The sequence below is a fragment of the Leopardus geoffroyi genome, chromosome E2, assembly GCF_018350155.1.
Source record: "Leopardus geoffroyi isolate Oge1 chromosome E2, O.geoffroyi_Oge1_pat1.0, whole genome shotgun sequence".
Classification (NCBI taxonomy): domain Eukaryota; kingdom Metazoa; phylum Chordata; class Mammalia; order Carnivora; family Felidae; genus Leopardus; species Leopardus geoffroyi.
In genome coordinates, this window is record NC_059335.1 from 47,861,669 (window position 1) to 49,009,616 (window position 1,147,948).

At 44.7% G+C, this 1,147,948-nt stretch overlaps 19 protein-coding genes, 7 long non-coding RNA genes, 8 other non-coding genes and 2 pseudogenes across 133 annotated transcripts; 17 read left to right on the forward strand and 19 right to left on the reverse strand.

Annotated features, from left to right (window-relative positions):
• Positions 1-1,243: 1,243 nt before the first annotated feature.
• ZNF19 (zinc finger protein 19) lies at positions 1,244-30,662 on the forward strand. Of its 8 annotated transcripts, none has more exons than XM_045443444.1 (5): positions 1,525-2,500; positions 5,177-5,241; positions 7,969-8,094; positions 8,652-8,765; positions 11,876-12,121. In XM_045443444.1, exons 1-5 carry the CDS (start codon positions 2,415-2,417, stop codon positions 11,935-11,937), a joined length of 453 nt encoding a protein of 150 aa, XP_045299400.1. In that variant the 5' UTR covers positions 1,525-2,414; the 3' UTR covers positions 11,938-12,121. The 8 variants fall into 8 exon arrangements, with proteins under 8 accessions (XP_045299398.1, XP_045299400.1, XP_045299392.1 ...); XM_045443436.1 differs by lacking the exon at positions 11,876-12,121 and adding an exon at positions 29,174-30,662 and having other exon boundaries at positions 1,578-2,500; XM_045443439.1 differs by lacking the exons at positions 1,525-2,500; positions 5,177-5,241; positions 7,969-8,094; positions 11,876-12,121 and adding exons at positions 21,351-21,415; positions 24,603-24,729; positions 25,276-25,389; positions 29,174-30,662 and having other exon boundaries at positions 8,659-8,765.
• Positions 25,299-58,412, forward strand: ZNF23 (zinc finger protein 23). 25 transcript variants are annotated; one of them, XM_045443418.1, is made up of 7 exons: positions 42,572-43,093; positions 48,133-48,197; positions 48,757-48,806; positions 50,396-50,522; positions 51,096-51,143; positions 55,490-55,527; positions 56,139-58,412. In XM_045443418.1, the coding sequence occupies exons 3-7, from the start codon at positions 48,764-48,766 to the stop codon at positions 57,929-57,931; spliced, it is 2,049 nt and encodes a 682-aa protein (XP_045299374.1). In that variant the 5' UTR covers positions 42,572-43,093; positions 48,133-48,197; positions 48,757-48,763; the 3' UTR covers positions 57,932-58,412. The 25 variants fall into 25 exon arrangements, with proteins under 25 accessions (XP_045299364.1, XP_045299369.1, XP_045299363.1 ...); XM_045443424.1 differs by having other exon boundaries at positions 56,142-58,412; XM_045443407.1 differs by lacking the exons at positions 48,757-48,806; positions 55,490-55,527 and adding an exon at positions 42,458-42,565 and having other exon boundaries at positions 42,976-43,093; positions 48,133-48,257; positions 51,096-51,209.
• A 107-nt stretch (positions 58,413-58,519) lies between these two features.
• On the forward strand, positions 58,520-73,798 carry TLE7 (TLE family member 7). Of its 3 annotated transcripts, none has more exons than XM_045443432.1 (10): positions 58,520-60,686; positions 69,741-70,147; positions 70,249-70,271; positions 70,423-70,481; positions 71,008-71,220; positions 71,329-71,570; positions 71,779-71,920; positions 72,317-72,470; positions 73,026-73,089; positions 73,413-73,798. In XM_045443432.1, the coding sequence occupies exons 2-10, from the start codon at positions 69,837-69,839 to the stop codon at positions 73,696-73,698; spliced, it is 1,494 nt and encodes a 497-aa protein (XP_045299388.1). In that variant the 5' UTR covers positions 58,520-60,686; positions 69,741-69,836; the 3' UTR covers positions 73,699-73,798. The 3 variants fall into 3 exon arrangements, with proteins under 3 accessions (XP_045299388.1, XP_045299390.1, XP_045299391.1); XM_045443434.1 differs by having other exon boundaries at positions 73,026-73,099; positions 73,413-73,627; XM_045443435.1 differs by lacking the exon at positions 73,026-73,089 and having other exon boundaries at positions 73,413-73,563.
• Positions 73,799-78,317: 4,519 nt separating this feature from the next.
• On the reverse strand, positions 78,318-78,390 carry TRNAM-CAU. The gene has a single exon. It is a non-coding gene; the product is annotated as a tRNA-Met (tRNA).
• Positions 78,391-84,477: 6,087 nt separating this feature from the next.
• On the forward strand, positions 84,478-111,130 carry LOC123579420. 8 transcript variants are annotated; one of them, XR_006702759.1, is made up of 7 exons: positions 84,478-84,628; positions 85,238-85,377; positions 88,166-88,322; positions 96,474-96,600; positions 96,696-96,936; positions 102,877-102,982; positions 103,908-104,014. It is a non-coding gene; the product is annotated as an uncharacterized LOC123579420 (long non-coding RNA). The 8 variants fall into 8 exon arrangements; XR_006702756.1 differs by having other exon boundaries at positions 84,479-84,628; positions 96,522-96,600; XR_006702760.1 differs by lacking the exons at positions 96,474-96,600; positions 96,696-96,936; positions 103,908-104,014 and adding exons at positions 105,137-105,234; positions 106,297-106,444; positions 107,176-107,913 and having other exon boundaries at positions 84,480-84,628.
• Positions 102,818-131,904, reverse strand: CALB2 (calbindin 2). The gene is made up of 11 exons (XM_045443445.1): positions 131,730-131,904; positions 119,568-119,644; positions 116,927-117,016; positions 113,682-113,762; positions 110,103-110,159; positions 109,447-109,524; positions 108,910-108,965; positions 108,557-108,596; positions 107,819-107,872; positions 107,155-107,226; positions 102,818-103,516 (listed from the first exon to the last, which is right to left on the reverse strand). Exons 1-11 carry the CDS (start codon positions 131,821-131,823, stop codon positions 103,400-103,402), a joined length of 816 nt encoding a protein of 271 aa, XP_045299401.1. The 5' UTR covers positions 131,824-131,904; the 3' UTR covers positions 102,818-103,399.
• On the forward strand, positions 123,252-130,130 carry LOC123579421. Its single transcript, XR_006702762.1, has 2 exons — positions 123,252-123,509; positions 129,588-130,130. It is a non-coding gene; the product is annotated as an uncharacterized LOC123579421 (long non-coding RNA).
• A 175-nt stretch (positions 131,905-132,079) lies between the features above and the next one.
• Positions 132,080-135,984, forward strand: LOC123578422. The gene is made up of 2 exons (XR_006702384.1): positions 132,080-132,175; positions 135,797-135,984. It is a non-coding gene; the product is annotated as an uncharacterized LOC123578422 (long non-coding RNA).
• A 10,577-nt stretch (positions 135,985-146,561) lies between these two features.
• Positions 146,562-204,890, reverse strand: LOC123577836 (annotated as a pseudogene).
• A 99-nt stretch (positions 204,891-204,989) lies between these two features.
• On the forward strand, positions 204,990-212,580 carry CMTR2 (cap methyltransferase 2). Of its 5 annotated transcripts, none has more exons than XM_045443461.1 (2): positions 204,990-205,087; positions 209,039-212,580. In XM_045443461.1, exon 2 carries the CDS (start codon positions 209,058-209,060, stop codon positions 211,356-211,358), a length of 2,301 nt encoding a protein of 766 aa, XP_045299417.1. In that variant the 5' UTR covers positions 204,990-205,087; positions 209,039-209,057; the 3' UTR covers positions 211,359-212,580. The 5 variants fall into 5 exon arrangements, with proteins under 5 accessions (XP_045299417.1, XP_045299421.1, XP_045299419.1 ...); XM_045443465.1 differs by lacking the exon at positions 204,990-205,087 and adding an exon at positions 205,145-205,256; XM_045443463.1 differs by lacking the exon at positions 204,990-205,087 and adding an exon at positions 205,183-205,295.
• Positions 204,999-635,148, forward strand: HYDIN (HYDIN axonemal central pair apparatus protein). Of its 16 annotated transcripts, none has more exons than XM_045443449.1 (87): positions 204,999-205,087; positions 222,766-222,889; positions 300,961-301,118; positions 302,923-303,048; positions 312,558-312,677; positions 315,993-316,127; positions 329,404-329,603; positions 345,746-345,870; positions 364,609-364,810; positions 371,151-371,334; positions 384,615-384,714; positions 402,886-403,004; positions 407,611-407,834; positions 414,932-414,999; positions 420,300-420,535; positions 423,150-423,250; positions 425,893-426,028; positions 428,852-429,016; positions 431,349-431,501; positions 459,957-460,195; positions 463,052-463,325; positions 467,699-467,842; positions 472,598-472,741; positions 478,625-478,938; positions 496,179-496,316; positions 497,023-497,104; positions 500,433-500,552; positions 500,820-501,029; positions 503,232-503,369; positions 504,720-504,897; positions 506,610-506,734; positions 514,656-514,783; positions 515,204-515,340; positions 515,592-515,719; positions 515,870-516,061; positions 516,398-516,547; positions 519,735-519,974; positions 524,510-524,678; positions 527,347-527,526; positions 528,007-528,180; positions 530,334-530,507; positions 534,325-534,536; positions 539,174-539,311; positions 541,052-541,235; positions 542,745-542,886; positions 545,511-545,673; positions 547,387-548,010; positions 550,235-550,456; positions 553,423-553,631; positions 553,836-554,018; positions 554,866-554,985; positions 557,616-557,775; positions 557,880-558,052; positions 558,677-558,875; positions 561,437-561,536; positions 563,515-563,614; positions 565,702-565,870; positions 566,334-566,572; positions 568,684-568,795; positions 574,175-574,379; positions 575,115-575,350; positions 577,511-577,662; positions 577,775-577,964; positions 581,202-581,304; positions 581,533-581,811; positions 583,534-583,676; positions 586,011-586,229; positions 588,832-588,992; positions 591,234-591,331; positions 592,120-592,327; positions 593,508-593,720; positions 594,237-594,375; positions 595,476-595,641; positions 598,405-598,552; positions 598,971-599,178; positions 599,752-599,973; positions 604,074-604,243; positions 606,032-606,230; positions 607,980-608,138; positions 610,013-610,290; positions 611,449-611,668; positions 613,292-613,504; positions 614,722-614,885; positions 615,726-615,876; positions 622,782-623,012; positions 631,802-632,026; positions 633,569-635,148. In XM_045443449.1, exons 3-87 carry the CDS (start codon positions 300,984-300,986, stop codon positions 634,049-634,051), a joined length of 15,339 nt encoding a protein of 5,112 aa, XP_045299405.1. In that variant the 5' UTR covers positions 204,999-205,087; positions 222,766-222,889; positions 300,961-300,983; the 3' UTR covers positions 634,052-635,148. The 16 variants fall into 16 exon arrangements, 13 of the variants coding, with proteins under 13 accessions (XP_045299405.1, XP_045299403.1, XP_045299402.1 ...); XM_045443447.1 differs by lacking the exon at positions 204,999-205,087 and adding an exon at positions 205,185-205,295; XM_045443446.1 differs by lacking the exon at positions 204,999-205,087 and adding an exon at positions 205,200-205,311.
• Positions 539,790-545,503, reverse strand: LOC123579426. Its single transcript, XR_006702766.1, has 2 exons — positions 545,388-545,503; positions 539,790-540,371 (listed from the first exon to the last, which is right to left on the reverse strand). It is a non-coding gene; the product is annotated as an uncharacterized LOC123579426 (long non-coding RNA).
• Positions 635,149-640,020: 4,872 nt separating the features above from the next.
• VAC14 (VAC14 component of PIKFYVE complex) lies at positions 640,021-742,722 on the forward strand. Of its 4 annotated transcripts, none has more exons than XM_045443486.1 (19): positions 640,021-640,461; positions 652,969-653,119; positions 653,435-653,602; positions 654,391-654,453; positions 655,031-655,138; positions 655,665-655,774; positions 656,062-656,168; positions 657,125-657,259; positions 657,733-657,885; positions 664,534-664,597; positions 671,722-671,866; positions 672,143-672,208; positions 691,093-691,249; positions 702,762-702,894; positions 732,558-732,732; positions 734,188-734,306; positions 735,465-735,544; positions 737,339-737,489; positions 742,111-742,722. In XM_045443486.1, exons 1-19 carry the CDS (start codon positions 640,358-640,360, stop codon positions 742,271-742,273), a joined length of 2,352 nt encoding a protein of 783 aa, XP_045299442.1. In that variant the 5' UTR covers positions 640,021-640,357; the 3' UTR covers positions 742,274-742,722. The 4 variants fall into 4 exon arrangements, with proteins under 4 accessions (XP_045299442.1, XP_045299441.1, XP_045299444.1 ...); XM_045443485.1 differs by having other exon boundaries at positions 640,069-640,461; positions 657,727-657,885; XM_045443488.1 differs by lacking the exon at positions 737,339-737,489 and having other exon boundaries at positions 640,069-640,461.
• TRNAG-GCC lies at positions 650,004-650,074 on the reverse strand. Its single transcript has one exon. It is a non-coding gene; the product is annotated as a tRNA-Gly (tRNA).
• On the reverse strand, positions 650,677-650,747 carry TRNAG-GCC. Its single transcript has one exon. It is a non-coding gene; the product is annotated as a tRNA-Gly (tRNA).
• On the forward strand, positions 658,905-658,975 carry TRNAG-GCC. Its single transcript has one exon. It is a non-coding gene; the product is annotated as a tRNA-Gly (tRNA).
• On the reverse strand, positions 732,737-737,206 carry LOC123579434. Of its 2 annotated transcripts, none has more exons than XR_006702768.1 (3): positions 736,968-737,206; positions 736,527-736,693; positions 732,737-733,758 (listed from the first exon to the last, which is right to left on the reverse strand). It is a non-coding gene; the product is annotated as an uncharacterized LOC123579434 (long non-coding RNA). The 2 variants fall into 2 exon arrangements; XR_006702767.1 differs by having other exon boundaries at positions 736,864-736,980.
• A 1,523-nt stretch (positions 742,723-744,245) lies between the features above and the next one.
• MTSS2 (MTSS I-BAR domain containing 2) lies at positions 744,246-768,070 on the forward strand. 6 transcript variants are annotated; one of them, XM_045443482.1, is made up of 15 exons: positions 744,262-744,470; positions 749,408-749,469; positions 749,561-749,634; positions 750,431-750,515; positions 750,600-750,691; positions 750,777-750,851; positions 751,184-751,192; positions 752,118-752,275; positions 752,706-752,813; positions 753,695-753,792; positions 755,375-755,501; positions 763,918-763,992; positions 764,327-764,503; positions 764,683-764,848; positions 764,927-768,070. In XM_045443482.1, the coding sequence occupies exons 1-15, from the start codon at positions 744,402-744,404 to the stop codon at positions 765,670-765,672; spliced, it is 2,121 nt and encodes a 706-aa protein (XP_045299438.1). In that variant the 5' UTR covers positions 744,262-744,401; the 3' UTR covers positions 765,673-768,070. The 6 variants fall into 6 exon arrangements, with proteins under 6 accessions (XP_045299436.1, XP_045299439.1, XP_045299435.1 ...); XM_045443477.1 differs by having other exon boundaries at positions 744,263-744,470; positions 755,279-755,501; XM_045443483.1 differs by lacking the exon at positions 751,184-751,192 and having other exon boundaries at positions 744,247-744,470.
• On the reverse strand, positions 767,697-809,782 carry IL34 (interleukin 34). Of its 4 annotated transcripts, XM_045443490.1 has the most exons (7): positions 809,763-809,782; positions 779,880-780,294; positions 773,777-773,910; positions 772,826-772,903; positions 772,379-772,540; positions 769,383-769,518; positions 767,697-769,145 (listed from the first exon to the last, which is right to left on the reverse strand). In XM_045443490.1, exons 2-7 carry the CDS (start codon positions 779,905-779,907, stop codon positions 768,973-768,975), a joined length of 711 nt encoding a protein of 236 aa, XP_045299446.1. In that variant the 5' UTR covers positions 779,908-780,294; positions 809,763-809,782; the 3' UTR covers positions 767,697-768,972. The 4 variants fall into 4 exon arrangements, with proteins under 4 accessions (XP_045299446.1, XP_045299447.1, XP_045299448.1 ...); XM_045443491.1 differs by lacking the exon at positions 809,763-809,782 and having other exon boundaries at positions 772,379-772,537; positions 779,880-780,195; XM_045443492.1 differs by lacking the exons at positions 779,880-780,294; positions 809,763-809,782 and adding an exon at positions 778,947-779,085.
• LOC123579432 lies at positions 787,994-789,953 on the reverse strand (annotated as a pseudogene).
• Positions 809,783-841,752: 31,970 nt separating the features above from the next.
• Positions 841,753-900,171, reverse strand: SF3B3 (splicing factor 3b subunit 3). Of its 6 annotated transcripts, XM_045443469.1 has the most exons (29): positions 900,028-900,171; positions 895,886-896,019; positions 894,155-894,481; positions 893,215-893,387; positions 892,553-892,694; positions 889,968-890,080; positions 886,620-886,757; positions 885,058-885,161; positions 880,474-880,639; positions 877,253-877,348; positions 872,984-873,056; positions 867,029-867,180; positions 866,336-866,491; positions 865,226-865,381; positions 864,565-864,708; positions 861,306-861,428; positions 860,415-860,569; positions 859,041-859,215; positions 858,079-858,284; positions 857,821-857,977; positions 856,296-856,421; positions 855,669-855,881; positions 854,208-854,306; positions 853,356-853,499; positions 852,541-852,666; positions 844,916-852,127; positions 844,649-844,776; positions 844,526-844,575; positions 841,753-841,824 (listed from the first exon to the last, which is right to left on the reverse strand). In XM_045443469.1, the coding sequence occupies exons 2-26, from the start codon at positions 895,953-895,955 to the stop codon at positions 851,987-851,989; spliced, it is 3,675 nt and encodes a 1,224-aa protein (XP_045299425.1). In that variant the 5' UTR covers positions 895,956-896,019; positions 900,028-900,171; the 3' UTR covers positions 841,753-841,824; positions 844,526-844,575; positions 844,649-844,776; positions 844,916-851,986. The 6 variants fall into 6 exon arrangements, with proteins under 6 accessions (XP_045299425.1, XP_045299426.1, XP_045299422.1 ...); XM_045443470.1 differs by having other exon boundaries at positions 844,649-852,127; positions 852,541-852,645; XM_045443466.1 differs by having other exon boundaries at positions 844,649-852,127.
• On the reverse strand, positions 886,997-887,088 carry LOC123579494. The gene has a single exon (XR_006702799.1). It is a non-coding gene; the product is annotated as a small nucleolar RNA SNORD111 (small nucleolar RNA).
• LOC123579493 lies at positions 893,768-893,847 on the reverse strand. The gene has a single exon (XR_006702798.1). It is a non-coding gene; the product is annotated as a small nucleolar RNA SNORD111 (small nucleolar RNA).
• A 222-nt stretch (positions 900,172-900,393) lies between the features above and the next one.
• Positions 900,394-928,037, forward strand: COG4 (component of oligomeric golgi complex 4). The gene is made up of 19 exons (XM_045443484.1): positions 900,394-900,587; positions 903,035-903,117; positions 904,275-904,389; positions 906,105-906,279; positions 907,026-907,219; positions 909,633-909,738; positions 910,258-910,415; positions 911,149-911,207; positions 914,887-915,020; positions 916,553-916,671; positions 917,233-917,399; positions 918,191-918,356; positions 922,206-922,268; positions 925,137-925,253; positions 925,820-925,912; positions 926,421-926,504; positions 926,741-926,842; positions 927,119-927,247; positions 927,466-928,037. Exons 1-19 carry the CDS (start codon positions 900,420-900,422, stop codon positions 927,598-927,600), a joined length of 2,367 nt encoding a protein of 788 aa, XP_045299440.1. The 5' UTR covers positions 900,394-900,419; the 3' UTR covers positions 927,601-928,037.
• A 295-nt stretch (positions 928,038-928,332) lies between these two features.
• FCSK (fucose kinase) lies at positions 928,333-947,896 on the reverse strand. Of its 4 annotated transcripts, XM_045443474.1 has the most exons (24): positions 947,449-947,896; positions 943,232-943,337; positions 942,543-942,694; positions 941,701-941,751; positions 939,553-939,678; positions 939,115-939,187; positions 938,609-938,706; positions 938,140-938,220; positions 937,439-937,558; positions 937,104-937,275; positions 936,599-936,711; positions 935,823-935,924; positions 935,510-935,680; positions 935,052-935,116; positions 934,254-934,624; positions 933,418-933,628; positions 933,080-933,246; positions 932,763-932,984; positions 932,263-932,406; positions 931,997-932,116; positions 930,187-930,374; positions 930,000-930,099; positions 929,253-929,476; positions 928,333-929,088 (listed from the first exon to the last, which is right to left on the reverse strand). In XM_045443474.1, the coding sequence occupies exons 2-24, from the start codon at positions 943,311-943,313 to the stop codon at positions 929,002-929,004; spliced, it is 3,240 nt and encodes a 1,079-aa protein (XP_045299430.1). In that variant the 5' UTR covers positions 943,314-943,337; positions 947,449-947,896; the 3' UTR covers positions 928,333-929,001. The 4 variants fall into 4 exon arrangements, with proteins under 4 accessions (XP_045299430.1, XP_045299429.1, XP_045299431.1 ...); XM_045443473.1 differs by lacking the exon at positions 947,449-947,896 and having other exon boundaries at positions 943,232-943,356; XM_045443475.1 differs by lacking the exons at positions 941,701-941,751; positions 942,543-942,694 and having other exon boundaries at positions 947,449-947,855.
• LOC123579526 lies at positions 942,882-942,988 on the reverse strand. The gene has a single exon (XR_006702827.1). It is a non-coding gene; the product is annotated as a U6 spliceosomal RNA (small nuclear RNA).
• An 11,357-nt stretch (positions 947,897-959,253) lies between the features above and the next one.
• Positions 959,254-1,009,084, forward strand: ST3GAL2 (ST3 beta-galactoside alpha-2,3-sialyltransferase 2). Of its 2 annotated transcripts, XM_045443495.1 has the most exons (8): positions 959,322-959,566; positions 963,282-963,422; positions 991,736-993,132; positions 996,504-996,697; positions 1,002,589-1,002,768; positions 1,005,226-1,005,271; positions 1,005,562-1,005,681; positions 1,006,544-1,009,084. In XM_045443495.1, the coding sequence occupies exons 3-8, from the start codon at positions 992,794-992,796 to the stop codon at positions 1,006,715-1,006,717; spliced, it is 1,053 nt and encodes a 350-aa protein (XP_045299451.1). In that variant the 5' UTR covers positions 959,322-959,566; positions 963,282-963,422; positions 991,736-992,793; the 3' UTR covers positions 1,006,718-1,009,084. The 2 variants fall into 2 exon arrangements, with proteins under 2 accessions (XP_045299450.1, XP_045299451.1); XM_045443494.1 differs by lacking the exon at positions 963,282-963,422 and having other exon boundaries at positions 959,254-959,566.
• Positions 989,172-991,704, reverse strand: LOC123579436. Its single transcript, XR_006702769.1, has 3 exons — positions 991,310-991,704; positions 989,874-990,110; positions 989,172-989,527 (listed from the first exon to the last, which is right to left on the reverse strand). It is a non-coding gene; the product is annotated as an uncharacterized LOC123579436 (long non-coding RNA).
• Positions 1,009,085-1,020,764: 11,680 nt separating the features above from the next.
• Positions 1,020,765-1,043,138, reverse strand: DDX19A (DEAD-box helicase 19A). 2 transcript variants are annotated; one of them, XM_045443501.1, is made up of 12 exons: positions 1,042,957-1,043,138; positions 1,036,788-1,036,836; positions 1,034,155-1,034,205; positions 1,032,784-1,032,919; positions 1,030,352-1,030,444; positions 1,028,664-1,028,766; positions 1,027,950-1,028,064; positions 1,024,238-1,024,415; positions 1,023,641-1,023,878; positions 1,022,926-1,023,088; positions 1,022,248-1,022,439; positions 1,020,765-1,021,861 (listed from the first exon to the last, which is right to left on the reverse strand). In XM_045443501.1, the coding sequence occupies exons 1-12, from the start codon at positions 1,043,011-1,043,013 to the stop codon at positions 1,021,800-1,021,802; spliced, it is 1,437 nt and encodes a 478-aa protein (XP_045299457.1). In that variant the 5' UTR covers positions 1,043,014-1,043,138; the 3' UTR covers positions 1,020,765-1,021,799. The 2 variants fall into 2 exon arrangements, with proteins under 2 accessions (XP_045299457.1, XP_045299459.1); XM_045443503.1 differs by lacking the exons at positions 1,034,155-1,034,205; positions 1,036,788-1,036,836; positions 1,042,957-1,043,138 and adding an exon at positions 1,032,426-1,032,486 and having other exon boundaries at positions 1,032,784-1,032,889.
• LOC123579439 lies at positions 1,043,091-1,055,313 on the forward strand. Its single transcript, XR_006702770.1, has 2 exons — positions 1,043,091-1,043,372; positions 1,054,322-1,055,313. It is a non-coding gene; the product is annotated as an uncharacterized LOC123579439 (long non-coding RNA).
• A 576-nt stretch (positions 1,055,314-1,055,889) lies between these two features.
• On the reverse strand, positions 1,055,890-1,077,695 carry LOC123579437 (ATP-dependent RNA helicase DDX19B). Of its 4 annotated transcripts, XM_045443496.1 has the most exons (14): positions 1,077,586-1,077,686; positions 1,076,934-1,077,057; positions 1,075,124-1,076,243; positions 1,067,593-1,067,641; positions 1,066,646-1,066,699; positions 1,065,790-1,065,925; positions 1,065,386-1,065,478; positions 1,061,656-1,061,758; positions 1,061,004-1,061,118; positions 1,058,576-1,058,753; positions 1,057,979-1,058,216; positions 1,057,264-1,057,426; positions 1,056,586-1,056,777; positions 1,055,890-1,056,199 (listed from the first exon to the last, which is right to left on the reverse strand). In XM_045443496.1, exons 3-14 carry the CDS (start codon positions 1,075,295-1,075,297, stop codon positions 1,056,138-1,056,140), a joined length of 1,557 nt encoding a protein of 518 aa, XP_045299452.1. In that variant the 5' UTR covers positions 1,075,298-1,076,243; positions 1,076,934-1,077,057; positions 1,077,586-1,077,686; the 3' UTR covers positions 1,055,890-1,056,137. The 4 variants fall into 4 exon arrangements, with proteins under 4 accessions (XP_045299452.1, XP_045299456.1, XP_045299454.1 ...); XM_045443500.1 differs by lacking the exon at positions 1,075,124-1,076,243 and having other exon boundaries at positions 1,077,586-1,077,683; XM_045443498.1 differs by lacking the exon at positions 1,077,586-1,077,686 and having other exon boundaries at positions 1,075,124-1,075,439; positions 1,076,934-1,077,129.
• Positions 1,077,696-1,081,306: 3,611 nt separating this feature from the next.
• Positions 1,081,307-1,105,336, forward strand: AARS1 (alanyl-tRNA synthetase 1). Of its 3 annotated transcripts, none has more exons than XM_045443504.1 (21): positions 1,081,307-1,081,414; positions 1,084,320-1,084,484; positions 1,088,708-1,088,896; positions 1,089,244-1,089,389; positions 1,091,605-1,091,796; positions 1,092,342-1,092,486; positions 1,092,853-1,092,998; positions 1,093,623-1,093,731; positions 1,093,886-1,094,036; positions 1,094,991-1,095,115; positions 1,095,546-1,095,690; positions 1,096,470-1,096,648; positions 1,097,760-1,097,873; positions 1,099,306-1,099,512; positions 1,100,025-1,100,209; positions 1,102,059-1,102,167; positions 1,102,878-1,102,991; positions 1,103,589-1,103,708; positions 1,103,824-1,103,910; positions 1,104,314-1,104,427; positions 1,104,816-1,105,336. In XM_045443504.1, exons 2-21 carry the CDS (start codon positions 1,084,341-1,084,343, stop codon positions 1,104,999-1,105,001), a joined length of 2,907 nt encoding a protein of 968 aa, XP_045299460.1. In that variant the 5' UTR covers positions 1,081,307-1,081,414; positions 1,084,320-1,084,340; the 3' UTR covers positions 1,105,002-1,105,336. The 3 variants fall into 3 exon arrangements, with proteins under 3 accessions (XP_045299460.1, XP_045299461.1, XP_045299462.1); XM_045443505.1 differs by having other exon boundaries at positions 1,081,405-1,081,752; XM_045443506.1 differs by having other exon boundaries at positions 1,081,407-1,082,369.
• A 1,228-nt stretch (positions 1,105,337-1,106,564) lies between these two features.
• On the forward strand, positions 1,106,565-1,107,888 carry EXOSC6 (exosome component 6). The gene has a single exon (XM_045443508.1). It carries the CDS (start codon positions 1,106,625-1,106,627, stop codon positions 1,107,441-1,107,443), a length of 819 nt encoding a protein of 272 aa, XP_045299464.1. The 5' UTR covers positions 1,106,565-1,106,624; the 3' UTR covers positions 1,107,444-1,107,888.
• Positions 1,107,889-1,108,645: 757 nt separating this feature from the next.
• LOC123579442 (RNA-binding Raly-like protein) lies at positions 1,108,646-1,115,789 on the reverse strand. 12 transcript variants are annotated; one of them, XM_045443520.1, is made up of 7 exons: positions 1,115,607-1,115,789; positions 1,115,141-1,115,219; positions 1,111,294-1,111,344; positions 1,111,065-1,111,213; positions 1,110,766-1,110,918; positions 1,110,302-1,110,444; positions 1,108,646-1,109,363 (listed from the first exon to the last, which is right to left on the reverse strand). In XM_045443520.1, exons 2-7 carry the CDS (start codon positions 1,115,209-1,115,211, stop codon positions 1,109,325-1,109,327), a joined length of 606 nt encoding a protein of 201 aa, XP_045299476.1. In that variant the 5' UTR covers positions 1,115,212-1,115,219; positions 1,115,607-1,115,789; the 3' UTR covers positions 1,108,646-1,109,324. The 12 variants fall into 12 exon arrangements, with proteins under 12 accessions (XP_045299476.1, XP_045299474.1, XP_045299470.1 ...); XM_045443518.1 differs by having other exon boundaries at positions 1,115,584-1,115,789; XM_045443514.1 differs by having other exon boundaries at positions 1,111,294-1,111,347; positions 1,115,607-1,115,786.
• On the forward strand, positions 1,112,736-1,112,806 carry TRNAG-GCC. Its single transcript has one exon. It is a non-coding gene; the product is annotated as a tRNA-Gly (tRNA).
• An 8,376-nt stretch (positions 1,115,790-1,124,165) lies between the features above and the next one.
• On the reverse strand, positions 1,124,166-1,137,484 carry LOC123579443 (C-type lectin domain family 18 member A-like). 3 transcript variants are annotated; one of them, XM_045443524.1, is made up of 12 exons: positions 1,137,171-1,137,484; positions 1,136,568-1,136,686; positions 1,134,242-1,134,481; positions 1,129,462-1,129,559; positions 1,128,950-1,129,071; positions 1,128,653-1,128,760; positions 1,127,980-1,128,072; positions 1,127,475-1,127,581; positions 1,126,739-1,126,790; positions 1,126,350-1,126,446; positions 1,125,050-1,125,141; positions 1,124,166-1,124,538 (listed from the first exon to the last, which is right to left on the reverse strand). In XM_045443524.1, the coding sequence occupies exons 1-12, from the start codon at positions 1,137,307-1,137,309 to the stop codon at positions 1,124,501-1,124,503; spliced, it is 1,305 nt and encodes a 434-aa protein (XP_045299480.1). In that variant the 5' UTR covers positions 1,137,310-1,137,484; the 3' UTR covers positions 1,124,166-1,124,500. The 3 variants fall into 3 exon arrangements, with proteins under 3 accessions (XP_045299480.1, XP_045299478.1, XP_045299479.1); XM_045443522.1 differs by having other exon boundaries at positions 1,126,739-1,126,868; positions 1,137,171-1,137,480; XM_045443523.1 differs by having other exon boundaries at positions 1,126,739-1,126,868; positions 1,136,568-1,136,659; positions 1,137,171-1,137,479.
• Between the last annotated feature and the right edge of the window lie 10,464 nt (positions 1,137,485-1,147,948).

The following is a 1,147,948-nucleotide window of genomic DNA, read 5'->3' on the forward strand; positions in this document are numbered from 1 at the left end:
AAATACCCTTGTTACTTGTGATTTATGGTATCAACAAAGTTTTGACCAAAATTGAATGAAAGTTTGGGGGCTTATATATATATATTTTTTACATATGCCTCCATGTGCTTGTGTGCCAGTTTTTAAGGTTATAGGAATATAACCTACAGGGTCCTAGTGCATATGCATTGTCAATTTTATGTGATATTGCCCAGTTGCTCTCCAAACATCAGTATATTCACATTCTCAAGAACAAACGAGTACCCACTTCCCTATATCTGCATCACTTGTTCTCCTACTTACTATTCTCTTCCTTTGGATCTTTATTAGCTGTATAATGGATATTCTGATTTTGTTCTTCATGTTTCTTCACTTCATTTGTATTTTCCATCTCTTTGTCAAACTGTGCTATAGTGTGTGTCTGTATTGTTTCACTAAAAGTTTCATCAAGTGCATCTCCTGAGGCTCCAAGAACATGAGTAGTTACCAGCTAGAAGCCTGGTTGTATCAGAGCAATAGACTAGGCAGAAGTCTGCCTAGAGTCAAAGTTCCCTTTGTATTGTTACTACATATTTGAATTTGAACTGAATCACAGAGCCTATAGTCAGACCTCATCAGGACCTGCTATTTATCTGTCTATGGAGATGTAGGACTGGAAGCGTTTGCAGATGCCCAAGTGATGTTAAGGCTGCAGTGACTGAGTTAGGACAATGAGAGATAAAAGTCAGGGTCATAATGCAAAGATAGCCAAGAAGCCTCCTACATCACTGTGAGATCTCTGATATTTCATCTTCCTAGGATTCAGTTCCCTCAGTGGTATAATAGATTTGGGGGTGAAGAAGGCAAATCTCCTAACATTTTGTTCTTTGTCAAGCCAAGGGCACTAAGACAGAATAAACATTGTCGATTTTGGAGCAGTTTGGGCGCTGATGATGCGTAATAAGAAATTAAGAATATGTAATGATTAATATCTAAAGAGGTACATCTAGAAGGCTAAGTAAATGTATTCATATAACCGTGCTTGTGTGTGTCTGTAGTTACAGCTGATTCCCGTTGCAGAATAGCTTGTAATAATGTTAACGGCAGAGTTATGAATAATACTGCCTCTGCTCTTCATTATTGTGCCTAAGCCCTTTTAATAGCCTCCTAACTGCTCTCCTGCCTAACTTAAATCCATTTTTCACACTGCAGTTAAAACTCGATAGATCTACAATGAAATCCAACTTGATCCAATGAGCAGAACCAGCTTGTGTACCGCCAAATAAGAGAATCCCCAGATGCTAGCGCTCATCCAGGATGACCTTTGGTTTCCTCTACCCGGTGGGAAGGTTGAAAGGCTGTGCGACCGCAAGCTCCTCCGAGAGAGACGCCTGCCTCCTCCCAGGGGTCGGCCCAGAGGGAACCGGAAGAAACCCGAAAAATCGCCAGAATCCTAGAGGGGAGGAAGCGCGGAGCGAGAGACGCGCCAGGCGATGACGCACTTCTGGCGCGCCTCCTGCCCCATGTCAGCAGTCCGCCGGCAGCCGCCGGCCGCGGGAGGTGAGTGCGGAATGAGAGCCTTCTGTCCCGCGCCCCAGGCTGGCTGCTCCTAGATTCCCGAGGCCTCTGGGGGAGGCCTACCTGGAATGGAGTCGGGTGATGGCGTGGCTCCCGAGGAGAACGAGGCGGTCTGCTAGCTGTCCCACCCTTCCCCGCACTCCCTTCACTCGTCGCCGCGACCGCATAAGGAAATGGGGGTTGAGGGTGTGGGCCGCCAGTGGAAAATGTAGCCCCCTCGGATGACCCACATGCTACAGTTCTAGTTCGTTACCCCACTGAGCGCTTATTAAGTGCAGTGTAGTTCAGGTTCCGGGGATGCAGCAATCAGTGAGACAGCCGCAGGGAACTTTCAGCCCAATGGGGAAGTGGATATTAATAAATTCTGATCATACCTCTGCCCCTGCTCATAATGACCCCATTGATTTTGGGCAGAAGCACGTTCCGAATATTCACGGGCCCTCTTGGCTTGGCGTCGCGCAGCTTCTTCATCCTCGGCCTTGCAGCCCACTCCCCTTCCCCTGTTACAGGCTCCTTGGCCTTGTAAAACGTGGTTCTTCGTTCAGTATGTCCCCCTGCCCCCGCCGCCGCTGTTGTGGGCTAGTTAATTCCACTTCTCAAGTCTTCCTCGGTTAGGGCATTCCCCCTGCTTTCAGTAGCACTGTTGACATCATCATGGGGTTGCAGACCACCATATACCTTAGCACTTAACACAGTTGTAACCTCACACTTATTTTAGTGCAAGTCACACAAGAACAAGAAGTTTCTTTCCTGTGTTTGAATCCCTAGTGCTAACCAAATTCCCGTGCACAGAGTCTACCTCAGTAAACATTGACGGAGAGGGCAAGCAAATATATTTGTAATTGCAGTGTAAGATACTTGATATAAGAAAAGGATACATGTCCAGCAGATCTGACTTAATTTGGATCTTCCAGGATATGACTTTCCAATTGAGATCTGAAGCTGTGAAAGGAGTTGTTAACAGGTTAAAAAGGGGGCAAGTCGGGAAAGGCTATTAGAGGCAGGGGGAACAGCATATGCTAGGACATATTTGGGACCCATTCAGCCATTTAATACTTGTGTTATGACATTTCTTTTAATTAAAAAACTAATTCAATTTCTAGTTAGAAAATTAGGGAAATAAAATGGCAGAAAAATAAAAATCATGAATAAGACTACCATTCAGAGATACTGTTTTAAAATTTTATCTGTTGAATGGTTTTGTAGATATAAGTACATATGTATGATTTTTACACACTTGAAAGTTGAAATATGAAATTTTTTTACCTGGATTTGAATATTTTCCTATGTTGTGAAATATTCTACAGAATGATTTGTGGGGTTTTTTGTTTTTTTGTTTTTTTTTAATTTTAGAGTGCAAGCAAGGGAGAGGCAAGCAAGAGAGAGTAGAGAAAATCTTATGTAGGCTCCATGCCCAGCGTGGAGCCAGACATGGGGCTTGATCCTATGACACTAGGATCATGACCTGAGTGGAAATCGAGTAGGACACTCAACCAACTGAGACTCCCAGGCACCCCATCACAGAATGATTTTTAATGACTACTTTGTTGTTTCTGATTTGTACCAAATTGTTGGATATTTAACTTTGTACCTTTTTCATATAAGAAATAACTGTGGTGAATGCTTATGAGCAGAAATCTTTGGACACATCTCAGATAAATTCCTCAAGTTGGAACTTTTAAAAATTGGGTTTAGGGGCGCTTGGGTGGCTAAGTCAGTTGAGTATCCAACTTTGGCTAGGGTTGTGATTGCACGGTTTGTGAGTTCAAGCCGCATCAGGCTCTGTGCTGACCGCTCAGGGCCTAGACCCTAGTGTGGATTCTGTGTCTCCCTCTCTCTCTGCCCCTTCCCTGCTCCTGCTCTGTGTGTCTCTCTCTAAAAAATAAATAAACATTGAAAAAAATTGGTTTTAATATTTAACTACCTAGGGGCACCTGGGTGGCTCAGTCGGTTAAGCCTCTGACTTTGGCTCAGGTTGTGATCTCACGGTTCATGGGTTTGAGCCCGGCATCGGGTTCTGTGCTGACAGCTCAGAGCCTGGAGCCTGCTTGGGGTTCTGTGTCTCCCTCTCTCTCTGCCCCTCCCCTGCTCACACTCTGTCTCTCTCAAAACTGAACAAATGTTAAAAAAAATTTTAATAAAAATAAATAAAATTGAACTACCTAAGCAAATTTAAATAGTAGTACATGTGTGTGGTAAGAAAAAGAATTACCTGGGGTGCCTGGGTGGCTCAGTCAGTTTAGTGACTCTTGATTTTGGCCTAGGTCATGGTCCCAGGGTTGTGGGATTGGGCACCAAGCTGGGTGTGGAATCTGCTTAAGATTCTCTCTCTCTCTCTCTCTCTCTCTCTCTCTCTCTCCCTCTCTCCCCTTAGCCCGCTCATACTCTCTTTCTTTCTAAAATTAGAAAAACAAAACAAAAACAAAATAACAACCAAATATGGCTCTTGAAATTTGGCAAACTTGGCATAAAATCCAAGTTTGACCATCTATTCTTTGTGTGAACTTAGTGAAGTGCCTTAATCTTTTAGCTTCTGTTTACTCATCTGTTTGGAGAGGTCGGTGGGTGGGGAATGACCCAAAAACCTAAATCTCATTTAAAAGAATATTGTGAGGTTAAATGAGAAGATGTGTATAAAACATTTAAGCATGGTGCTGAGCATGTACAAGCTCTTAATGAAAGGAAGCTATAACTAAATTTGTATCTTAGTTTGTAGGAAGGTCAGCGTTTACAAAAAGTTTAATATTGATTGTTTCCATCCAGGATCATGTTTTGCCTTTTCATTTATGTTTCTCAGTAATATTTTTGATTTTCTTTACATGAATTTGTTATGTTTCTTATATTAAAAAAATTTTTTTTAATGTTTAATTTATTTTTGAGACAGAGACAGAGCATGAGCAGGGGAGGGACAGAGAGAGAGACAGAATCCGAGGCAGGCTCCAGGTTCTTAGCTGTCAGCACAGAGCCTGATGTGGGGCTTGAACTCATGAGCTGTGAGATCATGACCTGAGCCACCCAGGTGCCCTTGTAATGTAATGTTTTTTATTAAGTTTATTCTTGGCTTTTTTTTTTTTTTTTTTTAAGGTTTATTTAGAGAGATCGAGCACAAGCTGGGGATGGGCAGAGAGAGAGAATGAGTGGGAGAATCCCAAGCAGGCTCCTTGTGGTCAGTATACAGAACTCAAAGCTGGGCTCAAACTCACAAAACCATGAGATCATGATTTGAGCTGAAATCAAGAGTCAGATGCTTAACTGAGCCACCCATGTGCTCCCTTGGCTTTTTTTTTTTTTTTTAAGGTTTGATTTGTTTTGCTTTTGTTTGTATGTATTTTTGACCCACTATATTGTTTTACCTAGAAAAGATAGCACTACCTAGTGGTTATGAATACAGCTCTTGTGGCCTAAGATAATTACTGAAACCCTCTAAGTCTCATTTATTTTTTTTTTTGGCAAAATGAGGACAATAGTTTTACATATCTGCTAGTACTATAATGAATGGAAAGTGCTTAGCTCTGAAGCTGGCATATTGCAAGGTAGAGTGAATGTCAGTTGTTATTAGCAGCTAATGCAGGTTTGCAAGTTTAAAGGAAAGTCACTGCCTGGGTCAATCTCACTCTTGGTTCTCTTCTTCTTCCCTCAGCCCCTGCCCTTCATTGAGAGGGAGCTCTGGTGATGGCAGCCATGCGCCTGAAGACCTGGCGCCAGGTGAGCTGAGACTCCCTCAGATCCTTCAAGAAATCTTATTTCAGTGAAATGAGAGATAAGAGGGTCAATTCTGGCAAAAGCGTTAGAGCCAAAGCAGATGCCCCTGTTCATCCACACAGTGGGACTGGATGCTCGGGGAGAGAGCTGATGATGACAGACTGAGACTCCAGGGTGCAGGAAACAATGGCTGGAGATGGCTAGAGAGAGTAGGAATCAGAAGTACAGCCTCATGCCCTGCCAGAATCTCTGCTGAGCTGGAGGGCCCCCAGGTTCAGTAGGGACCCCGTGAGATATGGGACTCAGGCTGATGGTAGAGATATCCAGTGTTTGGTGGGAGTGTTCAAGATTAACAAGGTTGCAAGGTTCTTGGGAGGCAGGACCAGAGGGATGGTAAGGGGAAGAAAAGAAGGGGGCCTATACCATTTGTCTTCCAAAAAGAGAGCGAAGTTGGGGGTTCAGGATCAGTGATGAAAGAATTGGTTCAGGAAGGGCACGTGAATGTCTATCTCTCTCTCTCTCTCTTTTTTTTTTTTAATGAATGTCTGTCTTGAGAGTCAGTTGAGGGAAGCAGCATGCTGCAATATGAAACATGGTACTAGGTGATAGGAAATTTCAGAGTAATTTCCCCATCAGCCCTCCAGGGCATTGTAACTTTGAGCTAATCTCTTGACCTCTTTGTGCTTCAGCTGACCTCATCTGTCAGATGGCAGGAATGCTATTCATTCCAGGTTAGGGAAAAAGATTCTGCCAGGTGCCTTTCAGCTCTGCAGTGTGGTGGGTTGTTCAGTACTGCTTGATGGGCTCTGTCTTCTTGGGACTTCTCTATGTCACATCTCAGCATCTGTGATCTTATCCCAAGTACCGTTCCCAGATCATCCATTGTCTGTGGGTTCCTTTTGGCTAATATCGCTTTGCCTGGAAGCCTAATCTCAACACATCAAAGCATAACTCATTGTATCCCTTGCCCCTCCCATTCCTCCTGCACTTCTGCCAATTGCTAGTATCCCCATGCCACTATCCCTGGTCACCATTTTTAGATTTTTAGTCATTATTGACTGTTCAGTCTCCTTTGTCACCTTGTCCATTCAATCCAAATCCTGTTTTTCCTGTCTCAGCAACCATTTGTCTCTTCTTTATATGGTTCTCCTGATTTTATCATCCTTTTCCTGGATATTGTCAGCAGAGCCTGTCAACAGTTTCCTTTGTCTTGTCTTGGGCTTTCTTGTCATCTGACATTTATTGCCTATAGAGCTCAGGCTCAGGTTCTTGAATTTGAGTTTGTTGTTGTATGATGATCCATCTAAGAGCTTTAACCCAGAGAGTTGAAGTCAGATTGGCATTTTACAATGATCGTAATAGGTGTTGGACAGAAGGTGGACTTGGGTGATAAACCTGGAGTTAGGGACCATTGCCTTGGTCCAAAGGACAGTTGCTGAGGACTTGAATTATGTGGTGATTAATGATGTTGCATAGGCATCAGATCCAAGAAATATTTAGGGGATAGAATTGGCAGCATTTGATTGCTGATTGCTTACCAGAACTAAGCAGTGGCTAGGGGGATAGTTGAGAATGATGCTCAGGTTTCCAGCCAGGAAGACCAAGCTGAAAGTGGTGCTTCTGATTGAGACAGAGGATCAAGATAATGACCAGCATCAGGTTTGAGCACTTAGTGTTTGTTTCTCCTTGTATTAGGCCGGTCATATGAATTAGAAGTAGCCATTTTAGGGAGGGTGACGAGTTCAGAATTGGACATGTCAGGAACATAACTGACATGTAGATCACTAGGGCATCTGAGGCAGGCATGTGACTGATGCCAGGACCATGTGAGACCTTGGAGGGAGGATCATGTCCACAAGGGGAAGGCACCAGGGAGACGAGAAGGACCACATTGGTGCTGTCTGAGAAGGAAGACTTTGGGCTGGTAGGCATTTTGGTTGATGGAGGACATAATATTTGAGAAATATAAAGAGAGATAGCCAAAGAGCCACCTAGAAGCAGTTAGAATCAGGAAACACTTTGTCCTAGGAAGACTCCCTGGAGGTGAGGATGCTCTTCCAACACCAGAGTCCTTTCTGCTGGAGGGGCTCAAGAAGGGGCAGCACAGCCCCCTTTTGTTAAGGGTGGAGGGGTGGTGGCACAGCCAGGTTGTGCATCAGGTGAAGGTTTCAGGGAACAGGGCCCTTTCTGACAAACCATGACTGTTCCCAGTAGGTGGGTGTGAGGATTGGGGTAGGGCAGACAGATGTGGACAAACAGCAGCACTCTGGGTAAGTGCAGAGAGCAGGATGGATGGGCTGGACTCTCATCAGTAAAGTGAGGACAGGTAGCAGGGACATTGAGGGATGTCACCCATGAGAGGTACAGTTGGAGTCCAATCATCTGTTCATGGAGTATCTGAAAGACCAGAAGAGCATGCGCAGAAATGATGAGGGTTTACTTCAGGAGGGTGAATTTGTAAAAGATACTCTGTTTTAGTTTTCTGTGTTGTGACGTTGTCTCTAGTAATAGTCTCATGTGCAGTTAGAAGAGGCTCTGATAGTGAAGGCAGTCTTGGAGTTGCTGGCTGTAGGTGTGGTCATTCATCAGCACTCAGGGCTGTGTCCTGTCACTCCTCATTTCCTGTCCATCACGGGACTCTCCCTCAGCCCCTACACTGTCCCCTGGGCCCCACACTCTGGCTCTGAGCCAGAGGATTGGCTCTGGTGCAGCAGGAACCTCTTGTTTTAGGAGGTGGTGACCTTCGAGGATTGGCTATCTACTTCACCTGGACAGAATGGGCTGGCCTTTCTTCTGCACAAAGGGACCTGTACAGGGAAGTGATGCTGACAAATTATGGGAACTTAACTTCCCTGGGTAAGGCCACTTTGCCTTTGGGACTCAGACTCATTGGACAAGGGTAGGGTGGATTGTGACACGAATCTCACAACCTTTCACATATTTGCAGGGGCAAAAATTCCTAAACCCTCAGCCCCAGAATATGTCAGGCAGGGATGGAGGGGGAAGTCTGAGGTTACTTTGGGTCTAATGTGGGTTTGGCCATTCTCTGGTGAGAACAATTCCCATCATAGGGCTTCTGTGAAGGGCACTATGGGAAAGAAACATCCTCTGTTGAAGTTCATGCCTTCAGTTCTCCCTGTGATCTAAGGAAGACATCCCTCGTTGCTTTTCCGTGCTTGCAATGTCTTACAGGATCTCACAGACAAACTCTGCATGGTTTTTTACGAAGAGGTCACAAATGCTTAGTTTCCTCTTGATCAAAAATTCCCCACCCTCCAGCCCACTTCTGTGGGCCTTATCCTTACTGAGCTGCTTTGGGGTTTCCTCCTCCGACTGTAGACACAAGGTTACAGGGTACCTCAGGAGCACTAACGCGAACTCCCCTCCAGCACCATTTTCTTCCTCCTTTGCAGGATACCCTGTTTGCAGACTTGCCCTGATGTCACTTCTGGAGGAAGGGGATTTGTCTTGGGGCCTGGAGACACAGGATGATCCACCTGCAGAGAGTACCAATGATGTCTGTCAAGGTAGGTGAGGCAGGTTTAGAACCATCAACGACAGTCCTTTGTTAGATGCATGGTTTACAAGTTTTAGAGCACTTGCTGTGTGCCAAAATGGAACTTCTTGGAGAAGCTCTGGAGGATACTAGTTATGGAGACCGATGTAGAGGGCTAAAACGGAGAGAATGTGTTAAGTGCTGGTGGTATATACGCAGCAGGCTGTGGGACACAGCAGGAGAGGTTAGAGGACTTCTCACTTAGAAGATCAGGTAACACTCCTTCAGTGGCAGGCCATGTGTTCTGTGTTCAGCATGTAAGAATGCATTGCAGAAGAAGTGGGAAGGGAAGATAGTCTGGCTGGAGGAAGGGAATAATAAAAGATCCAATATAATTTCTGGCATAATATAATATCTGGAAAAGGACTAGAATTTGGAGTATATAAACAACTCTCAAATTCAGCAATAAAAACAAACAGGCGGTTAGAAAATGTGTGAAGGGTATGAAGAGATGTTTCACCAAAGAGAACACAGAAATGAAAAGATGCTTGACATTAGCCATTAGGAAAATGCAATTTAAAACCACAGTGAGATATCACTACACCCTAATCATGTATATCACCATAAAATTGTGAAGAGCTTCATGGTTTGATGTGCAGGAGAATTACCTGGGGAGTGTTATTTTAAAATGGATATTTCTGAGGTCCACCTGTGAGCATTTATTCTTCTTTTTAAGTTAGCGTTCAAGAACATGTGGCTTAGGGGGTGCCCTGCGTCGGGCTCTGTGTTGATCAGTAGTCAACATAGAGCCTGATTGGGAGTCTCTCTCACTTTCTGCCCCAACCCACACCCCAAAATAGATGAACTTTAAAAAGAAAAAGAACATGAGGCTTAGGACTGAAAGCCTAAGTAGGACTTCCTTTTGTTGACTTCTGTGTTGTTAACATGGTAGCCACTAGCTATGTGTGCTTTATTAAATTACTCTTAAGCACTAGAAGGGGGGCTAATTCAAGGTGAAATGTCCTAAAAGTATAAAATACCATATTTTGAAGATTTAGTACAAAAAAAGTATAAATGATCTCATTTATAATTTTTATGTTGACTTTATGTTGAAACAGTATTTTGGATATATTGGGTTAAATAAAATATTTTTATTTTTGAGTGAAAGATTTCTGCTCACAATCCGCTACATCTATTTCATGACCCACTAGTGGTTCTCAGCCAATTAAAAAGAAAAATCAAGCTAGTCTGGGAAAGATAACTACCCTCCATTGGACCTGAATAGCGAAGTAAGAAGAAGTGAAAGGGGAGAAGGGAGAGGAAGTACCTGCTGACCTCCGCTAGAGGAGTGGGAAGAGCTGCCTGGAGAGGAGAGGCGCAGCCCTAAAGGGAAGGTGGGAAATGGGCGCCACCGTGTGGGAGTGGAGCGCGAGGAGGTTGAGGAGCACCTTTGAGGCCGTCTTGGTTTTCCCAGTGAGGAAGAGGTGGCAGTGACTGGAGAGTTAGGTAAGGGAGCAGGTGGGGCTTTAGGGAGAGTTGTGATTGCTTGGAAGAACCGCTGTGGGGAACCTGATCAGTCGAATGATAGGGTTCTAGGGTGTCAGGGAAGGAGAAGGGTTTCCTTGTCATGTGTTATTCTAATCTGGATAATGTGACACTTGCTTTTTACCAAACAGCAAGAGAAATTGAGAATTGATTTCCAGGCTCCACATTATTCTGGTCACTGTGCTTCAGATTATTTTGCTGTTCACAGTTTCATCTGTCTCCTTGTTCCTGTGTCCCAGCATTTCCCTTCTGAAGAAGCCCACTCAAATTCACACACACAGAGAACTTGGTAGATAACCCCCACTCCCTATTAAAATAGAACTTCTCAGGGGCACCTGCGTGGCTCAGTCTCTTAAGCATCTGACTCTTGGTTTGGGAACAGGTTAGGATCTCATGGTTGGTGAGTTCAAGCCCTGCCTCAGGCTCTGTGCTGACAGCGTGGAGCCTGCTTGGAATTTTCTCTCTCACTCTGTCTCTGCCCTTTCCCCGCTCACTCTCTCTTTCGAAATAAATAATCTTAAAAAACATTTTGAAAAAGGGAAATATTAACCAAAGCAAGTAGATCAGCCATTATAACAAAGATACAATTATTTTTGAGCCATAATAATTATATTATTGCAGTATATAAGTTGTATGCTTGTGTATACAGAGTAGCAGTTATTCAATCATTTATTTTATTGTATTTATTTAGTACCTACTGTGTGCCAAGAATTGCTCAAGACACCCAGGATATAGCAAGAAAGAAAACAAAGCCCCTGCTCTCCTGAAGCTTATGTTCTAGTGGTTTAAGATCAAGGACAGCTAATTTGTAAAGAAAAGGAAAGATAAACAAGCATTCTGCACATAATTTTATTGTGCAAAAGGCATAAAAATGCTAATATCTGCTTTTAGCATACTAATGTTTAATTAACAAGTGTACAGATTGATAAAGATCAACACTTAAATATGAAATTGAACTCAAAGTTAAAAAAAAAAATGGATCGAATTTTAACAAACTTAATTAAAATGTCATCTTCCAGTCTTTGGAAATACAAATGTCAGTGGACAGGCTGTTATTGTTGTCTGTTTCTCACCTGAGGTTTTCCTGTTCCTCACTATGCAAAAGGGGGCATTGTGCAGTCTCCTGCCTCAAAGCAAGTTGTCCCCTTTCCGACTAGCTGAGCAGACACGTTTTGAGTCCCAACAACAGCACACACGCAGCCATTTCTAACAGTTGGATGGCATACACTCAACTCTTGTAGCCCATCAGGTGTTGCCTCTTGTTCTTAGATCCCGTGCTGCTTCTTCCATGAGCATTTTCAAGCATTTAAGTACTATGAAGTCACAAGTTAATAGGGACATGAAGGTCTGGAGAAGCTTAGGAAGTAGTCTTCATTGTTGGAAAGTGTAGTGACCTGGGTTCAAAATCTCATTTCCTGTTCCACAGCTTCTATTTTCGGCCTCTGTCATATTTAGCTCTTCCAGTTTAATAGGTTTATATTTCTGGCAGGCTACATGGAGGTTGGGATAGTAATCTCTAAAGGTCCTATAATTTCAGTGCTCTGTTGTTTCTAGTATAATTCTCAGGTGGCATGTGTCTTCCATTTCTCATGTCAGATGCTGAGACCAACACTGACAGTCCACATCAACACAGGGAATTTCTGAAGAAAGAAATGTGATGATATCACGTGGGCTGCTACAGAGTGTTTCTCGGGAAAGTGAATTTCCAGGAACATGTGAACTGGAGAAACACCAGGAAATCTCCACAACGAAAAATATTAAAAGAAAGGATGAGAGAATCTTCTGTGCAAGGAAACCCTTCAGATGTGAGGAATGTGGGAGATGCTTCAGCTTTTTTTCTTACTATGTTAGACACCAGAGAATCCACACTAGGGAGAAACCCTACCCATGTGAGGAGTGTGGGAAATCCTTTAATGGCAATTCTTCATTAATTCGGCACCAGAGAATCCACACTGGAGAGAAACCCTATCAGTGTGAAGAATGTGGGCAAGCCTTCAAGAATAGTGCCAATCTAATCAGGCACCAGAGAATCCACAGTGGGGACAGACCTTATCTCTGCAAGGAGTGTGGAAATGGCTTCCCCAGTAGTTCTGAGTTGGTTATACACCAGAGAATCCACACTGGGGAGAAACCTTATGAGGGTAAGAAGTGTGGAAAAACTTTCACTGTTAAGTCAACACTAAGTCGGCATCAGAGAATCTACAGTGGAGACAAATCATACGAGTGTCTCAAGTGTGGGAAAACCTTTAGGACTTCCTCTCAGCTACATCATCCTGAGTATGACCACCCTAGGGAGAAGCCTGTACTGGACCTTGGTTCCTTTGGCCTGCCAGCATTTTTTACCCCCTTTTCATGGTAATTACTGCCTTCCCTTTTTTGGAAAGCTACTCTTCGCTCCCTCAACAATTGATGTGGTATAGGTGTGGCTCTGTTCCCCACTGCAAGGGTGGTACTTGTGGTCTAGTCTAGCCCATCTATACTCTTCCTTCCCTCTGCCACAATGATAGGTTCAAGTGACCAGGTTCATCCATTTTTCCATCTTTCTCCAGATTTGGGAATTGACTTATACAGCATTGCTAGAAGTAGCTATGAGGCTGTTCTTTTTCTGTGCTTTGGAACAGTTTCAGAAGCCTAGCAGTTATCTGTTCCTTGGAAATCTGGAAAAAAAAAAAAAAATCCACCTAATAAAGCTGGCTGGGCCAGTTGCTTTTGTTGGGGGTAGTAGAAGAGAAGAGATGTTTACTACTTTATAAGTTCTTTCTGTGGCATTGAGCCAGTTACATTGTCTATTTCTTCTTGAATCAATATTGCTAATTTATAATTTTTAAATTTTTTAAATATATTTTGAGAGAGAGAGAGAAAATGGGGGAGTGGCAGAGAGAGAGGGAGAGAGAATCCCAGTTTCTGTGCTCTCATTGTGGAGCCTAAAGCAGGACTCGAACTTAAGATGACCTGAGCTGAAACCAAGAGTCAGATGCTTAACTGACTGAGCCCAGGTGCCCCTGTAATTTATAATTTCTTACTGACACTTACAAATTATTAGCCCTGACTTTTACCCAGATAATGTATCCTGTTTAAAATATTTTCAATATATGCTCCTTGGCATTCTTAAATTTGTTGGTTGACAAAATCTGTATGGTTCTATTACTCATATATTTACATGCAAAAGCTTGACATTTATCCTTATAATGCCTAGAATAGCATGTCTGCCATTACCTTATAACCAAAGAAATGGCCTGGGTTATCCATCTAGAGCAGGGTTTCTCAAACTTGACACTATCAGCATTTGGGACCTGATAGTTTTTTGTTGGCGCTATCCTATGCACCGCAGGATGTTTAGCTTACTCAATGACTTCTGCCCACTAGATACTATTTGCAACACTCTTGCCTGCCCCCACTCATGAAAATCAAAATGGTCTCCACCCATCTAGAGAGATCCTAAGGTATGTTTTTGTAAAAATAAGGAGCCAGTCCTCTTCTTTGGATGCATGTCAGTCTGTGCCCTGTTCCCTCCCATGCCACTTTGTACTGTCAACTCCTTGTCAAGACAGTTCTCAATTCCAGATTTACCCTGCTGTCTGAAATCTTGCCCTGAGAAGACAGCTTTACCAGCTCCTTATTTGACAGCAATCCACCCAAGTGGAGAAGACACTGGGAGATCTTCTTTTAGTAATGGACTTGTAATTCTGCAGACACACCAAAAGTGATTTAGGCAAAGAAATGGTCGAAGTTACTTGAGTCAAGGTTTGTTTGTTCTAGTCATTGCAGAATATTAGCCTTTTGTTTGTTATAGCTGTCCTTTTAATAAAGGCTAACAGCCAGTAACATTTTGTGTGCTTTCCTATGCTAGGTACTCCACATTTACTCATTCCTCCCAGCAGCCTTTGAAGTAGATGCTGTTACCTTGTTTCAGTCAGGAAGTTGAAGAACAGGGAGGTTTAGTAGCTTGCCCAAAGATACAGCTAATAAGTGGAAGAGCAGAGATTCAAACCGGGGCAGTCTGACTTCAGAGCTCATGCTCTAACCATTACACGGTTTTGCCCTCCTTTCTCCACTGCTTTTTTTTCTTTTTAAGCTTTACTGTATGATTGCCATACAATTGAATCACTTTGTTGATTTCTACAAAAGGTCTTGCTGGGATTTTGATTGGATTACTTTGAATATATAGATCAATTGGGGAGAATTGACAACAATATTGAGTTTTTCAGTCGACGAATACGGTGTTTCTCTCTCTATTTATTAAGTGTTCTTTCATTTGTCATTATTTTGTAGTTCTCAGCAGGTGTATCTTAGACATGTTTTGTTAGATTTATACCTAAATATTTCATGATTTTTTTGTGTGGTGTTGTAAATGGTACTATTTTTGAAAATTTATTAAAATTGTAGCAAATTTTATTATCAGAAACTTCAGTTTCCCACTTGGCATGCGAGAGGTGGTGGGATCGATGCCCACGTTCTCCACCAAAAAAGAAAAAAGAAATTTCAGTTTCCAACAATTGGTTTTTTCTTTTTTGTACCTTGACTTTGATTCTGTGACCTTGCTAAACTCACTTGTTCATTCTAGGAGATTGTGTAGATTCTTTGGGATTTTCTCTGTGGGCAGTTTTGTCCTCTTGCAAATAGTAGCAGTTTTATTTCTTCCTTTTCAATCTATTCCCTTTCTTTCTTTTTCTGGCCTTCTTGCACTTGTTAGGACTCCCAGTATGGTGTTGAATAGTAGTGGTAAGAGCAGACATACCTGCTTTGTGCTCAATCTTGGAAGGAAGGCATTCTTTCCATCACTATTCAGTATGTTTTCAGCTGTAAGGAAGTAATCCACATCAAATCCTCTGTCATTGTAGACACTGCGACAAAACATTGAGTTTAGCTGTACGTTTTTGGGTAGCCAAGGCAAAAATGACTTCGTGCATGAAATTGAAGTCCCACTAGAACTTCAGTCCTAGGCTTTTTAGAGAGCTGGGAGGGAAGTTGATATTTTCCCCCCTACTTTAAAGTCAGGAATAACAGCAAATGTGCCATGATCACACACTATAACCTGGGTCCCCAGATCTTGCAGTGCTGTTAAAGACAGGTATCAAAGGAGTTAGAGGGAGAGCTGGGTATTCAGGTCATGAGGTGACCAGGGGAGAAGGTGGCTCCCAGTGGAATCTGAGGAGTGGCTGAAGCTTTAAGATAATTATGTTTGATGATGAGTATACATTTTCTTGTAGGTGGTATAATAGGCCTGCACCGATTAGCTATTTATTAACCCTGAAGACTCACCAAGAGACTAGACAACTGGGAGTGGAAATTACTGACTATTTAAGCAAAAAGAAGATTTCAGGATGGCTAGCTTTTCCTCATTCAAAGGTCTTAAGGACATTGGATTAGAGTCTTGGTCAGGGAAATTCATATGCAAAATTCTAGTAAATTTCTCTCTAAATATCAAGAGACCAGAGTAGTATGCACTCAGACTTATAAAATGTGAGTGACTATGCGGGCAATAGGCAACACTGTTTAACTGCTGATTCTTCCCCAGGAGTCACCTGTGACGGTACTTGTTCACCTGGCATTCACCTGCTAGAATAGTCTTGATAGAATTACTAAATGATTTGAAAAAAACACAAAACTTGTATAAAAATCAATAAAATATCATGGAGAAACAGGCACCTAAGTTCAAGCCTTGCTAGAAGGCATCTTCTAGCCACAGTTTGTGGTTTGTCCAAAGCACTTCAAAATACAACTAAAATCACACTGCTTCTCTGTGATGGCCATTTACCAGAGATAACTGAAACATTTCTCCTCACTGGGGTATTCTTTGTTGTTGTTGAGAGTTTGTGCAGTTTAAAAGTATAGCAACCCCCTCCCCCATGCAAAAAAATCCAGCTCTTCCCAAGTGTTGCCACTGAACAAACATATAGGTTTCCATTATTGTAAACAATAATAAAATTATCAACAATAAAGACTTTTTTTTTTAGAGTATACATTTGTTGGGCTTTTATTTATTTATTTTTATAATTAACATCCAAATTAGTTAGCATATAGTGCAACAGTGATTTCAGGAGGGGATTCCTTAGTGCCCCTTACCTATTTAGCCCACCCCGCCTCCCACAACCCTTCCAGTAACCCTCAGTTTGTTCTCCATGATTCTGTTCTGTTTTGTCCGCCTCACTGTTTTTATATTATTTTTGTTTCCCTTCCCTTATGTTCATCTGTTTTGTCTCTTAAAGTCCTCAGATGAGTAAAGTCATATGATTTTTGTCTTTCTCTAATTTCACTTAGCATAAGATCCTCCAGTTCCATCCACGTCGTTGCAAATGGCAAGATTTCATTCTTTTTGATTGCCGAGTAATACTCCATTGTATATACGTATATATACCACATCTTCTTTATCCATTCGTCCATCGATGGACATTTGGGCTCTTTCCATACTTTGGCTATTGTGGATAGTGCCGCTATAAAAATTGGGGTGCATGTGTCCCTTCGAAACAGCATTCCTGTATCCTGTGGATAAATGCCTAGTAGTGCAATTGCTGGGTCGTAGGGTAGTTCTATTTTTAGTTTTTTGAGGAATCTCCATACTGTTTTCCAGAGTGGCTGCACCAGCTTGCATTCCCAATATAGACTTTTTTTTTGTTTTATGTCCAGATTTAATGGATATTTACATGATGTAAATGCCCAAAATAGGTAAGTCTTTCTGTAGAGTCGGAAAGTAGATGAGTGGTTATCTAGGAATGGAGGAAGACCTCACACTGGGGATGTGTTAATCTTATGTTGCTAGCATAACAAATTACCATGAACTTTGGCTTAAGACAACACACATTTATTCTATTTATTAATTTATCTTACAGTTCTAGAAGTCAGAAGTCCAAAATGGGTTTCATGGGGCTAAATTCAAAGCGTTGGCTAAGGAGAGACTTTGTCTTCTTTGTTTTAATGTTCATTTTTAGAGAGAAAAAGGGAGAGGGGAAGAGAGAGAACCGCAAGCAGGCTCTGCACTGTCAATGTGGAGCCCACACAGAGCCCGATGTGGGGCTTGAACTCACAAACTGTGAGACTGTGACCTGACCTGAAACTAAGAGCCAGATGCTTAATCAACTAGCCACCCAGGCACCCCAGAAGAGACTTTATTTTCTTGACTTTTGCAGTTTCTAGAGATCACCTAGTTTTCTTGATTCATGGCTCTTTTCCTCCAGCTTCAAAGCCAGTAATGATAAGACTAGTTTCTCATTCTCTGTCCCCTCTGTGGTTCTCTCTTCCAGTGACCTCTCCCACTTTTAAGGACTCATCACATTGGGCCCATCTGGATAATCCAGGATAATCTTATCTTACTTATTTATTAATGCTTATTTATGTTGAGAGAGAGAGAGAGAGAGAGAGCGCGTGCATGAGAGCACATGTGGGGGAGGGGGAGGAGCAGAGAGAGATGGAGAGAGAGAAAATCCTAAGCAGTCTCCATGCTGTCAGCCTAGAGCCTGATGTGGGGCTTGAACTCACGAACCATGAGATCATGACCTGAGGGAAAACCAAGAGTTGGCCACTTAACCCACTGAGCCACCCAGGTGTCCTGGGATAATCTTATTTTAAAATCAGCTGATAAGTAATCTTAATTCCATCTGCAACCTTAATGCTTCTTTGTCACGTAACCTAACATACCAGGCCACCCAGGTGCCCCTGAGGGGAACATTATTCTGCCTATCCCAGGGAAAATGGAAAATGAATGCTAATGCTGATGGTTATGGAGTTTCTTTTTGGGAATGATGAAAATGTTCTAAAATTGATTGTGGCGATGGTTGCACAATTTTGTGAATATACCAAAAACTATTGAGTGTGCTTTGTGCTTTCAATGGATGAATTAGTATGGGATGTGAATTACATTTTAATAAAACCAAGTGTGTATGTGTATTCAGTATTTCTAAAACCGAATTCGGTAGTCTTCTTGCAGCTCCTCTTCCTGAATTCCTGAATTAACTAAATCTCAGTTAATGACACCTTCCTCTATCAGGTCAAGCAAACTTTATGGCTATTATCGATTGCTCACTCTCTCTCATATCTTATTCAATCTTTTAAAAAATCTCCACTGTTTTCACTTCCTAAACAGTTCTGCAGTAGTATCCCTTCTTCACAGTCCTGGTCTTTTTTTTTTTTTTTTTTCAACGTTTATTTATTTTTGGGACAGAGAGAGACAGAGCATGAACGGGGGAGGGGCAGAGAGAGAGGGAGACACAGAATCGGAAACAGGCTCCAGGCTCTGAGCCATCAGCCCAGAGCCTGACGCGGGGCTCGAACTCACGCACCGCGAGATCGTGACCTGGCTGAAGTCGGACACTTAACCGACTGCGCCACCCAGGCGCCCCAGTCCTGGTCTTTCTTAATGTGACTGGATCTTTACCCCTAAGGAGGACAGGTGTTTTTTTTTTTTAGTTTGGTTGTTTTTTTGGCTTTACTACTTCTTTGGCAGTGAGACGACATTTGTGGACCACTCTGAAACTAGTTATATTAAAATACAGTTAAATGGCTTAAAAAATAAACCTGATACAGTAATTAATATACGTGTCTCTACCACTGTGATGAAATCAAATGACAAGATCTAAAGGTGAGCCCTAATAACAACGACGGTAATTTCGAATTAAAGAAGAGAATAGCTCGTATTTTGAGATATCTGCATCAACTGTGAGGTGATATGAAAGTATCTGTGATTTCTATTGGTGACAAAGGCACGGTCCTGCTGATGGTACTGGGGTTTGTTGCCAACACATAATTGAAGGAAATGCTACATTTCGGTTAGAGATCAGGGAAAACCCCAGTCAGCTGCCTCTCCTTTACCGGGTCTCCGAGGACCGCGGTCCCAGCCGCGCCCGCCCGCCCCGCCTAGGGTGTGAAGCCAGAGAACCACTGAGCGGCGCGCTCTGGCTTCCTAGAGAGGAAGCACGTGAGGCGCGGGCCCCGCGGCACCGCAGTGACGCGCTTCCGGTCACGCCGCACTTTGCGCCTTTTCTGAGGTGAGTGGTGGGTTCGTTCGCCGGGTCGTCTCCGCTAGCGGCGCGCCCGTCACCGCCGGAGGAGGCTGCCGCCTTGGTCCCTGAAGCCGTGGAGGAGGCCAGTGGAGGCCGCTCGCGGGCCAGCGCCGCCCTCGCTCGGGTGCCGTCGCTCGCCCCGGCCCGCGGCGCCCGCTCTGGGACAAGGAGGCGGCGGTTGGAAAAGAGACGCCCCGTGCGCCAGACGCAGCTGTAGAGCCCTGCTCATTGGGCCAGCCACTCCTGACCTAGCAGCCGAAGGCCAGCTGGTGCTCGGGGTTCCCGGGATGCAGTTGTAGGGGACACCAGCGTGGGCTCCGCCTTCAGGGAGCTTTCCGTTTAATGGGAGTCACGTAGTCATTAAATCTGACCAGTTCACTCTACCTGTTTGTAACCCACCGGCTGCGGCCGGTTGCCTTTCGGTCGAAGACTAACGCCCTGCATGGCGTCCTCTTAATGCGACTTGTATCCGCTCGTTTTGCAGCGCACTCTCCTTGGCTCTGCTACGGCCTTCCTGGCCATTCACCTCCAGAACATGGTTTTTTTTTTTTTTTAACCTAGTTATTTCCTATCCCTAAATGTACCCATCTAGGATAGATTCCCCGGGCAGTAATCACAATTATGATCTTATTCATGAGATTCTTTGATTAATGTGTGTCTTTCCTTCAGACTGAGCTCCATGACAAAAGGGGTTACACCCTTTTCCCCTGTCTCCACTATATCTCACACTTGGCCTGGAATGAATGAAGTCTACCATAAATGTTGAGTGAAGAAAGCACAAATCAACGCAAGAGTATAATCTCTATCTGGGAGACGTGGTAATACAGGAAAGTGAACAAAGTATGAGTGGAGTGTTTAACATAGGGAGCTGACTTGGTTTGTAGAGGATGTGAAGGATGACCTGGCATTACCTGCGGGAAGGGTCAAGCTGCTGGAGAGTATCCTAGGCAGAGAGTATCCGTTAAAAAGATCCTAAGGTTGGAGCAGAGTAGTTCATACAGAGACAACAGCAGGTATAAAGATCCCGAGTTAGCATCGTAGAGGGAACGGAAAGAAGGCCAGAATGGCTAAATCAAGAAGGGTGGCATAATGTAAGGCCAGCAGGAAATTACAGCATGCAATGAAGTTAGGGAACATGCTGGTTTTGGGGCAGAATATGACCGCTTAGCAAGAATACAGTGTCTGTAGGGGATACAACTAAAATAATAACCCAGACATTTTGGCATGTTGAGGTGGCCTTTCAGGGTCCTTTGCTAATGAGTTTTGGTAATCACTGGGTCCTAGAATGGAGTGATGAGCAAAAAGATGCCTGCCCCAAGGCCCAAGAAAAGGAAGACTTCCCCTTTGATTCTTTTTCTGAATTTTCTCGGTGACTCTATCCTTCTATATTAACTTCAGAATCACTTTATCAGGTTTTAAAAGAAATCCTCTTGGGATTATGATTGGAAGTGATTTAATGTAGTTACTGAATATGGCCTTTGGAATTCTGACAGATCTGGTTTGGAATCCAAATTCATTCATCCACCACCTTGTGACCTTGGTAGAGAGAATTATTCTCTTAGCCTTGTTTTCTCATTTGGGGAGAAGAAAATTCAGAGGATTATAGTGAAGACTGAATGAAGGGATGTGTATTTTACATCCCCAAACTTATTTTTTTAACTTGTTATGTTTCTCAGTAAAAGTTTATTTTTAAAAAATAAAGGTCTGGGTTTCCTTTTCCTCTTGTTAGGTTTTGCTTTAGTTTGTTTGCTTACTTGTTTGTTTCTTTGGGGTTTTTTGTTTGTTTGTTTTTTGCTTGTGTGTACTTCTATTCCCCCTGTACTCATGTCTTATGCAGGACAGGCAGCATTGCTCTGGTGCCTGAGGGCAAGTTACTTACTCTTTCAAAATGTGTTTCCTCAGCATTCAAACTACATTGTATAGTGTGGATTGAAAGAAGAAATATATGCCACTTACCCAGTGGGCATTCAGTAAATGATGGCTGGTATTCTTACTGGCAAGCAGGTTTGTTGGTTTAAAGGAGAGCCTTTGACTGGGCCAAGCTCACTCATGGTTCTCTTTGTTTCTTCCCTCAGCCTCTGCCCTTCACTGAGAGGGAGCCCAGGTGATGGCAGCCATGCCCCTGAACGCCTGGCACCAGGTGAGCTATGACTCCCTCAGGTCAACCTTCGAGAGATCTAATCTGAAGGAAATGGGTTATGAGAGGGATAATTCTGGCAAGACTCTTAGAACCAAATCAGCGGGAAAGTACCTCTTGAGTCTTTCTAGTAGGACTGAATGTTGGGGAGAAAGTTGATGGTGAGGGGCTGAGCAGCCAGAAGTCGTACAAGCATTGGCTGGAGAAAGTGTCCAGGGAATCAGAAGTACAGCCTCCTGTACTCCAAGGATCTCTGCTGAACTGGTTCAGTAGGGACCACAAAGGAGGGATCTGTGAGAATGAGGGACTTGGGCTGATGGTAGAAGTATCCACTATTAGTAGGAGTGATTGAGATCAATGAAGTTGCAAGATTCTTAGGAGGTGGGAGAAGAGGGCTGGTAGGAGGAAGATAAGAAGAGGGGGTCTATAGTATTTGTCCTTCTAAAGAAAGAAGTTTGGGCTTTACAATCAAGGAAAATATATCCTCCTTAAGGTCAGTGCTGCTGACTAAGGTGAGGCAGCAGCAGACTATGATATGGAAAATCTGCACTAGGTCAAATCTGCTTTAGGGCAGGTCACCTGAATTTAGGGATCCCATCGGGCCTCGGTGGTCTTGAGCCAATCAGTTAAACTCTTTGTGTCTTAACAGACTTCATCTGTAAAGTGAACATTAAGTACCTTACATTTGTGGGACTAGGAAATTGATTTCTTGAGTTGTGGTTCACTTTTGGACTGGTGAGTTGCTGTGTTGCTTTACCATTTCCTCATCCTGGGATTTACTTATCCAGTGACTGGATGAAGCATATCCCAAGTCCCAGTCTTGGATTTCTGACATCTGGCAGGTCCCTCTCCCTGACTTTAATCCAAACAGTATCTTCCATATAGTTTCCACCCTCGTCTGATCTTCTGTAAGTACTGGTGAGTCACTGGTACCACTATATCACTGTCCTGACCACTCAGTTTCCGGATTGCTGAGCAGTTGTTGACCCTATTCTCCCTTGATACCACTTCTAGAGAGGCACCAAGTCCAGCTCCTTCTGCCTGCTATCTCTTCCACTTGTCCTGTATTTTGTATTTCCATCTTTCAGAGTTTGTCATTCCTTCTCTAGAATTTTGTCAGCAGAGCATTCCAGTTAGTTTCTCTGTGTACAGTCTTGTGCCTCCTTCTCACTGTCTGCCTGTCACCTGATGCAGTTCAGTTTCCTGAGCTTGGACTTTATCCTCTCGTCCTGGGTTCTTAAATTTTAGTGTGCTCCAGAATTACCTGGAGGGCTCATTGAAGCAGAAATGCTCTCCAGTGGGGCCTATCAGTTTGCTTTCCAAAAAGTTCTCAGTTGATGCTGCTGCTGCTCTGGGGATCACACTTTGAGAACCACTGTTATGGTTAGTGGTGACTCATTAAGTCATTGAGTTGACTGGGTCAGGTTATCATTAAAAAACATTTTTTTTAAGTTCATTTATTTTTGAGAGAGAGAGCGCAAATTGGGGGAGGAACAGAGAGAGAGGGAGAGAAAGAATCCCAAGCAGGCTCCGCACTGTCCAACAGCCCAATGCATGGCTCAAACTCACGAACCGGGAGATCATGATCTGATCCTAAATTAAGAGTTGGACACTTAACTGACTGAGCCACTCAGGCACCCCAGGGTGTCATTTAAAACAATTTTTTTTTTTAATGTTTATTTTTGAGAGAGAGTGAAAGAGAGACAGAGTGCAAGCTGGGGAGGGGCAGAGAGAGAGGGAAACACAGAATCTGGAGCAGGCTCCAGGCTCTGAGCTGTCAGCACAGAGCCTGACTCAGGACTCGAACTCATGAACTGTGAGATCATGACCTGAGCCATTTTAAATTGATGATTTTATGTGCTGGCAGAGGATGGATTCAGTGCAGGACAGCCTGGAATTGGAGCTGTTTAAGTGTCCCCCAGCTATTGAACTAGTGTACTGATTGTGTGATGGTGAAGAAGAGTTGGACTGTAGAAATATTTCGGCGGTGAAACTGGCAGGATCTGATTACCAACTGCATGCCAGAAATGAGCAGTGATTGGGGGCGAGTTAGTCTAGGGTGAAATCTCAAGTTTCCAGTGGAGTCTGGGCTGAGATTGGTACCATTAACTGAGGTAGGGAAACAAAATTGTTGCTCACTGTGCCAATTAGTGTGCTCACTGTGCCAATTAGTTTATATGATTTAGAAAAGGAGCCAATTTCGGTTTGAAGATAAATTTGGTGTAGCTGGTGGGTCAGACATATTAGGTCACCAGGGAGTCTGAGGCAGTGCCGGGACTAGTGGAAGGTGGGGATCCACAGAATCAGTTGAGGCATAAGAAGGTGGGAGGATATTCTTTGCATGTTTAGGTAACCAGTTTGATACCAAAGTCTGAGGAGTATAGAGAGGATCTAAACCAGATGCTAGAACTTTCTGGGAAGATAGAGCCTCAGGGCCATCAGAGAAGGGAAACTGGGGCTGTTGAAAAATCATGAGACTTGGTTGGTAGAAGCTATTATAGATTGTCTTGGAGGTATAAAGAAAAGCAGCTAGAAGAGCTGCCCAGAAGCAATTTGATTCCAGAAGTATATTCTCCCAGGAAGACACATCAGGAAGTCTGTCAGAATAGACTGCTCCAGGCGGCACTAAGCTTTCTCTGCTGGATGTTCTTGAGCACAGGCAGGATAGTTCTTCAAGCACAGATGGGGCTTAGATGAGAATGGCTCATCAGAGCCAACCATGAAATTATTCTTGTTAATGTAGGCTTGAGGTTTGGGGCAGAATGAACACATCTGGGAACACATGGGTTAGCTGGGCACTGAGGCAGTGAAGGGGAAAACAGGTCCTGACATGCCACCTGTGAGTGGGTGTCTAGACCAATTGAAGCTAATGTCCATTTGTAGGTATAACAATAAAAGATTAAAAGTAGTTCCAAAACCAAAGAAACTGCTTTAGGAAGCTCAATTGATGGGAAGCTTTCTAAGGTTTTTGAAATGTTATTGTGTTTTATAATAGTACAAATTATGTCCTAATGGAAGCTCTTCTGTTAGAGAAGTTTTAGGTTTTTGATTGTAGAAAGTCATTCAATGGTCTAACATCCAGTTCTTTCACTTTTTCTCATTAGTCATCCCTAATAGGACCCCTCCCTCATACTGTACCCAGGCCGAGTCAGAGAATTGGCTCTGGGGCAGCAGGAACTTCTTGTTGTAGGAGTTGGTGACCTTTGAGGACGTGGCTATCTACTTCACTGGGACAGAATGGACTGGTCTTTCTCCTGGACAGAAGGCCCTGTACAGAAGTGTGATGCTGGAGAATTATGGGAACTTGACATCCCTGGGTAAGGTTGCTTTCCTCCTGGGACTCAGGTGTATGCTTTCCTGTTTCCTTCCTTGTTTTCTCCTAATAGGCTGGGTGTGCAGTGTGGAGAGGGAGTGGTTGTCTCTGGTATCCTCCAGTGTGTGGCTCCAGGGCTGAGACTGAATGACCCACTTCAAAGGTTGGTGGATAGGGAGAGATCTTGGATCAGTTTGGTCCCAATGTATGGAATTGCTGTCCCCTGGTAAGAGTACATCCCATCCTCCCAGGGGCTCTGTGCAGTAAGGAATACGTAGTTTCCATTGCCAGAGTTAAATTCTTAGTTCATCTAGGGAAGGGTGTGACCCCTTCCCTGTGTTTACATATATGTCTTGTAGGATCTCAGTAACTTACCTACTCTTGAGTAGGAAGGGTCATAAATGCTCAGTTTCTTCTTTATCAGAATCTTGGCTTTCCCCAATCCTGAGCCCTCTTCTGCAGATCTTACTCTTATGGAGGCTCTTAGGGTTTTCCTTATATTGACACAGCAGACATATGCCTGAAAGGTACCACTTTCTCCCCTTTTCAGGATATCAAGTGCCCAGACCTGCCCTGATCTCGCTTCTGGAGGCAGGGAATTTGCCATGGGGCCTAGAGGCACAGGATAACCTATCTGCAGAGAGGACCAAAGACCTCTGTGAAGGTAAGCGAGGCAGGTTGAGAACAGGCACCTATAGAGCTTGAGAGAGCAGTGTATTTTAAAATGAACCATGCTGGGAAGGATTTAAATAAAATGGATTATTTCTCCTAATAGGTAATAATATGAAACTTTTCCCATTAATTTTAACTCTTATCAAGATAACAAATTCCTCTTAATCATTTCATGCAATTTTTGAATCCATTACTCTTTTCTGAGTTTCAGCATTTCCTGTTTTAGTAGTCCTCCTTCTTTGGACAGGATGGATTTGTTCAAGGCAGTTTTTAGCACTTGCCGTGTGCCAAGCTTTGTTTTAAGAAGTTCTGGATGATACATGCTATGGAGACAGATGTAAAGAGCTGGGGGGAAAATGTGTTAAGTACTGGTGTTGGTATGTAGTAGTGGGCTGTGGGAGCACAGCAGAAGGAGAACTTGGAGGAATTCCTATGTAGAAGCTCGGGTAAGCTTCTTCAGTGGCAGGCTATATGTGCCAAATTTGACTTCTTACAGTGGATCCCATGTGGAAAAAAAGAAGGTGGATTATCTGGCTTGAGAAAAGCAATTGAGGATCCAGTAAATCATTGTGAAGAATTTTGCAGTTTAACATGCAGGACAATCACCGGGGGAGCATATTTAATCTAATTTTATTTATTTATTTTTAATGTTTGTTTATTTTAGAGAGAGAGAGACAGAGTACAAGCAGGGAGAGGCAGAGAGAGAGGGAGACACAGAATCTGAAGCAGGCTTCAGGCTCTGAGCTGTCAGCATAGAGCCTGACGCGGCGCTTGTATGCACAAACTGTGAGATCATGACCAGAGCCGAAGTCGGATGCTTAACCGACTGGGCCACCCAGGTGCCCCAGTGGGGAGCATATTTTAAAATGGGTATTTCTGGAATATTTGTCTATCCTAGTAAGCAGTGGAAGAGCCTGAGGTTTAGACCTCAAACCTAAGCGAGACTTCCTAGAATTTGGGGCTGGCAGTTTACAGTATACCCTCACCCCCTTTACTCAGCCAGCGATGGAGATGAATATGGTGGGGTGTCTTACCCATCGAACTTTGTGTGAAAAATCTAGATTGCAGAGTTTGTGGTGGACCTGAGGGCTCTGTCCTAAAGAACTTAGGGCATGGGAATAGGAAATGACAGAGCAGGTAAAACCAATCATGCAGCAGGAGCAGTGACCCCTGTCACAGTGACTTTGCCTCTAGTGACACAGGCCCATATTTGGTTGCATTTGCAAAGTATTAACATAGTATGTGCTTTGGATTGGTCTGAAAGAAATTGAAGGAATAAAATCTTATTAAACTATTACTATATGTCAAGAGTTAACTTTTGAGTGAGTGAATTGGATAGGGGATAGTGGCACTGCAAAAATGGAAAAGGAAGGGTGCCTGCATGGCTCAGTGGGTTAAGCGTCCCAGTTCTTGATCTCAGTTCAGGTCTTGATTTCAGGGTCATGAGTTTGAGCCCTGTGTTGGGTGCCGTGCTGGGCATGAAACCTACTTAAAAAGTTAAAAAAAAAAAAAAAAATGAAAGAGGAAAGAGTATGTGTGGAGCTACAGTCGACCAGATCTTATCAAAACTTGGTCATCAAAGAGGAGAGTTGACTCAGATAACACTGGGAAGTTATGACATAAAAGGAGCTTTTTAATTCGTGTGAATTCAGATGTGAGCATAGAGTCTGAGGTTCCTTTAGAATATGTATAGGTGGATGGCCAGAGCAGACCATGGAGAAGGCAAGTGTAGAGTCTGAGATAAAGGTCAGGTCTACAGATGTAGATGCAAGTGTACTCTACCAGAGTTTTAATTGAAATGACACCCAGAGAGAACAAAGGGCTGAATCTTAAATGTTAAGGGTTATTTAATTTTGTTGAGAGAGAGGGAAGAGAAAATAGGCAGAGGAGGGTCCTTATGAGGGAACATGGAACTGAAGCCAGAGGTAGGAGTTTCAGGATAGGTATTTTGCACAGAGGGAGGGAGTAGGAGATGACAAAATTGAGGCAGCACTTTAGATAAGTTTATTTTGGTAAGTTTAGAAATGGAATACAAGTATATCAAATGTTTGTCAAACTTTTTTTTTATTATGAGCCTCATGGGGTATTACATTTTACATCAAAACCCTCACTATGTACTCTGAGACTGGAGTATCAAGAAACAACATTTATCTTGGCATTGCAATGTACGTGAATACTGTTCTATGTTAGGCTAGTGTATTTCATTTAAAAAATTGTTTTCATTTAAAAAATGAATTTCATTTAAAAAATTGACACGATGTCAATTTCTCAACTAATGAGTAGGCAGTTTGATTAAACACTATTATAAGAAAAGCTGGATGTGAAGGGAAGATTGTTCAGGTCAAGTGGATTTGAGGATCTGTAGAAGGAGGTTGGTGATGAAAAGGAGGGATGATATAGCTGGTAGAGTAGTGGAGCAGGGGAAGGGGAAGACATGGCATTGGGGTGACTGGGAAGTGTGACTTGAGAGGGCAGTGGATGGCTTGGGACTAGTGGGTGTGGAAATGGAAGGGAAAGACATTGAGGCCACTGCATCTGGGCAGTTGTGTTCTTTCAGCAGGAAGGTGGGGATAATGGCTAGAGACCTAGGAAAGTGGTTGCTTAGAAGAACTGCTATGGGGAACTTGATCCAGATGAATTGCAGAGTATGAGGTAGCAGGAAAATAGAGTGTTTTGGTCATTGATTGCTCAGTCCTGGTTTTATAGTAAGAAGGAGGCAGGGTATGAGAGCAGACCACCAGATCTCCGTTGTCATGATCACCCTTTTCCAGACTACTGGTTTTCCCATTTGCTTCAGTCTCTGACATCTCCTCTCCCACTGCTTTCCTCCTAAGGGTTCTTACTTGTTTAACTCACACTCAAAGGATGAACTTGATTAACGAGCAGATGAGTCCCAGATAACCCAGATTAATGTTAAAATTAGTCTAACATTTTGTATAAAATAGATTAATTTTAACTTAGGTAAAATGGCATCCAGTCTTTTGGAACACAAATGCCATTTTATAGGTGGCTGTTTCTCTTCCTTTTGCTAATATGAGAAGGACTGCTCTGCAGTCTTGATGTATCTAAGTAAACCGAATTCTTCACTTTCCATATAAAATCTCTGCATTTTTGAGATTCAGACTTTTGTGAGAGTCTGATGACAAGACAGGAATTGTCAGCAGTTTTGGGGTATTCATTGACATCTATGGACCTGCAGTTAATAACTTCTAGGGGTGATGTCCTGCATTTAAGAACCTCTGAGTGTGATTTTTTTCTTTGTCTTGCCACAGCCTAGTGCCTTTAATGCTCAGTGTCTCCAGTCTTTTGGGACATTTGCAGGGTATGAATTTTTTAAAAGAACAGTTCATGCATCACCTTTGTATCCTGACTCTGTTCTCTTGTACTTGCCAGCCCCAGGGTCACCACTTGCTCTTGGGCCCTTTGCCTTTGATATTTTTTAGGCCTATTACTATGATAAGGTCAGAAGATTAAACACACTAGAGAGAAGTCATTAAAAAAATATGGAGTCTGGAAAAGCTTAGGAAGCAATCTAATGTGTGCTGTGTATACCAATACCCTGATTCTCCTCAACTGTTCTCTGTGTGATACTTGGCACTTGCATTTTAGTAGCCTGTTCTTGCTAACAGTCCGATGTGGGGGTTGGAATTGTAATCTCTAAAGGCCCTATAATTTATTTTTTGTTTATTTGTTTGTTTTAAAGGCCCTATAATTTTTGATGTTAGTTTGTTTCTAGCATAATTCTCAGGTGGCATTTGTGTTTTCTGTTATGTTAGATACTGAGACCAACATTAACAGTGAGTCCACATCAACACAGGGAATTTCTGAAGAAAGAGATGTCATGTTGTCACATGGTTTGCAGAAGAGTGTTCTTCAGGGAACCAACTTGCTAGAAACCAGTGAACTGGAGAAACACCAGGAAATCTCCACAGTAAAAAATATTAAAGGAAAGGCTTCAAGAATCCACTGTGCAAGGAAACCCTTCATATGTGAGGAGTGTGGGAAATGCTTCAGTTATTTTTCTTACTTTGTTAGACACCAGAGAATTCACACCGGGGAGAAACCCTTTGAGTGTAATGAGTGTGGAAAAGCCTTTAATGGCAATTCTTCATTAATCCGGCACCAGAGAATCCACACTGGAGAGAAACCCTATCAGTGTGAAGAATGTGGAAGAGCCTTTAATGATAATGCAAATCTGATCAGGCATCAGAGAATCCACAGTGGAGACAGACCCTATCTCTGTGGAGAGTGTGGAAATAGTTTTACCAGTAGTTCTGAGTTCGTTATACATCAGAGAATCCACACTGGGGAGAAACCTTATGAGTGTAATGAGTGTGGGAAAGCTTTTGTTGGTAATTCACCACTGCTTCGACATCAAAAAATCCACACTGGAGAGAAACCCTATGAATGTAATGAATGTGGCAAAAGCTTTGGAAGGACTTCTCATCTTAGCCAACATCAACGTATTCACACAGGGGAAAAGCCTTATTCTTGTAAAATATGTGGGCAGGCCTTCAATTTTCATACGAAACTAACTCGGCACCAGAGAGTCCACAGTGTAGAGAAACGCTTTGACTGTGTAGATTGTGGAAAAGGCTTTAGTGCTCAGGAACTATTAAAAAGGCATCTAAGGATCCATGTTCAGGAGTCTTCCTCTTTATGTGCTGAGTGTGGAAAAGTCTTCACTAGCAAAAGAAATCTTCTTCAGCATCAAAGAATCCATACTGGCCAGAAACCCTATGAGTGTGTCAAGTATGAAAAAACCTTTAGGACTTCTTCCAAGCTAGGTCATCATGAACATGTCTACCCCGGAGAGAAACCTGTCCTGGACATTTGTCATTTTGGCCTCCCAGAATTTTTCACCCCCTTTTACTGGTAATAGTACACTAAATTTCCTTTTGGATTTCATCTTACACTCCAGTGGGTTGTGTGACACAGGCCTAGCCACAGATTCCTTCCCCTAAGCTATAGTTATTGGTTCAGATGTCAGTAGTTCACCCACAATGGTCCAATTAGAGCCCCAGGACTTGGTAAGAATTAATAGGAAGAAATGCTCTTCTTTTTTTCCTTAGTCTTACAGCGGAGAGGAAGTCTTAGATTCTTGTGGAGACAGAATAAAATTAACAGAGTCAAAGAGGAATCAGAGTTGAAGAGCAATCACCCTGGAATCTTCTGTTAGAACAACTGCGTTAAATCATATCTGAAGCCAGAAATACATCTGGGTTTTTTGATTCCAGTAACCAATACATTTAGCTTTGTTTTTGTTCTGTTGTGTTTCTTTGTTGTTGTTCAAGCAAGTTTAGGGTATGTTTTCTTTCCTTGCAACAGAGCCTTACCAGCATAACAAAAATCTTCAGGGATAACAAATCTTAAGGAGAAGTGTTTTGTGTTCCAGCAGTTCCTGTGATTGTAACAAGAATGGAAAACCTGTTGTAATTCAAGAGCACGGGCTATATCAGGACACCAGTATATAGAAGTTCTAGCTATTTGAGGGGCACCTGAGTGGCTCAGTTGGTTGTGTGTCTGACTCTTGATTTCAGCTCAGGTCATGATCTCACAGTTCGTGAGATCAAGTCCCAGGTCAGGTTGTGTGCTGACAGCATGGAGCCTGCTTGGAATTCTCTCTCTCCCTCTCTGTCCCTCCCCTGCTTTGCTTCTCAAAATAAATAAAAACTTAAAGTTTTTTTTAGTTATTTAAGCTCTGTGATAAGTTTCAATGTTACTACAAAATTATGTCTGCATCAATGAATCCATTCTCAAGATAAATCTTAACTATAAAGCCAAAAGCTTCCACTCTTAAAGCTTTCATTTTGTTTGCTCAGTTTTTATTTGGAATGGATGCTATTCTAGGGATTAAACTGGTAAATGCCAGGCTATTGTAGCTTTGATAGTGTGGCATTTACCAATTTGTCTAGAAGAACATGCCCACCTTGCCCTTTGATCTGGTTAGTGTGCCAAGGAAAAGCTCTGGTTCTCATATGAAGGGGTGCTGAGGTGTCTCAGTAAGAAAACAAAGAGCTGGCCCTTTAGATGATGAATGTAGTCTGCACCCTGTTTTGTCTAGTGCCCTTTTGCTGCCAACCATCGTGGCAGTCACCCTGCCATATTCCAGACTACCTGTTCCCTGAAATCCAGCACCTGGTGGCTTCACCATCTCTTCCTTATTTGCCAGCAGTTTAATGAGCAGTTGTATCATGTCCTTGCACTGACCCGTGGGTAATAGGCTGGGGGATCGCTTAACTTAAAAATTGAGGTATAATATACATACAGGAAAATGCGCAAATCATAGTTGTACAACTTAAAATGTTATAAAGAACATAGCCTTATAATCAGGAAAGTACATACCAGGACCTGATGTCTCCTTGCACCCCATTCTAGTCATTACTTCTCTCTCATAATAACCTCTTTTCTGATTTCTACCATCACAGTTTTTTACATGAATGGAGTCATCAGTATAGATCCATTCTCAATGCTGCATGGTTTTCTGTTACTTGAACATACCACGATTATTGCCTACTGTTGCTAGGCATTTCAGTTATTTCTAGGGGGATCATTTTGAGAGCAGATAATTTAAAAGTCACTCAGAATAAAACTGGTGAGAGTAAACAGGCTTTGGGACTTGGTTTCACATGCTGCCATGTGAGCCACAGCTGCCCTTAAGTAAATGATACCACAGCAGTAATACCCTTGGCACTCATCCTATGCCAGGCACTTTGCTAGTCACTGCACACACTTGAACGATTCTCTCAAGTGGGTGTTGTAATTAGCTCCATGTTGCAGTTGAGGAAAAGACTGATTAGGCCACCCAAGGACACAGAGGTAGCAGAGTAGGGCTTCAGACACAGGCAGTCAGTCTGGTTTCAGAGTGCACCTGTGTCCTAGCCATCCCAGTATTCCCCTATAGAGATCTGAGTTAAGGTCAGTACCAGAAGAGGGGTTATTTGAGAATGATGGACTCCTTAGAGATGGAAGAGAGTATCGGGAACAAGATCAGGAGGCCTGTGCCTGACTTCACACAGTGAGGGAAAGCATAGATTGAGCTAGAACAGTAAGACGTGTAGTACAGATAGTCTCAATATGGCATACCCAGGCAGAGGACCTGGCTCTTAGGTCCCTCAACCCTCTGAAACGCCATTGGAAAATGGATATTTTCTGTCATGTACCTGAATCAGCTGGCTCCTCTGAGGTGTTTTCAGGTTTGAGATGTGGTGAAAGCCTTAGTGATTAGTCATTTTCATCTTTGTGTACTTAATTATCAAGTAGTTTGCATCCATGGTCCCTGACCCCAGTGCCGTTATCAGAAAGCCTTCTCCAACTGAGTAACCGCCTTTGAATTAGTTATGGTTAGTGTATTTGTTTCCTATCGCTGTGACAAAATACCACACATTTAGTGGCATAAAACAAAAGAAACTGAGTTTTGGAGGCCAGAAGTCTGAAATCTGTTTTCTTGGGTTGGAGTCAGGGTGTTGGAAAGGCTGTACTCTCTGAGGAGACTCTGGGACGAGTCTGTGCCTTGTCTCTTCCAGCTTTTGGTGGCTGCCAGCATTCCTTAGCTTGTAGCCACATCACTCCAATCTCTGCTTCTGTCTTACCTCTGTGTGTCTAATCTCCATTGGCTTCTCTTGTGGCATTTAGGACCCACCCAGGTAATCCAAATGACACCAGTAAAAACTGCCTTTTAAAAAAAATGTAATTCTCAGATTTGTATTTTTTTTTTAATATTTGCTTTTGAGAGAGAGAGAGAGAGAAATAGAGCATGAGCAGGGGAGGGGCAGAGAGAGAGGGAGACAGAATCTGAAGCAGGCTCCAGGCTCTGAGCTGTCAGCACAGAACCTGACATGGGGCTCGAACTCACGAACTGTGAGATTATAACCTGAGCCGAAGTCTGATGCTTAACTGACTGAGCCACCCAGGCACCCCTGTATTTTATATTTTTAAAGTGTATTTTTGTTTCTAATGTTTTTTTTATTAAAATAATTTTTAATGTTTGTTGTTTTTATTAAAAAAAATTTTTTTTTAACATTTATTTATTTTTGAGACAGAGACAGAGCATGAGCAGGGGAGGGGCAGAGAGATGGGGAGACACAGAATTCGAACCAGGCTCCAGGCTCTGAGCTGTCAGGAGAGAGCCTGATGCCAGGCTCGAACTCACAGACCACGAGATCATGACCTGTGTTGAAGTTGGACCCTTAACCAACTGAGCTACCCAGGCACCCCTCAAATATTTATTTTTAAGTTTTCATTTTAAATTCTAGTTAGTTAACATATAATGTAATGTTGGCTTCAGCAGAATTCAGTGATTCATCACTTAAACACCCAGTGCTTATCACTACAAGTGCCCTTAATACCCATCACCAGTTCAGCCCCTCCCCTCCCCACCTTTCCTTCAGCAACCCTCAGTTTGTTCTGTATAGTTAAGAGTCTCTTACGGTTTGCTTCCCTCTCTCTCTCTCTCTTTTTTTTTCCCTTCCCCTATGTTCATCTGTTTTGTTTCTTAAATTCCACATGAGTGAAATCATATGGTATTTGTGTCTTACTGACTTATTTTGTTTATAATACACTCTAGCTCCATCCATGTTGTTGCAAATGGCAAGATTTCATTCTTTTTGATGGCAAAAACTGCCATTTAAAGTAACATTTACAGGTCCAGAAAGTGGGACCTGGTATCTTTGTTTGGCTATTACTCATTTTTTTAAACTTTATTTATTTTGAGAGAGAGAGAGCACAATCAGGGGAGGGGCAGAGAGAGGGAGAAAGAATCCCAAGCAGGCTCCACACTGTCAGTGTAGATCCCGATATGGGTCTCGATCTCACAAACCATGAGATTGTGACTTGAGCCGAGATGAAGACTGACGCTCAACCAACTGAGCCACCCAGGCACCCCTGGTTGGCTATTACTGAGATCCACAAATAAGGTGGAAGAGGAAAGAAGTTAACATTAATTGAGCAATGCCTGTATTGTATGTACTTTAAGTGAAACAGCATATAGTATTTACAACAACTATGTGCTATTACCCCATTTTTCAGATGAATGGAGTTTCAGAAAAATGAAGTGATTGCCCAGTGTTTCATTGCTAGTCAGGGAAGGAGCCAGAACTCCTCAATATGATGCCTACTAAGTCACAGTGCCTCAAAAGCTGGCTGGTGTTTTGAACTTACTGACTAGGCAGTGTGAAGTTAGTGCACCTGATAACACATAACAAACGTATTTGTTTCTTTTTCATTTCCTGCCCACCATCTATATTGCATTTTCAAATAACCTGAATATATAAAGGACATTGGGGTTTTAGCAGTTTGCTATTATCCAATGTGGTTTGCAATATAGCCAAACGAGATAATTCAAGGAAAACTACCTTAAGGAACCAGAAGTACCTGGTTTGGCTATAGATGTAGTCTCTGCTTTTTTATCATCATCACCACCACCATCATCATGTGTGATCTCTTGTTTTTTAACTGAAATATTTAATCACTTGTATTTAATATACTTATTAATTAATATTAGGTTTAAGCCTATCATCTTCATATTTGTTTTCTATTTGTCCTATAGTTCCTCCTCACCACCCCTTCCTGCCTTTTTTTGGATCAATATAATTTTTATGATTTCATTTTATCTCCTTTTGTGGATGTTTAGCTATAATAGTTTTTGTTTTAGGGTTCTTCTAGGATTTAGACTATATATCTTAAACTTAGCACACTCTGCCTTTAATATTATAGCACTTCATGTACAGTATAAAAACCTTATAAAAATGTACTTCCATTACTCCTCTCTTAATCTTTTAAGGTTGCTTGAAATTGTCCCACAGCTCACGAATTATCTGTTCATTTATTATTTAAACTTTTAATTTTGAGATGATTGTAGACTGACATGCAGTTGTAAGAAATAATACTGAGAGATCCTATGTATCTTTTACCCAGTTTCCTCCAAAGGTAACACAACAATCAGGATACTGACATGGGTAAAGCTCAACATACTACACACTTCCATATTCACAGGGATCTCTCATTTTGCCTTTCTAGAGCCACTTACAACCCTCTCCCTTATTCCTGGAAGCCACTAACTTATTCTCTATTTCATTTTTAAAAATCACTTTAAGAATGTTATGTAAATGTTACCAGACAGTATATAACATTTTGAGATTGGCCTTTTTGCTCAGAGTAATGCTCTGGAGATGCATTGAGATTTTTGCTACATGTATCAATTATCTGTTCCTTTTTATTGCTGAATATATTCCATAGTATAGATACTCCACAGTTTCTTGAACTACTCACCTATTGAAGGACAGCTGAGCCATCTCTAGTTTTTGGCTATTATGAATAGAGCTGCTATAGATAGACATTTGTGTACAGTTTTTTGTGTGAAAGAAAGTTTTCAGTTGTCTTTTTTTTTTTTTTTTTTTTTTTTTGAGAGAGAGACAGAGACAGCATGAGCAGAGAAGGGGCAGAGAGAGAGACTCCCAAGCAGCCTCTGCACTGCTAGCACAGAGCCTGACACAGGGCTCAAACCCAGGAAACTGAGATCATGACCTGAGCCAAAACCAAGAGTCAGACGCTTAACTGACTGAAACACCCAAGTGCCCTAAGTTTTCAGTTGTCTTGAATAAATGCCCAGAAGGACAGTTGCTGGGTCATATGATAACTGCATGTTTATAGTTTCCTAAGAAACTGGCAAACTGCGGGTGCCTGGGTGGCTCAGGCAGTTAACTGACTCAGGTGATGATCTCACTGCTTTGTGGGTTTGAGCCCTGTGTCAGGCTGGGTGCTGACAGCGCAGAGCCTGCTTGGGATTCACTCTCTCCTCTCTCTCTCTGCCCCTCCCCCACTCGCACTGTGTCTGTCCCTCTCTAAATAAATAAATAAGAAACTGAAAAACTGTTTTCCAGGGTGACTGCACCATTTTATTTTACATTTCCACCAGTAACATATGAGTGATTCAGTTGCTCTGCATCCTTGGCGGCATTTGGTGGTGTCACTGTTGTTTTATTTCAGTCATTCCGATAGATGTTCATTGTATTGTGGTTTAATTTGCATTTCCCTCATGGCTAATGATGTTGAACATCTTTTGTTTATTTGTCATCTGTGTATCTTCTTCAGTGAAGTGTCTTTTCACATATTTTGCCCATTTTCTAATTGGATTGTTTGTTTTATACTGTTAAGTTTTGAGAGTTCTTTATATATTCCGGAAATATATTATCAGGTTTGTGCTAGTACTTCTTGGATATGTGGTTTGCACGTATTTTCTCCTACTCAATAGCTTTTCATCCTCCTAACAGGATCTTTTACATAGAAAAACTTTTAAAAATTTTGATGAAGTCTAATTTAGAACTTTTCCTCTTACAGCTAATAAATTTTGTGTTAGGTCTAAGAACTCTTTGCCTAGCCCCAGGCCCTAAAGATTTTCTTTCATTTGTTTATAAACATTTTACATTTACATTTTTACATTAATGTCTGTGATCCATTTTGGGCTTATAAGTTGTGATACTCAGGTTGGGATTCACTTTTTCCCTATGGATGCCCAGTTGCTCTACCACTGCTTTTTGAAAAAGCCATCTTTCCTCTATTGAATTGCTTATACACTTTTGCAAAAAGTAATAAGTTCAGCATAGTTGTATGGGTCTATTTCTGGGTTCTTCATTCTTTTCCATTGATCTATCTATTGTATATTCCTCTGCCAATAACACAGTCTTGATTGTTATAGCTATATAAGACTTAAAATTGGATAGACCAATTCCTCCCATGTTACTCTCCTTTTTTCATTCTAGATCCTTTGCCTTTGCCATGTCTTATTCATTCTAGATCCTTTGCCTTTCCATATGGATTTTAAAATAATCTTGTTTATATCTTCAAAAAGTCTGCTGGAATTTTGATAAGAGTTGCATTAAACCTGTATATCAATTTGGGGAGAGCTCACATCTTTCTTATGCTAAATCTTCCTATCTATGAACCTGATATTTATCCCCATTTGTGTAGATCTTCTTTGATTCTTTCATCAGCATTTTGTGGTTGTCAATATTCAAGTGTTGTATATGTTTTGTTAGTATTCATTTATTTTTTATTTTCTTTTCTGTGTCTTTTTCTTTCCGTTTTTTAACTTTTTAATGTTTATTTATATTTGAGAGAGAGAGAGAGCACGAGCAGGGGAAGGGCAGAAAGAGAGATGGAGACAGAATCCGAAGCAGGCTCCAGGCTCTGAGCTGTCAGCACAGAGACTGATGAAGGGCTGGAACCCATGAACCATAAGATCATGACCTGAGCCAAAGTCGGATGCTCAACTGACTGAGCCACCCAGGCACCCCTTTCTCTGTTTCTTTTTGGACAGTTTTTACTGCTATGACTTCAAGTTCACTATGTTTTTTTAAAAAGTGTTTCCTCCCCCCCCCCCCCCATATCTAATCTACTCTTAATTCTGTTCAGTGTATTTTTTTAAAAAAAATTTTAATGTTTATTTATTTTTGAGACAATGAGAGACACAGAGTGCAAGCAGCGGAGGGGCAGACAGAGGGAGACACAGAATCTGAAGCGGGCTTCAGGCTCTGAGCTGTCAGCCCAGAGCCCAATGCGGGGCTCAAACCCAAACCGTGAGATCATGACCTGAGCTGAAGTCAGACGCTTAACCGACTGAGCCACTCAGGCGCCCCCTGTTTAGTGTATTTTTAAAAATTTATTTGAGAGAGAGAGAGGGAGAGCAGGAGTGTGGGGGAAGAGGGGCAGAGGGAGAGAGAGAATCTTAAGCCAAGCATGCCAAGCATGCCAAACATGGAGTCTGATGAAGGGCTCAGTCCCACAACCCTGGGATTATGACCTGAACCAAAATCAAGAGTCAGATGCTCAACCAACTGAGCCCCTCTGTCCAGTGTATTTTTTTTTCAGTTTATTTATTTTGAGAGAGAGAGAGAGTGTGTGTGTGTGTACTTGGGGAAGGGGCAGAGAGAGAATCCCAAGCAGGCTCTGCACTGTCACCACAGAGCCCGATGTGGGGCTCAAACTCACAAACTGTGAGATTGTGACCTGAGCCGAAATCAAGAGTCAGATACTTAACCAACTGAGTCAACCCAGATCCCTCTGACTTAGGACATTTCTCTATTTTCCATGTCTCTATTTAATTTTTCAATCTGCAGATGCAGTTACAATAACCTTTAAATGCCATTGTCTCCAAAATCTATAATGACTATTTCAGCAGTTTTCTAGTTCTTAGATTATGAGTTCCTGGTCCAGGTAGGTAGTATTAAACTATGTATTCAGTAATACAGACTAGAATTCTAAATTCTTAGGGGACATCCCCACTACCACTCTAAAACCTACAAAAGGACTTCTTTGTTATCTCTCTTTGCTAGTGGGAAGATTTTTTCCCCTAATTTATCCTTTCCTGGGTCCAGGCATTTTAGTGGGTGTATGTGTTTGTGAGAAGCCCTAATTCCTACTTGTTTCATGTGGCCTCCTGAATATTATGATTCAGCCTCCTTAGGTATCAAGATCTTCAAATCTCCAGTTTCTACTTGTGTTGGCCAAAGCATTCAATGCAGCTAAACTCATTGGTTTTAGTTTCTTGTTCAGGTTTGGTACCTGGGTATACTTTCCTGTGAACTAGGTATAAAATGATGTTATAAATTGTATCTTATCCTAAATTTCTGGATACTAGTTTATATCTTTCACTATACTGCCTTAAATGGAACCTTACCTGATAATATTTTTTGTCTTAAACTCATTACTATATTAATATAATTAATGGTATTTTTACTTTAGCTTAACACTTGTCTGGTATATCTTTAACATTCAGTCCTTTTGCATTTTTGTTTTAGTAATATCTTGTGAATATATAACATTTTTGCCCTAGATAAACCTTAGAATCATCTTCACAAGATCCCAAACAAATCCTATTGTTGTTTTATTTGTGTAGGACAATTCCTTCCACTTTCTTCTTCTTTTTTTTTTTTTCAAAATAGTTTGAAATTGGTCTTATAGGTCAAGTCAAGATGAATGCCCTTTCTTTGAAAAATTACCTCTGCCTTTTCATTTATACAAGTTTTTATTGTTGTTTTTGTTGGTTTAGTCCCTCAGTATTTACATTTTTCTTCGTCTATGTCTTAAACATTTATTATTAAGTTTATTCTTAAGTTTTTTTTGGTTTCTTTGTTGCTTTTGTGAATAAGACCTCTCCCTGCCCTATTTCTCCACATAGTAGGTTAAGTGATTTGTTAATTCATAATAAGAGAATTTTTATAATATTGAAACATTCTTGAACTCTTGAAATGAACCCCAGACTTTGTTGTTTTCCCACAATTTTCAAGAGGAAACCCAGGTAGAACAACTTTTACTATGTAATCTTAAAACTAGAAACACCAAAAAATATTTTTTTTTAACATGAGAAGATTTGTCAGTTTCTCCTGGTGGGCAAGGGAGGAAAGGTTTTAGGGAGGCCCTGGGACTGGAGGGGCAGAGGATACTTAGAGCCGAGCAGAGGGAAACATGGCTGCAAGCCCAGCCTTCCAGAGCAGCGAAATATGAGAACCAGCCTAAATTTTTATGTTTGTTTTTAAGTATGTATGATTTTTTCCATCATCCCTTATTCCTAGGGGTATTGGTAAGGCTATGGCTGTGGGTATTGATTTGAAGAACCCAAATCAGTGTGGTTAAACATCATGAAAACTTATTTCTCACTTATGTATCATCTGAAGTTAAGCAGTCTAGGGCTGGTACAGCAGCTTTATGATACAACCCAGCAGCTATGTCAACCCTAGGAACCACATCCTCATTCACATGGTTCAAGATGCTCACCCCCTTGTCAGCGTTCCACCTAGCTGATGGATACTGGGACAGAAAATGCATGTTCCATTTAAGGGCATGGCATCACTTTTGCTTATAGTCTATTTATCAGAAGTTGGTTGTGTTGTCACGCTTGGATTTAAAGAGAGCCAGAAAATGTGTTATTTTTTCTGGACTGTCTTTGGCTTGCTATAGATTCTGTTACTATATAAGGGAAGAATAGAGATCAACAGACAAGTGGTCTCTGCTTCTTCAGGCCTTTTGTAACTTGGTGTGTGCCTGTCCTCATACACTTAGGAGTCAGAGCTTCGTGGTTACTTTGGAGGCCTTATTTTCTTATCTGTAAGATGAGTGACTGATTTATGATCTAACATTTGGGCCCAGGACTTCTGTGACACTGTGATCTCCTAATTCCTTCCTATTTCTTTAGTCCAGCCCTCAGTCCTAGCTAAAGGTCTGCTAAAGGAAAACAACAACAACAACAAAACAAACAAACCACGTAATGCCAAGAACAATGTAATCTCCAGCTATCACTGTGCTGAATCCTGGGACCATTTTTCTATCTGAACAAGAGAAGCCATGAAAGTGCTCATTTTAGGAAAACAGTGATGATCAAGATCAAGGCAAAACTGAGAAGGGCTCCTGGTCAATGTTATGATTCCAGGCATAATATATATCCCACCTCTAGTGGCACAGAAATGAAGTGTTCTACCCTGGAGTTGGGGTTGGAGCCTTTGGAGGATGTCAACGACAAATGTTTGTTGCATACTTCCTTTGTGCCAGGCCTTGTGCTTTAGCTGAGGATAATGGTGTTGAACAAGATAGATACAGTCCTTGCTTCTTGGAGTGAGCAGAGAAGACAGTTAAATAAACTGGTATCATTAAAAAAGCACACATGTGCCAAGTACGGAGAAATACAGAGTGCTGTGATGGCACATAACTGGCGGACCTGCCTTATTCTAGGCGCTCAGGGAAGGCTTGCTTTCCAAGGGAAATGGAATTTGAGCAGAGACTTCAAGGAATAGTCAAGATTGGAGAGTAGGAAGAGTATTCTAGGTTTAGGGAGCCCTGTTCGGAAAGTGGGGCTGAAGTTGATAGAGGAAGAAGAATAGGCGTGGTGAGAGGCTGGAGAGGTGGGTGGGGCCTACCACCAATCACATTCCAGTGCTGTAGCATTGCGGATCAGAACCTAAGGATGGTCCAATCCAGTGGCTTTTAGTGCTGTTCCCCGCCTCCCCCCACCTCCCATTTTGGAATTTTATGGGAGTATTGTTGTTACAGTGTTTGGTGGTGTTTCCTGGAGAGCCAGGAATCCTGCAATGCACAGAAGGGTTCCACTTATTTGAAATAGTTTTCACATACTTTCAGGACATTCATGTAGGTAAAAACTTTATGAATGACCTGAGTCTAGAAAGTGTTTTCAGCTAGACACAACTAATTTTTTTAAGTTAATTCATTTATTTTGAGAGACAGATTGAGAGAGAGAGAGCGCGAGCGAGTGTGCACGTGCACAAATGGGGGAGGGGCAGAGAGAGACAGAGACAGAGACAGTGTGAGAGAGGATCCCAAGCAGGCTCGGCACTGCCAGTGACCCGCAAGATCCTGACCTGAGCCAAAGTCAGAGGCTTAATCGACTGAACCACCCAGGTTCCCCTAAACACAACGATTTCTACACAGTTTTAATTAACATACGTTGATTCTCCAGAAATATAATTACTATACCTATAAAATCAAAAGAAGATTGTACTGTTTCACTTAAACTTTACCAGAAAGTGTTCACCATTTTGGATCGTACCTTGTGATTTTTGAAACACCAACGTAAGACAGACAGCATTGTGGCTGTGGCGTTCAGGCACATTCCATGTGAAAAGGCAAATATCCACCACTTCATTAGGTCTCCTATAGCAGTCACGAGCATACATTTGCATATTGAAAGGTGTATTTTATCTCCTCTATTAAAGCATAATATTAGTTTTTAAAATGTAGGTTGTTTATATTACCTATGATCTTCTAAGTCATGATCGTAAGTTTCACGACAGGAGAATAAAGCAGTCACTAGGAAATATTTGTTACAAAAAGGCTGCCTTAAGGTCTGTCGGCGTGTGATCGATCCACTGGCCCAGTCCGGAAACTCCCGAATCCGGTAGAACCGGGAGCTTTACTAAGATACAGATCCCCGGCGTCATTGCCGGCCCCCGACTCTTCCCCAGCCCACCTCGAGGAACAACTGCCCTGTTGCTCAGAACTGCAGGACCTGAGCGTAGGGCGCAGGAGCCTCGGACACCGAGACTCAGAGCGCAGAGGCGGGGCCAGAGTGCTACCCACTGGTAGCAACGCTGCTCCTAGAGAGGCTGGGCCGCGGCCTGGTGACGCACTTCCGACCGCGCCGCGAAGCCGCCTGCTGCGAGGTGAGTGTGGGGCTGCAGGCGGTGGGGGCGGTGCCCCGGCGGGTAGCTGTGGGTGCTGTGGGGATGGGCCTCTCGCCCTTGCAGGAGTGGGTAGAACGGGGCCCGCGGTCCTCCTCCGCCCCTCCTCGACTCCCACTTTGGACTTGGTGGCCGAATACGTTCCATCCCGTGGAAGGCGAAGCCGGATTACCGTCACAACCTCGGAGCCCCGAGCATTTAGCATTTTGTTCGGGGAAGATACTACTGACCTTTTGGGAAGATATGTCGGAGCAGCCAGGGGGTGGAATATTGGCAGGAGTGAAGCGGCTTGAGGTGATATCACTAGTGTTTTAACATGTTGAAGTCGTACAGGGGCTCTTAGCTGTATGCATTTCAAGTATGGACCGTATGCCTCCTGACTCCTAACATAGGGTCGTGAATCAGGGTTCAGTGAGAGCGCAGAAAAAGCAGAGCCCTCCCAGACACCGGGGAGCAGAACCAGCCCGGCTTTTGAAGGGCACTGTCTCCTGGAGCTGTGCGTTCCAAAAGGTAACTTGGCCCTACTCCTGGGTCGTTGGGATGACAATGATCTGGGGATGATTTATAATCACTTATTTGCGAAGTCCTAGAATACACATAAAATAGCCCCAGAATTCCTCATTCATACCTTCATGAGAAGCAATTTTACGAAAACACTATACTACACTAAATTATAGTAATTAACACATGAAATTACACACACACACATATATGTATCTATCCATCTATATATATATGTATATATCTCTGGAATGTGGCTCGTAGTGTATGCAGAGGAAAATTTATGGCCTTAATATTAGGTTTTAATTGCCAAATAGGGAAGAATGAAATGAGTAAATAAATCATGTATCCTCCAGAAGCATTTGGGCACAGGTTTTTTTAGCCTTGTAGTATCTAGTTAAAACACTGTTTTCCAAAGTTATTTAGTTCTTTTCTTTCCCACCACTTCAGTGTGGTTATGTTAGTCAATTGTAGTATAGTTAGGCTCATTTGCTGTTGTTTGTATTCCTTTTTGGCTCGCCACCCTATCCCATCCTGGTTGGTTGGCTTAATGTCTGTATATTTGGATATGTGAAACATTACTATGGTTATGAGTGTCAGAACAAAAAGGCACACTCAGAGAAGCCTCTCACGCCCCCCTTTCCCCTGCCAATCTCATCTACCCTATTTCCTTCCAGCCTGTTTGTATCACAGGCTCCTTTTACTTCCTACCCATATTTGAGGCAGCCATTCTCCTTAGTTTCTGATTTATCCTTCTATTTTTTTTTTTTTTTTTTGTACAATTGACCAGATACATGTGTATTTTCTTATACTCCCATTTTTTGGTACACAAAAGGTAGCACTCTACCTTTTGCATTTGCTTGTTTCATTTGAAGATATATTCTGGAAACCACTCCATATCATAGAGATAAGTATCTTTTTAAACAACGTTATTCATGTATACTGAAGACTGCATCTAGCATGACATTTAAGAAGCATAATGGTAAAATGAGCACCCATGAACACACCACCCCTTTAAGGAGGAGAACATTTCTGGTATTGGTGCATCTCTCTGTGTGCTCCTTCTCAACCCAGCTCCCAACTTCCTACCCCTAGAGGTAACAACTAGAATTTTGTATTAATCGTCATCTTAGCTATTTATAAAAATAATTTTATCACACAAAATATGTCTGTAAACATTTTGTTTTTGAGCTTTATGAAAATGGCATTGTAGTGTCTTTAGTCATCTGGGGCTTGTATAACTCAATTTTTAAAAAAGAAAACATTTTTATTTTTATAATTTTATTTCAGTTAATTTTTTTTTTTTTGAGAGAGAGAATTCACATGTGTGCAGGGAGGGGCAGAGAGAGACAGACAGAAGAGAGAGAATCCCAAGTAGGCTCCACACCCAGCGCAGAGCCTGATGTGGGGCTTGATCTCACGACTGTGAGATCATGACCTGGGCTGATATCTAAAGTCTGATACTTATCCAACTGAGCCACCTAGGTGCCCCTCTTGTAACTCAAGATTATGTTCCTGAAGTCATCTATGTTGTTGTGTATAATTGTGAGCTGTTCATTTTTGCTGCTGGGTAATGTTCATTTTTTGGTGGGGGTGGGTAATGTTCATTTAAAAAATGATAGGACAGGGGCACCTGGGTGACTCAGTCAGTTGAGCGTCTGACTTCAGCTCATGTCATGATCTCATGATTCGTGATTTCGAGCCCCACATTGGGCTCTGTGCTGACAGCTCAGAGCCTGGAGCCTGCTTCGGATTCTGTGTCTGTCTCTCTCTCTGCCCTTCCCCCACTCATTCCCTCTCTCTCTCTCTGTCTTTCAAATGTAAACTAAAAACATAAATTTTTTTTTTAAAAAAGATAAGACAGTTTATGTACTCTCAGTGGATATGTAGGTTGTTTCCAGTTTTTTTTTTAATTAAAATACTGATAATAATTTTGTACATATTTTCTACATATGAGAGTTTCTCTAGGGCATACATTTTTAAATTTAGGCATGAATATTGAATTTGATTAAATGCCTTTGGCATCTGTTGGGATGGAGAGTGTGTTTATTTTTCTTTGATTTATTCATGTGAAAAAGTATACTAATCTGTATCTTGATATTGAGCTTTACTTGCTTCCCTGGGATGATCCCTTTTAGTCATGGCATGTCACTTTAATGAACTACTGGAGTCGATTCCTTTATAGTGGGGATTTTTCTGTGAGTATTCATAAATCAGACTGGTCTGTGGTTTTTACATCAGTATTGTGCTGGCATCATAAAAAGGACTGGGAAACTTATTTTGCTGTTTTTTTCTACAGTTTCAGTACTGTTAGAACTACTCGTTTCTTAAAGACTTGAAAAGATTTGTTCATGATACATGTGGGTTCAGTGTTTTGTGAGCATTTGCTCTTTACTGGTTATCTCAGTTTAATTAGGTAAAAGTGATCATGGATTACAGAAAAATATCTACATAACAAAATAGAGTTGATTTATTAGATTGAAATAGAATTATATGTTCTTCCATTATAGGATAGGTTTTCTTTTTAAGCATTCGTAGAATTTTTTTAAGGCATTTTAGCTAAAAAAAACAAAACAAAAAGCCCCCAAAACTTTGTAAAGCAGAAGTAAATAGATCAGGTTATTTAAACACCATGCAATAAAGCCAAGATTATGAACAGAGAAGAAATTAATAACAAACTATCCTAAACAATTCTGTGGTCAGAGACAAAACACAGTTGCTGACCAGCTATAAAATATAATTAATGTAATTAAAACATAAAATATTTTTTTCAGGGGCGCCTGGGTGGCGCAGTCGGTTAAGCGTCCGACTTCAGCCAGGTCACAATCTCGCGGTCCGTGAGTTCCAGCCCCGCGTCGGGCTCTGGGCTGATGGCTCAGAGCCTGGAGCCTGTTTCCGATTCTGTGTCTCCCTCTCTCTCTGCCCCTCCCCCATTCATGCTCTGTCTCTCTCTGTCCCAAAAATAAATAAAAACGTTGAAAAAAAAATTTTTTTTAAAAATATTTTTTTCAAAACCTCTGGCCTGTGGGTAATAGTGTATTCAGAGGGAAAATCTATGGCCATACAGATTTTAATTGCTAAATAGTAAAGAATAAACATAAATGAAAAAATCATGCATCCTCAGGAAGGTAGAAAAAAACCTTTCACAGTCTAGCTTCCCCCAGAAGCAAAACACAGGACAGAGGTTTCTGTGCAGGCACTTTACTTGGGAATGTATTCCAAGGGCAGAGTGAACAGCAAGGGGAGTAAAACAGAGGAGGGAGAGCCAATACAAGGATGTGTTGTCAGGCTGGCCTGTCTATAGGCCCCTGGCGCTCATTCCTGCAGGATCTTTGAGCAGCCTTGGAATCTCATGGCTGCTAATGTAGGGGACTAAAGGGGAAAATATTTATCCATTGACTTCTATCCCCTATTGGTCAAGGGTGGCCTCACAAGCCTTAACTTGTCTGTGTTTCGGGACCTAGCAGGTATCCACAGGTATCTGCAGATGTCCCACACAGGATGCCAGAAAAGCCCCAGGGCAAGAGCCAGCCACATGTGGTATAGATCCTTGAGGAGGCATTGGTAGGTTGTCCCTGCGCAAAGCTGATCAAAGCCTCTGGAACTGGGCTGAGACCAGAGGATTTGGAGTGGCACATAAAGTATCTCTTACAGAGCTAAAGAAACAAAGAAAGCAGAACGTAATGAAGGAAATAGAAGAGTGATGTTTTAAATAAATAGAAAGGCTTATTCTTTAAAAATAAAAGAAAACAACATTCAAATAGACAAATCATTGTTCCACTTGACTTTATTAGTCTGCTCAGGCTGCCGTAACAAAATACAGTAAGTTATTCGGCTTAAACCACAGAGATTTATTTCTCACAGTTCTGGAGGCTGGGAGCCCAAGATTAAGATGCCACACAATTCGGTTCTTGATAAGGGCTCTCCTTGAGTTACAGTTGGCTGTCTTCTCATTGTGTCCTCACATGGTAGAAAATGAACTCTGGTGTCTCTTCTGCTTTTTTATAGGGGCACCAGACCTCTCATATTATGGCTTTGTTTCACCTTATTACCTCATAGGATCTATATCCAAATATAGTCATGTTGGGGGAGAGGACTTCATCATATGAATTTGGGGGGGGGGTGGGGAGACATGTTCCATCCATAACATGAACAAAGGGGAAGGGGTCTAGAAAGCACACATATTCAAAAGAAGGGGGAAAAACAAAGTAGTTCCAGATATGGAAGAAATGGAACGAATCATGAACCAGTGTTTTCCACAGTTCTGCACTGAAGTGAAACCCTAGAAGACATAGATGATATTTTAGGAAAACACAGGTTTTCAAGACTGACTTTGGGAGCAGTAACCAGAAAATAACCAGTCCATGTGTTTTGAATACAATGAACAAGGAGTGCTCGGTCACGGGACCCTAGATAATTGAGTGACCCCTCAGGATGCTGAGGCCCTGGCTTCTTCACTATCAGAGGGCTGGAAAGTATGAGGAGGCAGCATGGGACCTCAAAGGTAAACCTGGGCCATGTGGGAGGCTGGCCTCCCAAGATCTCTACGGAGGTATCAGGGCTCTTGAGAACACTCAGTTATGTAAGGGAATAAGCAGCATGTAGGGGAATAGCTGTCTCCTCCAGCTCCCTGGAGCATGACTCTCAGGCCTCTGTGCTGGGGCTGCAGCCATGCTGGCCTGGCTTCCCTTGCAGTGTAATCGAGGATGATCCTTGTTTAGAGAAAAAGAAGTAAGTCCATGATCTTGGTAATGTTCTATTTCTTGAGCTGAATTGTTGCTTTATTATTCTTTAGGCTCTCTATACATTTTATGTATGCTCTAGTGTATGTGATATGTGTCAGAATTGTAAAACCCTAGGGTTCCTAGGATCAGTGTCATCGGTGGGAGGGGTCGTGGGCACTGGATCACCCCCTTCTTCTTGTGGCAGCTCCCGCTTGCATTCCTGTCTGGACACTGGCTGCCTGTGTCTCACATCTTCTCTGAGGGGCTGTGTTGTTCCTGCAGGGGCGGGACTTACTTCACATCTGTCTCTCTGTTTTTCCTCAGCTCCAGGCCTTCTCTGAGAGGGAGAGCAGGTAATGGCAGCCATGCTCCTGACAGCCTGGCCCCAGGTGAGCTGTGGGTCCTTCAGCTCTTCCTCTGAGCAGTTTCACATTGAAGAAGGGAAGCTGGTGAGCTTTGTGATGGAAGTTGGAGGGGTCCTCCTCGCTTCCGCCTGGAACTCATGGGAAGAGCGGTGACGTGAAGGGATGGAAGCAGCAGGAGAGCATCCCTGAAGGCAGGGGTGAAGTGTTCTGAGGTTCTTTGCTCCTCTGGTGAATAGGCGACAGGAAGCTGCCCATGGAGGATGCTCTGTGCACGGATGTGAATGGAGGAGGGTAGCACCGGCTTAGGATATCCAGAGACCAGGGCATAGGTGAAAAGGAGTAGTAGGACCAGGTCAACACAAAGGATGGCTGTGCCTCTAATATGGTGTGGAGATGAGGGTAGTGGGGTCTGGAGAGGGAAAAAACAGGAAGTCCTATGGGACAGGATGTCTCATTGTGTCCTGGAGAGACTTTCAGGGCTTGGGTGCAGGGGCTCAAACTTTAGGTTTCTGATAAAAGCTCTGGACCCTCCCCCTCCCTTAGAAAAATAAGCATGCAAACCAAATTTTCCATACAATTTCAGGGACTTCATGGATGCCCTGAAGCACATCCATGGACCTCCATGGACTACAGGTTGGGAATAATCATAGTCACAGTAATTCCAGTAGCATTGTTTGCGGCTTGCTATGCTGCAGGCATAATACTAAGCACTTGCATGGATCGCTCAGTCTTGATTCCTTGCCCTTGACATAGGTGCTGTGTTGTGCTCACTCTGCTACAAAACATAGGAAGGCAAAGGGGAGCAGAGTGCCTTGCCCAAAGTCACACAGCCGTTATTTGATTCTTCTCTGCTCATTCCTGTGACCTGTGCAATCAGTGACGTTAAGGTGGTCAGATTTGTCATGGCTGTGTAGGGAATAATTTTCAAGGTGATTCAAGAGGAAGGTGTCCACTTAGAAAGAATTCCATTGGTCCAGGTGATAATGGGCTTCATCAAGGAAAGTAGTTAAAAAAAAAAACAAACCCAATTTAAGTAATGCTTAACAAAATCTTTAGGATATGGAGAGTCAGGATTGAGGGTAGAGTAAGAGAGAGGGAGGAGTCAGGAACACTTCCCAGGATTCTAGCTGACGTTTCCTGCACAGATAGTAGAGGGGGTGGGGTGGGGTGGGGTTGAATTCAGGAGCCTCCAACTTGCTGGGGTAAAGGGTGGTGGTGGTGGGCAGTGAAGGTATTTAATTTTGTGCAGAGAAGTTCCTTGGCCCATCCAAGGTCACAGATGAGTGACGCTTAGACTTACCCAGTGGTTGGACTATGCTTGTTGATGGGTGGGGGTCAGTAGAATCAAGCAAAATCCTGGAAGAAAGGAATTGAGGGTATATCCCTGCCAGCGTGTCACCCAGGTTATTACAGAGGACTGAGGTGGGCAGGGAGAAAGCGCAACCAGAGACCGCAGCTGCCCGGAAGGGAGGCATCAATCCTGATGCAGGGCCTGTGCCGGGTGCACGGTGTAGTGATGCAGAGATGAGCAGCTGGAATGGTGGCAGAGCACCTGGCCACTAGGAAGGCTGATCTCCCTTCTTTCCCGAACCCTGGAGAAACAGTGAGTTCTTGGGTAAAGTTGGAAAGGATGAGGCCTGATGGGAGCGTGTAACAAAATCGGGTTTTCAGCAAGACCCATCTGGAAGCAGAATGGGCTGCCGTTCCTGCCTCAGCCAGTCTGGGCAGCGCTGAGCTGCTAGAGGTGCTCAGGCAGTTGCACAGCCCCTCGTGGCAGGGTCAGTGACAGGAATCCAGATGGGGGCTGGTTGAGATGGAGGCCGTAGCTGTTCTCTGGGGGTGGCTGGACGTTTATGGGGGTAGGGATCAGGGTGGGCATGCTGGTGGGCAAGTCCTGAGCCGTATCTGCCCCTGAAGACATGGCTAGCAGAAAGAATGGAGTTGCTTTTGGGGAACTTGATTATGGGAATTTTTTTCTGTCATCCCAACTTAGGATATCTTTTATAAATGTAAAATATGGCATGAGGTTTCCCTGCCATGAGAGAGGTCAAGTAATTCTCCATGGTTTACTTTCCAGGTGCTTTTTCTCAAACCTTTCCCTTTTTTATTAATTTTGTGCTCTTCACAAGCTCCCTCCCCAAGCCCTTATACTGCCCTCTGCCCCTCACCTAGGGCCTGAGCCATGGAACTGGCCCTAGGGCAGCAGGAACCTGTTGTTTCAGAAGTCGGTGACCTTCGAGGACGTGGCTGTGTACTTCACTCAGACAGAATGGAATGGCCTGTCCCCTGCACAGAGGGCCCTGTACAGGGATGTGATGCTGGAGAATTACGGAAATGTGGCCTCCCTGGGTAAGGCCTCTCTCCCCCTGGGACCCAGACTCTGCCAGTTGGGGTTTCCTGGCTTATTGACCCCTGACAGGTTGCAGGTGGGGTCTGTAGAAATCCTTTACTGAGTTGGAACCCCAGGGGTTGAGATTCCTAATCCCCCTTGAGTTAGGGGTTGCTGGAAAGGGTGAATCCCAAGCCTTTACTGGGCCAATATAGGATTTTGCTGGGACTAGTGTGCACTCTTTATCCATCCTCTAGAAGTTGTGGTTTGGATACAGTGTGGGAAAAAGAAACTTACTGTTCCACAGCATTATCTTCACATTCACCCTCATCTGACCTGCATATCTTGGTCTTTCGGGCTCACAGTCCAGGCCATTCCCAACTCCTCCCACACCTTCTCAGGCACCCCCCCCCCCCATAACATACACACATACACTTTCCAAGCCATTCCCCCCTTTCTGTCATCTTTAGGCATGGGATCCCCTACAGCTCTTATTTTCCCTTCCCATTGCCAAGACAGTTGGAGAAGAGGCTTAAGAACTCATCTCTGGGAGATTATTCACCTCTCTCTCCTCTTTCTTTCCCCCTAAACAGGATTTTCACTTCTCAAACCTGCTGTGATATTGCAACTGGAGGGAGCAGGTGAGCTGGGGGACCCATCTCCACTGGTGGCTGGAACAGAAATAGGCTCCCAGGGTGTCTGGACTGGTAAGGGACACACAGCTGCCTTTTATGGGGGAGTTAAACTCTTTAGGAAGAAAACCAACGTTAGCAACATATAAGCATGCCACATTTATGAGCCAGCTGTAGAAAATAAAATTTAAATAATGTTGATGATTTATAGAGATATGTACAGTTGAGACCTGATTATTTTTGCAGTTTGCTGTTTCTTTGTAATTCCAAGAACAGATCTTTTTTTCAAATGCCTTATTCTAATTCTTTTCAGTTCCAATTTTGGAATTCTGCCTTTCTCAGATGAAATGAATAGATTCAGTATTTTGGGGTCCTTGCTACTTTCTAAACATTGTACACTTAATGTGATGGATGGAGAATTAACAGTCTTTTTGTACAGAAAGGCAGAATAGCCTGGTGGTTAAAAGTATAGTCTTTGGAGTAGACTTCCCTGAGGTTCAATCCCAACTGCTATTCCTAGTTACAGGATTTCCTAGTTGTGACTTTGAGTAGGTCAGTTATTTGAGTTCTCTAAGATTCAATGTTTTTATCCCTGAAAATGGAATAATAAAAAGAGAACAGTGCTAGTCTTGTGGGTTGAGGATTACATGAGATAATACATATTAAATGTGTAACTTATAGTGTGTGCTCAGTGAAATATTAGTTTTTATTATTTTTTTTTGTGTGTGTGGAGAAGACAGCTTAAGCTGTGGGAAATAAGGTGGAAGGAAGTGCTCTCAGTTCAGTGCTTCTCAAATGATGTGCAAATGAATCACCTCTGGGTATCTTGTAAATATGCATATTGTCATTTAGTAAGTCTGGCATGGGGCCAAGAGTCTACATTTCTGTTAATTCTCAGGTTCTGCCAATGTATCTGTTTCCCAGATCTTACTTGAAGTAGCAAGCTTCTCACTGGCTTAAGCAGAGTAGTTGCCAGACGATTTCCCATTTCTTGTGATTTCCTATTTACTTCTCTGCGTTTGTGGTCCATAAGATTCTCTTGTGTCCTTTCAATGAATCCTCTTATTTATTTACTTAAAAAAACTTTTTTGTAATGTTTGTTTATTTTAGAGAGAGGGAGAGACAGAGCATGAGTGGGGGAGGGGCAGAGAGAGGGAGACACAGAATCCTGAAGCAGGCTCCAGGCTCGAGCTGTCAGCACAGAGCCCTATGTGGGGCTTGAACTCATGGGCCACGAGATTATGACCTGAGCCGAAGTTAGACACTTAACTGATTAAGCCACTCAGGTGTCCCATGAATCCTTTAAATATTCAGTGGATTTTTGTTCCTTGTAGTCATTCAACCAGATGATTCCTGACAAAGGAAGAACATGTTTGGCAAAATCAAGAGTTTAAAGTGCATTGCATATAATATGGAGGAAGCTCCATATAATTGTGGATCTCCTCAAAGGAGTCTGGATTTCATTCCGTAGGCAACAGACAATCCTGAAGTCTTTGAAGTTTTTGAATAACCCATCGTGATCTTAGCTGAGAATGGGAACATCAATCCAATTAGTTTATGTTTGTTAATTGGAGTGAGGAATCAGATGGCTTTTAGGTAGACAGAAGGGGAAGGCCTAGGGCACAAGGCCCATGTCAGCCGAGTTGATTCTCTGTTAAAAAGCTTTTTCAGAAGGCCCACATAGTGACATCTGTTTATATCTCATTTGCTACAACTGTGTCTTCTGGTCCCCCTACTGCAGGAGAGGGCAAAAAATAGTTTTTAGCTGTAGTTTTTACTGCTACCTCAAACACATGGGAGGCTGTGCTAGTAAGGAAGAAAGGGAGAATGGATACTGGTTAAGAAACCGGTAGCATCTGCCACACTGTAGGATTTCGTAAATAGAAGGTCACCGGTATAGAAAAATAGGCAAAGAATATAAATGTTTGATCCACATAAGAAGTACAAATTTAAATCAATGAAAAATCTTCACCCTCAATAGAAAGCAATGAAAAAGAAATTAAAACAGATGTTTCACCTAACATACTTGACATAGGCAGGGTGGGTCTGAAGACCCAGAGAGGGTCCTGCAGGGCCAGCAAAGATGGTCCTTGGCTTCGAGCAGGATAGAAATCAAGTTGCGAGCCAGGATAAAGTGAGAGCAGAGTTTACTGAATAGCATAAGTGATAGAGTATAGCAGATGAGTGTCTGGGAGACTGAGAAAAGAAAGGAGAGTGAGTCTCTCCTTTGCTCAGGGTCTGGGGTTTCTATTCAGAATGTACATGTCCTCTGTGGGCACCCAGGAACTGGTCAGAACAAAGACAAGTGTCCGGGTGTCCTCCATAATTCACTTATTCCCGGCTGCCAGGGGGTTTTGGCATCAGGTGTCTAGAGTCAGTGGTCTGGAAAACATACATGACAGCCTTGCTTAGTCATTCCATAGATGTTACCACCTGTGCTGGAAGAGTGTAAAAAATCATTAACTTCTGACTCACACAGGAAGGACATACATCATTTGTTCCATAAGGCATGTACGTGGCCAAAGTGCAGGTCCTAGAAAGAATAGAAGCAGGAACAGAAGCAAGTAGTTTTTCATGGAGTCCCTTCAGTTTTCCTCGCTCATACTGAGAACAATTATAGTAAGTGATGGAGAGAATACACCAAACTGGAATAGACTTCTGGAGGTGAATGTGAATCAGTAGTCTTTCTAGAAAGTACTTTAGTGATACATATCAAAAGCCTTTTATTTTATTTATTTATTTATTTTTTATTTTTTATTTATTTTATTTTATTTTTTTAATTTTTTTTTAACATTTATTTTTGAGACAGAGAGAGACAGAGCATGAACGGGGGAGGGTCAGAGAGAGGGAGACACAGAATCTGAAAAAGGCTCCAGGCTCTGAGCTGTCAGCCCAGAGCCTCACGCGGGGCTCGAACTCACGGACCACGAGATCGTGACCTGAGCCGAAGTCGGCCGCTTAACCGACTGAGCCACCCAGGCGCCCCTCAAAAGCCTTTTAAAAGTTTGTCCTCGATAGCCTGGAAATTCCCTCCTAGGGTGTCATGATAATAATCAGGGATATAAACAAAGATGTACATGCATGGAAGTTCATCATCATTTTATATAATAAAATGTTGGAAATAACCTGAATAATCAGGATAGAGATAATTGATTAAATTAACATGCTTCTTTAGGATGGAATGCTTATTTAGCCATTTAAAACAATTTTTTTTTAATTAAAAAAAAAATTTTTTTTTTTTAACGTTTATTTACTTTTGGGACAGAGAGAGACAGAGCATGAACAGGGGAGGGTCAGAGAGAGAGAGGGAGACACAGAATCTGAAACAGGCTCCAGGGTCTGAGCTGTCAGCACAGAGCCCGACACGGGGCTCGAACACACGAGCCGTGAGATCATGACCTGAGCCGAAGTCGGACGCTTAACTGACTGAGCCACCCAGGCGCCCCTTTAAAATATTTTTACAGAATATCTAAAGATACTGGAAAATTATCCTTATTAATGTTAGGAAAGAAAAATATTTTCATTTTTGAAAAAATGTTTTTAGAAGAATGATTGGAAGGAAAATGGTTGAGGGAGGAAATACATCAGAAGATTAGCTGTAGTTGTTGTTAGGTGGTTGTATTTCAGGTAATTTGAATTTTTTTCTTTGCATGTTTCTGATATTAGAGATGAATATTAGTTTTATAATTGGGAAAAGATCAACAGTATTTTGAAAATGCTTGCTAGGGAAATCTAGGTCATTTGGATCTTTTGAGGGAGATTTAATGAAATACTGGGGAAGTGGGCTTATTACATGTGGTTGAGGAGAGATGGGAGATGAAAAAATACAGGCAGCATTTTGAGGCCAATTTTAAGAGATTTGGGAGCAAAGACAGATCCTGGCTCCATTGGAACTGTAGGAATTCTAAAAGGAACGTTAGGGACTGACCACTTTCAGGATTGAGGGAGGAAGTAGAAGGAAAGACCAGGAGAATGCAGCAGTGTTCTGGAGGGGTGGGGAGAGATGGATCAAAGGGATAAAGCGGGCCAAAAGATTGTTTTTTTTTTTTTTTTTAATGTTTATTTTAGAGAGAGGGAGCGCACATGTGCATGCAAAGTGGGGAGGGGCAGAAAGAGAGGGAGAGAGAATCCCAAGCAGGCTCTGTGCTGAGCGTGAGATCATGACTTGAGCCAAAATCAAGAGCTGGACGCTTAACTGACTGAACCACCCAGATGCCCCTAAAGATTGCCTTTGTAAGCAGAGAAAGCAGAAGGTGAAGGAGGAATTTTAGAGAGCCTGGAGTTTAAGTTCCAAGAAAAGAAATAAGATTATTTCTCTTTCACTTCCTGGTGCTGCAAACACTTGCCACCCTCAGCGTTGCTACAAGTTGTTGGATCCTATGCCTTTTCCTTTGTAAGTAGTTTCCATTCTTATTAACCATGGACAGCTGAGAAAAAAACTGCAGCGTGTAGTAAAGTGTGGTGTGATAAAAAGAATGCTCATCTGGTGGAGAAGACCTAGGATTTTGTTCTACTGCTGTCACTTTTAACTTTTATGTTACTGGAACATCTTAAATCATTCATGCTCAAAACTGTACAGGGAGTGTATAAAGCACACTGGAGAAACAAGTCGCTGAAACTTCCTGTGCCAGATTGCTCGGTTTCTTGTGTATTCTTCCAGTAGTTTTCTAGGCATACATATACAAATCTATATGTATTTATTAGCCCGTTTTATTTTCCTTTATAGAAATGGAATCTAATTTATATCCATTTCTCAACTTGTTTTTCCATTTAACAGTGTATCTTGGACATCTTTTCAGGTCAGCATATATGGATTGATTGATTGATTGATTGCCAACTATATATTATTCCATCTTATGGATGAACCTTAGATTCTTTGACCTAGTGTGGCGACTTTCAAGAAATCCTGATTAACTATGATTCTTTATTACTTTTACCACCATTCTTTTTTTTTTTTCTAACATGGTTCTTACATGATATTTTGTTTTCTGTTTTTTTTTATAGTAGATATTGAGAGCCAGACTGACAATAACTTGACAAAGGAAATATATAAAGAAAAACATAATACATCATTTGAACTTCAGAGGGACTTTTTCCAGGAAACAGACTTTTCAGAAGCCTGTATTCTAGAGAAACAGCAGGAAGTCCATTTAGTAGGAAGCATGAAGAAAGAAAACAGCAGCATCATTGATGCAACGGTGAAAGACAACACCAGCCCCGTGGAGGAATGTTTCTTTAGTCAGAGTCCAAACTTCTTTCATTGTCACACCATCACCACTGGACAGCAGCCCCTTGAACATATGGGATTGGAGAAAGGCTTCAGCTTTGATACAAAACTTACTCAGCATGAACTAATTAATTCTGGGGAAAGAACTTTTAAATGTGAAGAATTAGTGGAAACCTTCAGGTGTAACTCTCAGCATCAAAACAGCTACACTGGGGGAAAGCCCTATCAGTGTAAGGAGTGTGGCAAAGCCTTTAGCGTTAATGCAAAATTAATTTGGCATCAAAGACTTCATAGCGGGGAGAAGCCCTTCAAATGTGTGGAGTGTGGGAAAAGCTTCAGTTACAGTTCCCATTATATCACACATCAGACCACCCACAGCGGAGAGAAGCCCTATCAGTGTAAGGTGTGTGGGAAAGCCTTCAGCGTTAATGGGAGTCTGAACAGGCATCAGAGAATCCATACAGGGGAGAAGCCCTATCAGTGCAAGGAGTGTGGAAACGGCTTCAGCTGCAGTTCCGCATATATCACACATCAGAGAGTCCACACTGGGGAGAAGCCTTACGAGTGCACGGACTGTGGGAAAGCTTTCAATGTTAATGCCAAATTAATTCAACATCAGAGAATCCACACTGGAGAGAAACCTTATGAATGTAATGAGTGTGGGAAAGGCTTCAGGTGCAGTTCCCAGCTTAGGCAGCATCAGAGCATCCACACTGGGGAGAAGCCTTATCAGTGTAAGGAGTGTGGAAAAGCCTTCAGTAATAATGCAAAACTCATTCAGCATCAAAGAATCCACACAGGTGAGAAACCCTATGAGTGTACTGAATGTGGAAAAGCCTTTAGTGTCAAAGGGAAGTTAATCCAGCACCAGAGAATCCACACGGGTGAGAAACCCTATGGTTGTAACGAGTGTGGGAAAGCCTTCAGGTGTAACTCTCAGCTGCGGCAGCATCTGAGAATCCACACCGGGGAGAAGCCTTATGAGTGTAATGAGTGTGGAAAGGCCTTCAACGTTAATGCAAAACTAATGCAACATCAGAGGATTCACACTGGGGAGAAACCCTTTGAATGTAATGAGTGTGGGAAATGCTTTACTTCTAAAAGAAACCTACTTGATCATCATCGAATCCATACTGGAGAAAAGCCTTATCAATGTAAGGAATGTGGGAAAGCCTTCACTATCAATGCCAAACTAACTAGGCATCAGAGAATACACACTGGGGAGAAACCTTTCAAATGTATGGAATGTGAAAAAGCATTTAGCTGTAGTTCTGACTATATTGTACATCAGAGGATCCATACTGGAGAGAAACCCTTTCAATGTAAGGAGTGTGGAAAAGCCTTCCATGTTAATGCCCATTTAATTCGGCATCAGAGAAGCCACACTGGGGAGAAACCCTTTAGATGTGTGGAGTGTGGAAAAGGGTTCAGCTATAGTTCTGATTGTATAATACATCAGACTGTCCATACTTGGAAGAAACCCTTCGTGTGTAATGTGTGTGGGAAAGCCTTCAGGTTTAGCTTCCAACTTAGTCAGCATCAAAGTGTCCATGGTGAAGGCAAATCTTAATGAGGAGGATGTGGCAGAAAACTCTCAAGGTTAATGAAATGGATCAAGTATCATCAGATTCCCCCTGGTAGAAAACCCTGAGAGGGAAATGAATGGGGCATCTTCACATGGAAACAAATCTTTTCCATCTTTTAAAATCAAGAATGAGGACTGGTTAAAAAGTAACATCCAAAAATGAATAGCTTGTTCTATACCAACAACCAATTAGAAAGTATAATGAAAGAAAGGATCCCATTCCCAACAGCATCAAGAAAAGTGGATTTTCTTGGGATAAACTTAATTATTATACACAGGTCTATGGAGAAGTAAATCTCCAGTAAGGGCCACAAAAGGAAAAATTAATGGGGGAGAGAGAGAAACCTTGTTCTTAGCCAGGAAAACTCAAGATATTCACTCTACCTAAATTTACTTCCTTTTGACAACAAGCATGTATCACTTTTGTAAAGAGGATGAACAATAAAAATTTCCTTAGAAAAGATGAGTACATTTTGTATTTTCATGGAATGGAGAAAACCTTTCCTGAGCACCATATGAAAGCTAGAAACCAACCATAAGCAAACATACCAAAACACTGAGTTTTCAAAATTAAATACATATGTTCTCAATAATTCCAAATACAGTTAAAAGATAAAGCACAAAAAGTGGAAATACCCTTGTAAGTTTTGTGATATAAAAGTTTAATATATAAAAAGGTCTTACAATTAAGAGATAAGTAATTTAATAAAACCCAGAAAATGATACTAGCAGGCAGTTTTTAAAAAGATGTAAAAATGACTAATGAAGAGATGCTCAGGCTCAGTCCTCTAAGGCGTGAAAAACCACGCACACAGTCATACACAGGGAGCCCCCAAACCTCTCTTCCACAGACCCTCCCATAGATACACTTCTGGTCACAGACACAATGTACCCTACGTATACAGAGACCGTACACTCCCTGAGGCACTGACACCTGCTGCTGCATGCTGTGTAGCTCGAGCTACCGGTGTTGGCCAGGGGTACTATCTTGAGTATTTCAAAGGCACCATTCCTGTTAGAAAGCTAATGATATGGTGTAGGACCTCAGCAGAGTGTCCTGAGGATGCCATTGTTGTAGAAATCCCTATCTACTGCTCTGCCCCCAGGCTCCTGGGAACTAAGTGGGCGTGGAGGCAGAGCCTGGAACCCCTCAGAACATAGGAGGGAACAAGGTCTTCCCCCTGACTATCTGAACCTGCACTTCTGGGTAGTTCCAGACTTCAAAGTGCCCCAGGCCATTTATTTAGAAACAGGCCCAAAGGTGGATGGCCTGGTCACCCAGCAAATCAGCTGCTAATATCCCTTACACAGGCCAGAAAGCCACAGCACTCGCCAACCATCCTGGTTCATGAGCAGCCACTAGTTGTGTCTGTGCAGTCCTGGCTTGCAGCAGCATCTGGCAGTTTCTCTGCTGAGGCAAGACCGAGGCAGGGATTCTAGGAGAGTCAGCTGCTGAGGACAATCTGTCCGGGATCTGATACCAATGTTCTATGTGACCATGGTTTCTGGGTCTCAGGCCCTTGTCAGTGCAGGGTGAGGGCTGGCAACAGAACTCAAGGCTGTTCCCACCCAGATGGTCCCTGAGGGTTTTCTCTTTCTCTGTAGGTCTGTTACTATCCAGGGCAGGTGCTCTATTCTGATACTAAGGACAAGAGGAAACAGAAAATAGATACCTGCAAAGCCTCATGAAGTCGAATGGCTCCATCAACCAGTGGTCCTGATATCCTGTAGCCTCAGTGCTCATAGGTGACTCCAGCCCAGAGCTGCCTGGGCCCAGTGGAAGCCTTATCAGAACAAAGAGGAGCCATGGCACTGGAGACCTCTGTCCCCTCACAAAAGCTCTTCTCTTTTTCTGAACTGGAGCTGTGAGCCTGGAAGGGCCAGGATTAAATAAAGCCTTTGTCCCTCAGTCCCCATCAGCATGTTCTGTCCCTGCAGCACACCCTTCTACCCTGGCCTGTCACATTGGAAGGGTCCTCAGAGAACATCTGCTCCTGCCCTGTCCAGGTCAGGATGGTAAATTGAGGCTTAGAGGGAAATAGGGCTGCCCAGCACCCAGCAGGTGAGGGGATGGCCTGGGGGAGAGAGGCCAAGGCAGGACAGGCCTCCAATGTCATCTTGGGAACAAGAGGCCCAGCACAGCTACCCCTGGGCTATCATCCCTCTCCTCCTGGCAGAGAATTCTGAGAAGATGCCTCTGGACTCTTCTGTCCTCTCTGCCTCTGACGTCTGCATTCTCCCCAGACTACAACCCCACTCTATGTGCTATCCTGTCTCTTGATAGGGAACTGAGGACACCCTTCCCCTTGCCACAGGCCAGGGTCGACCAAGTGCCGGGGACCAGGAGATGAGCGAATCTTGGTCTTCTCCACGAGTCCCCAGTCTACCGGTTGGGAGAGCTCCCTGCGAGTCCCTTCCCCCAGCTCTGAGGCCAGAACGCAGCACAGACCACGTGGTCCCCAGCAAATCCAACTGGTCTCAAGGCTCCCGGGACTCTAGCCCCGCGTCTGAACCTGCTCTGCTGGGCCCTGGCTCCAACTGCGCTCGGGCAGCCAGCGGCCAGAGCCTCCCTCTTGCTCCAGCTCTGCCTGCAACAGCTTGCCAGTCCCCGGGTGGCTCCGGTGATCCTGCATTGTGCCTCCAGCTCCTGCCAGCCGCTGAAATCGCACAGGCACTCAGCACAGGCCCAGCCTCCAGGAAGACCTCGCGCTGCGCGGCCGATTTCCTCCAGCCCGCCACGGTAAGGGGCAGTTCGGCTACCCGTACCTCGTGTCTGCCACCCGTCCTTGGCCGGCGAGCCCCGGGCCCACGCGCTCCCAGGGTGGGGACCTGAGGCTCTGGGTCCCATCCGTCCTGGGCCACAGCGTGCGGCGTGGGTAGCCAGGTGGCAGCCTTCCCACCAGGGCACTGTTTTGGCCCCTGAACAAGAAAGGGCAGGGGCGTCGGGCCTGCGTGTCCAGGGCTCTGGGACTCGCAGTTGAGAAGCCATTAGCAGCCACTGGCCACCAGCCTCGGCCCCCTGCTGCCCCCGGTGGCCATTTCGCTCACTGCAGGGCGCAAGAAGCCCGGGCCGCTCTCCAGGAGGGACTGGAAGCACAGAACCCCCCACTGTGAGGCTGCCCGGATGCAGGACCTTTCCTCCCTACCCTGATCCCAGGGGTGTTCCTGGGGCAGCCCGGTCCGAGCCCTTGGTGGAAAACTCAACTGGGGATCCACCGGTGGTGGGGGTGGGGTGGACACTACCTTAGACAACCGGCAGGCCAGAGTTGGAACGCACAGAAGGCTTAGGCCAGGGCACTGCAAACTCTTAAAGAAGCATACTCCTCCACCGCCCCGCCCTCCCCCGCCCCGAGAAATCTTACTCAGAGGCGCATACTGCAAACTCACCTAAGTTGAGCCCCTGTGGGTGACTGTGAAGGGGCCAGTTGCCAGTGGGCCCGAGAGTAAAGGTCAGGGGGTTTGTGCCTAAAGATGTCTTGGAAACAGGGGTATCCAAGACAGAAATCGGAATGCGTTCCACAGAATCCAAGCGTTCCACAGTAGGGCCGCGAGTGTGAGTTGGCTAGGAAGAGCAATAGATAAGGGAGGTGGGATCCACAGCCCTGGGAAGGGCACATAGTAAAGAACAGTGGGTTGAGGCCTCCCCATGACAGTGGAGTTAGAGGAAGTGCAGGGACCAGGTAAACAGTGGGCAGGGGCCCAGCCCTGCGGTGCGGTGTTAATACCCAGAGGGCTTTCCCTGCCTTCACACTGAGCTCAGCCCAACACCACTGCCCCCTTGCTGGCCCTCCCCCCTCTCCTTTGGGTCCCCTGTGCTGTGTCCTCCACCAGCTCTCTGAGCCCTCTACCTGGAGCTTGTGTTTTCCAGCCTTACTCTGTGGACCACAAAGTCACTGGGGGTGGGAGTGGGGACAGCTTATTGGGCTGGGCAGGACCTTGGTAGTTGAATAATTTCAGTTGAGTGGATGATGTTAGTAAATCAGTAAGGGAAGAAATGTTTTGTGTCTATGTTTATATGGTTTATATACGTTTTCATCAGCAACGGGTGTCCAGGTGGATTCCCGAGGAGGGTCTAGTGCTGAAAGAGAAACTCCTGGGGTCAGGGAGCCTCTGATGAGAGCAACCATCGAGTGCTCACACTGGCCTGTGAGCGCAAGTCTTAGAATTTGGTTGCTTTCCAGTTGCCCGCCAAAGGGCTCTGCACCCCCCAAATAGAGATCTGAAGGTCGATATTTGAGCCCAGGCTTTGAGGATCCAAACAGGGACCTCAGTGTTTGCCCACTGAGTGCTGCTCCTCACTGTAACCCCCCCCCACAAACTCCCCACCCTGTTAACGTTACCCACCCCCCACCCCGCCCCATGCTGCCATTTGACTATAGCTGGCAAGGGTGTCTGGGGGCGGGGGCACCTGCAGCTGGCTGGCTCTTCTACTAGGGGAGCAAAAGTTAAGAAAACCACCAGCTAAACTGCCTGGTATCTGCTGGATGAAGGAAGAGGAAAAATGCTATGGTAACTTGCGAGGCCTGTAGCTCATGACACAATGTCTGATTTTATTTTATTGTTGTAAAATACACATAATATAAAATTTACCATTTTAACTGTTTCAAAGTGTGTACTTCAGTAGCATTAGGTACATTCACAGTGTTGTGGACCCATCACCACTGTCCAAATCTCAGATCTTTTTCATCACTCCAAAAGGAACCCCATATTAAGAAATCGCTCCCGGCTCCCCAGGCCCTGGCAGCCACTAATCTGCTCTCTGTCTCTCTGGATTTGCCAATTCTGGACATTTCATGTAAATGGGATCATACGATATGCAGGCTTTGTGTCTGGCTTCTTTCACTTAGTGTAAGGTTTTCAAGGTTCATCCGCGTTGTACCATGGTCAGCACTTCATTTCTTTTTATTGGTGACTAACAGTCCTTGTATGGATGGACCACATTTCGTTTATCCAGCCGTCCGTTGATTGATGCTTGGGTTATTTGTACCTTTTGGCTATTGTGAATAATGCTGCTGTGAATGTTGGTGTACAAAAATCTGTTTGAGCCTCTGTTTTCAGTTCTCTCAGGTATGTACCTAGGAGTGGAATTGCTAGGTTATATGGTCATTCTGTGTTTAACTTTCTTGAGGAACTGCCAAACTGCTTTCCGCGGCAGCAGCATCATTTTACATTCCCACCAACAATGCCCTGGCATTCCAGTCTCTCCATATCCTCACCAACATTTATCATTTTCTTAGTTGTTGTTGTTGTTGTTGTGTTAGCCATCCTAGTGGATGGGAAGTGGTATCTCATTGTGCTTTTGGTTTATATTTCCCTAACGACTGCTAATGTTGAGCATTTTTAACTGGTCTCCAGACTCCAATCTTGCCGCCTTCCCCCAAACTATCCACTGAAGGCCTGGTCCTTTCAAAACACAAGTCCGTTCCTGTCTCCCCCAGCTCAGAATCCTTTGCTGCTCCCCACCTAGTCTCCCTACATTAGAACACACATCCCTGCCCTCCCTGCCTTCACAACACACTCCCTGTGCTCCAGCCCCTAGAAAATTCTCCCGTTTGTTAAAATGCACTTCTCCAGAGGCGCCTGGGTGGCTCAGTCAGTTGAGGATCCGACTTTGGCTCAGGTCATGATCTCATGGTTCATGGGTTCAAGCCCCACATTGGGCTCTGTGCTGACAGCCTGGAGCCTGCTTTGGATTCTGTGTCTCCCTCTCTACCCCTCCCCTATTCGCACTCTCTCTCTGTTTCTCAAAAATGAATAAACATTTAAAAAAATAAAATGCACTTCTCCAAACCTTTGTACCTGCTATGCTCTCTACCTAGAACATTCTCCCATGCTCTCCTCCCCATCCCCCCACTGCTTTCCCCACTGATGCCTCCCATCCTTCATGTCGCACACCTCACGGATCACTCGTGATCTTTCACATCTGGTGTGTCCCCTTTATCTGTATTCCCCTGTCACACCCTCCCTAAGTTCATCAGGTCACACTCTCCACTCTGATTTATAATTGACAGTTCAACTGTTAGTTTCACTCCAAAGACCTAAATTCACAAGGGTCAAGGCCAGGTTTGTAGGCTCAGCCCTGTGTCCTCCCAGACCAGTGCAACCAGGGAGCAATAAAACTGTGCTCACTGGCCACTTGGAGGGAAGGGTGGTGAGTGAGTGGGTGGGTGCACAGATGCATTTGATTGCAGTCCTGGACCCATTTTGTTTCCTTTCCTGGAAGCTCCAACACTCTGGTTCACACAATTTTGGTCCTACCTGTTGGCCACCAACCCTAGTATAGCCTGGGCTCAGGATGGGCACCTCCATCCATGGGCTCGGCAGAGGGACAAGAGGGTGAAACTGTCTTTGCCCATCTTTTTGTGGTCATTTTCCCTTTCCATCTCAAACTAAATTCCTCCTGTGCCCATGACCTCAACAATTCCCAAGACCACAGGGGTCTTCCTTTATCATTTTTGTCCCTCCTTCCCCAGCCTCTGGAATATCTCCCAACCTCTTCCCTCTACCCTCTCTCACAATCTCTGTGCTCCTGTTACCCTTCTCTGTAAAACCCTCTACTTGAGTGGTTTTCAACCTTAGCTTGCATTAGAATCACAGTGGGAGGTCTGAAAAATGCTGTTGCCCAGGCTGCTTCCCTACTAACGGGAATGGGGAGGGCACAGATACCTGAGCATTGGTAAGTACCTGGGTTACCTTAACTTGCCTCTGAGCTTGGGAAGCACTGTTCTTGACACTGTACCCCACAGAGGCTGCCCCATTTCTTCTTTTGTTCAAATGTCTCAGTTAAGTACTCTGTACCCCCACTTCTGTTCTCAACGTCTGATGATTCACATATTAGCATTCTAGTGTCTGGCCCAAGAATGCACAGAAACCACCACCTCCAGGCTGCTGAAGCCAAATGGCCCCCTGTTCCCGGCATTTTCCATCTCCCTGCAGCCTGGAAGAGGGCTGTGTGGGGCTGTGTGAACCTGGCCTCAAACCCTCACTCCAGCCCTTCCTTGCTGTGTGATCTTGAGCAAGGTACTTAAACTCTTTGAACCTCATTTTCCTTAGATGTGACTTCCCTCCTGGGGCAGCCGAGAGGGGGCAGTGATGACACAGAGAAGCATGCCCAGTGCCCAGCAATGCAGCCTATTAGGATCCAGAGCCTATGCCTCTGCTGGCAACTCTCTCCTCTGTGGGCTGCCTCACTGCACAGGGGACTTCCCACTGGCCTCTCTCCCCTCTCTTTTTCTTCCCTCTTTGGTAGGCCCCTAAGAATTGCTCACCCTCAGTGAGCATTTACATGAAACCTGGCCTCTTCAAAGCCCTCTTAAACCTCCAGGTCTGACCTCAGCTTTAAGAAGGATGTAATCTTGTCATCTCCATTTTACAGATGTGAAAGCTGAGGCACAGGCTGGCAACCGAGAAGTGGCAGGCCTGGGCTTCAAATCAGGAGTTTGATGGAAGGGTTGGGCTCCTCACCATTTTGCTTGCTGCTTCCCCCTTCAAGAGAGGCCCAGGCTTCTGTCCTGGACCCTCTGTATTCCCCTTCTAGATATTGCCAAGTTTTGTAGAGTTACATGTAGAGGGTAAAATAGAGAAGCTTCTAGAATAAAACAATGGAGAATATTATCATGGTATTGAAGGCAGAAAATATTTCCTAAATAAGACAAAAAAAAAAAAAAAGACTAACCTTAAAAGAACAGATAAACTGGACTGAATTAAAATTAAGAACTTCCATTCATCTACAGACACCATTAAGAGCTAAAAGGCCAGCCACAGGTTGGCAAGAGACACAGGCAGTGCACATGTTCTGCCAAAGGATTCATACGCAGAGTATAGAAAGAGCTCCTATGATTCAGTACAGCTCTCTCTCAAGCATATTTTTAAAAATCAAATAGGCCTGGCTTTGGACCCTTGCTTTCCCACCTGTTCAGTGAGACCCTGGATAAGTCTCTGTGATGTTCTGACCCCCCGAATTAATTCTGATATTTCCAAACTAGCAATAAAATCCATGCCTCACTGCTGTGTGTTTCCTGTGAGAATCAAAAAAGGGATAACTCGTCAAAAAAGGGATAACTCGCCAAAAATGGTCATGCGTCAGCTCGGGAATTACATCAGCCACCCTCTGTCCTGCCCTCTCAAATCAGAGCTCCCTAAGGACTTGGGCCATGTCTTAGCTTGATCACTGGTCCTTGGCACCATGCTCAGACAGAGTACATGGGAGTGTAAATTTGACGCATGAGTGGACAAGGAACAACATTCTTGGATGAAGGAACAGCATAGGGAAGTATGAGGATGGAAAGGTGCAGTCAACTTCTTTTGGGGTCAGGTTAGGGTGCAGTCAGGGAAAAAGCGAGAACAGGCTGAGCCTGGATGGGGACAGATCTCAAATACTGGGCCAAGGATAATGCCAGGCATTATCTGGGAGACCACAGGCAGTAATAAAATTTTTGGGGATGAGGGGTGTGTTAGTGAGGGGGAAAGAGAAAGGGAGAGACAGTGGGTTTTGGAGATTAGGGGTCAAAAGATTTCTTTGTGGACAGCAGCCATTTCAGGACTGCTGCTTCAAAAGAAGGAAGCCAGCAAATGAGAAAGGAACCAGAGTGGAAGAGAGCATGTTCAATTGGAAGGGTGAGCAAGCCGGGGGGGGGGGGGGGGGGGGGGGGGGGGGGGGGGGAGGGGGGAAGAGTAGGAGGGGATCCAGCTTCACCGCCATTCTCTCCTGCAGGAGGGGACCACCAGACTGAGGGGCTGGCAGTAGTTCTCAAATGTGGCACCCAGGAACCTGTTAGAAAGGCAGTCTCAGTCCCCACCCCACACCTACAGAATCTGAGTCTCTGTGGCGAGTGGGGGGGGGCGGGAGCAGGGGCTGCACTCTGGGTGTCATATTTAAGAACCACTGGATGAGGGGTGCCTCAAAAGAAAGGCTTCCCTGGTCTTCCCTTCTAGTGGCCCCCTTCTCTCATCAAAGCCCATATTGGCCTCAGCCCCAAACCAGCCTTCAATCCCAAAGAGATTCACCAGAAGACATGAATCTAAACTAGCTCTTGGGGACAACTCTACCCAGTTTTCGGCCTCTGTGCAAATGCTGGCTCTAGTGGGCGGCCCGAACCCGATCCAGAGACTTCCCCCACAAAAGTTTCTGGCTCCATCTTGCCTCCTGTCTTGACCTTACTTGGCAGACCTCCATCTTATCTCTCTTCCAAGGACACAGGGTCTAATTGGAAATGGCAGGTTGTGGCCACGCCCACCCGGGAATTGAGGAACCATTCAGGTACCATTCAGGGCCAGGACACCTGACCCAGGTTCTGACCCAGGGCTTGATTATCAATTAAGCTAAGGTTTAAAAATAGCAGCAGTTCACGGAGGGGGCTGTGCCTGGGTGTGAGAGGAAGGGTTTCAGCACCAGTGAGGTCTCCGTTCTGCTGCTGCCTTCCCTTCTCTGGGGTTTGGCTTTCTGCCTTCCAGGGTGAGTTTGCAGCCATGGGGATCGGTGAGTGCTTGCCTTGTGGGCAGGATGGAGCCCCAGCACTAGCGTTTTGTGTGGAACCTGGGGTAGGAGTTGCTTGGTACGGGGTGGGGTCTCTACATTTGCAGCTCTGGGGACAGAGCAGAGCGGGGTTCAGTGACAGTGACTCTTCCTTCTGCTCTTTCTAGAAAGCCTTGTCTTACTCTTAGGGTGAAATCTTCTTCATCTGTGAAATACTGGCTAAATGGCCTCACTGCCTTTAAGCTTTACCCAAGGGCAGCTCGCTGCCAGTCCCCGCTTGCTCATCCTCGTCACGCTGGCTGGGAATGTGGGTACTCTGGGCCTCCACCCTCAGCAGGGTGAGCCAGCCCTCGTGGCCCATTTAATGCAGGCTGAAGGCGTCAGGATGAATTGGTTACATTATTTAAACAAGTAACTGAGCATCACAGGGACCCCAAATTATCATTTGGGGGAAGGTGAGAAAGATGGATTTGGTCAAGGAAAAGATTCAAGGTCTAACTATTTTACATTTAGATTCCAGGAGCCACACAGATGCAAAAACTATCCCAGGTTCTACGGTGGCCAAATCTTCCATTCTTCTTTCCTTTGGGTCAATTTGCATTCCCAAAGACGACTGCTTTCCCTGATTTCTTCTGTGCATACAAACATATGCAAAGATAGGTTCTAATTTCCATCCTTCTTTTCCACCAAAGCTGCTATTATGCACATTTGTCTGAACCTTAGATCCACCCCTCCCCTCTTTAACACACCTTGGATTTTTCTCCAGTCCTTAAAGATGTGTCCTTATTACATTTAACAGTTGTGTAGTATTCCGCAGAATGCATATACTGTGATATTTCACCAGTCCCTTCTGTGGCCATTGGATTTTTCCAGTTATCTGCTGTCACAAACAGTGATGTGGTGCTTCTGCTTGTACAGGTGTCCTTTTGTGTATATTTAAGTGCACCTTCAGGCTAAATCCCTAAAAGTGGCAGTGTTAGGTAGGAGAGTAACCACATTTGTTTTTTAATTTTTTTAAATTTATTTTTGAGAGAGAGAGAGAGAGAGAGCGAGTGCATGGGGATGGGGCAGAGAGAGAGGGAGACACAGAATCTGAAGCAGGCTCCTTGCTGTTAGCACAGAGGGTGATGCGGGCCTTAACCCCATGAACCGTGAGATCATGACCTGAGCCTAAGTCGGACCCTTAACCCACTGAGCCACTCAGGTTCCCCAGGTAACCACTTTTGTAAAGACAGTAGATATTTGTCTTCCTTCTCCTCGTGGAGAGGCAGGAAAGGAGACTGTTTAGAGCCAGACAGGGCGGGATTTGAACCTTTTCCCTGTGCTTTCTGGTTAAATAACCAAAGTTGAGCTTCGGTTTTTAAAATCTGTGAAATGTGGCTCACACAGTTGTGAGGAGTGTGTTTGGTTCAAGGCTAAACACATAGTAAGAGCTCAAAGTGTTCAGAGGAGTGGAGTCTGGCGATACAACTACATCTTCCCAAAGGCAGGCAACCTGGCCTCTCTGGGGTGACCATGGGGCATTTGTGGAGGGTGGGTTCTGAGAACCAAGGACTGAGCTTGGTCGTCCAGGCATGGTCTCCATAGACAGGGGAAGACCACCTCTCATTTTTTGGCTGAGCTTTTGCTCTGCTGTGTTCTGGAACGCTGGGTCTCCCCAGGCCCGTCCAAGGGCTTGCTGTTGGGTGGCCTGGGGGAAGGCAGATGGTCTGTTTTAAATCCTCAAAGGTCTGGTCCCTGGCACAGTCTGCAGATAAATGCACTCACTGCCATTTAATGAAGGTCTGCCAGTAGCCTTGCATAATCCTGAGTATTCTACACGGGATTCCATTTAGTTCTCAGAACGACCATATAGGGTGGGATAGATGAATGTCCCCACCAGCAAACTCTCTGTGGTTGTGTGACCTTGCTCCATCCAAATGGAACATCATGTCTGCATACTGCCTTCGGGGATCCCCTGAAGGCAGGGAAAGCGCCTGTGGCATGAGTGGAGTTTCCCGTTACCCCATGTTTACACTGGGGGTGAGTCCTCATCTGAAAGGTATATTGCCAGATTAAAGGGTGACTCGGATTTAAAAGGACTGGAAATGCCATCTGTCTAGATGGGTCTAGGAAAAACCCAACACCTGCTACTAACATCTCAAAGTGTCTGTGAGAAACGTTCACCCTTGACACCATCACTGCCAGCCTTTAGGGTAAAACATTAGTCGGCCACCCGTCTTTTGAATCCTCTCACCATGAGAGGTGTTCTCAGAGCCTCCTAAACAGGCCCTGAATGCTGCACATCTGTGTCTCTGCATCTGTTCTCTCTTGCTACAGGGGATCAGGACGAACTGGTAACCCCGGGAGCTGTTTGATGTACTCATTTCTCAAGCCCAAAACCGGGTGGCTCAGACACTTGATTGATCTAAGAACATGAATAGAGAGAAGGAGGGGGCCTCGTTTAGTACACTCAGAATTTATGATGAACCAGAGGAGTGGAGGAACGTGCTAGAAAGCTCTGGCATTTCCTCCCAGCATGAGCACCAAGCACAATCCCAAGCAGAGGGGGAGTATGGGATGCCTCAGCAGCCCCCGGCTCCCCAGACATCGCATGGCCCAGTTTATCAGGAGATGAGCTCTGGGACCCCACAACAGTGGGTCCTCCAGCCTCTGGACAGATCTGAGCTCCAGGCCAGCTGGCTTTCTGAGGCGGAGCCAGAAGCAGCAGCAGAACTGGATGGCAGGTAGGTCTCCCCTTGAACAAGACTGGTGGTGGTAGAGGGGATCCCAGCACAGAGCCCTGCATTTCACGCGCTGTCCCCTCTCTGCTCTCTATGTGTCGTAGCTTCCTGCCAGGACCCGAGTGTGGTAAGTCCCAGGTGGGATGCGTGGGCAGGGAAGGTGGGGGACAAGACTCAGGCCTGGTGTCAGGACAGCGGCCCTCTCCTTGAATCCTGCGGTTCTGTTGCTATCCGTTGCTCCTCTCTGTGAGCGGGTGGGTGTTGATATTTCCCTGCAGGCCAGCCTTGCCCCTCGCCACCTCCCAGTGAAGAAGTCTGGTCATTCCTCAGGGCAATTGTAAGTGTGTTATTTTTCCAAACTTGGGATCCTTGCCTTCCCCTGCCCTGCCCCAAATAAGAAGCTAGTAAGAAGAAGGTGAGGGCACGCAGTGTGTCCTTATTCTCTCTCCCTTAGGCAGTGGTGGTGGTGGTGGGGGGGGGGGTGGTCCTGCAGCTCCCTACTTCTTCTGAGCTAGGCTACCCTGCCCTCGTCACCAAGATGTAGGGCCCTCAGCTCACAGTGTCACCTCTTCGAAAGCTGTGTCCGCGGGGGGCGCTGTGCCGGGTCCTGTTCATCCTGCTGGTGCACAGAATTGTCTCAAAATGGGGCTCTGTGTGTCAAGGAGGGAAGCCTGGGCACCATGTGGCTAGTGCAGGAGGATGTCTATGGTCTGGGGTCCCCAGATAAGAACATGGTTTCGCCCCGGGTCAGAGAGGGCTGTTGGGTGAACAGTTAGGAATTCATTCAGTGGACCGGCAGGCTGTGGATGACAGTAGGCTGGGGCTATGCCCTTTGATGGCCGCCTACTTTCTCCTGTCCCTAGCCTCCCGTTCCTGATGAAGTGGTGGTCAGGCAGAGAGCCCCACGGGAGTCCTGGAAGGTTGGCAATGTCCGCCATGGAAAGAAGGTCTACGCCATTGCCATCAGCGGCTTGACTCACCACGTGTACACGTGTGGGCACGGCTACATTAAGGTGTGGGACGAGAGCGCTCTGCATGCCTGCAACAAGGCCCCACAGGCCCAGCTGGACTTCCAGGTGAGGGATGTTTGGGATAGGCTTGGGGAGCCCGGGTATGATCTCTGGCGTGAGACTCTGACCCCGTGCCTTAAGGTGGTGATGTGAGGGTGGGAACTGTCCCTGCAGGACCATCAGAGCCGTGTCCTCGCCTGCAAGCTGCTGCCTGATGAGCAGAGCCTGATCACTGGGGGTCTGTCCCGGAACCTGACTCTTTGGGATCTGGCACCCACACCTCGCGTCAGGGCACAGCTGGCCTCCACAGGCCCCATGTGCTATTCCCTGGCTCTCTCCTCCAATGCTCAGATCTGCTTGGCTTGTTTCAAAGGATTTGTTGAGATTTGGGACTTGCAGAACCAAATCTTGATCAGGTATGACCTAGGGGAGGGCTTGACAGTAAGGTGTTTGGGAAAGCCTGTGTCCCTTTCTGGACAGCGCTTCCCCGCTCTGTGCGGTAGGATCAGGGGAGTCTGTGAGGAGAATATATGGTGGGGGGGGGCACTCCTGGGGGCTTCCTGGGCCCAGAACTTCCCAGTGTTTAACCAGTGCGTGAATCTCTATGAGTTTTTTTCCCTCCAGGAAGCATGAAGTCCCTGAGTATGGATCCCGATGCGTGGACATCGCAGGCAATAAGTTCTGGACAGGAGGTGAAGACGCCAGCCTGTATTCCTGGGACCTGAGGAACTACCAGAGGGTGCAGGAGCACCATTTCCGGCATGAGGTGCCAGGGCCGAGGGCAGTCACGGTGGCTAGGAGCTGGGGGTCCTGCAGGAGGAAGGGCCGGGTTTCAAGAAGAGACACAAATGATGGTGTTGGCAGCTTGGAGCAATGACTCTAGTCCTTTTTCTTTTCTTTTCTTTTTTTTTTTAATTAAAAAATTTTTTCTCAACGTTTATTTTTGAGAGAGAGAGAGTGAGCGCTAGCAGAAGCATGGGAGGCACACAGAGAGAGAGGGAGACACAGAATCTGAAGCAGGCTCCAGGCTCTGAACTGTCAGCACAGAGCCCAACACGGGGCCTGAATCCATGAACTGGGAGATCATGACCTGAGCTGAAGTTGGACACTTAACCAACTGAGCTACCCAGGCACCCCTGACTCCAGTTTTTTTCCCAAATAGATCCTCAGCATTACCCATGACCCCAGTGAAGAGTGGGTGCTAGTAGGCTTGAGAAACAGTGACATCATAATCCTACACACGCACCGGAGGGAGAAGTTGAAGATTTTCTTTAACAAATACATCCACCACCACAACCTCAAGTTTTCCTCCTGTGGTGAGTTGAAGCCAGGTGACACCTCTAGGGGCCCTGTCACACCATGGGGTGTCTGCCTATCTGCAGAATCTGGGCCCAGCCTTGTTGCAGGGTCTGTTCCTCACCCTCCAGCCCCAAGCGCAGCCAAGCCAAGACCCAGGTGTCGACTCTCCTGCCTGCTGCTCTTGCCTCTGCACCCACCTACCCTTCCCCACCGCTTCCTCTCCCGCTGTGGTCTGGCACCCTGTTTGTCTTCTGTCCCCCTCCCTCTCCTTTCTGGCTCTCTCTGTAATGGTGCCTTCCTACACAGAACAGCAGCCTGAAGACACAGGCAGGGAGAAGAGACATGAAATCCCATCTGATTGTCCTTTTGTTCAGTGATACTGACCATGATCCCACGTGTAGCAGGAGGGTAGGACCAGATGAAGGAATGGCTTGGGTCTTATCTCTGATTTTTATAGATGGGGAAACTGAGGCAGAGAAAGAGTTGCCCTTTCCCTAGTCCCCTTGGGAATGAGGCTGGGATTGGAATGCAAGCTTGGTGTCTGGCCTCTCCATCTGCCTTTCCTTTGCCAGGGAGCTATTTTGTGACCACGCTGGATGAATCGATCCATTGCTTAGCTGCACCTTCTCTACAAAGGTTGTTTCAGGTATTGGGAGGAGGGATGGCCACACCCAGGCACTCAGAGCTCATAGCCTCAGATCCATTATGTCAGGTCCCAAGGACAGTGCTGGAAAGTACCTCTGGGGTGGTATCTGGGCCGTTTAATACATCAAGGGGAATGAGGACCCGAGGTCCAGTGAACTCATGGGCTTCACCTTGAACCACGAGACCTGCCCTGTTGTCTCCAGACTGAGGCTCAGGTCTGTCCTTAGCCTTGACACAGCCCTAAGTGAGGCCTTCATCTCTGGCCCGAGCCTGGCCCCTGTCTGTAGTCACTCTTGGCTTCTCTTTCCTTGTAGGCAGAGGAGTCTACAGATATCCTGTGTTGTGATGTGTCCTCTGACAACCAGTATCTGGTCACAGGCTCCAAGAACAGTGCCACCGTTTACCAGCTCTTGTATTGAAGGTTGGCGTGCTGTGATCCTGCTGGCGAAGACCCAGGGAAGGTCAGCAGGTAGAGCGGATGACCACTTCCATGCCCCGGATACCTCCACCTTAACCTTCGATGGACCGTCATCTGTTCATTCCCCCCGCCCCTGGCACACGCTCAGCCTGTGCTCTCAGGTTTTTTATGAGATGGCTTAGGGGTTTTTCCTTTGTTATTTTTCTACCACTGATTTCTGGGTTTGCGTGGGGAAACCTGACTTTATAACTAACAAAATAGAAAAGCAAAAACCAAAGTGGCCTAAGATGTGGTCAGTTTTTCCAAATAACAAACTTATGGTGATGGATTGCTTATGCCCCCACTCAGCAGCTTCCAGGATGTGGAAGGAATTTTAGACCACACTTAGTTTTGTTTGTAACTTTTTGGAGGGGGGTCAGAGAATTCTTGGAGCCTTCAGAAAGCTCAAGAAGAAACCTATTTACCTGTGTAAACTTTCAGACTGTATTGGGGTGTCATTAGACCACCAACACTCGATTCTTTTTTTTTTTTAATATTTATTTTTGAGAGAGTGGGAGAGAGAGAGTGTGTGTGAGCGAATGAGGGGCAGAGAGAGAGGGAGACAGAGGATGCAAAGTGGGCTTTTCCCTCTCAGCAGAGAGCCCGATGTGGGTCTCGAACTAAAAAACCACGAGATCATGATCTGAGCAAAAGTCGGACGCTCAACTGACTAAGCCACCCAGGCGCCCCCAACACTCAGTTCTTGATCCAGGTTAAGAGTCCATGAGCTGGTCTAACCATATCCCAAGGAAGGGGTCTCTCTCTCTCTCTCTCCTTTTAGCAACTGCTTGATGATACCTGGTTTTATCTGAATCTTTGAAAGGCCTGCTCTTCATTCTGGCTTTCTATAATATTCCATCTGGCCCTCTCCAGGCAGAAAAAGCCCATCTCCTGAAATCAAGCCATATCGGCCTGCTTTCTTGCTCATTCTGATTCTTCACTTGCTGGGTGTTGGCATAGCTGAGACAGCTGGCCTCCCACTGAAATTTGTAGCTTGTGTCACTGGGAGGAGGCATGAATGTGCCGTTCTTTACTTTGAGATATTGTCAGGCACCTAGTTCTTGCTGATGAATCATGAGTGAGAAATGAGTTCCGTTCCTGGACCGAGGCTAAAGGAGTACGGGGGTCCCCTCCAGGTTCTTGATCCCCTTCTACTAGCTCAAGGCAAAGACATGGAGGCCCTTGGGGATTGCAGAGCCGTGCAGTGGAAGCATCCTGTGTACATGAATCAAACATGGAGAAAACTGCTGGCTTTGGACTATGCTGTGGAAGAGAAGCTGGTGTTTGAGCTGTTACACATTTTGGAATCTATTTGTTACTATTGCCTTGGAAACAGCAGACTTACTTAAGAGGCCAGATAGTAAATATTTTAGGTTTTGCCATATGGTTTTTGCCCGAGTCCCTCAACTCTGCTGTTGTAGCATGAAAGCAGCCATAGACAATAGATAAATGAATGAATGTGGCTGTGTTCCAATGGAATTATATATATATAACAGGCAGTGGGACAAATTTGGTGTGCTGGTCAAAGTCCGCCTACCCCTTCTATAGCTAGAGTGCCTCTAAATAATAAACATAATTGAAATCCATTCAAAAATATGATACAGAGGGTAGAGGTCAATAGAAGATCTAGCCCACTGGGCTATAGACAAATAGACACATTTATAACAAGTGTCCATTTATAGATGAATGGATTAGCAAATGTGATGTACATGTAATGTACACACACACAATAGAATGTTATTCAACCCTTAAAAGGAAGGAGATCCTGACACCTGCTACAACATGGATGAACTTTGAAGACCTTATGCTAAGTTGACATAAGCCAGTCACACAAAGACAAATACTGTGATTCTATTCATAGGAAGTATTTACAACATTCATGGAGGGTAGAATGGTGGTTACAGGGCCTGAGTGAAAAATGGAAGATTAGGGTTTTAATTGGGATAGAGTTTCAACTGTGCAAGATGAAAAAAAAAAAAAACTCTAGAGCTGGATGTGGTGTTGGTGGCAAATTGTGTGAATATACTTAGTGCCACTGATCCGTACACCTTGCAGTGGTTAAGATGTTAACATTTATGGGTATTTTGCATAATTAAAAAACAAAACAAAATTGGGGAATTAAAAAGATCACATTTAGAATAGTAATCTCTGAAGAGGGAGGCAGCGAAATTGGGTCATAGACTGGAGCTTCAACTCTCTGCAACGTTTATTTCTTCAAAAAAAAAGTTCATCAAAATAAAATTGCTTCAAGGGAGACAGGAAAGGGGACAGGCAACCCATAGAAGGGGAGAAAATATTAGCAAATCCAATTTCTTTATATCCAAAATATATAAATAAGTCTTGTAATGCAACCATAAAAAGACACATAAGCCAATTTCAAAAAGGGCAAAGGATTTGAATGGACATTTCTCCAGAGATGGTATACAAATGGCCAGTAATCACATGAAAGGATGTTCAACAAGGTCATTAGGAAAATGCTCATCAAGCCCACAATGAAATACCACTTCACACCTGCGAGGACAATTGGACTAAAACAGAGACAACAGCAAGTGTTGGTAAGGATGTGGAGAAATTGGAGCCCCCATACACTGCTGTTGGGGTTGTAAAAAAAGTACAGCTGCTTTGAAAAACAGTTTGGTAGTTCAAAATGCTTAACCTAGAGTTACCATATGACCTAGCAATTCCACTGTTAGGAATATGTCCAAGAGAATTGAAAAAAGAAAAAAGCACATAAGTTGAGGGGGTCACAACCGGAGTGATAAAGGAATAGAATTTAAAATTTTTTTTGGAAAAAAGGTAAGAGTGCTGGGGCCCCTTGCTGGCTCAGTCTGTAGAGCATGAAACTCTTGATCTCAGGGGGTCAAGAGTTCAAGCCCCATGTTGGGCGTAGAGGTTACGCCCCCCCCCCAAAAAAAAAGTAAAAGGTAAAAGTCCCAAATAATAGCAGTATTCATTAAGTCAAGTAGTAGCATTGGAACTTCAAGGTTAGTTACTAAAAGAATAGTAAACAAGGGTACAGTTTCCAAATAGAGGGAAAAAACTAGCATAATAGAATATAATAATAACACTAATGTTATTCATATTAATAATTAATATAATCTATTAACTCATTAACCTATTAGTTTATTAATGTAAATATAATAAAGCAATCCAAAAGAAGATGCACAACAAAGAACAGGCAGAACAAAAAGGGAGACCTTGTTAAAATGGTAGATTTAAATCCAAATAGATCAGTAATTATATTAAATGTAAATAAGGTAAATATTCCTATTAATCTGTAGAGGTTATTTGACTGGATTAAAAATATCTCAAATATATGCATTTATTTTTTTTTTTAATGTTTGTTTATTTTTGAGAGATAATCCCAAGCAGGCTCACCGTGGAGCCTGCCACAGGGCTGGATCTCACAAACTGAGAGATCGTGACCTGAGCTGAAATTAAGAGCTGGATGCTTAACTGAGCCACCCAGGCACCCCATGAAATGTAGGTGTTTAAAAGAGACATTAAAACATAAGCATAATAGAAGTAGGAAACTACTAGAAAAAGATGTTTCTTGTACACACGAAATCAAAACAAGCTGATATTACATTAATGTTAGGCCACATGTAGTCTAAAATGAAAAGCAATACTAGTGATAAAGATGAACACTTCGTAAGTGTTCAATTCAGGTTTGATTCACAAGGAAGATACAAGAATTCTATGCTTTATGCATTTATTAATGTAGCCTCAAAGTATATACAAATGACAAAATCGAAAATAACCAATAGTTCAAACATACAAAAATATAACAAGAATTAAAAAAAGAATATAGAAGATTAACGTGATTAAAAAATTTAGTACAATGCACACAGCCAGTACAGAATACTTCCCCCAAATATTCAAAATGCATTTACAAAACGACCATACATTGAGCTATTTAATTCTTATAGAATATATTCTATGACCCAGGCTCCTGGCTAGTTCAGTTGGTAGAGCAAGTGACTCTTGATCTCTGGGTGGTGAGTTCAAGCCTCTCAGTGGGTAAAAACTTACTTTAAAAAGAAATATATATATTATATTATATATATCCTACATCCACAATGCAACCAATTAAGATAGAAATGAATAATAAAACTAGAAATCTCCCTATTTTGGAAAATAAATATACTTCTAAATAATAACTAGAGATTAAATCACAAAGTAACTGGAAGCTACTGTAAACCGAATAATCAAAAATTGAAGTCTTCAGCTAGAGCCTTGGGTGGAGCTTGGCGTCGCCTGGGCTATCAGTGCCACGCCCCACCTTTCGGTCCCGGGCCACGTGGAGGACCGGCGCTGACTACCCAGCTTGCCCCGCTCTCAAAAGCCTGGTCTGGAATAGAGCGAGGGTACAGTCTCTGGATACAGCCTCAAAAGAAGGTGCAGACACAGCTTTGCTCCGAGTAGAGGACGCTGGGGAGAAAAGGGAGATCGGAAGTGGTCCAGGAGATTGGTTTTCACAGATGTTGTAAAAGACAGTGCACCGCTCGGCACCGCCTTGTCCATTTCCCCCCAGTCGCGCCAACACGGTGTGTTTTTTTCTCACAGGTTTTTATTCTTGGCTCGAGAGGGTAGCCGAGGTCCTTCCTCTTGCCTGCGGCTTGCTCTCTCGTTTAGCGAAGCTGGGGGATCTGTGTGCAGAGCCAGGATTTAGTTCCGCCGGCATCCCTCTACCTGTGGTGCTTCTAAGCACCCTTCGTTAGTTTTAATGCAGACGCCGCGTTGGAGCACAGTAAAATGACCGTGCCCTCTCTGAGGCTCGAACTCAGGACCTTCAGATTATGAGACTGACGCGCTGCCCACTGCGCCAAGAGGGCCGCTGGAAGAAAGGGCTTCTTTACCACTGAAGAGAAGTGCCTACGGCCCCTTCCGCCGCCCGAGCTGCTTACGCGCGTCCATCTCTCCCTGCAGAGACCCGGGAGTCCCCGCCGCGGGTCCCAGGCCGCCGGCACATGCAGATACGCGGGGATATTTGGGGGAACATGGGGAAGGAGGGTCGCTCTTCAGGGAGAGGAGCGGTCTTGTCAGACGGAACGCGCCCCGGGCCCCGGCAGCCCTACGCGGACCCGGCTCCGGGCAGCCGCGCTCCCGACAGGTGCACAGCCTCCGAGGATGACCCCTCCGGCGCGCTCGGGCACTTAGAGGGCGAGCGCCTGGCTCCGGCGGAGGGCAGGTGAGAGGGGCTGCCCGAGCCGATGCCTTCAATCCTGACAGCGACGAGCTGGCAAGTGGGCGGGCGGACCTGAGGCTCGCTGTGCTGACGGGTGGGAACTGAGGCTGGATGGGCTGGAACCGGCTGCGGGTGGGCGGCAGGAGGCGCCCCTGAGACAGGGGTGGGTAAGGCCCTGGTAGCAGGCGGGCGAGGACAGAACGGGATGAGGAGGGGAGTGGGCCTGAGAGCCGTTAGGGGCGTGAGGTCTCCAGGCCCAGGTCCTGGAATAGGGGTGGGAGTGAGGTAGGGGAAACGAGAGAAGATTCCAGAAAACTCTTGAGAGATGAATTCAGTAGGAAAACACAGGGAAGAAATTATGGTTACCTTGGACTTGCCAGTTTATTGGATTCTGTATTTTTGTATCCTCTTAACAATAATTTACTCCCTCATTAAAAGGGGCATTTCGTCTTGAAGGGCAGAAGAGAGGCATCATTTCCCCTGACCAGGGTTTCACGTTTCATTGTGATAAAACTGCTGGGTGGACGGATGGGTGGGTGGGCAGAACATACAACCATTTCTAAGAAGGCCTCCCTTCCTTTTTCTCCCCCGCCCTTCTTCTTTATTCCTGTAGGGAAATTTCTGCTGTGGAAGGACTCATCATGCATCCCATTTACCCAGCGATTATTATGGGGTAAGAGCATTGTGTTAACTTGTCAGCTTTTTGGTTCTCCAGCTCTTGTGGAATTCTTGCTTTCGCCAGAGTAATAAATAATGTGTTTTCATATCTGGTAGGACTGGCCTCTTCCTCCTCTTTGCGCCTTTAAGGGTTTGGTGCTCGATTGGAAACAGGTTTCAGGCTGTCTCTGGTACCACAGTTCACACTGATTCCTTCTTACTGCCCGGATTTCCTAGGGCACGAAGTGCCTGTAGCACATCCTGTGGTTTGAGGTTGTTTTCAGTTGTTTCCTATGTGTTAGTCCTGCCTCCTCCTTTGACTGGGTGTCCTGCCATCTAGGGACAGGATCTGAGCCAACCCTAAGTACCCCACATTCAGAAGGATGGGTTGGGGGGGCCCTGCGCCCCACCCCAAGCCACCTTCTGCTACCATCTGCCGCCCAGACTCCGAGCTGGAGGGAGAGTGTGCATTGAGCAAACAGCAGTGCACCGACAGTCTGCGGCTTGGCTTTGGTTTTCTCTCAGCCTCTACCCAACTTTGACTTTGTGGCTTCCCCTCCCTTTCATCCTGGGTGGCACAAATTCTGCCCCAAGAATTGGAGGTGGAGACTTGGCTGCAGGACAGGCAGGCCCCCCCACCCGCCTAGCTGGAGGGGTTCTCAGGCGCTGTCAGAGCTGTGAAACCCGAGCTCCTGCTGTGCAGAGGGCAGGACACGGTTTGCTCCAGGAATCTCTCTAAACACATTTTGCAGGGCGTCCCGTTACTCAATCTTGAGTGGTTCCTCACTGCCCATTAGGGGAAATAGCCATCGGGGCCCTGCAGTGATAAGGCTGACCCTCAGCCTCCCAGCCAGACCAGACAGACTGTCCTGCAGAACCATCCAGGGCCTTCCTGCCTTCCTCCCTTTCTGTGTGCTCATCCTAATCTTCCTGGGCTCCTCCTGCACAGAGGCCTGGAACTCGCAGAGATGTTTCTCTCTCTCTCTGTCACTTCTTCCCAACCTTTGCTCTTTCCTTCCGGCGATTTCTCTTTCTGTGGGAGCAGAGGTTGGTTTGAAAATTTTCTGGGTCCTCTGCAGCAAGTACAGAAGAACTAGTTTTAGCTTATTGACAGGGCCTGAGAGGAGAGGGCCTGAGAGGAGAGGCAGGTGCAGTGGGGGGTGGGGACACATTGGAAGCAGTCAGTGTTGGAGATGCCCCAGGATGGGGGGTGGCCAGGGAGTGAGGAGCTGAGAGGAAAAGCAGGCACCAGGGAATGTGAGGGGAGGCCCTGCCTTCTCTCTTTCCCCAGGACCTTCTCACTGACTTCTTCATTACTGAAATCTTGGCCTCTTCACTCTTAGCTCAGACAGGATGCCTGCCAAGAGCCCACGAGTTGGTGTTTGATCTTCCCCTCTGTTTCACGCCAGCTCTCTGCTCACCACAGGTTGTATTTGGGACACGCAACAAGTCATAACCTCTGAGGAGACTGACAGGTTTATTTTCTCAGATTCTGTCCCCACTGTACCCACCGCAGTGCCTTTCACATGAAATCCATTCCCTCAAGGTGTTTCTAGAGTCCGTGATTTCAGGGGTGCAGTGAGAGGAAAAACTGCTTTGTGTGTACTGGGCCCCTGATAGGACTTCATTGACAGGGTCCTGGGGATTCTGCAGGGGGGCACTAGTAAAGAAAGGAGACCCCATCCCCGGAGGCGCAGTGTCTCCAAATCTACCAGCATGCAAAGTGAAGCAGTCCAGGGTCTCGCGAAGGGGTGCCTGCAGGTTTCTGGCCCTTCCTCCAGGGGGCAGCCTTGCATTGCCTCTAACACCTAACTGCTTTATAACGGATGCCAAGCACCTTGCCTATGAGACCTGGACTCCGGTTCCTGCTTTGGCATTGACTGGCTTTGTGATCTGAAGAAACTGTCTTCGCTTTCTGGGGTTGTTTCTCCTCTGTGATGCAACAGGATCAATCCCCTTCCAGCTTATTCTGGGATACTAGCATCCCATAAATCCCCAGGGCTAGGGCCATTCTATTTCTTGTACTGCCCTTAGAAGACTAGGTCTTGGAAACAGTCGTGCACAGCTGCCAGAGTCAGGTGGCTCTGCTCATCTCCAGGTCGGCCACGATTGGTTGTCTTAACCTCTCTGTTCCCATAAAATGGTGATCATACCCGAATCTACTTTGCTGGGCTCCCGGAAGATTGAAGGAAGATATTGTTCTAGAGTGTGCGTATCCACCTAGCATGGAGAGGCAGCTGTGGTGACTGTTACTCATCACTGGTCGTTTGACCACTGTGAGCTGGAGGACCTTTTCTGGCTTTGCTGAGCTCCCCTCCTCATTGCTGGTGTGAAGGGTCCAGCTGTTCTCAAGGGCTCCTGCGAGAGAGTGGCAGCAGTACCCAGAGCCACCACATCCTGATCCCGTCGGTTATATTTCCCTGGTTCCCAAACCTGGCTGCACATCAGAATAACTGTGGACTGCTTGCTGTCCATCTACAGAAAGTACTTCTTTATAGCGTTAAATTCATTATAAATTTTGAAGTTACTTCTAGGGCTGGGAGGAGCTGAACTAAGAAGGTCATTCTAGACAAGGAAATGGTGTAGGCAGTGATCTTTATAGTGGTCGACTATTTCTTAAAACCCAAACCTCAGATTGTTGTCTGCATGAACCCTCTTGGGCAAAAGGAAGTTCTTACTCGGGGGAAGCACAGATTGTGTCTTCTCGGTGGGTCTAATGGAACTGTATGTGGAAGCATGGGGGTGGGGGGCACAGGAGGTCCTCTTGGGTGGGGCTGTGGGCTTCTTGGTGGAGTGGGCATCTTTGTTTTGGTGTGATCATGGAAATCATGGAGATGACTGGTAGTCTGTGACATCCAGCTCTTTAGAGGAGAAGGATTTCTTGTATGGCTTGGTGGGACCCCAGCTGTGTCTGGTAGGAGGCATGCCATGCACTTGAGGCCCCAAATAACTCCTAGGAACTGGTTTTGGGGCCTCCAATCCAGGTTGAGCTCCTCTGGCAAGAATAAGACCCCACAGGCTGGCTTATTATTGGTGCTGGGAGCCAGATCTCACCTGTTTTGATGGTTGGGCCAGAGGAACTCTCTGGCTACTGAGGGTGTCTTTTAGGAAGTTTCTGGTGTCTGCTTACTTCTTGGAGCTGTTTCGAGGGACAAATGGTTTGTTGATAGTGAAGTTCATATGAAAAATAAACCTGCTAGAATATCCAGGGAAACACTGAAACATTGAAAAGAAAGAAGGTCTTTTAATGTCTCGTTCACTGGACATTGAAACAAACCATAAAGCCTCTGTAATTAAAGCAGTGGGGCTGTGGCATATGAGTGGATAGACCAATAGAAGAGAATAGAACTGAAATAAACCTGAACACAAGTGGAAACTTCATGTATGACAAAGGTGGCCTCCCCAATCTCAGAGACAATGATAGACTCTTCAATAAATGGTGCTGGGAAACTGGGGAGTCATTTCAAAAGATAAAACTAAATTCGTAGCACACATCCTATGGAAAAATACACTCAAGTGGATCATTAATTTAAATGTAAAAAAGGAAACCATAGTAAGTATTAGTGGGAAGAACAAAAAGCCTGGGTAAATTCCACTTGACCTCAGTGTAAGGAAAGGATTTCAAACCTTGACTCTGAATCCAGAGGCAATTAAATGAATCATTGGTAAGTTGGACACGGCAGAACACACCATATACAAAGTCAAAAGACAACTAAAAAATTGGGAGAAAATATTCACAACATGTAAAACTAAGGGCTTTGCTACAAAGACTTAGAGCTAAAATCCCTAATACGTAGAGAACTCTTGAAAATTGAGTGACAGAGGATGAATGATCTGAAAGAAAAATGAGAAAAGACTCAAAGAGACAATTCACACACAATGCACAAATTAAAATGGTCCTCAAACATATGAAAACATATATAAGCACGCACGATCGTAAGGAGAGATATGTAAATTAAAACCCCCGAGTGCCGGATGGTAACCTGGATTGGCGCCTGGAACACGTAAAAAGGTATTAGTGAGCAGCTGGTAAATCTGAATGAAGTCTGTAGATTAAACATATGTATGTTAATTTCCTGGTCTCGATCATTGCGTTAGCAGTGACGTAAATGTTAACATTGAAGGGTATGTGGGAACTTTTTATTTTCAAACTATTTTCTAAGTTTAAAAATTAAGAGAAAAAGTGAAAAATTAAAAATAAATGAATAAAAGTGAAAGCCCTTGGGTCTTCCTCCAGAGATTCTGATTTGGTAAATCTTAGAAATGGGGCTAGGGGTTGTATTTTTAACAAACTCCCTGGGTGTTTCTAGTGTTCCAGTGTAGAGTCCCCTGGATCAGGTGAACTTTAACATCTCTTTTATTCATTCTGCTCAAGAAATATTTGAGTGACCAGTCAGTACTCAAACAGAATAAACAAATGAATCAATAAAGACAGGGTAGGTGTGATGTCTGCATGACAAGGGGCATAGTGACCTGGGTTGTGGGTATGGGCAATTTCATGTTTCTGTGTCAGGAAGTATATAGAACTTGCAGGGTAATTAAAAAAAAAATTTTTTTTAATGTTTATTTTTGAGAGAGAGAGCACTTGTGCTCACGTGCTGTGGAGTGGCAGAGAAAGAGGGAGACACAGAATCTGAAGCAGGCTCCAGGCTCTGAGCTGTCAGCACAGAGCCCGACATGGGGCTTGAACTCATGAGCTGTGAGATCATGACCTGAGCCGAGATTGGATGCTTAACTGACTGAACCACCCAGGTGCCCAGAGACTATTTTTTAATCAAATGCTCCCTCTGAATCAGACACTTTCTGATTTAAGTAAATCCCAAATTTATTTATTTAAAATAGATTAATGGTTTTGTGTGCCAGGGCAATCAGTTTCGTGGGGATGGAAAATAAGTAGAGCCAGTTCCTGTTCCCAAGGAGTTTATGATTCACTGGGTAAGACGCACACTGGGAATTGATTCTGACAGAAGCCAGACTGTGGTCAAGACTCAAGGGGGTTGGGGGGTGTGGATGAGCGGATGACCGGTTGGTCAGTTGGAATGTTGGGGAAGGGAACAATCCGAGAGGCAGTTGGGAGACAGTTTCCAGGCTAAAGGACTGTTGGGGGAGTGAGAAGGCTGCTGGAGAGGGATGGGTCCAGGGGACAGCTTCGGTCTCAGAGGATGGGAGGAAAGGTGGCGCTGTGAGCCACAAGAGGGGAGCTGGGAGGGCTGACTGGTTTGAGATGGGTGAGTTCGACATTTGCTGTGCTAGGGTCTATGAGTGGCCTCTGAGGACAGGTTGCTGCTCTCCAGGACCCCTACTGGACGAGAACTAGACTTCTGGATAGAAGGAACCTAGTGCTTTCTTGGAGGTGCCTGAGGCTGAGGCTGGAGGACAGGGTCAGGAGCTTGGAGCTGGTTGGGTTTTAGGGGAAGATAGATATCCATGTGCATATATTTCACTGGCCTTTGGAAATGTGGGTCTGTTGATCAAAGGAGAAGATGGAGGCTCAAAGCAGAGTGAGATGGGTTCCCACAGCAGCCAGAGGAGGGGCTATGGAGGAAGAAAGTGTGGCTCGAGGGTCCTGAAGGAGCCCAGGCAGAGTCCCAGGCAGTCTCACTGTGGGACCATGTGAAAGCGTGCTCAGGGGAGGGGCGTTTGATCCAGTAACCCCAGTCCATTCAGACCCCTGGTGTGTGCACGTGGGGCTTTGTCCTGGAGTTTCCTTGACTTTAGTCTTTAAATCGGGAAGGAATAGAACCTGTTTTCAAAGCACCATTGTAGGATTAAATGGCTTGCATATGTAAAGTGCTTTCACATGCGTACAGTACTCACAAAGGCTACCATTTCATTAGGGAAAACAGGAGATTGAGGGAGCAAGTCAAGCGGCTGCAGAGGCTACCAAACCAGTGTAAAGTCCCCGAAGCCCTGGGAAGAGCAGGTTTTAAGAAGTAGAACGGCGTCGTCGTGATTTCAAGCAGCCGCTAGATGCCAGGTAGGACTGTGTATTATCACAGACAATTCTCACTGTAACCTTATGAGGGAGGTTTTATTATTGTTCCCATTCTGTGCTGTAACAAGCTTAAGGTCACAAAAGTAGGACTTCTATTTCCTGTTCTGATCTGGACCTTGAGTATTAAATGGCCCTTGGGTTAAAGACCGGCATCCCATGGAGATGGTCATTTGCAGGATGCCTTCAAGGGCCAAGGCTCTGCTAAATGCTGGTGATCTCAAGCTGTCCCCACCCTTCCCAGCTGGAGGGCAGGTTGAAAAAAATTTTTTTTAAGTTTATTTATTTAGCTTGAGAGATAAAGAGAGAAAGAGAGAGAGAGGCAGAGAGAGAAGGAGAGAGAGAGAATCCCAAGCAGGCTCCATGCTGTCTGTGCAGAGCCTGACTTGGGGCTCGATCCCACAAACCATGAGACTATGCTATAAGTGGAAATCAAGAGCTGGACGCTTAACCAACTGAGTCACCCAGTCGCCCCTGGAGTACAGGTTGATCAGAGCCGCTGCAGAGAGACTGGGCACTGTTTGTCCTAGAAATCTTTATAAGCACACTTTTTACTATGTCCCTTTCCTGCTTCCAACCCTACAGCTGCCTCCTGGGAAATTCTCCTCCTTGCAATGTCCCACAGACCTCTCCTGGGCCTTCCTGCTCCAAGTCTTTGCTTCTTAACTCCGTCTCTCCATGGGGATCCTATCCCTTCCTGCCCACTTCCTCTTGTCTTGCACGGAGCGCAGAGTGAACTTGCTCCTTCCACCTAACTTGTAGAGAAACTTACCTCAGCATGACTCCTTTGCACCTTTCCTGCTTCCCTGGGACGATTTCCCTTTCTTAGGGCCAAAGGATGATTTAGACTTTACTGAATCCCCTGCGTAAGAAATTTGTCCCATGTATCGAATTCTCCAGTGTCCAGATTGCAGACAGGCTTTTGTGTAGGGTTCAGGAAACCACGTGTTCATCAGCAGGTCCAAGGTAAAAGAGCTGGGAGGGTCATAGGAATCCCGGCAGACACGGACCTGGCCAGAGAGGCCAGTCAGGAGAGGTGGGGGGATTCTTGAGGTGGACAGCCTCCATGACCCATGGTGAGTTAGGAGGAAGAGCGGGAGGAAGGGGAAGCAGTTGGGACAAGGGACAAGTGAGGAGGAGCGTTGGCTGTGTCTGTTCCTGCCCCCAGAAATGCCTTTCCCCTCTCTCCATGTCTGTCTGCTTTTGTTTCCTCTTTAGACTCACCACATCTGCGATTAGAGCCCCTCTGACCCGTTTCCTTGGTACTTGGTCGGTTCTCCATCCCTTGGCTCTCAACCTCTGTCAGATCTTTGCTTCACTGTTTTCCTTGGTTATCTGCCTCATTCCAGAGACTCCACAGGGGTGGTGGTGGGGTTTCTGGAACAGTGGCTTGTCATTTCTGGTTCTTAAAGTACCAGAGCCAGTGGCTGGGCCGCAGAAAGCCCTCAATATGTGATGCTGACTGGACACATTCAGGGGTGCAGCAAGGGAGAAACAGAAAAGCATGGTGGGCATGACTCCGCTACCAGGGAGCCTGGGGACTCCCCGGGTTGTCTAGAGTGAAATGAGAAACTCCCCAGGAGGGAGTGTACCCTGAACCCAGCCCTCAACTTTCCTGGGCAGGGAGCACAAGAAATCAGGGAGGCAGACGTGAGGCTTGGGTTGCTTAGCAATTAGACAGCAGGGGGCGCTCTGGCCCCACCTAGGTCCCTACTTCTGGTGCCCTAGTCCTCTCCGTCTGGAGCAGAAATGCTGATCCCAGTGGCAGGATGCCCACAAGTTAACACTAGCGCACTTGGCCTGGCTCCTCTTAGCTGGGCTGAATGTGCTGGAAGGAGACCCTCGTCTTCACAGCCTGTTCTCTAGGGATGAAAAGTAAGAAGTTTCTGTTGATGCCACCAGCTCACAAATGCACTAAGGCCCTGGGGCCAAGGATGCGCTTTGACACACTGAGTATCTGTGTGGTCTTGACACATTCACATCACCTCTCTGGGCCTATTTTCTCTCCACCAAATGGCTGGGTCCATAGCTTCCAGCCTGTTCCAGGATGCAGAGCATCCCCCAAATAATGCCGGGCTGTAGTGCTGCTGTGTGGGCCATCCATGCTTTGTGGCCTCAGACAGTGCCCTTAGGGGACCAGAATCCAGAAGAGCCACCGTCTCCTGCTGTGGGGATTGGTCCTGAACTGGGCATTTCCCATCCCCTTCCCAGAAGCTGCCTGTGCACGACTGGGGGGTGATGAGATAGCCAGTCAAGGGAAGGAGCTGGGCCTCTTAAGAGATGAGCCAAACAGGGTGCAGATGTGGGCTGTATTGTACACACTCAGCAAATGGGTAACGTCCGTTAAATCTGGCTGGCTGTTGTTTTCTGAAACGGAAGTTTTAGATTTGAGGATGTGTATTTGCAAACTGAGAAAAATGTGCCTGTGAAGACAGTTTGCTTGGATGCAGTTTCCTGCTTGTTACAGGCCTCCAGGGATGCAAAGGTGCCCCGCTGGGTGGTTTTCAACAGGAAGCGGGGGGGGGGGGGGGGGGGGGGGGGGGAGGGGGTGGGGGGGTGGGGGGGGGGAGACTGAAGAGTGGCCGCCCGGAAGTGAGGATGGAGGATGAGTCCTGGGGCACAGTCTCAGCTGGGGGAGGTCCCTGAACAGCAGCTCCCCGAGCAACCTCTTGCTGTGAAACAAAAGCAGAGGCATTTTCGGGGAACAAGGAGAGGCTTAATGAAGGAAAAATGAGGAAACTTCGAGGACTCACCGTCACTCATTATTTTCCAGATATTGGCTGGCTGTGGGCCTCTGAGGAGCACAGAGCCAGGCCTGGTAGAAGTCTGGGTGGGCAGCTTTGGTGGCCGCAGATGCACAGGTGATGTGTCTCGGAGCTGACTTGCTGACCCCACCGATTGGCTGCTGGTGTGGAAGGCCACGTTCACAGGTGAGCGCGGTTGGAGATGAGAAGGATCTGACCCAGACCGTGGCTTCCTGTCCTGCCTGATCCCAGGGCAACACCCACCCAGACCTTCAACTTGGGAGAGTCGGAGCAGGGTCCCTCTCCCCGCAAACTCGGTGGCCAGGGGGAGGGCACCGCCTCTGCTCTATGCCAGGTGTCCACGTCCATGACGTCCTCTGGAGCCGCTGTCCCTGCTGAGGCCAGTGTGATAGGGCAGCTGGCCAACCGTCTCCCAGCGAGTGGAGGGCGGCCGAGGAGTGTGAACCCCGCAGAAAGCCAGACTGGTGTCGGAGTGCCCGGTATGCGCTGGCAGCCTGACCCTGGGCCATGCCTGCAGTTCTGCCACTTGCTGGCTGTGTCACCTCTCTGTACCTCGGTGTCCTTCTCTGTCACATGGTGATCCTATCTGATTAGATGGCTGTTAGGTTTAAATGGAACGATACGTGCTAGAGGTTCTTTAGAGCAGGGTTTCTTTTACTTAGAAGGATTTAAAAAAATAGGAATACTCCCTAAGAAGAGTACCTGACCTCAATATCTTTGGGTGCCTGATACTGGGGCAGGGGGATGTTGAATGGCGTCAGGGACTGGTGAACCACCCCCTCCCAAGCTGCAAAACCTTGTGTCTGTGTCTGCGTGCATAAGTAGCTTTCCCCCTCAAGCACAGGGTCTACGTGCTAAGATGCCCAAAGGGTCATGACTCAAGATTGGATGCCTCGGAGGGTTCAAGTATCTTCATTCCTGACCAGAGTTTCTCAGGCTCAGCACTATTGACATTTGGGTCCGGATAACTCTTTGTCGCGGGGGGTGGGGGCTGTCCTGCGTGTTGTACAATGATCAGCAGCATCTGTAGCTCTTCCCCAGGAGAGGCTGGTTGTGACAACCAAAAATGTCTCCAGATGTTGCTAAATGTCCTCAGGGAGGTGAGAGGGAGACAGACTGCCTCCGGGGGAGAATTTCTGCCTTGCAAAGCTTTCTATGCCATGAACCCGCAGTTAGTGGCAGTGAGTGGCTGGCTGTGCTGAAGTTCATATACCAAGGTTATTTTCTGAATCTCAGTGTGTCTGCCTACTTCTATGCACTGTCTGGGGGGGTCCAGTGACATCCTGACAGAGGGTTTTTCAAAGTTGATGGACCACAGGCTTTCCAAACCCTGGCCCCGTTTGATATAAATGACTGGTTCCTTAACCTGGCTGGGCAGCTGGATCGATTGGAACTTGGTTTTTATTGTATTTCTTTTCACTTAAAGGGTTTTTAGAGCATTAAAATGCAACATAAATCACTCAGTCATTTACTATTGAAACCTGGGCTATAATGAAAGTTAAACAGTTCATTCTGTGGAGAACAAGGTCTTGAGGTAATCTTTTGTGGTAAATACATTTTTTTTCTTTTTTTAAACCACAAACCTCAAATTGGTAGTTCCTCATTCAGGGGAAAGGCCAGAGAAGGGTTTTAAGGAGAAGGCCCAGCAGGAAACAGATATGGTAGAAGAATTGGAAGCATTTGACGTCCGCAATGTTTAGCAGGTGGTCTAAGAATACCCTACACTGGGTGCCCTTGTGGCGGGAGGCATCCGGTCTATGATGAGGGTTTTGACTTCCCGACTTTTAAAGGATAAATCCTCCTCCATAGATGAGTAAGGTTCAGCTCTCCTTCTCTTGCTTAACTCCTCGTATGTCTGCTCTAACATCTCCCCAGGAATTCTTGTGTCACTGCCCAGGAGTGAAGAATGTTCCTCCAGACTTTGGCAGCTTTTTTTTTTTTTTTTTTTTTTTTTTTTCCTGAATGCTCATGGAGCTTGCTTTTGGGCAGTTCTTCCATTGTGGGTTTGCCAGAACAATGGTATCTTATCGTTGGCACTGTGATGCCTGGTAGTAGACAGCAGAAGCAAGGTTTGGAAATGCTGTGGTTGCAGCATGCTTGGGTGATGGATTGACTCTGACAAAGGGGACCAGGGGCTGCTTTCTGCTTGAGTCTCTCCTCTGCCCGGTGGGGTTTGGGGATCTTGTCACTTAACCCAAGTATAAGAATCCACACAGAATCTGGCTCTTGGAGGTGCATGTCTATAGCACTGAGTGTGGCCATTTGAGTCCCTTTGGCATTTGTGTGGACCTGGACCGTCGTCTGCACAGCTGGTCCTGTGAGCTCAACGATAAGGATTCCAGCTAGCACCTGGTGACACCACCATGGTGGTGCCATGACAGAGGTGACACACAGAGATGTCTAGGGTTGGGTAAGTGTTGTGAACCACAGCAATGATGCTAGATGCTTTAAAAACATTGAGCCAGCCCTCTGCAGGGCCAATGTGGCTCTTATCCTGGGATTTCTCAATCATGCACTAGGACGCTGCATTGTGTAGGCCCAGTTGATGCTGCGGGTCCTCATAGCTGTGGGAGATTCCATTTCCCAGATGGGCATGGCAACCATGGGGCTGGGGTATCAGGTCTGACATTAGTTGCAGGTGGCCCCTTTGAGAAGGAGTCTCTTCAAGCCGGGCGAACTGCACCAAAGATTGTGGTGCAAATTGTCTTAACAGTGTGGAGTCCTCCCATTTGCTGTGTGGACAGTAGAGCTGGTGCTGGAGGGTGTCCAGTATCCACACAGCGGGGCCACAATCTTGTCATTCTTATTTGGAAAAGCCAGGAGGCTTGGTGGGAGGGGGCGGTGCTGACTGGGTCAGCCCAGGATTGGCCCTCTTCACGGCCACTGAGCTGGTTCCTGTAGGACACTGACAGACACAGTGGTTTTCCTGTGCTTCCCTGCGGAAGTGAAGGGTTTGGGCGCAGCACAGATAGGGAGTCAGGAGCTGAGGCCCCAGATGAGCCCAGGACAAGGTGTGGGGGTGTGCTCAGCAGGCCTTGACCCTAGTCTAGGCTAAGCTGCTCCCGGAAGGGACAAGGAGGATCTTACAGTTTGGCTCATTGTTGGTGCTGGGAAGAAACAGGTTGAGCAGTGGTCTTTATAGTGGTCACACAGATTTTTAAAACCCCAAATCTCAGATTGTTGTCTGCATGTACCCTTTTGGGCAAAAGGAAGTTCTTACTTGGGGAAAGTGTGGATTGTGTTTTCTCAGTAGCTACTGTCTAAGAAGAACCAAAAGTAGAAGGACAGGAGGTCCTTCTGGGTGGGATGGTGGTCTCCCCAGTGGGCTGGGCATCTTAGTCTTAGAAATCATGGAAATTGTGGAAACGACAGGTGGCCTGTGACATCCAGCTCTGTAGAGGAGAAGGATTTCTTGTCTTCATTGGTGGGACCACAGTTGTGCCTGCTAGGAGGCATGCCATGAAATTGAGGGCCCACATGACCCCTAGGAATTGGTGTTGTGGCTTCCAAGTCCAGGCTGGGCTCCTTTGGGAAGAAGAGAAAGACCCCACGGGTCGGCTTATTATTGGTGCTGGGAGCCAGGTCTCACCTGTTTTGGGGGCTGGGCCAGAGGAGCTCTCTGGTCATTGAGGGCGCCTTCCAGGAAGTTTCTGGTGACTGCTTACTTCTTGGGGCTGTTTTGAGGGACACTGTTTGTTGAAGTCTCTCTCTCTCTCTTGGTGTGTTTGTCCTAAAGTGTACCTCAAATTGGCAGGTTCCCTCTTCTCTGTGGCAAGAGCTCTTTTAACATCCTGTGCTGTGAATGAGAGTTCATGGCTCTCCTGTTTACAATACAAACGTAGATTTTATTTATTTGTTTATTTATTTATTTATTTATTTATTTTTCTTTTATTTTTTTTTCAATATATGAAGTTTATTGTCAAATTGGTTTCCATACAACACCCAGTGCTCATCCCAAAAGGTGCCCTCCTCAATACCCATCACCCACCCTCCCCTCCCTCCCACCCCCCATCAACCCAAACATAGATTTTAGAGGACCTTTCCTGTTTTAAAACTTTTTTCTCCAGGTCTTGGATTCTCTGCTGGTTCCATTTTCACCTCCTCAAGCAGCTTCTGCTCTTTGTCCTTCCTGATCAGCTATTTGTGCATGAATGTGGCTTGTTGCCCATGGCCTTCGTTAGGGCCTGTATGGTGTTGCCTTCATGTTCCAGGAGAGCACTGACTGAATTCAGGGAGCATCTGCCTCCTTCATTGCTTTATGTTTTCTTCTAATTCTTGCCCACTGGACACATGATCTCACTTGGGATTGGAAGGCTGCATTTCTTTCAAACCACTCTCTTTCTTCCTGACTCTGTGTTGCGGAGCCCTGACTTGTTGCTGGTGGCCTTCTGAAGGCTTGTGTGATGTTCTTCTCAATTTTTTTGGTAGCTTTTGGGCCATACATCTTTCCAGTTCTTCCTGCTGTGGCGTAGTGATGCCCCCCTCTCCTTTTAGAACAGAAAGGGTTGCCCCTCTCCAGCCATTGTGGGCAGTATTTTGTCCTGGGATGATTGTGATCTGACATTATCATCTGACTTTGTATTTTCTCATCCTGGGCTTCAGCTGCTTTCTGACTTGTGGTGCATTGGATTCTGGGGGTATTGCTGGGAGCCTTGGTAAATGGCATGAGGAATTGGGGGTGTGAATGCACAGACTCTGTCCAGTCTCCTTGGCGGAGGGGTGCTGGCAGGTGTTAACTCTCCAGAACTTTTGTAGCCTCCTCACCTTTTTGGGCCAATTTCTCTTGCCTGTGACTCTTCATCTCCTTACCCTTTAAGCCAGCTATGGTTTCAGCTGCTTAGTCTTCGATGAAATATCCTGTTTTCTGAAGAGTGTGACTGACTTCAGTGATTTTCCCGAAACCAGAGGCCAAGAAAAGTCACCCTGGAAAGGGAGTTGTGAGCAGCAGCCCCCTTCCCAGGAGTCACAGAGGCCACCTTTGGAGTGAGACAAAGACTCTCACCTCTAGGCTGTGACTCCAGGAGGCAGCTGGCACCCCATCAGCTTTTCCTTTCTGTGAGCTGATGATAACCCCCCGCCCCCAGGAGACACATGGCCCTGTCCCCAGCTGCCACAGCCAGGGTGGGCTGCTTGGGCTTTTGTGGTTTAGAGCCTAGTTTTGTCATTGGGGAGAACTCTTCAGAATTTTACTTTGGGTTTTAAAACTACCATTCAGAAACCTTGCTTTTTCTTTAACCTTTAAGTTCTGTTTGCAATTTCTGCTCTAACAAATTTTAGCTATCCCTTTTAAGGGGAATTGGTGAGATTCTGGGTCCTATTGGAGCCATTGGTGATGAGAGCCAATCCCCTCCTCATGGCAAGACAAGCTGACGAGCCGCTGCCCCACTGACCAGAACTGGGTGCTGTCGGCCTGCCCTGCCCTGCCCTGCCCTGCCCTGCCCTGCTCTAGTGGTTGCCAGTTCGTTTCTCTCTCTGTGTCCCATGGGGGCGGGCGGGCTGGCTTCAGGAACTTGCAGCCTCTGCTTGGTTTAATGGTCTGCTGTCATTGTCTTGAAATTCTTCATAATTTTTGGAAGGAGGAGACCATGCGTTTTCATTTAGCGTTGGGAAGAGGCTGAGGTTGAGGAGAGTGAGTGCAGACGGAGGGAAGGAGCCATCTTAAAATCAGTGGGATGAATAGGATGAGATTAGGCATTTTGTATGGGACTCAAGGAGGCAAGAACAGCCAAGTGTTTATTTGCCATCTCATCAGACTGGGAGCCCCAGGCGGGCATGGATGGGTCTGCTTTGGTTCTTCACTCGATGACCCCAGTGTGGGTGCAGACTCACCGCCCGTACCGAATGCTCCAAAGAATAGTTGTGGGAACAACGTCAGACTTCATAACCAAGCTGCATGACAGTGGGATGTGCTTCTTTGGCAAGGGGCGAGTTTCCTCCCGGTCAGCACGCCGGCTAGGCAGAAACCAGCTCCTCACTTGGTGTTGATCACTGATATTTCTGTTGTTGGTTTCACATGATGGAGCATGCCCTCTTTAGTACATACATGTCTGTGGCCCTGAACTTGGGGATCATTCTGTGCCTCCCGAAGAACTTTGTTCTCTCAGCCTTTGGCCCTCCAGTCAGGATTCTTTGTGTCTCTGCTGGGTTCCTTTTTCCTAACCCCCACCACCTCCCCAAATGGGCACCATGGCACTCTAGCTTATGCATGTCAAAAATGCCCACTGAACAGGATGACATATGCTTCCTGCACATGCTTCCCCCGCCCCTCCCGCCACCAGCCTTCCCACCCTCATCCCTGCAATTGAACAAACCATTTGGTCAGTGTGGGTGGTCTGAACATAATAAAGATGGTTGCATTGCTCCTGAGTGATCTACCAACCTCCACTGGCCTTCCCTATCCTAGGCCACCCATGCTCCTTTGTTCCTTTACCATGCCTGGATTTGCTGGAGAAAATCCTCCAGGTGAGGCATCTCCAGGAAGGGAGATGGTGCCGGGAGCATGTGAGAGGGTCTGTCTCTCTGTGGTGTCCACTCTGTCCTGGGCAGCTGCAGCTGGGTGGGAGAGCCCACAGGTGTTTTCCTTTGGGTGGGGGGTGTGGGAGCACTCCTCACTTCTTGGCAGATCATTATCTGTGGTCTGTGCAAGGTCCTTCTCTTGGTGTTTTAATTCCTTTGGATGAAATTTCCCATGGTCATTCCTCCCTCTCCCAGGATGCTGTCCTTCTGGAATGCTCAATGGGTGTCTTTGGTCTTTTCTTTTTTTGAATGCTCTAACAAAACATCATTGCTATCTTGTGTATAAGCTCTTTTAATTCACATAGATGGTATTGTTATACCATTTCTTATTCTTTTTTTTGTTTTTCATTCAACCCTATGTTCTAAGATGCGATCTTTCCCTCTCCATGCTTAAAACCTATTGGGATTATCCAAAGAGTTTTTGTTTATGTGGGTTAAAACTATCAATTCTTGCCACATTAGACATTGAGACAGACGTTTGTATTAAATATTTATCGATTCATTTGCAGTAGCAATGGTGAACACATTGCAAATGAACATAAATAATATTTTAACATTATGATGAAAATAGTTTTGATCCTGCAGACTCCTATCCTGTAGTAAAGCGTCAGTTTGTTCCAGAGTGTGAAAAAGGGCACTTGGAGGATAAAGTTTGGAAAGTGAATTTCATTTATATTATTTTAAAAATACCTGCATCGGAAAAGAAACTATGAAATGTATTGTATTTTAGCAAAGTTTGCTCAGGTTTGATGGGCTTGCCTCCTTGATTTACTGACAATTGCCTGCAATATGGAGGGTTATTCTAGATAGCAGAGATTCTGTGTCTTACCAGGACACTTTTTGGTGCCTTATGTTGAATTTGTCATGTCCTAGAATAGGTGATTTTAAAACACAAAGAACAAAACTCATCACTTATGAACATGCCATGTGTATACTTTCCTGTTTATTTTGCTTATTTATTTTACAATCCATATCTTGCACAGGCTTTATTTTTTTTAAAGAAAACTAAGATATTATTCACCTTTGAAAAGAGTATTGGTTAGTGGTTTTTATTATTAAGCTGTGCAACCATCCCCACCATCTAATTCTGCCTAATTCCAGGTAGAATTCCTAATTCCTAATTGTTAAGGCCCTAAAGAATCCCCAATTCCTGATATAAGCAGTCACTCTCCCTTACCTCTCACCCCTGCCCCTCCCACCCCCCGCCTAGGCCACCATTAATCTACCTCTGGTCTCAATGGATTTGCCTGTCATGAACATATAATATACATGGAGTCACACAATATGTGGCCTTTTTTGTCTGGCCTCTTTTACTTAATGTTTTCAAGGTTCATCCATATTGTAGCACATATCAGTACTTCATTGCATTTTATGGGCAATTAATATCCCATTGTATGGATATAACCGTATTTTGTTTATCCATCAGTTGATGGTCATTAGACTTGCTTCCACTCTTTGACTATTATGAATAACGCTGCTGTGAACACTGTGTGCAAGTTTTTGTGTGGACACATGTCTTCTAATTCTCTTGGATCTGTTTACTTTTAAATGTTACCACTTAATTACATGTGTAACCAAAGGTTTTTTTCTCGGGCACCTGTGATATAGGTTAATCAAGTGTCCAAATCTCTTCTGACAACTCTTTAGATTTTGCCTCACCAAATAATTTAATAAATATACGGGGGTGGGGGGAATGAAAGGGTACTTTCAGGATATCTTTCCAGCCTACAGTGATGTTTGAGATGCCCCAGAGGAATCCCGGAGAATCACAAAAGATTTGTTTTTGCTCCTTATTAAAAGAGAGCTGCTGGAAATAATGAGGTTTGTGTGATGTGTTACTGTTGTAAGATTCGCACAAGAGGGGTTGTCAGATCAGAACACCCGTTCCGCCTTCCTGAAGTGAAGCTTACATGGATGCGGTGTTAATGTAAGTATTTTAGAAAATGTGCGTGTTTGTGTTTTGTGGGAAGTCCCTGGAGATTTGTCAGTGCCCTCACTGCCCATATGTTTTTTTTCCCTCAGGGGAAGCACCCATCTAAAGTCTCAGGAACGAGTTCTGTGCTGTACCCAGATAGAGATGTCTACTCTCCTCCATTCTGATGATATTGGTGAGAGTAAGAAGGCACAGCCGAGCCGTCGTTGCCACCTCACAGATGTTGTCGTTTGATGCTTCCCTGAAGGTTCTGCTCTAAGGGGCAGGCTGCAGTTTGTATTTTCAGTGACAAAGGGCAGTCTACAGCCTCATGATAAATGACTGTACCAGGTACTCCAAACCTTCTAGCCTTTAAAGAATAGACCCTTGGGTGCAGGCTTCTGAGTTGATGTCACTTGAGCAACTCTCAAAACTGTCCCAGTGGACCAAGTCAGGAATTCCAGGACTCTTTCCATTCCAGAAGCTCTAAGACAGCTTCGTGAAAGCAGACTGCTAATCCAAGGTCCAGGGGAGCAAGAGTGAATTACATAGGACTGCACGGAATGATGAGGGAATTTTATTGTGGTTATTTATTTTTTTTTCCTTTTCTTTTTTCTTCCTTCCTTCCTTCCTTCCTTCCTTCCTTCCTTCCTTCCTTCCTTCCTTCCTTCCTTCCTTCGTTTCTTTCTTTCTTTCTTTCTTTCTTTCTTTCTTTCTTTCTTTCTTTCTTTCTTTCTTTCTTTCTTTCTTTCAATATGAAACTTATTGTCTATTTGGTTTCCATACAACACCCAGTGCTCATCCCAACAGGTGCCCTCCTCAATACCCGTCACCCACCCTCCCCTCCCTCCCACCCCCCATCAACCCTCAGTTTGTTCTCAGTTTTTAAGAGTCTCTTATGTTTTGGCTCCCTCCCTCTCTAATCTCTTTTTTTTTTTCCTTCCCCTCCCTCCTGGTCTTCTGTTAAGTTTCTCAGGGTCCACATAAGAGTGAAACCATACGGTATCTGTCTTTTTCTGTATGACTTATTTCACTTAGCATCACACTCTCCAGTTCCATCCACGTTGCTACAAAGGGCCAGATTTCATTCTTTCTCATTGCCACGTAGTATTCCATTGTGTATATAAATCTTATTGGGGTTATTTAAATGATTGGTCCTATTTTATTGCTCTATTTTCTGGTTCTTTGAGGAAGCCTTTTCTCTTCCTCAGCTCCCTGTAACCCCCACAATTTAGTAGACTCTGCTTTTGTAAACAGAAATAAGGCATTTAAAAATGGTACTCGGTTTTCACTGGTGTGTAATGGTTTTCATTTGCATTTCCCTGAGGGCCGGCGATGTCCCTCTGTTACTTATTTTTTTATGGCTATTATAAACATTTATTGGAAGTTGGATCTTCTGGCTTCCATCCGGGTGCCTTTTAACTGGATTGCTGCTCTCATAAATGCCCTCTAAATCTTCAGGTTGGAAATCAGTCTTCTGTGTGTCTGTGTATATTGGCCACTCATGTGCACTCCTTAGCGTCTTCCCTGCCTCTGCCGGGGGATCCATGTGTCTGTTGGGTCAGCTCCTCCGCCAGGGCAGACAGATCTGTTCCCTTGAGGGGTCGGCCACATTGGAGGACTCACATCTCTGAAGGAGGAGGCAGTGCACCAGGTGCACCTTCCGAAATTCAGAACCACTTGAGTCCCTGTGAATCCTGGGGCAGCCACAGAACTCCCAGCTGGAGGCAGAGCAAGCTTCTGGCCCTTCAGCCCTAGCCACCACAATAGATAGGATCCCATAGCTGCCATGTAGAGATATTATGGCACCAGGCACTGTGCCTGGTGTGTGTGTGCAACTAGGATTATCCAGGAAGATCCATTCTTGCCCACAGTTCATCATGTGATGGGAACACAGATACTAATGAGGAGGTGGACTGTGCCTTTGCCCGTGTAATCACTGCTGCAACCAGTTACCACGGACTTGATGCCTTAAAACTACACATGCTATCTTATGGCTCTGGAGGTCAAAAGTCTGAAATGGGCTAAAATCAAAGTATCATGGGCTTCTGCAGGCTCCAAGGGAGAATCTGTTTTCCTGCTTTTCCTGGTTTCTGGATGCCTCCTGCTTCTACCTTGAAAGCCAGCAATGGCTGGCTGAGTCTTTCTCATATTGCATTACTCTGACTTCTGCCTCCCTCTTTCGCATCTAAGGACCCTTGTGATTACTTCGGGCCTGCTGGGGTAATGTCCCTAAAGTGAGCTGATTAGCAACCCTAATTCCTTCTACCACCTCAATTCCCCTTTGCCAAGTAAGATAATGTATTGACTATGTCCGGACATCTTTGGGGGAGCCATAATTCTGGGGAGCTGAGGGGTCCTAGGTGGGGAAACTGGAAGGAATGGTGCCCCTAGGTGTGTGGGTTGAGCAGGCCTGGGCAGGACCCATGCAGGATGAGCTTGCCCGCCCTCAGGGGCTCCCGCTCTGGCCGGGGGAACAGCCGGAACACATACCAGGTCAGGTGCTCCTGGTGCCCTGGGGAAAAGATACTGCCAGGGAGGAGCTATGGAGTGCTGGGGTGCCGTGGGGGTACAGGTTAATCAGAGTAGGCCTCTCTGAGGAGGTGACATTTGATGGAGACTAGAAGGAGAAGAGGAAGGGAGGCGTCACAGCCTGGGGAAGCGAGGCATCAGGGCCCCTCTGGAGCTGGTCCTGTCTGGCCCTTGAGCTTTATTTCTCACTTCTCTCTCCGTGCTTCAGCTCTCCGTGCTTCCCCCAGATGAGCCTGGCTACCTTGGGCTTTGGTGCCATCCTTTATGCTTTTTTGTTTTTGTTTTTTTTCCCTGGTAGGAATTCTCACCTGGGAATTCCCACCCTCCCCGCACCCCCCACCGCCAGTCTAAGCTAAGGGCCTCTTTGGTTGCCTTCCCTGGATCCACTGCCTATCACGCTCAGTTGGCAGCTTCCTCACCTCACAGGCCCAGGCATTTTTAAGCTGTCACCAGGGCAGCCAGGGACTGTCCTCCTCACTACTGTGTCTCCAGCATCCAGTATCCATCTCACGATAGTTATTGAACACCCAGCACTGTGAACGTGCTGTCTGTTTTCTGTTGGTATCTCACCGCCTGTCCCAGATCCTAATTCCTCCGCTCCCTTCCCCCAACCTGTTCCTCTTCCACCTGGGTTCCTGGCATCTGTCAGCAATGCATCCAGTTACTCAAGCCAGCAGCCTCGGAGTCATTCTTGACTTGTTTCTCTCTCGTAGTACTTACCCAGCCCTCAGCAAGCCCCTTTGCTTTGGTCAGAGGCAGGTCGGGATCTGATACTTAATTCCACACCCACGCCCACTTCTGTCCAAGTCATCAGCATTTCTCAGCCGCACTACTGAATCCTCCTAAATGGTGCCTCTGCTTTTCCTCTTGCCTCCTATAGTTTAGTGTTCATAGAGGAGCCAGACTGACCTTTAAAATAAATTATGGAACTTCTCTGATGTAGCCCCAGATGGCTTCCCTTCCCATGATGAGATCAAGTCCTTTTTATCATGGTTTCCTGACACAGCACCTGACCTGGTCTCGCCTATTTCCCCACCTCATCTGTTCACCCCTGACCTTCATTCTGCTCTGGCCTCAGGGAACTTCTTGCTAAGTGTGCGAGGAACTCTTCTACCTCAGGGCCTTTGCATTTGCTGTTTCCTCAGTCTGGACTCTCTTAAGATGGCAGCAAGTTTCACTTCCTTACTTCAGTCTCTGCTTGAATACCACCTTTTCAGAGAACTTAAAATGGCACTTCTGCCTTTTCTGTCCCTTTCCCTTGTTGAACTTTTTCTCGAGAGTACTTATCCCTACTTTACATTTTGATACCTTTATGTTTATTGTGTTTCACCTGAGAGGATAAGCTCCCATGGAAGTACTTAGTAAATACTTGTTATTGAAAGAAGACAATGGAGCAAATAAATGCAAGGTGCCCATGTGAGTGGCACCCAAGCTAAACACTGGGAAGCCAGGGAGGGATTCCCAGGGGAAGGGACAGTTACTCCGTTACTGCTGCCAATCAGGTTTGTGGGCCATACAGTCAAGGTGGCTGTGGGATCACATGTTCCCTGAGCTGTCAGAGAGCCACAGCCTCTCAGTGCCACCAGACCTATCTCCCACATCTTTGTCTTCTTGTTGTCTCCCCATGCAAGTGTGGTGGAAAGTAGCTGTCAGGAAAATGTTATTAGCACTTTCCTGGAGAGGAGAACTGCAGTGGTCCAAACCCTAGAAGCTTCTTCCCAGTGACCTGGCATCTTGTGGGTTTGACCAGCCTGCTCTGGGAACCACCTCGTGTTGGCCCTTCCAGCTCACTGAGTTCGGGTTGTGAGTCCTGCCCTCTGCCTCCGGACTTGCTGGGTGGACTTGGTGCCCCTGGGCATTTTCCTTCTCTTAGTAGACGTTTCTGCTGACCTTGTATTAGGAGCCAGGGAGTTGATGGAGTCAGCTGGAGAAACACGGGTCAAGGGAAATGCGGGCCTGGGGTGCGCCTGGGAGAGCAGGGGAATGTAGGCGCTCCCTCCAAAATGTGGTTACGTGGGTTTGTTCCAAAGGGAACTGTGTGTGATGACAGAATGCGCCCCGGAGACAAATGCCTTCAAGGTGAAGTCTGTGTATGTATCAGCCTCTTGCAGGTCTGGGAAGCCCCTATCTGGAATGGGAAATTCCACTCAGCCAGTGAGGGGCTGGGCCAGGTTCTTCCTCCCAGGGAGGAGTCCTGTTGGGAGCACGCTGGCCCCTGATGCATCTGCCAGTCAGGCAGCCATGGGTCTGGAGCTGATGGGAGAGAAAGAAGCTGTGGAGGGAAATCGCGATGCCACCCCACACTCCCTGTTGGGGATCACTCAGTGCAGACTCCCAACACAGAAGAGTCAGGACCTCATTCACGATGGCACCCCCCATGGCACCCACTGTCATGGCCTCGGCCTCCTTCTCCTCCTTCCCTCTGTCCTTGATCAATGGGTACCTGTGTTCAGAATCAACTAACCAGCCTGGTTAGGTCTCCTGGAGAGCGTGAGCTTCCCCTTCGGCTGAGCAAAAAGCGGGCCTAGGAGAGGGGACTCCAGCAAACCCCATCTAAGAGCTGCAAGCTCGGGTCCCAAACCATGACAGCTGCTCCTCCCCCTCTTGTCTGGGATGCTCGGAGGGAAAGCACAGGCAAGTGGAGCAGCTGTGAGACTGCATCCTACAGAGATGCACCTGGTGGGCAGGAAGTGCCCTTGTCTGATGCCTAGGGAGGGCAGGGAAATCGGAATCCACAAGTGTAGCAGGGCCTCATGGGAGCTGCTAGCTGGCCCACCTGCCCTGCACTCTCTGTTTCTGTTTTGTATTCTATTCCTTCTTTCCTGTGTTTTTCTCTGCACGTGTTCTCCACTGCTCTCTGGCCGACTCCCTGTCCTAGTCACTGGGTTCTACTCTCTCCAGCATTAGTTCAGGATTGGTTTGGGATTGCCACCTCTTGCCTCCAAAGCTGTATCATCACCTAGCTTCAATGCCACACACTCTGATGGCCCTGGATGTCCACCTCGGGTCCCAGGAGACACTAACTGGCCCAGTCAGCTGAGGGCAGGTGGACGGAGGTCAGGTGACCTCCTGGGCTGTATCATGCAGGTGGGGAACAGGATGGGCTCCCTCAGGGGAGAGTGTGGCTGTGAAAGAAATGAGGCTTCTTTATGATCCCCGTATAGCCCTCCCTGCACCCACCTCGGTGGTATACTGCCTCAGTCAAGTTGGTGACCAAGTGCCTAGCCACGTTGGTATACAACGTGGGAGTTGCATCACCCTGAACAAGTTAATGTCTCAGCTCCAGATTCTACTTGTGAAAATGGGATCCATCCCATAGGATTGCTGCGGCATTAAATGAAGTAATGTCCAAATGCATCCTGTAGACAGTGAATGACAGCATTTGAAAAAATTAGTTCTCTATTTTAGGATCTTAGCTCTGTAGATCCATGTGAGGCATCAGATGAGTTGTGGAGTAAATTACACTTTGAGGAGGAGTGGTTCAATGTGGGGGGTCCAGAACTCCTGGTTGGAGGTACCCCTGCTGGGGGTGGGGGGCTACCTGGTCCCACTGTTGCCACACCCAGTTGGTGCCCCTACTAGAAGGAATGTGGATCCAATCTGTGGGATCCATCTCCAGGCTCTGCCCTGCACTGGCTCTTTCTTGGTCAGTAAGCGCTGCTAACTGTAGACAGAAGTCAACCACTTGACCAGAACTGGGTGAGCTTCCACACAGAACGCTTCCCTTTATTGTCTGTAAACTCTTCTTTGGTAAACAAGGAGACAAGGAACCCACAGAGAAAAGGAGCACGCTGAGTCAAGAGGACAAAGGGCCGGCACCCTCCACGAACAGGGACTTCGAGAAGACAGCTATGCCTTTAGCAAGGTGGTGGATGGAACTTGGGAGTTTGGGTGGGTGGTGGCATGGGAAGGAGGGGAGCAGAGCGGGAGGGAAGGGTCCACTCCGTGGGACACAGAAGCCTAAATCATACAGCGGAGGAGCTCATGCATCGCAGCGGAGAGGGCCAGGGAAGCTCCGCCCATGCCCCGCCCACCTCCCATGCGGTTGGTGCCCTACTGCAGGCTGAGCAGTTTGCCGGGTCAGGTCAGGGGGAGGGTGGAGGGGGCTCCGGAAGGCCCGTCAGCAACCCTCCCTCCGTCTCTCCTTTTCTGCTCTGCGGGCTGGTGTGTGCAGGTTGCAGGGGCGGAGGAGGGGCGCTCACGATCTCTGGGTCCGGGTAGAAGTGGCAGGGCAGCCGGGACAGGGTTTGGGGACGGTGGAGAAGCAGCCCCTGGCCCCCCTTTACATGGGGGGCTCGCTGCAGAGGACAATCTCCAGGTCCTTGCGGTAGAGCTTCCCCGCCTCAGCCAAGGACATGACGCTCTTTCTGTAGTTGGTGAGCTGTTGGATATTCATTTCCTAGGAGACAGAAGGAATGAGTAAGAGCCCCTCACTGGACGGCCCCACCAGAACGTCTCACCTACTCACTCGCAAACACTTGGGCCACAGCCTTTCTCTTTAGCAAAGCATGGGCTTTGGAGTCAGAACGCTCTGGTTCAACTCTCACTTGCTGCATTGCTTTGGGGAGAGTATTGAACCTTTCTGAGTCTCAGCTCAGCTGCCTCATCTGTAAGATGGGTACACGAACCACAGTGTCTGCCTCATTGAGGTGTTAGGATGGTTAGCGGAGGGTATGGGTGTGAACACATAGCACAGCACCTGACATAGAGCATGCACCCCCAAATCGGTAGCTATTGTGATGGCAGCCATTATCTCTGCATAATTTGAATCTGGTCCTTTACTTAACTAGGCCTCCAGTCCCTCCGTCTGGGTCCTTGCATGTGAGGAAGAGAATGCTGGGAAAGTGCCCTGGTCTTGTCTGCAGACCCCATGGACCATCCTTTCCTAAACCTCACCCATTTAAACAAGGAATTCTAACTCCTGCCTCCTCCAGCAGCAAAGCTCAACTCCTACTTCTTGTTCACTGGCTTCTGTGACGTTCAGGGCCCACTAAGACAGGTGACCCACGGACATATGTCCATTGTCTCAGGTAAAATAGAGGCCAACATTAAACAGAACATTAATACCTGATATGCTTTGTGTTGAATACCTACTTTACAGTAATTGATTTGAACACAAATAACCATTAGGTCTGAAATATAGCAAGGTCATCCATGGCTTATACTATCTTTTTCTTTTCCTCTCTCCCTGGCTTAGACACACCCTCCCTCCTACTCCTCCCCCCCCCACCTTTTTTTAATCTTGAAAATGTTGGCAGATTTTCTTTCTTTTCTTTCTTTTTTTTTTTTTTTTTTTTTTAATACCTCCCCTTTCAGGCTGACGGTCTTTATCCCTATTCAACTAATGAGAAACCTGAGTATAAAGACTAAGGTATTTGCTAAAGGGCTGGACCAACTCTACAGCCATAAATATCCTCAGTCTCCTGGGTTCCAAGGTCTATCTAATATTTACCTGGCTCACCTGTCCTCAGTCACCTCTCTTTTTGGTGCTCGAAGGTCAGTCTTCTGTCATTTGGTTTTCAGGACATCCCCTTATGTGACCGGTTCTTGGTTTTGTGCCACTACCCACCCCAAGGGCCCTTTGCGAGCGTCTCTAGCTTTGGGAAGCGTCTTCCCTCAAGTTGTGAAGTCTGTGGAAACATTACCTAGTTCATAATACTATCTACCATTCAAATTAGGAGCCAAGGAAGGAACCCCATATATCAACCTGGAGCTTGAGACCCCTCCTCCCCTCCCCCTGCCCCACTGCCGATTCAATGTGGCATCAAGAATCTTAGCAGCGTGAAGGGACGGGCTGCACGGTTTCCAGGTCTAGAAGTTCTGCTTGGAGCCGAGGACGGCTTTAGCGAGCTGCAGTTGTCTCAGGAGTGGTGAGAAATACTGAGGTTGGGTCTCACCAGTCTGTTCCTCAGGAACATCAAACACGCATCTGCTCAGAAACCGTATCTCAGTCCTGCACCATCAAAAGGGAATGTGAGTCTGCCAGGTGGGTTCACAAGAACGGCCTCTCCCTTCCCAGCTCAGGTGCTGCTGTTTACGGTCCTGGGGCTCTATGGACTCATCCTGTCCAGCCCCGGGGGCCACGTCTTGAGCTTTGTACAGGTAGCAGGCTCCCAGGTAAACAACTGTATTGATATCTTTGTTCTCTAACCTTCAGGGGTGCTTCCTAAACCCAACCCCTGACTCTGTTTTTGTTTCCCCACCTCAAGTGAACCTGTGCAGCCATCTCAGCTGTATTTTGTGGTAATTAAGAAAGAGCCTACTTAGGTCACTTTCAAGATTTAATGCTTGGCCTCAGGGCTGATCACCCTCAGGTGTCCAGCAGGGCCATATGGAAAATAATTATGCCTCATTAATACAATTACAGTTAAAGATATTTCCCATTAGGATGCCCAACATTCCTTGGACACATAAGGGTGCATAAATAATTTTCTTCTAGAATTTGATGCCAGGAAAAAGTCTGCTGAGTTCAAACACCTGGTGAATATGTCCTTCTTCCTAAGTAGTATTTGTTTATAATTTATTGTCTGCCTCTTTCAAAAAGCACTTGAAGATAACAAAAACAAAATAAATATAAGGTGAAAGGAATGAAGAATGATATTCAGGACAAAGATGAAGAAGTCAGAAAGCAATTGGAAGGGGAGATAGACTCAGAGGCTGCGATGAATTTTTTTCCCCCTGAAATCGAGCAGTAAATTTAGTTCTTGCCTGGCAGCAGAGGCAGTTAGACACCACAAGAAATTATAGACTGTTCATCTAATTAAAGAAAACCGCAAAACTATTTGCTCAGAGAAAGGCATTTTCCTGGAGGTGAAGGAAAATGGCTACAAAAAGAGCTGCTGGATCCTGGTCCACCTGCCGCCCCGCCCCCTCCCTGCTCCCCAGGCACCTGATGAGCCTGTGGAGGGCCACGTGGGGTCTGTCCCTGGAAGCAAAGTCATAGTTGTCCACCTTTTCTCTGAGCAACAAATGCTTCTGTGGCTCCTATGAGCCTCTTGCTCAGCCCCAGACTCTGCAGTTAATTGATTTGGAATATCTTCACCTCCCACTGGACCCTTCTATCTCAAATCTCTCCTTGTGCAAAAAGACTTTTCTGATGGCAATTTGGCTGACACTCCATGAGCTGTGCTAGTCAGGCTGCCAGTGCCCCATCATAGCATCATTCAAAACTGCCAACAGGTGGAAACAACCCAAGTGGCTGTTGACGGATGAGCAGAAAAAAAGATGGTATAGACACGCAATGGAGTATTACTCAGCCTTAAAAAGGAAGGAAATTCCAACACATGCTACAACATGGATGAACCTGGAGGACATTATGCTAAGTGAGGTAAGCCGATCATAGACAACTACTGCATGAGTCCATTTCTAGAAGGCACCAAAAGAAGTAAAATTCGAGACAAAGTGGAATGGTGGGTGCCAGCGGGCAGTGGGGAGCAGGGACTGGGAGGGGAGGGAGGAGCAGAGAGCAGTTGTTTAATGAGGATGGAGTTTCAGTTTTCCAAGATGCAGAGAGCTCTGGGGGGTGCCTGGGTAGCTCAGTCGGTTAAGTGTCCAACTTCAGCTCAGGTCATGAGCTCACAACTCTTGAGTTTGAGCCCCACGTCAGGCTCTGTGCTGACAGCTCAGTGCCTGGAGCCTGCTTTGGATTGTCTCCCCTCTCTCTGCCCCTCCCCCGCTCATGCTCTGTCTCTCTCTGCCAAAAATAAATAAACATTAAAAAAAACTTTTAAAAAAGATGCAGAGAGCCCTGGGCATGGTGGTAGTGATGGTTGCCCAACAGTGTGGATTATTTAATACTGCTGAATGGTTATGATGGTAAACTTTGTGTTGTCTATTTTACTACATTAAAAAAAAAACAGAAACCAACCAGCCAATCATCCAACCAGAAAAACAAAACAACAACCCCAAAACTGCCATTGCTTAGTTATGGGTGATCAGAAGAGCAAAATGCACCCCACATTCCTTTTCCACCCTCCCTGAGAAGCCTCTCTCCTGCCCCAGAACCACCTTCCTAGGCCTCCAGACTCCGTTGTTTACCTTCTTGTTTTTCTCATACAGGTCCTTCAGCAGGGCATCCAGCTCATTCTCATCAATGTAGCCACTCCCGTCCTGGTGATGGGGAGCAGAGGAGAGGCAGCACAGAGCTCTAGAACTCAGGCCCCGCCACCCCTGACCTTGCCTCCCCATTCCCCCAACTCTTCTTGGGAGCCTGCAGAGTCTAACCTTCCCTTTACTCTGTGCAGAAGGTGTTCACACCGTGCGGTGCCAGGATGACACCTAACTGCTGACTTTACCAGTCAAGGCAGGAACAGGACATTTTGGGGCAAATTTGCATTCTGGTGTTTTTCATTTGCATTAAAAATATAAATGAGGTTCAAGAAGGATTTAGCTAACTCCCTGCGATGTCAGGATGAATACAGGGGCTATTTGAAGTTTATCCCCCACCCTTCGGTTATGAGGGGGACCACAGGAGTCACACGGGTGAGGGCAGTAAAGGAAGGGCTGGTGCGTGGTCAGGAGGCCTTCTCACTCCCAACTTCTTAGCAAAACAATCGGCTCCAGTGCACAATTATGATCTGGCACCAAGGGCGCAGTACTGAGCGCCTCCTGATTCCGAAGGACAGGGTTGAGCCATTTGGCCAGGGGCTCCCCTGCCGATGGGGCCCCCTGCTTTTCCGTCGCATGCTGTCCTCCCTCTTACCTTGTCGTAAAATGTGAAGATCGCATTGAACTCCTCAGAGGTCAGTTTCATGCCCTGTAAGGTCCAATGTATTAAAGAGAGAAGCAAAAGCCCTGGAGAGTGTGTGCGTGCTAGTGAGGGCATGTGTCTTTGTGCACGCGTGTGTGTGCATGTGCATCAGTGAGTGCATTTGTGTGTGCACGTGTATGCGTGCATGCGTATGCATGTGCACGAGTGAGCATGTGTCTGCATTTGCATGTGTATGTTTGCATGTGCACATGTGCATATGTGCACAAGTGAGCGAGCTCGTGTGTGTGCATGTGTATGTATGTGTGTGCGTGCATGTGTGCATGAGTGAACGAGCGCATGTGTGTGTTTGCACGTATATGTGGGTATGCACACGTGTGCACAAGTGAGTGCACGTGTCTGCATGTATATGTGTATGTGTGCACAAGTGAGTGCATGTGTGTGTGCACGTGTATGTGTGCATTTATGTGCATGAGTAAGCGAGCACATGTGTCTGTGCACACGTATGTGCGTATGTGTGCCTGAGTGAGCAAGTACATGTCTCACTGTGCACCTGTATGTGTGCATGCACACGTGTGTATGTGTGCACGAGTGAGCAAGTGCATGTGTCAGAGTGTGCATGTATATATGTGCATGCACATGTGTGTGGAGGGTGGACAGGAGGGTGGCAGAGTGAAGCACACAGGAATGAGGGAAGGGAGGAAGTGAAGAAAAGCAGAGTGGTTCTTTTACCTGAAATTTAAGCAGGAAGTTTTCCTGTACAGGCAACAGTCTGGAAAGAAAGTGTTAGAGCAGAGCTTAGGAGACAGGGTAGAGGCAAGAACAACTTGCACGTGGGGGGATGCAGAAGCAGTGCCTGTACTTCTGGAACCATCTGTGAGCACTTAGGAATTAGTGGCAAGTTCTAAAAAGAGGGAGGCAGACACACTGAGGTACTGACACTCTATCTAGCTTGGTCTTGAGCTTCAGGACCCCTGAACTGTCACTCTCCCTGCTGATTGGACTCAGAGCCAGGGCGGGTGGCACAGGAATGGTCTGCACAGGTCCTGGTAAAAGTGATCGTGGGGGTGAGGTCAGGCACTTACCGGGACATCTCCGAGAGGCCCAATTTGCCATCCCCATTCAGGTCAAACATCCGTAGCTGTTTAGGACAGACAGAGGTGCCTGGGTTATTTGCTTTGACCTCTCATGTGGGACCTTGACCTGCCATCCCCTTCTACTGGAGAGGAAGGAGGATGGGTGGGGTGGCCTCCTGCCTCTTCTGAGGTCACCTGGAGGTCAGGGACCAGCATGGTCTAAATTGATCACTGCTCCTCTCTCCCCTTCTCGGGGCGAGGGCCAGAAACACAGCCAGCCAGCACCAAAGGCCCACCCTCCCCAAGCCCATCCTCTCCTGGAGCTGTGGAGGTTGACATGGAAACAGAGCCTCCCAGTCTCCCACTAGCCAGTGAGGATCTCAGAGAGAGGGTGTGTGGGGCCGTGAACTAGCATCCCTTTTGCCAGTTGCCACTGGAGTCCCTTCACCTGGGCCTGGAGACTCAGCCTGAAAACCCAGAATTCCACTGGCTTGGGGCCCCAGTCCTATGCCCCTGGAGGGGTAAGGGACACTTCTGCCCACTTACTATGGTTTGGGTATATTCTTGGAGCTTGGGCTCATCATATGGCCGGTTTGCCTTCTTCAGCAGGTCAGACAGAAATCCCTAGAATACAAAAGGTCTCTTCAGAGCTCCTGACTCATTCAGTAGTTCTTCCCTCATTACTTGTTCAGTTAGTCAACGTTTTCTGAGGTCTACCATTTGTATGGTTTCCATCCTTCATAATCCCCTAATCCCTAATGCTTGTGGAATGACCGTGAAGGCCTGGAGGTAGCTCCTGGATGCAACTTCACTCCATAAGATAGGCTTCTCAGAGGGCCCAGGACACAGGGCTAAGCAGTGCCTGGGGATCACTAGTTCCAGAGGAATGTAGGGGTATATGTAGAAGTCAGAAGGCCAATCTGATAGGATTGCCTTGGAGGTGCCTGTCCTGGGCACTGACGTGCAAAGGAGTGTAGTCGGGTTGAACTCCGTGGCCCTGCAGCTCCATGTTACTGAGTTCACATGGCTGTCCTGAACATGTTCACCAATTCAGAGCCAGGCTTAAGTGTTCCTAGGCAGAACACGAACCCATGTTCCTCACCCAACGTCTCCTCCCTCCCCAGGTTCCTTACACCTACCACCAACTGTGGCCTCTGTCCCTTTCTCCATGCCTTCCATGCCCTCCCCCAGGCCCATCCTACCTTGAGCTCGTTGGCTTCAATGTAGCCACTTCTGTCTGTGTCATACTTCCGCCAAGCCTGCAATGGGAATGCCAACCCAGTTGCAAAGACCTGTCAGTATCTATAAGCCTCCTTCCAATTTCCTTTAATGGACCGGGCTGGGTCTTGATGTTCAAGAATATTACAGTGGGATGGGGGCATGGAGATGGGCTAGCCCAGTCCCTTTCAAGTCACAGAAGAAATGGGGGAAAGTGTCATGGCCAAGGTCACATAGAGAAGGAAAAAAAAAAAAAAACTGCTCGGACAAGGTCTCCCTACTCTATCTGGCTACAAGCCTGGGTCTCTTTTTGGATCATTTTGTAACTAGGGTTATGTTTTGTTTTGTTTTTTTGAATGGTTTATGGTTTTCTAAGGTGCTAACCAAGCAACTTCTAGCACTAACATCTGACGGATCCAATTTTTGCTGTGGGTATGTAGCGTGTCCTTTCACTGCTCTCAAATCTTCTCATTCTCTGGGTGGGGGACCTCACCGTACCCCCATCATGGTGCACATGGCAGCCATGTCTGCATGAGAGCAGAACTGTAGTACAGTCCGCTTGTTTGGAGTATCCCAAGGCCACTCCCCATCTGTGTGATAGAAAAGCATTCCTTTTTCTGTTTTTAAGGAAACCACCCCTCTCCCTGCTCAATCCAGAGAACCCGTTTCCCCAAATCTTTGATCTATGTTGGTGCCTGATCATATTTCTTATATTTTCTTTCCAGCGGTCTTGCCTTGGCTTTTCCTCTCTTCTCCCTCAGCTCCAGACTGCACACTGGACATCAGTGACACTTGGTTTTATGAGAGTCAGCAAGCACAAATTATTTTGCCGAATTTGGATCTCCTGCCTCCCTTCCCTTTCCCATGCCATCTCTCCCTTTTATTGCCAGGAGTGTGAGTTTATGGATATCCCAGGATCTTTCTTCCATACCAGCAAACAAGGCTGTGTAATTCTCCTGGTATAGTTGTGGATCAGGATATCTGGTAGTTTTCTTTTTATCCTGATTTTTTTTTTTAATTTTTTTTTTCAACGTTTATTTATTTTTGGGACAGAGAGAGACAGAGCATGAACGGGGCAGGGGCAGAGAGAGAGGGAGACACAGAATCGGAAACAGGCTCCAGGCTCTGAGCCATCAGCCCAGAGCCTGACGCGGGGCTCGAACTCACGGACCGCGAGATCGTGACCTGGCTGAAGTCAGACGCTTAACCGACTGCGCCACCCAGGCGCCCCTTTATCCTGATTTTTTAAAAAGTTATGAGACACAAGCAAATCCCAACAAAAGGGCAGCCTTGTATCAGAGACAACTGGGATAGATGGTATCTGACTGTGGAGTGTCTTTTCTCTGGGGGGGAAAATGCTCTGGTTCCATCAAAATATTCTTTCTCATGCTCAGAAAGCCTGCCTTTGAGAAAGTACTAAGAAATATGTGCAGGTTTACAAGTATGACTTCACCATCCACCTGCATATACTTAGTACGTTAGAATTTAGTTCATCTGAGTCTTGACTGGGAAAAAAGGCAGACACCCCCTAAGTTGCCTAAAAGGAGGGTAACCTGAAGGGACCCTAGTCCTCACTCAGAGCAAAGCATCACTTTGCTTTTCGCTCTTTTTCGGAGAGATCCTCCCACTGGGTCTGACCTCCCTCCCTCCCTGGATCCTCCCCTACCCCCACGCTCTCCACCCCCATGCTCTCGGCTCACTTCTCTCCCCACCAGTACTTTGTGCTCATCCATCAGTGAGTGGGCCATTCTCTTCCCATTCAAGGAAAAGAGTTCAAGAGACCTGGGCTTTGTGAAATCTCAAAGAAATCCTGAGGCATCACTAAAATTAGAAATTACAATGTTGTGCTTAGCAGTGGGACAGAGCTATCTGACAGCACAAGGCTTTCAGAGCGGCAGAGGGACCAATTCATGTTTCCAGCTGATAAAAATGGAGCAAATGAACAACCCAGGGGGGTGGTACTGTGGGATGGTGGGGTCTCAGGAAACTTGGTGGGGGTGTTGGCTCAGCAGTTATACTGTGGATTAAAGGATGAAGACAGATAAGAATATGGAATTATGTCAGCTACACAGAGAGAAGCCACTAATGATTTTGACACACAGAGACAGAGACAGAGAAAGATATTTTTTGCTTCTCTTTAAGCATTTAAGCAAGCTATCGTCACCCCCATTTTCCAGATCAGAGCTAGAAGCCAGTCTTTGGCTGCCTTCCTATCAGTGAAGGAGCCATCAGGCATAACTCTCCCTTTCCTACACAGCAAAATCGACACCTACAAAAGCAGCATTCTTACAAGTATATGCAGACTCCTCACCCCCACCCCCATAGGCAAGAGAAGGGACTAAGAACAAAATCCAGAGTGTCAATTACTAGCTGTGGAATCTTGCCATCTTGAAAAAAAAAGAAAAACTGGAGAAAATCCTTTAAAGCACCATACAGTGAAATCCATATCTGATGCTTAGGCAAGGTGCCACTTAAAAAATGACTTTTCTGCCCTTAGAATCGGTTATTTCCAACCAACTCTTTATCCATGAGGGGAACTCAATGCCATGTGGGGTTCTGGGCAGTAAGTCACGGAGAGGGGATTACCGGTGTCTGGAAAGGGATTTAACACGAGGAATGGCAACTCGAGTCAAGCTGAAGGCCAGTCATTATCATAGCAGGCAGTGTGTGTGGGGTATGGGTTGAGTTTCACTGTGAGGGACACATACATTGAATGGCTAGGGTGCAGAGTCCCAGAAAAATACCAAGAAATAATTGGTAGTTTTCCAGGTATCAGGATTAGTAATATATCTAGTTGAGCCATATGGAATTTGGAATTTTTGTAAATCAAAAATGGTCAAATAGCAACAATTTCACATGGTTCAATCTATCGTTTGAATATTACTCAAAAGACACGTGAGTATGTTCTATTTCACATGAAGATTTCAAAGAATTTCTGTTGCCAAGATCTATTTTAAAGGGGGGGGGGGCAGTGAAGCGCAGACTACAGTTAAAAATCAGGACTGGAAGATACCACAAGCTGGAATTCTCCCTGGGTTTTTCCATCTTCAGGATGGCACATAAATCCATGCTCCCCACGCATGCTCTTTAGAACCCTGACTTCAAGGGACACTAATGTTACTGAGAACAAATCATGTGAGATCTTGGAGCCAAATAATGTGAAACAGGCCTCTTCACTGCAGGATTTCTCAGAGACCATAAGATGCAAATGTCTATGACCAATTCCCAAAGGGGAGATAAGTGTGTACATGGCATTTCCCAAAGGTACTTGACCCACACTTAATTCTCACCATACTCTCCACACTTTGACGTGCACTTATCATTTGGGGATTTTGTTAAAATGTAGTTTCTGATTCAGTGGGCCGGGGACTCTGCATTGCTCACAAGCACCCAGGGGATGGTGATGCTGATGCCGCTGGTCCACGGACCCCACTTGGTGAGTAGGGCTCGGAGGGCTTTACCATCTCCCAAGGGACCATTCCCTGGCATCTGGGTGGGTCTGGCTCTGAACATGGGAGAAAGGCAGAAGAGCGTGCAGGGAAAAGGCAGCGCCTTGGCCTCACCTCCATAAACTCGGTGCTGGAGCCCACGTGCTGCCTGAAGCACAGAAGGAAGTTCTCCTCCGTCGGCAGGATCTGCGCCAGCTGTGGGGGCCAGAGAGCAACAGAGACATTACGGAGGGCCCTGCCAGGAGAGTGGGCGAGTAGCCTTTCCTGTGGGGAGGATGGTGAAATGGCCAGTGGCAAGGCAGCGTGGGAGCTGCAGTTTGCTTTCTTTCTGAGATTCGTCCTTCAAAAGGGAAGAAGGATGTTGTGAGAAGTGCATCTGGGTCACCCCAGATCTTAAGAGTATGAGCAGCTGGAGGGACAGGAAACTGGTGCCACTTTAAAAGGCAAGTATCCAGTCTCAAAAGAATACTTAGTAGAGCATTCATTCCATCTATATAAAATTCTAAAAAATGCAACCTAATCCTAGCTTAGCAGTTGCCTAGGATAGGATGGCCCGCACCAGGTGGAGGAACATTTTGACAGTGATAGAAATGCTGTATCTTGATCGTGGGTGGTAATTACATGGTTGTACACAACTGCCTCAACTCACGGAAGTGTACACTTCAAATCGATGCAGTTTATTGTATGTACATTTACCTCAGCAAATCTGATTTTTAGAAAATGCAGATACCTTTGTTCAGCACACACTGCTGGCCATCCCCCAGTCCCCCACTTACTTCGCCCTGGTCAGGGGCACATTCTGATTGGGCTGAGTCAGCTAAATGTGCTCTTGTTTCTCTTGTCAGAGATTGGCTTATGGGTAGGCATGTGATCTCGCTCTGCCCAGTGAAGTGTGAGGGGAGGTGTGCTAAGGGTACTTCTGGGAAGGGTTTCCTTGTACCTGTGAGGGGCCAAATGAGGTGGATCCTTTGTGGTTGTGGGTGGATGTGCTGCCTGGAACTGCTGCAGCCATCCTGTTTACCAGCCTGAGGATGAAGCTGTTTTGGGGGCAGAGAACAGAACCAAGAGAGGCAATGGGGAATCTGGGTGGCGCAGTTGGTTAAGCATCCAATGCGATCTCTTCTCAGGTCATGATCTCACAGTTCGTGAGTTCAAGCCCTGCATCGGGCTCTGTGCTGACGGTGTGGAGCCTGCTTGGGATTCTGTCTCTCCTTCTCTCTGCCACTACCCCACTTTCTCTGTCTCTGTCTCTCTCAAATAAATGAACTAAAAAAAAAAAAAAAAAGCAAAACCTGTTTGACAGGCTAGTTGTTTAAAAAAAAAAAAAGAACTGCAGAGAAGTAGGGCTGGGGACCTGGACTTCTTCATCCGGAGCCAACCTTTCCCATGGCTTTTCTCATTAGGACCCTCTCATAGTTTAAAGCAGGAGTCAGTAAACAATGACCCATGAACCAAGTCTGGCCCAATGCCTGTTTCTGTAAATGAACATATACTGGAACATGGCCACGCCCATGTATTTACATATTGTCAATGGCTGCTTTTGTGCCACAGTGGCTGAATTGAAAGAATTGTAACAATGTATGGCCCACAAACCCTAAAACATTAACCATAATCTGGCTCTTTACAGAAAAAAGTCTGGTGACCCCTGGCTGAAGCCCATTTGAGTCCAGATATTTTGAGACTTGCAGCTTTAGGAATCTGTGCCCTTGGTGCGTTTTCTAGATCCCCTTTAGCTTAGGCTGGTGGGCCATCCCTCATGATGTGAAGGATAACTGTAGTGGCTCATAGCTGTCCCCTGCAGGAGAGCTGCCCTCCACCAAACTGCCATTGCCCCAGTCACCCTCCTCCCACCCCCCACCGTCCCCCCCCACAGGGGGAGGGAGCTGCCTGTACCAATGACTGACTGAAATGGGAGTACAAAGGGCCACCCCATGCTTTGCCTCAAGGTGAGACCAACTCTGTGGCACAATCTACACTGCAGAGCTCCCCGTAAGATCAGGCCACGACCAGGATCCAGCTGAGACCACATCCTTCCTAAGCTCTTTCCTCTGCCCTCTCCTGCTGCACTCTTCCCTTCTTTTGGGAGTTGTCTCTTAGTAAGTCCCATCGGCTTGACTCTCTGTCTCAGTCTCTACTTCCTGGGCACTGACCTACGGCAGCTTCCCAACCAGTCCACCCTGGGAGGAGCTATGCCCAGGTTCATGTGCTGCCATCATTATTCTTGACCTCTAGAACACAGGTCACCAACTAACTGCCAGAGCTGTTGGGTTGGGCATGCACACACATGCATATTTGTATGTGTAAGTATGTATGTATGTATGAACGTATGTGTGTGTATACATAAGTTGTTTCATTAAACAAGGAAGCCATTAAACGAGGTGGCCTTAATGCCTCAGTGGCCTTTGTGAGCAATCCAAAGCTGAAACAAGCAGCCAAAACAGCCAACTAGGCTTTCCCAAATAACCATTTAAGCTATAGCCAATCAAATAACTTCCTTGCCCTGCTCCCACTTCTTCTCTATAGAAGTCTTTCCCCGAGCTACTGTTGGTGGAGTGTTCCTAGCCACTTCTGGTTTGGTGCTGCCTCATTCGAATCAATTTTTGCTCAAATGAACTATTTTTTTAAATTAAAAAAATAAAAAAAAAATTAATGTTTATTTTTAAAAGAGAGACAGAGTCTGAGCAGGGGAGGGGCAGAGGGAGGGAGACATAGAATCCGAAGCAGGCTCCAGGCTCTGAGCTGTCAGCACAGAACCCAACGCAGGGCTCGAACCCACAAACCATGAGATTTTTGACCTGAGCCAAAGTCGTATGCTTAACCGATTGAGCCATCCAGGTACCCCATTCTTTAAATTTTTAATAGGCCTCAGTTTATATTTTAACAATATGTATATATCTGTGCATGTATAAATGTATGTGTGTATATATAAATATATAAATTATACCTGCTATATATGTAAATTATGTGTTGCAATAATTAATTGATTAAAAATTTTGCCTTTGGATGCCTTTAGGTGGGGCATGAACTCTCTTGTTCTCCAGTCGTCTCCCTCCTTTCTCTCTTAAGCTGGGCTCATCATACATTTGCAATAGCTGTGGGGACACTGACAGCATTTAAGGTCTCTATCCCTGTCTTAAACCAGTGTTTGTTGCTTCTTTCCTTGTGAGATACAGAAAAAGTCCCACCTGTTCTTTTTGGTCAGCCTAAGTGTCGGAGGTGGGGTGGGGGCTCCTAGACCACCACCTCACTGGGAAGTCTAGAAAGGATACTTGCCCACGGCACAGGACGCTCCCCTCCGCCTTCCCCCCCCCCCCCCCCCCCCGGCCGCCACAGCTCTTAGCCTGGACAATAGGACTCACCTCTGCCATTTCGATTTTCCCATCCGAGTTCTTGTCATATTTCTGCATGAACTCCTTCATCTTCTCCCCAAAGTTGTCACTCTTTGACATCTGGAGAAAAACAAATGGGGCTGATTGTGCTGCCGGGCCCCATGTGAACCATGGATCTCTCACCTGCTGGGTGCAGCACCATTGCAAATCATTTTGCGCCCCAACTATGCAGGCACAGAACCAGGCTGGGCCAACGCCCTGAGTGGTCAGGGCTGCACTCTTCTCCTTGCCAAGGTCCCTCCAAATCTAAGTAGTCTCTTCTTCGAGGCTCAGTCACATGCTGTTCAAAGAGGGACAGGACATGTATCATGTAATTTGTGTAATTAAGCATGCCCCTCCCTCTGCCTTTGAGATGGGATTAAACCACAGCTCTATCAGAAGGGTGAGGACTCATTCCCATCACTCAGATGTGAGAACTAAGGCCCCAACATTTTACCAAGGCAGCTTGTAATATAACCCAACTTATTCGAGTGCCCCCCAGTGCTTAGGTACTAAGCACTGCACCGAGAAAGGTGAATTGTGCATTTTCTTCTTTCAGATCTAACAGCAATTCACAATATTTTTTACTCGGACTGCATCCCAGGAGGAATGTGAGGAGAAATTCTTCAGATAGCCAAGGTAATTTAAATCATCCGTTAGATTATTGTGACCATTACAAAGGCAGAGAACTTCAAAAGCTTCTTTAGCCCATTGTTGCCTATCTTAAATCTAAGGCTCTCCGAAATTCTCAAATCTTACCCTGGTTTGGGTGCTGCAGATTTAATTATATGCATTAATGAGCTCTTCGTCATCCCTAACCAATGGTGAATCTGCTTGGGCAGCTGATGCCTCTCGGCCTCTATGACGACTCTGGGTGCTCTGTGTGCTTCCTTGAACTGGGCCCAGGAGAATCCTACTAATTCTTCACTTTAGAGTCTTTTCTGTATCCCTTCAATTGCTTTCTACCTTTGGAACTGGCCTCAATTTATCACTATTTATTCAACAATATGTGTTGCTTTACACTTACAAGTGTGCACAGAATGATCCTAGGCTCTTATCACAGATGTGGTCATCTGATTTAGCTTTAACAACAGCCTCAGTGAGGTGAGAGGCCCGTCCATTTTACACACACATGGAGGCTGAGGTGAAGTGACTTCTCCCGAGGTCACCAGCTGGTGTGGCTAGAATTGGAACTTGTGGCTCTGGCTTCTAAGGCCAGTATTCCTTCTAGCATAGAACAGCTGCTCTGAATACCAGTCCTGGGTGGTGTCAGTTGAGACTGTTGTTGACAGACTTGAGAATCACCCCTGATGGCTTCTGAGGAAGGGAATGACTAAGATTTCAGACTAGAAGCACTTCATGAAAACACATTCCTCCGGCTACCCCATGATCCCAGAATCTGTTTTGAAGCCTGTATTTTCTGTGCTCCAGGCTTCATTATCCTAGTAATGAGGGGTGATGGGAGAACAGTTGATAAACAAACCCATGAATCACCTCCATCGCCTAAGCCCATCGCCTGGACCTCCTCCTCACTGGGCGCTCTGTTGAATTCTGGACCAGGAGCTCTTTGCTGGGTTTGTGACTCATCTCCCAAACTGTGCCATGAAGACTTGCTAATAAGCAACGGATTGGCCAACAGACACACAGCAGGGGAAAGCAGAGAGACCGCCAAAGGACCAGTGGGAATGGATCTGATTATGTATATTTGAGAACTAGATGTGGGAACCACAACAGACTAGTTCCAACTACCTTAGTTTTTCAGTATTTCAGACAGTCCTCCAAAGGCCTTAGTGAATTTAATAGTGCCAGCTTGGTACTGCGGGAGATAATGACCCTGCCACTAAGGGGTGGGGACGTGACTTGGAGTTGCTTCAGGCAGGCTGAGAAAGGCAGTCTGACACCTCCATGAATGAGGCTGGTCAGTACTATCTGGTTCAGATACTGGTTTGGAGCAATCCTCTGTTTGCCCCTAGATCCTTGCTGAGGATTCTAGACTGGTCTAGAACAGTGGTTCTCTAGTGGGGATTATTCTGTGCCCCCCGCAGGGACACTTGATAATGTCTGAAGGCAATTTTGATTGTCACAACTTGGAGGCGATGCTAGTGGCACCTCACAGGGAGAGACAGTGATACTTCTAAATATCCTACAATGCACAGGACAACCCCACCCTCCCAACAAAGAATTACCCAGCCCTGTCAATAGTACTGAGGCTGAGAAACTCTGGTCTAGAATAAAGACACTCGAAACCCCCGAGGCATCCAATCTTGAATCACGATCCCTCTGAGGATCTTAGACTCTGGACTATTCCTTAGGGGAAAATAAAGTTTTTATATATGCATACACAGACACAAAGCTTTGCAGTTTTTTGAGGGGATTCATTAACCCCTAGTATCCATTCATGAACACCCCTCAATCCCAGACACCCAAAGATACTGAAGCAAGGCTCTCTTTTCAAAGGATGATTCCAGTTAAAAAAAAAAAAAAAATCCTGACAAATAAAAGAAAAACTTGGAAGGTCAAAACCAGAGATGTCAGGCCGGCTTAAGAGATACAGAACTTGGGACAGACAATGCTCAAAGCCATGGGCTAGATGATAGAAAAATCAAACAATGGGACAGAGTACTGGTCTTACCATTCCAGAGCCTTTTCTTGCCTTCTCCAGCTCTTGGAAAAAGTTTTCTAGCTCTTTACCTTCAATATACCCATTTCCTGTGAAGAAAGCAAAGAACAAAGCAATTGACCTCAGAGCTAAATAGTGAGACTGATGGGGGTGGGGGTGATGGGGAAGTGAGGGGCTTCGTGGAGAACTTCTGCTCACTGGTCAACAAGCAGGTGTCTGGGTTAGCCTTGGACTGTGTAGTGTTAGGGATGTGGGTCCTGCCCTCAGGGTGTTTGCAACTGATACAGCTGCAAGATTAATAGCTGTGTATCTTTGGGGGTGTACATTCAGTAGTCGGGAGAACACTGGGAGGGACCAGCATCTGGGCCAAGCCGGTAGAAGTGAGCAGAGCTGGGAACTGTCCGTAACTGGCTGGGCAAGCAGCAGGAGCTAGAATCCAACAGGGGACAAAAGGTATCAGCATCTGGGTTTGTCAGCAGGTGGTAGGCCCTGGTCACAAGGGTGAGTGAGGTCCGAGGCAGAATTTGGGTCTCTGGAGTAGGAGGATGTACTGAGTTGAAGAATGTTTCCACACTGGGTGCCTGGGGGGCTCAGTTGGTTAAGCATCTGACCTCGGCTCAGGTCATGATCTCGCAGTTTGTGAATTCAAGTCCTGCTTTGGGTGAGCTGGAGCCCTGCATCGGGTGAGCATGAGCCCCACTTCAGGTAAAACACAAGTCCCACTTTGGGTGAGCCTTGCTTCTCTTTCTCCCTCTGTCTCTGTCTCTCTCTGTACCTTGTGGGATTCTCTCTCGAGGCTCTCTCTCTCCGCTCCTTGCTCACTTGTACCACCCCCCTCAAAAAAAAGTGTTCTCCCTGGGGCGCCTGGGTGGGTCAGTCAGTTAAGCATCTGACTTGAGCTCAGGTCATGATCTCATGGTTTGTGAGTTCGAGCCCCATGTCACGCTCTGAGAGCATGGAGCCTGCTTCAGATTCTGTGTCTCCCTCTCTCTCTGCCCCTCCCCTGCGTCTGTCTCTCTCTCTCTCTCTCAAAAGTAAATAAACATTAAAAAAAAAAGTGTTCTCCCCTCCCCCCAAATCCATGTCCAATTAAGATGAGGTCATACTAGATTAGGGTAGGCCCTAATCCAATGACTGGTGTCCTTATAGGAGGCCATGTGAAGACACAAAGAGACACACAGGGAAGAAGACTACGTAAAGACAGAGACAAAGACTGGAGTGATGTATCTCCAGGCTAAGGAATGCCATGGATTGCTGGTGACTACCAAGAGCTAGGAGACAGACACAGAAGGACTGTCCCTTAGAGCCTCTGGAAGGAAGCCATCCTGCCAACACCTTAATTTTGGACTTCCAGCCTCTGGAACTGTAAGGGGAAAAAAAATTGTGTTGTTTTAAGCCACCCAGTTTGTGGTACTTTGTTACAGCAGCTTCAGGAAACTAACACAGAGAGGAAAAGTGGGAGGAGAAAGGCAGGACATCTGTCCTTTGGGCTAGGGGCACCTTGGTCACCGGGATTACGTGTAGGGGAGACAACCCACTGCAAGGCAATGAGCGGAGGCCATGAGGTCTGTGAGCACAGAGTAAAGCCCTGTTCTGCACTTACTACCTGCAGGACTGTGGAAAGGCATTTCACCTGCCTCATGTGCAAAATGAGTAATTACAATTAAATGGGATTTTGTATGTAAAGCCCATCATCCAACCCGTTGAGTGGACGGTAAATGCTGCTGTTGTTTGAGTTCAATTACTAGAACCTGTGTACAAGAATCTGGGTGAAAACTGCAATTACCAGGACCGGGTCCCAAGGTCAGGGCCTGACTTTTAAGATCAGGACGGGCGAGAGACCCTTTAGGCTCTCAAGTCTTGAATCCAGAGACCGGGTTAGCTGAGTCCATGGCCAAGGTCGTTAGTCTCTGCTGTGATTGAGAGGAGGCATTTGTGGCTGGGAAATCAGACAGGTCTAGGGCAGTGCTCCCCACACTCCTGCAAAGTGGACTCTCCTGGGATTTAAAAAGAAAATACATGGACATCTGGCTCCTACCCTCAGACATGCTGACGTCAGTGGTTTGGGGTATGAACTTAGCATCATGATTTTTTCTGAAAAAAGCTTCCCAGGTGATTTCCATGTGCAGTCATGTTTGGAAACCACTGGCCTAAAGTCAGGTTTCAAATCTGATCTAAAACAATTGAGCACGGTTCTTATAGAGAATAGTCAACTGGTAGCTTTTCTTCAAGGGCATCGGAATTACGAACGGCACAAAGAACATAAAAAAAGTATTTATCCTGGCCTTTGGGGATGGGGTGTGTGTGGGGAGGGTCTTTCTCCCCCTTCACTTCCCCCCTCCCCCCATCCCCTGAGAATTTCCATTCCCAGTAAATAACCAGAGAGGAGCCCTCTAGTGGAGAAGACGCCACAATAAACATTGCATGGAGAGAACAGGGGTGAGATAAATGATATACTTTTGTCTGGGGTGGGGAGATGTGATTGTAATTAGGGTGTGGGGAAGGAAGACCTGAATTTCCTTTTTTCACAGAGCATACAGTGGTCATTCTTCTTGGGAGAGTTGGAATCTCATGAGTGTGCGTGTCTAATGGCTTGTGAGGCCAGCTGGAGAGGGAGAATGAGGGAAGGTCCAAGGGCTTTCTGGGCAAGAAGGCAGTCTAGTTGATGAGAACTCTGAGTTGAAGGAACAAGCAATTTTTCTCTTCCTCGGTAGTCCTTGCAGTGGTCTGGCTATTCTCCCATTTCTGAGGCAGAAAGCTGAGATGAATTCTGGGCCCAGGCACAGCTTCCAGAAGCCTGGGGCTGGTTTGGACTGGGGCTCAGAGCCGGCACTGTGAGCACGTATTGGGGTTCAAACCGGCAGAGGCCCCAGAGGTGGGCCTCGAGGCGGGGTGGGACAGACGCATGAAGGAGGGAGTGTGAGTCTGTTTTGTGAGTGTATTAGGAGGAGGTGGATGCGGACTTGGAGGGGTCAGCCCCAGATGCAGGAGAATGGATTCAAAGGAGCAGCTGCCACTGAGCTCTGAACAGCATCCCTCACCACCATTGCTCCTGCTTTGCATGGTGGCAGCAACGCACTGTCATTTCTCCGCTGGCTCCTGAACCTGCCGTGGAGGGGTGGGGTGGGGGTGGGGGCGGTCATTCGCACTTCTCGTGGAGGCACCCACACCCAGTTCTCTTCCTGCCTCTACCACTCACCGGTTCACTCTGGGGTGTCGCCTCTCTGAACTTCAGTTTCCTCACCTATAAAACGGGGCTAATGAGGGTGCCTTCCTCACACGGTTGGCAGTGAAGACCCACGGGATAATAACACACAGAATGTGTTGGCCCACAATGAGCCTCCGAGATGCCAGTGGTCGTTACCACCATGGCGGTGTTTCTGCTGGCTGCCCAGGCTGGGGAACACCTTGGCTTTGGGCTGCTTGCTTTGGCTAGTAAAGTTTGGGGTGCAGAGGGAGGCCGAAGCACGTGAGGCCAGCACTGAGCCATGTCCCACTGAGCAATCTGAACGGGAAGAAGAAAAGCATCAAGGTGCAGACCTGTGGGACCTGCCTTTTCCTTGGGGTTTCTCTGAAATTTACAAAGCATACATGTATTTGTGTTTATTCTTGTTCTAGAAAAGTTTTAAGGTGGGTTAACAACCTTAAGAACCAGATAATCGGCCAGCGCCTAGCCCAGCAGGAGAGCACGGACACTTGTGAATATCAGTTACTCCTCACAGATACAACACTTTTAATTGATCAAAGCATATCTGCTTCTCTCTTTGCTTCAGCAGATCATTTGAAGCCTCACTATGTGTAAGGCCCTGTGTAGGTTACCATGTGGGGGTATGACGATGTACAAGATCTAGCTCCAGTCTTCCAAGCTGTCACAATCCTTTCAGACACACAGGATCACAACAGGGCAGAACAGAATCCTCTTCTTGTGACAAAGAAATCTGAGGCACAGAGAAGGTAAGCAATCTGTTCAGGAACACACAGCAAGGCAGGACCAGAATTGGAGTATCCTAATTCCTGATCTAGGTTTTATTCATTCATTCATTCACTCAACATTTATTGAGCATCCACTTTGTGCCTGCTGTACGCTAGGCACCAGGGATGTAAAAGTGAGGTAGACAAGGTCTGCTGTGATGGGGCTTATGTTCTAACTGGGTGGGGATAAGGGAGGGGCAGACAGACAGCAAGGAGAAGGAATGATGAGGCAACAGAACAGAGATGGACCTGCCAGGGCTGCTTGATAGGGTGGGCAGGGAAGGCCTCTCTGAGAAGCCCCAGCTACTGGGCAGGGAGGACAAAGGGAGGCGTAAAATCGGACACGGAGAGGAGCCAGGATAGTGCCACGGTAGAAACCAGTCCCCTCCCTGGATCCACCTTGCACGGCGTGGGCAGCAGGACGGTCCCAGAGGCTGGCAAGCCCCTCTCACCCTGCTGAATATCCAACCACCGCTTCCTCTCTGTGCCCCCAGCAAAGGGACAAAAGGTGCTTCAATTCAACAAACATGTATTGTCTGAAGTAAACAACAGTTCAACTTTGTGCCTGGTGCTCAGGGAGCTGTAGATAATTCTAGATGTGGGCTCGTTCCCAGGGAGCATTTAATGGTCTAGTGGGGTGAGGCAGCCAAACAAGAATGGCCAGGATCTACCAGCTGAAGTTGCAGGGAGAAGAGCAGAGATGGGATAGGGAGGCAGGGGCTGTGGGACTGGAAGGAGCATCCCCCATTTTTGGAGGGGAAAGGCCTTTGCTACTTGGGCTCCCTCAGAGCCGCCTCCGTCCATCACCCAGGCGGCAGCTACTGTCTGTCTGGTGTGGAGGATGGGCTGGCCAACATCCTTCCAGGGAGGACTTTAGCACTAGACAAATGCATTGCTTTTTCTATGACCCTCTTATCAGGGCATGGGGTGACCGGCCACCACAAAAATCTTAAAAATCTCATGTGGATGGGCATTGACAAGAATGTGGTTACCATAGCAACCGCTACTCCTCACCTTCCTATCAAACCACTTCCTGTGAATGTTGGGAAGGGGCTGGGTGGGAGTCAGGGACCCTGCCTCTTTCCTTATTGTACTCTTGCTACCATTCTTCACCACCGTGCCTCAATTTCCCCAAATTTATTTATTTATTTATTTATTTATTTATTTATTTATTTAACATTATTTATTTTTAATGTTTATATCTGAGAGTGAGAGAGAGAGAGAGAGAGAGACAGAGCATGAGCAGAGGAAGGGCAGAGAGAGAGGGAGACACAGAATCTGAAGCAGGCTCCAGGGTCTGAGCTGTCAGCACAGAGCCCGAGGTGGGGCTTGAACTCCTGAACTGCGAGATCATGACCTGAGCTGAAGTCGGATGCCTAACCTCAATTTCCCCAAATTTAAAGTGAGACAAAACTGTTTTACAATTAAGCTGATCACAGACACTGGAAAGCCTTGACCAAAGGTTGCTCTGCCCCATGCTGGAAAGAGGCCGACTTGTTTCTCACTGAGACTTGTGTGTCCATCCAGATTTTCTAAGACCTGAACAGGCAAGGGAAATTGGAGTAAGAGGTAACAGCCACCAACTCTGTGGCTCCGAGCCTCAATTTCTTGATCTCTGAAATTGGTATAACTATGTATGCCCTTTCTACTTTATAGAGCTGTTGTGAGAGCCACACAAGGTAATGTTGTGAGAGCATTCTGGAAAATCTAAAATCTCATACAAATGGAAAGCATCATTTTTATACTCTGACTTCTGAACCAGTCCATGGCTGTAAACTCTTCAGCTCAGAGTTTAGAGCATTGGTTCTCAGCCCAGGCGGTGTATTAGAGTCACCTGGGAAGCTTTTAAAACAACACCATTGCCTGATTCTCCCCTCCCCCCGCCCCCCCCAGCCCCCCCCCCCCCCCCGCCCCAAGCTTCTGATTTAATTGATGGGATGGGGACTTCTTGTGGGCATGTTTTCAAAGCTCTCTCCGTGATCTGAACGTGCAGTCAGGGTTAGGGACTGCTTTAGAGCAGTGAGTCTCAAATGTTAAGGTGTGCAAGAATTACCTGGGGATCTTATTAAAATGGAGAGTCCAATTTAGTAGGTCTGGAGTATAAGGGCCTGCTGTTCAAATTGTGGTCTGTGGAACAGTAGCATTGGAATTGCCTGGGAGTTTGTTAGAAATGCAGAATCCCAGGCACTATCCAAGACCCACTGAGGCGGAAGCATTCGGAGTGAGGTCCAGACATCTGTGTTTTAACAAGCCCTCCTACACACTCAAGTTTGAGAACTACTGGCCTAGACGTGGGAGCAGTCTGTGTCTCTCTGTGATGCACAGGTTAGAGAAATTGAGGACAGGAGTTACGAAGTTTCAGACTCTTCGTTAAGAAAGTGTTCATGAGGCCAAGCCACTTGGTTGTTTGTCTGGGGTTCAAATTTATGGCAAGGCAAATAGCCCTGTACCTCCCAGCCTAAGCACCCTTTGAGACAGTCAAACACCACCCTTTGGGGCTAGAAATTGGCTTCCTGAGATCCTGTCCTGATACTAATATTACTTTTCATGGTGTGAACCATTTACAAAGAGGGTCCTACTCCCCACCCCTGCTGGTTGGTCTTCAGGACTCGGCCAGGTAAGCAGACAGGTAAGGATGCTAGAGAGAGGGAAAGAGATGAGTCACAGCCTACAGGACAGGGACGACGTCTATCCAAACCTGCATGTCTTGGCTTCTCTCTTTGTCAGTCACCTCAGTGACTTCTAGGGGTGAAAAAATACAGTGCAAACAGCTACTGGATGAATGTTCAGACACGACTTTGAATCTGTTTCTGGGCTGTGCCACTTCTGGAAGAGTGGTTCTGGGGCTGGGCTGGGTCCCCTGAACCTGTGGACATCTGGCAGCCTAACGCTGGGCCGATTCCCAGGCATGGGGGAGGCCAGAAGGATGGGCAGATTGGGCGAGAGAGGAGGGAGGACAGTAGAGAGCCAGGGAGGAGCGGGGGAGGGCCGAGACCAGAGGCCCCAGATGGGCCTGGCTGGGCAAAGGAGGGCATGGGGTGTCATTGGCCAGGAGAGCCATCAGGGAGAGGCACTGTTTTTGAAGAGCCTTACGCCTGCTCTAGTAATTCTGGCTCCCCAGGTGTTAGAAGAGATTTCCCGGAGGGGTCTTCTTAGCCCTGGAAACCTCCCTCAGGGGCTCAGGGAGTGCAGCCACTGGAGTCTAGAGGGGAATAAACAGGGTGAGCGGGCAGGGACGTAGGCTCCCTGGGCTGGTGGCTGCCCTGGCGAGGCGGGCTCAAGTGTTTTGTTTGTCAAAACGGGTCTCACGGCTGCCTCCCTGGGGAGCCCCAGTGCCTCCCTGGCTGGTGCAATCACCCCCCGGAGGCAGGCTGCTGGGCCTGGGGCACACATGGAGGCCACCAGCACAGGGCCGCCCAGCACGCCGTGAACACTCCATACCAAAGGGCTGTTAGCAAAGCATTTGGGGGTTTAGGGGTGAAGCAGAGTGGGGGACTGATTCCTAGGGCTTACTCCGGATGGGACAGGAGGCTACTTCCAAAGAACCCCACGTCCTGCCATCACAAACCCCAAATCTATGCTCTGCTCTCCCAGATGGACACATGGACCTGACAGAGATTCGCTTGACGGGTAAAAGAAAGCCTCCCTCAGATAACTCTGAACTTGGCTCCCTGCACCAGATGCCTCTGACTTTTTGTGCCAAGAAGTGGTCGTTTTTATGAGTCCTATAGTCACCTTATGAATAGCACAGTTATAGTGCATTGTAAATGTTGTAGTATTTGTGTAAATAATATATACCGGATATTCTGTAACCCTGTTTGGGAAAAAAAAGTATCTTTTTTCACTGTTCCAGGAGCCTTCATTTAGTATTTCAGTGCGAGTGGCCCAGTCCTCTCTCTCCACCTGGGTGAGGCCCTATGGCTTAGCTCCCAGCAGGTCACAAACTTAGCAGTGACCCACACTCTGGCAGAGCCTGCCTGGGCGCTCGGGTTGGAGGGTGTTCGTGGTGCATGTGTTTTAGGGATGTTTCTGTCACTCCCATTGGGTGTAGGAGGGCAGAGCAGGGAAGAAAGGGCAGGGCCTCCCTCTCCCTAATTTTCAAAGGTCTGCAGGCCCACACAGATAGGGAACACAGCTTCCTCTCTGCAAGAGGCTTTGAGAACCACCCCATGTCACCAGGGCCATCTGGAGGCAGACGAATGCCCAGAAGAGTCTGGGCAGATTCCCACAACTGGAGATAAATAACTTTTTACATCTTTACTGTTTGGCAGATGAACACAAGAAACACAAGCTCTTATACAGTTTTCAAACATGACAGAAATTAACTTAGTAAAAGCAAATGCCTTTTAATTTTATCTCAGCCAGTCTGTAGAGAGAACCACTGTTCTCTATTGTCTATGTTATATTCTGTCAAGTATCTTCCAGCAATTTGCCTCATGAATAATGAAAATGGGGTCATACTATAATCATCCAGCTACCATTTAAAAAATCTTTCTTTTTAATGTTTAAAATGTTTATTTGTGTGTGTGTGTGTGTGTGTGTGTGAGAGAGAGAGAGAGAGAGAGAGAGAGAGAGAGAGAGAAAGAGAGAGAAAGAGAGAGAGAGAGTGGGGGAAGAGCAGAGAGAGAGAGGGAGACACAGAATCTGAAGCAGGCTCCAGGCTTTGAGTTGTCAGCACACAGCCTGACATGGGGCTCGAACTCACACAGCATAAGATCATGATCTGAATCGAAGTTGGACGCCTTACCAACTGAGCCACCCAGGTGCCCCATAAAAAAAATCTTAATAGTACATTTTGGACATTTTCCCACATCAGTACAAAAGACCCACCTCACTCTGCTTGGTTGTATAATATTCTGCTCTAAAGACTGGCGCAATTCATTTTTCTCCTCACTAATGAAGCACATTGCCCCTCAAATTTTCAGTATTCCAAAGAACTCAGTAAGAGACTCCTTCTCATACCACTTTTTGCATAGGTACAAGTGTACCTATGTCAGATAGATTCCTAGGGTGAGTGGGATTCTCTACTTGGATCTGGGACGTCTGCTGGCCTCTGGGAGAGAACCCATCTTATCCCTATGATTTCAGTTGCTTCTGAAAGCTAAGGTGTTTCCCTTTAGGGCCACACCTTGGTTCTCCATGGAAATTCCCACTGGCAGAACAGGAGGCTGGTGGCCCGTCTGATCAGAACCACTCAGCTGCTTGGATCTTGCAGAGTGAGGATATTCCTGACAAAGAAGTGAGCAGGTAACAACAGGGCAGTGGACTCAGATATACAGGGCCATGGAAGGGTCACTCAGAGCATGGAAGTGGCATGTGGGCCTTACGGTGTGCTTGGCTACTGTCTTTCCTACCTCTGCCTTTGAGAGATGACATCTGAATCTCCCCCAAATGCGTGAACTTGGGTGACTGAGGAGGAAGGGTTCAGGGATGGTCCAGGATTCCTGGCCCCTGCCCCCCGCCACCACTCCTTCCTTCCTCCACCATGACACTGATGATGATTTTGAAGAGACTCTAACTCTTAGGGCAAAGTCACCAGGATGACTCTTTCTCCTGGTTGGGAATAGGCTGAGTTAGGGTCAGAGCCCCCCACGCCATCTCCACTCTCTTTGGCATACAGCTTCTCCTAGGATCTCCTTGTCTTTGTTTCCTAGGGGGTCCAGGAGGAGTGGGGCAGTGGCTCCCTGCCCCTGGTGGCTGTGCCTAACTGGGCTCCAGGGACCTGTGAGCTGCAAAAGAGAGTCCTGCCAGAGCTCTTTAAGTTTGTGAGTGGCAGGGGAATCTGTATCAGGAAGAAACCCCCAGATGAAAATAGAAGCCAGAGTTAGTAAGCGGGGTGGTGGTGGGGGAGCAGATAGTGCAGGGAGCTACTGGGGTCTCCCCAGTAGCCTTTGGGTATGTGGGACAGGTAGGGTAAGGAAGGTATGGAGCAAGGCAGTCCACAGCCTAATAATTCTGGGTTCTTTAGTAGAATGCTAACTTGACCGTATCCTCATTTTTCTAAAGCACCTCTGAGCCATCTCTGGCATTTTAAGCCCTTTTGTCTTCTTTCTCTGTTAGGTCTGCAGCCCTTTCTTGGGAATTCCCTGAGGCCATGACCAGAGAGGGCAACGGGGTGTCTGGTGGACAAGGAACCAAGAAGCAAGCATTTAGCTCCCCTTTCATTTCGGAGGAGACAGCCAGAGGCACAATGGCTTTGGGGGCCTTTCAAGACTATTGTGTCCAGTGCTACCTTAGCTATGCTCCAGCCCAGACAAGGACCCATTTCTGAGATTAAAGGAACTGTCCATCACCTCCAAGCCTGCGGATTGTGGAGGCTCTTCTGTGGGCAAATGAGAGGGCAACTTGTACCTATCATCATGGAAAAACCCCTGTTCCAACCCAAACGCATGTCCAAAAAGTAGGGCATAAACACTGGCCAGGATCCAGCCCCACTACTACCTTGCTATACAATCTCAGAGAACTCACCCAATTGTGTCTGGTTCCTTGTCTGCACAAGGAGAACCGCGACCTGCCCAGCAGCCTCACAGTGTGGGACTCAAGAAGGTGTGATTGTATATTGAACAGTACGAGGTCTCAGATAAATGTAAGGATTCGCCTGATTATTGGGAGTGCTATTGGCTGTCCCCCCGAGCATAGGGGGGAAGTAGATCTATGGAGTCCTCTGTTTATTATAGCTGACTCATCTGGCAGGAGGCCGGTGGTGTAACCTTGGCCACTTGGTAACTTTCCTTGAATCCTGAAAGTCTCTGGTGCAGATAAACTGGCAGAAGCATCCTTAGGGAAGGTGCACGTCATCTGGAATACTAAGAGGCTGCACCTTACAGCCCTTTTCACCAAGTGAGTTTTATGGCACAAGCTGGGGATTGGAAGTACAACCCCTCCTTAGCCCCATTTTACAGATGTAACAGTCTACCCACCTCCTTCAGTAATTCACAGGCAGATCACTGTCCTAGCCCAGGTATTGCTCACCCAGTCCTTTGCTTGGCTCCAAGAAAACAAAACTTTACTAATGAGCATCCCTGGACATTAACCTTTGCCTCTCCAAGTGCTCTGGGCGGAGGGCCTCTGTTTTGTCATTTTCATGCTCTAGGGAGGTGAGGAAAGGAGGAGGGAAGAATTAAGTGAACCAGGGACTGATCCTCTCTCTGGTTCCCATCCCCCTCACTGTCAATCCCAGGATAAACACCCTGAGCCACCACCCTGCCAATGGTCTGAGATGCCAGAACATTTTGGATGCCAACCCCAGCCGGGAATTCAGAGAAGGGAATCAGATCACTTAAATTTTTTTGGAGTGGTGGAGAAAACATTTCTAGTGATATCAGAAGCTCCTGAAGGGGGGCCTCACTTTATGCCGGAGTCAGACCATTCATAGACTCTTAGAATGCCAGCACTGAGAGCCACCTCCAAAGGTCATTCAGTCCAGCCCTCGATTTCTGGATAAGTCGATGTCTCAGTTGCATTTAAGATTGTGCCTCCCCCACCCAGAGATGGTGTCACCCAAAGTACCCAGGATTATCACCATGAGGGAATGTCAGGTTTGTACCACACCCCTGCCCCCACCACACCTACTGCTGCTGTGTATGGGACCCATCTGCCCAGGGAGGATGGGAAATGGGCAAAGGAAGCCCAAGGGGTGTTCAGGGCCCCGATGTCACTCTCCACTCCTGCTCCCAGCCAATCACTCTGGGGAGGCCAGGGGTTTCCCTTCGGTATCCCCCAGCTCGCCTCAGCCTCCAGGACAGTGACGGGGGGGGGGGGGGGAAGGTGGGGGGTAACCTAGTATTAAACAAAAGGGGAACCTCAAGAAAGAAACGAGTGGGCTTTTGAGACCTGTGGCTGCAGCAGCTGAAGGCAGGCCATTACCTTGAAGAGAAAGGCGGGGAAGGTAAGATGGCAGGGGGAATCATGGGGAGCCTTGCTGGCCCAGGCCTCCGCCCTGGGAAAGCTCCAACTTGCCCAGAATGAGGCTGCAGAAGCTGGTGGGCTCTCTGCCGTCTGTGTCAGGGAAGAAAAGTTGCTGACAGTTGTCACCAGAGCAGCCAGGTGTTTCCCAAACTCCAGACCCCGACCTCAGCAGGTTTTGCTGCCCAAACACCCCCAGGGACCAACGTACACCTGCCCGCATCAGCAAAGTCCCCTTCCCCTCCACCGCAGGCTCCCTGGGGGCCAATGGGCACAGAAGTTGAGAGATCTACTGACCGTCTGCGTCAAAGTGCTTCCAGATTTCCAGGAACTGGGACGCCGTCAGCTCGGCCAGGTGCAGGTAAGGGGGCTGCTGCTGCGGGCTAGCCATGGCGAGCGGCTCGGAGACCTCAGGCGCACAGCGCTTGTCCCTGCGCCCGGCTCCGCTCCCGCACTCGGCCGGGTCCTGCGCGCCACGCTGCCTTTATATACAGTCCGGAGGCTGCGCCCGCGCCCCGCCGCCAGCAGGGGGCGCGCGCGCTCAGAGAATCAGCCCGGGTCTCGGCGGGCGGCGGCCGCGCAGTGGTTCGGCCAGTGGGCGCGCGGCGCGGGGAGCGCCGGGGACGCGCACGTGGGCGCTGAGACCGCTCGCCGCCAGGCCAGGGAAGCAGGGGCCCTTCGGTGCAAAGAGCGGGGAGAGGCTGCTCTTGCCTCTCTCTGACCTTCTTCAGTACAGCTACCAGGTATTGTTACTAGCAGTAGCAATAGTAATAAGGGTAGTAGCCGCAGCACCGCTAATAGTAATAATAATGTAAGCTTGACAAATAGCATCTGCACTTCACGGTTCACTGGGTGTCTCTCATGCCTGCTCCCGCCTGACCCTTACACAACAGGAAGAACAGGGACCAATTTTCTGAGGAGGGGACTTGAGACTTCAAATGACTACATGACTTGTACAGCAAAGAGGGGCCCGAGCTAGAATTTGAACCCAGCTCTTTCCCCACACTCTCATGGTCCCTAAATGGGGCCCATATTGGGGAGAAGCCAAGGATTTTCAAGGCTCTGGAGGTGGGGGAGCGGCTGGAATCAGGGACACCCAGGGAAGATCCAGATGGAGTGGAGGAGGGGCTTCCACTGTCCCCCTGGGGTCTTGGTTGTTGCCCTCCCCAAGTCCCTCTGTGCCCTGGTTACCTGCCTCCTCCTGGGCAGGCTCTGGGGGCTTCTAGACAGTTCTTCAAGGAGTGGCAGAACTACCTCCTGGTGCCGGGTCTTAACCGCACCCACCTAAGGACATGATGGGAATTTGCCTAGGCCAGTGGGCAGAGAATATCCATTGCTGACCTAGGAATGTTCTTTGCTGGTCTCAGAGAAAACAGAAGCAGCTGCTGAGGGCAGAGTCCTGAGAACAGCAGACAGGACTCCCCAAGCTGGGCACTAGGTTCCCTCCCCACTCTCTCCAGTAGCCTGAGCTCCTGAGCCCCCAGGCCTGTGCACCCATTACCCCTGGAGCAGCTGCTAGTCCCTCCTTTCTCCCCTCTCCTGCTGAGCGACTGAGAAATGGATTGATGCTCATTAACACGTACTAATGAGTGTTAGCTGAACTGCCTTCCGAAAGGGAGAGCGAAAGAGAAGGAGGTAAGTGAGAATCAAAAGGAGGTCGCTGGGGCAGAGGAGCCAGGAGACCGAGGGGGAAGGTTGTCCCTTGGAGGGAGGGACAAGCCTAGAGCGAGACTGAAGGAGAAATACAGAGTGAAGGTTTCCACACCACTTGATTTCACTCAGAGCAAATGTGTTCAGAGTTTCTTGCAGGAGCAGACTGGGAGAGAGCAATGAGAAAAACCCAGCTTTTGAGGACTGTATGCATTCCCCTCGCCTTTGTGCTAGAGGAGAGTCCTGAGCTGAGAAATTCAGCAAAGCCCATGGGTCTCTTTTGCACTGCCCCCGGGAGGCAGGATTGTTCAGTGGTTAAGAGCAGACACTCTAGAATCTGGGTGCCCAGGGTTTGAATCCTAGAATAAGCTGTGTGACCTTGGGCAAATTATGTAACCTATCTGTGTCTCAAATTTTCTCTTCTGCAAAATGGGAATGTGAGCATTTACTTCTTAGAATTGCTCTGAGATTTAAATGACTTGATGTTCCCGCTGCCCTTCATGGAGCCAGAGATCAGCTGTGATTAGCTTGGCAAGATATTCTTTGGCCAGCATCCATCTTCTGGAGTAGTGAACGGCTCCTGAAGGGGCTAACCCCAGAGGGAGGCCAAGGGGAAGGCTAAGCAGGAGCTCTTCACTGTGCTGTACAGCCCTACAGGGGCCAGGCTCAGCCCCTTCCAGCTTTGATGCTGTCACTCGGGCTTCTCTGTCTCACCTCCTGCTCCTCCCCTTTCCCAGATGTGTGGGGTCAGAGAACTCATCCCTGGTACCTCCTTGTTGCTTTGGTTTTCCTGGTGAGGAAGAGAGAGTGGATCTCCTGCTTTGTACTTTTCAGAGCTGCTTAGATGAGGGTTGGGTATGAGGGGGGTACTTTGGCTTGACGGGGGAGGTCCTGGGTATGACTGTAGTGTGGCCCCGGTGACCTCCAGCTCTGCATTGGGACAGCCTGCATCATTCATTTTAGATGCATGGTTACAGTCTTTCTGAGAGGCCCATTCCTGGGCCATCTCAGACAGAGAGGGCTGTAAAACCCAAGCAAGTCCCTTTGTCCTTTGTCCCCAGCCAAGTACTGCAGGAGCAGTCATGTTTAGGACTTATAAGCTCTGCTCTGGGGTCAGAAAGCTGTGGGGTCAAACCCACTTTGAGGGCCTTGAGCAGGCCATTTAACCTCTTTGAACCTTAGGAAAAATAGAGGTAATAAAAGTGATACTGGCCACACAAAGTCAGCGTAAAGACCAAAAATAATGTAGTCAAGGCATTAGCTAGCAAGAATCCTGGTGGTGGTATGTGCTTAATTAGAAGGTAGTTATTATATTAACATAGGGTGTCGGGAGGAATTTTTCTTGTTGTTCTGAAAAGGGGCTAAGTACCCCATTTGTAAAGTTACCCCACAGAATCCAGGCACCTCCTGTCTGCTGGACTCACTAAGCCTGTCCTTCACTTCCACCCAAGGCCATGGGCTATTCGAAGACAAGGCTGTGGGGTAGGGGGGCTTGTGGGCGGAGCCTTAGCCTTTGGGCAGTGTAGAATTTGTGGCTCCTCTGGGGCCAAGTGTTTTGGGGGTCTTCAGAAGACCTCTCCAGGTCATGGGGGGACATCTGCAGTAAGAGGATGCTGGCATGCCCAGCTGGTCCCGGAGTAGAATTCTGGAGCCTGGGACCCATGTGAAGAAGGAAGCGGTGCCATTTTTGACTCAGGGTTGCCTGAAGGCCCGCACTGTCCTGTCCTGTGCCTGGAAGGATTGCACCCCATTCCTGTTTTGTGCAGCCTTTGGAGGGTGCTGTGCCTCCTGAGAAAGGTGCATGGAGTTTAAGGAAGGAGCAGAAGCCAGATACCTGCTGGTTAGTCCTTGGTGTTGAAGGAAGTCAGGGCGGAGCTGAAGGCTGCTCTAGGAAAAGCTTCTTTCTAATGTGCTAGACCCTCTGACTCCCCAGACACCAGCAGCAGTAGCTGTTCCAGCACACGGGGACCAGATGGGTGAGGAGAGTTCCTCCCCGACTTCTCCGGGCAAGGAGATGTTTCAGAGCACCCCCTCCTCGCCACGTCATGCTTAGCCCAGGTGGAGCCAGAGCCCTCATCCAGTCTGCATTGGGGCAGATGGGAAGCTTTGAATCGGAGAAGACTGGAGTTTTAGGCTAGACTGGACCACGTTTATGTAACTGAACTTGAGCAGAAAACCATGAACTCAGAACAGGAAATCGCTGAGGGATGGGCAAGAGAGATTCGAGGAGCGTGTTTGAAAGCAGTGATGATGCTTATATCTCAATGAGTTGAGACTCTTGTAATTCATTTTAGATGTCTGAGGTTTTGCTACTTTAGATGCTTTTATAGAGGGTTTTGGTATGTCTTGTTTGGTTTGGGCCTTGCAACTAGCCTAGCAGATGTGCAGTGCGAGACTTAGGCCCATTTTAAAGGTAAGGAAACCAAAGCTCGGAGAGATTAACACCCAACCGAGACCCAGCCAGGGTGGGACCCTGAAAAGCTCTGGCTCTTTCAGTTTCCTGTTTCCAGGGCATACGGAGTCCTTGGGGACCAGGTGCCAAGCCCCTGGCTAGTGTGTGCAATGTGCTTCCTAGACCCTGGCCACAGGGCGCCTCCCTGCAGCAAGGAGTGATGCCATGTCCGCTGTTTCCAGGATGCCCATGGGCTCAAGGTGATGGCTGGCTCCTCCCTTCTCCAGAAGGGGAAAATCTGGTAACATTCTCCTTTTTGCAGCCCCAGCCCACCAGCTGTGCCCCGAGTACTGCAACCTAATGCCAAGGATTGGCAGGAAGACCTGCCCGACTTGCCCTGTGCTCAGACCCCAGAATCACTTTCCGAAGGGAGAGAGGCCTGCTGACTGAGAGGTGCTGAGATGCTGGGGAACAGATGACAGACTCGCAGCCAGCACCCACTGGGCCCAGGTAATTGGCTGAGATCCTCAGAGCACCTGGTGTTAGTTTGGAGCACATCAAAGAGAAAACCACAAGCCCGATATGGTTCCTCCCTCTGCCTAGAAATATTTCTTCCAGATATTGCTTCTTTGGTCTTTATTATGGTTAGGCCTGGCTACCTGGGTGCTGGAAAGCTGGCCTTGCTTCCCAGAAAGGAGGATAAAAGGGATGCAGGAGCCCAGCAGTTTCCATGGAAACGGATCAGGTGGAGGAGAATAGAGTCCGGAGGAACCCAGAGGTGGGAGCAGGACTTTTGAGTAAATTCGGTCTGAAGCCTGAGATTTTATGGATAAAACATTTCCCTCCAACGAGGGGGTTTGGGTCACCATAATGGCAATAGGATGTGGAATAAAAAGAGCTGGAGGCTGTTGAGGGACACCCTCCCCCAACTGGCAGGGTATGGGGGCCGAGACCTCCGGCTCCAGAATCCCATAGGTCCCTTCCAGCTTTTTTTTTTTTTTTTTTTTTTTTTTGGTTCTGCTGCTAATCCGCAGTTTTTCCAGGTGATGGCTGTGTGATCCTGGGCCAGGTGTCTACCCTCTCTGAGCTTTCATTTTCTCACTGGTAAAATGAGGATAATTCTGGTAAATTACTTGTATGGCTTTTGTGAGTGTTAAACATAGTAACACATGTAAAGGGTGATGTAGGGCCTGGGACATGATAAGCACTCAAATGCTATTATAGATGAGAAAGTAGAAGGCAATTGGTAAATCTAATCCAATGAGTGTAGCAATCCTCCTGACCAAAGTGATTGGTTCAGGGATAGGCAACGAGAGATTGTATCTCAGAATGTGAAGGAGCTACAGAAAGGATACCCTCTCCACTTGCAGATGTTTTGGTGTGAAGCAGTGAGGTCTGGAATTGCTGCAGTCATCTTGACACCATGAGTGAAGAATCTAGAGTGGCCTAAGATGGGGATGGGCATAGAGTGGAGATTGAGGATGAAGCCCATATTGCAAAAGGCAGGGCAAAAAGACTGTTAGAAATTGGGTTGATGTGATGTTGGGGTCTGGGAGTGAACGGTCGAGAAAGAATTCTTGAGACTTTTTCAGTGCGAAAAAGGTGGTTTTATTAAAGCATGGCGACAGGACCTATGTGCAGAAAATTGCACTGGGATTGTGAGGAGTGACTGATTATGTATATTTTAGTTAGTGGGGTTTAGGAGTAGCATGAGTCTCTAAGGAATTTGGAGCAGGGCTTCCAGGATCTTAAGGGCTAGCTGCTGTTAAGATAAGGTTAATGAGGGGCGCCTGGGTGGCTCAGTTGGTTGAGCGTCCGACTTCAGCTCAGGTCACGATCTCACGGTCCGTGAGTTTGAGCCCCGCGTCGGCTCTGGGCTGATGGCTCAGAGCCTGGAGCCTGCTTCCGATTCTGTGTCTCCCTCTCTCTCTGCCCCTCCCCCGTTCATGCTCTGTCTCTCTCTGTCTCAAAAATAAATAAATGTTAAAAAAAAAAAAAAGATAAGGTTAATGAGACCCTTCAGATGTATACCAGTGGGCCATATGTTTGAAGGATGATTGCTAACATATATCGTGGGGGTGATAGACATAAAGGAAATTTCCAAAGGGGTTTTTTTTTTTTAATTTTTTTTTTCAACGTTTATTTATTTTTGGGACAGAGAGAGACAGAGCATGAACGGGGGAGGGGCAGAGAGAGAGGGAGACACAGAATCGGAAACAGGCTCCAGGCTCTGAGCCATCAGCCCAGAGCCCAACGCTGGGCTCAAACTCACGGACCACGAGATCGTGACCTGGCTGAAGTCGGATGCTTAACCAACTGCGCCACCCAGGCGCCCCTCCAAAGGGGTTTTTAAAGAAGACTTACAGGATCCTGGAGGTCTGGCTAATGTCAAGCTACAGTCGCTTTTTGCCTCCAGCAAAGTATTCGCATTTAGGTAGTTGAGTTCCTGGAGGAAGGTCACTCTGCCTGCCTCAAGTGTTTGTCACTGGGTTACAAGTTGTAAGGAGATTTCATTTCTTTTTTCTTTTCTTTTCTTTTTTTTTTTTTTTTAACATTTCTTTTGCTTTTGTTCTTCACATCAGGGTCCCATGTGACATCATTTGAACTGTTGGATCAGGCTGAGTCTGAAGTATTGTTAGACTTCCTCAGTTGTATGAATCGATATACCCCCATTAATGTTTAAGCCCATTTGTGTTGAATTTTGAATTTTGTTTCATTTGCAACCAAAAAGTTCTAACTCCTAATCCAAGAAGAGGGCAATTGTTCTAATGGAAGCTGAACTTGGGGAAACTTTAAGAACAGAGCCTTCTCTCTTGTTTTCTTAGGGTAGCAGGGTCACTCTTTCATAGATTTTGTCTCCATTTGGACAGTTTCTTTTCTTTCACACCAAGCATCTTCCCAACCTTGCCTCCTCCTCGCCTATCGTAGCCACCCAAGAGTCAATTTGTCCTCAAGAGTCATAGCTACCATTTCTCCTGATAGCCTCTCTGTTTCCCTATACTAAATTCCCAAGAGAAGAATGTGATTGGTCTAGCCCATCTTTTTCTGTTGGCCTGTTCAGATCATAGGTTGCTGTCCCATTGTCCAGCTGGGGGCAGGAAGTGGCGACAGGACAGGGAGGGGGATTTTTCTCTTAGAGGTGGGGGCATGGTGGCATTAATTGGGTGCTCAAGGTGGAAAACTCAAACAGGCAGTGGGACATGTTTGCTGTAAAACTGAGGAAAAAAACCCTCTGACCAATGAATCCACACGTAAAACACAGAGCGGGATGCGTGAGGAGTGTCATCTAGAACAGGGGTTGACAGTGTTTTTGTTTTTGTTTTGTAAACTTTTTTTTAAGGCCATTAGTAAATTCTGGGTGGCTTTGCAGGCCAGAGGGTCTCTGTCTCAACTGCTCAACTCTGCCACTATGGCACAAAAGCAGCTACAGACAATATGCAAACAAATGAACATGACTCTGTTTCAATAAAACTTTATTTATGTTATTTTTATTTTTTATTATGAATAAATATGATGAATAATATGAATAAATATTTTTTATTATTTATTATGTCAAATTGGTTTCCATACAACACCCACTGCTCATCCCAACAGGTGCCCTCCTCAATATCCATCAGCCACCCTCTCCTCCCTCCCACCCCCCATCAACCCTCAGTTTGTTCTCAGTTTTTAGGAGTCTCTTATGTTTTGGCTCCCTCCCGCTCTAACCATTTTTTTTCCTTCCCCTCCCCCATGGTCTTCTGTTAAGTTTCTCAGGATCCACATAGGAGTGAAAACATACCGAATCTGTCCTTCTCTGTATGACTTATTTCACTTGGCATAACACTGTCCAGTTCCATCCATGTTGTTACAAAAGGCCTTATTTCATTCTTTCTCATTGCCATGTAGTATTCCATTGCATATATAGACCACAATTTCTTTATCCATTTGTCAGTTGATGGACATTTAGGCTCTTTCCATAATTTGGCTATTGTTGAGAGTGCTGCTATAAAAATTGGGGTCCAAGTGCCCCTATGCATCAGTACTCCTGTATCCCTTGGGTAAATTCCTAGCAGTGCTACTGCTGGGTCATAGGGTAGGTCTATTTTTAATTTTTTGAGGAACCTCCACACTGTTTTCCAGAGTGGCTGCACCAGTTTGCATTCCCACCAACAGTGCAAGAGGGTTCCCGTTTCTCCACATCCTCTCCAGCATCTATAGTCTCCTGATTTGTTCATTTTGGCCACTCTGACTGGCGTGAGGTGATATCTGAGTGTGGTTTTGATTTGTATTTCCCTGATGAGGAGCGACGTTGAGCATCTTTTCATGTGTCTGTTGGCCATCTGGATGTCTTCTTTAGAGAAGTGTCTATTCATGTTTTCTGTCCATTTCTTCACTGGATTATTTGTTTTTCGGGTGTGGAGTTTGGTGAGCTCTTTATAGAGTTTGGATACTAGCCCTTTGTCTGCTATGTCATTTGCAAATATCTTTTCCCATTCCGTGGGTTGCCTTTTAGTTTTGTTGATTGTTTCCTTTGCTGTGCAGAAGCTTTTTATCTTCATAAGGTCCCAGTAGTTCATTTTTGCTTTTAATTCCCTTGCCTTTGGGGATGTGTCAAGTAAGAAATTGCTGCGGCTGAGGTCAGAGAGGTTTTTTCCTGCTTTCTCCTCTAGGGTTTTGATGGTTTCCTGTCTGACATTCAGGTCCTTTATCCATTTTGAGTTTGTTTTTGTGAATGGTGTAAGAAAGGGGTCTAGTTTCATCCTTCTGCATGTTGCTGTCCAGTTCTCCCAGCACCATTTGTTAAAGAGACTGTCTTTTTTCCATTGGATATTCTTTCCTGGTTTATCAAAGATTAGTTGGGCATACTTTTGTGGGATCTAGTTCTGGGGTTTCTATTCTATTCCATTGGTCGATGTGTCTGTTTTTGTGCTATAAAACTTTATTTACAAAAACATGTGGTGAGCTGGATTTGGCCTATGGGACATAGTTTACTGACCCCTGATCTAGTAGAATGAGTTCTAGGCTCTCTCTGACCTCTCCAAGCTTCAGTTTCACTTTCTATGAAATAGAGACTGTAATAGAACCCATGTGGAAGGACTGCTGTAACATGTCGGTAAAATAATGTATGTAAATTACTCAGTACAGTGGCTGGCACAGAGTGGTAGATATTGGCTGCTTTTCTTCTCTTTATCATTGGGTGGGATCTCAGAATAACTGGATTCTGGATCCACCAATTTGCTTTGTGAGTCTACAAGAGTCCCTTCATATTCTCTGAGCTGAGCTAGGAGCTGGTAGTCCCTCTTTTCAGAAGGTGGGACAGGATTCCTAAAGAGAGGGTTGGAGGAGCTAGAGAAAGGCAATACTCTGGCTAGGAGGGCAAAGGGAAGGATAGCTGCAGATGAATCCAAATCTGGATGCCCTGTGGCCTCCGTGTGAGGCTGCTTTGGCCTCTGCTCAGGGACCTGGCAGGGAGCCCTGGGCTCAATTTGCAAACAAACCTACTCTGTTTCCTGCCAGCATGGGACTTCCTGGTGGCCAGGAATTTGGAACCTTTCACCAAGGCTGGGAAAAGGGTCCCTGAAGGAGGAGTGTCCTACTTCCAGGATTTCCCAGGATGCGGCAGAAATGTCGGAATGAAATACTCAAAGATAAGGGCTGCATTCCTTTTATTAATGGATTCATTTAAAATTTAATTTGTTCATGCCATCAAAAAAAAAAAAAAAAAAAAAAAGATTGACTAACCATCTGCTTTGTGCCAGGCACTGTACTAGGCCCTGGGGATTCAATGGTTAGCAAAACATAAACAGTTCCTTTCCTCAGGAGTTTAAAGTCAAGGTAGGGAGGCAGACATTGATCAAACCACACGGTTGAACACAGAAGTGCAAAGTGAGTGTGTAACAAAAGTCCTGTAAATACCTGACATTTATGGGAAATCCATCCTGAGAGTGAATTAGGTGAAGGGAGGTAGTGAGCACGCCTGAAACTTAAATCCCACCACGCAAAGGCTAGAGGGGTTCTGTGGTGGAGAAACTGTAAGAAGGTCAGCGGGACTGGAACATAAAGTGGGTGGAGTGTATGGTGGGGTGACCCTGGAGAGGTAGGCATCAGCCAGGGTCTGTCTCCCAAAGTGAGAGGCACCTCCCTTCTGCCAAGGGCAATCCCCTAGAGAAGGATACAGGTATGACAAGTGAGTGGCTGACACCTGCAGCAGCTGCAAGGTGGGAACCCTGGCCAGGGAGAGGGGTGGGGGGCACCCAAGAGTAGCTGCTGCACCCCAGATATGACCAGGTGCAACTGTGCATCCAGGCAGGCAAAGACAAGGCCAGCCCTTCTGGACCAGTGGCCAGCGGGGAGGACTCAGTGTTTCTCCAAGTGACCTCCACCTTCCACCAGTAGTTACACTCACACTCAGGTACTGTTCTGGACAAAAGAAACCAAATCTTCCCAAACTGCCCTTCTTAAGTGAAACCGCATGGTGGTGCCATAAATGGGCAATTTTAAATTGTGTTCCCCCATTCCTGTCCCTGCCTCCTAGCAGGGTGGGAGGATGATTGCATTGGTTATGGGAAGCAAAGAAACTGCATATTCCTTGTGCATCTCTCTGAGTGCTCTGTGACCCTGATACACTCATTTCTTTGTCACCCCTGCTGGAATGGAAGCAGGGATCCGTCTGTTTTGTTCAGATTTTCCCAGCTTTCATATGGACTCAGTCATTGTTGAATGAATGAATAAATGAATGAATGGCAGCAGAGTGGAAGAGGATGTTTCTGTGTATAGAATCAGGACCCTCCGGAGGCTCTAAAAATGACTCCAGGCACTGACCTGGCCAGCTCATCTCCTGGCAATCAGGTATCAGGCAGTGGGCCCATTTGGGTGGCCCTCGGGAGGGCAGCTGCTCGCCCTGCTGGGGGCTGCGGTACCGGCTGGTGGGGAGGAGCTGCCTGGCTCTCAGCCTCTCCCCTCATTCACTAATCCCCAGGCCTGGCTCTTGGCTCTTTCCGTGCCCTGCCTTCCTGATCACGTCACTGGGAATCCCCTCAGAGGCAGGCCACAGGATGGGGCTTGAGGGGGAACAGGTCTAAGCCGGAAGACGCCACAGTGGGGCACTTCCTGGAATCTTCAACTCTGGCTGTTATTGCTGATGGTCTGATACAGGAGCCAGAAGCTCAGGCCAAGCCCAGCCCAGCCAGTGCTGGAGGGTGACAAAGGAGGAGGTCCAAAAGGAAGAGAGAAAGACAGGGAGAAGGGTACAAAAGGGAAGGGGATGCGGTTTTCCAGGAGTTGCAGAGCCAGTTAGTAAAGTCTGGGCCTCCAGGGTCACCTACTTATAGTAGATGCCAGTGGTGCCCTGCCAAGGTCCTTCTAACAATGGGACAACAGCCCCCAGCTGCTTTGAGTGTTGACCGCTAGAGCTCCAAGTTGCACCATTCTCTGGAAAATTGCTACTTGGTCCAGAGATGCTCCCCACAGCTCCATGTAGGACAACCCATAGCCAATGACTGACAGATACAGGGCATCATGGCCTGGCCCCTTGCTTCAAGATGCGAGAACCCCTGTGGTACCATTCATGCTCCAGAACTCCCTGTGGGATCAGGCTGAGGCCAGACTTCAGCTGAACCTGCACATTCTTCCTCTGCCCCATTCATCTCACCTGATCCTTCCAGATTTCTCCTTGGCCCGCTCCCTCAATAACTCACTTGCACAAGAATCCTTGTCTCAGGCTCTGCTTTCAGATCAGTCATAAGACATAGTGTCAAACTAAAATCTCTCTTGCCACTTGCCAGGAAGCCCAGCTATGCAGTTTAGGACCCCAGGTTCTGATGTTATCTAGAAACATGTGTGCTTTCACATGAGGACAGGGTGGCTTCCGGTATCTCCACATGGTGGTGGTTCTAACACAGCGCTGTAAGCACCACCACTTATCAGCTGTTTGAACTTGGACCTAGACTGTGGCTTCTTAGAGTTTCTATTTCTGCACCTGAGGAATTGGGATCATAATACAGTCTTGCCGGGGGGCTGCAAGATAGGGAGAGCCAGGGGAGCCAGTGACAATGAACCTGGCTTGGAGTCACACAGACCTGCCCAGCTGTGTGACCTTGGATGTGTTGTTAACTTTTCTAGTCTCTGTTTTCTCATCCATAAGATTAGGATAATACTAGTACTGAAGGCATAGGTTCCTGAGGGCACTATTACATACATGTATAGCAGTTAACACAAAGCCTGGCCCCTGAGTAAACCTAGCTGTAGAAAGTTTGTATGGTACCTGCATAGACTAAGTACTCAATAGGAAGTGAGTGTTGTTTTCGTTAATGAGTATATGTCTAAATTAGTTGGTAATAATAATAATAAATAGCTTTGGTAATTTGGGAGGAGTGCTTAAAAGGTGGCCCAGAAGTGTGGCAGATGGGACCCTTGGGACCTGATGCATGGGGTGTGGGCCGAGGAGGGGTCGGCAGATGGAACCCATCCTGGCTCACTTCTCAGTCAACCAGCATGAACCCCGAGGCCCCTGTTCTACAGCAGCCTGCTGCCAGTGGCTTGCCTGCATGCCAGCCCATTTGTCACCCTGTCATCTCCTCCACACTTGAGAGCAAATCCCCAGGGATCATGAGCAAAGCACGCAGAACAAAGAGCTGCTTTTTTTCTCTAGGGCTAGAGGGGAAGTAAGGATGGTGAACAGCAGAGAGTGACCAAGGGCTTGTCCTTGGTTTGATGAGAAAGGTGCAAGTTCCGCCCTTCATGAGGGGCAGGGGTCAGTGAAGTGTGGCTCTCAGGCGCATCCAGCCACCTCCTGTGTCTGCATGGCCTGCAAACTAAGGATGGCCTTTCCATTTGTAAATGGTTGGGAACAGTGAGGAGAAAAATAATATTTTAATGAAAATTAAATGAAATTCACATTTCATTGTCCACAGTAGTTTTACAGAGACACAGCCTCGCTGTCTATGGCTGTTTACATGCTACAACGGCAGAATCGAGTGATTCCAACAGAGACTCTATGGCCTGCAAAGCTGAAAATGTTTGCTCTCTGGCCCTTTCCAGAAAAAGTTTGCCACCCCCTGACTTAGAGCATCAGGCTGACCAGGAAAGGTCCAAAAGTAAGAAAAGCAGAAAGCAAGTTGATTCTCCCCTGCTGACATTTGTTTTTCCTTTGCCATTTCATCTTCCTTCAGTAACATTTCCCTTCCTGTGCTTGGTACTTTCTTAACGCCTGGCTAATGCAGAGGGAAGAATCTGATTAATAACTCACACTAAGGTGTTGGTGACTTAATGTATTGCACCTTCTTTCTCCCAGGAGATTGGATTAAAGGAATAAGTCTTTGAGTGGTGGAATTTTAGGAACCGTGGACCGTGTATGTGTGTATGTGTGTGCGTAAGTTCATGAGAGAGACAGAGAGGGAGAGAGAGAGACTTGTAATCACCAAGGGTGGAAACTGCAGAGTCGTGGCCCAAAGAAAATGAATAAATAGATTCTTTGGGAACGAACTACCTGGGAATGAGCAGAATGAGCTCACCTTAGTGGCTCCTGGAACCTCAGAGGACAGCTGAGAGAAGGTGCTGCCTCTTCTGATGTGAGCTCTAAACCTGGCTCCTTTGATGGCTAGAGGAGCCGGGAGGACATGGAACCTGTGAACAAGTCAGGACACTGAGGGTATCACCTGTCACCCCCAAGGCTCTGCCCAGCAATTCAACCCTCCAGGGCTTGGCCAAAGGACAGGTGATAGCTGGCTCCCTGCCCTTGTTGGCCTTGACACTTGCTCTGTGGGCCTTTGGTGTGCCTTGTCCTTCTTTTCTCCTTGCTGCCTGGATCTGAAGGTCAGTCACAGCTGGGGAGTGGGCCCTGTTCTGCGTGGCCACTGCTGCTCGGCCATCCCACAGACTGCGGCCTCAGCCCCCCGACTGCAGGCTCTCATTGGCTGGCCAGCTGCAGTGGGGCTCTGCATAGCCTGCCTCCCCTGGCATCTGTTCTCCAAGTTGCCCTCCCTACTGGAACCAGGGTGAGCTTTCTGAAATGCCAGCTGTTATGGGCTGGATTGTGCCCCCCACCAAATTCATATGTTGAAGCCGTAACCTGCCAGTGCCTTAGGCAGGACTGTGTTTGGGGATAGGCCCTTTAAAGAGGTCATTAAGTTAAAATGAGGCTGTTAAAGTGAGCCCTAGTCCAGTCTGGTGTCCCGAGAAAAGGAAATATGGGCACATGGAGAGACGCTGGTGGTGCACACACAGAATGAGAGGGTGACCACCTGCAACCCCAAGAGAGGTGTCAGGGTGAAGCCAAGCCTGCTGACACCTTGATCTTGGACTTCCAGCCTCTGGATCCTGCGGAAGTAAATCCCTGTTGTTGAAGCCATGCGGCTTGGGCCAGCCCTGGAAAACATACACCAGCTAAACTCCCTATCTGAAGTCCTTGACTCCATCACCTTAGGTCTGCGCTGGGTGTGACTCCTCTATGCCCGTGGCCTCATTTCCCACCACCCCTCGCTCCGTGCCTTCATCCACCCACCCCAAACTCCTTGCGGTCTCTGGAGTGTGACTCGTTCCCCAGCACCAAGCTTTTGCACATGCTGTGTCCTGTGTTGGAAAGCTCTTTCCCCAACCTGGCAATTCCCTCCCTCCCTCAAGATTCCTTCCCAGTGCACGTCCTCCTCTTCTGACTTCCCTAATGGGAGTGCCAAGGAGGGCTGTGGTGGATGTTACACACTGGATCCCCCAACAACCAGTCCAGTTGCTCCTGGAGGACAAAGACTGCGCCTCACGGATCTGTGTGGCCCCAGCACTCAGCACACAGCCAGAAGCGTGGTATGTGTGGTTCCTCTTGGTGGGTGCCTTGTGTGAGGCCAGTGCTGGGCTGAGACTTCATCTGTATCATCTCATTTACCTCCCAGCTGTAAAGTGGGCATCATACATTTTCCACCTCCTAATTCTGCCGCGAGCAGTATTATAATGTACCTAAAGTGCTCAGCACGATGGCATGGGCATGTGGCAGCTTCTGTCACCTGCTCTCTTCTTCAGGGACCTTCTGAACCACTTCACCTGCAGGGGGACCGGAAGTGCTCATAGCGGGTCAGGCAGAGGCTGAGACTTTACCTGATGTCACCTCCACCCCCTTACTGGTTCCTCCTGGCAGCATTTCCTTGATAAATCACTTGCCCCCAGATCTTTGTCTCACGTTCTGCTTCTGGGAGAGTCTGATGTAAGACAGAGTTGGCAAACTTGTCCTGCAAAGGGCCAGATAATAAACATTTAATAAATAGTTTAGGCTTTGTGACCCGTACAGGCTCTGTCATAACTACCCAGTTCTGCTATTGTAGCAGGAAAGCAGCGCTGGACAATACATCAATGAATATGCATGGCTGTGTTCCAATAAAACTGTATTTACAGAAAGAGGAGGTAGGCCGGATTTAGTCTGGGGGACCATGGCTTGCTGACCTTTGGTCACGACAACAGCCCTAGAAGTTTGGTGCTTTGTCCCCTCATCGTTCCTATAGATGAGGAAACTGAGGTACAGAGAAGTTAAGTAGCCTGCCCAAGGTCACATGCAGGTGTGTAGCAGGGCCTGTAGACTGGTTCTGAAGCCTCTATGCTAAACTGGTCTTGCAACAGAGGTCTAGTAAGTGAATGGCTCCAGGTGTCTTTCAGGCAGGTGAGAAAAAGGGGCGGCAGGGGACAAAGTTCCAGTTGGCTTAACTCCCTTCCACCTCCAGTAGGAAGACTGGCAAATGTGTGCCTGGGGTGGGGTTGCAGGGATGCATCTCCCTGAAGGTTCTAGGTGATCTCCACTAAATTTTCTATCAGTTCATTTGCCTTCCTAAAGCACCGAGTGGACTGAGCGGGACTCCTGGAATCCTTAGTGAAATCTACGTGTTGGAAAGATTTTAAAAATAGCACCAAGCCCTTTGACAAGATGAGGGCTAATTACCGTGATGCTCTGGCACCCCAGCTGATGTGCTGCCACAGTATAGACTTGGAGCCCTCCCGGCAGCCCCGAATCGTGAAGTCTTTGTAGAGAAGTGAGGTGAGGCTGAATTTTCTGTCTCAGGCCAGGGAGCTGCTTCATTATAAGGATCGCCAACCTGAATGGGATTCTAGCAGGGAGGCGGCAGAACCTGCTTTCCGCCCCTGTCAAGGAGTGGGGTGGGGTGAGAGGAGCCCAGGTCCACCCCACCCAGGGACTGGCCAACCCAGGAAGCACAAAAATCATTTATATTCATTGTAGTAAATGCTGCTAAACAAAAAGCAGGAAACCCACCCAACAATCCTACATCCTGGGTAAGCGATTTATCAACAGTTTGGTTTAATTCCTTCCAGTCTTTTGTCTGTGCCTATATTTACATATTATTTATTTATTACAAAAATGGGATCCTACTGTGTGTATGGCTTAGTGTCAGTGACATATTTTGACCGTCTTTCCGTGCTGTTGTATACTTTTCCTTTTTTAAAATTATTTTTTAGTTTTTTTTTTTTAATTTACGTTCAAATTAGTTAGCATTTAGTGCAACAATGATTTCAGGAGTAGGTTCCTTAATGCCCCTTACCCATTTAGCCCACCCCTCCACCCACAACCCCTACTTTTCTATGGTGTCTTTTGAAATGGCTACGTGTAATATACTCTTCATGTGCATGAAACATATATACTTATCAATTCCCTATTATCAGGGAAAAGGCATCATTGCCAGTCATTGTACTGTTATAAACAAAGTAGCTAAGTCTTTGTTTGAGTCCTTGATAATCCCCTTACATTTTTAGGTGTGGAATCACTGAAGCTGGGGGTAACCTTTGGGGAGGTTGGAATCTTATTGATCTGTTATAAGTTATCTGCAGTTTCTTGACAAGACACTCTTTTTTTTTTTCAATGTTTATTTATTTTTGAGAGAGAGCATGCGAGTGGGGGAGGAGCAGAGAGAGGAAGACAGAGAATCCCAAGCAGGCTCTGCGCTGTCAGCACAGACAGAGCCCAGTGTAAGGCTCGAATTTACAAACTGTGAGGTCATGACCTGAGCTGAAATTGAGAGTCCAGCACTTAACAGACTGAGCCACTGAGGGGCCCCATTGCCAAGACATTCTAGGGGAGCAGTTAAGGGCACATATTCTACAGCTTGAGCAGCTGGGTTTGAATCCCAGCTCTGTCTAAAAAAGGTTTTGAGACCCTGGGGTGTATCGCTTAACCTCAGTTTATCTGTAATGTTGGAACAACAATAATATCCAACTCTGTCGTGCCATTGGGAAAATGATCTGAGTTCCTGCCACTGCTCTGGCAGGGTTCCCTCCTGCTTTTGCCCTTGGTCCTGCCCCCCAACCCCACAGAGGGAACATTTGCACTCCTCACTTACCGTCCTTTCAGTAAGATACATTCTTTCTCCGGATTGCCGCAGGGTTCACTTCCTCACTTCCCTCTGATCGTAACTCAGATGACCCCCTTTCTGACCATCATTCTCTGTCACTTCCCTGGGTTCTATTCTTCTTAAACCACCATGACCTCCTGATGTATAACGTGTCTATTTCCCCCTGCCCCGAGAATAGAGGTTCCTTGAGGGCAGAGAGTTTGTTATTTTTGTTCATGGCTATGCCCCCAAGTTCTAAATTATACTGCCTATCACATAGAAGGTGCTTGAACATAATTTTTGGCTTGGATGGATTTTTCACGTGAAGCACTGAGCATGGGGCCAAGCCCAGGCTGGTACACAATAAATTGTTATTCACCTACTAGAAGAGCTGAATGGAATGGCTGGGAGGTTGGAATGGTGTTTTCTGCCAGCAGCCGTGGCACTGAGGGGACAAGAGGTGGGAGGTGGGAGGGATGTCCTATTTGACAGCTCCTCTAGATCTCTGTTGAATGGGGGTTGAGGCTGATGGGCACTGGGGAGGTGTGGCCACACCTCTAAGCTCCCTTCTCAGGGACATTGCCCTTCCTGCACCAAATACAGGGCCTCATCTCAATGAATCTCTCCATCTTTCCTGGGGCTGTTTGATTTTTTTAAAGTTTATTTACCTATTTTGAGAGAGAGAGAGAGAGAGAGAGTGAGTGGGGTTGGGGGGGGGTGGGCAGAGAGAGAGAGAGAATCGCAAGCAGGCTCCGTGCTGTCAGCTCGAACTTGCAAACCCATGAGATCATGATCTGAGTGGAGACCCAAGAGTTGGATGCTTAACCAACTGAGCCACCCAGAAGCCCTGGGCTGTTAGATTTTGAAGGGGAGCCAGGCACTGGAAACCCTTCCTTGTCCTGAGCTCACTGTCTTCTTAGGTTGCATTTCCTCTCTCATTTACTCTCATTTTCTGCTGCAACAGCCTAGAATTGCTTGGAATGCTCTGCCCCACAGGCCTTTTCATATGCTGTTCTCTCTGCAGGGAGTGCCTTTCCATCCACTCCCCTACTGCATCCCACTAACTCTTGCCCATCCTTCAAAGGCTCAGCTCGGCTTTCACCTGAGAAGTGCCCATGACCCCTCACCACAGTCTGGTGCCTTCACAGCCCCCACGTTGTTTTTCTCACACTGTGTTGTAATTCCCTGTTTTCTCACTGGCCTCCTGACTAAATGGCCCAGGTGAACACAGGGACTCCACAACACTCACCGTTTATCCTCAGTGCCTTGCCTGACACAGAGAAGGCGCTCGATATTGTTGAGTGAATGAATTAATAATGATGAAATAGGCACACTGTAGTTGTCGGGGTCGGGGGGACATCTTCTGTGTGGGACACCTGCTCACAGTCGTGTGGTGAATTATGCCAGGGGCCTGGAGTCCTGGGGTCTGTCTCGGGCCAGGCACTTCCACGGTTTTTTTGGAGAAAGCATCCTTATGTGTCTGGAGAAGTGACATTCTCTGCTTGGTGTCCCAGTCCTGTCAGATTCAAATGCTTCAGCCAGTTTCTATAAATGTGAACATTTCAATTGGGCAGCAGCTGCCATGGTAACTGGCTGAATCTTAGAACTTGGGGACTGGGAACAGACCAGAGACCAGGTAGCTTTCAGAAGGCTCTTTTTTTGTGCTGGTGTGTGAAAGCTCACCAATGAGAACTGACTCTGCCCAGGTGCCCCTCAATGCCGACACTCAGTGCTTCCTTCTGTCTGGGAAAGGATCTTCAGGGGCTTCACTGGCCATATTTGTAGTATCTTCAGCTTATCCTCTTGGATCCTAGGTTGTTGGAGCTCAGAGGAGGAAGACTGAGATTTTTCTTGGTACACTGAGGTGATAAGACTGGGGAAGGACGTAGTAAAGCAGGGAGAGGAAGGTCACTCTCACCTTTGCTATTCTGTTCCAGTCAGACTTGCAAGTAACAATCCAGGCTCATGGGCACCTCCTCCTCCTCCTGGAACTTTCTCAAGTGGTAGGACAATGTTTTTGAAACATTAGCTAATATTTTTCCCCCATAGCATTTTTTCTTCCCTTTCAGACTGTACTGTGGTCAGTGTTTTTGCAACACATACAGCTGTACATATGCATACAGCTGTTCAGGTTGTGCACTGTGTAAATCCATCCAGACTGTGTGCATGATGCTCCCTGAATTGTGCAGTGTGGTAGCCCTGAGAAGGGAGCTAACAAAAGAAAAGGGAGATGCTTCAGGGATTTTGCATCCAAAAGCCTTAGCCTTGGGCGAATGAAATGAACTGTAAGTATAGATAAAAGGATGAGAGAATGTTGCATAACCAAGAACAAGGTTTTCTTCAGCCCCAGTCTAAATAAAGAAAGATTCCTTCAAGTATCAGGGGAGAAGAGAGGTCCTGGCTCATTGAGAAGAAGACCCTGAACTCTGTACCCTGGGCCAAGTCCAGGTCAGGAGAGCGGGTGTGGCAAAAAACCTTGTCAGTTTGCTGAATCCAAGACTCACAGAGGCTTGTGCCCCATTTCCCAGGTGGGGCTCCAGAAAAGAAAGGGCTGCATGGTAGGTAGATCTGGGCAGGCAGGGCCTCCAAGGGTGAAGAGCAGTGGGATGATTTCAGTGTCTAGGGCACAGCATCAGATCCAGCCAGAGAGCTGCTGAACATGAGTGATCCCATGGCCAGGATGGGCCATGACTGAGCAGCCTCCTGTGTTGATCAACGGTCAGGGTGGACAGGTGGTGGCTGAATCACGAGGCCCCAATGGACAGGGATTGCAAGGATCACATCCCCCTCTTCCCCCACTCTTCAATGGTCCTGGGAACCTAGGTGTAATGGGATTAGGGGGTCCTCAGTTTGGCCCAGACTTAGTGTCTGTTTTCTGGTGGGATGAGAGGTGAGAATAGAGATTAAGTGGCATTAAAGATAGATAAGGTAATGTTTCTTGCAGTCAGTCCTGAGTCTTGGATGCAAGATTTATTCCTACAACACATTGCTCTGAGATTCTCAGAAAGGAGCCTGACTCTCCATCATGGTTTACATCGTGGTTATCCACCAGGCCTGCTTCTTAGCCTCACCTGGGGAGCTTGTGAAAACACACGGATGTGCCCTTAGACTTAGAGAATCAGAATATCTCAGGTGGGGCTGGCCTGTGTACTCCATTGGCTAGATCAGTGCCTAAAAAGTAGCCAGTGAGACCCTTTCTTAGCTGGATTTTCTGGGTGCTTGGGAGAAGCTTCTTCCTTTTTTTCTTAGTTATTTATAAAAATGAGCAATTTCCCTCTTCTGTGATTCCAAACACTTAGAAATTTTTCAAACAGATCTTAAAAGAATAACAGTGTTAGTCACTAAAAAACAATCCCCGATTATTGTTTAAAAAGGGAGGCTTTGTCACTTATAAATTCATTCTTTAACATTAACAGATAAAATAATAATCATAAAATTAGGTAGCTAAAGGAAGAGAGGGAACAGGTGGAGGGGACAAGGACCAAAACTGAACTTGGCAGGATGTACATAGGCTGTAGATTTGACATTGGAACAGTGTAAATGTTTTTTGTGATTACAAAACAAAGTTAACTCAAAAATGGAAATAACAGTCTTTGAATAAGGAAAGAAACACAAAACATGTGAACCTAATTGTTTGTGTTTCTGGTTGGAGGTACACAAAGAAAAATTATTTCATACAACTTTATTTCATATAACATTATTTTAACTGTACACACTTAGTAGAATATATCCCAAGAGCAAAAGAAATGAAAAATAGATCTTCAAGTGTTTTCACCAAAATTATAATTAGAAATAATATTGATATCATTATTCAAAACCATTTCACACACACATAGTAAAATAAACCAAATAAGTAATGATGTTATTAGAAACTAGGATTTTCAACATGAGAGGAAGAGATGCAAACATAAAATTAAGGGCTTCAGGAAAACTTCTGTAATTTAAACTTTGAATTCTAAATATCATTTTAAATGTATGCTACACTTTCTTTTTGGAAACACACACACACACATTTGTATTTCCTATATCTGTGTACCCTGAAAGCCTTGACCAGTGACCACCCACTCAATAGCAGTGAAAAGCTCAGGGCCCAGTTCAAGGTCTCCAAACCATTCCCCACTAGAAGGGGGGATAGTTCATCAAAAGGCAGTGAATAGGGGCATTTGGGTGGCTCAGTCCGTTAAGTGTCCAACTTTGACTCAGGTGATGATCTCATGGCTTGTGAGTTCGAGCCCCGGGTTGGGCTCTGTGCAGACAGCTCAGAGCCTGGAGCTTGCTTCAGATTCTGTGTGTCCCTCTCTCTCTCTCTCTCTCTCTGCCCCTCCCTCACTTGTACTCTGTCTCTGTCTCTCAAAAATAAATAAATATCTTTAAAAATTTTTTAAAAAGGCACTGTATAGAACCTGTTTAGATCCTGATTTGAACAGAATAACTGTAAAGAAACATTTATAAAATGATCAAGAAGACAGTTAGGAAATACCTGACAGAACTAAGGAATTATGATAATTATATTTTGGCTCTGTTTTTAAGAAGAGATCTTACCTTTTTAAGATATGTACTGAAGTTTTCACAGATGACAGCTCTTGGTTTTGCTTCAAAATAATCCAGTATGAATGGGGGAGAAAGCAGGTGGAGGTTAGAAGAAAAAAGATGGGGCGTGTATTGGTCATTGGTGACATGGGGGTTTGTTCTTTTCTCTGTACTTTTGTATATGTTTGAAAAATCTCCATTAAAAAAATTTTTTTGGGGGGGGTGCCTGGGTGGCTCAGTTGGTTAAGCGTCCGACTTTGGCTCAGGTCATGATCTTGCATTTTGTGAGTTTGAGCCCCGTGTCGGGCTCTGTGCTGACAGCTCGGAGCCTGGAGCCTGCTTCCGATTCTGTGTCTCCTCCTCTCTGCCCCTTCCCTGCTCATGCTCTGTCTCTCTCTGTCTCTCAATAATAAATAAACATAAAAAAAATTAAAAAAAAATTTTTTTTAAGAGGAAAAGAAAGCGCAGGAGGAGGAGAAGGAAGAGTAGGGGGCATCCCACAGATGTCCCAAGTTAAAGGAATCTTAGGTTGTCCTCAAAGAGAGAAAGAAGCCTAGGTCTCCAGGGAGCATGGCCACTTCTCTCTGCCCTAAAGGTCCCAGTGCCTACTGGGCAGAGAGACACATGATCGGTGACCTAGACAGTGATTTGGAAATCACAGCAGTGAATTGGATAATCCATTTAGAGGCAGCTGGCTGAGCTGGCCTGGTGGAAGAGCAGCCGGGAGCCTGGCACAGGTAGAGAGAACTGGGGAACCAGGAGCTATGGGCCCTGGGCTTGTAAAGGGAACAAATCCTACTTCTTCTTCTTCTTATTTTTAAAAAATTTTTAGATGTTTATTTTTGAGAGAGAGAGAGTGAGCAGGAGAGGGGCAGAGAGAGAGGGAGACACATAATACAAAGCAGGCACTAGGCCCTGATGCAGGGCTTGAACTCACAGACCAGGAGATCATGACCTGACCCAAAGTCAGAAGCTTAACGGTCTGAGCCACCCAGAAGCTTAACCCAGAAGTGATTCCTGACAAGGGAATACTGGGAAGGTATCAACTGAGTCAGGCTCTGGAGGCACTTGTATGATACCACAAAGTATTTTAATAATGCTAATGCTTTTTTTTTCAGATTACAAAAATAACGTGGTCTTAGTAAGATATGCTATTAAGTAAAGTATTACAAGAAACCATAATGTGTAAAAGGAGTCAGATATAAAAGAATACAGACTATATTATTTCTTTTATATAAAACTCAAAGAGCAGAATTAATGATTAGGTGGTGATTTTAAGGAAACAGAAGGATGTGAACAAGACAGTGGGGAGAATGGTTATCTTTAGGGGGATGGAAGGAGCTAGGATCAGAAGAGACACAGGTGGTACTTCTGGGGTCTGATATGGGTGGTGGTTATGTGGGTGTTTGTCTTCCAGTTTACGAAGCTGCAAATTTATGTTTTATGCATGTCCCTCTAAACGTGTTATGTTTCACAATGTAAATATAGAAACAGTACACTTTGCCTGTAGAAAAATAGGAAAATGGGAAAAAGTACAAAATAGAAAAAGTCACTGATGATCACTCTGCCTAGAAGTTGACATTGTGGTGTGAATCACTTTAGAAGGAGTGGGAGGTTGATAGTTAAGAAGTATGCTTTGAAATTAAACTGACCCGGCAAGGTTTAGATGTTGGCCTTGCCACATGCTAGATGTGAGAACTTGGACAAGTGACAGAAGTTCTCAACTGCAGAGTAAGGGATCATAACAGTACCTGCCCAGGAGGGTTGTCATGGGGATTGAATTAAATAATTTATGAAGAAACCCAGAACTTTCAGTGTTAGTTATTTTAGTTCATTCTAATTTTTTTAAAAGCATATGTATATGCATATCTAGTTTATATATATATTATATATATATATAATATGCATATGTTTTTTGAAACTATGATCACTGTTCTTAATAGTTCTGACTTGATTACACACACACACAACAAAGGCACTGATCCCTTGTGGAAGTCCTTAGAGGGACAATTCTATACAATAAAACCTGAATAATCTGATATAACATTCAAAGCTGTCAGTAACCTACACTATGCCATCATTCTCCAAAGATTGATTGTCTGCCTGTGCCTTTGCTTACACCATTCCTTTTGTCTGGCATCCCTTCTTTTTTGCTGGTTGAAATTTGATTCCTTCTTTGGAACCTAGCACAAGTGTTGCTCCATGAAACCCTCCTTGGTTCTACCAGGTGGGGCAGAATAGAGTAGTCCTCTACCTGGGGGTATCCTGTGCTATGGAAGCCCACACCATCTCCTTAGTGGAACCTTAGTCAGCGTTTACCTATAAGGGCAATGAACAGGTCCCCAAATTGCCTTCTGCTGATTTGAAAGCCACTGGAAATAAATCCCATGTTAGACCTCAGGGTGGGGACAGTCTACCCAGATGCTAGGGCCTTGAACAGAATCTTAAACAGTACAAGCTAGAGTGAGTCCTCATCATCGAAAAGCTGAAAAAGATTGCAGACTCAAACATAGAAGAGACTTTTTCTCATGTAGAAAAAATCCATTCATGTCTTTTGCCCGTTTCTTCACTGGATTATTTGTTTTTTGGGTGTTGAGTTTGATAAGTTCTTTATAGATTTGGGGTACTGACCCTTTATCTGATATGGCATTTGCAAATATCTTCTCCCATTCTGTTGGTTGCCTTTTAGTTTTGCTGATTGTTTCCTTCTCTGTGCAGAAGATTTTTATTTTGATGAAGTCCCAATAGTTCATTTTTGCTTTTGTTTCCCTTGCCTCTGGAGACGTGTTGAGTAAGAAGTTGCTGCGGCCAAGATCAAAGAGGTTTTTGCCTGCTTTCTCCTCTAGGATTTTGATGGCTTCCTGTCTTACATTGAGGTCTTTCATCCATTTTGAGTTTATTTTTGTGTATGGCGTAAGAAAGTGGTCCAGGTTCATTCTTCTGCATGTCGCTGTTCAGTTTTCCCAGCACCACTTGCTGAAGAGACTGTCTTTTTTCCATAGGATATTCTTTCCTGCTTTGTCAAAGATTAGTTGGTCATATGTTTGTGGGTCCATTTCTGGGTTCTCTATTCTGTTCCATTGATCTGAGTGTCTGATTTTGTGCCATCATGTAGAAAAAATCCAGAGGTGGGTGGCCTGTGCCTCGTCATGGAGGCTTCACAGTTTCATGAGGCCAGCTCTCCTCTCTCTGCTTTTCACCTCTGGGGCACAGCCATCCATAAGTCACCACAAGGTCTAAAATGACTACCAGTGCACTAGCCATTAGATATCCAGGCCAGGCTACAGGGCCAGGTTGTAAAGGGAAATAAAAGGGGGTCATGTCTTCCTTTTAAAAGAGTTTTTCCATGAGTCCCATACGACACTTCCATTTACATCTCATTGGTTAGAACTTGGTCACCTGGCCATACCTAAACTCAAGGGAGTCTGGGAAATATTGCTGCCTAAATATAACTGGCATCCTGTTATAAAGAAGGAAGGAAAGAAAGGTTTGTTGGGAGAAGCACCAAGCAGCCTCTGCCTCTGCCAGAAGACTCTGCCAACAGGCAGTGTTACCTGAATGGCTCTTACCTGTAAGGAGAGCTGGCGCAGAACAAGTATTTCTGGGGGTAACAGTGGGCTGAGGTGGGGCGCATTAATGTCACAATCACATAGAAATGCCCTGGGGTCCTAGAAAGTCGCCTGTCCTGCACAGCAGTGTTCCCTCGGGCCTCTTACATCTTCTTTGTCTCGTGTGTCCTTCTTTTGACCCCTTTTTGAAGGACATCCTCCTGAACCCCAAGTCTGAGGTGCACTGGCGTGATTCCCAGAAACATTTAGAGTTTGCTCGTTGTTTGTGTTTTAGTACCCTATACGCTTCAAAGTCTTTTATACACACAACTCTGCTTTATTTTCACTAAAGCCTGGTTTGCTAGTAATAGGGGGTGTTTATGGGTCTTGCCATATGTCAAGGAAATGCTGAGCACTTTTATACACTTCATTCTCACAATGACCCAAGGGGCCAGAACTGCTGGAAGCCCATTTTTCACATGAAGAAGTGGAGGCTCTGAGAGGTGAACTGACTTGTCTGAGACCACAGAGGATATAATTGGAGTTTGAATCTGGTTGTGTCTAATTCTGAAGGCCCTGCTCCTTAACTATAAGGCTACGGTAGCTCTTATTCTTGTTTGAGAGTTGAGCAAAAGAAACCCAGAGAGGGTTAAAGTGGCTTGTGAAAGGTTATAGACCAAGTGGGTGGTGATGCCAACATCAGGACCCAAGCTCCCAGCCCTCTCACCATTGAGCTACATGGTCCCATTGCCCAGGACCTCTGAGCACTGCCCGGGTCAAATGGACTGATGTGGCCCAGAATTACACCTAGGATCCCTGCCCCTCCCCCTCGCTTCCACCAGAGGCAAATCAAGGCCAAAGGGGGATTTGTGAGGTGTCTGGGAGAGGCAGCAGACACAGCAGGAGGGAGCGATAAGGATCTTTTGAATTGTGAGCTGAACCTCTTTGATCTGAAAATCAATAGGAGTAAATTGGTTAGATCCACCAAAGCCTTTCCCTGCCATGCCCTGCGTGAGGTAGTTCTTGAACTTGCTGTGGTCTCCAGTCCTCCAGCACTGCGATTCCCTCAGGATGGCCCCTGCTGCTGCCCCTGTGGAAAAGCAGGCATCAGATGGCTCTATCCTTCTGCCAACCTGTGCTGTGACTTCCACATCTCTTCCCCACCATGTGGCAGGCATTGTCCCAGAGTCTTAGCTGTAGGACGAAGGCCTGGATTTAAGAGATCTTTATAGAAAATGCCAATAGACCCTAGCAAAGCTTCCTGGAGATCCCACAGGGAGCACCTTGGGGCTATTTCAAGACTTCCCAGCTTGTTCAAGGGCTGAACACTGTGGCCAGCCAGGCATTTGGGATGCATGGGCCGCTGCTTTGTCCTGTTAATCCCTCTGAACAGTTTCAGAAGCAGCCAGGATCAGCATACCCAAAGTTGGAAGGGAATGCTATGTGGTTATCTTGTCTACTTCTGGATCTCCAGGCCAAACTGTGGCCAGCCAGACCTCCTGGGAATATTTTCCAGTTGGAAATAATTCAGCAGATGGTCTTGTAACCTGCTTCAGCGCCTGACATATCCTAGGCACTCAATGAATAAACACTGAATGGATGAATACAGGAATAAATGGCCTCTGTAACTAATGACTTTTGAACGTGGAAGGTCTGTGAGGAGTGCTGAGGACTCACGTTTAGTCATTAGCTGTACAGGACTCAAGAGGAGTGTGAGCCCAAGAAACCAGCATCTTAGTGTGTACCTGGAACTTTCCTCACTGAGCAGTGACCTGTTACTTGATCCCTTGCCTCAACTACAGGCAGGTTTCTTAGACTGGTGACTATAACATAGTGAAGATCATGAACTTCAGCATCCAACAGATTTGGGTTCAAATCCAGCGTTTGTCACCTGTTAGATACATGACCTCAGGCAAATCACTTCATCTTTTTGAGATTCACTCTTCTCATCAGTAGAACAGGGCAATAGTTGTACCTAACTCTTGGACTATATATAGGATCTCCCTAGACAATGTTCTCAAAGAGTGCCTGGCACCTAGTAAGATGGTAAAAAACTAGTAATGGTTACTGTGACATTACTACCATGGTAGGTCTCTGGGTCACTCTTTTGCCCACCCTCACCCCTAACCCAGCCAGGTTCTCCTGGCTTCAGTATAGACCTTACCCTGCTCCATTTTTCCAAGGCCAGAAGTTTTCTAGGGGAACTTCACTAAGAAAAGAAGGGTTGATTAACCCTTTTAGTGTCTAAAAATAAAAAATTAAGCAAATAAATGTTTGCCTACCAAAGAATTGGTTTGGCTGGCTTTGCATATCTGATGTACAGCTCTAGAATGCTTCTCTTTCATCATATTTGTCTGAGGATGCTTAAAAATAACATTATTCATGGATGGCTTGTTTATATATTTATCGCATGCCTACTAGCATCCTGGCACCAGGGATACAGTGTTGGGTCAGACAGACAATAAACATTTAAACATTTGGAACATCAGATGGGTGTTGATGCCCTTCAGCCAAGACCACCGAGGGTAGACCTGTAGTTGACCAAAACTGGTTTATTGGCTGTTGGCAGTGAGGGAGAATGTATACCAGAGGACCATGGGGTTTCTCAGGAAGATGTGAGAAAGGACTGATTATAGGACTTGGGGTTGTGTTGGGTATTTTGGAAGAGAATTCCAGGAGGTGGGGCTTTGATCCGGATTGGATGCTGTAAAGAAATAGGGATAACTCTGCATTAGTTTCCTGTCGCTGCTGTAACGGAGCACCATAAACTAAACACAACAAAGATTTATGCTTATAGTTTTGGAGATCAGGTTTCTAGGTTTGAAATCATTCACACTGGGTTAAAAGTCAAGGTGTCTGCAGGGATGGTTCCTTGTGGAGGCTTCAGGGGAGAATCTGTCTTCCTGCCTTTCCCAGCTTCCAGGGGCTGCCTGCACTCCTCCAGCTTCACTGCAGTGTTACCACATCTCCTCCGCCTCCCTCCTGTTGGCACCATTGTAATTACATTGGATCCACCTGGATAATTCAAGATCACCTTCCCAACTAAAAATCTTCACCCTAATCACATCTACAAATTCCCTTTTGCCATATAAAGTGACATTTTCACAAGTTCTTGGGACTAGGATGTGATCATCTTTGGGAGGCAATATTCAGTCTACCACAGTATTTTAATAATTCTCATCTAGAAGGGAAGAGGGATGGGGCAAGGCCAACTATGTAACTGGTAAAGCCACAGTAATCACTTACATTAGCCGGAATATGGAGACGTTTGGTCACTTTTGCGTTTTGGACAATGTTCATATTTTTTGGTTTGTTTGAATGTGATTAGGGAGTAGTCTTGTTTTTGTCTTGATCCATCATAGACACAGATTGGCTTTGTCTGATGTTGTTCCTTAAAAATTTTCGTGTTCAATAGGAAAACACCATGGCCCACCCAATGGCAAGTTCTTGGCTGTTGGGGCTGCTTTTCTCTTTCTCCTGGTGATGAATTCTTTGAAGAAAAGTAAGACAGTTTTGGGGGTTGGGGTGGGGATAAGGTGTAGTGTGGCAAGGTGTGCTTTCATTTTATAGGTCTCTTCAGGGAAGGCCTCACTGATGAAGTTGACATTTGAGCAGAAACCAGAAGGATATGAAGGAGGAGGTTGCGTGGGCAGAGGAAAGTGTGTGGTAGGCAGAGGGATTAGCAACTGAAAGACCCTGAGATGGGAATGTGCTTTGATGTTGGGTGTGGCCTGTGGAAAAGAGAATAAAGTCAATGGTGACTCCGTGAGTTTTGGCCTGAACAACTGGAAGAATGAAGTTTCCATTTATTAAGATGAGAAATACTGTATTTTATTGTGGGAGAGATTTAATTTTTTAATAAACTTTTTATGCTAGAATAGTTTAGATATATAGAAAAATTGTGAAGATAATACAGAGTCCCCATACACCCCACATCCAGCCTCCCCTATTCTTAACATATGTTAGTATACATTTGTCATAGTTAACGAACCGATATTGATACGTTATTGTTAATGAAAGTCCATTCATCATTATTCAGACTTCCTTAGTTGTTACCTAATGTTCTTTTTCTGTTCTGGGATCCCTTCCAGGTTACCATATTACATTAATTGTCATGTCTCCTCAGGCTCCTCTTGGCTGTGACAGTTTTTCAGACTTTCCTTGGTTTTGATGAACTTAACAGTGTTGAAGAGTGAAGGTCAGATATTTTGTAAAATATCTCTCCATTAGGATGTGTCTGTTTTTTCCCCTCCTCACAATTAGGGCTATGGTTTTTTGCTTTTCTTTTTTTCTTTTTCTTTTTCTTTTTTTGGAGGCAGACCTCAGAAATAGAGTACTCTTCTCATCATATCATATTAAATGACTTACCATGTTGATGTTGAACTTGATAGTCTGGATAAGATAGTGTTTTTAAAAATTTCTTTGAAGTTACTCTTTTACCCTCTTTCCCTGCTGTACTCTTTTGAAAGGAAGTCATTTTGCACAGCTTACATTTAGGGCATCTTGTGCTCCATCCACCTCCTTGAGGGCAGAGTCTCTATAGAAATTATTTGAAATTCTTCTATATTTAGCTAGTCTCCTCCATTTACTTATTATTTGTTCAATAATTTGTATCTGTATGGACTCATGGATCTTTATTTTATACTTTGGACTATAATCCAGTGCTACTTTATTTTGTTGCTTAAGTCATTCCAAATTTGGCCACTGGGAACTCTTTTATTTCGCTCCTATGTTTGTTTGTTTGTTTGTTTGTTTGACATATCCCCATAATTATTATTGTTTTTTCTTTGAGCATTTCATTACCTCCTAGCACTACAGCATGCTCCAGGCTTGTCTTGTGTATTTTTTTGCCCTAGTTCCAGAATCAGCTAATTTCCAAGGAGCCCTGGTTCCTTTTATTGCAGAATGGTACTACCAACATCTAGGAGACACGTGCTTGCTGCTACTGGAATGTTGTTGCTTCTAGTCCAGGGGCTCAATTTCAGTAATACTAGGTTCAAGCCTCTCACTGGACATTCAAGTAGAGACGTATACCCAAATGGCAGTTTTATATAGCGGCCTGGAGTTCTGGGAAGGGTGTTGACTGGAGGAGATGCACATTCAAGAGTCATCATAATGGAAGTGGTAATAAAGTTATAAGGCTGGATGAGACTTCCTTGTAAGCAAAAACAGCTAACAATGGAGAAATGAGGAGTGAGCAAAGGTGAGGACTAGCCAGTGAGAGAGAGGAAGTAGCATTCACAAGCCAAATGAAGAAATGTTTTCAAGAAAGGATGGGGATCAGTTATGTCAAGTGTTGATGAAATGGTCGAGTGAAATGAGAACTGAGAATTCATCAGTGGATTTAGCCATGTAATCCTAACCAGGGCTCTTATTAGGGAAGTGGTGGCGATAAAAATCTGACAGCCCCAAAAGAGAATGGGAAGAGGGGCGCTTGGGTGGCTCAGTTGGTTGAGTGTCTGACCTCTGCTGGGGTCATGATCTTGCATTCTGTGAGTTTGAGCCCCGCATCTGTGCTCTCAGCTCAGAGCCTGAAGCCTGCTTCAGATTCTGTGTGTGCCTGTCTCTCTGCCCCTCCCCCGCTCATTCTCTCTCTCTCTCTCTCTCTCTCTCTCTCTCTCTGTCAAAAATAAATAAAAATTTAAGAAAATCAAAAAAAAAAGAGAGAATGGGAAGAGAGGACCCAGACACATTGTGCTTGGGTAGCCTTTTTTTTTTTTTTTTTATGCCTATTCACTTTTGAGAGACAGACAGAGAGAGATCACGAGCAGGGGAGTGGCAGAGGGAGAGAGAGACACAGAATCTGAAGCAGGCTCTAGGCTCTAGACTGTCAGCACAGAGCCAGATGCAGGGCTCGAACCCACGAACCATGAGATTGTGACCTGAGCTGAAGTTGGACACATACCTGACTGAGCTACCCATGTGCCCCTGTTTGGATAGCTTTTTAAAGATTTGCTCTGAAGGGAGCAAAGAATTGGGGCAGTAGCAGAAGAGGGATATGCATGAAGAGAAGAATTTTTAATTTATCAGTAAAAAAATTAGGAGCAATTATAGTATGTTTTATGCTTATGGAAATAATCCAGTGGGAAAGAAAAAAAAACCCTGATGATTCAGTAAAGAGGGTACAATAACTAGAATTATATATTAAGATCTTACTGTTTGCTAAATGCTTTACTTGAATTACCTTTTTAAATACTCACAAAAACCTTACAAGGTAAACATCATCTTCCTTTTAAATATTAGGAAACTGAGGACCAGGGAGGTCAAGCAACTTAGCTAAAGTCAAACCTAGTGAGTGGGAAATCCAAGACTCAAATCCAACTTCTTCTGATACCAAAGTCCATGGTCTTAGCCAGTGTACCTATAAAAGAAATCTTTGGGGAATTCTCTCTTTTCTTTCCTTCATTTGCCTCTATCCTCTTCAGAGAAATAGTTTTTCAAGTAATGGGTAGAGTGTGGGCTGATAACTCTTTGTGTGGTTGGACAATGGAGCCACAATACTTCTCATAAACCATATTAACAAGGCAATAGTCTCTGATGGCTTTGAGATGCTCCACATGTTTCTCTTCTCAAATGAGGCCCAAGCTTTCCATCCATCCATCCATCTATCCATCCATCCATCCATCCATCTATCCATCCATCCACCCACTCACCCACCCATCCATCCCAGAAATATACTGATATTCTGAATATGTTAGATGCTAGGGATACAATAGAAAATAAAATGGACACAGTGAATGCCTGCCCTCATGAAACTAACCACCTCCTTTCTGAATACCTTTGGACAGAGAAAGCCAATTCTATGATGGGCAGTGAGTGTGACCTTCTACTGTCTTACTCATATACCTATACCTACTCAGGTAGATAATATAAGGAAGGCAAAGGAGTTGGGTGTAGTACAATAGAGATAAGTGGAGACTCTGGTTAGCTGGAAAGTTCAGGGCCCACGTAAGGGGGACAACCAGTCCTGAATTCCAGCTGAATGTGGTCCTGAGGCCCAGTGTTGTTAGATATTTGTATTTTGTCAAAGTAAGGTGGTTATTTACATTTTTATGAGAGAGTTCCCAATTTTAAGATATGAGCAATTCGTTCTAATAAATCTTCCCTTGTGTTTCCCCAGGCAAACATACTCCCTGCCCTCCCCCCCACCCCATACAAGTCTGATTCAATCTGTGGGCTGTTGGTTTGCAATTTTTGCTTTATAACAACCAAGTATATTACATAAGAGTGGCACTCCCCATTTAATAGATACTATTTCATCTTTGCTACTGTTTTATCTTTTTAAAAATTCAAGATTGGCACTCTAGCCCTACAACTATCACCCCTTAGGAATAATTTCTCTGAAATATGCCTTCTGACTAGCAAGATTAGTGAGGTGTACCTAGGGGATGCATCCATAAACATGCACTTAGCTATGTGGGCATTATGCTTTAATTTTATTAAAAAATTTTTTTTAATGTATATTTATTTTTAAGAGAGAGAGACAGAGACAGAGACAGAGACAGAGCGTGAGCGGGGGAGGGACAGAGAGAGACAGAGACACAAAATCCAAAGCTGGCTCCAGACTCTGAGCTGTTAGCACAGAGCCCAACGCAGGGCTAGAACCCGTGAACCGTGAGATCATGACCTGAGCCAAAATCAGATGCTCAACCAACTGAGCCACGCAGACGCCTAGTGTTATTATGATTTTAAAAGCCACCTTATTTAAGGTGGTTTAAGGAATACACTTTGTCTTTTAGACCCCACTTTGATATGAGTTATAAGAGCAGAGGGCAGGGCAATACAACTCAGAATCTATAACTGGGACACAGACAGCCTTTCCTGTCAAGGTCACTGAATTGCATCCAGCCCAAGGCAAAACTGTCTAAAACATGTAAGCATCAACAGCTGCCTAGTGGACCGTGTGTGAGAGACTCGGGATCTCAATTTGCTATGGTGTTTGGGTTTTCTCTACCACTTTGTGGCTGTGCTTAGGTACCACCCTTCATAACAAATACATGAACACTGCCAGCACTAATTCCCTGCTCAGTAGCTGTAGAGACTGAGCTAGAGGGGGGGATGGGCTGCTATGTGTAACAAGCCCAACAAGAAGCCAAGCTTCAAGTTGTGATCTTGAACTTAGATTATTTGCCTACAGTGTGTGATAGAGCATTTCCTAAATATCCAGGCATTCTTATGTTGCCATTTTGATTCTTACCACATCTTTGTACCACCTCTGCTCTTATTTATACAGTTTGAAACAGTTGACTCATATTTTGGCTTAAATAATTTATTCTATAAGGAAAATGTATCTCGCCACCATTCATCCAAAACCATGATCACTTGCCATAAACAGAAGGTAACGATAAGGTGTGCTAAGTTACGTAGCCTCTACAGTTTTGTAAAGGTTTAATCCTCATGTTAGTTATGCATCTTACGTGCCATTAGTGGAATGCATGAGGTCTAAGTCCTTCTGTGAGGAAAGATGTGAATGCCTAGCTGTGGATTATACATAGGTGACGGGCTAAGTACACCATTCTCATACATCTCTTTTTAGGAAGATGTTAGTTCATTAATTCATTCATTGAATTGACATTCGTTAGAGCTTAATATGTGTAAAACGACAACAACAAAACCCCACCACTGTGGGATTTAATGAATATGTGAATAGAGCATTTGTCTTTGAGCCCCAGCTCCTTTCGCTGAGTAACCTGTGAGATCTTTGGCAAGATGCTTCCTAGGAAACTTTTCTGTGGTCCGAGGCCAAGTGAAACCTCCTAGTATCTCTCCTGGGTTGATATTACCCAGATCGGAATTCTAAGGCAGATGAGTCTATGGAGGCCTTCCCCAATTCATAAGCACTTTAACTCGTGCCTCAAAATTAATTAACTTTTAGGTAGTACTCTGCAATTTGTCAGCCTTGTGGGGGGAAATAGTTCAGTTAATTATTTGACATCAAGTAGATCAAACCCCAAATGTCTGGCTGAATTTTTGAGTCAATATTTTTGATATATAGGGTGCTACCTTAAGTACCCTTCAGGAGGGCTTGCTGGGCCATTGGGCCTGCCTTATTCATTGTGGCTGTGTCACGAGAAATGGCATGTGTAACTTTATTTTTATTTTTTATTAAAAAAAATTTTTTTTTCAACGTTTATTTATTTTTGGGACAGAGAGAAACAGAGCATGAACGGGGGAGGGGCAGAGAGAGAGGGAGACACAGAATCGGAAACAGGCTCCAGGCTCTGAGCCATCAGCCCAGAGCCCGACGTGGGGCTCGAACTCACGGACCGCGAGATGGTGACCTGGCTGAAGTCGGACGCTTAACCGACTGCGCCACCCAGGCGCCCCTGGCATGTGTAACTTTAATCAGAGGGAGACACCAAGTGTCAGTCAAGCCAGAAATAGTTTGAGAGTAGGTTTTTTGGAGAAAAGTGATCTTATGGATCAGTTGTTTTCCGACTTCTGACATATATATTTTAAATTTCAGCATACACACACACGCACACAGAAGCACAAAATTTACAAAACAGTACTTATTCTATGTGCCAATATATGGTGCCTTTTTTATTCCATTCTTTTCTCTTTAAAATGCTAGTCAAAACCCTCTAGTATTGATTTCGCACAGATCCATAATTTTAAAAACACTGATATAGATGGTCCAAGTTAAAAGCCAACCACTTCTGCCCTATTTCCTCTTGGTAGAGCTGTCCACATTGTTGATTCCTGCCTACTGAATTGACTTGTTATATAAGAAAAAGCATCCTAAAACCTCTTGAGTTAGCCAACAGAAGATGCACTTTTATGCTTGGTTTCTCTTCTTTCCTACCTTGAAAAACATTCTCTGACCACAGGGCTGTATGTATCAATGCAGAACTGTGTGGAATGACAACAGTCCTTGCTAGCAGTCAGCCACTGTTCTGAGCACTTTGCACACAGTCTCTCTCTCTTAATCCTTGTACTAACCCCATTCATAAAAAAGTAGACGTAATTCTTATCTCCATTTTCAAATAAATAAGTGGATTCTCAAGGAGATTTTAGAACTTGCTCAGGGTCCCACAGTTACATAGAGGTGGAGGGAGATTTAAATCCAGACCTCTCTGACTTCAAAGATTGTTAATAAAATTTCTCCTTAAGAGGTGTAGGTATGGGAGCTGAATAATTCAGATTAATTCCACAGCATAGTATTTACTTTTTTTACGGAAGGTCCAAATAACAGTGCTCACCCTGGGGCTCAGAGCCGTGGCGGATTGTCGTAGTGCATAATTCAGTGTGGGTGACTGGCCGAACTGATGACTAAGCCCTGCTTATGGCCAAAAACGCATTCCTCTGAGCTCCAAGCACCCTGCCATCTGGAGAAATGCTTCTTTTATGTTTTGAGGAATTGCTAAATCCAGCAGGCTCTCCTGAAGCAAAACATACTTTCCACATGCCTCTGTATGTTCCCTTAACAGCAAGTCCAACCAAGAGAACACAACTAACTCAAGAGAGCAGGAAGAGAGCACCACATATTTAAAGGGTGCCTCTATTTGCAATCCACATAAATACACATAAATATGCTCAAACCAGGGAGTTTAGTATACCTATGTAAATGGTCGATATTATACCAGTACAAGCGTCCCCAAGGTCACCTAGGCATGGCAATATTTTACAGCCCAGACATCTGACGTGAACCAGATGCCTCCCTTCTTTTTTCATAATAACGTGTTTACTTCTTCTCATCCTCTGTCTGACATTTATGGAGTACCTGGTCAGATGAGCAAAGAAAAATAAGACAAGGCTCATGTGCTATTGAAGTGAGGCAGTGTCCTCCCTTCCACAGCTGTCTATTACAGGGCTTTGTGCATTGCCCGAAGCATCACCTGTCTCTTTCAGTTCTTCAGTTCTGTTTTTGCAAATTCCTCCCTCCTCTCTCCAGAGATGAACACAAGTTAATGTGTGCCTTGGAGACTCACACAGGGTGACATCAGGATTTTAAGAAAGCCAGTTTTCCCTGTGCACACATGATAGGCTCTCTTCCCCATGGTTCCTCAACTTCTAATCAAATATAGTAATTTGAACCCCATAAACAAGTGAAGACTCGGAAGAGGGTGGCTTCAAAGAGGTTAAGTGTGGAAAGCTATTCTGAACTCTGCTTATGTTGTGAATGAGTATTTCCTATCCTTTGTTCTTCATCAGTAAGTATTCTGCTCTCAACCTTCATTCTCTTACCTACTCTACAGGATTCCTGAGAATATTTTGCCATCATTTTTATCATAGTTAACAAGGAGCACATACATAATTTTGGTGTTTGATCAATTGATGCTCCATAAACATAGGTATCAGCATCTTTCTTGATCTCCTTTTGATTACATTTGGTAGGTGCCGAATACTTGTTTATTGAATGAATTAATTAGAAAATGATACAGGCAAGTATCCACGTGATTGTCTTAGTGCCAAGATGTTGAATAAATCCCAGGTCCATCAAGAAATGGTTTTCATTGTTCCTAGGTGGTATGATATGGAACATTCTCAAGAGAAAATACTTATAAAGCGAAAACTCTGAGAGTCAACAAACATCTCTGGATTAGAGGCAAAGGTTGCACCGGCCAAGGTTAACGACATCTTTTTTGACAGTGCCCTTTTGATTGTCATGGGACGTGATTATGGAGGTATAGAAGAGATAAGAAAGCTAAACCTAGAAGTGGGCCCTGAATATTGCAGTGAGAGAAGTTTTGGGGACATTTTCACAAAAAGTCTTTTTGAGTTCCGTGAAAGATGGTTAAAGCCTGATTGCCATCGTTGGAATTATCTATAGCATCTCCTAGAATTCCACAATCTAGACAGATCTCTTTCTTTCTCTTTTCTCTACTGGCTCAGGACTCCAAGATGCCCCAAGGTTCTTAGAATTTTAGAAAGAACTTTTGATATCGTTGGATCCAAATGACCTTATTTCATAACTGTCTCAAGCTAATTGAATTCCTTAATTTATTCATTGACTGAACTTCTGTGTCTTTAAAAAAATTTAATGTTTATTTATTTAAAAAAATTTTTAATGTTTATTTTTGAGAGAGAGACAGACAGACAGACAGAGTGTGAGCGGGGAAGGGGCAGAGAGAGAGGGAGACACAGAATCTGAAGCAGACTCCAGGCTCCGAACTGCCAGCACAGGGCCCGATGTGGATCTCACGAACCGTGAGATCGTGACCTGGGCTGAAGTTGGACGCTTTAACTGACTTAGCCACCTAGGCGCCCCAGTGTTTATTTTTGAGAGAGAGAGAAAGCGTGAGTGGGGGAGGCGCAGAGAGAGAGGGAGACACAGAATCTGAAGCAGGCTCCAGGCTCTGAGCTGTCAGCACAGAGCCCAGCGTGGGGTTTGAACTCATGAACCCTGAGATCATGACCTGAGCTGAAGCTGGATGCCTAACTGACTGAGCCACCCAGACACCCCTGATTCAACCTCTGTGTCTTGAAGATCTACCAGATGCCAGGCATGGAGCTCATGTTCTACAGGGCCACAGTAGTAAATGAAACAAGAACATCCTAACTACATTCTTTGCTTTTGTGTAGTCTATTCTGATGACACAGAGAAAACCAACTGAAGATATAAATGAGCATGATGGTTTCAGATAGTGGTGAATCCTGTGAGGGAGATAAAACAAGACGATGAGACAGTGACTGAGAGAGGGGCTGGGTATGAGAATAAGGGAGCACGCCTCTACATGAATATTTGAATTGGTATCTAAATGACAAGGAGTCAGCCTTGCAAAGTGCCACGTGAAGAATTTCCAGCTGCTTCTCTGGCAAATACCACAAGATGAGAATAAGTCGTTATCTTCAAGAACAGAAAGAAGGCCAGTGTGACTGGATCACAGTGAGGGAGGGGGTGGCGAGAGATGGGCAGCCGTCATATCATGCACAGCTTTGTAAGTCATGGCACATGGTTTGGATTTCACTCTTTGTGCAGTGGGAAACCTGGGGAAGCTTTAAGTAGGGAAGCAAAGTGATTTAATATTATTTTTCAAAGGACTACTCTACCTGTTTAAGGGAAATAGTCCATCGGAGCTGGTAATGGATAAGCCCGGAGGATAGGGAAGAGGCTTCTTCTATGATCCAAATGAATGATAACTCCTTAATCACACAGCGAGTTAATGGCAGAGCCAGGGGTAAAAATACCAGGTTTCTTCCAACAACAAGTGGATTAAGTTCACTTGAAAAAATATAAAAATAAAAGAGTAGTTAAAATTTATTAAATGCTCAGTGTTGCCAGACTCTGTGCTACATGCTTTATGTGCAGCAATTTACCTAATAGTTGTCATAATTATCTACATTAGGTTTCATTTTACGAATAGAGAAACTGAAGCTTCAAAAACTTTAGTGGCCAAGTTCACACAGACAGCAAATGACAGAGAGGTGGAGTGAGGATTAAAACACAGACTAACTCCCAGAGCCCATATGCCGCAAAGATCAGTCTCATTACTTGTAGTGAGAGGTGGTATCGCCCAGTGGTTAGGCAGGTGGGTGTTGGAGCCAAACTGCCTGTGTTCAGAGTCTAGCTCTTTTGCTTACTAACTCTGTGACCTTGGTCAAGTCACTTCAGTTTTTGTAATATGGTTGAAAGTTTTGCTCTCTTGCATCCCTCTCCCCGCTGCTTCCCATGGTGGTTAGTAGTAAAACTCTGGAAAGAGATATGATCCTTGTGCTTTGTCTTTGAAAAGGACAGAGAAGCTGGGAAGACTGGGTCCGGTGTTATAGCCATGGTTTAGTGAGTAGATTGTACCCATGCCTCAGGGAAAGGAATAGATGTCCATTCTCTGGATTCCGGAGAAAAAGGAAAAGTGGAGGTGAGAGGGGGGATTCTGTATTAGGCCTAATAGGCAGCCTTGGGGCTGGGAGAGCAGAAAGTCCTCATAGGTTTCCTGGTACACGTGTGGTCTGATGGTCTCTGAAACCCAAGTTCATGGTTTTCAGGACTGCTCAGTGTCTGTGCTCTTCCATATGATGGTCAGCAGGGGGCAGTGCAGCCAATGTATTACTTGTGAGTGAGGGGTTGTCTGCTTTTAGCACAGGGGTCCAAGGAAGAGTTTATGCAGCCTGAAACTGCACCCATCTGGGCAGGTTCTGGGTAGAGAACACCACCTTCTTTCTCCTCCAGGATCCCATTCTTTCCTCTTTCCTCTTGTCTCCTGTTCTATTCTGCATCCTTTGCTCTGCCTTACATCCCTATGTCTCACCTTTTATCTTTGTAAAGCGAGCTCATACCCATTGCCTCCTGGCATCCTCCCAAGTATTGTTTGAGAGAGACAGGGCCAGGTTAAATATTTATCGTTTACAGACAAAGAAACAGAGGCCTATAGAGGTGCCTGGTCCCTAGCTCCTGTTCTTCCCTCCAGTATACTTACAGGACATGCAAGCCAGGTCGAGGCTTATCGTGTTTCTTATTCTGGAGAAGGCGATCATGCCACCAGTGCACCACATGCACCTTGGAATTAGAGCACAAACCGCCAAAGCAATAAATTGAGAAGGGGCTCCTTCAGAGTTGTGGGCCGTGAGGAACTGTCAGTTGCATGAGGGCCTCCACTGAAAGGATGGAAAGCCAAAGGGCTAAACCCTTTGAATACATGCTCGGGACCAGGTGGGTATAGATAATCTTTGTGCTTTTGAAAGAAAAGAAGCCACTGGAGCCCCCTGGCTCAGGGCCCAGTTGGTTGGACTGAGCCAGTGAAAGCTAAGGCCACACCCTTTGTGCAGAAACATTGGACTGTAAGCAAATTTCTTCATGTCTTTAAACTTTGCTTCTTCTCATATAAGGGCCGATTGTAATAGAGCAGTCGTGATAGAGCCTGCACAGACTCTGAATTCAACTAATATTGCTCCTGGTGTCAAAAAGGGGATTGACTGTTTTCATAGCTACTCATTGTGGACGATTGATTACATCAGGGGCCTAATTAATGACTTCCTGTATCCACATCCTTTGGCATGATAATTTCTAGATCCTGCCCTCTCTGACTTCAAGCTGGCCTTGTGTCTTGCTTTGGCCAACAGAATGGGGCATCTGTTAGTTTCAAGCCTGGGCCTCCAGGAGCCTTGTACTCTTTTGCAATCTCTTGCTGGCTTTGAAACCCTGCCACTCCTGTATGAAAAACCCGGGCTAGCCTGCTGGAGGATGAGAACCACACCTACAGCTCAGGTGTCCTAGTGGGTGTTATCAACCCATAGACCCCCAATCTTGTGAGAGAGCCCAGCTAAGATCAGCGGGACTGCCCGCTGGACCCACTGCTGACCTCAGGCACCCATATAGCTGGGACCAGAACTGCTCAACTCACGCATATAGACTCACGAGCAGCAACAAGTTTATAGTTTGATGTTGCTTGACTTTGAGGAGAGTTTACTATGCAGCTATAGATAACTGATACACTAACAAGTTTTAGGTAGGCTAATTAAAGGAGGGTAATTTGGGGTGGGACTCTTTGGAAGATTACTATGTTACTAAATACTTAAAGCAGTATGATATTTTTAGTATGATATTTCTCTCAAGTTCAGAGACAGTTCATGGTGATTCAGAGTAAACACTGGAATAAAACAGACCTGGTTCCAAATCTCTGCTCTACTTACTAAATGTCAAATTTCTCTATGACTCAATTCCTTTTCTGTAAAATGGGGATAATAATAGTTACTGGGAAGGCTGTGAGGATAAAATGGGATAATGTACGTATTTAGTGTGGTGCCTGGCATGTAGCAAGTGCTGAATAAATGCTAAGCATTCTTACTGATGATGAATTTAACCTCTAAAGGACATCTCTACATACAACTACATGGTTGCTGTAGGTCCAACTGGTAATCCAGGCAGGATTTTGCAGTGAATTCTTCTAAAGCTTCGATAAAAGGAGAATTGCAATTACATATATGTTTTTCCTCCTTTCTTTAATTATAAAAGTAACCTATACTGTATACCTTAATCAAAGTCTCTTCTAGGGCAAAATTCCTGATACAAAGAAAATACGTATTGTGAGTCATGACTTATAATTATGAATATTGAACTCTACTTCAGTGCATTGTGGCAGACCCTATTTTCTTATTTTCTTAGAAAGGAAATGTGCACACCATGCTCAATTGTGAGATAGGGGCATAAATCTCTCTCTGTTGCAAGTTGTGATAACTTACCTCCTATTTTGTTGAGCAAGGTAACAGCAATTATCCACCATAGGTAAGGCGGAAAAAAATAATCCGACTACAGAGCTCTCATATAAAGATTTAATTTGACAGGAGATCTGAAAAGGAGATCAGATGTAGATTTAATGTTCAGGGCAAAACTTCCCTTCGGTGATCAATTTCTCACCTGCTTTCAGATGCACTAGTTGAAATTCCTGGTGGAGAAGGACAGTTACGAGGGAGATGAGGAGTTGGGGGTGGAAATTCTCCCCAGACTAGAGAGGAATGCTGTGGCAACTTCTTGGTCCTGAGCAGAATTAGAGTGGGTGGGCGTTCACTGATGTTGTTGACTCTTAGTTGATCTAATTATAAAAATAATAAACTTGACTGTTTCCCTAAATACTGGCTCTTAGCCTTTTTTGTTTTGTTTTGTCTTGGTCATGTCATTGGGGTATCCGATATTAGCTATATATGCAGAAAGACCCACAATACTCTGTATGCAGTCAAGGGATTCACAGTCCCTCAAGGGCATCAAGGAGCTCCATGGTACTGTTTCAAAGGGAATGGCAAATTTCCCAAATCCCATTACTCAGTGATGGATCTTTCCAGCCCCTTCTCACACAGATCAGATGGAGGCGTGTCGTCTCTGTATATTCTTCCAGGGATCACAGTGAATGCGCTTGACATTACAGAAATTCATCCGTGAACTGTCTGGCAGAGATACTGGCTCCCCAGTGGGCTATAGAGGAAATCTGTGATCACAAGGAGGTTTCTGGGCTGGGCTGCCACTGGACTCCCACTCAAGAGATCCTGAGGTTCTTGGGTCAGACCTTCCCTCAGCTTCACAGGCAGGGTGGTCAAGGTGAGAGGGGGGTGTGCTTCCACGTGGCAAACAGCTGATGGGTGCCCAGTGTCCAGAAATGGGGCTACACCAGATGTTTATGGGGAGTTCCCTCTGGATTGGTCTATGTTTGGGTCTTATTGGTTGTTAAATATTATGACTATCATCATCCTTGCGTGTAAGTGACAGAAACCTATGGTTTTTATTATACTTCTGCAAATCCAGGGAAGGAAGTATAGTGCCTTTCTCTTTTCGTATCTGGCTCTGTCTACCTATCTTTGAGCACAGCACAAGATAGTTGACCCATAGTTCCTAATGTCATTTCATTTCAAGCCTCTAGCAGAAAATAATCAGTGTCTCTGGGTTGCAATGTGGAATTCTTGGGGGAAGGAATCTCATTGGTCAGGTTTGGGTCAGGTGCCCATCTCGTCAGCTGTGGCTGGGGGGGGGAGGGTGTCACAGGTCACGTGTTACCATTTAGCCTGCCCAAGTGAGTGGTGAGGCAGGGGGCAGTTACCCGAGAAGGGCATTGTGGTAGGCAGCTTCTGAAATGGTTCCCAGTGATCACTACTTCCCAGCATTCACACTCTGTGTAATTTCCTCCCCTTGCCTGTGGGCTGGACATAGTGACTCTTGATTCTAATGAATAGACTATGCCAAAATTAGGTTACGAAAGACTGGGACTTGTACCTTGCTCAAACTCTTTTTTTCTGTTTCTTCTTGTGTACTTATTCTGATAAAGCAGGCTACCATATTGTGCCCTAAGGAGAAGTCCATGTGGTGAGGAAAGGAGGGTGGCAGCTGGCCAAGTGCCAGCAAGGAACTAAATCCTGCCAGTAATCATGATAGTGAGTTTGGAAGTGGATCCTTGGCCAGTTGAGCCTTGAGTTAACTGTGGCCCTGGCTGACTTCCTGAATGTCACCTTATGAGACACCCAGAGGCAGAGGCACCAGCTAAGTTGTACAAGGATTCCTGACCCACAGTAACTGTGGGGTAACACATGATTTTTTAAAAATTTTATTATTATTTTTTAAAATTTACATCCACATTAGTTAGTGTATAGTGCAACAATGATTTCAGGAGTAGATTCCTTAGTGCCCCTTACCCATTTAGCCCATCCCCCCTCCCACACCCACTCCAGTAACCCTCTGTTGGTTCTCCATATTTATGAGTCCCTTAAGCTTTGTCCCCCTCCCTGTTTTATATTATTTTTATTTCCCTTCCCTTATGTTCATCTGTTTTGTCTCTTAAAGTCCTCTTTTCAGTGAAGTCATATGATTTTTGTCTTTCTCTGACTAATTTCACTTAGTATAATACCCTCCAGTTCCATCCATATAGTTGCAAAAGGCAAGATTTCATTCTTTTTGATTGCCAAGTAATACTCCATTGTATATACATATATATGTATGTGTATATATATATACACCACATTTTCTTTATCCGTTCATCCATTGGTGGACATTTGAGCTCTTTGCATACTTTGGCTATTGTTGATAGTGCTGCTATAAACATGGGGGTGCATATGTCCCTTCAAAACAGCACACCTGTATCCCTTGGATAAATACCTAGTAGTGCAATTGCTGGGTCGTAGAGTAGTTCTGTTTTTAGTTTTTTGAGGAACCTCTGTACTGTTTTCCAGAGTGGCTGCACCAGCTTGCATTCCCACCAACAGTGCAAAAGAGATCCTCTTTCTCTGCATCCTCACCAACATCTGTGGTTGCCTGAGTTGTTAACGTTAGCCATTCTGACAGGGGTGAGGTGGTATCTCATTGCGGTTTTGATTTGTATTTCCCTGATGATGAGTGAAGTTGAGCATTTTTTAATATGTCAATTGGCCATCTGGATGTCTTCTTTGGAGAAGTGTCTATTCATGTCTTTTGCCCATTTCTTTACTGGATTATTTGTTCTTTGGCTGTTGAGTTTGATAAGTTCTTTATAGATGTTGGATACTAACCCTTTATCTGATATGTCGTTTGCAAATATCTTCTCCCATTCTGTCAGTTGCCTTTTAGTTTTGCTGATTATTTCCTTTGCTGTGTAGAAGCTTTTCATTTTGATGAGGTCCCAATAGTTCATTTTTGCTTTTGTTTCCCTTGCCTCCAGAGATGTGTTGAGTAAGAAGTTGCTGCGGCCAAGATCAAAGAGGTTTTTGCCTGCTTTCTCCTCGAGGATTTTGATGGCTTCCTGTCTTACATTGAGATCTTTCATCCATTTTGAGTTTATTTTTGTGTATGGCGTAAGAAAGTGGTCCAGGTTCATTCTTCTGCATGTGGCTGTCCAGTTTTCCCAGCACCACTTGCTGAAAAGACTGTCTTTATTCCATTGGATATTCTTTCCCGCTTTGTCAAAGATTAGTTGGCCATACGTTTGTGGGTTCATTTCTGGGTTCTCTATTCTGTTCCATTGATCTGAGTGTTCTTGTGCCATTACCGTACTGTCTTGATAATTACAGCTTTGTAGTGTAGCTTGAAGTCTGGGATTGTGATCCCTCCTTCTTTGGTTTTCTTTCTCAAGATTGCTTTGGCTATTCGGGGTCTTTTCTAGTTCCATACAAATTTTAGGATTATTTGTTTTAGCTCTGTGAAGAATGCTGGTGTTATTTTGATAGGGGTTGCATTGAATATGTAGATTGCTTTGGGTAGTATTGACATTTTAACAATATTGGTTCTTCCTATCCAGGAGCATGGACTCTTTTTCCATTTTTTTTTGTCTTCTTCAATTTCTTTCATAAGCTTTCTATACTTTTCAGTGTATAGATTTTTTAGCTCTTTGGTTAGATTTATTCCTAGGTATTTTATGGTTTTTGATGCAAGTAAATGGGATCTATTCCTTGATTTCTCTTTCTGTTGCTTCATTGTTGGTGTATAGGAATGCAACGGATTTCTGTGTGTTGATTTTATATCCTGCGACTTTGCTGAATTCATGAATCAGTTCTAGAAGTTTTTTGGTGGAATCTTTAGGGTTTCCCATGTAGAGTATCATGTCATTTGCAAAGAGTGAAAGTTTGACCTCCTCCTGGCCGATTTGGATGCCTTTTATTTCTTTGTGCTGTCTGATTGCAGAGGCTAAGACTTCCAATACTATGTTGAATAACAGTGGCGAGAGTGGACATCCCTGTCTTGTTCCTGACCTTAGGGGAATAGCTCAGTTTTTCCCCATTGAGGATGATATTAGCGTTGGGTCATTCATATATGGCTTTTATTATCTTGAGGTATGATCCTTCTATCCCTACTTTCTTGAGGGTTTTTATCAAGAAAGGATGCTGTATTTTGTCAAATGCTTTCTCTGCATCCATTGAGAAGATCATATGGTTCTTGTTCCTTTCTTTTATTGATGTGATAAATCATGTTAATTGTTTTGTGGATATTGAACCAGCCCTGCATCCCAGGTATAAATCCACTTGGTCGTGGTGAATAATTTTTTTAATGTATTGTTGGATCTGGTTGGCTAATATTTTGTTGAGGATTTTTGCATCCGTATTGACGAGGGAAATTAGTCTGTAGTTCTCCTTTTTAGTGGGGTCTCTGTCTGGTTTTGGAATCAAGGTAATGCTGGTTTCATAGAATGAGTTTGGAAGTTTTCTTTCCATTTCAATTTTTTGGAACAGCTTCAAGAGAATAGGTGTTAACTCTTCCTTAGATGTTTGTTAGAATTCCCCTGGAAAGCTGTCTGGCCCTGGACTCTTGTTTTTGGGGAGATTTTTGATTATTAATTCGATTTCCTTACTGGCTATGGGGCTGTTCAAACTTTCTATTTATTCCTGTTTCAGTTTTGGTAGTGTATATTTTTCTAGGTATTTGTCCATTTCTTCCAGATTGCCCATTTTATTGGCATATAATCGCTCATAATATTCTCTTATCATTGTTTTTATTTCTCCTGTGTTGGTTGTGATCTCTCCTCTTTCATTTTTGATTTTATTTATTTGGGTCCTTTCAATTTTCTTTTTGATCACACTGGCTAGTGGTTTATCAATTTTGTTAATTCTTTCAAAGAGCCAGCTTCTGGTTTCATTGATCTGTTCTACTGTTTTTTTTTTTTTTTTTTTTTTTTGGTTTCGATTGCATTGATTTTTGCTCTAATCTTTATTATTTACTGTATTCTGCTGGTTTTGGGTTTTATTTGATGTTCTTTTTCCAGCTCTTTGAGGCACAAGGTTAGGTTGTGTATCTGAGATCTTTCTTCCTTCTTTAGGAAGGCCTGGGTTGCTATATACTTTCTTCTTATGACCACCTATGCTGTGTCCCAGGGGTTTTGGGTTGTGGTGTTATCATTTTCATTGGCTTCCGTATACTTTTTAATTTATTCTTTAACTTCTTGGTTGGCCCATTCATTCTTTAGTAGGGTGTTCTTCAGTCTCCAAGTATTTGTTACCTTTCCAATTTTTTTCTTGTGGTTGATTTTGAGTTTCACAGTGTTGTGGTCTAAAAATATGCATGGTATGATCTCCCTCTTTTGTACTTGCTGAGGGCTGATTTGTGTCCTAGTATGTGGTCTATTCTGGAGAACATTCCATGTGCACTGGAGAAGAATGTATATTCTGCTTCTTTAGGATGAAATGTTCTGAATATACTGTTAAGTCCCTCTGGTCCAGTGTGTCATTCAAAGCCATTGTTTCCTTGTTGATTTTTTGATTCCATGATCTGTCCATTGCTGTGAGTGGGGTGTTGAAGTCTCCTACTATTATGGTATTACTATCGATGAGTTTCTTTGTTTGTGATTAATTGACATATATATGGGTGCTTCCACATTTGGCTCATAAATGTTTACAATTGTTGGGTCTTCTCGGTGGATAGACCCCTTGATTATGATATAATGCCTTTCTGCATCTCTTGATACAGTCTTTATTTTAAAGTCTAGATTGTCTGATATAAGTATGGCTACTCTGGCTTTCTTTTGTTGGCCATTAGCATGATAGATGGTTCTCTATCCCCTTACTTTTTTTTTTTAATATGAAATTTATTGTCAAATTGGTTTCCATACAACACCCAGTGCTCATCCCAACAGGTGCCCTCCTCAATACCCATCACCCACCCTCACCTCCCTCCCATCCTGCATCAACCCTCAGTTTGTTCTCAGGTTTTAAGAGTCTCTTATGTTTTGGCTCCCTGTCTCTCTAACCTTCTTTTTTTCCCCTTCCTCTCCCCCGTGGTCTTCTGTTAAGTTTCTCAGGATCCACATAAGAGTGAAAACATATGGTATCTGTCTTTCTCTGTATGACTTATTTCACTTAGCATAATACTCTCCAGTTCCATCCATGTTGCTACAAAGGGCCATATTTCATTCTTTCTCATTGCCACGTAGTATTCCATTGTGTATATAAACCACCGTCTCTTTATCCATTCATCAGTTGATGGACATTTAGGCTCTTTCCATAATTTGGCTATTGTTGAAAGTGCTGCTGTAAACATTGGGATACAAGTGCCCCTATGCATCAGCACTCCTGTATCCCTTGGGTAAATTCCTGGCAGTGCTATTGCTGGGTCATAGGGTAGATCTATTTGTAATTTTTTGAGGAACCTCTACACTGTTTTCCAGAGCGGTTGCACCAGTTTGCATTCCCACCAACAGTGCAAGAGGGTTCCCGTTTCTCCGCATCCTCGCCAGCATCTATAGTCTCCTGATTTGTTCATTTTGGCCACTCTGACTGGTGTGAGGTGGTATCTGAGTGTGGTTTTGATTTGTATTTCCCTGAGGAGGAGCGATGTTGAGCATCTCTTCATGTGCCTGTTGGCCATCTGGATGTCTTCTTTAGAGATGTCTTCCTTAGATGAATAGAAGATGTTTTCTATTCATGTTTTCTGCCCATTTCTTCACTGGATTATTTGTTTTTCGGGTGTGGAGTTTGGTGAGCTCCTTATAGATTTTGGATACTAGCCCTTTGTCCGATATGTCATTTGCAAATGTCTTTTCCCATTCCATGGGTTGCCTTTCAGTTTTGTTGATTGTTTCCTTGGCACTGCAGCAGCTTTTTATCTTCATGAGGTCCCAAGAGTTCATTTTTGTTTTTAATTCCCTTGCCTTTGGGGATGTGTCAAGTAAGAAATTGCTGCGGCTGAGGTCAGAGAGGTCTTTTCCTGCTTTCTCCTCTAGGGTTTTGATGGTTTCCTGTCTCACATTCAGGTCCTTTATCCATTTTGAGTTTGTTTTTGTGAATGGTGTAAGAAAGGGGTCCAGTTTCATTCTTCTGCATGTTGCTGTCCAGTTCTCCCAGCACCATTTGTTAAAGAGACTGTCTTTTTTCCATTGGATATTCTTTCCTAGTTTGTCAAAGATTAGTTGGGCATACTTTTGTGGGTCTAATTCTGGTGTTTCTATTCTATTCCATTGGTCTATGTGTCTGTTTTTGTGCCAATACCATGCTGTCTTGATGATGACAGCTTTGTTAGTAGAGGCTAAAGTCTGGGATTGTGATGCCTCCCGCTCTGGTCTTCTTCAAGATTACTTTGGCTATTCGGGGCCTTTTGTGGTTCCATACAAATTTTAGGACTGCTCATTCTAGCTTCGAGAAGAATGCTGGTGCAATTTTGATTGGGATTGCATTGAATGTATAGATAGCTTTGGGCAGTATTGACATTTTAACAATATTTATTCTTCCAACCCATGAGCACGGAATGTTTTTCCATTTCTTTATATCTTCTTCAATTTCCTTCCTAAGCTTTCTATAGTTTTCAGCATACAGATCTTTTACGTTTTTGGTTAGGTCAATTCCTAGGTATTTTATGCTTCTTGGTGCAATTGTGAATGGGATCAGTTTCTTTATTTGTCTTTCTGTGGCTTCATTATTAGTGTGTAAGAATGCAACTGATTTCTGTACATTGCTTTTGTATCCTGTGACTTTGCTGAATTCATGTATCGGTTCTAGCAGACTTTTGGTGGAGTCTGTTGGGTTTTCCACGTATAATATCATGTCATCTGCAAAAAGTGAAAGCTTGACTTCATCTTTGCCAATTTTGATGCCTTTGATTTCCTTTTGTTGTCTGATTGCTGATGCTAGCACTTCCAACACTATGTTAAACAGCAGCGGTGAGAGTGGACATCGCTGTCGTGTTCCTGACCTCAGGGGGAAAGCTCTCAGTTTTTACCCATTGAGGATGATATTAGTTGTGGGCTTTTCATAAATGGCTTTTATGATGTTTAAGTACATTACTTCTATCCCAACTTTCTTGAGGGTTTTTATTAAGAGAGGATGCTGAATTCTGTCAAATGGTTTTTCTGCATCTATTGACAGGATCATATGGTTCTTTTCTTTTCTTTTATTAATGTGATGTATCACATTAATTGATTGAACCAGCCCTGCAGCCCAGGAATGAATCCCACTTGATTATGGTGAATAATTCTTTTTATATGCTGTTGAATTCGATTTGCTAGTATCTTGAGAATTTTTGCATCCATATTCGTCAGGGATATTGGCCTGTAGTTCTCTTTTTTTGCTGGGTCTCTGTCTGGTTTAGGAGTCAACGTAATGCTGGCTTCTTCGAATGAGTCTGGAAGTTTTCCTTCCCTTCCCATTTTTTGGAACAGCTTGAGAAGGATAGGTATTATCTCTGCTTTAAATGTCTGGTAGAATTCCCCTGGGAAGCCATCTGGTCCTGGACTCTTATTTGTTGGGAGATTTTTGGTAACTGATTCAATTTCTTCACCAGTTATGGGTCTGTTCAAGCTTTCTATTTCTTCCTGTTTGAGTTTGGAAGTGTGTGGGTGCTTAGGAATTTGTCCATTTCTTCCAGGTTCTAGTTTGTTGGCATATAATGTTTCATAGTATTCCCTGATAATTGCTTGTATTTCTGAGGGATTGGTTATAATAATTCCATTTTCATTCATGATTTTATCCATTTGGGTCATCTCCCTTTTCTTTTTGAGAAACCTGGCTAGAGGTTTATCAATTTTGTTTATTTTTTCAAAAAAACAACTCTTGGTTTCATTGATCTGCTCTACAGTTTTTTTAGATTCTATATTGTGTATTTCTGCTCTGATCTTTATTATTTCTCTTCTTCTGCTGGGTTTGGGGTGTCTTTGCTGTTCTGCTTCTATTTCCTTTAGGCGTGCTGTTAGAGTTTGTATTTGGGATTTTTCTTGTTTCTTGAGATAGGCCTGGATTGCAATGTATTTTCCTCTCAGGACTGCCTTCATTGCATCCCAAAGTGTTTGGATTGTTGTATTTTCATTTTCATTTGTTTCCATAGATTTTTAAATTTCTTCTCTAATTGCCTGGTTGACCCATCCATTCTTTAGTAGGGTGTTCTTTAACCTCCATGCTTTTGGAGGTTTTCCAGACTTTTTCCTGTGGTTGATTTCAAGCTTCATAGCATTGTGGTCCGAAAGTATGCATGGTATGATTTCAATTCTTGTATACTTATGAAGGGCTGTTTTGTGTCCCAGTATGTGATCTAACTTGGAGAATGTTCCATGTGCACTCGAGAAGAAAGTATATTCTGTTGCTTTGGGATGCAGAGTTCTAAATATATCTGTCAAGTCCATCTGATCCAGTGTATCATTCAGGGCCCTTGTTTCTTAATTGACCGTGTGTCTAGATGATCTATCCATTGTTGTAAGTGGGGTATTAAAGTCCCCTGCAATGACCACATTCTTATCAATAAGGTTGCTTATGTTTGTGATTGATTGTTTTATATATTTGGGGGCTCCCATATTCAGTGCGTAGACATTTATAATTGTTAGGTCTTCCTGATGGATAGACCCTGTAATGATTATATAATGCCCTTCTTCATCTCTTGTTACAACCTTTAATTTAAAGTCTAGTTTGTCTGATATAAGTATGGCTACTCCAGCTTCCTTTTGACTTCCAGTAGCATGATAGATAGTTCTCCATCCCCTCACTTTGAATCTGAAGGTGTTCTCAGGTCTAAAATGAGTCTCTTATAGACAGCAAAGAGATGGGTCTTGTTTTTTTATCCATTCTGATACCCTATGTCTTTTGGTTAGAGCCTTTAGTCCATTTACATTCAGTGTTATTATAGAAAGATACGGGTTTAGAGTCATTGTGATGTCTGTAGGTTTCATGCTTGTAGTGATGTCTCTGGTACTTTGTGGTCTTGCAACATTTCACTCACAGAATCCCCCTTAGGATCTCTTGTAGGGCTGGTTTAGTGATGATGAATTCCTTCAGTTTCTGTTTTTTTGGGAACACCTTTTTGTCTCCTTCTATTCTGAATGACAGACTTGCTGGATAAAGGATTCTCGACTGCCTATTTTTTCTGTTCATCACATGGAAGATTTCCTGCCATTCCTTTCTGGCCTGCCAAGTTTCAGAAGATATGTCTGCCACTAGTCTTATCGGTCTCCTTTTATATGTTACAGTTGTTTATCCCTAGCTGCTTTCAGAATTTTCTCTTTGTCCTTGTATTTTGCCAGTTTCACAAGGATATGTCATGCAACAGATCGATTCAAGTTACGTCTGAAGGGAGTTCTTGTGCCTCTTGGCTTTCGATGCCTTTTTCCTTCCCCAGGTCAGGGAAGTTCTCAGTTATGATTTGTTCAAGTTCACCTTCAGCCCCTTTTTCTCTCTTCTTCTTCTGGAATTCCTATGATACGGATATTGTTCCATTTGATTACATCACTTAGGTCTCTAATTCTCCCCTCATACTCCTGGATTTTTTTTGTCTCTCTTTTTCTCAGCTTCCTCTTTTTCCATAATTTTATCTTCTAATTCACCTATCTCTCTTGTGCCCCTTCAATCCGAGCTGTGGTCTCCTCCATTTTATTTTGCACCTCATTTATAGCATTTTTTAGCTCCTCCTGACTGTTCCTTAGTCCCTTGATCTCTGTAGCGATAGATTCTCTGCTGTCCTCTATACTTTTTTCAAGCCCAGTGATTAATTTTATGACTATTATTCTAAATGCTTGTTGCGTTATATTGCTTAAATCGTTTTTGATCAATTCATTAGCTGTTGCTACTTCCTGGAGTTTCTTTTGAGGAGAGTTCTTCTGTTTTGTCATTTTGAATAGTCCCTGAGGTGGCGTGGGACTGGAGGGCTCTTCCCTCGTGCTGTCTGGAGTAACTTGTGTTGGTGGCGGGGCCACAGTTGGACCAGATGTCTGTCCCCAGCCCACTGCTAGGGCCACAGTCAGACTGGTGTGTACCTTATCTTCCCCTCTCCCAGGGGCAGGACTCACTGTGGAGTGTTGTGGCCCCTGTCTGGGCTAATTGCACACCGCCAGGCTTGTGGTGCTGCTTCGATGGGATCTGGCGTATTAGCCAGGGTGGATCTGCAAGGTGCACAGGGGCAGGAGGGGCAGGCTTAGCTGGCTTTGCCGTCGGTGGTTCCCTGCGGGTGGGACCCTGCAGCACAGGGAGGGAGGGAGGCAGGCAGATCCGTCATAGGGATGGATCCAGAGAAGCACAGCGTTGGGTGTTTGCACGGTGGAAGCAAGTTCGGTGCTGGAAACTGGTTCCCTTTGGGATTTTGGCTGGGGGATGGGAGAGGGAGATGGCGCTGGCCAGCGCCTTTGTTCTCCACTGAGCTGAGTTCTGTCTTCTGGAGCTCAACACCTCTCCCTCCTGGTGTCCTCTCGTTCTCTTGCTCTCCGAGCAGAGCTGTTGACTTATAATGTTCCAGATGTTAAGTCCCGCTGGCTGTCAGAACTCATGCAGTCTGGCCCCTCCGCTTTTGCAAGCCAGACTCAGGTATTCCGCCTTGCCGGGCGGGCTCCCCGTCCACCTCTCCGGCTCCCTCCCGCCAGTCCGTGTAGCACGCACCGCCTCTTCCCCCTTCCTACCCTCTTCCATGGGCCTCTTGTCTACGCTTGGCTCTGGAGAGTCCATTCTGCTAGTCTTCTGGCGTTTTTCTGGGTTATTTAGGCAGATATGGGTGGGATCTAAGTGATCAGCACGATGAGGTGAGCCCAGCATCCTCCTACGCCGCCATCTTCCCCGATTATCTCTATCCCCTTACTTTCAATCTGAAGGTGACTTTAGGTCTAAAGTGGGTCTCTTGTAAACAGCATATGGATGGATCCTATTTTCTTATCCATTCTGTTACCCTATGTCTTTTGATTGGAGCATTGAGTCCATTGACGTTTTGAGTGAGTACTGACAGATACGAATTTATTGCCATTATGGTGCTTGTAGAGTTGGAGTTTCTGGTGGTGTTCTCTGGTCCTTTCTAAGCTTTGGTGCTTTTGGTATTTATTTATTCATTCATTCATTCATTCATTCATTCATCCATCTTTTCTTCCCTGAGAGAGTTTCCCTTAAAATTTTTTGCAGGGCTGGTTTAGTGTTCACAAACTCCTTTAATTTTTGTTTGTCTGGGAAACTTTTTATCTCTCCTTCTATTTTGAATGACAGTCTTGCTGGATAAAGAATTATTGGCTGCATGCTTTTCTGATTCAGAACATTGAATATATCCTGCCACTCCTTTCTGTCCTGCCAAGTTTCTGTGGATAGGTCTCCTGCAAACCTGATCTGTCTTCCCTTGTGGGTTAAAGACTTTTTTTCCCTTGCTGCTTTCGTGATTCTCTCCTTGGCTGAGTATTTTGTGAATTTGACTTTGATATGCCTTGTTGATGGTTGGTTTTTGTTGAATCTAATGGGAGTCCTCAGTGCTTCCTGGATTTTGATGTATGTGTCTTTCCCCAGGTTAGGAAAGTTTTACACTATGATTTGCTCACATAACCCTTCTACCCCCATTTCTCTGTCTTCCACTTCTGGGTCCCATATGATTCTGATGTTGTTCCTTTTTAACGAGTCACTGATCTCTAATTCTTAAGTCTTCCTTAAAATCTTCCTCTTTTTTTCTGCTTCATTATTCTCCATAAGTTTGTCCTCTGTATCACTGATTCTCTGTTCTGCCTCCTCCATCCCTGCCGCCATGACATCCATCCGTGATTGCAGCTCAGTTAGCATCTTTTATTTCATCCTGACTAGTTTTTACTTCTTTTATCTCCACAGAAAGGGATTCTAATCTATTTTTGACTCCAGCTAGTATTCTTATCCTCGTGATTCTAAATTCTGGTTCAGACATCTTTCTTGTATCTGTTTTGGTTAAATCCCTGGCTGTCATTTCTTCGTGCTCTTTCTTGTGGTGTGAATTCCTTCATTTCATCATTTTGAAGGGAGAAAAGGAATTAATGATTTAGAAAAAATTAAAATTAAAAAATATTTAAATTAAAAAATAAAAACACACACACAAAATCGAATCATTGATGCTAGATCCTAGGTGTGTTTTGGTCTGGGTGTTGAAAGTGGCTTGATAGATTAGAGAAGAAAGGGGGGAAAAAAAGAAAAAAAATAGGAAATCATTTGAAAATTGGAAAAATTAATACACTGAAGTATACTAAAATGAAATGATGGAAGTAAAATAGAATTTGAAAAAATTTACACAAAAGTAAAAAATGCAGTAAAAAATTTAAAGAAAAATATTTTTAATAAAAATTGATAATATAAATGAATTTTTTCTTTCTGTATTCAAGAAAAAGAAAAGAAGTGAAAAAGAGGAAAAAAAAGAAAGAAAATCGAGTAGATGGACCTGCTAACAGATTGAAATACGACTGAAATTACTTCATTTTTTACCCTAGAAGTCAGACTATGAAGCTTTGTAGTCCATAAACTTAGCAGGTGGTGAGAATTGTGTTCTTGAAGAGCGAGGTTAGCTCAGTTGGGCGGGGCTTAGTGTAATGGCTCCATTCTCCACTAGATGGTGCTGCTAGCATCTAGTGGATTGCTAGCATACTGGGGTGGATTGTTGTGGCGCTCCTAGGTGCGGATGCGCCTGCACAGGAGCTGTGAAAATGGTATCACCCAGCTACCCAGTCTCTGGTATTGGAACTCTCTTTTCCCCCATCAGCAATCATACACCCGTCCGTCGTCTTCAGCTTTCATCCACTCCCTGCTTTTACACTCTCCATGACCAAGCCCCAGGTAGTACCTCTCTCCTGAGTTTTGTCTCAGATGCAGCTGTTTTCCCTGGCCCCTTACTTCTGAGGGACTGCAGCTTTGACCCATTCTGCCCCTCTGCAGGAGGGTCTCACCGAGCAATGGCCAAATGCTGGCTGCACCCAGGAATGTTTGCAGGACCATGCTGCTGCCGATGCCCAAAGACTGTGGCCAGGTGCCAGCCCGTCCCAGAAAAAGTTTGTGAGATAGTGTAGCAGCAGCATTTTCAGGGAGTATGGAAAATCACAACACACATTTGACACCAGGCTCCACCCTTAATGACCTTGTTCCAGCACCAGCGAATGTGGCCCTTCTCTGGGGTCTGCTGGGACCAGGTGGCTTCAACAGTCTCTACCAAATGTCCTTCCAGCAGTGGAGCCGCTTTTCCCCATGTGGCTTGAGAACCACCTGGACCCCACTCTGCTCCTGGGGATTCGCCCTTCCCACCAGAGCACCGCCAGGTATTGAGCTGCAGAGTTGCAGACTCTGCGCTCCCCTTGTTTACAGTCTTAATAGAATTTAAACCTTCTCCTTTCTCCCTTTGTAGTTTAGTCCCTGCAGCTGTTTCCAATTTTCCACTTTCTCTCCAGCTGCTTTTGGGGAGGGGTGCTTTTCCTGTATTCTTCCCTGCCCCATCTCTGTCCTCTCTCTACCAGCAAAACCAGCTCCCTGCCCTCCGCAGCTTCTCTCTCCCCAAGTTCATCTCTCCACACTGTGTACCTGCTGAGTTCTGTGGTTCAGGTTGTGTAGATTGTTGTGTTAATCCTCAGATCAATTTTCTAGGTGTGCAGGATGGTTTAGTGTTGGTTTGGCTGTATTTCATGGACGCGAGACACGCAAAAAACTTCCATGCTGTTCCGCCATCTTGGCTCCCTCCCCATAACACATGATGTTTTAAGCCACTAAGTTTTGGGGCACCCGGGTGTCTCACTCAGTTAAGTGTTCAACTTTGACTCAGGTCATGATCCATGGATTGTGACTTCAAGCCCTGCATTGGGTTTTCTGCTGTCAGCACCGAGCCCACTTCAGATCCTCTGTCCCTTTCTCTCTCTCTGCCCCTCCCTGCTCACATGTGCTCTCTCTCTGAAAAATAAATAAACATTAAAAAAACAAGGCACTAAGTTTTGCTCTACCATTCCAGAAGACCTCCCCCCACCCCCTGCCAAGCTACTAAATTTGGGGGTAGTTCTTTATATAACAATAGGTTACGAATACAGGCACCTTGTGAGGTCAGATGACCCGTGTCTCATCCTAACTCCGCCACGTACCAGCTGTGTGGTTTTGTGCAAATTATTCTACCTATTCAAGTCATGTTCTCTTCTGTAAAATAGAGATAGTAGTAATAATGTGGTTGTTATGGGGACTAAATGAGTAAACCCAGCGCTTCCATGTAGTCGAGTTATACTAATATTAATAATCAATGTTAGTGATATCAATAAAGCTTAGCTATGTTACTGAGCTTTCACAGCTCTGCTAACCTTAGACGCTGGGATTTTTGGTGCCTCAGTTTCTTCATCAAAGAAGCCTAAAGAATTCTATGCCCCTTGCAGAAATGATATAGAGAGGAACATAAAATACCCAGAAATCTCTGAAGCAAATGGCAATTTAACTACTAAATATAAAGAACTGTTTCCACTTCCCTTATTTTGGTTTTTATTGTAAAGAATGATTTCCTGTCGCAGAGAAGTCAAGTAACAGAATTCATGATCTCAGATTCAGAATATCAAAAAATATTGGAGTTGATGGAATAGAATTTGTTTTCACAGTTTCCTTTACACAAAGGCATCCAATGACTGTCTGCAGCCGATTATTTTGTGTGTGGAAATGCCAGGGCACTACGCAGGTGGCAGTTTATCCCAGAGATGAAACCCAAAGATGAAGAGCACGTGGGTGATCAGTGCTGCTTCAAAGGTTTCTGCCTTATGAGGCTAAAGCCCGTGGTGTCAAAGGTTTGATAGGATTTGCTCATTAATTCCAAGCTCGGATGTTCAGCTATCTTGTTTTCATTTCTCCTCAGGGATGCTGTTTTTCTCCCACTAGGAGCCGTGGGGCTTGGGTGGTGTGGGAGGTGTTGGATTTGCAGATTTCCCACCTGCCTCACCTCCCTTTTTTTTTTTTAAAGTTTGTTTGTCTGTTTGTTTATATTGAGAGAGAGGGTATGTGTGTGTGAGCAGGAAAGGAGGAGAGAGAGAGAGGGAGAGAGAGAATCCCAAGCAGGCTCTGCATTGTCAGTTTAGAGCCTGATGTGGGGATTGAGCTCACAAACCATGAGATCATAACCTGAGCCCAAACCAAGAGTCGAATGCATAACCGCCTGAGCCACCCAGACATCGCTCACCTCCCTCTTCATACCACTGCATCCCAAGGCCACTGCCCAGCCCCGGATTTCCTACCTGTCTCCTGCCACAGTGTGACTTTCTGGCAGCCGCCAGGGGCTCAGGCTGTCTGCCCCTCTTCTCCACTCATTCACTCGGCTGAGCTGCTTGCTTCCTGAGCCTGGCTGTGGAGTTGAGTAGCTTCCTGAGCTTCCCTCACTTTCATTGACATCCTTGGGGCACCTGGGTGGCTCAGTCGGTTAAGCGTCCCACTTCAGCTTAGGTCATGATCTCATGGTTCATGGCTCTGTGCTGACATTAGAGCCTGGAGCCTGCTTTGCATTCTGTGTCTCCCTCTTTCTGCGTCTCCCCAGCTCATGCTCTGTCACTCTCTGTCTCTCAAAAATAAAAATAAACATTAAGACAAATACACTAAAGTTAAGCTGAACAAAAGCCCTTTGTGTTAAGGGTGACACCACTCCTTGCTGAGAGAACAAAGGGCAGCAGAAAGAGTAGATGGCAAATGTGGTAGCCAGACAGACTTCACATAAAAAAATACCAGGCTCCCTGAGTAGAGCCTGCCACCACCATGAGACTGGGGTGTGCTGGGGTCATCCCCTTGCATCTTGTTTCCCATTCCCACCCTGTCCCTGAGGATGGTCGGGTGAAATGGCCAGACTCCTCGCAGTTATAAAACAACAACACCTTTTGGCTTCCAGAATCACCATCCCCTGTCACTCGGTGAAATAAACTAGTTAAAATAATTACTACCAACAACTAAACAATGAAAGAGGTTATTTTCCTGCTATAAACTGAAAAGTGACAAGAAGAAAAACAGAAGGCTTTGGTGTGACTTTGTGCAGCCCCTAAATCCCCCTTTCCCCGAGAAGTGAAACAAAGGGAGGAAGAAGTGATGTAGGGGACTCAGAAAACTTAGAGAATTCTCCCCAGAAGCCCCTGATTTACATAGAAGCTGATAAAGGTGGGGCAGGGAGCTTAGAGAAAAGTCGAGGAAATCTCTTCCAAGAGTAGAGGTTCCCGCCTATGATCTCAGTATCACCGTGGAGCCAGGAAAAACCCCCGGGTGTCATCATCTGCCAGGATCTGATGCTAAATCAGGGGATTGAGTTGAAACCTAAGGGTACCACCCCTGTGAGAAGAAGGGGTACCTCAATCTGGATGTTAACAATCTTAGAAGAAAAGGTAGGTCTAGTTCTATACCAAAGACCGCAGGAAATTTCCCAAATTCTTACCAAGTTCCTGCCCTCAGGCTATGAGAAAATGGGTGGATCGCAATCCCCAGGCCCGAAAATGTTGCTGGAAGGGAAGAAGGTCCCAGATAAGGTTCAGAAGTTGTCACTGAGAATCCACCTTCTTTTTTTTCTCTTCTGTAAATTAATTTATTTTACATTCTTTTTATCCCTGAAAATGATTACATTCAGGTTTATGACATGCTTAACATGGGTATAAGCCAATCTCTGGAGACCTTAACAGTAATGAGACTTCTATATATTGAGTCACTGCTATAAGTGTGACTACTAAAGCTAGGCTTATAATACTATGTATTGATTGCATTTATTTTATTGAGTTTCATTTATATAGTTTTCACCATTCGTTCATATTAAAATGAATGTCTGTTTCAACTTTCCTTTTCATTCTTTCTGTCTCAGAAATGTCTGCTCACTTCACTATTCCTCATCTTTCTAAATAAGACCTATAACAAAACACATTTTCACCCATTTCACTATATTCAGTTACATTTATCTCTAATATATTTCAGTACCACTTCACTAAGTCTCATGTGTTTAAAAAAAAGTTTCTTTTTTAAAATGTTTGTTTGTTTGTTTATTTAGAGCACAAGCAGGGGAAGGGCAGAGAGAGAGAGAGGGTGAGAGAGACCCCTAAGTAGGCTCCATGCTGTCAGGGCAGAGCCTGACACAGGGCTGGATCTCAACACAGGGTTCGATCTTTCTAACCTTGAGATCATGACCTGAGTGGAAATCATGAGTCAGAGAGAAGCTTAACTGTTTGGACCACCCAGGAAGCCCTGTGAATTCATCTTCTATCAAAGCAAAAGGAAGAACTGGGTAGAGCTGTCCCTAGAGCCTAAGCAAGATGAAAAGAAGCAACATGGTAACTAAGTAAGCATTCTGCAGGTGAATAAAATGAAGGGAAGATTTAAATGAGTATAGCAGGTGTAAAACAGATGAGAGACTGCAAGAAAAAAAATCCAGACAAGAAAACACCAAGGGATGTAGGAAAGGTTCCCTGCAATTGATTTGAGCTACAGAGGAAATTAATAAGAACATGGATTCAATAAGACAAGAGGAAAAAAACAAAACAAAAACCTCATTTCAGTGATGAAATTTAACAAACCAAAAAATGAATGGGAGGTCAAGAAAAGAAAGACTAATGCAACACTCATTTCCAGTTGATCATGGAATAAATTCTACAAACTTACCAGGAAAAGAAAGTATAAATGTCCTTTGAGGATAAAGGCTGTGTGAGACGATTTAAAACTTGCTCAAACTTGGCACTTATAAGCCCTCTTAAAAATAAATTCTTAAGGGGCGCCTGGGTGGCTCAGTCGGTTAAGCGGCCAACCTCGGCTCAGGTCATGATCTCGCGGTCCGTGAGTTCGAGCCCCACGTCGGGCTCTGTGCTGACAACTCAGAGCCTGGAGCCTGTTTCAGATTCTGTGTCTCCCTCTCTCTGACCCTCCCCCGTTCATGCTCTGTCTCTCTCTGTCTCAAAAATAAATAAACGTTAAAAAATAAATAAATAAAAAAAAATTCTTAAAACCATGGTAAAAAATGACTTAAGTGGAGAAACAATGGTAAAAGGACTCTAGATGAATCAACTTAGGTATGATGACATCAAGGAATAAGTTGCCTTCTATTGACATGGGAAACTGTGGGTAGAGGGGGTCTTTGGGACTAAAACTCAATTTCAGTTCAGTTTGAGATACCTGTGAGGCATCCCAATGGAGATGTTGAGTAGGCAGTATTATATAAGAGACTAGATGTTGAAAGAGAGGTTTGGGATAAAGATATACATTTGGGAATCACAGATGTAGAGATGACATTTAAGGCTTGAGATTGGGTGAGATCATTCAAGGAATGAATGTAGAGAATGGGGTCAAGGAATGAGCCTTGGCTTACCCCAATATTAAGAATCATGGAGAAAGGAGAAACAAGCAAATAAGGAGAAGACAGCTCAGTGATGTAGGAAGTAAACTAGAAGAGAGTGAGATCTGGAAAGCCAATGAAAGGGTAGGTATCCATGAGAAGTAGGTGAGTAGCTGTGTCAAATGTTGCTTGTTGAAAGATTAAAGTAAAATGAGACTTGAGAATTGTTATTTGCCTTTATCATGGGGTGACTTGGCAAGAGCTGTTTCGGTGAAGTTGTATAGTTCAGAGCCTGATTGGAGGGGGGCTTTAAAAAGAATTTTCAAGAACTTTTGCTGTGAATGGGACAAAGAAAAGGGGTGGTAGTTGGCTAGGATGATGGGTCAAGATAATGTTTTCTAAACATGGAACTGGATGTAGTGAATAAAGGGGAAGAGGGGATGATTTCTAATTACATTAGGGCAATTGACTGGCTGGCTCTAGCCTCAGTAGTGAGCTCTGGGTTGGTGAAGTAAATTGAGATTCATCAACTTATTTAAGATTACCTGTAAATTATTTAATAATTAGGCAGAGGTATTGGATTCTACAAAGAAGCCTAAGGAAGAATGACCATAGGAGGAAAAGGAGGAGAATGACCATAGGAGGAGATCATGTTGGCACCAAAGTCATGAGAAGAGAATGTTTCAAGAAGGAAAATCACCAGGTTAAATAATGCCAGGAATTCAGTAAAGATAAGGGCAAAAAATTCTAGGTTAGATGTAGCAACAAAAGGAGGTTATTTGGGGTCTTTCAATGAGAGACTCAGGGGTGTAATGAAGGAGAAACACATTTTTCATGAGTTGAAAACTTACTGGGAGATGATGAAGTGGAAACCTTGAGGACACAACTCTTTTAACAAATCTGGAACAACTCTTTTAAGAAAGGAGGTAGGAGAGAGATAGGGCAATTATTGGAAGAAGATACAGGTTTCAGAAACTTAGTTTCAAGGTGGTGGGGACCTACATGCCTGAATGTTGAAGGAGAGTTTCTCAGGGGGGAGGGGGAGAAGGTCCTCTGTGTCTTTGGGATGAAATTGAGGAGAGGGAGACACAGAAAGGAGAGTGATAAATACAGGAGATAGGGAGAGAGGGAGAGGGAGAAGAGGAAAGAGAAGTTGGGAGTGGGGGAGAGTGAGAGACAGAGACAGTGAGAATTGATGGAATCAGTTTCCCTGAGAAGGCAGAAAAACCTGGGACACAGAGAACAGAAGGGACTGGTCTTAGACACCTATTCTATTATGACAGGAAGGATAAGAGAGTAGGATAGATACAGATGAATCAGTGGTGAGTGGCAGAATTCTGAAGGAGTTCTCTTTCATGACTTTTATTTCCTTTGTGAAGGAGGAGGTTAGGTCATCTCCTGATAATGCATGAAAGGACAATAGGGTAGGAAATATGAGAGTGGAAGAAGTTTAAAATAGCCTCTGGGAAATAAAAAGAGACTTGTTATTTGGAAACACAGAAAAGGGAGTGTGAAGAAGAATGGAAGAAAGTTATTTATTCCCCTTTCTCCTTTGTCTACTGAACCCAAGAAATGGACCTCTTTTCTTTTTAACATGTTGAGTGTTCAAAATGGATGTTCAAGGAGAATGTAGGTAAGTTGGGCTTGAATTCCTCTGGGTCTCTTAAAGGTCATTTTCAACCAACTCCTCTTGTCCCGTCTGGTCTCATCTTTGCAGCCAGTTTTTCTCGAGCCTATCTTAATTCCTTAGCTTGGAAATATGAGGGGATATTGATCTAACTCCAACAAGCACTGTGGAAACATTGGGATCAGGACCCTGGAATTTGGGTTGAGGCCAAGAAGATGTTCAGTGAAGCAAGTAGACATGTAGGAGGGTCTGTTTTTCATCTTCTACAGCAAGGCCACAAGCTTTGGTCCATGGGCCATGTCCAGCCTTTTTCTGTAATACAGTTTTATTGCAACATGGCCATGTCTCCATTTGCCTTTTAGCTACAACGTCAGAGTGGAGTGGTTGTGACAGAGACCTGGACCACAAACTGAAAATATATACTATCTGGTCCTTCTACAGAAAATATTTGTCAATCTGTGTCCTGGAGAAAAGATGGGAAGGTTTCTGAGGAAGTATAACCTGGAGAAAAATCTCAACTCTGAGTCTGTTTCCTTTTCTGCAAAATAAGGACACCATTCATTAATCGTTCTTTCATTTAACAAACATTTATTGATTGCTTACTATGTGCCAGAAGCTGGGAGTGCAGATCAATAAGATCCAGTCTTGTCCTTTCAAAGCCCAGAGCAGAGATAGATGGGTAAACAAATAGTTGGGATAGCTAGAGATAAATGCTGTGTGTGTGCCACAGGGAGGTGTCTCACCTAGCCTGGATGGGGCTGGGAAGGCTTCACAGAAAAATAAAAGAGGAGGGACTCATCAGCGTGTAGGATTGCTGTGGTATGAAACCAGTCAGGGATTATTGCAGCATGAGTAAAGATCAAGGAGAGTCAAGGAGGGGAATTCTAGGAGCACCAAGTTAGAATGGGGAAGTGATGGGAGATTGAGACAGAGCAGTGAGAGGTGGAAGGAGAATCAGGAAAGTGTCAGGAATATTATTGGGACACATAGGAAACCTTCCATCACCCTGCTCTTGACACAGCTCCCTACCTGACCATTGCCCTTCCTGTGGAGCTCAGATGTGGTTTCCCAACTGTCTAAACAGAGCACTGTGGCCAGCCACTATCGCTCAGTTGGAGTTTGTCCCTGAGATGAAACCCACTGCGGATCTTATGGTACACACGAGCAATCTGTTAACCACAAAACGTACCCAAGATGTAATCTGGTGTTAATGACATTAAAATGTAATAATAGGATAATATGTGTATTTCAACCCAGATATCAGAATTTGGAATATATTTTGGTAATGTAAACCTAACACAAAACATAACCCATTTGTAATAGATTCATTATACTCTTCTCGAATTGAATCTGAGAAGCATAATCATTCCTGAAAATCATGCATACGTGTGATTTAGCTGAACAGATGGGTTTCTAAAGTGCATGGGAATTTGAATGGATTTAGAAATGAGGCCAATGGTTTCTTTTTTATGTTTAAAATTTTTAGGAAATATTTCAAACATTCAGAAAAGTGAATAGTATAACACCCATGTAGCCACTACCTAGATTTTAAAGATGCCAAGATCTTGCCATAGCTTCAGACTTTAGTAAAAACAATAAAAACTTTACAGATACCCTTCATACCCATTTTGTGCTTCTTTCCCATCTCCTCTGGCTTCCCAGAAGTTGCCAGTCTCTGGAAGTTAGTGTGTTTTTATCATCTGTGCTTTTATATTTTGACTGTTTGTATCAATAAACATGGAACAGAATTGTTTCATGTGTTTTCAAACATTACATAAATGGTAGGCAACGCAAAACTGTTCTGCAGCCTCCCTTTATCTTTCTGCATTATGTTTTTGAAACACATCCATGTTGGTTCATGTGTTCATTCATTTTACAGCCAGTCTTCTTTCTGTTCTTTGAAACCAGCCCAAATTGTTGAAAACAGAAAGCACATACATCTGACAGCTTCTCAGTGACAGCTATGAAATAACTTGGTCTCAAGTGTCTTCTCTTTTTTCCCTTTCTTCTCCTTGGTCTCCCCACCCCCCTCCTTTTCCTCTCCTCCTCTATTAAGGGTTTGGAATATAAGAAGAAACAGCAAAAGGAGAACCTTGCAAGGAGAGTCTGAATTTAGCACCCCATCTTCCAGAAAAGAACAGACATTGTTCAGGAGCAACTAACATCTATCAGATGTCGGCTGAGTGCGAGAGCCTGTGCTAAATGTTTTACATTAGTTTGGTAATCCTCACGGTGATCCTTGCAGGTGTTGCTTGCCCAAGGCCGTGTAGCCAGTGGGTGGATATTCTAACCCAGGTACTCCAAAGTCAGAGCTGTTGTGCCTAACGGTTCAAGATGAGAAACCATATTGATCCCAAGGAGGGACAGTGCTAGGTGAGCTGTTAACAGTAACGAGTCCCCCAGGGCTAGTGCTTTAACAACTTTTGGTATTGACTCCACTTCTGAATTAAGTATCATAATCGTTGTTAATAAACAATAATAAAGCAGGTACTTAAGAATCCACAGGGTTGAATGTTACTTTAGTTTTCTTCTCTTTTAAATATTTATTTTTGAGAGAGAGAGAGAGGAGGACAGAGCACAAGTGGGGGAGGGGCAGAGAGAGAGGGAGACACAGAATCCCAAGCAGGCTCCAGGCTCTGAGCTGTCAGCACAGAGCCCGACACAGGGCTCAAACTCGTGAACTATGAGATCACGACCTGAGCTGAAGTTCGACGCCTTACAGACTGAGCCACCTAGGCACCCCTGAACGTTCCTTTAGTTTTCTTACCTGAACTTCAGCCACCCGTTGATTTCCGACTCCCTCCTGGATATTTCTGCTTGACTATTCCACTATCATCCCTAACTCTATTTAAACCAAACTTAGTCATTTTTTTTCCCTCTTAACCATTTCCTATAGCAGCAGATTCTGGCACCTTAGTCTGGCTTCCATGGTCCTCTATATTCTGGCTCTTCACTACTTGCTATGGACTGAATTGTGTCCCCACATAATTCATATGTTAAAACTCTAGCCCCCAATGTGATGGTATTTGGAGATGCAGCCTTTGCCATTGGGAGGTAATTAGGTTTAGATGAGCTCATGAGGGTGGGGTCCTCGTGATAGGGTTAGTGTCTTCCTTATAAGAAGAGACCAGAGTGCTTGCTCTTTCTACCTGCCATGTGGGCACGCAGTGAGAAAGTGGTTATCTGCAATCCAGGAAGAGAGTCCTCAACAGGAACCAAATCATCCAGCACTTTAATCTTGGACTTCCCAGCTTCTAGAGCTGGGGGAAATAAGTTTCTGTTCTTTTTTTTTTTTTTTTTTTTTTTTTTAAGTTTTTGTTCTTTAAGTCACCCTGTCTAATAGTATTTTCTTATAGCAGCCTGACCTGAGACACTACCTATATAGCATTTCAGTCTTAACTTTCCATCCCTTTTGTCCATTTTCCCTTCTTCTTGTCTGTCTTCTCACGCACATTATTTTTCCTAAGTTTGACTGGCATTCCCTGTACCCAAATAACAGCAACCTTTTAACACAAAAATTAGAGTCTCTTTCCCCCATCTTTTCCCTGCTATGTCTCCCATCTTTAGACTTCCACAACCCTTAATCTGTACCGTACAATAGAGCACTTAGTCATATAGTGTTATTTATTTTTAAACATCTTGTGTCTGCAATGAAATGATTTGCTTCGAGGGTAGGCCATGTCTTGTGTTCTAGTCCATATGCCAGTGTTTACCAACCTTTTTTTTTTAAACTGTGCCCATCTCACAGTAATATATATTGTTTCTTAAACCCTTAAGAATTTTTTAAAAAGTCATTTTGGTCATTTTTACATGAAGAAAATAAAGAAATGATTTTAAGTAAATAAGTATTTTAGGTCGGCATATCATTAATGATTGTATTATGAATATTAAAGTTCATCTAAAATATAAAACACATTTTTACTTTTCCCCCTTTTGTAATTCAATCGAGTTACTACTCAATTGAGTAGACTCAATCTGTTAACTTTAACTATGTAAGGAAACGAATGAATTGCTAAAAAATAAGTTTAGAGAAAGACATTTCATTCTGCATTGTAGTCCTGAATGTTTATTAAAATGCAGAATGAGGTTTAACTACATATTACAACACCAAAAATAGACAAAAACTGCTTTCATAAGCTGATGTTTACAATTTTGCGTTTATGCCTAAAAATTAATTGATTTGTTTTAATAATCTTGTTTAGTTCCTAAACAGTAAGAAAGAAGAGATTTCAGGCTATTTTCAAGCACTTTCCCACAAATACCACAATGTAGATGCTCTACTTGATAGTTGAGTAGACAAATTGCTTTTAACTTTTACTATGTTTTCTCTTTTTAACATTGTATTTCAACAGCTTAAGGTGCTGTGTGAGATTTTTGATCAGAATGCAATCTAAAGACCTAGTGAAGATGATCATGAGGGAAATTGGAACAATTATGATCAGGTTTATAACCTTTGCTGACTTGTAGAATTTCAGTGTCAGTGTTCCCTTCCTTGGTTTGCTGCCTTTATTTTATTTATTTATTTATTTATTTATTTATTTATTTATTTATTTATTTATTTATTTATTTATGAGAGACAGAGACAGAATGCGAGTGAGTTAGGGGCAGAGAGAGAGGGAGACACAGAATCTGAAGCAGGCTCCAGGCTCTGGGCTGTCAGCACAGAGCCTGACACGGGGCTCGAACTCACTAGCTGTGAGATCATGACCTGAGCCAAAGTTGGACCCTCAACTGACTGAGCCACCCAGGCGCCCCTTTATTTTACTTTTTTAAATGTTTATTTATTTTGAGAGAGAGAAAGAGAGCATGAGCAGGGGAGGGGCAGGGAGAGAGGGAGACAGAGAATCCCAAGCAGCCTCCACGCTGTCACTATGGAGTCAGATGCAGGGATCGAATCCACACACTGTGACCTGAGCCAAAATCAAGAGTCGAACGTTTAACCAACTTAGCCACCCAGGTGCCCTGGTGTGCTGCCTCTAAACAATGGTCCATTCCAGGTGGCAAGAAGAGATTGAACTGGAACACTCTGTGGCAAAGAATAGGAACACTTTAAGATCGTGTAATGGTCAAAACCAAGCCTGAATGGTGTTCACCAAATCAGATACATGGATCAGATGACTGAACCATAAGAACATTGGCCTGGTTGCTGCCAGGTCCAGTGCTGTTCACTTAAAGCTCATTGACAGCTTCTGTTTCCTATGTTAATGGGAAATACTTTTGCATTTCATTCAGAGCTTCTGTTTCCTGTACTGATGGGAAATACTAGATAGTCTTGCATGTATTTTTTTAGTAAGAAGAGGTGCCATTCCTACCTTTTATGATGTGAATCTCTGTTTATTTCTCCCACTGTTTTACTATGAAAAAAATTTCACCAGAGGAAAGCTGAAGGAATTAGCGCACAGCCATGCGTCCACCACCTAGATTCTACAGTTGTGAACATCATACTATACTCACTTCACCACCAATCCATCCCTCTGTTTACGACCCATCTTGTGTGTGGTGCACTTCAAAGTAAGATGTCAGTACACTTCTTTCTAAACACTTCAGCATGCATGTGGGTAACTACAGTTCAATATTTGTTTATGGCTTTTTTTTAAGGTAACATTTATGTTTAGTGAAATCCTCAAATCTTATTTATACCATTTGATAAATTTTGACAGGTACATATACCTCTTAACCTAAACCTTCTTAGCAAGCTATAGAACATTTCCATCATCTCAGACAACTCCCTCTGGGATTTTGGAACCATGATTTATACACTGTCACCTCACAGAATCTGTCTGAAGATGTAATTAGAGACTCAGCAAGTTGATTGGTGATAAATGACCACAGAAGCAGTTTAGTTTCTGTTTGCTTTGGCAGAGAAGTATAATCAGAGCAGAGGATGGGGAGCTGGTTGTTTTAATTCTTGTATGCTGCTTCTATTCTCATTGTCATGCCAGTTGAGTATAAAGAATGCTCAGGAATCGGAAAGAATAAGTAATTGTAGCTAGCTTCCACTCAGATAAATACATATATATGTATGTATGTATGTATTTAAAAGTTGCAGGGCTTGGTTAATTTCCTTGAGTTTTTTAAAGTTTCAGATGCCAATTTCATCCATTTATAACATTTCATCTTTTCCAAAAATTTTTGCAAACCCTCCTGCTTTTAGGATAAGATAAATGAAACTCATCATTTATATATATATTTTTTTTAATGCTTATTTTTGAGAGAGAGAGCATGAGCTGGGGAGAGAGAGAGAGAGGGAGAGAGAGAAGCAGGGACACAGGGCTCAATCCCATAAACTGTGAGATAATGACCTGAGCCAAAATCAAGAGTGACTTAAAAGTGCTTAACTGACTGAGCAATCCAGGTGCCCTAAAACTGATCATTTTTAATAAAATCACTGGCCTCATATAAACATTTCTGGCCATGGATGTGGACAATAAAGTTGTTTTTAAATTACTGGATGCAATTGCTAGGAATTCTCTGCAGAACAGATTGGCCTTGGAGTTAGGCACATCTAGGTCCAAACCCTGACTCTGCTACTTGCTGACTCTATGATCTTTAGCAAATTGCTTAATCACTTTGGTCCTTGATTTCTCTGTTTATAAAAGGGGGACAATACACATATCTACTTCATGGAGTTGTTGAGAGGATTAAAGGATTAAAAAAAGGGGAAGTTTTCAGTGCTTAGCGCTGAACTCAACAAATGTTAATTTAATTAATTAATTTTTAAAATATAATTTATTGACAAATTGGTTTCCATACAACACCCAGTGCTCATCCCAACAAGTGCCCTCCTCAATGCTCATCTAATGTTGTGATTATTTTAGTAAAGTTCAGTATGTTTTGTGGTTTGGAATATTCCTGATAATATTTATAAACCTCAGGGAACATAGTAATTGTATTTAAGAGACCATATATCCTTCATCTAGTATCTAGTCCCATAAAAGAACAATATCCACATATCTTTATTTTTAATTAATGTTTGTTAAGAATCAGATGTAAAAAAGCAACCACCTCCCACCAATAGGTAAAATGACAAAGACTCACAACAGCAAAAGTTGGTGACGATGTGAAGTAACCAGAATTCTTTGTTGTTGTTTAGTTTTTATTTCATAATCATAAACTTAACTCTGCAATCGAACTTGATGTAGGGGAGGATAAGAAAAATATGTGAACCATAGAACTGCCCCAAGGAACACAAAGATTATGGGATATTTTGAGGAGAAGGGGTGCTCTCCTAAGCTACAGAAGGAATGAGCTGGCGGTTAAGATATGACACGTCAAATTTATTAATTTGTCCACATCAGCAATGTTGATTCTCTTTTTTTTTTTATTATTTTTTTTAACGTTTATTTATTATTGAGAGACAGACACAGAATGTGAGCAGGGGAGGGGTAGAGAGAGGGGCAGACATAGAATCTGAAGTAGGCTCCAGGCTCTGAGATGTCAGCACAGAGCCTGATGCAGGGCTCGAACTCATAAACTGCAAGATCATGACCTGAGCCGAAGTCGGTTGCTTAACCAACTGAGCCACCCAGTCCCCCCGGCAGTGTTGATTTTCTTGCTGGTTTTGCCATTCCTGGATCCAAGGTGTTCCACATAGCTTCCACAATAGTCATGCCCTGTTTCTCCTTGCCAAAGACCACACGCTTGCTATCCAATCACTCAGATTTGGCAGTGTAGATGAAACACTGGGAACCATTTATGTTGGGTCCAACATTTGCCAAGGGCAAGATGCCAGGATCGATATGCTTCAGGATGAAATTCTCATCAAATTTCTCCCCATAGATGGACTTGCTGCCAGTGCCATTATGGTATTAAGGCACCACCATGGCACATAAATCCCAGAATAATATTGTCCAAGCAGAAAACTTTATAACCAAATCCTTTCTCCCCAGTGCTCAGAGCATGAAAGTTTTCTGCTGTCTTTGGAGCTTTGTCTGCCAACAGCTCAGTGGGGATGCAGCCCAAGGCCTCACCATCCATGGCAACGTCCAAGAACAATGTGAGTTGACCACGGCTAGACTGTGTCTGTAAGGCCCAGAATTCTTAGGTATTGTAGGTAGGGATGCAAAATCGTTCAAGCACTCTGGGAAAATTTTTTGGAGGTTTCTTCAAAGTTACACATAGATATGCTTCCGTGATTCTCAAAATGACATTAATGCTGAGCTGAGAAACCCTGATCTACTCTATGACCCAGCCATTCATTCCATGCCTAGGTATTCACCTAAAAGTAAAGAAAACATACACTTACAAAAATGTCTTGCACTAGAATATTCATAGCAGGTTTATTCACAATAGCCTCAATCTGGAAACAGACCTCAAATGTCCATCAATAAGAGAATAGATAACTAAATTGTGGTTTATCCATACAATGGCATACTACTTAGCAATAAAAAGGAATGAACTACAGATGCATAAAACAACATGGGTGAATATTGACAGGGTTCAGAACATGCTGCCCCAAAATATGTTGATTGGCATATTAAGTATTTTAAGCTGAAGGAATTTGAGAAATGGCAGGTGTAGGAAGGACTCTCTGACCTTGCCCTGAAGCAGCTCACAAGATCCTCATGGAAGATATGCCCTCCCTATACCTGGAGGAAAGGAATATTCTTATTTCTGAAGTTGGAAGGACTCCAAGAGGAATCTGGATGAACATGCCTTGCCTAAATTTCCCCCAGTGTACTACTCTTAGCTCATACTCATTTGTCACATTTCCCCACAACTTTCCACTCCTCATCAAACTTAGTATGAAAACACTCAGTTTTAATGGTTTCTTCAGATCTTCATTTCCTTGTGGAGGCTCCTGGTCACATAAAATGTTAGTAAATTCACATGCTTTTCTCTTGTTAATATATCTTTTGTTACAGAGCCCCAGCAGAGAACCTAGAAGGGTAGAAGGAAAACATTTTTTCTCCCCTAATTTCATATATATATATACACACATATATATATATGTATACATATATATATATATATATATATAAACACATATATATATATGTATACATATATATATATATATATATATATATATAACATATATAGAGTGATATATTTTGTTTTTTTTAATTTTATTTTTATTTTTATTTTTTTTCAACGTTTATTTATTTTTGGGACAGAGAGAGACAGAGCATGAACGGGGGAAGGGCAGAGAGAGAGGGAGACACAGAATCGGAAACAGGCTCCAGGCTCTGAGCCATCAGCCCAGAGCCTGACGCGGGGCTCGAACTCACGGACCGCGAGATCGTGACCTGGCTGAAGTCGGACGCTTAACCGACTGCGCCACCCAGGCGCCCCATAGAGTGATATATTTTGGATACAAGTCCTTTGTCATATGTATATATTGTAAATATCTTCTCCCACTCTGTATGTTGTCTTTTCACTCCCAATGATATCTTATGGTGAATAGATATTCTTAATTTTAGTATGGTTCAGTTTATATAATTTTCCTTTATGATTAGTGCTTTTTCTGACTTGTATACTTTTGTCTACTTCATGGTCACAAAACTGTTTTCTTACGTTTTCTGCTAAAATAATTGTTTGACTTTTTAATTTTTTTAAGTTTATTTTTTATTTATTATTTTATTATTATTTATTATTATTTATTATTATTTTATTATTATTTATTATTATATTATTATTTATTATTTATTTATTTTGAGAGAGAGGGAGAGTGCGTGCGCGCGTGCATGGGGGAGGCGCTCTAGCCACTTGAATCGGGGAGGGAGGATCCCAAGCCGGTTCTGTGCTGTCAGTGGCAGAACCCAACATGGGGCTTGATTACGTGAACCATGAGAGCATGACCTGAGCCAAAGTAAAGAGTGGGCGCTTAACTGACTGAGCCACCCAGGCGCCCTGAGAGTTTTTTGACTTTTAAAATATAGATTGGCATCCCAAATGAAATGTATTTTTATAATGTAAGAATCCAAATAAAATTTTTTCCATATGAATATCCAAATGTCCTAGACTCATTTTTTGAAAAGACAATTTTCTTTATTGATGGACATCCAGGAGGAATTAGAAAATAATGTGTGTGTGTGTGTATGTATATATATATATATATATTTTTTTTTTTTTTACATAATTTACATGAATGGTTCAAACTCTACACACAGCTCTATATTCTATTTTTATGCAATAGTGTTGCCACACATAACCTATTATTGGCTGAATGGTATCCCATTATATGGATGTATCACAAATAATTTTTTTTTAATGTTTTATTTATTTTTGAGAGAGAGACAGAGTGCGAGCGGGGGAGGGTCAGAGAGAGAAGGAGACACAGAATGCGAAGCGGGCTCCAGGCTCCAGGCTCAGCGCTGTCAGCCGCCCCAGTGGGGGGGCTCGAACTCACAACAGGGAGATTATGACCTGAGCCAAAGTTGGACGCTTAACGGACTCAGCCACCCAGGCACCCCTGTATCACAAAGAATTTAATTAATTCCCTTAAGGTCAACATTTAGAGTTTTTGTTATTGTTGATATTAAGGAGATGAATATTTTGTCCAAAGTGAGGGCTGGTTATGCTGCGTTTCCTAAGGATAAATTTCTTGGAGCGGGAATTGCCCAGCTGGGGTGCAAGGCCATTTTAAAGTTTGCCATCTGTGAAGTTTATGCCAATGTTTACCCCCATGCACAACCGGTATATAAACCGGTTTCTCCTTATTCTCACCAATAGTGGCCATTATGAATCTTTTTAATCTTTGCTAAATCAGGTGGAAATGAAACTTATTTTCATTTCCATGTCTTTCTTTTATAATAGGCTAAAAAGTTTTGTACATCCTTAGTTGCTATTTTACTGGTTTTAGATGGTCTGTTTGAATTTTTGTCTAATTTTCCTTTGAGATTGTTTTTTCCTTTCTGGTTTATAAACATATATATGTTATAACAGAGTATTACGTCGCAGTTGGCCTAGTTTGGCTTTTAACCTCATATTGTCTTTCGAGTCTGCTTTAACTCAGCCTGTGTACTAGGAACCAACTTCTGCCTAATAACTTTGGAAAACCTTCCCGACTCAGGGTCTGTGTGGGCGGAGCCGGAGTGTCTCGGACGGGTTTGCCCCGCCCACATCTCCACCGAAGGGGCGGGGCCAAAGGACGCCCCTCCTCCTCGAGCGGTTTCTGTTGCCATAGACGCCTTTCCTCCTCCGGACTTGGCGAGAAAAGAAACCAATAGAGAGCCTGGGCCCGGGCACTGCTAGAGTTGCCGGCGTACGTAACGTTGACGCGTGACGCTAGCCCCACTCGGCTGTGAAGCGCGTGCGCAGTGCGTCTCTCAGGGCTCTCGGGCCGTCGTCGGCCGGCGACGCGCGGCGGCGCGGCCTGGAGGTGGGTTCCGGGTCCTGGTGTCGAGGGGGCGGGTCCGGGCTTCCTTCCTTGTCTTCTGGCGCACCACCTGCCTTCGCTGCGGCGTGGGGCGCCGTATACCCTACGAGCGACCGTTCCGGGAAGCAGCTCCGGGAGCGGAAGTGGAGGATGGTTTCCTGGAGTGGGGAGAGTGAGTGAAGCGCTGCCTCTCTAGAGTCGGGGAGCCAAGGTGGGCGTAAGCGAAGGTAATCAGACCCGGCTTCCGAGCCCGGGTCTTCCTTCGACTTTCCAGAGGATGAGGCAGGGCCTGGGACTGAGGTTCTTCCACGTCAGGAGGGCTCGGGCCGCTTGAATATAGCTTGAGACTCAGTCCCATCAGGTGAAACGAGATCTTGGCTGCCCCTGGCCCAAAGTAAAGCGCTAGATACACTCTATTATTTTCACGGTTGTTGGGAAGAGGAGTTGCTAGAAACAGTTGTAAAACTACTTTGTAAGCGTTAATTGAAGAGAGCCTGTTGATAAGATCTTGTGGGGTTTGTGTCAGGCCCACGGATTTTGCAGGTATTTTCCTTTGTGGCTTTGGGCGGGGCGGGGGGGGGGCGGGCATGACTTTCTACTCGAATATGTAAATTAAGAATGGTAATACTCACCCTCAGCAGAACTATGATGCCAGAAAGTTGTAAGCAGTGCTTAATGGAAGGGCCAGAGGAACACATACTGGAAACTTTTTTCCTGTAGTCTGTAAACCACGTGTTTTGTTTGTTTTTTAATTTTTGCTCATGCATTGAAGTGCTGAAGTTATGACTCATATTCGGAACCTAGAGGAGAGCTGTTTGTGCTAAGTATAATATACGTTTGTTTATTAGATACTCACAGAGGGTTTACTGTGTACCTTAAGCACTGTTCTAACCTCGGGGTGATACATGAGTCACCAAAACAAAAGATCCTTGCCCTGTGGAGCTTAGATTCTAGTTTGGGGAAGACAATAATAAACAATAAGCAGATTTAATGTTAGAAAGAAAAGAGTGTCACGGAAAGAAAAAAAGTACAGCAAGATCCTTACCTTTACCACTGTTAGTGCAAGATGCAATTAGGATGTCAGGGTAGGTCTCATAGAAAAATTACACTGATTAAATACTTGAAGGAGGTGAGGGAGTTAGCTATGCAGGTACTCTGAGGAAAGAGCATTCCAGGCAGAGGGATTGACCAGTGCAAAGGATTTGCAGGTTGCAGTGTGCCTCGTGTTTCAGTGAACAGAAAGTTTATGTGGTTGGAGCAGAATGAATTGGAGGGATAGTAGACAATCGGGTTAGAGATAGGTTGGGGCTGGAAGGCAGAAATCTTCAAGAGCATTGTAGACTACTGTAAGGACTGTGGCATTTATTTGGGAGCCAAAGGAGGCAAAGATAGAAGAGACCAGTTAGAAGGTTATGGCAGTAATGCAGCAGAGAGTTGACACTGTCTACAATCAGGAAGCTGGTATCTGGAGGTGGGTGAGAAGTGGTTGGATTCTGGGAATTTGATAGGAGGAAACAAAGTTCGGGTTATAGACCTGAAAATTCAGTGTTTACATATATACATATTTTCAAGATCTACGTGTGTGTGTGTGTGTGTGTGTGTGTGTGTGTGTGTGTATTCAAGATATGTATTTTATATATAAATATATAAGACATATAATCTTGATTTGCATACCACCAGTGTAGTCAGGAAGAACAATGGAATGTTTGAATCACTTTAGTTTTTCTCATGTGAAAGTATTATGTATTATCTTAGGTAACATTTCAGAGCTTCCTTATGCCATTAATTAATATGTGAAGTAAATGACTAAAGTCAGACTCTTTCCAAAGTAGAATATAGTTGCAATCTAAACATGGTTGTAGTTTCCAGTAAGCACAGTATAAATTCAGATAGAATAACTTGTAATAAATTTTCATTTGCTTTCATTTAGGATTTTAGTGAAGGTATCAATGCCCCATTTTTGCCTTCTTTCAGAAATTTGTCTGAGTACAGCGTCTAACAGTGGGAAAAAAAGCTTTGAGAAAAAGATATTGATGGACACATGTGACTGTTAGCTGTAATTTACATGTATGGCAAATATACTGTGGCAAACATGACTAAGAAGATACTTGTTACTTCAAGAAGCTTACAAGCTAGTAGAATAGACAGGATTGTAAATAATTTAAACAAAATATAAAAGAACTGCCAAAAGAACAGTACAAAGTAAATGCTAATAGAATACAGTCTTCTGGATATTATTGTATTTATTGTGGCATTAGCTCATCTTTATTTCCCATTTTAATTATCAATGTTGGCTTTTTGTGGGACAGTGGTTGTGAATTTTTTGTTTGACAAATTTAGATTCTTTTTGAATATGCTGAGAAATATGGAACTTATGAACTAAAACACCTATTGATTAACATTGAGCTGACAAATACTATGTAATACTCATAGCTCTCTCTGCTGGAATTTATGACTTTACCCAACACTATGCCATCAGGCCATGTATCTTTCTCTTATATCTCTTTCCTTCTCCATTGGACAAGTGTTTTTGGTTTCTTAGTGTTAGACCACAAGATGTAAGGTGACTATTTGTAATTTGTATATTCATTGCGAATATTTCTTCAATTTAAAGATCTTCAATTGAAGTGTGTTACTTTTCTTTTTTTTTTCTTTTTTTTTTTTTTTTAAGATTATTTTGAGCGAGAGACAAAGCGTGAGTGAGGAGGGACAAAGAGAGAGGGAGAGAGAAAATCCCAAGCAGGCTCTGCCCTGTCGGTTCAGAGCCTGATGTGGGGCTCAAACTCATGAACCATGAGATCGTGACCTGAGCCAAAGTTGGATGCTTAACTGACTGAGCCACCCAGGCGCCCCAAAGTGTGTTACGTGGCAAGAAGAAATATAGTCGAAGTATGGAGCTGTCTGAGCAGATGAGACAAGAATCTAGTTTATGGACATGCCAGGTTGAACTATAGTTCACTTTCATCATTGAACTGAATAGAGACTGACCAGTCAAGTACACCACAGTCAACAAGCAGTATGATGATGAGTGTTAGTAGGTGGCTTATGAAAGTGATTTGGCACCACCAAAGTGCATGTTTTAGCAAGAGTGTGAGATCTGAATGAAGGATATATTTGACAGTTCTTATAGGTAAATAAGTGTGTGGTGGCAGAGACGTCTGGTAGCAATATTAGTACTGGGTTTAGGTGTAGAATCTTCTCCTGGAAGGAGGTGAGATTGAGAAGGAACTAAAAAAATGGAAGTCTTGGGGCACCTGTGTGGTGCAGTTGGTTAAGCATTCAACTCTTGAGCTTGGCTCAGGTCATGATCTCACGAATTGTGAGTTTGAGCCCCATATTTGGCTCTGTGCTGATGGCATGGAGCCTGCTTGGGATTCTGTCTCTCCTTCTCTCTGCCTCTCCTCAGCTTGTGTGCATGTTCTCTCTCTCTCTCTCTGTCTCTCAAATAAATAAAAACTTAAACAACAAAAAAAGCTAAAAGTCGCTTGTTAAAGCTTGATCAAAGGTCGTGTTCAGGGCTGAATCTTAGTCTGAGAGTGTGTTTGGGGCCATGTGGGTAGAGGAAAACTTTGGGAGGAGCTAGATGGATTAATATGGCAATATGAGCTGCCATCACTGATGATTATTCTTCGGTATATGCTTTTTATATGCTAGCATGTTCTATCCTTATCTAAAAAAAATGATACCCTAAATAAGAAACAGACTCAAAGATGTAATTTTCCCAAGGCTACTTTGTAGCTCTAAGTTGCAGAGTTGGAAATTGAGCTCAGATCTGTTGGGTATGAAAGCCTTTACTTTTTCTTTATTCCAAATTGTCTCATTATGTAACAGCATGTGCTGACATTAGCTTTCCCATTTTATGCAGTTTGTCATGAGTGTGATCCGATTTGCTGTGGGTGAGATTTCACTCTCTAATAAATTTGATTCATTTAATTGTGTGTTTTCTTTTTCTAGATTTTAATTTAATTTGAAAATGAGTAAGTGCAGAAAACCACCCCTGGGTTCAAGTCCTGAGACATTCAGCCCAGATGTTGTTGCTGACATTTTTGAACTCTTTGCCAAGAACTTTTCTTATGGCAAGCCACTTAATAACGAGTGGCAATTACCAGATCCCGGTGAGATTTTCACTTGTGACCACACGGAATTTAATGCATTGCTTGATTTGAAGAACTCCCTAAATGAAGTAAAAAACCTACTGAGTGACAAGAAATTGGATGAGTGGCATGAACACACTGCTTTTACCAATAAAGCTGGAAAAATAATTTCTCATGTGAAAAAATCTGTGAACGCTGAACTTTGTACTCAAGCGTGGTGTAAGTTTCATGAAATTTTGTGCAGCTTTCCACTTATTCCACAGGAAGCTTTTCAGAATGGAAAACTGAATTCCCTACACCTTTGTGAAGCTCCTGGAGCTTTTATAGCTAGTCTCAATCACTACTTAAAATCCCATCGGTTCCCCTGTGATTGGAGTTGGGTAGCTAATACTTTGAATCCATACCATGAAGCAAATGACAATCTTATGATGATTATGGATGACCGACTTATAGCAAATACCTTGCATTGGTGGTACTTTGGTCCAGATAACACCGGTGATATCATGAACTTGAAATATCTGACTGGACTTCAGAATTTCATAAGCAACATGGCTACCATTCACTTGATCACTGCAGATGGGAGTTTTGATTGCCAAGGAAACCCAGGTGAACAAGAAGCTTTAGTCTCTTCTTTGCATTACTGTGAAGTTGTCACTGCTCTGACGACTCTTGGAAATGGTGGCTCTTTTGTTCTGAAGATGTTTACTTTGTTTGAACATTGTTCCATAAACCTGATGTACCTGCTAAACTGTTCCTTTGACCAAGTCCATGTTTTCAAACCTGCTACTAGCAAGGCAGGAAACTCAGAAGTCTATGTGGTATGTCTCCGTTATAAGGGAAGAGAGGCAATCCATCCTCTGCTATCTAAGATGGTGTTGAACTTTGGGACTGAAATGACCCAGAAAGCTCTCTTTCCCCATCATGTGATTCCCGAATCTTTTCTTAAAAGGCATGAAGAATGTTGTATGTTCTTTCATAAATACCAGCTAGACACTATTTCTGAGAACATTCGTCTGTTTCAGTGCATGGGAAAAGGGGAACAAACAAAACTGAATACTTTAAGGGACTGTGCTGTTCAATATTTTATGGAAAAGTTTCAGTTGAAGCCTCTTTCTAGAAATAATTGGCTAGTGAAAAAATCTAGTATTGGTTGTAGTACAAATACAAAACGGTTTGGGCAGAGGAATAGATATTTTAAAACCTATAATGAAAGGAAAATGCTGGAAACCCTTTCATGGAAAGATAAGGTGGCCAAAGGATACTTTAATAGTTGGGCGGAAGAACATGCTGTGTATCATTCTGGGCAGAGTTCTCTCTTAGAAGGGACAGCTTCCAGTCTTGAGTGTCACTTATGGCATATTTTAGAGGGAAAGAAACTGCCAAAGGTAAAGTGTTCTCCTTTCTGTGATGGTGAAATTTTAAAGGCTCTTAATGAAGCAATTGAAAAGTCATTAGGAGGAGCCTTGAATTTGGATTCCAAGTTCTGGCCCAAACAGCAGGATTATTGTTCTTGTCATATTTTTACTGAAGAACTGATATTTACTGAGTTGTTTAGCCTTACCAAGTGCCTTCAGGATGAGCAGGTCGTAGAACCCAGCAACCGAATAAAGTGCCTGCTTGTGGGCTTTCCAACCCTCAGTGACATCAAAACGCATATACCGTTGGAAGTTCAGTTCTTGGAACCAGCGGAACTCATGACTTGCAGCTGTTCGTTGCTTCATGATGGAGACCCAATTTACCAGCAGCTGTTTTTGGACTGCTTTCTACGTGCGTTGCAGCAGCTTCAGACAGGAGATGCTATGATTTTGCCTGTACTTTCTTGTTTTACGAGATTTATGGCTGGTTTGATTTTTGTACTCCACAATTGTTTTAGATTCATCACATTTTCTTGTCCCACTTCCTCTGAGCCCCTGAAGACCTGTGCAGTCCTGCTGTGTGTGGGTTACCAGGACCTTCCGAATCCAGTTTTCCAGTATCTGCAGAATGTGAATGACTTGTTGAGCTCTTTGCTGAATTCTGATGCACCCCAGCAGGTTTTACAGTTTGTGCCAATGGAGGTGCTCCTTAAGGGGGCACTGCTTGATTTTTTGTGGGATTTGAATGCTGCCATTGCTAAAAGGCATTTGCATGTGATTATTCAAGGAGAGAGAGAAGAAATCATCAGCAGCCTTCAGCTATGAAATTGAAACTTTCTGAGATTTAACTTTATGACTTCTTACAGTTTCCATTGTTATTGTAGTCTTTTGCTATTAATTTAAAACCTTTCATTTGAGGGAAAGGCCAACTTTTGCATCATTGAAAGTCTCATTATTTCTGGAAAACCATCAGCTAGTTCTGATCTCATATATATGCCCATAGGCATAGAGTTTTCCACGTGGTGCAGTCTATGCAGTGATGAAACTCAACCTCAGACGTGAGATGTGTGTGGGTGGATGGGGTGGACACACCCATACTTATTTAAGCAGTTTTGTTGGTCGTACTTATCTGTTTAAGATTTGCACCCATGTGCCTTCATTCAAATTAGATTTTTTCCCAACTGATTTCCTCAGTGGATAATGCTGTTAATAAATTGATAGACGTCTTTGATGAAAGGAGGTGAAAACCTCAGCTGCACCGGTTTTCTTTACTCTTGACCACGTCACTTATGGATTCGGGGAACTCCTTTTGCCAGATGCTGAATATGTGCCATTCCTTGCCTTTAGGCCACTGACCCAATTTACTGGTGTGGTTTAAATGAAGCTAGTGTGCTGTTTTATAAATATTTCACTAACCACAGCCATCCAGCTAGTCCATCCAGGAAAACTTCAAACCAAAGATCATGTTTAAAACAATGAAAAATCACTGTGGCTAATACACACATGTATCACGAAAAGCTTCATTTAGCAATCATGTAGTAATTTTTAACTTCCAGGAAATAATCTGTGAACTAAAGGATTTTTTTAGATTGCAAAATAGTGTGTATGGTCTCATATTGGAGATGTATGAATGTGATGAACGTAGTGAACCCTAAAGAAAAATTTTAACACTTCCAGAATGATGATTCAACATTTCAAAATTTTTAATTTTATTTCTTTTTTCAGTATGAAAGTAGCACTTTATTAAAAGATTAACCGTAAGATGGTTATTTTATCAGTTATGTCTGATTGCTTTTAAATTATATGTATTCGACCATGTAAATGGGCTTTTCTGGCAGACTGTATTAAGCAAATCTTCATTACTTTGAAATTACACAAAGTGGAGAGTGTACTTTCACATGTGCATTTTAGACATTTGTGTTAGTTATATAAAAAGTAGGTGTATTCTCTCATGTATTTGGTTGATAAATATTAATCTGAATTTTTAGAATGTTCTTTGCTATTTTGAGCTACATTATAGATTCATGAATAAAGTCATTAGCAGAGAGATTTTGTGTTCGTCTTTTTTAAAGAGAATCATGGGGGAAGTTAAAAATATAACTTGGAAACATTTTTTTTTAAGGAAGTTTTGAATGGGAGTTAATGTTCTTTCATTTCCTCTGATATGTATTCATTAAAATTTAGTTCTTAATATTGTAATATTTATGGAATTTCTACTTCGGGAAAGAAACTGAATACTTAGGGAGGAGAAGGGGGTAGATGGAGTTCTTGCCAAGGGGGGTACGGAGGCCTGGAGGGAGATTTCCAAAAGAATTGTAATTTCTTATTGGTGGGTGACTTTATGGAAACGGTTCCAGTTGTATAATGATAAAAATCTGACAGAAAATTGGTTACTAGGAGAGAATTAAAAATCACTCTTGGAAAACCATTTTGTACTTAATAGTCTTTATGCCATGGTTGGTTTGGTCTAATATAATGACACAGTTTATTTTTGTTTTTTTTTTTTTTTTTAACCAGTTCGTTTGAATGAAGTTGAAAGCCTAGGTCCAGGTTCTGGTATTAAAACTTTCTTTTAAGCGTCTCGAATAAGTACTGAATGCTTAGTTGTTGTTGTTGTTGTGTGTGTGTATTTTGTTTTGTTTTTTTAAACACTAATCACTGTTGGGATGTATAGCATACTGGTGTTTATTAGAATATATTTTGGTATTTAACTTGGCTCTTGGAATCAGTTGCTGTTCATCTGATTGGTTGGATTCAGATTTGCTCTATATAGGTGAGAAAGGAGTTGAAGGTTCAAACTGAACTGGATGTGGCTGACAGGTACCAATGATTTAGAGGAATTTCTCTTTGAGAAAAAGGGGAGGAAAAATGCTGTCCAAAAAATGAATGACAAGAAGACAGTAAGGTGAGGGATGGTTTGTATATCAAGGTAGTTACTGTTCTTTGAAAAAACAAATTTTTTTTTTGTAGATCTAAACAGCCAGAAAATTTAAACTTCACAAAATGTGTTGCCTAAAAGACTTAGATGAGAAAGAGGTCTTATAAATGTAATTTCTTCAGTATTAATTTTTGTCCTCCCTAAGAAAAAAGTCAGTTTTATATTCTAGTGAGGGCTTTTATATATTATCCTAATATTACTTAAATATTTAAATGCATTGAAAATATATTTTCTGGAATAAATTAAAAATCTGAATTTGTATACTTTATTTTGTTTAAAAATATTTGTATTAAAGGCGCACCTGGGTGGCTCAGTTGGTTGGGCATCAGACTTGGGCACAGGTCACGATCTCATGGCTTGTGAGTTTGAGCCCCGCTTTGAGCTCTGTGCTGACAGCTCAGAGCCTGGAGCCCGCTTCAGGTTCTGTGTGTCCCTCTCTGCCCCTCCCCTGGTCATGCTCTGTCTCTGTCTCTCTCTCAAAAATAAATAAACATTGAAAAAAATTAAAATTTGTATTCAAATTTTTTCTACTCCAAAGATCTTGGAGTGGAATGAAAGAAGCAAGTTTAAAATATTAGGGAGAGGTGAAAAAAAATGTTGATTGATGCTTTTGTTGTTTTACTTGTTTTTTTTTTATTTTTAATTTTAGCTTTTTTTTTTTTTAATGTTTTATTTTTGAGGGAGCACAAGTTGGGGAGGGTCAGAGAGTGAGGGACAGAGCGGACGCTCAACCAACTGAACTACCCAGGCACCCCTTTGTTGTTTTACATATTTTTGATGAAAATATACAGATATTAAAAAATATGTAGGCCTTATTTTTAATTTGCAGTTGACGTCATTGTAATTATATTGCTGTGGCGGGCAAATGAAATCAGTTAATCCCTTACATTTTCACATTTTTAGAAATGAAAATGTTTATAAACCCAACCAAAATCTTTTTTCTTTGTTTAAATACTTTTCCATATTTAAATTGATTTGAAAACAAAAGGGTAACACTGATATTTGGTGTATTTTTGCTTTCTACGGTGAAGGTAAGAAATAGCACATTTTTATTTTTATTTTTTAAAGAATGTTTGTTTATTTTGTGTGAGTGAGAGAGCTCAAGTAGGGGAGGGGCAGAGAGAGGGAGACAGAATCCCAAGCAGGGTCTGCATTGCCAGCTCTGAGCTAGACATGTGGTTTAAATCTATGAACTGTGAGATCATGACCTGAGCTGAGTTTCAGTTTTTAAAATTGTTTTAAACAATAAATGGTTATCATTTTTTATAAAAGCCGTACATACTTACAAAGATTTTAAAGCATAAGAGGTTTTTTTGTTAATTTTTATGTTCTAAAAAGTAAGAACATTTATTAAACTGTTATAATTAGGCCTTATTTAAATGTCCTTAGTTATCTGTTTAATACATTTTGAACACAACTTAGACTTAATGTAAATATTATCTTCTGTTAAAATGATGAAAAATTATTATACATAGATGTGCAAGGCCTGACAGAAAATTTGTTTACTGAATAGTTACTATTGAAACTAGAGACTCTATTATTATTTGATAATAGGTCACCCCACCTTTTTCTTTTCTTTTTTTTTTTTTTTTTTTTTTTTTTTTACTGGATTGAAACTCTTCAGGTTGATCTTAGGAGCAGAACTAACCATAAAACAAACCTTTCAGTATTCCCTAATGAATTTCTATTTGGATGGTAAACATTTTTTAGAGCTGGCCTAATGGCCATGTAGCAAGTAAACTAAAAGCTTGATACAACATATAGTAAGTCATGATATGTAGGTATGTTTTAGGGCATGTAATTAAAGCAATAATCCTCGATATTTATAATGAGTTCTTGCTTATTTTGCACTTCTAATCAATGCATTCTTGATATAAAGTAGCAATCTTGGAATAAAGAATTCTGCCTCCCACCCCCAATCTGTTATTTTTATTTTCTTAGTTTTGGGCAACACAGAAGAAAAAAATAACTTATCTTCGGATAAGGACAAGTGTATACTGGAATGTTTTAGGAAGAGGTGAAGCTGCTTTATGACCACAGATACGGTGAAGATGCCAGCTGTTCTTTATTAGTGAAAATATTTAGAAATTATCTGTCACTGAGCTTAGGTTAGCATTTAATTTTACTCAAGTGAAAATTTTATTTAAAAGTCTAATCTGCTGATGGTGACTTATAGGTTGTATACTCATTTACAAGTTGCACCCATAATAGTGTTGATCTTTCTGTCTTTCCAGAGTATCTTTATAGACCCACTAGGTGTATTCTGTGTTTCTGTATGCCAGGTGCAGCAGCATCAGTGTAGGCTGTTATCAGACATTTAGTATTACGTATTATTTAATATTGCAGCCACATTGCTGATTTGTAGGTTAAATTTGTCACGATATAATTAAGGAAAACATTTGTAGAGATTATTCTTTTCCTCTAAATTATTCCTATACCTTCTGCTGAACATTTTATTGAAATGATTCTGTAGATCTTTGTGGGTAAACATATTTTATTTACATGTATATCTACATCTTTTTGCTATTTAAGCTTGTGCTTCATTCAACACCAAATTATTTTACTGGCCAAGACAGATGTGCTTTTACTCTCTAGGCCTTTGAGAATTTCTGTTGTTTCCAGTGAATTTCAGATTGAAAAAGTAGTCTTCATACTAGACTGGCTGAGAAGATACAAAAGAAGCATAAACATATCCTAGTGAATTTTTTTTTTTAATTGGAGTAAACATCATTCCTGTAACTATTAGATAACTCAAGTAATATTAATCTCTTCCTAGAGTGATTGCGCTTACTGCTTGAATCATTCAATGTGAGCATTACCCTAAACAACCTTACATTGTTCTTTCTTTTTTTTCCTCCATTCTTTCATTTTCCTGCTTGAATTATAAATTTAAGGGCAGGGTGCTATGGCATATACTTATTTTGTATTTCATATTGTTGGTATAGGTGTCTACAGAATACCAGAATACTACTTGATTTTTTAATTATAGGAAACTTTCAAACACACACAAAATTAAAATCAGGTTAACAACCCCTTCACATACCCTGAGCCAGGTTCCATAACTACCAACATTTTGCTGAACTTGAATTATCCTCCTACACTTTTTTTTTTTTTTTTTTTAGTACTTTAAAACAAATTCATGAAATCTCTCTTAACAGATAAGGACTTTATCACATGTGACAAAATTAATATCACCGAATACTTAGTCCATGTTCAAAATTTTCAGGTTGTCTCAAAAATGCCTTTTACAGTTGGTTCAAATAAGGATCCAAATGAGGTTGACACATTGCATTTGCTTTGTGTGCCTCTGAAGTCTATCTGTTTAAAATCCCTCATCCCACTCTGCAGTCCAACATTTTCTTTTCCATGCCATGTTAACTGTCCTGTAGTTTCCACAGGCTGGATTTGGCTATTTCATCTTTTGATTTGTATCTCCAAGCCACATATTTCCTATGAATTGGTAGCTAGATCTAGAGGACTGATTACTTTTGGCAAGAAAACATTCTAAGTGGTATTGTGTACTTCCTTTTTTATCACATCACAAAGGACAAAAATGGCTAGTTGCCTCCCTCCTTGACATTAAGGTTAATCAGATTCAAATGTCAACCTTATTTATATGCTACTAGTTTTCTATTGATCTTTCATTTAATAGTTTTAACATTTATTGAATATTGATACTTAGCTCTATTAGAGGTTGCAAATTAGTGAATTTTTCTTTTTTTTATTTTTTTGAGAGAGAGAGAGAGAGAGAGAGAGAGAGAGAGAGGAAGCACACAAGCCAGGAGTGGGGAGGGGTAAAGGGAGAGAAAGAGATTTAAGCAGGCTCCACCCCCAGCATGGAGCCCCACCTCACAACCCTGAGATTATGACCTGAGTCAAAAACAAGAGTCAGATAATTAACTGACAGAGCTGCCCAGCCCCCACCATTTAGTGATTTTCTAACCACATTTCTTCAGTATTCATTGGGCTTTATAATATGTACTTGAAGTTATCCACTATTTGTTTTTCCTGAAATAGGTTATTCAGGGAAAGTGCTTAATGTTTTAAAACATTCTCAGTTTTCAGAACCATAAGGTGATGTTTTAGCAACCTTCAAAGGTGACCAATGGATTTTTTTTTGTTTGTAGTTTTAAAACTAACTTACTTTTGTAGTTTTTAAACTAAATTACAAATAGTGTTCTCATCCGATGCTCAAATTATCCTATTTTGGCTTGGGTGGGGGAGGGAAAGGGCTCCTTTAGGTTGCTATCTATGATATTTTTTATATAATTCAAAAAGTCTTCAATAGCTTCAATACTTTCTGGCACAACATATGCCTGTTTCATCTTGTATATTTTCTGCCCAGACTCGACATCATCCTGACCTTAATGGGAATGTCTATAGTGCAGTGGTTCTCAAACTTTTTGGTCTCCGGACCTCTTTACTCTCTTAACAATTATTGAAGAATCCAAAAAGCTTTTGTTCATTAGAGTTATGTCTGTTGAGATGTTCTGTATCGGAAGCTAAAGTTCATAAACATTTTACGTTTTATTAACTAATTGAAAAATGACAAAGATAAAACTATTATGTGTTCACATAAATACATTTTATGAAAAATAACATTTAAAACAAAAGCATGGCAGTGTTTCCATTTTTGTAGGTCTTTTTTGTCTTTATAATAGAAGACAGCTAAATTCTTATATTTGTTTTTACATTCAATCTGTTGCAATACGTTGTTTTGGTTGAAGTACTTAAAAAAATTTGGACTCAAATATATTGGCAATTAGGAAAGGGAGGAGTATTTTAATAACCTTCTCAGGTACTTATGGATGTTCTTTGATGCTAATCCAAAATTTGACAGGTGATAGTTTCTTAACAGTTTAAGAAGAATCTTAAACTATATTAGTGAACTTTTTGTACTCTTTTAAAATCCATTGGTCTGTCTTGCACTTTGAATGGATTGCTTACCCACATGTGGTTTTGTAACACCACGAATTTGTTATTTGGAAAATGAGTTCATGGAGTTATGCAGATCTTGCAAATGTTGAATGCATTTGATTTATACGGTATCCAAAAAGTCATATTTTTAAACATCACTGCTGATCTCATCAGAAAAAAATCTAAACTTTTAATTTTTGCTTGGATGCTTACATTTTCTCATAGCAATGAATATTGTCAGTTGTTTTCCTTGAAATGAGAGCTCACTGTATTAATTATGTAGCAAATATCTGTCAAATATCCATATCTAAAACTATAAACTATGACTATAAACTATATAATAAGTATAGTTTGTCTGCCAGTTCTTCCAAGTAAATGTGTTCCATGAAAAATGCTCATCCTCAGTTTGCAACTCAATCACACAAATGCTTTTCCTGGTGACAGCCATCCTACTTCAGGATGCAGGAGAAGTGCTTTCTGCCTACTTTCCACTTCTTCACCTAGAATGTTAAAGCCACCTACTCAAAGGTCAAAACTTAATACAGTTAATTATTTTTAACCACCTTATTAAGGATATTCTTAATTAAAAATAGCTCTTTTCCACCATAATGAACATGTCTGATGTTCATACAATGACCACATAGAGAAGTTTGGTGCCGCTACCTTGATTTGTGCTAAGGCACCAACAATTTTGCCCATCAGTGCTTCTGTATCATCAGTGAAACTATTAACATGGTGTAAAGGGGAAATAAATAAGACCATAGTTTGAGAACTGCTGTCCTAGTGTATTCCCATTATATTGGCTGCTGATTTTTTAAAGTTTATTATTTATATCAATGAGATATTCCTATTTTTGAGACTTTTTAAAAACATAAATGTGTAGTTTTTCCATTGCTAAAATCTGTGGAGATCAGTATATATTTGTCATTAGTTCTATTAATATAATTAATTGTATTTACAGATATTGAACAAACACTACTTGATCATGATGATTTTTGGATCCTATGTGCTACTATTTTATTTACAATTTTTGCATTAACATTAATAAATAAGATTGGTTTATAGTTGTATTTTGAGCAATGTTTGTCTGCTTTTGGAATTAATATTAAATTTGTTTTATAAAAATAGTTTAGACATTTTGTTTTCAACGCTCTGAAATAGTTTAAGTAGCATTTACATCATCTGATCTAGACAGATTTGGTAGACTTCTTTGTGAAACTGGCTGAGCCTAGTGCCTTTTTGTGGGGGAGCTCTTTTATGACTTTCTATTTCCATATTTCTTTTTACACAGTTCGTTTGTTTAGAATGTTGTATATTTCATCTATATTTTCTTTAAAAATTTTTTATTTCATAGAGTTGTGCAAAGTAGTCTCATGATTAAAAAAAATTCCTCTTCTGACCTTGTTTCTATTTTGTGCTTGTGCTTTCTCCTGATCGTTTAAAAATCAAGTTAACTATTTCTGTTTTGTTGACTAGGTTTCAAAGAACCAGCTGTTGTGATTTACTCACTGTTTTTTTTCCAACTAATCAATTTCTGCTTTATTTTTAAAAATTGAGATGTAATTGACATAACATGATAACAGTTTCAGGTGTACCACATAATGATTCAATATATGTATGTATTGTGAAATGATCACCACAATAAGTTTAGTTAACATTCATCAATGTACAGTTATAATATTTTTCCTATGATGAGAAAGATCTACTCTCTTAGCAACTTTCAAATATAACAGTATTATTAACTGTATACATATAAAACCTTCCTGCCTCTGGCAACCACCAATCTATTCTCTATATTCATGAACTCATTAAAAAAATTGTTTTAGATTATACATATAAATGAGATCATATGGTATTTATCTTTTTCTGTCTGACTTATTTCATTTAGCATAAAGCTCTTAAGGTCCATCCTGTTGTTGCAAATGGCAGGATGTCCTTTTTTTTTTTTTTTTTTTTAATGGCTGAATAATACTTCATCTTCTTTATCCATTTATCCATCACTGGACTCTTAGGCTGTTTCCATGTTTTGGCTATTGTGAGTAATGTAATGCTGCACTGAACATGGCAGTGCATACATTTTTTTAAAAATTTTTAACGTTTATTTATTATATTATTGAGAGAGAGAGAGAGAGAGAGAGAGAGAGAGCATGAGTGCGGGAGGGGCAGAGAAAGAGGGAGACACAGAATCTGAAGCAGGCTTCAGGCTCCGAGCTGTCAGCACAGAGCCCGACACAGGGCTTGAACTCACGGACCGTGAGATCATGGCCTGAGTGGAAGTCTGACGCTCAACCGAGTGAGCCACCAGATGCCCCTCATCTTTTCAATTTAGTGTTTTCATTTCCTTCAGGTAAATACTCAAGTGGAATTGCTGAATCATATGGTAGTTCTATTTTTAGTGTTTTGAAGAACTTCCATACTGTTTCAGTGGAGTAAAACATAGAGGCTGCACCAATTTACATCCCCACTAACAGTGCACTAGTGTTCCCTTTCCACATCCTCACCAACACCTATTTCTTGTCTTGTTGATAACAGCCATCCTAACAAGTATGGAGTAATATCTCATTGTGGTTTTGATTTGCGTTTTCCCAATGATAAATGATGTTGAGCATCTTTTCATGTACCCGTTTGCCATCTTTCTGTCTTTGGAAAAATGTCTGTTCAGATCCTCTGCCCATTTTTAATCTTTTATTTAATTTTTATTTATTTTAATACTTGTTTTTTAAGTTTATTTATTTATTTTGAGAGAGCGTGAGCTTGAGCTGGTGAGTGGTAGCTGGTATCTGTGAGCCTGAAAATCTCACTGGCAAAACTGCAGGAGGTCTGCAGGGGCTGTGCTGGCTGTTGGATTCCTCGGTAGCAAAAAGCTGCTGGGGTCCTTTGTGAAGCAGTCTGCTGGAGTCTGTAATGTGATTCGCAGTGGTGAAAGCTGGGGATGGGGTGTGTAGCATCTGCAAGGGCTGTTGAGGTCCTCAGAAGTGAAGATTTTTGTGATGCTCTGCAGAGCAGGCCACTGGGACCCACAGCTGCTCACACCGTGTGGCTGACACTCGTAGCCCCTGCCCTTGTTCTCTGTTCCTAGCCATTTCTAGATGTCTTAGCTTTGCCGGTCTCTGGGCAGGGTGCAACTGAAGTGGGTTCTTTGTGCAGTGCTCCCAAAGGCTGGGGAAGCTTGTAGCTCACCCTTCCTTCCTTTTACCAGTGAGGGGAATTCTCTTGAGCCCTCTTGGCACGGAACAATGCCAGCCTGGGGCGATGGGGGTGATGCAGGCAGAATGAAACTTCTTCCTACCCTTTTTGTATGGTTATTCTCAGGTCTTTTGCTCTGTTGTGTTGCTGAAGCTCTTAAGTGGACTTTTAAACTCTCCCAGAGTTATTTTTTGTTCACAGATAGGTGTCTACTTGTTTTTTGGGGAGGTGGGGTGGGGAATGGAGGCTCCTACTCCTCCATCTTGATGATGTTACTCTCTCATTCAGCCCTTTAAAAATGTCACTCTACCCGTCTTCTAGCTTCCCTGGCTTCTAACAAGATGGCTGTTATAATTCATATATTTATTTCTCTTTAAAAAGTTTTCCCCTTTGCCTGCCTTCAAGATTTTCTCTTTGTTTTTTTTGTTTTTAGAAGTTGGATATGATATGTCTGTCTCTGGCTCAGATATTTATCTTGGTAGGTGGTTTGATCTGTAGTTTGATAAATGTCAATTTTGAAAATTCTTAGCCGTTATCCCTTCAAGTATTTATTCTACCCAATTCCCTGTCTTTTTTTCCTTCTGGAATTCCAATTGTATATCCATTAGATCATTTGATGTTGTCCTGTATTTCCTGGATGCTATATTCTCTTTTTAGTTTTTACTCATTTCTCTCTTTCAGTTTGAATATTTCACGAATTCTTCTACTGATGAACCTGTCAGTGACCATCTTGATCTCTAATACTATGTTTTTCATTTCCAGCATTTTCATTTGATTTTTTCTTACAGTAAGCATCTCTCTGCTAAAATTACTCATCTGACAATGAATGTTCTCTATTTTTTCCATTGGAGGCTTTGACATATTTTTCATAGTTATTTTATTAAAAAAATTTTTTTTTAAGATTTTGTTTTTCAGTAGTCTCTATAACCAATGTATGGCTCAAACTCACAACTCTGAAATCAAGAGTCACATGCTCCACAGACTGAGCCAGCCAGGGGCCCCCAAAGTTATTTTAAATTAAATGTTGATAGCTCTGACATCTGTGTTATATATGAGTTTGGTTCTGTTGATTGTTTTGTCTCTTGGCATTAAGAAGTTCTTTCTTGTTTTTTGTTTGTTTGTTTGTTTGTTTGTTTTGTTTTTTACACCACATCACCAGTGATTGTTTGTGTTTGTTTTTGTTGTCATAAGGGAGAGAGAGAAGAAGGATCCGGGCTGGGCTCCATGGCCTTCCTGCAGCAGCTGCTATTCCTCACCCTGAAGCCTGACCCTCAAGCCTGAGGGATGCTTTCTCGGACTCTTGCCATTGTTTTTTGTGAGTACGTTGGCATCCATAGAGAGAGAAGCCTGCAAGTGGTGTTAACTCCCCTTTATCTGTAGCCTTCAGGGCTCCGTATTGTGTCACCAGCCAATTCTTAGCCTCCGCTATTTTGTTAACAATTCTAAGTGAATTCTTCCTCCCAGTGTTCAACTGCCCCAAGTAAACAAGTGCTTGTACTCTGTCTCCCTGTAGACACTTGTCTCAACTCAGATGTGGAACTAGTTGGCATTTCCTCAACTTCAACTCTGATGGATGCAGGAAAAGTTGTTCACTTACAGTTTGCCAACTTTTTTTTTAATTATCAGGATGGGAGGGACACTCTTTCTACCTCTTTTCCAGCTCTCTATACCCATCTAGAAACTAGAAATCGGATCTTCCTGTTTTATTCCTGATATCACTACTGGCAGGGTGACTTTTTGTCCTGGTTTACACTGGTATAAACAGCATCTCCCTTTCACTCCAGAGTTTCTTCGTTTGAATGATAAATGATCATCCTGTCCTCAAAAATATTACATGAATGAGCTTTCACCAGGAGCTTATGTTAAGTTTGGATGGATTTGTTTATCCTGGAGAAAAAATATTGATCATTTTGGTGATATTCTAAAGGATATGGGAGGAAAGGTGTTGGTGAAAGACACATCAACCAAATCCAACGTGTAGACTTTGGATCTTGTTTTACACCAGAAGGATTTTTGGTAGGCAATCAGGAACGTTAGAACACGGGCTATATATTAGAAGTGTTAAGGGGGTGCCTAGGTGGCTCAGTCGGTTAAGTGTCTGACTTTGGCTCAGGTCATGATCTCGTGGTTCATGAGTTCAAGCCCGGTGTCGGGCTCTGTGCTAACAGCTCAGAGCCTAGAGTCTGCTCTGGACTTTGTGCCTGCCTCTTACTCTCTGCCTCCCCCCCGCTCATGCTCTGTCTCTCTCTCTCTCTCTCTCAAAAATAATAAAATAAACATAAAAAAAAAAAGAAGTGTTAAGGACTTATGGGGCACCTAGATGGCTCAGCCGGTTAAGCATCTGACTTTGGCTCAGGGCATGATCTCACAGTTCATGGGTTCGAGCCCTGCGTCGAGCTCTGGGCTTTCAGGCCAGAGCCTTGAGCCTGCTCTTGATTCTGTTGTCTCCCTCTCTTTCTGCCCCTCCCCACTCATGCTCTTCTCTCTCTCTCTTTCTCTCTCTCTCTCTCAAAAATAAATAAACATTTAAAAAAGAAGTATTAAAGAATTATTGTGATTTTGTTAAGTAGTATAATGATATTACAGATATATTTTTTAAAATCTTGTTTGTCAGAGATAAATTCTAATGTATTTCAAGGTAAAATGGTATGACAGTGGGAGTTTATTTTAAAATATTTAAAATTTAAAAAAAAAAGGGTGAAGGGGAAAGAAATGTGTTAAAGACAAAAATGAGAAAATGGTAATTACTGAAGTTAGATGATGTGTATGTGGGGATTAATTATTTTATTATCTCATCTTTTCTTATTTTTATCAATTTCCATAATCAAAATTTTAAAAAGGGACAAGGGCAATTTCATTTAAAACTAAAAGAGCAATATTCAGTTACATAACTGCCACATTTCTTTCAAATATATTCATGGAAATGATGAGGAGAGGATGGTGATTCTCTTCTCCCCTCTAAAAATCCTCCTGCTTAGCTCTGCAAGGAAATCAGAAGACTTTGTCATATCCTGTCCACAAGAAGTTGAAACGACAGGTATCCTTAAAGAAATAGGTGTAATTAATCATGGTGCTGCTTGTTTTGATGAGCATGTAAGAGTGACAAGTTAATAATAAATCTCCAGCTCATCCAGGGAAGGTGGCTAAGGAGGTGCTGTGGTTTAATTTACATCTTTGGAAGCACCGAAGATTTAATAATCTCCCTGCCTCATACATCAAACTAACACAGATGAGACAGAAAAGCAAAACATTTTTAACTGTTAATCTGAGAAGCAATAAAATCCTGTCTCAGGTTGCAAATAAATTGAGTTTCTGGTGGTCTCAATGGCCCCCTAGTGTGTGGTTTATTCAGATTCCAAAGCTATTCAGAACCCCTGGGAACTTTGGCTGCAAAACCAGGCAAGCTGGGAATGTGGGGATTGCCAGTGTATCATAAGGTCTAGACCGAGGGCAGTGACTGATTTTACCTTAGGTCTACTCAATTTATTTTACCTTCTACCTCAACTACAGGTAGATTATGGGATACAAGCATATGTGAATTTGAGATTCAGTTCTAAATGCTTGCTTTTAGCTGGAATTGTAACCATATATATATATATATATATATATATATATATATATATTTAATGTTTTATTTATTTGAGAGAAAGAGAGGGAGAGAGACAGAGACAGAGCATGAAGGGGGGAGGGGCAGAGAGAGAGGGAGACACAGAATCTGAAGCAGGCTCCAGGCTCCCAGCTGTCAGCACAGAGCCTGAAGTGGGGCTTGAACTCAGGAACCGTGAGATCATGACCTGAGCTGAAGTCAGACACTTAACTGACTGAGCCACCCAGGTGCCCCAAATTGTAACCATCTTTCTGCTTATGCAGTGCTTGTTCTTAAAAGATCAAAAGCTGTTTTGAAGTTTTTACTTTCAAAGAGTAGGATTTATATTTTGTATTTTAAAATGTTTATTTCTTTATTTTGTGAGAGAGGGAGAGAGTCTGTGAGTGAGCATGAGCTGGGGAAGGACAGAGAGAGGGAGAGAGAATCCCAAGCATGCTCCATGCCTGTGCCGAGCCCGATGTAGGGCTCAACCATGAGATCATGACCTGAGCCGAAATCAAGATCCAGTTGCTTTAACTGATTGAGCCACCCAGGCACCCTCAAAGTGTGGGATTTTAACCTGCTGGAGAAACTGGGATGCAGAAGGGGGAAGTAACTCTTCATGGCATGGCGAGCCATCTGCAAAATCTAAGCAGTGTTCAGATTTCCAGCTCTTTATTTCTTGAGCAGCTAAGCTATGAGGTGTATTGAATTTATTAATTTGGAAAACTGTTTCCTTATTGATATCAGCTTCCTTTTTTAAAGAATGGGCCATGAGGGTCTCAGAGAAAGAGGAAGGTAGAGTTGGTGCATTTGCTCCAATTTGTCATGAAATAATTTAGGGAATTAGATTATAAAATGTGATCTCAGCTCATCTTTTTGCTGCTTATAATTTCCACAGCATCATTTGTGATATTTAATGTACTATTATAGGAAATGGAAAAAAGAGCCTAAATTGGTGGCCTAAAAATAGCCAATTCCCCTCCTCTTCCTACCTCCCTCCAGCACCCCCGTGGCTCTAAATCACAGCTGTAAGTTGGAATTGCGTTTTGTCATGTCTTCCAAGGATACTGACTGACATAGAACGAGCTTCAGATTATTACTAGCACATCCATTCAACTTACCAATTAGGAAAACACATACCACCACAGATGTACCTGGACGAACCTCCCTCTCCCTGAGGAAGGCTGGACTCTCCCTGTCAGTTCAGATTGGGCCAGATAAGAGACACCCTGGAAGAGACACTCTTCCTCCTTTAGTAATTAGCAAATATCCATGGGCTACCTCAGGTCCTGGGGATGTAAAGGCCATAGGAGATTAGAGGCAAAGAGCACCATGTCAGTTCCCTATTGCTACCATTAACAAATTACCACAAACTTAGTGGTTTAAAGCAACACAGATGTATTGTCTCTCTGTTCTGAAGTTCGGTAATCTAAAATCAAGGTATTTATTGGCAGGTCTGTGTTCCTTCTTGAGACTCTAAGGGAGAATGTGTCTTTACCTTTTCCAGCTTCTAAAGGCTGCCTGCTTTCCTTGGCTCATGGTCCCTTCCTTAAATCACTTCAACTCCTGCTTCTGTTGCCACATCTGCTGCTACTCAATATCATCTCCTGCCTCCCTCTTGTAAGGATTCTTGTGATTACATTGAGTCCATTCTGGGTGATTCAGTATAATCACCCCAGCTCAAAACCCGTAATTTAATCACACCTATGAAGTCCCATTTTCCATAGGCAGTAACATTCACAGGTTCCCGGAATTAGGATGTGGCATATTTGCGGGGGCCATTATTTAGCCCAGAATTTGGCATTGGCCAGGCCTGCCACACTCAGCTTAACATGACTGTTAAGTTTCTTAACCTTTCTGAATCTCAGTCTTTTTATCTGGGAAGAGGAATAAATAATGCCCGTCTCACAGGATCTGTGAAGAGTAGATGCCTGAAAACAGTACCATGTCTGACACATATTACTAGTTCAGTGAATGAGAAGTTAATGAATTACTGTTTGTAGGTTTCAGTGATGAAAGGGCATAGCCTCACCTTTTTGATGACTTCTGAGTCTAATGGAAAGATAAACAGGTAAACAAATAATTACAAGTCAGTGTGAGGCAGTGTAAAACAGGCTATATTTGTCTCAGGCTTCAGGAATCCTGCAGGCGTGACTTCACCATTATGGGTGGTCATGTGACAATTGAGTTTTGAGGTGAAGGAAGGAAAAATACAGAAGGTCTTCTGAAGCTGTGGCTGCCATGAAATGTCAGGGTCCTGGAAGGTCGTGTGGTGTTTTTGTTTTTGCGTTTGTTTTTTGATGAGGTCATGTTTTTTTTTTTTTTTTTTCCCAAGAAAAAAACTAGTTCCAGGTCTTGAGCTAATATGTTAATTATCCTGGTTTAGGGTTTATTCCTTTTTTTTTTTTAATTTTTTTTTTTTAACGTTTATTTAATTTTGAGACAGAGAGAGACAGAGCATGAATGGGGGAGGGTCAGAGAGAGGGAGACACAGAATCTGAAACAGGCTCCAGGCTCTGAGCTGTCAGCACAGAGCCCGATGCGAAGCTCGAACTCATGGACCGTTTGATCATGACCTGAGCCGAAGTCGGCTACTTAACCGACTGAGCCACCCAGGCGCCCCATGGTTTATTCCTTTTAACAATTTAGGGCCTTGGAGGGCTTTAGACCCTATTGTATGGTAAAAGGAGAGACAGTAGTGCAGATCTGTAAGAGAAAGCTGAAAGTCTTTCTGTTCTTTTCTTTTCTGCTCTCCTCCTCTTGCTGTTGACCTTCACTCCTTCCCTCCCCCCAAGGTGAAAGAGTGCTGGTCTGATTTGAAACCTTCCAGGGTTCTAGTTGGGCCAAGTTGTCTAGAGACTCTAGAATCCCTGTGTGTGGAAATATTGGCACTCCGCGGGGTGGGGAGGGAGCTTCCATTCAGGTGTCTCTCCCATCTCTGCTGCTGGAGTGGTGAGGACCAAGGTCCACTGTTTTCCTTCTGTGTATGTCCTTTCTTTGTGTATCAGCTGGCCTGAATATGCACGCTGTCCCTACGCTGCCTGTTTTTGGTTCCTTATTCTGTCCTCTGCTTTGTTGACCCTTCAGCAGCCTGTGACACAGACTCCTCATTTGGCTTCTAGAACACTGCTTTCTTCTGTTTTCTTGTCACTTGTGTCCATTCCTTCTCAGTCATCTCTGCTGGATCTTCCTCATTTCCCTGACTTAATATTCAAATATGCTCAAGGTCAGTCCTACGACTTCTCTTTTCTGTCACTAATATCCCACCCTTATGAATGTAAACACTATCTATGTATTGATGATGCTTGCATTAATTTTCCATTGCTACTGTAACAAAGACCACAAATTTAGTGGCTTAAAGCAACACTGACTTATTATATTACAGTTCTTTAGGCTAGAGGTTTGACAGTCTCTCTGGGCTAAAATAATGTATACCAGGGCCAATTTCCTTTCTGGAGGCTCTAGTGAACAATCCATTTCTTTGCTTTTGCAGCTTCTAGAAGCCTACTTTCCTTAGCTTATGGTTTCCTTTGTCTTCAAAGCCATCAATATCTTATCTCTTTGATCTTTTTCTTTCATCACCTCTCTCTCTTTCACCATTTAATGACCCATCTGAGTCAGTTTGGCTCAATCATATAATCCAGGATAATCACCCCCATCTCAAAGTCTGTACTCTTAATCACATCTGTGAAGATTTTTTTCTTTTCTTTTTTTTTTTTTTTTTTTTGCCATGGTAAGGTAATATATTCATATGTTCTGAAGATTAGGTCATGACCATTTTGGGGAGGGGAGACATTGTTCTGCCTACCACAATGCCCCAATATATGTCTCCAGCCTAGACCATTCTCCCAAACTCCAGAACCATAAGTTCAATTACCTACTCGACTTCTCCATTTGAATGTTTTATAAACATCTTAAACCTAATTTGTCCAAAACTGAGCTTCTGAACAACTTCCACCAAACCCACTTCTCTCAGTCTTCATCATGACATTTGATGGATCAACCCTTCTAGTTGCTTAGGTCAAAACCTAAGGATGATTTTTGACTTCACAGGTGTGTTGTCTCTTTCTCACCTATTTCTAGTTCTTCAGGCAAATCCTGGTGGCTTTACCTGTTTTTTGTTTTTTTTGAGAGAGAGAGAAAGCCAGGGCAAGGGAGGGAGAGAAGAGAAGAGAGGAGAGGAGAGGAGAGGAGAGGAGAAGAGAAGAGAAGAGAAGAGAAGAGAAGAGAAGAGAAGAGAATCCTAAGCAGGCTCTACACTCAACCTGACAGGTTGACAGGGGACTCAATCCCACAACCCTGGGATCGTGACCAGAGCCCAAATCAAGAGTCAGATGTTTAACTAACTGAGCCACCCAGGTGCCCCTGGTGGCTCTACTTTTAAAGCTACCATAATGTGGCCACTTTTTACCTTCCTTCTTGCTATCACCCTTGTCTTCGTCACCATCATCTTCCGTCTAGGTTATTACAGTAGCTTCCTAACTGGTCTCTCCATGTCTCTATGCTCGCTCCTCCTCATTCTGTACTCAACACAGCAGCCAGAGAGATGCAATCTTGTTAAAATGCAAGTTGGATAAAGTCATTTCTCTTTCCAAAAAATCACAGATGATTTCCCACATAATGAGTAAAAGCCCAAGTCCTTAAAATGGCCTGTAGTGGTGCTCTGTCCCCTCTGACCTTCACTTTACCTCCTTTCTCTCTTCTCTCTTCGCTTTGCTTATTCCTCTCCAGCCACAGTGGCTCCCTTACTATTTCATAAACATTCAAAGCACATTTGTACCTCAGGATTTTCACACAAGCTGTTTCCTCTGCCTGAAATCTCTTCCTCCAGAAAAGCACATGGCTTGTTCTCTTCAAGTGTTTACTCAAATGTCATCCTCTCAGTAGGGTCCACCCTGCAACTGTTTATTTAAAATTGTATCTCCCTCTGTATTGACCTTTCCTGCTTTGTTTTTCACGTACTCTGTAGTTTACATATTTATTTTGTTGTGGTTTGTTTCTTCCCACTTGAAAGTAAACTCCACAAAAGCAGGAGTTTATTGCTGTAGTCCTCACTGTTCTCCCATCAGTGCCAAGAACAGTGTTTGGCCCATAGTAGGCACTCAATAAAATTTGTTGCATGGATGTGTGAGCTCCCTCTGGCATTGGTGAGTGGTTTTTGGGTTAGCCTTTCTTACATCAGAAAAAAATAAAATTTGAATGTTAGGAGACTAGAGTGAATGATACTACATTGACAACTCTAGCTTTAGGGTAAGGTGCTTCTAGAAATTGAAGTGCTTTTTACTTTTAAATGTTTCTATTAGAGAAATAAACACTTGTGAATAAAACAAGTGGACTCCCAGATCTGTCACTTATCTGTCAATATCATTGTGATATTGTGACATAATAATAAATACATATATTTGATCTGCTCTTGTACCTGGCACAGAGCTCCTAAAATTGGAATTTCCTAAGTGATAGGGGTGACAGGAACATTGAATCTCATTCATAATAAGGCCCTTTCAACCACACCTGAGTCTATGCTAATTAAAATTAATAAAGGTACATAATTAAGTATTCTGTCTTTCCTGTAGGAACTGTGTTCAGGAAAAGATAGCTGATGAGGGAAGGTGGTTTTTTGTTTTTTATTTGTTTCAAGTTTTTATTTAAATTCTAGTGGGGCACCTGGGTGGCTTAGTCGGTTAAGCTTCTGACTTTGGCTCAGGTCATGATCTCATGGTTCGTGAGTTTGAGCCCCCATCGGGATCTGTGCTGACAGCTCAGAGCCTGGAGCCTGTTTCCGATCCTGTGTCTCCCTCCATCTGTGCCCCTCCTCTGCTTGCACTGTTTCTCTCTCTCTTAAAAATAAATAAATGTTAAAAAATTTTTATTTTAGATTCCAGTTAACATATAATGTAATATTAGTTTTAGGAGTAGAATTTAATGTTTAGTGATTCACCACTTACATATAACATTTGTGCTCATCACAAGTGGCCTACTTGATGCCCATCACCCATTTAGCTCATCCCCCACCCCACCTCCCCTCAGTTTGTTCTCTATAGTTAATAATCTCTTATGGTTTGCACCCCCCCTTCTTCTTTCCCCTATGTTCATTTGTTTCTTAAATTCCACATGAGTGAAATCATTTGGTATTTGTCTTTCTCAGACTAACTTATTTCACTTAGCATAATACACTCTAGTTCCATCCATGTCGTTGCAAATGGCAAGATTTCTTTCTTTTTGATGGCTAAGTAATATTCCACCATGTATATATCCCACATCTTCTTTATCCATTCATCAGTCACTGAATACAAGCATGGTTCAGTATTCACAAATCAATCAATGTGATATACCACATTAATAAAAGAAAGGATAAGAACCATATGATCCTCTCTATAGATAAGGTATTTTGTTAATTGTATAATTTTTTCTTATTGAAATAATCTCAAACTTACCAAGAATGTCAAGTATAGTACAATGAATTACTTTTTTCAGCCATTTGAGAGGAAGTTACCAAGCTGATGACCCTTCATCCCTGAATACTGAATACCTGAAATACTTTGCATTTTCCATAAATAAGGACACTCTCTTGGATAACCACACTACAGTCATCAAATTTCAGAAATTAACATAAATGCTCACTTGTATTAATAACATCCTTTGTAGCAAGAGTCCTTTTGTACCTTTGTGTCAAGTTGTATCTGATTTTTATTTGTCCCATTACTGATGATGCTCCTTTTGATTAGTTTATTCAGGTGGAGTCTATTGGACTTCTTCACTGTGAAGTTACTCTTTTTCCTTTGTAATCATTAAGTATTTTTTGAGGAGGTACTTTGAAAATATGTAAATATCCTGTTCTTCATCCAACATTTATTGTATTCACTTATTTATATCAGCAAATCAATGGATTCTCATTTTATTTAATGGGTTGTAATCTGTTACTATCATTATTTATTTTGAGCCCCATCAATCTGACCTTTGTGCCTGACCCATTATTCTTTGACTACTTCCTTACTTTCTAGCACAAGAGGTCCTGAGCACATCTTATACTTTCCTTGCTCTAACCCTTGGATCAGCCATTTCCCCCTGCTTCCTTTTAGTGGAGAGTAATACTTAGAAACCAAAATCAGGTGTTATTGCTGTTGGATACCATTGCCCCCAGCCTTTCACCCTACTAGTGGATAGAGCTGGGGAGTCTGTGTGTGTGTGTGTGTGTGTGTGTGTGCGTGCGATGCAATGTGTGGACCTTGTTTATATTTAGATTCAGATGAACTAGTTATAAAAAGACATTTTGAGACAATTGGGGAAACTTTATAGGATCTGGGAATTTAAATGATATAAAGGACTTGTTAACTTTGTTATGTGTGATAAAGACATTGTGATTATGTTAAAAAAAGATCTTTGTCTGAGTCAACTGACATACTCACAGGTGAACTCTACCTTCCTTTATGGCGGTTAAATGAGATAATAATAGAGGTAGAAAGGACTGTGTAAATAACTTCCTATTCCATGTACTGTGTATGTATATGTATATACTCACATATACATGTACTGTATATATATATATATATATACAGTACATATATACGTGTACATATACACACACATATAAAATAACTTGGTAATTAAGTATCTAGAACCTCAGCCCTTTTATATACAATGTCTGGAGCTCATGTAATCCAGAAGTTCCCTGTTAAAATAAATTTGTATCACAAGCTTTGTTTATGAGACCCAGAAAGGTTTTGAGTATGTCTAGAGGAGAAGACTTATTTCCTGACCATCATTTTGGTGATTTATATGCATCTTAAATCAAAGATAGAACTGATAATTTGAGAAATCACAACGTATTCTTGGTTTTGGTTCAGTTTTTCTCAAATTAAGAGGTTATTTAGGACAAAATATAAAGCCTGTCCTTTGTAATCTTGTCTGTGAACTGTCACTGGTATAACAGGAAGATTGATACAGACATAAGGACTTCTGTCCTTCATTGAGTAGGATAGCTGGTCTCTAACCCCTGAAATTGTTCCCTGCTGGAATGGTCATAGCTCCTAGGTGCTCTTTGACATCCTCAGCAGCTGTAACAGCAAGCGATTTAGTGCAAAATAATCCATCAGTTAATCTCTTTGTTATTGGACACTTCAGACACTTGTATCTTGGTTCATACTATAAATGAAGTGGGAAGTGGCATGACTCTTGATTGTCACAGGCATCTCGCAACATCATCGTTGTCCTGCCTACTCGGGCAGTGACCCACGGAGGGCTCCAGAGCCCAGAGAAGAAGCATTAGGAGGTGGTGAGGCATGTATACAACTTTCTCACCATCAGCATTGACTCTCCCCTTCATCTTCCACTTCAGGAAACATATCAAAATGAATGAGAGGGCTAACCTGGAACTATGAAACTAAGTAAATTATTCAGGAACTTAAATACTTGGAATCTTGGTAACAAATAGTGTCAGGATATCATGGTTCCAAGCTATAGCTCTAATGGAATAATTTTAATAAAAAAAAGAAATGTAAAACAATGTCTACACACTTCAGCAGAATTGTCCAGAGGCCTGACTCTTGCCAAAACTGAAAAGTCCCTTGGAAGTCACCAGCTTCACACTTAATTACCACCTTCTTTGGCTCTTTCTCTTTTACTGCTTTTCTCTCCTCTTCCTGTGATTTTCCTTCTTGCTGCCAAACACACTTTCTCTTCCAGATACCATCTGTTTTCAGAATACATTTGCATTTCCTTTTTCCTTCCCCAAATGGCCCTCCTTTGGGGCCCCTCAAGAGTGAACTGTCTCCATGTTACCACATGGACTGGAGGAAAGAAAGCTGTGGCTTATAAAATTGAAATATAACCAGGAACCCGGTAGAGACCTTCTTTCCGAACTTGGGTGTGTGCTCTGTGTTCCTAGGGCGCCCACCTTCTTAAGAATCTTGGAGCACAGGGATTAGTTTGGGGGTATGTCTTTAAAATACCTTTTGTTTGTTGTAAAACTTCAAAGAATTTCAAGGCGTAAAAAGGAGCAAGTGCACACCATTCTCTCCAACATCAGTCATATTCCTCAGGGGGACATGAACCCCTCAGCCACACACACTGACCACTGTCAGTAGTTCTAGTCTTTATGCTATGTGCATATCAAAATGTGCAATATGAACATACAGAAATTTAAAACAGAAATTGGATCATACTCTATATATTATTTGCAATTTATTATTTTACATACGTATCATGGGCATCTTTTCATATCAACACGTGTAAAATTTCTCATTATATTTAACAACTGGCGTTCCAAAGTATGAATGTACCATGATTTCTTTACTGATCCATATTTTTTCAGATTTCTCATTTTTACAGTGCCTAACACATTTATCTTTATACGTCTGCAACTGTATCTGTAGGATGATTGGAATTGCTTCATCAAAGGATATGTGCATTTTAAACATTGATAGGTATTCTCCTAAATTTTATATCTAATCACTAAGAGAAGCATAGCATTTTCTCCCCTCAACTATCAGAGATTATAATGAGATGAATAATAATGATTTGTAAAGGATAAAGTATTTTACAAAGTATTTCTATTCTACTTATTTAACACAGATAATGCTAGAGGGAAGTAATGATCTCCAATTCACAGATGAAAAATGAGGGTTCATTGAGATTAAGAGATTTGCCCAAGGTAATACACTTGGAAGTGACTGAGCTGAGCCCAAGTCCCTCTTATCTAGGAGCCTGAAATTCCTGCACTTTGTCCTACACAGCTTTAGCTTTTCATGGGGTAGCACCGAAACTTCCACTGTGATGGATTGACTGAGCCTAGGTTGGGGAGAGGGAGTGTGGGGAGATTAATGGCCAGCCAACTTCATGTTAATGTGGCACACCCACGGACATACAAGACGTTTCTCTCCCTGCCGTTACTCCCTTAGTAATCTCATTTGGTCACAGTTTCAAATATCATCTGTGTGTCAGTGACTCCCAAACTTTATTTCATTGTAGAACTCTCTCCTTAACATACCCTATTCCTAACTCTGGCTATTTCTTCCAAAGCCTGCTCTCCCTGCAGCCTCCACCGTCTCAGTTGTAACTACTGCACCCTTTTACTTTTTCAGGCCCGGATCCTTGATTCTTCTTTCACACCCTCATTCTCAGGGCTATTACCAAGGCCTTTGTGTGACTTTCCAACCAGATTTCAAATTAAAATCCAGGCTCATCTTGTTCTAAACAAACCTGGATTATACTGCGTTATTCTAATTAAAAAAAAATTTTTTTTTAAGTCTTTATATATTGTTGAGAGAGAGAGCGTGAGTGGAGGAGGAGCAGAGAAAGAGGGAGACACAGAATCCGAAGCAGGCTCCAGGCCCTGAGCGGTCAGCACAGAGCCCAACGCAGGGCTCGATCTCACAAACCATGAGATCATGACCTGAGCCGAAGTCTGACGCTCAACTGACTGAGCCACCCAGGCGCCCCTACACTGTGTCATTCTAATCCTACTAGCATGAAAGGTGAGTCTGATCTGATGCTTGGAATTTGCGCTCTAATTTAGGAGACCATAGACTGAGTGAATGTTTGGAGATGAGAGCATGTTCATAATATATTTGTTTCTACTGGTTTTTAAGATTAAGAAAAATAGAAAGGCTGAGTTAAATTTATTGAAAAGATATTCAATTTAATCTTAGCTGAGAGATCAGTGGGCCCAGATTTTGCAAGCACTCAAGTCCTCCTGAGATCAGTGCTTCCTTCTAGCGTGCACATCGGTAAGGAGAAGGAAAACGGGGACAAGTGGAGTCCCAGAAGTGAGCCTCTTGCAGTGCTGCTTTCTCTCGCTCCCAAAAGTACAGGTGCAAAATGAATATCTTCGAGTGGAAAGGCAGCTGATTTCAAGGGCTTAAACAGGAGCTGAGGCAAAGCTGTGGATCTTCCTTAATGCACAAAGGAAAGCAAGCTCTTAAGTAAACTGTGGTAAAAAACTTAAATTATTGATCAGAAGGGTGATTTAATTTGTCAGGAAGCATTTTTATTTGCTCCTAACCGACTGAGCCACCCAGGTGCCCATATCCATTCTATTCTTGGTGGAGATTTCAGTTGTTTCCAGTTTGGGGCTTTTACAAGTAGTACTGCTTTGAAATTTCTCATACATCATCTTTTGGTGAAACTATGGATACAATTTCTGGGTCAAGTAGAATTTCTCAGGGGATATCAGCTTGAGTAGGCACCACCAACCAGTTTCCCAAAGTGGTTGTTCTGAGTTAAATCCCTACTAGCAGTTGCTCCATATCCTCACCAGCTCTTGGTGTTTTTGATGTTTTTGTTTTGGCCATTCTAATGGGCTTGTAGCATTATTACATTGTAGTTTGAATTTGTATTTCTCTGGTGACCTAATAAAGTTGAATACCTTATCATGTATACATTAAATACTGTGTCTGGTATATAGAAAGTATGCAATAAATGTTAGCCATGTCATTATTATTATTCTCTGGCAACCAAAGAATAACTTTTCAAGTGGGGCCACAGACAGATTTCTAGAAGCTTCGAAACAGTTTATACTCTCTTGGCCTACCTTCTGTCTCCCATGTATGCTCTTCCCCACACCTGTCTCTTCTCCTTGTTAACTTCCCTATAAATAAACTCCCTGACTGTCTCTGAGTCCGGACATGCTGAGTAAGAACTGAAAGCCAGGTGCGACTTCTGACCTCCACCCCAAACAGGTTCTCACCTTTGCTCAGATATGCCCATTCCAAGAGGAACAGAAAAGATCCTCAATGAGAGGCTCCAGGTCACCCAGAGTCTCATCCAGCTGACCTGACCTCCCTCTAGCTCTTTCGTGATAAATGGCTTTGACGACTTTCTCATTATTATGGTGTCTGGTCCAAATCAGACTTGAATCTTTAATGCTTCCCATTAGGAAAAATGCATCACTTGACTTTTAAGATGCAGACAAAATTCCCCTTGCAAAGCCAGTTTCTTGAGGGGTTTGTTAATGCATCAAGCCATGTGCCTTTGAGGAAAATTCCATGATGTCCCTAAAACAAGAAGACAGTTAGTTTAGCCCTTTTGATAAACTGTAGGAGAAAAGAACAACAAAAAAATGTGTAATTGGGGGTCGACCTGCATCTTATAAGATCTTGGGAAAGAGACAGAAAGAAGAAGACAGCTTAATACTTCCCAAACCAGGTCAAAAATTTTCATCCATGTTTGTATAAAATATTTATTATGTAATGTAATAGATACAATTTTATTCTCTGTGTAGCTAGGCTGAGATTTTCTCTTGATGAGACCCACCTTTGTCAAGAAATTTCTTGGTATATCCCCTGTGGAATAAAATGTGGGACCCCTACCCCTAAGGGGCTTAAGAGACAGAAATAGTCTAGAAAAGACAAGAAAACGAAACTGCTGGCCACAATAGAAGCTGCAGGGAAGAGAAAGAAAGAGGGATGCTAAGCAGGCAAAGAGATGGTTTAAGGCTGTTCAGGGGGACCCCTTAAAGTTTTGGGGAGAGCTGCTTAATTCATTAAATACATAGTGTGAGGTGAATGTTTTGTGGAAACCCATGGAGGAACTGAGCTCTGTGTGCGCATCAAGCAGGGATGAAATCGGAAAAGCCTGAATACAGAAGCCGTGAGAAGGGGCAGAAGGAACAACCAGCCTGGGATGAACCTGACGTGTGGTGAGGGCTCTTGACTCAGTCGAGCTTGGGGGAACCAACTTGTAACTGTTTAGGCAGAACTTTCCAAAGTTAGTGTCCCAAGGATCCCCTCAGTCGGTTAGGAACTCCACTCTTGGTTTCTGCTCCAATCATGATCTCACGGTTCGTGAGTTTGAGCCCCATATCGAACTTGGGATTCTCTCTCTCTCTCTCTCTCTCTCTCTCTGCCCCCCTCCCACCCCCACTCATGCTGTCTCTGTCTGTCTCAAAATAAGTAAATAAACTTAGAAGAGTAGAATGGATCAGTAAATCATAGAATATTCACACGTTGTACTACTGAATAGCAATGAGGATGAATAAACTCTCAACTGCATGCAGTGCTGGATGAATCTCATTTATTCACTGTAACTTGATGAGGCGGTACTTAGTATTACTCTCGTTTTGCACATGAGGGAAGTGAGCACAGAGAGGATATGTTATTGCTGGATCCCACAGAACTAGGTAGTGAAGTAGTTGGGATTCAAAACCTTGGCAGTTGAGTTCCATCCTCTGATCATTGTGTACCACTGCCGCAAGCCTCCAGCCATACCAGCAGCAGACACTTAGTGTGTGTGCTTCTTTGGTGTAACATACCTAGAGGCACAGGGTGGACCTGGTGCAGGCTGGTCCTGCAAAAGGTGTCTACCAGCCAAGTGCGATGACCATGTTCCAGGCTGTATACAAGTGCTCCCCCTAGAATATAACGTTTAATCCTCACAGCAGCCCTTTGTAGTGAGTACTGCTGTGCCCATTTTTACAAAAGGGGAAACAGATACGGAGAGGTAAGGTAACTGACTAAAATCTTATTATAGTATGTGACGGAGCCAGGATTCAAAGCCAAATCTGTGTGCTACGGAGTCCATGCCCTTTACCAACCCACCACGTGCCTCTCCTCAGCACCAACCAGGGCAGCAAAGCCACAGGGCGGTAGTCCGGCAGGAACTATTGCTCCTGGTCGCGGAACTTGAGTTCTTTGAGCTGTATCAATTGACAAAAGCAACGAATAAAAAATGAATATGCGACCAAACCCCTGAGGATTCGTGAGGTCAACTGGCTTTTGGGAAAAGTATCTGCCATAGTTTGTCTTCACTCACTTTCAAATGAAGAAGGAGCCTGCTTCTCCACTGCCTTGACCACATCTTCGCTAATCTCTGCAGTGTTTGCAGCTCTGCCAAAGTGCGCCCAGCAGGCCGCGAGCATGGCCCCCTTCTAACAGCCAGAGCGGAGACGGCTTGTACTGGGGAGAAGGGAGACTTACTTAGCAGATGATGGAGGTGCACATGGAATCCCGCAGTGGACTCTGAAACAGGTGAGGGCCTGTGCTCCAGGGTCCTCCAATGAGAGGACGCTCGGACGCTGGCAAACTCTAGCCCCTGGCTGCTCGAGAAACAGATGCTAGGCCTTATTGCATTGCCAAGAGCAAAAGTCCTTGGACTCAAGGTTCTTTTGCTTGACTGTGTTGGAGGCATAAGAAGACAGGAGAGTTGAGGAATTTTTAATATTTCCTCCTGATTTTCTAGAGTATCATCCCCTCTAGTCTCAATCATTACAGTGGCTTCCTACCTGGTCTCCCTAACTTGAGTCTGTCTCCTCCTGGATTGACCTAAGTTCATACCCAAAGCTCTAGCTGCCATTTCCCCAAGCATGCCATGTCACCACGGCATGCATACAAGTGCTTCCCCTAGAATATCATGTTTAATCCCCAAGCGTGGCTGTCACCATGTCATTGCAAATGCTGAATACTCCCTCTTTGCATGACAGGAGACAGCTTATCCTTGACGGCCCAGTTCAAAGCTGTCTCCCTGGTGTTGCCCTCCCTGACCACCTATCCAGAGAGAATTCATTGTTTCCTCCTCAGCACTCCCAAAATATATATATTTTTCTCTTTTTAATATAATATCTGTGCTCTAACAGTGTACTGTAATTATTTGTGATCCTATCTCTAGAGTAGACTGTGAGCTTCTTATGGGCAGGAACTATGGCACATTCATCATATCCCTGGCATCTAACAGTACTTTGCTTGTCTAGGTGCTAAATGTACATTTGTTGGATGAAATCCAAAAGCACAGATGTTTGAGGTATATGATCATAGTTTCTTTGCAACTCCGATGTAGCATTGACCAAAAAAAAAAAAAAAAAAAATGCTTTCCTTAGACCAACTTTACTGTTGTTACATTGCTTTCTCATATGTGCTCCTTTTTGCCATTTGAACATTAGTACCAGAAACTATTTTTTTGTTTATTTATTTATTTTTAATTTACATCCAAGTTAGTTAGCATACAGTGCAATAATGTTTTCGGGAGTAGTTTCCAGTGATTCATCCCCTATGCAGAACACCCATTGCTTATCCCAACAAGTGTCTTCCTTAATGCCCCTTGCCCATTTAGCTCATCCCCTCTCCCACAACCCCTCCAGCAACCCTTAGTTTGTTCTCTGTATTTAAGAGTCTCATGTTTTGTCCCTCTCCCTGTTTTTATATTATTTTTGCTTCCCTTCCCTTATGTTCATCTGTTTTGTATCTTAAATTCCACGAGTGAAGTCATATGATATTTGTCTTTCTCTGACTAATTTTTTTTAGCGTAATAGCCTCTAGTTCCATCCACGTAGTTGCAAATGGCAAGATTTTCATTCTTTTTGATTGTCGAGTAATACTCTATTGTGTGTGTGTGTGTGTGTGTGTGTGTGTGTGTGTATTTAACATCTTTTTTTTCCATTCATCTGTTGATAGACATTTGGGCTTTCTCCATGCTTTGGCTGTTGTCGATAGCTTTGCTATAAACATTGGGGTGCATGTGCCCCTTCGAAACAGCACACCTGTACCCCTTGGATAAATACCTAGTAGTGCAATTGCTGGGTCATAGGGTAGTTCTATTTTTAACTTTTTGAGGAACCTCCATACTGTTTTCCAGAGTGGCTGCACCAGTTTGCATTCCCACCAGCAGTGCATAAGAGATCTTTCTCCGCATCCTCGCCAACATCTGTTGTTGCCTGACTTGTTAATGTTAGCCATTCTGACAGGTGTGAGATGGTATCTTATTGTGGTTTTAATTTGTGTTTCCTTGATGATGAGTGATGTTGAGCATTTTTTCATGTGTCTGCTAGCCATCTGGATGTCTTCCTTGGAAAAATGTCTATTCATGTTTTTTGCCCATTTCTTCACTAGATTATTTGTTTTTTGAGTGTTGAGTTTGATAAGTTCTTTCTAGATTTTGGATAGTAACCTTTTATCTGATATGTCGTTTGCAAATATCTTCTCTCATTTCGTTGGTTGCCTTTTAGTTTTGCTGATTGTTTCTTTCACTGTGCAGAAGCTTTTTGTCTTGATGAGGTCCCAATAATTCATTTTTGGTTTTGTTTCCCTTGCCTCCAGAGACATGTTGAGTAAGAAGTTGCTGCGGCTGAGGTCAAAGAAGTTCTTGCCTGCTTTCTCCTCCAGGATTTTGATGGCTTCCTGTCTTACCTTTAGGTCTTTCATCCATTTTGAAGAAGCTCTATCTTTTAAGTGTAGGTAGTGAGGTACTTTCCTCCACCTCAGCTTTCTCATTTGAGTGGGTGTTGGGATGGTGGGAGACTTATCAGTGATGTGGTCTAATATGAAACGGAGTATTTGTAGGTGGGGAACAAAAGCTTCTTTGCTTCCTGTGCCCCACCCTCTCCAGCTCCCAGGAGGGATTAGCAGGTATCAAAAGCTTTATAAGCAGTTTTTTGCTGCTTAGTAAAATTAGATTTTATTTTTTTATTTTTTATTATTTTTAATATTTGTTTATTTATTTATTTATTTATTTATTTATTTATTTATTTATTTAGAGAGAACATGCAAGCAGAGGAAGGGGCAGAGAGAGGGAGAGAGAGAATCCCAGGCAGGCTCCTCATTGTCAGCACAGAGCCTGATGCAGGGCTTGAGCCCAGGAACTGTGAGATCATGACCTGAGCTGAAATCAAGAGTCAGATGCTTAACTGATTGAACCACCCAGGCTCTCCCCCCCCCAAATTGGCTTTTACTTTATAGAACAGTTAGCTAAAGTTTATCATTTATTCAGATTTCCTTAGCTTTTACCTAATGTCTTTTTCTGTTCCAGGATGCTATCCAGGATAAGACATTACCTTTAGTTTATCATGTTGAATTAGGTTTCTTTCTGCTGTGACAGTTTCTTAGACTTTCCTTGTTTTGGATCACCTTGACAGTTTCGACAAGTACTGGTCATGTATATTGCAAGATATCCCTCTAATGGAATCTGCCTGCTGTTTTCCTCATGATTAGACTGGAGTTACAGTTTTAGGGGAGTAAGATTACAGGTAAGGTGTCATTTTCATCACATCATGTCAAGAGTATAAGCAAACTTTAAAAAGTGTCAGTGTATAATAACTCTTCCCTCTCCTCAAATTTGTGTTCCCTTCTGTATTCCCTATCTTGATTAGTGGCATCATCACCCACACAGTCATGAAGGCTACAAATCGCATCTGCTCTTTCTTCTCCATCTTCCATCGAACTAGCCATCAATTAGTAAGATGCTAGTGCCCCATGGCTTTGTATTTTTCCTCTTCTCTCATTCATGCTGCGTCTGGTTAACTCTGTGTTATTTTTCCTGTGAACTGTTACCATAGCCCCCTACCCGGTCTCTCTGTTTCCACTGCCTTACCTGTCCATGGCATCCCTCCTAATACTCAGGGTTAACTGTTGGTTTAACATCAACTCCACCTTCAGAAATCTCAGAATGGTTCCTCATCACATGCAGAATGTTTTAATTTGTTGGTGTGGAATTCAAGGCTCTTCTAGTGCTAGCTCCAAATAATCTCATATGCATTGGTAAATATTATTTCCTTTATAGTGAATGGTTCTGGGGAATTTATCTCAAAAACAAACAAATATTTTCTAAAACTAATTTTCCCCTTCATTAGAGTAAGTGAAATGATGTGTGTATGCTGTGCATACTTCATGGGGGATATGTACCTGTCCAGGCCACGACTTTTGCTGAGAGAAGGAGCTACCCTTGTCTTAAAGTCTGGTATGAATAGACAGGCCCACTTGCTGCATAGTTTGTATCAAGTTAGAAAAGATGAGAGGGAAGAAGAAGGGAAGGAGGAAATACAGTGGCCCGGGGTGTGTGTGTGTGTGCGCGCTCAACAAGACTTTTACTCAGTTTCCTTTTTCAGTGGCTAGAACTGCAACATCTGTCTATTCTCTCACAGTTTCTGTGGGTCAGGAGTCCTGGCACAGCTTAGCTGGCTCCTCTGGCTCCGGCTTCCCACAAGCAAGGTATAGCTGCTCCACTGGGTATTGCAGTTCTATCACAAACATTTTCTAAAATTCACTGGCTGAACCTCAACGACTTCAAACTTCTGTAACTCAGCTTTTGTCACTCTCCACGAATGGTGTTTAAATGTACATTAAATTCCTTCTTGTATCGGATAGCCAGTTGTCTATGTCACAGGTTGTGAAATGAGTCCATTGTGCTTGAGTTTATAATATGGCTGTTCAAAATTTTAATGAGCAAAAGAAATTGGCTTTCAAATTCCATCTGCCAGTTATTCGTGTAAGTTCACAGTCTTCATTATTAAAATTTAAAAGTGCATGAGGAATTTGTGAAAGTCTCTTAGGTGTCTGCTGAGGAATGCATAAGCAGTCTAGACCAGGGATCATTTTTAATGCCCAGCACTAGGCGAAGAGAAAGGCTAACAGAGGCCAGGAGCTAAGAGTGGAGAGAGCAGGAACCACGGGTCCAGGAGTGCTCACAGGCAAGAATTTGGATAAGTCATTGAATTAATTAATCAGGAAGATTAATGTTCTCTTTGCATGCTTATAAATATTGAACTGTTAGCTCATCAAAGCTGTGTTATGGGAAAAGGCAGAGACTATACAGAAGTAGTCACAACTGATTCGCAAACTGTTTTCATTTCCCAAGCTCCTAAATAATGAAACTATTTTCTGAGAGTGGCACAAGAGCTGTTACTCTGGGATGGGAAACATGCACAGATCATCTGGTGAAAGCAGCAACTATAACCAAACCTCTGATGTTTTTACGTTCTGAGAATCCCGTTTATCCATGGTGGAGAATGCTTCCATATTACTCGATTCCTTGCACGATTTCTGATAATGCTGTGTTGCCAGCAGCAGAAGTAAAGACTGTTTATTAAGGGTTTACGTGGCAGGGTGCAGACATCGAGAGACCAAGACAGTTGGTCAGAAACAGGAAGAACACATGGACAGAACCACATCATGTAATTCCACTATATCCAAGTGGATTTAGAAACACACACACACACACACTCACTCACTACCCATTCATGTATATACCAGCCATGTTCCTCCACCATTTTTCCTCACTGCTGCTAAGAATATTTCAAAATACCCACTTTTGATGTATTGTCTATGCTGTGACTACCTTTATTAATGCAGGCAGGGAATATTTGATTTAATAAACAATCGATGATGCTTCTACTACCCTATTTTAATTTTTATTTCTCCTTTCCCCCTCTATTCCTATGGGGGGGGGGTTATTTTTCTTAAATCCTAACATAATTTTAGATTTTGCCTTGCAGTTCATTCCCCACCAAAAGTCATTGCTCTCAAGTTTCAAAGTCATAACCATCTTTATAGGATCAGCAACTAGGACCAAATCATATCAGGGTCATCCCTGGCTGTCATTAACCCGTCTGATACATCCATCTGCTTTTCTAATGACGCCAGGGACCTGAGGACTGTCCAAAGCCTCAGGGTTGGTCTGATGGGAAGACAAGGGCAATGGGGTGCTTTTAAATTTGCTCTCTTGTTTCCTTCTAACATTCAGCCTGGACAGCTTACAGAAGGCCACTAGCTCAACGCCTGCCTCTTTCTGGTCCCTTCCCATGGCATTATTATAGAAACTGTACCTTCTATGTTTAATCTAGCTAGAAAGTAAACAACTGAAAAATTTCCTCTCTTTGTCCCTCATATCTGACACAGCTGATACAGTCCTGAATACCTAGATATCTGAGAACTAGGTGTTTAAATGAATGAGTTGATGAGTTCTTATATATTCCTCTCCATTTCTGTAACAGATATAATCATCAGAGCAAAATGTTTATATGGACTCAAACATTTCCTTCTTATCTTTTAGGTCATCTAGGCATTTCACAGATCTTTCTTCATTTTTCCAGAAAGAGAATGTGAGATTTGTCTCCCCTCCTTCCCTCCAAAGTCAAAATAGTAGCCCACCTCCATTTTCTCTTTTATGCAAGTGCCCAGCTTTGTCACTCGCCAGTCTGTTATTATCAACCACCTAAGTTTACATTTTATCTTGGAAATTTCCATCTTTACCATGGCTTAGCCCTGATGAACACCCTGTTTACAGGGGTGTTGTAAGCCCCCACAACTGGAAGCCTCACTCCTCCTATCCCTCTGCTCTCTACGGCTTTGTGTTTTCACAGTGGCATCTCCAGTGCCTGGCATGGAGGAAGCACTCACGAATAGCTGTTGAATATGATAATAAAGCTTCAGCCTCCCTTGCCCCCCACCCCCACCAGTGACTGGCCTATCTGCTCTAAGAGCAAGGACTCAATATACTATTTGAAGAACCCATCAAAGCACATTGATGAGTGAGTCAAAATTTCAGTAGTCCTTCAAGGGCCGCTTCAAGTTCAACCTCCTCTGAGGCTTTCCTGACAGCCCCAGCCAGTTTTTCCCTTCTTAACCACGCTTGCTTGTATTACTGAATCTTTTTATAGACTATTACAGTGCTATTTATTTTGTGATGTATTGTACATCGGTTTTCGTGTGTCTAAGGTGCCTCATCTCCCCTTGATTGCAAGCTTCATCCAGGTACTAATTTTTGTGGAATCTGAAGCTTCTACACTTTTGGAAGCTCTTTAGTACAAATACAAACTAGATACAAAAGTGAATTTTTTTTAGGATGAGTTGTAACACATTATAACTTTTAAAAAACTGATGAGCACCACACACATCACAAAATAAAGAGATAAGATTTTTATTCATTAGCCGCTTGCCATATTTTTATGATTTTCTTTTATACTTTTGTCTGCCTAACCTTTGATTGCCTCTTCATATAACAATGGTTTGGTAGTATCATTTTCTAGAGAAAATAGGTGGTTCAGTCTTTTATCTCGGATGGTTGATGTAATTTGGTGTTTTTGACTATTGATAGTTTCACATATATCATTGTATGCTACTTCACACCCAGATATAATCACTTTTTTTAGTACTGCTATACTGTGGACCCTACAAACACAGGGATTCTATTTTGTGAAATTTGCTTTTTTCTGTTTTTTATTTTTTTAATGTTTATTTATTTATTTATTTATTTAAATATGAAATTTATTGTCAAATTGGTTTCCATATAACAGCAGGTGCTTATCCCAACAGGTGCCCACCTCAATGCCCATCACCCACTTTCCCCTCTCCTCCACCCCCATTAACACTCGGTTTATTCTCAGTTTTTAAGAGTCTCTTATGCTTTGGCTCCACCCTCTTTTTTTTTTTTTCCTTCCCCTCCACCATGGTCTTCTGTTGAGTTTCTCAGGATCCACCTAAGAGTGAAAACATGTGGTATCTGTCTTTCTCTGTATGGCTTATTTCACTTAGCATAACATTCTCCAGTTCCATCCATGTTGCTACAAAGGGCCATATTTCATTCTTTCTCATTGCCACGTAGTATTCCATTGTGTATATAAACCACAATTTCTCTATCTATCCATCAGTTGATGGACATTTAGGCTCTTTCCATAATTTGGCTATTGTTGAAAGTGCTGGGGTACAAGTGCCCTATGCATCAGCACGCTTGTATCCCTTGGGTAAATTCCTGGCAGTGCTATTGCTGGGTCATAGGGTACATCTATTTTTAATTTTTTGAGGAACCTCCACACTGTTTTCCAGAGCGGCTGTACCAGTTTGCATTCCCACCAACAGTGAAAGAGGGTTCCCGTTTATCCACATCCTCGCCAGCGTCTGTAGTCTCCTCATTTGTTCATTTTAGCCACTCTGACTGGTGTGAGGTGATATCTGAGTGTGGTTTTGATTTGTATTTCCCTGATGAGGAGCGACGTTGAGCATCTTTTCATGTGCCTGTTGGCCATCTGGATGTCTTCTTTAGAGATGTCTTCCTTAGATGAATAGAAGATGTTTTCTATTCATGTTTTCTGCCCATTTCTTCACTGGATTATTTGTTTTTCGGGTGTGGAGTTTGGTGAGCTCCTTATAGATTTTGGATACTAGCCCTTTGTCTGATATGTCATTTGCAAATGTCTTTTCCCATTCCATGGGTTGTCTTTCAGTTTTGTTGATTGTTTCCTTGGCACTGCAGCAGCTTTTTATCTTCATGAGGTCCCAAGAGTTTATTTTTGTTTTTAATTCCCCTGCCTTTGGGGATGTGTCAAGTAAGAAATTGCTGCGGCTGAGGTCAGAGAGGTTTTTTCCTGCTTTCTCCTCTAGGGTTTTGATGGTTTCCTGTCTCACATTCAGGTCCTTTATCCATTTTGAGTTTGTTTTGTGAATGGTGTAAGAAAGGGGTCCAGTTTCATCCTTCTGCATGTTGCTGTCCAGTTCTCCCAGCACCGTTTGTTAAAGAGACTGTCTTTTTTCCATTGGATATTCTTTCCTAGTTTGTCAAAGATTAGTTGGGCATACTTTTGTGGGTCTAATTCTGGTGTTTCTATTCTATTCCATTGGTCTATGTGTCTGTTTTTGTGCCAATACCATGCTGTCTTGATGATGACAGCTTTGTAGTAGAGGCTAAAGTCTGGGATTGTGATGCCTCCCGCTCTGGTCTTCTTCAAGATTACTTTGGCTATTCGGGGCCTTTTGTGGTTCCATACAAATTTTAGGACTGCTCATTCTAGCATCGAGAAGAATGCTGGTGCAATTTTGATTGGGATTGCATTGAATGTATAGATAGCTTTGGGTAGTATTGACATTTTAACAATATTTATTCTTCCAATCCACGAGCACGGAATGTTTTTCCATTTCTTTATATCTTCTTCAATTTCCTTCCTAAGCTTTCTATAGTTTTCACCATACAGATCTTTTACGTTTTTGGTTAGGTTAATTCCTAGGTATTTTATGCTTCTTGGTGCAATTGTGAATGGGATCAGTTTCTTTATTTGTCTTTCTGTGGCTTCATTATTAGTGTATAAGAATGCAACTGTTTTCTGTACATTACTTTTGTATCCTGTGACTTTGCTGAATTCATGTATCGGTTCTAGCAGACTTTTGGTGGAGTCTATCGGGGTTTCCACGTATAATATCATGTCATCTGCAAAAAGTGAAAGCTTGACTTCATCTTTGCCAATTTTGATGCCTTTGATTTCCTTTTGTTGTCTGATTGCTGATGCTAGCACTTCCAACACTATGTTAAACAGCAGCGGTGAGAGTGGACATTCCTGTCGTGTTCCTGACCTCAGGGAAAAAGCTCTCAGTTTTTCCCCATTTAGGATAATGTTAGCTGTGGGCTTTTCATAAATGGCTTTTATGATGTTTAAGTATGTTCCTTCTATCCTGACTTTTTATTAACAGAGGATGCTGAATTCTGTCAAATGGTTTTTCTGCATCTATTGACAGGATCATATGGTTCTTCTCTTTTCTTTTATTAATGTGATGTATCACATTGATTGATTTGCAAATGTTGAACCAGCCCTGCAGCCCAGGAATGAATCCCACTTGATCATGGTGAATAATTCTTTTTATATGCTGTTGAATTCGATTTGCTAGTATCTTATTGAGAATTTTTGCATCCATATTCATCAGGGATATTGGCCTGTAGTTCTCTTTTTTTGCTGGGTCTCTGTCTGGTTTAGGAGTCAACATAATGCTGGTTCTTGGAATGAGTCTGGAAGTTTTCCTTCCCTTCCTATTTTTTGGAACAGCTTGAGAAGGATAGATATTATCTCTGCTTTAAATGTCTGGTAGAATTCCCCAGGGAAGCCATCTGGTCCTGGACTCTTATTTGTTGGGAGATTTTTGATAACTGGTTCAATTTCTTCGCTGGTATGGGTCTGTTCAAGTTTTCTGTTTTTTCCTGTTTGAGTTTTGGAAGTGTGTGGGTGCTTAGGAATTTGTCCATTTCTTCCAGGTTGTCTAGTTTGTTGGCATATAATGTTTCATAGTATTCCCTGATAATTGCTTGTATTTCTGAGGGATTGGTTGTAATAATTCCATTTTCATTCATGATTTTATCTATTTGGGTCATCTATCTTTTCTTTTTGAGAAGCCTGGCTAGAGGTTTATCAATTTTGTTTATTTTTTCAAAAAACAAACTCTTGGTTTCATTGATCTGCTCTACAGTTTTATTTAGATTATATATTGTGTATTTCTGCTCTGATCTTTATTATTTCTCTTCTTCTGCTGGGTTTGGGGTGTCTTTGCTGTTCTGCTTCTATTTCCTTTAGGTGTGCTGTTAGAGTTTGTATTTGGGATTTTTCTTGTTTCTTGAGATAGGCCTGGATTGCAATGTATTTTCCTCTCAGGACTGCCTTCGCTGTATCCCAAAGCATTTGGATTGTTGTATTTTCATTTTCATTTGTTTCCATAGATTTTTAAATTTCTTCTCTAATTGCCTGGTTGACCCATCTATTCTTAATAGGGTGTTCTTTAACCTCCATGCTTTTGGAGGTTTTCCAGACTTTTTCCTGTGGTTGATTTCAAGCTTCATAGCATTGTGGTCCAAAAGTATGCATGGTATGATTTCAATTCTTATATACTTATGAAGGGCTGTTTTGTGACTTAGTATGTGATCTATCTTGGAGAATGTTCCATGTGCACTCGAGAAGAAAGTATATTCTGTTGCTTTGGGATGCAGAGTTCTAAATATATCTGTCAAGTCCATCTGATCCAGTGTATCATTCAGGGCCCTTGTTTCTTAATTGACCGTGTGTCTAGATGATCTATCCATTGTTGTAAGTGGGGTATTAAAGTCCCCTGCAATGACCACATTCTTATCAATAAGGTTGCTTATGTTTGTGATTGAGTGTTTTATATATTTGGGGGCTCCCATATTCAGTGCGTAGACATTTATAATTGTTAGGTCTTCCTGATGGATAGACCCTGTAATGATTATATAATGCCCTTCTTCATCTCTTGTTACAACCTTTAATTTAAAGTCTAGTTTGTCTGATATAAGTATGGCTACTCCAGCTTCCTTTTGACTTCCAGTAGCATGATAGATAGTTCTCCATCCCCTCACTTTGAATCTGAAGGTGTTCTCAGGTCTAAAATGAGTCTCTTATAGACAGCAAAGAGATGGGTCTTGTTTTTTTATCCATTCTGATACCCTATGTCTTTTGGTTAGAGCATTTAGTCCATTTACATTCAGTGTTATTATAGAAAGATACGGGTTTAGAGTCATTGTGATGTCTGTAGGTTTCATGCTTGTAGTGATGTCTCTGGTACTTTGTGGTCCTTGTAACATTTCACTCACAGAATCCCCCTTAGGATCTCTTGTAGGGCTGGTTTAGTGGTGATGAATTCCTTCAGTTTTTGTTTGTTTGGGAAGACCTTTATGTCTCCCTCTATTCTGAATGACAGACTTGCTGGGTAAAGGATTCTCGACTGCCTATTTTTTCTGTTCATCACATGGAAGATTTCCTGCCATTCCTTTCTGGCCTGCCAAGTTTCAGTAGGTAGGTCTGCCACTAGTCTTATCGGTCTCCTTTTATATGTTGCAGTGTGTTTATCCGTAGCTGCTTTCAGAATTTTCTCTTTATCCTTGTATTTTGCCAGTGTCACAAGGATATGTCGTGCAGAAGATCGATTCAAGTTACGTCTGAAGGGAGTTCTCTGTGCCTCTTGGATTTCAATGCCTTTTTCCTTCCCAGATCAGGGAAGTCTCAGTTATGATTTGTTCAAGTACACCTTCAACCCTTTCTCTCTCTCTTCCTCTTCTGCAATTCCTATTATATGGATGTTCCGTTTGATCGCATCCCTTAGTTCTCCCTATTTTCCCCTCATACTCCTGGATTTTTTTGTCTCTCTTTTTCTCAGCTTCCTCTTTTTCCATAATTTTATCTTCTAATTCACCTAGTCTCTCCTCTGCCTCTTCATTCTGAGCTGTGGTCACCTCCATTTTATTTTACACCTCATTTATAGCATTTTTTAGCTCCTCCTGACTGTTTCTTAGTTCCTTGATCTCTGTAGCAATAGAGTCTATGCTGTCCTCTATACTTTTTTCAAGCCCAGTGATTAATTTTATGACTATTATTCTAAATTCTTGTTGCGTTATATTGCTTAAATCATTTTTGATCAATTCGTTAGCTTTCACTACTTCCTGGAGTTTCTTTTGAGGAGAGTTCTTCTGTTTCGTCATTTTGGTTAGTCCCTGGGGTGGTGTGGAACTGCAGGGCCCTTCCCCTGTGCTGTCTGGAGTAACTTGTGTTGGTGGGCATGGCCACAGTCTGACCAGATGTCTGTCCCCAGTCCACTTCTGGGGCCACAGTCAGACTGGTGTGTACCTTATCTTCCCCTCTCCCAGGGGCAGGACTCACTGTGGAGTGTTGTGGCCCCTGTCTGGGCTACTTGCACACTGTCAGGCTTGTGGTGCTGCTTCGATGGGATTGGCGTATTAGTTGGGGTGGATCCTCAAGGTGCACAGGGGCAGGAGGGGCAGACTCAGCTTGCTTTGCCTTCGGTGGTCTGCTTCGGGAGGGGCCTGTGGCACCGAGAGGGAGGCAGACCCGTCGGAGGGATGGATCCGCAGAAGCACAGCATTGGGTGTTTGAGCGGTGCAAGCAAGTTCGGTCCCGGGAACTGGTTCCCTTTGGGATTTTGGCCGGGGGATGGGAGAGGGAGATGGTGCTGGCCAGCGCCTTTGTTCCCCACAGAGCTGAGCTCTGTCTTCGGGGCTCAACATCTCTCCCTCCAGGTGTCCTCTCGTCTTCCCTGTCTCTGAGCAGAGCTGTTGACTTTTTACATTCCAGATGTTAAGTCCCGCTGGCCGTCAGAACTCATGCAGTCAGGCCCCTCCACTTTTGTAAGCCAGACTCGGGGGGCTATTCTTTGCCAGGTGGCTGCCCCTCCACCGCCCTGGCTCCCTCCTGCCAGTCTGTGTAGTGCGCACCGCCTCTTCCCCCTTCCTACCCTCTTCCCTGGGCCTCTTGTCTACGCTTGGCTCCGGAGAGTATGTTCTGCTAGTCTTCTGATAGTCTTCTGGGTTATTTGGCAGATATGGGTGGAATCTAAGTGATCAGCAGGATGAGGTGAGCCCAGTGTCCTCCTACACCACCATCTTCTCCGTGACTGAATATTTATTTATTTTTGAGAGAGAGAGAGGGCATGAGCAGGGAAGGGGAAGAGAGAGAGGGAGACACAGAATTTGAAGCAGGATCCAGGCTCTGAGGTTGTCAGTACAGAGCCCGATGCGGAGCTCGAACTCATGGACCGTGAGATCATGACCTGAGCTCAAGTCGGACACTTAACCAACTGAGCCATCCAGGTGCTCCTATTCTGTGAGATTTCATCAAAAAGGGAGGAAAAGTGTAGTGCATCTGTAATTGTAGACACTGTTTTATCAAGTATTTGCCTAGCAGAAGACTCTTTTGATTTTTCCTGAGTATTGACAAGAATGAAAGCCTCTGCTTAAAACTGTGTATGCCTGATGACTGGCAGAATTTTTCACAGATGAGGTCTGGGTCCCTCCCTTTTAAACTATAGGTCTTCTCTACCACATGCTTTTGGTTCCATATCACAGTTTCATATCATGAATCAATCCTTGATCCTGGGTCCTCACTTACACTACTGTTTAAATTATGACTCATGGCTGCCAGACACAACAAGTGTCTGGTGTCTCCTCATAACAAGTGTTTCTCTCTGGGTCTCCTCTTGACAGTTAATCACTGGCAGTGCAATCCTGTTGGCAGTTCTTGGATTTGCATTTTTAGGAAGTCCAAAACAGAATAAAGTCTGCCTTGAAATTCTCTTCCGACCCAGACATAGTCTGTATTGACTAATTATCAGGACATGAGGCAAGATATATTTCCCCCCTACAAGCAAGACAGTGGGTAATTAAACATGGTGCTGACAGTTTTTATTCCTAGGCCTTTTATAATTAGTCTTTTAATTGTTGAGCTGAGCCCGATGTTCTAGCAAGAGAGATCCAGTTCCTCAAATTGAATAAATAGAAATCACTCATAGGAAAGGGTCAGGCCGAGAAGATGGAGTGTGCACAGGACTGGATGAGGACACAGGTGACATCATCTTGATTAAGGCCCAGACTCAGGTCAGACAGACCTAATTACTGCCACTGACTGCCTGGGGGATTTTTGAGCAAGTCGCTTGTGCTTGCTGAGCCTCAGTTCCTCTTTTGTGAAAGGAAGGGAATAACCCTATGGGGTTGTGAGGATTCGTGTGTGTCGAGCACTCTGTACAGAAGCACAGTATAAGAACTTCAGAAATGTTAGGTATCATTTCTTCTAATGTTTCGCTCTTCTAGGTCTGTCTAGATATCTAGCTATCTGATATCTTTGGTTGTTTAAGCTTTTTTCCAGAATCCAGACTCTTCAGCTGTTTTTCAAAACCAACTTTTTTTGACAAGAGGGTTCAGAGCTTAGTCATTTTCTGCCTGCAGTGTCTCAAAGCAGCATTTTGCAAATAATAATCCCTCCCATTCATTTTACAGTCTACTATTTACAGGGCTCCTGGGTGGCTCGGTCAGTGAAGCATCTGACTTCAGATCAGGTCATGACCTCGCAGTTTGTGAGTTCGAGCCCCCGTCGGGCTTGTTGCTGTCAGTGCAGAGCCCACTTTGCATCCTCTGTCCCCCTCTCTCTCTGCCCACCCCCCACTCACATATGCTCTATCTCTCTCTGAAAAAATAAATAAACCTTAAAAAAAACAATCTACTATTTACAAAGTGTTTTTCTTTTTTTATTAAATTTTTTTTAACGTTTACTCATTTTTGAGACAGAGAGAGACAGAGCATGAATGGGGGAAGGTCAGAGAGAGAGGGAGACACAGAATCTGAAACAGGCTCCAGGCTCTGAGCTGTCAGCACAGAGCCCGACGCGGGGCTCGAACTCATGGACCGCGAGATCATGACCTGAGCCGAAGTCGGACGCCCAACCGACTGAGCCACCCAGGCGCCCCATGTGTTTTTCTATACTGTATGAGTCAGTCTTCAAAATGACCCTCTCTCTAATGGCAGTGTCACTGAGTTCACCATGCTCCACCCTTCTCTGGCCTCTCACCAGGCTGGTGAGAATATCATGTTAGCGGCTCCTCCCTTTAGATGCTGGTTGCCCCTGCTTGTCATTCACATCTCACCACGGGGGTCACCTTTTCAGAGGGGCCTCTGGCTCATCCCCTCAGACATTCTCCATCATAGCATCCTATTTTATTATTTCAAGCACTTTGCACGTCTGCTATTTTACTTATTTTTTGTCCAAATTTTCATGCTAGAACATAGGCTTTGTGAAAGCAGAAATGTTTTCTTCTCTGTTTCCATAGGGTGTGTATTCTCAATAGGGGTGATATCCCAAGGGGCAAAAACTGGTTCTAGAGGGGGCAAAATAATCTCACCTTTTAATGTATAGAACACAGATTTATATACAGTGCATAGACTGATATACCTTGTATACAGGATTATAAAATTTGGGAGCCATAATTAGAACACAAGAGTCTAAAAAGTCTCCTTAGGGGAGCAATAATGAAAGAAAAAAGGTTGAGAACACTGTTTTACAGTATAGAACACTGCTGAGCACAGAGTAGCCTCATAAATAATATTTTTTGAATGACTGAATTGCATCTTTTAGAAGCTGCAGAAACATGTTCAGAGAGGTGAAATAGCTACAGCCTCGGGGCAAAAAGTGGTACATGGGAGAACTGAATCTCCAACCTGGGTTTCCCGGGTCTTGTGCTTTTTCTTTCCAAGCCTCCTGTTAAATGCACAATATATACTTTTTGAGTTGGCTTGAACGTATTGGACATTTCCACAAGAGGAAGCAAAATGAGCCTATAATTTGTGAGTGACACAATAAATGATCTCAGACATTCTATTCAGAAGAGTCCAGCTAGTCTTCTCTGGGGGCATTACTGATGCGTTCTGTGTGGCTCATCTTTGAAATGGGAGTCAATACCCATCTCCTGCTCTTGGTAAAATAAGAGTAAAAAGATGGGCAATATTTTTTAGTGTCTTAGCAATTGCTTCACAGCATCTGTAGGCCAAAAGAAATAGCCAACAGTTCCATTTATTAAGTAATCAGGTCCGGATAGCTTAATAAGCACATGCATCCTAATGAGGTACTACTGCCTGTTGATCACTGCACACTTTCTCAGGCCTAGAAACATATCAGACACCATCGTCCTCATTTCCTGTTCCACATCGATTTCCAAGTGGTGCTTGTTTTCATCACAGCAGTTATTGAAAACCCAGCTTTGAAATGATTTGGTCATTGGAAACAGTATAATAATCTCGTGTTGAAACTGTGGACTGTCTCAAGCTTGTAGTTTCCGACAGAGATCACTGTGATTCCTGTGAAAATTTAAAACATCCGGTTGTCTGCAAATTCACTGTGGTATCCTGAGGTGCCTTGGCACAGTCTGAGAACTGTGGCACTAGACCAAGGCAAGGCGTGATGCTGGCTTGAGGTAGATTCGTGGCAGGAGAGTTGGAAAGGAGTATAGGAGTGAAAAGTTGTGTAGAAGTGAAAAATTGAAGACAGGGAAAACTGGTACAAAAATGATGAGTGAGGGGTGCCTGGCTGGTAGAGCATCCAACTCTTGATCTCAGGGTTGTGAGTTCAAGCCCCACATTGGGTGTAGAGATTACTTAAAGAAAACAAAATAAAACACAAAAATGATGAATGAACAGGATGTGGGGAGGGGGGAAAGAGGTTTAGAAAATCAAATTGGGGGCCTGGATGATTGGAGAACTCCCATGTCATAGATGGCTTTTGGGGACTCGGACTCTCATTTTCTTGGTAACAACAACCATCCTCCATACGGGAGTGGCCCAGCCCCCATCTATCCAGTATGGCTCATCTCTGGCAGGTGATTGAATTAGAGGAATATGTTGCACTTGTGTCAGCCTAAGCCAGTCGGATTTGCTCTTCCAAGAATTTGGAATTGAAACTTAGCGTGTTCATTTCCTATGACTGCAGGAACAAACATGGCTTCAAACAACAGAAATTTATTCTTCCGCAATTCTCGAGGCCAGAAATCGAGGCATAGTCAGGCCTGCACTCATTTTGGAGGTTCTAGGGAGAATCCTTCCTTGCCTCTTCCAGATTCTGGTGGCTGGTGGTGGTCTTAGGCTTCCTTGGCCATACCACTCTAATCTCTGCCTCTTACATGTCTGTGACTTCTCCCATTCTGCCTTTTACAAGGTCAGTGGATTTAGGGGTCACCTGGGTAATTTGGAATAATCTCTCTGAAGACCCTTAACTTAATTACATGTGCAAAGACCTTTTTTTCCAAATAAGGTAACATTCATAGGGTGTGGCTATTAGGATGTGGACATACCTTTTTCAAAGCCAACATGTAACCCACCACACTTGGAGACTTAGAGATGTTTGTGCACTGAGAGGATAGGTATGTAGGGCACTGGGATGACTCTTTGGGTAGAGAATAGAGAGAGGTCTAAGGTGAAGGAAAAAAGAATGACATAGGTATATCTATGGAGAAGTAGGGACATTTGGCTCAGGGAGTGATAGGAAGACAGAGGGACCAGCCCTGCTTTTGTTCTGCTAAATTTTCTACTTCTTGATTCCTGTCCCCCCGAAAGCCCAGCTGCCCTTAGGTTCTATGATTTAGTTGAATTCTTCAATAAATTCTCCTATTTGCTTAAGTTAGTTGGAGTGGGTTTCTTTGAATTTCAACCTAGAGCCTTGAAGGCAAAATAGCATAAGGGTAGGGAGATGGGTCTCAATTTTGGCAAAGCCTCAGTCTTCTTCAGGCTGTGATTTATGCTACCCAAACATCAACAGAAAATTTTGGCAGTGGCTACTCACAAAATGAAGCTGATAAGAATTTGTTTTTCATGTAAAACAGGAAAAATGTGGTTCATTTACCCCACTGTCTCATATGTGAGGAATTAAATTTTTTTTTCTTACAAGACTCCCATTCTACACACACCTCAGAGCACTTGAGAGAACTGTATTTCATTTTGAGCTACCATGAAGGAGGGCATTCTGGGATTTGTCCTACATGGGCAGGATACAAAGGGACTAGAAATCATGCCATGTGAGAAACTGTTGAAGACACTCAAGTGGTTTAATCTGAAAAATGGAGGACTTGGAAAACCATGATGGATGGTTTTTAAACTGGAAGGACTGTCACATAAAAGAGAAATATAAGAGTCACATTCTGGGCTATTTCAGGAACAAGTTTTCACAAATTTTAGCTGCTCAAAAATGGGGCATCCTGATGCTTGATCTTAGGTTGAGAAGTAAGCATCCTAAACAAACAAACAAACAAACAAACAAACAAAGATAGCCCCTTGAGGACAGGGACTGCATCTTATTCACTGAGTATACTCTAAGCTCAGTGCTTAGTGGGTTCTCAGTCAAAGGTTGGTAAAGGGAAGAACAAAGAACAAGAATTTAACCAGAAACTAGGTATCTTAGTTCGTTTGGATTACTGTGACAAAAATACAATAGACTGGATGGGTTAAAGAATAGAAATTTATTTCTTACAGTTCTGGAAGCTGGGAAGTCTAAGATCAAGGTGTTGGCAGATACAGTATCTGGTGAGAGCCCACTTCCTGGTTCATAGCTGCTGTCTTTTTGCTGTATACTTACATGGTGGACAGCCTCTAGGGAGCTCTCTGGGGTCTATTTTAAAAGGGCATTAATCCCGTTCATGAGGGCTCCACCTTCCTAATCTAATCACACCCAAAGGCCCCACTTCTTAAAACCATCACATTGGGGGGTATTGGATTCTGAATTTTGAATAATGACACCAACATTCAGTTTTGAGCACTGGGCAACTATTTGGAGGTGATGTCAGAGAGAAAACTGGACTGAAGAATGGTGACAGTATTAATAAGAGTCATAGCTTTCCTTCATCAAGCCCTTGGTTTGTGTTTTTATCTTATTTAATCTTCAATGATCCCACGTGGTAGTTGCCCCTATTTTACAGATGTGGTAACTTAACTACAGAGTGGTTAAGTAGTGAACTCCACATAGAGATTAAGTTTAGAACTAGAGTCATCTTATAATAGTAAGAAAAATCATTGCTCATGTGTTGAACAACTGCTATGTTCTAAAAGTTTTATACACAGTGATCTCTAAGGCTCTTTATAATGGTGAGCCCATGATTTCTGGGTATCTGCCCCTAAGTTCTTGACCATGACCCTCCTCTGCCTGGGTCTCATGGACCAGGATTGCTGAGGTAGGCTGGGTGGCTTGAGGCCCCCAGGGCAACTGGCCTACTTAACTAACCACTCTGAAGTCTAAAGAAGGCTCAGTCTTGACTGCTCATTAATCTAATTACCTTAGAAAGAACGGTCCTGGCCTCATCTCTTACCCAGTGCAAGTGTGAGGTTCCTTAGGGGTCATCCAGCTCTAGGAGAACATTCTTGCTTGAAGGTAAATGTAAGTTAACCAAAATCTTCGAATTTGATCTACTTGTTAATACCATAATTAGTTTTCAGTGGGATTTCCATTTCTAGAACCATGGCTTTTATTTTGTTTTGTTTTTGTGTTTGTTTTTCCCTGTGCTGACTGCCCACCTGTCGATCTGGCGCTGAGAACAAGCCAGGCTTTCATCCCTGTGCAGCAGCTGCAGATCGGCCCTGAGGGAACAGCGGCTCTCAGAAGCCCCAGAAAGGCCTCTGGGAATGGAGGGGGGTAAATGCTCGTCTTAGGTCTGGCTCTGAGGATGTGACTTTAGATCATCTATTTTTCTCCCTGTAATAATATGTGCTTCAATCCTTAACTTTATACATCTTCTACTGCTCTGTACACTTCAAGAATAACACATGTTTCTGCTTGTATTTATAGCCTGTCTCATATTTCTTCTGTAACCCCGAAGTCAGACAAGTATGACATGTGGATGCAGTCATAAAGCAACTTAATTTTTGTCTTCTAGTTTCTCTTTAAAATGTCTCTGTGGGATAAATTGTTTCCCTGCCTGTGGCTGAACTCAGTCAGGTGCCAAGACTTTTATGGACCCTCTTGTGGGTCAAAACCCAGCCTCAGTGCAGTTGTTAAAAAGTTCTGTCCAAAGTGATATTCAAAACTTTTAAAGTTGTGTCTCCTTTCCTTTTTTGTTTTTTTTTAGCTTGGGCTGCTGCAAGTAGGAACCCTTTAGCTGGGGAATGAAAGCAGGGTCACCTTCTTCTTTCCTCTTGTCTTCTACTTGGGTTCATTGCCAGCCTCTACACCTGTGCCCCCAGTTGGGCAACTGTTTTCTGGCCCCGGTGGGATTAGAGCATGAAGAGGTAGGGAAGAAAAAGACGCTAAGAAAATTGTTACTTGTGTGATACTGCCATGATTAAGATGATACTTCCGCTTGTGGGGCACTTTCAAGGGTCTTTCAGAAAGCTTACCCTCATCACTGGGCATCTATCTGTACGCTGCAGTTCTCTTAATGGGGTCAAATGCATCTCTCTTTTGCTTGGTTCTTTGCTTTTCCTTGGCTCCTAGAAACCTAACAATATCCTCAGCTTCCCTTGGCTGAAGTCTCTTTTCCCACCAGATTTTCCTCTTAGAAGGACCCAAAATGACCCTACACATCTTTCTTGAGTGGCCCACGTCTGCTCCATAGAAAATCCTCATGCATTTTTTTACCTTGAGAAATCTTGGGGGAAAGGGACAAGTTGTCCCCAACCCAACAATTGTTCCTTTGCTCTGCTGTCTGCTGACAAGTTCAGCCATTTCTTGCCCTTTAGATTCCAGGTGGGATTCAGACACAAGCACTCTGTGCCCTCTGATATGTTAAACTCATTGGTGGTCCCTGCAAAGCCTCTTTATTTTGACTGGAGGTTTAGGAGGTGGGGCTCACAGCTCAGCCCTCTTTGAAGAAATCCTTCCCAATCGTCTACTCCTGACCCTTTTATACACTCATGTGTGAAAGTCTTAAGAGTTGTCTAACCTACTTTCTTTGTAAATTCTTGATCTAGTTCCTCTATTTGAAGTTTGCTAGCTATTTTGCCTCAGATGAAATGTCTACTTGAACATCTGTAATAAGATGTCACTTGTTTATTCAACCTGCATTAAACTCCCACTAGACCAGTGCTGTCCAATAGAAATATAATGCAAGCCAGACACATAATTTAACATTTTCTAACAGTTAGATTGAAAAACAAGAGACAAGTGAAAATAATTTTAATGATAATCTTGTTTAACCCAATATATCCAAAATGTTATTTCAATATGAAATCAATATTAAAAAAATTTAATGAGATATTTTACAGTCTTGTTTTGAACTAAGTCTTTGAAATCTGGAGTTTATACTTGCTGCACATTCCAATTTGGACCAGCCACATACCAAGTGCTCAGTGGCCCCAAGTATCTGCTGGCTACTGTCGTAGACAGCATGGCAGTGGACTGTAAGCTTTCCAGTGAAGACTGGTGTTCTTCTTGGTCATTACTATATACCAAAGTGCTTGGCATATAGTTAGCACTGGATATTTGTGAAATTGAACAGAAATATAATAGAATGAAGAACTTATCAAGGGAGCTGTTCATCAGCTTTCCACAGCACGTATAGTCTAAATCATTCAATTCTGCCTACATTTCATTTGCCCACATAGTTTTTAATTCATTTATTCCACCAAGCATTTACCCTTCATAAAGGCAGAGGTGTCTTTGTCTTGTCCCCACGATCCATCACTATTCCTAGTATTGTAATATGGAGATTGATGCAGTCAGCAAATATTTATTTGGTGTCCATGCTGGGCCAATTTTTTTAGGTGCTGGGGATCCTGTGTTGAGTAATGTCTCTGTCCTTGGGGACCTCACAGACAGTAAAAAGCCACAAGGGCTATGAAGGAAAGAACTGGGGTAATGTGATAGGGTGTGACTGGGGATGGGGGAGTAAGGGACTAGGAAGGAGAAGTTGCCAGTCCTTTGAAGAGCTAGGGGAAGGGCAATCTGATTGCATCTTCCCACAGCCCTACAAGCTGTCTCCTTTTCAGCTATATTGGCCTTTCATTTTCTCTAACATTCAAATTCATTGCTTTTAACTTCGTTTCCTGTTCCTGTGTTTCTGTCTTCCTTGCTCTTCTTTAGCTGCTGTCTTCTCACGTCTTGGCTCAAAGGCCATCTCTTCTATGTGAACTGCTCTGACCACCCTGTCTATAGGGCGTGTTACCTTAGACACTTGATGTCATATCACCACACTTTATTTATTATCATAAACTAAAATGACCTTGTTTATTCATCTGTTGTCTCTCACACCATAAGGAAAACTCTAAGAAATTAGGGACTTTGTTTTCATAATTGCTATATTCTAGTGGCTAGAAAGGTGCCTCTCTGACAAATGTATGACCCCATAATTAGTGATCAATAAATATTTATTGAGTGAATGAATGAATGTCAAGAGTTAGTTAAAGTCTTTGGGAGCTGTTCCAAGGCAGGGTTTGAATGAGGCCACGATCTAAGGTCTGGCAAGAACCGCACTATTTAAAAAAATTCTTTAAGTTTATTTATTTATTTTTGAGAGAGAGAGGCAGAGAGAGTGAGCAGGGGAGGGATAGAGAGAGAGAGGAAGAGAGAATCCCAAGCCGGCACTGCAGTGTCAGCACAGAGCCTGATATGGGGCTCGAACTCATGAACCATGGAGATCATGATCTGAGCCAAAACCAGGAGTCCCACACTTAACCAACTAAACCATGCAGGCGTCCCCCACATTACTTTTAAAAAAGATTTTAGGGGCGCCTGGGTGGCTCAGTTGGTTGAGCATTCGACTTCGGCTCAGGTCATGATCTCACAGCCTGTGAGTTCAAGCCCCGCGTCGGGCACTGTGCTGACAGCGCAGAGCCTGGAGCCTGCTTCAGATTCTGTGTCTCCCTCTCTCTCTGCCCCTCCCCTGCTCATGCTGTGTCTCTCTCTCTGTGTCAAAAATAAATGAACAGTAAAAAAGATCTATTAAAAAATAAATAAAAATAAAAAGACTTTATTTGTAAGTAATCTCTACACCCAGTGCAGGGCTGGAACCCACAACCCCAAGATCAAGAGCTGGCATGCTCTATGGACTGAGCCAGCCAGGCCCCCCAGAACCGTACTATTTTTATCTGTGGTCTCTGAGAAGGAAGATGGGGTTAATGCATATAGAAGTTATTCTTTTGGACTGTCTTGGGTTCTGATTCTGCCTCCTTTGAAAATCTAGAGTTATGGGCCACCCTACTGAGTAAATGGACATAAACTTTTGCATGTAACTTAGGGGAGTTCATGGACATTTTACCTGAAGAGGTAAAATTGACCCCAAGTTAAAAATTTCTGTGGAGGGGGGGCGCCTGGGTGGCTCATCAGTTGAGCCTCCGACTTTGGCTCAGGTCATGATCTGGCGGTTTGTGAGTTCGAGCCCCGTGTCGGGCTCTGTGCTGACAGCTCGGAGCCTGGAGCCTGCTTTGGATTCTATGTCTCCTTCTGTCTCTTCCCATCCCCCGCTTGTGCTCTGTCTCTCTTTGTCTCTCAAAAAGTAAATAAATAAATGTAAAAAAATTTTTTTTTAATTTTCTGTGAAAATGAGAACTCTCACAGTAACACAGAGAGACAAATGTTTTAATGAGATACTGCATGAATTACATTTAAAGAGCTAGGACAGGTGCCTGCCGAAGGATGCCTTTAGGGAGAGGTGTCCGAAGAATTCCTGAGAATGAAATTCTTTCCTACCAAGTAGTGCGGTCTGGCAGTTGCTATGGACGCTTGCCTGCTCCAATCATGTTTCGGCTTGCTAGGCCGTGCAGCGCCCTGTCGTTGCTGTGGCAACGGATGGCAACAACTCGGCCCAGACTGCTGGAGGAGAGCAGGCTTCTTGGAGCTGGTACGGACGGACTCCTTGGCTGCGGCGTCTGTGAGTTGGACGCAGGGTCTTGGAGGAGGAACAGGGCACGGGAAATGACAGGCAGTTGGCGGGAGGGGTGGGGGTGGGGGGGTGGGGGGTGGGGAGGGTGGGTGTTGTTCCAGGGTCCGAAGTCCTTGCAGTGATCATGGGGTCACAGTTCGAAGGACTTGGGGACTGGCTGGGACATCCTCTCCTCGTGTTCCGGCCCTGCATCCCAGGTGTTACTCAAGCTTTCCAGACCCCATTCCTCCTCAGCCTTCCCTCGCCCCTTCTTCTCATTCCCATTAGAATAGCCGATCCTCCCACCTGGGTGTTCACTTTGCTTCTATGTAGATGTGAGGCCTTGGGCAAATCATTTTCCATCGTTTCTCTCCTAAATGGGGTGCCACGCTCCCTCTCCCTTCCTTCCCTCCCCCTTTCCTTTTCAGGAAGACTCTGAGGATCAATTCCTGACCAATATGGTCACATATATGGTCACATTTCATAGCCATGGTCTTGTGAAGTGATTTTAATGGTTAACCTGCCTTTACAGTGGAGCAACTTTGTGCTCAGAAAGTGCCCCATGATGAGGGCTAGTTAGTAGCCGGTTGCTATGACTTAATCACCAACTCTGCTGGATACCAGGTGTGTTGTCCTCTGTGTGTGTTCACCTGTTTACTTTGGATCTATTTCTTCCTCCCTTCCTCTGTTGGGTCTTGTCCTTTCCATTTGACAATACTTCAAATACTGTGTAATTTATGAAGATGATTCTTCCCCATTCTTCTTTACTCCTTCAAGTAATTGAGGTCCCACCTCCTGTCTAGTACTAAGGTAGATGTACTGCAGGAAAAAAAATATTGTTACTACAGGATCTGTGTGCCCTTGATAAGGTTATATGGTGGAGTCATGTTTTACTGTATTAGGTTTAGAAGTCAGTGCTAGGGGCGCCTGGGTGACGCAGTCGGTTGAGCGTCCGACTTCAGCCGGGTCACGATCTCGCGGTCCGTGAGTTCGAGCCCCGCGTTGGGCTCTGGGCTGATGGCTCAGAGCCTGGAGCCTGTTTCCGGTTCTGTGTCTCCCTCTCTCTGCCCCTCCCCCGTTCATGCTCTGTCTCTCTCTGTCCCAAAAATAAATAAACGTTGAAAAAAAAAAAAAAAAAAGAAGAAGTCAGTGCTAAAGTCAAAGTTGGATGCAGTCAAAAATATCCCTGGACAAACTCTTAAATCACCTGGGAGCAACCCAATTCAGAAATTCAACCATTGAGGGGAGTCTGGGTGGCTCAGTTGGTGGAGCATGCGACTCTTGATCTCGGGGTTGTGAATTTGAGCCCCATGTTGGGTGTAGAGATTACAGAAATCAAACCATTGAAAAGCTTTCATTTTGAGAATATTTAAAATTCTGATTTATAGACTTTTCCTATTTGTCACCAAAAATTAGTAGAAGGATAAATTTATGAGTTCCATTATGTCTTTATTCTTCTAAATTTTGCTCTGGCCCTCATTTCATACTTCAGTTTGTTTCTTAACAATATAGAGGAGTCTGGACCCATTTGAATGGCTACGTGGACATCACTCTTTGATTGTTGGGCTGGTAAATCCTTAGAATCATTCATTCATGCATCCCTTCTGTGGTCTCCCCAGTCTGTATTAGGCAGACACACTGTTCCAGAAGTGATGAAACCAACACGAGCATCTTCAGGACTATCTCACCTTACCCGATAGTCCACTGACTGGAATGGCAAAGACAACCACCCAACTATTTTAAAGGTTATTCTTGTCTTTTAATTTAGCTAAGTATAAACATAGTTGAAATTCCATCATCCCCATTGATGTAAATCTTTTGAGGTCTTATTGTAGAGATTATAGTTGTTCTTTGTAGGCATCAACACTTGGTATTTTCACTATTTGGAAAGTTTGTCTTTCTGATGGGAAAATAATGGTGATCACTCTGTTATAATTTACATTTGTCAGATTACTGGAGAGATTGAGCAGTTTATATCTGTTGACTATTGATAATTGGTCTTCTGTGGATTGCCTGTCTTTATCTTTGCCCAATTTAAATGTCACTGTCCTTTTTGTATTGATTTGTAAGATTACTGTACATATCCTGGATATTGATACCTTTTATGCTATGTTGAGATATAAATTAAATTAATGTTTTCTCCTGGTATATTCTTAGTTATTTTTTAAAGTCAGGTTTATAATATATAAATCATATACTATAAAATTCACTTCTTTTGGGAGTACAGTTCCATGATTTTTGAAAAATACTTTGAAAAATATAGTTGTGTAACCACATTAATCTATAGAATGATTCCATTAGCTCAAAAAGTTCCCTTGTACCTAGTTATAGTCAGTCCCCTTTCCCTACCTCCAGCCCCTGGCAACTAATGATCTGATTTCTGTTTCTGCCTTTTCCAGAATATCATAATAGTGGAACCATTATTTGCACTTTTTGTCTGGATTGTTTTATTTAATACATCGCTTTTGAGATTTATTCATGTTGTTGCATGTAACAGTAGTTCATTGTTTATTATTGCTGAGGTCTATTCAGTTGAATGGGTATACCACCAGGTGATGGACTTTGGAGTTGCCTTCAGTATTTGATGATTATGAATAAATAAAGCTGCTATAAGCATTCACATACAGCTCTTTGTATCCACGTGTTTTGTACATATGTTATACGCCCAGATAAATACGTGGGAGTAGGATTGCTAGATTCTATGGTAAGTGTATGTTTAATTTTATAAGAAACTGCCAAACTATTTTCCATGTGACTGTACCATTTTGCACTTCTTCCAGGATAGTGTAAGAGTTTCGTTTGCTCTACAGCCTTCCCAGCAGGTAACAATTTTGTTAATTTTAATTATTCTTGTAGATGTGTGGTGGTATCTCATTCTGTTTTTAACAGATTCACATTTCCTTGATGACTAACATTGTTGAACTGCATGTGCTTCTTTGTTACTCTGTTTTGTTTTTGGTGAGGTTTCTGTGCATATCATTTGCCCGTGTCCTGTTCGGTTGCCTTCTTATTGAGTTTTGTTTTGAAGTCACTTTTTTCTTTTTAATTTTGAGGAAGTCCAATTTATCACTGTTTTCTTCTATGGATTATCCTACCTAGAACTCTTTGCCTAACCCAAGGTAACACAGATTTTCTTCTATGTTTTCTTCTGGAAGTTTTATAGATTTGGGTTTTACATTTTATTTCATTTCTGTCATTTAAAAAATTGTTTCATTTTTATCATTTTATTGTTTTGTAATTTCATTTTATTTTATTTGTATATGAGCAAACTCAGATTTATTTGGGCGAAGTCACAGCAATACTTATGTGTGAGAATGATTTTTGCAACCACAAAGTAGAGGGGAAGTTATTGTTATTAATTAGTGGCATAGTTTGACAAACTTCAAAATAGTTTTGAGAATGTTTCTCCATGTTAGCAGCAAAAACATTTAGAACATGAAAACTCTCATCAAGTTTGAAAGACACCCTCATAGCTTGTGAGTATTGAAATCAAGTTTTAACCGATACGCTTTAGGATCTGTTTAAAGTAGAGATTTTGACCTTGGATATGTGGACCTTTAGATGTTATATTTGTGTTCATTTGGGGGGAGATAGTGTTTATAGCTTTTATCCAGTTCCTAGTGGGACTCAGACCTCAAAGGTAAAAGGTCACTGGTTTAGGATGAGCACATTTCACAGCGCAGGGGATAGTAGTACACTCGATCATGGTTGCTGTCATTGAAAGTAAAGAAACAGCCGTTTCCTGCAGGCAGTCTTCTTGTCTCAAATGATTTCTTCCAAGATCTATTTCCTCATTAACACTGCAAAGGCACTTAGCATTTGGCTTCTCTTCATATAAAATGTCTTGCAAGGGGAATGAGGGCTTGAAATAAGGCAAAAAATAATTGTCAGATCATGGCTGGAAGGATTTCAGGTTGGGCAGAGAACGATAATTGAGGAATTGACAAATCACCAGATGCCTCTATTGTGTTTTAATTTGAAAAACTGTGCAGTCTTTTTATTTCTTAGAGGATTTAAAGTGCTTAAGTGCTGATTTTTTAAAAGAGTCATATTTACCCCTTACGGTCGTAGGGAAGAGGAGTGGGCTTTTAAAAAATGTTCTTTGCTTGATAGAAAGGCTTGTCAGAAAGCATATGATCTTGTTAAGGTAGTGGTCTTCATCTTACAATGAATACCAAAGAGTCAACTTGGTTGGCTTTAAAGAAAAATTAGTGTTGGGGCGCCTGGGTGTCTCAGTCAATCGAGTGTCCAACTCTTGATTTTGGCTCAGGTCATGGCCTCACAGTCTTGAGATCAAGCCCTGTGTTAGGCTCTGCACTGGGCATGGAGTCTGCTTAAGATCCTCTCTCTCCCTCTGCCCCTCCTTGCTACTGTGCTTGCATGCTCTCTCTCTGTCAAAGAAAGGACGAAAGAAAGAAAAAGTTTAGTGTGAAATGACTAAGAAAGAAATCTCTTGTAATATCCTGGTAGTTCATAAATCTGCATTTTATTTGGCATGTTCTTGCTTTAATAGTCTATCTAAAATGTCCTGAATGTAAGGTTGCTCTAATAACATTATGATCTGACTGTGTCTGTGTCTGTTTTTATTTCTTTAAACTACTATTGTAAGCCCAAGTTAAATAACTTTCCCTAATTCTATGTTCTCTACAACTATGTTGTTGATGCTTGTTTTTATTATAAACAATCCACCCAAGTTTGCAGCAGTGGCTTTGAAAAATCCCTAATTAAAATAAATTTCAAGGTTAAGCTATTTTTATTCATGCCTGAAAACAATTACCAATACTTGTGGCTTTTAAAATAACAGTGTTGTAAGCATATTTCAGAACCAGGAAGGCAGAAATTTGTGTTTATGAAAGCCAAAAAATTACTCTTGCAATACTTTGGAATGTCCCTATAATTAATTATAGGTGGTGTCTATTATATGGAACCTCAAAGATTTTAGCGGGAGATGGAAAAAAAGGGGCCGTATATGTTTCATTTCTGATATAATTCCCTTTACTTTCAGAGGGAATTAAAGTTTAATAAAAAGGAATAACAGAGGGATATAATCTAAGAATAGTAATTAATAACTTTAGCTTTACCAGAATGAGATTCCATAATAAATGGTAGGCTGTCATTTGCTAAATCATGAAATATTGCAGAGAGGGAAAAGGCAACATACTCTTTCACAATATGGCTCGTTATGTTAAAACTGTTAGTGGTAGGGGAGTTTTGTACTTGTTAAGCATTTGTGTTTTTACATCGCTGCTTGTAATTATAATTAAACAGATGGTTCCTGAAAAGAGAGTGTGTTCTTAGCAATTAAAACCGTGGCAAGTAGCTTTTCTTCTTCTCCAACATACAATTAAACTGAATGGAATCACACACGCTGTGGGTTCTTCAGAGAAAACGTTCTGTGCAGATTCAAGTAGATTAGTATTCTGTTCCCAAGCCCTGTCATCTTGCCCCTACAACATACTGAGAGCTTTGCAGCTGCAGAGGACTTCCAAACATGGGTTTTAAGAAGTAGTTACCCCTTCTCTGCTTTCTCCCCAAATCCTATTCTTGCCATGGGAATACTGATCGATTACATTTTTAAATGGGATTTTTGCAACAGTCTCTAACAATCATTGGATGTATTGTATTTTACATGGCTTTCTAAATTCTGGTTTCTCAGCTAGCCCATGAAATTCCTCGAGGGCAAAGGAAAATTAGACTTTTATTTTTCCTTCTTAAGGCAACTAACATTGGCAATGTTTGCTTGTGAAAATCTTTCATTTCAGAGTTTTCATCGAAAGAGTATAGAATTTACTTTGGGTTCTAGGAAAACCCAATTCTGTTTCATTTACAATTCCTATTGCAGCAAATAAACATTAGGAGATTTTTTCAACAAGGATTCAGCACCCCATGAAATATTTCACCACCTGAAATACAGCTTTGTGGCCAGTGGTCCCTCCCTTGAACCAGACCGCAGCAGTGTTAATGGGTCTCCCCCAGAGCAGGGCAGTGTGAGCCTGTGGTGCTCTGTTCACAGATGAAACCTTGGAACAAGTGTTTTGTTTGCATGAGCAAAAATAGGCCCAAATATACTTTCAATGATTTTAGGTACAGGCTTTTGTGCCCACAAGTAAGCAGTTATTTGCTGGGGTAATTAACCATCTGCACCTTATTAGAAGGGTGCAGCTGGCTAATTATGCCCAGTGCCATAGGGCAGGTTACACTTCTCATCTGCATACGAAGAGGATTTGCAGCAAAGGACGCTGACCTTTACAAATGAGTCCCTAAATTTAACCAGTTCAGTTTGAGGTCACCACTCATAGATCTTTGTTTTGTTTTGTTTTGTTTTGTTCTGTTCAGAAGTGAAATTTATATATGGGTAATGACATTTCTATTTGTAAAGTAATTAATACAGAACCGTAGGACAGACATATTATTATGATCAGGGACAATGAGATCCCTGCTGAGTTCACATTGTTTTGCTTCCTCATGTTGGAAAAGTGGTACATTAGTATGGATGTGCACGTATTCATGAACTTGTATGAATGACAACTGGAAGTACCATGGAGACTTCAAATGGGGGTAAATTTGTGTATTAGCCATTTCAGAATCATTTTCACCAGTGGTTGCACATTATTCTTGTATCCATCCTATAGTTGTACGTTATTGGATGGATCAGTTTAAGGAAAGGGCAGACTATTGGAGAGCAGAATGTTATAATTCAGTGCAGGTTAAATCAAAATTCATCGACAGTGCTAATTGACTAAGTCTAAGGAGGTTGGCTAGGTTGAACTTCCCATATCTATTTGTCTAAAATTGTCCTTAATTTGCCCTTACTCTTGAAAGATATTTTTGCTGGTTATAGAATTAAAAGATGGCAGTTTTTTCTTTAAACACATTTGAATTCATCATTCTACCATCTTCTGGCTTCCACTGTATTGAGAAATTAGCTCTAATGAAATCATGGCTCTGTTGAAAATAATCTTTTTTATTGGCTCTTTTAATAATTTTTCCCTTAATTTTTGGTTTTCCTCACCCTCTCTGAGTCTAGGTATGGATTTTTTTTTTCTCCATCTGTGTAACTTGGGATTTGATGGGTTCTTTGAACCTATAGATTGGTCTTTTCCAACGTTTCAGTAGAGTTCTCAGCTATTGGTTTTCAGTTATTGCCTCTAACTCCTCTCTCTTCTTTCACTCATGACTCCACTGACATCACATCTCTGTCCTTCATGTCCCTTGACCTCATTTGTGTATTTTCTATTTCTTTGTCACTCCATGCACTGACCTGCATAATTCTTCTGATCCATTTTCTAGTTCACTCATATATTCTTCAGCTATTTAAAATATGCTTATTACCTATCTAAAAATTTCTAAATGTAATTAGTGTCTTTCTTTGCTAGATGTTCTGTTGGAATCTTTTTCGAATCCACTGTATAACTCCCCCCTACAACATTTTGTTTTTAAAAATATTCAAACCTGAGAAAAACTTGAAGTAATAGTACCTAAGTACTCTTTACTCAGAGTCATCAGTTATTGTTACCATTCTGCCACATTTGCCTTTGTTCTTTCTCTCTCTCTATCTTTTGAATCATTTGAAAGCAAATATATGACTTCTAGTGGGAGATATAATGACACTGCTCTTTTTTATAGCTAGCAGGTATTTCCTAAGATTTAAAACATTCTTTTACATAGCCATAATGCTGTTATCACAGTCTATAAACTTAAAACTGATATAGTAAATTCTGATATATACTCCGTGTTCATATCTCCCTAGTTTTTCAATAATCTTTACAGTGGTTTTTAAAAATGAAGTCCACTGACTTCACAACAAGTGTCCTTCCTTCTGAATACCCAATGCCCATCTAGCCCATTGTGCCGCATATTAAGTAAAATACAAATAAAATAAATAAAAATAAAAATAAAAATAAAAATAAAAATGAAGTCCAGGACCCAATCAAGGATCATATGCTACATTGCATTGTTAAGCTTTTTAGTCTCCTTTAGTGTAGATCAGTTTCCTTGACATTTGAGGGGGAGGGGACTTGTTGGGTTTTTGTTTTTCAGGACATTGACATTTTTGGAGTCCATTTGTCTTATAGAATTGTTGTAATTTTATTTTATTTTTTTAATTTTAAAATCTGTTTATTTATTTATTTATTGAGAGAAAGCATGAGTTGGGGAGGGGCAGAGAGAGAGAGGGAGAGAGAGAATTCCAAGCATGTTCTGAGCTGTCAGCGCAGAACTGATGTGGGGCTTGAACTCACAAACCATGAGATCATGACCTGAGCTGAAATCAAGAGTCAGACTTAACCCACTGAGCCACCCAGGCACCCCAGAATTGTTGTAATTAAAAAAAAAATGATCCATGTGCCCTGAAGATATCTTTGGGTTTATCTGTTAGTAGTTCAAATGGTAAAAACACAGTTGTTTTATGGTCTGTATCTAATAAGTCCCCTATATGAAGCCTTTGATGGTCTTTCTGATATCTTTAGCTTCTGCTAATTGTGTTCATGGTGTCTAGTTTTCTTGTGTGTTTGCTTATTTCTATTCCTCATTGTCCTAAAATATTATTTGTAGGGATATTTAGTTTTTGAGGTCTGGCATTGATGGTGCTTTCCTTGACAGGAGAATGATATTTGCTTCTGCCCTGCACCTTAGAATCTGTTAATCTGGGACTTCCCTAGACCTAACTCATGATTTTAAGTTCTCTGGACAGTTTAGTAGTATGGACACGGGCTGCAATTTTGAGTCACAAGTGATCCCAACTTTGGGGATATTTTTTCCTTTATTTTTCTTTTCTTTCTTTGCTTAGCACCTTGACAAGTTTTACTATGGCTTTTTGGGGATGGTGTTGGAGTGGCCACTTTTAATTTTGGGTCCCAGTGTAAGGTGAAAAAAGAGTTCTCATTATATTTCCCATCTTGAGCAGACTCTAATCATTGACTTCTGTTTCACTGACCAGCAAGGCCACCAAACAAAGGTTAGTGAGTGCCCTGGAGCAAAAGCGGATATGGAGGTTAGTGCTTTGCATACTTCTCTGGTGTTTGATTGCATTGAGATTTTGGTCTGGTAATTGCTTACTATATTGATAGCCTTTTAATACTTTTAAGAAGATTACAGTTTTTTTTCACCTAAAGTTTTTAGTAGTGTTCACTTGAATGGTTGGTTCAACCAACTGTTACCTGCCATTATTGGAAATGGAAGTCCTCCTTATTTTAGGAGTAAAAATTATTTTTGTTCTTATTAGAAATGTAGGCTGGATACAGGCATTTTTCATACTATTGTAATAGAAATCGATTTGGCCAAGCTCTGTGGCACCAACACACTAAGAATTTCCTAGTCAATATTTACCAGTGTGATCACTGAGAGAAGAAAAATGGCCCTGTTTTATGCCAGACGGCTCAAGTACAGTTTTATAGTATGTAACTAATCTCTGTCATTGGTTTTCATTACTGAATTCTGTTACGACAGCCATCCAGTATGAATTAAAAGAATTACTTTTGACATTTTAATAAAAAGTAGACATATAGCATTTAACAAGTAGCTGCTAGTGAGGATGTATGAGATAGTGATCCCTGTTGAAAGCACTCAGTTTGAGCAGGGTCAAGCAGCTTGCTGTTCACTTGCTTCTGGGAATTACCACATTCCCAATGACTGGTGGAGATTGATGAAAGCACCAGTGCCTTTCTTCATTGATGTTAGTTGGAGCCACAGAAGGGTCAATGAGTAAATCCGGGTTTGCTCTAATATGTATGGCTGGCTTCATGAAAGGGATTCTAAATATTTTCTGTGAAAGGAAGTCTGATTCCCAGGAATTATTTTTGTCAGAGGATTTGATTAACAAATAAGATCACTTAAAAAAATTTTTTTTGATGTTTATTTATTTTTTAGAGAGAAGGTTGGGGGAAAGGCAGAGAGAGGGAGACACAGAATCCGAAGCAGGCTCCAGGATCTGAGCTTTCAGCACAGAGCCTGACATGGGGCTCAAACTCACAAGCCCTGAGATCATGACCTGAGCTGAAGTTGGACACTTAACTGACTGAGCCATCCAGGTGCCCCAGATCACTTTTAAATAATGTTGGCAAATAACTTCACTTTGTTAGTACTTAGAAGAAATGCATGTAAAATGTACCAATTTTCCGTAAAGAATTTTGTCTATAACACTCTATAGGGTTGTATACTTCTTTAAAGTATGAAAATGAAGTATATCTAGTTATCTTCTGGACTCAGATGACCCAGAATTTTTGGACCCATGTGAACTTCTGCAGAGACTGTGCCATGTGCTAGCTGTGTTCAGATATGAACTAATTTGTGTATGGAATTACCTGTCCTGGGTTACTTAATCCAAAAATCTAATGACTTTTCATGATTTCCAGATTTTTAGGCATCCTGGACGGTACATTTAATGGTACAGATGACTTAGTCTATGTGTTGTATGTAAGTGCAAAATGTATAAGCTTATTCTCTCCTAATAGAAATAAGACATTTTCAGTTTGCTTCATAAATAGCAACTTGCTCCATTACATATTAGTTATTTGCAAATCTTCGTAATAAACCCCAGGAATAAATTTTAAGTAAATGTATGATTCCTAAAAACATAATAATTATCATCAGAGAGTGCTAGGTTTCAAGTAGTAGAAACTTAGTTCAAACTTCAATACAGCTTAATTACAATAAGGAATTTATTAGTCCATTAAGTTAGGACACCGTGATGGCTGATAGGATCAAAAGATGAACCACTTGTACCAGGGCCACAAAGTTTAGCATTGCTTTCAATAGCAATACAATGAACTCACATTCATCATTCTTTCCTCCTGTCATCTATCCATCTTGCTCACGTTTCTGCTTTTATCTCCTTGGCTTTTTCTGCAAGAAAGCCTTTTCCCTGGGACGCCTGGGCAACTCAGTTGGTTAAGCGTCTGACTCCTGATTTCACCTCAGGTCACAGACTCATGGTTGTGAGATTGAGTCCTTTGGTCATGCTTCAAGCTGAGCTTGAAGCCAGCTTAGGATTCTCTCTCCCTCTCTCTGCCCCTCCCCTGCTCACTCTTTCTTTCACTCTCTCAAAATAAATAAATACATATTAAAAAAAAAAAAAAAGCCTTTTGCATGTGGTGGGGAAGATGGCTGCCAATAGCTTTAAATTCATTTTCAGCCCAGGAAATCCAAGGAAAAAATATTCTCTTTGTCAAGGTCCAGCTGTCATTCAAGGGGAGGATTCATGCTCACACACAAGACCAGCCAGAACATAGGATAATTGGATACTCTGATTGGCTAGGTCTCTCTACGTTTTCTGGATAGGGCATTGGGTTCTTATAGGAAGAAGGAGAATGGGAGAATGGGTGGGTGGGTGTGTGTGTGGGAATTATACTAGACAGCCAAAAGAAATCCTTTATAAAAGTAGATTGTTAAAAGGAGTTAAAAGCATTGGAGAGTATTCCTAATTGAGCATGCATTCTTGAATCCAAGTAAGATACGTAGATTTGAGAAAATTATTTACTAATCCCATTATAGGCATATGAAAAGATATTTTCTCATGTTAGAAAATTTCATAATTAGAATAATTGATAGACTAATTGAGTAATTAGAATAATTAGAATAATTAGAAGAATTGATAGAATAATACAGCACACTGGAGGAAAGGACACTTGAATTAGGGATTGTTGTGTTAGGAAAAGAAATTTACACACCCACTATTTTCCTTTGCTTATATTTTTTCCACAAAGGAGTTGCAAAGAAATGATAGACTGCAGCTTTTTTTAAACAATTATTTTTAATTTTTGCTAAGCCAACAGGAGGGGGCCGCTACATCTGTTGTTGATATTAAAATGTGAGTTGATGGTTAATTTGATTGATTGATTTAATGGTTAAATTCAAAATAAGGAATTTTAGTTATCAATGAATGGTAATTTCAATATCTCTTTTTCATTGTAGCAAATTCATAAATAACTATATTTGTTTATGAATTGCTGCAATGTAAACAATATGAATTGCCTAGCATTCATAAGAAGCTTATAAAATTGTTCACCTTGAGTGATGTGTGTGTGGTGTGAATTGAAGCAAATTATTCAAATGAACATTCATCCTGTGTAATAGTTGTAGAAGTCAGAGGCATTCCGTTTGTGTGCTTCTACAAGCCAACTGGTCTGCAGGATCTGGTGCTAACAGAATCAATGGTATATAAAGTAGAAGTTATTATATTTTAATAAAGCAAACATGGATTTAAAATAGCTTGTCTGCCATGTTTATGTCAGCATATTTGACAAAATTAACAAGACCATCAAGAACTGCCTTTGCAAACTTTGGTCTAAATGGTTCTCAAGCTATTCGTGCCATGGTAACACATTAGAAATAATAGACTGCAATTATTTATAAGGAATTCACTTTGTCAAGAGATTGTGTCCACAGAATATAGCTCAAATGACATTTGTGTCAGAGAACATTAATTGGCTCAGATAACTTAGAAATTCCTGGCTGGATCTAAGGATTTAAATGATGGCATCAGAATTCAGTCTCATGGTACAGTGTTCATGTGTGGCTTCATTCTTAACACCCTCTCTCCTCTCAGAGGGGCAAGAGGGATGCCGACAGCTTCAAGCTCATAACCTAGTTAGCAACCTCAATGGAAAGAAAGCATGCCTCTTTGGCAGCCGTTCCAATGTAATCAGAATTAAGCCTCATTGGCTCCGACTGGTTTGACTTTAATCACTTGCCATGTCCAGGACCAATCACTGTGGCCAGAGAGATGTGATATTGGGATAAGCCTCTTCTGGACTGGGGTACGGAGTGGGGTGATTCCTTGAGGGAAAATGATTTTGATACCGGAAGCAGGATAAATAGATACAGGGTGGTAAAAACTTATAAATATCTGACAAATGATTCCTTTTATTTTTTATTTTTAAAATTTTTTTATTTTTTGTTAAAAATTTTTAAATATTTATTATTGAGAGACAGAGAGACACAGAGTGTGAGCAGGGGAGGCATAGAGAAAGGGGGAGACATAGAATCTGAAGTAGGCTCCAGGCTCTGAGCTGTCAGCACAGAGCCTGACTCAGGGCTTGAACTCACAAACTGCGAGATCATGACCTGAGCCAAAGTCAGTAGCTTAACCAGCTGAGCCACCCAGGTGCCCCATGATTCCTTTTTTTAAAAAAAGAAAGCATAAGTGGTTTAGTGATTTAGCTACCTATCCAATCATTCAACAAATATTTATTGACTCCATGTTAGGCATTATTTTAGGCATATACGCCAGTGATGAGGATAATGGTCAAGGTCTCTTATCTCATGGGACTTGCTCTCTGGTGAAGAAGGCAGACATAGAAATGTAGTTACACAAATTATTTACTCCATATGTGAAAAGTGAAATTGCTATGAGACTTCAGGAAAGGCTTTCTAGAGGCAGCGGTGTTTCAACTGACCCCTACAGGATGAGTCTAAGTTAGCATGGGAAAGGGGGTGGGGTGGAAGAAGAGAGTTCCAGAGATTTATCTCTAAATAATCTTGTAGTTTGATCAGGGGAAACAGGGCAGCCTGAGAACCTAGACAGAAGGGACCAGAGCATACCAGTAGGGTTAATGGACTTGGAAGGAGAGGCTGGGCATTCCAGAGACAAGAACTATGCATTTTACCATGTTATCTGAGGGTATCTGTAATAGTGTCTCATAATTCAGATCCATACATGGGTCAGGACACTTTCTGAAAGAAGATCTAGCTAAAGCTCAGAGTCTCAATTTTAATATACCTTTTCAAAAAAATATATTGCTTTTTTTTTGGTTCTTCAAATGAGAAGGGGCTTGAAAATATGTCCTTGGTTGCTTAGTGGAGAAATTTAAAATGTTTACTTCTGGCCATTAAAGTTCTGCAAGTAAATTTTCATTGTTAATACACCAAGTTGACAATAATTGTATCTTAACTTGATACCTAAAATAAATCACAATGTCAAGATATCAGCTCTATAAATCTTGGATTAGGTGACATAAATGGATAATCCAGGTTAATTTCAGACATCTGAGGAGTGCTCTAACTTAACTTTTACTAGTCCTGGGCATTGTTTGTATTGTGCTTCATTTTTCGATTTTATCTTCAAATTTTAAACAATGTTCTTTTTTTGCAGTGGAAAATTCATTAGACATGAATTAGGTTTTCTCCCCTTCTATCATCTACACTCGGCAAATGAGGATGTCTGCTTTTTTTTTTAAATGTTTATTTATGTTTTTGAGAGAGAGAGAGAGAGAGAGACAGAGTGTAAGTGGGTGAGGGGCAGAGAGAGAGGGAGACACAGAATCTGAAGCAGGCTCCAGGCTCTGAGCTGTCAGCACAGAGCCCGATGCGGGGCGCGAACTCACGGACCGTGAGATCATGACCTGAGCTGAAGTTGGACGCTGAACCAACAGCCACCCAGGTGCCTCGAGGATGTCTGCTTCTGAGAAGGGTAGACTAGGTAGTGCAGGTCTGTCCTGCTGAGGACATCTAGGAAACCTGGAAAGATTATAAACAGAAGCCTTCTTCAGGGCACTAGAAGGTGACAAGGTGGTGAAGAATTATCAGGCCAGCTCTAGAGGGTACAGGTACCCAGGGAAGTGAGCCTCAAACTTAGAACCCCTGAGAGCACGTGCAAATTCCAAGGAAGAAGCTGAGAGACTTAGAGTTGGGACAGTCTTTGTGGACTAAGGCAACAGGGATTGGTGACTAGGGCCTGCCAAGTATAGAAGACTCCAGGTGAATTCCTGTTGGGGTTTGGACCTCAAAAGGCTGCCTCAAAGGAATAGGGATGAACTGGAAGTTGGCCCATGAAGCCACTTGAATTGAAAAAACAAGCCATAGAGTGGGCAAAGACATCTACAAAAATATGGAACTGACAAAGTGTTTGCATCCAGAATATTTGAAGGACTTCTACAAATCAAGAAATAAAAGACAACCCAACTGAAAAAGTCAAGAGATTTGAACACTTCACACAACATTTCATAAAAGGGGACATCCAAATGGGCAGTCAACATATGTGAACCTACTCAATCTCATTAGTTATCAGGGAAATGCAAATTAATAGGACAATGAGCTATGATGATACACCATTGGTTAGCTAAAATTTAGGTTGCTAATAGCAAGTGTTAGCAAATTTGGATGGCAACCGGATCTCTCATACACTACTGGTGGGAGCATAGATAGGTACAATGACTTTGGAAAACTGTTTAGCATTATCTACCATAGTTTCAGATACTCTTACCCTCCAACCCAGCACTTCCATTCCAAGATATATGGTCTGCTTGGCCTTGTGTGCAGAAAGACATTTATAAGACTGTTCATAACTGTCTTATTCATGTAACCTCAAGCTGGAAACAACTCAAATGTTAACCAGTAGTAGAATGGATTCATAAATAACAGTATATTTCAAATAGTGAACTATTAAACTTAAATGAAAAGAGATTACAGCTATATGCAATGAAATAGGTACATAGAGCAGAACAGAGGAAGCCAGACACAGAAGACTGCCTACTGTATGATTCCATTGTTTCAATTATTAGAAACTGGGCAAAACTGTAGTGTTTAGGGATCCATGCTTAGGTAATAAAAGAAAATCGAGGAAGTGATTTCTACAAAAGTGAAGATAGTGATTGCCTTTAGTAGGGAGAAAGGGCTTAGTGATTGAGAAGGAATGTGAGGGTCCTTCTGGGGGTGTTGACAGTGTTCTGTTTCCTTACCTGCGTGATCATAACATGGATGTTCATGTGGTTAATTAATTGAGCTGATGGGGCGCCTGGGTGGCGCAGTCGGTTAAGCGTCCGACTTCAGCCAGGTCACGATCTCGCGGTCCGTGAGTTCAAGCCCGGCGTCGGGCTCTGGGCTGATGGCTCAGAGCCTGGAGCCTGTTTCCAATTCTGTGTCTCCCTCTCTCTCTCTGCCCCTCCCCCGTTCATGCTCTGTCTCTCTCTGTCCCAAAAATAAATAAACGTTGGAAAAAAAAAAAATTAATTGAGCTGTAATGGATATAACTTTTCTGTATGTATGTAAACTTTCACAGTAAAATTTTTTAAGAGACCATATCACTTTATCTTTTATCCACCTCATTGCAACTAAAAGCAGAATTTATCACATGCTCAATCAAATTGTAACAATGCTTTTCACTTAGAGTTGTTCCCAAGGCTGAATGTGGGAAGATATGCAAAATCAAAGTCAAAATCCAGTTGGATTTCTGGGTGCTTGTTACTGTATGCTAGAGGCTATAACACTCAGTTTCTTCTTCACTCTTCAAAACCAATATGATGTTTATTTTTTTTAATTTAATTTATTTATTTTTAAAGTTTATTGATTTTGAGAGAGAGAAAGTGGGTGTGCGTGCAAGCTGGGGAGGGACAGAAAGAGAGGGTGAGAGAGAGAATCCCAAGCAGGGCTTGGACTTATGAATCATGTGGGGCTTGAACTCATGAACCATGAGATCATGCCCTGAACCAAAATCTAGAGTCAGATGCTCAAGCAACTGAGACACCCACGTGCCCCTGATTTTATTTTTAATTAATATAGCACTTTGCAAGTAGTAGATACTCTATTAAATCGAAAGATAATTGAATTCCATATGAGAAAAGCAATTTATTGTGGAACAGTAATACTTGTAAATTCTTGGTTTAAATCATGAAAATGATGTGAATTGGGGCTCACAAATAATAAATAAGCACTTTCTGCAGCTGTAGCTCTCTCTATTCCTGTCCTTAGTGTTGAAAAAAAAAAAAAAAGGAAAAGAAAAAAAGAAACAACAGACCCCACATAGTGTCACTTGTGCTAAGCCCATGTCAGTAAATCAAGACTTACTACGTAATCTGATTGCAGTTTCGGCCTCTCCTAGGAATGTTACCTTTACCCATTCGATCTGGAATTCCTGGTCAGCAGTAGGGAGGTAATCTCCTTGATAGATCCGATCCATCTGCTGTAGAAAGGTGACTGTTGCCTGAAATAATCCATTACTTTAACTTTCTTTTCCCACCCCCATCTGCCTATAAAACCCTTCCATTTAGTAGTTTTTGGAGCTCCTTTCTTTTTACTCAATGAGATGCTGCCCTATTCATGAATAATTGAATAAAGCCAGCTTGATCTTCAAGTTTACTTAGTTGAATTTTGTTTTTTAACATTACCTTCTTCCCATATAGCCCAGTGTTGGCTGTTTGACTTTACCCCTGACTGTGTCTAGCCTGGTTCTAAGTTTGAACAAGCTTCTAGCACTTGACATTTTTTTTCTCTGAGAAGCAGTTCGTTTTGTAATTTGAAGCCTAGGAAAATTAGTTCTCACCATCCATCTTGTGATATTTGGGTTTATAACACGAAGTATGTATTTGGTTTTCATCATTTCTTTACAGGGCTCCTAAAACCCTTGGAATTTCCTAAGGGAGGAAAGCAATAAAGGTGTCTTTTGTTATGTTAATGAGATGACTTTTGGACCCCGCCTGAGAAAGGGGGGCTGGTTGCCAGAAGAACCAACCATGTGATTCGAGGGTTGGAACTTTCAGTCCCACCCACCTCTGGGAGGGGAAACTGGAGGAGAGTGGGGCTGGAGGTTGAATCAGTGTTGTTATTCTTTTTTAATTAAAAATTTTTTTTAAATATTTATTTATTTTGAGAGAGAGTGTGAGCAGGAGAGGGGCAGAGAGAGAGGGAGAGAGAGAATCCCAAGCAGGCTCCACATTCAATGCAGAGCCGAGAATCAGTTTTTAAAGGCTAATAGTTTGATCAATCATGCCTATGTAGTAAATCCTCCATAAATGCCCAAGAGGACAGGGTTTGGAAAGCTTCCAGGTTGGTGAACATGTAGAGATTTGGGGAGAGTGGAGCTTTGGGAGAAGGCATGGAAGTTCTGTACCCCTTCCCACATGCCTTGTCCTCTGCATCTCTTCTATCTGGCTGTTCCTAAGTTATATGCTTTTATAATAAACCAATGCTCTAGTTAAGTGAAATGTTTCTCTGAGTTCTGGGAGTCACTCTAGCAAATTAATCAAACCTGAGGAGGGGGTGTTGGGAACCTCTGATTTATCTCTAGTTGCTCAGAAGTACGGGTAATACTCTGAGCTTGTGATGAGCATCTGGTGGTCCTGGGGGAGAGGGTCTTGTAGGAATGAACCCTTAACTTGTGGAATCTGATGCTAGCTCTGGGTTGATAATGTCAGAATTGAGTTGAATTGTAGGACAGCCAACTGGTATCCTGAGAATTGCTTGTTGGTGTGGGGAACACTCCCCTCTGCCCTACCCTTCCACCTCCCACATTGCAGTTGGTAACCAGAAAAAAATACATCTTCATTTTTCTTTTCTTCAACATGGGTCAAACAAGAGGATTCTTTGTGAAATTTATCTCTCTAATCTACATCAGATATAATAGGTCATACATTCTGCAGAGATAGATTGTTTTTAGGAAGTATTTCAAGGAGAAAGAGAGCAGAGGCCAATGGGAAACCTGTGACACCTAAAGTAATCCAACTTAAAAGAGATAAGACAAATAGAAAACCAGGGAGCATAGCAGCTTTAGAAACAGTAGAAACACAGAAGATGAAGTAAGATTAAAACATTGAAATTAGTCCTTTTATTCTGAGTTCCTGAAGAACCCCTCACTGAGAACAAAAGTCATGTTGCACTTGAGCATTTCCCCTAATTTTTTCTTTGGTATTTTCCTGCTAAAATGGTGTTTGGGGCTAAAGAAAAATTTATCAGTGTTCCAGAGTATAATTGCCCTGCCCTTGCTGTGGCAGTAGCAGAAATTGAAGACATGAACAAATTCATCGCTTTTCTTCTTACACCAAACTTTCTGCTAATGCTAACACTAAGAACAATTATATGCCAGGTACTATACAAAGTAAAGTACTTTATATACACTATCTTCATTTAATCCTCGTACTAAACACGGGGTCAATGTAGTAGCTGGCTTTCAAGATGGCTCCTGGTGAACCTCCCTTCCTGGTAATCACGTCCTTGTGTGGCTTCTCCCACACTGAATGAGGATGATTGGTGTTGCATAAATGATGGTGTGTGACTTCTGGGTCACAAAGGACATTGCAGCCTCTCCCTTGGTCTCTTGGGTTGCTTGCTCTGAAGGTCATCATGCCATGAGGACACTTAAGCAGCCCTTTAGAGGGACCTATGAGGAGAGGCATTGAGGTGTCCCCCCGACAGCCAGGACCATCTTGCTAGCTGTGTGAGTGAGCCATCTTGGAAGTGCATTTTTCCAACCTTAGTTAAGCCTTCAGATAGCTGCAGCCCTTGCTGCCAGCTTTGACTGCAAACTCCTAAGAGAGCCTAAGCCAGCATCACCTACACCAGCGTCTTTCAAATTCTTGAATCACAGAAACTGTGAGAAATGACACAATGGGGGTGCCTGGGTGGCGCAGTCGGTTAAGCATCCGACTTCAGCCAGGTCACGATCTCGCGGTCCGTGAGTTCGACCCTGCGTCGGGCTCTGGGCTGATGGCTCAGAGCCTGGAGCCTGTTTCCGATTCTGTGTCTCCCTCTCTCTCTGCCCCTCCCCCGTTCATGCTCTGTCTCTCTCTGTCCCAAAAATAAATAAACGTTGAAAAAAAAAAAAAAAAAAGAAATGACACAATGTTTTGTGTTGTTTCTAACTGCTAAGTTTTGGAGCAATTTGTTACATGGTAATAGATAACTTATTAGAGTAGGCTCACTACCGTTATCTCCGTTCTACAGATGAGAAAATAGAGGCTTTGGAAGATTAAAACCCAGGTCTGATGACTCCAAAACCTTTGGCCTTAACAAAAACAGAATACTTCTTCAGGATTTTGGTTTATTACTGCTGACAATACCTTCTGAGAGGAAAAAAAATTATTTTTCAAAACTATGGGAAAACATCTTTAGTCTGTCAACCTATATATTTAGTTAAATGTGTTAGAGGCATGTGGGCTACTGCAATGCACGAATAAACAGGAAAGACAGTGTTTGGCACAGAAGTTCTTTGAGATTTGTTTTCATCTTACATGTTGCTCACAGGGGAGAAAAGATTTTAACTTGTTCTGAGATTTAAACTGGGAGCCCATATGCCAATTTTTTGTCTGGCTCTCAACAAAGGAGGGACTTGGGGATGGAAGGAGAAGGCAAGAATAAAAATACAAGGCAATAAGTCTTTGAGACATTTAAGATGAAGGGAAAGCAAGAAGAGATGGACGGAAATGAGGAATGGGGGACGGTTATGATGATCATGATGGTTGTTTAAGTGGCATGTACATGTCCCCACAGGGTCTGGGGGCATTCTAATTTAATAATATATGCCATGAAATTCTGCTTTCCCAGACAGCAACCCCTTCGACATTTAAACACTTGTAGACTCAGCTCCCTTATGAGTTCTCAGAGGTGAGCAAAACTCAACTTCGTGCAGAAAATGAATTTTGTGCCTAAGAATATCTATCCTATGGGGCACCTGGGTGGCTCAGTCGGTTAGGCACCCAATTCTTGGTTTCAGCTCAGGTCACAATCTCGTGGTTTGTCAGTCGGAGCTCCACATTGGGCTCTGCGCTGACAGTGTGGAGCCTGCTTGGGATTCTCTCTCTCCCTCTCTCTGACCTGCTCATGCTCTCTCTCCCTCTCAAAACAAACAAACAAACAAACAAACAAACAAACAAACTTTATATATAAAAAAAGAATATCCTAAAACTTTTGTTGTTGTTGTTGTTAGAATCCAAGGCTGCAACTCTATCAGGCAGAGCTTTTTTGCAAACCCCAGCCTGTCTGGTTCTCCCTTCTAGGCATTAGCTGAGAATACCTTTTCTTGTCTTTTCTCTGAAAGACGATGCTGTGACTTAATCTACACTCGAGTACATTGAAACACAGAAGGAGCCCAACATTTAAATTAAGGAAAACAAAAGAGGGAAAATAGTTTTTCTGAAAAAATATTTTAGTCTCATGAAAATTTCTCTTTTAATATGTGCTATTTAATATTAAGTTAAATTCAACAAATATTAACTGAGCCTTTTTTCTTTGCATTTGCACATACTCCCTACAGTCAAGCTTATATTTTGGAGGTAGAAATAGCTTTGTAAGCAAATAACTGCAATACAGTGGATTACATTAAATAATAGAGGCATATGCAAAGGACAGAGTGATTGACTCTCTTTGTTTGCATTAGGGAAAGACTTACTTTTCGGGACCTTTGTGATGGGTTTTATGGGATAAATAGAAGTTTGCTAGGCAGATGTGGATCGGGAAGTGAGAAGAAAGAATGAGTTTATACAAGCATATAGAGGTATGAAATAGCCAGGCACATTTGGGGACTGTGGAAAGTCATTTATATGGATTAATTAATTAATTTTAGCATATTTATTAAATAAACATATGTATGAGGCAGTGTACTGGACACTGAGAACACAGTGATGGAAAAGACCAAGTTTCTGTTCTTGAGGAACTTACAGTCTATTGGCAGAGGGAGTTGAATAAATAACCATGATAGTGGTGAGCATGAGATCATAAAGAAGGGGTAACCTTGCAGGGTCAGAGAAGGCTTTCTGAAAAAGGTGACATCTGAGTCCAGAAAGAGGAATGGGCATTAGCAGGGGTGGGGGTGTGGAAGGAAAGGCATTCCAGGTGGCACTAGGAGTCTAGAGGTGTGTGAGCATTTGAGATTGCGAACTGTGAGTTGAGCATAAAGCACAAGATGAGCAAGTTCCTGGGATGTTTGTCATGCTAAGGTGCTTACAGAATATTCTGGACTGAAGGTTTTTAGGCAGGGAAATGATATGACTGCATTTTCTCTTTAGATTTTTTAAAAATGTTTATTTAGTTTTGACAGAGAGAGAGACAGAGCATGAGCAGGGGAAGGGCAGAGAGAGAGGGAGACATAGAATCCAAAGCAGGCTCCAGGCTCTGAGCTGTCAGCACAGAGCCCGTGCATTTTCCCTTTAGAAAGGTCACTGTGGCTTCAGTACAGAGAATGGCTAGAAAATGGGGGTATTGTGAGGATATGATGCTGGAGTTAGGGAGGTCAGCTAAGAGGTTGTTCTGGTCACCTGGGCAAGACATGAGGGTTACAATAATAAAGGAGGGCCACTGGGATGGAAAGGAGGAGATGGATTTGTGAGATATCCAGAAGGTCGAGGTAGAATAACCTCATGATTAAGAGTGTGGTGAGGATGTGGAGAAAGGGGAACCCTCTTACACTGTTGGTAAGAATGCAAACTGGTGCAGCCGCTCTGGAAAACAGTGTGGAGATTCCTCAAAAAATTAAAAATAGATGTGCCCTATGACCCAGCAGTAGCACTGCTAGGAGTTTACCCAAGGGATACAGGAGTGCTGATGCATAGGGGCATTTGCACCCCAATGTTTATAGTAGCATTTTCAACAATAGCCAAATTATGGAAAGAGCCTAAATGTCCATCAATTGATGAATGGATAAAGAAATTGTGGTTTATATACACAATGGAGTACTACGTGGCAATGAGAAATTTTGAAATATGGCCTTTTGTAGCAACGTGGATGGAACTGGAAAGTGTGATGCTAAGTGAAATAAGTCATACAGAGAAAGACAGGTATCATATGTTTTCACTCTTATGTGGATCCTGAAAAACTTAACAGAAGACCATGGGGGAGGGGAAGGAAAAAAAAAAAGGAGGTTAGAGTGGGAGAGAGCCAAAGCATAAGAGACTCTTAAAAACTGAGAATAAACTGAGGGTTGATGGGGGGTGGGAGGGAGGGGAGGGTGGGTGATGGGCATTGAGGAGGGCATCTGTTGGGATGAGCACTGGGTGTTGTATGGAAACTAATTTGACAATAAATTTCATATTTTAAAAAAAAGAGTGTGGACTCTGGAACTAGAGTGAGTGGCTCTCCTCCCAGCTCTAGCCTTTACCAGTATGGAAACGGGAGCAGTTTGTATACCTTCTCTGTGCCTCTGGTTTTGTTTGTTTGTTTTCTTTGTTTTGTTTTGTTTTTTAATCTGTGATTTGGGGAAAATAATAGCACCTCCACCGATAGTTGTGATTAAATCAACTGATGCATATAATGTTTGGAATACTGGTTCCTAGTATGTGTTCAATAAACAGTTATTATATGATTGATTGGAGGAGATGACACCTGAATTTTTGATGTGGGCAAATGTGTGAATGAATAGTGGTTCCATTCACAGAGGAATGCAGGAGAGAGCAGGTCTCAGGAGCATGCTGGGCTTGAGGTGGCTGAGGACACCCAGGTGGAGACATCTTGTGTGCAATGGGATCAGTGGAGTGGAGGTCAGAGGGATCTGGGTAGCGTGAATCCTCTAGAACTGCAGGAGGGCACGACATAGAGGGACACTTGGAATGGCTGCTGGGAAGACAGCTGACAAGGGCAACAGGACGGCAGGTGTATGGGGCCCAGTGGAAGCTGGAGACTGAACGTGCAGTGACGTGCAGGCAGAGAAAGATAGATACCATATGTTTTCACTCATATGTGGGTCCTGAGAAACTCAACAGAAGACTAGGGGGGGAGGGGAAGGGGAAAAAATTACAGAGAGGGAAGGAGGCAAACCATAAGAGACTCTTAAATTCTGAGAACAAACTGAGGGTTGATGGGGGGTGGGGGAGAGGGGAAAGTGGGCGATGGGCATTGAGGAGGGCACCTGTTGGGATGAGCACTGGGTGTTGTATGGAAACCAATTTGACAATAAATTATATTTAATAAAAGAAAACCATGTGCAGACCATGGATGCTGAAAACTGGACAATGCTGGTACATGGATCAATCAAAGTAGATCTAAAACAATGGAAAAAACATGTGCTGTTCGTGAATTAAGAGACTCCATATAATAAACATGTCAGTTCTCCCTAACAAAAATGTGCAGTGACATGATCTGCGCTCCTGTACAGTTTTCTCCAACAGTCCTCCCAGCCTGGGGTAGGAGGGAAGAGCAGCTGAACTGACCCAGGGTTGGGGTTTTACTGGCTGAGACAGCAAGACCTGGAGTCAAGATGTTGACAGTACTGCTCAGAGATTGGGCCAGGGTCCGCTGTGAGATGTGGGCTGAAGAGGCAAGAGTGAAGACATGAGAAGGGTCGAGGAGGCAGGAGTTGAGAGGGACTCTCAGACTACTGGCTTGAGAAACAGATGGTGAAAACCAAGATGATGAGAAATAGAGGAAGAGAAAGAACAAGGAGTGTGCATGTGAGTGTACATGTTCACACGTGCATGTGCATGCTGGCTATACAGGGGAATGGAGGGTGGAAAAAGATATATTGGGTATTTAATTAAAATAGAATTCCAGGAGTTTGTGTTCATTTATTTTTTATTTTTATTTGTATTTTTTTTAATATATGAAATTTATTGTCAAATTGGTTTCCATACAACACCCAGTGCCCATCCCAAAAGATGCCCTCTTCAATGCCCATCACCTACCCTCCCCTCCCTCCCACCCCCCCCATCAACCCTCAGTTTGTTCTCAGTTTTTAAGACTCTCTTATGCTTTGGCTCTCTCCCACTTTAACCTCCTTTTTTTTTTCCTTCCCCTCCCCCATGGTCTTCTGTTAAGTTTCTCAGGATCCACATAAGAGTGACAACATATGGTATCTGTCTTTCCCTGTATGGCTTATTTCACTTAGCATCACACTCTCCAGTTCTATCCACGTTGCTACAAAAAGCCATATTTCATACTTTCTCATTGCCACGTAGTACTCCATTGTGTATATAAACCAACATTTCTTTATCCATTCATCAGTTGATGGACATTTAGGCTTTTCCCACATTTGGCTATTGTTGAGAGTACTGCTATAAACATTGGGGTACAAGTAGCCCTATGCATCAGCACTCCTGTATCCCTTGGGTAAATTCCTAGCAGTGCTACTGCTGGGTCATAGGGCACATGTATTTTTAATTTTTTGAGGAATCTCCACACTGTTTTCCAGAGCGGCTGCACCAGTTTGCATTCCCACCAACAGTGCAAAAGGGTTCCCATTTCTCCACATCCTCACCAGCATCTATAGTCTCCTGATTTGTTCATTTTGGCCAGTCTGACTGGCATGAGGTGATATCTGAGTGTGGTTTTGATTTGTATTTCCCTGATGAGGAGCTATGTTGAGCATCTTTTCATGTGCCTGTTGGCCATCTGGATGTCTTCTTTAGAGAAGTGTCTATTCATGTTTTCTGCCCATTTCTTCACTGGATTATTTGTTTTTTGGGTGTGGAGTTTGGTGAGTTCTTTATAGATTTTGGATACTAGCCCTTTGTCTGATATGTCATTTGCAAGTGTCTTTTCCCATTCCGTGGGTTGCCTTTTAGTTTTGTTGATTGTTTCCTTTGCTGTGCAGAAACTTTTTATCTTCATGAGGTCCCAAGAGTTCATTTTTGCTTTTAATTCCCTTGCCTTTGGGGATGTGTCAAGTAAGAAATAAGAGATGTCTTTTCCTGCTTTCTCCTCTAGGGTTTTGATGGTTTCCTGTCTCACATTCAGGTCCTTTATCCATTTTGAGTTTGTTTTTGTGAATGGTATAAGAAAGGGGTCCAGTTTCATCCTTCTGAATGTTGCTGTCCAGTTCTCCCAGCACCATTTGTTAAAGAGACTTTTTTCCATTGGATATTCTTAACTGGTTTGTCAAAGATTAGTTGGGCATACTTTTGTGGGATCTAGTTCTGGGGTTTCTATTCTATTCCATTGGTCTATGTGTCTGTTTTTGTGCCAATACCATGCTGTCTTGATGATTACAGCTTTGTTAGTAGAGGCTAAAGTCTGGGATTGTGATGCCTCCTGCTTTGGTCTTCTTCAAAATTACTTTGGCTATTCGGGGCCTTTTGTGGTTCCATATGAATTTTAGGATTGCTTGTTCTAGCTTTGAGAAGAATGCTGGTGCAATTTTGATTGGGATTGCATTGAATGTGTAGATAGCCTTGGATAGTATTGACATTTTAACAATATTTATTCTTCGAACTCACAAGCACGGAATATTTTTCCATTTCTTTATATCTTCTTCAATTTCCTTCCTAAGCTTTCTATAGTTTTCAGCATACAGATCTTGTACATCTTTGGTTAGATTTATTCCTAGGTATTTTATGCTTCTTGGTGCAATTGTGAATGGGATCAGTTTCTTTATTTGTTTTTCCGTGGCTTCATTATTAGTGCATAAGAATGAAACTGATTTCAGTACTTTGATTTTGTATCCTGCAACTTTGCTGAATTCATGTATCAGTTCTAGCAGACTTTTGGTGGAGTCTATCGGGTTTTCCATGTATAATATCATGTCATCTGCAAAAAGTGAAAGCTTGACCTCATCTTTGCCAATTTTGATGCCTTTGATTTCCTTTTGTTGTCTGATTGCTGATGCTAGCACTTCCAACACTCTGTTAACAGCAGTGAGAGTGGACATCCCTGTCGTGTTCCTGATCTCAGGGGGAAAGCTCTCAGTTTTTCCCCATTGAGGATGATATTAGCTGTGGGCTTTTCATAAATGGCTTTTATGATGTTTAAGTATGTTCCTTCTATCCCGACTTTCTTGAGGGTTTTTATTAAGAAAGGATGCTGAATTTTGTCAAATGCTTTTTCTGCATCAATTGACAGGATCATATGGCTCTTTTCTTTTATTAATGTGATGTATCATGTTGATTGATTTGTGAATGTTGAACCAGCCCTGCAGCCCAGGAATGAATCCCGCTTGATCATGGTGAATAATTCTTTCTATAATTGATTTCGATTTGCTAGTATCTTATTGAGAATTTTTGCATCCATAATCATCAGGGATATTGGCCTGTAGTTCTCTTTTTTTACTGGGTCTCTGTCTGGTTTAGGAATCAAAGTAATACTGGCTTCATAGAATGAGTCTGGAAGTTTTCCTTCCCTTTCTATTTTTTGGAATAGCTTGAGAAGGATAGGTATTATCTCTGCTTTAAATGTCTGGTTGAATTCCCCAGGTAAGCCATCTGGTCCTGGACTCTTATTTGTTGGGAGATTTTTGATAACTGATTCAATTTCCTCGCTGGTTATGAGTCTGTTCAAGCTTTCTGTTTCCTTCTGTTTGAGTTTTGGAAGCGTGTGGGTGTTTAGGAATTTGTCCATTTCTTCCAGGTTGTCCTGTTTGTTGGCATATCATTTTTCATAGTATTCTCTGATAACTGCTTGTATTTCTGAGGGATTGGTTGTAATAATGCCATTTGCATTCATGATTTTATCCATTTGGGTCATCTCCCTTTTCTTTTTGAGAAGCCTGGCTAGAGGTTTATCAATTTTGTTTATTTTTTCAAAAACCAACTCTTGGTTTCTTTGATCTGCTCTACAGTTTTTTAGATTCTATATTGTGTATTTCTGCTCTGATCTTTATTATTTCTCTTCTTCTGCTGGGTTTGGGGTGTCTTTGCTGTTCTGCTTCTGTTTCCTTTAGGTGTGGTGTTAGAATTTGTGTTTGGGATTTTTCTTGTTTCTTGAGATAGGCCTGGATTGCAATGTATTTTCCTCTCAGGACTGCCTTTGCTGCATCCCAAAGCATTTGGATTGTTGTATTTTCATTTTCGTTTGTTTCCATAGATTTTTAAATTTCTTCTCTAATTGCCTGGTTGACCCATCCATTCTTTAGTAGGGTGTTCTTTAACCTCCATGCTTTTGGAGGTTTTCCAGACTTTTTCCTGTGGTTGATTTCAAGCTTCATAGCATTGTGGTCTGAAAGTATGCATGGTATGATCTCAATTCTTGTATACTTATGTAGGGCTGTTTTGTGTCCCAGTATGTGATCTATCTTGGAGAATGTTCCATGTGCACTCGAGAAGAAAGTATATTCTGTTGCTTTGGGATGCAGGGTTCTAAATATATCTGTCAAGTCCATCTGATCCAATGTATCATTCAGGGCCCTTGTTTCTTAATTGACCATGTGTCTAGATGATCTATCCATTGTTGTGAGTGGGGTACTAAAGTCCTCTGCAATGACCACATTTTTGTCAATAGGTTGCTTATGTTTGTGATTAATTGTTTTATATATTTGGGAGTTCCCATATTCGGCACATAGACATTTATAATTGTTAGTTCTTCTTGATGGATAGATCCTGTAATTATTATAATGCCCTTCTTTATCTCTTGTTACAGCCCTTAAAGTCTAGTTTGTCTGATATAAGTATGGTTACTCCAGCTTTCTTCTGACTTCCAGTAGCATGATAAATAGTTCTCCATCCCCTCACTTTCAATCTGAAAGTGTCCTCAGGTCTAAAGTGGTCTCTTGTAGACAGAAAATAGATCTGTCTTGTTTTTTTATCCATTCTGATACCCTGTGTCTTTTGGTTGGCGCATTTAGTCCATTTACATTCATTGTTATTATAGAAAGATATGGGTTTAGAGTCATTGTGATGTCTGTAGGTTTCATACTTGTAGTGATGTCTGGTACTTTGTCTCACAGGATCCCCCTTAGGATCTCTTGTAGGGCTGGTTTAGTGGTGACAAATTCCTTCAGTCTTTGTTTGTTTGGGAAGACCTTTATCTCTCCTTGTGTTTAAATGATAGATTTGCTGGATAGAGGATTCTCGGCTGCATATTTTTTCTGTTCATCATATTGAAGATTTCCTGCCTTTCCTTTCTGGCCTGCCAGGTTTCAGTAGAGAGGTCCGTTCACTAGTCTTATTGGTTTCCCTTTATATGTTAGAGCACATTTATCCCTAGCTGCTTTCAGAATTTTCTCTTTATCCTTGTATTTTGCCAGTTTCACTATGATGTGTCGTGCCGAAGATCGATTCAAGGTACGTCTGAAGGGAGTTCTCTATGCCTCTTGGATTTCAGTGCTTTTTTCCTTCCCTAGATCAGGGAAGTTCTCAGCTATTATTTCTTCAGGTACACCTTCAGCACCTTTCCCTCTCTTCCTCCTCTGGAATACCAATTATGTGTTGATTATTTCTCTTCAGTGCATTACTTAGTTCTCTAATTTTCCCCTCATACTCCTGGAATTTTTTATCTCTCTTTTTCTCAGCTTCTTCTTTTTCCATAATTTTATTTTCTAGTTCACCTATTCTCTCCTCTACCTCTTCAATCCGAGCTGTGGTCGTCTCCATTTTATTTTGCAGCTCATTAATAGCATTTTTTAGCTCCCCCTGGCTGTTCCTTAGTGCCTTGATCTCTGTAGCAAGAGATTCTCTGCTGTCCTTTATACTGTTTTCAAGCCCAGCGATTAATTTTATGACTATTTTTCTAAATTCACTTTCTGTTATATTGTTTAAATCCTTTTTGATCTGTTCATTAGCTGTCGTTATTTCCTGGAGATTCTTTTGAGGGGAATTCTTCTGTTTCGTCATTTTGGATAGTCCCTGGAGTGGTGCAGAACTGCAGGGCACCTCCCCTGTGCTGTCTTGAATAACTTGTGTTGGTGGGTGGGGCCACAGTCAGACCTGATGTCTGCCCCCAGCCCACCGCTGTGGCCACAGTCAGATTGGTGTGTACCTTGTCTTCCCCTCTCCTAGGGGTGGGATTCACTGTGGGGTGGGGTGGTCCATCTGGGCTACTTGCACACTGCCAGGCTTGTGGTGCCGGGGATCTGGCGTATTAGCTGGGGTCGATTGGCAAGGTGAACAGGGGTGGGAGGGGCAGGCTCAGTTCACTTTTCCTTGGGAGATCCGCTTCAGGAGGGGCCCTGCGGCACCGGGAGGGAGTCAGACCCACCGGAGGGATGTATCCACAGAAGCACAGCGTTGGGTGTTTGCACGGTGCAAGCAAGTTCCTGATAGGAACTGGTTCCCTTTGTGGTTTCGGCTGGGGGATGGGCGAGGGAGATGGCCCTGGTGAGCACCTTTGTTCCCTGCCAAGCTATGCTCTGTCGTCCAGGGCTCAACAACTCTCCCTCCCGTTGTCCTCCAGCCCTCCCGCTCTTCGAGCAGATCTGTTAACTTACAACGTTCCAGATATTAAGTCTCGCTTGCTGTCCGAACACACTCTCTCCAGCCCCTCCGCTTTTGCAAGCCAGACTCGGGGGCTCTGCTTGGCTGGCGGGCTGCCCCTCCGACCCGGCTCCCTCCTGCAGTCTCTGTAGTGCGCACTGCCTCTCCGCCCTTCCTACCCTCTTCCGTGGGCCTTTCGTCTACGGCTCCGGAGAATCTGTTCTGCTAGTCTTCTGGTGATTTTCTGGGTATTTAGGCAGGTGTGGGTGGAATCTAAGTGATCCACAGGATGCGGTGAGCCCAGCGTCCTCCTATGCCGCCATCTTCCCCAAAGTTCATTTAAAAAAATAAAAATTTATTATTGGTGCAAACTGAAGATTTGGTGTATATGCCTAGTTGGTGCAGTAAATGCCCTAATAAAAGTGTTATCCAGACCTCCTTAGTTAAAAAGTTCTTTGGTTCATGGCCCCTTTTACCATATTTTTGATCAGAGGATGGTCTTTTAAAGCAGGTGTTGGGGCATCTGGATGGCTCAGTCAGGTAAGCATCTGACTCTTGATTTCTGCTCAGGTCATGATCTCAGAGTTGTGAGATCGAGCCCCACATTAGGTTCTGTTCTGACCATGGAATCTGCTCAAGATTCTCTCGCTCTCCCTCTCTGTCCCTCACATGCACTCTCTCTCTCTCTAAATAAATAAATTAACTTAAAAAAATTTAAAAGCAGGGCATTAAGGTGACTGATGGATTACATGAGTCAAGGCATTCCAGGGACATGAATGCATTTGGCCTATTTGTATGGATTCAGTTTTGTGTTAGATGTTGGAGCAGCAGGTTAGCTGATTGTCATTTTTAATAACATCCCTGAATATCGACTCTGTCTAATCTACTGGTCGATGGTTCATTAGAAATTCATAGGCATGCATTAAATACAAGGCAGTATGCTTTACAGTCTCTACCTCAAGGAGTCTATGGTCTATTAAGATCAGAATAAGCACACACGTAACTATAAAGTAGAAAGTTTTAGGTGTCATAAAAGAGAGAAAAAGTAAGATACTGGAAGGTCAGAGATGTTGAATAGTCACTGCCAGCTGGTAAGATCAGAAACAAATTGCTTTGATAAGGAAATGACATTTGAATCAGGAAGGGATCTGTGCAGAGGTAAAGAAAGGATGTTGCAGACAGAAGGAGCAGTGTGAGCAGATTTTTAGGGAAAAATATCTTAACCCTTGTTGTTAAGGAACTGCAGCAGCATGATCCAAATACTGCAGGCCTGAATTGTAATCATGGTATTAGTGGCCAAAACAGGAAAAAAAATAAAAGAAGAAAATGGCCAAGATTTTTAAAGCACTTAAGAAATCAGTTATAGAAAGAAATTAGTTTTAATAAAAAAATACCCGAGTCATCAGATTTTAACAAGGTAACTGCTTTGTGTTTTGGTTTGATAGAAATTGTTGTATTTCCGTTCTGTTGAAATAGAATGGTCAATTCAAGTTACAGCATAGCTTATGAATACATTTTTCCATATCTGGGGTAAATCCTCCAGCAGAACATATTTATGCATCAAAGAATAGGCACAATTTTTAAAGGTTGCCAAAATGAAGTTAGCTGTAGGGTACAAATGCCCACCTTTATAACATCTTCATCAACAATGAGTTTTGCCTGTCTCTCTTTCTTTTTCTTAAAAAACTTTTAAAACAAATTTTATTTTGAAATAACTATAGATTCACAGGAAGTTGCAAAGGAAGCATGAAGAGGTCTCATATATCCTTGACCTCCTATTTCCCTCATGGTAACATCTTATATAACTAGAGCATAATATCACAATCAAAAATTTGTCCTTGGTACAATGTGTGTGTATAGTTCCATGTCAATATATTGCATGTGTAAATATATATAACTTCCACCACAATCAAGTTACAGAAATCCCTTTGTTAGGTTCAGTAATAGCACTAGAAATTGAATGCATAACTTGTAAGAAGTAAAAAACTTCCTATTAGCAAATTTTCTTATTCACTCCAACTCTATAAGCCTTAAGATTTTTGCCTATCCTCTTATTTCTTCTCTATGTGTCTATTTTATCACCACAGACATCCCCCCGCCACCACCATCTGTAACCTGTGGCAGCCACTAATTTGTCCTTCGTCTCTGTAATTTTGTCATTTGAGAATATCATATAAATGGAATCACACAGTATGCAACCTGTTGGGATTATCGTCTTTTTCCATTTTCTTTTTGTCCCTGAGATCCATCCAGGTTGTTATCAATCATTTGTTCTTTTTTATTGCTGCACCAAGTACCACTCTTTGTTTCATCATGCCCTGCTGAGGGACATTTAGGTGTGAAAGCTCTTATGAATAATCATGCACAGGATTTTGTATGTATTAATATATTAATTATGAAAATTTAAAAACATACACAAAAGTGGAGAGAATGCTATAATCTTCGATGTTTGTCAGTATTCTCCCATTCTTATTTCTTCTGTCCTTCTCCCTCACATACCCACGCACCCATACCTGCATTCCTACCCCCACACACTTTTTTTCCTGGAGTATTTAAAAAATATTTTTTGATGTTTATTTATTTTTGAGAGAGAGAGAGAGAGAGAGAGAGAAACAGAACACAAGCGGGGAGGGACAGAGAGAGAGGGAGACACGGAATCTGAAGCGGTCTCCAGGCTCTGAGCGGACAGCACAGAGCCCGATTTGGGGCTCAAAGACACAGACTGTGAGATCATGACCTGAGCCGAAGTCACTCACTTAACCAACTGAGCCACCCAGGCACCCCTCTTGGAGTATTTTAAAGTAAATTTCAGACATAATTTCCCTTTACCCATAAATGATACATATCTCTAACAGATAAGAATATTCTTTAAAAAAAATCACATCCACGGTACCATTATCCTACAAAAACCCCAGTAATTATTTTATATCATCTTTTATTCACGTATTTGAATCATCATCCAAACGAGATGTACCTTTGCATTTGGTTGGTTTAAGATTCTTCTAATTTATAACTGCCCCCCACCTACAACTCTCTGATGCCATTTATTGGTTGAATAAAGGTCATTTTCCTATAATATTTCCCACATTCTGCACTTAGCTTAATTGTATTCCTCCAGAATATACTTGTTCCTCCATTCCCCGTGTCTCCTACAACCTGGCTGGTAGGTCTAGAGGTGTAGATTTTTTTTTAACAGTTCTGCATAGCTGGTGCTGTGTGGTACATCATGTCAGGAGGCACATAATATGTCTGGTTTTCACTCATTTGGTGTTGAGATTGATTCAGAGGGCTCAGGTGTTGTTAGCCTGATTGAGCCATTATAGAGTTCTTCAGCAACATCTTTCCTAATGCTTTTCGCATTGATGATCTTTCGTTTCATTAGGGACTGCATAATGGTCATTTTTTTTTCTGTTACTTCTGAGTTTATTAGCTGGAATTGTTCTATGAAGAATCATTTTCCTTCCTCAATCATTTGGTTAACTTGCAGTGCAATTTGAACAAAAAAAGTGCACGACAAATGATTGATTCTTTCCTTTTATTATTTCCAAAATAGTTTTGTGCCTTAGCAACTTCCAAAGGTGACCAATGAGTTTTTTTTTTTTTTTAGTATCATTTGAACTTAGATTTTTAGAGACTTATCCATTGAAGACTTTTAAAAGAACATATTCAAATTGTCTTATCTTTGGTGAATGGGAACTCCTTCAAATTACTCTGTGTCCTTTAGACACAACCCCAGTTGCCTTTGATAATGTCCTTGTTCTATGGTAAAATAGAATGTTCCAAGTTCATCGTAAACATTTTATGCCTCAGACCTCAAATTACCCATGTCTCCAAGGAGCAGTGGTTCCTTTTAGTGGGGTATTTAGAGACCACAGTATGTCCTTGGACTATTATTGCTTACCGGGCCTTCATTGTTTCTGAGCTCTTTCATTATGCATGTTATTTAATTTTTTTAAGTTTATTCATTTATTTTGAGAGAGAGAGAGAGAGAGAGAGAGAGAAACAGAGAGAGAGAGAGAATAAAGAGAGAATCCCAAGCAGGCTCCATGCTATCAGCATTCAGCCTGATGTGGGGCTTGATCCCACAAACCATGAGACCATGACCTAAGCCGAGATCAAGAGTGGGACAATTAACCAACTGAGTCATCCAGGCATCCCAGTAGTCAGGCTATTTAAAAGGAGAAAATAATCACGAACTTACAATTATTTTCAATTTAAATGTAAGATTATAGGATTTCTTAATATAAGAACTTTGGTTTTATTTTTTATGAAGCTGAAATGCTTTTGTTCTTAACAAAATTGATTTAATTACATGTTTTAAAAATATTATTACTGGGGTGCCTGGCTGGCTCAGTCAGTAGAGCATGCAACTCTTGATCTTGGGGTTGTTAGTTCAAGCCTCATTTTGGGGCTAGAGCCCAAGAAAAATATTATTACTAATATTATGACTAACACTAAGACTACAATGAAGATAGTCTAGTCAAAACACTGTATTTTAAGGTCAGTTGGAATAATTGTTTTCTCTTTGTGGTTATGACACCAACTTGATGTACAGCAAGGTTCATTCCTTTTGCTGGTTTTCAGTTTTTAAGAATTGATTTTTAAAATGTTTTTAAATGTATTTTTAACAACTTTATTGAGATTAAACTCACATACCATACAATTTACCCTTAAGGCATATATAGAACTCAGTAGTTTTTAGCATATTCACAAATATGTGCAATCATCACCACAGTCAATTTTAGAACATTTTCATCATCTCAATAAGATATCCCATCCCTTTTAGCTATCACCGTGCCATTCCTTCATTTCTTGTAGCCCTAGGCAACTGCTAATTTACTCTTTCTCTCTAGAGATTTCCCTGTTTTGGACACTTCATGTGCATAGACTCATACAATATGTGGTCTTTTATAAACTGGCTTATTTTACTGAACATAAAGTTTCTGAGGTTCTCCCATGTCTCTCTGATCCAAGGGGGCACTTCAGCCTCACCTCTGGGCTCTGGGATTTTCACAAAGGTGTCTTGAGTATGGATAGTTTCTAGTTGTTTTTTTTTGTGAAGTTGGCGCCTATTCCACCATGTTGGTGACATCACTTCTAATATTACTTTGTGTTGTAATAATTATGTGCATTACAGTTAATTTTTTGTGTTTGTCTTTCTATGTTTAGTATGTCTTCTTTGCTTTTTCTAAAATTTCTTTTGGTATTTAGGAAGGTTTACTTTTAGGTTTAGTTTTTTTGGTGTGTATAAAACCCATATAATGCCTACATTAGTAATTTATTGCTATGTAACAAATTACCCCCAACCAAAGCCATGAATATTAGTTTTCTCACATTTTCTATGGGTCAGGCATCTAGATGTGGCTTATTAGCTGGTGCTTCCTCCTCAGTGTCTGTCTTGCATCTCAAATCAAGCTGTTGGCTGGGCCTGTAGTCATTCCAACGCAAAAATGGAGATGGCAAATCCACCTTCAAGCTCATTCACATGGTTGTTGGCAGGCCTTGGAAGATCCCCTTCCAAGTTCACTCATGTCATTGCTGGCAGGCTTGGTCCCTCACCGCATGGGCTTCTCTATAGGCTTTCTGAGTGTTCTTACAATGTGGCAGCTGATGATCTTACAGGGACCCAGATAGTACCCAAGATGGAACCAAGTCTCTTTATGACTAATCTCAGAAAGTGACACACATTGCTTGTGCCGCATTATATTTGTTAGAATACCAAAGGATAGTCTGCACTCAGGGACAGGGCATTACACAAACACATGAGTGCTTGGAAACAGGTATCATTGACTGCCATCGTACAGGCTTTCTACCATAATTCCTTAAGCTCCTTTATTTTTAAAACTTTTTTAACGTTTATTTTTTGAGAGACAGAGACAGAGTATGAGCGGGGGAGGGGCAGAGAAGGAGGGAGTCACAATTCCAAAACAGGCTCCAGGCTCTGAACTGTCAGCACAGGTCCCGATGTGAGGCTCCAACTCACAAACCGCGAGATCATGACTTGAACTGAAGTGGGTCGCTCAACCCACTGAGTCACCCAGTCGCCCCCCTAAGCTCCTTTATTCTATCTGGTTAAACAGTTTGACTCCTACCTATTACTTACACAATTGTTAATGATCTTAGTCAACTTTTGATTTTATTTCTATTTTTTAGTTTTAAAATTGTATTCTTTCTACTTTGTCAGAAAATATGTTTGAATTCTATTTTCTCCTTGTGTCTCCAACTTCATCATTAAAATTAGCTCTACAGTTAAATACATGAAATGTTCATTGTCAGTTCTTTTGCTGAGGTTCCTGGTCACTTTTTGGTTGGCTGAAGCCCATCCTCTGGTACATTACTAAGGAAGGGAACTTGTTTACAATTTTCCCTGAAATTTTGCATGTTCAAAACTCCTTCCTGTAGCTTTGATAACTGAAGGAGAGCTTGGATGTATATAAACTCCTTGGCTCACACTTTTTAAAGTTGGTGGAAAATGTTGCTCCTCTCTTTTCTCATTTCATAGGTTGCAAAAGCATAGTTGAAAAATCAAGGTCCAATGACATCTAATTCTCTTGCCCTTGTAAGTTACTTTATCTTTTTGTCTGAAGGATATGAGGCCTTTGAAAAATTCTGTAAAGTCTAATAGTTCTGTTATGGTTTGACTCAGAGTTGGACCATCTGGGTGGCTCAGTCTACTGAGCGCCTGACTCTTGATTTTGGCTCAGGTCATGATCTCACCGTTTCGTGAGTTCTGTACCCGCGTGGGCTCTGTGCTGACAGCGTGGAGCCTGCTTGGGGTTCTCTGTCTTTCTCTGCCCCTCTCCCACTCCAACTCTGTTTGTCTCTCTCAAAATAAATAAATAAGCTTAAAAAAATCCGAACAGATATGACTCAGAGTTGACCATTCTGGGTCTGTCTTCTTGAGTAACTACCAGTCCCTTTTCATTATGTTTTCTTTTATTTCTGGAAATTTTTCTTGGATGATAGTTTTTTTTTTAATTTTTTTAAAACATTTATTTATTTTTGAGACAGAGAGACAGAGCATGAACAGGGGAGGGGCAGAGAGAGAGGGAGACACAGAATCTGAAACAGGTTTCAGGCTCTGAGCTGTCAGCACAGAGCCCGACGCGGGGCTTGAACTCACGGACCATGAGATCATGACCTGAGCCGAAGTCGGACGCTTAACCGACCGAGCCACCCAGGCGCCCCGGATGATAGTTTTAAATATTAGTTCAACTTCAGTAATTTTTCTTCTTCATGGGCACCAGTTATAGTGTGTTGGATCTTCTTTTTTTTTTTTTAATTTTTAAAAAATGTTTTATTCAATTTTGAGAGACAGAGAGATACAGAGCGCTAACAGGGGAGGGGCAGAGACAGAGGGAGACACGGAATCTGAAGCAGGCTCCAAGGTCTGAGCCATCAGCATAGAGCCCGATGCAGGGCTCGAACCCACTAACTGTGAGATCATGACCTGAGCCGAAAAAGTTGGACACTTAATGGACTGAGCCATCCAGGTGCCTCAGATCTACTTTTGGACTGTCTACTATTTCAACCATTTATTCTCTGATTTTTTTTTCCTTTTCTAAAATTTCATGTTCATTTCCTTGGATGTTTTGCTGCTTTAGTTTAGTGTCCCTTATTAAAATTTTCACTCATTTATTTTTCTTTATGTACCTCTTTCTTCACTTGTTTTTTCCTGGTAATGACTTCTTGTCTTGTGAGGTTTGTAATGATTTTTACAGTTTTTTATTTGACATGGTATCAAGCATTGTTAGGTGTTTTATTTGTTTATTTATTCCCTTTGGCACAGGGTTGGATAAACTAGTGTGCTATATTACTGAAAGTAGAAATCCCCATGTAGTTATAAATAGGCCCCCAAAGTTGCAAGTATCCTCCTACAAGGCATAAGGAAGAATTTGTGGAGGGCAGATGTCTTAGCTCTTTGATTTGGGATGGGAGGGTGGCTGTTTAATAACTTATTTATGAGTAAAAACTTCAAAAATTCTCCAGAAACTTCCTCATCCTTATCTCATCTCCTACTGGGTTTTTAGTCTCTGCCCAGCTGTGAAGGCCTGAAGCCTTATGTTTTTTTTCTGTTTGGAGGGTGTCATGAGAGAGAATTGTCAAATAAGCCTATAAAGTAGCAAGCTATGAAGTGTATTTATTGAGCAGTATTTACTTTTTTTGTCTTGGAGGATAAAATTACCAAAATGTAGGAACTGTTTCTATTTCCACATCTTGCCTGAGCTCACTCCAGAATCACTTGGTTTGTCTAAAAGGAACCCTAGATTTTGGAACGAGGCCAACTCTGGACTAAGTACATGGAATAGATTCCTTTAGTTAAGGCATTTGTTACAAGAATTCAATGTGTTTTTGAAGATTGGTCTTTTCTAAAACTTTTGTATTTGAAAAAGCTTTAAATAAATTGTGACCTGTATTCAGGAATTAGCTGTTATTTTCTCTAAAACTTTTTTATTTTCACTCCTAGGTGAATGAAAGAAAGAACTAAAGATGGCGGGTAGAAGACTCGAGGAGTCCATGGGGGCTGTTCAGATGGGGTTAGTCAGAATGCTGAAAGGGTTCCAAAGCAAGGTTTTGCCACCCTTAAATCCAAAGTTGGTTACAAAAGAAGAAGTAAATCGAATGGTAATGTATCTGAGACTTTCTGTGTAACATACCTAATGCAGCCTCCTCAGGGGGACAACAGCTGCTACTTGGCAGTCTCAGAAATCACATGGAGAAGCACAGACTGATGAGATCCATTTAGATAACATGGTAGCTTGGGGCAGAGCACAGGCACCACTCAGAGCCAGGAGAGTTTTTGAAACCACGTACCTCAAAGTAGAGGCTTGAATTGCTTCAGTTAATCAGTTGAAGTAAGACTATGCAATCAAATTATTATGGTTTTCTAAATGTTAGGTTGAACCCTGTGAGACTGTGTAGTTCAAAACAATCAGATATCAGAATTTCATAGGGTTTAACTTAAATAATTTATTATGTGTTGATTGGCAAGAGTTATTTCTATTTGCATATTTGTAGAACATAGAGTATCAAAGTAATGACTATATGATATCAAAGAAAAATACATTTTCCCTGTCCTTTAAAATAAAAAATATTTCTGTTTTTAATGAGTTATAATAATTTGATGAGAACTGAATTATAAACTCATGCTATAGAGAATATCAACAATAATGTGTAGGGTTCGAGATGGTATTCACCATATTTAAAAAACTAGTCTCAAGTTATGTTCTGATTGAAAAAATAAAACCTATCATCAATCACTTTTGTGGTGGTTATAGTTTTGTATTTAAAGTAACTCCTGACATTTGCTTTTAAGATTTTATTATTTTTATTTAAACTGCAACACAGCTGAAATTTCCTAGCATTTTAGTATTCTAATCTGGGTTCCAGTCAAAAAGAACCTCAAAAATGAAGTCGGAAGCTGTATTAGAAATATGCCTTCATTTAAATGGATTCAATCACAGAAATTAATTTTGTATGCATTTTGAAGAGCAGTGATTTTAACCCAAGGTGAAATCAATCAACTAAATTGTATAACCTCTGAATATTTTAAAAAGTCTTGGTATATGCTCAAGCATGATGTTGCTGTCAGTGATCATCATCCCCCCTTGCATATAAAGTAAGCCCTGGAACATTCCAGAACAACAATAAGTAGATAATGGTGTTTGGTCCTGGGTAACTAAACCTTGTTGGGTTATTTAAATGATTTTTATTTAAATAATAGGTTACATTCCCCCCCCCCCCCCCGCCCTAATATTAGAAAGTGTTAAAGCATTTTGCGTTCCTGTTTGGGTGTGTGACTATGACTGGCTGCTGGTTCTGGTGATGGATGGGCTTCAAGCTCTTTTAAAACAAGGTCTAAATGCACTCTTGTGATTTCTAAAGAGTTCAAACTCATTCCTAAGCTGTGCAGTCACACTTCCTAGATCCTCCTCATTTCACAAGATTCCTCTTTAACCTGATACAGCAGGATAGTGAAAACACCCACAGGCTTTGTTTTTTGTTGTAACTGGAGTTGAGAAATAGAAGCATTTCAAATTCCTTAGTTCTGAAGACCAGAAGTGATTTTGGAAGCAGGGTTGTATGTTCAGATGCTCCTTCTGAACATAAATGTTAGGCTCTTTGGACATGTTCCTGTGCAATTTCTTGACTCCCCTCCCTCCTCCCAGTTTCTTTTGTGTGATTTCTTCAAAATGACAAGGAAACAGCAACCACATGTCATTTCAAATTACTGTGCAAAGAACTTAAAAGTCCACAGGTACTTCTCTTGTATTATTTAGTTAATTTAAATATTTTATAAGGGAACTTAGTGGCATTCCAGAATTATCCTGAAAGTTGCAAACACAAACTATTCATTACTGGCGCTCATGAAAATACTTTTTCAGTATAACCATTTATGAATCTTCAGCTGTTTTGTTTTAAATTCTAGCTGACACCCTCGGAGTTCCTGAAGGAAATGTCCCTCACCACAGAGCAGAGACTGGCTAATACACGTTTGATGTGCCGACCACAGATCATCGAACTTTTAGATATGGGGGAAACAACACATCAAAAGGTAGCTGCTTTCTGTCATAGTTACCTATGAAGCAGGTCCTGGAATAATGTGAGCATTCTAGAACAACAGTAACTAATAGCTATCATTTCTGGGATAAATCCTTATTGGGTTTGTGTATTCATTCATTCATTCATTCAGAGAGTGCAAGCAGGGGAGGGGCAGAGGGAGAGGAAGAGAGAATCCCAAGCAGGCTCCATGTCCAGCATGGAACCTGATGTGGGGCTCAATTTCATGACCCTGAGATCATGACTTGAGCCGAAATCAAAAGTCACATGCTCAACTCATTAAGCCGTCCAGGCACTCCTGTGTTATATGTTCTTTTTCTACCTCTGTTGATCTTGATATCTATGATTTGATATGGAGAGAATTACAATTAATAAGTACAAATAACTTTTGAGGAGTCACATTTCTTTCCTAGCTACTTCTGGACACCGTTATTTATAGATTAGAAGTTCCAAGGATTCCAGTACCAAATCCAATTAAGTCATCTTAACAAATCCCTCCTTACCTGAGCTGTCATCACTAGAAAGGAAGAAGGTGGAATTGTTTATTAAAGGAGACATTTGTTGTCTCTCCCGGCTCACTTCCAATAGCAAATGTATCCTTTTAGTCTCTAAGGGACACTTATTTTAACCTGTTTCTGTATTTTAATGTAAACTGTATGTTCTAGGCTTTAGGAGCATATGATTATAAGATAAGGTCTTATTTCCTACTTTTAAGTTAATTTCTTGAATTATATGCTTTACTTTTTATGCACAGATTATGGTATGAACGTCCGTGAGTTTAACTGCTGGAGATCAGCCTCCTCTCAAAGGCTTCCTGGGTATTCCTGAGAGATTTTTCAGAGATCTTTCCCCGGATGAATGAGTCTCCGAGACTCATTTGCTCTCGCTGCAACACCATTGCCTCCCCTGTTTGGGATCTGCACAATATCTGCTCTTCTTCTGAGCGCTGCTAGCTTTAGTTATTGTTTCTTCTCTTCTCTGCCAGCACCCTCTACCTTTGAGGGCAGCGAACAAGGCTTTTCCCAAAGCTGATTCATCATTGTTCTTTTCCCATAGCATGACTGAGACCAGACTATGAATATTTTCCTGTGTGTACTGCTTGCGTGTGTTTTAACATTGTGACCCCTGCTATGAAGGATGAGGAAATTAGTATACTTTACTATATCTCATCATTTCTCCTCTTTCTTCTTTCAACTCAGTTGGTTATTTTTACTTTATTTTCTGGAGTTTCATTTGTTCTTAGTGGGGTGATAGTCATCCCCGACTAATACCTTCAAGAAGAGCTTATGGAAACTATATTTCCTTGGTTTTATGTGTTTGACAATATTTCTGTCTTGCCTTTATACTGAACTTCAGATTTGCCTTCTTGGGTCACGTATATTCCTCGTAAGAGCTCTGTGGGCATTTTCCTCACCTTCTGGCTTTAATGGTAAGCAGAAGAAAGATGCATAATGGTATGTAGAGGTGTGATGACGCTGGCTTGATTTATAGAGACTTGAATCTTTTAGCACATATGCCCCAAGATTGTTTATTCTAATTTAATATCCAGTGATTTTATTAGGGTGTGACTAAACTTTTCTCGAGATACTATGTATCTTTTGTTTACTTCTAGAAAGTTTTTCTTGAATTACCCATTATTTGTTCTTGCCATTTTTGGTTCTTTTTTTTTTTTTTTTTTTCTGCTCATTTACATTTCCTTGTTATTATATCCATCAGGGTATCCTCTGTGTCCCTTACTTTGAGTTTCGTGTATGTGTGTTTCTCTTATAATTCACCCTTATGCTTGACTAATTTGGCACTTCTGGGTTCTCTCACAGCATTTGACTCAGTGTCTCTTTCTTATACCTTTTTATTCACTTGTAGCTCAGATATGATACTCCTTTGGTTTTCTTCCAACTTCACTGGCTGTTTTTGTCTTATTTATTTATTTACTTACTTACTTATTTATTTTTTTATTTTTTTATTTTATTTTATTTTTTAAAAAAAAAAATTTTTTTTTCAACGTTTATTTATCTTTGGGACAGAGAGAGACAGAGCATGTACGGGGGAGGGGTAGAGAGAAATGGAGACACAGAATCAGAAACAGGCTCCAGGCTCTGAGCCCTCAGCCCAGAGCCTGACGCGGGGCTCGAACTCACAGACCGCGAGATCGTGACCTGGCTGAAGTCGGACGCTCAACCGACTGTGCCACCCGGGCGCCCCTTATTTTTTTATTTTGATGGCTTTCCTCTTCCTGATCGCTAAATGTACTTTTACGACGAGTAGTGAGCTCCCCAGTACTTGCTCCTTCAACTTCTTTCTCTTTTCAACTCATTCTTTAGGTGACTCCTTCTAGGAATAAGGCTTTAAATCCTACTTTTTAAATGATTACTTTCATAATTATTTCTTCTGCTATGGCCTATCTTCTGAACTCTGAATCACATATTCAGCCCAATGAATGATTGGCAGCTCAGACTGAAAATATCTAAGATCTCATGTTTGTGTTATGTTCCTTTCCTGAAGATGTGATCTCTTCTCTTTTGTCTCCTTCCTCTAGTATATAGTACCCCCATTTGTCTTTTTCCTCAGGCCAGAAACCTACCTTGGAGTTATCTCAGATTCTCTCTTTTTCTTGCATCTTATATGAGGTCCAATGACAAATGCTATAAACTCTGCTTTCACAAATATATATTTAATCAAACTACTTCTCACCACCTCCACCACCACCCTCCCAGTTCAAGCCACCATCCTATAGACTATTGAAGTAGTCTCCCTGTTTCCATCTCATTGACCCATCATCAGTTCTGCACAAAGAAGAATTATTTTTTAAAAATGTGAATTAGAACATGTTACTTCCATATCTAAAACCATCCAACAGCTTCCTATTGCCCTCAGAGTTATAAGACTGTGCATCATCTAATCCTACCTACTTCTCTCATAGACCACGTTTTCTTCCACTCTTCCTCATTGTCTTCTAGCTATGCTATATCCATCAGCTGCTCTTCGAACATTCAGAGATAATTCCCACCCCAGGGCCTTTATACTTGCTATTCCTTCTAACTGGAATGTTATTCTCTCAGATCTTTGCATGGCTTGCTTCACATCTCTGCTTGGATGACTTGACCACCTCCCGAAGAGAGCATACATCCTGCATTCACTCTTTCTCCTTGTCCTATTTTAGTTTACTTCATAGCATATCACTGCCTGACCTCATATTATATATTTCTTTATTTCTACTTTTTTTATCCATTTCCCCCAAGAATGTAAGCTTCCTGGGGTCAAGGACTTTGTTGGCGTTGTTCAGTACTATATGCTTAACATATGAAAAATATTGGAAACTCAATTAGTATTTATCGAGTGAACACATGAATTTTTCATCTCTTTGATTGCTTTTTTTTCCTCCCTGCACTCTTAATTATTTGCTTGGTGCTCTCAGATTTTTTCCATTATGTTTTTTGAGTTTATAGTGAAATGGTGTGGCTAATATTTTCATTGCTTCATGGCAACTTTTCTGTTAACTATTCTTCATTTGCCATTTTCTTATTTTTTTTGTTCTTGAAGTTTGTATAGATCTTGATTTATCATTATTATTATCATTACCACTCATTTTCAAAAGAAAGAAGGACATTTTTCCTGGACTTGCTATTGCAGGCGGTTACTGTTGAGGCAGGGCCTGGCAGTGTCCCAGACCAGCAGGAATCCTCCACGATTCTCCATGCAGAGTTTTATGAAAGAGGATTGTGTGCTGTGTTTATTGGGAAGAGGACTGAGAAGAAGGAAGGAAGAATGACTGAATTGTGTTAGCCTTTCCTTCTCCCCAGAGTTGTGACTTGTAGGGACCCTTCTGATTCAGAGTTTTTCTCCTCTAGCCTGTCTCAGTGACAAGCTGCTTCCTATAAATATGCAGATTTATGTGTAGCCCTAATCAGCCCAGCCTTCCTTACTATTTCCTGGTGCTAGATGACATCCAGGGGATTTCTTGTTGCCCTTCCTATTATTCCAGACAAGGAGTTGGTGGTTTTGCCTATCAGAGTATGTCGTCTGCTTTGATCTGTATTGTGCCAGCCTCACCAGAGATCTGAAGTTGTGGACGTTCTCACTGGGCATCTTCTCTCAACCCTGGTTATTTGTGGCAGGAGGGGTGGGGAAGGGAACTCACACTGCCAGTTACAGCCTACACGCAGTCCATCTGGGATTCTAAGTGTCGTTTATGCTGAGATCCATTGTCTCCTTCTGCACCACAGTGCCTCTGTCATATATCCAGTGATCCATATGCAAGGATCTGTTTCTGGACTTTTCCACGCTATTGGTCAATTTATTCTAATCCACACCACGGTGTTTTAGTTGCTATATATTTGAATATCTATAAATATAAAAAGATACTTTGTTCTTTAAAGGTATTTTCTCTTAGGAATTTTCAAAAGTATCTTGGCTACTTTTGGCTCTTTGCATTCCCATATACATTTTAGAATCAATGTATTAATCAGAGAGATTTTGATTGAGATTGCATTGTCTATAAATTAACTTAGGGAGAATTTATATCCTTGTGATATTAATTCTTTTAATCCACGGATATAGTGTATCTCCCGTTTCTTGAAACCTTCTTTAATTTCTCTCAGTGAAGTTTGATAGTTTTCCCTATAGAGATCTTTTCATATCTGTTCTATTTTAGTCTCAGGTATTTGGGTGCAATGTTATATTTGGGTGCAATGTTATATAATGTGATTTTCCCTCGCTTTAACATTTTTGTTTTATTTATTGAAAAATAACTTTTAATAGTATCTATTTGAAAATTTCCTTTTTAACTCTTGTCACTCTCATTATTAATTGTAATAGTTCATCTATGGATTTATTTGGATTGTCTTTGAAAATACTTATTACCTTTGAATAATGGCAGTTTTATTTCTTTCTTTCCCATCTTGAATGTTTACAAATTAATAGATAGTTTTTTAGAGAAGTTTTAGGTTTATAGAAAAATTGATTGGGAAGTACGGAGAGTTCTCACATGCCCCATTTCCCTACCCTACCACACACATTTGTCCCTATTATTTATATCTTGTATTAGTGTGGTAGTTTGTTTGTTTGTTTGTTTGTTTGTTTGTTTTTTTACAATTGGTGAGCCAATATTGATACATTATTATTAACTAAAGTCCATAGTTCACACTGGGGTTCACTTTGCATCTGTATATTCTATAATAGCTTTTGACAGATGTGTAATGACATAGCTCTGTCATAACTGTATCATAGAGAGTAGCTTCACTGCCCTAAAAATCATGTGTTCAAGTAGCCATCTTTCCCTCCCACCCCCTGAACCATTGATAATCACTTTTCCAGAATGTCATATATCTGAAATCATATAGTATGTATCCTTTTCTGATTGGCTTCTCTCAGCAGTATGTTTTTAAGGTTCCTTTTAATCTTAATTTTTTACATATTTCACCTGCTTCTCTGAATTTACTACTAGGTTTAATAGAATACTGAGTACAAGTTATGATCCAAGGTATCCCTGTCTTGCTTCCTAAAGTAAAAGAAAAAAAAAAAACCCCAGCATGTTAACATTAAGTGTAATGTTATTATTTTCTTTGTGAGGATCTGGATACTCTCTGTCAGACTGAGGAAGTTACCTGTTTTGCTTTGTGTGCTAGGAGTTTTTTTTTTTTTATTGTGAATAGATACTTAATTTTATCAAATGTTTTTCTACATCTATTGAAATGATTGTAATAATTTTCTCCTTTATTCTCTTGTGTCGAAAATACATTGTAAGTAAAAATTTTATTGAATTTGAGTGTGTATGTGGGTGTATTATGAGCACATAGCTTGATGAATTTTCACAAAGTAAGGATACTCATATCACCACCACTCAGATGAAGGAATGTAAGATACAACATTACTGGCATCCTGGAAGCTTTGTTATGTCCTTCTCTGTCATTACCTCTCCCTCTTCTTCAGAAGAACTGCTAATCACAGGTTTATTTTTTCTTTATTCAATCTCATATGACTGGGATACCACAGTATATACTCTTTAATTTCTGGCTAATTTAAGTCAATATATTAAGTTTTGAAGATTTGTGTTGTGCTTAGTAATAGGTGGTTCATTTTTATCGTTGTATGGTATTCCACTGTATGACTACACCACCAGTTGTTTATCCATTTTACTGTTGATGAGCATTTGGCTTTTCCCACATTTTGGATCTTATAAATGATGGTGTTATAAACACTCTTGTACATTTCTTTTAGTGCACACATATGCATTTCTATTGGGCCTACACATAAAAGTGGAATTTCTAGGTGATAGGCTATGCCTATGTGTCTCTTTAGTAGTAACTGCCAGTTTTCTAAAGTGTTTGTACCTTCATATTGCCATTAGCTGTGTGTGGGAATTCCAGTTGGAATTGCTAATACTTGCTAATGGTTAACATTGTCAGTTTCTTTAATTGAAATGATTCTGTTGGGAGTGTAGTATTGTCACGGTGTGGCTTAATTTTCAGTTTCTTGATTTCTAATGAGGTTAAGCAACTTTTCATGTTTATTAGCCATCTGGTTATCATCTTTTATAAATTGCATGTTTATGTGCTTTGTCCATTTCTTACTGTTTTGTATAAGTTCATATATTCTGGAGATTAGTCCTTTATCAGTTATGTGTATTACAAATAATCTTCTCCCATTCTTTGGATTTCTTTTTCATTTCTTAAGGGAATCTTTTGATGAACATGTTTCAAACTTGAATATGACTTAATATATTGGTTTTTAAATTTATGTTTTGTATTTTCTGTGCCCCATTAAAGAAAATTTTGCACTCTTCAACATCGTGAAGATATTCCTCTTGGTCTTCTTCTGAAAACATTGTTTCAACCTTTCATATTGAGAGCTTTGAAACACTTGGAATGGTGTATGATAGGGATTAAATTGATATTTTTCATATGGAATATCCAGTTAACCCAACACCGTTCATTGAAGAGAATTTCTCTTCCTCAATGCTTGTTAGTGTTACCTTTGTCATAAATCAAGTGATGATATATTTAAGGATTTGTTTCTGGGCTTTTAAATCTGGTATATTTGTTTTTATGATAAATCTTGTGCTAACATTTCACTATTTTAATTGTTGATAAGTAACAGTATATGGTATGTAATAATATAATAAATCTTGCTGCCTGATAAAGCAAGTCCTCCTATCTTGTTCTTCAAATGTATCTTGTCTATTCTTGGTCCCTTTGTTTTACATATAAATTTTGTAATCAGCTTTTTAATTTCCAAAAAAATTTTCTACCAGGATTTTTTTTATTGGATTGCATTGAATTTTTAGATCAGTTTGGGGAGTATTTGACATCCTTAAAATATTGTCTTTCAATTCATGAACATGGTATATTACTGTATTTACATAGGTCTTCTTTAATTCCTCTCAGTAATATCTTGTGGCTTTTCTGGTTGAAGGTTTTACACATCTTTCATTGGATTTATTTCTATGTATTTTATGTTTTGGGAGGCTATTAAATCGTATTGCTTATATATTTTATTTCCTACATGTTCATTGTTAGTACCTAGTAATATAATTGATTTTTACTTGTTGGCCTCATACTCAGTGACCTTGATAAATAATTTATTGATTCTAACTTCTAATAGTTTATCTATAAGTTGTTTTGAATTTTCTAAATAAACAATTTTTCTTCTTATGACAATTTTGTTTCCTTTTAATGAGCTTCTGTTAAAACAACTTTGAATTTCTGAGTTACACCCAATTTGATCATGATGTGTTATCCTTTTTATATACTGTGAGTTTCAATTTGCTAATGTTTTGTTCCTTTAAAAAAAACTCTATCGTTCATAAGACTAGCCTATAGTTTTCCTTTCTCCCACCATCTTTCTTAGTTATATGAAAGTTATGCTAACATCATCGAGTTGGGAGACATTAATTTTTTTTTTCTTTCCTTTAGGAGAGGTCCTATAATATTTGATTTGTGTCTTTAAATGTTTGCTAGAATTTGCTTGTAAAGTTATTTGGGCTGGAGTTTTCTCTATGAAAATGTTTTACTTACAGTTTTAATTTATCTAATGGTTACAGAACTACTAAAATTTTGTTTTTATGTTACTTTTGATAAATTTTATTTTCTTAAGATATGTACTTTTTAATGTACATTTTCCCATTTATTGACATACTATCCATTTGTTATCTTTTTACATAGTTCAGTTTCTGTTGTAATATCCCTATTTTCATTCTTTATCTTGGCTTATTGTAACTTTTGTCTTATTTTCTTGATCATGCTCATTAGGTATTTTATCAATTTTATCAGTCTTTTTAAAGACTCAACTTTTGGCTTTGTTGATTCTGTAGTATGGTTACTTTCTATTTCATTATTTTTTGCTGTTGTTTTTGTTATGTCGCTTTTTCATTTGTTTGGACTTTCTTTCTTTCTTTCTTTCTTTCTTTCTTTCTTTCTTTCTATGTTTGCTATTGCTTTTCTAAATTATTGAGATGGTTGCTTACATCTTCACTTTCCAACCTATACTAAGGTGCCCCAGGGTGCAACTATAAACTCACAGGGCATCATGGGATATTCTAAAATTTTAAGGAAACATGGCAATACTCAAAACCTGTTGGATACTACACAAGCTAATAGTTTGAGATAATTCATAATTTCAACATTAGATCAGAATGTCTTGTTAGCTCTTCAGTGCCTCCAAGCAGATATTTGTTGATACAGTTTTTCTTGTTATTTTAATAGGGGGATTGGTTCAAATTATTCACCATTGACATAAATGGAAGTTTTGGGTTGGTGTTCTAATTAGCCTATATTTTTTTAACTGAGGACAAAATCTTCTACTTTGTTTTGTATTAAACAAGTTGATGGCGGTGAGAAAGAATGAAGTCTGGCCATTTGTAGCAACATGGATGCAACTGGAGAGTATTATGCTAAGTGAATAAGTCAGGCAAAGGAAGACAGATACCATATGTTTTCACTCTTATGTGGATCCTGAGAAACTTAACAGAAGACCAGGGGGGAGGGAAAGGGGAGGAAAAAGTTACAGAGAGGGAAGGAGGCAAGCCATAAGAGACCCTTAAATACTGAGAACAAACTGAGGGTTGAATGGGGGGTGGGGGAGAGGGGAAAGTGGGTGATGGGCATTGAGGAGGGCACCTGTTGGGATGAGCATTCAGAGTTGTATGGAAACCATTCGACAATAAGTTTTATATATATATATATACACACACACAATATATATATATATATACACACACACACATACATATATATTTATATATATATATAAATACATATACATACATATACATGTATGTATACATACATATATATTAATTACATATATATACATATATACATATAATAAACAAGTTGATCACAGTAACTTTACTACTTATAACAATTATTGTTTATAGTAGTTACCCCTTTCTGAGTATTTCCTATGTTTTTAGTGTTAGTATCCATAGGTCTATATAGTATTTTCATATCTTCCCCAGTCATTTCTGCCACTGTGTGACTATATAATGAATTTATTCTTTCAATGCAGTTTTCAGGAATTGACCTGGATCAGGCATTATTCCAGCCCTTTCCATCAGAAATTGTGTTTCAGAACTATACTCCCTGTGAAGTCTACGAAGTTCCACTGGTTTTGAGAAACAATGACAAAGTGAGTATGTTTGCTGAATGTACCTCTCATGGAATATAAAAAGGGATTAAATAAAATGGAATCCTGTAGGATCTTAGATGAATTCTAAGAAAATAGTTGAAAACATGCCCTTTGACTATCAGCTTAATGAAGACAAGACTGGGTTGGTGTGTTCATACATGTTCAGGCCCAAGTCAGTGCCCACCAAATGGTCAACTCCCAACATGTGCAGTAACATTTCTTGAGTAAAATATTGGTTAGGGAAATGTCATGAAGTTCTTATGTGTGACTGGTTCAAGACAATTACTCTTCATGCTTACATACTGTGTGTTAGAGCCACCGTTTCCCACATGAAGGTATAAACTCTACTCATATGAATTGAGGTTGTTCAGCCAAATTATTTATACTTTATAAATTGTATTTAAGAAAAAAGTCTCCAAAAAAAATGGAGTTCCCGTTCCCCTTTTTCTGTCTCCTCCCTTCTACCTCAGATAGCCTTCAGATTTTGTCTATAGATAATTTTGGACAGCTTCTCCCACTGTCTATACCTTGTCCTTTTCTGGTTGCCACTGAATCTCTTCTCAATCCATATGCCTTTTCTCCCCAAGAGATAAATTAGGGTTTACTTCAAGAAAAAGGTATTAAGTTCCTGAAGATTTCCTGGACATGTAACAATAATGGAAGAAAGAATAATGTGGGAGGTCAGCATGAAGCACAGTTAAAGTGTGAAAAGTAGTCAGATGGGGAGGAAGGCATCTGAGAGATGCTAAACTTCAGATGTGAGGGCAGGTAGGAATACCTCAGGAGTTTGAGAGTGTGGAGACAAAAAGCCTAGCTGTAGGAGAAAAGTAAAAAAATAAATGAAGACTATGCAAGAACACTTGCAGTTATATTTGGCAGTAACTCATTAAAGGAATCAGTGATGCCTTTCAGAGATCAATGGGGTGATTTAGTGGCAGCAAAGTCAGACTCTGAAGAAAATGGTGTATTTAGTTCTTGGCAGCAGAAGTGTTAGCAAGAGAAGCTCAAGGGACAGAAGTTAAAAGGGTAGTCAGAGAGAAGAAAGAGAATCTGAGATGCTCAGGATTAGGCCCCTAGACCTCAAGAAGAGATACTTTACATACACAGTAGGGCTCTCTCTTTTCATGTAGGACTGCCAACGAAGTCACTTTGTCCCTTCCACTTCTCTTTTTCCCTTTCGCCATGACTTTTTGACTCTTGCTCAGGTATTTTAAGGCTATTAAAGAGAGAGGAGCTAGCCCAAAGGTACTTTGGCCACTCCTGCTCAGCCCTAAATAAGACACGATTCCCAGCAGGTATATACGAGCAAGTAAAGGGTATAGGGCATGTGTCAGTTTTGTCTGCCAGAGGGCACTCACTTCTCATGGGTAACCCAACACCTCTTGGTTAGATGCTGCTGTGCTGTTAGACCTCATGAAAGGAGGGTCCCCCTCCAGGGAAAGTCCAGCTGCCAAAAGCAGATAGATTTCTCTAGCTTAGGAAGGCTTGTTCTTGGGCATGTGACTCTCAGGACCCTTGTACTAGGTGGCTGATAAAAGCCTACTTCTCTGCTTCCTTAGCTCACGGACTCGTAAAGAACTGCTGGGGTAGAATTTCTGTGCTGTTCACTATTTGCTTCCTCATTGGCATTGAATGCAAACAACGGAGACCATTTGGTCCTTATTCCTCTGTCTCCCACACACACAAGATGAAAGTAAGCTGTGAGCACTCTACAAGCCACAGCACACAGATATAATTATTAGCACCCAGACTCTAGAGTCAAACTCATCTGTCTCCCAGCTGCAGACCTTGGGTAAGTCACTTCACTTCTCCGGGCCATGGGAATACTAGTAGTACCCATTTCTTTTTTTTTTTTTTAATTTTTTTTAACGTTTATTTATTATTGAGAGACAGAGAGACACAGAGCATGAGCAGGGGAGGGGCCGAGAGATGGAGAGACACAGAATCCGAAGCAGGCTTCAGGCTCTGGGCTGTCAGCACAGAGCCCGACGCGGGGCTCAAACTCACAAACCACGAGATCATGACCTGAGCCGAAGTCGGACGTTCAACCAACTGAGCCACTCAGGAGCCCCTAATAGTACCCATTTTAATAGGTTGTTTGGAATATTAAATGAGGTAATGCATGTAAAGTATTCAGCTCAGCACCTGTCACATAGGAAGCACTAAACCAATATTATTGTTATTATTCCTAGGGTTGTTGGTGTTTTCCTTTCTAGTTTTTTAAATCCATAATTATGCTCTTACCAAAAGTATTCCCAGCAGCTTAAGTAGTATCATTCTGCACATTGTAAATGACACTGCACATTCCCCTTACCAGCCGCTCCTGTTGGGCTCCTATCAGATTTGCACACATCTCTTCCCTGCCTCCTTACTTTCTAGTCTTAAGATCAGCCTTAAGTCTGATCTTCGGCATTTCTTCTTCCCTTGCCCATCTGGATTTCAGTTTTGAGAGATTGTGGGGGTTTTGTTCTCATTTTTCCCCTGAGACTTCTCAGTCATACTTAACTATATTCACTTTCTTTTGCTCCCTTCAAGTCTTAAAAAAAAAGTCATCCCTTTCCTCGTGTCCCTAGAACCTCTAGGTTCTCCTCACATTCATATTTCCTTTACTGCTTAGACTGTCTTTGTTAAACAGAGAAGCATACCGTGGGCGAGACAAGTAGAGCAGAGGAGGACTTGAAGAGAATGAAACTGTCTGAAGCCACTCTGACACTGGCCTGGGGACCCTCTGCTGCTTGCTCTTTGTTCTCGTGCACAGTGGTGTCTACTTAGGACAGTCCCCAAAGGGAAGGTGGAGTGAGGCTGGGACTGGGCGAAGCTATAGCACTTAGGGAAAAGTGTCTTGTTCCCCTTCTGTAGAATGGGAGTCATAACGAAGCTCAGGGTTATTGAGAGGATTTAGCGGCTCATCGTGTACGGCTCATGGTGGATGGTCCATAGCAGGAGAGCAATAAGCGATTTCTTCTCCCAGAGCAGTCCTCAAATGATGGGAAATCGAGCTGATCTCTACCATGTGGGTGGGGTTTTAGCTGACCACGAGGTTCTTCTCCAAAGATAGTCCCATTTAAATGAGAAAATGAACAAAGGCTTGCAGTAATGATAACAGTGAATAATAATTAAAAAAAAATAAATAAAGCTCAGATGCACTGAATGAGTCATCTCGTCTCACATTTGAGGAGACAGAAGTTAAGCCTTGACCTAGGTCGAGTGGCTGGTAAGTAGTAGATGGAGATTTCCTGGTGGACTACAAAGCCTGGGCTTTTGCTTTTGCTTTTTCACGGGCAGAGTGACCACCGTGGTGTGTTTTTCTTGCAGATTCCAAGGATGGTGAAAGTTGTTGAGGAAAGTTCGCCTTACTTTAAAGTAATCAGCCCCAAAGACATTGGCCACAAAGTAGCTCCAGGAGTGCCGTCCATATTCCGCATCCTCTTCACTCCGGAGGAGAACAAGGTAAGAAAGTGGTTGCGTACTTGCCGTTAGCAGTTGGCAATTCCGAACATTCCTGGAGGCGTTGGTAGTATTGCCGTGAGTGGTATTGGCTGCGGTATTGGTGGTTGTGTTGCTGACGGTGTTGGTGGTGTTGAGGGTGGTGGTGTTGGTGTCGATGGTATTAGTGGTGGTGATGGTGGTGGTGGTTAGAGTGGTGGTCAGGGTGGCTGAGTGGAGGGGATAGTGCACCCCTGGGGATGAGAGAAGAATCATCAGCCAGAGCTGAGGGCTTACATGAGCTGTCAGCAGCCAGGGTATAAAGAAGGGTGATCCTTCTGGGTGCTCCGCCAACCCCCCTCCCCACCTCAGCATATTTTTATTTGAGTATCAGCCACAGGGTCACCAAAAAGGAACGAGTGTGCTCCAGATGCAGTGAGCCAAGGCAAAGCATAAGGATTATGGCTTATTGGAAGTTTAGGATCGTAGTTAGTTGCATCCCTCCTCCCTGGATTCTAACTAGTTCAGGAAAGAGACCCAAGATCCAAATATTGATCACAGTATTAGTCTCATTAATGGCAAAGAATGTGGCCCGTACCTGAGGCCTGGACAGGGCATCCTCCTCCCCAGTGACTGGCAAATAAGTGGCCCTGAAGGGCTGACACATGGATAGCTCCACCCAAGCTTGAGTGGGGCAGCTGCAGCTGAGAGCGGAGACCTGCCTGGTCTGCTTAGCCCTGTCCGCACCTAGGCCGCTAGAAAGAGCCTGAGTTCAAAAAGAGGCCTTTTCCCTGCAGTACCATTCCAGCTGTGGGGGAGCCAGTCCATCCCCAAACCCTTCTCAGTTATAGAAATTCCAGTTCCTCCTGGAAGGAAGGACCAGCTACGGGAGACTGAGGCTAGAGGCTTCCTCCCCAGCCCTTTTCCAGAAGTGCAAAATTGTGGGTTGAGTTTTCTTCTCTATGGGCCAAAGTAGGGACTTGTGCAGAGGAGGAAAGGAGTTTTACCAGCAAAACCAAAGGAGTCGGGTTGAAAAACAAGACTCAAATAAGCATGACAAAATGTCAGGTTATTATATAGTGTTAATGGTATGTGTGCTTATCTGTATTGTGCCGTTAGGGTTGGAATCAAAACATGATAGAGACAGAAAGTACTAGCTTTGAATCCCTGCTTCTTCATCACTCATACAAGTCAGCTGCTGTTAATGCCATTACTAGTGTCCCTGCTATTATTGCTGCTCTTTCTACTTTTCTGGAGAGCAGGAGTAGAGAATATAATGTGGCCTGCCACTCATGTACACTGTAGTGAGTGGTTAGAAATTCTATTAGAATGATGCTGCTGTTATTATTTTTTGACTTTGTGGTAATACTATTTATTTCTCAGGTTGTGCTTATTATGGACATGTAATTTTGCTTGGGGTACAATTGAAATAAATGAAAAGATAAAAGTTCCAGAAGTTGTGGTGGTGGTGGGCAGGGGCGTTGATGTTGCTGTTATTTTGTTATATGTTATCAAAGTCCTTTTTTTTTTTTTCCTTGAGTGTCTGTATCTGAATACTGTCTGTGAAGAGAATGGTGTCTGGATTGAGTTTGGGTATGAAGTTCCTACACTGTCATTTCAGTAGAAAGATGATTAGAAGCCTCTGTGCAGCTTGAAAAATAGAAATAGAAAGTTTGTTCTATTTGCTGAATTGGATTTCCTTATTTTTTTTCCTGTGATGGAGAAAAAATGTCTTCTGTTGGATAACTACCTGTAGGTATTATGGCTGGGAAATGGACACATGGAACTTTCTTAGGAGGTAGAATGTTCTATATTGTGATAAGTGTGTGGGGTATACGGATTAATTCATTTGTTAAAATTATACTTTTAATACTTATGCCTTCTACTGTATCTAAATTTTACCTTAAAAACTATAAAGTAAAATAATAACAATGGAAGGGGGAAGAAAGTGTTGGGTTGAGGTATAGGTGAAGCCAGAATGGCAGAGTGTTAATATTTGTTGAATCTGGGTGGTGGGTACATGGGGTTTGTTACACTCATTTGTTTTCTTTGTGTATGTTTAAAACTTTCCCTAATCAAAAGCTAAAAGTAAAGAGAAAGATTTTATTACTGCTTATGTATACAGCAAATAAATAGTTGAAATGTATCTTAGGTATGTTTGTATTTATTATATAAATATGAATTGCTAACATTCCTATTGAGGATTATTACTTTGCTATTTTTTGTGGTGGCTTACCTTAATCTGCCTTTTTTATTCCCTCTTAACCTTTCCATTTCACCAACACTGTCTGTCTGTTGGGAAACCCCTAATTTAAAAAAATTAAGTTGTAGTTTGTTTTACTGTTTCTTCTAAGGATTTGAAAGTTCTCAACAGCTACATGCATGTATGAGGAGACACAGAGTGAGAATCTTGGTTACCTATGAGAAATTTAAGTATTCAACTTTGGGTACCTTAAGATTTTGTGTTGGATTTGGACTCTAAGCTATAATTTACATAATATGTTTTTCTAGAACACAGTGATTTCTCCTTTTGCTGACTGCCTTAGACTGATGGTGAGAATTTGGGGAAGCCCCTGCTGCTAGTTTTGGTCCCCCTTTCCTGCAAAGGTCCTGTTATACTTGCACCATCAGCAGGGCCCTACTCTCAGTAGTTTTTTTCAGTCATCTGGGCATCTGCATTTGCTCACTGTTGGAAAGCCATCAGGGCCATGCACAGAATGACCAGCTAGGATTACCCATGCTGCCTTTAGTGCTGTTCCAGAATGTGGCAGAGGACTCAGATTTATTTTAGGAAAAATAGAAGTCAATCTTTTCACTGTGTCACTTTTTCTTCAGTTGGCTAAATTGGTAGCCAACGTACATATGTATTTCTCTTCTTTATCCCCTGCTGATCTGAGCATACTCCATTCTCATTTACCCTCCTCACATCTGGAGGGTGAGATATGTAAATTGCAGCATGCCACAGCTTAATAAGCCAGTCCCCTTTCAATTGGATTTTCAGCACCCATGTATATTAGCATGTCGAAGATGATAATGTAATTTACATTTTTCCCTGTCATCTTTTAATCTGGCTTCCTGGGGATTTAACTTGTTAAGAATGCCAAGTGCCCAGATAACAGGTGCAGCAGGTTCACTTTGGCTTTCCGTATCTCTTCTTGTCACACAGACTTTTTTAAAAAAATGATAGGATATGTTATTAATTTAATAATCTTAGTGTATGTCAATGTGGCAGAAATAGAATAGTCAGTGTTATCATAACACTATAAAATTCTGGAGTCTGGCACTTTTCTTGACCTCTTAAATTTGTATCTTTACTATTAAAGGGAGAATGAAAAGCACTAGGCTTTTGTAGGAAAGCAAAACTGGGTACTTTCTTGGATTTAGGAAAGCATCTGTTTACTATAGAATTGCCATATGGAAATGACTGCGGTAGTTTGAAGAGCAATTTTATTGCTCAGTTATGTTTTAAGGAAATATATAACTTGTGGTTAAAATAGTTTTCCTGGTTTGTTACTATGAAATTTAAAAATTGTGGTCCAGGAAGACTAGAAAATGCTACTGTATTTAATGTTATCTTGGTATACAACGATGATGAACTATATTGCCAGCATTTTTAATTAAATTGTAGACACCATAAAATTTTCCACAATTAACCATTTTTTTTGGCAAAAATTATGATAGGGATTTTGTTTTCTTCCTGTCTAGAATTAGCCCTCCCTAGCCTAGCGCAATGCCTGACAAATAAGAAACTTGTGGTAAATATTTGTTGAGTAAGACAAGTAAGTAAAAGTTAATCCCAAGAAAATAGAAGGTTTCTTCAACTTGAGGATAGCCTACAGATGATAAAAGCAAAAGCATATAAAAAGGGCTCAAATATCTTTTTGTACCATGAACGTATTAGATTTTAGCTTTTTCTTGTTTCTCTCCACTTAATTACATATCCTCAGTGAGTCTATGTCACTACTTTTTAGCATTCTGGACTTCATAAATATCATTTTATAATAAGGCTAATGAGGATGTTGGGAATTCTCTTTATGAAGAAGTCTTGGTAGTTTAGGATCTAAATAAAGATATTAAAAATGAGTAATATTCTTTCATTCACTCCGTGCCAGGTCTACTTCTGTGACCCAGGATCCACTGGAGAACAAAACAAGCTTTGGCCTTCATGGAGCTTATGTTCCTCAATGAATAATGAGCAAATGCGTAATTTAATGTCAGATGTTGACTTAGTAGAGAATAGAGAGTGATGGGCTTCTGTTTCTTATCAGTAGGAGGATTCTGTGATGAGGTTACATTGAGCAGAGAACCAAATTAAGCCGTGCAAATACCAGAGGGAAGATGTTTGTTGGGGAGAGGGAGTAGCAAGTAGAAAGGCCTGTGACTGAAGCATGCTTGACAGTAGGCGCAGGGAAGTGAGGAAGGCACGTGACGAGTGGAGGAACCTGCTGGAACATGGTAGGAGACCAGGGTGCAGAGGGCAAGGTCATGAAGGGTTATAGAAACCATGCAAAGTGCGATAGGAAGCCACTGTAAGCTTGCTTATGGAAGCTTGTACCCTATGTAAAACCAGAATGAACTGTCATCATCTAGATTTTCAGGTTCCCTGCACATGACCAATCTTGCTTCATCTGTGCTGCTCCTGCCCAGAGGATTTTGTAGTGAGTCCCATACATCATATTATTTTCATCTGCAAGTACTTCATTTTTTGTCTCTGAAAGATAAGGACCCTTTAAAAAGTGAACATAACTACCGTTGAAAAAAAAAATTAAAAAAAAAAAAAAAAAAGGGGCGCCTGGGTGGCGCAGTCGGTTAAGCGTCCGACTTCAGCCAGGTCACGATCTCGCGGTCCGTGAGTTCGAGCCCCGCGTCAGGCTCTGGGCTAATGGCTCAGAGCCTGGAGCCTGTTTCCGATCCTGTGTTTCCCTCTCTCTCTGCCCCTCCCCCGTTCATGCTCTGTCTCTCTCTGTCCCAAAAATAAATAAACGTTGAAAAAAAAAAATTAAAAAAAAAAAAAAGTGAACATAACTACAATACCATATCACCCCTAAAAAATGACAGTAGCTCCTCAATATCATCAAATATCTAGTCACTATTCATATCTCCCTAGTTTAAATATATATATACATACATACATATACATACATATACACATATATATACACACACACACACCATATATATATATATATATATATATATATATATATATATTTTTTTTTTTTTTTTTTTTTTTTTTAACTTGGCTTACTTTAATCAGGATCCAAACAAGGTGTTGAATGCATCCCCAGCAGATGTTCTCTGTCCCTTCTGTTTCCTATAAACTGGTAGTTAGATCCAGAGGCTTGATTCAATTAATATTTGACTTTGGGAGGGGGCAAGAATTCTTAGGTGATGTGGTACTACCTATTGTATCACATCAAAAGGCACAGAGTGTCTGTTGTTATGTTTTGTTTTTGTAATGATCCAATGAGGATGATGAGGTGCAGCTCATACAGGAAAGATAGAATAAATACTGAATCCTTTCCCTGTATCTACCCCAGTGGGTTTTGAATACGAATGACATCTCTGCCTTACATTTGGGGATTAGTCTGGTTGCTGCACAGAGGATAGACTGAAGGGAGTGTGAGGTGTAATAGCTAGTGGCCCACCCTTAACATCTGTTTTCTCTTTCTTCATTGGTAAGAGAATCCCAAGTTTCAATTGGATTCACTGCTGCCTGAAATAAAAGATTGCATTTCCCCAACCTTCTTTGCAGCTATTTGTGTCTGTGTTGATCAGTGAGATGTGAGCGGGACTTCCAAGCATGTGTTGACAAAAGCTGACTCAGCATGGAGGTGCTTTGTTTTGTCCTTCTGCCTTTTTTTGGCCTGTAGCCTGGCTGTGAGAAATAGCTGGCATCCTAAGAATTACTCTGCTACATGGGGTGACATTGAGGATAGATGCTGTGTGCTAGAATGGTAGAGCAGCAATTTAGGAATCTGGGTCCCTGGTGTCACTGCGGAGCCACCATACCAATCCAGCCTGCCTACTTCCGGATTGGTTTATGATAGAGAAACTTCTGTCTGTCTAGTTTAAGTTGCTCTGATTTTGTTCTGTTTCCTGTCATGTGTAGCAGAACTGAACCCTGATGAATACAGGGATAAGAGGCTATTGTAATAATTTGGGTAAAAGTGGTGGATGATTTGGATTAGGGTGGTGACAGTGAAAGTGTGGGAAGTAGGTAGATAAAGGATACACATTTTTATGGTAGAGCTGTCAGGATTTGTTCATGGATTGGATAAAGGGTGTGAGAAAAGAGTCTAGTTTGATTCATAGTTTTTTGACCAGCACTGACCGAATGGTGGCACCATTTGCCGAGGTAGGGAAAAGTGGAGGGAAAGCCGGTTTGTGAAGCTGGGTGGGAGTAAGGTAGGGAATCAGGATTCCGGGAATATGTTTGTTTGTTTTTTTTTAGTGTTTATTTTATTTTTGAGAGAGAGAGAGAGACAGAGCATGAGTTCGGGAGGGGCAGAGAGAGAGGGAGACACAGAATTGATAGCAGGTTCCAGGCTCCACACTGTCAGCACAGAGCCTGACGCAGGGCTCAAACTCACAAACCCTGAAATCATGACCTGAGCCCATCGGATGCTTAACCAACCGAGCCACCCAGACGCCCCTGGGGAATCTGGTTTTTATATGTTAAGTTGGATCTTCCCTTTAGACATCCAAGTGGAAATACCAAATAGGCAGCTGGACACAATTATCTATGGCAAAAGGGAGGTGTTGGCTAGAGATGAAGATTTGAAAATCATGTAAAAGATGACACTTTTCACCAAGAGGTGGATGAGCTGATGTTGAGAGTGGGTGTACATAAAGGAGATGCTGGTAAAAGGAGGAGATGCCAACAGAGGATGACACAAAGAGGAAGGGGTGGTCATGAAGTAGGAGGAAAATCAGAAGATTACAGTGCCTTGGAATCACAAATGGATACAGCATTTCAAAAGGGAAGGAGAGATCAATTTTGGATTACGTCCAAAGTTATGGAGAGTCGAATTATAAGGATGTGGAATGAGCCATTGGATTTGGCAACACCATGAGTGACCTTGGCAGAAAGAGTTTCTGTGGAATGTTGTGTACAGAAGCCTAATGGGATGGGTTGAAGAGAGAATGGACAGCGAGGATGTGGTGATATTGAGTGTAAATAATACCTGTAAGCAGTTTTGCTGTAAAGAGTAATTGGAAAAATGGGGCAGTAGCTGGAGGTGGATGTTGGACTCAAAAGTAGATTATTTAATATTTAAGAGGAAGCTACTTATGCTGTTGTGTGAATGTTCAATAAAGAGGGAAAAGTGATGTTTCAGGAAAATCATGGAGTGAGCTAGAAAGATTGAGATCTAATATATAAGTACAAGGTTTAAGCTTAGCAATAGGAGTGAAGGCAGTGAAGAGTGAAGGGTATCGCTATAGGTGGATTAATAGATCTAGGGGTAACTTGGAAAGCAAAAAGTTACAGAGGAAATTAATTACCTTAAGTGGGCAATTTCTACATGAATCATGAAGTAACCACATTATCATTGTACACTAAGGATAAAAAGGGTCAAAATAAATTTGGAAGTCTCAGATCTCTTTTCACACCAAGGGTCATAGGTCATTCTCTTTGAATAGATGGGGAAATATAGCTACTGCCAGGAAGCTGAGACCCAGCTAAGTCAAATGAAGAGTCACAGTGGTAGAGGATAAGGCCCGTGGTGCCTGACCAGTCTCATTTTTAAACTTATTAGAACTTCAGAGCTGACTCTTCTCTTTTGAAGGATGAGTTTCTGATTGAGAAGGTACTTTAACCCTTTGGGGAATTGATAGCATTTTCTGGGGACACCAAGTATTAAATTCACTGAGTCCTAGTCAAATCTAGTTGTAGTTTTACTCTGTGTGAGACATTCTCCCATGAAGTTTAGGAGTGGAGAAAAGGCAAAAAAAAAGAGGGTTGTGAGGGTTTAACCACATTGGCCATGCTTGCCTTTGCCTCGAGGGTCATTTGCTGCAGGAGAGGACACCATTTTCCTTTGCTGGAGACTTTAAAGGACAGAATTATTGCCATGTTTACTCTCTATAATGGAGCTAATATAAAATCAAGATTCATTTTTTTCTGCTTCTCAGAAAGTTAGATCTTCCATTTTCATATTCTGTTGCTGTTTTTTTAAAGTTTGCGGGCTAGGCAGGTTGGAAGGAAGGCAAATGGACAAAAAGTAGACTGGATGTTTCATCTGGAGAGCATTGTTATAAAAGATAACATTTTAGGAGAGAAAGTGATTCATAGCCATGTCTCTCACAGTAGAGGGGAAAAGCTTGGAATAAATATTTTGGCTCTGAACGGTGACCTGATTGCCCTGAATCTAAATACAGTGGAAGGGAGTATATAAACTAAAGTGATTGCTTAGCTTGAAGGCTGACAGAGTCTCCCCGGGCATTACATCTGAATTAATTTTCAGTCAGTAGAGCAGTATATAATTGTATTTTACATAATCTAATATAGTCATATTAAATATAGAACTTCAGAGATTAGAAGACATTTTTATGGAGTTGTTTAAAGAATTCCTTCATATTCTTTTATGAGTATGTGAATTGATTATGATAAAAACATGTCATTCAGATCAAACTTTAAATCTTCCTCATTTGGAAATTTGAGAAGTTTGAAAATATCTGTGAATATTTCAATTAGCCTTCTAAACTACTTTAGGCTGTCTTCAATTCCTCATAGAACAAGGCAGAGAATGTGTAAATACAGAATAAAATAAGACAAATTACTTTGGGATCACATCTCATTCTGGATTCAGTAGCATCTTTTTTCTTTCTCTCAAATCCTCAGTTAATATGAAGTTTCCACATGTGCCAGAAGCTTTCTGGTTCCTAATTCCCAACAAAAACTTTGCTTGCTGGGTTTGATCCACTAAGAAAAAATGAAAACAGTACTTATCTCTTTAGGATTCTGATGTAATCAGAGTAGATTATTTCGTTGGTGAATTCTGTGGGGTTTTCTAGGATCAAGTGTGCTTAATGTAATTTGTACTCCCTTATGTCTGAATAGCATAATTTTTGAGCCTGGTGTTAACCGTCTACAAACCGGAATCAGTTGAAGAGCTGAGTCCAACAACTCAATTTTAATACATTTCATGAATACTTCCCATTAATTTTTATTACTTGTTCCTACCTTAAGACCTTTACATTTGCAATTCCTCTTTCTGGGAACAATCCATTCCTAGATCTCACTTCACTGGCTCCTTTTGCTGTTCAGGTCTCCACCCAAAGATCACCTCCTCAGGAAATCCTCCTTGGTTGTTCTCACCTAAAGCAGCCCCTTCCAACATTATCACTTTACCATGTTTTATTTTCTTCAAAGCTCTTGTTGCTTTCTGAAATTATCTTGTATTATTGTTATTATTATCATTAGGGTTATCATTATTATTATCGTCACAATAAGAGGAAACACAAGTTGAGTTTTTCCCATATGCCTTATACAAATCATTATATTTAATACAACATTTTAATGACAGCTAGCATTTAAGGAGTGCTTGCTACCCACCAAATGCTAGATGAAGCACTTACCACCCTCGGCTAGGTCACTGTCCTGTTTGCCCAGACTGTTGCAGGGGCTTCCTAACTGGCCTCGGTTTTCGCATTTTAACCTCTTAGAGTTCTCTGCCCACATAGCAGTTAGTGATCTTTCTAAAACATAAATCAGGTCCATCATGATCAGCTTTCAGCATCAGATGCTTTTGGCCTTTTTCGGGTCCCAACTGGCTTACAACATCTGGCGCGATCTGGCCCCTACAACCTCGCTGCCAGGTCTCTAACCTCTCCTGACCTCTGGCCACTGGCTCCAAATCACACTTTGCCCAGAGTGCCATCCATCCGCGCATGGTTCAGGTCTCAATTCGCTCAGATCTCTGCTGAAATGTCACTGCTCATAGAGGCCCTTCCCAAGCATGCCATGTGAAAAAGCAAGCGAACACTCTCCATCCCCTTCTGATGCTTCATTTTTCACCACTCATTACTGCCCAACATTGTGTTACTCATTTCCGTGCACTCAGCAAATATTTTTTGAATGTTTACTGTGTCCTAGGCCCTGTCTAGGCACTGGATATATGAAATCAATACAATAGCCAGAGTCCCTGTTGACGTTGGAGATTCTAGGGACAGGCATATACTAGACTCAACAAATAGGTAAAATATATGCTATGTTGGATGCTTTGGGGGCAACTAAAGCAGGAGGAAAGGCTGGGGAGTGATGCATAGAAGGGGGAGGAGTAAGTTTAAAATAGGACTGTCAGGGAGGCCTCAGTGACCCTTGCAAAGTCCTGAAGGAGGTGAGGGAGTGAGCTATGTGAGTAACTAGAGGAAAGCGTGTTCTACACAGAAAGAACATTGGGTTTGAAGGCTCTGGAGGAGGAGCAGTTCTAGCATGTTCAAGGAGCAGCAAGGATGCCTGTTGTGGAGCAGAGTGAGCAATCGGGGGAGAGGCTCTGGCCAGAGAAGTGATTTGAGCACCAGGCTGTAGCATTCACAGGCCTCATCCTGGGACGCTGAGCAGAGGAACAACCTGAGCCAGACCCCTGGGGCCCTTGTGTGGAAAACAGACTGTGAGGGAACAAGAGCTGAAGTAGATAGAGTCCATTTGCCCAGGAAAGATAGGAATGGCGAGGGCCAGGTGGCAGGGCAGAGATGAGAAGTGATCATGGTCTGGATGTGTTTGAAAGGTCAGTTCTACAGAATTTACTGAGAAATTGAGAAATACAGTAATCAAGAATGCCTCATTCCAGGGTTTCCAATCCAGGCCCCTGGAACAATGGAGATAGCAGTACTGAGACAGGGAGGCAGTGAGGAAACAGGCCATGAGCAGGACCTCAGATGGCATCGTGGAGGCTTTGTGGGTATGAGAAAAAGGCTTCCCCTCTGGGCGGATGTAGTTGGAGCCAGCAGAGTGGGCTGGATTTCGGTCCCACTCCTCCTCGACGGGGCGTCTGTGCCAGTGGCATTAATCTGCTTAAGTTTGTGACGTACATCCAGTGAGATGCTGACTGGGCAGCTGGGTGTGAGTCTGGAGTTCAGGGAGACAGAGAGACTGCAGGTGCACAGGGCTCTGTCACACGAGTATTCCTGGCTCTTTTATCTTTATATTTCTTTTTATATGTATTACATTGTATATTAGATATGCTTTATTAACTTTCCACGATCTCCATTGTTACGTAAGCTTGAAGTGATCCGTGTCTGTGTTTCCTGCTTCATTTGCAAACCGAGCTCCGTACCTGGTCCCTGAACACTAACAAACATGGTTGAATAGATAAACTAATCGGGGAGACCACTGCTTTATACTCGTCCTGTGGGTTACGTGAGATGGAGTGCACCCCCAGGTTTATACGTCAATCTATATGTCAGACATCCCCATTCCCACTCTATACTGAAAGCCCAAAGCGAGTTTTTCTAAAACCTCCACCTTTTATTACCATTTACTACATGATTACTGAAAGGAAATTTAAATTTGATGTGGACTTGACATTTACCAATATTGCCTTGCTGCTAAATGATGGGAAAACTTAAAATGAAAAAAAAAAAAAGCCTGGTTTAGATAACAAATTCCTCTCATAGCAACTTTTGAGCTTCTGGTCTATTCTTGGGACTGTTAATACTTTCCTTTTATATTTAGTTTTGTTTGTTGGTGAACATTCCATTTTTACTTTTTCTTTGGTACATTGAGGATGAGAGTTCTATTTTCCTATCTTATGAAATGTCGTGAAGGGGCAATTTAATTCAGCATTTCTGTTGCATTTAAATCCAAGACTGGGGAAGATATATGCCTTGGACCTCAGCATTTTTATTTAGAATTGTCAGTGATGGCCTTGCATGACAGATGAGGTTTATTTTATTTAAAAAATTTTTTTTAATGTTTTTATTTATTTTTGAGACACAGAGACGAGCGTGAGCAGGGGAGGGGCAGAGAGAAAGGGAGACACAGAATCCGAAACAGGCTCCAGGCTCCGAGCTGTCAGCACAGAGCCCGACATGGGGCTCGAACAGATGAGGTTTGAATTGGGCTATGTATCAGTTAGTTATTGTATATAGTAACAGACCACGCCCGAACCCATTGGTTTCAAATAATAAATATTATTGCTCACGAGACTCTGGTTCAGCTGGTCTTGACTGGGCCCACTCATGTGTTGGGTAGGCAATTCTGCTCATCTGGGTTGGGCTCTCTCACATATCTGGGGCTATAGGCTGCTCTGGCATGGCTTACATGTCTGGGACATCTGGGCTCTCATCCTGCAATAAGCTGGATGGTGTTTTTTCACATGGCAGTGACAGGGTTCCAAGAGCAAGACTGCAAATGCCCAAGGCTTCTTGAGGTCTCAGCTTGGAACTAGCACAGCATCATTTCTGCCACATTCCATTGGTCAAAGCATGGGATGGAGAAATAGACTGGCTGCACTCATGATGGAGAAGCTGCAAAGTCATGTTGCAGATTATGGGCTTAGAGAGACCATAAATTGGAGCCATTAATATAATGGCTTGAAGGATAAATAGGTCTAGAAGGAGGATGTGAGGAACTGGTGTGAACTTCCTCTGATCTAAAGAAAAATGTGCTTCGGGGCCTGGGTGGCTCGTCCTTGTTAAGCATCTGACTTTGGCCCAGGTCATTATCTCATGGTTTGTAAATTCAAGTTCCACATGAGGTGAGCTTGAGCCCTGCTTGGGGTGATCACGAGGCCCTCTTGGGGTGAACATGAGCCCCTTTGGGTAAAACATGAGCCCCACTTCAGGTGAGCCTGGTTGTCTCCCTCCCCCCCCTTTCCCCCCCTCTCCCCCCCCCCCCCGTCTCTCTCTTCCTCTCTCTCTCTCTCTCTCTCTCTCCCCCCTCTGTCCCTCCTGGGATTCTCTCTCTCTCTCATTCTCTCTCTGCCACTTGCTCACTTGCACCCTCAATCTTTCTCAAGAAAGAAAGAAAGAAAGAAAGAAAGAAAGAAAGAAAGAAAGAAAAAGAAAGAAGGAAGGAAAGAAAGAAAACTTGACCCTTGACTGGTGTCCATGCCACCTCCTAAACACATGAAGCATAAACTTCTCCTGACTTGTAAATGTTGACACTTGAACTGTTCCCTTTCTCTCAGCAAAGAGTATCTCATTGAAAGTATATCTATAATTGTCTTGAGAAGCTTTCACAGAGTATATTAAGTTGTTTTGCAAGGTAGCTGGCATATGGCCATATTTCTTGCACATTTATCTTGATCATGTTGGCATTTCCACAAATAATGATTGTACCCTTCTGTCTTAGGATTATGCCCATATGTTGACCTGCATAACTGAAAGAGAAAAGTTTATTGTACCCATCAAAGCTAGAGGTGCACGAGCCATCCTAGATTTTCCTGACAAGCTGAATTTTTCCACTTGCCCTGTCAAATACAGCACTCAGAAGATTCTGCTGGTACGAAACATTGGCAACAAAGATGCTGTGTTTCGCATCAAAACTCATAGGTATGCATTCCTTCAGTTCTTGGTTTTGATTGATTATAGCTAAATCGAGTCATCGCAAGTAATTTGCTGGAATAGCATTCAGGGTAGAATTGCTTGTTACAGTCTCTGGCGGGAAGGCAGAGAGACCGTACTGAGGTGGGCCAAACTTCCTCTTCAGCCAGAGAGGAAACTGAAATTCAAGGTTACCTTTGAGTGACCTCGGGTTTAGGTAAAGATGTTTTTCTGAAATGTTGATAAAAGTCTTTCTATTTAGCATAGAGAAATCTATTAATAAATATTTGCGTTTTGACAGGGATTTTTTTAACTGGCTGTATATCAGTTTTCTGTTGCTTATGTAGCAAGTTATCACAAACTTACTGGATTAAAGCATCAAATTTATTATCTGGTATTTCAGTAGACCAGAAACCTCACTGGGTCAAAATTCAAGTGTGGGTGGGCCTGTGTTCTTTTCTGGAGGCTTTAAGGAGAATCCATTTCTTTGCCCTTTCCAGATTCTGGGGGCCATCCACATTCCTTGCTTCATGTGCCACATTCCTTGGCTGAAAAAAAAAAGGGAAAAAGTGTAGTAGCTGCTTCATAGGGTTGTTGTGAGGAATAAATGAATCGATAAATGTAACCTGTTCACACACAGAGGGTGCCTGGCTGGCTCAGTCCATAGAGCAAGTGACTCTTGATCTCAGGGTCATGCGTTCAAGCCCCACATTGTGTACAGAGTTTACTTTAAAAATAAATAAATAGGGGCGCCTGGGTGGCTCAGTCAGTTGAGCGTTCGACTTTGGCTCAGGTCATGATCTCACGGTTCGTGAGTTCAAGCTCCTCGTCGGGCTCTGTGCTGACAGCTCAGGGCCGGGAGCCTGCTTTGAATTCTGTGTCTCCCTCTCTCTCTGCTCCTCCCCTGCTCACACTCTGTCTCTCTTTCAAAAATAAATAAAGATTAAAAAATTTTTTTAATAAATAAATAAACAGACTGTTGGTACATAGAAAGTGCTATCTAACTAGTGGGTGTTGTTGTTGCTGTTGTTGTTGTTGTTGTTGTTGTTTTTCTTCAGATGAACTATTGCCAGTGTATACAATACAGTGTTACATGACAAAGGGGGGATTTGGACTGCAGATATAATTAAGGCTGCTAACCAGCTGACCTCAAAATGGGGGAAATTATCCTGGATTATCTGGGTGGGCCCGTGTGTCCTTTAAAATAGAAGAGGGAGGCAGAAGAGTTCACAGAGATGAAAGTTAAATAGAACTCCACGTGCATTGACCTTGAGGATGAGAAGACTGAGGCATAGTTGTACAACTATACAGGTTGTACAGCTTTGCTCAAGAGCACATAGATAGTAAGGGAAGGAGAGGAATTTATTCTGGTTATTTATGGAGTAGCTATAGTGTGGTAGACACCAAAACGATGACACAGCCCTTGCTCTTGAGGAACTCCCTTACTAGATGGGTAAGAACGATTGTCATGGGGCATATGCATGGTGTTAAATCAGTGGGGCCATAACAAGAATGACCAGCTTGGAAAGACAGGAAGCAGAGGGTCAAGTTCTTTTCTATGAATTTGTAAGAAGTAATGTGTGTATTGGTCTGGATTGTGAACTCATTTTCAGAAAGGTATTATTATGGAGTCCTTTGCAATTTGAGGGCATGTCAAATTAGTTCCTAAAGGTTAGACTGTGTAGATTTCTCTTCTGGTAATTTGTTGGCTTAGCGGTTCCTGGACTGATAATGTATAGTCAAACCTCAAACCTGCATAAGACACATGTCCAGAGTTATGAATTCTCTAGAGAAACTTTGTTTCCTTCACTTAAATCAAGACAGACATTTTTCCTTGTGCTAATGGGAGAATGTTTTAGTCCTTTAAGTTTCGCCAGTGTATGTGGGGATTTTCTTACCTGTCCCCTGACTTAACAGTCTCAAGGTTTTGTCTCCTGCTCTATCTAGCAGGGCTATTAAAAACTAGGCTTCGGGAGGAGTTAAGATGGAAGAGAAGTAGACAGACGGTGGGCTGTCCTTGTCCCTCAAACACAGCTCTATTGAGGTCACATCATTTGGAATATTCAGGAAATCAATCTGTGGACTGGCAGAAGGCTCTCTGTGGTTGCAGGGAGACAGTATGACAGGTGCGGGGTGTGTGGAAATGAATTGGAGAAGAGAAAAACGGCAGTGCTGCAAAGAGGGAGGGAACCTATCCACAGAGAGACAAAAGTGAGAAAGAGAGGAGTTGAGAGAGTGCGGCATCAAGTTCATACAAGAGGAAAACCTCTCCGGATCACGTGCTGCGGAGAGAGAAGTACTGCGTGTCACAGGTTTTTTGTTTTGTTTTGTTTTTTTTCAAACAGCATTTGGAGCTCAAACTCAGGTTTTGGAAGTATGCGACTTTGGAGCAGAGCTGTGGTGTGCACTCCTGGGGAGAGGGAGGGAGCTGGCTTGAGAGTGCATAGCATGGTGTGGGGATCTCCGGGTACACTGGGAAAGAACATTCTCCTTCGTGGAGTACTTTTGGAAAAGGGTATATTGCCTGTCCAAGGACAAAAGACCATGTAGGTGCCAGCAAAAGGCCTTTCATTGGCAGGGGACAGGGCGTATGACCTTTTTGCTGCTTTTAGCGGTGCTACGTCATAGAGTCCTTGCACCATGCAGGCGTGGGGCTGTTTTTCAGCAACAGAGGACTTGAGACACAGCGTGAAGAGCCTCTACTCGAGAGGCAGTTCGCGCAGTGCCAGGTCCTTTAAGACTTTGGGTTTTGAATCCCAGGTGTGCACCAAAGAAAAAATGCAGGAAAGCTGTGGCACAGGGCTCACTATTCTAGGAGGGATGCTTGAACAGCGGGGGGGGGGGGGGGGGGGGGGGGGTGTGAGATCCCCTGTCTGGGAATGAAAGATTGGGGTGGAGCCATTTTTCCCTCAACACTAACACAGTGGGACTTGAGGGAGCAGCACAGCGACCTCCAGTGGAGGTGGGACCCCCTTACATCAAACCTGCCCCTCTGTGCCTGGCAACTGCTTATTTACTGGAGCAAGGTTGACTCTGAGCCTACAAGGGGCATTTCCTCCAGAAGACCAGCACAGCCAGCACCCGGCATGCACCATGTGTACTGAAAATCAAGTGCTTCAAAACAACCCCTGCAGTTCTGGTGGAAATAGAACCAGACTTACCTTTTTCCTCCACTTCTTTTTCTTTATTTTTTTCTTTTGGAATCAGGCTCATAGCTTCTTCTTATTTTTTTGTTTGTTTTCCCTTTCCTTTTCTCTTTTTATAACTCAGTCTTCTTTTTTTCTTTTTCTTTCTTTCTTCTTCTTTGAAATCAGACTTATAGTTTTTTGATTCTCTGGTGGTGGTGTTGTTGTTTCCTTTCCTTTTCTCTCTCTCTCTCTCTCTCTTTTTTTTTTTTTTTTTGGAATCTGGCTTTCCCCTCTTTTTGCCAGGCTTATTTTAGCAAACAAATCAAAGAACACCTAAAGATCCAAACACTCTCCACTGCAAGCAGGGAGGAGCTCTGCAGAAGACTGACCAGTGGGATAGAGCAGCCAAAATAGTGCACGCAGCATACACCAGAAACACTTCTGGAAGTTCCAGGCCCTGGACAGAGCATGACCCCTTTTTAAGATAGCATTACTCTCAGTTGCAGGAAACATAACATGCTATTAAAACACACAAAAGACAGAAACTTAGCCAAAATGATAAGATGGAGGAATTCTTGACCCAAAAGAAAGGTCAAGAAGAAATCACAGCCAGGGACTTGCTCAAAACAGATATAAGCAACATATCTGAACAAGAATTTAGAACAAGAGTCATAAGACTACTATCTGGACTTGAAAAAAGCATAGAAGACACCGGAGAAACCCTTACTGCAGAGATCAAAGCTGGACAAACTAGTCAGACTGAAATTTTAAAAATGCTATAACTGAGATGCAAAACTGAATGAATATAGTCACAATGAATTCAAGAAGCAGAGGAGAGAATAGGTGATATAAAAGATAAAATTATGGGAAAAAATAAAGCTGAAAGTAAGAGGGAAAGGAAAGTATTATATCATGAAGGAAGACTTAGAGAACTTAGTGATTCCATAAAACAAGACAATATCTGTATCATAGGAGTCCCAGAAGAAGAGTGGGAAAAGGGGACAGAAGGTTTATTTGAAAAAATTATAGCTGAGAACTTCACTAATCTGGGGAAGGAAACAGGCATTCAAATTCAAGAGGCATAGAAAACTCTTCTGGAAATCAACAAAAACAGGTAACACCATGACATATCATAGTGAAACTTTCAAAATACAGAGAGAATTCTGAAAGCAGCTATGGACAAAAGGTCCTTAACCTACATAAGGTTAGCAGCAGACCTGTCCACAGAAACTTGGCAGGCCAGAAGGGAGTGGCAGGAGATATTCAATGTGCTGAATGGGAAAAATATGCAGCCAAGAATTCTTTATCCAGCAAGGCTATCATTCAAAATAGAAGGAGAGATAAAAAGTTCCCCAGACAGGGGCGCCTGGGTGGCTTGGTCGGTTAAGCATCCAACTTTGGCTCAGGTCATGATCTCGCGGTCTGTGAGTTCGAGCCCCGCGTCGGGCTCTGTGCTGACAGCTCAGAGCCTGGAGCCTGTTTCGGATTCTGTGTGTCCCTCTCTCTCTGCCCCTCCCCTGTTCATGCTCTGTCTCTCTCTGTCTCAAAAATAAGTAAACGTTAAAAAAAAAAAAAAGTTCCCCAGACAAACAAAAACTAAAGGACTTCTTGACTACTAAATCAACCCTGCAAGGAATTTTAAGGGGGACTCTCTGAGTGGAGGAAAAAAAAGAAGAGCAAAGACTACAAAGGATCAGAGAACATCACAGAAACACCAAGTATACACGTAACACAGTGGCACTAAATTCATATCTTTCAATAATCACTGTGAATGTAAATGGAGTAAATGATCCAGTCAAAAGACATGGAGTACCAGAATGAACAAAAAAAAAAAAAAAAAGAAAAGAAAAAAAAAGAAAACAAGATTCATCTATGTGTTGCCTACAAGAGACTCATTTTAGATCTAAAGACACCTGCAGATTGAAAGTGAGGGGAGGGAGAAACATCTATGATGCTAATGGATGTCAAAAGAAAGCTGGAGTAGCCTTACTTATGTCAGAGAAACTGGATTTTAAACCAAAGACTGTAGCAAGAGATGAAGAAGGGCATTTTATCATAATTAAGGGATCTATCCATCAAGAAGATCTAATAATTGTAAATATTTGTGCCCCCAACTTGAAAACACCCAAGTATATACATTAATAACAAAGAAATTCATTGATAATGATGCCATTATCAATGGTATCAATTTAATACCCCACTTACAGTAATGGACAGATCATCTAAGCAGAAAATCAACAAGGAAACAATGGCTTTGAATGACACACTAGACCAGATGGACTTAACAGATATTTTCAGAACATTTCATCCTAAAGCAGCAGACTACACATTCTTCTCGAGTGCACATGGAACATTCTCCAGAATAGATCACATACTGGGTCACACATCAGCCCTCAACAGGTACAAAAAGATTGAGATCATACCATGCATGTTTTCAGATCACAAGGCTATGAAACTTGAAATCAATCACAAGAAAAAAATTGGAAAGCCCTCAAATATGTGAAGGTTAAAGAACATCGTACTAAAGAATGAATAAGTTAACCAGGAAATTAAAGAAGAATTAAAAAAATAATGGAAGGGAATGAAAATGAAAACATGACAATCCAAACCCTTTGAGATGCAGCAAAGGCAGTCCTAAGGGGGAAGTATATTGTAATTCAGGCCTATGTCAAGAAGCAATCTAACCTTACACCTAAAGGAGCTAGAAATGGAACAGCAAGTAAAGCCTAAAGCCACCAGAAGAAAGGAAATAATAAAGATTGGAGCATAAATAAATGATATAGGAACAACAACAACAAAACCCCCAGTAGAACAGATCAATGAAACTAAGAGCTGGTTCTTTGAAAGAATAAACAAAATTGATAAACTCCTAGCCAGACTTATCAAAAAGAAAAGAGAAAGGATCCAAATAGATGAAATCATGAATGAAAGAGGAGAGATCACAATCAACACCAGAGAAATACAAACAATTCTAAGAGAAACAGGAAAAATTATATGCCAACAAACTGGGAAATCTGGAAGAAATTAACAAATTCTGACTCTCACACACTACCAAAAGTGAAAAAGAAGAAATAGAAATTTGAGCAGACCCATAACCAGCAGAGATTGAATTAGTTATCAAAAATCTCCCAAAAAACAAGAGTCCTGGGCCAGATAGCTTCCCAGGGGAATTCTACCAGACATTTAAAACAGAGTTAATACCTCTTCTTTTCAGACTGTTCCAAAAAATAGAAATGGAAGGAAAGCTTCATTCTATGAAGCCAGAATTACTTTGATTCCAAAACCAGATAAAATCCCCCCTAAAAAGGAGAATTACAGGCCAATATCCTTGATGAAACTGGTTGCAAAAATTCTCAGCAAGATACTAGCAAATCAAATTCAACAGTACATTAAAAGAATTATTCACCATGATCAAGTGGGATTTATTCCTGGGCTACAGGACTGGTTCAATACTTGCAAATCAGTCAATAAAAGATATACCATATTAATGAAAGAAAGGGTAAGAACCACATGATCCTCTCAATAGATGCAGAAAAAGCATTTGACAATATATAGCATCCTTTTTTGAAAGAAAGTAGGTACCCTCAAAAAGGAAGATAAAGGCCATATATGAAAGCCTCACAGCTAATATCATCCTCAGTGGGGAAAAACTGAGAACTTTCCTCCTAACATCAGGGACACAAGAGAGATGTCTACTCTCACCATTGTTGTTCGAGATAGTGCCGGAAGTCCTAGCCTCAGGAGTCAGACAACAAAAAGAAATAAAAGGCATCCAAATTGGCAAGGAAAAAGTCAAACTTTCACTCTTCACGGACAGCATGGGCTCTACATGGAAAACCTGAAAGACTCCACGAAAAAAATGCTATAACTGATAGGTGAATGCAGCAAAGTCGCAAAATATAAAATTAATGTACAGAAATTGGCTACATTTCTATACACCAATAATGAAGCAACAGAAAGAGAAATCAAGGAATCAATCCTGTTTACAAGTACACCCCAAACCATAAAATACCTAGGAATAAGCCTAACCAAAGAGGTAAAAGATCTATATCCTGAAAACTATAGAAAGCTTATGAAAGAAATTGAAGAAGACAGAAATGGAAAACCATTCAATATCCATGGATTGGAAGAACAAGTATTGTTAAAATGTCCATACTATGCAAAGCAATCTGCACATTCAGTGAAATCCCTATCAAAATAACACCAGCATTCTTCACAGAGTTAGAACTAACAATTCTAAAATTTGTATGGAACCAGTAAAGACCCTGAATAGCCAAAGAAATCCTGAAAAAGAGAAACAAAGCTGGAGGCATCACAATTCTGGGCTTCAAGCTGTATTACAAAGCTGTAATCATCAAGACAGTATGGTACTGGCACAAAAACAGACACATAGGTTAATAGAACAGAATAGAGAACTCAGAAATGGACACACAAATGTATGGCCAACTAATCTTTGACAAAGCAGGAAAGGATATCCAATGGAAAAAAGACAGTTTCTTCATCAAATGGTGTTGGGAAAACTGGACAGCAACATGCAGAAGAATGAACCTGGACCACTTTCTTACACCATACACAAAGATAAATTCAAAATGGATGGAAGACCTAAATGTAAGATGGGAACCATCAAAATCCTAGAAGAAAAAAATGGGCAACAACCTCTTTAACCTTGGTCATAGCACCTTCTTACTAGACATGTCTCTGGAGGCAAGGGAAACAAAAGCAAAAATGAACATTGGGACCTCATCAAGATAAACTTCTGCACAGTGAAGGAAACAATCAGCAAAACTAAAAGGCAACCAATGAAATGGAAGAAGATATTTGTAATAGACATATTGGATAAAGAGTTAGTAGTCAAAATCTATAAAGAACTTATCAAAATCAATACCCAAAAACCAAATAATCCAGTGACTAAATGGGCAGAAGACATGAATAGACAGTCTTCCAAAGAAGATACCCAGGTGGCCAACAGACACACGGAAAGATGCTTACTATCACTCATTATCAGGCAAATGCAAATCGAAACCACAATGAGATACTACCTCACACCCTTCAGAATGGCTAAAATTAACAACTCAGGCAACAACAAATATTGGTGAGGATGTGGAGAAAGGGGAACTCTTTTGCACTGTTGGTGGGAATGCAAACTGGTGCAACATCTCTGGAGAACAGTATAAAGTTAACTGAAAAAATAAAAAACAGAACTACCCTACAACCCAGTAATCGAAATACTAGGTATTTATCCAAAGGATACAAAAATGATTCGAAGGAGCACATGCACCTCAATGTTTATAGCAGTGCTATCAACAATACCCAAATTATGGAGAGAACCCAAATGTCCATCGACTGATGAATGGATAAAGAAAATGTGGTGTGTGTTTGTGTCTGTGTGTGTGTGTGTGTGTTTGTGTGTGTGTGTGTGTGCACACACACACAATGGAGTATTACTGGGCATTCAGAGAGAATGAAATCTTGCCATTTGCAACAACGTGGATGGAACTGGAGTGTATTATGCTAAGTGAAATAAATCAGTCAGAAAAAGGTAAATATTTGATTTCACTCATATGTGGAATTTAAGAAATGAAACAAATGAAAATAGGGTAAGGGAAGGAAAAATAAGATAAAAACAGACAGGGAGAGAAACCCATAAGAGACTCTTAAATATAGAGAACAAACTGCGGGTTGCTGGAGGGGGGTGGCTGTGGGATGGGCTAAAATGGGTGATGGGCATTAAGGAGGGCATTTATTGGGGTTAAGCATTGGATGTTATATGTAAGTGATAAATCACTAAATTTCCTGAAACCAATACTACACTATATGTTAACTAACTTGAATTTAAATAAAACAAACAAACTAAAATGACCAGGGCTTTAAGGTTATTGAGAATCCAGGTCAGACCTAGCATTAGCTCAGTGACTAACTGCTCTGGTTCTTAGCTTCCTCTTTGCTTTTAAATCCTGTAGATTTGCCTTTTTTTAATGCATGTTCAGCTGCACATTTGTATAGGTTATATTTTATCCAGTCTTTCTAGGTATTTTCTGGTGGAAGAGCTTTCAGGTTACCTGTTCTGCCATATTGTAGGTGGTAGGGCTGCCATAATGTGGGTGGAAGGCACATCCCTTGGGAGGGGATTTGTGTTTATTGTTCACAGGAGCATCCCAGGAGCATCACTATCTCTGAACAGTTTTATGTAGGTCTAAGTTTATGTCTGGTATCCTATTTCTCCTGGTTGAAAAACTACTTTTAATATTTCTCGTAGCACAGCTCTATTGGAAATTCTCTCTGTTTTGTCTATTTGAAAGAAAGTATTTTGCCTTCATTTTTGAAATGTATTTTCTCTACAGTTTAGAATTCTGGGCTGACAGTTCTGCATAATTTTTTCAGGAGTTTAAAGATGTCATTTCATTGTCTTTTGGCTTACATTTTTCTTAAGAGAACCCTGCCATAACTCTTATCTTTGTTCCTCTGTACATAACTATGTCTTTTTTCTTGGGCTGCCTTTAAGATTTTGTGTTTATATTTGATTTTTAGCAATTTGAATAAGATATGTCTAGATGTGGGTTTTGTTTTTGTCTTTGGTCTTGTTGTTTTAAGGATTTTGTTTTGCTTTTGTTTCGTTTTGGTTTCCATCCTGCATGAGGTTCCAAGCTTCCTAGATCTTTCATTATTTTTGGAAAATCTCAGCCATTATCTCTTCAAACATGTTTTTCTGTTCCATTCTTTCTTGCTGTTACTTCTGCCTGGCGGGAAGTTCTGTCTGCCACAGGTATAACGGTCTGTACCTTTCCCATCTCCCCTGAGGGCGGGTGGATTGTCCATCTTTAGATTTCAGGCTCCTTGTTTGCTCTGCAACATCTCCTTTCTGATTGGTTCGAGAAAAGTTGTGATTTTATTGTTTAGCTGGCTTTTCTTCATTGTTAGGGTGGGCAACCTCTTTCTAGCTTTCTGCATCCCAGGTAGAAGCAAGACCCGTTGAGCTAATTTATAAGTCAACCAGCAAAGGCAAAGGCAAAGTTCTTTTGAAGATTAGTGTCTTTTGACATTGTCCATAAGTGCCTATAGAGACTTTGCCATCTTGTGAGATTCACAGAGTTCGACTGAAGGAAAAAGAAGCAGGTTAACTGGCTCACCATGAGTTAGAAAGCATGAACCTTTTTTTATTTAAAAGGGCCTTCCACAACCACGTTCCATAATACACATTAAAAACTTCCTGTTACACTGGTATTTTTCCTGTGAAAAATAAAACCCGCTCAAGGTGGAAAACCAGGTGCAGGCAGCATATCTTCCTGGAATGTTTGACTGAATCCTAAAAACTACACATAAATGGAACTTATTATATATCATAGCCATACAAAAGTGAAGCAAAATCACTGCATGGATTTCATAGTGTGAAGTTGCATGACAAGATCTAAAACTTTTCTATCCATATAACTATGAATGCCAATCATCTTCTCCTAATATAGAAATACTTGCAAGGTAAAATGGTAAGTCCACTCAAGGGCTAGCTAGTAATCATAACGACATCAGAAACTCTAGTCCAACATTCCCATTTTACAGATGATGGAAATAAGGCCTGATAAGGGAAATGGCTTATCCAAGTTCCCCCAGTAAATTAATAGAAAAAGCCTAGATCAGAACTAACATGGGCCAGTTCTGGGCTTACTTACCCTCAGATCCACTCCTTGCCCTTCCCAGGCTCTATTCAGTATCTCTGGGCTGTTAGCCTTCCTAGCTGCCTAGGCCAGCTGGATTCCTGTTGGGTTTGACCACTGAGGGGCAAGGGGGAGGGCACTAGAAGGAGATTGCAGGGTAGCAAACAGCCAGGGCATTTCTCCTCCTCCCTCTCAGACTTCAGCAGAGTCCCCAGCAGTGAACCATCTCCTCTCTGGTTCTAATTGTCAGCAGAGCAGCCTGCCGTGGTTTCAACTTCTTCCAGGTCCCCAGGATCTGATAACACTTCCTCCTCTTCTTGTGTCTCCAACCCAGGAGTGGAAATGGCTAACTGCTGTTACTAACCGCTGAGGAATCTCACCATCTTAAGTTGGGCTTCTCATCTCTCTCATCAATCTCTCAAATTCCCTGTTTGCAAATATTTTTGCTTTTCTGTTTAGATATAGTATCTATTCATGATACAGTAATTTCATGTTCTTTCCACAAAATTGTATTTTCCAACCATGCTGTCAATTTTGTGAGCTACCCCCAAATCCTTCCAATAAATCCCTTTTCTGTTTAAGTTAGCCAGAGTTGGTTTCTTTTGTTTTCAACTGAGAACCTTGCTGGCTACAATGAGAAAGGATGTAATCGAACTTGTGGTCACATTGCATTGAATCAGAATCTTGGGGAGATGCCCTGACAAGCATCCTTTCTAAAAAATGCACAGGTGGTTTTCTTGCCCCCACAGGGGTGAGGACCACTCTTTCACTTAATATGATTGCCAATAGACATGGGAGGGCAATGGATATACTGTGAGACTTTGCAGTGAAAAAATCTAGGGTCTCCTGTTTGGTCCCGTTTAGAGTCAATACACAGTTAGAAACAGTATCTCATGGGAAATTCTTTAAAAAACAGATCATATTCTTTTTATTGAAATAACAGTTTAATTAATGGCTAAGTTTATAAATGGTTGGGTTCATATAAATTTTAAAAATAAAACTTTATTTGCCTGTCTGTTGCCCTCATTAGAATATGAGCTTCTCAAATGCAAAGGTTGTATCTAACTCTTTCCATTTGTATTTTCCTAGCATCAAATATAGTGCCTAGAAGAAATAAGTGCTCAATAAATGTTTATAGGATGCCTATCCAACAGTATATCACAAAGGCAAAGCTACAGCTATAAACCTGTACAATAATTTAAAGAAAAAAAAATGCTCCCAGTACTATAAAAGAGGCATAATGGTTTTTATATGAATAAAAGGAGTTGCAATGTACTGTAAAATATACAGAGAACATAAACAATTACTCTTCAACTTTATTACAGATTTGATGTGAAAGTCTAGTAGGTACCAGAATAATTTTGACTCTTAAAGTAAGATTAATTTTGGAAGGTGCAATAGAAAAGTTTAGGAAGCAATCTCAAAATCTAAAACCTCAGGTTAGGAATCAGCTAATAAGAAAGATTGTCTGAAGAAAACATACTAATATTATATTCCATATTTAATATAACAGAGCCAATCTTGATCTTTTGCTAAAATATTGAATCTAAATTGAACTAGAATATTAGTTTTCAAGAGCAGTTTATAGGGAATTGAATGAAAACTCAAAATCTTTGTTATGTCACCTGATTTTTCACGAGCTCCGGTTCTGTCCCTAATCAAGCACTCAGTATTAATGAGAATATTATATCAAAACCAAACATTTTGGTAGACAGAGCCAGCCTTATGCCCTTGAGAGACAATGCCTTTTACCTCTTAGTTAAGAGCATTTTCTGATACTTGATATTTTCTAGCCAGTTCAGCCTGTCTGCCTGTGGTAAAAATGAAGTATGAAATCGAATTATAGACAATGTTTAAGCACCAGAACTTAACACACTCTACCCAATTAACATCTGATTTATTGAGAAAGCTTAGGCTAAGTAACATTGGTGATCCCAGGTGATTTTTTAACTGCTGAAGAAATTGAATGTAATATAAACCCCACAGTGAGCACAACAGGAAAGTATCTGTTACCTTTGTATAGAATTTGGATTTCTGGAGGTCCTAGAGAGGGGTCTCCTTGTCCATAGAAAATTAGCTTGGGTTTTGCAACTGAGATAATGCTATCCAATTGATTTCAAAACTGTGCCTTTTGCCACCAAGAAATGTTTGAAAAGAAAATGAAAGCACCATGTAGGAAGAAAAATATTAGAAACTAGGGAAGCAAAGAAAGAAGAAAATATCACAACATTGTTCCCAAAGTCAGGAAACTGGGCCCAGTTGTCAATTCTTAAGATTCTTACTGATGCCATAAGGAAGGAAAAAACTTTTAAGGCTGTGAGATTTATTTTGGATGACTTACCTTCATCTCAGGAAGCAGGGATTCTTGAGATACAGAAAGTCTGTTCCTTTTTTGTTCCACCAAGATGTTATAAAGATTATTTAATGATTACAGATATTTTTATTTCACTCTGAAAGTTGGTTATAATTCAATCTACAACCTCTTCTGAGAGACTTCTGTGAGTACAGAACTGTGTGGGGGGTGAGAGACACAAAGATAAGCCTAACTAGTTGGTTTCCATGTTCAGGGATGGTTTGGGTAGGCAGGAAGAACTTGAACTTGAAGGCAACTCCACCACTACCTGTTGGGCAACTTTGGGCCAGTTGCCTGCCCTTTTGGAGCATCTATTTTCTCATGTCTAAAATGCAATAATAGTACCTACTTACTGCAGGTTTTTTCCAGGATTACAAGGTTTGGCATATGTAAGGTGCCCAGTGTAGTGCCCAGTATGGAGTCCATGCTCATGGAAGTTTATTTGCTTTCCCTTTCCTGTCATGTCAAGAGTCTGTAGCTATTGACAGGGCCAGGCATGAAAACTAACTGTAGTACAAGGTGAACTGAAGTAAGAAGTGAAAAGAAAGTCACAGCTCTGAGAGGAAAGAGACTTTGTTAACAAGACCGAGAATCAGGGAAGAGTCTATCTAAGAGGTGGCTTTGAGTCTGAGCAATTTTAAGTGGCTTTGGGAGAATTTGACCTGTGGAAAATGGTAAGTATTCTTGTGTGACCTTAGTGGTCTATGTAGAGGGCACAGTCTAGTTGGAAGAGGGAGGTGGTGCAGTGCTAGGTGAGGTTCAAGTGTAGAGAGCAGAGCCCTCTCACCCTGTCCCTCCCCATTCTGACTTGGAATGTGACAGATGTTTGGGACATTTGGACAGATGTATGTGTTTAATAAGAATGCAAAATGTAGTTGGGAGCAGATTGCATGGGACCTCAAATGCCTAGGACTTTGAACTTGATTACATAGATTATGAGGACCACTGAAGGTGTTTGAACAAAGATGAATGTGTTACTACCTGTGTATGTTTTTTACAGTATCCCTAGAGCAGTGTGAAGTATTGAGAGGAGAATAATAAGACCTTGAACTCATTTAAACAGCCAAGATCATCCTCAGGCCATCTCCCATCTAGAGGCTGCCAGTGAGAGAGATAACATAAATAATAATAAACACTTGTTTAGCACTTCCTATGTGCCAGGCATTGTTTTAAGCTCTTCACCTGTACCAGCTCCTTTAGTCCTCCCTACAGCCCTATGAAGTAGGTGCTGTCATCACCCCCATAGAGACAAAATGTTCAGTGACTTGCTGTAAGGTCATGGCAGAGCTGGATTTTGAACTTCTTAGGTGGCTTCATGCTAAGGACCACTACTGCATAGAGCCTCGACAGAAATGCCCGGAGTTCGCTGGAGGATTGGTGCTGTAGGTGTGGGAAAATCACAAAGGCATGGGAAGATAAAGAAGTGAAAGTAGAGGGAGATCTAAGTAGAGAGACCCAGAGGAAATAAACAGTTGCCCGTGGTAGGAAGCACTGAACATCTTGCAATGATGATCACAGGTACCACCAAGTGCTACCCTTGCCACAGCTGTCTCCTCACCGAAGAAAGTTCAGGTTTTCTGACATTAAATTCATTATCTAAGGAAAGATTTAAGGGATGAAACTAAAAAATGGTTGTGATGGAAGTAAATAATCAGAAGCAGCTTAGCCTGCCAGATACATTGTACAACGCATTACTTTGAAAAACTAGCAATTTAGAGAAGTGAAATGGACCATGAAAATAATTAAATGGGCTGGGTTTTTTATTGAAAAGGAAGAACGCTGTAAGTTATTTAAGGTACTTCCAGGGAAATTAGATGAAACTATTTCCTGTTCCCAAATCTACCCTATCACTCCATAATGTCTACATGCCCAAATTCTATTTTCCACACAGGACTTGTCCCCAGTTTGCCTTTTTAAAAAAAAATTTTTTTTTTAATGTTTATTTATTTTTGACACAGAGAGACAGAACATGAATGGGGGTGGGCAGGGGAGGGGGGTGGGAAGAGAGAGAGGGAGACACAGAATCTGAAGCAGGCTCCAGGCTCTGAGCTTCAGCACAGCGCCTGACCTGGGGCTTGAACTCATGAACCATGACATCATGACCTGAGCTGAAGTCGGACGCATAACCGACTGAGCCACCCAGACACCCCCCAGTTTGCCTTTCTAAATGTTCTCCACCCTTCTCCAGCTTGCTGTCACCCAGAGGGCTGACCTGTATGGCTTAGGTCAGCAGACTCCCAAGGCTTTGGCTTCTAGTTCGGTTCAGCCAGTAGGGGTCCCAGCAGGTGATGAGACAGGAGGATGTGAGGTCAGGACAGTTTCTCCCCTAGTGTCTTCTCTGTGAGGCCACCTGGGCTGTCTGTCTTGACTGAAGCTCTTTGCTCCTCATAAGGCAGCATTCTCAAGTAGGACTCTTGTGGGCTTCAAAACCACCGCTGCTCCTTGGCTCTTTGGGCCTAGAGGTCATAAAGGCTTTACTGTTTATAGCCCTGGGGGATTGTATCATCTCTTGTAGTTCCTGTATATCGCTAAGCCCCTTTTCAATAGACCCCTTGTTAAACTGCCCTCAAATTATCTTCCTGTGATTGTGTGATCTTTTGGGACTCTGATATATTTTTCCATTATGAAAACTTCACTGAACTGTCACAAAACTTGATTTCTATCCCTTTGAAGGTACTTTTCTGTTGCAGCTTACAGTATTTGCATACATGTTTTAAGTCTGACCGCTGGAATCACCCAATGAATGCTAAAAGAATGGCTGAAAGGCAAGGACACAAACAAGAATATTATGATACCATTTAAATTTCTCTTAGACTTGTTGATCTGTTACTGCTATTTTAACCTTAAAACCCAAATCTTTCACATTAGGGGGTAAAGTATACTGTACCTCTGATTCATTCAGTTGGGGCGGGGGGGTCTGAGCTGTCTACAGAACTACAAGTCCTGTCTGTATCTTCTCCTCCTCCTCCTCTCACACGTGTCAGGATGTGTTCTGATGGTGCGTCTCCATGTGTGCTGCAGGCCTTTCTCCGTAGAGCCACCTGTTGGAACTCTTAATGTGGGAGAGTCCATGCAACTGGAAGTGGACTTTGAGCCACAGACTGTGGGCAATCACAGCAAAAGACTTATTGTGCATTATGACACAGGTATGTGTTATTCTTTGTCCAAAGTTCTACATGTTAAGAAAGGTCAAGTGGAAAATATGGTGAAGCAAAGTAGCAGGTGGTTATTTTGGCTGCATTAGAGTAAGCTAAGAGCCACAAGGTAAAGAACTGAAGAATGAATGTCTCCAACAGAAATAATGTTGATCCAGATGTATATCCCACCCGACTGGTTTCTCCAGTGCTTGAAAGCCTGAGAAATACAGAGCGCTGGAAGGAAAGTATACCCTGCAGTCACACAGATAGTTTAAGGTTATTTATATGTACATGGAACTTGAAGGTAAATTAATACCATGTTTTCCGTTTGATTTATTACTGCATTTGTCTAACATCATAAAAATGTGAACTCCAATTCAGAATGTTCTTGTGTGTACCCACTAGTCTATGTAAGGCCCAGCTGCTTTAATTCTTGGAATGTGCAAGTATCTTACTTAATGTCTTACTTAAATGTAGTACTGTGTCTTCTGCCACTAGCATTTTTTGAAGGCCACAGTCTGTATAATCATGAAAATTATACGGTTGTTTTTGCTAATATTTAATTTATGGTTGTGTGGACTGCATGTACATTATGCAAGTCCCCAAAGTTGGTTTTCAAATTAATATTTTACCATTGCCATTTATTATTTCATGATTTTTCTCATTTTCCTCTCCCTTCTTCTTTAACCATTCATGTTTATTGACCCAGATTGTCTGCATCAGAAGGCCACTGTAGGCAGAAAACACAAGGGCACAGCCAGGGAAAGAGTAACAAATGACATGTAGTTCACAGTTCAGACTTTCTGGCTTTGTGGATGCATATCTGAGCGGGACGTTCGAGTCCTTGCCTATGGACCTGTGGTTAAGCGGTCCAAATTCCACATTGCCTGGCATAACAGCGACACATACCCAGTGGTACCATCCACATATCTTATCTTTTAGTGTAGGACAGAATTCCCTGGCTGCTCTCAAGACAAACCTGATCTGAACCAGCTTAAGCAAAAAGGGGAAAGCTTTGGCCCATGTAATACAAGAGAGGAAGGTAAAAAGCACAGTTTATAACACAGCAGGGACATCCATTTTTCCGAAGTAGTTGTGTCATTTTACACTCCCACCAACAAAGTGTGTGACTTCCAATTGCTTCACATCCTTGCCAATAAAGTGTTGTCTTTTTTTCCCTCCTGCTACCACATAGTGTTGTCTTGATTATTTTAGACAGGCAAGTAGTGTCAAGCTAGGTCCTCTAGTGGTTTTAATTTTCATCTGATTAATGATGTTGAGCACCTTTTCCTGTGCTTTCTGGCCATTCATATATCTTTTTTAATGAAGTGTCTGTTGAAGTCTTGCTCATTTTTTATTGAGTTGTTTTTCTTTTATTATTAATTTGTAAGAGTACTTTATAACTTGATATTCTCAGTACTAACCATTTGTCAGATATATGTGCCGTTAATATATTCTTCCAGTCCGTAGCTTGCCTTTTCATTCCCTTCATGTTTCTTGATCAGCAGAAATTTTTAACTTTGATAAAGTCAGCATTCCCAATGATATTCCTTTAAGATGAATGCTTTTTGCCTTCTTGCTAAGAAATGATTATCTTCTCCAAGATCACAAACATAGTCTCCTATGTTTACTTTTAGAGGGTAATAGTTGTAGCTTCAACGTTTAGGTTGATGGGTGATCTTTGAATTCATATATGTATATGTGTGAGGTAGGGGCTGTGTTTAATTTTTGTTCCCCATATAGATTATTGGCTCTTCTCCCTTCTATTATCTTGTTCTGGAATTCCACTTAGTTACTCTATTGTTCTGTTTCTATTACTACTTTACTATTTATTCCTTTTAACCTTTATTTTATGTTTTCCATCTCTTTGTAGCACTTCTCTGGATACTTTCTTCTCCATTCACTAATTCCCTCTTCCATGAAGTCTCATCTGCTGAGGTTTTTTTGTTTTTTTGGTTTTTTTTTTAATGTTTATTTGTTTTTGAGAGAAAGAGAGAGCAAGTGAGCAGGGGGAGGGCAGAGGGAGAGGGAGACACAGAATCTGAAGCAGGCTCCAGTCTTTGAGCTGTCAGCATAGAGCCTGACGCAGGGCTCAAACCCATGAACTGTGAGATCATGACCTGAGCCGGAGTTGGACGCTTAACCGACTGAGCTGCCCAGGTACCCCTCATCTGCTGAGTTTTAATTTTTCCATTCTTGTATGTATTTTGCTTTCTGAAATTTTATTTGGTTCTTGATTAACTCTGTTCTTAAATCTGATTGCTCTCTACTCTTTCATTTTTCAAATTTCCCTTTTATTTCTTGAATATGTTAAACATCGTTATTTTCGTTCTGCATCTCATCACTTAAATATATTATATCTGCTTATTTATTTATTTATTTATTTATTTATTTATTTATTTAGTTTCTGTTTATTGTTTATGATGGTTTTCAACCACAGTATCTATAGGGGAGGAAAAACATATTTTTCCTCCACCCTTCTAGGCTTTTGGGTGGAGCCCTGTAACAAAAGACAGATCAAGAAGAGAAAAGCATACATTTATTTAATATAAGTTTTCCTTTGATGCAGGCAGGCTGAGTCTGGGGACCCAGAGGGGTCCTGCAGGAGCAGCCAAGAGGGTCCTCGGCTTCATGTAGGATGGAAATCAAACATGAGCCCACAGGAAATAAGAGCAGAATTTATTGAAGATACAGAGAGCTCAGATACAGACACAGCATTCCACAAACTCAGAAAGGGAAGGAGGGGGTGTTGTCTTTGTTCGGATTCTGGTATACGTGTCCCCTCAGGCATCCAGGAACTGGTTAGAAGACCAAGGCCCAGGTGTTATTCTTGGAGCCAGGGAACCTTGGCATCAAGATGTATAGAGCCTTGGTCTGGAATGCACATATGCTGGCTTCCTCAGGTCCTTCTCACCTGGCCCTTCCTTAGATATCATCTATTCTAGAGGAATCATGAACTCCTTGTCCCTTACCAGGAGGGCATTCTGAGGCATGTGTAAAGTGGGCTGGGGTTGCATGTCCTGGCAAGAACAGAAAGCAGGAAGAAGAACAAAAGCTGATTTTTATGGGGTCCTCCCATTTCCCCATCTCACCTTGGCATGGGAGCTTTCAGAAAGAAATGAAGACCTTGAAGAAGTAGTTAAACCTGGGTATTTTTTTTTTTTTTTTGCTAGGTTTGATGAAGAGTAGAGTTGTGGAAAAATGTGTTAGGACCAAAAGGGGTATGAGCTAAGTGTAGTAAACTTGGGAAAACAACTTCCTCTCAATGTTCCTCTGTCTCCAGACAAGTCTGCTCCTTTCATCCAAGTACAGGAGGGTACTTCTCACATGTGGGTCTTACGGCCTGCTTCAGTGGAAGATCAGAAAATGCTTTCTTATCTGCCGTTTCTCGGATTCCTTCCACTTGAAATAGTATGCCAAGGTGTGCCATATTTTGGGACAGTGTGTGCTGAACCCCATCATATCTCCTGCCCTTTTGTGTTTTGTAAATTCTGGATTTAGCATCCCCACTTCAGGCAGGCCCTCGACTTTATCTGCCATCACATGCACACAATGCAGTAAAGGAGAGGCTCAAGGGTTAACAGAAGCCATTACCACAAAAGACAGCCTTGGTACCACATTATTTCCTACAATTCTTCACCTCACTTTGATGTTCTTATTATCCTATAGGGTTAGGGATCAATTTTAAAGTAGTTTAAAAAGTATTTTGTTGAGAAGTTTGGTTATTTCAAACCTCAGTTTAATTTGCTGGTAAAATCGACTCTAATTTATGTCTTTTTTCACATCGTTCAGCATTATTTATTTCCTACTATTCTGTAATCCTCTCCATATATCATATTATAAACACGGTTTATCCCTTCATGTATTTACGTTTTCTCTAGTTTCTCTCAGCAGTTTTCTGGGTAGAAGTCTCAAACACTGTGGTTAGATTTACTCCTATACATTCAATATTTTGTATGTTTGTGTAAGTGATTTTTTAATTACATTTTTATTGAGGTATAATTTAGGCACAATAAGATGCACAGATGTTCACTGTACAGTTTGATGACTTTTTTCACGTGTAAATACCTGTGTAACCACCACTCCCTGTGAGACAGAGAATATCCACGGCTTCCGAGAGTCCCTCATGCCCTCTCCAATCAGTCTCTCCATCCCCATCCTAGACATTTGGGGTCCCGTCACTCCATATTAGTATTGCTTGTTCTTGGACTTCAAATAAATGTGCTCACATAGCACATCCTCTTTTGTGTCTGGTTTCTTTCACTCAACATAATGTCTTTGACATTTATGCATGTTGTTGCGTGTATCAGAAATTCCCTATTTGCTCCTGAGAAGCATTCCACTGTACAGTTATACACAGTTCATTCATTTTCCTGTTAGTGTAACTTTAGACCGTTTGAAGTTTGGGGCGATTATGAACAAAGCTTTAATAACAATTTTTGTACGAGTTGTATGTGTGCATATGTTTTTACTTTGCTCAGGTCAATGTTTAGGAGTGGAGCTGCTGGGTCCTAGAGTAGGTATACGCTTAACTGCTTAACTTTCTGCGAAACTTCCAAGCAGTTTCCTAAAGTGGTTGAAGCATTTTCCATACCGCAACCCGCCCCCCCAACACTGGCAGTGGATGAGGGCTCCAGTTACTCCACATTCTCATCAACTCTTTGTCATTGTCAGCCTTTTATTTTTAGTCATCCTACTGGGTATGAAGTTATCACCAGCCAAATGTCAGCAAAAGCCTATGTATTTCATTTTTAATTGGCATTTCTGTATATGACTAATAATGTCGAGTGCCTTTTCATGTGCTTTGGACCTTTTTATGTTTTCTGTTCTCATGTGTATTCAGATTTTTTTGCCTATTCTTTATGGGGTTGTTTGTCCTTTTGCTTTTGACTTGTAGTTTTTTAAAATATATTCTCAATATAAGTCTTTCGGAAATAATTATTGTGAATATCTCCTCACAGTGGATTATTTTTCTAATTTTCTTAATGGGGTTTTTTCATTAGCAAAAGAATTTAATTTTTATGAAGTACACTTTATCATTTTTTCCTCTTATAGATAGTATGGTATTTTTCTTCTAATTTTATTTTCTTAATTTTGGAGGGTATATCAAAAAAGGAGTTGACTTTTGTATATCAGTCTTTTATATCTTCTCACCCTGATAAATTAACTTCCTGACTCAGTTTATCTGTAGATGATTTTAGATTTTGTATATATACAATCAGGTCATCTGCAAATAATGATAATTTTATTCTTTTTCAATCCTTAAGCCTTTTATTTCTTATTCTTTCTTGCAGAGCTAGGCCTTTAGCACAGTGTTCAATGGTAATGATGATGGCGAACATCCTTCTCTTGCTCTCAGTCTCAGAGGGGAAATACTCAGTGTTTCATCATTTAGTATGATGCTTTTGGTGGGCACTTTATCAGATTAAGAAAATTCCTTTCTATCTCTAGGTTTCTAAGACCTTTAATTTTGAACAGGTATTGACTTTCATCCATTACTTCCGTATTTTTTGAGATGATCATATATGATTTCACCTTTTCATGTAATGGCTTTGTCTTTAATCTGAAAAAACAAATTGGTCTCATAAAACAAGTAGGGAATTATTCTACTTTTTTTATTCTCTGGAAGGGTTTTGTTGTCATTTCTAATATTCATGTTATTTTTTCTTTAAGTGATTGAAAAATTCATTTTTCAAGCTATCTGGGCCTGGAGACTTTTTTTGTATGAAGGTTGTAAGTTATTCAGTTATTCAACTTATTTAGTACACTTAGATCTACTAAGATGTTTCTTTTTTTTTTTTTCTTGTATAATTTTTGGTAAACTTTTTCAAGGAATCTTTGCATTTAATCTAAAAATTTTAATTTGTTGACATAAAGTTTATCATAATAACCCCAAACTTTGTAATGTCTGTAGGATCTATAGTGATATCTCCTCTTTCATTACCGGTATTGGTAATTTCTGCCTTTTCTCCCCTTTCTTTCTTTCTTTCTTTCTTTCTTTCTTTCTTTCTTTCTTTCTTTCTTTCTTTCTTTCTTCTTTCATGAATTTCAACAAAAGCCTTTGTGTTGTTAGTGGTGATACGGGATGAAAGTGAAAAGTATGAGTGTTAATAAATTCAGTCACTGATACATTTCTTCCATCTGGATCTCTGTATCTTTGTGAGTATCATTTTTGTTAATGTCAAACCCTAAAATTAAGTATTGGAAAAAATGTGGCCTTAGAATCATGTTTTGATACTGTATCACAAGAATGAAGTGTAGTCAATCTTTTGTTGGTAAACACATCAAATAAGTTATCTTTAAGATATTATTCATGTTTAACTCATCTTTTCAAATATTTTGGGTCATATTTTTTTAAATGTGTATTTATTTTTGAGAGAGAGAGTGCAAGCAGGGGAGGGGCAGAGAAAGAGGGAGACACAGAATCTGAAGCAGACTCCAGGCTCTGAGCTGTCAGCCCAAAGCCCGACGTGGGGCTTGAACTCATGAACTGTGAGATCATGACCTGAGCCAAAGTCAGACACTAAACTGACTCAGCCACCCAACTGCCCCTGAGTCATATTTTTAATACATTTCACATATGCATACTCTAGTATATTATGTATAGTATATATAGAATTTATAAACGAGTAAGTACACATGGTAGGAATATAATGTCAAAAAATTTTATTTGGTTGGGTTTTGAGGCTAACAGCTTAGAGTGCTCATAGATCAATAGAATCAAAGCTTGAGAGAAGATCTAACTAATAATCAAATCCCGTCTTAGATTTTACAAATGAAAAACTGAAGCTTTAAGAAATTAAGTGGCTTGCCCAACGTTGCATATGGAGCCAGAAGCACTATTAGAACCCAGGCTCAAACTCTAACCTCCTGTGCAGTGATTTCTCCACCAGAGTGGGTCATCTCTCTAATCTGTTGTATCACTCCCTGTGCATTTTTACTCCCTTAATCCGTTGACTTTGAAATGCAGCTGCTTTCCCTCAGTGGCCCTCAATCTGGATTTTACTTTTAGGTAAGTATTTGGATTGGCACCCATACTTACATTTGTAGTCCTGTGCTAAAGGAAATGAATATCTGTGTACTAAAATTTAATCAATGTGGCAAAGTTTATTTCCACACTGTGAGGTTTGTTGTCGACTTTGGTTCACAAATGAAGTCATTTTCTAAAGATTGCGGATAGAAGTAGGTAAACTATCTTGTAGCATTTTTCTTTACATGAAATGAACAGCTAATAAGAATATGCTTTCATCTTTATTGTGGGTTATCAATGACCAGAACCTATAACCTTTCATTAGTGAAAAACAGTAATGACTATCTAAACACAATTAATTAATCATGGAGCTTTTCCAAGCAGCTATGATCATTGCCTTCTCTTTTCACTAAATAAGCATCTGATTGAACTTTCTGCAGCTGTTTAAGTATGAATTGATTTGAGGAGGGACATTTAGCATGGATTTTTTTCACACTTCCCCAAACAATATTCCAGAAGGAGGAGCATTGATAATCCTCAGTGGGAAGTACTCAATCACATTTCTCACAGTTGTGTTTATGCCCTTCAGTTGCTTGCCCTCCATTCTTGATTAAACAGCTAGGAGATTTTGCTTTTTTGGCAATCAGAGTTTGAACCAGTGCTCTAGCCATTAACAAGGTTGAGTGTAAATTTCACCACAATCTAATATTTTACTTATCAGTGTATACCTGACCCAGAACTCTTCCCTCCTTTCTTATGCATATGCTCTTCTGTGGTAAAACCAAGTTGTTTAGGGAATTGATTTTAGCCCAGAAATGATTTAGTTACCTTTTTATTATGGTCTAAAACAGAAGAGCTGAAGTAACTTCATACCTTTTATAAACTAATTCCTCCTGAAGAGATTAAGAACACAGTTACTCAAGGGGTGCCTGGCTGGCCCAGTTGGTGGAGTGTGTGACTCTTGATCTCAGGGTTGTGAGTTCAAGCCCCATGTTGGGTGTAGAGATTACTTAAAAATAAAATCTTCAAAAAAATAAAACAACAACTACTCAAGACTACATTCTTAACAAAATAAAACAGAAACAGAAACAAAAAACAGAACAGTTGAGTAAACTAGTTCTATCATTTCAATAAAACTGAGAAGTGAAAATATTATTTGGTTAATAAAAGACAAGCAAATGGTAATTGCTTAAATTTTGCACTTTGAACTGGATGTTGAGAAACTTTATATAATCTAAGGGTTCATGGAGATATTAGTATTCAGACAGGCTTTAAGAAACAAGACATTCTTGGGGCGCCTGGGTGGCGCAGTCGGTTGAGCGTCCGACTTCAGCCAGCTCACGATCTCACGGTCCGGGAGTTCGAGCCCCGCGTCGGGCTCTGGGCTGATGGCTCAGAGCCTGGAGCCTGTTTCCGATTCTGTGTCTCCCTCTCTCTCTGCCCCTCCCCCGTTCATGCTCTGTCTCTCTCTGTCCCGAAAATAAATAAACGTTGAAAAAAAAAAAAAAAAAAAAAAAAAAGAGAAACAAGACATTCTTATTAAACCTTTGATTACTTGAATGAACCCCCGAAGTAGGACCATAGCACTGTTTTTTATTCAATCCCTGGTAAGGTTGCTGTCACCTTAAAGGTGACATTAACCACTGGCATAATCAGGAAATAGAGCTGATGCACTTACTCAGCATTTTAAAAGTATTATGTCTCTTACTGAAGAGGAGCTATTTCAATTCAGATGTCAGAAGTTGGCAAAAAGGCTCCTTTCCCAAAGGCATGATAATGTATTATTATTAAAGATACAAGTAATCATAATATTAGTACTTCACAGGACAGCTTTACAGTCATCTTATATTTTACTCTAATAAACCACAAAGAAGTTCTCTTTTTTTCTCCTAAAGGTCAATAAAGGAATACCAAAATACAACATAGTAAGTAATTGAGTGCAATATGTTATCTTATAGTTGAAACTACTAAGTAATATGTATCTGAGCATACCTATGCAGGCTTGGCTGCATAAGCTTTGTTTCAATTGTGTGGTTATTATAGTTAATTGTAAGTGTGTGCTGTTATAATTAGAAAACCTAGCAGAGCATAGTTATTACAAAAGAGTAAATGTTGTAACGTGGTTTCAGAAGCAATGGAAACATTCCTTGACCTAGTTTTCTTTTCTTCATTTCTTATTCCATAGCTGAGGATAGGGAATAGCAGAAGTTTGGACACACTGATGGTTAGAGATTGTTAGGAAGGTGGAATGAGGTTTCTGTAAATTACATAGCAAGTGAAGACTCAAGTCATTAGGTGTTTGTATTTAAAGGGACATTAGAGGACTTTTCTTAACTCCATTTATTTTATTAAAAAAATTTTTAATTGATGTACAGTTGACATACAACATAGTAGTTTCGGGTGTACAACATGGTGACTGGACATTTATATACATTACAAATTGTTTGCCATGGTAAGTATAGTTGCCATCTGTCACCATACAAAATTACTGCAGTATTACTGACTGTATTCCCTATTCTCTACTTTTCATCCCTGTGATAATTTTATAACTGAAAATTTGTACCTCTTAATACCCTTCATTTACTTCATCTTGCCCCCCCACTTCCCTCCCCTCTGGCAGCCACCATATTGTTCTTTGTGTTTATTTAACTCCCTTTATTTTAATGACGAGTAAACTAAGGCCCAGAGACATTAAATGACCGTATATCTAAGTAAAGCTGGAACTTGAACCCAGGTCTTTGGCACCCTCTGAAGCCAGCATACTTTCTCAATCGTACACTACCTTCCATATAGATGGGGAATACTGACTTTGCATTGCCGCGATGTGCTGGGTAAGCTCAGTCAAGTCTAGTAAGTTGTTTCCTGAGCCCTTCAGAGAATGAGCACTTCTGATGAAGTTTGATTCAGCAATTCACTTGCATGGTGAATTTGACCCTGCTGTGATGAAGAGATGAGAAACACCCTTTCCATCAACCTGCTAGTTGCTAGAGAATTTATGGCTCCCCTCATACATTTTATTTATTACCCTCTATTGTCTGAAAGTACTGAAACCACAGTATGAAATGTATTGTGTATATAGTTGGTTTCATATTTTTTTTGTAAAATTAATTTTGTTCTTTTTTTTGTTCTTTTTTGTTTGTTTGTTTGTTCGATAGTAGCAAAATGTAGTGGCAAGATGTAATGAGACTTCCACAAAACATATTTTTACTAGGACATAATAAATGACCATGGTTAACCTCATCTACAATGATTACAACGTTCAACCCCAGAAACTAAAAAGGAAGCAAAGTGGGAACAGGCCTTCCAAGGAGACACAAAAATTCCAATGCTGGCAACAGCAACCTTATCCATTCTCACAGGCATAATATTCCTTTCATCCTATCTGTTTTCTCAGTAGCTTGGGATTGGGAACACTTTCTAAGGTTGTAGAAATAAGACAGGAGTTACTGCTTCCTTTACTTTGTGGATCTGATGATTTGGGGAAGATAGATTGAAAAAAAAATCAATATTAGATGGTTTTCAAAAGGAGTATAATGGCTCTTGCTATATTTCTGGAAAACAGTTTTGCAGTGAGCAACTCAAATTGATGACATTAGTCTCTCTGACCCTAGATTTGTATGAAATAAGTAAGCCCTTGGATCTTTTCCCTTGATTAGATTTTAAGCAATGAAATAACTTCAAATAACTACAGAAGCACAGAAATAATATAACCAACAGCCATTATATTTAACACATCTCAACATTTTGCTATACACATTTCTTTCAGATGTTTTATGGAAAACTAAACTGATAATAGATTTGAAGTTCTCTCATTATTCTTTCCTGATCTAATTCCCATGGCTTGGTCCTCAGAGGAACTGTATTGGGTACATTTTAATGCTATTTTTACATATTTATCCATAAACAATGTATCTATTGTCTTGAGTAGTTTTAAACTTCACGTAAGTGATATCATACTGTATATACCATTTCCCGACTTGACTTTTTCATTCAACCTTATGTTTTAAATATCCAGACACATAGACACAAATAGCTGTGATTCATTTTAACACCGTGAACATGCTATAATCTACCTATTCTCCTACTGAATATTAGTATGTTCTTCCCAGTTTTTTGCTATTACAAACAGTGCCACAGTGAGTATCTCTGTATATGTCTTGTGCAGCTGGATGAGACTGTCTTTAGGAAGTGCAATTGCAGAGTTATACAGCAAGTATGTCTTGAGCTTTATTGGAAACTAAGTTGGTTAGTCAGGTGGTTGTACCAATTTGTATTTTCATCAGCATTATATGGAAATTCTTGTTTTTTCCACATCTTGCCAATAGAGTACCAAGCAGCATTTCAAACTGTTTGAATTTTGTTAATCTAATTGTTACAAAATAGTATTTTAGTGTATATTTCTCTCATTACTATTGCTATCTGACAGCTTTACATGTTTCCTGAAGGCCCTATACTGCTTCCTTACATTAAAGTTTTGGATGAGTAATGTATTCATGTGTTCAAAAATCAAAAGTTTATATTGAAAGGTGTCATTTCTACTTTACCTCATTCACCCCACACAGCTCTAATTTTATTCCAGTGTTTTTCTGCAAATAGATGCAAACATGAATGCATATTCTTTATTTCCCTCCTTACATAAAAACAGCACACTATGAATTGTTCTAAACCTTACTTTTTTTCACTTAATCATATACCCTGCAGATCTTTCCATATCACCTTTTTTAATTTTATTTTTTATTTTTTGAAATTTACTTCCAAATTAGCATATAGCGCAACAATGATTTCAGGAGTAGATTCCTTAGTGCCCCTTACCCATTTAGCCCATCCCCCCTTACACACCCCCTCCAGTAACCCTCTGTTTGTTCTCTACATTTATGAGTCTCTTCTGTTTTGTCCCCCTCCCTGTTTTTATATTAATTTTGTTTCCCTTCCCTTATGTTCATCTGTTTTGTCTCTTAAAGTCCTCATATGAGTGAAGTCATATGATATCTGTCTTTCTCTGACTAATTTCACTTAGCATAATACCCTCCAGTTCCATCCACGTAGTTGCAAGTGGCAAGATTTCATTCTTTTTGATTGCTGAGTAACACTCCGGTATATATATATATATATATATATATATATATATATATATATATATATGGTGTGTGTGTATATATATGTATATGTATATATATGTATATATGTATATGTATGTATATGTATGTATATGTATATATATGTATATATATGTATATATGTATATGTATGTGTGTATATGTATGTATGTATATGTATATATATATGGTGTGTGTATATATATATATATACACACACCATATATATATATGTATATATATATGGTGTGTGTATATATATACATATACATATATACATGGTGTATATATATATGTATATATATATGGTGTGTGTATATATATATATATATATATATATATATAGTATATATATATCTTTATCCATTCATCCATCGATGGACATTTGGGCTCTTTCCATACTTTGGCTATTGTTGATAGTGCTGCTATAAACATGGGGTTGCATGTGTCCCTTTGAAACAGGACACCTGTATCCTGTGGATAAATGCCTAGTAGTGCAATTGCTGGGTCGTAGGATAGTTCTATTTTTAGTTTTTTGAGGAACCTCCATATTGCTTTCCAGAGTGGCTACACCAGCTTGCATTCCCAGTGGTACAAATATTTTAACCACTTTTTTTTTGTTTTTACTTAAATTTTTTGCACCATGAAAAATTTTTTTTCATTTTTATGTAATAAAATTTCTTAATATGTTTTAGAGGAATCTGGATTTTGAGACATGGTTAGAAAACTTTCCCCTGTAAAGTTACAAACACTGTGTATTGTTCTACTTTTATGGTTTCATGTTGAACACTTAAATATTTTATTCATTTGACATCTATTCTGTTGTTAGATGTAGGATATGTTTCTTCCTATGGTTACCAAGTTGTCCCAAAAGCACTTTTTTTTTTTTTTTTACAAAAAGTTTATTGTTACACCAATATTTGGTCAATTACAAAATTGACTCTGTAATATAATACACTCCAACATGTATTTGGGCCTATTTTAACTTTTAATTCTATTCCATTGATCTGTTTCTTAATGCCATTTTAATTAGACTTTATACTATGTTTTAATTCTCTCAGTTCCTATATTATTGAATTTTTAAAATAAAAAATATGGTTTGAATTTTGTCAAATTCTTTTTCAGCATCAATGGAGAACATTATATAATTTTTCCCCTTAAATCTATTCTGTATTAATAGATTTTCTAATAGTGAGCCATCTTTTCATTCCTGAAATAAACTCCACTTGGTTGTGAAGTATCTTTTAACGTGCTGATGAATTATGATTGTTAATTTTTTCTTTAGGACTTTACATTGATATTCAGAAGTGTAATCAGTTTATGTATTGGCCTATTTTAATACCAATGTTATACTGAAAATACAATGTTGGAAATGAAAAACTAATTGTATTAGCTTAATAGTAGAATGTACACAGCAGAAGACAGGGCTAGTAAACCTGAAAATATCTAAACTGAAGCACAGAGAGAAACAAAAAAGAATGGGAAAAAAAATAGAGCAGAAAGCAAAAGCCATGCAGGACACAGTCAAAAGGTCAACATGCATATAATTGGAGTTTTATAAATAGAGGAGAGAGTGGGGTAAGAAAATATTTTAAGAGATAATGGCTGAGAATTTTCCCAAAATGCTGAGTGACATTAATTCATGGTTCACAAAGCTTAGCAACCACTTGTTAGTACAAACACTACTGAAAACTAAAGCAAAGAGGATGTCATAAAAGGAGTCAGAAGAAAAAAAGACCCATTACCTAAAAGGGCATACTAATAATACTGACGAGAAACTTTTCAGCTGAAATTGTGAAGCCAGAAGATAGTAACATGGTATTATTCAAGTGCTGAAAGAAAAATAATGCTAATTTATAATCCTTTACTTTTTGACAAAATCCTTAAAAATAAAGAGAAAACAAAGATATTTATAGACAAAAAAAAAGAATGAAAAACTATAACTTTTTGGTTGGCATTGTTTTTTACTTCATCACATTGAAGAAGCCATTCCATTTTTGTTTGTTTGTTTTTTAGTTTCCATTGTTTCAGTTGAAAAGTTAGCTGTATTTCTAACCATGCATCCTTTTGAAGATAATCTGTCTGTTTTGAAGATATATCTATCTTTTCCTCTGGATGTTTTTAGGATTTTCTCTTTGTCTTTGGTTTTCTTTAGTTTTCTTTTACTACAATATATTCATGTATTAATTTCTCTTAATTTATTCCACCTGACATTTGTTGGGCTTTTTGAATTGTAAAGTGATACATTTAATCAATCCTAGAAAACTCATAACCATCATCTCTTGAAATACTGTCTTTGCTTTATTATATATTTCTTCTCCAAGTTTCCAATTAAACACTTTTATACATTTTCACTCCATCTACCTAGTCTTTTACTCATTCATTGTTCATTTTTCATATATTTTTACTTCTTCGTTGCCTTTTGTATTTTCGGAACCACATTCCATTTAACTAATTTTTGATAAAATTATTAAAATTATCTTATTAATCTTATTTTTAGAGATTTAAAATTTTAGGTGATTTTATTTTATTTTATTTCTATAAGAGCCTAGAGTATGACTCTTTTTCACATTTTCTTTTTTTTTTCCTGTACATTCTTTTTTTTTAAAATTTTTTTTCACTATATGAAATTTATTGTCAAATTGGTTTCCATACAACACCCAGTGCTCATCCCAAAAGGTGCCCTCCTCAATACCCATCACCCACCCTCCTCTCCCTCCCACCCCCCATCAACCCTCAGTTTGTTCTCAGTTTTTAAGAGTCTCTTATGCTTTGGCTCTCTCCCACTCTAACCTCTTTTTTTTTTTTTTTTTTTCCTTCCCCTCTCTCATGGGTTTCTGTCAAGTTTCTCAGGATCCACATAAGATCTTTTTCACATTTTCTAGATCTTTGTTTGATTTCCCACTCCTTTTGTGTAGCTTCAACTTCATCTTTTCTTTCTTTCTTCCTTCCTTTCTTTCTTTCTTTCTTTCTTTTCTTTCTTTCTTTCTTTCTTTCTTTCTTTATATGAAATTTATTGTCAAATTAGTTTCCATACAACACCCAGTGCTCATCCCAAAAGATGCCCTCTTCAATGCCCATCACCTACCCTCCCCTCCCTCCCACCCCCCCATCAACCCTCAGTTTGTTCTCAGTATCTTTTGTTTCTTTAAGTGTAGTTGGTTTTCAGTCTATGTGATGATTCTAGTATATAATTCTTTGTTAATCTGTTTCTGTTTTTCTTATATCTGCTCATTCAAATAAATGGAGTTTTGTCCTGGTTATATTGGGCTGTGTACTTAAAAAATGTTGAAAATTTTGAAATCTCTGTACCTTTTGGATATACAGGTACTTTCCTCTAAAGAGAAATGAGTTGCTTATGCTAGGCTTCTGAGGGTGAAACCAGTCCATGATCGCCACGTCCAAGGACTGAAGTTCCCTGCAAGATACAGACAATTCCAGTGTAATATTTAACTCTGAACCTAGTTCAGAGTTAACTTTCTCCATATGTGTTCATATATGTTCTTCCATGCATGCTCATTGATCGTTTTGGTCCTATTTTTCCTAAAATTTTGGCCTGGTAGTTTAGTATCATTGCTGGGGGAAAAAATCACATATGTCTCATTTTAAATAGTACAATGAGCCAGACCTGTTTATGGTCTCCTTTGTTTCTTTAAGAAAGGAGCTACTTTTTTTTTTATATCAAATTTATTGTCAAATTGGTTTCCATACAACACCCAGTGCTCATCCCAAAAGGTGCCCTCCTCAAAGGAGCTACTTTTATTTATTTATTTTTTTTAATTTTAATTTTTTTTTAACGTTTATTTTATTTTTGAGACAGGGAGAGACAGCATGAACGGGGGAGGGTCAGAGAGAGAGGGAGACACAGAATCTGAAACAGACTCCAGGCTCTGAGCGGTCAGCATAGAGCCCGACGCGGGGCTCGAACTCACGGACCGCGAGATCATGACCTGAGCCGAAGTCGGATGCTTAACCGACTGAGCCACCCAGGCGCCCCTAAAGGAGCTACTTTTAAAGGGAAGGTGGATGGGGCGCCTGGGTGGCTCAGTCAGTTAAGCTTCCAACTTTGGCTCGGGTCAGATTTCATGGTCTGTGAATTCAAGCCCCTCATCGGGCTCTGTGCTGACAGCTCAGAGCCTGGAGCCTGCTTCAGATTCTGTGTCTCCCTCTCTCTCTGGCCCTCCCCCGTTCATGCTCTGTCTCTCCCTGTCTCAAAAATAAATAAATGCTAAAAAAAATTTTTTTAAAGGGAAGGTGGAAGTTGAAATAAGATTGTAATTGCAAAATAAATAAACTTATTTTTAAAAGTCATAAGGAAAAGAGGGCGCGGTGGCGTGCGCCTGTAGTCCCAGCTACTCGGGAGGCTGAGGCAGGAGGATCGCTTGAGCCCAGGAGTTCTGGGCTGTAGCGCGCTACGCCGATCGGGTGTCAGCAGTAAGCTCGGCATCAATATGGTGACCTCCTGGGAGCGGGGGACCACCAGGTTGCCTAAATAGGGGTGAACTGGCCCAGGTCGGAAAAGCCATAAAGAAAAGAATTAAACTAGACTACATAAAGACTCAGAAAAAAAGACTTAGGAAAAAGTCATAAAGAAATTCAAATGTCTAAAAGAGGAAAAAAGTGCAACATGTATGACAAAAAGCTAATTTTTTTTAATGTTTATTTTTGAGAGAGAGACAGAGCACGAGCAGGGGAGGAGCAGAGAGAGAGAGAGGGAGACACAGAATCCAAAGGAGGCTCTAGGCTCTGAGCTGTCAGCACAGAACCCAACACAGGGCTCAAACCCACGAACTGTGAGATCATGACATGAGCCAAAGTTGGACGCTTAACCAACTGAGCCACGGAGGCGTCCAAAAAACTATTTTCTTAATATCAAAAATATCTCACAAATTGATACTCAAAAAGTAAACTTCTCAAAAGGAAACCACCAAGGCTAAAATAGGCTTCTCACAGAAAAAAACTACACACACAGACACACACACACACATCGAATTAATAGATGAAAAGATGTTCAACATCACCCATAAGTAAGACTATGCAAATTAAAACGAGTTTTTCCACCTACCAGATTGTTAATTTTAGCTAATCAGAAAGTTTAAAAGTTGCCAAGAATTCTTTCTTTCCTTCTTTCATTCATTCATTCATTCATTCATTCATTCATTTTTGAGAGAGAGAGAGTGCATGAGGGAAGGGGCAGAGAGAGAGGGGGGACAGGGGATCTGAAGCAGCTCTGTGCTGACAAAAGTGACCCTGATGTGGGTCTTGAACTCACAAACTGTGAGATCATGACCTGAGCTGAAGTCAGATGTTTAACCAACTGAGCCCCCCTATTTTGTTTTCTTTCTATGTAACTACTATGTAACTATGTAATCCAGATAGAATGTGTGTGTGTGTGTGTGTGTGTGTGTGTGTGTGTGTGTGTGTGTGTTTCATTTTTGTTTTCTTTTCATTGCTGCTGTTTAAAGAAGTGGTTCCTTTCAAGTAGTCAGCTTTTTACTAATGAAGTTAGTTATTCTTTCTTTCTGATCTCCTTTGATTGGACTTAGATCCTTGCATGATGTTCAGCTCTTCCCAGATATACTTGGTATAGTTACTTTAAGAATCATGGGCACCTGGGTGGCTCAGTTGGTTAAACATATGACTTTGGCTCAGGTCATGATCTTGTGGCTCATGAGTTTGAGTTTTGTCCTGGTCATGTTTTGTGGCTCATGAGTTTGAGGTTTGTCCTGATAGCTTGAAGCCTGGAGTCAGCTTCACATTCTGTGTCTCCCTCTCTCTCTGCCCCTTCCCTGCTCGTACTCGTTCTCTCTCTTTCTCTCAGCCATAAACATTAAAAAAAAAAAAGAATCAGAATTCCGGGGAGCCTGGGTGGCTCAGTCAGTTGAACCTCTGACTTCAGCTCAGGCCATGATCTCATGGTTAAGAGTTCGAGCCCTCCTTTGGGCCCTGTGTTCTCAGTGCAGAGCCTGCTTTGGATCCTCTGTGTCCCTCTCTGCCACTCTCCAACTTGTGCTTTCCCTCTCTCTCAAAAATAAATAAACATTAAAAAAAAAAAAGAAGGGTGCTGGGTGGCCAGGTGGCCCTAGGTAGCTGATTCAGTTAAGCACTGGACTCTTGTTTTCAGCTTAGGTCATAATCTCATCGTTTATGAGTTCAAGCCCCACATCGGACTCTGTGCTGACAGTGTGGAGCCGGCTTGGCATTCTCTCTCTCCTTCCCTCTCTCTCTGCCCCTCCCAATCTCTTTCTCTCTCTTGAAATAAATAAATAAACTTAAAAAAAAAAAGCAATTTCTTATTTAAAAAAGGAATCAGATTTCCAATTCATGTTTTGAATAAAAGTGAGGCATGTGGTTATAATTCTAGAACTCAAGTACCCTCGTGGTCAGGCTGTAGGATTTAGAAATGTTACAAAGAAGAAAAGGTCTTGTCATACCCACCATAGAAATTCATATTTTATGTGGTTTTTACAGTGACCAAATAAGATAGTCTGATTCTCTATAACTACACCATACATAATATTTAAGTTTTCTGATCATGTCTGATTTCTGGATTGATGGGGGAGAGAAAAAAGAATAAAATGTCTAGTGCTTGTGCTATCACTTTATCTTGGGGAAAAAATTGCCTAGTAGCATCATTCTAGAATAAATCCCAAAGTATGTTTATACTTTGTTAATTTCTAGGTGAAAAAATATTTCTATCTCTTTATGGAGCTGCCATAGACATGAATATAAGGCTGGACAGGAATTCCTTGATCATTGAGAAAACCTACATATCTCTGGCCAGTCAGCGAACTGTAACTATTCACAACCGCAGTAACATCATTGCCCATTTCCAGTGGAAGATATTTGCCACCCAGGAGGAGGAAGACAGAGAAAAGTATAGGTTTGTAAGAAAAACACCTATATGCTATAATTTGGGGGACCTCAAAGTTCAGTTATTATGAAAAATCAGTGACTTTTGTGGTAAGTTTTTAACCACCTCAAACAAGGTCAGCTTTTTTTTTTTTTTCAACGTTTATTTATTTTTTTGGACAGAGAGAGACAGAGCATCAACGGGGGAGGGGCAGAGAGAGAGGGAGACACAGAATCGGAAACAGGCTCCAGGCTCTGAGCCATCAGCCCAGAGCCCGACGCGGGGCTCGAACTCACGGACCGCGAGATCGTGACCTGGTTGAAGTCGGACGCTTAACCGACTGCGCCACCCAGGCGCCCCAAGGTCAGCTTTTTATAGCTTGGTTCCAGTGTATGATGCTCCTTTTTTTCATTTAAAGGAAAGAATTTAAAAACTTGAATTTCACTTAAAGAATTTCATTTAAAGAGCTATGTGGAACACAGTATTGCCCATCCTCAGTTCATCTTAACCTGGCTTTAATTTATTAGTAGCTAAACTCCTGGATTTTAAAGACCAAATATATCAGGGGCACCTGGGTATCTCAGTAGGTTAAGCATCCAGCTCTTGGCTGTGGCTCAGGTCAGGATCTCACAGTTATGTGGATTTGATCCCAGACATTTGGACTCTGTGCTCACAGCATGGAGCCTTCTTGGAATTCTTTCTCCCTCTCTCTGTCTCTCTCAAAATAAATAAACTTTAAAAGAAAAATGAAGACCAAATATATCATTTTTTCACTGTTCTTTCAAAACTAACCTACAGGTCTGTATTTTGTCTCATAACCCTAATCAGATTGGTCAGATTTCATAGTTTCTAAAAATAACCTCTTTTGGATTGGGATCAATGTGGAATTTTTTTTCGGTGAAAAAATATTTCCAGAAAACAAAGAATTAGGAAAAAGAAAGGCTTGGGTAAAATGACTTTTATATTCTCAGTTTTAGTAGCATTGCTCAATCCCTGCTAACCATATAATTTAATAATGATTCCTTGTTGGTATCTTTAATCTTCTGCTTTTTAAAATGATACTTCAGGCAGTGGAGAAAATGAATGAAATGGAAAACCAAACTCTTTTAACTAATCTCATCACTGTTCAATTTTGAGTATTTCTTTTTACCAAGTCTGTCCTTGCCTCTTTTAAAGTCCAATTTCATTTTTATCTCCTTCCACCCTCCCTGAATTAACACTTTTGCTGCTTTCATTGGAATTTATTTCAGCCTTTTTTATTTGCCTCTCCATTTTCATTAAAGATTAGCCCTGGGAAGCTTCAAAGCTTTGTTTAAAGCCAAGTTAGTATGTGATAAAAATAAAAGTCTTGGGTCCATGGAAACCAGGCAGAAATCCCCCAGTGTGCTGTCCCTAATTGAATCAGAAGGAGCTGTGACAATGGCAGGACACAGTGGACCAGAACCTTTATCATTCAGACAATGAGCTTTAATCACTGGATTACCACTGTTCCATCTTTAAAAAGTGAGAAAAGAAAAGGCTTTCCTGCTTAAAAACCATAGAAATGCCAGTAGTTCAAAAGGCAAGAGAAAATTGCTCATCCACTGCTTCATTTGTCCTGATTCCTTCGTTCACGAGTGTACCAACAATGAGAATGGTCCAAGCATGTTTAAACATAAAATAGGAGAGCAGGTACAAACACAGAGATGCCAGTAAACCGTGTTTCAATATCCTGCTTGTCCTGTGGGCATAATCTTTTTGGGAGGATGGGTACACACTATCAGAAGGAAAGCCTGCTTCAGCTTCAACTATGTGTGTTTGACTATATGTATAAGACATGATTGGTGCCATGCCAATGTCCAAAAAATGTTTAAGGAAGTTAATTTAAATAGTTAAACTTAAGAAAAAAAATTCAAACCAGTTATTATCAGAGATGCCAGGAATAGAGAATTTCAACTATACATGGATGGACATTTCTTTCTTTTTTCCCCTCTACTTTACCTCCCCTGATACTCATGCCCCTATTTCTTTCATATTATTCTGAGGCTTATTTTTCCTTTTCTCTTGTGTTGTCTTTCTTTTATTATCTCTCTGTGTCTATTATTTCCTATAGTGTTTTTTTTTTGTAACAAAGGAATAACATGGAATAGCATTTCCATAACCATGATTGGAAGCCTCCTTTCATCATCTAAGACTATGCCCCTCCATTAAATAATGAACTTGAAAAGTGGTTTCAAATGACTAAATAAGAATACTTCCATTTTCACTTTGGGAGTCATGGCAGCCCAACTCATGTTTCTCCAAACTGGATTGGTTGATCTAAGTGAAGAGTTTATTGAGTATGCTGCGCCTTACGTTCTCCCTCCCCCCTCTCCTAGGGCCAGATGGCTAGGGCAAGAGGTAAAATAGAGGGGAAACAAAGCCATTTATGCCCAATTGCTTATTTGACCAGAGTGTCTTTTCTATTTTATGCCTGTCTTGTGCCTTGATATGTCCCCAAATCTGCCACAACTTTCATTTTTAATGTATTTTTAAAAATCAAAGTTCATGTTGTTAGTTATGAATTTTTGTTCTGGACATAACTAGCCATGGAATGCTCATCCTCATGAAAAGCAAGGCAAACACCATTAGTTTGGTCCTCAACTTGGAACAGAGAGGATCTATTCTAAATGGGCTCATGCATATACTTTGAGAGACTACAGTTTCCTTTTGTAGCTCCCCAAGGACCTAAGATTTAAGACGTCAGTGTAGATTTCTAGGTGAGACTCAAGAATCTGCCTGCTGCTCTCTAGTTATAATATGGCTTAAAGCTGGTCCTAAGGCATTCATCTGACAGGGGCTGAAAGTTGCTCACTGTTAGGTTGAGAATGCTAATTGCTTTAATGGATACCCTCAAGACTATTCTAGCCATTGCGGTTTCTGTCCTCCAGCATCTTAATGATGTGGCCTGAGTCAAGACTTGGAGATCTCGAATTTCAGCCTTAATGAGGAGTAGGAAACCTTATTCCTTTTTGGCTGTTTAGTATTTCCATTCTAAGAAGGATGACTTCCTCTTTACCTACCAAAACATATTGGTACCAACCTCGTGACACATGTCCATATTTGAGGACCTTGGGCTAATCCTAGGCTCTAGACTCTGACAATGAAGATGTCACTCCCCCTAGGAAGAAGTTCTGGGATTTGTTTCGTTTTTCTTTTTTTTTTTAACCTTCAGAATCAGATATTTGGAACTTTAAAAAGTTTTCCTTTGGGTCTTCATGTTTGTTGATGTTTTTTCTGGGACTTGCAGAGAAATTAATCTCTTCAGAAATGGAGGATTCATTCCTCTCTCCTTGCCTCCTCTTCCTTGTCCTGAGAGATTATAAAACATCCTACAAGATTCTTTTATACTCATTATAATCACAGTTTATTCTATTCAGAGGCTTGGCATGGGCTTTTGAGGATTTTTGCTCCCCATTTCTCCATGATGGTCATGGCCATTGTTTTAATAGCATTTGGCTATAATTCTAGATTTGTTCTATACAAGAACTTCAAGAATCTTCGATGGAACCCCCACAAAGTTGTCAGCATGGATTTTTTTCCACACCATTCAGGTGTAGGAAGTGATGTGTTTCTCTAGATAGATCAGTTTTAATTGGACTTTGAACCTGCCCTGTGGCTAGTAATAAATTTAATCTTACTTGTATTTGAGGGGCCCTTCTCTTCTGTAGGGTTGTACAAGAATCTGAAGACTTGAATGGTACTTGGTAAACAGGAAGGGAGATCTCTAGTCTTCAGTTTATAATAGTCATCACAGAGTTGCCTGGTGTCCAGGGTCACATGGTACATTTGAAGATGGATGGCTTCATATTTTCCATGCCAAGTGTGTGGATATGGGAGTATTTCTCTCTTGAAGCCCAAGGCTCTTAGTTTTTAATCTCCTCAGCACCCAGTTACTATCTTTTGAGGGTGCTGCAAAGGAGCAGGGTCTGTAGCACCTCAACATGAGGGAACATTACTGGTTCAATGCAACTGTACCTGAGACACAATTCTTCCCCATTCACTATAGTCTATAGGCTGGACTGTATTTGATGCCTGAAGGTGGCTAGCTCTCTGATAAGAGGTTTCCTCACTGTAAAACAGAACCCCCTCTGAATGTAGGAGACCATGAATACCAGCAGGACAAGATGGCCAGGCAATAGACTGAGGTATAGAGAATCACTTGTTGGAGTCAACCCAGCTCAAGGTGTTGCACGTTCCCTTCTTAGACTCTCAGCCATGGCTCCAGTTCTCTAATCAGAGGGCACAGAGGGAGACATACAGTATATCATGACCCCCTTCGCATTATGTGGTTGTTAGTGATTCACGAATGCCAACAGTGTGGGAGAAGAGCTTTTGGGAATTTTTGTTTTGTTCTGTTTTGTTTTCTGTTGTAAGGTTTGAGGTAATCATTCTTATCAGTTCATGCAGAATTTTCATCCTCGATCCATACAAGACATTTCATCCCCACACTGCACTCCCAATAACCCAGTAACCTAAAGAAATGTAATGTTTATGATTCCCATTATTTTTTTAACCAGTCCTTCAGTCTCTCACCTCAAATTTACCCACATCTGTTGGTAGTGTGGCTAGCACTTTGATGAACATCTTTCTGGCTATGTCGTTGTTTTTATCCATGATTGTTTCTTCAGGGTGTATCCTAAAGGTAGGTATCAAAAATTCCACTCACAGGAGTAAGTGGTTTCCCTTCTTTTTGTGGACTGAGGTCTCTTTAATTTGTCTCAGCAGTGTACAAGGTCTGCTGCTCTGGTTACCTTGGACGCTGCTTTCAAGCTAGCAATGAAAAGGAAGCCTGTGCATCCTCTGATGCTTTCTTCCTCGGGACCAGAACACATTGAACCCATTTCTTTGACTTCTTTATGTTCTGTGACCAAAGGACCCTGAATGCTAAAGTTATAAGAAAGAGCTATTTGACATTGCTGAACATAACGGTTTGCATGAAGTCATTTAGAAAATAGTTGGGGCTGGGACAGGGATTTGGTGGCTCAGGGTTCTTACTGAGCACTCACTTAACTAAATAAGTTGTCTCTCACCATTGATAATACCAGTAAAATGCTGGAAAATAGTCATACGTCCTGGGAGGAGATAGAATTCAGTCTTCTAAGTGCAGGTGAAGTAACAGATACTAGGAGTACTGTGAGCACAGCTCTGGTGAGGGTAGTGAGGAGAGGATTGGGAAAGGCTGCTTTTCTGACTTACCACAATGGATGTTAAGAGCTAGAAGGAGAGAAAAGAGGAGCTCACTTTAGGTGTGGTTTGAGCATTTCAAAAGCTTTACAGCTTGGTAATTGCCTATGGTTGACCCAGGGAGAAAACTGGTACTTATTGAGTACCTGCTGTGTCCTAGGAACTGCACCAGGTCCTTATTCATGTTGAATCGTCAACACATCTTTATGATGGAGGAGCTTCTATTATTTCTGTTTTTTAGGTGAAGGCACTGAGGCTTCAATAACCCCCAAAGTCATAGAGCTAGTAAATGGTAGTAGAATCAGTAACCAAGACTGGTTCTTGCTGGTTCCCGATTCTTTTCTCTAGGGGACTAACAGCTGAGAAGGAATCAGAGCTAAGCGGGGGCTCCTGGGTGGCTCAGGTCATGACTTCATAGTTTTGTTAGTTCAAGCCCCGTGTCAGGCTCTGCACCGGCATCATGGAGTCTACTTGGGATTCTCTCTCTTTCTCTTCCCCATTCACGCTGTTTCTGTCTCTGTCAAAATAAATAACTAAACTTAAAAAAAAATCTAAGCAAGTTTAAAAAGAAACAAAATTGTTTTTCAAGTGTAAGAGGTAGGGTAAATGTTAAATATTTAAAAAACAGCCTGGGAGGGGTGCATGAGTGGTGCAGTTGGTTAAGCGTCGGACTTTGATCTTGGCTGAGGTCATGATCTCACAGTTTGTGAGTTCAATCCCTGCATCGGGCTCTGTGCTAATGGTGCGAGGCCTGCTTGGGATTCTGTCTCTCCCTCTCTCTGCCTCTCCCACTCTTGTGCTCTGTCTCTCTCAAAATAAATAAATAAACTTTAAAAAAAAAGAAGCCCGAGAAACATAATTACCTGAAAGAAAATATTTGTCTAAATATACATAAGGGCTCAGGAGTAAGTAAATGGGCATGAGTGGAACAGGAAACCTGGGAGGGCTTGTCAAATGAAGTGACTAACCGATGAGCGAACTGATGCTCTTAAGAGGTTAAAGTCCAAAGTCACCCAGCTGGTATGTTACAGACTTAGGGCAAGGAGGGACTACCTCAGGGTGATGGGCAAGACCATTTCCAGCAGGATGGACTGGAGGGGAGGCCTTTACAATGTTCTTCATGGGAGTATCAAAATGAATCTCATGTTTCCTCTATTTTTTTTAGGGTCTGTGATGATCTGAGCAAAGAGGAAAAGAATGAGACTGATGAGTTTCTTGAAGAGTGCGTTATTGATCCTTCACTCCGAGAACGTCTTTCCATTTTGTCCCACACCTTTGAGAATCAGAGGAAGCTGGTTCAGGAAGACAGCATGCTCTTCTTGAGTAACATTTTCACTATTGAGCCACTGGTGAGCACATAAATAAAATCTGACTGTACAGGAGACATAAATGGGGGTACAGAGTTTATTTTGATAAAAGTACTCACTCTAGAATTGATATAGTGAGTTCTGAGACCATGAAGATTTCAGTTGAAAGCTTCATGTCATTATGAGACCATGAATAAAGGCTGACAGTAAGAATGCTCACGGGTCACATTTATAGGTCATACTTTCTATGCACCAATCACTGTGTTAAACATCTCATATGTGTTACTCAGTTTATCTCTTTTGTATATATATTATCTATTACAATCTTATAATCAGTTCTGCATTCTACAGATGAGGAAATTAAGACTTAGAAAAATTCGACAGCTTGCTCAAAGCCAAATAATGTTTGTATTTAGAAATTTATCCCTGGTCAGCATAACTCTGGGTTTCTCAACATTTGGGGCTAGATAGTTCTTTGTCCTGTACATTGTAGGATGTTTCATAGCATCCCTGACATTCACCCACCAGGTGCTAATTGTGACAGCCCAAACTGTCTCCGGCCATTGTCAAATGTCTTCCTGGTAGGCAAAATCATTTGGGTTGAGAACTGCTTTGTCCTTAATTCACTCGATAAATACTTAACTAACTGTATGTTCTGTCCTAGGCACTGTGTGTGTATAAGGCATGAATGAGCAAAACAGACATAGTTCTCAATCTCACTGGTGAGGGCTGGGCCAGACTTAGAACAGGGTCAGTCATTTTCCACAGACCCAACTCCTAACCACATTCTCTACTGCTTCAAAATGAAAGTAGCTTGAATCTTCTGTATTCACTATGTACTAGGCACTGTGCATGACTTTACACTTAGCAAGCAGAGTGATGTGAGGATAAAGACAGCAATAGACATTGAGAAAGCCCAAAGCTAATTGGAGCTGCTGGATTATTACTACTCCAACCAGCTGGAAAGAAGACATGGGCACATGGACACATTAGAATACAAAATCACTTATGGGAAATGCCACTGACTTGTGGAGACCTGTTTTCCTTATATCTGTGCTTCCAAATTATTCTTAAAGGATAGAAGATAGAAAAGGGATTCCACAGCTAAATAAGTTTCAGTAACAGGGCATTCAATATTGTTTGGAAGATTTCTTTGCTGTAAGATTTCTAAGTCTTTTTTTTTTTTTAACGTTTATTTATTTTTGAGACAGAGAGAGATAGAGCATGAACAGGGGAGGGGCAGAGAGAGAGGGAGACACAGAATCGAAAGCAGGCTCCAGGCTCTGAACCATCAGCCCAGAGCCTGATGCGGGGCTCGAACTCATGACCGCGAGATCGACCTGAACTGAAGTCAGACGCTTAGCCGACTGAGCCACCCAGGCGCCCCTCTAAGTCTTTAATATGATAATTTGCACTGTAACTCTCCAAGAGAGAGTCTTCTCCTTGGAGACATGCTTTGGGACTGTTGTTTTGCAGGACCTGCTGCATGAATCTCTGATGAAGACAGTCAGTACACTAGTTCAGAGGTTGAAGCCAAATTAGACAAGGTTTCATGGGAGCAGAGCCTTGAACGGGGTCTTACAGGACAGGACTTTTGCAAAACAAAATGGGGGATGTGTATGGCTTGGATAATTCAAGTCTCCATGAATGGATTAGTTTGCTTAAAGTGAAGAGTTCCTGTGGGATAATAAGGTTGGTGATATGGCTTGAGGCTAAACCTTCTCTCACCTCAGAAGACTGGGCTCATCTGAGCAAAGGGATCTTCAGATATGGTGTGCTAGACCAGCAAGAGGGTAAAACAAGATGAACATAAAGTCTTAGAAGAACAGGACTGGTCCCTATGATGATAGGTCAAGCCTGAAGATATTAAAGAGATCAGGAAGGCATTATAAGTTCAAGTAAGCATGGGCTGAGCTGAGCTGAGCAGAGGCAGGGAAGAGCAATCAGTCATGGTAATCTTAGACATACCAGTAAGGTCCAGAGTACAGACAGTTCAAGATTCTTCCCAGCTTATACTGGAGATCCAGGCTGATGACTGCTCTCCTGTTGTCATAGTTTTTTGGGAATGAATGGCTCTGGGATGGCAAACATTGGTGGTCAGGAGGAGGTGGGAGGTCCACAGGTGAGTTTTGTACATTTTCAATTCAGAAAGTAGAAAGAGTAGGAGTACCTCAGATTTCCTTTTCTTCACATGCTCTTCTATAACCTGAAGCTTCTTAGGGAGATTGTGGAGATACATGTATGTTAAAATATGACATTTAATGATTGCTTTTAACTTTAAATAGGAACTGAATTGGGCATTATTATCACAAGGCATCTTTTCACCACTAAGAAAAAAAATTTTAAATAATGATATGCAGAAATGTTACCTTTTAAATAAATGAGACTAGTTTTGTTTATATCATGTGAAAAAAATTACTAGAAATGGGAAGAGAATAATACTCACTTAGTGGTGTTTATGGCATCTGTAATGATTTTGTTCTTTCTGTACACTATTCACTTTTCTTCTCATGATAGCATTAATTAGCTGGTTCTTGAAATTTTTTTGCAAAATGAAAATGAAGGCATGAGACTTTCCTAGTGTCTTCCTAAAGTTATTCTGGTTAAAAAAGCAGAATTCATTGTCAGTAATAGTGAATACTTTATTGATGTTAAATATCCTTTTTCCCCCTCCTTCTAGATCCTGATTGCTTTGTAGAAATCCAGTTCTTGGAAATGTAATATAATCTTACCTTGTAGATTAATTTAAAGGTATTTGTTAGGGAAAATTTTGCCATTTAATTAGCTTCTTGACCCATCTGAGAGCTATGCATGTTTTCTGCTGTTGAGACTTTGGTTTTTTGATACAAGTAAATACATGCTACAGGAGTTTGGGATGAGAGAGTTGGGAAATGATTTATTGAAGAGATGAGACCTGAACTGAATTTTGGAAGAAGCATAAGATTTAAGTAAGTGGAAAGGAAGAAGTAGAATATTTCCAGTTGGAGAAATTGTGAAAATAAAGTATTAAATAATGATGAATGGAGCAGTTTTGCCAGAGCAGGCAGTCATTGGAAGGATGGGAAGGAGAATAAAGGAAGTCTGGGCTGCCTGGCCAACCTGTTGAACTGTAGCCTACAGGCTATTGCTTCCCACAGTGTGTTTCTGCCATCACTGGATTTGAGGGGAGGTAATGTGTGTTCCTTGCAAAAAGGAAGTTCTTTGGTCATATATGTTTGAGAGATACTAGTTCAAGAGAAAATAATTCTCCAAGGGATAGAGTGCAAGTGGTATTTTCCCATAAGTACAGACCTCTTCTCCCACACAGCGTGCTGAGCATATCTGAGATTCATTGTGGGGTTTGGAGCAGAAGTATGATGTGTACCAAGTGTTTTAGAAATGTTATCATGGTAGCCACATATGGTTCAAATTGGAGGGTGGTGTAGGTCAGGCAGGGGAAATGTCCTAGTGCAGGAAGTACCAGGGAGACTGAACATCTCTGCAGGCAAGTTCAGGGTGATGTGTGAAGGTCATGTTGACCTAGATGATTGGCCTGCTGATGGTCAGAAAGCAAAGGAAATGGCAGGTGTGAGAGATGTTCAAAAGAAAGACATTAAAGTGCTTTTGATTGGTTGTTGAGATTGGGACATGGCGAGGAATCATGTGTCTCCTCAGATCTTAAGTAGAGTGGCTGGGACAAGTATGATGTCCTTGATGGAAGTTAGCAGATCAGGAGTGCTGGGTTTAATGCCTGGCTTTGCCAATAGCAATTGTGACCTTAAACAAGCCATTTGATCTCTCTGGGCTTTGGTTGCCTTGTACACAAAATAAGGATTTTGAGGTAGGACACTTAGATCTTTTTTGACTCAAGTTTTGATTCTCCAATTTGGAACAAACTCTGAGCTCCTTAAGGTCAAGGAGTGCCTTATCCTTATCTGTGCCCCAGGTCTACCACAGTACCAATAGAAGGAGGGAGGGAGGAAGGGAGGAAGGAGGGAGGGAGGGAGGGAGGGAGGAAGGAAGGAAGGAAGGAAGGAAGGAAGGAAGGAAGGGAGGAAGGGAGGAAGGAAGGAAGAAGGGAGGGAGGAATGGAAATCAGTGGGTGGTGATGAGTTTGGTTCTGAATATGGTGAATTTGAGATGACAGTAGATATCCAAGAAATTTTGGAAGTGCAGTACTAAATTTGTAAGAGAGGAATTGGAAGTAGAAGCAAGATTTGTGAGTATTATATAGAGACCTTCACTGAAGCCATGTAAAAAAGATGGAAATTCTAAGAACAGAGTAAACTAGGAAAATTGCACAGGGCCCAAGACAGCCCCCCAGATGCTCACCTTTAGGGACCCTGAAAAAAGAGGAGAGGCTGTAAATTCACAGAGAAGGATGGCTAAGAGGAGAACCAGCTAGCTGAGAGCTCATCAACATATCTTACATGTCTTTCTCCCCTTTTCTGGTGGGTTCATCACTATTTTCTCCTGAAGTTCTCTTCTGAATCTTGCTTGTGTATTAGATCAGCTATGCCAAATGGCCACTATTTAATTTCTGGCAGTTGAGTTATGCATCAGTGATTAGTTTTTTATTAGGGTGTGATTCCTTTTAATTAGTTTTTTTTATATGAGCTGAATTTACAGTAGAAGCAGGGGGGATTAAAATCAAGCAGTGTCACCTACTGATCTAACAGTCAATCTCTAATGGATACCCTGTCCAAAAAATAAAAATAAAAGGCTGGTGCAGTGGCTTAGAGACCACCTTGCTTTCTGATGGGCTCTTCAGCCTCTGTGTCCATTGAGGAAGGACATTGTCTTCCAATGAGGTAAACTTAAAAAGGAAAATCACCTGTTACCTTAGGGTCTGAAAAGAAATAAATGATAGGCTTATTTTCTCAGACATATGTCTAAATATCTTGGTTCTTCAAATGCACCACCTAAAACCAAGGTTAGTTTAGCCCTTACTGTGTTCTGTGAATATTGAATATTTTATGGGAATTCTGTTCCTATTCTAGCGGCTCTTTCAGTTTAAGGCAAGTAGATTTAAGATCCAGATCAGTCACTGTCCCTAAAATGCCCCGAGGTGGTGATGAGTTTGAATTTAATAAAATTTTATTAATTTGATCATGTGAGAAGTACTTTAATTCAATGCTGACCCAAACTCTAGAACTGCAAATTCTTACTCTTTTCTACCACCTGTTCATCACTTAGCCATTGGTTAGTTCCTTTGTCTTGACTCACTTTCTTCTCAATATGTTCATTGTATAACGTTGCCATAGAGTCTGTTGTTCAAACTTTGAGTTATGCTGGAGTGCCTTGGGTACTGATATGGTCTCAGAATGCAGAGATGGGAGTTTGTCTTTGGAGAAACCCCAAAGGTGTTCACTGGTAGAGAAAGGGAGTAGATAAGGACGCCGAGTGACTACAGGGAGAAGTCAGTTCAGGACAGATATAGGACATATAAGTCTGGAAGGATTTTTGTTTTTAGCTTTACTTGGTAATTTATTGATATTCTAGTGGTAGCCATGATTGTTGTTCTAGTCATCAGTGCATGTAGTGTATTACTACTATTTATATCAAGTCCTCATGTGAATTCTTTTGATAATGTCTTGGAGTATTGGCCTAAAAATTTCCATTTATGTCTTCCTTGGGGAAGGTACTGCATTTGGTAGAATACTGATTATTTCTCAAGCTATCTGCTTCTGTATCGTTCTTTCCCCCTTTTGGAAAAAAAATTGCAAAATTGAGTCTATTATGCATGTTTTGTGCCTTCCAGAAAAGCAAGTGAAATTGACTATTTTCAGAAATATAATATTCTATTTTACTAGATGGAATCTGGCTATACAGAATTTTGACAGTCTCATTATGTTATATCCGCTGCTTAGGTCTCTTGGGTACTTGAGTGAGAGAGATTCAAAGACGAAAACCACAATTCTGAGAACTGTGAGGCAGAAGAATATCACACGGCAAAAAGAGAATTAAGCTTTAAATTTCCATGGGTGTCTGGGAATCCTCTGAGAAATCACAGCACAGATGTGCTGCCCTTATCTCTGGACTCTGGTACCACTGGCTCAGGTCACACTTTTAAAAGATGCAGCAAATTTCTGAATATTGAACGCTTGATATTTTCTCCAAAAGGAAGGCCTGACAATTTAAAGGTATTTTCCCAAACTGGTCCTCACTGATTGCCTGACATTGGTGAGCCAGGAAAACATTTTTACTTCTGGTAGCAAATGTCTTTTCCATTAAAGAAAACTTCATCCAGGGGCACCTGTGTGGCTCAAGTCAGTTAAGTGTCTGACTTTGGCTCAGGTCATGATCTCATGGTTCCATGAGTTTGAGCCCCACATCAGACTCTCTGCTGTCAGCACAGAGCCCTCTTCAGATCCGCTCACTCCCTTTCTCTGCCCTTCCCCCACTCATACTCTCACTCTCTCTCAAAAATAAATAAACATTAAAAAAATTAAAAATTAAAAAACTTCATCCAGTGTCCTGAGGGAAGCTCTAGCTTAATTTAACTAAGCCTCAAAAAGGAAGGGAAACTTGATAATTTCTTTATTACCAGGTAAGTAATAGTAAACCCTGCTTTGTCGTCACCTAAGCCTACAGAAAACATGTGGTTCAGCAATTCAGACTGAAAGCACAGCTCAAATTTAGTTTGCTTTATTTTTCCCAAATCGGCATAGCATGTAGGCTCAGCAGAACCAGGTTGGGTGGAAGCCCAGATGGCTACCAAAGAGGAAAGATCTAGCTTTTTGCTGCAAACCCCTTCCACTTGTACCATTAGTCATGAGTCACATTGCAAACATGTGGGAGCTGACTCCTCAGAAATGGACACCAGAAAGGAGAAAGGAGGACAGGAATCTGCTGAGAGCAAAGTGTCCTTGACAAGTCACAGCTCTTCTGTCAGTATGGTTTTCCATCCTTCAGTCTCCTTTTATTATTGTTCGTCCTCTCAGATCTTTGTGCTCAGGCAAACCTTTTCCGCCTGGTACATCCACTATTGTATTGGAGAGCCATCGTAGGTGGAGGGAGGCCTGGGGGAATCTTTAGAAACAGGAAAGTTTCCCATGGCTCATTAAATAAAAGTTAACACCCTTCTGTGTTAAAAGAGACAAGAATCTGTTCTCTCTAGAGAAGGGCATGAACATCGCACACAACGACCTCATCTCCTCCAAAACCTCAGTGGAATTTTCACTGCAGACGGGTTGGAGTATCTCATTGAAAACAGGACACATCTTCAGTGAAGCTTGATCTGACAATGGCCAGATCTTAGTTCCCTCTCTTAAAATTTTTCTGGTCATTATTTTGAGAATCAAAACTTTATGAAAAGCACAGCATCTTGCCTCAGGAATTACAATGGAGTACAAGTATGTCCTTGCCTGTCACATGACGACTCGATCTTTTCTCTCAATGATAATTAGGATAGTTTACCTTCAGTATATTAGCTTCCATTTTTGTTTCTTATTTCTCTTGGAGACAACTTCTACTTGCCCCGAATGATGATAAAGAGAGCTATGATATCTCTCATTGATCTGGAAGATTCTAGAGGAGCAATTGTAGGTGGTGAAACAGAGTATAGCTTCTTATCAGTGCTTCTGTTTTTAATTGATTTATAGAAACCTGATTAAGAAGGTATTTTTATTTTCCATGAGAAGTTAAAAATTTTTTCCTTAAATATGACAACACAGCTGAAAATATTTATTGATGTAGTCGGGAACTTTTCCATTTTGCTGGAACATGATGGGATTCATCACATGTTATACAGATGTTCTTGAAGCCGTTATTCACTGTACTTGTTCTGAGCTGACTGTACCCTGACCCAACTAGGATAGCTTTATAATGATATACCAATGCACTTCTCTAGAGCTGCGACATATTACTGTTGACTATGTCATCCAAAAAATCTCCTGAGTCACCTTCCAAAGTAACTGAACATATGAGCATATAGGCTCTCCTACCATGTTTGCCAGATGGGAGCACCAGGTCATGCTGTCCTCATCTCAGCCCAACGTTATCAGTTGTAGTGGTTTTAGATTTCTTCTGGCATTTTTTTTACGATGTGAGAAAGGTGAGGCCTGACCTTTTGTTATAATTGCGGGCGGTGGCGGGGTGGGGGTTCAGGAAATTAAAGAAATTAAAGAAAAATATATTATAAAATCCCAGCTCTACTGCTGGTGTGGTCTTGGGTGAGATACTTCTGTTTGCTTTGGTTGTCTCATCTTTAACATGGGATAATACTACTTCACAAGGTTGTAAAGTTTGAGGCAGATAATGCATATCAGCACTTAACACAGTGCTGGAAACATGAACTCTTGGTTAATGGTTGCCAATATTATGATTTAGTTAGATTCAATTCAGTCTCATTAGATTAGGGGGTGTGATTGGAAAGTATACCATCTGAATAGCAAACATTTGGCTCACTCTCCTAAATTTAAGTTGGGGATCAAAATGCAACTATTTTATATGACAAAGGTAGGCATTGAGCCATATTGTAAACTACTTTCCAGATAAACCAAGTGAATTAAACATATATATGTAGCTCTGTTCTTGCAGTTGGGCTCTAATTTTGCAAAACTTTCCATAATCTTTCTTTGGAAGGGAGGGAGGGAGGGAGGAAAGAAGGAAGGAAGGAGGAAGGAAGGAGGAAGGAGATGGGTGATAGGTGGGAAGGAAGGTGATTTTTATTTTAAAATATTTTTTTAAGTTTATTTATTTTGAGAGGGGGGGAGGGGCAGAGAGGGAGAGAGGGAGAGAGAGCGAGAATCCCAAGCAGGCTTCACGCTACCAGCACAGAATCTGATGTAGGGCTCGAACTCATGAACTGCAAGATCCTGACCTGAGCCGAAATCAAGAGTCGGACACTTAAGACGCTGAGCTACCCAGGCACCCAGGAAGGTGATTTTTAAAACATTTTGTTTTGGGGGGCACCTGGGTGGCTCATTCAGTTAAGCATTGGACTTTGGCTCAGGTCATGATCTCGTAGTTTGTGAGTTTGAGCCCCATGTTGGGCTCTGTGCTGACAGCTCATAGAGAACCTGGATTCTGCATCTCCCTCTCTCTCTGACCCTCCCCCACTCGCCCTCTGTCTCTCTCAAAATTAAATAAATGTTAAACATTTTAGAAAAAATATTTTGTTTTTTATTTAAGGGTTCTTAAAGGATATTTTTAAAATAGCCCCTTTAGTCATTGTCAATGTAGGTTTTTTAAGAAGATAACTTTAAAAGGACAACTTTATCATGATGGTATCAATCACCTGTTATGAACTAGTGGCAGTGTGTTCATAGACAGCTTTCCAAAAGTCTCAAAACTATCTGGCAAGTCCCTTGGTTGGTTGTTCTTGTTCCAGAAGGAAGCACGACATCCCATTTCTAGGAATATTTAATATTTGAGTAAAAGCTGCAGTATGAGAGTTAGCTTTGGACCTAAAAATTCAAAGCTGATTCCTTCTAGTAGACTGCTTGATTGAGAAATGAAATGCAGTTGTGGATCTGAGGAAAAAACAAATATTAAGATCAAGAAGGAAGATAATTACAACATAACTGAAGGCCATTTTGACAATTATTTTCAACAAACAAAATAAGAGTCACAGGTCACATTCTATATACTCAGTCTCTCATTTGGAGTAGAAGAATAGATGATGATAGAAGATGGGTCATACACACACACCCCCACCCCACCCCCAAAACACACATGGAAAAAAGCAGAACAGCAGGTGTTCTGTGTGGTGAGGTTGGTTTCAGAGGACTGGGAAGAAAGGATATTGATGGCAGAGCCAACAGGGAAAATCCTGAGTGTTTTGGTTTTCAGAAAGAGATTTTAAAATGGAGCAATAATGAAGGAAAAATTATTTTCAGAGACTTAAATGACACGGAAATTTAATTTCAGAAGAGTTGAGAAGTAATGTGAAATGTTTCAGAGCTATGTAAGTAAAAGTGGGGTCAGTTTAGGCTGATTGCCTGTTTCTGAAGTTTGTTTTCTCTGATTTGCTAGAAGGTGCTATAAAGAGTTTTTGCTGTAAAGAAATAGAAGTTGGAGCAGCAGTGGCTCAGTCAGTTAAAGGACCACCTCTTGATTTCAACTCAGGTCGTGATCTCATGGTTTGTGTGTTCGAGGCCCTGTGCCAGGCTCCATGCTGGCAGTGCGTAGCCTGCTTGGAAGTCTCTCTCTCTCTCTCTCTCTCTCTCTCTCTCTCTCTCTGCTCCACCCCTCCTCAAAATAAATAAATAAAACATTTTTTAAAATGTGAAAAAAAGAAATAGAAGTTACTTAACTTTTAAATCCCAAGTGAAAAATAAGTGTCCTTCTACAAGTTCCTAACTCCTTCAAATGACCTGATATTGAAAGCATCCCTCTGTGAGAGGAAATGGAATGACCACATTTCTCTTTTTATAGGTACACATAGTCCTCTTAATGTACATTAACTCTTACAAGCCCAGGAGAGGGTTTTCTTCCTTCCTCCCTTGTTCCCTCCTTTCTCTCTCTCTCTCTCTCTTTCTTTTCTTTTCTTTTCTTTTCTTTTCTTTTCTTTTCTTTTCTTTTCTTTTTCTATTCTTTCTGAGAGAGCATGCATGCAAGAGTGAGAGAGGAACAGAGGGAGAAGGAGGGATCGACAATATTAAGCAGGCTCTATGCTCAGTGTGGAGCCCAACAGGGGGCTCAGTCTCACGATTGTGAGATCATGACCTGAGCCAAAATCAAGAGTCAGATGCTTAACTGACGAGCCACCCAGGTACCCCCAGGAGAGGGTTTTAGAATAGAATTTGTGCTTGAGTTTTCTCCCAGGGCTCAGTAAAAGCTGCAAGTGACTAGCAGATGTTGCTGGCACAGTAAAACCACCTCAGCCCAGGATAAGGAGGCACTGAGCCCATGGTCCCATTCGCTCAGACTGAACCCTGTGGACTCAGATTCCCTCACACTCGTCTTTCCTCACTATACAGAATGGCTTATCAGCCTCCAGGAGCCTCCAGATCAGAGGATCCTCTTATGGATCACATCCAAACACCAATGCTCCCTCCTCTGGGGGAGATTCTGGTCACCTCCAGAGTGTGTCTTCCCACTGTTTTCCAACCCACCAGTTCTGCTAATCAGACTTTTGTGGTGATGCGGTGTACAAGAATGCTTCTAGGATAGAACTTAAGTGTGTTCCCATCTTGTGTGCGCATGGATCCTGGATTCTCTTGTTGGGATAATGCTTTTGAAAGTCATCTGGTGCACCCCAAACACTAAGAGGCTTGAATTTTCTCACATGTACGGAGCTTATCTGATTTCCAGTGTATCCTTCTTGGGACCACATCTTACTGTCCTGGTGAGACTTTTCTAGCATAGGTTTTCTTAGGATCCAAAGTAGCTCCTTTGGTCAGTCAGTTTGGATAGGAACAGGTTAGTCGTGTCCGTTCTGCACCCCCAAACAGAGCAGCATCTAAACCCACCAGAAGAATACATTTGTCTACTGGTTAAGAGGAAGTCCGGATCTTCAGTTCTAAGATGAAATGTGCACCATTGGACCTGTGAATGGACAAGCCACCTCTTGTGCCTGACCACTTTGTCTGTTCTAGCTGAGAGTGTTCCTAACACTCCATATCATTGGAGCCCCAAGTCATAAGGGACCAGCATTTGCCATTTATCAGAAGGGAACAAATACTGGTTTCAAAGTTTAGAAAAGTGAAATGCCTCAATAAGTGAAAGCACTTAGGGCTTCCCTATCCTCACATGATCCTAGAGGTCCCTTTCAGCTCTACATTTGTATGACTTTTGTCCAGTTGAGAATATGGCAGATATAGGCTGCAACGATGAATAGGCATCGGCTGATAACTATACAGTCGTGGATACAGCCGATTGAATAAATATGTTGAGGACTATGAGCCACTTGTGGGTTAGGTGCTGGGAATAAAACAGTCCCTGCAGTCATGGGGCCTTCCTTCTAGTGGGCTGATCTCGGATGTGAGAGCTTCCAGGATCCATGCAACACTCACAGCCCTCACCACTGCTTCTGTGCCCTTCATCATTGTGAAGTCAGGATACTGCCTGGGAAGTTCACTGATCAGTCTGTTGCCTTCATGAACAAACCCAAGTTGGCTCTAGTTTTCTATTTCCACCCTCTTGTTCGATGTCTGCTTTGTAAACCATTTTGTTCCTTGCTTGATTCTTTACCACTGTGTGCATTTCCAGCCAGCCTGGAGTGAATACAATATGCATTGGGGATTGTCTGAAACAGAGCCAAGTTGTCTCTTTTTTTAGTTTTCTCTTTAGCTAGTGGGGTCATTTATAACTTTTCTGATGTGATTATCACTTTTTCCCTACTTGGTCCTATTTACAAAAACCATAGAAAAATGCACACCATCCCCCCCTAATTTTTGAAAAATACTTTTATCTTATTCTTTCCAGGTGGCATAAAGGTAACATCACTTATATTAAACAGTTATTTATTGAGCTCTAACTGTGTACCAAGTGTGGGGCAAAGCATTTGACCTGCATGACCTTGTCAGACTTTGGGTGAGGAACCCTTTGAAGCAGGTGCTACTGGCATCTCCTTTTACAGTCATGACAATTTAATGAAGAGGCCCCAGGTTACATGGTTAATACAAAAATATTTTTCAATGAATACCTCAAGGAGATTCTCATATGTAGCATGTTGTATTACAATTTCAAAACTTGGTTTCTTTATTACTACTTTCGAGTGGTTTGCATTAAAACAAGAAATATCACACTGGATTAGAACCAGCGTTTGATCTGGGCATTGTTTTGCTTTGGACCATTGCTATGTTTTCACAAGTTAAGAGTATGTCCTTGTGCTGTCACCTTAAAAGTTAGGAACGTGGCCCCTCCATCAAGTAAGTTACTCATCTGGACCATATAGATAGATAGATATGATATATAGATCAGATAGATAGATAGATAGATAGATAGATAGATAGATAGACAGATATGGTGCAGCACCTATCACATCTATCATAAAATATTTGTAAGCATACTTATGACCCCTTTAAGATGTGAGTTCCTTGTAGTCTCAGACCTCACCTTTCTTCATCCCTGAAGCCCAGTGTTGGGCATCTGTTGGCATACAACAAGTGTCCATTGGATACGCAAATACTGAAAATGTTCTAAACATCCTAGTTTCCTTTAGTAATTATATATTCATGAACTCACTGAAATTATCTTTGAAGCTTGCTTCCAACTGGTACCACCTCTTAACGAGTAGAATAAATTTACTATCTGTTGGGTAAAATAGTGCTTTCTTTTATCTGTTGTAAAAATATTGCCTTCAAATTTTCTGAGGTTATGACATAATAGCAACATTTAAAAGCAGTGTCTTCCCTTTATCACATTGTTTTTTAATGATTCTTTCATGGTTTCAGGAAGGTGATGTCTGGCCTAACTCATCAGCTGAAATCACTGTGTACTTTAATCCCCTGGAAGCCAAGCTCTATCAGCAGACAGTTTACTGTGACATTTCAGGTAAAGACTTTCTTTGTGTGGTAAACTCAGGTTACCAAGTGCCCAGAGCATCAAGAGGGGTGCATGCATGTGTGTGCGTGTGTATTTGTGTGCAGACTACAGGAAATACATGATATCAACAGGGGAATAATAGAGTCAAGCTATGCGCTTTTCATTTTTTCTCGAACAGATCAAACTTTGAAGTACATTACAATTATAGTGTAGTCACGGGGATAGGAAACCACGGAGCTGGGTTTGCTCTTGATTTTTAGAACAATAAAGAATATTACTTGACACAAAGTCTCAACATTTGATTCTTGTTCTTTTTATAGTCTTTGGCTTTTGAATTTTTTACTTTTTGAGTTTTTAATCAAAATAATGCAGCCAGGGAGGATGGGAAGACAGCCTGGCAGTGGCCAGAAGCTGCAAGGGGGATGTACAAATAGAGTGGTAACCTGACAGCTTCAGAAGATTGGATACAGGTAGAGGAATTAAACACAAAAGTAAATATATTGAGGATAACAAAAGCCAGTATTTTTCACTCTTGGAGGAGGCAGATAGATATGTATGTGTGGAAAGGAGAAAGGCTAAGATGAGGCTTTGGCATTGGAATGGAATTGGAGTTCCTTCCCTATGAACTCATGGTTGTTGATATGCACAGAGGCAGAAATAAATACATGTATAAATGTGTGTATACGTTTATGTACATAGAGCTGCATCTTTCCTAACTGTGTCTATTAAGAGATCCTGGCAGCTTTAAGACCCTAATTGCAGTGAGCACACTGAGTACCCAAAGTTTGGCTTCTGAATCCTGCCCTCTGCCATGAGGGCCTTTAATCAGGACTGAGGCAGAGAAAGAAGATGAGCTGGGAACATTCCTTTCCTGCTGGAAACTAAGGAAATGCTCAAAGAATGACAGGGTTATGTCAAAGTGATACAGAAGCCAGCAAAGGGACTTCCACTGACCAAATTTGAAACAAGTTAAGAATCAAAATAAATAATGATAACTAATAGATTACAACACATTGATTAAATAGGAATCTCTGAATCCACTAAATAAAAATTTACCATTTAGCACTTCTGGTAATAATGAATTCAGGTAAAAAGCGTTCTGAAGATTTAATGGATCTTAAAATAATGGGTGAAAGCAGGGTATAGAACAGGCTTTTATGTAGTCTCAAAATATCCTACCTCAGAATGCTTATTAATTATAAAGGGGAGAAATCTAACTTTACAATGAAGAAAACTGGGAGATGTTATCTTAGTTAATACTAACAGTAGTAATCCAGCAAATCAACCTCACGGACTGCTCACTAGGATACAATGAAAACAAACATCTCTTCACTGATATTAGGGTCAAAATATCTAACACGGTCTAATTATGGGGAAACATTAGATTAACCCAAATTGAAGAAAAAACCAAAATTAACAGCTTGTAATCTTCAAAAATATCAAGCTCATGAAAGTCAAGAAAAGACTGAACTGTTCCAGATTGAGTGAGACTCAAGAGACATGACATCTGGATGACTGGATCCTTTGCTATAGAGGAGATTATTGGGTAAAGGATGTATGGAGGCTCTTCGTACTACTCTGGAAGGTGTTCTATATTTTAAAAATGCCTCAGAATTCTCTTTTAAAATACTGATGCCAATAAACAAGTAAAACAGGTAGGTAATCAGATGATAAAGCTAAAGAGTAGTCTCCAGTGTTACTTTCAAGATGAAGCACTTTTGGCTGTTTCTTGTGGTGGTAATTTTCCTTACTAATTCTATGCTTATGTTGCTGTTTTGTTGATTTGCCAGCTTCTCACATTACCTTTTGAGACTCCCGCTCTGAAAGATAAGGATTTAGTTCCCTTATGATCTTATTGTTCCCTTGCTCGCCTTACTGAGTTATAATATACATGCAGTTGGGGCGCCTGGGTGGCTCAGGCTGTTAAGTGTCCAGCTTTTGATTTTGGCTCAGCTCATGATCTCACGGTTTGTGGGTTCAAGTCCTACATTTGTTTCTGCGCTGACAACATGGAGCCTACTTGGGATTCTCTCTCTCCCTCTCTCTGCCCCTCCCCTGCTCTCTCTCTCTCTCAAAATAAATGAATACACTTTTTTTTTAAAAAGCGTGTTCCTTTTAAAAAATAATAATTTACATGCAGTATATTTCACCGGTTTTTGGCGTACAGTTCTGCAAGCCTTGACAAACCTCAATAGTCATAACTGCCACCAAAATAAAAGTACAGAATATTTCCATCACACCACGAAGTTCCTTCCTGCCACGTCACAGGCCATCCCATTCCTCCACCTCAGCCCCTGGCAACCCGATTATTTTTATTTTATTTTTCGAGTTTTATTTGTAGCTTTAAATAATATACTTAAAACTATATTTTTTGTTCCATCAATTCTGCGGTCTCTCTTTGACACGTACAGGTGTTGGGACCCCTGACCTGCTCACCACCATTCCATCCTCTCAAATTTTCCTGTTAATTTTTTTTAATATTTATTTATTTCTGAGACAGAGAGAGACAGAGCATGAGTGGGGGAGGAGCAGAGAGAGAAGGAGACACAGATCCGAAGCAGGCTCCAGGCTCTTAGTTGTCAGCACAGAGCCCGACGCGGGGCTCGAACTCACAAACCATGAGATCATGACCTGGGCCGAAGTTGGTCGCTCAACCAACTGAGCCACCCAGGTGCCCCACCCTCTCAAATTCTATGAGTTGTTCTACTTTTGTATTAAAATGATTGGTAACCATATTTAAATCCTCTAGTTTGTCTACATAAATTCTGTACACTGAAGGGCCAAGTTTATTCTGGGATTAAACTTTTTTAATCCTCTGATGATTGGATGTTCTGAGCTCTATTGGTGAATGTCAATCAGCAAAGAATTCCCCTAAGGTGTGTAGCAATTAGTTTCTCTCTCTTCACTGTCCACGAGGTCTCACAATTATGCCTCACGTTAGCTTACTTCATCATTGAATTGACTCTTTTGTGCAGCTTTTGCCGCACCCCCCCCCCCCCGCCGATGTTTCTCATTCTTCGTTTCTTCCATCCTATCTAATTTTAGAATACATGCTCTTCTTTTCCTTGAAGACATTTTTCTCAGAGCCCACAAGCTTCTCATTCCAAGTCAGATCAGCCATCTCCTGCATAGTTATTACCAGGGAATTTTTTAAATTTCCATGTGTGTTCCATTGTATCTTTTTACTCTCACTTTGCTCAAGTAGCTTCCACAGAAAAGGTATATAGAAGGGAAACTTTGATCCCTGCGTACCTGGTAATTTCTCATTCTGCCTCCATACTCACCTGATAGTTTAGCTGACACTTCTAGGTTAACATTTTTTTTCTTCAGAATGTTGAAGACATTGTGCCAACTTTATGGTAAAGGTCTGGAAGTCTGAAGTCACCTAGTTCTCATTCCTTGCAAGGTGGCCTGTTATTTCTCTCTCAATATTTTCTAGGGTTTTCTTTTTGTACTTGAGGTCTGAAATGTCATGAAGCCATATCCAAGGGTGAGGTTTCTAACTCATCCTCCTCAGCTTTCTATGGGCCATTTGAGTCTGATTACTCATGTATTACTTCAGCTCTGGGAAATTGTATTATTTTTTACGTATTTTCCTCTGTTATATTTCATTTTATTCTTCTGGAGATCTTAACAGTCTAATGTTAGACTTATAGGATTGATCATCTGTTGTCAAAGAACCAGATTTTAATCAAACATGAGCAGTGAATGACATTAAATGCCATTCAATGCTATTAAATAAGGATGTGAAGAGAAGTATTTATTTGTCAGAAAATTCCAAGGTAGCAAGTGTCAGGCAGTCACAGAGTTCCTTCCAGTGCCTTCTGATCTGTGGTTGTTCATTTGTATATAAGAATGAGAAAGTGGGTTTAATTTTCAGGGTAATTAGTGCTACTTACTTCTGCTGTTTAGTGTTTAGGTCTCCTAGGATTTACAGCTGTGGTGGTTATTTTAATAACAAAATATTAAATGTCTAGAGAGAGGGAGTAATAAGAATGCACAATCGCTAGCAAATTCAAGGCCAAAATCCCACTGTTCTGCTCTGCCTAGCATGTTTTCAGTGCATGTCTACACAGCCACTTCTCTCTGTATATAAAGAGGTCAAACAGTCTAAGAACAGTATAGAAGGATGGGCTGCCTAAGCCAAGATTGTGCTGCCCTCCCCCTCCCCCAAGTTATATATGTCCCTTCCCGATGATGTTTTCCCCCATTCTCCCTGGAAGTAACCATCACTTTGACTTGTATGATCATGATTTTTTTTGTTTGTTTTCACTTACATGCTTGTTTAAAAAATTTATATATTGAAATTATACTCTATTATGCTGTTAGCACCAGGAAGATAAAGTCACTCAATAAATATTGATTACATAAATGAGCAAATAAATGAAAAAATGAATGAGTGAATGAATCCTGGTTTGATCTGGTCGTTCCCTTGCTCATGAATGCAGGATTCTCAAGATTGCCCCAGAATGGATGCAGAATGGACTAGGGGCTTCAGGATCGACATAAATCCATTTCTACACTTCATACCAGCATCATTTACCCCAGACTTCTAAATGGGTCTGGAGGAAATGCTGGTACATCAGTGTTCAGACAGAGGCTGGAAATGCTCCAGTGGCCCCCATGCCACAGGTGGTAGATCCTCCCTCCCATCTATGACTCGCGGGATGTCGTGCTTGGCCATGTTCCAGGGGGTTGGCTGCTCTCCAGGAGGTTCCCAAACATTACATAACTAGCTGTGTTCATCTATTGTTTTGTTTGCAGTTGTGAATTCTGCCACAGAATTCACATCCTGGATAAACTGAATAGTATAATTTTCCATCTGCATGACATTCTTCTTTATTCTGATAGTGGTTTATTAAAAGACATGATTGCCAGAGAAGGGTTTTGTTTACCTTGTAATTCCATATTATCTTCCTTGTAAATTCCATGTAATTCACTGTGTCTTTTCAAGGGCTGGTGATGATTCCTTAGTATTATCTTCAAAGAATTGGTAAAACTTCCTGGTTTTAGGTCACTAAAAAATGCTTTTTAGGCAGATAGAAAAGCCCCTTCCCTTGTTTCATTTTGCTTTGCTTTTGCATTTAAAAAATACTTTGAGCATATAGAAGAAAATACGTATGGATATGCTTCCCTTCATGCCTTTTTACATAAATTATAGCATACTATACACAATGGTTTTGACACTGCTTATTAAGTATTTCTTGCAGATTATTCCATGAACACTAAATAAAAAGTGTCATTCTTTTTCATGGTCCTATAGGAATCATTAGTATTTACATACTATCATTTAATTTTTAACCTTTTGTCACTAAGAAACAAGACATACAGGGGCGTCTGGGTGGCTCAGTCCGTTGAGCATCCGACTTTGGCTCAGGTCATGATCTTGTGGTCTGTGAGTTCAAGCCCTGCATCGGGCTCTGTGCTGACAGCTCAGAGCCTGGAGCCTGCTTCTGATTCTGTGTCTCCCTCTCTCTCTGCCCCTCCCCCGCTCACCCTCTGTCTCAGAAATAAATAAACATTAAAAAAATTTTTTAAAAAAAGAAACAAGACATACATTCACAAATGTGCATAAAATATACTGTGGTAGGCAGAGTAACAGCCTCCCAAAGATGTCCATCTCCAAACCTGTGAATATGTTACTGTGGATGTGTTACATTGCCTGACAAAGGGAAATTAGGGCAAAAAATGGAGTTTCAGTTACCAATGAGCTGACCTTAACATAGGGAGATTAACCTGGATTATGCGAGTGGCTCAGTAGATAATCATAAGTGTCCTTTCACTTCAAAGAGGGATGCAAAAGTATCAGTCTCAGAGTGATGTGATAAGAGAACGACTCAACCAGCCATTTCTGGCTTTGAAGATAAATGGCCAAGAGATGTGGACAGCCTCTAGAAACTGGAAAAGGCAAGAAAATAGATTTCTCCCCAGAGTCTCCAGAAGGAAATTCAGCTCTGCCAACACCTTGATTTTAGTCCAGTGAAACCCATCTTGCATCTTAGACTTCTGACCTCTATAATTTTTAAGATAATAAACCTGTACACTGAGGCATTTAGTTTGTGATGACCTGTTTTAGCAGCAACAGGGAACTAATACACATGCATATATATTATAATTATAAGACAAATATCACATACGTGTTACTAAGATAATATTTCCAGTCCTGAGAAGCCCCCTGTGTGTCCCTTCCCAGGCACACTTCCCTCACCCCATCCTCCCCCTGAGATCGTCACCATTCTATCCTTCATGGTCATTATTTCATTGCCTTCATTTGTAGTTTTTACCCCAATGTGTGTGCACATAAACAATGCAAGTTGGTACTGTCTGTTTTTGAAATGTACATAATTGCCATCAATCTGCATGTCTGTCTCATCCATGTTGTTGCTCATAGCCCCAGTCCTATTTTGTTTTCATTGTTGTGTAGTATTCCATCCTGTGAATATATGTTCAGAAACAGGAAGTAGCAGGGAAGGCCAGTGTCATTTGTCTTGAGGAGGCCTCTTGAGATGCATGAAATGTAACCCACATCTCCACCTGCAACTTTTTTTCTTTTGAAAGCTTTTATATCTAGGCACCATGAGTACAAAGATGTACAAAACCAGAGCTCCTGCCCTCAGAAAGCATTAGAAATGAGTGGAGGAAAGTAACCAGCAATTATATTGCAATGCTATCCAGTGAATGAATGCATTAATAGATGAGAGTACAGGGCACACACAGCTCAGTCTCGGTTTCTACGGAAGGCTCCTCAGGGAAAGTGACCCTTCTGGAGTATTTGTTAGTCAAATAAAAAAAGGATGTGTGTGGGTGGGGGGAGGTGCTGGGCATGTCAGGGAGGGAAACACTTTGTGAAAACACATGGCAAGAGAATGAAATGGCAAAGAATTGCAAATTCTTGCATGTGGCTGCCAAAAAGACAGAGAGACTGGGAGGAGAGAAGGGGCAGGAAATGGAGTTGGATGCTGAAGGAGTAGTTAGCTCAGGGACAGCTGCTCTTGACTGCCAGACTAAGAACCTTGGAATTCCTCCTGGCTGCTGTGGGAAATCACAGAAGGGCCCTAAGCAAGGGAGTGAGTGACCTGCTTAAATCTGAATAGAGGAAGTACAACATTACTGAAATCTTTTCAGTTCATCTGAAACTGAAATGTTTTTCTTCACTTAAATTTTCAGATTTTCTTAGAAGTAGTTAAACTGGATGTTAGATATTGATAAAGACTTGCTGATGGTCTGATCTGTGGCTTGAAACTGACTTTTTATCTATCTTGACTTTCCAATGTAATGTGGAAAATCCTAATCTAATCATGAAGAGATGACCTTTTTAAAAAAAAAAAAAACTCAACGGGAAACCACACATATTTGGTTTGGATCACCATATGGGAGCTTCAAAGTAAGCAACACTTTCTGATTTAAACTGTGAAATATATTGCTAGATAACATCGTTAGTGGGTGCTTCAGAGTCAGATGTGAAAAAGCAGCATGATGGAAACGATGCCAGATGTACCTACTTCCGTTAAGGACCCAATTAAAATGTAACTACTGTGTCCATTTTCCTTCTGCCCATCATAAGAAAGAAACATCTGAATCTTTAGCACAATTTAGAGCTTTTGACCTTTATCTCAGGTGAACTATAGAATGGACACTTAGGAGAGAGAAAGCTAAATCACCCCAATCACTGAAAACATTTTTGAGTTTTCAGAATAACAAATAATGCTCTACATATTTGTAGGTTTTCTTCTTCAAAACTCATCAGACTGCAACCTCATAATAATATAGGGTTTCTTCGTCCTATGAATGAGAAATTCTTTTCTTGATCAACTACCTTATTTACTTTAAGTTGTATGTTCAATTATCAAATATTTCAAACATACAGAATATAGGGAAAATAGATATGTATCCATACCCAGATTTAGGAAAACTCAAACAAATGGAAAGGTATGTTGATAGTTTTGGTCAGGAATATCAACATTATAAATTGGTCAGTTCTCCTTGTAAATATAACATGATCTCAGTGGTAATATCAAGGTGTTTTTTTTTTTTTTTAATTAGGTTTATTCCAAAGTTCTTATGGAGGAAATAAATGAACTAGAACTGCTTAGAAAGTTCAGAAAAACAAGAATAATATGAGAGGACTAACCCCACCACGTGTTAAAACATATTTAAAAGCTACAATAAGTACCACTGTATGGTTCTGGAACTTGAAGAGAATGTAGCTATTGAGTCAGTATTAATCCTTTTCATCCTTACCAGTTATCATCATCATCATCAAGAGCAGCAGCGTGCCTTCAGCCCCTAAGCCCTCCCTTCCCCCAAATCCACATTTCCCAATGTCCCGGATATGTGAGCAAAGTAAAAACCCTAATTATGTAAGCCACTTTGTCCATTTTATCTTTTGTGCATAACAAACCACCCTAAAGATTTAGTGGCTTAAAACAACTGGCAGCCATTTATTCTGCTCACAGATCTGCAGACTGGTCCCGATTCAGCAAGGACAGCTCCACTTTGCTCTCCCTGGAGACAGCTGGACAGGCCTGAAGGTGAAAGCTGGTATCATTTTATAGCTCTTCCACCTACATGTCTGGCAGTTAATCCTAGCTGTTGACAGGGACCTCGCCAGGTTCTGTCTGCTGGAACCCTCATCCATGGTCTCTCCATGAGGCTGCTTGCTTCCTCCAAATATGGACAAGGGACCATATGGTTACTGTGGGAAATCTCCTGCAGCTTAACTGTCCTTTCTTTCAGTTGCCTATCTTTTGTATCAGATTGACAGAAGAATTACTCCATCCTTTGGTTTTCTACAGCTTCACTGTGGTGAATTTGCCTTTGTTTAGCCTACTTGGGTACTAAACCTGCATCTTCAGTCTAAGAATCTCTGATGAGTTCTGGAATTCCTTAGCACTTATCTCTTCAGTGTTGTTTTCGTCTCATTATCTCAGTTTTCTCCTTCTGGAATTTTTTTTAGATATATGTCTTTCCCATGGACTCACCATACCTTCTGACTTCTTTACATTTTTTATTTCTTTGTTTCTCTTTGACATATTCTGGGTATTTTTCTAAGATCTTTCTCTCAGTTGATCAGTTGTTTAGCTATTTCTACTCTTTGGTATTCATCTACTCAGTTTTTAATTTCATAAACTTGGTTTCTATTTCTGTGTTTACTTCTTGAGAGATTTTAAGATGAGAGGTTAGAGTTCCTTTAAGAGTTTTCTATTATCTCAAACTCTTGGGGTACTAATTTGCATGTTTGTGGTAAACACTGACTTTCCTCCTACTGGATTGTTTCTTGAGATGGTTTGAAATGTTTGCATTGTGAGCCCATCTTTAGCACGTGCTGTGGACTGAATATTTGTGTTCTCCCAAAATTCATATGTTGAAACCTATTAGCATACTTAATATTCAACCTTGTTGAAACAAGGTTCATGTTTCTTCGGGTAACATCCCTAGAGAATCTGCATAGAATTACCCTGGCTGATCATTAAAAATGTAGATTCTTGGGTTTCATCTATGTTTTATTGAATCAAAATCTGTGGAGATTGTGTTAGAGAATATCTGTTTTAAATGAAGGCTGAAAAGTAAGTGTGTAGTAGGGTTGCAGGATACAAGATCTATATAGAGAGAATCAGTTGTATTTCTATACAGTGAACAATGGGAAATTGAAATTTAAAAAAACACTGTCACTTAAAATAGCATTAAGAAATCCTAAATACTTAGAGATAAATTTGACAAGAGATGTGTAAGACCTGTACATTGAAAACTATAAAACATTGCTGGGAGAAATTAAAGACCCAAATAAAGGGAAACCTATACCTTGTTAACAAGTGGATAATTAATATTAGTAAGATGTCATTTCTTCCTCAAGTTTGTTGATAGACTCAATGCAATCCAAATAGAAATTCTAGTTGCTTGTGTGTGTGTGTGTGTGCGTGTGTGTGTGTGTGTGCGCGCCGTGCATGTGGGTGTATAGAAATTGATGGGCTGATTCTAAAATTCACATGGAAATGCAAAGAACCTAGAATAGCCAAAATAACTCTGGAAAAGAACAAAATTGGAAGGCTACCACTACCTTATTTCGACAGTTTTTAAGCTACAATAATAAAGATCATCTAGGATCATCTCCCCATCTCAGAATTCTTAACTTAATCACTCACTTACTTTGCCATATAAGGTAATATTCACTCTTTTACTATATAAGGTGATATTTACAGGAATTAGGACATGGGACCACCTTTGAGGGCCATTGTTCAATCTACCACAGATGCCATGTGGATGTCCAGCTGTTTTGGCTCTGTGCATTCCAGTCCATCTTCCCTTACTGATATTCAGCTTTTGCTCTGTCATAAATTCACATATATGTGTACATTTATTCTGAGTTTTTTGTTGTTTCCTTAATCATTTTGTACCTTCTGCCCCAATACCACATTAACTTAATTACAATAGCTTTATAATAGACCTTAATATATCAAAGAGCAAATTAGTCCAATTTATTCTTTTAAAGAATGTCTTGGTTGCTATTGGCCCCTTGATTTTACGTTTAAATTGTATAATCAATCTGTAAATTCTACCCGATGGCATTTTGCTTAGCAGAGTGTTGAAATTAAAGATCAGTTGGAAGAAAATTGACAATTTTATGATATTGAGTCTTCCTTCTCAAGGACATAGCCTACTTCTCCATTTAATTAGATCTTTGTTAATATCTTTCAATAAACTTTTATGATTTGCCCCTTGAAGATCTTAAATATATATTGTTACATTTATTTCTAGGTACTTTATATTTTTGTTGCTATTGTAAATAGTGTCTTGGAAATTAATTTTTCTGGTTGTTGCTATATGGAGAAATGCACTTTACTTTTGAATATTGATTTGGTAACCATCAATATTACTGTATCTTACTAATTAAAAAATTATTCACAGAGTCTTTAGGATTTTCCAGGTGGATAGTCCTAAAATACGTGAATAATGACAGTTTGTTCTATTTATACTTTTCCTCCTCTTTTTTCTTGTCTTACTGCACAGGAATGGAGTTCAAGTATAATATTGGATGTCTAAGATAGATGGCAAGTTTTTCCAAGCCCCTGGTTATATTTTCTGGATCACATCTAAATGCAATATGATCCTGTTGCATTCAGGCCTTCAAGGCTGTTAGAGTGGGTTCTGTAGTGCATTTCCCTGCTTCTTGTGTGAAATCAGGACGCTGTAATCAGAGATAGGAAACTCCCCTGTTTTATGTATGTATGTATGTATGTATGTATGTATGTATGTATTTAATATTATTTTTAATTTTATTTTTTAACTTACATCCAAATTAGTTAGCATATAGTGCAACAGTGATTTCAGGAATAGATTTCTTAATGCCTCTTACCCATTTAGCCCATTCCCCCTCCCACATCCCCTCCAGTAACCCTCTGTTTGTTCTCCATGTTTAAGAGTCTCTTATGTTTTGTCCCCCCCCCCGTTATTTTATTTTTGCTTCCCTTCCCTTATGTTCATCTGTTCTGTGTCTTAAAGTCCTCATATGATATTTGTCTTTCTCTAATTTTGCCTAGCATAGTACCCTCTAGTTCCATCCATGTAGTTGCAAATGGCAAGATTTCATTCTTTTTGATTGCCAGATAATACTCTATTGTGTATATATACCACATCTTCTTTATCCATCCATCCATTGATGGACATTTGGGCTCTTTCCATACTTTGGCTATTGTTGATAGTCCTGCTATAAACATTGGGGTGCATGTGTCCCTTTGAAACAGCACACCTGTATCCCTTGGATAAATACCTAGTAGTGCAATTGCTGGGTCACAGGGTAGTTCTATTTTTAGTTTTTTGAGGAACCTTCATACTGTTTTCCAGAGTGGCTGCAGCAGTTTGCACTCCCACCAGTAGTGCAAGAGAGATCCTCTTTCTCCGCATCCTTGCCAACATCTGTTGTTGCCTGAGTTGTTGATGTTAGCCATTCTGACAGGGGTGAGGTGGTATCTCATTGTGGTTTTGATTTGTATTTCTCTGATGATGAGTGATGTTGAGCATTTTTTCATGTGTCGGTTGGCCATCTGGATGTCTTCTTTCCAGAAGTGTCTATTCATGTCTTTTGCCCATTTCTTCACTGGATTATTTGGTTTTTTGGATGTTGAGTTTGATAAGTTCTTTAGAGATGTTGGATACTAACCCTTTATCTGATATGTCATTTGCAAATATCTTCTCCCATTCTGTCAGTTGCCTTTTAGTTTTGCTGATTGTTTCCTTCGCTGTGCAGAAGCTTTTTATTTTGATGAGGTCCCAATAGTTCATTTTTGCTTTTGTTTCCCTTGCCTCTGGAGACGTGTTGAGTAAGAAGTTGCTGCAGCCAACATCAGAGAGGTTTTTGCCTGCTTTCTCCTCGAGGATTTTGATGGCTTCCTGTCTTACATTGAGGTCTTTCATCCATTTTGAGTTTATTTTTGTGTCTGGTGTAAGAAAGTGGTCCAGGTTCATTCTTCTGCCTGTCGCTGTCCAGTTTTCCCAGCACCACTTGCTGAAGAGACTATTTTTATTCCATTGGATATTCTTTCCCGCTTTGTCAAAGATTAGTTGGCCATACATTTGTGGGTCCATTTCTGGGTTCTCTATTCTGTTCCATTGATCTGAGTGTTCTTGTGCCAGTACCACACTGTCTTGATAATTACAGCTTTGTAGTATAGCTTGAAGTCTGGGATTGTGATGCCTCCCGCTTTGGTTTTCTGTTTCAAGATCACTTTGGCTATTCGGGGTCTCTTCTGGTTCCATACAAATTTTAGGATTATTTGTTCTAGCTCTGTGAAGAATGCTGGTGTTATTTGGATGGGATTGTATTGAATATGTAGATTGCTTTGGGTAGTATTGACGTTTTAACAATATTCATTTTCATATCTGGTGCATGGAATATTTTTCCACTTTTTTGTGTCTTCTTCAATTTCTTTCATAAGCTTTCTATAGTTTTCAGCATATAGATTTTTCACCTCTTTGGTTAGATTTATTCCTAGGTATTTTATGGTGTTTGGTGCAATTGTAAATGGGATCAATTCCTTGATTTCTCTTTCTGTTGCTTCATTGTTAGTGTATAGGAATGCAACTGATTTCTGTGCATTGATTTTATATCCTGTGACTTTCCTGAATTCATGAATCAGCTCTAGCAGTTTTTTGGTGGAATCTTTTGGGTTTTCCATATAGAGTATTGTGTCATCTGGAAATTGCCCTGTTTAAAAAAAAATTGGGGGGCAACTGAGTTGCTCAGTTGGTTAAGCGTCTGATTTTGGCTCAGGTCATGATCTCGCAGTTCATGGGTTTGAGCCCTGAATCAGGCTCTGTGCTGACAGCTCAGAGTCTGCTTTGGAGTCTGTCTCCCCTTCTCTCACTGCACCTCCCCTGCTTGCACTCTCTCTCTCTCAAAAGTAAATGAACATTAAAAAAACCATTTTAGGGGTGCCTGGGTGGCTCAGTCGGTTAAGCATCCGACTTTGGCTCAGGTCATGATCTCGTGGTTCATGAGTTCGAGCCCCGCATCAGGCTCTGTGCTGACAGCTCGGAGCCTGGAGTCTGCTTCGGATTCTGTGTCTTCCTCTCTTTCTGTCCCTCCCCTGCTCATACTCTGTCTCTCTCTGCCTCAAAAATAAATAAAACATTAACAAAAATTTAAAAATAAAATAAAATAAACATTTTAATACTTCAATCTTCTAGTAAGGAATCTGTCCTAGAGCTTACTAGTTCCTTCACATTTGTCCCTCTTGCTGTCTTTTGCCAAGACAAGAAAAATCCCTGCTTCATAAATCTTGCAGAAAAGTAGCATTTGTAATGTGACCTTAAAATGTAGACTAACTCTGGCAAAAGTACTGGTGGTTATCACTTGTACTCCTATCCTAGGTGAAGGAAATGGCTAGCTACACATAAAACAATCTCCGTTGAAGTAATTAATAATTCCCAAAGAAACATTAGCTCACTGCTTTATTACAACACATCTCCTTTTTTAAAAAAAAAATTATTATTAAGGAAGGCAGTCAAGGTAACAGATGGGGAAAGCTTTAAGCCTGACAGTTATAAATAGTCTTGCTGTTTATTCCACAATATATTTGCAATTCTCCTTCTTTGCCGTTCTGAAAGTTGGATCTCTGTCAAAATACTTTTCTCTTGACCAAGCAGTAAAAATCATTGCCAGTAGATTAGAACTCTAAAATAATGGAGTGAGTTGATGAGGTTCTCTGAAAGTTTTACTTATATTCTACAGTATTGTTAACACAAGCACCTGATCTTCAGAGTGATCTCTTTTCCAGGGATCAGATGGATTGGGGGAACCCTTTGAATGGATCATTTGTCCCAAATATTGCTGATTGTTCTTGTTTCTTATGATCAAAGTAATACATGCCTAATGACCACTGTGTTGCCAAGCACTAGAGGGGACATAGAGACAAATACCCCTGTCTTTAAAGGGACAGTCATGGAAAGCCTTAAAGGTACAGAAGCTAAATAGCAACAAAAGGCTGGAACATAAATTTCCATAAGGCATTATAATGATAATAATAATAAATTATAAATATGGCTTGATTGTTCAAAGCACAGTCACTATAATACTAAAGATTATATCTAACAGAGCATCAAAAGTATTTTTCAATGTTCAGAATGTTACAGAGCAAATCTTTTATTTTTGCTTAAAGAGTTTGAAATGTAAATGGTATACCTTTAAGGAAAACCTATCAAATTATCAAAGATTTTCAAAAGTGTGATATCCCCACTATCAGGGAGGGTATGGAGAGACAGATCTTTAAATACTGTTGTTTGTGTGCAAATTCCTACAACCATTCTGGAGGGCAACATGCCCATAGCTATCAAAATGTCAAATGTGCATCCCTTCGTTCTGGCAATTCTATTTCCAATAACGGTGGGCTAGGCAATTTGGATTCTCTGTCTCTGTCTCTCTGTCTCTCTCTAAAACACAACTAGAAAAGCAAGGCAAAATATTTTCAAGGACTTTTTATAGTCAAAAGAGAGCTACCAAGACAGTAGAGAATTACAGGGCCAAGATCCAAGAGAAGAGGAAAGCCAAGACAGTCAGACTTTGGACACCACTTTATCCTTAGAGACACCACCTTTTTGGTAGATACTACAGACAAGCTGAAAAGTTAAGTACAGTTAGGGAAGAAACATGGGAGTTCATGGGATGCCCAAGGAGAAAGGGCCCTCATAACTCCCCAGACTTTATAATGGGACCCAGTGAAGTGGGGACTGGAAATGGATCAGCCCTCCCAAAGGTTGAAGCTCAGCTTTGACTGCTTTTTCAATTATCAATTTGATTACAACAGTTCTTCACTGAGGTTCTAGGAAGTAATCTCTAATGTTCTAAGGCATCAATTAAATATGAGGAATTAACTTCTCTTTTATAATTAGCATAGTACTAGCTATATGCCCTTCTTGGGAGAATTGAGAAGATAGTCACTCATATGACTTGGTACAGAGCCTAATTCTCTCACAGAATCTTAGTGGAGAGTGGTAAGATTGGGTAATGCTAATACTCCTTAGTCACCAGCCAGAAGCAAGAGGAAGTTACTATCTTCTCGGGCTTCAGATGACCACTTCAGGTTTTATGTACACTGACCAGCACTCAGTCAAAAATAATCAAACATATAAGGAGACAACACAGTCTGATAGAACACCAAGATAAACAATATAAACTTCATAGAGAGCCAGAAAACATAATTATTTGATAGATTTTTTTAATGTTAAACTTTTTTTAATATTCTCAAAAGATTGAGCAGAGGCCTGGAAACTATAAAAAATCTAATGGGAAGTCTGGAACTGAAAAGTTACATTAACAAATTAAGAACTCAGTGGAATTGAATAGCCTGTTACATGCAGCCAGAGATAGATTTTATAACCTGAAAAATAAATCTAAAGAAAATACCCATACTGAGGCATACAGAGATAAATATAGAAAAGAGCATCAGAGTCAAATAGAATGTGGTAAAAATTTATCTATGTGGATGGAAAGAAATGAGAAAATGGAGCATAGGCAATATTTGAAGACATAATGACTGAAAATTTAAAAACTGATGCATGGTACTCATCCAGAGATTCACAAATTGCTATAAACCTTAGGAATAATACATGAAAATGTCACCTGGGAACATCATGGTATAACTGGTAGAAACCAAAAACAAAAAGAGAATCTTTTTAAAAATTTTTAAAAATGTTTTTTTTAATTTTTTTAACGTTTATTTACTTTTGAGACAGAGAGAGACAGAGCATGAACGGGGGAGGAGCAGAGAGAGAGGGAGACACAGAATCGGAAGCAGGTTCCAGGCTCTGAGCCATCAGCCCAGAGCCCGACGCGGGGCTCAAACGCACGGACCGCGAGATCGTGACCTGAGCTGAAGTCGGACGCCCAACCGACTGAGCCACCCAGGCACCCCTTAAAAATGTTTTTTATTTATTTTTAAGACAGAGACAGAGCTCCAGCAGGAGAGGGGTAGAGAGAGAGGGAGACACAGAATCTGAGCAGGCTCCAGGCTCTGAGCTGTCAGCACAGAGCCCGACGCAGGGCTCGAACCCATGAACCGTGAGATCATTACCTGGGCTGAAGTCAGATGCTTAACCAAATAAGCCACTCAGGTATCCCCAAAAAGAAAATCTTAATGCAGTCAGAGGAAAAGACATTTACCTCAAATGAGCAGTAAGACAGTAAGCTGACTTTTCAACAGGAGCTGTAGGAGACAAGAAACAATAGAAAATCTTTGAAGTGCCTAAAGAAATTATTCATAATGTGTTCAAGGATATTAATTACATTGTAATTTGTTGAATGAAAACCTGGAAACCATTTAAATATCCAACAAGAGGGACTGGTTAAAAATATTCAACTCATCTTCAAGTGATGGTATGTAAAGATGTTGCAGATATTGGGGCACCTGAGTGGCTCATTCGGTTAAGCTTCCAACGTCAGCTCAGGTCATGGTCTTGTGGTATGTGAGTTCAAGCCCCGCATCAGGCTCTGTGCTGACAAGCTCGGAGTCTGGAGCCTGCTTTGGATTCGGTGTCTCCCTCTCTCTCTGCCCCAGCTCCTCTCACACTCTGTCTGTCTCTCTCTCAAAAATAAATAAACATTTAAAAAAGTTATTAAAAAATGTTGTAGATGTATTGTTAAGTGAAAAGCAGTTACAAAGTAATAACAGCATATGCTTTCATTTCCATTAAACTTAATATAGTATTTACTATTTAAATATGACCATGTAGCACTTTAGTATTTAAACATGATTGAGTATGGAAGGGTAGGCACCAAAATGCTAATAGTAGTTATCTTTGGGTAGTAGAATTATGTGAGAATTTCTACTTTCTTTATAATATTTTTATAATGATCATATATTATCAGATAAAGGTATATCCATTTTTTAAAAATTTTTTTTAACGTTTATTTATTTTTGAGACAGAGAGAGACAGAGCATGAATGGGGGAGGGGCAGAGAAAGAGGGAGACACAGAATCGGAAGAAGGCTCCAGGCTCAGAGCCGGATGCGGGGCTCGAACTCACGGACCATGAGATCGTGACTTGAGCCAAAGTTGGCCGCCCAACCAACTGAGCCACCCCGGTGCCCCGGTATATCCATTTTAAAAAAGGAAACAAAGCCAGTCAGTACTCTAAAGGTTGTGTTCTCTGTTCACCCGCCCTGGGTCCACTGTGGGTGTGCAGTCATGGATATTGTGAGTGGATCCCATTACCCCTACTGAAAGAAACTCTATGGTAAGACTCCTAGACACAGATCCTTTAATACCATTACCTTCCTAACTGTAGGGAAAATCATTGAGAACGATGTCCTGTGGAGGCCCATGGTGACTCTTGTTTTATAAGAAGCATCTATCAGTGGTCACTCTTCTCTGATTTAGAAAAATTACATTGTTTTAAAAATAAGGAACAAGAATACCATTAAGACTGGGTTAAAATTTAAAAAAATTTTTCTGCGAAAATATCCGCCTAAATTACAATGTAAGTTGCTCTCTAAAGATAAGAAACTACCAGTATTCGTGTTTCCTAAAGATAAGCAAAATCTTCAGCATTGGTTAAATTGCATTTCCCTGGGTCCAGCACAGGGATTTGATTCAGAACTGTTGATTGCTTACATTGGCACCACGTCATGTGTAGTTTGGGGGTAATGAAGCATCCTTCAGAGTAATAAAGTCTGACTTGTTTTTATAGGCCGAGAGATCCGTCTGCCCCTCCGAATCAAAGGTGAAGGAATGGGGCCAAAGATTCACTTCAATCTTGAACTGCTGGACATTGGAAAAGTTTTCGTTGGATCTGTACATTGTTATGAGGTAAGCACTAGAATTGTTCATTGAGACTCAGATAGTACTTGGCTTTTTTGGTTTATTTTATTTTGTGTGTGTGTGTTTATCGATACAAAACGTGTACAATCACATCCATTTGCCGTTACTCATGCTCAGACTCCAGAATGATCTGGCTCTTCCTTCCTTTCCTAGCAAGCCTCCTTGAGGATTTCCCCTCTAGCTTTCCTGAAGGCAACAAAGCCATAATTTAATTGGTTTTATTTATCCTCCTCATCTTGTGGATTGCAATCTTATCCCCATCTGATTAATGCTTGTTCTCCGACAACATAAATGCTATAGACCAGAGGACAGAAAAACTCTCAAATTTTCCAGAATGTCCTAATGAGGATAGGCATTTTCACACTTCAGAGTTTTCTCTGAATGCACTGGTCTTTAATACATGATTAAAAACCAGTCATTGTGCTTTCTGGAACTTTCTGTTTGAAATTCTGTGCTTTGTCTTTCCAATTAAATAGAAAATGATCCTTTTACAAGATATACTCATGGGTTCTTCAGGATCAAAGTCACTTCAGTGTCTCCTCACCACTAACTTTGTATCTAGGGTATTTTTTTGCACTATATCAAATTGTGACCACTGAAACTTTATTTTACAATGATTCCTAAACTTTAAATGTTTGTATTTCTATAAAAGTAATACAAGCAGTTATTTAATGAGTGACAAATAGGTGTCAGGTTCCATGCTCTATTGTGTATGCTTGTCTATCTGTATGTATTTAGTTTCTAATCCTTAGAAACTATTTTATAAAGGAAAAATAAGAGGCAGAGAGTGGTTAATACCATCAAAACATCATCTTTCAAATGTGTTGAGCACAGTACCAGTGCTTTTATATTCATTAGTTCGTTTGGTCCTCCCTAAACCCTATGTAGCATTGCAGTGACCCGTCCCATTTTACAGCCGAGGAACCTGGAGCCTGGAACAGTTTTACTAGTTAAGATAATGGTAGATACTGTAACAAACAAATATGAAGATCTGTACTATCTCAGACATGATAGAAGTCTATTTTGTTGCTTACGTAAAGTCTCAGAGTTACGTATCAGCAGATGGCTCTCTGTCAGCAGAGCATCGGGACCCCGGCTCCTTCCGTCTCATAGCTCTGCCACCCCTAACGTGTAGCCCGCAAGGCCGCAACCCCACATTTGTTATGCGGGCAGAAGGGGAAAGAGCATGGAGAGACGTGCATGAAAGATCTTTTATAGGAGTTGGTCCTATAGGTGGCACGCATCACGCTCATTCACATCCCACAGCTGCAAGATTGGCTGGGAAATGCAGTCTAGTTGTAAGCACAGGAGGAAGAGGGAGTGGGGTCAGTGAATAGCAAACCTGACCCTGCCACATCTGTTAAGTAACTTGGCAAGGTCATACAGCTGGTAAATGTTAGTGAGCACTGGGTTACTAGGGCTCTGTAGCCTGGAAAGGGAAGGTTTTGTGCTGCCCTTCACCACGGAGCAAATCCAACCTACAGCCAACTCAGATCTCAGCCCAGCCCAGCCTTGGCATGGGAGGCAAATGCCCGGTTGCTACTGAGAGCTTCCTACTGTATTGTTCATCCCCACATTCATTAGAGTAACCGTGGCCTAAATGGGGGTGATGCACAAGGTAAATAGAGACATTAGTGTCATCTGAGATGGGAATATACATAAGAACAAAATTAAATGAAAAAACCAGTCACATGACTGCCATGAAATGAAAAATGGCACAGCTACTATGTTGCATTGTCTTTTGCATTTTGAAAAAAGGGTCACTTCGGGGGGAAAAAATGTGCGATACTTATTAAATTGATATTGTGTCCATAATTTATCCAGTGTGAATTTCCCTTACATCCTAAGTATTGTGTCTTATGGATGCCACAATAGAAAAAGACCTTTAGTTCTGATACAAAATGGATAAGGTTTCCCTGAGTGTAATAATAATTTCTAACAAATTTAACCGAAGTGTATTTGAGGCCACCACCTTCCCACCATCCCAGATTTGAAATAGTAAAGTACATCGCAGCCAGCTAAGTAAGTGTTATATGAGGTGCTGCATCAGAGTGGACAATTTTGAGGGCTGTGCAATGGCAGAGAAGGACATGGTGAGTTGCTTCTTATGGGAATATTTTGCACTCTCTGCGTATTTAGTGCTGATGCCTCATTGCATCTCTCTTTCAATTTATTACGTTACCTACTTGAGACAAATTTGAATAACTAGCTATTGCCCTTAGTCATTGCTGAGCTTAGCAAATACATAAAAAGTAAACCATGGCCCCAAGAGTGTTCACTATTCCCCAGTGTAATTAGAAGGAAAACTAGGTGAAGCTCTATTATAAATTTTCTCCTCGCCAAGGAATTGGACTGCAAGGGTAAGGTAATCAAAAAGTCTCAGGGTTTTGTCCCAAATGACTTGCTGGATTCTGCAGACACATGAAGGTGCTCTTTTGTCAGGGGGAGAAGAATGACATGTATGTTCTTGAAAATGGAGGAGCTTGTGCCTTCTACAAAATCTGAGTAAAGTATTGCTGTTACCCGAAAAATAAAAAGGCAATCTGTGCATTTCCTCGGAGAGGAAAACAATTGCCTTTGAATTGAATTCCCTTTGAATTCCCTTTGAATTACCTCAAACACCTTTGAGTTGCCTTTAAGTTATCACTAACGTGTGTCCGTTGCTTCTTAAGCAAGGTAAATTTTAAACCCATTCTGCATAGCACTGGGAATACAGGTAGCAATCACTGTCATTTATAAGCACTATTCTAAGAGTTACAAAAATTAATTTCATCTTCAAAGCACTCTGAGAAGTTAGTAGTTCTTGCCCTTTACAGATGGAGACACTGGGGGACAGAGAGGCAAAGCACGTTTTCTAAGGTCACACAGCTAGGAAGTCATTGGTAAAGCTGGGATTTGAGCCCAGGCTATTTGGCTTCTGAGTCCCTGGCCATAATCACTTTCTACAAGGTCTCTTTAGAAAGAATGAAGGGTGAAGCATGAATTCTATGACCAGGGAACTTAAAACAGAGTGAGGGAGAATGGGAAATGAATGTAAAAAGATGAATAAAATATCAAGCAACAATTAGTTATATATCTCTTTTGGTCCATCATCCATCTTCTCTTGGAAGAAGTGGTGATTTTCCTTTGCAAAGGCCCCTGACTCTATTCTGTATATACTCTTGATTCCCTCTTCTTTGCTTCTCAGGAGGTAACCTAAGCTGGTGGACACACCACACCCACCCAGACCCCATTCCCTTGGTTACCTAGCTCTATTCTCTTATTACAACAAACATATGGGCCCAGCACTGAGTATGCATTATGTCATTTAATATAAATATACTGGGTCTCCTGTACCATACTTCCCACAGCTTTGTCTCCCCCACTCTCCCTCCTCACCACTAATCCTCTCAAAATCGGAATCTCGAATTATCAACCACTATTTCTTCCACACCCATGCACTCCCTAAACGTTTGGACTCTGGATTCTACCGTCACACTCCATTGGAGTTACTTTCTTCTTCAAGGGCAGGGCTGGCTTCTAATGAAAAATAAAAAATCTGTAACATTTTCTCAGAGTGTATTCCCCATGAACTCTGTCCACAGTTAACCCCTTCTGGAAATTCTCCTCCTTCTAGGTTCCTGACATTCCCCACATGCCTTTCTGAACATTTCTTCATGATCTCCTATGGTCTTTTTTCTGTAATACTTGGAGTGTAGGTTGAAGGTAGTACATAGAGAGAGAACGTGCTGTCCACCAATTCAGGTGTAGCACTGGCAAGGAATAAAGAGCTGTGTGACTACAGCACAGGCTCACTGCACAGACACCAGGGGAGGTGGGAGTGGGAGCGATGGACCGAGTCAGGTGTGGAGGACTCTGAATGCCAGGCATGAACTTTTCATACACACACATCTAGTGTGCAAGCAAATACGGACAATGGCACTAGTGTATAGGAATAAAACTTGTCTATAGTAAAACACTTGCTTACATTAAGCATCCCCAAACGGTAGAGTTTGAGATGAAGGTATCCCAGTAGAATGCATGCAGAGTTTGAGATGCAGCAGAGTTTGAGATGAAGGTATCCCAGTAGAATGAAATCTAATAGCACAATAAAGAGAATCCTTGTCGTCTGGAATCCACAGTGATGTCGCGTTCATATTCTCCAGGCTACACTATAGATGTAGGCTTAGGTAGCTCTTTCGCCTCTATTCTGACTGCTTATTTTTCAGTATGCCACTCATTCTCAGCTTTCTCATGCATAGAAGAGAAATACCTGCCTTCCCTCAGTTACCTTATAGAATATCAGAAAGAGGTATTTTAAGGTTCTTTTTCAGTAGATATAATTACAGTCAGTATTTGTAACACGGCTATAATACATGTGACTAACTCTGTTTTAAAGAGGATACTAAAAGCACAAAATGACTTCTGGATCGGGATTCCTACCTTCAGACCTTCAAGGCAGAAGACTATTCATTTCTCCCCTGGAGTTTTTCTCTGGCTTTACTTCCTGTAACTGTCTATGTGTTGGTATTAAACAGTACAGCCACATGCTTCTCTGAAAATAAATATGATGTCCATGCTGTATCTTTGCATTCTTGGCTTTTTATTGATATAGGCAGTACTCTCCAACAAAGGCAGCATTGATGCTCTCTTCAACGTGGGCCCTCCAACTTCGGCTTTGGGGGCCTGCTTTGTTTTCAGCCCCAAGGAAGGCATCATCGAACCAGGTGGAGTCCAGGCGGTCCAGATCTCTTTCAGTTCTTCCATTCTGGGGCACTTTGAAGAAGAGTTCCTGGTCAATGTCAATGGGTCCCCTGAGCCTGTGAAACTGACCATTAGGTAAGATATATCTGTAACTAATGTGGAAGCTAACCGAAGCTTTTATCTACTGCTTTCTTAAACTTCAAAACCAGATTGTGTCTTGGATGTCCATAACTGTCTTTGTTGATGGGAATACATTAAAATTATGGAGTGTTTTACAATTCCGTGAGTGTTTACCTACTGAACACATGTAACTTATTATTGTCATATGGATACAGATGCTGTTCGGGGATCTAGTTTGTCTAGAAGCTATAACTTTATAACATAAGCACTTAAACCTAGTTACGCTCTCTGTTTTAGGATATTTAGGGAAAATAAATCATTACAGAAACACCTGGATAAAATCATATTCTTGACTAGGCTTTCGCTATTATCACAGTTTCTCTAAACTTTCATCTTTCATATTTATTTTAAGGAAATTCTTTAAATGCTCTTACCTATGATACCTTTGGGTATTGTAAAAGAATCTACTTATAGCATCATTCAGCCACGGCTAGAAATGTGCAGCTTTTCTGCTAGAAGTCCTTTGATGGCTTTTCCAGCTGTTTGTGATCATTGCAAGTCATTAATAGCAGAGTTTGTCCTCAGGTTTTAAAAAGAAGTTCTCTCTGACCAACCCATTGGGCAGATCCACAACTTTTGTTCCTGGTGCTTAGAAAGATCCTATCTTCAGAACACATTGCAGATCCCGTCTGGATTTTCACAGCAACAGGTTGTTAATTACCATGGCAGTCTCTCTTATTATGGTTATTGCTTGCAGGCCCTCCTTCCCTCTACAGCTAAGATCTCCCTTGGGGTCTGAGGATAACATAGAAAAGAGACACAGACACATATGGCCTGAAGGATCCTAAGAAAATTTATTGGTCTCAAGATAGCTACTGGAAATTCAGATTCTTAACATCAGCTTAAAAGTTATTACCACTTCTTTCAATTCTTCCACCTAAGCATCCCTGTTATGGGGTGAATTATGTCCTCCCGAATTCATATATATTGATATCCTAATACCCAGTACTTAAGAATGTGACTGCACTTGGAGATAGGACTTTTAAAGAAGTAATTAAGGTAAGATGAGGTCATATGGGTGGGTCCTAATACAGTATGACTGGTGTCTTTATAAGAACAAGCACATGGAGAGGAAGAGACCATGTAAACACGTAGAAGATGGCCATCTACAACCTGACAAGGGAGTCCCTCAGAAGAAACTAACCCTGCTAACACGTTGATCTTGGACTTCCAGCCTATAGAGCTATGAGGAAATAAATTTCTGTTGTTTAAGCCACTCCATCTGTGGTATTTTATTATGGCAGCCCTAGCAAACTAATACAACCTCTCACAAATAAGAAGAGTGAATGTATGTGTTTCAAGGGTTCTACGGCGTGGCTGAGACAGCCTGCCATAATCAGAAACTTTACTGAAGTCTTAAGGTGTATCTAGAACATTCAGAAGTCATTTATGTTTTCTTCTGTAACACACCTGTGTTTGTGACAAAAGAGAAGAAAAATCACTGTTGCTTTCCAAATATTTGAATAACATTGACTCTTCAAGAAGATGCACCAGAAAATGAGGACGACAGGAGTACCTTTTTATATCACATGAACTCCAGTTCATCTCCCACTTCAATAACAATTCACATCTCATGACAAGCATTGGAGGGGGTGATCTGGAGAAGCAGGAAGAGCAAACTTGCGAATGCAACCTTCGTCTCCCTTTCAGAGATTTTCTGATCCTTGAGAGTCCTCAGTAAATTCCAGCAGATCAGCTCTTCACAGCTCTATTTGAATAAGGTTTTCTGACTTCATGGCTTCAAGAGTCATCACTCAGAATCATGAGTACCTTCCACAATATCCAGCATCATTGATGGGCCTCCGTCCCAAATGGGGAAGACAAAACCTTAAAGCTTTGCTCTTATAAACATTTAAGATCAAAATGATCACCCTATCTCAGGGTAAAAGAGTATAGGATATTAAAGGACCATAATTTTATTCTTCATATAGGGGAAAGGAAAATACTGGCCAAGACAGGTTGAACAAGAAAGCCCAACCCCATTTCATCTGGCCCCTCCCTAATTAAGTACAGCCTAATAATACTGCATTTACACACACACACACACACACACACACACACACACACACACACTGCTACTCTATTAGGAATAAATGTGTATTTTGGATATTCACTTAATAAACTTATTGAGCACCTTCCACATGCAAGGTTATATACTAGGGACAGTGACTGGCAAATTTGAGTTTGTTAGACATTCCTGTGTCATAAGACCTACTGTCTTTTTTTTTTAATTAATTAATTTTTTGAGAGAGAGAGATAGAGTGCAAGCAGTGGAGGGGCAGAGAGAGATGGAGACACAGAACTCGAAGCAAGCTCCAGGCTCTGAGCTGTCAGCACAGAGCCTGATGCGGGGCTCAAACTCACGGACCGCAAGATCACGACCTGAGCCGAAGTTGGACGCTTAACTGACTGAGCCACCCCAGGCACCCCTAAGTCCTACTCTCTTAACCTGTGACTCTGTGAATTATTTTTCCAAATTCAAGATGTAATTGCCCATTCTCTAAAATATTCCCTAAACTAACTAAAAAATGTAGTAAAAGAAGTGATATTAATTAAAAATTAAAGAGCTACACTAAGAAAATATCCATTTAACATAAAGGGAGGCAATAATGGAGGAATAGAGGGATAAAAAAGGCACAAAGACATATAAAAAACAAATAGTAAAGTGGAAGACATGAATCCTACTTTATCAGTAATTACAACAAGTATAAATATATTTAACACTTTAATTAAAAGGCAGAGATTGGTAGAATGGATTTTTTTTCAACCCACAAAACACAATCCAACTATATGCTGTCTACAAGAGACACATTTTAAATCCAAAAATATGAATAAGTTGAAACTAAAAGGATAGAAAAAGATACACTATGCAAACAGTAACCAAAAGAACCAAAAGAACAAAACAGACTTTAAAACAAAAATTGTTATTTGAGACAAAGAGGGACATTTTATAAAAATGAAAGAGTCAAGCCATCAAGGAAATACAACAATTATAAACATATAGGCACCTAACAGCAGAGCCCCCAAGTATGTGAAGAATAGACTGACAGAAGCAAAGGGAGAAATAGGAATATGGTGATTGCTCAGGGTTGGGGGTGTGGGACAGAGCATGATAGCTAAAGGCCATGGTGTTTCTTTTCAAAATGATGAAAATGTTCTAGAATTGACTGTGGTGATGGTTGCACATATCTGTGAATATACAAAAGCCATTGATTTATACACTTTAAGTGGGTGAATTATATGGCACGTGAATTACATTTCAAAGACGCTGTGATTGTTAATTTCAGGAGTCTATAATATTGGATGATGGTTAGTTCCTTCATTACGTAGGTGAATTTTTAAAATCTCTGATCTCTTCTCCTGAAGATCCCAACTAGTAGTACACATCACTAGCAATGCCTGAATAGGTTAGGGTGCACTGGGGTTTTCCACTGTGAATAATAGGATTTAGGAATCTCCCAGGAACCTACTCACAAGCAAACTTGGACTAGTTAATACTTCAACTGCTCTGTGATGGATAAGTCTCTCATTTTATCCTCTGGACATTACATTCACCCAAACTGCTATACCAGTCTCTTATTTTGGATGTTATTCCTGTTTTTTTTTTTTTTTTTTTTTCAAAAGGAAGGAAAATCTGATTGGGGAAAGAATGTTTGCGTGCATCCAAAAATGAATCACAAATTTCTAAGAGAAATATTTTTTTTAATTTAAAATTTGTGTTTTTTGGGGTATAACTGATACACAATGTTAACATTATTTCAGGTGAACAACATAGTTCGACAGGTTTATGCATTATGTTGTGCTCACCACAAGTGCAGCTACCATCTGTCACCATCAACACTATCACAATACCATTGACTGTACCTTTTATTCCCATGACTTACTCATTCTATAACTGGAAGCATGTGTCTCCTATTCCTCTTCACCCATTTTGCCCAGCCCCTAACACCCCCGCCCTCTGGCAGCCATCACTTTGTTCTAAGAGAAATATCCTTATCTAAATCACATTTGTCCAAAAGTGTTCTTGCACTTCAAACCATGAATAATCGTTTTTGAAAACCTGGTAAATATCTGGTATCCCAAATATATGTCTAATGTATAATTATAATATATTTCCAGCTCCACACATTAATATTGACTTTACTTACGACTTCTCCAGAAATACTTTCTTAGCCCTTGTGGCCTAAGAAATCTCTGTAAAGTTAATATGATGGATTATGGACTTTTGTTTCTTATTATTTTATTGTCAGGTACTCTTCTTTCCTCAATACCACATAATTTTGGCTAGTCTGCCTTGAAAGGTCAGAACAGTTATCATACTTTTGCTTTTTCTGTTTACTCCTCTAACTACATGACACAGTACTTTAAGTGGTTGGATTAACAACACTGTAAAGTTAATGTGACTTAAAAAAATTTCCCGTGAGTAGTTTTGTTGCCTCCAATTTTTACGTATGTAATTTCATAAAGTGTTAACCATAACATAGATATATTTTGTATTCAACTTGTTTCACCTAACATATCATAATACTTCAGTCTTCCTATCTCTTGTCTTTAAAATTACAATTGATCCTGAACAACACAGGCTTGAACTATACGTGTCCTTTTACATGTGAATAATTTTTGATAAATACAGTGCAGTAAAACTTGTATTTTTTTTCTTCCTTCTGATTAAAAAAAAAAATTTTAATGTTTATTTTTGAAAGAGAGACAGACCGTGAGTAGGGGAGGGGCAGAGAGAGAGGGAGACACAGAATCCGAAACAGACTCCAGGCTCTGAGCTGTCAGCACAGGGCCTGACACGGGGCTTGAACTCACCAACTGTGAGATCGTGACCTGAGCCAAAGTCGGGCGCTTAACCGACTAAGCCACCCAGGTGCTCCTCTTACTTCTGAGTTTCTTAATAACATTTTCTTTCCTGTAGCTTACTTTATTATAGGAATACAGTATATAATACATATATAAAATATGTTTTAATTGTCTCTTCATGTTATCAGTAAGGCTTCTGGTCAAGAATAGGCTATTAGTAGTTAAGTTTGGGAGATATATCGGAAGCTATACATGGATTTTCAACTGCACAGGGGGTCAGCACCCCTAACCTCTGCATTATTCAAGGGTCAACAGTATAATTTTAACAGACCACTGCATTGATGGAGGGTACAAATTTGCAGAGACTATTTGAATATTCAGAATCCCTTGTAGAATGAATGCAGCCATATCCAATTCCAGATGGTATTTGGCCACAGTTCCCTTAGTTATATGAACAGATGTGATATAATTCCAGTTCTTTCTACATCTGCACCTGTTAAACAACTGCTTTGTACAATTTTGTGAGCTTCTTTCTTACTTTCTTTAGCATTTGTGCATTTCCATCCCTTTGATGTCTTTGTTACTTGGCCTCACGAAACCTCTTTTACAAGTCAAGTATCTATCCTATAGGCTTGTTTGACTTCATTCTCAACTGGATCCTAATTCTTTGCCAAGTACCAGCCACTCCTTTTGAAACTACTTTGGATCATTCGCATGAAATAGAATAGCTGGTCCCGAGAAAGGCTTTTAGGATTGAAATTTGCTTTTAGAATTGAGTCTTTGATGGGATGGCTCCTCCCAGACTTGCAACAGCCCCTGCCCACATTAGGTCAGACGTACAGCAGCCCAAAGTACCACCAGGGCATGGACGCATTCAGCACAGTACGGCACACCCGCTTCACAAACATCGAGCTGGGTGAATTAGGATGTTCCTGATTACCGCATTTTCTGGTATCTGTAGGTCTATAATTTTTAAAAGCTTGGCACATAGATGGGGATTATCTCAGTTCTTACCTAGATTCTAGGGATATGGATCATGGTAAAAATCAAGAATAAGCTAATACGTATTTATTAGTCTTCTGTTACTCCTACATTAAACTTTGTAGCTTAAAACAATACAAATTTATTATTTTATAGCTCTATTCTTTTGAAGTCCAACATAGGTCTTATTGGGCTAAAATCAAGGTCTTGACTGGACTGTGTTGCTTCCTGGAGGCTCCAGGAGAGAATCCATTTCCTAGCCGTTTCCAGCTTCTTGAAGCTGCCCACAGTGTTCTGCTCAGGGTCCCCTTCCTCTTTCTTCATAGCCAGCAATAGCTGGTTAAGTCCTTCTCACTTTGCATTACTCCAGCCTCCTCTTTGCATCCTTTTGTATTTTTAAAGACACTTTGATTACATGGGGCCCACCAGGATAATCTAGGAAAGTCTCCCTATTTTAAGATCTGTTAATTAGGAACCTTAATTTCTTCTGCAACCTTAATTCCCCTTCATCATGTAATCTAACATATCCACACATTCTGAGGAATAGCACATAGACATCATTGGGGACCATTATGCTATTGGGGACCATTACTGCAGCTGAAGTAAACTAGAAACTGTAGAATCTCTCTACTATTTACTTTAAGCTAGAGAATCACTCCAAGATCATGAGGCCTTGCACTGAGAGAGAAATGAACCAACATTTACAGCAAAGGTCCTTCAAGGTCACCTATACCAGATTTCAGTCTTTTCTTTTATACAGGAGGAAAAGAAACTGGGGGCTTTGGGGGTAATGTGACTGGCCAAGATCACAACTAGTTGGTGGTAGGAATTGGAAAAACAGTTTTATAAAAGTTGGGACCAGGAATATTGGTGCCATTGATAGTTTTTAATGCTTATTATTTTAATGCTATAATTTTTGTTTCTTGTCTAAGAATAACTTTTCGTGATATGTATCTTATCCATATTAATATTCTGTGTCACTGGTTTGGTGATGTGTCTGCTCTGCCTCATTCATTGGTGGGCATTTGGTGATAAATTAATCGCAGCATCATTTGCTAAAACCCAGTGGTTTGAGTCTTGAAAAAGAATTCTAAGAACCACTGCGATAAGACCATCAGCTTGTGGTTTCTTTAAGTGCTAGATTCTGTACTTGACTTAATGCCAGTTTATGGGTTTAATGTTTACTGTCTTCCTAGTTCCTGACTGTTACACTGAATTCACTGCATTCTCTATCCACTCCCCCCAACTTGTATTCCTACTTCCAGAGGCTGTGTCATTGGACCTACCTTCCACTTTAATGTTCCTGCTCTGCACTTTGGCGATGTTTCCTTTGGTGAGTAATTTTTCCATATTAAATTAGAAATTGAGTGGAATTGCCTCTCTCTCTACATGGAAGGAGGAAAGTTTACACAAAAGCTCTCTTGCCAATTTTTTATGAGTAATAGCAAGAAAGTCTAGAATTGTTCTCTTCTTCCTCTGCAGCAGTGACATTTCAGTGCCATTTCCTAGTTTCTATGTGAAAGTTATAACTGTGTCCTGGGCACTAATAGCTGTCAGGCCATGGTTGTCCTTGCTCATTCAGCAGTGGAACAATAGAAAGCCTTAAACTTCACACTGCTATCTGAATGTTCTGAACACTCCATTTTATATGCAGTTTCTGATTTGCCAGTATGTCTACACAACAGCCTCTTCACAGAGATGCTTCAAGTTTCAAGTGAATTCAGTGGTGGTTTGACTCAGGTGTCCTATCACTCCAAGCTGAAGACTTCTATATTTTTGTGTTGTCTTCTTGCTCAGTTACTTCCCCTGAGTCATTTCCTCGTGTCCCCACCTTTCCAAATAATAACAATGGTAACAGCAGTGGTGGCATTAGCAGTAAAAGTTTCCATTTATTGGTTCTGTCTTATATTCTAATCTTTGCTAAGTGAATCACATTCAGTCCTGCATTTAACCCTTTAAATCCTTTGGGGAGATACTATTTAAGATTCCCCTTTCGGAGCTGGAAGAACTGATCATTCGAACAGTTAAATAACTTCCCATGGTCATATAGCAGTGGCAGAATGAGTATTTCACTTGAGCTCTCTCTAAATCATACACTGTCAACAGGGATGATTTTACCCCCAAAGGGTCAAAAATTGTTTGTTTGGGGTTGAAGAGTGTAGATCTAACCCACATTTGTGGTCCTCCAAAGTTCAACCCTACCCAATAGAATCTTGTTCCTTAGTATTTAATTTTTCTCATTAGGGAGAAATTAATCTAATTTAAATTATATTTAATTGATTGATTTCACTGAAAATTAATTAATCACAGTGGTTCTTTTTAGGAGGTGATAATAATTTAGGAAACACTGAGAAACCCTAGCCTGAATCCATAGTCCATAATCCTTTCCATTTTTCTCAGTTGCCTCCCATTTTGACTTTCAGTTCTTTTGCTTCAAGTAGGGCCATCTACTTGGGGAAAATTTTTTCTTTACAAAAAATATCCTTTCTTTGCAAAAAGCTGATTAATAATGTTTTTATCCATTGCTTTAACATTTAACATTTCCTAAATACAGGAAAATCCATATCAATGGAGTTGAATGTCTGTTTCTTACCATAGAATATGAGAATGGCTAGAGGAATTTTTAGAAATTTGTAGTGCATGTTTGAGTGATAGAGTTTTCGAAGGAAAGTAAAAGTGACCTACAATTTGAAAATTGTCTGTTGGCCAACTGAGAGAGGCATACTCTCTCAAGGGAAACCGTGACTAATATGCAGTGAGAGGTGAATTACCCAAAGACCTATGCAGTTACCCTCCAATCAGCTCAACTGAGTTCACAGAGAGTTCTGGGCAACTGATGCGTGACAGCAACATACCCTCACAGGCATTTAAATATGAGCTCCAACACAGAACATTTGGAAGATATGCCCTGTATCATATTGCCCTGGAGGGAGAAAAAATAATCCAAATAAAAACCTCAAATCAGTCACTCCAAGAAATATCATACTGATTCATTATCTAGAATCTGCCCTATTGAAAGGTTAATGTAAATACTGTACCAACGATAAGCCAGTTTTTGAGCCCTGAGAATACCTGGAACACTTTTATCTAGAATCCAAACATTTAAAAGCATCAAGGCCCCTAATGGTACATTTCAGTGAAATATGGCAAACAGGAGGTGTTCAAAATGCTGTATTTGATATTGGCAAGCTCTGGGTAACACAGTAGATAAAACCATTTATGCATGCTCCAAAGCTAGGTAGGTTTTTTCCCCATTAACATCTTCCATTTGGCCCTCTCTTATCCCTACGTATATAGGAAAAGCCATTATTGGGTAATTTATTCATTGTTTCCTTGAGCTATAGAGAAAATAATCAACAGTTGTTTCTCATAGTTGGTCCAGCTAGAAGTTTTGGTAACTAGCTTAGATGAAAATTACAAAAAGTTTATTTTTCTTTTGTTGTACAATATCTTACTGAACCATTTGGCAATAACGCAGTTAGATAAGAGTGGGAAGACACTACAGAGCCATGACCCAACAGTCCCCAGGTCTGAGACATAAAAACTTATCCTGCTTAAGTCCACCTTCAAAATTCAAGTTACATTTCTTTTAGTTTGGATATGGATTCCTTAATCTTCCCTGTGGTGTGGCAGGAAATATTAATGAAAAACATACCTTTTTGCTTGCCAACAGGAAATCTAGGGCTATTTCATTTTCAAAACCACTTGGGTCAGTCAATTCAGGCTACTTCGCTGTGCTTCTGGATTCTGCAATGTATCAGCCAAAGTTAGGAACCATTTTGTGATACAGTTTTAGAATTATTTGATGATAATATTTTTAAGTCCTAAAGTTGGTACTAGAGTTCTTTCATGACTCCTACCCAAAGTGTCATTATTTATTTCTCCAGGAAGATAGGCCTCCTGTCACAAAGAAACATGGTACATTGAAGAGTTATTTATTGGCAACTTCCTAATTATTACCTCACATGTGCAAATACGGCTTTGATGAGGCAGACAAAAGTAAGCATGTGATTGGCTCAGGAATGAAACACCAGTAGGTCTTTCGATAGTTCGATAGTTCGAAATGCAAGAGAAATTAATGGTTACAGGAATAAGTCAGGAATTGAAGGAATTTTTTTTAGTTATTTCAGAATGACAGACATATTGTTAAAGTTGGTGATACTGTCCCCATCTTGGCAAAAAGACACGTTCTTGAAGAGGTGTCTGTTATAGGTTAGTGTGGGAGACATAGCCTTTATTTGCTTAGAGATGCAGATCTAGATTAGGCATCAGGGCCTATTGGGATTGATGGTGTTAGATTACTATAAATACCCTAAAGTAGACGAGAGGTAATAGTACTGTTGTTTGGTATCTGAAATGTTTAAAGTATGGCTATAAATATTTTGATGGTAGGATTGGATGTTGGATGACGTATCGAATAATTAGGTTGATGGAAGCTAGAAGGGTGAAAGAGTCAGATTCTAGAATATAGGTGGTGATGATCTCTGAAAGAGCAGTGAAGCTTTGATAAGTCCTCAGATTCATCAAAGAATACAATGGACCAGGTAACAACTGAGATGCCAGATTATAGACCAAAAGGGCAGAGTGTAAGTATTTGCAAACTCACTGTTTTTTGAGAGGTACAGGAATATGTGAATGAGAGTAGGGAGTTTGGAAGACTCCAGGCATTCAGTGGACCTGACCATTGGATAATTTGGCCAGAGGAGTTAGGGTTTAAGGGCCATAAACATTTTTTAAAAATCACCATAGTTGTCTTCCATGGCCCAGGTACGAACAGGCAATATTTCACTCAAGAAGAAATATTTAAATTGATTTTAGGAGGTTGTAAAGTGGGGGCCCAGGGACAATTAATCGTAATTATCCCTTACAACCTTTTTTTTAAGTTTGTTTTTATTTATTTTGAGAGAGAGATAGAGAACATGCAGGGGAAGGGCAGAGAGAGAGGGAGACAGAATCCCAAGCAGAAGCCTCACTGTCAGCTCAGAGCCTGATGCAGGGCTCGATCTCATGAACCGTGAGATCATGACCTGAGCCAAAGTCGAGAGGTGGACGCTTAACTGACTGAGCCACCCACATTCCCCTGTCCCTTACAATCTTAATTATAATGATTATAGAAAGATCTGAGAAAGGTTAGCAGAAGAGATCATTGAAAGCATGAGGGAAGCCTAAACCCAATAGTATTAGGATTTGGTGCAAGCAGAAAGCTAGGAGTAACACTTGTGTATTATTAATGACCCTTCAGTCTTTAACAAAAGAATACCACTTTCTTTAGGCTTTTTAGCAAGCGATATGGGGTTTACAGGTCATTGTACAAGGAATTGTTCTAGTTAGGAGGCTATAGTTGGCTTTATTCTCAAAAAACCTTCTAGCTTCAGGGAAATGGTCTGAGCAATGGTTTGGAAGGACCCATCTGAATCTTTATACAAACCACTTCCAGCGTAGCCTATACATTAGAAGAGTGCTGATCCCATAAATGGTCAAGTAAAAATAAACAAGGGTGAGGGATCTACAGTTTCAGTAGTCTTTGCTGGGAAAGTTCTAGAAAGCTGAATGCAGCAATACATGATTATTAGATGGACTTTCTAGCAGCTCCTCTGGAATTTCCAAGAAAGTCCTTCAGGTACATTTAAGCAGGCAATTCTTTTTCCGGAAGAGATCTCTTCCAAGTAGATTGGCAGGTAGTATCACAAAGGAGATATAAATGCGTTTCCTCCAACAGTCCTAATGTGTAGACAAAGGCTCAGAAATGGGGAGACAAATAGATCAGTCCAAAATATCCCCTGCAGTAATGTAGTAACTAGCAGAGACCAATTGTGTTTTACTGCATTAGGGCTCCAGGTAGAAAGAATAGTGTTTGCATCCCATAGAAATATGCAGATAGAGTGGCCACCTCGGGAATCCAAAATCAGAGCTCAGTTTATTGCCTGCCAGGCAAGGAGGATCCACATCTCTTAGAAAAGGAACAGGAGTCTCACTGAACTGAACGTAGGAAGGCTGGATTTAATGTGAAAAAGTAGCTTTGTCTAAGGGAGGTAAAAGCCGGTGTGTTAGTCTCTGGCTGGCTCAAAAGCAGATTGTAAAGTTTCTCTCAGGAGATGCTATTATTTGATTTTGTGTCATCGACCCTGGGAGCATGAGCCTCAGACAGGTCCAGGAGGAGTTATATAATATCTTGGCGGGCTCTGGGTCACACAGCAGGGGAAACCACACAGGCTTCTCCTTTCACACGTTGGCAGATAAAAAGAGCAAACATGATTCAATTTTTTAAAAAAATCTGTATTCTGTGTAAAAATTAAATGCAAAGCATACTTCTGGAGAACTACTCACCAAACAGATAATAATAGATGCTGCTTCTTGAGAGGGACCTGGATGAACATCAAGTGATTTGTTTTATGTCTATAGTTGCTACATAGTATGCGTATATAAGTATTCACTGACTGAATGAATGAATGAATGAAATGCATTCACTGACGGTACAATTGAGGACAATATCAGGGAGAGGTGGAGTTAAGCAAGTGGTGATGAATTGCACAGGCAGTTCATTTAAGTGGTTTGGCAATACTAGCAGAGGTTGAAGTTTCAAGGGAGGCTATAGTGGGGCTTTGATATCTCACCTTACATTTTGTTTTCCAGGTTTCCCTCATACCTTGATATGTTCCCTCAATAATACCTCCTTAGTCCCCATGACCTTCAAACTGCGCGTCCCTGGAGATGGCGATGGCCATAAAAGCATTTCAAGTTGTGAGCAGTATTCAGACAACAAAAGACCGTTTTGGAACAAGGACGAAAGACCCATAACGAAACCAAAAGAATTCACCATCACTCCTAGTAGTGGCACCATTCGCCCCCAAGGATTTGCTGCTATCAGGGTAAAGTGCACAGCCTCCCAACACATACTCCCAGGCAGCCACGCTTTCAGATAGTTACTAGGATCACAGCTAGGATTTGCTTTATACGTCCGTTGTCAGTGGGAGGGAGTGCCTCTAATTCACGTGGAAAAGTGGGCCTATAAGGAAATAAACCACGGAGGCAAAAGAAACCAGATACAAATATATTGGGCACAAGAACTGACACTGCTCCCGTGAATTTCCATCAATCCAGAGGCATTGCCTTCACCAAAACTGTGGATTCTAGAGAAATCCAGTGAAACCCCTGCTCTGCGTAGATAGTACACTCATCAATACAGATGTAAAAAGATTTAAGAACTCACTGATAATTAGGTGCTCCTTTCCTTCAGAATCTAATTGTTTATACCAATCAATGTCCGTATTTGTGCCACGGATGATACCCAGTTTATTCAGATTTTTAATACAAATCTGGGCTTCACGGTGAATGTAGATGTGATATCCCTAACAGTGCTTTATATTTAGGCCCACAGTGTGATGCTCTGGGCATGGCCTAGCAGAGCCACCAGCAGAATTATTTCACAGCTCACTGAGAAGGATTTTACTGTCTTCCTTCACCTACTTTTGCTCCTCCAAACAGTTAGGTCTAGCATTACTGAAGGCTGCTAAGTTGAAATGATTTTATCTTTTCTGGGAAAGAAAAAAGAGAAGACTTCCATGGCGAAGGTTGGCAATTTTCTCTTTAGTCATGACCTTTGAATATTTAATTCAGGTATGGTTTTAGGCCCCACATTTGCTTTAAATGTTTCATAATATCTCACCGTGAAGCCGCTCATCCTAAATCTTTTCTGGGAGTCTTTGGCTCTCCCAAGGGCATCTCCGTGGGCCCAATGAGGCTTATATCACATATCATTGTCACTTCTCAGGTTCCCAGTCTTAGTCCATTTGGGCTGCTATTACAAATGCTTGAGGGGCACCTGGGTGGCTCCGGGGGTTAAGTGTCTGACTCTTGATCTCAGTTCAGGTCTTGATCTCAGGGTTGTGAGTTCAAGCCCCGCATTGGGCTCCATGCTGGGCATGGAGCCTACTTAACAAAAAATGTTTAAAAAAAACCCCAAATACTTGAGACTGGGTGGTTTATAAACAACAGAAATTTATTTCTCACGGTTTGGAGGCTGGAAGTCTAAAATCAGGGTGACACATGTAGAGTTCTGGTGAGGGGCGGCCTGCTGACTTATGTTCTCACATGCGGAGAGGAGCTGTGGGGTCTTTCTCATTAGGGTCCTCATCCTGTTCATGAGAGCTCCACCCGCATGACCTAATCACCCCCAGTGGCCCCACCTCCTAATTCCCACCACACTGGGGGTTAGGATTTCAACAAATGAATTTGGGGGGTGGGACACAACCTTTCAGATCATGGCAGTTGCTCACTGTGGCTTTCCCAGGAAGAAGTGCTGTTGCAAAGAATTTATTTTTTACTTCATGCTCAGCCTACACATCACCCACCTTTCCTTTTTTCCCTCTCACACATCGCACAGGAAGGTTTGCGAAGACATAGCACCTGCCTAGCAGCCTTCTGTGAGAGCCACTTGCTCTGCCTTCTAACCAGAGCTCAGAGACAGGAACAGGGGTTAGAGTCACTCCAGGAACCTCTGCATGCTGGGCCAACTGCTTCTCTCCACATCTGACAAATTTTCTTTCCAAATCAGTGGCTCCACCTTCACTTTATTTTCCCTTCAGATTTGGAAAAGCTTTCCCCAAGCTTCAATTTTCACTCCTGAACTACATCAACCATGTCTGTGTGGACTCAAATTTGCATCCAGTGATTCCCTTTGCAACCAAAAAAAAAATTCTTTAATTAGTCCTTCATACATAATTTATGTACAGAAAAGCTTTCACCTATGCTAGAAGCTGTTCTCTAGACTTACAAGTATCTCTTCCACTACAAATCATTTTTAAGCAATTAAAAACTGTGACAGGACCTCAACAGCTAAATGTAATATTTCACAATAATAAATAAAAATCAGAGGATAGAATATACTGGGCACATACTGTCCTTGAATAGACCTTTCTTTGGAGCTTCCCATTTTCTGTTCTAATAATGAATATGGTGGACAGTGGGGAGACAAGATTTTGATTAAAAAAAAAAAAAAAAGACTAGTTGATTTCTTAGGCCCTTTTCTGGAACTGACATGGTTTCATGTTCATTTATTTTGCTGTAAGAGAAACTTAGCTGTAGTGTTTTATTGGAGTGTTGAATTTTTGTAATTTCTATAGCCAGGAGGCATAGAGAACAATTTAAATTGAGTAATGAAAGTTTGCTTGTTATGGCTTATCTTTCAGGGTCATTTTTTTCCCCTTATGCAGGTATATGACTTCTTTGATACAGTCTTCTCAGAAATGAGCAAACCTATTGTACTAAAAGCCATTTGGTTTCTAACCTCGCCTTTGAAAAAACTCAGCATGCCCTGACCCCAAAATGTAACTTGTTCAACTGAAAATGTAAAACGCCAAACACCCCATGAAAAGTACTCAGAAGCCGTCCTCATCAGTGCTGTCCTCCCCTGGCTCCTTTCTCCGCTGCACAGAGGGAGGGCCGGCCTTGTGGAAGAGCGGCTTTTCACCTTTATCTTTCCAGGTGACCTTATGCTCCAACACCGTGAAGAAATATGAGCTGGCCCTGGTGGTGGACGTGGAGGGCATCGGGGAAGAAGTGCTGGCGCTCCTAATCACAGCCAGGTATCACACTCACCTGCTTTCTCTCCTCCTGCGTCTCCCCTGAGCCGCCAGCCGGCAATGGCTGCCTCTCACAGAGGCAGCATGCCTGCAACCAGTTCTCACTGCATTTGTTCTGCTTTCCTGGGAAAGCAAATCTGATATGGAATCTGATATTCAAATGATAAAGCTTTAAAACAGCAAGCACACACCTCTGGTGCAGATAAGAAAAGGGATGTGTGTGTGTGTGTGTGTGTGTGTGTGTGTGTGTGTGCGTTTTGCAGCATTAAGAATAATAGTGCTCCCTAATGGTCTGACTTTCCATGTATGTAACTGAAAGGGTTCTGCCAGGAAGAGGTGAACAGTTGCTGTTTTTCTTTACGTTTTTTTAATGTTTATTTTATTTTTGAGAGAGAGAGGCATAGCGTGAGCAGGGGAGGAGCAGAGAGAGAGAGGGAGACAGAATCTGAAGCAGGCTCCAGGCTCTGAGCTTCAGCACAGAGCCTGACGTGGGGCTTGACCTGAGATCATGACCTGAGCCGAAGTTGGACACTTGAAGGACTGAGCCATCCAGGCACCCCATAAGTTGCTGTTTTTGTAATTTTTATCTTTAAATATAGTACTCCAGGGTTATGCCCAGAAAGAGTGGTGCTCACAGGCCTGCAGTGGAAGGTCCATTTAGCAAGACAGTTCTGCACCAGGACACTTACTATGACTTCAATGCAGGCTGCAAGCAGGCCTCCCGAATGAGGCTCTCTAACAACATAAACTCCTCAGCACCATACCCACCTTCTCTCCATTTTAATAGAGGCAGCAGGGGACTCTCAAGTCAGGTTAAGATCCTGGCTCTGCCATTTGTTGATTGTGTCTCCTTGACCAAGTTGGGGTCTTCCTAAGAGTGGAGTGTGATGCTAATGATGACAGTGATCCTGATTAAATAAATAAAATCGTGGGCCACACTCTTGCCAAAGCAAACAGGTGTCCAGGTCTGGGGCTTTAGAGGGTTTGTATGAAAATGCCATCTAAATGAAATTGAGAAAATTACTTAATAAAAGCCTGATAACATATCCATCCCTAGAGTTTAGGTCTCATGAATTTCAGATGTATCAGAAAGAACTTGAAGGTCAAGGCCTTGCCATGGTCTACTTAGTCCTTCCAAAGACCTAACTAATTGTTTTGCGTGTTTGAAAACAGCAAAAGCTCTTTCTCTGGTCCTTTCTATACAGAGGTTTAGCTTTTTTGTCTAGGCTTGCATTTCTTTTCTGGGTGGGTTGATTCTGATACTTTCCCCTTTTCAGCCCCCTTTCCCTGCAGCTGTCAATGGGAAACCCTGAGTTAAAGAAAACAACAACAACAACAACAATAGAGTCCTCTGTTAGGCTCTGTTAGTCCTCTGTTAGAGCCTCTTAAGGCTATGAGTTTCCTACCATGTGTACTCTGTGACCCAAGTCAAATACTCTAAGTCCTATCAGCCACCGTGTTTCAGGTAGTGAAGGGTTAGCTTTATGCAAGTCATCGGGTCAACTGACAGCTTCCATTCTAGCTAAAAATGAACACTCGTCCCGTGCTAAACCTCAAATTTTGGGTTAACAAGACTCACTTTCATGTCATTATTTTTGGTGTAATCGGTAGGAACTGCTTGAAGACCCTCAACAAAAGAATTGCTTTCAGAACTTGCAGAGAGCCAGCCGTGACAGCTCGCGGTGCCCTCTACCACAGGTTAATCATCTCTGACTGAGCTCTTGCTCAGTGCAGTAGGCACTGTGCTGTGCTCTTCTCTCACGTTAGCTCCTGTATTTCCCACAACACTCGGAGTTAATTATGCTAATGTCAATCCCTAGAATTGCCTTCATTTTACCTAGGAGCAAAATGCAACTCCGGTAGGGAAAGCAACTTGCTCAAGGTTGTATTTGTTAAGGTCACTCTTTGAGCCTGGCTCTGATTCAGACGCCAGTGCTCCTCACCACGACACTATATTGTGACAGTGCAGCAAGGCAGGGAAGACTTTGAGATGTAGACACAAAATGAAACACAGATAATCTCATGATAGACCAACTGCACACACAGGGCTTCAACTCCTCCTCCCCTGCACCCCACTCTGCCTCCCCTCCCCTACCACACCCACCTTCGCGTTGAGCACCATTGTCACGGTGCCATTTCTGGGTTGAGCAGCTGCCCAAGCCTGATCCAAGACAGCTGTTCTGCCTAGGAATTAGAATTATTACCATAATTTAGATGGTGCAAACTGTAGCTCGTCCCTGGGGGACTCTGACTGGTCCAGAGTGTCACAGCTAGTTAGGACCCCATGCTGGTAGCATTGGCCCTATTTGCCTTGGAAACAGTTCCACTACCCTAAGGAACTTACACTGTGGGAGCCCCTTGGTAAAAGAAAGCCAAATATGAAAAACAATGGAAATGTTAGTCATTACTCATGGAAGACCGCTGTTTAAGGAGTCTTGCTTCAAGCCCTTTTTTGATTAAACAGCGGTGACTGGGGGCTAAGGGATAGGAATGACAGGAGAGAAGATTTAAAAATGATTAATGTAGTTATTAGAGAAAAACCATGTGACAGTGACAAATGTATTTAACTTGGGACTCTGCATTCTCCATCTGTAAACAAGCTCTCTATCCTTTTGAATTCTTTTATGGGTCTTTCCTTTGAGCAGGTGTATTGTACCTACCCTCCACATGGTGAACACAGAGGTGGACTTTGGGCGCTGCTTCCTGAAGTACCCCTATGAGAAAACGGTCCAGCTTGTCAATCACGATGACCTCCCAGGATGCTATGAGGTTCTACCCCAGGTGACTTACTTTATCCTTTTTCAGTGTTGATTTTTCTTCAGTTAGATTCCCTCAATGAGAAAGAGAAACCCTTCTAAAGAGCCATATTCCTGAACACATGACCTTCTGTAATTCTGATTTTGAACCCTGGGATAAAACGGGCATGGGGTCATAAAGCCACAGCTGGATTGCCACCTGCATGATCAAGCAGCTGCAGGTGTAAACAGTTCTTAATTTCCCAGGGAAATTGCCTTTGATAAAGAAAGGCAAGGGTCAATTAAGCCAACATGCAGAAGTTTCACCTACAAATAATTGCCTATGAATTAATCAGTCGTGGGAAATGAGGCAGAGCTAAGAGTTTTCATTTATGGCTATGGCTGTGACTTTAACAGCATCGCTAAAGTACAGTAATGCAGTATTTATAAATGGACTTGTTGAACTAGAAGGCTAGAGACGCTACAAAAAGAAAAAATGAAGTTGCCTTCTAATGTTTTATGAATGGATCTGTCCACATGCCACTACACCCAGCTAGGTGGGGCACTGAGCAATTAAGCACATAGGGGTTAAAGAGTCAAAAAGATCTGCATAGACTAAAGTAATGGAAGGTCACTAATAGGATGCAATTTACCAAGAATGCATTTGGGTTTAAAACTCTATTGTTCTATAAGGACAGTACTCTAATAAAAATTCATGCCAAAAAAAAAAAAATCCCAAAAACAAGTCAGATGGGGGTTTTATTTGACTACAGTTTCAAAATGTGTTCAAAGACCAGTATGGGGGCCTCGGAACCAAGGCGGGTTAGGCTGTATAAGAGAAACACTGTGATCAGCTAAAGGAAGGAGATAGCTACTGCTCAAGGCAGCGCCAGGTTTTGTCTTCAGATATTGACACTGTATTTTTTTAGTGGAAACATGAGAAAAAAAAATCACATGGGAAGTAACCAGAATGGCAATCAACATCATCTGGAAATCCAAGTTATATGAGGAGCACAGTGTTTAATTGGGAACAGGAAAGCCTTAACTAGGATGAAATAGCCACCCTTCCCTTCAAAGGGCTATTATATAGAAGAGGAAATTAGAACTATTGTATGGGCTTCTCTGAGACAAAACCAGAAACCAAGGGTTGGGCTGATGGGAGACAACATTTCTAACTTTTAGACGATCAACAATGGAACAGGCTAGCCTTGAGTATTGTATGATCATCTCAAGAACTTAGAGCACAGTTTACTTACATCTGGGGTAATGAGGAAGCTTTTTCTGCACAGGTGGGCTTGGAAACGGGTGAGGCACTTGCCATGAGCACAGAATTTGGTTGGCGGGGGGAGGCAAAAAACTCAGGAATCAAGATAAATCATATTTTCATGTCACATTTTAAAAATCAAAATTAATGCAAAATAGTTCATAAAAAAATCAAGATAATAGATAAAGGCAGAATCAGCTGATTTTCCCTTTTGCTTCAGGTTCCAGTAAGGCTGGGCAGAGCATTGCTACATAGGCAAGATGTGTTAGATTAGGCCATGTTAGGCCAGCCCAGGTGTACGAAGACCATGGGGGTCCCTGGACAGGTGAAATCTGTATGTTCTTTCTCCAACAGCTAAGGTTTCCCAGAATTACCCAAACTTATTTGGTCATGAGATTTTTTTTAAATGTTTATTTATTTATTTTTGAGAGAGAGAGAGAGAGCCACACACGTGAGCGGGGAGGGACAGAGAAGAAGAATCCCAAGCAGGCTTCTGGCTGCTAGCATAGAGACTGACATGGGGCTCGATCTCACAGACCATGAGATTGTGACCAGAGCTGAAATCAAGAGTCAGATGCTCAACCGACTGAGTCACCCAAGCACCCCCATCCAGCTAAAGTTTTATTTGTTGCTGTTGTTCCATAAAAGCGAGTAATATAGGGGCGCCTGGGTGGCTCAGTGGGTTAAGCGTCCGACTTCAGTTCACGTCTCGATCTCACAGTCCATGAGTTTGAGCCCCACATCAGGGTCTGTGCTGACAACTCAGAGCCTGGAGCCTGCTTCAGATTCTGTGCCTCCCTCTCTCTCTGCCCCTCCCCTGCTCATGCTCTGTCTCTCTCTGTCTCAAAAATAAAATAATAAAATAAAATAAAAACATTAAAAAAAAAAAGCTAGTAATATGCTGCAGAGCAAGGTTCTAAAGGACATATATTGGTAAACACTGGATAACATTCATTCATTCACCTATCTATTTTGCCATTTAAAAAACATGTAGTGAGCATATGTGTTGGGCCAGCAATCGCGCCAGTAGAGGCCCAGGTCATGCCCTAGGAAGTTGACAGCCCATGGAACAGATGGACACAGATAGTACATGCTATGGAGAAGGACGGTAGGATGCCCCCTAGGGACAGAGGAAACACCCTTACTCTAGAGTACGAAGGATACCTGTGGGTATTCAGGATAAATGTGCAGGTCCATTGAAGGGAGAGGGCATTCCAGAGTGTTGGAAGTAGGAAGCAGTATCATGTGTTCAGGAAAATCCGGTGGTCCCTGTTGACAGAGCGTAAAGGGACCAGGTGGTGGAGGACGTGGAGGGCCAGGTGAAGGAATTTGGCCATGGGAAGCTGTTCCCATGAACTAATTCACACTGTGGATAATTTCTGCATCTTGCTGGGTTGTGCACTTTGGATTGGGGCCTTCTGCACACCCTGCTTCCCTTTAGCAGAATTGAGGTGCTGATCCCCATTTACTTGCCTGACTGATGACATCCTCCTAAAGAACCTGCATGGACTTGGGGCAACACCTGTTTCAAAATAATCTAATATGCTGTTTATTTTGTGCCTTGCCAGGGGCTTGCTTATCCTTCCAGCTTGTCTCTCCCACCAGGTACATGAAGACATGCCGGCCGTGTTACTCTCCAGTCCCACCCCATGTGGAGTCATCCCCCCTCACAGCACCATTCACATACCTCTGGCCCTGGAGACCCAAGTCACTGGGGAATATAGGTCCATAGTTTACATCTCAAGCTTTGGGAGCCCGGACCCCCCTATGGTGAGAGCCAGTTTTCAGACTTACGTTTAAAATTGCCGTATATCTTGCATATTCTATATCTGCATATCCTCTGCTTTCTCGCAATTCTAGAATTGTACATTTTCACTCTGCAGTGGCAAAGTACTAGTGTTGTGTTACTTCGGGAACTTATCTTCAGATCCATTGAGAAGTAGTGCTGTTTTATAGCATTTGTTCTTTTTAATTTCTTATTCATTCTATTTTATTTATTTTTAAATTTTTCTACAATTTACTTTTTATGTGTTCAATTAAATAATTTTTTTATTCAAAAAAGTTTTATTTTGGGGCGCCTGGGTGGCGCAGTCGGTTAAGTGTCCGACTTCAGCCAGGTCACGATCTCGCGGTCCGTGAGTTCGAGCCCCGCGTCAGGCTCTGGGTTGATGGCTCAGAGCCTGGAGCCTGTTTCCGATTCTGTGTCTCCCTCTCTCTCTGACACTCCCCTGTTCATGCTCTGTCTCTCTCTGTCCCAAAAATAAATAAAACATTGAAAAAAAAATTAAAAAAAAAAAGTTTTATTTTATTTAACATTTTTTTCATTAAAAAAATTTTAATTCCAATATAGTTAACATATAGTGTCATATGAGTTTCAGGTGTACAATACAGTGATTCAACAAATCTATATATTACTCCATGCTCATCATAAGTGCACTCTTAATCCCTTCACCTATTTCACCATTTCTCCCCTCACCCCCCACCTCTCTTCTGGTAACCATCTGTTTTTTCTCCATAGTTAAGAGTCTGTTTTTTGGTTTGTCTCTTTTTTTTTCCCTTTGTTTTTTTTTATTTCTTAAATCCACATATGAATGAAATTGTATAGTATTTGTCTTTGACTGACTTATTTTGTTTAGTATTATACTCTCTAGATCCATCCATGTTGTCACAAATGGCAAGATTGCATTCCTTTTTATGGCTATGTATGGTATTCCATTTATGGTATTTTATATATATATATATATATATATATATATATATATATATATATATATGGAATTTTCTTGTCTACAGCAATAGATCCATCCATGTTGTCACATATGGTAAGATTTCATTCTTTTTTATGGCTGAATAATACCTTGTGTGTGTGTGTGTATATATATATATATATATGTATATGTATATATATATATATATACACACACACACGCACACACACACACATATACGGTATTACATATACATATATATATGTATGTTTATGGAATTTTCTTGTCAATAGCAGTTGTTCTTAAACTCCTATCAGGAGTTTCTCACACACACAGACATGCCTGGCCCCTTTCCAGTCCTATTAAATCAGAATCTCTGAGGGGAGAGCAGATCTGTGTGTTTAACATCCCCCTCAGTTGTTCCTGGTACAAAGCTGACTATCACTCACTTGCTGCATGTGGACTCTGAGAGTGGTTTCAGTCACTGCTCACTGGATCTTTCCTGTATATTGACTGGACTCATAGCTCAAATTAACCTACTGAAGCTTTGAGAGGTGACCTCTCTCCAAGTGTGGGAAGAAGGAGACACGGAAAGCTGTCTGCTGCCTGGGCTGAATCAAAGGGTGAATCTTGAATCTTGAAGGAGGTTCCCCAACAGGCAATGAATCCCTAGACATTCTGAATGCTTAGAGAGGAGAATATATTCTGCTTTATCTCTTCCACGTAAGATGCCATAGATAAGCCACCTGACTTAGAAAGCAACATCACAGAGTCAGCCCAACCCAAAAGGTGCCACCGGTCCAGCCACCTTCCCTACACAGATGCAGCCCATGAAAAGGTTGCTTGCTGAGCAGGTGGCACTTCATGAAAGAAGAAAGCCCCCTTCCTCAGGCAGACACAATGCCTGGATGAAGGCACAGGGCTGGGGGAACAGAGCAAGGTGGATTTCAGTCCCAAACCTCCACAGCTGTGTGCATTGGGCAGTCCTGTTGTGCCACTAGTAAGCAATAGAATGGGGGCTCCATCCAGCCACTTCTGACTCTGAAGTGTCAGTCCTTAAGCCCACTCTGAGTGTTCTCGAGGCTGGTGTGCTGGCTGGCATGTAGAGGACCGTTTTTCTCATTTCCCCACAGTGCACGACTTGGGCTGACCAGGGAAGCCAATCATCGTTCTTGGGGAGGAATTCCAGGCTGGATTCACGGGTCTGACCAGCATGGCCATCTCTGGGTCACTCTGACCACAGAGTACAGGGATAAAGAATGACAGATCTCATAAGCACCCTTTTGTGCCCCTGCTCTTTATAAAAGAGATGGCCAGAATCTTCTGTTTCAAGTGATCTTTGAAGCCAGCTGTTTTCAGCTATCTTCATGTTCCTTCTCTTGTGTGGAACACAGGTATGTCACTTAAAGAGCATCGGAGAAGGCCCAGTTATCTATGTACATCCCACTCAAGTTGATTTTGGCAATATCTACGTCCTGAAGGACTCCTCGAGGATTCTCAACCTATCTAACCAGTCCTTCATCCCCGCGTTATTTCAGGCACGCATGGTGAGTAAGTAGATGGCTGGGCCATCATATGATGAAATTACAGCTTTGCCTCTATCTTATAAGCAGTGGTCCTATTTTTGCAAAATGACCTTGAAAGAAATGGATCAGCAGGAGTAGAGATGTATATGGTTCAATTGCATTAAATTATGTCATTTTCATCCCCAATTGCTCTTTATTATAATCCTTTTGTTGACTAAGAAACACAATATGTATATAGTTTGGTAATCAATATATCTACTCTAGTTTTGGGAAGATGCTTCAAAGATCTTCTCACTGAACTGTACCTAAGCCTAGCCTTTCACCTCCAGAAAACACCTTTTAAATGTCTCTGTAACTGAAAATGCCTTTTTATCTTGAATTTGAACACTTGGGGCCACAAATATGTTAGTATGCTTATTCTCTCTTCCTTTTATTTTTTTTTTTAAATTTTTTTTTCAACGTTTATTTATTTTTGAGACAGAGAGAGACAGAGCATGAACGGGGCAGAGGCAGAGAGAGAGGGAGACACAGAATCAGAAGCAGGCTCCAGGCTCTCAGCCATCAGCCCAGAGCCCGACACGGGGCTCGAACTCACGGACCACGAGATCGTGACCTGGCTGAAGTCGGAGGCTTAACCGACTGCGCCACCCAGGCGCCCCTCTCTCTTCCTTTTAAAAAGCAGTATTTTGACATAGCTTATAAGGATGTTTGAAATACAGCAAGATAATATTCGCCGAAAGTAGAAATTAAAGAAAACAGCAAAACAAAGATAAATACAAAAATAGATATATAATAGTCCTAGAAATGAGTCTGTCTTGTGTCTCTGTATTTTATAATGATATTTAGATCTGCTAGCCTCCTATAAGCTCATTTTTTAACAGAGATAATACCAATTTTTGCAGAATGTAGGGATTTCTAGTCAGCAATTGAAAATATGTTTGGTTTTAGAAGATTTTTTGATTTAAATATAAATTTTTAAATAGCACAGCCCTTCTCCTATCCCCAAATTATTGACATTTGAATGAACACTAACACTTGGTTTCAGCATGTGTCAGATAGTTCTGAAAAATCAATTATTAATTTTCTCAAAGTCACTATTAGAAGGAACAGGATCACAGTTTTCTGCTGACATGTGGCAGCTCCTCAGTCATTGGTCCCAATTAGCATTCATTTATCATGATCATTATTCCTTTTTATTATCATTTGTCATTACTCCTCATAAAGGCAGCCATTTCCTGTGCAGTCACTGCTCTTATTAGCCTGAGGTTCGGACACAACTCCACGCTTGTCCCAGTGCCTTATGGTTCTTGTGTGGAGAATAATGTTTAATGATACTTTAAAAACCTACACAAAAGACCTCTTTGCTAGTCTTTATCCAGTGAGTTAGTTGATGTGCTTGCTGGAAAACATGGGGTGTTGCCCAGAAAATGCTGCTCTCCGTGTAGTTGTGTACATGCAGGGTTCACAGTGGAGAGACAGAAAGGCAGCCGAGTTGTCAAGGACAATGAGAGGTGGCTCAGGAGGGTGCTGGCAGATTACAGAAGCTGAAAAAGGACAGAGACGACAAGAACGCTTAGGTACCAGTGGAGCAACCACCGACCTGCTCATTTTCAGATAACTCCAGATTTCACTTTTTATGTTACCCTTAGATACATTTTAAGAACCAAAAAAACACATCAAGGTTCTGTTGTTTTTTACTAATATACTTTACATATTGAATGACCCAGCTGGTTGTTAAAATGAGAGTCTTTCTGTTCCACGAAGGCTTCATGATTCCATCTTTTGATTCTTTAATATCATCTTAAAACAGCCAGCTCTAGTTCCAAGGAGCCAAACGTGTGATATTAGTGGTCTGCTGTAGAATGTGCTTTTCCTGCAATCCTTTTCTGGAAAACTGGTGTTTATTGAGTTGGTTGTCCTTGCAGCATAGAGGTACTTCAACTGTAATTCTCATGGGTGAAGATTAAACTCCTTTCATATTTCAGCTGGAGTTTTGAGGGATATCCTAGTCAATAAACACTATATGTGTTAATATTATAGGAATTGAATGACACTAACTTGAAAGTTAACTACAGTGGGAAGAAATTTCAACTTGATGTACAGTACTGAAACTGCAAATTCATTCTCACAGAAATTCCCAGGCATTAGGAAAAGTTTCAATTAATAGTTGTTTTTTCTCCATCTAAGCCTAGAGCTCAGTACCCAGGTTAGCGGTGGTCACATATTTGTTGCGTTTAGTTTCTCACTCAGAAAAAAGCAGGGCAACGGCACATTCTTCATTTCTTCTGTTATTACTATGAATTCAGGTCTGAAAGTTCTCTTTTCCTGCTGGATGCCCTGACAGGAGGGGTCATCATCTCTCCTCTTTTGGCTGTCAGTGAATGGTGAATGTCAGCTCTCACCACATGCTGCACCCACTTAACCTCAGCCTTGAGCCTCTGTCACACTCAGCCTTGTGCGTGGCCTGCACATCTCGGCAACCCCTGTGATTAGCTTCTCCCTGGACAAGAAGCATGCTTGTTATCAGCTGGAGGGTCAGGGGATGGGAAGCTGGAAGGCCACCTTCACCGTTCTGTTGGGAAGATAAACGACACTTAGATTGATCTTGAATTTCTCAGAAATAAATGCTGGGGGCACCTCAGTCGGTCGAGCATCTGGCTCTTGACTTCTTGACTTCGGCTCAGTTCGTGATCTCACACTTTGTGAGATCAAGCCCTGCTTCGGGCTCTGCGCTAACAGAATGGAGCCTGCTTGAGATTCTTTCTCCCTCTCTCTCTGCCCCTTCCCCACTCTCTTGCCCTCTCTCTTGTTCTCTCTCTCTCAAAATAAATAAATAAATAAATAAATAAATAAATAAATAAATAAACAAACAAACAAACAAACATTTAACAAAAAAGGAGAAAGAAATGCTGTACCAAAAAAATGATTAAAAAGCCTGAAATTTCTTAGTATAATAGGGAGTGAAGACAGTGAAGATTTTATTTTTTCTGTTTCAGTAAAGTATAAAAAAACAAAACAAAAAAGTTGATCAGTAAAAGCAGACTGTTCTGTGACCTGGAGCAGTAAGTCTCCTTTGCTCTGGAATGCCGGAAATACCAGACTCCCCTAAAGGTTCCCCGTGGCTGATTTATTTGGATTTAAGCTGAAGGTCTCAAAACAACAGAGTAAGTCACCTCCAGTTTGGAGGGTTAAAAAACATCAGAATGTGAGAGCAGAGCAGAGGAAGGCTGTTTGGGCAAGAGTGTATGGGCTCGGCTCATACACACAGCGCTCCTTGGGTGACAGCACAAAAGAGGGCAAGAATATGATAGGACCTCAGCCCTGGGCTAGAAGGTAGAGAGTCCTTCTTTGCATGGGTGCCCCTTGCTAGACAGAGAAAGCGCTTTGCTCAGCACTTATCTGGAAACATTTGGAACCCGTTCAACCTAGGGGAACTGTTAACTTGAGAACTTGCATACAGATGTTAGTGACACCTTGGGATTCAGCTGGTGCTAAAGCATTTCACGGGGTCCTTCTGCCTCTGTGATCTCTGGAAGAGACCATTTTAGTTAGACCTTTAGAGTTTCTAGGATCCAGGAAACAAGAATTCTGATGCCTGAGTCAAGCATGGTTCCTTTTAAACATTTATTTTGTTGGTCACTTGCCAGAGCCATTCACGGTGATACAGCATCCCGGGAATCTTTGGGCTTTCACATCTCCTTCAGACCCTAAGCCATTGGGGTATTCCCTTGTTTAAGTAGGGATGCCCTTTCTATATTTCCTTGTTTGTGTGCTCCTTGTTTGTCTCCTGCAAATGACAAGGGTCTCCGCTTTGAATTCCTAGCACCTAGCAGCAGGCTTGGACATATGATGATGATGGTATGATGGAATTAATTATAACTAATGTTTATTTTGTTCTATTTGCCACTTTATGTTCAGTATTTCACTTATCATAACTCTCTGAGAGAAATATGTTATAGTGCCCATTTTAAGGAGGTAGAAACAGAGGCACAGACAGGTTAAATAAATTGGCATAAAAAACATCTAAGTGGCAAAATATTCAGTTCACATATGTAAATGTGTGTAGAAGTTCTTCACTACCATAGCTCTTAGAAGAGTTTACATACAAAATTATAACCTATTTTAGCAAAATAAATAGAAAAACTCAGAAGGAGATTGGCAGGTATTTCATATCCAGTGAGACTGTTGGTGCTGGACCCTGTCCATTTTAGGACATAGTGGAATTGTAGCCATTCTGGAGAGCTTGTTTGTTTATCTGTTTGTTTGTTTGTTTGTTTGTTTGTTTGTTTGTTTGTTTTGAGAGAGATAGACTGAGCGAGCATGCACAAGCTGGGGAGAAGGGCAGAGGGAGAGAGAGAGAGAGAGAGAGAGAGAGAGAGAGAGAGAGAGAGAGCATCTCAAGCAGGCTCCACACTCAGCACAGAGCCAACACAGGGTTCAATCCCACGACCCTGGGATCATGACTTGAACTGAAATCAAGAGTCAGCTGCTCAACCAACTGAGCCACCCAGGTATCCCTGGGGATCTTATTTTTAACTTGTGACAACTGGTTTGTTAAAATCTATAGATATACCTTATATACTACACCATCCTGAAATACCTGAAGGTCATAATGGATCTAGAATTTCGTCCTCCTTTGGGGAACTTAATGTAGTAGGGAATTAGTGCTAGAGAGATTTCTAATGGACAGACTAATTGTCCAAGGCTTTTTGATAGATGATTATTAAGATATCACACCCCAGGGGCGCCTGGGTGACTCAGTCGGTTGAGCATCCAACTCTTGTATTCAGCTCAAGTCATGATCTCGTGGTTCATGAGATTGAGCCCCACATTGGGTTCCGTGCTTTCAGTGCAGAGCCTACTTGGGATCTCTCTCTCCCTCTCCCTCTGGCTCTCTCTCAAAATAAATAAATAAACTTAAAAAAAAGATACCATATCCCCTAATGTGTGTGTGAAGAGAAGAGAGAATGAGCTTTTTCTCAGCTTTTAAATAGCTTTTTGTTGTATTCCATTTATCTACCCCCGATTCAATATCCCTGGTGTCTTAAATGGTGGAGCTTAATGATAACAGTAATAGCTAACATTATTATGTACCAAGTACTGTTCTAAGTTTTTCATGTGTATTATTTTATATAATCTCAAGGACTTGACTGCATGGGTATGAGGCACAGGGATGATGAATAAGTTGTCCAAATTTGCATGACTATAAAATGAACACTAGAGCTATACTGCTATAATTAGTCTGGATATCTATTAGGGTTCCTTTTATGTCCTTTAGTAAAGGCTTATTCATCCTTTGTCATCTCTTCTGAGTTTCTTCCTGTGAATGGTACCTTCTAATTAGATGTTAACCATGTATAGGAACTCTGTTGAATTATGTGTATCCGTCTATATCAGTCTTCAATCTTGCTACACATCTGTTAATTAGTTCTAATTGTTGGTAAACCCTCATGTGCAGACTTCCTTTCCAGTCCTTACACCTTGCTTCTTATTCTTTGCTTATTACATTAGATAGGATCCTCAACGTAATATTGAAAAGTAAAGTAAGTTAGAGTGAGCATCTCTGTCTTATCCCTGACTTTAATGAATACGCTTCAAATGTTTCACTTTAAGCTAATATTTTCCACGGATTTTTGATAAATACCTATGTCACATTCAGGAAGTTCCCATCTATCCCTCTTCTCATATCATGAACATGTACTAAAACTTAATGTGTTTCCTGTGTCCATTCAAATGATATGATTTTCTTCTTCTGTTAGTACAATGAATTAAGTTAATAGACTTTCTGGTTGTAAATCACCTTTACATTCTTGGGATGACTCTAATCAGTTATAATGTTATTTGAGTACACTACTGATACGATTGCTATCATATTATTTAGATTTTTGCATCTTTTTGTTAACAATTTTTTTTTACATTGCGTTTTTCTGGTTGTGGTATCAAGAATATTGTATTCTTACACTATGAGTTAGCTTTTCCTCTTTTGAATCTTTGAAAAGATCTTTACATAATCTATACAAAGAAGTAGTAAAGAAATTTTAACTAGCATGCAAGAAATAGTAAGGAAATTTCAACTAATGATTTATTTTCTATAATGGTTATTTAGATTTTAATTTTTCTAGAAATTTTTCATTTTATCTAAATTAGCAAATGTATTGGCATAAAATTGTTCCACTGTTTTTATGATTTAAAAATGTCCATGTACTAATTTCTGCTCTTAGTTTTACCATTTTTTTCTACATTCCTTACAATTATTTTGTTCTTCTTCAAGTACCTTAAACTGGAATGTTTAACAATATTTTAAATATTAGTTTAATCATGTATTTAAAGTTTATAAATATTCTCTTTATGTAACACTTTAGCTCCATAGCAATCATCTTTATTTGCAACGCTTTTTTATAAATATTTGGTAAACTTTACTGTGATTTTCTTTTTAATATGTGAGTTATATATGGTTGTATATTTTTAATTTTTTACATTTCCATTTTGTATAGAAATTTAATAGATAACTTTAAACTGTAATGAAATTGAAACACATGGTTTGTGTGACACATAGTCTTTGAATTTGTGCTTTGGGATACAGTGCTATGGTTGGTTTTGATAAATATTTCATATGATCTTAAAAAAGAATATAGCCTCTCTAGTGATTGAGTGTGACAGACTAATCATCTATCTGTGTGTTTGTATTAGATCAAGCTTATTGAGTGTATTGTTTAAATCTTTTACAGCCTTACTAATTATCTGTATGATATAACAGTTTCCTATAGATTTTATCTAAGTCTTCCACTTTTCCATTTCTCCTTGTACTTACATCAATTTTTTCTCCATGTATTTCAAGGCTATGTTAGTAGGTGCATATAAATTCATGACTTTTACTACTCCTTGGCATATTATTCCTTTTTTTATAATATATTGTCCATCTTAATTCCTGTATATACTTTCTGACTTAAATTATGTTTTACCTGATAGTTAGCATTTGCCTGGTATATCTTTCTATTCCTTTATTTTCATATTTGTGTGTGTGTGTGTGTGTGTGTGTGTGTGTAATTTGTTTTGTATGTTAACAAAATCTCTTTTAAATAGCATGTGACTACATTTTTAAAAATCTGATGATAGACTCAGTCTTTTAATTGACAAGTATCTTGGTTTCATATTATTGCTGTAATATATTTATTATAGTTCTGGAAGACATTAGTCTAAATGTTTTGATAAAAGACTGTGTACTTTTTTAAGATTTGGAGAAGAATCTGATTCCTTGCCTTTTATAGCTTCTGGAGACCACCTGCATTCCTTGGCTTGTGGCCTCTTCCTCCATCTTCAAAGCCACCAGTGTACCATCTTTTCTGCTCCCTGACATCTGTTTCCATCCCTATATCTCTCTCTGACTCTGACCCTCTTGCCTCTTTCATATAAGGATATTTCATATGAGGATATTTCAAAATCGTTAATCACATCTAAAAGTCCCTTTTGTCATGTGAGGCAACATATTCATAGATATCAGAGGTTAGGACATGGACATCTTTGAAGACCCATTATTCAACTTACCATACCAAGATTTTAAAAAATTTATTGTGATTGTTGATGTATATGAACTCACTTCTACCCTATCATTTCCTGTATACTATGCTGTTTTTTCCTTCTTTATTTCTTTTTTTGCTTTGTATTGGATTGATGAATTTTCTCCAAGCCCTCCTCCAACCTCTACTACCTCTCATACATTTTTCCTATATTAGTTTGAAAGCTATAGAACTTATTTATTTTATTTAAGTAGCTCTCCTCACTTTGTTAAGAAATAAATCATATCTTTTTCTAACACTAATGAAAGAATTTAGTAACTTTGTCCTCCTCAAGAATAAGACGAGGACCCCATCACACATTTATTATCTCTTGATCTTTCCCCACTTCCGTAATATTTTTATTATTGTGTAGAATTTTGGATCTTCTCATCTTTACCACAAAGTTGTTGGTTTTAGTCAGTTGGTAGTTTTCTACTCACTAGTTACCAAAATAGTTTGGTGATTTTTCTTTATTCTTTTTTTCCCCTTGTATCTCTCTGCTTCCTACTTGGTTTATATTTCTTCTTGCTAAATTATATCCTTCTAGGTTCTGTACTAGAGGTCTCATTGTTTATGTATGTTTGACTATATCTTGATTTCACCTTCACTCTTGCATGATAGTTTAGCTGAGTATGAAATTCTATTTTACAAGTTTTTATTTCTTTGAAGATTGATCTCTGGCACCAATAAAATTCCATTGCTAGCCTGATTATTGTTAGTTGCTGATGAAATTTCATTGTTAGTATAATTATTACTCCTTTTTAGGTAATTTGTTTTTCTCACAAGGTGCTTTTAAGACTGTGTTCTTATCCTTCATTTTCTTAGATTTCTCTTTAATGCATCAAAAGATTTGACCCTTCTAAATACTGGAAAGTTTTTGTCATTATCTCCTCAAATATTTCTTGTTTTCCAATCCTTCTATTTCTCCTACTTTGAGAAACACACACACACACCCACACACACACGCGCGCGCGTGCGTTCCACCACAATTCTACATGTCTATTTTTATTTTTCATCCATATCTTTCATCTCTTTATCTCTGTGCTGCCTCCTATGCTCCAATTTACAAATTCTGTCTTTGATTTTGGCAAATGTAAAGTTTATCTCATTTAATTTTTTAGTTTAATTTGACTATAGTTTTCAATTCCAAGGTATATAATTGATTATTCATAACCACTATTCTTGATTAATATCTGTTTTGTTTCATAATACTTGTTTTATATATATTATCCTACTCTGCATATCTTTGAGGATCTCAGAAACATTTTCTAATCAATTTCAATTAGTTCTATTGATTGCTCAAGAATGAATTCAATTGCCAATTGTTTCCAAATGTCCTTCTTAGCATTTAGAATTTTAATGATAGATTAATCTGGTGTGAAGTATATTTTTTCTAATTCTCAGTAGTCTTACCTCCCTGTCTAACATTTTTACATTTGCCTTCACCTTGGACAAATATCACTAGTCCAGAATCAGGTGTTGAGCCTTTTTTATCCTGTGGGGATATTGGAAAAATCACAGATTCAGTCATTACACTTGACAGTGGCTTACATAGGGCCTGTCTGTATGACAGCTTTTACTTCACCACCACCACTGGCACACGTCTGTGTGTAGACTATTACCTTGGGAAGATCACAGTTTTGTTTGGCATCCTTTCAAATGCAGGGAAGCTCTTTTGGCTGGGAACCCTGGAACCCTTACTTCCTGAAGGATCTTTTTGGTTTTCAGTTTTACCCCTCAAGCTTTTACTGATTTCAGGACCTACAGCCCAGGATGTCTGTGGCTTCAGGACCTTCTTATTGCTTCTGTTACACACAATGTTAATTTTGTTTTTGAGTATAACTATGCCTGGTTCTTCCTTGTTTCAAAATATTATTTCTTTTTTTTCTGTGTGTTAGAGTGAAAGGCATGCTTTAAAGCTTGAACTCACTGATTTATAGTCCATCCTCTTAACTAATTTTTATAGTGCTTTATAAACTATCAGTGAGTACTTACAAAAGAGTGGTGAAATGTGTCTTCACTTGACATAAGAGAGCAGAATTCTTATATCTTTGCCCTAGCTATGAAAAATCGATAAAATAAACTCACAAGAATAGGTAAATAAGAGAATAACATTCTGGTTTATCATGGTGGGCATCTTTTCTTTAACACATAAATGTCACAGCCATTCCAAAATGGATTCTGCTTTTCCTGAACCATTGCAAGAGACTCATTCAGTGATGAGAGGATACCAGTGACAATAATATCAAGAGGCTTACAGAAGCAAAGGTTTGTGCTTGACAGAGAGCTGTGAGCCTCTTACCCCAACTCTTACTTGAGACTTCTTTTACTTTGGCAAAGCTAAATGCAAAACCCAGAAGATGGATTCCAGTAGGTCATATTGATTATAAACCACACTGAGAAAAAGAAAGCTGTAGATGAATGTTAGGTAACATGATGGGTCAGCACCTTCCCTGAATTTAGAAATACAGCTCTACTGATTGAATATGATTAGTTTAAGTGTAAGCTAAACCAGAATGGAAGGAGGAGTTTTTGTTCCCTTGTCATTAAAGGGCTATCTAGAAAATAAAAGAAAAATATATTAGTTTCTTGCATGCTTTGCAAGACTTTCCATCTTCATTTTGCCTGTCCCAGCTATTAATTAGCTTTAGCAAATTGTTTTTTCTAATTAATTATTATTCAGTCATACAGTTAATACTTGTCACCACAGAGGGAGATTAAGGTAAACTTCCTTTATATGGATCAGATGTGGTTTTTTTCCAAATTTCACCTTCTCTCCTCCATAAAAATTTATAACTACTTCCCCATTACCAGCATCATCATCTAGGCAATTGTTATGCACTAAATGTTTGTGTCCCTCCAAAATTCATGTATTGAAATCATCCCCCCCAATATGATGATATAAGGAGATGAGGGGTTTGGGAGGTAATTAGGTCATGAAGGTAGAGTCCTCATAAATGTGATTGGCATCCTTATAAAAGAGACCCCAGAGAGCTCTCACCTTTTCTATCATGTGAGGATACAATGAGAAAAATGGCCATCTGCAACCTGGAGGAGGGCTCTCACCAAAACCTGACCATATTGACACTCTGATCTCAGACTTCCACCCTCTAGAACTATGAGAAATAAATTTTTGTTGTTTATAAACCACCCAGTCTTTGGTATTCTTTAGAAAAACCTTAACTAACTAAGATACCAACCAATGTCACTATTAAGGGATGGCTATTATTGTCGTTATCAACTGAAGAATCTATTCTGATTGTGCACTGACAGTAGACAGTCATATTCAATAATAGGCTAGTATAAAATGAAATAAACACTTTTATACAATTAACAAAGATAAGAAGATGTGCATTAAGTAGTATGGTGTAAAGGTTTATTAATAGGATGAAATCCCCAACACATGTATGTTGAAATTATATGATGTTTATCAGGGAGAAAATCATAACTTTTTACTACTCTCATTTCATCTTCCTTGTCACAAGCACAAGGACAGAGACTGGAGGGGCATATATGACATGGTGGAGCTCTCCATAGGATGGCAGTTGGGGTATGTCTTTTTTAATGTCATTTGTGATGAAATTGTTTATGCAGCATTAAGTCTCATACTTTAGAAGAGAAAATTCCCCTCTGGGATGTTAGAGCATTAAATCAGGATGTATTTGAGAGGTAAGGGAAGTATTATCTGAGACCAGGCATGGTCATGTGTCACACACAGTTGTCTTACATGTGGTATTCACTCAACAAAGAGTTGCTTAGTATATGAGTGTTGAAGTAGTATTCTGTACTATCAAGAGTAAGGATGTTGGGAATCAGACAGATCTGGAATGAAGTCCTAACTCTACACACATGAACTCTGGGAAAATTATTTAACCTTTATAAGACTTTGGTTCCTTGTCTTTAAATGGAACTAAAAATGGCATCTAGAAGATTAAACATGTTAATATATATAGAGAGTGCCTGGCAAAAAATAAGCTGTTGGCATTCAATAAATGCTAGCTTTGACTATTAATGTTGAGAGACAAAAACATCTAGGTGAAATGACTTGTGGTAAGACTTAAATCTTTATGACACTCTATCTTAAGATATTTTATATATTTTTCCTTAGATAAAAAAGAAAAAAACAAATAAGGTACACTCAGAGAGGACCTAAGGATTCAAACTAACTGATCCATATAGTACAGAGCTCTATGAAATGGTAGCTCTGATGCCGCCTTTTTCCTCGCTCTTTGCTTGGTTCTCTAAATTTTTGACATGAAGCCACCTTGTAAAGTAGAAAATATTTGTATTAATGAATAAATATATGTTCTTCCACATCAAAGAAAAGGTTTATTAGAAAATAAGTTTCTATTTAGAAATGTCAACTTCAATACTTTTCTGATTCTCTATATCCTTGGAGCTTATTTATTCATTTAATTGTATAGATGCTCCCTGGAACCTGTGTAAATCATGTCTACATGCTCAGGAGCTATCTTCTTTCCTTTTACTTAACTATCTTCATGCCTTGTGTTTGATCTGACACCTTTCACTGAGTTTTGAGAAGGCAATGACTTTCAGAAAGAACATTAAAGTCCTTGTTCAAAGATATATCCTAGTAGCCTGAAAAGATTCTTGGTACATATTACTTAAAAGCAATGTAAATTACGTATACCTGCTTTCCTCATGCAACCAAACTTAGCTGGCCTTAAAATTCTTATAGACTTTTTCCCCCACAAACAGGGAAATCAAGAGGTAGGGCTATTATTTGACCCCTAGTAAGTCTCAGCAGATCAGTGACCAAGTGCTTCCTATTCAATCTATTATGCCAAACTACTTCCCTCTAAGAATGAGGAGAAAATCTTAGCAAAACATAAAAAATTGTGAGTTTAAGGGAATTAGAGAGCAACAAAACCAGTGACAAACAAAAAGAAACAGGAAACAAAGAGATATATGCTCAGCATTTGGTACTATTTTTTCCTATGTAGTTCCAGCAGAGGTTGAAAAACTGAAAAGAAGGGCACCTGGGTGGCTCAGTTAGTAGAGTGTACAACTCTTGATCTTGGGGTTGTGAGTTTGAGGCCCATGTTGGGTGTAGAGATTACTTAAAAACGAAATCTTAAAAAAAAAAAAAAGAAAACTGAAAAGAACATTCATAAAAGTCACTGGCCTGTGAAAATAAAAATTGAAATCAGGACTGGCTAAAGAGATAAAAAATGGAGGACATACTTGGTAAAACTCTCAGCCTTTCGGGTAGGACTCTGAAAAGCTGCACCCTGGGAACAAAGGTAAAGTAGTACAGATCCTCATTTTAAAACATTTTAATCTCTTAACTGGATAAAGGACATCTAGAAATGCTAGTTCTCCCCACATCTTTCCTAGAGGCAAATATATATTACTCTCATCAAAGAAAGAAAACATTATTTTAAGATTCAAAGTATTTTGTGTATCTACAGTTTTTGTGTACAGTATCCAACAGTTAATTTTAAAATAACCAGGCATACAAGGAGATAAGACTACTGAATAGAAAACTACAATATACTTAATGCGCTCCAGGAACTAAAAGGCAAAATTTAAAACTCTGATAGAGATATGCAAAGTATAAAAGAGAACAAATAGAAATGAAGACCTAAAAAATACAATTGAAATTAGGGACTCAATAAATGGGTTTAATGGCCTATTAGATATAGATGAAGAGAGAATTGTGGAAGTGGAAGGTAGGTCAGAAGAAACTACCCAAAATTCAATGCAGAGAGATAAAAGGATGAAAAATGTAGAAGAGTTGGTCAAACAAACAAATACACACAAGGAGTATAGTTATTGGAGTACCAGAAGGAGAGAATAGAATGGAGCAGAAGAGATAATGGCCAGGACATAAAACCAGATTTAAAAAGCATTATAAACAGAAAGCAAGATAAATATAAAGAAAACCACATCTAAACACAATAGTGTAAGATTACTTAAGGCCAAAGAGTAGATATTAAAGGTAGCCAGAAACAAAAAGACAGTTTATCTTAAAAGGAATATTAGTAAACTGGCTGCTGACTTCTCAGGCATTGCTGAGAGCAGGATGCCAGTGTGAAAATAAGAGGACTACAAGAAAGTCTTAATACTGAAAGGTAGCACTCCAATCCCCTTCTCCCTCAATCCCCAGAACATGGGCAGAAGATTGGAATATTCTCAGGGCAATTTCACCAGCCACAAGGAAAGGCAGAAATAAACTGATAGTTGGGCTCTAAAATATCTGGGGCCCTTAGCTGACTGCTTCCCAAGCACATAACAATTTTAGTGCTTCACTCTTAAATGTAAGTACTTAACTTTAAGCTGCACCAAGAAAGCCTGTAATGCAGAAGCAAGAAACTAGAAAACATAAAATTGAGAACTTGGAGGAAACAAAGGCAATACAGTGAGAAGAATCTCAGGAAAATAAAAGATGACTATGACTTTGCACCCATGAACAAGAACAGGATGTTAGTTTAAAAAAAAAAAGAGCAACAAAAGTGTGCTCATAAAAGTTAAAAATACAATCACGTAAATTAAAATTTTGATAAAAGAATCGAAAATAAAATTGAGAAGCTATCAGAGAGTAGAACAACATGAGAAAAAGCTAGAAATGAGGGGAGAAAGATTAGAAAATTAGATAATGTGTTCAGCAGTTCAAAGATGCAAATAAGCAGTTCTAGAAAGAACAAATGAAAAAATGGAGGTCAGGAGATTATACAGGAAATAATTCAAAGAATATATCCAGAACTAACAGAGAGGGATTTATGGAAAAGAGTCATCAAATATGCTGCATAATTGATGAAAATAGGCCCATGTGAAGACACATCATTAAATTCCAGATGGAAAAAATTAGTGGTCAAAAAACAAATCAGGAATCAGAGTGGCATCAAACTTCTAGAGAGCAACACTGGGAGAGAAAAAAAAAGACTTTGAAGGAAAATACGTCTTATTCTTGAATTCATCATCCAGTCCAAAGACTAATCAAGCACAGGGATAGAATGATGACATTTTAGAGATGCCAAGATCTCAAAAAGTTTACCCCCCATGAATCCTTTCTTGGGAAGGTACTGAAGAATGTTCCCCACCAAAGTGAGGGAAACGAGATCCAGGATACAGGGGCTCAGACACAGGAGAGAAGCTCAAGGAGTGCACAGGATGCTGCATGGCCTTCTTAGGAAGCCAGCTGTACTGCAGGCCCAGAGAGCAGCCAGTCCAGAAGGAAATTGCAGAACAGATGGGTCAGGAGAGATTTGTCTCTAAGAAAATGGAACTGATAGAAAATCTGATGTTTCTGAATCTATTGAGAGGATATTTACTCCTTTGATTGAGAGTTTGGGGGCGAGTCCATGATAGATACATTTAAAAAACAAGCAAATACAAGGCAATAATTCCTTAGAAAATAAAAGTTGTACAAGAAAGAAATTGCAATCATAGTATGCTTTCATGGCTCAGCCATGAATAGTATTTGCATTCCCATATTGGTATAGATTCTCACCAGAAAATAGGTTTTAACTATATTGAGAGGATGGGGAGAAGAAAGTAAAGGTGAGAAAGAAAGGGACGGGAAAGAGGGAGAGAAGAGAGCTGTCATTGTCTCCTATAGAGAGGAGTAAATTGATAATGCTCAAACCGAAAAATTAAGAAGTAGCAGTAGATGAGAGGAAGGCAAACATCAAAAGAAAAATGCAAATAGAATTGACAGTGGTTGCTTCCACTTAATGGACAACCGTGGAACTAATGGGGAAGGGTGGAAGAGTAGGTTCAAGGGACTACTGCTTTTCATATGTTTTTTTTTTTTAGAACCATTTGACTTTGCAAATTATTTGTAGGTATACATTTCATAAAAATAGCACTTACAAATTTAAGTCATACTGCAGGACAGTATTAAAGTATGCTACCATTTGTGTAAGAAAAAGTAGTACATGTGCAAATGTGCTTTTTTTTAAGTCACGAAGTATGTCTGGAAAGATATGCAGAAAACCGGTAACATTGGCTGCCTCTTGGGATGACAGCTAGTGGCCATGAACAGACAGGAAAGAAAGAGACTCTTTTCCCTTATACTCATCTGAATTTTATACTGTGTACATGTATTATTTATTTACAAAGAAAAACTTCTTAGAAAGAAAGGAACTGGGAATGAAATGGAAGCAAGAGAGAAAACAAAGTTAAAATTAAATGGACTCTAAAGAGAGTGATCATATCCTTTTAGGATGAGTTCTTTATTCACTAAGTATTAGTGTGTGTCTTCTTGTTATTCAATTGACTTTATCCTTATAGAACACATGGAGGAAGAAAAAAATCACTCATAGTGCCACTATGCGTATAACCACTGTTAAACTTTTGATGTATATCTTCTGAAACGTTACTGTGTATGTGCGTTTGTGCACTCTTACCCCCTCCCATGTGATAATACTATTTAACTACCAGCTATTTCTATTCAACAATGTACTGTAGTCGCTTTTGATGTGAATTATTAAGAAATATCCATGTTCAGATCATTTTCAGTGACTGATTTTATTGCATCACTTGGCTCTACCACAGTTGATTTAATTAATCCCCTATTGGTAGTTTTCAGTTTTTCACCACTGTAAACAATGCTCATGTCCTAATTGCTGATCACATTCCTGTTTCCTTAGAGTAGACTTCTAATAATGCATTTCCTGGGTCATATGGCACGAACACAACTAAAAATCTTGATATAACATGAAATTATCTCCCAGAAAATGTATACCAGTTTATGGCCCATCCCCAACAGAGTTGAAGAATGTCACCCTCTCCCAGACCCTTGCCAGAAGTTTATTTGTTCTTGCCAAATCTGACAGATGAAAAAAATGTTGTATTGTTAGTGTTTCTTTGGCTTACAGGTAAGGCTGAACATTTTTCACGTATTTATTAACCAAAAAATATTTTTTGAACACCCTTCCCCTTCTTGGTACTGTGCTAACTGTATCTAGAGGCATAAAAGCATATAGAATGGTCTCTTTCTTCGAAGAGTTTACAATCTCAAAACACAGAAATGAATCCACAGCCTATACAGTACTACAATGCACTGTGCTATGATATGTAACCACAGGGGAGGAAGTGATTAATTCCAATATAAAATTTAAAATGTTCATAGGTAAAACATTTGAGTAGAGACTTGAAGGATAAGGAGGAGGAAGTTAGGGAAATGGAGTGTACATTTCCAGAGTGTAGCCTAGTTAAGTGCAACGTTGAGTACAGTATACTTGGAAAGGGTGAGTGAGCTGGTGTGGCCGAAGCCAAGGGTGCATGTTGGAAATTGACAGTGCCTAGGAAGTAAGCCTGGAGAAGTGCGTTGGGGCCCTTTCCTCAAGAATTTGGAATAGATTCTCCAGACCAAAGCCTCCTGTCTGATATACCAGTCTTGATTGCAGGCCGCCATATTTCAAACAGAAAAAGTGACAAATATCCACCATGAGCCCTGGAAATTATACGTAACGTTTAGGAAGAAGTGTGTGTGTGTGTGTGTGTGTGTGTGTGTGTGTGCGTGTGTGTGTGTGTGTGCGCGCGCGCGCCTGCGTGTATGAGAATTCCATAGCATTCTCAAAGGGATAAAGAGTTCAACATCACTGGTCCAGACTTTGGAGAGCCCTCCGGTATCTTCAGGAGGAGAGGAACAGGATCAGGCATGTGAAAAAGAACCATGTCAATAATATGTATTGGGGAGGGCACACGCAGGAAGGAGAACTGGAAGTGAACTTTTGATAGGTAACATTAATAATACCCACCATTTATTGAGAATTTACTCTGTGGTAGACAAAGTGCTAGATGCTTGGCACCCCTTTTATTTCATCTTCAAGCAGCACATTTAAAAGATGAGGAGACTGAAACCTAGATTTTAATCCTGGATCACCTGGCTACCAATGGCAGAGTCCACAGTTGACCACCAGGTCATGTGACTTCAAAGCCCACTCTTTTACACATTACCCTCTACTGCCTCTTTTGTAAAGCTCTGGCATCATTTCTTTTATACTTCCTCCCCTAATTTCCAGTTAATTGTCTTAACTAGCAAAGTGACTCACTTCAGGGAAGAGAATCAAATGACTCGAGATACCATTTAGCAGTCGAAAAGGAGAAAGGCCTTGGTGACTGTTCATTGTTCTTGTTCCACAAAGAACTGATCGTCCGCTGAGATAATAGTATTAATCCAAAGAAACCCCTAGCTCTGCACACTGGTTCCTGTTGTTATTTGTGTCTCCTCATTCCATGGAAGGAAATTCTTGCAGATTTCAACTGGCAAACAAATCATTCTGAAGAAAGTGCACAATTTTCTTCAAGCTTCATGGTCATTAGCACGGTGGAACAGGAGGTCTGCCTAAGTATATTCACTCTCATTTATTATTGAAATGACATGTGCAAACAATAGCATGCATTTCTGTCTTTCATGGCAAATATTAAATACACCATAAGGAAACTTACAAAAGCTCCAGCTGTATTACCTTGGGAGCTGAGCGCTGCCTAAGAAGTGCACTGGTGCCCTATTGTCAAATAAAAAGCAAATATTATCTTTGGACATGTGAAACCTCAGGGCATGGCACTAATCACCAGAGGGCATGGGATTCTGAATTGCAAAAGATTACCATCTCTCCATCTCTCATGGTTGTATGCACTTGCTTGTGCTAACCTTCTGTATGCATTGTTCATGGGCTACCGTAATGACTCTGGCTTTTTACCCTCCAGTTCACAGAAAAACAAACAGAGGCAGCTGTTGCTGAAGTTTTGCTGGAAGGCTTAGGAAAGCTCATTTTTATCATCTTTTGAACAAATATGTGAAACCCCGTATTAGTTTTCTATTGCTTTGTAACAAATTACCACAAACTTAGTGGCTTAACACAGACAGATTTATTATCTCAGTTTCTTTTTTTTTTCTTCAATATTTGAAGTTTACTGTCAAATTGGTTTCCATACAACACCCAGTGCTCATCCCAACAGGTGCCCTCCTCAATACCCATCACCCACCCTTCCCTCTCTCCCACCCCCCATCAACCCTCAGTTTGTTCTCAGTTTTTAAGAGACTCTTATGCTTTGGCTCTCTTCCACTCTAACCTCTTTTTTTTTTTCCCTTCCCCTCCCCCATGGGTTTCTGTTAAGTTTCTCAGGATCCACATAAGAGTTAAAACATATGGTATCTGTCTTTCTCTGTATGGCTTATTTCACTTAGCATAACACTCTCCAGTTCCATCCATGTTGCTACAAAGGGCCATATTTCATTCTTTCTCATTGCCACGTTGTACTCCATTGTGTATATAAACCACAATTTTTTTTATCCATTCATCAGTTGATGGACATTTAGGCTCTTTCCATAATTTGGCTATTGTTGAGAGTGCTGCTATAAACATTGGGGTACAAGTGTCCCTGTGCATCAGTACTCCTGTATCCCTTGGGTAAATTCCTAGCAGTGCTATTGCTGGGTCATAGGGTAGGTCTATTTTTAATTTTTTGAGGAACCTCCACACTGTTTTCCAGAGTGGCTGCACCAATTTGCATTCCCACCAACAGTGCAAGAGGGTTCCCGTTTCTCCACATCCTCGCCAGCATCTATAGTCTCCTGATTTGTTCATTTTGGCCACTCTGACTGGCGTGAGGTGATATCTGAGTGTGGTTTTGATTTGTATTTCCCTGATGAGGAGCGACGTTGAGCATCTTTTCATGTGCCTGTTGGCCATCCGGATGTCTTCTTTAGGGAAGGGTCTATTCATGTTTTCTGCCCATTTCTTCACTGGGTTATTTGTTTTTTGGGTGTGGAGTTTGGTGAGCTCTTTATAGATTTTGGATACTAGCCCTTTGTCCAATATGTCATTTGCAAATATCTTTTCCCATTCCGTTGGTTGCCTTTTAGTTTTGTTGGTTGTTTCCTTTGCTGTGCAGAAGCTTTTTATCTTCATAAGGTCCCAATAGTTCCTTTTTGCTTTTAATTCCCTTGCCTTTGGGGATGTGTCAAGTAAGAAATTGCTACGGCTGAGGTCAGAGAGGTCTTTTCCTGCTTTCTCCTCTAGGGTTTTGATGGTTTCCTGTCTCACATTCAGGTCCTTTATCCAGTTTGAGTTTATTTTTGTGAATGGTGTGAGAAAGTGGTCTAGTTTCAATCTTCTGCATGCTGCTGTCCAGTTCTCCCAGCACCATTTGTTAAAGAGACTGTCTTTTTTCCATTGGATATTCTTTCCTGGTTTGTCAAAGATTAGTTGGCCATACGTTTGTGGGACTAGTTCTGGGGTTTCTATTCTATTCCATTGGTCTATGTGTCTGTTTTTGTGCCAATACCATGCTGTCTTGATGATGACAGCTTTGTAGTAGAGGCTAAAGTCTGGGATTGTGATGTCTCCTACTTTGGTCTTCTTCAAAATTACCTTGGCTATTCGGGGCCTTTTGTGGTTCCATATGAATTTTAGGATTGCTCGTTCTAGTTTCGAGAAGAATGCTGGTGAAATTTTGATTGGGATTGCACTGAATGTGTAGATAGCTTTGGGTAGTATTGACATTTTGACAATATTTATTCTTCCAATCCATGAGCATGGAATGTTTTTCCATTTCTTTATATCTTCTTCAATTTCCTTCCTAAGCTTTCTATAGTTTTCAGCATACAGATCTTTTACGTCTTTGGTTAGATTTATTCCTAGGTATTTTATGCTTCTTGGTGCAATTTTGAATGGGATCAGTTTCTTTATTTGTCTTTCTGTTGCTTCGTTATTAGTGTATAAGAATGCAACTGATTTCTATACATTGATTTTGTATCCTGCAACTTTGCTAAATTCATGTATCAGTTCTAGCAGACTTCTGGTGGAGTCTATCGGATTTTCCATGTATAATATCATGTCATCTGCAAAAAGTGAAAGCTTGACTTCATCTTTGCCAATTTTGATGCGTTTGATTTCCTTTTGTTGTCTGATTGCTGATGCTAGAACTTCCAACACCATGTTAAACAACAGCAGTGAGAGGGGACATCCCTGTCGTGTTCCTGATCTCAGGGAAAAAGCTCTCAGTTTTTCCCCATTGAGGATGATGTTAGCTGTGGGCTTTTCATAAATGGCTTTTATGATCTTTAAGTATGTTCCTTCTATCCCGACTTTCTCGAGGGATTTTATTAAGAAAGGTTGCTGAATTTTGTCAAAGGCCTTTTCTGCATCGATTGACAGGATCATATGGTTCTTATCTTTTCTTTTATTAATGTGATGTATCACATTGATTGATTTGCGAATGTTGAACCAGCCCTGCAGCCCAGGAATGAATCCCACTTGATCATGGTGAATAATTCTTTTTATATGCTTTTGAATTCGATTTGCTAGTATCTTATTGAGAATTTTTGCATCCATATTCATCAGGGATATTGGCCTGTAGTTCTCTTTTTTTACTAGGTCTCTGTCTGGTTTAGGAATCAAAGTAATACTGGCTTCATAAAATGAGTCTGGAAGTTTTCCTTCCCTTTCTATTTTTTGGAATAGCTTGAGAAGGATAGGTATTATCTCTGCTTTCAACGTCTGGTAGAACTCCCCTGGGAAGCCATCTGGTCCTGGACTCTTATTTGTTGGGAGATTTTTGAAGACTGATTCAATTTCTTCGCTGGTTATGGGTCTGTTCAAGCTTTCTATTTCCTCCTGATTGAATTTTGGAAGCGTGTGGGTGTTTAGGAATTTGTCCATTTCTTCCAGGTTGTCCAGTTTGTTGGCATATCATTTTTCATAGTATTCCCTGATAATTGCTTGTATCTCTGAGGGATTGGTTGTAATCATTCCATTTTCATTCATGATTTTATCTATTTGGGTCATCTCCCTTTTCTTTTTGAGAAGCCTGGCTAGAGGTTTATCAATTTTGTTTATTTTTTCAAAAAACCAACTCTTGGTTTCATTGATCTGCTGTACAGTTTTTTTTAGATTCTATATTGTTTATTTCTGCTCTGATCTTTATTATTGCTCTTCTTCTGCTGGATTTAGGCTGTCTTTGCTGTTCTGCTTCTATTTCCTTTAGGTGTGCTGTTAGAGTTTGTATTTGGGATTTTTCTTGTTTCTTGAGATAGGCCTGGATTGCAATGTATTTTCCTCTCAGGACTGCCTTCGCTGCCTTCTCAAAGCGTTTAGATTGTCGTATTTTCATTTTCATTTGTTTCCATATATTTTTTAATTTCTTCTCTAATTGCCTAGTTGACCCATTCAATCTTTAGTAGGGTGTTCTTTAACCTCCATGCTTTTGGAGGTGTTCCAGACTTTTTCCTGTGGTTGATTTCAAGCTTCATAGCATTGTGGTCCAAAAATATGCATGGTATGATCTCAATTCTTGTATACTTATGAAGGGCTGTTTTGTGACCCAGTATGTAATCTATCTTGGAGAATGTTCCATGTGCACTCGAGAAGAAAGTATATTCGGTTGCTTTGGGATGCAGAGTTCTAAATATATTTGTCAAGTCCATCTGATCCAATGTATCATTCAGGGCCCTTGTTTCTTTATTGACCGTGTGTCTAGATGATCTATCCATTGTTGTAAGTGGAGTGTTAAAGTCCCCTGCAATGACCACATTCTTATCAATAAGGTTGCTTATGTTTGTGAGTAATTGTTTTATATATTTGTGGGCTCCTGTATTTGGCGCATAGACATGTATAATTATTAGCTCTTCCTAATGGATAGACCCTGTGATTATTATATACTGCCCTTCTTCATCTCTTGTTACAGCCTTTGAAGTCTAGTTTGTCTGCTATAAGTATGGCTACTCCAGCTTTCTTTTGACTTCCAGTGGCATGATAAGTAGTTCTCCATCCCCTCACTCTCAATCTGAAGGTGTCCTCAGGTCTAAAATGAGTCTCTTGTAGACAGCAAATAGATGGGTCTTGTTTTTTTATCCATTCTGATACCCTATGTCTTTTGCTTGGTGCATTTAGTCCATTTATATTCAGTGTTATTATAGAAAGATATGGGTTTAGAGTCATTGTGATGTCTGTAGGTTTCATGCTTGTAGCGATGTCTCTGGTACTTTGTCTCACAGGATCCCCCTTAGGATCTCTTTAGGGCTGGTTTAGTGGTGATGAATTCCTTCAGTTTTTGTTTGTTTGGGAAGACCTTTATCTCTCCTTCTATTCTAAATGACAGACTTGCTAGATAAAGGATTCTTGGCTGCATATTTTTTCTGTTCATCACATTGAAGATTTCCTGCCATTCCTTTCTGGCCTGCCAAGTTTCAGTAGAGAGATCGGTCACAAGTCTTATAGGTCTCCCTTTATATGTTAGAGCACGTTTATCTCTAGCTGCTTTCAGAATTTTCTCTTTATCCTTGTATTTTGCCAGTTTCACTATGATATGTCGTGCAGAAGATCGATTCAAGTTACGTCTGAAGGGAGTTCTCTGTGCCTCTTGGATTTCAATGTCTTTTTCCTTCCCCTGATCCGGGAAGTTCTCAGCTATTATTTCTTCAAGTACACCTTCAGCACCTTTCCCTCTCTCTTCCTCCTCTGGAATACCAATTATGCATAGATTATTTCTCTTTAGTGCATCACTTATTTCTCTAATTTTCCCCTCATACTCCTGGATTTTTTTCTCTCTCTTTTTCTCAGCTTCTTCTTTTTTCATAATTTTATCTTCTAGTTCACCTATTCTCTCCTCTGCCTCTTCAATCCGAGCCATAGTTGTCTCCAATTTATTTTGCAACTCATTGATAGCATTTTTTAGTTCCTCCTGGCTGTTCCTTAGTCCCTTGATCTCTGTAGCAAGAGATTCTCTGCTGTTTTTTATACTGTTTTCAAGCCCGGCGATTAATTTTATGACTATTATTCTAAATTCACTTTCTGTTATATTGTTTAAATCATTTTTGATCAGTTCGTTAGCTGTTGTTATTTCCTGGACATTTTTCTGAGGGGAATTCTTCCGTTTCATCATTTTGGATAGTCCCTGGAGTGGTGCGGGACTGTAGGGCACTTCCCCCGTGCTGTCTTGAATAACTTGCGTTGGTGGGTGGGGCCGCAGTCAGACCCGATGTCTGCCCCCAGCCCACCGCTGGGGCCACAGTCAGACTGGTGTGTGCCTTCTCTTCCCCTCTCCTAGGGGCGGGATTCACTGTGGGGTGGCGTGGCCCGTCTGGGCTACTTGCACACTGCCAGGCTTGTGGTGCTGGGGATCTGGCGTATTAGCTGAGGTGGATCGGCAAGGTGCACAGGGGCAGGAGGGGCAGGCTCAGCTCACTTTTCCTTTGGAGTTCCGCTTCGGGAGGGGCCCTGCGGCACCGGGAGGGAGTCAGGCCCACCAGAGCGATGGATCTGCAGAAGCATAGCGTTGGGTGTTTGTGCGGTGCAAGCAAGTTCCCTGGCAGGAACTGGTTCCCTTTGGGATTTTGGCTGGGGGATGGGCGAGGGAGATGGCGCTGGCGAGCGCCTTTGTTCCCCGCCAAGCTGAGCTCTGTCGTCCCGGGCTCAACAACTCTCCCTCCCATTGTCCTCCAGCCCTCCCGTTCTCTGAGCAGAGCTGTTAGCTTATAACCTTCCAGATGTCAAGTTCCGCTTGCTGTCAGAACACACTCCGTCAGGCCCCTCTGCTTTTATAAGCCAGACTCGGGGGCTCTGCTTGGCGGCAGGCCGTCCCTCCGCCCTGGCTCCCTCCCGCCAGTCGGTGGAGCGCGCACCGCCTCTCCGCCCTTCCTACCCTCTTCTGTGGCCTCTCGTCTGGGCTTGGCTCCAGAGACTCTATTCTTCTAGTCTTCTGGCGGTTTTCTGGGTTATTTAGGCAGGTGTGGGTGGAATCTAAGTGATCCACAGGACGCGCCGTGAGCCCAGCGTCCTCCTACGCTGCCATCTTCCCAGGATCCCCTATTATCTCAGTTTCAATAGGTCAGAAGTCTGGCAATGAGTTGGCTGGATCCTCTCGTTAGGCTCTCAGAACACTAAAGTCAAGACAGTGGTAGAACTGCATTCTCTTCAGGAGGCTTGACTAGGGAAAGGTTCACTTCTAGGCCCCCTCAGGTTGTCAGCAGAATTTATTTCGTTGCAGTGAGAGACTGAGGCCCCCCCCCTTTTTTCTTGCTAGCTGCCAGCTAGGGTCTGCACTCGGCTGCTGTTGAAACACCCACAGCCCCCTGCCATGTGGTCCCTTCCATAGCCCCTCTCACACTTGAAGTCTTTTGACTAGGAAGAGGCCAATCACTTCTAAAAGCTCATCGGATCCACTAACGATAATCTCCCCACCTTAAAGTCAATGGATGTAGGATCTTGACTTCATCTGCAAAATCCCTTCACAGCAGCACATAGATTAGTGTTTGATTAAATAACTGGGAAAGATAACTATACATCAGGAGATAAACATCTTGGGGGCCACTTGCAATTCTGCCTGCCACAAACCCTTACAAGCTCCTTCTCTTCTGGCAAGAGTATTGTGTGTTATATGCTTTCTTAGCTTCCATCTTTGTTTTCTCAGTTCTATAATCCATATATTTAGCAAATACTATGGAGCCCATAATTATGTGTCATGTGGAGCATTTCATATTTTGGTAAAATGATGACAGTAGCTAGGACTTTCTATTTGTCAGACACTATTCTGAGTTTTACCCACATTACCTCATTTAAATATTACCACGGTGCTATGCAGAAGGTACAGTTGGTGTCCCAGTCTACAGATGAGAAAACCGAAGCCAGCCATGGTTAAGTGACACGCCCAAGACCCAACAGTCAGAACCCAGGGGAGCTGAGACTTAAACCCACATCGCTTTTCCTTCAGAGCCCTCCCTCCTAACCTATTTCCATCAGTTGTTGTCTTACTATATTGTAGTTTTGAAAGATTATGGAATGTTCTCCATAGCTATGCTGATTATCATTCATCCACTCCTTTTCTGTCAAATTTGTCACCTAATAACAGAAAATGTCACATATGCCAAGTTCTTCCTAGTAGCAAAGGACATCCCCCAAAAGTCAAATAGCAAAGAGACACAGGGGTGTTAGAGCAACTAGTTTAAAGGTTGACTTTGGGTGAGGACAGTCCAGTACCTTAGCAGTTGGTGTTTTAGTGTTCCTTGTTCGTGGATTCTATGATATACTTTGCTGCCTGGTTTTATGCCAAACATTGATTAATAACCTTCATCAAAAAGAAAACTCACCAATTCAGCCCTGGAGAGCAACTTTGTGTCTTCTTTCCAGAGCAGCCAACCTGTGTCAGCAGGAATCAGAATAGAAATGGTACCCATCCATTGAAAACTAATGTCCCCTGACCTGAAATAGCACTTATACTGGTGACACCCTATCTTCATTGTGAACAGAGGACTGACCTATGCTACTGGCTAGGGGAGGAGAATAAATGGTTATAAGGGGAAAGATGACATTGACAGAACCCTCTTCTGAAAGACTTTTGCTTTTTTTTTTAAATATGAAATTTATTGTCAAATTGGTTTCCATACAACACTCAATGCTCATTCCAGAAGGTGCCCTCCTCAATACCCATCACCCACCCTCCCCTCCCTCCCACCCCCCATCAACCCTCAGTTTGTTCTCAGTTTTTAAGAGTCTCTTATGCTTTGGCTCTCTCCCTCTCTAATCTTTTTTTTTTTTTTTTTTGAATGAAGGAGAAAAATGGTACCAATTTATGTTTTAATTGTAAGCTGGGTCTCATAAATGAGTAAAACTATGTAGAGTGCTCCAAGGCCACTAATTTGGGAACAAGGGCCAACAGCTGAGATCATCTGGCCTAGAACTTCCTTATTTTCTCTTCTTGCTGCCCTTCTATTTGTCCTAACAACAGGGCGATAGGAACTCCAGGTCTGCAATCCCCATAGGAGTTGAAATGCCAAGTTATGTGCCCACTGCTGTGTTCTGATGGTGTAAATTCTTCGCCTTCCAAAATCTGGGATCCAGGGAAGTTGGGGGAAGACTTAAGGATCTGGTAGTAGACTTAACCATCAGGGCGGCTTTAACAGCAAGTAGCTAGCAGTTCACCACAACCGTTCCCTTTTACTCTTAGATTCAGAGCCAGATGACATTTCTCAGCCTTTTTTGAAGCTAAGGTGGCTGCCTGAGTTGTGTATAGTGGAAGTAGCAGACGTGATGTGTGACACTTCCAGGGTTGGTACATAAAATCTCAGCATGTGACTCTCCCTCCTCTTTCTTCTCTTCTCGGTCAGCTGGATGTCATTATCTAGGGTGGCTGAGATGCTTCAAGTTAAGCATGTTACAATAAAAGGTTTTCAATATCCTCTACTCTGAAGAAGCATCTTGTTCTTTAGGTGTCTGTCCCTGAAGTGCCTTTACCCCAGCCTCTTCTGACTCACATTTTTGTTTACATGGGAAAGCAAGAACATAATAGGTGTGTTTAAAAGTGACTTGCACACAGCTGAAGAAAGAATTAGTGAACTGGAAGATACCTCAGAGCAAATAAAAAATGAAACACAAAGAGCAAAAGAATGGAAAATGCAGATGGGAGTCTGCAGAGACAGAGAGGACATATCAGAAAAGTCACATACATTCAAGGAAAAGAGAAAGAAAATGAGGCAGAAACAATATTTAAACAGATAATAGCTGATAAGTTTTCAGAAATAAGAGATACCAAACCACAGATTCTAGAAAAGTAGCAAATTCCAAGAAGGATATGCAAATAAACTAACTACATACCATACGGAGAACCTGCCCTACACACAATTAAAGATAAAGAGAAAATCTTAAAAGCAGCCTGAAAAAACAGATAAATTACCATCAAGGAAGCACAACTTATATTTTTAGATTAAATAAGCATTAGTCTTTTTTTTATGACTTGACACCTTAACCAAAATCTTAACTTTGGAGCCTGATTGTACTATATGAGATTTTCTTCTAAAGGTGGGATGCAGGATTTGAAGGGCTGTTAAGTAAAGAGGGAGCTTCAGTTTATTCTATTTATCTCCAAGGGAGTGGACCAAATACCAATGTTGTGGAAGGTACAAAAAAAGTATATCTCCACTTTACATAAGGAAGAGATATGTAACAATTTGAGGTATTAAAATCTGGGGTAAGTTACCTTAGATGAGAATTGAGTTTTCTAACATCAAAGGCAGATACATTAATTCATTTGTCATATATTTATTAAGCATCTACTATGTTCCGGGCATAGTTGCAGGTGCTGGGGATATATCAGTGAACACAAACAAGAAGAAAAAACATAAACATCCCTTCTATGGAGAGCATATATCCTAGTGCAAGGAGACAAACAAGCATGACAAATAAGTTAATTGTGCACTAAGTTAGAAGATGACAAGTGCTAAGGGAAAAAAGCAGAACAGGGTAAAGGGGATCAGGAGTACTGAGGGAAGGTTTGAAATTAAAAATGTGATGTGCAGGGTAGGCTTTGTTGAGAGGTATCGTTTGGCCAAAGAAAGACTTTAGGGAGTAAAGAATGAGCTATGAGGGCCTACATGGTTAAAGGAAACAGATTAGTGGGCATCACTTCCAACTCTAGAATTTAGCCCTGTCATATATTTCAAAATAAGTTTGGAATTTTAGCAAACGAAATTCCATTGATTATTATGAAATAATATAAATCAAGATGACTTCCTACATTGTGTTTATTAATGAAAGCTGTTTATCCTCCCTATAACATCATAGACACTTTGCACTTGAAAAACACTTGCTTTAAAAATTACAAGTTCCAGGAAGGATGTTGTACCTTCTGCTGGTATCTCAGAATTTGGAGATTAGAGCAGATAATTAGCATAAGCTTGTTAGAGAACTGGACTGTCATCTTGAGAAAGAGATGTAAAGAATCTTCACAGAGCATTCAAAAGTAGAATTGTAGGTTTGCGCTTCAAAATCACATTGCGTTTTGAAAAAAAGAAAAGCCAACAAACACCCAGCTGCTTTGATTAAAAAAAATAATGTTTGTCTCTGATGTTTAGTTCTGCAGTGCCAGTCATTTGAACTATAGAGGGCTTTGACATGTGCAGAATGAAAAGCCAAGAATATCTTCACTGTTAACTTGTACTCTTGTGTTGCAGGCACACAAAAAATCCCTTTGGACAATTGAACCCAATGAAGGCATGGTTCCCCCGGAAACTGATTTTCAGCTGACGGTGACAGCCAACCTGAATGACATACTGACATTCAAAGACACAGTTATTTTGAGCATAGAAAATAGCAACACCTACCGGATTCCTGTCCAGGCTTCAGGAGTTGGTTCCACCATTGTTTCAGATAAGCCCTTTGCTCCAGAGCTCAATTTGGGAGCACATTTCAGGTAGGGAAATACCCTGAACTGATTCTTCCAGATACTACGTCTGTTTCATAAACTGAGCATCACCTCTACTTTGAAAAATTACTTTCAGTAAATAGAACTAATGTCTTCAGCCCCCCTCCCTTTTCCCATCTTCACTTTACCCCCTCCAAATGGGTACATCAGCCTCAAGAAGACCTTTCCTAGGCACAGTGTAGTTGCATTTTCCCAGCTGTGTCCCTCTACACCAGAGAAGACATTGATAGAAGTGCATTTTTCTTTCAAACATACAATGGCTTCTTTGTGACAAATTTAGTATCTCGATCATGATTCCTCCTCTTTAATTCCATCTGACACATTGCTAATTCCTCTCCATGACTGTGGAAAATACAGATATAACTTGGTGGTGACCTAAGTACAGTATAAGTAGGAAGGTTGAAAATTTATTGCAAATGTATATTATCTGGTATTGCAGAGCCAGTCATTTTGTTTTGTTTTGTTTTATGTCCTCTGCTCATCTCCCCACCAAAGCACCAACAACTGAGATGCTTGCAATTGGCTCCTCCTGAAAAGCTAGAGAATCTCAATATTTAAATAAAAGGTGGTACAGTATAGATGTCTCTGAGCAGAACAGCCTAAATGTGTGTCTCTGAAAGTGTATGAGGTTTGAATGCTAACAGTGGAGGAGACATTTGGGGGGTTATTCATGGCTCCTCATCGGAGTCACATGGCTGCCACTCGTTGATTCTTGGGGCCAGTTGAATCTGGCCTGTCTGTTGCAGTACTGTGAGCCGGTCTCAGAGGGGTGCTCCTGCCTTGTGGTGTAACAGGTCGTGAAACCAAGATGGACACTGTGCTTCGAGAGGACGTACCTGACAAAAACCAGTTGGGAGCCCTCCCCGAAAGCCCATCCACACCTCCTTTCCTCTGCTCCATCTACAACACATGACACTTGATTGAAAATACATTAACCAGGAGGAATTAAGTAACAGGCAAGTCAGATAGTTGAATTGCACATGTTTTCAGACAAACATCCAATTACAGTTTGGGTGTCAACTGGATATAAAAATACTCCTCTCCACCCATCTGTTGTCCATAAGCTAGGGCATTTTTTCATTGCATACCATGCTTCTATTTCCAAATTTCTTTGTTAAGTGCACTCAAATATAATTATAGAAAACAATGTACTGCAAGCCAGATTTAATTACATGTTCTCCTTAGTCTACAAATAGTGTCAAATAGCCCCAAAGGATATTCTGACACTCGCCTAGAAATGGAGGGTTAGCTAATAGTTTCCTGTGAATGTAGAAGCAAACTGCAGCTTTTAGCTGCCAAGTTTTCCTCTGGCTAAGCTCTATAGTTATTCTTTTTGCCATAAAATCGTGATGCCAGCAATCTCCAGAAGAATGATCAAAAGCAGGGGTGGGCAAACTGCAGCCCACTGCCTTTTTCTATAAATAAAGTTTTATAGGAATACAGCCATGCCCATTCCTATACATACATTCTCTATGGCTTCTTTCACACTACAGTGGAGAGTTGAGTTGTTGTGACAGACCATGTGGCCCAAGAAGTCTTACGTATTTATTATTCATCCCTTTATAGAAAAAGTTTGCCAAACTTTTGATCATAAGGGTCTGAAGAAATACCCATATGCCACCTTTTCTGACTACATATTTTTGGGCAACTCCCTTAAATTTTCAGAGCTTCTATTTCTTTATCTATAAAATGAGAGCAAACATACTTATTACCGTATTGCTGTGACAATTGAAATATGTACTGTGTACAAGTGACAGATACACTGCCTACAGTTTATATTATTTATATTATATATCATATATTATTTACACATATAATTTATATGTTTATATTATTTATTATTATATTTATTATTTCCCCAAAGCCTGGACTTAGCCATGAAGTCAAACTACTCCAATAAGCATGCTCTGTAAATACCTATTTAGATAGAAATGGTCACACCTGACAATCGGCAAATATTCCTTATTATTTATTTATTATTTATGCTTCAACTTACTTATTAGCATATGATGGTATTTCTAATGAGGAACAGAGGGGATGAAATCTCAAAGCCTAATAAGATTTTAAAAATAAAAAACAGTGCCAAGGTGAGTCTTCTCCCTGAAAAAAAAAAAAATTTAAATAAACTTATAAATCAGTTTTGTTTTAATTCCAAACAAAATCATGTTTGAACCAAGTCCAAGATCTCAGAAATCCCAGTGTCTTGCAAACAGCCAGACAATCAAGAGGTTCTTAATAAATGTTCATGGAATAGATGAATGAATGAACAAATGACTTGATGAATGAAATAGCATTTTTAAAGCACTCCTCTGAGAAAAATGACCAATCCAGGTGATGTTCTGGTCCATGGTACAGTCCCCTTGAGCTTTGGTCAGGCTTGGAGGATATGCTTGGCTTCTCTTCCAAGTTCCCTTCAAGTTGAGCTCATCACGAGAGATTTCACTCAGTCAGTAGAAATATACTCAATACAATTTGAAATATATTTCTCCTCCAGTAGGTATTTTACTTTCCTTTCACTCCTTAGAACAATTTATCATAAATTAGAGTGATTTTTCCATATACTGTGTCTGTGTTTGTATACCACTTCCCTGGTGGTGGAAACTCAGGGACCAAACCCAGGTACTGGACTCCAGTCTGTGGACTCCTTAAGTAGATACTACCTCGTTCCCTTACTGTGGCAGCTCCTCATAGCATCATGATGTAGCATTCCTAAATTTTTAAAAATAAAGTGTATTTCATTACTTACCTTTTAAATACTTTTCAGAGGAGAAAAATCCCAAGGGTGTGGACCTGACCAGAACACCCCAAGTAGAGCCCTCTCAATTCCTGCCTCCTCTTTTCCAGCCTGGACACCTATTATTACCGCTTCAAGTTGGCCAACAAGGGACGTCGGGTCCAACAGTTGTTCTGGATGAACGAAGATTTCCATCCACAGAACAAGCTGAGCAAGAAGGGCCTGGCTAAGAAGGGACTTGCTAAGAGCCAGCCCCGACCCCAGCACTTCCAGGAGCCCGGGGCCCCACAGAACCCCGTGTTTCAGATCCACCCAGTCAGAATGGAGCTGTACCCAGACCAGACGATCGATGTGATACTTGAAGGCTATTCTGCTACTCCCAGGGTAAGAGGACAGCACCCTTAGAAGCCGTTTTTCTCCTAAATAAATCTTTGCTGTATTTCTAAGGAGAGTCCTTTAACATTTATCTGAAGAAAGGATGCAGTTTTCTCAAGGTTTTCACACAGCACTGAGTTACCATGGCAGCACCTATTGCTTCCAAGATTCGGCTCTGTTCAGTTTTTTGTTTGTTTCTACAGCTACCATGATCCCAACCCTAAAATACCATTTAAAGTAGGTTCTCATCCCCACAGTCAGAGGGACATCCAGCATTCACCCAAAGCTAAACCTTCTCTTAACACATAGCAATATTAATTTCCTATTTATTCAAAAAGGATGTTTTTAGAGACACTCAGCTGCCTCTGCTCTCCAGGTATTGGGACATCCTTGGCCCCTTTCCTCTCAACCTGACACAACAGCTTCCTATTTATAACTGTCATCTTGTTATGTATCAACTGCAAAGCTGAGTTACCTTCAGCAACTCGGATGTCCTGCTCATATTTATATTATCAACATTCTGCTTTAAACATTTAAGCAGCTCCAAAGCGTGTGCCTATTTATTCCTATTCCCTCATGGAAATTGGAAACCATCAAAAGCACAAAAGAAACTTCCCAAATCACTTACGAGCCTCTTCTACCTCACTAGTGCAGACTTTATGGATGAGAAATGATCATCCTTGAGCTCCTGCTGGGGTCACTGAATTAGGAGGTAGTACTGGATTTTTCCTCATGAGATAGGAAACAATGGAAATTTGTCTCCCAGTAGACAAGATGGGAAGCTCGCCCGCAGCTTAGGTCCTCTAGGTTCACTTGACTTCATTTGCATTGATTCTTCACAGCACATGTTCAGGTAAAACCCATCCTCGGTGCAAAAACAAAAAGGTCATTTCCCATCATGGGAGTGCATCATATGCTCTTTCTTTCTGTCATTCGGGGATTCAGCCAACTTTTACTGAGTGTATACCACAGGACAAACACTGTGCTAGGCAGTAAGGATGCAAAGATGGGTAGAATGCAGCCCCTCAACTCAAGACACTGACAGGCTGTCCCAGGAGCACACGTACAATGTTGTTACCAGGAGCTGATCATATTTTTAAAGGCATTAAATCTGAGAAGCTGGGATTCTAAGTTCAGTTTAAGATTTGCTAAATGCTTCCCTGAATGTTCTTCTATGTGGTAGTACATAACTGAGAAGAGACTTGAATTCATTAACATCCAAAACCTGAATACTCTTCAGTGTAAGCTATTCTGGTATAATGTCACTCTAGGTCCTTTCTACTTTATAAAAATCTGAGCCTCTTGGATCCAAAGAAGTATTGGTTTCTATAGCACGATTTTTATTTTTTAAGGCTTTTAATAGCTTGTTTGTTTATTTGTTTGTTTATTTTAATAATGATTTCAGGAATAAGATTTAGTGATTCATCACTTACATATAACACCCAGTGCTCATCCCAACAAGTGTCCCCTTAATACCCATCATCCATTTAACCCTTCCGCCACCTAACACCCTGCCAGCAACCTTCAGTTTGTTCTCTGTATTTAAGAGCCTCTTATGGTTTGTCTTCCTCTCTGTTTTTATATCACTTTTGCTTTCCTTTCCTTATGTTCATTTGTTTTGTATCTTAAATTCCACATATGAGTGAAATCAGATGATAGTTGTTTTTGTCTGACTGACTTATTTCGCTTAGCATGATATACGCTAGTTACATCCATGTTGTTGCAAATGGCAAGATTTCATTCTTTTCGATCGCCAAGTAGTATTCCATTGTACGTATGTATACACCACATCTTTACCCATTTCTCAGCTGATGGACATTTGGGCTCTTTCCATACTTTGGCCATCGTCAATAAGGCTGCTATAAACATTGGGGTGCATGCACCCCTTTGAATCAGCACTCCTGTATCCTTTGGATAAATACCTAGTAATGCAACTTCTGAGTTGTAGGGTAGTTCTATTTTTAATTTTTTGAGGAACCTCCATACTTTTTTCCAGAGTAGCTGCACCAGCTTGCATTCCCACCAGCAGTGCAAAAGGGCTCCTCTTTCTCCACATGCTCACCAGCATCTGTTGTTGCCTGAGTTGTTAACATTAGCCATTCTAACAGGTGTGAGGTGGTATCTCATTGTGATTTTTATTTGTATTTCTCTGATGATGAGTGATGTGAGCATTTTTTCATGTGTCTGTTAGCCATCTGCTTGTCTTCTTTCGAAAAGTGTCTATGCATGTCTTTTGCCCATTTCTTCACTGGATTATTTGTTTTTTGAGTGTTGAGTTTGATAAGTTCCTTACAGATTTTGGATGCTAACCCTTTATCTAATATGTCATTTGCAAATATCTTCTCCCATTCTGTCAGTTGCCTTTTAGTTTTGCTGATTCTTTCCTTCACTGTGCAGAAGCTTTTTATTTTGATGAGGTCCCAATCATTCATTTTTGCTTTTGTTTCCTTTGCCTCCAGAGACATATCAAGTAAGAAGTTGCTGCAGCCAAGGTCATAGAGGTTGTTGCCTGTTTTCTCCTCTAGGATTTTGATGGCTTCCTGTCTTACGTTTAGGTCTTTCATTCATTTTGAATTTATTTTTGAGTATGGTGTAAGAAAGTGGTCCAGGTTCATTTTTCTGCATGTCACTGCCCAGATTTCCCAACACCATTTGCTGAAGAGACTTTTTTCCATTGGATATTCTTTCCTGCATTGTCAAAGATTAGTTGGCCATACGTTTGTGGGTCAGTTTCTGGGTTCTCTATTCTATTCCATTGGTTTATGTGTCTGTTTTGTAATACAGCTTAAAATCCAGAATGGTGATGCCTCCAACTTTGCTTTTCTTTTTCAGGATTGCTTTGGCTATTCGGGGTCTTTTCTGGTCTGTACAAATGTTAGGATTGTTTGTTCTAGCTCTGCAAAGAATGCTGGTGTTATTTTGATAGTGATTGTATTGAATATGTAGATTGCTTTGGGTAATATCGACATTTTAACAATATTTGTTTTTCCAATCCATGAGCATGGAATGTTTTTCCATTTTTGTGTATGTGTCTTCTTCAACTTCTCTCATAAGCTTTCTATAGTTTTCATTGTATAGATTTTTCACCTCTTTGGTTAGGTTTATTCCTAGGTATTTCATCGTTTTTGGTGCACTTGTAAAAGGGATCGATTCCTTGATTTCTCTTTCTGCTGTTTCATTATTGGTGTATAGAAATGCAACTGATTTCAGTACATTTATTTTATACCCTGTGACTGTTGAATTCATGGATTAGTTCTAGCAATTTTTTGGTGGAGTCTTTTGGGTTTTCCACACAGAGTATCATGTCATCTGTGAAGAGTGGAAGTTTGACTTCTTCCTTTCCAATTTGGATGCCTTTTCTTTGTGTTGTCTGATTGCTGAGCCTAGGACTTCCAATACTATATTGAACAACAGTGGTGAGAGTGGACATTCTTGTCGTGTTCCTGACCTTAGAGGGAAAGCTCTCAGTTTTTCCCCGTTGAGGATGATATTAGTGGTGGGTCTTTCATATGTGGCTTTTATGATCTTGAGGTATGATTCTTCTATCCCTATTTTCATGAGGGTTTTTATCAAGAAGGGATGCTGTATATTGTCAAACACTTTCTCTGCATCTATTGAGAGGATCATGTGGTTCTTATCCTTTCTTTTATTACTGTGATATATCACATTGATTGATTTGCTGGTGTTTCATTGAGGATTTTTGCATCCATGTTCAACAGGGATACTGGCCTGTAACTCTTTTTAGTGGGGTCTTTTTGTCTAGTTTTGGAATCAGGGTAATGCTGGCCCCAGAGATTGAGTTTGGAAGTATTTATTCCATTTCTTTTTTTGGAACAGCTTCAAAATAATAGGTGTTAACTCTTATTTAAATGTTTGGTAGAATTCCCCTGGAAAGCCATCCGGCCTTGGACTCCTTTTGTTGGGAGAATCTACAGCATGATTTTTAAACATTCAAGCATGAAAGGCAAAATTTTTCTAGCCATAGTTCCTGCCTAGCTTGATAAGAAATCATGTATCTACCCGAACCATAAGCCCAGTAAGGATTTTACCTGCTTTGTCTGCCTTGTCTGTTTTGTATGTTCAGTCCCTAGCAGTTCTGATGCATGATACATTTTCCTATAATATATATGTATATATAGGTTGAACTGAATGTAAATTGATTGTGTCCTTGGGAGCAGTCAGAAACAAACACATCCAGGACATATTCAACCAATCAGACTTTAATTGTGTGACAGAGAGCAATCCCTGAAATGCACTATTTGGAAAAATGTGCTCTGTCCTGGTGTCACCAGGCAGGTAGTTGAGAATCAGCTTGTTGATTTTGAGAATCAAGTTTTCTGAGCTATGGATATTCCACAAGTGCTGATGTGTCTCGTCTACAGATAGTCAAAGAAAAGCTGGTGTGCCATGCCATCATCGGGGCACAGAAGGGGAAGAGCTTGCTGATGACTGTGAATATCATCTGTGAGTTTATAGCGCCACTTATCCAGCTCTCCACCAAACAGCTCGTATACCGACTGGAGAAGGTCAGTGCTGCCTGGGGCGGGTGCACTAAGTAGGGGTCAGCACGTTCACATTTTCATTTTGGAAGCTAAATTAATGGGAAGCCTGTTATACCCGCACCCAGTGAATGTTTTCTAAGCTTCAGAGACCAATACACATTTAACTAAAACTTCTGAATCTAAACCTACATTCCTTTGAAATGTGAATTGTTATGGAAATTCTACTTGCCTCGTTCCTGATATATAAGACAAAGTAAATGAAGGCGTATTCCAGTGCACTGAAAATGCATTTTAGTTGATCCTTTTATTCTAACTAGGTGAAATAAACATCTCAGTATAGAAAAGGTTAGAGTAGAATTATTGATAATTATAATAATCAGTAAGAAAAGCTGCCATTTACTGATTGGTAGGCACTGGCATCAGGCCATGTTCCTCAACTACATTTTCCTAGTTGTTTCCTCACAACAATCTATGCAATGGGTTCTATTATCATTCCATCATACGTGTAAGGGAACGGAGATGCAAGTTAAGCTGTTATGCGGTCACCTAACACTGCTTGAGAATAATCAACCTAAACTCTTTGATTCATACTCTTTAATTTATATGGCTATAAATGCCTATGACTTTATGTAACTATTAAGGACGAGCACTAAATGGAGGAGGCATAGGACAGGGGAAATGAAGAATGGCTGCTGCTCAGGGCAGGGGGGTCAGGATGGCGAAGAGGTGGAAGGAGACATCACAGCAGGACTGGACATACTCCTCGGCAGACTTCCATCCTAGAATTATGTACCGTTCAAAATAGATAGGTAGAGAATGCCTCTTCTGAGTTGAGGACTGCATTGGTGCTGGAAATCTGGTGAACCAGCCTGACATCGTCAAAGCTAAGTGACTGGTCAGGGTTACAGACCATAAACAAATTATTACAATTTAGTTGTTTAAGATTCTACTCTAAACAGTGTTATGAAGATAAGGTATAAGGCGCTACAAGAACATGTCTTGGAGATATGGCCATATTTGTACATGTGGTCCTAGATGGCTCTGTCAGCAAGTGCCTAGACTTGAGACTTGAAGGAGAAATAGAAGTTAGTATGGTGATGAGGGACGAGCAGAGAATCAATAGGCAGAGGGAACTGCACATGTGAAGGGCCCAAGTTAGGAAAGACCTTGGTGAATATATACAACTGAAAGGCCACTTTAGAGAACGTGCCCAGAATGACATGAGGTCCATCTAGAGAAATGGGCAGAGGCCAGAGGAATTTGACATGGCTGGGAGGTATGTTCTGGACTTTGGGTTTTGTTCTGGGTGACCACTGGAGGGCTTTAGGGAGGGAGGGGAGTGACATGGTCAGATTTATTCAATGAAACAGTCATGATGGCTGCTGAGTGGAGTATTTATCAAGGCCTACCATGTCCTAGGCACTGTGTTGAGTGCTAGGGATATAGCAGTGAGACTAGACCCACCCAGATGAACCTCATGCCAACTGGGAAAACTGGGTATTAAGTAAGCCATTGTTCCATAGTGTGGGATGTACATAATCCAAGCTAAGTCCTGACATGGTGTCGTACAAATGGGCTATATCTGGCAGCGCCTAACTGATCATGGGGCAATCAACCAGGATTTCTTTCACTACTTGGAGGCTTGCAGGAGAATGTTCAAGACCATTTATTCTGTTAGTGGATTTCATTATATTTTGTTAATATTAAATAAATATCTATTGAGCACCCACCATGGATAAAGTGCTCTGTTAGGATATGAGTAAGGGAGCTTATAATCAAGTAAGGGAGGTGAGATGTACAAGTTCACTTCAAACCAACAGATAATTTTGAGCACTTACATTATATTAGGCTGCCAAGGCAAGGCAAAACCCTGGTTTAATGGCCTAGTGCAGAAAGCAGACACTGAAGAAGTAGAATAAGGGTTTCAGCTACAGGCTGATAAGCCAGCTGAAACAAGCTCCATGAGACATATAACAAGAAAATACTACAGGAGTTTCTGCCAGAGTTACTAAGTTTTCATTACTGTTTTAAGTTCTTCCTTTTTTAAGTAATCAGGAAAGATAGTTATTGGCAACAGCTGCACCAAATTTAGTGGCATCATGTTTCCTCTAAATTCCGCTATTCAGAGAAAATTCAGTAAGTATTTATTGAATAGCTATTCTTTGCAAGACATTACAGTGTATGTTAAATATGCAGCCCGGTTTCTTATTAGATATTTTTTTCTAAGCCTATAAACACCCATAAAAATGTGTGTATAGTGTTCCTTCTTTTTTATATCCTTAAGCCTTGGGTTGTTTTTTTTTTTTAACATATTCTTGTTTACATCTCTGAGTTTATCACTAAAATAAAAGAGTAAATATTTTATATATGGCAGCAACTTATCGAATTAAAAAACAAATTGTCAGAACTCCGTGTTTGTTTTTGCCCTTCTCTCCTTCCCCCCCCCCAAATATTATAATTGTGAAATCTGTCCAACTAGTATATTTTTCATTGTTTATTTCCTGCTCATATTTAAGCCACACCAGGGACAATGAAGAAATGCAACTTTATTAAACCAGTATGCACAAGAGGCCTGTTGGTGTTGGTGTTCAGATTTAATTACATAACACCAAATTATCTGTCCTGTCTCATTTTGGGCTCAAGGCAGCATATATGAATTAGTACATTAGACTATAATGATACCAGCCCTACCTATGGGAAGAATTTTTCTATAACCATTTCCTCAGATTTGATCTACTTTATAACTGTGATGCCATTCCTAAGGCACACAGATGAAATCACATCTCTGGGGCATTGAGAAGGTCAACTGAAAGTAGCAGCCAGTTTGCTTCATGAAGTCCACCAGCAAAACCTGTCTCTTGATATTTGGGGAGACAAACAACCCAGAGAGAAGGGGTCATTTTAAAATAGAACGGCTCTGTGTGCATCGACTCCTCCTCATCTCTAACCTCTAAGTGGCCTCTTGCCAAAACCAACCGACTATGGCTTCTTCACTTCAATGCTTTCTGCAGTGACACAGCGGCCTGGGGGAAGGTCACTGAGTGGACAGCTTTGTATGGCCCAAAAGTGCTGCTTCATCCCTCTCACAAAATGTAGTATATCATCATCTGCAAATACAAGGTGAATTCAGTGCCTGTGTTGCCATGTTAGAGGGAGGGAAACAATGCCTGGCATCTCATGGTAAGTGCCAGACTGAGCCCCTCAGAGAACTCTGGGAGTGCGTAGGGATCTAGAACAGTGCAGCCGAGGCAGGATGCTTGAGCTAACTGTTATGGACTGAATGTGTCTTCCCCAAATTCACATGTTGAAGTCCTAATCCCCAGTGTGATGATGTTGAAGGTAAGGCCTTTGGGAGGATGATTAGGTCATGAAGGTAGAGACCTCAAGAATGGGATTAGGGCGACTGGGTGACTCAGTCAGTTAAAGCGTCCAACTGCGGCTCAGGTCATGATCTCATGGTTCATGAGTTCGAGCCCCGCATCGGGCTCGGTGCTGACAGCTCGGAGCCTGGAGACTGCTTTGGATTGTTTCTCCCTCTCTCGCTGCCCCTCCCCTGCTTGTGCTCTGTCTCTGTCTCTCAAAAATAAATAAACATTAAAAAAAATTTTTTAAAAAGAATGGGATTAGTGCCCTGAAAAATACAGACAAGAGAGATCATCTCCTTCTCAGCCATGCAAGGACATAGTGAGAAGATAGCCATCTAAAGCCAGACACTGGATCTGCTGGCACCTTGATCTTGGACTTCCCAACCTCCAGAACTCTGAAACATCTGTTATTGAAGCCACCCAGTCTATGATATGTGTTATAGCAGCCCAAGCCAACAAAGAGACAATGGGCACTGGTTACCTAAGCACCTCAGAGCCAGGGGAGCCAGGAACCACAGGAGAAGGAAGATTGTGTTGAACAAAGAAGCAGAGACAGAGTCAGACCAAAATATAGAATCAGAATGATTTAACTGAAATTGGAACAGCAAATCAAAACCATGAGGCCTGGGGAAAACAGGCCAGAGTTGTGGAAGAGCCAGGGAATGATTGGAGGGAGTCTATTGTTGGAAGCCACAGATTGAGGCTTCTGTTGCCTCCTGCTGTTATTAAAAGACCCCCTTTCCAAAGCACACAAGAAATGATGTGGACTCCAACATTAGAATGAGAAAAATTCAGTCTGACCAGACATTTTCAGGTTAAGATCCATTGCTGATGCTTTCTTCAGTTGAAAGAATGAAATTTGATGTATCTAAGAAAGTGGAAAGATGCTTCTACATCAACGATCCCAGTGTTATTGGGAAAAATTTACAGAAATAGTTATGAGCATTTTGTCAATATAACAATATATTACAAAGTATATATTTTTGCAAATTGGATATTTTGAGCATAGAAAAAATATAAGGAAAATAATGTTTTGTTCATTATAATGATGCATGGGTTCTTCCATCAGGTATCACTAATTATTAGACTTTGTTTTATGACACTGGAAACTTCTATAGTAATAGTACTATCCAGAGGCATGGCACGTATAGGTGTTCTTAACCTGGCCACAAGAGAGTAAGAAATCTAATCTTTGTTTTCTGGCTTATGTAGGATCACTTTTCAATAGTCCACCATAAATTGCGAATGAATTATCTAAGTCTGTACAAGCATGGGGGAAGACAGTGAAAGAGAGGCAGAGAGCAAGGAGGGGTGGGGAATGCTAATTCTGTTGTTAACACTGATGATGAGACTTTGGTTGCTAAAGGCTTACATGTTTATCATAACTTGGTTTCTTCTTTTTCCCTTTTTGCAGAAGCCAAACACTGTCCTGGAACCTGATTACCAGCCGTTGGTCATGAAGAACATTTCCACCCTGCCAGTGAATGTGTTGCTCTCCACAAGCAGACCCTTCTGTATCTGCGAGACTGATAAATCTCCACTGCCATTAACTCCTGAGGTAAGTTGACAGAGTGCTGTCTTAACAAGCTCCTAGGAGAGTTGTGTGTGTGACAAAGGAAGAGAATAATGTCAGCATGCTACCTAATTTCAGTCCAGACAGGTAGGAAGAATTTAAGAAACAAAGAGGAAAGAATAAAGAAGATTTCTATGTCATAAATTCCAATATCACTCAACTATTTTTTAATTTTGTTAAATATTTATATGTGTGTGTGTGAGAGAGAGAGAGAGAGAGAGAGGGAACGAGCGAGGAAGGGGCAGAGAGAGAAGGAGACACAGAATCTGAAGCAGGCTCCAGTAGGGGGCTCAGTAGGGGGCTCAAACTCACAAGTGGTGAGATCATGACCTGAGCCGAAATCAGAAGCTTAACCGAATGAGCCACCCAGTCGCCCCTCCACTATGATTTTTTTAAATGTTTATTTATTTATTTATTTATTTATTTTTGAGAGAGAGAAAGGGAGAGAGATCATGGGGGAGAGGGAGAGGCTGAGAGAAAGGGAAAGGGAGACAGAGAATCCCAAGCGGGCTCCATTGCTGTCAGTGCAGAGCCCAGTGTGGGGCTCAAATTCATGAACCTTGAGATCATGACCTGAGCTGAAATCAAGAGTCAGACTCTTAACCGACTGATCCACCCAGGTGTCCCTCACCCAACTGTTATTAATGGTGTAAGAACTTTGGCTCATTATGATAACCCTTCATTCTTGCCCATTGTAATCTTTAGAAAACAGTGACTTCCCACTAATGATAATAGAAACCTATTCATTCTACTTTTCTAAAGCAAAGTTCCATACTCTAGGCAACAAGGAAATGGCTAAAACCCAGTCCCTAAACCAGAGAGCCCATCTCCAGATACTAAGAAATCTGAACTGGGCTGGGGGAGGAGGCTGTGAGCTATTGAGCCTCCCCAGTCTGACGCAGGATGCAGTGTTCTCTAAACATCCCTACAAGATCACCCTTGTGCAGGGTGCCTGGGTGGCTCAGTCAGTTGAGTGTCCAACTCTTAATTTCAGGTCAGGTCATGATCTCACGGTTCATGGGACAGAGCCCTATGCTGTTAGCATTCTCTCTTTTCTTAGGATTCTCTCTTTCCCTCTTCCTGTCTCCCTCTCTGCTCCTCTCTTAGTTGCACTCTCTCTTTCTCTCTCAAAATAAACAAATAAACTTTAAAAAAAAAAAAAAAAAAGATCACCCCTGTGATCCTTTGCGGAACATGCGGACATTGGTGGGAACGGCGGGGCCATGCGGCCAGTGGCACCGCAGAGCTGTAGAGAAGGAGTGAGGGAGAAACCAGATCCATACACCACTGTGTTCAGCCTCCCAATCTGGGGAGACAGCTAATGAAGAAGAGGTAAAAAGGAGGAAGGGAGAGCAGGCAGCAATCCTGAGATCTCAGAAGAGGGAGCCCATGACTGAAGGAGATTTGCCGTGAGCCTCGCTCAGGGAGATGGATCTTGGAGGGAGATGGGGGGACAGAGGTGCTTAGTGAGAGGGTTGCAGACAATACCTGACTGGTGGCTGTAAACTGCACTACCACCCTCCCTTCCCCACCAATTACTTAGTGGGTTTCCTTCAAGCCTGAGCTGGGAAAACACCAGCTAAGATCTTTGAATAGAGAAATAAAAGGGAGAGGTAGAAGAAAAACCTACTGCTAGGGAGCCTATACAAGGAAGGAGACCAAAAGTATAAATGTAGTTTTCTGCAGCCTCACAGAAATGGTAGATGGTATGATCTGTCTTTAAAAAGAGCTTAAAGATGAGATTCAAGTGTTCAAAGTAGAGATGAAGGGTAAGCTCACAGGGCAGAGGAGAACAAATGGATGATAAAGTGAAAATTCAGATACGAGCAGCTTTCTCCATCTGGGTGGTAGATTAGACACACTCTCTTGTCCCTCCTGAAATCTTAAGATAAAAGTAGAAATGTTCAGAAGGAAAGAAGCCCAGAACAGTAAAATAAAGAAGGAAGAAGATGGTCATAAGCAGATAATGGGAGATTTAAACAAATTCTAGAAGACAGAATGAGGATGGAGTGGGTTGACCAAAAGGGCACGGGCACAAAAACCAGCATTCTAGAAAATTCTCCTGTGAGACTGCAGAGACATGAGAGTCGTTCAAGCTGAGTAGCGTGGGCTCAGAGGCAACAAGTGTGAGGAGAACACTGAAAATAGAGGGATTCCATGTGTACTAGACAGCTGTCCCACCTGACCCCGCACACAAAAATCATGGGCAGCTGGCTTTTATCCCCAGATCTAAAGATAAATGCTCTTCCCAGAGAAATGGATCAAAGTGCCAGGGGAACTTCAGTGTTTCTAGTGTGATTTTAGCCCTCCAGGATAATAACTGGTGTCTGGGGTATGTCCACCAACTGATCACCCCTTCTCTGCCCAAGGAAGCTGTTCTGTAGACCAGTCCTACTACACAAATTGATGGTGGTCTCTGGACTGTTAGGATCCCTGGTTGGGTCAGGAACTATTGCTTCCTGTAATAATTCTGATAGCACAGTTGGGCCTTTCATATTATTTGCATGTGTAACTTTAATAACAGCATACATATAGTTTAAAAAATAAAGAGCTTTGGGGCACCTGGGTGGCTCAGTCAGTTGAGTGTCTGACACCGGCTTAGGTCATGGTCTCACAGTTTGTGAGTTCAAGTCCTGCACTGGGCTCAGAGCCTAGTGCCTACTTCAGATTCTGTCTCCCTCTCTCTCTGCCCCTCCCCCGCTCACTCACACTCTCTCTCTCTCTCTCTCCTCAAAAATAAATAAATATTTAAAAATAAATAAAGAGCTTTTACAAATCAATAGGAAAACACCAATAGAAAAATAGGCAAAGGAAATGAATAGAGTTCACAGAAAGAAAAATAAATGGCTCTTAAATATATGAAAATGTGTTCAACTTTAATCACGTTAGAAGAGATGCAAATTAATTTTCCTATCGGATTGGCAAAGAGCAAAAATTCGATAGTGCTCTGTGTTGGAGGGGTATGTAGAAATAGGCACCCCCACAGTGTTGGGGAAGTATACATTGGAAGGCAATATGGCTACAGCTATCAAAATTTCAAATGTCCATACCCTTTGACCTAGTTATTCTTCTGCTAGGAATTTACCCTTCAGATATAGACACAATATTCAACATATAGACAAGGGTATTCATTGTAACAGTGATTATAAGAGCAAAAGATTGGGAGCCGATACCCATCAGTAGGAGATTGGTTAAATCAATGATGGCGGAATTATATGATGGAATAAAATGCAGCTCCACATGCACTGAGTGATCTCCCAGTGAAAAAAGCAAATTGCAGAACAAGAGTGCACAGTGTACTATCATGTGTATACAAAAATTTTAAATACATATATGAATGTGATTTTTTTTTTTATCCATACATTATCTCCACAAGGATAAGCAATACACTTGTAACCCTGGTGCCTCAGGGGCAGGGAACTATTTGGCTTGGATAAGAGGCTTAGATTTTTAAAAGCAAAGCCATACCTTGTCTTGGGACAAAATGTTATGGAATATCCAACAGTGAGTCATATCTTGGTGAAATTACTGGTCTTATTGGTAATCCAAAAATTCTATGGCCTCTATGCAGAAAAGAAGGGACCGATCCATCAAGGGAAGAGTTTAGACTAATTTCGACTTCTCCACGGTAATACTTAGTGCCAGATGACAATGCAGCAATGGCTACAGAGTTTTGAGAGAGTCACCCAGGGCTAGGAAGGCTAAGCAGTGTTGCTGACATTCACAGAGCTGGTAAATGACAGAGGCTGGATTTTGACCCAAGAAGTCTGGCTCCAGAGTTTATGGTTTTAGGATTATTATCTCTTGTGTAAGAATATTTTTTCAAGTGTGTTTTTTTTTTTGAGAAAAAAAATCAAACATTTAAAAAATAAATTAGTTTAATTTCATTTTTATAAAAATGTTATTTATCCATCCATTATGTCTGGACTCATGCTTACAAAATGTTAACTCTGAGAAATAATATATGGTGAAATTTTGGATGAGTTTTTAATTTCTTCTCCTCGTGCTTTTATACATAATGTGAATTTTTGTGGATGTGTATCATTTCTACAAAACAACAAAGGGGGGAAATGTTTAACTCAATCTTCAAAGATATTTAAATACCAGGCATTGCAATACCATGTGTTACCGTCTGCAAGAATGGGTTCTAAATTCTGCCAAGCCACCTGTACAAGCACAGGCCACACTTTCAGATGGGATTAGCTGCCTGAGGAGTCATTGCCCTCTCTCTGATTCTTGAATCAGGTGATTGGCTTTATCAACAGAAACCATCTAATCCTGTCACTGAAGTGCACAGTTAAATACCCGAACCTGAAAACTCAGCGGAGAGGGAAGTACTCTCTGAAAGACTCGTCCCTGTGTGCATGCCTCCCAACTGCCTCAGGGCACTTTCTGCAAAACCAGGAGGTGGCTTTCCTGTGGATTAACTGTGGGAATTGAGCAATTCCTAAAAAAGCTAACTCATAGCCAGGCTTTCTATGGTAAGGCATTCCAGTGGCCTTGACATCCAGAAACACACGGGGATTTGAATCAAAGAGAGAAAAGAATAAACATAATCTACTGAATAAACTCTGTCAAGCTTCCGGGAGTGTCATTTTAAGTTGAATAGAAGACAGCAGAAAGTAAATAACACTGTGCTTAAGAGTTAGAATTGCAGGCATTAGAAAAGAAATTAAATTGCCTAATCCATCCTTTTCTGGGTCACCCTCTACAGAGCCCCTCCCATAGGGCTTTAGAAAGCCTTTTAAAAGTTTCTTAAGCCACGAATGTTTCCCACTTGTTTAGGAAGAGCATTTTACAATCTAATTTATATTCAGTTAAGAATATTTTATAAGTTATTCATTGCAGACTTTCCCTTTTCCAACTCGCAATCCTTATAACCTCACAACTATTATTAAAATCTCTTCCTTCAGGGGCGCCTGGGTGGCGCAGTCGGTTAAGCGTCCGACTTCAGCCAGGTCACGATCTCGCGGTCCGTGAGTTCGAGCCCCGCATCAGGCTCTGGGCTGATGGCTCAGAGCCTGGAGCCTGTTTCCGATTCTGTGTCTCCCTCTCTCTCTGCCCCTCCCCCGTTCATGCTCTGTCTCTCTCTGTCCCAAAAATAAATAAACGTTGAAAAAAAAAAAAATTTAAAATCTCTTCCTTCAGAACAAACTGAGGGTTGATGAGGGTTGGGGAGAGGGGAAAGTGGGTGATGGGCATTGAGGAGGGCACTTGTTGGGATGAGCACTGGGTGCTGTATGAAAGCCAATTTGACAATAAATTATATTTAAAAAAAAAGTAAGTGAAAACATATACTCTAAAGAAACCTGTTTCAATGCTGTAATAATTTAGAATTCTAGTCTATCAGTAAATATATGGAAATATTATTTGCATTTCCTGGTTATAATTTAGATATGTGTCTAATCAAATAAAGAAATTTTCAGGTTAATTTTTAAGATTAAATTTAAATCTAATCATGCAATGGTATCTTGATTCCTCAACAAATGAAAAAAATAATAATAAAATAAAATAAAATCTCTTCCTTCAAATGATTCCTATCCAGATTTTCCTTGCTTTCATGTTCAACCAATAAAAAATGTGTGTGCATATATGTATATAAAATATCCATAGTTATCGATATAGTGTAGATATCCATATAGATTTAGATATACCAGCTATTTAATTATGTTTAAGTGTGAATACATAATTATGGACAAAAGAAATGTGGCTGTGTATGTATTTCATACTAATCTATTTGTACTGATATGTGCATCTGTATGTGTGTATTTCCATAAATATATATAAATAACTTTGGTTTTCCTGTTCCATGGAGCAGGTTGAAAATGCATCGTATAGGTTGGTAATTGCCAATTGTCTTATTTGTAGCCTATCAAACTGGAGATTGATGGAGAAAAAAACTTGCTGGTCAAATTTGACCCTTCCTATAGAAATGACTTGAACAATTGGGTAGCAGAAGAAATTCTAGCAATCAAGTATGTAGAGCACCCTCAAGTAGACAGCCTGAGACTGCATGGAGAAGTGAACTACCCCAACCTCAGCTTTGAGACCATGGAGCTGGATTTTGGCTGCATCCTGAATGATACAGAGGTGATCCGATATATAACTATCACCAATTGCAGCTCCTTGGTTGTGAAGTTCCGCTGGTTCTTCCTGGTAGACAACGAGGAAAATCAGATAAGGTACCCCAGCCTGTCTGCCCCTCATAGCTCTTTTCTGCAGTTCCCATTTCTCTCCTTTGGGCTTTGTACTGGGTTTCCCAGATTCTGTGTACTGGTCTTTCATGGTGTTCAGTTCTGGCAACTAATTATTGGCAGAAAGAACAAAGGGTCTCAAATCGTGGTTCATCCTAGATTTTCAAACAGGAAGAGCAGCTAAAACATCTTTGAAAGCCCCAATTACCACCAGATTAGCAAAGCAGTATCCGTAAGCCTGCTATAGTTTTGAATCTAGTGTTTGGATCATTAGAAATGTGTCACTAAAAAAATGAAGTCTTAAGCATTTCAAACCCAAAGCATGGATTGAATATGATGATACATTGAGTAAATGCTGCACGGAGCTCCACATTCTGCCTATCTTGGTGGGTTTCATTCTTTTTTTTTTTTTTTAACTTTTTTTTTTAACATTTATTCATTTTTCAGAGACAGAGAAAGAGTGTGAGTGGTGGAGGGGCAGAGAGAGAGGGAGACACAGAATCCAAAGCAGGCTCCAGGCTCCGAGCTGTTAGCACAGAGCCTGACGCGGGGCTCGAACTCATGAACCATGAGATCATGACCTGAAGTTGGGCACTTAACCGACTGAGCCACCCAGGTGCCCCTTGGTGGGTTTCATTCTAAACGATACATATATACAGATGTATACATATGTACAAAATAGTGGGAGGTGGTGAATGCAGAAAGAGGAAAGCTGTGTTCACAATATTTGGATTTAGAAGTGTCTCTGTTCATTTAGAAGCTAAATCCAAACTTAATTTGGAGAACACTCCTTAAAAAACATATAAACAGGCTGTTTTAGTCAAGCCTTAATAACATTTTCATCTGAGTCTGAAGTCTTGTTCACAAGCAGGACATTCAGGCTCCTCTGTGTCTCCTTACTGGATGTTTGGACAGCTCTGGGTTCAGTACCTGAATGCCGAGCTGCCACTCTGCATAGGGAAGCCTCATGTTGTTTCCTTGGGTTGTCGGTACCTCCCATATGCAACCTTCATCTTGTATATGACAGCCAGCTTTTCCCTTCCCTGGCTTGTTTCCACAGTAACAGCGGCTTGCTCTAGATGTCTTCCGTAGACATCTAATGATGACCCAGCATGGCACTGGAGGCAGGCCTGGGCCTGAATGACAGAGCCTGCTCGTTAGGTGCCGAGTACTGTTTAGGTTGGGGTAAAATCAGCCAACCTGACCTAATGAGCTTCGAATACCAGATTCTCTGAAGTTATTCTGATGTAACATAGCTACATGGGTTTATTCTACCGAGGCACAAGGGACATGTTTTCATTTTTGAGAGGCCATTTCCATAATTAAAATAATGGCATTTTGAAAATGGACTTAGCCAGGACTGGAGAGGATGCACTTAATTTTTCATTGTGTTAAGCATTTATTTAACCATTTTTCCCCCTCTCTTCAGTATCTTCCTGTATCTTGATATTGAACTTTTGCTTATAATTCATTTGTTCACTCATTCATTCATTCCAAGAGTCATTCAGAAAGCATCCAATAAGTGACTCTTATGCACCGGACGACGTACATAGGAGGCATCGGGGATATAACAATGAATGAGACGTTGTCCCTGGCCTGAGGCTATTGGGCAATCACAGGGAACATGTGTTAATGCCAGGCTCTGAGGAAGGACAGAGGTAGGGATGAGAGCTCAGAAGAATCCAAGAAGGCTGCCCTGAGAAGCACAGTTAAATGTCTCAGATGGGGCAACAGGGAAACATTCTAAGTAACAGGAACAGCATGTTTATATCAGTTAGGATTCATGGATTCTATTCCGTTGCAAGTGACAGGAAACATGACCCTCAACAAAAATGAAAAGGAAAAGACATTCACTGGGTCCTACAACTCAAAAGTCCAGACTCACTCTGGCTTCTGGCCCAGCTTAAAGCTCCATCTCTTAGCTTTGCTTTCATGTGTTAAAGCCAAGTTTTTGGGTCAGCTTTTCTCCCATGGTTCCCACATGGCTGCCAGCTCTCCTGGGGCCACATCCTCACAGATCTGAGCTCCGGGAAAGGAACATTAGCCTTTGTACATGAACTGTCTTGAGATTCACTGTGATTGGACCAGCTCAGTCACATTTCCTGTCCCCTCCCCAAGTCAGTCACTCAATGGAGGGTGAAGCACTGATCAGCATTAGCCTGGCCACATGCCCCACACCAAGGGCTGCCGTGGTGACCTCAGTGCCCCATGGACTGAATGGGGTGGGAGGGGGCAGATCTCCAAACAAAAACTGACATATGAGAGAATGAATGCTAGAGAGGCAAATGACACGCATCTACCAGTATCCACAGAGGCCCCATCAGCGTGGCCACAGCACAGGCTTCACTGGCGAGGGAGAAACCAGGGAGAATTCTTGGATGCAGGTTGGCAGTCGTGTGTGAGAGGCCTGGTGCTGGGATAAGGAGTTTAGACTCTTGGAAACAGCAGGAAGATTTGTAATCAAGAGGCAAAAACGTCTGCCTTTTTTTTTTTTTTTTCCAGGAAGATAACTCTTAGCCTCATTCAACATGGCTACCCAATCCCTCCTTCCAAAACCCTTGCCTTTCTTCCTTTGAATACCACTGTATTCTCCTGCTTTCCTGCTTATCCCCTCAGCCTTTGCCTCCTTCTCAGCCCTGGGACAGCAGCAGGTGCACTGAGTGTGTGTAGGTTGCAGGGCTCCATCCTGGGCCCCTGCTCTCCGTGCAGTGGCAGTTAGTGCCAGCACCTGAGGCTTCCAACTGTCTCCGCCTAGACCCTCTGCTGAGTCCCGAGGGCGTCTCATTCTTCATCTCTTGGATGTTTCCCATGTGACTTGTGTCCAACGTGTCCCATGCCAAACTCAGGCTCTCCACCTGGGAGCCTTTCCTCCAGGGCCCCCGACCCCTGTGAATGACATCACTGTCCTGAGAGGGATCCAGATTCCTTCCTCTCCCTGACCTCACCCATCAAAGCCATCACCAAGTTCTACCTATTCTGCCTTCTATAACCCCCTCATTCCCATTCCATGATGATTATCCTAGTTCAGGTCACCATCCTCTCTTGCCTGGACCATTTTGATGTCCCTAACTGGACTCTATCATCCAGCCAGTAGCCAAGTGATGAACATGTCACTGCTCTGGTTTTCAGCCTTCAACAGCACCCATGCTTCTTAGGATGAAGTACGGAATACTTACTGTGTTCGGCAAGGCTCAGCATGGGCTTTCCCTGTGTTCCTCCCCAGTTTCTTCTCACTTCACTCTGCCCTCACCACACTGGCCCCTTTCCTATCCAGGCCCATTCCTATCTGAGCACACAGTCTCTGCTGGAAGCTCCTTCCACGCCTCACTTCACCAGCCCCTGCTCCCTTGTCAAGTCTCAGCTCTAGGTTCTTCCCTGGGAAGCCTTCTTGAGACCCTTGCCTACATGACCTCCCCTGGCATAGGCCCTGGTAGCCCATCTCCTTCGTGACACATCACACTTGTCATTATGGCTCAGTGTCCAATTTCCTAGCTGGCTCTTAAACCCTTGAGGCCAGGGAGCACATCTGTCCTGTTACCTCTGGATCCCAGAGCCCATAGCACAGAGTAGGCAGCACAGAGTAGGTCCTCAAAGGATGTTTTCTAATTTGTAACTGCTCCCTGCTGGGTATTTGTGGTGAGGGAGAATCATTTCATAACTGATTAAAGATTCTTTTCTGTCAGCTTCTTGGCACCTGTCAAATGAAAAGGTTCAAGGTATAAATGTCACCTTGGATAGCAAAAAAAAAAAACAACCCAAAAAACACTCCACTTGCCCTTCAGATGGGCTTTCTCTGCAGACCCTCAGGAAAACATAAGACATTCAGTGGCTAAAGGTCACTTTTATCAGATATACCAACACTAACCTTTCTTTTCCAATTAGAATTCTCCTAAGCCTTACCATTAGTAAAAGAAACAAAGGATAAAAGAGGCTTTTCTTTTTCTTCTATTAGGGCAGCATGTGAGGACACCCAGACACTTTCAATATCCCTGCCTGTCACAACACACACATCAGCCATGTGAGCACACACGTGTATACACACATGTGTGTGTGCGTGTGACTTTGCAGGCAATTCTGACTGGGCCATCTAAAGCATCTCTCTTGTTTGAGCTTATTTTTTTTCCAAGTTGGCCCTCGTGTCACCTATAAGAACAAGGAAAGAAGTAAAATGGGCAAGTATGCTAAAAAAGCACCCCCTAAGAGGAAAGCCAGTCATTGTGTCAGAAGCCAGCTCATCCACGGGAGTTCAGATGCGTGACTGGGTTTAAGACTGACTTTGGTAGATGACAGTCTAGGCTGTACACACGACATGAGGAAGCCACCAGCACTACCGGAATGTGCCCTTTCTTGGGTCTGTCTCTTCGACATGACTGCTCAGCTGGTCGAGAATGTGATGCTTCATGACATCTGTGTGAAAGGGGCACACAGGGCAGCCCGCACCTGAAGCGGCCCTTACCCTCTAAGAGGCCAGAGGGTGAGCCTGGTGGATACTAGCCCAGCCGGTATCTCTGCCCAGGCTCAGGGCCGCAAAGCTGAGGTGATGCTGGGACTTACAGCACGTGGCCAAGTGGTCTCCAAGGACAGCTTTGCCTTTTTGCTTCCAAATCTTATTATAGATACATTGAATACAGGGGCCTAAGGGAGCCCAGCCCTGCAACAAAGGAGCACGTGTTGATCTCACATTGATTTTTCTGTGATGAGCGTCAGTTGTCCCACATTGTGATTGGAAGAAGAGGGTGGAAGGACTGGAGGGAAGGTAGGGGAAGCCTCATTTCTGGATGCTTCCATTTGTCTCTTCATCATTCTTTAATTTCTTTTGCCTCAAAAATGGAACTTTTTTTAAATGTTTATTTTTGAGAGGGGTGGGAAGGGGCAGAGAGAGAGGGATCTGAAGCGGGCTCTGTGCTGACCCAAGCCCCAGGTGGGGCTCGAGCTCACCAACTGCGAGATCATGACCTAAGCCTAAGTCAGACGCTCAACCGACTGAGCCACCAGGCTCATTGGAACTTTTTTTTTTCTAAGACATGATATGTTAGTGGTAGTTGAGGTCCTGGGCTGTGGTGTCGAACATGGCTGGTTAGAATCCGGGCTCTGTCCTCCTGGCCACAGGATCCTGTGCTCTGGTTTATGAATAAATGCAGATAACATGGACACCTAAAAGAGCTGTCATGAGATTAAATGAGATGTGTCTATAAAGTGCATGTCTCTGAGATAAAAAGGAAAATATGAAACTAGTGACTGTTTTTGGGTTTTCAGAGGGTTCCTTTGTCTCCTGCATTCCCTCATACCAAGTGCTGCTAAGTGAAACACTCCCTGGGACGCTAAAGTCTTGACACTATTGGTCCCTCAGACACCAAGTGAAGGTACTTTCTGACAAGAGGTAGAAAATCCTTTCCTACAGCAGGCTGCATCCACCAAGGCTGAAGCTGGATGGCTCGGCACACCTCCTTGTCCTCCCCGCCCCTCCTCCCTACAGCCAGGTTCTTCAGTTTTCTTTAGAAAGGAAACCGGCTTTATTGATTGCATGGAGGCAGGCCCTGGGTATCCTTGCATCCAGCTGTCCTAAGCGGCTCAGTGTGCTGGCCAAGAGCCTGGCAGCCTGGTCAAGAGGACTCTGAGGCAGCCTCCCGCTCAGCTGCCTGCCCCATGTGACCTTGGACTCCCCTACCTGCAGAGCTCGCGGTATGGTCCCTGTCATGTAATACATGCTCAGTGAATGCCAGGCTCTTACCGACATTCCTTTATGGAGGAAACTGAGAAGCCTAATGTTAATGTTCATTAATTAAATGTTAATACCAGGCCATGTAGGAGAAGAAGCATCCCAGAGGTGGCTCTGAGACATTTTCTCCCGAAATTGGTCTGAAGCTTAAAGTCTGAGGGTGGCAGGTGCCTCTCGCTGGCCTAAGCATTGGTCCCTTCTGTAAATCTCCCTCTCTGTTCCCCACTGGCCCCGCAGGCCTCAGGAGGCTTTAAGTTCCTGCACTCACACATTTTTTTCTTTCTGCACCTCCCAGAGGAGTTTGGATAAGAGATAAAACCAAGCAAGCATGGAACGCTGGCACTAGAGGAAACGCAACTCTGGTGACAGAGAACAAGGCCCAGAGTGGGAACAGAAGCAGTGGGCACAAATGGCCTTGGGCACAATGGCGAGTCAGGCTCTAAGCCCCTCCAGGTCCCTGTCTTCCTTAACTCTCTCCTGTGTGTGTCTGAGCTAAAATGACAATTTCACAACCCAAAGAATAAATCCAGTGGGAATGAGGGCCATCTCCCTCCCCCGTATTAGGTTTCTTATTACGTGACAAATCACCGTTAACTGGGTGGCTTAAAACAACGAGAATTTATTCTCTTCCAGTTCTGGAGGTCCAGAGTCTGAATCCATTTCACTGGGCCTAAGTCAAGTGTGGACAGGGCCACACGCTCCCTCTACTCCCTCCAGAGGCTCTAGGGAAAATATAGGAAAGTCCCCATTCTTGCCTTTCTCAGATTCTGGAGCTGCATTCCTGGCATGCCTTGGCTCCTGGCCCCTTCCTCCTTCCTCAAAGCCCACAGTATAGTGTCCTCCCATCTCTCTCTCCACTGAGATGGCCACATCCCCCTCTCCATTCTCTGCAGTAGTATCACTTTCTGCCGCCTTCTTGTAAGGACACTTGTGATCATATCATGGGTCTCACCCAGATCCATCTCCCCCATCGCAAGACCTTAACTCACTCCCATCTGCAAAGTCCCTTTTGCTGTATAAGAAAACGTTCCCAGACTGTGGGGCTTCAAACAGGGACATGTGGAGAATGCCCATCAGTCAACCTACCAGATGCCCTGACTCTGCCAGCACCAAGTTCTCATGCTCTCTTCACTCTCTGCCAGGCCAGATTGGCTTTTTTAAAAGGTAAAATGGATTTTCAATACTGATGACTTTATAATACCATAAGGAAGTTTTGGTTCTAGTTTATAGCAAACATGACTCAAACTAACATATAAAAAAATAGAGCGCACTGGCTCATGTAACAACAGAAAGTGTCTAGGTGTGGGTTTTAGGCACAGCTCGACCCAAGGTCAGGCAGTGTCACCGGTGCATCGTATCTCCCCCACTGTCTCTTCGCTCTGTCCTCTGCTGTGTCGGCTCCATTCTCGGGCAGGTTCTGCACACACTGTTGCAAGATGACTTAGAAGCTCCAGCAGCTCCAGCTTGCATATGCCAGGTTCAAGTCCGGAGGAAAAAGGTAGAGGCTTTTCTCTGAATAAGCCCTGGCAAATGTTTGGCTCTGGTTGGTTCCCGTGTCCGTCCCTCCACTAAGGCCTGGGGAACCCAGTGCTGCCCCTGGTCTAGGCTGAAAGTTAGAGATAGACTAATTGCCAGAGGGAAATGTAAGGCACCTGAGCAGAGAAAGGGAGCTTGGATCCCCGGTAGCACAGAGCAAAGATGCCCAGCATAATGGTAAGAACAGTGTGTTTCTATTACAAATCCCAAGCCAAAGACATGAGCATCTAATTATGAAATAGGCACCAGCTGCTTGGAAAGCTGTTTGAGGGACCTTACCAGTGCCCCAGGGACATGATAAGCTGATAGGACCCTCAGACATTGGAAAACAACTCATGATGAGACCTTTGCACCTATTCCCAGCACCGCCACCCTGTCACCATGGAGCGCAGGGCACCAGCTTCATGGGCACCTTCACATTTTCTCGTTCTGCAGCATTGATTTTTCACATGAAATATAATGTCCGCATCTTTGAAACGTTAGGATTAGACCACCAATACGGTGAACAAATTCACATCTTTACTATGAGAAAAACCGCTTTCAACATCTTCCCAGAGCAAAATATGTCTGAAGTAGGAATTACCTCCTGTAGACAATGGTGTAAGGCCATATCTCCAGTAAAGAGATAATATTAGGAGCATGAGAGAAAGATTCTGTAATTTTGACCATAAAAATAACCATAATTGTGTGCTTATCACGTGCCAGGCACAATTCTAACCCCATTATATCTCTTAGCTCATGTCCTACAACAATCCTGTTAAGTATTAACATCTCCCCTTGAAACTGAGCCCACGCAACGGACCCAACCTGCCACGTGTGTGCTGATGGCAAAGCCCCTGCCTTAACCACTACCTTCTGCTGACATATGAAAGCGCCCTCTTCTCTATATTTTATTACTGTATATCCATCTTTCATTTAAATGAGCCTTTTGTGAATACTCCATCCAAACATTGTGCTAGGTACTGTGGATACTGCGGAGATAAATGAGACGCTTCCCTGTCCCTACAAATTGATAAACCACTGGTGATGGCAGGTGGTCGTGGTCGTGGTTTAGTATTTGTCCAATTCATTCTTGCATGCTCTCATCCCCACTCACCATCCAAGACTCTGAAGGGACATATGTGGGAAAACACGTGTGCTGAGAAGTGGAGAGGCATCTTGTGGGGCCCGGCCACCTCCCGGCGCTTCAGAAGCGAGGGCTCCAAACTCAGCTGGTTCTTCCTTCTCGTACTTCACAGTTTGCAACCAGAGAATCATTGCAGAACCTCGCTTTAAAGCCTTTTGCTTAGACTTTTTAACTGTTTGAAGGATACCATTTTGGCCTTTAAGAATCAGGTTGGCCCGAGCAAGAAGTAACAACAGAGCTTGACAGCAGTCAAGTTGGAGTAGCTGTTGGGTTTGCTTCTGGAGAAAGAATGGAAAGGAGAAACTGACGAGTGAGATCCAGAAAACCAGCTAAATGTATAAGGGTGCTGTCCCAAGGACTGTGGTAACCTGAGAACTGCTGTGGTCGGTAGCCAGGTGGGAGGTATTTTAGAGGAGGACCGAATGGGACTTGCCGAGGGGCTGGATATGAGGGGGAAGAGAAGGGTATATCAAGGTCGGTGCCTGAATTTTCAGTTCGAGGAACTAGATAAGTGATAGTGCTGGTGGGTGAGAAGAGAAACAGTCCAGATTTGCTGGTAGAAGGAGAAAGAGGGTCTGGGTCCAGACAAGATTACAATAAAGCTCCGTGAATATTTGCCTTCCCGCCCTCCCTCCCTGGCCATAAAGCAAGAATCAATGTAGAAAATTAATTGGGCTCCTTCAGCACAACCTGGTAAGTAGCAGGTGCTGCGTGACACCAGGTCAACAACAGAAATAGTTTCCAGTAAACAGGACCTGAGGGATGGATTTTTTTTTAAGTAACAGATTTGTGAATCTCTGTCATAGAAACTTAGCTCCTTACAATGCATTACGGCTGGCCCTTAGCCGCCTCTGTTCATTTAAGAACTTCTGGCAGGACTAGGGGATGGCAAACAGGAAGATGGAAATCTGAGTTCTTCTTGGTCCAATGACAACATGTAAGAAGTTTGGTGGCTATGCGGTTTTGTCTTCCTCAGTCTACTCTTTTCACTTTGCAGATGAGGTGCTGGGGATATCAGGATAATGTGCTTTCTCATGTCAGCATTCTGTGATTCTAGGAGGACCAAGAAGGGGACTTTGAAGAGTAGGCAAAATTAGAGGACTCAGCAAGGAAGGCTGAGAAAGAAGAAAGTGGCCACCTAAACCAAGAAAAGGGAATTTGTTTTTAAAAATTTTTTTTTAAAGTTTATTTTTGAGACAGAGAGAGACAGAGCATGAACGGGGGAGGAGAAGAGAGAGAGAGAGACACAGAATCGGAAGCAGGCTCCAGGCTCTGGGCCATCAGCCCAGAGCCCGACGCGGGGCTCGAACTCACGGACCGTGAGATCGTGACCTGAGCTGAAGTCGGACGCTTAACCGACTGAGCCACCCAGGCGCCCCGGGAATTTGTTTTTAAATGGCAGGGAAACAGTTCCACTTCCAGGAATAGGATGAGCTAAAATGCCTGTGTGTGTGTGTGTGTGTGTGTATGTGTGTGTGTGTGTATACATATATATATATATATATATATATATATATATATATATATATATGTTTTAATTTCGAGGTATGAATGAGCTAACAGAAATTCCTACAGGTAAAGTTCCAAGGAACATTGAATGTTCATGTTAGTTTCCTATAATGTACTAGTTTGCTACTTTACCTCAGACTGGGAGGCTTAAACAACAGAAATTTTTTTTTTTTAAGTTCTGGAAGCTAGAATCCTGAGATCAAAGGGTTGAAAGGGTTAGTTCCTTCTATGGAGTATGAGGGAAGAATCTGTTCTAGGCCTTCTTCTTGGCTTGGAGATGACTGTCTTCTCCTTGTGGCTTTTCTTTGCACATGTACATGTGGCCAAATTTCCAAATTTTATAATAATAAAGTGCATGTCGCATCACATCCATTATAAATACCACATTCTTAGTAAATTTGAAGCCCTTTGTGAAAGAGAACACTGTGAGGTCGGCCTCTAGCTGACCTGCTTATACTCCGTGCTGATGCCTCTAGAAGCCTCCGGGGCCTCCCTCATCAGGCTTTCCACAGCCCATCCATCTAGAATCTTCTCTCCTGCTGTGATGGGCCAGCTAATTTGCCTGACCAGGGGGTCAGATTAGCTTCTGGGAATGATGGGAGGACTATGGCCATCTCTCAAGTCTAGGCTTCCAGAAACAAGTTCCTGCTTTTGTAGTGGACCTGCAAGAGATCAAGGCCAAGCCTTCAAAGGAGACCTTGGAAGAGGGTGGGCCTTTTGCTCTTTTCATATTTAATTTAAAGGTGATCACCATTAAGGATCATATTGTCTCCTTCTGTTTACAATGGGTCAGTACAGTTTCAAGAGATACCGTGTCTGTTATCCCATAGAGAAATGAACTGAGCTGTTTTTTCATTTCAATTTTGAGTGTTATGAAACTTTTCATCCTGCTTTTATGTTGTTACAGAAGAACTCTGGCTACCTTATTATAGATTCATTCTTTTTAAGGCATCTTCCCAGTGCCTCCAATACCAGTGGAGGGCATCAGCCACGTTGATATTCGGTGTGAGCTAAGCTGGCTTCTAAAGAAATCAGTGGAAAGCATCAGTGCATATTTGAACCTAACCTGAGTTAGGGTTATGTCTGCTTGGTTCATTTAGTGATCTGATTCTTAAAAAGAGTCTATTTGATTTATCTGCGTTTTCATATTAATTAAAATCCCCCAAAGCTAGCTACATCTACTGAAGACCAGACACTAAAAGAAATTAACTTGAAAAAAACCATCCTGTTTTGAAAGTATTTCTAAAGGACTTTGAAACTGATTGATTATAAGGGAGATTTCACAGCCTATCTACCTGTTCAGCCTTTCGAAGAGTATGTAGCAGTGGGGACACCTTCTGGAGCTTTTATGGAAGTGGCCATTTCTCACAGAAAAGAGCTTCAAGGAGATTCTGGACACATTCCTCCACTACGCACCTTGCAGCAAAACTCTTTGTGGGAAGTCACTTCAAGGCAAGGTCAACTGTGTCTTGCTTCTCCTTACCTTGATTACAATTGGGATGGATTCCCTCATCGTCCAAAGGAAGGTTCTAGACCATACATTGTATGTTCTTTAATGTATGTTGTGGGTTCCAGTTACTTTTAAAATGAAAAAGCCTGCGAGTCACTGCCATGGGGACAGCACGGCAGAAGTAACCAAGGAGAAGCCCCTACTGATGAGGTAGAGTGTCCAGCAAAGCTGTTAAGATAGCGTTAGCTCTGGATCCAGGCTAACTGATCTCAGCCACTTACTTGCTTTCTGAGCTTCAGTTTTGTCACCTGAAGACTGAGGACCATCACAACACCTGTCTCATTAAGCTGCCGTGAACATTTAGCTAGGCAGTCCTTATTAAGTGTTTAATATGGTACCTGGTAGAGCGGAAGTGCTGAGTAGTGTTGGCTGCAGTTACTTAATTAGGCCATGTTTTAGTCTGTTTGGACTGCTGTAACAAAATAGCAGAGATTGGCGGGCTTACAAGCAGCACACATCCATCTCTCACACTTCCGGAGGCTGAGAAGTCCAGATGATGGCACAGACAGACTTGGTGTCTGGTGAGAACTGCTTCGTGTTTCACAGATGGTGTGTTTTGCCGTGTGCTCACAGGTGGAAAGACCCAGCTAGTTGTCTGGGCTGTCCTTTAGAAGGTCACTAATCCCAGTCATGGGGGCTCAGCCCTCATGACCTGATCGCCTCTCAAAGGTCCCTCCTCCTAATACCATCACCTCATGGGTTAGGATCCCAACATATGAAATCTGAAGGGACACAAACATTTGGACCGTAGCAGGGCTCTTGTTTTACCACTACTTTCCCTACCTTCTTGCCACCACCTTTTTAATCAGTGGTTCTCAGCCTTGAAAGCACATTAGAATCATGTTGGAAGCTTTTAAATATCTTGATTCCAAGTAAATCAGAATCTCTGCAGTTGGGGCTCAGGCATCAGTTCTTAGAGTTCCATAGGTGATTCCAATGGACAGCTGCAGGGGAACCACTATTCTGGAAGCTCCAATTGCAAATTCTTTTGATAAAAATATGATTTCACCCCCTGAGTTCTGAGCCACTTGAGTTTCAGCTTCTCAGTTATGTTCCACCAACTTTTCCCTTAGCACAGGTGACAGGTTCGAATCCTTGTGGGACATAATAAAGTCAAAGGGCTAAGCCAAGCTGTCTTTCATAATGGGTATGTGTCTGCGGTTTGCTTCCCTTTCTCCTGTGGCAGAACTGGAATGATCTGGCAGGGAATGCACTGAGCCAGCCCCCATCTGTCATTTGCTTCCCAGTGTGGGAGGTTCAGCAAGTGTAAGACCACACAGCCAGGTAATAGATAAGGAAAGGTGCCTGGGACTTTGTGCCCAAAGGGGCTTGCCTACTTTTAAGTCGAGGTAAAGCAGTGATTATAATCTGCTCCATTTAGAAATAGAAAACAGGGGCTGATCTAATCTGGAGCAGGTTTGTGAGGAGTGGAGTAAGAGGAAGGGAGTGAGGGAGGCAGGGAGGGAATTCATCTGAAGTCCAAGAAGGAAAGTGTTTGCCACCAGCCCCAGCACAAGAGCAGCTCACCTGCACTGGACATTTACCATGACCTAGGCTCCCTGCTGGGTCTGTTCCATGTATTAAGCCTCAATCAGATGAGGAGGGCTCTATCACTAACACAATACCCAGGTCACATAGTGTGTGAATGGGGAAGCCAGAGTTCAAACCCAGGCTGTCTGACCCCTTGGCCTTGAACCGAACCATTGTGCACTCTGCAAGTCTTGCTGTTGGAGCATTTGTATCCTGAATCATACCCACTCCTGTGTCTCTGACTCTGATCCACTGGCCTCTGAGTCCCTTGAAGCAAGATTTGGCTTTCTTATCTTTGGAATCATAGAATGCTGCAGTGGTCTCCCTAGAAACAGAGCCTGAGATGGTGATTCTTGGGCAGGTGATTTATTGATGGAGTTCTCAGTGGGGGGAAAACTGTAAGAGAGTAAGAAAAATGAGATAGGACAAGGGGGGAAACGAGGAGATCTGTCTGAGCCCATGGGGAGCTCTAGAGTATTAATTGCCTGAGAGTTTGTCCCACTCAGAGTCCTCACCCTCATCTAGCCATCCTGGCTTGCTGTTCACACACTATGGGAGGGAGGGCACCACCTCCTGGGGAGCTCAGGGCAGGGGAGGCAACTGACAAGGAGCCAGCTGGAGAAAGATGCAACCAACACCCACAGCAGCCAGTGAGGGGTGCGTCATCCTGGTGAAGGAGATCTAAACAGTGTGTGCCTACAGCAACTGCTACGGTCGATAATTTAAATATATAAAACAGCGTAAGAGCCAAACAAAACACACCTTTTTCCCCCAGCCAGTGGTGGTTTTCACCCTTTGTATGGACACTCCCGGATTCCAGGTCCAACAAATCATTGATTTAGAAGTCATTGTATGTCTACTATGAGGCTGTCCTCACCCCCCAGAGACCTCACGGCAGCAGGTGGCCAGCATACACCATTCCATCTCCAAATATCATCTGAACCAAGCACAAAATCTTAACCGAAACACAAGCATGTTGGGGGGCGGCGGTGGGTTATTATGATGCAGCCCTACTTCCAGGGAAGGGAGAACAGCAAATAAGCCTGGTGGACTTTTTAAATTTGCAACGCAAAAAAAAAAAAAAAAAAAAGTGTATTGATCCTAACTCACCCAGGAGTGGAAAATAAAACATGAAGAGGGGAGTTGCTGAGCCCAAACCAGTGTGGCTGATGGACGGTGTGTCTGGCATTCATGTGATCTGTCACAGCTAAAGGCAGGGTTTCTCTCCTGGGTCCTCCAGCAATTCTGATATGGGTAGCTCTGGAACCAGAGCAGTATTGCTTTTCCTTATTTGCTACATATTCTCTTAAAAATAACTGATTCTAATCCTGTTTGGGTCAGCATAATGGGAAAGCCATCATCTGTTCCTGAGGCTAAAATGAAATCTGATCGAAAAATAAAACTGCCAACATTCTATTTCAATTGTTTGGAACAGGTTTTTTTTTTTTAATGATAAATTAAAACTTTCATTATGACAGAGGTTTCACTGTCCCCTGTGGCTGAGTCTGTTAGCAGTGGGGCTGCCTTCCCAGTATCCTTTGTTTCCAGAGAACTCTCACTTCCACTTGTCCAGGTATCATTATCACCCGAGGTGTTGTTTTTCCTCAGGTCTACAGACACACTGCCACTTTGAATTTTTCCTTTACAGATATTCCCATATGCTTTTTTTTTTTCTGTTCAGCACAACATCCCAGGGGTGTGCAAATGTTGGATGAGAGAGTGCTATTGTGTGGGGCAACTCTGGCAGAGTCTCCCCAGGCATCTCTGCTGACCTGGGGTGATTTAATGAGTGCCTTGAATCATCCTCTGCTGATCCGCACTGTCTCTAGCTGGTGCAGCTGAGTGATAGCCTCATATTAATTATCAGCTCCAGTCCTTAGCCAAATTGTTGCCATTGCTACCCACCATGGGTCTGAAAGCTGGCTGCATATTGGAATCACCTGGTAAGGCTGTGAAAAACCTAATTCCTGGGCCCTCTCTGAGTCCTGCCAAATCAGAATTTACCCAAGAATGGGGTTCAGGAACCTTTATTTTAATGTGCTTCCCAGCACCCAGCCCAACATGGGTCCTCAGCCCAGAATGATGTGGTTTCAATCTAAGGTAATGTCATCCGGAGACATCTGTCCTGGAATAAGCCAAATGGAGGCTGATGCAAGAAACTGACTCTTAAAAACTGAGAACAAATTGAGGGTTGATGGGGGGTGGGAGGGAGGGGAGGGTGGGTGATGGGCATTGAGGAGGGCACCTGTTGGGATGAGCACTGGGTGTTGTATGGAAACCAATTTGACAATAAATTTCATATTAAAAAAAAAAAAAAAAAAGAAAGTGAAAAGAGCTTTTGCACTCTTCTCCCAAGATCTTAGGGAATGGGATCCGCGGGGGGTGGAGGTGGAGGTGCGGTGTAAACTCTGACTGCCCCGTGGTTGTTTTTTCTTTTCTTTTTTTTGTAATGCAAGTGCCTGACTTAAGTTTTGCTTGCTGAGGCATCCGTGTCAAAGAGGCACTTTGCCAGCCATACAACTAGATAAGGAGCCGTACCACCTGGGGCACTGAGATTCCTTCGATGTAGAAATCTTGGTTGATTTCAATAACTGACCATTTGGGCCACTTGTCTCTTTTCTTCCCTGCACTTTAAATTCCTACTCTTATGTTTTAAGTTCACCAGTACAGAGTGAGCCTAAGAAATCCTAGCTCTCCACCCTCCACCCCAATAAAAGCAAAACCTAGGCCCACACTGTCTTTCTATCCACGATGTCCCTGTGTGGCCCCAGGTGTGCTGTGTAGTTTTCAGTTCCTGTAACTAATAACCTTTTATTTTCTCAAAGTTTCCTGATGGTTGCTGCTGAGGGGCATCTTCCAATCATAATAAGAACTACAAGGGCTGGTCCCACCACAACACTGGTTATTGATAGGCTGAGAGTAGCACAAAACACACAAAATAGTCCAGTTACCTGTGTGCTGTTTACCTGTTCTCACGCAACCATCCATGCGTACGTCCATCTATCCATCTGTCCATTCAGTCAGACACATATTGAGCTCATGCTCTATATAGAAGACCCTCAGCAACGAGGGCTATGAAGAAGGAACCTCTTGGTCCCGCCCTCCAAGTGCTCACAGTTCTATAGTGAGGTGTCAGCCCAGTGTTTTCCCAAGGGGAAATTGAACTGCTCTCTCTTCTTAAAAAGAGCAGTCAGGGCTCAGCTCAGAGCCCTCACCAGGTGAGAAAATAATAATGTTGATTTTTCTGAACATGGTGGATAAAACTGGGTTTTAATTTATAGCAATGATACATGATTTTCCCTTAAAATAAGCCTATTAGTGAACGTCATGCTTGAATGGTTCAAACTTAAAATTTAAAAGACTGAATACCGAGTGTGCATGAGGTTGTGGGCCTTCTTGAGCTCTCACCTTCACTGTGAAGATAGTGTTAAATGGAGTAAAACCACTTTGGAAGACTGTGTGGCAGTATCCTATAATTTTAGACACACATGTACCATATAACCAAGCGGTTCTTTTCCCAGGAATTGGCTCAGGAGGAATGAAAACATACATCTATGTAAAAACTTGTACACAAATATTCTTAGCAACCGTATTCATAATATTAAAACCTGGAAACAGCCGCATTGCCCACCAACAAGATGGATAAACACATTAGTCATCCATACTATGGAATACTGCTCAGTTATTAAAAAAAGAAAAGATCAGACTACTTAGTGCTCCTTGAAATAACATAAATGAATCTAAAAACATTATGCTGAGCAAAAGAAGTTAGACTCAAGAGTACATATTTATGATTCCATTTGTAAGAAACCGTAGACATATCTAATCCATGGTAACATAAGGCAAAGGAATATTTGTCTGGTACCCTAGTCCTGGCTCTGCTTTCTGTTTGGTTACCTGGACCCAGGATCCCTGGTCATTCATTCACGCATTCATAACCATGCCTGAGTACCTTCTGCAGGCCAGGCACTGTATTAGATGCCATATTAGGTACAGGTCCTCAGGGAGCTCATGGGCTAGCAGGGACAGGAAAAATAAGTGTGAAGTGGAAGCCCAGGGGCTGTAGGCACTCAGAGGAGAGTCACTGGACCCAGACTGGGAGACGATGGTGAAGAAACTTTTTAGGAGAAAGTGAAACCTAAGATTTGAACAAGGTAAGTCTAAGGGGTGGTGTAAGGCAGGTCCTTCTAGGCCCGCCTGTCTAGGATTTATCTGGAGCTTAGCTATAGAAACTGAGAGCCCACTGAGCACCGATTTGCAAAAGCTGATGTGTGCCTCCGTCCACCCTGCTTTTGTAGGTTTGTGCCACAGCCAAGGAAGCCCACCAGTGCCCCCCTGTCCCAGGTGGAATCCATCCCAGTGACCTCAGCTTCTGCCAGCTCTCCAGCAATGCCAGTAACAGAGTCCCCTGAGATGGAGCTAAATGGTTTTGTTAAGTAAGTGCAAATGCAAGACTAGAATGGATTTTTTAAAATAACATTTTTTTTCTCTACCCTGACTTACATTCTCAAGCCCATCCCTTATTTATTCATCCAGCAGCTTACTGGTCAACAGTTTAGTGAGTGACTTATGTGTGCGAGGCCCTGGACTGTGCAGGTGGAATAGAGTTGAAAAGCATCTCTACTTTCAGGAGGTCATAGCCTCCTGATTCCTGGAGGACTAAGCCCTTCCTATCACATAACCTTCTCCATCTGTCCAGAGTCGGCAGCCAGGGTCAGGTCAAGGGTAGCAAGCAGAAAAGGATATGGCAGTTGGCCAAACAGTGTATCCTCACGATAAAGTGCTCCAGTAAATAATAAACCTTAACATTGAGCACTGGAGACACAGAAAATTGTCTGAAGCATTGCTAGAGCTTCCCAGAACTTTTTGTAATTTGGACATGGGCTTGGTAGGCCAGGAAAGAAGGGTTGGAGTCTGTGGAAAATTGACTAGCCTGATGCCCTATACTCCATGTTTGGGGACAGGGAGTAACAGAGCACTGACCAGCTGACCTCGTGAAAAAAGCATGCTTTGAGTGAGAACCCCACTTATCCTTTGGGGTACAGTAGAGGGAGAGAGGAAGATGGAGTGATGCTGTAGCTGAAGGCTGTGTCGGGATGGTTGCCAAAGGAGTGATTCTCCACATTTTGTTCAACTCCCCAGGACTATCCTCATGGATGAAGATGTCAGGCCTGAAGAAGGACAATACAAAAAAGCACAAGCACCCATCATGATCGTCTCTGATGTACGGTTTTCTCTCCATGGGATGGGTTAGCAAGCCGAGGGTCCTTCCTGTAAAACAAAAACAGAGCCAGGAGAAGTGACAAGTGCAAGGCTGGGGATTGGGTGGGATGAGGCTGTGGAACTTTATCCACATCACTTCCCAACCAAACACCCATAGAGCTAACACCCCCGTGAGAGCCAGACATCTCAGCACATATATTTTTCTCTATAATGAAGAAGCCAGTTACCTCTAAACCTTGGCATTCTTCCCAGCCCCCAGATAGAGGCTACAAAAGGAGAAAGATTTCTCTCCATAATTCCATAGTAAAAACAAAGGGGAAATCAAGGGAGTTTAAAAAATGCATACCCTTAAATTCTCCTTCTAGAAGGTTGGCCTAAGGAAATCATTGGAGATAAAAAAATTTATGTACAAAGATGTTTGTCACAACACTTTAGAAGTAGAATAAAAATTGGAAAAATAAATTACTGTATATCCATGACCATATACAGTCTTTTAAAATACAGTTTGACTCAGTAGTGGCAGAGCAGGGGGTAAGCAAGCATTTTTATATTTTGTAGGTAGGGTTATGAATTGACATCGCTTCTGTGGCATATAATTTGGGGAGTATATCAGAATTTAATGCACATTTCCACTGCTAGGATACTATTCTCCAGATCTGCCTTTACATGTGCATAGACATGGAACTCTCCTTGGACACTGAAGCTTTGTTGGTAAAAGCAAGAAAAATTGGAAACAACTTGACTCCACCAATAGGAGACTGACTTGTGTTTGCACAAGGCAATACTATAAAATCTTTTCTTAAAAAATGAGGAAGTTCTCTAACACTGACTTAAAGCAATCTCTGGTATATTAAGTAAAAAAATGTTCTATATTTTTAATTTTATTTTAATCCAGTATAGCTAATATACAGTATTATATTAGTTTTGGCTCTACAATATAGTGGTTCAACAAGTCTGAATATTACTTAGGGCTCATCACAGTAAGTGCACTCTTAATCCCTACGCCCTGTTTCACCCATATCCCCACCCACCTCTCCTCCGGTAACCATGTTTGTCCTCTGTACTTAAGAGTCTGGTTTTGGTTTGTCTCTTCTTTTAATTTGTTCATTTGCTTTGTTTCTTAAATTCCACGTATGAGTGAGATCATATGGTATTTGTCATCCTCTGACTGACTTATCTCACTTAGCATTATACTCTCTAGGTCCATTCATGTTGTTGCAAATGGCAAGATTTCATTCTTTTTTATGGCTGAATATTTTATTGTATGTATATACTACCTCTTCTTTACCCATTCATCTATCAGTGGACACTTGGGCTGCTTCCATAATTTGGCTATTGTAAATAATGCTGCAATAAAAATATGAGGTGCGTATATCCTTTCAAATTAGTGTTTTCATATTCTTTGGGTAAATACCCAGTAGTGAAATCACCAGATTATATGGTAATTCTATTTTTAATTTTTTGAGGAACCTCCACACTATTTTCCACAGTGTCTGCACAATTTTGCATTCCCAACAACAGTGTATGAAGGTTCCTTTTTCTCCACATCCTCGCCAACACTTGTGGCTGATTATGTTTTTTATTTTAGCCATTCTGATAGGTGTGAGGGGATACCTCATTGTGGTTTTGATCTGCATAATTGATGTTGAGCATCTTTTTGTGTATCTGTCGGCTACATGTTCTATTTTTTAAAAGTATTTTAGATAATGCTTGTGAAGAATATTTATGGAAATGCAGCACTCCTATAAACTGACAGATCAGAATACAAGTACATACCCTTATATAAACACATTGTACACACACATACATATGTGTGTGTGTGTATAGTATAAGTAATTTATTTGTATTTCTCTCTTTGAAGTTTTCTATATTTTCCAATTTTTTTAGAATATATGTATGTATATAAAATACCTTTAAATGTTAATTTTCTTTTTCTGTTTTCAAAGAGGTTTGTCATAGAAGAGTCAAGAATACAGAAAACTGAAAGCAAAAATCCTTACAATGCCACCATTTATGAAAAAGAGCCACTGAGGGATGCCTGGGTGTCTCAGTTGGTAAAGTGTCTGACTTCAGCTCAGGTCATGATCTCACAGTTCATGAGTTTGAGCCCTGTGTTGGGCTCTGTACTGACAGCTCAGAGGCTGGAACCTGCTTTGGATTCTGTGTCTTCCTCTCTCTCTGATCCTCCCCCACTTGTGTTTGCTTGCTCTCTCTCTCTCTCTCTCAAAAATTAATAAACATTAAAAAAATTTTTTTTAATTTAAAAAAATAAGAAAAAGAGCCACTGAAATTTTAGCAAACAACCTCCCAGTAACTCTATTTGCATACACAAATCTCTGAATGAATTTACACACGCTTGTACCTTCAGGTGTGATACATGAGCATATGTCATTTTACATAAATGGAACTGCTTTTTCACTCAGTAATATGTGGCGCATATGATTCCTGATCCCTAAATATACATATACTGCATCATCCTCCATGGACAGAGGACCCACACACACTCCATTTATTTATTTATTTAAGTTTATGTATTTATTTTGATAGAGACAGAGACAGAGTGCGTGGGGGAGGGGCAGAGAGAGAGAGGGAGAGAGAGAAAATCCCAAGCGGGCTCCGCACCACCAGCATGGAGCCCAACGCAGGGTTTGAACTCACAAAACCACGAGACTATGACCTGAGCCGGAACCAAGAGTCAGACGTTTAATCAACTAAGCCACCCAGGCGCTCCCCACACATACTCCATTTAAAATAATCCCCTATTGTTAAGTTTCTCAGGATCCACATAAGAGTGAAAACATGTGGATCCTGAGAAATTTAACAGAAGACCATGGGGGAGAGGAAGAAAAAAAAAGGTTAGGGAGGGAGCCAAAACATAAGAGACTCTTAAAAACTGAGAACAAACTGAGGGTTGATGGGGGGAGTGGGAGGGAGGGGAAAGTGGGTGATGGGTATTGAGGAGGGCACCTGTTGGGATGAGCACTGGGTGTTGTATGGAAACCAATTTGACAACAAATTTCATATTAAAAATAAATAACCTTTAAAATATAAAAAATAAAACTTTAACAAAAAGATAAAGTAAAATAAAATAATCCCCTATTGATAGACATTTAGTTTGCTTCCAAAGTTTTGCTACTGTAAGTAATGCTACAGGAAACATCCTTGTGCATATATTTTGGGCATTTGTCCAGTTCTCTCCATAAGAAAAAAAATGTACTATTTTTTAAGGTATAGACAACATACATCAATTTTCTGTCACTGGTGGGAGGAGCACATTGATGAACCGTTGTGAATGCTTACTAGCGTTTCCTCATGCCTCTGATTTCTAGGGATTAAGTTTTAACTCTGCTGAAACTGAAAGAATAAACCCAAACCAGAGCCAGGTGGAGTTTCAGGAACCCCCATGGAGCTTTGAACGGGAAGAAATGCTTCCCATTGGGGTAGAAGAAGTAAGTAACACCTCATGGGCCCTAAAGTCAGATGATACTAACTCTTCTCACTGAGCACCTGCCCCAAGTTAGAAATCTAAATCCTGCCGGGCCAGTTTTCCCCCCGCATTACCATCAGGTATGTCCAGGGTTCTGGGCTAGGCACCTTTCATGGAGTCAAACAAGTTAAAGTCAGGAATTAATCTGTAAGTTGACTGAAGTTTAACCTACCCTCTGCAGGCCCTTCATCCTGATTGATGCTCTCCTACAGAATGACTTTCTCTGCAGGTGTTTGATATCCTGCCCCTATATGGAGTGCTGAAGCCGCATAGTAGCCACCAGATATCGTTCACCTTCTACGGACACTGTGACATCATTGCACAGGCTAAAGCCCTGTGTGAAGTAGAAGGAGGGCCCACCTATGAGATCATGCTGAGGGGAGAGGCATCCCTGGTCAACTACTCCTTTGACACCAAGGATATTAACTATGGATTACAGGTATTGCCGACCACAGGGAGATTTCCTGGTTTTGCCTTAAACATGGCACATACTCCTGTGCTCTAACCTGTCCTAGAGCCCCGGATCATCACCGTCTCAGCACTACCCCTAACCTTGATTCCTGATCCACTTCCCTAACCCTAATCATCCCACTGCCAACTGTTTGCCAGACTTTTTCACTTGCTTTTCTGTCTCCTGAAATTCAGCATGTTAGACACTAAAACTTGCATCTTCCATCTCAATCCAGAAGCCCATACCAACCTCTCCGTTTCTTCAATAGCGCTACCACCTTCTCTGTCCCTTGAGTTTACAGTCTCCAAGCATTTTCCACTACACGCTTCCTTTTTGCCTCCCCATATCCTGCAAGCATCCAGGTTAGCTAATTCATCAAGCAGGATCCCTCTGTGTTGGTTTTCCCTTCCCATGGCCACTGCAGTTGTCACACCACAGGGGTTCATCAAGCCATTACTAAGATATTACAGCAATTCTTCTCAAACCATAATGTGCATACAAATCACCTGAGAATCTTGTTCCAGTGCAGATTCTGATTCAGTAGGTCCTGGGTGGAGCCTCAGAATCTGCGTTTCTCCCAAGCTCCCAGGTGATGCCAAGGACTCCACGGAAGCAAGGGGTTACACCGCATTCGGGGCTTTGGCCACTAACCCATCTAAACAGCATTGCCGCATAGATTTTCCCCAAATTGCATTTTCATCCTGTCAACCCTCAACAATTAGCCCCAGCAGCATTTAGGAAGCAACTTAGTATTGAGAAAAGAGCATGGTTTTGCTGTCAGAAAAACTGGGATGGTATCCCAGTTTTACTTCCTACTGACTATGTAGCATATCACCTGACATCTCCAAGCCTCAGTACCCCTCATCTATCAGCTAGGAATGGGGTAGCAGTACCTAGCTCACCAGGTGCTTGTGGTTATTAAAGTGCCGGGTCAATACTGTGCATGGGTCAGAGAAGGCCTCCAATCGTGAGTCCCTTTCTCTGTCATCCATTGGATCAGAACCAAGCTCCTCCACCTGGGTGAGGGGATCCTAAGCCCCTCTATTAACTGATGTCTCTTACACATTAAATTTGGTTTCTCTTAGTTTCTCACTGTAGGCCATTCATCCCTTTGTGGCCAAACTGGTTTACCCACTGACCCTAATACATCCCAGTCCTTCTTGCCTCAATACTTCCTTTTATATAATCCCTCTCATCCTCCACTCTGCCAACCCCAAATCTACACATACTGTAAGATTCAGTTCAGCTCTATCCTTTAGTTATCTTTTTCTTACCTTGCATTCTCTTGGCATTTAAATATATTCTTTGCCATAATATAATGCACATTCTAATTTTTGATTTGGAATAATTATTGATTCTATGTCTGTACATCTTCTTTTCCCAATTAGATTTTGTGTTATGTACTCGGAACTGTATCTCTACCAAATTTTAATGGAAGTCAGACTCCCATTGTATAGCTACTGCATGGATAATTATCGAATTGTGGGTGTGCATGTGTGTTTATAGGTTAAAAATTGTGCCTAAAAGCAAATTCACCCAACACCTTTTGAGACTTTGTCCACTGAGTTGACCAAATACAATTCCCTTTCATTCCTTATCTCCAGGGTCTTCTGTTTTGGGTCAGCTCAGAGTGTATTCTTTGAAGCAGCCAGTCCTTGCCCTATCTTATCCTAAGAACCCCTGAAGTGGCCTTATTTTGTGGTTATTGGGCCTGCTGTTCAGCTGCTGAATTGTGTCAGTAAAATCTCAGGAAAAAGAACATGTCTTGCCTACTACTCCCATGTCTCTCCATATGAATGCAAAAATTTTAATTCTAGACTCAAATCTTATCCAAAAAATAAACAAATAAACATTGGCATAGGAAAGCTTAATTTTGAGATCCTCTGTCATGAGTTCTTTGTGGTGAAGAAACTGAGGTGCAGAGAGTTAGAACACCCCACACACAGCTCTACTAACTTAAACTCGTTGCTAGAAGAGCTAACAAAGAGCCAGGTTTCTGGCGTCCAGTGCTCCTCCAGCTCCAGAGGGCACATTTTGATGCTACTGAAATGTGGATTGGATTGGCCAGTGTCTACACCAGGAAAGATGAAATCTGTGTGTGTGAAGTGTATTTGTCCTCCCGCCTTTCCCAGGATGATAGCAGCATCCCGAAGGGTAGCTGATAGCTGTCACTCTTCTTCTCCTCTCAAGCTGTTTGACCACGTCACAGAGAATGAAATCACGCTGAAGAACACTGGGAAGGTTGGCTTTGAGTTCAAGGTTCTGACTGACCCCCTGTCTTCGCCAGACAACCTTCTGCCTGGAGTGCCCCTAATCGTGCCCATCTCAGTAAGTGGCCATGTGACAGTGGTAGGAGGGACCCAAGTTCAAACCTGGAAGCTTGTAGCCCTATGGCACATGATATTACACTAAACATTCATTGTCAGGATTATGGGTGTGATTTTTTTAACTAAAAATAGTTATCATAAACCTAATAATAATAATAATAATAATAATAATAATAATAATAATAAATCCAAGCACTTTACTCATTTATTAATCAAGTATTAATTGAATCCTGCATTAGCCAGGCACCATACAGGTACCAGGGGCTCCAGTGTGAACAAGACAATATAGCCCCATGGATTTTTTTTCACAATTATAAGAATGGTTTATTTCCACTTCTGTCATCACACTTCCCTTCTAAGTCCTTGAAGCCAAGGGCCTCTTCTCCACTTGCTTTTATTGATCCCTTTTTAAAATACAGTTTTATTACACATGTATGTATCCTTAAACAAAGTGCTTTTAGTTTATTAATTTACGAAAACTTTTAAGCACCTACTATGACCAGGCATTTTTCTAGCACTGAAGATAGCATAGCATAGTAAACAAAACAAATATACTTGATCCCAAAACTTGGAAAGTTTGTTTTATGGGATTTTATTTTATCTTGAGTTTTATGAAAATGGCATCAGTAATGTAATCTTGTGCATTTTGCTTTTTTCATCCAGTATCGTGTTTCTAAGAATGGTGCACATTGTCACATGTAGCTATAGTTCATTTATTTTCATTATCAAATAATATCCCTTCTATAACTATATTGAAAGCAATTTTTCTTTTTCCTGTCAAAGCATTTGGGATTTTTTCTCGTTAAAATTTGCTGTTAGAAACAATCCTGCTACAAATATTCTTGTACCTGCCTCCTGATGTACAAATGGAAGCATTTTTCTTAGGGAATTTTCCTAGGAGTGAAATTTCTGGGTCATGGACTATGCAGATGTTCAATTTGATAAGACAGCGCTAAAACGTTTTTCACAGTGTGTTTTTCCCCATTGGTATTCCCAACAGATGTAAACATACTCTCACAGAAATTTAGTAAATTTTGTCAATATGTGTTTTAAAAAAATTTTTATTATAATCCTAGTTTCATTTCCCTGGTCACTTATGAGGATTAGCACCTTTTACTGCATTTATTTGCCATTCATATGTCCTCTTTTTATGAAATACCTGTTCACATACCCTACCTATTTTTTATTGGTTACTTGTCATTTTCTCATAGCTTCATAAGATGAATCTTGGGTGAGGGGTGTGAATAGAAAATAATCAGCATAAGAGGCCAGTGGAACTATCTAGTTCATTAAATCTCCAGAAGCAGGAGTCCATTGTAAATATTAACATTCTGGTCTTTCTGCTATGTAGGGTTTTATCAGCGCACATAAAGAGCAGGTATTGAAGGTTTACTACTTACCTGGAGTACCTGAGATCTTTCAAAGGAGTTTCCAGATACAGATTGCCCACCTGGACCCAGAAAACATCACTCTGCGTGGTGAGGGAATCTTTCCCCGAATCAGCCTCGATCTCCCCAGGAAACTTCAAGGTATTACTACCTACTATAGTATTTTTCCACTGGGGAACAAAAGGTACATTTTAGCTTTGCTTATTTGAAGGCTGATTGGTACTCACATGATTTGTTTGGTACTCACTAAGTTCCTGTGTCATTCCTCATTTCGTAAAAAAAAAAAAAAAAAAAAAAAAAAAAAAAAATTCGAGTTGAAATTGATTTGGTGACCTGTATTTAATGAGACAGGATGTGGTCCATAGAAGTCCCAAATTAAGACCCCTGGCCAATTTTGCCATCACTGAATTACATATAGAGAGATCAGAAAGTTGCACTTCCAGAAGCCTTTTCTTCCAGCACACATTTCTTCCAGCTGTAATCTCTCCCTGAATTGTCCCTACCCGTGGCACACTCACAGATGACCGCTGAGAGGCAAAGGCTGATCTTACTCCAAGGAGTAGCATTTGCAAAATATAAACTGTACACAAAGGCAACCAAGGTTCTGACCCCTTCCTTATTTTGGCATTACAAAGTTTGGGGGCTAATTCAGACTTTTATTAGTTGTCTGCGCACATGCTTAGCCAAGGTTTTTCTGGTAATATCTGGTCCCTGGAGCCATCCCTCTGTATCAGAAAACTTCTATCTTGGCAAATCCCAAAGCTCAGCTGAGCAGCTCTCTTGGCCATGGACTCTCTGGCTCTTTCTTCCTGACATGGGATATAAAACAGAGGGTTAAGACAAAGGTCTCACTCTTCTTTGTAACTCCTTTGAGCTCCTTGAAATCTGCGTTCCACAGACAGCTTCAGACTAAGCCTTCACACTGAGCCTTTCCTCCACCCCTGATCCCCAAAGTCACTGGCTCACCTACTGATGATAATTCTTTACATCCTAATTGCTCCCTGAAACTACAACACAAATATTAGTAAATCTAACACCATGTTACACTCTACCATCTAGGGTTCCAACCAGCCAGAAGTTAGTCCAGCTCTCAAAGTCTTTGCCACTTGGTTGAAAACCAGGGGCCCTGATGGCAGTAGATATGTTTGGCCAGCAGAGGGCTTTCCAAGAATTGAGATCTGAATACTGTTAGTTCTGAATACTATCCGTTGGGTCTCCTGTGCTCCCATTCATCACAAGTACAGTGCTTCCTATGGCTCCATAGTGGGCACTTTATTTCTCTGCCTACCTCGTCCCTCTAGCATTCAAATTTGCACTGGCTTACTGGTGAACATGAGTGTCTGAAATCTTTCCCCTGATTGCCTGCATTCCTGATTTGGGGGACTGGAGCTTGTTTAGTTACAGTTAGAGTTGCAGATATAGTCCTTTTGCTTACTGAGATTTAAGAAACATGCGAAGTCACTTAAAGGATGACCGGCCATGTGGGTGTGTCCAGCACAGAGGGGGCTCCCAGGTCATGCAGCATTCAGTACTAGAGCCAGGACAGCATCGAGGAAGCCGCGATCTGGTTGATAACCCAGTGCGTGACTTAGGATGTTGCTGCCATCAAGTTCTTGTGAACCAACTGTTAGCTCCCTAAAGCATAATCTCATTAAACTCAGTGGGGTCTCTGCTACAAATTGAACTCAGTCACAAGCTATGTCACCCTCTGAGGCAGAGAAAACATGACAGGTAAAGCACGAAAAAGTTCACGTCCCTTCTGACTTTATGGACCCTGAGCTGACAGTCTGTGTTTTAGGCATGATTCATATATTTTTAATCATCCTGATTTCTTTCTCCTTCCAATCCCACAGGAAATGAAAAGTATGAAACCTTCTTGAATCAGGCCAGAAAAAACCTAGAAAAAGAGTACAACAACTATGAAACACTTGACCACTTAGAGATAACTGAGGAATTGCCTGAGGATGAATCTTCTGAGGTAAGATTAGTTTCACCCTGCACAGAATGAATGTAGGAGGAGAATGGTAGGTACAAAGACCCAGGGGCAGGAAGGTCATGGTCTCTCTGAGGAACAGAAAGGAGAAGAAGCTAGAGCTAGAGCAAAGAAGGGAGAGAGGTAAGGAGCCCCCTAATGAACCTATTAAAGGGTTTTGAACTTTATTCTGAGGGCAACAGCAAGTTAGTGAAGTGTTTCAAGTGGGGCCTGGGGTAATCAGAATTGCATCTTTAAAAAATCTCTCTGGCTGCCTTGTGAAGCCCTGAGAAGCTCTCAGGGGTTTGGGTTGCGGTGTGTGTGTGTGTGTGTGTGTGTGTGTGTGTGTGTGTGTATGTAATAAGGATAGATGTGCTGAGATGTGCTCAGTTTTTAAAAGCTGATGGAGTAACTCTAGATGAGAGATGGCGGTGGTGTCAACAAGAGTGATAACACAGGAGGTGGAAAGAATCGAGTAGTTTCAAGAAATACTCCGGATTGGAATGGTCAGTGATTAGGGATTGGTTGGATGTGGGGGTGGAGCAGAGGTGACCCCTACCTCAAGTGTCTTGCTTGATGGACAAAGTAAGGAGGAGGAGAAGTGAGATGGGAAACTCAGGAGGAAGAGCAAGTTTGAGGGGAGAGGAGGAAGGGATCTGAGTTCCGATGGTTTGTTATTACATCCGAGATTTCTGAGCATCATCCAAGTGAGGTTCCCATGGGGAGCTGGCCCCATGGGCTAGAGAGCTGAGGAGAGAGGCTGGAGAAAGTGCTGTGAGTCACCAGATGGCCATTGTGATCACAGGGAATGGTGAGATTCCCTGGGAAGTGTACCGAGTGAGCAGGGTAGATTCAGAATAGAACCCTCTGGTCGCCAACAGCTAAGTGGGGGAGGGGGCAGCCAAAGAGGTTCAGCATGGTGCCTCCAAGGTGGAAGCCAAGCCAACAGTTGGTCTCTCGAGGCAGAGCGGCCCAGCTTGTAAATAGAGTCAGCCCTCCCCCAGTGGGAAGTGAAAGCAAAATCCCCAAATCCTCCTTCACCCCTCCCTGATATTCTTCTCTTAATAGTCCATTCTTGACCATAAAGCCTGCTTTCTCCCTGTGCTCATCTTTATTTTATTTTATTTTATTTTATTTTATTTTATTTTATTTTACTTTTATTTTTTTAATATATGAAATTTATTGTCAAATTGGTTTCCATACAACACCCAGTGCTCATCCCAAAAGATGCCCTCTTCAGTGCCCATCACTCACCCTCCCCTCCCTCCCACCCCCCATCAACCCTCAGTTTGTTCTCAGGTTTTAAGAGTCTCTTATGCTTTGGCTCTCTCCCACTATAACCTCTTTTTTTTTTCCTTCCCCTCCCCCATGGGTTTCTGTTAAGTTTCTCAGGATCCACATAAAAGTGAAAACATATGGTATCTGTCTTTCTCTGTATGGCTTATTTCACTTAGCATAACACTCTCCAGTTCCATCCATGTTGCTACAAAGGGCCATATTTCATTCTTTCTCATTGCCACGTTGTACTCCATTGTGTATATAAACCACAATTCCTTTTTTTTTTTCAACGTTTATTTATTTTTGGGACAGAGAGAGATAGAGCATGAACGGGGGAGGGGCAGAGAGAGAGGGAGACACAGAATCGGAAACAGGCTCCAGGCTCCGAGCCATCAGCCCAGAGCCCAACGCGGGGCTCGAACTCACAGACCGCGAGATCGTGACCTGGCTGAAGTCGGACGCTTAACCGACTGCGCCACCCAGGCGCCCCATAAACCACAATTCCTTTATCCATTCATCAGTTGATGGACATTTAGGCTTTCTCCATAATTTGGCTATTGTTGAGAGTGCTGCTATAAACATTGGGGTACAAGTAGCCCTATGCATCAGTACTCCTGTATCCCTTGGGTAAATTCCTAGCAGTGCTACTGCTGGGTCATAGGGTAGGTCCATTTTTAATTTTTTGAAGAACCTCCACACTGTTTTCCAGAGCGGCTGCACCAGTTTGCATTCCCACCAACAGTGCAAGAGGGTTCCCATTTCTCCACATCCTCGCCAGCATCTATAGTCTCCTGATTTGTTCATTTTGGCCACTCTGACTGGCGTGAGGTGATATCTGAGTGTGGTTTTGATTTGTATTTCCCTGATGAGGAGCGACGTTGAGCATCTTTTCATGTGTCTGTTGGCCATCCGGATGTCTTCTTTAGAGAAGTGTCTATTCATGTTTTCTGCCCATTTCTTCATGGGATTATTTGGTTTTTGGGTGTGGAGTTTGGTGAGCTCTTTATAGATTTTGGATACTAGCCCTTTGTCCAATATGTCATTTGCAAGTATCTTTTCCCATTCTGTTGGTTGCCTTTTAGTTTTGTTGATTGTTTCCTTTGCTGTGCAGAAGCTTTTTATCTTCATGAGGTCCCAATAGTTCATTTTGCTTTTAATTCCCTTGCCTTTGGAGATGTATCAAGTAAGAAATAGCTGCGGCTGAGGTCAGAGAGGTTTCTCCCTGCTTTCTCCTCTAGGGTTTTGATGGTTTCCTGTCTCACATTCAGGTCCTTTATCCATTTTGAGTTTGTTTTTGTGAATGGTGTAAGAAAGGGGTCCAGTTTTATTCTTCTGCATGTTGCTGTCCAGTTCTCCCAGCACCATTTGTTAAAGAGACTGTCTTTTTTCCATTGGATATTCTTTCCTGGTTTGTCAAAGATTAGTTGGCCATACTTTTGTGGGTCTAATTCTGGGGTTTCTATTCTATTCCATTGGTCTATGTGTCTGTTTTTGTGCCAATACCATGTTGTCTTGATGATGACAGCTTTGTAGTAGAGGCTAAAGTCTGGGATTGTGATGCCTCCTGCTTTGATCTTCTTCTTCAAAATTACTTTGGCTATTCAGGGCCTTTTGTGGTTCCATACAAATTTTAGGATTGCTCGTTCTAGCTCTGAGAAGAATGCTGGTGCAATTTTGATTGGGATTGCATTGAATGTGTAGATAGCTTTGGGTAATATTGACATTTTGACAATATTTATTCTTCAAATCCATTAGCACAGAATGTTTTTCCATTTCTTTATATCTTCTTCAATTTCCTTCCTAAGCTTTCTATAGTTTTCAGCATACATATCTTTTACATCTTTGGTTAGGTTTATTCCTAGGTATTTTATGCTTCTTGGTGCAATTGTGAATGGGATCAGTTTCTTTATTTGTCTTTCTGTTGCTTCGTTATTAGTGTATAAGAATGCAACTGATTTCTGTACATTAATTTTGTATTCTGTGACTTTGCTGAATTCATGTATCAGTTCTAGCAGACTTTTGATGGAGTCTATTGGATTTTCCATGTATAATATCATGTCATCTGCAAAAAGTGAAAGCTTAACTTCATCTTTGCCAATTTTGATGCCTTTGATTTCGTTTTGTTGTCTGAGTGTTGATGCTAACACTTCCAACACTATGTTAAACAGCAGCAGTGAGAGTGGACATTCTTGTCGTGTTCCTGATCTCAAGGAAAAAGCTCTCAGTTTTTCCCCATTGAGGATGATGTTAGCTGTGGGCTTTTCATAAATGGCTTTTATGATGTTTAAGTATGTTCCTTCTATCCCGACTTTCTCGAGGGTTTTTATTAAGAAAGTATGCTGAATTCTGTCAGATACTTTTTCTGCATCGATTGACAGGATCATACAGTTCTTATCTTTTCTTTTATTAATGTGATGTATCACAGTGATTGACTTGTGAATGTTGAACCAGCCCTGCAGCCCAGGAATGAATCCCACTTGATCATGGTGAATAATTCTTTTTATATGCCGTTGAATTCGATTTGCTAGTATCTTATTGAGAATTTTTGCATCCATATTCATCAGGGATATTGGCCGGTAGTTCTCTTTTTTTACTGGGTCTCTGTCTGGTTTAGGAATCAAAGTAATACTGGCTTCATAGAATGAGTCTGGAAGTTTTCCTTCCCTTTCTATTTTCTGGAATAGCTTGAGAAGGATAGGTATTATCTCTGCTTTCAACGTCTGGTAGAACTCCCCTGGGAAGCCATCTGGTCCTGGACTCTTATTTGTTGGGAGATTTTTGATAACCGATTCAATTTCTTCGCTGGTTATGGGTCTGTTCAAGCTTTCTATTTCTTCCTGATTGAGTTTTGGAAGTGTGTGGGTGTTTAGGAATTTGTCCATTTCTTCCAGGTTGTCCAGTTTGTTGGCATATAATGTTTCATAGTATTCCCTGATAATTGGTTGTATCTCTGAGGGATTGGTTGTAATCATTTCATTTTCATTCATGATTTTATCTGTTTGGGTCATCTCCCTTTTCTTTTTGAGAAGCCTAGCTAGAGGTTTGTCAATTTTGTATATTTTTTCAAAAAATCAACTCTTGGTTTCATTGATATGCTCTACAGTTTTTTTAGATTCTATATTTATTTCTGCTCTGATCTTTATTATTTCTCTTCTTCTGCTGGGTTTGGGGTATCTTTGCTGTTCTGCTTCTATTTCTTTTAGGTGTTCTGTTAGATTTTGTATTTGGGGTTTTTCTTGTTTCTTGAGACAGGCCTGGATTGCAATGTATTTTCCTCTCAGGACTGCCTTCGCTGCATCCCAAAGCATTTGGATTGTTGTATTTTCATTTTAATTTATTTCCATATATTTCTTAATTTCTTCTCTAATTGCCTGGTTGATCCATTCAATCTTTAGTAGGGTGTTCTTTAACCTCCATGCTTTTGGAGGTGTTCCAGACTTTTTCCTGTGGTTGATTTCAAGCTTCATAGCATTGTGGTCCAAAAATATGCATGGTATGATCTCAATTCTTGTATACTTATGAAGGACTGTTTTGTGACCCAGTATGTGATCTATCTTGGAGAATGTTCCATGTGCACTCGAGAAGAAAGTATATTCTGTTGCTTTGGGATGCAGAGTTCTAAATATATCTGTCAAGTCCATCTGATCCAATGTATCATTCAGGGCCCTTGTTTCTTTACTGACCATGTGTCTGGATGATCTATCCATTGTTGTAAGTGGGGTATTAAAGTCCCCTGCAATGACCACATTCTTATCAATAAGGTTGCTTATGTTTGTGATTAATTGTTTTATATATTTGGGGGCTCCCATATTCGGTGCATAGACATTTATAATTGTTAGGTCTTCCTGATGGATAGACCCTGTGATTATTATATACTGCCCTTCTTCATCTCTTGTTACAGCCTTTAATTTAAAGTCTAGTTTGTCTGATATAAGTATGGCTACTCCAGCTTCCTTTTGACTTCCAGTAGCATGATAGATAGTTCTCCATCTCCTCACTTTCAATCTGAGGGTGTCCTCAGCACTAAAAGGAGTCTCTTGTAGACAGCAAATAGATGGGTGTCATTTTTTTATCCATTCTGACTCCCTATGTCTTTTGGTTGGAGCATTTAGTCCATTTACATTCAGTGTTATTATAGAAAGATATGGGTTTAGAGTCATTGTGATGTCTGTAGGTTTCATGCTTGTAGTGATGTCTCTGGTACTTTGTCTCACAAGATCCCCCTTAGGATCTCTTGCAAGGCTGGTTTAGTGGTGATGAATTCCTTTGGTTTTTTGTTTGTTTGGGAAGACCTTAACTCTCCTTCTATTCTGAATGACAGACTTGCTGGATAAAGGATTCTCAGCTGCATATTTTTTCTGTCATCACGTTGAAGATTTCCTGCCATTCCTTTCTGGCCTGCCAAGTTTCAGTAGAGAGATCCATCACTAGTCTTATCGGTCTCCCTTTATATGTTAGAGCACGTTTATCCCTAGCTGCTTTCAGAATTTTCTCTTTATCCTTGTGTTTTGCCAGTTTCACTATGATATGTCACACAGATCGATTGAAGTTACGTCCGAAGGGAGTTCTCTGTGCCTCTTGGATTTCAATGCCTTTTTCCTTCCCCAGATCAGGGAAGTTCTCAGCTATTATTTCTTCAAGTACACCTTCAGCACCTTTCCCTCTCTCTTCCTCTTCTGGAATCCCATTTATGCATATATTATTGCATTTAATTGTGTCACTTAGTTCTCTAATTCTCCCCTCATACTCCTGGATTTTTTTTCTCTCTCTTTTTCTCAGCTTCCTCTTTTTCCATAATTTTATCTTCTCATTCACCTATTCTCTCCTCTGCCTCTTCAATCTGAAGTTGTGGTTGCCTCCATTTTATTTTGAAGCTCGTTTTTAGCATTTTTAGCCCCTCCTGACTGTTAGTCCCTTGATCTCTGTAGTAATAGATTCTCTGCTGTCCTCTATACTTTTTTCAAGCCCAGCAATTAATTTTATGACTATCATTTTAAATTCATTTCCTGTTACATTGCTTAAATCATTTTTGATCAGTTCGTTAGCTGTCGCTACTTCCTGGAGTTTCTTTTGAGGAGAATTCTACGTTTCATCATTTTGGATAGTCCCTGGAGTGGCGCGGAACTGCAGGGCTCTTCCCCTGTGCTGTCTGGAGTAACTTGCGTTGGTGGGCGTGGCCACAGTCTGACCAGATGTCTGTTCCCAGCCCACTGCTGGGGCCACAGTCAGACTGGTGTGTACCTTATCTTCCCCTCTCTCAGGGGCAGGACTCACTGTGTAGTGGTGTGGCCCCTGTGTGGGCTACTTGCACACTGCCAGGCTTGTGGTGCTGCTTTGATGGGATCTGGCATATTAGCTGGGGTGGATCCACAGGGGCGGGAGGGGCAGACTCAGCTTGCTTTGCCTTTGGTGGTCCGCTTCGGGAGGGGCCCTGTGGCACCAGGAGGGAGGCAGACCTGTTAGAGGGATGGATCCACGGAAGCACAGAGTTGGGTGTTTGCGCAGTACAAGCAAGTTCCATGAGGGGAACTGGTTCCCTTTGGGATTTTGGCTGGGGGATGAGCCAGGGAGATGGCACTGGCGAGCACCTTTGTTCCCCGCCAAGTGAGCTCTGTCCTCTGGGGCTCAACAACTCTCCCTCCCGTTGTCCTCTAGCCCTCCCGCTCTCGGAGCAGAGCTGTTGACCTATAACATTCCAGATGTTAAGTCCCACTGGCTATCAGAACACACTCCATCTGGCCCCTCCGCTTTTGCAAGCCAGATTCAGGGGCTCTGTCTTGCCTGGTGGGCTGGCTGCCCCTCCACCGCCCCGGCTCCCTCCCGCCAGTCCGTGTAGTGCGCACCGCCTCTCCACCCTTACTACCCTCTTCCCTGGGCCTCTCGTCTATGCTTGGCTCCACAGAGTCCATTCCGCTAGTCTTCTGGTGGTTTTCTGGGTTATTTAGGCAGATGTGGGTGGAATCTAAGTGGTCAGCAGGACGAGGTGAGCCCAGCATCCACCTATGCTGCCATCTTCCTCTGTTGAATCTGTACTTTTGTTATTTCAAGAATATTCTGTAAATGGAATTATACAATATGTAACCTTGTGAGACTGGCTTTTTAAAAAAATTTGTTTAATGTTTTTATTTATTTTTAAGACAGAGACAGAGCATGAGCAGGGGAGGAGCAGAAAGAGAGGGAGACACAGAATCTGAAGCAGGCTCTAGGCTCTGAGCTGTTAGCACAGAGCCCGATACAGGGCTCGAACTCACGGACTGTGAGGTCATGACCTGAGCCCGAGTCAGATGCCCAACCGACTGAACCACCCGGGCACCCTAAGACTGACTTTTTTTTCAATGAGCATAATGCCCTTGAAATCCATCAGTATCAACAGCTCATTCCTTTTCATTGTTCATTAGTATTCCATGATATAGATGTACTACTTTCTTTACCCCACCCAAGACCCCTGTGAAGATTTTAATACCTCAACTATACTGTATATCTGTTTATGTACTGTGGCCTTTTGGAATGCCATAAATCATTGTAATATCTAAAATTTTTTCATTCTCCCCTCCACGAAGCAATATTTTCCCTCTTAGAGGTGATTTGACCCCATTGAAAACGTATATTCTAGAAGAATTTGCTGACTTGGTTTTTTCTCTTGCTCCAGTTAAGTGCTCAGCTCCAGATGGAAGTAGAGCGACTTATAGTCCAAGGCTATTCCATAGAACATCAGAAAACAATTATCCCTGATTCCACAGATGACTTCAGCTACCGGAGTCGTCGCAGACTGGCCAAGTGAGTGTCCTTCCATGGTAGGCTTGTTTCAGAGGATAGCAAAGTAAACAGTGTTGCCCACTGGAATGCTGCCTGAATCAATTAATGGTTGATCATGTAGAAATGAAATCTACTTGCGTCCTGTCTGTTATCTTCTAGCATCTGCCTCTGTAAGGCAGAAGCCTCTGGCTTTGTTGAATGGATAGGCCTGGCTTCAGGTTCATGAGGGCCCACGTTGAATGTGTTTTGGGAATGGCTGAAGCAGCATTGTGAACTTTGGGGGAGGGGGAAGTAATCTTGTTTCTATAGCCTCCTGTCTGGAGGGTGGTTGTTCTATCCTCCAGTTCTGAGGTCAGAACTGTGCACAGGAGATAGAAGAGAATAGCATAGTCACTCTTTTGGAAAAGTGACTGGTAAAGAGAGCCTTGTTAACTGTTTCAGAGTCCAGCTGCCAGAGTATATCCTGGACTTTGGCTACATCATCCTTGGTGACATCCGAACACACATCATCAAGATCACCAACACCAGTCACTTCCCAGTGTCCTTCCATGCAGAAAAGCGCATCCTTCATGACACGGGTAACCAGACTGGGGAGACCCTTTCTTCTTGCACTTTGTCATTTCTAACAGGGTGCCCACGTGTACTGATCTTCTGGAGTAGTGTTCATGCTTCTTCTGGGATCAGCTGAAAGAATTCTTGGGCCATTAATTGATACTTTGAATGGTCATGGGTATTAATTGATACTTTGACCCCAGAAGGGCTCTATCTACTGCAGCTCTTGTTTGCCATTTCTCTTTCCCACAAAGAAATTTTGTTTATCTTGGTCCAGGTTTCAGTACTGAGTTAGATCGTGTAAAGAATCTGCCTTACTGTGAAACGGAAACATTCGAAGTGAAATTTGACCCACAAGGGGCCAGTCTCTCAGTTGGAAACAAAGAGGTCGTTTTACCCATCAAGGTAAGATGCACTGCTGGGCCCAGCTGATCCTCCCCAGCTACCAGCTCTGCTTGCCAGTTACCCCTAGGATGAATCAATTGCTATTTGAGAGCCGTGATTCTTCCCCCAACCCCATGCCACGTGGTAACAGCAATTTTATGCCCATTCTAGGTGGTTGGAGGGCCAACAGTTCACATCTGTCTCCAAGCCAAGGTGACCATTCCTGCTATGACACTGTCTTGTGAAAAGGTGCAGTTTGCCACAATTCAGTGTGGACAGTGCCTCGTGGAGACTATTCAGTTTTCCAATCATCTCCAAGTCCCTTGTGAATGGTTTTTCCTGAGCCATAAGCCAGTTAGCAAGGTAAATGGGTTGTAACCCATTGGTCCCCTTTTTCCTATCTCCATTTAATCCGGATATGGAATTCTGGGCCTTCACTTTCATTATTTCACTCTTCTTCCCAAGACATGCAGTGACAACCATGGCTTCCTAAATACAATCTAGGCCCTTAGCCCAGCGTTCAAGGACTAACCAGGCCGTGCTATCTGGTAGATGTGTCAGTCATCTTTGTAGTCCTGGTATCTACACCTTCCCTGACACCTGGAAGGGACTCAGTAAATGTAGGCTGGGTGAGTGGAGGATAGAATAAATTTGCTTTCCATAGAAGATGATCTGATTGTCTAATTATCTGTTAACCAGCTGGAGAAACACATGCCAAAGTACTTAAGACGGAAACTACGTGCTGAATTAAAGCCAAAGACGCGAATCTTTGAGATCCAGCCCACTTCTGGGGTCTTGGATCCTGATGAGAGGTCCAACGTGCAAGTGAAATTCATGCCTAAAGAAGAGGTAAGCTTTGAAGAAATGTGGTTTCATTCAGAGTCTCTGGGTCTCTTTGAGCTTTACTCAAAGGCCACACTTGGTTAGGCAGGACTCTAGGGAATTTTTGAGTGACCTTTGCCTCGCTATTGTGATAAAGACATCAAGTGCTTGTTTCATGTTGGAGCTGTGTGGCCTGGTAGTTAAGAACACCAGTTCCAGAATCAGATCTGTCTAGCACATTGACTTTTATCAGCAGACCTGGGTTAGTGGCCTTCTGCTTCTGTACTGAGAGATTTCATGGCCTTGAGTAAATTCCTTAGCCTCTCTAAGCCTCAATTTGCTTATAGATAAAATGGAAAATAACAATATCCCATGCAAAAATCCTTATTGCAATTTTAAAATCCAGTAAGCTCCAGAAACTGGGGAGGTGGGGGAGGGGGGGTATTTCATAAGTTTCAGACCCAAACTCATTTGGTAGAAAAACCTAATCTGAACTGACAGGAGACTACTTAACCTTTATTTATTCCACTTAGTTTGCAGAGTCAAACATTGTAACTACGGAAATATTAGTGTTTGATTATAGGGGACCTGATTCGGGCCCTGCTGAGGACATTATGTAACATGGGGGTCTATGCACAGCGTTTACCTTTTTAAAAATCTGAATTTGAAATCATCTGGCCCCTAGGGTTTCAACTAAGACATTATCAACCTGCAATAGCTACTTCCTAGGGTCATTTTGAAGATTATATGAATTAATGTGAATAAAATACACAGCATACTTCTCTCTATGTAGTGTCTCAATAACTATTTGCTGTTATCATCAGTAGTTGGGATACTTCCTGGTAGACATACCACCCAGGCCTCACAAACTTTTTGTGTGTGTGTGTGGATGCCATTAACACAAAGCTACTCCAAGCAAAGCACACAGTAAAAATAAAGTCCGGGGCGCCAGGGTGGCTCAGTTGGTTAAGTGTCTGACTTTGGCTCAGGTCATGATCTCACAGTTCGTGAGTTTGAGCTGGTGTCAGGCTCTGTGCTGACAGCTCGGAGCCTGGAGCCTGCTTTGGATTCTGTGTCTCCGTCTCTCTCTGCCCCTCCCTTGCTCATTCTCTGTCTCTCAAAAATAAATAAACTTTAAAAAATTTAAGAAAATAATAAAAATTAAAATAAAATAAAATAAAATAAAATAAAATAAAATAAAATAAAATCCTAGAGCCAGAGAGGGTCTCAAGAGATTACACTGTAAAGACTTGTGCTCAAAGCCTAAGGCATCAGGGAGATATCTTTCTCTCCTTTAGTCTTTTAAAAGAAAAAACCCATGTGGGTTTTACAGAATACCTACAGTTAACTCCCATTTTCCTGGTAATGGAAATGCTTTGAAGAAATTTTTAAGAGTCTGTAGTGAGAAAGAAGAAAAACAAATGACTTCATATCTGATTCTTTTTTAAAAAGCCCGTTTCTTGAATTATCAGAATCTCCCAACGCTTTCAACAGAAAAGAGAATTAATATGTTTGTCATTCTTAGAGAGTCTGAAGGGGTGTTACTGTCAGGGTTGTCAAGATTTTGGATAGTTTATTAAATGAGAGACATATCAGTAAATAAATTAAAAAAAAAAAAGGAAGGTTTGTTCAGGTGGTTCCATATATGTTGAGTTGGAACTGGTCAAAGTTAATAGAATATCTCCACCAATTTAGAGGGGAATTTGTTGGCTGTATACAATTAATTGGTTAGCTTTGCAACCCATACAATCCACATCTATGTTTCCTTCAGCATCAGCAGCACAAGAGAAATCACTGATGTTATAATATATGTGCAGAACACTATGTTAGGAAACAAGGAAATGAATGAAATGTTTTTGGAATATTTCCATAAAAAGCAATTAAAATATAGAGGTTTGGGTCAGAAGGTGCTAAGCCCATAACTGTTTGTTAGTCAATAATTCATTCTCTTACTGTCTCCATCAATTGATATTTTCTGGGTGTGTATGTATGTCCATATGCATTCCATCCATCTGATTTTCTCCCTTGAGCTAAGATAGTTAAGAGCTCTTCAAATCATGAAGCCACTCATGGCCTCCAAACCCAAGCCGTGAACCCACCTGTATCAGAATGACCTGGGCATCTGGTTAAAAATGCAGAATTCCCAGCCTTACCCTGCCCCTGTCAAGTTGGGATCTTTAAGGTTGGGGCCTGTGATTCCACATTTTTAATAGGTCCCCCAGTAAAAACCAGATTAGAATAATTGATATCACTATTAACTGGTATTCAGATTGTAATTATGTCTGATAAACTGAATGCCCCAGCTGATTACCCCTGACCCACTGCTTAACTGTATTTTCAAATAACTTCTGTATATTAATTCAGATTCTCCAAGAAACATACTTGGAGACAAGGATTCAAGTGCAAACAGATTATTTGGAAAGTGTAGGAAACACTGATGGAGAAGTAGGAGGTGGTCAGGGAAAGGCAGGCAGCTAATAAGGCATGTGAATGAGCCAGCTACCTTGGAGACTGGAACATAATCCTACTGGGAAACTCTGTGGAAATAGACAAAATGCATATTTCAGAATTATCCCTTCCCAGGAGCAAGGGACCTGGGGTATTTATGTGGTAGTTCCTGAGTCAATGTTTGAGAATTGCTCCTGGAAGGGATTAATCCCCAGCACTTCTGCTCCACCCTTCCCTGCCCATAGGCAGCAGGGCCCATGAAATGAGAGCCCAGAGGTGCAGACAGTGGCCCATCTGAACACACTGGAGGGTCTGAAGGATCTGAGTGCGGCATTCAGAGGGCCTTTTACGAGTGATGATGCACTTTGTACAGTGCCTAGCATGCTAGAAACCTAGTATTAATGCAGTAATATAAATTACTCTCATGTAATTTTACATGAAAAGTTTTCTCTTTTTTTTTTTTTTTTTTTTTTTTTACATTTATTTACTTTTGAGAAACAGAGTGTGAGCAGGGGAGGGGCAGAGAGAGAAGGAGACACAGAATCCGAAGCAGGCTCCGGGCTCTGAGCAAGCTGTCAACACAGAGCCTGACACAGGGCTTGAACCCACGAACCATGACCTGAGCCAAAGTCAGACGCTTAACTGACTGAGCCACCCAGGTGCCCCAAAAGTTTTCTCTCAATTTTGTCCCCACAGTGGCTTTCAGGTTTACAGAGCATATAACACAAAAAGTTAAGATGCTTGTTTTGTTTTTTATGATTTCCAGAAATTCTACAGCCAAACCCTGGTTTTCCAGATTGCCCAGAGTCCTCAAAAGCTTACACTGCTGGTAGAGGGGCAAGGTCTTGAGCCACGGTTGGAATTTAGTCCCTCTTTTCTGGAGCTGGGGCCACTGCTGCCTTATGCACCTGGAGACGAGGCTGAGGTGGTGGTAAAGAATCCCTGCAACTTTCCCATTGAGTTTTACTCCTTAGAATTTGACCAACAGTATCTCCTAGAAGAGAAGGTGAGCAGAGGCCAAAACCAAATTTCCTTTTCCTATCCCTGCTGGGTCCTACCATGTACCTGTGCTCTTCCCTCTGCATGGACAACTTCCTCCTAACCTTTGCCTCTTCTTCACTTTAAGCCCTTCCTTGTCAATTTAAAGTCCACTTTGTAGCCTTTCCTGACCCTTGCTCTGAGCAGAATTTATTACTTCTTTGTGATCTCATTACACATTTTAAACAACTAATTGAAAAACTAATGTGTGCTAAAACTTTAATAGTAAAGAATGTATGCCGCTGTCATATTTGAAGTGAGTTTCTTGTAGACAGCATGTAATTGAGTCTTTAAAAAAAAATACACTCTGGCAGTCTCCATCCTTAATTAGTGTATTTAGACCATTTACATTTAATAAAATTATGTTAGGGCTTGAATCTGCCACTTTTTTTTTTCTGTTTGTTCAGGGCTACATATTTTCCAATTGTTCCTCCAGGTACTTGTTTTAAACTTTTTTCTCACAGCAAAATTGAGGGGAAGTTACAGATATTTCCCATATACCCCTTGCCCCACACACATATATACCTTCCTCCATTATCAACATCCCCTACTAGAGTGGTACATTTTTTACAATTGATGAACCTACATTGATACTTCATAATCATCCAAAATTCAGTTTACATTGGGGGTCCCTCTTGGTGTTGTACATTCCTTGGATTTGGACAAATGTATAATGACATGTATCCAGCATTATAGTATCATATAGAGTATTTTCACTGCCCTAAAAATCCTCTCTGCTCTGCCTATTCATCCCTCCCCACCCCCCACCTCGTGGCAACCACTGATCTTTTTACTATCTCCATAGCTTGGTCTTTTCCAGAGTGTCATATAGTTGCAATCATACAGTATACCTTTTCCGACTGGCCTCTTTCATTTAGTAATATGCACTTAAGTTCCCTCCATGGCTTGATAGCTCATTTCTTTTTAGTACTAAATAATATTCTGTTGTCTGGACATAACAGGTTATTTACCCATTCACCTACTGAGGGACATCTTGGTTGTTTCCATATCTGGGCAGTTATAAATAAAGCTGCCATAAACATCCACGTGCAGATTTTGTGTGGACATACATTTTTATCTCCTTTGGATAAGTACCAAGTAGCACAACTGCCAGACCATATGGTAAGAGTACATTTAGTTTTATAAGAACTGCCAGACTGTCTTCCGAAGTGGTCGTACCATTTTGCACTCCCACCAGCAATAAGTGAAAGTTCCTGTTGCTCCTCATTCTCATCAGCATTGGATGTTGTCATTGTTTTGGATTTTGGCCATTCTAATAAGTCTGTAGTGGTATCTCATTTCAATTTGCATTTCCCTGATGGCATACAATGTGGAGCATTTATTCATATACTGATTTGCCATCTGTATATCTTCTTTAGTGAGGTATCTGTTAAGGTCTTTGGCTCATTTTTTAATTGGGTGATTTGTTTTCTCATTGTTAAGTTTTAAGAGTTCTTTAAATATTTTGAATAAGACAAGTTTATCAGATGCATCTTTTGCAAATATTTTCTCCCAGTCTGTAACTTGTCTTTTCACTCGCTTGACATTGTCTTTTGCAGAGCAGAGGTTTTTAAATTTAAGGAAGTCCACCCTCTCAATTATTATTTTCATGGACCATGCCTTTGGTGTTGTATCTACAATGTGATCACCACACCCTAGGTCACTCTTATATCACCTTCTAAGAGTTTTATAATTGTATGGTTTTCGTTTAGGCCTATGATCCATTTTAAGCTTTGTGAAAGATATTGGGTCTATCTAGATTTGGGTATTTTGTATGTGGGTGTCTGGGTCCAGCATTATTAGTTGGAAAGTGTCTTTGTTCATTGTATTGCATTTGCTCCTTTGTCAAAGGTCAGTTGACTATATTTATTTGGGTGTACTTATGGGCTCTCTATTCTGTTCCACGTCATCTCTCCAGGTCCCTTTTTACTATCTCCATCCTGTTCTGCTACCTTGAGGCTGAGCTGTATGAACTGCTTAGTACCCTACTTTCTAGAAACTGCCTCTTAGTTCCCTACTGTGAGAAATTATGAAATGAGCCACTAATCTCTTTTTCTCTCTTCTCACCATCCTCTAATTTAAAATGATATTCTTGGGAAGCCTGGGTGGCTCAGTCGGTTAGGAGTCTGACTTCAGCTCAGGTCATGATCTCGCCATCTCGCGGTCCGTGAGTTCGAGCCCCGCATCAGACTCTGGGCTGATGGCTCAGAGCCTGGAGCCTGCTTCCGATTCTGTGTCTCCCTCTCTCTCTGCTCCTCCCCCGTTCATGCTCTGTCTCTCTCTCTGTCTCAAAAATAAATGTTAAAAAAAATTTTAAAAAAATAAAATAAAATGATATTCTTTTAAATTAATGCCTGCTGGGTAATCATCTCATGTACACTCCCTCCATATTTTGCTTTTTGTGGTGTATCTGTCATGTCAGAGCTTATAATATTATGATGTCAGAACCTAATTTCTATCACTTAGTTTTAGTTCTATATTTAAATACATTCAATGTTCAACACCAGTCCTTGTGATGAAGCTTCTTCAGTAACCACTCTATTGTCTGAAGCTCATTCTCTAGTGGATTCCTCAGGTAGGGATCAGGGGAACACTATTCCCTGAGTACACATACGTTCATGACTATTAATCTGTGGCTTTTATGCTTGAAGATAAGTTTGGTTGGATACCATATCCTTGGCTCACATTTTCTGCACTTGAATATCTTAAATGCATTGCTCCATTGTTTTCTCCTAAGGTTTTGCTGTTCATGAAGTCTGATGCTTTTTTGCTTATTAATTAGTTATCTATTGCTGCAAAACAAATTACCCCCAAGCTTAGCAACTTAAAACAATAAGTGTTTGTTATTTCATGTTGTCTGTGGGTCAGGAATTTGGGAATGGCTTAGCTAAGGTGGTTCTGCTTCCTCTGGACCCTCCCCCAACTCAGCCTTTAAATCTTCTGTCTTCTTTACATGTAATATTTATGCTCTACCCAATTTAGATTCTGCATCTCGAAGTTTTTCTCAGAAGGGGAATTTGTCACTCTGGAAAGGAATCTTTTCATTAGGTATTCATGAAACGCTCAATGGCTTATGTTGGCACTGCATCCTCTGTTGTGGGCCAGGTTCAATGCAAAGCAGAGTCTAAGACTCTGAGATGTGTATGCAGATTTGGTAGGGAGCCCTCTCAGGAGCAACACCAGTGAAGAATAAGGCAAGCAGTGCCGGGCAGAGAGATGAGCTGTGATGAGATTACAGCAGAGACCTCAGCAGACCCCACAGGAAGCTCTACCACTGGGCTGTCTCTTTAGAATTGCCCCAGTTGAAGCAAGTTGTCCAGGCCGTTGTATGTCTCCATCACCCAGTCTTTGGAATATTCCTTCCTTTCACCCACTGACCTACCATGCCACCTGTCTCCTGAATCAAACTCCATGTATGAGTGGGTTTCTTCCAAGCTCTCTTCTCTATATCATGTCATTGGCCAGTTTGTCTATCCCAACATCAGTCCCACACTGTCTGTTACTCCAGCTTCAACAGTCTTAATGTCTAGTAGGGCGATCCTCTCTTTTTCTTTTTCATTAACGTTTTAACTATTCTTTTTCCCTTTTTTTACTATTTTTTATATTCAAGTATAATTAACATATAGGATTATTAGCTTCAGTTGTTTTAACTATTCTTAGCTCTTTGTTCATCCATATAAATTTTAGAATGAGCTTCTTAACAGTGGTTTTCACACAACCAAAAATAGTGATCCTGGAGAAAGGTTACTCAACAAAACAGATTTTTCACATAAATTAGGCCATACATACTAGAACCTTGTTGCACTGGTTTTATAAATATACATACACACTAGGGTTACCAGATTTTGTAGAAAGAAAAACAAACTACGTAGTTAAGTTTGAATTTCAGATAAAAAACATATGACTTATTTTATGTGGACATTTTTGTACTAAAAAATTATTCACTGTTTATCTAAAATTCAGATTAAACTGGGCATCCCGTATTTTATCTGATAACCCTAATACATATTCCTTCCCTACCCCCATACCCCCAACACATACTCATGCACACACATACTTAATACCATTTTATCTGTTTCTCCCTGAATCCTCTGTGAGACAACCACCTTCCTCCCTTCTATAACATTTCTAACTACAGTGTTTTTCAAGAACGTGTAGCTCAAAGTGGATAATGGAGTTCTGTACTTTTGTCAAGGGAAAAAAAGAAAGAAAGAAAGAAAGAAAGAAAGAAAGAAAGAAAGAAAGAAAGAAAAACAGTATATGATATTTGTAAAATAAGAGGAAAATTCTCTTCCACATATGAAATGCCTGGGCTCAAATGGGGCAAAAATCAAGATCTTGTATCCCCAGCTTCAGGGCCCGGCCTTACTTTCTAGACCTCTCCAAAGGCCCCTTGTACAGGAAGGAGCAGGGGTTTTACCTGGTGGGTAAGCAGACCCTCCGAGGACTGTCAGGAGAAAGCTTCTAGCACACCCAGCAGCAGTTCCTGTCGTCCTCTTGCAGATCTTGCGAATGCTGAAGGGCTATGATTCCTACAACACCCTGCTGCTGCCACCCCGTGTTCCGGGGGAAAAGCTACCCCCAGAGGTTTATGAGTACTTTAAGGAGATGAGGCGGTCCAAAGAGGAACAGATGAAGGCGAAGTTTCTGGAGAGTCTGGCCCAGGAAAACGGTGAGAGCTCAGGGCCGAGAGCCCGGCTTCAGCCGCTGCGCTGGCGCCCTGGATGTGTCCCTGCTGGGAGGCCAGCCACTTACCGAACAGCTGCCACGTGCTGGGCGCATGCTGGTGCCTCACATATTTCATCTGTAACATCACAAAATGGGCCTGTTCTCCCCACAGTATGAATGCAGAGACAGGGATACGCTCTGCTCCCACTAGAGTCTAGTGGGGAGTTCAGGCTTAAAAACAGCTAATAGAAGATAGAAGAACACTTGGCTTTACACACTTACCTGAGAGACTAAAGCACTGAGACACCAGGTCCACAGTGTGAAGGGGCAGAGTCAGGGTTCAAGACCAGATCTCTCTGACTCTGGCATCCACGACGGTAACCACTGTACTCCGTGGCTTCTGTGTGTGCTTGAATATGTCACACAGGGTACAACTTGGTGTCCTAAGAGAGGTCAGGAGTGGGGGTTCCCCCAAGGATGAGGTTGGCCCTCCATGGTCTTTAAGCCAAACCCCAATCATAAAACTGGACTGTGCTCTCATAATGTGCCCCTTTCTGGCCCAGCGCCCCTGTATTACCCCACCATCCATCCATGGGCTCCCTTTTGTGCACCTGAGCATCAGGGGTCCTCGATGACCTGTAGCACCGTGCAGCTTGTCGTGATGCATGCTTCTCCTTCCTCTTTATCATACCCTCATCTTGGAAATGTGCCCTCCCTGTTCTTCTGTGTAATAGTCATCACATGTGTAATTGTTTTCTTCATACCTGTCTCCCCCCCCCAATAAGAAGCCCCCATAAAGGCAGTGATCATGCATTCCCCACTTGTAACCCCAAAGCATGGAACTGCACCTGATACGTCACAGGGCCCAATAACATGTGCTATAACAGTGAATGAATGAATGGAATGGAGTCCATTTTCTCCTGACCTTGGGCTTGTCTTGTCTCTCAAGGGAGCCAGTCAGAGAATACTAGTTTGTCCTAAAAGGAGAAGATGAGAGAAGAAGACCACCTTTGCCCTCAATCTCCTGGTCAGTGTCATTGAGCACTATTAGTTTGCCAGAACTGCCATCGCAAAGACCACAGACTTGGTGGCTTAACCAACAGAAATTTATTTTCTCATAGTTCAGGAGGCTCAAAGCCTAAGATCTAGGTGTCAGCTGGGTCATTGTCTGCAGAACCTCCTTCCTTGGCTTGTAGCTGCCTGTCTTCCCCTGGTGTTCACATGGTCTTCTGTCTGTGTCTGTCCTAGTCTCTTCTTAAAGAACACCAGTTATACTGGAGTGTGGGTGGAATAGGGCATCCATATAACCCCTTTTTAACTTTATTACATAGCCACTTTCTGAGGTACTGGGGAGTAGGATTTCAACCTAAGAATTTTAGGGTAACTAGTTAAACCTATAACAAGCACCCACAGTGTTCCAAGAACAGAGCTGAAGCACTGTAAACAGATCAGTGAAACAGGCCCTGTCTTTGAGAGCCCACAACCAGGAAGGTGGTGGGAGGGGAGACACTGGAACTCAGAACCACTGGGACAGAAAGCTGGGGGTGCTGCCATGTGTAAAGGGCATCACAAAATCAGAGAAGGACCCTGTTGCTCTCGTCCCCGTCCTTACACAGTACAGTTGTGGGTTCGTTTTTTCATTTGGCCCATTGGAAGTTGGCCGAGAACAGGGACCCACGGGTTCAGAGGGAGCCAGGAAGGTGCATACTCGGCTTTTCCCCAGGGCTTCCCTGAGCCTGTGCTCCCTCTGCTCACGTGCAGACCATCCTCCCTGCTTCCCGCACCACAGCCAGGGAAGCCAGTCACTGGAGACCTCCGACCTCTCTGCCTCAGATCCAACCTCTAAACAAAGACAGTGTCAACCCCCGTCAACAGGCCCGGTAAAGGGGGTCATTTTGTACAGTCACAGCCCAACACCCCCACTGAAATTGTGAGGAGGGTTCTAGGCAGACAAATTGGTAGGTGTACTTGGCAATGGCATAGACAAATGTTCATGACAGATTTAGGGGGAAAACAGGCTACAAATTGGTATATACAACATGATCCCAAGTTCAGCTTTGAAAAATTTAAAATTAAGGATCTGAGAGGCCACAGCTCTGCGGTCCTGGTATCATAAAGTCCAGCTGCAACTCCTTGGTCACTGTTTCTTGTTCTATCTACATCTCTTTTGCAGATGAATTGTATAAGTCTTGCTCTTCTGAATTTTCTAAATTTTCTGGAGAAAATATATAATTTTAGTCTTTTTAATGTTAAGATGTAGAAACACTCTGGGCAGAGAAATTTTTTTTTTAAGTTTATTTATTTTGAGAGAGAGAGAGAGAGAGAGAGAGAACCAACAGGAGAGGGGCCGAGAGAGAGGGAGACAGAGGATCTGAAGCAGGCTCTGTGCTGACAGCAGAGAGCCCAGCACAGGACTGGAACGCACGAACCACGAGATCATGACCTGAACCTAAGTCAGATGCTTAAGTGACTGAGCCACCCAGCTGCCCCTGGGCAGAGAACCTTCTTAACAGCCAACTGACTGCAGATCTTGTTTCTTGGCTTTGGCTAGTCCAGGGTGATGGTAACCAGGTCAGCGATTCTCCACTTTGTCTCTTTCTTTTTCCATACCTGTCTCCCTTGTCCCCCTCCCAACACTTCCCCCATGTTTTTGTTCTTTGTTTCTCGGGCAGAAGAGGAAGATATGCCTTCATCAGAACAAGGCACCTCTGGCAGTACAAAGAGGACCTCACTGAGCCAAGGGATCTCTGTCACGTCCAACCCTGAAGAACGGCACATTCCCACGGTCGAGTCCAAGACCTACCCGGATGAAGAGGAGGATGAGGAAAGCCTGGAAAAAATAATGTTTCAAAGTAACCAAACATTTAAATGCTTTGTACCACTTCTCTCTAAGAGAAGTGGGAAGACTGTCCAGTGCCTTTTTACTTTTCTCCCTAAAATGCACCCTTGAGCCTTTTAGCACTACCGTGTATTAATTCTGTAGTAGGAATATGCCATCATTTAGTCAGCCATTCCCCTTAATGTTGCACATTCAGCTAGTTTCCAGTATTATTTTTTCAGCAGGAGATATTCCCCCAGAAATGGAATTAACAGTCAATAAGGGTATCTGTATTTTCACTTCCAGTAGCTGTCGACAAATTATCAGCTATAAAGGGCACTTCCCATCCACTGCAGGGGGGAGTGGGAACTGTGACAACACGTGCAGCAGATAATTTGCCACTGTGCCGCAGCAGTGTTCAAAAAGAAAAAGTGGTTCTCCTTTCCATCAGACTGTATGAATTCTGGGCGTGCCCATGGGCATGCACTTGTACACGTATATTTTTAATTTGCAGCTGACAAGATACAGAGTGTTGACAGCCACTCGACGGAAGAGGTTGGAGAAGTAGAGAACAACCCAGTGAGCAAGGCGATCGCGCGCCACCTGGGCATTGATATTTCTGCAGAAGGCCGCATGGCCAAGAACAGGAAGGGCATCGCCATTATCATCCACGGGACACCCTTGTCGGGTATGCCGCAGATCCCAAGGGTTGTCACTTTTAGGGTTATGGTGAAGTTCGCACATGTAATTTTCGAGATAACAAAAGACTCTATTTTTTTTTTTTTTGATTTGTATACCATGGGACTATCCCCAAACTATTAAATTGCCAATCTCAGAGAAACAGTGTTAGAGAAAGAGCAGGGACACCTTATTTTTAATTAATATATCTCTGAGTTGTTTGAGCTTATATTCTTCCAATAATTTTAAAATAATATTAGGGAAAAATCCAAGACATTAAATTCTTTAGAAAGAGGAGGGGAAAAAATAAAAATAAATGATAAAACAAGAGGAGAGGGGGAAATAAGCACAAGCTCCTTGAGCTAGAAGCATTACTTCTATAAGCTTACCTTAAGAATCTGTTTAGTGATGTGGACAAAGATTAACTGCATGAACATTCACTGCAGCGCTGCTTAGCATCATAAAAACTTGGGAGCAATTGAAGCATTCAGTATAGAAGACTGGTTAATTAAGCTTTAGTGCATCCACATAGTAAGTTATTTTGCCACCATAAACAGTGTTTTGTACACCCCTGTCCATAGCAGCATTACTCACAATAGCCAAGAGGTAGAAACAGCCCAACTGTCCACTGACAGATAAACGGAAAAACAAAATACGGTACAATGGGACATTATTCAGCCTCAAAAAAGAAGGAAACTCTGACTCATGCTACAATATAGTTGAACACTGAAGATATTATACTAAGTGAAATCATCACGAAAGGATAATTGCTGTATGATTCTACTTATATGAAGTGCTTGCGGTGGTCGAATTCATAGAAACAGAAAGAAGAGTGGTAGTTTCCAGGGACTGGGAAGGAGAAGAATGGGAACTTGTTGTTTAATGGGTACAGAGTTTCCATTTGAGAAGATGAAAAAGTGCTGGAGGCCTATGGTGGTGATATGATCACACAATAGTATGAATGTACTTATGCAACTTAAAATATGGTTAAAATGGTAAGTTATGTACAGATATCACCACAATTTCTTTAAGTGCCATAGAAATGTACTAAATGAATAGAAAGACGTTCATGGTACATCATTTTAAGTAAGAAAAATGTCATACTTAGGATTTGTAATCTGGATTAATTTCCCATTGGTACCATAACAAATAACTACACATTCAGTAAGTTGAAACAATGCAAATTTACTTTCCTTCTGAAGGTCAGAAGTCTAAAATGTGTCAAAAGAGCTGCATTCCTTCTGGAGGCTTCTAGCAGAGGACCCATTTCCTTTCCTTTTGTAGCTTCTAGAAATGTTGCCTGCATTCCTTGGCTTGTGGCCCCTTCTTCCATCCTCAAAACCAGTATCATAGTATCTTCCAGTCTCTCTTCCTTTTCATCATAATCACCTGTTCTGACTCTGACCCTCTTGCTTTTCTCCTATAAGGGCCCTTGGGATTATGTTGGGCCCACCCAGATAATCCAGGATAATTTCCCATATGAGGATCCTTAACTTAATCGAAGGTGCTAACCCCCTTTTCCACATAAGGTAACATATTCACAGGTTTCAGACATTTGGATGTGGATGTCTTTGGCGGGGGTGGGGGGTATTGTTCAGCCTACCACATAACCCATTTCTTTATAAGAAATATACATAAGGTAGTTATATATACATACTTAGCAGCCATATGCTAACTATAATATCTCTGGGTGAGCAAATTATGGATCTTCTTTTTCCTTCCCTCCTGTTTGTTCTTTGAATTTTCTGCTTTCTTTTTAGCAAGCAGATATTTTGAAATGAGAAAAGAAAGATCAACACAAGTTATTCTTTAAACCAAAAAAGTCTTCCCATTAGAATCAGAGACAGTAGAGCTACACGACTTTTAAAGGTCATCTGATAGAATTACCATCTAGACTGAGGAGAAAATCCAGAGAGCAAACGTGTTGCCATCACACGGTGCACAACACATGGGTGGCAGAATGAGGACAAGAATCCGTGGTCCTGACTTGTGGTTCCGGTCTCCTTTCTCTTTTCTGCTGCCATCTGTGGCCGCACAAGAGACGTAGAGGCAAAGCACTTGGAGAGATTGCTCTACAGGGGCCTCCATTCTAGAAACTTCTTCTGTCTAGAGACACTAAGCAACTGAGAGCCAGGAAATTCAACCTCCTGACCTTTTTTTCAGGGAAATCAGCCACCGCAGTCAGCATGGCCAGGTACTACAATGCAGCCTGCTTGAACATTGACTCCATCGTGCTTGAAGCGATCTCTGATGGCAGCAACATCCCGGGGATCCGGGCCCGTGAGCTCTGTATCAGAGCTGCCATAGAGCAGTCCATGAAGGAAGGAGAAGAGTCTGGTAAGAGCCTTTTCCCCTGACTTTCTGTGGTCAAGTGGCCGGCAGCCTGCTGCCGATACCCATCTTCTCTGTGTCCCCCGTTGAGTTTTTCTCCCCCAGCCTGGTTGAAAGCTGACTTACAACATACTGCCAACTTACAGCCCAGGGAAGAGTTGTCTTCACTGAGTATCTGTGGCTCTCCCCACTGCCCAGACAGGCACCCATTTGGTGCTACGGGGAACAGGACCATGAATAAGAGGCAGCCCACACTTTTGGGGGTGACTTGTGGAAGGGGAACAGACATGGAATTGTTCAGAGCAGAGGGAAATAATGTAACAGGAATACTGACTTCTGTGAAAGGGCAACTTTGGGATGGCTGGGGTCCAACCGGCTTGATCTGGGGAAGCTTTCATGCAAATGAGCTTTAAAGGACAGGCAAAGATGAAGTCAAGTACATTCCGGCCCAAGAAAGCAAGGAAGCTGACAGTAAATTAGAGGTGGGAAGGCAGGCTCAGGCCCATCTTGGTTGACCTTGATGCCGAGATTAGGAATTTGGGTTTTATTTTGAAGGAACAGAGGAGTCGGGCGGTTATCACCCTCTGGGAGAAATGGTCAGAAAGCCACACTAGGAAAGCAGCTCTTGTAATGTCTTGTAAAGGAAGCACTGGAGATGCCGACAGTGAACAGGTTTGGGCCAGCCGACCCCCTAGCACCTGCATGGCAGGAAATTGAAAGATGGGGAGGCATTCCAGATGGTCACCTAGAATTTCCAGTCATGGAAACCAGAAGAGAGTGATGTCATTTACCAAGATAGGAAATGTGGGAAAAGGAGAAAGTTTGTTGGAGAAGTAAATTAATTAAGGTTTTGAACACCATAGTAGTGAGGCCTGGTGTGGCCTGCCTACCAGAGGTAGAGAATTCTGGCTCCATCAGGTTGTCTATGGACCGACAGGGCAGGAGATGGCTGCTCAATTGGGAAAATACATTGAAGTAGAGTGACTGCTCTGAGAGGAACGATTTTTAATAAATATTCATTCATAACAGCATAACATCATTTCTAATAGTGCACCATGCCTGCTGGTTGATTGATAAAAGTGGCTGGGGCTTTTAGACATGCCCCTTCCATACCTCTGCACAGAATGCTTAGGGAAATAGAAGATTCTTTGCTGAAAAGGTCAGAAAAGTAGCTTTTGAGTAGTGAAAGAGAGGAAAAATAATTTTCTCTCTATCCTGAGTTCTTGGCAGAGACTGCTATAATAAAAGATTAACAAGGAAAAAAAATACGTTTATTAACATGTGTCCTTCCTGTGTACATGGAAGATACTCAGGAGGAAATGAGGTGACTTAGAATTCTGAACTAAATACCATCTTCACAGGGAGAGAAGAGGAGGGAGGTAGTCCTCTTAGGGGAGAGCAAATGAGTCTTAGGGAAGATGAATGGACCCACAGAACAATGGACGAGGGTACGGTAGTTAATGACAAGCGTGTCTCCTCTCCTGTGATGAGTCAGTCCACTCTGCTGGATGGAACTCCCAGGGTGGGGATTTGTGACAGTTGAGTTCCCTTTGGACACTTGTCTTTAGACAGATAAGAGAAGGTCAGAGAAGTCTTCTCCCCACATTTGCTGTTTTTCAAGTGCCCACAGTTCCAAAGCAAGCAGCGTATTTTGAGGTGGCATATCCTGAACTCTAATAGTCGTATTTTGGGATGGCGTATTTCAGCTACCGCCAGTGGGAACCCCAAGCTACATCATAATTCTGGTTCTCTTAGATTTTGTTTCCTTTTCTGTCAATTAAACTACATTTCACAGAGGTCTTAGGAACTGTATTGGTGTCCCATAAGAAACTGTGGATTTGGTCTTCCTACCTGAGGAGGTCATGTCAAGCTAAAGATATAACGGGGGGAGTCTTCCTCAAGAAAGTAAGAGGTGCACCTGCTGGAATAAAGAAAATCAGCCCAGAAAGTTCCAGAAATGAGAGGGATGGAAAGGGCAGGGCAGGACATTGGGGAACACTTATATTTTAAGAGGAGTGTGAGTAGAGGAGAAGCCAGGGAGGCCGAGAAGGCAGAGTGAGTGTCAGAGAGGTGGGCAGTCAAGAGAGCAGGATGCAGAGAAGTCAAGGAAACAGAGCTGCAGGCGGGAGGGGCAAGAAGGGTTTGCACACCTCTCCAGTGCCCTGGTTGGGTCTGGGCACCTTGGCCTTGTCTGTCTCATAGGCCTTATCACTGGTTCATATACCATTTACTTGAGTTCCTTATGCTACTGTCTCCCTACCCCACTAGAATGTTAGCTGGGAGCAGGGATGTGTGTTCGTTCTCTTCACTGATGCATTCCCAGCCCCTGGGTTGGTACCTGGCACAGAGTAGACACAGAGTAAATACTTCCAAAAATGTGTCAAATCAATGAATGAATGTAGTCATAGATTGCTGGAAGTACAGATAGAATGAGCCCTGAGAGAGGGCCACTGTGGTTCACAGTTCAGAGGTCATTGGGCGCTTTGGAGAAAGCCCTTTCAATGGAGGGGTTAAACCCAAACCTACACTTGCTGTTCACTGCCGGGTCCACAGGCTGTCCTGAAGCAGAAGTGGTATATTGAACCCTGTGTGTCCCTGTCCCATGCAGTACCCACCGGCCACCTGAAACATGGGTGTCCAAATTGAAATGTGCTGCTTGGGGGTGGTGGTTCAGGCAGGGGGTAGGGGGTGGCACATGGGAGTTGAAGATGTAGTAGGGGAAAAAGACTGTAAAATAACAAGGTAGAAATTTGTTGATATAATCACATTGGGGTAGATTGGGTTAAACATACCATGGAAATCGATTTGTACTTTTCTGATGTGGCTACTAGAAAATCTAAATTGCATACACATTATACGTCTATTGGACAGATGTGGTCCACGCTACTGTTTTAGAAGCTGGGCAGTGAGGAAAAAAGGAGGTGAAATGATGATGTCTTGAAAGAAATGAGAGATGAAATGAAAACCCTTATTAGTATTATATCAGGAAGAGCTGGCTTTGTAAGATATGGCAGGATGACGCCGCTGGCAGGGGAGGCTGACAGACATGGGGACAGCACAGAAGAGACCCTACAGCCATCAGTGGAGGCGGGAGCGGCCGTGGAGGCATAGGACTCATGGCGAAGTGAGTGGGCACAGGTGGCAAGAGGCTGGAGGCATCACAATCAGGTAGAGCCTGGAGGCACCAGGGGTAACAGGACCTGGATGAACAAGGGACCAACCAACAGAATGTTGGTACAGCTGTTCCACTGGTGGCCTCATGCCCTTTGACCCCTGCCACCCCCAGGTGCAGTACGGTGTCCTTGTACCTATAACCAGCTCTCAGGGGAGGGACAGAGGGACAAAGGATAGTGACAGCTCTCAAGGGAGTTCTGAGGGCTTATTTGCTGAAATGGCCAACAAGGAATAAGGAATCTTAGCAAGTCTTCCTGAGCTGGAAAACGTGGAGGCTGCCTAGCGCACAACCGCATTACCCCATCTGAGGTGTCAGCTTTCCAAGGCAGGGCTACAGTGGACCAGCAGTTTCAGAAATGCTTGCCCTCGGGGCTGGAAGAGGAAGTGGGGCAGACTAACATGGGACCCACTGGGCAGATGGGCAGCGAAGAGCCCTGGACTCCAGTCCAGCCTCTCCACTCGCCTGTCCTCATCCAGCCTCGGCGTGTGTAGCCTCTTCTTCCAGCCCCTCCCAGCCAGCTGCAGATGGAGATGGCTGAGTGCTCCTCAAGAGAATCACACCAACCCCACTAGGATTTGTGCCATCCCCACTATTATTTCCTGATCATCCTGAGGTGACTTTTAATATAAACCCACTCTCTCTGTGTAGCCCAGGAGGCTGGTTCAGGCCAAACTGCTGTGGGACAGACACATCTGAGCAGTGAGACCCTGGGCAAGTTTACCTCAGAATCTACCCTGTCCCCTGAAATGAAATCGGCGAAGACCATGCGTGGGAGTGTGATGATTGCCAAAAGCAAGGCGGAGAGCCATGGCTCTGGGTCTCAGAAGCAGCACCACCAGCATGCGTCTGAAACGCCACAGGTACAAACCAGGGCGCCCCAGAAGAGGGGTGGGATCCCTCCTCCTGCCCTTTCTCCTCAGAACCCCTCAGCCATGTCAGATCATGCCATTGCTGTGGGGGCCCTCACCAGGTTCATGGTGCAGGTCCTGCAAGGAGAGGTCATCTGGCAGGCGTTCAGCAAGTGACTTTAATGTTATAGGCACTGGGTTGAATGCTAACAAAATAAAGATAAAGCAAAATCGCTGCACTTAAGCTGCCCTAAGAGTCTGATGAAGGAGATAACCACACATTCAAATATTTGCAATAAAATGAGATTGGTGACAAAAGAGCTTTGTAAAAGGAATTGGCTTGAACCGCATGAAATTGCCAACATTCAACCATTGGAACAGCAATTTCATATGGCTCAGTCTAATACTAAAGGAATGCTAAGGATGAAACCGTTCATATGAATTGTGGGAGGGCTGCACAGGAGTCATGGAAGGTCATAAAGCAGTCAGAAGGTTTGTGCCTCAGCCAAGGGACTTTGAGAACAATCTTGGCAGAATAGCAGGTGCTGTGGCCAGACAGTGGATGGCACCGTGGAGAGGTAGGTGATGAGTTGTCGGGGGGAAAGTGGAGTCAAGTGAGTGTAGGCTTCCAAGATGTTTCAAGGAACAAGAAAAGAGACTAGTTGTTAGAGGAGCAAATTTAGGGTTAAGAGAGTTGTTTCTCTGAAAGGAGGTGGAGGCACAAGCAGGTCTATAAGGAGAAGAGCTCCTGGAGGAGTGTAAGGTGACAATCCACCCAAGAGGGAATGAGATTCCTGGAGGAGACAGGGAGGAAAGGACTAAGCACAGTCAAAAGGGATGGGGGCCAGCTCCTTCTGGAGTCAGTAAAGGTGAAAACAGATACAGCTGCGTGTGGGGAAGGCAGGTGGAGAGCGGAGGTCGGAGAAGGTCTTTGCTGAGTGGCTCTAAGATGTGCGCAGGATGCAAAGTCTTTGCAGGAAGCATTGAGGAGGTTAGTGGTGCACAGCATGCTTGAGGAGAGTGGAGAAGCACTGATGTGTCCACCGGGAGGAATAGAACCAGAAATGGGTGGTGGACAAAAGAAAAGACAGTTGAGAATGCTGATTCTCCAGCCAAGACAGGAAGGCATAACTTCGCTGTTTCAAGATTTCCCTAAGCAGTCATTCAGAGGTAGAGAGAGAAGTCATCATTGCAAGGGCACGAGTGTGCTCAGAACAAGGGGCAAGGGAGTTGAGAGTAGTATATGGGAAGTGCAGTATATGGAGAGAAGGAATTAAGAGGAGGGCAGCAGAATGAAACAGGATTCGAGGAAGAGTCTGTGGGTCTTGTTACCATCCAAGGGTGCAGTAGGGAGAGTGGGAGAGGTGGGCGCTTCAGAGAAGGCTGTTGAAGAAAACAGAGTGGAGGTGAAGGCCCTTGCAGGAGAGGACCCACATGTTGGATGGCGCAGGTGGATGGAATGGAAGCCAAGGTCTTCTCACGAGAGGAGGTATGCAGGTTGGATGGGACACTCTGGGGGGCTGAATTTTTGCCAAATAATGCCTCTCATCTTTGTTTCAGTCCCTCCTTCTTCTAACATCTTGAAAATTGGAATCGTCGACTCAGTTTCTTTTGCAGCATCATTTAACCCTCTTTCTCAAGACCAAATATGGTATTCATGGATGAACTAAAACTCATATTTGTATTAAACAGGGTGTCATTTGTATTTAACAGGGAATCATTTTCTTTGATTGGGTTCCATCCATCTGGACAGTGAAGCAAGGCTTTTTAGAATATATCAAAGGCAGCAGAAAACACTAAATCTGATCCCAATCCCCTTGCAATAAATAGGGAACTCAGAACCTGTTCAAGATCACCCCTGCCCACATGGCTGCTCACACTGCTCCACTGTGACAGGACTCATGCTTTGGACAACAGTCACTCTGTTGGCATGCTCCACCCACAAATGGCTTTTCAGTTTTCTAAAGCTCTCCTAAAGCATGAACTCTCCAATGACTTAAAGTTTATTTATGTTGCAAGTGGAAAGCAATGTATAATATGTCACATAATAAAGATATGACTGTAATATAAGGTCATTTGTTTATACATCACTGTGTTCTGGGAGAGCACTCCCTGGAAATTCTTATCTTTTGAATGACATTTAATACAACACTCTCATTTCTCAGTCCCATGCCCACCTCAGCTCCTCACTGCCATGGTCATGTTCAAGAACTTGTTCATCATTACCCATAAATTCCAAGACCTCTAGACCACACATCCTACATCCTGACTACCATCTTCTAACCTTCCAGATTACTTCTATGAGAAGTAACTAGTCCCATCCAAAACTCCAGTCCACATCTTCACTGCCTACCACCCCCTTCACTCCCCATCTTACTCGGTTTGTTATCTGTGTCTGTCACTTTAGGCATTCCCTTGCCCCCTTGCCCTTCATCATACTCTCCAAGCAAAACTTCAGCCGATTCTCCACCACCTCCATGCAGAGCAGCTGAACACAGCTGGAGACAATCTTCATCTCTCCTGAGCGGTCTTTATTTAAAAATTAAGACCACAAATCTCAAGCGGACCTTTGGTCTGCCCTAGTAAATTTGCCATCCATCTCTTCAAGATAACTATTTTATTGTGGTCGTCACTCTCCAAACCCCTAAGACCGTTTCCTCTTCCTCATTCCCAGCTGATGATCTCTCTTCTGACCCATGGAGGGAGCAGCAACCATGAGAAGACAATCACCATATTCTCCCACCACCAGACCAACGAGCCAGGCTGCACCCTCCCTGCCACAGAGTCACTGCCCCTGCTCTCATCCTAGGCCCTGCACACGTGCACTGGACCCCACCCCTTCTCACTCAAGAGCTGAATTCCTGCAGTCATCCCCTTTCCCTCCCGTTTGTTTTTTGCCCTATAGATCCTTCTCATCAGCATCTATGCATGCTTTATTACCTCCCATCTTTAAAAACACTGTCCCGACATCACAGATCCCCCTCCAGCTCTTACCTTGTCCCTCAACTCCTCTTCAGGGCTGTTCCCCCCAAGAATGGCTGCATGCCTCCCTCCTCATCCTCAACCCCCATTCTCTCTTTCACCTATTCCAGTGAGGCCTTTGTCCTTACCACCCCACGGATCACTTTTCTCAAGGTCGCTGGCATTCATCTTGCCAGATCCAGTGGCCTGTGTTCTGTCGTCCACCTCACATGACCTCACAGCAGCTGATAAGTCCTCTTCCTGGACGTGCTTCTGGCCAGCACACCACCAGGCTCTTCTCCTTCCCCTTTGCCTCATTCGGGGCTCCCCCTACTCCTGCAGCTTCTCCACATCCTCCAGATCCATAGGCTTTTGGAATAGGCTAGGACTGAGTCATCTGCTCTTTTCTTTTCGTTATCTACCTTTTCTCTATAGGTGATCTCATCCAGTTTATTAAGTACTTAAATATTTTCAGGATGCGTGTGCCCCTCACATTTCTGTCTCCAACCCCAATGTCTTGCCCAGCTGAGGTTCACACATGCAAACTCACATTCATTATCTCTGTTGAATGGTTTAAACACATCTCAAAATGTATGTGTCTGAAAAGTGACTCTTGCCCCTCACCCAAAACAGAACAAGGCAAAAAATTGTTCTTCCTTCAGTTTTTTTTTTCTTTCTTAATTAATGACTTTGCCATTTTCCCATATGCTCAGACTAAAACCCAAGGGATCATTCTTGGTGCCCCTCTTTCTTTCACATCCTATCCCGAGTCCTAGTGGGATGGAATGTTAGAGAAAGTATCAGCTATTTCTCACCACTTCCACCATGGCATCCTTGTCCCTGCCACCCTCATCTCCTGCCTTGACCATGGAGATGTCTAACTAGTCTTCCCGCCTCTGCTCTTTTCACTTCATGCAGCAGGCACAGTGGCCTTTCAGAAATAAAGCTCAGATCACTGTCTGCCTAAAACATGCCAACAACTTCCCATAACACTTGGAATAAAATCCAAATTCCTTACTGGGGTCTGCAAGCCCTGACTATGCCTTAGACTTGAATTAAGCCCGACCCTCTTCCTCATTGCTCACTCAGTACAGTTACACTGGGCTCCCACGTGCTCCCCAGAGCCCATCAAGCACACTCGTGTGCAAGGAGCTTGCTGTTCGCTCACAGAAAGACTCTTTTCTCAGGATCTTGTCTCACTCTTTCATATTGTTGTCCAACCCTGTCACTGTTCTCTATGTCCTTACCTCATTCTTTTCTCCCTAGCACTTGTCACTATCTCAGACTATGTGACTGATTTGGATATTCACCAAATCAGTGAATATTTGTCCTTTTCTGTCTCCTCTATTTGAAATAAGGACCACACAGGCAGCAACATTGCCAGCGTTGTTTGTTGTTGTATCCCTAGTGCTAGAGAGACCCCTTGTACCTAATAGGTGCCCAATATTTGTTGAATGAATGAACAAATGTGTACATATACAAAGCACCTTTCACAGTGTTCCCACTTGAAGCTTAGGCAATTCTTTAAGGAAAACCTTTCATTTTACAAAGCAATCTCCATTTTACAGATGAGGAAATGAGGCCCAGAGAGATTATACGATTTCCACGAGGTCATATGGCTTGTAAGTATGAGAGCTGCTGGGACACCAAGCTGGATTCTAACTCCTGATCCTTCTCCCGCTCGACAGATTTCCTCCAGCCCTCTCCCTTCGGGGCCCGCACAGCGCCGGCTCAGTGTCAGCCCCAGTATCGGAGGTGAGACCGGGCTCGTGAGCTGTGTGCTCCCTGAGGACCTATTCACCCAGATCCTGGCTGATCGCATACAGGTACGTCCGTGCCCACCTGCCCAGAGCTGCACGGCTCACACTCCATCCCTGACCTGGGACCTGAGATTCCGATCCACGGCCCACCCATGGCGGCTCAGAACCCAGGGGTCTTGGAGAGGAAAGGTGGGCTTCTTCACCCCCAACAGTCATTTGCTCTTGTCCTTTTGACAGCTCTTGTTAGGCAACTGGCCCTGGCGCAGTCTGCTGCCTGAAGTCACTCTCCTTAAAGGACCACTGAGCATGTTACATATTAAAAAAAAAAAAATCAGATTCATGATACAGCCCTACAGTGGTATATTAAAAATCATAACATGGAGCCATGGAAAGTTAGAATTTGGAACCATATTAATTGCTGTAAAAATCTGTTTTCAATGTATTAAGTGAGAAAAGCAGGTTATGAAATAGTATGTACAGCACAATTGCATTTCTATAAAATATGTCTAAACGTATGTCATACAAACAGTAAAAACTCTGAAAGTGTATTAACTGTGGTTATCTTTGGATAGCAGGATAATGGATTTTTAGTTCTGTTCATACATTTCTGAATTATTTTACAATGACGCATTGCTTTTCAAGTCAAAAAACACAATAACCGTTTCCAGTTAAAAAAAATTGTTTTCATAAGTGTTGTACAGTTAAAGAAAAGAAAACAAGATCAGCAGGATTTGGGAGGACACCCCTAAGCCTGTTTGCTGCTTATGGTTTGCAGAGAGCTAAACGGCTCACCAGGTCCTGGAGTTGTCCGTTGGCTTTGGCTTTTTCAAAGTAGGCCACGATATTAGTTGCACATTTCAATAGAACATAATGCGACCTGAGGCTCCCAGAAGAGGAGATGTCATCACAGGAAATTACTCAGGTTAAGGTTTGATGGCTACTGTGTTCACAGTGCTGTCACTCTCAGCTGACCCGAGCAAGGTGAGCTGATAAGTGTGCTGGTGTTTCGTGTACCCAGGTTAAATCACTGGTAAAGCCCAAAGTAAGCCAGCAGAGCAGTGCTACTCGAAGTACTGGTCTTTGATGAAACATGGAGTTTGCGTGGCTTCCTTCATCGACAGTCTTGCTACAAAACAAAACAAAACAAAACAAAACAAAACAAAACAAAACAAAAAAACAGCAGCTGAAATAAATAGTGTTTTTCGTGATGTCGTTGATTTACATTCTGGCACAAGATTCTGGTCTCATCAAACACTGGTAGTGATCAGCTCCTGGCCAAGGGTGGCCAGCCTGTGTACCACCCTTTGAGTAACACTGATGTACAACAGAGGCTGCTCCTCAGTGGTTAGTATTACCAAGATCGTTACACGTCAAGGCAGTAACGCCACTGAAAGATCTGAATGGCCTAGCTGCTACTGGTGCCCTTGCTGTTACTCTGTGAGGGGGGATACCTTGCCTTTCCCTCCTCTCTGCCTGTTCCTCATGGACCTGCCCAAACCCTCACTTTCACGTTTAGTTTGCGTTCCTTATTTCTGTAGAGATAGGAGAAATCTTTTATTCTATAAATACGTATGATAAAGCTCTTGCATGACTGATAAAATATTATTTTTCTCTCAAATTTTATAACAGCATGTTGAATGTAGCAGGTGGAAGGGTGGTTTAACGGCATTTACATGGGGGCCCAGTAGGTCAGCAGAGACCATTGCAGCCCCCAGTAAAACCACCCACGAAAGAACAAGCAACTTTCTCCATAGAGAACCCGGTAACTGTGGCCTTAGTTACTGTCTTTTCTCGCTCTGGTTTCAGCTGAGTGACTGCTTCCGCGGAGTGGTGTTTGACAGCGTTGAGACCCTCTTTGCTCGGAACCCGGTTATGGCTCTCCTCTGCCTGCTGAAGGCCATCGGCAACCGGGAGCACATCTACGTAATCAACATGGCCCAGGATTACACAGTCATGAAGGCCCAAGAGAAAGCCAAAAAGGAGCAAGAAGGTAAGGCCCCGTACTCTTCTGGGCCGCCCTTCCCAAGCCCTAACAGCCCTTTCAACAGAGACTTACACTTTTTGAAATGCTTCTCCACCACGTTGAGCCATTGTGCAGATGAAACTATTACATCTGCCATGTCATCGGTGCTCACCTCTGCCCTGTAAGGTGACCAGAAGTTCTTATTTCTACTTTGCACCTGAGGGAACTGAGGTGCGGCTGACCTGTCGGGAGACTACAGGACAGAGAATGGACCCAGCCAGCTCTTCTTGTAACAGACATGTTTCCCTTCCCCCTAATATCACACTGCATCCCTTCTCATCTTCCCTGTAATCACAACCAACCCATGGGGGACACATCACAAGTCCCATCCTGACTCAGGTGACTGATTAGCTTGTTGGTTTTGTTTAAGGGGACTGTACATTTCCTGCAAACACTGGAAGTGCTCATAAACTTGACAAAACAGCTTCTGCATCTTAGCCTCCTGTGTCCCATGCACTGCAGCCAACATTCTGTACACTTGAAATGTCTCTAAATGGCACTGTGGGTTATTTAATCCTTACAGTAACCCTCTGGGGATCATTATCCCCCTTTTACAGACAAGGAAAAGGAGGCTCAGAGACATCAACAGTGTAAGATCACACAGAAAATTAGTAAGGTCTTTATAACTCTGAAACCTTGCTTTTTCCTGTCATTACAACAGTAGCTTGAAAAAAATTTCAGTGATTGAAAATTAAACACACACACACACACACACACACACACACACACACACACACATTCAGAGTAATGTTAGCTTGAGTTCCCAATTTAGTCATAAGCAGACCTAGCAAATTTTGGTCCCCAAGGGAGGAGGTGACACTTTCCTCGGGAGGCAGACTCCTGCTCTGGCCTCAGCTCGGTGACATCACTGCCCTTCCTTACTTGGCCTTGCCTCTCTTCTGGAAAAATCCAAGCAAATCATAGTGCTTTTTCATTAAGGAAATAATTACAAACTTGAGCTCTCTTAGTTCTTAAACAGAACTTAAAGACTGCTTCCTTACATTCTCATCCAGAGAAAAATTAGGAAGAAAATCCCTGGCAGTGTTCCAGCCTCCGACTTCCTGCTTTTCCAGAAAGCTTATGTCCCCGTTACCATCAACTTGAAATAAAGTATCTCTTTTCATTTTTTCATTTACTTGTGGATTGAGGTTTTTCACCATTGCATTATGGGCTCCTCTCCCTGAAATCTTCTGCATTTGAAAAAAGTCCCAAGGCAGCTTCCAGTAACAATATTATTATATTCAAATCTAATTTTTATTGAACACTTATGAATTTGCCAGTCACAGGCCTAGATGCTTTAGAGGGTTGCCTATATGATCCCCGTGGCAGCCTGTGGAGGAAGAAGCCTGATTCTTATCTGTTCCTAGCCCTTGGTAAGTGTCAGAGAAGGATCTTCAGATACGTATGAGGGCCCTGCAGCCAAGGCTGGTGAGTGAGTCACTTTCCCTCACTTTCCTCTCTCTGTTCCCTCCACAGAGAGCAAACGCAGGGAGGCACTTCAGAAAGAGAAGGAGCGTCTCCAAAATATGGATGAGGAAGAATATGATGCCATGACAGAGGAGGAGAAAATCATGTTCAATCGAGAGGTTCGGCAGGCCCTCCGGGAAAGGAAGAAGAGGTCAGAATCAAGGGGTAGTCAGGCTAGAAGTGGTTCCCCCCAGGAGTAACACACAGCCCATCCTGGAGACTGGGATCACCTTCCGGGGGAGCAGCATGACCAAGGGAGACACAGGAGGGTCACCTTCCGGGGGAGCAGTGAGACCAAGGGAGACAGGAAGATGACCTGCTAAGAGCAGGAAAACACCTTGACCATCAAGGGGACTGGTTGCTGCAGCCTTTCAGGGTTTCTTTCATTGTGCTCCCCGTCCTTCTCTCTGGAGGACATCTGACACTAGAGGGAAGGTTGTATGATATAATGGCAGGGGACTTCTGGCCCCTCTGTTCTCCCAGGGCTCCCACAAGCTTCTCCTGACAACTGCCCCCTAGGTGTGGCTCATCAGCCTCTGTGCTCAGGTGTCCACAGCTGGTGACTGAGGGGCCACTCTCTTGACATAAGCTTAATGGTCGCTCCCCAGAACTCAGTCATTTCTCCTTCCCCAGCCATCATCTTGGCCTTTTGTAATGTTATCTGTGCCCTGAGTTCTGACCGCCTCTCCCACTTGATCCTCGGCCTGGACAGTTCACCAGAGACCCTGGGCAGTCTCTCAGCCACTTTCTGTTCCCCTCACTGGGAACCACACAGGAAAGACTGAATCCCCTCCACAACACATGGGCCCCAGGAGACTCAAGCTATCTCAGATAGCAGTAGAATATATGTCCTTTCTGCCCTCAGACCTTCAAACGTGCTGGGAGAGGAGGGTATATTGCTTACCCTCCATAGAATTCCACACATTGGCAAAGCCAAGATACTTGCCCTACTGTAGAGGGACATAGTCTCCTTCCACCTCCAGACTCCTCCAACTGACCCCAAAAGAGCTTTTATGCCCTCTCTGCCCCCATAGTATGCCCTCATTTCTTCATCTGCATGGTCCCTTGTAAAAATGCCCACGGGGTGCTGCCTGGTGGCTGGGTCTCAGTTAAACATCTGACTTCAACCCAGGTCATGATCTCACAGTTCATGAGTTTGAGCCTTGCATCAGGTTCTGTGCTGTCAGCACAAAGCCAGATTCGGATCCTCTCTCCCCGTCTCTCTCTCTGCCCCTCCCCCCTTTCTCGCTCTCTCTCAAAAATAAACATTTAAATAAATAAATAAATAAATAAGTAAATAAACAAACAAACAAACAAACCCAGTCCTCCAGAGGTATAAAAATACTAGCTTTGGGATTCCAAAGGAATCTCTTTTCTTTCTCATCCAGGTCATTGCTTTCAGGAATTTATTTCATAGTGGACTTGGAAAATATAAATCCGATCCTCAAAGCTCAGCAATGACTTGTTTGTGTGAGACACACACACACACACACACACACACACACATCTAGTAATGATGAGTTGGCTACAGTGGATGATAGAGAATCACAGCAACCAGGAGCAACCAGGGATTCCTAGAAATGAAAACAGATGGGTTTTGTACTTTCAGAAATGCTGTCCCCTCCACTCTTGTTTATATTTGGTGTCCCAGCCTTGGTGCCCCTTCTGCCACTGGCAACAGGGCAGGCCCAGCTGAATCCATAGCAGGAAGGGATAGAGAAAAGAAAGGAATGTGGCTTTCAGATCCACCACCATGGCTCCAAGCTAGCCATTAGGGACTGCAATTTATTTATTTTTTATTTATTTGTAAATTTTTTTTTAACATTTGTTTATTTTTGAGACAGAGAGAGACAGAGCATGAACGGGGGAGGGTCAGAGAGAGGGAGACAGAATCTGAAACAGGCTCCAGGCTCTGAGCTGTCAGCACAGAGCCCGACGCGGGGCTCGAACCCACGGACCGTGAGATCATGACCTGAGCCGAAGTCGGCCGCTTAACCGACTGAGCCACCCAGGTGCCCCAGGGACTGCTATTTAAAACACCATTTCTTGAGACACCTGAGTGGCTCAGTCAGTTAAGCATCAGACTTCGACTCGAGTCATAATCTCATGGCTCATGAGTTCAATCACTGCTTCAGGCTCTGTGCTGACAGCTCAGAGCCTAGAGCCTGCTTCGGGTCCCGTGTCTCCCTCTCTCTCTGCCCCTCCCCCACTCACACTCTGTCTCTCTGTCTCTCAAAAGTGAATAAACGTTAAAAAATAAATAAATAAAACACTGTTTCTGTTCTAATGTTGTCTGAACATTAGATGTAACAAGTATAGGAAGCTGAGCCACATCTGAACTGATATCAGAACAATCTTTGCAACTTACTTTTTGAAAACTGCTAACATCAAGCTATTTTCAGCCCTTGCCTTGCTCTTCTATGAAAGAAGATTGATATACAGATTGAGAGTTCTTCTTAGTTGAGTTTGAGGTGATCAGTTTTGCTGAATGACTTTTCAGAGACCCTACTTTCTTTCTTTCCTTTCTTCCCTTCTTCCCTCCCTCCCTGTCTTTCTTCCTTCCCTCCTTCCTTCCTTCCTTCCTTCCTTCCTTCCTTCCTTCCTTCCTTCCTTCCTTCCTATCTACCCACATTATTTACCACATTTCTTTACCTGCATTTCATTCTTCGTATGCCCAAGAAGGCTCTGCCCATGTCCCTCCACTGGACACTCCCAGTTAGGGGGAGCGGACAGGAGAGGCTCTAAACTCTGTTTTCTCTGCTTGGTTTGATGAAGGGAGCTGGAGAGGCTGGCAAGGGAGATGCATGAAAAGAAGTTACAGCAGGAGCTTGAGCGGCAAAAGGAAGAAGATGAGCTAAAACGGAAGGTCAAAAGGCCAAAGCAAGGACCAGTAAAGGAGGAACCTCCCACAAAGAAATCTCAAACAGCAAACCGGCAGGTAGCAACCCTCTCTTGCTCCTTAGCAAGAAGCAGAACAGAGAGAGCATACATTGTCACCAGCCCATCAATCCAGTACTTTCCCTTCCACAAAATTGACCTGATACTGTTTGGATTTTGCAGTGGAGCAGAAGGTAGGAGGGAAGGGGCCAACATTTGTCACAGGCTGATTGTGTGCCAGGATCCCTGGCTGCCCTTTATGTAATTCTGTCATTTTGGCCTCCCTCCCACCCTGTGAGGTTCAGAGCCATGAACCCTGCCTGGGGTTGAAAGAGACAAAGTCGTGGGTATTGGACCTCCCCCAGTTACGTCTGACCACAGTCATTGCACTTTCCACTGTACCCCGCCCTCCCCGTAAGTCCCCTGGATGGTGCTGAATGGGCTGGTATTCACAGGTAAGCCACAAAGTCAGTAGAGCCCCGGTGTTCAACCAACAGCTTATCTTGGCAATGGTCAAGGAAGGCACTGCAACATAAGCTTGTCCTTGCAGACAGCTAGTGATAGTTTACCAGCCTGCCAAGCTTAGCAGTCACATCTCTGGGGCCATGACCCAGGAAGGCAGAACAGCCAACACAGCACCAAGGGTGGTGCTCACAGCCCGGGAGGGTAGCTAGCCAGCTGGTGGGCACAGTGACTATTTCAGCACTGGATGCTCTGAGGGTGAAGCTAAAGCCAGACAAGCCAGACTCCCAGACAAGATGCAGACTGGTCCCAGTAGATGAGCAAGGCACAGTGACCACATCTGAGCAGACACAAGGGCAGAGGAATTAGGCTTCAGCAGCCACAGTCAGGTAGAGCTCAGGAAGGAGCAGGGTCTGAGAGTGCAGAAACGGCCCAGGCTTGGGAGCAGAACCAAGCACAAGAAGCAAGAAGGCCTGGACTCTCCGCTGTACCTGGCCTCCGGCTGCTCTGTGCTGGGCTCCTGCAACCTTCCAAGGGCAAGCCCTCCCTGCCCCTCTCTGGCCGCTCCTTCCACACAAAGTCCTCTGCCTGAAATCTGTTGTCCGGACAGAACTTTCGGTGTCTTGGCAGTGACTCTACTGACAGTGGAGAAAGACACAGTAGTAGCCAAGCCCCTCCCCTCCATACTCAACTAGGTGAGTGACCCCTCCAGGGGACAGCTCTACCCAGCACTGACCTCCTAGCTGCGTTGGAGATGAGACAGAGGAGTGGTACGGTGAGGCGCTGAGGCAAGGGGGAAGCCAACCCAGCGAGCCTGCCTCAGAGCCCAGCTTTATGGAGGAGGCGCACTTTCAGCGGGAAAGGGGGTTCTGGGCTGCTCTGCAGGCAGTGAACATTCGGCTAGACTTCATGTCATCAAAGAATGAACAAAAACCTCTGGGGCCTCCCCAAGGATTCCATCCAGAGGGGAAGAAAATCAGAGCCCACAAAGCAAGTTTAAAAGGGCAGGAGAAAAAGAATGAAGTTGGTTTCTCTAGGCCAGGTTAATTAAATAAATAGGTATTTTTTAAAAGCCAGGGCACAACCAAATTCTTAAACTCCTGTTTGTTCCCCACGAAGGACCATGGAGAGGATATTTTAACAAGGACCCCCCAAGATGACACAGACACAGACATAGCCCCTGGGTCTATAAGAGGCACCTGGGGCTCTGTGAGGCCTTCTTTCAAAACACAATATCCTCTTGCTCTCATTTATGCCTTTGTTCTCCAGTAAAGAAATGTTTTAAGCATGTTTTATGTGTTTTGCCTCCTAGATTCTTACTTTTTCCAAACTAGATGTCAAGATGGATGCAGTAGAAAGGAAAGTATCCATCAGGGAGCAGTTAACCGAGAAGGAGGAACTGGCAAAGAAGAGAAGGAACCAACTGGCAGACCCTCACATGGTTGGGTCTCCCCTTGTCCAGGAGCCAGAGGACAGTGAGGGGGACCTCCTGAAGGATGCTGACAAGCACCTGGCCCACAAGTTTAAGACCTATGAGCTGACTCTCAAGGATGTTCAGAACATCCTCATGTACTGGGACCGGAAGCAAGGCATTCTGCTGCAACACATGGGCACCGAGGACATACCCCACGAGGCTGATGACCAGCGCCAGGTTCCTTCGGGTGGGCGCCGAGGCCGCAAGGATCGGGAGAGGGAGCGTGCAGAGAAGGAGAGAGCTGAGAAGGAGCGTCAGGAGCGGGAGAAGGCTGAGAGGGAGCGTCTGGAGAAGCTCCGGGCTCTGGAGGAGCGGAGCGATGGAGGAGAGGCTGATGGGGAGGAGGACCATGAGGGGAAGAAGGATCTAGGCGTGCCATTAATAAACATCCAGACACCTGACATGGAAGGCTTGAACTGGAAGCAGGCCCTGGACAATGACAGGCTTCCCAAAGGGGATCAGGTACAGACTCTTTTCCAGGATGCAGATGTAATGAATGGGGTAGCAGGTATTGTACTAATTACCGTTAAGGTGTTTCTTTCTGTATCCCCTTAATTCCATTAATCTCTGATTAATCCCTTGGATATAAGACAACAATGGCTAAAAGGACCTATTTCTAGGTGAAAATCCATAGAAAGCTCCACAGATCTAAATTACTCTATCTGACCTCATAAAAAACTGTCTAAAGGGTTGATTTTTAATATCGATAATACTGGTGTTGCAGGCTGGCAAGGTAGGTACGCTGTAGGGTGAAGCAAGAGGCTCAACTACTTTAAAATCTTGTTCCCACAAGTTCTTATAGTGACAGAAATCATACTATTTGTCAGATAGCCTTTCGGCCCTAGAAAATACTGCATATCCAGAAGCCTCTTGGGTAATGGTTTGAAGGAGACGGTTACTATAGCCTTTTGTCTGAGGAAGAACTTCTGTAAAGCACCAGAAAGCAAATAGTTTAGGCTGCGGGTCACACAGTCTCTGTCACAACCACCACCAACATATAAATCAATGATTTTGTTCCAATACAACTTCATTTACAAAAGCAGGGAGCAGGCCAGACTTGACCAGGGGGACACAGTTTGATGATCTCTGGTTTCGTCTATAAGAAATTAGACACAACCTTAACAATGAGGGAACAGAGCCTGGGAGGAATGTATGGCAGGTAAGGGCTAATGGGAGGACACGGGTAATTCCGCAAGGGGACACATTAGGGTGTGGTTTGGCCCCACAGCAGCAGGCCAGGCGGGCCAAAGGGTAGAAGACCGTTGGAGGACACAACACCACTGGTTTCACAGTTCCGCCTCCACTCAGCCTTAGATAAGGCATCATGGCCGTTTTTACCCTAGAATTATGTTTTTTTAAAAAAGAACATCTTCTCGGGGCGCCTGGGTGGCGCAGTCGGTTAAGCGTCCAACTTCAGCCAGGTCACGATCTCGTGGTCCGTGAGTTCGAGCCCCGCGTCGGGCTCTGTGCTGACAGCTCAGAGCCTGGAGCCTGTTTCCGATTCTGTGTCTCCCTCTCTCTCTGCCCCTCCCCCGTTCATGCTCTGTCTCTCTCTGTCCCAAAAATAAATAAACGTTGAAAAAAAAAATTTAAAAAAAAAAAGAACATCTCATCTTGCTTTGTGCTCCAGTACTATAGCCAAGATGATCTGCTTGCCTTTTTGTTTTCTCTCCACACTCCAAGCCACAGGTTAGACTGTTGGTTATAAAGTTCTTTAACCCTGGCTCTATTAATTTAACAATTGGTACAAACTGTTCATTCCTTTCCCTCGCAGACATTCAAACCCTGGGAGTTAACGCTAGCTAAGCATTAGGTCTTTAGCCACCTGCCCTGCAGGTTAGAAACCCAGGATTCCATGAAGACTGTTGCCTGCTTGGCCTAATAGCTCATTTGGTCCACAGAACGGGTGCTCTGGTGGGCTGTAACACCATTGTGATGATGACAAATCTAGAGATAGCATGCTTATTCTGAGGTGCTCCATGCTGAGAAGGAAGTTGCTGCTAAATTTTAAAGGCATCTGCTCTGGAAGATGCTCCTTCAGTATATATGAGAGCAGAAGGGGAGAATGCTGTAGGAATGAATGTTCTCTTTGGTTTCTTTTTGACTTCTCTCTTCCTTCCCATCCTTTACCCCATTCCCAGAACCTTGGCTTTTTTTTTCTTTGCCATATTTGACCTGCTCTGACCCTATCTTTCAGCATTAGAAGGAAAGAACATTTAAAGGTGAAAGAACAATTAACACAGGATCTGAAAACAGATGGGACAACTCTGTACTATAGACATCAGAGCCTTAAGAGCTAGTCTCTAAAACATAGTTTTGAGTGCCTACTGTGTGCTAGGCCCTGTGCTATATTGTCCTGGTTCTTGTCCCAGTGGAGTTTATGCAGTTTATCCAGCTGCAGAGACAGACACGGAAGGGTGACAAGGGCCATGATGAGAGAGGTACAGGGAGCGTGCAGCCACAGCAAGTGCCCCAGCCTGGTCTAGAGGTGTGGGGATCTAGAAAAACCTACAGAGCTGTGTCAGGTCTTTCACACCCCTCCCCTGACACATGCGCATAGCAGGGGCATCTCCCAAGAATGTTGAGGAAAAGACAGGAGGGTCTGAACCACCCTGTGCTCACTCAGGGAGGAGCTGGGGGAACCCTACCCTGTGCATAGGAAATTAACCATGGGCTTTTCCTTTAGATCCTGGACATCTTGGGTCTGGGTTCCTCTGGCCCACCCATCCCACCTCCGGCCTTATTCTCAATCATCTCCCACCCCCTGAAGCGGCTGCCTCCGGCCACAACAGAAATCCTGAAGCATTTTGTGTTTGTGATCCCACCACCTGAAGAGCTCTCCCTGCAGGAGGAGAAAAGAGAAGGGGAAGCAGAACCAGAGCTTTCAAGCACTGTGAGCTCTGCAAAGGTAAGGAGCAAGCCAGTGCTTGCCCTCCTGACCTTGGCAGGAATTCAGATGGGCAGACAGAGGCCACTTTCCACATGGTCAAAAATTGAGTACAGCGTTGGCTGTCAGGCTCACTGATGTGTTTGCCTTTGACTCATCAGGGATCCTGCCTGGGGACCCCGCATGAGCCTCTCTCAAAATGGCTCATTCTCATCTTCCACCCTTTCCAGCCCCCGTGGGATGGTCTAGGGAACTTGTTGAATTGCTCTGAAGCTTATGTGTGAGAAGCAATTAAGCAAGACCAGCTCTTTTAGAAAAAAAGATATTAGAATGTATTGGGAAGCTAAGGTAGTTCACACAGGGCATGAGAATACAAGAATCAACAGACACGAATTAAGGGAAGACACAGCACTAGAAAAAGGACAGATTACCAAAGAATTTATCAAGGGAAGATTAGATATTTTGGTAAACTCACTTTTTATCTCTTTATTGACACAAGGCAGTAAAATTAATTCCAGCTGGGTTAAAAATATAAGCAATCTGAGGGCACCTCAGCTCATTCGGTTGAGCATCTGACCCTTGATTTCAGCTCAGGTCATTATCTCACTGTGAGTTTGAACCTAGCATCAAGCTTCATGCTGACAGCATGGAGCCTGCTTGGGATTCTCTCTCTCTCTTTCTCTCTCTCTGCCCCTCCCCTACTCTCTCTCTCTGTCTCTCAAAATAAATCAATGAGCCTTTAAAAAATTCAAAATATAAGCGATCCAAATGAAATCATATAAAAGTAAAAGAAAATAGATATGTAATTAATAGAATAAATCACAAAGGAAAAATAGATTTGACCAATCATATGCAGAAGTTATATATATTAAGAACTATAGATGGGCTTTTTATTCCCAGAGGAGTGTGGTGGCCCCAAATTTGAATCTCTCCACACAACCTCCTACAAAACATACACCCCAGCAAGAATAATAAAATCACCTGGGGGTGCCTGGCGGGAGGGGGGGCTCAGTCAGTTGAGCATCCGACTTCCACCCAGGTCATGGTCTCGCGGTTCATGAGATTAAGCCCCACATCAGGCTCGGTGCTCACAGCTCAGAGCCTGGAGCCTGCTTCAGATTCTGTGTCTCCCTCTCTCTCTGCCCTTTCCCAGCTCATGCTCTGTCTCTCTCTCAAAAAAATAAATAAATAAGTAAATAACAACATTTAAATAAATAAATAAAATCACTTATAGGCTCTGCCTAAGGCTCAGTTAGGTGAAGAGACTGCCCCAAACTGCTATTTACAAGTAAGGAACTGTCATCTGAGGGACACCTGGATGGCTCAGTCAGTTGAGCATCTGACTTCAGGTCATAATCTCGCAGTTCGTGAGTTCAAGCCCCATATCTGGCTTGCTGCTGTCGGTGAGGAGCCAGCTTTGGATCCTCTGTCCCTGTCTCTCTGCCCCCTCCTCTCTCTCTCTCTCTCTCTCTCTTTCTCTTTCTCTCAAAAATAAACATTTAGAAAAAAAAGAAATCATCATCTGAGATCAGCAGCATGCATAGGCAGGGCTTTCTAGAACAGAATCCAAATAAAAAAGATTAAAAAATTGCCAACATCAGAGGTGACTATGACACCAAACTCTTTCCTTAAAATGAGCCGCAAACAGAAAAAGATTAAGCATTCTTTAACTTACCATTTTAGGAGGAACTCTAGTTCATCCCCAATTAGCAGAAGAAAGTTCTTCATTCTGGAAGAATGGCAACTAAAACTATAAAAAGAAGAGTAGAATTAGAAAAACACAGGGCGCCTAGGGGGCTCAGTCGGTTAAGCGTCCAACTTCGGCTCAGGTCATGATCTCACGGATCATGAGTTTGAGGCCCGCATTGAGCTCTCTGCTGTCAATGCAGAGCCTACTTCTGACCTTCCGTTCCCTGCCCCCCTCGGCTCCTCCCCAGCTCTTGCACACATGCTCTCTTTCTCTCTCTCAAGAATAAACTTTTTTAAATTTTTTTTTCAACGTTTATTTATTTTTGGGACAGAGAGAGACAGAGCATGAACGGGGGAGGGGCAGAGAGAGAGGGAGACACAGAATCGGAAACAGGCTCCAGGCTCTGAGCCATCAGCCCAGAGCCTGACGCGGGGCTGGAACTCACGGACCGCGAGATTGTGACCTGGCTGAAGTCGGACGCTTAACCGACTGCTCCACCCAGGCGCCCCAAGAATAAACTTTTTTAAAAAAGAAAGAAAAACACTATTCTGTTATCCCCAGAAAAGTATTAATTGAGGAGCACCAACTTATACAAAACAAAAAGCAGTACTTTGTTGGAGAACAAGATGCGCACCACGAGCCCAGAGCATCATCCCACAGGTGACTAGCCAGCTGCAAAAGGAAAAGCCCACTTTACCATGGCCACATCTGGCAGGCAGCACTCCAGCCACGTGAACACACTGCGTCTGTAATCATGGGTCGACATGGCATTTTGTCCCTCATTATGATGGAGTGTGATATATACCGCATCCTCTATGAATCAAATCAAGCTTTGAAGCGTAATTTTTGTCTTTCAAAAAATACAGGGAATAAAGGAATAAGTGAAATGACCCTCTAAGAATAGTCAGAAAATTTCAGAGTTTGGAATATTCTATCAGAACACGGGTCTGGTCTGTCCCAAAATCAATGTGATTGGGAGGAGATGAGGGGCGTAGAGTAAAAGGTACTAAGAAAACACAACAAAATGCATATGGGAGCATATCCCCTGCAGCTTCAAGCTTTCTCTAGGCTTTGGCCTCCTCCTCGGGGAATGGGATGCCAGGAGAAGCTCTGGACTCCTCTCCAGCCTACTCCTCTTCTCTGCTAGGATAGTTGGCTGGGTCCTCCCCTGCTCTAGGCAGCCACCAGCATCCTGGACCTGCAGCGCGGCCATCCCAGACAGCAGGCATGTTGTAGTTGTCTCTGTTCATGTGTATGCAGATGAGTATTTAAGACCTCGTGCTTGTTCTTAATCAAGGCGCAGGAGGAGCAGACCATCTCCTCCAAGGGGAGCAGACAGAAACTGAAAGAAAAGGCAGATCAGGTCCGAGACACTCAGAAGGACAAACGTCGCATGGCCTTCAGCAGGAAGGTCTTTTCTGGGGCAACGTCTGGAGCCATTGCCCCCCTGTCAGACACGGAGCAGAACAGCTTCTCTGGGCAGTTGTCTCAGGAGAAGTTTACCAGGTGGGCCTCTGGACCACCCAGGGGTGGGGGTAGTTTTGAAGCCCAAATAGAGGGTGTGGCTGACACAGTGCCCGAGGGGAGAAGGGCCGTCCTGCCTGTGGGACCCTCTGAGTGATTGTGCCCAACCCTGGCAGGCGAGCTGTCCTGCCTGCTCCTGCCCCAGAGGAAGCCTTCTCTCTTTAAAAGCCCCATGGTCATTGACAGGCTGAACCACTTCCGGTGGATCGTGCCAGCCAACGGTGAGGTGACCTTACGAATACACTTCTCTTCTGCTGACCTTGGGAACTTTGACCAGACGTTTAACTTTGAGATCCTTGGGACTCACCGCCAGTACCAGCTTTACTGCCGAGGCGTGTGCAGTTACCCGTACATCTGCCAAGACCCAAAGTAAGTCCGTTGTACTTTGAAAGAGAGAGTTGACAGAAGCACTTTCCCACGTGGCACTTTGAGCAAGGTAGCTCTCCCTACCAATGTGGGCCTGGGGTTTGCCAGCTGTACTGGGCTTCAGTGTCTTGGACACTTACAAAGCCACAGAAATGTCATATGCCATGAAACTGAGCTCTGGAGCATGTCAGTAGATGTCAGGCCAGCAAAATGTCCTCCTCTGGTGAGTTAGTTGGCTTATTTAACTACTGAGCTAATTTAAGCAGATTCGGTATGTACCACCAGACTTTTTCTCCTGTAATATCACTAAATGTGTGAAAGTCCACAAGCGGACTTTTATTCTGAGCTACCAAACACCACTGTGCCCCTTATGCACAACATAAAGTCACCTGGCTGAGCAAGCTAGTGACACAACCCCTCTAGGGGAAGAGGCCTTTTTAAGCTTGTCCACCAGGAAGACGTTTTTTGCAATTCTCGCCAGGAGGCCACACTGGACAAGGAACTCAGAAGCTAGCTAATGTCCAGAACTAGTTTTCCATAGGGGTTGTTTTTGTAGCCGGGCACCCTAGAACAGGAAATCTAGCTCAGCTCTATCATCAGCCCCTCATTATTGAAGACTCCACTGGGAATCTTTTTTCTCAAGTTCAAACCATTCTATCATCCCAGGGGTGGTGGGAGGGAGGGAACAGGAACAAAGGCTCAACTCAGGTCCTCAAATTAAGAATCATTCTGTCTCAGACACCTGAACCCTTTGCTGAACAGGGAATATTGGGTTCATGTAAACATCAAGTGGAGGCATCGAACTTCCACTCAGAGAGCCTCTCTTCCTCTCTTCTTCCTCTGTGTTCAGAGTGGTATTTCCTGAGCGGAAGACAGACATGAAGACAAATGAGGTCATCTTTAAGAAGTATATTATGAGCATGGAGAAGTTTTACTTTGGGCCACTGCTTTGTGGAAAATCAAGAGATAAGTAAGTGTTCCATTATTTCAAAACAGATTTCAGACTCCAAGTTGGACTCATGAATAATAGTGCAAAGCAGGATTGCCATGTGGATGTAGTTTTTATAAGGCTGCCCCAGTTAGCTCTGAGCCACAAATCAGGAGAACTGGGTTCTTGTGCCCCGAGTTCCTACTAAACACCCAGATGAATGCGGACACCATCTTCCCAGATGGAAAATCCTGGAGGAGGACCAGTTTTGTTGGAGAAAGGGTAGGATCAAGAGTTCGCTTTGCGATATGTTGTTTGAGATGCTTAGGAAGTATAGCTGGTAGCCACAGAAAGCAAGGAATAAGCTCTGTGGTTTTTGTTCTCAGAGGCCATCCGTGGGATTCAACAACGTGGAGACCATAGGGGCCTTAGCAAGGGTCCTTTTAGGGATTTCTGAGGATGAAACCCAAGCAAAGTGAGTTGAGGAGTCAGTGGCTGGTAAAAGGAGGGAGATGGAGTGTGAAGATAGTTCTTTGGAAAGCTTGACTGTGAAGAAAGAGAGGCAGTCAAGGATGAGAGGGAGACATGGAGTCCAGGCAACACTGCTCACACACTGTTGTTCTTATGATGTTGGGATGCCAAGAGGACACAGGAAGGAAGAGGTCAGAGTTTTGAGAGGAAGTAAGGGCCATCAGTGGTACAGCTCCCTGAGACTACACAATGGGATACAGAGATGCTGTTCTTGCCAGGAAGAGGGGCCACCACCTCCTACTAGGAGAGAGGAAGGCAGATGGCTTCAGGTGCAGATTTGGTCGAAACAGTGAGAAGCTTCCCATGCAACCGTCTATTTTCTCCGTGACACATTTTCAAGGTCATCCCTAACAGGGAGGGAAGTGGAGGGAAGATAAAATTGTTGAGAAAATGTAGGACAGATTAAAGAGTTTTTTGGAAAGCTGGGGAGGTAGAATACTAGAGAAACAGATTAAAGTTGTCAGGCAAAATTGGGTGCCCCAGGTGAGGGTGATGGCCATACATTTCTAGTGAGACCAGTTTGTTCAGTCACATACAAACTTCCCATTGTGTAGGCGGGGAGGTTAAGACCAAAACTGGACCCAGTTCTAGCCACGTCTTAATTCAGTCTAGCCTTGATTGTGATAAGTAGAGAATGTGTTCTCACTGACTTGGTGCAACTAACGAGCCCTCTTTGTTCTCCGGTCCCTTAATACCTGAGGTTTATTTCCTAAGAGGCTGGACCAGAAAGCCCAGATGAGGAGGGTTGGCTGACAATGGAGTGGATCTTCAAGGCCCAATAGAAGGGTTTCAGAGAGAGATGGAGGGGGGTCAGGTTGATGGACATGATGTACAAAGCAGCCAAGGTCAGAAGTCAGGGAAATTATGGCCATTCAGAGAGGCATGTGTTCTGGCAGCGGTGGAACCAACCAGAATTTGGGGCCAGACAGCGCTGGTCCAGAAGGAGAGGATTACAGTGGCCCAGAAACAAGGCCCAGTACAATCGGTTATTATTTATTTATTTTCTTAAACCTTGCTGAGCCTCAATGTTCTCATCTGCAAAATGGGAAAATAATAGCACCCACCCACAGATTTGTGAAATTGAACTGGATAATACACATGAGACTTAGCACAGTGCTGGATGGTGGCAGTGACCAGTTAGATATGAAGGTCACCCCCGCTTTGGTGTTGACACTGAGAAAATTCTGTCTCTATGACCCTGACTTGGTCTCTGCCATTTGCTCTCCTTCCTTCATCACTGTCTATCCAAAAAGCTTTTCAGACTGTTTCTGGGCAGCAGTGAAGAGTATGGTGACTCTGTTTTCCTGACCTGTGCTCTGACTTCTGATGATGAGCATCTTCATTGGCATTCCTTGTACCTTCTGTGATTCCTTTTCTGTTCAGTGCCATTAATTGAGCAGCTTCTAATGCCAACAGTTCTCAACTCTGTGGAGAGTCACGAAGGAACAGAAACAGCCTTGTACGAACCACACCAAATGAATGCACGTCACAATAGTAACATCTTGTACAGGTCTAGGAGAAGGAGGTAAAGGAGGTCATCTCTAAGACAGATGTGAAATAGTAAGTTACTCAAAGGTTCATGCCTCCTGGGAAGATAAGCCCTGGGAAGGTTAGAGCTGCCTGGTTCTGTTAGAATTCTTTGCCGTGATAGCTGCCACTGCCTTTAATACTCATAGAAATCCTAACAAGTATTAACTTCCCCTCTTAGAGATGAGGAGGCCAAGGCTTGCAGGGAGAGGGGTTAGGTCATAGCCACAAGTCTCCACAAGTGCACAGCTTGTGTTCTTAGCTGCCACGCTACTGCCTCAGTGAACCATACTACCCTTTGTACACCCCACAATCTCCTTTTCCACCTGAACTCTCAGTCAGTGCTCACACCCACATCCCTAATTCTTTTTTTTTAATGTTTATTTATTTTGAGAGAGAGAGAGAGAGAGAGAAAGCAAGTAGGGGAGCGGCAGGGAGAGAGGGAGACAGAATCATAAGCAGGATCTGTGCTTTCATCGTGCATGAGCTTGAACTCATGAACTGTGAGATGGTGACCTGAGCCAAAATCAAGGGTCGGACACTTAACCAACTTAGCCACCCAGGCGCCCCCTCCCCCCACCCCCGCCACATCCCTAATTCTTGTTCATTTACAGGTACAAGTCATCCTTGTTCCCAGGCAACATGGAAACATTGACAATCCTGAACAATTCACCAATGGTTGCAGAGGTGTTCTTCTGCTTTCAGAATGATGTCAAAGCAAACACCTACTTCCTGGAGCCCATCAACATGATTCTGAAACCCAATGAGAAGCAGGTACAGTCGCCTGGAAACAAGCCCACCAGGGCAAGTCTTTCTTGGGAAATTTGACACCTTGGTGTTCTCGGCATAAATGTATTTTGTTTTGACCCTTCCTTTAGATGCTGAACATATGGGCCTACCCTACTGCAGTTGGTGTCTTTGACGACTGCATTGTCTGCTGCATCAAGGAGAACCCAGAGCCAGCGGTCTTCAAATTAAGCTGCCAAGGGGTCCGCCCAGAACTAGAGCTGGAACCCAGGCAATTGCATTTTGATCGGCTCTTGCTGCACAGGTCAGAATTCTGGATGATACGAGGACTGCAATGGAATTTAAAGAACATTTAGTTCTAGGGCAACCAACTCATCCCGATTTTCTCAGGACTTTTCTAGTTTTAGCACTGAAAGTCTGCGTCCTGGGAAACTTCTAGTCCTGTGCAAGCCAAAATGGTTAATAATCCTATTCAGTTCACAAATTAACTTGATTTCAGTGGGGTTCAGGAAGCACCCCCATTCCCAATATCAATTGCCAAAGTGTGTGCATATTTGCAGTTTTCTCAGAAGAAGGTATCACTTTTTTCCAGGTTCTCTAAGCAGTCCATTACCCTAAAAGGTTAGGAATCCTTGGTCTAGAAACTGGAGCATAAAGAGAGAATACTAGACCAAAACTGGAACTTAACATATTCATTCACTGGCTTCATATTATTCTAAATAGAATGTTTACTTCTGGGGCTACTAGAAGAGAATATTGTTGTGATATGTATCCTGCATTCCTTGATTGTTAACACCAGGTCCCATTACCTGATAAATACTGGTTAGTGAACTAAGCAATGATTGAAATAACCAGAAGTGCTTTTTCTGACCCGCCATAATAAATCAGAATCATTTGAAACTGACAAAATTTCTTTTGGTCCCTGCAGAAAAGAATCCAAGGTAGTTCTTCTCCGTAACGTCACACCCCTGCCCGTGGCCTGGCGGGTCACCAGCCTGGAGCACCTGGGCGATGACTTCACTGTGTCCACCATGCAGGGGACCATCCCCCCCAAGGCTGAGTACAGCCTTCAGGTGCACTTCCTGCCCTCCAAGCCTGTCAACATCAAGAGGGTGATCCGGTTGGAGGTGAGGCTTCACATATCTTCAGACTTGGTCATCAAATGTGTACATATTGGGTCCCCTGATAGACACACACACACACACCCACACACAACCACAGCCAGGTTTCCCTCTTACATGCTCCCAACTGATCCCCATTTGACAACCATCAACCCACGGTGTCTCGTTCTGCACACAATTGTAAGCTCCATAAAGGCAGTCTCACTCGTGGCTGATTTCCTGGTGCCAAGAACAGAGCACTCATTCAGTGCAGAGTGAGTGACTGACTGATGGTGTTACTATCCCTTTGTAAGCATGAGATTCCTGATTTCACACTCCCAAACCCAGTCACTGCTTAGATCCCTGTCTCCATAAACATCACCTTTCGCCCAGGTACTCCCAACAGACACCTAGGAACCATCTTTGATTCCCTCCTTTCCATGACAGCCTGTGTCCAGCCCCATCCTCCTCCAAGTCTTGTTAGTTCTGTCTCCCAGGATACCTCCCACCTGCCAGCTCCTCTGCCCTCACTGCTGCTGCCACCCTCGCCCAGGCTGTCTATACCATCTCTCGCCTGGACTTTGGCAGAGGCCCATTCCCCATCTGGGTCAGTCAGGTCAGGCCCCTCTCCCAGCAGCACTCTGCTGGCTCCAGCTGTAGTGAGGATAGGGCTCAGGGTCCCCTGCTTCTCAGTCCCTGCCTGCCTCAGTATCCAACCTCGCTCTCACTCATAGGCTCCATCATGTGGTCTCTTGGCTTTTTCCTGCCTCAGGCCTTTGGCCTTGTAGCAACCCTGCCAAGAATGTCACCCCCAGGCTCCGTGAGGTCCGCTAAACAGCACTGCTCCAACTGGGTTCCCCTAGTCACCGCATCAAGGTAATCTCCTGTTATGTGCGATCACTCGCCTGTCTTCTATCCTTCAGAGCATCTCCCCCTTTCAGATATCCTGTTTCTTTCTCTACTTTCTTATGTGAACTCCATCAGGGCAAGATCTTGCCTGACTTGCTCATCATCTGTATTCATTTCCAAGGGCTGACGTAAACAAATGCCCACAGACTAAGTGGCTTAAAACAACACACATCTATTCTCTCACAGTTCTGGAAGCCAGAAATCTGAAATCAAGGAGTCTGCAGGGTCATACTCCCTCTGAAGACTCTGGGGGAAGAATCCTTCCTTGCTTCATCCAGCTTCTGGTGGCTCCAGGTGTTCCTGGGCTTGTGGCTGCATCTCTCTAACTCTGCCTCCGTCTTCACATGGCCTTTTCTGTCTGCATTTCCTCTTCTTCTGTCTCTTATAAGGACATTTGTCATTAGGTATAGGGCCCACCCAGATAATCCAGGAAGATCTCACCTAAGGATCTTTAACTCAATTACACCTGCAAAGACTTTTTCCAAATAAAGTCACCTTCCTGGGTTCCAGGGGTTAATACATGGCCACCATTCATTCCACTACCCCATCATGCCCCCAGTGTCTAGCACAGGCCTATACGGAGAAGGTACTCAGTAGAATCTGTAAAATGAACTAACGAATGAATGAATGCCACTGACTTTTGATGCTTGAATGAATTCCGCAACAATCAAGGATAATCAAGGGATTATCCAAGCTTCTCTTTGAATACTTGTAGGAATAGAAAACTTACCAATACTCAAAGCAGCCTGATTTTCCTTGGAACAGGTCTGACTATTAATTCTTCCTTGGCTTGAGTTCATATTTCCAACTGTAATTTACATGAGTTAATCCTGTTGCTACTTTGGGGTCCGCTCACTGGATCTAATCTCTATTATCACCTACCTATGACAGTCCTTAAGATAGCTGAACACAGATACCGATAGATTCATTTAATCAACAATTGTAGTGTATGAATATCAGACGATGAAAGTCAGCATTTTTTAAGTTTATTTTTTATTTTGAGAGAGAGAGAGAGAGAGAGAGAGAGAGCACAGGCAGGGGAGGGGCAGAGAGAAGGAGAGAGAATCTCAAACAGGCTCTGCACCATCAGTATACAACCCAATATGGGGCTCGAACTCATGAACCATGAGATACAATGATCTGAGCTGAGATCAAGAGTCAGACGCTTAACTGGCTGCACCACCCAGGTCAATGTTTTAAACACCAGTCTTGAGGCTCTGTGCTGGGCATGGAGCCTGCTTAAGATTCTCTCTCTCCCTGTCCCTCTGCCCTTCTCCTCTGTTCGCGTGCTCTCTCTCTCTCTCTCTCTCTCTCTCTCTCTCTCATAAATAAATAAATAAATATTCCAAAGAGCACTTTTCTGCAGTGTATACTCACAACCCCAACTTCAATAATGTAATGGCAATCATGCAAATATTTAAAACCCATAAGTGGACAAGATGAAAAATACAGGTCCTTTTTCCCATTCTTATATTTATTGTCTACACTGGCACTTCCCAGAGGATGTTAGGAGTATATTAATCATACCAAATGCTCGCTGAAGTCCAAAGCTAAATACATCTTATAAATATTCTACACCATGCCTCCTTCTCCATCATTCCCACTGCATTGTACATAGTTCAAGCTCCAAGCATCCTGTGGATCTTGCTTTTACTCAAGAATTTCTCTTACCCCAACAGGTTTTAGATGCAGACAATCTTGTTGGTGTTGTTCAGATCGAAAACATCATGGTCTTCGCAGAGTCTTATGATGTTGCCTTGGACATCACCTTCCCCAAAGGTCTGTTGACCCCTTCAAGGAATGGGTGTTTGGAAGTCACATCTTTCAGTGCAGTATATTTCTTGTTTGTTTGTTTGTTTGTTTTATTTAAATTTTAGTTAACCAATATACAGTACAATATTCGTTTCAGGGGTAGAATTCAGTGATTTATCACTTACATACACATACAATGCACGTTGCTCATCCCGACAAGTGCTCTCCTTAGTACCCATCACCCATCTAGCCCATCCCCCACTCACTTCCCTCCATCAACTCTTGGTTTGTTCTCTATCATTAACATTCTCTTGTGGGTTGTTTCCCTCTCTTCTCTTCCCACCCCATTCCCATATATTCATCTGTTTTGTTTCTAAAATTCCACATGAGTGAAATCGTATGGTATTTGTCTTTCTCTGATAGTACAGTATGTTTCTTTTTATTTTCAAACTAAGTATTTTTTTAAACATAATTTATTGTCAAGTTGGCTAACATAGAATGTATACAGTGTACTCTTGGTTTTGGGGGCAGTTTCCCGTGAATCATCGCTTAGTATATTTCTTATGTAGAGGAAGACTAGTGGATGTTGGGGAGGGGGTGGAATTTCAGTCAATTGTAATGCAAATCCCCGAGTAATGTTAGCAACATTACTACGAATCTTAATTTCTCTAATGGGAGATGATGAGGGGTGGCCATTAGTAGAAAGTTTGCAGAGGTTTTTTCTGAACAGTCATCTTAGAGTAAGCACCTGTCTTCCAACCTGTGTTAACCTAAATTCAAACCTAACCTAAGTTAAAAATTTCAACAGTTTTCTATCACTGCTGTAACAAATTACCAGAAACATTGTGGCTTAAAACGACACAAATTTATCAGCTTACAGTGCTGTGGTTCTGAAGTCCAAAGCGGATCTACCTGGGCTAACATCAAGGTGTTGGCAGAGCTGCACTCATTTCTGGAAGCTCTGAGGGAGAATCCATTTCCTTGCCTTTACCAGCTTCTAGGAGCTGCCTGCATCCCTTGGGTCATGGTCCTTTTCCTCCATCTTCAGAGCCAGCAACGTTGGGCCAGGTCCTTCTCACGCCACCATCTCTCTAGTTCTCCCACTTCTGTCTCCTTTAAGGGTCCTTGTGATTACATTGGGCCCACCCAGAGAATCCAGGACAACCTTTCTATTTTTTAAAGTCAGATGATTAGCAACCTTAATTCCATCCATAATTTTCCTTTGACATGTAAGTTAGCATATTCACAGATTCTGGGGATTAGGACATGGACACCTTCCGGGGGCACAGGGCATCATTCTGCCCATTCTACTGCCCTAACACCCAGGTTAGATCCCTCCCTTTTAGCATGCAGTTCTCCATTATTTCTCCCTTTCTGACTGGTCTCCTTCTCAGCAGGATGCATAGAACACAAGAGCCACATGTGCACCCACATGTCATTAGCCTTATGTACAAAGATATTTATTGCAGCATTATTTGTAATAATGGAAGATTGGAAATAACCTAAATGTCTATTAAGAATGGAATATTATTATTATAGAAATAATATTTTAAGTTATAGAACAGCCTATCATGGTATACATATAACCATCAAGATCACATTTATGAGGTTTTCAATTATGTGGAGACATGCTTATGATGCAATGCTAAGTAAAACAATACAAATTTATATGTAATATTCTAAATATGTATATTATACACTTGATGCAAAAAAACAATTAATAGCAGAAGTTTTAGCTAGTGGAAAGCATGAAAGGAAGGACAGTGGTCCTAAGATGGAAACCAGGGGGAGCCACCCAACTTGAACTGGGCTCAAGAGCAGTGTCTATTGTTTATTGGCTGAGACACAATAACTCGAGGTATTTTTAGCCACAGTGTTTTCAGAAAACAAATCCTCTGAACTTGTCACCGTGAATTTTCCACGTGAACTTCAATAGGGAGTTCCCCTGCTTCTCACCCCAGTGCCATCCACTCATCCTCCCCACCCTGGCCCCTGGCTTCTGCAGGAGCTGAAGGAGGCCTCGATTTCGGGATTGTGAAGGTCATGGAAGAGGTGAAGCAGCCCCTGCAGCTGAAGAACCGTGGGAAATATGAGATCATGTTCAGGTAACCTGAAAACCATCAGTCACATGGTCATCCCCATCCACTCACGGTCTGGGAGATACAAAAAAAACCTTGACTGGGGAAATCATAAAAACCATCTCTGCTTTGAGCCTCACTCGGGCTTCAAACGAATGGGATTTCAGCTCCTGAGAGCAAAGGCTCTCAACTCTGTGGCTTTACAGGGGTCCTTCAGGGTCCTCTGAATGCACCCAGAGCCACAGGGGTCCAGGGGTGGGAGGGAGACTCAGAGGGAGAGGTTGGGTGAGGGTGAGGGGAGGTCCTGGGGGTGGAGGGAGAGACTGGGGATAGGGACCTCAGCTGGCTCCTATCTGTCTCATAAGGCAGCATTCCACCTAAGACTGCATGTGAAGAAAGGGATTTTTCCTATTTTCTTTTTTAATTTTAAGAACCACTGTGTTCTGGAATCCAAATGGCGGCCTGGTGGGATAGAGCTCCAGCTTGTGCTCTTTCTTGAGGAAGCAAAACTAACTAAAACAGAGAGGGAGAAAAGCCATAAGAGATTCTTAAATACAAAGAACTGAGGGTGGCTAGAGCAGGGTTGGGTGGGGGGATGGGCTAAATGAGCAAGGGGCATTAAGGAGGACACTTGGGATGAGCACTGGGTGTTATACGTAGGTAATGAATCACTAAATTCTGTTTCTGAAATCATTATGACACTAACTTGGATTTAAATTTTTTAAAATAAATAAATAAATAATTTTAAAAATGAAACACAAGGGGCACCTTGGTGGCTTCACCGGTTAAGCATCAGACTGCAACTCAGGTTATGATCTTATGGGTTCATGGTTTTGAGCCCCCCATCGGGCTCTGTGCTGACAGCTCAGAGCCTGGAGCCTGCTTCAGATTCTGCATGTGTCTCTTTCTCTGCCCCTGCCTGCTTGCACTCTGTCTCTCTCTCAAAAATAAATATATATATATATATATAAAAAAGAAACACTAAATCTGAGATTTCTCAGAGAGAAAAGGGTGGTACTGGGTTGGGGAAGGGAGAAGGTCACTCAGGCAGGGTCACACAAACCTTAGGGGCAGTGCCAGCACCTGTGGCCAGTCTACAATCTATTCTCTGGACAATTATCCTGCCCCCTAGAAAAACTGCAGTTGATAAAGGGACTTCCCCCTCACTGACTTAGAAGGAATTCAGTGTATTCATGATAGTTTCATTTCAGCTGACAGAACAGTGATGTGAGAGAGGTCCTGCCTCAGGGCTACCATTACTAGACTCATAAATTGAAATGTAAATATAGATAAAAGCTAAAAGAAAGCCACTGTCCCCTTGGAATTAGCGCTTAATGGAGTCTTGCCTGTTGGTGAGTTTTGTTGTAGGTTATCATTGGGGCGTTAGCTCTGCTCTTTGAGGTTACATGGAACAGTCACCTTCAGGATGGAACAGGTGATCAAAATTCACTGGAAGGCTGTGCGGAGAAGGGAGGAAACTCAGGTACCAGGTGTGCAGCAGTAGAGCCACCAGGCCTCCTGGAGCATGGGGGTGATGTTGAGGTCCCCATGACAACTCCAGGTGTCCTGCCTCAGCTTAAGTTCCTTGCTTCTGCTCCAGTCCCTCTGCCATTCTCATGAGTCAGCTGCTCTCTGTGGCTTCGCACCTCACCCCCATTGGGCCATCGCCTCCCTTTCCAAGCGTCCCTGTTAAATGGCTTCTACCCCTGCTTTCTCTCCTTCCTTAGATCCCCTGGCTTCTGCATCACTGTTCCCTCTGTATGTGTTGCATACAGTCACAGAGAGGGGAGGAATAGTGACAGAGAGACAGAGAGATGAATTAATTTAGTTGATCCTTATCTAGCATCAAGCGTCTCTGTTGGGCAAAGATATTCTGCAAAGGCACCTCTTGACCTCAGGCTACAGATGGCTGTCTTTGCCTCATGCACCAATCTCTGGCCTCATCTATCCTGGCTGTGGAGGGGTGGTCAGAACATACAGAGCACAGTGGGCACTTCCAGACACCATGCTTAAGCAGGGCCAGGGACATGGCAGGCACTCAACAGTCTATCTCCTCTCTAGTATCATGGGTTCCCCATAATGACTTAAACTGACCTTTTATTCTTATCTTTCAGCTTTTCTGTGGACTCCTTAGGGATTTTGGCAACCAATGTAAATTCCATGATCTCAGTCCTACCCAAAAAGGGCTCACTGACCACAATGGAAAAGCCCACAAATGTCCAGGTGTCATTTCGTGCAAAAAAGGAAGTGAAGATTGAGCACCAGCCAATTCTGCGCTGTCAGGTACAACAGCTCAAAGGGAGGATTCACTCGGTGGCATGACTGTGGGACTCATTTTGGAAAGAAGAGTACGTGATCTAATACATGCTCTAGGGATTGGTCCCTAGCTAGCAGGCAAGAGTAGGTCAGGTGGGAGGTGTGCAAAGTCATCAGGAATCTAGAGTGCCAGACAGGAAATGTAGCCCCTGATCTTTGAGGAGCACCAAAGGAGCTGAGTTCAGTCATCAAATGCAAAACAAGAGCAGGGAAGTGAAGGAGTAGGTAAAGTCGGTCCCTGTTGGTCCATGGCTGGTACGTAGTAAGTGTAATATTAGTTTTTGCTAACATTGTTGTTGCAATAATAAGCAGAGAATGAAAAAAAAGAATGAGATTGGCTTTCAATGATGAAAGTAGAGAATGGAGTAGGTAGTCGTGGGAATTCTGGAGCATAATGGCTAACATCTTCCCACTCCTTCCTCCCTTCTAGATTATTGAGCCCAACATCACAGAAGGGGGTGAAATCATTGCCAGCATCCCAATTAAGTTTTCTGTGAATGCAGTGTACTCCAAATACAACATCAGCCCCTCCTCCATCATCAACTTTGGAGCTTTGATCTGTGGCACTCGGAGAAGCACCACCTTCACCATAGAAAATCAAGGTGTTACTGACTTCAGATACGCCCTTTATAGGCTGATGGGGGAGAGCCCCATTCATCAAAAGAAAATGTAAGACGAGTATTCACTTAACTCATGCCATTCCCTGGTTAATTAGTACATTATATTTTACAAAGAGCTTTCATATATTTCATCTAAATTCACCCAATCCCCGGGGCGCCTGGGTGGCTCAGTCGGTTAAGCATCTGACTTCTGCTCAGGTCATGATCGCATGGTTTGTAGGTCTCTGTGCTGACAGCTCAGAACCAGGAGCCTGCTTCAGATTCTGTGTCTCCCTCCCTTTCTGCCCCTCCCCCACCCACACTCTGTCTCCCTCGAAAATAAATAAAACATTAAATTCACCCAATCCCCTTTTGTGGAGCTGAGGTCACTAAGATTTAGAAATGGCTCATCCAAGATTATGCAAGAAATCACCAGTAGATCTCAGTTCTAAACCCACATCTCAGATTCCAGATTCATATGCTTTCTAACTGCTGTCAGATCTAAGGTAAATTTAATTGAACAGATGTACGCCTTCTCCTTGGGGTTGTGTCTGTTGTCCTCGTGCTTCTTGTGTGTGCTACAAGACTCCCAGTAAGTCAGTGTCCTCTTTATTGTAAGATGTCAGGGGACTATTATAACCGCAAGCTAAATCAAAATACATCATAGCTGTGCTTCATGTGGGGGATGGCAAAAGGTACCCTGGAAACGTAGACTAGAGACGCGTGCTGCGGCATTCAGTCTGCCGGGACTGTTTTTACCTTCTCCACATGAAGACCCGGTATAACAAGAGCTAACTTAATAGCTGTTCCAACGGCAAAAGTCTGTATTCTTCAAAAGGCAGCTCTTAACCAATTCACTAAAACAATTTGCCTTTTTGAGTGCTTTTGTCTTTTATTTGATGATCATCTTTTTTTGGCAAATTAAGCATAGTTTTACCAATTTTCGAGGCACTTTGTCCCGACTAATTAATTGACCCCCTAATTAATTAATTTAAAATTGACTTTACAAGTAATTGTTTTAAATCAGACATCCACTGTTTGTAATTGTTTTGTATTTTTGTAGATATGTTTTTCCATTTTGGCTAAGCTTGCATGTATTAAGAAATCTGGGGTTAAGCTATTTAAACTTTCTTTCTTCCAAATTTAATTTCAGCTTAATTTTTTTTATCACTTATCTTACAATAATTCAATACCTTTGACAGATATTATGATGTAATTGTATTTTTCTTTAAATTGTTTTTTATTTAAATTCAAGTTACTTAACATACAGTGTTTTTAATTTTAATTGTTTTTCATTTCAGTGTGTACAAATTTAATGCAAAACACTCAAAGGGGGATGAATTTTTGTTGTTTTGGCCATTATGCAAGTGAATGCTCAAATTATATAAAGCTCTCAAAAGTCTAAGATTGTACCTCAAATACATTTGACATTGTGGGTTAACTGGCAATTGGACAAGCTAATTAATGGGTAAACTAGCTTCAAATGAAGTGAACAGCAGCCAGAATCCTGTATTTGAGCTATTGCATAAATTCAGTTTAAAAGCATAATGACTATAAAAATTTTTTTTTCAACGTTTATTTATTTTTGGGACAGAGAGAGACAGAGCATGAACGGGGGAGGGGCAGAGAGAGAGGGAGACACAGAATCGGAAACAGGCTCCAGGCTCTGAGCCATCAGCCCAGAGCCCGACGCGGGGCTCGAACTCCCGGACTGCGAGATCGTGACCTGGCTGAAGTCGGACGCTTAACCGACTGCGCCACCCAGGCACCCCAAAAGCATCATGACTATAAATATGAAGAAAAGGGACAGAATTTAAGTCTATTTGACATTTCTTTTTTTTAAAGTAAGATCAAGTAAAAGATTTTTCCACAAATGATTTTCCATAAATAATTTTCACACACTGCTTCCCAGTGAAGTCAAGTAAACATTTAAAAATTATTTTCTTGCAGTACTGTTCATGTCCTTGTGAATCATAGTTAATAAGTATAATTACTATATAGTTTTCTTATAATTATTCAGTGAGGTTGGTTAATGATAAATAGGCTGACGCCCCGCCCCCCCCCAGATGCTCCCTTGGCTGCCTCCTTCATTCTTAGGACAAGGGACCTTACAATTAGCAGACAAGTGGTACTGAATGTCACCACCCCAACCTGAGGGTATACTCCTGCTTCTTTAATCAGAACCAGCCATGTTAGACATGCAAGATCGCGGGAAAGCTTCTACAAGACTGGCCCTTCCAAAGCAACCAAGCTCTCTGATACTGTTCAGAAAGAAATAAACATCACAAACCAGGTGAGCACCCTTTTCCTTGTCACAGAAGCCCTGTAAGCCTGCCTCCCAACTAGTTTTCTCCTGACTAGTTCTTGCAACAAATACCCCCCTAGGCTAGAGGGATTTGAATGAACCCACGGTGGCAGGAATTCTAGTTATATTGAAATATTACTTTCATTTTACGGCAAGGTGTTGACTTTTAATTTGGATATCCTCTCTTGTTTTAAAACCCTCATTGGCTCCTTATTGCCTTAAAATTAAGTTTCAGCTTTTCATGTATATTTTAATCAAGAATCATTTGTTAATAAAAAAACAGAAACCCATGTGGACAGACTTAAATAAAAGCAGATTTTTTTTTAATTTTTTTTTCAACGTTTATTTATTTTTGGGACAGAGAGAGACAGAGCATGAACGGGGGAGGAGCAGAGAGAGAGGGAGACACAGAATCGGAAACAGGCTCCAGGCTCTGAGCCATCAGCCCAGAGCCTGACGCGGGGCTCGAACTCACGGACCGCGAGATCGTGACCTGGCTGAAGTCGGACGCTTAACCGACTGCGCCACCCAGGCGCCCCAATAAAAGCAGATTTTAAGACTTCTCTAATAAGATGAAATAAACATACTTTTCTTTATTCTGCCCAACTAAGTACAACTAAAAACCCTGCACATTGTATACAAAACTAACATAGGAGACCAAAAGGTGAAGAGAAAAAAATCAGACTACCTAGGATCCTTGGGACCTAACAAATATCACAATGGTGAGTTCCCTGAGTTTTCTTTTTACTTCATATATCTAAAACTGGGTGCAAAAGGAGCCAGCAACCCAGAAACATCAACAGACACAAACCAAAAAAAGCTCCAACAAAAGCCTGCTCCCACTGGCCAAAGGGCCAGGAAAAGAGCAGCCCAGCAAGACAGAAAACTTTCATAAGAACTTTTCTATTACAGAAGCACCTGGGTGGCTTAGTTGGTTAAGCATCCGACTCTTGATCTCAGCTCAGGTCTTGATCTCAGAGTCATGAGTTCAAGCCCTGTGTTGGGCCCCATGCTGGTCATGAAGCCTAATTAAAAAAAATAAAAAGACCTATTATAGTCAAACAACAGAAAAATCTGTGGCCATATCTGACTCCTGCTAGCAAAGTCCAGTGGGGAGCCTAGAATTATACCTTATTCAGGCTGTCATAAGATGTCCCAAACCTCTTCCAGAGTTGTGTTTGAGAATGTCCAGTGGGGAGGTAGAGCTTTCATTACCCCCTACCACCTCCACCTTTTATTGTAAAGACACCACTTGGGGAGCCTTGTTCCACCCCAACCCAGTGGTAATGAGACATCCCTCCCTGCCCCACAATGGACCTCCCTACTCCAAAGCATCAGCAGAACAGTAGCAAGGTACTCCTACCCCTCTCCACCAGGGAGATATCTGTCTATGACCAGTGGGAAATGGGAATTGCCACCCCTCTCTGGCAGTTATGAGAAGTCTGAGTCAGAGATCTGTACCCCCACCCCCACCTGGCAGTAATGAGCCAGTGCCCCACTTCCCCTGGAAGAGTGGTGTCAGAGAATGCCAGCTCAAACAGAAGATTTAAGTAAGATCCAGAGTCTCATATAGCCAAAATTCCCCAGGTTTCAACTGAAAATCACTCATCATATCAAAAACTAGGAAGATCTCAAACTAATCGATGCCAACACTGAAATGACTGTTAAAATTATCTGACAAAGATGTTAAAGCATCCAACATAAAAATACTTCAAAGAGCAACTATAAACATGCTTGGAACAAATGAAAACATGGTTAAGTCTTAGCAAAGGAAGAGAAGACATAAGGAACCTAATGGAAACTTTGGAACTGAAAAAATAACCAGAAGTTAAAACTCAGTTGGTGGGTTCAACAATAGAATGGAGGGAACAGAGGAAAGACCCAGTGAACTTGAAGACATAACAGTAGAAATTCTTTGTATTATATCTCTTTGCTATTGCTCTCAAAACAAACTACTTCAAACCTAGTGGTTTAAGACAATGCAAATTTTATCTTACACTATGTGTATACTTCAGAAGCTTGACACAGGACTCACTGGGCTAATGTCAAGGTGTTTGCAAAGGTGTATTCTTTTCTGGAGATTTTGGAAGAGAATCCATTTCCTCACCTTCTCCAGCTTCTAGAGGGCACCTGCCTTTCTTGGTTAATAACTTCCTCCCTCCATCTTCAAAACTAGCCATAATGGATCAAGTCTTTCTCACATCACATTACTCCAGCCTCTTCCATAGTCACATCCCCTTCTAACTCTGTTAGACCTGCTTCTTCCATATCTCAGGGCCCTTGTGATTACATTGGTCCCAAGGTAATACAGGATACTCTCCCCATCTCAAGGTTCTTAATCACAACAGAGTTTTCCCCCATGTAAGGTAATATATATACAGGTTCCAGGGATTAGGATGTGGACATCTTTGAGAGGCCATTTTTCTGCCCAGTCTAAACAAGAGAGAAAATAAACTCTGTTTTGAGTCTTTTGAAAGCCTATTTGAGTCTAATGAATAAAAAAAACGAACAGACCCTGAGGGACTTGTGGAATTATAACAAAAAATCTAATATCCTTTTCATCAGAGTTCCAGAAGGAGATAAGAAGTAGGGTTGGGATGAAAAGGTACTCAAAGATACGATGACTGAAACTTCCCAAATTTAGCAGAAGATGTAAGCCTGTAGATTCAAGTATCTGGGAAAATCCCAAATAGGACAAACCTAAATAAATCCATACCAACACACATCATAGTCAAACTTCTAAAAACTAAAGATAAAAAAATCTGGAAAGCAGGGACTCCTGCCTGGCTCAGTTGGTAGAGCATGCAACTCTTGATCTTGGGGTTGTGAGTTTGAGCTTCATGTTGGGTGTAGAAATTACTTAAAAATAAGTTTTCTTTTTTTTAATCTTGAAAGCAGTGAAAGAGGAATGACACCTTACATATAGGGGGAAACTATTTAAATGACAGCAGATTTTCTTAACAAAAATCATAGGGGCCAGAAGAAAGTGGCAAAACATTTTGCAAGCACAGGAAGCAAATAATTGTGAAGCCAGAATCTTATATCCAGCAAACATATGCCTCAGAAATGAATGGAAAATTAAAGCTTTCTCAAATGAAGGAAAAGTAAAATAATTTCTTTTTAGCAGGTCTCTCCTAAAAGAATGACTGGAGGAATTTCTTTAAACACAAAATAAATAATAAACGAAAGAATTATGGAACATCAAGAAGGAAGTAAAAATATGGCAGGCAATTATATGTGTAAATTCAATATACTTCCCTATCCTCTTGAGTTTTCTAAATAATGTTTATCAATTAAAACAAAATTTATAACACTGTCTAATATGGTTCTAAATGGATGTAGAGGAAATATTTTAGACACTTATAAAGGAAGGAGGGTGAATAAGCAGTTGACCAGCAACATGGTAAATTCTATAATTGAGGTGTGTATGGAGGGTGAAGCTCCAGAAAGATGAATAAATAAAGTTCTACTGTTCCTGGTAGGTGTTAAAAGTCACTGAAGGCTTCATAGAGGAGAAAGACTTACTCATGTAGGATGGTGTTTAGCTGCAAGTAACAGAAAATCCAACGTTAGTGGTCTAAATAGAATATGTTTAGATAAGGTAGACAGTTGCTTGTGTTGTTAGAGGCTCTTTGGTGTTTGAAATTCTCTTGACTTTTCTTCATGGTTCCAAGATGGCTGCTGTAGCTCCAGCCACCACTTGTGCATTGAAGGCAAAAATAAGAAAAAGTAGGTATTCTGCACTAGGTGGACACTGGTAATTATTGATTACATTTGGATTGAATTTTCTACATGCTGGTTTTCATGTCTTCTCAAGTATTTTCCTCTTCAGCAGAAGCCTTTTATTTAATTAACATACATAATATTTTTTCTACATATGTTTCTATAACTCTCATCCCTTCTAATATATAGGTATATGTTTGGGATTGTTTTTTGTCTTTTGGGTTTTTTTGTTTGTTTTGCCTTCTTCTCCTACTGTATCTTCTTTGCCTTTAGTAAGAGGCCTCCCTCCACGACCCTACCTTTCAGTTCCAATGATCTTGTCCTCTCTCCCACCTTCGCAACTCGCTCTCGAGGTCACACCCTGGATCTCACACCAAAAGAAACTGAGATGCTTCTGAACTCTTGACTTCTAAGATTCCTTTCTCTGACCACCACTTCCCTTTCTTACATCTAACTCACGTCCATCCATTTCAGCTCTTCTGTGCCCTCACTCTGACCTTGATCCTTTGTGACAACACTCAACCGTATTCTTACTATCCAAAGCTTCTCCTTCTCACCAATTTATATTCCCACTAACAGTGCACAATACTAATTTTCATAATGGCCATTCTAACAGGCGTGAGGTGATATCTCATTGTGATTTTTTTTTTTTGCATTTCCCTGATGATAGATGATCAACTTTGTTGATATGATTACATTAAGAACCTTGAAATGGGGAGATTATCCTGTTTTATCCTTAGCCCTATGTGATCACAAGGGGTTGGGAGTGGTGGAGGAAATGAGGAGATGTTGGTCAAAGGGTGCAAACTTCCAGTTTATAAGATGCATAAGTTCTGGGAATCTATGCAGATTGGTGACTCTAGTTAACAGTAATGTATTATACGTGTGGAAGTTGCTAAGAGACTAGATCTTAAACATTCTCCTCACACACAAAAAAATGGCAATTATGTGAGCTGATGGATGCATTAACTAACATTGTGGTAATCATTTTGCAGTATATATCAGTATCAAATCATCTCATTGTACACCTTAAACTTATACAATGTTATATGTCATTTACATCTCAACAAAGCTGGGTAGGGGGGAGAACCAGAGGAGTACATGGTAATATCCCATTTTTTGAGCACTAATTCTGTGCCAGATGCTGTGTTAAGTACTTCACACACATTTTTTTCATTGATGCCGCCAATGATTCAAGGTAGGGGCTTTAGCCCCACTTCATGGATAAACTGAGACTCAGAGAAGTCACTTGTCCAAGGTCAAATAGTTAGATTATAGCAGGGGTGGGATTCAAACTCATGACTGTCTGACTCAACAGTCTACATCCTTAGCCAGTGCTCTGTCTATACCCCTCTGCCAGCAGATTCCACTCTGGGTAAGACTTGTGCAATGTGGGATACGTCTGTTCCCTTAGGCTCCCACTCAGTCATGATTGGTCAGAAGGAATGTGCACAGAAAGAAGCACTGAGAGAACCCATCCCTGAAGATTCCCCAGGCCTTCCCTGCCTCCAGAAGAAGGCTAGGGTTCAGAGAAAGCCTGTGGGGAGAGAACCAACTGGTCCCTCTTGACACCATCTCACAACGCTGGTAGAAGGGCTCAGACTCTGTCACCCCACCCCTCTCACCCCTCAACCTTTCCTGCAGGCTCGCTTCACCCATGGCATGTTCACCATCTACCCTGGGTTCGGCTCCATCCCTTCCGGAGGAACCCAGGTTATCAATGTCGATTGCGTGGCTGACCCCGTGGGAAGATGTGAGGAATTCATAGCTATCGATATATCTGACCGAGACCCAAGAGATCAGCCTGGCGGCATTCCTTACAGCCTGTTGGCAGAAGCCTGTCTACCAGGTACTGGGCACTCAGATTGGATAGCACCCCCTTAAAAGACCTTGCCCTCCACCAACCATGCAAATGTTTAGCAGATGTTTAGCAGATAGCTGAACTGCTTCCTCTGGGTCCTTAGAACTTCCTCTGGTGTCTTCAGCCATATTTTTCCTTAAAGATTTATAAGGCATGCACAGAAGGTGTGCAGCTTTAAACTCCTAGTCTTCCTGAGTTTGGTCCAGGATTCTCAGATGAATAGTATTATCTGGCAATCATGGTGTAATGAGATATGGCACAGGACCCAGGAACACTGAATCCCACTCATGGCCTGGCCATTCCCCATGGGCAACATACACACAGAGAACAATGTTCAGTGACTGTGCATATTATCACTTTAACTCAGCAAGATTCGGGTAAAGCACAGAGAGAACTCCTCTTGTTTTGCTGTAGACTCCCTGCAGCCTCACACCAACATAGGCCAAATGCCCCCTTCTTTCCTAAGTCCACCCCGGATCCTAGAACTAACCTCTCCTTACTACTGGGAGGAAAATATGGTTGGGGTCTGATAACCAGCAAGAGCAATACAAAAAAAGAAGAGAAGATAGAATTTGTGCCATCACTCCCACCCTCTTGTGTGAATTCCCCTACCTCTCCTCTTATGATTGTCCTCCATTGGAATCAGATCTTCAAATTAGCAACTACAGAAAGCAGGAACCAGGCTATCAGGGCTCGTCTCTCATTCTTCCCTCCACTCCCCAGCCTTCGTGACTGACAACAGTGCCTTGATATTTGAGGAGCACAAGATTTGTAACAGCGCTAGCCTGCTCAATGTCCTACAGACCATAGAGAGTGGGGGGCTGTTTGTGGAGGATGAGAACAAGTTCATTTTCTGCAACATCCTGGTGGGTCATCAGGCCAAGGCTCGGTTCAAGATCAGCAATGTGGGAAAGATCGCCTGTGATGTGAACATTGTAGTTAAGCCCATCTCCAACAAGGTAAGCAGCCCCAAATGGCCCTGGCCCACTGAAGCTGGCAGGAAGCTATGGAAAGAGCTCTTGGAAACCCTACTCTAGAGCCTCTAGACATGAGTGGGGTTTATCTGGCTCTCAGGCCCTGCTGGAAATCATATGAGGTAACTGGGCAGTTTCCCCTAAGCCAAGAGCCATGCATTTCTCTCAGTGGATGTCTCCTCTGGGTTTTAAAATGGTACACACCAATGAGTAACTCTCTCATCCATCAAACAGCCACCTATACCTATAATAGATCAAGCATTGTGGGGAGAGCCAAAGATGAGTGCCAGCTCAGGGAGGCTGCCTTGGGTTGCACATTCGTCTGGTAAGGAGGATTAGGGGGATGTCAGGGTATAAGGGTAAGGTGAAGTGATGAACAATTGTTAACCCTTGCTGCATTCTAGGCACGGTGTTAAATTATTTACATTTATTGCCTCATTTCATCCTCGCAGAAGGTTTGTATAACCAGACTTTGTATTATTATACTCATTTTATAGTTAGAAAAATGAAGCCTAGGGATACAGGGCTGGGTTTAGAGCCAAGCTTCATCCACATATAAGGTAAATAATAAATGCCTGTATCAGGGCCTGTAGATTTGAAACTCCTTTCCTCTCTGAGTTAGACCATACTGAGGTCCTTTTTCCTCACAATAGAGCAGCAAATTAAGGATACAAAGAGAGAGGCTTAGTCAATAGACGATCAGATGTGCTGCAAATACTGTCTGGTCTCACCTCAGCTCCTTTAGTTCTCTGCCCAAAGGTGAAATTTTGGCCCAGGTGGTCCTTGTGCCCCAGAGCTGGCATTGTTCACATGGGTGATGGTGGCGGGGAGATAACTCAAGGGTTGGCCTAGTCTAGAGCTGAGAATAGTGTGTGCTGTCTCAGGAGACTGTCACCACAGAGGGTTAGGGTTTGAAAGGCTATCTCATCCCTTTTATGACTTCTCTCAGGCCCTGATGATATCCAGTCATTACTCTCTGACCTTTTTTTGGACACGAAGGGACAGCTTTCTTTCTATTCCACACTAAAAACATAAAAAGTGAGCAAGCCTTATTTCTAAATGATAGGTTTTTAACAGGGCATTTGCATACATATTCTCCTCTTCCCTAATTTGCATAATATCCCTTGAAAAGAGCAAAGAAGCCTTCGTGCCCTCAGCTTAAAAATAAGAGGAAATAGTTTTGAATCCCACTTGCCATCATTAAGAATGGAAAAATTCAGGGGCGCCTGGGTGGCGCAGTCGGTTGAGCGTCCGACTTCAGCCAGGTCACGATCTCGCGGTCCGTGAGTTCGAGCCCCACGTCAGGCTCTGGGCTGATGGCTCAGAGCCTGGAGCCTGTTTCTGATTCTGTGTCTCCCTCTCTCTCTGCCCCTCCCCCGTTCATGCTCTGTCTCTCTCTGTCCCAAAAATAAATAAACGTTGAAAAAAAAATTTTTTTTAAAAAAATGCAAAAATCCTTTTGAGGCCTTGCCAGGGGTCCCTACAGTCTTCCCAAAACACAGCCACAAGATGCAGACAGATCAAGTGCTGTGGGAGGTTGTTCTAGCTAAAGCTCTTTGAGTTGCAAGGAGCAGAAACCAACCCAGGATGGCCCAAACAAGCAAGGTTTGCTTCAATAAATCAGAGACCTCAGACCAAGGTCGGAGCACACCATGTAGCCAGAGCTCTATGGAACTGGAATTGTCACCTGTAATATAACTTTTAGAAGACCAGCAGAAGCTCTGTCTTTCAATGGCCATGTGCCACTCACTCATGGTGTCTCCATTGTCCTATTCTCTAGTCTGGCTTCCAGTTCAGCTCCACATCAGCAACCACCAATGACCTTTGGGCATCTTAACTTGTTTGAGAGAGAGGGAAAGAAAAAGGTGGCAGGAGAGGGGGGGCACTATCTGAGATATGGTTTAATTCACCTGTTTGAGTCAAATATCATAGGTCTAGCCAAGTCCAGCTAGTTATTGCTCAGGAGTGGGTCCCAGAGTATCTAGGCTGTTCCTTCCAGGGGCATGACTATGTACAAAATGGATGGAGCATGTCTACCACAGAGTTTAGATGAGGAAGATTTTACAGCAAGGGCAGTAGAGATAAGAAGTAAGTCTTATTTGATGCGAAGTAGCTAACACACTGATCCCTGCTCCCCCTCCCCAGCTCATTGCCCGAATCGTTGACATTTTTGATGTGGAACCCAATAAGATGTGTGTTGCCAGCCGCTCACATGCCTTTGCCACGGTGACCTTTACCCCGCAGACCATGCAGACCTACCAGTGTATCTTCGAGGCTACCTTGGATGGCTTGCCTAGGTACCAGCTCCCCAGCTCCCTCTCTTACAGCAGGGCTGCAGGCCACACCCTCTATGGAATGTCCTTCCTGGCATGCCAGGCTGACAGGCCTCCATCTTGCTGTTCCCTGCAGCAATCTGACCAAGAACCGAAGCCTTGTGTTTGATATCGTCGGGGAAGGGAACCTCCCGCGGGTGACGGTAGTGCGACCAGTTCTCTACAACCAAAATGGAAACCCCTTGCTCCTCTTTAAGAGGCTTCTGCTTGGTCAGTCAGAGAAGCTGCCTCTCATCCTCAAGAACAATGGCACCATCCCTGCCCAGGTACCATTGGAGGTGAAGTATGGGATGGAAAGGGAAAAGAATGATTCACAAGAAAGACTTCTGATGTTGAGGACTCTGCCATCCCTGATCTATGAGGACTTCTTTGATGTTCCTCATATGTTAAGACATGGGTCATGCAGAGCCCAGTCAGCTGTGGTGTCTGCCCTCCAGGAGTGTAGGAAAGCAGATTAGATAGCACACTCATAGTTACCGTGTGAAGCAGTGTGCAGTGATATACCCTAAGCTGAGTAGGAGGATTATGGTGTTCTTGGTATCTTCCTTACTCTTCACTTTTTTTCTGTAATGAACATTGCATTTTTAATAAGGAAGAAACTAAAGAAACCTCATTAGGGGTGAGAATTTCAACATCTGAAGGGACTTTGGTTCAGCAGTTAAATTTATGTTTCTATTTTACAAACAAAAAGTGATAAACTGTGTAAGTGTCATCCAAAGAACCGTAAGACTTTCAAAAATGATCTTCTCCCATCTAGGGGAATCAAGGAAAATTTCACTATAAAATGACATGCAAGCTGGGCATTGCAGGATAACTAGGTTTCAGGAAGGGGGTATGACAGTGAGTGCATCCCAGCTGGAGAAAGAAGACTGGAAAGACAAAGGAACAGAAGGGGGAAAAAAGTGTCATATATAAACAGGAACTAGTCAGCCCCCAGCTTCTTGAGAACACAGGGGATAGTAGACAAACAGTGGAACATAAAAATGGAAGGATGGAGTGGGGACAACTTCTGGGAGGCTTTGGATTCCCTCTATACTTTAAACCCTACAAGATGTTATGACTAATATTGTTGGGTTTTGTTGTTTATACAGTTAAGGCTTATTTAGATTTATCCACATAGTTATCTTTTTTATTGCTGTTCACTCCTACATATGCAACCTTCCATCTGAAATCCTTTGCTACCTGATGAAGAAATACCCCCGCAGGTCTGCTGGTGTGGTGAATTCTCTCACTTTGTGTTGAGAAATCTCCATTTCTTCTTCATTTTTTAAAGATTTTTTTAGCATTTATTCATTTTTTGAGAGGCAGAGAGAGACAATATGAGTAGGGAAAGGACAGAGAGAGAGGGAGACACAGAATCCAAAGCAGGCTCCAGGCTCTGAGCTGTCAGCATAGAGCCTGATGCGGTGCTTGAACTCATGAACAGTGAGATCATGACCTGAGCCAAAGTCGGACGCTTAACTGACTGAGCCACCCAGGCGCCCCCATTTCTTCTTCATTTTTAATGTGATCTTTACTTTCCATCCATTTTTCTCTGCACTCCCTTCTGCATAATTTCTTGGGATAATTTCTTTAACTTTCTCTTTAGCCATGTCTAATTCACTATTAAACCTTCCATTAAGTTCTTAAGTTATTATATCTTTCAGTTCTAGAATTTCTATTTAGGCTGCTTTTCAAATATGCATAATCAGTTCTTAAGATTTCTAGTTTTGTGCTGAAATTGACAGACTCGGCTTTATTTCTTGAACATAGTGATCACAACCATTTTGCCATCTGTACCTGATAATTCCAAAATCTGAAGTCCCTGTGGGTCTGTTTTTGATATCTGTTATTCCTGCTCATTTTTGCCCATGTTGTCCTTTCCCCTTGTGTGCCTGGTTATCTTCAATCATGTGTTGAGTATTATACTTGAAAAGTTATTTAGACCTAATAAGACTAAGGATGCTGTTATTTTTCTTCAAAGACAATTTTCATTTGCTTCTGTCAGGTACGTTGGGACCCTAGAAACTGGACATCACCTAAAGCTGGTTTTAGGGCTTGAGATTTTCTGGATTGTGTATATGACTCAAAGCAGGATTGTTGCCATTGGGAGGCCTGGTTTATATCCAGCCTATCTTTGGTGCTATCAGGTAGTCCTTTGGAGTTGCAATCTACTGCAAAGAAAACACCCCACCTTTCACAAGACTTTTGCCCTCTTAGTACCAACAGGCCATCAAAAGCACAGCTCATTCTCCCACATACCTCTTCCTGACTGAGTCCAGGTCAAAAACAGTCCATAAATTTAGGCTGGCCTGTCTGGATTCCCATGCTCTCCCAGATCTTGGTGTGGTTATTCCTCATTATCTTCTCAGCTCTGTGATGCTTTAAAAAATTTATTGTTCTTGATGTTGTTGTCTTATTTGTTGTTGTTTTGAGTCCACATTACCTAGTTTACCATCACCCTGCATTGTTTCCATTATTGTGGCTTTATAAAATGTTCTATCATCTAGGTCAATAAATTCCTGCTCACCCACTCCCCATTTTTCTAAGTTTTATTAACAAATTTTACAAATCTAGTCTCTGAGATGCACTTTACACATCATTTTATAATATTCCTCAAAAAATTCAATTGGGAATCCTATGAATTATTCAGGAAGAATTTCTACTTATAGATTATTTAGGCTCTTTGCCAAGAACAACATTTAGAATTCCCATCCATTTACCTAGATCTTTTTTATGTCAATTTTTTCCCATATAACTCCTCCATATAGTTTCTTACTAAGATTACATCTACACATAAAATTATTTTTTTATCTTAGAAGCTTCCTATGTAGTGTCACTATTTCTTTCTTCTTTTTACCTCATTTCTTATATTGTTCAATTGTGTTTATGATGGTACCAGCATTACTATCTTCTAAAACTGTATACTGATTTCTTATACCCAAAATCAGATATATGGCTTTAGCTTTAGCAGATATATGGCTTAGCAGGTATACTGCTTCCACTGGTCTAGAAAACATCTGTTTTCTCCAAGTAAATCAGAAGCCCACTTTGGTTTTCTTCTTATCTTGGTAGGCTGCTCAATATGACACTATCAGGTAACTAATGCATTAGTTCCTGGGAGATACTGATTTTTAGGAACTCACATTCATGTAAGCCTTCACAGAATGACAAGTATTCATTTCCATTTTATTAGTCTAGTATATATTTTACAGCCGCCTCTGTCAATAGCAGAGGCCTCGGCAACCCCATTTTGATACTACTTAGCTGGGTAATCTGGAAAGTCACCTATATTCTCTGGACCTCCAGTTCCTTACTTGGACAATAAGGGCTGAACTAAACTTTCATTTTTCCTCCCCAGGTCTAATACTTATTTTATCTCCCTTTTAATAAGAAACTCAAAAACATGACCACTGGACACAATGACCAGTGTGCCTTCCCAAACAGTACAGTATCTCAATCCAGACTCAAAACCCATGAGCAGCCTGTAAGCTTACCACTCAACCTTGTTTTCCTTCTGCCAGCTGCATGTTGACCTGAGGGACCAACTAGGAGTCTTCTCTCTGAAAGGGTGGCCCACCACCTCCTACATCTACATTACAGAGGAAAACAAACCACATGCAAAAGGTAGGTAGGGGGAGTATAGCTTCTAGAGGGCAATGGGTCTCAGAAGCTGTTTTGTTAGGAAACTGATGAGGATCCAGCCAGAGTAGGACGCCCAGTCTCCTCATAAATAGCCTCTGCAGGTAAGGCTCCTTCCCACACTACAGCTGCCCTCTCTTGAGTCAGGATCTTTATGGTTACATCTTCCTTTAAACTGGTTCTAAATTTCATGTCTCTCTCTCATCTTGGCAGCAAAGAAAGCTCACACGGCCTCCCTGGTGGTTCTTCCTGGAGACACAGCTGGATTTGATGTCATTTTCCAGTCCCAAAGTGTTGGGAGAATGACAGGCATCATCCACTTGTCAGTGATCAACAATCAGTATGAGGAGACGAACATCCACATGGTGGGAGAGGGTTATGAGGATGACATCACCTTGGGCAACATCCATGGGCTGCTGGTTTCCAGCAGCCATGAAGCCCCAGAGATCTCTGAGGTCATCGAGGAAAATACTATGGAAGACTTGATAACAGGTGAGAAAAACAGCCATGAGCTATTAACAACTGTTGGCTCAGGTTATTTTATTTTATTTTTGTTTTAATTTTTTAAATTGTTTTATTTATTTTTGATCATGAGGGTGTGAGCAGGGGAGAGACAGAGAGAAAGGGGAACAGAAAATCTGAAGTGGGCTCTGTGCTGACAGCCGCAAACCCAATGCAAGGCTCAAACACACAAACTGTGAGGTCATGACCCAAGCCAAACTGAGCCACCCAGTCACCACGGCTTAAATAACAGGCCAGCCAGCTTCCTGGGGATTTAGGAAAGCATCTTCTCCTTGTTACTGTATGTTCCTTCATTTCTGGCTCAGACAATGCCTTCAGTCACGTGTTCCCTCAAGGAATATTTACCGAGCATCAGCATGCATGTACCAGGCACTGTGCTGAGCCCTGCAGTTCCAAAGAGTAGTACAAGAGTCTCAGGGACTTATAGTTTTAGCTAATTCCAGTTTAGCTGAAAAGTGAAATTCAAAATTCAAATTCCAAATTAGCTATGTGAGCACATATCTCTCTGTAGTTGTCCCTGTTCATATCTCTCAGCTGGCTCCTATTGGCGTGGTCTGCTTCATGGGAACCATGTATCCCAGATATTCCAAGAGAAGTCATGGGCTTGTTTCATTAAAGAAGGTGTTGATTTGTGCCACGTCTAGAACATCATTCTCAGTAGCCTCACTACTCAGTGCGCTTTCTGAGAACCAACAGCATCAGCAGCACCTGGGAGCTTGTTAGAAGCAGACACCACCCCAGCATTTCAGGCCTACTGAAGCAGAATCTGCATTATAGCGAGATCCCTAGGTGACTTCTGTATACACTGTACACACTAAAGCTCAGACATACTTCCCCACTGTCTGTCAAGCACTGCAGCTTCTTTTGGCTGACTATATTCTTTGGGGTAGGAGAAAATTTATTTCATCATTATTATCAAAATGCATTTGTTAGGCAACCTAATTGTGTGGCTAGTTGGTATGAAGTGAGTTATAAACACATGCTCATAGTTTTTCTAGGAGCTTGATTATAATCCTGGAATGTAGCATTGGACAGTCTCTACAACATGGCTTAAAATCAGTACTCCTCTTTATGTGGTGTTCCACCCCTCTGTGTGGCTACGAGGTGACATCTCTCTTGTCAGGGGTCAAGCAGGAGCCAGCAGCGAACCCTAGCTCAGAAATCAGATTTCATAATTATGATAGGGTTACCACATTTAGAAAATCAGAATATAGGAGTCCCTCTTAAATTTTAATTTCAGATAAACGAGTAATTTTTTTATTTGTGTGTCTGAAAATATTGTATGGGACATAGCGATACTAAAAATTACTCATCATTTATCTATAGTTCAAGTTTAACAAAGGCTTTTATATTGTATCCTATTTTAACCCTTAATAGTATTGTTTCAGCAAATAAATGGAATTGGGGACTTATATTTTCTCTTGAAGGTGAGAGCCAAGGTGGGTGGGTGGGTGGATGGATGGATGGATGGATGGACGGACAGACGGACAGGTAGATGGACTAATAGATTTCCCAAGGAGGGAAAGTTTATGCTATGTGACTCCAACTTTTCCAGGATAATCATTTGCGGTGGGGGGGGGCGGGGAATGCATGAGGGTAAAGCACCATGTCTTTCAAGTGTTGCCTCCTCAGGAAAGGGAGCCCCAGGAGGAGGCTAGGGAAGACTCACAGACCTTCTGTTTCTGTCCATAGCTGCTCTGGTGGACCACATCCAGTTTGGGGACTGCCACATCGGAAACAGCTATAACGTGAGCTTCACAGTGACTAATCACAGCCAAGCGAATGTCATACGGTTTGAATGGCCCCTTTTAGCTACAGTTTGCTTTTCCCCACAGGTAAGTGAAAGCCAACTGCTGTTTTCTGGACTCCCTTGGTGTGAGCCAAACCCAATTTGACGGCCAGTCTATATTCATGAACATGTGGGATGAGACGGATGGCTCTCAAGCTGAGAAACAGCCCAGGAACCATCCGTTACTCAGACCAGGTACCAGAGGACACAGTTCGTGTCCCCTCTGGTCTAAGAACAGAGAATGAGGTCTGATGAGACTGTCGCTAGGCTGAAGTTGAAGAATTCCATGCAAGTCTCTATGGATGAAATAGGTCCCAGAGTGGATAGGGATAGGGGCTAGGGTCTTCCTATCCCAGATTGTAGACCTGTGTCCCCGAAGGTATATGTTCGTTAGAGCATTAGGCCTGCCAAAGTGGCTCACTGAAAGCTAAGATGGGGGTAGTGGGTTCTGTGGACAACTGAGATTTAGCACATTTGCAAATTACATCTTTCTCTTTCTCACTCAGCATACTAAAATCTAGTTAACTTTATTTTACCTGGAATCCCTTTCAGCATCTCACAGCACACATTTTATGAATTGCTGGCCAAAGCTCAACGTCACACAAGGCCTAAGACAATGTGGTAGCAGATCCTAGCCTCTGGCTACCTGATGCTTTTCATAGACAGTTTGCTGCTGAGTTCCCAGGACAATTCATATACCCAGATATATCCACTGCCTTCTGCCCAGTTTCAGTCACCAAGGCTGTTCAAGCATAGAACTCTAGGGGGATAGAGCAAGGAAAGTTGGGGTCCCTACACTGTCACCTTTAAATCTTTGAGTGCCATCAGGAAGTTTTGCTTCCTAGAGGGATGTAAAGTGTCAGTTAAAGTAGACAGAGATAAGCTTCAGACAGTCCATTTATATACACCCACCCACCCACCCCCCCCACACACACACATGCATATACCCCTCACCACACACACACACACACACACACATTTGTGGCCTGGGGAATACTAAGTTTTATTCACCCTTCACTTTCCAGAGGAAGGAGAGATATTTTTATCTGTCAGAAACATGATAGGACTATTATATATATATATATATACACATGTGTGTGTTTGTATATGATAAATCATAAATTGTTTTACGCCTTAAACCAAACTAGATTTCCCATTTATCTGGTATACTTCAGGGAATCTCAGCCTTCTGGTTTTAGGACTTCTTTACCTTATTAAACATTATTAAGGAACCCCAAAAAGCTGTTATTTATGTGACTTATGTCTATTGACATTTACCACATTAGAAATTAAAACTGAGAGGGGGCGCCTGGGTGGCTCAGTCGATTGAGCGTCTGACTTCGGCTCGGATCATGATTTCTTAGTTCGTAAGTTCGAGCCTCGCATCGGGCTCTGTGCTGACAGCTCAGAGCCTGGAGCCTGCTTCGGATTCTGTGTCTACCTCTCTCTCTCTGCCCCTCTCCTGCTCATGCTCTGTCTCTCTCAAAAATGAATAAACTTAAAAAAAAATTTTTTTAAGAAATTAAAACTGAGAATATCTAAAAACATGTATTTATTCATTTTTAAATTATAAGCCCTTTAATGTTAATATAAATATCATATTTTAATGAAAAAAGCTATATTTTTCAAAATAAAAAATGAGTAAGAAGAGTGGCATTATTCTACAGTTTTATAAATGTCTTTAATATCTGGCTTAATAGAAGATAGCTAGATTCTACTATTTGCTTCTCCATTTGATCTGTTTCAATATCATATGTCATGTAATCTCTATAAAGCTCCATTGTGTACTCATGAGAAAATAAGAATAAAAAAGTCAAATAACATCTTAGTATTATGATGGATGAAAGTAGATCTGACCTTGTGAACTCCTGAAAGGGTCTTAGGGATTCCAAGGTTCACCAGACCACATTCTGAGAACTGCTAATGTACTGTGTACATTGGTCTATAATTCATATAGGTCATATTGATGAAGAAGCACAGGTAGTTAAGAGTGTGGTATCTGGAGCCATATTGTCTGGGTCTGAATCCAGCTCTTCCAATATTCATGGTATGGCCATGAGCCAGTTACAAGTTTCCTTGCCTGTAAAATAGGAATAATAGCTGTACATCTCACAGTGTTGTTGAATGGATTAGAACTGGGTAAAGGTTTAGAACAGTGCCTGAGGCAAGGAACAGTTTAATAAATATTAGCTGCCTTTACTATTATATTTCTATCTAAGAATCTCTTGTAGATATTTAAGACAATCTACACATACAGGTGTGAATGATGCATTTTTTGCCAAGATTTTTGGCTCTACCCCTTCTCTGGAATGTCACCATCAGGTATAAAAAGTCCTCAAGCTCAGATCCCCAAAAATACTAATATCGGGCTCTTCCGCAGATCGGCCACCTTCACCCTGGGTGTGCTAAGGACATAGTAGTGACCATGAGGTCCGAAGTGCCCATCAATCTGAAGAAGATGGGGGTCAAGTGCAAGCTCTCCAGGATCACGTTTCAGCTCCCTACAGACCAGGTCCCTGATTGGGATGACCGCATGCGCACAGTCAAGTGGGTGGATGTGCTCAGAAACACACCCGGTTCTTTCGCTGCAAAACGAAAGGTGAGTGGGGACATCAGGTACAAATCTGACCAGGCCTGCCATGGCTGGTGGTGCCTGCTGCTCTCCGGTTCAGTGTCTCATCATTTCCTTCCTACATGGAACAAAAAAAAAAAGAAAAGTTTGTTTCCCATTCTTCATGACCTTGATTTGACCTTGATTTCAGAAGTAACAAACTGAACTGGCAAGCATGCCACCTGCCAGCCATGCAGCCCACACATCTTGACCCAAACCGCTTTGGTTTAAGTCTGGATGCCTCATGGAGCAAGTTCTCTCACCATCAACAGCATCAGGGTTAGACTTTCAGCTATTCCCTTTTTCTGTCTGTGTCCAGAATTTGATTAGTTATAATCTTTGGTTCATGACAGAATCTCATATTTGGTCCATGCGTGTCCCTCTTTCAATTAGTCTTTGGCTGGTTTCTTTTAATAATGTAATAAACAGAGATGAACTCACACTCAGTGTAGGAAGTAGAACATGAATTACCTGTGTGCTTCTCACCCATTCCATCCCCCTGCCTCCCTCGTAGACCTAATCATGATCCTGAATCTTGTTTACTCATTCCCTTGATTTTTAGTTTTTCTTTCTTTTTCAACCTATACATTATATTTTTTAAATATCATTTATTGTCAGATTGGCTTCCATATAACACCCAGTGCTCATTCTAAAAGGCATGCCGTTTTGTTGTAGTTTCTAACTTTTAGTTTTTGAAAAACGGTTACTGCCTGTGGTCCATATTGTTTCATGGGGCTATAGTGTACCCATTTCACTGCTATATAAAATTCCATTATTACTTATCATCCATTCTTCTTTTGAAAATTATTTGGTGTTTTCCATTGTGTACACTGTTGCTGTGAACATTATTATTCATGTCAAATGGTGTTCAATTGCAAAAGTTTATATTCCTAGAAGTGGAATTGCTGAGTCATAAGATATGTGAATTTCAGCTTTCCAAGATAATGCCTGTGTTTTCCAAAGTCACTGTACCTATGCACACTCCTATTGGCAGAGGGATCTTACTGATCCACATTCTCTACACAACTTGGCATTGCCAGACTTCTTGATTTTTTTCACTTAAATGAATGGGAAATGGTCTAATTTGGGATCTACTTTGCATTTCCCTAACCACTGGTAAAGATGAATATGAATGACTTCATGGCCTTACTAGTCATCTCTTATATGCCTTTTGCCTAGTTTTCAATTATGATGCCTGTTCTCTGTATGAGTTATTTTATTTTTGATAAAGTTTACTATTCCTTCCTATTATTTGACTTCAAATGTCTTCACCAAATTTATAGCTTATCTTTTCACTTTCTTTGATGTATCTTTTGATGAACAAAAAATATTCTTAATTTTAATATAGTGAAATTTTTTAATCTCATCTTTTACATATTTTGTGTGTGTGTGTGTCTTCTTTTTAAAACCCTTCTCTACCAGGGAAGAAAAATATTCTTTTTTTTTTTTTTTTTTTTTGGTTTAAGAATTTTGCTTTTTGTATTTAAGCTCTTGGCCCACCTGGATTTTAGGTATGGTGTGAGGCAAGGATCCAATTTAATGGTTTTCCATGACCTGGCCAAATCTCTTTTTTGTTTAGCCCTTCTGTTTCCTAGTGATCTGCCATGACTCCCTTATCATCTAAATTTCATATATGCCTGGTATGTTTCTTGTCTCAGTATCCTACTTCATTGTCAATTTGTCTATCCCTATGTCAGTTTTACCTTACCTTAATTTCCATAGCTTCATAATCAGTCTTGATATTTCCAAGGGAAGTCCCTCTCCCATACTGTTTTGTTCTGAAGTATTTTCATTATTCTTGGTCCTTTATTTTTCTAATTTTGGAATCCACTTACCAAGTTCTGTGGAAACCCTGACTGAAACTTGATTGGAATTGGATTGTATCTGTAAGTCCGTTTAGGAAGGATTAACAATTTTACAATATTAATTCGTCCTTTCTATTAGTGAGTTTTATCTGTATATTTATTTAGGTCTTTTTTAACTTTTTTTTTTTTACTTTCATTTAGTTTCTTTACTACTATTAGGACTTCTCAGGTTTTTTATTATTTCTTGAGTCAATTTTATTAAGTTACTTTTCTATGAATTTGCCCTTCAACTAAGTTTTCATATGTATTTTCATAAAGTTATTTATAATGTTTTCTTATCATCTGTTTAAATCTATAGGATCAGTGGTAGTGTCCTCTTTTTAATTTTTGATATCAGTTATTTTTATTTACTCATTTTTTTCTTGATCAATCGCCCTGAAGACTTTTTAAGTCATTCCACATAAACATCATTTGGCTTTATTAGTCCTCTCTGTTCTCAGTTTATTTTCTGTTTCATTAATATCTGTCCCTAATTCTATTATTTCCTTTCCTCTACCTTCTTTATAGTCCATCTAACCCCCAAACTAATATCTCTGTAGTCCTGATGCTCTTAGTAATTTGTTTCCTTTCCCATATAGGAGTCATTTTAGGTTTACCTTAATCATTTATTCTGGAACTGGAATAATTTATTCTGTAAGTTGGTGTTAATTTGCATGGGTAAAATACTGTTACCCCCCCCCCACCCCTTTATTCTTGTGAGTCAGCTAGCTCTGCCTTTGTTCCAGGTGATAGAGACGGATCCTGAGCCTGTTCACTCAGTAGCAGAAGAAAACTACCGAGAACTGCATCTTCAGATCAGTGCCAATGTGAATTTTGCTTCATATCAATGTGAAACAAGCAATGTGCACTTCAAAGAAACACTGGTTTACCAGACCCGAGTGTTTGAGTGAGTTTTTGAAAGCCCCCCAGCACTCACAGAGAAGTTCTTTCATTTCATCATTTGCCTATTCCTTTATCAAATACTTATTCAATGTTTATGACAGCATATACCAGGCATCATAGCTATGTAGCATGCACCAGAGGAACTCTAGGGATGCAGTGAAACATTCAGATCCACAGAGCTATTAAAGTTCACACCTGAAATCAAGATACAGGCCAGGAAACACAGTCCACCAGGAGGGGAGCATCCGGCCATCAGCTTCAGTAGGGATGGTCCTTGAAGCAGTCCACACCACCAACCAGTAACCATTCTTTTCTCCCCAACTCCAGGTGACAATATCCACACTAGTGGGAATGGGTCCATCTTAGCTCAGAAGCCCCACAACCAACAGAAGCCAATACTCCTCATAAGCACCCCATAGGTATAGCTTCCATGATCCTTATAAAAGACATGCCCAATTACAAGAGTCACTACACTCACAGAACCCCAAAGCTATGGCTTTCCTCCAGGGAATCATAATTCCCTCCAGACCAGATGCAATTTACCAATTAGGGGTCATGTTAACTCTAAACAATGTTGCCTAATAATACAGCTGATATTTCTCCTTTATCAGGTTTCCAGGGAAACAGCTAGAAAATTTATTCAATGTCAAAATTGTCCTTAGAAGGAAAAGGGTTATGTTAACTCACATACAAGAATATAAGGATGTCATGGGTCCCCCTCTAAAGAGCTCATGGGGGGAATGGGTGAAAATAGGTGGTTGCAGTATGGTGTCCTGTGTATGCTGTGAGAGTACCTGAAGCAGATGGAATATCAGGGAATACTTCCCAGATGAAGCAGTGCCCATTCTACAGGATGATTAGGAGATAGCCAGGTGAAGAAGTGAGAGAAAGGGGCCTTCTAGACAGAGAAAGCAGCATATGCAAAGACAGAGAAAGACCATTCTTTGAGAATTACGAGCACAAAAATGTAAACCACTGACATTTCAACTTTGTAAAAATTGGTAACTAACTTGTTCAACTCAGTTTGCATTTGTTACACTTTAAGTTTTCAAATTATCACAGAACCAAAAGAAATAAGGGAGGAAGTGGTACCTTCTGTTGATAGCCATTTCACTTAAAGCTGGGGTTGGCAAACTATGGCCCGAGGACCAAATCCAACCAGCTGCCTATTGTTGTAAATAAAGTTTCTTTTGACCCACAGCCACATAAATTCATTTATGTGTTGTCTATGGCTGCTTTGGTACTACAACAGCAGAGTGAGTAGTTACTACAAACACCGATGGTATGCAAAGCCAAAAAACATATGCTGTGTTGCCCTGTGCAACAACAACAACAAAAAAGTTTGCCAACTCCAGTCTGAACTAAGAACTTTTTTATCAAGAGTATTCTGTACCACCAAGATTTCTCCACTTTATAAATATTGTCTTTAGGATAGTGGCCAGTGCTCATACTTTTACACAATAAACATAAGCCCCTGAGGTCAAAGTACTTGACTTTGGGCATACCTGCACAGTCTACCTGGATCAAATAGTGGAGATCTGATCCTTACACCCTCCCCTAGACCTACACCCCCCTCCAAACTCAACTCCAACTACTTCACTAAAATTAGTAAGACATTTGTGTTTTCTTCTCTAACACAATCATTTTCCTGTATCAAGGCCTCATCCTTCTGCTGTGATTGTGATCAAGTTTAAAAATTATTCCAGAAAAAGCTTCTATTTCCTGGTTCTTGTCTTATATGCAGGGAAACTTGAGGCAAGAAAAGTCTCTACTCATTCAGAATTTGAGACAAGTCTCAGTCAATGAAGGAATTTCAGGCAGGGGTCAAATGGCTTCCGACCACAGTTTCCAGTGGGAGATGTTTCAGTAAGGGAGGGACTGGAATTTGCACCTAAAGAAAGTACTGTCATGGAAAACACATTTTGATTCCTCTCTCATGGGAATTTTTCAGAATTACAGCAAACTCATGCTCAGAGCTCATTGCATAGGGTGCTGGTACTGTGCCAGATGATTTAAAGTGCTAAACATTTGAATATTTTTACTTTTAATAGTAAATAGTGTTTTAGAAGGAGATATAACTAGCACAGCAAACGCATGATGTCAGACAGAATGCTTAAAACTTGCCTTTTGAAGAAATGTTTAAGAAACACAGTGACAACTTAAAGTAACAGTATAGATGATGTGTAGACAGGAAAAAAATCATCGACAGCACATTTCTCAAATCCATCCTCTGATCTATCTGCAGGCTTGAACTGACTAATTCAGGAAATGTGCAGCTGGAATTCAATTGGGTCTCAGAAGAGACTGCAAAGGCTGTCAGCTTTGCAATGCCGGATAACCAAGGTAAACACAATGATAGGAAAACTCCAGGGCTTGAACCGAGTCCCCAGTTAGTAGGAGAGCCTTGTTCATGGAGAAATGAGCACTGGTCCAACAGCTCCCTCAGTAGCCAAGGAGAAGCAGAGCAAATGTTTCATGGTGTCTGCAGAGCCAAACAGGCCTGAGAAACTCAAGAGCTGACCTCTGTCCTCCTGGAGCCTGGAGCCTAGAGCCTGGCCCTCCATTAGGCCAGCACCCCAGTCACTGACCCCTAGGAATCTTGTCTTTTAGGCCTTAACCTCTTGGGAGATTACAGATCCTTGCAGAAACTGATGAAAACTATGAACTTTCTCCCTGGAAAATACACACCCATACCGAATGTGATATATATGAAGCACTTGGAAAAAGACTCAACACTTGGTGGACAAATATTCATTGCTGTTGTTGCAGTTTTGGAGATTCGCAGACCTTTCAAATGGGCCCCCAGATTGTGAACCCCTACTTTCAAGCAATGATTCTCCAAAAAATTATATTCACAGCCCGTTATTCTTGAGGCAGAAGGCCCACAGACCTCTCTTTGGCCCACCCCCTGAGCCAAAAGGAAACAACTTTGAAAAATTGATAGAATTAATAGAAGTATTTTTCATGAGTCTCCTGTGAGAGATATGAGCCAATCCCTTACCCTTAGTGCCCAAAGCTAAGTATTTCTGGTGGAAGAGGTGAGCCCACAGAGGGACCTGTGAGTGGGCTGCCTTCCACCTGCCCTCCCACTGCAAATACAGAATATCATTGGCTCTCTGTTTTGCCCCCAGGTTCTTCTCAAAAAGACCAATTTAGCCAGGGCACGCTGCACACGGTCAGTACTCTGGACAGCGCCACGGACCACTGGAATGAAGTTCCCCCCACGCCCTTCTCTGTGGAGCCTGCCTCAGGCATTGTGCCTGTGGGCAAAACTCAGAAGCTCAAAGTGAAATTCTCCCCGCTGGAAGTTGGAGACTTCGAGAGCAATCTCTTCTGCCAGTAAGAAGATGTGCTCTCCAGAGCAAAACTCTACATCTCCTACCCTCTCTTCTGTCCCAGCACCACCACCATTCTTTCCAGCCCTGGGCCCCTCCATAGCCCCCTGATTGTCACATTTCCCATTGGGAAGATTCAGAAAGGCCAGGATTTAGAAGATAAAGAGAATTTTTTCTTTTGTATTACCCACCAACACTCTCTAGACTCTTCCTCCTGCCTATTAGGCCCTTCCCAGCCACACACAGGATTCCACTGAGCAACAGAATGGCTGACAGACAGGTAGGTTCCAGTCCTTGGGCAAATATGAACTTAGGAAAACTTTCTTACACCTTTTCTGAGACTTGGTCTCCTCATATGTAAAATGGAAATAACAATACCCACCTTGTACAGTAATCATGAACATTAAGTGAGTTAAATCAAGTGAAGACTTAGAACAGTAGTTGGCACATAATAAGCACAATAAACATTACATAGCCATGGTGGTGGACCTGATACATAGGTGAGGAATAGAAAGGGCCCAGACCCAATTCAAGAAATCCAATCCAATAACATTTAGCAAGTCCATGATGTGTTAACCACTCCCATGAAAGATCCACACAGAACACTTACCTTACAGAGGAATTGTGTAAAATATGGTATGGGGTGGCAGAGACCTATGTGAGCCATAAAAGCCTTGTGGAGCCCCTGCTATCACACTGCAGGGACCCGTCCCACACCTGGGCCTAAGCTTGGTGCTGGGACTAGAGGTCTACTTACATCCAGTTCACTTTCTCCAAGGAGCTCAGGATACTCATTTAGAATTTCTGTGTCAGTTTTCATACCCCACTAGATGCCTGTGAGAGGGCCCAGAGGGCAAGACTCTGTGTTCATTTTATAGCAGGGAAAATTTCTCACCACTGCTGGAGGGAATAACTTGGGGCCATACTTAGATACAGAGAAAGAACCAGAATTCATCCTCCTCATACTCAACCCATTCATGCATTCATCCACTCAACAGTTCATGACTGAACACCTACTATGTATCATGTGCTATTCAAGGCATTTATATTATGTTGTTGACCAGGATAGACCCAGTCTCTGCTTTCATGGAGCTCACGTTCTGGTGGATATAATATTCATTTCCAACCAACTAAGGAAGTGGTGATTCATCTAAAAATGAATAAGAATAATCTTATCCTCACAGGATTCCCAACCTGCCACCTGGAGAGCAAGGCCCAGTCCTATCAGCAAAAGGGCGGAGCCTTTTGCCCTTCTGCCATTTTGACCTAAAACACTCAGACTACATCACTGGTCATCGGCGCAACCCAGATCTCCGAGGACCTTCTGGTGCGGCTCTGGATTCAAACACCCGGGTGATTGAGTTCACCAGCGTGGGCATAGGAGGGAAGAATATCCGGTAAGTTGCTTATGATTTGCATTGGTTCTTATCAGTGAGTTCTTCTAAAGAACTTAGAGGAAGAATTCAGAGAAGTCAGTGAGGCTAATTCCTAGAAGCAGGCTTGAAATATTGGGGTTAGACTTTAGAGAAGTCCATAGTAAGGAAGTCTATAGTAAGAAAGCTGAATTTGTCTCCTTAGTTTTGACACTGGGGAAATATGGAAGACATAAAAATGTAATCCCTGACCACCACCTTAACCACAGAGGGTCAGTCATTGGGACAGAAGGGCCCTGGATATCATTATTCCAAAGTCCAGAACTCTAGCCATAGTTTGCCCCTCCCCACCCCAAATGAAGTGCAGTTTTCATTTCTTCACAATACTTCACAAGTGCAGTATTCATTGTGGTAATAGAGTATGCAGACAAGTCCTGATTCCCAGATAGGGGGACTGTGCTAGGGAAGGTCCTAAGAAAGTTTCTCTAATTCTTCAACCCCCATTTCACTCTCTGCTATCAATTCTTCCCCCTTGGCCAGGACTTTTACAATCCTGAACCCAACTAATAGCACCTACTCCTTCTCTTGGATCTCTGAAGAAACTGAAAGTCTCCAGAACCCTCCAGCCTTCACATGCCTTACAGAGAAGGGCTTCATCCACCCTGAAAAGAAAGCGGAGGTATGTGTGTGTGTGTGTGTGTGTGTGTGTGTGTGTGTGTGTGAGAGAGAGAGAGAGAGAGAATCAGGACCACTTGACTCAGGGCATTGATCATCTTCTCCCCTTCTGCATAGCAAGTGTGCTGTAGACCATAGAGTGAGGGAGGACAGCCTAAGGGTGCATCAATCAACAAGTTGATTGAGTTGCATATACGTTAGGCAATCCTCATGAACAAGACAGAACTGAGCTCTCTTGGGTGTCTGTAGAGAAGTGAAAAGGTCTAGTATTTGCAGTTTTAAAAACTGAAATTATTAAAGCAGGAAAGAGGAGCTGGACACTAATACCTGCAGACTCTAGGACTCATAGATTACTCTCTGAAGACTTATTTTTTCCCGAGGGACTGACAGCAGTAAAAGGATACAGATGTATTTTTACTTGGTCGGGCCAAAGGGTAAAACAGAAAAGTGAGTCATGTCCCACAGCATAGTCCTCGTGTTTACACAGTGGTACAGGGTAGAGTCATACCTAAAGAAATGTGATCTCACTGGCCAAAACAGATCTATGGGCCTGTATCCTGTAAGTTCTGCAGAGAATCTTGGAGGCAGAAATAAATTCATGAAACAGAAATCATGCATTCAAATGCTTTCAGGAAGGTCACACAAATGAATGGAGCAAGCCAAGGGAACAATGATAGGGACTGCTGAGCACCAGCACCAGCTGGCGATAGTGCTTCTCTGTCAGATGACCACCACACAGACAAGTTGCCAGTGTTGCCAGTTCTCCCAAACTTTTTGTGAAAAGCCAAAATTCCATATTTCTATTGAAATCTCTCTATTTTTACATGTCAAACAAAGACATGGTGTGAAATATGGCAGCACAGTCACCAGAGGCTGTGATCGGGCTAGACCTCCTTAGGAGGACCTGTGGCAGGGCAAAAAAACATTGATATTGCTGGAACAGCCAAAATCACATGCCTTCACAGTAGAAAGGTAGACAGTAGAAAGGTGGAGATGACCTGGTAATGCCAACCATTGTAACCCCAGCACTAGTAAGCCTCCAATGGCATGTGGAGTATGCAAACAGAAATGTCTTTACCACTCTTTTCCAAATGGTCTTCTTAGATTGTCTTCCAGTTCATGCCTTTCCATCTGGACATCACAGAAGCCTTCTGGACTTTCTTAATCCCTGAACACAACATCACAGTCCCTTTCCTTCTGGTAGGCAAAGCCACCGACCCTCTCATCAATATGGACAAGTCACATCTCAACTTCAGTTGTCTCCTCATTGGTAAGGCTGCCCTGTTGGTTTATGTTTAGACTTGGCATGACCTCTCAGGGTAAAGGGTAGGACTGACCCCACAATGAGCTCTGGGAGCAGACTTGGGTGGGGAACTTTTTCTGGTACCTTCCAGAAGCATGTCAGAGGTCTTCTATCACTATTCACAAAGCCGTAAATTATTTGTCTTTCAATCTGATTTCCATCAGGTATCTTCTAAACCCACACATTAATAACCCAAGGAAATTTAGGAGACTTGCTACAAATCACACTTGTTAGATTCCTTGAAGGTCTGGACTGCCTATGTTCATTTCCAGAGGCTCATGTTATCCCCATCTTACTTGTATGTGCCTCAGAGCATGGACTGTATTTGTATGCCTCTCAGTATGAGTCACAGTGGTCAGATTTCTCTGCCATCCTTTCATGCATTCATTCAGCTCAACAAAATATTACTAAGCCCCTTGTGTGACCCAGGCACTCTCTTGTGAGCTGAGAATGCCATGGATAAAGCCACAGTCCCCACCCTCATGGTGATTACATTCTAGTAATAGGAAGTAGACTCCCAAAAAAGAAAAGATACAGCATGTCTGATGTTAATAAGTGTTGTAAAGAAAAATAAAGCAGGGTATGGAGGACAAATAATGCCAGTAGGCAATGGGGAAGTAACATTTGATCAAAGACCTGAAGGAAATAAAGGAAGTGATTGCCAGGTCCCTTATCACATGGATGTGGGGTGTGTGTGTGTGTGTGTGTGTGTGTGTGTGTGTGTGTAAAATATAACTAAAGCCAGAATATATTTTAGTAACTCATTAGATTTTTATATTTAGACAAGTAATATTCTTGTAATAAGTCAATCATTCTGTTATATAAGGAAATTTTTAATGTCTCTCCATCCACCCTTTCCATCAAAGGAAACCACATTAACAGTTTTTTTATGTAATACTTCCATACATTTCTTATACTGATACATATAAGTAGGTGGGAGGAGTATGGTGTTTTGGAAGGTTTTGAACAAATAAGTGGGCAAGTTAGCATAAGAATAATAACAGCAGTCTTAACTATATAGAAGACACACTGATGTTCACCAGAGGGGAGGAGGGTAGAGGGATGGTGATGAAATAGGTAGTGGGGATTAAGGAGTACACTTGTGATGGGCACCAGGTGATGTATGGAAGTGTTGAATCACCGTATTGTATGCAACTCTAATATACCACTGTATGTTAAATAACTGGAATTAAAATAAAAAATAACAGAATAGAATAAACAAATAAATACAGCAAGACAAACAGAATTTGATCTAGGAATGTAACAGTGGTGCATTTTAGTATGATTATATCAACAGATTAAAGAACAACCATGTAATGAATGATATGAATGTACACTAAAAAGTGATTGCTAAAATTCATCAGACATTCTCAACAGAAATTTTAACAGTAAGATAAGAATAGAGGGAAAAACTTAAATAAAGAAGACTAACCAAAATTAAGAGGCAAATATTATCTTGTAATAAACTACTAAAACTGCTGCAGTTAAAATCAGGAATTAGGCAAAGATGCTTGTTATTATTGAATACTTTCTTAGTGGTTTAGCAAATACAATAAAACAAGAAAATTCAGTAATTGGCATAAACATTAGGGGAAAAGAGACAAAACTATCTCATTTGCTGTTGCTGGTGACCTCATACATAGAAAACCTCAAGAGGCTCCAGAGAAAAGCAAAACAAACCACTAGAATCAACAAGATAATTTAGTAAGTGACTGGATGCAAGACAATTATGTAAAAATCAATAGTTTCTCTTTCTTTTAGCAATAAGCACCTAGAAACAGAAACAAAAAAAAATCCATTCAATATTGACAAAACCTATATAATATCTAAGGATAAATGTAACAAGAAAAGCACAGGATCTATATGAATAAACTATAAAATCTTATTAAAATGCTCCCAAAACAAGATTTGAACATTTACCAGTTCTCTCAAAATTAAATGCAAATGCAATGAAATTCCAAGCAGAGTCCCAACTGGTGTTGCCAGATAAAATACAGGATGCACAGTCAATTTTGAATTTCAGATAACAATGAGTAGGTTTTTTTTATGTCAGGATAAGTATGTCCCATGCAATATTTGGGACATACTTATACTAAAAAATATATGTATACTTACTAAATCTGGCAACCTTAATCCCAAAAGGATTGGGGTTGGGGGGATATTGGATAAAATGATTCTAAAGTTTATATGGAAAAAAACAAATGTTGTACAATAGTCAAGGAAAGTAAGAAAAGGCAAGATAGTGACAGAAGATGTATTAGGGCCCTGTCAGGACCCTCATGACATTCCTGAGCTCTAATGCAAAAGAGTTCAATGCAGGGACTATTTACAAAGATTGGGACTGAGTTAAGGGGCCTACTAGGGACAGTGAGGCCCTCATTGACAAAACTAGGAAGGCATTGGGTCCAAAGGAACAAGGAGAGAAAATAGTATCATCAGAATCACCTAGGACAGCTGTGACCAAGGCAGAGGAGCCACCTAGCAGGAGCAGGCCATTGATAGAGTAAAGTTCTAGAAGGAAGAAGTGGAATCCTCCTGGGTAGGAAGGTCACTTGTAGAACAGAAGGAAGGAAGAGAGGTGGTCAAAGACTGAAGAGCTTGGGAGAAGAGAGAAAAGAAGTTGAAGGATTTCTTCTAAGGAGGTTTCCTCTTGCCTGAGGAGCAGTATCTGCCCAGATACTTTAGGAGCAGGTATGAGGTCTTCACTGAGGGCTGATGTTTCCTCCTCAGGCAGAGAAGCCAGGGAGACCGTGCATATCATCAACAAGGAGGAGCAGGGGTTCCATTTTGCCTTCCAAGACAACTCCCGATATTCTGAAGGTTTCAGCAACAACCTGGTCATATGTCCCATGGAAGGTTGGATCCCACCACTGTCCAGGTAAAGAAAAGGTTCCCCAGGACTACACCCTCCCAAGGTAGTAGGGGTTCCAGGCCTGCCAGGAGGATAAGTTTTCCTCAGAGTGCTGCTGCATGTCGAGATTAATGTTAACAATCCCATCTCTGTCCTACTATTTCTCATTGTTCATTTTCCTGATAAATTGTAAAGCCCTGAGAACTTTAAGCCCTTTTTCTCAATATTTTCTCTCATGCTTATATTCTTTTCCTTGATATCTACTATGTTTGTGAACTCATAAGGCAGTGCCCTACCTTGTCTGGCAAACCTTCAAAACTCATCATAATTTGAGGTGGTGATACTCTTTCCTCATAGTGTGTGCCAATCCACTGGGCTCATAGTCTTTAGCAGGTTTTAGCAGGTTGGCCTAGTCAGCTAATCTGCTGTCTTCTTCCCCAACCAGGTTCCCAATTGATATTTTCTTCACACCAAAGCAGGAAGGAGATGTGAACTTTAATTTGATCTGCAATGTGAAAAAGAAAGCCCACCCTCTGACCTTAAATGTCAAGGCTGAGGGCTACAGTATGAATGCAGAGGTCAAATGCAAGGACAGGACTGGCTTGATTACTCTCCTGACTCCCAACCAGACTACCATTATCAACTTCTATGAGGTAAGAGTGTGAGAGAGCACTGATATGTCTCTCTCTCTCTCTCTCTCTCTCTCTCTCTCTGTTTCTATCTGTGTGTGTGTGTGTGTGTGTGTGTGTGTGTGTGTGTGTCCACTCAAGCTGGGAACGGCAGTATAAGTGAATGTTAGCTGAATCTCACTGTTTCAAATGCCAGAGAGACCAGGAGAACAGAAACATGCCAGGAGCAGCTCCATCCTCCAAATATATATAGTTTTAATGTGAAAACATTTCTTGTTTTATTTTTCAGGGGTAGAGAGATGGTAGGGAAGGAAACAATGCTTGTATTACACATACAGGAAGGATGTTTGATTACCAAGGGAGGTCTAAGAATTAAATTGCTATCGTACTCTTCAGGTATGAGAGGCCCCCAACACTTCATAGCTCTGGCTGGAATACTTGACCATATTAAGCTAAGGATACTCAACTCACTAACATCGTCTGCCATCCCTATTTCCCAAAGGATATTTTCCCCCAACGTGTTATGTATCCTGAGCCGAGAGAATGGAACCATGGTTTGCACTCATTCCATATACTACTCTGTTCTCGGTCTCTCAGGTGGAGTTGAATGAATGTGTTCAGTGTGAACTCAGCTTTATCAACACTGGAAAGTTCAGCTTCAGCTTCCAGGCAGAACTATCTGGCCCCAAAGCCCTGCTACAGTACTTGGACTTTTCACCCATTGATGGCAGTGTGGATGTGGGGCAGAGTGTGCACACCACCTTGTCTTTCCAACCACTTAAGAAGTGTGTCTTGAAGGGCCTGGAACTCAGAATCAAGGTGAGACCATTTAATATTGCCGGACACTGGAAGCACTCACAGCACTCTGTCTTGAAGGATTAATTCTCCTGTGTGCTCCTTGTCTTCTCCACTCTGCCAGAAGCTCCTGGAGAGCGGTTGTGTTGGAGATAGTCCCATAATCTCTAGTATAAAGGCCTCATTCACAGTTGAGGTGCCTGGTGAGTGGAAGTTGAAAAGCGGTTCACCATCCATGCACTAGAATACCATGCAGTCATTAAAATGAATAAGAGAGACAGATGGGAGATGGAAAGGAAGCAAGAGAGACAAAATATGTATAACATTTTCCAAGATAAGCTATTGAATGAGAAACCAGGGAATTGTGATGTCCACAGTAATGGCTGTGTCCTATGGTGTTCTTCCGCAAAAAAATCAACTTTTTTAGAACTCTCAAAATCAACCAAAGGCTTGCAACAATCCTAGGAACATTTATTCAAGAAAAATAGATGTACTGTGTATATATGCCATATTTTCTTTAGTTATTCATCCATTGAAGGACAATTAGGTTGTTTCCACATCTTGATTACTATGAATAGTGCTACACCAAACATGAACATTAACAAGTGTTAATATCTCTTCAAAATTCTGATTTAAATTCTTTTGGATAGCACAACCAAACAAAGACACCACAAGAAAACTACAGGCCAATATCCCAAATGAACATAGGTGTAAAAATCCTCAATAAAATACCAGTAAACCAAATCCAACAATACACTGAAAGGATCATACACTACGATCAAGTGGGACTTATCCCTCAGAGCAAGGGTGGTTCAACATACAAAAATCAATTAATGTTATATCTGACATTAACAGAATAAAAGATAAAAGTCACATGAGCATCACAATAGAAGTGGCAAAAAGCATTTGACAAAATTCATCACCAAAAACTCTCAACAAACTAGGATTAGAAGGAAAGTACCCCGACATAATAAAGGCCATATATGAAAAGCTCACAGCTACCATCATATTCATCAGTGAAAAGCTAAAAGCTCTTCCTCTAAGATCAGGAGCAAGGATGTCTACTCTCACCACTTCTATTCAACAGAGTACTGGAAGTCCTAGGCAGAGCAATTAGGTAAGGGAAAGAAAGAAGATGCATCCAAATCAGAAAGGAAAAAATAAAATCCCTGTGTGCAGACAACATGATCTTCTATGTAGAAAACCCAAAAGATTCCATTAAAAAATCTCTTAGAATTAATAAAATAATGCAGTAAAGTTGCAGGATACAAAGTCAACAAACAAAAATCAGTTGCTTTTCTGTACACTAACAAGAAACTGTCTGAAAAGAAAATTAGTGGGAATGCAAGCTGGTGCAGCCACTCTGGAAAACAGTATGGAGGTTCCTCAAAAAACTAAAAATAGAACTACCCTACGACCCAGCAATTGCACTACTAGGCATTTATCCACGGAATACAGGTGTGCTATTTCAAAGTGACACATGCACCCCATGTTTATAGCAGCACTATAGACAATAGCCAAAGTATGGAATATATATATATATATATATATATATATATATATATATACACACACACACACACACACACACACACACACAATGGAGTATTATATATTATATATATTATGTTATATTATATAATATATATATACACACAATGGAGTATTACTTGGCAATCAGAAAGAATGAAATCTTGCCATTTGCAACTATGTGGATGGAACTGGAGGGTATTATGATAAGTGAAATTAGTCAGAGAAAGACAAAAATCATGACTTCACTCATATGAGGACTTTAAGAGACAAAACAGATGAACATAAGGGAAGGTAAACAAAAATAATATACAAACAGAGAGGGGGACAAAACAGAAGAGACTCATAAATATGGAGAACAAACTGAGGGTTACTGGAGGGGTTGTGGGAGGGGGGGTGGGCTAAATGGGTAAGGGTCACTAAGGAATCCACTCCTGAAATCATTGTTGCACTATATGCTAACTAATTTGGATGTAAATTTTAAAAAATAAAAAAATAAAAATAAAATTAGGAAAACAACTTCATTTGTAATACCATGGAAAAGGATTAAATTGTCAGGAATAAACTTAACTAAGGTGGTGAAAGACTTGTATACTGAAAACTATAAAACACTGATGAAAGAAATTAAAGACACCAACAAATGAAAAACATCCTGTGTTCATGGATGGGAAGCGTTAATATTATTAACATGTCCATACTGCCCAAAGCCTTCTATAGATTTAATGCAATCCCTATCAAAATCCCAATGGCATTTTTTTTTTTTTTTACAAAACAGAAAAACAATTCTACAACTCATACGAAACCACAAAAGACCACAAATAGCCAAATCAGTCCTGAGAAAGAAGAACAAGGCTAGGGACATCACACTTCCTGATTTCAAACTATATTACAAAGCTACCAAAATCAAAATAGTACAGTACCAGCATCGAGACACATACATAGACCAATGGAACAGAACAGAGCCCAGAAATAAATGCACACATACATAACCAACAGATCTTTGACAAGGGTGCCAAGTATACACAATGGAAAAGGAGAATCTCTTCAACAAATGGTGCTGGGAAAACTGGATATTCAGATCCAAAAGAATGAAATTGAACCCTTCTACACCATGGTGAAAAATCAGCTGAAAATGGGTTAAAGACTGAAATGTAGGACCTGAAACCATAGAACTCCTAGAAGAAAACATCGGGGGGAAGTTCATAACAACAGTTTGTCGGTGCCTTCATGGATATGACACTAAATGCACAGGCAACAAAAAACAAAATAGACAAGTGGAAGTACCTCAAAATCAAAAGCTTCTGCACAGCAAAAGCAACAGTCAACAGAGTTAAAAGACATTGTCTTTTTATTCATATCCTTAAGAAGAAGGCAACTGACAGTTAACCAGGAGGTATAGCAATTGGAATGAAGGTCGGTTTCTAGCCATTCCATAATTTAGATGGACATTAAGTCATAGCACAGTCTAAAAAAGTTTTTTTTTTTTTTTTCAATTAGAAAAAAGCAAAGCTGTAAAACTCTGAGCCTGGAACTCGGGGGCAGGCTTGTAGCCATCTTCCCTGAGAAGTGCCATCCCTTTTCAGAACTGTCTTTTTCAGAACATTTGTGTCTTACGGCAAAAAGAAACATCACACATCATAGTACCTTCCTGCTCTACTTGGCATAAAAGTTTAAGGTGGTCAATTTTACTCCCTTTCAGGGAATCAGTCACCAAATGCAAAGACTTTAAAAGCCTAAGCCTTAAATAAGAAACTGTTTTTCAATTTATGAAGTCATTTAGGAAATCTTGTACCAATGACTATTATGTTTATTCTAATGATGTTTAGAATGAGAGTGGATATTTTGTTTTAAATCAATTATCAACTTAAGAAATTTCATATTATAAAAAGTTTTTGAAGAGCAGAGTAAGTTCCTGTCCCCTCAGGCATGTGTATCATCTTATGGAGAATTCAGAGGTGACCCATATTCTAACTTTCCACCCTTTCACCCTTGACATATGGGCCTTTGACCTCATTCTTGTCCTTTCCTGGTCACAAGGTGGCCATCCCACCTGCAACCCCATGTCTGCATTCAGAATGGAAATACGAGGGAAGAGCCCAAAGGCAAACACAAACAAGTAAACAGACAAATTTTCCCAGCAAGACTTTGCCTCTGTCTTCAAAATAGGACACCCTCTTGTCTTCTTCTGTTTACATCCTGATGACCAGAACTGTGTCCGATGACCACCCTTGGTGGCAAGGAAAGATAGGACCTCAGGTATTTTCACCTAGGTCCCCTGGCAACTACTCAGAGTCCTGTTAATGAGGAAGCCTTGGGAAGCAGGTGCGGGGTGGCAACTGGCAGTCCCTGCCACTCCGCTCCGCTTTCAGGCTGACTCACTGCTATAGGAGGCAGCGTGAGGCTGGCCTGCAGACTGTCCCATTTTGCTTTGCAGGCCAACAGACTTCTAACCTATGAATCAGAATCCCTACAGATGGTGTCTTGGGACCCATTTTTTTTTTAAGCACTGACCACTTTCCTCCTTCACCTGAGGACCTGAGGAGTCCTTTGCTCACACCTCTCTAATCACCCTCCACCTGCATTTCCGCCTGCAGGTCAGCCACGGCCCAAAGTTTACGTGCAGCATCTTGGGCTGTGCTGTGAGCCCGGCCGTTCATTTCTCCTTCACCAGCTACAACTTTGGGACCTGCTTCATCTACCAAGCTGGCATGCCCCCATACAAACAAATGCTGGTTGTCACCAACAAGGAAGAAACACCCATGAGGTAAGCAGACTTTCCAGAGCTTCCAGATGATTCTGTAGCTCCTTGTGGGTTCTACAACCTCCACATAGGTGAAGTCCTGCCAAAATAGAAAAAAAGAAAGATTATGGGAAAAGTCAAACCCAGTTGGGCATGAATCCCGCGTCTGCTTTCCCTACCACTAATACTGACACTTGGGTAGCCAGGAGCTACTCTGCTGAAAATCTTGAAGTGAGGAGGGCAATGCCAGATGTAATGAAGGTGGAAACCGAGGCTTGGAGAATTAAAAAGTGACTTCCTCAGGCCATTACTTTGCAATAAATGACAGATATATACTGAGCCTAAGTCTTTTGATTAAAATCCGGCCTCTCTGCACCATCCCTATGTAGAATGTTCCAGTCCAGGTTTCTGGGCCTTATCCCAGACCTATCAAAACAGAATTTCCAGAGACTGGCCCAGAGACCTGTGTTTCCTCAAAGCTCTTTCCTAAAGGAAGGAACTGTTACACATCTGTGCTATCCAGTATGGCAACCTATAAGTACATAAAATATGCCTAGTGCGACTAAGGGACTGAATTTTTCATTTTTTAAGTTTCAATTCATTTGAATTTGAATTGCCACATGTGTCTAGTGGCTACCATATTGGAAAGCACAGGCCTAAGTTCAAATCCCAACTCTTCCCTAGCTGTGTGACCTGGAGCACATGGTCTAACCTCTCCTTTCCTGGGATGGGGGATAATAATAGCTCCTCCCCTGCAAGGCTATTAGGAGGGTTAAATTAGTTCATCTAGAGAGAGTACTTAGAATAGTGCCTGGACCATAGCAAATGCTCCGTTATGGTTATCTGTTGCTACTGCTACTGTTGCAGTGATGATAACTATTATCCTGAATGGTGAGTTACAAGAGTGTCATGTGATTTTAAATGCTAATTAAAAATCTTCCCTGCATGATTTAATTCAATCTGAGTCCTGTGTGAAGGCATTAAGTTCTTTTTATTGGCCTAGCTGGACTCCTTCTCTAAATACCTGGAAGACAGACAAGAAAGTATTCTAATGGAGAGCCCTAGGGCCTTCCTACGCACAGGTTGACCAGAGTAGACATGATCTTTGAAGATCCCATGTGGTTGAGCAATTAGTGATAATAAGAATGGCTCACCTTTATGGACTGTCTCCTCTGTGCCCTGTGTAGTGACTGACTTAGTCACTCTATTTCATTTAATGCTCAAAACAACCTTATGAGGTTGTTATTGCTCCAAACAACCCAGTTCTACAGATAAGGAAACAGAGGCCCAAACGGGCTAAGTAACTCTTCTAAGTTCTCACAGCTAATTAGGGATAGAGCCTGGATCCAAACTCCTGTATCTGAATCGGGAACACATACTCCTCTCCTCTGTGCGTCACCACCCAGTTACTTTAGGAAACACTTCCTTATAAGAGGGTACAAAGCCATAAGTGGCCTTTTCAAGAAAGAGGATAAATAGAGTGAAAAGAACCTTGAGCGAAGGGCCATGAGACTTTGTGTTTGAGGCCAGGTTCTGCCAGAATCTCAGGGTGTGATTTGGGGTAAGTAACTTGATTATGCCCAGGGAAGTATGGGCTGGATCACTGCTGAGGTCCCTTCTTCCATAGCTCCAGTGCAACAGGGCAGGAAAGCAGCTCACAGAGACAAGGGGACAGAATCAGTCTTTCTGGGTGTCTTAAATGTGTTTTTTGACCTCCAGCACAGGCTGGTACTGGAGACCCTTTTACTTGGTAGACAAAATGGAAATACGTGGGCCTTCTAACTTACACACCTTCCTCCTGATTTTCTCTAGCTTAGACTGTCTATACACCAATACCGCATACCTCGAGGTGAACTTCCGTGTTGATGTGATAAAGCCAGGAAAGACACTGGAGATTCCAATCACCTTTTATCCTCGAGAAAGTATCAATTATCGAGAACTCATCCCCTTTGAAATCAATGGGCTCTCACAACAAGTAATTGAAATCAAAGGGAAAGGCACCGAGATGAAGGTACGAGACAGTTGGGGAGATCCTCAGCCATGGCAGCCATGCCTTTTTGCCCTCCCAGCCACCTTTGCCCCTCCCACTCTTCCCTCTCCACCTGTCCTGCCCCCAAGCTGCGTTGTCAGAGGCCAGCCAGCCCCACCCAAGGATGACCTGTCAAATCTGACTCGAGTGAACCATAGGCCGTATTCAATATCAAACTTTACTATATCATAGGGTACAAGTAATCACAGGCATTGGAGAAACATCTTTTTCTTGGAAAAGTTTGAGACTGTCAGATGCACAATCCCAAACATGTCCTTCTCTCACATTAGGGCATGTTTTGTTTCCACGTTTAATAGACAAGATCTGTTTTGAATAGCAATTCATTTTAGATATACACACAGACATACATTTCAATTGTGGAACATCTTTCTTTAATGCCACCTTGATTGATATTCTTGAGCCAGGCGCAGATCCCAGGATTATATTTGATTGCGGGCATTTCTTCTAAGTAGGTGCTCCTAATGAAAGTCCTGCTGCTAATCCCTTTCTCCCCAGTGTCTGGTAAACATGTAAGGTGTCTGTTTGGTTGGTATATTTGCATTTTAATAGGAGATTTTAGAAGACTAAAGGCCTTCCAAGATGCTCAGGAATGCATGGGACATTTCAGCAACTGAGAAGGTGGGAGGGGTGTGTTCCTGGCAGCCTTCCCATCAAGCTAGAGGAGTGACAAGACATTGCCACCTGGTGTTGTCTGTACCCAAGCCAGAGATGGGGTCTCTTCTGATATCACTGATCCGTTCACTTGTTCCTTCTGTCACTCACTCATTTTGCACCCATTTTGTCCTAGGTACTTTGGGGGAAATCTGGAGGGGACTTAAATGTGTTCTCTGACCTCCAGAAGCACAGGCTGCTGTTGGAGACTCTCACCTTTTTAGACACCATGGAAACATGCGGGCTGGATATAAAGAAAGTTGAGGGGCAGGGGGTGTGCCGTTTAGTGACTGCCTGAGTGGCTGCTGCTCGTTGTGTGTCCATGCCATCCTGAGTGCGAGGCCCAGCCTGACCTTGATCTATCCAGGCCAACATTTTGAGCCTTAGATGAGGACTTGGAAGTGTGTCTACTCTTCCACCTCTGCCTCCACCATTTTGTCTGCGTGGCCCTCATCTGTCCCTGTCCAGCCCACCCCACAGATCAGCAAGCCAGAGCAATCACAAAACACACGTTTGATTGGGTCATTCCATGCTTCGCTGGCCTCCCACTTCTCCCAACACAATCACTGACCACCTCCAAACTTGTCTTCTCATTGTGCCCCTCTCTCTCAGCCACAGGCCTTCCTGGGCCACTCCTCTGACTCAGGGCCTTGCCACAGGCTGTTGTCTCCCCCTGCCCCGGGTGGCCTCCAACCCCATGCCCACCCTGACTCAAACAGACTAGATGGCACCCTTCCTTTAGCTCCCAGGGTAGACATGCCTTCCCCAGGGAGGCGGCCCCAGAACCCCCAGCCAGCTCAGCCCCTGCAATATGTTCTCACAGTACCCTGAGCTTTTCCGTCATGTCTCCTCATCCAGTTGTGATTATGTAGTTGCATAGTAAGCTGCTTAGTGGATATTGTATGCACATGTTTACCAGGTGAGTGAACGCCCATCCCATATGAAGAAGGCAGGACACTGACAGGAACCGCCATTGCCTCACCAGGATAGGTGTATGATAATAGTTTTTTTCAAGGAACTGATGAACCCTCCCTCTCTCTTCTCTTTCTGGTTCCACAGATTTTAGTCCTAGATCCAGTCAATAGGATTGTAAAGTTGGGAGCTGTCCTGCCAGGACAGGTTGTGAAAAAAATGGTTTCCATCATGAATAACAGCCACGCCCCACTCACTTTTAGCCAGACAGTCCTGTTCTCGATTCCAGAACTCCAGGAACCCAAGGTTGGTGCCCAGGGCTCCCAGTGGGCTTCTTATGCTTCCCAGTGACATGGGTGACTAGATGACTGTGCTAGCAACACAAACAGCTCATACTTCTCGGGCATCTACCATGCACCAGGACATTCTAAGAGCTTCCCCCGTGCTACCTCTGAGCATCTTCACAAAAACAGTATAGGGCTAGTACTGTTATTATTCTCATTTTACAGATAAGGACACCAAGGCTTAGAGAGGCTGCATACCTCGAAAAGGCAACAGAATGAAAGAGAAAGGGATGGGATTTGGTAGATCTGGATTCTAATGAATGTATATATCCTCATCGTTGGAAGCTTGAAAAATATGGAAAGACATAAAGAAAAACATTTTCGCCATAATCTCACACCCAGAAATAATCACTTGCAGACGACCACCTTCTTGCTATATACCCACCTGGCAGAGAGATCGCAAGATCAAGCTTCTGGCGTCTCTTCTTACAAAGGCACCAGTCCCATTATGAGGATCCCACTCTCGTGACCTTATCTACCCCTAATTACCCCCTAAAGGCCTCATCTCCAAATGCCACTCACATATGAATTGTCAGCCGGTGGAGTGGGGGACACAATTCAATCTGTAGCAAGGTGAACACAATGTAGACTGGTCTGATGGAGTTCACAGTCTTTGGGGGTCACTGACACGGAAACAACTCCAGGACAGCCTAGAAACTGCAGAGGCAGGGTGTGAATTGGGAGGGGCTGCTCAGAGGACAGCGGGGGGCTGTGGGAGGCCTCATAGGGCGGGAGGTCTGTATTGGGTTTTTGGGATGGAAAGGTGTCTCCAGGCAGACAGGTTGGGGAGAGGTGTGCTGGCAGGCAGAGCTACGTGTGCTTGAGGGGGGTCTGTGCTTTTAGAAAGCTAGGTGTGATTGGGTAGGCAGGGGTGCTGTGGACCATCCAGGGATTGCCAAATACAGAGAAATGGGCTGGGGAAGCTAGCCAGAGCAAGAGAGCCAGTGGCACCCCATCCCAGGGCCCATGGTGCTGGCCAAAGACAGAGGGCAGACTTGCTTCCACTTCCTCATTCATCCAAATCAAAATCCTCAGTGCCGCTGGGTCAGGGCCCCTGACCATTGGGCTGAGCCACCTTTGCCTCTTGAGGTGACGCGTTACCTGTACTGGCACCAACATCGTGGTGTTTGGAGAGCTCACAGAGACTGCTGTCCCTGCGTGGTTTCCAGCCCACTGTCTGCTGCCACAGTCCACCTGCTGGTGACCACACAGCACCCTGTACCCCAGGAAGCACGAGCCCGGAAGGAGTTTCGGCTTCCTGAAAGCTGATTTTGGTTGATTTCTACCAGGACAAAGGAGGCGGGGGGAGGGAAAACCATACAAATTTAAACAAGAGTTCTCAAGCTTTAGAAGACACGGGTCACTCAGGGCACTTTTGAAGATGTGAGCTCCAAGCTCTCCCAAAATTCAGTTGGAATGGGGCAGGACCTGTGAATCTGCATTTTAAAGAGCACAGTGGGAAGTGTGGTACAGGGAACTCAGGGAGCACTCCTTGGAAAAACACGGGAGCGCTAAGTGTTTTCTATTTCCTCTTATCTTACTATTTCCTGCACCAGAGAGTAGGGGTCATTTGCAAGGAGCTGGAGAGAAAAATTAACATTTATCGAATGGCTATTACATGCCACACATTTATATAGATGTGTGATGATCTGAATCTTCACCATAGAGTAAGCCACAGAAAGTTTAAGTAACTTAGCAAAGATGACACAGCCGTCAGGAGAGAGCAGAATGGGATTTGACCCCTGGGCTATTGCAGCCCTAACAGCAAGACCCAGAAATAGAAGCCTCAGATGCCCTCTGCCCTCAGCTGCTGAGTCTCATTGCTGTTTTGCCCAGGTCATCACCTTAATACCATCCTACAACATCACTCTGAAGCCCAAAGAGGTCTGTAAGCTGGAAGTCATCTTTGCCCCGAAGAAACGCATCCCTCCCTTCTCTGAGGAGGTGTTCATGGAATGCATGGGGCTTCTGCGTCCTCTCTTCCTCCTTAGCGGCTGTTGCCAGGCCCTGGAGATCTCCCTGGACCAGGAGCATCTCCCCTTCGGGCCAGTCGTGTATCAGACACAAGCCACGCGTCGCATCCTTATGTTGAACACGGGTGACGTGGGTGCAAGGTAGGAGAGTGGCATCCCCACCCAAGGCCGAACACAGCTCTCTTGACTCTGGATTTGCCCTGGATTCAGACTGGATATTTGTTTTACAAGTGTAGCCACTTTTTCTTTCTTTCCCCTCCCTTTCACCGCCCCTCACCTCCCTCAAGATGGGACGTGGCCCTGCTAGGGTGACTGCGGCTGCCAGGATTACAAAAATTAATGCAATAGAGAAGATTAGTTCGGTGCATGTTATACACCCTTTACATGGTTCCTTTTGCTTATTACCAAAACAATTCTATGGTTGATCCATTTTACAGACGAGACAACTGAGACTACTTTTCCAAAATCATGCATCCAGCTAGAACTTACATTGTGCAAGTGCAGTGCTAAGCATTCTTACGTATAAGCTCCCATTTAATTACCCCAGACCCCTGAGAGGTAGTACTATATTGTCCTCATTTCACAGATGAAGGTGAGGCTCAAGGAGGTCAGGTGATTTACCTGAGGTCACATGGCTAAGAGGTGAGAAAGACGGGATTAGAACACAAGTATACTCTGACTGTTCTCCTCTCCAGGCTCTTTCCTCTGGCTAGCAGGTGCCCGGCCCAGTCACGACTCGGGCATGCCACCATAGCTGTGCAGACACCCCTCACCCAGACCTCAGTGTGGACAGTGCCCCGAGGGTGTGGCTGGAAGCACAGAGGGATGGCCCACAGAGGGATGACTAAGAGTGCCCCCAAGAACAGGTGCATCTCTCACCTGAAGGCATTGCCTCTGCCCTCCTGGATCTGACCTGAGAGGCAATGCAGGGGGTGCTTATAGCCATGGCCTTGGGAGGGTTCCAGTCCTAGCCCCGGCACTTCCTGGCTGTGTGATCTTGGATACACATGTGTTAGCGTATTCATGTGCATGTTCCTCGACGAGTCACTTGCAGAATATAAGATAAGATGCGGCCACTTCCCACCCTGCTCAGGTCTGAGAAGCAGCCAAGCTGTCTTACCCAGAAGTGAGCTAACTCTTGACTCCATCCGCCTTTGCTCTGCCCACATCCCACGGAGTATTCAGAGGGGGGAACCTCTCAGCTAAAAGCCTAGGCAAAGTCCCTTGATCTCAGCAGCATTAAGCACACCCCAGGATACTAGTAAACTGTCTTTCTTGTCTCCTTTTGTCTTGGAAAAGGTTTAAATGGGATGTCAAAAAATTTGAGCCCCATTTTTCCATCAGCCCAGAGGAAGGCTACATCACTGCAGGCATGGAGGTCTCTTTTGAAGTGACCTACCATCCCACTGAGGTGGGCAAGGAGAGTCTCTATAAAAACTTGCTCTGCTTCATCCATGGAGGCAATCCTCTGAACCTCACCCTATCTGGAGTCTGCGTGGGACCACCTTCAGTAAGAGAGGTCAGTAGCTGCTGCCCACAGAAGTGCCAATGGCAAGAGTGGGCCCAGCAGGCACCACAATTGAATTCAGCTGGGCCTTCTAGAAACAAGTGACTCTGTTCAAACAGTCCTCGGTGCCAACGTCAAACATTCAGACCTGCTCCCTCCCACCACAGGGCCTTTGCATATCCTTTTCCCCACTGCTGCAATATTCATTTCCCCTCTTCATTTAGTTAATTCCTATTCATTCTTCAGCTGTCAACTCAAGCATTACATTCTCAAGGAAAGTTGCCCTGACATATTTGGCTAGATCAAATTCTGTTAAAAGCACTGTAAGTAAAGGGTAAACACTTTCCCCTTCTCTCTCATAAAAAAAAAAAAAAAGTTGGGAGTCGGGGAGTGGGCTTGAGTTAACCTTCTGCTAGCCTTGTCCCTAGAAACCTAACAGTAGACTCCATTCCACTTACGGTAAAACATCACTTATGGTAAAAATGACACCTGATCTCCATCTCTATAATTTTGTTATTTCAAGAATCTTATGTAAATGGAATCACCCAGTGTGCTATGAACATGTATGTACAAATCTCGGCAAGAAAATATGCTTCCATTTTCTTGGGTAAATACCCAGATGGCTGGGGCACAAAGCAGGTATATGTTTACTTTTTAAAGAACCTACTAAACTCTTTTCCAAAGTGGTTGTGTTTCTACCGACAATGTCTGATATTTCCACTTGCATCCCATTTTGCCCACACTTGTTACCACTGTTGTTTTAATTTTAGCCATTCTAATAAATTTAAGGTGGTATCTCATTGTGGCTTTTAATTTGTGGTTCCCTAATGACTAATGACATTGAGAATCTTTTCAGGTATTTGTTTGCCATCCATATATCATCTTTGTTGAAGTACCTGTTTGAATTCTCTGTCCATATTTAATTGGGATGTTTGTTTTCTTATTATTGAGTTTTGAGAGCTCTTCATACATTCAGGGCACAAATTTTACATTTAGATCTTAATCTGTTTAGAGTTAATTTTTGTATGTAGCATAAGATATGGATCAAAATTCATTTTATTTTATCATTTGTATGTGGATATTCAGTTGTTCTAGCACCATTTGTTGAAGATTATCCTTTCTCCACTGAAATGCCTCTGCACCTTGGTCAAAACTCATTTAACCATATATGTGCAGGTGTCTATTGCTGAATGCTGTCCTTGTCCACTGATCTATTTGACTCTTTTTACCAACAGTGCTACACTGTCCACACTGCTGAATTCAGTGGTCAGTTCTCAACTGTTGACCTGTTGATAGTATTTGATACCTTGAACAAGTCCCTTGAGGAAGATGCTTCAAACACTTCACATGGTCCCTAGGATGCCACCCTCTCCTGGGTTTCTTCCTATCTTATTAGATGCTCCTTCTCATCTCCTCTTCTGATTTTTTTTAACACTGGAGTGTGTCAGTCAGGAATTGGTTCTTAAATTTCTTCTTTTATCTAAAAACACTTAACTTCTTGATAATCTCATCCAGTTTCTTGGCCTTTAAAAAAAACATTGCTATACTCCCAAATATGGATGCCAGCCTAAACCTTTCCTTGAATTCCTCATTTGTAAATTTCACTACCTACTTCAGATGTCTGTTTTCTTCCAGGTGGTAAATTTCACCTGCCAGGTACGCTCCAAGCACACGCAGACCATCATGCTTTCAAACCGCACCAACCAGACCTGGAATCTGCACCCCATCTTTGAGGGTGAGCACTGGGAGGGGCCAGAGTTCATCACCCTGGAGCCCCATCAGCAAAACAAGCCCTATGAAATTACCTACAGACCCCGCACCATGAACTTGGAGAACCGCAAACATCAGGTAGGCTGAGGCTCCCCCCCGTCACCCCCCATTGATTTTACTGTGGGGTTGGAGGGAGGAGTCATGCAAGAGAGGTGAGGAGAACCCCACGAATCATGTTGGAACAATGGGGAATAATGCAGATTATGGAGTCCAAAACTTCCCTTGTTGCCTGTATTTTTTCATGTACAGGAGATTTTCTTGGAACAAGGGGCTCAGTTCTGAACAGAGTCCTGGACTAAGCATCAAGTAATTAATATTTAGCTTAATTGTACAAATAGCATCATCGCCAGTGTAACAAACTTTTAAAAAGAAAAGAAGCCATAATCTTCCACCCTAAAGAAAGAGAATTTTTTCTTCTAAGCTGTATTTTTTTTTAAGTTTATTTATTTATTTTGAAAGAGAGAGAGTAGGGAAGGGGCAGAGAGAGAGACAGAATTGCAAGCAGGCTCCACCCTGTCAGTGCAGAGCTGGACGTGGGGCTCAGTCTCACGAACCATGAGAGCATGACCTGAGCCAAAATCAAAAGTTGGACCCTTAACCAACTAAGCCACTCAGGTGCCTCTAAGCTTTACTTTCTTTGTAAGTAATCTCTACACCCAGGGTACGGTTGAACTCACAATCAAGAATCAGATGCTCCACCGACTGAATCAGCCAGTCACCCCAAGAACTGTTTTCTCCTATCTTTACTACCAGTCCTTATTCAGATACAGTCATAGTTGCCATCATAGAATACCTAATTTTGCACTCAGTTTATTTTTACTTTACATTAGATCATGAACATTTTTCTGTTTAACTAGTCTTTGTGATGTAATCATGTTTAATGATTGCCTAATATTTCATGGAATGAAAGTTCCATAATTTATGTAATACTCCTCAGTTGTTGAATATTAAAGTTATTACTACCAAATTTTCATCAATATTATAAATGGTTCTAATGCGTATGTGTGTGTGTGTGTGTGTAGTTTTTTCCTCCGAAGGGATTTTTAAGTTCCCTGGGGAAAGGCGACCCAGCTAGCTCTATTGATAGAGCATGAGACTCTTAAGTTGCCTGGGGTAGAGTTCCTGGTTCAAATACATATGAACATTTGTATGACTCTTAAAACATACTACCAAGCTTATTTCAAGAGTTATGCTTATGCAAGGGCCTCTATTAATCCTGTGTCACTACTACGCCTAAGAGGTACCTAATAAAGGAACTTCTGTGCCATTTTGACCACGTTTCTTCTTCTCCTTAGGGCACCCTCTTCTTCCCCCTCCCAGATGGGACTGGCTGGCTATATATGCTGCATGGGACTTCTGAGCTCCCCAAAGCCGTGGCCAGTATCTACCGTGAAGTACCATGTAAGACACCCTATGTTGAACTCCTGCCAATAACCAACTGGCTTAATAAGCCCCAGAGGTGAGAGAGTGGGGCTAGGGGTTGGGATGGAGGAGATGGAGGGAGGACTTCTACTGTCTAGCCTGGCCCTTCCCATGGTCAGGGCCTCTAGAGACATTGAGGGGCTAAAAGAATCAGAGGCAAAGTTCCCTGATGTAACCAAGCATTGTCTGAACTCTAAATTTCCAGTCAGTGCTATCTATGAATAACTGATTACTTAAGTCTCCTAGAACAGTGCCTGACGTAAAATAAGTGCTCAAATAAATGTTAGATGTTATTATTATTATCAAAATGATAATCATGATGGTTATTCTTGAGTTCTCTGTCTTATCACCTAAGCCACTGGCCAGAGAAAGATGTCCCTTGGATCTTATTTGCAGTGGGAGTAGAGTAGAATACAAGGGCTAGAGGAATTGACAACCAGCCTGGTCCCCTTCTTTTACAGAGAAGGACCCAAAGCCTGGGAGAAGAAGCTTACTTACTGAAGGCCACCAGTTAGCATAGTGGATAAGGGCTCAGACCTAAGTTTGAATCCTAGTTGTACCAATAACTAGTCATGTGACCTGAACATGTTTCCTTCTCTTGGCCTCTATTTCCTCATTAGTAAAATGGGGGTGATAATTATATGTGTCTCCTACAGACACTGTGAGGTTAAATGCCTCTAACACGTTTGGAGCACTGACTCAGTAGCTGGCACATCACAGGTGTCAGTAAATGGTAGTTATTGTTATTGTTAGAGACAAAGGGCCAGAACCCTGGACCCACGTGCTTATCATAAAATCAAGAGTAGAGATAGCACCTTTCCTTCTTTTCCTTGGGCAAATGGTTTCATTTTCTCTATCCTCTCTTCATGTGTCCCAGATTCCGGGTCATCGTGGAAATGGTGAAACCAGAGAGGCCAGATCTAAGCGTCACCTTAAAAGGCCTTGATTACATTGATGTACTGTCTGGCTCCAAGAAAGATTACAGGCTGAACTTCTTTTCCCACAAGGAGGGACTCTACAGTGCAAAGGTATCCACGTGTTAAAGACATTTCCCTGGAACCCTGGAGGTTTGCCCCAAGGTTAATAATCCTGGTGTTAGGGAGTGAAGATGTCCTCCCACAGCCAGCCCATCCTTATCCTGCTGGGCTAACCAGTTAGAGACCTGACAAAGCTTTCAGGATTCCCAGCCTCTTGAAGATGAAGCCAGATGACAGGGCCATCCATCCATCATGTATACCCACAACAAGCCTTCAAGGCAACAGAATCATGAAAATCCTTAAGCAGTAACACTGGGCCAGCAAACACCAGACCACAATAATAAGAAAAGATCCCCTTTCCTGAGTGATTATAGTGGCCAGCATTGTATTGAACATTTAGTACATATAGCTAGTAATGTCAGAGCCAGGATTCAACTCAGAGCCATTTGCTCCAAGACACCACAGGGTCGTTCACACATGAGCTGTTTCTCCTAATTCATTCATTAGCTCAGCAAGTACCTATAAGCATATATGCCACACTCTAAACTAAGTGCTGGCAACACAGCAATGATCAAAAATAGGCGCAGTCTCTGTTTTCATCAAATGCACTGTCCAGTGAAAGGAGAAGGGCATTAACCAAATAATGGTACTATGAATGTATAATTACAAAATGAGATACATGCTTTGAAGAAAAGGAGTGTATATGGGTCAGTAGCTCACAGGAGAGATTAGGGCTGAAAATAACATATGGAAATTACTCATTTACAGATAGTATCAGAAGCTATGATGAAGGAAGGAATCAGCTAGGGAGATTTTAAAGTGAAAAAAGAAAGAACCTAGGAACCCATCTCCTACCTCCAGAAGAGATATTGGCAAAACTCACACAGTGGGATGTCATCCCCTCTCCTAAAATCACTGAGGTAGACTGCTCCACTCAGATCACATTCATAGACTAACAGAGAACCTTAGAATCAAAGTATCATAAAACATCTGAAGAAAAAAAAAAGCCACCATAAATAGAAACACCAGCTCAACAAAGGGGAACCCCTAAGATAAAAGAGTCATTAAAGCAAACAGAATATTTTTAGTAAACATCATTAATACCCTCAAAGGAATAAAGGAAGATAATCATACCCATGAAAAAGAAAAGGCTATTGTGGAAGACAATCAGAGACCCTAAAAATTAAAAAATTGAATATTTTTAATGGAAAACCTTAGAGGAAGGCTGAAGAGTATAATGAACTCTGAGGAAGAGATTACTAGTAAGTTAGAAGACAGAGCTGATTTAGCACATGAGCACAAAGAAATGGCAAGAGTGGAAGGAAACAATAAGTGCTGAAGAGGGTGTGGAGAAGCTGGATCCCTCATACATTGCTGGTGGGAGTGTAAATGGCGCAGCTGCTGTGGAAAACAGTCTGGCATTCCTTAGATGGTTAAACATGGAGTTACCGTGTGACTCAGCAATTTCACTCACTCCTAGGTATATACTCAGGATAAATGAAAATATATGTCCATACAAGAACCTGTACATAAATGTTCATAGCAGCATTATTCATAAGAACCAAAAAATAGAACCAAACAAAACAAACCAAATGTCATCAACCCAAATGGACAAATATAATGGAATATTATTTGGCAATAAAAAGAAATGGAAATGAAGTGCTAATACATGCAACACATCAATGAACCTTGAAGGAATTATGATAGCTAAACAAAGCCGTCACAACTGGCCACATATTGTATGATTTCATTTATATGAAATGTCCAGAATAGGCGGATCTATAGAAAGAGAAAGTAAATTAGTGGCGATGGGTTAGGAGGAAATGGGGAATGATTGGTAATGGGTGCAGGGTTTCTTTTTGGGATGATAAAAATGTTCTAAAATTGATTGTGGTGATATTTGCACCACTTTGTGAATGTACTAAAACCCACTAAATTATACACTTTAATTGGGTGAATTATATGGTATGTGAATTGCATGTCAATAAAGCTGTTTCAAAAAAAGAAAGGAAGTATGACACAGAAAATATACATCAAAAAGTTCTAATATCTATCTACTAAGAGCTCCCAAAACAGGAAAGCAAGATAATAGAAGGAAGAAAATACTCTTCAAAATAATTGAAGAAAAACTTCCAGGGGCATCAGGGTGGCTCAGTCGGTTAAGCATCCGACTTTGGCTCAGGTCATGATCTCGTGCTTCATGAGTTCTAGACCCTCATTGGACTCTGTGCTGACAGCTCAGAGCCTGAAGCCTGCTTTGGATTCTGTGTTTCCTTCTCTCTCTGCCCCTCCCTAGCTCTCTCTCTCTCTCTCTCTGCCTCAAAAATAAATAAACATTAAAAAAAAACTTCCAGAACTGTTTGAGAAAGACTGAGTCTTCTAATTGAAGGGACCCACCAACTTTCCAAATAGGGTGAATGAAAAAAAAGACTCACATCTAAATAGGTGAGACCAAAATTGTAGAAAACTGGGATAAAAAAGACAATCCTAAATGATTCTAAAGAAAGTAAAAGGAAATAATCACAATAACATCAGGTTTCTCATGGCAACACTGAATACAAGAAGCAATGGAGTAAGCTATTCATATGATTTACAGTGTTTTCAATCTAGAACCTTTTCCAAACAAAACTATTACAAGGGCAAAATAAAGACATTTTTAAACTTGCAAGGACTCAAATCCCTGTTTGAAAGAAGCACCACAAAATAATAAGTTTTTAAATTAGCAAAATTTTAAAAATAAGTAAATGAATTCAAGAAGAAAACAAAAGGTTATAATGAACAAAGACTCAAAATTCTGTTGATAGGTAATTTCAAATAATTGCTGAAAAGCAATCTGAAGTGAATATTTCATATGACCTCTATATAGGAAATAGCAAGAGGGGAAATAAAATAATGCAAAGAAATTTTTTTCTCATTTAGCGGGAAGAAAATGGGGAAATGAAAGATACTTGTTTCTTCATCAAGAAAGGTAGGGCACGAATAGAGATAGCCATAAACTGTAGCTGTAAACAGAAAAATATACGTCAATATATGTTTTAAAGTGTAACTAAAAATAACAGGGAACTCAGATCACAGATCTCTTTTTTTTTTTTTTTTTTTAATTTTTTTTTTTCAACGTTTATTTATTTTTGGGACAGAGAGAGACAGAGCATGAACGGGGGAGGGGCAGAGAGAGAGAGAGACACAGAATCGGAAACAGGCTCCAGGCTCTGAGCCATCAGCCCAGAGCCTGACGCGGGGCTCGAACTCACGGACCGCGAGATCGTGACCTGGCTGAAGTCGGACGCTTAACCGACTGCGCCACCCAGGCGCCCCTCAGATCACAGATCTCTTTACAATAATAAGTATTAGGGGCTCCTGGATGGCTCAGTCAGTTAGGCATCCGACTTTGGCTCAGGTCATGATTTCGCAATCTGTGAGTTCGAGCCCCACATTGGGCTCTGTGCTGACAGCTCAGAGCCTGGAACCTACTTTGGATTCTATGTCTCCCTCTCTCTCTGCACCTCCCCCCCCAAAAAAGTAAGTAAACATTTAAAAAATAATGATAAGTATTCAAATTAACAATACAAAAGTTTTTTTAAAAAAGTCAAAAGCGCTTCTGACGTTGATGGAGTAACTACTACTGCCACCATAAACAACCATAAAACTGAACAAAATATCTGAGGCAACCCTTCTCAGGCATTGGACAACAGTAGCACAATACCGCAATCCCTCAAAGAGAAGAAAAGCTAATGAGATGAATCTCCACAATTATCCTGGCTCTCTGCCAAGGGACAATTTCTTGACTGCAATGCAGTGAGCTAGAATCTAAGCAAAGCACAACAGCCCCAGTGAGCTGACGATACAGAAATTAAAATTTGGTGCAGCTGAAATAGCTGGTCTCTAAAAGGTAGGAGTGGGGCAATGAATCAAGTGGCAGGATGTCAGGGGTAAGGGAGACAAAAGTGTGTGTGGGAATTCCCTTCAAAGTCTTTGGCTGACAGTTGTACTGCACATGCACAAGGTGAGACTACATGAGATTTATCAGAGAGCAGCTTCTAAAAGACATTGATAAAGGAACAAAGATACGTTGATCAGTGCCCAGGGAACATTGGAGGTTTGGCTCAGCCAGAGTGGAGAGATTACATTAACATCTCATTAACATCCTAGGAACCCAGTTGAAATGCCAGAAAGGCCCGAAGAAAGGACCATGCCCTTATAATAAGTCCTTTTAGGCCCTTAGAAAGCCTAAAACTAAGCCGCAACAAGATCTGTAGGAAGGACAAAATTTGGAGACTGAATCCCACCAAGTTGGAAGGTCTCGAAAAACACCTTGAGCTTTCTATAGGTCTGCTCTAACAAAGCATAAAACCAAACCTACACAAGCTTATCAGTCAATAATTGAACTGCCTCCTAGAATAAAATCAACACTCTCACATGGAAGGTAACAGAATCCAGAATCTCTACAATGATTATCAACAGTGTCCAGTACATAAACAAAAATTACTAGACTTGTAAGGAAGGAGAAGAATGTAACCAATAGTCAAGAAAAATACAGGCAATGAAAACGGACTCCAAAATGGGCCAGATATTGCATTTAGCAGACAAAGACTTCAAAGCAGCTTTTATAAACATGATCAGAAATAAAAGAAAATATTTCAAATAATTAGATAAGGAATCTCAGCAAAGAAATGGAAGCTATATTTTTAAAAAAGGAGCTGAACAGATATTTGAGAATAGAAAACTACAATAAACTGAAATGAAAATTTCACTGGATGTTCTTAACAGCAGATTGGAGATGTGAAGATTCAGTGAACTTGAAACAAATCAATAGAACATTTCTAATCTGAATGATAAAGAGAAAAAAGATTGAATAAAAAGAACCAGAGCTTCAGGAACCTGTGGGAAAGTATAAAATTTTTTAATTCATAAGTAATGTGAGTCCTAGAAGAAAAGAAAGTGAGTATGGAGCAGAAAACTATTTGAAAAAAAATTGCTGAAATTTCTCTGATTTGATTAAAAAACATTACAGATCCAAGAAACTTGGCAAACCTCAAGCAGGAGAAATACAAAGAAAACCATGATATACAAGAAAACCATGTCTGTGTACATCATAGTAAAACTGCTGAAAACCAAAGAGAAAGAGAAAAGCTTAAGACAACCAGATACAAAAGATCTAAAATAGGGGAAAACAATAAAAAGACCTCTGACTTCTCTTCAGTTATAATAGAAGCCATATGCAAAATGCTAAGTTCTATCAACCTAGAATTCTTTATTCACTGAAAACATCCTTTAAAATGGAGATATTTTCAGAGAAAACATGAGAGAATTCACTGCCAGAAGACTTGCATTAGAAAACAACACATTGATAGGTATTCTTTGGCCTGAGGAAAAATTATACCAGTTAGCAATTTGCATCTAATGGAAGGAAAAAGAGCCCTAAAAATCTAAAAATGGTAAATAAGTACACACACACACACACACACACACACACACACACACAGCTTCTAAGAACTTTCTAAAAACGACAACTGACAGTTTATAGCAAATATGATAACACTGTTAGGTGGGTGTTCTTATGTGTGTAGAAGTAAAAGATATGACAACAAAAGCACAGAAGATAGAGTGGTTAGGTCAATAAAATTATACTTTAGTAAGGTTAGCACATTTGCCAAATTGGAAGTGTGCATAAGGAGCATGAAGGGTCAGTTATAAAGTGGGAAGTGATAAAATACTACTCAAAATAAATTTCACAAGTTAAAAATTCATATTGTCAGCTGTAGAACAACCACTAAAAATCTATTATTAAAAAAATATAGCTAAGAAGCCAGTAGAGGAAATAAAATACATTACAAAAGATTGCATGTCAAGCCAAAAGGAAACAGAAAAGGAATAACAGAGAAACAAAATAAGTAAGTAAATAAGTAAATAAATAAATAAGACAAATGGAAAATAACCAACAAGAAGGCAGACTTCAACCTAAACATAGAAATAATTATTTTAGGGCACCTGGGTGCCTTGGTCAGTTGAGCATCCAACTTTGACTCAGGCATGATCTCACAGTTTGAGTTCCAGCCCTGCATCGGGCTTGCTGCTGTCAGCACAGAGCCTGCTAAGGATCCTCTCTTTCTCTCTCTCTCTCTGCCCCTCCCCTGTTCACACTATCTCAAAAATAAATGAACATTAAAAAAAAGAATTATTTTAAATGTAAAAGACTGAACACTCCAATTAAAAGACAGGGTGCCAGAAGCACTCTAAAGCTAAAGACAGGAAGAAGTTGAAAGTAAAAAGTCAGATCCGTAAAGAACTATTACCATATACTAATAATAATATAAACAACTCAAAGTATTAAAAAGGGCAAAAGACTCCAATAGACTCTATTTCACAGAAGTAATGTGTGAATGACCAATAAGCACATGAGAAGATGCCCAACATCATCAGTCACCTGGGAAACAAACAGAAAAAGGTGAGCAACTTACCATATCAACTGCAGAGGTGAGGAGACAATGTACTGCAGTCTCAAGTGTGGGCTCTGGAGTCAGATCAACTTGGTTCAAATCCTGGCTCTGACACTTCTCTCTACATGTGACCTTGGCAAGATAACTTAACTTTGCTAAACTTCAGTTTCTTTGGCTTTAAAAAACACAAACAAACAAACAGTGAGGGGAATAATAATGTTGCCTACAAATTGTTTAAGTTAACTAAGTACTTCTAGTGCCTGGCACACAGTAATCATTCATTAAATGTTAGATGCCGTCATTATTAGTATTATTGTCTATTCCAGCAGCAATGGGCATAGGAAGGAGAAAGGGTGGCTGGTAGGGATTCAGACAGGGTGGGAGTGCCCGTGTCAGCCTGGCACCCATGCTGTATGTACCCAGGCAATGCTAATAGAGAGAAGGAACTCAAGACAGCTGAAGACCCTCCACTAACCCCTCTCCTCTGCTTTCTTCCTCCCCCTCTCCCCGCGAACCCAGGTGATCTTCCGAAACGAGGTGACCAATGAGTTTTTATACTACATGGTGGGTTTCAGGGTCATCCCTTCAGGCGTCATCAAAACCATTGAGATGGTGAGCCCCGTCCGGCAGAGCACATCAGCCTCCATCAAGGTGGAGAACCCTCTGCCCTATACAGTGACCTTCTCCACGGAATGCAGGGTCCCTGACATCAGCCTGCCCTCCCAGTTTGTGGTGCCTGCCAACTCTGAGGTATGACCCTGGCTACCAGGGGTTCCCTGATATCTGTGATAGAGGCATCCCTGAAGCTGGGCCAGCCCCAGGAGTGGGAAGGCAGGGGACGGTGCATCAATCACACTCCTGATCTGTCCTCTCCCCTTCTGCCCTTTGGTTCAGACATGTAAAAGGGACTTACTAGTCATGAACACTTGCCTCTGTTATACACTTGTTTGCTTTGTTCAAACTGAAAACATTTTTGTTTTTTGCTAATTATAAAGGTAACGTAGTATATACGTGGTGAAGAGGGAAGCAAGGGACATAGTAGTGTATCGAGTGAACAGCAGGCGCTCTCATTTATATGTTTGCTTGTGCACAGACCCGCTTCAGGAAAGACACATAACCTGTGACTGCTGAGAAGACGTGCCCTGGAATTCTGGGCTGCTGTGGAGATGAACTTTCTTTTGACTCTTTTTGATGTATGGCTCCAAATTCTCACTGTCTATATCCCATCAAAACCCCTTCTGTTTCTCCAGCTTGAGCCCACCTGCTTATTCCCTGCATCCACCCTAGCTCTGCTTTCCCCTTCAGAACCCCAAACCTGGTGTGTTCTTCAGAGACCTTCCATGCCCTTTATTTTATTTTTATATTTTTCATCATGAATTATAAAATCTACACAGAAAACTAGGAGATAGATCTATAGGTACATATCTATGTATATATGTATATATATGTACTAAAACAGGTTCACTTAAATAACTATGAAAGAACTATCTGTATAACCAGTACCCAGGCCAGGAAATAAAAAGTTGCCACCATCCCCAGAAACCTCTGTCCCCACTCACAGTATCATCCCTCACCCCTAAAAGTTCCCTCTATCCTTATTTTGTAATCATTTCTTGCTTTTAAGCCATATGGTTTGGGTTTGTCTGTTTTCAAACTTTATACAAAAGAAATCCTACTAATTGCATTCTTCAGTGTTTTATGCCTTGCTCAGTAGTGTATATTCTGACGATCATCACACTGATGCATGCAGCTGAGGTCCATCCATCCTCACCACTGTAGAATATTCCATCATACGACTATACCACAATTTAGATATCCATTCTACTGAGGCCAGACATCTGTGTTGGCTTCAGTGTTTGGCTATCATGAAATATGCTGCCATGGACCTCACCGTGCAAGTGCCTTCCTGATGTACACGGTGTGTTTCTCCCCAGCGTACACCCAGGAGTAGAATCACCGGGTCACAGGGTGTGCTTGCCTTTAATTGCCAGTCAGGAGAGAATCTCCAGTGAGCAATGAGAGCTCACCAACTTTTGGCATTGTCAGATTTTTTTTTTTTTCAACGTTTATTTATTTTTGGGACAGAGAGAGACAGAGCATGAACGGAGGAGGGGCAGAGAGAGAGGGAGACACAGAATCGGAAACAGGCTCCAGGCTCTGAGCCATCAGCCCAGAGCCTGACGCGGGGCTCGAACTCACGGACCGCGAGATCGTGACCTGGCTGAAGTCGGACGCTTAACCGACTGCGCCACCCAGGCGCCCCAGGCATTGTCAGATTTTTAAAGGTTTACCAATCCAATAAACTAATAGCTCCTCATGGTCTTGATTTACCTTTTTACAAACAGATTGGCTTTAGTCCGATAACAGTTTGTGTTGGAGATTTGCCTCTTTGGTCATGAGCGAGAATGGACCAGCTTTCCTTTCTTGTATTCTTTGTCCAATTTGAGTTCCCGTTCCTCCAGCGATAGAAAAAGAGTCGGGGATTTGCCTGCTTCCTCAACTCTGTGAAGGAGTCTATAAAAGATTGAAATTATGTCTTCCTTGAACCACGGATGAAGCCAATGAGCCCTGGGGTTTTCTTTGTGAGAAGATTGTCTGCTACTGATTTGATTCCTTTCATGAGTTATCCCACTACTCAGATTTTCTGTTTCTTCTTGAATCAGTAATGATAGCATGTCTGTTTCATCCATATATTCACAAAATTGGCATAACATTGTTAATATCCTCTTACTACTTTCTTACGTGATGTTCCTTTTTCATCTCTAATATTAGTTGCACCTTCTATTTCTTGATTGGTCTTTCTAGAGGTTTCTCAGTATTTCTTATATTCAAGAAGGCATTTTTTGATTTTGTTGGTACTCTTTATTGTATGTTTGTTTTCAGTTGCTTGATTTCTGACCTTTTTATTATTTCCTTCTTTCTGCTTCTTTTGGGTTACTGGTGCTTTACCTAACTTCTAAGATGGATGCTTAGTGCATTAACTTCTAGTTTTCTTTATTTTCCAATATGCACATTTAAGATTATAAGTTGCCCTCTAAGTGCTGCTTTAGCTGCAGTGTACAAAGTTTTACATGTAGTATATTTTGTCATTAAGTTCAAAAATGTCCTTTCATTATTATTAATACTTCTTTTTTGACTCATGGGTTATTATAAGTGTTTCTCAATTTCCAAACATGTGGATTGTTCTATATGTTATTTTTTAAATTATTTTGTGGTCAGGGAATATATTCCATATTTCAGTGCTCTAGAATTTGTTTAGATCTGCTCTACGGCCCACTATATGATCTTTTCCTTAATCTTCCATTTATTTTTAAAAAGCATGTGTTTGCCATTTTGATGTTCATTCTCTGTACCCTAGCTGATATTTTGGTCTGCTTGTTTGGTCAGATTTAAGAGAGTGTTAAAGTCACCACTCTGGCAGGGATTTGTGTGTTTGTCCTTGTAGTTCTGTCGTGTTTTTGCTTTATATACTTTGAAGCTATATTACTAATTACATTAAAATCGTAATATGCTTCTGGTGATGTTACATTAAGACTTGGTAGTCTCTTACATTTCTGTTCTTCAAGAGTATCTTGGCTATTCTTGGCCCTTTGCATTTCCATATAAATCAGCTTGTCACATTCTTCCAAAAAAATTAAATTAACTATTAGGATTTTGATTGGGTTATTTTAAGAATGTATTAGTTACCTGTTGACCCATAACAAATTACCCTAAAAATCAGCAGCTTAAACCCACAAACATTTATTATATACACAGTTTCTGAGGATCAGGAATCCACGAGCAGCAGCTTAGCTGTGTAGTCAGGGTCTTTCATGAGGATGTAGTCAGTTGTCAGCAGGACTCCAGTCATCTCTAGGTTTGACTGGGGCTGGATAATCTGCTTCTAAACTCACTCATGGAGTTGTTGGAAAGGCCTTAGTTCCTTGCTGGCTACTGGCTGGAGGCTTCAGTTCCTCACCGCATACACCTCTCCCTCCAGCTGCTTTCAACATGACAGCTCACTTCCTAAAAGTGAGTGATCTGAGGGAAGCTGAGAGAGCAAGGGAGAGAGAGCACGCACAAGACAGAAACCACAGTCTTTTCCACTTCATCTCAGAAGTGATATGCCTTCTCTCTGCCATGTACTAGTGGTCACACAGACCAGCCCTGGCACAATATGGGAGAGGATGACACAAGAGTGTAATAGCAGGAGGGTGGGGATCACCGGGGGCCATCTTGAAGCATATCTGTCACAGAGAGAATTCCAGTCTTTACACAATTGAGATTTCTAACTCATGAGCAGATCTCCATTTATTTAACTCTTCTTATTTAATTTCTCTCAACAATATTTTTTTTGTTTTCTATGTAAAAGACTTACTCATATTTTGTTAGATTTATGTCTAGGTTTTATATATTTTGGTGCTATTGTAAATGGTATTTTTTAAAATTTTGTTTTCTATTGGTTGTAGTATGTAACAATATAACTGATTTTTATATATTGACTTTGCCCCCTTTTTTGTCTTTTTAAGTTTTTTATTTTAATCCCAGTTAGTTAACATACAGTGTTATATTAGTTTCAGGTGTACAATACAGTGATTCAATGATTCCATACATCACCCGGTGCTCATCACAACAAGTGCACTCCTTAATCCCCATTACATTTCCCTCATCGCCCCACTGCCTTCCTCTCTGGTAAACATCACTTTGTTCTCTATACATTTTTTAAAATTTTATTTTTTATTTTTTAAAATTTACATCCAAATTAGTCAGCATATAGTGCAACAATGATTTCAGGAGTAGATTTCTTAGTGCCCCTTACCCATTTAGCCCATTCCCCGCTCCCACAACCCCTCCAGCAACCCTCAGTTTGTTCTCCATATTTAAGAGTCCCTTATGTTTTGTCCCCCTCCCTGTTTTTATATTATTTTTCTTTCCCTTCCCTTATGTTCATCTGTTTTGTCTCTTAAAGTCCTCATATGATTTTTTGTCTTTCTCTGACTGGCTAATTTCACTTAGCATAATATCCTCTACTTCTATCCACACAGTTGCAAATGGCAAGATTTCATTCTTTTTGATTGCCGAGTAATACTCCATTGTGTGTGTGTGTGTGTGTGTGTATATATATATATATATATATATATATATATATATATATATATACCACATCTTCTTTATCCATTCATCCATTGATGGACATTTGGGTTCTTTCCATACTTTGGCTATTGTTGATAGTGCTGCTATAAACATGGGGGTGCATGTGTCCCTTCGAAACAGCACACCTGTATTCCGTGGATAAATGCCTAGTAGTGCAATTGCTGGGTCGTAGAGTAGTTCTATTTTTAGTTTTTTGAGGAACCTCCATCCTGTTTTCCAGAGTGGCTGCACCAGCTTGCATTCCCACCAGCAGCGCAAAAGAGATCCTCTCTCTCTGCAACCTCACCAACATCTTTTGTTGCCTGACTTGTTCATGTTAGCCATTCTGACAGGTGTAAGGTGGTATCTCATTGTGGTTTTGATTTGTATTTCCCTGATGATGAGTGATGTTGAGCATTTTTTCATGTGTCAGCTGCCCATCTGGATGTCTTCTTTGGAGAAGTGTCTATTCATGTCTTTTGCCCATTTCTTCACTGGATTATTTGCTTTTTGGGTGTTGAGTTTGATAAGTTCTTGATAGATTTTGGATGCTAACCCTTTATCTGATATGGCATTTGCAAATATCTTCTCCTATTCCGAAGGTTGCCTTTTAGTTTTGCTGATTGTTTCCTTCACTGTGCAGAAGCTTTTTATTTGGATGAGGTCCCAGTAGTTCATTTTTGCTTTTGTTCCCCTTGCCTCCAGAGATGTGTTGAATAAGAAGTTGCTGCAGCCAAGATCAGAAAGGTTTTCGCCTGCTTTCTCCTCGAGGATTTTGATGGCTTCCTGTCTTACATTGAGGTCTTTCATTCATTTTGAGTTTATTTTTGTGTATGGCGTAAGAAAGTGGTCCAGGTTCATTCTTCTGCATGTCGCTGTTCAGTTTTCCCAGCACCACTTGCTGAAGAGACTGTCTTTTTTCCATTGGATATTCTTTCCTGCTTTGTCACAGATTTGTTGGCCACATATTTGTGGGTCCATTTCTGGGTTCTCTATTCTGTTCCATTGATCTGAGTGTCTGTTCTTGTGCCAGTACCATACTGTCTTGATGATTACAGCTTTGTAGTATAGCTTGAAGTCCGGGATAGTGATGCCTCCTGCTTTGGTTTTCTTTTTCAAGATTTCTTTGGCTATTCGGGGTCTTTTCTGGGTCCATACAAATTATGGGACTGTTAGTTCTAGCTCTGTGAAGCATACTGGTGTTACTTTGATAGGGATTGCATTGAATATGTAGATTGCTTTGGGTAGTATTGACATTTTAACAATATTTGTTCTTCCTATCCAGGAGCATGGAATCTTTTTCCATTTTTTTGTGTGTGTCTTCTCCAATTTCTTTCATAAGCTTTCTATAGTTTTCAGCATATAGATTTTTCAGCTCTTTGGTTAGATTTATTCCTAGGTATTTTATGGTTTTTGGTGCAACTGTAAATGGGATCGATTTCTCTTTCTGTCACTTCATTGTTGGTGTATAGGAATGCAACCGATTTCTGTGCATTGATTTTATATTCTGCAACTTTGCTGAATTCATGAATCAATTCTAGCATTTTTTCGATGGGATCTTTAGAGTTTTCCATATAGAGTATCATGTCATCTGCAAAGAGTGAAAGTATGACCTCCTCCTGGCTGATTTGGATGCCTTTTATTTCTTGGTGTTGTCTGATTGCAGAGGCTAAGCCTTCTAATACTATGTTGAATAACAGTGGCGAGAGTGGACATCCCTGTCTTGTTCCTGACCTTATGGGGAAAGGTCTCAGTTTTTCCCCATTGAGGATGATATTAGCGTTGGGTCGTTCATAGATGGCTTTTATGATCTCAAGGTGTGCTCCTTCTATCCCTAATTTCTTGAGGGTTTTTATCAAGAAAGGATGCTGTATTTTGTCAAATGCTTTCTCTGCATTTATTGAGAGGATCATATGGTTCTTGCCCTTTCTTTTATTGATGTGATGAATCATGTTACTTGTTTTGCAGATATTGAACCAGCCCTGCATCCCAGGTATAAATCCCACTTGGTCGTGGTGAATAATTTTTTTAACGTATTGTTGGATCTGGTTGGCTAATATCTTGTTGAGGATTTTTGCATCCATGATCATCAGGGAAATTGGTCTATAGTTGTTCTCTATAATTAAGAATCTGTTTCTTGGTTTGTCTTTTCCCCCTTTTCTTGTTTATTTTGTTTCTTAAATTCCACATATGTGTGAAATCCTATGATATATGTCTTTCTCTGACTGACTTATTTTGCTTAGTGTTATACTCTCTAGATCCAACCATGTCATTTGAAATGGCAAGGTTTCATTCTTTTTTATGGCTCAAAATATTCCACTGTGTGTATGTGTGTATATATATATATACACATACACACACACATCACATCACATCACATCACATCACATCACATCACATCACATCTTCTTCATCCACTCATCGATCAATGGATACTTAGGCTGTTTCCATAATTTGGCTGTTGTACATAATGCTGCTACAAACATAGGGGTGCATGTATCCTTTTGAATTAGCATTTATGTATTTTTTGGGTAAATACCCAGTAATGTGATTGCTGGATCATAGGGTAGTTCTATTTTTAACTTTTTGTATATTGACTTTTTATCCAACCATCTTATGTAATTCACTTATCAATAATAATTTCAGTTATAGATTCTTGAATTTTCTACATGTATAATCATTCATCTGTAAGTAATTACAATTTTGTTTTTTCCATTATAAACTTCTTCCTGTAATTTCCTTTTCATGCCTTAATAGGGCTATCTAGGACCTGCAGAACAATGTTAACTAGAAAGGTAGTAGAAAGATTCCTTGTTCCTAATCTTGAAGGGCAAGCTTTCAAAGTTTCACCATTTATTATGTTTGTTTAGGTTTCTTATAGGTACCCTTTATCAGATTAAGGATGTCCCTTTCTATTCCTAGTTTGCTAAGAGTTTTTTTTTTAACACTATGAATGGATGTTGAGTTTTATCCCATGCTTTCACTGCATCTATCGAGATGTCCATATCATTGTCCTCTTTTTAATGTACCAATGTGGCAACTGGTTGGTTTTTCTAATGTTAAACCAACTTTTCATTCATGGAAGAAACCCAACTTTGTCATGTAACATTTTCTTCTTTATATATTGCTGGATTAAATTGGATAACATTTTTATGAGGCAAGTTGTATATATGTTCAGGGGAGAAACTGGTCTCCAATTTTCTTTTCTCCTGTTAGCCTTGTTGGATTTTGGTATCAAAATCTTATAAGTGAGATGGGTTCCCTCTTTTTCTCTTCTCTAGAAGAATTTGTGGGATACTAGATTGTCTAATAGAACTTACAAGTGAATCATTATGATCCTGGAATTTTGTTAAGGGAAAACTTTTTTACTATTGATTACATTTCTTTAATGGTTATGGGACTATATAAGTTTTCATCTACTGAGTTTGTTTTTGTAAGTTATATTTTTTATACACTTGTCCATTTTCATCTAAATTTTTAAGCCGTGGCAAAATCATCTAAATTTGTACACTATATTCTTTCCTGTTAACCATCTACAACAACTTTGATGATATCCTCCTTTTATTCTATTTTTCAATAAGAAGAACTAGTTCTTTTTAAAAAGAAACGATACCTACTCATGATAAAAACAAAATTTTAACTATACAAAAGTATATGGAACAGAAAATGAAAGTCCTCAAGTCCCATTTTCCTCACCTCAAGATAACTACTGGTAACAATTTGACATATATCCTTGCTGTCTCTTTTCTATACCTGCATAGACATATTCTTCTTCACAAAAAAATGAGCTTATGCTTTGCATAATTTATGGAACCTCCTTCCTTTCACTTTCAATATTATCAACACCTTTCATGTCAGTGCTTATAGCACGGCCCCTTCCTTTTCAATGGCCACCTAGTATTCCACTGGTGAGGATAAACTATCACTTATTTAGCCAATTTCTTACTGCTAACTCGTTTTAATTATTTCCCTTATTTTGTTATTATAAGCAATACTCTTTGGTTCCTGTTTTGTTTTGCCATGGGCAAAAATAGAAGAAGGAGAAAAACTTTCCCGAATGAAGGTAGGACCCAGGAAGTTGTTCTGAGCTTGGCTGTGAGCAAAGAAGGAGCTGCTGATCTTCAGCCCTCCTTCTGGAAACACTCACCCCCATTGCCATAAGTGTGCTTCTTAAGAGAGGAACCAGTATCTCTTAGATTCAAGGAGATTCCAGATATATAAATACCTCTGGGGTATTTCTAGGTAAAGTTAGAAGGGGTACAGGGGAGGGAAAAGACCGGTTTGGACAGAGATTCCCCAGGCTCAAGATCAGTGTGAGCAATTTCTTGTGAAGCACCATTTCTGGCACCAACCTACTCTGAGGTCACTGGGTAGCAAGGGATGGGTCAGACTCTCAGCATCATAGGAGCCTCTGTCTTCTCTTGCAGGGCACATTCTCGTTTGAATTCCAGCCCCTGAGAGCCGGAGAAACCTTTGGGAGACTAACACTGCACAACAATGATTTGGGTTACTACCTGTATGAGCTCAATTTGAAGGCCCTGCCAGCACTGCCTGAAAAGCCCATCCACTTCCAGACGGTTCTTGGCAGCGGTCAGAGCATCTTTGCCAAGTTTACCAATTACACCCGGCAGAAGACAGAATACTACTGCAGAGTGAGTAGCCACTGTCCCACCCTCTGCCCTCCCCTTGCTGGGAGTCTAAGCTTAAAAATAATAAGAGGAGGACACAGGGGGTGCAGAAATGTGAAACGCACAGAGAGTCAGGCACTTCATCTAGCCTGGAAACTCCCAGGTATAAATAAACAGTATCAGGCCTGGGTTCTTCCTTATAGAGTCTATCTTAACAAGTTAAGGTGGGGGTGAGGGGAGTTTTGCTTCCCACAGCATGTGCACTGGTCACTAAAGGGGACAGTAAAGCTCAGTGGTCATGAGTAGAGGCTGTGAAATTGAGACTTGGATTTGAACCCTGGCTTCACCACTTACTCTTTGTATGAATAATTTACTCTAACCTTTTCTCTAAATGGTAATAATACCCCAACCTCACACGATTGCTATGGGGCTTTTAAAGGGTGCATATAAAACCACTTTCATAGAGCTTGGCTCATAATAAATGCTGCATATATGTTACCTATTATGTCAATTGGAATACGGGTTTAGCTCCTGAAACAAGCCCCAAATAACAACAAAGTAAAAGCTATTCCTCTCTCAAATAATGGGGTGAGCATAAGCAGTTTGGGCTGGAATGGTAGCTCCGTGACATCAGGCATCCAGACTCTTTCTGCCCTGATGCTCTCCCCTCTGTAGAGAGTTGCTTGGATCCACAGGGACCAAGAGAGCTTACGAGGATGTTGCATTCCAGCCAGCTACAAAGGGGAAAGGCGGGAGCTATATATATCCTTTCCACTCACATTCCCTTGAACAAAACTGCATAAGACCACGCCTAGCAACAAGGGAAGCTAGGAGTGTAGCCTTTGCACTGGGTGCCCATGTGCCAGTTAGCATCAGCGGGTCCATGGCTATAGTCTAGAGGCATAGGCTCTTTATCAATCATACCAGTCGGGAGAAGCTAGGTTACGCTGCAGTAACAAACAGCCCCAACATCTCAGTGGCTTAAAACAACAAAAGGTGTGTCCCTTATTTGTGCTATCCGTCTAGTGAGGGTCAGCAGGGAACTGTTCATCACAGCCATTTGGGGATCCAGGCTAAACGGCAACCACCAACTCAGATGTTTCCGGTCATAGTGCCAGAGGAGTGAAAAGGACTTATACTGGCAATTGAATGCCCTAGTGTGAAAGTAACACCTTTCACTTCTGCTCACAACTAATTGTCCAAAACTAGTCCCCTCCCATCCATGAGGAGCCAGACTGTTCAGTCTTTCATGTGTGTGGGAGAAAAGAAGAGCCAGATAGGGGAGTAGCAGCAGTAAATGCCACACCAGCATCATCCAGCTTTGTGTCCCTGGGCAAGTTATTTAACATCTCTTAGCCTTGATTTCTTTGTAGTAAAATAAGGATAATAATTAGTATTACCTACTCTTCAAGGGACTTATAAGGGCACAACATTTTATGACCTGCCTGGCCTCACACAAAGGTAGGTTTCTTGATGTCTGAGAGTGGAGGGGTGGGGGAAGGGCCCGAGCTGCTGGTGTGCTCTTCGGGATCCCGTGTGAACCAACTGTGCGTGTTCCTCTTTCAGACTGACTGTCAGGACTTCCACACGGAAAAGATCATTAATGCAGCCCCAGGGGCCCAGGGAGGAACCGAAGTCAGTGTGGAAGTCTATTTTGAGCCCAGCCACCTGGGTGAGACCAAGGGCATCCTGATGCTGTCGTCGATTGCAGGCGGGGAGTATATCATCCCCCTCTTCGGAATGGCTCTGCCCCCCAAGCCCCAGGGTCCCTTCCTGATCCGGGCCGGGTACAACATAATCATCCCCTTCAAGAACGTTTTCTATCATGCGGTCACCTTCTCCATCATTGTGGAGAACCCAGCCTTCTCTGTTCGTGCTGTAGACTCCATGCGACCCAAGAAGATCAACAATATCACAGTCTATTTTGAAGGAAATCCATCTGGCAGCAAAACACCCATCACTAGCAAGCTGATTGTGTCTTGTCCTCCCAGTGAAGGCAGCGAAGCAGGCATTAAGTGGGTTTATTACCTGAAGGGGATCACCCCTTAGTGGTAACTAAGGTCAGTTGCATCAGTGAAAAGTCATTTCCTCAGCCTGGTATCTATGTATTATTCTATCCTGGTGAAGCACAGAGAAAATAAAATTCTACAGATAGTGTTTTATCTCCTCATTCAATTACAGGGGTACTTATTTCCATATTATATTCATTCCAAATATATATATGAAGTATATATATTCCATACTAAACATGGTGATTACAAACAAAGGGCTATACTGTACTTTGCAAGGGCAAGTCTCTGAATTTAGTTTCTAATCATATTCCCAAAGCTCAAGAAGTAATCCCCATTTTTAATAAGATGGCACAGATATGACATTCATGACCTCCTATCACATAGCACTTAGCAGTGCATGACACTGGGGCACCACAGTTCCTTTTTAAAATCCATAATGGCCTAAAGAGCCCTTAGATATGATTCTCTTTTGATATGATCTTTTATTCTGCTTTCACATAAAAGCCAAATGAATCACCATTTTCAATATGATAACAGATAACACTTGCACCATCACTGCAGGGGACAGGGGCTGGGTACGCTCCCTCTGTCCCTGAATCCTGGATCCATTTATACAAGAAAGTTCTTGCTGAGGGCCAGGTCCTGGAGAACGCTGAGACTCCAGCTCTCCACTCCCATCCCCAGCTCCGTGCATAGCTGTCAGCCTGTAGCACAGTGATTCTCTACCCATCCGCAAATCAGAATCAGCCAGTTCTTGTCCAGAACCCCCCACCCCAAATTCTGATGTAATTAGCCCGGGGAGGGATGTGGGCATCATTTTCTTTTTCAGGCTTGTACAGCAGAGTGGAGAACCAGTGCCGCAGATCATACGCCCACCTGGCCATTAGTGCAGCAGCTGAATCATGAATCTGATTCCAGGGGAGGAACGCATCCCAATTTGATATGTTTAAACTGCAGCCGTTTTGTGTGCACATAAAGGCTGAGCTAAGTCAGTGCCTTTCTTAAGAGGGAGAGCGCTAGGGAGGAGTGAGACATCTGTCTTAGCCCAGGCTATGGCCCTGGTCCCGCAATGTGTATTAATGGGACCACTTACCTGTTGGCGCCACCAGATGAAATAAAGATGATTACAGACTGGCCCTGGAGTGGTTCTATTTCTGCACATGTGCCTGATGGGCCCCACCCCCACCGCGCCACCTCCAGCTCCTCCCCACTTGGCATCCCCTACAGCCTGCCTGCAAGAGAGGGAGAAGGCATGAAAGGAGATTGCCCTTTGGAAATGAATGCTTCAAAGAAGGGGTTGTGGAAAATGGTCCGTGGAGCAGCAGCAACAGCATTACCTAAGAATTCATTAAAAATGCCTTTTCTCACGGCACACCCAGACCTGTAGAGTCAGAAACTCCGGGGTGTGACCCAGCAACCTGCGGTTTCACAAGTCCTTATTGCTTTTAGAGGTGTTGTTTTGTTTTGTTTTGTTTTGTTTTTTAACGGAGGATGACTCTTCTAATCCTTTTGTACCTCCCCACAACCCTCAGCCCAGGATACCCTGCACACAGCCAGCATATTTACAGGACTACACGTAATAGTTCATGTGTGTAACCGCCAAAGATGCTGCTAATGGGCATAAAGACAAAAATTAGATGACAGATTCTCCAGTTGGTTAAATGAGCAAAGAACGCACTAAGCAGTCATCTGAGAGGATGCGGAGATCAATGAGCACGTGCTATGACTAGCAAACACCCAGAGTCTGATTAAACCAGTGCTTTTCAAATTTTAGTATCAAAATCACCTAGAGGGCTTGCTAACCTACAGGCTGTCTGGCCCCACCCTCAGAGGGTCTGATTTAGGAGTCTGGGCGGGCTCAAGAATTTGCACTTCTGCCAGGTTCCCAGTGAGGCTGTAGCTGCCGGTCCGAGCACACTGCCCAGCACAGCGGTGAAACCTCAGCTGCCTTGCATCAGCGCTGCGTGGGAACACGCTAGGACTACAGGAGCTCAGGCTGCCCCAGACCAGCTGGATCAGAATCTGCATTTTAAGGCATCTCCAGGGGGATGGTATACACACTGCAGCTGAGAGAGGCTGCCTTAAAGGCAACTATGGAAGCTGAGCCTTTGTGGAATCCACAGCCCTGGTCCTCTCCATTTAGGGCCCTAGAAATGAGTCACCAAGTCTGCTGATGACCTAGCTGATGAAACCTGCCTTCCCCAAAATGCCCATTCTCCCACCCACTCACCAGATGCAGAGCTGGGGGTTGGGGAACAATTGGCCCCACCACCAGCTTCTTCAACTTTCTGAACAGTTTGAAACCTAGTATGATAGATAGTTTTAGACAGAAGAAGAGATAAAGGAAGCTGTGTGAAAGTCAGCTACAAAACCAGCGATTGGAGCACGATGAGGCTTACCATGGGGACTCCTCCAACTCTGAAGGTCAGCATTTTAATGTGTTCTGTTGAGCTGGAGGGCTCTCAGCCACCACCCCAGACACTGGCTGCTACAGAAACTGGCCACTTCCCAAGTGTCACCACCAGCAAAATGGTGCTAGGTGGACAAGGGCAATTCCCCCTACCTCAGCCCTGCCCCAGCTCTCCCCAAGCCACTGCGTCTAGAGCCCACAGCCTCGTAGGCCTGGAGTGAGGAGGCAGGCCCTGCCAGCTCAGACCCTGCCCTGGCATGAACCCCCTTCTGGCATGACTTGAGATGTCCATCTCTTCCCTTGAGGTTGTTCTCATGCTTCCTTGGCCTCGGAAAGGCAATAACAAAATTGTTTCATTTGGCAAATTTGGAATGGCAAGGTAGCTCAACAGAGGGCTAGAGGAGAAACTTGGTGAAAATGAGCATTTTGACATAAGCTAGTGGAAATTACCTTTGAAAGGATATATTCTCAGCAAAGCAGACCAGGAGACATTTCACTGTGTGCTGCTAAGGTGCACACACAATTCCAGGGGGATTTTTTTTAAGTTTATTTATTTTGAGAGAACGTGAGCAGGGAAGGGGCAGAGAGAGAGAGAGAGAGAGAGAGAGAGAGAGAGAGAGAGAGAGAGAGAATCCCAAGCAGGCTCCACACTGACAATGCCCAACCCATGAACTGTGAGATCATGACCTGAGCTGAAATCAAGAGTTGGATGTTTAACCGACTGAGCCACCCAGGCACCTCTCCAGGGAGCATTTGCACAGAATACGATGTGAAACGGGGCCCCTAACGTTGATCAACACAGAGGCCCTGGTGAGTGTGGCACCCTGTCTAACCACTTCTTTGAAGAAGACTTGCTTTCAGTCAGGGGTGACAATATTGTGATGTCATGAGGGATTGCCAGGTACCAAGTATGGGATTCACCCTCACCATGTTACCCTGAAACTCCAGAAAAATTACATTGCTGTTAGAGAAACTACTTTGCACAATTCCAATATTTGGGTACAATTTCTCACACTGCCCACCAGTATCCACTTGCTACGATGTCCGTAACCTATGTAATAACAACCAGGCATCGTATGGCTACAGATGAGTTACAACTGTGAACTGTGTGTGCAACCAGGTGTATCAATTATCCACTAGTGTAGAAAGAGTCTGACTGTAGCAGGCCTAGCCAGGGCTGGGCACCAGGGTCAGAGAAGTAAGCATGTGGAGACAGCAATGGTGGCCTTGGGCTTCATTCTCAACACTGCTGCCAGCCCAGTAATGCATACATAACTTTAACTAGTTGGCATTTTCCAAGCTAGCAGAGAAAAGAAACCACCTTTTTTTCTCCAGAAATTTCTGAACTAAAGGTAGGACAAAGCATTGGCTTGGGCCTTGAGTAAAAAACTGGTTGCTTAGCAACCTAGTCCAGAACATGATTTCAGGTGAAAAGAGTTCCTTCTAGTACAAACATTACTGTTACAATTATTAAAAACTGTATCTCATTATGACCCTTGGGAAATTCAGTTCACCTTTAAGAAAAAGCCAAACCAAACAGCAAAAGAAACAGATGAAATACTATATTAGATATGGATCCAGTGGAAATGAATACACACTGGAGAAATAGATCCAAATAATCCCCTTGATTTAATTTTCTTTCATTGACTTGCATCAACCATCATCAAAATCCTAAAGACATAAACTTTGCAAAGACATTTGGAAATGTCCTTACCAGTGCTATTTGGTATCAAGGTAAGAGGAGGGAACTATTAAGCAAAACATTTTCTCTGGAGAGGAAATCTCAATTTGGGGCAGTTTCAAATTGGTGGTTCACCCCCTTCATTCACTGGATTGTGTCAGCAAAGGTTTTAAAAGTTGTGAAAACCCCACCAATACAGGAAAACACTTTATTCACAGATTTTTCTAGACAAAATTCCTCCATGACTTACTGAGTTTTGGGTTAGCTTTTGTATTTATTTTCTATGGCTGCATAACAAATTACCACAAATCTAGCAGCTTGAAACAACACAAGTTTCTTATCTCACAGTGTCCATGGATCGGAAGTCCAGAATGAACTGACCTGGGTTCTTGGCTCAGGGTCTCACAGCCTGAAATCAGAGTTGCATCTTTGTCTGGAAGCTCAACTAAGATCCACTTCCAAGCTCCCTTGGTGTGTTGACAAAATTCATTCCCTTACAGCCCTATGATTGATGTCCCTATTTTCTTGGCAGCCGACAACCCTCTGGAGACCACTCTTGGCAACTAGAGACCATTCTAAGGTCTTTACCAAAATAGGCCATCATAGTAACTGTTTTTACTGTGTACTCTTCAAGGCCAGCAGGAGAATCTCTCTGCCACTTCAAATGTCTTCTGACTACTTTTAAGGGCTCATCTGATTAGGTTGGACCCATACAAGATAATCCCCCTTTTTATTACCTCAAAGTCAACTGATTAGGGACCTTATCTACATCTACAAGATCCCTTCTGCTATATAACATAATTATTGGAGTGACAGCGCGTTGTATTTACAAGTCTTGTTCACGCTCAAAGGGAGGGGATTATACAGGGTACGTACCCAGAGGGGTGGGAATCTTGGGAACCATACTGGAATTCTGCCTACTATATCCCCTCACTTGTGTCCTATAGATTCCTATCTACGGATTGAGGATAAGACTCTATTTTCAACTTTGTTATCAGATTTACCTGCACACCCTACACTCATTAGAAAAAGTACTGTCATGTGTTTATGTTCATATTTAATACTCTTTGGACTCCACTGTGGTCTAGCCCTTGTCCTAAAATCCCTGTCCACTATGGGAGCTTACAACAAGGAACTCGGTCTGATGCATCTCCCTGTTAGCCACAATACCTGCATAAAATGCTTTAACATTTTTTACCACATAACTTCAACTTCTGTTCCACCATTTAGCGTGACACTCAAAGCACTTGGAAGGGCTGCTTTACAGTGGATCCATCTGGAGACCTGCACTCAGCAGACTTGGGGCTTCTGCTGCCTATCACCTAGCTGTCTAAGAATCTAAGCATGGTAAACACTCTTCCGAGTCCCAGATGGTAGGGTGAAGGTCACTGTTGGTGCCTGAGATTCTAGATAGTAGGTAGTACTGTTTTTCATTGAGAATTTATTTTAATATGTTTTAGAAACATATAAAAACTATTCACACCATGATCTTAGCACATAAGCAAGACTAAAGTAGGAATTAAAGATTTTTGAAAGTTGATCGGAGAAAATTATTTTCTTAATAATAGCACAAGTGTCTAGAATATGGCGAAAATCATGACGGTATGACTCCAATTTGGGAAACATTGCCATATGCGAAAGTGGTGAGTAAGTAGTAAATCAACTACTGGATTCGGTAAGTATTTATTAAGTTACGCTAAGTGAGTCAGGTTCCATGAGCCCCTTCGTGCTCAAAAACATACACAGAAGCCACCACGCGCCTAGCGGGCCACGTGCGAGACCGTGACCGCGTGGGATACGCGTCCCACCAAACCTCCCCAACCCCACGCGAGCGGTGCGGGAAGGCGGGAGTGAGGAGAGGAGGTGGAGCCTTGTGGGGGCGTGGACAGCCCACCTGCCGCCTGCGTGCGGAGGCGTGGCCGGCGAGGGGCGGGTCCTCGAGGCGGAAGGCGGAAGCGGTTACAGAATCACATGATCCAAATAACATGGCCGCTGCCCCTTGAGCACTGCCGGTGCCGGGCGGGATCGTGAGCCGTTGGGCGGCCGGGAGCAGGTGTGCGGGGGCGGGGTCCAGGCCCGGGTTCCGAGACGGCGCGCGGAGGTAGAGCTAGGCAGGCAGGCGCAAGGCGGCGTGGTCCATGAGCCGGCGCCAGAGGCAGCGCGGAGCCGCAGACTCCCCCGGCCCCGGCGCCGCCCGGGCAGCCGCGGGCTGAGGAGCCGCGGGGCTCCGGGGAGCGCCCCGAGCTGCCACCATGAACCCTGAGAAAGACTTCGCGCCGCTCACGCCCAACATCGTGCGCGCCCTCAATGACAAGCTCTACGAAAAGCGGAAGGTGGCAGCGCTGGAGATCGAGAAGTAAGAGCCGCGGGCACCCAGGGTTGGACGTGGGGAGCAAAGCCAGGACACCGCCCTGGATTTGCAGGGTTCCTGCTGCTCAGGGGAACTCCTCAAGCCTTTCCAGCCAGTTTTAGGCCCTTAGCGCAGTGCAGGAGATTAGGAGTCCCAGCTTTGCTTCTGACGGGATGTATGACTTGGGCCAAGTTCTTTAACCTCCGGGTGCCCCAACGGACTACCGTGCTAATAGAGCGACAAAACCTATGTGTAGTGCTTAGCACAGTGTCTGGCACGCGGCGCGTCTTCAGTGTGGTCTCCATCCAAAATCAGCAAATCAGAGAGGGTCCTCTGTCATGGGAGGGAAATGGGAAGCATGAAAATTTGCTAATGATGCCTCATTTCTCACCCAGCTTCTGAGAAGTGAAAGGGACTGTTAGGTGACCAAATGGAGAAAACAGATCCCGAACATCGAGATCTCAAGACTCAGAGGGCTGTTTATTTTATCTCTGCCATATCACCCTTCCCTGCAGGTGGAAGTAGGAATAATTTGACCTTTCTTGCTTCTACAGTCTTATTGCATGTATGTGTAACCATGACCTGACATTTTTGCTTTATTTCCCACAGCACAAAACAAGATGTTCAACCGGGAATGTGTTATTAAGATTTTCTGCTATTATTTTACGTTTGTAATTTTTTTCCCCGAATTTCTGCGATAAAGGCAGGTGGGTGGGTGATTTCAGAAGAGTGGAAAGAAGCAGGCTGTGAAACTGAAAGAGTGCCCGGCTGGCAGTCAAGACACATGGATTGTAGTGCTGCCTGTACCCTGTCCAGTAGGGTAGCCACTGGCCACGCATGGCTCTTTGCATGTAAATTATTGAAGATAAAATTTAAAAATTACAAATCCAGTTTCTCAGTTGCACTACCCATATTTCAGATGTTCAATAGCCACATGTGGCTGTTGGCTACCATAATGGACAGTACAGGTCTTAGAACGTTTCCATCACTGCAGAATATTGGACAGCTCCTGTCTAGTCCATGGTGTGGCACTCATTCTTGGACCTTAGGCAGTTGCTTAACTCAGGATTTCGTAGTCTCAACACAGCTGACATTTTGGGACAGATAATTCTTGGTTGTGGTGAGCTTTCCTGTGCATTGTAGGATTTTTAGCAGCATCTCTGGTCTCTGCTATCCACTAGATACCAGTAGCACTCCATGAGCTGTAACAACCAACAGTGTCTCCAGATAGTGTTTCCAGATGTGACCGGGGAGTGCAAAATCACCCCAGTTGAGAACCACCGCCTTAACTGCTTTGGGTTTTCCTTTCCTCGTCAACTAAACGGTTTGGACTTTGTTAGGAGGACTCTCCCATTCAGCACTAACATTTCAGTACCTCCAACACCAGCTAGCTTCTTCTCTCATAAAGCACCACTTTCTTGATTGCTCTGTTTCTGAACTGCTTCTTGTTTATGCTCTGGCTCTCACTAATGCTAACAAGTCTTAATGATGAGTGTCACTAAACTGAGTAAAGACTCAAGAGCTGATGTATAGACGTGGCTCCACGTCCATAGGTTTTATTGGCTTTGAAGCTACCTTGACACCCAATTTTGTCCAGCATGCAGTCTGCTTCTCAGGAAAGTCTGATTTTTACCATAGCTCGACTCATCTGTTGAGTCCTTGAATAGAGGTATTCATCTCAGCATCACTGTTGCCTTCAGCACAGCCCCTGTAAGTGCTCTCACTGCACGCTGTTCCTTAAGGGTTTTGTCCTTAATGGGGTTCTTGTTTTTATTCAGCTTTGCCCTTGATTGTGGGATTCAGAGAAACCTCCAGGCTTTAATTGGACTATGGACTCCTGAAGAGCGGAGACCCTGTTTTATTTATCGTCAGTACTTGACGCAGCATTTGACAGTCTGAGTGAATGGCCGTACATTTTCGGTGGGGAAATAACATTGCCGTCTAAGGACTTTGCTACCCAAAAGTGTAGCCCACACACTAGCAGCATCAGGATCACCTGGGAGCTTGTTAGAAAGGGATTCTCTAGCCTCACCCCAGACCTGTGGATCCGATTGTGCGTTTTAATAAGATCCCTGGGTGATTTGTGTACACATTAAAGTCTGAGAGCACGGGTGTAAAAGGCTCTCCAGTCTGTTTCCAGCCTTCTTCAGCCATATGTGGAATAAGGAATGCCTGGTTTGAGGTTTTCCTCTGAATTTAGTTATCACAGATTGCTTAGGGACAGATAGTGACTTGCTTATCTGTGTTTCACCAGATTTTTCTGGTGTCTCTGTTTATAAAGACACTAATTCTGTTGGGTCAGGACCACACCTTTATGACCTCATTTAACCTTAATTACTTCCTTAGAGACCCTATCTCCAAATGCAGTCACAGAGAGGTTTAAGACTTCAACACATGGATTTGGCGAGGATACGATTCCATCCATAACGGTGATCATTAAAAAAAAAAAAAAAAAAAAAAGTGATCATGTGTAAAATGCTGTCTGCCCGTCTGGGGAGAGGAGGATAGTAAAGCTTCCCTTTGTGTGGTCATTGCACATATTTGATCTCTTTATTTTGCATGGATGCAAAATTTGAGCTAGGTAGTGGCATTTCACAGATGAGGAAACAGAAGCTCCTTGAGGTTAAGTAATCTTCCCAAGGTTTCACAGCTAGAACCTGGAGTAAAAGCAACAACAACAAAAAAGAAAAGAAAAGCAAGTTCATCAGTCTCAAAAGGCTTCCCCACTACAGTGAACAGTTTTACCTACCAGAAGGAAATTTCATACTTGAGCATCTCCATGGTTGTTCTAACTGCAACTTTTCCAGTGTCATCTGCTCAGTTGGACAGAGCCAGTACTGCATATGATTTTCCAGTGAGGGATTAAAATTCATAGTAAGAGGAGAGTGTTTTCTCTTTATGACAGGCCTCTCAAACACTAAAAATGAAGAGAGATGGATTCCTGGCTCAGTTGAAGAATCTCGGACTCTAGAATCTCGAGAGTAGGCTGGGTTAAGTGACCCAAGATCTGATCGCTAAATGTGTGAGCCTGCTGTGCACAATCCTGGAGAGCTTTTGCCCCCGCAGCCTGACACCAACATGCCCACACAGTTTTCTAAAAGATAGGGCACTAAGGCTAAAATTTTAGAATGGAAAATTTCAGGTTGGTGGGCTCTCAGTTAGTTTCAGGGGACATAGTCACTGATAAGTCCTGATGAAAAGGTTGGTAAGACCCCAGGCTCTGCTCTCCAGGAGAGTGTATTGTCGGGGAGAAATGCCAGAAGGCACTCTGCTAACTTTGGTGGACGCTCACTCTGCTGGGGTGCCATGCCCCACACTGGTGGCAGGGCCCCCTCACTGCGGGCTGGGAGAGATAGTGCCCTTCATTGTAAGTAGGGATGGGCTCAGTGTCAAGTCTCTTGTGTTCCTGAACTTTGAGTTCCAAAAACCAACAAATGTAGGTGCCCTGGCCATGCCCCCTGAGAACACCAAAGCATGAGGGAGGGCTTGTGGGATCAGGGCTCCTGAATAATGCGTCCTTTGCCTGCTGGGGAGGGGGCAGGGATCTCTGGCATTCTTTGATCAGATAAAGGTTAACTGTTGAGTTTGACCTGGCTCTAGAGCCTACCACCCCTGTGAAGAGATACTGTTCATCACCAGTGGCTTAATACAAGTGTGGGTCAGAATTGCACCCAGCTCTGCTCTCCTTTAGCGGTGGAACCCTCCGCAATTTACTTAATCCAAGGGTTATAGACCAGCAGCCATCGACTGTGTCCTGCTGGTAGACCTGTTTGGTTTGGCCTGAATTGTAAAGTAATTTAAAAAAAATTTTTTAATGTTTTATTTATTTTTGAGAGAGACAGAGACAGAATGCGAGAAGGGAAGGGGGCAGAGAGAGGGGGACACTGAATCCAAAACAGGCTCCAGGCTCTAAGCTGTCAGCACACAGCCCAAAGTGGGGCTCGAACCCGCAAACCATGAAATCATAACCTGATCCAAAATCGGATGCTCAACCAACTGAGCCACCCAGGCACCCCTGCAAGGTACTTTAAATTGAGAAATGTCACAGTGACATTTGGGTTTGGGTTTGTGGCTTCCAAGGAATTGGAAGTGTGTCTCTGTGGGGCCCACAGTCCCACATAGCAGATAAGGGGGACCTCGGGGTCTCCCCATGGGCCAGGACATGGGCTCCCCAGGTTGCTTCCTGTATTGGCAAGTTCCCAACAGCCTTTCCTCCCTTGGCCTTCTCCCTTGTGTCTCCTGCTTGGCCCCTATAAGTGTTTGAGTTTGTGACCTCTGGTTTAATTTTCTGTGCCTCAGTTTCCTTGTGTTAAACAAAAATGCACCTTGAAAAGTAAAAAGGAGCCAGCTGTGTGTTTCATTTATTTGAAAATGTTGTTTCTATGAAATATCTCAAATAGGCAAATTCATAGAAAGTGGATCAGGGCTTAGGGGAGGGGATTTGGGGAACGTGGGGAGTGACTGCTAATGGGTACACTGAATTGTACACATTAAAAGAGCGAATTTATGGGGTATCTGGGTGGCTCGGTTGGTTAAGCATCTGACTCTTGATTTTGGCTAAGGTCATGATCTCACGGTTCGTGGGCTCGAGTCCCACGTCAGACTCTGTGCTGACCACATGGAGCCTCCTTGGGATTCTCTCTCTACTCTCTGCCCCTCCCATGGTTACACACATGCGCTCTCTCTCTCAAAGTAAGTAAATAAAAACATTTTTAAGTGAATTTATGACATGTGAATTATATCAGTTTTAAAAAATAAAACTGCCTGTAGTGTTCTGTTGCAGTGTGAGGGAAGCACTCATTAAATGGTCACGGTTATTGTCACCTGAGATTCAAACATCTGTTGTCTTGGGCTCGTTTCTCCTTTATAGTTTGTCCACTAATCTCTCCAGTGGATGCTCAGTGTATCTTGTCATTTAGCTCTAGGCCTTTTCTAAAAGTCTTTGGGCCTTTCTCAGAGGCGAACATTCCACTTTTCCTGTTCAATTACTGGAAACTGGTGAGCCAGTGGAAACCAAATTACTTAAATGCGCAGCAAAGCAGATGGAGATTTTTAGCCAGATAATCTTTGGGAAACTGCTGCCTGGATGTGCCATCTGAATACAGCGCATGATGTAGAGAATGGCAGCAGTGAGCACACTCGCCAGGACAGGAAAAGGCAGCCGCCCCGGGGGCATGCAGAAAGCTTTACAACACAGAAATAAGCACAGTTCTGGATTTATCTTCCTATCCTTTTTGGAGCCAGGAGCATAGCAGACTCCCAGTCACATTTAGTGAATGAACATGATCTCGTGTGGTATGCGTAAGATCACAGTTTGTCTCTCTGATTCTGACTTTGCACTGAGACTGCTGTGTGAGCATGTGCTACCCAAAGCACCTGACATGCCTTATCTTACTCATTCTCTAGAAATACTGTAAAGTTATTGAGATTAGTAGCCCCGCCGTACAGTCAAGGGCGTCTTCTCCGAAGACATAGAAATATGAGTGCAGTGGCTAAAACCTCTGCCACCTACTGGCTGGGACATTTGGACATCACCAAATAAAAGAGGGGTTGGGACTCAATGAAATAAGAAATGTCCATTCACTTGAGCATCCAACTCTTGATTTTGGCTCAGGTCGCAGTCTCACGGTTCATGGGATCAAGCCATGCATCGGGCTCTGTGCTGTCAGCTTGGAGCCTGCTTGGGATTCTCTCTCTCCCTATCTCTGTGTCCCTCCCCTGCTCGTGCTCTCTCTTGCTTTCTCTCTCAAAATAAAAATAAAATTTTAAAAATGTCAGGGCACATGGATGGCTCAGTCGGTTAAGCTTCTGACTTCAGCGCAGGTTATGATCTCATGGCTCATGAGTTCGAGCCCCTCACTGGGCTCTATGCTGACAGCTCGGAGCCGGGAGCCTGCTTTGGATTCTGTCTCCCTCTCTCTGCCCCTCCCCCACTTGTGCTTGGTGTCTCTTTTTCTCTCTCTCTCTCTCTTTCTCTCAGTCTCTCTTTTTCTCTTAAAAATAAATAAAGATTAAAAAAAAAAATTTTTTTAATGTCAAGTGCCTGGCACCCAGTAGGCGTGCAACAAGCTGTAGCCGTGATATTTGCGGAGGGGGAGAAAGTTTAAATTACAGAAGGCATGTAAAGCATCCAGCATTTATCACCTAGCAGATAGTAAGTGCTCACCAAATAGTTACTGATTTCCCGCCTTCATAGCAGAAGACCAGCTGTGGAGCGTTTCAGAACATGGCAAATGTGCACGTCCCCTGCACCCCCCTTGTGTGGTGGAGGACCGCTTCAGGGGTGTCTGAACACTGAACAGGATGGGGAAATGTGTGGAGAAAGCCGCAGGTCACGTGCGGCCTCAGTTCTCCACGAGGGGTGTCCCCTCTAACTGGGTGTGTTCACTTTGCAGTTGAAGGGCTTTGAGAAGATGGGAGAGAGGAGCTGGTGTACAGCTGAAGGGGTGTGGACTTTGTGGTGCATCATGGATTCAGATCCTCTGAGGCCCCAGGCAGGGGACTTGGTCTCCCTGAGGCTCCATTTCAAATCTGCAGGATGAGATGATGATCACTGCAGAAGCAGGTTGTTCCAGGAAATAACTGAAATACTCGTTGTGGAGTGTATTCCCCAGGAAGGGGTTGATCACCAGTCCCCTGAGGCCTGTGATTGTCCCTGTGCTGTGTCACAGATGCCAGGGGGTCCAGGGAGGGGTGTGGTTGTGCTGCTGAGATGGTTTCCCTTTTGCCTGATGGCAGTTCCCAACATGTCCTCCCCTGTCTGGGGCTCCTTCTCTCAAGGAGGGGGTAGTCAGCGCGGCACTTCGCGCTGTTGGGGACCGTGTCACAAGCTTGGAGTGGCCACCTTGGGTTTGTGCCTCTGGGGAAGGAGTGTTCGTGCCATCCAGCGACACCTCTGACCACGAGAATGGAGGCAGTAGCCTCTAGAGGACCCGTCATCAGCCTGGGTTTTTAACACTTTTTAGAGGGAACCAGACAGAAACAGACCCCTCTTCTCTGGCACATAGAACAGTAATTCCTGTGACCTTTACGTCAGTGAGGGTCCCAGAAATTTGTGATCTGAGAGTTTCTGGGGCAAATATTAACATCAAAAGTAGTGCAGCTTCAGATCCCGGCCTCTGGCTCGCAGCCTGTGGATGAAAGAGGAAACAATGTGGTCTTTTGAAGAGAGACTTGGCCTGAAATCAGGAGCGCCCACCCCTGGAGTTTAAACTCCACTTACTCTGCCTTCCTTTGTAAGTTGCGTTTTCTCTCCAAAGACCTGTGTGTGGTCGAGAGGCAAGTCCTGTTGACTGGGCTTGTTTTGGAGCACCTCGAGAGGGGTTAGGGCACCCCTCCACCCCTTGGCAGGTGGCCTTCAGAGCACACTGTGGCTTCTGCCCCTTTCCCCAGCCATAGCTCTGGCGACATGGTTGATTGGGTGCATTTCACAGTGTGCCTTTGGGGATCCCAGTAATGGTGCCCTTTGCTCCTCCTGACATGAATCCTAACACTCAGGGCTTAGGACCACCTAGATACGGTAGTGGTTGAGCCAGCAGGTTAGGTCTAGAATAGTAGGCTGCTTTGTGTTATGCATACAACAGCGTGGGGCTCCCTCCAGGTCTGCCCTGCAATCTGTGCTGGCTGGTTCCCCATATGCCGTGAGCAGAGTACTAGACTCTGTAAGGGCTAGCACGAGAGACCCAGAAGATCGTGCCCCCACTCTGTCCTTCCGGCCTTACCAGGGAGCTGTGGAGATAGAGATGTACACGAGGAGTCCGTGACATTGGCCAGTGTGTTGCTGGGAACAGAATGAGAGGGTCACTGAGTTAGTCCTTCAGTATTCAGTGGAGGAGTGATCACTTCCTGGGATGGTCAGGAAAAGCAGGGGGTTGGATTTGAGCCAGACTTTGAAGACCGGGTAGGATGTGAAACAGGAGCTGTCCTGGACAGGGAGGTACACGGGGGTGTCCAGGGAGGGATCGAGCAGGGCCCAGGTTTACAGTGTGAGCGTGGGTCTGGCTAGAGTGGACAGTTCTGCTGGGCAGCGGGCAGTAAGACTAGAGAGGCTAGCCTGGGCCTGTTGTGGTTGCCCTGAGTGCCAGGTAAGGAGGGCAGGGTTGATTGGTGAGACAGCTCTTCCTGCTGTGGCCCTACGGTTGACCCACAGGACCAGGCCCACCGCTCGCTAAGCTGATGGTATATTGGTGAGTGCATGTTCTCATGGCTTTCTCTCCAGGAGGATCCATTGTTGTCTTGTTTCCCTGGACATACCCCTAAGTCTGTGGGGTGCGGGGGCCTCAGGACTCAAACAGGCCATCATTTTTGCAGTGGCCTGGGACGTCCTATGTTGAGCCCTGGAAGGATTCAGGGTGGGGAGGCCTTCTAGCTGGTGTTGAGTAAATGAGAAAGGTGCTCCTGGAGCTGTGGAGTCGTGGGGGGGGAGTGCTAAATATGAATGTCCTGCTTGTGCATCTCCTGCCTTTGGGAGACCCTGGTGCTCATACGCCCTGACACCCCAACATTAAAGCCCCGTGCCTCACAGTCTCTTGCCAGTCTCTGTAAGCCTTCAGATTCTTCAGAACTCCCTAATGGCATTCAAACCCTTACCACCTGCCCATGCAGGTTACTCTCACCTGCGGCTCCTTACTGCCACCAGAATTAAATGCCAGTTACTTTGCCATGCACGTGACTGGGAGCAGCTTCTCTGGCCCTGTCACCCACCTCTCTTCTCCCTGTGTCCTTTGCTCTGCCAAACCAAACACCTCTCACCTTACTCTGAGCCAGTGTTCACGCTGTTCCCTCTGTGTGGGCTGCCTGGTCCTGGTCAGTTCCAGCAAGAATACCGCTCATCCTTCAGAGTCCCTCTCAAATGCTGCCCCTCGCGAAGCAATGCCTCATCCCTTCCCACCAGATGGCAGGCATGCTCACTCTTGCCTGCCCTCCTCGCCTCAAGAGCTTGTCACCAGATCATTTTGTCTCTGCTTTGCATGCAAGTCTTGTGTGCGGTCTCGTTTCCTCCCCAGCAGAGAGCCCCTCACGGCTGGGAACGGATACCCTATGCTGGCTGCAGAACAGGGAAGAATGTGCCCTTTCCAGGTGCTCAGGGACCTGTAGTGACCCTGGAACAAGCAGACAGGCGATGCCATGGTTCCAGGATCGCTGTGCTGCTGGCACAGCTGGATCTTCTGCAGGCGCCCTGCAGAAGTGTCAGGGATGTGCTTAGTCCCGCTCCATGTTCTGCTCTAACTTGTCCTGAGCAGAAACACAGCTTGGCTTCCTCAGGAGTGCTGTGGGCAGCCAGAGTCCCCAGGCAGGCTCTCTGGACAGGAGCACATGGCACAGCTGCTTCCAGTGGCTTTGGTGATCCCCACACCCTGGGCCCAAGAACAGGGAGAGACAGGTTCTGGATGTTTATGGAATTCAGGAAACTGAGTATTTTTTGCCAAAGATAGTTAAAACTCGTGCTAGAAACAAGTCATTCTCCGTTGTCAGACTGTACTTACATATTCTTTAGGCAGTGTGAAATCTCAAAGCCAATCTTCTAGGGTTAAAAGAATTTTACTGTTTGCATTGGCCGGGAATCGAACCCGGGCCTCCCGCGTGGCAGGCGAGAATTCTACCACTGAACCACCAATGCTCCAGCTGTGAGCAGCTGTGTGCGCACCTCCCTTTAACCCTCGTCCTGAGCCTCCTAGTAGATCTGCTGATTCACAGAATATAAGGCCAGGCTCTGATGCTGCCACATCAGCACAGCCTTAAGAACAGCATAGGCTCCAGAGCTGAAGGAAGGAGGTAGAGGGGTGTGTGCGTGGGTGGGGGATGGGGAGGGAAAGAGAGAGAAGTTGCTTTGCCTTCAGACCTCAGGACAGAAACTAGAGCTCGAGTCCCTCCTCAGTAGCAAAAAATACTTGGAGGCTTTGGGTGACTTTCTGCCCCTTGGATGTGTGGGTTTCCCCATTCCATGCTTACTGTGTGCTGAGCTGTTTTACAGTTCTCAGGTTTCACCCCAGCTTCCCGCTGGAGACTGGCCCAGTCCGAATCCCTCACTGGTGCAGGGTGTGAAGGCCTCGATCCCACAGCCAGCAGTGCCTCCCTGGAAAGTCCAGCTGCTCCCAGGGAGTGAGGTCAGATTCATAGCACCCTGAGCTGCTGCAGGTCAGCATGGTTGAGGAGACTGTCTTCTCCAGCAGGATCTCTGTGGGAGGGGAAGCCTGCCAGGAAAAGGCAAAAGAGCCGCCCTGCATTGGCCGGGAATCGAACCCGGGCCTCCCGCGTGGCAGGCGAGAATTCTACCACTGAACCACCAATGCTCCAGCTGTTCTCTAACAGCTCTGCAGGGCTTTTCTCAAGTGGCCGTGTCTGTGGATACTCTGAGCAGCACCTGCAGGTCACTGCGCCTCACCTGGCCGGTTTGTCCAGTTTGGGAAGCCAGACAGGCATACAGAGAACCATCCTTGCTGGGCCTTATTAGACTGCTTTGGGAGTGCGGGAGCCTACAGAGTTGGCATTGAAGTTAAACCTGGAGGCCCTGGGTGCATCCACAGCCCTCAGCCCCCTGGGGTGGGCTTGGTGGAATCTCACCCTGTAAAGATAGGGAGAGAGACACCTCACAAGGCCGTTGGTATACCAACTTCCCGAAATACCCGTCCCTGCTCCCACATCCACCAGCTTGAGAGCCAGGCCTGTTTAGTTCACCTCTGTGCACACAGCGCCTGGCACACAATAGGTGCCCCATGCGACTTGCTGTATTAAATTTTCGTCAAACTGTGTCAACCCCTCATCGAACAACCTTTTTGTAGGAGTGGTCTTTGCCTCATAGGGCCGCACGTTTATTTTTGAACGTCTCTAATTACTGGCAGGTTCCTGACACGGAGCTGGAGCCACCTAGACTAATTGATACCTTTTGGACTTGACTGTCCTTAGAAGTCTTCGAGCCAACTTGAGACCCCCATTTATGTGACAGGCAAGCAGTGTCCTGCCATGATGGACACAGAGCAATTAGTGAGTCCAGGCAACTGCTTCAAAAAGTCTATATTGTGTAGACCGTCAGTCCTTTGGCTGCTACACTGGTACTCCCTCATGCTTGGATGATGGGATGGTCTCTGTCCAACTCACAGCTTCTTAAGACATCCACTTCAAAAACCATGAGAAGCTTCTCTATTACCCATGCTGCAGGATCCATTCTCCCTAATCTGAGATGGCTGGAATGGCCATAGCCAGCCATCCTGGTAGATTCCCCCCTGCTGCTCTGTTCTCGGGGGCCCCAGATAAGCTTGCCTGGCTCCCCCTCCTCGCCTTGGCTCATTCACCTCCTCCTGCCCAGAACACTTCTGTCTCCCCTCTTCCTTCCTCCTTCAAGGTCTGGCTGCAATCCCACTTGTAGAAAGATATCCCTGACACCCAGGCCATAGCTCCATCAGTTATCTGGGGAGCTGGTTATCCATTCCCTGAGACTGGTCCCTCATGGAGGCCTCCCTCACACCTCCCTTCTCCCTCTTAGCCTCAGGCCCCAGTTGGAGACCTTGGACATAGACCTGCCCTTCTTGCCTCCCGTGTTACATGGGTTCCTAATGCTTTTCTGTCTGATATAGAACAACCCTTCCCTGCTCTTTCCATGCCTCACCCATGTCTCAGGCCCTCCTTCCTGACCCTGACAGCTATGATGTTCCATGGGGATTTCTTCCGTTTTCTGTCAAACCAGCCCCCACAGCCTAGCCTCTCCAGGCTGCCACCAGAGATACCTAATTAAAACATAGACATGAATGAATGAATGAATGAATGAGTGAGTAGGTAAATCATAGATCATCCCGTTGCCATGACTATCACCTTGATGGTCGTTTTCCTTCCACAAACCAAACTCTTCCTCCTCCTTTAAATACATTGTGTCTTTTCAGAGCTCTCTGCCTCTGGCCAGTCTCTTCCCTGGGCCTAAGATGCCTTGCCCTTTACCTGGAAAGTGCCTGTGGGTGTTTTTAACATCTGACCCAAATGGCACCTCGTATTCAGCCCATGGCATTTTTCTGGCTTCTGTGGTATCATTGACACCACGTTGTTACAATTACTTGTTTGCGTATGGATCTTGCCCATTGCTCTTGGACCTGATTCAGCGCTATCCTTGGAGATGACACAGACACAGAGAACCTGTTGGGTGCAGAAATGAAGGGTTGAGCAAGTGTTGAATAGAGTTGGTTGACCAACTGACCGTGTTACAATTTTGGGTCCCCAACAAGACATTCCCTTTCATTCTCTCAGAGCTCCCAGATTCCCAGAAATGAGGTAGCTCCGCCATCCCTCATTCTGTTATACACAAAGGGAAACTGCGACCCAGAATAGGGAAACAATCGTGAGCCAGCCAGCGCCTTCTAGTCGGCGGAAGAGCTGAGGAGGGCCCACCCTGAGATGCGTGACTTCCAATTCCTCTTTCAGAACAGGCCATCTCATCTCCCTCCTGTATCCCCCCGGCCCCCGGAGCCAGCCACCAGGGAAGCCTGACTCCACTGCTTGTTCAACCCCTCTCTCCTGTCTCTCCAGGCTGGTCCGGGAGTTCGTGGCCCAGAACAACACCGTGCAAATCAAGCATGTGATCCAGACCCTGTCTCAGGAGTTTGCCCTGTCTCAGCACCCCCACAGTCGGAAAGGGGGCCTCATCGGACTGGCCGCCTGCTCTATTGCCCTGGGCAAGGTGGGCCTTTCTCCTGGGGGGACAGACATGGCAATGATGACCTTTGCTCTCTCATCCCTGAGACCCAGCAGGGTGTTGCAGACTTCTGCTTTAGTGCCATTCTCTCCACACCTAAGTCTAGCAAGGCTGGCTTTGCAGCCTTGCGCCCTTCTTCCATGGCATGGCTCCTAGTTTGGAGGCCAACTTGCCAAGTGTCTGTAAGGCCAGCCCTCACACAAAGGCCCAAGCCTCACAGGGGCACTGGGATGTCGACTGGGTGCTGGGGGCCCACATCCTGACCCATCTTGAGCTGTTTCTCCTCCTGCCCCATTGCAGGACTCGGGGTTGTACCTGAAGGAGCTGATTGAGCCGGTGCTGACCTGCTTCAATGACGCGGACAGCAGGCTGCGCTACTATGCGTGCGAAGCCCTGTACAACATTGTCAAGGTGGCCCGTGGTGCCGTGCTGCCCCACTTCAACGTGCTCTTCGATGGGCTCAGCAAGGTGAGCGCCCCCCACTCCAGCCAGGCTGAGCCCACCCCACCCGCTCACATGACCTTTGGGGCCTTGAGTGCTTGGGTCCCTTTCCCCAGATGCAGGCAGAGCAGGTAAACATGGGGCTGCCGGGGCGACTCATCCGTTGAGTTTAATAATAATTTAATGAGCTTGTGTTTATATTGGATTTTTTTCCATTTCTCTCTTAATTGATTTGTACTGCATTTTATCAGAGTGTCAGTCCACCATGGAGTAGAGGGAAGAAAACAGTTTGAAAAGCCCTCACCTCCCCTCTAGAAGGTGGAGATGGTGAATCCATAGTACAGACTGTATTTCCTCTACAAGGGGAGCACTGGCCTGTAAGCTGTAGAAAAAAACCCTACTTACAAAGGCAGTGGAGCCCCTCACACACCCTCCCGAGCACCTCGCTCAGCCTCACAGGGCTCTGCTGACCACCATAGTCACATCCAGGGTACCAGCCTCCAGGAGTGGAGAGAAGACCCAGCATTTGAAGATTGGAAACCCTCAAGAAAGGCCAGTGGGAACCAACCACCTGACCTGGTGGCAGCAGGTCTCAGAGGTCCCTGAACAGAACAGGAAGTCCACCGCATTTCGGTTCCTTAGCCAGGTTCCACTTTGCCTGTCGCTACATCCCCTACCTTTCTTCAGTTTTTTCTGTGGAAGGGGTGCCTGTTCAGTATTCGAAGCTGTGCCAGGGCCTTGGCCGTGGGTTTTTAGTGGGTTCCTTGTCTTATGTATTGACTCTGACCATCTCTCTTTTTCTTTCCCTCTCATAGTTGGCTGCAGACCCGGACCCCAATGTGAAAAGCGGATCTGAGCTCCTAGACCGCCTTTTAAAGGTAGTACTTGGTCCCCACTTTTAGTGTGGAATCTGTTTCATCCATCTGTCTGTACAGCTTATAAATTCTATCACTGGGGGTGCTCTTCCTGATTTTTTAAAAGTGTTTCATTTATGTACAGTCGAAGTGATTCTAGTGTACAGTTCTGTGACCAGCGTGCAGAGTTATGTCACCAGCACGATCAAGATACAGAAACATGCTGTCGCCCCAAACATCCCCCTGGTGCTAACCCCACCCAGGGCGGAGGAGGCTGCTCCTCACCTCCCATCCACCCCCCCGCCACCAATGACAGGGAGCTGCTTATGCTAAGCTCACCAGGGCATTTGATCCAGATCTAGGGTTTTGCCATAGGATTAGTCCTCTTGGCCTTGATTCCTGCCTTTACTCCAGCATTTTTGCTTGTCCTTTGGCCTGTGGGAGGGTGGATGCTCCAGGACTTCTCCTACCTGGCACAGGCCCTGCCCATTTTCCTCTGTGGCCACCTGACCCCCAGAGCCAGTCCTGGGCCAATAATTCAGTCAGGTCAGGTGGCCCTCGGCCTCTGGCTTTCCACAGCTCACGTGCCTCTGACCCACAGGATATTGTGACGGAGAGCAACAAGTTTGACCTGGTGGGCTTCATCCCTTTGTTGCGGGAGAGAATTTATTCCAACAACCAGTACGCCCGGCAGTTCATCATCTCCTGGGTAAGAGCCAGCCTCACGACTTTTTTCTAGCTATAATGAGCCTCTGATTTAGTAAAATCTGTCCCCTGGCACACCCTGGGCAGTTTGTGTGGCTGAGAGAAGCCTCATTATTATCCCTCTAATAGCCAGTGACATCAGGTAATCCAAAATACGTTTATTCAGCTCTTCCCCAAAGCCATGGGGGTCATGTTTGCCCCTGACAACGATATGGTTCTTTCTTTGTCCCAAGAGATACCCCCATTTCTTTTTGAAGCCAGTGGTGCTACTTCTAGTGGCCACACCTCTCCAAGCCTCCTCTGTCCTTTCCAGTATCTTCCCTTCTCCCTGTGGCATCAGGATCTCCTTGGAGTTAAATCCCCATCCTGCACGTTTAACCCACTCTCTGCTGTGGGGCACCTGGAGGGCCATGAAACGCTGTCTCAGTAGGGCCTCCTTCTCCCCGCCGTGTCCCAGAGCACTGGAGACAAGGAGATGAAGGTTCTCAGACTGGTGTAACTTTCCCTTCCGGTTTCTTCCCCTGGGTCAGATCCTGGTTCTGGAGTCCGTGCCAGACATTAACCTACTGGATTATTTGCCGGAGATCCTGGATGGACTCTTCCAGATCCTGGGCGACAATGGCAAAGAGATTCGGAAAATGTGAGTGGAGACGGGATGGGCTGCTGCCCCGTGCACACACGCACCTTACATCCAGCAGACAGGTAGCCGCAGGAGATCAAGTTCATTCTTTTCTTCCTAGTTCATGTGCTTCCTGCCTTGAGGAGCAGAGAGCTCATTAATCCCCATGCTCTGGAAAACAGCCATCCGGCAACTGTGAATGTAGTCCCCTTCTCGGTGGCCCACCCAGAGCAGAAGTGGGTGTGGGTAGAGGCACCTCCAGTCCTGGCTGGCGTATGCTATTTCCCTTCCCCTTCTCTCATTGGTAGGTGTGAAGTGGTCCTTGGAGAATTCTTGAAAGAAATTAAGAAGAATCCCTCCAGTGTTAAGTTTGCTGAGATGGCGAACATCCTGGTGATCCACTGCCAGACCACTGGTGAGTGTGAAGGCCCCATGGCCACTGCCATCTCCTCAGAGGCAGAAAGAGCCCTGGTGGGAGTATGAACTAGCACACCATTGGACCTGGGGCAATAGAGTGGTGGGTCCTTGTGAGAGAGAGATTCGGTTCCTCCATCAACATGGAGGCCCTTTTGCTTGGTCTGACCCTGGAATAAGGTCTGGAGACCCTCTTGCTGGGAAGCTTGACATTTCACTGTGAACTGAAAGGCTTTGAGGTTGGGACTGTGTATCCATGACCTTCTGCTGCATATCAGACCACTCCAAAGTGTGACCGCCTGACACAACAGCCGCTTATTATTGGTCAGGAGTCTGTAAGTCAGCTGGGTGGTTCTGTTCCCCTGGGCCAGGCTTGGCTGCCCTTGATTATGCACCTGCAGTCAGCTGAAGGGTCATCTGAGGCTGGATGGTCTGGGATGGCCTCACTCACACCTGGCAGTTGGCTGGCTGTCACCTGAGAAGCAGGGACAGTTGGTCCATGCGTCTCATCATCCGGCATGCTAGCCCAGATGCATTCATATGGCATCAGTAAGGTCCCGAGACACATTGTAGAGGGGAGCATGGCTTCTGGAGGCCTGGGCTTCCACCAGCCACGCCATCACTTCTGCCATCTTTTGGGGGCCACAGTAGCAAGGCCAGACCAGATTCAAGCAGTGAGGAAATGAACTCACCCCTTGATGAGAGGAGCTACCCAGCCCCTTTTCGGGTGCAGAGGGGTAGAGAACCATGGCTGCTCTTCTATGTACCACAAGATTGGCATTCCTTCCCGACCTGGTACCTGTGTGTTCCTTTGGAGGGGGAGAGAGTATCAGTGAGGCTAGAAGCCATGCAACCCCTGGCATCCCCTCCAGTCCCATCTTCCGGGCCTGGTCAGTGGGAGGGAGTGCTCTGGCCTCTCGTGCTGACCCTTCCGGAATCCCCCAATTCCTCTTCCAGATGACCTGATCCAGCTGACAGCCATGTGCTGGATGCGTGAGTTCATCCAGCTGGCTGGCCGGGTGATGCTGCCCTACTCTTCAGGGATCCTGACCGCCGTATTGCCCTGCCTGGCCTATGATGACCGCAAGAAAAGTATCCTTCACCCTGAAGAGAGGAAATGGGAGCAGCCCCTCAGGAGGCTGTCCAGTTGCAGGACCCTGGTGTGGGGGATGGAGGCTCCCTTAGGATCCCTCATGCCTCCAGATAGCCCCCGGCACCTGGAGAGCAAGCGGCAGAGCGGGACATGGACTCTGAGCGCTGGGGCAGCAGCAGGGACACAGGGCTGATACCGTTGTCCCCAAACCTCACCTGGTTACTTCCAGCTCTGAAGCAGCTCTCCCAGGTCCCATGGCTCCAAGGCCCTCCTACTGCCCTGTCTTGGGGTGTGGGGGTAATCCTGGTGGTAGGAAGTCTACCAGGATGTGTCATATGAGAAGACAGGAGCATTTCACAGGAACTCCGTTCAGACTGCCCAGTAGTCCCGCTCTGGAGAGGACTGATCCCAGTGACCTCAGGTTTAGGGAACACCCCCTGGATGGGGCCACTCCTTACATCAGTGGACTCAGGCATCAAGGAGGTGGCCAACGTGTGTAACCAAAGCCTGATGAAGCTGGTCACCCCTGAGGATGACGAGCCTGATGAGCCGAAGCCAGTGGTGCAGAGGCAGGCAGAGCCCAACCCCGAGGACTCGCTGGCAAAGCAGCAAGGGACAGCCAGTGGTGAGTAGGCCCTACCTCCGCCCCTCATGCCTCCCAGGCTTGGGGTCCTGCTTCAGCAGCCAGGGCTACTTTCCATATGTTACCTCATCTAACTCTGGTAACAACCCAGTGAGGTGGAAATTACTCTTCTCCCCATTCTACAGATGGGCACAGGGAAGACCAGTAACACGACCAGGGTCTGGCAGCTACTAGGTGGCAGAATTGGGATTTGAATCCTGGCTGTCTGCCTCCAAAACCCATACTCTTAACTCATACTGCCTCAAAGACCATTTCCTTTCAGAAATCTTTTTCTGGGTTTGGCTACAGGAAATAGGAAGGTTTGGAACATGGCAGAGGACAGACTGCAGGGCTCACGTGAATCTTGGCCGCAGACGCCCGGCCACCTGGAGGCCAGCTGCCTTCCCTGTGCCAGCCGTTCCCTGGGCAGGAGGCTACAAAAGCTGAGGGTGCAGTTTATTCAGTCCTTGGGGATTCTACTGCCGAAAGCAGTGTCTTTGGCAAATGAAACGGCTCTCTGCTGCCCTTTCACACTCTTTCAGCATTATTGTCTCATTTATAACATAAAGAAAAGCACTTTTATGTCAGGTAGAGTCTGGAGTTTAACTCTCTAAATGTTATCTAGAGCTCTGACTGTTTTTTTCTTTGGGAGGCCTCTCTCCTCACTGAGAGAGCACTGATCAGCTTCGGGATGACGTTCTCCTTTGCAGAGTCAGCCAGAGAGTAAATTGATGCGGAACCCACTCAAATTTTTAAGACTAACAGACTCATGTCTGGAACCTGAGTTCCAGGAGCCCAAAGAATTTCTGAAACGTTTCTCCTGTTGCCGTTCTCAGGCTTCTCTTGAACATGTGAGCAGTGTGTCAGGCACGTGAGCCCCACGGGTGTCCTGTCCTGGGTTTGGCTGGCAGAGCCAGCAGCGGTCCATGCTGCACCAGCTCGGGTATCAGGTTACAGCTGTGCGGTTGCTTCTGTGAGCCAGAGCAGCAAAACAGCTGGAGGCAGCACAGCCATCAAGTGGAGCATTGGTGGTTCAGTGGTAGAATTCTCGCCTGCCACGCGGGAGGCCCGGGTTCGATTCCCGGCCAATGCAGCAGCTGAAAACTTTTTGGCGGTTCCTTGAGAAAGAAAATTTGGGGGAATAAAGTTATGTGGGCCTCTCAAGGCAGGAGCTTTCTCACTAGGAGAAACTAGAAGAATCTCAGGGAAAGATCTGTTTTGTGAAACGCTATGTTTTCTGTATATGTATGGTATCATACAGTTTACGTAATTCCACAGCTTTTTTTGCTTGTGTGGTGGCTTCTTCTGGTTTTTGTTTTGTTTCATTTTGTTTTACTTGATGAGTTACAACAGGCAGAAGTTTCGAGTATTTTATACTGGCTTTAAAAGTTAGTGCCTCTTAATCCATTGAGTCAGAAAGTAGAATAATGGTTGCTGAACTGGAGGGGAAAGGGGAATTAGACGCCTGGTTTCTTTTCAGGGTAATGGAACTGTTGCAGAATTAAATAGTGGTGATGCTTTACATAACTTTGTGGATTTACAAAAGACGACCCGGTAGTATGGTTTAAAATGGTGAGCTTTATGTTAGGAAATTTTATGTTATATGCAGGATGTCTCAGTTTTTTAAATAAAGTTAGTACATCTTCCCTCAAAGTGGAACCCAGCAGCTCCTACCCCACCCTTTCTCCTTACATGGCAACAAGTCAGGGCCTCCGGGAAAGAAGCACTGTATTCTGCAGGTCATGACAGCTGCTAAGAACCTGCCAGCTGGAGCATCGGCAGCTCCACGGTAGAATCCTCGCCTGCCAGAGACCAGGGTGCCATGGCCAGCCAATGCAGTTTATTTTACTTAGGTAAAATAGGTAGTTTTTTCTAAGCAGTCTCAAAACAGCTCCCCACTTAGGAGACTCCATGCTAAACCAAGATACATTCAGGAAGCTTGGCTCTGGATTTTACTACCTCAGAAACAGCATTTCAGCAGATGCAGAGCTCAGTTTAGAGTAGTTCCTAGAGATGATCACAGCTCATTTAGAGGCTCCATACCCACTCCTTGCTCAGCTTGTAACTGCCACATCACCAAAGTGCCAGGAGAAGGTCGCGGCGAGCCAGGAGACAGTGATGATTAAGCTGGTCCAGTTGACAGGTTCATCTCAGCCTCTGCCGCTTTTTCCTATTACTATTTTCCTCCACTGTTCCAGCTCTGGTCGCCTGGCCAAAGGCGGGAACCTCCTCCCTGGTCTCCCTCTGTTGGAGGGCAAGACCCACGAGGAGGTTCATCAGCCGAGCCTTCTGTGTGTGAGCATACACGTGCGCGTCCCCCTCACCTCTGACTGCAGGACCCTCATTTGTGCCACACTGTTCCCAGCCCGTCTGCTTGCTTTGGCTCCCCTTTGGCCCTGCCACTTCAGGGGTCCGTGATGCGGCCTCCTTTCCCTGAGTTCCTGCAGTGTTTGACGTGTGCACCCTTTTCCTCTCTGTGATGTTGCCTGATTGTCCCAGGTGTCCTGGCCTAGACTCGGTCAGAACGGCCTGCTGGTGAGTCATGGCTCTGCTGACTTCATATCTGTTGCCCTTGGAGAAGCCACTTAGCCTTTTTAAGCCCCAAATTCCTTACTTGTTAAATAAGGCTAACAATAATAATACCAAACCTGTAGTGTGGTGGTGAGTTTTAAATGAGATTTTTGCTTATAAAGCTTTTAGAATATAGCAAAGGCCAGACACTCTCAGAAACAGGTGCTTTAGTGTCAAATTTTTAATGCATGTGTATAACATACCTATGTACTTAGCGAGGTTCTCTGGACAGGGCTTTTCCTCCCTTGTTCTTTGTTGTTGTTGTTTTTGTTTTTTTAATCATCAACATTTTCCAGATAGTAGTGTGCCCCTGGTGGGTCCTAAATGAGGGATCACAGAGGGTTAGGGGTAGAAGTTCTTGTACCAGGTGAGGGGCAGAATTATAAATAAGGTTTCTAGGAGAGGGCTTGCAACCACTGTTAGTAGATGTGTAATGGAATCCATCCACTTGCAAGGCTTTGATGGGACTGGATATAGCGGCAGCTTCTGTGGACCCTGCAGATGTAGGTAAATCATCTGCCTGCAAGGAGCCCAGGACAGACCCACCATTGAGTAATCATGTGGCCCTGCATGTGGTCACAGAGGACTGGGGGCTCCAAGCCAAGTCCATGGAGGTCATTTAAACGGGATCTTTTCCTTCTCCTTAGCTTCCACTCTGCCCCCACCTCACCCCACCCGTTTTTTTACTCTGATTATAAGGGAGGTTATTACTGTGATTTTTACTCTGATTATATTACTCTAGTTACACGCTCCCTGTAGAGATGAGAGGGGGGAAGAGGCATTCCTAGTGGGGGGAGAGTAAGCAGGTGGAATATATCGTCTGCTACATACCTTTGGTCAGAAGCCATGAACATTTGAGAGAATTTGTTCTCAAGGAACAAATAGAGATGTAGGTAAGGTTTTCCATTTAAACACCTAACAAATGTTAGCTCACGTATTGTCCTAACAAGGCTGTGAGGGGAGTACTGGTTACCCCATTATACAGTGAGGGACTGGAGGCAAAGTCGCGTAAGCTGCCCACAGTTGCACAGCTAGTAAGTAGGGGGGCCAGGGCTCAGATTTAGGCCCGAGGGCTCTGAGTCTTTGCTCCTAGTGCCGTTTACACCACAATTCTCTAAAGAGGGAACTAATACAAAAAGGGCAGCCACAGATGTACAGCTTGACTGGAAATGGGAGCATTGGAGAGTGAAACGATGTATCATTTTTACTCATCAAATTGGCAAAAATGTAAAAGATTACTAATATCCCTGTGTGAAGCTTGGGGAGATCGACTGCTTCTCTGTGCCTGAAGTGCATGTGTAGTGGTAGAACCTTACTAAAGAGCAGCTTATCAACGTGGATTAAAATATAGAATTCCTGACCCTTCCACCCAGCAGTACCCCTGACGTGGGATCCTAGAAAAATGCACTTGTGCAGGAAGAAGCGTGGGAGAGATGTAAGAGTGAAAGCTACGAAACAAAGGAAGTTAACTTGAACCCTGTTTCTGATATCGCATCATTTCATCTACAAATGTGCATGTTTCTAAAAGTCAAGAGGGAGGAGGCAGCCAGGGGCGTGGAGTCCTGGCTGCCGTTCCAGGCTGGCCCACCAGCCTTCCCCGTGTGTCCTCCTCCCCTTTGCCAAGATCTGTTCCATCAGGCCCAGCCTGCGCCTGGCCCCAATGAGCTGTGCCCTGTCCCACACAGAGCCTCTGGGACTAGAGGGGGCAGGCAGCAGCTCAGAGCCTTCCTGTTCAACGTGGAAATCAAGGCCCTCTTTACTTGGGGGTTGAGGGTGGTCCATAGTTCACAGGAATAACACTACACTAAGCTATAGTGTAAAGTAAAAAAAAAAAAAAAAAAAGCAAATTGCAGAAAACATACTGTGATTCCATTTATGTTACAAAACAAAAAGAAATACTGAGGAGGGCACCTGTTGGGATGAGCACTGGGTATTGTATGGAAACCAATTTGACAATAAATTTCATATTAAAAAACAAAACAAAAAGAAAGATAGGAATACTTGCCAGACCAGTGAAGTAGTTACCTACATATAGAGTGGAGTAAGATTAAAGGTTAGAAAGAGACGGGGGCATGTTCTGCTTTGTTTGAAATTTTTAGAATGAGAATATGTTTTACTTGTATAACTTACAAGAGGCCAAGGCTGGTACCATTTGATCAACAATATATAAATAATGATAGTTTTAATTGGTAATCCACAGAATAAAATATGGGCCCATAATGATATGGATGGATGGATGGATGGATGGATGGATGGATGGATGGGAAGGGACTGCATTTTCCTATAGAAGAATTCTGGTTAATGTAGAAAAAAAGAGGAAAACAGAAAATCGCCATTAGGCAAACTCCACAGTAATTATTATAGATCCATCAATGGATGCCAAAGTCAGTAGGGGAACATTTGAGGAAAAAACTAGGTGTTTGTCTAGTCTCAAGTATCTTCCCCAAGATATTTATTAATTACAAAAAGGAAAATAGTAACTTACTGTAAAGAAACCCAGCAGACACTACCACAGTCAGATGATAAGGTCAACATCATCAGTAACAAGACAGACAGACATCACATACCCCTGATATGATGCACTGAGAAAGTGCGTCACTTTGATGGTGGTCTTCCAAAAATGCGTAACCTCCGCCTAATCATGAGAAAATGCAAGACTAACCAAGGTGGCAACACATTCTGCAAAGTGACTGACCAGGGCTTCAGTGATAGCAAGTTCGTGGAAGATACGGAAAGACTGCGGAACCGTCACAGATTGGCAGGGACTAGGGAGACAGGACAACTAAATGCAACATATGGTCCCTGATTCTACCCTGGAACACAGGACGTAAGTGGAAACACCAGTGAAATTCACATTAGGTCTGTAGTTTTGTTAACAGTCTTATGTGAGTGTTCCTTTCCTGGTTTGATAATGCACGATGTTAGGTGCAGCTGGGTAAAGGGTAAACAGAATTCTGTGCTATTTTTACAACCTTTCAGAAAATTAAAATAATCTCAGAATAAATATTCTGTTCAACTTTCTGTCTTTATAGATCTACCTCTTTTGGACATTTCACAAATTGCAGGCTTTTATGACTAGCTTCTTTTTTTTTTTTTTTTTTTTAATTTTTTTTTTTCAACGTTTATTTATTTTTGGGACAGAGAGAGACAGAGCATGAACGGGGGAGGGGCAGAGAGAGAGGGAGACACAGAATCGGAAACAGGCTCCAGGCTCTGAGCCATCAGCCCAGAGCCTGACGCGGGGCTCGAACTCACAGACCGCGAGATTGTGACCTGGCTGAAGTCGGACGCTTAACCGACTGCGCCACCCAGGCGCCCCTGACTAGCTTCTTAACGGTGGCATGTTTCCAGTGTTCACCCATGTTTTAGCACATATCAGTACTTTATGCATCTTTGTTGCCGTATAATGGTCCACTGTATGGCTGTAACACACTTATCCATTCATCAGTTGATAGGCATTTGGATTGCTATGAACATGATGTACGGTTTTGGTGTGGACATGAGCGTCCGTTTCTCTGGGGTATATATCTAGGAGTGGGATTGCCGGGTCAGAGGGTAATAACTCTGTTGAGCCTTTAAGGAATTGCCAGGCTGTTTTCCAAAACACCTGCACCATTTTACATTCCCACCAGCAGGGTCCAAGGGTTTTCTCCACATGCTCACCACCACTCATTATCTGTATTTCAGCTGTCCTAGTGGGTGTGAACTGGTACCTTGTCGCAGTTTTGATTTACATTTCCCTGATGGCTAATGATGTTGACTATCCCAGGAGTCATTTTTAACATCCATTGCCTTCGGGCCAGCGGTCCCTTCTGAGATTTCCCAGATGTATTCAGGGCTGGTGCCCTTCTTCTTTTGAGATCACTGTGCCTAAACGCTTACAAGCACGGATGCTATCCCAGAAGCTTGGGGAGTGGGTGGCATTGGGTCCTTAGGGCTCCTGAGCTATAATCCTTTTCAAGAGCCAGAGTCAAGGTGTGGGGGACTAGAGAGTCTCTGTCCTTATATCAGGCATCTTATTCATTCGGAAGACTTCAGCGGTCCTCTGGCATGACACCTTGTTCCTCTCACTGTCCCCAGGAGGCCCTGATGGTTCTTGTGACTCCAGCTTCAGTAGCAGCATCAGCGTCTTCACACCAGCCAGGTAAGTGGTTTGTTCCAGCCAGAGGCGTTGTAGAAAGCAAGTGGCCTGGGTCTTTCCTGGGTGCAGCAAATTGCAGTAAAGACCAGAGGCAAACTCTCCTTAGGGGGCACAGTGGGTGCTTGATGAAGGGATCTGAAGAACACTGAGCAAACCCAAATCCCCCTAGTTCTGATGGACAGGTAGCCTTGTCCCCAAGGACAAAGATAAGAAGTTGTTGGAGGTCAGTAAACACAGGTTGTAAACGTAGAACCAGTGCATGGTAGCTACAGGGAGACACGCGCAGACAGCTTTGCCCAGAACCTTTTTGCCTGTCGGGATAACGTGGGGCTGACAAGACTGACAAGGAGAAGGCTGTTCCAGAGTCCAAGAGAGCATAGGCTATGGGCCGCAGGAGCCGTCCTCTCCCAGGCGCCGGGTCAGCTGTCATAGTGCAGCCTTCCACATGGGGGCAGAGCAGGCCAAGCAGCAAGATCATTGCTTGCAGTTCCCTACATACTGTATGCTGGGTGATGACATCCACTGGAGAGGGAATTATCACCGTTTTGTCCCTTTCCACCTCCCCTGGACTTGCCCCATGTCACTTTGTCTTTGGGTAGAATTAGCACCTGTGGGGCTGCAGTGGATGGCATTCTTCTATAAGGGGTTTCTTCCCTCTCATCCCGACACTGAACCTGGACCCTGGGGAAGGGGTCACTCATGATGAGAAAATATGCACTCAACCCCCAGGAGGCTCTCTTCTCCCTGGACCTTTAGAATCTTTCCTCCTTTTGTATCATTTTTTCACTTATTCTTATTTCTAAGACCCTGTGGGCATTTTCAAAGTATGTGAGTACTGATTATAAACATGGACTGCTCCTGGGGCCTCTTCTAATCATTTGAGCAAGGCGGTAAACATTCATTCATTCATTCATCCTGTTAGTTGTCACATACTCCAGAGTACCTGCCAGGCTTCAGCCCTACAGGTTCCAAGGTAAAGATGTGACCCCTGAGTGTGGTCCCCAAGCTTGAAGTTCTCTAGTGGGGAAACAGAAGCAGGGCATGATTTCTGTGACAGGGAACTCAGAGGGTGCTGGGGGCGTGCCATGGTGCCCGAGCTGAAGCTCACTGGAATAGTGGCTGACAAGGGTGGTCACTCACTGGGTGCTTCCTGGCCCGGGTGTGCCAAATACTTTGTGTCACGTCATTGGATCTTGCTGATGTTTCAATCCCATGGGGTCATTAGTAGTATTAATTCCTTTTAGGGCTGAGGAGGGACTGGAGACCTGGGGGCTGCTGTGTAGAGAAAGAATTAGGAGGGTCGGGCGAATGCAAACCACCTCGGGGGCCACAGCTTCTTTCCCGTGGGAGGAGACGGAGGCTCAGCCTCAAGAAGTGGCAGAACGTGGAGAAAGTTGAAGAGACTTTTTCTTATCTGTTTTGAAGGATGACTTGACCAGTTTTGCTGATGCGTGTGATGGAATGAGAGGAGAGACTGAGGGAAAGAATAACTTCTAGATTCGGGGCTTCAGCCAACTCAGGATATCCTGGTATTTCCCACGCTGGGGTGGAAGGAGGCACAGGTGTGTGAGTGGGCCAGTCATGGGCTGTGTGCCCCAGGGAGGTTAAGGAGGCAGCTTTGGATCCTGGATTCTGGAGCTGGGGGAGAGATCCGGAGGGAAGTGCTGGGAGATGTGTCCTCCAGAGGGACCAGCTCTTGTTCTGAAGGCTATGGGAGCCTGCCTGTAAGTGGCAGTGTCTGGTGCAGACCTGTGACTCGGAAGGCCCTCTGGCAGCTCCAGGGGGGATGAGTGAGGGAGGGGCAAAAGTGGCAGCAGAGAAGCCTGTTGCAGACTTGTCACCGTTGCTTAGGCCACAGGGTATTGTCCTGCTCCAGGGGAGTGGCAGTGGGAGGTGGAGAAAGGTCTAGGAGGAGGCAGAGGTCAGACATCACTGACTAACCATGGAGGGCGGGCATGACTCTCGTTGCCTCGCTTGGGAGGCAGGGGCGCCATTTGCTGGAGTGGCTCTAAAGGCTGAGGCTGGGAACTGCCTCATTGGAACCAGATTTTGTTTTAGACCTGTCATTCAGGAGCCCATGCCAGATCCTACCCTTTTAAAATTAAAAAACCAAGAGCAAATCATCTCGTGCTTTCTTTATCCCACAAATGGCTCTTTCCTCGTGGCAGCTACCAGTCTGAGTCAGTAGCTGTGCCAGAGAGGGGGGCGACCTTCAGAGTCATGAAACCTGAGCCAGGTGCCTAGGCCCTGGGCCCCCCACTCGTTGGAGATGGCAGCTGAAGACAGTAGGGTAGGGGCAGTCTTCCTCCAGTAGGTGCTGCCAGAGGGGCACTGAGCTCAGACAAGAAGGCAACTTCCAGGATCGCCAAGAAACAAAAACCCACCCTGTGACTGTCCAGACACACTGCCTGCCCTCATCTCTTATGAATCCTCTGTGTAATGGAGTCCGACCGCCCGGGCACACATCCTGACTCTGTGTCCCTGGGCAAGCAGCTTAACCGCTCCCTGCCTCGGTTTCCTCATCTTTAAACTGGGTGCGATGACAGTGCCTACCTCCTAGGGGTGTGGAGCTTGTATGAATTGAATATGTAAAGAGAACAGAATGGTGCCCAGCTCAGAGAAAGCCCTTTACGCATTTTAGCTACAGTTATTATTACAAGAACCTCATGATTATCCCCATTTTATGAATGAGGAAACAGGCCCAGAGAGGTGAACTTCTGGTCCACAGTCACTCAGCCAGGTTGGAATTAGTGGCCAGGTTGGAGTTCAGGCTAGGCCTGTCTGACTCCCAAGGCCACTGGTGTGGCCTTTATTGGTTGCACTGGGAGAGTCCCAGAAGCCCACCCGACAGGGGAGCCCCGGACAGGTTACTACGTGCACAGGCTTCCACTCCAATGCCTGGGGCCTTGCCAAGGACTGTGGTGTCATCATTGAGTTTCAGTATAGGTCACTGGCTACATAAAGGCAAACAGAAAGATCTGGAATTCCGTGCTTCCCAACTTCTAGCATCTAGAGATTGAAAAAAAGTTGTAAAGATACTTTATTAAGAAAATGTGGGGGCGCCTGGGTGGCGCAGTCGGTTAAGCGTCCGACTTCAGCCAGGTCACGATCTCGCGGTCTGTGAGTTCGAGCCCCGCGTCGGGCTCTGGGCTAATGGCTCAGAGTCTGGAGCCTGTTTCAGATTCTGTGTCTCCCTCTCTCTCTGCCCCTCCCCCGTTCATGCTCTGTCTCTCTCTGTCCCCAAAATAAATAAACATTGAAAAAAAAAAAAAATTAAAAAGAAAATGTGGAATTCAGAAACAATTTTTTTATTTACTTTCTTTCTAATTTGATTAGAGATGTAACATATGAGTACCATAAAAAGTTAGATATTACAGGGACGCCTAGGTGGCTCAGTCAGTTAAGCTTCCGATCTTGATTTCCACTCACAGGCTCAGGGTTCATGGGTTCGAGCCTTGTGTTGGGCTCTTTGCTGACAAAGTGAAGGCTGCTTGGTATTCTCTCTCTCCCTCTCTCTCTCCCTGCTCCCCCACCAAAATAAAAATAAACATTAAAAAAAAAAAAAAAAAAAACATTAGACATTACAGAAATGAAGTGTTGCCTCCCAGAGAGAACCCCTGGAATTAATCATTATTTATTGGTAGAATCAGAAGTATTGTTTAATAAATCGCTATTTTATTTATTTTTTGTTGTTAAATTTTTTTAATGTTTATTTTTGAGAGAGAGAGAGACAGAGCACAAGCAGGGGAGGGGCAGAGAGAGAGAGGGAGACACAGAATCTGAAGCAGGTTCCAGGCTATGAGCTGTTAACACAGATCCTGATGCGGGGCTCAAACCCACGAACCACAAGATCACTACCCAGGTCGAAGGTGGAGTCAACTGACTGAGCTCCCCAGGTGTCCCATTAAATCGCTATTTTTATAGCTACAGTAGTGCCATGCACTTGGAAAATGTCATACACATACGTGTAAGACATTAGTTATGAGATGCTTTATGAGAATGCTCAGTGGAAGTGGGGTTTTGCAGACACCTTGAAATAACTCAGAAGCCCCCAGGAGCGACTAGTCTAGACTTTTTGGACCCAATGCAGAAATGTATTTTAAACTGTGAGTGAGCTCCCATCTGCTCTCCGGGTAAGGTAACCCAGGGCAGAGGATACTCCATCTCGGACTCAGGAGCTGAGCACACCATGCAGCCTGCCCTCTCTAGGAAGGGCCTGGGTTCCCACAGACTTCTGGCTCCCCATGGAGCATGTGTGGAGCCCAGCACACAGCAGCCAGCCCTGCCCAGCGGAGCAGCTGAGAGCTGCCTCCTCCACAGCTAGTAGAATCTTTCCCAGGCACTAAGATCAGTCTCCCTGATGCCCTGGGTGCCCCTGCTTCCCATGAGCCTCACCTCCAGCCAGCCAAGGGAAGTGAGACCCAGGGGGAGTGTCTCCGGCTAAGGGAATAAGTTTTCAACTGATGGCCGCATGGCCTTGGACAGGTTCCATACTGTCTCATCTGTGCATCGCAGGATTGAGTTACTTGAACCATGACGTCCCTTTCAGCCATGGTGTTCTTGGTGGGTTGAAGCTGACACCTGCCTCACCAGCAATCTGAAGGTGCCCGTGTCTGGGGAGGTTTGCCATAGCCAACTTTTGCTGTGGGGAAAGTTGGAGAATGTTAGTGCACAGAATGCTGCCAGTTCTTGTGCACCGGCTCCACGAAATCCTTCATTTTATGGCCTTGACACAGTGCCATCTGGGGGAGATGCCACCATGGGCTGGCCCTTGATTTGTCCCTCAGTAGAGACATTGAACTGGCTGGAAGCATCTTGGGACTACAGTGAATCAAGGAGCCCATCTGGCCCAGGGACCATCTAGTATCTTGGAGCCCTTATTTGGGCCACTTGGATTTGGAATGCCCCACACACACAGCAGCACCAGCCTTTCCCAGTCTCCTCTCCCGCCCCACGTAGAGACTTTGCCTGTCGTGCTGATAGGAAAATATATTGAACGGTCTCTGCGACCCCTCTCTCTTCCTCCAGTACGCAGGGCTGCCAGGTCTGACCGGGCCAGTCCACATAAGGGCTGCCATTCAGCTGCCCCTGCCAGGGGACATTTGGAAATGGACTCTCCTGAGCCTGGCCCATTAGGAGGCAGTGCCATGTGGTAGAGGAGGCCACTCTAGGCTCGGACTGCTCACATTCAAGTTGTGAGCTCCACCCCTTCCCTATCGGGTAACCTCTGAGCCTGATTTGCAGGGTGGAGTCGGAGCAGCTGGGCTTGGCACTGCCTTCCTCCCACTGGCAGCTTAGGCCACAGCCATTGCTGGCCACTACGGCCCTGACTGCCCCCAGGGGAGTGAAAACAAGGCCTTGCTCCCCGGGGGACCATTTCAGCTAAGAAAGTGGTGCTGGCCTGCCAGGCATAGAGTCCCAGCACCCTGGCCCCATGTGGGAGCTGGAATGTCCTGCTGTGGAAAGGGACTCACTGTGGACCGAGGGCTCACCAGGTCAGGACGCAGAGGCAGAATCAGGCAGTTGTCATTCATTCCTCACAGCCTCCTGAGCTCCCACTCTGTTAAGGCCTTGGGGTGTAGGTAGGCTTCTGGAGCTTCTCCAGCTTCTCAAGGAAACGAGCTATAATAGCATGCTGGAAGGAGCCAGGTAGGAGGCCAGGAGGACAGGGAAAAGAAGGACTTGGCGATAAGAGAGTAAGTCCTGGTCATCAGCAGGAGGAGAGGGAGTTTCTAGGAAGTTTTCAGAGAAGAAAAGAAAATGCTCAGGAAGCCCTGGGATAGATCGCTAGCCCAACACCGTAGTGCCGTGTTGTCCGTGGCAATAGCCAGAGTCACGGGGCCGCTGGGCACGTGCAGTGTGGCTAGTGTGAACAGAGGTGTGCTGTCAGGGTGAAATGCACGCTGGATTTCAAAGACTTAGAACACCAAAAAGAATATGAAGTATACTATGAGTGATGTGTATATTGTTTTTTATGTTGGGTTCATGTTGAAATGATATTGTTGGGGTATGTTATATTCATTAAAATATGTCATTAAAATTTTACCTGGTTCTTTTTATTTTTGAGTATAGGACTCACAAATGTAAAATTCCATATGTGGCTCACATTACGTTTCTATCAGACAGTGAGAGAGAAAGTGATGAAGAGATTGGGAGCTTGTGTTTGCCACCCTGAACTTGTCTGTCTGTGCCTTAGTTTCCCTGTCTGTCTTAGGCTAGCAAAGAACCTAGGTGTTTAGGTGTTGGCAAAAGACCCCAGAACTTCCAGCCACATGACTCCCGTGGAATTAGTGGCATCCCCGCCCAGAGGCTCAGGACTGCTGGGCTCTGTCATCACACGCCCAGCCCGTCTGGCGACCCGAGGATAGAAGTACCCACTCTCACCCCTAAACGAGCACCGTGGGGAATCATCAAACCATATTAAACAGCAGTTCTGTTTAGCAGTTACAGAACTGAGAATGGGTCCCTTTAGGAATTCACATCAAATGAGCTTCAGAGAGGCTGCAGGCAAATTAGGAAAGCACTGGCATCAAGTTCCTGCTGCCAATGAATAATTGAGCAGCCTAGAAATGCCACGCGAGACCGTTTTCTACAGACAGGCAACTGAACTGCCTGACCTGGGTCCTCAGGACCCAGGTCCTTACTGGAGAAATATTCTTTGTTTGCCTGGTGAAAACTCTGTCTGCTCTTAAAGGGTGTTTTCAGGGCTTTCCCCTGGACTCGTTGGATCCATTGGTTTTGTCTTATCAACAAAGGGTTTGGACTGAATGCCCTGAGGATGCTGAACGGCTTTTCATCCCTGAGGTCTGCTGGGGCCCAGCTTGGTGATCTCAAAGAGGTGTTCTCCAGTACAAGCTAGGCCAGTGCTGGGGAGGTGGGTAGGCAGCCAGCAGACTGGCCCTCTTCCACCAACTCCAGCCTTGGAGAAGGAGGGTTGAGGCCACGGGGTGAAACTAGCCTCCACCAGCCACGTGGAGGGGGTGTGCCCTCTGCCCGCTCCTGGCCACCGCACCCAGGAAAGTGCAGCATGTGTGTGGTTCTGACTGCGAAGCCAGAGTGGCGCTGCAGCTCAGCGGAAGGGGCTATAGCAAGCTTCAACTAAGCTCTCCTCCCGGTCTCACCCACAGCACGGACAGGGCCCCAGTCACCCTCCACCTTGACGGGATCGTGCAGGTCCTGAACTGCCACCTCAGCGACATGGCCATCGGGATGATGACCAGGATCGCTGTCCTGAAGTGGCTCTACCACCTCTATATCAAGACTCCCCGGAAGGTGAGTCCCTGGGCCCATCAGCCTGTTAGGCCCTTCGAACCTGGGGGTTTGCTTCTGGGTCTATTTCAGTTTTCTGGGGCCTCCCCATGCTTGGTAGGGTTCTGGTCACTGCAGTTCTAGAAAATCCCTGGCAAGCAGAGGAGTGAAAGATGCTTGAGGAGCACTGGGGGTGTGGGGGAGGTCCATGCAGTGCAGTGGGACCCTGTCCACGCTGAGCTCAGTGGTGGAGCCAGGGTGGGGGAAGCTCACGGATTTCCCGGCTTCTCTGCTTTCCAGATGTTCCGGCACACAGACAGCCTCTTCCCCATCCTGCTTCAGACGTTGTCGGATGAATCTGACGAGGTAGGTCACCCCCTTCCTTCTGTCATGGCTGCCTAAGTCATTTGAGTGACGGATGGGATGTGGTAGCTGAGAGTTGCTTGTTTTGTTGTCCTCTTAAATCAGCACCCAAAAAGTCGCTCTCTTCTTACCTGGTAAGGTGCATCGCTTACAGGGAAAGCTGTGTTTAATGCTCTTGGCTTTGGGAACAAGGACGTCTTCTTCCAGCCCTTCTGAGGAGCACTGGGTCAGTGTATCAGCGAGGACATTGGCCTCAGGGGGAAACTGGCTCGGCTATAGAAGGGCAGGGCGGGTGGGGTGTGGTGGTGGGCAGCTCGGCTGGGTTGGGTCCCCAAAGCAAGATCTGGCCCCGCGTAGCTGCCTGACCACGAGCAAGTGGCTTGTCTGGTTCCTTCTCTGCTCAGTGGGGCAGTAATTCGGAAGATGCTAAGTGCTGGGCCAGGCAATGCTGGCCATTCTGTGAGTTCTTGTTGTATTCTGTTCATTGCAGCCAGCCTCCATTCTGACCTCTGGCTTGAAATTGGCCCTTTAAGATTTGCTTTGTCGGGGTCACCAAGAGCAGAAGGGAGAGGCTAGCCCAGAGAAAGGGAGAGACAGCTGGGCCCTGCGTCTCTTAGCCTTCTGGGGGGCGGCCCCCATCCCCACCCCATTCTCGGCAGCGTTCCATCCTTTGCTGTCAGGCTAAGGTAATGCTTTTTCAAGACTCCCCTGCCTCCCAGCCTAGGGGCAGGATTGCTCGTGGGTGTTGCCATTGGCCAGGGTGACATCCCTTCCCTTCACCTATACCAGCTCTAGGCCGCCTGTCCAATGCTGGCAGGCTGTACCTTGACTGGTCCCTCTCCTTCCCTCTTCTGGGCTCTGGGCAGCTGTGGGCCTTAGGCAAAGCTGTGTGCCCCATGAGGCAGTGGGCACGTGAATCCACAAATCTGCCCATTGGGAATATGGAAGTGGACAAGAGCTGGGGGCCAGGGGAGAAGGAGAGCGACATTGCTTACAACCTCCTATGCGTGAGGCGCCTGAGCCTAGTAGCAGGCTGTGTGTGGCCTAGGATAGTTTTCCTGCAGCCTGAGTTTGCTTTCTTGAACCTGAGCTGAAAAGAGATCAGATGGGCTGGTGCCTGCCTCTGCGTTTCCAGAAGCTTCCAAAACAGATGGTCTGGGAATCTGCCCTTGACCCCTCCTGCTTGCCTCGTTCACATGCACACGTGCCCTCTCTTTCCCTTTCCTTCAGCACCCATTTCGGCAGGGGGCCCAGGAGGACGTGGCCCGGTTCTGCCTGAGTTGGGGGTGACTAAGGGCACTTGGCACAGCCCTCGTTTCAATACAAAAAGAAAGAGAAGAACTTTCTGATTGGTTCCTTCCCTAGGACTTCACTGGAAGCAGCTGAGTCTTCAGTCCTTTAAATTGAGTTGTTTAATCCCATCCAGCTCTCTCTGCTTGTGATTGGTTTTTGTGTGCGTATGCGTTTACAGGGAGCCGGCGAGATGCAGTCCATTAAACAGCTCTGTTCAGGTTGCGGCTGTGGAAACTCGATTTGCTGAAGTGCCAAATGTTGTCAGAGCTTTGGGGCACATCTTGTGGGCCTCTGCTGGGAAAGGATTGCAGCTGCTCTTGGGGACAGTTGTGGGGCTGGAGGGGGGCTGTTGTCGTAACAGGAGCCGAGACTCCCTGCCTTCCCCTCTCTAGGGGAGGGAGTTGGGGACCAGGATAATCAGTGGTGAGTCCTGATTCTGCCCTATCCTGGTTCTTCACCAGATCACATTCCTAAGTGTCCCCTGACCAGTCTCTTTGGCAACCTTGAGGGCATACTGTGTCCTTGGCATTGGAAATACAGCCACAGACAACACAAAGTCCCCCTTTTCCTGGAGCTTCCTTTCTAGGATATCTAGAAATCTCTCTGTGGTAGGTTTTCCCAGTATTTCCAAACACAGCCCTGAACTCAAATCGGAGCTCCCTGGGGTGTAAGACCCTGAAAGCCTATTCAGTCACATCAGACCACAGCCAGACTGGTGGGGAGAGGCGCCTTCCTATTGACGGCTTCACAGAGCCTCCTTCGAACTTAGCCACGTTACATCCAGCCCGGGGCCTCAAGGCACAGGTTTGCCCATCGTCTTGGGTGATAGGTAGTAATAACTTGTATGAAGTCATTGCTGTGCCCGGAACTGTGCTAGACCCTTGCCTTGTAGTATCTGGCGAACCCTCGACAATTCTATGGGGAAGAACTGGTATCATTTCCATTTTGCAGTTGAGAATACCCAGACTGAAGGAGGTAAAATAACTCACATGCAGCTAGGGAGTGATGAGGCCAAACTCAAAACCAGATCTGTTTGACTCCAAAGCCCCTTCTCTTAATCGCTTAACCGTCATACCTGTGTTCCACCAAGTGTGGTCCCAGCTACCCACATCAGAACCAGACAGGACATGGGGAGCTTGTGTGTAGTTGTATTGTCATCCCCATTTCTGGCCACCTTCTCCTGTTCCACAGGTTCTTGAGAAAGTTCTCAGTGTGCTGTGGAGAGGGGTGGATATCTGTAAAAGCTTCAGCCTCCAGACCCTTTGTCCCATTTTCTTACTGATTTGTAGGAGCTCTTTGTATATTGGGGACATTCAGTTTGTCATCTGTGTTGCGAATATTTTTCTCTCCCAGTATAATTGTGATAAACTCACATTCTCCTCACCTTTGGTGAGAGCCACTGGCCTCAAGGAACAGAGTGTACCTGGGTGTTACTAATGCAAGAGCTGGGTGCAGGGAGGGGCAGAGTCTCAGAGACCTAGCCCTGCCCCACCACCATGTTCCATAGTCCCATTGGCCTGTGGCCTTGCTGGGTGTCTCACCTGCCATTGCTTCTCAGTTCTACTCCAGCGCTAACTTGGTAGTCCATGCCCTTCCGGCATCCTCACTTGTGTCTGCTTTTCCATGACTCAGGATAAGTGGCTGTTTCCTCAGTACCAGTGCAAGTGCCTGGTCCTTGCACCCTTTGTCTGAAGATCCCTTTGGTCAGAAGGAACTTGCAGGTGTCAAATTAATATTCTTGGCACCAGAGTAGCAATCCCCCCATTAGCTAGAGATCCAATTACATGTTTTTAAGTGAAAATGCGACCCTGATTTCAACAGTGTGGAATGTAGGGTGCATGCCCTTCAGAGGGCCCTGCTGGACGCCGTTAGGGAGGTGGGCGTGCTTCTTCTGCCCAGAAGATGCCAGTTGTCGGCTGCCTCCTAAGCCTGCAGCTGCCTGAGTGAGCTCCACCCATGAGTACCAGAGGACAATAACTCCTCCTCTCAATGTCCCTGAAGGTGTGGCTGGTCCAGGAGGGGCCTCAGGACCACCCTGATTCCCCATCCCAGCCCCAAGCACACTACTTCCCAGCCTGCGTTCAGAATCCTCAGGGTGTAATGGGTATGTGTTATACATCTGTCCAAACCCTTAGAATAGACAACACCAGGAGCAAGTCCTAAGGTAAACTATGGACTTTGAGTGACATCGATGTGTTGACGCAGGTTCACGGATTGTAATAAATGTACCGCTGTGGTGGGGAATGTCCATTTGGTGGAGGTTGTGTTGGGGCGAGGGCAGGGGTATGTGGGAAATCTCTGTACCTTCTGCTCGATATTACCATGGACCTAGAACTTTGTAAAAAATAAAATCTGGGCGCCTGGGTGGCGCAGTCGGTTAAGCGTCCGATTTCAGCCAGGTCACGATCTCGCGGTTCGTGAGTTCGAGCCCCGCGTCGGGCTCTGGGCTGATGGCTCAGAGCCTGGAGCCTGTTTCCGATTCTGTGTCTCCCTCTCTCTCTGCCCCTCCCCCGTTCATGCTCTGTCTCTCTCTGTCCCAAAAATAAATAAACGTTGAAAAAAAAAAAAAAAAAAAAATTTTAAAAAAAATAAAATCTACTTAGAACAAAAACACACAGCTTTAAAAAAGAAATCTCAGTCTTAGAAGAGAGGAAGGGTGGTTGGTAGTACCCCTGAGAGAACATAGCACCCCAGACAACTGGCCGCCAGACCTGAGCTTGGCTTCTGGCTCTCACCCTCTTCACCAGGGACCTTAGAGTCTCTGGCCTGCAAAACGGGGCACGTGATGTCCACACTTGCCTTGTAGAGTGTTGTTGAACGAGACAGCGTAAACCTCCCGACCAGATCCTGGCCCGTCGTAACTCCGTTTGTCATTACAAGTGCTTTAGCCAGAAATTATCATTTCACTGCCTTGAACTCTCCCACCCAGAAGCAGGGTTTTTCCCCGTTTCCATAAGTCATTTTGCAAAGCCTCCGGGCCTTTTTTGTAGGGCTTCTTCATTAAGAAGTTTATTTTCAGTATTTTAAGTTTCGTTGTGACAAATTGAGTGGCATCCCTTTCCGGTAACATTTTCCCCCCAGGTGATATTGCAGCCTGCACTGGCTTAGGGATCAGGCGGTCCAAGAGTGTGGCCCTGGCTCACCACTTCATAGCTGGTTAACACTGAGCTTGAGCAGATGACCTGGCCTCCCTGAACCCCAGTTTGCTTATCCGAAAACCGAGAATAATTGTAGAAGCACCCTTCCAGGTTTGGATTCCCAGGATGAAATGAGGTCATGGGTGTAGAATACCCAACACATGTGAACACGTGGTAAATTTTAGCTCCTGATGCTGGTAATCATTTCTGTACAAAAATGGTAAAGATACAGGTGGAAATAGGGAAGATAGGCTCTGTTTTTTCCCCATATCCTTCCTGCCCCCGCTTCAGCAGCAAAAGCCAGAACAGAAGCTGGTTTCTGTCCTCTGTTTCCCTGCCTGTCTTTAGGACCACACAGGCCCTGTGCAGATGGCCAAGTGGGTGGGCCTCACTGGGGGCTCTGGGGCTCGATGTTTGTCTTGAGGTCATAGAAAAACCAAGGGGAAGGCAGTGACACCGACGCCCCTTTCTATACCTTCTCCCTTTCCCACCCCCCTCCCTCAGCAACCCCTGCACCCCTGAGGTGGAGCTGTCTGCCCAAGTCAGTGGGCTGTGTTCCCACCATCACAGGTGGAAGGGAGGAGCTGGCTGCCTGGCTCCAGGGAAGAGAGGAGAAACGGCATCATCGGCAGAGGGCCTGCCTCGGGACTTCCAGCTGCCACAGCCTCTTTCGGAAGCAGGCCTCAGAGTCCATGGAGATCCAGAAGGGCACACCCCACTGGGGCCTCTGGAGGCACCTTCCCTGGAGTCTTCCCACCTCTTGGAGCTGAGGTGTCCTTAACACTTAAGAGCAGAGGTCATCAACCCAGGAGAGATACCCCCATCTGCTCCCCTAGCCTCAGAGTAACTATGAAGAGAAATTGCTGAGGGGAGTTTATGGCTCATGTGATGTGGCTGACATAAAAACAGAAAAAAAAGAATGAGAATCACCTTTCTCAAAAACTTGGAAGGTAGGACTGTGAGGATGTTGTTCCTGGCAATGGCAGTTTCTTGCTCAGGAGCCCATTCACCTCGTGAGGCATGTGGCCATGTCTTAGGAGGCTGGGGTAGCAGGGATGGTTATAAGGATTGATTTGGGGACATCTCACAAACGTACACAGGAGAGCTGTGATGTACTGCGGTCCAGGGCTGCTAGGGCCTTCCCTGTCCTCAACCCCATAGCACATCTCAGGAGTGTCCACACCCATGGGGCAGGGAGCCCTGGGGCTGCTCTAGGCTTTGCTGCGTCCTGAGGGGATGGGGGCCATCAGCTTTTCTGTTTGGGTCAATCCACCACACGTCCAGGTGTTCATTGCCTCACCAGCCGCAGGCTCACTGGGGAACAGACACGCCGGCTTTGAGGGATGATTAGCCTTAGGGGAGATGGGAGAAGATTTCAGTTGTTCGCATGGCCAGGTCCCAGGAGAAATGGAGCAGGAGAACTGAAGAGGTTCTCAGGTCTCAAAAGAGAGAGCTCACTGGGGCTGAGCTAAGTTGCCCGATAGGGAGACAGGTCACGGCTCACATGAGAGCTGAGTGGGTAGCTCTGGGGTTGTCCTGCAGCAAGGCCGCGGGTGCCGCCACTCCTGACTGTCACGGAGCCCTGTCCCTGGAGCAGAGTAGAGTGAGGCTGCCCTTGGCCTCCTCTGTCCCAGGGGCAGTGGCCCTGTCATCCCATCCTGTCCCTTCTGCATCCCTCATCCCATGTGGTCCCTGTAAATGCTTCCTCAGCCTTTTCTTTCCCAGGGACTCTTGTCACTTTGGTCTGGTGGGTTGGCCAGCTGGGCCCAAGGGCTCATTACCACTTTAAAGGGATTCAGTTAGTGACAACAGGGCCTTCCATGTCAGGTCTCACCCAGACGGAGGCCCCAGACTGAGAGCATCCCCATGGGTTCCTCTTCTTACAGTCCCAAGTGACCAGGGCTGTGTTCTTCTGTCCTGATGCAAAGGTGCTGCTAATAAAATTGGCCATCTCTGTGTCTGCCACAGAAATGGGGACTTCTGCTTCATTGGAGCCCCTTCATCTGAGGGCAGCTCAGAGAGGTGATGACAGCCCATCCAGTACCCCCCGCCACTGGCTGCCTTCAGAATCCACAGTGGGTACTGGGCTCAGACCCCTCCCACATCTGTGGGAGGAGACTGGGAGCAGGAGAGGGCAGAAGGCTGAGTTCATGGGTCATATGTGCTGTTCAGAGTACATTGTTTCTCTTCTCCTGACAAGTTTGCCTGGCGCTCTTGGAGTTGTTTTCATTATACCAGTTTTGACTTAAGAGGACCTCCAAGGGCTAGGAAGATAACTTCTCCAAGGTCATACCACCAGGAGCCAGACGTTGGGTCATCTGATTCTGGAACATCCAAAAGCACATAAGGGCTGACCTCACTGCAGGATAGGGGTCCTCCCAGGATGGAGGCACTGCTTCATTGAGGCCGGCCCCCCTCCCCTCATCAGTTCTGAGTGCACCTTCTCTCTGAGCATTGAACCTTGACCTGCCCCGTTGGGCCGCTCACCCTCCCAGGGCATATGCCGAAGGAGTGGGGCTAGTAGCCGGCAGAGAGCAGTGTAGGAAGGGGCCTGGGGAGCAACAAGAGGGTGGCCTCTGCCCCACGCTGCCCTGCTCTCTGTGGGACCCAGCAAGTCCACGACACCCCTTCACCTCCTGTTTTCTGCCATCAGACACAGTTGGCCTGGTCTGTGTTCGTCCCATCCAGCTCTGATGCTGTGTGGTCCTGACCCTGCTCCCTGGAATACTAAAATGGCCTGCTCAGAGTAGACCGTCTTCCATAAGAATGGGGTTTGTTCCTCTTCCTGAGATCCCTGCCTCAGTGTTTGTTTCAGCCCAGTTCTCATTCCACCCACTCTCCAAAACAAACAAAAACAACTCCTTCACCCCCTCCTCTGTCCCCAAGATTCCTTTACAGTCAGGTCACGCCATCAGGTCAGACACAAGCCAGGAAAACGAGGGGCACAATGTTGGGGGCCCAGAACTCTTGCCGAGAGTCCCCCACCCACACCCGGGGAGGTCAGCTGGGGCCCTTGCCTGCTGTAGCTCCCCTGGAGGCCATGCCGAGGACACAGGCACTTGTCCACCTGGCTGTCCCTGCGGCTGATGCTGCAGCCTCCTTTGGGGGCTCCTGAGAGTGAGAGGAGGGAGGGCCAAGCAGGGAGAAGGCAGCAGGGGAAGAGCCCTGGATTCCACTCACAGTCTCCAGGGACAGCCAACCAGGACCCACCGCCCAGACGAGGCACGAGTGGTCAACACCAGAAGTCCTGGGAGGATCTGGTCTTCGGATAGGAGTCCTGGCAGCAAATCATTGCCAGGGAGGAGAGAGGACTGGCATAGTGACGGTTCCTATTGCGCCTGGTGAGGAGGCCTTGGGTAAAGGGGTACCCAGACAACCACAGCTGGCCTGGCAGCATTCCACTCTTGGGAAGGCGGCTGTGGGTGCTCAGAGAGTCTTTAGTATTTTTCTCTGGATTTCTTCCCCTGATGTGCGGATGAGGACCCAAAACTGGCACAGTATCGGGTTGACATGGGTGTGGCTGGGGGCTTGCTGCCTGGTACACCTAGGCTCCTGGTGAAGGCAGATGTTGGACTGGGAAGGTTGGCTTCCCCAGTGGAAGGTCCAGCAGTATAGGAGAGAGTCCACCAAGGGCAGCCAGTTGGGGACTGCCTTCCCCTGCGACAGGATTGGGAGCTCTTGCTAAGCCCAGCTGCAGGGCTGAGTGGCCTGCAGGGGTGAGCACACTGCCTGGCCCTGGGCCTGACTGACTACCCTCAGCCCATCTCCCCTTGAACTCAGGAAGTGATCAGTAATCTTACCTAGAAAGGCTAAAGTCCAATAACCCAGACATTAGCCCCACAGTGAGCCCATCCAGACAAGAGCTGCTGTCAGAATCCTCTGGAGCTTTTTAAAAATCCAGCTGCTTAGGCCTCAGCCTGGACCCCCTGAATTGTGCTCTCAGTTTGGGCCTCATTGCCTGGGTTCTGGTATTTTCCATTCACTTGCTGCCTGCCAGACCCTGCGCTGGATGGACATCTTTGAGTGGGCATGACCTTAGCGTATCTCCATAGCACACCTTCCAGGGTAGGTTCTGTTGTGTCCCCCACTTCACTGAAGTGGAAACTGAGACTCAGAGAAGTGAAGTAACTTGGTCAAGACCTCGGCTTCCTGAAGCCTTGTCTGTCACACACCACCCCTCCTATCTGCACATCAAAGAGGTCCCCATCGGCGTCATTATGGTGTTCTTTGCACGCCGACTCTCCCGTAGCCCTTGTCCCACTTTGGGAGGACGGAGACTGTGTCCAGCACATAGTGTGTGCTCAGAAACATTTTCTGAGAAGGTGAACAAATAGGAGGGACAGTGGATGGCGAGCTGAACCCCTCTGGCCTGCCCCACCCTGCCGGGCCCTGACCCTGCCAGAGCAGACCTGCCTCCTCAGGGCAGGGTGCATGTAGCTGGCAGGTACACTGGGGTGAAGCGGAGGCCTGGAGGAGGGTAGGAGACGGCCCTGTGCCGCTTTCCCGGTTGCCATGGACTGGTGCCCGGAGACAGCTGGCCCCTCGGCTCATCACCTGGTAACCGAGCGCCGACGGTGTGTGTGTGCTGCTCCCGCGCTGTCTGGAGCACAGCAGGCCCTTCCTCGGCCTCTGGCTCACTCTCAGGGAGAATGTAGGACTCTGAGAGTGCACCCCACCCCGGGCAGGGGGCCTGGCATCATGCAGACAAGCGATGGCTGGCATCACCAGGAGGGAGACCGGGGGTGAGGGGACGCACGGGGGGACTTGGGGACTGGCCTCCAAATTGCCTTACCCAGGCTGGCTTTTCTTTTCTCCTCCACTCTGAGGGATGGAGGCTGGAATGGTTTTAAGCTGCCAGGACGCACACTGTGCTGTCACTGTTAGTGGGACTTAACAGTGAGCACCGGTTGCTGGTCTTTCGCATGTATGGCACAGAACTAGGCACTTAGGGAAGGATCTCAGAGTTTATTAAAAATAAAAGAAGGGGCGCCTAGGTGGCTCAGTCCATTAAGTGTCCGATTTCGGCTCAGGTCTTGATCTCGCTGTTTATGAGTTTGAGCCCCCATAGGGCTGTCTGTAGTCAGTACAGAGCCTGCTTCGGTTCCTCTGTCCCCCTCTCTCTCTGCCCCTCCCACGTGTGCATTTGTGCTCTCTCTCTCCCTCTCTCTCTCAAAAATAAGCATTTTTAAAAAATAAAAGAAGAAAAAAAGAAAGTAGCCTTGATCCCTGTAAGTGTGCATTCAAAGTCAGGCAAAAAACAAGTTATAATCCTTTTTTTTAATTGTTTTTGCTCAAGTACGACCTCAAAGGTTCTTAATCAGAGTGGTTTTCTCAATGGGAAATAAAATAGATCTGAGCCTAGGCAATCCTTCTCTCCCGCCCCCAAATCTAAATTTTTGGCAGGGCTTTCCTTGCCATTGCTGAAGAGGGCTGAGGGACCCGCCCCCCAGGAGATGCTGGGCTTGGCCTGCTCTGACCCCGTTGTAGCCAAAAGCTTTTCTGGGAATACCACCCCTTTCCCAGGCCTGGCCAGGGCCTGATTGCCGACTTCTACAGTTCAGATTTACTCTGTGTCCAGAGCAGGAGCCTCCACTCTGGTGCCGGGTGCTGTGTGTGCCTTCTCCCAGAGCTCCATTGGTTCACTGCTCTGGGGCCCATGGGAGGCCCCGTGCCTTCCTCACCACCCTAAGGGGATGCTTCCTGGGGACAGCGACCTGGTTTCCGAGGGTCAGTTCCCCAGCTGATTCCACAAGCCGCGGGAGCCATTCTGTATGTGATCAGGGACTCAAGAGGCCTGCCGCACTGGGCCTATACCACTTGTGAAGGAAGCGGACAGGCTTCTGTGTGGCGAGAAGCAAAGGGCCCCAAGGCTCTGTGGATGCCTGGCCATGGTGCCTCTGCACTTAATTTCAGCTCCACTTCCCAAGAACAAGGAGCAGCCCAACCTGACCCAGATCTCAGGCACAGCCCTGTGGCCCCATTGCTCCCAGCAGAGGCATCAGATAGCCTTGGCAGTGGCCCACACAGTCCAGGCCTTAGCCTCCAGGGCTTTTAGCCTGAACTCACCTCTCTTGCCAGGACCTAGTTGTGTCTCTTGGAAACACTCTTGCAGCTTCCTTCTGGCTAGGACCAGAGAGGGCCCAGCTTGGGGATTTCCTTCCCTCCTTATGGGGCTGGAACGCTGAGCCAGTTGACATCTGGGGCCTAATCAGCTGACTAGGGACCTAGCCAAACTTTTGACAAAAGTTTCTTGGAGATAAGTGGGTAGAGTGAAGCGAGAGGCCTCTCTGTCCATCCCCTTGGCAGAAGCTATTCAGAACGATCCATCTTCCATTTCCTGCCTGGCGCTGCTGGTCAGCAAGTATTTATTCAACATCTGCTGAGTGCCTCGCCCTGGGACTTCATGTTCAGGAGCCTCAGTAGGAGGCAAAGCCAGACCCCCAGCCTAGGGAGTTGGCCTTGTAAAACTCTGGGTCTCCAGCTGTTCCCAGGGTGGTAAAGGAGAAGCCAGGAACAGAACCAGCCAATGGGGGCGGGGGGGGTGGGGGGGGGTTGGTGTGAAGAGAGAGAGAGAGGAGGGAGAGAGAGAGAAGGGAGACTCCCTCTGCGACGGGTTTTCCAGGGCTGCTCTGTGGACAAGGTGTTGGGAGAGGGAGCATCTGGACAGAGGAATAAAAGAAGGGAGGGAAATCAGCACTGCCCTAGAGAGTCTGTCCTCAGCCTGCCTGAGTTTTGGGTTGTGACAGCCTGCAATGGCCCCATCCAGATGGTGACTTCCCTCCCACGCTGAAATATGCCCTTTGCTGGCATCAAGTCACCTCCTGGAAGGAAGGGCTTTCTCAGGAATCCTTTGGCCTCCTTGACTTTGCTCCCGAAGCCACAGAGGATGTGCTGGCCCCTCCCTCCCTCCACCCGGGCCTCCCCTTCAGAGTTGCTTTGTCACATGTTTTCTGCACCCAGTTGTCACTGACCCTTTGACTCCGAGGGCCAGCTCACAGCTCACCCCACTCCAGGACCAGGGACCAGCTGATGTGCCTCCCCCCCCGCCCCCCCGCCCCAACAACCACCACCACCCCCCGTTGCCATGGCAACTGCAGGCACTCCTGCCCCTGCAGAATATTGCTTTCTTGTAACCTTCTTTCCTCCTCCCTCTCCCCACTCTTTCTCTCACACAAAAAGAAAGCACAAGTGTTTTATATTCATTTTGCAAAAAGCTGTGTAGCGCATACTAATTGGCGCGGCTTCCTCCTGCTTTCTTTGAGCCTTTCCTCATTGTCAAAGCCAGGACTACAGTCCAGTGCGGGCTTGGGCCCAGCCAGCCTCCTCCTTGGAAGAGGACTAACTTTGTGTTTTTAGAGGCCGAGCAGTGGGCCTATCACTGGGGGCCTTTCGTCCAGTTTTTAAGCCAGTGCCCACAAGCAAGGCTGCTGAGATCACTGTGTCCTTGTTCCAGAGCTGCTTGTCCACAGACCAAGGGGTCTCCAAGAGGGGTGGGGCACCAAAACCCTGGCCTGGCACAGAGATTCAAAGTCAGGCTCAGCCAGAGGGCGGAGCATGGCTCTCCCTTGGTCTCTGTTGCTCTGTCCCAGCACCGCCCCCGCCCCCCCACCCCACACCGCCTTGACATTGTCTCCCTGGGTCACTCATTCCCTGAGCAGAGGCAGAGTCCTGGCCTAGGTCTTTGTCAGGATTGTTGCTCCATAGTCTCAAGTCCAGCCCCTAGGCTCAATGGGATTTGCTGGTCAGCTGGGAAAGAGCCAGCAGCTGGATTGGATGGCGCAGGAGCCCTGAAGTGGCTCCCACAAATTCCCCACTGTGTCTTCAAGCCATTCCTTGCCCTCTATTTTGGCAGCCCCTTCATCTCCCTGCATCTAGGAGACTGAAGGAGATGGTGGTGCTATTCTCAGCTCCCATCGTAAAGAACCAGGAAGGTGGGCTGTAAGCGAGTACGAGAGTGCGCGCGCGTGCACACACACCCTCACACGTACACACACTTACAAGTACACGTGGTATTGCTCCAGGCAGGGCTGTCTGTCAGATTTTTGCCAGTCCCTGAGGACTAGAGACAAATCTCCTGATATGTAAGCACTAGAGGAGTGGCTGGGATTACTGAAGGAACCTGTAGACAACAGTTCCGGCTTTAATTGTGCAATTGAAGTGTAATTTGCATTCATTTGCCATTTGGTGTTAAACTTTCCAAAATAAGAGAATTCAAAATGTAAAATAGGCAGTTTTGCTGGCTGCTGCTCTCCAGTGAAGTAGGAGGAGGTGGTACCAAGATGTCCATGCAGATTCTCTTTCGTAGAGAGATGAAATCTGAAGCTCTTTGTGTATACACTGCAGTTCCTGCCCAGTCCCTAAGTCAGGACCACTGACCAGGCTCAGCTATGGTACCAAAAATCTCGTAACAGAAGGGGAGCACAGAGTATCTCCTATGATGTTCATGACAACCTTGCAAGGGGAAGTCTCTGTTGGCACATATGGGGAAACAGGCTCCCCATCACCTGCAAAACCAAGTTCAAACCTCTTTGGGCCATAGCTCTTGGGTACCTGCCCCTCCCTATGACTTCCACTTGATTTTCTGGCCATGCCCCCTGCTAAATAACAAAATTTCAACTGAGTAAACTCAAAGATCAGAATGGCTGGGGCACCTGGGTGGCTCAGTCGGTTAAGCGGCTAACTTCAGCTCAGGTCATGATCTCGCAGTCCGTTAGTTCGAGCCCCGCGTCGGGCTCTGTGCTGACAGCTCAGAGCCTGGAGCCTGTTTCAGATTCTGTGTCTCCCTCTCTCTGACCCTCCCCCGTTCATGCTTTGTCTCTCTCTGTCTCAAAAAAAAAATAAATAAACGTTAAAAAAAAATAAAAAAAAAAAAAAAACAAAAAGATCAGAATGGCTTTTTTCAAACAATTCATGAAACAGGCAGTATCCCCATGTAGCAATAGAAAGAAGCTGTAGACAAGAAAAGGTTTTTAAAGACAGAAAGGGAGTGGAGAAAGAAAATGACTAGCAGAGGCCCCTGGGTGGCTCAGTTGGTTGGGCGTCGGACTTCAGCTCAGGTCATGATCTCGCAGTCCGTGGGTTCGAGCCCTGCGTTGGGCTCTGTCCAGACAGCTCAGAGCCTGGAGTCTGTTTCAGATTCTTTGTCTCCCTCTCTCTCTGCCCCTCCCCCGCTCATTCTCTGTCTCTCAAAAATAAATGAACATTAAAAAAAAAAAAGGAAAGAAAGAAAATGACTAGCAAAGAATGCACTGTTTCAGGCAAAGTTGCCTTCCTAATGGGACCAGAAGGGGTCTGCCAAGAGGATTATCTCACTAGGGCTGACCAGGTAATTCCATGTTGACTAGCTAAAGGTTACATTCCTTTAAAGGTTAAAGGTTGAAACTACAATTAAGTTAGGTATTAAATCTTGGTTTGCTGACTTGGGATTTAGCACAGGTGACTCCATTTTGGGCCTGCTGTCTCCTTTTTAACACTCACACCAGCCCCATGCCCCATTCCAGAGCTAGATCAAAGCTTAGCTTCCTGGAATGTGCCACAGGATTCTGGTTCTGTGTCCGGAAAGGCTTATGCTAGTTAAGTGAATGCTTTGAGTGCCTTCCTCTGCCCCCCAGCAAACTGATGGTAAGGTACTTCTGAAGCCTTTCGATCCCCACAGGCCAAGTTGCTGGCTCTGGTTGCACATGCACTGCATTATAAGTGTTGTTTACCGCCTGTCTCCCCAGGGTCACTGTTGAGAGAGGCAGGGCCATCCTGTTTGGCTTTGCATCTCCTCCCACAAAAACAGGCCCTGGCCCGGGCCCTGGCCCACAGTGGGTGCTCAATAGATGTCGGGAGAGGGCTTGGAAGGGTGAAGTTAACTGATGGGAAGTCAGGACTGTCTGACCACAAAGCCCAGTATAGCTTATTGGGCTCCGGTTTGGGGACCAGAGTGTTTGAAGTGGACTCCTTATCCCTCGAGCAGATGATTCTGCAAAGAGAGACAGGCAGCAAATGAGAACATTAATTCTAGCTGGAAGTGGGGAGAGCTTCCTCTCCTGGTCTTCCCACCCTGGTAGCCTGGCCCTGGAGCCACTCAGAGAGTGTGGGCGTCTCACAGGCCAGGGCTCTCTGGTGCTGATGGTTCCTCCCAAGCATCTTTCCTGTTAGGGAAATGAGTACCCGCCAGAAGCCTGGTGTGGGCCATGGCGGCTCTCATAGGGTCGGGCTATAGCTGAGTGCTAGCCTGGCCTTGGCTGCCTCATACTTTTCTCACTTGCCACATTGAACCTCCAGGATTTGCTGCCTAAGGGACATGTACCTCCGCCCACCTGCACAGCCAGCCCTGAGAAGAGCAACCTGCAGCTCAGAGATGTAGGGACACAGGTGGCCTCCCTGAGTGCTCTTGGCCCTCCTGGGAGTCAGCAGCAGGTGTGAGATTGTGGGGAGTCAGGGAGGCCTTGCTGCTTCGGGCCATGGGCACAGCAAGAGCAAACTGACCTGAAGTACCACAGTTCTGGGAATTAGGGTGATGATTTGGGGTTTTGACTTGATTCTCTTCTTTTTTTTTAGTTATAATTCACAAACCATAAAGTATACAAATTCAGAGATGCCCAGCTGGCTCAGTCGGTGGAACGTGTGACTCTTGATCTCAGGGTCATGAGTTCGAGCCCTACGTTGGGAGTAGGGATTACTTAAAAAAATAAAATATTTTAAGGGCACCTGGGTAGCTCATCCACCTTCGACTCAGGTCACGATCTCGCGGCTTTTAAGTTCGAGCCCAGCATCAGGCTCTTTGCTAACAGCTTGGAGACTGGAGCCTGCTTTGGATTCTGTGTCTCCCACCCCCTCTGCCCCTCTCCCATTCATGTTCTGTCTCTGTCTCTCTCAAAAATAAACAATTAAAAAAATTTTTTAGTTAAAATAAACCAATAAAATATTTTTAAAAATTAAAAACAATATACAATTTAGTGGGTTTTAGTATTTTGACAAGGTTGTGCAAACATCACTGCTATGTAATTCTGCAACATTCTCCTCACTCCAAAGAGAAACCCTGTACCAGTTAGCAGTAACTCCCCATGTCTCCCTCCCCCATCCCCTGGCAGGCACAAGATAACTCTCTGTGTCTATAGATTTGCCTGCTCTGAACATTTCACATAAATGGAATCATCATGCAGTACATGGCCTTCTGCATCTGGCTTCTCTTACTTAACAAATGTTTTCAGGTTGGTGCATTTTATAGCATATATCAGAACCTCATTCCTTTTCATTGCCAAATAATAGTCCAGGACACGGATATGCCATGTTCTGTTTATCCATTTATCAGTTGATGTACTTTTGGGTTTGTGATCTTGTGATACATGGTTAAAAAAAAAATACGTATTTGGTCTTCATCCCTGGTTCTGGCACAGAGCTCCTAAAACCCTTGGAATTTCCTAAGTGTTGAAAATGATAAAGGTGTCTTTTGTTAGGTTAGTGAGGTGACTTGGATGCCCAGAAGGATGGGGCCGGTTGCCAGGAGGACCAGCCATGTGATGAGAGGGTTGAACTTTCAACCCGACCTTCGAGCAGGAGAGAGGGACTGGCAATCGAATCAGCTGCCAGTGGCCAGTGATCTAACCCATCATGCCTATGTAATGAAGCCTCTTTAAAAACCTAAAGGATGGGGTTTGAAGAGCTTCCAGGTTGGTGAACACATGGAGATTCGGGGCAAGTGGCACCCCCAGAGAACACGGAAGCTCTCTGTGCCCCTTTCCACATGCTGTGCCCTGTGCGTCTCTTTTATCTGACTCTTCCTGAATTATATCTTTTTATGATAAACCGGTGATCTAGTAAGTAAAATGTTTCGCTAAGGACCATGAGCCACTGTAGCAAATTAACGGAGCCTAAGGAAGGGGTTGTGGGAACCTCTGATCTGTAGCCAGTCATGAGAAGCAAAGGCGACACCCTGGATCTCTGGCTGGTGTCTGAAGCAAGGGAAGGGCAGTCTTGTGAGAGTGAGCCTTCAGCAGGTGGGGTCTGACGCTACGTCCAGGTAGGTGGCATCAGAATGGAGTTGAACTGTAGGACACCCACCTGGTATCAGAAAAAACACATCAGAGTTGGTGTCAGAACCTTAGGGTTGTTTCCATTTTCTAGCCACGATGAACACTTATGCCATGAACATTTCTACGCAAGTCCTGTGTAGACATGTTTTGAGCCCTCTTGGGAAACACGAGGGGTGGAAGTACACCTCTGGTGACTCTGTTTAACTTTTTGAGGCACAGTTGGCTTGCTCCTTGCCTCAGTTTAATTTGAGTGAGTCACTCTCCCACCTGGTTCCCGCGTCTGGTTCTCTAACGATCCCTGATCGTTAGACCGTGACTTGTTTGGACAATTGAGCATCTTGAGTGTATGGCCTGTGCTCGGGCCACTCTTATCACGCAGCACCACCCTGTCACCTCCTCGCTGTCTATTCCCCCGTCCCACCCCCTCCCTCTCTGTCCACTTTCTGCCACCGCTGAAATAGAAAACTTTCTGGGGAGCAGATGGCCTGGACCTCTCCATTTCTGGGCCTGGAACCACTCAGGCCCCCAGCTCTTGGCCTGGGCACAGGGGCAAGTGCTCGTTGCTGCCATGTGTCCAGGCTGCTTAGCAGCCACGATCTTTGCCCAGCATGGATACATCATCCCCTGCAGGCCCAGCGGTCAGAATGTTCTAAAATTGCACATACTTGTGTGTGGAAGGGCAGGTGAATACTGCTCCCTGCCAGGCCATGGGCTGCAGGCCGAGGCGCATGGGACTCACCTGCAGCCCCAGCACCTGGCACAGTCGGGGCTCAGGAGGTGCTGAGAGCCTGGGAGCAATGGAGGAAAGCATGCAGTTAGACAGGTGCGAGGTGACATCTGTGTGTGTGAGTGAGCGACGTGTCCGACCGGGATGAGGCCGGGCTGTGGCAGGATGAGAGCCAGACCTCCAGCTTGCAGGGCAGTTGAGTGCTGAACACGTCGCACTGCTGGGAGAGGACCCAGGGGCCAAGGCTGGCAGAGAGGACACCAGGAGAAGTGACCCCTGGGGCCGGGCAGGATGAGGCACTAGCACGTTGCTCACACTGAGACAAGAACCACTTTGAAGCTTTGAAGAGACAGTAGTAGCTTTATTTTTTTTTTTTTGAGATAAAATTCCCCTTTTAAAATATACAGTTCATTGGTTTTTAGCATATTCACAAGGTTGTGCCACCGTCACTACTATCTCACATTTTCACCATCCCACAAAAAGCCCTGGAATCGCCTTACCTTGACCACTGTCACCATATTGCGGCCAGCTGGTCTGTCACGGCGCACAAAGCCCACCTCCCAGGGCCCCACCCTCTGGTGCTCTGTGTCACTTCCACAGGTCCAGGACCAAAGCCCCCAGTTGCCATGGTAATTCTTGGCCCGGGTTCAGGCAGTCATTCAGCGGATGCCCGAAGGGCGTCCGCTGAGTACCAGGGACGGCCCTGGGGGCACACCTGTGCTAGGACAGGCACGTTCCTCTTCAGAGAAGAGATGAGTGGGGGTGGGAGGGAGCAGCAGCCCTCCCTGCTGTGTCGTGAGGTAGAACTGGGACAGGTGCGCTGTGCAGTTACAGCACACACACACCACACTACACACACACACATACACACACACACACACACACCCCTCCCTGCTGAGGCAGCACCCTGCTGGCTGTTGATACCAGATGAAGAGCAAGAGGCGGTGGGTGCCGTGGGGGGGGGGGGGGGGGGAGGCAGCATCTAAGAGTACAAGGGCTTTGGGTGGTGAGGCAGCGCCGGGGAACCTGGTGACACACGGCACTGATTGGAGCTCACTCTGCCATTCTCCATGCTGAACTCTGTGTCTTCCTTTCCTTGGAAGAACTCAGCAGGTAGGGGTCAGGCCTGTGTATGAACATCAAGGAGGCAGGGGTCAGGCCCGTGTATGAACATCAAGGAGGCAGCTGAGAATTGAACAGTGTGTCTAGAAGTTAGGAAGTCCTCGGTCTTGGAGCCCGGAGTCATGTTCTGAAGGCAGAGGGTGGCCTTGTGTCACCTCTGCAGAAAGGTCTGTTCTGTGGCCTGGTGGTGGACCGAGCTGTGGCCAGCACACCAGCAGTGTGGCCTAGAGGGCACCGTTGGTCCCTCACATGGGTTGACTTTGGGGCATTGCCAGTGTCCCTGCACAGACTGCACCCTGAGTTCCACATCTCCTGGGGACCTCTGAGGTCCCTACTCAGGGGACCAGAGAGGAGTGGTCATGAGAAAGCTTACTCAGAGTCTAGCTTCTTTCCTCCACTTGCCCTCACCTTCTGCCCATCTGTGTTCTCTTCAATCCATATCTTTTGTAGAACTTTCTGAACACTGTTAATAGCCATAATCTTGGTGGCTCTCACCAGCCTGTCACCCTCTGCAGACCCTTCACCACCCCCTGGCGGCAGCTCTCCAGAGGCCCTCGTCCTTCATCCTCTGCTTTTCTCCCCCAGGTTATCCTGAAGGATCTGGAGGTGTTGGCAGAAATTGCTTCCTCCCCTGCAGGCCAGACAGATGACGCAGGCCCCCTTGATGGCCCTGACCTCCGGGTCAGCCACTCAGAGCTTCAGGTGCCTACCCCTGGCAGAACAAACCTGCTGAACACTTCTGGTAAGTAGTGCCCTTATGGTTACAGCCTCAGGGGCCCTGGGAGTTCTAGTGTTCGGTCTCCTGGATCAGGCACTCCTTTGGGCCATCCCTCTCAAGCCCCGGGTCTCTCCTGGGGTGTGAGCAGTCAGAAGTCCCCTCTGCTCTCTGAGAGGCAGGCGGACCTTGCCCTCCTGTTGCCTCCCCACCCCCATGAGAGGCCTTCACATCCCCTTTTCCTCATCGTCCTGCACCATTCATACTTCTGAGCCATTTGCTAAATATAAAACCATCTGAGTCAGCGGATCCTCTCTTTTGCTGGGGCAGCGTCTCCCCAGCCAGGAATCAGGGGGCTTTGGAGCCTTGAGTCTCACAGGTGGAAGACCAGGCAGCCATTTCCTTCCTCATTGGGGAGCTAAAAATAGCAAACAACATGGCAGGCAGCCCAGGCCGGAGAGGGGTAATTCAAACAGGATGTTTCCAGGCAGTCCTTGGACATGAAGGTGGCTGTGGTGTTCCTGGGGCTCGCCCCTTGGGGTCCTTCCAGATAGCAGGTGGCTCTTCTCCCTGGGCCAGTGCAACTCCCAACTCCTTCCTCCCAGGCAGACGCCAGTTTCCTCCAGCGACGTCATCCTGGAAAATGCCAACGATGCGAGTTGATAGGAAAGTCCCTAGCAAATCTTGGGTGTTCGCCTGGGGTGTCTCTTTGTCCCCTGAGTGAGTGGCTCTTGATTTCCAGATACGAGGTCCTCGATGGCTCCTCCTTTGATGCAGAAGCCAGATGTCAGATCGATTCAGGGCCTTTCGGCTGCAGCTCCCCTTCCACTGCTCTAGCAGGCAGGGCCTCCGAAGGCGGCTGGCACCCGGCCCTGAGTACCCCTGCTCGGTGGTGCCGCTGGGGCCCTGCGGGCCTGACTGCACCCCAGGGCTGCCGGGCCGAGTCACAGAAGGCTCGTGCGTTGAATATGTCTTCCTGGTGACACTTGATGTCAAGGGCTCCCCCAGCTCCTGCAGTGGGGTGTCACATAGGACCCCAGGCTTTAGGCCACTGCTGCTGCACATGTTCTTTCTGCAACTGGTCCCAAGTTTCTAGCTGTCTCTGACTGAAGCAAGGAAGGAGTAAGGGACTCTCGTGGCAGCCCGGTTTCCTTCTCTTGTTTCTCCAGGATGCAGTGGCTTCCTTGCCTAGGAGCCCAGTTTCCTCCAAGCAGTCAGAGGCCATGGCCGGGAGGCTCCCACATCCTGACCCTGGGACACTTGGTGAGGGTCCCACCCTCTGTCCCACAGCCCGGGAGTCCGTTTTCCATCCTGTGTCCCACATCAGCACTTGGGGGTCCGCCTAAATTCCCAGGGACAGATGGCAGAAATGCCAGGGGCTGAGTGTCGGCACACAGCCGCGATGTGGGGGTCCCACTGAGAGAGGAGAGGAGCAGCAGTGAGGGGATGAGGGTGACAAGTGACTGGAAGAGGGCAGCAGCCAGGAGAAGGCATCCGCGGGTCAGAGCCAGCCCTAGATCTCCCTCCCCAAGAAGCAGTTGTCTGGCATCTTCTATCCTCCTCAGAGTGGAAAAGGAGAGAAAGCCAAACTGAGGCAGCTTCGCCCTGGGCAGGGGAAGGACACCTTCATCTCCGGACTCTCTGGGATTTGTCCCTCCATTTCTGAGGTGTTTTCTTTTTCTCTGGGCACCAAGAAGCTGATGACTAAAATGCTTACTCATTAGTGGAGGGATGGGCCGGAAAATGGCCTGGGGCCCAGGTGGGGTGTGTGCCCTGGGGAAGCCCAGACAGGGAGCTCCTCAAGGTGCCATCTCAGCCACTTGGGAGTAAGAACTGAGAGTGTCTTCGATGGCAACGTCCTCTGAACCTTGGCTGCTGGCCCTGCCAGGATAGGTGGGCCCCTAATGAGGCTGAGGTGGTGAAGATTTGCCCCAGCTCACCAGGACTGTCAGACTGGCTCACATCGGCCAGGGACTCACCCTGGATTCTTAGAAAAACAACCAAGTATGCCAGATGGGAAGAAATTCCATCCTGGAAAGAACACCAAGGAAGCGCCTGCAGCCAATAACTCTTCTTGCTTCAAGGATACACGGTACCGTGGGCCATGTGCTCTTAGCCTGAGACTCACACACGTTCACTGCACAGAGTGTGGGAACCACACGTGCGTGCATGTCCACAGCTGGCACCAGATTTTTCAGATGGGTTCATGATTTTAAAAGGTTAAGGTCAAGTTCATACCAGTAAGAAGCACATAGGAAACCAAAGTTAGGCCCTGTCCCATCTCCTGCCTCAGCTGCCTTGGGGAGGGCACTGGCCAGGCACCAAGGATGTTGGGGTTGGCTGTTTAGGTCAGAAAGCATGCGGGAAGTATACACTCATTCATCTGTGGGCTGCTCTTTCCCCCGTTGCTTCTCAGGCATGCAAGAGGGTCATTCTGTCTGTTTCCATCTGGCCGTGCACAGGGACAGAAGTTACAAGGCCAGACCCTCTTCCTGTTTGGATTTTGCTTTCCTCTGGCCCTCTGGCTCTCCAGGGCATAGCTCTGAGAACATGCCGACTGCAGAGCACCATCACCCCCGCCCCCCACCGTAAAGGGTCTTTCTCTGGAAAGCCAAGGAGGCAGGGAGCCTAGCAAAGATGAAATCAGCAGCATTTGTAGAGAAGCCTGCCTGCTCACTGGGTCTGTAAACTCAAATAGTGCAGATTTAATGTAAGGGTTGGGGCAGCATCACACGCCTCGGTAGTGCCGCAGCAGTGGTCCCAGGGCCCACGAGGCAGAGTTGCCCACACAGGATTTTCCTCCCACCTGTGCAAACATCTCTCCCTCTAGCACAGAGCCATGCAGGCAGAAGCATTGGTCTTGCTTCTCCCACCCCACTTCATTGCTGACCTTCACAGAGCCCCAGGCTGGGACCTTCAGGAGTGGAGCTGCCTGGGTGGGCAGGGCTGAGGAAAACCAATAGAGGGATCCCACATTTTGCTGTCTCTCTAGACTGTGATTTGGTGAAATGAAATGAAAACGACCACTTGGGTCTCCTATGACTTGGCAACTTTTGTGCGTTCTCTGCCCGTCTCCACTCAGGGAGATTCTGGCTGAGGCCCCCTGGGCTCTGGGGAGAGGGGTGATGAGCTCCCTTTGAGCAGAGCCGAGGGGCCTAACCCTGAGTCTGAGCAGAAGGCTCAGCAGAAGCAGGAGACCTCTGGGATCCGTCCCTCATTTGAGATGTGCCTGGCCCTCCTGGGGCCTGAATGTTCCTGCTGCAAGGGAGGGAGCAACCTTGGCCAGGCACAGCAGCAGTGTGGCATTCAGGGGCCAAAGGTCACCCCAGGACTGATGTTTGCACCCCAAATCCCATCTTTCCTATGCTTCCTTTCCAGCCAAGGGGGCACATTCTTGGTGGGATAACTGCTCATGTTATCATGCCCCACAGGGCTCTCTGGTCCAACGTGGAATTTGATCCCAGTTCTAAAATCATGGGCCGAAATGAAATGTTCTGATTCCATTTCATTCCTTGTAGCCCAGGCTGGTGTGGCCAAATTCATAAACCAGTTCTAGAAGAAACTCAGGAAGCCATCCCTGGGCATTTTTCCCAGTAGTAAGGGTGACTCTAGTACATTGAGCTTGTTTGGACCGGACACTGTTCTGAGCACTTCCCATGTGTCAGCTCACTGAACCTCACGGTGGGTGAGCCCAGCTCCTCACAAGAACCATGGGAGGAAGCACCGTTGTTATTCTTACCTGGGAGGGGGGCTTGCAATAGGTGTTGGTGCCGACCTAGTAGCTTAGCCTGAGAGTCTGCTCTCTTTCCTCCCGTGTTAGAGGACAAGAGCACTTGCCCAGCACCAGAAGCTTACATCGCTCAAGATGGGGAACAGAGCAGCAGTGGCCAGGCCAGCAGTCCAGGCTTCTCCCTTAGGACGTATACTGGCATAGCCTTTGAGTGTATCCCTTCTCTTCACAGTGACTTCAGGGACCCCATTCTGGCCTCAGCCACCTACCTCAGCAACTCATCCCTCTTGCTGCCTCCACTTTCTCCAGCCACACCAGACCATTTCCCAGCCCCCAAAGCCTTCTCTGTTGCTCTTGGAGCCTTAAAAGGCCTTCTTCCTACATACTCTTCAGAGAGTGTAAAAGAGAATGGGTGTCAAGGTCAGGAAAATCTAGGTTGTACTCATCCCTAAAAGGCCAGAGTCACATGCCCAGTAAGGATCAGTACCTGTCTTTCAGAGTTTGTCATCGTGATGGAAGGAGGGGGGTGCCAGAGCTGGCCACCTTGTCACCTATGTCGAAGGCTCCCCGAGCACCACTGCCCACGTCTTCACTAGTCTGCAGGTAGAGAGCCTCACCCTCTCCATCCCAGGCCCAGTCTCGATGAGGGACCTGAGGCCCCTGCCTCCCATCTCCCTTCAGTGCTGCCCTTGGCCTCGCCCCGACTCAGCAGCAGTCTTTCCTGATGCAGCCTCTCTCTCCTGCCGGGTCAGCTGGAAGTTCCTCCTGGGCTCTGCCGTGGCCCATTAGCTTATCTCTTGCTCTGAACCAGGCAGCCGGAAAGCCTCCCAGATTTGGGCTGCTGCCGGGGGCAGAGGGCTCCCCAGCCTCAGCTGGGCCGGCTTGGAGAAAAGAGTGACTGCCTCTTGGATCGAGTCCCATGGGTGCCGCGGCTGCAGTATCTCAGCCACCCTTTCATCCATGCAGCTGAGGGGTTTGGGCCGTCCAATTCAGCAGACTCCATGCCTCCTGAGACCCCCCTGTATCACAGGCGTTGGCCTCCCTTTCTTCCAGCCCCTTGGTTCTGTGGGGGAAGCTGCCCCTTCCCCACCTGTGTCCCTAGGTTCCATGCCAGCCTCCCGGTCATGCAGCCCCCTCCTCAGAGCAATTCTTGTGCCAGGCTCTGTGCTAGGCTCCTCATCCCTGTGAAGTTCACAGACAGGAACCAGCCCTGGATCTGCCCTGGGCCCCTGGCCTTTCCTCTACGCTCTCTGGGTGGCGGATCGAGATGCCCACGCGAGGGACTGACCGGGCACCTGGGCCCCAACCCACAGAGGGAGAGGAAAGGGGCTGAGAGGGTGGGGAGCTGAGCAGGGACCCTGCTGGGTCTGGGCTGGGCCACTAAGGTTTTCGCATCTGGTTTTGTTGAACTGTAACTCACATTGCCTATTGAGGCCAGAGCTATTTTTATCCTGACATGTGAGGCTCCTTCGCGTCATAGCCACAAAACTCAATCTAAAACATCCCAGGGAAGGTTGTTTGTGAGACGTTCTGCAGATTCTCATGTCGCCACATCAGGTTTCACTTAGCAACATCTGCATGGCTGGCTCCCTGGCCGCCCACCCCACCAGCCCGGTTTTGTATACAGAGCGCTCCCGACAGCATCTGTCTGCCCCACGGCCAGCCAGCAGTCACGTGAACTTCCTGCCAGAGCCCACTTCTCCAGACTTCAAACCAGAAATTCGAGGCGGGCGGCATTCAGCTGAGGGGCTGGTCCTTGGCAGGATCGGGGAATGGAAACCCCGCTCTCCTTGGCCCTTCGAAGAGTGTGACTCTCCTGAGACCCAAGGCCAGGTCGTTCCCAGCCACCCCCTTTCCTGGGCCCCAGCTCACACCCCATTTTGGTGGGCCTGGAACACTGCATTCGTCAATGCCACCCAAGTAAAAGCGTCCCAGGCCTGGCGTCCCAGCGCCTCCCCTGAGCACGGTGTTGGAGGGCCTACCCAGAATCAGGTGCTGGGGTCCTGTCCAGGCTCTGCCCCTTCCTAAAGGAAGCCCTGAGCCCAGGGCTCCACTCTGCAAGAGCACCCGGCCCTGGGGCCCCACTCTGCAGGAGAGCCCGGCAGAGGTGGCTTTTATCAGAGCTATTGAGAAAAGAAGCCGATTCGCTGCCCAGCTGTCGAGGGTGAGGTGATGGAGGGCCGGAGGTGGACAGAAATGGCCAGCGAGGCACTTTGCACTCCCACGGGGAGGAACAGGCTGCAGTTGGGCAGAAATTCGTTCTGTTGAGAGAGGCCCATCATCCATGTAGTCACACTCCCGGCATGAGTTTGCTGACTCGCCGCCCCACCTCCTCCTCCCCCTGCAGCCCTGCCTGAGAACGTCTCTCAGGTTCTGACTCAGGCCAGCCGGGCCTGAGGGGCTGGTTAGTCAGAAAAGTGGTGGGCCGGTGGGAAACGGAGGCAGGAGGAGACCAAGTAGGTCCTCACCCTGTCTGTGGTGAGCACTAAGCTGCTCCCCGTCCCTGACCAGCCCACCCAGGAAGGGCTGCCTCTCCTGCCCGGACCTGCCATTTCTATACAGTTGGGCCAGGATTGCAGTGAGCTTTCTGAGGCTCCCAGCCCAGTCCTGCAGAGGCTCCTCCTCGAGAGAGTCCATTCTGGTGGGTGGGAGCCTGAGGGACAAAATTCCCTACCCCAACAGCTGCAGGCCCCAGCAGGCCGGGCCCCAGTAGCTCCCTGACACTCCCATAAGCCTGGTCTGGGTCGCAGGCAGGCTCCCGGCCCCCCACTCAGTTTGCTCTTTGTAGCCTTTAAACAGTTGGGAGCGCTGGGAGGGCTGAGCTGTGGAAGCCTTCCCAGCAACCACTACTGTGAGAATGTGAGTCACTTGACGTGGCTTCTCCCAGATGTCACTCTGCCCTCCTCCTCCCTCCCACTAAGGGCCTCAGCGCCAGGGGCCGCGTGCAGGCCTGGACATCGAGAGTTGATTGTGCGGCCCAGAGGGGGCTTTGGCTGAGAAGACCAGGAATGTGTTCAGAGCAGCCCCAAGCCTTTCCTTCGGCTGTCTTAGGCTAGCCATCAGCGGAGAGACGGGCAGATCTGCCTCCCCGAATGTGGGGCCGGGGATGGGGGGAGTCACAGATAATCATACCCTCTTCTCCTCACAGCCTCCCAGCAGAGCACTGTGACCGTGTCCCAGATCTGAAATCTCTTCACTCAGAGACTTTCCAGACTGTCCCCCAGCCCTCAGTCATCCATTCCAAGACCCAGAGAATGGGAACAGGTTGCCCCTTGCAGTGCTCTGTTGGAGTCATGGCGTGCTTGCGAATAGCAGCAGCCCCCGTTCATTGGGCACGGACTGTGTGGCAGGCCCCGGTCCCAGTACATTCAATGTGTTGTCTCATTTAATAAGGGCTCTTATTGGGGGTGCCTGGCTGACTCAGTTGGTGGAGCATGCAACTCTTGATCTCAGGGTTGTGAGTTCAAGCCCCACCTTGGGCATAATGATTACTTAGTAAAAAAAAAAAAAAAAAAAAAAATTTTAACTGAAGGAATAGGGGCTCTTAATGCCCCCACTTTATAGATGAAGAAACTGAGGCTTAGGATAAGAGACTTACCCCAAACGGTACCGCTAGTAAGTGGTAGACATCTGATCTGAACCGGGTCTAATGGATTCCCAAGCCTTGCTCTAAAACACTATGCTTGATGTTTCCGCCTGCCCGAGATACCGGGCCCCTTGGAAATGGAGACTGTAGCCCCGCATCAGGGAGTATTTATGATCACTCCCTGTTTGGTTCCCTTTGTCTTTTGGAACCCAAATGGTCCTAAGCCTGGAAATGATGTAGGTTGGAGGGTACATATACAGAAACAAGCCGACAGGGATACAGGGAGCCATCACAAATGAGCACCCAGGAGAAGGTTCCAGTCCACACACACCGCCAGTGTTGGGGGTATGCAGCCAGGCCACCGTGGGCAGTGTGGGGACAGGGAGGAGGTACTTTAACAGCTGTATCTGCAGCCACCTCTTCAGAGATCAGCCCCAGCTGGGCCCAGGGTAACTCAATCTGTAAGAATGTGACACTTGAGTCTGCAAACAGCCCCACTGGGCCAGGGAGCAGAGACTGTTTGCCATTCCAGAGTCACTCAGGACCTCCCAGGCCAGGCTGTTCCGGGCAGGGACCCAGAGCAACACTCTGCAAACATCAAGTTCAGTGAGGCCTGCCCTTGAACTGGCCTTCTTACTCCAGGCTCGCCCCTTGCATGCAGTTCAAGGGGGCTGTGTAGAGGTTCTCAGGAGAGAGGACAGTAGTTTGAAGGCGTGACTCCTGGTAAGGAATGCTCACAGATTGATTCACAGCTGGGAGAAGTGAAACAAAAAGGCACCTTTTCCAGTTCCCAGCCAATTCCCCACCAGGAGCACTCAAGGACGTAAGGGAAGTCTGAGTTGAGCAAAAAACTACTGAAAGGAGGGTTTTACTGCTTCTTCTGACCACTGGCATCTAATGAAGTCAGCCCATGGGGCTCCCAGGGCTTGCTTCTGGTACTGTGTATGGTTCCACACGTTCATGTTTTGTGCTTGGGGCTGATCCTTCTGGGAGGAGATACCCCTGACACAGCCAAGCTTGGTTCCCTGTTTTATGCAGGCGTGTGGCCATCCTCTCCCTGGTCTGGGGAGGAAGTCAGGGCTTTAGAGCCAAAGAGAGGCCAGCCTGGAAAGTGATGGCCCCGATGTCTCTGTCGGCCACTCTACTTCCCCCAGTGTCGTCCCTGAGTTCCCAGAGGGCGGCGGCCAGGTGCTTTCTCCAGACAGTATCATTGTCTCTGTGTCCTCAGTATTGGCAGGGTCTTAGCTCCGGTCTTCTGCCTCCTGCTTCCTAACTACTAGCCCCAAACCTCCCCAAGCACCAGTGCCCAAGTGATGGGCGGCCTGTGTAGCTGTTGGGAACATGGGCCCTGAAGACCAGCTGCCTGGGCTCAGAGACCACCACTCACCGGCTCTGTGTCTTTGGCTAATCCTCAGCCTAATTCACAGCTTCTCCACATATATGATGAGAATAATAATAGCACATGTTTTCAAGTATTGATTTGAGGATTAAATTAGATACTATGCGTAAAGGTTTTAGATATGCGTGGCACATAGTAAGTCCTCAGTAAATGGTAACTGCTGGTTGGCTCTTAAGATGCCATGTTGGGGAGATGTTGGTCAAAGGGTACAAACTTCCCATTAGAGGTGAATAAGTTCTGGGCATCTAACATAAAAACAGTGATTATAATTGGTAAGACTATACTTAAAAAGACTATACTTGAAAAATGCTAAGAGAGTAGATTGTAAATTTTCTCACCACAAAAAACAATGGACAGATGAGCAAAGAAAAAACAAATGAAGGTATTGGCTAACTCCACAGCTCTATGGTAATCATTTTGCAATGTATACATGTATAAAAACAATACATTGTGCACCTTAAACATATATAATGTTATACGTTAATGTTACCTCAATAAAGCTAGACAAAAATACAATATAAAAAAAAAAATAAAGCATCTAGGGGCGCCTGGGTGGCTCGGTCAGTCAAGCATCCAACTCTTGATTTCAGCTCAGGTCATGATCTCACAGTTTGTGAGATCAAGCCCTGCGTGGGGCTCTGCACTGATAGCAAGGAGCCTGCTTCGGGTGCTCTCTCTCCTCTTTCTCTGCCTCTCTCTCTCTCTCTCTCTCTCTCTCTCTCTCTCAAATAAACCTTAAAAAAAACAACAAAGCATCTAAAAAAGAAAGCCGATATCATATTATACTGGGACAGTTGGAGATCCATCTACATGCAAAAGAATTCAGACTCCTTCTTCACACCATATACAAAAATTAAAATAGATCAGAGACCTAAATGTAAGAGCTATGTTTTTGAAAAAACAACTTTTAGAAAGAAGCATACCAGTAAATCTTTATGACCTTCCCATCCACTAGGATGGCTATAATCAAAAGACAGGTAGTAACAAGTGTTGGCAAGGATGTGGGAAAATTGGAACCTCATGCCCTGCTGGTGGGAATGCAAAACGGTGCAGCACTGTGGAGAGCAGTCGGGCAGTTCCTTAGAACTTACACATAGAGGCACCATAGGATTCAGAAATGCCACTCATGGGTATATAGCCAAAAGAAATGAAAACCTGTACACACAAAAACTTATACATGAATGTTCATAGCAGCATTATTCTCTTTTTTTTTTTTTTTTTTTACGTTTATTTATTTTTGAGACAGAGAGAGACAGAGCATGAACAGGGGAGGGTCAGAGACAGAGGGAGACACAGAATCTGAAACAGGCTCCAGGCTCTGAGCAGTCAGCACAGAGCCCGATGCGGGGCTTGAACTCACAGACGGTGAGATCATGACCTGGGCCGAAGTCGGACGCTTAACCGACTGAGTCACCCAGGCACCCCTATTCTCTCTTTTTTTTAATTAAGTAAGCTCTACACCCAATGTAGGACTTGAAGTCATGACCCCAAGATCAAGAGTCTCATGCTCTACTGACTGAGCCGACCAGGTGTCCTGCAGCATTATTCTTAATAGCTAAAAAGTGGAAGCAACCAAACGTCCAGCAACTGATGAATGGATAAAATGTGGTATATCCATACAATGGCAGATTATTCAGCCACAAAAAAATGAATGCAGAGTGGACACAGACTACAACATGGATGAACTTTAATTAACTATTATGCCAAGTGGAAGAAGCCACTTACTATATGATTCCTTTAGTACAAAATGTCCAGAATAGGCAAGTCCATTGAGACAGAAAGTGGATTAATGATTGGCAGTAGCTGGTGGAGGGAAGAATGGGGAGTGACAGCTAGTGGGTGCGAGATTTCTTTTTGGGGTGATGAAAATGTTTTGGAATTAGTGGTGATCAATGCGCAATTTTATGAATATACTGGAAACCACTGAATTGTACACTTTACAAGGATGAGCTTTATGATGTGTGGATTGTATCTGTTAAGCTGGTGTGTGTGTCTGTGTGTCTGTGTTTAAATGCCCTGTTAGTGCCTTGGGCAGGGGGGATGAGGATTCCTACTGTCTCTAACACCTCTTCCAGCAGTGCTGTTACAAAAGAAAGACGAGGAAATCCCATAGGTGTATGAATATACTACACGGGGATCAGCCAGGCATTCCATCAGCCCTGCCCTCATCCCTTCCATGCCGGATACCTTGCGGAGGGGAGCGTATGCTGGGCTGGATCTGGGAGAGGGGCTGAATCTGGCCCTTAGTGTATTTTCAGCTGGGATACATATCAGAGGGATACCCCGAATGTGCTTCTGGTTCTGAAGACAACTCTGCGCTTTGGAAGTCTTTAGAGTACTAGTCTAAACGAGCGTCTTGGCCCAAAGAAGAAAAATGACAGATTTGAAAACACTGAGTGAAGATTGAAGCCCTTGGTAACATTTTGTCAGTGTGTGCCGTCTTCGATCCAACAGGTGTGCGCGTCACATACCTTTTCGTGAGCCCTGTTGGGAAAGGAGTGTGAGTTGTGTTGACTTTTGGTGTCGTGTGCCTCTTTCATCCCTTTTTTCTCTTTCGCTTGTCATGTGTCCTTAACGAGCCAAAATGAACCCCAAGTGTGTTTTATTTACTGAAATAATAGTTGTATTTGCTTATACATACTTGTATAGCCCTTGCCTTTTTGCCATTAACCCGAGGACTTTGATTACAGATTTTTCCATCACCTTGTTACACACAGACCCCACCACCGCCTTTTTTGGCATTTACAATTGTTTATGATCTGTGGGGGTCCCGTCACCCTGTGGACACATAGAGTAAATCCCGGCTCTGTCCCTTTCTCTGCAGGTACCAAAGGCTTAGAATGTTCTCCTTCCACCCCTACCATGAACTCCTACTTTTATAAGTTCATGATCAACCTTCTCAAGAGGTTCAGCAGCGAACGCAAGCTCCTGGAGGTCCGAGGTGCTTTCATCATCAGGTTAGGCTCTGTGTGCCTTCTCTTCCTCACACAGCCACGGTTTTTTATGTCACACCATTGCGAGAGGGCGGAGCAAGCGTTTTCTCTTTCACTTCTCTCCCCTCCTTTTCCTTTGCGTTTGTTCTTGAAGAAACAAGCCTCCCTCACACCGGGTGGCTGGTACTGCCAACACGAGACAGGTCAGTGTTGCCGTTTCTCGCCCAAATGAGGTTTTCACTTATTGAGACGCTTTTCCCCTGAGGTTAAATGTCCTCTCATTAAACGCCCTTGTTTGGAGTCTTTGGGGGAGAAAGTAGGTGAGCCAGATGGAACATGAAACGGGGCTGTACTCAGGTGCCCAGCTGCCAGCATGGGGTTTGGCCAGGCAGAGCTGGGTTCTTGAGTCGTGCGAGCCTTGTCCTGGACAGTCCTTTCTAGGCCTCTAGAACTCCCAGCAGCAGCAGCATGACTGAGTCTGGCCCTTGGCCTCCCCGTCGGCTCCAAGGAGCCAGGTCACCGGAAGAGCGACTGTCAGGGCACCAAAATCTAGGTGGGGCACGAATTTCTCCAGGCTTCCCAACAAAGCCAGGCGGAGTGGTTTTCTGGAGTAGTCTGAGTGGCCTCAGATGCTCTACGGCCGTAGTTCTCAGCCCTGGCTGGCTGCCTGTTAAGTCACCAAAGGATCTCATCCTGACCCATGAAATAAGCAGCTGGGGTGCTGGGTACTGAAGCTGTCCAGGATGCTCAGGAAACTGAACCAGTGTGGTCCATGGAGTCGGGAAGGTGCCTGAGGCCACCTGCGGGGTCCAGGGGCTGAAGGGGGATTGCCAGCAGAGGGTCCAGCCTGAACAGAGCCCTCAAATCAAAAAGCATGGAGAGTTCATGTTGCTGTGATCCAGAGGGCAAGGGGGAGAGGGGCCCAGCCTTGCTGGACACACCAACGGTTGGGGGCCTCACCCAGAGGCTGGGGGGTGGGGGGAAGCCACTGAAAGGGCTTGGATTAGGGGGACTGTGTGACCAGATTTGTATTTCAGGGGTGGGTGGAGAGAGCAAGGCGGATGTGCGGGAGACCAGATGGGAGGCTGTTGTCCAAGTGGGAAATGGTGACTGCTTGGTAGAGGGATGGGAAGAAGCAGCAGCATTCTGTAATTCGTAAGAAGTATCATTAGTGACCGATTACCTGAGGGCCTGAGGGGACAGGGTGTTGGGAATGACACCCAGGACTCTCGTGTGAGCACGGAGTGGCTGGTAGTGGCAGTCCCTGAGAGGGGAGCTCTGGAGGACGAGCAGGGAGGAAGGAGGGTCCCGTGTTTGAGTTTAAATTGCTTTGGTGACATCAAAGGAGGATGAAGAAGCAGGTTGCTATACCTGACTCTCAAAAGAGGGACCTGTGGCCAAGATACAAATCCAGAAGTTGATAACATGGTCATTCATTCATTCACTCACAAGATATTTACTGAATACTGACTCTGCAGAGTACCACCCTAGATGGTTCCGTCCTTGTGGGGCTTTCCTTCTTAGGGAATAAGAACGGTCAGTGGTAAGAGGGGCAGAGGCGGAAGGGAAAGGGCCTGAGGCCCCTGAGCCCTAGGGAGCTCCAGTGTGTAATGGTTGGGGAGAGAAGGAGAAGCCAGGAGAGGAGGCTGAGAAGAAGGACCTGAGAGGTAGGAAGAAGTGAAAGGGGGTGTCGGGAGGCACTGAGGGGAGACGAGGCCCCGCAGGGGTCTGCCAGGAGCCTGCCCAGCCACCAGGAAAGCTGAGGGAGGGAAATGCGGGAAGCAGGCCCCTGGCCACTTCATCCCACACTGCCTGCCAGGGCCCTAGCTCGAGGGCTGAGGGTGGATTTGAGGGCACGAGGCAAAAGACTGAGCTGCAAGAGGGGGCAGGCCTGCCTGGCCAGAAGGACCAACAGCAGGACCATAAAGTTTCTGCCCGTCAGGAGGAAGGGGCTTCTGATGGTCCAGACCACCAAAAGGTATCCCCGTGGTGGTGGAAGTCTGTCACTGCCCTCGTGCTTTTCTGAGGTCGTATAGAGCAGGGTTTTTCAAGCTCAGCGCCGTTGGCATTGGGGGCTGTCCTGCTGTGGGATCTGGGGCAGCACCCCCTGCCCCTACCCACTCGTGTCCGCAGCACCCCCACCCTCCCAGCTGGGACAATCAGAAATGTTTCCAGACATTGCCAGGTGCCCCCTGGGTAACAAAATCATCCCGGGTGAGAACCACAGTTACAGAGGGACAGATTGCATTCTTATCCTGATTGGCCAGAAGAAGATTTGCACAGCTTTTCTTCACATCGAGTTGGACAGTCAGTGGGATTGAAGTGGAGATTAGAAGTGGTACAGGAGACCCCCCACCAGGAAAGCGATGGTCTAGCCCCACAGGAGTGACAGTTTATATGGTTTTCCAAATTACAGACGTGTCAGTTCTCTTGATGAGCCCTCCTTGCCTGGAAGCCTTTCAAGAACCAGCAGAGAGAGAGGCCTTTGAAGAAGGCAATTGTAACTAGCCTCCCCCTGGAGAACTGGACTGTAATGGGTTTTTCCATCCTCTACCAGCCTCACACACTCCATCAGGGGCTCAGAGAGAAGGAGCTCAGAGCAGTAAGCAGCATCCCCAGACGGCACCAGGCAGAAGTGTGGGCACCGTGGGCACACGTGCGTGTTCTCCCCACCCGCTCGGGAGCCCTAGGCTCTGAGAAGCTGGAGACCTGGTGGCTAACACCATGTTCCACGTACAGCCGCTAGGGTAGTGAGGCCTCACTTGCTTTGTCTAGTGTCTCCCTAGCAGCCTGGGCTGATGGGAATCCTCATTTTGTAGAAGGGAACTGAGGAAGCCACATGGCTGCCAGCCTTGGTGTGAGCCACGCTGCAGACCTTTGCTCTCCGCTAATTCTGCACCCGCCACTTTATCCCTTCTGTGAGAGAGTGCAGGGCCAGGTACGTTGAGGGGCCCTGTACAGCCTGTGGGCTGGGACCACCTGCAGCCCAGCTCCTTAGAGGGTCCTCTGGGCCTGTGGGCTCTCCTTCCTCATCCTCCTGAGAGCTTAGTATGTCCAGCCTGGCTGTCTGTTCCGGGGCTCACACCCCTCGTGGACCCCACCAGGGCTTCACTGGGCACCGAGCCTGGCCCCAGGCCGTGCCTCACTGCTACACCACACAGCCTGAGGTCTTCTAGCCCTTGGCACTAGCACGGGAACCCAGTGGGCTGGGATGGAGGGATCCTTATGGCTGGGCCCCTCACACTTATCCCTCCCAGTCCTTTGCTTCGTTTGTCCAGCCTGCCGTCCCCCCAGAAGCAGCACCAGCACCTGCTTCCTCTGGGTAGTGCCAGCTCTCTGGACCTGCTGCCTGCTAAGCCCGCCGGCCAGGCCACCACTGACCAGCCCGGGCCACAGTCCCAGCCCCCCAGCCTAGGTTCTCAGGGTGCACACGGCACGCATCAGACATGGAGGAGGCCTTGAAGACATGTGCTGTCCTCCTCCTTCCTGTGATCAGACAGGGAGTGAGAGCCTTCAGCGAAGGTTGCTGGGGACCAGCTGTCGGGAGCGTCAGCCTGCCTGTCTACTTCTCGTTTCATTTCCTTATTTTTTGCTGACGGCTTTAGAGAGGAGCATAATGATGGTCCATGCAGACTGCTGAGATGAAGCCACAGGCCTGATAAGAAACACACAATGATTTAACCCTTTCCTTCAGGTGTTAGGCAAAGAGAGAGAGGAAGAGTCTCTTCTGACGGACAAGTTGAAAGCCATTGTTTGTGCAGTAGCACATTTAGCTCAGGGAGCAGGAGTGCTTGCTGTCCGTAGGACAGAAGCACCCAGAGCTGTTGAAGACAGACATCTGGTGGGCATCTTGTTGTTGAGGAAGATGCGTGATTTCCCTCGGGACCCTGGAGTGTTTCCTCTCCCCCCCCCCCCCCCCCCCCCCCGCCGTGGCTTTCCCAGGCTGTACCTGCCCGTGGGGGTGGGGGTGGGCCCCTGAACTCCCGCCGGGCCCCTGAGCAAGTTGGACATCCTCTGTGTCCATGTGGCCTTGTTATCTGGTGGACATAACATTTTAGACACGTGTTGAACTTGGGGGAGCCAGTGGCTCCAAAGCCTCATCTCAGCTAGACTCGCTGAGACCTGCTCTGGGCCCAGGCCCTTCTCGTAGCTGCAGGAGTTGAAGGGAGGGAAGAGGGCACGTGGGGCGAGGGTGCCAGAGGGTTCTGGGCATCCCCCAGCCCTGCCCACACCTGTCCCCCATCCCTGGACTTCACAGAAATGGGGCAGATGGGCCTCCCACAGGTCCTCGGGAGTCAGGTAGAGACTGGAACTTCTGGAGTCAAAGAGACTTGGGTTCGAATCCCAGTTCCTCCAGTCTGGGGCTGTGTGACCTATTTCTACAGTGCCTGCCTTGCCGTTTTGCGGAGAGGGTGACACGAGACCATGCGTGCTACGCCTCTCAGCACAACCTGATAAACGGGGGCTCTTGTTCCTCCTCATGACACAGCCTCCGCCTCCCATGGTGGTCTGGGAGAACGGGAAATCAGACCCCAGAGAGGGTGAAATAATGGAACCTTCTGTGCCGAGAGCTGGCCCTGGCACGCCAGGCCTAGGGCCCCGGCACCACGAGCACCCACCAGCAGCCCGGCCCCGGTCCCATTAAAACAACTCTGCCCCAAGTAGGTGTTCGTGTACATTTCCCTCCTCCGGCCCCTTCCCACCCCCCAAGCCGCCGCAGCAGAACAAGCGCAGCGCTTGTTTTCCCATGAACCGCGCCACTTATACTCAGTAGAAAAGGAGAGGAGGGAGAAAACGCAGCCCCTTTGATACACTGTGATATGAACTGCAGCAGAATCCAACAGCTGTGATCTTTACAAGGCCTGCTTCTGTGCTGGGAAGTGAGCGAGTCTCAGGACGCTCCACTCTGCCGGCCAAGATGGCCCTCTGGCCAGCCGTCCTTTGGCTTCACCAACTGTGCTTCCCCCCTCCTCTTCCTCCCTGCCGCCTCGCAGAGAGGACTTGCCAGAGAATGCTTGCTTTTTAACAAGTGCCTGCTGGGAACTCAAAGGCTCCAACCCCAACCAGCCCAGCTGATGGTGGATGAGGTCCTGAGCACCCTTCCTGGGGAGACGGGTGCCCCTAAGATGAGACATTTGAAGGGGATGGACCAGGGGCCCAAGTGGGAGGCAGGAAGCGGTCATGAGTCTTCTTCCATGAGACCCTAACCCAGAGAAGCCCTGAGATAAGGCTTCTAGTTCATTCTGGCCTTCCTCTCACCTCTCCAGTTCAGCAAGCACAGTCCCCAAGATGTACCCCAGCTAATCCTGCCCTTGCCCTACCCTCCCTCCTCCAGGTTCGCATAAGAGCCCTGTGTTTGCGGGCAGGGGCAGGGGGAAGATTGGCCGCTGAGGTGGGTGGTGGGAACCCAGGGCCTAGGAAGCCACTGGAGACTGGACTTGTTTTTAATTGCATCAGGGAAGGGCCTCAAGAGAAGAAGCTTTGTTTCATGCTGTAATTGGGAAATTCCACTTTGCTGTCCTCGTGTGGTCCACCAGTGAGACGGGCCCTGGGCTGGAGCCACATCACCAACGTGGCTGGGGCAGCCCACACGGGCTTACCCTCCCCACCCAGGTCACCTTCTCACTCTCTGTGTCCTCCCAAGCCTTCCCAGCCTCTGGAGCTCTTTGGCATCGGGCAACCCCCTTAACCATCTTCCTACGTGCCACTTGACGTGCCAGGGGGCATTGGCCAGGCCCTCCAGAGCCCATTGTGCCGATGCTAATGAAAGAAGAATCTGGGTAAAGTGGCAAGCCCCAGATCCCTGGTTCACATGGCATGTTAGGAAAGCACACTTTGCCTCTGGCCCCTAGCCCGTGGGAGAGCGCTTCTGTGAGGCCCGCTCACTTTCTTCCACTCTCCCCTTTAATGGAATGCACTCCTTTGCTCCAAATAACAAGAAATCGCCTTGACAAACCTGTGCCAACCTAAGTCTGTCTGCTGGAAGGGACCCTGATGCACCTACCCAGAATGCAGGTGGAATCTGATCTTTTATTAGTTTGAAGCCATATTGATTAGGTCCCCAGCCGAGAGGAAGGAGGCAGGACGTTGAACAGGGCTGGAAGAATTCTTCCAAGGAATTTCTTCCCTCTCAGAGCTTCTTTTCTTGCTGACCTTAAGCAAGTCTGCCCAGCTCCTGTGTAAATCTTCCAGAGGTTTCCACAGTCATTCTTCCCTAGAGACCAGGGGGCTGGGGCGCTTTTGTTGAGACAGAGGATAGCGAAGGGAGTGTGTGGCAGAAGCTGTATTGCACAACCAGCTCTTGGCTTTGATCTAACTGGAGACAGCTGAGAGAACGTGACTGGCAGGGAGGCACAATCTGACATGCCAGAGTTGGAGAGGAAAAAAAGTCTGCCCTCAGAGGCAAAATCCAAAGATGTCTTTGGGAAGGGGAAAATTCAGGCAGTCCAGAGAGCCCAACCTGGTCTATTTCTACTGTCTCCTAACCCGTGGAAAGTGCTGCATCCCAGCACCCCACAGAACCATGTGTGACCCGGGGCTGCCCTGGAGGGCTGGGGACCTGGAGGCCAGCCAGTGGCTTTGCTCTGCCTCCTCCAGGCAGTCTCCACACTGTTCCTGTCAGGCCCACTGTCACACACACTGGTACTCCCTGTAAGAAGTATGTATTTTCTTCTGGAAAATGGAAACCACATGTGGTGGGCCTCGTTAGGCCAGGCTGGGATTAATTAGGTCCTACTGGGAGTGGTGGGGGAGGAGAGGAAGTGCTGGCCAGAGGGAGCCCTGCTCAGTGTGAGCTGAGGCCTAGGGAGCTTCACAGGAAGTGTCTCCATGTTTCAAGGGTCCACTTGCTTTAGCAGAGCTTGTGGGAAGTTAGAGGTGCACTTGGCAGGGGGAGGCCATGTGACCCAAGCAGCCCTCCTCCCACGGAGCCAGCCATTCACCTTGCATCTAGAAGCACCCGTAAAGGGGTTGAGGACTCAGGAACAGACTAGTGGGAAAGCTCATTCTGTGCCCATCACGCGGCAATACCTTGGACTCCTCATTGTGTGGGTGCTGGCACTTGCTGGGCTCTTCCCAGCCTCAGATTAAAAGCACTTTCTTGGGGCACCTGGGTGGCTCAGTCAGTTGAGCATTCAACTCTTTTGTTTGTTTGTTTGTTTTTATTTCTTTTTGAGAAAGAAAGAATGAGAGCGGGGCAGGGGCAGAGAGAGGGAGACACAGAATCTGAAGCAGGCTCCAGGCTCTGAGCTGTCAGCACAGAGACCGACGCAGGGCTTGAACTCAAACCATGAGATCATGATCTGAGTCGAAGTCGGACACTTAACCGACTGAGCCACCCAGGCGCCCAAGCACGCGACTCTTGATTTCAGCTCAGGTCATGATCCCAGGATTGTGGGATCAAGCCCCGTGTCGGGCTCTGCGTTGAGCATGAAACTTGCTTAAGATTTTCTCTCTCTCTCTCCCTCCCCCTCAGATAAAAATTTTAATTAAAATTAAAAACCACCTTCTTGTAGTCTACACACCTGAGAAGCACCAGGTTCCCAGTCCATGGCTCAGGCAGCCAGCCGGGCTGGGGGGTGACTGTCAAGAACTGTTGTCAGTGGCTGAGAACTTGATAATGAATTTCCTTCTGAAGCTTGAGAGGTTGTTTCCGAATGGAATCGGCAGTACTCTCTGGATCTGTTTATACTTTACCTAAGGATGCCAGGAAAGTAACAAAGTTTTGACCTTGGTAAGTCAGACAGCTTAGTTAATTAGCAGGTAGCTGATGGGTACGATAATGTCACATCTTAACAAGATAGTGGCAGGAATTGGCCCCTAGGAGTCCTTTCCATCCTCCTGCCTCCTTCCACCAGGGCTGCATCTGAGCCAGGACAGACAAAGGGGTGTCCTTGGTTTTGAAAGCGCTTCTGAACTCTTTCTAGAGCAGCAGTTCTTGAGTGTGTCCTGTTCATTCTTTGTAGAATGCTTCTCAGGAAGCTCTTTCCTTTATCCTGGTATCATTTCAGCTCGGGTTTCCTCCGGGGTCTCTGTGTGGGTCCTCCCCTCTCTCCCCACAAGCGGTTTCCTTCAGCAGGCAGCCATGAAGAACACACACACACACCCTGTCCCTCCGTTCAGTAAAATACACGCAAGGTTTCTCTCGTGGGCAGTTTGTGAAAGGCCACCCGGACTAGCTGCACTTCCACATGGAAGGAGAGTTCCTGTCTCTTAGCACGTTCAGTGGTTCCACCGCGGGAGACCCTGGCCTGGGAGAAACTTGGCGCTAAATTCAGCCTCAGAAGGTGAGCACAAGCCCATGTGAAGTACATACAGTCCACAGGGACGTGTGCTTTGTAACCCAGGCTGTCGTAGCCACTAAAGAGGTTCTTAGGATCTGAAGTGGATAATGGCACTTCCTTTAAAAGTTTGCCGCTTTGGGGCGCCTGGGTGGCTCAGTCTGTTGAGCATCCGACTCTTGATTTCGGCTCAGCTCACGATCCCAGGGTCATGGGATTGAGCCCTACATCGGGCTCCACGTTGCACATGGAGCTTGCTTGAGATCTCTCCCTGTCTCCCTCTGCCCCTCTCCCCACTTGCATGTGCTCACCCTCTCGCTCTCTCGCTCTCTCGCTCTCTCTCAAATAAAATTTTTTTTTAAAAGTTTGCAGCTTCAACTCCCAGGAACACCCTCACCCCAAGTCCTGGGACGTGCACCGTGGGGCTGCTGTGTAGCCGTTCAGAGACCCCAGAGCTGAGTGTCTTGGCTGTCTTCCAGGTTGGGTGGTGGAGGCCATTTGGGAAAACTGCCCAGTTTCCAGTCTCGACTCTGCTTTCCTCAGCCCTCAGTGGAATGAAGCCGTGCTGTCTCATGACGCCTCCCTTTCCCCCAGCGTTGTTAACCCACAGAAAATCCCCCACCAGGACCCCTCCTGTTGTGGCCTCTGTGTCCTCTGCCAGGGCTCTCATCTGGCTAGCTGGCGTCTCCCATGCAGAAGTGAAACGCCGAGTAAATCTGCATGTCCTTTCCTGTCTTCCTTCTGGGCCCCAGCCCTCCAGACTCCTGCTCGTCCATTATCCTGGCCTACTTCCGGTCTATATTTAGATGACATAATCTCATTGGAACTGCCTGGCACTTGGACAGTGAGTGTCTTTCTGGGTCTAAATCTCCGTTTTGACTTGCTCAAGAGGATGTGTCTCACCCCCTCCTTCCTCCAAGATTACTTGTTCTACCTTCTAGTTCATCACAGCTGCTTGCACCGTCCCCAGGCCTCTCTCTCTCAAACTCAGCTGGGATGGATTTCGGGTACACTCCAGAGTCTTTTCTCCAGGCCCCTGCTGAGCGTCCCGTAATGTTTTGAGCCATGCCCCTCTGTCCCCTCAGAAACTTCTTCCCGGTGTGCTCAGTTTTGCATCTTTCTCCACTTCCTTAGAAAGGGCACCACGTGCCCCAGCTCTGGTTCTCACACAGGACAGGCTTCCTGAACTTGGGGACATCTGAACCTCCTTGTTTGGCTCCCCCAAAGAGCTGCTGCCTTGGCCTGTAATGGCACTCCTGCGTCCATTTCACCCTCAGCCTTGTCATCGGTAAACTCACGCCACGGATGGGCACAGCTATGTGCAGGTCCAGTCCCTTCCTCATGAAGGAAGAACAGCCCTTCACGTGGCTTCAGAGCAGAACATGTCTCGGAAACTGCTCTGTCGCCAGGAGTTCTGTTCTCTGCTTTTTCTACTTGTTTTGCCATCTCTTTGGCAAAACCCTCTTCCTTTTTTTTTTTTTTTTTTTTTTGTAGTTTTTATAAAGTTTATTTAGCTTTGAGAGAGAGCTTGTGCACATGGGGCGGAGAGACAGGGAGACAGAAAATCCCAAGCAGCACGCTGCCAGCACAGAGCCCCACACAGGGCTTGACCTCAAAAACTGTTGAGATCATGACCTGAACCACAATCAAGAGTGGGGTGCCCAATCGACTGAGCCACCCAGGTGCCCCCTGTGATGCCTTGTTTAATGTAAATTTTTCATTGTAGAACAACATACTGTCTCAAAGTGCACAAATTACAGGTGTACTACCACTCAGTTAATTTTCGCTGATTGTCTACACCCATGTAATGAGAACTCAGGTCAAGAAGTAGCACCTTTCTGGCACCCAGAGGTCCCTTTCGTGTCTCCTCTCGGTTACGACCCCTCTCCCTCTCCCCAGAGTAGCCACTGTCCTGACTTCTCACACCATAGGGTCGTTTTACCTGGTTTTGAACTTGATAGAAGTGGAACCACACAACTTGTACTCTTACGAAGGGTGGCTTCTTCTGACCCACTTTGTGTTTGTGACATTCTTCTGTGTTAGATGTGCAGTAGTTCGCATTTCTGGAGAGTATGCCCCGACTCATTTACCCATTCTGCTACTGATGGGCACTTGGGTTATTTTCAGTCTGGTGGTGTTACGTGAACATATGGGTCCATTTCTCGCAGTTAGATACGTACCTAAGAACTGCTGGTTCAGAGCCCATACACGTTTAAGCTTTAGTAGATGTTTCTGAGGTGGCCGCATCAGTTACCGCTCAGCCATGTATGAGAGCCTGGGTGGCCCACCTCCTCACCGACACTTGGTCTGGTCGGTCTTCGCTGTTAGCCATTCTGGTAGGTGTGCGGTGGCCTCACCTGTGGTTTTAATCTGCATTTCCCTGAAGACTAGTGAAGAACTTCTCATCACTAACTGGTCTTTTGGGTTTCCCCTTTTGCAATGAGCCTGTTCGAGTCCTTTCCCCATTGGGTTTTTGGTGCTTTTCTTATTGATTTGTAAAAGTTCTTTATATATTCCGGAGTCAAGTCTTTCTCAGTGTATACACTACGGTTGTCTTCCCCTGCTCCGTGGCATGCCTTTTGTTCTTTGAATAGTGTTTCATGAAAAATACAAGTTTTTTAATGTCGTTCAGGGGATCAGTTTTTCCTCACAGTTGGCATCTTTTTTGTTTTGTGGTGCTTTTTTAGGGGATTAGGAGCTCATAAAAACTAACCATGAAGCTGCCTGTTTCTGCTTGATGTTTGTTAAGCATTTCCAGTGAGCTGGAATAAAAGCCACCTAAAACCCAAGGTGTCATTTCTTAGCTCCGGACAGGGTCTTGGAGCCCACCTAGTCCAGCCTGCTTGTGTTTTGTCAAAACAAAGATTCCTGACCACCCTCCCTCCTGCCACCCAGCTGGATCCCAGGGGCTTCTGGCGCAGCCAGGCCAGCTGCAGCCCGGAGTCAGGAAGCACTCACCTAGCTCAGCGCCCTGAGGGGCAGGAGGCAGGAACCCAGGTCACAGGCACCAAAACAAGCAAGGGTGTGTGTGACCAGACAGAGGCGGAGGGCAGCAAGGTCCAGGAACTCGGCGTTTCCCTGTGGTGCTGTCTCTCGTCTCGGCCTTGTAGTCTTGGTCTCTTCAAGTGGTAGAGTCGTGGCCAGCACGTCCCTGCCGGTTATGCTTAGGGGAGGGAGTTCGCACGGGCTCCCGCAGGGGCAGGAGCCCACCCTGCTGGGGCAGCGGTGGCAGGCACTGAGAGAGGGAAGGATTCGCTGCCCAGTGGCAACCACAGGGGCCAGCCACGTGTCTGCTCTCCTGAGCAGTTTTCTTACGTGGAAAATGAAGACGCAGATCGTCGTCATCTGCTAATCCTCGGGAGGATTTAATGACGTACCAAGAAAGTGTCTAGAAGAACGTCTAGGCCCCCAGTAGCTGTGCGGTAAATGCCAGCAGCACCTGTGACGGTGACTGTGAGCAGTAGCATCTGCCCTCTCTCGGCGCGGTCAAGACACAAAACCCAAGACGTGAGTGGGGCAGTGGTCGCAGAGCCAGGCCTGGCACCCGTTCGCCCCCTTTCCAGCCCCTGGCTCCCTCTGATCCAGCATACTGCCACTCCGTCCGTGTTCTGAGGTTGACCGTCACTTTCTCCTGTTTTCCAAGGAAGAGTAAGAGAGACAGTCGTTGAACAAACCAACACTGCACCTCAGACGTCCTCTCTTCCTCTGCCCCTGACCTGGACCTTGCCCCGTTCAGAGCTGCCCAGTCAGGACTTGACTGCGTGTGACAGAAAACCAGCTCTCGCTCTATAATGAAAAACAGGAAGGTAGCAGTGTGCATTCAGGGACAAGGATTGGTTCATGTGTGACAAGAGCCCTCCCCGTCCTCAAGACTCATACCTTCTCACCTCCGTAGCTGGCTCTCCTTCCTCCTCTTTCAACCCATCCCGGGCAGGCCATCCAGCCTGTGGCAAGATGGCCACCAGCAGCTCTCGACTTACTCCTGTCCCTCGGTGCCCCAGCCTTTAGCCACAGTCCTAGGCTTGAGTCTCAAGGACCTGTCACTGTGGACAGAGAAGGCCTGTGCCCTGATTGTCCAGGACAGGATCGTGTGCCCACCCTCGGACTCAGGAGGAAGAGCAGTTGTTCATGGGAACCAGACCCCCAGACTGTGGATGAGGGAGGTGGACTCAACCGGTGTCCACCCTGTGGTCTAGGTCTAAATGTTGCCTGAAGGAGGATATGAAGCAGGGCCCGCCGTGAGGGGTGGCGCTGTGTAGTGACCGGCGACCCTCCCAGAGTCCACCACGGGGGCAGGTGGAGAATGGAATTCAGCCTCCAGCTGATCCCTCCTCTGTGGCTTCCTTCCTTTTGCAACACTGCACCTAGAGGCTGTGTGCTGTGTTGCTGGGTGTGGACTTGGTGGTTAGACACAGGGTCACTTAGCGCGTGTCCCAGAATGATAGCTCCGGGCTGCGATTGAAGAGAGACGAGGAGAGTCTGGGTCTGGATTTTAGACTCAATTCGGAGTGGCCAGAAGAGACCTTCAGGGTCAGCTGAATTCTTTCACACATGAGGAAGCTGAGGCTCTGATTTTTCCAGTAACTATTTACCATGTGCTGCCTTTGTGGCACAGCCTGGGCTGGGCAGACCCAAGCCCATCCACCACAGTCTGCAGACAGGGACTCGGGTGGAACAGAAGCATCGCAGGGGGGAAAGCTCGGGCTAGCCAGGTGGGGGCAGGCGTCAAAGATTCACTCTCCACCAGGTCCTTTCTGTGACTGTTCCTGGAGCACCTGCCGTGTGCCGGGCTCCGTGCCAGCCCTGTGCACACGCGAGACTGAGAGCCCGTTCCTCCCTTCGCCAAGGGGGCAGTCTAGTGACACGGGCAGACAGGTGACGAAGCGACCAAGAAATGCGTGCCCTGGTGTTGGGATTCAGGCTCTGGAAGAAACAGCGAGGTTGTGGGGGCTGGTCCTCAGGTTCAGGCTTGTGTTGAGGGGGGTACCCCACAGCTTCTGCGGAGCCAGGAAGCTGTGACCTGGATCCGATATTTTCTCGGAGCATAAAAGTGCCCTAGTTTTCCCTCTCCTCAGGCTCCGCTGAAGCTACGCCAAGAATTGGCTTTTAAAGGCTGCCTGAAATGTGGTTTGCAGCCAAAAATCTATAGAGCCGGTGCATTTGTGACCTTGTTGAAAATGCTTACCGAGGAAAATCAGGAGGGTAGGATTTGGGATTTTTTTTTTTTCCTTTTTAAAATTAAAAAAAAAGAAAATCCATTTGGCCCTCCTCATCCTATCCCTTTCTCTCTTGGCACATGTTCTCCCCAGAATGCCTGAGCCCTCCAGCCTCACAGGGCTCATCCTTTCCATTTGTCCATGCCTCCCCCACCTCCAATCCCTCTCCATCCCCCCACCCCCCATGCTTCAGGAATGAAAAATATCAAGTGGGTTAAAATAAGGAGCCTGGGTATAGCCCTGGAAATTAGGCCACAGCTGTCAGGCCAGGCAAGAGTCCTCTCTCTGAGAGTGGAACTGCCTGGAGCAAGCGCCCGGCCCCTCCCCTGTGAGGTTGGATAAGAGTCTCTTCCCCAGCTCAGCCCCCCCCCCCCCAGGGGGTGGCCAGGAAATGCCATTTGTCATTGAGCAGACCAGTCTTAGTGCCCACCGGCGGGGACACCGCAGTGGGCAGAACTAGTCCCTGTCCTCCCAGGGATAGTCACAAACACAAGCAGCGACGGTGGTCTGTGGGAACAGCTGGGGTGGGGGTGGTGCCCAGCCCCCGATGGAGGAGTCTGGGAAAGCTTCTGGAAAGAGGTGCTGTCTAACTGAGCCGTGGAAGAGAAGTGAGGACTAGCTGGGGGTGGGGGTGGGGAGGAGAAGGTGTTTCTGATGTAGCAAGCAGTCTGCTCAGAAGTGCAGTGGCCAGTGCCCTGACATCCCAGGGAGTGTGTGGCTGTGACCAGGCCCCTGGCTGCCTCACGAGCAGGCCTGAGGTACCCACTGAGCCACTGAAGGGCCCGAGCAGGTTCAGAAAACTCTCTCCACCTGCTATGAGTGTGCACAAGACCCTTGTGAGAGGAGAAACCACTGATACGGGGCCACCCCTAGTCTTTGGGATGGCACTGAAGGTGGCTGGCCTCCAGAGCCCAGTGCCCTTCCAGTGAATGGAAGGGAAGTGGGGCCCAGGGCTCACAGGATGCAGGAGGATAGTGACGAATGTGCTATAGTTGTGACCTTACGGTCTCTCCCTGACCATTAGCCTCATAAAACACCAAAGGCTAGTTAAGGAGTGGCTCAGGAAGCTTGCTTGACAAGGGATCTGGCTGCTCCATCATTCTAGAAGACTCGGTGCTGCCAGGACCAGCAGTTTGAGCAGATAATCTGGACTAAACTTAAAACTTTGCCGGCACCCCAGACATCCCTGCCCCAACTTGTTTGACTCTTCAGGAGACACTACCTTCAGCCAGTTAATTCCAGGCGCCTGTGAATTGAGCCAACTTGCTTTGTCCGGTTATGTCTCTGGAGGAGAGTTAGCTCTTTCCTTCCTCCCACGTGAGCTGAGCCCCTCCTTTGAGCCGTTTCCTGAAGGAGACCCCCTGCCCACCTCTGTCAGTAGCCCCTGGCCCAAACAGTTGGCCGGTTCCTAGCATTACCTCACTTCCTTCCTGCCCTTGAAGCCTGAGCGGCCACCTGGGTCCAATTCTTTCTGCTTCTCCCAGCCCCCCAGTAGCATGTAATTGGTTTCTTAGATCTTCAGCTGTGCACCCCTTCTGTGAGTATTTCCCGGTCCCTTGACCCTCCGCAGGAAAACCCATGATCTTACTGCCATGGGGACCCCGAGGTGAGGGGCCGTGAAGAACTGGCTGCTCCGTTATTTCCCCGTCCCTGCTGTCCCCCCTGCTGTCCCCCCTGCTGTCCCTCTGCTCCCTCTCGTGCCAGTAGTGCCTGAGATAGCAGTGGTGCGTGCTGCCACTTTCTGTCCTCGGCCCCCCACTGCAGCCCAAGGTCACACTTTCCCCAGGATGGGGCTCTGGGACTGGTGTGACTGAGCAGCTGCCCGGTGAGATCTGCCCCTGGCTTGGCTTCTGTGATGAGTGTCTGTAATTACGGTTCTCAGAAGGTCGCAGCTTCCATTGCATTTCTGCGGTGTTTGGAGAAAATGTCAAGCCTCTCCACATGTTCCGTCTTCCCAAGCCAGCACAATGGCAGGGCAGAAGGGGAGGGGGGAGGCCCGGAGGAAGGAGGGCAGGACGGACAGACCCCAGCAAGGGCCCACGGCGCAGTCCCACAGCCGTGCCACTCCCCAAGGGCCAGGAGCCCTGCCAGGGAGGACACCTCCCTGAGAGGTCACCATCTGAGTCCTCCTGCTGCGACAGCCCCCCTGCTACTCCCAATTCACCCTCGCCCTCAGCCTTGACTTGGTTCTGCCCGACTGCTCAGAAGGGGTATCTGGAAGGGCAGCCCCAGACCTTCTGTCCTTCTTCTGGAAGAGGTGGTTGTGTGAGGCCATAGCGACGCTGTCAGCAACAGCCCAGAGGGTGGCCTTGCTGTCCACCAGCTGTGGGCCCGTGTGGACTCAGGTCTCACCCTGTGTGGCTGCTCGCACCCACCACGCCGGGCGCTGTGGGTGCGGGGCAGCCCTCCTGCTCTGATTGAAGGCAGGGGCTTCATCTCCATTGAGACTTTCCTCTTCTCGTGATTCTCTTTCAGGAGAAGGCCTCCCCGTAGTAGGCACTCCTGCCTCAGAGCGGAGCCTGGCCGGTTCTCCTGCTCGTATTATGCTAATCACTCCTTGCAAACAGGCAGACTTTGTAGGAGGTTTGCCTGGTTTCAGATGAAACCTACGCCTTTGAAGCAAAGAGCCACAGTAGCTAAAAATACCATCTCCCGGCTGTTGATCCTCTCATTTGTAAAATGCATGTTTCCATTGTTAAATCTGCAAATCTGCAGCAGCCCCCACCCGGGAGAGAGACTGTGCCGTCTCCGCTGGAGGCCTGGGGCGTGAACACCCTCTGAGGAGGCGCCCCTTCCTGGCACCCTTCTCCTTTTCTCTGCCCCTGAGACTGTCCATGATGGAGTCCAGACGGTCCCCAAATGTATGGGATTCTAATGTCTTTTTTTTAATTTTTTTTATTTTTTTTTGTTTTTAATGTTTGTTTATTTTTGAGAGAGACAGAGCATGAACGGGGAAGGGTCAGAGAGAGAGGGAGACACAGAATCCGAAGCAGGCTCCAGTCTCTGAGCTATCAGCACAGGGCCCGACGCGGGGCTCGAACCCACGGGCCATGAGATCATGACCTGAGCCAAAGTCAGACGCCCAACCGACTGAGCTGCCCAGGCGCCCCTAGGATTCTAATGTCTTTATCTATCATTTAAAAAAAAAAAAAAAATCTAAGCCATACAAGATAAAAACCAAAACGGTGCAGAAGATACAGCATAAAATGTAAAAGACCCTCCACCGCGTCCTCCTCCTCCTCCAGGAGTAGACTCTGTTTTAGTTTCAAGGATTTACTTCCAAAACTTTGTCTTTGCATTTGTAAATACACAGCTCGGCTAAGTTTGGTTTTAGTCGTGGTCATGGCTTTCCAGCAGTGGATTCGGGACTCAGGATCGCCCTGCAGCCTGCCTCGTTTTCACTCACGCAGGCATCATTCAGCAGAACGCACCTCCCTCAGGACCCTGAGCTCGCTTGCTCACTGCACTCTAAGCTCTAAGCCAAAGCAGAGTGGCTTGAGGTCACCCTCCCTTATTAAGGTCACCACGCCGCCGTGTTCAACTCCATCGTATAGTTCCCTGTGTGAGGTGGCCCGGTCTCTGCCCCGTGGCAGTGGCGGGTGCCAGGGGAGGGCAGGATGGCTGTTCCCTAGCAGGCCCCTTGCCTGGCCCAGCTCTGCCGAGGGGAACCTGGTCTGTGATCGGGCCCTGGGACTCCAGATGCCTGCAGACACTTTCCCCAGAGGGACTTCCATGGACCACTCCCACCAGGGACCCTTTCTTGCTTTTGTGCATTTAATCTGGCGCAGATTTCCTGGACTGGAAAGGAACATTGGGATGAAAAGCCCATTTCATGCATCTTAAAACTCCCTGAAAATGACTGATCACGAGAGGAATTTTTTCAGCCTCCTGGCAGGGGGTGGAGGAGCGTACGAATAAGAGACACCCCCCCACTTGATCTGGCCACAAAGAACTGAAGGAGTCCGTCCTTGCCGTCTTTATCCGGTCACTTCTGCTGTGGCCCTTCCTTCCTCCCAGCCCTTTCACTCTGATCTTTTTACCATTTTCCAAGAGACCCAGCAGTCAGGCTGCTGTGATATTTGCTCTTTGTTACCAGCAGTGGGTATTAGTGTTTCACTTCCCGTTCTGTTTCTGACGTTTATCTCCGTGCCCTTTAAGTGAGTACTTGTAAAGAGCTACAGAGAGCAATCTCACTTTATAATATTTCATAAAACCCCCAAGACTAAGGATTTGAAGGCCAGAAAGGCACGTTTGGCATGTGCCCAATGCAGCGGCTGGTGAGCTGAGTTTCCTCCCCGGGGGCATCCGAGGCTGGAGGGACACACCAGCGCGTGACTGCCAAGGGACTGCAGCCTGAGGCGAGGGTGGCAGCACAGGTTTGGCCTGACAGTTGCCCTCCTTTTCCTTCCGTTGGACAGAGCACGTTGGGGCTGCGCACAGCTAGCGGGGCCCCTCAGGTGGAGACCAGCAGGGAAATAGCAGAAGGCCAGGCAGAAACTTCAGAAGGCCAGGACCGGGCTCTGGGGAGGTGAGGGTATGTCATGAGAAGGACAGCAGCCGGGGCCTTACACCCAAAGGTCCAAGGCTGCGCATCCTTTGGGGCTGCTAGTAAAATCTCCGCGTTTCTCCCGGCCAGTGGCACCACCGAGCTTGTGGCAGTGGCTCTGGGGAAGCCGTTTGGGGGCCGAGGTTCTCAGTTCCGACTGTGAAGCCTGTTAAGAATACAGATCGCTACTCCCTGGGGTGGGCCTGAGCGTGGTCTTAGTATCCCATATGGTCTTCAGGTGACTCCCAATATATAGCCAGGTTGATGGGTCTCTTGGTAGGATGCTGTTCCTTGCTTGGAGGGCCTTTCCAGTTCTGACCAGTAACTGTATGACCTTGCGGGTGGGCGAGGACACCGATGGGCCATGGGGTCGTGGCTTCCCCCTGAGAAGTGTGGAGCCCCAGGGCAGAGAAGTGAGGCTGCCGCCAGAAAGCAAGATGGCAGCCCCTGGTTGGAGCCATTCAGCCCTTAAAGTTACCACAGGAACGTGAGCTGGAGGTGGGTCACTGTGATTACCCAGGACCCACAACCACAAGGACAGCCAGCCCATTTGGATGAGGAATTTGGGGAGGGAGGCGTTCTGGCCTCAGTGCAGTGACCACGTGAACAGCCGGCTGCTGGGCTCGAGTCGGTTGCAGGGCTTTAAGGTTAGAAGGGCAGAGTTGTAGGGAGGCCTCGATGTGTGGGCTCAGTGCCGGGCAAGGTGGAAGGGAGACCCCGCCATCTGTAAATGTTTGCGGTCATACAAGTAGCAGTGGGGAGTGATCCGTTGGCCTGGAACAGAGGACTAGTTTGGGAATAGTGGGATGAAGTAATGGAAAATGTGGATGGAGCAACTTGCTAACAGGTAATGTTTGGAACAAGGGGAGTCCCCAAGCCATTCCCAAGTATGATGGGACAGTCCTGCCCGGGCTCCTCTGGCTCCTGGCGCTTCCGTTACTTGCTTGCCTTATTCCTCAGAAGGTCACACCAGTGGTTTGAAGAGGGAAATGGCGGAGATGTGGGAGACCTTTCCCTCACCTGTCCTAAGACTCTCTGTGTCTCTGCTTGTCTATTCTACCTGGTGAATGTGTCCCAAGCTATCAGGTAAAGGGATGTCTTTGCCCCAGACATTGGAGTCACGAGGAATTAGAGCTCTCCATCAGGCGGAAAGAAGGGCTGGGCCAGGGAGGGGAGGCCTGTGTCCTGTAGGTGACACACGGCATGGGAATGTTTGGCAGAAGAGAACATGAACTCCAGGTCAGGGACTCTGCTCCACTACGGGCCTGGAAGCGTGGCCTTGGACCAGTGCTGGGCTTCACTTGGTTCCTCTGTCGCATGAGCACGTGATCCCTGAGGACCTCCGTGCACCTGACTGGAAGTTGGCAGGGGCCTGGATGGGCAGGCACATCTGGGGCCTGAAGCCCGTTTGCCAGGCTCTCTGCGTGTTGGCCTTAGGGCAGCGTGAGGCCACTTCACAGGCAGGGAGGCTGAGCATGTCCTTGGGAGGAAATCCTGCTTGGGAAGGGTAGGAGCTCAGAGGGCTTCAAAGGGCGAGAAAGTCTCCCTCCGTGGTTCTGTCACGGCCAACCCAGGGGCTCCCGGGCATGTGGGGCTCAGAGATGCTGTTTCCCTGGCAGCGTAGGCCTGTGGTCAGAGCACCAGCACTCGTTGTAGTGACATTCCCCCTCCCCCTCAGACCTCAGGCAACAGCCGGCCTGGGACCCACACTCAGGAGCCACGGCTTCTAGCAGAGGTTTCTGGGAAGCTGCTGATGGAGTCACCCCCACCCCTGCCAACCAGATCTGAGCCTGGGTTCTGGTGGCAGAGCTGTGAGTGCAGTTCCTGACTCTGCCTCCCACCCACCCCTAGGAGAAAAGCCATCACCCCAGCAGGTCAGAACTAAGTGTGGGCACAGGTCAACACTGTCCTGGCCAGATGTGGCCGGTGTGGTCATTGCCTGCCATCCACAGAGGTAGCCCCAGGTTGAGGGTCTGGTAGAAGCAGCTGGTTGGCAGATAAACTTCCCCAAAGCCACAGGAAGGTTCTGGAGAAATTCAGGCCCCAGGCATCAGAGGGCCCGGTGATATCTGTAGCCAAGGTGCCCCCCAAACCATCTGTCGTCCAGAAAACCTGTGCCTCAGCACCTGTGGCAGCCGGGCCCTGAGACCTACGGGCTGGGTGTGTGGCCAGGCAGCAGCTAAGCGCATGGGGCTGGGCCACCACACGGGGCCTTGGCAGGGCTCTAATCCGTGCTCCGTTTTCATTCTCTGCTGAAATAACACCCGGCCCACGTTAATGGGATTCAGGGTACATGGCATGCCCCATGTAGAGAAAGCGTTCACAAGCGTGTGCTGTGTGTGGCTGTTACTGGGCAGGAACCTCTGTGACAGGAGAAGGTGGGAGCCGGCCGTTCTCGAGGGCTGGGTGTGTGTCACTGTTTCTTGGAATTGACTGTTGTGGAGACAACAGGATTCCCTTTAGTGACCCTTCCCTTTGTTTTCATTTTTCCACTTGCTCAGGGTTCAAAATCGAAATGCTCCTGAACTGTGAGCTTCCCCCACCGAGGGTTGGAGGCCTGGAGGGGTGGCCTCCAGCTCGTACCACCTCCCCCACCTCCCAAAAGCACCGACACAACTCAGCCGGGCCCCCAGGGTCTTCCCTGCTTGTGTTGTGGTGTCCCAAGAACCTCCAGCACAGGATCCCACCCCTGCCATCTCACCTGCTTCCAGCCATAGTCTGGGGTATCTCCATGTGGGATAGAAGATGAAGCCTCTTTTCTGGGACACAAACCCGGACCTTGTCTGTAAGTCAGACACCTGCTCATCTGACCTCAGAGGCCCCTTCTCAAAGTGCTTCAGCTAGAACCAGACTCTTCACAGAACCCCCGATGCAGGGCTCAAAGCCCAGCCGGCTCCCTGGGCCCGAGCATGCAGTTCCTCATGCAAACCAGATTCCACAGCCGAAGTAATCCAAGCCACCTCTCTCCTCCTGGCAATTAATCTTCTATTCCGGAAGTGTCCGTCCCTGTTGCCCACAGGGGCCCAGCCCTGGGCCAGTCCTCGTACGCTTTCAGGCACATTGTGCCTTGGGAAGCGTAGGTTAAGGAGGAGACATTCAAGTGAGGAAGGAGATTGTGGAGAATTTGCAAGGGTGAGGCAGGAGAGGGGTAAAGGCTCTCTCAGGGGTCCTGTATGGGGACAGCTCAAACAAAGGCCTGAAGGGGTCTAGAGAGTTCTGTATGGATGAACAGTGGGAGATGGGCTTGGCCAGATTGATAAGAGCACAAGGAAAATGGGGCCCAGTCTGTCAGCTGGGCCATGTGTAGGAGATGGCTTCTGTCCTGAGGAATAGGTGGAGCCCCTCACATGGCAGCAAGGGCCACCTGACCACCCAGGCAGTGTAGGAGGCAGGAGTCACCTCTCCTGGTTCTGCCCCACTGTCATCTTGGTCCCTAGAGACAACCCCAAACCTGGAGAGGGGTTGGCTCAGAACAAGGTGGCTTCCAGGAGGTCATGGTTTTCTTAGCCACTCCCATCCAGATGAGCCTTCCCTGGGGGGTCTCCGGATGAGCCCAGCCAGGTGTCTGTGGCCCCCAGGAGCCTGGCCACACTGCTCTTTAATAGAGGAACAGAGAACTGAGTAGAGGAAAGACCCTTTTCTTCCTCTTCCCCATCGTGCTGTGCCCCTCCCTCCATGTCTTTCCACCGGCTCCCAGCAAGACCCAGAAAAACAAGTCCTTGTGCCTCCTCCCATCCCCACCACCACCCCCCCAAAGAAACTTTTAAACGTATCAGACACATTGACTGCACTAAACACGATGAATTTTTAAGGCATGAGTTGGCAGGGTTACCATGGCTGCCTCTGCCCTGAGGGGCACACTGTTGAGGATTGATTGAAATAAATAAAACAGATTTACAATTTTCATACTTGGGAAGCAGGGAGCTGGAAGGGAAGAGGAGTGTGGGGCGGGGAGAGGTGGGGGCAGTGACGCTCTGGAGCTTTCTGAACTTCAGAGGGGAGGCCACTGCTACCTCCCCACTCTAAGTTACCCTGACCTGAAAGCTGCTTTCCCTTTAAGTTCCTAAAGGATCCCAGCTGTCGGGCAGGGACGGGGACAGGGCGGGAGGGGCCTTTCCAGTGGGAATGGTGGTGATGGCTCCGGGCCCCTGTGTTTTTCTGTGCTTGACATGATGCTCTCCACTTCAGAGCTACAGCTGTGAGACTCTAGGCATCTCCCAGGAAAGCCCATGTCCCCTTGGCCTTAGACCACTGAGGGGATGCGGACCCCAGCTAGCAGCCAGAGTAGAGAAGTGAGGGCCTGTCCCCCCATGCACAGTGTTGGCCTGGTCAGGACACAGGCGCTTGGGATGCAGATGAAGGAGGCCCAGCTGGAGGGAGAGGGGAAAACTGAGCAGAAATGGCTCCGCCCTGCTGCCGAGGACACCTGCACAAGAGGCATCTGAACTTGTTCCTCACCCCGGTGGGCCCGGCCCTGAGGCTACCCGGCAGAGGGCCGTGGGGCCCACCCCACCGTGAGCTCTCCTCAGAGGCAGCGTCCAGTTTCGGCCTCAGCAAAGGAGCTAGGACAAGGCCTGCCTGCCCAGTCACCTTCCAGGCCCCAGCAGAGCGCGACCCCACAGCTGACCATCCCCTCCCCAGAGAGCCAAAGCCGCAGGCCAGGGCCCACCCGGCCTGGTGCGGCTCGAGGCCCAGACCTGCCCGGGCCAGACCCGGGGGCCCCAGGTGGCCCCCTGATGCCATAGCACAGAAGTGGAGGTGAGGCGGGGTGGCGTCCAGTGGGCCGTTGTAGGCACCACAAGCAGACCTTCCTGTCTGTATCAGGGAAGCCACTTACTGGGCCTGGCCCAGCAGGAGGTGCCCGTGGAATTGACCACATCGCCCGCTTCCCCTGTGGCACTAATGGTTCCGCGGGGTCTGGAAGGTTCATCCCCTTGATCGCACAGGAGACGGGGCGGGGGGGCATTAAAGAGCTGGGACCCACCCTCTCGAGACTAATTCTGAGTTCTGTGTTCATCGCGGGGCAGTTGGCACCTAGAGGCAGGCAGGAGAGCTAACGCAGGAATGGCGCATGAGTAGCAACTGGGGGAGGTCGGGGGCAGGAGGTAGGTTCTCCAGCTCGTCTCTCGACATGGGCGTCTCTTTCCACTCAAGTGTGCTGTTGTCCAGACTCTCCCCACCAGGCCAGCTGTTCTGTGTCCCTGTACTGGCAGCCTTCTCATTCGTTTGGGACAGTCAAAAATGGGAAAGGCCCCCATCTCCCCTTAAACTTCTTTTGACTCTGTCTGGTGCCCTCACCCTGTCCGGTAGCCTTGGGTCGAGTCGCCATCGAGGCAGGCTGTGCCCACCAGCAGCATGACAGCCAACACGGTGGGGTCACCAGGCAAGGGGGGCGCTCCTGGGCCCTCTGGGCTGAGCACTCACCCCAGGCATCCCCTCCATGGGTCAGACACATCGTCTGCCTCTGCCTTTTGTCTCTCTTTAAAAAGCCAGGCTTGTGGAAGGAGAGGGGAGGGGAGGGGAGAGGAGGGCAGCAGCCCCCACCACCCCATGAGTGCAGATGAGCTCACTCTGCCTCCCTGGCCGGCCCTCAGCTCTGGGCTCCGTGTCAGAACGGTTGGGGGCGGGGGTGTGGGGGGCATCAGCGTGCCCTTACTTGGGGACCGGAGCAGGAGGAGAGCCCCAGGAGGGAGCCAGCGTGCGCGTCTTGCAAATGGGCCGGGACTGATCGGCTGACAGTGAAAGGGGCGACAGCTTCTGGCCGTGACAGTCTTGCTGGTCTTGTTTTCAGAGGGCGCAAGGAAGCGGGGTCATGGGAAGAAGTGTTACATCTTCCCCGAATCTACACGGCAGAGTTCAGATTCCCCAGAGCACAGCATGGCAGGGAGCCAGAGTGCTTCCTCCCCAGGAAGGGTACCCAGGCTGGGGACTCTGCCCTCCAGGACCCCCACCCTGCTACGGGCCCCTGCTCCCGCACATGGGCCTGGCCCTGGGAAGAGCCCACTCTCCAGCTACCCCCCTCCTTTGGCCCCGCCATGCACCTCCCCAGGCCCTGGGGTGCATCTGTCCTCAAGGGAACTGCTCACCCCCCCTTTCCCCTCTCCCACTACCAAAACAGGCCTCCTCAGCGCTGAACCCTGCGCCTCGTGCCCTGCCCAGCCCCACTGAATGAACCATGTGATAGTGGGACCGGCCACTTGGAGAGAAGCATCTGGAGGCAGCAGCAGCCCCCCACCTTGCACCCTCAGACAGCAGTGTTCCCCTCTTCTTTCCTGCTTTGCACTTGGCCCTGATGGGGGCAGGGTGGAGCTCAAAGCCACTGGGCAGGTGTTTTCCTCCAAATCAAGTCTTGGCCTTGCCCGAGTTGGTGGCCTAAGCCATTTCCTAGAGGAAAAGCAGCATGCGGCCCCTTTCCCCCTCCCAGGACAAGCTGAAGGACGAGCACCAGACTCCCTCTTGGCCTAGTGGGGGCTGGCCTCTGCCTGTGCCTTTCTCCCATGAGGTGGGCAGCAGCTGTTGCCTCACGGGCGGGACTTCTGGCCGTTCTGGAGCCACCTGATACCTTCCTCCTCCTACCTGCTCTGACCCACACATCCCCTCAAGCAGGGGCCGTGCGTGGGTGTCAGAGAGGGGGCTGGGGAGAGCATCTGCCACTGTGGCCGGTGTCCATTCAGGGCCAGAGTCTGGTGCACGTGGACACTTGGCCAATGTTAGTGGTTGACGGCAACACAAAGCTCACACCGGTCTGGCAAGTGTTGTGCAGCCATTTCCAGGCCAGCCCTGCACCAGAGTGCCCGTCCCTGGCCCTGCCGTAGGCCTTGGCCTTTTGAAGTCACCCCCAAAGAAGGCACCTCTCTGGGCAAGGCGGCGTCATTTCAATCCACTAGGGAAGGGAAAGTGAGGGTCCCTGTCTTGGATCAGGCCGGAAGCAAGCTGCTCCCCTGAGAGCTCCTGGTATATAACAGAGGGACCGAGAGAACTGTTCCCTCCCCGACACGAACCCAGAAGTAGGGGAACAGCTGCCCAGGCAGGCAGCAGGAGGCTGGAGGAGGGGGAGGCAGAGCCCATGTGCGGGGCTCTGGCTACGTACCCGCAGCCACCTCCAGGCAAACACGTGGGCCCCTGTCCTGAGGTGGGCCTCCAGGCTGCGCCCTCCCAGTCCCAAGTAGGATTCCTCCTGCCTCACCTCTCTACCTTGTCCCCAAGCATTCTGCAAGCCATTGTCTCATGATGAATAGCACTTTAATGTGAGTATTAAAAGTACAGGCAAATGTTTAATGTTTGCAAGCTGTGTTCCATTATTGATGCTGTGCTGGAGAGCCAGGCAGGCAGCTCAGGCGGGGCTGGGACTCAACGGAGAGGCGATGGTTCAGCAGCCCTGCGAGGCGGCCATCTGCCAGGCCACCACGGGGCGTAGACGGGTACCAAGGAGGCAGAAGAGGAACAGGAGCTCAGGTTCTGGAAGTGGACTTTTCTGGGTCCGGATCCTCCGCTCCTTGTCCCCTGATCAGCTGTGTGCCTGGCAGCGTGGTGCTCTCCGTGTGGAGTGACGGGTGTACCCCCCTGCCCGGTGTGTGAGGACTCCTCGAGATGACACACGAGGACCCTCGGGCTGGGCCTCTGGAATCGGAGGCCACCTTTGCAGGCCATGTCATGGGGTCGAGGTTGACGTGAAAAGTGGGTGCCCACCCGACCTTCTTACTTAGGAAGAGGAATCAGCATCCTCTTCCTGTTCAGCTATTCAGAACTCTCCGGGGTATGGCCCAGCTGACCTCCCCAGATTCACCTTCCCCTCCCCCGAAGATGCCCAAGACCCGTTGAGCCTGCGGCGACCGGAGCTGCTGTTCTTTCACATCACCCCTTGCCCGTCCCACTGGGGCTCCTGTAACACCCTCAGCACGGTGCCTGGCGTGCGGTTAAGAGCTTCCAGTGAGCTAGCTAGTATTTCTTTGTTCCTGCCTTCTGGAGGCACCGTGTCCCAGCAGTCTTGGAATTGTTTTTCTTCTCCCTGATTTGGGGTGACCTTGGGATGGGATGGCAAAGGCTGGATAAGACAAGACAGCCCCTGCCTCTGCATACCTCCCTCTCTCCTGCCCCAGCCACAGTGGTAGGGGGCAGAACAGCCCTTCCTGGGGCAGAGGAGACAACCCCGCTGAAGCAAACATCCAGAGGCTTTTGGCTGGATGGGGTGTGTGCCCCCCACCGCTCCACCTCTCCGGGGTACGCCTTCCCAGCTTCCCTCCCTTCGCCTCTTGTGGTGATTTCATGAGTGGAGCTTGGGGGAGGCTCCTTGGTGCTACGTATTGTTGCCGTGTCCTGACAGCACGGGTTCAGGGGTCTCCGCTGAACTAGCCTCCCACATTCCCTGGGCAGGGCAGCCAGGCCCTGGCTGATAAGGGGGGAACTGTAGCATCTGGGAGGCTGCTCTCTGCAGACAGGCCTGTGCACAGTATGCAGGGGCCTGCCCAGGATGAGCAGAGGGAGCGAGCTGGAGTGGCGCACCGGAGTATTGCCGGGCCTCGACACGTCCATACCCTAACGTTCAGCAGTGGTTATTGAGCAGCTACTCAGTGCCATGCCCTTGTCATGAGGTCACAGCAGGGCCCTGCCCTTTGTAGCTCACGTTCTAGAGTGAGAGACAGCTAGGACCCTGTAAACAGTCTGTCAGATGATCCAGGTAGTGAGAAATGCTCAGAAAAGACACAGGACTTTCCTTAGAAAGGGCTGGTGGGAGATGAGCCCTGGACAGAGGCCTCCCCCAGCCCGGAGTTAGAGCTGACAGCTCAACGACCAGAGGGGGCCGGCCACGCGCTGGTCCCTCGGCAGAGCTTTTCCAGGCCAGGGCGGAGGTCAGGAGCAGAAGGAAAGCACAAGGGGCCAGCATGCCAGGAGTGAAGGAGGAATATTAAGAGCTGAAGTTGAAGAGAAGTGACCAGAAGGTGCGAGATCCTGGAGGCATGGCAAGGAGCCATGCCGTGTTTGTTTAGATCCAGTGGGAAGTCACTGGGGAGGGGCGTGCTCTGTTTAGCACTTTTTAAGGCTTGCCCCAATGGGCAGTCCACTGGGAGGGTGGACTGTAGGGGTGAGAGAAGCAGCAGGGAGACCCGTGAGGAGCCGGCTTGGAATTGACCAGAAGAGATACCCGGTCTGGCGGGCGCACTGGGCAGAGAGGCCAGGGGATTGAGGACGACTCCTTCCTTGGTTTGGGAGGAGCAGCTAGGTGGCCGCAGCAGTGACACCGCTTCCTGAGATGGGGAAGGCTGGGGCGCAGGCCTGGGGGGACCCAAAGAGTTGTGCTGTGACGCTGCCAAGTTTGAGATGCCCGTTGGACAGCTGCTGATCTAGAGACAGCCTTGAAAATAGAGGAGCTGGCTCAGCCACCAAGAGATGCAGACGAGAGAGAGACACAGTGCGCGTGCACAGAACCGGCACAACCCTAGAGGAGCAGCAGTTGCTGAAGAAGGGGAAAGCCAGGAGAGTGTGCTGTCACGGGTGGCAGGAGAAGAGCGTTTCCAGAAAACTCTATCATCCCTCACCTTCTGTAGTGCATAGTGTCCCTGGCTTCTGAGGGACACCAGGAGGCCGGGGTGCCCACCTGTCCTTACCACCACCCCCTTTGCTTGCCCTCCTGCACCTCCCCGGCTGTCCTCTTGTGAGAGTGCTACCCCGGCCCTCTGGCTGCTACAGGTCCCTGCGCCCCACGGTCCCTGGAGAGCGCTGCCTGGCAGAGCCTCAGCTGTTGGCCTCTGTCATGGAGACGGCAGCAGCTGCAGCCGACGGGCATTTGTGACCATTTGTCAGAATGCTCCCCTTCCTCCCTGGCCTGCCCTCCTGGAACATTTCTATCCCACAGCCCTGGAGACGGGGCTTATCCGGGGGTGGGAGGCTCAGGAGGGGACGGAAAGTGCTGTCTGTGCTCTACAGAAAGGCCAGGCTTCCTCCTGTGAGCTGGCTGTCACCCCAGCTAGGGTCCAGTCACCGTATACCGTGTACCCCCACATGAGCCATCCCTGGTCTCGGCAGCTCTCCTCTGAGTAGCCACCACTGTACAAGCAGGTATTACCCCCAATTAGGAGGTAAAGAAATTGTGGCCCAGAGACACTGGGGTCACCCAGCTGGTCAGGAGCCACCCAGGTGATGACAGAGCCCTTCCCACACCACCCTCCAGCCACACCCAACAGCCTTGTTTCCACTTCTCTGGTGGGTTCTTGCCCAAGGCTGCCGTTTCTAGCTGGGCCTGGGCTGGAGACGGCCTGCCCACTGTTTGCACTTCGTGGTTTGGCCTCTCCATTACCAAATGCTCTGGGATTTTTCTGGAGCCGGGGGTGGGGAAGAATCTTCTGCTGTCTGGCCCCAAGGCATGGCTGGTATTCAGAGGGAGGCAGGAAACCAGACCCTGATAAATGCAGAGTTTAGTGTGAGTTCAGTGACCTGGGATAGACATGTTTCAGGCATGTTGGCTCCAAATGTGATTCACGTTTAGCACACGAGACCTTGAGGCCTCAGACCTTTGTCCCCACAGGCTGGAGTCCTAATCTGTATACTTCCAGAAGCAGAGACCAGGAGGCAGGCGGACAGACTGAACCCCAAATGGGAGGGGGTACCGTGCTGGTACAGTCAGGAGCTCAGTGGCCACACGCCTCCCCTCCAAGCCCCACCTGCCGGCTCCCTGGTTTGCCCTTCTGGATTTTCAGGAGCCTTGGGATCCCTGGACTCCCGACAGGAAGGCCCACTCGTACCCTCAAGGCCAGCCCTCCGTGGGCACCATGGCACACTAGGGCGGTCACCAGGCTTCCTCCGAGTCTGTCCTTGAGACTTGCCTGTCACTGTTGACGTCATCTGGCCCAGGGACCCTGGAAAAATCTCCTTTTCTCCGTTCTCTGGATTTCCTGTTTTCCTTTTAATAAAATGGAGACTCTTTTGCACGAAGCCCAAGTCTTATTCCCTGCAAGACTATTACTAGAGAAGAGGTGGCAGGAAGGAAAAGAGGCCCTAGCAAGTCCCTAGCTTGGCCCCGTGGTCAAGTCACTTTGTCTCCCTGTACCAGCGTTTCATTATCCAGGCAGCAAAGAGAAAACTCGGGGTTGTCCTAGGGTTCGTTCATCCCACAAGCACCCCCTGAGCCCCTGCTACCGGCAGGCACCGTGTACTGCAGGTGGAGGTGCAGCTGCGAACAAAACAAACAGGTTCCTGACGCCAACGGGGAGGGCAGAGGACACGAATGACCAGTACGTGTGTTCTTTGTCACATGAAGATAATCTCTATCCAAAAAGTAAAGGTGGGAAAGGGTAGGGAGTAGCTTGGCATGTGGGGGGCATTGCTCTGGTATGCGGGAGATCGGAAAGGTGAGTTGACGCTTCTGTGGTGATATCGGTAGGCAGAGGCCCACTGTTTTTCTCAGAATTCCACTTTGGGGCCTGGGGCAGGGAAGGGAGGTAAATCCAGCCTGTGGGGGCTCCGGAGTTGCTGAGCCAGGGTGAGCGGTGTTGGGAGGCACGGAGCCAGTCCCCAGTGACCCCCACAGGCCTCAGAGCTGAGGTTCCAGGCCAAACCCAGGAGAGAGCAGGTTCCCTCAGGATGCCGCCAGAGGGGATTCCTAGGTTAAGCCCGGAGGTTTCCGTAACCTCTACTCTGCCTATTTTCCAGGCAGCTCTGCCTCCTGCTGAACGCAGAGAACATCTTTCACTCGATGGCGGACATCCTGCTCCGAGAGGAGGACCTCAAGTTCGCCTCGACCATGGTCCACACCCTCAACACCATCCTGCTCACCTCCACAGAGCTCTTCCAGCTGAGAAACCAGCTCAAGGACCTGAAGACCCTGGTACTCCGTGTCCATGGGCTCGGGTCCTGGGTTTAATCCCGCGTGCACTCGGGCACACAGCCGTGCTACCCCACCCCAAGGCCCCAGGAGGCTCACAGAGAGGAGACAGGATGAACTCAGATCTCCGGGTCAGGTGTAAACTACAGATTGCCCTGGGTTAGCTACGTGGAAGTGGCAACCGTGGCAGTAAGTCCCAAGTGGTCTCCTTAGCCACCCACTGTGGAGACCTTTGCCCATGGAAGGCTCTGGACTCTAGGGTCCACGTGCCCTCCGGATCCACCAAAGACAGTGTGTTTTCCACTCATTCATACCCCACCCCACTGTCTGAGGGGGTCACTGCCCCTTCGCAGAATGAGTGGATTGGATTCTGGGACCATGTTACGGGACCCAGCAGTTCATGCCACGCTGTCTGAGTCAGGTTTCTGGATGACAGCGTTGCCAGACATCAGGGGTTATTAGCCTCCACGCCCTCTTCCCTGGCCCTGTCCCCTCTTTCCAACAGTTAGACATGTCTGTCTCACAAGGCATCCTGTCCTAAGTCAAGGTGTCACAGCACTGCCCGGCTCAGGCTCCGGATAAGGAACCACCAGGGCTGATCAGAGAGAGCCCGGAGGAGCTCACCATCCTGTCATCCTGCTCTGGGGGACACGGGTCAAGGGTCTCGCTCGGGTCAAGGGTCTCGCTCGGCCCAAGGGCAGGAGGCTGAACTGTCCTGGATGTGCCGGTGGCTCCAGGGCTTTCGTTCCCCGATGTGTCCACCCCACACCCTCCTTCCCAGTTCAGACGCTGCCTCTGCTCCCTCTCCGGGCGTCTCAAGGACCTCCAAGCCTGCATCGGGGCATCTGGGGCCAGGCAGCTCGGAATGATCCAGGCCACACCTCTGCCTTCTTCCTGTGGTTCTTTCCAGACATTCGCAGAGGACTTAAGAATTTTCCTCAGGGCAGGGGCTCCCTTCGGGGTGTGGGCTCAGCCTCTGGGCCGCTTCCTGAGTGCCAGGTGGGCTGCAGACGAGGGAGGAGATGGCATCTGAAAATGAGACGGGATGCTGCCAGGGAGAGCCCAGGCCCTGAGGAAGCTTCCTCCCTGCCCACACCCAAGCCCTCCCCACAGCCCTCCAAGCCCCACAGGCTCCAGGACCACAGAGTTCTAGGAGGACAATTACCGTTCTTTGCCGAGGGCACAAATGCCAGCACAGAGGACGGGCTCACGCCTGACCAGGCCCTCACAGCCACCACCACGTGGCTCTGTGGGACTGGGAGTAATGACAGGGTCTGAGGAAGAGCTGTCAGCATTTCCTTTGTGACAACTCGTTCCCAGCTGGGCTGCCAAACACAGCCCTGGGTGCTGAGCTGTCTCCCCGGCGTTGGGCGAGGGCCCCTGGATCTCAGGCCCCGTGAGGACCCCGGGTGGGAAGAGTAGGGGCTCTGCCAGCCGCTCACACCTCTTCCTCCTCAGGAGAGCCAGAACCTGTTCTGCTGCCTGTACCGCTCCTGGTGCCACAATCCAGTCACCACCGTGTCCCTGTGCTTCCTCACCCAGAACTACCGGCACGCCTATGACCTCATCCAGAAGTTGTATCCTTCGTTCTCACTGTCCTTCCCGTCCAGCCACTGGGGGACAGGCGGGGGCCAAGTGCTCCCTTTCCGCCACACTCCTACCCCGTCCCTGTGCTCTGCCTCCAGGCCTTGTGACATGGGGACCTCCGAGGGCGTGGCCAGGGGTGCGCGGGGAAGAGCACTGTTGGCAGCGGATGGGGCCATCTAGGTCTTGTGGAGGGGAGCTGGCCCTGGAGAAACCTTGTAAGCCAGGCATCGAGGCTGAGTGGGCCCAGCCTGGTGCTGATGGGTGCTGATGGAGCCACCTAGGTGAGAGGGCCCCGGGGCGGGGGGCGGTCGGGCTGACCCAAGCGAGGTCTGCGGGCTTGAGCTCTAGCGTCTGCAGCACTGCTGGTGAGGAGCTCAGGGACCTGGGCCACAGAGCCACAGCCCAGCTGGGCAGTGACCCAGAGGGGAGAAGCCAGCTGGGGGAGAGGCGTCAGCAAGAGAGAAGACCCCCAGCACGCCTCAGGGCCTGTGAAAGGCATCCATGGGCAGACTGGTCACAGTTCTTAAAACAGTGCAGTAAAGCAGCTTACTGGATTGAAGAACTACTTAGGATGCAAAATTGGCCTCCTTTCCTGACGGGCCATGAGTTGGGGGTAAGGAGAGAGGGTCCCTAAGGTGCCTCCATTAAGGGTCGGTGTGGCCTGGCCTCACTCCCTCAGGGTGCCTGCTCTCCTTCCACACCCTAGATTTGCTTTTCTCGGCCACTGGCGTGGCCCAGAAACCACAGGCCACACACTTGCCACAGCCCTGACCTTGGCCCTGCTGACAAGCGTCCACTCAGGCAGGAACCAAGACCTTTCCCGCTCAGCCTCCCCCTCCCCCCAACACAGGCTGCAGGGCTGAGATAAGAGCCTTTCAGAGCTGGGAGGGCGCAGAGGAGAGAGCCACAGAGCAGAGCCGGAGTGCCCCTGCGGGGGGGGGACAGCTGTGCCATTTCTCGTTTATAGGGACAGAGACACTGATGTCCTCCGTGTACCTTCGGGCTTAGGCAGAAACAGGCTCTACCTACAAAGCCAGGGTTCCAGTGGGAAGAGCATATGTTCCCAGCTCTCCGGTTGCCCCACCCGGCAGAGGCCCCTCGTAGAGATGGGCCATCCCAGCCAGTCTTTCCTTGACCCGCCCACCCAGCGGGGACCTGGAAGTCACAGTGGATTTCCTCACGGAGGTGGATAAGCTGGTGCAGCTGATCGAGTGCCCCATCTTCACATGTAAGAGCCTGGCCTCTGGAGCTCGACGGGTGGAGCCGACTCCGCTGTGCTCCCTCTGGGGAGGGAGGCAGGGAGCGCACTCACCCCAGGGTGTTTCTTAGAACGTCAGGAACGGAAGACCGGGGATGACAATCAGGGCTGGGGAGTCCAGTCCAATAGGACTGAGACATGGTGTCAGGACAAGCGCCTCAAGGTGACCAGCGCATGGCCGAACTCACCTGAAGGTCCATAACCTCCCTACGTGGGGGTGGTTCGGCCGACCAGAGTAGTGCTGCCAGGCCGCTGCTGAGGGAGCTGGCCCAGAGCTGTTTGCAGCCACCCCTCCCCGCACCACGCCCTCCTCTCTCTACAAAGCAGAGTATTTGCCAGAGCGGCTGGGCAGGAGCTCCCTGATTGTAATATCCAGGCTGAATGTGCAAAAGTGGCAGCTGGTTGGGGAGAGCACGGCTCCTGGTGCCTCGGCGCACACACGGTGCTTGCTCCCCAGAGTAGGCGACTGACTCTCAGGATAAAACTCGCATGTTTACTTAGGTCAGGCAGGCGAGCAGGGAGGTGGCCCTGCCGGTGGCCTCCTTCCTGCTGAGCCAGTTGGCTGAGCCCTTGCCCTCTGGCAGCACCTGTGACCTGCCCGATCTTCTCCACTCGGCCAGGCCTCATGGTGGTGGATGCCCAGGAGACACGAGAGCAGGAGGGAGACCCTGTTCCCGGCAGAGTTTAGCAAAGCCTGTCCCAGGTGGTTCCCTGGCCCAACATCTCACTTCCCCAAGGGCCTCCTGGGGCAGCCAGGCACACTCTCACCTGAGGCCAGGTCCAACCCGACCCCAGAGAGACGACAGGCACCTTCTCGCCAGGCCCAGGGCTTTGTTGGAGCGACCACGGCAGCTTCACCCTGGTCCTGCCCAGCACCCATCCCAACCCTGCTTTGCCTGGCTCCCCCAGGGGTGACTGCCTTGACCCCACAGGCCCAGGGATGTCTACTCACGTCTCCATTGGTGGCTCCTGCTCCCTGGGGTAGGGAGAGGGTTGGGCAGGGCCTCACTGCTCTGGCTCCAGCATCAGCCCAGGCCCCATACACGGCTGCTGCCGGGGTAACATGGCCTCTCCTGAAGTTTGTGGCTCGTTCTCCACAAAGGATGCCTGGGCCTGGGCCTTAGAGACACAAGAAAGCAGGAGCCAGTGATTCTCCCAGAGGGGCTCAGAGGAGGGAAGCGTGGGCCCGTTTAAATGGGATGGGTGCTGGGCAGGACCAGGGGCACCTCTCCTATCTGGTGGGGTACTGGCATGGCTGGTGTCTGAGGAGGCTTCCCAAAAGCACCTACCAAGACACTCCGGAGTTTGGTGTGTGTTCAGCGCCACACACGAGCGTTTTTCTACCCTGCCCTCCCTTAAAGCTGTCCTAATCCGGTCTTTCTCTCCCGCTCACCCTATTTATAGCTCTCTTGTGCTGGCACGTGCAGAGCAGACAGGGAATCTGTTACACTACAGGCCCCAGGCCCCCTCATCACCAGGCTGCAGTCAGTGTAGCGGCTCAGGGACGAGGACCGGCAGCTTGGGGGTCACCAGGCTGAGGCGACTCTCGGGACAGACGGCCGTGCGGGTGGGCAGGAAGAAAGAGCGGCGAGATCCGGGGGACGGCTGAGGTGCTGCTGGAGGAGGGAGCAGGCATGTCTGGCTGTAGAGGAGCCCCTGCCCCTCTCTGAGCCACAGCTACCTGGCTGGCCCTCTCCCGGGCAGGCCGAGGTGTGGCCCAGGGCAGTGCCTGACCCCTGACCTCTACCCTCTGCCCTGCCTCAGATCTGCGCCTGCAGCTGCTGGACGTGAAGAACAACCCGTACCTGATCAAGGCCCTCTATGGCCTGCTCATGCTGCTGCCGCAGAGCAGTGCCTTCCAGCTGCTCTCCCACCGGCTACAGTGCGTGCCCAACCCCGAGCTGCTGCAGACTGAGTGAGTGCCGGGCTGGGGGACCGCTGCCCTCCGCCTCCACGGGAGGCAGAGGCCTCCGCCACTGGGAGAGGCCACACCAGAGGGACTCGGCACGAGAGGGGTCTCCCTTGCCTTGGCATCACGTTCCTCTGGCACTGCGGAGACTGGCCATCCCGTGGCCACTTACACTTAGGCCTCTTAAAGCACCAGGCTGGGGGCTTCTGCGAGTGTTTGCGAGGTGGTAGAGAGTAGCAGGATCTTCTCCCAGCCCTCAGGGTTGAGTTAATCTCAAAAATGAAAGGGCCTGCCAGAATCACCCAGACGGAGGCCCCTGGAGGGAGACTGCAGGAGGAGGAGTTCATGTCCTGGGTCAGAGACGGTGTCCAGTCCTGCAGCAGTAGGCGTGAGAGCTGGGCCTCGGGCGGTCCTCCCCACCACCGCCCCCATCTACGGCAGAGGCTCCAACCTGGGCCACAGAGAGACCCCAGCCTCACTGGGACACGGAGGCACTGTGGCTACGCTGCTTGACCCTGCCCGTGGGAAGAACAGGACCTGGGCACACCTCCACCACGAGGCCAGCAAGGCGGACTCCGGGCAGGAGGGCTGCAGCCCTGCGGGGTGGGGGGCGTCCAGCCAGGCTCCTACCCCGAACCCGCTGCTGGCCCGGCCCCCAGAGCCTGTTGGGCCGTGTCTATATTTGGTAACCCTTGGAGGCTTTGCCTCATCCACAGGCATTTGGCATTCGAGATGGAAAATTTCACTTGTCAGGTCGCCATGGAAACAAGCAGAGCCACTGAGAAGATTTACGCTGAATGGAGCGCACCCAGCTTGCATCAGATGCCCTGTGTGTCTAGAATTCCCTCCCAGGCTGTTAGAGCCACTTGGCAGGCCTGGCACCTCGCTCTTGCGAAGGGCCTCGGCCTTGGGCCCTTGGGACTGATGCAGGCAGCCTTGAAATGGCCTGTCTCACACACAGGGCCTCTGACCCCAGCCCCTGTGCCTCCATAGCACTGGGTTTAGACTCCCACCACCCCTCCCACCCAGCTTGGCCTCTCCAGAGGCTGGGTGTGGGCCACCTGACAGGCTGGCCACCCTAGGCTGGCTGGAGGGGCTTGAACCCCGAGCAGGTGTGGCCCCCAGGCCAAGGCCCAGCTCTTGGCCTGTTCCACCCCTTTTTCCAGACAGCAGTGCTCTGGGATGACAGGGCTAGGCACTGTCCCAGCTGCTCTTAGTGACACCCAAGTAATCCCCAGGGGAGCAGGGAGGTGGGTTTTGCACTTGGAATCCCTTGGCCAGAATACTTCTAGCTCCTGGGACACAGAGGCCCTGAAGCCACACCGTGCTTCACTGGCCTGGCCCCTGCACCAGCATTTCCGATGTCCAGTGGGTGTTAGGGTTACCCTGGCAGGCACTCAGGATTCCTCCTTTCTTGGTGCAGGGGTAGGGGAGAAGGAGACAGGAACAGCTGCTTCCCTGTGACCTTTGGTTCTTGTCTCCACCCCCACCCCCAGCCAGGCTGCCTTCCTGAAGGAGGTCCCTGGGCCAGGCCACAGACCCTGTGAGGCTAAGGGCCATTCTCCTGCACATGACATCTCCTTGTCTAGGGTGGGGAAGTAAAGCTCAGGGTGGTAGGAGCTCTCCCTGCATGCTCCAGGCCAGGATACAAGTTTGCAGAGGGAAGCTGGGGAAAATGGCTTCTCTCAGAGCCCCCCATGGCCAGAGTCAGAGAAGTCCTGGGCCAAGGGGTTGAGGCCTCTTAGGTAGGAGATTCTGCAGGCCAGTGGACAGTTCAGAGGCCTGGACTAGGATCTGGTCCCAGCTCTGCTGAGGGTTTGCCCTGTGAACTTCGACAAGCCCCTCTCCTGGCTCTGGGTTTCTTCATTGGTAAATGAGCGTTTGGACCAAATGGATGCTTGAGGCTCTGCCCAGCCCTCAAGGCCCTGGGTTCCCAGCGGTTCTTTGCAAGAACCTAGGAAGAGCTGTGTCACAGATACAGGCAGGGAGACGTCGGGCAGGGAAGGGGCCTCCAGAACAGCTGGGGGAGGGGTCAGATTGCAACGCTGGGCACAGAGGGACGGCTCACACCCTGGAGAGGAGGAAGAGGACAGTCACAGCCCTGGGAGGGGCAGGCAGCTGGAAGACAGCTTTGGGTTGCCTGACAGGCCTGCAAGCCAGAAGCAGCTGGGTCGGTTGTGGGGAGGGGGTTCTGCACCCCTTGCCCATCCCTCATTCCATGTGCTCAAGGCACCAGCAGGCCTCGGAGACTCTGGCCCCCTCAGGTTTCCAGGCCACTCCCCAGAGATTATCTCAGTGAGGCAGGAGGGGACCTCTGAAGAAAATCTGGGGCCACTTGCCAGCATTAGCCTGGTGACAGGTGCATGGGTGGGGTGGCAGGAGACGGGGCTGGCTTTGGGTTCTGGAATCTCATCTCCACTGCTGGCGGGGTGTCCCCCAGTCACTGATTGCCCGAGGAGCGTTGTAAACAGACCTCGAAGGGCCTGAGCAGCAGCCATGCCCACTGTGACAGGCAGGGAGAGGAGCCCTGGCCTACCCCCGTGGGACATGCTCCTCCCCACTTGCAAGATCTCAGGCCAGGAGGGATCCAGGAAGAGAGGCTGAGTCACGGAGGGCAGCGCTTGCCACCATGATCATCCAGAGAGTGCAGGGTATGGCCCACTCCTCCCCGTCCCTGCGCCTCCCTGGCCACATCTGTGCACATCACCCAGGTTTGCTGCCCACTGCCGGCATCTCCATGGAAACCCCTAATCTCAGTCCTGCCTCTGGACCAGACGCCTGTGCTTGTCAGTAGTGTTGAGGGGAATGGCACACAGACCCACGAACGCCCAGCATCCAACAGCATACTCCAGTGTCCGCTCTGGCCTCACGTGTCCGGGCCTGCAGATCTCTCCTGCATCTCACCTACTCGGCTGGGGCAGCACCTGGTCACTGCCTGGGGCTAGAGCTGTAAGCTGCAGGGTGTCCCTCGGCCTCCCCAGAAGCCCAGGCGGTGACACCTGATAGTGCCCTGTTCCCAGGGAAGTTGCATACGGCAGCCAGAGTCCAGAATGCTGCCCCTAGAGTGGGCCCCACCTAGCTTCTCTTGATGTTTGTTGAATTAATGTTGCCTGAGGCCCAGGAAAGCAGCAGCCAAGGCACCATCCAAGGTGTCTTCAGATGGCACATCTTCAACAGGAAGGGAACAACACTGAGTAGGGGTGCAGGGGGCCACCTCCAAGCTTCCAGATGGCATCCTGACCATGGGGAGGGCCCCCACTGCCCTTGGTCCTGCCCCAGCAGCCAGGTGAATGGTCAGAGATGTCTGTCAGGGGCCAAGTTCATTGGTAAGGGTTTCCTTTAGGTGAAGCACCATCGTGTTTCCCCCAAAATGTACTGAGCCACTGATGCACCCCAGGCCTCAAGCTGCTCAACCCTGGCCAGCCTCGCCTCAGGGGGGCATAGTGGTCATAGCCACAGTGGCTGCCCATGAGGTACCTAGGCTGGGGCTAGACACCAGGCTAAGCTCTTATATGTTGAATATGAACCACCCTCACCCCCTCACCGTGGAGTGGCCCCTGTGGCAGTCCCCTTCTACGGATGAGCAAACTGAGTCACGTGCCCAAGGCCAAATAGCTACAAAGTGGTCGTATCCAGGCTTATCTAGCTCCTGTGCCCAGCTGCTTCTTGGAGCCTGTGAACTCACAGGGCCCTGGGATTCCCGTGAACAGCCCACAGCCTTCATGAGACCCCCTTACCAGGGCCACTAGGTCTCAGGGGCTAGAAGCAAATACTTCCCCAGCCCACACACATCTGTTTCCCAAGCCAGTGAGGCTAAAATGAAAGAGGAACAGGCTCTTTCATGAGACTTTGCCGAAGGGATGGTTATAATGGGAAGGGAGCCAAGGGGACCTGGTCCCCAGGAACAAGCTGAACAGGACTACTACGCCGCACAACTCTAGGGAGCATCAGGTACACTGTGGCTGTGCGCTGCACAACTTGTGCAGCTGTACAGAGCAGCCGGGGAGGGTAGTCGCAGCAGGAGTTGTAGGAGCCGTCAGCACGCCCAGTGGTGAGACCAGCTCTCCTTCTCCAGGGACAGGGAATGACTGCAGGCCTCCGGACCCCAACACTCAATAAGAGATGTCCTGCCAAGCTGAAGGCCCAGTAGAGACTCTTCAGCAGTAGACAATCCCTGTTGTCTGCAGGCCTAGTCCTGCCCCCAGAGAAAGGGCCAGGCTGCCTCCTCCCCCTCCTCCCTGGACCCTGTTCCAGGCCCCAGCTGGCTTCCTGGCTGGCTGCTAGCCCTGGCTTTCACCCCAAAGGGAGCCAGTCGTAAACAGGAAATGCTTCCCGATGCGATGCCTGCTCTGGGCCCCTTCGTCAGCCCACAGACTGAAGGCCATATCCAAGCAGCAGTGTTGACTGGTCCCAGCAGCTGAGGGGGAGGGGATGCTCATGAGGCTCCCCTACTTTGGGGCTGTTGGGCAAGGGTTACCGGGCCTGAGGCAGACAGACTCGCCAGGGTTGAGCTCCATCAGCCTGTGACCCTGCCCTGACCCTCGCCCTCCTATGCCCAGCGCTGCCTGCCCCCAGCTCCCTGCCATGTATGCTGAGACTGATACTGAGCCCTTCTCCTTCTTCCCAGAGACAGTCCACAGGCAGCTCCCAAGTCGCAGAAAGCGGATTCCCCCAGCATTGACTATGCAGAGTTGCTGCAGCACTTTGAGAAGGTCCAGAAGAAACACCTGGAAGTGAGGCACCAGCGGAGCGGGCGTGGGGACCACCTGGACCGGAGGGTTGTCCTCTGATGCCTGACTGGAGAAGGGCCCAAGGAGTGGCCCCACGGAGCATTTGGGGTCTTCGGGCTCCCTGAGGAGCTCGGAGACCTGCCTCAAGGGCAGGGCTGGGCCTGGCCACCAGCGCGGGGTTGGGGGGACAGAGGCTGTCCATCCAAGCTCCTCTCATAGCCCAGCCCCCTGGGCCCCCAGTGCTGTCAGCTGCACCCTGGCATTCAGACAGAGCTGGCTTCCCACCCGGGTGGGGCCAAAGCCTCAGACCCCACCCGTTCTCTGGAACTGGTCTCTTTCTAATATCCTCTTGTAAAAGAGCTTGACCTCTCCAGCCCACCAGAGCCCTGGCCTTGAGTGATGTGTGTACTTAGGAGTATGCATACCTGTCTGCAACTAGAGGCCAGCACAGAAGTCCATATGAATGACACACCCCCTGCCCCAATAAAGAAGTGACAGAAAACCTTCAACCTGCACCAGCTTGCTCCTTCCCACGGGCACCTGCTCCCTGCCTGATACTGCAGATGCTCCAGGACCTTCTGGCTTGCCCTGGAGTGCTGGACTCATGGTGGCCCCAGGGAATGCTGGCTGCACCTGGGAAGGCTGGTCACTGCACAGTCCCTGATGGGTGTGTCCTTGGGTCCCAGCTCTCACCTCTAGGATGCACCCCTTCCTGGAGACCACCAAGCACTGGCCTGGCCTGGAACCCTGAACCCTACCTTCCCAGGCACCTACTCTGACTTTTCCATCCAGATTCCCCCATAGTGATGCCCCGTGTCCACATTGAACAAAACCAAATCTTGAGTTTCGGAATGAAAGGGCGCTCACTGCACGCTGCGCATCACAGGAAATGGAAGGGAAGGCCCAGCCAGGCCAGTGCAGGGAGGGAAGAGGCCTTCCAGGTGCCCGCCCCCTTGATTTGGCTAAATAAGCTTCAATACACACCATCAGGCCAGAGCACCTGACTCCAGGCTTTGGGAAGCGTCTAATTGGCCTAATGAGCTCCCAGGTGGCTCTAGGGGTGGTCCCTGGAGTTTGGGAGAATGAGCTCTACGAGCTTTTCCCCTCTGGGCCCCCGGCCCCTTGCGAGGCGAGGGTGGTTTCCCTGCCTGGAGTCTCCAGGACGACAGGCCGTACTGGACCCGTCGTCCACGTGAACACGCGTGCGTCCCCACGCACGTGTACCCGGGCGTCGGGGACTGGGGACGGCAGCCCACCTCTGCTCAGCTGGTCCAACACCCGCCCCCACTGCCGAGTAAGCAGGTTGCCCGACCAGGTAACGACTACCCTAAAAGCTCAGCCTGGAGACTCTCGTGCGAGCGGCTTCGGCACCGTCTGAAAGAGCGGCCAAAGAGCTTTTGGAGGAGCTTCCGAACTCGCCAGTGCCCGGGACGAAATGTCCCAGGGCGGGCTGACGCCCGTGCGTCCCCCGCTGTGTGTCGTGTATCGCGCCCGCGGGATGCACCCGGAGGAGCCCAGCCCTCCGCCCGTCCGCTAAAAGCGCGGGAAGACCCCGGCCCGAGGCCACGGGCTGGAAGGTGGTGCCGAGCCCCTTCCCGGGAGGCAGGCACCCAACCGCCGGTCCTCTCCCGTCAGGCAGCCGGGCGGGCCCCGCCCCAGCGCCGCCCCCGGCCCGTGGTGGCGCCCGCGCCCGCGGGCCCCGCTCGCCCGGCCACTCTGGCTGCGCCCGGGCTCGAGTTTCAAAGCCGGGCTCCGGCGCTGAATGGGCCTGCGCCCGGCCGGCCTTTCCCACAGCCCTCGCCCGCCGCCGCCCCCCCCCACCCCACCCCCGCCCCCCCCTACCCCCCCCCCCGCCGCGGTCCTCCCTCCGCCGCACCCACGTGACGCCCGAGCCGCGGCGGCTCGGATTACCGCCGCCGCTCCAGTCCCCGCGCCGAGGCCGCGCCGCCAGCTGCCCGCGCCGCGCCCCCCGCGCCGCCCGCCCGCCCCGCCGCGCCATGGCCCGCGCCGCCCCGCCGCGGCCCGCCACCCCGGAGCGCCGCGCGGCCGGCCGCTGAGCGCCGCCCGGAGGCGGAGGCCCGGTCCGGCCTCGGAGCGAGCGCCCGCCGCGCCCGGCTCCCTTGGCTGCCGGCGCCCTGCTCCCCTGCCCGCGCCCGCCGTCGCCGCTGCCGCCCGGCCCGGCCCGAGCATGGAGACGGCGGAGAAGGAGTGCGGCGCCCTGGGCGGGCTCTTTCAGGCCATCGTCAACGACATGAAGGTAACGGGGTACGGCGGAGCTGGCCGCCCCGCGGGCGCGGATGTGGGTCCCCTCTGGGGACGAGTGACGGCGGGCATTCGGGCATCGCGCCGCGATGTGTGTGTGTCCTTGTCTGAACGTGTCCGGCCTGCGTCTGCTGTGCGCCTGGGTCTTGGGGCGCCCGTCTGAAGGGGTGTGGGTGTTTGTGTGTCAGGGTGCCCGTGCGGCGCCCCCGGTCTGTACCCGAGGTCGCCCGGGTCGTAGCGCCCCCGTGGGGTCCCAACCGGAGCCTGCGCACACGCGGGCTCTCTGCGCCCCCAACCCCCAAATCATGAATGGGCTTTCGCTCCGGGGTCGACTCTAAGGCCTTAAACTAAATGGGTCCGGGGTCTCGCCGGCCTCCGCCCCCTACCACCACTGTGCACCCTCCCCAGCCCCCCCACCCCCACACCCGCCCCGACGGCCCTGGAGCCCAGACAATGCTGTCACCGCCAAAGCAGGGAAAAATAATAAAGCGGAGAACCATTAACTCCTTCTCCGCCGGCCTCGGTCTCCGCGCTCGACCCTGTGACTGCCACCACCCCCCCACACCCCCACTCCCACCCCCCAGATCTCCTGCAACAGGCCCTAGGAAGCTGCAGGACTCCAAGGTCTCCAAGCTGACTGTCTCTGCATCCCTAGGCCTCTGTCCTCACCTTGGGGGGGAGAAAGGAAGAGGGTTCGGGTTTCTGGAGCAACCCCAAGGGGGAGCCTACTACCATCCCAGACCTTCAGCACCAGTCCCCACCCCCCAGCCTTTGATTGGCCAATACCAGACAGGAGCCAGCCACCAACTCTTGGCCCACCATTAGCTCGTTAGGTGGGGAAACTGAGGCCTGGGAATGGCTCAAGGTCATTAAGGAGACTGTCCGACTCTCCCTGACCTCACCCCTCTCTGTTGATCCGCGGAGCAAGAGAGATCCTTTGCCCAGAGAGGCCAGGGTTTAGCAGGCCTGGCCCAGACTGACTAGGCAGAGAGGGGTTCGAGCTCCAGTGACAGGATGGCGGTGGGAGGCCGTGGGGCCGGGGGGGGGGGGGGGGGGGGGGGGGGGGGGTCAGGTAGAGGAACAACGCTAGTACGCTTCTCCTCTGAGGCAGGATTGTGGGGTGGGGGAGAGCACTGGGCCCTTCACGTGAACTCCTCAGAGCCCCCACCTGAGAGCCCCCACCTTTGAAGCCTATCGCACACTCCCAAGTACACAACATAGAATCCCACGGTGACATCACAGGCCCAGGAGGCCATACCACACACCGGTGCAGCTAGCCCCACAGTGCCCAGGCGGGCCCTTCCACCAGAGGCTCCCAGTGCTGCCAGGGGAGCAGCCCCAGCCCTCAGAAGAGTCCTGAGGCCATCCTCACCTTGGACTACAGGGCTGGCAGCATATAGGCGTCCCCCACCCCCCACCATAGGGTGCTCCCCTGAGACCTCCATCCTTTGCAACTCTACCTGTGAGCCCCTCTGCCAGCCCTCAGAAGTTCTGGCCTCACTGCCCTCGGCAGGCCCTCCTGTGCTGTGGACGTCACAGGCCTGGCACTGGGATCCCTTCCTGGGACCAGGCAGCCCAGACCACCCTCCCCCCAGCTACTCCCAGGGCTGGCAGAGAATGGGACCTTCCCACACCCTCCTCCCGCTGGCAGCCTCCCCGTAACACTGCAGAGAGCAGCAGCTTCTCTGCTCAGAGAAGAGGGGCAGGACTCTCCCTCCCTTTCCAGGCAATTTGCAAGGGACTTTGGGATCAGACTATAGCAGATTGCAGGCAGGATTCTCTGACTTGTGGAGGCGAACTGGGAAAGGTTTCACCTGGGGTGATGTCAAGTACTGATACTCACCTATGACACGTGCATGTGTTCAGGCCAGGGACAGAGCAGGGGACTGGGCCACCTGGAGGTCCATCCCCTGGATTGCATGGGGCGGGGGGGGGGGGGGTGTTTACAATTTCTGGCCATTTCCCTCAGTGATCTGAGCCACAGAAGCAGCAGGGCTTCCATAGAGGAAGGCGGCTGACTTGAGGAGATTGAGCTTGCCCCCGAGGCCTGTCCACAGCATGTCCACGAGCCCCAGGACAGCCCCTTGTAAGCCCAGGCTCTGGCTGGGGGTGGCAGCATAGCGGGGAGTGAAGCCTCCTCAAGCTGCGCCTGGAGCCTGAGGGCCGGGAGGAGGGCACCAGCTGAGGGTTGGAGAGGGGCCCTCGGGAGCTTCCCCTGCCTTCTGTGCCTCATTTAACCACTCTGATGCCTGTTGGGTGCCATGCCGCCCACCAAAGCCCAGAGAGGGGCAGGGACTTGCCCAAGATGGCAGGACTGGGCGGGTGAAACACCTTCCACACGAGTGAAGGTGGCCTCCACTCAGCACTGACCCATCCAGAAAATGGGGCCATAAACTAGGCCTGTCCTCTCAAGAGTGGGGAGTGTGTCCTGGACGTCAGCCCCGCTGGGTGGGAGGGGCTTCTCTCAGAGAGGCAGGGGTCATGCATCCCCTGTTTTTTAGCCAGCATTAACTGAGCGCTTACTGTATACTGGGCGCTGTGCTGTGCGTTTCCTTTTCCCTGCCTCCTCGAGTCTCCACACTGACCCAGTGATGTAGGTGTGGTTCCCCTCCTGATTTGACAGGTGAGGAAACTGAGGCTTAGAGAGGGGCCCTAGCCCGGGGTCACCCAAAAAGCCCTCTCTCAGGGATCACAGCATGGGTCGCTCACCCAGACAGCCCGTGTCGGGACTAAAACCACCACCAGGTCAGAGACAGAGTCTCCGAGGGCCGGGAGTCCTGCGGCCTCTGCGTCAGTCTTGTCCGGTCCACTTGAGCACCTCCAGGGGTGAGCATGTGACCTCTCCCCTCCAGCACAGCCCACTGCACTGGGGACAGAAAGGGCGTTTCTCCCATCCCTGCAGTTCCCATCGCCTCCCACCCTTGCTGCCCGGATGTTCATCTCTCTGTACCCCTGGAAGTCGGTGGAGTGACTCGTCAGACGTGGGATCGGATCTTGCCCCTCCCACTTGGTGGCCTTTAGCAAGTCAGTTCATCTTTCTGAGTCTCAGCTTCCCGAACGATAGAGTGGGGGCGACAGTCGGATTTATTTCACAGGACTGCCCTGTGAAATATCCGATCCGACGCGACCACACAATGAAAAGGGCTTCGCGGGGTGCGCGGCCTACCACAGCCACTTGACGAGCAGTGGCAGTCACTGTCACTAGTGGTAGTGACCCAGAGTCTTAGAGCCCGACAGCCACGGCACGGCCAAGGTGAGGGCAGGGGCCCAGGTGAAGACTGAGGACCCTCCCCAGGGACACTGGCTGCTTCAGTCCTCAGAGACCAAGGTGCTCAGGTCCCTCTGCTGAGGAGGAGCTGGGCCCGGCCTCCCCCAAGTCCTGTCTTGTCCCCGCTGCACTGGGAGAGCTGCGGGTGTGACGGTCTGGGATGCAATGAGCCTGACCGGCTGGAGGCTGGGGTGACGGGCCCCAGCCTAAGGACTTGAATGGGGTAGGAACTTGTCTGTCCCCAGCTTCTCCCAGTCCCTTGTGCTCCAAGGCTGCTGAGGAGCTGAGAAGGTTTCCTGGAGGTCAGGACGACTGTTTCTGGATCCCTGTCCCCTCAGCATTGTCTCCTCTCCCTGGAGGTCTTAGCAAGGCTTCAGGGCTGGGGTGCCGAGGTGGTGTGAGGCTGCCACCCTTCAGAAGACTCCTGAGGGTGCCAAGGGGAGGGTCAGCTCCTTGGGATTTCCAGGGGCAACCTACCGGGCTCCTTTACCCTGAACTGCGCCCACGTTCCTCTCCAGCCTGTGTGAACTTCTCAAATATTTGCTTTCCCTGGGCACTGGCGGGGCTGGGCTGGGCAGGGAGGGAATTTCTAAGGTTGTCAGAAGCTGCCGTGTTTCCTTTCCACCCCTGCAGGCTGTCCTCAGCTAGAGAAGCTGTCTCGAACTTGCCCCTGGGTTCCAGTCTGGCAGAGCCTCCTTCTGAAGCCTTGAGGGTTGGGGTCTCTGCCTTCCTTATTTCCCCAGCATCTCATCCTACATGGAAGGGAGGGTTAGAGGCCCTTGGGGGCTGGTGCTTTGCTGGCCTTGGGCTCCCCTTCAAGCATCAGGACCTCCACAAGGCCATCAGGCCACGGCTGAGGTTTCTCCAGGACCCGACAGCCATGGGAAGGCCCATTAGCCAGAAAAGCCCCTTGATCAGACTGGACAACTTGGTCGCCAAGAGTCCAGCCTCCCTACTGGGAAACCCCCTCCCAACTCAGAGCTTTGGGCCAGGCTGGGATAAAGGCCACACTGTGTCCCCAGGAGGGGAGGGGCGCCGGGGGTGGAGAAAGGTGGCTCTGTTGGCCACACAAGGCCCCATTCAGCCTGGGGCCTGGCTGTCCCGGGCGGGCTGGCTGGGCCCTGCAGCAGTCACAGCCTCCCTGGACCTGGGAATCACTGCTGCTAGCCTGGGATGGATGGGTGGCCTGGCCGGTAGCAGCTTCCGGAGCACAGGGTGGGGGCCCCCATTGAGACCTGGCATGCCTGAGCCCTGCCCTTGTGTCATGTGGACTACGTCACCTGTGTCCAGAGGGACACAGTGCCCCTCATGCTGCTTAGCCCAGAATCCCTGCCAGAACCCAGGGGAGCCCAGAGGGTACAGGACCTGCCATTTCTGTTTCCGTCTCCCCTGAGGGAGGATGTGGGCCAAAACGGTGGCCGCTGTAGACATTAGGCCAGACTTCCTGACGGGGAGGGAGGAATGACCAAAAACACCTGTTCCCAGGGCCAGGCCTTCCTCATGTCCCATGGCTCTGACCTTGGTCTTCTGTCATCCCAGAGGGGCCAGCAGCCTCCCTCTCCATGGGGCGGGGGCCACTCTCTCAGAAACTGCCAAGAGTCTGGATGGAGGCATGTGGGGAGCCTATCCATGGTGTCTGATTTCCTCTCCCATCTCCCCTGCAGAGCTCCTATCCCATCTGGGAAGACTTCAACTCCAAGGCCACCAAGCTGCATTCCCAGCTGAGGTGAGGCTGCTGAGGGTGCCCCAGCTGGGGAGGGGATAGGCAGAGGAGAGGACACCTCACCCACAGAACATCCCACTCTCTGTCTCCCCAGGACCACTGTGCTGGCTGCTGTGGCCTTCTTGGATGCCTTTCAGAAAGTGGCCGACATGGCCACCAACACCCGAGGTGGGGAGGGGGTGTGGCTGGAGGTTGGGTTTGCCCCAGGTTGGGAAAGGCTGAGTGAGGGATGAGTGAGGGAGAGGACACCCAGCCCTGAGTTGGGACCTTAAATTCCATTCCCTAATGAAATGGGCTGGTTGTGTAGAGAGTGAGCCTCTTATCACTAGCGGCTTACAAGCAAGAGTGGGAGAACGGTGACAGGGATGTTACGGGGGCGAGCAGGGGGGCTTCTGTTCTTGTTATGGGCCGCCAGCTCGACCACAGTTGTCCAGCCTTCTGTAACAGTGAGTCTGATTATGGCGTCTCACCCCCTCATCTGCCTGTCTTAGAGCACACGGGGGCAGGCAAGCACTCCCCGTTGGCTTTGGCGTCTCTTCTGCCTTCTAGTTCAAGTAGTTCTCACTTTCAGGTGGTGAGAAATAAGGTCGTGCGGGCCCTTGCACTCTCACGCCTGCCTCTGGCACCTGGAGGGGATTCCGGTAGGGCTGGAGGGGATTTGGGCTGGCCCTTTGCGCAGCCTCTAGCGCTGGCCTGACCACCAGAACACCCGCAGCTGCAGCAGGCGGGCACCGCCGGGAAGGGCAGGGCCTTGGTCCCGCAGAGAGGAGAGTCGCGGCAAAGACTGAGGACCGCTCAAATCCCCACCCTCGCGGATCCATCCATCGCGGGACCGAGCGGTGCTGGGGGCGGGGCGCGGGTTGCGAGCGCGGCCTTCGTGGGCCGGCGCGCCACCTCGTGGCCGAGGCTGGGACTGCAGAAGCCCCTGCGGGCCCCTTCCCACGCTGCGCGCTTGCCTCGCCAGGGGCCACACGGGACATTGGCTCAGCGCTCACGCGCATGTGCATGCGCCACCGCAGCATCGAGACCAAGCTGCGGCAATTCACCAAGTGAGTGGGCGCCGCGGGTGGGCGGGAGTGGGTACGCAGTGAGACCGTCCCCTGGTGGCCCTGACCCTCACACCCCACCCACAGCGCGCTGCTGGAGAGCCTCATCAACCCGCTGCAGGAGCGCATCGAGGACTGGAAGAAGTCAGCCAACCAGCTGGACAAGGACCACGCGAAAGGTGGGCCCGGGGCTGGGGCTGGGGCCTCCTGTCCCCATCGTGCGGAGCCCCACATGACAGCATTCCTTTCTCATCCCCTACACAGAATACAAACGAGCCCGGCACGAGATCAAGAAGAAGTCTTCAGACACGCTGAAGCTTCAGAAAAAAGCGCGCAAAGGTAGAGCCCACGGCTGCCCATGGAAGCATAGCCCCACGGGGCCCCGCTTGGTATACCCCCACATGCTATGGGGTACCCCAGGGAGTCATACTGGCCGGAGGGGCCCTATCCTGGACACAGGATCCTCCAACCTGCTGGGTGGGACTGAGGGAGCCTCCCTGCACCCCAGACCTGGTCCAGGCCTTCCTCTCTCAGGGAGGCAGCAGGAGGCCCAATAGGCCCAGGCACCCCACACCCCTGCCCCAGGAGCGGCTCTATCCATCCGGCTGTCTTTCACACATTCTTTCTTTCTCTGTCTCTCCTCCTCTCCTCCTCCCACATCCTTCCTGTAGAGCTACTTGGTAAGTCAAATGTCCCTCCCTCCAGCCGCTCCTCCCGTCCTTGTCCCATTTGTCTGTCTCCCCCAGCTCAGGGCCATTGGAAGGAGTCTCTCCAGGCCAAGGAGGAGCGAGGAAAGCGGTCGGTCCATCGAGGGAGGGGCCTGGGGCATAGTCCCCCTGGGGCCCTGGGGGCCCCTGGCCAGGGATGAGTCCCAGGCCACTGCTGGGTCAGTCTGCCAGGCCAAGAGGGGTTGGGCCGGGCGGGGTGGGGGGCACAGGCCCTGGCTGCCCCGCTTCCCCCAGGCCCGCCCGGTCACCTGTTGCCTTCTCACTTCCTGACTCACCATCTCTACATCATCCTCTTGCCTCTCTCTGTCTTTCTCGCTGCTTCTTTGTGTTGCCGTTGTTGTCCTTGTGCATCGCTCCCTGAGCTGAGTGGGAGCGCACACTGAAATGACCCCCTTCCCTTCCCCTGGGGCCCAGCCCCTAGCTCTCCTTACCCTCCCACCCCTACCCCACCCCCCACACACACACCCTTCAGTGGCCTGGCCTACAGCTGAGTCCCCGGGCTCTACTCTGTCCTGCTTCCACCCTCTCCCGGTGAGGTGAGGTGAGGTGGTGCCGGCCCAAGGGCAGTGAGGCTGTCCAACCAAGGGGTTGGAAGTCTCAGCTGTGGAGGCCTCCGCTGGGCTCACCTGAGCTCTGCCCGCTCCAGGTCCTGGGTGGCTTTGCAGCTTTGGTGTCTTTGCTGTGTCCGTCTGTCCACTCTGCCTGCTCTGGGACCAACCCCTGCACAAGCCCTAGAGTCCTGGCTGCCCTCCCTGGTCCCCTGGCCCCCGTGGCAGGGCCCAGCCCCACGCCGGGGACACCACCACGGGGCCTGAGCCATGCACACAGCGAGCCGGGCCGGCGTCCCCAGCGCGGCCTCTCCTCCCAACCCCTCCAGGGAAAGGAGATCTGCAGCCCCAGCTGGACAGTGCCCTGCAGGACGTCAACGACATGTACCTGCTGCTGGAAGAGACAGAGAAGCAGGCGGTGCGCCGGGCCCTGATCGAGGAGCGCGGCCGTTTCTGTACCTTCATCACTTTCCTGCAGCCTGTGGTGGTGGGTCCCTCAGAGAGGTGTCTGAGCATCCCCACAATGGGGCTAGCTGAAGAGTTTCCAGGAATCTCAGGAAATCCCAAGAAGCAAGATGTGGGAGCCATTGGTGGGAGTCCTTAGGGGTGACTCGGAGGCCCCAGCATGTTGGGCCATGCCTGTGGTTGACCACTTGACCCCTGAGAAAAGCCAGTTCTCAGTGATGCGTGGCTGGGTACCCTCAGAGCCACATGCTCGTAGCCCAAGGACACAGCTCGTAGCTCGTGTTGCACTAATTTGGTCTGGACGTACGGTCACACCAACCCCTGGGTGTCCAGGCCCAGGCTGCCTCAGACCCAAGCAGCACTGGATGAGAGAGGAGAGGCCAGAGGGGGCTCATTCCTCCGGGGTGGGGGGCAGGGGCAGGGCCAGAGGGTCTGACCCGCTGCTTCCTCAGAATGGCGAGCTGACCATGCTGGGAGAGATCACCCACCTGCAGGGCATCATCGACGACCTGGTGGTGCTGACTGCGGAGCCCCACAAGCTGCCCCCCGCCAGTGAGCAGGTTCGGCCAGCCATGGGACTGGGGGGCAGGGGAGGGGATGGCCTGCCATTAGTTGGAGACAGTAGAGGAAAAGAGGGGACAGAGAACCAGACAGGTCCCAACGTGCATGGTGGGACATCCGGGAGCACCTGTCCAGGCGAGGGATGGTGTGCCCAGGACCTAGTGGAGGCCTCAGTCAGAGAGCAGACGGGTGGAAGTCCCGTGGGGCCTGGCCCTGTGTCTGCCCATAGGCTCCACCTGAGCAGGCCAGACCTGGTGACTCCTACCTCCGTCCACACCCAAGACCCGGTACCTTCCCAGACACACAAACAGGCACACCTGCCCATGCGGGCCACCCTGCTCAGCTCCCCACAGTGCTCCTCCTGCACCAGGATCAGTCCCATCTGACAGGCCTGTGGTGTTGCTCACTGGGCGCTGTGTGCCTGGCACTTTCCCCGGCCATCTCGTTGAATCACCCCAATGCGCTGGAAGACAAGAACCGTTGGGGGCACCTCACAGGAGGAAACAGGCTCAGTGAGGTTCCAGGAGCTTGCCCAAGGGGCACGGCAGAGCCAGGACTTAAACCCCATGGTGTCCCTCATGGTCACTCTCTTGGCTCCTCTGCCAGTGAGTTCTGGGGACACCTGGTTCTCCCATGCCCCCTGCCTGGGGACAGCATCCCTGCGAAGCAGAGAGGGCAGTCTCCCTTGATGTCCCCCCCACTCCGCCATCTGGCAGTCCTGCTTTCAGACTCCCCTGGGGGTCTCCTGCTGGGGCTTGGCTCTCAATAGGGAGGACGGGGGGCAGGGGGAGGGGGGCCTCTGGCCCTACCAGCCCTCTGGGGGTCCTCCAGAAAACAGGCTGAGCTGCCTCCAGTGACCTGCATCCATGTCCCTGTCCAGGTGATCAAAGACCTGAAGGGCTCTGACTATAGCTGGTCGTACCAGACCCCCCCATCATCGCCCAGCGGCTCCGGCTCTCGCAAGTCCAGCATGTGCAGGTCAGTGCGGGACTGACGGGGACAGAGGGGCAGGGACACCCCAGGAGGGAATGGGTAAGCTCTCAGCAGATCAGGAATCGCTTCAGGGCCTCAGAATTCACCCAACTGCGTCACCAAGGAATTTGTGAGCGTAGAGGACAAATGGACCCGTATCTCGAGACTGCTGCCAGTACAGGCATGTGCTAGCAGGAAGCAGGGGGCAAGAGCAGTTTCGTTTACGGAGCAATAACTATGTGCCAGTTGCCATGCTAAACACTTTATGCATTTTCTTCATTGAATCCTAACACCACCGTATCAGGTGTGGTGTTGTCTCCATTTCACAGAAGGGGAAACTGAGGCACGGAGTCCCATAATTTCACTACTAGGCTCTGCCCGGCCCAGCAGAGTCAGTGGGGGTGGGAGGATAGTAATAAGAACCTAAGACCAGGGAGGGGCACAGAGTCTTCTGGCAAGGTGTGCTGAGGCCACAAGGTAAGGGACACTCTAACCTGGCTGCTTCCTGGATGCAACCTGTGCCCGTGCTGGCCCCTGAAGTCTCGCTCAGTCACCATGCAGGCTCAGAATCAGGGACGCCTCCAGGGCTGGCCCCAGGGCAGGATTTGGAGGAGACATTTAAGATTCAAGGTTCTACAGGTGTGAGGGCAGTGAGCACACAGTGAGTTATTGGTGAGGGGAGGCCCCTCTGCGCCAGGCTCCCTTTCCCCAGAACCACCTCTGGCTGAGCACCTGGGCATGAAAAGCCAAGCACAGCTATCGGCAGCTCCTGTATAGGGAGGCGGGTCTGGGTTTGCTGGACCCCAGGTGGGTGGCCGTCACAGCAGGGAGGGTTGATTGCAGAGGACACCCATGACCAAGGGTACGAGCTGAGGAGCTTCAGGTCAGGCTCAGAAAGAAGGCAACCTTCAACTGCCAGGAACATTACCCGAGAGTGAAATGGTTGCACAGGGGATATGAGCTGCAGAGGGCTGGACACCCTCCAGGGGGCGAAGGGAGTGAGGACAATGGTGGGTCCAGAATCCACACAGATCATCACCGCATGCTAGACATCCAGTTAGGATTGGATGGCAAATACCAGACTTTGACGAGGCAGTCCGGAAATGATCAGACTTGTGTCAGGTTCCAGCCCAACTGGGACAAGGTTGATGTTTAGTGACTCAGTTTCTCCATCACCAACCCAAGGTCTGCTGTTCTTAAAGGCAGAGTAGGAGGCAAAGAGACTGCTCGGCCCTGGGCACGCCCTGGAGCATTGGGGTGCTCTGGGGGCAGGCACTGGGCCAGCTCTGGTGTGCCATCCCCTGCCCAGGCCCTGCCCTGTCCCAGAATCCAGATCTTCTGTGGCACCTGGGTCTAAGGAGTTGTAGTCTGACATTGTCTTTTCCTTCCTTTGCCCCTCACCTCTCTCCTCCAACCTCGTCTGTCACCCTCCCCTCCACACACACCTTTGTCTCCCCGTCTGGCTGCTGTACCCCTTCCCTCACTCCCCCAGCGCCCCCAGCAGCAGTAGCAGTGCCAAGGGTGGCGGAGCCCCATGGCCTGGGGGTGCCCAAACATACTCACCCAGTTCCACCTGTCGCTACCGCAGCCTGGCACAGCCAGCCACCACCACCGCCCGACTCTCCAGCGTCTCCTCCCACGACTCTGGCTTCGTCTCCCAGGATGCCACCTACTCCAAGCCCCCCTCACCCATGCCTTCAGACATCACCAGCCAGGTGAGAGGGTGTCTGCAGGGCCTACAGCTCTTGAGACTGGCCAGGAGGTCCCCAGGACCACCTCACTGGGGACCAACCTGGCTAAGGAGAGGTGGGGAAGGTCTTAGAGCAGTCAGCATCTGCCACAGCCATGTCAGCAAGGGGCTTTGTGGCCCCACTACCTCCTCATTTCCTGATTCCTTACCTACCGCCTTCTTCCAGCCATGGGACCCCAAGGGGGCAGCTTAGCAGCTCTGATCACTTGTGACCCTCCCCCCTGCATTAGGCTTATTGTGACAAGGTGGCTGGTCCTAGGAGGCATCCCCGGGAGCCCCAGGACATCCTCCTGCTTCTGCACACTTGGGCCAACTCACTCTGAACCCAGAGATTGGTCCACGAATCTCCTCAGATGAAGGCTCAGATCCTTACAGCCTCAGTGAGATGGGCAAACACAGGGGCCACAGTAGAAAACAGAGGGAGGTCAGGCCACCTGCCCAGGGGGCTATCCTCAGGGCATCAGGAGTGACTGCATTTGGATACAGTCTGCTATTCCTCCCCCATCAAGGCTAGTGCCTCCATTTGGACTGAGCATTTTATGTTTTGCTGGTTTTTTTGCTCAAAGATGTCCCTATTATACTTCGTCTCTCTCCCCTGTGGGCTCATTCCTGTCAGTACACAAAAGAACTCCAGTATCACGCATTTTAAATTTTTTTAATGTTTTATTTATTTTTGAGAGAGAGACAGAGTACAAGTGGGGAAGGGCAGAGAGAGAGAGGGAGGCACAGAATCCAAAGCAGGCTGTAGGCTCTGAGCTGTCAGCACAGAGCCCGATGGAGGGTTCGAACTCGTGAACCCCAAGATCATGACCTGAGCTGAATGAAGTCAGACGTTTAACCGACTGAACCACCCAGGCACTCTTAGTATCACGCATCTTAAAAGCCCTCCCTTCCTTCCATGTTATCCTCCAGTCACCCAGCTTCCTTCACAAGGAAATTTAAGAGTTGTCTGCACTGACCAATTCTACCTATTTCTCATTCACTCCTATCAGCTTCACCTATTTATAACTGAAAAATTTTAGATTTGTTAATTTCTCCCATATAGTTCCATCCATGTTTGCTGTACATATTTTGAGACTGTTTTATTAGGTGCAGACAAGTTTAAGATATTAAGTCTTCATAGTGAATTCAATCTTCTAACATGATGATCCTCTGTTCCTTACAATGCTTTCTAAAAGCCTGTTTCGTCTGATAGTACTACAGCTATCTCAGCTTTATCCTGTTCAAGATTTATATTACCATTTCCCATCTGTTTTATTTTTTTAATGTTTATTTCGCAAGAGAGAGAGAAAGAGAGCAGGGGAGGGGCAGAGAGAGAGAGACGGAGAGAGAGAATCCCAAGTAGGCTCCATGCTGTCAGTGCAGAGCCCCGTGTGGGGCTGGATCCCAGGAACTGTGAGATCAGGACCCAAGTTGAAATCAAGAGTTGGAGGCTTGGGGCACCTGGGTGACTCAGTTGGTTGAGCGTCCGACTTCGGCTCAGGTCACGATCTCACAGTTCATGGGTTCGAGCCCCAAGTCGGGCTCTGTGCTGACAGCTCAGAGCCTGCAGCTTGTTTCCGATTCTGTGTCTCCCTCTCTCTCTGCCCCTCCCCCCACTCATGCTCTGTCTTTCTTTGTTTCTCAAAAATGAATACATGTTAAAAGAAATTAAAAAAAAAAAAAGAGTTGGAGGCTTAACCAACTAAGCCACCGAGGCACCCCTCCCATCTCTTTACTTTTAAACTCACTATATCTTTATGTTTTAGATGAGTCTCTTATAAACAACAGATGCCTAGATTCTCTTTTATCCAGTCTGACAATCTCTATCTTTTGATTTGGCATTTTTAGTATACTTCTCTTTATTGTGATTATTGACATATTTGGATTCCTGTCTTTTTATACATTCTACTTTTTCTGTGCCTCTTATGTCTCTTCCCTTGTCCTTTACCTTTTTTTCCTTCTCTCATTTGTTTCCCTCTACTAAACTGTAAGTTATATTGTATTTCTTTTATAGGATATCTTGAAATTTTACCATGCATTCTTAGGCCCAACTCCTGAATAATTCAAAGACTTCAATAAATATTTTAACTTCAGTCACCAGTGGGTTCTCCCAACTTATAAGCTAATATATATTATTCTCTACTTTTTTATAACATTCACAGATGACATTTTTCTTCTCCTCCTCCTCCCCCTCCTCCTCTACCTCCTCCTCCTTCTTTTTCCTTTTTAAAGATTTTATTTTTAAGTAATCTATACACCCATTGTGGGGCTCAAACTTAAAACCCTGAGATCAAGAGTCTCACGCTCCAACTAGGCCAGCCAGGCACCACATGACATTTATTTTCTTAACTTTACTATTATTTTGTGCATACAGTATTTGTCTAGATTTACCGATATGTTTACACATTTCTTTGTTCATCATTTGTTCTTATACCTTAACTCTTCTTCTTTCTGAAATATACAGCACATCCTTTAGAAGTTCTTTTAGAATAGATCTGTAGTGGTAAATTCTCGGGATTTTTTTAAGTCTGTAAACATGCTTCCTTTTGTCGTCTGTCTTGAAAGTGTTGCCAGGGACACAATTCTGATGTGACAGTTATTCTCTCTCCACCACTTGGAAGGTATTTTTCCACTGTGTCCTGGCTTCCATTGTCGATTGAGAGGTCTGCCATCAGTCAGATTATTGCGCCTTTGCGTCCCTGGTCACTTGTAACATCTTTGCTCTTCAGTTTGTGCTTAGTTGCAGATTTGTTTTTATTTAGTCTCATTTGATGGGTTTGTATTCCTGTATCTTCATATTCATGTCTTTCACGTGTTGTGGAAATTTTCAGCCATGATTTCTCTATTCCTACTTTGGCTCTGTTCTCTCCTTCTGAGATTCCAATTCAGTGTGTTGCTGGACCTTCTCATTTATCCTTCTGTGTATGGTTCTCTCAGTTATCACATTTTCCTTCTCCCCGCCTCTCGGTATGATGTTCTGGATCATTTAGTCAGGTCTGTCTTCCAATTTACTTTTCAACTCTAGGTTACAGCTTTTTAACCTTTCCATTAAGGCTTTTTTTCTAAACTGTTATTTTGAAATAATTTCAGTCTTGTAGAAAAGTTGCAAAAAGAGTACAGAGTTCCTACCTGCTCCTCCCAAGCTCCCCTAATGTTAACCTGTTATGTAGCTACCAAACCAGGAACGAACACTGGCACGATACTATTAACTAACCTATGGTCTTTTTCCAAATGTTGCCCGTTTTCTCACTCAGATCCCTTTTCTGGTCCAGGAGTCCAGGATCCAGCGCAGGACCCTGTGTCGCATCTAATTGTTGTATCTTTTGGGGCTTCTCCAGTCTGTAGCACCTCTACAGCCCTTCTTCTTTCATGTCTTTGATGCTCTTGAAGAATACCAGTCAGGTATTTTATAGAACGTCTCTCAGTTTGGGTGTGTCCTGTGTCTTCACATAATTAGATGGAGGTCATACATTTCTGGCAAGAATACCATAGAAATGGTTTATTGCTGTTCTTCATCCTCACCAGCCCTTGGTATTTTGCATCTTTTTCATTTAAGCCCTTCTGGGGGGTGTATAGTGGTAGCGCCTGTGTTTGAAATTTGTCCTTCCCTAATGAGGAATGAGATTGAACACCATTTCCTACTTCTGAAGGCCACTTGGCTGTCCTCTTTTATGAAGGACCTATTCAGGTTTTTGCCCATTTCTCTACTAAGTTGTTTTTTTTTTTTTCTTATTGATCCTAGAACTCCTTATGTATTATGGATACAACACCACTCCTTCATCTGGGGTTTTCTCTGAGCCTTTACTCTTAATTGGGTCTTTTAATGACCTAAAATTCTTAATTTTATCTTTTTTAATATAATTTATTGTCAAATTGGTTTCCATACAGCACCCACTGCTCATCCCAGTAAGTGTCCTCCTCAGTGTCCATCACCCACTTTCCGCTGTCCCCCAGCGCCCATCAACTCTCAGTTCTCTGTATTTAAGAGTTTCTTATGGTTTGCCTCCCTCCCTCTCTACAACTTTTTTCCCCCTTCCCCTCCCTCATGGTCTTCTGTTAAGTTTCTCCAGATCCACATATGAGTGAAAGCATACGGTATGTGTTTTTTCTCTGACTGACTTATTTCACTTAGCATAATATGCTCCAGTTCCGTCCACGTTGCTGCAAATGGCCAGATTTCATGCTTTCTCATTGCCAAGTAGTATTCCATTGTATATATAAAGCACATCTTTATCCATTCATCAGTTGATGGACATTTAGGCTCTTTTCATTTGGCTATTGTTGAAAGTGCTGCTATAAACATTGGGGTACATGTGCCTCTATGCATCAGCACTCCTGTATCCCTTGAGTAAATTCCTAGCAGTGCTATTGCTGGGCCACGGGGTAGATCTATTTTTAATTTTTTGAGGAACCTCCACACTGTTTTCCAGAGCATCTACACCCGTTTGCATTCCTACCAACAGTGCAAAAGGGTTCCCCTTTCTCCACATCCTTGCCAGCATCCATAGTTTCCTGATTTGTTCATTTTAGCCACTCTGACTGGCGTGAGGTGGTATCTCAGTGTGGCTTTGATTTGTATTTCCCTGATAAGGAGTGATGTTGAGCATTGTGTCATGTGTCTGTTGGCCATCTGGATGCCTTCTTTAGAAAAGTGTCTGTTCATGCCTTCTGTCCATTTCTTCACTGGATTGTTTTTCAGGTGTGGAATTTGGTAACTTCTTTATAGATTTTGGATACTAGCCATTTATCCGATATGTCATTTGCAAATATCTTTTCCCATTCCGTTGGTTGCCTTTTAGTTTTGTTGATTATTTCCTTTGCAGTACAGAAGCTTTTTATCTTGATGAGGTCCCAATACTTCATTTTTGCTTTTAATTCCCTTGCCTTTGGAGATGTGTCAAGTAAGAAATTGCTGCAGCAGAGGTCAAAGGGGTTGTTTCCTCCTTTCTCTTTTAGGGTTTTGATGGTTTTCCTGTCTCACATTCAGGTCTTTCATCCATTTTGAGTTTTTTTGTGTGTATGGTGTAAGAAGGTGGTCTGGTTTCTTCGTTCTGCATGTGGGTGTCCAGTTCTCCCAGCACCATTTGCTAAAGAGACTGTCTTTTTTCCACTGGATACTCTTTCCTGCTTTGTCAAAGATTAGTTGGCCATATATTTGTGGGTCCAATTCTGGGTTCTCTATTCTATTCCATTGGTCTGTGTGTCCGTTTTTGTGCTAATACCATACTGTCTTGATGATTACAACTTTGTAGTAGAGGCTAAAGTCTGGGATTGTGATGCTTTGATTTTCTTCAATATTATTTTGGCTATTCGGGGCCTTTTGTGGTTCCATACAAATTTTAGGATTGCTTGTTCTAGCTTTAAGAAGAATGCTGGTGCAATTTTGATTGGGGTTGCATTGAATGTGTAGATTGCTTTGGGTAGTATTGACATTTTAACAATATTTCTTCTTCCAATCCATGAGCATGGAATGTTTTTCCATTTATTTGTGTCTTCTTCAATTTCCTTCATAAGCTTTCTATGGTTTTCAGCAAACAGATCTTTTACATCTTTGTAAAACTGTTAATTTGAATGGATGTCCAGTGTATTCATTTTTTAAAATTTCCAATGCTTTTTGTATCTTGAGATATGTTTGTGTACTCTAAGGTCACAAAGACATTTTCTTCTGAAAGCCTTTTTCTTTTACCTTTTTCATTTAGATCTGCAGCTCATCAGGAATTGATGGGGGGGGGGGGGCAGGGGGGCATATGAGATGGGGGTCCTTTTTTCCATACAGATATCTAATTAGCAATTTATTGAAAAGGCCATTTTTTCCCCCCTGCACTGCAGTGTTACCTGTATACCTGTAGCTGTTTTGGAAGTTTGTGTCCTTTTTATTTTTTTTAATGTTTGTTTATTTTTGAAAGGGGGGAGGGGAGGGACACAGGATCGGAAGCTGGCTCTGTGCTGACAGCAGCGAGCCTGATGTGGGGTTCGAACTCACAAACTGTGAGATCATGACCTGAGCCAAAGTTGCACACTTAACCAACTGAGTCACCCAGGCACCCAAGGAAGTTTATATTCTGTTCTGCTGGTTGAATTGTGCTCTTTTACAATACCATACTAGTCTTCATTATTGTAACTTTATAAACATTTTTGGTATCTGGTAACAGAAGTCTTCCAGCTTTGTTATTCTTCAGTATCACCTTGGCCTTTGTAATTCTTCATATTCCTTAATACCAGCTTGTCAGTTCCATCAGAAAAACAGTAACAACACCTCCTGGGGTTTTGGCTGGGATTGCGTAAATCTGTCCATTTATTTTGGCTTTTCCTTTTCTCAGTAAGGTTTTGCAGTTTGCATGTAAAGATCTTGCACATCTTTCACTGGAGTTTTTTTCTTGGGTAGTTGATGTTTATTGATGCTATTTTAAATTATATTGGCTTTGTCGGATTTTTTTTGTTGGCTGCTGATATTTAGAAACTTGGTGTTTTTGTTTTTTTTTTTTTTGGTAAATTGATTTTATTAAGTTATATTAAAATCATTTAGGTCTGATAATTATAGATTCTTTTGAATATTCTACCTATACAACAATCATGTCTTTTATAAATAATGACCACTGTTTTCTTCCTTTCCAATCCTTTTGCTTTTTACTGCTTTTTCTTGCCTTACTGCCTGCTAGGACTTCCAATGTCGAACAGAAATGGTGATGGTAGCCATCTTTTTTTTTTTTTTTTTTAAGTTTGTTTATTTTGAGAGAGATGTATTGCGAGTAGGGGAGGGGCAAAGAGAGAGGGAGGGAGAGAACCTCAAGCAGTCTCTGCACCATCACAGTTTCTCATGAAACTGAGATAGTGACCTGACCTAAAATCAAGAGTCGGACGCTTAACCGACTTAGCCACCCAGGCATCCCAATCCTGGGCATCCTTATCTTTTTCCCATCCTCAGAGGGAAAGGTATTGATATTTTTGAAGATCCCCTTTATCAGATAAGGAAGCTCTCATCTAGCCCTGTTTAAGTGTTCACGAATTAGCCCTAAATTTTTCCACTGACTGTTCCAAGCGCTTTTTCCATTGGTTTTTGCTTTAACAATTACATTGATAAACATCCAAATTTGTTGCTTGCTTCATCTGAATCCTCACCTGTGATGCTTTGTTTCCTTTTGTTTTGGTGATCTTGGTTCATCACAAACTGAAATATCCCAGTATCTAAATTAAGGATGATTTGGAGAATTTGACAGGGCAGAGGTGCTGTAATAATGGACCCCATCACAGGGTGAGCTCTCCACCTAGCCCCTTGTCCAGTCTCCCAACCACTGTGCTGCACTCCACATGTGCCCCCAGGAGCCCTGGTGGTCCTGTGCCCACCCTCGCTGCTTTTATCTTCATTCTTTTTTTTTTATTATTTGTTTTGAGAGAGGGAGAGAGAATCCCAAGCAGGCTCTGCACTATTAGCACAGAGCCTGACACGGGGCTCAAACCCACAAACCGCAAGATCATGACCTGAACCGAAGTCAGACACTTAACCAACCGAGCCTCCCAGGCGCCCCTTCATTCTTGTGTTTTCTTTGCAGTTGGGGGTTTCCCATGGCACCTACTCCCCACAACCGGCCAAAGCAGGAGTCTCCCCTGTACACTCGGTCCACTCAAAAGTGGACTTGCACCCCCCCCCCCCGTCTATGAAATAGTCCTTGAGGTGTCCACGATGCCTCTGTGCCCTCTGATGGACCCCCAGCAGCTTCAGCACTGCTGACCATCCTTCCTCCTCATGGGCAGGTCCTTCTGAGTTCTGTGACATCGTCTGCTTATGGTTTTCTAACCACGTCTCTGGCAGTTCCTTGTTACTCTCCTTCACCGGACCCTCCTCTTCTTGCCAGCCACTAAATGTGGGTGCGCCTGAGGTCCTTGAACCTTTTCTCTAACTGTCCTCACTGCCAAGGTGATCTTCCTCTGCCTCAAGGCTGTTGGATTTGTGACTCCAACCTTGACTTCTCCCTAAACTCCAGACTTGTAAATGCAGTTGCCGACATTGTATCTGTCGGTAGATACCTAACAGGCAGCTCAGCTCTGCATGTGCAGGATGGAACTCTAGACTCCCTACTTCCCCCACGCCTGCCCTTCTGAAACAACAGGGACACCGTCAACCCTGCTGTCCTCCCTAGCGTCCCTCCTTCCCTTGCCCACCACATCCAGGCCATCAGCAGCCGCAAGTCCTGTCGTTCATTCTCAAAACCTATGGTTCTTGGGTTGGGCCACGGGGTTGGTCAGTGCCCACAGTGTGCGCTCGGCCTGCAGACGCTCACGGGGGCGGCGGGGTGTGGTGCTGAACTCGAATGTCCTGCTGCATGCCGGTGCTGTGACCAGGTATCTTCTCTCCTTGCCTCCCTGCCCCGTCCGCCCACCTGCTCTCCTCTGCATGGCAGAAGTCCTCCAGCTCTGCGTCCTCGGAGGCCTCGGAAACCTGCCAGTCTGTTAGCGAGTGCAGCTCCCCCACCTCGGTCAGTGTTCCCCGCCTGCAGTGGGACTCAGGGAGGGTCCGGGACCTACCAGAGTGGGGAGCAGAGTGCCTGCTCCCTGCAGGAAAAGCCGCCTGGGCACACCTGCAGCCACTCCCAACACCTCACATCTTTCCTTCCTGAGTCATGTCATCCTACCCCTGGGACTGGCAGGAACCAGGGGTCATGGCACCCTCCATGCTCTGCCCTTGACAGTGATCTTGAGCCTGAGGCCCCACACGGGCCTGAAAACCCTGTATCTCAACTGTAGTGAGAGGACCCTCAGCCGTGGACGGCAGGGCCAAGGGTCCCCTGACCCATCTGCCATGCCCTGCAGGACTGGGCCAAAGCAGGTCCCCATGAGCAGCCCTCAGGCACCAGCCTGCAGAGGAGGAAGGACCGACTGGAACACCCCCGGGACACAGAGCCAGGCCTGGCCAGCGGGGGCACCCTGGGCCCCAGCGGAGAGGAGGCACCAAGACCACGCATGTCCCCTGCCACCATCGCAGCCAAGGTAGGCATCAGCTCCCCTGGCAGCCCAGCCAGTGCCCCTGCTTACTCCCAGGTCAGTGCCAGGAGACCCGGCAGGTGGTCTCGGGGCCAGCTCCATCCACCTGGTGGGAGCTACCCAGAGTCTGAGCCGAGGGGGGCAGCGGGGAGCCAGGCCTCAGCCTGCAGTCTTACCACCCCCAGCATGGTGAGGAGGTGTCCCCGGCGGCCAGTGACCTGGCCATGGTGCTGACCCGCGGCCTGAGCCTGGAGCACCAGAAGAGCAGCCGGGACTCTCTGCAGTACTCCAGTGGCTACAGCACGCAGACCACCACGCCATCCTGCTCTGAGGACACCATCCCCTCCCAAGGTAGGCCCCGGGGCTGGGGCTGGGGCACCGGGCCTTCACATGCCCCAGGCCCCAGCCCACGGCATCCCGTGCCCCCAGGCTCCGACTACGACTGCTACTCGGTGAATGGGGACGCAGATGGCGAGGGCCCGGCCGAGTTCGACAAGTCCTCCACCATCCCCCGCAACAGCAACATCGCCCAGAATTACCGCCGCCTGATCCAGACCAAGCGCCCGGCCTCCACCGCGGGGCTGCCCAGCGCCTCGGGCGCTCCCCCCGGCGTGGCCACCATCCGCCGCACGCCCTCGACCAAGCCTGCCGTGCGCCGCGCGCTCTCCAGCGCTGGCCCCATCCCCATCCGGCCGCCCATCGTCCCCGTGAAGACGCCCACAGTGCCCGACTCCCCTGGCTACGGAGGGCCTACACGGGCGGGCAGCGAGGAGTGCGTCTTCTACAGTGACGAAGCCGCCTCGCCCCTGGCACCAGACCTGGCCAAGGCCTCACCGAAGAGGCTGAGCCTGCCCAACACGGCCTGGGCCAGCCCTGCCCCAGAGGCAGCCAGCTACCCCGGGCTGGCGGACGACGACGAGCAGCAGCAGCTGGCCGCCAACCGGCACAGCCTGGTGGAGAAGCTCGGGGAGCTGGTGGCGGGGGCCCACGCGCTGGGCGAGGGCCAGTTCCCCTTCCCTACAGCCCTGACCGCCACTCCCGCAGAGGAGACGCCCAGTCCCCCCCCGGCAGCCTCCGGCGACCCCCCGGCCGAAGACATGCTGGTGGCCATCCGGCGCGGGGTTCGTCTCCGCAGGACCGTCACCAACGACAGGTCGGCGCCCCGCATCTTGTGATGGCACTGCCCTCCCGCCCTCTGGCCCCACGAGAGGCAGGTGGCCTGGCTGGGAACAGTGGCCACTCAGAGCAAAGGCAACAACAAGGGAAGAGCAGAGCCAGGCAAGCTTTTGGTTTTTCGTTTAAGTCACGCGAGGAAAAGCCACTTGATGGAAAGAGACACTCACCTTGGATTTCCACATTTAAACAGGAAGTGACTTCTTTAACAGAGCTCGCCAGCTCCGAGCCTGCAGGCCTTGAACTGGATGTGGAGCCTGTTTTATACGTTTCTCACCTGCTCTGCCCCTCCTCTTCCTCTTCCACAGGCCCTGCCTTTTCCACATCTGGCCTGGGCCCGCAGTGCCACAGCTTAGCTGACCTGACCCCACTTCTCCCCTCGGTTGGCGGTGCCTGGGGCTTCTCCTGAATGCTGGCCCCGACAGCCCTCCACCAGGCCCCTCTCCTTCCTTCTCTGCACCTGTCCCAAGCTCCTCTCAATCAGGGAGGTGGGCTATCTGTGGAGGGGCCAGGCACCCAATCGGCTAAGGTGTCAGATTTGACTGAAAAGCTCCACAGAGTGGCAGTTGGGGGGCAGACTGAAGTTGGGAGGCCCAGCCTGCTGTGGAGGAAGGAGGCCCAAGGGCCACAGGCCCCAAGTTGAGTCTTGGGAACCCACACAGAAGAGGCTGTGGACCCCGAGGTGGATTCCATCCTGGCTTGCCCTCCTCTGGGAGGTACAGCCAGGGTTGAGGGGCAGGGCAGCAGGGAAGAAGTCCAGAGGCCTGAGGGTCAGATGTATGGTACTCATCTGGGCATGTTGAGACTTTAACTCTGGTGGCACTTTGGTCATGGTTTTGGCCACCTGTGGGGGTAGGGGCTGGAACTGCACAGGGTGTGGGGGGTTATTTTACGAATATAATAAAATAGAGCTGACTGGACAAGGACTGTGTGTGGGGACAGGGTGGACGGTACAGGGTGTCCGAGAGTGCCTGAGGGACAGGGGTCCTCGCAGTGGCCTGGCAGGCCCACGGCAGGAAAAGGAGGGCCTAATTGGCTTCCCCAAAGCCAGGGGGCAGCTGTTTTTTTTTCTCCAGATTCTGGAGCAAAGCCAAAATAAGGTTGGAGAGGGCCAGGGTGGGGCCTCTAGTACGTCTGCTTAGATGGGAGCAGGGGCGGTCCAGGGAGATTGGCTTTGACTCTCTGTTGCCAGAGGAGATGCCATCCCGGTGTAGTACCCCCCACCCTGGAGTCCAGTCCGCGCTAGGTGCGGGGTGGGGGTGCCCTCCCCTCCACGTACCGAGGCATGCCAGCTCTAAGCAGGTAGAAGCAGGTGCGTCTGGGGCGAGCAGAGGGCTTCCTGTTGTCCCGCAGGCCAGCAGAGAGAGCAGCCAAGCTCACAGGGCAGCGGGACCACAAGGCAGGGGCCTCCCAGGGTCAGGAGAGCAGGCTTTTCCTGGTTGGGGTGGGATGGGGTTGGGTCTGAGTCTCAGCGCCAGGCTGGAGCTCCTGGCAGTTCTGCAGGGAACTGGGGTCCAAGCAAGGCAGCCAGGCAGCTCTGAGGAACCAAGGATGCCCCCGAGTGGATGGAGCCCCCCAGGCTCCCCAAGGGGAGACGGAGAATGGTATCTGTAAGTCGCTAGGTCTGAGAACAGCCTCGCTGAATGCTCAGGCCAACCCGAGAGCCCAAGTGTGGGCACCTGGAGAGAGTCCAGGCAAGGGAGGGCCCGAAGAGGCCGGGAGAGCAGGTGGCCAGTTTGGGAAGCCCCGGGGAGGGGTGTACCCAAGTGGGCTGAGGGAGTGAGATGCAGGATGTGTGATGTGAGCAGGGTAAGGAGTGGTGGGGTGGGGGGTGGCTTGGGAGGCCCAAGGAGGGGGTGGGCATAGCACAGCCACCCTCCCAGACTCGTGCCCCCTCTCCTCCAAGCCACCCCACGGCTGTACATAACTCCCCCATCCCCCTGACCACCTCTCTCCCATTTAGTGACCACCTCTTAGGCCCACCCCCTTGGGATCCGAGCCAGCCATCCCACATCACAAACTTCGGTTTGGGGGACTTCTTTACGTTCATTTTTTTTTTCATTTTGTACAGAGAAATATTCTTTTCAAAAGCGTCTTTTGACTGAAGTAACTTTTCTGGTGCTGTTGTTAACTTGTTCCTTTTTTTAATTTATTTCCCCACCCAAGTCTCCTCTCCTGGTTCCTACTCACCCTTTCTTCCCTCCACCTCTCCCCACCCCACCCCATCCCATCTGAACCATTTTGTTTGTTTCTTTTCTTTCTGTCCGTTTCTGGATAAATTATCCTCTCCTCCCTGCCCCCTCCCCCCTTCCCCCCCCCCCCGATTTAAATAGTCACTGCTACAAGTAACAAATGCACTGTGAAGATTCCAGTATTAATAAAGTTGTACTGTAATTAACACCCCTGCCTCCGCCTGGCTTCCTCCACCCTGTTCACCTGCCCCTGCGCAGCGCTGGCACCCTGCCCTTTCCCATCCCAGATCCCGGCTGAGGGGCAGGAGTGGCCAGGTCCTGTATCAGGACCTATGCTTTTGAATACCTCCACTCTGTCTCTGCAGGTGGCTGTCTTGGGACAGCCCAATGAAGCCAGCGAGGGTGGCCAGGAGACACTGAGAAGGATCAGCCTGACACCCTCTGCCCCACCGGTCTCATGGAGACTCAGGCAGGTCTGGAAGAAACTCCCTCCCTCAAACACCATTTCCAGGCCCCCAGGCTAAGGCTTCATCCATCCCAAATCCAAATCTCCAGACCCAGGCCCCAGGACCACACAAGCCTACCTCTCTCCTGTCTCCTGCACTTGGGGTTCACCTTTGCAGATGCAAACTAAACCAAACCCAAACAAAACAAGCAAGTGTTTAATAGAAAATATAAGAGGGACTGGAAGAGCATCCACTGTGGCAAGATGTGGTGTCTGGCTCTGCCCCTTCCCCATGCCCGCCCACCCCCCAACCTGGCACAGGTCTAGCCTCTGCAGGCCTCAGGACACGCCGGGCACCACCTTCAGGCAAGCGAGGCAGCCCAGGTGGTGCAGGGAGGGGACAAGCTCTGTCCACCTTCAGGGGGCTCTGGACCCCGGCTGCTCCAGGTGAGACTGTGAGGTACAGAATGCAGGAAGCTGAGCCCTTCTCAGGCACAGAATCTCCCTCAAGGGAAAAACACTGTCTTGGGGGTTCCCCCACCCCCCACCCCCAGACAAGTCTCAGACTCCACCAAACTCCTGCGGGAGCACCTCCAGCTGTCCCACACAGGTCACCACACAGGCCAGGTGGGGCAGGAGGCCTCTGCCCTGTGCCCTCAGCCACCTCACTGAGCCGGGGGTCCAGTCTTGGGTCCTGGGGAGCGGGGCAGGGAGATGGGGGGCTGCTGGGGCAGAGGGTACAGCGGGGCAGCTACACACTGCGATGAGGGCTCCGGGCTGTGGGGCTGAGGGCTCGGCACCTCACAGTCCTGCCAATTTAGGACGGAACTTTGTTTACCTGCAGGAGGCAGGGGGAAAAAAAAAAAAAAAAAAAGACCACAGGAGTGGTCAACACCTACCTCGTCTCCAGACCAAGCCTCATTGTTCTTGGCCCCAGGGGCCATCCTGGCTTTCAGAAATGACCTACAGCCCTGGGGAGTGGAAGGTGTGCCCGGGAGGGTCCTGGCTCTGCTCCACGACCTGGGCTTGGAACCCGGCGTCCTGCCCCCAACCCCCTCCACTCAGAGCTCCTTACAGCAAGAGCAGTAGAGCAGTTCCATGACCCGGAAGCAGTTGTCCAGCAGGGCTTTGGGTCGTACCAGCTTCAGGCTCAACCTGGGGGTGCTCAGGAGCGACACCACTGCTTCCACCTTGGGGCTGACCTCCACGTCCTGGAAGGGAGGAGACCGTGGAGACGGTCAGGACCATAGGCACCACCACCCCTCAACACCAGTGAAGAGGGAGGGCCATGTCCCAGGAGAACCCTGGAGGCTGCCTGCCTGGAGCTGCACAAACCGTGAGAGAAAGGGACTTCCTGTGACAGGAGGCTTATGGGTAATTTCTCTCCCTCTTCCTGCAGGCGCCAGGTTTCGTGGGAGAGTCCCCTTCAAGGCCCCTCACCCAAGCCTGACACAGAGGCTCCTGTTTTCCATCTTTGGGAAAATGACTGCAGGGGGCAGGCCAGGACAGGGGAGAGGTGGGGGCATCCTTGCTGTTCTCACCCAGGCCCGGCCACCACCACACAAGGCAGCCTGGGCTGGGGAGACTGTCCTTCGGGATTCAGAGACCTCTACTGCCCACAAAGAATGCGACAAAGGACCCTCACGAGGATCATATTATGAGGAGGCCTGGGTGCACGGCACACGGGCCGGGCGGGTCTTTGGCTCCAAGCTCGGGGTGTTTCTCTGACAGTACTTAACAACCGGGAGCACGGTGTGGGTGGCAGGAGGGCACAGTGACGGGAAAGGGCAGGGGGCCAGGGCTGTTGCAGAAGACATCGCATAGAAAGGAAATGTAGAGCCTAAGCTGGGGGAGGACCTTCTTAAAGGTGGTTAATTGTGTTGAATTGTATTGGGTTGTGACCTGCCAATCCCCCCCATCCCCGAAAAAGCCATGTCCAAGCCCTAACTCCTGGCACCTGTGAATGTGACCCTATTTGTAAACAGGATCTTTGCAGGTGTAATTAAGGATCTCCAGGTGAGATCATTTTAAATTTAAGGTGGGCCCTAAATCCAATGACTGGCGTCCTTGTGAGAGAAAGGATGCAAGGCACAGAGGGAAAGGCCATGTAAGGGCCAAGGCAGAGGCTGGAGTGATGTGGCCACAAGCCAACGACAGTAGCAGCCAGCAGAAGCTGGAGGAGGCAGGAAGGGTCCTATTTCCCTAGATCCTTCAGAGAGAGCTTGGCCTTGCAGATACCCTGAGTGTGGGGTTCCCGTCCGCAGGCCTATGGCAGAAGAATTTCTGTTGTTTGGTGGTAATTTGTCACAGAAACCCTACAAAGCTAATCTACAAGGACTTGGAAAGAGAAGCAAGGGTGACAGGAGGAGAAGGGGCATGTCCCCCTGGCCCACTCCCCATCAGGGAGAGCCCACTGCCCACCAGATGCTGGGCATATTTGGAGCGGGTCACAGACCATTAACTCTGTGAGAAAGAAGACAGACTTAAAGCTGGTTTAAACCTGGGGCACCTGAGTGGCTCAGTCAGTTAAACGTCCAACCTCAGCTCAGGTCATAATCTCACAGTTCATGGGTTCACACCCCACATCAGGCTCGCTGCTGTCAGCACAGAGCCTGCTTCAGATTCTCTGCCCACCACCCCCCAACACACACACACACACACACACACACACACACACACACACACACACTCTCGCTCTCTCATTCTCTCTCTCAAACAAAAACACTTAATGGCAATCAAAAGGAATGAAATCTTGCTATTTGCAACTACGTGGATGGAACCGGAGGGTATTATGCTAAGTGAAATTAGTCAGAGAAAAACAAATACCATATGACTTCACTCATATGAGGACTTTGAGACAAAACAGATGAACATAAATGAAGGGAAACAAAAATAATATACAAACAGGGAGGGGGACAAAACAGAAGAGACTCATAAATATGGAGAACAAACTGAGGGTTACTGGAGGGGTTGTGGGGGGATGGGCTAAATGGGTGAGGGGCACTAAGGAATCTCCTCCTGAAATCATTGTTGCACTTTATGCTAATTTGGATGTAAATTTAAAAAAAATTAAATTAAAAAAAATAACACGCATATGTTAAAAAAAAACATTTAAAAATAATTTTTTTAAAGCTGGCTAACTCTGAACTCTTAACAACCTAGGTGGACAGGTCTCAACCCACCCACAGCCTCCTCTGCAGCTCCCAAGAGCTCAGAGTCAGGCTCTCGAAGAAAGGCAAGGATGCAAAACTGTCTGTTCAGGTCAGCTCCAACTCACACTGCCCAAGGGCATGAAAGAGCCACTGAGGAGACCTCTGGGCCTCCAATCCCCTGCCAAAACCAGAGCCTCCCCAGAACTCCTAGCAGTTGCGGGCTCCTAAGACCTGGTGTCACCTGCAGCTCACAGCTCCAGGTGGGCAGCAGGTGGGGCTCCCCGGGGCAAGTGTGCCCCAGGCCCCTGAGGACACCATGCGCTGGGGAGTAGGGCAAAATGGTGTGGGCAGGGGGTCCCACAGCACACATGTGGCCTGTATGGGCTCACAGTGACCCCGTGACCTTACTCCACAGGCTCTTTCCAGGATGCATCCCTGAGGCCTCAGATCAACCCTGCTGAGCAGGCAGTTAGCAGGAACCTTATCATTGTTATTATTACTGCAAGTCTATATTTTACATTAGGGTTCACTCTCTGTGTTGTCCGTGCTGTGGACTTGGATGAACGTATGATGTCATGTGTCCATCATTACAGTGTCATACAGAAGAACTGCATAGCCCTAAAAACCTCCTGTTTTCATTGCTCCACCCATTCATCCTTCCTTCCCTGTCTCCCCCAAAAGGAACCTCTAGAAACAAAGCCAGAGGGTTCAATGACTTGCCCAGGATCACAGAACAAGACAGACAGACCCTAGAACATCTCCTGTCCCCAGCCCAGGCCACCCACGGGGCACTGCTGGCCTTCTCTTCCTCTCTCCCATTTCTCCCATACCTTTCAGGACATGCTGGAACTCTCCATGTCTTCCCATCCTCCCTCAACACTCCTTGGCCACCACACACACACACCTCCGCGGAGCTCACCGTGAGGCCTTGCTGAACATCCAGCAGCAGCGTATGTACCTCCTCCAGGAACTTCCAGGATGGGTGGCCCTCAAGCAGCACTTCCTGCACCGACTCAGTAGCACTGAGGCTCACCCAGACCCACAGATACCGCAGCTCCTGCTGGCTGACCTGGGCCCTCTGCTGTGGGGACAGGAGAAATTGTTGAAGTCCCAAGACTTGAGCCTCTGGGCCCTCCCCACCACTACTCTGACCACCTGCCACCCAACTTGTGCCCACAAAGAGAGCAGACCATGGGCATCCACTGTGGACAGGGAGAAATCTTAGCCCGAGCCAAGGGCAGGCTTGCTTACGGGGCTGGGAAAGGCCCCTGGCAACATGACCTGCCAAGATCAATGTGCCTCTCAGGCTGGGCCCATGGGGTGTCCTGCAAGGCAAGGGTCTCCCAGCCCAGGATGGGATTCTCACCAGTCTGGTGATGTTGGCCATTCTGAGCACCCCCTCATAAGGCACGCTCACCCTGTAGTTGATGGGGAAGTAGTGTTTCTGGGGAAACACAAGAACAAACCATGAGGTCACAGTCAGAAACGGCTCAAACAGCCTCCCCCAACTCCCAACTTGATACAGGAGGAGAGGACCAAGAACCAGCCCTTTGATGGCAGAGGTGGCCTTCTATGAAGAATATGCACTTGCGGGGGAGGGGTGCCTGGGTGGCTCAGTCAGCTGAGCCTCTGACTTCTGCTCAGGTCATGATCTGGTGGTTCGTGAGTTCAAGCCCCACACTGGGCTCTGTGCTGACAGCTCAGACCCTGGAACCTGCTTCAGATTCTGTCTCCTCTCTCTCTGCCTCTCCCCCACTCATACTCTGTCTCTGTCTCTCAGAAATAAACATTAAAAAAAACCAGATTGCTCTAAACTTATGGTGCTGGTTGCACAGCTCTGCCAATGTACTAAAAACCACTGAGCGGTACACTTAAACAGGTGAATAGTATGGTATGTGAGTTATAGCTCAGGAAGGCTGTCAAAAAAAGAAAAGTCTTGCATTGCCACGGTGCCACATGAGCTTCTCTGCCCTACACAAAGGGAGCCACCCATTCCAACTTCTAAGACCTATGTGCTGAGCTAATAACAAGCACCTGGACTTCCCCCAAGGCCTCCTGGAAGCCATTTCCTGAGTCACAGGGTGAGTGTCAGATGGAGGTGGGATTAAAGGTCAGATCAAGTAGCAGGGGCAGGAGGTCCCCAGGGAAGGCTGGCAGGGGAGAAGACTCTAAGTGTGGACCAGGTACACTGCTGGACGTGGGGGAGAAAGGCGGAGAAAGGGGCCACGGTCAGCTCAGGGCTGAGGCCCCGAACGTCCTACACACTGTGAGGCCAGGAGCTTGGGAAGGGGAATGCAGTCGGGGGGTTCACAGTTACCATGTACTGAAGGCGGTTCCTGTACTGAAGCTTGTCCCGAAGAAAGCCAGTTACTGCACACTCCTCGCTCTGGGTCAAAGGCCACATCTCCAGACCCTCGTTCCCCAAGGCCATGGCAAGGAAGATCCCGAGATCTGTGGACAGTGACCAACAGGAACACATGAGTACACTGCCCGCCTGTGCAAAGCTGTGCACATCTGCCCTCCCTTTTCCGGGTCATGGGAGGGACAGGGCCATAGAGCCCCAAGGAGGCCTTTCCACCACAGGGGATGTTTTCCCTGGGGCCCAGGCTCAGACAGCAAGGCCAGGCAAGCATGGGCAGTCTGGCCGGTGTACCCCTACCCTTAGCCAGCAAAGCCCCCCAGCTGTCACACCCTGAGGTTGGTGTCCAGTCTCCTCCCCACTGCTGCCCCTTGGGGAATGCACAACCTCCTCTCCAGGGAAACCTCAGCTCATACCCCATTTAGGGCTGACGTGTCCTCAAAGCCTACGTCTGCATTTCCATCTGGGGATCCAGGAGATGTGGACTTTCTAGTTCCAACTTTACAAATGACTTTTGGGTGAGCAGAACCATTTCCTCCCTGCTCTAACTGACCGTGGCATTCCTCTCAGATGTACAAATAACTACAGGCCTTTCAGTTTGTCCATTCTGGGGAGCAAGCAAATCAGGCTGCTGCTTCTCCCTCCCAGCAAACGAGTTGCTGTCTCGTGAACATTACCAGCCTTTACCACTAGGTGTCACTGTGACCTCAAAAACAGCTTTTGTGATTCCCAGAATTAATAACACTTACAAAAAAAAATCTGAGAGGGGTGCCTGGGTAGCTCAGTCAGTTAAACTTCTGACTCTTGGTTTCTGTTCCCATCATGACCTCATGGTTCACGAGTTTAAGCCCAGCGTCGGGCTCTGCACTAATGGTGCAGGGTCTGCTTGGGATTCTCTTTCCCTCTCTCTCTCTTTCACAATTAATAAACAAACAAGCAAACAAACAAACAAAAACCTGAGAATTTGCAAAAAATATGAACAAGGGTCAAATTGATCAGAGCAGAAAGGAAACAGAGGTGCAGGAGATGTATCCAAAAAATTAAACACACCAATAAAGGTAAAGAAATACATACTAAAACAATCAGGTGTCATATTTCACCTATCAAAATGGAAACTGGGTTTTTTAAATTTCATTTTAATAACAGTGCTGGCAAAGCAGTAAGGCAGGTGCTCTTATCTTGGAAAGCAATTTTGCAGTTTTATTATTAGTTAACTTAGTAATGTCCACACCCTTTGACCCATTAAACTCATTTCTAGGGATAAACATGAAGGAAAACAAAAAAAAGGAAGCCATCACCAAAAAATTTGTGGACAAAGACTCCCACTGCAGTATTCTCTTATAATAGTGAAAATCTGTAAATGGCCCACATGTTCATTAATGAATGGAGCAAATAAAAACCACATCGTCAGGGCACCTGGGTGGCTCAGTCAGTTGAGTGTCTGACTCTTGGTTTCGGCTCAGGTCATGATCCCAGTGTCGTGGGATTGAGCCCCTAGTCAGGCTCCATGCTCAGCCTGCAGCCTACTTGGAATTCTCTCTCTCTCCCTCTGCCCTTCTCCCCCATGCACACTATCTTTCTCTAAAATAAATAAGATGAAAAAACCACATTGTCAAAGAATGTTTATGATATGCTTGTGTGATAAGAAATATACTCATGATAAGCTTAGTAAAGTCTTAAAAAAGCATGACTCAGCACACCTCCTCTGGGTCTACACAGCGCGATGTGAATTACATTAATTACATGCAAATGTGTATGCATAGGAAATGCAGTGGAAGTGTAGTGGAAGGAAATGTATCAAATCTCTATGGGAAATTTTTATGTTCTTTATATTTTGTAGGACATATTTTATATCCTACAATCAATATATTGTTATAGTCAAAAGCAATAATTTCTTTTCTTTTCTTTTCTTTTCTTTTTTTCCCCCCAAAATAGCCAGGCTTGACACACTCCTGGTCATGAGTAGGAATTACTGATTGCATTTTCCCCACCCACCTCCCTGGAACTTAGGGAGACTTTTTTTTTTTTTTTTTAATTTACATCCAAATTAGCCTATAGTGCAACAATGATTTCAGGAGTAGATTCCTTAGTACCTTTTACCCATTTAGCCCATTCCCCCTCCCACAACCCCTCCAGTAACCTTCAGTTTGTTCTCCATATTTATGAGTCTCTTCTGTTTTGTCCCCTTCCCTGTTTTTATATTATTTTTGTTTCCCTTCATTTATGTTCATCTGTTTTGTCTCTTAAAGTCCTCATATGAGTGAATTCATATGATTTTTGTCTTTCTCTGACTCATTAATTTCACTTAGCATAATACCCTCCAGTTCCATCCATGTAGTTGGAAATGGCAAGATTTCATTCTTTTTTATTGTCAAGTAATACTCCATTGTATATATATACCACATCTTTATCCATTCATCCATCAATGGACATTTGGGCTCTTTCCGTACTTTGACTACTGTAGATAGTGCTGCTATAAACATGGGGGTGCACATGTCCCTTCGAAACAGCACACCTGTATCCCGTGGATAAATGCCTAGTAGTGCAACTGCTGGGTCCTAGGGTACTTCTATTTTCAGTTTTTTGAGGAACCTCCATACTGTTTTCCAGAGTGGCTGCACCAGCTTGCATTCCCAGGGAGACTTTTTTTTTAAGTTATTTATTGAGAGAGAGAGTGTGCGCACGCACACATGCAGGGGAGGGCAGAGAGAGGGGGGAGAGAGAATCCCAAGCAGGCTCCACAATGTCAGCAAGGAATCCAATGCGGGGCTCTAAGTCACATACTGTGAGATCATGACCTGAGCAGAAATCAAGAGTTGGACCCTTAACCAACTGAGCCACCAAGGTGCCCAGGGAGACTTTTGTTCTTGATCCCTCACTGGGCTGGGCCTGCTTCTTGTCACTCTCTCCCCTTCTCAGTCGTGCTTCAAATGCCTTTGCTCTGGCTGGGCCCTCACTAGGAACGTTCTGGACTCAAACCCCATGCCCAAGATGGCTACAGCACACCAGTCCCTCCTCTCACAGAAATGTGCCAACCACATTTTCTCAGGGTTGCAAATTTGCAATACATCTTGCATTTGCTCTGTCTCTTCCCAAGTGCTTGATCTGACATTTGAACAAAGGAACAGTTAAACACAAACTGAATGAGTGTTTCTGCATGCTTTCTCTCTCGTCTCTAAACCATTAAGCCCCTGAGCCGGGCACCCCCTGCACATCAAGATCATTCCTGGTCCGCAGATTTTGCTCACACTTTGCCCCTGCCCTGGGTACTCTCTCACAAGGCAGACCTCTCTCAAGGTCTCACCATGACTCCTTCCCTTCCCAGGCTCTCCCCTGCCTGCACCAGCCCCCCGCAATCTCTGTGTCTTGCACCATCTGTACAATTCACTCATTGTCTTGACCAGACAGCTTGGCCCCTAGTATGTGAACACATAATGCAGTTAACCACAACATGATCTCGTTTACTGAGCACTTTGGGGGTTGACCTTAAGCGAGGAATCAGGAACATGCACCTGCATTTTCTGGAGAGCTGGTTAGGGTCCAGAGTGTCTGATTCAGTAGGTCTGGGGTGGGGCCAATGAATTTGTATTTCTAACAAGTTCCCAGGTGCTACTGCTGCCAGTCTGGGGACTGCACTTTGAGGACCACTGACCTCCAGAGACAGTAGCAAACTGGTGTCCCAAGGGCCATATCTGGTTCACAGAGATTTCATATACAAATCTGAATTAGCATCTTGTCTTTAAAAATCAGTATCTGTCCATACTTGGTCCTCTTTCTCATGTGGCAGTCACCCATGGCTGCCCACTCCACACTTGAAGTCCTACCCTAGCTGCCCTTACCTGTGTCCTGGTTTTAGGTCTCTGGTGCCTGGCAACTGTGGGCTCCGAGGCAGCACTGAGTCCTAGAAAGCTACCATGTGCCAGCCTGGCATGTATGGGCTGCACCAGGAACCCTGTCCTTGGATGATGTGCCTTCCCCCCAGAACCAGACTTCCTTTAGATCTTCAGACTGACCACCATTTCCAAATTTAAGCCTCTTTTTTGCTGCTTCCACCCTGAGAAACAGGCCAGCAAACCGGTGACCACACAGGGACAGCAGGGCCATAATAGCCTCACTGCTGCTCTGCACCCCCGAGGGCCCCACAGCCAATGCAACCCTGTCCCTGCAAGGACATTAGTCTTGGCCCCGCAAGACAGAAGAGGAGGCTGAAGAAGAGCAAGCGAGGAAGGAGCTACCTTCCTGGGTTCCTGGCTGGCGGGGGGGGGGGGGGGGGGGAAGGGCTGCACCTCTCCTGGGGACAGCCCCTTGTGCAGGGACAAATGGGAACTGTCCACCACCAGCACCTCCAGCGACCAAATCTGAGCCTGTGGAGGGACTTGAATAGCATCCCCCCCCAAATTCTTGTTCACTCAAAACTTCAGATGTGACCTTATTTGGAAATGGGGTCTTTACAGATAAAATGAAGGCCTACCCTGAATGCAATGGCTGACGTCCTTATAAGAGGACACAGAGATATGTAGAGGGAAAGGCCATGAGAAGACAGACACAGATTGGGGTGATACAACCACAAACTGTGGAATGCCAGGAGCCACCAGAAGCAGGAAGAGGCAGAAAGGAGCCTTGGAACAGGCGTCACCCTGCCCACACCTTAATTTTAGACTTCCGGCCTCCAGACCTGGGACAGAATCAATTTCTGTTTTAAGATACTAAACTATAGCAGCCCATCCTTCTCCAGCACCCTCCAGCATCCTTCTATCTACAAGCCTCTGATCTGCACCCCTTCTTGCCTCCCACCCCACAGCCAATCCTTGCCAAGGCCATGACTTCTATTTCCACGGCCATCTCACAAACAAGACTGTCATCACTTCCTGCCCAGAAGGTTGCGACAGCAGCCACAGACTGATCTTCCGAAAGCAGAGCAATTCCCAGTGACAACCCCAAGTCCCCAGATCTTGAACCTTCCAGGGCTCCATGCTGCCTCGTTTTCAAGGCCTCCATCATCTGGGCCCAAACTGGCTTTCCAGCCCAGCCACTCACAGTCCCACCTGCTGATCCTTTGCTCGAGCTGTTTCCTCTACCCGGACCCTGTCTTCACCTTCTCACATCTACCAGTGTGAACACTGCCCACCTCCGAAACGATTTCAAGTGGCACCTCACCCATGCTGCTCCTCTTGCTCCACACGACCTGGAAACTTCCAGAACATGGGATCTAGGTCCTTCTGCCTGTTCTGAAAGTCTCGACCTTCTGCAGTATCCCTCCACAAGGACCAGGCTGGATCCCTTGCAGGATCAAATCCTGGACCTCATGAGGGAATTCCTAGCACCTAACTCCCTGCCAGGCATTGGAGAGAGGGGTGCGAGCCAGCCTGGGTCCTTGTTGCCATGACAGTAACTCTCCAGTGGGCATGTGGGAGGCACCAGAAAAATGTGTTGAATTTGAGTCAATTCAATTGAATCTTGGAGTCTGAAGGGATCTTGGTCTGGCCTCCCACCAGCAGGCTTGAGAGGCTTTCTAGATGCTTTCTGTCCTCATTTCAACTTATTTTTCTTTTTACCAACAACACTGTTCTCTTTCTGCCTTTTAATTTTGTTCTATTATGGAGGGAGGGGCAGAGGGAATAGGCTGCCTTCTCCAGCACCTGGCAGCACTTCTCCCACGTGTTTTGGGGCCCAGGCACTTTCACAAGCTTCTACCCCCAGCTGGCCACACCCAGGGAGGCCAGAAATCCTCTCTGCCACCACTGCCCCCACCCCCCATACACAGTAGCACTAATAAGCCTAAGAAGGTAACACTGCCACTTGCCCCCAGTGCCTGCCCCATCCCCTTAACCACCCACTGACCATACCCACCCAACCTAGGACTTGTACCCACCATGACGGTCTGAGCTCGGGTCAGCTAGAGACAGGGCAGAGGGCAGCCACGGGAGTCCCGAGGCTGTTCAGCTGGGAAGCATCTCAACTTCCCACCAGCAAGAATGGCCCAGTTGCCATGGTTACAGCAGAGCCCGGCTCTGGGCCAAGGCCTCCCGGGGCAGCCTCCAAGGACCCCCCCAGTACTCACAGTGCAGCCAGGCGAATCCCCGGGGCATGGTGGTACGCTGTGTCCCCCAGAGAGCAGAGGCGGTGTCCCCAGCAGTGTGTGTATCCAGAAAGGCCCAGGTGGGGCCTACATGGCCTCGCGTCAGCAAAGGTGGCCCAAAGCTGGGGGAGGGTTGACCACAGAGGAGTGGCCCGGCAGGGGGCAGCAGGTGCTCCTGGGGCAGCGCCTGCCCTTATCTGCCTGGCAGCGTGGAGGGCAGCTGGGGGGCAGTAGCTGCGAGTCCCATGGCAGCCAGGATCTGGCCTGAGACAGTGGCCTCGGGGTCTTTCCCTCTTGAGCAGAAGGAAAGAGTCCCCAGCAGGCCCCTTGGAATCTGGGGCTGGGTTGTGCTTTCTCTGATTTCTCCGTCTGCAGCTGCTCAATGTGAAATCTGGCTCTGGAAAGAGAAAGGAGGAGAGAAACGGATTATGTAAGAGCAGTGCTGCCACTCAGCCATCAGCTGCAGGCACCAAGAGTCTATGTGTGCGCTGTACCCACCACCTGGCAGGGACCCCCGGGAATGACTGCAGGCTCACAGCCCAGCCCTGGAGGCTGGCTACTCTGGGAAACAGGCTCACATACAAGAAATGACTTCAGAACAACCCAAGGGCAGCACTGGCCAGGGAGTGAATCACGATGACACCAGCCAGCAGCCACAGGACTAAACAAAAACAGGACCAGGGAATAAAAGGCCAAGTGGGTTAAATCAAGGGAGCTTCCTGAAGGAGGTGATATTGCATGCAAGTAAAGTACCTCAGGCTACTCAGGTGGCCATGAGGTTAAAACAGCAGAGTATTTATTAATCCCTCTTTTTACCTTCAGGCTTAGTCCCAATCTCCTATTCCCCAAATCCTTGACCCCCTCTTAATAGGGTTGCTAGATGAAACACCAGGTGCTCAGTTAAACTTGAATTTCATACCAACAACACATATTTTTTTAGTATAATTATGTCATGAATACTTATTAGTATAAGTATGTCCCAAATATTGCATGGCACATATACTTTTAAAAAAATCGTTATTTAATGATTTAATGATTCAATGTTATTTAATTAAACAATGAATTATTTAATTCCAAATTAATCAGAAGTCCTATATATATATTTTTAGTTTATTTATTTATTTTGAGAGAGAAAAAGTGTTTGCATGTGTACCCAGTGGGGGGCGGTCAGAGAGAGGAGAGAATCCCAAACAGGCTCTGTGCTGTCAGTGCAGAGCCCAACATGGGTCTCGATCCCATGACCCTGAGATCATGATCTGAGATGAAATCAAGAGTCAGATGCTTAACTGACTGAGCCACCTAGGCACCCCACAAGTCCTGTATTTTTATTTGCTAAATTTAGCAACCCTGTGATAATAACAGGATTGCTCTTCCTGAGTGGTCGCTATGAATAGCTAGGCCCAGGGCTTGGGCTTTTGTATTCATTGAATCTTCATGATAATCTTGCCAGGTCATAAAAATCTCATTTTTATCGATGAAGAAATCAAGGTACAGAAAGGTTAAGACTTGTCCAAGGTCACACAGCTTGTAAGCAGTGGGACAAGAATTCAAACACTGGTAGCCACTCCCACCAGTTGACATCCATCCACACATCCACTCGTTAGGACACCCTTACCACCTGGGGCTCTCACATAGTCATCTCTATCACTCACTGGATTCTGTGAGATAAGGCTCTCGTCTCCATTTTGCAGATGAGGAAACAGGTTCTGAGAGACTGAGTTGGCCAGTGACAGAGCCAGCTCTGAAATTCAAAGAAATTCTTAAATTCTCTGACTCTGTTCTGTTCCATGCCCTTGCCCTCCCTGTTTGCTCTGGAGAAATGGTCACACGTTAATGGCAGGAGGGAGAAGCAGGTATAATGTGGGGGTATTGTCCATGGTGGCATCCATCTCCACAGAACGTACCAGAAGTGCTGGCCCTTACCCTCAGAGGTTCCCAGCAGGCAGGCTGGGCCTCACACAAAGAACACAGGTGTTCCCAGTCGCCATGAACACTAACCTAACTGAAACCTTTTGTTGTTGTTAGTTTTTTTTTTTTTTAAGGTTTGTGGAGGTATAACGTATATACAGTAAAATTCACTTTTTCAGTGTACAATTTTATGACAAATAAAATTGACAAATTCAGAGTTGTATAATTGCTTCAATGATCCAGACATAAAACATTTCCAACTATGCAGAAAATCCCCTCCTGCTACTTTGAAGACAATCCTTCCTCCCAGCCCTAGTCCCATCCAACAGCTCATCCATGTTCTATCCCACAGTATTGCCTTTTCCAGAATGCCAGATAGACACCACGTGCCCTTTTGTGCCGGGGTCCTTTCACTGAGCCGACTGCATTTGGGATTCAGCCAGGTTGTTGTGTGTGTTAGCAGGTTGCTCCTTTTCCTTGCTGAGTAGTATTCTGTTGTACAGACACCAGTTGAAGGGCATCTGAATTGTTTCCAGTTTTTGATGATAACAAATAAAGCTACTACCAGCCTCTGCATACAGATGGTTTTGTTTTTTAAGTTTATTTATTTGAGAGAGAACATGTCAGGGGCAGAGAGAGAGGGAGAGAGAGAATCCCAAGCAGGCTCTGTGTGGGGCTCGAACCCATGAACCGTGAGATCATGAACTGAGCCGAAGTCTGATCAGCTCAACTCACGGAGCCCCTGCATACAGGTTTTGGTGTGGACAGAAGTTTCCATTTGTCCTGGGCCTTGTCTGTAACTTGCAGGTCCCAGTCACCTTCACACCACACCAAACAGTCCTGATCCTGGGCACCTTCTGTGGCCCCACCATTTGAGCCCCACCTAAATGGAGGAATTTTGGGAAAGCCAAAGAGGACACACAGTTACCTGATGACACACAGGAGCTACAGTGGGGATGGTGGCCCAGGGGAAACCAGGCTGCCCACAGAGGCCTGGAAACAGGGCAAACAAGGCCAGGCCAGTGGCCTGACAGCAGTCTGCCTAAGAGTGGCCTTTCCCACACCTGAGAGGGCCCAGGGCGCCTCTCTCTTCCTGTCCCTCTCCCTCTCTCTTTTCCTATCTCATGGGGGAGAGTGAAGAGTTTGAGAATGTGCCTCTCGCAAAACACTCACAGTCTACCCCACAGCTTACAGCAGTCATTACAAAGCTCACAAGAGGCAAAGTTGTGCAAGAAAATAAAATTGTGGAGTATTCTGCATAGTTCAGTTGTGAATATTAGATTTTTAAAAATATAATCACATTACTATTATTCACATTCCCAAACAAATAATCCCTTATATCATCTAATACAGAATCCATGTTCAACTTTCCCTGATTGTTTTTTAAAAAAAAATTTTTAAGTTGCTCTGTTTGAATCGAGAGCCTAACAAAGTGATCCGTTGATTGATGTGTCCCTACATCTTTTTTCCTTATTTTTTTTTTTTAGTATTAAGATATAATCCACATGCCCTAAAATTTGCCATTTTAAAGTCTATAATTCAAAAGGAATTTGAGAGAGAGCAGGACAGGGGCAGAGAGAGAGGGAGAGAGAGGGGGAGGGAGGGAGGGAGGGAGGGAGGGAGGGAGGGAGGGAGAGGGAGAGAGAGAGAGAGAGAGAGAGAGAGAAAATCCCAAGCAGGCTCTGTGTGGGGCTCAAACCCATAGTTTTGATTCCAAAACCAGACAAGGACCCCACTAAAAAGAACTATAGACAAATTTCCCTGATGAACATGGATGCAAAAATCCTCAACAAGATATTAGCCAACCAGATTCAATAATACATTAAATTATTCACCACGACCAAGTGGGATTTATACCTGGGATGCAGGGCTGGCTCAATATCCACGAAACAATCAATGTGATTCATCACATCAATAAAAGAAAGGACAAGAACCATATGATCCTCTCAATCGATACAGAGAAAGCATCTGACAAAATACAACAACCTTTCTTGCTAAAAACCCTCAAGAAAGTAGGGATAGAAGGACCATACCTCAAGATCACAAAAGCCATATACAAAAGACTCAACGCTAATATCAGCCTCAATGGGAAAACACTGAGAGCTTTCCCCCTAAGGTCAGGAACAAGACAGGGATGTCCACTCTCACCACTGTTATTCAACATAGTATTGGAGGTCTTAGCCTCAGCAATCAGACAACACAAAGAAATAAAAGGCATCCAAATCGGCCAGGAGGAGGTTAAACTTTCACTCTTCACAGATGACATGATACTCTATATGGAAAACCCTAAAGATTCCACCAAAAAACTGTGTGAACTGATTCACGAATTCAGCAAAGTGGCAGGATATAAAATCAATGCACAGAAATCAGTTGCATTCCTATACACCAACAATGAAGCAACAGAAAGAGAAATCAAGGAATCGATCCCATTTATAGTTGCACCAAAACCCATAAAATATCCAGGAATAAATATAACCAAAAACGTGAAAAAATCCATACACTGAAAACTACAGAAAACTTATGAAAGAAATTGAAGAAGACACAAAAAAATGGAAAAAGATTCCATGCTCCTGGATAGGAAGAACAAATATTGTTAAAATGTCGATACTACCAAAAGCAATCTACATATTCAATGCAATCCCTATCAAAATAACACCAGCATTCTTCACAGAGCTAGAACTAACAATCCTAAAATTTGTATGGAACCAGAAAAGACCCCGAATAGCCAGAAAAAGAAAACCAAAGCAGGAGGCATCACAATCCTGGACTTCAAGCTATACCACAAAAGCTGTAATCATCAAGACAGTATGGTACTGGCACAAGAACAGACACTCAGATCAATGGAACAGAATAGAGAACCCAGAAATGGACCCACAAATATGTGGCCAACTAATCTGTGACAAAGCAGGAAAGAATATCCGATGGAAAAAAGACAGTCTCTTCAGCAAGTGGTGCTGGGAAAACTGGACAGCGACATGCAGAAGAATTAACCTGGACCACTTTCTTACACCATACACAAAAATAAACTCAAAATGGATGAAAGACCTCAATGTAAGATAGGAAGCCATCAAACTCGAGGAGAAAGCAGGCAAAAACCTCTTTGATCTTGGCCACAGCAACTTCTTACTCAACACGTCTCCGGAGGCAAGGGAAATGAAAGCAAAAATGAACTACTGGGACCTCATCAAAATAAAAAGCTTCTGCACAGTGAAAGAAACAATCAGCAAAACTAAAAGGCAACCGACAGAATGGGAGAAGGTATTTGCAAACGACATATCAGATAAAGAGTTAGTATCCAACATCTATGAAGAACTTACCAAACTCAACACCCAAAAAACAAACAACCAGTGAAGAAATGGACAAAAGACATGAAGAGTCACTTCTCCAAAGAAGACATCCGGATGGCCAACCGACAGATGAAAATGCTCAACATCACTCATCATCAGAGAAATACAAACCAAAACCACAATGAGATACCACATCACACCTGTCAGAATGGCTAACATTTACAACTCAGGCAACAACAGATGTTGGCGAGGATGCAAAGAAAGAGGATCTCTTTTGCACTGCTGGTGGAAATGCAAACTGGTGCAGCCACTCTGGAAAACAGGATGGAGGTTCCTCAAAAAACTAAAAATAGAACTACCCTACAACCCAGCAATTGCAGTAGTAGGCATTTATCCACGGGATACAGGCGTTTCGAAGGGACATGTTTCAAAGGGACACATGTACCCCCATGTTTATAGCAGCACTATCAACAATAGCCAAAGTATGGAAAGAGCCCAAATGTCCATCGATGGATGGATGAAGAAGATGTGGTATATGTGTGTGTGTGTGTGTGTGTGTGTGTGTGTGTGTGTGTACACACATACAATGGAGTTTTACTTGGCAATCAAAAAGAATGAAATCTTGCCATTTGCAACTGCGTGGATAGAAGTAGAGGGTATTATGCTAGGCGAAATTAGTCAGAGAAAGACAAATATCATAAGATTTATTCATATGAGGACTTTAAGACACAAAACAGATTAACATAAGTGAAGGGAAACAAAAATAATATAAAAACAGGGAGGGGGACAAAACAGAAGAGACTCATAAATATGGAGAACAAACAGAGGGTTACTGGAGGGGTTGTGGGAGGGGGGATGGGCTAAATGGGTAAGGGGCACTAAGGAATCTACTTCTGAAACATTGTTGTACTATATACTAACTAACTTGGATGTAAATTAAAAAAAAATTTAAGTGTATAATTCAGTGGGATTCTTTTTTTAGTAGATTCACAAAGTTGTGCAACAATCGCCCACAATCTAATTCCAGAACATTTTCATTACCCCAAAAATAAACTGTATTCATTAGCAGTCACTGTGTATTTCCTGCCCTCCCCCACCCCCAGTCCCTGGGAACCACTAATCTGCTTTTTGTCTCTATGGATTTGTTCCTCTAGACATTTTGTATTAATGGAGTCATATGGTATGTGGCCCTTTATGACTGGCTTCTTTCACTTGGTGTAGTGTTTTCAGGGTTCATTCATCTTGTACCATGTGATAAACTGCATGTTGTCCCCCTAAATTCATATGTTGAAGCCCTAGCCCCGAGTATGATGGTATTTGAGATGGGACTTCTGGGAGGTAATTAGGGTAACTGGGAGGTAGATCAGGGTTAGATAAGGTCACGAGGGTGGGGCCTCATGATGGGATTTGTGCCTTTGTAAGAAGAGACACAGGGGGGACTTCAGCTCAGGTCACGAGCTTGGGCCCTGCATCGGGCTCTCTGCTGTCAGCCCAGAGCCTGCTTCAGATATTCTGTCCCCCTCTCTCTTTCTGCCCCTCCCCCACTCATTCTCTTTTCTCTCTCTCTCTCTCTCTGTCCCAAAATAAATAAATAAACTTAAAAAAAAAAAAAGAGAGACACCAGAGAGTTTGCTAGTGGTTTCTGCGTGCCCCCACAGAGAAGAGATCGTGTGAGCACAAAACGAGAAGGCAACCACCTGCAACAAGGGGAGAGGCCACACCAGAAACCTCCATTCTTGGGGCACCTGGGTGGCTCATTCGGTTAAGTGTCCAACTTTGGCTCGGGTCATGATCTCATGATTCATGAGTTTGAGCCCCTAGTCAGGCTCTGTGCTGACAGCGCTGAGCCTGGAGCCTGCTTAGGATTCTGTGTCTCCTCTCTCTGCCCCTCTCCTGTTCCCACTCCGTGTGTGTCTCTCTCTCAAAAATAGATAAACATTAAAAAAAATTTTTTGTAAAGAAATGAAGAAACCAACCATTCCAGCACACTGATCTCAGACTTCCAGAACCATGAGCAAGTACATTTCTGTTCTTTAAGCCACCCTAACTATGGCATTTTATTATGGCAGCTCAAGCAAACTAAGACATGAGATTTATCAGTACCTCATTCCTTTTTAAAAAAATTTTTAAGGTTTTATTTTTAAGTAATCTCTACACCCAACCTGGGGCTCGAACTCACAACCCCAAGATCAAGAGTTGCACATTCCACCAACTGAGCCAGCAAGGTGCCCCTCCCTTTTATTTTTCTTTTTTAAGGACCAAAACATTTTAACCCCTTAGTTGTTTTTTCCTTTTTTAAAGAGTATTTTAATTTTATTTTATATTTTTTAATGTTTATTTATTTATTTTGAGAGAGAGAGAAAGTGCAAGTGGGGGAAGGGCAGAGACGGGAGTGGGGAGAGAGAATCCCAAACAGGCTCCGTGCTGTAAGTGCAGAGCCCAACTCAGGGTTCGAGCTCACGAACCATAGCACGACCTGAGCCAAAAATCCAGAGTCAGACATTTACCCAATTGAGCCATCCAGGTGCCCGAAGAGGATTTTATTTTATTATTTATTTTTTTCAAGTAGGTTCCACACCCAGTGTGGGGCTCGAACTCACAACCCTGAGATCAAGAATCGTAATCTCTACCAACTGAGCCAGCCAGGTGCCACCCCCATTTTTTTGCCTTTTTAAATAAAGTTAAACAGCCAAACAAAAATTCACAAACTGCTTCCCTGTCCAAGCCGTTCCTCCCTCCCACACCCTTTCCTTCACCTTATTCACACAGACCCAGGGTATCCACATGAGAAGAAGAAACTGTTCCAAGAACATGGAAAACTGAAGAAGAAAGGAGGTGAATTGTGTCCACATTCAAGGTCATGCTGAGCAAGTCTGCACTCTCTGGATTTTGGATGGTTTTCTCTTGCTAGCCAAATTGAAAAAGGAAATTCCCTGGACCAGATGCTTCAAAGCTGAAGGCCCAGCACCACCAAAGAATGCCAAAGAAAATACAGTTGGCATCAAACTCACCCATATTCATGCCCTTCTCACCCAGGTCCTGTCCAATGTCACAGTGACTCTTCTTCTTGGGACCAGTGGGGACAGTAAAAGCTTCTCTGACTTCCTTGAACTTTTTCTCCTCCTCGTTCTAAGCTTCAGCACTGGCTCCCCTGTGCCCATCTGCATGATGCTCCAAGGCTCATTTTTGGTAAGTTTTCTTGATCTTGTCCTCAGAGGCATTCGTGTCCACTCCCAGAATCTTGTAATAATCTTTCCTTTTCTTCACTCCAGCTGTGCATTTTTTAGGAGCTGTATTTGTTCTTATGTTTTCTCCGTCTGCTGCACTTTTCCACAGTCCTGCACTGCCTCTTCATGTTTTTCTGTGCTCATGTTACACTGAGCTCTTCCCATGGAGTATTTTAAGTGAGTGGCATCGAGCTTCACTGCATTTGTGCTGTCTTCTATTGCACCATCTCCTTTCCTAAGCTTGGAATGATCTGTACCCCAATTATAGTAGAGTTCAGCATTTGTTTTTATACTGTTGGGGTCTGTTCCCCAAGGCTTCTGTGTACAGTTCACATGCCAGCTTGTAATTTCCTTCTTTAAATGCTTTATTCCCATCCTCTTTGCTTTAAGTGCTTTGGCATTTCTGCAAGCCAGGTAGTCATTTTGATGATCAGGAGCCATTTGGGAGCCTGTACAAAAAACTGAAGTGCCTTCTCAATACAGTCTTCATCATATAGGCAAAGACCTCATTCCTACACAGCATGCACATTGGTGGAATGTCACTGGCCACAAACTGTGCTTCTGGATAATGACCCAGCATTGCTAAGTAGTATGCTTTGGTGATTTTGAAGCAATGGCAGGCAGGGAACACTCTATGCAGAAAACCACTTTCCGAAAATCCGACTTCTCAAAATCTGTTTCTGTTATTTTCTCATATTCTACGAGCATTCTTGAACTCCCGTTGTGCCTGAGAATTTTTTGATCCAGTTGCAGGACTCTCTGGAAACTGTGACATGCTGCCATGGCACTCCCTAGAGATAGGGGGCATTTGCCTTCCCATAGATGTCCCCAGGGGAAACTGTCATTCAACTTCACTGCTGTGCATCTCCAAAAGTTTCCTGGAACCCTCTGAGCATCATGAAAGTGGCTGCTCAATTCTCACTACAGCTAGAATTTTTAGGACACACATCTTTGTCCTTTTTATAATGGTTACAAGCTTCATTGTAATCTTTCCTGGTATGGTTCACATTTCCTTTTTCCTTGAAAGACTCTGCCTCCCTCCTTACTTCATCGTGGAGCAGCTCTGGTTCTGTCACCACCATTAACACATGGCACTCCGCAGAAACACTGTCTTACCCCTGAGACCATACTTCATTCCTTTTTATCGTCAAATAATATTCCATTGTATGGATACACATTTTCTCTAGTCCTTCACCAGCTGAGGGACATTTGGGTTGTTCTCATTAGGGGGCTATTATGAATAGTCCTGCTATGAACATTTGTGTGGACATGTTTTCTCTTGGGTATATTCCCAGGAATGGGGTTGCCAGGTCATATGGTCACTCTGTGTTTGACTTTTTGAGGGAACCATTCAGTCTGTTTTCCAAAGGAGTTTTCCAAAGTGTATATCCCATCAGCAGTGAATGAGGCTCTGATTTCTCCACAGCCTTGTCAACATTTGTTACTCTTTTTTATTATACCCATCAGTGGGTGCAAAATGTGGTTTCTACTTGTATTTTCCTGATGACTACAGAGCATCTTTTCATGTGCTTATTGGCCATTTATCTCCTTTAGAAAAAAGTCTATTGAAGTCCTTTGCCTGTTTTTAAAATAGATTATATCTTTATTTTTTATTTTTTAAGAATTCATTTTTAAGTAATCTCCACACCTAACATGGGGCTCGAATTCAAGATGCCAAGATCAAGAGTCAGGCATCCCTACCTTTTTATTTTTGAGTTGTAAAAGCTCTTTATACATTCTGGGTTCTAGACTCTCATCAGATACATGATTTGTAACTATGTTCTCCCATTTTGTGGGTTGTCTTTTCACTTTCTTGATAGTGTCCCAGCATGCACAAAAGTTTTTAAATTTGATGAAGTCCAGTTTATCTTTTTTTTGTTCTTTTTTGGTTGTCTTTGCTTTTGGTGTCCCATCTAAGAAACTGTAGCCTAATCCAGGTTTCATTTATCTGCTCTACAGTTTTTTTAGACTCTATATTGTGTATTTCTGCTCTGATCTTTATTATTTCTCTTCTTCTGCTGGGTTTGGGGTGTCTTTGCTGTTCTGCTTCTATTTCCTTTAGGCGTGCTGTTAGATTTTGTATTTGGGATTTTTCTTGTTTCTTGAGATAGGCCTGGATTGCAATGTATTTTCCTCTCAGGACTGCCTTCGCTGCATCCCAAAGCATTTGGATTGTTGTATTTTCATTTTTGATTGTTTCCATATATTTTTTAATTTCTTCTCTAATTGCCTGGTTGACCCATTCATTCTTTACTAGGGTGTTCTTTAACCTCCATGCTTTTGGAGGTTTTCCAGACTTTTTCCTTTGGTTGATTTCAAGCTTCACAGCAATGTGGTGTGAAAGTATGCATGGTATGATCTCAATTCTTGTATACTTATGAAGGGCTGTTTTGTGACCCAGTATGTGATCTATCTTGGAGAATGTTCCATGTGCACTCGAGAAGAAAGTATATTCTGTTGCTTTGGGATGCAGAGTTCTAAATATGTCTGTCAAGTCCATCTGATCCAATGTATCATTCAGGGTCCTTGTTTCTTTATTGATCGTGTGTCTAGATGATCTATCCATTTCTGTAAGTGGGGTGTTAAAGCCCCCATTTATCAATTCTTATCAATTCTTATCAATAAGGTTGCTTATGTTTGTGAGTAATTGTTTTATATATTTGTGGGCTCCTGTATTCAGCACATAGACATTTATAATTGTTAGCTCTTCCTGATGGATAGACCCTGTAATTATTTTTTTTTTAACATTTATTTATTTTTGAGACAGAGAGAGACAGAGCATGAACGGGGAAGGGGCAGAGAGAGAGGGAGACACAGAATCGGAAGCAGGCTCCAGGCTCTGAGCCATCAGCCCAGAGCCTGACGCGGGGCTCGAACTCACAGACCGTGAGATCGTGACCTGAGCCGAAGTCGGACGCTCAACCGACTGAGCCACCCAGGCGCCCCGACCCTGTAATTATTATATAATTCCCTTCTTCATCTCTTGTTACAGCCTTTAATTTAAAGTCTAGTTTGTCTGATATAAGTATGGCTACTCCAGCTCTCTTTTGACTTCCAGTAGCATGGTAAATAGTTCTCCATCCCCTCACTTTCAATCTGAGGGTGTCCTCATGTCTAAAACAAGTCTCTTGTAGACAGAAAACAGATGGGTCTTGGGCGCCTGGGTGGCGCAGTCGGTTGAGCGTCCGACTTCAGCCAGGTCACGATCTCATGGTCCGTGAGTTCGAGCCCCGCGTCGGGCTCTGGGCTGATGGCTCAGAGCCTGGAGCCTGTTTCCGATTCTGTGTCTCCCTCTCTCTCTGCCCCTCCCCCGTTCATGCTCTGTCTCTCTCTGTCCCAAAAATAAATAAACGTTGAAAAAAAAAAAAAATTAAAAAAAAGAAAACAGATGGGTCTTGTTTTTTTTTTATCCATTCTGATACCCTATGTCTTTTGGTTGGCACATTTAGTCCATTTACATTCAGTGTTATTATAGAAAGATATGAGTTTAGAGTCATTGTGATGTCTGTAGGTTTCATGCTTGTAGCAATGTCTCTGGTACTTTGTCTCACAGGATCCCCCTTAGGATCTCTTGTAGGGCTGGTTTAGTGGTGATGAATTCCTTCAGTTTTTGTTTTTTTGGGAAGACCTTTATCTTTCCTTCTATTCTAAATGACAGATTTGCTGGATAAAGGATTCTCAGCTGCATATTTTTGCTGTTCATCACATTGAAGATTTCCTGCCAGTCCTTTCTGGCCTGCCAAGTTTCAGTAGAGAGATCCGTCACGAGTCTTACCGGTCTCCCTTTATACGTTAGAGCATGTTTATCCCTAGCTGCTTTCAGAATTTTCTCTTTATTCTTGTATTTTGCCAGTTTCACTATGATATGTCGTGCAGAAGATTGATTCAAGTTACGTCTGAAGGGAATTCTCTGTGCCTCTTGGATTTCAATGCCTTTTTCCTTCCCCAGATCAGGGAAGTTCTCAGCTATTATTTCTTCAAGTACACCTTCAGCACCTTTCCCTCTCTCTTCCTCCTCTGGAATACCAATTACACGTAGATTATTTCTCTTTAGTGCATCACTTAGTTCTCTAATTCTCCCCTCATACTCCTGGATTTTTTTTCTCTTTTTCTCAGCTTCCTCTTTTTCCATAATTTTATCTTCTAATTCACCTATTCTCTCCTCTGCCTCTTCAATCCGAGCTGTGGTAGTCTCCATTTTATTTTGCAGCTCATTTATAGCATTTTTTAGCTCCTCCTGGTTGTTCCTTAGTCCCTTGATCTCTGTAGCAATATATTCTCTGCTGTCCTCTATACTGTTTTCAAGCCCAGCGATTAATTTTATGACTACTATTCTAAATTCACTTTCTGTTATATTGTTTAAATCCAGTTCATTAGCTGCCGTTATTTCCTGGAGATTCTTTTGAGGGGAATTCTTCCGTTTCATCATTTTGGATAGTCCCTGGAGTGGTACGGAACTGTAGGGCACTTCCCCTGTGCTCTCTTGAATAACTTGCGTTGGTGGGCGGGGACCATTTTTTTTTTTTAAATGACCATTCTTCCTTCACTGGCTGGCATCCTCAGCAAAACTCAGTTGACCATAGATCTAGATGTCCATCTACCTCTATGTCAGTACCACGCTAGCTTGATTTCTGTAGATCTGTAGCAAGTTCTGAACTCTTAAGATTTTTTAATCTCTAAAAGTTTACTTTCTCTTTTTGTTGTTGCTGAAGCAATGGGGTCAATGTCCTATAGACTTACCACATTCTGGATCTGGCTGATTGCATCCTTGGAATGTCATTCAACATATTTATCTCTGCATACCTCAATATTCAAAAAGCTTTATTGGGTTTGAGTATAATTTTCACAGGACATATTGCCTTCCAGCAGGAGGCACATAATGTTTTCTCATCTCAGTGAGCTAATGTTGTGTTCTTTCTCCATGATTCATCTATTACAAAGTTCTCTATCAGCCTTTTACCTTTCATCAAACAGTGAAGATTCTAGCTCTCATCAGTGTTCCATTAGTCAATCCAGGTGGTGCCTTGATGCTTGTATCTTTCCTTCTACGTTTATATTAACGTGATCCTCCTAGAATGGAGAACTTTCCCTCCCCATCTATTTTCTTATCTCAAAGTTTGGTCTGTATGGAAAAATCAGGATAAAAGTCTGATTCTTTCCTTTGACGTACCTACCAGTTTTCAGAATGAGTTCTTTCCTAGAATCCTCCAAAGGTAATTAATGATGATTTTTCAGTATCATTTTAAATTTATTAATTTTTTATTTACATATTTCAACCCATTAAAGTTACTTTTAAGTCAGGTTTATTGAGGAATAATTGACACATACTAAAGTTCATCCTCTTTAAGTGTACAGTTGGATGAGTTTTAATAACTATATACACCAACACATTATTTTAAGATCTGGAACATTTCTATCACCCCAAAAACTTCCCTTGTATCCCTTTGCAGCCAATCCCCTGCCCCACCCTACACCTCTGGCAATCATTTATCCAAATGCTGTCCCTAGTAAGGTTTCTCCCAAAAAATATTATATAAACAGAATTATATAGTATGGTGCCATTTCTGTTGTGTCGTCTTTCATTTAGTAAATGTGTTGGGGATTCAACACATTGCTGAGTGTAGCAGCGGTCTGTTCCTTTTATTACTGAGTAGTAATCCTATTTATTCCACAGTTTGTTTATCCATTTCTGAGTTGACAGACATTTGTGTTGTTTCCAGGTTTTTGCAAGTATGAATAAAGCTATATACATTGGCATCCAGATGGTCCTTCAGTGGACATATATTTTTATTTTTGTTAGGGAAATACCTAGGAGTGAGTCACTAGGTCATATGATAGCTGGAGATTAAACAATAAGAAATTGTCAAGCTGTTTTCCAAAGTGGCTTTTGTTATTCTTCTTGATGTTCAAATTATTTCATCATTAGGCTAGTGGGAGCTCCTTCCAGTAAGGTCTTGTCCTACTGACAGGGCTCCAGGAGTCTTCAATAACTTCCTTGCTTTCAAGTATGACTGAGATTCCAGCCTCATCTTGGACATTTCTGCCTTAGACTAGAAATCAGCTACTTTTCCAAGGAACTCTTTTAGCGGGGACTGGTACTTAGAAACCACACCCTGAACACCAGGAGTGCTTATGACTACCTGATTCAGTGTCTATAGGCTTTTCAGGTGGACAGACTTAGGCAGTTAAAGTTTTTAAGAAACAGAAAAATAAATCATTAACTTATAGATAAGTCATTAGAATTATAAGGGTTTTTTAACTTCTTCTTTGAATTATTTGCATTTCTTTTGTCTTGTGCTGAAAATCTTGTTTCTTGTGCTGAAAATCTTGTTTCTTAATGAGACTTAAGATGATTACTTGTTTTATCCTTCGATATGGATAGTAGTTTCAAAATGGTAACACTGATATTATAATTTTTTAAGTGTTTATTTTGTTTTTTTAACACTTTTTAAATATTTATTTTTGAGATAGAGCACAAACAGGGAAGGGACAGAAAGAGAGGAGGGCATAGAATCTGAGGCAGGCTCCAGGCTCTGAGCTGTCAGCACAGAGCCCAACACAGGGCTCAAACTCACGAGCTATGAGATCATGACCTGAGCTGAAGTCGGGTGCTTAACCGACTGAGCCACCCAGGCACCCTAAATGTTTATTTATTTTTGAAAGAGAGAGACGGAGTGCGAGCAGGGGAGAGGCAGAGAGAGAGGGAGACACAGAATCTGAAGCAGGCTTCAGGCTCTGAGCTATCAGCACAGAGCCTGATGCAGGGCTCAAACCCACAAACCATGAGATCATGCATGACCTGAGCCTAAGTCAGACGCTTAACCCACTAAGCCACCCAGGTGCCCCTAACACTGATATTGTAATTTAATAAGACAAGTCGATGCTACCTTGAGATCATAAAAGCCATATATGAATGACCCAACACTAATATCATCCTCAATGGGGAAAAACTGAGAGCTTTCCCCTTAAGGTCAGGAACAAGACAGGGATGTCCACTCTTGCTACTGTTATTCAACATATTGGAAGTCTTAGCCTCTGCAATCAGACAACACAAAGAAATAAAAGGCATCCAAATTGACCAGGAGGAGGTCAAACTTTCACTCTTCGCAGATGACATGATACTCTATATGGAAAACCCTAAAGATTCCACCAAAAAACTGCTACAATTGATTCATGAATTCAGCAAAGTGGCAGGATATAAAATCAATGCACAGAAATCAGTTGCATTCCTATACACCAACAATGAAGCAACAGAAAGAGAAATCAAGGAATCGATCCCATTTATAGTTGCACCAAAACCCATAAAATATCCAGGAATAAATATAACCAAAAACGTGAAAAAATCCATACACTGAAAACTACAGAAAACTTATGAAAGAAATTGAAGAAGACACAAAAAAATGGAAAAAGATTCCATGCTCCTGGATAGGAAGAACAAATATTGTTAAAATGTCGATACTACCAAAAGCAATCTACATATTCAATGCAATCCCTATCAAAATAACACCAGCATTCTTCACAGAGCTAGAACTAACAATCCTAAAATTTGTATGGAACCAGAAAAGACCCCGAATAGCCAGAAAAAGAAAACCAAAGCAGGAGGCATCACAATCCTGGACTTCAAGCTATACCACAAAAGCTGTAATCATCAAGACAGTATGGTACTGGCACAAGAACAGACACTCAGATCAATGGAACAGAATAGAGAACCCAGAAATGGACCCACAAATATGTGGCCAACTAATCTGTGACAAAGCAGGAAAGAATATCCGATGGAAAAAAGACAGTCTCTTCAGCAAGTGGTGCTGGGAAAACTGGACAGCGACATGCAGAAGAATTAACCTGGACCACTTTCTTACACCATACACAAAAATAAACTCAAAATGGATGAAAGACCTCAATGTAAGATAGGAAGCCATCAAACTCGAGGAGAAAGCAGGCAAAAACCTCTTTGATCTTGGCCACAGCAACTTCTTACTCAACACGTCTCCGGAGGCAAGGGAAATGAAAGCAAAAATGAACTACTGGGACCTCATCAAAATAAAAAGCTTCTGCACAGTGAAAGAAACAATCAGCAAAACTAAAAGGCAACCGACAGAATGGGAGAAGGTATTTGCAAACGACATATCAGATAAAGAGTTAGTATCCAACATCTATGAAGAACTTACCAAACTCAACACCCAAAAAACAAACAACCAGTGAAGAAATGGACAAAAGACATGAAGAGTCACTTCTCCAAAGAAGACATCCGGATGGCCAACCGACAGATGAAAATGCTCAACATCACTCATCATCAGAGAAATACAAACCAAAACCACAATGAGATACCAAGTCACACCTGTCAGAATGGCTAACATTTACAACTCAGGCAACAACAGATGTTGGCGAGGATGCAAAGAAAGAGGATCTCTTTTGCACTGCTGGTGGAAATGCAAACTGGTGCAGCCACTCTGGAAAACAGGATGGAGGTTCCTCAAAAAACTAAAAATAGAACTACCCTACAACCCAGCAATTGCAGTAGTAGGCATTTATCCACGGGATACAGGTGTTTCGAAGGGACATGTTTCAAAGGGACACGTGCACCCCTATGTTTATAGCAGCACTATCAACAATAGCCAAAGTATGGAAAGAGCCCAAATGTCCACCGATGGATGAATGGATAAAGAAGATGCGGTATATATATATGCATACATACACACACACACACACACACACACAATGGAGTATTACTCGGCAATCAAAAAGAATGAAATCTTGCCATTTCCAACTACATGGATGGAACTGGAGGGTATTATGCTAAGTGAAATTAGTCAGAGAAAGACAAAAAACATAAGACTTCACTCATATGAGGACTTTAAGAGACAAAATAGATGAACATAAGGGAAGGGAAATAAAAATAATATAAAAACAGGGAGGGGGACAAAACAGAAGAGACTCATAAATACAGAGAACAAACAGAGGGTTACTGGAGGGGTTGTGGGAGGGGGGATGGGCTAAATGGGTAAGGGGCACTAAGGAATCTACTCCTGAAATCATTGTTGCACTATATGCTAACTAATTTGGATGCAAATTTTAAACAATAAAAAATAAAATTTTGAAAATAATAAGAAAAAAAAAGACAAGTCCATGTAGTTTAAGATTTCTTTCTATTTTCTTCTATCTTTAGTTATCTCCCCAATGGAACTGTTAGTCAAAGAACCATGCATTTCCATGTGTTTGTTATTTTTAGGGATTTAATTTTTTTTTTCATTTTAATTATATAAAACACATAATTGCTAAATACAAACTATAAAAAGTATGTTCAGAAAGTTCTAGCTTCCAGTCCCTATCTTTCTCCCACATTATTTCTCTCTCCCTTGAGATAAAACATTTTTATTAGCTTTATCCTTAAACTTTTTATATTTTAAAATAGAAACATGTTTTTCATAGTTTGTCTTTTTGCCTACAAAAGGTTGCATATTATTTTTTAAAACATACTGCTTTTTAAAAACTTTTTATTTTAAAATAAAACACACATCAGGTTGCCTGGCTTGCTCAGTAACTAGAGTATGTGACTCTTGATCTCGGGATTGTAAGTTTGAGCCCCATGCCAGGTGTAGAGATTACTTAAAAATAATAATAATAATATAAAATAAAATATCCAAAATAAAATATTAACATATTAAATATTTAAAATAAACACAGATACATATAGGATAAAACAAATGTAGAGACAACCATGCCTTACAACAACCACCCAATCAAGAAATAGAAAGGTTGGCCAGGCACCCAAAAAGCCCCCCCATGAGACCTATCCCAATCACAGCTCTCCCAAAAAAAGTAACCACCATCCCATAATAGCATTCACATTGTTGGTTTCTTTATGGCTTTATCAACCACACTTTTTATCAAGTGTGCATCCCTCAACACTATAGTTTTTAAGCTTTGTCCTTTTTTAAAATTTCACATAACTTTTAGATCTCTTTTAATCTATGGGGTTTCTCCTCCATCCCATTCTTTCTCTTATAATTCATCTATTGAAGAACCCAGGATATTTGCTCTCTAGAGTATCTCCAGTCCAGACTTTGTTGACCGCACACTCACAGTATAATTCAATACGTTCCTTTGTCCTCTGTTTCTGCATATTGGCAACTGGCTCAGACTCAAGCTCAAACCCTTTGTCCCCACTATAAGTGGAACTGGGATATTTCAACAGGAGGTGTGTAATGTCTCTGATATTCATTCTTTTCTGATGGTGACAGCCACTGATGCTTAATGTCTACACCCATTAATTCATCAAGGGTTGCTAAGTGTGATATTCTCACTTACTTTGCTATCTGATCAAGCCTTTTCCCACAAAGCAAGCAGAGGCAGCAACCAATTAGCAGTTTTGCCAAGATGTCTGATAGGATGGAAATGTTTGCTTTCCTCCCACATCCAACCTCTCTATGAAATCAGAAAGGGCTTCAGGCCTGTGTGATCTGTTTTCAAATGCTTGTTTCCCAGACAAAACTGGGTGGGACCCAGACATGCAGTGCCTTAACCCTTGTGATCCAAAGTCACCTGGAAGATTCTATCAGTAAGAACCACTCCTGGGTCCACAGACCAAATGCTTGCAGCAAGCTGAACATTTCTGGCAGGTGCTGCATGTATGTAATCACCAGTAGCAGCCCATCTGGGAGGCTTGGCACCCATGCCAGATCCCTAGGGCATCACCCAAGCTGGCATATTGTCTTGGATGAAGCAAAACATGAACACCTGCCCAGTACCACAGATGACCGAAGCACTCAAACAGGAAGATGAGTTACACAGCCTCTTCTCGGAGCCAGGTGTCTAGCACAACACTGTTTGGGCCATATTTATATATACTGAGATATATTCCTCTAAATGTACTCACCTTTTTACTTAAATTAATTTGTAAAGAAAACTTTATAACACTTTCATCAAAAGAAAAAGAGTTCTTGCTTGCCAAAATGGAAAAGGGACATCAAGGAAAGCAAAACAATGTCATTAAGTCCTGGTGAGAAAGCTTTGCCTGCTGAAGGCTCTGAGCTAGGGATCTGGCTCCCTCTTTTCAGAAAAGAGAGATGAGCAAGGGTTAGAACAGTGTTTAAAATATATTGGCACAGACTCTTTTCCCCAGAGTAGTAGTTCTCAACCAGGAGCTGGGCTCTGTCCCCCAGGTGATATCTGGCAATGTCAAGAGGTATTTTTGGTTGTCACAACTAAGGGTGGGACTGCTACTGGCATTTAGTGCATGTAGGCCAGAGATGCCGCAAACACCCTACAATGCACAGAGCAGCCCCCGATGGCAAAGAATTTTCCAGCCACAAATGTCAATAGCGCTCAGGCTGAGAAACCCTTCCTAGGAAAGAAGGGTTGAAAAAGAACAGAAAGTAATTTCCTCAGGGGATCCAGTGTTACTTAATGCAGAATCCGGGCATCCTGTAACACCATCCAACATTAACCAGGGCTACAATGCCTCACTTAGAGAAAACTATAAACGAAGAGATGTCATGGAAGCAAGGTGAAAGAATGCTGTTATCAGAAGGCTCGTCTCAGAGGAGCCCGCCCACCCAGTAGCAGTACTCGATGCCATTCTTATAGTCACCATTGTACTAAGCGTCTACTATGTGCAGCCACTGTGCTAGGAACGAGTAAGTTATGATTCCAGTAAGAAGCACACAGACCAGTGGGGGAGGCAACAGGTAAATAACTGCGTAGAAAACAGTATCATAGGAAAGTGTGTGCAGTTAAAGAGAAGATGAGGAACACTAACCAGGGGACCCTGGGCTGAGTGTGGGGTCAGGAGACAGGAAAGGTTTCCAAGCGAAGGCAATGATTCCAGTTCTTAACCCTCCAAGAAGCTCCCTCTGGTTGGAAGCAGGGCTGTGTCAAAAGCAATGCATGGTTTCCAGAGTGCAGGGGTCCAAACACTTTTAGCACTAACTTGTAGTATGGATAAAGATCCATAAATATACCCTAAAATAATTTTAAAGAAGAAGGAAAGCTGGACGCCTGGAATATCTATTGCATTGCTATTTACATTTGAAGAAAGAAAACTGGAAATGACTTTAATGTCAAACCACGGGAAAGCGGTTGGCATAATGTGAGAACTAATTGCTATTTTTTGAGTGCTAACCATGTGCCAGTGGGTTTACGTCTGGTATAGCAAAATGATTATGCCTTTTTCTCCTTGTGGCACCTCTGTGAATTAACCCTCCCATTTACTGAGAAAAGCCAGACTCAGAGAAAACAGGACAAAGGAGTCCTTTCAACCAGTACTGCAGAAACTATTGAACATCCCTGGACAAATAACCTAAAACTACAAAAATTCTGGAAGAAAACCTAGGAGTAAATCTTTGTGGCTTTCAGGTGGACAAAATTTTCTTAACCATGAAACCAAAACCACACACCATTTTTAAAAAATGGGAATGAGGGAGGAGAAACAAGAACATGTTAGAATTACGTTATGTTATCAGAGTATTCATTTTTGTGACCATCCATTTATGGCAGGTAATATTTAAACAAACATGAGCTAAGTTTCTAAAATGTGAATGACCTAAGGAAAAAACATGCAGGTAAGATAGAGACTCTGAAGCTACAAACGCCTGAGTTCGAATTCTGGCTCCACCTTGCAGCAGGAGAGGTGAAGATTCTCTTCTCGCCTCAGGCTCATCTGTAAAATGCGCTTGATATCAAATTCCAGCCTCAAAGGGTTATGTGGGGATTTGCAGAGTTTCTGTGTATGGAAAGCTCAGAACATGAGCTGGTGTAGTGTGCACAGTAGCTCAGTATTTACCATTATTATTATTCACTATTATAAATAGCAGTAAAAATGAGTTTTGGAAAACTTATGCCTCCTCTTTTATTTTTGAATGATTTCCTTTATTGCTGTTGCTTTTGCACCATCAATAGAGATCTGTGAGGAAAACACTTTACTGGATTGTGAAAGAAGAAAGAAACTCAGTGTGGAACTGGTCACATGGGACCCCTGAACGCTCTAAACAGCTCCTGCTTTAAGAAAGCTGCTGCTGTCCCTCTGAAGAACTCTGACCTCTGACCTCCAGCCCTTAAGCTCAACCTCTGACCCCTGACAAGCAAGGAGACTCAAGAGTGGAAGAACAGAGAGTGGAGACTCCATACTAGCGTTGTTCTTGGAAGAAAGGGATAGGGGACAAAGGGACTCCAGCAAACCTTAGTGCGTGAAAACTTCCCTGGAACAACAGAATAACAGAAAACACAACAAAGCAAACAGGAATGAGGTAGAAGCCAGTAGCTGGAGGGTCTTTAGCCTGACAGGGACGTGGAGGGACACGTCGGCAGAGGGTCATCCTCTCTATGCAGCAAATAACTATCACCTAAAAATAACTCAGTTCACGAGGATGGGGAACAGCTGTAACTCTCACACGTTACCCTTGAGAATGTAAACCAGTACAATCATTTCGGAAGACGGTTTGTCAATTCTAATGAAGCTAAACACATACCTGCCCTATGGTGAAGAAATTCTGCTCTGAGGGAGCCTCGGAATTAAAGACTGCAGAAAAATCTGGTCAGGGGCCAAGAGCGTTGGGCCAGCTCTTCTTCATTAACTCTATAAATGTATTATCTGAAATATCAACCTTCAGGAATCTTTCATTCCTTTGCTTTCTGTAGCCCAGACGCTGACAAATGGACATTTTTTTTCTTCATATTTTGTTTCATCTTAGAAGCCCCTGCTCTTGAGAACGTGCTGCTCACTTGCCTAAGCACACCCTGAAGGCATCTGCATGAGGACTGAGGGCAGCAAAGGTCATGGAGGTCACTGGGGGGGGGGGAACCACCTGGCCCAATCCCCCCTGGATGCTTTAATCCCCAATCAGGCTCTCCCATGTGTTTTTTAAAGTTTATTTACTTACTTTTGACAGAGAGACAGAGAGTGTGAGCAGAGACGGAGGGTCAGAGAGAAAATTCCAAGCAGGCTTCACTCTGTCAGCATGCAGCCCATCGTGGGGCCCAAACTCACAAACCCCGAGATCATGACCTGATCCGAAATCAAGAGTTGGACACTCAACCAACTGAGTCACCCAGGCGCCCCTCTCCCACATTTACTGCCAAGGAACTTGCCATGTATTAAACTTGTTGAATCCTCATAACAAGGCTAGAAGTAGGAACTGTTATCATCCTCACTTTTTGATGAGAAAACTGAGGACGAGAGGGGTAAAGTAACTTGTCTAAGATCACACAAGTAGTAGGAAATTGAAGAGTCAGGATTTAAGCCGAGACAAACTGGCCTAGAAGCTACTGTCTTAACCACCGGGCTGCACTGCCACATGGATGCCTCTTCTATGGATTGGGCACTGCATCCCTCCAGTGACCAAGCCCCAGACTCTTTTAACATTTTTCCCCCTTCTTGAGAAAAATTAGGACAGTGAATCCCAAGTTGTATTTATAATAACCCAGAGAGTCTAAAGCCCATTGCAACATCCTCTGTAGCAGTACATAAACAAAACTGAGTATAATAAACATTGTTTAGTTATGTTTTTTGGGGGTTTTGATGTTTTGTTTTGAAATTAATCATAACAACAGAGATAAAATGAAAAAGGCGAAAATCATGCAGTTTTTCCTAAATTGCTAAACTGTTGGAAAACCCCAGTTTCTTTTTTCTATTTTTTTTTTTAAGTAAGCTCTACACCCAATGTGGGGCTTGAACTCATGACCCCAAGATCAAGAGTTACATACTGTACTGACTGAGCCACCTAGGCACACCAACCTGAGTTTCTATTGCCATTACACCAGGAAAGAGTTTGGAGCTGGGTTTCCTGGAAGAGAACCAAACCAATGTCTCCTTACTTCAGGAAAGGCCACATCAGCCCATATGTAATGACTGTAATGTCCACAGACTCTCTCCACAGTGGCAATTGACTCAGTCAACAAAGCGTCTCCAGTAGGGTGGCATAGCACATTAAGAGACCACAGAGAACTTATTTATTTATTTATTATTAGGAGTGCAAGGATGGTTCAATATTAGGAAAACTTTTTTTGTAAATTCTATTTTTTAATGTTTTTTAAAATATTTATTTATTTTGAGAGAGAGAGAGAGCATGCACATGCAAGAGTGGGGGAGGGGTGGGGGAGGGGGAGAGAGAGAGAGAGAGAATCCCAAGCAGGTTCCATGCTGCCAGCACAGAACCCCAGGTGGGTTTTGAATTCACTATGAACCATGAGATCATGACCTGAGCTGAAATCAAGCGTGGAACACTTAACCAACGGAATCGAGCCCCAATATTAGGAAACTTCTTAATACAACATAATAATAGATTCTAGGAGATCCATAAATGTAACAAACATTTGACAAACTTCAACACCATTTTCTGATTTTAAAAAATCCTCATTAAAGTAGAAAATAAATAATTCCTTAACACTGTAAAACAAAACTCAGATAAAAGCCAGTATTTTGTTTAACTGGAAGACACCAGAAGCATTCTCACTAAAGTCAGAGCACAGGCACATGTGCCTACGACCATTATACAGAAGGTTCTAGTCAGTGAAATTAAATAAGCTAAAAAAAATCAGAGATATAAGAATTGGATAAGAGGTAAAATTGTTTCCATTTATATATGGTATGATTATAAGCTTAGAACATCCAAGAGATTTGACTAAGAAACTACTACAAACAAGAGACAGAAAAAGACTCCACAAAAAAGAGAAAACATCTAGGAATAAACTTATCAAAAAATATGCAACGTATTTACTAAAAACCGGTAAACAATACTGAAGGACATAGAAGATTTCTTCTTTTTTTTAATGGCACAACATATGTTCTTGGATAGGAAGGTTCAACACCATAATATGTATGTCCATTCTCTGAAGTTAATGTGAAAATTTAAAGCAATCTTAATACATTTCACAAAAGAGGATATTTAAGTGGCCAACACATGTATTTTTTAAAGTGCTCAAACTTGGGGCAGCTGGGTGGCTCAGTCAGTTAAGGGTCTGACTTCAGCTCAGATCATGATCTCACAGTTCGAGCCCCGTGTCAGGCTCTGTGCTGACAGCTCAGAACCTGGAGCCTGCTTCAGATTTTGTGTCTTCCTCTTTCTCTCTATCTACCCCTCCCCTGCTCAGGCTCTGTGTCTCTCTCAAAAATAATAAACATTAAAAAAATTTAAAGTGCTCAAACTCATCAGTCATTACAGAAGTGAAAATTAAAACCATAATTAACTACCAAAGGCACACTAGAATGAATGAAATTTAAAACACCAACAAAACCAAGTGTTGCAAGGATGTGGCATAACTGGAATACTCATATACCACTGGAAGGAGGGTAAACTGTTACACATCTATTTGCAAAACTGGGTTGGTGACATTTTCTGAAGTTGAACACATGCATATCCCATGGCCCAGACATTCCTCTTGTAAGTAAATATCCAACAGAAATGTGTATATATGGACACCAAAAGCCCAGTGTTATACCAAAAGTTGCCCACGGCCATAGCCATGTTATTCATGATAGCCAAAAACTCAAACAACTTAAATGTCCATCAACAAGAGAAAAGATAAATAAACCTCACAGATATACTGTGGAGCAAAGAAGCCATCCATATATAAAAGAGTACATGTATATAAAAACAACAACAACAAAGTCAATCTATGACATAAGAAATGAGGATGATGACTACTTTTCAGAAGAGGGTGAGGTCTAGGGGGGCTTCTGCACATTGCTAATGCTCTAGTTTTAGATCTGAGTAATAGTTTACTATATGTTTGCTTTATGATAACTTATCAAGCTGTATACTTACAATTTATTCACTTCTTTGTATGTGTGTTATACTTCAGTTTTTATTAAAGCAATTCAAATAAAAACACCAACACGTGTGTGTGTAATTAGATATTAGATTTTAAAGTTCAAATAGAAAAATAAGCAAGAATAGTCCAAAAGAGAACTAAAAATAAGGGGAGCAGTCCTTCCATATATTAATATATTTTTTTAAGTATTATAAACCTTAGCAAGCAAAACAGTGGGAACATGAATGAACATGAATCAATAGAAACCAATGCAAAAGACTAGCAAAATCTGGAAGAGACTCCCATACCGTGAAAAAAGAGCTAAAATGATAAAGCAGCTTCTCATTTCACAAGGAAAAGATAGCCAATGGGGCAGGGGATTGGATCTATACCTCACAGCATGCATCAGGATAAATTACAAATGGATCAACATCTGAATGTGGAAATGATAGAAGAAAACAAAGGACATGTCCTGTTATCTTAAAGTGGGGAAGACTTTCGTACCAATAAGTCAACATTCAGAAGCCATAAAAGAAATGAATGATAAATCTGACTGCTTAAAAATAAAAATTATACATACAAAACAAAAAAAGCATCCACAAAATGAAAAAAATGCTAAACTGGACAGAGCTTGTATCAAAGGCAAAAGGGTAATCACCCTAAAATAGATAAGCACCTCCTAGAAATAAAAAAGGCAACTACCTAATTTTGAAAATAAGCAAAGGCTGAACAAAGAATAAAAGATGCAAAAGAATAGACTCTTAACTGGGGCGCCTGGGTGGCTCAGTCAGTTAAGCATCAGACTCTTGATTTTGGGTCAGGTCATGATCTCCTAGTTAGTGAGTTGGAGCCCCATGTCAGGCCCTGTGCTGACAGCATGGGCCTGCTTGGGATTCTCTGTCTACCTCTCTCTCTGCCTCTTTTTCTTTCTTTCTTTCTTTCTTTCTTTCTTTCTTTCTTTCTTTCTTTCTTTCTTTCTTTCTTTCTCTTTCTCTCTCTCTTTTTCTTTCTTTCTTTCTTTCTTTCTTTCTTTCTTTCTTTCTCTTTCTTTCTTTTTCTTTTCTTTTTTCTTTTCTTCCTTCCTTCCTTTCTTTCCCCCCTCTCTCTTTCAAAAATAAATAAACTTAAAAAAAAAAAAAAAAAAACAAGACTGTTAACTACAGAGAACTGATGGCTACCAAAGAGGAGGTAGGTGGGAGATGGGTGAAATAAGTGATGGGGATTAAGAGTACACTTATCGTGATGACACTGAGTGAGGTATAGAAGTGTTGAATCACTATATTGTACACCTGAAACTAATATAACACTGTATATTAATTACACTGGAATTAAATTTTTAAAAACAAATGAAAAATAAATTTATTGTGGTAGTCGTTTCACAATGTATGTAAGTCAAACCATTACGCTATACACCTTAAATTTATATGATGTAGGGGAGCCTGGGTGGCTCAGTGGGTTAAGCATCTGACTTCAGCTCAGGTCATTATCTCATGGTTTGTGGGTTCAAGCCCCATGTTGTGCTGTGTGCTGACAGCTCAGAGCCTGAAGCCTGCTTCAGATTCTGTGTGTGTCTCTCTCTGCCCCTCCCCTGCTCATGTTCTGTCTCCCTCTGTCCCTCAAAAATAAATAAAAACATTAAAAAAAATTTTAAATAAATCTATACAATGTATGTTAATTATATCTCAATAAAACTGAAAATATGTTTAATTTTAAACCCCCCCCCCAAAAAAAGCAAAGAAAGAATATGAGTAAATCAACCACAGAAAAACAAATAGAAATGGTCCTTAAAGATATCTGTCATGACTTTAAAACTTTTCATAACAAATTTAAATTAAGACTCTGTTGGGGCAATTTTTCACCTATCAGATTGGTAAAAGTCCAGTGATGTGACAATTTATTGCATCAGCGAAGATGTGGGAAAATAGTAACTTCTCATCCAAAGCTGGCAGAGGTGCACATGGGTACTAACCTTATGATGAAGGACAAGTTGCCAATATCTCCTGAAATTACAAATGCAGATACCTAGAATCCCATTTCTGGGAATCTATACCGCATATATAATATACACCTGCAAAAAGCCACACGTACAAGCAGTGTCTATCATAACAGACTGGATACAACCTGAGTATTCACCACACAATAGAACAGTATATATTCAGTGAGGCAAGCAAGACATGAAGTGTGTGTTCTAGTTTGTAAACTTGTGTTCAGCAGAGGTAGCAAAGCATTTTTTATATATACACATATGTATGTGTGTATATATATATATATATATATATATATATATGTATGTTTCTCCATGGAAATACAAGCATATACAAATATATATAATATATAGAAATATATACACTTGCATATACTTTACACATATTTTGCATAAAGAAATTCTGTATTAGAATAATTCACACTAAAGTATGAATGACTGGCAGCTCAGAAATTCCCAGAAATAGTGCATCCTTTAAAGGATTTATTGTTAATAAATAAATAAATACATCTGTATTTTGATGGACTTCTTGTCAGAGTGATAAAGTGAACTGGAAAAATGCACATACGGCAAGTCCAGAGATTTTGGGAGTTATGAGGGCAGCCATGTATCAGGATATTCCTCAGCTTTCCCAAGGATCAGCTTCAGTTAGATTAGACCCAATAAACTGAAAACATGTGCATGGGAGAGGGTGCTGGGTGGTTATGGAACAGGAGTAAAAGAAAAACTTTCAGTACAGCCCCTTTTTACAAGATGTTTAAAATATGAATGTATTATCTAATCAAAACAGTGAATGGTAAACGAGCTGCAGTTCATGAGCTCTTAAGCTTTGATCAAGACCCACAAGATCAACCCCAGCACCTGTTCCAAGAGCCTCTGTCATTTATAATCAGGTAATTGTTAAATATTTACTAAGAGTTTTATGACCCCGTACAGCTCACTGACTTTGGCAGAAACGTCAATATCACAAAACATTGAGCAACTTGTTTCACCTTCCTTAAGCTTCAGTTTCATAACATAACAAAGATAAGGAGAAAACCACATCACAAAATTGCTGTGAGGCGCTGGTAGGTAAGCGTTTCAGGAAAGCAGCACAGAACAAGCTCTGCCGACAACAGACGCTGCACAGCCACACCACGGCTAGAATCCTCTTAGACTTGAACTTCAGTCCCTCTCAAAGGTCAGTGTGCTTAAGAGTCACTGGGACAGGTTGTGAAAACACAGGCTCCCGGTCCCCACCCTCAGACATGCAATTCAGTAGGTCCGAGGCCCATGAACTTGTATTTCTAACGAGCTTCTACTCCAGGGAGATGTGGAGGCAGTTTGAGGATACATTTGAGTAATGTATCAAGGAGTCAAGGGACAGAGCATCTTAAACTGTGATGTGTGAATGGATTCCTTGAGAAACCTGTTAAAATACAGATTCTGATTCAGAAGGTCTACAGTGGGGCCTGAGGCTCTGCATTTCTAAACAAGCTCCTAAGTGTAGGTGATACTGGTCTGCAGAACACCCACTGAGTGCCAAGGTTCATGGAATAGCCACCTCCAATCATTTTACAGACAGAAAACTGTGAAGAAAAGTAACTGATTTGCCTAAAGTCCCCTGGATGGTAAGGGCAGAAGCCAGATGAGGCTGAGTCCAGGGTGGCTCCTCAGGATTGCCTCCCTGAGCCGTCCCCAGAACTACCCTGAAAAATCACACGAACCAGGGGTACCTGGGTGGCTCAGTGGTTAAATGTTTGACTTCAGCTCAGGTCATATCACAGTCCGTGGGTTTGAACCCTGCGTCAGGCTCTGTACTGACAGCTCAGAGCCTGGAGCCTGCTTCAGATTCTGTGTCCCTCTCTCTCAGCTCCCCCACAACTCACACTCTGTGTCTCTTTCTCTCAAAACTAAATAAAACATTTTAAAAAATTAAAATAAATAAAAAATTGCACAAACCAATGAGTGATGCAAACCCTTTAGTAGATAGAGTAGAAATTTACTAAATCCTAGAAAGTCCTCCACTTTTCTGAGAAATAAGCCACACACGAGGGGGTTTACTTAGCTCAGATTACCAGTCTGTTCTTTTTTAAAATGCACTTTTAGCAAAATTATTTCTTCAGCTTTAGCACTTTCTCTTTCAGTGACACACTTTCGACAGGCCCTGCTGTAGGAACCTGAGGAAGACACTAAGCATTTCTCAGCTTGGGTGGCCTGATTATGGGGAGATAAGGGTAGAGAGAAGCAGATCCCTGGGACAGCTAAGGAATCTCCTGATATATGTCTCCCTTGTGACCTCAAAACCCATAGACTTGTGCTTTTTTACATTTTTCCAACTCACTTTATCACCCTGAAAAAAAGCCCATCAAATTACAGATTTACTTGGGGGTGCGTGGATGGCTCAGTTGGTTAAGTGTCCGACTTCAGTTCAGATTATGATCTCACCATTTTTTAGTTCGAGCCCCACGTTGGGCTCTCTGCTGTCAGCAGAGCCTGCTTTAGATCCCTCTCTCTCTCTCTGTCCCTCCCCTATTCGTGCTCTCTCTCTCTCAAAATAAATATGTTTCTATTACAGATTTATTTGGATTAACAAACATCTTCTTTTCAGGATGCATGGTCTCTGAGCTGCCAATCTCTCTCACTTTAGAGTGAATTATGCTGAAAGAAAGGGAAAGGGGTGGAATTCAGGAAACTAAGGTCTCTGGACTAATGAAGGTAGACAGAGACTTACCTGAGATGAAGCTTGATCTGGGAGCACAACTGCCAGTAAAGCACAGCTGTGGCCTTGGCCTCTGCACCACATTCACCAGCAGGCCCCACCCCACCCTGGTTCCTCCAGACTGTGCATGGTTTGTGGACCAGCTCTGCCACTAACTTGTGTGATTGAGTAAATCACACAGTTTTAGAGACTTTCAGAGCTGGAAGGAACAATGATCCCCTGGTCCTCTGATCCCTGAGCCCCAATTTCTAAACCAAAGAATACCTGGTTTCCAATGGCCTGCCTGAGGTTGGCTTCCCCAGAAGCAGAGCCTGAGACAGGGGTTCAGCATCACATGAGTCGCTGAGAGCTTGCTCTCAGGAGAAACCTGTGAGGAAGTGTTGGGAGCAGGATAGAGAAGGTCAGTCCCAGAGGCTCTGAACCATTTTTAAATAGCACCACAGAGTACCCTCTCCAGCTGAGACAAGAAAGCTGGGCCCTCACTCAGTCAGTGGCCCCCCTGGGTTGTGGAGGGGTGTAACCTCCCAAGTATCTCTGGCAAGATGGCTTGGAGAAAGAGGCAGTTCTGCTGTTGTTACAGGCCCTCCCACCCCACAGCAGCTGGAAAATTGGTTACAGCCATTGGTGAAGGGGATCTGGAGGGCGCTAACCCTTGCCTCCTGTTTAGAGAGCACCTCAGATGTGTTTCTAAAAGAGGCCCCAAAAATCACAAAAGGGAGAAAGTAAAGGAAGAATACAAGTTTTGTTTTGTTTTGTTTTCATTTCCAGAAGAATTTTGGAATCTGCACTTAGAGTACATCTTAACTGCTCCCCTGACTTCCCGGCAGGCTACAAAGTGACCCTTCCCTCAGCTCCACCCACTATCCCCACACTGACTGCCCTGCCACAAATCAGACTGACTCGTGAAGGACTTTGCCCGTTCCCTCTGCCTAAATGTTCCAGCCCAGATTTTTTGCCCAGCTGACTCCTTCTTGTCAACTCAAACATCACCTGTACAGAAAGGCCTTCTCTGCCCACCTCAGGTCATTCCTTGTCCCACACCTCTGTGGTACTTCTGCATAGTACCGGCCACTGTGTCATTACCTTAACTGTGTTCATTTGTGGGTTATCTGTCTTTCCTCGAGGAGGAACCTTGTTCTGTTCTCACCACTATGTCCCTGGAGCCTGATGCCAGCTTTGCACATAGGAGACCAGAACATCTGTTGAAAAACGTCTGAGTGAATGAACTGGACATTTGGACCAGACGCTGAAATACCATCAGAGAAGGCCTAGGTCAGTTAAATACTCTGTACTCCAGAAGCAGGAGGAAAACTGGGCAGGATGAGGAAGGAAAGAATCCATCAAGAGTTTCCTTGGCTACCTGGTTCCTGTCTCCTCCCCCAGCTCCCTCTCTCAGATCACCCTCTCAATTTGGAGCCAGTGTTAGCATCAATCCTGGGGAGATTCTTCCCCTTTCAGACCTCTCAAAATGACTAGGGGTGTCTGATTTCCAATCCTAGCTCTATCGCTGAGCCACCCTGTCCCCACCCATACCTGAGTGGGGCACAATGACCATGCCAGTCTGGCAGGGTTGCTGAGAGTGCCAGCCTTAGAGCACAAGGCCCAAACGCACACCACTGCAACCTTAAGCCAGGGCAGGATAAGTTCCTGTCCTCTTGCAAGACCCCATTCCCTCCTCTGGCCCCCTCTGTGGTTCCTCAAGCTCTAGGACAGTCTCTACCAACAGCTACCACAGCTGCAATGGCTCTGCTCACCTGTGAAATTACCTTGCATTTTCCAGGTGCAGGGCACCGCTGCTCAATGCACACTTGCTCATCTGCATGACACCAAATTATCATGGGTACCCCCCACATCTTGCAGTATCATTATCTCTGTTTTACAAATGAGGAGAATAAAGCTGAGAGAGTCAGCCACTGGCCGAAGGACACACAGCCAATGAACAGGGGCATCAGGGTTCAAATCCCAGCCTCGGACACTTTAGTCTCATTTAAGTGGTTTGTCACCATGGGTTCACTGAATACAGCAGCCCAGAAAAGAAAGATCATTATATGCACTTCACAGAGAAGGAACTGCATACACGTCCCTGGCCTGGCGGGCCATTGCCCACTGCACCAGAGGACCCCTCACGAGGTGCACAGACTGGCCAAAACCCACAGCCGGCCACTATCAGCTCAGCTTGACAGCAGAGGCAGAGTCTGGGGCTCCAGGAAGCCCAAGGGCAGCACACTATGCTTAGGGCAAGTCCCTGGTGTCTTCCCAGGCAAGATAGAGGAAGAGCAGTGGCCGCCTGGCCCCACCTGCACACGCTGTGGGGTAGAGCCTTCTGCACCCCCAGTTAGCCAGAGGCTCCCCGGAAGCTGTTCACCTGAGGCTGCTCACCTGGGCAGGCCAAGACTGATGTGTCTGGCAGTTCTCTCTTCTCCCCAACCTTGCCCATTGCCCTCTCCCTCCCTCCTTCTGTCCTCTATGGGGATGACTGTGCCCAAAGCTGGGTCTCACTGGGGGACAAGAGCTATGATCTCCACATTCTAACCTCCTAGTCTCATGCAGTACCAGGAATGAAAGGTTCATTCATCATTTGAAAATCAATCACTGTAAATTCCCCATGTTAGTAAGCTAAAAAAGAAAAATCAGATGATCATCTTCAGTAGATGGCAGTAAATAGATATTGGCCCCTTTGACAAAATCCAACATCCACACCCAGTAGAAATTGTCAGCAAATTATGAATGAATAGAAGGCAATTTCCTCAACTTGAAATAGGGCAGGTATGAGAGAAACTTTCAGCTAAATGGTGAAAACCTCAATATTTATCCCCTAAAATTGGGAACAAAACGACCAAGAAACTAGTTCAGCAAGGTTTCAGGCCACAAGATCCACATAAAAAAAACAACTGCATTTCAATTTACTAACACCAAAAGCTAGAAACAACCTAAATGTACATCAGCGAGTGAATGGATTAAAAAAAAAAAAATTATGATGGGGCACCTGGGTAGCTCAGTCAGTTAAGTATCTGACTTTGGCTCAGGTCATCATCTCGCAGTTCATGAGTTCAAGCCCTGCGTCAGGCTCTGTGCTGACAGTTCAGAGCCTGGAGCCTACTTCAGATTCTGTGTCTCCCTGTCTCTCTGACTCTCCCCCATTCACACTCTGTCTCTCTCTCTCCCTCAAAAATAAACATTTAAAAAAAAATTTTAACAACACACTTTACACACTGTAAATGTGTGTAAATGTGCCAATTTGACAATAAATTATATTTAAGAAATTATTTTAATTATGATAGATCTATACAACAGAAAACTACTCAGCAATGGAAAGAATAAACTACTGACACACACAGCATGGATGAAGCTCAAAATGGTTATGCTGAAAGAAACCAGACATCTCCCAAAGAGTAATACTGTGTAATTCCATTTGTTTAAAACTCAAGAAAATCCAAGCTAATCTATAGGGACAGAAAGCAGACTAATGGCTGTTTGGGGAGGGAGGATGGGGAGAGAGGATTTTCAAAGGGTGAAAGGAAACTTCTGGCAGCGATTGATATAATCATTATCTGGGTTCCAGTATAAATATCCAAAATTAGCAAATTGTGCACTTTTGTATAGTTTCTTATGCATCAATTTCACCTCAATATGCTATTCTTTAAACATTGCATATAAATCAAGGTACCTACAACAGGCAAACTCATAGAGACAGAAAGAATGGTGGTTGCCAGGAGCTGGGGAGAGGGGGGAAGGGAGAGTTACTGCTTAATGGATGGAAAGTGGTGATGGTTACACAACATTGTGAGTGGACTTAATGTTACTGAATTGTTAACTTTTTAAAAATGCTTACATTGCTAATTTTTGTTATGTATACTTATAACAATTTTTTTAGAAGTAAAAAAAAAAACCCTTAAAAATATTTCATATAGACACTTGCATTTGAGGGTAAAGAAGAGGGCTCTCTGCTACTCTCAGTCTGTCCTCAAAAGGTTTCGAACAGCCTCCTCCTATAGGACAGCCTTCCCCTTTCACAGAAAAAGACCCTCATGATGCCTTGCTCCACAGACCCAGGATCGCCAGCGGATCAGGACCCCACCTCTGCAGCAAGTACCCCTCCATGATATTTGGCCTCAATCCCTTTGAACTTGCTGTTCCCTGAGAAGAATGCCCTTCCCTCTTTACATGCAAGCCCTCCCACCTCCCTGCCCCATGCCCACACCTCCAGCCCAGATTCTCACATGTCACCCTTGACCCCTAAGACTGCCCGCCTCCTGCTTGCTCCAGCTGTCCCCTCTCCAAGGGAGCTGTCCTTCTGTGCTCCCAGACCCCTGGTGCCCCTTGTCCTTTGCCTGATCACAGTGTCCTGTGCATCTGGTCTGCCTCATCTCTGAGCTGGGAGTTCCTTAAAGTCTGGGACTTTGACCCTGCACGGCCCATCAACTGCAAGAACGTGGGCTGAACCAGTCTCCTTTTTTTTTTTACCAATTCAGGAATGTCCCTAGTGGCGAACAACAAAGGAAAATGGAATTCTTGGTGAACAGAGCAGCTTTGTTCCTAAGTTTATGGTTCACTGAGGGCGGACTCTGGGCACTTGTAGACCCATGCAGAGTGCCAGGAAAACTAGCCTTGGCTTTTCCTTACTGACTCCCCTTCCTGACTCGGGACCCACAGAGCAAATCATTTCCTTTCTCTAGGCCTCACTCTCCTCATCCAGAAATGGAGCTTCGGGAACTCCTCCTCAAGCTGGGTGTGGAGGGCGGAGTGATAGAGCGACACGAGGGGGTGTGCAGAGGTCCCCACTGTGGACAGCGTCTTGGTCACTCAAGGCCCATGTTCCTGCAGAGCTTTGGCCTCACACTAGTTGAGTTTGGGTTCAAGTAGGGCTCTTCCACGGGTACTGGTGGGGATGTCCCTGCCCTTCATAGGCCATAGCACACAGATGGCCCGTTCTGGCTCCTGGTCAGATTTGTTTTGTTACACCTTCCACAAGCAATGTAGATCCATGCTTTGTAACAACTCTTGCACCTGTGATTAAATAATCACTCACTGTAGCTTCATCTCTCTCTCCCCTGCTGGAACATAAGCCCCCCCTGAATCCCCAGCTACGCCTATCATGAGGAGACCCAGGGAAGCATGCAGTGAAGGGCTGGGGTATCTTTTCTGCTAACATGCATCATTGTCACAGCTAAGGAAGAATGAGACGTGCAGCCCCTGTTCCTGAGTCACTTGGAAAGGAAAGGTGCAGGGCTAGGGTGGAGGAGCCAGCCTCCCCACCAGGCCACATCCCCTCCTCCCTACTCACACATGCCCAGTCTGACAAAGGACTGGTTCCACCATGAACCCCACTCATGTCTATGTTTCCTTGTATAAGAACATGAAACTTGGGGCCTGGGTAGTTCAAATGGTTAAGCATCTGATTTTTGATTGCAGCGCAAGTCGGGATCTCACTGTTCATGGAACCAAGCCCCACAACGGGACTGAGCCCCATGCTATCTCTCTCTCAAAAAAATGAGTAAACATTAAAAAATATATTAAAAAAATTTTTTTTGAAAAGAACATGAAACTTTTAAAACAGGTTCTGAAGTCTCCACATCAGGGTTAAATTCTGTTCCACATGAAGCATTTGTAATGGAGCCTCTCCCGTGTGCCCAGGGCTTTGCACACCCAGATGAAAAGCTACAAGCCCCAGCCTGGAGCAGCTTACACTGAGGGGGAGGTATGGTCACAGAGCAGGCTGGTGAGAGAAGGCAGCAGGTGCCTCAGCAAGCAGCACAGACCAGGGAGGGGTTGGCAGTCTTCTGGGAGCAGGAACCAGAAGAGGCCTTCACCACCCTTCTAACAAAAGAGAAACAGAACCATGAAGGGACCCAGACTAGGCAAGGAAGGTTATTCCAGAACTTTCAAAACTTTGTTGTTATCAGAAGGGGCCCAGAGGCTGGCATTCAGGCCCATCTGTCCTCAACAGGAAGGCACAGGGGATAAGCCATCATTCTACTAGCACCCCCAGCTTCCCTCCTCCTTACCCCAACTCACCAGCCTTTCCCACAGTGGGCCTTAAGGCCAAACTTAGACTGAAGGGGCTCCAACTGAAATCCTCTTCCCTCCCTTTTCTGTCATGGTCCTACTTCTGGACTTCACATGCTTTCTTCCAGAGACATCTCACAGGTACACTTTCCACAGCCTCAGCCTCCTCCTACCATTCCAGAGTGTCCAACATAAACAAACATCTCTCTCTCTCTCTCTGTCTCTCTGTCTCTCTCTCTCTTTTAATCCAACACTAGGACATCACAAGTGCTTCAAGTGTGTTGAAGAGTGGCTCCCGAAAGGTCTTGTCCACCCGGAACTTCAGAATTTGGCCTTACTTGGAAATAGGGTCCTCACAGATATAATGAGTTAAGATGAGGTCATGCTCGATTGAGGAGGGGCCCTAAATCCAGTGAGGGAAGTCCTTCTAAGGAGAGATACACACACACAAGATAACAGGCATAACTACAGTGATGCATCCACAAGCCAAAGAAAGCCAAGGACTTCGAGAGCCACTAGAATCTAGGAAGAGGCCAGGAAGGACCACCCCCGCCCCCCATTCCCAAGCCTTCAGAGGGAGCATGGCCCTTGATCTTACACTTTTGGCCTCCCAAACAAGTGAGAGAGAACATGCCCGTTTTCAGTCACCCCCTGCAGCCCTAGCAAGTTAACAGAATGTTGTTCTGTACCTTGCTTTTCTCACTCAACCTGTCTAGAAGACAGTGGCACTGTCTCCCTTCTTTTTTTCTATAAACTGTGAAGTATTCCAGTGTATATAGACTGTGACTAAATAATCTGTCTTCTGTTCAACATTTAGGCCATTTCCAATCATGAACTTCCATAGATAGTGCAGCAATGACTGTCTGTACAGACAGCTGGGTGCCCTCCCTCCCTCTCCCCCCAGGGGGGAAGTACATAGGTAGAGGCAGGTACTTTTACATTCTTGAAAACTATTGCAAAAGGGCCCTCCCAGGAGATCAGACACTTGACATTATTTTTTTTTTTAATTTTTTTTTTAACGTTTATTTATTTTTGAGACAGAGAGAGACAGAGCATGAATGGGGAGGGGCAGAGAGAGAGGGAGACACAGAATCTGAAACAGGCTCCAGGCTCTGAGCTGTCAGCACAGAGCCTGACGCGGGGCTCGAACTCACGGACCGTGAGATCATGACCTGAGCCCAAGTCGGACGCTTAACCGACCGAGCCACCTAGGTGCCCCCACTTGACATTCTTAAAAGCAAGGTGTGAAAGTTTTTCATTGGCTCACTCATTTGTTTAATTGTCCTGATTTGTCATATTTCAAATCAATGTAAGTTTGTTGCCACGAATAAAACAACACAATACAAAGATGTCTATATTTGTGTCTCTGTGTCTCTCTTCTTATAAAGACACCAGATCTGACATCTTTCTCTTGCACTTCCTTCCCCTCCTTCTCTCCTTTATGGTATTACTAGTGTCAACACCCAGCCCTCCGCATCTTTCTCCTCGTTCACACTAACATATGTGGACATACATACACATAGAGAGGAAGTTTGATCGTTTGTCCTAATAAAATCAAATAACCAGATCCATGTAACTTGTCTTCCTTCTTCACAATAGGCAAATCTGCAAGTCAGTATTATAATTTCTTTTATCCTCTAGACACAATCACTCACATTCAGATATCATCCTCCATCAGTAGGATTTATAACAGGCATGCTGAGGGCTGAGCATTATAGATATTTTCAGGACAGTCTTGAAATCTCTCTTTTTTTTCCACCTCTTCTTCCTTCTCCCTTCCTTCGCCTGCAGCCCTAACAAGCAGCCCTGATGGGCAGCCTTCACTCCCTTTTTCATGCTCACCTATCTGTTAGAAAAATACACACGTATATACAAGTGTGGGGTTGGGGTCACGTTTTGCTTGCTATGGGGTTGCTGTGCAAAAACTGGGATCATAATAGCACCCATGACCATTTCTTATTTTTCTCACTCAATAATCAAATCCCTCAGGGAAAGCCTTCTGAATCTTTTAATGGCTATGCAAAATTTCCTGCCAGAGGGACTCTGCTTTGTTTCCAGCTGTTGTCGTGGTGGTGGGTTTTGTTTTGGGTTTTTTTTTTTTTTTTCTTTGACATTATGAATAATTCCACAGTAACATTCTGGGGACATTGATCCTCTAGCTCTCTTTTTTGTTCTTGCTGCCTATTCCCTCCTGGTTGCTGGTTTCCTAGTGCATTTTGTAACTTGGGCTTTTTTGCTCAAGTTCAACAAGCAAGTTGGGTTGAAGGTGTATCCCCCCCTCTGAAGAGGTTCTGCTTTTGCTTCTGCAAGGTATCCCCAAGTTATCAGTCCGAAATCACTTTTTTATTATAGCAAAATATACCTAATATAAAATTTACGATCCTAACCTTTTTTTTTTTTTTTACCATCTTAACCATTTTTAAGCACACAGTTCTACGGTGTTCAGTACTTTCTTTCATATTGTGCCACCAACCTCGAAGACTCTTCATCTTGGGAAGCAGAAACCCTAGCAACTTTAAACAACTCCCTATTTCCTCCTCCCCTCATCCCTAGGCAACCACCATTCTACTTTCTGTCTCTATGAATTTTCCAGCCTAGAATTTCCTGGCCTAGAGACTCTAGAATCACATGAGTAGTGTAAGTTGGATCGCAAATTCAAAAGAGGGCAGGAGTGTGGTTATAAATTTCTCAGAAGAGACCTTCCCCAACCAAACCCGGGCCAGGTTAGAAGAGCTTCCTGCTCGCTGCCTTTGAAGGTGAGTGTATTTTTTCTGGCCTTTCATTGGAAGTTTAAACCCTGAAGGGTCCCAGATGTATGTGGGAGTCACAGTTCTACCTCTCTGCTTCACATAAGATCAAAACTGTGTCCGTTGTCCCTATGGCTATTCAGACGGAAATCCCTGCCTTATCCGGACCAGCAAAAGATGCTCAGAGCAGGCAAAGCTATCTCACTCCCTGCCCAGACAGGCTGTCAACTTCCCTTTATGTCTCTTCTCCAAGGGCTATCCTATTTCCATGCAGCTATGCATAAAAAGCATGTCAACTGTTTTCTATCCTAAGTTTCCAGATGTTTTAGAGAGTTTTTTTCCCCACAAACTATCAAATCCTCCATCTTACTGAAAAGGAATCTCCCTTATATTTCTTTCTCCTTGCATGAGTTATTTTAGCCTTGAACTTTTCATGTCTCCTGCCTTATTTCTCCCCTGGAACTAGAGCTCTAGCATTCACCAGGCACAGCCCCCAGTGGACACACAAGGAATTCTCGGTGAAACCCAGCAGAATGAGGGAAAAACAGCCAGAACTCTCTGTCAGGATTGGGGGAGGGCCATGGAGATGGTGCTGCCTCTGGTTCAGGGATGTGTGGGGCCCATAAAACTTGCAATGATAATGTTGGGCAAGGCCCATAGGACGGAGCTGGGACTACCTTCAATGGGACAACGATGATAGTAATAGTGGCTAACGTTAGTTACTTTTGTCACTTAATCCCTACATACGCAAGCGCACGCGCGCGCGCGCACACACACACACACACACACACACACACACACACACACACACCAGAGTTAGAATTCTCACCCTCATTTTAAAGATGAAGAAACCACACTGATGGTTACCAAGGGAGGTGGGTAGGGGGATGGGGGAAATACATGAAGGGGATTAAGAGTACACTTATTGAGATGAGCAGTGAGTGATGTATACAATTGTTGTATCACTATATATTGTACACCTGAAACTAATATTAACACTGTGTGTTGACTATACTGGATTTAAAGAAAAAAAAAGAATGCACGCATAAAAAAAAAAAAAAAAAAAGACCAGCTTTCATACAGAAGTTCCCCTTGCTATTATTAAAATTGCCATCTACCAAAAAAAAAAAAAAAAAAAAAAGATGAGGAAACGAAATCTCAGAAAGTTTGGCAACTTGCCCAAGGTCACATGGTAACAAATAGGAGAGGAAGTAATCAAATCTAATTACGTCTGGCCCCAAAGCTCTTGCTGATAACTCTGCATTAGGGGATGGTGTGCAAACAAAAGGAAAAGACCACATTCCCCTGCCCAGCAGCTTTATGCTGCTAGAGAAGACTGCCTGTGGGGCCAAGAGAAGCTCCTTCAGGGGATGGAGCCCATGAGGATCTGGATGGGGGCGGAGTGACCTGAGCACCCTGCAACTTCAAACTCAGAACCCAGAGTCTGCATGCATGACTTGAGCTGGTCAGGGCAGGCCACTCCGGCCAGAGCTCAGGGCCGATGGGCCTAGAAAGGAGCCATTCCTTGTCACCATGGATGGGTTGGCCCTCTGTGCTTCCTCAGAGGCCGTGGCCCTTGCCCTCAGTCTCCCCTAATCCCTCCCAGTCTGGCTTTACTCAGGGCTGGGAGCTCAGCTTTCTTGCCTTCAGAGCTGAGCAGCTGAGCTGGCTAGTCAGAGACACCTTGGTTCTGCCAAGCCCATGTGAAGGCTCCTCACAGGAGAGGGAAGACAGCCTCTTGGCCCACCACCCGACCAGGGCTGGTGATGCTAAGATTCCAATTAGTGAGGAATCAGTCTCTGAAGCAGCACACACAGGGAACACGAGAATGGAGGAGAGGAAGAGGTGAATCAATTCAGATTCAGGAAGCTTCTGGGCCCAATAAAACATCCAACATCCCCTCACTTCTCCTAAATGCTTTCTCCCAGGTCCAATCAGAAACAGCTATCAACAGACTGTCACATCAACCAGTAAGTAACCATCAAGTCAGTGCTTTTCATCAAGTCTAATGCACAACTGACTGCAAAATGCACCAATATTTTATATTCCACTAAGAAACAAAGAAGAGGAACTGAACTATCAATTATATCATGATATGTCATTGATCCTGATTCCAAAGGAGATGTTAAAATGTGATAAGTGAGGGAAAGGTGTATTTTGCAATCTATAGAATATGGTAACACTAAGAGCCCTGTTGTTCACTTGCTTTTTTGCCTAAGGGTTACAGAATATTTCCATGCGCAATGCCTGACTGCTAATGGCTAGTATTCAGGCACTGATATATGCCCATTCTACACTATGGGGTATTCAGTTCCCTGCTCTTATAGAAATCACAGTCTAGGTGGTGATCTTGGAAGCAGGCCAAAAGAACATCTGCAGAATAGTTAAAGGCCTGTCTCTATGGTGTGAACAATAAACATCATAGATGTTTGGAGAAGAAATATACTGGAGTTGGCCTGCTGGTCAAAGGAGGCTTCATGCAAGGAAAGGGGATAGATAATTAGGCTATAGGATGAAGGGTAGTTAATGGGGAAGAGAAAAGACACTGAGGAGGGAGAAGTGGGGATAAAGTGAACAAGGCATGGAGAAGAGGCCCGCGTAGCAGATACTCTGGACAGCAAAGGGAAGGTTATTCATCTGGAGCAAAGAAGCTGTGTTGGGGTGTAATGGGAATCTACACTGAACAGGCAAGACAAGGCTACACTACAGGTGGTCTTGAAAGCCAAGCAGTTATTGATGTGACAGGCAGCAGGGACCCAGTGCAGATTCTTGAGCAGGGGAATGACCTGATAAGAACGTTAATTTAGGGAGCACTGATGTGCAAGATGAGTGAAAGGCAGAAGCTGGAGGCAAGAGTACCAACATACCAACCATCACCCCGTAAGCCCCATGACAAAGGAAGATAACCTCTAAGGGGGGGGGGGGTGTCTAATGGAGGTTCATGTGCCTGGAAGGGGCTGAGGGGCAGTTCTCCCATGCAGTTTGAACCATGCCTAGATGGAAAAAAGTCCTAGATCCTTTTAAGAACTGTCTCTTAAAGACGCTGGCCTCCCAGGCATTTCCCTGGTGCATGCATTCCAGGGAATCTAAATGTATAAAGAACCATCATCTACTCAGTAAAATGGGTGCCATTCAATAGAAGCAGGGGCTGAAGGACACATTGCTTACGTTTGTATAGAATGTAACCATCATGTAAGTGAATCCTTTCTGCCTGTAGGAATTAAAGAGCTCTATTTGGTAAAAGGCACATATGTCTGATATATGTTCATTGATAAAATATTGCAGTTTTTCTGCATTGGCCCTACCTGACAATTTGTAGTAAGAACCATAAAATCAGTCAAACCCTGTTAAGGAGTAACTCCTCTTTACAAGGTGGGTCCTAAGACTATAACCAAGTCAAAAATGGCCCTAAGCAGCACCATTTGGAGAGTCGAGAGCCAGAGAACTACCCCACAGCCAAACAGAGGGGAAGGGTCTCAGCTAAGCCAGAGGGTCAGCATCTGAGCTGCTTAAGTGAGGCACGTACAAACATACCAAGTTGGACAGAAGGACTCCTATTGCGTGTGCCTCTACCCGGAGCGCTACAGAGGGTGCTCTGTGACACTACAAAGGCAATGTAGTGTTACAGCAGAAGCATAGATTTGGCTTCAGAGCCCATTTCTTCATGTGTAAAAACAGGAATGAAATTTCAGTCACTGGCCCTCGTCCTGATCAGTGATGAGCTATTATTACTACATGTATGACACACACAAAATAACCAGACGGAAAAATTCTTAGCAGGGCTGGGGGATGGGTGCAGGGCAGCATACATATGGCTGTAGGGCATCCACTGGCTCTAATGTTTGAGGTACGGGTGGGAAGTGGGATGCCAGAGAGTCCAGGGCCATGTCTAAAAATGTTACCTCCAGGGGAGGAGCCAAGATGGCAGGACAGCAGGGAAGCTTTTTGTGTGTCTCGCGTCTGTGAAATATAGCCAGACCAACACTAAACCATCCTACACACCTAGAAAACTGAATGGAAGATTAACACAACAATCTGCACAGCCTGAACCACAGAATTCAGCAGGTAAGCGGCGTGGAGAGCTAAACTTGGGGAGCGAGAAGCTGCAAAAGGTAGGGAACCACTTTTGCGGGCAGAGAGAAGACGGAGACTGGGGAAGGTGGGGGAGAATACAGGAAAAGTACCCCTTCCCAAAAGCAGCTGGAGAGAAAGTGGAAAATTGGAAACAGCCGCAGGGACTAAACTAAAAAGGGAGAAAGGAGAAAGGAGAGGGTTTAAATTCCATTAAGACTGTAAACAAGGGGAGCGCAAAGGCTACAACTCCGCAGCTCGATAGCTGGCGGTACTCTGGTGGGAAGGTCAAATCCCCAGGAACAGAGTGGGGTCCGGGAGGTTCTCGGGCCACACAGGGAAAAGCAGTTCCACTGCTGGAAGGACATCTGGTAGAGACTGCTGAAGCCACCTGGTCCCAGCAGACCCCGGAAGGCGGCCACATTCACTGGTGCTGGGGCAAGATTGTTAAGAGTGAAGCCTGGTGCCAGATGTGTGTTGTGATTTTCCATAATCCCTGAGACGCTGCTGCTACACTGTCTCGCGAACTTTTTCTGGGGCGGGCTGGCACCTGGCCATGGTCTCGGGGCACCGGCAACAACAGGGTCCAGCAGGCATTCCTGGGTGCAGCCGATATTCGGCAAATGCTCATTTGGCCATTGCTCGGTGAGACCCTCCCACAGAGGAGCAAAAGGGGCCAAAGACGCAGTCCTTCGGAAGTAAGGGGCTGGGGAAAACAGCAACATCTGAGACAAAACATGGGAGAGAGGTACTGCCTGGGGCCTGGTCACAGAGAGTGAAAAAGCGGGGAGTGGACAAGAGCTGAAGACAGAGGACAGGTGCGCGATTGCTGATCTGCGTGGGGGAAACAGACTGGGTAGCTGGGTGGCGCTATTTTCACCACTCCCGCGCATGCGCATAAGCACCTAGGAGCGCCACAACAATCCACCCCAGTAGGCTAGCAGCGCCATCTAGTGGAGAGCAGAGCTGTTACACTGAGCCCTGCCCAACTAGGCCAACTTTGCTCTTCAAGAACACAAGTCTCACCACCGGCTTAGTTTATGGACTATAAAGGGCTACAGAGACTGACTTCTAGGAGAAAATGAAGCAATTTCAGCCCTACTTCAATCTGTTAGCAGGTTCATCTATTCAATTTTCTTTCTTTTTTTTTTCTTTTTCCTTTTTCTCTTTTACAATTCTTTTTTCTTGAATACGGAGAGAAAAAATTCACTTTTAATTTCAATTTTCATTAAAAATCTTTCTTTAATTTTTATAACTATATTTTTTACTTTTGTGTAAATTTTTTCAAATTCTACTGTACTTCCATCATTTTATTTTAGTCTATTTCAATGTACTCACCTTTTCAAATTTTCAAACAATTTCCTTTTTTTCTTTTTTCTCTTGTTTCTTTTCTTTTTCTTGAATGCAGAAAGAGAAAAATTTCATTTTTACTTTCAATGTCTATTAAAAATATTTTTATTTAATTTTTATTACCATATTTTTTGCTTTCATATAAATTTTTTTCAAATTCTATTTTACTTCCATCATTTTATTTTAGTCTACTATAGTGTACTCACTTTTTCAAATTTTCAAACGATTTCTTTTTTTTTCTTTTTTTTCTTTTTTGTTTTTTCTTTTTCATTTCTTTTCTTTTTTCTTAAATACAGAAAATGAAAAAACTCGTATTTATTTTTAACTTTTATTAAAAATATTTTTCTTTCTGGGTGTTGTATGGAAACCAATTTAACAATAAATTTCATATATTGAAAAATAAAAAAAAGGGGCGCCTGGGTGGCGCAGTCGGTTAAGCGTCCAACTTCAGCCAGGTCACGATCTCGCGGTCCCTGAGTTCGAGCCCCGCGTCGGGCTCTGGGCTGATGGCTCAGAGCCTGGAGCCTGTTTCCGATTCTGTGTCTCCCTCTCTCTCTGCCCCTCCCCCATTCATGCTCTGTTTCTCTCTGTCCCAAAAATAAATAAACATTGAAGAAATCTTTAAAAAAAAAAAAAAAAAAAAAAAAAAAGAAAAATAAAAAAAAAATATTTTTCTTTAATTTTTTTCTACTATAGTCTTCACTTTTGTGTATATTTTTTCAAATTCTTTTTTACTCCCATCATCTCATTTTAGTCTATTTCAGTGTATTCATTTTTTCAAAATCTCAAACGATTTCCTTTCTCCCCCCCTTTTTTTTCCTCTAATCTGTCAAACCACTTTCAACACCCAGACCAAAACACACCTAGGATCTAGCATCATCTATTAGATTTTTGTGTGTTTTTTTAATTTTTAATTTTAATTTTTTTAAATTTTAACTTTGTTAATTTCAATTTTTCTACCTCATTAATTCCTTTTCTCCCTTCAAAAGTACAAAACAAAGGAATTCACCCCAAAAGAAAGAGCACGAAGAAATGACAGCCAGGGATTTAACCAACACAGATACAAGCAAGATGTCTGAACCAGAATTTAGAATCACGATAATAAGTATACTAACTGGAGTTGAAAACAGATTAGAATCCCTTCCTGCAGAGATAAAAGAAGTAAAAATAGCCAGAATGAAATTTAAAATGCTCTAACTGAGCTGTAGTCAGGGATGGATGCATCAGTGGCAAGGATGGATGAGGCAGAACAGAGAATCAGCAACACAAAGGACAAACTTATAAAGAATAATGAAGCAGAAAAAAAGAGGGAGATTAAGGCAAAAGAGCACGATTTAAGAATTAGAGAAATCAGTGATTCATTAAAAAGGAACAACATCAGAATCATAGGGGTCCCAGAAGAGGAAGAGAGAGAGATAGGGGTGGAAGGGTTATGTGAGCAAATCATAGTGGAAAACTTTTCTACCCTGGGGAAAGACACAGACATCAAAATCCAGGAAGCACAGAGGACTCCCATTAGATTCAACAAAAACCAACCATCAACAAGGCATATCATAGTCAAATTCACAAAATACTCAGGCAAGGAGAGAATCATGAAAGCAGCAAGGGAAAAAAAGTCCCTAACATACAAGGGAAGACAGATGAGGTTTGCAGCAGACCTATCCACAGAAACTTGGCAGGCCAGAAAGGAGTGGCTGGATATATTCAGTGTGCTGAATCAGAAAAATATTCAGCCAAGAATTCTTCATCCAGCAAGGATGTCATTCAAAATAGAAGGAGAGATAAAAAGTTTCCCAGACAAACAAAAATTAAAGGAGTTTGTGACCACTAAACCAGCCCTGCAAGTACATATAAGAATATATATATATATATACATATATATATATATATATATATGTATATATATATACAAATCAAAAGCAACAAAAGATTAGAAAGAACCAGAGAATACCACCAGAAACTCCAACTCTACAAGCATCATAATGGCAATAAATTCATATCTTTCAGTACTCACTCTAAACATCCTCTGATCAAAAGACACAGGGTAACAGAATGGATAAGAAAACAAGATCCATCTATATGCTGTTTATAAGAGACCCACTTTAGACCTAAAGACACCTTCAGATTGAAAATAAGGGGATGGAGAACCATCGATCATGCTAACGGTTAACAAAAGAAAGCCAGAATAGCCATACTTATATCAGACAATCTAGACTTTAAAATAAAGACTGTATCAAGAGATGCAGAAGGACATTATATAATAATCAAGGGGTCTACAGACCAAGAAGACCTAACAATTGTAAACATTTATGCGCCAAATGTGGAAGCACCCAAATATGGAAGCACCCAAGTATATAAATCAATTAATCACAAACATAAAGAAACTCATCAATAGTAATACCATAAATAATAGTAGGAGACTTCAACACAGCAATGGACAGATCATCTAATCAAAAAATCAACAAGGAAACAATGGCTTTGAATGACACACTGGACCAGATGGACTTAACAGATACATTCAGAACATTTCACCATAAAGCAGCAGAATACACATTCTTCTCCAGTGCACATGGAACGTTCTCCAGAACAGACCATATACTGGGACACAAGTCAGCCCTAAGTAAGTCCAAAAAGATCGAGATCATACTGTGCATATTTTCAGACCACAATGCTATGAAACTTGAAATCAACCACAAGAAAAAATTTGGAAAGGTAACAAATACTTGGAGACTGAAGAACATCCTACTAAAGAATGAATGGGCTAACCAAGCACTTAGAGGAAATTAAAAAGTATATGAAAGTCAATGAAAATGATAACACCACAACCCAAAACCTCTGGGACGCAGCAAAGGCGGTCATAAGAGGAAAGTATATAGCAATCCAGGCCTTCCTAAAGGAAGAAAGATCTCAGATACACAATCTAATCTTATGCCTTAAGGAGCTGGAAAAAGAACAGCAAATAAAACCCAAAACCAGCAGAAGACAGGAAATAATAAAGATTAGGGCAGAAATTAATGTTATCAAAACCAAAAAAAAAAAAAAAAAAAAAAAAAAAAAAACAGCAGAACAGTTCAATGAAACCAGAAGCTGGTTCCTTGAAAGAATCAACAAAATTGATAAACCACTAGCCAGTTTGATCAAAAAGAAGGAAAGGACCCAAATAAATGAAATCAAGAATGAAAGAGGAGAGATCACCACCAACACAACAGAAATAAAAACAATAATAATAGAATATTATGAGCAATTATATGCCAATAAAATGGGTAATCTGCAAGAAATGGACAAATTCCTAGAAACGTATACACTACCAAAACTGAAACAGGAAGAAATAGAAAATTTGAACATACCCATAACCAGTAAGGAAATCGAATTAGTAATCAAAAATCTGCCAAAAAAACAGGAGTCCAGGACCAGATGGCTTTCTAGGGGAATTGTACCAAACATTTAAGGAAGAGTTAACACCTATTCTCTTGAAGCTGTTCCAAAAAATAGAAATGGAAGGAAAACTTCCAAACTCTTTCTATGAAGCCAGCATTACCTTGATTCCAAAACAAGACAGAGACCCCATTAAAAAGGAGAACTATAGACCAATTTCCCTGATGAACATGGATGCAAAAATCTTCAACAAGATATTAGCCAACCAGATCCAACAATACATTAAAACAATTATTCACCACATCCAAGTGGGATTTATACCTGGGATGCAGGGCTGGTTGAATATCTGCAAAACAATTGACGTGATTCATCACATCAACAAAAGAAAGGACAAGAACCATATGATCCTCTCAATAAATGCAGAGAAAGCATTTGACAAAATACAGCATCCTTTCTTGATAAAAACCCTCAAGAAAGTAGGGATAGAAGGATCATACCTCAAGATCATAAAACCCATATATGAACAACCCAATGCTAATATCATCCTCAATGGGGAAAAACTGAGAGCTTTCCCCCTAAGGTCAGGAACAAGACAGGGATGTCCACTCTCGCCACTGTCATTAAACATAGTATTGGAAGTCTTAGCCTCAGCAATCAGACAACACAAATAAAAGGCATCTAAATTGACCAGGAGGAGGTCAAACGTTCACTCTTCACAGATGACATGATACTCTACATGGAAAACCGTAAAGATTCCACCAAAAAACCACTAGAATTGATTCATGAATTCAGCAAAGTGGCAGGATATAAAATCAACACACAGAAATCGGTTGCATTCCTATACACCAACAATGAAGCAACACAAAGAGAAATCAAGGAATCGATCCCATTTACAGTTTCACCGAAACCCATAAAATACTCAGGAATAAATCTAACCAAAGAGGTGAAAAATCTATACACTGAAAACTATAGAAAACTTATGAAAGAAATTGAAGACACAAAAAAATGGAAAAATATTCCATTCTCCTGGTAGGAAGAAGAAATATTGTTAAAATGTTGATACTACCCAAAGCAATCTACACATTCAATGCAATCCCTATCAAAATAACACCGGCATTCTTCACAGAGCTAGAACAAACAATCCTAAAATTTGTATGGAACCAGAAAAGACCCCGAATAGCCAGAAAAAGAAAACCAAAGCAGGAAGCATCACAATCCTGGACTTCAAGCTATACTACAAAGCTGTAATCATCAAGACAGTATGGTACTGGCACAAGAACAGACACTCAGATCAATGGAACAGAATAGAGAACCCAGAAATGGACCCACAAACGTATGGCCAACTAATCTTTGACAAAGCAGGAAAGAATATCCGATGGAAAAAAGACAGTCTCTTCAGCAAGTGGTGCTGGGAAAACTGGACAGCAACATGCAGAAGAATGAACCTGGACCACTTTCTTACACCACACACACAAAATAAACCCAAAATGGATGAAAGACCTCAATGTAAGACAGGAAGCCATCAATATCCTCGAGGAGAAAGCAGGCAAAAACCCTTTGATCTTGGCCGCAGCAACTTCTTACTCAACACGTCTCTGGAGGCAAGGGAAATGAAAGCAAAAATGAACACTAGGACCTCATCAAAATAAAAAGCTTCTGCACAGTGAAGGAAACAATCAGCAAAACTAAAAGGCAACTGACAGAATGGGAGAAGATATTTGCAAATGACATATGAGATAAAGGGTTAGTATCCAAAATCTATCAAGAACTTACCAAACTCAACACCCAAAAAACAAATAATCCAGTGAAGAAATGGGCAAAAGACATGAATAGACACTTCTCCAAGGAAGACATCCAGATGGCTAACAGACACATGAAAAAATGCTTAACATCAGTCATCATTAGGGAAATACAAATCAAAACCACAATGAGATACCACCCCACACCTGTCAGAATGGCTAACATTAACAACTCAGGCAACAACAGATGTTGGCGAGGATGTGGAGAAAGAGGATCTCTTTTGCATTGTTGGGGGAAATGCAAGCTGGTGCAGCCACTCTGGAAAACAGGATGGAGGTTCCTCAAAAAACGAAAAATAGAACTACCCTATGACCCAGCAAATGCACTACTAGGCATTTATCCAAGGGATACAGGTGTGCTGTTTCGAAGGGACACATGCACCCTTATGTTTATAGCAGCACTATCAACAATAGCCAAAGTATGGAAAGAGCCCAAATGTCCACCGATGGATGAATGGATAAAGAAGATGTGGTATATATATACAATGGAGTATTACTCAGCAATCAAAAGAATGAAATATTGCCATTTCCAACTACATGGATGGAACTGGAGGGTATTATGCTAAGTGAAATTAGTCACAGAAAAACAAAAATCATATGACTTCACTCATATGAGGACTTTAAGAGACAAAACAGATGGAACATAAGTGAAGGGAAACAAAAATAATACAAAAACAGGGAGGGGGACAAAACAGAAGAGACTCATAAATATAGACAACAAACAGAGGGTTACTGGATGGGTTGTGGGAAGGAGGATGGGCTAAATGGGTAAGGGGCACTAAGGAATCTACTCCTGAAATCATTGTTGCACTATATGGTAACTAATTTGGATGTAAATTTTAAAAAATAAAAAATAAAAAATAAAAAATGTTACCTCCAACCTGACAGGGAGACCCAAGTGGGGAAGCCAACTTGGCCAAGAGCTGCCACTCAGATATTCAGTCCTCAGCCGCCCACTGCCTCTCTTTGGCTCTTCATCACAGGCCTGTCTGACCTTCTGTGCCTCTGGGGACACCCTGGCCACTCCCCTGGCAGTGTTGGTCTCTATATGGATAAAAATCCTTTTTCTTCATGTCAGCCAAACAAAGTTAGGCTGGTCCCCAGAAGAATGTGTCTAAGAAGCTAGAGAGGAAAGAAAATTAAGGAATTAAAATGCAGCCATCGAGGGCGCCTGGGTGGCTGTCGGTTAAGTGGCTGACTTAGGCTCAGGTCAATGATCTCGAGGTCCATGAGTCTGAGATCCACATTGGGCTCTGTGCTGACAGCTTGGAGCCTAGAGCCTACTTCAGATTCTATGTCTCCCCCCCTTCTCTCTCAGTCCTTCACCCACTCACACTATGTCTCTCTCTCAAAAATAAATATTTAAAAAAAAAATTTTAATGCAGCCACCTGGAAACAGGATTTCCAAGTTCTTGGAACTTGGACTCTGGCCAGACTGGTCTAGCAGCTTCCTTAAGCTTCCTCCTCAGCCCCTCCTCATCTGTACCTATCTGCCTTGGCAAGAAGCCCTCCCTTCCAGAATCTGCTTCCTCTGGGCTTGAGCAGCCCTGCCCCTAGCTCTTGGCAGGACCCAGCTTCTCTCCTTAGGCTCTTGGAGAATTTAGTTGGCCCAGAGAGTCCTCCTTTGGCCCTCAGCCCTCCCACAGAGATAATAATACCTGCCACGAAGAGTTCTTATAGTTGGTGGTCCTGTGCTTGCCCCATAGCAAATGCTCATGAATGTTTGTTGAATTAGTAATAAATATTCATATGAGCTTGAGTATGTGCATACAATTTCTAGAAAGACCCACAAGAACCTAGCACCAGGGGCGCCTGGGTGGCTCAGTCAGTTAAGCGTCCGACTTCGGCTCAGGTCATGATCTCACCATCCTTGAGTTCAAGCCCCGCATCAGGCTCTGTGCTGACAGCCCAGAGCCTGAAGCCTGCCTTGGATTCTGTGTCTCCCTCTCTCTCTGACCCTCCCCTGTTCATGCTCCGTCTCTGTCTCAAAAATAAACAAACATTAAAAAAAAAAAAATTAAAAAAAAAAAAAAGAACCTAGCATCAGTGAATGTCTTTGGATAGTTGAAAATAGAGGCCTAAAGAATAGGATACAGAGAGGAAGCTGTAAACCAGTCTGTACCTCTTGAATTTTTTTTTCCTGTGCATATATATCACCTATTTGAAATTAAAAACACAATACCACTTATGTTAGGACCAAAACAATGAAATAGTTTGGTATAAACAAAATATGTAGAAGATCTATATATTGAAAACTATAAAGCTACGATGAAAGAAACCAAGGAACACCTAAATAAATGAAGAGCTATTCCATGTCAGGGGCAGAAAGTCACGAAATATAGATATAGATATATAGATATATAGATATTTATATAGTTTATTTATCTATTTTGAGAGAGAGCAGGGGAGAGAGAGAGGAAGAAAGAAAGAATCCCAAGCAGGGCCCACACTGTCAGCACTGAGATGGACACGGGCCTCAAACCCATGAACTGCCAGATCATGACCTGAGCCGAAATCAAGAGTCAGATGCTCAACCGAATGAGCCACCTGGGTGCCCCAGCGAGAACATCTGAAAAATATTGTGGGGGCATGTTTTTTCATAACATTTTTTTTTTCAAATTTTCTTTTTTTTTCTTTTTTAATTTTTTTTTTTTTTCAACGTGTATTTATTTTTTTGGGACAGAGAGAGACAGAGCATGAATGGGGGAGGGGCAGAGAGAGAGGGAGACACAGAATCGGAAACAGGCTCCAGGCTCTGAGCCATCAGCCCAGAGCCCGACGCGGGGCTCGAACTCGCGGACCGCGAAATCGTGACCTGGCTGAAGTCGGAGGCTTAACCGACTGCGCCACCCAGGCGCCCCTAACATTTTTTTTTTTAATGTAACCTATGTCCAACACGAGGCTTGAACTCACAAACCTGACATCGAGAGTCACATATTCCATAGACTGAGCCAGCCAGGTGACCCCCTGTAAGTGTGTGTGTTTAAGTGAAAGAAACCAATCTAAAAAGGCTATATACTGTATGATTCTAACTACATGACATTTTGGAAAAGGCAAAACTACAGACATGGTAAAATGATCAGTGGTTGTCAGGGGTTGTGGGGAGGGAGGGAAGAATAAGTGGAGCACAGAAGATTTGTAAGGCAGTGAAACTATCCTGTATGATACTGTAATTGTGGATATCACAATTGTCAGAGTGCCGTTATACATTTGTCAAAACCCAGAGAATGTACAACACCAAGAGGGAACCCTCATATAACTATGAACTTTAGTTAATAATCATGTTATCAATATCAATTTTAACAAATGTACCACACTAGTAATACATGCTAATAACAAGAGATCCTATGTATCTGGGGTGGGATGGCTTTATCGAACTCTCTGTACTTTATTTTTTTAAAAAAAAGTTTACTGTGAGAGAGCATGTGAGTGGGGAAGGAGCAAAGAGGGAGGAAGAGAGAATCCAAAGAAGGCTCCACCCTGTCAGCACAGAGCCCAACACAGAGCTCAAATTCATTAACTGTGAGATCATGACCTGAGCCACAATCAAGAGAAGGAGGCTTAACCAACTGAGTCACCCAGGTGCCCCAACTTAGCCAATGTTAAGGGCTTTGCAGGCCCAGGGTTTAAGTCCCAGATCCTGAACCAGCCCCAGCTTCCTCCTCTGGGGTTAAGAGTCATGCCTTACAGGGTTGGGTTAAGAGTTCCAGAACTCTTGTCACTGCAATATGATGGTCAAAAATGTCATTGCCAGGGTACCCGGGTGGCTCAGTTGGTTAAGTGTCCGACTTGGGCTCAGGTCATGATCTCATGGTTCATGAGTTGGAGTCCTGTATCGGGCTCTCTGCTGTCAGCATGGAGCCTGCTTCAGATCCTCTGTCCCCACCTCCCTCTGCCCCTCCCCTGCTCACTCTCTCAAAAATAAGTAAAATAAACATTTAAAAAATTACATTGCCAAACGGATAAAAAAGATATGGTTTATATAAACAATGGAATACTACTTGGCAATGCGAAAGAATGAAATCTGGCCATTTGCAGAAACATGGATGGAACTGGAGGGTATTATGCTAAGTGAAATAAATCAGGCAGAAAAAGACCGATACTGTATGTTTTCACTCCTATGTGGATCTGGAGAAACTTAACAGCAGACCATGGTGGGGGGTGGGGAGGTTACAGAGAGGAAGGGAGGCAAACCATAAAGAGATTCTTAAATACTGAGAACAAACTGAGGGTTGATGGGGGGTGGGGGAGAGGGGAAAGTGGGTGATGGGCATTGAGGAGGGCACCTGTTGGGATGAGCACTGGGTTGTACAGAAACCAATTTGACAAATTATATTTAATTTAAAAAAAATTACATTGCCTATGTGATTTCCAGGGAAAAGGGGAGGAGTGGCCTTTCTTGGCCAGGAGGGAAACCAAGGCAGGGAGGACCAGGAGGCACCCTCTGCAGAAGTGTCATTCAAGAAAGGTTTCCCAACTGTGGAAAGACACTGGAAAGTACCTGGCCCCAGCCCAGCCTCCACCGGACCAGCTGGTCTGCTGGCCTCTGTGAATCACAGCTTCACTGGGGCCTGGGACAGCTCCTCCAAGGAGGCAAGCAGGAGAGCCACATTGACTGCAATCCAGTGTGGTGGAGTTGACAAGGTACCTGTAGAGCAAGGGGGGAGGGGGTCAAAAGGACCACCACCCATCCCTGGTGTGCCCCTTCCCCTATGGTTCCCTGGGAAGTCCCTAATCACCCTCTTCATCTATAAAATAGCACTACCAAGGCTCACTCCCCAGGCAGCTGTGGGAGAGAAAGCTTAAATGTAGTTATTCTACCCGGCAGTGAGTGGAACTCATACTGCTATCAGATCAACAACTGACACAGAGCCTCAAGGGCAGTAGCATAGAGAGGCAAAAATCTTGGCTTCTCAACACATGCTTTAACCTCTCTGATCCTCAGTCTCCTCATCTCTAACATGGGAATGACACAGCCCTTTATCTCCCAGGTACTGTATGAATTCAGGGAGAGCTTAGCAACCTGCCTGGCACAGAGATGTCCTTAGTATCTCCCTGTGCCTTCATAAGGTATGAATGCCACCCCAGCCAAATGGGTCAATTCTAGATAAATCACCATCCCTGCTGAGGCTTCCTCTGTAATCTTACTTAGCTGTGAGGACAGAGGAAGGCACCACATTGCCACCATTAGGGACAGAATTTATTGCCTTGTGGGTACTAGACTGGGAACTTGAACAAACTGAATCATGTGGACAAGGTCTTGGCACCAAGAGAGCTAGGTTGGAAAAAACACTGCTGCAAAAAAGCAAAATGTACACAACAGCCATGAGAAAGACTTTAAGCTCTGGAAGAGAGTTTTTAAGGAGGGTCTCATTTAATGGAAGAAGGGGGGCATTGAGCAACAGAGAGCCTGGCTCCCAATCAAGGCGAATGTTGTCTGCATGGTATTATCCTTGGACCCTGGGGACCCAGGCAAGCTGGGCCTGGCTCCACAAAGAAGCCAGCCAGAGGGAGGGTAAAGTGCTGATTCACCCGGCAAGAAGAGGTGGTGGCTGCTGAATCCATACCTGTGAGACTGTCAGGGCCCAGGAACTGTCAGCCAGGTGCAGCAGGGTAGGTAGAGGCCAACTTGTGGCAGGTAGGTTTTGGAGATTTCCACCCAGTACAGAGGGCTGAAGCCAGATTGTCTAGGTTTAAATCCCAGCTCCAGCATCTACTGGCAACCTTGAACAGGTGACTTAAACCCTGGGCCTCAGTTCCCAACTATAAAATGGGGATATTGGAGCACCCACTGCACAGGGTTGTGGTGAGAATTTGAGATCAAGCCCGGTTCAGCATTTAACACAGGGCTTGCCCACAGTAAACGGCAGCAGCTATTATTACTGTCATTTAGGGGAGGGCTGGAAGCAAGTCTTCCCACCTGCCTGCTCCCTCACTCCCTCTGACTTGGGTCCCACCTTCACAAAGACCTGTTATATGTAACTAGACTGGACTGGATCACATCAGAGAGGCACAAAGCCTAGGAGAGACTCTGCCTCCGCCACTGCCTCATGTAGGAGTCTCCTCTCCAGCTTGCCAAGTGTCTCCTTACATGCCTCCACTAATGGGGAGTGCTCCACATTTGGATAGCTCTGATCACAAGTCCTCTACGTGGGGCTGAAATTGCCTCCCTGCAAACTGCCCTTTAGTGGAAGTGATTTTTCTGCCAGGGACTTTCCAATGTCTGGAATCCACCCATCCCACAAACGCTAGGATCACCCTGAGCATAGAAAGTCCTCCAGGAAGTCTCCCCGGAACTGAGCACACTGAGCATCTCGTGCAGAATTGCACTCCCCACAAGAACACACATACATATCTCCAACAACTGGGTCCATAAGGCAGAAAGTCTTGGATGTCCCCAGACCGCACACTAATAGTAGTTCTCATAAATTGCCTCACAAAACCCCTGTGAGGCATGTACTAGCTTTTTCCCAATTTTAAAAACTGTGGGGGCACCTGGGTGGCTCAGTCAGTTAAGCGTCCAACTTTGGCCCCAGTCATGATCTCGCAGTTTGTGAGTTCAAGCCCCGCGTCAGGCTCTGTACTCAAGAGCCTGGAGCCTGCTTTGGATTCTGTGTCCCCATCTCTCTCTGCCCCTCCCCTGCCCACACCCTGTCTCTTCCTGTAAAAATTAACATTAATTTTTTTTAATTGTGGTAAAACACACATAAAATAGAAAATCGTAACCATTTCTAAGTGTACAGTGCCCTGATATTAAGTACATTCACAAGTTACACATCCATCCCTACCTCCTTCTGCAGAACTCTTTTCATCTTGCAAAAGTGAAACTCTATACCCATGAAATAATAACTCCCCATTCCTCCCTCTAGTTCCTGGCAACCAGCACTCTACTTTCTGTTTCCATAATTTTGACAACACTAAGAGCCTCATATAAGTGGAATCGTACAGTATTTGTCTTTGTCTGGCTCATTTCACTTAGCATAACATCCTCAAGGTTCATCCATGTTGAAGCATGTGTCAGCATTTCCTTCCACTTAAGGCTGAGAAATATTCTATTGCATGCATACATACACTTAGTTTATCCATTCTTCTGCCGATGGACACCTGAGTTGCTTCTACCTTTTGGCTACTGCAAACAATACTGCTATACACATGGGTGTACTATCTCTTCAAGACCCAGCTTTCAATTCTTTTGGGTATATACCAGGACTGAGATTGCTGGATCATAGGACAGTTCTTTTTTTAGTTTTTCGAGAAACTCCCAAACTGTTGTCCATAGCATCTGTACCATTTTACAATCCCACTAACAGAGCACAAGCGTTCCAATTTTTCTGCATCCCTGCCCTCACTTGTTATTTTTTGTTTTTGTTTTTTAATGGTAGCCATCCTAAAGCTTATGAGACCTATAAGGAGAGCCTATTTTTATCCCACTTTACAGTTGAGGAATGTGGGATTGGAGAGGTACTGTGACTTGACCACAGTCCCACAGAGAGCATGTGGCAGAGCTGGGATTCAAGTTCAGGGCCGTCTGCAACTGTCTGATACTCTCAACAGGCCCCATCCCAGTAAATCCTTACTGTACAACTGGTCAGTGATCACCCTGGGGCCTCCAGTCCTCAGAGCTCTGTTCAGAGCCTGGCTAGGGAGGAGGCAGTGATCTGGAAGACACCCCAGGCCCACACCTCGGCCCCCTGGATCTCCCAGGCCCAGGAGACTCTAAAATTAGCGTCTAACAAAGGCCTTACCCTGCACGGCCCATGCAGCCTTTGGCAGGGAGGTCTCTTCAGGGGGGTTCCCTCTCATGCTGGTCTGGCTGCAGGCGAGAGTGAGGTTCAGGGCCTGCTCGACAGGACCCAGATGGGAGGGCAGGGGGTGGGGGCCAGGAGAGGCACCCAGGCAGCGCTCTTGAGAGTCTCCGGTGCAGTGTGACCAGGACCACAGTGGCTAGAGGGCAGGGTAGAGCCTCCAGGAAGGGCCAGGCAACTAACATTCAGACACAGAGCCTGGTACATCCCCGGCAGTGGTGCCACATTGCACCTACGTGACCATGGACAAGCTAGTATTCCCTTACACCTGTTTCTTCCTCTGTAAAATCAGGAAGACTAAGTCAAAGCTGGCAGGGAGCTGTGGGTACTAAATGATCACTAGATCCATAATTCCAGGCTGATGACTGGGTGCAACTGTGCTAGCATCACTGCCTCCTCCCACACCCTTGCCTGTCCCACACCCATGCTACACCTATCGCGTCTCTCTCCTACACTGGTCTGCCCTCCACCAATGGGAGACTGGCAGAGCCTTGAGATTAAGGATCCAGGTGACTCCTTTGAGGAGTAACACATCTGAATGCATTAGTTCTGGTCTTCTTCTTAGAAAAACAAATAAATAAGGGGTGCCTGGCTGGCTCAGTAGGAAGAGTATGCAACTCTTGATCTTGGGGCTGTGGGTTTCAGCCCAACTTGGGTGTAGAAATTACTTAAATAAAACTTAAAAAAAAACACCACAAAGTAATAATAATTCCTTCAGGTAAACAAAGACATGGTCACACAGATGTTTGCTACTACATTATTTATAACAATGATAATTTCATAGCACCCTGAAGGGGACTAGTTGAGTTAGCATCCTACCACAAAATGGAAGATCATATGGCCACTATAAATTATAATGGAGCTCTGTATTTATCAGCATTTCCATGGCAATAAATGTTGAGTGGTGGGAAAACACAGGTTATGAGAAAATCATGTATAGATGATCCCATAGGACACAGAGCTGTGTGTGTGTATATAGCTAGGTATGGTTTCCTGATCAGTAGCAATAGCATCACCTAAGAGCTTGTTAGAAATATAGACTGGGGCCCACCTCGGGCTTTGAGGAATCAGAATTTAACAAAATCCCCAGGTGGTTCATGTGCAGGTTACAGCTGGAAAGCAATAAAGGCATTGTCTGGAGAGTTTCCCAGTAAAATATTAGGGAATGGTTATGTCTGGGGGGGGGGGGGGGGAGGGGGGATTGGGATTTTCTTTCCTTCCTGTGCTTTTCTGAACGTTAGCAGTTTCCCCAGTAAACACGTGATAAAAACAATAAAGTTATTAAAATGCTTGTAAAGATACAAGATCCAAAACTATAAAACTCATAGAAAAAAATACAGGTAAAAAGCTTTGTGACACTGGACTTAGCAATTATTTCTTTGATATGGCAACAAAAGCAAAAATAGGATAAATGGGACTATATCAAAATTGAAAACTTTTGTGCATCAAAGGATACAGTTAAGAGAGTGAAAAGGCAACCTATGGAATGAAAAAATATATACAAACGTGATAAGGAGTTAATATCCAGAATATATAAAAACTCTTACAACTCAACAAAAAATCAAATAACCTGACTAAAAAAAAATGGACAAAGAATATAAACAAATATTTCTCCGAAGAAGATATACAAATGGAGAACAGGTATGTGAAAAGATACTCAGCATCACTAATCACTAGGGAAATGCACATCAAAACCATGACGAAATACCACCCCATACCCATTAAGATCATTACTATCAAAATGCAGAAAATAACATGTTGGTGAGGAGGTGGAAAAATTGAAAGTTCTCCAGGTGCGGCCATTCGCCCTTCCTGGCTGGGATACACAGAAAGGAGTCTCCTAACAGCCTCCTGGGAAGCTCAGGACATAGGTTCCCAGGACATAGGTTCCTGCAGCTCAGTTCCCAGGGGACACCACCCCCTAATCATGGGACAGAGCCCTCATGCATAAGTGTGTAAGACAGCCAGAGACCAGAACTCCCCTGGGATTGTTGCAGGGCTGGAGGCCACAGTTCCCAGACCTCAGTGGAGTCTCCTGGGTTAAAGGGCCATATTGCCCATTTCTTTTTCTTTCTTTCTTTTCTATCTTTCTTTCTTTCTTTCTTTCTTTCTTTCTTTCTTTTTCTTTCTTTCTTTCTTTTAACATTTATTTATTTTTGAGAGACAGAGAATGAGTAGGGGGATGCAGAGAGAGGGAGACACAGAATCTGAAGCAGGCTCCAAGTTCAGTGCTGTCAGCACAGACGCAGGGGTCGAACCCACAAACTGTCAGATCATGACCTAAGCCAAAGTCAGACGCTCAACCAACTGAGCCATGCAGGTGCCCCCCATATTGCCCATTTCAAAAAAAATGCCTCTTCCAAGGTTGGGACAGGGACAGCCACCAGACAGTACTGCCTGAGAGGTGGGGTGGGGTGGAGTGGATAACTTCAGCTTCCAAAGACATTTTGCAGACCTCCAGAAGGAAAGAGCTATAGGAAGCCTAACTGCCCTGAACCCTCAACTGAGGCAGAAGAGGAGACCACCCACTCTGGGATGAGAACCCCAGAACCCAGCACCCCAACTTTCAGGCCAGGCTCCCCCACACTGAGCCTATCCTATGAATTCCACTGTGTGCATTTATTTATTTAGGGTACCATTAAAGCCTTTGAGATGGGGTGGAATGCTGGGTCCATATCAGGCCTCTAATACCATCTCCTAAAGCTGCCAGAAAGGCATCCCCAAACCCTGCTTAAAACCCCACATCATTGAGATAAAGTCCAAATTCCCACTTGACCTTCAAAATTTGGTCCCCGCTGACTCCTCTCACCTCCTATCCCACTCTCCCAGTCCTGCAGCCTCCTGAACTGCCCCCTACCCCACCTCCTGCCCCAAATTCAGCTTTCTCCCATTTCTGCCTAATAGACTTTTCTTCCTTCTTAAGCAGGGAGCTGTCCCAGTCCCAGTCTCCTCTGCTCCTGTGAGACGAGTTGTGTGCCTGTTTCACATGCATGGAACTTGTCTTATGCATCTCACCCCAGTTTCCAGCACCGTGGCCACCTAGCCCAATAAACGACTGCTGACCAAGAAAATTAGCACATGAGTCTTCTGCCTGTCTTTTATGGCTAATTCTGGTATCTTCCCAAAAGCTCTGGAGCATGGGTTTGACCTTCCACATTAACGGACCCCTATGTGCCAAACACCTTACCTATGTTTTCTCATGCAATTCTATGGCAAAGGCATTAACATTTAGATTTTATAGATGAAGACACTGATGCTCAGAAGTCCAATGACTGTCCACAGCCAGGATTGGAACCCAGCCTGACCAGCCTGTGCTTATTCCACTGAGCCTCATAAGTGGCCTCCCAATAACTTACTAGACTAGAGAACAGAAGGTGTGCCCCTAGACTTTTGGGGAATTCTCCGCTCTGTCCAGGGATCCTGTAAACCTGCACTTTGACAAAGGTGGCTGGGAGATGGAAGGGTGACATCTAGATCAGGTGGCAGGAGGAGACCAAGAGTCTGGGGATCCTTCAGAAAGAGGTTCACCTGACCTGCTGTCCTCTGACATACAGCCCTCCAGCCTCAGCAAAGATAGGGGCCTAAGTCAATAAAATCCTGTAGCAGGGGAGAAGACTTTCACTCCAGTTACAGCGGGGCTGGGTAAGAGGGAGTCAAGAAGATGCCCTTGAGAGGACTTTCTCAATTCTGCCCAGCTAGTATAATGACCCAGGGAAAGCCCCAAGCTTGAAGAGTCTTCCAAGGGTGCTTAATAAGTGCCAGACATTGTGCCAAATGCCTTAAAAATCCTGTATCACCAAGAAGTTTTATAATCTCTATTTTGCATGAGAACTAATTGAGGCACAATTATTAAGTGAGAGTTCAAGGTCAGGCAGCTATGCATACACACCCAGGCTTGCCTGCTTTCAAAGGTCAAGTCTTAACCACTATGCAGACTGCCTCCTTCCTGCAAAATCCTCAGAGAAAACAAGTTCCTCACCCACCCCCTCATACCATCATGGTTCTGGAAATTAGGAATTAGTCACATAATTCTTGAGTGAGCTGACCTGCATATGTAACATGAACTGAGCTACAAAAATGTTCTTGCCATTGCCCCAGTATTCATTCTTGATGGAGAATAAACTCCAAGGGGGGGGGGGGGGAGGGAATCTAAAAAAAAAAAAAAAAAAAACAGAAAAAGTTATTTTCACAGGATTACCCATAAAAGTCAAAATACTAATTGCAAAACACCTGGAAGCAACCCAACTTCACAAATGAGGGGCAAAGGCTGCCTATGCTGGGATGGGTTTGTTAATGTAGCGAATACCACATACCTTTAAAATGACATACCTTTAAAATGACAAGTAGTTAGTTGGTTTTTGCAAATTTAAAATAAATGCAAAGAATAAAAGAACTCATTTTCATTTCAGAATACCATCCAAACGAGGAAGGCTCACTCATGCCATTTTTCCCCTTTCTTTTAAATCAATTAATTTTTGATAAGGTAATTCGCACACATAATTCATGCATGGTACATAAAAATCTAAAGACCTAAAGCAATATGCACTGGAGCAGACCCCAGTAACCCACAACCACTTAAAAATGTGGCTCTGTTGATTTACAAAACTCAGAAGCGAACAGAGAGAAGTAACTTGCTTTATGGTTATTTGGATCTTTTTTCCTGCAAGTCTAAAGAAATACAGAGCAGAGAATTCACACCATTTCAGAGAAACAGTTCACAACTTTTTGGCTGGGACTTTTTCAAGTCTTTCTCAAATCCCTCTTGCTGTGATCTGTGAAAGCAGCAGCTAAGTTGAGGTGAAGTCAGAAAAAGAAAACCACGTGAGAAAAAAAATGAATGCCTTCTTACCTGTTCACCCAGGAGGACGCGGTCTTCTCGGGCTTTGTCGATTTTAAGGGGCTCGAGGGTAGGAGCAAGTGCCTAGGAGCAGGAGGCAGAGGGTGCCAGGTGAGAGGGTGCTGCTTCCCCCAGCCCACAATCCGGCTTCCCGACTGATGGGAAGGGCGGGGAAAGCAGGCCACTGCCGCTCCTCGCTCCCGATTGAGAAACTGAAGCCAGCAAGGGCGGGGCAGGGCCACGTGTCCCCAGCCTGCCTTGGGAGTGCGGATAGGAGGGGGCCACAAACCCAGAGGAACAGCCAGGAACTGTTTCCTGACTGACGGTGCCTGGCATATTAATGGCAGGAGTCCCCACATCAAGTTTTGGCTCCCAGGGGGGTTTGGGCCTGCCCCAGCTCCTCTCCAGAACACATTTACTCTGATTAAAAAAAAAACAAAAAACACACCTCTTCTTACAAAACTTAGTAAAACTGGGTGATGTGGTAGTGACTGGAGTGCACGTGTAGGCAGAAGCAACAAACAAGAGGGAGAAAAGGCCTTTGATAAATATCACCAGTATTGCGAACTAATCAATTACCCAGTTTACAGATGGGAGATATGAGCCCAGAGAGATGAAGTATCTAACCTAAGATCACACAGTTAGGGCTTCCCGACACAACTGTTCTGGTGTAACTCATGGTAGTACACACCACACAGGGAGTTCCTGAGGACACAGAAGTGAAGCCCTTTACTCAGCCCCATCTCCAAGAATAAGGGTACTTTCACTTTGCCTGAGTCAGACCGAAAGCGGAGAACGGCTCTGCCCAGCAGAATTCTGTGGGCACCAGTGGGGCAGCTCCATCTCCACCTAGTTTTCACAGCCAGGAACCTGATTTAGTAGTTAGGGGTGGGGCAACCCCCCAAGGGATCCTTTAGCTCCTCCACCAGTGGACATTACAAGCAGGAATCAGGGGACAGGGGAAAGGACTGTGTTCAAAGCATCAAACTGTCCAAGACAATAATTTGTAGTTTCTCTGAACATGAGCACAGAATCTTTATTAAGGGGCCCCTTAACATCTAGGATTCCATAGCATCTCATTTGAGAAGTGCTACCCTAAAAGATGTTAGTATGTCTTATTCCGAATGTCAATGCCTGGTACGAGTAGCTGTTCAAAAGATTTCTCAATTGGGTTGACAAAACTGGATTCCTGCTTTGGCCCTGAACTTCCAGCAGGACAAGGCCCATACTGGAATGCACTTGGCTAATTACCCACCTTCATCCCTAACGCTATGGCTACTCTGACCACACCCTCTACAAGGCCTTGGCAGAACTATGCCAAGTTGATTCATACCAGTCAGGTGGCCTGCTGGGAGGGCAGAAGAGTGGAGATGATGGGGTCTAGCCACAGGACCTCACTCAAGCCTCATAGAAGCCTGAATTAACTCCACTGTGCCCTCTCTGGGATTCCTTGGCTTGGAATGATGTCCCTTCCTTTCAAAGCATTGCACATAAGACTGTAGTTCAAGATGGAGATGGCTCTAGGCTCCCCAGGCTTCTAGACCCAAGTTCAGTGGCCATGCCTCCTCAGATCCCCTGGAAGCTCAGCAAAAGCACTTTGCTATTACCATAACCCCTGAAGGTTGGTTTTATTATACTTTACAGACAGGAAACTGAGACCATGCTCAGAGACTGGTGAACCCAAGTCACAGGACTCTGTTTAGGCCTCTTTCTCTAGCCTTTACTCCTGACCTCCTGCTTGGCATTTGGCAGGCAGGATCTTGATTCTGCTTTCCATGGTGAAGCAGCCTTTCTCTAGCTGCAGCATCAGCTCCTTAAAGGTTAGAGGTTCCCCAGCCTGCCTTGTGTTTAACAGCACTAGGCCCTGATAACCCACAGTAAATGTTGATGCTTCTCTTGACCATCATGTCTTTTTATGGCCTCAAATTATTAAATGTGTGAAAACTCTTCCCAAATGAGCTAATTCAAAGCAACTCCCATTCACTGAGATTTTGTTTGCTATCAGAAGAAGGAACACGTTCTGCTGGGTAGGCCTGCAAACTGAAAAATGTGAGGACCAGGCTTTAGAAGGCAGAATTACAGGTAGGGAACAGAGATGGATTTGCCTCTGGGATTACGACAAAACCCACTGGGTATTAACAGATTCTGGATTTGGGGGGTGAAGGTGGGGTTGGGTGGTGCTAACAGGAGCCTCGAGCTACTTCAAATTCAGTCTCCCAGCCTTTTGTACCCAAACTGGAATTTACAATCTTGGTCTATTTATTTATTTATTTGGCTTCATGTTGAACAGGAAACAATGTTCCCTTACTACCCACCCAACCTAATGATTTCCACGTCTGATAACCACCAGACTGTGAAATATACAGTTGCCTAGATAACAGCAGAGATTAAGAGGTTCATGAGTTCGAGCCCTGCGTTCAGGCTCTGTGCTGACAGCTCAGAGCCTGGAGCCTGCTTCAGATTCTGTGTCTCCCTCTCTCTGTCCTTCTCCTGCTCACACAGTCTCTCTCTCAAAAATAAACATTAAAAAAAAAAAATTGTTTTAAATCTGGGGGTAAAATCCAGCAACCTATTCTGACGAACTCAGATGATGCTAATACAGGTTTCCTTCTGTTTCTGTACCAGAAATGTTTGGCTGCCCACCCTCCACCTCCTCATTTTTCAGAGTTGGGATCTTCTGACTTTTCCCAGAAGTCACAAGGCTATGCCTACTTTATCTGAGGAGACCAGAGACAGAGACTGAAGCTCTTCAGAAACTTGTCACAAGGCTCTTTGGCAAAGTCACCAAAACTGACAGGTTATAAAAACTCTTCAACTTCTGGGTACAGAGCAGACCTGCAAAGAGGTGGCACATAGTAGGTGCTTGGTAAATACTGGTGGAATAAATAAATTTATAGCAGTATCTTACAGTGAGTTGGCTGTATCTTTTTTTTGGTCATGTCTTCTGATGCTGGTTTTCAAGCTTATACAGAAACAGCTGGCCATGCACTTATGGATTGGTGAAGAGGACTCTTCTGACTGCTCTGTAGTACGTACCTGGGGATTTCAGTTCACTCAACTTCACATAAACCCCACACATTGGGCTATCAGATCGCCACATGTAAATCAGCCACTGACCACAGATGTTCACTGACCTCCCTACCACGTAACCAAGAGTAAGCCATCTGGCCCTCACCTGTTAATTTTTTTGGATAAGGTTTGACTTCAGCAGCAGAGACGGTTCTTCTGAGCTCTTGATATAGCCCTTGAATGTATTTTAAAGGTACAATAAACAAAATATTCACACACAATATTCCATATGCAAATGAGCAAGTAGATGACTCAGGCAAACACATGTCATTTCTACTTTAAATAGAAACAAAATTTATAAATATTTTTTAAAAATTGAAAGCCAAGTTGATCACATCTGAAGAATGCTCCCAACATTTCTGGCTTCCCACTGATGAGAAACTCAAGAGAGGCTGCCATCATGGGAGCAACACACATTCTGGTGACCAGCACTCTCCCCATGAGAGAAGTGAACTCCAACAGCCTTTCCCAGCCACAGCAGTCTTGCTAGCAATACATTCAAAAAAACCAAGAAAAGCAACATTCCAGCCATAGTCCAATTTGAACCCCCCTCCCCCCAAGGAATGCTATTCTTGGCAAGAGATCTTCCAAAGGAAACAACATCTGCAGAACCCCTACCCGTGAGGTCAGGGAAAGATGAGGCAGCTGAAAACTTTTCAGTCTTTCTTAGACTCAAGTTGCAGGGACTTAACAGAGCAGCAAGATGAGAGTGATCTTAGTACCTAAGGGCAAATGCCTCAGGGTCTTGACATTATCCCTTCGGAACTGCATGGCAGACTCTGATGTATTTTGCAAGGCTACACACAGAGGTCCCCATTTACCTGGCTGCTCAGTTAAATCAAAAGAGTTCATTAGCCCCCCCTTAATACCTACATAGATGGGATTTGTAATTTAGCCTCATCCCATCACCAAGTATTTATTAAACACATTTTGTACATTCTGGAGCAACAGCTATGAACTAGACAAAATTCCTGAGCTCAACATATTCAAGCCTAATTCCTTGTGCATGTGATCCAGAAATTCTGCTTGCAGACAACAAACAAATTTATGGATAGGCAAAGGAAACTCAATGGTGACAACTCCTGGATATAACACCTAACCCACAAGCAACAAAACAAAAAATAAGTGAGACTACATCAAATTAAAAAGCATCTGCACAGAAAGAAAAAATCAACAAAGTAAAAAGACAACCAAAAGGATGGGAAAAATTATTTGCAAACCATGTTATCTACATAAGGGGTTAGCATCCAAAATATATAAAGAACTCATACAACTCAACAGCAAACAAATAATCCAATTAAAGCACGGGCAAAAAGATACATGCACCCCTACTGTTTACTACAGCATTATTTACAGTAACCAAGATACAGATGCAAGCCAAACATCCATTAACAGACGAATGATAAAGATGTGGTATATGTATACTATGGAATATTACTCAGCCATAAACAAGAATTAAATCTTGCCATTTGCAACAATGTGGATAGACCTAGAGAGTATAATGCTAAGTGAAATAAGTCAATCAGAGAAAGGCAAATACCATGACTTCATTCACATGTAAGAAACAACTAAACAAAGAAAAAAAAGAGACCAAAAAAACAGACTCTTAAATACAGAGAATAACTGGTGGTTGCCAGAGGGGAGGGGAATAGGAGGGTGGGTGATAAAAAGAGGATCAAGAGTACACTTATCTTGACGAGCAATGAATAATGTATAGAATTTCTGAATCATTATGTTGTACACCTGACACTAATAACACTATATATTAATCATACTTCAATTTTTAAAAATGGGCAAAGGAACTTAATAGACATTTCCCAATGTAGATATATTATGGATAGACTGCCAACAGACACATGAAGAGATGCTCAACATCACTAGTCATTAGGCAAATGCCTATCAAAACTACAATGAGGTATCACCTCAAGCCTGTTAAAATGGCCATCATCAAAAAGACAAGATAACAAATGCCAGAAAGAATGTAGAGAAAAGGAAACCTTTGTGTACTGTTGGTAGGATTGTAAACTGGTACAGCCACTATGGAAAACAGTATGGAGAATCCTCAGAAAATTGAAAATAGACCTGCCCTATGATCCAGCAATTCCACTTCTGGGAATACATCCAAAGGAAACGAAAACACTAAGTCAAAAAGGTATCTGCACCCATATGTTCACAGTGGTGTTATTTACAATAGCCAAGACATGGAAACAACAATCAATGGATAAATGAATAAGAAGTTGTGGTAGATCAACAAATGGGTGTTGATCCATGCAAAAGAATGAAAATGGACCACTTTCTTACACCATACACAAGAATAAACTCAAAATGCATTAAAGATCTAAATGTGAGACCTGAAACCGTAACAATCCCCAAAGAGAGCACAGGCAGTAATGTCTGCCACATTTGCCATACCAACATTTTTCTAGAGATTATCTCCTCAGGCAAGAGAAACAAAAGCAAAAATAAATTATTGGGACTACATCAAAATAAAAAGCTTCTGCACAGCAAAGGAAACAATCTACATAACTAAAAGGGAACCTACTGAATGGGAGAAGATATTTACAAACGACATATTCGGTAAGAGATTAGTATCCAAGGGGCGCCTGGGTGGCTCAGTTGGTAAACCCTCTGCCTTCGGCTCAGGTCACAATCTCACAGCTTGTGAGTTCGAACGCTGCATCGGGCTCTGTGCTGACAGCTCAGAGCCTGGAGCCTGCTTCCGATTCTATGTCCCTCTCTCTCTCTGCCCCTCCCCTGCTCGTGCTATCTCTCTCTCAAAAATAAACAAACATTAAAAAAAAAAAAAAAGAACGCAATCTTGCCATTTGCAACAACACGGATGCAAGAGAATATAATGCTAAGCAAAATTAAGTCAGTGAGAGAAAGACAAATACCGTTATCATCTCACTCATCTGTGGAACTTAACAAATGAGTGAAGGAAAAAAAGAGACAAATTAAGAAAGAGATTCATAACTATAGAGAACTGAGGGTTACCAGAGGGGAGGGGGTGGGAGGATGGGTGAAAGAAGTGAAAGGATTACAAGTTGTACACTTATGGTGATGAGTACTGAGTAATGTATAGACTTGTGGAATCACTGTATCGGACATTTGAAATTAATGTAACACTGGGAAATAAAAAACAAAAAATAAAATAAGTTGTGGTACATACGTACACAATGGAGTATTAGTCATTTAAAAAAAAGACACAAGGAAATCTTGCCATTTGTGACATGGATGGACCTTAAGGGCAATATTCTAAGTGAAATAAGACAGAAGAATACTGTATGATCTCACATGTAGAGTCTAAAAAAAAACATGAAACTCCTAAAAAGAGATGAGATCTGAAGTTGAAGTGGAGGAGTGGCAGTGGCACTGGAACAAGGTGGTCGAGAGGTATAAACTTCCAGGTATAAGAGGAAATAAGTATTAGAAATGTAATGTAGGACTAGTTAACACTGCTATGTGATACATATTTTTGCTGCTTTTCATTGTATCTCTATGAGATGAGACGATGAATGTAATTGTTTCACAATGTATGTAAGTCAAACCATTATGCTGTACACTTTCAACTTATACAGTAATGATTATACCTCAATAAAACTAGAGGGATTAAAAAAAAATCTTACCAGCTGTTAGAATCCTGGCAGAGAAATCAAGTCCAGAGAAGGCCCCTCAGTTATAGAACTGAAATGTTATCTATATAGCCCTCAAAACTCTATCTCATCCAGCACCCATTTAGCTACAACAGAGAATGTGAGAGTCAACAGACATATCAAAAGCACAGCAGTGTAAGGAGGAAAGAAACCACCACAGCGTGTGTATGGGGTGGGGGAAGTAAGGAGACTACAGTCTATGGTTATTCGGTGACTCCTAAAGGAAAATGGAAGACTTTACTGTCTTCCTGACCTACGCCCCAAATGTTAAGAGCTCATATTTGGCTCAGTAAGCACCCACAATATGCTGTGCTGGGTGCTGAGTATTTTAGATAAATGCTCTCATTTTATTCTCACGTCAACCCTGTTTATCTCCATATTATGCGTAAGATGCCAACCTGCCTGACCAATGTCATAGATCTATCTAATCAGAGAGGCAAATACTTGACTGAACTCAGGCCTGTGAGTTCATGTCTAGACTTGCCCAGGAATATACATTGAGTGGCCTAAGGGATGATCTTCATGATTAAGAACGTTTAAGAAAAAAATAATACAAACAAAATTTGTACTCCCAGGAGACACAAAGTCACTTTGCCTTTTTGGTAAGTGCTAGGATTCTTAGGAACCATGATCCTGTCGCAAGTAAGGTTGAGTAACACAGTAAGGGACTTCCATGCAGCTTGTATGACCTCTCTCCCTTTACTTTCTACAGCTGGGGTAATCAAGGCTCATAAGTTTTAAATGGTTTGCCCAAAATTCACTCAGCTGTTTTCTGCCCAAGCCAGATCAGACATGTCACCTGATTCTAGTTCTCTAGTTATACTATAAACACATTTTGACTGATTATTTCCATACTAGGCTATCAAGTTCAACTGAGCAGGCCCTGTACATTTCTTACTGTGCTCATTATCAGTACAATGCTCAGAATGTTAGCTCATTATAAGCTGTCATCTACCAGTTAACCTTTTGCAAAACGCACCCACATTTCTGTGACAATCCCACTGAGTTTGTATCATTTTCCCTAGACTCTGGGTTATAGACAAAAGGGAAAGGACAGAATCTCTTAATATGAAACCTTTGCCTGGTTCACCTGTAGCTCTCTAGTGGGGCAAAAATCAGATGACCATTCATTCCCAGCTGTGGTAAAAGATCTAAAATTAAGGTTCATATTATATACTATAAAATCAAAAGAGCTTCAAAAGGCCCAACTTCAAGTTTCCTTCCCAGCTCTGCTCTTATGGGTAAGGTTCCCTAAGCTAAACAACCCTCCTTATCAAAGGACCAGACACAGTTCCTGCTCCTCTCTGGGCAGCAGGTTTCAGTTCACCAGAGTCTATGGATTTACTCAAACAAGCCAATCACATCTTCCCAAAGGAACCAGAAGGCACCCCACCTTCTTGATACTAAAAAGCCCGTCTCCCTCCCAAAGCCCCCAGTTGTTTACCTGGTTGTTGAGTGGAACCCCCATGTGACTTTGCATGGCATGCAGTGTCCTTATGCCATTGGCTGTGATTATATAGCTAATGAACTACCGTCTATGTCATTAGCAACCCAAGACAATTTGCAATTCTACAGAGATCTTTTCCTCTCTTACATATAAACCCTCTATGACTATAGGAAGTACTTCAGAAAAGAAACGGAATAGGCTGCTACCCAAACATCCTTGCCAAGTTTCCCAGACTACTGCATGTCAGTATCATACAATCTGACAGACTAAACAGAATGGCTTTGGGTAGGGGCCACAGGAAGAATGAGCTCTGGAACTAGGTCATAAAAATGTAATTCAAAAGTATTGTCTTCTGTTATGTGAATCAGTAAGATAACTGACAAAGTGTTGTTTAGGGATTCAATTCCTGGCAAAATCTGGATCTCTACTGACCACTCCAAAACTTAGTCATACTTAAGAGAGTTTCCAGGGACAGCATCAGGAACTCTCTGCACTGGATTGTGCGCTGCTCAGGGTGAAAGATTTTATCTGATCACCTTGATTTGATTCTAACCCAGTGCTAGCCACAGAGAATCCGTTCATGGAAGTGGCTGAGCACATGCACGTGAATGAGTGTTTTACTCTGTGAAATACTGGTAACAGCAGCGAGCTTGGGTCATTCCAGGTTCAACGAAGCTGGAAGACTACCTGGACGATTAGAGCTGGTTTCCCAGGTGTAGGTTGTAACATTTGACACCAGCACATTTGCAGCTGACTAGCTACCAGTGCTGCCTCTTCATACTCCAAAGGCCTGCCAGAGCTTGCCTAAGATGACTGCTGCAGATAGTACCCACCCCTCCCTTGTCATTATCCATGAGGCTTTAAATAGAGACCACATATACTGACTTTGTTCCCATGGGCAGGTTAGATCTGGGTTCTTCTGTACTTACTGATCCTTCCTAGGATTCATAAGGCAAACGATCATTTCAGGAGCTGTAGAAGTAAAGGGAGCATCTGTTAAGAGACTAGCCAGCTGGAATGCATGCTGAATCCTTCACTCTTAAGACCTCAAAGTAGGAAGAAGCTAAAACAGGGGAGAAGAGGGGCACCTGGGTGGCTCAGTCAGTTAAATGTCTGACTCTTGATTTCAGCTCATACTGATCTCACAGTTCATGGGACAGAGCCCAACGTCAGGCTCTGCACTGATAGTGCTGATAGCGCACAGCCTGCTTAGGATTCTGTCTCCCTCTCTCAGCCCCTCCCTACCGTGCACAGGCATACCTTTTCTCTCTAAAAATAAACAAACACTAAAAAAATAAAATAAAACACCAGAGAAGAAATCAGCCACCCTTCCTCAATATTCAATGGGAAGAGGTGTGGCTGACCCCATGTTTATTATTAAGCCCAAGTTTCATCTGCATAGCAGAAAGAACTACAGGAAGCCAAAAAACCACCACAAGCCAGGAGTGAGGCCACAGGGAACCAGAAGTACAAGCAGGTAGCTGGAAAGAAGGAGGGTACTCCATTCTTCCTGCTCCAACTCAGGTTTAAATCTCCCACCTAAATTCTCACCCCCAGAAAAGACACATGGACTCCAGCCACCTTAAAAACTACATTGTATTTCTGGTTAGATTTCAGAGTGGCAGAACTCAGGAGTTATACTATATTCAACCTGGTCCCCACCTCAGCTTGCCTGCCTTCCCCACATCTCTCCCCCACCTCCCACCCACAAAGATAACATTGTACAAAACTATATTTACAGGAAAACTGGTTAAAAACTAAGGGTGTGTACAAAAGTAGACAAGAGAGCCAGAAATTTCAGTGCAGGGAAAGCTTGGGGGAATCGCCAACATCTTATTACACACCAGAACCTGGGGGCAATGTATTACGTACTAGGCAAAAAGAAGCATAGCAAATTTCAGTGCCAATTTTAGGGGGAACCAGTCACTCCAGGGAAAGAGTGGATACGAAAGACATACTAGCTTTAATATTACAAAGTCTTAATTAACCAGCCACCCTTCTGCCACATGGGTTCAGAGCCAGGTGGTAGGGGAAACAAAACAGAGAGTCTCTGACACAAGCCCCACAGGGAAAGGGCTCAGAAGGCATAACGGGTCCGGATGTCCTCAAGCTTCTTGGACACCTCAGGTGGGGTTCGGTCCAGTTCTTCAGAGACATTCTTCTGTTTGTTGGGCTCCATGGAGTTGAACTGCTCACAGAGGTCTCCGTCTATCACATTCTAAGACATAGAAAAGTTAAGGAATAAAAAGGTTAGATGCTCACGGAAAGTGACATATGCTAGAGCACCTGCAAGGAAAGCTTTTATTCTCTCTGATATCTGAACCATTTACAGAGCCAGGAATGCTATTTTAAGTTCATCCTCAGTAGCCTGTGTTCAGATTAGCAAAACTGGGTGAAGGCTTTTCTCTGGCTGTGGTCTGCCCCAGGGGAAGAGGTCCCTGAATATCACTAGTCATTCCTTTCCCCCATTACTGCCTCCATCAATCCACCCTTTAATTCAGGACTGCTCTGATTTTTAAAAGACAGAGGTCCACAGAAAAGACAAGTTAAATGGGCTAAAGATCCCCCTTTTCAACTCAGATTTCCAACAAGACCCCCAGGTTCTGGTGTGTAGTAAGGTTAAGACCCTACCTTAACAGGGAAGTAATAGGAACGAAAGCTGAGGTGGTCTCGCCCACAGAGAGGGGGATGCTCAGACCGTAGGTGCATTTCCACATGCTGGAAGAAGTCATGGTCCTGGTGGAAGAAACAAAGAATCTGTCACTAAAAGAAAAAAGTGATTTCAACTACTAGTCTATGGTTTCCAGAAGCAAAATGAACAGACAAGCCATTGATTTTTTTTTTTTTTTTTTTTTTTTTTTACCATACAGACATTAACTACTTGCTAACAAATTGCTTAATTTGTTAACAAATTGCTTTGTTTGTTAACAAATTGCTCCTTTGACAATCACAGGTTTTCCTGCTACAAGATAGCGAATACCTGAAAGAAACCCCACCTGTATTTACAGAACACAAGAGAACACCGTATGTAAAGAGTGATTTGTGAAGTCAGATTCCTGATCCCAGCTTCTTTAGCTGGAATGACATAAATCCAATTTAGCCAATCCCAGAGTTGACTCAAGGAGGCAGATTAAATGCACAGTACTCATCATCCATCATTCCTACTCTTGTGGGGTTTGGTTCTGGGGCTTTGGCCTCTGACTAATGCTATATCCACATCAGAACTGAACCAAACCCAGGTACAATATGAAAACAAATGGCTTTTCCCACAGGGGTGGGAGGGGGATATCACGATTCTTATCTTCCTAGGCACATCTGTCACTTTATAAAATTTCCAGAACATGCCTAGTTGCAAGTGGGGACATAAGATTTGTCCTCTTAGGCTGATTCAGCATCAAGAAGCAACCTTGCCAAAGCAAAGGCCAGAAGAGTGTGGGAGATTTTACCTCATGGGATGTGAATGGGACAAGGATGCCAATTCCTCCTGACAAGGTGGTATAGACAAGCGATTCTGAGCCTCCGGGGATCAGTGTGGTCTTCTGTAATGACAGCACTGTCTCGCCTACATGGTAGTTCATGATCACCTCTGCCTGCAAGTCAAAAACAGACTAGTAACTATGTGTGCCCTCACAACCTGTTCTAGATTACCAAGAGCAAGGAGTGCCTCCAAAGGGCAGATTTCATCTTCTTTTAAATCCAAAACTCACTAACACTTAAAAATACTTCAGAATGTTAACATTTACTTGAGATTAATGTCCCCACCAACATGCTAAAGTTAGATCATTTCTGATAAACAATTACAGTGAAAAAAATTTTTGTTAAATTATCAAGTTTACATAAAAAAACCCACAGAAAATTATTAAAAAGCAACAATCACTAGACTTGCCTTCTAAAATAGATCTAAGAAGTCCAGAGATGCTTTACTATAGAAATACATGCCTATAGGAGAAAAGTAAAGAACCCAGAACATCTCAGAGAGAAGCTGATTCATAAAGGGAGTGACCCTATTTAACAATCTTTTCCAAGAAACTCATTATGCTCCACTCAACTGCTAAAATGTCTTGGAAAAAAATCTTATTTCTACAGTCATAAAAATGGAATGTTGACTTGGTCATTTTACATCAAACCTAGCATCTGTCCATCACAGGCCATAAAAGGACTTCCATACACAGGAGAGTACTCAGCAGAATCATGTGCGCTGTGGATAAGTGACTAAAAACTGTTCCCTCAGTGAGGGCCATGGGGAATGTACTATGCAGGCTGGCTCCCATCCTTCCGAGCCCCTTCTGTAATCCTACCTTCTGAGAGGCCCCGTTGAGCAAGCCCCGGTCCCACAGGGCTTTGTTTCCTGTGGGATCCTCATCCACTTCATCATTGGTGTTAGGTGGGAGCCTTACCTACAAGGAAGTGACACAAGTCAAAGGACTGGGTCCTACAATTACTCACCTGAATCACCAAGAAATGTTTGCCCCAGATCCTTGAAAGCAAGCCTAGGACACCAACTTTGGCATAGGCCTGAGCTGGTTTCCTGCACCTAGTGTCTGAGTGTGAAACTCAAGAGTATCAAGCCCTAAGCAAAAGCAAACCAAAGGCCATAGGACATAAATAAGGAAAGTGACACTGGGCTTAAAAAGAGAAGCCGGAGCCTGGGTAACTCAGTCGGTTAAGCTTCTGACTTCGGCTCAGATCATGATCTCACAGTTCCTGAGTTCAAGCCCTGCACCAGGCTCTCTGCTGTCAGTGCGTTCCTGTTTGGGATCCTCTCTCTCCTTCTCTCTCTGCCCCTCCCCCAAGCACATGTGCTGGCTCTCTCTCAAAAATAAACAAACATTAAAAAAGAGAGAGAGGGGGGCGCCTGGGTGGCTCAGTCAGTTAAGCGGCCGACTTCGGCTCAGGTCATGATCTCGCAGTCCGTGAGTTTGAGCCCCGCATCAGGCTCTGTGCTGACAGCTCAGAGCCTGGAGCCTGTTTCAGATTCTGTGTCTCCCTCTCACTGACCCTCCCCCGTTCATGCTCTGTCTCTCTCTGTATCAAAAATAAACGTTAAAAAAAAAAAAATTTTTTTTAAAAAGAGAGGCCAAAATTCTGATAAAAGTAAAAATATACATTACTCATTAGTTCAAATGAAACCTACCACTATTAAATTATGTTCCAGGGGTTCCTGGATGGCTTAGCCAGTTAAGTGTCTGACTCTTGATTTTGGCTCAGGTCATGATCTCACAGGTCCCGAATTTGAGTCTCACACTGGGTTCTGTGCTGACAGTGCGCAGCCTGCTTGGGATTCTCTCTCTCCCTCTCTGCTCCTCCCCTACTTGTGCTCGCTCGCTCTCAAAAAAAAAAAAAAACCCTAAACGTTAAAAAAAATCATATTCCAATGAAGATGAAGAAGGTGGACTGGTAGGTGGTGGAGGGATGGAGGAGAGGAGGTTCTAAATGACAAGAATGGGGCGGCTGCCTAGCTCAGTCAGTAGAGTGTGTATAACTCTTGATTTGGGGGTTGTGAGTTTGACCCCCACATTGAGTGCAGTAATTACTTTAAAAAAAAAACTTTAAAAATAAATAAAATTTAAAAATATTAAAAAATGATAAGAAAGCTTATATAACAGTTTCACTTTTAGAGGCAGCCTTAGTAGGATTGAATTTTATACTCATTTTTACTTTCCATATTAGAAATCACAGTCCTGGGTCCTTGGTTTTACCAGTGAAAACTATGCCAGCTTTTCCACACATCAATGTAAGCCAAGTAAACATCAACTCACCACACAAATGTTGCCAAACTTATCTGCCCCAGCCACAGTGTCATAGTCCAGAAGGCTAGCCGTAGTGACCCATCGTGGGTAAGTATCATCAGCAAAAATGATGAGCTGGTTCTCATTACGCTTGTATCGAACCCAGATGAAACTTTCCTGGACGTCAGACACAATTACCCTGTGTCCAATAGTCTGGATCCCAGAGATGTAATTGGCAATATGCTGGGAAAAACAAGGACAGCAATAGGAGTAACCTTGAGGTTCAGAACACACAGAAAGTCCAGCTGCTCCTGACTTCAACACATACAGGGCCTAGAGAATAGTAGTCAGCAAAAAAATGCTAAACGACAGGAAAAAAACTACTGGTTTTAATATAGAGGAAATATATGCTCAGTTCTCAGAGTTAAATACCTTACAGAAGCAAGCAGGACAGAATCTGGTTCTTTATGTGAAGAAATCAAGAAAGCCACCTAACTGCTCTCGTTCTCCAGGCTCAAAGGCCTCATTCTTAGGCTGAAATTGGGGAACTACAAGGTCCTAATAAAGAGATGTGATCTTAAGTTACTGTCCACCATCCTGCCAATGTTTCCTTCTTCCACACTAGCTACATCTGAAGCCCTCTACCAGCATATTTACCTTGTTCTCACACTTTCGGAGTAACTTCTTCTTCCCCAAGTCATAGACTCGCAGAAGCTTCCCCACACCAATCAATACCCTCCCCTGGAATGGGGCAATGGCAGCAGGGACCTCTTCCACTGGAGTCTGTGAGAAGAAAAGCAGGTAATGCAGCTATCAGAACACCAGTCATACTCTAGCCCCACCCTCTCAAATCTAAAATATCTTTACAGGCATCTGTCAGGAAGACAATGAGTGATTATCTTTTGCCCATCAGAGAAATAAATCACACATACAACAGTTTCTATGAAACAGAGTGTTTGGGTAAATAGGTCCCATACACTGCACATCACTCAGCAAATCAATCAGTGCCACAGGTGGAAGGAAGCCCTCAGGCCTGAGGAATGCTGTCTCTGAGCCCATGCTAATTCAAATGGTGCTATTAACTAATAGTGAAGACTCAATACTGGAGAAGTGATTGCTGCTTGTGGACGGATTGGAATGGAGTGCTAGTGACAAGGGAGACACACTGAGTTTAGCACCAAGACAACTCCATGAAGTAACTGTTTCTTAGAGGATACTTCCCTGTGGAAGGGCTGAAGGAGAGGAGATACATAAATGTACTGTGTGAAAGAACAGGAATTTTTTCCCTTAACTTAAAAATTGTGGCTAAGTCAGATGAATGTCCGACTTTGGCTCAGGTGATGATCTCACAGTTCCTAATTCAAGCTCTACAACAGGCTCTGTGCTGGCAGGTCAAAGCCTGGAGCCTCTTTCAGATTCTGTGTCTCCCTCTCTCTGCCCCTTTCCCGCTTGTATGCATGCATTCTCTCTCAAAAATAAACTTAAAAAAAATAAAATTTGTGATTAAAACACACATAAAATTTACCACTTTAATCATTTTTTTTTTTTAACGTTTATTTATTTTTGAGACAGAGAGAGACAGAGCATGAACAGGGGAGGGGCAGACAGAGAGGGAGACACAGAATCTGAAATGGGCACCAGGCTCTGAGCTGTCAGCACAGAGCCCGACGTGGGGCTCGAACTCACAGACCATGAGATCATGACCTGAGCCGAAGTCGGACGCTTAACCGACTGAGCCACCCAGGCGTCCCATTAATCATTTTTAAGCATACAAGTTCAGTGACATCAAACATATTCACAGTGTTGTGCAACCAAAACCACCATCCATCCCCAGAACTTCTCTGTATCTGTTAAATATTAACTCTTGAGAGAATATTAATTCTTTAGAACTGCTGGATTTTGGTAACAAATTGCTGCCTGCTTAGTAAAACTAGTAAACAAGGGGCCAATTCAGTGTGCATCTATTTCACCACTGTGGATGGTTAGCACATAGGCTTCCGATGGGACACCCAGGCAATGGAGCTTCACTGGAGCATGAAAACCCCAGCATTTTCTGTGTGCCACCAACAGATGGAACACCATCAATGAGCTGGTTCCCAAAATGGTCACCAGAAGACCTGACCCACAACTTAAGCAAAAGTGGGAGAGTCTAGTAGGACCTAAGATCCAAGCTGGTTCCTACCTTGTGCAAAAACTCCAATTTTTCCCCATTGTTCACAAGCTTGTAGGTATAGACAAAGCCCCCTGCTACAGACCGGGGATTGAGTATCAGGTCTTTGGCCACGCCCACCAACACATACCAATCATCACCAGTATTGGAGAACCTACAAACAGCCACACTGTATACAAAGAAAGAAGCAGGAATCAAGCATTAGTTATAGGCCAGAAAATTCCCATAAGAGCCTCCAAAACCCTGGAGCTGATGTCCTGAGCTCCTTACCTAAAAGCAGCCTCATTCTGTTCTAGCTGGACAAGGTCTAGCGTGTTCCCTTGAATAGGATTCATGACTCGGATCACAGAGGCCCACTGCCCATTGCCAGCCTTAGGAGCTCCAAAAATGGATTCAGGGAGGTTTTCATTCAGGAACGCTGCTGCCATCTCTGCAGCAAGCTCCCGCTCGTCCTCCCCTGCTGCTTCTACCATTTCCTAAATCAAAAACAAAACAAACGAAAATAAAAACAAGGAAGAGTTGGTGTGTTCAGAAGTGGGTGCTGGGTGAGAAGTGGTCAAGCAACAAAAACATCTCCAAGGAGAGTTCATATTATATACAATAGCAAAGTCTGTAGGCCAAAACCAGATTTCCCAAAACAAAGATTAAAGGGCATGGTGTATACATAAGGGGAGGAGGGGAAACCACTAAAGGGGAAATCAGGTACTTCTTTTTTTTAATACCAAAAAAACTGAACATCAACTGACAAATAACTGACAAATGGTCTGAGATACATAAAATGAAAACACAACTCTTCCACCTACCCCATCTAACTTCCCATGCTAAGACTACTATTTGTCTCCTCTCTTCCAGGCCAGATACAGTTTTACATGGTTGGATCTATTTGTTTTTTGCTGGGAAATGATTTCTGGAAAGAAGTGTTGTGGAAAATATGAAAGCTGTCTCCTTGGGGCTCAAATCCAGGAAACACATACAGAGACTGTTTAGGAAACTCAAAGACTAAACAACTATGTTCTAAGAAAGAAAGCGGAGTACTAAATAAACCCAGGTCAGTATATTAGTTCCAAGTCACAAGAAAACCTCTAAAACTAAGGATTCTGGCAAAGGGCTCTACTTAAAGGACCTGACAAGAGCCTGGATCTTCAGAATATAATAAAAAATTACATAAGTTTAAACTTTTCAACAAAATTTCAGTGCCTTTTAATTGAACCCTAAAAGTCAAGTCTCATTACCTCTGCCATCTGTTGCTTTCTCTGAGCTTTTGTAGCTTCTGTGTAGGCATTGTGGTCTGTCTCAATGATGATAAGGTTGTTACTCTCTGGGTGAATGACAAATTTCCTGGGTGTATACTGCAATGGAAAGGCTACCTGATTGAAGACAGCACCTAGCTTCTCCAATGCTAAAATCCTATGGGGAGAAAGGCAGGGAATTAATAGATTATTCATTCAGGAACTAGAAAATGATGTCAAAATAGTCCATGAGCAGTCACAGCAAATGCATCACCCCTCAAGCTCTAATGCTGGCAGTAAGAAGCATGCCTTCTAATATAGAAGATTCTGCACAATAGACAAATCCTAGAAAGGACTTCCACTCCAGGAACAGCCAGCAACTATTCATGGTGACTCTGGTTTTCACCGTTGAAACCCACATTAGAACCTTCAAAGGAGGGGCACCTAGGTGGCTCAGTCAGTTAAGCCTGACTTCAGCTCAGGCCAAGATCTTAGGGTTGTGGGTTCGAGCCCCATATCGGGCTCTGTACTGACAGCTCAGAGCCTGAAGCATACTTCGATTTCTGTCTCCCTCTCTCCCTGTGCCCTTCCCTAGCTCACTGTCTCTCTAAAAAATAAATAAACATTAAAAAAGAGAGATAAAACACCATGCAGGTAAAGCAATTCTGCTGAAATAGAAGGTATATATGTGTGTGGAGGTTAGAGAGAGAGTGAACAATGACTGAAAAGATCCTGAAAGCTACTGCATAGATCTGGGAGTTCACCTGGTAAGTTATCCACTTGGTAAGTTATAGCCTCTTGATAGAGTTGCTCTTATGACGAGCCAATACTTACAACCAGGACATGAACATGGGTGGCAGCAAAAGACCAAAAAAGAAAAAAACAAACCCAAAACTTGAGACAGTCAAAACAATATAGATAGTGCACACTCTAACATACTCAGCATAAATAGGAGTCTGTCAACTTACAAAAGGCCTAAAGAATTTATACTGAGGTTAAAACTGAACATGTAACACTGCAAATAAGACAGAATGAGAATGAGAAAAAGATATCAGAGATTCAATTCCTGCCTGCTCTAAAACTAATCCAATGGCGCTGCCCTGGAAAACAAGACTCTTAAATCTTAAGGAAAGTGAACTGTACTGATCAGTATATTAAAACTTGGCCATGAAAATCTAAACAGAAGCTAAAACTTCAGACACTGAAACTTGGCTACCAATACTTCATTAAAATCCTGAGCCAAATGAAGGTTTCAGTTGCAACACCCTAGTCCCACGGTGAAGTCATCGCTTCATCACTTCTGCCAACACTCTAGCAGAACCAGAATCCCAGCCATTGGCAGAACTTCCCAGTGGGCTTGCAGTGTGGAACTCTCACCTCAGGGTATTGGTGGAGATGGCAACAATGCCCTCAGGACACTGTTCAGAGGCGAAGCCAGACGCAAATTCCAGGGTCTCATAAGACAAGGGGGTGAGATGGAAACGAGACTGGTAAGAATAGCTCAACCACGAGCGGCTAGACATGGCCAACACCTGAGGAAAGAAAAACACCTCCAATAAGCTTGGGATAAACACAAACTTGGAATGCTAACCGAACTCCGTACCTGTAACTTTCAGTCTGCAAAATATCCCAACGAATTTTGGAAACCTAAAAGGCTACCTTAAGACTAAAGAGAGTCCTGGAGAAGAGGCAGTATGTATGGCTTACTAACTGCTCAAAGCATGAGCTACTAGCTGTTACGACCTAATCACTCAATCTCTTTACATTTCCACATGTGTAAAATGCGAATACTATCATAAGGCTGGACAGTTGCAAGAATGACATACTATTGCACCTAATGCTGACTTCAAGTCAAGAACTAGCATAGCACCCAGCAATAGTAACATTCTTAGATACAAAGGACACAATGGTTCCCAATCTCTTTCACATTACTTGGTAAACCCTGGTACTGGTACAAGGCTGCTTGTGGAAAAAGGTACCCCAGATGGGAGGTTTCTAGCTACCTCTCAATCACCTCCATTTGCCCAGCCTGAGGGCTGAACAGATCTATATCCTAACCTACCCACAACCAAAACAGCTCAATGCCATGGAAAGCTCTGGATGAAGGGATCCACAACTTCCTACATGAAAGAAACTTACAAGAGGGAGCTAATGTCAAACTAACTATATATGGGTGAATTAATGATAGCAAAACTTACACCAAGGGAACTTTTCTCAGCTGATGCCACTAACGTCTAAACATGCTGCCTGCCCACTTTCATTACTTACTGCCTCTTGGCCTTGCATCCGGACACGAAAGAGTTTCACAGGACGAGACCCCAGGTACCTAGTGCGGGTGTCAGACAGATCCCCAGTGACGGGGTCCAGGACAGTTCTCAGCAGCACACCATTCTAATAAAAAAGAGAGAGTGGGTGAAACTTATCCATAAGGGAAGATCCCTCCCTTGGCGACTTCACAAAATATGTAAGTTCAGAATAGATGGAAGGAAATGACTTGCTGGTTTAAAGAATATCCTAATGATCAGCCAGCCACTTGCTCATTCAAGTAGTTACTGAACATTTACTAAATGAAAAGTACTTATTTTTCACTGTATATCCTTTAAAATTCTTTTACCATGTATGTTAAACTATTCTTTTTTAAAGTTTATTTATTTGTTTTGAGAGAGACAGAGAGAGTGCAATGGGGGAAGGGGTAGAGAAAGAGGGAGAATCTCAACCAGGCTCTGTGAACTCACAAAGTGTGTTTGCCTGGGCTTGTCCCTGAGTTGGGTTCTGCCTGTGATAGCATGAAGCCTGCTTGGGATTCTCTCTCCAACTCTCTCTCCCCCTCCCCTACTCACGCATGTTCGCTCCCTAAAAACAGACATTAAAAAAAAAGACTCTGGGGCGCCTGGGTGGCGCAGTCGGTTAAGCGTCCGACTTCAGCCAGGTCACGATCTCGCGGTCCGTGAGTTCGAGCCCCGCGTCAGGCTCTGGGCTGATGGCTCAGAGCCTGGAGCCTGTTTCTGATTCTGTGTCTCCCTCTCTCTCTGCCCCTCCCCCGTTCATGCTCTGTCTCTCTCTGTCCCAAAAAAAATAAATAAACGTTGAAAAAAAAAAAAAAGACTCTGAAGAGAATTGGCTAATTCAGGGCTGGGGCAAAAATATTCCAAGTGTATATAGGGCACTCTGTTATGCCAGAAGGAAGGCCCCAAAGAGAATGGGGTCATATTCAAACGACAAAAAAGCTAACTTCATAAGGGAACTTCTACTCATCTAAAAAGAGGCAATTTAGTATCCACAAATGAAAAAGACAATAGTTTAAAGCACAAATATATAAAAATCTGCAAGTTCAGGTTATCCAAAAAAACTAAAAATAAAAAATAATACAAAATTACTTCATTAGTCCCCAATGGAGACTACTCTGGCACCAATTCCTTACTGTGAAAACAGATAAACAAAGGGGAAAAAACAAACTACTTATCCTTTCCCTCTACAAACTGTATTTTGGGATAGGCAAATTTCCTCTTTGGAGAAAAGTTCCAGCTAATAAAATGAAGAATGAAAAAGAAAATTGTCATTTCCCAGTCCCTAATGACATAATGAATCTAGGTAATGTGCCATCAATGACTGTTATTAGGTAAAAGGTTGACGAGAAGATAATGTGTCCTTAAGTATAAGATACAAAATATCAGGGGGCACCTGGGTGGCTCAGTCAGTTAAGAGTCTGACTCTTGATTTCAGTTCAGGACACGATCTCTCGGATTCAAGAGTTTGAGCCCTGCATCGGGCTCTGGGCTGACAGCTCAGAGCCTGGAGCCTACTTTGGATTCTGTATCTCCCTTTCTCTCCGTTTGCACTCTATCTCTCTCTCTCTCGAAAATAAATATACATCGGGGCACCTGGGTTACTCAGTCGGTTAAGCGTCCTACTTCAGCTCAGGTTATGATCTCACAGTTCATGAGTTCGAGCCCCACATCGGGCTCTGTGCTGACAGTGCAGAGCCTGGAGCCTGCTTCAGATTCTGTGCCTCCCTCTCTTTCTGAACCTCCCCCACTCATTCTCTTTCTCTCTCAAAAAATAAACATTAAAAAATTAAACAAACAAACATGGGGGGCATCTGTGGTGACTCGGTTGAGTGCCTAATTTCAGCTCAGGCCATGATCTCACAGCTCGTGAACTCAAACCCTGCATCGGGGTCTCTGCTTACAGCCCACTTCAGATCCTCCATCTCCCTTCTCTCTGCCCCTCCACTGCTTGTGTTCGTTCTCTCTCACATAAACGTTAAAAAAAAATTAAACCTCAAAAAAATTCAAAAAATAAAAATATCAGATTTCAAAGACTTTGTTAAAAAAGAGAGAACAAAGTTATCTTAATTTTTATACTGATAACAAATTGAAATGACATTTTAAACAAAAGTGTTTAAATAAAACATTACAGTTAACTTCATCTGTTCCTTTTTCATGGCTACAGGAATATTTAAGTTACACAGGGCTAACGTTATATTTTTAATGGACAGCATGCTCTAGATCCACCCTCTAGTCTATAGGAATTACAGAGGATAGAACAGTAACATTAACACACAAGAAAGGACTCTGCCAAATCCAAAAGGCAGAAATTCTTCAAGACAAATGATCTGGTTTCTTTAAAAAAAAAAAAAAAAAAAAGGTGTAGGACAATTTTTCTTTAAGTTTTTATTTATTCTGAAAGAGAGAGAGAGTGAGAGAGAGCAGGGGAGGGGCAGAGAGAGAGGAAGAGAGAGAATCCCAAGCCTGCTTGGGAATCCCAAGCACTGCTGTCAGTGCAGAGCCTGATGCAAGGGTTGAACTCATCAACCACGAGAACATGACTTGAGCTGAAAGCAAAAGGCACATACTTAACCAACTGAGCCACACAGACACCCCTAGGGTATGACAGTTATTAAAAGAAACAAAGGGGGAGGCAGCGCCTGAGCGACCCCTCTCCCGTTCACGCTCTCTCTCTTAAAAATAAACAAGACATTAAATAAATAAATAAATAAATAAATAAATAAATAAATAAAATAAAAATAAAAGAAACAAAGGGATAGGTCATGCAAATGCAAACTGTGGATAGCTTTATGCAGATCCGAAGTAGAACCAAAGGTAAAAGCATTTTTGGAAAAAACAAAACCAACACAAACCAAGAAACACCAGAACACGAATAAGGTATCAGATATTAAAGAACTGTTAAGTTGTATTCAGCATGATAATAAAATCGAGGCCTAAAAAGAAAACAACCCACACATCTGTTAGAGCTACAGTCTCAAATAGTGAAACTTACGATTGCAAATAACTTGTAGTGTTACTATAATATAATATAATATAATATAATATAATATAATATAACTTATTTTTTTAGGCCTGACTTGTTCTAATTAGAGAGGAGAGAAGTGGAACACAGACCAGCACCATTCACTTTTCATGAGGTGGTAAAATGAAACCACAGGCACAGCAAATGCCCATATAGAACAAGGAGTGCATAAAAGCTAAAGAAGGCCTGACCTCAATGTGAGCCTCAGATCTCTTACCTGTAACCCAATATTCAAGTATAGGAAGCCAATAGAGCCCCTCTCACCCAGCTCATCTTGCTTCTCAGTCCCACCCATTTCCACAATACACAGGGACTCAGGCTGGGCTGGGAGAGCTTGCATGCTCAGAGGCTGCAAACAGTCCTAAGGAGGAAAGAGAAAAGAATAAAACAGGGGAAATGACCAATTTTGGGGAATAAAATCTAATTCTCAGAATGAAGAAACAACTTTCTTGTGGAGGGGAATCCTATAGTGAGCTTTAAATGGGTTAACACTAGTTAAACCAAATCTTAGAATAAGCTCTGGAGAGAACCATGCTTTCCTTTCTGTAAAAGTAGATAATGGTAAAGGTAAATAAGCAAAGGCAGCTCTTAAAAGTCATCTAAGGCCCTGGAGCCAAGTCCAAGTCCTTTTCAGCAGTCTTGGGTTTTTTTGTTTCTTTTTCACTACAAACGGGAAACAAGGCTTAAGGCAAAACAACACTTAGTAGTCTGCCATCAGGATCTTCACAAACACTCCCCAGGTGTGCTGCTATGATAATCAGAAGTGGCAGATGCTGATTTCAGGGTCTAGCCCAGACAACTTCAGAGATGCCCATCAGGAGTGAGCCAGCAGCTCAGTTTCCAATGGGAAGACCCTTGAAGTCAAGGGTGACACTCACTGAGGGGTCCAGGGAGATGATTCTGACAGTATTGTCCACCAGCCCCACAGCAAGGAAGCGAGACCGCTGCTCTCCAGGAGGCACATTGGCCAGACTCATGCACACCACATCGGCTGACATCTCCTTCCGCTCTGTGTACTCATTCAGCTGTCCCGACTACAGAAGTAAGAAAAAGAGGTCACAAACGACTCCCACTTGCCCCTAAACCCTGAGCCTGGGAAAGGACTGTTAAGTTCCTTTTTGCTTCCTCTCACCCTTCTTGCTATAATCAATGACCAAGAATTTCTCTACATAAGGCCAGGAGCAAGCAAAACTGATGAGACAATCAAGAGACAACACAATGTTTTTGTCTTTAATAAATACAATATGTTACAAATTTTCTAAACCAACCTAGCTCTCAGGAAATAGAAATATAGAAAACTATTCATCTGTTCATGAGAACACTTTGGATAAAAGATAATTCAAATATGAATTCAAATTCGAATACTTAAAGAAATCTCAACCAGAGGTACAGTTAGACTATACAGGTTGACCACATCCAGAAACTTTGCTGAGAGCATGATAAGTATACCCAATATCCTTCCATACAGAAAAGCAAAAGAATATTTCTGAAATGGCTTCAGATTGTAAAAATTAAAACCTTTAGCCAATATATGTTGGAAAAGTAGAATGTGAAAGGCAAGAGAATAAAATATTTCATTGCTAAGATGGAACTTCATAACTCTAGTTAGATTTAAAACATGAGGGGCACCTGCATGGCTCAGTTGGTTAAGCATCCAACAGTGGCTCAGGTCATGATCTCACGGTTCATGGGTTTGAGCCCCACATCAGGTTCTGTGCTGATAGCTCAGAGACTGAAGCCTGCTTCAGATTCTGCGTCTCCCTCTCTCTCTGCCCCACCCCTGTTCATGCCCTCTTTCTCAAAAATAAACATTAAAAAAAAAAAGAATTAAAACATGAACTTAGCCTCCCTATCCCATCCCCACTGGGCTGGATTTGCTTGTGAACACTTTCCCTCCTCAATTCTCTTTGTGAATACTGAACTACAACTCTCATCTTTACCTCTGGATCCTAACACTAAGTTCCACAATGAATGATAAAATAACATACAGGATCCATCTCAAAATAGACCAGCTCTCCTCCTGTCAGGGCAATCACCACTTGTCGCTGGTTCACAGCACATTTCACAATCGTTTTCTTCCCAGGGGTCTTCCACTCATTGACTCGCTTGTCTGCTCTTATATGCCGAATGCCATCAGGATACACCTACAGTCAGCAACAAGAAGAAGGAAACTGACTTTAGCAATGTGACTCTGTACTCAGCATGACCCTCACCCTTACCAGATGGGTCCCTCCTGTCCGAACTGGCACCACTGCATTGAGGCACCAATCGGGTCAATGACAAAAAGAATCACTAGGCCCCAGACAGGTCAAATTAACCTAAGTTCATGTTTGCAATGTTCACTTCAAAAGAGTTCAAAGTGGGGCACCTGGGTGGCTGAGTCGGTTAAGTCTCCCTCTGACTTCAGCTCAGGTCATGATCTCGCGATCTGTGAGTTCGAACCCCGCGTCGGGCTCTGTGCTGACTGCTCAGAGCCTGGAGCCTGTTTCGGGTTCTGTGTCTCCCTCTCTCTCTGACCCTCCCCCATTCATGCTCTGTCTCTCTGTCTCAGAGACGTTAAAAAAAAAAAAAAAAATTTAAAAAAAAAAAAAAAAGAGTTAAAAGCTCATTAATGTAAGCACAGCAGTCTACACCACAGTGAAAGGATAAAGTAAGGTGAATAACTCTCTGGGAATCCTGACCTGTACCAAGGCATCATCTCCTAACAAGGAGCAGGATAAGGTTGGGGTTGTGCCCAGGAACCCAGAGTCAGTCACTTCTTCCACAGTCTCTCCGATGGATAGTACAAGTGTGGCATTCACGAAAGACACAATGATATAGGCATCAAACTCATCTGCAAAAAGGAAAGTAAAGAGGAGTTGGTTAGCTAAGAACTCATTAGTTACAAAGCCAAATGAGATATACTAAGTTTTCTCTTCAGAAACCTTCCAATGAACTTCTTCTATGTGTAGTCATCACACAGACTCATGTGGCAAACAGCACAAGATGATCCAAAGGATAATTGAAAATAGTAACACCCTAGAGATACACTTTGCTTCCTCAAAGGCCTGAATACATTGAGTACATATGCCCACCCCTAACACCTCTGAAAATCAATTTTTCTTGAGACATTTGCTGGAAAAATCCAAGAGGACAAAGCAGGGGAACCAGGCAGGAGGAAATTCTGAAAACTACATTATTTACATATACTGAACTTAGAGCTTATTTATTTGTGCTAGATGCCCATCACAATCCATTCTTAAAGATAATTGTTATAACTAGGAAAGGTCCCCAGCCTCTTCCAAAAACCGATTCTGTGGGAACATAATACCTGATGAATAAAACAGATTACTTAAGCTTCAATGAGACTGTCACCCTCAGGCTTAAAACAGCGAATCCTAGGATATCCCAATTAAAATGAGATAAGAGCATTAACCAGGAAGCATTTTATTGTTTATACTGTCAGCCCTTAACCTTTCTACTCTCATTATTTAAAAATGCAACTATTGGGGCGCCTGGGTGGCTCAGTCAGTTAAGCGCCCGACTTCACCTCAGGTCATGATTGTGGTCCGTGAGTTTGAGCCCCGGGTCGGGCTCTGTGCTGACAGCTCAGAGCCTGGAGCCTGTTTCAGATTCTGTGTCTCCCTCTCTCTGACCCTCCCCCGTTCATGCTCTGTCTCTCTCCGTCTCAAAAATAAATAAATATTAAAAAAAAAAAAAAAATTTTTAAATGCAACTATTCAGTGGTCAGGAACAACCCTATTAGGATTTGCTTTTCATTTAACGAAACACAGTTATGAATAAACACAAATGAGTTTCTCCAAGTCAGAGGATCTGAATACAGGCACTCCCAGAAGTTTCTCATACAGATCCCACAGTTAAAGGCCACCTGTTTCCCATATATATTCCCTCCTACACATAAAACACCTCTGTGCATCTCCCACACCCAGTACAATGTTTGGCATAAAACTTTTCAAATGATGAATAGAGAAAGGTATGTTATTTTTTAAGGAAGGGTTAAGATTTTTCTATTTTACTTCTGAATTTTCTGTATCAATTCCCCTTTCTGTCTCCCCCTCATACAGAAATCAGGTCAACAGGGGACTGAATGACAAGTAGACAAGGTACTAAATTAGAGTGGCTACCTTACTCATAGAAGTAGCTATAGGACCCTGCGTGCCTGAGCCCTTGTCAGAGCTCAACACCCTAGGGCTGATCCATCCCACACATGACAAGGACACAGTATGGATTCTGATTGCTCCAAAGGTGGTTCAGGTGAACCAAGATTATTCACTTAGTTCAGCATAATCAGTGTTCTTTACAGAAAAAGAGACCAACTGAAGATGTATCATTGGTGTAGCCTACAGCAGTATTCTGCCCTATGAGCAGGACGTAGTCAATTTGGTGGGCTGTAATCAGCATTTTTAAATAGAAATATATAGAAATAAATATATTTTATGAAACTGTTTCACACATGAAATTACTCACACAGTAAGGGTGAGTAAGGTTTTCCAAACTTTTCCTTAATAATACATGTGTGTACTGAGTGGCTGAAAGGCAAGGATCAAAGATCATTCCCAATGGGTATAATCTAACGGCTACACCAGGAATCCAGAGTAAGGTTCAAGTTCTAAATCATAAGGAGTAACAACGGACAAGTAGATATGCTGGTTTTAGATTATTTTAGTTACAATTGTCAAGATGTATCAAATACTTTGGGGACACCTTATAAAATGACTTTGTAAGACCAGGACCATGTAAGTAAGGACATGGTTGCCCCTGAAATGGATGTCTTAACAGTTTACAACAAAACCAAAATCGATCTCCACACAACGCCAAACGTGGAAGCTTTACTCCAGCTGTTCTTGAACTGGAAGTTTCTATTGTGTAAAAATAACAGTGTGTAAAAATAACAGGAATTACTTAATTTTAATATTACATGAATACTATGTCTTTTCCCACACTCTCATTACTGAAACCTTATATCCTAAAAACTATGCCAGAACAAATTAAAGCCAAACATCAAAGGGCTGTTAACTGGCCAGGATTTCTGGTCTCTTCCTTCAATCAAGGGGAAAGGGAGGAACTTCAGCAAAGAGACCACGCAAATTTTGACTTACATGCAAGAGAATGAAGGGAGAGAGGAAGGAAAGCTGCCTGGGACTTTATCTTCCCTTTGACCCAAGGCCCCATACTGTTCAGACACAAAAATAGAGAGATGCTCAGGGGATTTACATACATTTGCTGAGCAATTCAACAAGCAGTAGAGCTTCACATCACAGATTTCCTCAAAATATCCATTACCCTAGGAATACTAGGCACACTGTAACTTCTACCCTTTCCATTCTATATCCAGGAGGACCTATAGCCGGCTAATTGCTCATGTCCTAAGGAAGTTACAGGTTAAAAGTTGGAGTTCAGGGGGCACCTGGGTGGCTTAGTTGGTTAAGTAATCAATTCTTGAGTTTGGTTCAGGTCATGACCTCACGGTTTGTGAGATCGAGTCCTGCACTGAGCTCTACGCTGATGGCGTGGAGACTGCTTGGGATTCTCTCTCTCTCTCTCTCTCTCTCTCTCTCTCTCTCTCTCTCTGTCTCTCTCTTCCTCTCTCTCCCCCTCTCTCTCTTCCTCCCTCCCTCCCTCCCTTTCTCTCTGCTCCTCCCTAGCTCACATGCACAGGCGCGCACACTCTCTCTCTCCCTCTCAAAAACAAACATTTAAAAAAAAATTGGGAGTTCAGGGGCGCCTGGGTGGCGTAGTCGGTTAAGCGTCCGACTTCAGCCAGGTCACGATCTCGCGGTCCGTGAGTTCGAGCCCCGCGTCAGGCTCTGGGCTGATGGCTCAGAGCCTGGAGCCTGTTTCCGATTGTGTCTCCCTCTCTCTCTGCCCCTCCCCCGTTCATGCTCTGTCTCTCTCTGTCCCAAAAATAAATAAACGTTGAAAAAAAAAAAAATTTTTTTTTTAAAATTGGGAGTTCAAAACAAAATCAAGGGAAATGACCAGATACATCCATGTTGCCTTTTTCCAGAAGTTACAAGTTTCACATAAAAGAACATCAATGCCATCATATTAGGGTATGAGAATGCATCTTTGTCTCACTTAAAGAGGACTTTTATCTGAGCACTGCTGAAGCAGCCCACAGGGGAAGGAATGCATTCTTCTTTCCTCTGTGTTGGCATCTGAAGCTCAAAACACAGCTCACTCCAAAACTGAGGGACCAGAGATGCTGAGTGACCAAAGATGGTTTAAGCTTCCAGTGTCTCATTCTCACTTTACACTCTATTTGGTGCCTGTCTTGCCTCAGCAGTCCTGATTATACTAAAAAAAAACACAACAAAACAAAACAAAAATAGGTGGCTTACTCCAGGGCTTGAGTCAGTACACCTGGAACATATGAATCACCAAAGGAGAGTACGGAGTTAAGGTTTTCTAGCTACAGGTTCTTTCAGCTTTAGTGAAAGACACATTAGTCGTACTTTCTACTTAGGGAAAAAGTAAGGGAAGCCGATTCCTGCCTCCAACCATTTAATATATAGGCAGATGGGTGTGTCATCACTACAATGCACATGAACAGCCAATTTCAAAGTTACCCTCTGAGATGCCTTCAGGGCGGTCTTAATATTTTGTACAAATCCCTCTCCCTGGGTAAACTAGAAGACCCCATGGTAGACCCTAGCAGTATGTACACACCTGTGGTGATCAGCACCTTCACCAGCCACCTGTGGAAGAGAAAAAAAGGCTTGGTATTGGTAGTGTGCATCACCAAGTACCAGCCAAGGTTAGTAGTTGCCTGAACACTACAGCATGTGTGGACATGTGGGATAGTCACACAACAGTAACTTGGAGTATCTGCAAAGAGAATGAACAGAGAGAACCTGACCTGTTTTTGTGGGTGATCACCCAAATTATAGTTTCTAAAGAGTGAAATTTATCAGGATGTAGTCAATTCCTAAAACTTGATATGAAAAACATTCAACTACAAGTTCCATCATGCAACATACTGCTTATCACTAACTCATCAAGCATTGTCCAAAAAAGTCTTTTCTGATTCTCCAACATATGCCAATTCCCTCTCCTCTAACCTGTCCTGGCAACATGCTTGTGCGCCTTTCATTACATCAGAACACATAGCAGTTTTGTGTACTTGTCTTCTTGTGTTAGATGGCAAGGGCTCTGAGAGTAGAGATCCAATCCTTTCTTAATTACTAAGTACAAGGTGGACACTTGCACTGCACGATGAGAGTATAAAACTTATCCTAAAGACCAGCAAGACCGACTGACTCCAACTTCAGCGTTAGTCAAAGGAACACTGGACTGGAAGCTCAGAGACCATGTTGTCAGACTATTACCTCAACGCACTATCTTGAAAGAGTCAACTCCTAATTTTTCTGCCTTCATCATAAAAATGAGGGGGAACTTTCCTGTAAATCTAAAACTACTTTAAAATAAAGTTCAAGTACTAGAAAACAAAACAAGAAAGAGGAATACTAAGTTTTATCTCAAAGGCTTAAAAAATTCAGAGTGTAGGCAATGTTTTCATCAGGAGTTGTAATACCAACCAGCCACCAAGCTAAAGGTGAACATCAATTTGACTAGTTTCTTTACGAAGAAATTATACAAAATGGGAAAATCAAAATCAGTCATCTACTAATTATCTTCTAGCAAAAATAAACCTACTAATTTCCTATTTGGTTTTTCTATCTACTCAACTCAGACTTGGTTCAAACACCCACATGAAAACAAAATCCACCATAACGTGCATTCTACTAATAAACGAGGTTTCCCTCCTACACATTTCCCAACTCCCATAAAATCAAACATCAGAACATCAAAATATCAGGACATCAAAATATCAGGAAGATTTCCAGCTGTTTTCTTGAAAAAGCTTTCTATGCTGGCCAGGGTGATCTCACCAGGCCCACATTCCTGAGGGAACAAGAGGAAGATGAAGTCTAAGAATAGAAATGACCTACACCCACAGAGAATCCAAGGGAAAATGAGAATTAAGTTTCATTCCTCAAATTCAACTCATTCAAGAATATCCTGCTGTCACACTGCTTTGCATTTTTACCTAAATTTCAAAATTTTAGGAAAAGGTGACCATTTTTATCCAAGAACTCAGACTCCTCTTTCCTCCATCCACTCTTTTCCACCCATTCAAAAATTATGATTCCATTCAATCTCAATCTTCAGTTCCCTTAAGCACAATTCCACCCATTGAGCAGGACTAATTGATTAATAAGCTTAACTAAATCTCTTAATACCTAGGACAACACCTTCAACTTCACCATGGTTTCAGCACAACAGGAGAAAGCTGCTGAAGAAAACTGAAGAAGCAAAAAACTTTCCCTCACACCACACCTCTTACACGGATGCAACAGGATGAATATGGTCAAAGAACAACACGTATGACAGCTCTACAATACGGGAGTGTAGATGTATTAACAGCCACCCTAATGCACCCCTTACTCATGCATACAAAAAGGTGCAGGCATCCTGAATGAGAGAGCCTGAGAAACATGGTGTCAGGCCAGAAAAAGTTTCCAGTATATTGTTAAATGGAGCAATATAAAAACATTATGAATGCAACCTCCTAAGACTTCTACTGTCGATGTTACCCAGACCCACATTTTGACTGTTGGGAAAGGGCTACTTACCTTCAATGTGCCGACGCACTGTCCAGACAGCATTGGGGTTACCGGGTAACTCAGAGACAGCCATTTCTGACACCTGACAGGGGAGGACACAAACCACAGATCCAATGAGCATAGAAATTAGCTCCTTGCTTACAACTACACTTGATAACAGGATTCTGATACAGCAGCGCTCATACTGCATGCTGGATTAAAAGAATGGAACCGGAGCACCTGACAGGCTCAGCTGGTAGGGCATGTGACTCCTGATCTCGGGGTTTTAACTTCGAGTTCCATGTTGAGTGTAGAGATTACTTACTAATGAAAAAAAAAAAAAAAATCTTTAAAAGAATGGAAATATCAGGGGCGCCTGGGTGGCTCAGTCGGTTGAGCACCTGACTTCGGCTCAGGTCATGATCTCACGGCTGGTGAGCTCAAGGCCCGCGTTGGGCTCTGTGCTGAAAGCTCAGAGCCTGGAGCCTACTTTGGATTCTTTGTCTCCCTCTCTCTCTCTGCCCCTCCCCCGCTCATGTTCTCTCAAAAATAAATAAACATTAACCAAAAAAAAAAAAAGAAAGAAAGGAAATATTCTGTCAAAAAAAAGAGTTAAGAGCCAAAAAGGCTTGGAAATATTGGAGATCCCCATAACAAACTTTAGCAAAATGGGATGGAATGTTCAGGAGGATAGTTGCTGCAGCAAAAACCATACATTTCCTTTGGGTATGCCATGCCTGCATCCTCCTCAAAAAGAGAGCGCGTGGAATGAAACAGCCATCTAAGCCCATTTCTCTTCCTAACCCCCTTAAGGCCAAATCACATCTCTCTTCAAGGACCAATTCAAATGGCACATCCTTTAGGAAAAATCTTCCCTTATCCTCTTGCCTGGCAGTCCACACTCCCTCCTATAAGCTCTCATAGAAATCCCAATCACCACCTCACAGGGGATCCTATGTGATTTCCTAAATCCTAAAAAGTAATTTCAGGAATTATTCTGCCCTTCCTATTAGATTTTTTACGTTCCATAAGAATAGACTCAAGGTGCGCTTGGATGGCTCAGTCAGTTGAGCGTCTGACTTCAGCTCAGGTCATGATCTCACAGTCCGTGGGTTCGAGCCCCGCACCAGGCTCTGTGCTGACAGCTCAGAGCCTGGAGCCTGCTTCAGATTCTGTGTCTCCCTCTCTCTCTGCCCCTCCCCTGCTCACACTTTGTCTCTGTCTCAAAAATCAATAAAAACATTTTTTAAAAAAATGTAAAGATTAGACTCAAGAAGCCTCTCAATATCCTATAAGTTCTCAAACATGAGAGGAAATGAAACACCTGAGATGAAATGATCTAGAGGAGAAAACTAGGTGTATGTTATTATACCTGAACTCTCTGTACTATATCTAATTATTCTGTAAATATAAGACCATTCCAAAATAAAAATGTTATTTTTAAAACCACCGAGAAACAATTAGACAGCTTAATATATTATACTGTGTAACCACATTTTATAAAAAGAACTCACATATATCCATTAAAGGCATTACCTTTTTTTTTTACTTTACTGATAAAATAATAGGAATACCTAATCATGGAACAGGAGAACTGTGGAAAACTTCATCAACAATAAAACTTAAGTGTTAGGTGTGCGATACTCTATACCAAGTGTAATAGTGACAATGACCCTGCTCAAATGAGACCACGATAAAGCTAAACAACAAAGTTCAACAAATAGGTATACAAGGGGGGCACCTGGGTGGCTCAGCTGGTTAATAGCTTCGGCTCAAGTCATGGTCTCATGGTTTATGAATTCGAGTCCCATGTCAGGCTCTGTGATGACAGCAGAGAGCCTGAAGCCTGCTTCAGATTCTGTGTCTCCCTCTCTCTGCCCCTCCCCTGCTTACACTCGGTCTTTCAAAAATAAACATTAAAATTTTTTTTTTAATTTTTTTTTTTTTCCAACGTTTATTTATTTTTGGGACAGAGAGAGACAGAGCATGAACGGGGGAGGGGCAGAGAGAGGGAGACACAGAATCGGAAAAAGGCTCCAGGCTCTGAGCCATCAGCCCAGAGCCCGACGCGGGGCTCGAATTCACGGACCGCAAGATCGTGACCTGGCTGAAGTCGGACGCTTAACCGACTGCGCCACCCAGGCGCCCCAAAAATTTTTTAAAAAATAGATATACAGGGGGCGCCTGGGTGGCGCAGTCGGTTAAGCGTCCCGACTTCAGCCAGGTCACGATCTCGCGGTCCGGGAGTTCGAGCCCCGCGTCGGGCTCTGGGCTGATGGCTCAGAGCCTGGAGCCTGTTTCCAATTCTGTGTCTCCCTCTCTCTCTGCCCCTCCCCCGTTCATGCTCTGTCTCTCTCTGTCCCAAAAATAAATAAACGTTGAAAAAAAATTTAAAAAAAAAAAAAATAGATATACAGGAACAAAGCAATGTTCAACAATTTCAAAATATTTTTCTGTATAATCAAGATCTTTTATAGAATTGGAAAAAAAATTGGGAGGGTGCAGGGGTGCCTGAGTGGCTCAGTCGGTTGAGGATCTGACTTTAGCTCAGGTTGTGATCTCGCAGTCCATGAGTTCAGGCCCCACATCAGGCTCTGTGCTGGCAGCTCAGAGCCTGGAGCCTGCTTCAGATCCTGTGTCTCCCTCTCTCTCTGCCCCTCCACCAGTCGTGCTTTCTCAAAAACTGAATGAAAAAAATTTTTTTAAATTTAAAAAGTTGGGACGGGGCAGAAGACTCAAAAACAATGATTCTTAATTGGGTCCTTTATCTCTTCTACTGTAGACAACACTTTCTGATAATGCACATACGCACTTTTGGTGGAGAATGTTTGCTTTCACCAAATGCTAAATGGGATCCAACGAGCAATAACTAAAAACTATTAGTCTAAATTAGATTTGAGTCATTAAAAATTTGGTGGCCTGATATTTTTGGCACAGCCAAAAAAAATCTTCAAATTTCTGAAAGAGAAATATATTCTTTTTAAAGTTTATCTATTTTGAGAGAGCGAGAGCACGTGCACACAAGTGGAGGGAGAGGCAGAAAGGGAGGAGAAAAAATCCCAAGCAGGCTCTGCGCTGTCGGCACAGCCCAATCCCACAAATCACGAGACCATGACCTGAGCCAAAACCAAGAGTCAGACACTTAATCCACCCAGGCACCCCCTGAAACACATTAACAGTGTTAATAGGTAACATACTTGTTACCGTATGCCAGAGCTTGAGCTAAGTGCTTCTTTATATGCATTACCTCACTTAACTCACACAACAATCTTTAAAGCAGGTACTTAACTTCATTTTACAGAAGAGGAAACAAAAGCTTAGTAATAGCTATTAAGTGATAGAGCCAGAATTCAAAACCAAGGTCATCTTAGCTGCGTTCCAATAAAAATTTACAAAATCAGGCAGTGGGCCATTGAGAGTTTATAACATGCCAACCCTCAACTATGAAGCAAACTGTCATAGGAAGCTTTGTTTTGCTCCTAACAAAACCAAGTTAAAGGAACTTGCTAAAAAGCATGAACCCTAGAATCGCAGGAAGATGTAGCATTTGAAAAGATAATTTTGGGGGCACCTGGGTGGCTCACTTTGTTAAGCATCCGACTTCAGCTCAGGTCATGATCTCATAGTTTGTGGGTTTAAGCTCACGCCAGACTCTGTGCTGTCAGCCCAGAGCCTGGAACCTACTTCTGTGTCTCCCTCTCTCTCTGCTCCTCCCCCACATATGTGCATGCAGGCTCTCTCTCTTAAAAATTCACAAACATTAAAAAAAAATTAAAAAGAAAGTTCTGAGTGTCTATATCACCTAAAAGATGCAACAATAAAGGATTTATTACATAAATTCTGATCCAACCACTATAGTGGAATATTATAGAAACACTAAAAATAATACAACCTAAGAACACATAATAAAGAATAAACTTGGTAAGATACAAAAACGCATACATTGAGGTAAAAAGATATAATTATCTAAAAACAATGAACACAGACCAAGACTAGAAAAAAAATGGAATAAAATGTTCCATGCAGATATCCTCTGTTATGACTAGTGAGCCTGGAACCAGTAAAGATTATTTTCCCCCTTTGATCCTCACTTGCCAATTTTTTAAAATGTGCCTATTGTGCTAACATGTCAAAGAACAGGAAATTTAAACTCTAACTTTTATGGAAATAGGAAAGAAAACATTTTTTCTTTCATAGAAACACTAAATATACCATTGATCTCATTAGAATAAAGTTATAAGCTGCTTTTCCAATGCTTTTCTCCAAACCCTGCAGATGATCTAAAAATACCCATCTTACCTCAAGTCCGTGCCGCAGGACTCTCAGAGATGATCGGGGTCCCCTACCGCAGGCCACATACAGTTGTGGTGTGTCTTCATTGGCCAGATCAGCTATCTGCACAGTGAAAAAGACAAAAAATGTCTACTTGTACCAAGTTGTCACACCGAATTTGATTATTCTCAGGGACAAAATACTTTTTAATTTACTAAACTTACATATTGGCTATTAGCCCTGGGGGAATCAAGGGAAAAAGCCCCCACGTTCCAAAAAACAAATCAGTTTGCAGCAGCAACTTTAAGAAAAAAAGGCTTGTACCAAATTAGCAGAGCATTCCTTAGTGAAATGACTGTTATATAACCTCCAAATGAAATTTACCATTTCCTTTCAGCTAAAAATATAAACTATAATATTATCAGGATCTGTGACTGTCACCAACAAAAATCATACTTATTCATAATGTTAAAATTTATATTCCTTCAATTATCCCACTCATCACTACTTCAAAATTACATCTACTGGGGCGCCTGGGTGGCTCAGTCGGTTAAGCATCCGACTTCGGCTCAGGTCACGATCTCACGGTATGTGAGTTCTAGGCCCGCGTCGGGCTCTGTGCTGACTGCTCGGAGCCTGGAGCCTGTTTCAGATTCTGTGTCTCCCTCTCTCTTTGACCCTCCCCCGTTCATGCTCTGTCTCTCTCTGTCTCAAAAATAAAAAAAAACATTAAAAAAAAAATAAAAAAGTATTAAAAAATTTTTAAAAATTTTTTAAAAATTAAAAAAAAGTAAAAAAACATTAAAAAAAAATTACATCTACTAAATCTGTTAGACTATGTATTATCAAAGTTACTCTATCTACAGATGCTCCTATGACGTGGCTGACCAACTACGGGGTAACTGCATCTGACTGCTCAGCCACCAGATGGGGAAGTCATGTGTTGGTATCCCAGATATCCAGCTGCTTTCCAGTACGTTTGTTGGTCAATACACAAAGAGGTCAATCATTTGTACTGTAGTTTTGTCAAACTGGCCAGTTCAAATGAAAATTCTTGTCTAGAAGGCAGTACAACTTTACTGTAACATGGACAAAGATATGTTGAGCGCATACAGCCTTCACACTGATCTCTCGCTGAAATAAATTAACTTACCTATTTCAAATGCACCATCTTGTTATTTAAAGCCTTGACAAGGAAGCACATATACTACTTCTTCACAGCTTAATATTTTGCTCTATTGGCTATCTTATGTTTATTACTATATGCATTTAAAAACAGTACTCAGAGAAGAGATCCATTTGCCTCACCAGACTAGTAAGGATATACATGGCACAAAATACCCATAGCTCTGCTGTAGATACCTGAACTTTCTATAAATTTTATCTTATCTACAAACTATTTACACTATTATTTCCTCAAATTCCAATGAAACAAGGGGAAAAAAATCACTCATAATTTAATTAGGATTTCATTTATTATCTATTGCCTCAGGGCTAATCCTTTCTCAAAAAGAAAGAACAAAACCAGTTAATTTCAGAATAGTTAATTTTACCAGGAATAGTGACTGAACAGACTTGTTTCTCCAGCATACAACAGCAAACCTCTATTAGAAGTGTGATCAACCTGACAAGGTAGGGTGGCGCCTAATGTTCACTCAAACCCCAGCAATCCAGGACACAATTGCATAACAAAATTCCTGCTACAACAGTGCACCATCAGCAGGGGACAGAGTCCCCATCCTAGGCCACCTTGGGTTCCTCCTTAGAGGATGTATTTTAAGAAGTTCTGTTACTGACTGATCCTAATGTCTCTAGAGATTTTTAAGAAGAAATTGAGTGTTAAAATAAGAGACAGGGGTGCCTGGGTGGCTCAGTCAGTTAAGTGTCCAACTCTTGGTTCCGGCTCAGGTCATGATCTTGTGGTTCATGGTATTGAGCCCCGCCATCAGGCTCTGCACCGGCAGTGTAGAGCCTGCTTACGATTCTCTCTCTTTCCCTCTCTCTCTCTGCCCCTCCCCTGCTCAGGCTCTCTCTCTCAAAATAAATAAACTTACAAAAAAAAAAAATAAGATAAGAGTTATTCATAGACTATTAAGTGACAAAAAGTCAATTTCAGAACACTGAAGTATATAAGCCTATTAGGATTAAAAAAACATAACCCAAACAAATACATGCACATGCAATGATACGGGGAAAATGCCTGGAAGCAATCCTAAGAAGTTGTTACCAGCAGCATCCTCAGTGGATAGAAAGTTGAAAATAAGATTAGGGGTAGGAATTTTACCATTCACCTTTTGTATAGCTTGAATTTTTAGACTGAACATGAGTTATATATTTAAAATTAAAAGCCTAAGGATTTGGGGCACCTGGGTGGCGCAGTCGGTTAAGCGTCCGACTTCAGCCAGGTCACGATCTCGCAGTCTGTGAGTTCGAGCCCCGCGTCAGGCTCTGGGCTGATGGCTCAGAGCGTGGAGCCTGTTTCCGATTCTGTGTCTCCCTCTCTCTGCCCCTCCCCCGTTCATGCTCTGTCTCTCTCTGTCCCAAAAAAAATAAATAAACGTTGAAAAAAAAAAAAAATTAAAAAAAAAAGCCTAAGGATTTATGTAATGGATTTTAGTTCCCCAATATCCACCTTTAAATGCTTCAACCTTACACTCTTGTGATTTCTCAGACATGCTGCCGTGCCTCACTCTTAGACCAGGTCTTAATTTAACTGGAGTTAAAACTTTAAACTCATTTAGGGGTGCCTGCGGTGGCTCAGTCGGTTAAGCATCTAACTCTTGGTTTCTGTTCAGGTCATGATTCTGGTTCATAGCTCTGAGTTCCAGCCATGCGTCAAGCACCACACTGATGGTGCAGAGCTTACTTAGGATTGTCTCCCTCTCTGCCCCTGCCCCACTTGTGCTCTCTCTCAAAATAAATAAAAAACTTAATTAAAAAAAAAAACCTTGGGGCGCCTGGGTGGCTAAGCTGGTTAAGCGTCTGACTTCGGCGAAGGTCATGATCTCACGGTCCATGAGTTCGAGCCCCACGCCAGGTTCTGTGCTGACAGCACAGAGCCTGGAGCCTGTTTCAGATTCTGTGTCTCCCTCTCTCTCTCTGACCCTCCCCATTCATGCTCTGTCTCTGTCTTTCAAAAATAAATAAATCTTAAAAATAAAATTAAAAAACAAAACATTAAACTCATTCATATTCAGAAACACCTGGCTGGCACTGCTCATTGTGGAAGAGACTGGAAAGACCCACACCTGGCAAAACAAAATGGGAGAGAGGCTGTCCAACTCATCAACCAGCACAAGGTTTTTAAGTGGTCTTGGCTGGAAGAAGAACGTGTCTCCTTCTTCCAGAGGCATGGCAGATGAAAACTCAGGCTCTTCATCATCATCTCCAAGATGTGCAATTTGATATAAGTAACTAGGGAGAAGAAAAGAAGACTTTAGTTAAACACTTTCTAAAGATAGTGTTTGCCATAAATATAATCCTCACAAAGCACTTTACAATTACCTATCAAAATTCTAACATGCATACTGAGTCAGCATCTGTTTGAGTGGGGTCTTCTTTCTTAGAAGAGAATGGGAGAGGGGCACCTAGGTGACTCAGGTTGTGATCTCGCTGTTCTTGAGTCTAAGCCCCATGTCAGACTCTATGCTGACAGCTCAGAGCCTGGAGCCTGCTTCAGAGACTCTGTCTCCCTCTCTCTGCCCCTCCCCAGCTCACGTTCCATCTCTCTCTCGAAAATAATCATTAAAAAAAAAAAAAAAAATTAAAGGGTGTCTGGGTGGCTCAGTCACTTAAGCATCTGACTCTTGGTTTCATCTCAGGTCATGATTTCACAGTTCCTAAGTTCAAGCCCCATATTAGGCTCGTGCTGACAGCATGGAACCTGCTTGGGATTCTCTCTCTCTTTCTCTCTGCCCTTCCCCTGCTCACTCTTTCGCTCTTTCTCAAAATAAATAAATAAATAAATTTTTTAAAAACTAAAAAAAAAAAGACTAGAACGGTATAAAGAAATAAAGACTGCTGAATTCAGGAAGTGCCTGGCTGGCTCAGATGGTAGAGCATGCAACTCTTAATCTTAAAGCTAGGAGTTCAAGCCCCATGTTGGGTGTAAAACTTACTTAAAAAAAATATACCATCATATGCTGAGTGTGCACTTAGCTTTTGGGAAGAAACTCAATTTAAAAAAGAAACCAAATTATTGGTCATGTTTAATATACCAGGACCTTCAATACAGAGCACTTTAAACAATATCAAGGGAGGGGCGCCTGGGTGGCTCAGTCGATTAAGTGTCCGACTTCGGCTCAGGACCTTGCGGTTTGTGAGTTCGAGCCCCACGTCGGGATGTGTGCTGACAGCTCAAGAGCCTGGAGCCCGCTTCGAATTCTGTGTCACCCTCTATCTGCCCCTTCCCTGCTCATGCTGTCTCTCTCTCTCTCAAAAATAAACAAATGTTAAAAAAAAAAAAAAAAAAAAAAACAGTATCAAGTGTAGCTTTTTAGAAGATAAAATGACTAAATCAGCATCTGAAATATATAAGGTACTCAAGAAATGTTCAAATAAACCTCAGCATTTAAACACTTTTGGTAAACACATCAGATTCTATACTAAACTTAAAAAAAACCAAACAGGGTTATTATCCTTGAACAATCTACAAAAGCACTGAGAATATAAGATAAACATATAAAAGTTAATATAAATTCCTTCCTCAAGCAAGATGTGTATACACAGATAATGAAAGCCACTTGTCAAAGATACCTTCAGTGCCTAGTAATTACCAGGTAACCAGAAGGATGGGATCACTACCTCCATCACAGGAAAAGCCTGCTTTGGCCAAATCTTGGCAAAGCAGCTTCTGTAACTATGGTGTTGTGCTTTAGAGCAGGAACTCTGGAATCAGATCATCTGGGACTTAGGTATGTGATCAATTTCTTTCACAAATTCACAAATTTGACAAATTCTGTGACCCAGTTCCCCAAAGTATAAATGGGATAATGGCACAGTCTCACTGGAAAAGTTATGTACTGTATTAACAAAGTGCTTATTTAGAACACAGTAAATACTGTTTGATAAATAGGTTGCTTTATGATTAATACCCATAGCACATGTTTCTGATACCCCAAATCAGCATTTTTTGAGTGTTGCAGACTTCAGCTCCAGCAGCAATGGATAATTTCTCACAAGCTCAAATGCATCTCACTCTAATAAGCATCTACTTGTACACTGCCATCTTTCCACTCGCTGCCCCAAGAGGTGACTGAATTTCAGACCCGAAGAGAAAAATGGTATTGCTGTTAACCTTCAGGTGAGCAATTCTCAGATGCATTCTGCTTGTCTGATGGGAGCAGGTCTTGATGGGAGCAAGTTCCTACTACCCACAACAGGAATCTCAATAACACACTCTTATGTAGGCTTTTCCTCTTTCCCTCTCTCTCTCCACTGATCCCTTAACTCCTGTTTCCTGCAATTGCTCCCCAATAATCTACCTGCACCCATGTCTTTGTCTAAGGCTCTGCGTGCAGGAGAACTCAAACCAAGACATTAAGAAAAACAATTTAGAACAGTGCCTGATATATACAGACAAGTGCTGGATAAGTTTTAACTACCATTCTTCAGAATAAAAGGAATCACTGTATTATTCCTAAATCTTTTTTTTTTTTAACGTTTATTTTTGAGAGAGACAGAGAGCGAGAGGGGGAGGAACAGAGAGGGATACACAGAATCCAAAGCAGGATCCAGGCTCTGAGCTTTTGGCACAGAGGCGGACATGGGGGGCAGGGGGGGCAAACTCATGAGCCATGAGATCGTGACCTGAGCAAAAGTTGGGCTTAACCAACTGAGCCATCCAGGAGCCTCCCTAAATCCAATTAATAGACAATCAGGATATATAACCTTAGCAAACATATCTGCATAAGGTAATGGGGCAAGAAAATAATACCTTCTGCATCCAACTATTATTTCCATCCACAATCTTATCAAGACAAATTACTATCTAAGTTTTTAATGTTTGCCAACCTACTAGGTGAGAAAAAGACTTCTAATATGATTGGCGTTCCTTCAATTACAAATGAGTTTGAAATCTTCCTACATATTATACTTCTAGACCACGCGTATTTTTTTTTTACTGTAAAGGCATGTTCAAATCCTGTGCCCATTTTCTACTGATCAAACTACTAGTCTTCTTCTCAGGGATTTTCAAGAGCTTATGAACTGTCATGCAGTAAGAAAAAATAAATAAAAAGGTCTGTCATATAAGCCGTTGGTGGGAATGTAAACTGATGTCACCTTTGTGAGGACAATTTAGCATTATCAAAATTTCATCCCACACTTACGAATTTAAACTATGGTTGCATTCAGCTAACACACAAAGATACAACTACAATGTTCACTACGGCACTATTTATGATAGCAAAAGTACAAACCTAAATACCAATACGGGGCATGGCCTTAAAATATGCAGCCACTAAAAATGTTTTCCATGTACCAATTGCAATGTATGGGCCTTGCTCAATCCTAGTGTATACGATTCAACTTTTAAAATATTGAGGCATGGAGGGCACCTGGGGTAGCTCACTTGGTTAAGTGTCTGACTCTTGATTCAGGCTCAGGTCATAATCTCACAGCTCGTGATTTCAAGCCCTGCTTCGGACTCTGTGCTAACAGTGCTGAGCCAGCTTGGGATTCTCTCTCTTTCTCTCTCTCTCTCTCTCTCTCTCTCTCTCTCCCCCCTCTCCCCCCCGCACTCATGCTCCTTCTCTCTCAAAATAATTAAACATTAAAAAAATACTAAAAAATATTGAGACAATGGAGAAATTTAAATACTGGCTAGCTATTTGATTATATCAAGGAATTACTATTATTCTGGAAAAGTGGGATTTAAGTGGATAAAAATACACCAAACAGGCTAAATATGAAAAGTGAGACAAGAGGTATAAACAAGGAAAGTGAGTTAATCAACAGCTGGAATAAAGTCCGTGAGTATAAGTAAGAAGCATGTCTAAGAAAGGAAGAACAGTCAGAGACAAGGCTGAAATGGCACAGAATCCTAGAATCCTAGATACACCTTCATTTTAATTACAAGCAAATAGCATCAGGTAAGTGGTTTGCACTGATGCTGTGAGCAGATACTGGCAAAACCATGGTATCTTATCTTGTGTAAGTAATTTGGAGACTTAGATACTGACTGGCTTTAAATTCAAGGCTAGAGCTCAGACTTTATCCACTTGGCAATAAAAAGTCATCAAACATTATAACACAGGAATAAGGGAAAGGATTTCATCAGGGTTATGTCTTAGCTGCTTAATAAGATGACTGTAAAGGCTGAAGTTTTACAGGAAAGACAATAAAATGTAGTAAGTAAACTAGTGAACTAGTTTAGACTATAAACCACAAAAATTGAGATTTTACACTCAAGTTGCTAAAACTGGTCCATTAGTCATTAACAGAAAACCGAGGCTGGGAAGGTCACTGATGTGGCTGAGCAGCTGTGGGTAATGATGAGCTTCAACTTTAGATGTGTACAAGTACTGGTGGGACATGTTAAGTTAATTCCATAAATATTCAGTGAAATGTCCAGCAAAAAGCTCAGAAAAGATCACTTCTGAAGCTATTTTTGCAGCTACCAACAGGTACTGCTTAAAGGAAGCAACTGAAGTGGGGAAAATAACCAAAAAAATAATAAAAATTAAAATTAAAAAAGAACATAAAGGGGGAAAAGGAAGGCAAAACTTTTGAAGAAAGTTTTGTAGAAAGCTCTGTGCCCTTGAAGCCACATCTCCCTCCTCCCAACTTTTATAGTAACCAGGATAAACTAGGGTAATAAAAAGATTACTCACTGATTTCCAAATTCTGATGCTACAAAAAGGAAGCCTGTTTTAAGCACACACATGGCAGCAGCAACAGGCACAGTATCAAAATACTTGAGCCGAATCTCAGTAACCTGGAATGGAAAAAAAAGAGATTCTACTGTGTAGGCAAGTGAAGCTAGGCCACAGAAGGTAGCCCAGTATTATAAGACAGCATAAGCAGAGTAGCAAGTAAAATATCATACTTAGTATCTAAACCAGGGGTTAGCAAACTAAGGCGCAGGAGCAGCCATGCCTATTTACACACTTCCTATGAATGCTTCTGTGCCACAATGGCAGGGTTGAGTTGTTGAGACAGAGACTACGTGGCCCATATAAGCTGATGATGTTTACTACTGGGCCTCCACAACAAAATATGCCAATTCCTGAGCTAAACATATATAAAAAACTGCACAGCTGTTCACAGAACTCTGCCATAAGATAAAAACAGTAACAGTTGATGTGTATCACCAATTTTCAGGAGACAGGGAGAGCTTTCTCATTACTCACTAGAAGTGGCATTACTTGATCTCATATTATTTACGTGAGATTACGAGACCAGGCATCTGTTAACTAAAGGAGAAAACCTACATTCATATACTCAATCCAAATTTAAAAAGCTTTGATACCTTACACAACCACTTTTTAAGTCATTCTGTTTCCATTTTATTAACGTGTAAAGTATTATTTGTCCTATCTCAAAGTAGTGTTAAAGAACAAATGGTTCATAAAAACACTGTGTAAACCTTAAATGTACACAGAAATATCAGTTTTTCAGGGGCACCTGCCTGGCTCAGTCAGTTAAGTATCTGACTCTTCATTTTGACTCAGGTGGTAATGTCAGTTTGTGGGTTCAAGCCCTGCATCAGGCTCTGCACTGGCAGAGGCTGCTTAGGATTCTCTCTCTCCCTCTCTACCCCTTCCCCTCTATAAAAATAAATAAACCTAAAAAAAATTTTCTTTAAATATCACTTTTTGAAATAAGGTTATTTAAATATATTAAAATTAGTGTAGCAAGGGGCACCTAGATGGTTCAATTGGTTAAGCGTCCAACTTCGGCCTAGGTCATGATCTCACGGTTCAGGGGTTCGAGTCGTGCGTTGGACTTTGTGCTGACAGCTCAGGGCCTGGAGCCTGTATGAGATTCTGTGTCTCCCTCCCTCTCTCTCGCTCTCTCTCTCTGCCCTCCCCCACTCACACTGTCGCACACATGCTCTCACGTGGTCTCAAAAATTAAACATTAAAAGGGGTGCTTGGGTGGTGGCTCAGTCAGTTAAGCCTCCAACTTCAGCTCAGGTCATGATCTCGCGGTTTGTGGGTTCCAGCCCCACACTGGGCTCTGTGCTAACAGCTCAGAGCCTGGAGCCTGCTTGAGATTCCATGTCTATTTGTCTCTCTGCCCCACCCCCCCCACTTGTGTGCTCTGTCTCTCAAAAATAAATGTTAAAAAAATAAAAATAAAAAATAAACATTAAAAAAAATTTTTTTTAAATAAACTAAACCTAGCAAAAGGATTTTTTCATTTTTTCCTTCTCCCTCCATGATCTGCTTACCATATCTTCATCTGTCTCCAAAGTGATCTTGAAGATATCTCCCTGCTCAGTTTGGGCCAAAAAGAAGAACATCGATTTGGTCTTATGGGTGGCAGAGCAGACAAAAATCATTCCTCTTTCAGGGTCATCCAGGTCATTCTAGCAAAGTCAAACACAGAACCAACAACTTAGAAATGAGTACTTCTTATATAGGGAATTTAGCACCTTACCATAATACAGGCCACTCAACGTCTACAGGTACCTGGAGCCTCTCTACACAAGCTTTGACCCAGAACAGCCTGCCAGCCAAAAAGTAAAACACAATAGCTAAAAATTCTTATCTACTATAAATATAAGACAAAGCCTCTGTACAAAAAAGCAGCCACAATTTCACTCTACATCCTGAATAAATGAGCAACATCAAGAACTTTCTCCAGAGAAAAATGTCAGAAAAAAGACATGAAATTTAAAGAGTCATCATTTTAGGCTATGAAGAAATCTCCTACATGTCCACTCAGCACTATTCTATACCAACTTCCTAAGGCAGCTCCTTGACTATGATTTTAGATTTTTTTTCATGTTTCCAACATTTTCTATTTCCCTCACTGAGTCAGCTGTTCAAGGGCAAAACATGTTTTATACTTCTTTGCAGTCCCAAAGCCAAGTACAGTGCCTAGCAGTTAAGTGCTCAACAAATGTCTGATCAACCAAATCAAATTACTCACCACCCCTTACCAATAATTTATCTTGATAGATTTCTTCTCAGATTTTCTAAGATTTATGTACTCCTACTCAGGTATCATATATCAGATCAACTAAGACCTAAAAGGCTTAATCCCAGGTCCTATAAATTAATGTCAAAAAGTTATAGGCTAATTTGAATATAAATTTAAAAAATAATGTTAATTTTAAAAATATATCAAAAAGAGGGGCGCCTGGGTGGCGCAGTCGGTTGAGCGTCCGACTTCGGCCAGGTCACGATCTCACGGTCCGTGAGTTCGAGCCCCGCGTCAGGCTCTGGGCTGATGGCTCAGAGCCTGGAGCCTGTTTCCGATTCTGTGTCTCCCTCTCTCTCTCTGCCCCTCCCCCGTTCATGCTCTGCCTCTCTCTGTCCCCCCAAAAATAAATAAACGTTGAAAAAAAAAAAAACTTTTTAAATATATCAAAAAGATATAAAACCAGGGGTGAAAGAAGAGCTTGAGAAAGCAAAGATCAAACAAAATTAGCTGAAGCTGGATACACAGAAGTTCATTACACTTTACTTGTGCATATACTTAGTAATTAATAATTTCCACAGTAAACTACTGAGATTAAAATCAGTAAAACACCATTTTCAGGATGCCTGGGTGGCCCAGTTGGTTAAGTGTCCAACTCCTTTTTCTTTTTTAGAGAAAGCAAAAGAGCGAGCAGGGGAGAGGTCACGAGGGAGAGAGTGAATGAGAGAAAAGAGAGAATCCCAAGCAGGCTCCACAATCCACTCCGCTTGGGGCGCCTGGGTGGCTCAGTCAGTTGAGCATCAGACTCTTGATTTCAAGTCAGGTCATGATCCCAGGGTCTTGGGAGCCCTGCATCAGGCTCCGTGCTGAGCATGAAGCCTGCTTGGGATTCTCTCTCTCTGCCCCTCCCCTGCTCACTCTCTCTCTCAAAATAAACATTTTAATAAATAAATAAAATTAATAAAACACCATTTTCAACCACCAGTGTAGTAACTGACCTGAGAGGAAAAGCATTGTGTGAAAAGATGCTGGGGAAAAGAATATTTACAGTCTCAAAATTCACCAGCAGATTCCACACCAACTACAAAAAGGAAAAGGTACCTTCACAATTAAGAAGCCCAGATGGACACTACCTTAAAGTGATCAATTTAACATCACCAAGGAGTCAAACTAACATTATGTGCCCCTAATGTGATATAGTGGGAAATGTGTCACTGCTTATGTAATAATTCTATCAAAAATATTAACAAGGATCTAACCATACAGAAAAAGATGAGACAAACTTCAAGAAAATTAGCCTAGACTCTTAAAAAAATGTTAGTATAATAAAAGATTAAAAGCAAACAAAGGTGACAATGAGAGAAATAGGCATATGAACTCTACATAAGATAACTGTATTACACAAAACAGTAATTCTTGAGCATGACCTTGGTAGTGTGGTTATGTGGGAAAATTTGTTTTTAGGAACTACATCTTAGGAGATTCTTAAAGTGTCACGACGACTGCAACTTATTAAATTGTTAGTTTTAAAAAGTAAGTAATAGGGGCGCCTGGGTGGCGCAGTCGGTTAAGCGTCCGACTTCAGCCAGGTCACGATCTTGCGGTCCGTGAGTTCGAGCCCCGCGTCGGGCTCTGGGCTGATGGCTCGGAGCTTGGAGCCTGTTTCCCATTCTGTGTCTCCCTCTCTCTCTGCCCCTCCCCCGTTCATGCTCTGTCTCTCTCTGTCCCAAAAATAAATAAATGTTGAAAAAAAAAAAATAATTAAAAAGTAAGTAATAGCTGTATCATACGAAAGAAAAGCTAAATATAGTATAATTTTAAATTGGGGAATCTTTTTCCTCTACATAAAAAGCAGAGATTCACTGTTCTATTCTTTGAAATTTCCTATGTTGGAACGCAAGGAAAAAAGACAAGCAATGGAAAACAATCTATCTCCGATAAATATGTCTGGCGTCTTCAAACCAGAAATTTGCAAGAATTTCAAACTGATAACATCCAGATTGTTCTGAAATAGAAACTGTGTTTTTTATGTTTTTAATTTTTTTTAATGTTTATTTATTTTTTAAGAGAGACAGAGAGCAAGAGATGGAGAGAGAGAGAAGGGGACAGAGGATCCAAAGCAGGCTCTGCACTGACAGCATAGAGCCCGATGTGGGGCCTGAATTCACAAACTGTGAAATCATGACCTGAGCCAAAGGCAGACGCTCAACCAACTGACCCACCCAGGCGCCCCTAGAAACTGTGTTTTTAATTCCTTTTCTCAAAGAATTTGCTTTGCTTTTACTAAAATACTTTACCAGCTTTATTAAAAATAAGATTTACAGGGGCACCTGGGTGCCTCAGTCAGTTGAGCGTCCAACTTCAGCTCAAGTTATGATTTCACAGTTTGTGGATTCCAGCCCCGTATCGGGCCCTGTGCTGACAGCTCAGAACCTGGAGTCTGCTTCAGATTCTGGGTCTCCCTCCCTCTCTGCCCTACCCTGCTAGCGCTGTCCCTCTCCGTCTCTCTCAAAAACAGACACTGGGGGGGGGGAAGGATTTACAGAGAAACTAAAACTTGATTAACACATAAACTAAAAGATTATACTATAATTATAAAAAATAAATTCATTTCACAAACACAAATATCTTATCCTATGGCAAAAGTTTTTACCCGTCTCCTGGGAATTGGACAGCGGATATCTGGTTGGTCACCAAAGTTCTTATAGGTGATATAGTTTTCAGAGCAGATCAGCACTCCACTTGGACCATCTGACCCTCCGGGAACTATCAGAAGAAAACAGAACTTAGGAATGATTTAACATAACCACAAATTATAATTTCGTTTTCAATTCCTTCTCTCCTTCAGCACATCTCGGATGAAGGTACAAGTAGCTGAGACTGAGAAACATTCAATGGTTTGTTTTCCCTGATACTAGCCTAAGACAAGGATGGAGCACAGTTTCAACAATCTCAGCCTGTCCAGGTAGCAGATAATGCATCTAAAATTTTTTGCTTGGAGCCCAAAACTCAGTTCTCATCTTCAGACCTATAATCCAACTGTATACTCTTACACGGATATTCCACAACAGCTTAAAAATGCATCGTATTCATAAACAAACTCGCATTCCTTCCCAAATCTGTTCCACCTCCTGGGTTCTCCATCTCAAGAAAATACCACTATTGACCAACAGAACCAGAAACCTGGGCATCACCCTTCCATTTTCTCCCAACCACAGCTCTATTGATTCTACCTCCTTAGCAGTGTTCATGCTGCTCATGCTGTCGATCTCTCGGGTTAGTGAAACAGCTTCCTAACGTAGCTTATGGTCTTATCCTCCATTTGATTAGCCAAAACATCAGCACGTTATTTCCAAAATGCTCACCTTTAACAGGTTATTGTTCCCCGGCTTTAAATCCTTCAGTAGCACAAAAATAAATAAAATAAGGGGCACCTGACTGGCTCAGTCAGTTGAGGGTCCAACTTTGGCTCAGGTCGTGATCTCACAGTTCGTGAGTTTGAGCCCCTCATCGGGCCTGCTACTGTCAGCCTGTCAGCACAGAGCCTGCTTTGGATCCTCTGTCCCTCCCCCCACTCACTCTCTTTCTTAAAAAAATAAAACATTAAAAAATAAACAAATAAACAAAAATAAAATCCTTAGTAGGTACCTCCCCACCACTAACTACCTCTACCTCTAATCACAATGAGCTTCCAGTTTTTTGAATGAACCATGTTCTTTGTTGCACGTGGGCCTTTGTGCATCTTGTCCACATCAGAAACTCCTTCCTCATACCTAGCTAACTCCTAACTAATCCTCAGGTCTCGGCACAGAGGGCACTTCTCTAGGAAGATTTCTCTAACACACTCCTTTTCTTTCCTTGGTTTAGAGACCTCTCTCTCCTCAACCCTGTCTTGGCATTTGGCAAATACTCGGGCAATTTTTTTGTTAGTTACACATATTCACTAAACTCGATTTTGCATAAAGGAGACAACGCATCTAATTTTTCACCACTGCAGTCCCAGGTCCCAGTAGACAGACTACGCACATATTGATTGTAGAGACTCAACAAAACATTGTTGAACAAATCAAACCCTTGTCAAAAAAACATGGTAATGTTACAGCACGTAATGAGATGCATAATCTATTTTCCAAGGTTCTTCTGTTTAACATATAGTCTCTAAGATTTAATGCTCAAAGACAAGTGCTATGTTGTATTATTCTCCAAAATCCTCCCCCAACAACAGACATATATCACATTAGACATCAATCCAAGTGCAAATGACTCAAAACATAAAGGAGTGGGATGACGATCTTTCCGAAGCCTACTGAAACTTAGCTGACCACAAAAATAGTCGTTTCCTTTAGTCTTTTAATATAATGAATTAAAGGTACACTGATGTTTTCTTTTTTTTTTTTTTTTTTTTTTTTTAAGATTTTATTTTTAAGTAATGTCTACACCCAACATGGGACTGGAACTTACAACTCTCAAGATCAAGAGCTCCACTGACAGAGCCAGCCAGGCACCCCTGATACTGATTTTCTAACAGAGTATCTCTGAATTCCTACAAAAATCTTACTTAGCTATGATGCATTTAAAACACATACTTCAATTTACTACAATCTTAGGTTTTGGCATTTATAACTAGCATATAGTTTTTTTTGTTATTGTCCTTCCCAAGTTTTGGTATTTGTTATATTTAGGCTCATAGAGTGATACAAATGTTTCTTTTTTTCCTAATCTGGAGAAATTTAAGGTCCCTGAAAATTCTGGACCTTAAATCTTTTGGGGAAGATCTTTGACAACTGCTCCAATTTCTTTAATGGATGGTCTATTCAAGTGTCTTAATTTCTTCTTGGGTCAATTTGGTAACTGTTTTCAAAAATATTCCTGTTTCACCTAAGTTTTCAAATTCATGGACATACATACAATTTTAACTTGTTGGATTCGTCCATTTGTCTTTTCAAAGAATTAGGTTTTAATTTTCTTAATGAGCGAAAGACTACCTACAGCAAAAATATCAGCACACCTAACAGTAGTCGATATTCCAGGCTGACGGCTGTCTCATCCTTTCTTCCTTACCCCCATTACAAGAGTCAACCACTCTGAACTTTTAACCTCGCCAAAACAGAGACAAGGCACTTAGACTTACTACAAATGAATTACAGTTTCCAAACCCTTACATAAGTAAATTCCCCTAAGTTTGTACATAAAATGTGCTAAGCAAAAAGGTACAGAGAAGCTTGGAGACAAAAATACCTGTAATAAGAAAGTTGCCATGTTCCTCCAAAGGTTCACTGTATTTTCGGACCACATGATTTAAACCAAGGTCTAACTCATAGAAAGTAAGCGTCTGCTGGGTATTAGCTGCTGCTTCCCCTGTGGGATCATTGTCTGCTTCCTATAGAGAAGTACATGAGCACAAACATGGCATCAGGATTCCTCCATCTACAAATGGGGAAGCAGAGGTCCACAACAGTTTACCAACGTTCACACTACTAGGTTAATGGCAGAGCTTACACAGGAACCTGGGTCTCCTGTGTAAGGGTTCTCCCTACTGCCTTCCATTCAAGGCAAAGAATGGTACGCCCCACCTTTCACTACCTCCCTGCAAAAAACATCCCACATACAGTTTCACTTCCTTTTTTAGACAACTCTTTCCAATAAATACCATTTTTATAGGGATACTGTTCAAATCAGAGTAAGGTATTATTATATAGTTAGGTGAGCTATGAAACATTTCAAAGAATCTTAGTAAGACATTTGGAAAACAGAAAATATCTGTTAGCATAATTATAAAACATGCACAATGAAGAAACCAATCAGGAAAGCACTGAGGTGAGTGAAGAAACCCAAAGCAGGGTGGTAGGAGGGAGGAAAGGAGGGAGAGAAGGAGAGGAAGGATTCAAAGTCCCCATTACCTCATAATCCATTTCCAGACAAGCAAACATTGGATTTTCAAATCCTACATCTACTCCAACCACATGATATACTAAAGTGTTCGCTTTGTGGGCTTCCAAGGGAGATGAAATGGTAAGCCGGGCTGCAGCATCTCTGTTCAAGATATATACCAACTTCTGTTTTTCAATGGCACCTGTAGATAAAGGAGACAAAACAAATAAAATTTCCAGAAAATGAAGAGGGGCTTACACAACAGCCAGACTCACATCACAATTATTCCTTTAAAATCATTAGTAGCCAGCACTAACTCTAACATAACTATATAAGTTATATAACATAACTCTAATATAAGTATATTTAGCGTAAGATTTTGCTACCACAGTAAAATAAATAACAGCATTTTATACCCCCTCCTTACTAATACAGACCTTAATATCCACTAACTCTTCAAAACTTTTTAGCATGACCAAGATTTAATGATACTGGGAAACTAAAAGTTCATAAAAATTGCTGGCTTTATTCTCTGAGTTAGATCTAAAGTATTGTAACTTGTCAGGGGGGGTTGCCCTCTGGAGGCCTGATCAGATACACATAATTTTCTTCAAGATATTTATCAGAGAAGAGACATGAATGTGAATCATCACTTCAGGCTGATGAAAGCAACCATATTCACTGCCTAATAATGTAAAATCGTTTAGTTTCATCATAGGTTTTTGGCTACACACAAAGAAATGGAAAAAACACCTAATCCAGCCAGACAGGAAATAGAAAAGGTATATTAAGACTTTTCCCATTCTTTTAAAAGGAAAAGCAACTTTAAACCATGGTATTAACTGAAATACGATCCAAACTCTACCCAGGTAAGGAATTTATTGGCATACTGCCAAGAGCACAGCATTGTTATCCTAAACTGAGCATCTGTAAGAATCAGAGATGCACTCAAAAGAGCAAGTCACTCACTAATCATAACAGCTCGCCCCTTGGGATCCACAGCTAAGAACTGGCCAGGAACAATGCGGCGGCATCCACTCTTGCCAAAGGTTTCTTGGTGAATTTTCTCAAACATATTCTTAGATGGCTGGTATTCCAGGATAACAATCCGACCTGAGTCACTGCCAACTACAATGTAGTCTTTGGTGCCACCTGTCAGCCTAAAGGCCATGAGTGACCGGATAACACCAAATACTTCCACAGTTAGTAGAGTGTGTACTTTGCCAGTGTTGGGATCGGGACGAAGCAGCTCCAGTATCTTCCCACGGGAAACAACAATTTCCTGTTGTTTGGTTCCTAGATCACCAAAACAATAAAGATCACAATCAGAACTAGTCCAAAAAGTACCTGGATGGATCAAAATGCCACTCAAGACAAATAAAAAATTGAGTAAGTTGGGGGCTTGGTATTTTAAGTTTTCTTATTCAATTTCATTTCTAGAATTGGTATGATTTAACAAAAGCAGTTTCAAAGAAAAAAATTTTTTTTTCCAAAGAGAGCTCATACAAGTTGAGCACAGGGGCAGAGGGAGAATCCTGAGCAGGCTCCATGCTTGTCACATAGCCCAATGCGGGCCTCAATCACACGACCCTGGGGTCATGACCCAAGCCAAAATCAAGAGTCAGACACTCAACCAAGTGGTCCATCCAGACCTCAAAGAACTTTTAAAACTGCTATCTAATATATACCATTTATTTCTAAACTCACCCCTAGAAAGCTCCCTTGCTTTCATAACCATAATCAACATCTCCAAACACCAATTTGCACCCATCTCTCCCTGCCTACTACATAATTCTATTGGGATATATTGTCATCAACTTTTAACTGAACGTTTAAAATAACTAAATTCCTGGGGCGTCTGGATAGCTTAGCGGGTTAAGCATCGACTCTTGATTTCAGCTCAGGTCGTTATCTCACTGTCCTTGTGTCCTTGTGTCAGGTTCTGATAGCACAGAGGCTGCTTGGGATTTTCTCTCTCCCTCTCTCTGCCCGTCCTCACCCTGCAACTCAAGCACACTCTCTCAAAATAAATAAATAAACAAAATATAAAATAAATAAATTCTTTCTTCCCAAACCTCCTCTCTGGTCCCAACTAACCTGTTATCAATATTACTATAATTTTCTCTGCCACCCAGGCAAGAAACTCATATCCTTCTCTTTATATCTGTCCCTGCTGCCCTCGTACAGGTCTTCACTATCTAATGCCTAAATGCCTTCCTTTCCATCCCGTTTGCTCCATTCTCATTTGCTCAAGGACACCACTTATCAGGCCACCTTACTTTCGAAAGGTCCCTTGGGGATAGGATAAGATCAAGTACTTCAAACTGTTTTAGAGACTATCAACATTATATAAATGATGTTGTCTAAGGATTTAAGAAAATTTTTTTCTACAATATATTTCAGGAAAAAATTTTGAATTTAAAAAAGGAATTTGAGGGGTACCTGGATGGCTCAGTCAGTTAAGCGTCCAACTTTGGCTCAGGTCATGAGCTCATGTTTTCTGAATTCAAGCCCCGTGTCAGGCTCTCCACTCTCAGTGCAGAGCCTACTTTGGATCCTCTGTCTCCCACTCTCTCTGCCCCTCCCCCAAAACTCCCCCCCTCATCAAAAATAAACATTTGAAAAATAAGGAATTTAAAACATGAAACCAGTTAATATTGAAAATGTTAAATTCATAAAGATAATAACTGGAAATCTTACCAGAGAAGTTGCCATGAATGGCAAAGCTGATGCCAGTGGCTCGCTGCAAGGTCAAGTTGTATAGAAACATGGTGGCAGCAACACTGAGACAGTCACAACTCCACAATCAGGCCTGTTATACCAAGTAAAACAAGCTAAGAGAACATAAAAGTAGAAAAATATCAGCTTGAAAACTTGTTTTAACAAACATTTCTGCATAATGCAAACCGGTGCAGCCACTCTGGCAAACAGTATGGAGGTTCCTCAAAAAACTAAAAATAGAACTACCCTATGACCCAGCAATTGCACTACTAGGCATTTACCCAAGGGATACAGGTAAGCTGTTTCTAAGGGGCACACGCACCCCAATGTTTATAGCCACACTATCAACAATAGCCAAAGTATGGCAAGAGCCCAAATGTCCACTGATCAATGAATGGATAAAGATCTGGTTGGGGCGCCTGGGTGGTGCAGTCGGTTAAGCGTCCGACTTCAGCCAGGTCACGATCTCGCGGTCCGTGAGTTCGAGCCCCGCGTCAGGCTCTGGGCTGATGGCTCAGAGCCTGGAGCCTGTTTCCGATTCTGTGTCTCCCTCTCTCTGCCCCTCCCCCGTTCATGCTCTGTCTCTCTCTGTCCCAAAAAAAATAAATAAACGTTGAAAAAAAAATTTAAAAAAAAAAGATCTGGCATATATGTATATACATATGTATATATACATACATACACAGACAATGGAGTATTACTTGGCAATCAAAAAGAATGAGATCTTGCCATTTGCAACTACATGGGTGGAACTGGAGGGTACTATGCTAAGTGAAATTAGTCGCTCAGAGAAAAGTCAAATATCCCATGACTTCACTCATATGAGGACTTTAAGAGACAAAACAGATGAACATAAGGGAAGGGCAACAAAAATAATATAAAAACAGGGAGGGGGACAAAATCTAAGAGACTCTTAAATATGGAGAACTGAGGGTTGCTGGAGGGGTTGTGGGAGGTGAGATGGGCTAAATGGTAAGGGACATTAAGGAATCTTCTCCTGAAATCATTGTTGCGCTATATGCTAAGTAACTTGGATGTAAATTTAAAAAATAAAATAAAAACAAAAATAAAAATGATAGGGGAGCCTGGGTGACTCAGTCGGTTAAGCGTCCGACCAGCTCAGGTCTGATCTCACAGTTCATGAGTTCGAGCCCCACACTGGGCACTGTGCTGATAGCTCAGAGCCTGGAGCCTGCTTTGGATTCTGTGTCTCCTTCTCTCTCTGACCCTCTCCCGTTCACACTCTGTGTCTCTCTCTCAAAAATAAATGTTAAAAAAATTTTTTTAATTAAAAAAATTTAAAAAAATAGTAATAATAAAACGCTAAATAAAAAAAAAAAATTTCTATATAAGAACTTATGGATGAAGGTAGAAACCAGAGAGTAAGGCCTAGTGACAAACATATTTATAACTGGAGTGCATTCTACATTCCAGGCACTATGCTATAAACTTTTGTCTCTAATCTCACGAGAAATCTATAAATAACTCTTTGTTACACTAATTATATAGCTGAGGAAATTGAGGTTAAGAAATTAAATCACCTGCCTGAGGTCACTAACAAGTGGGACTAACAAGCCACTAACAAAACGCTGGAATCCGTACCATTAATACAACACTATTTGCCTTTACAGTCACAGAAACTAAGCATCTCTACATTTATTTATTTTGCATAGGTTATACAAGCACTTGGTTCAAAATTCTTAAAAAGCACAGCAAAAAGTACTCCTCCCTGGGAAAATCAGTTTTACTAACTTATGTATCATGTCCTTCCAGACATGTTCTGCATTTGTAAGGGAGAATATAATACTATTATTTTCTCTTCTTTCTAACTAATGGTTGGGCACTATAATTGTACACTCACATTATCCTGCAACTTACTTTTTATTACTTTACCTTGGAGGTAGCAATAAATAAAAGGCTTTCTCATTTTTATTTTCCAGCTGTGGAGTATTCCACTGAATGGGTATATAAGGATCATTTAGACAATACCCTACTGATAAACATTCAGGTTCCCAATCTCTTGCTATTATGAACATTGCTGCCAAGAAAATCCCTCCTCTATAGGTCATTTATACGTGTATGCATATATCTTTAATCTTTAATCTATCTTAATTTTTAATTAAGATTAATCCCTGTAAGTGAAACTGCAGTACTGAGAGATTCATACATTTGAAATGTGGATAGATATTGCCAAATGACCTTTCAAAGAAACTCTACCGATCTATAGCCCCAGAAATCTGAGTCCCTATTTCCCCACAACCAGACCTTGGCTAGATAAAAATGGTAACTTAAGTGTAGTCTCCATTTGCATCTCTTATCTAGCTCAATATTTGATGATTAGAATTTAAAATTTAAATCTATTCACCATCAAAAACTAAAACAACACTCAATTCCTGTTACTTCAGACCTCTCTAAAAGAGTGTACAGTCACAAAAAAGGATTCTTTTCATTCAACAGGACTAAAGAGTGCAAAAGCAAACTGATGTACCTTTCTTTACCATAAAATTACCTAAAACTACAGCTATGCAGTTATTGCTAGAAAAGTTATTTTTTCAATTATTTACAGACAAAAAGCAAGAGATCTTGAAAAATCCAATGTAATCACTATGTAATTAACATAAAAATTTGATTTTGTTAAATGAGAAAAGAAAATTATGAGTAAGCGTCCTCATAAATAATAGTCACAGAAACGGTTTTTGCCCAACCCAGAAATGGTTGAGAGGAAAGGATCAAATCCTCCATTCTGGATATGGGTCCTGAGAGATGTAAATTTTCCTTCTTGAAACTAAGGAACATTTTTAATGTTCTTCTAGGATGGTAGTGAAGAAGGAAAGTGGAAAAAGAGTGGGGAAATGACCTACAAGAAGCAAAGTAGCGAAAACGAACAGACACAGACATACACCCACATCCCCAGAAGGGCGTATATACACTGTAAAAGTTCCAGGGAAAGTTGTTCTCAGCTTAAAGTCTGAGGGAAAAGAAGCAAAGAATAGATTATAATTGTTCTCAATTGAAAAGTAGTAATGTGGTCAATTTCATATTTAAAAAAAAAGAAACAAGAAAAAAAAGTGAATGTGATTCTCAAACAAAAGTAAATTTATTCTCTTGCATCCTCTGTGGTTATAAAATGTCAAACATCATTTCTGCATAAACTGCAGTTATCAACAAAATTTATAATGAAACCCTATCATGTTGTCAACAAGATCCATGTTGCAGGATTGACTATACTAAATGTAAAGAAATACTAGTAAAAAAAAGGGGGAGGGGGGGAGTACAGGCCCCTTCCAAAAGCCCTGAAATTTCCCCAGCCAACTCTACATTCTAACTCCTTAAGAACTCAATTTAGTTTCCAGTTCCTTTATAACTGATGACATCCGTTACAGTCTGTGAAGTTCATTTCCCCCAAACCTGGTTGGATTCAGGTTCCCCAATTATTCTTTCATCAGTAGCAGAAGTTGCATTTTGAAGGAAGTTCATTCTAAAACTACAAGAACTATATACCAGGAACCACTAACAGCCAAAATGTGGTAAATTTTGTGATTTTCCCCACTTCTATGTCCTGTCTGTGACTACTAAAAGCTGAGCCTGTGATTGCTGCCCTCATTTCTTCTTGCGCCAAAGGTACATCACCGCATTGAAACTCGCCATGTCTTCAAAATAAATATTATTGTCCCCCACTTTATACATGATAAAACTGAAAATCAGTGGAGGAAACAGTTACCCCATTACTAAAACACAAATTCAAAATAGGGTCTTGACTCCAAAAACTGTTTCCGTTATTTACGCTTTTAACACGCTGGGTCGTCCCACCTTACAGTTAGTGTGTCCTTTACGTCCGTCTTGCCCCAGCTCACGACTCCTCCAGGGGCAAAAAGCTGGGCGAATTCTAGAAATCTTATTTTGACCCAGGCTTCGTTCCCCCCTTGTAGAAGGAAGTGGGAAACGACTCCTGAAAGCCATTTTCGTACCCAAGCGTTCCCCTCCACCTCCTCCTCGTCCTTTGCCGGGACCTTACGGGCCTAGCCTGCTTTAAAGACCTCTGCCAAACGTTCAGCTAACCCTCCTACATAGCCGTTCTCTGCCTCCCCAAGCCCGGGGAAGTCGGAAGGCTGCTTCTTTACCCTGCCTCAGGAAGGATGGCGTGGATATCCGACAGATGCTGAATTCCTTCAAGGCCTAGGCCACCGCCAACTTCAACCCGCCAGGCTCCGCCATTAGCTCTTAAAGCAGGGACCTTAAAGCGGGCCCGCGACGTAAAACAGTCCCCAACAGGCGCCTGAAGAATGTATAAGTAATTTTTTTTTTGATGTTTCTGTCTTTCTTTGACTCCGCATTAAAAATTAGTTAAACATACCTTATTGCCGTTACTTTTCCCAGGAGACTATAAAAAATAAACCTTTTAAGGTGGACTTAAAAAACAAAACAAACCATAAATCTATCGGGCATTTCGTGGGCAGCCCAAAAGACCTGGCGCGCAAACGAGGAGGGGGCCTCGCGGAGCCGGAAGCGCGAAATGGAGAACAAGATGGCGGACCTCGATTCCCCTCAGAAGCTGTCAGGGATTTCTACGCCTGAGGGGATGGGAGGAGGCCGCTGCTCGGAAATCTCCACCGAGCTCATTCGCTCCCTGACCGAGCTGCAGGAGCTGGAGGCTGTATACGAACGGCTCTGCGGCGAGGAGGTGGGGGGCTAGCCAGAGGCGATGGGCTTAGGACTTGTCAGTCTCGGGAAATCGGGCTGTGGGAAGTTCTCTCTGTGCCTCTGCCGAGGGAAACAAAACAGCACTTATTGAAGAAGCAGGACTGTAATTGAGTGTATTTGGCGGGACCTGACGTCTCTATTCACTTGGACTGATGCCCCTAAGCTTGTTTTCCCTGTTATCCGGGCGGTCTGCTCCACTCCTGGTCCCCACCCCACTTATTTGCCTGGCCCTTAATGTAGGTTTTTCTGCCGGAGTAGTTAGACTGACAGCGTAGGTCAACTCGCTTCTCAAAATAAGACTAAAGGCTCCCTTGCGTTGACTTAGCAATATAAAAATTAGGAAACGTTTTCACCGTGTTATCTCAAATATTTAAGGAAGAAGTTATTGCAAATAAACTTGAAGCGTTTTAAGACTTATTTTTGTGGGAAAAGATTTGGGGGTGTAACTGTAGTTCGGTAAGTGTACAGCTTTGTGGAAGCTTGAGGTTTAAAGACAGGTACAACTGTCTAATCTTGGACAAGTGACTTTCATCCCTCGGGCCCCTGCTTTCTGGCCAATAAGGAGGATGGACTGTATTCTCTTGAAGATTCCTTACAGCCTCCTTCATTTTCCGTGGCAACCTGATGCTGTCAGTATATTTGTGAATATCATTTGGGTTCCTTGCCAGTCAGAAGAAAGAGATCCAAGCTCTGATCTAAAGTTTTAGTAGCGGGCGCCTGGGTGGCTGAGTCAGCTGAACATCAACTCTAGATTTTGGCTCAGGTCATCATCCCAGGGTCATGGGGATGAGGGTGGAGCCTGCTTGAGATTCTCTCCCCCCCCCCCTTGCACTTTATCTCTAAATTAATTAATTAATAAACGTTTAGTAGCTGTTCTCTAAACCAAACTTTTTAAATTTTTTTTAAATGTTTATTTATTTTTGAGAGAGACAGCACGAGCCAGGGAGGGGCAGAGAGAGAGGGAGACACAGAATCTGAAGCAGGCTCCAGGCTCTGCGCTGTCAACACAGAGCCCCACGCGGGGCTCGAACCCACAAGCCGTGAGATCATGACCTGAGCTGAAGTCAGACGCTTACCCGACTGAGCCACCTAGGCACCCCCTCCCAAACCAAACTTTTAGTGTTTCTTTTAGAGAGAGCAAGAGAAAGAGTGTGAGCGAGGGAGGGGCAGAGAGAGAGGGGGACATAAAATGTGAAGCAGATGCCAGGCTGTCAGCACAGAGCCTGATGGAGGGCTCTGAACCCATGAACCCCAGGATCATGACATGAGCTGAAGTCAGAGACTTAACCAACTAAGCCATCCAGGCACCTCCTAAACTAAATTTTTAATTAAGGTTGTGAGTACAAACAGTTTCAGCAAGAGCAAGGGGGGATTATTGATATCTTTGAATAGTTTCAAGCATTAACTTGCACCAACTCGAGCAGTTTATGATAACATTTTTCAGCAAGATGTGCTTTATAAAATTCAGTGTTAAGAATTTATTATTTATTTAATTTTAGAGTGCATGAGTTCGGGAGAGGGGCACAGGAAGAGAGAGAAAGAATAAACCAGGCTCCACACTCGGCACCTAGCCCAACACGGGGCTTCATGCAGGGCTCCATCCCAGAGCCCTGGGATCATGACCTGAGCCACAACCAAGAGTCGGACTCTCAACTGACTGAGCCACCCAGGCACTCCATAAAATTCAGTACTGTTAACATTCCTAAGCTTGCATTCATTGAGTTAGTCCATTTTTAAGGGAAATTTAAGTCCATCTTCCAGACAGAACAATATCAGTTCTGTATTTGTATCTGATGACTGTCCAGGGAAGTTTCCCTCTGGATCCTACTGAATTATTTTAATAGAAATGCATAGCTGATAATAATGGCTATTATTGAACAATATGCCACCATACTGCGTTAAGTAGTTTATGTTTGTTATCTTGTTTGGCTCACGCAACAGTCCTGTGGGATACTCTTACATTTTACAGATCAAGAAACTCAAGCATAAGAAGGTTACATTAGTTGGAGTGATGTAGTAAATAACTTGGCTGAGACAATTATATACTTATTCTTTCCGGGTACTGATTGTATCACTGTACACTGCGAAGAGAGTCTTTGTAACTGCCACTTAAGAAATTTCATTTGTTTAGCCATTATATTTTAAATGCTTTCCTGCATTAGGCACTAAGATAATGATACTGAATAAAAGTTCCCTTCCTTTGTGGTATTCATCTGCTAAATGGAATGAAAATATACAGAAGGTAGCAACCATTATGCAATGTGATCACTGCAAAAATGAAGTATTGTTCATTAAAGCCTTAGGGGAACTTAGTGAAAGGAAAGACATTTGGAATGGGATTCACCCTTCAGCTAGGTGGTTGGGTTAGATCATTTTTTAAAGTTCCTTATGACCATTCTGATGACAAAATGCTTGTCTATTTTTCAGAAAGTGGTAGAGAGAGAACTGGATGCTCTTTTGGAACAGCAAAACACCATTGAAAGTAAAATGGTCACTCTACACCGGATGGGGTGAGTCTCCATCTCAACAAGAGCCATTGTAATTCCAGCAAGGTCCACTGGATAAGTTCCTGTTTTTCCTAACTTTCTGTTATAAAATGCCAGTTGATTTTGAAGTGTAGAGGAGGATTACTTCAAGGTAAAATGAACACTTAAGGGTATAATCAACTGGTCAAAGTATCCTTGGACCAACAAGTACCAAAACTCATTTGGAAACTTATTGGAAATGCAAATTACAAGGTTCTACTCAAAACCTCTTGAACCAGAAACTCTGGGTGTGAAGCCCAGGAATCTGACACGCTTTTAACAAGCATACCATGTGATTCTGATGTATGTTTCAAGTTTGAGAACCATTGTTCTTACAAACTTTGTGTATTTGTTAGCCATAAAAATTGCTCTTTGACCTCTTCACCCTCTGTGATTGTTGGTTAGTGTATTTTATACTCAGCAATTGGAAGCATCTGTTCTCTAGTTCTTTAGCAGTGCCTATTTAGGGGTGTCTTTAGTACTTATAGAGAGTAATTTTTTATTTAATATTGGCCTGAGTTTTCAGTAAAATACTTTTTAGAAAAAGCTGTGAGTAGGGGTACCTGAGTGTCTCAGTCAGTTAAACGTCTGACTTTGGCTCAGGTCATGATCTCTCAGTTCATAGGTTTGGACCCCAGGTTGGGCTCGGTGCTGACAGTACACAAAGCCTGCTTGGGATGCCTTCTCTCTCCCTCTCTGCCTGCCCCTCCCCCACTTACGCGCATGAGGGTGCTCATGCTCTCTCTGTCTCTCAAAATAATAAATAGGTAAACTTTTTTTTAAGTTTATTTATTTATTTAGAGAGAGAGAAAGTACGCAAATGGGGGGGGAGGGGAAGAGGATCTGAAGCAGGGTCTGTGCTGACAGCAGAGAGCTCGATGCGGGGCTCAAACTCATGAACCATGAGATTGTGATTGAAGCTGAAGTTGGATACTTAACTGCGCCACCCAGACGGTGCTAAATAGATACACTTTTAAAAAAAGAAAGAAAAAGAAAAAGCTGTGAGTAGAGCGAACTGAGCTAAAAGTTGTGGGGAGGTACAAAGAGAATAGAAGACATGATCTCCATCTACAAAAAACTTTCCATCTCTTACTCATTCCTTCTCCCCCTATGGATATGTGTGTGCTGACATATGTCTCCAGTCCCAACCTGCAGTTGATTGAAGGAGATGCAAAGCAGCTAGCTGGAATGATCACCTTTACCTGCAATCTAGCTGAGAATGTGTCCAGCAAAGTCCGTCAGCTTGACCTGGCTAAGGTAATCCCATTGAACTTCTGAGGTTCGAATTAGTAGAGGGCAGTAGAAAAGCCACGACATTAAAAATTAGAGCAGCACCATTCAGTAGAAATCTAATGCAAGATACTGATATTGTGCTGAAGATAGCACAGGAAGAGAACACTTCAGACCCATACCTTTTATGAGTAAAGATTTCAGAATCCTCAAAACACCACAAACCAGCAAACCAAATATAGCAACATATAAAAAGGATTATACTATGACTGAGAATGCAGGGTTGCTTTAACATCTGAAAATCAGTTAATATAATCTACCATATCAATAGAATAAAGGACAAAACTACATGATCATCTGATAAACTCGGAAAAAGCATAAACCCATAAAACTTGGAATAAAAGGGAATTTCCTCAACCTGATAAAGGCAATCTATGAAAAACCCACAGCTAACATCATACTGGTAAAAGACTGGGTGCTTTCTCCTTAAAATCAAGAATAAAACAAGGATGTTAGCTCTTGATTTTCTTCAATACTGTACTGGAGTTTCTAGCCATAGCAGTCAGGCAAGAAAATGAAATAAAAGTATCCAGCTTGGAAAAGAATATGAACTACATATGTAATTTTAGATTTTATAGTAACCATCTCTATTATTATTTTTTTATTTTTAAGTAGGTTCTGTGCCCAACATGGGACTTGAACTCACAACCCTGAGATCAAAAGTTGCATGCTCTACCAACTGAACCAACCAGTCGCCCCACTAGTAGACATTTTTTTAAAAGAACAGAAATAGGTAAAAATAATTATAATAATATGCTTTATTTAACCCATTATGTCCAAAATAACATGATTACTATAAAATGCTATTTGTGAGGTATTTTGCCTTCTTTATTTCTGTACTAAGTCTTTGAAATCCAGTGTGTGTCTTACACATCTTAATTTGGACTAGCCACATGTGAAGTGTGTCTAGCCACATTTCAAGTGCCGCAGATCATTAATGACTACAGTAGTGAATAGCATATGATCTGGGCTCTTGAATACGTCATTCTCAGCCTCAGTTTGCCCCCATGAAATAGGATAATTCCTCCCACTCTGTCTAGATCCTGCTAAAATAACTTACCATGAAACACTATAGTCACACAGCGACCAAGTCACATATTAAAGTTTCTTTAAAGTATTCTTGCTTGGGTGCCTGAATGGCTCAGTTGGTTAAGCGTGCGAATTCAGCTCAGGACATGATCTCACGGTTCGTGGGTTCGAGCTCCTCATCATGCTTTGTGCTGACAGGTCAGAGCCTGCTTCGGATTCTGTGTCTCCCTTTTCTCTGCCCCTCCCTCTCTCGCTCGCTCTGTCTCAAAAATAACAGACATTAAGAACAAATTCTTGCTTAATTCTAAAAGAAAAATAATTTACATATATTTCGTTTATTTTATTACATGGTTTACAATGCCCTGTTGCCAAAATATCAAATACACTCTGGTTCCATTATTAATTTAACATAAGCCAAATGTACATATGGTTTATCCCTGTTCCTGCTTCCATTAAAATGATTGATCTGGTCACATAAATAAAATTGTATGATACCTGTCAGTATTATTGATCATCTGTCAATAACAGTTTTGTGAGTGGTAGTGGTTCAGGGCTTCTGGTTAACCAGATTCTGTCCCTGAATCTCCATACCTTCTGAAGAGATGTCTTTGAAAGAATAGGACATTGTTTCTAAGCACCAAGTCTTTTTGCAGAACCGTCTCTATCAAGCCATTCAGAGAGCTGATGATATCTTGGACCTGAAGTTCTGCATGGATGGAGTTCAGACTGCTTTGAGGAATGAAGATTATGAGCAGGCTGCTGCCCATATTCATCGCTACTTGTGCCTAGACAAATCAGTCATTGAACTCAGCCGACAGGGCAAGGAAGGTAAGTATCTATCCCAAACTGTTGATTTCTACGGTAGTCATAAGCATCTATAATCTGAATAAGGCAAACTGAACCATGAAAAGGACCTCTGTTAGGCAATTTCCTTGTCTGGTATTCGACCCTATATAGATTGTAGTCCATCCTAGGGTATGTGTTATTATTCCCATTTTACGGAAAAGGAAACTGAGTCCAGATCTGTTCTCTGATCAGTGGGTTCTTTCCACTTGACCCTATTGTCTACTCATAAAATTAAATTCTTAGCCTGGTATTCTAGGCCTTCTCACCTGGTTTTGTACTATTCACTCATGAATCCATTCATTGTGCACATATATGGAGTTCTCTATATGCCAGAGTGTATATTACTTGCAATACTGTACATGTATGTACTTTTTTCTCTTCATCTTTTTGTTTCTGTTACTTTGTTTCTCTCATTCCCTTTGTCTGGAATGTATGTTCCTCTTATGTTCCTCTTACTCATATATCAAACCCCTGCTCATCTTTAAAAGATGGGATATCATTTCTGGGAAGACTTTTCTAATTCAATCAGAAATGTAACTTGTGCACGCTTTTCTTATTACACTTACCATACACTTGTTTTGTTATAGTTATTTGTGCACAGATCTTCTTTCTTTTACTTGATTGTAACTTCTCTATGTATTTCTAATGAATAGTGGTGCACAAAGTGGCATAGACCTGACATAGTACCATTCTTTATATTAATTCTCAATTTCCCCCCCATTGCACAGGCAGCATGATTGACGCCAACCTGAAATTGCTACAGGAAGCTGAGCAGCGTCTCAAAGCCATTGTAACAGAGAAGTTTGCCATTGCTACCAAGGAAGGGGATTTGCCTCAGGTGGAGCGCTTCTTCAAGATCTTCCCACTCCTGGGTCTGCATGAGGAGGGATTAAGCAAGTTCTCAGAATACCTTTGCAAGCAGGTATGACCCCGATTGCTTGGTAGGTTAGTGGTATGGTTCTCTGACTGCAGATTTGGACGCTGTATCAATCCAATTTCTGTGGATTCTTTCTCACTTTGCCCTTTTCTTCTCTTGCCTGTAGTGTAGCAGGACTGGATGTATACATTCATTCAACACTTATGTGTTGCCAGCCTGCTGCATACTAGTCATGGCTGAAACTGCTATTGATGCACATTCATTTCCAACAACTAGGTGAAAATGTAAGAAAACTAAAATGCAAATTCTCTGACAAGTTGAATCACACTTTTTAAGCTGTCAGCCAAGAACTGGCTTCTTTTAAGAGCATTCAGAGTTGTTGGTTAGTTGTTTTAAGACTTCATAACCAGGCTTGAGGCTCAAAATAAGCCACATTGAGATGAAGCAAGTGATGTCACTTATCATTAAATCCTGAAAAAGAAACAGATTTCAGTTAAAGTCTCAGCTTCTTTCCCTTGACCTTAGATGGAAAGAAGCAAATCTCAGCAGGCATGTATGCAGAGGGTTATTGTTTGTAACTATATGTCAGAGTGCCTTCTGCCACATCTCCCAGAGTTCTCTATAATGGAACACTGTTCTGCATTAAGAAAAATGAGACAGTGGATGATTACTGAGTGCCAGGAGAAGAAGCACCAGCAGGTACTGATGCCAGAGAAGTTGTCCCATGAGCTGTTGGAGGCTTTTCACAACCAGGGCCCTGTGATCAAGAAGAAGCATGACATGCACAAGATGGCTGAGGCCAGCCGTGCACTGGCTCACTACCGCTGGTGGTAGAGGGAGGGTAGGGGCTCTAAGAGGAGCCTAGGACTCTCTGCTGCAAGAAGTAATGAAACACTTAAGGGTTAAGGATGTAGTTCCTTTTTCAGGGCAGGCAGGCCCCATGAGGATGGAGCAACATATTTATTGCTTGTTAGTCCTTTCTTTGGGGCCTGTCCCATCTCCTTACAAAGAGGGAACATACCACTTTAGATTTCCCGCAGAAACTTAGGGTCCATCCAGTCTCTCCCCTCAATTCAGGCGTAGAACTTAGGATGATACTAAAGGAAGCATTAATGTTAGAAAAGCTTTATTAGAAAATTCTCACCCTGAACTGGTGAGGCATGTGATGGGGTGCTACCATTTACTAAAACCGACTAGAAATTTAAAAAAAAAAAAAAAATGAGACAGATGCATACATGGTGACATACTTCATGCTCTGATGTATAGTTAAGTTAGACTAAATACTTTTGTTTCTGCTTAAAATGATAGACGTGGTAGGGCACCTTGGTGGCTCAGTCGGTTAAGTATCCAGCTCTTGATTTCAGCTAGGGTTATGATCTCAGGGTTGGTGAGATTGAGCCCCGCATCAGGCTCTGCAGCGACGATGTGGAGCCTGCTTGGTATTCTCTCTCTCTCTGCCCCTTCCCCACTTGTGTGTAGGCTCTCCCTCAAAATAAATAAACATTTTCCAAAAAATAACAGAAGTGGCAATAAAAATACATGTTTGTATAAGCATATGATATTTTTCAAAGGGTTAACAACAGTTATTTCTGGAGAAGAGATTTTAGGAGACCAAGAGGAGTAGGTAAGAGGAAGAACGGCTTTTCACTGAACACTCCTTTATTCCTTATGAATGTTTAAGTGTGTGTGTTTTACACATTCTAAAAAATTAATTAAAGTAAGGGAAAGATGGAGCTGGCTAAAAAGAAAATGCATTATACATATATGTAACCGTTTTTATGGCACTTTTTTTTTATCAGTACTTTGCCATCTGGGGCCTAGAAATGGCTTTTATTTTTAATCCTTTAAAAATCCCTTCTGTGGTACCCAGATTCTTTGTCCTGCTCAATGAAGCACCATTAATAACTTTGTTATACTTGGAGAAGATTAGTGAAAATGGGGACTCTCTGCCTTTGGCTAATGGCAGTACATATCTTCAAAGAAAAGAAAAGCATTGGGGCGCCTGGGTGGCGCAGTCGGTTAAGCGTCCGACTTCAGCCAGGTCACGATCTCGCGGTCCGTGAGTTCGAGCCCCGCGTCAGGCTCTGGGCTGATGGCTCAGAGCCTGGAGCCTGTTTCCGATTCTGTGTCTCCCTCTCTCTCTGCCCCTCCCCCGTTCATGCTCTGTCTCTCTCTATCCCAAAAATAAATAAACGTTGAAAAAAAAAAATTTAAAAAAAAAAAAGAAAGAAAAGCATTATTTACAACTCTGAGTTGAAGAAGAGTTACCACTGTGTTCAAGTTCTTTGTCTTGCCTGAGGCCAGACAACCCCGAGCCCACTGGGAGGTTCCTGTGTGCTGTGAAGGCTTTCAAGCATCAAAGCAAACATGGGAAAAAGAAAGTCAATGGGAGATCTTTTTGGAAAACCGAGGCCAACCTTTGATCCGAGAACTCCTGTGGATTTTCCACTTTTTTCAGGTGGCCAGTAAAGCTGAAGAGAATCTACTGTTGGTGCTGGGGACAGACATGCGTGACCGGAGGGCTGCAGTCATCTTTGCAGACACACTCACTCTTCTGTTTGAAGGTAAGTCTCGTTCTCCACTTGAGGGAGACTGAAGGCCTTCCCACGTAATGCCCACATCCTAGCGTTTCTTCTCTCCCTGCTAACCTTCAGTTTAATCCTGTAGCTTGCCATGTATTTATTTATCAGAGAAGTAACTTCCTATTCAGTATCTGGTTAGCAAAAATTAGAGTCTCTCAAGTGTTTTGATCCTCCCTATTCCTCAAGACCCAAACTCTAAGAGTAAATTTACTATTTAGGTGAATTACTAGGAAGAGAGTAATGCTGATTTCCAAAGATGCTTCTACTGAAATTCTCAATATAACTTAAATGCCTTCTAGTTTATCAAGCGTTGTACATATTTAACAGATAAATTTGCTTAGCAACTCCTAGCACTGGCAAGAACCATCTGTATTCATTTTGGGTGGTGAAACAGGTCTAAAAGGGTTGAGTTAGACCCCAAATAAGTCCTGGATAGAAGAAAGGAGTTTATTTTGTGGGAAGAACATTTGGAATCCAGTCCTCTCATTTTCTCCATTCTAGGTATTGCCCGCATTGTAGAGACCCACCAACCAATAGTGGAGACATATTATGGGCCAGGGAGACTTTACACCCTGATAAAATACTTGCAGGTGGAATGTGACAGACAAGTAGAGAAGGTGGTAGACAAGTTCATCAAGCAGAGGGACTACCACCAGCAGGTGAGAAGGGAAAGCCACAGGTGGGTTTGGAAACAATGTTAGCCAGCAGTACTGAATACATTAAATGGGAGTGGGGAGGGGAAGGGATGAAAAAAGATGAAGGTAGAAAAATAAATACGGAATGCAAACTGGCATGCATTTTGCCTGTCACCAGCTTACTTTGGATTTGAGGTGATATCAAGATGATAACGTAGTACAAGATTGCGAAAGAAGTAGAAAGGGCTTCGTGAAAGAAACACAAAACAGAAACATTAGACCAGCTCTCTTAACACAGAATGTGCAGGTGATACAAGGAGAATTTTACTTCTTAAGGTCATAGTAAGTGTCAAGTAATTTGTCTCAGATTTCTCCTTAGTTCCTTAGGTACTAACAGTAATACTTGCTTTTTTTTTTTTTCTTTGAAACTTATTTGTCCTTTCCTTTGAGCAGAGGATGTAAGAGTAGGATTAGAAATAGGAGTAGCCCATCCAATTTTATTTCTAGAACGCTACTAGACAGTAGTTGGTTGTAATACCATTAACACCACTTTTAAGTGCAGTAATGGAGGGGGGGGGCATTAGCATCTAAATCAAAAGTAAATCTTTGGCTCATCATTCTGATAGCCTACTTTTGGCTTGCTTGTTAAGCACACTAAACTTAAACATTCTTCTATGCCGGAAGTTTAGAGTGACCAGCAAGAGTTAGGTGTAAGGAGGGTGGGGAAGAGCATTCTCATTTCTTTGGTATATTGCAGTTCCGACATGTCCAGAACAACTTGATGAGAAATTCTACAACAGAAAAAATAGAACCAAGGTAATAATCCTCTTTTCTTCAGCCCATAGAAGTTTGAACTGGTAATCATGTATCATTCAGAGACTGCACTGTTACAATGTGGTTTATGTTTTAAAAATATTTTATCTATGATTCAAGCTTTTACTATTTTCTAATAAAAGTAATAAATGCTTGGGGCACCTGGGTGGCTCAGTTGGTTAAGCTTCTGACTCTTGATTTCAGCTGAAGTCATGATCTCATGATTTATGAGATTGAACCCCGCATCAGGCTCTATGCTGAGCCTGATTCTCTTTCTCTTCCTCTGCCCCCCTCTCCTCGCTCTCTCTTCCGCTCAAAATAAATAAACATTTAAAAAAATAAATAAAAGTAATACATAATCATTAAAAGAAAACCCAAACATTATAAAAATGTATTCAATCAGTAAATTTTTACTGAGTACATATTAGGTGCCACGCACTCATGTTTGGTAGTATGAAGGTGGCAGCAAGTAAGCAAACCCAACATAATTCTTTATTTGTGGTGTCTGTAGTCTAAAGTAGACAGATAATAATAGCTAACACGTATATGGTATTCATTATATGGTATACATTGTTCTAAGCACTTAACAAATATTCAGTCATTTATTCCAGGCTTTCTCAGCCTCTGTACTATTGGCATTTTGGCTGGATAATACCTTGTTATAGAGGACTGTGTTCTTCACTGTAAGATGTTTAGTAGTGTCCTTGGCCTCCACCCACGAGATACTGATAGCGCGATGTCACTAGACACTGCCAAATGTCTCAGGGGTGGAGGGTGGGGGGTAAAATCCCTTCATTTGAGGATCACAGATTTAATCCATAAACATTTTTTATAGATGAGGAGACCAAAGCCTGAAGAGGTTAAGTGACTTGCTGACAGTCATACAGTGAGAAGATGGCAGTCAGGAACAGAATCCAAGCAGACTCTAGAGTTCCTGTTGTTAATCAATATGATATACTAAGTGTATGGTGCGGGAAAGCATATAATAAAGGGATGTAACCTAAGCTGATGAAATTCAAGGAAAAATCTCTGAGGAAATGACCTTAGATCTGAGACCTTAAGAGTAAATAGAAATAAGGGGCACCTGGGTGGCTCAGTCAGTTAAGCATCTGACTCTTGGTCTCAGCTCAGTTCATGGTCTTGCAGACTCTCACGTTTGAGCCCCGCATCAGGCTGTGCACTGTCGCTGTAGAGCCTGCTGGGATTCTCTCTCTCCCTCTCTCCCTGCCCTTGTCACGCTCTCTCTCAGAATAAATAAATAAACTTAAAACAAAAAAGGGTAAATACAAATAAGAGGTGAAGAGTGTTCCAGGTAGAGCAGGGAAAGAAGAGCAGTGTAGTTGAAATGCAAAGAGTTGGGGAGAGCCTGGTATGAGATGAATCCAGAGAGGTTGTTTTTAGAGTCAGGCTATTCAGAGTCCTGTATCCTAAGCGCTATGGAAATCATATGATTACAGTATGACCAGATAAATGTTTTGAAAAGATCTCTTGGAGTTTAGTGTGGAAAATGAGTTAACATATGTATATGATGTGAAGGAGGGGTTCAACTTCGTTCTTTTTAATGTGGATATCAGTCATCCCAGCACAATTTGTTGAAAAGACTATTCTTACTGAATTGTCTGAGCACTCTTGTTGGAGATCAATTGATCATAAATGTGAAGATTTCTGGACTCTCAACTAAACTGTAGGCCTATCTTTATGCCACTACCACACTGTCTTCATTGCTGTAGCCTTGTAGTAAGCTTTGAAATTGGGAAGTGTGAGTCCTTCAACTTTGTTATTATTTTTTTTTAATAATTTTTTTAGGGGCACCTGGTTGGCTCAGTCTGTTAAGTGTTTGGCTTCAGCTCAAGTCATGATCTCATACATAGTTCATGGATTTGAACCCTGCATTGGGCTCTCTGCTGTCATCACAGAGCCCACTTCAGATCCTCTGTCTTCCTCTCTCTCTGCCCCTCCCCCAGGCACATGCTTGCACACGTGCTCTCTCTCTCGCTCTCTCTCTCTCTCTCTCTCTCTCTCTCTGAAAAAATAAACATTAAAAAAAGTCACTCAGAGTGCTTGGGTGGCTCAGTCAGTTAAGCATCCAACTCTTGATTTTGGCCCAGGTTGTGAACTCCTGGTTCATGAGATTGAGCCCCATGTCAGGCTCTGTGCTGACAGCCTACTTGGGATTCTCTCTCTCTCTCTCTCTCTCTCTCTCTCTCTCTCTGTCCCTCCCCTGCTCATGCTGTCTCTCTCAAAATAAATAAACAAATGTAAAAAAAAATCAGGGGCGTCTGGGTGGCTCAGTCGGTTAAGCCTCTGACTTTGGCTCAGGTCATGATCTCACAGTGCGTGGGTTCAAGCCCCACATCAGGCTCTGTGTTGACAGCTCAGAGCCTGGAGCCTGCTTCAGATTCTGTGTCTCCCTCTCTGCCCCTCCCCTGCTCATGCTCTCTCTCTCTCTCTCTCTCTCTCTGTCAAAAATAAATAAACATTTTTAAAAAATCACTCATCAGGGGTGCCTGGGTGGCTCATTTGGTTAAACATCTGACTCTTCATCTCGGTTCAAGTCTCAGTCGCAGGGTTGTGAGTTCAAGCCCCATGTTGGGCTCCACGTGGGGCATAGAGCCTATTTCAAAAAAATAATAATAATAGGGGCACCTGGGTGGCTCGGTTGGTTACGCATCCAACTTCGGCTCAGGTCATGATCTCAAGGTTTGTGAGTTCAAGCCCTGCGTTGGGCTCTCTGCAGTCAGCATGGAGCCCACTTCAGATCCTCTGTCTCTCTGCCCCTCCCCGACCCATGCTTGATCTCTCTCTCTCTCTCAAAAATAAACATTAAAAAAAAAAAACTTTAAAAAAATAATTTTTTTAAGTTTATTTGTTTATTTTGAGAGAGAGCGAGCAAGAACAGGGGATGAACAGAACGAGAGAGCCAAGCAGGCTCCTTGCAATACAGGCTCGACTCATAAACCCATGAGATCATGACCTGAGCTAAAATCAAGAGTTGGACACTTAACCCACTGAGCCACTCAGGTACCCCTCAATTTTGTTATTTTATTCAAGATTATTTTGGCTCGGGGCACCTGGGTGGCTCAGTCGGTTAAGAGTCTGACTTCGGTTCAGGTCATAATTTCACGGTTCGTGAGTTCAAGCCCTGCATCAGGCTCTGTGCTGACAGCTCAGAGCCTGGAGCCTGCTTCGGGTTCTGGGTCTCCCTCTCTCTGCCCCTCCCCCACTCATACTCTCTCTTTCTCAAAAATAAACATTAAAAGGGAAAAAAAAAAGATTGTTTTGGCTCTTCATCTGGGTAGGTGAATGGGTGTGGGACACAGCTTAATGGTTTAGCCTAAAATCCCACCACAGCTAAATAAGAGGATGGGAAGTTGTGGTTCCTTTCATGTGAGGCATAGATCATTTTTATTCAAACCACTGACAAAAATATACCTCCCAGTCTCTTATTTAGCCCTGACAGCATTTTTGTAGGTGAATGGTTCAGGTGAAACGGGTAAGTGGAATATGTGGTTGACAGCTGTCTCTGATTATAATTGGGCCAGCAGACCAGGATGACCATCTGGCAGAGCTAACCCTTCTGGGCCCAGTGGAAGAGGGAGTTTGGGACTCTTTGCCCTGTATCTCTTAAATCTAAGGGAATCCAGTGTCGTCCTGCTTATTCCTTCTGCTCCATGTATCTCAGGGAACTGGACCCTATCCTGACTGAGGTGACCCTAATGAATGCCCGCAGTGAGCTGTATTTACGTTTCCTCAGGAAGAGGATCAGCTCTGATTTTGAGGTAGGGGACTCCATGGCCTCAGAAGAAGTAAAGCAAGGTAAGACGTGTTTCCCATGTTTTCTGGGAGGGCTGGGACAGAATTGGCACTGTTTTCTGATAGTTAAGCCACAGATCTCTTAACAAGGAAGTAACTAGGGCTTCTTAGCATCTGAGGTCTGTGGCAAACTAGGAAAGCTAGACTTAACTAAATGTTAAGGAATGGACTGGATCTTTGAAGCCTTTTACTCATTTTACAGGTGAGGAAAGCTAATACCCAGAATGGTTAAATTATTTTCTTCTAATCTTTTCTCTACACCACGTTGCCTCACCAGCTCTGAGTTAGGGATTGGTGTTTAATTTAGATCAGTGACATGGGGTGCCTGGCTGGCTCAGTCAGAAGAGCATGCAACTCTTGAACTTGGGGTTGTGAGTTTGAGCCCAACAATGGGTATAGAGATTACTTAAAAAATAAAATCTTAAAAAAAATTCACTATAATCTCCAATTACTATGTTCTCTAATAATGACAAAACATTTAGAAATAACCTATGTGTCTAAAAATAGAGTTCATTTTTTTTTTTTAATTTATTTTGAGAGAGAGTGCAAGCATGGGTGGGAGAGGGGCAGAGAGAGCAGGAGACAGAATCCCAGGCAGGCTCCATCCAAGCCATCAGCCAGGAATCCTACTCAGGGCTCAAAACTCAAGAACCATGACATCATGACTGGAGCTAAAATCAGGAATTGGCCGCTCAACCGAGCCACCCAGGCACCCCTAAAAATAGAGTTTAAAAAATGGACTGGGGCAGGGGGCCTGGGTGACTCAGTTGGTTGAGCAGCGGCCAACTCTTGATTTCGGTTCCAGTGATGATCTCATGGTTCATGAGTTAGAGCCCCTTATTGGGCTCTGTGCTCACAGCTCAGAGCCTGATTGGGATTCTGTTTCCCACTCTCTCTCTGCCCTTCCTCCCCTTGCTTTCACTCACTCGCTCTCTCTCTTTCTCTCTCAAAAATGAATGCATAAACATTAAAAAAAAAATGTGGACTGGAGTGCCTGGGTGGCTCAGTTAAGCATCTGACTCTTGATTTTGGTTCAGGTCATGATCTCATGTTCGTGAGATCAAGCCCCACATCAGGTTCTGCTCTGACAGCACAGAGCCTGCTTGGGATCCTCTCCCTATCTCTCTCTCTGCCCCCCTCCTCACCTTGTGTTCACTCTCTCTATCCCCCAAATAAATAAACATTTAAAAAAATTAAAATGTGGACTATCTACCTGATAAATATCATACGGCCATTAAAAATAAGCTAAAAGAAAAATAAGCTATATAGAAACTGTGAAAATATTTATGATATTATCTTTTTTTCATTTTTTGTATTTGAGTGTAGTTGACAACACAATGTTACATTAGTTTCAGGAGTATATGATAAAATGGTTTAAAGCAGAATACAAAATTGTATCTGCACCATGATTATAACTATGTAAATTATGTACAGATTGGGAACAAAGACTAGAAAGGAATGCGGGAAAATGAAAACAGTTGGTATTTTTGCCTTAGGGAAGAAAAGTGAGTATTTCTTTCTTGGCTGTCCCCTAGAGCACCAGAAGTGTCTGGACAAACTCCTCAATAACTGCCTATTGAGCTGTACCATGCAAGAGCTAATTGGTTTATATATTACCATGGAGGAGTACTTCATGAGGGAGACTGTCAATAAGGTAGGACAGAGGACACATCCCTTGGAAATGGGGCTTCGTGTCCAAGAAGTCAGGCTGAAAGAAATGGCCAAGGCATGTCGCATTTCCTAGTCCTGCTTTGAGAATATCCTTGGGTGCTGACTGAGCAGTACCACTTTGTATGGTTAAGAGGTCGTTTTTGGGGTTGTCATGCTCTCCAGAGACCCAGCTGGATGTGTTTCCCAAGGCTCACAAAAGAACACCTTAGCTCCTCAGGGTGCCTACTTGTGCCCTGCCTTCTTTGAGGTATGTGGGTGAGGAAACTCGGGAAAGAAGGGCCTCTCCTGATGTCTTACATCCCAGTTAACAGATGTCCCCAGGGCAAAATCCCTAAGTACTTAATTTCCTAACATACTCATCAGTAGGGAAATAAGCTATTTTGACAAGGAAAATTGACACCAAGATATAACTAGAGTAAGCCATGTTGGGAGAAACAAGGACAAGCTGTAGAAAAGGGAGCAAAGCCAGAGCATGTTCCAGAACTATCTAGAACAGTAGTGTGCAGAACTGGAGCTCTTACTGGCTGCTTTGCCTTTTGGTTAGGCTGTGGCTCTGGACACCTATGAGAAGGGCCAGTTGACATCCAGCATGGTGGATGATGTCTTCTACATTGTTAAGAAGTGCATTGGGCGGGCTCTGTCTAGCTCCAGCATCGACTGTCTCTGTGCCATGATCAACCTTGCCACCACAGAGCTGGAGTCTGACTTCAGGTACAGTTGACTCCCCTTCTACTTTCTAGGAAGCAAAAAGCTCCTAGTTGTGACTGATTTCTAAGCCTATGTTGCTTCCCTTTTTTCCATGTGATTCCAGTTCAGTGCTATATAGGATATGAGCTTCTATCCATAGCACAATATCCCTGACTTCAGACATCTGTATAGCAGCCAGATACCTTACAGGCCAAGTCTGTGCTCCCTGGACTGGATTGGAGGGGTTACTGGCCCTCAGACCTAGGAAAGAGAATAGGCATCTCAGTTGAAGGCAATAGTTGTAATAAAGTAATCATAGTTACCATTGCTACAGGCCAGCCACTATTCGAATTTCTTGCTCTTATTCAGTCTTGATAACAACCATTAGCCCTCTTTTACATGAGAAAACTGGGACTCAGATCATACAGCTCATAAATGATGGAATATGGAATAGAGTCCAGAACTGACTCCCCAAACCTGTTCTCTAACTACTTGTATGGTACTGCCTTTCACTAAGCTGTACTGCCTCCTCTTGAGTCTGTTGGAGCTCAATGCTAATAACTGGGAGCCTCGCAGGGAATAAAGAGTTGGCCAGTCTTCTCTGTATGTTCTTGTCACATCAGTGCCATTAATGGGTTGTTGGGTCTCTCTCATACCCTGGATGCTCAAGTTTTCCTATTATCGTCTCAAGGATTGGTTAATCCCCCAAAAGAGCAGGCCATGCTGCTGGGTTAGGGTCATGGGCCCTCTGGTCCTGTGGTCCTGGAAGCCAGATTGAATGCTGTGAGTCTCTATATGCCATTCTGCACCCACAGGGATGTTTTGTGTAACAAGCTGCGGATGGGCTTCCCGGCCACCACCTTACAGGACATCCAGCGTGGGGTGACGAGTGCTGTGAACATCATGCACAGCAGCCTCCAGCAAGGCAAATTTGACACAAAAGGCATTGAGAGCACTGACGAGGCCAAGCTGTCCTTCCTGGTAGGTAGCCCTATAGGTCAGGAGCTGGTTGGTTTATTTCAAGAGTTTGAACTATGACCTCTAAACCACAGTATAATTGGCCTTCAACGGGAAACTTTTCCTCCAGTGTCTGTATAGAAGGAAAATTCTTCTTTAAGGAAAGCTCCTCTTAGAAGGTTCTGAAGCCATTTCCTAAGTAGGGACCTATTTCTGAGCAGCCCAACGCAGGACATGAACTGTTCCTTGCCTAGAAGGCTGGGCACCTTGCAACTCAGCTCTCCCAAGTGCTCATTCCCAAGAGGACTACGAAGCTGTTGAGGGGCTCCACTCAGTATCATGCTTGGTTTGCACCTGCTACAGAGCCAACTGTAATATCTGTACCAAGCTTCCAGACCACTTCTGTAAGGCCAGTCCCACAACATGGGTGGGGACTGATCATTTAGACCTACCAGGGCTCTTTTCCTAGCAAACTTCTTAGGCTTTCAGCATCCTCAGAAAGATGACCTTTTTTAAAGCCCTTAGCTACCCAGAATGACACAAAATGAAGCAGTGCGTCTTACCAGGTGTGTGATAGCTGGGAAGAAAGAAACATGAAAGGATGAAGGGATTTATACAAGGTTAACAGCCAGTTTGTGATGAGCCAAAAAGAATACAGCTGTATTCTGGCTCAGCCCTTTCTGGCATGTGCTGTCTTGGCATTCCGCTCCACCCCCACATTGGCCAGAGCCATCTTGGCTCCTGGGGTACAGAGCCTGAAGGAGACATCCAATAGCAGAGCTCTCCATCAGTGGTCCACAGATGGGGGTCTCTGAACACCGTGGGGTTGGATGCTAAGTGTATACTTTTTTTTTTTTTCCTAGAAGTAGGGTCCTTGGCTTTTATCAGATTCTTAAAAGGTCTGTGACCCCAAAAGTGTTAACAGCTGTTGTTCTCAGAGACAGAAGCCTAAACATACCAATATCTACCTACCTGTGCAAGGAAACCCATAGGAACTGGTCCTCAGACTGCTGTTTAGGCAGCCTCACTCACTTCCTGTCACTGAAAATATTTTCCCTGAGCATGGGTTCTGTTGATCTGGAATGTCCTGGTTGTTGCCAAAAAAGAGGATCAGCTCCAAGAAATTATTACCTCTGAAATACACCTTTGGAGACCTTTGCCAAAATGTTTGGCAACCAGCTTCATTTGATCATGAACTGACTTAAATTTTTCATTTTGTTTGCATTCTGTTATTTCATTTTCTACAGAACTTACTTTTATTCTTTTCATTTCTCTACTCAGAAACGACTCCTAGCTTTGCATCTTTGCTTGGTGGTTTGTTGACAGCCTCTGAGCCTCACTTATCCTACCCCTCTAGCGCAGGATATTTTCCTCCACTTGGCCCCGCAAGTCCCCATTACACTGGCTGCTGTGTTTTTGCACATTCTCGGCTGCCATGCACAGCTTCATTGTTTGAGGGCCCAAAAGATAAGGCCAACATGAAAGGTGATGCTAAATGGTTAGTGACAGATTTCTAGTTTTCCTGACGCCAAGTACTTAAAATGTCATCGCTCCCACTGCAGCACTCATTTCTTATGTCACCTTGATTCATTTGGCTGTCAAGATGAATTCCCCAACGGTGTTGACATATCATTCTCCATGAGCCGGGGATAAGCCCAGTGAATCCTTGCTTACAAGGACTGTCAGTACAAGGAAGCTTTGAAATCGATACCTCTTGAACCCAAATCCATTTTCCCTTTATGACAGATTTTTCTTATGCCCCTAAATGCTTTGGAAACATTTAAGTTGTGGCCCTCATCCTTGAGCTGTCATCACAGTACACTTATTTCTCTGGAAGCTTGTGATGTTAGCAGCCTTGTGTTGTGGCATGCTAATGAAAGGCTTTAAGTCTTATCCCTCCCCGATGGAAGCGGCCTTAGCAGCACTGTCAGCAGCATGATCTTTCACGATTAGCTGCAGGACACTGATGAGGGAAGCACTCTAGGGAACACAAGAGGGCCATCCTAGTCTCAATCCCTGGGGTTCTCGAATTCTTCTTTTACTCTGAAATCCTAAAGTTCCTGAGTCATCTTTTTGAAAATAGGCTCCTCCCTACCTCATCCCTGCCTTCATGGTCATGCCACCAGCACACCTGTTCAGAGACAGTATGATCCTCTCATACTTTCTGATTCCTGCTCTGCACAGCCTCTAGAAGTAATACTTAGTATTCTGAAGCCACAGCTGTGTTCGTATGGCATTCACCTGTTTTACATAACCCTCAGTGCCAACCCGTTGTCCACAGGAGAGCATAGCACCCAAGTCCCAGTCTGACTGCACTCGCCTCTGCAGCTTTACAAACTCTTGCTGTTTTTCTGCACATCCGTGTACTGACTCTGCTTATTCCCAAATACTTTTTGGGATTTTCTGCCACTCTGCAACTGTGTATGTTCTCCCTTCTTCAGAACACATTTATTTACTCAGTCAACAGATATTTATTTGAGAAACTTTTATATATCAGACACTGTTCTAGGTTCTGGAGCTACATTGCCCAATAGGGTAGCCAGTAGGCAGAGGTGGCTATTTAAATTTAAGTTTAAACCAAAAATCCAGTTCCTGAGTTGCACTAACCACATTTCAAATGCTCAGTAGCCATAGATGACTAGGGGCTACTATACTGGACAGTTCAGATTTAGAATATTTCCATCATCAAGAAAGTTCTTTTGGGCAGTGTTAAAACTAAAGATACAGTTCTAAAGAGAACAGAATAGATCCCTGCCTTCATGGAGCCCTCATTCTAGTGGGAAAGGCAAACAAGAAACAAACAAAATGATACTGGATAATCCTAAATACCATTAAGAAAATAGCAAACAGGACAGTGCCCTATAGAAAGACTGATAGGAGTGGAGAAATGTACTCACCCTCATCTGTCAGAATTACTCCAGACTTTTTGATCTGAATAAAGTTCATCTCAGTTACAATTCAGCCATGGAGCTTTCCTTGAATGCCTTAGAGCAAAATGTTTCTTTCCTCTAAATGACCATAGCAATTGGTGCCTTCATCATCACTTTTGTCACATGCTGCTTTTTATGATTGGTATTTCTGTATCAAGCTTATAAGGCAATAGAGTTATGAAAGAAGGAGCTCTTGGCTGAGAGGAGGGAGACCTGACTCTATTCCTGGCTTTAGCCCTGTGGCCTGTCACTTTCTGTCCACTCACCCTGCTTTATTTTTCTGCATGGTGTTTATCTTTATCTGATATTTCTTACCTGACTTCCCTTCTGGAATTGTGGACCCTATGAGAGGGTGGATTTCAGGAAGCATTTTTTTTTTTATTTTTTTTTTAATCTTTACTTATCTTTGAGAGAGAGACAGAGACAGATGTGAGCAGGGGAGAGGCAGAGAGAGAAGGAGACACAGAATCTGAAGCAGGCTCCAAGCTTGTCAGCACAGAGCCTGACGCGGGGCTCGAACTCAGAAACCATGAGGTCATGACCTGAGCCAAAGTCAGACACTTAACTGACTGAGCCACCCAGGCGCCCCAGGAAGCATTTCTTAAATGAATGTCAGTCTTTGCCTCACTGACCTGGGCTTTAAGTCACAGGACTTCTCCCAGATCTGTGTGCCGAAACATGGAGCAAAAAGATCTGAAACCTTGGGTCACTACCCCTAAGATCAGATGACTCTCCTGCCTTAATGTCAGGCACAGGAGAAAGGGCAAGCCCGGTTCACTATTCTGCCCAATCCAAGACCTGAGCACCATACCTGATGCCATTGCTGTGGGTGTTCCTTAGCCCTCCTCTGGGCCTCAAGATTACAGCTGTCAGCCAGTCTGGCACTGGAGTGGGTACAAACACCAGTGAGCAGTGGGTCACATTCTCTGTCCTTACCTCCCAGGTGACCCTGAACAACGTGGAAGTCTGCAGTGAGAACATCTCCACATTGAAGAAGACTCTGGAGGTATGAAGAAAATTGCCTATCAGTTTTCAGTAGCTGCAGCCTCTCCGGGCCTCCCTGTGAGAGGGGTTCCTACGCGCTTGTTCTGGTAGGGCCTGTGCATTCGCTGGCATTGAGCCAGCCTTCCTTTAGAGCACTTGAGGGGATCAACATGGGAGGACCTCTGACCCACAAGCTGGAAGATGAGGATTTAAATTAGCACTTGTGGCACATACTTGGCCTGTGACCTCAGATAAGTCCCTTAGCTCCCTGAGCTTGGGGACTCTCATCTACAAAACAGATCTTCTTCCTGCCCTAATTAGGGTTTACTGGGGGGCCTAACTAAAAAAGGGTTGAAAGCACTTAAAAAAATGATAAAGTCCTCAAAAAAATGTTAGGAAATTAAGATGAAATAGGGTTTGCCAAAGCCTGTACAAAGCTGTTGCAGTTAACCATTTTTTTAAAGGAAGGCTGCATAGTGTGTTGGAAATTGATTGGGCTTAGAAGTCAGATCCCCCTAAGTTCATGTCTCTGCTGGACCACTGACCAGCTGTGTGGCATGAGGCAAGTTCTCTACCTCCCTGAGCCTCAGCATCTTCATGTATAAACAGGAAGAATGATCTCTGCCTCGCAGAGTTGTGAAAAATGAATGTAGTAATATAAAACATGAGCTATGTGAGACACATGCGGTGGTAGTTCATAATTGTATTAACAGTTATAAATAGCAGCATGGAGCAATCACTTTGTTAAGTGTTAGAAAACAAAGAGCCTGGGGCGCCTGGGTGGCGCAGTCGGTTAAGCGTCCGACTTCAGCCAGGTCACGATCTCGCGGTCCGGGAGTTCGAGCCCCGCGTCAGGCTCTGGGCTGATGGCTCAGAGCCTGGAGCCTGTTTCCGATTCTGTGTCTCCCTCTCTGTCTGCCCCTCCCCCGTTCATGCTGTGTCTCTCCCTGTCTCAAAAATAAATAAAACGTTAAAAAAAAAAAAATTTAAAAAAAAGAAAACAAAGAGCCTAACTCTGCTCCAGTCTCAAACTCTGCCTCTGGGAGAGGAGGGAAGCCGGGGTCCTGCTGCCTCAGCAGACCCTTATTTCAAGGAAGATACAGTGCTGCAGAGGCACAGGCTGATGATAAGTGGCAGCTCTAGGGCTGAGCAGCCTGCAGAGGCCAGGACCCAGCACAGGGGAGAAGGAGGCGCAGGGAGAGCAGTCAGGTGGGAGTTTACAGTAGTACTGAAAACCGGACCAGATGAGGAACTTACACCAAAAAGGCCTTAAAATGGAATAAAGTAAGAGTGCTACTTACAAAGTACCAAAAGCACAGGATCTGTCACATGGTATGTGTTCAGCAGAGTGGCTGTTATTGTTAAGTCATGTCACCTTAGATTGTATTCCAGACTTTATCCTTTACGTTCGAATATTGGATTTTGAAGGAATATTTTGGGAAATGTTAGAAATTGAGAACTGAGCCGGTAGAATTAGCCAAGTAAAAAAGGATAGCAAAGAGCTGAAAAAACAATTGCCATAAATTCTACCCAACTTATATTTGCATTCGCAGGTATTCTTTCTGAATCCCACTAGCAGCCCTTTGAGATAGGTCAGGTGGTGTGATGTCCATTTTACAGATGAGTTTAAAAGGCTAGGTAAAGATAGTGTATATTGTAGCTGCTGTGTAACTGAGGGCTTCTGCCTGCTGTATCAGTCCCTTTGCAACTCTTCCACACTGCTCCTCCTGCTGTGGCCAAAACAGCACAAACTTCTGAGGAGACTACAAGAAATTCAGGCAGTTCCTGGCAAACCAAAACGTGGTGAGTTTCAAGCAGCTCCCCCTGTGCATTCTCTACTCCTAGGCTATCGTGTGGGGATTGGGAACAGGAACTCTGGAGCCAGAATCCCAGCTTGAATCCTAGCTCCATGACTTAATTGTTGTGTGGTGTTAGATAAATTATTAACTTCTCTGTGTCTCAGTTTCCTCATCTATACAAAGGGGTAGTAATAGTACCTACTTCATAAGATAGGTACTTTAATTAATAAAAGTTAAATGCTTTAAACAGGGCCTGGCATACAGTAAGCATTTAAATCTTAGTTGTGATCATATTGGGGCGCCTGGGTGGCGCAGTCGGTTAAGCGTCCGACTTCAGCCAGGTCACAATCTCGCGGTCCGTGAGTTCGAGCCCCGCGTCAGGCTCTGGGCTGATGGCTCAGAGCCTGGAGCCTGTTTCTGATTCTGTGTCTCCCTCTCTCTCTGCCCCTCCCCCGTTCATGCTCTGTCTCTCTCTGTCCCCAAAAAAATAAATAAACGTTGAAAAAAAAAAATTTAAAAAAAAAAAAAATAAATCTTAGTTGTGATCATGATGATCTCCCTTGGGCAGCCAGACCAAATTATTTAAAAAACAGAACCTATAATAAAAGCTAGCATCTCCTTAGTGTCTACTACTTGACAGGAACTGAGCTAAGCACTTTGTGCATTCAACTCTTCCAACTACCATGGGGACAAGGATTTGTGTTCCCACTTTTTAAACAGGGAAATTGAAGCTCAGAAGCTTTAAATCACTTGACCAAGGTCACTCAGTCAATATGTAGCTAAGCCAGGATTTGAAGCTAGGAATGTCTGACTCTAAAGGTATGAAAAATCTTCTGGTTTTTGTGTTTCTTATTCACACCCTCTGTTACCAATACTCTCATATTACAAAGGGGGAAATGGGAGTCAAGTGGCTAGCCACTTGTTTTCTGAAACCTCTCAAGGACTGTTGTCTAGGATCAACCATAGCTGCTCTTAGAGAAAGCTGAAGCTGGAGAAATGGCTGGTTGTACATGGGGCATCCTCTTCACCCTCCAGGCACCCACATGGCCCATCCATGCTGGGAAGCCTGATAGCCAGGTGTTCTCTCCTAGAGTGACTGCACCAAGCTGTTCAGCCAGGGCATTGGAGGGGAGCAGGCCCAGGCCAAATTTGACAGCTGCCTTTCTGACTTGGCTGCCGTGTCCAACAAATTCCGAGACCTCTTGCAGGTAAGCCCCAGGATCAGTTGCTGACTGAATCCTGTGCCTGAGTGTTGCTCTGAGCATATTGTTACTGGTTTATTATGGGCTCCATAGGAGGAATGAGAGAGTAGCATGCAAGAAACTGAACTCATGTGAGTCCCTTGAAGACTGAAGATTTTTCAGCAGTTGTCATGCTGACAAGCCAGCATTCTGGTCCTCTTGAGTCTCCACTTGGCCCCCACAGTGCCAAGAGCCCAGAAAGGTGCTCAGAGGAAATGGAACCACTTGGTTACTTGGACCCACTGCTTGGCCTTAACCAAAGGTGCTGCCTAGTACCAGGCACTCAGAAGTCTCTTCTTTTGAGTTTGCCAAACCAGTCCCATGACCTGGACCTGAATTGGCACAGATCTGGAAATGAACATGTTGTTTCTGACCTCTTTTATTAGCATTATCTCTTTTAGACTTTGGACAGGCCCACAGGAAAGCCTGCGAACTGGAAGAATGCCCTGGTGGTCAAGGGATGGATGGAGCAGAAGGGAAGGGGTAGGTACATGTGCCTTTTGTGACTGACGCATCTCTGCCTTGTCCCGCAGGAAGGGCTGACGGAGTTAAACAGCACAGCCATCAAGCCACAGGTGCAGCCTTGGATCAACACCTTCTTATCTGTCTCCCACAACATCGAGGAGGTCAGCCATAAGGCCCAGGATTACCCCTCATTCTCCCAACCCCCAGCTGGAGGGCAGCAGAGCTGTCTCAACAGACCAGACCTTACATGATTCTCTGGCCCACTTCCCTCACCCTCAAAGACTAGGTTCTTCCCAGTAAGCAGGTTGTTCCTGCACTTAGAAGGGCTCTGAGAGACACCTAAAGGGAGTTTGCCATGACCTGATATGTCCTCTTTTATTGAGGCTTTCTGTCCCACCTACGATAGACTTCAGAGCTTTATTTTCTAGCCTAATGATGTCATTTTTGACAGCAACATTTTTGGCAGCCCAGAGCCATTTGCTGATCAGAAGTATGATAAAGCAGTAGCAACAGTATATGCTGGCTTGGGCGTCCATGCTGCTTTTTAGCTGAATGAGTCAGAAGCTACAAGACCTCTTCCTCTGTTTTCTTAAAGGGGTGAAAGCAGGGTGGGGTGCATGGTACTTTTTGGAGAGGCCCCCCGTGACCCAGCTTGTTTCTTGACAACAGGAAGAATTCAATGACTATGAGGCTAATGATCCTTGGGTACAACAGTTCATCCTTAACCTGGAGCAACAAATGGCAGAGTTCAAGGTGAGCAGAGGCTCTAGGGACTAGGTTATGGAATTACCCACCTCTGCCCAAATCGACAGCCTTTGTCTTCTCATCACACTCCTACTGGGAACTCTGAAAATTCTTCCAAGCCCCAGCCTGTAGACACACTCCCCAATGGCCTCCTGTAACTGTGCCCACCACCCCCTACTGAAGAGTCCTATATAGTCAGAGCGGCTTAGGTAGGACTCCCGCTAATGTCTACCCTCTGTGTGCAGGCAAGCCTGTCCCCAGTCATCTATGACAGCCTGACCAGCCTCATGACCAGCCTTGTTGCCGTCGAGTTGGAGAGAGTGGTGCTGAAATCCACCTTTAACCGGGTAAGGTCCAGCAAGCACAGGTCCCCAGCTCTGTTGTTTTTCTTCTGAGGAAGACAAGTCCTGCCACCCTAGGACTTGCATTCCCTCTGTCTGCCATCCGCAAGCCCTGCATATCCAGACCCGAACCTTCCCTGGCTTCTGAGGCCTTGGAGCTGACTGAGGCACCACATGAGGTCCAGCTGCCTTGCAGCCCATCACTGAGGAAAACTAGGGGCAGGTTCCATGTGGCTGGAGGGCCAGGCCTTGAACACTGAGTGAGCTTGCGTTCCCTTGCAGTTGGGCGGTCTGCAGTTTGATAAGGAGCTGAGGTCACTCATTGCCTACCTTACCACAGTGACCACCTGGACCATCCGAGACAAGTTTGCCCGGCTCTCCCAGATGGCCACAATCCTCAATCTGGAGCGGGTATGTGCAGCTCTCCGGGCCTAGCAAGGGATAGGTGACTGGGAGGAGGCAGAAACAAAATCTGGATCTCTCTCTACCTCTTCACACCAAGCCTCCACCATCAGTCCAGCCCTGCAGAGCACCTTCTTCCTGGGCACCCCTGCTCTGTCTCTGGTGGAGCCCAAGGCCTTCTCTCAGGATAGCCTCTCATTGCTGACTTTCTGTGTTCTTCCCCACAGGTCACTGAGATCCTAGATTACTGGGGTGCCAACTCTGGCCCACTGACATGGCGCCTCACCCCTGCCGAAGTACGCCAGGTGCTGGCTCTACGCATGGACTTCCGCAGCGAGGACATCAAAAGGCTGCGTCTCTAGCTGCCAGGGGGAGCCCACCTGGTCCATCATACTTCAGGGCCCATTCCCTAAGTGGCCACAGCCAAGAAGCTGAGCAAGGATGTCTGGCTTGAGGAGCTCTAACAGCCCGACTGTTCCACTGCGGGCAGCAGGAAACAAGGCTCAATTCACTCTGCTGTCTGCACTCAGACCTGTCTCGGTGGTGCTTTGCAGGCAGTCTCTCCCCACCAGGAGAAATGAATCCCCCTGGGCTCTTAACTACATGGGAAAGCCAAGGCAGGCCAACCTTCTGCACGGGTGGTCATTCTCTCATCCTTAGACACTACAGCAAACGAGCTGCCTCCATGCCAGCCCTAAAGGACTTGGGTATATCTGGGGACCTGGGGAATTAGGTTTACTCCCAAGGAGAGGCTATGATGTTTATGCTCATGCTGAATAAAGACACTCCTTGGTGATAATGCCAGTGTGCTATTTCCAGGGAGGGTTGGATGCTACAGGGCAAGACAGGTCTACCAGTTGCACTGAAATGTGCAGACAAAAGCCTAAAGCCTCAGCCTCCTCCCGCACCCCGAGTGGCGCACAGCCAGTCAGTACCCACATGAAAGCAGGCACCTCATCTAATCTTGGACCCTCATCCCCTCCTTGGGCCCTCAGCACCAGAAGCTGGATTGTCCCAGGGGGTTTCCCACAGTACCAAGGCAAGTGGGAACTGCCCCTCACAGGATCAAAAAAAAAAGCTTTATGAGGACAACCTTGAAGGACAGTGAATTTATTCCAAGAAGGTTGTAATTTTGGAAATCAAATGTCCATAGACACTGGGTCATGTGGCATAGTCCGTAGTGTTAATAGTTAAGGCCTCTATTAGCAGTGACTTGCACTGGCTCATGACCACAAACAAGAGTAGAGACCCCCACCCCTGTTCCCACTCCCCCATCAAATCAGCCTGGGAGTGAGTGTGGAACAGGAAGTCTCTTCTCAGGCAGAAGCCAGACCTCCAAGGAAGGCCACAGGAAATGCCTCAAAGAGCCTCTTCAGGATTGGCCTTACCAGGGGACCCCAGCCATGTGCTAAAGCTGGTTGTCCTCCTTTTCCCAGGCCCTCATGGAGAGTGAGAAGGCCAAGGCTGGCCATGGATTTGTAAAGGCCACATTGGACACTATGCTTGAGACTTTCCTATGTCCAGAGGACAAGCCTAGGCCACAGTCAACCAGGAGGTACAGTCCTATTCCCAGGCACCACCAGTTTCACCAAACTCCAGAAAGGGCTGGGCCCAAGCTCACGTTGGCTGGTTTCCTTTGGGAGCAGGTTCACAAAGGGGTGGGCGTAGAGTAGAGGCTGACATTCCCATGGAGGAAAGAAGGGAAAGGCTGCTGCAGCTCCAGGTTTTCTCCTCTTACAGAAGGACAAACCTGGGAAGGGGCATCAGGTTGAGGTCTCACTCCCCAGCAGCTGCAGGCTCAGGCCCTGAGTGTCCACTTCTACCAGGTGGACGCTGTAGTTCCCGAGGCCCTGGGAACAAAGGACAGGTGTTTAGAGGGTTCTGGGCAAGTCTCAGGCCACGTCTCGTGCTGCAAGTGATCAGGGAGACTTGCAGCTGTAGCCCCTGCTTAGTGGTGAGACACGCTGAGGGCTCCTGTCCCCCACCAATCACCACCCCCAGCACCACCAGGTACCTCAGTCTTGGCCAGCACAGCCTCCAGAGCCTCCTTTTGCTGCGGCTCCTTGGTCAACAGATACAGAAAGCCTCCACCACCTGCCCCTGCCAGGCTCTGGCCATGCACGTGAGGGGCCAGGACATCCATCATACGCCGCACAGCCAGGGGCTCACAGCCTGGAGCCATGAGCTTCTTTTGCTCCCAGTAAGTGGTCAGGCACTGGCCCAGCAGAGGCAGGCTCCCTGGGTGGGGGCAGAGAAGGGAGTGGTGTGCCTGAGCTGGAATACTCAACACCTATTTCTGGACTGAATGATGTGCCAAGAAGCACTACTTAACCAGTGTCCTGGTGAAAAACCTAGGTCCAGTGCTGGCTGGAAATAGGAGTGATAAAGCCCACCTCGAGGGTTGAGGACTAAAGTGCATAGAGCAGCTGGCATAGTGCCCAGTACAGTGTTCAATCATGTAGACACAGACATGGAACCCTGATCAGCTGACTCCCCAGAACTCAAGAGGCTGAGCCTCTGCCCCAGTCTGCTTCCTGGTAGGTGGGGCTGGAGGCCTCCCTCATGATGCAAGTGTTATCCTGAGAAAGGACTCCCACCCACCTAAGTGTGAGACCCTGTGGAGGGCAGACAGTAGGCTTCTGTCCCCACGGGCCTCCTACACGGGGCCCGGGCCAGGCCTGCAAAGGCTCCTGGCCTCAGACCCACAGGCAACAAGGTACTCACTCCTGATGCCCTGAGCTCCAGGCAAGAAGCACCTCACCTTGGCGGAAGGCTTTTGCACACTCCTCGGTGTGCTGCACCAGGCTGTGGGCATTCTGCACGACGGCAGGCAGCCGGGCATACCAGCTCCTCAGCACATCCTGCAGATGGGGCAGGAGGAATGCAATGAGGATATGAGCCCAGCTGAGCCATTTGCCTCCCACATTCCTCCTGAGGCCAGGGCTCACCTGCAGCAGATTCCGGGCCAGGCGCGTCTTGCCAGTGTATACCAGGAGCAGGTGGTCATTGAGCTTCCGGAGGAAGCCCTCAGGCACAGTGATCTCTTCCACCTCCACCTTCAGTGGCAGCTGAGCCCGGGAGCGCCCCACCTTGATGCCAGGCACGAGGCCACCCACTTGGTCCTGCCAGCCACCTCCTGCAAGCCCAGGGTCCCATCACTTTTGGAGCCTACCTGTCCCAACTTCTCTCTCCCAGCCCAGGCTCCCAGTCCTGCACCCCTGGCAAGGACCAGCATGGGAAGCCCGCTTCTCCCGACCCAGGCTGAGCCAGGTGAGCTGTGCAGCTTCTGCCCCCAGCCTTCAGAACAGGACGAGCCCAGCAAGTGGAAAGCGTTACGGAGCCAAGCTTGAAACTCACAACGCCTGAGTTTGGGTGCAGACCTACTGTGTAACTGGAATTGGGGTAAGCCATATCAAAGGATAAGACCTAACAGTAAACTGCTCCCCTCAAGGAGAGATAACATGGGACTTCCCCTGAAGTTTAACGGTTCCCTGCACCCTGTCTTTTCTAATAAAGGGTGTTGATGTTGGAAAGCTTTTTAGCATCTCTTATTGAAATTGAAAAGAGCTTGTTCACATCTTGCTTTAGGAATGAAAGGTATGGATCTCTTTCTCTTGCAGCTATACAAAAGTGTCACAACTTGAGATAATTCTGGAATAGGCCTTTCATACCTGGGGCCTACAAGGATTTAAAGTACAAATTGCCAATGGCAGGGGCATCTGGAACTTTAGGCATCAGGCCCCAAATGTCAAGAACTCCTTACCTGCACCCCTCTCTGTCAGAGCACTTGGCACAGCTTGTGATTATACATTCATGTGAGTGGTTATTGAGTAAGGCCTGTCTCCAACAGACCATATGCCTTCTGAGGGCAAAGACCCTGTTTTTGCTCATTTTATCCCCAAGGCCCAACACAGAGTGGATACTCTGATCAGCTGACTCCCTGGAACTCAACAATGGGGCTGAGCCTCCTTCAATTGACCAAATGAAGGATTTGAATATTACACCTCAAAAGGAAAGTTAACAGGCTGCCCTTTTTGCTAATGACTACCCATTATGTGATGTGAATCAGGGCAACAAAAGGAGGAGGCTGGGCTACAAAGTGACCAGAGAAGATACCATCATCAGGCATCTATCTGTCCTTGCAGCAGCTTCCTTCCCAGCGTCCTGTGGATGAGGCCCTGCATCCTGAGGTGACCAGAGCACCCTAGGATCTGGAGTCAGACAAACTAGCTGCTCTCCATTGTGCATGGATTCCAAAGGGCCACGGTGGTGCAGAGGTGGAAGGTGTTAGTAGCATTCTATTATGATCACAGCCACATGGTAGTGGGGGGGGGGGGGCGGTGCACAAAGGACCACAGCCCATGGGCAGGGCAAGTTGCCAGAAGGCAAGCTAAAAGTCCTGTCCCCTATTCCAAATCCACCTCTGCCCGGCCTCACCCTGAGGGACAGCCCTAGGTGGGGACAGAATCATGAGAAATAGCACCTGGTATAACGGGTACCTAACAAAACACATGAAAGGTGCAGCACAGAATCTAGCACTTAGTAGGTACTCCTCAAGCATCAGGTCCTTAGAGATAGAAACATTTGAAGTTGAAAACCACCAGAAAGGGTCAGAGTGGTAAGAAGGAAGCTCTAACCAACTTTAAGGAAGCTTTGACCGTGCATATGTATACGTGGCTGTCTGCAAGTCCCGGGAGACCCTGGAAGCCCTTGGGAAAATGTCCATGACTTCCCTCCTGCCCCAGGGCAGTCCCATACCTGTCGTGAGCACCTGTTCCAGGTGCAGCACTGCATGGATCAGGGCCTCTGTGCCCACTACCCGGCCCGCGGCCCTCTGCAAGGCAGCCAGGGCTGCGCCTGCCAGGATGCTGCTAGTGCCTGCAGGGTGCAGAGGAAAGCGCCAGACATGAAACAGCTCTGCCCAGCTCACTCCTCAGCTGGGCAGAGGCCAGGGAGGGGACCGGAGGCGAGGCTGGAGGTTAGGGATGCGACTGGTGGGCAGCAGGGAGACAGGGCCCACCCACCGAGACCGGAGCCATGGGGCAGCTCAGACCAGGTATGCAGCTCGAAGCCACCCCCAAAGGTGTGCAGCAGCTGTTCTCTCAGGGAAAGCTTGGAGCCAACATGCACGATCCCCGCACAGATGAAGGTTGCCTTCAGCAGAGCCCCTGTGGAAGGACCAGCAAGGAATTTGGTCTTCAAGGGTAGAAGCAGATACCCCAAACTACGTCCACTATTGCCCAGCCCAGCACGGGGCTCACTGGGAGATAAAACCCCAGAAGTATTGGAGGCCCTATCTCCAAGCCATAAAAGGGCCTCTGGTCCCCCCAGCACAGGCAAATGTGCCAGCCCTACCTCCTTGGGCCTGCATGTACCCGAGCAGGATGACTTCAGGGCTCCTCCACCAGACTGGCTCACCCTCAGGACAGGCCTCCATGGCCTGCAGGGTCTCCAAGGTTCTGCCCCCATCCCTCAGCTGGCCATGCGTGCCATTCCCACCTGCGGATGTCACAGGTGCCCTGACCTGGGGCATGGGGCTGGCAGTAATCCTGCAGGTCATCTAGGTTCCGGCACACTGTCTTCATGGTCATCTTGTCCTGCTGAGGCCCCACTGCCAGCCACAGCTCAGGCTCTGGGATGCGGCGTGCCCTGGCCCCGATGGGCCGGCGGCCATCCACTCGCACAGCCAGACCCAGCACTGCCCCACCAAGCTCATAGGCAAGGGGTGGCGTGTCACTCCAGCCACCTTCAGCAGTTAGACAAGACCAAGTTAGTCACAGGGCAGCCAGCCCAGCCCTGGGGTGGCTACCCTTACCCCACCACGCCTCACAAGAGGCTCACCAGAGAAATCCACGCGAGCAGGGCACTCAGCCACCACCCACCGCCCAGGTGCTGGCAGCTCCACTGGCTCCATGGAGACAAAGTGCTGGGCTGACATAACAGCCTGGCGGATCAGAATCTGCCCAGCTCCCTCGTAGTGGCGGGCAGCTCGCACTAGCAACGCTGGCCTGCCAAGAGGGATGAGAGAGACGGTGGCGTGGAACCCCAAGCTGGGGGTGGACTGCCTGGGTTTGGGGACCTGACTGCCCTAGGTAACCGTGGTAAGAGGGGCCTACCTCTCCGTGGGTTTCCACCTCCAAGGATGGCCAAGGACTTCTCCAAAAGTTTTGAGCACCCACCTGCTCAGCCACTTGTCCCGCTCCTGGGCAAGTGCCTGCACGCCGGCCGCCAGGTTTCCACACTCCAGATATGAGAAAGGCTGCATCCACTCGGGATTGGCGGCTGGACCGCTCCGTAAGCCTCCCTGGCCCTCTGCCATGCAGCCCAGTACATCCGCCACACAGGCAAGAGCCCGGGCCGCCACTCCAGGGTCTTCCGCACCGGCTGCAACTGAGCGGCCAGGAGTCAGGGTGGCAGGGGAGGGGGCCTGCCCCCAGGGCCCTCTGCCCCCAGAGACTACTCAGCAGTCCCCCAAACACTCCAGGTCCTTCACACCTCTTCACCTGGACCCAAGATAGATTCTTGCCTATGAATGTTCCCTGCTCCTTCGCCAAGCAAGGTTCTCAACCTATCAGCCCCAGCCCCCTCTTTACCCCCTCACCCAGGATGTCCACAGTGGTTAGGAGCTCAGGCTTCAGGGTCAAACCACCCAGGTTCGGTCTCAGCCCCACCATCAACCAGCTTCAATGGGGCTAATGAGGTGTTGCCTAGCTGGCTACAGCTGAGCCCCCAGCCAGTGTGCCTGGGCCTCTGGGTAGAGCCAACCACATCCCAACCCAGTGCAAAGTTTGCTGGGTTTGATGATGCTCATAGGACCCAGAGGCTCAGCCCCAAGCCTCAGCCTCTCACCAAACTCCCCACTGATGGGGAGGAAACTTCCCCCCAAACTTACAAGTACACTCCACTGTGTCTCTCCCCCACTTTGAAGTCTCACAGCTCCCTAGTACCCTCAGGTTGATGATCCAGAGGGCAGGTAGGGCAGGTGACACTGGGACTGGCTTTCCAGCACACTCACCCTGGTCCAGCGTGGCCAGCAGGGGCCCAGGACAGCCCTCTCGGACAGCGGCCCGGATCAGCGGGCACAGGCTGAGGTCCTGCCGAGCCTCCAGCACACGCCTCGCCTTATGCAGGGCCTGGCGGAAGAACAGGTCCCGGCGGGAGGCCAGTGTGGCAGCCCGGTCCAGGCACGGCTGCAGCTGCTCCCAGGACAGACGCCAGCAGGCTCGCCAGGCCCGCAGGGCCTTGCCCCTATCCTCCTGGGGGTCCAGCATCCACAGCATGTCCCGGGGTCCCAGAGCCCTCAAGGGGTGGAGCACGGGAAAGAGGCGGGCACTAAGAAGGCAACGCTCCGCAGGGGGCGTGTCTGGGTCCCACAGATCCCAGTCTCTGATGTGGGGGAAAGACATATTAGCAGGGGGGAAGCAAGGGCTCCTGCCTGATCACCAAGCCCTGACTGACTGTCAGCTGGGGGCTGGCTCATTCATGGTGACAGGACAGACTCCTCCAGAGGCAGCACAAGTGTGCAGCTCAGAGAGAGAGGCCCGGCTGCCTTGCCTCTTTTCCCAGGCCACTGGACAAAATCCCAAACCCTGAGCATAGCCAGGGTTGCTCAGAAAGCAACCTGTTTCTGTAGTTGCTCAGAAAGATCGTGGGACAAATCAGGATGCCCAAAACTATCTTGGACCCCAGGGATGGTTAGGGGGTCGGGTATTGCTCTGGGGCAGGAGCGAGGGCAGGGGTGAGCCTCAGAGAAGCAGATGCCCTGCCCTAGCTGCCTAGGCCGGTAGAGTCCCATCTGGGCCGTTAACCTTACCGAACGCCTGTCTTCTGGAAGAATTCACTCCAGGACATGTTAAGATACGTTCCTGTCCCCTGTCTCTGGGGGAAGAGGAGGAGGCAGGAAGGGGGTTAGGGACACTGAGGCCAGAGGGGATAGCAAGAGTGACGAGCACATATGCAAGGAAATTCTGAGACACCAGCGTCAAGCCCTGGAGCCTCGATGTTCCTGCCCAGGTGCCTGGCACTCGGCCCAATCCATCATAACCAGCTCTGAGGTCCAAGGTGGGTCACCACCCTCTCTGTGCCTCAGTGTCTGGCCTATAACACGGGCCACCCCACCAAGCCCACCACATAGAGCAGACAAGGAGGGTGGTGAAGGCCTGTTGAGACAACTGGCTGCACCCTCCTCACCACCTATCCCTCAGGCCAGTGCTCAGGGAGACTTGTAGGAGATGGGCTGGAACCCTCGGGGAGTCAGGGTGGACACCTAACCTCCCAGCTGTCCAGACGGCCAACGAGGGTGAAGACACGGCTGGGGGCGCCGTGCAGCCGCACGTGGTGTCCCTGCAGGACGAGGTCATGCAGCTCTAAGCCGTGCAGTGCCTTGCACTGGGCCGTGTCCAGGCCACTCACCAAGCAGCCAGTGCCAATATGAACAGGGCCCTGATAGGAGAAAAGGTATGCATCCTAGCACAGCCCTAAGTACCTAGACACACACACACACACACACACACACACACACACACACACACACACAGGACCCTGGCCCCTGGAGCGCTGCCCTCCTGCTTGCCCCTGGCCTCACCTGAAGATGGCAGTGCTGCAGGACACTCCCAGGACCCAGTTGGACAGGGCCTTCCAGCAGGCAGCTGACCACGGAGCTCTTGGCACCCAGGAGCTGTGGCTCCTGGGAAGCCAGGCAGAATGTTGTGAGGGCCCAGGACCCAGGCTCCCCCACAGCCAAGGCCCCAGCCAGAATGCCTGCTGCTCCCTGTGCCCTGACAGCCAGGCACATCCCTCTGCCCTAACCCTAGCCTCAGGCCAACTCCCATCCCCACTTTTTCACGCCGCTCTTCCAGAGGCTCCCCCAGCGGCGTGCTCTGCCTGTGTTCTCCTCCAGTACAAATCTGAACTCAGTAGCAGAGGTCCCACCAAATGACAGCTCTCCCAGGAATCCTCTCCCATCTGTGCAGCTACCCCTATCCCTGCCACCCTGAGGGCCACCTATGAGCTCTCCCTGCCACTTTTCTCAGCCCATGGGAATGACCCAGGCCCATCACCTCAAATGTGCTTATCCCCCAGCAGACCCCACAGAAAAGCATGAAGGGAGTCTTCTCTAGTTTCCCAGGCAGACCTGCATGTAGAATCCTGAAATGACCATTTACTGGCTCTGTGGATTTAAGCAAGCTACTTAACCTCTCTGAGCCTCCAGTGCCTCATGTGTGAAACGGGGATAATAACACCTATACCTACTCTATTCCAAGGATGGGCTATTCCTTCCCTTTCCTGGAGCCCCCATCCCACCTGTCCACAGGCACCCAGCAGGCACTTCTGCTGGCCCTCCCTCCAGACAGGTCTTACCTCCACCTGGGAGTGCACTACCTGGGCCCTGGGAGCCCCTGGGAATGTGAGGCTGTGTAAGAACTCACTGGCCGAGGTGGTCATGTAGCTGTAGCTGCCATCAGGGACATAAGCTGTAAAGATACAAGTACCGACCCCAACCCCATGCCTGCTGCAGCTCTGATGCCAGGCCAGGCCTCCCACCGAAGACACCTCTTAACCAGGCCAGGGGAAGGCAGGCATGGCAATGAGCCCATTGTGCCGATGGGGAGGCTGAGATCCAGAGAGGCTCAGCAACCTGTCCGAGTCACATAGCTAGAAAGTAGAAAGACTGGAACTGGAGCCCAGGAACAAGACAAAGGAAGAAGGGAAGAGGGCTACAGGCTCTGGATTTGGAGAGGGTAATTGTCTGGCATGCACTAGGCCTGCATGGTCCAGAAGCCTGGGGGCCAGGCAGGCAGCTGCCTCATCCTGGGGGGGTCCTCACTCCCATGGTCTCCCCAGAGAGCCAAGAGGTAGTACCCACCCATGGTGAGGGGCTGGTCACGTAGCTCCCTCCACAGTTCAGCCCGGGCACCCTGCAGGTAACTTCCGATGTCCATGTCACCTTGGCCCATCTCTGGAGGCTGCCCCACCAGGAAGTCCTCCCTGTTCACGTTCCGGGCCATGCAGAGCAGGATGTCGAAAAAGAGAGATAGCTGGGGCAGGGGTAGGAAGCACATCTATTGAAAAGGTTCCTAGGTTGAGCTGGGGCAGTCCCATTCCCAGAGACACTGACCCAGAGAAGAAAGGGACCACCAGGCTGCCAGTGTCAGGGCCTCTACCCAAGGCCAGGGGTCCCCAGCCCACACCCCCAGTCACCTGGACAGGCCGGGCTCCAGAGTCTAAGCCCATGTAGGTGCAGGCATCCAACGGTGGGCTCACATGGGTGGCCAGGAGGTGCTCAGCAGTCTCCACAGAGAAGAAGGCGATCCCTGAGACCTAGAGAGGTCAAGTCAGGTTGTGGGACTCTGGGGCCAGCCTGGGCCCTGAATTGGGAAGGACTCATGCAGATGGGCCAACCAAGGCTGGCTGTCATACCAGGCAGGGTCTTTTGTCTTTGGGCCACTCCAGCACCCAGGATCCAGGCTTAATGGGAGTGGGCTCCCACCAAACATCCCTCTCAACATCCACCTTCTGGGACCCCCACCCCAATTGTCAGGCCTCCCTGAACTAGAGACAGAGAATGAGAAATAGTTCCCCATCTTCCTCAAGGTCCAGTCCCAGACCCTTACCCAATGTTCCTATCCTTGCCTTTCATTCTAGAAGGATCCCTCAAATCAGATTCTAGACTTCCTCCCAACTGTGTTCCTGAAATTACTCACAGGCTGGTTCCAGCCTTTCTGCCACACCTGCCTCAGATTCTGGCTCCACCAGCTCCCCTGAATGCCAGTTCTAGACCTTACTCGGATCCTGGTTCTAGCCTGTCCCAGAATCTTCCAGAAGGAGTGCAGATAGGCAAACCCTCCCTTCCTCGTCCCATAAGGTCTCCAAAGACCCTAGCGTGGGTCTGGCAGCTGTACCAGTGGCACCCGCCCATCCGGCCTGGCACACCGTTGTATCTCTGCCTCGGTGCCCTGGTAGTAAATGTCCAAAACGAAGCCCTATGTGAGGAGAAAACAGAGTTAGGGAAAGGAGCAAGAAAGGACCAGCAAGGAGGGCACCGCAAGGTGTTCTCCAAATGAAAACCTAGGACGGAAGTCTGACAGGTACCAGGGTGCCCCAAGGACACGAGCACTGAAGACTCCCACCCCTGATGGTAGAGGGCAGGCTTTGCATGTTTTCACAGCCTTGAGCACAGACCCTAGCACAGGGTCGGTGTGCAATTCATGTTTGGCAAAAGACTAAGTGAGCACAAGAGCTGTTCAGAGGGGACCTCCTCCAAATCCAGACCATGCTAGAAAGTCCAGGATGAGAGGATTCCCCAAGCATAGGACCAGGAGGCCAACCCAGATGATCAAGCTGCCCACACAGCTGCCCCAGGGGCCCTACCTGGGAGTCAGTGAGGTAAACGCCATGGTTCCGGGCATAGGCCGGGTTCCCTGGAAGGGCAATCACTTTTGCTCCCCGGAAGTTGTCCCAGCTGATCCCTGTGAATGGGGCAGTTAGGAGGTTCCCCCAGGGGCCTCAACCCAAGACAGGGGTCTCCAACCAGGTGGAGGCAAGAGCACAGGGCAGGGGCATCCAGACAACTCTAAAGGGAATTTCGTTTCCAAAGCCAAATGGACATTCAATTCCTCTGGGAGAATGACAATACCTCCCCTCCCCAAATTCTTCCACAGAACCCTGCAGGGCAGAAGGGGCAGGGCTGGGTGTCTCCATCCTACAGCCAAGAAGACTGAGGCCCAGAAGGGGAAGCCCTAACTCGGTCTGGGCTTCATTCTCCACACCCTACAGTTTCCTTTCTGAACAGGGCATCAGGCCAGGCCCAGAGACCAAGTGAAGAAAGGTATCTGGCTGTGGCCAGGGAAGGCAGTCCCAAGGCTTCTCAGGCTCACCTGGGTTTGGAGGAACAGACAGCAGCATGTCGGTGCTGCAAACCCACACACCCGGTGGGGAGCCTGGGCCCAGCTGTGGAGAGAGACAGAATGCAGCTGGTGGCCTGGACCAACCCTTCCTCTGCTCCCACACAGCCCAGTCTTGGCCTATTCTATGCACTCCAGCAGCCATCCTGTCCAGAAAGACCCTGTCTGCCGAGGTAACAGGGCCTCCCCTGACCCATGGCGCTGATGCCAACCCTCCCCCATCCTCTGAGGGCCATATCTCCCCACCAATGTGGCCAAGACTAACCTTCAGAAGCTCTAACTCTGGGCACCTCCAAAGCCTTTCTTCCTGGCGTCTCCTGTCTGCGCCAGCACAGAATATACAGCTGCTGGTGCAGTGGGAGGGGTGTGGCTGTCTCTGGGATGAGGCCCTGTGGTTATGGCCAGCCTTACCCGATGGCTCATGGTGTCCAGCAAGCAGTCCAGGTTGCAGACCACAGCCTCCACGGGAGCCTGGGGGTTCTCCACAGGGAGGCAGATGAAGGCCCTGCCACAGTCGTCAAAAGGGAAGTCTCGGCCCTAGGGAGGGAGCACGGACAGGAAAAGAACCCTTGGGGCAGAAAGCCTGGGGACAGCCTATCAGCTGTGCAAAGGCAGGAAGCCATCAACCTAGAAGACTTTTAAAAATGTGTTTTCTCAGGGTGCCTGGCTGGCTTAGTCAGTGGAGCACGCAACTCTTGATTTCAGAGTTGTGAGTTCGAGTGTTGGGCATGGAGCCTACCTAATAAATCAGTAACTTAAAAAGCGTTTTCTCGTTTTATTTTTTTCTTAAAATGTTTTCAATTATATGATTATGGTGAAAAATTAGAAAATGCAGATGTGCCCAAAGAAAACAGTTTCTCAGGGATGACAGCCATTGCCCTCATTTTGAGGTACATCCTTTTAGACTTTTCTTTAATTTTTTTCAATGAGATCATGAGAAGGTGGAGAGACAACAGTAACTAATACACACACACACACACACACACACACACACACACACACACACACTACAAGTAAAACTAGGGGAAAAGTTTGGGAATTGTATCAATGTCAATATCCGACTGTGGTTACACTATAGCTGTTGAATTTGTTACCACTGGGGGGATATGGGCAAAGCTTACAAAGGCTTCTCTCTCTATATTATTTCTTGCATGTGGATTGACATTCATCTTCATCAAAATTCCAATTAAAGGGGTCTCTGGCTGGCTCAGTCAGTGGAGCCTACGACTCTTGATCTCAGGACTGTGTGTTAGAGACTCACGCTAGGTGTAGAGATTATTTTAAAAAATCTTGGGGCCCCTGGGTGGCTCAGTCAGTTAAGCATCCGACACTTGATTTTGGCTCAGGTCATGATCTCACTGTTTGTGAGTTCAAACCCCAGATCAGGTTCCGTGCTGACAGCACGGAGCCTGCTTGGGACTTTCTCTCTCCCTCTGTCTCTGTCCCTCCCCAACTCGTTCTCTCTTTTTTTTCTCTCTCTCTCAAAATAAATAAGTAAACTTTAAAAAAATAAATAAAACTTCCAGTCTCCTCAGGCCTTTAAAAAAAATCTGAAAAAAAAAAAAAAAAAAAAAGGAAAAGAATGGCTGAAGAAAGTTTAAAAACACACACACAAAATTCCAATTATAAAATTGAGATCAGGGCACCTGGGTGGCTCAGTTGGTTGAGTGCCCGACCTCAGCTCAGATCATGATCTCATGGTTCGTGGGTTCGGGCCCCATGTCAGGCTCTGTGCTGACAGCTCATAGCTTGGGGCCTGCTTCAGATTCTGTGTCTCCCTCTCTCTCTGCCCCTCCCCTGTTCATGCTTTGTCTCTCTCTCAAAAATAAGTAAACATTTAAAAAAAATTGAGATCATTCTATATAAACTTGTGTGGCTGGCCTTTTCCCCTTAACAATGAAAATACATCCATTGAATGATCATAGTGAGCCAGGCCAGGCCCCATTTCAGCATTTACATGGATCATCTCAGCACATCCACACAAAGTACAAACTGTTGCCATCTTCATTTTACAGATGAGGAAGGTAAGACCTAGAAAGAAGGGGTCAAGTGATTTGTCCAAGGTCACAGAGCTAGTAAGTCTCTTTCCAGGTAAATGTGTAGAGTTAGCTGGAATTTTTTTTTTTTTTTAGTTTAGTTATTTTGAAAGAGACAAAGCATGCGCACACGCAAGTGGGGGAAGGGCAGAGAGTGGGAAAGAGAGAATCCCAAGCAAGCTCTGTGTTGTCAGTGCAGAGCCAATACAAGGCTCAATTCCATGAACCTCATAATCACAACCTGAGCCAAAATCACGAGTCAGATGCTTAACCGACTGAGCCACCCAGACGCCCCAGCTGGACTTTTAAATCATTGTCTAACATTCCACCAGGAGGATATACTGCTTATATTCAGCCAGTTCCCTATTTCTGGACATTTGGATCAATTCCGATTCTGATTCTTCTGTATCTGCACAAGGAACACCTTGCACACACACAATGGTAGAACAACTTTCTAACCCCGAGGATTGATGCTTCCAGCCTTCTCCATGGCCCCTGAAGAACTACAAGGCCCTCTACTAACCATGTGCAGGATAAGGATCCGGGCCGAGTGCAGGACATCAGATGTCACCACCTGTCAGAAGTGGAAGAGCCCCGTTGACAGAAGCTTGGGCAGATGGTACCCAAGGATGTTGTCCTCTTGTCCAGGGAGAGACCCCAACACAAATCCCCTCAGGTACCAAAGGAAGAAAAGACAAGGTCAAGACCAATGGCCATAGGCAAGCAAGGGGCAGCTCTGGCCCCTCCTGGATAAAGAAGCCTAGTGGCCCTCTACCTGGGCCACTTCTCTGCCCCTGCTTTTTGGGAAAAGCTACAAGCAAGGATGTGGGGCTGGCTGGGTGACTCACAGTAAGTCAAGCCCCACGGCAACCACACAGTGGTGGCCTCCCCTGCTGGTGCCACCTCCATCATCAGAGCATGTCCATTCCTATGACCACTCTCACTCCCTACGTCAGGGGGCCACGAGGGCCAGGTGACTGAGTGAAGTGGCTGTGTGTGTCTGGAAGGTGAACCTGGTGGGAACACTGACCCCTGGGCCCCGCACAAAGCAGGCAGCCTTATCCCAGTTCCAGCAAAGAGATGCCATGTGGAAAGGAGAGCCAGGAAGTTTTCAAGAGACGCCAGAAAGCCCAATTCTGAGATACTGGCTCCAATGTTCTAAAACCACTAAAAAGCCTGGCCCTGCCTTGTGCCCCCTCCTGATAAATCTACCCAATCTACACGCACAGAAACTAATACCAAATGCTCAACTGGCCAGGCAATGGAGCCCCAGGAGCATGTGACCCCGGAAACAATCTGTTTGAAGCCCGCATCCCCGTTCTGACCGGGACATGTGCCAGAGGATGGCACTTCATGAGCACTCACGGTGAAGCCTGCCCGGGCACTCAGGTGTTCCGCAGCCACCAGCAGGGCATTGAGGGTGGCTCCTCCACTGCCCACGCGCATCTCAGGGTCCTCCACAGCCAGTAACAGTGTCCCGGCCGGGATCTGCTCCCGCTTCTGCCGCACCTCCAGCTCTGTGGTCAGAACACAAACTGAGACTGGCCCCCAGCCTCCCCACCCCGGTCCAAAGCACCTAGAGCAAATCTACTGAGAGCCATTATTTTATTTTCTTCGACCTAGGGGCTTCTTTTTAATTGAGGTATAATTGACATACAACATTACATTTGTTTCAGCCGTTCAACACAATGATTTGATATTCGTAAAAAATATGGAATCTTCACCAATTTGCATGGCACCCTTGAGCAGCGGTCATGCTGACCTTCTTTGTGTGGTTCTATTTTCAGTACCTGTGCTGCCAGAGCAAGCACTCAGTAGCTTTTCATGGAGTAGCTCCTTAGATCTTCGCCCAACTCTGTGAGGTAAGTACAACCAATCCCATTTAACAGATGAAAAAATTTCAGTCTCAGTGAAATGATACGATGTGTCTTGAGGTCTCATGGCTAGAAAGCAGCAGAATCTGGGCCTGAACCCAGGTTTCCTGGCTCCTGAGGCTGTGGGGGTACGGTGGGGGTTCTCTATCAGGGGTAAAGTGGGAAGGAGGGGGTCCCTACCTCTCTGGAAGACCTGGACATTATCCTTGTACTGGCACGTCAGGATGATGACCGTCCAATCAACCCCCTTTGGCTGCACCATTCTGGCCAAACTTGAGGGGGTTCCCTGCGGCAGAGATACAGGTGTGTGTGGACATCTCAAAAAATTTATCTTACCCTGAAGTTGATAGTTCAATGAACTTTTAACACATGTATAGATTCTTGTGGCCACCACCACTTTCCACACCCAGAAAAACCTCCTGCATGCTATCCCCTTGGTCACGCCCTCCTCCGTCCCTCACCCCTGACAACCACACTCTGTTCTTCACAGCCATGGCTGGAATGTAGTCTTTTGAGATTGGCTTCTTTCACTCAACATAATGCCTTTAGGATTCAGCTAAGTTGACTGTGCATATCGCCACTTCTTTCTCTTTAATTGCCAAACAACAGTCCGTTGCATGAAGTGACCTCCATGGTCTGTTTCTCCATCCATCCAAGGACATTTGGGGCTATGCCCAGCTTTGAGGAATCATGAACAAAGCCGCTATAAACATTTGTATGGCACCTGGGTGGCTCAGTTGGTTGAGCGTCCGACTTCGGCTCAGGTCATGGTCTCACAGTTTTGTGAGGTCGAGCCTCGCATCGGGCTCACTGCTGACAGTGTGGAGCCCACTTCAGATCCTGTCTCCCTCTCTCTCTGCCCCTCTCCCGCTCGCGCTCTCTCTTAAAAAAAAAAAAAAAAAAAAGTTGTATGCAGGTTTAGTGTGAACATAAGACTTCACCTCTGCCAATGTACACCCGGGAATGGGATTGCTACGTTATATTACATTTGACTTTGTCAGTGTGGATGCATGTGATTTCCTCAGGAGAGGAAGTGAGGGAAGCAAGATGGGAGTGACAGTGGGTCCCACCTTAAAGCAAAGGGCTGCCCCTCAACATTCAATTATTGGCTGTGAGCTAGGAGGAGGGGAGAGAGGGAGGTTCTAGCCTCCCAGGCTCCTGAAGCCAAGGGCAATTCCCTGGAGAAGAGGGCACCTGTGGGAGGGGTGCACCAGCCTGTTCAAGGGCAGAGGGCAGGGTGCCTACAGTGCCCACCACAAGGACCTCAGAGGAGACCCACTCTCCAGAAGCTCCGAGCCAGAAGGGGGCTACAACCCACCGGTCAGCCATCTTTCTCCACGGCACTCTGAGCAAGAGAGGGGAAGGTGGGCCAAAGTTATGGCTTCACCCTCTACTATCCTCCTCAAAATTCCTCTCCTAGCAGTTGGGAAATTAATCTGACTTCAGAGGACCCAAGACTACCTGTAGACAAGTGCTCAAAAGTACCTTGGCATCCACCTCTGGCAGGGATCCGGCTGCTGTCCCACAAGTCAGCCCATCCCCTCCTCCCGCCTCCAACCTCCAAAGCTCGGAATGGGGATGATGGGGTGCCCAGAGTGTGTGTCCACTAGTCAGCCCAAGCACCAACTAAGAGCCAACAGCAACAGCGCCCTCTTACGTAAGCCAGACCCTCAAGCCTATGGTTAGGGCTGACAAACACCACGACTTGACACACTCCCACCAGCTTTCAGGGAAAGCCTCCACCGCTAACAGAAATTTCTCTGTTCCCTGCTAAGCCCGGGAGGGAATCCAGAAGGGAAATCTGAGATAGAGATCTTGGCCAGCCACCTGAGGAAAAGGCATTCTCTAAGATGTCCATCTGGCCTTTCCAATAAAGGAGCCTCGAGGGATTCCAGCTTGGCACTCACTGTGTGATCTTTGGCACCCCTAATCCTCGCAGGCCTCCTGCAGCAGAGAGGAGAACTGACAAATGCTCCCCAGCTTGTTCACATGGAGGCCACACTTCCTACCAATTGCTCCCAACCAGTGACTCCGCGCAGCAGGGACATGAACACAGACTCATTCCTGCAAGATGAGGATCCTCCGACAGGCAACCCTAGTTCCTGGAGTCCCCATCAATCCGACAGACACTGCAAGGCAATCAGAGATCCTTCCAACCCTGCCCCTCCCTCTGTCTGTCCATCCGTCCGTCCTTCCTTCCTTCCTTCCTTCCTTCCTCCCTCCCTCCCTCCCTTCCTCCCTTCTGGTGCTTCTTCACACAAAGCAGCCTAACAGCTCTCCCTGCATCCTCTAGCTACCTCCCCTTTGTGCCCTTCCCCAATAAATCTCTTGCAAGTCTAGTCCCATTGCGGTCTCTGCTTCTCCAAGGACCTGAACCAACATGGGGAATATAATATCATCTCTCTCAAAGGAAAAAAAAAAAAAAATCACCGTAAGAACTTCTAACTTAATGTCAGGCAAGTACACTCTATCCTCAAAGATTAAGGAACTGAGGCAAAGAGAGATGAAGTAACCTGTCCAAGGTCACATGGCTAGCAAGTAGCACAGCCAAATTTGAACCTGATACTTTCTCCAGAGTCCATTCTCTTAAACACTACACTGAACCCACTTTGTAGGGACAAGGAAAGAACAAAAGGAGTAAATATGAGTAAAGTGCTCAGTGTATATTAGCTATTACGATAAAGTCTAAATGCAAGGTGATAATGGAATGAGGAGGGTGTTAATGATAACAAGCACTGGGACTGAGCTCCTCACTCTGGTCCACGGTTAAGACATTATGACTTTGCATTCTCACAACATCCCCGCAGCATAATTATTATCACTTCCACTTTACAGAGGCTAATGGATGCTGCAGCCACGATTGGGACCTGGGTTGCTCCAATTTATATGCAGGTGATGGTGGTAATGATATTTGGTCCCAAGCAAAGGGGCTGAAAGAGAGCAAGGAAGAAATGCCCCAAGGAGAGTCCAATGACCCAGGAAGTCTGAGCCCCGTGTTGGTCTCAGCATAATGACTGGGAGACACGGACAGGTGACAGATCATGGCCAGAGGGGGGAGGGTAGCCCTATCTGGACTGCACTCTACTAGGCAGAAGAGCCTTCTAGGACTGGGAATCAGCCCTCAGGGCTCTGTTCCCAACTGTGTCTCTTCCTGTGTGATTTGAGCAGGTTACCTAACCTTTGTAAGCCAAAGATACGAACCTCCTTGGAATGTTACCAGTATTAAATAAAATGTAAAAGAAGTGGCACGCTGAAGGGGTAGTTCTCTCCAGCAGGGAAAGGAAACAGCAGAGTTTAACTTGACCCTGAAGCTGGTGGCAGGTGGGAATGATGGCTCTGAAATAATCTCCTAGTCAAAGATGCCCGTGAAGAAGTAAAGACCAGGGAAGGCCTAGGGAAATCAAGCCAGGCGGAGGAGCGTGCCTTGCCAGATCAGCCAAAAGAGTATTTTATGATAACACATCAACTTTTTTTTTTAGGGACCAAGGCCAAAGGCATTGCAGAATCAGCTCACGTGACTCACTCAATAGCCCTCTGAATTGCATCTTACCACACCCGTGACAGAGATAAGGAAACTAGCTGAAAGACAAGAATAGCCTGCTCAAAGCCATACACACCAATAGCACAGGCAGGCCAGGTGTGTCCAACACCAAGGTTCATGTTCTTAACCACCCTGTCGAAAACAAGACATCTCTCCTGGAGTCTAGAGTCTATGCCCTCTGCCATACCTAACATTTACAGAAAACTTAGACCTCTATTCCAATATTCTGCCCACTTTGATAAAACTTCATCTATTAAGGCCAAGTTTAATGTCTTCAGCCAGTTTTCCTCATTCCAAAATTGGATAAGGAAGGGGAGCCAGGGACAGAATAACCTCTTCCAGTTATGCTTTTTGAAGATAGGTGGAACAGGGATTTTGCATTTTAGAACTTTAAAGGTGGGGGGGGGGGAGTCGGGGGGGGGGACGGTCTTATGAAGGGATCTATTTTGCCTTCTAGAAAATAAAAAGGCAGAAAGAAGTTGACTGGTAATAAAACCACTTTGCAAATTATACAGACGTCCTCTAATTGAGATTTGTGCATACTGACGAGCCCAGGTCGTGTAAACTGAGGCAGGAGACGCGGCCTCAAAGCAAAGTCAGCAGCGCCGGCATCCAGCGTCCCACTTGTCTCAGGGTTGAGGGGCCTCTGGGGCCCGTATCCCTCCCTGTCCCAGGTGTCCCCAAGTGCCCCAGCACTTGCCACATCCCGGAGCTCCCACTGAAAAGACCCAGGCCAAGGAGTAGGAGGACCTGCAGATGCCCCCTACAGACAGTGGGCGCCCAGGGACGCCGGCAGAGTTCCCGGAAACTCCTCCCTATCGGGAACAGGGAGGCCACTGGCCTAGCTCCGTCCTACCGATCCGACAGCGTGGGCCGAAAAACTGTGGGATCACTGGGGTGTGCGAAGCCGGGACCAGCGCGGGCCGAGGTATCTGCCTCTGTCGGACGCAGTGGGCTCTTTAAGGCGTGGCTGCTCGTTCCTTCGCGGCGCACCCTGGGAAATGTAGTTTCGTCCTCCCGCCGGTCCTGGCTTGTTCTCCCCCCAAAAACTAACCCCGAGCTATTTGTTGCACAGGTACGCAAATCTGGTTAGGGCAGCGCTTTCCTAAAGGGCGAGTCTTCAGATCTAGATGGGAGGTGAGGCGAGAAGGTGGCTCCGTTGCCCAGCAAAACTACAACTCCCAGAGGAACAAATATGCCTTTAAGACACAGGCTCGTTTTCTGTGGCTGAAGGTTCCACGTTTGGGGTCTGTTTAACCCACTAGCCAGGACCTGAGGCAGCTGCTTTTCTCGCAAGACAATAAAATCCAGAGGAGGGGTGGGGGGGAAGGGGGGAGTAGGCGGAATAATAACAGATTGTTGCCTAAGCATAAGCAGCTACTGTTGGATTGGCAGTTGGTTAGTGCTTTCGCGGGATTCATCACATGGGTCCTTCCGGAAGAAACTTTCCAACTCTGCAGTAGGAAGATCCGCGGAGCTTTTGGAAAAGTTGTGAATGGCAGCATTGTTTGTAATAGCGGAAAACTGGAAACACCTTTTCTCTAGGGTACATCCATGCCATGGAATACTATGCAGCAATTAGAAGAGGGAAGTAGAACTGTGTTTACAATAGGAAACTGTGTTCAAGACATTTTGTTAAGGGGAGAAAAAGCAAGTTGTAGAACCTTATGTACAGGAAGCCCACTGATATCAAAAATAATGTATATGGACTCATAGTTTTCGTAACTGGACTAGAAGGGAATACAGCCTGGGGTGAAGAATGCTAGATATGGGCATGGGCAAAGAAAAATTGAGTTTCATTGCTATTGTCTGAATTTTTCTTACAAGAATGTGCTTTCCAAATCACTGTCGTCAGTAAGAAGACTGAGAGGCCTTGGCATCAATCTCTAAGGAGATGAGGGACCCTGCTCAAACTCTGTGTAACCTTGGCCAGTCACTTGGCTACTCTGTGTCTTCTCACCATCTATACAACAGGTTAATAATAGCATCAAATGCCTGAGATTTTTGTGAGGATAAGATAAATGTTGACTCCATAGTAAATACTCAAAAAATATTAACCATAAATATGATTATTTTTATTGTTCTTCCCATGTTGCCTCATTAAAGCATGGTCTTTGATTTGTCAGCCCCCAAAACGGTGCCTAAGACATTGTAGACGGTTAAAACACTTTGTCGAATGAATGAATAACCAGCAGTTCCCTACTCAGCTCCCACTACCCTGCCTCCTCCCCCAAATCTCTCTCCTTCCCTTGGTCTTCTCCCCCTGGAGTCACTCTCCCCTCTTCATTTGGCCCAGGTCTGATCCCCCAACCCCACTTCACTGCCTGCTCTTTCTTCTGTGAACCCAGGAGGCCTCCAGGGGGGTGATGAGCTGTCTCCCACTGCTGCTCAGCAATGCAGATCCCTGCTCTGCAGTGGAGTGAAGGCAGGGATGCCTACAGCTGCAGCTTTGGCAGGGGCTCAAGGAAAACTCAGAGGCAAAGGGTTTCACCCTACCTCCTAGGGCAGGCATGATGAAGGGGAAGCTCCAAAGTTACTGTAGAATCCCTTGGGCTGAGTAGCAAAGATACTCAAGGAACATTTTTAATAAGATGTAGCCCTCAGTGCAATCTGTCAGTAATAGACATAACAACATGTAGCTCTCTGCTCTGTACATAGTCCCACTGTCTGGGGTAGACTGACCTATAAAAAAAAAAAAGTTCTGATGCTATAATACAGGGTAGAGTATAGTAGTTAAATACAAGGGTGTGAAATCAGACAAATCCTCCCTAGCTCCCATTACTTTCTAACTATGTGAACAAGACATTCAACCTCTCTGAGTCTCATCTAAACCTCAGTTTCTTCATCTGTAAGAGCACAATAGTATTTACCTAATCAATTTGTTAAGAGGATTATGTGCTAATATACATAAAATGGTTAGCACAGTATCTGGCTAGAGTAGGCATCCAATTTCCTTATTAAATAAACATGCTGCCAGAGAGTGAGGGCCCAGGTCCAGGAGGGCTTCTTGGAGGAGGTACAATCTGCAGGGCTCTAGATGAAGATGTATGCCTGCTGCTGGTAGCAGGAAGTCGCTCTGGGAGCCAGGACTATCCACAGTAATAGCTTAAGTTGGGGACCTAGGTGCAGAGCCTGAGACAGGGATTCTTGTGCAAATGATTTATTAGGACAGGGATAGGGCCAGCAGGAGAGGGAAGGAGAAGGAGTCAAGCAAAGATGTCTAGCCTCAGTCTGATCCTACAGTGAGCTCTGAGGCGTAAAATGCACCACAAGGTTTATCCCTCTCAGAAGCAAGTGAGCTGGACTTTGTACCCCACATCAGTCATTTGTAAGCTGTCGGCCACTGGGAGGTGGGGAAAGGAGGAGCATAATTTCCCTGGCATGCCTGGATGAAGCAGCTCAAGTGGACTGCGTCTCGGGAGACAGGTGAAGCTGCGGGTCATTAGTGGAGAATGGGTGCACCGTCCCTGTAAAGGCACGTAACCAGCAGCATTTACTACAGGACAACTGGTGAAGAGATGGGAATGAGGTGAAGAAAATGGAGAGGAGAACTTAAACTCTTCTGCTGAGTCTTCTAAGCAGAAAATGAAACAGCTGGTATGGTTTTTAAAAACTAAAACACAGGCTTGATAAACAGCGAACCCCTTCTGGAGAGCTATTAACTGTACTTCATCATTAGGTGGATCCTCTTCCCCAAAGCCTGACCATTGCCATTAGCAAATATCTTGTGCAGTATTTTCCCAAGAGTGCTTCTATAAGACGTTAGCAAGTGTTGCTGCAGAGGGGGTGGGTGGAGCCATTAAACAAAGATAGACAAGTTTATTTTCTTCTTACACTATAAAAACCAATATACTGGATAAACCACATATAGCATATCTGTACAATGGAATATTATTCAGTCATAAAAAGAATGAAATGCTAATACATGCTATAACATGGATGAATCTTGAAAACATTATGCTCAGTGAAAAAAGTGAGACACAAATGACCGTATTTTGTATGGTTCCATTTATATGAAATACGGTTTTTTTTAGTGTTTATTTATTTTTGAGAGAGAGGGAGAGCATGAACGGGGTAGGAGCAGAGAGAGAGAGGAAGACAGAGGATCCAAAGCGAGCTCTGCACTGACAGCAGAGAGCCCAACGTGGAGCCTGAACTCACAAACTGCAAGATTGTGACCTGAGCTGAAGTCAGACACTTAACCGACTGAACCACCCAGGCGCCCCGCATTTATATGACATATTTAGAATAATGAATCCATAGACACAGAAAACAGTGGTTGCCAGGGGTTAAGGGGAGGGAACATGAGGAGTGATTGCTTCATGGGTACGAGATTTTCTTTTGGGATAATGAAAATGTTTTGGAACTAGAAAGAAGTACTGGTTACAAAACATTGTGAATGTACTAAATACACTGAACTGTATGCTTTAAAATGGTTAATTTCCAGGTGCCCCCTCCAAAAAAAAGTAGTAGAATAAAAATTAAAAAATTAAATGGTTAATTTTATGTGATCTGATTTTCACCTCAATTCAACAACAACAACAACAAGCTCAACGTGCTTGTTGCTAATGGGGCGTCACTGCTCTCAGGCCTTCTCACCGGACAAAGGTAGGGAAAAAGTTCCTATTTGCATGGGGAACCTTAAGACTGATGTCTAAAACATTTCACACACAGGTTATGGAATCCTTTCATAGAGGAGCATCTCACAGGACATGGACACGTTTGAGAAGGCTGATGCAGTGCATGGAACATTGATGAGAAATGCTTCCCCTAAATGAATCCCCTAGAACACTAAGGATGGGCCACAAATGTGAGGATGACCTCTGTTATAGTCAGCAGCACCTTTCTGTTTCTTCATATGGCTTTTGAGAAACTGCTTCTTTGATCTGTGCCTTAATTTATCCATCAGAACAATGGTCTCTATCGATATAATTGAAAGGGCCAGAAAAAAAAAAAAAAAAAAAAACCTTGATATTTAGGGGGCACCTGGCTGGATCAGTCAGTACAGCATGTAACTCTTGATCTCAGGGTTGTGAGTCTGAGCCCCATGTTGAGTTAGAGATTACTCAAAAATAAAGTCTTTAAACACACACATGTGCACACGCACACACACACCATCTTGCTATTTTTAATGGTGTCTGCCAGAATGCTTTACTAAATCTCAAGCTTTTATAAGGTGGGGTCCAATTTTTCAATTTCACAGTGCTCTCCACTGTGCTTTGTACACAAGAAATAGGTAATATATATTATATAAGAATGACCTTGGACGAGCCACTTAACCTCTCCAAGTGGCCTGCCAATTCAGTTCTGCCAGAGACTAAAAAATAATTTCATTAATTTAATCAATATTTCTTGAAGGTCTGTTTTGACCTACAAAAGCCAGTCCGCTCTCCAGTAGTTTGTTATCCATTGAAGTAAAAACAAAAGACACTATCAATTGAAGCTGCTTCAATCTATTCATTTTAGTCTTTAATTTGGATCATCAACTTCTAGATCTTCTTTTTTAATTTTTGAGAAAGAGAGGGACAGAGAGAGGGACAGAGAACAAGCAAGGGGGACGGGCAGAGAGAGAGGGGGACAGAGGATCCAAAGCAGGCTCCATGCTGACAACAGAGAGCCCAACTTGGGGCTCAAATTCACAAACCTTGAGATCACAACTTGAGCCGAAGTCAGACACTTAACTGACTTAGCCACCCAGGCACCCAGAGAGAGAGAATCTTAAGCAGGGTCCATGCTCAGCACTGAACCTGACTCAGGACTGGATCCCACAGCCCTGTAATCATGACCTGAGCTGAAATTAAGAGTGGGATCCTCGTCCAACAGAGCCACCCAGGTGCCCCAACATATAGGTGCCAATCATTTTTAATATTTGCTCTTACAACGTTGTAACAAATGTTGTAATAATGTTGTAATCAAGAAAATGTGTAAATAGGACACTTTCTTAGAAACTGCAAGGTCAAGGGGTGCCTGGGTGGCTCAGTCGGTTGAGCATCCGACTTTGGCTCAGGTCATGATCTCACAGCTCGTGGGTTTGAGCCCTGCGTCGGACTCTGTGCTGGCCGCTCGGAGACTGGAGCCTGCTTTGGATTGTGTGTCTCCCTTTCTCTCTGCCCCTAACCCACTCGCATTCTGTCTCTCTCAAAAATAAATAAACATTAAAAAAATTTTTTTAAATAAAAAAAACTGCGAGGTCAAACGGTGTGTGCACGTATAATATGAAGATATTACCAAGTCACTCTTCTTCCAGGCTGAACCAATATCCCGTCACACTGACAGTGTATAAGAATCCTGTTCCCCACACTCTTGCCAAGATAGTTATCAAGCTTTTTGGTCTTTGCCAATCTGATAGGTGAAAAATGATATTTCAGTGTGGTTTTAATTTGCATTTCTTTTACTAAGAGTGAAGCTCTGAGAAAATAATGGTTAGTGAGGATGTGGAAAGACTGAAACCTTTGTCACTGCTGTGGGAATGTAAAATGGTACAGCCATTATGGCAAATGTTATGATGGGTCCTCAAAAAATTAAAAACAGAATTGTCATATGACACAGCAATTCCACTTGTGGGTATATACCTAAAAGGACTGAAAACAGGGACTTAAAGACAAACTTGTACACCTGTGTTCATAGTGGCTTTATTTGCAAGAGCCAAAAGATAGAAGCAATCCAAGTGTCAAACGACAAATAAATAGATCAAATGTGGTACATACATACAACAGAATGTTATTCAGCCTAAAAAAGGAAGGAAGTCCTGACACATGCTACAATGTGGATGAACATTGAAGACATTATGCTAAGTGAAACAAGCCAGACATAAAAGGACAAATACTGTCCTCACGCTGATATGACTTCATAGTCGAATTTATAGAGACGGAAGGTCGAATGGTGGTTGTCAGGAGCTGGGGGGAGGGGAGAATGTGAGGAGTCATTGTTTAATGGGTATAGAACTTTTCAGTTTTGCACGATGAAAAGAGCTCTGTGGATGGATGGTGGTGATGGGCGCACAGTAATGTGAATTTACTTAACGCTACTGAACTGTATGCTTAAAATGGTTAAGGTGGTAAATCTCATGTATAGTTTTCCACGATTTTTTAGAAAATAAAGCTCTGCATCTTTTCATGTCAGAGCCATTGTTTTCTCTTTTATTGTGAACTCTCTTTTCATATAATTTTTACATTTCCTAGTGATTACTTGGTCTTCTTACTGATTTACAAAAGCATTTTGTATTAGCTCCTCACCTTTTATTTTTTTTTATTTTTATTTTTTAAATATATATATATATATATTAACGTTTTATTTATTTTTGAGACAGAGAGAGAGACAGAGCATGAATGGGGCAGGGGGAGAGAGAGAGGGAGACACAGAATCGGAAGCAGGCTCCAGGCTCTGAGCCATCCGCCCAGAGCCTGACGCGGGGCTCGAACTCACGGACCTTGAGATCGTGACCTGAGCCGAAGTCGGACGCTTAACCGACTGAGCCACCCAGGCGCCCCTATTATTTTTTTTTTATTTATTATTTATTTTTTTTTCAACGTTTATTTATTTTTGGGACAGAGAGAGACAGAGCATGAACGGGGGAGGGGCAGAGAGAGAGGGAGACACAGAATCGGAAACAGGCTCCAGGCTCTGAGCCATCAGCCCAGAGCCTGACGCGGGGCTCGAATTCACAGACCGCGAGATCATGACCTGGCTGAAGTCGGACGCCCAACCGACTGCGCCACCCAGGAGCCCCGCTCCTCACCTTTTAAAATAAATTGCAAAAATGGGGGCACCTGGGTGGGCTCAGTCAGTTGAGTGTCCAACTCTTGATTTCAGCTCAGGTCATGATTTCAGGGTCATGGGGTTGAGCCCTGCATCAAGCTCAGAGCTGAGCGTGGAGCCTGCTTGAGATTCTCTCTCCCTCTGCCCCTCTCCTACTCACACACTCTCTCTCTCGAATAAAAAGATAACAATAACAATAAAAAATAAATTGCAAAAATATCTCCCATTTTCTTTTTTCTTTTTTTAATTTTTTTTTTTTTTAATTTACACCCAAATTAGTTAGCATATAGTGCAACAAGGATTTCAGGAGATTCCTTAGTGCCCCTTACCCATTTAGCCCATCCCCCCTCCCACAACCCCTCCAGCAACCCTCAGTTTGTTCTCCATATTTATGAGTCTCTTCTGTTTTGTCCCCCTCCCTGTTTTTATATTATTTTTGTTTCCCTTCCTTTACATTCATCTGTTTTGTCTCTTAAAGTCCTCCTATGAGTGAAGTCATACGATTTTTGTCTTTCTCTGACTAATTTCACTTAGCATAATACCCTCCAGTTCCATCCACGTAGTTGCAAATGGCAAGATCACATTCTTTTTGATTGCCGAGTAATACTCCATTGTATATATACACCACATCTTCTTTATCCATTCATCCATCGATGGACATTTGGGCTCTTTCCATACTTTGGCTATTGTGGATAGTGCTGCTATAAACATCGGGGTGCATGTGTCCCTTCGAAACAGCACACCTGTATCCCGTGGATAAATGCCTAGTAATGCAATTGCTGGGTCGTAGGGTAGTTCTATTTTGTAGTTTTTTGAGGAACCTCCGTACTGTTTTCCAGAGTGGCTGCACCAGTTTGCGTTCCCATCTCCCATTTTCTATTAACTCACTTTTTGGTGGTGGTGGTGGTTTTTAGCTCGACATATGGCAGAGATCTGACTAAAAAATTTTTAAACCATTGTATTGTGGAAAGCTTCAAACACAGGCAAAAGTAGAAAAAGCTGTTATAATGAACCCCAAGTAACAATCATTCCCCACTCCAACGATGATCAATTCAGTCAACCTTGTATCTATACTTGCACCCAACCCTGGATTATTTTGAAGCAGACCCCAGACATCTTATCATTCCATAAATATGATTTCAGTATATACTATTAAATGAGGTCTCTCTCTCTCTTTTTTTTCATGTTTGTTTATTTATTTTGAGGGAGAACGTGGGGAAAGGGCATAGAAAGAGGGAGAGAGAGAGAGAATCCCAGGCAGGCTCCCTGCTGTCAGTGCAGAAGTGGACACAGGGCTGATCTCAAGAAGCACGATATCATGACCTGAGCTGAAATTAGGTGCCTCCCAAATAATTTTTAAAAATCAGTGTAGGGGCGCCTGGATGGCGCAGTCGGTTAAGCGTCCGACTTCAGCCAGGTCACGATCTCGCGGTCCGTGAGTTCGAGCCCCGCGTCGGGCTCTGGGCTGATGGCTCGGAGCCTGGAGCCTGTTTCCGATTCTGTGTCTCCCTCTCTCTGCCCCTTCCCTGTTCATGCTCTGTCTCTCTCTGTCCCAAAAATAAATAAACGTTGAAAAAAAAATTAAAAATCAGTGTATCTACTTTTCTCTCCCACCTCTAAAAATTAACAAACAAACAAAAAAACCTGCTGATATTGGTAATGGAATCACCTTGAATTTACAGATTAACTTGATTTATTTTTGATAGTCTTCCTATCTAAGATCATAGTATTTTTCATTCAATCTTTACAACAAATCTAAGAAATAAGGTCTTTTCATTATTATTATTATTCCCATTTTACAGATGAAAGAATTGTGTAACTTGCTCTGAGTCACACACAGCATTCGGGGTGGGAGCTGTCAGACCGCTCCAACTTTAAGCTTCTGTCCCCCAAACAGAAACCCAGGGAGTGAGGGAGCCAGCTCCTCTTTGCACCTTGCTATTAGTAGCTGTCTGCCTCCAAAGCCCTGTGCTTTTATCTGCCACTTTCCAACTCGCGAATACCTGTTTTACTGCCTCTCTTGCACTGGATAGTTCACCAGCAAAGCTAGGCTTTTCAGTAAATGATTCAAATCCAAATGCCACACTGAGGCAGTTGGGGAGAACCTTCTGGAGTAAGGAAGGCTCAAGGTAGACTTTGGACAGTCAGGCAGAATTTGGATTGGTGGAGGGGATGGGAAAGCAGAACCAGGAAGGGGAAATGGGTGAACTATTTTGACATCTAATTGGGAGGTGGTAAAGGGTGACAGTGAGGGTTCCTGCTGGAGCTGAGGCTTAGAGAGGGTCTTTCTGTCCTGCCCATGAAAGGGCATCTTAATTCTCCCTGAATAATCTGCTAACAGACATTTGGGAGATCGATGTAAACTCAAAAACCTTCACTTACCTTCTGCATGTAAGGGAATGTTTCTATCGCACTTGACTGGGGTGCAGAGGTTGCTTGTGGACTTACGTAGTCTGTGTAGGGGACAAATCTAAAGGAAACAGGAAAGCATTCCAGAATTAACTTTAGTCAAAGTCCAATGCCTCTGGTGGCTACGTGGCTACTTACCCAAGGACCTAGGAATAACTCACCCTTTGGCCCTTGGTGCATAGGCAGAAGCCTGGAGCCTGGGCCCTGAGGACTGAGTACAAACCCCCTTTGTCAAAGATAAACAAAGCCAGACACTAGTTAAAGTGGTAAGGACAGATTTCAACCAAGAATATACTACTGCAGTAAGGAAGAAGGTCCAGTGTGAACTGAACTCAATTTGGATTTGTAGAGGTGACAGGGTATTTTAAAGAGAGAATGAGGGAGTATAGAGGGAGGTGAGCAGGGGCTCAGTAGAGTCAGGGAAGTGAAAAATTACAAAGGGTTGGTCAGTGTAAATGCTTAGGCTAGCTGTGCCTGTTAGCTGACAATTATCGGAAGTTAGGATTCTATCCTCCCACAGAGACTGGGAGACCGAGGCCTTATCCTTCCTGATGATTACATTTCAAAGGAATGGCTTTCAGGTCTTTGGGAAAGGCACACGAGAGCTCTAGGAGATATATATACATCTCAAAGGGACAGAGGAAGAAATCACAGTTGCAAGCCCTTTTTAGGAAATGCTTAAGTAGGAGTAGTCACCTATCATCAGGGATTGGCTAGCACAAACAGTAAATTCTTCCAGTAGCCTTAAGCTTTTTCTGACAGGTACTTTAAAGGGGCTAGGGTCCTCCTAGGGATGTGGCTTTGAGCCATTCGAAACCGTTATTGTGTTTAAGTCTTTAATGTGGGGGAAGGAGGATGGATGAAATAATTCGTGTTGAGAGTGTAGTTTTTATAGGCCAAGGTTGAGGCCTAACGGAAAAGAGAGCTCAGACTAGTCTGGCCAAAGTTTGGTCAAGCAGCAAATCATTGTCACCTAACAGCTGGAAGAGTCTAGGATCATGTCTGAAGGTGATGGACATCAAGTTTTGTCTCCAGAGTTTTGTAGTTCCCAGAACCGCAGGACAGCAGGTGGTAAGGAGAGTCTACCTGATGGGTCAGGAACCCACCTCCCCACCTCTCACTCTCGGGGCCTGTTTTAGGTCATAGCCCACCCAGAGGCCATGGATTCTAGAGTGTCCTCTGGGATTGAGATCACGCCCCTTGGCTTACATCCATGGGGGAGCGGGAGGGGGAGGCAGCACCAGGTGCACCTCAGCTGCCACTTTGGCAACTGAAAACCTTCCCAGCTTTAGAGCAAACGACAAGGGCTAAGGTCTGGAACACCTTTCAGTCAGAGGGCCCACACTGTATTTTTCTTTACTGGATGAATTGGTTTGTTTATTTATTACAATTAAAAAGAGGATTACTATGTTAAACTGCACTAGGACCCTGCCTTCCTATGGTCTGGCTCTTCAGAGGCCAATATTCCACAGCAGGCCCATCCTTGAAGGACAATGCCAGAAGTCTAGCGAACAAACAACAACAGTAGCGGTTCTCAAAGTGGTTCCCCAGAACAGCAACATCAACATTACCTGGGACGTTCTTAGAAATACAAATTCCCAGGTCCACCCTAGAGTTAATGAAACAAACTGCGAGTGGGAGCCCCTTGTATGTGAACAAGCTCTCGGGAGAATCTAATACACGCCAAAGTTTGAGAACCACTGACCTACAGCCTTCTGCTCTGCCAGAGGAGGTGAAACCGCAGTCGACCTGGAGCTTCAGGACGGATCTGAGTTAGGTTTGGAAGTTGGGGAAAAGACTTGATAAGAGAAGACATGGAAAAAAATCTTTAAAATGTGCGCACCTTACCCTAAACAGTAGGGAGCTAAGAGCATCTGACAAAAAAGAGTACGACTGGGAGGAGGTGCCCCAGCGTGCGAGCGCTCCGCGAAACCCACAGTCACTCGGCTCCCTTTTCCCGGGTGGGGAAAACCCCACGCCCACGCAGCTCCTGGAGTCCCTTTTCCTCCGGCCTGGGCGCAGAGGCCCCACCGCAGCTCCGGCTTGCAGAGCCCGGGCACGAAGCCAAGCTGGTCTCAGGTCATAGCTCTTTGGGAGCGCGAGTGGGAACGGTACCCGAGGCGCTGTTCGGGGGCCTGGAGGCTTCCCCTTCAGCCGGGCTCGGCCGCAGCTGGCCACAGCCGCGTCTGAGAGGCATCCTGGGCTACAGTTGGCGCCTCCCTGGGGATCCAGGTATTCAACCCAGGCGCGAGGCACCGCAGACCCCCACATCCTCCGTTTCAAACGCGGGGAGCCCAGCCTTCTGGGAATGGAGATTTCCCATCCCCCCCTGACCCCACCTCCTACGCGGTAGACGCCCCCCCTCCGGGTTCCAGTCGAACTACAAAGCCCACAATCCCTAAGGCTCGCACGCTATCTTCTGGGAGCTGTAGTCCTGGATGTGGGGCACCCCTAGCGGCTCAGCGCCGGCTGCACTCCATATCCCAGCATGCCCACGCGCGTGCGGGTGGAGGAGGGAGGGGAGAGACGGGGAGGATGTGAGTGGGGAGGGGGCAGCTGCCCCCTTCCCCCACCCTTCCCTTCAAGCCGGGCTGGGGTGGGGGGAGGGGCCGGACTGAGGCGGCGGCGGCGGCGGCTCGCTCCGGGAGGGCAGAGCCGGCAAGGGCGGGACTGGCCCGCTGCGGACAGACGAGGGAGCCGCGGAGCTAACGGGTCCGGACGCCGCCAGCGGCGGCGGCTTTCTGCACGGGCGGAGGCGGCGGCAGGAGCGGCGAGCATGGCCCGCGCTGCGCCCGGCGCTGATTGAGGTGCGCGGGCGGGATGAGGGCGGGCGGGATGCGGGCGCCCCGGGCCCCTTGCTGCCCGAACCCCTTCCGCGCGGGCAGCTGGCTTGGCCCAGCGGCCCAGACCGGCCCGGTCCACCCCGGCAACTTCTCCGGGGTCGGAGCTCTGGGTTCCCCCATGGGGACGGGGGTCCGCTTGTCTTGGCCTCAATCCCCATCCCCGCCTTCTGCTTCTGCACCTCAAGCCGCTCCCAGCCTTTGAGGCGCGACTGTTCCACTCCATGGTGGCAGCCCCCAGCCCCAGCTCTGGGAAGCGCTCCCTGCCCCAGTCCTGACTTACTGTCCATTGGCTACTTCGTACCCCCAACCCCCCGCGCGCTCCCGGCCTCTGCGCTACCTGGAGACCCCTGCCCCGCACCTCTTAGCCACAGGCTGTCTTTGCATCATCAGCACCTCTCTCCTCTTTCCCCTACTTGGCACTGCCCCCTAGCCACCCCCAATGGCCCAGTTCTTTCCGATAAGATCTAACAGCTGACCTCCTTCCCACTTTGGAGAAACTGAGGCATGACATAAACCAGGAACTTGGCCAAGACCATGCTCCAGCCCTTTCGGGGGCTGGCCCGAGCCCATGCCTTGGAATGGAAGTCATTTTTTTTTTTTTTTTTCCTCCAGCCATTCCTCTGTAACTGGACCAAACTTCCCAGCCCCCTGCTGCAGCTCTGGGCTAAGCTCACTTTAGGTTACCCTTTAGCTTTCTACCACTTCTGTTAACCCCCTTCTCCTTTCCAAATCCCACTTTGGGCCCTCTCTGCTTGTAGACAGTCACCCACCCAATGGCTTGTTTTTTCAAGTTAGCCTTTCAATTTCTATTTCTTGCCAACTGCATCCATCTCCCATCTTGCCTCTTGCTTTACAGCTGCGTAAAGCACTGAAGAACAGAGTCTAAGGTATTGGGAAGGCGGGTGGTGGTGGCAGAAAAGGACTGGCAGCCTCTTCCAGCCAAAGCCACTGAGGGGGGTTCAGGGCATTCTGGAGTCTCTGGGAAACAGTCCTTTCTAGCCAGTAACTCACACTCCCAGCTTTGTCTAGAAGCTGGTGGGTCATCCCTCCCTCTTATTATGCCTGGTGGGCTCTGAAGTCCCTCTGAGATGGAGGAAACCTCTTACCTTGGTGGCATAAGAGGAATCCGGGAGACCACACCCCTAAAACTTATCTGGAATCTGCTGCTAACTTTGGAGGGGGTTGCTGGTTCAAGGAAGGATGCCTGCTAGGTGCCCTGAGCTCTTTGTGGAGGAAGGCACAGTGTCTGTAGGCGGTGATCTCAAGTTTAGTCGTGGTGTTCAGGATCTGAAGGGAAGAGGGAACTAGGGCTCAGAGAGGTGGCACAGACATGCCTAATTTAGTTTTTTGTTTTCTAGTCTTCCTTTGGCAAATTTGCCTTTGGATCACCCCTTTACAGCCCAGTCCTTGGTTTCTCTGTGGGAAGTAGGGGGAGGGAGGAAAGTCTTTGAGCCATCAGGAAGGCTCAGGAGGTTCTGGGACTTTGCTGGGGTCCTGAATGAGCAATCTTTATCTGAACCAGATGGTTCGATGCTCCAGCACCCCCCTTTAATCCCTCCCCTTTGGCTGTGAATAGGAAGCCTTTAACCTTGTAACTTGAGATTAGAGGAAGGGAGGCCAAGGGGCCAACTCTGTGTGTGTGTGTGTGTGTGTGTGTGTGTGTGTGTGTGTGTGTGTTTATGTCTGCATCTGTACACTCGTGTACAAGCTTGCCAGGGGCCTGTGTGAGTGGCCTTGCCCAGGAATGCATTGTTGTGATGTGCTGTGGCTTGTTCATGGCCCTCTAGGAACTTTCTGAGCCCAAACCCCCCAATGGGGCCAATTTCCAAGCCCCTAAGAACCACTGGTCGTGGCTTTGTGGGAGCATTTCCCCACATGCCAAGCTTCTGGACCTGAGATATGCCTCAGGGTGAGGATTACTCTTCTTAAGAAAGCTACCTGTGATTGAGGTGTCCGAAATAGCAGCATTGGGGATGAGTTTCCAAAACTTGTGTTCTCTTTTCCCCAGTCATGGCAAGAGAAGGTCTGAAGGGTAGGAGTCTGGGAAGAGGAGTGGAAAGTGATTCCTTTGACTTCTTTTATGCCACATCCTGCCTTGTGTATTTGATTTGGGCCCCCATTAGACTGTGCAAGGTCTTCAAATGTGTGTTCAGCAAATGTTTGAGTTAAAGCGGAGGGTCTTGTGGTTAAAGGTTTAAGGCAAGATTCCTCATGGTGGAGCAGGCATCAGAACCCCCTAGAGAGCTGTTTAAGGCACAGATTGCTGGGCCCCACTCCCAGAGTTTTCTGATTCAGTCATTCTGGGTGGGGCCTAGAATTTGCATTTCTGCTCAGCTCCTTAGGGATAACGCTTTGAGAATCACTGGTTTGGGCTATTACAGTTGCTTGGGAGATTAATACAGGCAGATGCAAATCTTAAGAGGCACTTCCTTCCACCTTGCTTCCCAACCCAGGTTTGTTCTGGCTGCTGCACTGGGTTAGCCTTTCCTTTCGTTCTCCTACTGCCTAGTGTTGGCTAGGTTAATGGTAGGGTGACTTGTGGTGCCTGGGCTCCCAGTCCTGCTGTAACCACGAAGTGGACACCACCCCATGGTTATTTGAAGGAAGGCCCTACAAAAGCAGGACATTTAGGAACCGAGGCTTTGGAAAAGGGATGGCTGTGTGCACATGAGAAAGCAGACGCTGAACCACATCGTCATTTTCCCTGACTCTGCCTCTCAGACTGAGCAGCTTGGAGTATCTGCCAGTTGGAGTCCTGTCATGGCCATGCACTTGACAGGACACCTGGGAATCTCTGAAATTTGGAAAAGAGGAATCCCTTACATTATGATTTTACTTTGTGAAGCATTTTCCTCCTGTTGTTTTTCAGGAGGTTTATAGGGCCAATCCAGATCCAAGTGAGGTTATAGTGGAAGAGAGAGGTGCACTGTGGGTCACCCAACAAGCCCTAGGACTCCCGACTCCAGCCCTCTGATAGAGCTTCACTAAACCAGCTACTAATAGCTGGAATGATGGCTGGAGTTTCCTGTGTGCTTAGCTACTAGCCAGGCATGGTGCTAGATGCTCTCACATGTTAGCTTGTCAAATGTTCACAGCAACATTGCAAGTTTGGCATCATGGTAACTACCTTGTAGATGAAGAACTGAGACTTGTGGAACTTACCAGACTTGCCCAAACTCAAACATCTCTTAAGTGTAGGATCTGGAATTCAAACTCAGGTCTTTCTGATGGCACACCCTACATTCTTTGTCACTCGTTGTCTGCTTTGCCCAGTAAGCCTCTAATTGTCTTTTGGGTTATCTGCCCCCAGAGTCTGGTGAATTTTACTGAACCTAAAACCATTCTGGGTGTTGTGGAGGAGATAAGGACCAAGTAAGTCACTGTCCTCTCGAAGGGGCTAAGCCAAGTACACCAGTGTCGTCTACAGTTAAAGGCAGAAGGAGCAGCTAGTGGCTTGTTGGTTTACAGGAAGCAGAAGCCATCCCTGTAGAAGGTTCAGAAGATGGGCCCTGAGCAGGCAAGTAGAACTCCAGCATTGCCTGTGGGATGGAGAGGTGTGCAGGCCAACAGGTCCAGAGGGAGGCTGTAATGGCACTTATATATAGGGAGTTTTCCCATTTGGCTGGAACATAGGAAAGGTATGTCAAAAAGCACTAAGAAAATCCTGTTTGGTTACAAGCAACAACTTGGCTGACTTTGGCAGGAAAGGACTTCCTTAGAAGATTGTAGGGACTCCTGGAATCAGAGATGACTCAACACCCATGTCCCCTCCAGGGTCTCAGAGTGGTACAGCAAGAACCAAAGGCCAGCTGACTTCAAGGTACCACTGTTGCCAGGATAAATCTGCTGCAACCGTACTCAGTAATTTTGTCACCACAATTTGGGATTCACATCCCAGGGAGGAAATGGCTGGTTGGCCCAGCCTGGCAGGGAGGGCTGGTGGCATGGTAGGCAATCCTGCCCACCCCCCCACACCCAGACTGTGTCCAAAAGTTAAAGTCCCCAGAAGAAGAGGAAATGGACACTACAGGAGATCAGTCCAGAAAGCCACTAGATGAGGACCTGGATTGGCAGCTAGCACATGGCACACTTAGTTCTGACAAGTGTCTGAGCAGGCAAGGGGCAGACTGGCAACAGGATATAGTGGGTCATAAGGGGACAAGAAAAGAAGGGAGGGAGGAAATGGAAAACTAAGTAGATAGGGTCCAGGTGAGACATAATGAAAGCTGGAATTTGGCAGTAAGAATGGAAAAGAAGAGACTGATTCTAGAGAGATTGTGAAAGTAGATCTCATCTTGTGGAACAGCCACTTGATTGGCTGGGGTTGGACATTTCAGTACCTGGGTGATGAGGTCGGTCCCTTTAGCAGACACAGAGAGGTCAGGAGGAGGAAGAGTTTGCAGGAGAAGATGATGTGGCCTTACTTTGGAGGAGCTGCACAGAGGATGCTGATGGCATGTCTGGAACCCTGGTGAGCTCATTACTCCTGATTCAACGTTTCCTGAAATTTGGGGCCTCAGCCCTGAGGAGGTGGGGCCCTAAAGCCACAGAAGCCCTGCACCTCCTGAAAGCAGCTGGGGCTCCATGGCGCAGGCTGAGCACGCCTGGGTCTCTTCTCTCTGCGTGTATGAGCCCATTATGGGCTTCTCCTTCCTTCCCCTTTCCTACTCTCAGTTCTCTGCCCCATGTTTCGCACACCTGAGCCCTTACTAACTCAAGGGCCTACCTCACATCTCTGGGGACCTGGGTTTTCAGGTTTTGCTTCTTTTCTTCTCAGGGTGCTTGTTAACAGTAAGTCCTTGCTATTAGGGCAGACATCTCCGAGTGACATTTCTGAAGGGGAGGGCCTGAACTTGTTATCTGGGGAGAGCAGGCTTTTCCTCCTGTTGTCCTGTGCTCACCAGGGATGCCTGTGTGTGTCCGTAACCAGCCATTCTAGAGGATTTCTTGGTGCTGATTTATAAATCATTAGTGTAATTACAGCATATTGTCAGTGGAGCCTTCATGTTGCCATCGCAGATCTCCTGTAAGGCTCCAGGGCATAGGCTGGGCTTTGGGCCCCCCCAACTTTCTAGCTGACAACTGGGGAAATTTTTTCTTACAGGCATAGGAAGGAGAGATCAGGATCTTCTCTGGGGTGGGGGGCAGGAGTAGCTATGCCAGAGGATACTTTATCCCCACAGATTCTCAGAGAGAAGGTCATCTTTCTGGAGTGAAGAGGATTGTTCCCCTCAGCTCCAGCTGTTGGCATTCAAATATATGTGATAATCTGCAATCTATAAATGTAGTGCATAGTATCATGTACAGTAAGGTGAACCAAGGACAAGGGAAATTTAGAGAAAAATATAATTGTAATTTTGATATCAATGCTAAATTTTTATTTGTGTATAGTAGTGTTAAAACAAAACAAATAGTTTTGGAATCGAGTGTTAAAAGCATTTTCAACTCAGCTTTTTCCTTCAAGGGAAATGTGACTCTGCAAGAGAGGAAGCCCAGGGAGGGAAAGCCATTTACGGGCTGCTGAGGTGGGAGGGGAGCCAGAGCCAGTGAGTCTCCTGCCCTGAGGGGCTTTGTTCTCTGTCCTGTAGCCCTTTGTTTTTCATCTCTTCCTGAATTATTGTCTTTGCCCATTAGGGTCTCTCTTCTCTCCTTCTCTTCTTCTGTAGAATCAGGATAGGAAACATACCAGAGGGACACAAAAAGTAGCCCCACTTCTGTGCATTTCATGGGTGAGGCCTTTCCTGCTTCCGAAAGAGCAGCCTTGCAGGGCTTGAGAGAGGGCAGGGGACCCTGAGGTGTTGTGGCATGACCTAGGGACCTTATCCTGCTCTGCTCTTTCTGGAATCCTTCTGCTGCAAAGTCCTAGCACCACCAGTAGGCAACAACCTCCCAGCCTGAACAGATCAGTAGCCTTCTGAGGAAGAAAATCAGTAATGAATGCAAATAGCTAATTGGTCTAGGGGGAGCTGCTCTGGTGAGGAAAAATCAACAAGTTATTTATTTGTGTGGCTAAAGGGAATTTGGAGAAATAGTGAAGAGGGGAGGGTGAGAGGTGGATTGTAGGAAGAGACACAGGTGGGGGAATTGGGGGATGGGCTGGAGATGCCCCCTCCTCTCTCCTGTCACCCCCACAGCTCCTCCCCTATTCCCTCCTTCCTTCTGCAGGCTTTCTTTGGATTGAAAGGGACATTAGGAGAACTTTGAATCTCCCCTGACCCATAAATGGAGTTCCCTCCAACCCTCATTCCCACCCAAGTTCAATTAAAGACAAAATGCCAATCCTTTGATGCTAATGGTGAACTAGAACCAGAGTTAGGAGGAAATGAAAGTCTCTGTGGGCCTGTGCTGAGTCCTTTGGCTGTGCAAATAAAACAGCAGCCAAAGAGACTGAGGCTATGCTGGCAAGGCAGGAGAAGGGAGAGAGCCCCTGAGCTGCTCCTGGTTCCTGTCTTTCTTGGGTTCTCTAGAGAGCCATGTGAGTCTGGGGTTGGCAGGCCGTGAGGGATTTTCCAGGGGTTGGCCATCTCTCTGTCCTGTCCTGTCCCAGAGGGCTTGGTGTTTCCCTGAACTGATGCCTGTTTAGCCTCTGGGTTCTTGGGGCCTCTGGCATCGCTTAGGAAGAGAGCCTAGGTACCACAGGAAAGAGTGAAGGGGAAGAGGAGAGGAATGGGGGGCCTGTTCAGGTTCTTCTAGTGGAGAGGAGTCAAGGCCTTCCTTAGGCAGGAAGATGCTATGAAATGGGGAGTAAACAATTGACATCAAGAAGGTTCAGCCAAAGGCCAAAGTGGCAGCTGCCTGATGAAGGCACTTCCTCAGTGCTTGAAGAGTAATTCACTCTTGACCCTAAAAGCAGCAGTGGACAAACTTGTAGGATGAATGTGAATTTTGATCTCTCAAGTGGCATTTTTTGCACATAACACAGAAGACACCTCACCTCCTTTCAAACCTGGGTGAGGTATTTTGAAAGGTGTCTTCTTCCACTCGAGCCACCTATCCTGGTAATTTCTACCTACCCGGGACCTGTGCGCCTCCCCTGCTCTTCATCCTGTGCAAAACAAGGAGCAGCCAGGCCTTCACTGTTGGCAGCCAGTGAGGCCAACATGGAGGCCTGAGCTGGCTGAGGACGGCGGAGCTTCAGGGCAGGGCCGACTTAGCTTTTCTAAAGGGGAAGCAGCTTGTTTGGTCAGGGGACCCCCCTCCATGATTTTCACAGCCCAGGGCCCAGTCTGGTTGCACACATACAGGGTTCTTGCTGCCTTACCTACCCACAGGGGGTTTGATGCTTTGTGACCCTGGGCAAGTCCCTGCCTCTCCTGAGGCCTCAGAGTCCAAATACAGAATTTAAAGACCTACTCAAGGACTTGCTCTCAAACCATCTGGTAGACCCAACAGAGGAACACCATGTCCTCAGGGGGGAGGTAATGCTGGGGGCCCAGGATACCACTATATGGTCCAGACCCTTATGGGAATCAGTTTGACTTTTCTTCTAACCTGCTTGGATGGACTAAACAGCAGCCAGCCTGCTGTGGCATCTCTAGACAATTGGGCTCTTAGAGCCGGGACATCTGTCCTCAGGCCTCCTATTGTTCTCATCCTCACCTCCTAACCTGTACTTTAATTCTGTCCTGAATTCAGGCAGAAAAACCCATCTGGTCTCTCATCACATTCCTCTCTTCCTATACTGGCCAGAGTGGCCCCAGAGTGACTGTTTATAGGTTCCCGTTTCTTTCTGCTCCCAATTCTCATATGCTACCCTCTTATGCCCTGGGCTCTGCTTTAGCCAGGGTTTTTTTTTTTTTTTTTTTTTTTTCCCCCCCACAGCCAGGGTGGGAGGTGAGATCACAGGCTGATCACAGGAAGGGGCACATCAGTGGCATGGATACAGGGCAGGTCTGGAACGAGGTGGGGGAGGGCTTCATAGTAGAGGAGAGAGGAGGGCAGTGAGGAAAAGCCCATACTCGCCAGGATGCGAAGGCCTGAACTGAAAGGGCAGGGCACAACTCGGTACCTAGAGGAGACCAGTTTGGACAGAACATAAGGTTTTTGGGATAATTGCCCAAGAAGGAGGGCCAGGATGGAGGGGTCTGGCCAAGAAATGGGCCGGAAGACCCACCTTGGTGCAGGAAGGAACAGGCTTTCTTGTAGGACTGGCTGGTCACACAAGGATTGTGTTTGCAGGAAGTGTGGGTGGAGTTGTTAATGACTGTTTGTTCTCCACAGGCTGTGAAGCTGCCAAGGGTCAGTCTGATAAGAGGGAAGAGATAGACTCCTTGAGTTTTATACTCCCGACAGCTGCCTTCTCTCAGCCGGCCCCACAGATACTGACAGTCTATTGTGGCACTGTTCTTGGTCTATCTCCTTTCCTTCCTGAAATACAGTCTCTGGCTTCAGCCCAGCTGGGTTTCCCCTGCCTGGCCGCCAGCTCCTGTTTCCATCTGTGGTCAGATGAGGCTTGCACTGGGGGAGGGGTCAATCCTGGCAAGACGGAGCCAATTCTGAGCCTGACCCCAGGGTGGGAAGCCACCCTAAGGTGGGGCCAGGGCTTTGGACTAAGCATCATCTTCTGGATCTGCCTGGTCCATTTTGGTCTGAAGATTACCTTGCCATTCACCCAGCCAGCTCTGGTGTTTGGGAAGGCCTGGCTCTTTTGCTAGAAGGATTCAGAGATGGGGATCTGATGGGATTTGCATTTGTGAAGATCATTTTGGCTTCCCTGTGGACAATGCATAGGAGGGTTTCTAGTAGGTCTGGGGCTTTAACAGTCAGGGGGCTACTGTAGGTGAAGGTTGACAGTGCCCTGGATAGTGTGATAGTGATAGACACATAGAAAAGTAGAAAGATGAGAGATTTAGGTGGTAAAAATCAGGTGGACTTGGTATGAGGTTGACTGAGGGAGATTGAAAGAAAGGGGGGCACAGATGGCTTCTAGGTTTCAGGGTTGGATGGATGATGTCCCTTTCCCAGAAACTGGGAACACAGAAAGAGGACCAGGTTTGGGAGCTTAGAGCATACATGAGTTTGGTTTGGGGCAGGTTGAGTTTGAGGTATTTTGGGGCACCTCTAAGGCATATCATCAAGGGGTGACATCCAGAAATGAAGGAAATAGTTGGGTCTAGAATTCAGGGGGAAGTTTGGCAATATTTGAAATGCCAGATGTGACTCTTAACAGGTTGAGAAACAGGTTTGGAAGGGGATCCCCCCAAATCCATTGTCAGACGAGGAATGGGATCGAGGGTCCTGGCTTCCATTGTATCCCATAGCCAGGGTCTATATTCTCTTCTCCTGCCTGATTCAGTTGGTTCAGGGCCTTTCCAGGCAGCAAAAGGCATGACACCCTCCCCTGCTGAGTCTTCCATATGATTGAGGGACTCTGGCAGTGGACAGTGCTGACTCCGGACCATCCAGGAAGGCCATGTGTGTCAGAGCTTCCCTCACCATCAGCTTATCTGGACAGTGTCTCTGGCTGGAGAAGGACTAGGGTCCTGGCCAGAACTGGGCCACTGCTGGGGAATCCCAGGACCGTTTCTGTTTGTGTGGCCTCTCAGCTGGATTGACCTATCGGGGAAGGGATTTTAGGGACAGGTTCAGGGCAGTCCTTCTGCGTCAGATGGCAAGTTATATAGTAAGTGGCTTTCTAAAAATTCCTTTAAATGAAATGGGAGTTGGCTATACATGTGTGCAAGATTGTGTCATTGGACTTCTTCACTTACAAAGGCCAAAAATCCAACTCATCCAGCCTCAGGTTGACTCATAGCTGAGGAGGGTGTGGCTGGCCACATGCAGGGAAGATGGGAGGTGGGGCTCAACCAACATCCATCTCACTGTGTGACCGTGCCACCACTGTGTGTGATGACGCCACTCTCAGTTCCCATTGGCCTGCCAGCAGGGCCGGCCCTACCCCCGCTATGGTGACTGAATGCATTTCATGCTCTCGTTGGCCAGGCCTGGGTTACGGGGCACAGAAATGGAAATTTGAAGAGAGGTGGTTCCCCAAAGGAAAGTAGGGTTGTCATCCACTACAGAGACTCCACATGTTGAGGCAGCTGACAGTGCACGGTGTGCGTTTGGACTCAGGGAGATCTTGCAGTAGTTCTATGCCTGACTTACATGTCAGAAACACCACTGTGGACAAACTGATAAGGATTTATTGCCATTTATTGATTTTCCTTGTTAAGAACTAAATGCTAAAATGTAGAACGGGGGGGCCCCTGAGTGGCTCAGTCGGTTAAGCGTCCAACTTCAGCTCAGGTCATGATCTCACGGTTTGTGAGTTCCCCGTGTCGGGCTCTGTGCTGACAGCTCAGAGCCTGGAGCCTGCTTTGGATTCTGTTTCTCCCACCCTTTCTACCCTTCCCTCTCATGCTCTGTCTGTCTCTCTCTCTCAAAAATAAATAAACATTAAAAACTAATAAAAAAATAAAATGTAGAATGGAATTTCAAATCATCGAACCATTCCATTTATAGATCAGGAAGTAGAAGTTGAGAAATTTGCCCACTGCCTTCAAATCAGAAGGTGGAAGAACCCAGGGGTGCCTGGGTGGCTCAGTTGGTTGCGTGTCTGACTTCAGCTCAGGTCATGATCTCTCAGCTCGTGGGTTTGAGCCCCGCATCAGGTTCTGTGCTGACAGCTCGGAGCCTGGAGCCTGGTTTGGATCCTGTGTCTCCCTCTCTCTCTGCCCCTAACCCAGTCACATTCTGTCTCTGTCTCTCTCAAAAATAAATAAACATTTTTTTTAATTAAAAAAAAAAGGTGAAAGAACCCAGCTCATCTGACGTAGACTGGGGCTCTTTCTAGTGTTGAAGTGGGGTTTTTTTAGGTGTTTTCTCACTGTTTCAACTGCCTAGCCACAAGGAGTGATTCATCCCTTGGACCGCAGGTCAAAGAGCAGGCATAGGCAGGTTATGGCCAAAGGTCCCTTCTTCGTGGTGGCCCAGGGCCATCTGCATGGTGGATAATGTTACGCAGGGGTCTGTTGACAAGAGGAAGACCCTCACTGTTGCATCGAACTGGTCCCAGTAAACAGAGGAGGCATTGGCCCAACTCTCAGGCTTCCGCCCTGGTGCTGCCTTCGTCTGTCCTTGTGGCTTCCTGGGTGTTCACCATCCTCCGTATTGTTTCCTGGTGGGGCCTGGATAAGGATGTAGCTCTGGGGCTGTGGTGCTTTCTGGATTATGTTGGGTTATTTCCTACTGGGGACAGTTGTGCCCCTCTGTCTTCTCCCTTGGAAGAGAAAACCCAGGACTGTGGTGCCAGTTTCAGGAAGAGATAGATAAATAGCACAGTTTTGACTTCTGCCTCCAGTTTGTGAGGGAATAGGTATTTGACCCAGCTTGGCAGAGCCAGCAACAACGTGTTGTAGAAAGAGCTCTGGGCTTTGAGCCTCCAACTTACAGGAGCCTTTATGTTCATTCTGGCACAGGCTTCTTGCCTTGGGTGGGTCACGTCCCTGAGTCTCTGATCCAGAGAGGGAAGGCTGTCCCCATGAGGGGCTTCAGGGGAGTTCGAAAGCGTGAATGATATATTAACAAAATGCTGGAGGTCCGAGGAGCTTGAGGGCAATTCTCACCAACTCCTAAGGGCTCAGAGAGTGCAGTGGGGCTCTTCTGAGTTTGGGACTGAATTCCTCTTTCATTCTGACCATCTTATCGTACATCTTTCCTCCTGCCCTTCATATATTTGTGGATAGCAAGTTAGTTCTTCCCTCCTGAACTGTCTGCCAGCCCAAACTGACTAGCGTGCTTGGTCTGCGCCTCATGCTCGCCTCCTGGAGGCCCCCTGTCAGCCTGTTTCTGCCTGGGGCCGTGTTCTAAGTGGTCACCCAGCCGGGCTCACACCTCCTTGTTCCCTTAGGCTTAGCCACAGTGTCTACTCTTGTCCCTGCCTCTCTCCTCTCGGTGAGGCTGAAACTCCATGGTACTTCAGGTACATCGCGCGCTTACGGTCCTCGCTTATTTCATCTTGGCAGGGACTATCATGGGCAAGTAGGGCAGGCATTATCATGCACATTTTACAGATGGAGGACCTGGGGCCCAGAGAGATATGATCTGCCCAAAGACCCAACTGTCTAACAGCAGAGCCAGTTCTGGAATTGAGGTCCTCTGAATTTAGTCCAGAGTTCACTGTCAAATGTTAACTCATAGGCACATGTTGGGGTGGGGATGCCCCAGTCTCACCAAAGAAGGCAAAGGGCTTGAAAGCACGCCCTGGGACCCCCTATTCATAGCCCCCGGATCAACCTTGCATAGCTTCAGTCCTAAACTAGTGCATCCCTATATAACGACAAAATACATAATAAGCCAGACAATAGAGACTGCTCCCTCGGGACCATTGTATTGGACCCTGATCTGTGCATTCCTCCCTTCCACATCCCCTGAAGTTGACATCATTAATGCTTATCATGATGGGTATCATCTTAACCAGATCCAGGAGGATGAGTCACTTCTGGAGAATAGGACTGGGGAGGGCGCCTTGCTCCCACACCCCTGACTCCACTTACCTGGGAGTGAGCATCAGAGGCACTGCAAGGTACCAGCTGATATTGCTACTTTCCAGAGGTGATGAAGTGTATTACCCAGCAACCTTAGAGATGTTCTGTATCCCGGGGGCCCTGCCTGAGTCAGTCACAGCATAGTATCAACTCCTCAGTAAAGAAGATTGCTCAGGCAGAGCAAGGGAGAAATGACAGCAATTGTTGGGCATGGCGCAGTCCAGAGCTGGGCTCTCCAGTTTACTGGCCACTTGCTTTCTGCCTCCTGAAGTGACACAGGGAAAAACAGGGAGACGGGGTAGGGGTGCTTCCCAAAGCTGCCTGTGGAGTTGGTGCTGGAAGTCTCTGATGGCAGCAGGCTGAGCTCAGACTCAAGCCCTGTAAGTGGAACTTCCAAGGTCTCTGTTGGAAAGGCAACATCCAGAAGACACAGTGACCAAGCAGCGGGCCCAACTCTGGGCTCCTCCATCCTTTTACTCCACTTCTGTCTACCTCCACTCCCAGGGGAGAGAGAGGACATCATTTCCCTTTAATCTCCTGTCCAAGCATGGCTACAAACACCTTCTTTGGGTTTCCATTAGCATAGCTGCCATAGGCTGACCTTTCCAAACGACATTACTAAATATAAAAGAAGAACGAAACAAAGCTAAAGATAGAGAATAAAAGCAGCCTGGCTCACAAAGTGCAGACGACTGGTTTGTTTTTAGGGTTTTCAGAGTACTCCACCGCAGGAGATACCTATCTCCAGGCCAGCATAACTCTGCATGCCCTTCTGCTAGAGTCTCGGCTTCCTAGCTCTGACCTGCCTTCCTGTGTAAGGCAGCCCTTAGGACCCATACTACCATGGATCTCCTCCAAGAGAGCTAGACTACCTCCTGATCAAGTGCCTGGCTCACCCTCCTCTCTATCCAGGGTTTGCTGGCTCCATCCTTAGGTCCCAGGGGATTAGCACCTACATAACTGTACCCTGTAGGAGTTCTGTCTTATTTTAAGTAAGCCTTGCAGTAGGACCCATCTCTTGACACAGTGCTTCTGCCCCAGCTTAGCCTACAGCTGCCATTGAAGGGCTGGCCGTCCTCCAACGTCTGATCTTGTCGGGAACTGTACAAGTCTCCCTGCCTGGTTCCTTCCTCCCACTGGGCTACAAGAATAGAAACTGATAAGAAGTGGGCCTGGTCAATGGGAGTTTTTTGGGTGGATTAAGGAATAGATTGGGTTTAAAAACAAGAACCAAAAAAACACTGAAGTCATCTAGTCTTGATGCAGGAAGTAGATATGGGCCTGGTCATAAAGCTGCATTTCTAGCCTACAGCACTGCCTCTGTGTCCCGCCTGGCATATGAGTGATGCCCAGGGGCCAGGTCTCCACACTCCAAACTGCTGCCTGCCAGCATGTATGATGCTCCCATTTCATACCAAATGTTCAGATGGAGACACAAAAAATCAAAAGAACCACACCTCACAAGGGAATGTGGGGGCAAGATGGATAGAAAAAGGGAGGTTGTCATCAGTTACAGCCTGCTGTCCTACCTTGCTAAGGTTGGAACCCTTTAGAGAAATTTGCCCCGTGCAAAGTAGGCTTCCATGCCTGCAGCCCAGGCTGTCACCTTCATGGCCCCAGAGGCTCTGGCAGACATTCCACCTGGGTAGCTTGGCTGGGCCATGGGGACTGAAAACCTAGAGTTCCTACCAGCCCAGTGGAAGAGGTGTGACACATCCCTGGGGCAGATGACAGAGCCTTGCTCTCACCTGTACCTTCAAGCATGATGTGAGCCCTCACTGAGTGGGCATTCTGCTCCTGGCTTCCAGCCCCTGAGCTGGAAGAGGGGAGAATCCCAGAACAGGTGCTGGTGCACTCTGAGAGAGCATTGCTTCTGGACCCACCTGTCCCAGAAGTTCTGTCAGCATTCTTGGGGTCATAGCTTGTTCTCTGCATTGGAGCATTAGGCCAAGCCCATCCCATAGTGCCACCCAGTAAGAACTGGTGGCTTCCCTCCGGTTTGCCAAGGGCCTGGAACCCTGGTGGGTTGTGCCCATGTGATGACAGTACATACCTGTTGTGCAGACTTTCTTGCCAGGGAAGCAGTCAGTCACCCTGCTTCCTGGGCCTCTTTCTTGCAGGTCTACAGTACTGGCAGTTGGGTTATGACCTCTTTTCTGGCATTCTCTCCCCTATCCTCCCATCCCAGAGAGGCTGTGGGGATAGATACTAGAGTTTTAAGCGAAGTCCTTCAACTCCGCCTGGGCCATGGCCTAGATGGACTTTGAACCACAGAGACTGTGGTCTGGAAACTTCTAGAAGAATAGCTTCTTCTTTCTCTAGGTGTGCACTGGCAAGACTTGTATGTGCCCTCGCTCAGCCCCTTCTCCATCATCCCCTTCTGGGGTGTAGTGGCCTGAGCCTTCTTGCAGGTGCAGGGAAGGGAGACCCCATGCAGTACCCCTTGCCGTGGTCCAGGCTTGGAAAGGGGCAAGAAAGGGCAATGGCAGAAAGCAGGAATGCCAATCCTGTTCCTTTCCCCAAAGTGAGGGAAAAAGTGGCCAGAAAGTGGTCAGGAATTCTGGTTTTGCTCTCCAAGGGCTGGGAGAAAGAGCACTGGTTGGGAGTTAGAGAGGGAAATGCCCTGCCCCTCTCCACCATTTTTCCTGAATTATAGCTCCTTTAGGAGCATTTGCCCTTTGTCCCCAGCCTCTGGAGCTTCCTTCTCAGGCTGCTGGCTCCTGCCTAGGATTATTGTTTCAGGAAGCTGTCTGTGTATGCTGAGTCATGTTTTCAAACTGGCTGATTCCCTGCCACACGGGTGCAGGTGTTGGGGAAGAGAGGGTTGAACGTTACCTGGAGAAACCACGTTCTTCCCTTTCGCTCCCCCTGGGAAGGGGGATGGAGTGCAAAGAGACTCTCTCCTAAACCTTCTCTTAGACACACTCCCTGCACCCCAGTGTAGAGGGAGTGTGTATGTTTCTGGGAGCCAGTGTTGAGGAGCATTGGATTAATACCTGTTTCTGAGAAGAGCAGGGAGGCTCCCTTTTCTTTTTCTTTTTCTTTTTTTTTTTTTTTTTAAGTTTATTTGTTTATTTTGAGACAGCACACAGGGGTGAAGGAACAGAGAGAGAGGGAATCCCAAGTAGGCTCCTCATTGTCAGCATAGAACCGGATGCGGGTCTCAAACTTGTGAACCATGAGATTGTGACCTAAGACAAAATCAAGAGTTGGATGCCTAACCAGCTGAGCCACCCAGGTGCCCCAAGGAAGGCTGTCTTTGGTAAGAGTGAGTTTGATGCAGAGCATGGTCCTTTTCCCCAAGGCGGCTCTAAATTGAAGATTGACTCATCTCTTCCTTCTTGGAGCCCTCAGCTCAGTCCTCCACGGGTGCTCTGGCTGGTGGATATTGTTCTGGTATGCACCTCCGGTGGCCTCTGGGATAGACTGTGGAAACATGTCAACAGATCCCACCTCTTTAGAGGGCGAGGCCTACAGTTGGGACTTAGAATGCTAGTCTCTGAGGTCAGCTGCCTCATGGCATTCCCGTGGCAGGGCAGCCCTCCTAGAGTAAGCCTGGCGAGAAAAATCAAGGAGCCATGCATGGCAGGCAGGCTGGAGAGGTTGAGGGAGTCCTCAAAACAGAGGAACTCCTTTCTCTGCTTTTTGACAGAGCAAGAGCCACAAGGCCGTAGAATGAAGGGTTTTGCTAACGGGCAATGATGCAGCTATACAAGGAGGGAGAGGGACTGGGGTCCTTTCCATGTTGTTGGCCACTCCCTGGTGGCAATAATATCTATTGAATGAATGCATCCTCTGCCTTTCTCTTGAGATTCAAAGCATTCCCCAGACATCCAGACAAGTGCAGAAGGAAAAGGAAGCCCTGACAGCTTTTCTGTGGCTCTTCATTATACATCTATGGTGTGACTGTGATCTGAACCACAAGCAGTGATGAATGTCCAAGCCACCTGGCACTATGTTATCTTTAAAGAAAATCAGAGCCGGATTATTGGCACCCTAGTCCCCTGTTCCGTGGGAGGTGATATGGTCAAATTTAATTGTCCCAGGGAGGCAGAGTTGGGCACTAAGATCTAAGCTCCCAGCTTTCCAGACTCCTCTCTGGCTTGCCCTGGGCTACCATTCATTTATCCCACTCCTGCTTCCTCCAAAAGTCCCCAGAGAAACTGATTTATTTTCTAAACTCCTACCTTCAGGGTCTTCTGCCTGTCTCCTGCCTCTCTTAATGTCTGAGGTTTTTCAGCCCTATGGAGAAACTCCTTTAACCGTGTCTTTGGTAGAATCTTGCTGCTGACTGTGGCTAGAGAGCCCATAGACAAGTATGGTTGGGCCTAAGGGAGCTGTTTAGAACCGGCTCAGGGCAGGCCTTGTGTTCCATATGGTATAATGAAGTGGCAGCCGGGGAAGATGTGACAGGCCCTGTGACCTGCACGCTCTGCCACAGGATAGACCTAGCGCTCCTCTCCGCACAGTCTGGGGTAAGGGTCAGCCAGGGCAGACCTGACTATGAGACCTCAGGTCAACATGTCCACCCCACCTCCCTGGAAGCTGCTCCCTGACACTGTGGGGACAAGGGGCAGTGCCTATGGGAAAGGAAGCTCTGTAGCAAGACGCTGGTGGTGCTGACCCAGGGAAGGCTGGAGGCAGGGTAGGGTGCTGAGGAATCTGAGCCAAGGCTGTGTAGTGGGGGTTATCCTCTTGATGCCCCCCCAGCATCGTAGGGCTCCAGCCCAGAAGAGTTGCCCCAAACTGGGACTGACAGAACTGTGGCTCTAAACATATCCAACCCAGGAGCACAGGCTCTGAGCTAGAAGCTTTACTTCTTTCATCCTTACAAAAACCCTTACAGAGACGGATGAGATTCCCATTTGACAGATAAGGACACAGATCAGAAAAGTTAAATGGTTAATTACTTGTCAGCTATTAACTGACAAGAATGTGAGCAAAGCCAGAATGTGAGTCCAAGTTTTTCCAGGCGCTTTCTTCTTTTGGGAGCCTTCACTGGAAAGGGCCTTTGAGCTGGGGCAAACAGATGGGAGATCTTTGGAGACTTGGCTAGGGAGAACTGCAGCTGGTGGCCTGCAGTGCCTAGGGGAATGACTGAAGAGAGTTCCATTTTAGCAGTCCCGGTATGTCCCTGCTGACAGAAACTTAAGACTTTGGCCATTTATACATACATCTTTTCCATTGCCTCTGACTTGCTAAATCTAGTTTGTACCTAAGGCCCCATGTTTCTTGGTGGTCCACAAGAAGTTGGAGAAAGCTTTCACTTCTAGAACTGGAAGAATGGGGGCAGAATATAATCATCACTTCCATCTGCATACTTATATAATGATTTATGAAATGATTTCAAAGCATTTCTTCATTACCATGACTTCCTCTGATTCTTATAATCCTGGGGTTGCATATGGAGATGATACTCAGCTAGACAAGTATTTTTTTTGATGTAGGCCAGTGCTAGGTCCTACAGTGATACCGAAATGATAAGTTAAAAACATGGTCTTTGTACAACTAGAGTTTGTATTTTGAGTGATGGAGATAGACATGTACATGTCTTTCTAGGCTGTTTATATGATCTTAATAAACATGGGCCATATTTGGCCTGTGGTCCAAACTAGTTCATAACCCCTAGAGGGTACGGTATAGGGAGACATGAGGCTTAAGAGGGTGGCCTGGTTTAGGGATCTCTGAATGCTATGCTAAAGAGCCTGATCTTGGCCCTAATGGGCGCCCTATCTCATATGTTTTTGAACGCAGGAGGATGATGAGTTTGTTAAGTCTGAAGTGCCGTAAGGACACGCTGAAGAGGCAGTTGAGAATGTAGGTCTAAAACTCAGAGTAGAAGGCAGCAACAGATTTGGAAGGGGGTGGGGGAAAGAAGCAAAAAGGGCTGAGGGCAGAACCTTTGGGATGCATTACAAGCTGAAAGAGACAAGCAAGTGTCTGATTCAAGAAAGTAGATTGCGATGACTACTAGTGAGTGTCCACCACTACTAAGTGGTGGACAGCAATCCTCTCTATCTCAGAGAGGAAGAGGGTGGAAGGAGGATTGCTTTCATCGGATTGTTCAAGAATCTTGGCCTGACAATGAGAAAGAATGAAATACGGCCTTTTGTAGCAACGTGGATGGAACTGGAGAGTGTGATGCTAAGTGAAATAAGTCATAAAGAGAAAGACAGATACCATATGTTTTCACTCTTATGTGGATCCTGAGAAACGTAACAGAAGACCATGGGGGAGGGGAAGGGAAAAAAAAAAGGTTAGAGAGGGAGGGAGCCAAAACATAAGAGACTCTTAAAAACTGAGAATAAACTGAGGGTTGATGGGGGGTGGGAGGGAGGGAAGAGTGGGTGATGGGCATTGAGGAAGGCACCTGTTGGGATGAGCACTGGGTGTTGTATGGAAACCAATTTGACAATAAATTTCATATTAAAAAAAAAAAAAAAAAGAATCTGGGCCTGAAAAGAAAAAAGTGGCTTGCTGCCTGGTGACAGCCTGGACTAGAATTTGGCTCCTGAATCCGCTGCTGCTGCTGCTCTTCTTCTTCTTCTTCTTCTTCTTCTTCTTCTTCTTCTTCTCCTTCTCCTTCTCCTTCTCCTTCTCCTTCTCCTTCTCCTTCTTGTTTGTTTATGCACTTATTTATTTAGTTTATTATTTTGTTGTTTATTTAAGTAATCTCTACATCCAACATGGGGGCTTGAACTCATGACCCCAAGATCAAGAGTCACCTGTTCTTTTTTCTTTTTTTCTTTTTTCTTTATTTAAGAGAGAGAAAGCGGGGGTGGGGGTGGGGATTGGGGAGGGGCAGAGAGAGAGGGAGACACAGAATCCAAGGCAGGCTCCAGGCTCTGAGCTGTCAACACAGAGCCCGACATGGGACTTGAACCCACAAACCGTGAGATCATGACCTGAGCTGAAGTCGGCCACTCAACTGACTGAGCCACCCAGGCTCCCCTTTCTTTTTTTTATATATTAGAGTTTCTTCTGCCTTTTTTTTTTTTTAAGTCTATTTATTTTGAGAGAGGGAGTGCACAAGAGTAGGGGAGAGGCATAGAGAGAGAGGGAGAGAGAGAATCCGAAGCAGGCTCCATGCTGTCAGCACAGAGCCCAACACAGGGCTTGATCCCACAAACAGATCATGACCTGAGCCGAAATCAGGAGTTGGAGGCTCAACCTACAGAGCCACCCAGGCGTCCCAAGAGTCACCTGCTCTTTTGACTGAGCCAGCCAGGTGCCCCAACCCATTACTCTCCTGATATAATTGAAACAAAAACCTGGGCCTACTGTAGGCAGGCTGGGGACTCAAGAGAGTCAGATGGGCCTTTCATCAATGGTGTCCTTATGGCCAATATGCATTTTTCTCTGCCCACATAAAAGACTGTGAAAGTCACGTGGTATGGAAGAGGGGCTGATGGCTTGGGTGGCCTTCTCCTGTGAAGGCCTAGTCAGACCACATCTGAAAAATCCTGTTTGCATGTCTGCACACCCCATCCCTACCCTTAGGGTGGACTGTACTGAAAATGGGGCGGGGATGGGAGAACAGTTTTAATCGGGACTCTTGATCAGCTTACCTCAGGCTCTCTCAGTCTGCTTCCTTCAGAGTTCTGGCTGGAGTTCTGTGAATCTTGTTAGAGATGGTTTGATATGCCTTCCCAGGAGACTGGTATTGGCAGGGATCCTCAGTTACTTGGTACAGATGGTTTAATCCAACTCATCCAAGTCAAGATGGCACTATAAATTTATATCTAAACACATAGCAGTAATATACAAAAAGATAAAATTCTAAAAACATAGTCATACACTCCCCCTCCTTCCCCACACACAAAACCACAAACATCCCTGTAATGAGAAATGGGGCAGGAACACAAAGAGGAGACCAGAGCTGAAGCTGCAGACCTGCTGGTCTTTGAGTCTGGAAGCAGGCAGAAGCAGCTGGAAATCTGGGGTAACAGAGCTATAAAGTTCTCCACATGAAGCATAGAATTAGAGTTTGTACACTGCTTGAACTCAGGGGCTGGAAAAGTAGGTAAAAAAAAAAGTTTCCAACCCTGCTCTGGGGCTACAACTTCTAAAGATGCTTGCCTAGGGAGAAAGAACTTCACATCCTGGACCTAAGCTGAGTGAGTGCTATAAGATTTGATCCTAGAGCCAGAGGACCTGGGGAGACAAAGGTGAAAACCTCTAGACAGGGAAGCAAAAGTAAAGTATAACAGATAAGATGAATTTATACACTAAAGTTTAGAAACATATGGGGAAACTAATGAGAAAAAAGGAACCAATAAAAATCAAAAAAATTTACCTCAGAAGAAATGAAAATAACAGAGTAATTAGAGAACGTCTTTAGAGGCGCCTGGGTGGCTCAGTGGGTTAAGTGTGGACTCTTTTTCAAAAAACATTTTTTTAAACATTTATTCATTTTTGAGAGACAGAGCGCAAGCAGAGGTGGGGCACAGAGAGAGGGAGATATAGAATCCAAAGCAGGCTCCAGGCTCTGAACTGTCAGCACAGAGCCCAATGTGGGGCTCAAACCTTGAGATCATGACCTGAGCCAAAGTCGGATGCTTAACCGACTGAGCCATCCAGGCACCCCCAATTGCAAACTTTTTTTTTTTATTTTTTTTAATGTTTATTTATTTTTGAGACAGAGAGAGACACAGCATGAGCAGGGAAGGGGCAGAGAGAGAGGGAGACACAGAACGTGAAGCAGGCTCCAGGCTCTGAGCTGCCAGCACAGAGCCCGATGCGGGGCTCGAACTCACGAGCTGTGAGATCATGACCTGAGCTGAAGTCCGATGCTCAACCGACTGAGCCACGCAGGTGCCCCACAAACTCTTGATTTCAGCTCAGGTCATGATCTCACAGTCTGTGAGATCGAGCGCTGCATTGGGCTCTGTGCTGACAGTGTGGAGCCTGTTTAGGATTCTCTCTCCCCACCCCTCTCTGTCCCTCCCCTGCTCACATTCTATCTCCCTCCCTCCCTTCCTCTCTCTCTCTATCTCTTTCTCTCTCTCTCTCTCTCTCCAAATAAATAAACAAACAAACAAACAAACTTAAAAAAAAAGAGACCCTCAGAGATAAGGAAACGTTAAATCCATTAAAGAAAATAAAGGAAGCTACAAAAGGAAAAAGAAACAGGAAGATGTCAGTATGAAAAGTACTAAAAATTCTAGCAGTGAAAAGTAGTGTCATTTGAATTTGAAACAATAGATAGAACTCTAGCCTGGACACAGAATTCATGAATTGGAAGATAATATTGAGGACTCCATCTAGAACACAACGTAGATGTGGAGGACAGATTGACAGGCTTGGCATGTACCTAATAGGAATTCCTGATATGGGTCAGGAAAACGGCAAGGAATGAATATTTGAAGATAAAATGGCTGAAAATTCCAGAACTGAAGAGACAGCATGAGTACCAAACAATAAATAGATATCTAGGCATAATATAGTGAAACAGCAGGCAAAAATAAAGAGAAAATGTTAAAAACTACCTGAGCAAACAAGAATTCAAAGGAATGACAATTAGGCTAATGTACACCACATCAACTTAGACACCAGAAGATGATAGAGGGGTATCTTATGGAAGCTAGAACTCTCCACCCCACTATCATTCAAGAACGAGGTAAAATTAAAGGTATTTCTGAACATGCTAAGGCAGTTTTATCACCTACAGGCCTTTGCTAAAAGATCTACTAAAGGTGTACTTCATCAAGAAGAAAAGTAAACCTGGGAAAAGGAGCAGGTTGTTAGCACCATCATGGAGCACAGAAATTGACACATAATGTTGATAAATTTAACTATAGGACAGTATATCATGATGCTTTCTGCTACAAGTAAAAGAATAACCCACAGTGACTTAAACTCTAAAAAAATACTTAATTTGCTTATAATGAGAAATATGGAGATGGGAAATACCAGGGTTGGGGCAGTAGTCCAGTATTGACATGAAGGACCCTAGATCATTCCATTTTTCTGCTCTGCCATCCTGAGGGTGAAAGATCTCTCTCCTCATGGTTTTGAGATGGCTGCTGCAGCTCCATGCATTGTGTCATTACTCTAGCATCCCAAGCAGGAAGGCAAGGAGATGCTAGCTAAGAGGAAGTTTTGAATGTGCCTCTTCGTTAGGAAAGAGAACCTTTCCAAGAAAGCCCCTGCAGACATCTCCTTATGTCTCATTGGCCCGGGCTGATCCATCCTTAGACCAATTCCAGATAAAAGGGAACAGACTTACTGTGCTTGGCCTTGACTAGGCTTGCCTCATCTCCTGGGACTGGCTCCTTTGTTGCCTGAACAAAATCAGGACTCTGTTGGCAAGAAAAAAGGGGAGTAGCTGCTGGTAGGCAACCAGCAGTGCCTGCCACAGATGACGAAACACACAAAAATCCAGTGTCTAATTTGTTTTTTAATTAAAAAAAAAAAAAGTTAAAATTGTTGACCACATTGTCAGGGAAGAATAAGGTATAATGAAGTAGGGAATTTCATTGTTAAATCACACCAAATTGTTGCCTTGTTCAAGGGGATAGCATGGCTAAAAACTTGCAGGCTTCACTTTTTAAAAAATGTATATATGCTAACAATTTAACCACTAAAAAAAGAGAAATATAATTTTTAAGCCAGAAGGAAAAAGAATGGGGGGATCAGGGAGAACAAAGCATGCCAATCCAACAGAAGTCAGGAAAAAAAAGAACTAAAGAAATCGTAAAGAGAAAACACAAAGTAAGGTAATAACAGAAGTCCAAATACATAAACATAATGGATTACATTCATGTTTCCAAAAAAAAAAAAACTATCATATTGGATAAAAAGCAATAAGTGGAAAAAAAAAAAAAAAGCCATAAGTGGTCTGGAGCGTGGAGACGCCTATCAGTGAGACTCAGGGCCTTATCAGGAATGGCTTTTGGCCTTTGTCACCAGGTGGTTCTGTTCTTTAAATGACTTTCTGTTCCTTGCCTCATCTTTTCCTCTCTCCCCAACTGTTTATGTCTGGCCTTGTCTGCTCAGCTCTTGAGATAATGTTGTTTTTCTAGACATTTCTTTCTTCCCTAGTATGGATATGTATAGTGAATTCCTGGACTTTTCCCTGATGAAAACAAACCACATTGGGACCCCATGAGTGTGGAGCAGAGCTGGGCCAGAGTGGAGCACATCGAGGTGCTCCCTCTGCCCCACCCTCTCCCACAGCTTAGAGCCCAGCAGTCCTCCCCCAAGAGCCTGCCTCTTAAGGGGCAACATTGGCCCTCTCATAGTGAAGACTGGTGGTTTATTTTTTAGGACCTAATTTAAAGTCAGCGAGAGTGATGGCTGTGGATTTGAGGAAATTTGTTCGCTCATGAGCTCTGGTTTCCTGACTGCTAACCCTGAGCAGCAGCAGCAGCACCAGCAGAGCCGAGCCCAGACTGGATGTCAAGTCAAGGAAGGGAGGCGCTCAAGAGACAGAGGCTGCCCGAGGGTATATAACTGGGGTGCAAGGAGGGCCTGAGTCACTAGGATAACTGTGATGGGCCTGTGCCAGAGGCTGGTGCCAGGCTATTGCAATGAGATGACTTTACTTAGCTGAACACGCGTAGGTGAAGCCACCAGTTCTCAGGCACTTCAAGGGCATGCCTCACTGGGTTTGAGACTATCAGGTCTCTTCCTCAAAGCAATGACTGCCCCCGCCCCCCTTTGCCCCAGGCACCTTCTGCCAGGGTAGGCAGGGAGGCAGGGAGTTTGCTGGGTTGCTAGGTTGGCCGGGATCTGGGGCACGGGGAACCTTTCAATTGTTGTACCCCAGTTAGTGGGAAGAGCCTCTCTGGTAGCCAGTGGGTGCTTGTGGCAGAAGCACTGGCCTTGGAGCCATCAGGCCTGGTTGGCATTAAAACTCCGTCACTTACTGTCTGGATGACCTCGTTCAGTTAGTCTTGAGACTTCTGTGAATACTAAATGAGAGGCTATGCCCCCAAATGCTCAGAAACTCATATAGCATCATGCAGTGTGAGTAATCTGTGGTTTGATGCCTTCATATTAAGACTCTGGGACACGTCCTCAGGCTGTGTGACAGTGGGTGGAAAGAGGGTACTTTGTCAGCATCTTGCTGGGTTTTTTTTTTTCCTTCTCCCCATTCCTTCCAGATTCAAGCCCCCCCCCCCCCCATCCTCCAAGCCTTATTTTGACATTTCTTTTCTCTGCCTGCCAAGAAGATTGTGTTCAGCTGCGCTGGTCTGAGGCTGTGCTATCCTGTGCTTCATTAGGTTAATTCGATGGCTTGTCTCCTGGGAACTGACCAGAGGAGAGGTTCTAAAACCACCCTAGCCTCCAAAAGCCAATCCTCCCTGTTCTCTTTTTGTAGCAGCCTTTGCTGCTCAATCCCATACACCTGCTTTTCTCTCCTCTACCTGTAAACTAAAGGCTCCCTTTAGCTTGTATTGGTTGCTCAAGCATGCATCCCTTGATTGATAGAAGGTGTAGGGGAGGGAGACCATCCATTCTTCAAGGCCCGTGCTGCCCCTGATGTTCTGGATTCCGGTCACCAGTTCCTCAGTTCATTCTCAGAATCCTAAGCTCGGTCAGCCATTTAGGGGACATTTATTGTTCAGCAGTCTTACCAAATATGCTAATTTGTGACCGCAAACCAGGCAGCATTGCTCTGCCACCTACTAAATTTCTCATGTGACTTCCCTTCTCTCTTAGAAGCCTATTTCACATCTGGTCTCTGTAAATCTCCAACCCCAACAATGAAGAGACCCTCATTTTCCTACTGCCGAATCCCTCCCTGTGTCTGTGCCCTGACTCTGCTTTGCTTCCTGTTTCTTAGGCAGACCCTCTCCGTGTAGGTCCAGCTCCCATCCCTTCTTACTATCAAGGATTTGGCTTCTCCACTGTATTCTTTTTCCTGCAGCATTAACTTTTTCCTCTACCAGCATACAAATATTCTGCAGTATCTCCCAACTTAACCCCCATTCCACTTCGTTCCATTCTTAATTTCTTTTTTTTTTTTCTGGCAACACCTTTATTGAGTTATAATTCACATACCATACAGTTCACTCATTTTGAGGGTACAATTCAGTGGGTTTTAGTCTACTTACATGGTTATGCATCCATCACCACAAACAATTTTAGAACATTTCATCACCTAGAAGGCAACCCCATACCCATTAGCAGTCACTCCCCAACTCCCCCTAGGCAACTACTGCTTTATGGATTTGCCTATTCTGGAAATTTCATATCATGTGTATACACACATGCGCTCTCTCTCTCTCTCTCTCTCTCTCTCTCTCTCTCTCTGTCTTTAAAGAATGAAAATAGGGGTGTCTGACTTCAGCTCAGGTCATGTTCTCACAGTTGATGGTTTGAACCCCGCGTGGGTCAGGCTCTGTGCTGACAGCCCAGAGCCTGGAGCTTGCTTCTGATTCTGTGTCTCCCACTCTCTGGTCCTCCCCCGCTCATGCTCTGTATCACTCTCTCTCAAAAATAAATAAACGTTAAAAAAATTAAAAAAAAAAAAAGAATGAAAATAGGAGCACCTGGATGGCTCAGTTAAGCATCCGACTCGTAATTTCAGCTCAGGTCATGATCTCATGGTTCATGAGATCGAGCCCCGCATCAGGCTCTGCACTGAGCATGGAGGTTGATTGGGATTCTCTCTCTCCCTCTCTGCTCCTCCGCTGCTTGCTCACTCATGTGCACTTTCTCTCTTGCTGTCTCTCTCAAAATAAATTTTTAAAAAAGAATGAAAATAAAAAAGACTGTTTCCACCACCTAAGTTAAGGAGTAATACATTACCCAATACTTCTGAAGCCTCTGTAAGCCCCTCCTTGATCTTACCTACCTTCCTGTCCCTTCAGAGGAATTTCCTGAATTTTACATTTTTTCTTTGATTTTCTCTATTGTTTTATCTTCTCTATATATAGCGAGAGGCATATGCTTAGCTTTGCATACTTCTGAACTTTTTATGAACTCCTACTACTGGCATTCATCCATGACTTACTTTTCTTGCTCAACATAGTCATTGTTTGGTCATATTCATCCCTATTGATGTCTGAAACTAGAGTTCAATCATTTTTTCTATATGACATGAATGTACCACAATTTACCCTTTTTATCCTGAGGGACATTTGGGTTGTTTGCATTTTTCGGTTATTACCAAGCGGTGTCTTCACCGTCCTTGTATGTCTTTTGGTGCACATGTCCATATGTACCTGGTAGTAGAAATACTAGAGTTGATTACATACCTGCCAGGAGGCCTAAAATTTTAAAGATAGAAAATCTCAAGAACATGGAACAAATGGGACTCTCATATACCACTGGTGGAAATGTAAAATGCTACAGCCACTTTGAAACACTATTTGATAATTTCTAGTAAAGTTTAGCATACACCTTCCCTATGACCCAGTAATTCCACTCCAAGGTATTTACCCAAGAGAAATAAGAGTAAGTGTCTACAAAAAGACGTATACAAGAAGTTCAGGGCAGCTTTATTCATAACAACCCAAAATTGGAAGCAACTCAAATTTCCAAACATGGAAGAGAACAGACTACAGATATGTACAGTATGGACGAACCTCCAGAACACTCCACTGAGCAAACGAAGCCAGACATACAAGAATACATAATAGGTGTTTCTATGAATTTCAAGAGCAATTAAATGTAACATATGATGACAGAAATCAGAAAAGTGGTGGAGTGCAGGGTATTGATCGGAAAGGAGCACAAGGGAGCTTTCTGGGGTGATAGAAATTGCTCTCTGTTTTCTAATGGGTGGCTACACAGATGTGCACATAGGTAAAAATTCATCAAGCTTTACATTGAAAGACCACTGCATTTTATTGGATATGAATTAAACCCCAGTGGAAAAAATAGATCGTCCCAAGTGGGAGTGAGATTTGGGGGGGGGGGGGGCGTGGGGAATGAAACAGTATATTTAACCTGTTGTCAGGCTTCACCTTAAGCTTTAAATCTGCTTAAAATGACGAGCAGGCCAAATTCCCTGGATTTGTTATTCAGTGATTCTAAATATTTAGCCTTTCAATGAGAAAGCATTCATTCCCACCCATACCTCAGGAAGATTTATCTCTGAAGATACTCACACAAAGGAAGTCATAAAATAAATTAGCCCAGGACAACTGAGGAAAATTTCTAGTCTTGCATTCTGTTCCCACACCATGTTTTTTTGTGAGAAAGATGGTTTTTAATTTCTCTTTTAAAAAACACAAAACACCACTGGGATATTCTTATGTCTGTCTTTATTAGGTAGTACCACATTATCTTCCAAAGCACTGTACCAACTTATTGTCCTAATAGTGATGTGTGAGTGTTCTTACTACTCCACATCCTCTGCCAGTTCTTGGTACTGTTAGGTTTTTGTTTTTGTTTTTTTTTTTGTTTTTGTTTTTTTTAATTTTTTTTTCAACGTTTATTTATTTTTGGGACAGAGAGAGACAGAGCATGAACGGGGGAGGGGCAGAGAGAGAGGGAGACACAGAATCGGAAACAGGCTCCAGGCTCTGAGCCATCAGCCCAGAGCCTGACGCGGGGCTCGAACTCACGGACCGCGAGATTGTGACCTGGCTGAAGTCGGACGCTTAACCGACTGCGCCACCCAGGCGCCCCTAGGTTTTTTTTTTTTAATTTTCCCACAAAAATCCTGGAAGACAGTGCAAGCAATAATGTCTGTGACATTGGCCATAGCAACATTTTTCTAGATATGTCTCCTGAAGCAAGAGAAATAAAAGCAAAAATAAATTATTGGGACTACATCAAAATAAAAAGCTGCCCAATGAAGGAAGCAATCAACAAAACTAAAAGGGTTAGTATCCAAAATACATAAAGAACTTATTATACAAATCAACACCCAAAAAACAGATAATCCAATTAAAAAATGGTCAGGGGCACCTAGGTGGCTCAGTTGGTTAAGCTTCCGACTTCGACTCAGGTCATGATCTCACAGTTGGTGGGTTTGGGCCCTACATCAGGCTCTGTGCTGACAGCTCAGAGCCTGGAACCTGCTTCAGCTTCTGTGTCTCCCTATCTCTGCCCCTCCCCTGCATGTGCTCTGTCTCTCTCTGTCTCTCAAAAATAAGTAAACATTAAAAAAAATTTTTTTTAGTTGGCAGAATACATAACAGACATTTCTCCAAAGAACACATACAGATGGTCAACAGACACATGAAAAGCTGCTCAACATCACTTGTCATCAGGAAAGTACAAATCAAAACTACAATGAGATATCACCTCATACCTGTCAGAATGGCTAAAGTCAACAACACAAGAAACAAGTGTTGGCAAGAGTGTGGAGAAAAAGGAACACTCATGTACTGTTGGTAGGAATGTAAACTGGTGCAGCCACTGTGGAAAACAGTATAGAGGTTCCTCAGAAAGTTAAAAATAGAACTGGGTTGCCTGAGTGGCTGAGCCAGTTAAAGGTTCCACTCTTGATCTCAGCTCAGGTCTTGAGGTCGGTCGTGAGTTCAAGTTCTACATTGGGCTCTGTGCTGCACAGGAAGCCTACTTTAAATAAATAAATAAATAAATAAATAAATAAATAAATAAATAAACACACACACATTCATATACACATATATACGTGTGTGTGTGTGTGCGTGTGTGTGTGTGTGTGTGTATAGTACTACCCTATGATCCAGCAATTGCACTACTGGGTTATTTACCCAAAAAATACAAAAACACTGATTCACAGGGATACATGCACCCCTTTGTTTATTGCAGCATTATTTACAATAGCCAAATTATGAAAGCAGCCCATGTCCATCAATAGATGAATGGATAAAAGTGAAATAATTCAGTGAGAGAAAGACAAATGCCATATGATCTCACTCATAAGTGGAATTTAAGAAACAAAACAAATGAGCAAATGGAAAAAAAGAGAGAGACAAACCAAGAAACAGACTCTTAACTATAGAGAATAAACTGGTTACCAGAGGGGGGTGCTGAAATAGATTTTTTTTTTAATTCCTCCAAGAGCCCATTTTAAAATGTAAATCAGCTCATGATTTACAAACCCTGCCATCAGATTCATAATAAATCCTAATCCCTTCAAAGCCCTCTGTGGTCACCCTCAGCCTTCTGTGCCTTCGTCTCTGACACCCTCACCACCCCCGCCTGCTTCATGGGCCCATTTGTTCTATGTTTATCAGGTCAGTCTTGCTTCCTCCTCATTCTCTTTGCATTCTTTGTTCTCTCTCCTGGCTCCCTGTAATTTCCCTTTGTATTTGCCACTAGACCAGAAGCTCTGTGAGGACAGGATGGGTGTGTCCTGTCCCGCATTGTCCCCATGCCCAGTACTAGCCCTTTAAGTATCTACTGAATGAACAAACAAGTCCCCAGCAGCCAGGTGGGTCCGGAAGAATGGTCTACTTCCCTTTTGGGTACCAGAGCACGTGCCTTCCCTCCAACTTTGTTCTCTTGGTGTGTGTATGCCTGGGCTTCACGGGAAAGATCAGAGCAGCTGTGAGGGAAGAAATCAGAATTAGGCAGTGAGCACCTGAAGGGCATGCGGAGTCCACTGGAGGAAACAAGGTGCATGAAAGTACTTCTCAAGGGTCAGCACTGGGTGACTTCTGGGGTTTGGGGTGCATGTTAAGGGGCCTCTGATGTTTCTTAGTTCCAGGTAGCAACAATTCCTCCCTGTGTTTCTGCCCTCAACCCATGTTGAGCTGCTCAAGCTCCCAGGAACAGCCTGGCCATGGGGTTTGCAAAGCAAGGGCTTCTGCTGGTTACCCCACTTCTCTGCCTTTCCCCAACACATTGATGAAACCAGGACTTTTCTCCTCCCCCACAAGGTAGCCGGTTACCTCAGGTGCCCCCTTTGTTGAGCTGGAATCCCAAGGAGTTACTTCTCCAATAGGGAGACATTTCCTTTGGAGCCTCCTGTGCCAACTTCTGCCCAGCCCCGACCTTCAACGGCCACCATGGGCTGCCCACCAGAAACCAGGTCTCCCTGGAGAGGCCTCTTGGAAAGTCACCGCCTCCCTTAGCCACTTGCTTTGTGGTTGGCTCTCGCTGGGTCACAGGATGTTAGGAGCAGGACCCTGTAAAACCAAGTGCTTTTCTTCAGATGTTGGGCATAGAAAGGGGCAAAGAGGGAATTGAAAGAGACAATGACCTGGCTTCCTATTTACAGACAATCAGCCAAAGGCTATGCCTGGAATCTCGCCTTCCAAACAGGTGCAGTAAAAAAACATCAGAAGCAAAGCACCTTGGAACCCGTGCTGTTGGGCCCCCTGGGAATCAGAGCCAGTCACCCTGGGTGAGACATGTTGGGGAAGCTTTGCTTTAGGCCCTAGAAACCACCTCTGTGTTTGCTTGTCACTCGTCCCGGAACCCCTTGGTAGTTGGAAGAAATCACAGGCCTCTTTCTGTGCCCTGGCTGGTCACAGGCTTTGGAATCAGATAGACCTGGACACAGATATCACCTCCACTCACAAGATTGTGACCTTAGGCAAATTCCTTTACTTCTGTGATCACTGTTTCCTCACCCAGAACCGTGTCTTCCTTATTGGAATGTGCTAGTTCCATTCCCCGATGGCTTTGTGGTTTGGCTCGGCTCCAGAAATTTGAGCTGCCATGAGTGGAGAGGGCAGCTAAGGTCCTTGAACACAGTCTGAGAGGCCTTCTCTGAAGCTGCTGGCAGCAGCCAGAGGACCCTGGAAGGGCTGGCTGGAGCTGGAGCTTTCAGCAAAAGGGCTGTGGTGCCCAGGGACCAGGTCAGAACTGGGGCTAACTGGATTTGGAGAAGAGCTGGTGGGGACAGGCAGGCAGCCAGATTTAAGTGATCCCTATGGCATGGAGCCAGGGCCCAGGGCCTCCACTCTCAACCTTGTCCCTGACTTTTGCCTAGCCTCCCTTGCACGTGGCATGGATCCAAATTCCTTTCCTTAGGGCCCCTCCCTAAACTGCTAGCCTCTTCTTCCTGCTATTGCCCACCAGGGCAGCCTAAGGCCTCAGATTGCCCGTGTCCCCAGGGACCCTGGCATTCACTTCATCCAAACATACAGATGAAGGTAACTGTCTAGATGACTGTGTGGTTGGGGCTCTGAGCCCAACACCCCTGCATCCTGACACCAGAGCTGGAAGGATTGTTAATAGTTCACTGAGCTAACCCAGGAATGCTTCATCTAGAGCCCACACCCGGGAGAGGCCCAGCCCTCCCCCATGGACCCCTCTCTTGCCCAGAAGGGTTTCTCACAACTCCTCAGAGGGTAGAGAGCACCAGGGTGGGGAGCCATACCTGCAGGCAAGTCTCCTGTGATCTTTTCTCTGGGCCATTTTCTCTTCAGTTTCACCTGGAATTAACCTCACACAGCTGGACTAGGAACTTTCTGAACCTGGTTCTTCCAGTGACTCGCCATGGACTCCAGGGAAATCCCTTTATGTCCTTGTTTACTTTCTGGCTAATAAGTGAGGAGAGTAGGCTAATCTCTTCCTCTGCAGCCCTTGAGAGCTATCTGTGGGTGGTGAGAGGAGAGAGCCCTTTCTTTTGTTCACCCTTTGGTTAAGTGGGCGTCTCCTCTCCTGCTAACTTGTCCCCTCTGGGACTTGAGGGCGGGGCCGGGGGGGTGCAGAGAGAGAGAGTGTGTGTGTGTGTGTGTGCATGCACGCGTGTGTGTGCGAGTGCAATTTATCTGCACATTACTTTTCCTCTCTGCAATTTCAGGGTCATGCTGCGGCAGCTTGGCGCCTGACGAGAGCGAGGGGGAACCTGCCAGGGGATTACTGCTAGCGAGAGCTAACAGCAGGACAGCAGGCCTCAGGGGAGTGGGGATGGGCAGAGCAGCCTGTGAGGCTGGGCCAGCAGCACCAAGGAGGCCTGGGCCCTGGCAGGGAGCTCGGCACACGCTCAGCTGACCCAGACGGCATTCACAGCAGATCCTCACTGAGCAGCAGCTGTCCCCAGGCCCTGGAGGACCTCTCAGCAGGAGCAGGAGCTCTGTGAGCCCCTCTTCGACCACAGTTGGGGCTGTGACCATTGGGAGAAGGGAGCAGCACCTTGAATGGGAAACGGAAGGGCAGAACCTAATGCAAGGAGGATCTTGGTCTCTGCAGGCGAGTTTTCTGACACCCACAGAGCTTCCTGGGTTTCTTCTCTCAAGACTGGGGCATCGTTCCCTCCCCTGGTGAAGGGTTTGGCCCAGGAGGGCCAGTTGAGGCGGGGACAACTCTTGGATGGAATCCAGACCACTTGAAGCTCATGTGCTCTCTGCTGTGATTGAGGTTCAAAGGCTTCCCCACTGCAGGGGACGAGGGGCCGCCTCCGTGTCTGCTCATGAACCACAAGGACTCCGAATGCTCCAGACTGGACCGTTTCGAGCCACCAAAGAGGGGGGCCCCCGGAGCTGGCAGCCAGCAACCCCAAGGGACTAGAGGGCTGGAATGGACTGACCTGCCCCTCACCAGGGCAGTGGGAGAATCAGAGCCTCTGTGGCCCAGCTAGTGACAGAGAGACCTGATGAAGCCATAAGCAGGGGCCCAAGTGGCCCAGGGACAGGGGAGCCACTCCTGCCTACGTGCTTTCTCCTTGCGTAGAGGGAGGGTGTGGTGAGGGACCCCTGCCTCTGTCCCCTCCTCAGCACGTGCCCCTATGCCCTTTGCACGTGGTGCCAGAAGAGGCAGGCTACGCTGTGGCTGGCCCATCAGTGGGCTGGGAAAGGAGTGGCCACGGTGACACCCCACTGCCCACCAGGCTGGTGGTCTGGCCCCCCGGGGCGCCAAACCATGAAGTGCTCCCTACGGGTGTGGTTCCTCTCTGTGGCCTTCCTGCTGGTGTTCATCATGTCACTGCTCTTCACCTACTCCCACCACAGCATGGCCACCTTGCCCTACCTGGACTCGGGGACCCTGGGTGGGACCCACCGGGTGAAGCTGGTGCCTGGCTATGCTGGCCTGCAGCGCCTCAGCAAGGAGGGGCTCCCCGGCAAGAGCTGTGCCTGCCGCCGCTGCATGGGTGACACTGGAGCCTCTGACTGGTTCGATAGCCACTTCAACAGCAACATTTCCCCTGTGTGGACCCGAGAGAATATGGATCTGCCTCCAGATGTCCAGAGGTGGTGGATGGTGAGAGCTACAGCCCCTCCTGCCTCCCCTTTGCTGCCCCCTTGGTCCCCCAGTTTGGGAGTCACTCTTCAAGCCCCTCTTGGATTTGGGCATTCTGCCTTCTGGCCCCCAGAGCCTTGGCAAAGTATTTGGTCCATTTGACCAGAGCCATCTGGTAGGGTCACAGATTCTGAAAGGCAGAGTGAGCTTTGGCCTGGAAGGAGAGAGAACCACTTTTTAGTGCCTATGGGGGCTGAGCAGACACCAGAAATGCCTACTAGGCCAGGGAGATAACACAGGAGATACAGGCCCCAAGGAGGAAGATGCTGAGAGGTAAGGACCATGGCGGGGAGAATGTCTGCCCTTTATAAAGGAGGCAACCCCTCTCAGCTATAGCAAACTTGTGCTCTGCAGGGATGTGACCCATCACTGCTGGATCTTCTGACCCCTTAAGAGAACTTGGAAGTCCACAGTTTTTTGCTAAATATCCTAATTTGTAAATGTTGGCTCACAAGAATTTTAAACACCGTGAGGGCCACTCACTTAGTTTTCTTTTCTTTTTTTTTTTTTCAACGTTTATTTATTTTTGGGGGGACAGAGAGAGACAGAGCATGAACGGGGGAGGGGCAGAGAGAGAGGGAGACACAGAATCGGAAACAGGCTCCAGGCTCTGAGCCATCAGCCCAGAGCCCGACGCGGGGCTCGAACTCACGGACCGCGAGATCGTGACCTGGCTGAAGTCGGACGCTTAACCGACTGCGCCACCCAGGTGCCCCATCACTTAGTTTTCTACAATTGCTGGAAGAGGCTTTCTTCTGGGCCAGGATAAGAAAACATTGTGAGTTTCTTTGGGAGATAAGGGAGGTGAGGGGCAGGGGATGAGAGGACAGGTATGCCCGAGGCTCCCTGCTTTTCTGGATCCTGTCACCTTTCTGCTCCTTTTAACTCCCTTTACCTCATCCTTGTCATCTCTGGAATGTCACTCCCTAGGCTCTTCCTGGGCCATCTGGTTGCCATACTGTGTCAGGTGGAGCAGTGTCAGTGCTTAGCCCAAGGGCCCTCAGGCCACCTTCATTCCCCGCTGGGGGACTGGGGAGTCAGCTCCTGGTTTCCCCAGCTGGAAAATGGGGAAGATGATGACTCCCCGCTCTTTCTCACATTCAGGGAGACAGTGAGGAGGAGCTCCTGTGATCAGGCTTATCAGAACAACTCACAGGTCCTGCTTCCTGGCTCAGACTGTCCAAGTCCCTAAGAATGGGGAGGTCTACAGAGCAAGGATCACCAGGAGCCCCAAGGGCCATTCCTGTGGCAGCCTGGAGCGCTCGAAGGGTTCCGCCTGTTAATCATAGTCACAGCCCTCATTTTGTGAGGAAAATCAAGGTTCAGATAGTGCATAGAGCTTGCCTGAGGTGGTGGCCACCTAGAGCCAGAGCAGGATCCTGGGCAGAAGTAGACCCATGGGTAGGCCAGGTTTCCTTCCCTTAGGGATGGAACTCGGGGCTGTTTAAGCACCAAGCATGTTCTTCAGCCAAGACACAGAAGCCATTTCTCTCGGGCTCCCCATAGTCACTCCCTTTTGCTGTGAACTTAGAAATTCTTATCTCAAGCTTAGCTTCCTGTCCACACTCAGTTCGTATTCTTGTTCTCAAGAGCCTTTCCTGTGCTCCTGTGCTAAGAGAAGAGGCAGAGAAGCAGGCCTACTCCATTCCCTTCATTTATTCTGTCCCCTGAGCAGCTCCTGCTCAGCCACACTCCCCATATTATGGTTCAGACCACAGAGCGTTTTAAAGCCCTAGTTTCTACCCTACTGATTTGTGGTCTGTGTCCCAAGTCCAGTCTGCTCAATATTTTCTTTTAGTTTATTTTTATTTATTTTTGAGAGAGAGAGAGAGAGCAAGCCGGGGAGGGGCAGAGAGAGAGGGACACAGAATCACAAGCATGCTTCGCGCTGTCAGTGCAGAGCCCGATGCAGGGCTCAAACTCACAAACCGTGAGATCATCATCTGAGCCAAAATCGAGAGTTGGATGCTTAACCGACTGAGCCACTCAGGTGCCCCTGCTCAATATTTTAAAAATATTTGCATTAGTGGGACGCCTGGGTGGCTCACTCGGTTAAGTGCCCAACTCCAGCTTAGGTCATGATCTCACGGCTCGTGAGTTCGAGCCCTGTGTCAGGCTCTGTACTGACAGCTCGGAGCCTGGAGCCTGCTTCGCATTCTGTGTCTTCCTCTCTCTCTGCCACTCCCCTGCTTGGACTTTGTGTGTGTGTTTCTCTCTCTCTTTCTCAAAAAATAATAAACATTAAAAAAAAAAACTTTTGGGGCGCCTGGGTGGTGCAGTCGGTTAAGCATCCGACTTCAGCCAGGTCACGATCTCGCAGTCCGTGAGTTCGAGCCCCGCGTCAGGCTCTGGGCTGATGGCTCAGAGCCTGGAGCCTGTTTCCAATTCTGTGTCTCCCTCTCTCTCTGCCCCTCCCCCGTTCATGCTCTGTCTCTCTCTGTCCCAAAAATAAAAAAATAAACGTTGAAAAAAAAAAATTAAAAAAAAAAAACTTTAAAATATTTGCATTAGTTAACATTTAGGAATTGGGATATTTCACGTGAAATCCATATTTTCAGCTTCTCTTGAAAAACTGGAAAATTTGGTGCTTTTGAGCTCACGATACAACACAGCAGCAGTCAGCTCACTCCTTTTTGATGGGGCCTCCTGTTTGCCATAGGCCCCATCTGCCACTTTACTCCTGCGCAGTTACTTGCCTGGCGTGTTGGCATTTGAGGGCTGCCCCAGCTTCATTTCATGGTCTTCCACGGTTACTGGTGGTTGGAAGCACAGGGAACCAGTTTCATTCCAGCCATTCTGACTTTGAAAGAATTCCTGTACCTCTCTGCCTGCTCTTCTCCTCTCCCCTAGGGCTCAGGGGGTGACTCCAGTTATCCCTGTGGATATTGCGTCAAGATGGAGCTTTCCTAACCCTGAGTCCTCAGGCTCAGTCCCAGAGGCGCCCTCTGTAGGCAGGTTGGGAATGAGCCCTTGAAGCTCAGCAGTGTTTTCCACATGCACCTCAAAATGACTCTTCCTGTGACTCATAGCTTCCCTGAGAGGACAGCAGAGCAGGGGCGTCTGCAGCCATGACGAGCCCAGGAAGTTTCTCTGCTCTGCGGTACCCCTTGACCCCCAAGCCCCCTCCAGTGTGTTAGAGCGTGCGCCTGATGAGAAGGGCACTAGCCTCAGAAAGGAACTTTACTGTGTGGGAATGGGGGCATGTCCTCACTGTTGAGAGAGAATTCCCTTTCCCTGACTGAGATTAGAGGGTGAAGGCAGGGAGGCGAGACAGGCAGGAATCCCTCCCTTCTCACCCGCCCCTCTCCTTCCTTCTTCTCTCCTGTCCACAGATGCTGCAGCCCCAGTTCAAGTCACACAATACCAACGAGGTACTGGAGAAGCTGTTCCAGATAGTGCCAGGCGAGAACCCCTACCGCTTCCGGGACCCCCACCAGTGCCGGCGCTGTGCCGTGGTGGGGAACTCAGGCAACCTGCGGGGCTCTGGCTACGGTCCGGATGTGGATGGGCACAACTTCATCATGAGGTGAGCCCCAGGGAGCGCAAGGGTGGGCCCAGGACAGACCTCCAGAAGGAGGCACTGGCCTCCATAGACTTGTCTGGCAGTGTAGGAGTTACCTGCTGTTGTGAGCCTCCCATACCAGAACCTTCTGTAAAGGCTTGAATGTCTCACTCTTATTTGTTGGGTAGATGGGGAGGCAGAATTCCCATTCTGTACTTTGCTTGAGGCCTGCACTCAGTTTCGAGTCCTGAACTCCTCCGAAAAGAACCGAGAGTAGACCACTGGTTGTTTTCTGGTGAGAACTCCCACCTGCCTGGTCCCCTCAGTGCTGAGCCAGGAGTGAGGCCCCACACTAATGTCTTGATTAATAGCCACAGATGGTTCCTCCTGGCAGTGTCACAGAAGATGGAGGTCCTGGGCAGGAAGAGGAACTGCTCAGTGCTTGCTCTGGGCTGCTGTCCCTCACCTTTATTTGATAAGGTTTAGATTATGTGGGGCAGATTCATTTACCAGACATCTCTGCCCAGCCTTAAGGAAAGGAGAGGGGTTGGAAATGCATTCATTTCAGACAAAGACACAGAGCTATGAGCCTGGAGGTGAAGGGACTACATGGTGGACTTAAAACTCCAACATGGACTGCTCATTCTGTTCCTGGCTTTCATCCTGTTTTCTGACTTTCTCCTTAGACTTGGGGATGGGAAATGCCATGCTGGGGATCCTTCCATCCCACTCCTTGGTGGAAAAAGAGACTTGAGAGTAAATATACTGAAAATGCCGAGTTTTCACTAAGCATCTCTTATGATGAGCATTGCAGAAAGACCAGGTTTCCCAGGAGGCGAAGGAAGGGCTTTGTCTTAGAAACTGTTGCTGTTTCCATGGCAACACCCAGGCAGCAGTGTGTCTCTGAGGCTTTCACCATTCCTTGCAAAACCTTTCTCATGTTGAGAAGGGTGGGGGGGGGGGGCGGAGAGAGGAGGTCTGCTAGGCCCCATCCAGGAACCCAGAACCACCTGAGATTCTCTCTATCCTCCAACTGCTGGCACTCAGAATGTAAGGGAGGCAAGCTGGTTGCTGGAGAGGGGGCTCTCTCTACCCTGAGACAGTGGCCGAGAGTGGGGAAGGAGACATCCATCACTTCAGTGCAGCCCTGGGACTCTCGGGAAGCCCAGGGAAATGGTCTTGAGTGCCTGAAACTCCTCCCTCTGCTGCCCTGCCCCCTGTGCTAAGTGGATGCTTTCATTACGCATGTCAGTGGCGGTTGGGAAGCTCCAGGGTAGAAGCACACAAAAAGGCTTGGCCGCTATGACACCTTAGTGGTACCTGGTCAGGCCAGGCTACAGAAAGGAATTCACAGATGTTCACTCACAGAGACCAGGTAAGGAGATGTGCATTTTGGAATGGACCCCAGAATTGCTTTGTGTAAGGGGTGACCCAGATTGAAATGGCTTTTTGCTGATGGGTACAGTCTGATGGTAGTGGAGGTGACTCTTTCCTTACAGGCATGTCTTGGTTTGGAACCAGTGGGGATGCCTCCCTGGTCCCTGGAGGCAAGACCAACGTAAGACCCCACCAAGCTGAGTTACAGTGAGATGATGGCTATACCCATATTTCCCTATCACACCCCCCGGCTGCCTCCTCCTCCTATATGTCTTCTGAGCCCTGCTGAAAACTTCAGATGGAGTTGAGCTGGTCCTGCCTCAGCCAGCCAGCAGACCTAGAACAAGCACCTGGCAGTCGTAGGCTCACCTTAATACATGAGTGAATGGAAGAGACTAGGTGACCAGATACCAAACTCTAAGTATGAATGCACATCCACCATTCCCCTGCCTCTGCCCTCAGGTGCAGAGGCAACCAGAAACAGATAGAATTCTAGAATGCTTTTCCCCTGAATCATGGAGATGTAGTTCAACCTGTGTCCTGTCTGGCCCCTTTCCAGGGCTTGGCTTCTCCAGAATGAATGAGAACCTCAAAGCAAAATCCTGCCCTCAAAATCATGCCATGTTCCTTCCTTCTACCTTGGAGGCTCTGAAACATCTTTTTTAGAACTCTTACTCCATTCGTTCTCAGATTTTAGAAAGTTGGTGCCTGCCCAGCAAGTGAGAGGGACCTGAGGGAGGTGGAGGCAATGATACCGCCTGCCAGGTCTAAGAAGGGACTTCCTCAAGACTGTGGCTACAGATGATGGGGGTGGGGTGGAGTGGGCTTGTCTTCAGAGGCCAACCTGGGACACTTGTAGCCCTTTGATCTGTGGGACCAGTTTGGCCTCTCCATGTCAAGTGAGAGGAGGTTATTTCTTAGGTACACGCCAGAGTGACCTTGACCCCAGCTCCTGCCCAGTCCAGGCCCCAGCCAACTTGAGTGTCACCAACCCACGTCGTACACTTCCTGATACCCCATTACATATCCCAGGCAGCTGAGAAACACCATCCCAATTGATCTGTTCCTCACAGACCCCAGGGCTGATGTGACAGAAGGCAGATCTGGATGTGGCTCTGGTGACCATAGGACACCAGTGCTGTGTGTAGAGCTCTAGTAGCCCCAGAAAACTGTCATTAATAAATGAGAAAGTAGGGGCGCCTGGGTGGCGCAGTCGGTTAAGCGTCCGACTTCAGCCAGGTCACGATCTCGCGGTCCGTGAGTTCGAGCCCCACGTCGGGCTCTGGGCTGATGGCTCAGAGCCTGGAGCCTGTTTCCGATTCTGTGTCTCCCTCTCTCTCTGCCCCTCTCCCGTTCATGCTCTGTCTCTCTCTGTCCCAAAAATAAATAAACGTTGAAAAAAAAAAATAAAATAAATGAGAAAGTATACTTTTAGGCTCTTCTAAGAGGTAATATCTCTGAATCCTAAAGACCAGGAAAACAGGGGTGCCCAGACAGGAGGCAGAGGGGCAGTTAACCTAAAGAAATGGAGGCTAGAGCACAGTTGGTCCTACAGAAAAGATTCTAGGCTTCTGCTTGAGCCAGACTAGAACTGAAGTGGCCAAGAACAAAGACTCACTCTCTAGTTCCAAATCGGGCCGTTCTCAGGCTTTATGGCTTTCCAACTCCAAACATCCTCCAATTCCTCAAGGGAAGGGAACGAGAGAGCTACAGCAATATGACTGGCAGCAGTGGGGCCTCCTGGATGTGCTCCTACTGTATCGTGCCATCAGGGGGAGGTGGGCAGGAGGAAGGCATTGTGGGAGCCCCAGTGACACAGGAGGTCTTTACTCAGCCCAGCTGAGTGGTGCCAGCCACTTTAAGTACAGGTAACCTTCATCCTGGTTTTACAGAATAGGCATAAAAAGCTGGGAAAGCACATGGAGACTTTGCTCCCTCTCTCCCAGGTCCCTTTATCCCCATTGGAGGGCAAGGTTATGGTCATCTATCTAGGCAGTCATGATTCTGCAAAGTGGTCCACACAAGACAGGAATGTTCTCATAGATGGTCATAGCAGAAAAAACCAACAGGTTTGTGTTTACAGCTGGATCACCTGTTTTGAAGATGTTCACCAAAAGAGGGAGCTTTGATTTTATTGATCCTATGTTTTGCACAAGTTGAAAGGAAGTAGAAGCCTCCTGGGCTTGTTATACCTAGGAGGACAGTGAGCCCACTCTGGGTTTCCGACTTCTTCCATGGCAGCATGGGAGAGACACATCCACACTGCACATCACCGGCAGACAGCCAAGGTGGGCACTGTCAGAACTTGGAGCATCCCTCCTGGCCTTGGAACAGAAAGGCAGATAAGAAGCTGACATACAGGGACAGAGGGGCTGGTGCTGGTGGAATAGAGGCTGCCATGCAGCTCAGAGGCTGAGGGAATGCTTCAGCTTCTTATCTTGCTTCCACCGTCTTCTAGGAAAGAGGACAGAACAGCCAGGTAAGGTTGAAGCTGTAGAAGGCTGTTCTTTTCTTTAATAAAAAAAAAAATTGTAAGAGTAATAAATGTGTTGTTATTGGGGGAAAAACACAGAAATATATATACTAGAGGGTGCCTGCGTGACTCATTCAGTTAAGCGTCCCACTTCAGCTCAGGTTATGATCTCACAGTTCATGAGTTTGAGCCCCACGTGGGGCTCTGTGCTGATAGCTCAGAGCCTGGGGCCTGCTTCAGATTCTGTGTCTCCCTCTCTCTCTCCCCTTACCTTGCTCTCTATCTCTGTCTCTGTCTTTCAAAAATAAATAAACATTAAAACATTTTTAAAAGAAAGAAATATTTATACTAAAAGATGAATTACCCTTCCCCATCCCATTTCCCAAGAGTAATCTTTGTTACCAGTTGTAATACTCTTCCAGATTTTTTTATTCATATATAAAAGTATGTTTTCCTTTATTCCTTCTTCCTTTTGCTCCCTGTGCCTCCTTTTCTTTTTTTACAAAAAAATGGTATCACACTATCTTGTTTCAAGTTTTCCTTTTGTCTTAATTCCCTCCTGCAGCACATAGTAGTATTCAAAAGGTAATGGGATAGACACCTCACATTACTTGTTTTTTTTTTCACTGAGTACCTCTTGGACTTATTTCTTACCAGCACGTGTAATCTATTTCACTCATTCTCATGGCTACATGGTGTTCTATGATGTGAGTGTGCCAAAATGTATTAACCAGTTCTCTTTTTTAATGTGTATTTATTTTTGAGAGAGAGACAGACAGAGCATGGGCAGGGGAGAGGCTGAGAGAGGGAGACACAGAATCCGAAGCAGGCTCCAGGCTCTGAGCTGTCAGCACAGAGCCCGACGCAGGGCTCGAACTCACGAACCGTGAGATCATGACCTGAGCCAAAGTTGGACGCTTAACCAACCAAGCCACCCAGGAGGCCCAACCAGTTCTTAATTGTTAAATTGATTCTCCTTTTCACTACTGTAAATAATAATGCAGTGAATATCTTTGTGTGCATGTCTTTGCAGACTTATGGAACCATTTTTATAGGATAGATACTTAGAAATGGAATTGCCATGGGGTGCCTGGGTGGCTCAGTTGGTTGAGCATCTGACTTTGGCTCAGGTCAGGATCTCATGGCTTGTGAGTTTGAGCCCCACATGAGGCTCTGTGCTGACAGCTCAGAGCCTGGAGCCTGCTTCAGAGTCTGTCTCTGTCTCTGTCTCTGCCCATCCCCTGCTCATGCACTGTCTCTTTCTCTCTCTCTCTCTCCCTCCCTCTCCCTCTCTCTCTCAAATATAAACACATATTTAAAAAAATAATTAAAAAAAAGAAATGGAATTGCTGCATCAAAGTGTACACCCATTTATATTTTTGATGGCTAGAACCACATTGTCCTGTAAAAGTCTTGTACAGGGGCACCTGGGTGGCTCAGTTGGTTAAACATCTAACTCTGGTTTGGGCCTGGGTCATGATCTCACAGTTCGTGGAAGCCACGCATGGGGCTGTGTGCTGACATCGCAGAGTTTGCTTGAGATTTCCCTCTCTCTCTCTCTGTCTGTCTCTCTCTCTCTCTCTGCCCCTCCCCTGCTCTCTTTCTCTCTTGCTCTCTGTCTTTCAAAATAAATAAATAAACTTTAATGGGGCACCTGGGTGGCTCAGTCGGTTAAGCAGCCTACTTCAGCTTAGGTCATGATCTCACGGTTCTGAGTTTGAGCCCCACATCGGGCCCTTTGCTGACAGCTCAGAGCCTGGCCTGCTTCAGAGTCTGTTTCTATCTCTCTCTGCCCCTCCCCTGCTCACGCTCTGTCTCTCTCTCTCTCTCTAAAAAAGAAAATAAAAACATTTAAAAATAAAGAAAGATGTATGGAAACTAATTTGACAATAAATTTCATATAATAAATAAGTAAGTAAGTAAATAAATAAATAAATAAATAAATAAATAAATAAATAAATAAATAAAATAAAAATAAAGAAAGAAATTAACTTTAAAAAAAGATAAAAATCTTGTACCACTTTCTATGGCGGTTTATTCTCATGTCACCCTCTTGTCCTTACAGGATGAATCAGGCGCCAACCGTGGGCTTTGAGCAGGATGTTGGCAGCCGAACCACTCATCATTTCATGTACCCCGAGAGTGCCAAGAACCTGCCCGCCAATGTCAGCTTTGTGTTGGTGCCCTTCAAAGCCCTGGACCTCCTCTGGATTGCCAGCGCTTTGTCCACGGGGCAGATCCGATTGTAAGTTGCTCTGTTGACTGGGAGTGGAATGTGGGTGACAGAGCATTTTGAGAGGAGTCTTCCCAAGGATTGGCTCTTAGAATTCTTTTAACTGAATATTTTGACCGAGAGGGGCTCGTGAAGAGGGAGGCAATAGTAGGGAGAGCCCAAAGTGGTGCGTTAGCTGGGGCCACAGGTTGTTCAGTGTCGCTCCTACATAGTGACAGCCAGCTTCCTGTAAGTAGAAAGGGTAGCAAGGTTTTGGTCTCCTTTCCAGGAGGTGGCTCCTGACTGTGGGAGTTCTGCATTCTGAGAATTTTCTTTAGAGACAGTTGCTCAATCACAGCTGGGAACCTGAGGAAATTTAATGTCATTTTTTTATGTTATTTTATTGAAGTGTGGTTGACATACAACATTACATTAGTTTCATCACCAAGTATTTTTTTTTATTTTTAATGTTTATTTATTTTTGAGAGACACAGTGGGAAGTGGGAGAAGGGCAGAAAGAGAGGGAGACACAGAATCCGAAGCAGGCTTCAGGCTCCAAGCTGTCAGCACAGAGCCCAACATGGGGCTTGAACTCATGAACCGTGAGATCATGACCTGAGCTGAAGTTGGATGCTTAACTGACTGAGCCACTCAGGCACCCCATCACTAAGTATTTTTTAGCATCTCTATTGAGGTACAAGTCACATGCCATACAGTTTACACATTTAAAGTATATAAGTCAGTGGCTTTTATTAAATATGGTGTTGTGTAATTATCACCACAATTAATTTTAGAACTCCTTTCATCTTCTTAAAGATGAAGATCTTTGGGGCGCCTGGGTGGCGCAGTCGGTTAAGCGTCCGACTTCAGCCAGGTCACGATCTCGCGGTCCGTGAGTTCGAGCCCCGCGTCGGGCTCTGGGCTGATGGCTCAGAGCCTGGAGCCTGTTTCCGATTCTGTGTCTCCCTCTCTCTCTGCCCCTCCCCCGTTCATGCTCTGTCTCTCTCTGTCCCAAAAAAAATAAATAAACGTTGAAAAAAAAAAAAAAAGATGAAGATCTTTAAAGATCTAAAGATACCTCTGTACCCCTTAGCCATCACCCTCACTCCCTCTACTCCCACACCCCAGCCCTAGGCAACAACCACTAATCTACTGTCTCACTGTGTGTGTGTGTGTGTGTGTATGTGTGTGTGTTAAAATGTATACAACATATGGGGTGCCTGGCTGGCTCAGTTGCTAGAGCATGTGATTCTTGATCTCAGTGTTGTGAGTTCAAGCCCCACATGGGGTGTAGAGATTACTTAAAAACAAATAAATAAATACAAACTCATTTTCTCAGATCACTGCCCACATTCTCCACCAAAATTATAAGTACACTCAGGGCACCTGTGTGACTCAGTCCTTTAAGCATCCAACTTCGGCTCAGGTCATAATCTCACAGTTCATGGATTTGAGCCCTGCGTCGGGCTTTGTGCTGACAGCTCAGAACCTGGAGCCTCCTTTGGAATCTGTATCTCATTCTTTCTGCCCCTCCCCTGCTTGTGCTGTCTCTCTCTGTCTCTCAAAAATAAATAAATGTAAAAAAATTTTTAAATAAGTACATTCGCTTTGTTGTGCAAAACGCCACCCTATCCATCTCCAGAACTTTTTCATAATTTCAAGTGGGAATTGCATTCATTAATAACTCCCCATTTCCCCGACCCTTAGCCTCTGATAACCACTAGTCTTTTTGTCTGTATGATTTGACTATTATAGGTACTTCATGTAAGTGGAGTCATAGTGTTTGTCCTGGCTTATTTCACTTAGTGTAGTGTTTTCAGGGTTTATCTGTGTTGTAGCATGTAGAGGATTTCATTCCTTTTAAAGGCTGAATAGTATTCCACTATATGGATATACCATATTTGCTTTATCAATTCATCCATCAGTGGACAGTTAAGCCGTTTCCACATATTGCCTGCTATTTGCCTGCATTTTGTCACTATGTATTTTTTAAACACAGAAATATAAATTACAGTTTCCTGACTTTATCTTACAATAAAGTTTAAGTTCGAGTTTAAGTCCCTTGCTTAGAAAAGGAGTATAGACTACGGGTGCCATGGCTGGCTAATAGGAAGGAGGGATTTGTACCAAATATGAGGATAGTAGCAAGAGGGTCATTGTAGGCAGAACTAAGACAAATATAGTGGGTGTGAGATGATTGGCTAAATTAAGTGGGGAGTTCACAGCTGAGTGTTGTGGAAAGAAACATTTGGGCTGGATAATAGAAGGCACCAATGTTTGTCTAAAACATCCTTATTTTATCCTAAAGAACATAGGTAGCTGCTGAAGTTTTCTGAGCAAGGTACTGCAGTGATGTGCTCTGGGAAAGCAGTCTGGAAGCAGGGGATCTGTTGTAAGGCTGTCATCACTCAGGCCTGACAAGGAGGAAAGGCATCTGTGGACCTTTCTAGATCCCAAGGGCCATCTAAATCTTCTTCTTTCTGCTTGCAGCACCTATGCACCAGTGAAGTCTTTCCTTCGAGTAGACAAAGAAAAGGTAAGCTCCCACCTCTCCCTTGTTCATCCCCATCTCATTAGAAATGGTGCAGATTTGACTACTGGTGTGCCCAGTCCTGTGGCTCAGGTGTCCCCCAGTGCCCTTCCAGAACCTTCAGTCCACCCATCTGCTGGTATGCCTGACCCCCTCAGAGGCCACAGGAACTAGGGAACTTGGAAGAACAGGTCTGCTGGCAAGCATGGAGGAACTGGCAGAAGCTACTTAGAGCCTGGCCTGAGTCTCCAGGCCCCCAACACCCCTCATGTGTCTGTTGCCTTTTCTCTTCCCAGGTTCAGATCTACAACCCAGCCTTCTTCAAGTATATCCACGACCGGTGGACAGAGCATCACGGGCGGTACCCTTCTACAGGGATGCTGGTGCTCTTCTTTGCCCTGCATGTGTGTGATGAGGTGGGTAACCCGGTGTTATGGGTAAAATAGGGATACCCATGGAACAGAGGGGATTAGCCCTTCTTAGGGCTTAGCAGAGCAAGAGGAACGTGTTTTTGTAGGCAGAAACCAAGTGGCTTTGATTTCCTGCATTTCTAGGCTGTAAAGTATACATCTTCATTTCCCAAACTTACTACTCATGATTTTACCAAATCTGAAATCACTTCAGTGAAAAGTTAAATTTATTTAAAAAGGAAACAGAACATTACTACCATAATTGGTATTACTTGTCATAAAGAAAAAAATCATCAAAAATATAAATAGAACGGAAATAATGAAGTTAAGTTCCAGCGGGATGGTCTTCTCCCACCACTGTGGGCCCTAGGCCTACCCTCTGTGTGTTAACACTGCAGGTCATTCGTTCCAGGAGCGCATCTCACTAGCAAGCAGGGCTGCTGTGCCATACTCGCTCACGCCCAGCACACCCACTTTTGCCAGTAAATTCAGTGTGTGGTATTGGGTGCTTGACTAGCTTTCATATAAAAGTATTACATTAAAAAACAAAAACAAAACAAAACAAAAGGAACGTTAGCAACGGTGGGAGAGGTCCCATAGCCCCAGACCGAGGCGTATCGCTGCAATCAGACGGGTGGAAGAACCGAAAGGGAGCAGCAGTCTTGCCAGTCGGTATCCTTAGCTCCAGGCCTGGGTGTCGAGTATTCCCGTTGCCTCCCGCGCTCTGCGAATTGACGAACTGCGCGTCTCTTAGCTGTAGTCGGGTCACTGCAGCCCCTTTCTCCTAGCCCACCGCGACCCGAGGCTCTCCCGTGCCCTGTCCTCCCGCTCTCCGACGCGGGGTGACCTGCGCCGCCCTCCCCTGCAGGTGAACGTGTACGGGTTCGGGGCCGACAGCCGGGGCAACTGGCACCACTACTGGGAGAATAACCGGTACGCGGGCGAGTTCCGGAAGACTGGGGTGCACGACGCCGACTTCGAGGCCCATATCATCGACATGCTGGCCAAGGCCAGCAAGATCGAGGTCTACCGAGGAAATTGAACCCGCAACCCTTCCGGGCCAGGCGCGAACCTCGGGCGCTGGATCCTAGCCGGGACTCCAGGCCAGCCGGAGGGCGGTGGCCTCGGCGTGGGCACGGCGCCCCATTGGGCGTTTTCAGGCCCTAGGAGCGACGTCAGGGCGCGGTCTGGACTAATCATGCTGCAAGTCCAGCGAGCGCTGGCTGTCCCTCGCCAATCATGAGACTGGGGACTAGCCGGCCAGGCACCAATCAGCGCTGAAATCGAAGCGGAGGATTTTTTTTTTTTTTTTTTTTTCTCCCAGCCAATCATGCGACTCAAGGAGAACTGCCGGCACTGGGCCCGTCTCTTCCAATCAATGGCCTTCGGAGGCGGGCCGGCCGCTGAATCCCCTCTCCCCTATGCTTTGGGTAGAATTTTATTTAACGCTTTTTAAGGAACAGAGGTTGGTTCCGGCCTCAGTGAGGTACTTTCCTCAGTGTCTGTAGGAGCATTGCCCGCCGCTCGTCGACCTCACTCGGTCAGGGGCGCCGAGAAGGAGACGGTGGGGAAGGTGCAGGGCAGCGGCGGCTCGGCTTCCCTTGCCGGTGCTGGTGGGGGGCGGTGGTGTCCCTCTTGACCTCCGGGTGGGCGGTGGGGCGTTAGCCGTTCCTATATGGTGGTCTAGGGGAGATCAGATGGTTTCCGGGGAGCGCGCCTTCATCCCAGGGTAAAAGCTGGAGCCCTCTCAAACCTCTTCAGACTCAGAGAATTTTGGACCCCACGTTTCCTTTTTCTGTCAGGCCCAGATGGGTGAGTGTAAACCCACCAAAGAAATGCAGTGGCTTGTGGGTTCCCTCCTCTTTCTCCCCATCCCCACCTTTGGCCACCCTATGGAATGGCCTTTCTGACCAGGGCATTTAGCATCTCACCAGAAAACTAGAACTGTATTCACCCGTTGCTAACGGGCGGAATTCGCCTAGGGCCTAACTCTGGAACACAGGTGTAAGGAACACGGCAGGGGACAAGGAAGCCCAGTCACTTCAGATGTAAGGTGCTTCTCACTCTCGTGTACTCTCGGCCCCTACTGTTCACCCAAAACCTTTTCGGTGGCTCTTCTTAGGCCCTGGGCCTCCTCACCAGCCTACCTGTCCTGAAAAAAAATAAAAACTTGCCCTGGGGGTTGGGGGGCACTGTTGCATCTTCACTCCCTACCCGCCCCCCCCCCCACCCCGCTCGCGCGAATAATCGAGCGCGCGCACACACTCGCGCGCGTTTGGCCTGCTCTAGGGAGAGGGAGCAGCACGTGGGAAAGAAGGCTGGAGATGGGGAACCCAGCTTGCCTGGTGCAGGCACCTTCTTCCTTCATCCATCACCCCAAAGAGGAGTTGGAAACCTTTGCTTGGGGGTGGAATTTGCTTTGGTCTCGTAATTTAATTAACTTGAGGTTACCAGGGATGGCTGACCAACAAAGATTTTTTTAAAACTCTACGTTGGCCATGCAAATAGCTGGGATTCTAGCTGGGGAGGAGTAGACTTGCCCGCTTGCATGCCTCCTCTCCTGCCCTTGTGTCCCCCTCCCCCATGCTCACTTCCTGCCTCCTTGCTCTAACCCACTTTCCATTTCCAAATCTAGAAGGGCAGGGAAACCAGCAAACGGGTTACAACTGGAATTTACCTGCATGACTGAACCCAGCTAAAGCTCTGACAGGAAGCTGTTGATGGTATTCTCACCTTATAAGGTTGGGGAAATTTCGGAGGGGGGAAAGGGCTTCTGTGAAGTTTCCAAACTACTAATAGGATCCCCCTTCCCAACAGTGAGGAACACAAATACCACCCTTTATCTTAGTGAGTTGATACCACCAAGCAGCGTCCTGGCCATTGGTGTAGTTCCTGCAGCTGGCTGGGGGAACAGGGACCAGCAGGGAGTATTTTAGAAGAGGATTGGGGCAGGGCAGTGGGCACCCCTAAAAGTTAATATATTGAGAACGTAGCTAGAGTCTGTTCCTTTCCAATTCCAAGAGTAGGAGGAGTAGAACATGAGGGTGGATTTGGGGGGCCTTTAGTGGAATGCCTCTCTCAGGGTCTACCCCATCATTTTAGAGAGTCAAGGCACCAGCCATTCTTGCCAGTCTCAGCTCAGTGCTTCCTGAAGAGGCAGTTTGGAGTGTTTAGAAGATGAAAAAATGCGATTATGCCAAACAGTATTGAGCAGAATAATTTATTTCTTTTCTGTTCCTTTTTCTTTTTGTTTTGTTTTGTTTAAAACGTTAATAAATCCCCTTTCTGGAAGAGGTAGGTCCCAGCATCCAGCCCAGATCTCCTTTTCTGCAATAGTTATTTAAACAAATGTTTTTTATTTTCTTCCCTTTCTCTCTCTTTCTGAATTAAAAAGAACAAAAGAACTATATAGTCATTTGTCTATTTGAAATGGGTATGGTTGTGGAAAGAAGAAATCTCTGTCAGCCGGGAGCTATGACCAAGTAATGACTAAGAACATTGGGTGGAAGGTTCGAAGGAGAAAAGAGCATGACTCCAAACACCTGCCCCCGTATACACGAGGCCTCCCAACCCAGTCCACCAGCCGTGCCCTCTGAAATAGTGGTTCTTCACCACTGTCCTTTGGGACACGTGAGTGGATCAGCAGGGCAGAGACTGTCCCCTGCCAGGGGCCCCACAGCATGCAGATCCAGCAGGCACCAGGATGGGGTTTCCAACAACATTTCAGGTTCTGCAGAACTCCCTGTGATGCTGTAGGTGTGGGTTGGCAGGAAATTGACAGAATGGGAGGAGCAGTTTGCACAGGCATCCGAGGCACTTCCTTGGACCATCTGGACCCCTAGAGTCTACTTTGTGCAATGGAATGCCACCAAACATCCAATTTTATAGTTCAATGGACCAACTACTATGGATCTCACAACAGACAGCTTTGAGTCTAAAGTCACTTGGTGTCCTGCAATTCACTTTCTGCCTGTGCCCAAGAGCAATCCAGGAGTTGCTTTTCACTTGGAGAATAACTTTTGATAGAGGAGTGTATTGGTATTTTTCTAAAACCCTAGAACAGGGGCTATAGTTCTCTTACTTGGAGTTGTCAGAGACTCCTTCCATCTTTCTCTCTCTACCACAGACACTGTTAGCATTTGGTTGCCTGGGCCCTAAAGCCTGGTGGCAGGACAGTGTATGCATAGGCTAGACTTCTGAGAACCATTTCTTGTTTGGGTCCCACTCAACTCAAAGCCAGCTGCCTTCCAGGTCACTAATTGGTTGGAGCAGCACTCCCCAATGTTGTACCTGTTGCCTCCACAATCAAGAGTTCCACCAAATTGTGTATCTTTTTTTTTTTTTTTTTTTTTTTTTTTAATGTTGGTCGAGGGCTGTGTTGCTTTGATCCCACAAAGATACCATATCTAGAACAACAGGTCAGCATTACCATTCGATTGCATTTGCAATAAACTGTCAGTTTTTCAGAGTCAAATGGTGAGTAAATGGGATGAGGAAAAAATCACCCACCCCTGTATAACTCAAGTTTGATGGCAGCACCAATTTCTGTAGATGCTGTTAGAGTGTGGTGTTGACTTTTTTTTTTTTCCACTTACTACTTTGGACATGGTCCCAGGGACTTCTGTTTGGTCCATCTATCGTCACCCCCATTCCATGGGTAAGGTTGTCAATCTGGGGATTTCGCCAGGTAGTGAATGTCTCTTCCCTTTTGGGACAGGAAATTCCAGGCATGACTAATATTTTCGCAGTTTGCTTTATTGCCCTTTGCAGATACTGAGTTTTTTTACAAGTTGAAGGTTTGTGGCAACCGTGCAATGAGCAGGTCTATCAGCACCATTTTTCCAACAGCATTTGCTCACCTTGTGTCTGTGTCACATTTTAGTAATTCTCACAATATTTCAAACTTTTTCATTACTATATTTGGTATAGTGATCTGTGATCAATGGTTACAACTTGCTGAAAACTCAGAAGATGGTTAGCATTTTTTAGCAATAAAGTTGTTTGTTTTTAATTTTTTTTAATTTATTTTTGAAAGAGACTGAGTATGGGGCGCCTGGGTGGCTCAGGTGGTTAAGCATCCGACTTCAGCTCAGGTCATGATCTCACGGTTCATGGGTTCAAGCCCGCGTCGGGCTCTGTGCTGACAGCTCAGAGACTGGAGCCCACTTCAGATTCTGTGTCTCCCTCTCTCTCTGCTCCTCCCCCACTCAGGTTCTGTTTCTCTGTCTCTCAAAACTAAAACATTAAAAAAAAAAAAAAAGAAAGAAAGAAAGAGACTGAGTGTGAGTGGGGGAGGGACAGAGAAAGAGGAAGACAATCCAAAGCAGGCTCCAGACTCTGAGCTGTCAGCACAGAGCCCAACACCGGGCTTGAACCCACAAACTGTGAGATCATGACCTAAGCCGAAGTCGGAGGCAGTTGGCTTAACCATCTGAGCCACCCAGGCGCGCCAGGGCATAAACATTTTTATACATACTGCTGTTGCACACTTAATAGGCTACAGTATAGTGTAAACATAACTTTTATATATACCAGGAAACCAAAAAATTCATTACACTCGCTTCATTGTGATACTTACTTTATTGCTGCAGTCTGTGACCCAACCTGCAATCTCTCAGAGGTATGCCTGTACCTTAAAATGGGTCTGTGGTCTTATTGGACCCACCATTAAATGAACTTGGATCAGAGCTCCATCTATCATTTGCCATAATAAGCCTGACTCTAACTGGTGGGCCACTTTGGTTGGATGTGAGAGCTTGTATCTGATAACTCCTGAAGCTCTGGGTATTTCCCTTTCCCTAGTGCACTGTCACTTTGGGAAGTAGGTCCCTCAGGAAAGACATGGGGGAAGATTCAGTTTCCGCACCTGAGCTATGTCAGAGAGTCACTCCTCAAAGGACCCTGGAATCCTCTTGAAAAAGAGGCTCCATGTGTGACCTGAATTAGGTCTGGGAACTGGGTGAGAAGCTGTGAATCCCCAAGACTGTGACCCAGGCTCCTCAGCAATCTTTGAATTTCTGCTCCCATGCATGTTAAGCAGAACCTTAGTAGCCTGCTTGGCATCTAATTCCTAGAGATCCTAATGGTCCATTAGCTATTGTCCCAAATCCTTGTAGGTCAGAACTCTATCATCCTGTGGTCTGTTGTGGTAATGTGCCCACCACCACAAGTAGTAGGCATGTCTTTTTGGACTTTATCATGTTGGGATCACATCATTCTGACTTACACATGACAGCCAACAGAGTTCATCAAAGATGGCACACCAATCACTAATGCATTTTTTAATTTTTTAAACCATTTTTGATGTGGGATATAATCTATATGCAGAAAAGAGCATAAAGATCAATGTACTAAAATAGATAATTTCATGAATTATTTTTTTAAAGCTCCATAATGGGAATTTATTTGGCAAAATTTATAGATAAATATATAACATTTCTATGGTAAAGAAAAGCAACTTCCACTGCCATTTCATTATCAAAATGGACTGAGGAAAAGGAGAAGAGAGGTGGTTGAACATGTTATTTGGAAGAATTAGAAAAACTAGAATGTTGTATATTTTTCCAGCTTCAATGAGATATAACTGACATATAACATTGTGTAAGTATATAAGGTATACAACATCGTGCTTTTATATGTGTATATATTCCAAAATGATTACTACAATAAGGTTAACACATCAGTCATCTCATATAATTAACATTTTGTGTGTGTGTGGTGAGAACTTTTAAAATCTCTCTTAGCAACTTCAAATATACAATACAATATTGTTAACTATAGTCACCGTGCTGTACGTTACATCCCCACAACTTATTTATCTTATAACTAGAAGTTTGTAGCTTTGACCACCTTCATTCACCCCACCACCTCCTCCCCCTGAGAACCACCAATCTGTTTCTATGAGTTTGTTTTTTTTAAGATTCCACCTATTAAAAACAAAAAAAAAGATTCCACCCAAAGTGAGATCATATAGTATTTCTCTGTCTTATTTCACTTAGCAAAATGCCCTCAGTCCATCCATGGACTTTGTTGTTACAAATGGCAGGATTTCCTTTTTTATAACTAAGTAATACTCTATTTTATATGCCCCACCCCCACCCTCACACACCACCACATTTTCTTTTCCCATTTTTCCGTTGATGGGCACTTCGGTTTTTCTATGTCTTGGATATTGTAAAAAATACTGAATTGAACATGAAGGTGGAGATATCTCTTTGATTTCATTTCCTTCAGATAAATACCCAGAAGTGGAATTGTTAGGTTATATAATAGTTCTCTATTCACATGCAAAAGAATGAAACTGGATCCCTGTCTTAAATCAGTCCCAAAAATGATTCCAAATAGAGTAAGGACTTAAATGTAAGACCTGAAACCATAAAACCCCTAAAAGAAAATATGGGTGAAAGCCCCTTGACATTTGTCTTGGCAATGGTTTTATGGATATGATACTGAAAGCACAAGCAAAATAAACAAGTGGGACTACATCAAACTATAAAGCTGCTGCACAGCCAATGAAACAATCAACAAGATGAATGACAACCTCTGGAATGGGAGAAGATATTTGCCAAACATATCTGATAAGGGTCTAATACCCAAAATATATAAGGAACTCCTACAACTCAATAGCAAATAATTAATTAGATAGATAGATAGATAGATAGACCATTTAAAAAGTGTGCAGAGGATCTGAATAGACATTTTTCCAAAGAAAATATTCAGATGGCTAAGAGACACATAAAAAGGTGCACAACACACTAATCCTCAGGGGAATACAAATGAAAACCACAATGAGTTATCCCCTCACACTTGTTAGGGTGGTTATTATCAAAAAGATGGGAGATAATTGCTGGTGAGGGTGAAGAGGAAGGGAGCCCTTGTGGTGAGAATGCAAATTGGTGCAGCCACTATGCAAAACAGTATGGAGGCTCCTTAACAAGTCATTTTCAGATGAACACTCATAGCCACCACCCAGGCTGTGGGAGTAGTCCAGAGGCCCCCCCACTCCATCTTCCTTGCCAAGCACAACCCCCTTCCTGTCTCTGAAGGTGATCACTGCCCTGACATTCATGTTCACTTGAGTCTATTTCTGGATACTCTGTTTCATTAGCCTGATTGCCTAGACCTAAGCCCATATGGAAACGTGGTTAATAATAAATATGGCCTCTCAAATCATTTAGGAAAAGAGGGATGCTTACATAAATTTTATCAGGATAACTAGATAACTATTTGGAAAAAGATACAATTACAGTCCATACCTTAAACCATTCACCAAAATGCCAAGTGAATCAGAACTAAATGTAAAAAAATAAAACCCTAAATATGGTAGCTCTTTGATTTACTAAAACAGATAAATTTCAGCTTTGTAGTTGGTTTTAGATTGGGATTTTTTTTTCATGCTCTATATAGTTCCCTGTATTGCTAAAAATGGGAACTTTTTCATGCTGTTTGTGTGTTCCAAACATTTTGTTAAATTCCTTTTCTACTGATGTAATTGCCCCCATTTCATTTGTCCATAGGAGTTTATCCCTTATTCATTTTTTCCTTATAGGTTATAGGGGTTGTGGGAAAGCTAGGTTACGTGCAATGTTTAATCATATACTTAGTAGACACCTTTTCCTTCCTTGGTTTCCCTCTGTCTCCACAGAGTAGGCTCTTCGTGATTGCTTATTTTTTTTTAATTTTTTTTTCAACGTTTATTTATTTTTGGGACAGAGAGAGACAGAGCATGAACGGGGGAGGGGCAGAGAGAGAGGAAGACACAGAATTGGAAACAGGCTCCAGGCTCTGAGCCATCAGCCCAGAGCCTGACGCGGGGCTCGAACTCACGGACCGCGAGATCATGACCTGGCTGAAGTCGGACGCTTAACCGACTGCGCCACCCAGGCGCCCCCGTGATTGCTTATTTAACTCTCTGTCATGATGGAGGCTTTTGAAATAATTCGGAATTGAAGATTGTTTTCAGAAATAGATCAAGAAACTGCTTGGGAACTTTGTACATGGATGGGGCTTACCTGCTATCTGGGTGGCTGGCCAGGGAACCAGACATTCCATGGGGGTGAAGGGGTAAGGATGAGCTGGGTTATGTTACGGTAACAAATACCCCTGAAACTCCCACTGGCTCAAAACAGAAATGTTTGTTTTTCACTCAAGCCACATTTCCATCCCAGGGATCTTCACTCATCATGGTTACTCAAGGACCCAGATGGGTAGTGATACCATCTGTGGTGGATTTGTGGTCTCAGGGGCAGGGAAAAGAGAATCTGGCAAACCACAAACTGTCTCTTAATGTCTACTCACAATTCCTTGATGCCAAAGGAGTCCCATGGCCATGCCTGAGTTTAGCTGAGATGTGAAACTCTTCTCTAGGTGAAGTACCGTGTGTGGATGAGCAATAATACAGTCTATAACACAGAGGGCTCTTCAGAGAGAAGTGCTTGGATGTATGGTTTGGACAGGGGTGGATGGATGCCTGGGAAGGGAAGGAAGGGGTTAAGTATTTTACCCACCAGGGAACAGCTGCAGGCTGCCATTCAGCAGGCTAGGAGCTCCTTCCTGTAACATGTTTGGCAAGGTTAGGAACAATCCTTCTTTGCTAGGTGAGAGAAAAGATCAGATCCTAAAACTGTACTGAAAAATCAAAATATTGCAAGGAAAATGAAAATCAAAACATTCTTTTCTGAGTGTGATTTAGGAATCAGTGCTCCTTCTCACCACCCTTCCAGAAAAATCACAGCTTCTGCAGCAAGTCTATGCCTGGGTGACAACCAACCCACAAAACTGCAAGAAGATGCCCCCTCTTCCCACTCTTGCTGAACCATGGCTATCAGGGCCAGCCTGTTCCTGAGAATACAGAATTAACACCTTTCATCTAACAACGGATTCTGTTCTTGAGCATAATACAGGCTCTTTATGGCAGCATGGTTTCCCTCCAGGGAGAAGGTAGAGAGATCATTTGGTGTCTGCATTCAGAGGGATCAGAGTTTAATCCTCCCTTTGCTATATACTCTTTGTCTTTTTTTTTTTTTACATAAAAAAATAATATATTCATTACAAAAATAATTCAAACATTTCATAAATATATAAAGTAAAACATGGAAGACTTCCTGCAGTATTTCATTTGTATTTATAACTTGTCATAAAATGGGTAAAGGGAACCATAGAAGGAAAGGGAACCCTGCCCACTTTGGACCACTGTTCTAGTCTCCCAGACTTTGTCTCCAGAGCTCTTCCTGTGCAACCCATTTCCATACACCCTTCCATTCAAGGGAAGGGTCTGGAATCTCAGCTTTCTTTGCTATGAAGAATAACTAAGTTTTAAGACTTGAACATACATCAAAAAAATTTTTTTAAGTATCAAAGTCACCTTAACCATGTGATCAAGTTTAACATCACCAGTCTATACTTATATAAATACATGATTCAATATATTAATAAATGGGGAAGAGACAAATCTCCCATGTAGAATTCCAAATAATTTATGTAGCTACTGTGCACTCATGGAGGGGGAGCATGCTCTCCACTCCTTAAATGTGCATAGTGACTTCCTTTCAAAGACTAAGGTATGGAAAGGAGGGGAGAAAGAGTAATTTTACAGTGGAAAAACCTGACAAACACTACCTCAGCCAGGTCATCAAGGTCAACATTAGCGACCTTGCTGACACTGATGTCATGTTGATTATATGTGCCTTTGTTATGTGATGAAAATGAAAATTTACCTCTGTGGTCTTCCTCCAGACTTCCATGTTAGACTTTAAAGAGAAATCATTTTATTATGTGACTCTAATGAAATTTGGTTTGTGTTTTTATTCTTGCTTTAAAATGAGAGTATAACTAAGATTTTGGTTTTTTACTTTTTTAAGATTTTATTCTTTTTCAACGTTTATTTATTTTTGGGACAGAGAGAGACAGAGCATGAACGGGGGAGGGGCAGAGAGAGAGGGAGACACCGAATCGGAAACAGGCTCCAGGCTCTGAGCCATCAGCCCAGAGCCTGACGCGGGGCTCGAACTCCCGGACCGCGAGATCGTGACCTGGCTGAAGTCGGACGCTTAACCGACTGCGCCACCCAGGCGCCCCACTTAAGATTTTATTCTTTTTTTTTTTAATTTTTTTTTCAATGTTTATTTATTTTTGGGACAGAGAGAGACAGAGCATGAACGGGGGAGGGTCAGAGAGAGAGGGAGACACAGAATCGGAAACAGGCTCCAGGCTCTGAGCCATCAGCCCAGAGCCCGACGCGGGGCTCGAACTCACGGACCGCGAGATCGTGACCTGGCTGAAGTCGGACGCTTAACCGACTGCGCCACCCAGGCGCCCCTTAAGATTTTATTCTTAAGTAATCTCTACACTCAATGTGGGGCTTGAACTCATGACCCGGAGACCAAGGGTTGAATGCTTCACCAGCTGAGCCAACCAGGTGTTCTCAAGAGTATATGTATATATATGTGTGTGTATATATATATATATATTTTTTTTTAAGTTAAATATATATATTTTTTCTCTTTTTTAGAGAGTGAGAACACAAGCGGGGAGATGGGTGGGCGGGGAGAGAGAGGGTAGGAGAGAAGGGGAGGGGGGGAGAGAGAGAGAGAGAGAGAGAGAGAGAGAGAGAGAGAATCTTAAGTAGTCTCGAGGCTCAGTGTGGAGCCTGACACAGGGCTCGATACCTCAACCCTGGGATCATGTCATGAGCTAAAATCAAGAGTCGGACTCCCAACCGACTGAGACACCCAGGTGCCCCAATATAATTAGGATTTTAAATATAGGATTCCCATTTATTGAATTTATCTCAATAACTATCTTCCTCTTTTCCCAAATTTCTAATATTTTTTTATTGCTGTCCAGTGGTATGCTGGTGAATTGTCTCTCTAAAAACAAATAAAACCCTGATTTGTTTAAGTAGGCTCCATGCCCAACGTGGGCCTTGAACTCAGGACTGAGATCAAGAATCACAGGCTCTACCGACTAAGCCAGCCAGTCAACCCAAGCAGTTTGTAGTTTTTGCTCATTTCTGTGGTAAACACACCCAAAATGGCCAGTTTCAAATTAACAGTACTTACTGCTTGTGAGTTTCAGCATGCCACTGTTTTTGTCTAAATTTACTTTAAAAAAAAAAATTTTTTTTTAAGCGTTTTATTTATTTTTGAGAGAGAGGGAGAGACAGAGCATGAACAGGGGAGGGTCAGAGAGAGGGAGACACAGAATCTGAAACAGGCTCCAGGCTCTGAGGTGTCAGCACAGAGCCCGATGCGGGGCTCGAACTCATGGACCGCGAGATCATGACCTGAGCCGAAGTCGGCTGCTTAACCGACTGAGCCACCCAGGCGCCCCACTTTTTTTTTTTTTAATGTTTATTTATTTTTGAGAGAGGGGGCAGGGGAGGGGCAGAGAGGCAGACAGAGAATCCAAAGCAGGCTCCAGGCTCTGAGCTGTCAGCACAGAGCCCGACATGGGGATCAAACCCACAAGCTGTGAAATGATGGACCTGAGCCAAAGTCGGGCACTTAACCAACAGAGCCACCCACGCACCCCCAAATTTACTTCTTAATCTTATGGTCTTTTTTAGTGTAATGTATTCTTTCTCTTTGAGCCTTCGAACATACTTGAAGTCTTTTATCAGGGTATTCCAAAAAAGTAGTTTCACCTGGGGTGAATCTGTTTTGACATTGTTTGCACTCTTTCTTAGCATAGATTTCTTCCCCTGACAATCCACAGGTGAGTTTAGCAGTTGGCTCCATGCAGCTCCTGCCGCTTTGGTCTTTATTCTAGAATCAGGTCTGCTGACATTCGGTAATCTGGGAACATCACAGAGCAGGCAGTCAACAGGATTGTGTCAATTACCTGTTCTAAGCTGGGGGTGGGTGGGTAGTCGAAGTCCTCCCGCCGTCTGCCTGGGTCTGGGTCCTAATAAAAGTCTGCCATCCAGCAGGTGTGCAGGCTGGGTTCTGGTCCGGCTCCCTCCCAGCAGTGAGCCTGACTTTGGTTCCGGTCTTGCATGCGGTGCTTCCAGTACTCTCTACTCCATAAGCCCTAACAGCCAGTAGCTTCTGTTTCTGCAGTGGAGCCCAGCAAGCTTTTGGCTTCAGCCCTGCCTCACTACTTTGCATTTTTACTCCATTGCTGGTCCACAGAAATATTCATCTTGTTTTGGGGTCAGTGTGTTTTCTGTTTTCTGGCTTTTCCCTTTTCTAGATCACTGTTGTTTGGGGGCCAAAGTGGGCATCACTTAACTGGAACACTGGTGCTCCACCTGGACTCCTCCACCTCCTCACCCTTCCCTCCTTCCCTTGCCCTATCTCCCTTGAGTACTTCTTCTGCCCTCTTGTCCCCTACCTCTCTGGAATCTTGCTCCCCTTCTCACCCACCTTTCTCTTCTGAATCCCAGCTTGCATCCGCCCCTCACACACTTGCAGGCACTGTGCCTGCGCCTGGCGACACCTGCACGGACATCGAGCCTTTCATTCACTTACATCCACTCCTAATGGACCCTTTGTATTCTGAACCCCTCAGTGGCGAGGACACCCATACCCACAGCCCATATCCATAGCTGTGCCACCCAACTGCTCTTAAGGCAACCATAATCACTTGGCAGGAAGCAGGGGAAAACATTTAAAGACCTACAAGAACTTAGAAAATTTACTGCCACTACAGGAAACATGAGTAAATAATAATACAGGGAGGAGTACAGGATAAATTGGGATTTATGTTCCTGGGATGAGGAAAGCTCTCCTAGCCATGACAAGAAATCCAGGTTTCTTAAAAATGAAATCTGAGGAACATTAAACTTTCATGCAGTATTAGAAAAAAACCCGAGTTTGTAAAGACAAACTAGGAAAACATTCACCGAAGTCTAATTTCCTTAAAATAGCGGTGGCTTAAAATCATTAAGGATTTGACAATCCGATAGTAAAACGATGAGGCAAGAGCAGGCAACCCCAAAAGACAAAAGACAAATACCCAGGAAACTGAACACTTGCCAATCCTCACTGAATACAAAACAACAAAAAACAATGATGTAATTTCTTTTTGCTATTCGGACTGGCAAATTTGTAAAAATTGAGAATATAGAGGATTGGCAAGCAGGTAAGAACATAGAGGTGTTTTTAGATCACTGCAACAATGTAAGTTGGTAAAAAACTTTTCGGCAGGGGACATCGGGAAGGTATTAAAATTTTAAATGTCCCCACTCTCTGACCCAGCAACTGTACTTCCAGGAATAGATCCTCCAGCAACTTTCACAGGGCAGAGGTGAGCGAGGCTGGGCACTGTGGCACCGTGGGCAGCACAATACAGTGGAACCTTGCCATGCCTGTCACTAGAGAAGCCATGAAATAAATGCTGGGGCAGCTAATGCTCAATGACGCCATCATCCAAAGAGACGTAGATCTGCGTGCTGCACGTGTCACATGTCCAACATACCGGTAAGTGAAGTGGTAGGTTGCACAAGAGCCTGAATAGAAGGTTCACATTTTTGTACAAGAGAAGTGGATATGTGGCGCCTGGGTGGCTCAGTTGGTTAAGCGTCCGACTCTTGATTTTGGCTAAGGTCATGATCTTATGGCTCGTGGGACCGAGCCCCGCATAGCACAGAGCCTGCTTGGGATTCTTTCTCTCTGCACCCACCCCCCCTCACTTGCACTAAGACTCTCTTTTAAATAAACATTAAAAAAAAAAAAAAAAAAGATGGGGCGCCTGAGTGGTTCAGTCGGTTAAGTGTCCGACTTTGGCCCAGGTCATGATCTCACGGTTCGTGGGTTCAAGCCCTGCAATGGGATCTCTGCTGACAGTTCAGAGCCTGGAGCCTGCTTTGGATTCTGTGTCTTCCTTTCTCTTTGCCCCTCTCCTGCTCATGCTCTCTCAAAAATAAATAAACGTTAAAAAAAAATTTTTTTTAAGTGGATATGCAAACAGAAGGAAATATATCAAATGTTCACCAAAATGCCAGCAATGGTTGTCCCAGAGAGGTGGAGACAGAGAGCACTTGTACTTTATATATGTGTGTATACACACACACACACACACACACACACACATCTTTTTTAATGAGCATATATTAGTCTAATAAGCAGAAAAATACAAATAAAAACAAATCATGATTAGTAAAGCCTTTCATAATTACTTTAAAATTTCTTAACATAATGATGGGTATAACTCGAATTTCTCTGTCCTTATTCATATAGGTGATGTATGAATTAAAGTAACCAATAGGTCCAGTATTATGGATAAAGAAAGAGCAGAGTTTTAACTTGGTCATAACTTCCTTTCCAAATTCTACTGCTCATCTCCAGGCACGGTGTGACACCCACCGATAAGAATCAACTCACTTGGCCAGGTGCGTGTCAGAAACGCACCTGGTCTCCCCTGGCTGCCATGACTGACTCCCAGTGCCTGAGCAGACACAGCAACCACAGGAAGGGGAAGTCCCAGATTCTCACAGGATTCGTCTACCCTTGCCAGACCAAGTCCTCTGAAGATTCGCTCATTTCCATGTCTCTCTCCAAATCGGAGGTTTACAATGTGCTCACCCAGAGAGAAGCAGGGACATCCTCTGGTACTGAGAACAGGGGTAAAAGGGGTCAGCCAGAACATCTCTGGATTTAGGAGAAGGAAGACGGCCTCAAGGGCGGGAGACATTGGTGGCAGGTCTCCAGTCAGGGACAGAGAAGGGAGAGCGCTCCCAGGTCTCCCCGCTGCTGCTCCCCACACTCCTTCCATGCAGTGGGGCTCCCATGCCTGTGCTGCTGAGCCTCTCCTGCACTTACATCGACCAATTCTTCAGAGACTAGAAATGGGTCCTAACACCCCACAACAAAACAAGCAGGGGATCCTAGGCTCAGCCATTACCAACAGCAACCAGATTATTATAAAGATGGGGAAAACCATAGCTTAAAAGGGCAGAGGTGGGGGGAGGACTAAATTTTCCAAAATGTAAAATTATCCTTCTACCTTCCCCAATCATTTGCACAATTTTTGTAAAGTCCAAACGTAATTTAAAATGAGGTAGGTAGTTTCTCTCTCCTCTGCCTCCTCTTCTTTGTGGCGACTGTCGAGGCCTGTGCCGTGAAAGCACCAGTCTCCCGTGCAGGGGAGCACCAGGGGTGGGCACTGGTGACTGACGGAGCTTCTCAGTTGGCTATTTTCTCAATCTCATCCAAATCATCCGTGTCCAATCTTTCTATTTTCTTATCTGGGGAAAAAAAGAGAATTCACAGAGACATCAACACGGGGCTATCATGAAAGCACACACCTAGGGAAGGGACAGCACAGCAGGGAGGGAGGAGGCAGACAGGTTTCTGCCCCCATGCCAAGCCTCTGGCCACAGCAAACTGTCATGAAACCCCACGGGCTCCTGGTGCCTGAGCACGGGACAGAGCCCTAGGCCCTTCAAGCCTGGCCAAGGGGGCGCTGTTGTTCGAGTTCCTGACCCGAACTCACCAGGTGTGCTCTTCGAGAACTTCCATATTGTAGGAAAGGAGGGGAATGTGACAAGGACAAAGGCCTCTCGAGGAGGCCCCAGGAGAACCTGCCCCTCTAAGGAGAGGGCCCTGGCAGGGGACACTCCCAGGCACTCACTAAAATGCTCCTGGATTCTGTTCAGGATGTTCATGCTGTGCTTGCTGTCGACCATGTTCACTGCCAGGCCCCTCTTGCCAAAGCGGCCCGTGCGCCCGATCCGGTGCAGGTAGGTCTCGTTGTCCGGGTTCCCATCCTTGTCCACGGGAAGGTCAAAGTTGATGACGACAGATACCTGTTCAACATCAATACCTGCACGAAAGAGGGGTGGAGTCAGGACGGGAAACAAAAACCACCACCCACCAGGCGAGGCTGCCACACGCCAGCATCAGGTGGAGGAAGAGTCTGGGGCAGGCCAGCTCTGGGATTCGGGGACCGGGGGCACGCAGCAGAATCCAGAGGGAAAAACAGAACTCTGGCAGGTGCTAACAAAATTATGACATCGCTAGAAGAGCCTCTGCTAGATACAAGAATCTGGAGATGCGGCCGAAACTTCACTAGGGGCCCCCAGGAGAGCAGGCACCATTCACTCTAAACCAGTCACTGCCTGTTTCCTTCCACCACATCAGGACTCCTGGCTGCTGTGAAAGTTCTCATCTGCTGGGGGAATCCAGCCTCTCCCACAAAACAAAGTCAGCACCAACCCCAGCTGGACTCCCCCGAACCATCTGAGCGTCCCGTACGGGAGCCCTGCTCTCGCCATCCGGAGCCTGGCGAACAGGCACATTCTCTGCTCACCGCGGGCACACACGTTGGTGGTCACCAGCACCTTCTCTTTGCCCTCTCGGAAGCGCTCGATCACCGCAGCCCTCTGCTCCACCATCATCTCGCCGCTCAGCAGAGCCACCTGGTGGCCTTCTTTGGAGAGCTCTGCTGCCAGCCAACTAGCCGTTTTGCGGGTCTGGAGTGAAAAGAATGGTTTTAAATGGAGATACCTGTAAAAATAAAAACAAAAACAAACCTGCAAAAAAGTGGCTTGTTTCCATTAAAATACGTGAAAGCCTGCTGAGTTCAGCCACCAGGGTAGGCTTACCAATTTTACAAAGACAATTTTAGCCATGTGAATTTTTTTTGGATGAATTACTTAAATCATCTTAGTGTTCAGCTAGGAAGAGTGTGGTAGGAGCCAAATATCTTCATTCTCAAATAGTCTATATTCTTAATGTTATATAGTCATTTCATTGGATGTTATCTGGAGTTTTTCCCAAGGTATGTCTAAGAGGTGGGACCAAAGAAAAGTTCAATTCTTCACAGTCTTTCCCTCATAACTCATTATAGTCTGAGGAGAATATGCCCTGGGGCAGGTGGAGGTGCTTCATCATTTCCTTTCTGGCCACACAGAGGACACCCAGTCCTCCTCAGCACTGAGGTGGAGCTGGCTGAAGGGAGGGCCAGGCACACCCTCCAGTGGAGCTCCTCCCCCGGCAGGCCTGCTGCTGCCACTGCTACTCACGTGGCAGAAGATCATGGCCTGAGCAATGGTGATGGCCCCGTAGAGGTTACACAAGGCCTGGAACTTCTCATCTCTGTTATTGCACAGGACGTAATACTGCTTGATGGTGTCCAACGTCTCCTCCTCACGCTTCAGTTTGATAATGTTTGGGTCTGGGACCACTTTCTGGGCAAATTTCCATACAGAGTCTTCAAAGGTGGCAGAGAAAAGCAGCATCTGGCAGTTCCTGGGCAGCATCCTGCAAGGGAAGACCCAGGTATGTGGCATGACCCCGAGTCTTTCCCTGGAAGGAACAGAAGACAGCCACCCCAGGCTTGGATGCTCTACACGCCGGGGAAAGAGGCAAAAGGGGGGAGGAGAACAGCAGGGAGGAGGCAAGAGCAGCCATGGGGCAGGGAGAGGGCTGGTGTTAGATTCCCTAAGTCTCCTTCCTCAACCCATGGTCAGCGCTGAGGAGCAAATGGCCTATCAAACAAATGCTTCTGGAAGCACTAGAGTAAAGAACCTGATAGGAGCAAGAAGAAGTGTTTGAAGTAAAAGGAGAAGATGCTGTAGATCAGGAGACTGAGACGTTCCTCTTGGCTCAAGAGTTCCTACCTCTGGATGCGGATGCTCTGGTCTTGGTGGCCCTGAGTAGCTATCATCACGTCAGCCTCATCCAGAACAAACACCTTGATCTTCTTAGGGTCAATGAACTTGAGCTTGGCGCACCAGTCCAGAACAGTCCCAGGGGTGCCAATGACAATGTGTTCACTGATCTTCTGACCTCTTTCCACTGTGGAGACAAGATGTTTTCCGTGGGTATTTCCATGGCAAAACCAGCTTTGGCAATCAAAGCCTTGCCCATCCTTTCAGAGTTTGTAAAACTAGTTAATTCCAGATGTCAAAACACACAGGATTGTTATCCAAAAGTCTTGGGTTCTTCTACTGTAAAGCAGGCACAGTGGCACCTATCTAACTGCATTGTGCTCAGGATTAAATCCCATGCAGTGACCCCTCAGTATCATTTCTCATTCCTACTTCCTCCTATGATTCAGCGTTGTCCCCCTCATTCCCCTCAACATTTCATATCATGCATTCACTCATGATCACAGATTTTCTCTTAAATTGGTAGCTGTGACTACCAGGATCCTGGCCCAATGAGTTTTTGTTTCATGAGACATTCTGACATGTAGACAGTTTTCCTAAGTACAAATTCTCTGACTCAAAAAACACATTACTTTCAAATTATAGCTGGTGGAAGTTGAAACCAGTACAACCATCTATCAAAATTGCTAATGCAGAGCCTGTGACCAGTATTTCCACTATTAGGAATTAATCCTGTATGTGTATTAACGTGTAAAATAACATATATGCAAGGATATACACACATCAAAAAGTAACTAAGTAAGCAAAATATGATACACCCAATGGATGTTGCCAATCCAAGTATAAAACTGCTTAGGCACTGATAGGGAACAATCTCTAAAATACATTATTAAATGTGAAAAAAATTTACAGAGCAGTTTGTATAACACAAGAGGTAAAAAAGAATACATGTAATAAATGTACATGTGTGTGAGTACATATTTATACACACACACTTACATACACACTGTGTGCCTGCAGCCACATCTCTGGTGTGCCACATGAGAAACTAGTTAGTACTGAGTGCCTAAATTTAGGAAGGAGAACTAGGTGGTTGGGGGGGATGAGACAAAGTTTCAACCACATATCCTTTCAGTTTAACACATGCGAATGTGTTAACTATTTTAAAAGCAAAATTTAGGGGTGCCTGGGTGGCTTAGTCAGTTAAGCATCTGACTCTTGATCTCAGCTCAGGTCTTGATCTCGGGGTCGTGAGTTCAAGACCCATACTGGGCTCCGCACTGGGTGTGAAGCCTACTTTAAAAAAAAATAATAAGTAAAAACAAAAACAAAATTTACAACTTGAGAAAGGACTTTCATTAGAGATGCATCAATTGGTAAGCCTGAGTGGCTCAGTCAGTTAAGCGTCCAACTCTTTATTTCGGCTCAGGTCATAATCTCATGATTCATGAGATTGAGCCCATGTACAGTTCTGTACTGACAGTACAGAGCTTGCTTGGGAGTCTCTCTCTCTGCTACTCCCCACCCTCCCAGCACAATCTCTCTCTCTCTCTGTCAAAATAAATAAACTTAAAAAAGAAAATTTATCAATTATCTAATTATACATTGGAAGAATTTTGAATTAACTGAAACACATTGTAGTTCTCAATGTCCATTGCCTGAGAGTCAAAATTGAACCTTTAAAAAATAATACATTAAATATAATTAATATATTAATCTTTCACACACAATGAAGTCCCAGGTTATTTACAAAGCACTCTAAAGAAGATGTACGTTGTCACAATATTGTGGTATGCTTTACTTCAACGTACCCACCAGTTTGAAGCATCAAATAAACACACAAAAATAATCAACCTAATAATTTTTGGATAAAGTAGTTTTGCTGCATGTTGAAGCATGATGGTTTTCTCCAGGAAAAGCTCTCTTGTGATTATGTGGTGAGCTGAACTAGCCATTTCTCTCTGTTAACTGACAAACCAGAAAAAATGAAGTTGGGAATTTGATATACACTTTCTTGAAGATGAACAGAGTCTGTCTCTTCAATGAAAACAATCCGCTGGGGCGCCTGGGTGGCGCAGTCGGTTAAGCGTCCGACTTCAGCCAGGTCACGATCTCGCGGTCCGTGAGTTCGAGCCCCGCGTCAGGCTCTGGGCTGATGGCTCAGAGCCTGGAGCCTGTTTCTGATTCTGTGTCTCCCTCTCTCTCTGCCCCTCCCCCGTTCATGCTCTGTCTCTCTCTGTCCCAAAAATAAATAAACGTTGAAAAAAAAATTAAAAAAAAAAAAAAAAGTTTTTTAAAACGTTTATTCATTTTTGAGAGACAGAGAGAGACAGAGTATGAGTGGGGAAGGGGCAGAGAGAGAGGGAGACACAGAATCTGAAGCAGGCTCCAGGCTCTGAGCTGTCAGCACAGGGGCTTGAACTCACAAACGGCAAGATCATAAGCCGAAGTCGGATGCTCAACTGACTGAGCCACCCAGGTGCCCCTGTTTTTAGTTTTTCTAAGTAATGCCAAACTGCTTCCAGAAAGTAACTGTACCAATGTAAACTCCCCACCAGAAGTGTATGGGCATTCTAGTTTGGTTTTTGTGGTTTCTTAAATTTATTTTGAGAGAGAGAGGGAAAGAGCATTAGTGAGCTCTCAAGTGGAGGAGGGGGAGAGAGAGAGAATCCCAAGCAGGCTCCTCACTGTTAGTGCGAAGCCGAGCACAGGGCTCAATCCCACAAGCCGTGAGATCATGACCTGAGCTGAAATCAATAGCTGGACACTCAACCAACTGAGCCACCCAGGTGTCCCAGGCATGCCAGTTCTTGTTCGTCTGCATCAACACTTGGCATTGTCAGACTTCATTTTTGCCCATCTGTGAAGCACACAGTGGTTTTAGGTTTACGTTTCCCTGATGACAAACGAGGCTTATCATCTCATATTTACTGGCCGTCTGAATTCCCTTCTTTGGTGCAGTGTCTGTTCAACTGGGCCTCTTCTGTCCATTTTCCTATTAGACTGCCTACTTTTTTCTTACTGAATTACAGTTTTATGTACTCTGTTAACTTCCTTTTTAAGTAGGCGTCATGCCCAGCGTGGAGCCTAATGTGGGGCTTGAACTCATGACCCTGAGATCAAGACCCTGAGTGATACCAAGAGTCGGACACTGAACCAAGCGAGCCAACTAGGCGCTCCCTACTCTGATAACTTCCTAACGACCATGTTCTACCTGCCCCTCCTCACCATTTTAGTCCATACTCTCTACACTACATACCATAGAACACATGGGAGAAATAACTGGTGGAAGGATTTCTGGTTTCGATAAGACCAAGTTATCTGGTCTTATCTGCTCCTAGTTTACTCTTACTAAAGCTGGGCTTGTTTTGAAACAAAGGGATATGACCCCAACCTGCCATCCTAGACCTACTAATCCCTTTTTAACAAGCAGCTTCCAGAACTCTGAATGCTGAATTCAAAACCCTGTTATCTTAGTGAAGAACGACAGACTTTAAGAACTCCATGACCCATACAAAGATTTTTTTTTAACAACTCTAAATCTTTTAAGAGTAGAAAGGACTGTTAAATAACAAGTTTAAAACAGATTTGCTGAAAGCAATGCAGTGGGCCCTAAGGTCAATTGAACCAGAAAGTTTAATGTCATCATCACATCTTCAAAATTCAAACACCCAACTACCCTATCCTGCTCACTGCTTAGGTTTCACCCCTTTATACTCACATTTATTGCCTCGAACAGCATAAGCAAGCTTTAGTTCCGGATGAAATTTGCCCATCTGCTCAATCACTTTTCCCGTTTGAAGTGCCAACTCATATGTTGGGGAGAGGCACAAACACTGAACAAGGAAATCATAAAGGTTGAGTTTAAGAGAATCTTTTAGTAAAAGACAACAGGTGCTAATGCAACAAATATGCTTATATTATTATCACTTTTTAAAAAATGTTTTATGAGAGAGACAGAGAGAAAGAGAGAGACAGAGAGGGGCAGAGAGAGAATCCCAAGCCGACTCCATGCTGTCAGCACAGAGCCCAGCTCGGGCCTCGATCTCATGAACTCTGAGATCATGACCCGAACCAAAATCAAGAGTTGATGGTTAACTGACTGAGCCACCCAGTCACCCCTGATCTTACTACCATCTAAAAAGGCAGGGAACCACATCCTCTCCAACCAGGCCCACTTTTCAGCTACAGACCCAAGCCTTCAGCAGGGAGCCCTGGCTGGGTGAATGCCTTCAGAAGCCACTGTTTAAAGCTGCTGTTTCTCAATGAACTCTACCTAGAGGCCTAGTACATGAACCTGCTCTGGCAGATCCACAGTCTGAGGCCCAGGAAACGTTCAGATCTCTTAAGGGGTGCCCTCACTAACCGCCCACCAGATAGCACTGTCTTTCCCAGGGCAGGCAAGCCAGGGCCCTCAGGATCCCCCAACCCTCACCTGGGGGTATCTCTCTGCTGGTTCCACTCGGCTGAGCATGGCCAGGACGAAGGCGGCTGTTTTACCAGTACCTGACTGAGACTGAGCAATCAGGTTCTGTGGGCTGGATCAGGAACAGAAAGGAAAATAATATTGGTTAAACACAATAAAGTACCAGAATGTTCTTTCTCGATGGTAGGAATACAGAATATTCTTCCTTTAATCCAAGTTTTCTGCATTGAGGACAATGATAAATTTTTTATATGATGTTAAAAAACTGCTTAAATATTAAGGGAAAAAATGATTCTTTTAGATGGGTTTACACCAAGAATCCTCACTCTAGACTCCAGCACAGCCAGGGTGCCCTAGTTTTGTACCCCAGGGGCCGCATGGAAATTAACACTGCAGAGTAAAATCTGTGCCAAGGAAAATCCCTGAAGACATTTTCTGCCAAGCTGTAATGTGTCTCCAACACTCGGCTCCCCGTGTGTTTCCTTTTCTTTTTTTTTTTTTTTTAATAATGTTTATTTTTGAGAAAGTGTGAGCAGAAGCAGGGGAGAGTCAGAGAGAGAAGGAGACATAGAATCTGAAGATTCGAAGCACACTCCAGGATGTCAGCACAGAGGCCAGTGCAGGGCTTGAACCCACGAACTGTGGGATCATGACCTGAGCTGTAGTTGTAGGCTTAACCGACTGGGCCACCCAGGCACCCCTCCCCTTTTCCCTTCTTTATGAAAATCCAAGACACCAAGTCAGGCAGATGCTTTAGAGGGAACTTTCACATTTTACTTCCTGTAACTCAGTCATGGAAATAGGTGGAATTTTTTGTCATTAAGCAAGAAAAATAATAGAATTGAATGGGAAATGTTGCTCCATAAAGTAGGATACCAATTATCTTCAGTTTAAAATATGTAAACAACTCTTAGATTCTTAGGAATGTGTAGATATGTAGTAAAAGTATAAAGAAATGTAAGAGAATGATGACCTGTTTCAGGATGACATTACTTGGGTTGGGGAAGGGGATGTGAATGCAGAGGGGTGCATGGGGGCTTCCACTGTCAACTAGATTTCTTGACAAGATAGGGTTACAGATGTTCTTGACACCTTTTTTTGCAAGTTCCAAAAATTTCATACTAAAAAAAATTTTTTTTTTAACATTTATTCACTTTTGAGAGACAGAGCACAAGTGGGGGAGGGGCAGAGAAAGAGGGAGATACAGAATCTGAAACAGGCTCCAGGCTCTGAGCTGTCAGCACAGAGCCCAACACAGGGCTTGAACTCATGAACTGCGAGATCATGACCTGAGCTGAAGTCAGATGCTTAACCAGCTGAGCCACCCAGGTGCCCCCAAAATTTCCTATTTTTAAAAAACCCTGTTTTAAAAAATGCACAGAATAACATTAGCTTTATCTGTTTTTCATTTATTTTAAAGATTTTTATTTATTTTTTAAGTAACCCCTACAAACCCATGTGGGTTTGAACCCACACCACCAACTGAGCTAGCCAGGTGCCCCCATTAGTTTTTACTGCTAAGTGGGAAAGGCAGAAGCTGAACCAAATTCCATCCGACTCTCTCTACTTGCTCAAGCTGTTTCCCTGAGGAAAACATGCTGTCCCAAATGTCCCATCTTGTTCTCAAGAACAGTAAGTTATTGGAATAGGACGTTAAACCAAATTCTGAACAGGTGCACTGGGATCTGCATACTCACGGCTCAGCAAGCATCATGGGTAATGCATTCTCTTGTATCTTGGATGGTCGATTGAAGCCCATGGCATAGACTCCCTGGAGAAGCTGTGGTTTCCTAGGAGGCCAGGGAGAGAAAGGATGGTTTCCTAGTTCAAATTGTTTTAAAGGCCTAAATCTCTTTCCCTGTATCTAGCAAAGAGTAACGCTTCCTATCTCTGTCAGACATATCTTCCTAGGCCTTAAAAAATATTAACTAAAATGAAACCAAACCATCATCCTTCTCTCCTCAGTCTTAATCTACAACTATTACACAATTCATAGAATACAGACAAGTTTTCTTTCTTGGAGAAATTCATGCTTTCAGCAGACCCCCACAAATATGATTGGTCTTGGATGGCAAATGTTCCCTGGATACTGCAAGAGTGGAATTTATTAATTTGTATAAATTGTATAATTTGCATAAAATGAATTATAAAAGGCGTACCTAAAAATAAACACTGCTTAACTGTATCACTAAGATATAGAAGTCCCTTTAGAAAACAAGATTCACGTTTAATTTCTTGGTGCAGATGTTAAAATGAACCACAGTCATTTTGTATTCCATGGTCCTTCCAAAGCCAGCTATACAAACACTCAGGACAATCAAGAGGTAAGAGAATTGATTTAGCCAGTTTCTGGTAAAGAGGAGTGTTCAATCACCTGTACTGAACTTCACGAATGCTCATATGGTTATTATGTTTAGTCAAAATCAAGCATAGGAAAGCACCAGCTTATATAAGTAGCTACACAACAAATACAAATTAAAGTTGCTTTTTCATCGCATTTACAATAACCTCTCTGTTACCTCTACCACCCACAGGGTGTTCGACAAAAATCCCACCACACTATTTGTAAAGAAGAGCCAAACCAAGTCAAGCCTTCTGTTCTCTGAGCCTTCCCTGGAGTTAACAGGCTCTCTAAAAGGCACATTCGTCTGGCATATGTTGGTTCTCAGACACAAAGACATGTGAAAGCATAATCTTTGGTGTCTTCTGTTTAGAAGAAAAGGCTATGAAGCTCAACAGATTGTGATTTGGTTGCTAAGGAAACAAAGTCACAACTGAATGAAGATCCAAATGATCCAAGAGCTTCCAGCGGTTCATTATTTTCCTTTTATTTTGCAGATTAATTCAAAATTTTTAAGTACAAAACAAGTATATTAGGCAACTTAGGTTTTATTTTTTGTTTCTTCTAGCCAACAACTACTAAATCAGAGAGAGCTTGATTTTTCAGAAAGGACAATTCCTCACTGGTCAGACTGAGAGCACAAGTCCTTTAAATGAAAGGGGGTTTAAAAACCATCTATACTTGGGGAAGCAAAACTGTCACTTCAGGAAACAAAAGAGCACATCTAGCCGTCCTGATATAGTTTATGAATAGAAGCAGAGATGGCAGAATTGCTGAATGAAGCCCCCAATGGGAGAAATACAGAAAGAAAAGAATAATTTCCTGAAAACATTAAAAAACAACAACGCTTGTTCTTAACTGTTACTTCATTAATGCCTTGATTTGGTTTAAGTTAGCTCTTATATTTTAAGTGTCTCTTATTCTAAAGCAGTGGTAACAGTTGGCAGGAATGTGGCCCCTATTGGCCCACGGTGGACATATTAAAGATTTTGCTGATAAAGGTAATTCCACCACTTTCTTATTCACCAGCTGCTTTCTGTCTATGATTCAGGTCCTGGCAGGCAGCAAGAACGGTGGTTATGTCTTGTGTTACTCATAACACCCAGCACAGTACCAGGTACATAAACCAATGATTCATAAACATTTCTTTACTAATATATTGAAGTAAACAAAAAAATTGGTATGACCTTCCATAATTCTGCTTTTAAAATAAAGCGATATTGGAAGTCATTCTTAGCACAATGACATGAATATGCTCCCTTACAGCTTAATTCTGGGTTCTGGATTGGTTTTGTTTTGCATTCTGGAATACTGAAGACTGCTTTCCACTGTAGGTACTGGAAATCCTGCAAAGGCTCTTTTGATCAATTATATAAAAGCAGATAAACTGTTCTTAACCGTAAACCCTATAGTCTAACAAAAGGGCTTACCTAATAAGAAATGTTCCTGACATCCAGAAATCACCTGTCAGCCAATATTTTATTGAAAGTTCTAAGAGCATAAAAGAAAAAAGACTTTCAGCTATGATGAATAAATCTGTGGCATTTAAAAATCCCTCCCAAGAGGAGGAGAACTGGGTAGCCAAGAGACAAGGGTGGGAGGGAAACCGTCACTGTAAACTGTTTCATACTTTCTGACTTTTGAGTCATGTGAATTATCAAAGAAGCAAATACATTAAGATTCTTAAAAATAAAAGTAAAAAGTAAAATTCCCCAAAGATCTTGGAAATGCTAAGTTTTACAAAGGAGGGCCTGACAAGGAGCAGCTGTTCAAAGAACAAATACTCACAGCCGAAGCTCCTCAAAGGACTTCACAGAGTAGAGCGGGGAACTTGGGTCCCGCTGCAGGACTTCCACTTGGTTCGTGTTATCGACAAGGTTGCTTCTGATCAGCTTGTTGAGTAAAGACTGGGCAGCTCTGTCCTCTGTCCGGAAGAAACCAGCAGATTGTCTTCATGCTCGTTTGGCAAACTCACCCTCGTGAAATCTCTCTCCCCATCTCTGCACCAGCACCCAGGCGGCCAGGCTTGGCTGGAGAACAACAGTCACTCCCACCGGTCTCCCTTTAGAACGGTGACTGGGAAACCCAAAAGGGCTAAGCTGCCCTATTCGTCTTCATGCTTCTATTCTCCACTCATTCACTCTTCTCAGACCTCCACTTCTACCTCCTCCTCTCTTCTCAAACTTCTAATCCCTCACATCCTCACTCACCTGATGACCTCTCGTCTTCCTTCACAGAAAAGTACCAGTGATCAGAAACACTTCCCCATTCTGTCGTGGCATTCCTATACATCTACCTGCATGTGCGCCCATGTTCTCTACATTCCCTTTGGTAACCTGGGATGAACAGCCTGTGCTCCTAAGGCTAACCCCTCCACTGGTACGACAGGTCCCAGCCCCTCTTGCCCACAAGGATATTTCTCCTGACGCTGACTCTGTTTTGCGTGATCAGTTTCCTGCTCCACTGGAACATTCCCACCAGCATGTGAACACGTTGTAACATTTTTTTTTTTTAAATGTTTATTCATTTTTGAGAGCAAGAGTGAGAAAGGGACTGGGGGAGGGGCAAAGAGAGAGGGAGACACAGAATCCGAAGCAGGCTCTAGGCTGTTAGCACAGAGCCCGGCGCTGGGCTCTAACTTACAAATCACAAGATCATGATCTGAGCAGAAGTTGGACCCTTAACCAACTGAGCCACCCAGGTGGCCCCAATATTTATATCTTCTTAATCAACTTATTACTTATATTTAACTACCTACTTCTGAAATACTTCCTTCTTCTGGTTTCTGGATACCACCCTCTTGAGGGCACCTGGGTGGCTCAGCCGGTTAAGGGTCCGATTCCTGGCTTCAGCTCAAGTCATGATCTCATGGTCCACGAGATTGAGCTCCGCATCAGGCTCTGCGCTGACAGTGCAGAGCCTGCTTGGGATTCTCTCTCTCTCTCTGCCCCTCCCTCACTTGCTCTCTCTCTCTCAAAATAAATTAAAAAAAAAAAAAGGATACCACTCTCTTTCATTCTCCTTCTACCTCACTGACTGCTTCTTCTCAATCTCCTCTGTAATTCCTCCTCATCTCCTTGATCCAGTGCCTCTGGCTCCAGGAGGGCAAATCTTGGGTCATATTCTATTTCTTGCTACAAAGTTTTAAAGAGAAATTACCTTTCTCTTCTTCATCTGTTTTCTCTGCAGCGGCACTGGTTTTAATAACACCTACAAAAGAAAACAGTTATCATAGTAAGAAAGGCAAATTTCAAACCCACCCAAAAGGTGTGACAACATAAAAACTAAATCTTAGTTAGGTGATCAAAATGTAAATATTTGGCATTTCTTTATGTTTAATGGGTTTTTATTCCTAGAAAGCACACAAGAAAATTTCAACTTTCTAGGAATGTTGGCTGACTTCACAGTGGATCAGAATATGTCACCTCTGATTTGCTTATCCTATTTTAAAATATACTATTATATTAGCAAACACAATCATACATAAGAAAGAAAACAGGTATTAAAAATTAAAAGCAAGAGGGGCGCCTGGGTGGCTCAGTCGGTTGAGCGTCCGACTTCAGCTCAGGTCATGAACCCGCGGTTTGTGAGTTTGAGCCCCGCATCAGGGTCTGTGCTGACAGCTCGGATTCGGTGTCTCCCTCTCTCTCTGCCCCTCCCCTGCTCATGCTCTGTCTCTCTCTGTCTCTCATAAATAAATAAGTGTTAAAAAATTTTTTAAATAAAAAAATAAATAAAAGCAAGAGGTAAAATGTTCACTTTTGGTGGATTACAGGATTGTAAACCTGCAGGATTAAGTATCAACTTAAAAACGATTATAGGGGTGCCTGGGTGGCTCAGTCTGTTAAGCATCCAACTCTTGATTTTGGCTCGGGTCATGATCCCAGGGTTGCGGAACTGAGCCCTGCTCAGCATGGAGCCTGCTTGGGATTCTCATTCTCTCTCATTCTCTCTCACTCTCTCTCTCTCTCTGTCTCTCTCTCTCTCTCTCTCTCTCTCTCCCCCTGCCTCCCTCCCTCTCCCTCTCTCCTCCTCTTCCTCTCTCTCCCTCTATCCCTCTCCCTCACTCGTGTTCTCTCTCTCTCAAAACAAAACACAAAAAAAAACCCTTACAAAATAACATATCTTAGTGAAAAACAAAAAAACTAGGTACAAAATAAATAGAAATCAGTAGTTTTCATAAATACAGACATATAATTGAAAAGTTCCCATTTATAACAGCAACTAAAACGATGAAATACTTCACCAAGAAATAAAATTAATAAAATCAAATAAATACGCAAGATTTAAATGAAGAAAACTTTAAAACACTAATAAAATAATGCAAACAGTATAGCTAAAATGCCAATAGACCAATTAAAGTGGAATTCTAAGATATTCAATTAGCCTAAAAGAAGGCAGCAAAAGAAAGGAAGAGAAACTATGAGACAAACAAATCAGATAGTAAAACTGCTTAAGTAAACCTACCATGTCAACAATTATATTAAATGTAGATGGATAAGAAAAATAAATAAAAGGCATCCAAATTCAAAGGAAGAAAACTGTCAATATTTGCAGAAGACATGATATATATAAAAAACCCAAAGATGCCATCAAAAAACTGTTGGCACTAATAAATGAATTTAGTCAAGTTGCAGAATACAAAATCAATGCACAAAATCTGGTGTGTTTCTATACACTAATAATGAACTATCTGAAAGAGAAATTAAGAAAATAATCCTATTTACAACTGCATTAAAAAGAATTAAATACCTAGGAATAAATTTACCAAGGAGGTAGAAGACATGTATACTGAACATCATAAGACATTATTGAAAGAAACTGAAAACACAAACAGATAGGAAGGTTTTCCTTGCTCATGGATTGGAAGAGTACTGTTAAAATGTCCATTATTACCAAAAACACGAATCAATGCACTCCCTGTGAAAATCCCAACATCATTCTTCACAGAAAGAGAACAATTTTAAAATTTGTACAGAACCACAAAAGACCCCGAACAGCCAAAGCAATCTTGAGAAAGAAAAACAAAGCTGGAGGCATCGTGCTCCCCGACTTCAAACTAGATTACAAAACTGTATAATTAAAACAGTATGGTACTTGCATTAACAACAGACACATAAATCGATGGAACAGAACAGAGAGCTCAGAAACAAACCCACACATATTTGGTCAATTAATTTATGACAAAGGACCCAAGAATATACAACAGAGAAAGGACAGTCTCTTTAATAAATGGTATTGGGAAAACGGGACAGCCACGTGTAAAAGAACAGAACTGGACCGCTATCTTAACCATCCACAAAAATTAACTCAAAATGGATTAAAGACTTGAATGTAAGATCTAAAGCCTTCAGAAGGAAGGCTGACACCTTGGTCTCAGACTTCTGGCCTCAAGAACTAGGAGACAGTAAACTTCGGTTGTTTAAACCACTCAGTTTGTGATACTTGGCATGTCAGCCTACCAAACTAATAAAGACAGAGAGTGAGAACTGGGTAAATGACAGTCCAGAACAGAAAGGAAGCCTTTCACCTGTTTAATACTTTGAGTTTTGAACCCAGATTAACTTTTCAAAAATTAAATACAAAGTTTAAAGAAACACATCAAGCGAACAGTGGCAGGAGTTAGAGACTAGATAAACTCTGGAAAACTAATGTATCCTCTTCAGTAACGAAACTGAATTTACTGGCTCTCAAATACCGTACCGTCATTCACCAAATACTATATGAAAACTCCTTTTCACACTGCAGCTACTACTGCAAAGCAGAAGAGCTAATAGTTACAAGTGACTCACCATTGGTATCTGGTTTGACTTTTTCTTCCTTGATTTGCAAATTACTCATCTGAATGGGAATAAAAGGAAACAGAGTTAAGCAGAGGACCCAAAGGAAGTCCCTTAGCCAAGAGAAGTTCCCTAGTGAAAGTCCAGCAGAACTAGTTCAGCACCTTTACTCAGGGAGTTATCCTGCTCAAGCAGGAGTCCTAAAAGCTTGGGTGAAGACATCATTTCGGGCAACTTCAAGAACCTTAAAAAGGAGAGTGGGGTGGACTAAACATAGCAGTTGGGGGGAAAAGTTTGACAACAGTCTCAAACCTCTAATTTTCTTCCAACTTATGCTCTTTCTAGAACATCTAACCTTCATTAAATGCCTTTGATAGCCTATCAATGGCGAACACACAGTTCCCTTGCAGATACAATGAAGAACAACACTATCCAGGGGCGCCTGGGTGGCTCAGTTGGTTAAGTGTCTGCCTCTCAATTTGGATTTCGGCTGAGATCATAATCCCACAGGTGAGTTCAAGCCCCACATTGGGGTCCGCGCTGACAGTGTGGGGCCTGCTTGGGATTCTATCTTTCCCTCTCTCTGTGTCCTCCCCTGAGCTCTGTCCTCTCTCTTTCAAAAATACGTAAACTTAAAAAAAAAAAAAGTATCATCTAAGTATTTCAACTTTGTTGTTAGTCACGAAACCCACACTGTATTCATGCAACACTAAGCAAATAAATTACAGCCTTCTTTCTTGTCTAACCAACCACCTCCACTATAAGTTGGGTAAAAAAAGTTATTTATTATGATCAAAGAACAAATTCATGTTCCTGATTTAAAATATTTCAGGAGGCGCCTGGGTGGCTCAGTCGGTTAAGCGTCGGACTTAGGCTCAGGTCATGATCTCACGGTTTGTGAGTTAAAACACCACGTTGTCGGGCTCTGTGCTGACAGCTCAGAGCCTGGAGCCTGCTTCAGACTCTGCGCCTCCCTCTCTCTCTGCCTCTGTCCTGCTCAGACTCTGTCTCTGTCTCTCAAAAAGTGAATAAACGTTAAAAAAAATTTTTTTTTAATTTATCAGAAACTTGAACACAGGTTTTTTATTGATTTTGGCCACTAGTCCTGGTCAATGCAAACTTGCTTATAAGTTGCAGATTAAAGTGCAAGCAGAACAGTAATTTATACATTCATAATGAAGTCTCCAATCTCATGGGAATTATTTTCCCATGTTCAAAGTGTTGGTAAGAGTAAGGGTGTGACACAGAAGTGGTATTATAAAGGTGTGTTGTCAGGTTCTAAGGAGTACCCCAAATCAAGCCCTAGACCCCGAGCCCTGTCCCCAACAAGATTCCTGAACTGATGCAACCATTCCTTATCCTTATAATGACCACCAGTGTTTCCTGAGGGCATTGAGAACCATTTCTTCCACCATTCTCCCTCCCCTCAACTGACCCTGCTCATGGTCTTTGGAAGTCCACCCTCACACTGTAGGGATATTTATCTGATCTCTTTAGAAACCAGGTCATCCAGAGAAAAATCAGACCAACATACTATTGGAGGTGGACACCCTTTCCCTGAAGGCTAAGAGGAATGTTGGTACCTAACAGAAGGTATTTCATACTAGAACTTATCCACTGATTAACCTCATTTTTAGGCTAAATTCACAGGGATTCACAGAAGAAGACTACTCTTGGGATGGGCTGAAAAACACAAATAAAACAGCCCAGAGTCCCCAGTCCAACCAAGTTGATTAGAGTGGTCTCAAAGCCTGACTGATGAGAAAGAAAACAATAACCAAATCTAATGTACTATAATTTGACAAAGAGATGTGGTAACAAAAGATGCTTAGGGGATAGTCAGATCTATGAATTTGTCAGGATTTATTCAGCTGCATTCAAGGGTAAAACTAGCTGCAGACTAGTATTCCTGCCTTGAGAGGTAACTCTATCATGGGAAAGAGGCAGGCCAATTGACTCCCATTCTCCTTCATTCTGAATTCATCTTCACCAAGGAACCTTCCAATTATTAATCATGCATCCAACAGAAGGCAGCGTCCCTGACCCTGGACACAGGCTTTCAGTTATGATAGAAGCATCCCTTCCCTATCCAAATTAACAGTAGTTCCTGGGGGCACCTGGGTGGCTCAGTTGATTAAGCATCTGACTTCAGCTCAGGTCATGATCTCGCAGTTCATGGGTTCAGGCCCTGCGTGGGATTCTGACAGCTCGGAGCCTGGAGCCTGCTTCAGATTCTGTGTCTCCCTCTCTCTCTGCCCTTCCCCCACTGGCACTCTGGCTCTCAAAAATAGATTAAAAAGTGTTAAAAAAAGGGGCGCCTGGGTGGCGCAGTCGGTTGAGCGTCCGACTTCAGCCAGGTCACGATCTCGCGGTCCGTGAGTTCGAGCCCCGCGTCAGGCTCTGGGCTGATGGCTTGGAGCCTGTTTCCGATTCTATGTCTCCCTCTCTCTCTGCCCCTCCCCCATTCATGCTCTGTCTCTCTCTGTCCCCCAAAAAAATAAATAAACGTTGAAAAAAAAAATTAAAAAAAAAAAAAAGTGTTAAAAAAAAAAAAAAAGAAAGAAAAAAAAAAGAGTAGCTCCTTAAGGGTGGCCAACGTTCCATCAATCCCAGAGTCCCTGATCTGTGGAGGGGTGAACTCTCTGGCACTCAAAGACACTTCAGAAAGGCTTCAAGATCTACCTCTATGACAATTCTCTTTTTTTTTTAATTTTTTTTTTAATGTTTTTATTCATTTTTGAGAGAGAGGGAGTGAGCAGGAGAGGGGCAGAGGGGGAGACACAGAATCTGAGGCAGGCTCCAGGCTCCGAGCTGCCAGCACAGAGCCCGATGTGGGGCTTGAACTCAGGAACCGTGAGATCATGACCTGAGCTGAAGTCAGATGCTTAACGGACTGAGCCACCCAGGCGCCCCGCCTCTATGACAATTCTAATCGCAAAAGGGTCAAATTATGTCTCCAAAAGATGCTTAGGGTTGCCTTTGGTTTTTTGGTTTTGGCTGATCCGGGGAAGAGAAAGAAAGATATTAAACTGGTCATACAACCAAAAGAGGCAGCAAAGGAAGCCATTTGTGTTGGAAGAGATGACAGTAACAAATGAACTGACATCAGGTCCTTTCTTCTAATTCAAACTCTCAGAATCTTTTATTAGGGCTCCTAAAATTGCATCCAAACTAAACTCCCTGACATACCTCTCTTTCCCCTCCAAACCCATTTTTGTATGCAAGGAAGACTCTGAAGACACACCTTTGCTCACATAAGCGTAAACCAAACAAAAATCCTGTGTGTAAATATAAGGTCTTTGTCTTTGTGTTTTCTCTGTCCTCGTCTCTGTCATTTCCATTTACTACCTGTACACTTGAGAGCACAGCCATATGATAACTTAATACTATGAATTAGTTATTAAACTAAGATACACAAGACTACATGGAAATTTTAAAAAAAGGGGTGGGGTGGGGGAGGAGGGTTTTCCCCAGCTATCAGGAAGCAATATTTTCACACATTTATTTACATCAGCCTTCTGAGAAGTAGAGTGGTTAAAACCAGATGCCAAGTATGTTTAGGTCTATATGTACAATATTCATAATATCACAGCTAGATTAGAGTCACAGGTTTAAAAAAAATTTGAAGGGTGCCTGGGTGGCTCAGGTGGTTAAACGTCCGACTCTCAATTTTGGCTCAGGTCTGTGCCAAGTGTGGAGCCTGCTTGGGATTCTCTCTCCCTCTCTCTCTGCGACCCCCTCCCCACACAATGCTCACACTCTCTCTCAAAATAATAAACATTAAAAAAAAAAAAAAGATTTGAAAACAATTCTCAGTAACTATCTTTTAGAAAAGATCTTGTGTGAAGCAGTGGATTTTAAATGTTACGGTGCCAGAACCTCATCCTTTGTAATACTCTGATTTCTTTGTGGATAATAGCCAGTTTTATTTATTGTTAACACTTTATTTTTTAATGTTTATTTATTTTGAGAGGGAGAGGGAGAGTGCGAGGAGGGAGGGGCAGAGAGAAAGAGGGAGAGAGAGAATCCCAAGCAGGCTCCACACTGTCAGCACAGAGCGTGACATGGGACTCAGTCTCATGAACCATGAGACTACGACCTGAGCCAAAATCAAAAGTCCAACACACAACCCACAGAGCCACCCAGGTGCCCCTATAATGAGTTTCATTGCTTGCCCTATTCTTCTTCTGAAGTCCAATGCCACAATTCCAAATGTGAGATACATGCTTTGCAGAAAACAGTTAACACAGTTAACAGTTTCCTATCCTTAGAAAAACCAGCTCGCAAGGTTGGCCCCTGGGAACTTGGACTTCAGAAGGGTTCCCACCATTCCCAGAACTGCTGAGGGGTTTGCTATACCTAAACTGTAAAAACATGTGATTTACGTTAAACATCTGCTTTCCTTCTGTAAGTCTGGAATTTTGGTACATGCTAAGCAGAGGGTGACTTTGTGACAACTCTCCAATAAGAACTCTAAGAACTGAGTCTCTAATGAGCTTCCCTGACAATACTTCACATGTGTTGTTACAATTAGCTGGTATAGGACTTTAATTAAGCTGTGTGTAAATCCACCAGGAGAGGTGTAATAAATCAGAGCTGAGAGTACAGTTATGTGCTGGGTCCTATAAGTTCTCCCAGGAAATCATTGAATCTAGACAATTCCTGGGGACTCACAACACAGGTACTTACCAAGATGTCCTCCTTGTCTAAAATTCAGAAACCTCCAAATCAAATCTGCCCATCTTCCCTCTTCTCTAGTCCTGTTATTAGCATTTTACTAATACCACCTCTGGGATGCCGCCTACAAACAACAACCTTTGCCTTTTTCCTAAATCCCGCACATTATATCGCCACAATTATCTCTTAAATCCATCTCTTCATCGTCACTTCCACCACCCAACAACATATGCCCTTCTCTGGACTATTACAGTAACTTCCACACTGACTGCCTTTCCTGTAGACATCACTAACATTCTATGTGTTCAATAAATCTTGCCAGCTCTCAGATCTAATCTTGTCAGTATCCTGAAAAATCCCCAAACCGAATAAGAAAAGTCTCTCCTCTTGAAGTTCTCAGTTGAGGTTGCAAAGTACACTCTATATTTTCTGTACAGCTTCTATTACAACCCATACACTTAAGCTGCAGCAAAAATGAGTTCTGATTCTTGCTCTCTAGACAAGTTCAGCACTTTTGTGCATTTTCTCCTGAAATGTTATTCACCTCTATCTTACATGACTCATTCTCTATTATCCATTTGAAACTTCTCCACAAGCAATTTCTTATTCCCTATTCATAAACGTCCTCTCTCTTTTCAGACATCACTTACCGCATTATTCTTACCATTTTCACAGCATTTCCCACATTCTCACCTTCCCAACTAGACTGTAAAGATTCATCCTGTATTCCACTGGATTTAGACCACAATATTTGCTGACAAACTCACAATCTTCCCAAGGCAATCAAGGATGACTGCAGAAGAAATGTTAACTTAAGCATTAAAAAGTTACACAAGACTTCCAGACGACCAGACAAAACTATTAAAATCAATAGTGAATTATCACTAAACAAACCTACGGTTACATATAAGAACAGAAAGCCAGTTTACACTAATTACCTTACAATTGAATAGATCTTCATTTATAAAAGAACCAGGATGTGAAACTAAATATCCCTTTTAAACATCAACGAAACAATTTGTACTCCCTCCCGCCAACATTTGCAGTAGACCGAAACACGAAATCTAAATGTGAATCTGTTATCCTGCAAAAAGCTACCAAATGCCAGCCACGTTAAGAAAAATCCAAAAACAAACAAACAAACAAACAAAAAAGGGTTTAGCACCGATTCATCCGGAAAACAGATCAAAGAGAGAATCAGCATCTAAATTTTCCTGTCTCTACAATCCCCAATGAGGAAGTGCAATACAAGGAAAGAAAACATACAGAGCGGGAACAAATTTGCTACAGGACAAAAAAGTCTTTAACTGGCCCAGATGAATAGAACAAGCTTGACACTGGTCTCTATCGCCCTAGGCGCAAATCAGGGCCACGGGATTCACCGCCGCAAAGTCTAGGGAGGTGTGGGCCACAACCCTTCCCAACCCGGGCAGCTCCCGGGGCTCGAATCAGGGTCGGCTCGGGCCCCTGCTACGTTCGCCCCGCGAGAGCTGAAGCCACTGACCGACTTGACAGCCGCTTCCTGCTCGTCCACTGCCAGGGCCCACGAGTCGGTGGCCATGATGCGGGGAGCAGGGAGGCTGACTTCCGAAAAAATTCACCGCACCGCGCGCCAACACCTGCCCGGAGTCCACTATCTCCGCAAGAACCGCCCCCACGCGGACCGGAAGCGGCGGTGCCAAAAGTGACGTCAGTTCCCGCCCGGCGCAAGATGTCACTATTCTGCGCCGCGCCGGTCGTGCGCCGACGTGCGTCTCCCTCGGACTTTCCAGGAGCAGCCTCGTGCTTTCTTGAAATCCCTATTCTCTGCGAAGTCAAACTCTTAGTCCTCATTTTGTTGCCTTACTTCACACTGAAGTAACCCAAGTTTTATTTTAAGCCCGTCACATGTCTCAGTGAATTCTAAAGCTTTACACAAAGGTAAGTCCCGTGAAGGTGCTGTAGATGCCAGTTTCTGCATGTTAACAATGCGATAACGTGTAAGAAAACAAAACGACAGCAGTTGCCCTTGGACCCCCATAATTCAACCACTCCGAAAAATAAACACAACAGTGTTTTCTTTTTCTTCTGGTTCCTTCCAGTCTTTGTATGCATCAAAGTACGGGTATTTTACATAGTCCTAAACAAAGCACCTACGATTTTAAATTAGACCTTTTTATTATATAGTTAAGTATTTTTTCATGTTGTAATTATTAACTTAATAGCATTATAATATTCCATCAGGGGCGCCTGGGTGGCGCAGTCGGTTAGGCGTCCGACTTCAGCCAGGTCACGATCTCGCGGTCCGTGAGTTCGAGCCCCGCGTCGGGCTCTGGGCTGATGGCTCAGAGCCTGGAGCCTGTTTCCGATTCTGTGTCTCCCTCTCTCTCTGCCCCTCCCCCGTTCATGCTCTGTCTCTCTCTGTCCCAAAAATGAATAAACGTTGAAAAAAAAAATTTTTTTTAAATACTCCATCAAACTCCTATCACATAAATTACCTGACTCCCCTACATCTTTCACCGTGAGGATATAGGTTATTTCCAATATTTTATCACTAATTCTCAGTGAGCATCTGCATACCACCAAAAATCATCTTCTTTGCTTCCATTTCGCTGTTTGTCTCCTGGCCGTTCGCAGAATATGAACTCTTCAAACAAGAGCAAAGATTTTATCTCTTAGTCACAATTTGTGAGCCTAGAAAAGTTTACGGCACATAATACCCTCTCAATAAATATTTTTTAATGTGTAGATGAATAGACTAATGGAGATTTTAGTTCAACATGTGTTACGGACACATTTCTAATAGCAAAATTTATGTCAAAATATGTGAATGACTTGAACACTTGCAAGAGAGGAAACTAGTGGTCAGTAAGCATGTGAAAAAGAGCTTGAAATCATTGGTTATTAAGGAAAGGCAAATCATAATCACAATGAAATACCACTGCACACTTCTAGAATCGCTAAAATTAAAGATTAACTTTCTATGTGTTGGTAAAAATGTGGAATGTTAAAGAAAAAAAAATTCAACAACATGGTAAAGATGGTAAGGCATAGAGGATAGGTATAGGGACGACTGCAGTGGGATTTTTCAGTGAGGGTGAGATACAGCATGAACAAGAGAAAATTTATAGCCGAGGACGGGGGAGGGAGGGTATGCATGGTCAGTGGATGGAAAATTACTACGAAGAAACATAAAGAGTAAGGGGAATTCTGGTTAAGTAACCTAACAGGATTCTTGCTGACAAAATGCCAGGATGATCAGACATCACGGGGGGGATGGTGCAAAGATGAAGACTCTATCAGACATCGAGGGTGACCAGATGTCACCTGTGGGGGTTTCTTGCTAAAACTGGATTTTACCAAGAACTGCACAGGTAAGTTTAGGAGAAGGTTCAAGAACCCGACTAAAGTCAAGCAAAGAAAGTTAGTCAAGAGCAACTGAAACTCTCATACGCTTCTACAGAAATTGTAAAATGGCACGATTGGTTTGCATGTTTGGCAATTTCTCAGGAAGTTAAACCTACACCTACTCTTTGACCCAGCACATCTCCCAGTTACTATCCAAGAGTAATGGAACATATATCCACAAAAAGACTTGTACACAAATGTTTATAACAGACTTAGTCAAAATGGCCCCAAATTGGAAACAACCCAAATATCCATCAACAGGAGAATGGATAAACTATAGTATGTTTATTCAATGGACTGTTACACGACTCAGCAGTAAAAAGGAATAAACTACACATGATGAAGTAGATGAATTTTAGAGACATTGTGTTGAAGGAAAGATGTCAGACATGAGAGATGATTGCTGTAGGATCCATTTATATGCAAGTCAAGAATAGGAGAAATGAAATCTATGGTGAGAACAGTCAGAACAGTGGTTGCATCTGGAGCGGGGAAGGTTGAGCAGGACACAAGAGAACTTCCTGGGTAATAGAAATGTTCTATATCATGATTGGGGTTCTGGTTACATAGATACATAAATGTGTTAAAACTCAAGGAATCGTATGTTTAAAATGTCACTTCATTGTATATACATTATACTTTTCAATAACATTGATTTAAAAAACAAAAAAGGAATAAAGTACTGATAATACAACAACAGAAATGAGAGCTTTGCCATCTCATAGACATGTTGAGCAAATGAATCCAGACACAAAGTACATAGTACATGACTCCATTTATATAAGTTCAAAACAGGTATGTATATCTAATCTATAGTGATAGAAATCAGAACAGTGGTTGCTGCATTTGGGGGCGGTTAGAATGTTTTCTCAGCTCTTAACGATTCATTGAAACGGAGCATGCACATACTGTGCTACAGAAGTGAGAATGTCAAATGCCATATTGTCTTCCCAAGTGACTGATCTAATTCCCAGCAACTATACCACCAAAGAGTTGAGACAAACTGCATTGTTAATGAGGAGCCATAACCATGGTGTAACTCTATGTTGGGCAGCGCAACCCTGGGGGAGACTGCTAATATGTTTTCTGAGGAATAATGTTCCTTCTGTCCTACTATTTTAACAATTGCCTAAAGAAACAAATAGATTTTGAGGCACCCTTTCCTCAGGATTTTTTATCTCAAACATCTACACAGAAAACTCTCATGAGAAGCAAAAGGAGCAACACCATAAGACTCAATTGTAAGTTCTTTGGAGGCAGAGGATCTTGCTTAGAGCCTTATTGAAGTCTGGGTGCCCACTGTCCTCTTTTGATTGCTATTTCGTTACAAAGTCTGCTGCTCTAGCATTGGGAGGGTGATTCCTACATTGCTTCCACTGAGACACAATTCGTTGTGCTAAATATGGTCTGTAGGGGAATTGAAGTTAGAATTTTTGTTTGCATTGGATTTGTAGGGTGTTTACTGAAATTTTTCTTTAGTTTACCACCCATATCTATTGGAAGGCTGGTGGGCATTTGTTTAGTCCAGGTGAGTGCTCTTAGGGAGGTCTAGGCTGAGGCTCCAGCTGGAACAATGAAATCAGCCAGGCTGTTTTAGAGCACTTCTGGGCAACAGGGCTATCTCTTTCCCTTCAGTTAGCATTTATATTCCAAAAGGAGAATATATTATATTCTTCCAGGAAGAAGCCACTGAGAATCCCACTCTTCTCCAGACCAGAGACCAATAGGAAGGGCACATTGTTCTGAAGCTGTGGACTATACAGCCTCCTGCCCTGAGTCAGATTCAACTAGACTGGGCAATAATAACATAATGCATTAACATTTTTTTAAATGCATCCTACAACAATCTACTTGAAACAGCTAAGTAAATTCTCACATTACTATTGTTATCGCCATTTTACAAGTAAGGAAATAGAGGTGCAGGGAAGTCAACTTTTTCAAGATATGTGGCCTAGTAAGTGGCAAATCTAGGATTTAAATTCAGGGCAACCCAATTTCAGAAAGCACTGGGCAATAAAACCAAAAACTAAGGGCAGAGTGCAGGGCCAGCATTCCTGGGACCCCTTCCTGGGGGTACTTTCTAACTGGCCTTTTGGGCCTGGGTGAGCTTGAACTGTATCTTACATGGAATTGCCTGATCACATGATTATTTTGATTTCATCACTAAACAGTGAGTCCTGTGGGCAGGGACCTTATCTGCTTTGCTCACCGGTGGTTCTCCAGCATCTCACCCAGAGCAAGGGCACAGTAAACAGTTGTTGAATTAGGTAGCGAACGAATCAGTGAATGAACTGGTGATCAATAAGTAACCATCTCTCATGGACACGCCTGCCTCTGTGGCATCATCATTTGTTCTGAGTGAATGGGTGCAGGGATGTTCCCTGCTTGTGCCTGCGGTGGGGGTAAGCCTGATAGGATGGTGGCTCTTCTCTGGGAACTTCTCCTTTTCTTTCTGCATATGGGAAGCAAGGGAGGGGAATGGGAGGAGGGATGCTAGAAGGATTCAGAAAATAACAGGAATAATGGCAGGAGCCAGACTAAGTCTGTATTTGGCCCATAAAAGTCTAATGACTATAATAACAAAAAATATGAATGAAAAAATGAGGATAATTTAAAATTTTTTAAATGTTTTTATTTATTTTTGAAGGAGAGGGAGAGCACGAGCGGGGGAGAAGTAGAGACAGAAGGAGACATAGAATTTGAAGCAGGCTTCAGGCTCTAAGCTGTCAGCACAGAGCCCGATGCAGGGCTCGAACTCACGAACTGTGAGATCATGACCTGAGCCAAAGTCGGACGCTTAACCGACTGAGCCACCCAGGCGAAAATGGGGATAATTTTAAAAGAAAATATGTCAAACATATTCCATGTTTTCATTTGTTGACACATTAACAAAGCAGATTTCCCTATAAAACACACCTTGCAGACAGCTAGGAATTCAGTGATTGAGTAAAACCACTTCCCACTCTTACTGTACTTAACTATGAGGGAGACAGGCGCTGAGCAAGCAGTCCCAAACTTAGACATATTTATATATGAGGCAAATACAGCCTAGCAGTTAAGAATGTGGCCCTGGAGCCAGACTGCCCAGGTGTGAGGACTGGCTTGCTACTTCCTAGCTGTATGTGGTAGGGCAAATTCCTTAACCTCTCTGTTGTGTCTGTTCCTCATCTGTAAGGTAGGAACAATATTTGTTATGAAGAGTTAATAAGTTAATCCATGCAGACCTTTGTTCCTAAAGATTTTATTTGTTTGTTTATGGTAGGCTCCACACTCAGTATGGAGCCCAGTGTGGGGCTTGAACTCACAACCCTGAGATCAAGACCTGAGCTGAGGTCACGAGTCAGATGCTTAACCGACTTAAAGATTTTAAGTAATCTCTACCCCCAACGTGGGGCCCAAACTCACAACTCCAAGAGTCACACGCTCCACTGACTGAGCCAGCCAGGTGCCCCAGTTAATCCAAGTAGACCTTTAAAAGGTTACCTGACACAATGTTCATAAAACAACTACAGGGCATGATGGAAGTTAATGACAGGGGAGTGAGGCATGCCTTCCTGAAGACATGGTTTTTACCACTGAAATAGAAAGGACCAGGAAGGGGCAGAAGAAAGGGAAGGATTGGGAGGGGAGTTCCAAGAAGTATAACCATGGCAGCGGATGCAACTGGTCAGATTGTTGAGGGAGCAGCTTGGGGCGGGGCAAGATTACCCCTCCAGGATCCTCTCCCCAAGCAGGATATCCCAGTCTCCTATGCTCTGAGGGGGGACTTCCAAGAGATCAGGAGTGGAACAGTACATTGGTCCCAGGAAGTGCCCTAGGGTAAAGCAAAAGGAGTGTCCTCCGAGCTCCTTCCATATGGTTCCCTGGCTGCCTGCAGCATTGGAGGGCTCCTGTTTTTAGTTGCCTTCTTTTTCCTCATGCTCATCTTAGCCGCAGTGCTGGAGGTGAAAACCTCTCCACCTCAGCCTTAAGTCCTAGCAGTATCTTTTCACTTTTGTTTTGGCTTTAAAGTGGGCTAGGGGAGGAAATATGATTTTGAGAAATTAAAGAGGGAATTTACAGGATCACCATCTTTTCTGAGACGTAGCCCAGCACAAGGGCAGATTTCAGTGATAGTGGAGCAGAAAGTATGAGGGAGAAAGTAAGACAAGTGAGGCAGATCGGGAGAGCCTAGTACAAATCATTTTACACAGTTTGGGCTTATCTTAAGAAATATGGAGTGTGTATGGGAGGGGATGATCTTAGGCAGAAGAGTGGGCTCAGACTCAAGTATTAGATCATATTGGCTGCCATGTGACAAATGAACTGGAGGAAAACCCAACTGGAGGCAAGAGCACCTGCTGGGAAGTTGATGCGGTAGATATGACAATGGTGATCTAGACCAGGGTGAATTCAAGAAACACCAATTGAACCATATGAAAGTGCCACTTTTATAGGTCGACAATGGTCAAACAGTGCATTTCATTTGGTTTAACATGACAGAAGCTAGAATAGATAGCTGTGGTGGATTAAAGATAGCCACAGATACTTCAAGCTCCTCCCATCAAGAGATCTTTATTTCCCCCCATCTCTGCACCGGCCTTGTGACTTCTTTGACTAAAAGAATGTGACAGAAGTGCACTGGGGAGTTCTGAGCCACGGCTTCAAGGGAACTCACAGCTTCTCCTCTCCTTTCTTGAAACCCAGACCACCTGCCATGCTATGATGGTGAAAGACTGTGGAGGGGCCCAGCTGTGTCAGCTGAGCCCAGACACCAGCCAGAGGCATGCAGCTGCATGAGTGAGCCTGGGAGAGACCAGCAGAGCTACCCAGACTAAGTTGTTTTGAGCCACTGTTTTGGGGCGATGTGTTATATAGCAATGGATGATAGATACAAAAGGACCTTGGGATTATTGGTTGGGGAGCAGGAAGATTCCTGATGAATCCAGATTTCTGGCTTGAGCAATAGACAATTATAGTTCCATTTTGTGAGATCGTTAGAGGGAGAGCCAAAAGCAGAACATGAGTTTTTTGGAGTGATAGTGTTTGGTGGTAGTACAAGATAATGGGTTCAACTTTGGATATGTTGAGTACGGGATTCCTTGAAGGTATCCCAAGTGCAAGTGTCCTGGGGGCAGTTGTTTTTCTAACCCTGGAGCTCACAAATTGGGTCTTGGTATAGATTTTGGAGTTGCCAGCAGAAAGCAAGCTAGAGAAGTGAACAAGATTGCCCACAGAAGAGAAAGAGGAAGAAATGACCCCAAACAGTCCTATGAAGAACAGTCACATATAAGAAGTAAATGAGGGGCGCCTGGGTGGCGCAGTCGGTTAAGCGTCCGACTTCAGCCAGGTCACGATCTCGCGGTCCGGGAGTTCGAGCCCCGCGTCGGGCTCTGGGCTGATGGCTCAGAGCCTGGAGCCTGTTTCCGATTCTGTGTCTCCCTCTCTCTCTGCCCCTCCCCCGTTCATGCTCTGTCTCTCTCTGTCCCAAAAATAAATAAACGTTGAAAAAAAAAATTATAAAAAAAAAAAAAAAGAAGTAAATGAAAAAGGAGCCTAACCAGGAGACTGAGAAATGACCAGAGTGAAGGAAGACCAGTGAGTGTGGTGTGTCACTTTAGTCACCAGAAGACTCGTTAAAAGAAGAGATTGTTATGGTGTTAAATGCTGTTGAGTCAGATATAATTAAAAAGTGTTTTCTGAATTAGCAACATGTAGGTCATTGGTGCCCTTGGTGAAGGCTATTCCCAAGGGGCAGTGGAGGCAGAAGGTGGACTGCAGAGAGATAAGGAATGGGATTCAGTGGGTAGAAGCAACTCCTAGATTTTTGGCCACCAGGGAAAAATGTAAGGCTGGAAGATAAAGAATAGAGGGAGTTTGAATTTAAATAGGAGATAGGTATAAACAATTGGAAATGTCAAGAAGAGTTAATAGATGAACCTTGAAGACATTGTGGTGAAATAAGCGAGTCCCAAAAAGCCAAATACAGTATAACCCTGCTTACATGAAGTACTTAAGAACAGAATCCTAGAAACAGAAAGTAGAATGGTGGTTGTTAGGGGTTAGGGGCAGTGAGTCATGGGGAATTGTTTATTGGGTATGGTTTCAATTTTGCAGGATCCAAAAGAATTATGGAGATAGGTGGTGCTGATGGTTGCACAACGTTATGAATGTTGTAATACCACTGTACAACTGAAAATAGTTCAGATGGTAAATTTTGTTAGGTGTATTTTACCACTCCACACACAAGGAAAAATTGAGGGGAGAGGGAACCAGCTAATGGGGTGGGAGAGGTTGAAAATATGAGAGGGTGTAGATAGAGCAGGTCCTTAAACAGTCACAGGAGAGGGAATTTGGTGCACTGGTAGAGAAATTTAGACAGTAGGGACTTCTCCCATTGTAACAGGAGGGAGAGGGAAGGATAGGTATGATTGGGGGAAGGTCTGGTGGCAGAGGGCTGAGGGCAGTTTTCTGTTGTTTACTCTTGAGTAGGGAGATAATGGGGTTGGAAGTTTGAGGTAAGTGGAAGTCTTAAAATGGTCACTGGACAGAGTGGAAGAGTTAACCAGAAAGGACTAACGAACCATGAGGTTAGCGGTACTGCTGCTGTTTCTGAATTTCCCTCCATGGACGTTAAATATGAAATCAGGTGAATCAAACAACGTAGCATAATCCTACTTGCTTTAGAAATTAAAGCAATGCCAGATCACTGGGACCTGTTCTGTTGTTAAACCTGGACTCAAATGACATTGTTTTATCAGGACAATTTTTGTGCAGATTTAGAAGCTGTTGGTGTCTGAGGGGAACAAAGACCAGAGGACAACACACCTAGCACACTTGACCGAATGCCCGACCAGGGCTGATTCAAGATTCAAGTCCTTTCAAGACTAAGCATGGGGATGTGTGCTCTCAGGGATAAGAATGAGACTACTTGGCTTTTCTCCACTTGGACAATTCCAGTAGAGTGGAAGCCTATGGATGAGGATAGAACAGTACAGTTAGTTGCAAAGACTCACAAAATGTGTACTGGTACTTCCAGAAGAGTTCGGTCTAAACACCCCACCCCCGACACACACAAACACCCCTTCTTATGAGAGAAGCCAACTGTAGCCCTGGGTTATAGATCTGCATGAACAAAAGATCTGCTACCCCTGCCCGAGAGATATCACTAAAGCAGAAATGACATTGATCTGAACCGCTGATCCCCCAAACAGCCACCTATCTCAGACCTCATCTAATGTTTTCCTCCACCTACTCCTATCCCCCATCTTACAACTAGAACTACCATGGAGAAGCCCCTTGCTCCAATGAATACTCAACAGTGGGACAGTTTCTAAGCCAAGGCAGAAGCATCTAGCAACAGGGGCTGGAGAATGAGAAGACATAATGTAGGGATGTGACAAATATCCTCCAAGCAGATCCCCACTTGGCCTGACTTGCAACTAGGTGTTTGAAGCTATTCTGGGAAAGCCCTGTCCCAGATTCAGGATTAGGAAGGCAAGGGACTGGAGCCTCCTAGCATCAGCCCCTCAGGTTCCCTCAGCTCATTTTTAGGAGATGCTACAATCTGAGTCAATCAACAGAATAAAGAACATTTATTCTCAAGCAAAAAAAAAAAAAAAAAGTCAAAATTAGGTAAAACTACAGGGAGTTCCTAAGAACCTGACATCTATGTCTAAGACCAAGAAAAACCTGAAGACCCCTGAAATCTACAAGTTGATGAAGAGGGGCCAAGTCCCTGCTTGCAAAGGCGACAGGCCTGAAATCCTACATGCTGTGTATGAGACTCAACCCTGATGCATCTGTTCTTTCCAGACCTTCCCTTTGGGTTTCTCCCCAGAGTTATTTTGTACAGTGGATCTTTTAGAGCCACAATCCTTTTTGGAATAACAAGTAGGCATGAAACCCTATCATTCTTCCTTTGTGATATCCCTCCAGTCCCATTTCTTCTTTTGTGCTTTTTCAGTACAATCAATGGTATCCTGGCACTTGCTGTGTAATGGGACCAATGCAATCCTCTTCAAACTGTGTTCTCAGATGCCCGCCTTTTCCAGCTCCAATGTATCCTACGTACATCTGCTGGACACTCCTCCCAACCCCACCAATTTCATAACTGCCTTTCTGTGATTTAACAACCTTTAATTCACTACTAAACTCAAATACTGTTCAATCAAGTTTTCGTTTTGTATCAAGACTTTTCTCTGCTTATGTGGCAAGTCTACTGTCCATACTGTCTTTCCAGTATGCTAGGTTTATTCTGGAGAAACTTAGTTTTAATATTACTTTCCCCTGCCTAGGGCACTCTGTCACTTTTCTCTCATAAGCAAACCCCACTCCTTTATGAAATCTTCTCTGGCCTCAGAATTCCTCACCTTCTGAATACTGATGACACTGAAACTGCCTTCATGTTAAATAATAAACAAGATGGAACAAAGGGAGAATACCTGCTTCCAAGACCTATTTGTATTTCTTCCCTAGGACGAGAAAAATTTATGTAAGGACTTTGTATTGGCTGCTGCTTTCTTTCTAATTAGGTAGCCAGTGTTCCCTGGTTTACCAGGAGGAAAAAAAGGAATGTGAGGAGCCCTCTGGCAACTGAGTAGGGCCCTTGGCCTTTGGAGACATTGCAACTGTTTGTGCTGGAGCAGTGTCAACTCTGAAATGGAACAGTAGTATCAGGTGATGACTAGCCTATAAAATCATAGTTGTCTCCACTTAGACATGATCATTAATACCAGCAACCAAAAACATAATGTCTTCTTATACTCGTTAATGTTGTCCTATTAGCATGTACTTCATAATTAAGTTCAATTAACATCAATAACAAATGCATCAACAATTGACTAATTCTTATGCATACAATGAATGACACTCAAAAAAAAAAAGCAATAAAATCCATTGTTTATGGATGATGAACATATCCAGAATCTTCCATTGGGCCAAAAATCTCTTTCTGCTAAGGTTGTTTCTCTACTGTAGGACATATCATTCCATAGATGAGTACTAAAATGAGTAAAAGAAACTCTGTGGACTGAAGCTTACCATGGGCTCAGTACATTTTCAACAGATCACTGATGGCTCAAGATAGCACATGGTCACAGAGGCAGCTGTTGGCCACTGAGCCCTGGAAGCCAAGTTCTGGCAGGGATGAATATGGATTGTGAAGGAATCCATAACAGTGAGTCTTACCTTTTTAAAAGACACTTCTTTGGGAGACCTCTCTGCAGGAAAATGCATTTAAACGCTTCATAGATTCCATGAAACCCATCCAGTGAATTCTTAGGGGTTTGGACCAATTAAGAACTGTTGACCTAGATTTCTACCAGATAACTAGTTATTCCTACTCTTGAATCTGAACCATATCCCTTCCCATTTTGTTTAGATTTAGGGCTACACAGTAGACTGGTTATACATGTTGTGAGAAGGTGGGAGGGGAATCAGCCTGCAGCCATGTGAGGAGTCTATACTCCTTTAATTATTGCCTTTGTTTTTAATTGTTTCAGGGTTGGTCCACAGCACTGCAGGAGGTGGGAGACATAAAATTTCTTCTTACAAGAAGACTCCCAAGGTGGGTCAGAGCTGGCCAGAAGCACAGAGAAGACTCTATAGTCAAATGCCAACTGGGGAAATGTAGTAGGATTAGCAGTCTGTTGGTCTCTGCAGTATCTGTAATGTCAGATTAAGGGAACCATCTGGAGGCTGGCATTGGCCCCTTCCCTTCCCAGGTAACCAATCTGGTCCTAAAACACAGAAACACTTAAAAGGATAATCTGGGATTGGAGCAGTTCTCATCACAGAAAATCCTTCTTCCAAGCCTGGGCCTAGTTCTGTATCAAGGTCAAAGAGCTGGAGAGAAGTCCTTTTCGCTGGAGTTTCAGTTTCATCTCATCTTTGCTCTGTAACTCTGTGGGTACCATCAGCCTTGGCCAGGTAGGAAATGTCGATTACTAGTATTTGCTCTAACTGTTCTACACAAAGATGCTCAGTAAGAAGGAAGCCAAGTCCTTGGCAGTTACTCCTGCCTTACACAGGTAAATGGCTAGTCCATCTAGTCCCTTATTGCATTGTTTGTATTCCAAGAACTGTGAGCTCAGACTTTCAGAATCCCTTTAAAATCAAGACACGAAATATCTGAAATCATTCCCAGCTCTGAGAAATTTGCCTTCTGGGATCTGGAGACAAAGCCAGTATTTGTCACACTATTGCTGATCACTTGTGGAACTGCCTTGACGCTGGTCATTAGCAATTTGAAGCCATAATTTTCATTGAGGATCCAAACCTTAGATCACCTTTTATTTGCCTGGGACTATGAAGGGGTCAAGGTGACACCTGGGATGTAAAAAAGATGCTGCAAGTGCCTGTAAGCCCAGGCTGTGTGGCAAGCTAGGGCCACCACCAACTCTCCACTATGACTTTACCACAGGCCTTACTCAAGCACAGGCAATGGACCCACTGGTAATCAGATGTGCACTATATACAGACTGCACCTGCTGATGAAAACCATGAGGTCGTGGTCCTGCAACACAAACCTGCATACACCAAAAGCCCCAGGTTGGCATTTTGGTCCATGCTGTGGGCAACAGGGCAGACGGGGCTGACAACATTCAGATAAGGTGCCCCACCCCCAGCTCATAGGCCTCATTCCATACTCCAAACATTGATGGCTGGCTTATCACCTATCCTACTTGGGATCTCTCTCTGTCTGTCTCTGTGTCTCTCTCTTTTTTTTTTTTTTAACATTTATTTATTTTTGAGAGAAAGGCAGAGTGCACGCAGGAGAGGGGCAGAGAGAGAATCCAAAGCAGGCTCCAGGCTCTGAGCTGTCAGCACAGAGCCTGATGCGGGGCCCGAACCCACAAACTGAGATCATGACCTGAGCTGAAGTCGTACACTTAATCGACCGAGCCATCCAGGCGCCCCTATCTGTGTCCCTCTTCATCTCTATTCTGTCTGGAGGCTGGTCTTAACACTCCTGGCCAGAGAATAGGCAGGGGCTGCTGCAAAGATCTTGAGCAAGTGATTAGCCACAGCATCTAGATGGGGAAAATGCCGGCCAAAAAAAAAGACAGAATTTCAAAAGGTAAATTTCTGTGTATTCACGCCTAATCTTCAAGAGTTGTGTAAACAATTTTTTTCTACCTTCCCCCATCATTTGCACAATTTTTGTCTAGTCCAAACGTAATTTAAAATGAGGTAGGTAGTTTCTCTCTCCTCTGCCTCCTCTTCTTTGTGGCGACTGTCGAGGCCTGTGCCGTGAAAGCACCAGTCTCCCGTGCAGGGGGAGCACCAGGGGTGGGCACTGGTGACTGACGGAGCTTCTCAGTTGGCTATTTTCTCAATCTCATCCAAATCATCCGTGTCCAATCTTTCTATTTTCTTATCTGGGGAAAAAAAGAGAATTCACAGAGACATCAACACGGGGCTATCATGAAAGCACACACCTAGGGAAGGGACAGCACAGCAGGGAGGGAGGAGGCAGACAGGTTTCTGCCCCCATGCCAAGCCTCTGGCCACAGCAAACTGTCATGAAACCCCACGGGCTCCTGGTGCCTGAGCACGGGACAGAGCCCTAGGCCCTTCAAGCCTGGCCAAGGGGGCGCTGTTGTTCGAGTTCCTGACCCGAACTCACCAGGTGTGCTCTTCGAGAACTTCCATATTGTAGGAAAGGAGGGGAATGTGACAAGGACAAAGGCCTCTCGAGGAGGCCCCAGGAGAACCTGCCCCTCTAAGGAGAGGGCCCTGGCAGGGGACACTCCCAGGCACTCACTAAAATGCTCCTGGATTCTGTTCAGGATGTTCATGCTGTGCTTGCTGTCGACCATGTTCACTGCCAGGCCCCTCTTGCCAAAGCGGCCCGTGCGCCCGATCCGGTGCAGGTAGGTCTCGTTGTCCGGGTTCCCATCCTTGTCCACGGGAAGGTCAAAGTTGATGACGACAGATACCTGTTCAACATCAATACCTGCACGAAAGAGGGGTGGAGTCAGGATGGGAAACAAAAACCACCACCCACCAGGCGAGGCTGCCCCACGCCAGCATCAGGTGGAGGAAGAGTCTGGGGCAGGCCAGCTCTGGGATTCGGGGACCGGGGGCACGCAGCAGAATCCAGAGGGAAAAACAGAACTCTGGCAGGTGCTAACAAAATTATGACATCGCTAGAAGAGCCTCTGCTAGATACAAGAATCTGGAGATGCGGCCGAAACTTCACTAGGGGCCCCCAGGAGAGCAGGCACCATTCACTCTAAACCAGTCACTGCCTGTTTCCTTCCACCACATCAGGACTCCTGGCTGCTGTGAAAGTTCTCATCTGCTGGGGGAATCCAGCCTCTCCCACAAAACAAAGTCAGCACCAACCCCAGCTGGACTCCCCCGAACCATCTGAGCGTCCCGTACGGGAGCCCTGCTCTCGCCATCCGGAGCCTGGCGAACAGGCACATTCTCTGCTCACCGCGGGCACACACGTTGGTGGTCACCAGCACCTTCTCTTTGCCCTCTCGGAAGCGCTCGATCACCGCAGCCCTCTGCTCCACCATCATCTCGCCGCTCAGCAGAGCCACCTGGTGGCCTTCTTTGGAGAGCTCTGCTGCCAGCCAACTAGCCGTTTTGCGGGTCTGGAGTGAAAAGAATGGTTTTAAATGGAGATACCTGTAAAAATAAAAACAAAAACAAACCTGCAAAAAAGTGGCTTGTTTCCATTAAAATACGTGAAAGCCTGCTGAGTTCAGCCACCAGGGTAGGCTTACCAATTTTACAAAGACAATTTTAGCCATGTGAATTTTTTTTGGATGAATTACTTAAATCATCTTAGTGTTCAGCTAGGAAGAGTGTGGTAGGAGCCAAATATCTTCATTCTCAAATAGTCTATATTCTTAATGTTATATAGTCATTTCATTGGATGTTATCTGGAGTTTTTCCCAAGGTATGTCTAAGAGGTGGGACCAAAGAAAAGTTCAATTCTTCACAGTCTTTCCCTCATAACTCATTATAGTCTGAGGAGAATATGCCCTGGGGCAGGTGGAGGTGCTTCATCATTTCCTTTCTGGCCACACAGAGGACACCCAGTCCTCCTCAGCACTGAGGTGGAGCTGGCTGAAGGGAGGGCCAGGCACACCCTCCAGTGGAGCTCCTCCCCCGGCAGGCCTGCTGCTGCCACTGCTACTCACGTGGCAGAAGATCATGGCCTGAGCAATGGTGATGGCCCCGTAGAGGTTACACAAGGCCTGGAACTTCTCATCTCTGTTATTGCACAGGACGTAATACTGCTTGATGGTGTCCAACGTCTCCTCCTCACGCTTCAGTTTGATAATGTTTGGGTCTGGGACCACTTTCTGGGCAAATTTCCATACAGAGTCTTCAAAGGTGGCAGAGAAAAGCAGCATCTGGCAGTTCCTGGGCAGCATCCTGCAAGGGAAGACCCAGGTATGTGGCATGACCCCGAGTCTTTCCCTGGAAGGAACAGAAGACAGCCACCCCAGGCTTGGATGCTCTACACGCCGGGGAAAGAGGCAAAAGGGGGGAGGAGAACAGCAGGGAGGAGGCAAGAGCAGCCATGGGGCAGGGAGAGGGCTGGTGTTAGATTCCCTAAGTCTCCTTCCTCAACCCATGGTCAGCGCTGAGGAGCAAATGGCCTATCAAACAAATGCTTCTGGAAGCACTAGAGTAAAGAACCTGATAGGAGCAAGAAGAAGTGTTTGAAGTAAAAGGAGAAGATGCTGTAGATCAGGAGACTGAGACGTTCCTCTTGGCTCAAGAGTTCCTACCTCTGGATGCGGATGCTCTGGTCTTGGTGGCCCTGAGTAGCTATCATCACGTCAGCCTCATCCAGAACAAACACCTTGATCTTCTTAGGGTCAATGAACTTGAGCTTGGAGCACCAGTCCAGAACAGTCCCAGGGGTGCCAATGACAATGTGTTCACTGATCTTCTGACCTCTTTCCACTGTGGAGACAAGATGTTTTCCGTGGGTATTTCCATGAAAAAGTCTGCTTTCCTCTCTGAGAAAAATGTAAAGCTATGATGTATTTTAATGCAACTGTTTTTATGTTTGCCTTACTGTTTTAAGGAAAGGTTATGATATCACTACAGTATTTAATAATGCTGAACAGATAAGGTAAGGATATACACAGTGAAAAGATGAAAGCCTCTTCAGTAGTGTTCTTTTCCATCTCTGTAGTCATCCAGCTCTCTTTCAAGGAGGCTCTGTCGTATCTTTATTTCTTCTCTGTCAACATCATTCCCCCAGCCCAGGATGGCACTTCTCCCAAGCAGACTTTCACAGCACTCTCTTCAGTGCACTCTGTCCCTCAGCTACCTTAGCATCTACGTCAAACAAGCCGGTTGCCTCTACTCACTGTCTGTCCGGGTCAGTAAACAGGATTCATCCTGAAAGGCTTTGTTTTCCCAAAGAAACACAAAATGCCTCTATTAGATAAAGTGCTTCCCCAGACAAGGCCTGGTGGACCATAGCATGTTCTTGACTGTGTGTGCAGTCTGGAACTTAGAAGATTTGGCTCTTCGTTTTGAATTAGATGGCACTTATAATTTTTAGCCCTTTGATTACAGTCTTGACCAGACACATGCAAGCTTCCTCTAAACAGCCAAAATTTTGCCCTAATGTGAATGTTGAGTGAATTCAAAGCCAACAAATGCCCCTTCTTACTTCTGTTAAAGAAACCAATTACAGCCCCCCACAAAAGTTATTCAGACTCCTCTGCCATTCTAACCCAAATTGAAAAATTTTAAATGTCTTATCATCTTTAACTAAATTTTATAATCTTATTTACTTTTTAGAAACAATCTTAAGTTGGTATTAGGACATTGTACACTGAGTAGATTTCTGTAGTCACAGTTACAGGTTAGTGGTAAAGATTCACAGGACTTAGCCGAACTTTCAACAAGACTTTTTTTAATTACTTAAATATTGTTAATTTGTTGTATAACAAAAGCAGGAAACCTGAATAAGGGGGAAAAAAAAAAAAGCTCCAAACCAAAAAAAACTCTTAAATACAGAGAACAAACTGGTGTTTGCTGGTGAGGGGGAGGTGGTGAGTGAGGGAAGGTGAAATAGATAGAGGGGTTATCTTTTACATTTAATCCAGTTATCTTGATAAGCATTGAGAAAAATAGAGAATTGTTGAATCACAGGGGTGCCTGGGTGGTTTGGTTGGCTCAACGTCTGACTTCGGCTCAGGTCATGATCCCAAGGTTTGTGAGTTCGAGCCCCACATTGGGCTCTGCAATGACAATGCAGAGCCTGCTTGGGATTTTCTCTCTCTCTCTGCCTCTCCCTCACTTGTGTGCTCTCTCTCAAAAATAAATAAACTTAAAAAAAAAAACAAAGAATTGTTTATCCTTATATTGTATACCTGAAACTAACAGCACTGTACGTTAATTACAATCAATTAAAAAAAAATGAAATGCCAGAGTTAATTGTTCATATTCTAGAACATTTTTTGTTCTTCTGATGACATTAAAAAGAAACTAGGCAATTAAATCCAAAACGTGCAACATTTTATAAGCAACTGGTCTGGCCTGTTCAAAAAGTCAAATGTACTGGGGGAGGAGAAGATGTAGGAATTATTCTAGATTGAAAGAGTACATATCCACTAATTTAATCTTGGTTCAAAAACAAAGCAGCCACAAAGAAACACTTTTGGGGAAAAATAAAATGGACTAGATACCAGTTCTTAGAGAATCTGCTAACTCTCTTGTGATAAGGGTTTTGTGGGTATGCTGAAGAATGTCCTTATTATGAGATGCACGCTCAAGTATTTAGGAATAAAGATCCACAACATCTGCAATATACTTTCAAATGGTTCCCCCCACCACACAGACAGATAAAGTAAATATGGCAAAGTGCTGAGTTTTTGAATGTACGTAAAGGGCACGTGTGTTATCTTTATTATTTCACCTACTGTGTATGATTTGAAATTTTTAAAATGGAAGTTGTCAGGGGAGCCTAGGTAGCTCAGTCAGTTAAGTGTCCGACTTCAGCTCAGGTCATGATCTCACAGTTCATGAGTTTCAGCCCCATGTCAGCTCAGAGCCTGCTTGGGATTCTCTCCCTCTTTCTCGCTCCCTGCCCACCCCCCTCACTTTTGTGCACGCTCTTTCTCTCAAAATAAATAAACTTTTAAATAAAATAGAAGTGGTTAGCCTAATGAATTAGAATCACATATTCATACTCACATTTATTGCCTCGGACAGCATAAGCTAGCTTCAGTTCAGGGTAAAATTTGCCCATCTGTTCAATCACTTTTCCTGTTTGCAGGGCGAGCTCATAAGTTGGGGAGAGGCACAGACACTGGCAGGGAAAGAGTGTACAGTGAGATCTCAAGGGCAGTGGGGAACTACCGTCAGGACTTAGTTATTCCTCCAGCTGACGCTGAAGAAGGGTATGTAAATTAAAGTGCACACCATTTGATTTTTTAAGCTGCAAAGTCATAAGCTAGAATTCTGAAGGGTCAGAACTCTGGCTGGGTAAAGACCGTTGAAAATAGCTATTGGCCACAGGAATATAAAAACCCCCATATGAGCAAGGATCTGAAATTCCAGTTGGAGATTAGCTTCCTTTTCACTTACTCAGAAAGTTCTCAGAACTTTCCAAAGGATGATACTTTCCTGCAAGTAGAGGTGCCAAGTCTGTCAGCAGTATCCCAGAACTGGCAAACCACGGAGAAAGAACAGGATGTGTGTGGCTACTAGAAAATCAACCATATTGCTTGTGCTCCACAAGGGGCTCTGGTTTATGTAAAAAGTAATAAGTACCTTGGCTTTTATTCCATCAAATGTAATTTCTAGCTACATGTTAGCAGAAAATCCAAATTTACCAAGCCCTTACCTGGGGGTATCTATTTGCAGGTTCTACTTGGCTGAGCATGGCCAACACGAAGGCAGCTGTTTTACCAGTGCCAGACTGAGACTGGGCAATTAAGTTCTGTGGGCTGCACAAGAAAACAAACTGTTTAGGAGTGTAAATCTCAAGTATTCTCTTAGTTAAGCACAATGAAGAATAAGGCTTAGTTTACAGAAGGAGGCTTTGATTTCTGCAGTGGAGTTACACATCCTAGCTCCACAAACAAAGCACCACAGAGAGAAGACTATGGTGGGATTCAAAGCACACTCTGTATCTTTTATTCTTGACACAGCAGCCAGTGAGTGATTCTTTGAAAACGTGAGACCACTTATGTCACTCCTCATTTCATTCAGAATAAAAGTGAAAATGCTTCTGTGTTACAATCTGGCTCCCTAGTGGTTCTCTGTTCTCAGCTCCTGCTACCTGCTCCCTTAATCACCTACTCCACCACAAAGGCCTCAGTGCTGCCCCAAAAGCATGCCAGCCATGCCCCCATCTCAAGGTTTCTGCACTGGCTATACTCTGCCTGGGGCAACTGTTCCAGGTGACAACATGTCAACTCTCCTCTCCTTCAAGGCTTTGCTCGCACATCATCTCCTTGATGAGATCCGACCCTAACACTTGATTAGAATTGTAACCTACTTTGAAATACCTTAAAGAATGATGTATTGGTGGATAGATATGTGATGAAGTATAATAAAATGTTAGTGACAGAATCTAGATGATGGGCATATGGGTGTTCACTATAAAATCCTTTCAATTTTGTTGTAAGTTCGACAATTTTCATAATATAAAGTTGGGGGAAAACTGCAATTCATTTCCTTGGTATTCCTCATCTTCCCTACTATGCTCTGTTTTCCTCTTTAGCATTTGTCACCGTTTTAACTTTTATTTATTTTAGTACGTTTATTTACTGAGAGACAGCAAGAGAGAGAGAGAGCCAGCGAACAAGTGGGGGGACAGAAGATCCTAACCAGGCTCTATGCTGACAGCAAAGAGCTCAATGCAGGGCTCAAACTCATGAACCATAAGATCATGACCTGAGCCGAAGTCAGACACTTAACCAACTGAGCCACTCAGGCGCCCTATCACCTTTTTTTAAAAACAGCTTGTAAATGTACAATTCAGTAGCATTAATTACATTTAAAACTTATATCTTTTAACATGCTATATACTGTATATTTTATTTATTTTTAATAAAAATAAATGATCTATACTCCAGAGTAAGCTCCTTATATAGGGCAGGAATTTTTGTCTGCTTTGTTTACTAATGTATGCAAGGATCTACAATAGTATCTGTACTCGATACATATTTGTTAATGAAGAATAGTACTAGATAGTTCTCTTAGGTCTCTTCTAACATTGGTGATTTAAAAACTGAACATCTATGAAAGCATTAAGATCTCTAGGGGCACCTGGGTGGCTCAGTCAGTTAAGTGTCTGACTTCGGCTCAGATCATGATTTTAAGGTTCATGAGTTTGAGCTCCACATTGGGCTCTGACCTGACATTGCAGAGCCTGCTGGGGATTCTCTCCTGTCTCTTCCCCTCCCCTGATCTCTAAATAAATAAATAAACTTAAAAAAAAAAAAAAGATCTCTAAACACAAATGACCAATGTGAAACAAATATTCCATTTATTCATCTCTATGTTCAAAGTGTCAAGCTAAAAAGCAACATTATTCATCATGAAAAAAGTCACTGTTATGACATGGAACAAAGAAAATGTTAAGAAAATACAGACCTAAAATGTCTTTTTTTTATTTACTTATATTTTATTATTTTTTAAGTAGGCTTCATGCCCAGTGCAGAGCCCAATGCAGGACTGAACTCACAACGCTGACTTCGTGACCTGAGCTGAGATCAAGAGTTGGATGTCTGGGGTACCTGGGTGGCTCAGTTGGTTAAAGTCAGGTCATGATCTTGGCTCAGGTCCTGATCTTGCAGTTTGTGGGTTTGGGCCCCACGTCAGGCTCTGTGCTGACAGCTCGGAGCCTGGAGCCTGCTTCAGATTCTGTGTCTCCCTCTCTCTCTGCCCCTCCCCTGCTCACACTCTGTCTCTCTGTCTCTCTCTGAAAAATAAACATTAGAAAAAAATTAAAAAAAAAAAAAAAAATCGGACGCTTAACCAACTGAGCCACCCAGGCACACCCCCAAAATATGTACTTTTAGACCATAGGAAAAGGAGTTTCAGGATTTAAATTATATGCAGCATAATTTTACATAATCATATATAATGTAGGGATTTATTTTTATAAAGAGTTCCTCATGCTCTCGAACCTTGTTTCTCAAAATGTGGTCTGAAACTAGCATCATCATAATCACTTAGAAGCGTATTAGAAAAGATGAACTTTAGTCCCCACCTCAGATGGAGACTGAAATGAGAATCTGTATTTTAATAAATTCCTATGAGATTCATATGCCTATGCAAGAGTAAAAAGCACTGCACCAGAAAACAACCTTGGTAATTACCCTATTCTGATCTTTCAGAACACTGGTTTTTGCCTGTTATATTTGACACAATAAATTTTATATATCCATCTAATGAAATCATAGTGTATATGAATGATAAATGTTTATTTATCAACACAGAAAGATGATGATCTAAGTTTTCTTTTTTTATTGTGTGTTTCTAAAAAAATTTTTTTAATGTTTATTTATTTTTGAGAGAGAGAGGGACAGAGCACAAGCGGGGGAGGGGCAAAGAGAGACAGGGAGTCCAAAGCAGGCTCCAGGCCCTGAGCTGTCAGTGCAGAGCCTGATGCGGAGCTTGATCTCATGACCCTAAGATCACTACCTGAGCCAAAATCAAGAGTTTCCATTTTTTAAAAAAGGTATAGGGGCACCTGGTGGCTCAGTTAATTGAGTGTCTGTTGATTTCAGCTCATGTCACGATCTCATGGTCACAGGATCAAGCCCCTGTCAGGTTTTCCACTAGGTGTGAAGCCTGCTTGGGACTTGGGATTCTCTCTCTTCTCCCCCTTTACCCCTTACCCACCTGCACACATGATAAAATAAAAAATAAACTAGCTATAAAAAAAAAGGTATGGGACGCCTTGGTGGCTTAGTCACTTAAGCGTCTGGCTCTTGATCTAAACTCAGGTCACGATCTCACGGTTCATGAGATTGAGTCCCACATCAGGCTCTGCGCTGACAGCGTGGAGCCTGCTAGGGATTCTCTCTCCCCCCCACCTCTGCCCCTCCCCTGCTCGTGCACTCTCTCTCTCAAATAAATAAACATTATTAAAAAAAAGATATAGCTATAGATATTAAGTTTACATAAAAAAGTCTAGAAGTCTCTAAATGTTAGTGAGGGGTGGAGACTACAAATGATTTTTATTTTTCCTTGTTTTCTAGCTTTTCTACAATAAGCATGTATTACTAGTATAGTTTTAAAAAATAATATGATTTTTTTTTCGGGGCGCCTGGGTGGCGCAAGTCAGTTAAGCGTCTGACTTCAGCCAGGTCACGATCTCGCGGTCCGTGAGTTCGAGCCCCGCATCAGGCTCTGGGCTGACGGCTCAGAGCTTGGAGCCTGTTTCCGATTCTGTGTCTCCCTCTCTCTCTGCCCCTCCCCCGTTCATGCTCTGTCTCTCTCTGTCCCAAAAATAAATAAACGTTGAAAAAATAAATAAATAAATAAATAAAATAAAAAATAATATGATTTTTTAAAAATGGAATATTAAAAATGGGATAGAGTTGTATCAGGACACATACGGCTCAGCAAGCATCAAAGGCAATGCATTCTCTTGTATCTTGGATGGACGGTTGAAGCCCATGGCATAGACTCCCTGGAGAAGCTGTGGTTTCCTAGGAAAACAGTTAAAGATGAAAGTCACTGTCTCTTTGGTTGAGGAAAGAAGCCAAATACCTGAGGGATTTCTTTTTCTCTTTCTTACTGTTGTTACACACATTTTATTTACAACTAACAATACTTGAATTATGTGAAACTGAGCACAATTCATATTACGTGGCAATTTTACTTAATAGCCCAAAGCAGCTAAATTCTTTTATTAAACTTGTATTAGCTAAAAATGTTCTGCTGTGATGAAAAATACATATATAATAGGACTAGGATCTCTATCTAACACAAAGGGGAGAGTCAGTAAACAAATACTCACAGCCGAAGCTCCTCAAAGGACTTCACAGAGTAGAGCGGGGAATTTGGGTCCCGCTGCAGGACTTCCACTTGGTTAGTGTTATCGACAAGGTTGCTTCTGATCAGCTTGTTGAGTAAAGACTGGGCAGCTCTGTCTTCTGTCAGGAAAAAAAGAGCAAAGAATTTTATTTTATTTTTTATTATTTATTTTATTTTTAATTTTCATTTTTTTGAGAGCAAAGAATTTTAAAAGGCCATGAAATCCACCTTGAATTCATCTGAATTTACTTGCCATTGGCATTTTAAGCAGTAACATGTATTTGTGCTGGGACTTTATCATGCAATTCGGCCTCATATCCCTCTCCAGGATCTATTCCAAACAACTCTCCTTTCTGGAGGTTATCTATTCTTCCTATGTGTACCTAAGTATTTACTCCCCAATCTATGCTCAATAGAAAATTAAAAATTATTAGCTTAACAAACACATCACAGCAATAGGAAAAAAAACCCCAGAAATTAACAAAGTTTATATTTTGATATCATATAAGCTATTTCTATCTTGTGATCTATGTTTAATATGTCCAAATATCATTAACTTTATTAGACAATGGGGATGCAACTTAAAATTTCATTTATAATACCCTGTACAAGATAATCATTCAGGGAATATTTCCTGCTGCTGGAGTCCATCAGTGGTTCAAAACAAAATTTCCCTAAAATGTAAACAATGAAAATTCTTTCAACAACTATGTTGAACTTTTATTAGCACTGTGACTCCCATTAAAGTCAAACCAAGTTGGGCATAAAAACAAAGCCATGTAACAATCTATTCTCTTAAGACTGTAGAACCTTGTGGGTATAGCTCTAGGCTGTGTTACCTTTCTCTTCTTCATCTGCCTTCTCTGAATTAGCATTGGTCTTGACAACAGCACCTTTATCAGACACAAAGTGGCCGTCATTCAGTATCACATCCCATACCCAACAGCTGAGACAATTCAAATTCTATGAGACACTAGAAATGTAAAGGCCTGGGGAGCAGAAAAATAAATGAGGAAACCAAGCCACAGATAAAAACATTTTATTGTTCCTAAATAAATAAAGGTATGAAACAATGTTTCTAACATTTCAATTCTTTCCTATTCCAAGTCCTCTCACTATACCTCAAACAAATGTGACTTTCCCTCATATCAATATTTCTGAAATGTTATAGAAAGATGATCACAGCAGGCAATGATCACAAACCACCTTGATGTTCAAAAGAGGAAATCATATTTCGTCAATATATACACGCTATAATGCCATTAGGATTCTATGTATATAAACTATTGATTAATAGAAATGCATATTCAAACAATGTTGTCGTTATCAAAAAATATACAGAAAAAGATTGTAAGTAAATTTGGAATGAGGTTAATGTTCCTATTCCCTCCACCCCGCCAGTAATTTTAAGTACATCAACAAAAATTTAATGGATTTTTGGTAGATATGATTTTAGATAATGACAATAGTTTAATTCTCAGGTTGCTCATACTTTGCCTCTCTCATCTCAAATTGAGGAATATTTTGAAAAAACAACAAATAATCTTTGGCAGTATATTCTCATGGACAGCAATCAATTTGATCATTTATAAGTCAATTAGGCATCCTCATGCTTATATTAAGGACAATACAAAGCAAAACAGTCCAGTTTAATTCCCAAATCAAACAACTGCCAGCATCTGTCAGCCCCCTTCCTGGTACATATATTTTTTTTCCAGACAGTTGTTATGTCACAGCAGAAATACTAAAGGAAATCACATGTGCTTTCAAACTAGCTTTTACTCACCATTGGCATCTGGTTTGATTTTCTCTTCCTTAAGATGCAAGTTGCTCAACTAAATGGAGAATATGGAGAGGGGGGGAAAGTGTCAGGAAAATCACTTAAAAGGTTGTGAATCAACAGAGCCTCCCCAATGAAGCTAGGGAGAAATGAGCCACACTCAAGACCTATTCATTAGGTTGTTCTGCTGGGCTCCTTTTGTTGACTAAATGAGTGAGAATAAACAAAATGTCCCATTAATACAGCAATAGAAAAAACCTGGTTACACAACAGCTCAAAATCCACACCTCCTAATTATAATCCCTAGAGAGAATTATAATTTGTGAGTTTGCTTAAGGCCCTTATTACAAAGACTCTCTCAGTAGAATACCACTTGAGTTGTCATTCTCTTGTATTACAAACAGGAAATTTTAAAAGATACTGGGAGATGCAGTCACACTTCAGACAGAGAATATCAGGTGGGAGGGCTGCAATGAAAAGCATCTGTGGGTAGGCATCAGTTATGTTGCAAGATATGTTTGAGCCACAGGACCACAACATGCCGATATGCATCCTCACATTCAAGATTTCCTTGTGATGGAAGCCTGATATATGTCTATTTTTTAGTGTTTATTTATTTTTGAGAGAGAGAAAGAGAGCAGAGTGTGAGTGGGGGAGGGGCAGAGAGAGGGAGACACAAAATCCAAAGCGGGCTCCAGACTCTGAGCTGTCAGCACAGAGCCCAACAAGGGGCTTGAACCCACGAACCACGAGATCGTGACCTGAGCCAAAGTTGGATGCTTAACTGAGCCACCCAGGTGCCCCTGGAAGTCTGATATTTTAAACAGAAAACAATCTGGGGTGTCATAGCACACTGTATAATCAAAATACCTAGCAATTTGAAGTGGGAAAGCAAAGAATTCAAAAAAAGAATTATTGGGGCGCCTGGGTGGCGCAGTCGGTTAAGCGTCCGACTTCAGCCAGGTCACGATCTCGCGGTCCGGGAGTTCGAGCCCTGCGTCGGGCTCTGGGCTGATGGCTCGGAGCCTGGAGCCTGCTTCCCATTCTGTGTCTCCCTCTCTCTCTGCCCCTGCCCCGTTCATGCTCTGTCTCTCTCTGTCCCAAAAATAAATAAACGTTGAAAAAAAAAAAAAAAAAGAATTATTAGGACTTTGATCAAACACTATAAATTAGGCAGGACTTATCTCCTCTATTAGAATGAAAATACACTTTTATTTGTCAATTAAACCTCAGTAAAAGCTGGGTGGAAAAGAAAATACCTTAAAGACAGGAATGTTTTTATTTTTACTTGATCTTTGGATCTAGCAGAAAGCAGGTGCTCTAACCACAAAATATTAAGGGGGCTTAGGACATCATCTAGTGAAGGGTGAAAGAATGAAAATGGCTACTTTTTAAGAATTTGTTTAATGTTTATTTATATTTGAAAGAGAGAGAGAAACAAAGTGTGATGCGGGACGGGCAGAGAGAGGGACAGACAGACACAGAATCCGAATCAGGCTCCAGGCTCCAAGCTGTCAGCACAGAGCTCAACGCAGGGCTCCAACTCATGAACCGTGAGATCATGACTTGAGCTGAATTCAGACACTCAACTGACTGAGCCACCCAGGTGCCCCGAAAATGGCTATTTCTTAAAGTGCCACCTATACCAGCAATTCTTTATGTTTTGAGGTTCATTCTGTCTTTCCTCTAAGTCCAAGAAAGGGGAAAGGCAAGAGAGGAATGAAACTGTTGTTTATTTTGATGGGTGGTTAGTTGGGATGGAGGAACCTCACTTCTCTATTGTTGCTAACTGAAAAGGGAGTTTCTGGTGTCTCTGTATGCTTTACTGTTAGGGGATGGAGAAGTGGGGGGGGGGGGGGGGGAGGGGCACACTGGAGAGACTGGCAAGAAAGGAAATCGTCATAAAGCAGTAAAAATCCTTCATTAATTCCACATGACAGCAAACACACCAACAGAAAGTCAATATGAAGCAACCAGTGCAGCATATGATGTATGGCACCGTTCAATGTATCTGAGTCTTCTCTAAAGCACTCCTCCACACCCTGCCAACAAATCTAGTTCAAGTGTAGTATTCAGGGCTGTGGAGAGGGAGAGGGATAGAGATTGGGGGGCAGGGGCACAGAGACAGACTGCCTGACTTACTGGCAATATTTAAACAGTTAATAGCACTCACTCCTAGGGTGATAACTACCAGCTACAACAAATGATAGGGCTGAGGTACAAATGATTTAAGTATTAGAAACATCTATTACCCTAAAGCATGTTAATTATCAATGATAAAAAGAACCATTCTCTTGCTAATATATTGTTCAAATGGAAGTTAACAGAGTACATAGTTAAAATAACTGAAATGCAGGAAAAGTTGGTAGCAACAATGTAAGTGAAATTAACAGATGTATCAGGATTCTGGAGAGGTTCCAGCAGAATCTAAAAACATACCCAGGGGGGGCCTGGGTGGCTCAGTTGGTTAAGCATCCCACTCTTGATTTCGCTCAAGTGATTATCTCACATTTTGTGAGACTGAGCCCCACATCAGGATTTTTACTCACCCTCTCTCTCTGCCCCTCTCCTGCTTGTATGCTCTCTCAAAAAGTAAACAAATAGGGGCGCCTGGGTGGCTCAGTCGGTTGAGCGTCCGACTTTGGCTCAGGTCATGATCTCACGGTTTGTGAGTTCGAGCCCTGTAGGACTCTGTGCTGACAACTCAGAGCCTGGAGCCTGCTTCAGATTCTGTGTTTCCCTCTCTCTGCCCCTTCCCCGTTCATGCTCTGTCTCTCTCTCTCTCTCCAAAATAAATAAACATTCAAAAAAATTTTTTAAAAAAGTAAATAAACAAACAAACAAACAAAAAACCTCAGCCCTCACTTGGCTATAAGGACCTCAAAGCCTATAAAGCAAGACCGTGAAGGATGGATTACCCAGTACAGTGTCAGTGAACTGAACGGTGAAATTTATATTAAAAATACAGTTAGTTTAGGGGCATCTGGATGGCTCAGCTGATTAAGCGGCCGACTTCAGCTCAGGTCATGATCTCGCAGTTCATGAGTTCCGAGCCCTGCATCAGGCTCTGTGCTGACAGCTCAGAGCCTGGAGCCTGCTTCAGATTCTATGTCTCCCTCTCTCTCTAATCCTCCCCTGCTCGCATTCTGTCTCTCTCTGACTGATTTAATAAATCAACATTAAAAACGATTTTTTTAATACAATAAAAAAATACAGTTAGATACCTTCCTTTGCTCTATTTACTTGGACCAAAAAGGAGAAACGATTTTCTGATGCAACTTCATCACAAACCATTTTGAAATTAACCAAAAAGCAAAAGAACAAAAACATCCACTTTGTATGATCCACATTCATTCAATGCCTTTATTATTTGTTTTTAAGATGTGTTAAAATAATTGAAAATTGTACAGTTACACATTGCATTTTATTCAAAAGCACTTGAGAAAGGATTCTTGAGACAGAAGGAAGATTTAATGTCAAATGAACTATACTGAATAGAGATGGTCTTCGGCAAAATGGTGAAGTCGAGGACTTGAGTCATACTCATCAGTTTTCTAATCCGTTTGCCCTCCTCTAAATTGAAAAGAAGTCTCCAATGGAACAGAGGGGAACAGAGTGGAGCCACTGAAGAACAAGGAAATAAATATAAATAGAATCTAATTTTTCTTATCTAAGATGAATAAGGAATGAGGCTTAATGATTATTTAAAATACAGTAACCTTGTACTATACACATCGCTGTCACCTATGTCACACAGTACCTGTGGTGATCCTCAGTAGCAGTTCCATAAGGCAGAGGGTAACAGAGGTGTCTTTACTCATTTGCTCAGTGTTAGAATATTGTGATCTAATTTACCTGTGCACGGTTAAGTAGATTCACAAACCTTATCCAGGCTCAACTAACTAATCCATACAATATGGGCAAGTAATTTAAAAGATTCCTGCAAAGAAACTGTGCATTATAGATAATGATAATAATGGCTATTACGCATGTAGGACTTGTAATAGGCATGTCCATAACCCAATGAGGTAACCTGATTATCTTCATTTTACAGATGTGGAAACTGAGGCACAGAAAGGTTAAGCCATTTGCCCAAGGTCACGTAACTAGTAAATGATGGACCCAGAATACAAATCCAAGTCTGTCTGGCTACAAAGGCTAAGGGTTTGGTTTGTTTTTTTAAGTTTATTTTATTTAGAGAGTGACAGATAGTGAGTGGGGTAGGGGCAGAGAGAGAGAGAGAGAGAGGGAGAGAGACACGGACAGAATCCCAATCAGGCTCTGCGATGTCAGCACAGAGCCCATTTAGGGCTCAAACCCACAAACTGGGAGATCATGACCTGAGCTGAAATCAAGAGTTGGATGGTTAACCGACTAAGCCACCCAGGCACCCCAAAAGCTAAGGTTTTAACCTCTACACAATGGTGCCTCTCATAGATAATACTATTCTCATAGGAAATAATCATTTTAGGGGCAGCTGGGTGGCTCAGTCAGTTATGCATCTGACTCTTCCAGCTCAAGTCATGATCTCACAGTTTGTGAGATCGAGCTCTGCGTCGCACTCTGCACTGACAGCACAGAGCCTGCCTGGGATTCTCTTCCTCTCTCTCTGCCCCTCTCCTGTATGCACTTGCTCACTCTCCCAAAATAAATAAATAAACTAAAGAAAAAAAGATAAGAATCATTTTAAGGATGATACAATGGTGCAGCCACTTTGGAAAAAATGCTGACAGTTCCTCAAAAGTTAAACATAGAGTTATTATATAATCCAACAATGCCACTTCTAGGTGTACACCCAAGAGAAATGAAAATACATGTTCACAGAAAAACTTGTACATGAATGATCATAGACCGCATTATTCAAAATAACCAAAAAGTAGAAACAATCCAAATGCTCATCAATGGACATTGATGAAGGGATAAACAGAATGGGATGTATCTAGACAACGTAATATTTTTTGGCAATTAAAAGGAACGAAGTACTGACACCTGCTGCAATATGAATGGACCTTGAAAACATTATGCTAAGTGAAAACAGCCAGACACAACAGACCATCTATTGTATGATACCACTTATATAAAATGTCCAGAATAGACAAATCTAAAGAGACAGAAAACAAGTCAGCAGTTGCCAGAGAAGGGTGGGGAGAACGGAGTGACTAAAGTTTGAGGGAACTTTTTGGAGGTGGTGGAAATGTTCCACATCCTGATTGTGGTGATGGTTACACAACTGGATGCCTTTGTCAAAATTCACAGAATATGGGTGAGTTTTACTATACGTAAATTGTATCTCAGTAAACTTGACTTAAAAACTTTAGAGGGCCAGGGCGTCTGGGTGGCTTAGTCAGTTAAGCGTCCGACTTCAGATGAGGTCATGATCTCACAGTTGTGAATTAGAGCCCCGCATCGGGCTCTGTGCTGACAACTCGAGCCCGGAGCCTGCTTCAAATTCTGTGTCTCCCTCTCTCTCTGCCCCTCCCTCCCCTGTTCACGCTCTGTCTCTCTCTTTCTCTCAAAAATAAACATAAAAAAAATTTTTTTAAACAAGCAAAAACTTTATAGAAGGCCAGTCCAAGAGATCCAACAGTCAACTAGTAAGAATTCGTGAAAGAGGAAATGAAGAAAAATAAGGGAGAGAAATCAACAATGAAAATTTTCGAGAAAATTTCTCATAACTTAAGGACAAGATTTTCCAGATTGAAAGGACCCACCCAGTGCCCAGCAAAATGGATGCAAATAGATCCATACCAAGACTTATTAGCATGAATTTGCTGAATAATGGAGACAAACAGAAGATTCTTCAAGCTTACAAAGGGAAAAACAGGTCACATCAGGAATCAGAATGGTCTCAGACATCTCTATAACCAATAAAGAAATCTAAAAGGCAATGACACAATGCCTTTAAAATTTGGTAGGAAATTAATTTCCAACCTACAGTTCTACATCCAGCCATATTATCCAAATGATAGGGCAAAATAAGATATTTCCAGAAATTCAGTAGTATCTTAAAAATACTTACTTCCCATACACCTCCAGAAAGCTGATGGATGGCTCCACCAAATCAAGAAAGATGAGAGGCACCTGAGTGTCTCAGTCAGTCAAGTGTCTGACTTAGGCTCAGGTCACGATCTGGCTATTACCGAGTTCAAGCCCCGTGTCGGGCTCTGTGCTGACAGCTCAGAGCCTAGAGCCTGCTTGAGATTCTGTGTCTTCCTCTCACTCTCTACCTCTCCCCCCGCTCACTCTTTGTCTCTCTCTCTCAAAAATAATAAAATAAACATTAAAGAAAAAGAAAGATGAAGAGAGGGGATACAAGAGGAGTAAATCCCCAGAATGAAGCTGAAGGGAAATCTGCCCTGTTTTCCTCCAGACCCCAAAATGAGCTCTGTTCTGAACATAGGGAGAACTAGTCCAAAATGAAGGAGGCTAAATGATGTGGGGGAAATTAAATTAATAGAATAATGTGTCTGAACATCCTGAGATAATCTTAGACAATTAGCAAAGAGCTTGGGGTTGAATTGGTGATAAATACAAAGAACATGAAGAAAAACTGCAAGGCAATTATAAATTCCAAGGAAAAACAGAAAGTTTTAGAGGAAAGTAAAAGTATTGATAAGTTACTAATTATAGAAACATGAAATACTGATCTAACTAAAATTACAATATAATGAAAAGGTAGGGAATGGGAAAGTATGCATGTGTGGTGGAGAAAGGAGGATGGAGGAAAGAATCAAAATCAGTAAATACCTAAAACTGAAAACTCAAGAACTAGCAAAACAAATGTGCTATTTAGGGAACAAGGAGGTCAATGATGTAAATCAGTTTCAAGAGAACTATTAGTTGTCTCTGGGGAGGAAAAGATTGGTGGTGGTGGAACCAGTTTTTAAAACTATTTGACTCTGAATTATGTGCTTATAAATTATTATCAGTTATAAAAAATAAGACAAAGTCCTTTTTCTCAAGAGATTCACAGAAATAAGTACTAACAAGTAGGGTCAAAGCACTATCAAAACTTAGAGTGTTTAGGTGGGAAGAATGAATTCTACATAGTCACGTTTAACTCCTATCTTGTTTACTGTGCATGAGGCCCAGAACAAAAGTTAAGGTGATCAGAAGAGGATTTACTGACTGCTGGGCCTAGTAAGTCGATCATTCATTATCACTAAGCATGCTGAGGAAGCACACAAAGATGAGTAAGCCACGGTCCCAGAGTCCAGGAAGTTCAGAATCCAGAGATGGAGGATGACACAAAGGTGATTACAATCCAAGGTTGGGAGTGCGGGGTGGGGAGTGCAGTCTACAATCAGTCTTGATTCAGGGAAGACGGGCAAACGGCTGAGCTCTTCATCCCTGGAAGCACTCACCAGCTCTTATGTAACGCAGGAGGCGGATGGATAAACAAAGCCGCTCAAAGTCCAGGCTTCATTCCCACACTCACTCTATACCCATCCTGACCAAAGTAGCAACTGTCTTTCCAAGGGAACTGATCGTCGGTCAAAACTGACCCCTAACCCTTTTATGGCTGAAGCCAACTCACCGACTCGGCCGCTGCCTCCTGTTCATCTACCGCCAGGGCCCATGAGTCGGTGGCCATGGTCCCAGGCGCCGGTGGGACGCTGGTGCTGGCGGACTCGCTGGCTGGGGAAGCGCGATCGTGGGCTCCGTGGGGTCGCAGCAAGCCCCGCTCCCGCCCCACAGAGGGGGAAGTCATTCGCTTTGGCGCTGGAGACCGGAAGCGGCGCGCCACAGTGACGTCAGAGTCCGCGCCGGCTCTCCCCTCGCCCACTTCCAGCTGCAGCTTCCGTCGCTTTCGGACCCCCACCCTTACCTCTGCTTAGCTCACGTTTTCTGATCTAATGTCCGGAAACACAGACTGAGGTAGGTAGTTGTCTGAAAACACCTAAACATCTGCCAACTGGCTCTCCAACCCACGAGCAAAACCACATTCCCGCCCAGCACGCTGCCACAGCAGCTCACATAGATTGAATGTATCAAAACAGCCATTACAGATACAGTAGTCACCAAAATGCATATTGAAACAAGGAGATCTTCAGGTTGTCATTTCAGTGCCCAGGTGTTAGGAATCAGCCATGTCAAACGCCATTTGGTTAAAAATTTGGCAGACTAAAAGAATTACACCTTCAAAAAGACTCAAGGAAGGTGCTAGGGAAATGTGTTCCAGGTAGAGAATCGAAACAAGAAAGAGCAAGGAGGTTTGTGTCTGAAGGACACAATTTCTGTCAATTTCTGTGAGTATTGACAAGAGCCAGGGATGAAACTGGTAGGAGGTAGATGCAAAGCAGCTTGAGGAGCAAATGAGTTCATTCCAGGAAACTCTTCCCTATCTGGCATGACTTTTGGAGTTAGCTGTGCCTGGTTGGAATCCCAGCTCTTCCGTTTAAGAGTTGAATGATTGGGAGAATTTTTTAAAGAAAAAAATTATCTTAGGCTTTTAGAAGAGGTAAAATAAGGATTAAGTGTGACACACACTTTTTCCCCTAACTGGAAACAAACAAGGTCCTCTTTCCTTATTACTTCACTAGAAAGAAGCTGGCATTTTCCTGCAACCTGAGAGAATGAATCCCCATTTCTCTCTCTTTGCCAATATTCCACTTCAGTAAATTAATTTCAAGCAGTAGCAGGCTGTAGAATTTTACCTGTAGAGTATGAGTAAGAATGTTCAGGGGGGCGCCTGGGTGGCGCAGTCGGTTAAGCGTCCGACTTCAGCCAGGTCACGATCTCGCGGTCTGTGAGTTCGAGCCCCGCGTCAGGCTCTGGGCTGATGGCTCGGAGCCTGGAGCCTGTTTCCGATTCTGTGTCTCCCTCTCTCTCTGCCCCTCCCCCGTTCATGCTCTGTCTCTCTCTGTCCCAAAAATAAATAAATGTTGAAAAAAAAATTAAAAAAAAAAAAAAAAGAATGTTCAGGAAATGGTAAAGTATTTCTAGGCAATACCCTATTTGCCATGATTCTTTTTCTTCTGCACCCTTTAGGGTTAATTTGGTGAAGTTTTTTTTGGAAATCTATAGGTGAGGATGTGCAAAAAGAAAAAGGCAAACACATCCAGGGAAGACATGACCTACATCTCATCATGTCAGAAGCAATCTTGAGAAAATTTTGCCAGCAAAATTAAATTGATCACAGGGCTAAAGGAGGTTAACAAATTGTTTTAAAGTATAATGAGATTAAAAACAAATCCAAAGTGTAGGACTGTATATAATAGGATACACTTGTGCAAAAAAATACCTCATATATGCGTGTACATACTATAGAGAATAAGATACAAAACTGCTAACAGTGCCTGCTTCTAGTTAGGGTCTCTAGAAATCTGGGGTGGGAGAAGACTTACTTTTCGTTGTGTACACTTTATCCTCTGAAATTCATTTTCCATGTGCATATTTTCTTTTTAAAGTTGTGAGTATTTCAGGCAAGAAGGGGAATAATACAATAAACATCTAGATTCCCACCTACGGCTTAATAAGTAAAACAGTTAACATTCGATTGAAGCCCCCCGTATAGCCATCCCAAGAGACAGCAGCTCTCCTAAATTTGGTGCTTATCTTTCCCATAAATGCTATTAGCATGGGTTGCTTTTCTCTATTAAGAAACAACTCCCAAACTTAATTAGCGTCAGGATTCTAGACTCTGTCACCATCCCACACACCAGCACAATGGGAGACAACTGCTAAGAAGCAAACTGGTTTCCAAAGTGGTGCATAGAGAGAGGACCCAGGGTCATAAGAGCAGCTGGATTTGAATTCAGCCTCCTGGCATTTACTCGCATGTGACCTTAGGCAGCCTCCAACTCCTCCGAAATTATGGTAAGTACCCACTGCACGGTTCAATTATTCAACTAAGGCTTTTGGCCCAGTGGCTGGCTTATGGCGAAAGCTTGACACATATTAGCTATAATTACTATTCCTGCCCCTCCAGGGGTGAGAGTGAGGAACAAGCCTAAATGTGTTAAAAAGGGTCTCATTTCTAACCTCAAAGATACTCACATCGCCCACGGGTAGGGCGGGCTGAAAGCGCCCCAGGGCGCGGCCTCGGAGGCGGCCAGCAGCCCCCGCCATCGCAGCTCAGCAGGGCGGTTACCTCGGTCAACGGCCACTCACTGCCCTAGCCTCATTGGCTGAGGTCTGGTCCAGCCAGCCAATCAGCGGAGGGGACGGCCCAGCGTCGGGCAAGCGTGCCCGGGTACCTAGGGGCCCTAGGAGCGAAAGACAGAGTCTAGGCTCCAGCAAAGGGTCCTTTGTGTATTGAACTTTGTCATTTTTTTTGCTGAATATCCAGCTCCTTCCTTCGCTAGGCTGGAAACTCCATGAGTGCAGGGCAGTGTCTGCTTTCCTTAATGTTGACCTTCAGGGACTAATGCATAACAGACCTTCATTTGGTGAATGAATAGATGAGGAATGCCCATCCCCCACACAGATCAAACTTTTAAATCTTTATGTCTGAATAGGCGAAGAAGCTCTTTCTCTCGTTTATGTCCTTGCCACTGCAAGTGTGATCTCCCTGCCGCAGTGTAGATATCAGCATCTATGGGAGCCCTTTAGTATTCAGAATCTCGGGCCTCACTCCTAGACCTACTAAATCAGGATCTGCATTTTAAGATACCAGGTGATTCCTTAACAACTTACACTTTGAAAACTATTCAGTCATTCCCATTTGTCCTTATAGTAAATAAATGAAAAATCTAAATCCGTTTTTATAGATTATATATATGTTAATATATATTATATATAAATAATATAAATATATATTATATAAGTATCTATAAATTATATATAATATAATATATTATATATATTACATATAATATATAATATATATTATAATTATATAATATATAAATAAATATATATTAATATATATTACACTTTATTTTTGAGAGAGAGAGAGCACAAATGGGGGAGGGGGAGAGAGAGAGAGAGGGAGACACAGAATCCAAAGCAGGCTCCAGGCCCCCAGTTGTCAGCACAGAGCCCGATGTGGGGCTCGAATCCACAAACCGTGAGATCATGACCTGAGCCGAAGTCGGAAGCTCAACCAACTGAGCTACCCAGGCGCCCCGATGATAAAGTATTTTAGGTGCTATGGGAGAATTAGAATCTAGGACTATATATTTCCAAAATGAAGTATTTTAGTTGTACTCTCTTCAGCTCTGTTAGCTTTGTCATGTCCCAAGAGGGTCAACCAGTGTTCTACTGCAGAGTGTGTGTAGTACTTATTCTTACCTGCAGACCTATTTGCTCAGCCCAGAATAAAAGGTTTCTTAAAATACACAATTTGGATGTTGTATTGAGATAGCTTTCCTTCTAGTACATAGTTGACATTAAAAGAGGAAAATATCATAGAGAACTGGATAATTAGCTGAATAATTCAAGTAGAATGTTCACAACAATCTGACTTTTGGGCCTCAATGATTTCTCTTCATGTGTATTGACCCAGTTGTTGGGTGAATGAAAATAAATTTTAAAGAAAATGTCTCTAGGGCCACCTGGTTAAGCTTCCAACTCTTGGTTTCAGCGCAGGTCAAGAGCTCATAGTTTGTGAGTTCAAGCCTTGTGCTGTTAGCTTGGAGCCTGCTTGGGATTTTCCCTCTCTCTGTCCCTTCCCCACTCACTGTTGCTCTATCTCAAAATAGATAATATATATAAATATATACTTATATATATACTATATATGTAAATATAAACTTAAAAAGTATATATGTCTTTAATTCTTTCACCAGTGAAGGTGCTATCTGTTAGGGTCAGGTGTAAGGCAGGGTAAAGATAAGAGAGGCTGAAAAATTTAGCAGTCAAAGGCTTTATTTGGGAACTAAGGTCTCGGGTGAGGTTCTGTGACTCAGGGAGAGGGAGAGAGAGAGAGAGAGAGAGAGAGAGAGAGAGAGAGAGAGAGAGAGAGAGGAGTCAGGGAAGTCGTCCCCAAGTGTGGTGGGGTGGGGTTTTTAAGCTGCAGCGGTTCCGGGTTTAGGCCCTGGTGGGCGTTTTTCGCGTCAGGTCGTGCTGTCGCTCAGTGATTGGTTGACCTCCAATTCGTTCTGGCATGCTCCTAGGGGCTTTTCCTTGGGTTGCGCTGGCAAGATGGCTGTCCCCTCTACTGTGGTTCCAAGGACATTCTAACACTATCTTAATAGTGACAACTCTGGCAACATAGTGAAGTTATTGAGACTACAACCAATATTACTTTTATTTTGAAAGTATAATGTGTACAATTTTGGCTTTCCATTTTAATTGTGGTGGCACACAAGTCTGACCTATTTCTCAGATTGTTTAGGCTAAATATGCTATTTTGCATCAGAGCCAATTTGCATCAGAAAAAAATTGCCCTTAGCTGTCTTAATCTTTGAGCGTCTCGGTGTCTTCAGGTGTTAAAAGCAGGTAATATTAGTAACTCCTTGTAAGGTTGTTGTGAAGATCAGATCAAAAGTTTAGATCAGTGCCGGTTGCATCCTAAACGCTCAACAAATGTAAATAAGTAGGATGATGATTAATGAATCACTGTGAACTGGGAAGTTAATTCAAGTGATTTTTTTTTTTTTTTTTTTTTTTTTACTGGCTTTTGAGCTTGACCTTCTTTTTGTATAGAATGCTCTTTTACATATAAAAGTAAAATATTTCTGCAATATCTTTAACCCAGTTAAGACCAGACCAGCAGCATAACTTTATTTATACTCATGTGTTTGGATATATGAGTTGATGGAGGTAATAGTGTAGTGGTTTAAGGGTATGGACTTTAGGGGCACCTGGCTGGCTCAGTGGGTAGAGCATGACTCTTGATTTCAGGGTAGCTGAGTTCAGGCCCCACACTGGGCATAGAGCTTATTAAAAAAAAGAAGAAAAGAAAAGAAAGAGTTAAACACATGTGGGTTTGGATCATAGTTCTGTAAGTTACTCTTCTGAGCAAACTTGGGCAAGGCAGTTACCTCATCTGTAAAGACGGATGCCAGTTGACCTGCCTCATATGTAGTTGAAAAATCAAGTGGAACAATCTGTGTGAAATACAATGCTTCACATATAAATATTTACTATTATTTTTCAAAGGCAAATTGAGGACCAGATACCAACTCAATCGTCCCTCTTCAAGTACTGAATCTTTCACACCAAATTCAAGAAGGTCTGACAAAGACAAGTGTAACCATGAGCACAACAAATCAGAATCTTTTAAGTCTGAAAACCATTCTGCAACTAAAATGAACACAACAGAACTGTACAGCAAAAGCTGTGAGCTCTAGGGGCGCCTGGGTGGCGCAGTCGGTTAAGCGTCCGACTTCAGCCAGGTCACGATCTCGCGGTCCGTGAGTTCGAGCCCCGCGTCGGGCTCTGGGCTGATGGCTCAGAGCCTGGAGCCTGTTTCCGATTCTGTGTCTCCCTCTCTCTCTGCCCCTCCCCCGTTCATGCTCTGTCTCTCTCTGTCCCAAAAATAAATAAACGTTGAAAAAAAAAAAAAAATTAAAAAAAAAAAAAAAAAAAAAAAAAAAGCTGTGAGCTCTACCAAACATGTCGCCCGTTACCCTTATTAACCAAGTCAACTATGAGGACTTAGCAAACGAAAATGTCGGCCTCCAGAAACCAGTCACGTGACGTACTCCATTCCCTTCTTTCCCCGCCATTGCATCAGCCGATTTAGAGCCGCCTTCCTGGAACCCGACTAATAAGCTGATTCGTGCTCGGGTTGATTGGCATGATGACTGACCAATAAGTGTCCCGTGTAGGTAAGCCATGGCGGGGCACTCTCCATGGGCGCGCTCTGATTGGGCAGGGCCGTGCGGGTTGCGGTCCGGCGTGGCTCCGAGCGGGTGTAGCTGCTCCTCTGCAGGAACAGGTAACCGCGAGCTCTGGGTGGTGGGCTCTGAGGGAGGAGTTAGGGGCGACGACCTTTGAGGGAAGCAGACGGACCTCGGACAGTTCTGAGGCGCCCTGGGTCCTGAGGCCTGAGAGCTCAGTTGCCCTAGCGGGTCTCTGGGCCAGGCCTCGCGAGGCCTCTGGAACCGGAGCCTGAGCTGGAGTCGGTGCGGGCAGCCGCCTGGCTACAGCGCAGCGGGAGAAAGGCCTCTTGTAGACCCCTGGAGCGCCGAGGGTGGAGTGGCCTCGGGTGGCCTTGCCGAGGACCAGGACCTTGGGAGGATCACGGTTGCCATTGACTACCCGCCCAAATCTGAGGTTTTTTATGTCCCCCGGTTTTAATCCTCTAGGGGCGGGCGAGGATTTGGGGGTGGTAGTGAGGGTGGTCTGGATGGTTGGAATGCCTCTTGTGAGCCATTTCCTAATTTCTTAAAATTAGCTAAGTAGCTGATCCTGGTTCAGGTTCACCTGGAAGCACTTTCTATGCCCCATCATATTCAGCTATTACTTTGTCGGAGTCTGCATTTCCCGGTGTGCTTTAAGTTCACTAACAGTTTGCTGCTAAAGGATTATACCTAATCCTGAAGTACTTATTTAGCAACCATTGTACGAGATGTTGAGGATATACCCCTTTGGTGAGCAAAAAGCAGTCATGATTCTCACAGAGGTGAAACTTCCAGCCTGTTGGGGACATGGACATGAAACAAGCAGTCCAATGCATGTGGAAGTTATGAAGGAAGACGCCTGGAGCTACCAGAATAAAATAAGGAGAGTCTGGTCAAGGAGAAGCCTTTCTTAAATAAGTCTCTGCAATTGATATGTCAAAAATGAGGAAACAAGTAGGAAAATGGAAAGAGGAGTAGGGTAGACATAAAGAGCACATCATTGAAAGGTCCTGTGGCTGGAGCCTCAACCAAGGGCCAGTGTGATTTAAGGTACTCAAGACCTTTACAGCCCTGTTTGGAAGTGGAATCTGAGGACCATCCTTTTTGCTACCTCTGTATCTCATACAGCCTTCTAGTATATTTATACTGAATAAATAAATTTGTGATGGTGACACAGCTTTTTTTTTTTTTTTTTTTTTAGTAGTCTCAGCCTCCATAGAGCTTATTGTCAATATATTGGATCCTTACATCATTTTGCAGTTATTTCTGTATGTGACTGTCTCCCTGTTGAGGGCAGAGAGTCATTCTTCTCGATTCCCAGCACAGTGTGCATTTATGTAGGTTGAATGAGTGAGCAAAATGGAAAATTTATGTGTCCTTTGTAATTCAGTTTATTTACCTCAGGAGCAATGAACATTCTGAAACTGTGCTGTTGCTCAATCAGAATTGGCACTGTATGTTCATGTTTGCCACCATTACGATTCAGTGAGAGCTGTGATGAGGAGGGACGAGGAAGAATATGGTGTGATAGAGTTTCTAAAAACCCTAGCCTTGACTCTCAGCATGGACATAAAAATCCTTATCTATGGGCGTTTTATTCAGCTCTTTGCCTCTTTCAGCCAGTGTTTCACCATCTTTTTGCCCAAAGGGCTTTTGTTTGAGTAATGAGTTGATTCACTTGTGAATAAATCAATTGAAATTGTGTTTATGCATAAATCTGAGTCACAGTCTCTTGTTCACCTTGTATGTCTTTATTTTTTATCATCCTTATACGAAGGAAGAAAGGCCTTTGTACTAAGTGACTTAAAGTAATAGCATCCATATTCCTATAGGGCTTTCCAGTGTACAAATTGCTTCCCAAATATAGGATGGCTTTTGAGTGTCACGATACCTGGGTGGAGTAGGCAGAGTAGATGCTACTTTTTTACAAAAAAGGAAACGAGTTGTGATAAAGTGACTTATTTAAGATTAGAGTTGGGTCTTGAATCCTAGAGAATTAGCTAATGTCAGTGAGATGGTTCCCATTTTTTTCCAGATGCCCAGTGCTGCATGGCCCTACAGCACTATGCCAGTGATTGGTACCCTCCACTAAGGGCTGTCACTTTTCCCTAACCTGCCTCTCAGAAAAATCATAATAGATGTGAAAGAGTTTTGAAATTGTAAAGTTGTTCTATTTCCCAGTTTCTCTTCTGATTCCCTTTCTTTTTCCACTGGCTCTGAGCTCCACTTCCTCAGTGTGGCTGCACCTTCCTCACTCCTAATAGGTGGGAAGGTCGCAATCTACCAGTTGTGCTGGGGGTGCTTAGGCTCGGTGGGGGTAGGTATAGTCCTACTTGCAGACGGTCCCAGGTGTAGCCAGGCCCATCCCCAGGTCCACTGTGTTGCCACCAGCCTCCCCAAGATGGTCAGGCCAAACCCAGAGACCCTGGCTTTAGGGATAATAGGATTTTGCACGATTCTAGGCATGTAGATGAACAGAGCTGGAAGGATCCTTAGAGTTCATCTCATATGGACCCCGTTTTTTGTTGGTGAGGTAAAGTAACTCCCTTAAGGACTTGAAGCTAGGACTGGAACCCAGGTCTCTTGAGCATTCCCCCAACCCCAGGGAGCTGCTCTGCTGGACCATAAACCATGACGTTTTTATTCTGATTTCCTAATTCCTGGCCTAGGCCATGGCAGACGTTTGGTGTAAATGAATACGTGAAGAAAGCACTCATGCTCTACTTGACGTGTTGGTATATTGAACCTTTTGAGGTTGGCACAGAAAGGAAGAACACGTGGGCCTGTTGCCTGCTGCTGCAGCAAATTTTGTTTCGATGATGATTTTAGCCTTGGATGTTACAACATAGAGATTTTAGGATCAAACAGCTTACCGGTAGGATCAAGCAGCTTACCGGTGTCCTGCTTTGACTTGGCCTGAGAAGCCAGGAATCTTGTGTAATGTGTGCTTATCTCTTAGTTTCATTTCTCCTAATTTTCCTTTATTTTTTCTTTGGTTAGTTCCATAGGGTTAGTTTCAAGATGGACTCAACTCTAACAGCAAGTGAAATACGGCAGCGATTTATAGATTTCTTTAAAAGAAACGAGCACACCTATGTTCACTCATCTGCCACCATCCCATTGGACGATCCCACTTTGCTCTTTGCCAATGCGGGCATGAACCAGGTAAGGGTTTTTTGCTTTTTCGTAACAGTTTATTTATTTACTTTTATTTTTTATTTTTATTTTTATTAACAGTTATTTATTTTCAAGAGACAGAGCGCAAGCAAGGGAGGGGCAGAGAGAGGGAGAGACAGAATCTGAAACAAGATGCAGGCTGTGAGCTGTCAGCACAGAGCCTGAAGTGGGGCTTGAACCCATGAACTGCGAGATTATGACCTGAGCCGAAGTTGGATGCTTAACAGACTGAGCCACCCAGGCGCCCCTGTTTTTTATTTATTTTTTAAATGTTTGTTAAAAAAAAAAAAAAAAAAAAAAAAGAGGTTAGAGTGGGAGAGAGCCAAAGCATAAGAGACTCTTAAAAACTGAAAACAAACTGATGGTTGATGGGGGGTGGGAGGGAGAGGAGGGTGGGTGATGGGTATTGAGGAGGGCACCTTTTGGGATGAGCACTGGGTGTTGTATAGAAACCAATTTGACAATAAATTTCATACATTGAAAAAATAAAAATAAAAAAAATAAATAAATGTTTGTTTATTTTTGAGAGAGACAGAGAGCCAGAGGGAGAGGGGCAGAGAGAGAGAGAAAGAGAGGGAGAGAGAGAATCCCATGCGGGCTCCATGCCATGAGCATAGAGCCCAGTGTGCGGCTTGAACTCACATACCGTGAGATCATGAGGTTAACCCAAACCAAGAGTTGGACCCTTAATAGACTGAGCCACCCAGGCACCCCTATTTATTTTATATTTTTACAAAGAGAGAGCACATGCATGCAAGGGGAGGGGCAGAGGGAGAGGGAGAAAGAGAATCTTAAGCAGGCTCCATGCCTAGCATGGAGCCTAACTCTGGGCTGAATCTCATGACTGTGAGACCATGACCTGAGCCAAAATCAAGAGTTGAAGTCTCAACTGACTTAGCCACTGAGACGCCCTCACTTTATTTATATTTTTAAGTAAGCTCAATGCCCAACATGGGACTTGACCTCCTGACCCCGAGCTCAAGAGTCACATGCTTTACGGACTGAACCAGCCAGGCGCCCCTAGTCTGTAAAGTCTTGCTTTTATTTTCTGCTAAGGAAAAAGCTGGGTTTTATTAGTCATTGGTTAGGTTAATCTTGCTGAGCTCTGAAGAGACTTTTTAACTCAGCTATTGTCATTCTCCTTCAATCCTCCATTATCCTTGTTGTTGTTTTTTTTTTTTTTTAATGAGTTCTTCAGGATTCTTTCAAAGCTTTGCATTCATTCCCATTCTGAACCATGCAGCTTTACTGATTTTTTAAAAACTCTTTCTTGAAGCTGCTGCCACTGATGCCAGTTTAGATCCACTGCTGAAGAAACTATTAGTAGGGTTTATGTTTGGGGCAATTGAACTATAAAATGTAAAAGATAATTTGAAAGCTTTATTGTGATGTTGAAAACTGTTTATCAGGCTGATTATGGAAGTGGATTCAGGTTAGATAGTGCTGTCAGGGTTTTCCTTTGGTGGTTCTTTTGGAGCCCCGCTTAACGCAGTGTACCCACTGGCCCTTAGAATGTGTCTCACTCTGGGTAAAGGATAAGTTGACATTTTCTTTTCTTTCTGGTCTCTTTCCTGGCATGGAAAATTAGAGGCAATGGGAACATTTTCCATCTTGTATAACGTTAACTATGAAATTATACAGGTTTTCAGTTATATGTGTAAATCTTTTGTATACACTTGGGATGGGGGCACTGATTTTATGTGGACTTGCAAGGTGATTGGTTTATTGGAACATTGGAGAGGTTCTTTTCTGTTTTTTTTTTTTTTTAATTTTTTTTTTTTTTCAACGTTTATTCATTTTTGGGACAGAGAGAGACAGAGCATGAACGGGGGAGGGGCAGAGAGAGAGGGAGACACAGAATCGGAAACAGGCTCCAGGCTCTGAGCCATCAGCCCAGAGCCCGACGCGGGGCTTGAACTCCCGGACCGCGAGATCGTGACCTGGCTGAAGTCGGACGCTTAACCGACTGCGCCACCCAGGCGCCCCGGAGAGGTTCTTTTCTGCTCAGGCATTCCTAGGCATGGGTTTTGTCTTCTCCTACATGTGCTGACTATACTTGGGAGAAGAACCATGAGAGTTCAGTGTTTCTAAATGTTCTATGAATAACAGTAATTATTCCCCTCTATGTAGCACTTACTATATGCCAGGCACTGATCTATGTCTTTTATGTATATTGACTAATTTGATCCTCACTCTATACTGAAGCACTCACAGCTCAAGTAAATAGCCCAAGCTGACATAGCTGGTATGTGCTGGAGTGTGGATTTGAGCCTAGGTAGTCATTTGCTTAACTTTTGTGCTGTACTGTCTCTTAATCAGAGATATCTTAATGGTTGTTTTGCTTCTTTTTTTTCTTTATAATATTTTGAAACAGTATTTATTATATATCTGCCCTTTTTCAGGTACTAGACTGGGTGCTGGATATACAAAGATAAGTAATAATAGTTATTGTTTTTAAGAAGTTCATGGTCTGGGAGCACCTGGGTGGCTCAGTCTAAGTGTCTGACTTCAGCTCAGGTCACATTCTCACAGATGATGAGTTTAAGCCCTGTGTTGGGCCCTGCGCTGACAGCTCAGAGCCTGGAGCCTGCTTCGGATTCTGTGTCTCCCTCTCTCTCTGCCCTTCCCCCACTCATGCTCTGTCTCTCAAAAATAAATAAACATTAAAAAAAAAAAAGGAGTTCATGGTCTAGTTCAGAACTGTCTAATGGAATTTTCTGCAGTGATAGTAATGTTCTATATTTGGGCTGCCCAATATGGTAGCCACTAGTCATGCATGATTATTTGTTTAGATTTTTAATTAACTTATTTATTTTTAAAAGTAATCTCTACACCCAGCGTGGGACTCGAACTTACAACCCTAATATCAGGAGTTGCATGTTCCTCCGACTGAGCCATCCAGGCGCCCCCATGCATGATTATTGAGTTAGTGTGACCGAAGAACAGATTTTTTTTGTTTTTAAAAATTCTAATTAGTTCCTAATTATTTCATTTTAATTAATTTAAGTTTACAAGTAACAAGTGACTAGTGGTTACCAAATTGGACAGGTCTAGTGGGAAAATAAAACTAAGTCACATAACAATGATACATCAAATTCTAACTTGATAAATATTAAGGGCAAATAATATCTTATGTCTGAACATCCAGTCATTCATTAAATGTGCTGATTTTACTCCCTTAATAGGTCTCCATTTTTTTCTCCCTTATCACCTTTACTATTGAGCCAGCACATCACTTTGTACTCTTCTATTTTTCTTCTTTTTTCTTTTTATTCAATGTTATTTTAGAGAGAGAGAAGGAGAGGGGCAGAGGGAGAGAGAGAGAATCTTAAGCAGGCTCCACGCTTAGTGTGCAGCCTGATGCAGGGCTCATTCCCACCCCATGACCCTGGGATTGTGACCTGAGCTGAAATCAAGAGTCCGATGCTCAACCAACTGAGCCACACAGGCTCGCTGACTTTTTTTTTAAAGCAAGCTATATGCCCAATGTGGGGCTTGAACGGGGAAGATGAAGAGTCGCTCACTCTACCAACTAAGCCAGCCCAGCACCCCCAGCACATCACTTTTAAAGTTTTTTTTTTTTTTTTTTTTTTTTTTTTTTTTTTATTTTTGGGACAGAGAGAGACAGAGCATGAACGGGGGAGGGGCAGAGAGAGAGGGAGACACAGAATCGGAAACAGGCTCCAGGCTCTGAGCCATCAGCCCAGAGCCCGACGCGGGGCTCGAACTCACGGACCGCGAGATCGTGACCTGGCTGAAGTCGGACGCTTAACCGACTGCGCCACCCAGGCGCCCCTTTTTTTTTTTTTTTTTTAAAGTTTTTTTTTTTTTTTTTTTTTTTTTTTTTTTTTTTTTTTTCACTTTTAGAATAAGTTCTTCCAGAAAGATGTAAGTCCTGACCACCAGAGACTTGTGAGGAAGCACGGGTTTCCCTACATCAGCCTCTGGCTGTTATCACACATCCAGGAGGCCTTTCCCTTGTGCAGGTGGTGTTACTGGCAGTGGTTGGGACCGTTAGAGAACTAGGACAGGGACAAGCTGCTTCAAGATCAGCTGCCTCTATTGCAGCCCTGTCAGGCCACCTGCCTCAGAATTTTCCCTATTCCAGGCTAATTAAATTACAAACTGAACAGTTCATGTGTGGTTTCTTCCTGCCAGCCTGATAGAGCTGCAGCTCCTTAAAGGTTGAAATGTTCCCCTTTTTTTTTTAGTTCAAACCCATCTTTCTGAACACTATTGACCCATCTCACCCGATGGCAAAGCTGAGCAGAGCTGCCAATACCCAGAAATGCATCCGGGCTGGGGGCAAACACAATGATCTCGATGATGTGGGCAAGGATGTCTATCATCACACCTTCTTTGAGATGTTGGGCTCCTGGTCTTTTGGAGATTATTTCAAGGTAAGCTCAAAAAGGAGATCAGTTTGGGGTTTTGAGTAAAATGGTCATTTCCATTGAAGGAAATTGGTTCTAATTTTGCTTGTTTTAAGATATGAAGTATCATTATCCAGGGGATTCAGGAGTGAAGGGCATTTATTAATACTAAGACTTCCTGGAAGCAGTGCCTATCATTTGATTTCAATTTACATTTGGATGTCTCCTATAAATTGATCCAGAATTTGGATGTGTTTACGGTGAAGGTGTTGTAGTTTTATATTTGTGTTCCTAAGGATCTGGACTTTTCCTACTCATATTAAATGGATTTTGGTTTGGCCTCATGACACATACTTCTTTTTGTTATTTTGTAGGAATTGGCGTGTAAGATGGCTCTGGAGCTTCTCACCCAAGAGTTTGGCATTCCAGTTGAAAGACTTTACGTTACTTACTTTGGTGGGGATGAAGCTGCCGGCTTAGAACCAGACCTGGAGTGCAAACAGATCTGGCAAAACTTGGGGTAGGAATGCATCTCACATGTTGAGGGTGTGGAGGAATAAAGTGATTTCTAACTCAGTGCCAGAGACGGGTCTTAGGTCTTGGAGTGCATTGCCTTTTCTAGTTTTGGGCTGTGCAGTTTGAGGGGGAGTGGGGAGTGACTGGGAGCAATTCTCCTTTGGTGCATTCATCACTTCTTACTAGATTTACTTGATCATTCCAGTGTTCAAAGCCTGTATATGTAAGTCTCTCATTGTTTTGCTTTTTATATATTTTTAGAAATTGTGCATATAGTGCATATGTTGTAAAAATTCACACTACAGTACATAGAAATGTGAAAAATAGGAAATAGAAGATCCTTAAGATTAATCAGTGTTAATAGTTTGATGCCCCATGTATATAGTCTTCCAGGCATTTTTTTGTATTTCTGTCACCCTGTGTATATGTGTGTGTTTTTTTCAACACACTGGTTTTCTTCATATGAAACATGTTATTTCTTATGGAAATGGAATGGACTCAAACAGATCGAGGACAAAGAAGTTTGTTTGTTTGTTTTAAGTTTATTTATTGATTTTGAGAGAGAGAGCACAGGAGGGGCAGAGAGAGGGAGGGAGAGAGAAAGAATCCCAAGCAGGCTCTGAACCATCAGCTTGGAGCCTTATGTGAGGCTCGAACTCATGACCTGTGAGATCATGACCTGAGCTGAAGTCAGACACTTAACTGATTGAGCCACCCAGGTGCCTGGGTTGTTTTATTTTTTTTTTTTTTCCCCTTTAATGTAATATATTTCTAAAGAAAAATCATGGAGCATGAAAGTTGATGCGACAGATGAGCAGTATGTATTCTACGCTTCGAACTTAATAGGACTTATGAAGTGCAGCATCAAGAGGAATCTGAAAATGGGGTGACATACCTCCTGTAGATAGCTGGCATGCCTATGTCTTTGTCTCATTTTTTTATTCTTTTACTTTAAGTCTTAAAAAAGAGGCATAGCTTTTTACCACGCTTAACTAGTGCCACTTCTCTGTTTCATTCATTCTGTCATTTATTAACTAATTACTTTTACTCTACGTATGTTATTCCAACCCAGCTTCCCCTGGTACTTGGTCTGAAATCCCTACTTGGTTAGACACTATGTTCTAAGTGTACTTGGGACATTTTGGGCAGTAATGCATGGGAACCTTACATACTACTCTTGACTTTGGAGTCCTGTTTTGCTTGGCTTGTGTATGTCCAGACTCTGTTTGTCAAGTAAGCAAGCAAGCAAGTCATTTTTTTTTTTTTTTTTTAAGGAGGCTTCATGCCCAGTGCAGAGACCAGTGCAGGGCTTGAACTCACGACCCTGAGATCATGACCTGAGCTGAGATCAAGAGTCGGACGCTTAACGAACTGAGCCACCCAGGCACCCCTGCAAGCACAATCTCTTTTGAGTGCACTGTTATCTAGCGGCTCTCAGTGGAATCCAATATTTTAGAAATATTTTGATCTTATTAAATTCTTTCGGTATCATCTTAGGGTGAAAGACTTGACTACGTTGGGGCCTAGAGAAATGGCTTGAAATACTCAGCAGGGTTTTTTGTTTTGTTTTCTCAGCAGGGTTTCAATGTGTTTTTTTTTTTTAATTTTTTAATGTTTATTATTTATTTTTGAGAGAGAGACAGAGCACGGCCAGGGAAGGGGCAGAGAGAGAGAGGGAGACACAGAATCCGAAGCAGACTCCAGGCTCTGAGCTGTCAGCACTGAACCCGATGTGGGTCTCAAACCCACAAACCATGAGATCATGACCTGAGCCGAAGTCGGACGCTTAACTGACTGAGCCACCCAGACGCCCCAGTGTTTTCATGCTTATAGTAACTGTCATACAGGAAAGTCATTTCCGTTTTTAAAACAAAGGAACATTTGCAAAGAAAAGATTTGCTTAAATTCTGATCATATTCAGCATGGATGTTTTCATTTTTATGTGTTCCTTTCTATGCTTTATCCATACCTCTGCTTATTTTTGTGTAGTTATGATGGCAGCCTATGTGTATTTTGTATTCTATTGTAGTCACTCTTGAGATGAGTCATGTTCTGCATCTTCAGGCTCAGCCTTAGTAATTGCCAAAGAGTGGGCCTTTTTTTTTTTTTTTTTTTTTTTTTTTAATAGAAACGCATAAGGTCTTTTAATGGTGGGTGCAAGTCTGGGCAGAATCCTTGTCATTGGTTGTAACTGTGTTTGTCTTCACCACTCTGCACAGGCTGGATGACTCCAAAATCCTGCCTGGCAACATGAAGGATAACTTCTGGGAGATGGGTGACACAGGCCCCTGTGGTCCGTGCAGTGAGATCCACTATGACCGGATTGGTGGTCGGGATGCTGCACACCTCGTCAACCAAGATGACCCCAATGTGCTGGAGATTTGGAACCTTGTGTTCATCCAGTATAACAGGTGGCCTTGGGGTCCTGGACTGTATCTGCTAATAGCAGCACCTTTCCTCAAGCCAAATAGGGAAAGAGGAACTTGGAGGACAAGGCTGTCTTCTCATCCTCGTCTTTGGGGACAGTGGAGTGGAGCTAAAGCAGGCACTAAAGGCATCAGGAGAGCCTGATGACTTTATTTATTTATTTAGATTTTATTTCTCAGGTTTTCCCTCTGATCTCTGAGACAGAGCAGAGATCTAATCTTTTATAAACTACTTTTATTCCACATAGGACCTGCTTAAGGGCTGACTATTCCTGTAATGTCATTTTTGTGGTAATTTGCACTGCTGTGTTAAAGCTCATTTCCTTGAAGCTCACCTTACTCTGTAATAGACCCCTGATTACTTCTTCCCTTTTTCCCTCTACTCCCCTCCTCCCACCAAACCAGGCAGAGGAAAGTGGCAAATAGTCCCAGCCTGCAGTCTATGCTCTCTGTAAATGAGTTTTAGCCAGCAGGGAGGGGTGGCACCCCGGAGTGCTTGTTTCAACTTCCTTTTTCTCTGGATCGTGCAGGGAAACCGATGGCATTTTGAAACCTCTTCCCAAGAAAAGCATTGACACGGGGATGGGCCTGGAGCGACTGGTGTCTGTGCTGCAAAATAAGATGTCCAACTATGACACTGACCTTTTTGTTCCTTACTTTGAGGCCATTCAGAAGGTACTGGTCCTATCGCAAACATTGCAAACTTCCCCGGAGGCTGGACTGTTAGGCTGGACAGTTAGCAGTACTGCCAGAGATAAAATAATCATGTGCTTTGCCAGCTAAGGGTCCCTGTGACCACCTGCCAACTTAATCATTAATCACCCGAGGCTCTAAGCACCAGGTGGTATAGTTTGTTGAGTGCAGGGGCCTGGCTGGAGGCTCTTTACTCCTGCTGTCACCTTTCTTGGTGTTGTAAAGTCTGGCAAGAGGGCCAGCCTTTTTCTTAATGCCCACTCAGTCGACTTTCTCAGGACCTTCTGGCGCAAGGCAGTGCCAGAAGTGCTGCTTCCTAATGAGCTGCCTCCTGGTTTTTACCTGTAGGGCACAGGTGCCCGGCCATACACTGGGAAGGTTGGTGTTGATGATGCCGATGGGATCGATATGGCCTATCGGGTCCTGGCTGACCACGCCCGGACCATCACCGTGGCACTGGCGGATGGTGGTCGACCTGACAACACAGGGCGGGGGTGAGTGAATTACACATGTGACAGGGTTAGGACTGCCACTGTGAGTTTGATGACTCCCTGTGAAACTGAAAGCCGTACTTTATTACTGTTTTCTTTGTCATTTCGGTAGTTGGAGGGGTCCCTTTATGTTTTTTATGGATTAAGAGAGCTCCGGCTCAACATTACAGAGTTGCCACTGTATTAAATCTTTGGTGCTAAGTACAAGATGTAGTCAAGATTGTATTTCAGGCTGTCTGATAGGATATTGGCAGGGTGGGATGGGGTAGGTATTGATTGGCCCTGGACAGCTTTATTATTGACAGGGAGGACTTGGAATTGTGGGCATCAGCCATCTGGGTTGTACTTGCCTCCATTTCTGGGTCAGCAGAATGTGGTAGAAAAACAAACTGGGGTTACCCCAGGTCACCCTTAATGCATATTTGTGGGTATATTCCTGAGTTTTCTGCTGGACTGTGTTAATGACCTTGGCACATAAAAGAAGCAGTCTTAGAATAAAACAAAGTCTCTGGAAAGAAAGACAAAAAGCTGGTCATGTTGCTTTGGATAGAATTCCAAAAGCTCCATTACAAAATGCTTATTAGCTGGGAAGGTTGTCTAGAGGAGATGGGCTTCTGCCTCTTACAGGTATGTGTTGAGACGAATTCTCCGCCGGGCTGTTCGATATTCCCACGAGAAACTCAACGCCAGCAGGGGTTTCTTTGCCACATTAGTAGATGTTGTTGTCCAGTCCTTGGTAGGTATATCTCCCTGCTTACCTCTTTTCTCCTAATGCACACAGCTCAGAGGGATGGGGTGAGAAATCATATACTGCTAATGAGAGTTTTTAGGGGGGTCATAGAATGGTCTCTATCTTTGTTGCGCCCACATCTCTGTTTCCTCTTTGCCAGGGAGATGCATTTCCTGAGCTAAAGAAGGACCCAGATATGGTGAAGGACATCATTAATGAAGAGGAAGTGCAATTTCTCAAGACTCTTAGCAGAGGGCGTCGTATCTTGGACAGGAAAATTCAGAGCCTGGGAGACTGTAAAACCATTCCTGGTAAGGACCAGTTTGTTCCTTTTTTCATCCAGCCTGGTTCATCTTTCCAGAAGAGGCAACACTTTTTTCACAAATGACAGCGGAGTCTGTGTCTCCAAGGGCTGTGGATAGCTTGATAACGCTGCTTTTGGTATAAAATGGTGTTTACAGTAAAATTGTAAAAGTATTATGTTATTGTGGCAAAGTATTTAAAGAACACAGAAGTAAAAAATGAGGATTCTTTTTCCTAAACTCATTTTTCAGAAGTAACGATTCTTAAGAGTTGTATAACTATTCAGAGCTTTTATCTGTTCGCATACAAACGTATGTAGGGGTGTGTGTGTTTTCCAGCAAAAATGGGAACATATGGTATATACTGTTTTGCATCTTGCTTTGTGTTTTACTAGACTGGAAAATTAATTCAAAAAAACTTTATTTTTTTCACTTTTTATTTCAATGTAATGGACAAGGGGAAAGCCTGATGAATTTCCACAAACTGAATACACTTGTGTTCAGATTAAGAAACAGAACTTTTACTAGGAGACCTCTTGTGGTTCCTCCAGGTCAATTCTGAAAGATTTGATGGATTTTCTGACAAGTGCACAGAACCAATACTAACTTGCCTTCTCTCCAATTCTTCTGTCACTGCCAGGATCCTTTGAGAAGGGCTTGGGATGAAAAGGAAGAGGCTATGTCGTTTTTTTTTTCCCTTTTTATTTTTTTTATGTTTAGTTATTTTAGAGAGAAAGAGCACACGCGTGTGCACTCATCCACAGGGGAGGGGTTAGAGAGAGAGGGAGACAGAGAATCCCAAGCTGGCTCCATGCTGTTAGCACAGAGCATGACTCCGGGCTCAAACTCAAAAAGCTCGAGATCATGACCTGAGCCAAAATGAAGAGTTGGATGCTGAATCAACTGAGCTACCCAGGTGCCTCTGTCTGCATCATTCTTACACAATTCTTTTGTGTTGTGCAGGGGACACTGCGTGGCTCCTCTATGACACCTATGGCTTTCCAGTGGATCTCACTGGACTGATTGCTGAAGAGAAGGGCCTGGTGGTAGATATGGATGGATTTGAAGAGGAGAGGAAACTGGCCCAGGTAAAGAACTTGGGGAGTGAGCAGAAAACCCAGCATGAAACAAGGCAGGACTTGGCTGCAAAGCAAACAAGGGTTCCTTCCATTAAAGTCTTTGAAAATCTGTTTTTCCCAAGACCACTGCGTGTCAAGTAGGGGATCTCCAGCCCAGGGGGATATTTGGTAGTGATGTATGAAGACAGTTTTTGGTTTTTGCAACCGAGGGTGGGATGGTACCAGTGTCAGGTGGGTAGAGATCAGGGATGCCACTCAACATCGTACAGTGGACAGCCCCCCAGAGCAAAGAATTCCCTGGCTCCAAGTGTCGGTAGTGCCGAGATTGAAAAACTCTCTTCTGGAGCTTTATATTGAGCATAGTTTAGTGATTTTTGAGTCCTTCAGAATTCTTTTTTTCCACATTAAGGTAACTTCTGTTTCTTTCTCATACTGGTAGCTGAAATCACAGGGCAAGGGAGCTGGTGCGGAAGATCTCATTATGCTGGACATTTATGCTATTGAAGAGCTCAGGGAGAAGGGTCTGGAAGCAACAGATGATTCCCCGAAGTATAATTACCATTCGGATTCCAGTGGGAGCTATGGTATGTTACTCTGCTTACTGTGCTTACCTTGGATAGCTTTTGAGAGAGGTCTCCATCCAGATTAGGAACCGAGGATATCTATTGTGGCCTCTCCTGTCATGCTGTGTAGTCCAGCTCTGTGATTTTATACTTGAGTCCCTTGGCGATTAATTTTCTCTTTATTTTGGAATAATTATAGATTCATAGGGAGTTGTGAAAACATTTACAGGGACAGTCCTTGTCCCCTGTACCCAGTTTCCCCTAATTGTAACACCCTGCAGAAAACCAGGAAATGGCCACTGATACAGCCTTCAGTGGCTGTTGAATTTTGCATCAGGACAGTGGCATTCTAAAGTTAAGAAATCAAAAGAAATAAACAGGTAATACATAGTTCCTCTTTTTTGCTCCAGCAGAGATACCTAAATGTATCCAGGCAAGCCCACAAAATGAATACATTTTTTGTGAATTGACCTTGGGAGTAGGGGACTTATTACTACTCCTAAATACTTATCAGACTTGCTAGGTTTCTGCTCAGTAGCTCAGAGTTAGAGTGACCAGAACTATCAAAGTTTTACCTGGGAACTCCTCAGCCCCAGTTACCTATTCCCTGTGACAGTGGGTCACCCTACTGAGTGTTACATTCCCTGGTGTGAAGCCCTTTTGTGGAGTCTAATGGGCTTGCATGTAAAATAAAATTAGACACTTAGGACTTAAGGAGAGCTTGAGAAATAGAATCGAGCAAAAGCCAGCTAAGAGCATGTGAATGAAGTCATTGACCCTGTTTTCCCCTTTCTGTGCAGCATTTGAGAGTGCAGTGGCTACAGTGATGGCTCTGCGCAGGGATAAGATGTTCGTGGAAGAAGTGTCCACGGGCCAGGAGTGTGGAGTGGTGCTGGACAAGACCTGTTTCTATGCTGAGCAAGGAGGACAGATCTATGATGAAGGCTACCTGGTGAAGGTTGAGGACAGCAGCGAAGATGTGAGCAAACAGTTCTTCCTTGTCAGCCAGGAAGGGGAATCCAACAGAGGGCTGGGCCTGGATGCAGTGTTGCTTTTCTGGCTCCTCATAATCCTGGCATTGCGGAGCAGACATGACCAGTCTTTGAGTTGCAGTCCGTTGTCAGTGTCTCTGAAGCTGAGGCAGCTGCCTCTCGTACCACTGACCTCATTGCCATTAGGTCCCCTCTTAGCAGGATCCCTGCAATTAGGCTGCTTCGTTGATACTGGGTCCTCCCAGCTTTCCTCGTGAATAAGAAGAGGGCAGACATCTTGCAGAAACCTTGGCATCTAGCTCTGCCAGTGCAGACTCTGATCTTGGACGAGTTTCCTAGTCTCATGGGCTTGAAGTTCCTTATGATGGTTTTAAATTCTCTAAGATGCTCCTAAAGGGAACGTCTATGTATCTGTGAATATATATGCATATATATGCACATATATAAAGTGGTCTGTATATTTAATGGTAAATATAGGTATTGTTAAACCTTAAAAACAAAACCATTATTTTACCAGGAAAAGTGAGTTTATTGGGGAATAGCAGAGAATGGCACTTGGGACATGCAAGCTGTGGCAAAACCATAGGCAAGTCCAACAAACAAAGAGGAACTGATATTTTATAGACAAGAAGGAGGAAGAAGTTGGAAGCGGTTGTTTAAAGGAAAGTCCATGAGAGAAAATCACAAATTTGGCGTGTTGATGGTTTCTCACTGGCAGAGTTGCAGGGGAGTTGATTTCTTGCAGGAGATACAGTGTGCATCTTTCCTTGTTAGGGCCTGTAATTGATGGTTCTTTCCTGTTGAGGATGCCCAGTTGGGTCTGTAATTGACAGTTCTTTCTGAAATTGATTACTGCTCCTGATCCTAGCTCCCTGGCTCCACTTTAATGAGGTTTCTCTTTATTAGTTTTTGGTGTATAATAATAGTGCTTGTGTATATGTACAATAAGTACAACGGTATTAATGGTGCAACATGTGTATAATGGTATATACACACTAGTAAGGAGGGTCTTAGAGAATGTGTGTATAGCATGTACTATATATAAAAATATATAAGATTTGGATTTATTTACTTACTGGTCTCCTGGACTGCTTTTAGAAAACAGAGTTTACAGTGAAGAATGCTCAGGTGCGAGGAGGGTATGTGCTGCACATCGGGACCATCTACGGCAGCCTGAGAGTGGGGGACCAGGTCCGGCTGTTTATTGATGAGGTGAGTTGTGTTATGCTAGTTGGCACTAGACCTGATTAGTAATCCTGTTCCTTTTTTTTTTTTTTAATTTAAATTTCAGCTTTATTGAGGTACAGTTGACATATAAAATTCTAAGATATTAAAGTGTACATCATGGTGATTTGATACACATTTTGAAAAGTATTCATCTCCTTTTGCTTTAAATTGGTATATCATTATTGTTACTCCTAAGTGAAATTGTAAGTAGATTATTATAAATCAGGTGCAGGAGTATATTTTATGACGGGTGCAGCAGCAAGTTATTAAATGTGTATGTTCCCAAGTCAGGTGACAGTGATTTTTATTTTATTTATTTCTTATTTTAGAGACAGAGAGGGAGAGCAGTGTGATCAGGGGAGATGGGCAGATGGGGAGAGAGAGAATCTTAAGCGGCCTCCATGCTCAGTGTAGAGACCATTGTGGAGCTTGATCCCATGACCTGAGGATCATGATCTGAGCTGAAATCAAGAGTCAGATGCTCAGTTGAATCACCCAGGCACCCCTGATTTTATTTATTTTAATTTTATATATTTATTTTAAGTAACCTCTGTACCCAGCGTGGGGCTCGAACTCCCAACTCTGAGATCAAAAGTCGAATGCTCTTCTGACTGAGCCAGCCAGGTACCCCAGATGACAGTGATATTAGTTGAGACTTATAGACTTGTTTCATGGATTGCCTTTCTCCAGATTAACCTCAAATACTTCTTCAGGATCCTGAAATTCTGTATTAATTAGGAAATAGGTTTTGTTTGTGTGACAGAGCTCCAAAATAACAGTAGATTAAAAGAAGATAGAAATGTGTTTCTCACCTCAAAGTCCAAGCTGATATAGAGGCTCCGCCCCACAAAATCATAGAGCCCAGCCATTCCTTGCTTGTTTGTCTATCATCATTCCTGGGATGTTGCTCTTGATTTCATAGTCCAAGAAGGTAGCCATCAGATCCATTTCTAGGCTAGGAGTTGGCAAACTTTTTGTGTGAGGTTCCAGATAGTAAGTAATTTTGGTTTTGTGAGCCATATGGTCTCAATCACAACTATATACTTACGATTTTGTAGCATAAAAGCACCATAGACAATATGTAACCACATGGGAGTGGCTGTGTTCCAGTAAACCTATTTGTAAAAATGAACAACAGGTTGGATTTGGCCCACAGGCCGTAATTTACCAACTCTTGTTCTAGACAGTGGGAAAGAGCAAGGGGAGGGCATGGTTCCTTCCCTTTAAGGATGTGCATCATACCTGCTTACAACTCACCGGAATTTATTCATATGGCCACAATTAACTGCAAGGGAGGCTGGGAAATGTAGCTCTTATTCTGGGCAGCCATGTGTCCACCTAAAAATTTGAGTAGTCGGGAAGGAGAGAGCAGGTATGACTAGCACACCTCTCCACCAGCTGCCTCTGCCCTTCACAGCCCCGACGGAGGCCCATCATGAGCAACCACACAGCTACTCACATCCTGAACTTCGCCCTGCGCTCTGTGCTCGGGGAAGCTGACCAGAGAGGCTCCCTGGTTGCTCCTGACCGCCTTCGGTTTGACTTCACTGCCAAAGGAGCCATGTCCACCCAGCAGATCAAGGAGGCTGAAGAGATTGCTAACGGGATGATTGAGGCAGCCAAGGTAGGTGTGTGTAAGCTCTTGGGTCGTGAGCCTTGCTTCTTCCCTCACTTTCCTTCCGTGGAAGCTTCTCAGCAGTACAGATGCCCTTCCTCTATTGTACCATACCCTGCCAAGCATGCACATTTGTTTGAAGCAGTGATTGTCAGCCACACTGGGTGTAGGGGCAGTAGTGGTATCCTGCAGAGCAGCCTTAGGGCCCCTGGGGAGGGGGCAGAGGGAGGTTTTTGCTCCACCCCCTCCTTGGGACAATCAGAGCTCCTTCATATGTAGTGCATCCATGTAAGATTTGGTTCACAGTTGAGCAAAATAATTGGAAATTCCCATTTTGATCCCCTTGACTTTACATGTAGTGCCTTGTATCAGCAGGCTCAGGGCACGTGATGGGTAGAGCCAGGATTAGACTCCCAGAATCTTGCCTGCAAGACCACAAGGCCACAGTTTCCCTGCCACTGCCTGCTGCACCTCCAGAGAAGATCTTTTCCCAGCTTTTTTCTGTCTTCTTTCCATGGCAGCCTGTCTACACCCAGGATTGTCCCTTGGCAGCAGCTAAAGCCATCCAGGGCCTGCGGGCTGTGTTTGATGAAACCTATCCTGACCCCGTGCGAGTCGTCTCCATTGGGGTCCCAGTGTCCGAGCTGTTGGATGACCCCTCTGGTCCTGCTGGCTCACTCACTTCTGTTGAGTTCTGTGGGGGAACGTGAGTACATCAGGGGGAGCAGTGGATGGACTCACTTTTGGTTAATTTGGTGCTACCCTTGGAGGATGTGGGTAATAGGCTAGACCCACTCTTATTTTTCTAAGGTTGGCATGAAGTTCTCAGAAATGTACTTGCTAAACAGCACTCCCAAGAACCTTAGTATCTTGTGCCCCTGTCAAACCCCTTGGTGTCTGATGTTGACATTTGCTGGGTTTGTGATGAAATATTCTTCCTAGGCTGGGGATAAGCATTATCTTAACACTTATAGTTGCTTGCTCTTGTGTCCTGGGCTGATCCTGACAATGTGGCCTATGAATTCAGGATTCAGGAAGGCCATGGAGCGGTCACTACGTTCCCCAGCTGGTCCTAGCTCTTCTCCACCGCTGGGCCTTCACTTAGCTTCCTTGGCCAGCTTGAGCAGCATCTGAGGGTTAACCCCATTGTCTCAGGGCCCCTGAGTCAGGCTCTGCAGCACACCCAGCTCAGGTTGGCTTGGGAGAGCCACTTGTTTGTTCCAACTTGCAGTCCTCTGTAGCCCTTGGGGTCATTTTGGGATGGTGTGGTGGCCTGGGAAGCTCCTGCTTGCACGGGAATCTTGTCGAGAAGAACATTCTTAAGGTCATGATGGAGCCCATCCCGGGCCTCCTGCTAGCCTCAGGCAGGTAGGGAACAGGTAAGTGTATGGAGGAAGGGGTAGGGATTTGGGGCACCACATTCCTGGCCCTCCTCTGCCCAGCTGAATCAGGCTTTCAGATGAGTCCCACTCTGCTTTAATGCCTCCTTAGACATTCTTTGGAGCACAGAAAACTGCGTGCAAAGCCTTTATACCACTCTCTCAGAATGACTGAAAGTTCATGAGCTCATAGTTTGAAGTTCTCTGAGCAATTGGGGAATAAAACCTATTTACGGCGGGGGGCGGGGGGGGGGGGGTGCGGTGGCACCTGGATGGCTCAGTCGGTTAAGCGTCCAGCTTCGGCTCAGGTCATGATGTCATGGTTTGTGAGTTCAAGCCCTGCATAGGGCTCTGTGCTGATAGCTCAGATTCTGGAGCTGCTTCAGATTCTGTGTCTCCCTCTCTGTCCCTCCCTGCCTCGCGTTCTCTCTCTTTCAAAAATAAACAAACATTAAAAAAAAATTAAAACCCCCAAACCTGTTTACAGGGTTGTGGTGAGATTTTAAAGGTAATCCTCCAATATTCTCAGCTAGTGGCAGGGATAGAAGAATATAGTTTATGTTCCAAAGAGGACCAAAAATAATGAATGTAGAGCCTGCCAGCAGTAGCATTGTGTTGGGTGTTAGGGATTACAAAGCACTTTTGTTTGATTTCCTTTGATTTTCATTGTAGTCCTCTGAGGGAGAATTATCCCCCGTTTTACTTAATGTATTTTTAAAAAAATGTTTATTTATTTTTGAGAGAGAAAGAACACAAGCAGGGGAAGAGCAGAGAGAGAGGAAGAGAGGACTTGAAGCGGGCTCTGTGCGGACAGCAGAGAGCCCAGTGTGGGGCTTGAACTCACGAACTGTGAGACATGACCTGAGCTGAAGTTGGATGTTTAACCGACCGAGCCACCCAGGAGCCCCAGAATTATCCCCATTTTATACATGAGAAAACTGAAGCTCAGAAAGGTGGTGTTTTGCTCAGTGTCAGAGTGCTCTTAGCCCCAGACTTTCCTGGGCTTCCTGTCTGAGCCATACCCTGAAGTCAACTTGAAGGGCCTCTTCCCACTGTCCCCTCGAGGGAGGTTCCCTGGGACCTCAAAGACCTCAGGTCCTCACCAAGGGCAGATGTGGTAAGGACCGGGGTGCATGGGCTTTTTTGTCACCACGGACTTTATGTTCTGCCATTCAGGCACCTGCAGAATTCGAGTCACGCAGGAGCTTTTGTGATTGTGAGTGAAGAAGCTATTGCCAAGGGCATCCGGAGGATTGTTGCCGTCACAGGTGCGGAAGCCCAGAAGGTGAGCACATCAGGCTGGTTCGTGGCTTATTCGTGGCTGGTTCGTGGCCTACAAGGTAGGAAGAGCCCAGTCTGTGAATTAGGCAGCTGGTTTTGTAGCTGCTGCATTCAGAATTGGAAGTACAATGCTACCCCCCAAATGTCCTCTGGTTACTCCTATCTGGCAGAAGAAAGCCACCACCACACGAGACTTCCTAGCTATGTTGTGTTTGATCTTTAAAAATATATGTAAATTCTGCTATTTGCTCCATAGCATATCTGTGTCTAGAAGGGTAAACCATGATTTTGCTGTGGCTTCCAGTGCCCCCAGCCACTTCCTGCCATCTCCCTAAGGGCATGTGCCTAGTTTGAGATGCACTGTGTACGGGGATAGTGGCCCTGGGGGTGGGGCTGTAGCTGGTGCCTGATGTCTGCTGAAGCTTGAGGATTGATCATTTCATTGGGGTGAGAAGGCCTCCTAACTCAGGAGTTCTTGTTTATCTCCTGAGCCTGAGTTAGTGCAGCCTTTCTGCTGGTCAAACTGGTGAGGAGGGTGCTCTTTTCTGGGGCACAAGGCTGCCAACACATGCTCCTTGGAGGACAAGAAACTTCTGGTGTCCTAGAGATGTGATGTTCCATAGCCTGCCATCAGTTGCCACAGTTGTTTCCAGACAAGAGTGAAGCTGAAAGTTACCTGACTGGGAGTTTACAGCTCTGATTGTCTCTGTGCAGGCCCTCAGGAAGGCGGAGAGCTTGAAGAAATCTCTCTCTGTCATGGAGGCCAAAGTGAAGGCCCAGACTGCGCCAAATAAGGATGTGCAGAGGGAGATCGCTGACCTTGGTGAGGTAGTTGCGGCCTCCCTCCTCAGGCCCTGCTCAGTGCCAAGTGCTAGGCCAGATAAATCACACACTCCTTGAAGAACTCTCAGATCCTGGTTCCAGTGGCCCTTTGACCTGACTGCTCTTATCTGGCAGCCTTGCAAAGGGGACTCCATGGATCCTGGTCTGTGGACCCCTGGCATCTGCTTGCTGCCCCCATTGCCGATGGCAGAGCCCGTTCCAAGCATGAGTGGGCAGCAGTGTTGAGGGAGTTGGGGGAGTGGGTACCCACTATTTCCAGGTCTCCTCATGTCTGTTAATAGGTGGGGGCTTCCTGTGAGCCCATTATAGGCTGTATTCACTGCTTGGTAGGGACCAGCGCTTATAGGGGGTCCCAGCTCTCATCTGCCTCTTTCTCTCTTGCCCTACTTGTTACATCTGCCGTAGTTGCTCATAAAGTGACTGGTCTCAAGGCCTGTGGATACCTTTTTGTTTTTTGTTTTCACTCTCCTCCTGGATAGTAGTCAGGGAAGACTTTGGTGTTGAAAGACAGAAGGGTGAGATGGACTTGGGCCTCACATCCTAGTGGTCCAGGTCCCAGTGGTGTTCTGGTTCTCGTTCCAGGCCCTGGCCACCGTAGTCATCCCCCAGTGGCAGAAGGACGAATTCCGGGAGAATCTCAAATCCCTGAAGAAGATCATGGATGACCTGGACCGGGCTAGCAAAGCCGATGTCCAGAAGCGAGTGAGTCCCACAGTGCTGGTGGCTGAAGGGAGCCAGGAGGATTCACCCAGCAAAGCCTGTGCAGACCGCTGTCTGGGCCTTTGACCTCAGGCCTCTCTTCTGGACTTCCTTACAGGTGTTGGAGAAGACAAAGCAGCTCATTGACAGCAACCCCAACCAACCCCTTGTCATCTTGGAGATGGAGAACGGCGCCTCAGCCAAGGCAACGCAGGGGCTGGGACTGCACGTGCTGCCCTGTGCCTGTCCACTACTTGTCTCCTCTTGGGGCCTCAGCCCTCTGGTGGCTGGAGTCTGAGCTTTGTGGCTCTGAGTGGAGTGGTTGCCTGACAGCCTGCTCTCTGGGATTGAGGTTAGGCTGAGCCATGGAGAGACCTGGTGGCTGTGGAGCTACAGCTCCTGAGATGGAAGGCAAACCTCAGAGCCAGAGATGTGGGCAGGGCCTTGTTCTTGGGGCCTTCTCCGTGAGTCTCCCGGGACTAGCACCTGCTCTTAGAGGGGGTAGCAGTCGGGGGTGCTCTGAAAACTGACCTCCACAGGCTCGCTGCCCTGTGGAGAGCGTGGCTCCCCTTCCCGAGGCCACGGCCTGACAGCAGGTTTCCCCACAGGCCCTGAATGAAGCCTTGAAGCTCTTCAAGACACATTCCCCTCAGACATCTGCCATGCTCTTCACGGTGGATAATGAAGCTGGCAAGATCACGTGCTTGTGTCAAGTCCCCCAGGTCAGCACACCCTGCAGCCCTGTGCTGTTTGTCATGGTATTGGTAGCTTTTCTGAGGAAGCTTGCTTCTTAGAGTTGTTTGCCAAGACCCTTGTGTGTGGCTGCAACCAGTTAGAAAAGGCCATTCTCCTGGCCACTTGTTTGTCACCTCCTCCAGCACCGCTACCCTCAGGCCTTGTCCTAGGGGCTGTGTGTAACTGTGCTGATACCCGGCTTTGCGCTCTGCGTGCCTCACCCTGGCTGTGGGCTGGTCTCCATCGGTAGCAGCACCCAGGCAGGTGGGAGTGGGTGTCTGTGGCTCCCCCATCCTTTTTATTTATGTCCCTTCTCTGTGTCTCCCTCAGTCTCATCCTCTGTCCTGACTCCCACTTTTCCTTTTTGTCTTCCAGAATGCAGCCAACAGGGGCCTGAAAGCCAGCGAGTGGGTACAGCAGGTGTCAGGCCTGATGGATGGCAAAGGTGGTGGCAAAGATGTGTCTGCTCAGGCCACAGGCAAGAATGTGGGCTGCCTGCAGGAGGCATTGCAACTGGCCACTTCCTTTGCCCAGCTCCGCCTGGGAGATGTGAAGAACTGAGTGGTAGGGGCAGCTTCCACTGGGAAGCATCCGTCCCTCACCCGATGCATCCGTCCAGCCAGCTCTCCATCTGCCACGAGGACATGTGAATCTGCCCTCCTAACCCAGCACTAACTGGAACTCACCTGGGAGCTGGCTCGTGACTCAGTGCCCACGTTATGTTTCTCCCCTGAGCCCTACACACCAGCGCCATCTGTGTAAAACCACTACCCCAGGATTGCTATTTATCATTGTCATGCTCGTGTCTGTAGATAGAGTTCTTTGTAGGCCTGAGGTTGTGGGTCTACAGGGAGGAATCATTTTTGCTGCAGAGAATAAAAGGACCATGTGCAATACTTGATGATGCCATGTGATCTCTTAACCCCCATGTTCCCCTGTGTAACAGCCTGTGGCTCCTTGGGTATCTATCGAATAAGTGCTGTGCCTCCACCTGGCTTCTGGTTGTGGTCCTCGCCAAGTCCAGCTCCAGACCCCTGAAATTTGGGAATGGCCCAAATTTGGGATTACCTGAAGACACTTGTGGAGGTGGCCCATAGAACGTGGGGCTGAAGGGTGAGATGGAGAAAGGTATTAGTCATTCAGTAGAATATGGACCATGGGGTTACTGGAAGCAGTTCATAGGAGAAGCTCTCCATTTCCTAGGCCTGTGTCCCTCCCTTTTGATGTTGAGTCATTGGGTGTGAGATCAGAGGTGTTCTCCAGTACAGGAGGTATTTAGGGTACGTCACTTGCCTACCACCACCTCTTTGACCCATCATTCTTGGTTTCCTGACCCAAAGGTATACAGTGAGGATTGGGACCTGCCCTGGTCCTGAATCTCTTCACTCAGGTCTGAGGATAGCTGGGTTTGGAAAGTGTGCCGGGGAGGTTATGGGTACTGCTTGCTTGTGCTGGCTCTGGCTGATTTCATGTCCCTGGGGTACAAGAGGTGGCCCTGGGCCCCAGGTTCACTCTCAGTCCTGCTGGTGCAGGAGAAGGAGGAAAGCAGGCCTATGCTGGGAGAAGCAGCAGAAGCTAGCTGTCACGGCCTGGGGGCGAGAAGCAGTCCTAGCCTGGAGTGTGAGAGAAGCACACAGCGGGAGGGTGCAGAGGACCCCTAGGGATACAAAGCGTTTACACAAACCAGTGCAGGAGAGGCTGTTCCATTCATCAACAAGCATTACTCCAGGTAGGGTACTGAAGGTGGCAGGAATGACCAAGACAAAAGACAAGAATCATTTTGGGGCAAGGCAGTGGGGAATATGTGTGAGATAGTCACACAAATAAGCACAAAATTAAAATAACTATAACTTGCACAAGTGAAAGGACAAAGACCTATGCCCTGGGATTGCCCTGGCCCTAGAGGCTAGAGGTCAGCCAGGCCGGCCCAGGTCTCACTTCTGCAGGCCTGCCCCGTCGCGCCATCTATTCATCCATTCACCCCTCAAGATCCAGGTGTCCTTGCTGCGGTCCCAGGGCATTGCTCCGCTCGCTATTCTCCCTCCAGGACGGCAGGGGGCGGTGCCGAGTCACCCGCCGCTATCCCGACAGACCCCGCGCGGGCGCGCGCCTTTAAGCGGGCGGAAGAGCCCTCGCGCGAGCCCAGGTCGGCGGGCGGAAGCGGCTTGCACTCCAGGTACCGCCATGCCTGGGGACCACCGCCGTATCCGAGGGCCCGAGGAGTCGCAGCCGCCGCAGCTGTACGCGGCCGATGACGAGGAGGCGCCAGCAGCCCGCGACCCGACGCGGCTGCGGCCCGTGTATGCGCGCGCCGGGCTGCTGAGCCAGGCCAAGGGCTCGGCCTATCTGGAGGCGGGAGGCACCAAGGTGCTGTGCGCCGTGTCCGGCCCGCGCCAGGCCGAGGGCGGCGACCGCGGCGGCGGCCCGGCCGGGGCGGGCGGCGAGGCCCCGGCCGCGTTGCGCGGCCGCCTGCTTTGCGACTTCCGCCGCGCTCCCTTCGCCGGTCGCCGGCGCCGCGCGCCCCCGGGCGGCGGGGAGGAGCGAGAGCTGGCGCTGGCCCTGCAGGAGGCGCTGGAGCCGGCCGTGCGCCTGGGCCGCTACCCGCGCGCGCAGCTCGAGGTGTCAGCGCTGCTGCTGGAGGACGGTGGCTCGGCGCTGGCCGCCGCGCTCACGGCCGCCGCGCTCGCCCTGGCCGACGCGGGGGTCGAGATGTACGACCTGGTGGTGGGCTGCGGCCTGAGCCGCACGCCGGAGCCGGCGCCCACCTGGCTACTGGACCCCACGCGACTGGAGGAGGAGCACGCTGCCGCCGGCCTCACCGTGGCGCTCATGCCCGTGCTCAACCAGGTGGCCGGGCTGCTGGGCAGCGGGGAGGGCGGCCCGACCGAGAGCTGGGCGGAGGCAGTGCGTCTGGGCCTCGAGGGCTGCCAGCGGCTCTATCCCGTACTGCAGCAGTGCTTGGTGCGGGCTGCCCGGCGGAGGAGCGCCGCCGCGCCGTCCTGAACTAGAAGCCTGAGCCACGACGGACGCCAAGGACCGAGCTGCCGCCGTCCCCTAAAAGACCTGTGCCGACAGCTTCCAGACTGCTCCGAGCTGAGAACTCCGAGGCCAGAAAGGATCTGAGGAGGCGTGCACAGAACTGATGGCACTGGACAGCTGTGTTGCAACGATTTCATTAAAGAAACGTTTCTACTTGAGCCGGTGCTTCCCAGCCCAGACCAATTAGAGGAAACTTGGGAATGCGGCCTGACTCCCACGTTTAAAAAGACTTCAGCTGGACTGGCCTGGAAGATGGGGCTTGGAGCTCTTGTCTTGTCAGGGATGGACCCTATGCAGGCCAGCTAGTGACTCCCTTTTATAGAATTGGCCTGCTCTTGAGAGAGTGGACAGGGGGCTGTGCCTTGTCATTTATATCTGAGCTAAAACAAACTCCTTTATATCTGAAAAAGTCTTCTGTTGTGCTTCTTGTCAGTGGCGGACTTAACGGAGCAAGGCTCTTCTGAGCATGTAATGTGGTCTTGGTTCCCTGGTGTCAAGGGCTTGGGACAGCATTGTCATAAAGGTGTCCTGTTCCTTAGAGCAACATAAGCAGAAGAGACCGACTGAAGGTGAAGGAGGTGCTGGGGTTGGTGTGGGGAAATGTCCTTTGAAGAAGGAGAGGCTGCCTCTTTGAGCACCAAAGCAGCCGCTGCCAAGGTGTGGCACGAGTAGGGAGGGTTGTGTGGCCCCAGGAGCACTCTGGGTGCACTCTCTGGCCTCTTGTTTGGTGCTGGGCAAGACCAAAGCTCAGGGGTGGGTAGCAGAAAGGGGTTTGGCTTTGGGTGGAAGCCAGATCCCACCTTTCCTTGGCCGTGTGCAGAGCAGCACAGCAGGAGGCCTCCTGCACTGCTGGTAAGAAGTAGGGGTCCAGGCTGGCTTTGTTATCGTCTAGTCTTGGCTCCTGGGAGATGGCGGATAAACTGCCAGGAGTAAGAGCTTCTGGATGTTGGGAGACCAGGTGCAGCCTGGCCATTATTCCATATGGCAGAGCTGGCCTAGCTGAGTGACCACAAGAGTGGCATCTTCCCTGTGTGGCTCCTGTGCCCTGGCTTGGTAGGAGCTTCTGAACGTGCGTGTGTCCGGGGCTTGCTCAGCTTCTCCCGGAAGGCCTGACCTAAGGCAGCCAAAGGACCAGAATGAAGCTTGGAGACCATACCAAGAACCCCTGACCAGGGAAAAATACAAATTTTATTTTTCCCCTTTGACATTACAGCATTTCCAGAGCAGGTCTGAAATACACAGTGTCAAGCGAGAGACAAGATAGAAACAGGACATAAAAATGATACCCCTATTCTGAATGAGGGCTTTATAGGGTGGGTGGGCAGTCTGGAACCAAAGGTGGGTTATGTGGGACACACACCGAGGAGCTTAAAGACCGGAAGGGGACTGTAGAACTTGAGTGGATCTTCCTGTGCATCACTGGAACTGGGAAAGCGGGGCTGGTGGCCGCAGGACGCTCCACACTTGGAACTGGCAGGACCTGGAGAGGAGGGAAAAGCAGCCAAAGCAGTGCTTGCAGTCAGAGGGGCTGAGGTGCTCCCAAGGCAGGGGCCTGTTCAGCTGCCCCTTGCAAGACTGGGCCTCAGCCTCATGAGGATGGCGAGCATGTGCTAGGTAGTTGCAGGCCTCCCTCTCTGCCCCCCGACTGTCTGGAAGCTTGGCCTCCAAAGCAAAAGCCACCATTACGGAGAGGCTTCCCTGCTGGTGCGGCTGAGCCACGCCTCCACTTCATTGTCCTTCCAAAATGGGTGCCTCTGGTTGCACAGGTGCCACCAGGAGGCCTTCCAAAAATCATACGAGGCAAGGAAGGAAGCCTGGGAAGGAGCTGGGAGGGGTTCCACTCTTCTACTGACTGCCCTCCTGGTCTGATGCATGATTCTTCACCTGTAGAAAGACAGAAGCAGGACTCTGGCCAGGAGGAGTGAGAGCCATGGGGTGTCTGGGAAAGGAAGGTCTGTCTGCCAACATCTCCCCTCACCCCCACGTCTCTTTCTGGGCAGCTTGGGCAGCTCAGTGCTCCTCGAGATTCTTCTAGAGGCCTGGGAACCCAGAACCCCTAGACAAAACAAACATTCCCTTCCTCTAGCCCAGTCTTTCCCCAGATGTGACTCAGTCCTGGGCAATAGTAATGGCCCTCCAGAGCCCAGCAGTTGGAGGGGCAAAGCTGGACAGGTGGAGGAAGGGAAGTTCATTACTGCCAGCCCCTCCACCGACATCCTGGGCCCTGTTGAGATGGCCCCAACAAACCCAGGGCTCGGCCTATCTCAGGGACTGCCAATAAGGGAGGAGGATATGGTAGGTCAGGGAACATTTGGGCCCTTTGATGTTGCACGAAGGGCTCTTATCAGACTCAGGTTGGATGTTCTCCATCCGGGAAGGTCCATGCGCCACAGCTTCCCCGGGGAGCACGGTACAATATAAGATGTGGGGGCAGGGAAAAGGCAGAAATCGGTTTTTAACAAGCTTGCCAGGTGGTTCTCAGGCAAGGGGTGTGGGGACATGAGGCACAGCTGTGATGTCTGTGGTGCTCAAAGCCCGCCTCCCGGCCTCCTGGAGAACATGGTATTTCAGCCCAGAACTGGCCCAGCTGCCTGGCTGTGGCCCCTGGTCTAGCTGAGCTCATCAAGCCCGAGTTGAGAGGGGGAGACAACGCAGTGCAGGGCCCATGTTCTGGGGCTTGCCTGCAGTAGAAGTCCTGTGTCTCCCCTCAACCACCGCTGTGGGCTCCCGCACAAACCCGAGTCTCTCCCATGTTCACAGGGAGGCCACAAGGACTCAAACGCAGGGAGGGTGAGGATGAGGGGAGGTGCCGGGCCACTCACTGTCTCCTCTGGGTCTGTGCTGTCCTCGGGGCTGTCTGCTTCTGGATGGGGCCTCTGGCCCCTGGGCTCCTGCTTGGCTTCAGTGTTTCTGCATGAGGATCTCTTACTCACCAGGGCCCTGTTTTCTTCACTGGCCTCTGACCCTGTTGAGGGACAGTCGCCAGTTAGTGGCCAGGTTTGGAGGTCCCGGCTGATCTCAGAGAGGCTGCTTGGTGCCCAGCACCGATCTAGGGTGCCTAGGGCTTGAGACGACAAGATGGGGGTGGACTGGGACACTGCTCTGCCCCCAGACAGCTGCTGAGTGGTGGGGGGAAGGTCCTAGAACAACCTTGAAGCCATAGGGTCTTCAGCCATGGGGACAACCAGACCCTGGGGAGGGCAGGAAGGAGCCCTGCAGATGGAAAGCAGGACGCCAGGTGCCATGCGTCCTGGCACCTTCAGCAGTGGGCAAAGCTGGAGCTCACTCAGAGTGCAGGCTGGGCCCCCAGTTGGAGGTGCTTGACCCAGAAGCTGGTCCCTCTGCTGGTCCATGCGCTCCAGAGTCTCCAACAGACGGTCCACCTGGGCTTTGATCTGGCTTAGCTCCCCCCTGATGGAGTGCAGCTCCTCGGTCTGGACTGTGTGGAGAGGAGCCGGAGCTGGTGTCCCACAGGCCCAGGAGGCAGAGGGCAGGGCTGCCCATGCTCCTGGGCCTGCCCTCACTGCCTAGGTCCTCCCAGCTCTTTCCTAGCCCTGTAGGTGAAGGCTCTGCCCCTTCACTCACGCTTTATTTGCTCTTGGGGCAGGTGGCTCTTCCTGGGGCCCTTGTGGGGACTGCAGCTGCTCTTGATCCCCATGCCCACCTGGGTCCTCCGGATCTTGACAGGCACGCGGTTAATGAGTGGAGGGATTCTTTGGCATTCATACACGCTACTGGGACAGGATAGAGAGGGAGTCAGGCCAACCAGCCCCACCTGTTTACACAGAGGACCAAGGGGGCAAGACCCACCTACCGGTAGGGGACATCTTCCCTGTACAGCTTGTAGTCCAGGTCATAGTTACTGCTGCTGCAACAGAGACAAATGGGGAAGGGGTCACTCTTCATGGCCAGAGTCCTTTCCCAGACCCATTTAACTTGAAGAAACTGAGGTATGCAACTTTTCCTTAGAATCCCAGAATTCTCCATTGGAAGAGGCCTTAGGGACTTGACCAAGGCCATTTTGAGAGAACACAGCAAACCAGCTTCCCCATGTCTGGCCTCTAATAAGGGGTATCTGTCAGGTGGCCCCGGTGGGCAGGAGGGGTCAATCGCCTGCAGCCTTCTGGCCGGCCAGATCAGGGCTCTCCAAAAGTTCCTCTGCCTGACCCAGGAACAGCTGATGTTCTGGATGAACAAAGGCAAAGTCTGGCAAAGGATGAAAGGAAAGAGTTAAGTCAGGGCCCAAAGCCACAGTGGGGGTGTGAGAGCCTTTAATCCTTGGTTGGGATTGCCAGGATGTGGCCCAGCACTGACTGGCAGGGCCAGCCAGGCAGGATTAAGGCTGTGGCCAGGCCGCCTTCCTCTTTGCTCCAGTCCTTGGGAGAGAGCAGGAGTCTGGAAAGTCCCAGACTCTTGCTGCCCGGCCTCTCCCCCTTCTCTCATGTACCATGCATCTCCAGGCAGGGAATTGGTGCCTAGGAGGGATGTGGAGATGGGTGCAAAGAGAATGAAGCACCTGCCTGGGCAGGGAGGCTCTGTGGGGACACAGCTACAGGAGCTTCGGGTGCCATCTGCACCCGGGGCTAGAACGGGGGATAAGGATCAGGGGAGGGGATGCACGCGGCGGCAATACAGCTTCTAAAACAACTTTCTGGTGCTGTGCGTCCCCAGCTCAGGCCCAGCCCACGAGGGGCGAGGCCTGTAAGACTACTGGGTCAGAATGGAGGACGTTGGGGGCGAGGGGAGGGAGTTCCCCTTCATCCTGAGAGCCCCACAGTCCGGTTAGTGAAATTTCCGGCCATCCTCGCCTCCGCTTTCTGGCTTCAGGAGATCTGGACGGGCGGCCTGGACACAGCAGGGATGCCGATTGCTGATTCCGGTGGTGGGAGGATCATCCTTGGAGAAAGGAGAAAGTGACAGCGGCGCGCCAGGAGGGCGCGTGCGCAGCCCCGGAGGTCGGGCTAGAGGTGGGTGGGGGTCCCGCGCCCAGCGCAGCCTCCGGAGGGCTTGGAACCAGCCAGCGGGGGGGCTTGGGGACTTGGGGGCTTGGGGGCTAGGGCGCTAGGACAGAACTGAAGCTGATGCGTCTCCGCTGGGCGCCACTGCTTAGGGAAAATTCTCTCTTCTGGATCCTTTTGGATTGGCTGGAGAACTCCGCCCCCTCCGACCGGACGGAAACGTTGACAGAGAACAGACATGGTGCTGAAGCCTGTGGCTGACCACCTGAGTCTCCGCGGCAAGTAACTTCTCACAGCAGCATTGGTGGTTCAGTGGTAGAATTCTCGCCTGCCACGCGGGAGGCCCGGGTTCGATTCCCGGCCAATGCAATGTTTTAACTTTATCCTCTACATTTTTTTTCCTACAACGACTTTTTGACGTAGTCAAAAATGAATGGTGTAGGAATGATATTTCACTGACTGCTTAGCACAGACTGGAGAGCAGCCTGGGTTGAAACAGACACAGGATGGGTTTGGGAATTAGATGTTAGGCCACATGCGCCCCACAGCCGTGCTTGCTGCAGTTACGGGGTCCCTCTTGGCCTGAAGGAAGGTGGGCTCTGGTGCCTGCCCTCCTACCCTCATCCCACCCCACGCCACCCCTCAGTCATCAGCCAGGGCTGATGGCAACAGCCCTTGAGTTTTTCCCCCAAGGGGCAGTGGCCTGGTCACATGGCTTCTCCGTGCTCTGTCCTCTGGTCTGGGTTAATTGCTACAGTCTGCAAGTCCGGGCTTCCCACAAAAGGAGAAATAGAACACTCCTTCAGAACGGTGCTGTGGGCAGAGGTCAAACCACCTGTGTCCGCGGGGACCTGGGACAATCCTTACACCCCAGGCCTTTCCCTACAGGTTGAAAAATTCCATTTGGAGGCTCAGGTCACATGTCCTGGACTTGACTAGTTCTCACGGACAGGTCATCCAGCAGCTCAGCGGCTGCCAGAACCACATCCCCAACCTGTCGTTCCTCTGGGCACCGTCCTAAGGCCCAGAGCCACAGTCCCAGCTGCCCACCCACAGCTGCCCTGGACCCAGGCGGCTCCAGTGACAGCCCCCCCCCCCCCCCCCCCCGCAAAATGCTTCATTCTCCCTACTGGAGTCCCTACTGGGGATGTGTGACTTAAGGAGGTCACCCCTGCCCCCAGCCTTGAAGGCGGGGTCCCCTCTGAATGGAGTCCGAGCCCCTGCCGGGCAGCTGCCATTACGCCCCATTGCCTCCCTATTCCTGCACCTGCACCCTTCAGAAGGCTGGCAGAAGCAGGTCAGAGCAGGCTGGGAAGGTAGTGGGGGAGGACAGGAAATCCGAAGGTGACAAAGCGAAGAACTGAGGCCCTTAGGGGCAATGGGGTTGATTCCCATGGTCAGTTTGGGGTGTGAAAGAAGCCTCAAAAGTGGCCATAAAAGTGGCCACGGTAAAAAAGCACATGAGAGAACTACAGCAGAGAACCACTTTGCTCCTATCAGACAGAGATAATTACCAAACCCCCAGAATCACATGAGATGCAAGGCAAACCAACACCACATATGCAGTTCTGCTCCACTGAAGAGATGCGAGTTTAAAAAACCGCATTACCTGTGAGCACACACCTACTCATCAGCCCCAAACAAACGCAGTGCAAAAGCCACCCACGCCGGCACACTCACAGGGTGACACAGACCTTCAGGCTGACGCTGACAGGGAGAGATTTGGCTTAATCTCTCTCAAGGTCAACCTGGAGGTTCAGGGACTTCTCAGATCAGCCCCCAGCCCAACCCCGCCATCTCCTTTCCAGGAAGATGAGGCAAGGTGAAATCCAAGAGAGACTGGAAACTTTGGCCCCAGGGGATTTACACACTGCTGTTCCTAACAGCAAACACCTGCCCCACTGCCTCCTCCACCGCAAGACAGAAACAACCCAAATGCCCGCAGGAGGGCCAGGAGCTGAGTGAGGCCATCACAGATGCCCAGCTGAGGGGACACTCGTTACGCCTGCGAAAAGGGCACGTTAGCTAGCAGAACGTGGCAAGCTCCTTTCTGAAAATGTTTAAAGATTTCTTAACATTATCCTCTTTTTTTTTTTAATGTTTATTTTGTTATTGTTGGGAGAGAGAGAGCAAGCATGAGTTGGGGAAGGGCAGAGAGAAAGGGAAACCAAGAATCTGAAGCAGGCTCCATGCTATCAGCACAGAGCCTGACTTGGGGTTCAAATTCACAAACCCTGAGATCAAGACCTGAGCCGAAGTCAGATGGTTAACCGACTGAGCCGCCCAGGCACCCCTTAACATTTTCTTACACTTCCCAAGTTAGGGGCAAGATTTCATCCAGGGAAGTTCCCATTTGCTACTTCCCAAATATCTGTACCTGGAAAAAGCCCCCAAGCACCATGAAGGTGGGGATCCTCTGGGAGGACCCATGCCCCCTGGCTCCAGGTGGGAGGAGGGGGCATCCTGCCTCGGTCAGCAGGTGGTGCTGGGTGACATCAGCGATGAGAAGCCTTGGAATGAACGGGTCATCTCCTTCAGTTTATGGACAAAAGCTGAGGCCGAGTGAGAAGGAACCCCCAGGTGCCGCAGTGAGTTCCCTGAGCTGGCCTCCTGAGCTCCTTGTTCCATCCCAGGGGGACCCAGAGCCCCAGACAAGCCCGCAAGCAGCACCCCTCCCCTGAGGACAACCCTGGACAGACTCACCAGGAGATGGCTGTGCCCGGCTGCCTCTTCTGGCCTGGCTGGGTGGGGCCGGGCCTGGGCTCTCCAGCCATGTCTAAATCTGAAGAGAGAAAGAGCAGGGCAGAGCATAAGAGGAGGGAGGGAGGGGTGCAGAGGAAGGGCCCAAGTGCACAGGGGCTTCGCTCACTTCCAGGCTGGCCCCTCCCTGCTCCTCAGCCCCCAGGCAGTGGGTATGGTCCCCTGAGTGGCCCCGAGACACGGGGCAGCAGAGTGGGCAGCCTGGCCTGGCCTCCTTCACACCCCGAACCCACCATGGCAATCAATCCCATCGCCTATGCCCTTGGTGGTACCATCAAAAGGCAGGAGGGACGATATCCGTGGTCTTCGTGTCCTCTGGGGAGACACCTAGCCCTGGCCAGAGATAGTTTTCGAGTGTCCTGCTGCCTGTCTGCCTGCCCACTTGCCTGCCTGCTCCCGGCCCACACACCACAGCTGCCTGTGGGCTAAGCCCCTGGGTCGGAGATGGTCGCGGTGGCTCTAAGCGAGAAGCAAAGCCAGCAGCTGGCCTGCTCTGGGGAACAAACACCCCACTGCCCTCTGTTGGTGGGGGAGGCAAGAGTCGGCCGATCCCATGTAGGGGAGGACTGAGATGGGTCTGTGAGCCAGTCACCGCAGATCTTCTAGTTTCTGGGCTCCTCTCCTTTGCTCACCTTTGTTGCACCTTGTTCACCTTGCTCACCTTTGTTGCACCTTGTTGCTCCTTTGTTCACCACTGGAGAAAGCAGCTCTTCCACAGTGGGAGAGGGAGGGGACTCCTGCGTACCCTCACTCGGTGCTCAGGGCCTGGCCCTAAGTAAGTGCCACTTGATGTCTGCAGAATTCATGAATGGAAGTCCATGAAATCGATTCTGGTTTTTTTTTTTTTTTTTTGTGGGGGGGGGGGTTGGATCAGACCCCAGAGTTTCGCTTGTGACTTCAAGGCCCCTCCCCTGAGCCCAACCTCTTTCTTCCTCTGTCTGTGGTCCACTGTGGCTGCCAAGATGGTAACAAATGGGAGCCTTCTCATTTTCCTGTTCTCAAGACTTCATGCAACACGAGAGCCAAGAGCACTTACTCAGCACCTGCTTGCTTGCCGTGGAGAACAGGAGACTGGCCATAGTGTCTCTGAGGCACTGACGATCCAGACTGTGTGTTTAATTAGGAGGAAGTTGGAATTTATCACCCCCACCTTAGCCTTCCTCTTCCATTCATGGTTCTGATTCATCCACTCAGGGACACATTACCCAAATGTCCATGTACCAAGGTGAACGCCTGTACTTTGTCTCGTCTGGCTTTGTGTGTCTATTCCTTTGGTATATCTATTTTTTTTAATTTATTTTTGAGAGAGAGAGACAGAACATGAGCGAGGGAGGGGCAGAGAGAGCCGAAGACGCAGAATCCAAAGCAGAATCCAGGCCCCGAGCTGTCAGCTTGAACTCATGAACCGTGAGATCATGACCTGAGGTGAAGTCGGATGCTTAACCGACTGAGCCAACCAGGCACCCAGTGACGTATCTTAATACCTCTGGTCACTTTCACATTTGCAATGTCCACCGGGGACAGAAAATCACACGCATGTCCACCACACAGGGCAGAGGCACTTAGACATTCCTGATGTGCCCAAGATAGAAGGCACAGCATTAATATAAATTCATCATTCTCTGTGGGCTAAACATCATCACTATCCCCTAAAAACGAGAATACTGAGTAGGATGTGATTGCACAGAAATGAGAGAATGCAGAAACCTGCATCATTCTCCTGGGGCCCCGATCATAGGACCCAGCTTTGGGGGAAAAACCATTCAATGGCTACCAGATTGCCAGTGATGAGTCAATTATCACAAGGGGGCTAGTGGAGTGTCTGGGAAGTTCACCACCTATGGCAAACCATGTCCACATGTGTAATGGGCATCTTCCTGAGCACCTATCACCTGCAGCCCAGAGCAGGTAAGCCTGGTTATGGCTGGCCCCACCCCCATTCAAGGGCTGTATCGTCAAGATTCCCCAGAGAAACAGAACCGATAGGATGTATACACAGAAAGAAAGAGATTTATCATAAGGAATTGGCTGACAAATCTCAAGATTGGCAGTCGGCAAACTGCAGACCCATGAGAGATAATGGCATAGTTCCAGTCCAAAGACCAACAAGTCTGAGACCTAGAAGAGTCCGTTTCAGTTCAAGTCTGAAGGCAGGAAGAAAGAAAACTGATGTCCCAACTCAATGGCTGTCAGGTAGGAAGAGTTCCCTCTTACTCTTGGGAAGTAAATCTTTTCATTCTATTCAAGCCTTCAACTGATTGGATGAGGCCCACCCACATCCGCTTTACTGCATCAACCCCTTCAAATGTTGATCTCGTCCCAAAACACTCTTAATGGGGTACCTGGGTGGCTCAGTTGGTTAAGCGTCAGACTCTGGCTCAGGTCATGATCTCGCGGTTTGTGAGGTCAAGCCCTGCGTCAGACTCTGGGCTGACAGCTTGCTCAGAGCCTGGAGCCTGTTCTGGATTCTGTCTCCCTTTCTCTCTGCCCCTCTGCCGCTCACACTTTGTCTCTGTCTCTCTCAAAAATAAACAAACACTAACAAATAAAAAATAAAAAACAAAACAAAAACACTCTTAGAGACTCACCCAAAATAATATTTGGCCAAATCTCTGTGCACCCCATGGCCCTAAGTGAGACACAAACTTAACCATCACAGGGACCAAGCACCAGGAAGCAGGGTGGAGGTCTTTGTTCCACATTCATCTCTCATAAAGACCCCGGGACAGGTTTCCTGGGAGACAGGCCCTCTTACATTCCCCCGGGGGCTGTGAGAGCCTGGTTCATGGAACTCGGACAGATAGTTCATGAACAGAAGTCATAATGAGTGACCGCAGATGACACAAGGGCAGGGGAGGTCAGCAGTCAGATGGGAAGGAAGCAGAAGACCGAAACAGACCAAGTGGATAGAAGGACTAGAATGAGGAAAAGGGAGAGAAGCAGAAGGGGGTGGACATCCTGGACAACTGGTCTCCAGGGTTCCCTGAGCCGACTCCCTGACGTGCCTACTCTGACCTCATCAAATGGGCGCAAGTAGTTCACTTATTTTCATAGGGCTGCCAGGAAGGAAAGGGTCGCCGTGTCAGCCCCAATGCTAGAATGTTGCAACCAGCGGCCGGAAGTGATTGAACTTAACCATCTGCCAGATGGGGCTGCATCTTCACAGCCAGCACCTCACCCAACCCTCACCGCAGCCTCGTAGGGTAGATGCTCTGAGTGCCCCGTCTCAGGGCTACCGTAACCGGGCTCAGGTGGACAGTGAGCTGAGAGGAGCGGTGGGATCTCAGTCCCCAGCCTTGCAACCGCTGCAGTGTTCCAACAAGTTAGAGGACTTACTTGAAGCCATCCAGTTGTGGGGGGGGGGGGGGGGGGACGCCTGCGTGGCTCCGTCGCTCAAGTGTCTGACTCTTGATTTGGGCTCAGGCCATGATCTCATGGGTTTGTGAGTTCGAGCCCCACATCGGACAGTGAGGAGCTTGCCTGGGATGCTGTCTCTCCCTCTCTCTCTCTCTCTCTGCCCCTCCCCTGCTTCCCCCGCTCTCGAAATAAATAAATTTAAAAAAAAAAAAAAAAAGAAAGAAAGAAAATACCCAGTGGGATCGGCTGGAAGCGGAGGCTGGGTCTGTCAGCGCCTTCAGGCTGCACAGTCCTGGCGCCAGACTGCTCCGTTACCGGCTCCGCCCTGTGCAGAATCCAAAGCGGGGCGAGAACAGAGCACAGGCAGACAGAGCAATGCTGCAGGCCTGAGTCCCGGACGTGCCAGGCGGCTTCTCACAGTGGACGTGAGTCATTCCTTCTACCCCTTCACATCTGAGCCCCCTTCCTGTGTTACACGTATCCCCTAGCTTTGAGACATAAACTGCCTCCCATGAAAGAGGCTGAAAATGCCCCTTTCCGCCTCCCTCTCCCGGCCTTCGTTGCCCTTAGGGCCTGGGCACGTAACGTGGCTCCTCTCCTCAGACCCACATGCCTGACTTTGAAGGAGAGAAGCCCCTCTCAGCAATTGATGGTGGCAGTGGCCGCAGCTCCATCCAGCTTTCAAGGGCGGTGCACCTCCGCCCCACGTTGGAGGCGCTGGCTGTGGCGTCTGCGCCCGGCACAGGCAGCGAGGTGTTTTCCCGACCTGATGCTCTGACCTCTCCAAGAGCTCCTGGGAACTAAGCAGTATCTTCGGCAAATCCCTTTCCTGCTTCGAGTCGCCAGAATCGGTTTCTGTTGCTTAAAACAAGAACCTTGATTGACACAAAATAGGATTAGGTGTGGAAGGGGCTAAAAGCCCAGGGGGAAACGGGGGTACTTTAAAGCTGGAATGTGGCCAGAGGACAGTGAAAATCCAGCTAGTATTAAGGGACAGGATACCAGGAGTGCATGGGATGCCATGGTGAGATAGTTAATCCTGCAGTCCCCCAGAACAAAGTGGCCCTCAAAGGCAGGGCTTTGGGGATCTGGCGGCTCCTGACATAGAAGGGTATAAAGATTACCCTGAGGTCAAGGGCTGTTGGCCAGAGGGCTGTGCTAATGGCACCGCACAGCTTAAAGGAAAGGACAACCTCAGAATCCAAAATCTCTGCTCAAGTCATGGTTAGAAAACCAGGGCATTTTTTTTAATGTATATTTATTTTTGAGAAAGAGAGAGAGAGAGAGAGAGAGAGAGAGAGAGAGAAAGAGATCATGCTTGTGAGACCAGGGGAGGGACAGAGAGAGACGGCCACAGAGGATCTGAAGCTGGTTCTGTGCTGACAGCAGAGAGCCCAACGCAGGGCTCGAACCCACGAACTGCGAGATCATGACCTGAGCCAAAGTTAGAGGCCTAACTGGCTGAGCCACCCAGACGCCCCCAAAAGCAGGAATTTTTATATCTTGCAGTTACAAGGATGAGAAAGTAAAATAAACCAATGTTACAGCTTGATCAGTGGCTATAGAACGCCATCAGGTGGCCTCATACCCTTCCTTGCTAGGTCTCTAGCTGGGAGAGAATGGAGAAGGGAGGGCAAGGCCATCAGAACGGGGCTCTTTGGGAAGGTGGAAGACTTAGGTACCTCCCACTCCCAGGGAGCCTCCCTTGCCAGCAGAAGCTACCTCTTGGTCCTACTGAACACGCTAGAGGCACACACTTGCTGGCTATTTGCCAAGCCCATACCCCTCCCTGGGTACACATCTGGGTGGAGTTTCCTGGCCTCCCTTGCAGTTAGTGTGCTACGTGCTACGTGACCAGTGCACACGTGCAACCGTGGCCAGCAGCTGGCACTTCCCGAAATAACACACCCCCTTATGACCTTGCCATGAACGAGTCCCCTTGTGTGCCCTACCCCACCACCCCTCACTTTCTCCAGACTGAAACACCAAGTCAGACCCCTGCAGGTCCCAGGGGGCCGATGACTTCAAATCTAGAAGGAGGGTATGGAATCACCAAAAGAACCCAGAGATTTTGCTAATTTATATCGGCAGAAACCTGGCACAGTGATCAGGGAACGGATTCTGAGGGTGGAGGGCTGGGGGAGGAAGCAAAGAACATGAGACAGGGTCGAACGTACTGATACTAAGTGGGGCTCGTCTGAGTAGCTGGGACGGTTCTAATTGTTTGCCCTGGTGGTTGCCTGAAACCCGGCCTTAATCGTGGCCAAACGACATTAGCTGAGGGCGAAGAAGAAAAATGAGCCCCTGACTTTCTGAGTTGACTAACGACCAGGCACAGTTTCAAGCAACTTGTTTCACAGATTTACTTAGTTAACAAGCGAGGTTCGATGGTGTACTGTTGATGAAGGAATCGAAAAAATTGGGGGCACGAGCTCAGCTGAGCTGACATTCATCCCTGTTTGCTGACCTCAGGCTCTGTCGCCAACACCTTAATGTACCAAGTCAGTTTATTATCCTCACTTTACAGAAGAACAGAAGGCAGACAGATGTTTTGGGGTGACCAAGTGTCCCGGATCGCCTGGGAATGAGGGGTTTCCAAGCACGTGGGGCTTGCAGTGCTGACACCCAGACCGTTCCAGGCAGACTGGGGTGACGGTCTCGCGCAAAGTAACGCAGTAAGTGACAGAGCCTGCCCTGAAATCCAGGTGGCCTGACTTTAGGCTCAAACTCTCCACCTCCCCCCGTGGTTCTGGCACCAGAGCCTGCGTCTGAAGTAGCCAGAGATCTTGTTAAAACCCAAGCCCTGGCCTCACCCTCCCCATTCAGTTGGCTGGAGGTGGTGGAGGTGGCTGAGAATTTTCTCTTCTTTTTAAAATTTATTTATTTATAGGAGAAAGAGAGAGAGAGAGAGAGAGAGCGCGCGCATGCGAGCACGAGTGGGGGAGGGGCAGAGAGGGAAAGAGAGAGAATCCCAAGCAGGCTCCACCAGCGCAGGGCCGGACACGGGGCTCAAGCGCACGAACTCGTGAGATCATGACCTGAGCCAAAACCAAGAGCCAGGCGCTTCACCGACTGAGCCACCTGGGAGCCCCGAGAATTTGCTTTTCTACCACGTTCCCGGCTGACGCCAATGCCGCTGGTCTGCAGCCTGACTTGGAGAAGCTCCGCGTTGTGCTGCCCCGCCTCCAGACGAGAAGCTTGGAATGGCCTTTTCAGGTAGGACCTGCCCACTGCCACCTCCACTTGCAAACTCTTGGATGGCCCCTTTGCCACAGTGCTGAGAAATACGCGGGCGAGGCACAAGCCTTTGTGCTGGGAATGCTGACCGGCGAGGCCGCAGCAGAATGGCAATTGGTGTCTGGGCTCAGGAGGGCACGGGATGGCCAGCATCAGTTGTCAGCGCAGAGGTGGGGTTGCCACATGGGTGGCTCCAGCGTCGCTGCCGGAGTTTACCCTCTGCAGTTCCTGACAGCACTGGCATGGGTGTCTACCTGGCCTGACTTTGCAGCGGAATCTGGGGCACTATTTCTGGCTGCGTAAGCCCCCCGGGCTGGCTCTCTGACTCTCCCTGGGATCCTGTGGTCAGGATTTGTGTTGTTAATTGAGGTGAAATTCACATAGCAGGAAAGTAACCAGTTTGGTGGCATTTGTGAGACCACCACCTCTTAAGTTTTCAAAACAAAACCCAGACCCATCGAGGAGTTACTCCCCATTCTCCTGCCACCCCTGGCCACCACCAACATGTGTTTTATTTCTGTGGATTTACCTATTCTGAATATTTCGTATGAATGGAACCATGATATGTGACCTTTTGTGGCTACTTTATTTCACTGAAAATGTTTTCAAGGTTCATCCACCTCAGCACGTATCTGTACTTGATTCCTTTTTGTTATTTGAGAGAGAGAGAGAGACAGAGAATGGGGAGGGGCAGAGGGGAGAAAGAATCCTGTGGGATCATGCCCCGAGCTGAAATCAAGAGTCAGACACTTCACTGGCTGAGCCACCCAGGCGCCCCAGTACTTTGTTCCTTTTAATGGCTGAATAATATTCTTTGGCACGTACACACCAAGATTTGTTTATTCACTCGTCCGTTGATGGGCGTTTGGGTTGTTGCGAATAATGCTGCTGGGAACTTTGTGCATATAAGGACTTGTTGGTGCATAAGGACTTGTTGGAGTACTTGTGTTCAGTTCTCTCGGGTACATACCTAGCAGTGGGGTTGCTGGGGCATGTGGTAGCTGTGCTTACCTTTTTGAGGACTCCCCAAACTGTTTCCAGAGTTTTATGTTCCCACCAGCAGTGTATGAGGGTTTCAGTTGGTCCAAGACCTCATCAACGTTTGTTATCATCTGTTTGTTTTTTTAATGTTTTTATTTATTTTTGAAGGAGAGAGAGAGAGAGAACGTGAGCGGGGGAGGAGCAGAGAGAGAGGGAGTCCTAGAATTTGAAGCAGGCTCCGGGCTCTAAGCTATCAGCACAGAGCCAGATGTGGGGCTCGAACTCACGAACTGTGAGATCATGACCCAAGCCGATGACCCAAGCCGAAGTCGGACGCTTAACCGACTGAGCCACCCAGGCGCCCCGGTTATCCTCTGTTTCTTTGATAACAACTATCGTAATGGGTGTGAAGTGGTATCTCAGTGTGGTTTTGCTGTGAATTTCCTAATGACTAGTGATGTTGTGTTTGTTGGTCACTTGTATAGCTCCTCTGGGGAACTGTCTATTCATGTCCTTTGCCTGTTTGTAAATCATTGTCTTTTAAAAAAAAAAAAACTTTTTTTCATGTTTATTTATTTTTGAGAGAGAGAGAGAGAGAGAGCGTGAGCAGGGGAGGGGCAGAGAGGGAGACACAGAATCCGAAGAGCCTCCAGGCTCTGAGCTGGCAGCACAGGGACCCACGTGGGGCTCGAACCCACAAGCCGTGAGATCATGAGCTGAGCCGAAGTTGGACGCTCAACCGGCTGAGCCACCCAGGCACCCCAATCATTGTCTTTTTGATAAGTTCCTTTTCTGCCGTGATTAAGTCACAACTGTTTCTATGTTTCTATTGCTTACAACCACAATAGAAACTGTGGCTGCTACACTTCTCTCCGTTCGTGACCCCAGGCCACACTCCCACCTCCAACCAGCAAAGCAACTCAATGTTCACACATAACAGCGTGCGACTGGGTAGGGGTGCATTCTGGACGCTAATGACGGCACCTGCCAGTCTTCACCTGCCCCCACGGCCGCTCTCACCACTGAAGGGAGAGGAGGGCCACGGGGCCATAACCCACCCCAGTTCCGATAATCACAAAGAAAGCGGGAACATGTAGGGGCGGGCACGGTGAATACAGGGAGAGGGTGTGGGCAGAAGCGCAAAGCCGACAGAGGCAGCGGTGAGGGGGAGCTGGAACAGGAAGTCAGGGATGCAAACAAGGCTTCCAAATCTGTGCATCATTCAGGGGCTAACACCAGAAAACTTCCAGAGGGTGGTCTGGGTCATACGGGTGAGCGGGGAAGGGACTGGGGTCGGGGGTGGGCAACCAGCAGGAAAGCCTCAGGCACCTTCTGGTATTCCCAGGATCATCCTGACTCGGCTAGATTCCCCTTCAAAACAAGCAGGCACAAGTGATTCATAACTTAGTTTAATCCTTTGTGGGGTGCACCCTGGGCAGTGAGGAACCCCCATCTGCCCCACAGGGTCCGGCACACACGGAGGAGAGTGGTCTCTTCTGACTGCCGGCCCGGGGTGCCTGACACCCATCTTCCCAATGAAAGCAGGCTGAGGGGCCCCAGCCCTCTCTGGGTCTGACTTGTGCCCCCTGCCTCACTTCCCACAGGGTCCGAGACCTCTGTGGATGTTGGGCTTGCAGCCCTGGCCTGGCCCTTGTTCCAGGCAGGTGTGCAGATGGGCACGCAGGGCTGTGCCTGGGGAGGCTGGCAAGGGAGAGGCCTGGCTGAGTCTCAGGGTCCCACGGCCCACCGGGAAATGTGCTCCTCCGCTGGAAAGGAAGCCGTACCGAGCGAGGGTCAGTGGCAGCCCAGGCAGTCCTCGGATGGGGACCTTCCTGTAGCTGGCCCTGAAATGGCTATCGTGCCCAGATGGAGCTCCAGACCTTTCCAGCAGGTGTTGCTGGGGGCCGGTTCTGGGCCAGGTTTCACCCTGTTCCCCACTGTCGTTCACTGGGCCCTAGGGAATCAGGAACACCAGTGAAACCAACAGGTCCCCAAGCAGCAGCTTTAGTGACAGGAGGAAAGGGACCTTGGAGAGATCCTTGGCCAGGCTGTATTCCAGTCCTGCTGCTGCGCAGACGAGCTAAACGGGGCCCTTCTTCCTCTCTGGGCCTCAGGGGCCCGCAGGTACAACAACGCCCCGAGTGGGACATCCCCGGCGGCCCTGCACGCTCAGACTCTCTCTGGGCCTGTGACCTGGCTATCCTAGCGCCTGCAGCGGGCCAGCAGGGACCTCAGAGGACAGGGACCCGGAAAGGGGAGGTGTGAGAGGGCCCTTACCAAACTGGCAGATGTAACGGTTCCGGGTTTTACAACGTTGGTCATTCCAGTTGAAGGCGGCTGATGCCTGCAGCTCCACGCAGTTGCCAAACCTGCCAGGCCAAGATGTCAGGTGCTCAGCGTGGACGGACAAAATTAGGAGCCTGGGGGAGGGTTAAATCTTCCTCCAGGGGCGCCTGGGTGGCTCAGTCGGTTAAGTGTCCGATTCTTGGCTTCAGCTCAGGTCATGATCTCATGGATCGTGGGATCGAACCCCGTGTCGGGCTCCTCACTGACCGTGCAGAGCCTGCTTGGGATTCTCTCTCTCTCTCTCTCTCCCTCTCTCTCTGCCCCTCCCCTGTCCTGCTCATGAGCATGTGCTCGCTCTCTCCTCTCTCAGAATAAATAAACATTAAAAAAAAAATCTTCCACTCCAGCAGGCCACCTGCGTCTAAGAAGCCTAGGTGCCTCCAGCCCAGATAAGGGGCTTCTGGGAGCCAGACCCACCCCCAAGCTCCCATGCCTGCCACTCAGGCCTCTGTCGCTCTTCTCAGGGAAACTGGGAGGTCTCGGCAAACCCCCTACCTGGGCAGCAACTCCCCCTGCCCAGTGCCAGCACTCAGCCATGCCAGCCGATGGGGGTGAAGGTAGGACCTGGAACAGTCAGGCCCATGTCCTTCCTCCCAGCAGGGAGAGGGTGTGCCTGAGAGCCCAACCAGAGCGGTGTCCTCTAGGTGACAGAGCAGAGGCATGGGCCCGGCTGCCATCAATGAGGTCGAAGGACATGGGCCAGATTTTTGGAGTCCTTAGTCCACACAGCCTGACTTCCTCTACCCTGCCCTCGCTTGCCCTGGGCGTTCCTGGGCTCTGATGACTGGGGCAGGGCCACCTAACCAGAAGGCCCTCCGTACAGGCTGGCTGGGGGATGGGCGTGTGCAGGACTGGATGCAGGTGGGTGGATTGCTAAAGACCCCAGAATCAGGGTGTTGATGTAGGCAGAGGAGCGTGGTGGTGGGGGACAGGTGGAGATAATGGAGGGCTGGGAGGACAGCTGAGGGAACAGTGGGGATGGATGGATGGATGGATGGATGGATGGATGGAGCCTTCTAGATCTCCCTCTCCTTTATGTAAGCCCCGAGACGCTGGGCTGTGGCTCACATCAGCTGTACCCAGACTTCCTGGGCCCCGGGTAAGGCCCAGGCCCTCACAGGGCTCAGCCAGGCAGCAGGCTGGGTGGAGGTTATTCAGTGGCATCTGAGGGTCAGCAAGCAGTCCCGCGTGAGAGAGGGAGCCCGGAGGAGGGAGGGCACTCCAGACTCACCCCTGGTTGTCAGGCTGCCCAAAGGCGAAACTGGTGAATGACTGGTGCTCCCCGGTGGTCCAGCGGAAGGAGTCCTTAGTGGTCTTGTAGGTGAGCCCTGGGCCCCAGCAGCTGAGGTTGGCCCACCAGCCCTGGGCCCCACTCAGAGCCCAGGCTCCCTGAGAGGAGCGTCCCCGAGCTTGGAGCCTGCTGCCTAATGCCTGTCCTTAATCACCTTCCCAGCTCTTTCGGCCCCCAGGGGCTCTCCCCCTCCCTCTTGTCAGTGCTCCCCACAGGGAAGGAGGTCGCCAGCCCCGTTCCGGGTCCTCGGCCCTCATCACACCCTTACCGTCTGCTGGGGGAGGTTTTGCAGCCCAGATTCCTGCACCCCCAACCAGCCAGGCACTCACCGATCCAGAAGTTTCTGGTCTCAAAGTCGCTGTCAGTCACCTCGTTGGTGGTCTCCAGGTGGCCCAGGTAGAAGGCGAGGATGTCCTGAACTTTCTGGCTCTCAATCTGGGCTAGCACCCCGCCCTTTCCCTGTAACCCCCACTCCACGTCACACTGGCAGGGCCCCAAAGCTCGGGCCGGCCCTTCCTACCCATCCCGACACCCCGAAGTGGCCAGGGACATCCTCTCCCCCGCCCCACAGCCTCCTGCTTCTTAGAGTAAGGGTCCCCCTTCCTCTCCCCTGCCTGCATCTCCTCTCTCTATGCACAGGGGCCCAGACTGCCAGGGCCCTGACCTCGGGAAGGTTTTGTTTCATCTGTTCAGTGTCTTTAATACGTTTGAATTGGTTGCCGACATTAATAAATCTAGCGATGCCCATGAAAATCTGAATTGCTGGTGCTCTTGAAAAATCCCAAGCTCGGACCTCTGTGAACTCCTATACCTACGTGACAGCCAGTAGCTAGGACCGAATCAGGACAGCTCCTGAGGTGGGGGTTGGGCAAGGGCTCACCCCTGGGTCCCTCAGCTCATTAGGTGACCTCCTGGCTCCCATGGGCCTCTGAGTAACCCCGCTTTACACTAATGACCAGAGTCAGGTCAGAAGAAATCAAAGGAGCCACTTCTCAGTCCCAGCTCCCTCCACTGAGACCCTTACTGGAGACCCTGGGGGTCTCTGGCACAGGGGTCAACCATCACCTGGCATTTCATCTTGGCTCCGTAGTAGGTGTCTGCCTCTGAGGACACCATGAAGCAGTCTCCGTCGATCCTCAGGTCACAAGTGTGGAAGGGGAAGCGCACCTTGGCTGGGGACAGGGGGGCCTGACTGTGTGCGTGGGGACCTCAGACTCATTACGCCTCGTTCCCTGCCAGGGTGCCAAGCTCAAGAAGCCCCTTCCCCTTCCTCTGGCCACCCTCTCCAAGCCGGAGAGTGGGTGGGAGTCAGTGTTGTGCTGGTGAATGTGTAACAGTCGGCTTGCTTTCAAAAAAAAAGACATATAGAATTTGCCAATCTGTGCGGTGCAAATACCCCCACCAGGGACAATTTTAAGGTACCGATGTGATGTCACCGAGCAGGGAGTTGGGAAGAGATGTGCACAGTAGACTCCTGGGAGCCGGTCCGAGCTGGCTCCAACGCTCTGCTGCTGAGGGGGTCCCTGGGGTGTGGCCTGGCTCATCGGGGGACCTTGGGGGCAGGACTTACTGGCACACTGGGCTCCCCCATAGCCGACGTCACAGACGCAGGAACACTCCTCGTCCCGAAACCGGCCATGAACGCACTCCACGCTGCACCGCACTGCCAGGGCAGGCGGGGAGGAACAGAGCTCAGCCCGCAGCCCCGGGACCCCACGCTGCCTCTCCCAGGCCTCGGAGTGTGGGGAATGGCCACCTGCGGCCAGCACGCCCCTCAGGGACAGAACCCGTCCCGGCTTCGACTGCTGCTACACTTGGTTTGATCTCCATTGTAGAGAGAAGCAAATTGGGGTTTGGGAGGGGGACCTGCCCATGGTCACCGAGCTGGGAGGGGGACACTGGGAGGAGAGTCTACTCCTAGATCCTGATAATGTCCTCCTGCTACCATCCACAGCCTAAGGGCCAGATCGGAATCTACTCTGAATCCCCTAAAAAGCTCAGGGTCTGGCCGGTGGTGTTCAGGCTGTTTGTTGAATGACTATATGCAGTGTCCAGGTCAGCAAGTACCTGGTCAGCACCCACCAACTCCCTCAAGACTCTCTCCAAACACTTTGAGTGAGTGCAACACGGCCCCTGGACACCCACGCAACACCGTGTGGCCCCCCACCCCCTGAGGCTGCCTGCATGTGCCCTGGGCCCAGACTTCACTCCCTGGGTGATCTGGAGCCCCACGTGCCCCTCACCTTGGCAGTATCTGCCTGTGTAGCCAGGGGGACAATGGCAGTGGCAGGTGCTGATGTTGAGACGTCCGTGGTTCCGGCAGCTCATGCGACATGGGTTCCTGGGGACCTCTGGTCAGGCGAGGTTGGAGCTCTGAGAGGGAACCTCCTTGAGGCAGCCCAGCCAGGTGCCTCCCGGGTGCTAAGGGCCACGGCTTGGAGGACAGTCCTACAGGACACTGCCACCCTCCACGAGGATCACCACCTCAAGCTCTCTTGTACCACTGTCCCGGCAGGAGGCGGGCGGGGCGGGGCACTTACCACAGAGCCCCCCTGCGTGGTCCCAGGCTTTGAAGCAGCCTGAGACGCTGGCCGTGCAGAGAGAGCACCAGGAGCCCTTCTTATAGGGGGCGATTGTCTTCCCGTGTAGCTCCCAGTTGCCTCTGTGAGAGTAAGCACCAGAGAGGGCTGCAAGGGCCTGGCCTGGGGAAAGGGCCTCGGCCCCTTCAGCTCCTTCTGGCCCGGCCAGGGAGTCAGGGAACAGGGAGGTGACAGGCAGGTGTCCTAGGAAAGGAAAAAAATGGCCTCCAAACGAAGGCTAATGCTCCACACTTCAACCGGGCACAGCGGAAGAGTGCCTCCAGGGACGGGCATCTGGGAAGCCACATTCTGCCTGGCCGGGCCCGTGAGTGCTGCCCACTTCCACACCCTCTCCCTTTCCTTCTTTCTGTGAGGGTGCAGACCAAGGGGCAAAGGCCTTGTGAGTGGGTGGGTGAGCGTTTTACCCTGGGAGGACGTACCCTCCACCCCACAACGCAGCGGGGGGCACTTACCCGGGAGAATAGGCGCAGACGAAGGCTTCAATCTCTGCCTGGGCCCCAGAGCAGGGCTGCCGCCCGCAGCCCAGTTGGCTCGAGGTGGCCCACACGAGCTGCAGGAGACATAGTGGCTCAGACCATCATCACGGGCCCCCCCCCGCCGCAGTCTTCTGGGGGCCACCAGCACTGACGATGCCTGTCTGGGGAGGGGAGACGCAGCCTCTGCCCCAAACCAGACAGAAAGACAACTCCATCACCTCCAGGGGCCTCAGCAGTGGCAGCTGGGCTGGGCAGGGCTATGAGGACAGGTGGGAATAGCCTAGGAAGGCTGTCTGGGTGGGGGTAGTGGAGGGGTTTCAGTCAGCAGATACCTGAAGAAAGGATACCCTGTCTGGGTGGGTGGATGTGGCAAAAGAAAGTCTTGGACAGGGCTTCTGGGTGACTCAGTCGTTAGGGGTCCAACTCGATCCTGGCTCAGGTCACGATCTCATGGGTATGCGAGACGGGGTCCCGCCGGGGATGTGGGCTGACAGCAGCACAAAGCCTACTTGGGATTCTCTCTCCCCCTCTCTCTGTCCCTCCTCCACTTGCGCTCTGTCTCTCTCTCTCTCAAAAAAAAAAAAAAAGTCTTGGACATCAAAGGTCTTGTGACCGATTGCACAGATGGCTACAACCCTTCACTCCTTCCTACAGCTCACGCTTAAATGTGCTCTTTTGCATCATGAGGAGGACTCTCTTTTCCAGCTTGTCTCTGGCTGGCCCTGTGGCTTGCGTGGGCCAACGGAATGCAGAAGAAGTGATTTTGAGCCAGTTTTGAACCTAGGTCTCAGGAGACCCCACAGGCAGAGGTGAGCCAGCTGAGGCCACTCTAGACAGCCAGCTCCCGGAAAATCAGCCAAGTGATTGCCCTTGCACGTGGGCCCCACCAAGGCCGGAAGAACTTCCCCGCTGGGCCCAGCTCAGATTGTCAACCTGCAGAATCACAGGATGCTAAACTTTGGGGTAGTGTATCATACGGCAAAAGCTGGTAGGTGTAGGTCTCGGATAGTACTCCAAACTTAGATTTAAAATCTTGAAATCAGAGCTAACTTGGAAACAGCGCAGGAATAGTTCAACTCCTGCAGCACTTAAAATGACAACTGTGAAATAGGGAGACACAGACATGTAGTCATATATATGTACCCAATAATTAGAGAACGTACATTCTCTTTAGGGATGCACGGAGCTTTTGCAAACATTGACCCCCCTCCCTAAACCACACAGCAAGATTCAACAAAGACCAAAGGAACAATAGCCTATGGGCTGCATTCTATAAATACAATGCAATAAAATATCGAGTAAATAGCTTAGAAGTAAGGGAAAGGAGAAAACAGAAAATTTAAGCATTCACTTCAAAATCAAAGATATCATGATGGAAAATAGGAAACATGTAGAAATGAAAAATCACTGAACAGCAAAATTCACGGGATACAGCTAATGAAGTTTAGAGGGAAATTTATAGCTTTAAATGAATTTAGCAGAAATGGAAAAAGACAAAAATTAATCAAGAATATAAAAAAACAGTAGGGCCGCCTGGGTGGCTCAGTCAGTCAAGCATCCAACTTCGGCTCAGGTCATGATCTCACGGCTTGTGAGTGTGAGCCTGGCGTTGGGCTCTGTGCTGACAGTGTGGAGCCTGCTTAGGCTTCTCTATGTCCCTCTGCCTCTCCCCTCTTGCTTGCTCTCAGAAAAAAATAAATATTAAAAAATATTTAAAAAAAGAATAATAAACTGAAAAAAGTAGGAGAAAGTAAATAATAGGGGCGCCTGGCTGGCTCAGTCAGAAGAGCAAAGGACTCTTGATCTTGGGGTTGTGAGTTTGAGCCCCATGTTGGGTGTAGAGATTACGAAAAAATTTTTTTAAACTCTTAAAAAGCAAATAATAAAAATAAGAGCAGATATTTAAAAAAAAAGAAAAAAGAGGCTAAAAATTAAAAAAAAGCTGATTTGTTCAAATAGACACAGCTCTGGCAAGACTGGTAAAGAACGAGAGAGAAGGCACAGATAAAGCTGAAAAGTTTGAAAGGACCTAGCTACAGACACAGCAAATCTTTTTAAAATCCCTGTTTAATTCTAGTTTTAAATCTCTGTTAAATACTGAACAATTCTGACCAATAAATTGGAAAACATAAAATGGACAATTTTCTAGAAAACAGAACTTGGCAAAACTATCTCAAGAAGAAGGAGAAAATCTGAGATGGTCTCTGACCATTTCTAAAAGTTGAATCAGCAGTTAAAAATCCACACTTACAACGCATATACACACAAAACAGCCCGAAAACAGAACAAGGTCCAAATAGTTTTACAGGAGAGTTACAGCAAATATTATAGGAACTATTCCAGGAAAGAGAAAATGAGGCAAAATTTGCAATTCATTTTATGAGGTCAGTGTAGCATTGCTCTAACCCAAGTAAGGGCAGTATGAGAAAAGGAAATCAGAGGTCAATTTCAATATCAAATAATAATTAGCAAAGCAGGTCTAGCAATGAATTAAAAACAACAGGGGCACCTGGGGGGCTCAGTCAGTTAAGGATCTAACTGCTGATTTTGGCTCAGGTCATGATCTCATGGTTCATGGATTTGAGCCCCCATCAGGCTCTGTGCTCACAGTGTGGAGCCTGCTTGGGATTCTCTGTCTCCCTCTCTTTCTGCCCTTCCTTTGCTCACTCTTTCTCTCTCAAAAATACATACATACATACATACATACATACATACATATTAAAAAAACAACAACAACACACACACACTCTGCATTACATTATTTCACATTACATGACATGCCAAGTTGGCAAATATTCAAAATATTTAACAACCAGTAGGCATGGGTACTTGCCAATCAGAACAGACACTGGGCTGAAGGAGGATCCTGGGACCCAATACCGTGCCAGGCATTCATTCTTTGCCTCTAGATCATGGGACAGATTCTAGGGGTCTCAGGGAAGAGGCTAGGCCAGGTGCATTCTGGGAACTTGGGGCAGCTACTGTTTACTAATACATCAGTATTTTAGCATTTGCATAACTGTTATAGCATATAGTGTGTAGATGGAGAATTTTCCTTTCAAAACCTTTCTATAAAGCCATAATTAAAATATGATTTGTGTGGGGATAAACAACAATAACAAAACAACAGAATAGGACCAATAACTCAGCAAAAGACTTACGGGCAGATGTGAGCTTGGTATATGACTGAGGTGATATTATGAATCAGTGGGGAAGGATTCAATACTCAGTAGAGGATGCTTATTTGGAAAGACAATAAAATGAGATCCTATACCACACCTGCATGAAAAATTCCAGGAGGCATAATGACATCAATATGAAAAAGGAAAGCTTTGGAAGAAAAGATATTTCTGATGTCAGAGTGGAAAAGGATTTCTTAAACATGATACTACAAACAGATGAACTATACATTAAACTGAGAAAATGGATTAATACTAAAATCTAAAAGGTCCTTCATATAAAATATAAGATACACAAAGAAAAATATAAGCCCTATGCTAGGAAAAAATGTATATCCATATGACCAACAGAAAGCCTAAAGAATGTAGAAAGGATGCTTGAAAATTAGTAAGAAAAAGATGCACCGTGTTATAAAAATGGGCAAGACATTTGAACAGGTAATTAACAAAGCAGGTAATATGCTCAATTTCAAATTAAAAATCAAGTGAGGAAGCATTTCACAGCCTCGAGTTGGTCAAAATCAAAGAGCCTGGCAATACTGGGGAAGCGAGAACTGACTTGTAGATGGGAGTACAGTTGGCATGGCCACTTTGGCAATAACTCATAAGGTCGTAGTTGCATGCTATGCTATGACCTGGCCATGCACCTTTTAAATGCATCCTAGAGAAACTCTGGACACATATGCACGAAAGGAGCTGAAGTAGGATTTGTGCATTGTGGAAGTACTTTTTTTAAATTTTTTTAAAGTTTGTGTTTATTTGTTTTGAAAGAGAGAGAGAACACAAGCAGGGGATGGGCAGAGAGAGAATCCCAAGCAGGCTCCGTGCTGACAGTGCACTTGACATAGGGCTTGAACTCACGAACTGAGATCATGACCTGAGTCAGAATCAAGAGTCAGGCGCTCAACCACCTGAGCCACCCAGGTGCCCCCGGAATGACTTTTAATAGTAAAAAAGTAGAAATAACCTAGATGCCTATACATTGCAGTTTATTCATAGTGAATCACCCATGTGTATCTGGGTCAATGGAAGTAAATCTTAGAAACATGGTCTGAGGTGGTAAACGAGACACACACAGAGAGCACTCATACGGGACTTAATAACACACAACCCGCTTGCAAAAGCTGTAAAGGTATGAAAACATTTAGACATGCGGTAAAAGTATTAAAAATGCTTTGGCTTTGCCTGCGTTTTTCAGTGCTGCACCCTAGCGCCTAAACAATGCCAGGTACATAAAATAAAACACAGGAAATGTGCTTGGGACTGATCCACCTGGATCTCAGGAAGGTCACCCACCTCTGGGGAAGGACAGAGGAAAGAGCAGGAGTAGGGCTTCAGTTCTGTTGTTTGTTTTTTCTTCGGAGATGAGAAACAACTATAGTTAAACATTTTCTAAATCTGGGCAATGGGTAAAAGGGAGTCCATTATTTGATGTTTGAAATATTTCGTATTTAAAGCTGAAAAAGTAAAACTATACAACTCGGGGGGAAAGTGACCACCAATTTCAGGACGAACGGTAGCCCTTCTGAGCTGCCCCCAGTGGCCCAGGGGCCTTGGAGCCAGGGGCACAGCCTCACCTGAGTGTAGTGGGTGCAGGTGGCATTGGGGGCACACTCGGCTGCTGTGTAGCTGTACCGCTGCCCCTCTGCGAACCACAGGCCCACCACGTGGACGAAAGATGCTGAACCCACGGGCAGCAGCTGCACGTTCCAGCCCACTTGCTGCGTGGCTCGAGGTGCCGATGCAGACTTCGGGGCTGGGGCACCACAGAGAGCCGCCTTGGCCTGAGCCCATCGGGCCAGGCTCTCGCTCCAGTCCTGGGGGCGGCGCAAACAGAGACGTCAGCAGGGACCTTTGGGCCAGGCCTTAGTGATTCAACCTCCCCACAGGGTGTAGGGTCATGCAGAGAGCACTGGACGGGGATTCCTGCTTGGCCACCTGACCCCTCCAAGCTTCTTTCACCCACTTCCCCCCCCCACTCCACCCCCCCCCCCCCCCCCCCGGCCAGAGCCAGGGGAGGTCAGTCTGGACCTTGGAGAGCAAGGAACTCTCCAAGATATGTTTGTAAAAGTACCGGCGATGTTTGGACGCCTGACCCAGAGCCTGGCTCTACCCAGGCCTGAGAGCTCCCATCCTTCTGACTCCTGTGTGGGTGCCCTCCTGGGGGTGATGGGTGTTCCTGAGAGAGTAGTGTTAGCCGGGTGATGGGATGGGCTTCTCTGGTAGTTTTTCCTGTCTGGTAACGCGAGCCCTGGGCAGTGCCCAAGCCTTGCAAACTGGTTTTGTGTTTGCCATTAGGTACAACTGGTCTTGGCCATTGGCAGAAAGGTTCAGTTGCTCCCACTTGACTTTTCTTTGATGCAAAAGGCCTCAGCAGCCATGCTGCTTTGTCCCGTTCTCTAACCCTGGCCTTGGAGTGCGTTGGGGTGCCAACAGGGAAGCAGGACAAGAGAGGCTCCCGGCCTCAGGGCTCTGGCCCCAGCCAGCACTGTCCTCTGGAGAGGCCCCAATCTTTTCTCCCCACCCACAAACCAACAGACTTCCCCTCATACCCCCACTGCCGCCCAGAAGTCCTCTGTCCTCTTAAACAAGGGGCTCATTGGGGCACCTGGGTGGCTCAGTCGGTTAAGCATCTGACTCGTGATTTTGGCTCAGGTCATGAACTCACGGTTCACGAGTTCCAGCCCCGCTTTGCTCTGTGCTGACAGTACAGAACCTGCTTGGGATTCTCTTTCTCTCTCTCTCTCTACCCCTCCCCTGCTCACACTCTGGCTCTCTCGTTCTCAAAATAAACTTAAAAAACTTTAAACGAGGGGTTCAGCCATGAAGAAGACATGGGTCACCCCATCACCATGCCCTGGCCCAACCCAGCCACCCCATTAGCCGTCCCCTAATCTCCACGAGACTCAACATGAGGACGGTAAGGTACCTGCGGGGTAAAATTGTCATGGGGATTGCAACTTCCCCAGAGCCTTAGCCTCCACTGGGGGAAAGCCCTAGAGGGCTGCAGAGGTGAGGGAGGCTGAGTGGTGGGGCTCCATTCTCATCTTTTATGAAATGCTCTTTTTCTAAGACTTTGGTCAAAGGGGCATGAAAACTATAGAAACTGCTGACTAGGTGATCGGGACGCCCCCACGCCAGGCGCTTGAGCTGGGAGCAAGGACAGTGGGCAGTGGGGGCTAGGACCTGTGCCTGAGGAGGGGCAGAGCTGCTGCGGAGCAGGGAAAGGGGGAGAAGCGACCCCTTCCCGCCGGCTCGCCCCACCCCCACCTCCTGGGAAACTGACCCGGGAGCTCTCAAGGTCACCACCACTGAGCCAGCTGGAGGAGTTTATGGGAGGCAGCCATGGGGAACCCTGCCCACCCCCACACGATCCTGCTCTCACTCCCGGGCCTGTTAACATGGGCCGGGCTTGCGTTCCTGGGCCCCGGATGGTCCCCACCCGCCTGCCCGGTGGTCCCAGTTGGTGTGGTGGGAAATCCTCCCATGCTACCCAGCCCCCAGTGAGTGAGGAGGGAGCTCAGAGGGGCCCCACTTAGTCACCCAGACAAACCATGAAGAAGCACTGGGCCCTGGTCACATTCAAGCCCCCTCCCTCAAGCGGGGTGCCGCTCCCTCCCAGTCCTCTGCCCCTCTGATCCTGCTGGGACTTCTTTGTGGAGCACTCCTTCCTTGTCTTCTGGTCTCCCGGGCAACGGGATGGGATGTGAGGAAAGGCCAAAGAACTGCCCTTCTGGGAAGCAGGCAGCTGCGGAGCCCCCGCAACCAGGCATGGTCCCCTCAGTGGGCCAGGTGACTGGCTACCCCCCTGCCCTGCTCAGGTGGATGGGCGCCTGGCACCAGTCTGGCCTCCTGAGCCCTCTTCACATTTGCCCCTCCAGCCACCCTCTTGGGGGTCCTCACCATTCTCTGCATGTTGGCTGCAGGAGGGTGCACCCGGCTGCGCAGGCGGTTGTGGAGGGACAGGAGCAGGAACGTCTCCTTACTGCTCAGAGCTGGGGTGGGAGACAAGGTCAGGCCCCCTGGGTGATGGGGTGGGGGTCACCGTGGCAAGATTAGAGTGCAGCCCTGCCCTTAGGAAACAAGAGCAGGAGGGGCTGGGGAGGATGGTGGGCATACGGGAGGGCTCGCGCAGAGGGATGGGAGACAGGTGTGGGGCTGGGAGAGAGGCAGGTGCCCAGGCACCCTTGGGCTGAGGGGTGGGGGTGAGGGTTACAGGAGGGGGTGAGGGCCAGGGGCTGGATGTGTGGAGGGGTCAGCCCTGGGGCCCCTTGGCTGGTCTTCCTCCTGGACCCCCGAGCCCGGGCCCACTCCCCTTCATTCTTCCTGCTCCCCAGCCCCCACCCCCCAACCATCTTGGGCCCTTGGACTACCCAAGGGGACTCTTTAAACCACAGCTAGCCTGCCCAGGGCTCGGGCCTGGGAACTGGCTTCCAGCAGCCCTGGAGCACCCCTCTGCAGAGCTCACAGCGGCTCCACCTCTCTCCTCGCCCAGGGGCCCCTTACCTCCAGGCGCCGGAGCCTGTTCCTCCTGCGGCAGCAGCACCTCCACCTCTGTCCGGGCCATGCCAAGGAGAGCCAGAAGTATGGGCAGGAGGCCAGGCCAGAGGCCCCCCAGCCTGGTGGAGGGCTCTGGCCACAGCATGGGCCACTCTGGATGTGGCCTGGCTCAGCCGTCCAGCCCGCTTCCCAGGCTAGATAGAGTGTTCACAATCTCAAGGGGTCAGGCTGTACTGGCAGACAAAAGGGGGAGGCTGGTGAGTAATCGGTGTATCCCAAAAGCCTCCCGTCGGCCCTGGCATGAGAGAAAGCCAGCTCCAATCCCAGGGCTCCACCCCCCTCCAGCCACTGGCCTGGCCAGCAGCCCTGCCCATAACAACCAACCCAGCAGTGTGCACTGACCCTGTGGCCCCTGCTAATCATTGCAGGATTATTGGAGCCCTTGGGGAGCCCTGGGAGCCCCCGCCGATTGGCCCACAGACATTCCAGGGCTGTGGATTAGCAAATGATGGCCGTGCCCTGGCCGGGACAGTGTCCTTTGGGCACATCGGTAGCTTCTACTCCCAGGCCCAGGGCAGGCAGGCGGGAACTGGGCAAGACCCCAGGGGAATTCTTCCGTTTCTCGGGAAGCTCGTCCCAACCCCCAGCCGTGAATTAAACTTAGACGGATGGTAACCACACACCAGGCAGGTGCCACTGGTGGGCGGGGGCACTGAGGTGTTGGGTTTGTAGGGGAATAGGGGCTAGGGTTGCACCTGTAGGCCGAAAAAAGTGCCTTAGGACTCAGGGCGGTGTGTGTCTGGGCAGTGTCGGGGGCTGGGCCCCAGCACTATGGCCCCCCCACCCCCCGCACGACTGCAGGCCAGGAGAGGACCAGGCAAGCAGAGGAGACCACGTGATGCCCTCGGCTGACTGGAGTCCTGCTGGGAACAAGTCAGGCTCTAGACAAACAGGCAGTGTAGCAGGAGGGCAGCAAATCACCATGATGCTTTGGGGCCTAGCCGAGGCCTACACAGTCCCACCAGAATAAATTGAAACAGATCCACGCCGTGGCCCACATTTCTTAGAAAAGACGAGGCTATCCTGCAGGCCCTACCCAAATGCCCATATCCCTCTCAGGGGAGAGCAAAGTTTATTCCGCCACCGCAGAGGATAGCCTTAGAAGCCAACTACTTCCTCCTTCTGGAGTCTGTGTGACCTCTGACCTCTAGGCCAGCACCCTCTCAGAGCCAGGTGTCCGCTTTTGGCGAACTCTGCTGAGACCCAAGTGGGCTTGGGGTTCTGGGGAGAAGCACTGATGGAACGTGTATTGTCTTCATGGGCGATGGGGTCAGGGCCAGGCACAAGGGCCCGTAAGCTGGCCTGGGGTTGTGTATCCCCCCCACAGACTACCCGGGCCTTGAGTGTCTCCTCCCTAAACGGATGGCCAGACAGCCTCAGAGTCATCCTGTCTGGATCCTAGCAATGTTTTTTTTTTTTTTTTTTTTTTTCAACGTTTATTTATTTTTGGGACAGAGAGAGACAGAGCATGAACGGGGGAGGGGCAGAGAGAGAGGGAGACACAGAATCGGAAACAGGCTCCAGGCTCTGAGCCATCAGCCCAGAGCCTGATGCGGGGCTCGAACTCACGGACTGAGAGATCGTGACCTGGCTGAAGTCGGACGCTTAACCGACTGCGCCACCCAGGCGCCCCTAGCAATGTTTAATAATAGTGTAGTGACCTCTTTCTGAAGAGCTTACAAAGCACGTTCATACACGTGAGTTCTCTTAATTGTCGCAACAACACCGCGCAGTAGCAGTCACCCGTCTTGTAGATGAGGAAGCCGGGCTCCGTGTGTCTGAGGGACTTGCCCCAGGTCACCTGGCAAACACGTGGAGGGTCCCAGCTAATCCGGGGTTTCTGTCTTCACATTCCTGGACACCGGTGCAAATCTGGTTTAATTTACACCGCGGCCTTTTGAGTTCCCCAAAATTCCCAAAGCCCTGCTCTATGCCGGGTAACAAAACCCAATTCTTGCTCCTGGGCTTAAGAGATAAATGTGGCGGTTCTCCTGTGTAGCACGATGCCCGGCACTTGGGACAGGTTGGAAAATATATTTTGAGGCCCGGGGGGGAGTGACTTTTGAGGGGCCCTGGCCCACTGCAAATGGAGGCCAGGGCGAGCCTAGCTTCAGGAGCTAGAAGAGGAGGAGCTAAGGTGATAAAACACCAGACTTCCGACTGCCTGGGTTCTGAGATACCCTGTGTGACCCTGGGATTGTCACTTCCACTCCTGGGTGTCAGTGTCCAATGGTGTTAAGCAGGCCTTGTGCCTTGGTTTACGTGACATTTAGTTCTGGGTCCAGACTTTTTACAGGAGCCTGCTGAATATTTGGGGTGGGCACCTCCTTTCTTGCCTGGCAGATTGTCCCAGTAAGCATCTTCTAGTCTGCTTTCTACCACCACAGATTAGTTTTATTGTTCTGAATTCCATATAAATCAACTCCTAGGATACGCACCCTTCAAGGCCTAGGTTCCTCTGCTCTCCAGGTCTATGAGATTCACCCGCGTTGTGGTCTGTATCAGTAGGTTGCTTTGTTGTTTGTTTGGCCGGTAGTATTTCATTGGATTTTCATTCTCTTATTGATGGGCACTTGGGGTGTTTTAAGCTTCTGTTTATTATGGATAAAGTTGCTGTTGGGGCATCTGGGTGCCTCAGTCGGTTAAGCGTCCCACTCTAGATTTCGGCTCAGGTCATGATTTCATGGGGTGAGATCGAGCCCTGTGTCAGTCTCTGTGGTGGGTGTAGAGCCTGCTTAAGATTCTCTACCTCACTCTTCCTCTCCCTCTGCCCCTCCCCCTCCCTCTAAAAAAATAAAGTAAATCAAAAGGAAATTGATTATTAATACAAGTCGCTATCAACGTGACTGTACAATTTAAATTTTCTTTTAGTAACCAAAAGAAAGAAAGAAAGAAACAAAAGAAAGAAAGAAAAGACAAAATAACCCAATTCAGGAGGGAGACATCATAACAACTGATACAGCAGAAATAAAAAAACTTGTAAGGGAAGATTAAGAACAACTTTATGTCAATAAAATAGACAATGTAAGTACAATGGAAAAATTCCTAGAAAGACACATTACTAAAATTGACTCACGAAGAATAAGAAATCTGAATGGGCCAATCACAATGGAAGGCATCGAATGAGTAAGCAAAAATCTTCTCACAAAGAGAAGTTTAGGTGCAAACAACTTCACTGCTGAATCCCATCAAATATTTAAGGAAGAAGTAATACCAATCACACATAAACGTTTCAGAAAGCACAAATGGAGGAGCATTTCCCAACTCATTCTGTAAGGTTGGCATCACACTGATATCAGAGCAAGACAAAGATGTCACAAGAAAATAAAACTATTGATCAATATCATGAATATGGCATGAATACTGACCCAAAAGTCCTCTACAAAATATTACTTACCTCGTAACATAGAAAAAGGATTCAACACCATGACCAGGTAGGATTTACTCCAGGAATGCAAGGTTGCTTGAGCATTAACAAAAGTCAGTTAATATGGGGTGCCTGGGTGGCTCAGTCAGTTAAGAGTCTGACTTCGGCTCAGGTCATGATCTCGCGGTCCATGAGTTCGAGCCCCGTGTCAGGCTCTGTGCTGACAGCTCAGAGCCTGGAGCCTGTTTCGGATTCTGTATTTGTCTCTCTCTCTGCCCTTTCCCTGCTCACGCTCTGTCTCTCTCTCAAAAATAAATAAACATTAAAAAAAAAGAAAGTCAGGTAATGTAATAGAACAAAGGGCAAAACCCACACAATCACCCCAAAGACACAGAAAAGGTATCTGATAAAATCCCAAACCAATTCCTTGTGAAAGTTCTCAACAGGCTGGAAATAGAAAAAAAAATCCTCATCCTGATAAAGGGCCCTGTTATGGGCTGGAATGTGTCCTCCTCCCCAAATGTATATGTTGAAGTACGAATCCTGGTACCTCAGAATTGGAATACATTTGAAGACAGAGACTTTTTTTTTTAATGTTTATTTATTTTGACAGAGAGAGAGAAAGCACAAGCAGGGGAGGGACAGAGAGAGAGGGAGAGAGAGGATCCCAAGCAGGTTCCACACTGTCAGCGCAGAGCCTGATGCGGGGCTCGATCTGACGAACCGTGAGATCATGACCTGAGTGGAAATCAAGAGTCTGATGCTCAACCCTGAGCCACCCAGGTGCCCCGGAGACAGAGTCTTTAAAGAGGTAATTAAGGTTAAAGGAGGTCATGGGGGTGGGCCCTGACCTAATATGAGTGATGCTCTTATAGGAAGAGGAGTTAGGATACACATAAACGCTGAGAGGAGATCATGTGAAGACATAGAAGGTGGCCGTCTATAAGCCTAGGAGACATCTTGCAGAAGAAGCCAGTCCTGTTACACCTTGATCTTGGCTTTCTAGCCTCCACAACTGTGAGTAAAATACATTTCTGTTATTTAAGCCACACAGTCTGGTACTTTGTTATGACAGCCCCGGCAAACAAATACAGACCCTGTGAAAATCCTACAGCAAACATCATACTTGATGGTGGAAGACTAAACGCTGTCTTTCTAAGATCAGAAACAAGGCGAGAATGTGTCGTCTCACCACTCCTATTCCACATTATGTTATTGGATGTGTGATTAGTGCGAGAAGGTGAGAACACTAAAGGCATCCAGAAGGGAAAAGAGTAAGTAAAACTATCTTTATTTGCAAATGATAGGCTCCTATATGTAGATAATCCTGAGGAATGTTTAAAAAAACTACTAGGGTGCCCGGGGTTGAGTACCCAACTCTTGGTTTCAGATTGGATCATGATCCCAGGGTTGTGAGATTGAGCCCCATGTCGGGTTCTGTGCTGAGCGTGGAACCTATTTGGGATTCTCTCTCTCTTCCTCTGCCCCTCCCTCCCACTCATGTTCTCTCTCTCTCAAACATTAAAAAAAAAAAAAAATTAAAAAAAGCCCTACTAACACAAAAGTTTTAGGATATAAAATAAATAGACAAAATCAATTGCCTTTCTACAAATTAGCAATAAACAATCCAAAATAGGGGGCGCCTGGGTGGCTCAGTCGGTTAAGCGGCCAACTTCACCTCAGGTCATGATCTCACAGTACATGGGTTCAAGCCCCGTGTTGGGCTCTGTGCTGACAGCTCAGAGTCCGGAGCCTGCTTTGGATTCTGTGTCTCCCTCTCTCTTTGCCCTTCCCCTGCTTGAGTTCTGTCTCTGTCTGTCTCTCTCTCAAATAAACGTTAAAAAAATGTTTAAAGAGAAATAAAAGAAGGTGAGAAATAGATCCTAAAATGTACATGGAAAAGGTGAAGGAATTAGAATAACCACATTGTTTTCGAAAAAAAAAAAGATAGAGAAATTGTACCTGATTTCAAAATGTGCAGTGAAACTATAGCAATCACAAATATGCCCTCTAGAGAAAGGATAGACCTACAGATCAAGGGAACAGAATAGACAGCTCAGAAAGAAACATTAAGTTTTTTGGTCAACTGATTTTTGACCAAGGTGCCAGAACAATTCAATGGGGGAAAGGATAATCTTGTCAACACGTGGTGCTGGGATCATTGGATATCCATATTAAAAAACACAAATTTACAGTTATTTCAGAGTACCCACAAAATGAATTTCAAATGAATCATAGACCTCCATATAAAAGCAAGAACTGTAAGAGATCTAGGGGGAAAAAACATGGGAGAATATCTTTGTGACCCTGAGTCAGGCAATGATTTCTTAGATATGACACCAAAAAGACAATTCATAAAACCAAAAAATCAGTAATTTCATAAAAATTAAAAACTTTTGACTCTCAAAAGACACCATTGTGAAGATGAAAAGACAGACCTCACATTGACAGAAAAAAAATTTTTTAATGTTTATTTATTTTTGAGAGATAGAGACAGAGCATGAGAAAGGTAGAGAGAGAGGGAGACACAGAATCCAAAGCAGGCTCCAGGCTCTGAGCTGTCAGCACAGAGCCCGGCGCGGGGGCTTGAACTCATCAACTGTGAGATCATGACCTGAGCCAAAGTCAGATGCTTAACTGACTGAGCCACCCAGACTCCCCAATAGGAAATATTTTTTTTAATTTTTGTTTAACGTTTTTATTTATTTTTGAGACAGAGAGAGACAGAGCATGAACAGGGGAGGGGCAGAGAGAGAGGGAGACACAGAATCCCAAACAGGCTCCAGGCTCTGAGCGGTCAGCACTGAGCCCGACGCGGAGCTCGAACTCACGGACCGTGAGATCATGACCTGAGCTGAAGTCGGACGCCCAACCAACTGAGCCACCCAGGCGCCCCCAATAGAAAATATTTTTATATCATATATTTGGTAAAGGACTCATATGCAGTACACAAAGAACTCTTACAATGAAATAATGAGAAGACAAACAACCATTTTTAAAAATAGGTGTGGCACCTGGGTGACTCAGTGGGTTGAGCATCAGATTCTTGATTTTGGCTCAGGTCATGATCCCAGGGTTGTGGGACTGAGCCCCATGTCGGGCTCTGTGCTGACGGTGTGGAGCCTGCTTGGGATTCTCTGTCTCTGCCTCTTTCTTTGCCCTTCCCCCACTCACACTTAAGATTCTCTCTCACCTTCTGTCCCTTTCGTGCTCTCTCTCGCGCGCTCTCTAAAAAAGGGGGAGGGCAAAAGATTTTCATAGATGTTTCACACAAAAAGACATGAATGGAGAAAAAGCACACGAAAAGATGCTAAACATCGTTAGTCACTAAGGAAATGATAATTAAAAGTACAATGAGATACCATCACGCACCCAGGAGAAAGGATAGTCCAAAAGACAGGTCCAAGTTTGAGTGAGATGTGGTGAAACTGGAACCCGCATATATTGCTGGTGGCCGGGTAAAACTGTACACTTTGGAAAAGAGTGTGGCAGTTTCTTAGAAAGTCAAATATATACTTACCACGAATCCCAGAAATTTTACTTCTAGTTATCTGTCCAGGAGAGACAGACACACACGTCCATACAAAGACTTGTCCACAAGTGATGGCAGCAGTAACATTCATAACAGCCAAAAGCTGGAAACAACCCACTGTCCTTTGAAATGTTGAACTGATAAACTGGGTTTAGCCATAAAGTGGAACACCATTCGGCATTAAAAAGGACCAAACGTTTTCCCCACCTTGCTTTACTGAGATATAATTGACGGTAATGAAACATGCTTTTGAGTCACACTACAACTTGGATGAACTTCAAATACCTTCAGCTAGGGGAGTGGAGTCACACAAGTGATACGTTGGGTGATTTCGTTTATAGGAAATGTCCACAAAGGCAACTCTCTAGAGGCAGAAAGCAGATCAGCGGTTGTCTAGGGGAGGGGGTGCCTGGCTGGCTGGCTTGTGTAGAGCATGCGACTTTGATCTTGGGGTTGTGAGTCCCAGCCTCTTGTTGGGTGTACTTAAAAAAATTAAAAATCTTTAAAAGAAAAGGTTGCCTGGGGATGGGAATAGGGCTTGACTGACTATAATTCATGAGAGAGGGGCGCCAGCGTGGCTCGGTCCGTTAGGCGTCTGACTTCAGCTCAGGTCATGATCTCAAAGCCCATGAGCCCAAGCCCCGTGTCGGGCTCTGTGCTGACAGCTCAGAGCCTGGAGCCTGCTTCGGATTCTGTGTCTGCCTCTCTGCCCCTCCCCTGCTCACACTCTCTCTTTCTCTCTCACAAATAAATAAACATCAAAAAAATTTTTTTTTTAATTTCATGAGAGAACTTTTTGGGGTGGCATAAAGGTTCTGAACCTGGATTGTGGGGACAGATGCCCAAATGTATAAACTGACTGAAAATCATTCAACTGTACATATATGATGGATGCGATTCCTGGCAGGTAAAATATATCCCTCTAAAGCTGTTTAAGAAAACAAACAGTAGGAAACACCAACTCATTTTATGAGTCCAGCATCGCACCGATACCAAAACCAGACAGAGATACCACGCGAAAAATTTTTAGGGCGACGTGTCCCTATGTCTGTAGTTTATTTTGAAATGTGCCCAAACCAAGACTGATTGATAACTAGATGAACAAACACATGACAAAGGATGTTTAGTAGGATGGTAGGATCTAGCATTAGGTATTTGGGCGTTCACTGCAAAAATCCTTCAACTTTGCAGTACCTTTGAAATCTTTGATAATGAAACGGAAAAAGAAATGTATCCATAACACAGGACATGGCTCAGCTGAGAATAAAGTTTATGAAGTCAAACAGTATAAATAATATCGATGTAATCCAAGAAGGAGAAGAAAGACAAAGTTTAAAAATAGGTGGCAAGAGGAAGGGACAAGTATGGGGGTGGGGTGAGAGCTACGTGGCCGTCTAAGTCGGTGGAGAGTGTCTGGGCTTCAAGTCTGAGAAATACGAGTATAAGGGCGACTGAGGAGGTTGAGTTAATGACCAGAAGAAGGAGCTGTAAGAGTTGATTGAGAATTGCAGGGGTGGGGTTGTTCAGGGACCTGCTGTTTATCATTATCGGCCTCGTAGTATTGCTCAACTTAAAACTGGTGTCTGTGTTACTTTGATAAAAATAAGAATTAAATTAAAAAACTTAGCCACAGGGGTGCCCGGGTGGCTCAGGCGGCTAAGCATCCAACGCTTGATTTCAGCTCAGGGCATGACCTCGAGGTTGGTGAGTTTGAGCCCGTATCAGGCTCTGCAATGACAGCGTGGAGCCTGCTTGGGATTCTCTCTCACTCTTTTTCCTCTCTCTCTGTCTCTCTTTCTCTGCTTTTCCCCTGCATGCTCTCTCTCAAAAATACATCAATAAACTTAACCATTAGTCACAAAAAGCTCATACTTAAGCTCTTGGAAATATAATAAGACCGGAAGCCTTTGCCTGTTTGGGGCAGATGATCAGGGAGAAGCCTGAAATTGCCCAAGACTGGCTCACTTAGGTCAGGGCTGCTTCTGTCTGGGGAGGGCGCCTGGGTGCTGGAGGGGCCCCCACCCTCCAGAGTCTCCAGATCCTGCCCCTGCCTCAGTTGGGGGCTGGAGTTTGCAGGAGCCTGGAGGCTGTGTGCCCATCTCCTGTTCCTCTTGGCTCCTGGCTGGCTGAGCAGCTGCAGTGTGAGTTCTGGAATCCCGCCTGGGGGAGGAAGGCAAAGCCTAGCTAGGCAAAGAGAGTTTTGCATTTGAGATCAGGTGTGGCACTAGGTCATATGGAGAGAGTCTGTGCCTAACCCTTACTGAGAAGAGTAGAGGGAACACGCATTTACAAAGCATTTTGAGAAGAAAAGGTGGAGTCTAGAACAAGCAAGTGTTTCATCAGGCCCAGAGCTCTGGACTGAGTAGATTTGGAAAGGAGAATGGGAACTTGCTTTTTTGCCTCCAAGCCCTCCATGCTTGTTGCCACTGGAATTTCTCCCTCCCACAATTCTGCTGAACTTCCATTGGAAAAGCTGCCAGAAAGGAGCATCTGGGTGGCTCAGTCGGTTAAGCGTCTGACTTCCGCTCAAGTCATGATCTCACACAGTTCATGGGTTTGGGCCCCGCATCAGGCTCTATGCGGACAGCTGAGAGCCTGGAGCCTTCTTCGGATTCTGTGCCTCCTTCTCTCTGCCCCTCGCCTCCTTGCGCTCTGTCTCAAAAATAAAAAAAAATGAAAAAAATAATAATAAAAGGCCAATGCTTAAAAAAAGAGTAGTAACAAAGGCAGCTCTCAGGCACTGATTGTTGTGCAAGGAGCCAAGTATTTTATACACATTGTTTGAGTCTTGCAAAAAAAAAAAAGTATCATTTTTACAAGCAAGTATATAGAAGCTAGGATGATTACTTTTTTTTTAAGTTTACTTATTTTGAGAGAGTTGTATGCACACAAGCCGAGGAAGGGCAGAGAGACACAGAGAGAGAGGGAGAGGGAGGGAATCCCAAGCAGGTTCTGCACTGTCAAATCTGGATGCGAGGCTTGATCCCACACGTGGGAGCATGACCCTGGGAGCGTGACTTGAGCCGAGATCAAGAGTCAGATGCTGAACTGACTGAGCCACCCAGGCGCCCCTAGGACGATTAATTTTATGCATCAACTTGGCTAGGTCATGGTGTCCAGAAGTTTGGTCAAGTACTCCTCTGGATATTGTTGTACAGGTATTTTCTAGATATGATTGACAGTCAGTCGACTGTTTGACTAAAGCAGATCACTCGCTATAATGTGGGTGGGCCACATCCCTTCACTTCAGGGCATTAAAAAAAGCACCAAGGTCTCCAGAGGAAAAAGGAATTCAGCCCCTAGACTACCTTTGAACTCAAGAACCCAACATCAAACGTTCTTAGGTCTCCACCATGTCCACTGCCCTACAGATTTTGGACTTACCGGCCCCTACAGTCTGGTGAGCCAAATCCTTAAAATAAACCTCACCCTCCATACACACATCCTATAGGCTCTTCCTCTTTTTCTAGGCTTTATTGGTGCCTAATACAGAGGCAGGGCTTCCCGGCACCACACACCAGATCTGTGGATTGCCTCGTCCACTCACCACAGAAGACCGAGGCTGGGACAGAGAGGGCTGGAGGACTTCTGAGGCACCTGAAGAGGCAGAGAGGATAGTGACCCACTCAAAACAACTCAGTAGTCCTTTATTAGACACTGTCAGCTCAGCCGAAGTGTCCGTCTCACCAGAAGGCCATTTGACAATACCTGTCAAAACTGTACGTCATCACACTCTGTGATCTGGCAATTTGATTTCCATAAATTGACCTTAGGAAAATAACTGGCCTCAGGTATATTGGTAGACCTACAAACAGGACTGTTTGA

Excerpts from the sequence above, each read along its gene's own strand:
- VAC14 (XM_045443485.1), top strand. The coding sequence starts at position 640,358 with ATGAACCCTGAGAAAGACTTCGCGCCGCTCACGCCCAACATCGTGCGC. Across the intron at positions 655,775-656,061 it reads GGCAAAGAGATTCGGAAAAT|GTGTGAAGTGGTCCTTGGAG; the intron begins GTGAGTGGAGAC and ends TCTCATTGGTAG. Across the intron at positions 735,545-737,338 it reads CGAGTGCCCCATCTTCACAT|ATCTGCGCCTGCAGCTGCTG; the intron begins GTAAGAGCCTGG and ends GCCCTGCCTCAG.
- LOC123579443 (XM_045443522.1), bottom strand. The coding sequence starts at position 1,137,309 with ATGCTGTGGCCAGAGCCCTCCACCAGGCTGGGGGGCCTCTGGCCTGGC. Across the intron at positions 1,136,687-1,137,170 it reads ACAGGCTCCGGCGCCTGGAG|GGGGCCTGACCTTGTCTCCC; the intron begins GTAAGGGGCCCC and ends CCCATCACCCAG. Across the intron at positions 1,134,482-1,136,567 it reads CAGCCAACATGCAGAGAATG|GACTGGAGCGAGAGCCTGGC; the intron begins GTGAGGACCCCC and ends CGCCGCCCCCAG.
- TLE7 (XM_045443432.1), top strand. The coding sequence starts at position 69,837 with ATGAATAGAGAGAAGGAGGGGGCCTCGTTTAGTACACTCAGAATTTAT. Across the intron at positions 70,272-70,422 it reads CCTGCCAGGACCCGAGTGTG|GCCAGCCTTGCCCCTCGCCA; the intron begins GTAAGTCCCAGG and ends ATTTCCCTGCAG. Across the intron at positions 70,482-71,007 it reads GGTCATTCCTCAGGGCAATT|CCTCCCGTTCCTGATGAAGT; the intron begins GTAAGTGTGTTA and ends TCCTGTCCCTAG.
- LOC123579442 (XM_045443509.1), bottom strand. The coding sequence starts at position 1,111,499 with ATGGCCTTGGTCAAGTCCCTAAGGCCTCTTCCAATGGAGAATTCTGGG. Across the intron at positions 1,110,919-1,111,064 it reads GCCCCAAGAGCAAATAAAGC|TCCAGACCGAGGAGCTGCAC; the intron begins GTGAGTGAAGGG and ends CTCTCCACACAG. Across the intron at positions 1,110,445-1,110,765 it reads GGGCCCAGCCTGCACTCTGA|GGTCAGAGGCCAGTGAAGAA; the intron begins GTGAGCTCCAGC and ends GTCCCTCAACAG.
- MTSS2 (XM_045443477.1), top strand. The coding sequence starts at position 744,402 with ATGGAGACGGCGGAGAAGGAGTGCGGCGCCCTGGGCGGGCTCTTTCAG. Across the intron at positions 750,692-750,776 it reads GGACAAGGACCACGCGAAAG|AATACAAACGAGCCCGGCAC; the intron begins GTGGGCCCGGGG and ends TCCCCTACACAG. Across the intron at positions 764,849-764,926 it reads GGACACCATCCCCTCCCAAG|GCTCCGACTACGACTGCTAC; the intron begins GTAGGCCCCGGG and ends CCGTGCCCCCAG.
- AARS1 (XM_045443504.1), top strand. The coding sequence starts at position 1,084,341 with ATGGACTCAACTCTAACAGCAAGTGAAATACGGCAGCGATTTATAGAT. Across the intron at positions 1,095,691-1,096,469 it reads GGATTCCAGTGGGAGCTATG|CATTTGAGAGTGCAGTGGCT; the intron begins GTATGTTACTCT and ends CTTTCTGTGCAG. Across the intron at positions 1,102,168-1,102,877 it reads CAGGTGCGGAAGCCCAGAAG|GCCCTCAGGAAGGCGGAGAG; the intron begins GTGAGCACATCA and ends GTCTCTGTGCAG.
- ST3GAL2 (XM_045443494.1), top strand. The coding sequence starts at position 992,794 with ATGAAGTGCTCCCTACGGGTGTGGTTCCTCTCTGTGGCCTTCCTGCTG. Across the intron at positions 993,133-996,503 it reads ATGTCCAGAGGTGGTGGATG|ATGCTGCAGCCCCAGTTCAA; the intron begins GTGAGAGCTACA and ends TCCTGTCCACAG. Across the intron at positions 1,005,272-1,005,561 it reads TTCGAGTAGACAAAGAAAAG|GTTCAGATCTACAACCCAGC; the intron begins GTAAGCTCCCAC and ends TTCTCTTCCCAG.
- EXOSC6 (XM_045443508.1), top strand. The coding sequence starts at position 1,106,625 with ATGCCTGGGGACCACCGCCGTATCCGAGGGCCCGAGGAGTCGCAGCCG.
- ZNF19 (XM_045443436.1), top strand. The coding sequence starts at position 2,415 with ATGTCCAGCAGATCTGACTTAATTTGGATCTTCCAGGATATGACTTTC. Across the intron at positions 8,095-8,651 it reads TGGGAACTTAACTTCCCTGG|GATACCCTGTTTGCAGACTT; the intron begins GTAAGGCCACTT and ends CCTCCTTTGCAG. Across the intron at positions 8,766-29,173 it reads TACCAATGATGTCTGTCAAG|ATACTGAGACCAACATTAAC; the intron begins GTAGGTGAGGCA and ends CTGTTATGTTAG.
- LOC123579437 (XM_045443496.1), bottom strand. The coding sequence starts at position 1,075,297 with ATGACTTCCCCCTCTGTGGGGCGGGAGCGGGGCTTGCTGCGACCCCAC. Across the intron at positions 1,065,926-1,066,645 it reads GGCAGATGAAGAAGAGAAAG|AAGACAGAGCTGCCCAGTCT; the intron begins GTAACACAGCCT and ends TTTTCCTGACAG. Across the intron at positions 1,061,119-1,061,655 it reads CTGCAAATAGATACCCCCAG|TGTCTGTGCCTCTCCCCAAC; the intron begins GTAAGGGCTTGG and ends TTTCCCTGCCAG.
- DDX19A (XM_045443501.1), bottom strand. The coding sequence starts at position 1,043,013 with ATGGCCACCGACTCGTGGGCCCTGGCAGTGGACGAGCAGGAAGCGGCT. Across the intron at positions 1,028,767-1,030,351 it reads CCCATGATGCTTGCTGAGCC|CCCACAGAACCTGATTGCTC; the intron begins GTGAGTATGCAG and ends TTCCTGATCCAG. Across the intron at positions 1,022,440-1,022,925 it reads CACCAACGTGTGTGCCCGCG|GTATTGATGTTGAACAGGTA; the intron begins GTGAGCAGAGAA and ends TCTTTCGTGCAG.
- CALB2 (XM_045443445.1), bottom strand. The coding sequence starts at position 131,823 with ATGGCTAGCCCGCAGCAGCAGCCCCCTTACCTGCACCTGGCCGAGCTG. Across the intron at positions 117,017-119,567 it reads CAAGAAAAGGCTCTGGAATG|ATGTCAAAGAGTGACAACTT; the intron begins GTAAGACCAGTA and ends GTTTTTCTCCAG. Across the intron at positions 103,517-107,154 it reads TGTATGAGAAAAACAAGAAG|GAAATGAATATCCAACAGCT; the intron begins GTAAACAACGGA and ends TCTGTCTCCTAG.
- CMTR2 (XM_045443461.1), top strand. The coding sequence starts at position 209,058 with ATGAGTAAGTGCAGAAAACCACCCCTGGGTTCAAGTCCTGAGACATTC.
- ZNF23 (XM_045443408.1), top strand. The coding sequence starts at position 48,165 with ATGGCAGCCATGCTCCTGACAGCCTGGCCCCAGGTGAGCTGTGGGTCC. Across the intron at positions 48,258-50,395 it reads ACATTGAAGAAGGGAAGCTG|AAGTCGGTGACCTTCGAGGA; the intron begins GTGAGCTTTGTG and ends CTGTTGTTTCAG. Across the intron at positions 51,210-56,138 it reads CTCCCAGGGTGTCTGGACTG|TAGATATTGAGAGCCAGACT; the intron begins GTAAGGGACACA and ends TTTTTTTTATAG.
- COG4 (XM_045443484.1), top strand. The coding sequence starts at position 900,420 with ATGGAGAACAAGATGGCGGACCTCGATTCCCCTCAGAAGCTGTCAGGG. Across the intron at positions 906,280-907,025 it reads CAGCCGACAGGGCAAGGAAG|GCAGCATGATTGACGCCAAC; the intron begins GTAAGTATCTAT and ends CCCATTGCACAG. Across the intron at positions 927,248-927,465 it reads CAATCCTCAATCTGGAGCGG|GTCACTGAGATCCTAGATTA; the intron begins GTATGTGCAGCT and ends TCTTCCCCACAG.
- HYDIN (XM_045443449.1), top strand. The coding sequence starts at position 300,984 with ATGGCGGGTAGAAGACTCGAGGAGTCCATGGGGGCTGTTCAGATGGGG. Across the intron at positions 503,370-504,719 it reads CCCTAATCGTGCCCATCTCA|GGTTTTATCAGCGCACATAA; the intron begins GTAAGTGGCCAT and ends TCTGCTATGTAG. Across the intron at positions 554,019-554,865 it reads TACATCTGCCAAGACCCAAA|AGTGGTATTTCCTGAGCGGA; the intron begins GTAAGTCCGTTG and ends CTCTGTGTTCAG.
- FCSK (XM_045443474.1), bottom strand. The coding sequence starts at position 943,313 with ATGGTGCAGCCAAAGGGGGTTGATTGGACGGTCATCATCCTGACGTGC. Across the intron at positions 938,707-939,114 it reads GTCTGTTCCTCCAAACCCAG|GGATCAGCTGGGACAACTTC; the intron begins GTGAGCCTGAGA and ends CCCCATTCACAG. Across the intron at positions 937,276-937,438 it reads CTGGAGCCCGGCCTGTCCAG|CTATCTCTCTTTTTCGACAT; the intron begins GTGACTGGGGGT and ends CCCCTGCCCCAG.
- IL34 (XM_045443490.1), bottom strand. The coding sequence starts at position 779,907 with ATGCCCCGGGGATTCGCCTGGCTGCACT. Across the intron at positions 773,911-779,879 it reads GGGATTCGCCTGGCTGCACT|ATCTCGGGATCTTCCTTGCC; the intron begins GTGAGTACTGGG and ends CACTGTCCACAG. Across the intron at positions 769,146-769,382 it reads ACTGCTCTACTGCTCTTGCT|GTAAACAAAGTTCCGTCCTA; the intron begins GTAAGGAGCTCT and ends TGCCTCCTGCAG.
- SF3B3 (XM_045443469.1), bottom strand. The coding sequence starts at position 895,955 with ATGTTTCTATACAACTTGACCTTGCAGCGAGCCACTGGCATCAGCTTT. Across the intron at positions 860,570-861,305 it reads GGATGCAAGGCCAAGAGGCA|GTGTTGGCCATGTCTAGCCG; the intron begins GTAAGTAATGAA and ends TTCTTTCCTCAG. Across the intron at positions 854,307-855,668 it reads AGTTTGGCAACATTTGTGTG|GTAAGGCTCCCACCTAACAC; the intron begins GTGAGTTGATGT and ends ACTTCCTTGTAG.